Below are 991,883 nucleotides of genomic sequence, written 5' to 3'. Positions count from 1 at the left end.
CTTTCTGTAATAGTTAATGTGGGAACATATTCTAGGCTGGAGTACAGAGGCCCTGAAGTGCAAATCACAACTAGAAAACACTACTGCAAATTAGAGCTGAAGATATTTGTCCGAACCCGAACCCGACCCGACCATTGGGCTCGGGTCGGGTTCGGGCTTGCGCTGTAAATGAGCCGTCAGGTGAATCTGGACTCCCCTCAGCAAGCAGTCGTGTGTCATCGGCACGAGCACTGGCTCGTGTGTAAAGTGATAATACAGGGCCTCTTTAAGATCGCACCATTCCTCTGGCCAAAATGTAACCAGCTGAGAATGTTGTCACACTCAGACAGGGAGGCCGTACACGCTCATGCCCGCACTCTTCTGCAAGCTTTGCACGGTGCTGCAGGTGCACGACGAGATGTGGAGACTCGAGACCCAGAGCTCTCCAGACACGAGCGCGCTCATCCTCCGGCAAAAAGAGCGACTTTTGAGGAGTGGGAAATGTACAGCGAGCTGACTGGGAAGACGACGAGGTATCTCGCTATATTAAAACAACTGTCATGGAAGATGAAACTGACGTTTTTGGCTGGTGTAAGATCAACAGACCTACCCAAAACTCGCAAAATGAGCCAGATCAGTAATGAATAATGTCGGAGCATTCGGGCTGTAAACGGATTCGGGCTTTAAAAAAATCTAGGTCATTCGGGTTTGGACGGGTACGGGCAGAATTCGGTCGGGCTTGGGTCGGGTCTAACTTTTAAGGCCCGACTACAGCTCTACTGCAAATCAGAAAACACAACGGCAAATCAGAAAACAAGTGAAATTAACTCATTACCTCAAAAAATCAGAGATATTAAAATGTAACTAATCATGTCCTTTTAGGGCTTCTGTAGCAAAGTGATTCAGAGTGAAGAAATACATTAAAAGGAACAATAACATTATTATTTTGTATCACTAAAGGTTAAGAAAACACTCAATAGTGGGGACATGGTGTTAAATTGAAGCTAAAAGTCAAATTATGCAGTAAAATATATATAATAAAATGATAAGAGCACTCTACAGCAGACGGTTTAAACAAAATGAAAATTTGACATTGAGAAAACAAACACAGGCAACACAAGAACCCAACGATAAGAACTGAGACCAAGGGACCAAGAAAACAAGACAATTAAACATATAAAAGGATAGAAAGAAAGAGAATAAAAAGGGACTACAAGCAGTAAAAAGGAATAAAGCATTAAAAGAGGGGTAAAAGCAATAAGGTGAAATAAAACCGAACCTGACTCACTTCATCTCTTCAGCTCTTTGATTCAGATTTATTACTCTGTGTGTGAATTCTGACAAGTTGTTGTTTTGGGGGAAGAGTAGCTGTCTGGGTTTCTGATGGTTCCCTGAGAACTGCTTTGTTCTGTTAACCAGGCCAGCTGGTTCCTCCTGTTTCTATGCTAACCTGTCCGAGCTAACGGCTGATGTAGTTGCTTTATATTAACGCTCGGATGTGACAGATTTTTTCCTCTAACTTTGAGCAAAAATGTATTTTATTATGACTTTCTGTGTCTGTGTTTGGATCTGTAATATTTTGTAATTTTTTTTTTTTTATGTGTGTTACAGGTTACAGGGAAGTAGTCTGTTTTTATGTGCCCTGCCGTTTGTGACGCACTTTGTTAACCATGGTTTTTAAAAGGTGCTATATAAATAAAGGTATTATTATTATTATTATTATTGCAATTTACTCTTGTTTTCAGTATTGATGCCAAACTTAGCTAGCTTGCTGCTGGTCCCACCTTCAAATTCACCTTCTGATTCAAAGATTCAAGATTCAAAGCTTTTTATTGTCGATTTTCGCTATATATATATATGAAGACATACAGGAAAAACCAGATGCTGTTTCTCTATTCCAGCTCTTAAATAGCAAAAATTTAAACATATAATACAATAAAAATATAAAATAGAGTTAAAAACAGCCTATGTACACAGTGCAGGTAGTGCAGTGCCGTGACAGTTTAAAAATGGACAATGCAAATAGATAATAATGCAAATGATATTAAGGTGCAGACAGTACTGGAGATAGGTAAATGGTTTAATGTGCAAAAGCAGCAGAGGTAGAGTCCTTGTATGTAGTGGGTATGTTACAGTCCAGGGGGCAGAGAGGGGGGAGGTAGTGAGTGGAGTTCAGCATCCTGACAGCCTGGTGGAAAAAGCTGTTCAACAGTCTGGTGGAGCTGGGGCCTGGAGGCTCTGGTACCTTTTCCCTGAAGGCATGAGACTGAAGAGGGAGTGGTAGGGGTGGGAAGGTGTCACCAGCGATGCTGATGGCTCTGCTTGTGAGGAAAATGTCTGTGAGGGGGGGGGCAGAGCAGCAAGAATGTAACTAAAGAACAGGCATTTTAACTGGAAAGTAAAGGTACGTTTGTTAATAGTATATTTCAGCAACAAGGCGAACTCTACAAGAAGTTTAAAGGTCTGAAAAACACATCAAAGATGACATTTTAAAATCATTAAGATGTGTAAAAATCATTCAAACAAACTGCTGACTGATCAGATGATATTGATAATAAACAGTCTCATTAAAAAAATCTAATAAATGAATCAAACCATTATCCACAAAGCATGTTAAGATGTAAAAAGTTTAAACAAAAGATGAAAAAGATTGAAGGGAGGTAAATAAATGATGGAGGCGACACAGCAAACTTCATTTAAAAGGACACAGGGAGATTTTGGAAATAAATGATCAACAGAAAAGAAAATAATCTATAAAAATGTCTTCATGTTGTTAGTGACACTGTTACAGAAAGTACGTTTTTACCTCTATTAACCCTCCTCTTATGTTGCGGGTGAAATTGACACTTTTAAAGCTCTATTGTAGGTAATATGTGACTTCCAAACCAGATAAATGCAGCATAAAAATCTGGGCAGCATGTGACAGAAGAGGTGTCATGTTCATTTCTCAACATCACTTCATAAAAATAAATAAAATCAAAATTTAAAATAAAAAATAAATATATATACATCATGTAAAACTATTGTATTTATATTTAGGTCTTTCCAATGTACATTAAAAAAGTTTTAACATTAATTTAAATGAAAAAGGAGTGAGTGATCCTCATTGAACAATGATCTGTGAGAATTAAAGAACACCAATGGACTAAATCTTGATTTAAATGGTCAGTAATGGAGTTAATAATGAGATTTAAGAAAATGTGTATTGGGATTTTTTGGGGTTCTGACACTTTTGGATAATTAAATATGCCCCGGGTCAAATTGACCCAGGAACATTATTGCTGTTCTCAGAGAAACCAACATAACAGGAGGGTTAACTTTATCCATTTCTTCAGGATTATATTGAGGTATTGACCGTCACACTTCAGCAATCTAAGGGTGACATGACATTAGACCACATAAAACATACTACAGTGTGTGAGATTAAAGAGAAGTTGAATGTTAGAGGAGCTGGTGGTCTCCAAACACTGTTGGGACATGCTTAGGTCTGCTTCATGTCCCCACAGGAGAGAGAGGATCCTTCAAATCAATACAGAGTTATTCTGATAACCTGATAATCCTGTGATGAAACATTCCTAATCAGGTGAGAGGGTCCCTGAAGGCTGACATAACCACCATCCACAGGGCATGACGGGTCAATGAATGGATGAAACTCACAAAAAGGCATTTTTTAATAACTTGAATGCCCCTGGTGTTGAATTTAGAGCAAGCTTTGAGTCATATTTATTAGCAACTTCAACTTTTAGTTAGATCAGTCATCATAATATGTGCATACATGTTTTAAAGAGCTTAAAACAATTCATATTTGAACATGTTTTGAGTCTCACACAAACTCCACCAAATACTCTCAAGGAGTCTTAATGTAGATTATCCGCCTCTTGAAATAGCTCCGTATTTCCGCCTGATTGAGAAATGTTTATAAAAAGCAACAGGAACAAATACAGCTCAGGGAGTTATTATGGACCTTCTTTAAAAACAAAACTAAAAGTCTGAAGGTTTTTTTTTAACATCTGAGCTCTTGGAAAAAAGCAGGATAAACGGAGAGGCAGAAAAACAGGTTGTGGGTTTTGGTCCTTTGTTTGATTTTCTGAAGAGAAAACGTGAAAACACTCTTATCTTAAGAGAGATGACTCCTGGGTGAATTAGCAGGAGAATGAAATCATAGACAAAGCTGTTAACAAAAATGTACATTTATTGAATTGTTAAAATACATACAAAGGTTTAAAGAGAAGATAGAAATGTAAGAATACAGCATTACTGATGACCCCAAGGCCCTTTAATGATCTGTTTAAGTGCCTCAATGACCCATAATGATTTTATTCAATAGGATCATCAGTTTCCACATCTCAGCAATCAAACCACAAACAAGTCGAGTGTTTAGTTTTTGTTAAAAGCAAACGCTGAAAGCTTGGAGGTAGCATCCAAAGGTTTTTTCTTCTTGGCACTGTTTTCATCTGCTTCTGCTTCTGCTTGTCCATTTTCATTTCCCCCTCCTCCTCCTCCTCCTCCTCCTCCATCTCCTCCCTCAGCCCTTTTCCTCTTCTTCAGATCGGCTGCATCTCCACTTTGGCCTTTTGCTCTTTCCGTCCATGTCTGAAGGAGAGAAAATAAAAGGACATGAAAAGCACACGTTAATTACTGAAGGAGGACAAAAACAAAATGCTATTGTGCTTCTGTTTCCATCCATGCTGCAGACACCTACATGATGATGATGACTAAACACACACGAAACGCTCAGGCGTGCACTTTGAAATTGCATCCTGTCATGTATAATCACTATTGACAGGCTGCATCTCTTTGGCCTCTTTTCCTCTTCATGCTTTTGTTTTGTTTTTTTTCTCTCCAGTCGAGACAAAAGGAAGCGCTTTCCTGGACGTAATGGAGCCGGGATGAATCATCACGGCCTGGTGATGGAGTGGACTGGCAGCATCACAGGACACACACATACAAACACACACACTCTTCACCTCCAGTGGTCGTATGAGCGCTGCCAATAACCCGTTAGAATTCAAACACAGAGGCACCACCAGTGCAGAGCTGGCAGACCGAACGAGCTGTGACGTCTCACCATTCAACTGGGATTTGATTGCATTTGGAGAGAATAACCTAATTAAGAGCAACACTCACACACACACACACACACACACACACACACACACACACACACACACACACACACACACACACACACACACACACACACACACACACACACACACACACACACACACACACACACACACACACACACACACACACACACACACACACCAGCTGAACTGTGCTGCCGATTTGAATTATTAAAGTTGCAAAGAATCGTATCGTGAACCAAAAATCAGGATTCAAATGGAATCGTGGGTTGAGTGTATCCTTACATCCTGAATTAAGGATCACACACACCCTCTTCATAACCTGTTTGAACTTCTGCCCTCGGATAGGAGATACAGGACATTAAAGACAAACAGGCTGAACAACTGTTTTTATCCCAGAGCAATAACTGCACTAAATGCTAAGTAATACAATATAAAATGGGACTGTGCAATCTTCCCGTTCAATGAATGCCTGCCTGTTGAATAGGGGTGAGTATTGGCAAGAACCTCACGATACGATACGCATCACGATATATCACGATATCACAGTATTGTGATATATTGTGATATTCTGCATAGTAAACTAAGAAAAAAATAGGGATGTTGTTTATGTAAATCAAACATTACTCAAAATTGAAAGGACAAATTAAGTCAAAACTTTTTGATTGAAAACAACTTTTCCACTTTATTGTTTTTGAAAGACTGAAGTCGTATTTTAGTTCCAACTCTGCTAAAATATGAATTTTTATTTTTACAAAAAATCAATATTAAAGGTGACATATCATGCAAAATGGACTTTTTAATGGTTCTCTACCTGCAATATGTTTCCCTGGCATGTCTACAAACCCCCCGAGAATGAAAAAAATCCCTTCTGCCCCTGTTCTGATTTCTCCAGAGTCAGAGCTCGGAGCTTGTTCAGCCCATAGACTGTATAAAATAATACTGAATCCCCCCTCCGTTTTTCATTACCTGCACAAATGTGTGCTAACAAGGAGCTTAGGAGGGAGGCATGCTAGTTGTAGGCTTAATAAACACAAAGGTCGGTTTTACTCCCCACGTCTGCAGATTTGAAGATCTAGTGGATGATTTTTATTTATTATGGATAAGTGCTAGCGCTAGTTAGCATAGCTACATATCGTAGCTGTAGCTGTGTACCAAGACACACGTCTACATACTGACAAATAAAACAACAAGAAACACTAAATCTGTGACCAATCCTTCAGAAAAGGTCCCGCTGCCTTTCTGGTAGAGGTCGGTTTTACTCCCCACGTCTGCAGATTTGAAGATCTAGTGGATGATTTTTATTTGTCATGGATAAGTGCTAGCGCTAGTTAGCATAGCCACATAGCTACATGTTCATAGCTGTGTACCAAGACACACGTCTACATACTGATAAATAAAACAACAAGAAACACTAAATCTGTGACCAATCCTTCAGAAAGGTCCTGCTGCCTCTCCGTCAGGATCAGATTCTGGATCAGATTCAGAGGGTTGAAGAAACATGATCTCTGAGCAGCCGTGTATATTCAGCCAACATGTAAACATTAGATCAACGTGCTGGACAGCCGAGGCAAATCCACTTCCTGAGGGGGCGTGGTCAGAGAGAAAACAGAGTGTTCTGAGGAGGACTGAAGAAGAGGGTTTTTCAGGCAGACCAAAATCTGATTTCAAAGTGTTTTTTTGAGCATAAACTTTAAAGACATGTTTTGGGGACCTCTTAGACCAATATATATTGATGAAAAAAGCGTGATATGTCACCTTTAAGAGTTGAAATATTGATATTAAATCGGAGGTCAAAGTATCGCGATATACTGCTGTATCAATATTTTTTCACACCTCTACTGTTGAATGCTGGATGTGTTTTGTGTTTTTATTTATTTTTTGTCCACTGTTTTTATGTTTTTTTCTTTTACTATTGTTTTTTATCCATCTTTTGCACTGAAAGGGGTTGCACCTCAATTTTGTTGTACAATGACAATAAAGATATATTCTATTCTTCTATACTAAAGGAATTTATATTTCCATTTGAACGAGTAGGACTTTAGTCACTTTTATCATCACTTGTACAAAAAATACCAGCAGAGAAGCTAGAAGGTGATAATATTGGAATTAAAATAAAAAACTGAAGCAATTCAACTCAAAAATCCTTCCCTGTGTCTACACAGTCGGCTTTTTTTTTTTTCACAAAATCTGGAAAAGAGATGAAATATCCTCAAATTAGAGCTCTTTGTAGTTTACCTTGTGAGGACTTCAACATCTAAGTCTAAGAAGTGTCGTTAACAGGAAGTGATCGACATTCATTCATGCCGACATCGTCCTTTAAAATCTCTCCATAGAACTGAACCCCGTCACTCCTCCTCCTGCAGAGTGACCAGCCCTCTGTCGCTCAGTATTATCATAAGATCAATGCTTTGTGCCCTCGCTGATAGAACACACTCCACAGGGTTCCCAGGCAACAGGCGTCCCCCCCGTCCCCCACCCCACCCCACCCCCTCCTCTCTCACATCCACTTCCTCTTTTGTTTCAGCAGAGGGTCGTTGTGCTGCCTGCTGAGAGTCTTGATGAATGCAGGGTCAGGACCTGGTTACTATACAGGCACATGGATTGATGTCTATTAGGCGTCAGGTGGATCAAAGGATGAGGTCTGTTATTACTGACACAGCAGCCCTCATTATGAAGCCATTGACTGAACACAGCTGAGGATAGAGGGAGAGAGAGAGAGAGCCGGTATCGCAGCTCGTTCTGCTTTCAGGTGCATTAGAAACATACATTTAATGCTTTCATATACAAAAGTGGTTTCACGTGTGTATTTCAAATCAGAGCATTGTTCCTGTGTCGGAGGACTTGTGCTACAGGAAAGTTTTCATCCAGCAGACCTGCAGCAAACAGTCAGTGCAGCATGGTCAGCAGGTTATCACATTATCTTAAATTAACTCCTGCAGAAAGTTTAGTCAAATAATCTGCAGGAGTTGATCTGAGGCGTTGTTTAAGTTAGTTTGAGATGTCATATTTATGATTTACCAAGGCAGCATGTCAGGTCGCCAACTGGTTACTGTTTGGAGTGATTTCAGGGTGTGGACAGTGTGAAGGTAAAGCTGAGTAAGAACTTCATTTACCACCAAACTATAACTAAAGCGTAAAACTGGCAGATCAATTCTAACTAGTCTTACTTTTTTTTTTAAAGTTATATTTTTGGCCTTTTTGCCTTTCTTATAAAGGACAGCTGAAGAGAGACAGGAAATGTGGGGATTAGAGAGAGGGGGAAGACAGGAAAATGGTCGACCGGCCGGGAATCGAACCGGCGACCCCTGGGATGAGGACTATAGCCTCTGTATGTGGGGCGCTTAGACCGCTAGGTCACCAGCACCCCACTAGTCTCGCTTTTAACTGAGTTTTAGTCTTATAACAGTTTTATTTCACCTTACTTTATTTATTTATTTATTATCTATTTCAAATTTTAGTCACTTTTCATTTTATTTATTTATTTTAAGTATAGCATATTATTTTCTTTTAATGGTTTAATATTTTTATTGTTTTATTATCTTAGAAATGTATTTTATTTTGGTGAGTTTCACTTTCTGTGTTGAGTTTTAACATCTTATTTTACCTCCAGTGTTTCCTCATTAAGATATCATGAGAGCGTTTCCTCATTCGATCAGAAACTTCTTTTTTAAATAGCAACTATTAATGAAATTCACAACATGGAAAGGATAACACACAGGATAAGGAATTTAAGTGATATTTTTGAGTCACGGTGGAAAAAAATAACTAACATTGATATAACATGAAGAGAGATGAATGACAAATGTAAATATGTGTGTACTTGAGCATTGGATTTGAGCTAGAAACAGATGGTGAAGAACATTAACAGTGGAAAACACTGAAGGGGGGGTATATATAATAAATACATATCCAGGCCCAAATAAAATCTGATTAAATTTCCTTTATGTATTTACTTTACTTTTTTTACTTGTTTTTCCCTCTGTTTATTCTTGTCGACGTAGATTTTTTTCTTTGTACATTTTTATTTAAAGTGTGTTTCTGCATTGGGTATCAAATCCTATACTCAAGAATGGGTTAAAAAGGAGCTGTTTAATTACAGAAGATAGTCTTATATGTATGTAAGAAAACTCATCCAATGCTGACATGCTGCCATGCTTTTGTTTTGTCTTGTTTTGTTTTCTTGTTGTTGTTTTTTTGTGTGAAAACTACTAATTAAAAAGTATTTTTTTTAAAAAGGAACTTCTAATTTATCTTTAATTTATTCTTTTAATTTATTTGTATTGTTATTATTATTATTATTATTGTTGCATATAGTGTTCTTGACCGTAGTATTGTGGGGTTGGTTTGGGTCGGGCTGGGGTTGGGATTAGGATGGGGGGGTCTTTTTATTTTTATATATTATATTTTTTTAAATTCATTCTATTTGAAGTTGTTTTTATGTACAGCACTTTGTGTTACATTGTCATTGTATGAAAAGCGCTTTATAAATAAAGTCTGATTGATAACTTGACTTCTGAAAAAAAAAAAAAAAAGTGCATCAAGCTGTCGACTGCAGCTGCTCGTACTTGTGCTTATGCTATACTTCGAACGGACAATCAGAGTAACAGAGAAGAGAAACTACAAGGTCTCACCTCTCAGCTTGAAGCAGAATCAGAAGTCAGCTTCAAATCAAGTTTAAAAGTTCAGGACGTGCTGTGAAATACGCCTTCTGTTCCTCACGCTGGCTGTTTCTTCATTGTTGCATCATCACAACAGGATCTCAAGCCATTAGTATCCATCAAGTTTAATGCTTTAAAAGTCAAATATGGGGGGCACTGGTGGCCTAGCGGTCTAAGCGCCCCACATACAGAGGCTACAGTCCTCATCGCAGGGGTCGCCGGTTTGATTCCTGGTCGACCATTTTCCTGCATGTCTTCCCCCGCTCTCTACTCCCCACATTTCCTGTCTCTCTTCAGCTGTCCTATCAAATAAAGGCAAAAAGGCTAAAAAATATAATAACATGATGCATCTTTAAGATTTTAAACAGAGTGCTCTCTAATCCAGTTTCTAATATCTAAATAAGGTCTATAAACAGCTCACACTGCAGGATAAATTGGGAGGATAATCTGTCCAGAGCCTCGATTCAGGAACAACCTCTGCTATTGTTGCCACGGGCAAATTTTGTGAATGACCTCCCGTGTAGTGCCAGCATCACCGGACAGCAAACAACAAAACCTGAACCAGGTTCATTAAGAGGTTTTAAATTCCTGGCTCTTAAGGCTCGTGCTCGTTAGTGCAGGTAAACAAAGACGGTCTTCACAGTTTCTAAACACGTGAAGCTGAAATATCAGAGCTCTCTGCCTCTTCATCGACTCGCTGCTCTGGAGGATACTGGACGGTGTGTTTGTTGATTTGATTATTCAGCAAAGGTTAAACTGACATCATCACACTCAGTGTTGTTCCTGCTTCTGTTTCAGACTTAGGTAATGCGCTCCAATCTCTCAGGCTTCCCTTCACCGCCTTTAATTGGTCTAAAATACATGTTTTATTTGGATCACTTCATTCAGCGCTCCTGTGAACAGTGACGCTGAGATCTCTGATCAGGATGATTTGAATCAGGCTGAAGGTAACTGCACACACGTAAACACCGCTGGTGTTTCTTTGTCTCTTTAAAATATAAAACTAAACTGTGAGAAAGAAGATTTAAACACATTCAGGGCCAGACACATGTGGTGTGTCTTCAGGCTGCACAGAGATGAAGAGGCTCATGGCTCTGCAGCTGATAATCACTGCTGTCCTGCAGACTCTAATTGATGGTTTCACTGGTCAGTCTGTGTTTCAGGGCAAACTGGAACCAAGCTGGATGAACTGATGCAGCCCGCTTTGTGAACCTAGACTGTTTCTGTTACTGTTTAACTCTATAGATTCTCATAAAGTGGCTGAAAATAATAATTTAAAGTATAAATCTGTCTCATGTTAAAAGAAAAATCTGAATAAAACCCTCTTTTTTGAATACTTTGCTCTCCTCACATCCCCCCTCTCCCCTCTGAGCCCCTCAAAGTGTGCCGTACCAGTCTCTCATCTGCCGACAGCGTCCTGAAGCGTCCCATCGCCTCTTTGATGACCTCCGTCTCCTCCAGGTCCGGCTGGTCGGCGATGATGCTCTTCCTGTTCTCCTCCAACCAGAACTGGAAGCCCGTCTTCGGCCTGAACGAACATAAGAGCATCAATCATCCCTGTAGCTTCCAGTGGAGAGACATTCAGAGTGTAAAGGGTTAAATTCAATCTTTACCTTTGATTCTCAGTGTTCTCTGCAGGTGATGCTGGAGGCGGGGCTTCTGCTGGTTTCTGCTGGTCTGCAGGCGGCTCTGGATTCTCCCGAGTCTTCTTATTTGCTGATTTGGAGGTTGTCATCTGCAGCAGAGTGGACTGAGTCTAAGGAGAAGAGAAGGATGAGATCCTCGATCAGACCTGACACCTGCAGGTTCATCAGTTTAAATACAGGAGTGTTCATCGTTTGTAGTTGTGGTGTGAGATAAAGAAAAGTGGCGACCTGATGGTGTGTAACATTCAGAGGACGTTGGAGAGGACGGTACCTTAGTTTTGGCTCTGGGGGCCAGCGGTTTGAGGACGGGGGCTTTGCCTGGTTTCCCTGCAGATCCGCTGAGTGAAGCAGACTTCCTGCTGGCCGTCATGTTGTCCAGGATGTTAGAGGCTCGAGGCTGACCCGCTGCAGACGAGGGTTTCCCTGAGCCGAGTACCTGAATGAACCCAAACCGTACATTTATCAGTCTTATCTGAACACGTCTGTCTCTGTCGAAGTAGATTTTATCAAATCAAAGTTCTTACCTTGAAAGGATTTGCACGTCCTACTTTCCCAACTGCAAAAAAAACCCAACACATCAATCATCATGATTAAAAATATGAAAAATATACTAATAATGTCTCAACTGAAGGTAAAGTTTATCCTCTGCCCCAAATGCCAACATGTGGAAGTAGCTCTGGGTCTGGACCGGGACTTTTTTGGCCTTTCAACTAGGGATGTAAATTTCAAGTATTTTCCGTGATCGATCTTTGGAAATGTTAATGATCAATCAACAATTAATCATTAAAAAAACAAAAGTTTTCCATCAAAAACAATGCCAAATGCGTTTTTTCCCCTGAATCAAATTTCCTTCACAACACAATGTATATAACTGACAGTATTGAATATCTACGGATCGTATTGAGGTGTTCAAAACATTAAACACGCTGAATATCAACGTGTGAAGCAGGCTCAGAATCTCCGTGGGCATACAGTCATAAAAGTGAAAGCTCAGACTTCAACAAGAGAACTGAACAGAAACATATTTCAGACTCACAGTGTCCAGTTTTCTGTCTACTGGTTCTTATTGAGAAAAAAAGCGCACGTGGAGACCTATCACTCAGCTGCAGTCCCCAGCTATCTGATGTCTGTAGCATTTTCATTTTTTCTACCTTGTGTTTGTAGCATTTTCAGTTGTTGTATCTTACATTTGTAGTATGTTTTTTGTATTTTATTTCTATATAGCATTCACAGTTTTTCTTTGTAATGTTTGTAGCATTTTTAGTTTTGTATTTTATGTATATTTTGTATGTTATGTTTGTTTTATGTGGACCCCAGGAAGAGTAGCTGCTGCGTTAGTGTCAGCTAATTGGGATCTGAATAAAGAATGAATGAGCGTCTCCGCTGTGTGCAACACCTTCAGTCAGCTGATTCACATCAAAACATGCTTTAAACTTAAAACACCTCGGTGACAGCTGAACAGAATATGAGACCACATGATGTTTGTTCCATGTGATAGAAAATCTAAACAATAAGGTGTTGCAGTAAGTTCTTAAAGGGGACATATCACGCTTTTTTCATCAATATATATTGGTCTAAGAGGTCCCGAAAACATGTCTTTAAAGTTTTTGCTCAAAAAAACACTTTGAAAGGAGATTTTGGTCTGCCTGAAAAGCCCTCTTCTTCAGTCATCATCAGAACACTCTGTTTTCTCTCTGACCACGCCCCCTCAGGAAGTGGATGTGCCTCGGCTGTCCAGCAAGTTGATCTAATGTTTACATGTTGGCTGAATATACACGGCTGCTCAGAGATCACGTTACTTCAACCCTCTGAATCTGATCCAGAATCTGATCCTGACAGAGAGGCGCCTGTAGCAGGACCTTTCTGAAGGATTGGTCACAGATTTAGTGTTTCTTGTTGTTTTATTTATCAGTATGTAGACGTGTGTCTTGGGACACAGCTACGAACATGTAGCTATGTGGCTATGCTAACTAGCGCTAGCACTTATCCATGACAAATAAAAATCATCCACTAGATCTTCAAATCTGCAGACGTGGGGAGTAAAACCGACCTTTGTGTTTATTAAGACAGCCTACAACTAGCATGCCTCCCTCCTAAGCTCCTTGTTAGCACACATTTGTGCAGGTAATGAAAAACAGAGGGGGATTCAGTATTATTTTATACAGTCTATGGGCTGAACAAGCTCCGAGCTCCGACTCCGTGACAGACCGGATATTGTTGTGACGTACACGGAAGTCTGAAACGGCTCGTTTCACACACATTTACAGAAAGGTGGAGAAATCAAAACAGGGGCAGAATGGATTTTTTTCATTCTCGGGGGGTTTGTAGACAGGGACACATATTTCAGGTAGAGAACCATTAAAAAGTCAATTTTGCATGATATGTCACCTTTAACAATCAATTAATGGATAGTAGATTAATTGTTCACATCCCTAAATTCAACAGAAGACAATTAAGCTAGAAGGAAATTTTAGTCTCTGAGTGTTGAAATGTCCAGTGGAGGTCAAATGAGGTGAAGTATCCTGCTGTCTTTTTAATCTTCAAGTTTATGCAATGATTACTTTGAATGATACAACCCGTTCATGCTGCTGACACCATGTTCAGAAATATTACATCTTGTTCACTCACTTGGTGTCAGAGACGGCATCACAGGTGATCCGGCTTCTTTGGCAAATGGATTCACACCTTCAGAGTAAGACACAGAAACATCACACATGTGAGCTGAACTCTTCTCACACTGAGAGCTTTAACGTGACACAAACACAGAGAGGAGGAACTGACGCTTTCTGCTCTCTGTTGACTCTTCTGTCTCCATCTCCTGACCGTCCTCCTCCACCCTGAGCTCCTCTTCCTGCTCCTCTTCCTCCTCCTGATTACTCCTGCTGCTGTACCGTCCTCCTGTGGACTCACTCTGTCCATACCTGTCGAAAAAATACTCTCCTGAATCAGACCAGAGTCACTTCTACCAGAGCAGCTTCAAAGAGCAGTGACCTGATCCCACAGAAGCTGAGGATGAATGTTGGCGTTACCTGGACGTCTGTCTGGAGTACTGCGGCTCCTCCTCCTGCTCCTCCTCCTGCTCCTCTTCCTGGATCTGGTTTGCTTTCTCCAGAGCGATCTCACTCAGACGCTGGGCGAGGACCATGCGTCTGGACCTGGACGCGTATCGGATGGCGAGGGTCACAACGTTCTGAGTCATCATCTCGGCCAGCTCCACACAGCGAAACTCTCTCTCCAGCTTACAGGACAACTAGAGGGAGACACGGACTCTGATGTAGTGGACCGGTCCTGGACTCGGACAGCTAATGAACGTGAAGTTCTGATACTCACAGCAAACATCTTCATGAGCAGCTCCTGTTGCTCCTTCTGGGACTGACTCTGCCCGTCCTCGTCGATCTCATAGCCGCTGGATGAGAGGAAGCTGTAGTGGTTGTGGAAGAGGACTGAACGCTGGAAGTGTTCCTGGAGGAGACAGAGGAACAAAACGCTGAGTGGAAACCTTAAACTCAAGTATTTATGTGTTAACTTTCCATCTCAGGCATGTTACTCTGATAGAAGATCACTCTAGGTCTAACTTTGACTTTGAGGCTCGGTGATGATATGTTTGATAAATGTTGAAGGATGGATTGAGTTTAGCTCCTCTAAAGGAGACTTCAGGATGTTTTATTTTGGCATTACTTCAGACAACCTTTGGAGCGGCTGATCTTTAACTCAAACAAAAAGAGACGTTAAATAAAGAGACTCTTTGTAGACTGGTGTGGGGCGCCGTTTGGAAAGTTGTGCACACTGAAAATAACAACTACGATTCTCCACATTAAGCTCCAAAACATCATAAAAATGTAGAGTGACTGTAAAAGTCACTTTTTTTTAAATCACATTTAGAGGAATATTTGTGATCTTCTTCACATTGAATTTGTTGTGAAAAAATATTAAGTTAAAATCATTGTTAAATCCAAATGCTAAATATAAATATAATTGTTAAATATAATTCTAAATGTTAAATGTTAAATCTAAATGTTAAATGTTACTCTGCGATCTTAAATATTTCGCTGATATGCAAATTCACTCTGCTGCCCAGCAGAAGTACCAAAATAAAAGCTTCATAAAGTGATACAAATATACCAATCATAGTCTGTCAGTACTGACGCCTACAGGTTACATATCAGCTAAATATTAAGGATCGCAGAGCAGTATTTAACATTTAGATTTAACATTTAGATTTAATGTTCAACATTTAAATGTAATGTTTAGAATTAAGATTTAATATTGAACATTTAGATTTGGTTTTCAAATTTAGATTTAGATTTAACATTTAGATTTATAATTAACATTTAGATTTAATGTTGAAAATTTAGATTTAATGTTGAAAATTTAGATTTGGTTTTCACATTTAGATTTATAATTAACATTTACATTTAATGTTGAATCTTTAGATTTATATTTAATATTTATATTTATATTTAATATTTATATTTAACATTTATATTTAACATTTTGATTTATATTTAACATTTTGATTTAATGTTGAAGATTTATACTTATATTTAACATTTAGATTTAGATTTAACATTTAGATTTAACATTGAACATTTAGATTTATATTTAACATTTAGATTTATATTTAATATTTAGATTTATATTTGACATTTAGATTTACATTTAACATTTAGATTTATTTTTTACATTTAGATTTACATTTAACATTTATATTCATATTTAACATTTAGATTTTAATTCAATATTTAGATTTTGATTTAACATTTATATTTAACATTGAACGTTTAGATTTATATTTAACATTTAGATTTATATTCAATATTTAGATTTATATTTGACATTTAGATTTACATTTAACATTTAGATTTATTTTTTACATTTAGATTTACATTTAACATTTATATTCATATTCAACATTTAGATTTTAATTCAATATTTAGATTTAGATTTAACATTTAGATTTATTTTTAACATTTATATTTATATTTAACATTTAGATTTAATGTTGAACATTTAGATTTAGCATTTAGATTAGCAATTTTAACAGTATTATTATCTTAAATATATTTTTGTGGTGAGAAAATTAAATGTGAAAAGGGTTTTAAATATTGCTCTAAATGTGATAAAAACATGTTGTGATATTTTCAGATGTTTTGGAGCTAAATGTGGAGAAATGTCGATGTTATTTTTCGGCGGGCACAACTTTCCAAACGGCGCCCCACAGACTGGAACGTTAAGAAAACAAAGTGAGAGCTCGGTGTGTTTCATGTCTTTACCTCCATCTGTCCTTTCTCTGTGGAGGTCTGACACAGCGGCAGCTTGAAGGGCAGGATGGCCACAGCAGGTCTGGGGAGAGTTGGAGGATACCTGGAGCCTTTACATGGAATACACCTGTAACAGAGAAGAGACGGGATGTTACTCACAGAAAAACTTTACACTTTAAGATTAACAATCATAATAAAGAGTGACATCATGACTCAGGAGATTTATAACATGTGACATTATGACGTTAACTACAGGTAACATTTTCAACTTTTGCCCTCCCCAGATTTATGTTGATTTCAGTTTATTACGAAGACATGTGACCAATGAAATGTGCTTGCTTGAAAAAATATTTTGTAATCATTTTAATTTATATTTTTAATATTTTTGTTGTTTTGTTCTAATACACATAAGAGCAAAGTAATGCTGTTCCAATTAAAGCCCAATTTCTAAACTATCAAATGGTTTGCATTTCATGTTTCTATCTGCTCCAGAGGTATAAAGGTTTTAGTGAAATTTGACAACTCAGATTTTTTTCCAGAAAATCTTCAGGTTTTCAGAGGTTGTGTACAATTTATGCTTAGGTTTTTAAAGGCGTTTTTAGCAGGCGTTTTAGGTCTTAATGGGTTAACACAAACTGTTTTAAAGTGATCAGCTGCCAAAGAGAAGCTCAGATAGTTCTAGTAACAACTGCTGCAAGTCTCATCTGTTGCAGTCAAAACTGCAGGCTCAAGAGTCACGAAGTCTCCAAACACAGAACTTTATTTCTCTCCTTTGAATCCCTGATTTTGTTCAAATTAGATTTTGGAACTCCAAGAGAAGACTTTTCTTTCAGACACAAGCCGCTTGTTGTAGAAGATGAAGTTCACCTGAGCTGCTGAGGGTTCTCGTGGATTCCCACCACCCAGTAGTGATCCGATTTGCTTTTGCACGTCTCTCTGGTGTTACAGACCGGCGTCCACGTGCTCCCCAGGGAGCGGTTCAACATCCGGACGACTCCTTCAGAGTCCACATAACAGGGGGTCCCTGATATAACCACAAAGAGACCACATTATCGACACTGACACTTCTACATGTTTAATTATAACTGTCTGTATGAACAGAGTCAAAGAAATGAAGAGTTCAAAACTGACCTTCTGCAGTGAATCCAAGCCAGGACAGGTGGGATCTACGAGACAGAGGGAGGGGTTCTCCATGGATGAGCTGCTTCCTCCTCCGACCGAACTGCAGCAGCTGAACACCGAGAGCCTGTTCACCATCAAACCCTGTAGCTGATGATGAGAAACGAGACACACAATATCAGCAGAGCATTAGTATGTGCACCATTAGATCTATTTTAAAGAAGGATGCAACATGTTTTAAACTCAAAGTCAAACTTAGGCTTGATTTGCAGATCTAAATACAAAGTAAGAAAGTAGTTTGAACATAAAGAAGTGTGCACAGAGAGACGTCTCACCTCGGTGGTAGACGATGAGCAGCTGCTCCCCGTGCGCGCTCATACAGACTACGGGTCCCTGCAGGCTGAACACTTCCTTCTGCACTCCTCCGATGGAGAAGAGTCGGAGCATCAGCGTGTTGGTGGCGACGGCGGCCCAGCCCTGACCCATGCACAGCGCCCGCACGTCCTCACCCTGCGGCAGGTCCACCATCCACTCCTTGTTGGTGTCCCAGGACGAGAAGTGGAGGCACTGAAGCTTGCTGAGAGGAGAGGAGCGGGAGGTTCAAGTCTCTGATTTCAGAGTGAACGTTTAAAAAAAAAAAAGGAGGACAGAAAGAGGGTTACCTGGCGAGCTCGTCTGTGCTGGGGCAGGCCAGCAGCACGGCCTCCTGGGAAAGATCAGCCATGGTGTGACCCAGAGAGTTTGTGAGGTGCATGGCGTGGTGGACAGCTGAGTCGTGAAACTCCACGTCGATGGCGTTGTCCTGCTCGTCGTTGTAGCCTCGAATGATTCCCACAGAGTTCCACATCTGAGGCACAATTCAACTTTTAGGTCATTTAAGACTACATGTGTTTTTTTGAACCTATCTATTGATTATTTTTATGACTTAGTCTGTCCAGTGAGTCAAAAACAACATGAAAATGCTAGGATTATAGAAGCAGCCAGGTTATTCTACCATGAAGCGGTGTGTGAGGTGTGCAGGGGTGGAGCCTGGTTGAAAGGTCTTCTGGGGGGGCGTTGGCATGGGTCCCTCGTAGACAGGACGCAGGGGCACGGGTGGGAGGGCTGCAGGCACCACAGCGCTGCCGGCATCATCATCATCCCCGAATTTATCCAGACCGAGCCTCAGGGATCCTGTGTCTGAATCAGGACATGCAGGAAGTTTAAGAAGTCTTACTCTCAGTTCAACAAAACATGGATCTGGTCTGAAAGAGTGACATCACAGACGCAGACTAGTCTAAAGGTAAGAAACTCTCCTTTGTCCCTCTTCTGTATCTAAACCAGTTCTCTCACTCTCCCGTCACTCACCCAGTGAGTTCTCATCATCCAGGATCGCCCCTCTGTTCCTCACTCGTCCCGTTGAAGGTATGAGGATGTCATCATCGTCATCATCATCCCCAGTGACGGGTTTCTTTACAGGTGAGTTTGTGTCGCTCAGCCCTTCATCCATGAGTCTGTCATCGTCGTCATCAAACAGGTCGTCGTACTCCTTCGGTGGCTTCTTGGCGGCTGCCTGCTGACGTGAAGAGAGAGGAGCGTAAACACAGACGCTTCAGATCTGGATCAGAAGCTGTGCGGTAACTTGAAAACACCATGAGGACGTTTTAAGAGAAAATCTGTGCGTTACCTTTGAGGGTTCTGTGTTTGATGAAGAGGAGTTGAGTCCGTCCAGCAGGCTCAGGCAGCCCTCTGTGTCCGTGAACACGATCTGAGTACCTGACGGATGCCAGGCCAAACCGCACACCGTGAAGCCTTTCTCGTGTTTCTGCCTGCAGCGGAGAGAAGACGAGTTCAACTCCTCTGATCCTGAACATCTTCAGCTCCTCCTCACAGCTCACACAGACAACCACAGCTCAATGCTGTGACCGGTTTGTTTAACCTGCTTTATGGAGTACGATGACACCTTCTCTCTGTGTCTGAACATTTTACAGTGATGCAGCAGTTTGCAACTTTTCAAATCCATAATTTACATTTCTTAGAATCTGAGAACCGAACTCCTCGTTTGTTTCATTAAAGAGGATAAATGTGTCCAGATATGAAACTCTGAGTGCAGTTTGTAATAGAAAAACTTAGTGCTGCTTGGTGTCACCCTTTGCATGTTCTGTGACAGTTAACACCTTCTGTTTTGCAGGTAGTCCATCTGATAATGATGCCTTCAACAACCGCGCTGTTTAAGGCAATTTGACTCAGTCTTATCTTCTGGAGGAGGAACTGATGACTAAAGACTTGCACACTTAACTACATTAGAAGCTTTGTTTCATCTTGAGTTTGTCAATTCAGTTCAATTAAATTTGCTTTATTGGCATGAACAAAGAAATGTTGTTGCCATAGCACATAAAATTCATACACATACATTACATATATATTCATTACATATATATTCATTACATATTTTATATGCATTAATGAACGATGGTGTCACCCATACAGCATATCTCAATGTCCTCACTTGATGCGGTATGCTCATCAAACCTTCACCTAAAATCAGATATTATGGGATGGTGCGTCCCTCAGGCTGTGACAGGCAGACACATATTTAGCAGCCAGAGGAGCTGCTGACCCTTCCCCCAGGAGAACTGACAGTTTCTCTTCTGGGGTTAATGTTGGGAAGTTTGTTACTATTGTAGTAATTTCCCTGTAGTGGGAATCTCTTAGTAAAGAGAACTTGCTGCAGTGGAGGAGGAAGTGCATCTCTGTCTCTATGTCCCCTGTAGAGCAGTGAGCACATAGACACTCCTCTCTGGGCAGCCATGTCTGCCTGTGTCTCCCTGTCTCTACAGCTAGCTGGTGGTCACTCAGCCTGTATTTAGTCAGGATACATCTCTGTTTTGTATCTCTGACACTGTACAGATATTCAGATAATTTAGAATCACGGTTTAGGGTCAAATAACAATTCATTCTACGTTGGGTCTTTGTTTGGTTTCTCCAGTGTTCTAAATACAGATCTTTGGAGTGCTTCAAGATGAGTTTAATTTGGTTGTGTTTTGGATCAGTGCTGACTGGAGTCTGGCTTGAGTTTGTCTCTCTCTGCAGACTGCACAGCTCACTGTTTGACAGTCACCTTCTTACAAAGAATGAAGCTTTCAGAGGACAGTTGATGTTTAAAGGCGTTATTTCAGATCTCGCCCCATTAAACATTTTATCTGTAATTCACCAGCTATTATTGTCTCAGCCTCATAAAGACATGCACACATTAATCATCTCACCTTTCAACACAGAGCTTGCTGTTCACGCTCCACACGGTAAGTGAACCTCCCACGCTGCCTGCTGCCAGGAACGTCCCACATGGAGACCAGGACACCACGTTGATGGGCTGCAGAGAAAACAGGAGGGGAAGAATTTAAGAAGAAAGAAAAAATATGATTAATAAAATTTAAAGTCCCTTAAGAGAATGCATAGAGGGATATTTTTACAGCAAGTCGTGCGCATCTCTGGGTTTACTCTCCATCATAATTAATACTTGTATCTACCACTGTAGGAAACTTCCAGGGCATGAAATATAAAGAACGGTAACTTCTCCTGAATGCTTTTCAAAGTACGTCTCCTGACTCCAACAGACAGAAGCCCAAAGTCACAAAGGTGACTGTGTTCATCCAGCTGGACCTCACCTGTGTCAGCAGATCATCAGACAGCGTGCTCACATGATCCCAGGACCCTCGCTCATACAGCTGCACCTTCATCTCTACGGGAACCGCAAGAAACTGAGAGGACACATGAACAACTTCCTGTTAGAAGAAGAAGAAGAAGACGTGCTGTAGGAGGTGAAACGATACAGATGAGGCTCGACTCACCTTCCCCGTCCCGGGCTGCCAGGCCAGTCGACACAGAGACTTTGCGTTACTGACGTCATTCGTCTTCTGCAGCAGAGGCCAGCTGATCAGCTGAGTCTGGAAGGAAACAGAGCAGATCTGCATCAAACAGACTGCAGACATGGATTTAAGTGAACTAAACACCCTGATAGAATAAACCGGTTTGTGTTGAGGAGATGTTTTAGTGTGACACACCTGCTCCTCGATGTTCCACACCACCACAGAGCCGTCACAGCTTGCAGACGCCTGAAAGGACGAGCAGATTCAGAGTTTTTATGTTGCTTTAAAGTAAATACAGTTCAACAGTTTGATTGAAATATCATGTTTCCCCACCAGGAATTCATCTTTGGGGTCAAAGGTGACACTCAGGACCGGCGCCTCATGGCCTCTGAGTGTTTTCTGTTGGCTGCTGTCTGACACCTCCACCACCTTCACCATGAAGTCACTGAGGGGAGGAGAGAGGCGGGAGTCAGGAACAAACATGGAGGAGGGACATTTAATACAACATCATACACTTCAGAGTCCCCATAGGATCATTTGTCTGGGACTCTGGTGCTGCAAACATTCAACTACAACAGCAGAAGAAACGGAGGGGGGTTTGTAAATTTGCCTCTGCACCATTGAATATATTCTTGAGAGAAATAAAACTGGCATGTGTGTGAGATATCTACATTGACAGAGTGGAGGAAAAAGCACCTCAGCTGTAAAACATCATGAGTGCAAAGTGTCCGATCAATGAGTAAATACTTCTGATTTCCGCAGGATGCAGATGCAGAATGTTTCCAAACAGCCTCAGGTATTTGAATTTTCACGATCAATACCGCAGCAGTTATTCACTGTGTGGAAATAGCAGCATCGATACGGCTCCATGCTCCGTGCTTTTATTGCCGTGATAAACCCATTTACTGCAAATCAATCCTGGCAGGAAACAGACGTTTATCTCCCAACGAGGCTGATCATAAACCGATGCAGAGGAAACATCATTCAGGTGCAGCTCATTTTATACAAGAGAAGCACATAACTGAGGGTAACGAGATCACAGCTTACACGACACAACAGAGCACAACGACTTCTTCACCAGCAGCAGACGAGTGTGATACATCTCTGGACAGGTCACTACAGTCTGCTGGACATCCTCACAGCCCATTATGTTCTTACACTGTGGTTTATTCAGAGTCAACATGAAGATATTTTTCATTTCTAGTGGTCGCTAGTCTTCCTGGGGTCCACACATAACAATAATAAAAAAACTGTAATTTAAGGCCTTACAATTCAAAACATCTTAAACAAATATAATGAAATATTGTTGAACATGAAACAACCCTGAGAAAATTAATCTAAAAAGAGAAATACAAAAAAATATGAAAAGAAACAAAAACTGTTGGAAGATCACAACAGATCATAATTTAATCTACCCAAAGCTTAAAACAAATCTTTTGATGACTTTAAAAAATAAATTTTGTCCTTGAGTTTTCTGTTTCCGATGGGAAGCATATTCCAGGAAGTAAAATCTCAATTTAAAACAATTTGCTTCAAGGAATTTGTCCTTGTGCTCGTTAAGGTCAGGAGCTCTGAACTCACTTGACGTGCAGTATGCTTGTGGCAGGAACTTATGTACACCAGCTTTTCTTGAATAAAGACTGGAGACTTTTTACAGACTGCGTTATGCATGAAGTTCAGGATATTGTTTTTTATTTTTTCCTCCACAGTCAGACAATGTAACTGAGTGTGCATCTCACAGACATTAAAGGTGACATATCACGCTTTTTTCATCAATATATATTGGTCTAAGAGGTCCCCAAAACATGTCTTTAAAGTTTATGCTCAAAAAAACACTTTGAAATCAGATTTTGGTCTGCCTGAAAAGTCCTCTTCTTCAGTCCTCCTCAGAACACTCTGTTTTCTCTCTGACCACGCCCCCTCAGGAAGTGGATGTGCCTCGGCTCTCCAGCACGTTGATCTAATGTTTACATGTTGGCTGAATATACATGGCTGCTCACAGACCCGCGTTACTTCAACCCTCTGAATCTGATCCAGAATCTGATCCTGATGGAGAGGCGCCTGCAGCAGGACCTTTCTGAAGGATTGGTCACAGATTTAGTGTTTCTTGTTGTTTTATTTATCAGTATGTCGACGTGTGTCTTGGTACACAGCTACGAACATGTAGCTATGTGGCTATGCTAACTAGCGCTAGCACTTATCCATGATAAATAAAAATCATCCACTAGATCTTCAAATCTGCAGACGTAGGGAGTAAAACCGACCTTTGTGTTTATTAAGACAGCCTACAACTAGCATGCCTCCCTCCTAAGCTCCTTGTTAGCACACATTTGTGCAGGGAATGAAAAACGGAGAGGGGATTCAGTATTATTTTATACAGTCTATGGGCTGAACAAGCTCCGAGCTCTGACTCCATGACAGACCGGATATTGTTGTTACGTAACAAAAACACGGAAGTCTGAAACGGCTCGTTTCAGCACACATTTACAGAAAGGTGGAGAAATCAAAACAGGGGCAGAATGGATTTTTTTCATTCTCGGGGGGTTTGTAGACATGCCAGGGACACATATTTCAGGTAGAGAACCATTAAAAAGTCCATTTTGCATGATATGTCACCTTTAATCTAGCAGCTCTGTTCTGCACGAGTTGAAGGTGTATGTGTGTCTTTACACATTTGAAAGTCCAACAGTGAAAGAAAAGCTAAATTTTTGCAAAAGCTGTGATATTTCTATGTTCTGACAGACTGCAGCTTTTTGGACATGTTTAGCACAAACTAATCAATATTTAAAAAGGCATAATTTTGTGGTTTCTATTTGAACATCCACTAGTTTCATCCGCTGACATTTCAGTTCACCTTTTCTGTACCAGGGAGAAAAATCCTAAAGCTGAAAGCGAACAAAATTTCACTTTCAAACAAATTTAAATCAAACCCTAAATATGAAGCTACACTGTCATGCTGCTCGGGTAAGAACAGGCTGGAAACAGAAACAAAGTAAATCTAGTAAAGTGTCGTCATCATCAAAGACTCATCACGCACAACCAGAGGACTTTAAGAGGACTTAATTCCCTGTAAAAGCAGAGCTATGAGTTAGAGCAAGACTTTAAGTTTTCACCTGCTTTTTTTAAAAAATTGGTGTTCATTAGGTGAGTCTACAATCATGTACCTGGATCCTGCTGCGACTCTGGTCCCACTGCTGTTGAAAGTGACATGTGTGGCGTTGGTAGTGAACCGGGTCAGGATGCCATCAGGATCACCGTCAGGAAACGTGTGGATCTGCACCGTGTTGTTGGAGCTCGCCGTCACCAGCTTCCCTTTCTGTGGAGGGAAGATCACATCTCTATCCCAGCTTCTTTGATTTATAACAACACAAGTCTGCAGGTCTCAGAGTTTTAAAGCAACCTGGATGTGACAGAAAACAGGATGCAACAAACCTTGAGTGCCAGAGAGTAAGCTTTCTCTCCAACAGTGATGAACTTGGGATCATCATCATCCAGACCCTCCCAGATCCGGACATCTCCATCGTTTCCACAGGTGACGATGAACCTGAGGATGTTTATGAAAACTGTCAGATTGATATGCTCACTGTGCAAAAATACTTTTTTGTGGGTTTCCTCCAAGCAACATGAGAATTGAGACATATTTAACTCTACACGCTTTACATTTTTAGAGAACAATTCTTTGGTTTTGTTTAAAAGTATGAAGTATGAATCACTTTGCAGACATAGATTGTTTTGCAGACTTGTAGTGGTCTCAGGTTTGACTTACTTCCCGGTGTCATCGAAGCAGACCTCGGTGTGTCCCTCTGAGTGACCATAACGAAGCTGCTTCCTCTCACAAGGCATTTTAACAAACCAGCAGACTGACAGGGAGAGAAAACAAACACTTCAACATGAAGCTGAGACACACAGGCTGGCTTCACCCTGATATTTCTCCTCTGTCCTGTCAGCTAGTCTGCTTCTGGCTAGCTAACATACTGACTTCTTTCCTTAGCTAACACGCTAATACAAACTCCTCCGTCTGTGTCTGTAACTGTATTTAATCTGAATCTTTTTAACTCAGAATGAACCAAAAACTTCTCCGAGTAATGATCAAAAGCAGAGAAGTTTAACAACTTACAACTTCCCCGGTTTTCTCCACAGACTCGATCCTCTTCTTCTCCTGAATCTCCCGCGCTGCGTTGAAAACAAGGAAACGCAGCGTCACAACTCCCGCCAGCTACGTCATGACGCAATCAGACGAAACCACGCCCACAACTCAGAAAGGATCTAAACTTTAGCATTTCTGGGAAATTGAGGCAAAACATTGAATAAAGCCAAGCAAATACAACATGTGAAGTGCTGCCCTGCAACTACAGAGGGAGTAAGTTTATTTTAAACACATATTTGCTCATAATGCCTTAATAATATCACTAAACCATAACAGTGTCATACCTGTTGGATCAATACATGTAAATATACATGTAAATACACAAAGCAACAATTCTCCAAGCAGAATTCCATATTTCTATTTATTTTATTATTTAACTACTATTTTTTTAATGTAAAAACTATCTCTGCTACTCACCACTGCACTTTTATCATATTATTTCAGCCTGTACATAGTCATGCCTATTTGTTGTTCTTTTGTATTTATAGCTGATGTTATTGTTATTATTTTTTATTTGTATGTCTTATTCTTATGTCTTGTACAAAGAGAGCACAGTTTACCAAAGTCAAATTCCTTGTGTGTTCAAGCATACCTGGCCAATAAAGCTGATTCTAAATGAAGGTTTTAATACAGGACTTTCACTTAAAGGGGGGTATTTTCAGTCCAATTTGATCAATTAGTAATTTAAATCCTGTCCTCCTTCGTAAATATTTGCTTTAAATAATGTTTCCGTCATGTAATGAAAAAGAAGGCATATTATGTTGATTTTAAGACCAAATAATCTTTTTATTTTAACAGTTGTGTTAGTATATTTTATTTGACATTACTATTTGAAGAGTTAATTTTCAAAAACAGATAACTCACTTTAAAAAAGATAAAAAAATGTTTCAAAAAACAGATACTAGCTTTAAGTATTATCAATCAATTGAAGTTAGGTGGCTTTGACTAAGTCAAAATGATATTATTGATTAGAGGTATCTTAAAAATGTAACTTTATTAAAAATCTATATTAAAAAGATTTTTTTTTTGAAAATTTATAAAAACAGAGATTTCTGTTTTTGCAAATTAACTCTTCATTTATTATCTCTATTATCTATATCAAAAATATTAAGAGGTCAAACTCTTTTTCCAAAAACAAATATCTCTCCTTAAACTTGTGATTATTTAATGATAACTAATGAATTGAAAGAGGGATTAATGCACAATATATCAACATTTCCTCTTTTCCACTATCAAAGACAACCCACCATTGACTGACTCCTCATCCTCCTGGCTGAGCAGCATCTCTGGGGAGAATTTGATTAGTGCAGCAGGAAATGCTCTGGTGATGGACAGCTGGTTGTCTCAATATTCCATCTCTGAAACACCACAGAGCACAAACAACAGACCCCAACCCTGAAACATGTGTGTTAGACCGGTTGTTCTCGTAGTGGGGGGGTCTGCGAACGATAGCGTGGGGGTCCGTGAAATAATTTGAATACATTTCTAATAAATTATGAATTGTGCTAATGAAAACCCTAATCATAACCTAATCATAACCTAATCATAACCCTACCCCTAGGGAACCCTAGGGTTAGGGTTGTAATAAGGGTTAAGATAAGGGTTGGGGTTAGGGTCAGGATTCGGATTAGGGTTAGGGTTCTGACTAGGGTTAGGGTTAGGGTTAGGGTTGTGATTAGGGTTAGGGTTCGGACTAGGGTTAGGGTTAGGGTTAGGGTTAGGATTAGGGTAAGGGTTAGGGTTCTGACTAGGGTTAGGGTTAGGGTTAGGGTTGTGATTAGGGTTAGGGTTCGGACTAGGGTTAGGGTTAGGGTTAGGGTTAGGATTAGGGTTAGGGTTGTGATTAGGGTTAGGGTTCGGACTAGGGTTAGGGTTAGGGTTAGGGTTCGGACTAGGGTTAGGGTTAGGGTTGTATTTAGGGTTAGGGTTAGGGTTCTGACTAGGGTTAGGGTTAGGGTTAGGGTTCTGACTAGGGTTAGGGTTAGGATTAGGGTTAGGGTTAGGGTTAGGTTTAGGGTTAGGGTTAGGGTTGTGATTAGGGTTAGGGTTAGGGTTAGGGTTCGGACTAGGGTTAGGATTAGGATTAGGGTTAGGGTTAGGGTTCAGACTAGGATTGTGATTAGGGTTAGGGTTAGGGTTCGGACTAGGGTTAGGATTAGGGTTAGGGTTGTATTTAGGGTTAGGGTTAGGGTTCTGACTAGGGTTAGGGTTAGGGTTAGGGTTCGGACTAGGGTTAGGATTAGGATTAGGGTTAGGGTTAGGGTTCAGACTAGGTTTGTGATTAGGGTTAGGGTTAGGGTTCGGACTAGGGTTAGGATTAGGATTAGGGTTAGGGTTAGGGTTAGGGTTAGGGTTAGGGTTCAGACTAGGGTTGTGATTAGGGTTAGAGTTAGGGTTAGGATTAGGGTTAGGGTAAGGGTATGGGTTAGGTTTAGGGTTAGGGTTCGGACTAGGGTTAGGGTTAGGGTTCGGACTAGGGGTAGGATTAGGGTTAGGGTTGTGATTAGGGTTAGGGTTCTGACTAGGGTTAGGGTTCTGACTAGGGTTAGGGTTCGGACTAGGGTTAGGATTAGGGTTAGGGTTGTGATTAGGGTTCTGACTAGGGTTAGGATTAGGGTTAGGGTTAGGGTTAGGGTTCAGACTAGGGTTGTGATTAGGGTTAGGGTTAGGATAAGGGTAAGGGTTAGGGTTGTGATTAGAGTTAAGATAAGGGTTAGGGTTAGGATTCGGATTAGGGTTAGGGTTGTGATTAGGGTTATGGTTAGGATTAGGGTTAGGGTTAGGGTCAGGGTTCTGACTAGGGTTAGGATTAGGGTTAGGGTTAGGGTTCTGACTAGGGTTAGGGTTAGGATTAGGGTTAGGGTTGTGATTAGGGTTAGGGTTCTGACTAGGGTTAGGGTTAGGGTTCTGACTAGGGTTAGGATTAGGGTTAGGATTAGGGTTGGGATTAGGGTTGTGATTAGGGTTATGGTTAGGATTAGGGTTAGGGTTGTGATTAGGGTTAGGGTTCGGACTAGGGTTAGGGTTAGGGTTCTGACTAGGGTTAGGGTTAGGGTTTGGACTAGGGTTAGGATTAGGGTTAGGGTTGTGATTAGGGTTAGGGTTCGGACTAGGGTTAGGGTTAGGGTTTTGACTAGGGTTAGGGTTCGGACTAGGGTTAGGGTTAGGGTTAGGGTTCGGACTAGGGTTAGGATTAGGATTAGGGTTAGGGTTAGGGTTCAGACTAGGAAATGTGATTAGGGTTAGGGTTCGGACTGGGGTTAGGATTAGGATTAGGGTTAGGGTTAGGGTTAGGATTAGGGCTAGGGTTAGGGTTCGGACTAGGGTTAGGGTTAGGATTTAGGTTAGGGTTAGAGTTCGAACCAGAACCAAACTAATGCAAAAAGGTACCAGAACCAAACTCAAGCAAACCAAACCAGAACTGAACCAGAACCGAACCAGAACCGAACTCAAGCAAACCGAACCAGAACTGAACCAAAACCGAACCAGAACCGAACCAGAACCGAAACGAACCGAACCGAACCGAACCAAAACCGAACCAGAACCGAACCAGAACCGAACCAGAACCGAACCAAAACCGAACCAGAACCGAACCAGAACCGAACTCAAGCGAACCGAACTATAACCGAACCAGAACCGAACCGGAACCGAACCAGAACCGAACTAGAACCGAACTCAAGCAAACAGAACCAGAACCGAACTCAACCAGAACCGAACCAGAACCGAACCAGATCCGAACCAGAACCGAACCGGAACTGAACCAGAAACGAACCAGAAACGAACCAGAACCAGAACCGAACTCAAGCAAACCGAACCAGAACCGAATCAGAACCGAATCAGAACCGAACCAGAACTGAACCGGAACTGAACCATAAAAGGAACCAGAAATGAACCAGAACCAGAACCAACTCAAGCAAACAGAAACAAGAACTAAACTCAAGCAAACAGAACCAGAACCAGCTCAAGCAAATAGATCCAGAACCAAACTCAAGCAAACATTATTAATGTCCTCAGGTTGGCATTGAGAAAAATCAGATGCCTCAGTTTGGATGGGCTGATCCGATTTCTCCTCTCAGTGAGTATTTGCCCGGTCTTTAAAAAGAACCCTAACCCTAACCCTCTCAGAAGGAATCGATGAAGCCACTAGACACAGCCTCCCCTCCATCACCTGTATCCTATATCCTCATGTGATTGGTCGGATGGCCACCATGCTGACCAATCAAAACAAAGTTCTGCTGTGAGCAGAGCTGGGGCTGAGCACTGTGAGAGCTAAGCAGCGAAAGGAAAAAACTGGGAGCCGGCTCTCTCTCGATGCGAGCCGGCTCTTCTGATTCACAATAAAGCATCGGCTCTCAGAGCCGCAGCTTTTGATCATGACACCACTAATGTGCTTAATCTGTGTTACAATTATGAGGGGGTCCTTGGACAATTTTCTCCCCTGTAAGGGGTCCCTGGCTCCAAAATGTTTGAGAACCCCTGTGTTAGGCTACATGAGACTGTATGAAGTAATCCTGGATGAATCTAAAACCTAGTAACAAAATGTTTGATTCAGCAGATTTGGATACCAGATGTATCATGGATGTAATGTAACATGATATCAGCTGTGAGCTGCTGAAAAATAACGCTCTATAACTGGATCATACAAGACAACATTAATATTTCATGTATGTGGTTCAGGTCAATCGATGGATGTGGCTCCGGACTCTGTCCATTGACTGTGCTTTGACATGTTGACCATCATAGAGATCAAACACAAAGACTGACTTGGACTAAATCCAATGCACATAATTGTAGATAGACTTCTAAGTTCATTAAATGTGTCTATGTTTCAATAATGTCTTTTATTTTGCTTTTTTGAACTAACATGATTTTATTTTTTAAGTATTTATGGCCTGTTCAGACCGAAAAGAGATGGATGACTTGACTCATCACAAGTGAAGCCAAAACATTTAGAGCTCCCCTGGTGACTGCCTGCAGAACAGGTCATCAATCCTGCCTCCTCCAAGGGTCATGGGTCAAACTATAAAATCAAAATACATGTCAGATAAAATCTTCTCAAACATGGTTTCTAGAGTTATAGTTTGTTGTTATCATACTGATGTTTGCCACAGTGTTTATTTATCTGAGAAGCTTAGTCTTAATTAGTTATTTAATGTTGTGAAAAGGGGAATAACACCATGACTGACAGCTCGGTTGATGAATCTCAAATGTCTGAAGATGATGACTAAGGATATCCATGATGAAAACATGACAATGATGATCTAAAAATACATCACTGATGATAAAATCTGGGATTAACACATGATTTGTTGTTATTAATAAGACGATGGTGAGACTTAAATGTTACTGGTGGACTGTCAGACATTTAAAATCCATGATAGTTTCCCCCTCTGTGTCTGATCCGTCTTTCAAAATGCATTCCTGAAACTGGTTGAAGTGGTTTACTGGTGCAGAGTAAATCTTGTCACTGATGCAACTCCTCCTTTCTAGTGTGCATCTTTCTCATTGTCACTGGTATGTGACTCAGATTGTACCTTATTCTTATTTTTGCATGTGCGCATTGCATACAAACCCAACGTAAAGACACACGTTTGAATTTGTGCCAGGCAGATAGACAGAAATAGATATCCGCTGGAGTTAAAGGTTTCAACTTGTGTGAATAATTCACATGATGATGTGTTGCAGAAGCTGTCAGCATTGAGGTAGTGCTGAACTTTCCAGAACCTGAAATAGAGAACAAACAAATTGCTGCTGTCTGTCATCTGTCTGCAAAATCTCCCTCCCTTCTTGGCCTTCCTGCCTTGTAAATCAACAAGTCTTTCTGTGCTGTATTTGGGTTGTTTTACAGTTTATTTTCAGGATCAGAAAAAAAATGTTGGACACACTTTGACACACTTTGTCCGTCCTAAAAACCTCTATATCGTTTAAGATTGAACCGGTTTTTACTGGGACAAATTGAGTGACGGGTGAAGACATTTTACAACTTGTAGGATAGTAAAACATGTATCTTCTTCAACAATGATTTGTGAAATGTTGTTTCAAAAAGGCCTGTTGAACCTTTAAATGTTAAGATAGTCTGAGAGTATTTATCCATACATTGTAAAGCCTGAAATGGATCTATTAGTCTTCATGAACAACATGATATCATAAAATGGGTTAAAACAGTCACAACGATTTACACCAGCATGTAGACACTAAGTGCTGATCCCTAGATGACAAGTACCTGAATTAAAAACCTAACTCCAGTATGATGAATCTGTCATGCTCTGTTTTGTATTCATGCAAACTACCTCAGGCCATATTTTTTTACACAGAGACTGAATGAAAGATAAATGAATCAATCACCCTGGTTGGGAAATAGTGTTTTTCATGTCCTTATCTTTCCACATGCTCGGCTGGAGCGTTGGCATTTAGAGGTGTCCTTTGCAGAGAGCGGGATGAATTGTTTCCAGAGCGATACTTCAAAAGCAGCATTTTCCATACCATTACCCTGTCTAAGTGTGAGCTGCAGCATGAACAGGCATGGATAAACAAGACGACACACGCACCATTAAAATCAGAGCAGAGAGAGAAAGAAAGAGTCAGACGACAGAGGCAGTGTAAATGGGATTTATTGGTTTGTGTGTCGGTGATTGAATACAGTATTTGCATTGGAGAGGAACCACAGTGATTTAAATAGTTTGAAAAGTGTGATCTGCTCTCTTCAAAGCTGATCAGGCACAGTGGATGTTAGAATACCAGTTCACAGAGGAGCTTTCAGACATGCAGCTGAGAGACAAGTGAGAGAAGACTTTCCTGAATGTGTGATCAGTGCAGTTGTGCTGCCATCTTGTGGTTGCAGAAGAAAATGCAGACACAAATTGAGGTGGACAGTTGTGTGTACAGTGCATACAGTGAGTGGCATTATCAATGTTCTCTGTATGTAAACCCCTTTGTTGCTTAAATATTACTTCATGATGAACACCAACTGACTTCAACACTTCTCATTGTCAGATAACATCCCCTTGGATGATGTAATGTGCCAAGTGTTCCCTTGAACAAGAAAGGGGTTTACAGTGTTACTGTGATTTAGAAAAGAACCTCTCAACTCAAGACACAAGTGTTAAGTCAGAGGGTCAATGAATGATGAGTAATTTTTGGATACGTCTAAATGCAGTCAGTGTTTCTGGACCTCTAACCTTTAGCTGAGATCACTGCTAAGCATTGCATTCAACGATAGAAGGATGCATGAAAGGACATTTGGTTTCAGCTTTGTGCCCTGAAAGGTGCAGTCCCTTTTAAGTGATCCCATGCACCCACACTCTAAACCCTGATTACTCTTAATTCAAAGGTAAAATGCTTCCAGCTTTATGTCTCTCAAGAGTCAATACCCCACAAAAAAGAGGGTTGTATTTAAGGTCTTGGTGATTTTTCTGAATCCATACTCCCTTGAGGACACTAAGGCAAGTGTTTCTGGGAATGTTTTATTCGATCAGTAGCAGCTGTTGTGCTTTCTTCCTTTCTTCCTTCTCTCAAGAGCTTCATAATGGTCGGTCACAGGAAGCAGAAATTTCAGCTACAAACCATCAAACCATCAAACCATCGTTCAATACTGAAACATGACTCAAGAGATGTAACATCAACATCTGCTCCAAAAGTCTTTGGATCCGGACCCACACACAAGGCTGATGATTCTCAGTAAGAACAGTTTTTCCATCTCTTGATGCATAAAGATCAACAAACCTTTTAAAGATCTCTGAGAAATACTTAGTTACAGGGACAACAAAATGTGTTCCATCGTACCGTATCGAATCAGTCACTCTTCTGCATCTTTCAGACCTTTAAAGACCTTTAAAGACCTGCAGCAGTGAGGCTTCTTGGAATTCATTATCTATAGTCTTGGCTCTTTGCCATGTGAACCAGTCTATGCTCGTCTGATCTTTGCCCTCCTTCATGTGAGGCCATATTTGAACTGTCATACAGCACAGGCTCCATCACACTTTATGTGGTACTGCCTGAGGAAGTCCCTGAGCTGAGGAGGCAGTGGCAGACAGTCTATGCCCTGGTAGGTGGTGCAGCTACAGATTATAGCTCTGGACAGGTGCTGGAGGGTGAAGGGGAAGGTCCTCGGTAGTGGCAGGGAAAGGAGGGGCTCAAAGAAGAGGCAGGTGGCCGGGTCACTGTAGTGTCTCAGAAGTCCGGTCACACTGGGGTCCCGGTACATGCACGGGTCACGAACGTCAAAGCTGAAACGCTTGTCGTTCTGCTCGATTCGAGCATGCAGGGAGCGACTGTACCGCCGAAAGCTGACCGAGAAGAGGAACTCATCCTGGGCAGAGTCTCTGAGCAGAAACGTCCCCTCTGGTTTGCCCTCCAGTAGCTCCTCAGCCTCAAAACGGTTCAACACACCCCAGTAACAGGAGCTGTTGTTGATCTGCAGGAGATCTGGGACCAGGATGTAGTCAGTGTGGCCACAGCTGCCATCTGCTCCCCCGTGAGGACAAGACGGGTTCCAGTCCTCCAGGCTGGTGCTTGCAGTCCCAGGAGAGCAGCAGATGTCGTCCCAGGAGAGGGGGGTTTGAGGTGGGGAGGAGGAGGAAGTTGAGACATTGGGTTTGAGGGGTGTCTCCATGTCTTTCAGGGAATTTGAATTAGTTGCATTATTTTTGATAAGGTGCCAACATCGTGCCAGTTCAGATTTGGGAGAAAAGGGACACTTGTCCTGCATGAGCTCAGAGACATGAATCTTGCGTTTGGACCAGAAGAGCACAGAGAAAGGTCTGGAAGAGCCTGGTGGATGAAGGTGGTGATGATGGTGATGATGATGGGAGCGCAGAGGCAAACACTGACCCACAGCATCCTGAAACTTCTGCCTCAGAGAGCGGCGGGACAAAGCCTTCCGGCAAACTACATCAATGTCTCCAGATGTCAATGCATCCCCAAGAGTGCTGCAGCTGCACTTTCTCTCTCTGCGCCTCCTTGGACAGGATCCTGAACGCACACCCAGCTCCTCCGTCCCCTCCACCTCCATCCCTCCCGGACTCGACTCGTTACGAGAACTCCGGGAGCGTTTCTTCGCTCGCCACACATAGCTGTCCGCGCTCCAACTGCGGAGGCCACTCTTGGGACGTGTGTCCGAGCTTCTTGGCTTCTTCTCTGACATGGCTGCTTCCGCTTCTGGATCTGTGACACATTTAAAAACATAGATTACAACCTTGTATCATGAAAACAAGGCATTCTAAACAATAACAATAGGGGCATCTTTCTGAAACCAACAAAACAAAGTACTTTCCAATAACATCAAGTTTAACACAGAGCAGATATATGAATTTATAAATATAGAAAACAAGAACAGTCGTAAAAATGTTAAAGGTTAATCAGAAAGGAACAAACAGGGGGAGATGTTCTCAGAAAGTGACCCAATGCGGCACATACAGACTCACTCATACACCCAGAAATCAAAGGTTTAGTGTTAACTTGAAGTAAATTCTAAAGGCACAGCTGATGCAACGTCAGGGGGAATGAGTTGCAAAAACTGCAAGCTAGCAAACAAGAAGTAATAATTTTTTTCAATTTTGGTATTGCCTGCAGGTTTTGAACGAGGTGCAAGGAGCTGCTGGAACCCAATGACATTTTCTTGTCCAATAAAATGCATATTTGAGGGACTAAACACCCCCCTTTAACGTGGCAGAATTTGAAAGTGAATCAGGCTAAACATTTGATATTTTGTTAGCCTCATGCACAACTTTGCAAAAATGGCTCCTCTGCGCCCCCTAGAAATATTCAAACTCTCAGCCCCTCCAGTGGGTTCAAACTACATGCATGACAAAGCTTATGTATCATCTCAATACCTATTAAAAAGAGTATCTTACCCTAATGGTGAAATCCAAACAGGAAGTAGACAAATTTTAGTCAAATGTCTGATTTTGCTACACTTTAGGTGATTTACTGGTTGAATATTTGGACTAACTAATCCTAGGAGTTTTGTCCAAACAACTCCAAATTGGGTCAGTGAGTTGTCGACACTTTGAAGATTAAACACTATCAAAGGAGTTTGAGGATGTCAAAGGGTGTGGCCTTGGAGGGGGGTCAAAGTTAGAGGTCTTTTAGGCACTTGGCCAAAAAATTCAAATCTTCACGAATCTCATGTAGGCTACAATATTTTATGTTTTCCAAAATGTACATTTAGTCATAGTCATAGTGAAACCAATAGGAAACAAGGGGTAAAAAAACCTCCCATATATAGTTTTACATTACATTTAAATCTTGACTGTTTCATAAACATACTGTCAGGAACTTTCCTACAGATGACCTTCTGATAAACAGCAATATCAGTCACACTGATTTTCTTTCAACTTCAGAGAGAGGATATCACATTAAGACTTGAGACCAGATACTGCCTGCAGAAAACAAAGGTCAATTTTCCTTAAAACCAATGCAGAAAGGCATGCTACATTCTTAACTAAGTTAGGTTAAACTGCATCCAAAGCTGTTGTTGGACCCTCAGATCATGCTAAGTCATAGTTATCTTTGCTCTGGGTTTGTAGTCTAATGATGCCGTACAGACTGTGAGCAGTAGCAATCTTTGTTGTTGTTATTGTTAACTTTTTAAAGCTTGAAGGAAAAATGATCTTACCTTCATACAGTGTCAGAAACACAGCTCCACTTCCATGTTAGGACTGCTTTTTCTCTGCACATCAGCGGACATGTGTGACCAGCCTCCAGCCTCTCCAGCTCTAACAGACGGCAGACTCCTCTGCTTCCTTTATAATTATGATGCCAAATCCCAGAGGGGGCAGCAGTTTCCTCTCCACCAGGAATGAATGAGAAAGTGGAGCGGGGCCGAGCTGATAGAGGGGTGGGTGAGGGGAGGGTAGTCTCAGGTTAATGGCAGTGAGACTTCCTCTTCTCTCTCTCTTATATCTCCTTTACATGTTCATTGACGGACCCCCCGTCCCAGGATGACAGATACCCGGAGCAGCCAGAGAGTGCTTTTTCATTTACAAAGTGAATTATTTCTGCTGGTGATTCAATTTCTGCAAGCTGATTTGTTTTAATTTCATCAGAGGGCCGTAGCTTAACTTCAAGCACATTTCATGGGAGGCTTTAAACTGGTTAAACTCTGTGTCTGGAGAGAGCCAAAGTACAAACAGATTATTCCTGTGGTTTACAAGCAGCCTGCATGCATGAACAGACTACATGCAGTGTGTTATCTGATTTCTCATCTATTTTATTTATCAGAAGGCTCAATAAAGACTCCAGATTTAAAGACTCTGAATTATCTGGAAAGAATCGAACAGTTCGGGCCTGACAGGGCTGAGAGAGGAAACAACCAAGCATATGAAAAGCTTTATTTATTGATTAAATAACCTTTGAGTTTCCCAATTTAAACTTCCAGAAAGTGCTTCTGAAGGACTCATCTGTCAAAGTGATGTCATGCACACATCGTCGAGCCCGTCTGCTCGCTCTGGATGACATTTTGGAAGATGATCTATAATTCATGAAACAAATAGACTACATCTATCAGACAAATAATATTACTCCCAGTGGTTTTGAGTGTGTGTGTGTGTGTGTGTGTGTGTGTGTGTGTGTGTGTGTGTGTGTGTTTGTGTGTGTGTGTGTGTGTGTGTGTGTGTGTGTGTGTGTGTGTGTCCTTTCAGCTCTAACGGATAAAGGAAAGTCATCAATAAATGCCTGACATCTCAGATAATGTAGTGACACTCAGCTTCCTCTTAACTGAATATTTAATGCTCTTCACATTATCACACAGCCCGGCAGGATGATAACGCCACAAGTTCTGGCAATCAACCAAAGTCAATTTATTTCACTTCGAAGGTCAGAGTTTAGTGAAGCAAATTAAAGCATTTCTGTTTCAACAACTCTCACGCCACATTGGTTTCTTCTAAGTCTTGTCAAAGTGAAGATTTAAAAGCAAAACAAAAAGTGAAAGGTAAATCCAAACAGGGTGAGCCGAGCAGTCAGGAGTATTTATGTTGACATTTCCGTCTTCATTCAGCTCTCCTTCTTCGCAGAGCCTCAACATAAAGGAGGCAAATGTCTCAGCTTTGAACATTGTTGCTGTTATCTCTTCCTCTTCTAGTTTAAGTGACTTTGTAGAGATCAGCAGCTTAGAGAGGCTCTCACCAGCTCTGGATTGCAGGACAGGATGTTGCTCCACTTTTCCCTATCAGAGATGGATGGGGTCAAGTGGCTCCTCAGGCTGCTCTCACATCTGTCATCATTTCCCCACTCTCAAGACCAGCCTGGAAACGTTTTTACCACAGTGTCAACAGGCAGAGGAGAAATTTGCTGGAACTTCCTTCTGCAGATTGATTTGACATGACGAGTGTGATCAGGCTGTCCCTGGTATCACTTGTTACGGGGTTTAAACATATTTGAATTTGCAAGAAAGCCATGTAATAATCTGCTGTAACAACCTGCTCCCTATGCACTATCCATTACATAGTTCATGAGTATAAAGTGCATGGTGCATATAAGATTAGTCACACTCCTTTTTTATTGGTTAAATTGGGCTTAATTATGACAACAAGTAATGCACAACGAGAAACAGGCTTATATTCAGTCTCTTTGTACGTTAGTTTTGACATTGCATGATTAAAACAAGCAGATCATCTACAGGAAGAGTCCACCTGGGGTGAGGCAGGCCCTGGAAGAGAACAGTGTGCCTTGAAATAACTAAAACACTTTACCCTTGATTTGGGACCAGTGTTTTTTGTTGGTCAATGATGAAATCCCTTCCCTCCTTTCCTCTAGAAATAAATTAATCTGAACACACCTCATTTCAAGACCAACTCATCCATGCAATCACACTAGCTTTCGCTACATTCACAACTTTGGTGCTAGGTGTGAAAATGCCAACTGCATCAGTCAGATAATGACTACAGTTGTCCAAGACTACAGGCTGCTTAAAGTCGATTAAAGATAAAGAACCCAAATGTTTTCCCTCAACAGTAAAAAGACACATCACAGACTTCTTTACCTACACACACAGCTTCCTAGGAACTCAAAGTGTGTCGGTCGGTGGGGTGTGGTGCAGAGTTTTGTGCAGGAAGTGCCTCCAGCAGTGGCTGAAATCCAGTCGGCCCATTAACCTGCTGAAGCCTGGACTCGACCGGGGGCTCGTATCAGTCCACATTACAGAGGCATCGATCCCAGGAGCAGCACGGCGGACAGGAGCTTTCATGAATATTTGATGCTGCTCTGATTGAACAGAGACTCAGCTCTGCTATTCTTTATATGAACTATCGACTATTACAGCTTTTATTGACACTTATGCAGCCAGGAGCAGTGAAACTACAAAAAGGTTGTGTTAAAGTTTCAGATGCAGACTGTTTGAGCTCAGCATTGGATGCACAAAAAGAAATACATCTCCGAGGCAGTCATGTTGAACATTTTTATTTTTAAGCTTTGTCTCCTGCTCACTCGTGCTGTATTTTGTGTTTCACAGAGATAGTTAACTGGACTGGAGTCACTCAATCACAGACCATCATTTACAGATCTACATACAAAAGTAGACCTTTAAATTTCAAGTTTCCATTTGTAGTTCTTTGCAGTCTGAGTGGTATTGACCAATCACATTTCAGCAGGATTTGGTGTATGCAGGGAAAATAGCCAGTATGGAGAGCAAAAGCAGATAGAGCGCATACCGCTGCAATGGCATTCCTGCTCCAAATGGCAGTAATCTGACAACTCTTTAAACACAAACAGACATGGCAGTCATTGGTTCTTACAGGGTTGTTTTGAGCCTCAACAGGAAGCTCTAACATCTACTGTATCCAGCCTGCGTAGCGCCCAACAGTCAGCTACTTGCATGTAAAGATAGTGAACTAAGAAGGCATGTATTATCGCCTGCCTGTCATTCAAAGAGTCTGGAAACCACCAAACTGCAACTGGCTTAGAGGAACCAACATCACAGTGTCTGGTTTTGGTTTTGTGTTGACATAAACACACAAGTCCCATAAAGACAGGGTTGTGTAAAACTTTCACAGGCTACTGTAGCAGCAACTTTTACCCCTGCTACCTGTCTGCCAGGTGACTCAAAACTTACACGGGACACAATGAGACAAATGCATGAAGTCAGTGATGTTAACTGCAAAGTTGTGGAGAAGTTTTGCACGTCATATGATCTAAATGACGGAAATGCTATCCATTTCTGTGCATTTTTGTGTGTTTGTGTATGTGTGTGTATGTGTGTGTGTGTGTGTGTGTGTGTGTGTGTGTGTGTGTGTGTGTATGATCATGTGAATTACAGAGATGGTAAATTGAATCAGCAGGGAGTCTCTGGCTCCGCTGGTCTCAGTTGTTTCCATTGATCCGTATCTGAAGACTCATCTGACCAGCAGCAGCGCTGCTCCTCTCACTTTAGACACCACAGGGTCTCGTTTTATCTCGCTTAAAGAGACAGTACACCATTTCTTTGTACATTCAGAAACCTGAGCTCTCAGAGGTTTGCCTCGGGGCAAAGCGGATGTTTTGTGAAATCTGTTTGCTCAGGGCTTTTAGTGTCCTGTGTGCATTTTATCACTCTTTTATTCCTACTGCATTCAGACATTTGGAGTTCTTCACCTACATTGCTTCAGTAGCTGTTTGAAGAGACTCGGGTTAGAGGTTTAAGTCTGTTCTTGGTAGGGTTAGGAGCTCTGCCACTTCATTTCCTGGTCATATATGGCCTATGATACAACCAAAAGTTGATGTAAAAAGTACATTTCAGAAGTATTTTTTAACAAACTCTTTAACTGCTCAGACTCCCTGTGGTGCTTTAACTTTACACACTCACTCCTTTCTCATACTTACACTTGGGTTGAGGTTTTTGAGTACCTCTCGCCCTCATTGAGACTGCTCATGTTGGTGTGTATCACATGCACACAGTTTTGTATCCATTAAGATTCATTCGGTCTCAAGTATGCCTCTTCCTGGGACATGTGAGCCGCTGTATCGACTTTCCTCAGGGGAGATTTATTTCTGCCTGCAGCCGCTCGGCTTCCCGCAAGCAAGGTGCACCAGGAGAGGTTTCTCCTGTCCGTCATGTTAGAGAGAGTGTAACCAGAGCCAGGCCGGTCACTGGAGTCAAAGACACACGCACACACACACACACACACACACACACACACACACACACACACACACACACACACACACACACACACACACACACACACATGCATATATTGGTATATGGATATGTTTACACAAGTTCATCTCGTTTATATAAGATTTCACTTTCATGCAGTGGGTGTACAGTCTATGTTTTCTGCTGGTGGATGTCTCAGACTGTCCTGTCAGATAGAGAGAGATTGATAGCTGCTTCATTCATTCTCTGCAGGACATGACTCTGTCACAGCAGTTACAATCTAAATCCTCCTGTCAGTAAATGTCATAGAAAAACTGTTTCATCATGAAGAGATGAGGACACATCTACACGGTGCTGAGGTTACGCTCACACTGGCCTTGTTGAGCTGATTGTTGCTGTGAATCCACAGGCTGAGACTGAAAGCTGCAGCAGAATCTTTCTTTCTTTCTTTCCTTTCATTCATTTGTTGAAGGCAGCAGGATGTGAGTCGACTCTGATTTACACTCCTCATGCTCGTCATGTGAAGACGCCCTGACAGGAAGTCACAGCAGAGCATCTAAATCAATATTAAGAGGAAGAGGAGGATGGAAATCCTGACAGATAACATAATTATTACCTCTTATTACTGCAGCTTGTCAATGGCTCACTAATACACAAGGAAGAAGAAATCAAGTTACATCTCTTTGGCTTCACCCATAGGAAAATAATTTTAGAGAGGAGATCTCAAAAGTGTTTCATTTATGTCTCCTATAGACAACAATGAGATCTGTTTGAAAGCAAAATGAGACTATAGCTTATTTTTCTTTCTTGCCTCCAGAAAAAAGTTTCAAAAAGTCTCAGCTTAGTCTCCCTTTCAGTTCAAAAGGAGATCTGGTCTAAATCTGAAATGATTCTCAGGTATTTCTCAAGTGTTGTGACTCCTTTTGAGCTCAGGTGGAGAAATCAGGGAGCTCTCTCAATTGTCTCAATCTAACCTCATCCATTTGTTTTTGTCAGACTCAGTTTTTGTGTCTCAAGTTGAGCTCAGATGGAGCAAAGAAAGAGCCTGAGCTCATCTTTTCATCAACATTTATAGTGCCCTGCAAAATTAAGATTTCAATGCAATTGTCCACAAACTTACAATTATCATTAAAACATTTGAACCACTTAAAGATCAGATATTTAGATGTGAAATGATCTCTTCTTTGACTTTACAATATGGTCCTTCCTTTACAAGTCTGTTTGGAACAAAACAACTTCACAAAGATTTAGTGGATTTGAGAGAAACTGCAACAGATAGAGATTTCATCCCAGGTATGACCGACCATTTATTTAAAATATGGGCCGCAAAAGGGCCGATCAGATTTATCCAGATTGTTACAATTAAAGGGGTGGATTCTGTTGGGCGCTGGTGGCCTAGTGGTCTAAGTGCCCCACATACAGAGGCTACAGTCCTCGTCGCAGGGGTTGCTGGTTCAATTCCCAGCCAGTTGACCATTTCCTGCATGTCTTCCCCCGCTTACTACTCCCCACATTTCCTGTCTCTCTTCAGCTGTCCTGTCAAAAAGACCAAAAATATATTTTAAAAAAAGAGAAGAAAATTAGCCATTAATGAGATCTCTCATTTAAGTCTCAAATAAGACTCATGTCATGGTCTCAACTATTTCTCCTAGTGAATTTTAGGAGAAACTAATGAGAAACAAATGAAATCAATTTGAAACTTGATTGAGGCTGAAATGAGAATCTCAATTTTGTCTCCCGACACTTAGAAGAGAAAGCCTTGAGCAGTAACATTTTCCTCTGGGCACACTCCCTTTGTATTAAACAAACTCACCTCAAGACTTACACATTTTATACTTTATTTAAAGTCCATGAAAAATAAAATCAGTTATTGGTCTTTAAACATTTTATATGTTTGAATAAAGTCCATGTAAAGACTGAGAGCCATGTTTGAATGAATTATGAATTCAGACTGTTGAAAAGTTCTTCTTCACTTTTAGTTCCAGGTTTTTTTTTAGGCGGGGCCAAATGGGTGGCAAGATAACTTATCTGGGTTCCTTAGCATAACCCCGCCCACATGGTCACAGTCTAATGATGTAAAAGCACTGAACGATTTCAGATCCCCTCTGAGAGACTTTTGCATCACAGCATCAAACTGATCTGTCACTCCAGTTTAATCTCTTGATCTTTAACAGTCATTGTTGTTAGCTGCACGTGCATTCAGATATCTGTTTACAGAGATAAGTACATCATCATCAGGTTATCACTGATGGGAGCCTGGATGTCCACCTGTCTGCTCTCATATGGACTGTTTTTCCTGTTTACACAAAAGCCTGCTGTGATTGGTCGATACTACTCAGACCACAGGCAGAAACCAGAACACTCCCCATCCTTCAGATTGTGCATTTGTTTGTAGAATATGTAAATAGAGATTACTTTTAGCATACTTTTCCATCAGGAAACTCTTATTTACAACATCTTGCAAAATCTGTTTTTTCAGCACTCTTAAGAAAACTTTTCTCCACATTTTCCCTTTGAACAAATAACCTAATTTACCTCATCATGGGGCTACCTTACCTTAATAACTGCACCCTTTACCTAATACAAAATGCAATCTCTCTTTCCTTACAGCCTTCAGTGTCAGCAGCCACCACACCAAGCAGCACATTTGTACCACTTACGCCCTCCTTACAATACAATTACCCAACAAGACCAGCCTTTATTGGGGGCACAGCAACGGTCTGACCCAGCCGGCCTTTTTTTTAATTACACCTCAGCCAACAAACATTAAGATCAAACCAAGGAGCAGCTGCTGGTTTGCTGTGTTGTGAAGTAAACCGCAAACTAAATATTGATTAACCCTGGATTTAATTGTGTACTTTTGGGAGCTCTTATGTGAAGCATATGAGATCATAACTGATCATGCTAGGAAACAAAAGGGGTTTTAGTTGTAGGATTTTAAAGAATGACCTGAAACAGAGTCCAACAGCATGAGAAAGAAGCTCAAACTTTTTTCCCCATCATGCAGGTTATTAGATGGTGACAGACGGAGCGTCAGAGCGTCTCCGGCAGCCTCTCTGTCTCTCTGCAGCTTATCGGCCGGCTCACATCCTGCCTGTCTGCTGCTCTCTAATGCACAGAGGAGAGAGAGCAGGGAAAGGGATCATTTGAAAAAGCTTGTGTGTCTCTTGCTGGTCATGTAAACATTTGCAAACCCACCGAAAATCAATAGCAGAGAGGAGAAATTCCAGTAACTATGTGTCAGTGCACACAGCTTGTCTTACAGTGGAAGTGTGTGCCCCGGCGACACGCACATGTTAGCATGCAGAGCCATGAAACTGGGTCTGGATGAGGAGGGGATTTTTGACTAGTCATGAGGAGCTCTTCCTATGTGGGACTAGAATTAGGTTAGATTTTATACACAACTCATTTTAATTGAGCATTTACAGCATCCCTTATCATTTATTTAATAATTAATAACTGATTTTATGTAATGTGAGATAAGTCTCTTGTACCTGGTCCAATTTGTAGATAACCATCACCATGTCTGCAGCAGCAAAGCAGCATAAAGGGTCAAACAGTTCATGATGAAGTAACATAGGTTAATAGAAGATTATGGAGGGTTGTGAAGTTTTATTTCATGTATGATCGCAGCTTTTAGATATTTTATTATCTGGCTGATCATTATCAGCTTTCAGCATGTCCACACATTTTCTGCTAAGGAATTTAAATTATTTTACCTCCATCTGTTAACATGGAGGAGGCTGTCTTTGCGACCTATACTGCATCAGTCATCAGGAGGTGCTCTTAATGTTTTGGCTTCACTTTAGGGGAGATGTCATGTTTTCTATCTTTTCAATACAGTCTGATATGACTGGTGGTGATTTCACTGTGTCTACAGAGTACAATTTCAGACCACTTTTTCATCAAGACCTCTGTCAAATTGATTTATAATGATATTTCACTGTTTAATCGGCATAAAATGTTCCTTATATTACAGTTTACATTTCATTTGTATTTCTTGTAAGTAAGTAAAGGCTTATGAATGAATCAAGCTCGTTACAGATTGCTAATGGCTTACTTTTATCATTTCATAGTCTATCAGTGTACACAGTTGTACTGACATCCTGTGATAAGTCCTTAAGGAGAGGCACAGGCTGCTACAGAAGCTTACCTGTGCCAGTGAAAGACGCTGCTGTTATCATTGTTTGAATGAGCTGAAGGAACACACTGTTAATCTCCACTAAAACCATTACCTCTGCTATAATGCTGCAGGCCTTTATCTCCCGTCTGTTGTCTGAATGCAGGCTGGAGTTATGAAGTTATAGTGCAGATAGAAAATAGGGACACAGTTATCCATGATGTTACATTTTGTCCATATACAGAATCTCTGCCATTACAAAATATGAAACTACTGTACAGATTCTGCATGTACGATTTATATCCACCTCAGGAGTTACTGATGTGCTGCTGTGTGAATCAGCATCTTCTGCAGAATCAGCTTGTTGTAATTGATTATGTTTCAAACATTTTCCCACTAAGCATGCAGTGAGCTGGATCTGCAGACACTGTGCTTTAATGAGGGAAACAGCAGATGGCAGCAGTGGGACATGACTCAGGTTTTTAAACCTGCTGAATAAAAGAGCCACATGTCCGATATGTAACCTGCAGACAGACTCATGTACCAGATATTTGATTAGATGTGTTCCTGTGTGCAATTCATACTGCTCATTTTTACTGTCAATCGTTTATAGCCTTGGGGAATCGAGAAATTTAAAGAACTTTAGCTGCACGAGCTCCATTTGTGTCAGAGCATCTGTGCAAACACAACACACATCAGGACAGAGTGAAAACAAGGGGCAGACAACACACAAGTGCAGCCTTACAATGACTTCAGTAAGAATTAGAATGATCAAATGATTGTAACTAATAAAACTGCATCAAAATGATTTATTATATGCTCCTCATTCACTGTGTCTGATACATTTAATATGTTGTTTTCTTTGATTGTTTTAACTTTGTAAAGTGTCTTAAAGCCTTGCCTAGAAAAGGGTAATTTAACAATAGATTCTGGACTTTAATTGAGCTGAAAGGTTTTGGATTAACTACTTTAAGAGATAAAACAAATGAATTTCATCTTTTGATTCTTAATGAAAACCCTAAGTGTTGTTTAAGCTCTTGAATCAACAATTCAGACTAAAATGTTCAAGTTTATAACTAGTAAAGGAACCTTTGCAAGTATAAGAAATCAGAGGAGTTTTAAAGGCATTACATTAAGAGATGTCCAACCTGTTTTGCATGATGAGTTGATCATAAAGATTAGAATAATGAGTCACTGAAAGTTTTGACATCCCATGGAGACACATTTGAAAACAATAAATAAATAAATAAACATTTAAAGATGTAATTCCCCAGCAGGGACTGCATGTTCTGTTTTGCATGTTGATGGGTGCTCAGGCTCCCTCCCACTAACCAAAGACTTGCTGTTTATTTGACTGGTCACTAAATTGCCTGCAGGTGAGATTGTGGCTGTGTCTTGTTGTCTGTCTTTATGTTGACCCTGTGATTGACTGGCAACCTGTCCAAGATGTACCCTACTGCTCATTCAGTGACAGCCAGGACAGGCTCCAGCCCCCCTGAGACCCAGAGATAGACAATGGATGGATGGTTATCCCTGCAGCCTTTGCTGCTTTCTTATCATGGAGACTGGAGAGTCACAGTGAAGATATGCACATCTGTTTATCTTCCAAATTAAAGTACAAAGTGTGCCCATGAACTGTTAACCTGAACACATTTCAATAGTAAAGACCTGTTTTAAGGTAACTTGTAAACATTGAAATAATCATTATGCAGCTCCAGGATGCATCTGCAAGTTTTTTGGTCTGTGCAAAACAAAGTAAAACATCTTCAAGAGTCTGGAAGGTGAAATCAGATGAAGTGCATGCAAACAAGCCTCCAAAAACACCTCCAACTAAACTTCATGCATACACATTAAGGCTCATGACTATTACTTATGCATTTACAATAGGATTCTCTGCATAGTTCAGGTACTTTATAAGAGCTGTTTGCCCATTTCGGTGCTGCTTTCTTCAGAACACAAAAGAGAAAATGTACTTTTTAGGATTTATGAGTCTCTGCATGCCTGTGTGGGAATACTCTGCAGACTCTCCACCCTCACACCTCACACCTACACACTAACAAGCTGTTTCAACCAGTTTCATCATGTTCTCTGCTCTTTAACACAAAGCGAAGCAGATTCAGTCGTCCTCAAAATGAGCAAACAACCCATAAATGATGTGTCACTTCCAATCAGGGGAATAATTCAAGTCAGATAAAGATGGACGGCGTCAGGCAAATGTGTCAGTTTGCATCCTTCATTCATTCGTTTTCCATTCCCACACGCAGAGTAAAAGTCAGTCCCATCATGCACCAGGAGGAGATGGGCAGGAAAACACTTACTGACCAGTTCAACAGAGGGCAAACACATCTTGTGGAAGAATCTTTGTAGTCTCCAGTTCACCTGCACCGAATGTTTGCAGGGGAAAAGCAAAAAGCAGGAGTTTTCCTTCATGCATACTGAAGCAGACAGACTTTGAAGACATACTTGTGTTTACTTTTTGAGTGTAGCAGACCTGAATGTAAGTATTTTGAATAATCTTTTCAACCTGGTTCAAAAATGATCTTAAAAGTGTTTCCTCTGAAGCAGCAGTTGTATTTAGGCAGTGTCTGTTAAGAATCTGTTTTCAGGTGTTGTTTACTCTCTTTCAGACATTTTTAAACACATTATTATGTGGGCAGTCCAGGGGATTTTTTTTAAGATTGCTCTGGTTATTTCTTTTCAGTTCACGTCCACAAACAGCAAGCAGAAGACTCCAAGCGCTCAATTCACATAAGCCCTACAGACTGCTTTTCTGTTTGTGTGCACTTCTGTTTATCAGCAGGTAAGGTCAAGCACTGCACATCATCATTTACCATAACTTGGACACATGAGCCTTTATTGGATTCAAGTGGATAACTCCTCTGGATGTGGATGTTCAAAACTCCAAATGAAATCAAATCATAAAATTAACATTCAACCATGACTCCACATAATCTGTGAGTTTATGAAAGAGTTTTTAATGAGCTGAAACATTTGAGTCTTTCTGCAGAACTTTTTACATTTTCTGGGAACCCAAAGTGTCCAACGTGACATAAATGAGTGAGATATAATATATTCTCCCATTATAGTTTTTCAATTAGGCTGCTACAAGTCAGGGCCCCTTGTTTCAAACTATGGCCTTATAGTTTCCCCAGTAGCATGGTTTTTGAAGTGCAGGACTGCAATAACTAATAAACAAAAGCATCAGGTTAGATTTGAAAATTTAAAGCTCCAATGAGGAACTTTCATTTTGTGTCGATCATGGGGACACCTGTGGAAAAAGCGGTGCATCTTCTCTCTGTGCTCTTTGAATGTGTAGAAGTATTCCTGAATGGACAAATCCCTCTGCTTTTTTTAACAAATGCATCCATCCATCCATCTATCCGTCCATCCATCCACCTGTCCATCCATTCATCCATCCATCTATCCGTCCATCCATCCATCTGTCCATCCATTCATCCATCTGTCTGTCCATTCATCCATCCATCTGTCCGTCCATCCATCCATCCATCCATCCATCCATCCATCCATCCATCCATCCATCCATCCATCCATCCATCCATCCATCCATCCATCTGTCCGTCCATTCATCCATCCATCTATCTGTCCATCCATCCATCCATCCATCCATCCATCCATCCATCCATCCATCTGTCCGTCCATTCATCCATCCATCCATCCATCCATCCATCCATCTATCCATCCATCCATCCGTCCATCTGTCCATCCATCCATCCATCCATCCATCCATCCATCCATCCATCCATCCATCCATCCATCCATCCATCCATCCATCCATCCATCCATCCATCCGTCCGTCCATCCATCCATCCGTCCGTCCATCCATCCATCCATCCATCCATCCGTCCGTCCGTCCATCCATCCGTCCGTCCATCCATCCATCCATCCATCCATCCATCCATCCATCCATCCATCCATCCATCCGTCCGTCCATCCATCCATCCGTCCATCCATCCATCCATCCATCCATCCATCCATCCATCCATCCGTCCATCCATCCGTCCGTCCATCCATCCGTCCATCCATCCATCCATCCATCCATCCATCCATCTGTCCGTCCATCCATCCATCCATCCGTCCATCCATCCATCCATCCATCCATCCATCCATCCATCCATCCATCCATCCATCCATCCGTCCATTCATCCATCCATCTGTCTGTCCATCTGTCCATCCATCCATCTGTCTGTCCATCCATCCATCCATCCATCCATCCATCCATCCATCCATCCATCCATCCATCCATCCATCCATCCATCCATCCATCCATCCATCTATCCATCTATCTACTTTATTTATTGCTTATCCCATCAGGGGTCATGGGGAGCTTGTGCCAATCCCAGCTGTCATATGGTGGCTCATCAGTCAACCACAGGGCTGACATATTGAGACAGACCATTACGTGCACACTCATACCTACGGGCAATTTAGAGTGACCATTTAACCAGACAGGCATGTTTCTGGATTGCGAAAGGAAGCACATGAGAGAACATGAAAACTGCTGGGAACTGAACCAGGAACCTTTTTTCTGTGAGGCGACAGCACAAACTACTACACCACTGTGTGGCCCGTCAAATGCATCTGTCAAAGTAAAGCTTTTCTGCAGATAATGTAAACAAAAACACTTATCAGGAAACATCAGATCACATCTCATCATTCATAGCCAGTCAAAAACTCCTCACAGGAGCTTTAAGCAACATTAGGAATTTACACAAACATATGTTATGAATAAAACTAATGTATTTTACTTTACTCAAAAGGAAGTCAAAACGGACCTTTGGTTTTACACAAGAATTGCCCCACCAGACTCCTGCAGAAGTCTGGTGTATGTCTGACCACTCAGTCACTTGTTCTTCGTAGATTTTCACACTCTTACATCACCTGACGTAGCCAACATAACATCAAGCTCAAGGAGTGTGAGGTCAAACTACCTGATCCTTACGTTTTAAGGCGTACCGACAAAGACCAAGCTGCTATGTTTGATGAGTTTGAGGTATAAAAATGCAGATAAATCCAGTCATTTTATAAAGTATTTCTAATAACAGCTTTATTTCATTTTGGTTTACCTCATTATTTACTTTATTTCACCTAGCTTTTTCAGTCTCCTTAGTGTGCAACAACAACACACTGATGAACCCAGAGGGTGCAGCTGCAGCATCAACCAGCGCAGAGAGAGACTATTTAAGCAGCAGGAAATAGTGACGGGTAATTTTCTCAGGAGATGGTGGGAAACAGAAACAAAGAGTAAACAGTTATTTGCATGCAGATTACAGATTACATTAGATTTAATCACAGTGTCAGATCTGAAGGGAAATTAAGATACAGTATACTCGTTGATTGCAGACTCCTCTGCCCTCTCAGCAGCCACACCTTCACTTTTCTGCAGATATCATCATTATCTTCATCACAATGGACACAGTGAGATCTCTTTGCTGATCCAAATTTTAATTTTCAATCATTTCATAATTCCTCTTAGGCTATAATAGATTAAGAAAATATTTTTTGGTACTTTTTGGTTGTTGAAAAAACAGATCAAACTTGTATTTCAAACCCAGCTCACTGAGCATTTTCAGTCTCTGTGCATGATGCTTTAAGAGTGCATACAAACTACAGGCAGCTTGTTAAGACACAACACAGATCTTATCTTACATTGCAGCTGAAACATAAAAGAAATGAGAAGAGTTGCAGAAAAAAATGCATTCTGCTGCAGAGCCACAAAAATCACACAGCTCTCATTTTGGAGTGGGAGGATTTGGGTGCAATACAAAAACCATGATTTTGCTCCCTGGAGATAAAAACGCAGCTCACTCTTAACAAATCCTCCTTTTGACATTCATTAGTAACCTTCACTGTCAGGTACAGCAATATTTAATACACATTTCTACTTTTCAGACACCAATAGTTTCATGTTTTCACAGGAGGCAGTCTTTCTTTAGTGGGATTTGTCAGACACTTTGCAGAGTCACATCAATGTATGATGAAAATCAATTTCCAATGCACTTACATGTTAAAACTCATCTGCAAAGCAGGCCTGAATCTCCCTGATACTTTTTTTCTATTAGTAGCCCAAATGAATTAAGAGGATGAATAGAATTTGCACTTTCACATTTAATGAAAAATTAGCATCAATAAACAAAGTGCAGGCCCTGAGCACTGATAGTGGCAGCTTCTACAGTGCCTAAAATTGTCAGGAGCCCAGACCAACACATGACTAAAAGTGCTTGAACCACTGTGAGGGGTTTTCAGCAGCTAAAGAAATAGGCTGAAGTCAATGCTTCTTAATGAGCTGCAAAAACAAACCACACCATCAGCAACAAGACTGAGTGTCTCTATGTTGTGATTTTTAATGTGTGTTACTGCTTCAAGGGGGTGGATGCCACACAAGACAAATAACAGCATGCTGAAGAGCGTTTTTTTTCTACATGTTCCGAAGCTAAGCTTCTTAGTGAGAGATTAATTTGAAGGATACAAGACAAAAGGAAAACATTTGAAGCCCGACAAAAACTACCCCAATATGTACAGGATGATATGAGCAGAGAAATGAGATGAGCTCTTTGTCCACAGAGGGTGCTAAAATCAATACAATGTGAAAGTTCCTCACAGGGGATTTAAACTTCACACAATGAATTATCTGTTGAGTGTGAGCAGCAGATAAACAAGCTGAATTTTATTGCTCAGGGTTGCTCAAGGCATGTTCAAAAATTTGAATTTGAATTTGTGGTGAGAGTTTTTTATTTGTAGCACCTGATAAATTATATTCTATTCAGCTGTAAACCTGGTAGGTGGATGAGTGCTGATGAAATTGACTTGACATGGGATGCTAATTTGTCCTGAGTGCCCTTGTCGATAAATGCTTTTAAATTGAACCATTTCAAGTAAATCATTTTGGAGATTTTTGGTTATTTGGAGGCAAAAAAACTCCACAACCAGCTGAAAAACATAATGATCTCAGATGTTCTTGCTCCAGGGAGAAAATGAAAAAGAGGACATGAGTTTCTTCACCTCTTTGAGATGGGCTGAGAAAACATACACTACAGCATAACCACTCTCTGTGCACACATGCTTGTTGTTACACACATTTCAATAGGTGCACAGTTGTCACATTTTCGATTGGACAATCACATCACACAAAGCAAGAATGTGTTTTGCATGCAGTATGAGTTCCTCCTCAGGAGCAGTGGACAAACTGTCTTCTTACTGTGAAGCTGCAGGGTTGGAAAAAGAAAATGCTTAAGGACAATCCGGATGGTTTATAAAACAGCAGGTATAACACTGAATTTCTCTCAGCTGATAATCAAAAAGCAGCAGGTAGTAAGGATACTGGTGACAACCTACATTTTATCTTCCCACAGCTTAAATGCTGCCAGAGAAAACACAGCATCTTCTCTCATTGGTATCCAGCCATTATGAGCCATGTGCAGTACTGTGTGTGTTTGTTCTGTGTTGTTATGTGATGCTGTGGTATTCTGTTTACTTGTCACTTTGAGCTGTCAAAGCGGGCACAGATTGCATGTGCTTCCTATGAGTTTCCTAGAGGAGGGGGGGGGTCAGGGCTGGTGAATAAAATGTAAGATTTTTACCCAGGAGATCAGGATTATGTCCCAAGTCAAGCTTACCCCAAAGTCCTCTATGAATTCTGTGTAATATTAGTGAAATACATCAGACATGTACGTAACTTGGCAATTTATTCTATCCCAACCACTGTCTGCTCTAAAAAAACAACATATTTGTGCTTAAACTCAATCAAACTGCAGTAGTTTCACATTTTTGTGGTTTATGCATCTTATATAGCTCTGTCATAGGTTGTTAGTCACAAAACAGTGAATCCAAGAATTAAGTGTTACTTCAGAAAATGGCTTTTTATTAATACATGGCTATAGAAATCTATTTCCCTTTGGGAGACTCCCTAAAGCAGTCTGTGTCTCGTATTTCAGGGTGACCTTTATTCTGGATTTCACTGGATTTCTCATTTTGAGCCCTTAATGAATTGAGCTCAGAAGATATAAATGCTGTGACTCTGAAGTGTCAACTTTTGAAATTAAAAAGGAACATAAAATCCTTTAGACACTTTAGCAGTAACATGATTAATAGAGACAGTAAGGGTGAAAAGTCTGGGTTTAAGCTTTGGTGGAAATCCAAATCAAGCACAATTGAGAAGGTTAATTTATCTAAGAAATAAATGGAGTCAATGGTTAGAGAGCATAGCAGTCAGGTGTGCATCTATCTTGTTAATAATTCAGCAGGTCTATGCAGTGACGTGGCTTTATTTCACTAATTAAAAATCTGAATTAAGATAAGATATACTTTATTTGATCCCCTATTGGAGGAGCTTACAACACGGGACAGGGGAATACAACAATATACTTACATAGTTTAAAATATAATAACAATAATAATAGTAATGATAAAATAGAATAGTATAAAAAGAGAATAAAATAAAATATGGCAAATATTACAGATATATACACACTATATAAGATAAGATAAGATATACTCTATTTGTTCCCCATTGGGGGAAATTCTTTTGTTACAGCAGCTTACAACACCGAACAGGGGAATACAACAATGTACTAACATAGTTAAAAAATATAATAACAATAATAACAGCAATGACAAAGGTAAAATATAATATAATAAAATAAAATAAAATAGAATAAAATAAAATAAAATAAAATAAAATAAAATAAAATAAAATAAAGTAAAATAAAATAAAATAAAATATGGCAACTATTGCAGATATATACACACTATGTACACTTCTATCTGATAAATAGATAAGGTAAGTTATTGCATGATAAAAATTGCACCAGGTTATTTAAAAACAAACATACACAGTATGAAGAACAGTGTGATTCAGATGGATACAGTAGTTATTTGTGAATGTGCCAAGTCACATAGTAACTTCCATGTAGTGCAATGAAAGATGAGAACAGATGATTAACGGGGCGCAGCAGTTCTGGTGTTAAACAATGTACACTTCTATCTGATGAATAGATAGTGACAGAGCCGTGGGAAGTGGCTTTAAGTTGGGGCTGCTGTAGTAAGAGGTGCAATTTTTTTTTCTTTTTGCATTTAGGTTACTTATGCAACTGATAGGCTACAGTGCACATACATTTTATTTTTATTTATCTGGTTTGAATACAAGCTTTTAAGAGAACTTTTCATTATAAATTCACAAATTGCAACTTCCATACCCCGTTGTACAGCAAAGAGCATACAAGCCAAACCTGGTAAAACAGGCCCAAAAGGCAGTAAAGCACATTTAACAGAACTTATCCAAATACGTTTAGTTCTTAAGCAGGCACACACACAGGGCCCATGCATCAGGTTATTTCAAAATGAATAATTATTTAAAATTGCTATAATTATTTCTCAAATCTTCCTCAGGCATTACATTTTCAGAGAATAATACAATATACAAAACTGATTTATTGTGTTAATTGATGTATTTGTTTCAACTTATTTATGCATCCAGAAAAAAAAATTGTGTGATGCCTTTTCCAACAGTGGGTGCTGCAGCACCTTCAGCACCTCTACTTCCCACAGCCATGGATAGTGATGTAAGTTATTGCACAGATACAATGGCACCAGATTATTAAAAAAACATTCACAGTATGAGAAAATCAGTGTGACTCAAATGTGACATTGACAGAAATGAGGTCAGTTACATCAAAACATGATCAGGTATTCATGATAAGATATAATTGTGAGCTCTGTCAGCATCAGGTAGATTATATGATACCTTTCCTGCTGGGAGAGGCTGCTGTGATGTAAAACTGCCACCCAGGAGGCACGAGAGTGTGTGTGACTCTCTCTCTCTCTCTCTCTGTGTGTGCGCGCGCGGCCGGTCGAACGGCGGATTCCCATCACAACCAAGATGGCGGCGGAGCGGACAGCCGGCTCCGCGCAGTGACTGACAGACAGAAGAAGCCTCTCTCTCTCTCTCGCTCTCTCTCTCTCTCTGTCTCTCTCTCGCTGTGTCTCGGGGTTGGACGGTTAACGGAGGGACTCTTCTTCACTGACAGAGATATATTATATAAATCAACCGAACTGTTTGTCGTTACCGAAATGAAGCAGAACCGTTAACCGACAGAAGCTGAAGTTGTGTGTGAGGACTAATTTGACGTCCAGAAACGAGGTGAGTGAATGATGAACCGTTATAGTGACAGACGGATTTACACAACAGCTGCTATGTGCTAAATCAAGCTGGTATCGTCGCCGTGTCCTCTCCCTGTCAGCTCATTAATGTTGTTTATTTTAAATCTGTTTAATAAATTTAACCGACGTTAATAATAACAACCACCCTGCCGTCATTGTATTTGACCCGTGCCTTCCTCGCCTGTGTCTTCTCCAAAGCGACTGTAAGTGTGAAGCTGCTGTGCCACAGGTTGTTGCAATCAACGCCAAATCGTGACTGTTTTAATCCCCTCTGCTGTGTGCATGTTGGGACCGAGACACTACTCACACCACATTAAACCCTTTTCCTTTTCATCAGGTGATATATGACTGTTTTAAACCCTGCAGCGTGAGGTCGTTAAAGAACTAAAAATATCCCCATACACTACAGACCCTCTCCCTGTGCACCCCCCTTTGGATATGTCAGGTGGTTCAGTTTTTGACTTTTGTCTCTCAGAAAATGCCTCCTAACTTCACCTTGCTGCAGGCTGTGGTACAAAATGTGCACGGAGAGGGATTCCTCTGAAGTCCAGATTAAAGGCAGAGGGTGCATCATTGGGGACAGGGTGCATGCTCTGCACCCTGAGCACTGTCTGCAGCAGCAGTAGCAGCAGCAGAACAGGTATCAGAGGAGCTCAGAGGAGCACAGCTGAGCAGATATTTAATGCAGTGACATTAGTAGGGATGCACCGATCCCACTTTTTAGGTCCCGATACCGATATCGATACCTGGGCTTTGGTATCTGCTGATACCGATACGAGCCGATCCGAATCCTGGTATTGATTCAACAATCTCTATTCCTTACAGCTCCTGTGAGGAGTTTTTAAGTGGTCATGAAATGGACTGAAATGAACAGTGATGCTTTTTTATGACCTAGAAAAGCAAACAAGATTGTTAGAAAAGGTATTGATCATTTTTGTTTTGTTATTTTAAAGACTCAAATGGCTGTGAGAGGGTAGGTGTCAGATGAGGTGATTGACAGCATGTCAAAAAAAACCTTTTTCAGCAGTGAATATTCTTAATGAGTGAAATAGTTGACTGTTAGTTAAAAGCAGGAGGAGATAGCATAATTTACATATGTACAGGACAAAGCAAGATCACTTAGTCCATAGGGGGGCACCAAAGTCAACACAAACAGAAAGTTCCTCACAGGAGCTTTAATGTGAGGATAGAATCATGTTTTGGCAACTTCAGGCTTTTCTGACTTGATGGGGAACTGTACCTGGGTTCCAAGTGCTAAACCAGAGGCTGGAATCCCTTCATTTCAAGGATCTGGAACAATTAAATCCAATAACCTGTCCGTTTTTCCACACTTTGAATCCATTAATAGACAGTTTCTTCCTTCTTTGCAGTCGGCTACAGCTCACGTAAACTTCTTCCTTTGGGCTTCCATTATATTTTTCGGCGCAAAACATTACCGCTGCACGTGTTGCAAGGTTCCGGCAAAAGAAGCGTGACATGCAGCTAATCTGCAGAGTCTCTGTAGTTATCCTCCATCATGCTCCACCGGGCAAAAATGCACAGACCGGCCGGCGCTGATGACGAAGGAGACGCACATGGCTGTTGTAAACACAGAAAAGCATAGAACTGAGATGAATAGATCTGCCATATGGATCGGCACTTTATATTGGCCCCTTGTCACCGATATCCAATCTAGCTTTTTGAGTCCGATCTAGCCGATATCCGATACCGGGATCGGATCGGTTCATCCCTAAACATTAGTTCAATCAGGAGAGACGAGTAAGTGAAGTAAAGATGATGTTGACTTTGTATTTATGAGGTTGCATAAGATGCCAAAATACACTCATGATTTATTGTCAGAGTTTCTTTGGCACTTGAACTCTACAGGGTGATCAATCATCTTTATTTATATGGTGCCAAATCACAACAAATGTTATCTCAAGAGGCTTTTACAAACATAACCAGTCTAGACCGTACTCTGTTACATTAATAACAAAGACCCAACATCAAAACAGGAGAAGATCCAGTCCCATCTTACTGAAAAGACTTAAGCTTGATTTATACTTCTGCATCAAATCAACGGCGTAGCCTGCACCAGAGGTCAGCGTAGCTCCGTACCTACGCAGAGACCTACGCACGTAGCTGATGTGCACCTCCTCCAAAATGTAACCACCCGTACAATTGACACAGACCACAAGCCCTGTGATTGGTCGGCTTGGCGGCATTGGATTTCCCGCATTAACAGCATCTCCAGGATCCCTGCTCATCAGCCGCACATCGGCCATGTATTTCATCTCCTCCTCTCTATTCTTCATGTAATCATGTCTGTATGATAAACAGCAACATGTATCAGCTGTAGATTAACATAACACGCTCTGAATCGCTGTGGAAAAGTAAACAGAGATCGTAGCGGGGCCGCAAGCAGGCGACGGGCTATCAGAGAGACCGCACTGCCCTCAGGCGTTTCGGTGGAGAATTGCTGCGCGACACGGCACATCGACGCTGAAGTATGCGGGGCTCATGTCAGCGTCAGCCCCTGCTGTGTAGGGGAGACGCAGAAGTATAAATCAGCCTTCAGTCTGATCTCAACTTAATCCACCCTGAGCATTACACCTCGCAGTATTTAGCAAGTTACAGTGGCAAGAAAAAACTTCCTTTAACAGGCAGAAACCTCGAGCAGGACCAGACTCATGTTTGACAGCCATCTGCTTCGACCGAGTTGGGGTTGGAAAGAGAGATAGAGGAGAATAAGAGAGAGAGAGCGATTATAGTGATGAGATGAATAGTAGTAGTAGCTGTTGCCGCTGAAGTCCAGCATGTCTGTATCAGCTGGAGTCTGGTGGTCTACCCCCCCATGGAGTTCAGACTCTGGTGGTGGAGGTGATGCCGATGAAGATGTCTGAGGTTGGTGACATGAAGAAGCTGATGGATACTGTGAAGACTTGGGCTGTTTTTTAAACAGCCTGCTTCATGGTTGATGCAGTCGTCTGAGGCTGATGATGCTGAAGGACTGCAAAAGATGGCGAGATTGCAGTCGATGTCGTCTATGGTTGATGAAGTTTCCAAATCTGGGCGGTGATGGGGAGGGGAAGAGAGCCATATTTAAAACGGGCAGCAGCACAGTGATAGGCTAGCAATGAGGGTGTGTTGCAGTGCTATTGGACAGGTGTTTGATGTGAACAGTGATGACCACATGTGAGTGTGTATGCCTGGAGGGGTGAGTGCATTGAATGAAACAGTCAAGACATGAAGCCTACAGATAATCTATCCCGTTGAGCACTCATTGAGATATGGGTACAACACAGAAAACTACTTTAGGGTTGAGTAAGAAATGTTGTTGTCACATTGTTTTTCCAACAGATAGAGCTCTGATCCTAGAATTTACATGACTCCGAGCACATTGGTGCAAGAATTGCTGCACAGACCACATAGAAAAGCCTGTTTGTATCCCAACTCAAAAAATCAACCTCATATAAGTGCACCGTGAATTTTCTCCCATTTTATAAGCTGCAAAGAATCATACAAAATTCAGGATCTGAAGCTGAAGCTACAGTAAAAACAAAGCCAGTGTGTGTTTTGGGAATAAATCATGGCTCATCCCTGTAAATGTCTGAGAAAGGGAGCCTGTAGAAGTGGAAACAGACCAGGAGTCAACCCGTAGTGGTTCACTCACTGTGACTTCATGACATCAGACCTAAGACATGCTCTGTGGTGGTGACGGCTGCCATCGCGTCTTCACATCCTGAGGATTTACTTCCCAAAGAATTCCCCCTCTGCATCGTTAAGTGGTGTCGCACAGGACAGGCAAGTCTGGTCAAATCACACATGTGACAGAAATACTCTCAAAGACTGTGATTTAAAAAAACCTCAGCTCCACATTCCTGCAAGGTAACCCACACTGCAATTCCATAATTCCTCTCTCCGCCTGCGTGGCTTTTTTGTGTTATTTCGGTTCCATTCAAGTCTCAGTCCCTTCACGTTTCATGGAGATCCTCCTGGACACGCTGTGTTATTGTGCACGTGACGGACAGGGTGTTTGTCTTCTGTCTTTTTGCCGTGTCTGTTCATGTTCAGAGGGCAGAGGGGGCTGCCTTATTGGAATGCTGCAGAGAAAAAAGAGGAATACTCAAAGCCACTGTTATCTAGTAAACGAGAGCCAAACGGCGTAGACCTTTTGCAGGTTAAACAACTTTGCTGTGAAGTCTTGTGCAGCTCCGAGTAGAGGATTTATGGTGAGGAGTAAAAGATGAAAGGACAGACAGCTAGCTGTGTCTGCCGGGCTGATTGAAGACCTCATGTACGCTCAGTAACCCTGGATCCTCTCACCCTGACACCAGCCTCAGGGTTAATGCCTGCTGTCCACCTGTAATTGACACCACATGTCACCTCCTGTGGCAGGGGCAGGTTAATACCTAAGGCAAGGAGAGGCTACATGTTATTTCTATCTTTGAGTAATACAGTGAACATAAACAAGGTGTGCATCTGTAGCTGTCAGTTAGTTACTTGACAGTCAGTGTGAGTCTGATTTTCTCGACTGCTGTTGATGTATTGATTATGACATTTTCTAGTATTTATTTAACTTTACACCAGTTTCCATTGCAAGAATGTTGTATTTGACACGAGTCAGATCTTAGATATCATGAAGACTCAGTGGCCAAGGATCCTAGAGGATAATAATCAATCAATCAATCAATCAATCAATCTTTATTTGTATAGCGCCAAATCACAACAAATGTTAACTCAAGACGCTTTTAGAAACAGCAGGTCCAGACCGTACTCTGTATTATTAACAGAGACCCAACATCAAGACAGGATACAGTCTGATCTAATTTTAATCATTGCACCTCGCAGTATTTACCTAGTTACAGTAGCGAGGAAAAACTTCCTTTTAACAGGCAGAAACCTCGAGCAGGACCAGATTCATGTTAGACATCTGCCTCGGCTGAGTTTGGGTTGAAAAGAGGGATAGAGGAGAATAAGAGAGAGAGAGAGAGAGAGAGAGAGAGAGAGAGAGAGCGATGATAGTGATGAGACGAGTAGTAGTAGTAGCTGTTGCTGCTGGAGTCGAGCACGTCCGTATCAGCTGGAGTCTGGAACATCCACAGCAGGAGGACGTCTACGGCAGCGACTCAGAGGAACCTACGAAACAAGGGAGCTCAGGGACTCCATAAAGGTCTATTGTTAGTAACTTTCAATGGGACAGGGAGAGTTAAAGTAAGTGATGGGGGTGAGATAGGATCCCAGTGAGTCACAGCGCCATTTCCCCCGGCAGTTTAAGCCTATAGCAGCATAACTAAGATCTGGTCAAATCCTGAGCCAGCTCTAACTATAAGCTTTAAAAAAGGAAAGTTTGAAGCCTAATCTTAAAAGTAGAGAGGGTGTCTGCCTCCTGGACCCTGAGCGGTAGATTATTCCATTAAATTAAAATAACCTTCTATTAACTTTCATGCCCTTGAGGAGATACATTCAGTAAAACTGGTCTGGCACTCACAGTGTAAAGTAAAAATACTACCCAGTGCAAAGTTCTCTGAGTGATCATGACTCTGAGGGTTTATGACTTTGAATAGTTTGCAGCAGAGATGCAGAAACGATGTGTTTTAATTAGGAAGCTGAAGGCCACAGGAGCTTTTATCCTCTTTTATCTATCATAATGATAAGGTTACGCTATAATAGAATTACTGAATGAATCCCCCATCATCCCACTAATGCCGTCTTGTTCTATTTACCCAAGGTTGATAGTTAGAGGGGATAATAATGATGGTGGCAGCAAAGACAAAACTCAGAGGAAGAGCAATAAATGCTTGAAATTAGTGACAGTTGTGCTTTTGGCATTCTGGTGTATTTCCTGCTCCATGGAGTGTAAAAACTGCTTTCTGTGTCTCTGAGGATTTCTTTGTGAATGTCGACTGAGGCAACACGGGGGTCTACAAAGATCTCCTCCTCTTTGGTTCTAAAAGATGAAAACATTTGCATTCTAGTGAAATATTTCTGTTTTCAGCTTTGCTGTATTTGTATCAATGATGTAACAGTCCATATGTTTGTTTGTTATACACAAATGATGCTCTGTGCATCACAGCATCACGTTTTTGGTCAACTAACACGGGACTTCCATCAGATCCATGTCTGGTTCTGTGCTCTCTCATCCATCATACCCGGTTGCGTTTTCGGAACACAGCACGGAGCAGGACCGCCGGACAGCTGGAGTCATGTGACCGACCGAGATTACTGAATCAAGGATTCTCCTCCTCCTCTCCTTTTCCATGTTGTCTTTATGGTCCTCTGAAAACCTCTGACCTGTTGACTCCAGGCCTGGCTCCGCTCATCATGACGGTTTGTGGTTGTAGTGAAGTGAAATACGATCTAGTGATAACACAGTGTTTTATTCTGAAAATTAACCAGATTTTTTCGTTTTGTTTTGGTGCCTGACTTCCTGTCCCGCTCTGTCTAAATCTGTTGAGGTGGATGCGTCGTGCTCCGGCATCCTTAAAAAATAGAAGTCTTGCGTATCTGATCCGGAGGAGTCGGACCTGCCGGATCAGAGCTCCACAGCTGGACCGCAATGGAGCGGATCCACTGGGAGTTGACACTTTCACTAGAACACAAGCCCATCAGATCTGGTGCCATGACGAATCAGAGATGGACCAGACACGGATCTGGTTGAATTTGGCCGTAAATCTTGTTGTGCAGTCCTTTAGCAGTATTTAGCTCTCATCATTTTTGGTGGAGTGTAGCAGTGAGAATCTTCTTTCATTCTTTATTTGAGACTTTCCCACATGAAGGCCTCATTCACACCGGACAAATATGACCAAGGACCTCATTTAATAGAAGTCGACCTCCCGATTCTGTGTTTGCGTTAAGTGCTTTCACAAGCAATGTCTGCAATTCACTCAGAGTTAATGATGTTGGACACGATGTCAAGGGACCACGTTACATTTGCTTTCTAATGTAGCTCTGTTGAAGGTCGCCTCATGAATGAGACACTTTTAAGATAGAAAACTCCCCTTACAGCATGCTGCTAATCACTTTGTACTATCAGGTTGGTGACAGATTGAATCTTATTCTGTATGTGGATCTGAATCAGTGCTGTCTAATTCTGTCAAATCTTTCTCTGATGAGGACCAGACTGAACAGTCTCTGACTTGAAGCTGAAAAAAATGAGCTTCACACAACATTAAGTGTACAGGTAACATCTACCATTATCATTCACCTCCCATCCAGTCCCTGTCACCACAGGTGTGCCCCAGGGCTCTGTCCTGGGGCCCCTGCTGTTCATCATCTACCTCCTCCCCCTTGGTCACATCTTCCGTAAACATCATATTCACTTCCACTGCTAGGCGGATGACACCCAGCTTTACCTCTCCACTAAACCTGACTCCTCACTTCCACCTTCTTCCCTCACTGATTGTCTCCTTGAAATAAAATCTTGGTTCACCTCAAACTTCCTCAAATTAAACAGCAATAAAACTGAACTTCTTCTAATTGGCACAAAATCTACATTAAACAAACTCCATAATTTCTCTATTCCCATCGACAACTCGCCCCTCTTCCCCTCCCCTCAGGTTAAGAGTCTGGTTGTCATCCTCGACAGCACCCTCTCCTTCACCTCCCATATCAACCACGTCACCAGGTCCGCCTACTTTCACCTCCGCAATATTAACCGTCTCCGTCCTTCACTCACTCCCCACTCCACTGCCATTCTTGTTCACAGCCTCGTCACCTCCCGTTTGGACTATTGCAACTCCCTTCTGTTTGGTCTCCCCCACAAAACCCTCCATAAACTTCAACTGGTTCAAAACTCAGCCGCCCATATCATCACACGCACCGCCTCCTTCCACCACATCACACCCATCCTGCAACAGCTCCACTGGCTCCCCATCACACACCGGATCAACTACAAAATACTTCTCCTCATCTTCAAATCCATACACAACCTCGCCCCTCTATATCTCTCTGACCTCCTCCATACTGCCACACCCGTCCGCACCCTCAGATCCTCCTCCTCCATCCACCTCACTGTCCCCCCTGCTCGCCTTGTTACCATGGGGAGCAGAGCCTTCAGCCGCTCTGCTCCCCAGCTCTGGAACTCTCTCCCACCTGACCTCCGCAACACTGACTCACTCCCACATTTTAAATCCAAACTCAAAACCCATCTGTTTAAACTGGCTTACTCCATCTGACCACAACTCCTCTGTCCATTCACTGAAAACTTTTTAAATTGTGTTTTATTTACTGTTTGTTATTTAAACTCTGTTTGTTTTTAATGTTGTAAGGTGACCTTGAGTGCCAAGAAAGGCGCCTATAAATAAAATGCATTATTATTATTAGAACAAATCAGGTAATGTTAACTCCATGCCATGAGGGCTATAGACTTTAATGTAGTGATGTTTTAGCCCTCTAAAGTCAAACATCTGGACCCAGAGTCATATGAATCATAAGATAATATGAAACATTGAAACAATCAGAAGTAAGCTAATTCAAAAACTTGATCAGGAGTTGTGGACCAGCTTTGTAGTTTCTGATTGCATGCTGAGAGTGTTTGCAGAAACTTTTGCAACTTAACAGCCGGCTCCTTTGTCCCTGAAGATGATGCCACAGCTCTAATATATTTGTAACCAGGCGTTCTGGTAGCAGAATTTATATTTTGGTGATGTGAGACTTTCTTTGATAAAAACAGGATATTGTGTCAGCCCGGAGGTCACAGCACAGCATGGCTACCATTTTTTTTAATGCCCTGCTACCAAAAGAAGACTTTGTTCTGGCAAATAGAAGCTGTTATGGATTTGCATGAAGAAAGACTGAAGACAGGATTACATGTTCCCAGGGAATACTATCCACAAACACTAATTAGCTGTAAGCTCAGAGTATTGTCTGCAGGGAGAAAGGCAGAGTGTGTCCTCATTGGTGGGTGGCATCTGGTGCTAGATGGGCAAGATCTCATCAGCTGAAGTGAGATTCACAGCTACTAGCAAAGTCATCTGTCAGAGCAATAAAATTAAACATTAACTTTTTTTTCTCTTTGGGGAATTCTGCAGCTGTCTGAGGACTGTGCAGAGTTGCTTCTTTCGAGGTAGTCATGTAGTTTCAAGTAGGGATGAACTATAGGAATTTTTTGAGCCTATACTGATTACATAAAAACCTGCTCCAGAAGCACGATATGTTGTGATATCAGATACGCAAGACTTTTATTTTTGCCGGAGGCTGGAGCACGACGCATTAATCTCAGCAGAGCAGATGGAGCAGGACAGGAAGTCAGGCACCAAAACAAAATGAAAACATCCGGTTAATTTTCAGAATAAAACACTCTGTGTTATCACCAGATCGTATTTCACTTCACTACAACAACAAACCGTCATGATGAGCAGAGCCAGGCCTGGAGTCAACAGGTCAGAGGTTTTCAGAGGACCATAAAGACAACATGGATGAGTAGAGGAGGAAGAGAAACCTGGACTCAGTAGTTACACCAGGAAAACCTCGGTCTCATGACTTCAGCTGTCCGGCGGTCCTGCTCCGCGCTGCGTTCCAAAAATGCAACCGGTGGGTGTTGATGGACAAGAGAGCACGGGTCAGATCGGAAAGGGACCGGACACAGATCTGGTTGGAGTCCTGTGAAAGTTTTAAGACAGACTGACAGTTTTTAAAGCTGGTAATTGGTTCAGACTACAGGGGTAAAGTGGGAATTTGCTGTAGCTCCACTGAGGTGTATTTCACAAAGTCTTGGGCCCTGTGCAGATTCTATGGGCCCCTGCTTGCCTGCACAGCTATTCATTCTTTTGTCTTAGTGGGCCCCATCTTACATGAAGCCCCTCTTTTACCCCCAGTCTGACATCCCTCTGGTATTGCTGTTTCAGATTCAGGAGAAAGCACCGGGTACTTTAAGAGTCTGACATGTTTGAATTGTCTGGGACCTTTTGTGGAACTTTTTTAGTTTGATAGATTTGACTGAAACTGTTTGGGACGTGCGCTTTCCAAAGTCAAGACACCACTTTAAAAGGCTGTAATTGTCTGATTCTCACTTTATTCTGTTGTTGCTCCTGTTTGTGGTCTACCAGGTTCACAAGGGTAACGGATTACTCTCCTGCTGTCTTGGGTGTTTATCAGGAGACGCTAAAGACGTCACTAAAACAGAACTGCCAGCCCCCCTAGAAGACATCACACTAGGAATGAAATGTGTGGTTTTCGTGACCCCGGTCTGCAAACAGTTAGGGAATTAAAAGATCAGGCTGTCGGGGATGAAGGTTGGTGAGATCAGGTTTCGTGAGGAAATCTGATGCTGGTGAAAAGGCACTGAGAGATTAGATGATGAGTACAGCAATCTAAAGACTGTTTCATGTAATGTGTAGGTGCCTGGAGTCTGCTCCCAGGCTTATTTATACTTTATTGTTTCTGCGTGGGTTTGTTTTTTTATTGCAATCAGATATTGATGCTGATAGGATCGGTAGCTGCATGGTAAAGTCTATCACTGCTGTTTCCCCCGCTGCTGCATCGCCATTTATCACAGTTTGTGCTTAATTATCCATAACAAACACACATCCGTCTTCCTCTCCCACCACGAGAGACAGATTGCCTTAAAACTTGAGTGGAATTTCAAATCAGCTTCTGAAATATAGGTCAAGACCTTGCAGAAAGTTGTCAAAGCTGTGAGTACGCTCTCATCATATTCATGTTTTGTGTAGGTTATTCCTAGCAGGTCATATATTGCTAACCCTGACGCTGTTATTTCCATTTTGCACCCCTTGATTCACCTTTTCACTCAATTAACAGCTGTGAGATCTTTTGTTATATCACAGTGCTCAGATAAAAGCAGGTTTATAGGCAGTGTTAATGGATGAAACATCAGTGACCTGACCCCGAGCATCCTCCTCCTGCTCTGAGAAGTGCTTAACTTTGAAGCTTTAATAAGAAGTCAAGGAGAGTTTATCTGTAGAGGAAAAACCAAGAGCCGGAGCTGCAGCTAAACCTTTGCTCTCCTCGTCGAATGAAGCAGCGTGTTTTCTTACAGTGTTACCTTGATGCTTGAATTGTTGTTCATTTCACAAAACGGAGACATTTCGGAGAACTTTTAAAAACAGAAAAAGAAAGACTCACCCTCTGGGTTACTCAGGAGGTGAAGTCTGTAAGTCTCATGGATGTATATAATGAGGAAAGTAAAATATAAAGCTTCTCTTGTTCCCCAAATGCTATTTATAGACTTTGTATCTCTGTAAATATTGTCAGTGTCAAAACACATAGAGAGTTCACTGATAATGAGAGCGAGCTTGATGTCATGGAGTAAAACCTTAATATTACACTGGTTGTCACAAAAATGTTCACAGAATCCTGCAGAAATCAATTTGACCTGCTTTTTTTACAATTCCACAAAAGGTTATTGAACGGATTTTAACATCAATGTTAAGAGGGCATAGTTGGACATCCTCCAAGCTGAAAGAAATTCATTTGATGATTCAGAACTCTCTAATCAAATATCTGCATATGAAGGCAGAATATGTATTAGGGTGGGCATTTCAAGCCAAAATACTATTTGATAATCATCTGCATCTATTTGGTGATAATTTAAACAATCCCCCACCTCGTGTTTACCAGCAGCAGGAGGAGATGCTGCCAGTAGAGGGCACTGACAGCGTCCGTCTTGATCTTTATGTCGTTGTTTCTGGGATGAAGCGCCGTGGCGTGTATGTTTACATTTTAAAGCCATGCTCAGTCTCTGGAAATACGTGTGTAGTAGTGTGAGATTCAGAAACGGAGAAAATCGCTGCGACTGTCGCTAAAGTTTTCTTCTTCTCTTGTTAATTAATGCAGTTAGCAAGCAGCTTTAAGACGTTCTTAGCCACCGTCTGGCGGGAATCTTGTATTACAACCAGGCACCTGTGAAAACGCTAAATTGTACTTTTGAAATGAGAAAACATGGGGCGCTGGGGGCCTAGCGGTCTAAGCGCCCCACATACAGAGGCCACAGTCTTCGTCGCAGAGGTCGCCGGTTCGACTCCCGGCTGCGACCATCCCCCGCATGTCTTCCCACGCTCCCGACTCTCCACATCTCCTGTATCTCTTCAGCTGTCCTATCAAATGAAGGCAGAAAGACATAAATATAACTTTAAAATGAGCAAATATTTACAGTAACTCTTTGATTTTTCGAACATTTGAAAATCATGTCCCATCCCTACCGTGTAGTGCTGTACGATTATTACGATATAAATCGTAGTGCAATATAAAAACGTCCACCGTACGATATAACCCTCTGTCGTTTATATCGTTATTTTGATGTGTAGGGTATTGGTCTAGCTCTGTTGCTTCACTGACATTGTATGAACGATGATGAATGCACGTTAATGTAAGCTGCAGCACCGCTACTACTTTGCGGTAGCATTTTTACGTCACTCACAACTACTAGTTTACGGCACTGATAGAGCATGGATGTAACAACATGGCAGAAGCGGAGAGCTTAGCTGAAAACAAAGTGGAAACAGAACCGAAAGAGGAGTTGGTGCCGAAAAGAGGGAACCGCAATTCCATGGTTTGGCTTTGGTTTGTTTTAAAAAGTCGGACACCGACAAGAAAACGGTAATCTGCAAAACATGTCGCCAACAAGTCGTTACGACCGACTCGAACACATCTAATCTTTTCTACCACTTAAAGACGCAACACGAAGAACAGTACAGAGACAGCGTGAAGCTGCGACAAAGCACTAACGTGACATCAAAACCACCCAGTGATGAAAAGAAAAACACACACCAAACGAGTCTGAAACAATCGTTGGTCAACGGCATCCCGTACGACAAGCAGTCCCGCAGACACCGCGAAATTACAGATGCCATCGCTAAATTCATATGTCAAGACATGGTTCCAGTATATACTGTCGTTGTATATAATGTATTTTATTATGTTTTTATACATAAAATATGTGTTTCATAAATAAATTGAAAAATATGAGAGAAAACTGCCATTCATTTCATGTAATTTTAAGGAAAAATGCTATATCGGGATATATATCGTTATCAGGATATAAAATCACCTATATCGGGATATAAAATTTTGTCCATATCACACAGCACTACTACCGTGTATGAGAATAGAATTGCAACCACCCATGTTCTTATACTACGCTCTTTTTTTGGATTTGCAGATCGTGGACATGTGTTCTAATCATTCATTCTCTAATAATGTCCTGTTGCACACCCCTAGCTAAAGCCCCAAGAAGTTTGGCTACTGCTCCTAGAGGCTGTATAGTCGTCAAATGCTAGCTGATTGGTTCTGAGATTGTTACTCTTTAACCATAGCGATCACTGCGCCTTCTTTTCATCATTTTATTGCCAAACCACATATTTCGATTCCCTCAGTGTTGCTGGGTTTATGGTAGTAATTGAATCTTGCACAATGTCACTTTTTGTATTACTGAGGAGTTTTGAAGCAGATTTGAAGACCTTGTGACTTTTGCTTTGTTGAGTTAAACTGACCTCTGGATCATCAGTCATTACTGATAAAAATCAAACCTCTGCTGATCTCATGAGACAGCCTCTCTCACCACTCACAATCTATGTGACTGAATTTCCCAACTTTCATTTGGTGAGAAGTATTTCTCTTAAAAAAATGTCTATGACCTATTTCCTTGTCTTCATAATAAACACTGCTCTGTAGTCTGGACCATAGACTCTGCAGTCAAAGATCTGGGGCCATTGCACTCCACTTGCCAAACCGATGGATGTGTTGTGACCTTTGGTACAGATTTATAAAGTTAACTGACCCTCATACGTGTGTGTTGTTTGATAATCGATAACACCGACTAACAGTTTACAATCTACCGAGTACCCCCATTAACTTGGCAAATAATTGATTTGTCTCTGGATTAGTTTTACTGAGTCATCTCAGTCCTGCGATGTGTCATGTTCTCCTGCATTGTTGCATTGCTGACTCAGTGTCACAGTAACAGTACAAAACAGGGACCAGCTCAGAGAGGCATGCTTCTATTTTGTGAAACAGCCTGTTTATTGTTGCCTTACATCTTGTAGAGCTCTGTTTACATGATGGGTGGTTGTAAAGGTAAATTAGATTTTAATTACCCCTGAGCAAAATTTCTTACAGACTATAAAAAAAGCTAAAGGATGCAAACACATAAACAAACTGACAACAACAAATAGTCTTAATTAAAAAAGTCTGTCGGCAGAGGTTAATGCATCCTAATTATCTTCTATGAATACTGTCTCATGCGCACATCAACAATATCTTAGAGCACTTGAAACCCGGGTTAATTGCATATTTCTGTGTAATTAAATTGACAAAGATTCCAGGAAAGGTGTGGTCATCTTCCAGAGACATTCCATGCTCCATTATACGTGCAAACATGTCCCATACTCAGAGCTGGCAGAGCCTAAAGCTTGTTGTGTAGTCCCTTGTGAGTATTTAGCTCTCTTCATTTTTCTATTTCCGTTTTTATTGTTGCTTTGAGACCTGGGAGTTAATGAGGTACAGCTTAGTCAGAGCCAGCAGCACTTTACATCTCAGTCAGGTGTGTCTGAGACGTTTGGCTGTTTAATGTAAATATTACAGTTTTACATGGATAACTGTAACTCCTTTCCCACAGAGGTCATCTTTCTTCCACACTGTGAAATGACCTGACGCTGCTAAAAGGCGCAAAGACCCGAACACCCTCTGCTCTGGGCAAATTGGAAGCAGATGCTTGGCTAGTGGGGCTTCCTATTGGCTTATGTCCTCCAGCACATTCCTTCTCACCTCCTCCACGTGTCTGCCCTGCTGCGGCTGTGTCTCTGCTGGTTGTCTTTACAGCTGCAGCCCAGAGCTGCGACCGGGGCTGTAAGAGCCTCAAACAGAGAGTCCCTTCGGTGAGTTTCGTTGGCTCCAGGCCTCCAGAACTCAAGACAGCTGGAAATCGTTCTCTTGTCACGTTTGCTTAAATAAACCCTTGTGGAGGAGACTGAAGGGCCCTGTTGGGTCTGGACATCTTATCAAACTCCGCCCTGACATCCCACTGTGGTTATAAGTCAGCGAGTTTAGGCTGGGAAGCTTTGTCTTTGGCTCTGGCACCAGGCCCTTCATGTGGCCAAGTTTAAAGTTTCTGTGCTTCTCTTGCCTCTCTTGCTCCCACACTGCTCTCTATGCTGTGTGATTACTGCAGAGCATTAGATGGAGCCCTGGTAATCTGTGCATCCAGCTGTGTCATGCAATAAAGTACCTTTTAACACAACTTAATGACATCTTTTAAGATACTCTGCGCAGCTTTAAGATAAATAGTCTGCAAAATCTCTGTGAAAATTGTTTCTTAAGGCATTTGTGCTGAATCCACCCACACTGTAAATCACTCTGTAACATAAATATTACCCATAGTGCTTCAGGAGCATTGTGAAAGTCTGACCCCTTAAAGATGCTTGCAGCCTGAGCACATGCTGTCTGAAATGTCCACATTTTTTTTTGACTGCTGAGAGGAATCAGTTGTGATTTCTTTCTGGGCGTTTACCTCCAGACCACGTCCAGTTTTCCCTTCCAGGTCAGTCTGCCAGGGGAGAAGTAGGGCAGCCAGAAAATTAAGATATTTGGATTAGACCACTTAAGCCTTCAAGCAGATTTTTATGTGTATGTGTCAGGCATGGTGTGAGTCACCGCTCTGCATCTTTTGGATGCTGCTGCAGGGGGATCCAGTGATGATCCGTGCATGATGGGCTAAATATACAATAGATGGGTGTTTTACTCTTTTATGCTTTTTTAGGATTTTCTGACTCACTTGGATGAACTCAGACATCTATAGGTGAGGCAGAGCAAACTCAACCCTCGTTTTCCACTTGCTTACATTTTTAGGTGATCGCACACAAGTGCCCCAGATCAAAAGATCAGAAGCAAATCCGTGCTCAGTACTGCGAGCGATAAACACTTTGTGAGAATTTTAAAGATGTGTTTATGTGTTGCAGACGCCCAGGAGGATCTATGAGGTCAGATATCTGGATCTCTTGTGAGAAATTATCCAGCAGTGACTGCAGGAACGGTTTAAAGCCGAGTTAAGTGTCAGATAATGGGGCAAAATCAGGAGGTGCAGTCTAATGCGGTAGAGTCATAGACTGCATGAATAATGGACGTAGTATCCGTGACGTCACCCATCTGTTTCTGAAGGGCTGTTTTGAGGCCAATCAACATATCTGCTGTTGAGCGAGTGTGACGTAAAGAGGCGGGCTTTGAGCCTCCTAGGCAACAGCTACAGTGTTCCCGCCTGTCAATCAAGTCAGCTGTGCCTCTCATTGGAAGACTTGCAATCTAAATATCTTCGAATTTGCCGCCTTAGAAAATAATTCACCCCCAGTACAGTGTGTGCCGATCGAGAAATGAGCTATCCAGACTACACTCATCTTTTGTACCAGGCTGTAAACGTGTTTATTTCTGCTGTAAAGATCGTCTTTTTTGAATTGGTGTGTATGTGGTTTCCTGTACACCTGGAGCCAGCCTCAAACGGATCCTAGATGAACTGCAGTTTTTAGCACTTCTGCATTGGCTTCATATTTCTAGACCGGAGGTTGCCGCTTGGGCAGAGACTTATATACGTTCTTCTTTAACACCTTTGATTGCTAGTTTGTTGTGGGACTTCTGTTTGCTTGTTGTTTTGCATCTTTTCTCAGATCGCTCCTCTCTTTGTTTATGTAGTTTTGAAACCAGACAATCTTGTTAGGGACTCCTCCTTGGGGAAATATCCTATAATGTGTTGTTGAGTGCAAACAAGGCCTGCAAAAATATGCAGTGTGCTGTCACATTGTACAATATTGTGATGATGAATGATTTACACGGTATGACTTGTCACATCATCTTTGACTTACAGATCTCTCTCTCGCTCTTTAACATGTTTAACTCAATACATGTGGTTGTAATGTCATCTCTCCTGAATCCAAACCGTGCTGTCCTGCATCTTCCTCAGCCATCCTGAAACTGAAATCACTTTGCAACAAACTTGTCAACAGTAAAAGGTCGGTAGCTGATGTTTAGTTAGGGCTGCATCTGATTGGCCAGAGGGTGTGAATGTGTGGCTTATATATTATCTGGTTCAAGCAGGTCAATTTTTCACATGCTAATTGTGACTGCATAACACTCCTATTCTTGAGGTAGTCCTTTGCCTTGTGTTAATGGAGCATATTCAGTGCTGTGTAGTGTGTAGCTGACCTTTAGTGATACTGACAACACAAATCTTGTATTCATTATTCATTCTGTCACCTCTGTCTCCTTCGTGAACTCAACAATGATGATTCTTTCTATTCCTGAAATGTAGGACAGGCAGAGAGAGAGTGTTGCAGACAATAAGAGCAGTCCCACATATGCAATCCATGCAATCCTTATGTAATGTGTGCCACAGTACTGCTGCAGTGGTTTGCTTTGTATTTTTAGCCGTCTGCCGGCATGGTAAGAATGAGTATCATTCTTTGGCCCGTCATGTGGTTCTGTGGTCGGGCTTATTGGGGAGGGTATACACCAGAACTCTCCACTGCTCTCCAACCAAAGGCCTGTGGATAATTAGGTCAACATCTTCATGTTACGTTTTTGTTTGAAATAAGGGGTTAACTGTACTTTCTGTGTGTTACATGAAGCGATACCCAGGGCTGTTTTTGCCAGTTGAGTTTCATGCAAAATCCCTCTAGGTCCTTAAAGAAGCATGGCTTTGCAAGAAATGAGATAGCTGCTGGAAGGGCCAACACCTTGTGTTATTGCACCCCTCCTTTATTATGCATGATGTGATTTTTTTTATGGACTGCATGTGCTTTGGATTTGTCTTGAAAGGAGAACAACTGAACCGATGTTTTATGTGCTTGTCCTGCATTTGATGAACCCACACAGGTCGACCACTTCTGTCTTTTGTTAAGCCCGTGTCAATACAAGAATGTGACCCCTAACCTTGAGCTGGCACACACCAGAGAGGTTCTTCACTTTCTCACCTCTTCTTCAGGCTACGTGTTGTCTTGTCAGCTTTTCCACACACTCGCTCACATGCCGGCTTTTTATAGTGGAGGGTGTTAGGAGCAAACCTGAAGGTGCAAAAGGAATGTGTGTGTTATTCCACCACTATTTTTGTTTTTGCCCCGATTGTGCCTCAGCTCTTCTGATCCTCCACCAAAAGCAGACCTGAGAGATCTGTATTTATATAACTAAGCTAAAGTGCTGACTTTCCCCGTGCTCCAGCCTGCACTGAACTTGTTTCATTTTGAAAGAATTTTCAGTATTTTGTAATGTACTCAACTCCCAAGAAAATATTCCTGAAAGAGAAGTGAGCACATGTCCCACATCATGTCCCACATCCTGTCCCCTGGATGTTACTCCAGTCTGCTGTAACACTGGAACATTTATGAGTCTGCTCTGCGTGTTGGACAGGATGTTGAATGTAGACTGTGGTCTTTGGCTGAGGATGCTCGTACAGATGTGAAGCCCTCAGGGCTCCTGTGGCCACTCTTACGTTGACCAAGTATTTCCCTACACATAACCCAACCTTCGTATTCCCCCACATGTCAGTTATAGCCTTATAATAGCCGGATGCTTCAAACCCTGATGCTTACTGTACCTCGTCAGCATCATTTCTACTCCTCCAGCATAATGTTTGATTTGCTTTTGATGTCAGGTGAGAGAGCTTAAGGAGCAAGAAAGCGTACACAGAGGACGTCAGGGTGGTTAGTTATTGAAACAAAGGACTTTCTGTGCATTCACTTCCTGTGTGTAACCTTTCCCAACCATTAGTCATTGCTTATTTCTTGTCTACAAACTTTTGGTAAGCACAATCCAATGTTTCAGATGTCTTGTTGATACCTTGACAGCTACGTCTACTTTGTCCAACCAGACGTTCTTTATGTTATTGCCTCATCAACAGAAGAACCCTGCATGTCCAAAACTGAGCAGCACCTACACTCAAAGAAATAATTTGTTGGGGGAATATAATGAAATTATGGAAAGAATTTCCACCTAATTAAAATGCTGTCATTTAGCGGGACACAATTGTGTTGAACCAACTAATTGTAAATATGTTGAGTGAACATAAAGTATTGACGTTACTATTACTTATTTGGCATGTTTGGGTCCAACTTCATTTGTAAAGGTTGTTTCAACATATTTACTAAGGTAGGATCTGACTTCATTATCCAGGGTCACAATAACTTGTGTGATATGATTATGGATAGCTTATTTTTTTTTTTTGTAAGTTATATTTTTGGGCTTTTTCGCCTTTATTGACAGGACAGCTGAAGAGAGACAGGAAACATGGGGAGTAAAGAGCGGGGAAAGACATGCAGCAAATGTCGACCGGCCAGGAGCCGAACCGGCGACCTCTGCGACGAGGACTGTAGCCTGGATATGTGGCGCGCTTGGACTACTAGGCCACCAGTGCCCCAATTGCAGTCAGTCACAGGCGATCTCTCCATACTCCCCGTTATGGCTCTTCTTTGCCAGAAGCACTCTACCTTGGCTGATGAATAGGGCCTGTCGCATGTTACTGCCACCTTCTGCTCTGGAGAGGTATTGCAGATGGGATTCCTACCTAAACACATTAGGTTGTGTTGACATAAAGCAATCTTGTAGTTTTAAGGATTTTGCATGTCATGTTAAAACTGCATGATTTAAAAATGTTTAACCACTAAACATGAATTAAAAGAAGCTACATGTTGTTCTCATGTTGATAAAACAGACACCCATGTTGCTTTCTTGAGTGTAGAACAGGTACAAAGCAGTTGATCTACAAGTTTGAGGTTGAAGTTGTTGGATAACCCTTGGAGAGCTGCCAGTTTTAAGGGCAGATTTAAATATGTGATTTGGCATGAAGGTCCTGCTGCCATAAGAGGGATCATTGGACCACCGGTGAAGGTCCACCTCACTCCCCTTGTCTTTTCTGCGTTATCGGGCCGACCAGATATCATTTGGCGTAGAAAACAACCTCACAGTGACTGTTTTCTGTCTCATTGGCTTCTTACTGTGAGGAAATGATGAGATGCATTTGTAATCTGAGAGCAGCAGCCAGGACACACTGAACCAGCGTTTTCTCACCATCTGTCAATAGCTGGAAGTGATAATCAGAGAAAGACACACAAATGGCCCGCTATTTGGCCATATTTGGCTAATTTACCCTGCAGATATAATTTCATTTGAACACTAAGCACCCAGCTTTTGTAAGATGTATGCTAATGAACCCTTTTCTTTACCAGATATTTGGGGAGTTAGAGGATAACTTCACTGTTTTTATTTGTATGCATCTTGACAGTCAGAGCAGCAACATGTGTCACAAGAACACTTTTACCTGAAATACTCTCAACACTGCAGATGTAGAAAGACAAACAACCATCAGACATGCAGATGGAAGAGATGCACGAGTAGAGGTCAAACTAGAGAGAGACTGTCTTTACTTAGATCTCTTCTTTACCTACACCAGTCTCTGATGGTGAGGAGGTGAATAAAGGAGGCACTAACAGGTTTACGTGTCTGCGGCGGAAGCTTAGGTCTTTCTAGCAGAGCTGAATTTGGCAGCTTTTTCACCTTCCTCCTGATCCCACACATTTAAAATAGCTTACACCCCCTGCTAATTAAACCTCTCTTCACATGCCCTCTCTCTCTGCGTACGGTTGGAGTCACAGAGCTTGTCCAGTTGAATTATTCAGAATAGAATTGAGCAGAGAGTCTGGAGTTACAAAATCTGCTTGCAATGGTATGACTCTCTGGGTGAGACTTTGTCATTGGCTGCAACACCAACTTGGGAATGTTTTTATAGGAAACTCCCTTTTAAAACTCTGTATTTCATCCAGATGTGCACGGTTCTGCAGGACATAGATTTGCACGCTTTGGTAAACCCAGTAACCGTCCCAGTGTGGAAGCTTTAAATCTAAAATATAACAGTGACATGTTAGTTCATCTCTTGTCAACATAAGCAAACAGTTTATGAGACTAAACCTGATCAAAATGCCTCAGCATCAGGGCACCTAGCAGTATAATCATGCACCCCATGTACAGAGGCCAAAGTCTTCATCGCAGTGATTGTTGGTTTGACTCCCGGCCCACTACCATTTGCTGCATGTCTTCTCCCACTCTCTACTCCCCACATCTCTCTTCAGCTGTCTCATCCAGTGAAAGTGAAGATGCCTAAAAAATAACTCAGAAACTTAGTCTGACTTAATTATAGAGAAAGCCTGTTTAATTATTTATTTTAAAGCACTAACAATTTATTTAGCTAACAAGGGTTGGCACCAGCATTTGTGTTCATTTGCTGTCTTGCTCCTGCCAGAAAGCATAAAGAGGTGCAGCTAATAGAGTTTATAATGGGGACTTTACTTGGACTCATCTCATGTTTTTTGACTTGGACTCAGCTGCATTCAAACATGGAGGACTTGAGACTCAGCACACAATCTGAGTGCTTCTTGTTTGCATACATTTCTCACATATAGGGCTGGGTGATAAATCGATTATGGTAATTATCCTTACATCATTTTTCTCAATATGAATATAACAAATGTTCTATAACATTTTGATATATTTAAACCTGTATTTACACCCCCCAACCACTGGAAGGCAGGGGGCTCTAATGTGCCTTAAACGCTAGTTGCAACCCAACATTAAACAGAATAAGACGACGGCATTGAACAGAGTAAAGGCTGATTTATACTTCTGCGTCGCCCCTACGCAGCAGGGGCTGACGCGGACATGAGCCCCACATACTTGTGCGTCGGTGTGTCTGTGTCGCGCAGCAATTCTCCTCCGAAACGCCTGAGGGCAGTGTGGTCTCTCTGATAGCCGGTCGCCTGCTTCCGGTCCTGCTACGATCTCTGTTTACTTTTCCACAGAGATTCAGAGCGTGTTCTGTTAATCTACAGCTGATACATGTTGCTGTTTATCATACAGACATGATTACATGAAGAATAGAGAGGAGGAGATGAAATACATGGCCGATGTGCTGTGAATGCGGGAAAGACAAAGCCGTTGAGCTGACCAATCACAGAGCTTGCGGTCCGAGTCGGCTCTACGCGTAGTTACATTTGGGAGGAGGTGCATGTCAGCTACGTGCGTAGGCCTCTGCGTAGGTACGGGAGCTACGCGGACCTACGGCGTAGGCTACGCCGTCGATTCGACGCAGAAGTATAAATCAGCCTTAAGAAGTAGGTGGGCTTAAAGACGTTTGCTGTAAATTTGAATACAATTCTGCAAATTGTCTCAACCTGAGAAAAATAAGAATCTACAAACTAAAACTTCACAAAAATCTCATTTTACATTAAAGACCTGCTTCCTGTTAGCACCGTCAGAAATGAGGGATTAAAGAAGTTTATCAGAGATCTTAATCCAGATACAAGCTCACAAACAGTATTCAAGTCTCACATGGGCAAAATCTGCCTTTAAATTTAAATGAAATAATAATTTGATATTTATCCTGATAAATATGAATAACATCCTTTACTATATCGCCCAGCTCTACTCACACATCCTTAGAACACATATAGAAACACATTCTGAGAAACCCATGAGTTTCTATGTTTTTGCATGAGTATCCAAAAGAAGTGCACAAGTACAAGCAGAGTAAACCTTTATTTTTCACCCACAGAGAGAGTCAGGCGAGTGTCAAGAGGTTGAGTTATGGATCTGGTCACTGAGGCAGACTGAGAGTCTACTCTACACCTCCACTCCCTGAAGATAAGAAGTCCTCTATTAAACAAAAGTGTTGTACAGCATTTAGTTCTTCAGCATTTTGCTGGACTTAAATGCAAAGTGTCAACTGCTCTGTCAGTAGGGAGAAGACTGTTGTGCTACTCTTTTTTTTAAACATCATGTCAGGGTTTTGGCTCAAGGCAGTGTCTGTAAAATCGAAAAATAGCTGAATAGGACATGACTTTGAGTTTTTTCCAGTTTGAATTTTTGTGTGTCTCTGCAGGTGATCCTGTGAAGTGATTTATTATCTGCCTTTGTGTTTTAGGAGTGAAAAACTGAATCGTAACCCTGAAGCAGTACAGAAGTCTGGTGTTGTTCGTTTCATGTGACATGTTTGATAATGACTTTTTCTAGAACTTAAGTATCACTCCACATCAAGAGTTTCTTATTTCAGTCAGTATTTCCTTCACGTGTTTCTTAATTTCCTTCTGATATCAAATTGCACCACAATGGAACCACACACCCTTAAAGACACAAATGAAGACTGCAGAAGAAAGCAGAAACTCTTTAACACCTAATTTCGGCAACGCCTCGAGCAGCTGCTCTTTGAAGACGTGCCATAGTTCAGCTTCTCCTCACACCATTAATTTCCTTCTCAGTTGAGTCTTTGCCACTCAGACTCGGCAGTTTTGTCTCAGGCCATGATCTCAGGGGTCCTAATTCCTCTGTTTTCTCTGGCATGGCTTTGAGATCACAATACTGCAAACAATCTGTGGTCAGTTGCAGAGCTCGATCAGGGTAGATGTGTCCTCAAAGGGTTCTAAAAGAGTTTAGTTTGTTTAAAATGCACTCCCATTGTTTTTGTGGTTCAACCAGGGGATTGTTGTTAGTCTTAAAACTGTGTAACTTGTGTCAGAGTTCACTTCTGGAGACTTTTGAGGATGTTCTCAAGAAACACAACGTTTATTCCCTCAAACAGCTCTCGACTAGTTGCAAGATTTATTGAAGGCTCTCTTTATCACTGCAAATGTCCTGTCCTCTTTATTTACTAGTTGAACTTGACATCACTGTTCTCCTCAGCTCGGACCAGATCCATGTCAGCGTTCCTCCCCGCCTGTGCTCCTGCAGAAAGTGTGAATGACGTTGTGCAGTCAGGACCTGTCGCCCTCAGGCCGCTCTTCACACAGATTAAGGAGAAGACTGTTTGTCTTTTATCACCCAGCTTAATGGGCTCCATGATATCACAGAGCTTCTCATCAGCAGGTTTTAATGTGGAGCTGGTCTGTAATTGAGGCAGAATGTCAAGTGTGAAGAAACACCTCGCTGCTCCCTTTTTAACATGCACACTCGTGCCTTTGTAGCCAACCAGGCTTCAGCTCTGTTCGTTCAGAGTTTAGAATTGGAGGAAAGTTCAAATCCTCAAAAACAAACTGTCCTTTTTTGACCCACGCCATGTTGTGTCCTTGAACTAGCATGCAGGACTTTCAGCTGATCATGTGAACTAAAGTCGATCTGGTCAAAGACCATCAGTTAACAGTTTCAACTGTTAATAGCTGCCTGGCTGGTCCCTCGTTGAAGTCCCTCTCCTCCTCCCCACATTGAACCCACTCTTTTAATTTGCCCTTCCCCTGTCCTCCACTCAGTTAGATTTATGACTGTTGGATTTTTTCATTTTACTGCCAAAGCGAGGACGTGAGAACCGTCTGTACCTGCTACAACAATGAAAATCAATCCCCCTCTCCCTCTCTCTCTCTTCCCGACTGTGTCTCTCTTCCTCTCTTTCTCTCTCTATCTGTGCAGGCAGCCGGGGGTGATGGGAGATGATGGAAGACAAAGGCCCTCGTGTAGCCGACTACTTTGTGGTAGCCGGTCTGACGGACCCGTCCAAACCGTTGGACCAGGAGATCCACTTTGATGATGTCTGCCACAAGATGGCCAAGCCAAAGGCGCCCATCACAGATGTGGCCCTGGTGATCCGGTCCATGGGAGAGGAGGTGCCGCAAGGGTACACATGTATAGAGGAGACACCAAGTGGACATTCAGCTGATCTTAACAACGGGGGCCTCATGGCTCCTCAGATCTTCTTGTGTTACAGGCGAGGCCGCGACAAGCCACCCCTCACTGACCTGGGGTAAGTACCAAACGTGTCTCTGAATGTCTTAGTTTTTCAGCGACGTCTAGTAACCTTTCAGATTGTGTAGATCAATAAGTCCAACATTTACAGCCACAATAGCAGCTCAATGAGGCATAGTTGTGCTTTGAGATGTACAAGCTAACAGCAACAATGATTGTTTACTGATGTTTTAGCAGGTAAAATGTTGACCAAGTTCACATTAACATCAGGAGGCCACCAACAGTAAGCTAGATTTTGAGAGCACATAAAATCTTTCAGTTTTAAGATTTGTTATGTTGTCTTTACATGATTCTAAATTAAATATCTTGCAAACCATCACATCCTGTTTGGATTAACATTTTATAAAGTCTCAAAACTTTTTGTGGAGTTGTATTTCTCTCTTGCTCAATGAAACGATCTGAAGAATTTGTTACAGACAGACCAAACGCTCCTCTAATTGTCCTCTTGGTCTCGTAAATGTCAACAAAATGTTATGGCACTGAACCATAGCTCAATAGTCGTGATGAAATTTTATCTCAGGCCAGAATGGCGGACTGACACAGTGACATTGCGATCTCTATAAAGGTTGATTTATGCTGCCAGTATGTGATGAAACCGGGGATCATTGCAGAGGTCTATAAGAAATTATATTTTGCTTCTTAGATGGATGAGTCCTAGTCCAGTCCTACTCAGCTGTAGCCCTGAATGGCTGAACCTAAATCTGTACTCAAACATTTTTAATTTCCAACTTCCTATCAAGAGGTATGAACAGAATACAGCACATTTATTTCCATCCAGTACAGAAAGTTGTCTACAGCTGTCTTAGTTTCTCTACAGAAAGAGTTTCAATAAATGTTGTTGAGTAGCAGACAGATAATAGTGGACGGGTTCTTTTGTGTCTCTGCAGACATTCTGTAAATCTAGTTCTGGGAAGTCTGCTTGGTAGAAAAGTGTTTCTAATGGTCTTTGCATTTTGATCAAATTTACACGACCACAGGTAACGTCAGATTACTCTGATGACAGTGAGGATGATTTTAGGATAAAGACACTTCAGCTCTTATTCTGAGGAATAGGAAGCAAAGCTGGTATTATGTACCAAAACACAGATGAGAACACCAAAAAATGAGCTCACAGTACGCAGGCTTTCTTTGAGTAAGCTGGCTCCAGGTAGAGACATCAGGTATCATCAGGCTGGGTTTCAAACTTTCTCTGCTAACTCAGGTTTTCTGCTTCAGGTTATGACCCAACCAGGTTATGAGTTTAGAGAAAGTTAGCATGGTTAGAAAAGAGACAGATATGTGACGCAAAGAGCTTACCCTCTTGCTTCATGGTGCACCCCTCTTGACTGGTGGAAACTTGCTTTTCGCACAGCTTGAAGTTGTAGTCCCTGATTTTACTCACTCGATGTAGAATATATCAAAAAGGGGCTTTTTGAAACATGTAGATTCATATTTTCCTTTATAATTCTGAGCTGACGTTACCCACATAGTCATGCTATCCATGCAGTGCAACATACTGTATCTGTTATTTGCCTCATTCCCTGTAATAATCAGCAAACGCTGAAGCTATTTCTGGAACTGTCAGAATTCTTCTTACCATATAACTCAGCGCTGCTGAGCCGTGCTGTTGTGGTCCCTATTGGAAAAGTCATCCATATCATGTCTGTTCTTAAAAGCTGAAGTGCTTTTAGCTTAAAAAAAGTGCTCCGCTCTGCCCGGAAAATCCTCCAGTGCAGCAGTTTCTTCCCCTCGGCAGTCAGTTTCTGTCTGCCTTGCAGTCGTTCCCCTTTTGTGATTTTTGCAACAAAAAGTGGAATAGTGTGAAGCCCTGTTACAGGTGTCGTCCTCAGCAACATCTTTTGAAATACAGGAATACAATACTGTTTGTTCAGAGCTCCCACACCTCAGGCTGGCAGAGGCAGGTGGTGACAATGCTAAGGAGGCTTGCGTTGGCCTCTGACACCACACTGTGCAGTGCTTATCAGGCACTGACACAGAGGCTGCTCAGACGCTATCAGCAGCTTTGTGTGCTGAAAGCTCGGAGGGCTGCACTTCCCAGACGCTGTGAGACTAATGGGAAGCTGACGTGTGTGTGTGTGTGTGTGTGTGTGCGTGTCTAGACATCATTTACATCCATCTTTACTTATTGCTCTATAGGATAGTCAAGTGTTTCTCATGCTGCAGACGGAATCATCTGCAAGCAACATACAGATATTGATCTTCCCTCCTCTCTCTTTGAGAAGCAGAGGAGAATATGAGAAGCGTTGGCACCTCTAAGGTTTCAACCAGGTCACTGGTGAGCAGAGGTGGTAATCCAACGAGTCACTGTCACATGCCATTTCATCATCGCTTCAGTCAGTAGGCACACTCACACTTACTGAGTGTAGGGAGAGCACCTCAGCTCTCTCTCTCTGAAGCCCTTATCAAAAAAGACAGGTTGGCACATGAGCTTCACAGTGCACTGTGTTTTAGTTTTTTTTTAGATATCATCATTTATTTTTTATTTTATTATTAATATTTTTAAAGTTATGTTTTGGGGCATTTTTGACAGAGGAGAGGGAAGTGGATAGCGCAGTAATCTGGGAGAGAGGGAGGGAATGACATGGGGGAAAGGGCCGCAGGCTGGAATCGGACCTGGGCCGCCCGCTGTATGGGTGTGCAACTTAACGTTAGGCCAAGTCCCTGCCCAGATATCAACATTTATGAAGAAGCTTGCTCCTTTTTTTATTATTGCAAAGCAACAACTGAATTGCTTGTCCTCAAACAGCTCACCCAGAACTCAAGTAGCAACTGTAATCTCAGTTGTCACCTCCACAGAGGGCTCACCACTAGAGTCATCTGATTGGAAAGGGGAAAAAACTCTTCTCATGTTTTCTGCTAAGGTTCAGTTTTTCTCAAGTCATTAAGAGCTTCATGCAAAAACATGACAAGCTGCAAATATTGAAAAAGCAATGCACACAGGGTGCATGAGCATTGCGCAAAACACCTACTGCCTACTGGAAAACGATGCCTCTAACTGTAGAATGACACTCCGTCTGATTGGGGACTTTACATGAAACTTTGACCTCCTCACACGACTACAGCTTGTTTGAGATATTTTGAATATCTTTTTGGCACAAGACCAGTTCAAATGTTTAAAGAAATGGTGGCACTGTCAATAAAAGAACACGTCGCCTACACTTGTCTGATGGGACATAGGAGAACAACATACACAGTTTGATTTCACAGCAGAGAAAAACATCCACACAGTGTTTGGTCCTGCTGTGAGCAGAGCAGAATCACCACAGCGAAACAGAGAATCGGACAGAATGAACATCCTCACAGCTAGCTAGCCACTTGAAATTATTTTCTCTTCTCAGCTCTGGTTTACTACCACACACTGTCTGAGCTCCACTTGAAACAGTAATGGAGGATAAGTGCATAATGGAAGCACAAAGAGGAATGTTTAAAATGACCGCTCCTGTTATGTACCTCTGAGCATTCATCCTCTAAGTGGTTTGTGTGAGTGTCCTCTTGTGCCTCATTGTAAAGCTGCACTGGGTTAATATGTTTTGACAGACTCTGAGCTATACATTAATCTTCATGCAGACGGTGTATGAGGACTGTGGAGTACAACAAATCCACATTTTTATTAGATTTTTAGAATCACATTTAAATTTGATCACCATTTAAAAGTTTTCCTCTTTCTTTAAAAACTCATCTGTAACACAATAAAAGATAAAACAAGTTCAGACATTGTTTGGTCTCAGATACATTTGCACAAAATTACCAATTTCAGTAAAGAGTTATTAGAAAGGACAATAAGGGAGAAATTGGTGCATTGGAAGATACGTTTTAAAATATCTTCAATACAGAATCACACATTTACTTTGCACAGGGACTGTAGAGACTGATTTTGGCTTTTTTAAAACAAGGTAACAAAGATAAAAATGATGATTGTGCTTCATTCTTTTACACAATGATGCTCTCTTTTTGTGTTTTGGTAAGAATCGATCACTTTTGCAAGCAGAGAACTTTTGCACATTTTGAACAGTTTGAGGAAAAACCAACAAAGAGTCAACATGAAGTGTAGAGCAGACAGATGATCTGGCTTTTATCCGCCTTATTGAAAAGATTTAAAGCTAGGGTTGGTAGTCAGGGAAAACTAGCATGAATTTGAATGTAGCATGTCCTCAGGACTCCGTCTAACCCCCCCCCCCCCCCTCCAAAACAACGCCCCCGCTCACATGCACGAGCGCCACTGATTCACGACCATATGATCACGACTGATTCAAAACCGGTCCTCAGCACATGGTTTGTGTTTTGCACTACGTCAACTCATGTCTCACTCAGCGGTAAAAAAACACCGAAACATGATCATAGTGAAAGTTAAAAACACAAACAAACATGAAATGTACGCTTTGCAGGAGGCGGGCAGAGCAGCAGGACAGGATTTGATTGGTTTCATAATTCGGCTCCTGATGGCAGGGATTGGTTGGTGTTTTCCCAGGTTTACTCCAGCTGTAGATAGCGGCTTTTTTTCCCCCTGCTCTTTTTTAAGAACACATTATGTATTGATTGCCATCGGGACATAAAGTGTATCTAAATCTGTCTACCAACCCCAGCTTTAAGTAACATTTGATTGTAAACTTATTTGCAAATGATAGAATATCTTGGAATCTCTTTACTTCACATGGCAAGGAAAACTTCAATGTGCAGAAGTTTGAATCCTTCTCTTCCAGTCTCACCTGCTGTACCTCCATCCTGTTTCTTTACTCTGAGGTTATATCTGATTTTCTGGGTCTACAGTCTGCCTGAATCCCTGTGACTGTCCTAGTTGAGATCAGAGCAACCAAGATGGTGGCGTATTGGTGTTAAATAACTCCTCTTTCGATGTTTACAAAAATAATCATAGTTTTGACTTTTAAACAAGGTGTATTCTTTCACTTTGCATCATTCAACATAGCTGCAAGCTGTTCGTCTTTAACGAAATCAGAATAACAAAGAAACCCGAGCACACACTGTAACCTTCTGTAAGTGAAACCAGAGAATCTGTTCCCTCTAAGTTTCTTCTCTCGAGTGTAAAAACAACGACTCAGCACTACATCATACATTCAGCCTGGCTTCCATATGAGCTCATATATCTCTCCATTAATCGTATTAGTTCTGCTTTGCTGGTTATGAGATGCAAAACCAACAGTAAGATTAATCAACTCCATTATGTCAGCAAATGCATTCTGGGATAGATGCCCAGTTTAGGACTTAAACAAGGACCTCCACCTAATTAGCTCAATGAAATACTGACGGCATATTGTGTTGATTATTCCTGCACCCTAATCACTCTATTAACCACACATTGATATTGAGTTTTGTTGGCTGACTGCCATGTCGTCCCCCCTGCAGTGCGCTGTATGAGTGGAAGGAGCGACTGAAGCAGGGCTGTCACATCATCCAGACCACGCCCTCTGGACGCCCCGCCAACATCAGTGGGAATTCCTCTCAGCGCATCTACGTGACCTATCGCCGGGCGCCTGAGAGTCAGCCACACACCGCCCTGGCTGTGACGGACATCTGCATCATCATCCCGAGCAAGGGAGAGACGCCCCCACACACATTCTGCAAGGTGGAGAAGAACCTGAACAGCAGCATGGTGAGAGAGACACTGGGGAACAAAACTTACCGCAACACTGCTTATTAGGATGTTCTTCTTACATGTTTTGATTCAGTGTTTGTAGTCAAGTCTGCGTGTTTCTAGTTCTGCATGAAGTTCTGATTCATCAACAGTAAACATCAATATCTGAAGACGGTACATAAAGGTGTCTCTAGAGATCATACTGGCTGACATCTTTTGTAGAAATAACAAGGAGCTCAGGGCTCAGTTATTCAGAAGTCTAATCTGGATCAGTTTTATCCGGGTTTGTAAATCCTTTTCCTTTCTCTATCTTAGATCCTTTTATCGATCTTACTTCTGTCCCTGCAAGCCTCATTGTTTTTGGATTGCCTCTGTTCCAGCTACAACCTTTCAGGATAACCACATCCTGGATTACCAGTGCTGTAAATGTTGTTTAGTAGCTATGTGAAGACTAAGAGACAAAACTGTCTTAATGTACTTTTATAAAAAATGACAAAAGCAATAACATCCCTCTCTACATTCAGTTTCTTTTAAATAATCTAACACTCTCCTGACCCACAACAAACCAAAACATCTTATTACCGCGCTTTGTTTCTATTCACCTGGATGTGTTGAATATTTGATTCCGGTTAGTTAAAACCCCATAACAATGGTAATTACTGTATTTTTATTATTTTTCATTTAACCTTTATTTAACCATGTTGGTCCCATTGAGATCAAAGATCTCTTTTTCAAGGGAGACCTGGCTGACACAGTCAGCATCAAAAAACACAAAGTTACAGACATCGACACACAGAGAACCAAAGTACACTTTGCAAGCACAACGTGTGTCGCAGAAAGAGCCGTTACATAGGAGACAGTTGTAGCAAGATACACTAAAAATAACAACATCTTAAAGATTCAACTTCAAGGTCTTTCAATTAGCCAGATCACTACATCACACTTTACCATTAAACTTAACAATATCATATATTATGTTTGATGTTATTCTACTCACAAAAAAGCTGGTCTTTAAATCCAAACTTAGCATTAACTTGTTTTTATTTTTAGTTGGTAGCTGGGTAGTTACTGTAAAATGAACAGTATAGTGAGTGGGTGGTGATGCAAAACAGAATCCCTCCAGGGAGGACAAGACTCCGCCAAAATGTTGTATAAACAGTGATTAGTGAGAGGAAGTTGAGGAACCCATCTTTGACTCTTTGTCTGCAAAACATGAACCATAATGAGTTTCAGGTGGAGCAGCCACATGAAGACCTTCATTTACAATCAGAGATGCTCCCTGTTTTCAGAAGGTGTTAAGTCATAAAGAGCCGAAATGTCTCATAAAACCCTGAATGATGCACTCTCTCTCTCTTCACCTCTAATGTGGCTTCTTAAATGCTCACATGCTGATTGTTCCTGATCTTGTTTTCAGTGGGGCTCCTCGGTATACCTGTGTTACAAGAAGTCTGTGGCAAAAACCAACGCCATTGCCTACAAAGCAGGTAAGCCGTCCTAATCCTGTAACTACCGGTGTGCAAGGATCTGAATACTGATGTGACCTTCCTGTTCCAGGGGGATAAGATTCAGATATCAAATAACCGTGGTGGGTACTCTCACCTTTCGCAGTCCTTCCTCTTTACGTTTTTTCTTATGTGAGAAACAGACAATGAGGATCATCTGAGATTTGTTTGCAGAGCCACTTGTTGAAATTGGATAAGTTGTTCTAAAGAGTCACAAATATTATAATATTGCACTTTCTCTACAACTGTAAAGAAGTGTCTGTAGAGGACTCTTCTGTGGAGTAAACCTGCTGCATGAGGACATCCTGCTGCAGCTGTTCATGCAGGCTCTGACTTGTTGAAGCGTGTTGATGCTTCAGAATTAGAGCGCTGAGATAAGCCTCTACAGGCCAATCTTTCTCTTCTTTTAAGGGTTTAGATCATCACCAATATATTTAACGGTAATGTGAGTAATATTAAACATTTTCACATTAAATCCATCCGACTCTTCAGCACACTGACAGAAGGCTGTCATCTAGTGATAATACTGTTGGCTCAGCGCTGCGTGTTTGGCTCAGCCTCAGACTGGCTGGCTGGTGTTTTGTTGAACATGTCTTGAAAATGCAGCAGACTGTGAATGCAGAGATCCTATCTGTTTCTCACTAATGTTTTGCATGAGTCAGCCCACAGAGCTGAAGTTTATTTTTCAACATTTCACGCCAGGAAGATTCCAGCACGCTTCGAGCGCTGACTTTTGGAAACAGACATGTTTTGCAACATCTGATTTTATTTATACACTCATGCAGCAGTTTAATCCAGAGTGAGCAAGCTGAGTTTGTTTTGTTGGTAGATGTATGGTTCTCATTTTGACATGAAATATAATAAATGTGCTCATTTATATTTAAAGCAAATCATTCCCCAGTGTTCACAAAGTAGGAGGCTAATGTTGGAGACAAAGAACTGGCAGGAACTCTGTGTTTTATGCTTTGTTAGTTTCATTTGCATAAATCAATCTCTATTTTTAATATTCAACTGTAAAGTGAAATAACTAAAATACATGTGTGAAGGAGCAGGAGAATTTTCTCCAACTCTGCAGCTCTTTTAAACTCATTAAACCCTCTTATTGATTTGCTTTAACAGCTACAATTAAAGTTTTAGTTCAGTCTCAGGGCTCTTTTAGGAGAGGAGAGGAAACTGATCCAGCTGAAAAACACACATCTTGAAATAGAGAAGGGTAGCAACAAGTGGATGAAGAAATAGGAACATGTGGAAGCTAAACAACCAGATGTTTTTTATTCATACGCAAAATAATTGCTGTGTTTAAGACTGTACTTATGAATACTCAGAGCAGTTTTTATCAACACATTTTCAGTAAGTGTAGTGGAGAGCTGCTATCAAGACTTAGACATTTTACAAGTGCCGTCTTAAAAAAGGTCAGAGAATAACAAAGCATTATTTAATGCATGTTTAATCCAGTCTCAAACTGAAGTTGAGATTATCACTGTATTTTGTACAGAGGAAGACTAACTTTAATTTCTGAACCAGCCATCTTCCATCTACAGCTTTTTACCTACTGTACAGTCTTGGAAGTGTTGTCAACCTAAATCACACAGGAAATCCAGTGAGGGAAATCTAGCTGGCAAATCAATTCAGTCAAATGGAATTGATGCCATCTCAGGATTAATTGGAGGTGCTGAAAATTATCAGTTTCAACCAAGCGGCAACCTCCGGTCTCAAACTATGAAGCCCATGAATTTTCTTCGAACACAACGCTTCAGAAGATATTAAGAGTACGAGTTTTGGCCCATTTAAGGACATGACTGACTTGACTGACAGGCGAGAACAGATAGCTTTTGGCTAGGGCTCAAACCCCGCCTCTTTACCTCACACTGTGTTTGGTTGAGTTCCCCATTACCAATATGGCTGCCGCCGACGATTGGCTTCAAAACAGCGCTCAGGAACAGATGGGTGACGTCACGGTTACTACGTTCATTATTTATACAGTCTATGATTGAAACTGATCAGTTTTAATGTAGAGCCCAAAGGTTCCACTTTGAAGTATACTTTTTGACTTTGTACTGTTTTAGCTGATGTGTCCAAAGAACTAAGCTACAAGTTGCTCAATTCACTTGCAAACTGTTTTCCAGAAGATGTTTTCTACAGCTTGTATATTTACTAAACACTTGCAGAACGCAGTTGTAAAAGCCAAAGTTCGATGCAACAGGATAGGGATAAGGATTTAACTAAATAAAAGCACTACCTCATTGTTTCTTTTCCGTGCCCACCAACTTTGACGGATGGCCCAGAGGCCTGATTACCCTGAACTGATTGCTTATTAAAAAGCCAGAGATACTTGTAGCTGATCCCTGGCTCAATGAAGTTTTACATTATTGCTGTGATTATAATAAATCTAGCTTGTTCTGTTTCATTCAGGACTTAATGGAAAGGTGGGTTTGCATCTAAATTGCATGTTAATTGGTTATCTCAAGGGAGAGGTGGCAACGATCTGCTCTCTGAATTGGCTTTTCTTTTCTCCCCCTCCACCTGTAGGTTTATTCAGCAGATACCCAGAGGAGGATTATGAGTCGTTCCCCTTGCCAGAGTCTGTCCCTCTCTTCTGCCTTCCCATGGGGGCAACAATTGAGTGCTGGCCAGCTAACACCAAATACTCCCTCCCTGTTTTCTCCACCTTTGTCCTCACCGGAGCCTCTGGAGAGAAGGTAAATAGAGGTGGAAGTAGTCTCTTCTTTTCTGCCTTCTTTTTCTTCCTCTCTCATCCACACTGTTTAGAAATATCTGGGTATGAGACAGTACCAGTGACGGTTACACCTCAACAACAGACTTCAACTGTCATCTACACAGCTGACATGACCACAGACAAACTCAGTATATAATGGGACATGAGAAAAACCACAATGCCCCACATGCCAGGGGGGAAAGTGGGTCAGGATGCTTCCTTCTTTTGTCAGTTAAAAACATTGTTACTTAACATCTTGTGGGATTTCTGCACGACAGGCCTCCTGACAAACAACTGAAGAATGTCGTAATTGAATGAACATTTTTGAAACTTATTTATTCACAGTATTCACAAAGCTGTTCTTCTTGTTTTGCTCTTCAAAAGATCTCTCTGAGTTGTGTGTTTATTTCAAGACAGCCATGCATACTTACTGACTCTTCTACTCACTCCTTTATGGAGCTTCTGGCACTTCATTTAGCACAAACAAACAAACAATTTACATGCAAACAAGTGTAAACATCACCGTTAACATAATGTTCTCTGGGTCGCTGCAGTTGAATAGTTTTCATACAGATTATTTAATTATGCTCTACATGATCAAGTGAACGTAGAAGTCATTTTACAATGATACAGAGGATCAATGTATTGTTCTTCTGAACATGGACAAACCAAATCAGACAAACCATTCAGCTGCAACTGAAGTATTTTAATTAAGATGTAAAATATACAGAGGTCCTTCTGTAACAGCTGAAAACTGTGATGGACACTGAAAGCATTTTGTACTATTGAGAAATTGCTGGAGGTAAAAAACGTTATTACTTTTCCATTTTCAACCCACTAGAAAACTATCCAGGACAGCCAATCGCACACTCATCCACAAACTCGAGATCAGCATGCAGGCGATTTTGCAGTCTTGAGAGCACATCTCCTGTAAGCCTGCCCCTGACACTTCCTCTCATAAATCAGAATGTATGAAGCGACTTTTAGAATCTCCAGCACTGATCAAAAGTTGAGTCATTACTTATCATCCACCACGTTTGAGAGGAGCAGCTCAGGTCAGGCTGGAACAAGTGCTAAAGCTGAAAGTATCCTGCAGTTCTAGATGTATGTTGTTGTGGACATACACAAATAAGCTGATATTTTGCTCCAACCTTCAAAAAGATTTGCTGTCTTACATCAAAGATCACTAAATGTTCTTCCACCAAAGCTAATTCAACAAGTACCAACTAATGAAGTCCATCTTGTCATTGTCCTGCCAGCTTAAAGTCAATTCTCTCAGGACCATCTTCTGACTTCTTCTGCATTTTTGTTGCATTGTGGTTAGCAAAACGTGACATTGCTGACTGCTATTAACACGACAACTATTAAAGAATCATGCAAGTGTGACAAAACAACATTCAAGTGTTGGTTTGCGTGCTGCCTGGAGAAACATAACTCCAGTTGTCGCAGCTTATCCACACAAACTGACACAAACACACATTTTTTGGTTTCCAAAATGGAAACACAAGCCCCCTCCCACTGTGCTGGTCTGTGGGTTTGGAAAGCACTCCAGATGGGATGACTCTCATGTTGACACATATTAGTGAATTATGTGGTTAAACAAAATCATGATTGAAAACAAATAACATCCAAAGCCCGCTGATGTTTAGATGGCAGCGGTTCTGCTGAACAAGGCCAGTCAGGGGTCAGCGGTGATCACTGGTGCCAAACCCTCTGTGCTCTGCTGCGGCTACTGCTGAGTCATGTTAGTGTGTGTGTGTGTGTGTGCGTGTGGATGTATGTGAGTTGGAACAGTCCTCTGTAGAGCATGCAGAGGAATACTTTTTGAAAACAGAGTGTGTGCTGACTTGTGTTTAAATGGCCAAGGTCAGAGGGAGACTCAGCTGGACTCTGGTCGTCTGTGGACTCCATGTTTCACTCACCTGTTGATCTATGTGTACACAGAACACCTCACCATGTGATAAGACCCACCTCTGAATAACTAAGTTCACTTCATATTCCTTAATATTGTTGATTCCATACTTTTAAACCCTCACTCCAGCTTTCTGTAACTAAGTGTCTGGAGAAATATTCACTTCCATCAATTTTAGAAATTAAAGAATTCATTATGTAAAATGCCCCCGCTGTTCTGACATCAGTAGAAATATTACTAAGTGAGTATTTTTGCATAAATTGTTTTGTAGGCGAAAATTTACTGTAGCAGATTTGTGCTATTTAATGTCTTTAGGATAGTTTGAACTTTTATATCTCCAGAATTTGATCTTTTGATTTATAATTGTAAGTAGAAGTGAAGAGGTCTCAGTGTGTTCTGTACTGTATTTGGAAAGATGTATGCAAGAGGTAACGTATTGAGCTGGTGGTTAAAGTGGATTGGAATGTCAACAGGGTGAGCAGGACCACCCGCTCACTGCATATCACCCCATTTATTCCCTGTCTACCAACAAAAGACAGAAAGAACTTGACACAGAATACTAATAAATTGATGGTTTTATTGATTTACTGATTCAATCAGGCATTCACCGCTAGTTTAAAGTTTGTGCTTTTTTAATACATTAAAAGTATTGAGTTTAAATTTTTAAAAATGTCCTCCATGCTTGAATACTGATTTAGAATTCTGATGGAAACGTTTTGCCACAGTGTTAACAGGCAGAGGTCAAATGTGCAGGAGTTGAAACTCCTTTCTGCAGGTTGATTTTGATTTGACCTGTTAAGATCAGGTTGTGTCTTTTATTGATGATACATAATGCACAATTGTTATGGGGATTAACCAATCAGAATCAAGCATTTAACAAAGCCAGGTCATAATACTTGAGTAGAGCACGGGTGTCTTGAAATTTTACTTTAGTGCTGCACTTAAGCAACTGTATTTCTCACTTTTCACCACTGCCAAAGTTGAAACATGATTCTACATCTAAGACGTAAGAGTTATTTATTTTATTTTAATTGTTGTTTTATTATTTCTGTATGTTTATGTTTGGCATAGATGAGTGTTATGCACAGGCTGTGTAGGATTTCGAAAGTGTCTGTTGAATAAGTGGTGATAATTTAAAATCCCACTTTAATTGATGACCAAAAAACAGGATGAAATCCTGCTAATAACACATTCATTTAGTATTAGTTGTGTTTTTATCATTTATATATTCATAAAAATAACTTCAATTCTACTTGACTAATGAGACCAGTCATTGAACCCAGCATAAACACACAAACCCCATGTGTGCTGTGAAACACTGGTCTGCTGCTTCATCAGCAAACAGAATCTTGGGCAACGTCCCTCTCTTTTGGGAAAATGTCAGAAACTCAGTTACACAGGCGGCTCAGGCGGCCAGCAGATAAGCCTGTTAGCTTTGATCTGTGTGTGAATTGTGAAACTCATATTCCCAGTAAGCAGTCTGGGATTTATTTGGCTCAGTCCTGATGCTGGTCCAGCTGGCTGTTTGTTTGTTTGGCCCCAGTTGGCACTCATGTTATTGATGTTCAACAACAGTTAAACAAAGTGCTCTGTACTTACCCTATATCTGGGGTTATCGATTTTATCATTTATTTAAGAGTGCAGGGCTGATTTAGAGTCCTGTGGAGAGCTCTCTGAACTCCTTTTCATTGTGAGGCATTCATTTGACTTCTCCTGGAAGTTATTGTTAAACAATGACAGGAGGTTTCATTTACCATTTGTGTGTGGGTGAGAGAGCCAAGGTAAGAGCTGACTGTAAAGTGAGGATGTTTCTAAAAGTGATGATACTTTGATTGTCGTCTCGTCTTCAGAGGGCTACAGGATGGTTACAGATTAGCTTAAACTTAATGTTAGATTAACAACTGGGTTTGGTTAAGATGGTTTGGATCACTGTTACCTGTTTGGGAATGCTTTACATCAGTCAGGGTCGTCATTTGTGTAGAAGGACAAAGATTGGTCTTTCTGTATTCAACAATGTAATAAAACGGCTAAATAGAGCTTGAACAGTTTTTAAAATGAATACAGTTGGTTGGTAAAACAGCAGAAAGGACGAAAAGAAGACAATTATTTTGATAATCGATTCATCATTTCTGTTGTTTTTTAAACTAATAATACTTATAATGTGCTGAATTCAGCCGGTGAAATGAGGCTGATTTTTTATTAAAGTTGGAAGATTGGTTATTAAAGGATATTATTCTTACCAGCTGCACTTCAACTGAACTAAAACATCCCCAAGGTTTGGATCAGATCATTGATACTGCAGCAATAAACAAGGAGGCAGCTCCTCGACTGACCACTGCTTAGCCTTGGAATCCATTAGCTTCATCCGTGTTATTTTTTCACTGCAGGAAAATGGTGGAAACTTGTTTGGTTGGTCTTTTCGGTCACGGTAACCCCCAACGTCCTTGAAACTGCCTCGGTGGAAAAGGGGTATAAGGGGATTGAGGCAGTTTTGGGGCCACCTCAGTGTTGCCTCTTGATGAACAAAGATGTAATGGATGCAGTAGTGTAGACACAACACATCTGCAGGTTTTTAACTGTGTCTCCAACATGTCTCTTGTTTCAGGTGTACGGTGCCGCCATTCAGTTCTACGAGACTTACCCCCTGGAGTGTCTGACTGATCAGCAGCGCTCCCACCTGGGTCTCCTGAATCCGGAACCAAACAAACCCCCCTCCACCAAAACTACACCGACAGGCACCAAAAGCACCACTAACAGCCCCACTACTCCACGCCTGGTCTACACCAACAAGTGCATCTGTCTGCTCTCCCACTGGCCCTTCTTTGACGCTTTCCGAAAGTTCCTCACATTCCTATATCGCTACTCCATCTCCGGCCCGCACGCTCTGCCCATCGAGAAGTAATTTATCTTGTTTTCATCTCTTAATTTCCACATTTTGTGCTCTGATAAATCTTGCTAATTCAATTTAGCTCATTTTGAAGTCAGTTTTTCATGTTTTTCTGCTGCTTGTAACTCTTGCTCCTCTACAACGGGGGCTTTGACAGATTATTCAGCTGCTGTTATTTTTGGCCTCACATCCCCTAATTCTTCTTCTTCTTCTTCTTCACAGGCACATTTCTCATTTTATGCACAAAGTTCCCTTCCCTTCCTCCCAGAGGCCTCGTATCCTGGTTCAGGTAAGTTTAGTTTTGAAGCGTAAAACATTCCCCGGGTGTTTTCTGCATGTGGTGCATGTTAGTACTGGGTGATTATCCTCTTGGTTTTTTTGCAGACTGTAGTGTTGTTTTCTGAACTTGTCTAGGATTGCTGGGGGCTGCAGTAGTTTGCATCCTCCATTATGGATGAATATTTAAATGTTTCAGTGGAGACGTTTTGTGCTCATTTGGTTTTTATCTCACTTTCCACCTTTTCTGCAGCTCTCCCCTCATGACAGTCTGATGTTGAGCCAGCCGGTGTCTTCTCCTCTGCCGCTCAGGTGAGAACAGCTGCACACAAGCTTGACTGGAGATACCAGACACAATTAATAAGTGCTTAAATATACTACTTCCTAATTGATCCACAAATGCAATGTTTGTGTGGGCAGAATAAATGATATAAGAGTTCTTCACAGGTCTACCCAGGTCTCATTATGTTAGTGCGGGCCTGGGTCCGTTTTAGCATTACGGCTAATACTGAGTAGACTTGTGATCCCACAGTGACATGATTCACAGCAACTCAGAAACAGACATGTTAGACATAAACAATTACACACATCCATTTATGTAACTAGACGACATTTTTAAGCTGAAGAGAGGCATGTTTTATGTGTGCTGTAAATTGCTTTGTTGATCTATTTTATGGATTCAACACATTCCAGATCTCAGGATCTCTTATCTCATGCAACAGGTTGTGTCTGTGAAAGCTCAGGCACCTATGGGGCAAAGAAATACAATTATTTACAAGGATTAAGTCCAAACACACCTTGGAACACATTTTCCAGTACCTAAAGGTTTCTGGTACTTCAGTATCTGAACTGTGGAGACATACAGGTCAGATACTGAATTACTTTAAATCCTGGAAAGACTCTAGAGGTTGGTCAGAATAATAGTTTGAAAGTTGACTGAAATGGTATTCAATTTAAAAAACAGGTTTAATACTGTATGTCATATTTTCTTTATTGACAATTTAGAGATGCTTCCATTCTTCTAGCAGCAATGTCACTTTCTAAAAAAGTCTTGAGGTCCAGAGACAATTAGGGATGGGTACCTTTCACATTTGAACCGATATGGTACCGATACCCGGTACCTGGGAATCGGTACCGGTACTCAACGGTACCAATTTTTGGTACTTTTTGTGCGTTTATGTGGTAATAAATGTTAATTAGTTTAAAAATAAAATCTAAATTTTTTAAGATTTAACATATTTATTTCATTTAACATGAAATGAACAGAAACAGGATTATATAGGTGATTAGATATATTAGCTGACACGTGCTCGTGGCGTCTAATTGCTCTTTCGGGAGTTTATCAATGAACACACGTGAATGCCTTCGGACGGGAAAAAGTCAGTTCTCTGTCTCTTTATAATAACAGGACATACAACGTACTTGTTGGTCATTCAAGCACACAGGAACGGTTATAAACAGGGCAGGTAGTCAGAGCGAGAGGGTCAGTCTAAACCATAGACTGTATAAAATAGGTCTCAAGTGAATCCCCCTGCAGCTCTGCCTCGCATCGAGTGCGCGTGCCCGTCAGCTGCAGGCTCCGTTTGGCACGCTCCCGCGCAGATGCTGAGAGCAGAGACGTCCACCCGATCAGTCTCTGACTTTATTACAAGGCGAAAGTATGGAAAATCGCCTCCTCTTCCACTCCCTCACAGTCACAAGGATGCGTTCAGGTACCGAAACATGGTACCATTTGATTTTACGTGAATCGGTACTCGGAAGTACCGACGGAATTCGGTGTGTACCGATAAAAGTACCGAATTCGGTACCCATCCCTAGAGACAATCCTTTTGATATTCAGTGACGTGCAAAATATATCCTGAACAGTTTGCAAGTCCATTACAGGCTCAACACACTGTGACAAACAAGATTTGAAGCCAACATTAGCACCTGGATTTACTTGCAAATTTCGACATAACAATAAGGAGACAGGAAACAAAAGCACCTACAGAAAACCCCTGACTCAGACATAGAGAAAAAACGTAACACAATGTGAGTGTTATGGAAACCTCAGCTGCACTTGCTTACAGAAACATGAGCTTTAAGGTCCATTTGTATTGAAATTCCTTTTCTTGTTTGGATTTGTGTTTCTCTCAGTGGTGGTAGATTTTCAACGCTGCTTCAGAACCTCGGACCAGAGAACGCAGTCACCCTCCTGGTGTTTGCCGTCACTGAACATAAGATCCTGGTCCACTCGTTACGACCCGCAGTACTGACCAGCGTCACTGAAGCTCTGGTGTCTGTAAGTTACTGCTTTGGATTTCAAAGTGATCACATAATTACCACTATCTCTTGTTATTATTGATGCCTAGTATTGTTGTATGTGTATTTCGATTTGTCTTAGTAAAATAAAGAATAAAACTTGTTTAGGAAGGGAGTTAATAGAATTTCAGATTCAACCAATTTCCTTTAAATCACTGGAAAGTGTTTCTTTTCATTGAAGGCACAACTTCATTACATCCCTATTTTAACCTATTTGAAACACTCCAACAAACCTGCACCTTAAGCAAAGCTGCCCCAACTTTTTTCTTCATCTTCCCTCCACCTCTCTTAACTTTCTGTCTCCCCACAGATGATTTTCCCGTTCCACTGGCCATGCCCTTATATCCCTCTGTGCCCCCTGGCGTTGGCTGACGTGTTGAGCGCCCCCTGTCCATTCATCGTGGGCTTGGACTCCCGCTACTTCGATCTCTACGACCCCCCACCTGATGTGAGCTGTGTGGACCTCGACACAAACACCATCTTCCAGTAAGCATTAAACCGAAAAAACTTTCCTTTAACTTCTAAAGAAAGAACTTGATCTGTCTTTACTGCTCTGTCCCTTTTTCTTGATAAATATTGTATGGCACCGTTGTGTGTGGTCAGTGAACTGCACATACCCTGTAAAGCACTTCCACCTAAGAGCTGAACATTGTTCCTTTTGCTGATCTTTTTTGCAGACCACATTACTGCCAGGTCATGAGTTCTAAGTTTAGAGACCTGGAGCCTGGGTGGAAGTGGTTATTTTTGTAGCGTCAGACTTGTTTAAAATTGAAGAGTGTGCATTTTTGTGGTGCGTCAGGTACGGTCAGTATTTTCAAATCATATTTGGCCTCATTACCAGCCCAACAACGTCAGGGTGGTCTTCACTCCCCTGGTCTGACAATTGTCTGTGTTGGTTTTGGCCTCTTTCTGCTGCTCCAGAGCTCACTGTGTGTTTCTGCTTCTCCAGCAATGAGGATAAGCGAGCCCTCACGTGGAAGATTCTGCCAAAGAAAGCCTGTAAAAACCTGATGAATGTGCTGAGCAATCTCTACCAGCAACTGGTCGATGGTGAGTACCGAGCTCATGAATGTAGCAGTAACACAAAAATGCAGCAGGTGTTTGACAGATTACAGTCAGCAAACTTTCACATGGAGCAGCTTTCTTAATTTGTTTGAGTAGAAGATAAAGAGGCTTGTCACCTTTTCAAATATGACTGAGGCTGCACACTTCTAAAGAAATCCTTGAAAGCAGAACATGTCCAGGTCATATCCATGCCTTTTGATGCAGCCAGATCTTGTTTTCAGAATGTGTAAGATTTAAAAAATAATGATATTCTAATACAACATGCTTTAAAAATGATACAATATCCGTCACTGTTAGATTCAATACAATGGAAAAGCAAATAAGCTTAAAGACAGACACATATCTACAGTCATATTTTAACTAGAGCAGTGGTGAACTGAAGTGGAAGAGAGAGAGAGAGAAGGAGCAGTGGTGGTCGATTGATCAACATAGAGATAAAGTAAGAAGGAGAGAGCCCCGGCAAAGAAACAAAGTGGTAAAACAGATAAATAAGGTTATTTGGGATTGTTTTGGAGTCGTTACGCTCCAAATAACTTATAAGCACGTCCACATCTCTGCACAAACATGCAGCATGGTGCTGGATTATGATTGTCTTCTGCTGAAGTCACACTTCCTCCAGCCTGCTGTGTGTTTCTCTGCTGTGCCCTCCATCACAGCCTCTATATCGCTACCTGTTCTCATTCACAGGTCAACAAAATTACAACGTTTCAAGTCCCTTTAGAGTCTCATAAATATTCACACTTGAAGTTAATGTCTGCTGCAGACAGAAAGAGAGCAGAGACAGCAATGTCATCTGATCCATTAATGTTCTCTATTTGTCAAGACCTGCAGACTGTTGACAGTGAGGGTCATGTCACTGCACAATTATTGACAATATCAAAGGACAGCATTAGAGAGCACACTCTGCAGATACACACACCACTTTCTCTGAATTATGAATGATAATTTAGAAGAATTATTCAATTCTGAGTATCCCTTTTTTCCCTGAATCATATTTAACCTTTCATTACTGTCAACAGTGCGACACATGTTGGGTTATTTCTGTGCCAGCGCTGTGTGCAGGCTGGAAATCAAAATAACGTGGATTTCAAACATTCATTTTGAGAAATTTTGTATCAGGTATCGCTATCATTTGATTTTTACGAGTATCATAGAAGTTCAAAATTCTGCTGTTGTAGCAACTCTGAAAGTAAGACAACACATTTGTTTGGTAAAGGCCCTTAGAAGGTTTGCTCACCATGATTTCAGTAGTATGTTTGAGTGAAAACAAGAAAATATAATGCAAACATTATTTCCACTGACCTTGAATCTAGTTGTAAAAGTTATATTGGTGAGAAAACACAGTATGTTTATGTTTTTCCATATTGTGCAGTCATAGTTTATGACAATTCAAGCTAATGTATTTAGTTTAAACTAGGGATGTAGATTTCATGTATTTTCCTTGATCGATCTTTGGAAATGTTAATGATCAATTATTGATTAATCATTAAAAGAACAGAAATGTTTTCCATGTCAAAAACAATGCCAAATGCGTTTTTCCCCCTGAATTAAATTTTCCTTCATGACACGATGTATATAACTGACATTATTGAATATCTACGGATCGTATTGAGGTGTTTAAAATGTTAAACACGCTGAATATCAACGTGTGGAGCAGGCTCATAATCTCTGAGGACATACAGTCATAAAAGTGAAGGCTCAGACTTCAACAAGGGAACTGAACAGAAACATATTTCAGACTCACAGTGTCCAGTTTTCTGTCTTCTCGTTCTGATTGAGAAAAATAAGCATGTGAACGTGGTCAGGTGTCAGCCAGGAGCGCAACCGGGTCATAATCAGTCCGGCGGCGGAGGAAAAAAGCATTAGTGGAGACCTGTCACTCAGCCGCAGCCCCCAGCTGAGTGTCTCCGCTGTGTGCAACACCTTCAGTCAGCTGATTCACATCCAAACATGCTTTAAACTTAAAACACCTCCCTGATAGCTGAACGGAATATGAGACCACATGATGTAACAAAAAAATGTGTTTGAGTAAGTTCTTAACAACCAATTAACCGATACTCCATTAATTGTTGACATCCCTAATTAAAGCTATAAAGTAAGTATTAAATGTAATTTATGTATTACATTTTTTTAGAATATTGACTTCCTCTTCTGCCTTTATCGTTATCAAGCATATCAGAGAGGAATTAAGCTTCTTTCAGAGTGTGTCATACATCATTCATCATCATTAGTGTAGATCTTTTTGTCTTTGCGGTGTATTCTCCGTTCAATCTGTGCCGTTCTCCTCTCCATTTAACTGGGTTGAAAGCTGCAGTAATCCCATCATAGTTTAGATCATAACACTTTCCTAATTACCCACCTGGCCTTCTGTGTTGTTCATTGTACTGCTGTCAACCTTGTCTGCTGCACGTGGAGCTCCCTCACTGAGAAACTGTGAAACCTGCTGTTTATTGAGCTGTAGAAATTGAATAAATGGATTTTCTGATTCAGTGAAGTTGAAAATCTACCCAGTTTCTGCAAGTACCGCTGAATATTGATGTGTCTGCTAGAAGTTAAAGTTGAGACATCTAAGCCCTGTGGCTCTTTAGAAACTTGGGCATCAATTTGTATTTATGTTTCCCAATTATGTAAGTCTATTCTCTATTGTCTATAGAAATACTAACTTCAATACCTCAAGCGGTGCAGTGGTGCAGGACCTTTCAATGCATATCTTATGATCATAATTCAACAAAATGCTAATTTGGCTACATTTTGTCAGCAGTCTCAGTTTGAAGTAAACTTTATTCTCACAGGAGCCCAGAGATTTAAATCAGAGTGTGGTGACAGACTACCTGACCAAAAAGATGAGCCCTTCAAACATTACCGTCTGTCACTGACTCTGTGAGTGTGTGATGGAGTTACACCCTTGGCTGTTGGAGTTTCCTCATGGGTTACTGTTTCAAAATGAGAAGAACTTTACTCCAGCTTTTATGAGAACACTCTCAGCCCCCTTGGTTATCATTCATGGGTTTGTTTCTCCCTCGTCACGTCACTGTGTTGGCCCCACCTGAGTGAAAGAATGCTCAGTTTCACCTTGTGTACAAGTTAGTTTGATACTGTTCTATCAGCTCTTGTAAACTTCTCTTCCTTCAGCTAGTAAAACACACCAGTGGGAACAAAATCTTAAAATACTGCATTAACCACAAAAACTTTATGTTGAATAATAGCCTGCTCACCCTCCATCAGTATGCCTCATTGCACCGTTTCACCGATATCAATTCATGTGCAAATGGCACAGAAGACTAAAGACCTGATATTTATCACAAGATTATGAAACTTAAAGAACATGGAATCTGTTCTGTGAGAAGTGGATACAAAGATTATGCACTGTAGAAGCCCAGCATCAAGCAGGACCGTACAGAGAACAACCCTTCATACACTGAGAGTCATGAGATAAAGCATGCAGTTAAGGTACTCTAAATATAATATCTGATGACAACAATTTTAATCAAAGTCTCAAAACAATTTAAACCTGGTTAGTAAAACTTGGAATAAGCTCTTTTAAAACAAAAAAAATAAGTGAGAAAATTTTAGCTTTGCTTAACTCTGTCATGAAGTTTCTTACACCAGTCTCAGGGTTTCCACGCGTCCTGGAAAACCTGGAAAACCTGGAAAACAGTTGACCAGTTTTCCAGTACTGGAAAACACCTGAAAAATGGGAGAAAAAGTCAAATATCCTGGAAAATCACATATAGTCCTGTAAAATTATTCCAACATGGCTGCATTTGACCTGACCCGATTAACAAAACACATCCCCATTCATTGAAAGTTGAGTGCACGCTGTGCTGGAAAAGACAGCGACACTGCGCAACTTTTTTCACATCTTTTCTCCTTCACTTCATAATCATGCATTCACAGAAAACGGGGGTATATTGTTTATGTTTTATGGTACACTTGGCTCAATTACCGTACTCTAGCTCAGTTGTTCTCAAAGTGAGGTCCTGGGACCCCTGGGGGTCTGTGAACCATAGCGTGGGGGTCTGTGAAATAATTTGAATACATTTCTAATAAATCATAAAATTGTGCTGTGTCATTACAAAACATCATATACACCATTGTTATGATACCATTTGGTGGCTCGAAGGGATATGTGAGTCTTGTAACTGTTAATTTTCTGAAAGCGTTTAAGATCAATTACTTGAAAAGTATAAATGATGTCATGTTGAGTCCACAAGGAATGAAATGACCCTCTGTTTTAAAGTATACAAGTGGTATTTACTTGATTCAAATTGAAGTGTTATCTGTTTATCACTATGGTACAGGTCTGAAGTATTTACATTGATACGTTTTACAATACAAATAGTTCCAAGGGCAACTAAGAGTGCAAATGGTAGTAAGCATGTGCTTTACCGATGGGAAGTTGGGCTCTTTTCAGAGAGCCGGCTCTTTCGACTCCCAAACGGCTCTTAATGTAGGATCTTTTGTAGCCGTATATTTTACCTTAACTTTGCAAAAAATAATAGTTTGTGTTGAAAACCCTTTACGTACTGTGTTTTTATGAGAAGCCTTATAATGCCAAATTGTGTGCATTTCTTCTGTTACAAAATCATTCTCACCCTGATCCTAGGGTTATGATTAGGGTTAGGGTTGTGATTAGGGTTAGGGTTAGGGTTGTGATTAGGGTTAGGGTTGTGTTTAGGGTTAGGGTTAGGGTTGTGATTAGGGTTAGGGTTGTGTTTAGGGTTAGGGTTAGGGTTGTGATTAGGGTTAGGGTTGTGTTAAGGGTTAGGGTTAGGGTTGTGGTTAGGGTTAGGTTTGTGATTAGGGTTAGGGTTAGGGTTAGGGTTGTGATTAGGGTTAGGGTTAGGGTTAGGGTTGTGATTAGGGTTAGGGTTAGGGTTGTGATTAGGGTTAGGATTAGGGTTGTGATTAGGGTTAGGATTAGGGTTAGAATTAGGGTTAGGATTAGGGTTAGGGTTAGGGTTAGGGTTAGGGTTAGGGTTAGAATTAGGGTTAGGGTTAGGATTAGGGTTAGGGTTAGGGTTAGGGTTAGGGTTGTGATTAGGGTTAGGGTTGTGGTTAGGGTTAGGGTTGTGTTTAGGGTTAGGGTTAGGGTTGTGATTAGGGTTAGGGTTAGGGTTGTGATTAGGGTTAGGGTTGTGTTAAGGGTTAGGGTTAGGGTTGTGATTAGGGTTAGGGTTAGGGTTAGGGTTGTGATTAGGGTTAGGGTTAGGGTTGTGATTAGGGTTAGGGTTAGGGTTAGGGTTGTGATTAGGGTTAGGGTTAGGGTTGTGATTAGGGTTAGGGTTAGGGTTAGGGTTGTGATTAGGGTTAGGGTTAGGGTTGTGATTAGGGTTAGGATTAGGGTTGTGATTAGGGTTAGGATTAGGGTTAGAATTAGGGTTAGGGTTAGGATTAGGGTTAGGGTTAGGGTTAGGGTTAGGGTTGTGATTAGGGTTAGGGTTGTGGTTAGGGTTAGGGTTGTGTTTAGGGTTAGGGTTAGGGTTGTGATTAGGGTTAGGGTTGGGGTTATGATTAGGGTTAGGGTTAGGGTTGTGATTAGGGTTAGGTTTGTGATTAGGGTTAGGGTTAGGGTTAGGGTTGTGATTAGGGTTAGGGTTAGGGTTGTGATTAGGGTTAGGGTTAGGGTTGTGTTTAGGGTTAGGGTTAGGGTTGTGATTAGGGTTAGGGTTGGGGTTATGATTAGGGTTAGGGTTAAGATTAGGGTTAGGGTTGTGATTAGGGTTAGGATTAGGGTTAGAATTAGGGTTAGGGTTAGGATTAGGGTTAGGGTTAGGGTTAGGGTTAGGATTAGGGTTAGGGTTAGGGTTGTGATTAGGGTTAGGGTTGTGGTTAGGGTTAGGGTTGTGTTTAGGGTTAGGGTTAGGGTTGTGTTTAGGGTTAGGGTTAGGGTTGTGTTTATGGTTAGGGTTAGGGTTGTGATTAGGGTTAGGGTTAGGGTTAGGGTTAGGGTTGTGTTTAGGGTTGGGGTTAGGGTTGTGCTTAGGGTTAGGGTTAGGGTTAGGGTTGTGTTTAGGGTTAGGGTTAGGGTTGTGATTAGGGTTAGGGTTAGAATTAGGGTTAGGGTTAGGGTTGTGATAAGGGTTAGGGTTAGGGTTGTGTTTAGGGTTAGGGTTAGGGTTAGAATTAGGGTTAGGGTTAGGGTTAGGATTAGGGTTAGGGTTAGGGTTAGGGTTAGGATTAGGGTTAGGGTTATGATTAGGGTTAGGGTTAGGATTAGGGTTAGGGTTAGGGTTAGGATTAGGGTTAGGGTTAGGGTTAGGATTAGGGTTAGGGTTAGGGTTAGGGTTATGATTAGGGTTAGGGTTAGGGTAAGGGTTAGGTTTAGAACCAGAACTAAACTTAAGCATACAGAACCAGAACCAAACTCATGCAAACAGAACCAGAATCAAACTCAACCAGAATCAAACCAGAACCGAACCAGAACCGGACCAGAACCGAACCAGAACCCTACCAGAACTGAACCAGAACCGAACCAGAACCGAACCAGAACCGTACCAGAACTGAACCAGAACCGAACCGGAACCGAACCAGAACCGAACCGAACCAGAACCGTACCAGAACTATACCAGAACCGAACCAGACTTTAACCAGAACCGAACCAGACCCGAACCAGAACCGAACCAGAACCGAACCAGAACCGAACCAGAACCGAACCGGAACCGAACCAGAACCATACCAGAACCGAATCAGAACCGAACCAGAACCGAACCAGAACCGTACCAGAACCCAACCAGATGTGAACCAGAACAGAACCGAACCAGAACCGAACCAGAACCGAACCAGAACCGAACCAGAACCGAACCAGAACCAAACTCGAGCAAACAGAACCAGAACCAGAACCAAACTCAAGCAAACAGAACCAGAACCAGAACCAAACTCAAGCAAACAGAACCAGAACCAAACACAACATCATTAATTTCCTCAGGTTGGCATTGAGTAAAATCAGATGCCTCAGCTTGGATGGTCTGATCCGATTTCTCCTCTCAGTGAGTATTTGCCCGGTCTTTAAGAAGACTCTCTCTGAAGGAACAGATGAAGCCAGGATACACAGCCTCCCCTCCATCACCTGTATCCTATATCCTCACATATGATTGGCCGCATGGCCGCCATGCTGACCAATCAAAACAAAGTTCTGCTGTGAGCAGAGCTGGGGCTGAGCACTGTGAGAGCTAAGCAGTGAAAGGAAAAAACTGGGAGCCGCTCTCTCTTTTCTGATTCACTATAAAGCATCGGCTCTCAGAGCCGCAGCTTTTGATCATGACACATCACTAATGTGCTTAATCTGTGTTACAATTATGAGGGGGCCATGGACAATTTTCTCACCTGTAAGGGGTCCCTGGCTCCAAAAAGTGTCAGAACCCCTCCTCTAGCTAGCAGGAGTGCAAACTCCCAATAGTGAAAACAAACGGAACAAAAAGAGCGACACAGCTGCACAGAAACTCCACGTTGTAGACATCGCTGATCATAATAGACATCGCCATGCAAGAAGACAGTTTACATTTTTTTAAATCTCTGAGAGATCTTCAAATACAGAGTGCGTCTTTACACTGGTGAGATTTTTTCAGAGTTTACGGTAACTCAAATAAAAAAAACGTGAGATTTCCTTTGTTTTATATCGACCACTTAGAAAAGAGAAAGCTGAGATGAGAGTTGCCCATCATTGTTACTTGGTTGCACTAATAAAGTGAAGTGCTGTACTTCTGTGGTTGCATTATTCTATTATCAATTTGCCATCATTTTTAAGCATGTAAGAGATGATTTCATTGATAGCCATAGACTACATGTCTTTCAATGTAGACTTCCACTGAGAGGAACATATTACACTATTTAGGAACTAAATTAGGAACTAAATTTAGACGGTCATACCAGCTTGATCATCAATGAAAATGTCCTGGAAATGTCCTGGAAAATGATCTCTGGAAAAGAGTGGGAACCCTGCAGTCTGCTTCAGCTCTGGAGATAAAATGTAAGAGACCACTCCAAATTTTTCTAAAATCAGCATCTCTACATGCATGGAAGAAATCCTATTTCAGTGTCTGCTGAGCTTCAACACAAGCACACCTCAGTCAGCTTCATGAGGTACTGATGTGGTGATCAACTGACAAGCCATCCAGCAAAACCAAGCTGCTTGAATCTTTGCATTGAGTGGCATAACGCTACCTGACAGCAATGTTAAAGACTGGTGGCATGAAAGCAGTAATTAAAAATTAGGGTTATTCCACAAATGCTAATAACCAAACTCTTCCCTAAGGTGAAATGTTCTTATCCTGTTCTTTAAAATGCAATCTGAACTTGTTTTTTCTTTGCCTTATTCACAGTCTGAAATATACTGTTTATTTTTTTTTATTTTAAACTGCTTGTGCAAATAAAAGACCTAAATTAAAATATTTTTTGGGGAAGTTGGAAATAAATGTTATATGTAACATAAAGCAAAATATCTGTTTCACTGAAACACAAATAAATAACAAATAGAACCAGATAGAAACTTATTTTTGAAGTGGTCTCTTAATTTTTTTTCTGGAGCCGTTAATGATAAAGGGACATCTCCAGAAAACAACAGGAGAAAATTCCATTAGGTAATCATGTAGCCACCGCATTGTACACTATGCATTGTACAGTCGCATACTCATTTTAAACTTGTGTTGTGCTCCTCTCTCTTTAGGTCAGTACCGTCCTGATGGGTTGCTGGAGCTGAGCATGAATGACACATCAGAGCTGAGCTGCGGAAAAAGCCTCCACACACTGGAGCTGGAGATCCAGGAAGCCTTCCTGCGCTTCATGGCAGCCATCTTGAAAGGTTACCGTTCATTCCTGAGACCCATCACTCAGGCACCTTCTGAGAAAGCCACAGACGCCAGCTCCCTTTTTGACTTGCAAGGTATCTGAAGTAATGTCACTGTGACCTCTTAGAGTGAAAACATTCATGTGCATTGTGTTTGAATGAGATATGCAGGTCAGAGTCACACAGGAAACATGAATCCAGCTGTTTTATTCCCCAGCAGCTTCCTTAAACTCCTCGCACATGACCCAAAACAAGTCCACAGTTGAAAACAATGTCCCAAGCCAACATTTTTCCCCTGAAAGAAATGTTTCTGAACGATTCCCACCAAAGTGTTTACTCAGATGCAGATGGTTGAAGCTTTGCTGTCTTATTACCAGTAATCTGAAGGGGCTTTGTCATGCATGAGACCTTCAAATCCACCAACTCGTGGGAAACATGGTGTTAAATGAGCTTTTGGTGGAATTATTGGTTCTCAGTGCTTTCAGGTAAATAAACAGTAGATAACAGGTAATTACTGCAGTTTTCAGAGGGTGGACAAGTCAAGAAACTTCTGTATGTAGTCATTTACACAGAGTATAATCAGGGAGATTTAGCTTGTAGCAATGGAAAAAGTTACTAAATGGATCATGAGTTTGTTAGACTATTGTTTTCAATGTCAAGCACGCTCAAAGACGGGAAGAGGTTTGAACAAAAACCTCTAGAAAGGAGTGTAGATATGTAATCTGTGTCCTCTGGTTGCTGTTTTTACACCTGAAAAGGTTTTACAGACTCTTCCTTTCTGATGAAGCGCTCTCTGTTTACTAGTTAAGTAAATGGTTTCCATGCAGAGCTCAGTCAGGACAGTTTCTTGGTAATTCCCAGTATCTGAGTCCAGTATCCAGCCAGTCAAAGCAATCATTCCCAACACACTGTTTTGTTTTTCTTGTACAAACATTTGGAGATCTCTCAGGAGCAACATGTCCAGTGCTGTCAGCTCTGTCGATCAGATCTCGGTCCAAATCATTAGCACCATGAGCCAAACTTTGTTTTATTTATTTGATGAGGGGCCAGTTTACAAAGGGAATCAGTGGAAGGGGGATCCAGACAGCTGAGATTAAAGGCCATTTGATTGGAGAGATGTGGAGAGTGTGCATGTGAGCTCATTGACCACCAGGAGATCAAGGACACGTTTATGAACCTTAGAGGCTGTTTTTACACCGCCTGTAGTGACGACATAATGCAAGCTAACAATGAACAATAACTACAAAAAGACAATAAATAAAATTCACATCAATCAAATCAAAAGTCACTGAAAGTTCACATGAAACCTCTAGTTTACAATCCCCCATGTTTTTATATAATAACACAACTGACATACAGTGGTGGAAAAAAGTTTTGGGACACCCCATGCATTTGTGAAATATTGCATTGAGAATCACTCTTAGGTCTTCAAATGCAATTTCTTTTAGTAGAGTCACAGCCAGGTTTGTTTATTTTTTGTTCAGATTGAACACATTCTCTGTTATTTGTTGACTTTGATACCAACAATGTTGAGAACTGACATATCGACACTGTCAAGAATTTAGTTGTGTTAGTTTTTCTTGAAAACAATAAACAAAAAAAATATAATTTGTATTTGTTTATGTCTGCCTAATGCCTGAAACACACAAAAAAATAATTTCACAAATATTTCATGACAATATTTGAGATTGTGTAAAATTTTAAGGGTGTCTGAATACTTTTTTCCACCACTGTATATGTGGAAGACGTCATTTTAAATAGAACTCCATTAAGATGATACTATGTCCAATAAGTGCTGTATTGCCTGTAATATAAGACAGGTTTTCCCATAAATTTATAACAGAACAAAAGTGGGATTGTCTTATATTCAGTGTTTGGTGATTAAATGCCAACCACACTTATCTGTCAAGTGATTGTATCATGACTGAGGCCAGCCGTCACTCACAACTACGATGACTGTCCAGAACAAAAGAAGGCAAAGTTATCCAACAACTGAGGCAGAGTTATGATGCTGATTCTCCAGCAACTAATAAATATGTTGCCACAAAGAGTGTAATGTCAGAAGATTGCCAGCACAGAAAGCCCGTGTTAAAATTTCTGATGCCAGGATCCGACTACGTCCCTAAAGAGATTGTGAATGGAGCTTCATGGGAACTCAAACCGGCAGCAGGGACGAATCCGTTCTTAGACGTGAAACAGAAAGTGGATCTAAATCTCTGTTGTCCAGAAAAGTTTAGTTGGCTTCACTTTTTCATAACTCAGCCTTTAACCATGACTGTGTGAAACCAGTTTGACTCATGCACGTACAGTTACGGTGCATGATTATCACTAATGAGTCTATGAATACATAAACTGATACTGCGTCATCTGTAGCACCTTCCCCTCTACAGCTGGCCTGCCTCAAAACAGATGGTGCTGTTTAATACATGAGCTCTCATAAGTGTCCGTCCTTGCCTCTTAGTAAACACACACACACACACACACACACACACACACACACACACACACACACACACACACACACACACACACACACACACACACACGCACGGTGTGTGTTTGGGTAGCAGGGCTGTAGTTTGAGAAGAGGATGAGGTCGGAGGTTCAAGGCTGTCTGCAGACTGAAGGATGCTCCGAGCTTTGAGTGTGGCCTCTGGCTCTGGACCGGCGCCCATGAAAGCTGGTTCACCTCACATCTGAAATGAGTTAGGTTTGAATCATGGTCACTCTGCTGGGGGATTGCTGCAGCCAAGGTTGAGTCTAGTGTGTTATATGATACATCAACAGGGTAGCTGCAGTACATTGTGTAATGATGCAACAGCTCATGCATCACGTGTGTGAACCTTTGACTGTCTTTGGAGCTATTATCCATAACAAAGAGAAATTACACAATGTCTTAATGTGGCTGCGGGGAATAGATCTTAATGTTTCCTGTTTGCAGTCTAAAAATCATAATTGTGTCTGTTATATTATTTTAACTCTTTCAGTCCAACATCTGTGACTTTGAGAGTAATGCATGCAGACTGCTGAGACCTTGAAGATGGAAGATGAACATACTTAGAAATGACAGACTGTTGATTTAAAAATGAGCAAATTGCATTGGTCTTCAATGTTCTGTCTGGTGTTTTGAGCTGTTGATAATATCTGATATTTTAAAACCTTGATATTGAACTTCAGGTCTTTCACTTTTTACACACACTGGATAACATACTGGCTTAAAACTTGAGTTTGAAAGCTGGATCTGTTTCATTTTCAAAATCTGCTCATGACATAATATCACCTTGAGACCCATTGAGAAGCTTTTCTGTCATATTGAGTTGCAAAACTCGCTCTTTGATGAAGATCAAGTCAAGCCAATCAAAAGCACCCTTGAAGCATCCAATATGACCAGTTCAATCAATGAATCTATCATTCATTCATTCATTCATTCATTCATTCATTATTCATTCATTTATCTATGTATTTTTAAAGTTATATTTCTGGGAATTTTTGCCTTTAATGGACAGGACAGCTTAAGTGAGACAGGAAATGCGGGGAGCAGAGAGCAGGGGAGGACATGCAGCAAATGGTCAAGGCTGGAATTGAACCTGTGACCTCTGTGACGAGGGCTTTAGCCTCTGTATATGGAGCCTGTGTTCAGACCGCTAGGCCAATGGCGCCCCCCGAATCTATCATTTAAACCCTACATAAACCACAATGAGTGTGCTGAGGAGTTTTCTATGGAAGCAGATTTTATACTTTGAGTTTTTCTGTACGTACATCGCATACTTGTGAATATGATTACTCAGCAATGCCTGAAGGAAATATCTTCAAAGTTTGCTCACATTATTTATAAGCATTGAGGATGAAATGGTTTTAATTGAACACACATCATTACATACATTTGTTTTGTTTGTTTGTTGGGGTAATGTATAATTTGAAATATATCAGTATACAAATGTATCCTCAGCCTCATTAGATCTGTTCCTCTGACAAACTACAGCTTTGTCTGTTAACAAACATACACAACCCCTGAGATGAAATTCTAGTTTGACTGTCCTGTAAATCTGAATTTACTCCAAACAATCACAACATAATAATGTAATAAACTTACTGAGAGGAGTTTTGTTCAGACTCGATTGATACTTTGAGCTACAAGCAGCCAGTTACAGGATTTGGTATTTCTCAGCTGTAGGAAGTGTTTTTCTCACTTCACATCAGTGTTTGGCTTCCACCTCTGCCCCGTGAGCCAGTACTCATCCATCCAGCTGTCAGTGTCACAACATCAGTGAATTATTAGTCAGCTAAGCTGCTTTCAGCATCTATTAAGGAAGCCATTCACCATCTTGTTGTACAAACAGGCTATCAGAGTAATAACAATGTGCTGGCTTAAATGATCGAGACCAAGACAAATGGAGTGTGTATACATTGAGCTTTCAGGGAGGTAATGGGGTTTTTTAACCACAAATTCACACACATTCGAAAGATGAGAATGCTTGCTTCTTTGCAGAGAGATAGAACGATGAATTAAAAACGAACCCTCGGCTCAAATGATCTGTGATTCACTCCCCGGCAAAGGTTGGACATCAAACAGCCTGTCTTTTTTAATGCTTTTCTCCTCGGACAGCATTTTGTATTTCAGAGCAACAAGACAAAAAACATGTTCATTTTCTGTTCAATCCTCAGGTCTTCTTTTTGAAGATTGTCAGAATGGAATACAGTTTGGGAGAGATGACATTTGTACACTAGGATATAAAAACATGTCAAAGACTAAAGAGAGAAAAGAAAAGAAAATCAACAAGTATAAGATAAGGCAGCGTCCAAGGGGTGATGTTTCACCTCCACCACATCTGTCTGTAAGGGCCCAAAAACAAAAACAAAATGTACGCAAACAAAAGCTAAAGCTTCTACAAAGCTTCCCAAAAATTTCCAAAAACTCCTTTTTTTTCACCGTGCAAGACATGAACAGATTTTCCATATAGGTTAGAGTTGAAAGATCTGTGATGTCTCTATTCATCCTTGGTTTCTTCACTGTTTTCCATCCTACCTGTCTCCTACTAAGTCGAAATGCTACAAGCCTAAACATTGTCTATTTCTCCTCAGGGTTCTTGAAGAGCCGCGACCGCTCGCACCAGAAGTTCTACTCACTGATGACCAAAACTCAGATGTTCATCCGCTTTATTGAGGAGTGCTCGTTTGTCAGTGACAAAGACGCCAGTCTGGCCTTCTTCGATGACTGTGTGGACAAGGTATGCAAGCTTCTTCATTGGATCTTTGAATTCATGGGGTTGCAGTGAAACCAAGCCCCCCTACTGTAAAGATAATAATGATAATTTTAAAAGCTTTACCTTTTTATTTTGGGCCATTTCTCTTCACTTTAAATATTTCCTTTTTTTTTAAGTTTCTGTTTTAGTCACCTGCGTCTTTGTGCTCCACTTAAAGCCGTATAAGTAGCTTCCATTTTCCCGTGTTGCTTGACCTTTCTTCTACCAAACTTGCTTCTCCACTCTCTGCTTGAAATTTCCTGAGTGTTTCTTTTTTTTCTCCTCCTTTCTACGTCTGTTTGTGAGCAGCTCTACAATTCAGAGCGAAGTGCAGACAAAGCAAGCAAGGTATGTATTTTTGTAATTTGGTCTGTATGAATATCTATTCTCTGTACATTTTGTCGGATGGAGGAAATGTGCGTGGGGCATTTTATCTTCAAACTACAAACCAAACTAAATACGCAGGAGCGGTACATTGTGCAATCACAGTTATCCCACAATTTGATTCTGCACAGACAACAACAAAATGAAAGGCGGCTCTGGTGTAACCTCTGTCTATAATTTTTGACATTAGCTCATTGTTTGGTCGCACCATTTTTCATTTTTCGCAGACCAACTTTTATGGATGAGTTTGAAGGACATCTGCAGAAAACAGTTGCACAGTTTTTGTTTGTAATCCTCAAGATGTTCAGTGCAGCCCTCGTAGGCGTCCCACACAGACACAGGTTGGTTTGGCTTCTGTGCCATCCTCTGTGAGAGTCCATGTTAGCTCCATCCACTGCTCCCGACTGTCACCCTGCATTGTCTGCATTATTCTTAGTTTTTACCACCTCATCTGGCTCCCCACATGATGGTTTACTGGAACAATTGTTCGGATTATGTAACATCACCACGGATGAGTCAGAACTGACTCACAATGTGGAGTTTATAGGGATAAGAGGGCAGTGCCTCAAAAGGAAGGTTGTCAAATTTTTGATATTTTTCAATACGTGTGCTTTAGAATGCTACTATCTTTATTATTTTTGTGTTTGAAAGTAACAAGGAACACCAAAGCTTGTGACAAAATCAGATCAATAATAATATTTCAACCCAAAGCTGCTACGAGCAAAGAAGAGGACAAGACTAGCACTGGTTGATTAACATAGAGATCAAATAAAGAGGACCAGTATAGAAAACAAAGTGCTGAAAAGGACAATCAGAACGTTATTTTCTGATTATGTCAGAGCTGTTATGCTCTAATAATTTAAAAACATTTCAACATCTTCACACAAACGTGTAAAAAGCTGCTGGATTTCATTTATTACCCCTGATGTTGTGGTTCTTCTTGTCTGCAGTGTCTCTCTGTTCCACCCTCTGTCATAGCCTCTATATCACTTACTGGTCTCACTCACAGTCTGCAATGCTCACGTTTTTATAGTCCCTTTGGCGTATCGTAAAGATGCACACATCGCGTTTCTGTCTGTTGCAGACAGACTGAGAGCGGAGGAGAGAGATAGTGATGTCACCTGGTCTCTATATGTTTAGCAGTCCTGATTGTGGACTGTTGACAGGGAGCTCAAAACCACTTCACAAAGGCAGATTCCTGTAACAGTCTTATTCATTTTACCTTTTGCCTCATTTCTTTTAACAGTATTTCAAATATTGGTCCATCTTTTTCCGGGAATTTTCAAAGTTGGAAACTTTCCATGGGAATGAACGGGAATAAACAGAACAAGGACTTTACTAAATTGAAGGTTGGCTCTTAGAACTTAAATATAGTTGGGGAAAATATATTTTAGCATAATCCTGACTAAAACAAGCAGATTTCATGCAAGAAGATGCTTTTTTATTTGCATGTTGAATGGGACTTTTTTGGAAGTAGAGGGGCTCTTTTCATTTAACATTTTGAATGGGACTTTGCTGGGATTGCATTTTTGTTAATTTTTGAATGGGTTGGGTCGGGGGGATGAGTAATATTTACTCAACATTCATGTTTTTGTTCCTCAATGAAAGAATTGATTGTTCAATAAAATATTTAACACTTGATAAAGTTCTACTTACAAACAAATCTGTTTTAATTATATTATTTTGTATGTATGTCCGCTTATAACAAAACAAATATTGATGCTTGGATATGATACCTTTCCATTAAATTACCCTCAATTCACAGTTAATTCCCATATATTCCCATAATTTCCATGGAAAATTTCCAATTTAGAATGTATCCAAAATTCCCCAGCTTAACTTCCCATGGAAAATTTACCAGAAATTTTCCTCCCCTTTGCAACCCTAGTCCGTCTACAGTGACTATTTCTGCAACAATGCCATGTGCAAAACCAAAGTAGCAAATTGACCAGTTTTTGTTGCCCAGCGGTTCATGTTTAGTTGCTGTGGTATGAAATGAGCATCTATATTGTTTTCATTTTTACTGGTATCATGTCAAAGTTAAAAACCTGAGTGAATTTGTGCAACCTGAAGCAGTGCGCTCAATAAGGATGAACTTGAGTAGAACTAGTACATGTATTGGGTGTTGAGTGTGTGATATGTGGTAGAGCCCTTGAGGCTTTGCAGTGTGACTTCAGACAACTTCTGACCCTCTAGTCTTTCCTTTCATGTCGTTGCTCCACCCACTCATCGGTATGTAATTTAAATGAGTTCCTCCTCATCCAGTCTGTATCTCCTTCCTTGAATCTTTTCATTTTTAATGAACATTGGAGTATTCACTCTGCATGTCGAATTAGCTGCATCAGCAGTTTGTCTTCACATAGTGAAAGCACAGTTTCATAGAAAGTCCATGCACACAGTTTTCTACACTCAATTTTTCATGACTTGAGGGAGAGTACGGGCTTTTAGCGCCTCAGTGATTCCTGAAACGCTAACGGAGCTTAAAGTTTTTTTTTTTTTAAATCCCCTGAGCTTGTATCCTCCAGTGTGACAGTATGAAGGGCTTTGGAGAAGCTGTCAGTGTGTCTTCTGAGCTCAACTGGGGGAGTATAGAGTAGTCTGACCCTGCATGCTTGCAGGCTAGTGTTTCTCAATCAGGCTGTGTTTGTAAGTTGAAGGTGAAATTTTGTGTTTGCACTCTTAAAGTCCAAGTAGTCACTCGGCTCTCTGCTCACGTCCACGGGTCACTTCTAACAGACTCTGTAATAGACTTGGCTGTCCTTGGATTACCTGTGTGTTTGTGTGTGTGTGAGTGTGTGTGGGTATTCTGGTTGTAATTGAGACATACTGGAAGTGAATCCAGAGTCCAGCATCCCCAGCCTCCCCTCCCTGTGTTCCCAGGCCTCGACCTCCCTGTGTGTCTGCTCCACGGGTGATTAAATCCTCCGATTGTCTTTCTGCACTGTGGCTGTTTTACATTATCTACTCCCTCTGCAAGAAAGCATGCTGCACCACAAAGGCCACACACACCTCACACTGTACTACACACACACACAGCTATGTGCAATAGATAAGGTTAAAATGTACGGATCCCTGAGGGAAGGTAGTTCATCGCTGTCACAAAACCAATTAAATCCAACTGGTTAGAGACAGGACAACCTTATCATACAAATGAAATACAGTCACATCAATTAAAAACTGTCAACAATACACATAGTTAATGAAAACACTGTAATATGATCAATGGGCCAATCAGTGACTTTTTAAACATACATTACAGATAGATTACAGATATTCTTACCCATATTTGAGGTTCTTGAGCCACTTTGGAGGAATGTGTGTTGGCTCGCATTTAAAAGACTTTGTTCGATTAGACTTAAACTATATAGGAAAAAAAGACTAAAATCTAATAAAATAAAAGACTAAAATGTATGCATTTTAGTCTTAAGACTATATCTAAAACAGCTACCAAAATATGAACTGATGGTTGAAATACACTACCAGTCAAAAGTTTGGAAACACCTTCTCATCCAAGGGTTTGTATTTATTTTAATTATTTTAAACACTGTAGATTAATACTGAAGACATCAAAACTATGAAAGAACATATATGGAATTATTTAATGAACCAAAAAGTGTTAAACAAAGTAGAATATGTTTTATATTTTAGATTCTGTAAAGTAGCCCCCTTTTTCCTTCATGACAGCTTTGCACACTCTTGGTATTCTCTCAGTCTGCTTCATGAAGTGGTCTCCTGGAATGGTTTCTAGTTAACATGAGCCTTGTCAAGAGTTCATTTGTAGAATGACTTGCCTTCTTAATGTGTTTGAGACCATCAGTTGTGTTGTTCAGAGGTAGGGTTAGTACACAATGGATAGCCCTATTTGACGACTGTTATAATCCAGATTATGGCAAAATCAGATTATTTCATAGTTTTGATGTCTTCAGTATTAATCCACAATGTGGAAAATAATTAAAACAAATAAAAATCATTGAATGAGAAGGTGTGTCCAAACTTTTGACTGGCAGTGTACTCTCAGTTCTAAAATGACCCCACATACTAATGTCTACAGTAAATTGGATTTTTTAGCTAGAGAAAGGGGATTTCAAATGATCACAACAAAACTGATTAGAAAATAACATTTAAATCCTTTTAGGGTATTAGAGATGTTACAAGGTCTAGGTTAAAGGTTGCATACTGCTTCCAGCCATCACTTTAAAATACTCATATCATTGTGAATAAAATCCCTTCAAATTAATCTGAACTGAAGAAAAAGTTGCACAAAAATTTAAGGGAAAAAAACATTCAGACAACATTAACCCTTAAAGACCTAGACCAATTTTGGGGGGCGCCAGAGTCTCCTGAATTTATTTTGAATATGCTGAATGAGACAAATGTGGTATCACTGAAAAGCTGAGAAAGTCCACTGTAACTGGGTTTTTAAAGCTTGTTGCTAGGATTAGCGGTTCAAAATTTATCAAACATTTAGGAACAAGTAGCCGCCGACAGCTGTCTAGATCTTTGAGGGCTACAACACGCCAGTAAAAGACGAAAACTATATCTTCAGGTTGTCTCCTTAAGGATGCATCCTGAGCTGTTAAACTGAATCACCTTAACTGTGTAAAGCAACACTTCTACTCTAATCTCTCCTCGATATCCAAGCTAATGCACCTCTAATTTCATGGTCTAATCAGAGCTCAGAGAAACCTCACACAGCACAGTGTTAGCCTTTGATGTGCCGCCTTAAACACGGGAGAATAAAAGTTTAACTTCCAATAAAAGGCTTTAGACTTCACCACAGAGAGTATACTTCACTTGTAGCTTTAACTTTAATTACCATCATACTGAAACTTAACCATGAACTTTCAGAAAGTGTTCCACTCCCCCTCCCTTTAGCATGAACTAAGCCTTTGCTTTTAGCACGAGAGGCTGTCTTAAAGCACCTCTCAATTTATAACCTCGCTGTGACCCTAAATTCTTTATTTCCACTATAAAAGCTCAAACTTCCTACTTTAGGATTCATTATCTGCTCGCTCCAAGAAGGCTGTGATAAATTATGTGAAGTAACTCCAAATGTCAGAGATGAAATTTATAAGTGTCATCTTTTGTGCTGACTGCAATTTACTCCCCCACCCTGATGTTATTGTGGCACCTTTTTGAATAATACTGTCTGGAAAAGGAGGTTCAGAACGGAGACATGCTTTTAGAAACTCTGCTTTAGAGTTATTTATTGCTCATGCTGAGTTGATAACTGCATAATAAACTAACAGAACTGACTGAGAGAGGACATAAAGCAGGCAGTATTTAAGATCTTTGCTGTCATGTGCAGGAACAAGTCGTTGAGAGGATAATTATCTCTCCAACAGCTTGAAAAAAAATGTATGAAGAAAGTCGTACAAGTTCAAGAAGGACTTGAAAGACAAACAAATCAGTTAAACTATGGTATTATTTGGTATGACAACTGCCCAGTAATCAGTGTTTGATTGAAGTTTCTGTTGTATTTATCAGTCAAAACATCATCCAGAGTAGGATTAGAGTAGCTAGCTGAGCTGTTCCAGATAACTGCAGTAAAGTTACTGCTTACGCACAGATCAACCGAGGTGCAGTTTAGATTCACGATGTGGACAAACTCCAACTTAACATGTGACCTATCGACCCACCTTCTGACCCTATAAATCCTCTCTGTGCCGTGTGGCTCCTCACAAACTCTGGCATTCTGCTCCTGATTCACTTTGAAGGACTAATGCCTGTCAGAGCCTGTTTTTTCTCACACATATGCAAACATGCACACACACACACAAAATGCAAACTAACGCAGGACTTTTGGATGTTTTTAAAGTTGATTGTTGAAGAAGCATCCCCCTGATATGTAAGGGATAATGTATAGTGAATGGGTGATTATAGTAGTTAGAATCCCATCAGGGTGAGAAGCTGAGGGGTCTTTGACGGGGGGAATACATGCCAGCATCTAAATTAAAGTGCAACTGATGCTGCATATAAAGGACTCCTAGCCATGGCTCATTTGCAGTCCTTGTCACTGGTTGGGCTTTTAGGAAGTGAGGCACATGATGCAACACTGTAAATTAGATGCATACAAACTAACCTAAAGCAGACATAGACTAACAGTCACATAGATGCATACAAACTAAACTAAAGCAGACATAGACTAACAGTCACATAGATGCATACGACTCTAACTCTAATAACCACCCGTTCACTATTCATTATTCCTCTTAATGCCTGACTACTATCTTAAAGCTAGGGTTGGTAGTCTCGGAAAACTAGCATGAATTTGAATGTAGCATTTCCTCAGGACTCCGTCTAACCCCTCCCCCCTTCCCCTCGGAGCTCCTCCAAAATGACGCCACCGCTCACATACACGAGCACCACTGATTCGCGACCATATGATCGTGAATGATTCAAAACCGGTCCTCAGCACATCGTCTGTGTTTTGCACTACGTCAACTCATGTCTCACTCAGCGGTAAGAAAATACCAAAACATTATCATAGTGAAAGTTAAAAACACAAACAAACATGAAATGTACGCTTTGCAGGAGGCGGGCAGAACGGCAGGACGGGATTTGATTGGTTTCATAATTTGGCTCCTGATGGCAGGGATTGGTTGATGTTTTCCCGGGTTTACTCCGGCTGTAGATAGCAGCTTTTTTTTCACTCTTTTTAAGAACACATTATGTATTGATCGCCATCGAGACATAAAGATCATTTTAACCAGCATAATAAAAAGTTGGATTTAAATCTGACTACCAACCCCAGCTTTAATGACATAAACAAGCTAATTATACAGCTAAAAACACCCTCAACACCAGCCTGAGATTGACACTAACGTTTTTGCCACAGTGTCAACAGGCAGAGATTCCTTTTATGCTGATTGATTTGATATGACGTGTGTGATCAGGCTGCCCTTGGTGTCTCTTTTGCTTTCAATAATTAATTATGAGGTTTCGACCAATCAGAAGCAAGTATTTAACACAGCATGGTAGAAATTACATTCCACTTTCTTTGGTATTCACGAGGAGGAGTACTACTGTTTTATGGCTGTTGGAGAGTTGACAGGTGTTAAAAAGAAAAAATACAGACATGACATTTTGAGTTAGAGATTGTTTGGCTGTGGATATTAAAGGGATAAACATGAACCACCTGAGAAAGATCTTTTTAAAACAGACAGCTTCTGAAATGCTTTGTAGGAAGTGTCCAATTTGTATCTGCCTCTTATAAGTCTCCAAACTTTAAGCATTGTAGTATTAAATCTTCTGACTTGTCTCTTGATTATCTTGAGCCTTACAGATATCAGGAATCAGCTGTACAGCCCGTATTTTTAAGTACAATCCACTCATGTTTCTCATAACTCTTTATGCACTTTCATATACATCTAACAGAATGCCAAGGAAGATAATATCCACCAAAAAGTATTTCTATATGAGGATATAACATTGATGTAATATAATTGTATACAGTTTCAGCTGTGTGTGTGCTGACAGGGAGCCTTATTCACTTGAAAAATCTAGGTCACCTGCTGTCAGCCTCCCTCAGATCTTCCTCAAGCTCATTCTGTAGAAACTGATATCAGGTCTACAAAGCTGTTTATCCTTTAGTGAAAAATGTTATTCAGAGGTGATGAACCAGCAGACCAAAACCCTCTTATCCAAGCAATGACGTTTTTATTAGAGGGCATAATGTCAAGCTCAGTGTTGAAATTCTTCCCTGTCCGATGAGATACTCCCCGTTTCCATCAGCCGTGATGAATGAAAGGTCACCGTACCACCACCCAAACATCGCTGTTCATGTTTTGTTCTGTAGGTGGACGGTGACAGGCCGGAGGAGGCCAGGCTGATAGAGATTGATGAATCCCAGCGCAGCGAACACACAGTCTTCATCACGCCACCGGAGCTGCCTCCTCTGCCTGAGGGGGAGGAATATCCTCTCTGCTACAGGTAAAAAACTCTGCTGCTCACATTTCATCTATAATGTTGGTATAAATAAAAGCCCTCCCATTTTCTGTATTCCCAGATTTATTTTACATGTTTAGGCTTCAATTAAGTTCCCAAATCAGAAACAACAAAACAAATCATCTTATTAGACTGACGAGAACAGAAGTAACAAGCTAAATCAGGGCTGTGATTAGTCATTGAATGTTGAATTGAACAAGTTAGTCCTTAAAGAAAGGAAACATGTTACATTTTGGGCGTTGATTCATAATCTTCCACCTGATCTCTTGCAGAGTTGGTGTTGGAAAGTGAATTCAGTTTTTGCTGATGTTCTCTCTTTCTGAGGTGCAGATTTGTGTAGCTGCAAAATCTGGTCCATCCCTGCACTGGTGCCACAATTTGATGTAGTTGGTTTAAATTAAAAATTTAATGTAATTTTTAATATATTTCTAATTTTCCTTTTCTTTTCTGTTTTATCATATTTGTCATTTTAATTATGTTCTTTTATGCTTGTCTGAATGTCTCCAATGCTTTTAATGTGTTAATGTAAAGCACATTGAGTTGCCCTCGTGTATGAAATGCGCTATACAAATAAAGCTGCCTTGCCTTGCCTTGCCTTGGTTGCTCAGAGGAACTTGGATTTAGTCTCCATCTTTTGTATTTAATGGACTGCTGTGGCTCAGAGGAAGAGCAGGTTATCCACTCAGAAAGAGGACACCTGGCCTCAACAGTCCACAAATGAAAATGTCCTTGGACAGGACACTAAACTTCAATTTGCTCTCAATGCAAAGTCGTAATGAGAAATTTGATGCGTGTGTAAATGAGTTTGATTCAGTCCTGATGAGCAGGTTGGCACCTTCCTCTGCAGCCTCCACCACCATCAGTGTATGAATGTTTATGAAAGGATGAATGTGTGTGTGAAGCACTCTGAGTGGTCCAGGGCTTAGAGAAGTGCTGTGTCATTTCAGCCCTGCTGTCCTTTCATCAGGTTATTTCAAAGTATCTATGGAAGTCTGCTTCAAACAGCAAAATAGGCTTTGCAGGAGAGTTGTGTAGAGTGCATCATGATTGAGGATACATTTTACAGTGATAATGCTCACCTGTAAATTCAGACATACATCAAGATGATACAAATCCTAGTTCTGGATTCACGTTACACTTTTATCCCAATATGATTTTTTTATTTTATCAAAAAGTGAAGTTGAAGTGAAGTTATGAATACTTTCAAAATGTCAATAATCTGACAATAAAAAGACAAATTGCATTCTTTTCTAGGTTTTCTTTATAAAGTACATTTTTGCAGTCTGGAGTTTCTGAGAAACAAATTTTCCTCTCAATATTTCACCAAAAGATCTTTTTTGAAATATGCACTTAGTATAAATAAAGAAGTACAGCTTGTGTTTCTGGCATTAAAGCACAGAAAGTTTTAAAAAGAAAATTCATTTTCTCCACGATTGACTTTGTGTCACTTTAAATAACGTCTCGCCAATGTTTTTGAAAAGTTAGGTTTCGACATCTGGCTCTCGTTTTTCTCATCAGACAGAATCCTTAAAACACGAAAGCGCTTAATAAGCACTCTGGCTCTTGCACTTGTTCAACGAGAGGTTTTAAAATCTGTTTCCAAGCGTTTGTTATTTGATAAGTGTGTTCTGAGTGTCTTCAAGTTCCCCTGAGAGTCGCCTTTCTAGGAGCTGCATCATCTTCTTCGATTTGTTGTATCAGTCACTTTCAGACTTTATTTTTGTCTTGTCCAATATCTGGCCCCAAAAAATCCAACATAACGTTTTTATTGCAATCAAATAAAAAAACAAAACACAACACTATCAGTCGAATGAAGGAAAGGCAAAATGTTATTTCATTAACTTTACTAATGAATGAAATTAACTTACTTACATGTCATTGTCCATTTCTAATGATGTCAGAGTTATGTTTTATCTGCATCACCAGCCGTATGACAGATAGATAGATAGATAGATAGATGGATAGATGGATAGATGGATAGATAGATAGATAGATAGATAGATAGATAGATAGATGGATGGATGGATGGATAGATAGATAGATAGATAGATAGATAGATAGATAGATAGATAGATAGATAGATAGATAGATAGATAGATAGATAGATAGATAGATCTTTATTGAAACTTCTATTTAAACAACAACTCATTGTCTTCTTCTGAGTCTGATTCTGTGTGACACGTTGTCCACAAACACCCCATCTATTAATTTCGTTGTAGCTACAATGACAATAAAGGCTTCCGATTCTGATACCCCATCTTCTTCTCTCACATTTAAACTAGCATAAACAAATACTGCTCCTTTCTGTGCACCATTAAGTTACGCAGTATCACCACAATTTTAGCACAATATTGATATTTCCTAAAAAAAATAAAGATGGTTATCGTCAATACCAACCTGCAAAATCCTAACCATGTCTGCTTTCTATCAGTACAGCTTGTGCTGAGGACTTTATGCTTCAGCTGAGTTCAGATTCCATCAATACTGATTTTAGCCTCCACATTCACACTGTAAATATTCACTTTGAGATCCATCTCTCCACTTGACATCTTCCATGAGACTTACAAAACATCACACTTGAGCCTAACAGCAGGAAGAAAATTAGTGAATCTGAATTAAACATTGAGTTTAAAGTCCGTTAATTGACACTGGGTATCACTGATTGAGGACCAGCAGGGGTCCAGCTCTCTCACTGAGACCAGAGACTGAACACCGCTGCTGGACTCTGTGGAGTATTTGTATTCTGCAGTCATGTTTCACTCTAAAAGCTCCCTGCCAAGATATTTTAGAGAACCACTTAAATTAAACTTCTGTAATAATCCATAATGGCCAGCAATGTCCCGGAGTTTTATTATCAGCTCTCTTTTCAGATAATTACAAACTGTAATGATCCCTGTCACCTTGGAAGGAATCATTTCATATTAGACAAAGCTTTCACCTGCAGGCATTTAAGGCTGAGAGAACAAAAAAGAAGAGTGCCTGTTGTCACTAACTTGTGTGTTTATGTTCTTCACCAGATATGATGGTTTCCCAGTGTTGAGCCTTGACCTGTTTGACCCTGTAGAGGGCCTGCGGACCCCCTCCTCTCGCCTCGCTGCCAGGCAGAGCTGTCCCACCAGCCCTGCCCCCATGTTTAGACGCACCAAGCAGGTCAGCAGATCCATAACTCACTGTTGTCACTGAATGATTTATTGATTTATCTGTGAAGAGGCTGAGCCGGAGCTGCTCTCAAGAGCCACATAAAACTGAGAGCAACAGCACAAGGTTGTTTTTCTTTCACCACGATATTACAGTCTTAAAAAAGTCCATAATAATTTAGACTCTCAGCTAAACCTCTCTTTTACATTTGACAATTCAGCACACTGAAAGAACTGCCTGAAGCAACCCTTACACTAAATAGAAACTGAGAGTTAAGGAATTAAAGTTTAATCTCCTCTGTATTGAGGTAAGAAAGCTGATATGATTCACCGGGTCAAGGGACATCCAGTCCAAAAGATTGCACGGATATCTGCTTTATGCATTTCCTAATCCTCTCTTATTATCCTCAGGAGATCAAATCAGCTCAGAAGATAGCCAAGAAGTACTCGTCCATCCCTCAGCTGTGGTCCAAATGTCTGCTCCGTCACTGCTACGGCCTGTGGTTCATCTGTCTGCCAGCATATGTGAAAGTGTGCCACTCCAAGGTGCGGGCCCTTCGCACTGCCTACGATGTCCTCAGGAAGATGCAGGCAAAGAAACTACAGCCGCCTGACGAGGTATTAGCTTATCTCAATAACTCTTGTTTGATGTTTATGCAACCACTTCAAATGAAGGGATTTAGACTCAGTTTAGAACATCTGTTGTTTGAAATGAGCTTCTCTTGTCACATATAAGTTTACTATTGCATGAATACATATGTACCTGCATTATACAGGTCTGCTACCGCGTGCTGATGCAGCTGTGTGGACAGTATGGCCAACCTGTGCTCGCAGTCAGGGTCCTGTTTGAGATGAAGAAAGCTGGAGTTCACCCCAACGCCATCACTTATGGCTACTACAACAAGGTACAGACATACACTGTGATGTGTGCTTAATATATGTTTTGATTTAATTCAGCACTGAGCTGGGGTTTAATGTGTTGCAGAAGAACAACACAAGTTGTTAAATATCCCCATACAGCTCACATTTACATCATACTCATATAAAATACGAGACCCTGGACTTAAAGTTTGATAAAGGATGCAGCCCACAAGCACCAATAAAAATATATGAGCACTGGGACTCCCAAGATCTATGTGGTCTCCCCGGGTGTAATTTTCTGATGTGGGTGTGTTTGGAATAATCTGTTGATTCAGCTGCCAAAGTGTGAACAAACCCATCATAGCAATATGCAGAGATGTCTCTGAGGAGAGCTGGATCCTCCCTTTTACATCAAAAGTTATGGATGAAGAGACAAACTAAGTCAGCAAGAAATGCACAATAAAAGTTTGAAGAATCTGCCACAGCACTAATTTAATGACCCTATATTCCCTCTATAATGACAGATTTAATGACTCATCATCCATTGCAACATAAAGTTTGTGGGAGTCGAAGCACAGTATGAATAAAAGTCAAGAGAAATGGATTTATGAGGCACATTTAAAGACAACCAGCGCTGATTAAAGCATTTGTCCAAACAAAGCAGGCTTTACATTAAAACAAAAGATGATAAGCACCAAGGTACACAATGATACACACATATGAAATGAAAAGAAACACAACAAACAAATCAGAGGAGACACAGACAGAACACTGGCACCATTTTGTCAATCAAGAGTGTGTGTATCTAAAGTTTGACAGAGTTAACAGATAGATGCACACTGAGGAATATTCTGAAATAGCATTTCATCTTTTAAATGACATTAAATGAAATCTAAAGCAGGATGCAACCAGCATTGTAGATTAATACTGAAGACATCAAAATTATGAAATAATCTGGTTTTGCCATAATCTGGATTACAACAGTAGTCAAATAGGGCTATCCATTGTGTACGAACCCTACCTCTGAACAACACAACTGATTGTCTCAAACACATCAAGAAGGCAAGTCATTCTACAAATGAACTCTTGACAAGGCTCATGTTAATTAGAAACCAGTCCAGGAGACCACTTCATGAAGCAGACTGAGAGAATACCAAGAGTGTGCAAAGTTGTCATGAAGGAAAAAGGGGGCTACTTTACAGAATCTAAAATATAAAACATATTCTGCTTTATTTAACACTTTTTTGTTCATTTAATAATTCCATATATGTACTTTCATAGTTGTGATGTCTTCAGTATTAATCTACAGTGTTTCAAATAATTCAAATGAATACAAACCCTTGAATGAGAAGGTGTTTCCAAACTTAGGACTGGTAGTGTAGATTAATCTGCCAATTTTTCATGATTTATAATGTAGTCTTGAGTTTATATCGTACAGAAACATTGTACAAATTGCTCATCACACCTTTACAAATCCCAAAGTGATGTTTGAAATTGCCTCCTTTGTCGAACCAACAATCCACAACCCACAGATTCTTTATTTACTATCATAAACGGCACTTTTACTCTGAAATTACATAAAAGATTCAGAGATATATTATTATAAATAGTGTGTAATTATTTTCTTTGTATTGACAAAGTTTAACTGAACAGTTGTTTGTCAAAATGAAACCATCTCTTGTTAAAAATCACAGAAATCGTCTGGATGTATATTATGAAGCAGACTGATTGCAGTCAGACGTTAATTGTCTATTCCTGATTCACTATAGCAGCCTGATTAATGCATCCAAATTATTCCACCCCTGTGTTGCTCAGCTCCTCCGTCACTAAAATCTCTGGTTGGTACTTCTGAGGCAGAGACATTTTATCACAGCACCGCCTCTGCAGACGCTCTGTTTTCAGACATAAAGGCAACATCAATGGCATTTGTAGTTTCCCACCAAGGTTACTGACCGGTCGTGTGTGATCATACTCAGGAGTCAGGATGAATCAGAGCTCTGTTATCATCACGACCAGTCCCTGATCTGGAAACCAGGGAGCAGAAAGGTAGATTGTCTGATGTGATGTAGGAGTAAGCCGTCACGATATGAGCCTACGTTAAAGGTTACTCTGTCGTGTTCTGACGCCTCAGAGGATCTTATTTCATCCAGGGAAGAGAAAGACTGGAGGCACAATGAGGCTGAAGCAGCAGCTGCAGGTCTTAAAGGTACTTGTTCCTTTAGTTGGCCCACAGTTGCACATATAGCATGGATTACTTATTTTGAGCATGGGTTACACATGCATTAAAATGAACCAACTAGGAGCTGTAGAAACATCTACATTCTGATAGATATAAAATAATCAGATTGATTCAGAACAAAAAAAGCAAGACTCCTATAAATACCTGAAAGTTCTGCACTTAATCACCGCCTTAGAGAGGGATGGAAGATTATCTCTGGGTCCGTAAGAGATGGATCAGATTTTAGAGAGCTCCACAGCACTGAAAGGACAAACTTCCTTGATCTATGATGCTCTTAGATCATCACAGTTCATCTTTAACCTCTCTTCAGGGTCCATAACAAAAAGGCCTGAGGTGTGGTTTTGGTGATGATCCGTTGGACACTATGTACCAGAATGTTTTTACCTCTTTGTCTTGTAATAAGATAACTGGACAGACCTACATATTTATGCACAGGGTGTATCTTACTCCCCATTCATTAAAGCAAAATGCATCTGCTGTGTAAAAAAAAAAGTACTGGGTCAGTACATTTTTAGACATTCAAAACATTTCTGGAAGGCGGTACATGGGCTTAACCTCTTTACATCTCACTGTTTCCGTTGTGGTTGTAACCTGCTTTGCACCTCAAAAATGTTACAATAATATGGACTGAAGAAAGTTTACCTTCCAACTATGCAACCAGGGCTTGAACTATCTGGAAAAAAGATCTTTGAGTAGACTAATTTCAGTCCCTAGATGGATTTGAGGGTGTGATAATAGAGTGTGGTGATGGATCATAGTTGTTTTTTCCTGGAAAGAAAAGCTTTCCTTTGTTTTATATTGTGTTAGATTGCTTTCTTAACCTGCTCTCTAAGAAATTCTGATTACAGTGGGACTTACATGTCAAATTAAATAAACTACCATGAAAAGATTTAAAACTTGAGACATCTTATCTGAGGATAAACATGAAGGAGAGTTCCTGCTGAAGGTTTAGAATCATGTAACGTACACCACACAGGAACCTGACCCCAAGAATTAAACTGACATTCACCCAACAGAAAAGGTCATTAGGAGACAAAGCCTCTTAAAACATCCAGCAAGAGTCTTACAGAAACAAAACATGGTTTAGATTTCCACCAGTCATGGAATTTCTGAGGTATTAAGTTTACAAGGTGTAATCCGGTCTGGCAGCATCGAGGATTCTTTCACATAGTTTATTTTATACCCAGGTCTTTCTTTCGGTGGTCGTTTTCAGATCTACAACAACAATGGAAAAACTAAACAGTTCAGTCCTGTAGAAAAACATACAGAGAGAAGAAGCAACATCATAAAGTCTGAACTGATACGGTCAGGAGAGTCACACGACAGAGGGAATCTATCTCACACTCTGATATCTCAATCCTGAAAAACAAAAACAGCTTTTCATTGAGTAGTTGACCTTAATGCAGAATTATATCTATAAATAAAATAAATATAAACTGCAGTGAGGACGCTCATGTGAGCTTCAGCGAAAGGCCAGCTTATTGATTGAGCAAGCAGCCGTTAAGTGCCTTTTTATTAACACTAAATATCACACAAACATGATTCAAAGTGCTCCTGGTGAAATCTTTTATATTCAATCGTAAGGATGCACCGATCTGTAAAGGATTATAGCAATAGCAATTTTATTTAGAAAGCACATTTCATTACATGTAAGCTCAGTGTGCTTTACATAGAGAATTAAAAACATAAAAACATTTTAAAAGAACAATAAAAACAGAAAAACAATAGTTGCACCTAACATACAGCAAACAAAGCATACAGCAAACAAACAGACAGCAAGTGTTGCTGCACATGCATCCACAACAGTCATCATATCATTCATATGCTTTAGAAAATAAATATGTTTAGAGTTTTTTTTTAGTGGAGACAGTAGTGATGGACCTTGGGTCAGCAGGCAGTTTGTTCCAAAGAGAAGGACCACAGTAGCTGAAGGCCCCTTCACCAGACTTTGATTCTACTCTGGGTATGGTTACAAGTCTTCCACCTGCTGACCAAGGATCCCGTCGGGTTATACACTCTGAGCAAGTTATTATGACTTGCTAACATTGGTTTCTTATAACAGTCATATTTAAAAATAACAATTATACCAACAGGAAAATTAATCAGATCTGAAATCTTAATTGAACAGAACACTGTTCACCCTTTAGGGTGAACCTAGCAGAATACACCTTTAATGAAGATAACATGTACACTGCTGTCTTCTGCATTGATAAATGCTACAGAGTATTAGAGCCACATTAAAGAACTTATACCTGATATTATGAGAATTAAGGTGCATTGGTGCAAAAATGGAAATGGTAATTTTATCAGAATAAAGTTGTAATTTTGGACAATAAAGTTATTTCATGTGAAAAAGTTGTCATTTTAGGCTGTGGTTAGCCTTTACTATGGTCATTATGAAGGATGTGGAGCATCTTGTGATGTCAAACTGAAGTATAGGTTTTATAAACACCTGAACTTAGACAGGATTATGCAAGAAAACTGAGTCTATCACGCTGCCCTTTAATATAACAACATGTTCATTATAAAAGGAGGTCTTTATTTGGTCAATATAGAAACTTCATTCTCATACAATGAGGACTTTATGCTCTTCAGTGTGGCCCTTACATCAGTCATGATTAGGTGTATTTAAGGGGACAGATCTCTCTGCTGAAGCTGTCCTGACATCTGCAGGAGGGCGGCTTCATTTCACCTGGTCCAAACCCTGGGAGTCTTCACGCGAGAGCAGCTGGTGTAATAAACAGTTCTGCTCAATAGCATACCAATCGTGTTTTCCTCAGGAGGCTTCTAGTATGTATTTTAGGAGCAGAGCGAGACTTTTGAACGTGACTTGGCAAACAACAGCTGCGGCTCCTTTCTCTTATTCGTTTCCTTATGTTCTGTATCATGGGGTCTAATACCGCTGCAGCTAATGCTTTTGATGAAAAATGAATTCAAAATGATTATATGTGGAGCAGAAATTGGGTCAGTTATAGTTCACTCAATTTGAAGAGTTAAGTTGAAACAGAATGAATGAAGTAAGATGGAGTGTGAAGATAACTGGGAGAATATTTAATGTCGGAAGACTTTTAAAATGATAAAATAACATCCATATTCTTTATTACTGGAATATAAAGTGAGATGACTTCCACACTGCTGTATGAACTTTTGATCAGACGTCCCCTTCTGTCTTATCTTCTCTCTCCTTCTTATATTCGTCCTTCTCGTCCTCTGTCTTCCTCCCGCTCCGCTCGTCCAGGCGGTGTTGGAGAGCACATGGCCCTCCAGCACCAGAGGAGGATACTTCCTGTGGATGAAGCTGAGAAATGTGGTCCTGGGCGTGGCGCAGTTCAAGCAGGCTTTGCGACGTCAAGCTCCCCTCACCCAGAGCCCCCTCTCAGGTAAGCGTGCTGAATGAGGGAGGAGTGATGATGTCTATCTGGTTGTTCAGTTAATCTAATGCATGAACCAAAGAGGATGATGAACCCTGACGCCTCTCTGAAACTAAATTTGAACACCTTGCCGTAGCTTGAACTCAACCCGAGCAATAAATGCATCAAAACCAGAGCAACCACTAACACTGCAAACTAAAATCAGAGCTGTTTGATGGTTTATTGCCAGCATAATGAACAAAATTACATGATTACTATACTTAATTACTTTATTTTGACAAAATATGAACTGAATAGAGTACTCAAGTCGAGTTTCCTTGGAGTTAACATACACAAAGTCTGAAATGTCTTTGTGTAGCAGGGATCATTTATATTAAATTCAAAATACCTGGGAGTTTATTGGCCAATTAAATGCCTATCAGCTTTTTCCGGCTCAAAACTATCGCTGTTTAATAGGCCTTTAAAAATCCACTTAGTCAGCCTTGAGGAGAGTCTTCATCCAAGAAGTCATTCTCATTAATACAACATAAATAAATGATGCTCAAAGACGTGCTGGATACTCACATTATGAACAATAAATGGTCTTACTACAACCTTAAAGAGTCACACCCATGCAGCTCCTGCCTCACATTTATAACACTTAGCAGTTATAATCAGACAAAGCAGAGTTAAAGGTAACACTATACATCACTACAATCCAACATGTGTGGTTTAACTACCCTGCATGCCCTTGAATATCTGCACACACAGCAGAAGCTTATTACCGTCCTGCTAATCCCTGCTTCTTTGAAGTACATCTCTCACCTGCAGTCAGCATTGTGTAATTAACATCCCTCAAAACCTGACTCAAAGACTGGGACAAAACAGGAGCTGGCATTTATAGAGAAGTGATTTATTGACGTAAATCAACATAAGACGTCATCAGTAATGTGGAGGGAGTGTGTGTCAGAGTGTATGTCAAACAAATCAGAGGGAACTCGTCATTGTCAGGCCTGCTGTGGTCAGTAGAGTCTCCACATGAGTGCCAGAGAGAGTGAGTGAGGGATCTGTAAGGTCTTTTGGAGGAAGAGTGCACCATGCCCATGCAGCTCATCCAGTAGTTGACCCTCCTGCTAGGACACCCCTCCACTACAACATACATTCAGTTTAAAATCAATAAAGTTACCTGTATAAAATAGTCATTGATACAAACTACTACAAGAGAGAGATACAAGAGACACAAGCATCAGCTGGGTCTTTAGCCACATTTGACACTTTGGTAAATTACATCAATAACATTTTGAACTGTCTTTATACAGAATGTGTTACTCCTGTAACGCAAGAGGTGAAACAATTTGACCTAACAAACTGGCCAACATTTAAAGAGTGAACTTATATAAAAAAATGTTCTCACTCAGTTCATCTTTGTCTAACTTGGCTCACACATTGAGAGCCCACAAGATCAAGAAACATACACTAAATAACAAATACACAAAAATAAAAAAAATGATGAATATTTTTAGAATTGCTGAAGAACTGTAGATGATATACCTTTATATCTCCAAGGTGAATAAAACTGTGAAGTAATGTATAATATGTCATTTATAAAGGGTGTCGTCGAGGCAATCTTTGCAGTAGTTGATTAAAGTTAGTTATCCTAAATGTAAGAGAATTTGATCATTTCCAAAGTTCAGTCAGACAACTCACGTTTACTTAATAAGTTTATTGCAGCATACAGTATTGTGTTTGGCGTGTGGGCTCCGACTTCATTACTCCTCGTAGATTATTTAAGCAGACATTTAGGAGCAATGAGATAGGACTAACCCCCCTCGGAGCCCGCAGGTGGAAGCCGGGGAGGAGGTGGGGACAACTTCACGCAGCACTGAGCAGAACAGCAGAGCACTGCAAGCAGAGGCAGAGACAGGGAGGCTTGACGTTTAAATAGACCGCTGAATGAGGATGTTGAGATCAGCTGATGAGAGGTGGTGACGTGTCAGTATGATGAGCGCGGCTCGAGTTGTCTGCCTGAACTAGCTTGCAGGCGGCGCTCCATTAATGTTTAAAAATTAATATTGTAACCTTAATCCTTCAGACGTGTTTATTCATGTTAATAATTTCTTGGAGACCAGTTTAAATTCTCTGCATGTTTACCTGAACTGATTTGAACTTATTAAAGGACTCCCAGGCTGTGCTAATAGTCAATTGGACTGAATTAATTGGACGCGTTAGAACTAATTTGATGTTTGTTTTCCCTTTCATTAGGACTAATTTACATCTTAATGATCTTAAGTATTTACAGTTAAACATCAGTTTTTAATTAATTCACAGTGTTTCACATCTCAGCCTCATGCTGGGATTATTTAAAGATATAAAGAATTTATTTTTATTTTTCACGAGTTAGTTTGCAAAAATGCTTCAACAAGTTCAGTTTTATCAAACAACACAACTAAAAAAGTCTACAAGCTTTTTGTAACCTTCCTTGTTACTCATTCACCACGCTTTAAGATATAAATTACCATCAAAGGAAGGCAAGTTAAACCCTGTGGAGCGAACATGGCGCTGCTTCCTTTAACCCCTTGTTGTTTTTGGGCAGATGGCAGCGACCTGGACGCTGTGAGTCACGGCAGCCTGGATAGCTCTGCCGACACTAACCTGGCTGAGCAGGGCCCCTACACCACTGACTCTGCCAAAGTTTACCCCACTGACGATAGATCTAGCACAGGTATATCCACGTGGCTGCTTCTTTACCTCATCTTTCACAGGCAGCCATCTTGTCCTACATCTTTGTCTCTCACTGACACTTATTTTTATCCTCCTTCCTCATTTTCCCCCACTCACCAACCTTTGTTTTCTTCATTTTGCCTCCTCCTCTTAATCCTCCATCCCTCTGCCGCCTGTTTTTCCACCTTCCTCCGTCCCTGTTGTCCATCCATGTTGTCTCCTCCTGGTTTTGCGGCTGTGGTTTCTGCTCTGCTCTGTCCCTAACCCTGCCCTTCACTCTGGCCCTGCCTGTGTTGCCCTTGCATGCAGCTGGCGGTGGGGGCGGCAGCGTGGGCGCCAGGGCCCCGGTGGTCCACTCACACTGGGGGGGCTCTGAGCTCAGAGAAGCCACCCTCCATCCAGGTAAACCTCTCAGTCTGCCTGTCTGTCTGGTTTCACTTCTGTGTCTCATCTGACCTGCTCTGTGATGACGTCGTCAGGCCTTTCATCGTCCTCTTTTCTTCTCTGTGTCTCTCCGTCTGTAAATTTGTCTCCTCACTTGACATCTCTCCATCCAGCACATCATTTATTTCTGCTCCTCTTTCTTTGCTTCCTTTCTTACTTGCTTCACCATGGAGTGATTTGTCATTGTCAATTATGCAGAGTAATTACCAGAGGCACATTCTTTTTGATTATGGAAATCATTTTAATCATGAAGGCGACACGTCAGCAGGAGACGGCGCCTCGTGTTGCAGAGAGTCTGAGAGGGAACCGCCGCTCACAGCACAGCAGGAAGGAAGGACCTCGATGTGCTCTTCATTGATTTTTACAGTCCTGGCATGACTTTTGTCACTTTGACGTTGCTCCATCCTGCCACACGACCGAGCCGCGCAGCCTTATGTTTTATTTAGAGGTGACGGTCAGAGAGGTTCATGGCAAAGATGAAAGAGGGGAACAAATCATCAGACAGCTGGTGGCCTGCAGACTGGGGGAAGTTTTAGAGACAGGTGGAATCAGCCTGGAGTGACAGCAGCCTTTTTTTCTCCTCAAAAGACAAGTCTTGAACAGTTAAATTCATTAGCAGCTGTGAAACTGTGGTTAGCTTCCTGACTGTAAGTGTATATCTCTGCGTGCCCCGAGGAGGATTTTGTGATTCAGCACAGCTTAGCTGCTTCTCCACTCCTCACTCTGCTATTGTGCTGTACGTCCCAGAATAGAAGAGATAAAAGAGAAGAAAGGTATCTATCTTTTTCCTCTCATGTAGTTCGATTTACATCTCCTACAGCTGGGTTAAAGCTCCTGTGAGGAGTTCTTAACGGGAAATGAATCAGACTGAAATTGAACCTGAAGTCATTTAAAAAGAAATCCAGACCATCAGAGAGAGGACTCATTATATCTGCATAATGATTTTATACGCCTGTTAGCTCTGCTGCAAGATGCTGTCAGATGAGGGTGTTTACAGCACACTGGAGAAGCAGCCTCTTTTAAATTATCCATGGATTCAGTGTGAGTTGTAAGATAGATGTGTTAAAATAAGGATGAGAATCTGATTTCTGAGAACATGACATGCCTCTGCACAGGAGAGGGTCAGCGAAGAGATGAATCATCCTGCTTTGACAGCAAGGGTCGACAAAATCCTCACAAATAGAACGTTTTCTTACAGCTGTGAGCTTCAGGGTGTGGAGCAGCCTCCGATGTGCAGACTTTATCTTATCTTTTTACGTCTGTTGTCTCTGTCAAGCACCCAGTACTTTAGGATTTGGATATGCGTGCCACCTCTGTTTTTGCTTGTATTGATACCTCAAAGTTTAGTTTACAATCGATACAAATAAAACCAAAATTGATGAGACAAAGAAACTAAAATTGAAACACTCAAATTTAAACAGCAGTGGACCTTATCTCCAGAGGACACTACCTGCTGTGGTCACCTGTTGAGAAAATTGCCTTTTAAAGCTTTCTGTGCCTCAAAGCCTCGATGTCATAAACACAGACCAAGTCTTTGTTTGTTTGAAGAGATTTTCCTTATTCTTGTACTACCAGTCAAAGTTTGGACACACCTTCTCATTCATTGGTTTTTAATTATTTTAATTATTCTCAACATTGTAGATTAATACTGAAGACATCAAAACTATGAAATAATCTGGTTTTGCCATAATCTGGATTACAACAGTAGTCAAATAGGGCTATCCATTGTGTACTAACCCTACCTCTGAGCAACACAACTGATGGTCTCAAACACATTAAGAAGGCAAGTCATTCTACAAATGAACTCTTGACAAGGCTCATGTTAATTAGAAACCAGTCCAGGAGACCACTTCATGAAGCAGACTGAGAGAATACCAAGAGTGTGCAAAGCTGTCATGAAGGAAAAAGGGGGCTACTTTATAGAATCTAAAATATAAAACATATTCTGCTTTGTTTAATATTTTTTGTTAATTAAATAATTCCATATATGTTCTTTCATAGTTTTGATGTCTTCAGTATTAATCTACAGTGTTTACTATAATTTAAATAAATACAAACCCTTGAATGAGAAGGTGTGTCCAAACTTTTGACTGGTAATGACTGGTTGTTTATTTATTTATGTTGATATATTTTCCTAAATATGTTCTTTGGTTTTTGGCTCAACTTTCATGAGGATAGAAAATGTTGCATTGTTTTTTCAGTAGCTGTACAACCTCAAAATTAAGGATTTGCCTAAATTTATGAAGAAAATTTGAATTTTTGTAGGTAGAGAGTTAAATCTTGATGCGTATTGATTCATGAGTTGAGTGTACCGTTTCATCTGTAGTTAAAATCAAGGATAAAGTAAATGAAGTGTGAAAAGTTTCTCCTCAAGTTCTTCTTCTGCTCCAGTTTTCCATGTGTTGTGCTGCATATTTATCTGTGATCTTGTGGTTCAACAGAGACCTCAGTGCCTGTAACATCTCAAGTATAACTTCACCTCTCTCTTTCTTCCTCTTCTTCAGGTGATCAATCAGATTTGGGTTACAACTCACTGTCCAAAGAAGAGGTTCGGAGGGGAGACCCCAGCGCCCCGGACTCGGCCCCTGACAAAGATGACAAGAAGGAGAGCGACTGCAGCTCCTGTTAGTTTTCTGTGTGATCACCTGATATTTCTTTCTGCTTTAACTTCTAAAATATGATAACTTGGCAGCCTCGCAGCCTCACAGGATTTCCCCTTCCTCTGCCTTGATCTTTCCCTCTCCTCCAGAGATGATTCATTCATTTTGGTTTCTCAGCATCAAAGAGTTTCAGCCGTGTGTTATCTTTCAATGGATTTTTTTTAAAGAACAGGCCCTTTTTCAAGCTCCACTGGTAGTAAATTTTAATTTGTAATTTTGTGTTTGTAGTGTCGGAGACTGAGAGCAGCAAGGGAAGCAAAGACTGCCTGCCTCAGCTGGACGTGGAGGCCCAGTCCTCCTTCAAACCCAGAGGAATTGTTCGCAGCAGTTGTCCTTTCGACGATTCGTCATGTAAACCCAAGAGCTCGGCCAGCACAGGTGAGGAGGCAGACTCTGGGGTTTGTAGAGTTGAGGAGGAAGCTGGCTCTAGACAGAAACACAGACCCTTAGTTTCAATACTTTCAGTACGATGATCCTCAGCTGCTGTTGCTCTGTAGAAGAACCCGGGGAAAAGAATCAACTAGACAGATAGATAGATGGATGGATCCCTAACTTGGAAACAATGGTGCTGCAGCAGCAGGTTATTAGATCTGAATACATGACTGGTGAGATAAACAAACACTAAACAGATGTTAACAGAATCAACATAACATGAACGTTCCTCATACTGCCTTCATTGTGCAAAAACAAAAGATATTGAAAATGCAAAGATAAATCATGCTAATTGTAGCAGCAGCAGAACAAACAGCAGTTTCAGTGGAGAGGAGACTTTCTGCAATATTTAAAATATATGATTTTAACTGCTTCATATTTCATCTTATCTCTACAAAGCCTCACCCTTAACTTCCCCGGCTCATTAGCAGCCCACGCAACAGAATTTAAAGCTCCGATGATTGACAGTCTCTGGGTGAAGGGATTCTTGGCAGAAGTGAACTTGAGCACACAGGCTTGCACCTTAAATGTTTCATCAAAGAAGCAGAGATTTTTAGATGCAGTGTCTTATTTTGTGTTAAAGATTCATTCAGGAGAGATTGTATGTCTGTTCGAGCCACTTTGACCTCACTTCTGTGTGGGGAAACGATTTGAATCTTTGAAAGCTCAGAGTTAAACCTCACACACACCTCACCTTCAACTTCTTGTGACACTTCCAAATATAAATACTATTATTAAAAGTTGTTCCCTCCCTCTCTCTCAGGCCATGTTGCAGGACTCCTCTTCACCTCCTCCCTGGATGAGATCGGTGAGGTCAATAGTAACAGTCTGCTCAGGAGACATAAGAGCGCTCTGGAGGAGGTAGTTGGCAGCTCTGGCGGCGGCTCGTCTCTTGACTGGCAGGGCGTGAGGGGACGCCGGCTGAGTGGTGACACTGTGGGCAGCAGCGGCAGCGGCACCACAGTCCTGGGTCTGGGCATGAGCCAGGGTGAAACCGACCCAGAAAAGATTGCGGGACACCTGGGCGCGGATGTGAAGATTCTCTCTGGTGCAAACTTCAGTAAGAAAACGAGGCCTCGATCGCTGGTTTTTAATGTGCCAGAGGGGGTGTCTGCCAAGGCAGGTGTGGTCAGGTGTCACGATCACATGGAGGAGGAAGAGGAGACAGAGGGAGCGGACTCCAGTGATGAGGACAGAGGCAATACTGAGGCCATTTTTGATTTGGAGGACATAGATTTAGACAAACCCGCCTCAGGAGGAGGAGGCACAAGCTCCAAAAAAGCTCATAAAAAGCCTGTTGGGCGCAGCGCCAGCTATGGCGGCATCGGCACAGAGGCATCAAGAGTGGCAGTGAAACGCACAGACATCGAGACGGGCTACGATCCCCTGTCCCTGCTGGTTGCAGAGTCTAAGCCTAAACCGCATAATGAGGATCAGTACCCAGAGGTGGACGAGGCTGACACACCAAACGCCCGGAGGCACCTTGCCAGGGAGATCGAGCTCTACATGAATCACATGGGCAGCCCGCTGAGCAGCCGCACACCCAGCCTGGACCTACAGGACCCGGCCAGCCCCCTCCTCCTCCACCCCTCCTCCCTCTCCATCCCCCGCAGAGCCAGCCTGCCCCACAGCTCCCCCCTCAGGACTGCAGGAGTACCACGCTCCCGCACCTTCCATCCACCTTCCCCCTCTGAAGCCATCTCAGGCCAGCATCTGTGTGTATCACCTCCCCGCCGCAGCTGCAGCACCACTCCCAGCCCCAGCCCCCGACCCAGCCCGTACAGGGAGAGGAGAGACAGGATGAGCTTCGCCTCACCTTCACCTTCATCCTCCTCGTTCGCTTTGGACACTCTGCTCACACCAACTCTTGATGTGTTTAAGACCAGTGTGGTCTCTGCTGGGAAGGGCGTGGCAGAGAAGGCAAGCCGCTGGTACTCTCGTCTTGCCACGTACACAACTCCCACCAAGGTACCGAAATTACTGTCAGATAATTATCATGTGTATCTGAGAGGCGATATAACCCTCAGTACTTTCTGCCTTTAAGAGCACCGAGAGCTTCAATTACTTCACATATTTGTATACATATCCATATCTACCAGACAAATATTACTAGATAAACAGTGTCAGACACCTTTAAATCCTTTAGATGTTTCCAGTTAAGGAATACTGATCCTACCATTTGCAATAAATCAGTGAATAGTTGCATTAACACGTCTAATTTTATTTCAGTTCTGTAGAGAATCTGCTCCGGTTACATTCAGTATAAGGCTCTGAACATGAGCAGAAGTCCAAGATGAGACTAAAGTTTGACTGGTGCTGCTTCCTTGTGGCCTTTGAGTGTATGACAGGATTCTGATAGACATTGTGGAAAGAGCCCATTGGCCAACTGCTGCACACTTGTCTGATCTGCTTCCTCCACAGTACGGTCTCAGAAATCTATCAATAACAAAGAAGTTAAATAAAAGCTTGTAGATAACTGTTACTGATTCCTAACTAGTGTAATGAAAACTGTGTAAAGTGTTAATCTGTGCTGAACTTGATCTGTTTTTATATTCAGTGTTGTTGTTTTAAGATTGTACCTGACAGATTATCCTCACCTTCCAGGAGGGTTTCAGTGACCAACTGAGTGTGTCCTCACTGGGCGTTGGAGATCCAGACTGCACCTCCATGCTGGACGAGGAGGACTGTCGGGAGAGGGGGAGCTCTGTGGTCTCTCCTCAGAGAAATGGCCCCATGGGACCTCGCAGGAGCCCCAGACGTAGCCCCCTGCACAGCAGACTAGAGAGCCCCACTACAGGCTCCAGCCTTGGGAGACCAACATCTCTACTCTCTGGTAAGACAAACCCTTACTTGAGTGACAGTTTGAAACATTCCCAAAGACAGACGATTGATGAAAAACATGAAATTAACATGCTCCTTAGTTAGTTTCTTGTATGTTTAGATTCTTACACAACAGTCTATGTATTTGCCTCACGCTTATTGTCAAACAAAGTGACACAATGATGGAAAATGTCACAGAGAGTGGATCAAAAATATATATATTTAAAAGGCAAAAAAATCACCTTTTAATTCACCACAAATGTCTTAATATTCATCAAGAACAACGGGCTGTTGGTGAAATTTTTTATTTTTACATATTGTCACATACTTTTCTCCACCCTCCTGCAGGATGTGTCCTCTCACCTCCTGGCTTTCCTTTGCCAGATAAGTCGGACCTCGGCTCTTCACGCTACACCAGCAACACCAGCATCTTCAACAATTACGCCATGGAGGTAAAACCACATCATCATCATCACACAGATCAATTTGGAACGTATAGAACAGTTCTCAAAGGAGGTAGAAAAATGCTTAGTAGAGTAAAATTAAAGGATGTGTGTGTGTTTCCAGCTGCTGATCTCCAGCTGTTCTCGCTGTAAGACGTGTGACTGTCTGGTGTACGACGAGGAGATCATGGCCGGCTGGACGGCCGACGACTCCAACCTGAACACCACCTGTCCCTTCTGTGGAAACCCCTTCCTGCCGTTCCTCAATGTGGAAATCAGAGACATGAGAGGACCCGGCAGGTAGACGATGGAGCATTAAGAAACAAGTGCTGAAACACTGTTAAAACTGTATTCTGTGACAGGGTGATGAATTATCCTTTAGTGAGATTTCTTTAGTTTAAATGTGTTTGTTTAATGTTTTTATTGTCATGTTTTTTGAGTCAAGCTTGGCATATTTGAATTTGATAGCACATAATCATACAATCTGTTGAATTACGATTAAAGCACCTGAAAACTTGTATCACTTTCACATCAGAAAATCAGGACTGAACACTCATATTTGAACTTCAGAGAGAAACATTTCTCCCACTTCTTCATTCCTCTCTGCAGGCTGTTCCTGAAGGGTAGCCCGTCTGTGGACGAGGCGATGACCTCCTCTTACTCTGCCTCCACAGGCCTCGATACAGGGACGTCCAACTTATCCACCCCCTGTCCCACAACGGCTGTCTCCCCTCCCTCACCTGTGATTGCTGTCCAGGAGGGCTCAGGCGGTGGACGGTGAGGCTTCCCTTAGTCACATAAAATAATGATCTGGACATACAGTATGTGTTACCAGTAACTGTTTTGTTTTTGCTGTCATGTTAAAATCTGGTAGTTAAATTAGGGACAGCAATAATTTTAAAGTCGAAGAGCGGGTTTTTCCAGTTTCATATTGTGGGTTTTTCAAACTGAGAGTTGCTCCGTATGAGTTCTCTTTTGCAGAGAAAAGCAATTTGATAACATCTTGATTGGAATAGAATAAAAGACAGAACTTTCAATTTGAATTTAGATCATTAAAAACGTAATGCCATCGAGGCCTTGACAGGGAATGTTTTGATTTTGAGAATATTGTTGGGCATGACTCAAGAAAAAAAACTTTATGGCTCTTGGGAAGGTCTAATAAATGAGGATTAAAACAACCAGATAGAAGCTGCCTTCAGGCCTAAAACAGGGTGCTGAGTCATCATTACAAGGTCCAGATATTTTGAAAGAAACCTTAACACATCAACCTTAAAATGTAAAAAATATCCTCTACTGTAATATTTATTTACCCAGCTCATCTTCATTCAGCTTCCAGTTTGTCTGATTAAACAATACGTTTGAAGTAGAAACCTGCCGTAGCTGCCTCCTAATGCTCCACATCTGCATTGTAAAAGAGCAACGTGGGGTGAATTGCAGCACCTGGTCTGAAGGACGCTCTCTATGCGGGACAAATGCTCGTATAAAACCCTCACGAGGTTATGAAATGTGTGAACAACAGAGACGAGCAGTGAATGAAACCTTGATGCCTAGTTGTCAGGCAGCCAGAAGTGCTTTACTGTGATGTGATGAGTTTTTAATAAACTGCATTTAGTTTAATCTGTGGGAACTTTGTATGAAAATGTTTTATAGACTAAAATCAACCTTTACCGACAGTCAAAGCTTTTTGTAATTGCTCCTCTTTTTGTTTCCACAGGACTCGGTCAACCAAAGCTCAAGGTATCAACATCCCCACAGACCACCGGCATGGGGCGCTGTCCCCTGGAGGACCCATGGCTCGCAGTGTCAGCGCATTCGGTCCTCTGGAGGAAACATCTCTACCCAGACGCTGTGTGCCGACGTCGGGGAGCCTGCCAAGCCGTCTTAATGAAACCCCTGTATGTGTGCACAAAAGTCATGGACGCTATTTCAATATTTTAAAGCCACAAGCAAAATATTTAATATCTTTTGAGCTATAAGGGAACAAATGTGTTTGAATGAAGTGTGTAAATTATCAAGCAGAGATGCAAAAATGGGGGCAGTGACAACAATTTTTTACAACATTTCTGTACTTGAAGGTTTAAGGTTCTATCCCTAATAGAAGGACACGGTGGTTAAACTCGAGCACAGTCTCCTACAGCTCCCCCTCGCTCAGAGTGTTAATAATATAATCTACTATACTTTATGCTCAGGACCCCTTGAATATGGAGTGGCGGCTCCACAACCCTGAGCCAGTAACGGTCCCCTACTTGAGCCCTCTGGTTCTGTGGAAGGAGCTGGAGAGTCTGCTGGAGAACGAGGGTGACCCGGTGATCACAGAGTCTGACATGGTGGACCATCACCCCATCATCTACTGGAACCTGGTCTGGTATTTTAGACGACTGGACCTGCCCAGCAACCTGCCCGGTCTCATCCTCACCTCTGACCACTGCAACATAGAATCCCAGGTCAGACACACATGACACACACAAACAAAATCATCAACATGAGGATCTAAATAACATTTGAGTTCCAAAAGTTGAAAAAAAAAAACAGTCCGGGGAATAGAGACGCAGGGAGTCATCCTGGAGTGGAGTGCCTGATTATGAAGCCTCCACTCCAGTTTAATGGACTAACAGTGAAATATAAGAACTCCACTTTAGACTTCAGTCTCTGTAAACAGCTTAAAACAGACAAAATGATTGTGTGATTAACACACATATCCATGTGTATTAAACATCTGAATTCTCACTGTGATGAGTTATTACAAGCTCTGATGAACAGCTCTCAGATCTCATTCCTGGCTATCAATGCATGTAGAGACGTATCTTAGTGAGCTGGATGCTAATTATGGGACAGATCACATCAGCCAATCTTTATTTATACAGTGCCAAATCACAACAAACATTATCTGAAGACTCTTTCCAAACAGAGCCGGTCTAGACCGTTCTCTATGTTCTATTATAAACAAAACCCAACATCAAGACAGGATAAGATCCAGTCCCATTTTACAGACAGGACTCAGTCTGATCTCATCTTAATCCACCATGAGCAGAGCACTTTGCAGCATTTAGCAAGTTACAGTGGCAAGGACAAACTTCCTTTAACAGGCAGAAAGCTCCAGCAGGACCAGACTCATGTTAGACACACATCTGCTGAGACCGTGTTGAGGTTGGAAAGAGGAATAAGCTGCAAAATGAACATCGTGCTTTACTGAAGAAGGTTTGAAGCTAGAGATTGAGATTGTAAACTCTTCCGAGAAGTGTTTACTGGGAGGGAATAAATCATGTGAGAAGTAGGCTATTTTCTCACCTGGTTTAATAGAATCTGGTTTTATTTTACAGCCCTCTGCTGGGTATTAGTAAGAGAGAAGTGAAACCCCTGAAGGTCTGTAAAGCAAGCATCTGTACTCAACATATGGAGCCACTTGGTGGTAAAAGTTAAACCAGGAGATTTTATTTAAGAGTAATCAGTTTATTCTGTTTCGTTTTTACCTGATCTTGTTTCCTGTTGCATGCCAGAACAAAAACAAAAAATCTCTGTGTGTCTCCTGTGCAGGATTGTGAAGAATGAGGATCCAGATTATCACTTATAATATGACCTTACAGTGATGATTATTATTAATTTAAAATCTGAATAGTCTTTACTTTTAAATCACATTATTTTAATCTTTTAGTAAAGCTCAAAAATGTATTTATACCTAATGGAGTCTTGGTTTATTATGTTGAAGAAACAAAGTATTCCTCTTTATATGTTAAACAGTAAAGTAGTTCAGTTGTTGATGTGGTAAAGGGGGACGGGTTTTGAGGGACTCAGAGAACAGCGGATCAGATATCTTTTTGTCTCCGCTCCCTCGTCAGGTCCCTCGTCACTGGATGTCGGAGGACAGCAAACACGTGTTGATCCAGATCTTGTGGGACAACTTGAAGCTGCACCAGGACGCGATCCAGCCTCTCTACATCCTGTGGAACACCTACAGTGAGTCACTCGGCTCTGTTTGTGTCGGAGCAGCTTAAAATTCAGCAGGCGGTCTGGTTATTGACTCTCAGAGAAGTCCTGACAGCTGCTGCAACAGGTTTTTAGAAATGTTTTCCAGCGAGACAGCGGAATTAAACTTTCATGATCCTCAGTGCAGCACAAGAGAAACTCAGTAACAGAAGAGTGGGATGAAAATAAACTCTTGACGCTGGAGAATGGAAGTAGATGGACAACTTGGGAGTAGACTGAATTAATGCACACTTTTAATTTGCATCCCTGTGTAAACAAAGAGAGAAATGAATGGAAACTCATAGAAATGGTAAAAACAAAGGCTAAAATTGGGAGGGGGGGAGAAGTGCAATGGAAACGGCCTTTGCAAACGAACACAAAGCCTCCATTCTTACTCCTTAGCTGAAGAGAGTAAACATTACATCAGATTTAAAGATCAGATGTGTGTGGAGCCACCATGTTTCTCACACTATTTAAAAGTTTACTGGAGTTATGTTGGTGTGAGGCTGCTGCTCTGCTCAGTGGGCAGTAATCGGGTCTGTAATGGAGAGGGAGGTGTGGAAGCAGCTGGCTAATGATGTGCTAACAGGCTGTGTCTGCTCTCTGTCTTGCAGGGCTTAATTGCTCTCTGTTCTTAGAGAGTGAGTGTTTATCTCTCCTCTATAGATCAGTCTCTTTTTTCTGTGTGCTGCTGTTCTGTCCTCAGACCTGCTCCTCCTGTCCCGTCTCTCTTGCTTGATGCATTTCAGTGTATCGTCTGTGGAAGTGGGTTGGCTTCGTACATGTGAAGTTTAACGATGATAGGATTATATTTTGTGTGTCTGAAGCACTGTTGACATGGAGCATGTTTGTCTCAAATACAGCTCCTCTCTGTATTTGAAAGCAGGTTTGCATCTGTGATGAATGTGTTCCTCCACTCTGCTACTTTTAAAGGATGGTGGTGTGGTACTGAAGGGGCTGGGTATTCAAGATTCAAGATCCAAACCTTTATTGTCAAAGTGCAACACAGCAAAATAACAAAGCATCTTGAGCAAGACGAGAAAGGAAGTTATAGAAGTAGGATTTTTTTAAAAAGACAAAAACTAACATTTGGAATAAAAGAGGTATCAAAGCATGTCAATATTTAACATTTAATAAATAGAAAGGCACTGCTACAGAGAGAAACCTTTATCTTACATGATTTTAGAGTCGGAAGGAGTGGGGTGCACATGCTCATCAATCTATTTCAAAATAGGGCTGGGCGATATGACCAATATAGTCAGATTTTTTCACACCAAACACACTTTACGATTTTCCTTCTTGGAAAGAAATTCAAATGACAAAGAAAGACTCAAATGGGCACCATATTGTATCCTTAAATACTGCATTTTTTGGGTTACTTTTATTGATTTTGTCACACTAACCTATATTTCTTATTAAAATGTGGAATAAACTGTAGTGGATTTGTTGAAATTCAGCAGCAAAATTCGACTGTATTAGTTTGGGGTTACATAATTAAGTTTTAAAATGATGTTATCACTTTAAGTATCCTTTATGTTTGTATGTGTAACATTTAAGTTACTATTTTACATCCTTGTGTCTTGTTGTGAACATCAGTCCCTAGAGTGAACCAAACAACTTCCAGGCGACTGATGAACTCTTCACAGTTTCTAGCAGCTGTCGTTGTTGTTGTGTGTGTTTGTAGGAAGTAAACGAGGGGAGTCTAAGAGGAGAAGTGGAGAAAGTTAAAGAGAAGATCTAGATGTTTCATTATGACAACAAGCTAACATACCACTTCAAACTCTTCAGACTCTTTCTGGTTTGCACAAAAGTTTCAACATGTTAATAACAGTTGAATAAAGAAAGTTTTAGCAGTCAATCTGCTTACATGTAATCTTAGTGTTACTTCTACCCTGAAGTGCAGTTTCATCAATCCAAAACCTGTGTAATGCAGTTAAAACGTCTCTAAGGAAACTGTATGAGCAGGATACTCGTCCTATCAGGGTCGTTTTCAGAACACACTGTGCAAAACAGGATGATTCTGTTTCATTCTTTTAAACATGATTGATGTTATTTAACAGAGAATAGCTCCTCTTATGGAGCAGTACCTATCACTTATTTTGTCCTGTGTCTGCAGCGTTCTCTTCACCTCCTTGTCTAACACAGATGTAGCAGCAGAGGTTTCATGCACTAGTTATTCAATTCTAAGAATAGTCAGGGTTGTTGCTGATGGCCTTTTTTGCTTTGGTAGATCATACAGAGACATAAATATTTAATATCATAACCAGCTAACAGCTCCTCACAGCAGCTCTAAATGAAGTATAACTTTATACTATTACATATACCCAGCCCTGAGTACTTTTCATCCGAGTGAAAAACCTGATATGGATCAAACCATTCCCATTTTGCAGTCATTGTTATATTTAGTTCCTGACTCCTGTGTAGTGAGTTCACTGCTAAACTACTTGTGTGTTTATGTGTGTGTGTTTTGTCAGATGTGGGTTACCCTCTGTCCCGGCCGGTCCCGGAGGAGGAGAAGCCGTTCAGCGAGGAGCTGCTGCAGAGCGTGGTGAGGGGCATCCAGAGGAACGACGTCAGCCGGCCGATGGGTCAGCTGCTGCAGCTGCTGGGACAGACGCTCGGGGTCAAAAGGCAAAGGTCAGCACCTGCACATCACATCAGGATAAAACACGTGACTCCGGCGTAATCGCCTCTAGAATCACTAATGATGAGTCATGAGTACACTAGGGAGTAAACTCTCACACTGTGGCAGGATGTTTGTGGTTTGACTTCATCCTCTCTCTTCCTCAGGAGTTTGTACAGAGACATCCTCTTCCTCTCTCTGGTGGCTCTGGGAAAAGATAACATTGATATCGGTGAGTTATAATTCACTTTAAAGCATATCAGTCATATTACCACAACTCTGAAGAGTGTCAGTGATTTTCTTCATCTGTATCCTCCCTCATATGTTGCTGATTGTTAGTTTGTCCTTGTATCCTCTCCTCAGACGCCTTTGACCGCGAGTACAAGCTGGCGTACGACCGCCTGGTCCCGGGCCTGGTGAAGCTGACCCATAACTGTGACCGTCCTCCCAGCACGGGGGTGATGGAGTGCCGCCGGACGTTTGGAGAGCCTTACCTGTAAAATATCTCCCCTTCTCACACACACACACACACACACACACACACACACACACACACACACACACACATACACACACCAGGATTTAAACTGTCTCTAAACACGTCATCGCTTTAAGACGAGCTCAGGAAACCTGTTGGCAGACTGTGAATGTGCACTACAGTAACCAGAAACTATTAAATGTTAAAAAAAGGTACGATCAGCAGCGCTCAGCTTTATGTAGCCTGAAAAAAACAAACAAGTTTTACAGACTTTTAACTAACAGATGATTCAAACACTCACACATTCATAACTCATCCAGCGCTGTTACACGAGGAGTCCACCCTGTGAAGATTCTATAAATATCCTGTAAATACACCACAGTAGAGGATTTTTTTAACGCTACATTTATATTGTCATACAGCATATGAAGGCTTTTATTAGCAATATTTTAACTTGAAATATTTATACAAAGTAAGCTTTATTTATTGTCGTGTCTTCTTTATGTCCGGCGTAGTGTTTGATTGTGTTTCCTGTTGTTGCTTTAAACAAACACGAAGGGCCTCTTGCACCGAAGAGTTCAACACACCAAGGGTATCTTTGGATCTGGTTTTAATCAGAGCAGTAAGAAAAGGCTGGGAGGCGGTGATCTATGTGGCAGACCACAAATGAGTCTACCGACAGCAGAGAAGTAAACTTTACAAACTTAGAGCAAAATTAAAAATATATACTAAGAGTAAATCAGTTTGTGTTTTCTCACACCCTTCATCTGACAGCTCAGACGGTTATCTTGTAGTCTCAACTTGGCCAAGTGTGTGTCCACATTGATTAAAGGGAAAAACTGCAGCCTCAGTGTTCATGAACTATCAGATAAAAGAAAATAAACCTTTATTGATTCCATGGCAGGAACATTTATTTCATTAAAAGTAGCAAAGACAGAAAGAAAGAAAGAAAGAAAGAAAGAAAGAAAGAAAGAAAGAAAGAAAGAAAGAAAGAAAGAAAATAAAACAGTTACATAAGTGTAATTGCTGCAGATGTAGTTGTGCATATTCAATGATGTTTTTGTTGCACCTGCAGGGTTGCCTTCATGATATCTTCTAGATTTTAATTTTATCTCTGTCATATCTTTGTTTTAAAAAAAAAACAATATCAGTACTTCTGAAAGAAGAAGACGCCCAGAGTTCAGCAGAACGTGTTTTAAACATCACCAGAGTAAACATTGAGTCATCTCAGCCGTATCAACTTTAAAACCAAAAATAGATTCTAATTTCAGAGCCTCCAGTACAGCAGCATCAGCACATATCAACACGTTCCAGTTTCTACTTTTGACTCTTCCAAAATAATCCCAAACCTTCATGTCTCCATGTCCTCTGCTCTCCTGCACCACAGGGACTAAAGATGAAAACATACTTCATGCACTTTGTCTCCAGAGAACATAAAGAGTTGCTTAAAAATGGAAGAGGCTTTATGTTCTGTGTTAAATGTCCTCTGAAGGGAAATTACTCATGTTTTCAGAAATGTAAAAGCAGTTACTAGAGTTTGTAAAGATACAGAAAGTAAATCAGGACTCAAGTGTTGAGAATGTAAAACACAGGCACACAAACATGTGTTCCCTGATGTTTGGAGAAATTAAAACCTCAGAGCCCCTGAAGTCCTGCGATGGTGATCATTATTATGTTGTGAGATATGGGGCCTTTGGGGAGCGGTCATGTAGGCTTTAACCTACCAGGTGTGATGAACCAGGTGGAAACACTCACTTTTCACTGATTTCTCTGGTAACAGCAGAAGCATATCAAACTAAATCTGAGAAAGAGTAGCTGCACCATGGAAATACATGTTGCTATGATCTAGCTTGTTAAGCATAAGATACTGAGCCTTAATTACCCCACAGCAAATCCATATCATCTGAGAAGTGTTCAATGTTAAATTTGAAGGTTCACTCAAACATATTACACAAATGATATCGATAAAAACTGACCTCATACACATGTTTCAGAATAGAATGTACTTTATTAATCCCCAAAGGGAAATTCAGGTGTCTGGCAGATCAAATTTTAAAAAGAAAATAGCATAAAACAAGTAATTCAGGTGTCTGTCAGCTCATCTCCCTTTAGCTTGAGAGTTATGAAGCCTAATGTCTGCAGGGATGAATGATTCTCTGTATCTCTCAGTCCTACAGTGCAGAGAGATGAGCCGTCCACTGCTGCTGTTTCTCTGGTCCACAAAGAAGTTGTGAAGTGGATGATCTGTGTAATTTAGAATGCCCTCTTTAGCAGAGCTTATTACAAATCCTCAGCTATGACCAGCAGAGGGCGCTGATGTTGAACACAGAATACTAGTCCCAGTGTAATGATCATAAAAATGCATCATGAACAATATCAGAAGAGCAGATTACACTCACATTTAATGACACATGATGGAAATTGGTGGCAAGTGGAATCATTACTTCTGCTGCATTTGCAATGGTTCATTAGATGTGCACACAAGATGAAAATGATCACCTCATCTGACTTCAGGGGCTCCGTATTAAACTAAACTTTCATTCTCAAACGTCTACTTTTGCATTTTCAGACTTAAAAGTTCTGATTTTCTTGCCGTGTTAAAGACTGAAGTGACGGATATCTGTGTTGGTAACTGTTCACTCTCCTGAAAAAATACCAGGTGAGATAGATTTGGAAAAAGAAGTGGAAACTTGTAGATGTCTCACTTACTGTACTCACTGTTTTCATGTGTGTTTTATTAAAAGTGACACCCCGGCTGAAGGAGGACCTTTTGACTCTAAACTCATGAGGTCTCATGACTCTCAGCCGTGTGTGTGATTCTCAGCAGAAAGATCAAATTTAAGAGAAGTTGCACTTTGTCTGTAAGAAGTGAACTTAAAGAGGGAGACTCGTCGTCAGTGTGAGCTGACGATGAGAGTTGTGTTTATCTGTGGATTTTTGTTCAATAGTTGTACAAATGAATGATTTTGCAGAATCTGGGGCTGTGTACATTTTAACCCCACCCTTTGTAGAAATCACATTTTATAACAGTTTATGTGAAAAGGTCCTTTTTAGATGTGCTGAAGGCTCTGTACAGCGACCAGATCTGCAGGACTGTTAACCTGTAAATAAAACCACTCACGCTGTCCGTCTGTACGCTTCTTTATTTTTACTACTTCAACCTTTCTCTGACTTTTACAATGAAATAAAAGAGACACATTAAAGAGCCCTGACACTCCATCATGGGCTTTTAATCCTACAGATTGTTTTTTCTTTAAAGGTACCTGAAGAGACACTGACCACGAGTTGTGCTATGAAGTAATTTCCTACATCTAAACCTACACAGGTCCCTGTTTTGTTTATATTGATCACCTGCAGGAGGACAGGCCAACAGCATTACACCTGAGTTTTTGCGCTTGGATTTTTGCTCAACATTAATGCTCCAAGAAACATGAGATCCACCTGGAAAAGCAGGGAAAAAAAGCCAAAAGATTGAACTTGTGTATGTAAACAATGCAGGATAGTTAAAGGTCCTGTAGGGAACTTTAGGCTTGTGTCCACTTTGGCGCCCCCTGTGGATAAAACAGTATCTCTGTTTTAATTTCCTGTAAATGCTTCAGAACAATTTAAAATAAAAAACATCATCCTGCTTTCTTTGAACAGTCATGTAGATCACATCATCTGACATCGACCATAAAGAGGCATCAGTATCAGTTTGACTTTGTGCCATAACCAGATTAGAACTCCTCACAGTGGCTACAGGAATAACAAGTGTAGACATATCTTCTGTTTATAAAAAGCTCCAAAGTATTCCAATAACCACACCTCGCTCCAGTTTACCCTTAAAAAAATAATTTATTGCAGCATGGACTTTGAATTTGAAATATCAATAGAATACACGTTTGCATCCACTTCAATCCAACAAGAGTATTTAACAAGACCGTAACACTGACACCTGTGAGGATCACCTTACAGCTAACACAGTCTGACACACACACATACAGGGCACCACATGTGACTGACAGGGGACCTCTGCAGTAGTAAAGAGGTGATTTTTTTTTTCACAGGACACAAAAATCCTGGCGGCGCCCCCGTCTCTCAAACACCGTTATAATGTTGACAATTTGTTGTTTTTTCCACACAACATCCTTCTATACACAAAACATGAACAAACACTAGTTTGGTTTAACATAAAACAAAGTCTGAAGAATGTTTGGTGCAGGAAAATGCATCCTGTTTTAGATTTCAGCTCTGAGTCTGAACTTTCAGGAGAGGATGGACGAAATAAATTAAGTTCTCCAACAAAGTCAGCCCAGGCTTTATGAGCAGCTTAACAGTTAAAGGAAAACTCTAACGAGTTACTTGGACGTGTTGCCAAAGGAGTTAGTAGTGATGTATTGTGTTTTCTGGTTTTATTACTGTCATAATTTTGTTGTTTATAACCACTCAGTTAAAGATAGTTTCAGCAGTTCAAAGTCAAACTATATCAGCTTTCAAAAACAGCTATCAGCAGTTGTTGGTAAATCCGAAATAAGAGTCGGGGTTCTTTTCTAGAGGTGATTTTGGACCAAAATGTTTGTAGAAAAGGTCTAAAGGAGTTAATTCTTACAGGGGACATGAAACAAATCCTCTGCCAGTACATAAAAAAAACTAAGAGAAGAGGCCCACGCTGTCTTTTCTTCAAGAATAACAACATATACACTTCTTGGAATCATAGACTGTAGAAAAAGCTGAAGCCAAAACATTTGGAGCACCCTCGCCGCCTCCTCCATATGAACAGATGGAACATGGGTCACATAGTAGGTCAGTGCCGCCGAGAAGTGAACTGCATAACGAGAACTCGACAAGCAGAAATGTCCAGTTCTGATAAAACCCCTGCTAAAGCTGCATCCATGTTGATCTCTTTTCCTGCCACCATTGGTTACAGACTTTCAGCCCTTTCTTGCTTATGCCACCGCTAAACCGTGGATGTAGCAACCGCCTCCTGAAGAGTTCATACCTTAAATTCAGGAACTCAAATTAAACAGGAGTGGGGGTTAAGAGCAGAACAGCGTATGATGAAGATGGAGTAATTTGGACTCAGTTAAAAAATGTGGACTACATCAAGGGTATCACAAATAAGCAGCTGGAAAAGGTTGAGGATCAGAGACTTGTTACGAGAAAGCTTCATGAAGGGTGGAGCAAACATGAGACTGGACGGCTTGTTTAGTCTCATGTCTCTGCAGTGAGTCAGGTCAGCCTCTTGTCTTTAGACTTTATTCTTCCACAGAGATCACTGATCCTGTCCGGAGTCATTTACAGCGTTAGTGTTCACCGTCAGCCTCATCCCATCTTCTCAGATGGAGACGGGGCAGGTGAGGATGCGGTCCTCCAGCATGACGCTGAGGACCAGGAACACAAAGTACAGTACGAACATGGTGAGTCCCAACATCCGGCTCATTTTCCATCGACAGGCGGCGATGGAGATGATGACGAAGAGCAGCATGAGGAAGAGCAGCACGATGGCGCAGAACAGGCCGTTGGAGCTGACGGTGACCGGGTCGCCTTTGTGTAGCAGAGTGTACAGGAGCCACGGGACCGGCAGACTGAAACAGAGGGGCAAGACGAGTCTCTGTCAAGTTAACAGTTCACACACGATCATTTAGATGGATCATTAAATCATTTAAGAACATTTACTCAAGTACTAAACTTAAAGCTCCTGTGAGAATGTTTCAAAAGCAAACTAGACCATTGAACAAAGATGTTTCTATTAGGGTGGGGAAAATGTTAAGGTCCAGATACGTGGGATAAAACCTCCTCACAGGGGCTGCAGGCATCACTTTTGGCGTTCCTCAGGGTTCAATTTTAGGTCCTCTGCTTTTTCAAGTCTGTTAGATATGATCCATATTATCCCTCGCCTCTAAGGTACTTCTCCAAACATTTAACTCTCATCATCTTGCTGTGATATCTGACTCTGCGTTACATTTTGATGTCCAGTTAAAGTGTTTGAGTGATGCTGTATTTATAAGATCCCATCATGAGCTCACAGCTGGTACAGACTCACCCTACAGTGATGTCGAAGATGTTACTGCCCACAGAGCTGGACACGGCCATGTCTCCTAATCCTTTCCGAGCAACGATCACACTGGTGATCAGGTCGGGGATCGACGTCCCGGCTGCCAGAATGGTCAGGCCCATGATTTCCTCTGAGATGCCCACAGTCTCACCCACCTGTCCAACAAAACAAAACATACATGCATGTGTAGGTTCTCTTTGGGTGATCTGACATCCATCTACAGTACAAAGCATGGTGGTCACTCTAAATTGTCCTTGTGAGTGTGTGCATGATTGGTTGATTGCCTCTATTTGTTAACTCATATGTTAGCTTAGCTCTCATTAAATGACAGTGGGGATAGGCCCCAGCCTCCTGCGACCCCCAATGGGAAAAGAAGTATAGATAATGGATGGATTGATATGAATACTTAATCAGTGTGCTCATCAGACGATTAAAATAGAATCAGAAATCAACCAAACTTCCTTAAACATTAGAAACAGTCAATGTAAATACCTGTAAAAATGACTTCTATATAATATACCCACCTGATGAGCCCACCACACCGTCAGGTAGGAGAAAACTCCGATCCACAGGATGGAGCCGATAAAAGTCATGATGAAATATCTCTTGGACGTCTGGAAACACAAAAAGTCACATCTGATGTTTGCAAAGACTATGACAGGATATTGTCATGTAAATATTGGTAAACAAAGGTTTTGAATCTGATGGACGGATGCTGAAACATGTTAGTGAGATTATTTTGTGAGTGAAAATCTGTCTACATTTCTGCCTCACCTAAAACACAATCTATCCTCCAGCGCATGTAAGAGTGGTCGTACATGTACAAAATGACAGGTGGGCATCTTTAAATAAAAATACATTTATGTAGGTGTGCCCAAATATTCCATATTAGCAAGTATATCAAGTTTTCTTTTCTCTGTCGTGTTTTTTAAAGAAGTGTTAATCATCGTTACACTCACCGGGTTTCGGACATCGGGCAGTGTGAGCCACAGCGGGAACACGATGGGCAGCAGGATCAGATACGTCGCCTGCTTCCTTCTGGTTTCAGGCCACGCTAAAGACAACGGTTCATTCTCCTCCTCTTCCTCCTTCTCTTCTTCCTCCTTGTCTTCATCATCATCTTCACTCCCGCTGGTGTCACTCCTCTCCTCAGCACCGCTGTCATCCTCAGCCCCTCCCCCTGAGCCCTCTGACCCCCCAGCAGCCGTCTGCAGGAGAGTTAGACAGGTAAGAGAGGGTTAGGTTTTAGGTCTATCTGATACCTTTAATTTTGAGACCTAAGGAGATGGTGACGTGATTTTGCATTGAAATTGGAAGGTCAGGAGTAAGATAAGGAAAAACAAAACACCACAGAGCTGAACATTTCTACTTTCCATGAGTTTTTGGAGATAACCTGTATGTTTACTTTCATAAGCAATAACAAAAGAGACAAGACAAGTAGTTTCTTCTGTTCCTGGATTCTTTATTTCTACCAGGGTGAAGACCTCTCTGTACCTTTGACCCGTTTGCCTCCCCAGCTGTCCTCTCTCGTGTCTCTTCAGTCTTTTGGATCTGTGAGGTGGAAGGCTCCACTGCAGCGCCCCCTGCTGCGTCAGACAGCTCAGCGTGTGTCTTTGGATCATCTGGAGACAAAAGGAGGAACCAAAGTCTTTATATAATATCAGACAGGTTTGAAATATAAAGTCAGAGCAGTGGACGACCTGCAGTACCTTCACAGCCCACTTGGGGAATAATCCCTTGAGTAATCACTGCTGTGGATGATTCAGTTAAAGACTAAACTGTCCTTATATATCTTTTTTATCCTCTCAGTTTTTTTACTTCCATTTCCTCGATGAAGCTTCTTATTCTGTCACATTCTCAGATAAAACAAATCTTATCTTAACGTAGGAGCGATGAAATGATTCTGCTGTGAGGGCCGGGACGAGGAGCCAGGGGGAATGATTGGAGTGTTTGGAGATAAACATGTTCTGACAAAGGGGGTAAAGGGGTTAGCACACACACACACACACACACACACACACACACACACACACACACGGACCCATCTGCATTCTAATCCTCACTCTGATTGATTCCGGCTCCTTCAGGCCTCTCCAGTCAGTCTGCAGACCCACTTCACTGCAAACCTCAGGGTCTGAAGGACCTAATCACTCCACACTGTGACGCACAAACACGCTGACTGAGTGGCTGCACTGATTGGGGAGGAAAACCTCCTAAACCCCCAACACTGTCTCTGATGATTAAATATACTAACAGTCCTGATGGGGTCTGCAGCTCCTGCACGGAAGCATCTACAAACGGAAACCTTATTGAAATAATCCACCTTGAGTTAAAACCCTCTGACAACTCACCTTCAGAGCGGCGGTGATGAGACTTGCTCTGTAATTTCCCGGAGAGCGGGACGTTCAGAGGTTTGACTTTATTCTTTGCTGTAATTAAGAGAATCATCGCTCAAATCAACCCCATGAATCTTTTTATATATATTCAAGCACAATAAGAAGTTTTTGCAAGAATGCTAACATACCTTAGACCTCAGACTCAAACACTCAATGGCCGTTTAGTGAGACTGGTACGTAAAGACTGAAACCACAACATGGACTGCTGAAAGTATGAGCCATCTATCCAAACCTCTGACAGAATAAAGGTCACACTCCTGCAGATTATTGTGCTCAATATCTCTATTTTTGTCCTCAGGTGAGTCTGGGTATGTATCTGTATTTTTGAGCCTTGTTTTAATAGACATCCTCATGTTGGTGTTTTTTAACAGACATGCAGATTATTCAGATTTTGTAATCTTCAAAGTTTGTGTAAAGTTCTTCAAACAGCCAAAGTGTGCAAAAGTTAGAGATCCCTCACAACATCGAACAAACTGGATGCAAACACACGAGAACAAACAAACATCCAATAAAAGAAAATAACCATCAAATTTAAAACACAGCAACCATCGACAGCAAGTTCAGACACGTCACTGAGACAGAAACGGACCGAGCACAGCAACACAAAAGGTCTTACCTTTCCTCTGTACTGACCCCTCCCCTCTGACATCACCATTAAAAGATGTCTCTGATTGGTAGAGATTCAAACCAGTATTAAAACCAAACAACATCCATCTCCACAGTTTCTGTTTAACCGTCCACTTCATGCAACAAATACAACTATGAAATGAGAATCTGTTCTTCAATCGAACAACAAGAGGAGGTGAAGGTCAAAAGATTTTGCGACTGATGTAGACGTGAAAAAATCAGAAGGTTTAGTCGGTGTTGACAAGTGAATGAAATGCAAACCCCTGCAGGATTCTGATCAGCGGCCGGTCACACAAACACACACACATGACACGAATATGGACAAGGCTGCACCTTCTCCCTGCTCTTACCTGTCCTGGCTTTCCTCGGGCCGGGGGTTTTCTGGGCCCCTCTGAGGGCTGACTCTGCAGAAACCCACAGCAGAGATTTTAACCCCTGAGCCCTCCTTTAGCCGCCCCCCCCCCCCCCCCTGTGTCCAGAGGAACCAATAGAAGTGGATATTATGAGGAATTATTGTGTGGAAGTGAAGCCCAGAAATTCCCAATAACGGACGCGTTATTTCTAAAAATTGCAGTCCCTTATGTGTCCACTTGAAGCTGGTTCCAAAAGCCGAGGAAGTCACCATAACACCTATGTTGCAGTGTCTGTTTTTAAAACAGAATTTGAATATTTACAGCCTGGTACAAAAAACTGTTCTGATCTGATTGGCTCATTTCTCTATTGGTACAAACTATACTTAAAAAACTGGAGAACACATCCAGACAAAGTTTAACTGAACAGAGACTTCTCTTTATTATCAGGAATTCTAAGTCTCAGGCATAAATAACTCTATCATGCTAACACCTTTCTGTAGAGACACAGAAACCAGCTGCCCTGGTCCGGTCTCAGCTCTGGTGTCTCTGCTGCGCCTCTTTCACAGAGATAAAGAGCTTGTTCTGTGAGCATGCTGGCTCTGATCCAGCTTTTATTATCCTGTATTTAAAAGCTGATTACGGCTCAGACGTTGCCAAGTGCTGTGAAAGTGAGAGACGACCGTGCGGTGAGTTTGAGGACACGTGCATCTCCCAATACATCTCCCAAATTGGCACAGTGAACCAAGAGGGACAGTTTACCCATCACTTATGACCTCCAGCTTGTTAGAAAAGACTTTTTAGGATCAAATTTTTCATCATTCGAGTCTTTTAATCTCACTGGGATCTTAAAAACCACTGTGATCCCCGGGGTGAAGATTTGAACTGTTGTTGTTTCTGGTTGTTACCTTCCCCCAGAGGGTCGAGTGTGTGGATCATCAGCTGGAAGATGGTGCTCCTCAGGGAGGTGTTGTGGAGGGAGGCTGTGCTGCCGCCTCTCTGCAGGACAGGACGAACCTACAGGACAGTGAGGGATCGAACACAGCCAAAACTCTCAGTAACCTTTGGATCATGGTCAGATTTCATTGCAGGGAAATAAAATAAATATTTGGTAATTGTAATAAAACATGAGTTCTTGGTACCCTGAGTCTTGTTTTGTCCTCCCCTGGATATCTGCTGTGTTGTGGGGTGACCAGTGGTTCAGGCTCTCGTTTGGATCCATCCTCAGATTTTGGTGCAGCAGAGGGAGTAGCAGCAGCAGGAGGAGAAAGAGGAGGAGCTGATGGAGCTTCACTCTCCTGTAAAGACAGTAATTACACTCCATTTAGTTCACATGCAAAATTTTGGCTTTGCATCGTCAGTGAGAGACTTGACTGCCATTCTGCCCCTAACACATGTCCAGCAGGAGAGCTTCCCTGTCAGATAGAGGGCTCACGACGCAGGACATGATGGAAGAAGGATGCTGAGAAAGTCAAACTGTAGTGTTTACAAGATCTCAAAGACAGAAAGCACATCAAGAGACCAACACTATGAGGAAGTAGAAGAACTTGCTGGTGAAGAACATTTGGTGAATTTCAGTACTTCAGTGCGTGTGAAAAAGGAGCTACAGCTGTGATTACTGCAAAGTGAAGTGCTCTACATAGTACTAAGATAGTCCTGACAAAGGACTAAACAGTAATCTAATCTCTCTAACACCACTGCATGTACAGCATGCGTTTCTCATCATCAGCAAAAGAGTACATCATGCAGCTTAAGCCTTAAAGGGGATCTTTCTCCATCACCTCATCCTTACACCTTTATCATTCCTGCTGATACGTCTCTTCTTATAGGTGTGTTTGTTTAAATGAGCTGTGTAGTAATCTGGGATAGGAACGCGACACCATGCATAAAGAGGGGTGGGGGATACAGCAGGTTTACTGAGGGCCCCTTTAAAAGTTAATCCGACTGAGGTTGTAAGAAGATCTGCTTTCAGAATATCTGAAGGTCTGTTGTTTTTACACACTTCACCTCCTCTTACTTTTTGCCTTGGCAGCTTTTTGTAATACGTTTTCTAACACTCCTGCATTCACAAAAATAATATCTGTAATTCAAGTTCCTGATAATATCAACGTGACTTCCAGAAACAGAAAGATAAAATCTGTGTAAAACCTGAAAGAAGGCAACACAAGCAGGACTTACACAGCTGAAAATATGTGAGGAGGTGAAGGAGAAGAGCTCACCTGCTTCACTCAACTCCCTCAAAAAAAGGGAGCGTGGTGGCAGCTGAAGGCATGCCTTGAATCAGAGATTAAAATTAGATAGTTGGATTAAGTTTTAATTAAGACATGAAGGCACAACCAGACAAGCTTGATGTGAATTTTGTTGTTAACCACGGGGTGCAACAACTGAACTGAAACCTGCCTCTGTTGTGATAAAGATTTGGGCCTATTTCCCCATTAGGGCCTGTCTCCACTAACAGCATTTTTAATGCTGGCAGCACCCATGACATCCGTTGCACAGCCCTTCTCACAGGCCCCTACTGTTACCAGGTTATGAAAGGCATCTTTTGGCACTTTCACTTCATTTAGTAATGACCGTAATGTCAGTTTTGAATTGTTCTATTTGCGTAATATTAATTTTATTTGAAGAAAGTTTGCAAACATGATGTGAATCAATGGAAAGGAATCGTGTCGTAGTATCAGCAGCAGCTCTAGACCTGGAAATTGGCCCCTCAAAAAAAGAAACCAAGTGTGGTTAGTTTTTCCCTGCCTTTGTTGTTGACAAAGTTAAGCCAGGAAGCCCCGCCTTTCTTGATTTCTATTAGTCAGTGCACATTGAGCTGTATTGGTGGACCCATGGGGCTGGGCTTTCAGGAGATAGCAGCATGATTATTATCATAACTGTTCTCATTTGTTTAGCATTTATCTCTATAATGTCTGCAGCTTTATTGGTTAAAACCTGAGTCCATAGTGCCTCACTCATCAGTCATCAGTCATTGTTAGATGTGTCATTTCTGGGAAGTTTTTCTTATTATATCTAGTTCCATGAAAATACTTATAGCCCATAGATATTAAAATGTTTGTAGTGCTGTCCATGGTGCTGATGCAGCTGTCATGATGTCACACTGTTTGTCTCACGCTAAAAACTAACTGAGTCCTCAGACTGTGTGTGAACTCTGAAGTTTAACAGTGTTCAGAGACTACATGATTATTGCACAGGCCACTTCGCCAATCTTGTAGATAAGAGCCTGCACTGTTGGGTTACTCTGATTGTCTGGACCTGCCAATAAAAATCAGCCAGTTACTCTCTTCTGGTACCAGGACTGGGTCAGTGAAGTGACACTGAAAAGCGGCAGAGCACAAAACGTTGATTATTTTCAGCTCCACTTGTATCGAATAGAAAACAGACGCTGCCAGCTCAAAACCCATTGTCAGTGGAAACAGACCCTCAAAGAAGCAACTAGTGCCAGATTCATGTTTTCCTCCCTTTCACCACTTAATGTTTTCGTGTTGTTCAGCAGGTGGTTTTCTTTTAGCGCATTAAAAGCGACACACTCAAAGAATGTGCAAAAATTATGAGTTGGATTAACATGAGTGAAAATAATTATTGGATTCCTGGAAGAGGATATTTTGTATTCCAGTAACTCTGACCCATTAATGTGCCAACATGCCTTGTTAAGCTCGGAGCTGTGACTGAAGGAGAAAAAACGGACTGCAGGCGTGCTTCACGTTAATTGAAGATCATTCCAGAAATACTTGAAACACTGAAACACACAGCGCTGCATGTTAATCACAGGCTCACACATTTCAAGCTCTCTGTCTGCAGCAGGAGGACGAGAAGTCTGCAGAAAATGAGCCTTTAAAATATCTGTTATCTCTTTGTTTTATCCGTCTACACGTTGTTGTTTCAGAGCTGTGACGTTTCAGTCTCATCACAGTGACACCTGGAGTCCTCTCTGTTCAGCATCATCAAAGGGTTTCACACAAACAGGCTGTCACCTGCTCAGACCCACAAATCACGGTCCCCCTCTCTCGCTCTGTATCCGAGCAGGAAGCAGTCCCAACTGTGAGCACATGAAAGGAAACAAAAGCATACAGTGTGTGGAGATGGAAGTCTGTGTGGTAACAACTGCTGCAGAGACATCTGGCTCTGAGTGAATCCATCTTTTGTTTAGTTTAATAACAGAGGGTTTTAGTCTTTATGCCGGTGACTGCACAACAGAGGAGAAGACGAGTTCTTCTGTCAGAAAATCCTAGAAATACAAAAGTACACCAGGGAATTAAGGATGCCCTGAAATGCTGGCTGAGTATCGGCATTTGCTGATAATGTTTATAGACAGAGACCTAACTGCAAATATACTGGCATTAACTGCAGTAAGGACTGTGTATCTGTAATGTTGCATCAATTTAAACCCCCTAAGAGATACTTGTGTCTACTTTGGCGCCCCCTGTGGACAAAAAAGTGGCTCTCATTTCTTTGCTTATTTTTTTCCTGTTTAAGTGTAGGAAGTGTTTTCTGAGAAAAAGTCTCATCATGTTCTTTTTTAACAGTCAAATATATAATAATAATAATAAATTAAATAATAATAATAACAAATTATATATGACTTATATAGCGCTTTTCTGGGTACTCAAGGACGCTTAAATAGCGCTCTGTGAATATTTGCCTCGCAAAATGTATAAAAGATTGTTTCTTCAGTATTCTTAGAGTGACTTTATCTGACACCTAAACCCCAGGCAGTGGTTCAAGGCATTAAAAACTACAAACTTGAAATTGTCAGTGTTATGGCTCTTATTGTTTGTTTTTTAGGTCTGATTCATAACCAAATAAAAAACCCTTAGAGAGGCCTTAATGATGGCAAGCTAGTACAGTGAGGGGTCGAGGTGTAAAGACTGTGGAGGGATGTTACCACCACAGCAACCCTGTGTTGAGTTTCTGGTTCAAGCTTAGAGCTGTGCCCAACACTGATGGAGCAAACTGCAGGCCTAATTCTTCGGGCAGACCTTCTGAGGTTTTACAGAATCCATTTGGATTAAGGCAAGACCGGTCTGTGTGTCTGTGTCCGTCAAGATGGCAAGACTCTGTAGCGGATTTCAGAGCCCATCACTCATCAGGGATCACCCGAATTGAGGATGATTTCATTTATACTGTGTTTAAACATCTTTCTTTGATGTCTTGTTCTTTCTTAAAATGTCTCAGAGCCTACCTTTCACCTGTGAGAGCACTAACAGGTGATGAAAACAGTAAGAAAGTTGTTTCCCTGGATCTTTTTGAAAAAAAATTTGGACATGTGGGCTTCTATGCTTTTATTCAGAGAGGACAGGACAGTGGTTAAAGCAGGAAACAGAGAGGGGGGGCTGACATGCAAGAAAGGGGCCTGAACCAAGGCTGCCTGCTTGAGGACTACAACCTCTGCACATGAGGCACGCAACTCCACCTCTAGATCAAACAGGCACCCAAAAAATTAGTTATTTTCTTACGGTTTCTTATATATGCATCATAAAATTATATGTTTTGTGAAATTAATATAAAGTACAGCAGCAAAAGCACATTATATCTGTCTCAACTGAATCTGTATCTCTATCAGAGTGATGGAGCTGATGTAACCCTGAAGCAGGAGTTTGGATCTGTCTTTAGCTGTTCGCTCTGATGGACACAGACTGATGGGAACAGTGTGATCTCTAATAACGTTGTGTACTACAGACTCTCCTGAGATAAATTAAGTGCAGCACTCTGAGGAACTTTTTTCCCCCTTTAGTGTCTGAATGTGTTGCTGACTGACCTTCTCAGGCTCCTCTGCTGTCCACACTTTGACGATGCTGACGTGTTTGTTGATCTGTGTCTTCACCGCCCTCTCGATCTGACTGTTGAACTTCATGAAGCTGACGTAGCTGATGTAGCCGCACACCAGCAGCATGCTCTCCCACCACAGGATCTTGTTGTCCAGGAAGAAGACGATGAGCATGATGAGGTCCAGGATGTAGAAGGTGACGTCTCTGAAGAGCGGCCACCACGTCAGGTGCAGCATCTCTCTGGAGAAGATTGCACACATCCCGATCACGAACAGGATGTTAAAGACGGCCGAGCCCACGATGGTGCCGATGCCCACGTTGCTGCGGGAGATGAAGACTCCGATCAGGGAGGTGAAGAGCTCAGGGGCAGATCCTCCGGCTGCCATGAAGGTTGCCCCGGCTACGTCATCAGAGATCTCCAACTTGCTGGTGATGACCTCCAGAGCGGGGACGAAGAACTCATCGCAGACGATGGCCAGAGCTGCAAACATGTAGACCAGACCTACGATGTGAAGCACCACCCATCCTTGCTTACGCTGCTCCACCGTGAAGAGGTCCTCAGGAAAGTCCCCCTTCCTGTGAGGGGGCTGGAGTGGAGGGGGAGGAGGAGGAGGAGGAGGTGTGGTTGGAGGTGGAGGAGGCTGGGGTGGTTGAGGATCTACGTAGATACACTGTTCAATATCCGTTCTATTCACGACTAACACCTGAGGAGGTTCGGAGCTCTCAGGTGACACCACCTCGTCCTCCTCCGTCTCATTGGACGCCCTAACCTTCCTGATGTTGACCTCCATGACATCATCACCTGTCTGGATGGCGCCTGGCAGCTCCTGCGGCCCGGCCTTCAGAGTCAGAGTGTAGACAAGACACAGCAGCACACCTGAGATGAAGAAGAGGAGGCGACCCCGCCTGAGTCTCCTCCTCAGAGGCGGGTGTGCATTCATTGCCCTCGTGGTCTCGACTCCCAACAGAGCGTTATGTCGGATGCATCGCTATTCCTTAAAGCTTCCAGCAGTTTGGTGTGGCAGGAGGACGCCGTAGATGGTGAGACATACACACATACACACAGTGTGTCTCATCTTCTACAGGAGGTGGCGGCGGCTTCAACCTGTGGAAGGACTGAGAGCACAAAACACATCATCATGAGCATGGGAGGTATTCTTAAATGCTGTCTTTTTGCTCGAATAGTTGCAGAGGCAGACCTACTGAGGAGAAGCGTGTGTGCGTGTTCATGTGTGTGTGTGTGTGTGTGTGTGATGGGGATGCAGACAGCCACCTGTTACTATGGCTACATAATCACTCTGGCTTTGGCTTCTCACAAACCAGGAGTGAACTGAAAACATATTCAACATGATAAAAAAAAAGGGATGAAAAGAAGACTCGTTCTCAAAATTCATTAATAAAAAGATGAATCCAAAATATGTTAGAGCTCAGAAACAGAAACATCGTGATGAAACACGCGCGTGCATTGAACGGCCATTGATGAAACATTAGTTAGCTCAGCCTGCAGAGCATTAACTTCTCCATGATGATTAAAAACACAACAGGGAACACTGTAGAAGGCGTGCAGAGGAGCATTCTCGAGCATTTGGCTCCAATAATGCAAGAACAAAGCAAACATTTAATCTACATGTGTCCACTATGAAAAATAAATAACATGAAGAATAAAATCTCTTAAAAGAATCCGTGCACAGAGTCATGATGTTGGTCTTACCTGTACCGTCGGCTGCTCGCCCCCTCGCCGCCGCGGACCGTCCCTCCAGCTGTGCGTAAGGGACGCAGAGATGCTGAGTCCGGGCTTTGGGGAGCTACAGGAGCTACAGGAGCGCATCGCATGTCAGGGTTTGAACGAGGCTCAGCATAATGCTGCTAAGAGGATTAGGAACCGAACACCTCTCACCTTCCCTTTCACACTTATAACGCTGCCTTATCAATACAGCAACATTCACACAGGTGTGCGCGCGGACTGAATGCAGCTGCGTGTGTGAGGTGAGACCTCTGAGCGCGTGCCTGCTGGAGGGTGAATAATTAGGCGTCATGTTAGGAGGAGGATGGGAGAGTTTGGTCCTTCATTTGAGGTGTGGTCGGGTTCAGTTTGGGAACTGATTTTAGGTCACTATCAAGGAGCAACAAGTTAAAACAAATTATAAAGGGAATATCTGTTTCCTGCTTCATGATTACCAACAGAACTGTAATGGGAATGGTGATTTCAAACTTTAAGATAGAGAAATGTATCTGAAACTCACACGTGGTTACTCTAAACCTGTACCACGACACCAGGTGTCACACCTGTCCCCTGTTTCATGTTGAGGAGACAGAGTTTGGATATTTCTAATAGAGTTGGAGTCAACATAGTGAAAAGATTTAAATCTAAAACCAGGGGATAACAAATACTTTACCAAAGGTTCAGGACACTTTTAAACCAATTTTGTGAAATATCTCTCATCCTTTAACTTTTACTTACAGTTTCAAATTGTCCCCACCTGCTTAATGTCACAGGTGTTTACACACTGCCTGATGAGAATTCAGATGAAGTGATGAGACCTGTACCTGCTGCTGCTGCAGAAGAACAAGTTATCATCACAAGCATCATCTTGTCACCTAAAAACACAGTCAACTAATCATATAGTAACTAAAAATAACAACAATAAAGTCTCAGATCGCTGAAAACTATATTGAAATATTGGAAATATCACACATCGCCAACCTGGAACGTGCCTATACGGCCATACCATAATCTAATGGCTGGCTCCAAATCAATCAATCATGCTTTATTTATAGAGCACCTTTCATACAAATCAAATGCAATTCAAAGTGCTTTACAGAACAACATGGAATAATAATAATAATAATAATAATAATAATAATAATAATAATAATAGTAATAATAATAATAATAATAATAGTAATAGTAATAATAATAATAATAATAATAATAATAATCCAATATATCATGTCAAACATAAAGCAGAAATGGATGTAGAAGTAAAGACTAAGTAGAGACTAATGCACACCAATTGCAATAAAAAGTATATAAATAAACAACAAAGTGAATTAGTTAGGAAATTAGTAAATAAAATATAGAAAATGACTAGTAAAGACAAAGAAAGGGTAAAGATAAAAGTCTAAGATAAAGACAAGTTCTAAAATAGCAATACAAAATAGTAATAAGCTAATAAAACATGAATAAACAAAATAATATTTAAATAAATATGAAGTTATAAATTAAAATAAGTTGTTACATCAAAGTCAGACTAAATAAATGGGTCTTTAATTGACTTTTAAAAGTCTAAAAATACTTAGTTCTAAATTAACACCGCTCCTTAGATTAGCTGAGTCACTATTTAATGACTCCTCTGAAATTAATCATTTACCTTTTTGGAGCATTTTGTGTTCTTCTGTTAATCTTGTGATCTATCAGTTACAGAAGGACCACCGTGACATAGGCCATGTGTCTTGATGCTTTCATATCATGAGTTACTCAATGATACCCACCCAATCTTGTAAATTCAAACCCAGAAAAGAAAACAGCAGACCTCTGAATTAGGAACTCTAGTGTTTATTTTGTCAGTAAAACATAATCACAACTAAAAACCACAGTATCTGAATTTACCTAAAGACTTTTGAAATGCATGAAGTCGTCTAAATCATGCTGCATGTCCTCCACACATGTAAAAAGTCTTTAGTAGAAACTATTCCGAAACAGACTCAATCAAAGCAACAACTTCAGTAAACAACAATAAATAATACAAAACAGAAAAGGCTCGGAGGTGAAGATTTAACAATCCTTCTTTTCACTACAGTTAAACTTTGAACACAGGATCTAAAAACAGGGACTTCATGTGTCTCTCTCAGAGTGACTGTGTTAAAAATGTAACAAAACTTTCAAATGAAGGATTCAGAATTCAAGTATATCACACAATATTTGTCAACTTTGGTTAATTTAAAAACATGAATCATGTGAGATAAGAGGTGAACACACTGTTTTAAAACGGAACATGAAGGTTACATTATGGGACAAGTGGAAGAAGAAGAAGAAGAAGGAGAACTAAAGGGCGGGGGAAAGTTTCCCATTCTGCAAACAGGCGATAATAACTCATGGATGCATATAAGGATATCATATAAATGTTTCTGAGGATAAAGGTGGAGCTTATTTATTAGTTCAAACATCTTTCATACAGGCTGTCTGGTGTTAACTCTTCTAGTGTTCCTGATATGTCATAATGTGAGTCACAAGCTGGTGGTGCGCCCTCTAGTGGTAGTCCAGAATTATAACAAGTGACTTTTAAATGTAAGGCTGATGAATCTACACCTTTCTCTCAGTGTTTGCTCCTGAATGAAGCCACAGAAGTTAGTTTTGATCTTGGTCAAAAGCATTAAACAACTGAATTAAAGTTAATAGTAGTGAAACAATTTGTGCTATTGTAAACAGACTTCTAAAACCATTTCTCCTTCGATTCAAGAGCAATCAAAGTGTCATGATTTATTAACGTCAGCTTTCCACCTTCTGAAAACATCAGTTTAGAAAGACTTCATGTGAAGTTCTGAGAGTAACAATATTATTTCACAACCAACAATGACCTAAATTTAAAAAACAATAAAAAAGACAATTACAGAGAAAAGGTGGATCTCTTGTTTCAGGCTTGTCTGCAGAGACAGTTTCTCTGAACCATTTATAACTCTCACTTTCAACTCTAAAACGTATTACTCCCATATGTTGCTAAAGTAAACACTGGACTGTTGTTTTCCCAATATAATAAAGAGGCTTTAATAAATATGTCTGTCTTTAGGAGAAGAACATAATGGAGAATCAAACTCTCACAGTCTTACTGATCTGGATTACAGAAGGATTTAAAAGTTCACCAAGAAGATCACGAGGTGATCAGTTCTCCAGAACCATGTCAGTGTGTGTGTGTTTGGTCTGTGTGTGTGTGTGTGTGTGTGTGTGTGTGTGTGTGTGTGTGTGTGTGTGTGTGTGTGTGTGTGTGTGTGTGTGTGTATGTGTGTGTAGGACAATGAGAAAAGGCAATAAGAGGAAAAGAAAGCTGCTGTGTCATCTTTAAGTGGATGGCAGTTCAGAGGATGTGAGTAAGAAACACGTGGATCAGTTACTGGACTTTCCTTTTCTTTGAGCGGTATCTTCTCCTCCGCTGCTTGTACAGATGTCGGAAATTTATGAAGAGTCCTGCAGAGGAGAGAAAAAACTTGGTCTTTCATAAGCTCACAGACAAGTGCTTCAATAGTTAATCAAATGGAGATATCTTGAGGGATTCATTAAAATGCAGTGTCTCCGTTTACAATTCAGTGCTTCACCTTTCCTGACAGAGTGAAACACTTTCTTGCACATGTAGATATGTGGCGTTGCAGTTTCCTTTGAATTGTTTTTATGGAAATAAGACGTGTGTGTGAGATGGAGAGTGTGGAAGTGTGTCTTACCCAGAAACATGAGGACCAGGTAGAGCTGCAGAGTGTAGGAGAAGCTAAACGAGTGACCCAGCATGGCGGGTAGAGGGATGCTGAACAGACGAGTCTCATCGAAGAGGGGCAGAGACTGGATCACTGCCACCGCTGGAAACACACACACAGAGTGACAGACTGTTAGCAGCACGGAGCAATGACTGCAATCAACCTTCCCTAACACCATAACTCGTCACTTACCTTCAGCCAAAACCCCCAGAGGGTACAGAGGGATCCAGAGGCTGTATCTGAGCCACGTTAAGAGTTTCCAGTCTGTGCCGATGCAGGCCAGCATGTAGAAAGGGTATCTGATGAAGAGAGGAGAGAGCTGATGTTACACCAGGTCACAACATACTATATGTGACCAGAGGGAGGAAGGGAGATGTGAGCTGACCTGAAGATCTCGATGGTGCTCCACAGGTAGAAGACGAAGAAGACCACGGGCTTGTTCTGCATCTCCTCCAGGCTGCCGAAGATCACAAACAGGATGACGTTCCTCCCTGCTACCTGCACGACCAAAGAGGGAAACAAAATGTTAACTCACATTTTAACTTTTACTGCATTTTCCTAACTAACAACAATCAAAGCCCGGTCACGTGCTCATGTGTTACCTGAATCATAGCAGGAAAGAACCCAGTCTTAACCAGACCCAGTAAGGGGTTAATGACCTCGAGCACGGCCATCATCTGGCAGAAGTACATCATATCAGCCGTGGTGTGGAAGGTATCATAGAAAGAGTCTGTGGGGAGAAACAGACATAATTAAGCAGCACGATACACCACCCAACATCTATAATCCTCATCATTTGCAAAACAAATCCCCACTGTGTGGTCGTGTTCCTGTTTCTATTCAAATGAGCTCATCTGTGAAAAGCTCCTCACAAACAAAAACACAGACCTCTCTCACCTCCTGTTTGTTTTTTCAGACTGCACTGTGGCGCTAATTGTGTTTGTCTCCTTTCTGTTTTTGTGTTTCATAATCAATTACTCTAAAAGTGTCGCCCAGTGATTAATTATCCAGTCCATAAAATGAGAAAGCTATTAACGAGTACAAATGTTTCAGTTCATCTCTCTCTTTCTCTTCATCTTGTATTTTTGCAGCCAGTTCTGCTTTGACTCAGATTTTGTTCTTACTTTTAAAACAGCTGTGAGATGTTACGGACAATTTAACCAACAAAACACTGAATCAATACTAACAAATATGGCTGCCACTCAAAAGAAGGTTCATGTCTCAAGAAGAGGATGTTTATGGACTTCTGAAATCAGTGACTGCACTCTGGATCTAACGTAAGCCTCACAGGTTTTCCTTACTAATGGAGATTTAGTTTTAACATCAGAATCTGTGCCTAGAATTTAATTAAGACTCTTATTCTTCTACAGAGTCCTGGTTTCAAGTTCCTGCATATATGAGTCTGCATATTAACTTTCCTTTGCAGACTTATAAGCTGAAAGTGTTGATGTTTTTAATTCTTATTACAAACCTTGACCAAGAATGAAGAGTCGGACGGTCATGTTGACGAAGATCCAGGAGAATCCCAAAAACTGCACCAGGTTGTACATGAACAGGTAGCCTTTCTTCACCCCCAGATAGGCTGAGGAGACAAAACAACATAATCCATCAGCTGATGTTTACTCTGATGGAATGAATCCTATGAGTCTATTTCACTTTTAAATGTCTGCTGTAGAAGCTGAGTGTTACTCACGGTCTTTACGAACTCTGGACTCCACACTGATCCTGTTTATCTTCTCCTCCTCCTGAAAGAAAGAAAACACAACATCAGACCTGTCTGTACTGTCGTTTTTAAAGTCTGTAACCACTGCAGGGGGGCGGTGCCTCTGTTCACTCTGTGCACTGCTGTGTCTGATTGGACTAGATGTAGAGGAGGTTAACATCTCAGGCTGCTTATTTAAGATAACTGTACACACGTCCTTTGCTGAACTCAACCAGACCACATCAGAGAATGCAAAGTTCTGTGATGTGGTTTAACAACATAAAGCTTGAAGCTAAAGGGCACCACCAAGTCTTCTTATTTATGACTATAATAAACGCATAAATCAGTCTACACAGCCTGCTCAATGGTAACACACCCTCTCTTGAAAGTTTACCTCTTTTGTTTTTAACATTTCCTACCTTTGCCTGGAGCTCCATCTCGGCGTCAGACTCGTCCAGCCAGCGGTCGAAGTCTGGAGCCAGAAACAGAGGCTTCTTCTCCTGCAGGGTGAGCCGGTCCCACCAGCGCTCCTCCTGCTTCCTGATCTTTATGTCCACCTGACGCTGAGTGGACCTGTGACCGATCTGAGAACACAGTAACAGAAAATGAGGTTCATTTTCTCCTTTACTTCATTTACCTTAGATGATCACAGGACACATTATTGTGTGACATGTATCACTGATTACTTATTTGTTGTATTAACTTGAATTTATGTATTTTATGTACTTACATTTTCAATAATTCAATACCTACACTGCAGTGGGCTTAAATTTTGTGATGTTGTGCAAGGGGAAAGTGAAGATAGAGTGGGAAATGTTGGGAGGAGAGAGTAGGGGATGACTCACAGGCAAGGGTCAGAAGGCCCATCTCTATTTTTATGCAGTTCTATAAATCATCATTGGGTGAGTTTTAATCACCATCATATCATAAGAAGTGCTGCACTCCATTTTTCTGTTCCTATGTTCCCTATTTTAATTTTAATTTGAGGAACTTGATGCAATTATTTTTCTTTTAATGTCAAACGTGCTCCATAAATGCAGTTATTAAAACATTACTATCATAATGAACCTTACAAGACTCATATCTATCATCCCTTAAATAAAGAAACTGCACCCACATTCATTGGTGATAATATGCAGAATAGAAACCTGCAGCTTTCAGTCTCTAAAATAAACTCCCTGATATAAAAAGACTGCGTGTCCTCCTGGGTCGTACTGTTCCACCTTATGAAGCCACACATCAGCAGGAAGGTGTTTTTTAATCACTGTAATTAGACTAATATCTCGATGGTACACTCGTTTAATCAGAGCAGTGACTCATCATCATGATCACGATGTTCAGTTATATTAAAACTTTGAATCTTTCTTCTCTTCTCTTCACAGCTGGAGGAAACTGAGTGAGGTTTGCTTCAGTGCACGAAGCTTTCAGGGCTTTTCTTCAGTTAATCTAACATCGTGATGTTTTATTAAATGATTGCACTTTACCACTGCACAGTCACGACTCAGGTATTTCATAACTTCCTGTGTTCCCCTGCCATTACCCCCTCTTATAATAATTGCTTTGATTTTTTTTTATAGATAAGTGACGGATCGATACCTCGGGTTGAACAGCTTCCAGGAACTCCAAACTGAACTCATATTCATTATCTCCTTTAGCTCCGTGACCCTGTGCTGTGAGACAAAAACAACACATTACAATCTTATACAATAACAACAACACACATCACACTAATTTATGCAAAATCAAGCTTCAAAGAATAGTTCATTAATCAATTTTCAGTTGAGTGGAAATAATTTACCAACTACAATGAACATCTCTCAATCGTATCAGCAACTTTTTAAACATAAATGTCAAAACTTCCATGTTACAGCTTTCTAAAAGTAGGATTTGGCATTTTCTTTATCATTTCTGATAATAAATGAAGAGTCTCAGGGTTTGGATTGTTTGTAAAAAAAAAAAAAGAAGCAATTTGAACCATAGACTTCATAAAAAATGGACGTAGTATCCGTGACGTCACCCATCTGTTTCCTGAGTACCGTTTTGCAGCCATCTGTAAGCGGGTGCCATATTGGAAATGCTGAACTCAACTTAACTGTGTCCAAGCTAGTGTGAGGTAAAGACTTATAAATATTTTCGCTAACATCTACAGGGTGCCCACCTGTCAATCAAGTCTAGTTATAAAAGAATACACCCCCCTGTGCAGTGTGTGCCGATAGAGAAACCAGGCTGTAACCATTCTGGTGTTTCTGCAGCCAGCCTCTAGTGGCCGCTCAATGAACTGCAGTTTTTGGCACTTCTGCATTGGCTTCATATTTTAAGATGGGAGGTTGCCGCTTGATTTGAACACATCACTTTGTGTTCAGAAAAATTATAAGGACAATTTTTGATATTTATATAGTGTTACAGATGGAGGTAGTCTGTGACCTCCAGGGCTCCTAACGAGCCCATCATTGAGAGCACCTGCCCTCATTGCACCCAGCTTGAGCTCATCAGCCTGGCTGCTCAATAAAAGGAGCTCCTTTCCCTCAGTTAGGTGTGTGCAACAGAGAAGACAGCACCTTCAGTTGTTTTCTCTGGGTTTGGTTTGAAGAGTGTGTTGAGAGAGTGTGTATGTTTGTGGATGTATTGTGGAGGGAAGGAGGGTTGCAACAGGATAATTAAAAGAGAGGATTGATCTCTCAGGAGAGTTTTTTTCAGATTGCAGTTAGTTTAGGCCTGTTCCTTAGTTTATCTACTCTTTGTAGTAGAATTAGTGGGGTGGCTGTGGAGCTTTACACCTCCACTCCACCTTTTAGACCCCAAAGGCCTTACATTTGTTTGTATTAAAGGGTTTTAAGTTTCTTTTTGTTAGTGTCCTTGTCCATGACCTCTGACCTTCATGTCATGCGGCTTGCAGACATGTAACAATAGACTAAATCAATTTATCAGAAAATACCCCACAATTTAATCAATATAACAGTCAAAACAGACTTTAATAATGTTCGTATAGTATTTGTGTGGTTTAAAATAGCTTCAATGTAATGGATCACCTCGCATTATTGTTTCATGTTAATGTTTATCACACATGTAGAAACAAACCTCTGAATTGAAGCCTGTTGTTCTCTTGAAGGCTGATGTCCAGATTCTGAAAAACACAAAAGGACATGTCAGAAACACCCCAACACCAACACAAAGTCATTAAAGGTACAGTGTTTACAGTGTTTAAGGTAACTTTATATAAGTCTGAGGATCTTTTATATTTTTTGTTATTTCTGTGGAAAGACCAAAACAAACTGTAAATATTTATGGAGCCGAACAAAGGCGTTAGTTTTGGTTGAAGAAGTACTCCGTTTTAATTTTGCATGATATTAAAGCTACTTTGGGGTTTGTTTTAATTTTGGCGCCCCCCTGTGGACAAACTGATAACTTGTCCTGTACATGTAAAAGTAATGTTTTCAGACAAAAGCTTCACCCTGTTGTCCTCTAGCAGTGAACTGTATCACTCACTGTGAGTATTATGCCATGGAGAAAGTTAAAAGTCTGTTTCTTCAGTGTGCTATCAATCATCTGCTGTGACTCCTACCCCCACATAGCGTTATCAGGCATTATAAATTAAAACAGAGAAATGATCTGCCTTAAAGTTGATGGTCTTGTTTGTTTTTAAAAATCATGAAGAGTCATCAGTATCAGTTTCAGTCTGTTTCTCAAATAGTTAAAACTCCAGTGCCTTTAAAATTTGAAATACTCCTTAAATGTCCTTATGTTTGATATCCAAACATACAACTTTCAAATCATAGTATATAAGAACAACAATCATATAGTTTGTACTAATAATTTAACTTTCATTGCACTGAGAGGATTTTTTCATATTTAATCTGTCCTCATCGGTAAAAAGCCGAACAGGTGCAACATGACAGGTGTTCCTCTTTCAGCCTGTTCAGTAATCATTAAGCCATTCTCCTAAGAGGCTAAACAAGATCCAGGACGACCATTTAAAGTCATGCATCTTTCATAAGACCTTTGTCTAACAGACGCACGGTGAGGCTGGATTAACATGGAAATGTCCAGGGAAGGAAGAACCGGTATTTCATGTTACCTATGCAAACAACTAGTCGGCAATATGAAGACATAAATAAATTACAGGAAGTCAGTCAGAGACACCCAGAACTCAAACAGCTCCTCAGATAGCTTTTAAATGCCTGACACAGATCTAACTGTGTAAGAGAAGGAACTCTCAGGTTGTAATCAGGTTAAATATCAGACTGTAAAACAAACAAATTACACAACTCACTCTGCACGACTCCAACCTGGGGTCAAATTTGAACCCCAGGCTGCTCTCTCTCTGGGATTATATCTTCTGTACATGGCAGGTTTAGCTGACTAATTATAGCTCAACCTGCACCCCAACATTTGAATACTTCTTTTTCAACATGTTATGAGTTTTGCTTGATTCTGTACCTTGCCTAATGTTTAATTTTTATAATGAATATAACCATAACTTAACGTTTTCTTTCAATGTGGCTTAAAAATGTAATAATGTCATTGCTCCTGCTCATATTATATTATGTTATATTACATTATTATTGTTTACTACAACTCACGGTCATACTACATACCCATATTTATTTTTATTTATTGCTTAATCTGTCATTACCAACTATAATCACACCATGTCAACCTGTCACTACTGAAACATTCTTAATACTGCCTGTAATTACTGCTATTTAATTTAAATTCCATTTGTAGCATTGTATATATCTAAATTGTATTTTATCTTTATTTTATTGTATTTTGTTTTATTTTACTTATTGAAACTTCGTCTTGATTGTACTTATGTCTGGGTTGCTGTAACAACTGAATCCTCCAATAAAGTTAAGATCAATAAAGTAATATCTTATCTTATCTTATCCAGATTGAGAGGTCTGGCACCTCCTCCTCCTCAACCCTAGAAGCGTTATAAGTCCTGCATGTCTTAGCACCAAAATGAACCACCTGCACATTTTGTCATGACTCATCACAGCAGTGTTTTGGCTTCATTTCTTATAATAGCCCTCATTTACAATGATGTGGAGCATATAAAGGAAACATTAAAATGCATGGCACGCAAATAAAAGACAAAACCTTAAAATGATGATCAATTAAAAACAGACAACAACTAAAAGGTAATGTTAACACAAAGTCTGTTAAAACAGGTGCAATCAGAGGTTAAAAAGTTTAAAACTAAGGATTTAAAATGACTAAAAGAAACCAGGGCATTCATGTTTAAAGTGCTTTGAAGTGAGTTCCATGCAGATGGTGCAAAAAAGCCAAAAGCAGATCTTCCCAGCTCAGAATGAACTCTGTGAACCTGGAGAGTAAGCCATCTAGTAGACCTGGTGTGATGTGTTCCAGAGAACCAAACTAGCATGGAAGATAAATATGAGGGTAGCATCCCAATAACAATTTATAAACAAACAGGTATGAGTGCAAATCATATAAAATAAGGGGCTGAGATGGAGGCCTTTCATCCATCTTTATGTGCATTCAATGGTTGCAACAAAAAAATGTTCTGCCTCTGGTAGGGCACATAGGGAAGGATTTTGGGGTGGCCATACATGTTTCAAAGGGGGCACCCCATGCCACCCCTCTGCACGCGCCCCTGTTTATTAAAAGAACAAATACAAGAAAAGAAGCAAACATTACACCTAAACCATGAAGAGGGTGAAGTAAAGAGGCCTGTGCACACATTACTCCTCATGAAACATCCTGTGAGGGTGAGTACAGACTGACAGGACCCGGGTCCATGATGAGGTCTGTCCTACCTTTGCATCGCTCAGCTCCACGCGCAGAAACACTTCCCCGTGCCGCTGAGCCCAGTACACGTGAGGGGTGAGGGTCTGCATCGTCACCAGGGGGTCTCTGAAAACCTTCAGGCCATATAAATAAAAAGAGATCTACTACATCTGATGAGAAGAAGTCCTCATCTGACTGTCTGAGTGCCAACCCCCCACACAACAACACACAGGATAACACAGAGGAGGATGCAGCGGACTTCCGGGGGGAGGTTGCTCAGGAATTTCAAAATAAGTGTGGTACTTTCAAAATAAAAGTCCTAAAACTTTTGTACATTTATTATTAAATATATGAATTGTTTTAAAAAAGAGTATGTTTATTATTTAGTAATCATACTTTGGAGCAGGTTATCAAAGTAGCCAAAATCATGGAAAACATTAATGCAAGAATAATTTTATATTCAGTATTTTATAAAAGCTAACCAAACTTGTATTATTTTCTTTTAATAAAATAAGATAAGATAATATATTACTTTATTGATCCCTGTGGGGCGATTTGGTGGTTGCAGCAACCTAGACATAAGTACAATAAGGACTACGTTTAAATAAGTAAAATATAATAAGTAAAAATAAAAATAGATAAATAAAATAATACAGATTTAAGATATACAAATGTTACAAATGGTTTAAATAGTGGTAATTAAAGGCAGTATTAAAAATGATTCAGTAGCGACAGGTTGACATGGTGTGATTATGGTTGGTTATGACAGATTATGCAATATAATAAATAAATATGGGCACATAATATGACTGTGTGATGATAAGAGAATAATAAAAAGTTTTATATAATAGTATCATGATCAGCTGCAGTAAACAATAATAATGTAGTATGACATAATGTAATATAATATTAATAATGATATCATATAATGTAATATGCATTTAATGTCATCAGCAGCCAGAGCGTCAGTACAGGATGAGATGAGGGAGTGTGACAGACAGTGCAGGGATGGTATCTGTTCATAGGGGGGGACATTTATATGGGCTTCAAAGCCTTCTTAATTAGAAACCAGGCTGGTTTATAAACATTGGAGTAATCTGAGTTCAGCAGCAAAGGGACAGACGAGTCATCTCATGGTCACCTCCTAGATTCAGCCACAAGAGGGTGTTAAGAGACTGACTTTTTAAAACAGACCTGTCTGTCTTAGCAGATACTGTATATGAAACTATATCTGCATTAAGAGTATTATTTGATTGATTGAGTCTCTTTAATCATCCCGAGACTCAGTTGTAAAAATGATCATTGAACAGTGTTATTAACAGATTTCTTCTTTAGTCCACTTAAAGCCTCTGTGGGAATTTCTTAAGTGGTATGACAAACAGTGAAATTACTGATGCATTATTACAATATACAAACGCAAAGAGCCCATTAGCAACAAGACTGATGATCACATATGGTAATTTCTAATGTGGTGTAGATGTTAGAAGAGATGATTAACACAATGTTTAAGACACAGCTTTTTATTTGACATTGTAAATACAAATGGTTCACATTGAGTGTTGTAATTAGTTTTTAAAAGAAAGCCAGATGAGATTTTTATAGAAAACACTACTAATGCATGCGTAGGACAAGACAAGAAAAGACATAAGCGGTGCACATTAAGCACCAAAACTTACACAAACCAAAAGTTCCTTGCAGGAGGTCAAAAAGCCCAAAAGCTTGTTTTCATGTAGTTTTATCATAGTTTACAAATTATCACTCTAGTTGCAAATTGTTATTGTTAGGCCTATCATTTGCATCAACTAATACATTTTTAGGCTCTCTTTTAGTACGAGCCACCACAAAGCCATACTTGATCAAGGCTAGAATAGGTACTAACAACAGGCGCGAACTAACCTGCAGCCTAAGGTATCTCTGTCAGAGTTCACATGGACAGCCGATCCTCCTCCACCCACTGTCTTAAAGGCCCATCTGTTTATCTGACATCATATTTCTGAACTACAAGTTTGTCTATTTTCTGATGCCACAGTTGTCACCAAAGAGATGATTTCAGTACATTTTTGCAGCAACTTTTCATTCATGTTCAAAATAAGCGAGGACTCGTATACCTGGCTGCATTGAAGCTTGAAAATCCGACATGAGTCGGAGTATTTGAACGCATCAACGTACACAGCGTCCCACCGGTGTTGCGTTCAGGTTCGCTTAGCTCGTACTAACGGCTAAGTTTTTCTCTTAACATGGATTAAAATAACACGTGGCTGTTTCTGTGAATAATGCCTTTATGAAGCTTTCTTTTTTTAAATGGATTTTGTTGTTTTAATGTTTCGTAGTTAAAGCTAGCTAACGATAACCTGTAGCTACCTCTCAGGTGACGCCTCCTCTGTGTGGTTGGTATCAAAGTTCAACCCCAGTTTATGTTAGGTTAGCTTCTTATGTGAAAGTTCGCCGGGTTAAAGGTGATTTAACTTATTGGTCTCTTCTCTGACTGCTGACGCTGCACAGATCGGGGCTACATCCTCACCGTTACACCTACATTATTTGGTGTTGTTTTTTAAAGGAAGCAAAATGAATCCAGCAACAGAAACAACCCAGGAAACCTCAAAATCTGCTGTTCCTTCTCCGGTTAACGCCGAAGATCAACGAAAGAGGGCGAAAGTTATTAACGTGGTTTATATAATTGCTGCCTTGGATATCACATGGATGTTTTTGCAGTTTTCTGTCACCCCTGTAAGTATTTCTGTTATGTCAGAGCAGGAAGCTGAGATTTCCGAGCGTGCCTTGAACGTGTATGCATTCACGGAAGCCAGCTGACTGTAAATGTTAAATCACTGCTTGGTATCTTTGTTTTTAGTGTTAATGTACAGACTGTAGCACTTTGCATGAGCTTTCTATGCATTTTATGGCACACTTACTGTCACAGTCTGTCCCCTGTGTATACTACCTTTGTTTGTAAAAGTTAGACCCTTTAAAACCACAGTTTAAAGTATTTAATGACATTAAACTGCAAAAGTCCTGTCTGGAAAAGGTAATGCATGAAAGTACAATGCAGAAAGTTAAGAAAAAACACTTAGATTAACCTAATAAAACCTTAAAATGGACATTTTGCTGTATAATAGCTTATATCATTGTTATGCAATCATTTTAGAAGGTAAAACTACTAAATACTCCAATCATGCATGTACAATTGTATGCAGATAAAAGTATATAATGAAAAGAAGCTCACTGTACAGTATTAGTTGATTATTAATGTGCATTATTTCATAGGACAACATCAGATAAATCCTCATTCATTCATGTTACAGCAAGATTTTACCAAGTGGTATACTTATGGATAAAATGTTAATACCTACTGTATAATTATCTGGTTATTTGGGCATTGATGCGTGCTTATGAGCAGAACAGTAATTGTTAAATGTTACCAACATAATCATCACTCTTAATCATCAATTAATCATTAACTAATACTTAACAAAGATAACCCTGCTGTTACTTTATTTGCTGGGGCACCATCATTAACTCATTATGAAGAACACTGGAGAATCAACCTTTTGTTGTAATATTGAGCGTATTGTATTTAGGAATAATATCCTTAAAAGTCAAACCTCCAAACTTCTAATTTATTACAAGAACATTTAAATTAGTTTGTTATTTTCACGTTTGAGAGGCAGGGACCTTCAAATGGTTTTAAATTTAAAATGTGTTGAAGAATTTTCAGAAAAGGAGGAATACAGTTTCAGTCATTTGATGAATTCATCACTAGATCAGGGTGTACCTATCTTCATTAAACCAGGTCTGCAGGGAGACTGTTAATCTGTGTTTTCATTCCGCCTGTGTCTGCAGTATTTGGCAAAGAAACTTGGCTTCGACACCTTGTGGTTTGGTTACTTACAAACCACGGTAGGTGTGATCCAGCTGCTCGGGGGTCCCATGTTTGGAAGGTTAGTGTGAAACATTGTTGACCTGACAGAGGGTCATATTTAGATGTTATTCTGCATGTATCACAGTAAATATTGTGCTTTCTGATTGATGTTTACTTTGTAGGTTTGCAGATCTCTTTGGAGCACGGGTCGCCTTGTCTCTCGCGTGTTCTTCAACAGTAGTTTTCTTTCTGCTGCTGGCCATAGCGGACCATCCTGCCATGCTGTTCATACATAAACTCCCCACAGTCTTCATGCACGTCCTACCTGGTGAGCTCTGCTTCATCTAAAATCTGCACATTTTTAACAACAAATCTAGATCATAACTTTGATGAATTATGAATGCAAATTTTGCTGCCATTGTCTCTCGACTAAGGCAGCATGAAGACAGAGTGTTAGTCCATTACTATGGAAACACTTAATTGATATTTAAGGGTTTATATCTGCTTTTTTGAAAGATTACAACTTTTCCTTGAATCAAAATTTCTGTGGTTTTACAGCATTATTATGGATGGATGAACAAAAAACATATGTAACCTTCAAATATTTCAATTTAGCAAGTTATACCCAGGTGTATACTGTAGATATGACCTATACTCAAATATCAGACATCCTGGTGTTGTTTTTTTTATTGTCCTGACAATGATTGCCGTTTCTGTCCTCTCTTGTCTGCAGCGTCTCAGATGGTCGTCGCAGACCTTTCAGAACCTAACAAACGGGCTGATGCTTTATCCAAACTCGGTCTGTGTTTTGGGATCGGTATGATAGCTGGCTCTACGCTGGGCGGGCATCTGAACACACGCTTCGGGTGAGTTTCATAATCTGTATATCTGGTTCCGATCCCAGAAAACTGGCAAAATGAACATTTTGGACCTCCTTAACTCTGCTTTCATCCATTTATGTTTTTTCCAGGGAGACCTTCACAGCATGTTTTGGTGCTGCGGGGAGTGCCGTCAGTTTGCTGCTGGTTTTAAAGTTTATCCCGAATTCTACCAAATCTCCATCTTCAGCTGCCAGCACAAAAAGTAAGACACACTTCCCTCTGCTACACCTACTCTTCCCAGCTGTCAGTGAATCTAAAATGTATACATGTTTAGGCTTGGGCACACAGGCATGGTGTTTCAAACTACTAAAGGGTCAATTTTTAAATTTGAAGAGGTGGTATTATGCTTTTTCATATTTAAAAAACAAATAAAGACTTAAATGATGTATGTCAGTAATCCCACGTTGAGACTGCTGGCTGCTCTAAACGACTTGTTCAAAAGCCACATGAGATTTTAGTGGGAAGGGTACAAGGGTTGCTCAATTCATGATGTCACAGATTGGCGAATGTCCTTAAAAGAGCATTAAGACGTAAAAAAAAAAAAAACACTTAACCATCCTGCTCTGTTCTTTGTTGCTGGGGACATTCAGGTCAGATTTGAGGTCAAAAACATACGGCCATATTTCATGGTTTGTCATTTCAAATATAGAAGCACCAGTTAACTCATTTACAATTGCTTTGTAGCATGGCAACAATCATCAATCAATCAATCAATCAATCAATCTTTATTTGTATAGCGCCAAATCACAACAACAGTATCTCAAGACGGTTTTACAAACATAGGAGGTCTAGACCACTCTATGTCAAATTAAACAGTAGAGGAGGCTTCTGAAGAGCTGGCAGATTGAAAGAGAGTGGGCTCAAGATATGGGGATATGTAAAGGGTAAAAGATATCAGTTCTTTTGTAGATAAGAAACAGTCCTAAATTCTAGGACTCCAGTGGAAAAGGAAGGATGTATCTGGTGCATCCTTCACAGCTCAACATATATCACAACAAGTCGAATGAGACGACAGACTCTCAAGAGGCCGAATAATACTCTGTTAAATGTTAGTTTTTGGTTTCAATATAATGGTAAAAGAGGGGCGGGACCAGCTGGAGACACAAACAGGAAATCTTCTGTTAATGGTAAAGGGAGCTTCTCGCTACTCTAGTCCTCCCACCCACTCAAAACACGTTAACACTACTCGACACATTGACCCGTTCACACCACATTCATACACTGATAGGATGCCGTTGCAGGGGACTATCAGTATTAACTGTCCTATGTCACCGGGAACTATTCTAGGTTCAGTGTCTTGCTCAAGGACACTTCATGTGACTGCAGGAACTGGGATCTCTACCACTGAGATAGCCGCCCATAGACCAGTTTGTCTTATTTCAGTTTGGCCTGAGTGGTTGCAAAGGCTATGAAAGCAGGGTCGTAGGTTGTTGGATGCTGCCTCTGAATAAGGACACAGCTGTAGTTTAAACTATGTGGTTTAAGTGGCTGCATGGGGACAAGCTCTGTTTCTGTGTGAATGATGATGGTTGCTGTTAACAACATGGCCCCTGTGTGTGGGAGAGTAGAATGCTCAGCTGTAGAATTTTTACTGTCAAGTGTCCCATTCTGGAATCTGGTGTCACAACAGCGCCTTCTTTCTGTGTTCAGACCCCAACAGATTAAAACTAAACATCTCCATTTTAAATGGTATTGACTTTCTGCCTTAGACAAGATAGGAAATCAATGGAAAACACTGCTGGGAGAAATATGTTTGACTTTCAGTTTGAGTCACAGCTCTGGGAATGCACCAAGTCAGGCCTTCACCTGGATGACTGGTTATCAAGTTTTCCTGATGCTGAGGGGGAAAACTTCTGCATGCAGGAGCAAAATGAGGCCCTGGAAGCAGAGAAAGCCCTCAAAAAGATGAAACCCATCAAGAAGAAGGTTGATGGAAACGAGAGAAAGGAGGTGATGCACCTCAAAAAAGAATTGTCTGTGTTGGAGAAGAAGTGCAGCCTCCAGGAAAGAGACCTGAGGTGGGGTCACACGCAGACTGAGACTCTTAAGGACGAATTAGAGTCAGTGAAGAAGGAGCTGCAGGTGATGAAGCAGGCTGCTGCCAACCAGAGGATCCAGCAGCCAAATCTGAAGGATCAACTGGATAAGGTCATCAAAGAAAGAGATGGCCTGAAGAACAAGTGGCAGCAGTGCAGGAGTGAGAGCTCTGAGCTGCGTGAAACAAACACCAACCAGCAATCAGCCCTGAAAAGTAAGGAGAGTCAATGTAAAGAGCAGATGAAGCAAATCCATGTCCTCAAGATGGAGAATGAGAAACTTCAGAGGGAGACGGACATCATGAAAATTGATTTTGGATACAAGAAACAGGAGCTCCGAAGGTATGAGGAGGCGCTCCAAGTACAGATGGACCTGCCCAGAAAAATCGTAGTAGTCAAAGGGAGATGTCACGCACCGGTCATCGGAAACCCTCCCAAAGAGGTCCCCGTCCAGACGAGCGAGTCTTTACAGAAGAAGCTGCTGACAAAAAATAAGGAGCTGCTCGCCCAGACTGAAGAGCTGAAGAGGACACAGCAACAGCGTGACGAGCTGAAGCAAAGTCTGACGCAGGTATCGGCGAAGCTCCAGCTGTCCAAGGCGAAAGTCAGGGACCAGAGTAGAAAGATCATGGCCCTGACAGGGGAGAGGAACTTGTACAGAAGTGAGATTGAAAAACAGAGGAAGGAGGCGGCAGAAACCAGCAAGCAGCAGAGGACTGAGAAGCTTCAGACCAAAGCTGCAAACAGGGCCAAGAAGGCTGATCCGTCATCCAGGAGAAAACCAAAGCAGTCTCACCCGTTAGCTGTGACCCAGACTGAAGTCAATCATCACTTATGTGTGATTGACAAGAAATGTCAGCTTTAAACTAAATGTGCTCATTCAAAAACTGCAACAAAAAATAAAAATAAAAATGGATTAAAGGTTTTGTCGAGTAGAAGTGTGATTTTTTTTTTAGATAACTGTGGTTCCTTGAGTGTCCACTTGAGGCTGGCTCCAAAAGTCAGGGGATCCCTGTTAGGTCTCATGTTAATGACGCCGGTTTTGGAAGCATGAGTTACCATTACAGCTCAGTAAATGTTGTTGTGATGATGTTCTTATTCATGAGGGTATAAGACTTTTCCGTAAAAAGGACACTTAACCATATTAATGCCTCTGTGCCTCATGAAAGATTTCTCTTGCTGTGGTTTTAAACGTTCTGCCTTTGGATATTTCACATTACTGTCTTTAATATTAAATGTGTATTTCCTCCTGTCTCCCTTCAATCATTTTGGCCCCTTAAAGATGAGTGACTGTACATAAAGTCTGTGTTTTTGTCTTCAAACTTGCTGCAGCTGAGAATACAAAGAAATCAGTGTTCAATCTTGGAGAAATCACCAGACTGATGAAGTTTCCCGGTGTGACGCCAACTTTTCTTGTGAAGATCATTTCAGGTTTACCATCAGGTCAGTACAACTGTTAGAAGAAGTATGGTTTTCCCCCAGTACATTCATCGCATTCATTTCAGATAATTCAAAGTCTTAATGTTTTTTCCAAAGGTATTTTCCAGGTGATGTTCTCCATCATTGCGCTGGAGTTTTTTAAGCTGGAACCTCAGCAGAACGGTTATCTGATGGCTTATTTTGGCATCTCTCAAATGGTGAGTGTTGTGGAGATTCCTTGATATGATGAGTAGTTGTTGCTCTTTAGGGTTACACCAACCTGTAAGATACATTTAACAAAATCTGGATTCTGTTTTAGGTCATGCAGGGAGTGGTGATCGGTCGCCTCACAGCGAGGTACTCTGATAACTCGCTGCTGCTGATGTCCATTGGGGTGTCCTCTTTGGTTGGACTGGCTCAGGTACCTTCAGAAACACACAACAGTTACAGAAATGGCCTGATTGTAAAACTAATGATCAGCTCCACCTCCTGCTCTGTCACTTTTGTTTGAATATGTCTTTCTCTCTGCAGGCTTACATGCAGGATGTGTTCCAGTTCTGCATCATCGTCATCCCCATGATGTTTTCTCTCAGCGTGTTCGGTGTCATCACCGACAGCATGCTCACCAAGAGCGTACCGTCCTCTGATACAGGTGAACCATCCTACTGTTCTGCCTTCATACACTCAGAAATGGACATTTGATGCAAAGCAGAGATTCTGTTAAAGGCTGTAGTGTCACAAAGCTGCATGTGAATCCCATGATGTGTAAAAGATACTCCAAATTAAATGTACAAGCTAAAAAATCTTGTGTAAAGGATTTGAAAACGGAAGTTTCACATCAAACTAAGACAAAATTGCTGATTTAACTCAAGCTGTTTGATAAACCCTCTTTGTTTTTGTACACAGGCACAATGATGGGACTGTGTGCGTCCGTCCAATCTCTCCTCCGCACAGTGGGACCAACAGTCGGCGGCTTCCTGTATGTGAACTACGGCATCTCATCTATAGGTTTAATCCAGTTTTTTGTGAACATCTGTGTGTTTGTATTCATGCTGCAGCGTCCCCTCAGGAGGGCAACAGAGCATTTGGAATGAAAACACTCTTTAGAAAACCTCCCCTTCATCTCCTGTCTGTCCATTAGAGGAGATGTAAAACAGCTGATTTCAGGAACAATCATTTCTACAGATATTTATATTCAAAGTCCTCTGTGTCAGTTGTTAACGAGGTAAGGACAAGTCATTTCACTTTTCCATTTAGTGAGTGTTTTGCTCTGTTGGTAAATCGTTGCTGATTCATGACCAAACCACTAGGTGGCAGCAAACCCTCCAGTTTTATACATGTTTTTAAGGGTTCATCATTCCCAGAGGAGAGGCACTTTACATAAATGTTTGTTGATGCTGAGATTTTTTAAATAATATCAGAAATGATCCAAAGTGGACCAACGAACATTAATTTTAATCTACTATAGGAACATATTTTACTTTTTGATTAAAGTTTATTTTTTGTATTTGTCACCGTTGTCATTAAACCTTTGAAAAATGCATTTTGTACATTATTTCAATGAAAGGAAAGAGCTTATGCTACTAAAGAGTAGAGCACATCAGACATATTTACCTAAATTCTCTTGGTGCTCCTTGTATCATGGAAGAGTTCCACTAAAGACAGGTTTTGGCTTTGGCAAGATGCCTTTGGGAGGAACTTGACACATGAACCCAATGTATGAAAAAATAACTGAACAGCACAAACAGTGTGCAGGAAAGTAGCATGTGAGTGAGCCATCTCACTTCATTCACATCTTTGAAGAGAGTTGCACATGCACAATGAACAAGGCTCACAGAAGTAGTTGTATTCAAGACCTACATTCAGACCATGCTTAGTAGTCTAGCTTTTTAAAAATGTTGTCCACACTAAAGCAAGAAAATAGCACAAAAAATATAACATTAAGAGCCATCACTTTGTAAAACACCTGTGGGACGATTTTCTGACAAAAATGTGACAAAAGGTAGTTAATTTCAATTTTGAAGTACTAGTAAATCATTAAGTTTTAATACATTCATTTGCATTTATATAAAGTTAGTCTTTGATAAAAGTATTTTTTTAATACTGCCAAGATTGTCCGGCCCAATTAATTGTGCTGCTCTTTAAATCTCACCCAGTTAAAAGTGTGATTGAAAGGCCCACATTAAAGGGTCAGTTTCATTCTAAATCTCTAGGAATAAAATGCAGAGAGAGGTCTTTTATCAGGTATTTTACCCAGAAGTTGGCTTTTAAAAGAGCAAGTTACAGCTTCACTGCACAGAACATACAGGATACACAGGGAGGTGGTCCAGTCTAGCAGCATTCCTGTTTTTCTCCTTCATTAGTTTATAAGTAAAAAAGAAAAAACTTGTGTAGCACTGTTTTGACTGAAAACACTCTTGAATTAAAGACAAGTGACCAGCAGAGGGTGGAGGCACAAGGCTCTGTGAATTGGTTTCAGGCAGTGGGTCTGTACCTGACAACTATCAACACTACCGTAGGCTGAGCTCAACTACCACACCTGAGGCCTGTTGATGAGCGCATGAAGTCTTCATGCAGAAAGTTAAGACTTTTGTTCCCCTTGGAGCCCTGGTGCATTTATATTCCAGACTTTACAGTAATTTAGCCAACAGCAAAATGCTTCTTCAGCTTTAGTAACTAAGTTGCAACTGTTATACCAACATTTAAAAAACAACAACGTATTGTCAGCCTTATTCGGCACTTTACCCACAAAAATGATTTCAATATTTCCTCCCCTTTGTGTACACGGTGAACAACCCTTACATGTGATAACAAATATGAACTGGTGGACATTAAACAGATTGTGCTGTGTGTGGAGAGTAAAGTAATCCTTTAATGTTAATCATCATATTGTCCTATTTATCTAGTCTTCCTCTTCCTCTGCTGCCAAACTGCAGCATGTTGGAGTGATGTCACTAAAATCTGCAGCAGGTGTTTTCATTGTTTCTACTGAATACTCAGATTTTAAAATATTACATCCGGCAATCCCAGATGAATATGATCTTATTCTAACAGTAGGGGGTCGATGGTATTCCAGAGTCATGATGGGCAAGGCTACAACTTCAACAGATGTCACTGGGGGCATTTTTGTTTTTGCAAAACATCGGATGAGAGCAGCAAACTGAAGGAAAATTAAGATTATATCAAAGCTGGAGTCTCCTCAGCGTTTACATTTCTCATTAATGAATAAAGAAAATACAAAAATTATTAGCAGTTCCTCAAATGGCCACTGGGAGCCAGTTTCATAAGTGAGTCCCCACAAAGCCTCATGTAACACAGCCAGGTATATAAACTATTTTTTAAGGCTTATACAAAGTAATAAATAATCTATAGCATTGCCACTTTGAGGGACACGTTCAGCTAACTCAAGTCCCTGAACTCAATGGCCAGGTTTGACAGCTGACTGCACGTAAAGACTGCAAATACTCATAATTGTATCGGGAATTAAGCAGCAGGCGGTGTGAAACAACAATCCTTGTAGAAACAATAAACCACTTGCTCTTGAATCTTCTCTGTTTGACACGCAGAGACTCAAAAGGAGCTGTAGACTGATTTGAAGGCTGTCACTGTATCTGTAAACCCAGGGGGGCGGCCCTGACCACTGGAAGGGGTGCCTTGTTACACTTGGCCCTTTGAGTCAGGGGGAGCTGGAACAATGCTGCTGTTAACACTCCTGACGGGGACCTTTGGGTTCTCTGAAAGTTTAATGTGACTCTGCATGCGACCTGCGCTCACTGAGGTCAGAGATGAGCACATCCCGGCGGCGGTCCAAGGTTGCCCTGTGTTGGTGCATTGGAAACCAAACGCCAGCGCGGGGGGGCAATTGGGTCCGGGGCTTGTTTTGTCCCCCGTGGCATGGATAATGAGGCATCTTTCTCCACCTGCCGCATGGTGAGATGAGGCTCACAGTCTCACTTTAAAAGAGCACAGGTTACCTATCTGATTTGTCCAAGGCAAGCTGGGGACATGATCTGAAGCAGAGGAGTCCTCATCCTAAATACTTAATACCAAAGCTTTCTTGTTTGCTTTTGAGCTGCACCACACAACACTCAGCTTTACAAACACACTGTTTGGAGTCTTTGTTGGATGCATCTTTAAAATTACCTTCTACAATGTGAGTCAATATAACCAAAATGTATCTGATTCCCCTTCTAAAAAGAGAGACCTCTTGTATTAATAGAATTATCTTTGTTTAATGTGTTTAATGAAGAAAAAACAAAGTTCCAAAGGTTGCTGAGAGGGAACCTTTAGGGCTGGAAAACAAGCCAAAAACTGCAGTTCCCTGAGTGGCCACTAGAGGGGGATTCCAAAGGTGAGTCAATCCCCATAAGGCCCCATATTAAAAAGTCCTAGTTTCTTCGTGTCAACTATAGAAGTCTAAATTTAATTTTGTTATTCATCTATTAAATTATCATAAGGCTTAAAGTTTTGCATCATGAGCGGCTTGGTTGCTTTCAGACAGGTGGGTGTCGTCTGCTTTGTGTCACATGAGCTGTGAGTCACTGATCTTATCCTTTTGGCTGTTTTTGTAGGGGTTGGAGATTTTGTCATGCAGATATTCGACAACTAATATATGAAGAGTCACATCTAGGGATAGACAGTTTAAAACCTGGACATAATCTCTGTGATGTTTCCCATTGGTTTCTGGAGAGGCGCCCAATGATGGTGGTTACCATATTGGAAATGCTGACTCCAACTTACTTTCAATCAGCCAAGAAACAGGAAGAGGTGGAGCTAAGGTGAGCATTTAACCTCCTGAAAACAGCTACTACTAACCCACCAACCCAACCACCAGTCAACTCAACCATGCCCCTAGTTATGCAAATTCATACCTAACTCATAGCTATTGTATAATCAAATTGATGCATTAGAAAAATGTCACCTCCTTTGTTGTTGTGGTTGTTGGACAACAGTTGATAGCATTAAGAAATGTACTTACTTAAAGTTTCCTGGTTTGTGTCTTTCCCTCGCCACAAGTGTGAACGTTCCATGAGTTCTTAGTTTCTTTAGTCTAAAAAATCTCCAAGAATCTCCTTTGTGAATTTTTATAACTTAGTTGTAACTTCTTGTTTGCAAACCCTTAGCAGCTGGCTCCATTAACCGAAATGATGAAGGACAAAACGCAAAAACTGAATCTTCAGGAAGGCAGTCAGGAAACCACAGGGTGATGTCATGGTGGCTTCGTCCATTACCTAGACAGCCTTACTTTCTGACATTTTGCTGATTCTTGTTCAGAAATAACACAAACCTGACGTGCACGTGACAGCCGCCTAACATGCCCCCCGTCGTCCCCTCCAGCGGGCGGATCTCGCAGAGCTTGTGGAGTTGGCCACAGCAGCGAAAGGTGATCTTAGGGGGGTTTTGTCTTGGTGTAATCAGACAGCGACATCATCAATCATGAGAGGGTGAATTACAGCGGGTTACAATGGGAGATAAGATAATGAGTGGGGCCACAGCGACCTGGTGAGGGACAGCTCGAGTTCCCGTCCTGATTACATGGCAGAGGCCTGACTGGCTGCAGGCTGCACGAATCCAAGAAAGAAAAACTCTTTTTCCCCAGATACCCCATGAAGACAGGAGCAAAGGAAGGCATTAAGGTGAATCTGTAATGCTGCGTTTCAGGTCCAGAGTTCCCATCATATATGTGGTAATGAAATTTGAAAATCAGCTGGTTGTGGTGTGCAGCAGTGGAATATGTGCAAACCAAACACTGCAGAGATCAGGGATTTATACTCAAAGGCAAAACATCTTGGCGTGTCTCAGTAAGATCATGTGGAAGCATCCTGAAATGATAGAAAGGTGGAGAGGAGCGACAAACTTTTTTCTGAGCTTAACTTGTAGGGGAGATAAAGTTTATATCCCTGTTATTAAAGGTCACACTTCCATGCTCCATGACTTGACCCTGGATAAGCGGAAGAAAATGGATGGATGGATGGATGGATGGACTTCCATGCTTCACCCTCATAGAAGTTTTAATACGTTCTATCTCATAACACCTTCACCAAGAACAATGTCAGTGTGTTGAGTATTTTCAAAATATACACCTGCTTTATGATTTTGTTGCGCCTGTCAGAACTTCCAAAATTACAGCTACTGTCTTACTTTTACATTCAGGCTCTGCTTACAAACTTTTTTACATCATCAACCTATCAACACAGTAACTATGAGAAAGTATAGAGTCAAGTTATGGTGCAACAACCTTTCCATCACACCTGACCTGACATACTCAGCAACAGAGGAATCCATCTTTTCAAGCTGCGGTGTCTTATGCACTTCTGTGTCTCTGGATTTGACTTGGTTTGCACCTTTTGGCCAGTCCCAAACTCCACATTCACAGATTCACCGACTTTGATTGGGTAATAGATTGTGGTTGAAATGGTGGACGACATGACAGCTGCCCTAAAGTGAAGCCAAGTGAAAGATTTAGAGCTACTAGCCCCTACTGACTGGCTGCAGCATAGGTCATAAAGTCTCCTGTAAGTATACAGGAACATGGGTCAAACTATAAAAACTAAAAGTGTTAATTTTTCTGAGTTGATTTCTAATTAGTTATGTGACGGTAAAAATGGAATAAGATGCCATGATTGACTGGTTTCTTGACTATCTTAAATTATTAGAGTAGAGGAGGAGTGATGAAGGAACGAACACCAACACAAGAGTCACTGAACTCTCCATAACCATGAGGGTCTGCTTCAGATCATCACAACAATCTGTGGACTGAACCCACCTGAGGGATCTTTCTTGTTTCATCCGTACATTAAATGTGTTTTAATAAATGAAAGATGCGAGACATCAATGCATCTCTGACTCCAAATAGCATCACAAAGGTGTCAGAGCCTAAGGAGGAGGATATCCTGGCGTTAGCACATTTTAAACCAGCATCGATACTAAATGTTTATCAGGTATTAAGTTTAATCTTTCTGTTACACATAGTTGTTTGCAGGTGATGACACGTGAAGGACTTGAGGCTGAGTTCAGGGTGACATCATTTTAAGCTGCTCTCTCCTCTGTGTCTGTCCTGATGAACGAAGCGTGGTCGGTCGTGTGCCGGCAGCTCTGAGCCCCATGACGCTCTGTCTGTCTGTCCGGCACGCTCGGGTCCACACTCTCACTCCCTGACATGTGCCGCTGCTCGCTAATCCTCCACTGACGCGTCTGTGCAGCATCAAACTCGACAAAGGAACAATTAATGACCACTGTGCTGACCTCAGAGGGCAACCAGCGCCCGCTGCATCAGGCAGGAGCTCCTTTTAGCCTCTGTGGAAGGCCATATTGTTTTTTTCTATACAGCTGAGTTAATTAAAGCTGCTGTATGTTCACTGATTATTTCATTCACATGCCATAGGGGACATATAGGGGGACTTCTTTGTTATATACATGCTGCTTCATCCAAATTAATTGTTATCTTCAGGATTAAAACAATTGGAGATTTGAACGTTTGGAGATAATACAGCACAAAAGAGAGGATGTGGATATCATCGTGATTATGGCTGAGCCGATTAGATGACAATATAGTGTATTAGTAAAAAGGCGGGAAAAAGAGTGCCAGGCTGTGTGAATTAGGCTGTGACTCATATGGAGCAGCATCTGTGCTCTTCAAAGACAAATCTGACCATTATCAGTCATTTTGATCAGATTAGCAGGCAACTATGAATGACGCAATGCTTCAAATGAGCCAGCCTGAGATCATAACACAGGTTTTAATTAATCTAGATTATCTATTTGGGATCGTTTTTTATTTAAAGATTATTTTGGGGCTTTTAATGCCAACTTTCAGAGGAATGGTCGGTGGGGAATGTAGGGAACTGGGTAGAGAGAGTGGGGGATGACATGTGGCAAAGGGCCTTGGGGTGAAATTGAACTGGGCCACCCTCTTTTGGGATCATAGCCTTTGCATATGGGGTGTGCAATCTAACTGCTGAGGCACCTTCAGTGTCAGCTGTTTTTCTTACTGGCCTTTTTGAACTTTTTGAACCTCCTCACACTTCTTAAAGTCACTTCTCCATTCAAGTGCAACTTCTGAACTCAACCTTGTCAACAAAAATGGCAGAAGAGAAACAAACCAGAGTTGTTTTTCCTTAAATAAAAGCAAATATGAAGCATACAGAGGAATTTAAAGCAGACAGTCTGGGAAGTGCCATGAGATGACCTTTGTAATCAAGCAACAGTGAGCACAAGTGAAAGGCACTCTGAAATTAAGATAGAAAACTTTAGTGGACACAGGCCTTAATGCTTTAAAACGTGGCATATCAATTGTTGATAAGATATCTAAATCATCCTCTGAGTTTGTGAAATAATCAAAGTAATGTTGTGAAAGTTTGTGGGAAAAGCTTTGTTTGGATGAAGTTGGAAATGATCAGTGGAAACACTTGCAAGCAAGAGTGGCCTAACTTAGCTCCATGTTTACATGTACTGTACCTTACCTACTATACCTTTAAACAAGTACATTGAAGACTAACTTCAAATGGGGGCCCTTAGTGTCTTACAAGCCCCTTTCACACATGCACATAAGTCCTGAAAATGTCCTGACATTGTCATTTTTTTGTGTAAGTGTGAACGCAAAGGGCCGCATTTTTCATCACCATGTCTAGACTTTGTCCTGCCAGCCCCCCTCGTGAAATCTCTGCAAGAAGGGTGAGCTGACATGTGAACGCAGCAGGTAAAGCCAGGAATATTCTCCACCAGCAAGTGGGCAAGGTGATGATGCTGTTCATGTTGAGCAGAGTTTTCTGCTTTATATTCTTACTTCTAGTCTCAGTTGTTTGTTTCCTGACATTGTGTTTGTGTGTTTGTGTTTGTCACTCAGGGCCTAAATGTCCTGTAATGATCTAGAGAATGTCAGGACATGTGTGAAAGCAGTTGTACAGATACACTGGGTACCCTTAAGTGTCTGCATTAGACTCATCCTACTTCAAGCTAATGTAAACCCAATTGACCGTGCGAGATGTGCTTACATACCTGGTATTTACTCAGCCACTTGATTTCCTCGCTCTGATTATTATTTGGATGGCAGATGGTGGGCCGGTCGTAATCCCAGCTGCCCATTGGACTGACCCTTTGCACTCCACCCGCCTCTTCCCAAACCAACACGCAACACCCTCTCCCCTCCCCCCAAAATCTTAACGAACCCGCTGAGCTGCACGGCCAAAGAGCTGCTTTACACGGTGAGTAATGGCTGTGTCAGCAGTCAGAAGATGAGCCAGAGGGTGAAGGGAGGGGCTGAACGGGTGAGAGGGCGAGGGGATGAGAGGGGTATTACATCCCATTAAGTGGAAACAATTGTTGAGGCAAGATTGCACCATAAGCAATAAAGCCACTGTTGATGGATACACATACTGTAAAAGTTTCAAATTTAATCATTTGTCTGAATTAAAACTTCAATTTGCAAAGGAAGAATAAATCAATAAACGGGCACATGCAAAGAAAATATTACAAGAACCTGAACCAGATTTCTAAAATCTGATCCAAAGTTCAATGATGTGACACTTCTACATCTCACCTGTTAATATAAATATATGACAATATGTCATAGCTTACATAAATGTTACAATGGTTATTGCAGTTAGCTCATTGGCTGTAATCTTCTTGCTTCCTCAGAGTTTCCAAAGGGGCCCTAATCTCATCTAAAGTCATCTGAGCTAATCCAGGCAGCGGCAGCAGTGGTCGGCGCACTGGGAGTGTTATTCATATGACAGGCTGTTGTCTTACAAATTTGCTATCCTCAGATGACCCAAGAATAAATTTAGAGGGGTCGAGGTTGTCATGTACTCCAGAAACTAAAGGTGTTATTTATTTAGGACGAGTGAGTTATCTGCTCTTTAAATCTTTTTGAAAACTGCAAAAAGAAGCATGCAGTGAGTTTCTCATAAAGACAGTAGAGCAAATTGTATTTTGTTAATAATTGCATGTTTTACAGTAGGGTGGTTAAAATAAGCTTGGCGCAGAAATTTTTGGGCCCAAATTTCAGTCTTTGTTTAAACTGATTCTCTCGATTGAGTTTAAAATGTCGTTTCGTCTTTGGCTAAATAAACTGGTGCAATGACACCTGGCTAAGAATACTTGGAATATGTAATCCCACCCCTTTGTCAACAGTTGACATTCAAAAGGATTAATCAAATCTGCTTATGTTGATTCACCGTTGAACTGTGGACCAGGTTACTTGAGTCCACGTGATGAAAGACATATTCATAAACCGTCCCTCGTGGTAGACCGGATAAGAGCCATGCTTATCTTTAATAGTTTCTTTAACATGTAGATGAAACATTATATGAATTATTTGATAAACAAGCATATATTTTGAATTGAAATATTATTTTAGAGCTAATATGTTGTGGAAGAAAAACAAAAACAAAAATTTGGCTATTCTTTTTTTTTTATAGTTTTATAACTTTGTCCAAAAAGCCTTGAACAAAAAAAGACAGAATCCATCAATTCATTATAATTCTCTAGTTTCTGACACGGGACATTGCCTATTTATCAAAGATGTTGAGTAATAAAAGAAAGGACAGTGAACAACAATAACCCTGGAAGTTTTTGTCACTGATGTCACATATGTAAACCTGCTTCAAAAGAATCCAGATTTCATTGTCAGATTTTGCATCACTGAGCTGTTTCTGAATCCTGTTAAATCAGACACAAGGCCTCTCCTATAGGCTGCATTTAGGAGGTTTATTTAATGCACATGGTGTTAATTAAAACAAACACAAAACAATGCCAGCAGCAGCAGCAGCAGCAGTTGGCTCCTAAGTGTTTGTGTGGATCTCTTAAACAAACCGCGTGGCCCTGAGCTGCATCAAGGGGCTCAGTGGAGCTCCAATCTGACATTTATCTCTCGGGGACGTTCTGCTGATGGCAGCACGACGTCGCTTTAGGAAGCAGCTGTTTACTGTCAGAGATCTAGGTCAGGACAGAGAGAGCTGGACACACACGGCCAGCCAGACTCCTGCGGACAGTTTGCACAGACACACACTGTACGGCCTGAAGTACATCTGTAAGGGCCCCTGACTGACGGCTGGACAAGGGCAAAGCACCATGTAAGGGTTGATAAAAGCCTTTATGCATATCATGCCCACGGTGACAATGCAATGGCTAATGTTACACCATAATGTGTTCATTTATATTTTAAATACTAAGGGCCTGATTCAAAAAATGATTGCGCAGCTTTTGCACCTTAAACCTGTACAGATTAGCCAAAAAGAATAATTGTAATTTTAATTCACAGAGCACACTTGAAGGGTTTGATGCACCACAAACTGCACTGCAGAACAAACAGCGTCTCTTTAAATTGGTAAGAAGCTGTACATTGCTCATTCTTGGACCCAAGAGAAATCATCGACAAGCATTGTCTGACTACAAGAGGCGATATTTGTCTCCCTGAATGGACGCCAACTTTAGGTAATTCTGGTGATGCCAGTTCAAAATGTTGTTATCAAGATTAATACAAACTTGGTCTAATGGTTCCTCAGAGGTCGGGGGGTTATGCAAGAATCTGGTCAATGTTTTTCAAGATGTCACTGTGACTGATTTCTATGAATCCAAGATGTTTTTCTCTTTTAATGATAGCTGAAAACTGTAAATATATCTCAACAATGTTTAAACAACTGTTGATGGTCTGCTGAAAGCTCATCTCCACACCCACAGAGATGATGATGTGGAGGATGAAGACCTGCTGCCACAGCTATCCATATCCTGACATACAGGTAAGAGGCTCAGCAGCCACAGTCAGATCCCAAAGACAGCTTTATCACTCTGTTATATAACACACATGCACACACACACACACACACACACACACCGCACACACACATACACACATGCACTGATGGAGGGCTGATGTGAGGATGCAGCCACTCTGCTGCCGTCAGCACTGGATAGATCAGATTTAACCCCCCTCAATCTCAGCCCTCCTCCTTGAGCTTCCTTCATGATCCCTCCCCAAGAGTCTGTCTGTGTCTGTGTGTGTATCTTATTTTGTTCCATATTCATTCGATGCAAAATTTTGCATTGGCATAATTTATGTTGATGTAAAAAGGATGATTCTTTCTGCCAAAGAAAAAGTCCTTAGATTCTATGATTTGAAATAGAGCATAAACTTAAACCAGTGTTAAAGGCTAATTATCTAAATGATTTGGTGGCGTTAACCCTGTCTACAATGATTGATAGTCTAGCTTCTGTGCCAGTTCTCCACCTAGTTTCTGAACACACTTACTAGTGACAAGTACCTCATACAACCCCTCTTAAAAATAAATGACTACCCATCCCTTTTACTAGCCAGAGAAAAATGCCTCTGGGAGGGGTGGCCAACTTTTCAGGGCTCCAGATGTATCCTGTAGTGAGCGATAAAGGACTTTTATTTAAGACATCTACCAACTTAAAAAGTGGGAAAGAAGAAACATCTTACAGCAGATCATAAGCTGTATTTTTATGCTATTTGTTTAAAGACATTAAATCAAGCTCAATTCTTGTCAGATATCTGCTGATGGATCCCGGGATTGTATTACAGAGATTAGTTTTTCCCCTTTTCCCCTCCACATAGACTTTTTCCTGCTTATGCTGGTGCCCTCTGAAGCATCATTGGACGACACTCCTCTGAAAATCTGGATCTGGGCCTACCTATTTGGTATTTTCACATCCGTAAATAGAGATTACATCAAGGCGACACTCTTCAAACTGTTGATGGAGGTCTGAATCATCCCAAAGACGCATACCAAACATTTCCGAGGCTCCTGAGTGGGGTTACATAACACGACCTGCTCCTCTAATCATTCTTTGAATCCTAATTTAGGCTGCTCCCGTCCTAATCTATTAGTCTGAGCATAATCTATGGTCTGCTCGTGTAAGCAAGTCTTCTCCTAAAACTTGATGGTGCGGCTGATTCCCCCAGCTTATCATTATTATGTAAACTGTTTTAATGCTGCAGCCGCTCCAATAAACAACACACTCATCTTCTAAACATAGAGAGCAGATCAGCTCCGTACGGTCACACTCCTGCAGCAGGTGTCACTTTAATACAACACTCACCTAATGGAGGAACCAATGCAGCTTATCTGAGGCTTTAAAAGATTTACTGTCATCAGAGTAAATGTACGTCTCAAGTTTTGACTGTTTTAAATCTCTGTTGAAGTAAGGAGGACACTTTAGGTCCTTTTTAATCTTTGTCTTTGTTTTTGTTACATTGTGCAAGTTACTGAAAATTAGTAGTAACGCAATAACGCAACACAATGTCATCCACGCCCCATCTGTGATAATCTGACAATGAATTATCTCAAACAAAAAGCTGTATGCAAGTGCAGCTAACAGTTGGTTCTAGATGAAACATTTCATCTTCAGTGATGAATTTGCATGACAATATATGAAGAAAATCAGTGTTTCCAAATAAAGTGGCTGTTTCTTTATATAACAAGCAATTTAAGTTATTTTCCTTCTCCTAATGAGGTCCAGAAAAAGTCTTGCATTGTTCCTTTTTACAAATGCAAACATACGACCAATAAAAGTCAAGAAAATACCAAGATAATTGATCACTTCTTTTTGGTTCATTTTGCTTAAATAAGCCAAAGAAAAACCTCCGTTCAACTTATTCACAGCGAAACTGAGACTCACCTAAATAAGATGAGTGGAGGCTTCTTCTGTGGATGTAATGGACCAGGAAGTGACTGTGTTTATTTGCAGACATACCTGTAGGGATGATTTTTGCTTTGATCTGGACACATCTTCTCAAGTTGTAATGTACTGTAAACAATGAAGCACCTAGAAAAACTATCTCTAACTGCTGGCTACACCGGAAATATTGAGGATTTCTCTTTTGTTCCCAGACATATATCATCGTCATCGATGGCCTAGTGGTTCCAAGATTGACTCCTAATGTTACAAAAAGTTAAAAAAATAAAATAAAATGATTCTATGAGTCCATGAAGATGTATATTCAAGGGAAATATCTCAATGATTGGAAGCCTCCCCCACCTCAACCTAATGAACACATCATTTTGTAATAAAAACCAAGATCCTTGACCCTTCATGCCGGTTCTTTTTCATCTGAATGGATATTACACATTATTTCAATAAATTATAAAGCAATAATGCCTCCACTCATGAGGTCCTTCTGCTCATAAGATATTAAAGGCACCAGCAGCAGATTATAAGTAAATTAAAGCTGCATAATACATGAAGAGGAGGCCAGCCTGTTCGTTGATGGTAAATCAAAGACTAGAAAAGAAGGCTGTTTCTCCCTTTCTGTTGAAGAAGTATAATCCTAAAGTGGGAATCAGTTTAATTCAATTCTTACATTAACAACTGGAATATATTGTATTTACAAGGAGAGAGTAAATGTTTATGTTTTCATGAATATTGTTTCCACAGCATGCTACATTAAAACAGACGCGTCAGACATTTCCATCAGAAGAGATTGTCTCCAACTTCAGAAAGAGTGCCAACACAGGAACGTGAATCCAAAACAGTTATATGAAAAAAACATGAATAAAATAAAAAGGAATCTAAATAGCGAGTATTCTTACTCAGAGATGGAATTTTTATCCTTGATGTGGAAATATTTAAGGGGTTGTTGCATTATTATGTAATTAGGAGTAATAAAATATCAGATAATTTCCTGTAATTCCTAAAATCAGAGTCAAGGAAAAGACAGCACACTGAAGAGCAACTCAGCAAAGAAGAATCATCTCAAATTATTCTCTGACAGAATTTAGTTTGAAAACAGTCGTCTCAATCCACCATTCAGCGAGAGAGATGTTCAAACTGTTCACCTGAGTGAAAGAAAATAAAGCAAGCATAAAGGCAAGGTCATTTTGCTTGTTCGCACGTATTTGTCTCTATTTAATGGATTTCTTTAAATCCTTTGTTCCAGGTTTTGTTTCCTGCTGGAATAGAGGCCCCGTGTGGACCAAAATCTTTGAAATTGGAGTGGCAGCCAGACCAATAAGCAGCTGATGGTATGCCACAGCATTCACCACTGCATATGCCTGTAGCTCAGCAGCATGTGTTGCGGCCAATGATGCCTCTAGGCTGATTTCAGCATGTGCCGGTCACTTGATTGGTGGTATTCCAACAGTATGCCAGTCTCTTCATATAATATGAATGATTGACACACCAGTGCTGCCCGTCTTTCAGGCGCATTATGTTCTTGATTACTCTAACCAGACATATAGATGAAAATAAATGAATGTATACATTTTTCTGGTCTGTCACTTAAGTGTATTTAAAGTATAGTTGTTTGGTTCCTCCATGGTGACATGCACGCTTGTAGCAAAGCTAATAAGGTCCTTGTTAGACATACTTTCAATTGGTCAACCATCTGCCATTTGATTTGGTTGTTTATGGCAAATTAAGACATCTCTACTCTTTTTACGTTATTTAGTACTTTAGATTTGTTGGTTCAGTGGGGGATTTAACACTTAAAATGGTGGCATGATAAATGTTGATGATCTAAAGCAGAAGGAGATTTGGAAGCACCAAAGTGTCAAAATCATGATCAGATCCGTCCGTGCTTAAATGAGGGGGCTGAAATGTGTTTCACGACTCTTTTCATTAACATCAATGAGTCCGTGTACCCAGATCAGTGTAATTGGCTGAATCGACACAGAAATCCTGCGGAGCTCTGATCTCAGTGGACTAATTAACTGTTAAATCTTCGAAAGGTCAACAGTTTGTGTAGTCAGGGGGTGAAGACAGCAGCCACCATATGGCTAAAGATGCCCACAAGGAGTGTGTCTTCTCTGCTCTTTTAATCTTTTGAGCTAATTGTGTGTCTTCTCCCCCCTCGTCTTCTGGTGCCCAGGCAGACAAAATGTGGTCAAACTCTAATCTACTTATCCGCTCCTCTCTTTGTTTTTCAATCATGAAGGGGCCTTGTTACAGTGGAGCCCGGACCTGCTGACATATACATTAAATATGCTCTGAATGCAGGATTTGGACTTAGAGTTCAGCAGCGGAGTCGTGTTTTTTTTCACTGAAAACAGTCGTTCAGGTGTTTTTTGTAATGTACAGATTATTTGACATATGGTTAGGTCGACATGTTGCTCATTGTCAGGATTTAGTCCGGATTTAAGAAAAACTGGGGTCACGGGTTGAACTTCCTCATCTGAACTTCACCCCCCAACTCTAATCTGTCAATCTTAAAGAAAAAAAACTGCGAGATAAAAAGTCCAAACTACGAGATAACAAGTGTAAACTGCAATGAGTACTTAAAATAACAAGACAAGACGTTTTAACTAAGCAATAAAAAAATGACGCAATGAGAGCAGAAGTTGAACTACATGATAAAAAGTTGAACCTATGAGATAAAATTCAAAACAAAGACATAGAATGTCAAATAAAAATGTAACTTTTCATGAAATAAAAAGTTTAAACTGAGACTAAAGTTCTAACTGTGACATAAAAAGTTGAAGTGAGAAGACGTGAAGCCTAACCTTTGAGAAATAAAGTCAACAAGATGAAATAAAAAGTCTTAGTTATGAGATTAAAGTTAAAAATTGTAGATGAAATGTTGACATTAACGGATAAAACATCTAAACTTTGAAATTTAAAATATAAGCAAAGTTTTTGAGTTGGATGGCCTATGACACTAATTTCAAAGCAGGGACTCTCAACCAAAGGTTTAAACAGTGGGCAAATAGAGGCATAACAATAATTGACACACTGATTGAAAGAGGAGAAATCAAAAGTTTTCTAAAACTAAGGAGAGAATATGACTTAGAAAAAAATGATTTCTACATGTACCTACAAATCAGAGATTATTTTAACAAAGAGTTAAGGCCTGGTTCCTCGTGTGAATTAAATGGACTGGTTGTAACACTGTGTAATGCATACAGAGGTACAGTTAAGAGAATCATTTCGGTGTTATATCAAAATATGGTGAGAAATAGAACAACTTCCACTCTGTACATTAGAGATAAATGGGAAAAGGAACTGAAGAAAAAAATAACCATGGAACAGTGGCATAACATGTGTAGGACACAGAGTAGATCATCAAGCTCTAGAATGTGGAGGAAATACAGATGGAGAAATATTGTGAGATTTTTCATCACACCCAAAATCAAAGGAAAATTCTCAACTGTTCCACAGCCTTGCTGGAGACGGTGTGGTGAGCATGATGTTGATCACGCTCATATCTTTTGGCAATGTGTTAAAATGACTGAGTACTGGGATGAGGTGTGGAAAGGAATGACAGCAATTTTAGGTTATAGGCTTCCTAAGACGTGTGAAGTGCTGTATCTGGGAGATTTAACACAGGAGAATATACAAAGCAAAGACATGTACCTGGTTGGACTACTACTACTGGCATCAAAGAAAGCAATAACAAGACAGTGGTATACGGAGGACCCCCCCCACTCGGAGAAACTGGTTGGACATTGTTGAAAAACTACACGATATGGAGAACTTCACACATAATTTAAGACTTCAACAATCTGCCTGCCAAGAAAAATGGAAAAAATGGACTGACTTTATAACCCATCAAAAAGTTTGTAGAGAATGGTTGATTTTAAAGGAGGCTAAACTAACATTTGTTAACTGACACCAATGTTTGTTTGATGTGTTTGTTTTGATGTAACCTTATCAAGAAAAGCAAATAAAATATAAGTTATAAAAAAAAAAAGAAATTTAAAATATAAACGTTGAAAAGCTGAAACTTTGACATAAAGGTCAAATCTTTGAGATTAAAATAAAAACTATGAGACAAAAAGAAAAAAATATCTGAGAAAAGTCAAAACTGAATTTATAATTTGAAACAATGATAAAAACTTGAGAAGATAAAAAGTCAACATTCTGAGATTACTTTCAGAACCAAGTTAAAAAGGTGTAAACTTTAAGGTAAGCGCACACCGTATACAAGAGGTTATAATCCTCCTTACAGAGGTCAGTGCACCCCTGACCTCGACCATTTGCTGCATGTCTTCCCCCACTCTCTGCTCCCCACGTTTCCTGTCCCTCTTCTGCTGTCCGGTCAATTAAGGTGAAAATGCCCAAAAAGAGAGGATACACTTTGATTTAAAAGTGAATGCCTTAAGATGAAGTAGTCACAACTATGAAGAAAAAGTCAACACTCTGAGACAACATTTTAAACTTTGAGATAAAAAGTCAAACACCATGACTTAAAAAGTTTAAACTATAAGACAAATATCAAAACTATGACAAAAAGCTGTTAAGATAAAAAGTCCAACTACAGAAACAGAAAGTGGAAACTGAGGCAAACAGTTTAAAATTAGATTTTAAAAAAGTCCAAACTATGAGAACATAAGTTGATTTATGAGATCAAGAGTTTCTGTCATGAGATAGCAAGTTCAAGTTTTGTCTTAATACTGTAATAAGAAAAATGGCCGCCTCATTAACTGTGTGCACTGCAAAAAACATCATCAAATGAATCATGTTTTGTTTGTTTAACTTCATTTCTAATTTAAACTTTTTCAGGTACTTGTTTTTTGCCGTCTTGATGTGTGTTCATCTCCATTCCACAGATTCTATTTGTATGAATCTGATTCATTAATGTGTTTGTACTTGTTTCAGTGTGTGATAGGTGCAACTCTATCAGAACACAGTATGTCAGATGATGTTGTTACAGCTGATTAGTGTTTATATGACCAATGTTAGGCCAGAGCCATGAGTGCATTAATAGATGGGCTTTAAAAACACAGAACGACAACAAAGAGGCAGCACAGATGTCAGGAACACAATGGCCTACATCCCTCTCAGACCGCTCAACTGTGTCAAGACACAAATGATGGGAATAAACAGATATGTAGAAACATTTTTGACTTATCTTTCTATGAATGTCCCAATTGTGCTAGAAAAGACTACTTTTAAGGCTTATTCCTAAGCCCCTTTTGTATTAGTCACAGCAATTAAGCACAGTGGCTTTTATTTTTGCCTCTACAGCAACTCAATTTTACCTAAATATACCGTCTGTTGGTCCTCGAGTCTACAAACTCCTGCCTATGTAAATGCCAAGTGCTGGATGATTTTGAGCTCTTTAATAATACATGAGAGAGCTAAATTACAGCTGACTAAAACATCATCCATTCAAAACTCTATTATTCTCTCTGTGACCTTTTTCTCCCGTCAGCCAAAGGGAAGCGGATGATCTCTAGTTCGTCAAAAAACGGGCTAAATGGGAGTTAATGTGCAGCTCCTCTGCAAACACAGGGGGTCATTATGAACGGGAGGCAATCACACAGATCAAATATACAGCGAGGGGGAAATGGAGCTGGAATTTGGAGGGGAAATACAAATTGAGAGAGGCTGGTAAATATAATAATGTGCGCCTCATGTAATCATCTGTTTAAATGCAGATAGAGAAGAGGAGTGTTGAGTGATGGATGACAGAGGAGACAGGAGGAGAGGAGCTGGTGGGGAACTGGTCTAACGTTACAGCAGGAGTTTTAGGAGTCGCCTTCGTCACTGTTCATGTTTGTTTTTCTGTTTTTGTTTGCAGACACAAAGACGATCTGGGTCTGAGCGGCACCAATGGTCCGGCAATGTGACTGATTGATCCAGTAGATGAACAGTAAAGATTAAGAGGATGACAAATAAGCATGCTGCTTACACAGCGCGTGGGGCTAATCCTCTCCCCCCTCTCTTCACCCCCCGGGCTCCCTTTTGAGGAGCTGCCACCGAGGAGGAGCACCCACAGACACTGACCGACCCCGACGACCAAAGGGAGGGAGGACACAACCTGTTGACGAGCAACAAGTGTAAGCCCGAGCTGATGGCAGGACCTGGACCCATCTGCAGCTCCACATACTAGAGGCTCTGAAAGGGGACCCACCATCTGCCTATACCAGAGACCACGAGGCCTCACAGAGACATTTTCTCCCAATAGAAGAACTTTTTGTGTGATTTACCTGAACGATTTACCTCACACACTCAAGAGAGGAGGATTTAAAGTTTGTTCATCATCCGTCTAAGAGACACTTTTCATTACAAAGATGATGGAGGATCACCTGTCCAAGATCCCCATGATGTTGTCCTCTTCCCCCGCTGAGTCCTTGGTGAGCGGCGGCACAGATGACAGCAGAGGAGGTAAGAGTTTCACACCGGCGCAACAGGTGCTCATGAAGCCCCAAAAACCACAGGAGGAAATTATAAAACAACAAAACTTTTCGATATTTAAAAACTTGATTCTTTAACTATTTTTTTTAGTTTTGGATGCTCAAGTTTTTACCTTTTTTCTGTTTGATTATGTAATTTGGAAATCATCTGTTCAATATCATGCAAGTTTCTTCATTTTCACACAGGCATGAAACAAATCTGAAGGAATAAATTATTGTTTTACAACTTGTTCTTGTTTTATAACTAATTTTCTTGGTTTTAGCTGTTTTTTCTTGTTTTATTATATTTTTTTTCTTGATTCTAACTACTTTATTTAAAAAAAAATTATCTTTAAGCCATCTTTCTTGCTTTTACTACTTCTTGTCCGTCTTTTATCCGTCTTTTATTATCATGTTGTATGGTAAAAGTTGAATTCCTACAGGAGATGCACAGTAAATTATGCTGCACAGTTTGCAATGACTATAAAGGCATTGTATTTTATTCTAATGTGCATATAAATACATTTTTTTAACACAAAAAATAGAGTTTACTGCTCCAATTTCAACTAGTTGCATCGTTTAAACACAAATATATAAATATATATTCCTCGTATTAATTATTTAAACTGTAATTCTCCCTCCTGCTATCCAGCTTTCAAACTTCATACATATCTGCTTCATCATTTTAAACTGTTCTAACACTGCCTGGTGTTTTTGAGTCAGACTGTGGGGCCCTGTTCAGGCCGAGCTGACAGTACAGATGGCAGGCACACGTATGAAACAATAAGGCTAACATGAAAGGCACTAACCGACCCGCCCTGTGTCACCCTGTTATGACTCACAGCCAAGAGTCCAGTCCCTGGGAAAGCTCTGAGTCCGGCTCTGGTCTGCAAAGTATGCGGAGACACCAGCAGTGGGAAACACTACGGCATCTACGCCTGCAACGGCTGCAGTGGCTTCTTCAAACGCAGCGTGAGGAGGAGGCTCATTTACAGGTAACAGGACGCTTCTAAACAAACAACTTTAGAGTTTAAGTTTTTCATGTTATGACTATAGATGCCAAAATAGAAATACCACTGTCCTGGTAGAGATAATCAGTGAACGGGATGGTTGAATTCAAATTCATTCTGGAAAACAAAAAGCCTACATTGGTATATATTTTGGACAAACAGTACAAATGTGTGGAAACAAAATAAAATATGTATCTGAATATGTCCACTGACTGAAATTATTAATAATGCCAAAAGGTAAGCATATAAAAGTGAACAAACATCTTTAAGCACCACAAAATCTGACTTACCTTGATGAAGTTTTTGCTGTTTTTAAGTCAGTGTTAGGTATAAAGAAAGTATAACTCAATCCCTGCTGCAAAATTCAAATCTTACCCAGTGTGTTCGTCTAGTTTTGAGTCAAAATATCTGATTATAGTCAGTCACATTACCCTGACAAGTATATTAAGTCCTTAATTTTTGGTTGTAATATCTGGAAATAAGATTCATATCTGGACTTGTCCGGTCAATGTGGCTCATGTTACGTGTGATTAGATATTTTGATTAGAAGACAGACGAATACTGTCAGTAAGATTTGAGATTTTGCTGTTCTCTTTATCATTCAGATACATTTCTCTTAAGATTTGTGTTTCTTGTTAACTTTATCTGAAGTATGTACACGATTTGTTGTAGCGCTCCTAATAAAGTCTTGTCTTTCTGCTTGTAAGCAGGTGTCAGGCAGGTACAGGAATGTGTCCTGTGGACAAAGCTCACCGTAACCAGTGTCAGGCGTGTCGGCTGAAGAAGTGTCTACAGGCCGGCATGAATAAAGACGGTGAGTGTGCAGAAATGAGAGTCTCAGATTTATTCTTGGCATTATAACTTGCACGGAAACCCTGTCATGTCAGAAATTTGAAACCTTGTGAGGTCAAAATCAAAATATTAGATGATGTCTGACCTTGTTTACTCTTCCTCCCTGCAGCCGTGCAGAACGAGCGTCAGCCCCGCAGCACAGCTCAGGTCCGTCTGGACTCCATTGACGTGGACCCCGAGAAGGAGCACCTTGCAACCACACGAGAGCCTACCTCATCATCCTCGTCTTCCTCCTCCTCGTCCAGCAGCTCTGTCATCACGTGGCCCCACATCAGCTCTTCCATATCCATCACCTCCTCTGTGGCCCCCCATCGCAGCATCAGCCCCCAGAACAACCACCGCTTCATGGCCAGCCTCATGACGGCTGAGACCTGCGCCAAGCTGGAGCCTGAAGACGGTGAGGAGGGTTTAGAGATTGGTTGGAAATTAACACTTAGACGGAATTAAATATAAGGGGTGATCTAATCTAAAACAACAGGAGAATAGCATTTCAGGAGCATGTTTTCTCTGTGAGTTTATGTCACTGTTAAAGGCAGAGAGGTCAGGTTGATCACATTTCTGAGATACTCGCTTGTGCCTTATGCTAGTTTTTCTTTATTGCATGTTAGGCAAAAAGCATAATCCCGTTTCCATATGGAAAGGCTTGTTAATCAGTAAATGAAAGCAACGTTATCACTTGTTTAATTGGAGTAAATAATAATAACACAACAGTCCCAGTATCAGTATCAGGCGGATTACCTGTCGGCCAGAGATATATCTGTCACAGTGTCAGAAAACCAAAAAGACCCAAGTGCAGATTAAAGTTTTAATAAACAAAAGTAAAAAAAAAACGTACTTCAAACAAAACACGGGAACACAGGAATCACACTGAGTTACACTCTGGGTAACGAGAAACGAGACACAGGTGAGGACAATCAAAAGGGAGGGAAAACACAGGAAGTAAAACTAAACCACAAACACAGGGAGCAAAAACTCCCAAAATAAAACAGGAAACTCTTCACACACAGGGAAGACAACACAAGACATGAAAAACCACAAGCGAGACATGAGGTCAACTTATAACAAATAGGAAAACACAGGGAGGACACAAGACTGAAACACAAGGGAAATATAGAAAGTAACATAGATCATCATCCCTATAAAAACATAGTATAATACTACTATTGTATTACTGTCTCTCAGATATCCTCCATTTAAATGTATTTTACATTATATTTAGTGTGTTAAAGAGTAGATTTTAATGTGTTCAGTGTTTCTGTAACTCATTCAAATGTGATAAAAAATTTTATAAATAGTATATTACACCATGTTATAGCATAAAACAGTCTTGGAGCCAATAATATGCTAGGATGGCTTGCTAACAGACCAAGTATGTGCTATGTTAGCTAACAGTTTAACACAAGTTTCATCAGGACCCAATATTATTTTGAGTCTGTGGATAGTGGGACAATATTTACTGATGTCACAAAGTCTGCAATTATTAATATATGATATAAGTCGATTTAATTCAGGCTTGAACAGCTCAAATTTTAAGAGTTCACCTGGTTGTATTTAATTGATTGTCAAATGAACAATGGAACTCGTTTGTTTAGTTATTTATTTAAATACAAAAAAAAGAAAGAAATTTCCTCCTAAATCCAAGTTATTAAATTTAACAAAAAAAAAACCTCAACTTAACATTTCCTGACTTACCTGTGTCGCCTCGTCTCACCTGCTCATCCTCCTCTCTTCTGTTTCAGTTGATGAGAACATTGACGTCACGAGTAACGAGCCTGAGCGCGAGTCCTCGGAGTACCACATGGCCCTGTACCCGTCCAGCTCCGAGAACGTGTACGAGACCTCGGCCAGGCTGCTCTTCATGTCGGTGAAGTGGGCCAAAAACCTGCCCGTGTTTTCCAACCTGCCCTTCAGAGACCAGGTAAGACTCAGCCGTGAAACTATATGTGTCGTTTTTGGTTTCAAAGTAGTTTAGTTATAAAACTTGGGTTTAAAAAGACACCTTACATGCTGGTATGATGATAAAATGCTATTATATTCATGTTAAAGAAATCTGTAGGAATAAAAGTTTGTACACAGAATTAATCATGTCGCTCACATTTAGTTAAAGTGTTTAGTTGAAAAAAATGTGTATCTAAGTTGAATTGTTGCTGAATTTCACCTTTAGTTTGTTTTTTAATTCAAATAACTTTTATCCAATCCTGTAACTTAAAAAAAAATATTTATAACTTTTTTGTTCTCATTTTCAAAGTTTGTCCATAAAGTTTCAGTTTAAAAAAAAGACCTTAATTTAAAATATTTATAGGTATTTTTAAATAATAAAATTCCTAGTCGTTTTAAGGACAATACAAATAAAAAATATGTCTCCGTTTTGTTGTATATATTAAATAATAATAATAATAATAATAATAATAAAATAATAATAATAATAATAATAATAATAATAATAACTGTATAAGACACATAATAATAACAATAATAATACTAATAATATATTTTATTTAAAAGCACCTTTCTCAGCACTCAAGGACACTTTACAGAGAGATTAAAACACAATAAATAAAATAACACAATAAAATAAATAAAAACAACAAGCACAAGTAACACCAAGTTAAAATGAAGCAGTCAAATTATGCAGAGAATGCAGCCAAAATAAAGGGAGTAAAAACCCCTGAGTTACTTATTCAAAAGATTGAAATATTATCATTTATATTAAGCAAAAATGTATATTCCTACTGATGTAATATCATATAATCACCTCTCATTTTGGACTCCTTTTGATGCTTTGTGAATATTAACGTGAAGTTTTTATCTCACGCCTCTTTTGTCCATGTTCAGGTGATTCTACTGGAGGAGGCGTGGAGCGAGCTCTTCCTGCTCTGTGCTGTTCAGTGGTCTCTTCCTCTGGACAGCTGTCCGCTGCTCTCTCTGCCCGACCTCTGCCCCGGTGTGCAGGGCAAAACCAGCTACACCAGCCTGGACCTGCGCCTCCTGCAGGAGGTCTTCAGCCGCTTCAAGGCCCTCGCAGTCGACCCCACTGAGTTTGCCTGCCTCAAGGCCATTGTGCTCTTCAAGCCAGGTCAGGACCCATTATTTAGTGGAAATTACTATTTTCTAAAGGCTAAAATGACTGACTTTAGATACATAAACCAAGAAAATCACTGTATTGTAAATAAGTATTCTAGGTGGATTTACTGCTGGGTATTTAATTTTAGACACATGTAGTGTCAGTTTAACTTCTGTCTGAACTTGTGTGACTAACATCAATGCTTCCTCTTCTCCACAGAGACTCGGGGGTTGAAGGATCCAGAACAGGTGGAGAACTTGCAGGACCAGTCTCAGATGATGCTGGGACAACACATCCGCTCACACTACCCTAATCAACCAGCCAGGTAACATCAACCTCTCGCTTTAATCTTGAACTCATCACACTCTTTCTGTATGATTGATTTTAAAGATGTCTCCTGAAGTTTGCTTCATTTAGTTTCTCTTGTGTGTTTACAGGTTTGGAAAGCTGCTCCTTCTTCTCCCCTCTCTGCGTTTTGTGAATTCAGAGCGGATAGAGCTTCTGTTTTTCCACCGGACCATCGGTAACACGCCCATGGAGAAGCTGCTGTGCGACATGTTCAAGAATTAAAGAACCCATGCAGTCATCATTTACCTCCAGGTTTAATGGGAGGACGTTCGATGGATATTTGCTTCTTATTTCTGTTTACATATCAGAGATTCTGTTATTTTTTAAAGCCACTTTAATGTTTGTTTGTGAATGAAAATGCAACTCAGTTCTCATCATCATGCTTGCCGTCTGTTTGTGTCATATTTAGACTTTGATTTGTGTCTGAAGTGACTCACAAGCACATCTCAGTCTCTAGTGTATCATTGTTTTGGTGTTTTTTCTTTGAACACAATTCAGATTTTCATTTGTTGCAGATAGATGGACTGTGAGTCCCTGCTGTCATTAATGTGACTGTTATTTTCATGTTTTCATGCCTTGATAAAGTAAAAAATATCATATAAAGATTGTTGATTCCTTTTTCTCCACTAATGTCACACTTCAGAAGAGCTCATGCAGTGCTCAAATGTTTACCTCACAACAGGAAACAGATGTTTGTGCAATGTTTTTTTTTTTTAATCAAATCTTCTTAAGAAAAATGACAAAAAGTGTACGTTGTAATCACTTTTTCAGTAGCAAGTAGGTACAATGGCTAAGCAGCCGCACACAAATACAACTTTGGATACTGATACATAAATGCACACACATAAAATACAATTATATTAAATAAATACATAAATAAATTAAATAAAATATAAAATTTAAATGAATAAAAACCCATCCTAGGAAAAACTGAGACCAGATGTTTGTGCAAAATTAAAATAAGAAAAAGGTGAAAAATGAACCAGGTGTTTGGATTTAAATTAAATGACAAATATGAATAAAATATAAATAAAAATACAAAACATTTACTGAGGTCTGAACCCTCTGTAGCACAAAGAATCAATCAAACAGCGCCCTCTACTGTCTGAGGAAAGGCACACAATATCCTCCACACACACAAACTCACAGTCAAAAACTTTGCAAATTTTAATCTATAAAATGTAAATTAGTTAGGCTTTCTCTTATTCAAACAAACTCAGAAACAATATGCTACTTTTTAAAAAAATGCCAATTTATTCATCTGTTAATATTCAGCTTGTAATATGGATGGAAAGATTGAGTTAAGGGCCTGTTAAGAGCTCGTCTTCCTTCAGAAGAGGAGCCCTTTGTTTAGATGATAAACGTGCACAGAGAGGCTCTGTGATCATCCAGCAAAGAGATGGACTGAAATAAGAAAGTTATGGGTCAAAATATGGATGATTTTTGATATGATGCACAAACTAACAGTTTAGATGTCATAAATAAAAAAATACTACTCCTAATAATGATAATAATTTAGTCAGGTCGACTGGTGACTGTGAATTTGTGTTCTAAATGTTGGGTGCTGATTGAAATGCTGATGGAATGGCTAAAATATCATGCTGCAGAAAAAGAGGCAAGTAGTATGTTCATCCTTTGGGTCTGAGTGATATCCCTCTACACCATGAACCGCTCATTGGCATCAATTCTTTTGGTTATAATATGGAATCAACTATAAACCAAATGACACCAACTATCAAGACGCTTACACTGTGTGCCATTTATCTTTAGTAGCTTGTATGTGAGAATATTTATCCAAATAAAGTGCTCTACTCTTTGAAATCAGATGTGAAAGCTGGTGATTGTGGTTGAAATGGGCAGCTGTTTACCTCACCTAAATGTCACTTTGATAAGAGACGTCACTCAGTATTACTGCACATTCAAACACATGACATAACTTTTGAAGAGCTGAACTGGACGCAGGAGGTACACACAACAAACGCTTATTTACTTTCAGACTCTGAGCAAGAAAAGAACTGCAGCCACAGCTCTGTTTTTAAGAGAGTAATTTATTATTCTGCTTTGATTCAGCTGTTTCATGAGGTAAGAATAGCACCCACCACACGTTGAAATAGCAGCAGTTGTGGTTCCTGTTCAAGCCCCTCGGACGTCAGAAAATCCAGGGATCAGATCAGCTGGCCCTCTGCGGCCTCTGTCATATGAGTGAGCTCACACATCAGATTAAGAAACTTTGAACTCTCACAGCAAAGTGTGCTGCAGAAAATATGGCCAGTGGTTAAAAATGTACACTAAACTATTGTATATGGTGCACAAAGAGGGAAGCAGATAATATCAGAGTGCATCTTTGTGCTGAAAACTGAACATCTGGAGAATGTTTTTGTCTTCTGATCAGTAAATCTGCTCCAGCTCTGACCTCTCTCACTATTCTTCCTTCTTCATTTATTATGACACAAATAAAACACAAGTTTAACGTGGTCCTAAACTAAAGCTTTACCTCACGTGTAAAACGATCAACATTCTCACTTCGCCCTTTCCCAATCTCTTTTCACACAAAGGTTTCTCCTGTTCAAACCAGAGGTTTTCATCTTATTATGAGATTAGTCTGTTAAGTAACAGGCAGAGGGAGGGGGACAGGTTAACGGCACGTTGCAGAGAAAAATTATATTTAATCTGACACAGAGAGCTTTCAGTTCAACATGAAAACACCAAAAGTGAGACAGCAAAAAACAACATACGTTATATCACAAACTATTTAAAGCTAATGATCAGGGACTTTTTTTATGATGTGTTTGGGAGGGGTGTTGTCTCACCTCATGAGCTAGTGTTGAAACTCTTGTACGTGCTGATTGCATAAGAAATGCATAAATGGAAAAACCAAAAGAACTTGATTCCACTGGCTTCAATCAACAACAATGATCCTCTTAATTTTGTTTTGGTCTGTTATTTGTTGGTGTAGACTTTTGGTTTTATCGTCGTATCATCGCAAAATTGTTCCATTTTCTTGAACCCAAAGACGGTTAGTTGCCATCTTGAGTCTAATGGTGATTTGACCAAATACATGAGTAAAAATTGTGCTGGATTCACATTTTAGAAAGTGCAATATTCCTCTGCAATGTGAAGTAGTAAAATTATAAAGTGGAATGTAAAAACATACTCAAGCAAAGTCTGCCACAAGTTCATCAAATTTGCAGGGTCAGGCTTGGTGCACTAAGGGCCTGTTTCCACTCATGGCATTCTGTTTTCTACACAAAACCAGTGCAGATCGGCATTTCAACTCTAAGGAGTTGGAGTGCCAAAAGTCCCTTGGTGTCAGCTGTTTTTTGTTGCTGCGCTCAGTTGAAAGTAGTTAAACTCTTTGAATACCGCAGCACCAATCCAAATCGCGTACGGCCAGTACAATCTCCAGGTCTAGAGCTGCTGCCAAATGATTTCTATAAAATCCAGTTTACATTCTCTTTGTAAAACTCCATTGATTCAAAGCAGATATGAAGCATATGGAGCATTCTAAAACAGACTTGATGATTGGTTAAGGAAGCGGAAGTACTGCAGGACAGTTCTTTTAAGCTAGCTAGAGCAAGCACTGATAAAAAGTGCTATGAAACTGGGGTAACAACATAAAAAATAACTGTTAGTGGAGACAGGCCCTAAATTAATCTAGACTAAAAAGTAACCTTATCATCAGCTAAGCATTGCAGCCTCCCCTGACATCCTTTATAAGTCAAAGTGTTGTTAATACCGTGAGTTTTAACATGGAACTACTTAACTTAGCATTTTACTTTTAACATTATATTGGCAGCTGTTTAAAGACACTTTGCATAGGTGGAGGAAAATGGTGGTACCCAGTTGTGGCACTGAATCCTCCACATACTGCATTTGTTGGCAATATTGGAGCTAATAATCCAATGCAGGTGATATCTCTCTAAATTGTGTTTATAAGATTTAATATTTCCCTCCAGGTCTGTTTCCTCCAGCACGTCCTCTCCTGTTGACTGTAACACCTAAACCTCCCTCTCCTCTAACTCCCCTCAGAGCCGTCGTTAATCTGCAGCGTTTGAGCTCTTAGTTTGACTGGAATGTGCCCGAGTGTTTGGGCCAAACTGTCCAAACACTTTACAGCAAAAACCAGCAGATCACCGAGCGAACTGACCCAGCTGTAGGACGATCAGGAGACGCGTGGATCTTTAATCTTTCTGGTTCATCGGTTTGATTTGACTGGATAGCTGTGATGAATCAAAGCAAGGTGGATTTTGAGCCATTTGAATATTCCTACTATGACTATTCGGACTGGTACTCGAACAATGCAGAGCCAACAAAACCACCTAAAGAGTGAGTATCAGAGTCTTTTGAAGGTTTTTCATGGTCAAATAATCAAATGTCTATTCCCAATGCTTTACAGATTTACTCCCATGTACAAGAGCTATATGGGAATTATTTGGGTTACAGATTATTAATTTGCTTATATGCTTCATAATCATAATTTCCTTTTTTGGTGTTGCTCAGTGAACCTTTCTTAGGTCATCTTCCTTTTACATATTACATGCTTTCTTTAAGTGATGATTGAAATCTAACAATATGCTGATGACACACAGCTGTACATTACCTTTGACCCAACTGGTGATTAAATCTGCTGCCATTTCACAAATGCCTTGGCTGCTGTAAACCTGCTATGTCGACCTGTTTTCTGAAATTAAACTGCAAGAAATGTGTTTTATTTTTGAGTTGGTGCACAAACAAGACTAAGTTCTTCTTTCCAAATTTGGTTGTTAGTTCCAAGAAGTCTCAAACCTGGTTAAAATCCTGGATTTGTACTCATATTTTAAATCCTACTTTAAAAAGGTGGCTAAAGCAGTTTTCTTGATCTTAAAGTGCCTGTGGGGAGTTGTTGCTGGTTATGAAACAGACTGTAATTAATATATTTGCCTCGTAATGAGCCACACAGGAAAAGGAGACTATCAGCATGAAAAATGACTGTTACTATAAAGGTATTAACTTGTAAAACTTACTGTGGATGGTGTAAGACAAGACTATTTACAGCAGTCTGCAAAACCAGCCTGGTTATAATCCTGGACTTAGACTCATATTTTAGATCCAACGTTAAAAAGGTGGCCAAAGCAGTTTTTTTTATCTTAAAGTGCCTGCTGGGAGTTTTTGCTGGTTATGAACAAATAATGAAATCAATATCTGTGCCTCTTTATGAGCCACACAGGATAAGGAGACTAAAAATGACTTTTAATGTAGCGGTATTAACTCATAAGACATACTGTGGTTGGTGTAGGACAAGATTATTTACAGAAGTCTGCAAAACCAGCCTTTATTTTTCAAGATTCTCTCTGAGTGGTACAGTTGACTGTTAAGAAGCAAGATGAGCTTTGGGTCAAAAAACACTGCTTTCAAATACACAGAGCAAGAACAGAGAAGAGATCTTAGGAATGGATTTGTCCATAGGGGGCGCCAAAGTCAACAAACCGACAGAGCAACATTGGTTCTTGCACCTGTCATGCTCTTTTTTGGTGTTCTTCCAAAACAATTCATTGAAAAAACAATTAATTCTGACCTCTGCGGCCAGGCCCTTTTATTTGCTTTTACTTAAGAGAAAACAAATCATTGCAAGTAGATTTATAGCCAGCCTGCAGAGTGAATCCCAGTGGATTTTACGATCGATTTTGTAGTTCATTAATGGCCTCTTAAATCCTCTGTCACCAGTTTTGTTAAGTCAGGAGGTCAGCCTTATAATTCAGGCTCTAAGAGATGCACACTTAATCATTTAAACATTGCCCTTCAGTGTCAGCTTTCCTGTGTTTTATCTGAACCTGAGTTCACTTGAAGCTATGACCTGATTATTGATGACTCACTGACTTTACATGTTTTATTGATTTTAATGTTTCCTTGTTGTGCTCTATTGTTTTCTTGTAAAGCATTTCACAACCTGAGTTCAGAAAAGTGCTCCAAAAATACAGATTATTGTAACTTTCACAAACTCTACTTAATTTTTCTTAAGCATTCCTTTGGTGTCATAAATTTGTAATATTTCACGAAACTGATTATTTTCTTACTCTTGGTTTTTGTGCTTGTTTTGCTGGTTATTTATTTGACGACTCAGTATTTGCACTTGTTTATTCACATTTCCAAACAGGACTTTGAGCTTGATCAATAAAACTTGTGTGTTTAAGGTGTGTTGTTTTTCTGAGCAACTTCAAATCTTGAACTCGGGATCAAATCATCAATTTAAACACAGATATATAAATCCTACAGGTTGCATTATGATAGCATTGTTTTATGTTTTGGTCGTATGAATTTTGTTTTCACAGATGCATGCAGTTTTTGCAACTTTTTGGACCAAGAATAAATCTTATTAATTTTCATTATTGCCTTTTTGTCACAGAGTTATCTTACCATGTGACCCCACAGTGGACGACAAGCTCTTCAACATATGCATGGTATCAGCATCTGTAAGTATTAGTCAGGTCTAAGAAGGACCAGGCACATTATGTTGAGTGATGATGATGATTTACAGTAGACTACATCCTTTAAACTTTACAAACAAAGACCTTTGAAGGTGGTATTTAAAGAGGAATCGACATGTTGAAATACTTTGAAAAAGCAGTTTAATGTAAAGTTCTTCCTCATCTTAGCTAAGGGTCTGAAGGTAAACTCTGCTTCAGGGAGACTTTCAGTTTAATGAGGTTTGACATCACTTTGCCCTCGCCCAATTCTTAGTAAATACCACTTTATAATGAGTAATGGGCTACGACAGCTGGGTCACTGCAGCTGATTAAAAATAACAAGACTGTAGTCTGAAGAATGTTCTTGTTCTCTTTCTCTCATACATTCCTCCATCCGGTCTTCCATTTGTATCATCTGTAAAAAAGTTTTGAGCTTTACTGTCTGCTCTGGTGTGTTGTGTTTTGCATCTTGTGCCTTCTTGCTTTAACTTTCTCTTAACTGGACTTTGAAGTTTTCTTTCTTGGCTTGTCTTTGTGTTTTCTGTTGCTGTGTCTGTCAAAGCACTTTGCAGACTGTCCTTTTAAAAGGTGCCTTGTACATATGACTGTTGTATGATCCAATACAAGAACCAGATGGTGAATTTTACAGAATAGTATTCACAAATAAATGAGGGCTCCTCTTGAAAGCAGCCAACACGTCCTCATACCTGAAAGTGTGAACTGGACAAACAGTAGTTAGGCCATGGCACAGAAACTGCTAAAAAAAAAACCACATGATTTGGGTCAGAATAAGTTCACTACTTGACATCAGTTTAAGTTGTTTTTTGTGTATTTTTGTTGGACAAGGTATATGATCTACATAAGATTTAACTCACATTAAAAAAGTTATTATAGTCATATTTCCATCTCTCTCTGCAGCTGGTGGCCATGTTGATCCTGGCAGTGCTGGCCAGGAAAAACAAATTCTGCCAAGGATTCACCCGAGGGTCCTCCAGTATCTTCAGGTGAAGCTTTGACTTCTGTGGATGGATGTTATTGTAGACTACAGGTTTGTCTTGTAATTTAAATGTTCTTGTATGAACTCACAGTCCAGCCAACTTCCTGGACCAGACTCAGCACAAAGGTGTGGCCATGGCTGTTTTTGGACTGGTGTTCAGCAAGCTGTCCATGTTAGTGATCGCCCCGGATCCTCTACCTTTCATCAAAGACACAACAGCTGAGAGTAAAGGTGCATATTCTTTGTTTATTTGTAATTCAGTGAGCTCACAATACAAATGTGTTGACTGTGGTGAAATGTCATGCCTATAGCTTCTATGGGTTTCATTAGTGGTTCTGAAGGGAGCAACAGGAATAAAGACAAACATGTGAACAACAAAGAATGACTTTGTAACTAATTACAGTATGATGGTTTTACTTTAAAAAAAATTGTGTTATTATATTTATGTATTTCCAGAAATACTGGTATTCCAAGAGAGAATCATAACTAAAAACTCACATGAAGAAAAACAATGATAAATGAGTGAAAAAAACGAATTTGATTTACCATAGTTTGAAGTTAAGATGGGAAAACTGATTTTAAAAATGAAGCTGATAAAAGCTAAACTTGCATTATTTGTCATCGCCATGATCTTAGCACAGCTTTTTTTCACCTGTGTATCAATTTTCGTGGTTTTGGTAGAAAATAGGAAAAAAAGGACCAAGTTGGGAATACAATTGAAGGTATAAAATTCTACATTTGTAACAAAAGTCCTACCTCAAAAACATCCAAACAAGAAGAAGCCACAGGAGAGGGGAAGCCCTGGAGGAATGACGCATCAAAATCACAAAGAGAGGAAGGCACAAAGACACTGAGAGTAATCAAAACACAGGTGTGACAACGAGGCACAGGTGAAACTGATTGAGGGCAATCAAGCTGGAGGGAAACACAGGAGGGAAGGAAGTAACTGGTGCATGACACACAAGGAGAATTACATTTCAAAATAAAACAGGACGCACTACAACAACACAAGGGTACAATACACAGCTACAACAACTGAAATACACTTTTTACTAACATCACAATCACACTGTAATGTCACTTCAATTAAATCCAATGTAAACTTCATTCATGTTTAAACTGGCTTATTCCATCTCACCACAACTCCTCTGTCCATTCACTTAAAACTTTTTAAATTGTGTTTTATTTACTGTTTGCTATTTAAACTCTGTTTGTTTTTAATGTTGTAAGGTGACCTTGAGTGCCAAGAAAGGCGCCTATAAATAAAATGCATTATTATTATTATTATTATGTGAACCAATCTCCAAGTTTGAAAAGATGACATAATACCATAAAAGAGTAACTAGCCTTGAAACAGGGTCAGATGGAAGCTCCCTTTCATGGTTTGGTCAATCATACGGAGGTTCCTTGATTATTAAAATTATGTCTTTTCTTGAATCTCTTCTTTCCTCAGAGTACATGAAGATAATGGCCATTTTCTACTACCCTCTCCTGTACTTTCCCCTGATGGTCTGCGGCACTCTGCAGCACAAAGTGGGTTACGTGGTGGGAGTGCTGCTGTCCTTCGGTCATTTCGGGGTCCTGGTGTGGCAGAAGTTCGACTGTCCAAAGACTCCAGAGGTTGGAAAAAATCTTTCCATATCAGTAATAATAAACCATTGTGATGAAATATAAAACTGTCAGAACTTCATATTTCCATGTAGTTATTCATTCATTAGTGACTTAAGGTCTTCTTGAGGTCTTGTTTCGCCTGCAATGTCCAATATTCATGCCTCTTTTAGCTCGGTTTTGGTCTCCACCCATCAGCATAAACAGCTTTTTAGTTACCAGCTACACCATTTTCTCTACTGGTAACAAACCAGCTTCCTGTTGGTGTTGGTGTCTGCAACTAACACTGATTAGATCTGTGAGACTGGACCAAAGCAGTAATTTAAGAGGGTCTGAGAACAAAACAAAGAGCTTGGAAGATGCTAAACATCCGGAGGGCGAATTTATTGTTTACCTCAGAAGAATTTATGGTTTCATAATTCAAATTTAGAGATTTTCTTATCCTTTTTATTTCAATGTCAAATGTCTATACTACAGATGTCTTGGGGTATTTAGAACAGTCTATTTTTCCACTTTCCTCCTCACAGATCTACAAGTTCTACGCTCTGCTGGCCAGTCTGCCTCAGATGGGCTGCCTCGCCTATCTCTGTGTCCAGTTTATGATTCTGTTCGTCAAAGGACCAAAGACTGACGAGGTGAGAAAAGCCAAAGTCAGCCTAACACTCTCGCTCATGATAAATATGAAAGTGTAAAGTGATCTGTCTCGGGTGCAAACTAAGACAGAAACATGAATTTCAACAATGTAGAGTTTAACCATGATTACTGTAAGCAGCTTCGGCTGAGTAACATGGGTTTAACTCAGGGTGGTTGAGCTGATTATGACGATGGAGGTGATATTGTTTTTCCTTTTCAAACATTAAAACAGAGGTGTTGTTGTAACAGCCGGTTTAATCTGTGTGCAGATAATTAAGAAGAACGCAGCCCCTGAGAATAAATGAATACTTTCAGACACACATCTTTATAACTTTATTTTGCCTCTGTTTTTTCTCATACTTTTTACTTGTTTTAACTTTGTGTTAAGATGAATGTTTTTTTTTGAAGAACAACAAAACATCCTTTATGATGGGTCTTTTCTCCTTCATAGGACCTGGACAGCAGCTACTACACCGTGTATGTGAAGATGATTCTCAGGAAAAAATCCTCAACTGCCAGGTGGGTGTTTTGAAGTGCTGATGCAGGTTAGAAGTGTTGCCCTGCGTGGTAGCAATGATAGGAAGGTGAGCTCTGCACATAGACTGTGTATGTTTCTGCACAACAACTGAAAATGTTTATTTCTTTCTTTTAGCTCTTCAACTGCAGACAAACAGACCCTGTTAAAGAGAATTCTGGAGGTTCCCAAGAGTTATATCTATATACCAGACAAAGGTTTGTGCACTCACACAAGGACACTCTTGTTTATTTGTTCCTGATTAATGATTATGTTGTGGTAGAAGTCACACTCAGTCTGAACTTCTTCTAGCTAATTGGTAGATAATGACTTGTTTTGTCTTTCAGTGTTTCGTTTTCCGCTGAAGCTGGCCGTATCTGCATTTGTTTCCTTTGTGGCAATTTATCAAGTAAGTCTGTCCACAGACAGACCATCATGACCTTTAACCTCTTAAACCAGATGACATATAGTTACTCCTCTGTGCCTAAGTGAGCCATAAAGACCTAATTTGTTCACCTTTCAGACGGCGTTGTTGTTAGTCGTCTTGGTGGTCCCTGTTCTCCACATCGTGCGTGCGGGTATCGATGAAAACATCGCCTTCCTGATGCTTGGGTTTGGCATCATCCTGTCAGATGACAGAATGGAGGTTGTCAGAATCGTGACCTTCTACACTTGGTTGCTTGAAGGTATGCAGAGGAATCTCTGGGGCTGATGTGTGTTAACATTTTGTTGTGAAGTAATGTCTGACTTTGTTTTCCTGTATGTGTTTGTTAGTGTGCTACCTGTGTGCACTGACTCTGTCCCTCTTGGTCAGTCTCGTCATGCTCATGAAGTCCATGATCTGTCACAGGTGAGAACAATAAAACTGAAGTCACTTTGCATCTGGGGATTTATTGGGATGAAATACCTGATCATTTCTGGCCTATTGGGGAAAAGTCAACAAGCTCCAAACTTTCCCATGGAGCTGTGTCTCACTGTCTTAGCACTCATTGTAATCCCCACATTCACAACATACAGTTCAGCCTCTTAGAAACATCAGGTTTTGCACTAATGCAAAAAGTAGATGTTATGAGAAACTGTCATGTGATTTAGTATAAAGACCAAAAGGTCAAGTATCCTCAGAAGACCGGGGTTTTGAGTCATGCCTGAAAACAGAATATAATAAGTGTTATTGTTTACACCTATCTCACAATGTTTTTGACTCCATTTTTTGCCTGAACCAAACAAATTAGACTTTTTGACGTTAGTCAAGCGTCAAACAAAGAGGAATTAAAGACACTTCATTGTATAGGGAGCAAAATTGGTGTTACAAAGTGTTGGCATTGTTGGATGAGATATCTTTTGTATTCCCCTGGTTGCTCTGCTACTGTATGGGTTCAACAGAAACAATGTATTTTGCAGTTTTAGTATGACAAGTGAGCTTCCGTCTCATAAAATGTCTTGCATGGACCAAATTGCTCCTCCTTGTTTCTTTGTTTTGCTGGAGATTAGATTCCCCGCCCTGTCCAAACCTAATGTACTTTTGATTTGATTTTCTTCTACAGGACGAACCTGAAAGGACTGTACAAAGGAGAAATCTACAGCATTTATAACAGCAAGAAGACTATTCGACCATCCAGACCTGGGATTGTGTGTTGGATGGGTTTGGCAGGATACCAGGCTGCAGTCATCTGTGTTGGTAAAGTACAAAACACAGCAGAATATTTCATTTGAACTTCTATTTGATCAGTTAAACAGAGGAACAACAATAATCTGTATAAGTAAGAAGGATCAGAAGAAGGATCAAACAAAACAATGTTTGAAACCTTTCAATTCTGTCACAAAATCACATCAATGAGCCACACTTTTAATAGATATGTTCATATATATCCACGAACACACTGCAGTTTATTATGACTCAGTTTGCAACACACTGGAGATCTAAAAGCTGATTAATCCAAAACACCAGAATAGTCCCCGAAAAAATGTGCACTTTGTCAACACGAGTTTGAGTAATGTTATAGAATGTGTATTTAATCATTAAACTGTTGCTTATTAAACTATTGATTAGGAACCTAATTTTGAAAGTGCACATGTTAAGGATTAAATTAGTCTCTTCATGGGAAAGGATAAATATAATTTAAACATTCCTCAGATTCTCAAATAAAAAAACAGTGATGATTTCTGTTCATCGTTTGGATATGTGCTTTTTGAAACAATCTCTTTCTGTATTGTGTTTGCAGGAATGGCCATCCAGACTGTGGTGTTTTTCATCTGCTTCTTGTTCCTGGTGTTTTTGATGATAGTTCCTGTTTTTTATGGCCGTAATCTCTTCGTCTTTGAAATATTGGGAAGAGCTTGGTGAGTAAAGAACATGTCTTTTATACTCCCTTGTGTTTTTTTAATATAAAAAGACAAAAACAACTACCTCTCTCCCTTTGTCATGATCTGTGTTTGTGATGCCTCAGGCCAGCCTGGGTCACTCTGCTGCTGGTCTCCGCTCTTCAACATGTGACCGCTAAGTTTGCGTTTATCAAGAGGGAAGCTGGAACAAGAGACTTGAACAACAGGTATGTGAAGTTTATACTAACTCTTTATTGGACTGGAGTAAATGAGGAGTCTCTGATGTTTTGATTTAGTCATTTCTGGCTGCAGTATTTTTAAAGAAGTAATATAGACTATATATATATTTTATCAAAAGGCTTTCAAACTCTGCTTCTCAAGTCACTTTCCTCCTTTATCCCTGATGCTGCAGTCTTTATAAAGTCTAAAACCCAAAAGGCCGGCTTTATTTAGAACATCATTGAACATGGAGGCACTGGGCAGACGGGGCCATGCAGGCAGTAAAAGCTCAGGCAGAGACCAAATGGGACACATAATAAACTGCTAGTCCAGGGACAGAGAGCAGCTCAGTGTGCAGAAACCATCAGATGATCTGAATCTGTAATGACGGGCAGAGTTTTGTTTGAAAAAAGAAGACTGCAGCTACCTTCAGGGATACTTAGCTCTTTCTATCCATATTAATTTCAGGATTTAGGAGGACTCTTTGGCATCCTAACAGGGATAATCAGAGGCATGAATATCAAAACCCTGAAATGTTTAATGATTTGTTTCCAGAGAGAGTCTGTTCCTCCTGACATACCTGCTCTTCCTGATCAACACTGTGATGGGTCTGATTGTGGCAATATGGAGGGTGGTGATCACTTCTCTGTACAACATCATACATCTGGGACGTGTTGACCTCAGTCTGCTGCACCGCACCTCAGAGGCCTACGACCCAGGTACAAGTTCTCATACAGTCATGGCAGTTATACGACTAGATTGAACTACATCAAGGTTTAGAGTAGATGGTCCTCTGGTTCAGTCTGATTTAAGTCATCCTTGTGATCTTTGACCCCATGCAGCTTACAGTTACTACACCAACGCCCTGAGGGTGGAGATAAGCCAGTCCCATCCGGTGATGAAGGCTTTCTGCGGGCTGCTGCTGGACCTGATGATGGAGGGTGGAGGAGTCAGACAGAAAGTGAAGGACGCAGAGGAAGGTAGAGACACAGCAGCAAAACATCACACAGACAGGCTGGCATCTGATTCAGACAAGTACTAGTACACAATTCCATGCCCTCTTGAGACTGTGATGATGATTATAGAAAAATAATTGCGAGTCAACACTTTGAAAACATCAATCTTAAATCCTTGGTATCATTCTGTGAAAACAAAGAGGCTAAAGTATGACTCAGATATCACCAAAGAAAGCAGCAGCATCTAATTCTCATAACCACCTCTCATCCCTCCATGCATTTATCTCATTCTTCTGAACCCTGCATCCCTGGTATTTTTGCCTCGTTTTCTTCCTCTCAGTCCACCTCTCCATGTTTTCAGGAGTTCAGGAGAACGGCCCGAGCAAGGCGAACAACTCCAGAAGGATCCGCTCTCGCTGGCAGCTCATGTACACGCTGGTCCACAACCCCTCCCTGCTGGGCTTCAGGAAGCACTTCCAAACGTCTCAGACCGCTGAGAGCATCCTGAACGGAACCCCAAACCACACCGCCAAGACGAGCAGCAAGAGGGAGGCAGACAAACCCGCCGCTGAGCTGGACCAGTCCACTGAGACCCAGGAGAAAACTGATTGAGAGCCATGATTCATAAAGTGTGGCTGGAAGTGTACTCCAAACAAGATCCTATTCGGCATGTGCATCACTGTGACATTTATTACTTTACTTAGCTTGTGGGAGAGATCAATTAAGCGGCAAATATAGTCAAGATGTTTTAAGTTAACATTCAGATACATTTGATTCATGCAAAATGCTTGATGATCTTTTGTTTGCTTGCAGTTAAACCTGAATTTTTTTGGTGTTTGAACACATCAGATGTGATCTTGTTTGGAGTACACTGTCACCCTTGTTGAAATAGATCTAGATTTTTATAAAGTCCTGGTTATAACACTAGAATACCAAAATATTGGTGGAGGTTTGTCCAAAGAGTCTCTAACACAGGCCACTAAACACAAACAGCATGTTTGTCTCTGCTATAAAATGATTGCTAAGCTTCAAATGTGCTTCTACAAGTTACAGAGAGATGATTGTGTGGATCAAAAAGAAGAGTAAATATTCCCTCTTGGGTTAGTTGTGCATAACACTGTTTCCTGCTGTATGAGTTCACCTGCAAAATTTGCCCTTCAGTAAACAGAACGCTGCTGCTTGAGGCCGACTAGCTGGCTTTCTGTTTTAGCTGCCAAGCCTGGTTAGCATCAATCCACTGAACATCTTGCCTTTGTATTGTCTTCGAATGAAATGTGTGAAAAAATTTGCTTCACTTTCGTCCGAATACGTCTGAAGAGCTCATCTCCACAGATTGCTTTGGTAAGTCCTGCAAACGTGGATCACCTACAAAGCAGAAGGTGGACCAGAGGCTGCCAGAGCTCTGTCTCTTCAGGGCCCTTAAATCAACCTCAATCCCTCGAGCACAGACAGTTATATGATGAACATGTTCTGCATGTACACAACTGTCACGGCCTTTTGGTGTAACATATTAACTCACACAATGTACATTGTGGATCGATTGCAGCATCAGAGTCAGGTTGGAGAAGTCAATATGAGGTTTCAGTAGATTTTGCCTCAGGTTAATCCAGTCATGTAGAGCCGAGCAGGATTCAGTGTGTGCATGATGCATCATGCTTTTTCAGAGTGAGTCTCCTGGAGTATGAGGGCGGTTGCATGAGACTATTCCTCATCTAAACCTGGAGCTGAATAATGTTATCAGAGATCAACAGCAGACTCCAGTGTGCTCCTGTTACACTCGATTTCAATGTAATGTCTTTATATTGATAACGACGGTTTGTCTGTACAGCAGTTTATTCTCTGTAACTTTTACTGAATGAATCATCTAACGAACACTGAGGTTAATCATGTTGCACATTTCCACATTTCCAAAGTGTTACTTTCATGTATATACAGAAAAACTATTATCCTAACTTTGACTGCTAAAAAAAAGTTACAACTTCAAATGGAAAGTGCAGGTTTGCCGCAATTTGTAACTTCACATATATCTAATTTTGAAATTAAAATAAAATATATACAACTAAAAGTATTAGTGTGAAGTTTGTGTCTGATATATTTTTTATTTAAGTCTGGGATAATCACTTGATTATTGATTACTTTGAACCTTGGTCCTACAGATGTTGAGAGAAAAACACGACAGATGAGCGATCGTTCAGTTTTCCTTTACCAAAACTTTATTGAGGCACAGAGTAAAGGGAGAGTTAGTGCAGATATTCAAACACTTTGGTAAAAACATTACATTTTCTCAGCTACAGGGTATAAAACAGAATAAAACACAGACTCAAAGGTGTAACTCAAGTCAGGAATATTTACACAACAACAGGCAGCATGCAGGTCTACTAACACACAGCACTCTGGGTACTACAGCGGGATGAACACATGACCCAGATACTACAGAGCGACAACTCCACACACACTCAGAGCTTGTACTGTTACACACTGCAGTAGACCTGAATGATATGAAACTGACTTATCCACATGTTGTTTTATCAGATAGAGCTTATCGAAACACACTCAGGTTTATTCAACATGAAACTGTTACAGTGTTCACGGTGCGACGTGACAAAGAGCTTCACTGCAGAACACACAGCTTCTCTTTTTTAAACATTTAAGCTCCTTTATCAGAGGTTAGTCTGTATTTTTAAAGCTACTTCACTCCTAATACAACAGCACAAGATCTCTGTTAGTAGTTTAAAGCAGAATATTTGTTTATTTTAGTCACAGTTAGCTTATTCAACGCTGCCTACATCTACTGCTCCTTGTTATTTTGCAAAACACGCAACATTTGACACAAGCTTTGATAAATTTGCTTCAATAGTTCGCTTGTGGAACCCACTGGCAGCTGTATTTGTTGCATTTTTTATTTAGTTTCACTCAGTAGCTGAACACATTTCTAAAAAGAGTTTACAAATAAAAAGTTGGCAATAAAATTTGATCATGATGAATTCATTGTTTTCAGGTCAATAAATATCCTGCTTCTGGTTGCAGCAATCATAAGAACATTTCAGATGCACCTTACAGCAGGTGAGAGGATGCAAGAGATCACCTCATCTAATAAAGAAGTGAAGTTTTATAACGCCAACACAAATAAACTTCTGTCAGTTAATATAACTTCAATTTCTGACAGCACATGCGTCATGGTTCTTGTTGTTGATTGTTGTTCTATCATGGAGTCTTATCCTTTCAAAGTTTATATTGCTACTACATTTTGTTCTATTAAAATCTTCCTCTGTAAAAAACTGAACAAAAGGCACAATGAATAACCCAGCCTCCACGCTCACTTGGATGAGCCAATGAGGTTAAACTTCCCTTTTTACTCTCTCTTTTTTTCCCATCAAGTGGGTAATCTAAATGGGTGAGCCTACGTCCCGGTTTGACCAGATCTGTCCCCTTTTCAAGCTCTGAGTCCAAACAAATATCTGTAAAACTCTAATAATTCCCAGTTTCAAGCAATCCCTGTCTGAGTTTTGCAAAACCAAAATACTAAAACAATGCACCATGCTCGCAACACTGATTTGTCTGTTTGTCAATCACAGTCGCTGCCAAGGCTGTGGCCGTCAGTAGAACAACATCCCTAACACACTGCGAGTCAAAGTTCAGTACTGGTTTGTCTGTACATGTCAATCAATCCCGGTGAGCGGCTGTGGCTTAGCTGACCTAGCTTATCATACTGACAGGACCTGCTGTGTAACATCAGATAAGCTTGCTTTCATGTCAAAAAGGAAATCAGCAAGAGTTACAGCTTCTTTCCAAAAGTGCCAGGCGAGTGTCCATTTTCAGTCGCCCATGGTGGGAATGTGGACGTATGAAACCATGTTACAACGAGCAAACACAAATGGAGAGTACGGGCTGTAAGTTAAGGTGCATTTATAGAAAATCTGACTGTATGACCTCATACATGTGCTGAATAATCAAAGTGTCTTGAGGTCTGAAAATATGCTCACCTCACCATTCACTATAGTTACAAAGCAGCCATTTAAATCTGACATCCATTTTAAACAGCTTTTATCACTCCAAATCTTAGCTTTCCATCCATAGCATGATATCATAGAAGCCACCGTGTATGTTGAAAGAAAACAATCAGATGCAGGTATTACTCACAGGGTTTATGATGTGGAAAGTGAAGCCATTATTCAATGTCTTTGATTTAAATGAGTAAACTTTCCTACTTGAATAAACTCTAGGAATGAAATAAATACTCTTCTACATGATTGTCGATTATGTTTTGGTGCAAATGTGGATCCAAAAGCACATTAAAATTAGGATCGTCTTAGCATGCTCTGCTTTTGCTGTCTTCAAAGCGTTTTTAGTAACAATCTCCAACAATTGTGCAGAACATTAAGCTAACAGGCTGCTGCTGCACAGTAACTCAATTTACTTCTCTGCAAGAAAGCAATTAAGGGCGCTGCCCTATATTTCAAACTTCAGCTTTCAACACTTCAAACTCTCAGGAAGGCAACATCACCAGAGCCATTTAAATAAAATATGAAGCTGCACAGGCATTAAATGCTTAGATGAGGCCTTTGGAAACGGTCAAACATGAGAATTTTAAAGTCAAGTCACCTATTTCTTTCTCCTTTTGTAGTTTTTTTTTCTTTCAAAGATGTATTAATGACAGAAAACTGCCTAATTTGGAAAAAGGCCAAAGAGACAAAAGTTTGTTCAGGAAAAATCCACCAACAGTCAACATAGCGAGCAGCCTTCTGGTCCCTGATATTCAGTTTCAGTGAAAGTAAATGTATCGCAGTCTTGTCAGATGACTGAGGAACAAAGCAGCATCTCTGGGCTGCCCCTGTAAGCTTATGTGAACTTAAATAATTGGCACCAACAGAATAAAAACCTGTCTTACCCTTTAAATAAATAATAAAAAAGAGACTGCAATAACAGATTCAGAAACATTACAATGTGGATTTTTTTAGTTGCCTGTAATATTCACTGCTTCTGCTCCCAGAGGTAGCCTGTCACTATACTCTGATCCTACCTCACAGTTGTCTAGATTCCCCCGGCACTGAGATAAAGAAAAGGACTCAGTCATGATACTTTCCTCTGTATCAGCCTCTTTCTCTCCATCCCCGCTCTCCGTCTCTGTCTCCCCCTCCTCCTCGTCCAGCTGGCTGCCGTTGATCTTCCTGTGGGAGTTGTTGTGAGGTGCATGGATGTTGAAGTTGACGGTCATGTTCCTCTCCACGTGGTACTGGTCTTTTGCTTTCATGATCAGCTTGTAGGTCTTGCTGCGGTATTTGTACACCAGGTGGAAGCAGGTTGCGCCGAGAAGTGGCACGGTGGACACGGTGAGGAGGCAGATGCTGACGGAGATGATGATGAACAGGTTGGGTACCCGCCTCCGGGTGCTGAAGAGAACCTGGACCTCGCAGTCTTCCCCTCGATAGGTCAGACAAAGGGAGTAGTTGGTGCCAGGGCGCAGATCGCTAAACAGATATGTATTGATCCCTTCCCTGATCCTAGACCACTGCACGGCTGAGTGTTTGTGGTCTGCAGTAACACACAGATACAAGCCATTTGATTGGACCGTCTCTGAGAAGTCTGCAAGGCCTTGAAGCTCCTCACTGTCATCGTCCAAGCTCTCAGATGTGGCGTCTGTGTCTTCCTGATTGGAACTCTTATCTCTGGGAATAAGCAGAGGATTGAGCCGCACTGTTGCCTCTGTTTCTGACACTCCTAACGCGATGACACCAAAGTCAAACGTGTACTGCTTGATGTCTTCAAAGCTCCCATTAAAGACATGGCTAGAAATGTATTTTGTGTTCACTGTCACGCCACATTTGCTCTCATGAGATGGATGTCTGGTTACCTCCTGGGATGACTCGACCTCTGCAGTTGGCGCCACAGTCGGTTCAATATTTATGGAGTCATTTCCCTTTAAATCAGGAAGAGAATCAGAGACAGATACTCTGCCTTCAGTCGTCTGGGGAACAGTCGGCTCTGGTTCTGTGTAAGCTGTTGTTGTAGTCAGTTGTTCAGTGGGTGTTGGCTCCGGTAAAGCCACCACTTCCACTGACACTGAATTTTCATCTCTTCCAAATTCATTGGTGGCTGAGCAGCTGTAGTTGCCGCTGTCTTCCTTTGTGAGATATGGAATGATCAGAGTCCCGTTATTAAAGACTTGGACAGGGTTATTGGACAGTAGGGATCCCTCGTTTAATTCATCCGAGTCCTCCTCTGCGAATGACAAAGCTACCTGTTGCTTCTGACTCCTGCTGTGAATGCTCCACATGACCAACGGCTTTGGGTTTCCGATGAATTCACATGTCAAGACCAAGAAACTAGTCTCCCAGAAAGTTGTGTCATAGATGCCTGGCGTGGTTTGTATCGTGACTTTTGGGCTGGTGCACTTTGACTCTTGTAATTTTCCAACGACTATCCCTTTGAGATTCTCTGGAGACGAACAGATGATTAAATCCTTCTCTTGGACTGAGACGGTTGTCTTTGTAATCCAGTCTCTGAGCCAGTCAAGGGAGCAGGTGCAAGCAAAAGGGTTTTCAAATATCTGCAAATGGGACAAAGACACCAAACCCTCAAACGTCCCTTCAGTTATGGTTGTGAATCTGTTATTGCTGAGCCGGAGGGATCTCAGGTATTTGAGGTTGGCGAAGGCATCCTTTGGCAGGTGGAACATCTCGTTGTTGTTCATCTTCAGCAGCTGAAGGCTCGTGAGGTTCTGCAGATCCTCCCAAGGAAAGTCTACTATTCTGTTGTGGCTGACATCAAAGTTTCGCAGGTGAACTAGGGGTGCGAGGGCCCCCTGTTCAATGGTGACGATCTTATTGTGGGCCATCCACAGTGACGTCACTAGGGGGACACTGTCCAGGCTCCCTAACTGTACTGAACTGATTTTGTTGGCAGAAAGACTCACTATTGAAACGTTAGGAGGCAAACCCTCTGGCATCGCAGTTAATTCTTTGTAGGAGCACTCAGCATTATGGCGGCCGAATCTATTTGCGCAGGTGCAAAGCTCAGGGCATCTGAGCCCTGAGGTGAAGACTGTGGTAATCCACAGAGAGAGGAAGAGGACGTCTGCGACCACCATTTTCTGTTCCTGTAAGACAACGTCACAGCCCAATGATCAGTCAAGTGTTCGGCACATTACATAAAAATGGTTATTCATAGAAGGTTGGTAAAAATACAGAACTAGCTTTGTCTTGACGAATGTAAAGCACCAAATAAAAAAGGCTACAATGATTTAGCTTCAACCTTTGTTTGCAGAATCAATGACAGAAAATAAGCCTGTTTGCAATGTGACATTTCATACCCACATATTCACACTTGTGGTATTACTGATGATCAGATTCTGGATTAATGGAACAACCTTAAAGTCAACAAAACGTCAGGAAATAGTGAAACATGTCTATCCTATTTCAGGGACTTCTGGTTAAAATCTTAAAATGTTTTGTACTTTGTGTTATAAAAGAGAAATCTAAGAAAACTCCAGATCAGAGAGGCTGAAAATTATATTTCTGCCATTTTCTGCACGAGAAATCACTCTGACATTGTGTTACTCTGCTAAACAAATAGTGGTACTAAAGTCGATCATTGTAGCTGCATTTCACAGATCAGTTGGGAGCACTCAAGTTACTCCTCAAAAAGATTGATGGCTGGACTTTGTTTTATTTACATAGGCTAATGCTGTCTATCTTTCAGTGTGCAGACTTGCATAAGAGCCAAGCAGCTTTTTTCAGAATCAGAATCAGCTTTATTGGCCAGGTATGCTTAAACACACAAGGAATTTGACTTTGGAAAACTGTGCTCTCTTTGTAAAAGGCATAAGAATAAGACAAACAAATAATAATAAAATAATAATAATAATAATAATAATAATAATAATAATAATAATAATAATAATAATAATAACAATAACATCAGCTATAAATACAAAAGAACAACAAATAGGCATGTACAGGCTAAAATAATATTCAATCCTTTAATAAAAATCGTGCAGTTTTAAAAAGAGCTGGAGGTCCATAACTTATAAATCATAAATATCTAATTAACAATTCTGCATTTTTAGACATTTTATTTCTTTTCACATGTATTTTTCATTTTTTTTCTTTATTAATATACATGTTTGATATCATCCTGTGTATTTAAAAAAAAAATTGTCAATATCTAATTTTTTTTCTTTTTGAATTAGAAAATGAAGGTACATGGAGCGGTGATTGTTAGATAAAAATGGACTGAATAAGGTTTATTATTCATTAGAAAAAAGCATCATATAAAGGTGAATATCTTAATATGTAATAAGTACAGCATGAATAATGTATTTTACAACATATGCATACAGAAAATGAAATAAATGAAGTAAATACACAAATAAATATGATAAAACATAAAATACTTATTTGCATTTTCATCAACTTTTAATGATTTCTTTGTATTTTTTACTCTTTCAGCTTCTATTCGATTCTTTTCTTCATTAATATTCATTCCTCCATGTTTATTTTCATATCCTTTCACAGGTTGCTGCTCTCCTTTGACTCCATCACCCTCTTGCCAAGTCATGCTCCTCTCTTCTGGCTGTATTAGTTTAATATTCTCTGACAGGCAGCAGTGACAGAGCAGCTCTGAGAGACAGAAAGGCGCTGCTGTGTCTGGGAAAACAGACACTCTCTTAAAAACTGGTGCAGCAGTCTGAAAGCTCATCCTAACACCGGCTGGGGTGTTTAGCCTCGAGGCTTTGTGGATGCTCTCCAGCTGATAACTGAAATGAGAACAACTTTAATTGAAACCTGACACAGAAAAGAGAAATGTTGTGTCATTGTGAGAGAAGCTTCTGGTTTCACACTACGCAGCAGCCACAGGAGCATCTGTCCTTGGAGCTGCTGTTTGTTTACAGCCCTGTGCTCACTCAGCTGCATGAAGCAATCCGCCGGTGTCCACTGTTAAAACCTCACACATGCACCCAACATCCCTTCTGTCAGTGTAATCTGACTACAGCATCAAAGTTCACCCTTGTGAAGACATCCTGACGCAGGGTGGCACATGAATCATTAATGCGCAAGGAGAGATGATCCCTCACCTCTCTGCAAACGCCTCAAACTGTGAAACGAGCTTACCTGTGTTTTTATTGAATGTCTGTGCAGAGATCCGGATCCGTCTGTCTGTGTTTGCAGTCAAAGCAGCAGCGCAGGAAACATGCTGGTCTGAAGTTTGAGGATGAAGCTGAGTCCATCTGCCTACATGATGAAAACACGCGTGTCCTCTGCAGGGCTTCTCCTCCTCTCTGTGAATATGTGTGTCATCCTGATAGAGTTATCTACCCCTCCCCTTCCTCACCTCTCTCTCTCTCCCCTCCTCCTCCTCTCCTCCCTCAGCTCTGGACAGCAGCATCGACGTTTTCTAAAATGATTTAAAGGGGAAACGACCTAAAACATGACTGACACAGCTTCAGGGGACCACGTGAGGGCTCACTGTGGCTTTATGCAGATATTCATAGGTTTCCAATACTAATGTGGAGACTTATTATAGCAGACTGGTGATAAAAACAAGTTAAAGGACAACAAAATACAAACTATTGCACACCCATAGGAAAATACATTTAGAGAGGAGATCTCAATAGTGTTTCATTTATGTCTCCTAGACAACAATGAGATCTGTTTGAAAGCAAAATGAGACTATAGCTTATGTCTCCTGTTTCTCATTCTTGCCCCCAGAAAAAAAGTTGCAAAAAGTCTCAGCTTAGTCTCCCTTTCAGTTCAGAAGGAGATCTTGTCAAAATCTGAAAGGATTCTCAGGTACTTCTCAAGTGTTGTGATTCCTTTTGAGCTCAGGTGGAGAAATCAGGGAGCTCTCTCAATTGTCTCAATCTAACCTCATCCATTTGTTTTTGTCAGACTCAGCTTTTGTGTCTCAAATTGAGCTCAGATGGAGCAAAGAAAGAGCCTGAGCTCATCTTTCCATGACGCTTATAGTGCCCTGCAAGATTAAGATTTCAATGTAAATGTCCACAAACTTACAATTCTCATTAAAACATTTGAACCACTTGTAAGATCAGCTATTTAGATGTCAAATGATCTCTTCTTTGACTTCACAGTATGGTCCTTCCTTTACAAGTCTGTTTGAAATAAAACCACTTCACAAAGATTTAGTGGATTTGAGAGAAATTGCAAAAGATAGAGATTTCATACCAGGTATGACAGATGATTTATTTAAAATATGGGCTGCAAAAGGGCTGACCAGATTTAGCCAGATTATTACAATTAAAGGGGTGGATTATTTTGGGCACTGGTGGCCTAGTGGTCTTAGCGCCCCACATACAGAGGCTATAGTCCTCATCGCAGGGGTGGCCGGTTTGATTCCTGGCCGGTCGACCATTTACTGCATGTCTTCCCCCGCTCTCTACTCCCCACATTTCCTGTCTCTCTTCAGCTGTCCAGTCAAATAAAGGGCCAAAAATATATTTTAAAAAAAGAGGAGAAAATTAGCCATTAATGAGATCTCTCATTTAAGTCTCAAATAAGACTCATGTCATGGTCTCAACTATTTCTCCTAGTGAATTTTAGGAGAAACTAATGAGAAACGAATGAGAACAATTTGAAACTTGAATGAGGCTGAAGTGAGAATCTCAATTTTGTCTCCGGAGACTTAGAAGAGAAAGCCTTGAGCAGTAAAATTTTCCTCTGGGCATCAATGATTTTGTTTACCACAAAGGGGTATTAGGGCCATCTTACAGAGGAAAATATAGAGATCTTGTGATATGTTAATTTACAAGAAAAAGTTGTAAATGTATGAGAATAAAGTCGTACATTTATTCAATAACTAATTCAAACTTAAAGGCACTACAAGGTGTTTTTCACCAGCTGAGAAACAGACTGAAACCAACACTGATGCCTCTTTATGACCTTCAAAAGCAAACAAAACCAAAATTAACAACACTGAAACCTTCTCTGTTGTCATTTTTAATGCCTTATACCACTCAGATGGGGGTAGGTGTCAGACCACATGATTGACATTTGACTTTAGAAACATCCTTTTTCAGTTGTTTTCATGGCAAATAATCATATTGAGTGATAAATCTGGATATTAAAAGACAGCAGGGTGAGGTTTTTGTTGTAAACACTACTTTTACATGTACAGAACAAGAGATAAGAGGTATCACTTTGTCCACAATGGGGCGCCAAAATTGATATAAATCAAAAGTTCCTCACAGCAGCTTTAACTTCAGAGAAAAATGAACACTTGGATTTAATTCAGCACATTAACGACTATCATGACTGAATCCATTTTTTTTGAAAAATTATACATGTATTTTAATTTAATAGTTTGACAGATGTTCCCTCTGAAATCATGGGAGAGGTGTGTTTATCACCTATACTGCAGCCAGTCAGCAGGAGGTGCTGTACATCTCTTGGCTTCACTCTGATCCAAACTTACACTCATTTTAATAGAGTCTATGTATGAGGCAAAGTTATGTTACTGATTGTTAATGACCTTTTATTGATTTATTAACGTTAGTGTTAATTGAGAAATTATAATTGTAAAGCAATACAAAATTGTAACAGGATTTGGTTGTTTTATTGGCTATTTTAGTTCAAATAAAATAAAATTCTAATCTAACCTACATGTTTCTCCTTTGCACTTTGCATGAGTTTTCAAAAGTAGTATGGGAGGTAGAGCCTTCATCAGACCCTCTCCTTTAGAATCGTCCCCAAGTTTGGATCCCGGTGGCAGTCTCTCCTTTTAGGAAAGAACAAATTAACTGTACTTTAAGATGAAGCTAATCGTCAGGGCTGCATGGCTCTGGCTTGACTTGGACACTTCAAGTACCCACTACTTCCAGTTTTTCACAAGCAGGGTGGTTCATTAGACACAACAGAGACCACAGTTAAGCTAAAGCAAATATGTTCTCTCTAGTAACACAAAATTGGCAATAACATCTATGAGAAGAATCAAACCTGCTGAGAAACAAAAGTTATAAATATAAATCCTGAAATAACTCTTCGATGGCAAACACTTAGAAGCAGATTTTTATTTGTTTTTGGCAATCTTAGGTGAGAAAGCATTCAAAGATACAAACATGAGATATGTGTTCAACATAACAACAATAATATTAACTTAATAAAACAAACAAATGAATAAATAATGAAATAAATAATCTGTGGTGGGATAAATAAACCTGCTCCTTTGTAGTTAAACTCTCTCTGATGTCTTCATCTTCTGTTACAACTTATTCCCATAAACGTTTTATAAAATAAGTCATAACTTTAATGTTTTAGAAATATTGGCATCAAAGTCTAAACAGGCCCCCTTTGGTGAATAATTAAAACATTTCAATATCACATTTCATTACACCCATCAAGTCAGGTCTTATTTATAGTGCATGAAAATCTGCAGTACATTGGAATTAAACATATAATGTTAACATGTATTCAGTCATTAACTTCACATCGTGTTACATCATCATTCAGAAATGAATGCCAGTAAACTCTGTAACAGTAGATCTTGTTTTTGTTCATTTAATTCAATTTAATATCTGAGAGCTTCTTCAATTATTAATGTCTCAATGTCTCCACAAATACAATCCTGCTCTAAGTGCTTTGTTGGCACAACTTAATAAAAAAGATGATGCTGCTCGCCGGCTCCCAAGTGTCCTCCCAAGTTTTCCCACTGAAAACACCAACAATGAAAACAGCTGTCAGATCATTGCAAAACTCACAAGATTATATTTTGTAAAAGCAACAAATTACATCAGTCCAATAAACCAATGTCACAATTTCAATCTGAATTCAAAACTTTAACTTCAAGTAAATCCACCTGCTGATCTTAAATTCCATCCATGAAGCTTTCAAACCATACTTTCTTTGTACTTCAAGAAGAAGTACAAAGAAATGATTTTCATAAGGTACAAGGAGGAAGACAAGTGTATATAATCACGAGGGGTTTACTTTTGTTTGTTAGCATAAATATGAAGATAATATATGAAGATTTGACATGTGGGATTGCACTCATATAATGTCAGAAAATAGTGAATAGAGGGGTAGGATTAGATCAGTTTTAAACTTCTTCCTACTCCTTTTCACACATGTAAAGTAAATTGTTTCACTGCTTGCTAATATTGGTTTTGTTTCTTTTGGAAAACTGTTTCTTTTTATTTATTTTTTTTCTTGTATGTTTGTATAACTCTTTCTTCTTTTCTGCTTTTTTTAAAATTGTATTTTTACTTTTACATGTTCGAAATAAAGTCATCAAATCAAATCAATATACAATGTTGTTTGTATGATCTGTTTTTGCAAATTATCAGGTAATCATAGTCATGTTTGGGATACTGCTCTGCTTGTATCTGACATGTGTTCCTTGTCAGCTTTCGAATTGATCTTCCTACATGAGCCTCAAATCAGACTGTGTGTTAGTGTTTCTGTACGACATACAGATGATTTTTAACTAAAATAACTTTTAAAGGCACAGGAGGTTTTGGACTAGCTTCTCCAAAAGATTGTATGATAGTAATGTCATTCTTTCTACCTGATCAAAGTGCATCAACTAAATGTTTTTGCATCTGAAAGCTTCAGATTTTTATTCTAAGAGTCTGAGCTCACAAAAATGTTCCCTACAGAGACAGACCTTTTTGCTAAAGAATAAAATCAATTTTTTAAAGTGGCAACAGCTTCTAAATTCCTTTCTACAAAGTCATCAAACTCCATTGACCAAAACAGTTTTTTGTTTGACTCACAGTAACACAAACACTAAGAGATCCAGCCCCCCTGTGTTTAAGGAGCTTAAATAATTTCACCTCATGAGCTCTCTGTTAAATCAAAAACTCTTGATTAGTTTAATTTAAAGTCAGCGTGATCGACATTGTGTGATGTTTTCCCTTTGGAGTGCATCAACTGAACCCAGCCACAGAAACAAAGGGTTGTTTTGCAGACGCCTGAATATTGAATAGTAAGAAAGTGAGTCCAATAACTACAACAATCTTTCCACAGGAGATAAAGCTGACTAAAGTTCTTACCATGAGATGCAGGGTAGCCATCTGACCTTTACCTCCTCTGTGTCCTACACACACAAACACACAAAATATTGAAACAGGCATGTGAAGGTGTAGATACATTGCTACTTCACTCTCAGTCAGTTTAAACATCTTACCTCTTTCACTCTCGTGTCCATTGCTTGATCGTAGTAGAACATCTGCTGCTTTGAACAGTTTCTGCAGCCTGGAATGATGCAAAAAAACAAAACAATGAATAAGAGACTTTCTGAATTGTGATCTGATCAACCCTCCAAAAAGAAAAGAAAAGATTATTTAACTGTGGATATTTGCTTCATTTAGAGTGCTTTTCAAATGAAGCAGCTCAGCATTGCTATTGTATGTTTTTGTGATGAGTAAAATGGTGATAGTCTGGTCCAATTAATTTCACAGGTCATTTAAAAAACCCTCTCCACCAGAAAAAGCACCACAATACCAAAAAACACCACCAGATGGATCAAAATTAGCAGAAACTTCCACATATATACTTTCCCACTCACCTGTGGTGCTGGTGGACACAGAGGAGACAGCAGGCTGAGGAGAGGAGCAGCACTGTGAGGGCACACCTGAGACAGAGGTGTTCAAATCTTAATCTTAAAGCTGGGACATGGTAAGAGAAGACTCACAACTTTTACATGCTCATCGCCACTTAGTTAATAATATAGAAGAGTTGTTTTTAATATTCACCTTAACTCACAACCTGCACCCGCTCAAAATCTAACTAATGTTGAATTTATAACAATTTAAAACAATTAATTTGAGCAGTTTTTAAGCTGGTCATGACATCGAACAAAACTGTTAAACTGATGCGTTTGGATGACCTACATATGCAAACAAGACCATCAGTGAAAGCATCGATTATTTATATATTGTTAGTTCTAATGCCCGAAACCACAGCTTACCCATCGAAGTGTCAAAGAAGGTGATAAATTGCATGCTGCTGAAACAGCCTTTGATTTCCCATAGATATTGTTCTGTTGCTGTTAAAACAGCTGGTCAGCTTTAAAATAAAAATAAAGAAACTATCTAGAAAAATTCACTCTTGTCTCTAATGACCTTCTTTGCTTTTGTAGGTTCTATGTAGGCATTAGTATAAATTTGTCTGTTATAGCTTTAAAACATTTTGATTATAAAAATAAATCAATAATAAAATGTATGACAAACAAAACACAAACCTCCTTCAGTTTCGACGGGCTGAGACTTCAGAGGCTGTGGAGAAACGGAGTGCTTTCTTGGCACACCTTGGACAGAGGTGGGTGATGCAACTTAACATTGTATTAAAGACATTTTAGGATATAAAACTGTTTTCACAACTTATCTAATTCACAAGAAAGGGTTAAATTTAAGCTTTAAGGTGGCTTCATTACAGAAACTGTTAATTTACTACCATTGAGTCAAAGGAGTCAAATATTGATGGTTGTACACTTTGACTGACAACCCAAAGATCAAACTTAATTAAAATAACAACATGAATTAATTGAAAATATACAAAAGCTATAACTGGTAGCAGTGTATTTATTATTATAATTTTAATTATAATTATAATTATGAATAATAATAACAATAATAATAATAATAATAATAATAGCGATGACAACATAGAAGGCACAAACTCAAATATTAAAATCATTATTATTATTAGTATTACCATTATTGTTATTGTTATTATTATTATTATTATTATTATTATTATTATTATTATTATTAATAATAATGATGGCAGTGCACTGATGCCCCCTAGTGGGGTTTGAGGGTACTGCAGGTAGGTCATGAAAGGCCCTACAGATTTTACCAGAGCAGCTGATGTTTTATTCTGACATGGCTCTCTAACTGAGTCTTTTTATAACCATTTCAAACTTTTCACAGTTTATTCTGAAATGAGAGAAAACAATCAAAACCAGGTCTTACTTTTGTTCATGTTCGACTGTGCAGGAGCTGTCGAGGAGGCTCCATAGAAACGCGGAGAAAATGGGACTGTGACGGAGGTGAGAGGACAGGCCTCCTCCTCAGATTTAATCAAAGGGTGAGAAAAAGACGGGGTGAGGGAGGATGAAGGATGTGAAAGATGAGGAGGAAATGATCGAGGGGATGTGGAAGTGGGAGAGTTCGTAAGGAGAGTCGGAGAAGAGGGTCGGGGGTTAGAAGTGATGTGTTGTGGAGGATGAAGAGGAGAGGAGGGTGAGGGTGAGAGTTGGGAGGGGGAGCTGGAAGGATGAGGAGGATGAGAAACGCAGGATGGGTGAGAGGAAGAGGTGGTGTACTGTTGAGGAGAGAGAGAGGTGGCAGCTTCCTCCACCTGTATCCTGAGAGTTTCTGAAAGAGCAGATGCCGACACGTCACTCACAATATGAAAACACATCTACAGTCCTAAATAAACAGACCTTTCTTACCCGTGAGTATGTACTCGTAGGCTCTGCTCATCGTTTCTAAAAAGGGCTTCATGGGCCCGTCTCCTTCAGGACACATGTAGGTGATCGTCTCAGCGGTCACTGCATTCTTCTTCTTCTTCTTCTTCTTCCCAATCAATAAAATGGGGTGGTAGCCCAAAGCAGCAAGTTTGCTCACCTGCAAAAGAACACAGTTTAGTTTGCAAATCATATCTAACATTGAAAACATATGCTCACCTTAAACTTGATGCATGCAAAACATTTTAAAACAGATGGAACAGGGATAACAAAACCCTGATAAAGTTGTGTAATGCTATAAAAATAACAGAACAACATCTCTCTTCTAAAATATCAGTAAAATATGCAGAGAATGTGGAGAAATAGATGTACAAAAGGGACAAGGCCAAAAACAGATACTGGATGGCAGTGATCTTCAGGCCTTCAGCTGACACTGCATTAAAAACAGACATGACTCTCTATTTCCAAAACCACTATCTGTGGACACAGGTTGTTGTTGCAGCAAGATGCACTGGGGCGAAGTGGACAACTAACCTGTGGTAGGACGAATTTGAATATCTGAAATTAAACAAACAAAAATAAGTTCAGACGAATAATTAATACCTTACCATTAGGCGGGCTGAGGCCACAACTCTGGCACCGTTTCTGTATTTTAAGCAGTTCTGACCCCACTTTCCCGTCCTCACTGCCTTCTCTTTCTCCTTAAATTCTTTGCTTTTCAGGAGGCAAATGTAGCAGCTCACACACGTCCTCCGACTGGCAGGGTTGCTCGCTCCACATTTGGGGCAAATTCTCATCTTGGGCTTCGTCATGGCTAAGAGAGCAAAATGGACAAAAGAGCAAACTTGAGTGTGACACACAAAAGAGGCAAAATCCGGACGAGCCAAAATCCAGTAATAATAACAATTATTCAAGATTGCTTATGTTATAAAAATGACTTTCTATAAAGCACTATCTTTAACTAGAGATGTGCAGATACCTTTCTTTTCTGTGTGAAGCTGCAGGAGACCAAATTATGCCAAACTCTCTGTCTGCATAAAACTAATGAGAAGAGACTAGACTTGAGGAAATAATCATTAACAGTTTCTTCTTTTTTTTCATGAACTAAAACTCTATTTCAATGAATCTGTTGACATTTTATTCTGCAATAACAACACAGCCTGTCAGGTTTGTGAATAAGAAATTCACTTTTATTAACCAGGTTTGGCTTAACACTGGTGCCATTTAAAGTCATAACATTGTGATATGAGTAAGTCACAAACATAACATCACAAAAAACACTTTCTCTGCAGAGATAAGAGTAAGATTTATGAACCATATAATCTTATAATGTAAATTACTTAATTTTGCTTGGTGGCTGATACGAGGTATCAATCTTATACGTGTGACAGACTTAAAACATCAACTGTAAACTGTTAACCTTAATTCATTCATTAATTAAAATAATTAATTATTTTAACATGAAAATAAATGATACATGACAACAAACATGTTTTTACATGACAGAGAAGAAATGACAATGATTTGAATTATCTGAGAACATAAATGCATTCATCTAAATATAAAAACATTGCATGGTGAGGATGTAAAGCTGCTTTATTTAATGCTTTCACCCTTTAAATTGCCGGGTCAGTCTTTGCAGGAGAGAAGGAAACCTCTGCAGAAAAAGAACTCCAGGTGCGTCGACAGGTAGAAAACAGCTGATCTTAGAACAAACAGAGCTCCATGTAACAGGCAGGGATGACGTCAGCTCAGCTCAGTTAATAGTCCCTCCGGAGTCACTGCGTCAGAAGAAGAGCATCTCTGAAACACAGATATTTAACATTAAAGTGCTTCATGGAGTGAAGGTCTGACAGTACACTGGATGTAAACACAGCTGATGTGCTGTCTGCAGAGAGCTGAACGGAAATAGGTTCTTCTTCGCTGGTTCAATAAAGGTAGTTACCGGTGGCAACCACAACATCCGGAGGCAGCATAGCGCAGCTTGTTTCTGAGCGGCAAAGATAATAATAATATAAAGGGATATTAGTTTATAGTTTTATTTTTAATTCGTGTCTAAAAATAGAGATATTGGAAAGAAACACAGACAGTCTGTCTCTCAGTGGAGCATCTTTATCAGGTGGTCATTGAAACATTAAGATAAGATATACTTTATTTGATCTCTCATTTGGGGAAATTATTTTATTACAGCAGCTTATAACAGGACAGGGGAGTATAACAATTGTACTTACATAGTTCAAAATATAATAACAATAATAATAGTAATGATAAAATTACGGAAGAGGATTATGGCCACTGGAAAAAAAAAATTAAGGTCAAATCTTTTTTTTAATTATTATTCTGAGAATAATGTCAGAATTCTGAGATTAAAGTCAGAATTTTGACTTTATTCTCAGAATTCTGACTTCTGAGAATAAAGTCAGAATTCTGAGATTAAAGTCAGAATTCTGAGAATAAAGTCAGAATTCTGAGATTAAAGTCAGAATTTTGAGATTAAAGTCAGAATTCTGAGAATAAAATCAGAATTTTGAGATTAAAGTCAGAATTCTGAGAATGAAGTCAGAAATCTGAGATTAAAGTCAGAATTCTGACTTCTGAGAATAAAGTCAGAATTCTGACTTTAATCTCAGAATAATAATAATAATAAAAAAAAAAAATCGACTTTAATTTTTTTTTTTTCAGTGGCCCTTATCCTCTTCCGTATAAAATAGAATAATATAAAAAGAGAATAAAATAAAATGTGGCAAATATTACAGATATATATACACAATATGTACACCTCTATCTGATGAATAGTTAGTGATGTAAGTTATTGCACAGATAAAATTGCACCAGGTCATTAAAAAACATACACCGCATGAGAAAACCAGTGTGATTCAGATGTGAGATTGACCGAATAGTTTGTCGGTGTGAATCATAAACAGTGACCAGGGAAGACAGAGACATATTGCCAAGTCACACAGTAACTGCCATGTAGTGAAATGAATGAATTCGTTGTTTATTTGATCAATTTCCTCCATAAAGACTTTAATTTAAAATAAGTATCATCAGGTGTTGTTTTCTCTGATTATATCATTCAAACCTTTTTCTCTCACTCTTAATCTTCACAACATTTTTGCCAACTTCCAAACTTCCAAATAAAAATTTCTCCCTTAGGTCTTTTATACGCAGAAAGTGAAAACTGGTAGAATTAACAAAAATATGCAGTGTTTTGCAGCCTGTAAGCAATGCAAATAAAAACAAGCTCAGCCTCCTTTACATAGAACAGAATATCGACATTTTAACTCAGGAAGAGGAAAATCAATAAACTTTATTGTAGAAAAACCCTGATTTAGTTACAGATTCCAAGTCTCTTGGCATGCTCAGCATCAAGCTCCATGCCTCTGTGCATGTAAAAATGCTGATTTTTGGACACATTATAAATATACAGCTGCAGAAAAAATGAAGACATCACTCCAAATATTATATTAAGCTGTGTTCCATCATTACTCACTGCATATTGTACTCTTACACACTTAAGAGTGGCACAGTTTTATGTTCCATCAGTTAAGGGCCCTTGAATACAACATCAACAACCAAAGAGCTCAGTATTCAACTTAAAGTAGGTTTACCACCTTTAGATAGTGGGAGAACAACAAGAACATTGAAAGGGATCACTTTACTTGTACATACTAAATAAAAAGACCTGAGGTGTAAAACTCTTCAGCTTGTCTCTCCAACACCTAAACCTGTGTTGCTAAGGGTGTTGCAGTAATGGCACAATGTAATCAAGGAAAACAAGTCAGTAATGCTTTAATAAAACCATTCACCTTTATTTATACTCAAAAAAGACAAACAACAAAGCAAATATAAAAACCAGAGTAAGGATTGATACAAGGTCATATCACAAACAAAGAATATACTCAGCCAAGAACAGGGTTCCCACTCTTTTCCAGAGATCATTTTCCAGGACATTTCCAGGACATTTTCATTGATGATCAAGCTGGTATGACCGTCTAAATTTAGTTCCTAATTTAGTTCCTAAATAGTCTAATATGTTCCTCTCAGTGGAAGTCTACATTGAAAGACATGTAGTCCATGGCTATCAATGAAATCATCTCTTACATACTTAAAAATGATGGCAAATTGATAATAGAATAATGCAACCACAGATGTACAGCACTACACTTTATTAGTGCAACCAAGTAACAATGATGGGCAACTCTCATCTCAGCTTTCTCTTTTCTCACAAAATATAAAATGAGCAAAGAAAAAAACAAAAGAGCCAGCAAAGGAATCAGGAAGGATAAAACAGAAACAATATCCCCCTGTTTCCTGTGAATCCTTGATTATGAAGTGAAGGAGAAAAGATGTGAAAAAAGTTGTGCAGTGTCGCTGTCTTTCCAGCACAGCATGAACTCAACTTTCAATGAATGGGGATGTGTTTGGTTAATAGGGTCAGGTCACATGCAGCCATGTTGGAATCATTTTCCAGGACTAGATGTGATTTTTCAGGATATTTTACTTTTTCTCCCATTTTCCAGGTGTTTTCCAGTACTGGAAAACTGGTCAACTGTTTTCCAGGTTTTCCAGGTTTTCCAGGACGCGTGGGAACCCTGCAAGAAGCCTTAAATCACCTACACAAGATACAAATGTTGATGGCGAACCTGAATTACCTCATTATATGTATTACACTATGAAATATGACTCATAAAATACTTTAATAATGCTATTTTATCACATTTTTAGCAACATGTTTAGGTCAAATGTGTACTGTATCACTCTATATATCTAGCATCTTATGAAAAATGTAGCCATGGATCCAAACTTCACTGCAGAGACATCAACCTGCCTGTAGTTGCAGAAACACACTTCTGTTCTGAGCCTGGTAGTCCAGAAGATGGAGCTATAATCCTTACAGAAAATTTCAGGAGTTTCAGGATCAGCTCTGATCACTCTTCTTGAGTCAGGAACTTTTATACATCTGATCTATATTTAAACCTGACTACTAACAATAACCTCTCTGTGAAGCACCTGCACTTGTTTCCATTAACAGCAGTGATGACCTCATGTGATCGGAAGTCGAAAGGTGATAAAGGAAGACTGAGGCATCTATCAGTTTCAAATCAATATTTGTCAAATCTGGGGTCCCTTAGTTGTGTTTGTTCACCACAGTACGCTCCTTTAATACAGCCTCTGTGACCCACTAGGGGTCAGTGTCTGCATGCAGAGGGAACATACAGTAGCTTGATCCAGCCTGCAGGACTTGGTTTGAACATTTTGCCCACACCACAGTTCACAGATTCACATATCAACTACATCAAGATTAATGATGCCTTATGAATGTAAAGATTTCTAATGGTGCCATAAAACTTGGCCTCTTGTGGTTGCATCTTTTTAATTAAGCAGTTTTCAAACAAATCAAACCTTTAAACCATTTGAGAAAAGGTGCAAAGGTGTTTCTCTTTTAATTTTCAGACGATGCAGAGCATGATCAGCTCTCTTTTAAACTTGTGTGTTTGTCTCCACCTGATTTTGTAAAGTTCAACATTTCCTCTCTTTTCTTCACTGACTCTTGAAGACTCCCCTGTCTCTCAAGCAACGCAACGCTCCACTAGAGTCATTGATTAGCTTCAAACTTCATATTTTGTTGTTAAGCAGAAACCATTCAGGGAGTCATTATCAGGGTTTATTACCCGGCTGTGTTAAATACTTCTTTCTGATTGGTCTAAACCACAAAATGACAATGATTAATGCCCAAGAAGAAAAGTACAGTGACAACCTGATCACACACATCATATCAAATCTATCCTTGTAAAGGAGTCCTGCACATTTCTACATGGTTACATCAGGGAAGTTGAACTGGACCTCTGCAGAAATATGTTCTTCTGTGAGCTTTGCAGTTGACACACCTTTGACGCAAATGTCAGAAACTCAGAGATGCTCTCACCAGCTCTGCAGCCGTTGCCTGGATTACAGGTCAGGATGTTGCTCCACTTTTCCCTCTCGGAGATGGTTGGGGTCCAGTAGCGCCTCAGGCTGCTCTCACACCTGTGCCAACACTAACCGTCATTATTTCATCACTCTCAAGACCAGTCTGAGATGGAAACTGATGTTTTCACCACAATGTTTACCAATTTAAAACACACACATAAAGATAGAACTAAAGCTTTTGGCCACAGTGTCAACAGGCAGAGGTGAAATTTGCAGGACTCAATTAACTAGTCTAATTTGCAACAATATAAGCAATGCCAGGGACAGCTTGATCACCTGCATCATATCAAATGAATCACCTATATTAAGGGGTTATGACAAGAATTTAACACAGCTGGGGAATAAGATGTTTTGAAGTCTTGTGTGAAACATTTTGACAGTCTTTCTTGGCAGAAATGTGCAATGTAAATAAATGTGTTTTCCCTTTCATTGCCTCTGGGGTACATTAATGTATTCACAGTATATTATGAGTTGTTTAAAACATTGATGTCCTTTGAAAAATGTCTCAGGTTCCTTAAAAATCTATATTAAAATTGGCTTTTCAGTTGCTGGTCAGTCGTGAAGCAGTTTAAAAGGCTTTGGTGGCCTATTGGTCTAAGCGTCCCACGTACAGAGGCTATAGTCCTCGTTGCAGAGGTTGCTGGTTCGACTCCCGACCCGTTGACCATTTACTACATGTCTTCTCACACTCTCTACTCCCCACATTTCCTGTCTCTCTTCAGCTGTCCTATCCAATAAAGGCAAAAGAGCCCCTAAATATATCTATTTAAAAAGAAAAAGAAAAAGGCTTGCAAACCTGAAACACAGCAGAAAGCATCATATTAGCAGTTAAGCTTCCCCCAAAAAACGGTCCCAGTGTGAACGTGTGAAATGCAAAATGTAGAGACCTCACCCCCACCTACCTTTCCCCCTGTGTGCTCCATCCATTTCCCGGGTAACTTACACCCCTCAAAGTGATTTCAGGAGTAATGTGTTTCTATTGCTCCTCCTGTGATGCCCCCGCCGTATCTCTGCAGCACTGCATGGAGAGCTTGGAGGGCTTTGGAGAGCCTCATTTACCTCCATAATCTTCCTCAGTCGTCGACATGCTTGCACGGTGTAATGCACTCAAACCTGCACAATAGAAAGATAGAATAAGTCCAAAAGAGAGTCCTTGTATACGGCTGAGTTGGAGGGAGAATTAACATAGTGAAGACACTGCATTATGCAAATGTGTTATGGTTCCTCTCTCTGACAGTGCTGGTAAATTGGATGATGTTTTATGATGATGTAAGAGTGAGTTAAGGCACGATGGATCAGTGAGTTTAATACCTCTTTGATATACGTCCTCCTCCTCGACTCGTCCCTGCAAAGAGATGCCGAAATTTTCACCAGCTTGCCTCCGAGAAGCCTCCCACAAACAGTTATGATTCTTGGCGTCCGGGCTTCGAGAGTCAATAAGACAATAACACAGTGTTGGATTAGTCTGCGGATGAGCCGGGGACGGTGCTGACTGCAGGAGCTGAGAGTGTTAAACCTTTACCGAGGGGATAAAAGGATTGGAAATGTGTTTTGGCTGCTGAGTGGCTCACCCGGCAGTCATTTTATTTAGTTAAAAATAAAAGAGAAGCAACTTTTCCCGGTGAGGTTTGGAGTCATAAGGAGAAGTAGAGATAAAGGGATCATACACAAGGTCAGACGTTTGGAAATTAACAAGAATTAATCCTGTTACAGAGGCTGAGGTTGAGTGAAATAAAAGAGTATAGCAGTAACACACACACACATGCTCACATGCTCAGAGGATGGCGGCCTTGGCTTTGTTCTGAAGCTCTTAGCCGTTTGTCTAGTGTTACACAGGCTCCATTTACTCCTGATTGCCTGTGACTGGTGACCTTTGAACCCAATCCGCACAGGTGCTGCAGGACCAACCATCAATACTGGCAGCAGGTTGTTTTTGCCTCTGGGCTGCTGGATAAATGATGCCCTTGGTCGACACACATACGCATTCAAAAGAGAAACACACACACACGCTCTTAAAAGACAAAGAGAGGAGCTTGTACCAAGGGGGACTTGCATGTTCTACTACAAATCACATCCTGACCTCTCTGCAAAAACTCCCATTTATTTCAATTAATATACATATCCAAGGAAATGTGTGGGCACACCCTTGATGGTGCCGATAACCATCACATAGACTGTATGAGACATAGATGGACCCTCAGTGACATCACCTTTTGGGTTCTGAAGCTCCATTTGAAGTCCAAATATTGCAAAAACTGACTCAACCTACCTTTTGGTCAATCCAGAGAAATCCAAAGAGGCAGAGTTCTGGGGAGCCTTTAGCCTTCTGGCAAACCAGCACACACCTGCCCGTCAGTAAACTCAGCCGTGCCCTTGATTATGCCAAATTATGCAGAACTTGTAGCTCTATAATTTAAAAATGGATGACTTATAAAAATTGATCCCTGCAGTGTGAACGAGTAGAGAAATGTGCTAGTCTGACCGAAACTCTCTTTGCAGCAGGCTGTAAACATGTTTCATTCTGCTGTAAAAAAAAAAAAAAAAGCATTTTAATACGGCTCTATTGGTGTTTTTTCTTGGCCTTTGCAGCCAGACTCAAATGGACACTGCATTCATTTGCACTTCCACACTGGCTCCTCGTAGGTTCCTCTGAGTCTCTGCCGTATATGTCCTGCTGCTGTGGACATTCCAGACTCCAGCGGCAACAGCTACTACTACTACTACTACTATCCGTCTCATCATTATCATCCCGCTCTCTCTCTGTTATTCTCCTCTATCCCTCTTTTCAACCACAATTCGGTCAATATGTGTCTAACATGAGTCTGGTCCTGCTGGAGGTTTCTGCCGGTGAAAGGAAGTTTGTCCTTGCCACTGTAACTTGCTAAATGCTGCAAAGTGCTCTGCTCATGGTGGATTAAGAGGAGCTCAGACTGAGTCCTGTCTGTAAGATGGGACTGGATCTTATCCTGTCTTGATGTTGGGTCTTTGTGAATAATAGAACAGAATCATTGTTTCTCCATAAAACATTCACTGATATCGCAATTGGTGGTTGACTAGTAATGCCTGCTAGACGGGTGTTGCAAAGTCAGTCAAATGCAATGCAGGCATCACCAAACCTGTCTGTAAAATGGGGTCTAGATCAGTCATAGGGTCTAGACCTGCTCTGTTTGTAAAAGCGCCTTGGGATAACGTTTGTTGTGATTTGGTGCTATAAGAATAAAGATTGATTGATTGATTGACTGGCTTCATTTTCCAACACTAGTAAAACATGGATGCTTAGACTGAATCCCACTTTTTCATTCTTTACCCCTACCCCTCATTTCAGGGTGCTTCTTTGCCCCTTGTAACAGAGTCAAAAGGGGTACTTGATGGGACAATTCTTCAAGACCCTGATACCTCATCAGTAGTCGTAGATGGCTTTGCATAAACAGATGCAAAGCTTGCTTACCAAGACATCAGCATACTAACAATTCTTTAAATGTTATTCTACAAGAAATGAGCTTAATACATTGAAACAACATTGAACTGAGACAATACAATGGTCATCACAATTTTCAGGTCTTGCTAACGAACAAACTACATTCATGCATGTCTAGTCGCTTGACAACGATCTTGCAGATGATTCTCTAGGCATTCTGGGAGATTTATCATAATTCTACATTTTGAGCATGCCTCCAAAAAGTCTCTGTTTGAATGTAGCCATGACACTTCACCCTACCCCTTCTACCTACAAGGAAGCAATCGGGGCAGGGATGAGTAGTCGGGATAAGGGGTGACTTGTGATTGAGCCTACGTCTGAGAGTACACACAGAAGTTTCTTCCTTGAATGTTTCATCATGAAGTGAATGTTTACTGCATTTACCGCATAATGCAAAGGTTGTGTGTTTTAAAAAAATGTAAATCCAGATGAGATGTAAACGCCAAAGACATCAACATGCAGACAAAACTCATAACTGTACATGCACAGATACTCTCACTCTCTTTCACACACACTCGGACACACACACTCAGACACACACACACACACACACACACACACACACACACACACACACACACACACACACACACACACCCACACACATACAATTTCTGCAAGGTGATGAATCATGGCCGTGTGGCAGGAGGCCTTGATTTCGGGACATCATCCAATATCAGGCCTTGGGGAAAAAGAAGAGACGATACTCACTCATATATATAAATATATAAACACACACACATACACCCTTCCTCCATCCTCCTCCCATCCACTTCCCGCCCTCTCCCCCCTCTCCACCCCGCTGTCTGAAACCCTTGTTACAGATACAGCAGATTTAGTTGGGGGGCTAGGCGCCCAGGGACGACACCCCCTCCTAACCCTCCCATCACACGGGGAGTAAATGTATTCATCTCATCCTCTCCGGCCAGAGAGGTCACAGCCTTATCTCGCCCTCTGCTGTAGCGCTGTCAGCTCACCAGCCACAAACCATAACTTCTAACTGCTAGCAAGAGCGCCATGTGGTCAGAGCAGGCCGGCATGCAAGACAGGGAGGAAGACACCAGAGAGGAACAAAGGAGGAAAGGAAGGAAAGGAAAGGAAAGAAGGAAGGAAGGTGTACTTTGACTACCTGCAGGGAGCATATCACATTTTCACATACAGGTTTTGGGGAACTGCTCGACATGTGTTGTGCATTAATTTCAAATCCCCCAAAACAATGGTCCTGGATATATCCTGAGAAGACTCAATATATCATTTTCAGGTACACCCAGGATCCTTATATTTGCTGGTCCACATTTCTAGTCCCAAAAAACTAACAATGACCTATTTCATTTGCTGGAAAGACTTCAACCGTTCCATTTCTGTGGTATGTTATTATTTTGTTAAAGGTATATTTAGGCTTTTATTGACAGGTTAGCTGAAGAGAGACAGGAAGTGTGGGGAGTGGAGAATGGGGGAAGACATGCAGCAGATGGTCAACCGGCCGGGAGTTGAATCCGCGCCCCCTGCGATGAGGACTATAGCCTTTATATGTTAGGCGCTTAGACCACCAGTGCCCCACCTTCTGTATGTTTTGCACTACGATTATGTTTCTTCAAACCCACCTGCTTGCTCTGGGTGTTTGCTAGGAGAACCAAATGTCAAAAAAAGTACCCATGGGTTTTGAGTATTTAATGGGAAACCTGCACATTTCAAGGTTTTGTAAACCACCTGCAGGAGTTGGGTGTTTGCTGGGAGAACATGCATACCCAGGACCCAAAATGTGGTATTAGCATCCATGTTTTTATACAGGAAAAGTCAACCTTTTTAGTGTAGAGTATTTTGTGGAAAAGTCCTGCATTTTTTGTCCCTCAAAAGGTACCAATGGGTTTTGAGTATTTAATGGGAGACCAGCACATTTCCACAGGTGGTCGGGGCAAAATTTATGCAAACCAAAAGTTCCCCAGAAGAGCTTTCAACAAGAGAAATGTGTTTCTAAATCAAGAGGCTACAGTTCCTATTGCTGAAGTCGCTGACTTACTCCCAGCCATAACCCTTTGCTCAATGCCCCCCTCTACTCCCCCCCCCCCCTCATTTTCTGCCTCTCTTCGGATGTCCAATCTATTAAAACCAAAAATGTGCAAAAACATGAAAATTTGAGTTTCGAATCCTGAAAATGTGTCTCAAGGACTTGTGTGACTGTTGCAAAGGATTTAAAAAGAAAGAGGGGTTGTAGGAAGAAGGGGAAAGCAGTGTGGGCAGAAGACAGCAGGGTGCTGGTGCTGGTGGTTTTACATGCAGCGCCCCTCCCCTTGAAGGGAAGTGTTTTACAATGCGGCCGTCAGATGTAGAGGAAGGCGCTTCCACCAGAGTCCAGTTAATTAACCACATCAGTTTCTTAATGTGATCAGTTTTAATTAAAACGGAATTTAATCGTGGTAGTAACAGGAGGGTAGCGGGTGTGACAGACGGGGGAGGGGAGGGTGAGGGGTGTGAGGAGGTTACGCCACAGTAGGCAGGTTGTTTAAGTGTGTGTACGTGTGTGTACGTGTGTGTGCAGGTTTTTGTGAGTGTGTGTTTGCTCCGGGAGCTGCTGCAGCCCCGGTTTCCCTCACTTCAGATTTGTGGGTGTCTAATTAATATGGATGGAGCATTAAGCCTTTTGGACTCTGGTGCCTCTCATTTCATGACTATTAATGATTTTAATGAACTGGGCTAATAAGGCCGTTTTTCTCCGCTGAGCTCTGGAAGGGCTCTCCGACACACGCCAGGGTCAGGAGGACGGGCTCCTGCGGCCTCCACATGGGAAATTAAAACAGCACTCACAAACCCATTAACGCTACATTGTCCATGGACTCATCAGACGCTCAAACACTGAGAGCGGCGTGTGGAAAACTCTGTTCATCAGGAAGAAAGACAGAGGCGGACTTACGAGGAGGCACGGTACACAGTGCATACGAATGGTGAACTAAACCATATCATTACACATAGAATCACCTGCCTCATCAGGAATACCTTGGTGTCATATCATTTCATGGAGTCATTTCTTTCTTCCTATTTGATCTGTCTTAGCTGTGATTGGTGTTCAGTGCTCCAAAGCAAAAGGCAGCATGCTCATGTAGGAATATGTAACATAGAAAACATCTGCTAACAGGGACGATCACGCCCACAGAGTCGATCTGAGCGTGTTAGCACGCTGACACTATCTTTCAACTCAAACCACCCCATGGTCATGGTTCACAGAGCTGCTAACATGGCCTACAGGCGCTTTGAGGAGCATTTAACTGATAAGAAATAGTCTCAGTTTTTAATTCTGATGCCTCTTCATGACCTACATGAAGACTATCAATGACAACATTGGCTATTTCTTTATACTGAGTTTCAGTGCCTCTGTTCAGACCGAATGCATACCAGACCCTCACCCTGAAGTGACTGTGTTTAAGGCTCTGCTGGTAAAGTTTATAAAAGAATATAATGTTCGGGGCATCCCTTTTAAAAAACTTTCTGGATCATCTTTCCTAAGGGATCCCAGAAGGGGGAGGACAAAGTACAGTTTGTCTGCAGCTTTCGAATGGAGACGTACAACCCTGCTGCAGTCCTGCACAGCACAACAGAGAGACACCGCAGCTTCCCTCCGTGTGTCATGGATCTTGGAAAAGAAAAAGCAGCCATTCACCGACTGATCACTGTTTCAAAAGCTGTTGTACCCATGACCACCACGAATACATTCATCTCAAAGTTAACTCTCCATCCATCCATCCATTATCTTGACCACTTATCCCATTAGGGGTCACGGGGGGGCTGGAGCCAATCCCAGCTGGCTTCGGGCGGAAGGCAGGGTACACCCTGAACAGGTCGCCAACCTATCACAGGGCTCACACAGAGAGACAACCATTCACACACACACTCACACCTACGGGCAATTTAGAGTAATCAATCAACCTGGTGAGAATGTTTTTGGACTGTGGGAGGAAGCCGGAGTACCCGGAGAGAACCCACGCATGCACAGGGAGAACATGCAAACTCCACACAGAAAGGCACCTGTCCGGCCAGGGATCCGAACCAGGAACCTTCTAGCTGTGAGGCAACAGTGCAGAGTTAACACTCTGTAAACTGAAATACTGAAACATTCCTATCCGGATCAAGTACAGCCACAGTCCACAGTTTGGATATTGACTTTAACAACCGACCCAGAAACAACCAGACACATTCATGTAGATAACATCTTTGAGTCTAGGTTGAAAGCTTGCTAACTGGTCTGAATGAAAGGAGCAAAACTCTTCTTCTATTGCCAAAGTCAATGCATACTTTTGATGCCATCGGCTGTGTACGGGCTGTTAGAAGTGTATTTGTTTCTCTGCATGATAAGACTGTTTGTAGTTCTGGCATGAGGAACTCTGCTGACTTTCAAAACCAAGTTTGAGGGAGGTCTGGTTTATAAACATAGCCCGTTTCCCATGCATGAAAGCCCCCTGACCGTAGCTTCAATTTCACACACAACACAATCCCTGACCACTGCTCTTTCCAGCACTTTCTCTGCCCTGCTGGGCATCCACTATCATCTCCGTCACGCTGATAGAAAGACATTGATTTTGACTTCACTGCAATGACACACAAAGCTGCTGAACCAGAGCCCACTTGACTCCGTCCTCCTCCATCCTCCATCCTCCCTCTCCTCCGTCCTCCCTCCTCACCGGCTGGGTCACATCATGGTGGAGTCGCTGGCCTTGTGTAGGGAAATTTACAGCCTGATGTAACCATCTGTTATGTAGCAAACGCATGATGTTCCGGCTCCTTCACCTTCTGGAAGACGCTGCTTTGTATTGTAAATGTGCCATTAGCATTCATGAAGGTATTTACATGCATTCAGACGCCACGCTGCTGCTGGTATTTATACCCAACATCGCACACAGCAAAAGTTATGGCGTTCTCTCTAGTTCTGATGGGTCCTCTTAAAGGGACAATTCACCAGAGAGTCTCTCAGAGTATAAAAAGATGAGACCTTGTTGGTGAGCAGCGGTGAGAGTGGCATTCAGTAGCTTTTCTTAAGTAGAAGCACTTTTATCTGACACTGCACGACATGTTAGTATCAAGTATATTAAACCTTAAAGAATTCAAAGAGCAAGCAGAGATTTTGGATCAGTGTTTCTGTAGGCTTAACGAGGATGTTGCATTTAATTGCTGCAGGTTTTCGAGGTACTACTTGTGCTTTGTTGGGTGTTTTAAACTACTTTGAAGCATCATTTTGATTGTGAGAAAACAACCTTGCTGTAGTGTCGTGACGATGCATTTTTGAGTCAATCTTAAAGTTTCTTTTCACGTTTTTTGATATTCTCATCACATCTCGACATCTATCAATAAATCAGACTTTGGATCATTTAAAAGGAAAAAAGAATCCAGTGTCCTTGGCCGGCCCAGCCCTTTAATAAGTCCTCCCAATCATGTTTGGACTTATAATTTAATTTGGCAATGAAGGATTAGTTGGGCTTGAGTGTGGATCGGACTAGAAGAGGTTTGGTTCATGCAGAGTTCATCCAATCTGAAACTTCAAGAAGCTACCTGCTCAGATTTTCATCCCGGTTTATCTGGTTAATGTCAGGAAATAACTCAAACTCTGTCTTTAACTCGTGACTCTTTCTGAGGACTTCCCACATCCTCCGTTTTGTTCCTGTCTTCCGAGGGGACAGGGTTAAATGTTTGACGATTAGCACCGAAAACTCAACACTTGACAATATTACAGCCATCTGACACTGCTGAACTCTCATATCTGCCCGGCACAGAGAATAAATGAGGATAATAATAGTCATGAAACATTATGGGGAGATAAATGAGAGTGGCCTGCTGGCATTTAGCTGTTTGCTCCTCTGTATGCTGCAGACGTGCTTCCTCTCCTTAAGGCCTTTAGCGGCTGATACTGTGGTAGCTTTTACAGCCACATCTATTAAAGCCTCTAACTATCTCATTTGTCCCCATGACCAAACAACAAAGCAGCTGGATGAGGTGTAGCAAGTCCAGGTGGATGTAAAGTCCAGTGTATGTAAGTAGACGCATACAGTGAGTACTTCATTTGGTCATTATTGGGTCTCTCTCTGACACGGTCATTATTTTTTGTCTCCATTAAAGGCTTATTGCCTCTTTTTTAATTAAGCAGGTTTCTTAATGAGATGTGCTGCATTCAGGGCCCGTCGAGGTAATGAAGTAAAGGCCCAGGTTTATGGAGGGAGAGTGGATAAAGAGAGAGTGTTCATGTGTGTGTGTGAGAGAGAAGGGGGCTGGCGGGTTTCTGCTGCAGAGAGTGATGGTGTTTGTTCACTTATTGTGTTTCTCAGTGATGAATGCGTTTGCAAGGCGAATAGAGATGGAGGAGAAAAAAAAGCGTTGCCACGAGGCAAATAGTTTCTTCATATTAGTCACCATTGACATCCTATTTTAGAGCGGCTTGATCTAGTTAGAGCTGCTGCAGTGAGACGTCCGCCTGCCAAACATTAGCCTCATCTGTGCGACACATCACACGCTGCCTCACAACGAGGACGTGCCCTGAACGGCAACAACCCACCGTCACAAATGGAGGGACAGAACCTATCCGTTTGTGCGAGACGTTTTGTGCGCTTGCATCTTTTAGCAGGGTAATTCACGGTGTGCACGTCAATACATCATAGGCCTCTCTAAATTGAGCTTTGAAACACAAAGGGAAGGGCAAACAAGATGGACACAGAAATCAATCTCCCGCCTGATAAAGCAGAGTGAGCGCACACACGCCACCGCTCGGAGAATTGACAAGGAGTCGGCACGTGGCAGTATCTGTCTATCTGCCTGTGATGTCCTCCGAAAACAATCGTCTTTGACACGCCATACACAAAGCCGCAGATAAGGCTATTTAGTCCAACCACGCTTGAAGAATGCCATACATGAATCGCCTTGCAGAAATTGAAAGAAGAAAAAGAAGAAAAGACAATCAATGTGGACAATTGAGAGAAAATATCTCGCACTGAAAACCATCACAGCAAATGAAAACACAACAAATGTTTTTTTTTTCCTTTTTTTGTGCAGCAACTTTTCTCTCAAGCTCGAAAAAACTGTTTAAAACTTTCATGAAATGTTGGAAGTGTAAAATCAACTCCATGCATTCGTCTGCGTTGGTGAGAGAAAGAGGGGATGGCATGGTGTGAGAGCACAGTGGTCGTGTTTCTGGGGCTGTTGTGCAGACTTTATCTCAGCCCTGCCTCTGAGCTACTATTGATCTGAAGCACATTAGTTCTGCACTGGGGGACTAAACGAGGCCTACAGAGCTCTGCCACAATCACGCAGCAGGCTAAAGATAGGCTTTTGACTGGAGACCTCTGCAGAAAACACTGCAGCTCCGACACAAACAAACAGGACGGGTTCAAGGGAATCTTATGGTTTTAAACACCAGGTCTCATTTTCATTTGACTTCACTCTCACAACCTGTGAGAAATACTGAAGCTGGACCTTGGATATTTTTATTCAACCCTTCCGACTCACTTCCAGTAAATTGACCGGAATATTTCCTGCTGTGTTCTCACGTCGACTCATTTAGACTTCATGCGGGGGCGGGCAGGAAAACTCTGGATAAAGTCGGGTTAAATATTTCAGATGTTTGTGGCTCACATCGAAAAGTTTGGGAAGTTTTCTGGAGTTCTGTGCACGTGTGAATAGAGCTTAAGAGTGAGTGTGGATGCTTGGTGTAAATTTAGAAGGGGTTATGAGTTCACTGATGGATGCAGAGGGTGAAGACTTGTGTTATTATATTTCCGATAGCTCGTAGTGCCAAAGTCTTGCTGCAAAAAGTATCGACAAAACTTTGGGGAATAAGTTCCCTCTAGTTTAAAAGTTTGCATCAGTAAAGTATTTGGGCCCATCTTGTTTTATTCCCTGACCCTGCAACAAGCCAGGGTTGAAGTTTCCCAGTCTCCTGATTCCTGTCATGACAAGAGTCCATTTTTAAATAAGACATAAACAGCGCCGCATGCTCCCGTCCCTTTATTCACATGTCACTGTCTCCACAGAAGTGCAGGTCTGAATGTCACAGGTTATGGTGTGAGCTGTTTACTGCATGCAGACACTTCCCAGGCTGGATGCTTGAACTCAGCCCTGGATTTTTGAGAGTGCAGATGCCTTCCAGAGCCAGATTCCCCAAGTGTCCCTGGAGAGAGACCTGACAGAGAAAAGCCATAAGACAAGCTTCAAAGGACACACAGAGATTGCCTGCCTCTCCTCCACCACATCATCCTCTCTCCTCCCCCCCTTCCTCATCCTAACCCCCTCTCCAGCTCGGCTTCATTCATACATCAGATGGAAGAGATGGAGGCACGCTCGTAGGATGCAGGGGATGGGTACATTTGCAAGCCATTCCCTTGAGGGAGGGTAAGATTGCCTCCATTTAGATTGACTGTCAGTGGCCAGGGGGCTCTTCTCCCTAGACGGCCTCAGCACCGTGCCCACATCTCTCTGATTTTCCTCAGCAGCTCCAGCTCCCGGCCTCCAGCCTCTCTGAGTGCCATCTGTGCCTGCCGGAAACCCAGGCTGGAGCGCTCCCCGCTGGAGCCCCTTTGATCAGAGCCGTTGCACCCAGCATGGCCACCGGGAGGGAGAGCGGCCGCCCTGGAAAACCAGCGAGATGGTTAGGGATAGCCGGGTAGCATGAGCTGGGTTAACATAGAGCTGACATTAGACTCATAACCAGGATAATAGCACAATTGACCTTGTTTACCCATTAAAAACGTCACACTCTATATTATATATCATCTATAATACACAATATAGATGCATGACTAAACAGTCAATCTTTTGACGATCTTTATTTATGAAACATATGTGAGTACTACTCTTGTGGTTGGTTTATTGAGCCCAGCCAGATGCTTGCAAAGTATGACGTCATTGAGCCCCTTTTGATGCACTTAGCAACTGTCCACCTGCTGCCCCTTCATTGACATAAGACAGAGTCATCGGCAGGTGAAATGGAAAGGAAGTAAAGGAAAGGTGGAGCAGAGAGGGAGAAAATCAGAAAGAGGAAGGCCTTTGCTGCAGACAAAGTGAAATGCAACAAAATAAGTGACAGTAAAGGCGTTTTTTGACCGCAGGAACTCTACCCAGGGACGACTTGCGTTTCAACCGGAGGAACCAGGGTCTAAATTTAGTTCAGAGGTAGTTAATCCCCCACCTGATTTCAAAATATCCTCTTATGATATTAAATGATTGTCTAAAGATGTTTATGAGGGATGCATCCGACTGAAAGTCTGCCGTTAACAGGGTCGCGGTTTAAACCAAAACAGCAGCCGATCTCTGCCACGGCTTTTTAAGTTCAAAAGGATTTTAAAGCCGTGTTGAAACGTCTTTGCTACTCGCGCTTATCTCCTCTCACGTGTTGATTCAGTGAATCCATCTGTGATGAAATATAGCACCATCTAAAACAGCGTGAGCTGAGTCTCAGGCTAACTGTTGTGTTGCTCATAATGATACCTGCCTGTCCGTCTGCTTCTATGGTGTCATCTGTGATGAATGGCATTCGTCTTTGTTTATTGCCCTCTACTGGTCTGGTGGTGTAGTGCATTTACTTTGTTTCTCTCCATACATCACTGGCCTGATTTGCACAATCAACACAGGACTTCAGCCCACGGTCGAAACACAGCAATGGGGACACAGGAACCTTTTAGTTCAAGAGAAAGTAGTTCTGGGGGGAACTCTTGGTTGAAATGCACCTTAAGGGAGCAGGTTAGTCGACACATACCCAGCATGGCAACCTATGTAGCCTTGCTAATAACAATGTGATGAAACTGCTCGTAGGTTACAGCGTGAGCCCGTTTCCCTGTGGAGGAAATAAATCACAGCAATGATGAGTGCAACAGACCGCTCAAATAACAGTGAAGGCAGCATGTTTCAACCAGTGAGAGCTAATGAAAGTGCACACATGCTGCAGAACGAGGGACAATCAGTGGTTCATGTGGACTGTGTGGCCTGGAGTCAAACTCCTGACCTGGATTATCATCCCACTCTGGCCCTGTTCACTGCGTATCCAAAAGACATAAAAGGAAACACAAACACACACAACACAACTTGATTATCTTCAACATAACAAGAGCAGAATTAGATCAAAGTTGTTGCTTTCTTTTCTCACATTTCATCACTCTTCCTCCTGCTCTCCTGCTGACTTGTGAACCTCCATTTAAGAAAAACAATCATCAACCGGGAGGTTATCTTTCAACCTATCGGCCGACGCACACTTCCTGCCATTTTATGAGTTTTCTGACACCGTTTTGTTGCTACAACACAGTTAGGAGGATATGAGAGGAGATATTAGTTCCTCAAATTACAACACCGAAGATGATTGCCGACCAATTGATCGTTTGTTCTTAGTTGTTGTTGCTCCGCCTGTCAACCTTCCCGGTCTTTATCACTCAGAATCTGCAGGTATTTAATAAAGAGGGGTCATCAATTCCTCTCAGAGGTAAACCGAAGAACAGGCTCCTCAGGGAAGACAAAAGCTGAAGATTTTGTCGACTAATAATTAGTGTTTATCGCAGCTTTGATCAGCTGTTGCAGGCGAGTGTGAGCTAATCTTGAGCCTAAGGGCTGGTGGAAGTCTGCAGTTAGCCCTTTAGATGTTTCCAGTGATTTACTGAACTATGAGGAACTTTTGAAACACTCTAACACAAACCCAATGGACAAAAGCTGTTGCTGGTGCAGTGAATGTGGCAGGTTGGAGGTCAGGGGGGGCAGCACTCAGCAGCTTGTGTCCTCTGTCTTTCTTAAGCTTCACCAAATATTTGGGGCAGGCTGCATGTGTGAACACAAACAGCAGAACATTTCACTCAAAACTTGTCTTGCCTTAAAGTTTAAGCGTGAAGTTAGGTTGAGAGGACGCAGCTGGAGTTATTCAGACAGAGCCGATGACGATTATATCATGCAATCGTTGCAAACCCTGAAGAGTCACACGTAACAGGATGAATCAAAACATCAGAGGGTGAGGAAGGAGAAACACTTTCAAGATGAGACCAGAGAGGATGTCTGCACATTCACCTGTTTGCATGATGCATGGATATAAATGCAGAACTCATAACGTAGTCCTCTGGACATAATATTACGATGTGGTTTCCAAGTGTGCTTCTGATGTCATGTCCTGCATCCTGAGACTCCAACAGTGAAGACTATAAGCAAGCAACTTCTGGAAATGTTGTGGTCTGAGTTCCTGAAACTTTCTTGTAATTTTACAAGTGTTCTGTTGTGTGGAGGAACCCTGAGGACAGCCGAGTGCATAAAGCGTTGTAGAGATGCACTTTGTCTCTGTAGTTTCTGTGACGGAGTTGTTCTTGAAACCTCCAAAAAGCACCTTTCTAATAAAGTCTTTTACAAAGTCACAGAGAGGGAGTATTAACAGGTAATGTAAATATTAAATGGGGCTGTCATTTGGAGGTTTCATACCAAACCTTAAAATCCATTTAGTCTCTAAATGCTCAGGTTGTTGAAGGTGAATATCACCCCGCAGCACATAAAACTTCTTTTCTCTACTCTGCACATTTTCATCATCAGCTGACTTCTATTTCTATCCATTTCTCCTTCACATTCTTATTCTGTGGCAAAGTTCTCTGCAGAGTTATCAGCAGCTCAATTTTGCAGCAGTGACTCTCTCATCAGGCTCATCCCCGCTCTCTGCCATCCTCAGCCTGTGCATGTTTCTGGAGATGATCAGAGGACTGGAGAGGATTTGGTGACAGGAGAGGAGAGGAGAGGAGAGGAGAGGAGAGGAGAGGAGAGGAGAGGAGAGGAGAGGAGAGGAGAGGAGAGGAGAGGAGAGGAGAGGAGAGGAGAGGAGAGGAGAGGAGAGGAGAGGAGAGGAGAGGAGAGAGAGCTAATGCCAAAATGCTGCATGTGATCTTGTGTCTCATTCATCTCACATTTTCCCCTCCAAGGAACTACACACAAAAAAGGAACCGAGATCCAGTAGGCTCGTGTTTGTTTTACACTCTCCCACTCAAAGGGAAATATTCATTAGGTCTTCCTTGGAAATAGAGCGGCTGCGAGGGACGACGAGAGGAGAGAGACGCTGCAGACGGAGAGACAAGAAGAGGAGGGGATACAGAGTTTGTGTTTATTTGCCTGCACATTCCTCTGTTACCAAACACAACGAGAGAACATCAGTATGCTGGCAAATAATGTCCGTAATGTGGAGCAGCAGGCAACATCAGGGCCTGGTGATAGTGTATCTGGGTACATTAGTTTGTAAGTGATGCACGGCCTGAGCTCTGGCAAGCTTTGCAGTGATGTAATATGAGACCAAATGAGAGTTATAATCACTGTGCGGACCGAGGGAGAGGAAATGCATCACCATCACCGATGGGTGCCTCCGATTCACAATCGCTCACTCTGACAAATGGAGAATAATTTATAAGTCACACGCTGTTCTCTACCCAAAGGAGGGCGGGTGACTTATTTTCCCTGGAGGAGCTGTGGATTATGTGGCACCAAAAAAATATGTCCCAGTGGAGCTGTTTAGGTTGTGACTTTGTGGTTCAGGAGATAAGAGCTGCAGTTTGATTCCTGGTTTGGTGGAGGAGGATTTCTCTTCTTTTCGGAGTACAGACACACGTAGCTTCTGTGTTTAATCAACTGCTTATAGTCTCTACCAACATCTAAGACTACATGAGCCAACAGGTCCAGTCTGGCCAGAGGATATCATAAACTATCAACGTACTATGGGACTGAACCACTGAGTCTTCTTGTATCATGACATAACCAGAGCTGTGAAATGACTAGTTAGAAAATTTGGATTAATTCAGAATATCAATAATTATTCTTGATTAATCACATGTTTAAAATTACATTATTTCAGATTTCAAAAGAGTTTCAAGTCCATATTAATGATGTAAAGCAATTCTTACCAGTAACTTGATTTGAAAGTCAAATGAATGCAATGAAATCCACTTTATGATCTTGACTTTTAGATTTTCTATTCAAATAATTGCTGCACTGCTACATCAGTGAGGTCTCATACCATGACTTAGAAAGAGACAACTTCAAAGTGCTTGTTCTGAGAAATACAGTGTTTATTTAAAATGTTACACATTAAGAAACACTCAGGAATGCATGTTAAAAAATGTCCTATCAGCAACGGTATTTGCACTTCTCATGAGTTCCAGTCTGTTTGCTTTCTCTGTTATATTCAGATCCTGTGTGCATATAAATATTGATTTTATAGCTGGGTTACTGTTGGGTCTATCTGTAAAGTAAATTGAGTTTATATTTGTCTGAAATGTGCCAGCTACAGTAAAATATTGAATATAAGTTGCACTGGTGAAAAGAAGCAGTCTGTTTTTGGAGATGCTTCCAGTGGGAATCAGTGTAAACTGTATTCCTGCATGAAGACCTCCATGTAATCAGCAATGTGCAGTTTCTATGAAGATATGTTGCTCTTTCTAGTTCCATCTGTTATCACCATCCTGCCATCTACCTGTACAGTAGTTGAGTACAGCCTGTGGTGGCGTTGTTATGCCAAGTATAGACGGACCTACTGCCAGAGACTCACACTACTTTCCACAACTGGTCGCTTGATGTCTTAAATTTAGAAGTGCTTTCAATCGAACCAGCACCCCACAAGGTTTCTTTTACTTTTAAGTATGTTATTGCTTTAATTAAAAGCATGACTATGATGATAAGGGAGGAAGGCGTTAAAAAGTGGCGCTGCGAGTCTGCATTGCAATGTACCAAGCATGCATTGTAGCAGCCGCTTGACTCTTTGAGCGCAATCTTCTGGGTAAAATACAAACATAATAAGAAACCTCTCTGTATTTTATACTGGTACATTGGATGCATCGATGTTTAGTATGCAGCCCACTTTTTAGATAGCAAAAACTGTATTAAGTGAAGTTATACACCATATTTTACGGTAATTGGATTGCCACCCTCAAAGCTGTGACTCTACATGAATCCAAATGATAACATCTGGGGCTATAAAGTCCTCTATTCTTTTATAAAGTCAGATCTGACAGACAAAGTAAACAAAGTACCCCTGAAGCTGCAGCTCTGACACCGTTGAAGTGGAAGATGAGTGAAGAAACGTGTGCAGATCATTATAAGTGCTCTGTGTGTTGAGTTTTGAACAAAACAAAGATTGCTTTCCTTTCCGTGACATTCCTTGACATGACGAGATCTGGGCTGCAGTCTGAATGGGATCAAACGGGTAAATACAATAAATCAATCATGCTTCTTTCCCCCGATGAACAAATGGCTTTTTCTCTGCTCTGTTGGAGAAGTGACTTCAACACAATAGCCAAGGACACTCGACTCTGAGTGACGACTCACAGATCAGCTTGTTTTTCTTTGTAACAGACCGTCACCTTGAGAAAATAAATCACTGACAAAGCGATTGTCCTCCTGTTTCTCGGGGACAGCGAGGCGGACAGAGTGTCACAATCTCTGGTTCTCTGGACACGTTTTCTGATCAGAGGAATGGAGGGAATGGACATGTCTCAATAACAGAAGACGACCAGGTGAAGTCTGAAAGCCATGACCCTCAAAAGTCTCAGGAGAGGAGCTGCTGTCCAGTCCGCAGAGTCTCACATCGCCTTCATCGATATATTTTCAACGATGGCCATCAGCGTCAGAGCCCTGAGCTACTCCGCAATCTCCCAAACACCACCTCCTCCTCCCCCCCGCCCCCAAATCCCATCCACATCACCCTTCAATCTTCATCCCCCTGCTCCCCCCGGCTTATCGATTTTCTATTTTCCCCTCTCTCCCCCTCCTCTCTGCCCGTCCTCCAGCTCTCTCCATCTTCTCAAACACACTTCCTGCAGTTCAGCCGGTCTCTCTCTGAGGTTTTTTTTTTTTATCCTGTCTCTTCTCTCTCTTTCACTCTCTTACTGAATCTGGTCAGAGTTTCTCCTCTTTGACAAGGTCGAAGCCCCAGCCGTGCTCGGAGCTGCTTAAGGTTGGTAAATGGAGATGTAATGTAATAGAGTGGTCGGGTAATAGAATCTATGAGGGCTGGGTCTGATCTTGTTAGAGAGGGCCGTCTTGGAGAGGCTCCAGCGGGATCCTGAGGCATCAGCGGCCTGAAGAGAGGCTTTGTATAAAAGTTTCACGCCAGGAACAATAAGAGACATCTTCAGGTAGTCAAATGCTCAATAAATAATCTACCTCTCTTGTAGAATTATAATGTGGACATGGTTACAGCTGAATTTTGTTGGTACAAAGAGGTAATACGTTAGATTGAAACAGGTTTGGGCTTATGAAAACTTTCTACAAGTTCATCTTTGTGTGGTCACAGGAGTGTTAACGAAGCAAAAGCTGGTTTGAACATGAGCTCAGATGATCCTGTTATGAGTGAAATTTGCAAATTATAATGCTTCTGACTAGATCTGAGTCTAAATTTGAAATTCTGCAATAAAATACTGAGCAGAGATCTATAGTAGTTTGCTGAACCAAGAGCATCATGAACCAATTGTTGGACGATTCTCAGATTTATTTGCAGCCCATTTGTGTTCTGCTTCAAAATATATAAACCAAAAGCATCCTGTTTTGTCATCCAAAGCTGTTTTCCTTTCTTCTCCATGTTTCTTTTAAATGTTCTGAAGCCAAGTTTGAAAATTCTAGTTTACGTGGGATCCAAAGTCCTTGGAATTACCATGCTAATCCCCCAGAGTATGACCCCCAAGTATGAGTCTGCTTTGGGTGTTTGCATTATTACGATTTACGGATCAGAGATAAGTTACATCTGTCTGTGTCTGAAGCAAACTTGTTAGTTAACATCTGACAACGTTATAGGCACAAGAAATATTCTGGATTTTCCTTCATAAACCGGTTGGCATCAAGGGACCTCCTCCAAAGACTTCCATTGCCATGAGTTTCAGCTGTTTACAGTCAAACTAGTGATTTGGTAAAAGAGAAAGGAGTTGGGGATCAAACTATTCTGCAACATCTGGTGTTAGAAATTAAGTCCAAAAACTGCAGTTCCTCCGGTTTCCTGTCGAAGCAGGCGAAAAAACCAGAGTCCTCCTGAACACAGTGAAAGTTTTCCAATTTACGACGCTGTTAAAATGAAAAGGCTGTGAAAACGAAAAGTTAGCACTAGATTTTTGAGTTTTGAGGCTAACTAGAAATCTTACATTTGAGCCAACTGATTCGTTTTTGTTCAGATGACTTATCATTCATATGTAGTGTAACTTAAAGTTTTGAGTTCTACATACTAAGAAGTGAAAGTTGTGCCAACTTATTATTTTGTGTTCAGAAAATGTTCCTTTGTTACTGCACCGTTTTCACACCTGCAAGGTAGCTAGCTAATGTTCAAGGCAGCTAACTCTTGGTAATGACCATGCCTCATTAAACTAACTAAACAATTTAAAGTTACATTAACCGGTAATCAACTCACCATCAATTGACCAACTGTAAAGCTAGAGATTCAATATAATACTCAAACAAAATACTCACCTTTAGGGCAATCAAATCCACACAGGACAGGAGAGATGGCGCTACATGTGGGGAATTGAAAGTGTGGAAGACCCCTGTAGATTTGAGTTGGAGACCCCGTTCTTTGCCTGAAGCATACTCAAATAATTCAGCTGAGCCTCAAACACATAATTTGAAGTTTTGCCAACCTAACTTATGAAATGAGACCAACTTTACACAACACACTTAATACAGGTACTTGAGATAACTACTTTGATGTAGTTTGCAACAAAATGGAACATTTTTTGTTAAACTAAAAAATCCTTTTCAGGTCAACAATTTTATGTTTTCATTTTTACACTGAAAACTTTCTTTTTTAAACACATGTAACCCTGAACTTCTTCACATCGTGTTTGCTTTGTCAGGATTTTTTCCCCGACACAATGGAGTCCATGTGAATTTAACATTTTTTCATCACTATGACACCATACAAATTTATACGACAATTTGGACTCAGAATCTGAAAAATGTTCCCTAACAAAGCAGCTAACACAATGTCTGTTTAAGCTGTGGAGAATATTAGAGAGTCTGAGCATGAATTCCAGTGAACCTTCAGTGACTTTTGTCACTGCATTGAAAGATGGTAGCATACATATGTTTTTGTAGCTTTATTCTTTTTCCCACAGCACATTCCTTAATCAAATTCAAGTTATCTGTAACAAACAGAAACCCATGAAAGTAAGTAACCAAAGAAAGCACATAATCATTTCTAAAACCTGTTTAGTGAAAAGGAATTCTCATGTCTGAAAACACTTCATGACATGTTTGAAAAAGTTCTCAAGGCTGTTTTTTAATTTATTAATATTAAACAACACTTTAACCATTGCCCGCCTCACATAAAGGAAAGCTTTGGTTGCTTATATCCCCTCTTCCTCCTCAGCCTTGTAGCCTTGTTAAGCTCGTGTCCCATCTCAGGATGGATCGCTACTGGTTCCTCTGTCCCATCAGCGGTGACCTTCAGCAGGACTCTGATGCAGTGGGATATCACCCAGCCTGGCAGCACCAGACGGGCCACCGCTAAGGCAAGGACGCCACCGCTGAGGATCTATCACCCAAACAAACGGCCGCTTCCCGGAAGAGCGACGCAGGAATACATCAAACTCCAACACAACAGCGGGTCACGGCTGCAGGTGTCCTACCCAACGAGTCTCTTATCGTAGAGGAACAAAAGATGGGTGATTTAAACATTGGTGAAACTTTGGAAATGTCATGCTGCTTCTCGGAGACTTGGAGAAGTAGGCTAAATGATCAGTCATGAAAAGTGAGAGGTCAGCGGGCTGAGACAGGGCAGGGTCATTCAACAGCAAATGATGTGCTTACAACTGGGATGGAAGTTTGTTTTAAAATCTAAGGACAAGTCCAAGTAAAGTAAAGTCCAAAACACAAATGAATGAACTCTCAAATGTAAACCTGCTGACGAGCTCTGCAGGCAGATTGTCTACCTTGAGCAGGCTGAGATCAGCATTGTCTGACAAGTTACACTATGGGTAAAAACTACATTCATTGTTTGGACATGTTAGGCACTAAAACACCTTTAAACCAGACCTTGAGAGGACATCTTTGCAGCAAAATTTCTATCATACCTTAGAGAGCTGTTCAGTTGACCTCCTCTATCCTAACTCCAAGCCTCTGCAGGCCACAGGGCTGGACATCACTGATTTAACTAAATCTGCATTCACACCTGCACCAAAGTCCTGAAAACCTAAAATCTGAAGTGAGGGTGAGCCTGTGTGAGGATGCAGAAGGACAGATTTAAGAAGACTCACCTCCAGCTGTCAGGCAGGGTGATGATTTTGTATCATGTGACCTTTGCAAACCTGGAAGGGCGTCAACCAATGGGATGATTAACAACCTTTGAGGGTGAGGGAGGAGAATCATTTTCAAGATGTGTGCATACCCATCCCTTGACATCTAGTGTTGATATAGATGCAAAAACTGTCATCACACTAATGTCTCTGTTGCTTTGTCTACCACCATGTTGTAAATGTTGAAGTCTGGCTTTCACAGTGTGGTTTTGATGTCATGTCCTGTTTGCTAGACTCATCCATCCCTCCTGTCCCCCACCCCCTTCTTTCGAATGCATGTTGGGATGGACATTTGTGAATGAGCAACTTTGCTAAATTTCTGGTGCAGAGCTTCTGAAAAAAAATTGAAAATTTCAGGATATATGACATTTAAACCTCTCACAGCTCGCTCTTAAACAAGACAAAGGTATTAAATTTATCGGCACATTAAACACAAGCTTAACAGATTTCTGCTCCTCCTTACCAACCAGCATTAACTTCAGACTTTAATTTTATTTCATGCCAAATTTGCGAGCAGTACCTTTGCAAACAAGGTGACATTTTCCTGCATACAATGAAACACACTCAAAACCAATTTAACAGAGCTTCAGTAAGGGCTAATGTACAGCAAGCAGGCTTCTACAGAAGAGAAGGACCTCAACAGAGTGAGCAGGACCCTAATGCTTCACTCACAAATTGAACTGGGTCTGAAGTACTGTTCACTTTGCCGCCTCCTTAAAAATGAGCTATAACTCATCTGTCATGTCTCATATTGAACTGGATAGTTTCACTGTGGTGAAGCAAAATTAAGTGAAATAAAGCTGTACAAATCAGAGCACACATGGTAAGTTTTTCTGCCTTGGAATCATCAGATTCTATGACATTGTCTTTTCCTTTTATCAGTAATTTAACCATGCCATATCCCATACCGTCTTCTGTTAAGTGTTTACTACGAGCACCATCCTCAGTTTTATATTTCTCTGTCATGGGCTAAAGTTTTTGTGTCATTAACCTCTCCTGGATCTTCTCTGATTGTTTTAAAACCTCTTTTCTTGGTTTTCCCTGCCGTGAAATTTCCCAGACTTCTTTCTGCACAGTGATATGACAGTTCATCCTCCAGAGTCAGTGATTAGAGCCGCAGCATCCCAAGCAATAGTCTGTTCTTCGTAGCATTAGTCTGCTGTCAGGAAATAAAAGACTGTTACTGTGAAATATTATTTTGTAATGACCAATCAGAACACACTCGTGTGAAGCAACTAATCTATGCTGTGTTTAATATTAGAGAAATAAATGTGACATTTAAGATGCACAGGATGTTGCACACATTAACTGAGCTGCGTTAATTTATTATTAAAAATAAAAAAAGAGGGGTAAAAATAAAAGAATACAGAGAATAAAAATAAAACAAGCTAAAAAAAACTTTAGTATTTTTGTTTTTTTCAGAGTCTACAAACCACCATGCACCACATTTTTCCTGACTTTATTTCTGCCTCTGAGTACCCCCTCAAAACAAAAGTGTCCATCAACACCACACTCAAAACATGAAGAGAGGAGAGAGCCTGCAGGCTGGCATTTCAAAGAGTGCTTCATGTAGACATTTTTTCTAGTATGCATTTACTAAACACTCTAAAACATGGCTAGAGTGTGCAATCGGCTAATGACAAGCAGGTACCATTAAAGAAATAAAGACCAATATGGCGCACACATACGCACACACACATGCGGTCATAAACAGAGCAGTATCCCTGACATTTCTGCAAACACAGTCCTTGTGTTCTCTCAGTTAGCCTCTCGGTCCAGCAACGTTTGATAAACTTCCCTTGACGCCTCGTATGATTAATGACGGTTAACAGAATTGAATTAAGGTTAAGAAAGACATGGAGGGGCGGTCAGAGGGGAGGGAGGGGGCAAGGTAGCAAGTGCGGTAAATAACTTCTTTAGAGGAAATATACAGCAGCCCCTCCTCCGCGCCCTCTCCGCCATGCCAAGTAATTACTCGCCCCGGCCTCCTGTAATAATTCCTATTACAAGCAGAACGGAAGAGTCGGTAACTCAGCGCGCAGGACAAGGTGAAGGCAAGGCCATGGAGCAGCGGATCAATATTTCATTTACTCGCCCCGCTTTGCCATCCCGGGCCTGGATCAAATTCACCAACAGAGGCGGACGGCGGAGGCAGAGAGAGGGGGAGAGAAAGAGAGGGAAGGAAAGAGAAAAGAAAAGAAACAAGGTCCATTGAAAACAACGACACAAGGCCTCTAATTTCCTCTGGGCTTTGGGTGGAGGAGGAGGAGGGGGAGGAGGAAGCACAGGCTCTGGAGATGGTGTGTGTGGAGGTCAGGTGTATATTTGTGTGTGAATGTGTGTGAATGTATAGAGATGCTCACAAGGTCGTCAATCTCGCACAAATACCAGAGAAAAGGAGAAAAAAAAAAAGACTCTCAGTCGCTTGCTAGAAAAACACTCTAGTGTTTTTTGTCCTTGTGCATGAATTTCTGAGGCAATTTTTTTTTTTTTTTTCACTGATTTGATTAAACGTTATATGAAAGGTTAGAAGACCTTCTCCTCTAAAAGCTCTTCAAACCTTGGAAAAGTTCCCTGTGAAGTTCCCTCTTTTTCATTTCAGATTGTGAGGAACAAGAGTCGCAGATAGAAGCAGCTGATGATTTCTTTGTCCTTCTGTTCTTCCTGTTGCTGTACAAGTCCTCTTCAGTTGTCTCTGAATAAAACCTTGTATGAGCACGGCAGCCTGAAGGATTCAGACTGGACTTACAGAACCAGTCTGCTTGATGCTCCTTGAACAGCTGATCACTGAGGATTGATTATACTTGAGTGAGGGGTCGTCCTGGCAGCAAGAAGAGCATCAGCAGTTTATTCAGTCAGATTGAATAAACACAGATAGGCTGTGTTAAATACTTGAGTCTGATTGGTCAAAACCCCAGGACAATGATAATTTATTCTCAACACCAGGGAGAACCCATAGACTGTATAAAATATGGACATAGTATCCGTGACATCACCCACCTGTTCCTGAGAGCTGTTTGGAAGCCAATCGACGGCGGCAGCCATATTGGAAATGCTGAACTCAACCAGGCAGAGTGTGACGTAGTGTGAGCCTCCTAGCCAACAGCTATGTGTTCCCGACCGGGAGTCAAGTCAGTCGTGTCCGTATTTGGGCAAAAACTTGTAATCTTAATATCCTCTGAAGCGTCGCATTAGAAAAAAATTCACCCCCCGTACAGTGTGTGCCGATCATAGACTGTAAATACCAATGGACAGCGTTGCTCCGCCTCTTCCCGTTGTACGGTTCTGAAGCCAAAAAATCCCCCTCCTGGACGCCGCCATTGTGCAGCCAGAGCCTGTGAAGCCACTGTAATAAGAAAAAGAAACTTTTCAGGAAAAAGAGGCCTTGAACACAAAACAGTCAAATATTAACTACATATCACCACAGCATACGGATGAGAGAAACATTCGTACGGCGTGTATTTATTTTTTAAAGTTTGACTGCTCCCCCATTCAAATGAATGGGGGAGACGGATTTTTTGACCAATACTGCAGCCAGCCACCAGGGGGCAGTCACACTGCTGAAAGCTTCACCACCAGGGTCGCATCCGGCTCGCTTGGTGCCGATAGAGGGATTAGCTTCGTAGGGCCAAGCCGTTTTTTGAACCAGGCTGTAAACCTGTTAATTAATGCTGCAAAGATCGTCTTTTTCCCATTCATGTCTATGTGGTTTCCTGTGTTTCTGCAGCCAGCCTCAAGCGGATTCTCGATGAATTGCAGTTTATAACACTTCCGCATGGGCTTCAAATGCACTTTATATTGGAGTTAGTCAGTCCTCCCTCGCACGTCTCCAGTTGGTGCAAAATGCAGCTGCCCTCCTCTTAACTGGAGTACGTAAGAGGGAGCACATTACACTGATCCTGGCCTCCCTCCACTGGCTACCTGTGCACTTCAGAGTCCATTTTAAGATTCTGTTATTTGTATTTAAATCTTTAAATGGTCTGGCCCCGCCTTACCTCTCTGAGCTCCTTCACCCCTACGCTCCTGCTCGGTGCCTCAGGTCAGCTGATCTGCTGCTCCTGGAGGTACCGAGGGCAAAACGGAAGCTGAGAGGGGATAGAGCTTTTTCTGTTGCTGCTCCAAAATTATGGAATGAGCTTCCCCTCCACATTAGACTCCTCACTGTCCATTTTTAAAACTCATCTTAAAACCCATTTTTATTCCTTGGCTTTCAACCCAGCATGAGACTCTGCTCCTGTTTTAGTGTTTTATGGCTTGTTTTTATTTATTGTTTTATTGTTTTTATTGTTTTATTATCCTGTGTTTTCATTGTTTTTATGCCTGCGTTGTTTGTCTATTCATGTACAGCACTTTGTTCCGGCTGTGGTCGTTTTAAAGTGCTTTATAAATAAAGTTGAGTTGAGTTGAGTTGAGTTCATCGTTTGAGAACCTGATCACACACGTCACATCAAATAAATCAGAGAGGAGTTTGACATATTTCACCTGTGCCTGTTGAAACTGTGGCAAAATCTTTAGAGTGGTCTTGAGAGTCAAGAAATGACAGACTTGAGAGCAGCCTGAGGAGCTACTGGACCCCAACTATCTCTGAGCTGGAAAAGAGGAGCAACATCTTGTCCTGCAATCCAGACCACGGCAGCAGAGCTGGTGAGAGCATCTCTAACCTGCTGATCTCTACCAAGCGGCAACCTCCGGTCTAAAAATATGAGTCCAATGCGGAAGTGTTAAAAACTGCAGTTCATTGAGGATCCGCTTGAGGCTGGCTCTGGAACTACCGGAAACCACATACACACCAATTCAAAAAAAGCGATCTTTACAGCAGAAATCAACATGTTTACAGCCTGGTACAAAAGACGAGTGTAGTCTGGATAGCTCATTTCTCAATCGGCACACATTGTATGAGGGGTGAATTTTTTTCTAATGCAGCAATTTTGAACATTTTGAGATTACGAGTCTTCCAATGAGAGGCACAGCTGACTTGATTGACAGGCGGGAACACTGTAACTGTTGGCTAGGAGGCTCAAAGCCCGCCTCTTTACGTTACAATCGCTCAACAGCAGCAATATGGCCGCCGCTGATGATTGGCCTCAAAACAGCGCTTCAGAAACAGATGGGTGACGTCACGGATACAGGCTCCATTATTTATACAGTCTATGATCTCTACCTTAAACCATGAGAGGTAGTGGTGACAGCAAGAGTTTTTATAGCTCTCTTATTATAGTCGAACCTTTGTTTAAAGTCCTGCAGATGTTGCTTTAGTGCTCTTGTTGTTAAAGCCCTGCAGTGGGACCCCACAGGTGTAAAAATCCTCCACACCGACTCGCTTCCTCTCCTAAACCAAAGCACCTCCTCGTCTCCTGCTGCAGAGCTGGCTGACGGGGGGCTCGGATCAATAAACGGGAACACTCCTGACTTCCCCGGTCTTCTCTGGCAATCGTTTCAGTCCTGTCCGAACCTCAAAGGTCAGATTACCTGAGGAGAGGACGGCAGAGAGAGAGGCAGCTCATGCATTAAAGACCGAGGCGAGTTATGGGGTTTGGGGGCGAAGAAGGTGGAGGAGTGAATTTAATAAATAACAAATTCCCCTCAGCTCCACACGGCCATGCTTTGTGTTTAATTGCGCTGTATTGATTTTTCCCTCTCTCTTTCTTCTCGTTCTTTGGCCGGGCATTGCTCTCATTTTGGAGCAATCAGGTGGCCAAGGTGGACCTCAGAGTCGAATGTCATTTATTCTCCCTCTCCCCCTCCCCTTCCTCTTTCTTCTTCACCCTCTCACTCTTTCTTTTTTTTCTCCCCCCTTTTCTCCCCTCGCCTTCCTCATGATGCCTTTTGTGTTTCGCTTCTTCTGTGGCGTCTCGGCTGTCAAGGTTATCTCGAAATGACTTCAGCACCATTTGTGAGGGATTTTGATAAAAATAAAGATTGCATCCTCCGCCGTAAATGGTCTTTTTACTCACCAACATAATGTTACCCTTCATTCTCATGATGATGGAAGGAAGAAAGGAGAAATAAAGCATTGGTGACAAATCTTCAGATCTAAAAGAAGCATTCACACTGAGTCTCCATGCTGAGGAAATTGAATGCAACTTTATTCTTTGCAAACAATAAAGAAACACATTCAGCTGGAGCAACCTGAACTTTTATCAGAAGTAACCAAACACACACAGGGGACCGACTTTAATTACATCCTTCAAAAGTAAGTCCTCTAAGTGTTTATTATCGTAATTTCTTTGTCCTTTTCCTCCATCAGCATCATCGCTCATGTTAATCAAAGTGTCAGAAAGTTTGAGAAATACTTCAAAAGGTGACAGAAAGCTCTGCAGGAGCACAAAACACAAAATAACGTGAAAATCCATCATGAAAAATAATCAAACTGAGTTGATCTAACGCAGCGTGTCAGCAGCCCTCACCTTTAAATAAGAGTGAGAGGTAAATTATGTGTTTGGAGCTGACGGGGGTTCAAGTTAAATGCCATGAATAAAGCTACAGTAGCACAACCTCTGCTACGATGAATGAGGGAGAAAATCACATGTCAACAGTGTCTGGTCCGTGGACGGAGGTGTATATTTTCATCTAAAAGGAAAGCAATTTGCAGGGATCCTCCCCTTTAAAAGCTGACTTGACATTTCCTGCCATTATGAGCACAATGTGCTCTATTATAAAATGAATGGCAATTAAGCGCATGTGAAAATGTCAGGTGAATTACAGCCTGCCGAGGTGAACCTGGTGACATGCAGTCACTGTCACCCACTCTGATCACACAACCCGTTCATGACAACATCATCTGCTCATCCCCGTCTCCCACAACCACCTGAGGGAAGGGAACTTTGAGGTAAGGAGTAAGAAACTTTAACGGCTCACTTAGTAAAGGATTGTAAGACATGTGGTAGCAGAAGTTCTGAGTTCCTTTACTTGAAGATTCGGTGAGGCACTTTCATGCCAGTTGATTTTGGCGCCCCCTGTAGACAAAGCAGTAGGCTACCTTTTATAATCTTTACTGATCTGTCCAGTACATGCATACACTGCTATGAAAAGATCTGATATGCTCTAAATCAAATTAAATAAAAGGTTTGCGTTTTGCAAATGTGTCATGAGTCTATGTTTAGTTCAGTTTTTCATGTGTTTCATGCCTTGGTTTCTCCTGTGTTTATTCTGTATTAGTTATTCTTTGTGTCCCTATTTTATCATCCATGTCTCTTGTTATACTTTCTTGTGTAATGTCTTGTGTTCTCTGTTTTGCAGTTCTGATCCCTGTGTCTCCAGTTTAGTTGCTTTTTGTCCTTGTGTGTTTCCCTCCTTTTTGATTACCCTGATTAGTTTCACCTGTGTCCTGTGTTCCACACCTGTGTTGATGATGACTGTGTATTTAGTTCCTCTGTTTCACCTGTCCCTTGTTGGATCACTGCTCATCTTCTGTCTCTCCTGTGTTCTGTGTCACTGTGTTTCCCAAGCGTTTCCTTTTGGATTTCGTTTTTGGACATTGAAGTGAGTTTTGTTTGTGCCTTCTGTTTATTAAAGGTGACATATCATGCAAAATTGACTTTTTAATGGTTCTCTACCTGAAATATGTTTCCCTGGCATGTCTACAAACCCCCCGAGAATGAAAAAAATCCATTCTGCCCCTGTTCTGATTTCTCCACCTTTCTGTAAATGTGTGTGAAACGAGCCGTTTCAGACTTCAGTGTTTTTGTTACGTAACAACAATATCCGGTCTGTCACGGAGTCAGAGCTCGGAGCTTGTTCAGCCCATAGACTGTATAAAATAATACTGAATCCCCCCTCCGTTTTTCATTACCTGCACAAATGTGTGCTAACAAGGAGCTTAGGAGGGAGGCATGCTAGTTGTAGGCTGTCTTAATAAACACAAAGGTCGGTTTTACTCCCCACGTCTGCAGATTTGAAGATCTAGTGGATGATTTTTATTTATCATGGATAAGTGCTAGCGCTAGTTAGCATAGCTACATGTCGTAGCTGTACCTGTGTACCAAGACACACGTCAACATACTGACAAATAAAACAACAAGAAACACTAAATCTGTGACCAAACCTTCAGAAAAGGTCCCGCTGCCTTTCTGGTAGAGGCCGGTTTTACTCCCCACGTCTGCAGATTTGAAGATCTAGTGGATGATTTTTATTTATCATAGATAAGTGCTAGCGCTAGTTAGCTTAGCCACATAGCTACATGTTCATAGCTCTGTACCAAGACACACGTCGACATACTGATAAATAAAACAACAAGAAACACTAAATCTGTGACCAATCCTTCAGAAAGGTCCTGCTACAGGCGCCTCTCCGTCATGATCAGATTCTGGATCAGATTCAGTAATTGATTGAAGTAACGTGATCTCTGAGCAGCCGTGTATATTCAGCCAACATGTAAACATTAGATCAACGTGCTGGACAGCCGAGGCACATCCACTTCCTGAGGGGGCGTGGTCAGAGAGAAAACAGAGTGTTCTGAGGAGGACTGAAGAAGAGGACTTTTCAGGCAGACCAAAATCTGATTTCAAAGTGTTTTTTTGAGCATAAACTTTAAAGACATGTTTTGGGGACCTCTTAGACCAATATATATTGATGAAAAAAGCGTGATATGTCACCTTTAAAACCTTTTCAAATCTGCTCTTGGGTCCTCCATAAGTCTTTGTTCCAATGGTGACAGAAAAGTCTGCTGAGTCCGCTACTGGTTGGATCATTCTGTCACGGTGTGGAGAAATGAAGGAAGAGGACCCAAGATGCAGACTTAAAAATGAAACTGGTACAAACAAAACTACTTTAATGTCTAAAGAACTAAATCCAAAAGTCCAAAATGACACAGGGAACACAAGGAAGACATACAATGATCCAACCAGGGACAGGGGAAACAGAGGGACTAAATAAACAGAGTAATCAACACAGGAGTGAACACAGGACACAGGTGAAACTAATGAGGGTAATCAAAAAAGGAGGGAAACACACAAGGACAGAAAGTAACTAGCCTGGAAACACAGGGATCAGAACTACAAAACAGAGAACACAATACAAAGTACAAAAAGCACAAAAAGAGACATGGATCACAAACACACAAGGGACACAAAGAATAACTAATACAGAATAAACACAAGAGAAACCATGGCATGGAAAAAACTGAACTAAAAATTGTCTCATGACAACAGGTTTTCTCAGCAATCTGCAGCCAAGACTGAAACTCCCCTTATTGGGTAGGAAAGCTGAAGGCAGACAGGAAATGTGGGGAGCAGAGAGTAGGGGAAGATATGTAACAAAGAGTCATGGCTGGGAGATAAACCAAGGACTGCTGCAACAAGGACTCAGTGCCTCAGTACATGGGGCACACGCTTAAACCACTTGGCCAACCGGCTCCTCCTTGTTTGCTTGCTTTTTGACGTCATATGGAGCCATCTGTGTTCATTTTTAGTTTGTTTCATTATCATCAAAAACTCCTGACACCTGCTCTAAAACTGTGGTAATCCTCTCTGCAGCAAGAAAACACTACTTGTGGACAGTTAAAAATACAAGAAACACCTGAACATACTCTGTCAGTGTACTGCTGCATAGCGAGTACACGGACATCCCCATCCTGCACCTCCAGCGACCTCTCTCTGCAATTCTTGTGGGAATAGCTTCACTTTGTTGTCAGACAGCGTTAATTTAACACTGTTTCAGCTTTAATGTAGGAAATCCAGCAGCTCGCCAATCATAGATAAGTGCGCCCTGCAGCGTACCCTGCTTCTCCACATATTTCACTCTGAATGGAACCGATATTTATGAAATAAGCATCATGCTCTACTGAAGGAGGCTTGATACTACAGATTGAGACCAGTAAATTGTGAGGAAGAGGTTTACTGAGGTTATAAATCAAATGAGAAGTGGGCTTATTTTCACATAGACTTGTACACAATGCGTTTGCGATCAGTGATGTCGCCCCCTGCTGGTCTTTTGAGGGAATGCATGTAGAAGTCGATTTTACTTTGGCTTCATTTTTTTTTTCTTTTTTTTTTTTTTTCTCTTTACTCTCTGTCAAATATGAATGCAATTTATTCTTGCAGCAAAAGAAAAGAAAGAAAACATTTTTCTTCTGTGCTTGTGACTGTGTGCATGCGACCATCACCATCCCTCTTAGAACTCTGGCCTATCTTTTATTGACAGCTAATATCATGTTCTGTAAAAGAGGGCGTGCACACCTAGGTGGGCCAAAAAAAAATAAAAGAAAGTAAAAGAAAGATTACACGAAGATATACAAAGGGACAGGGAAAGAGAAGGAGAGAGAGACCTAAGACACTTAGATGGAGAGGGACCATCTCACCATGACGCCAAAAAAAAAACTCTGTGGGGTGATACTAATGATTAACCAACCCTTAGTTACAACAATCATTACTGAAGCTTGGGTTGCAGAGGGTTGCCGCCGTGCTGTGTTCTATTTGTGTAACAAGACCACCACTGGTGCAGATGATACCACTTGGGTCAGATCAGCCGAGCGGTTCAGCCCAGCACCCGGGCCGCGAGAGCAGTCAGACCGAAGGACCCAACACGCCACGGGAGACCCAGGCCAGGGGACAAGCCAAGGACCCAGACCGGAAGCAAACAGGTACCGCCGGAGCACCCAGGGCGACCCCCAGGTCACCCAGCAGGAGGAAAGGGGGGCGAGGGGGGAGAGATCCCGCAGCCCCCCCAAGGAACACCTCCACACCTTCATTTTTCTGAATCACACTTTTTTTGCAGTTCATGTTGGTTTGAGAAAATAAGAAGAAGTAAAATGCATCATCTGACAGTGATTCAGAAAATCTCTGAATACAGGAATGGATTTAAAAAATCCATTCCCTCCACATCAAGGTGTTCTTTAGTATTCACACACAAGCAACAAAACTGTACCTCAGCCAGTGCTCTCTGTGCAAAACGTCCCAAAATAAAAACTATAGAAATAAAAACAGTGTCAAATATTGTCTTTGATATGATTGTGGAGTGGAAGTCGTCCTAGTCCACATGAATGAATAAAAATAACTATACAGTGTTCAGTAAAACTGCAAACTGGAGGAAAAGGACGAAAAGAAGGCTGTCGAAAAAATCTCAGGCATAGATCACATTTTACTGTAAGTCCGTCCTGTCACAGTGAAAAGAGGAAAAGGAGTTAAGTCCCGTACACACACACACACACACACACACACACACACACACACTTACACTATGCCATATCAACTTTCCTGAAAAATAGGCGATGCCTTCATCTGTGCCCTCTTACCTCATACTGAGTCACTAATCTTCATCGACAGATTTCCAATGCAATCTCCTCGAGGTCACGCCTCTTTAATTATCCAAACAGGTCAGAGGTCACAGACACTTATCATGTGGTGGGGGGTCAAAGGTCAGCCCTCAGGGTCACGCAGGTCAAGGCAGTAGCAGAGCACAGGAGGAATCTGGCAGCAGATCTGCTGCTTACCAACCAGACGTGATTAGTGCCGGCCAACAGGGATTTGATCACTGACTGCAGCCAGCCCTGCAAGGCCTGATGGGTAATTCAAAGCAGGTGGTGGGTGTATCTGTGGAGAAAATGAAACTTTGATGGGTGAGGAGAATTACTGTGAAGGAAAGGGATTCTTTTTATCTTCTCTGGTATGCCGTCATACTGAACGGAATATTTTTTTAGTTCAAGAGAAGAGACTCCAGGATTCAAGGTATCCGATGCAATAACTCAGAATTATTTTAAATGAAACACATAATAATTCATGTTCATGATACTGTTTGCTGTAAGGTGCACTGGTAGTGGAGATTATGTCTGCACAGAATTATTATAACTGGTGATTTACAAGCAATGATACTGGAAAACACAGAAAGGAGTCTGACATGTCTCATCTCACACTGAGCAGATCTATCTGGGTTTCCAACACCATTTTGAAAAATCTGTTGCATTCTCTGTGCAGCAAACTCTCATTTTAGCTCTCTCTAAAGTAGCAAGGCCAAGCTGCTTATTGAGGCAATGAGTAATTACATCTGCAGAAATATTAATTGACATTTTCACTTGGAGGCTTCAGATCTGCAGGGAACGTAAACAGTGAAAGCCAAACATGACTCCTAATGATGCTGTGTTCAATCGCTTAGCCTTACAAAATCTACTCGTCTCACACACACACACACACACACACACACACACACACACACACACACTTTTAATTGACTTTTCAGTGATTTAATTACCTTCAGTAACAACCTGTCTCAGTTTGAATTTACACCACCCACCTTCCCATCCCATCTTAACCCCATTACATTTCCCACTTCAAAACACACACACACACACACACACACACACACACACACACACACACACACACACACAAACACAAACATACACACAGCAGGGAACCTACCTACTGGGGGGAAGAGATAGGACCATCCTGCAGAAAACACACACACACACACACACACACACACACACACACACACACACACACACACAGATGCCAACCAAACCCACGGTGATCAAAGCCGACAGGGACGACAGGTAGAGGCACATCGGCCAATCAGAGCGGAGCATCAGTGGGTGACCTTGCTGGGCTGCAGCTGATTGGTGGTGTCAAAGCTGTCAGTCATGTCACGAACCTTTTGATATTGGACAGACAAAGGCGTGTGTGTGTGTGTGTGTGTGTGTGTATCTGTGTGTTTGTGTGTGTGTGTGTGTGTGTGTGTTTGTGTGTGTGAAGAATAGGTAACGCAGACGCTCATTGTTTGGAATGACATGAAGAAATAAAGTGATTTGCATAATTAAATCTCCGTTTTGTAGAAAGCTCTGCCTTTTGAATTTTCATGATCACTTAGGCTTTTTACTTTTGATCTCTTATTCATGCTGCTCCTTGTCTTTATGGCCTCATGCATACACTTCTTTATCCGTTCAATGTAAAGAGATCACAGAGATTCATACACACGAACGCACACACATACCAGAGCAGAAAACAGTGTGTATCTTTCAGCCTCTTGTTTAAGCAGTCAACAGGGCCAAACACCAAAATGTAAGCGGGCAATTATTAGCGTGTGTTTCTTTATTCTGCCCGCCATCAGAGAGATTATGGGAATAATCGGCTTAATGAGCCTCAAACTAAAGATGGGATCCAGATTCCCCAGGGGGGCGAGGCTATTGTACGAAGGCCACAGCCCACACATGACTGTGATGTCAAACAGCCCTGCTGCTAAAATAGCTTTTACTGCAATACCAGTCACAGTGGCTCGCTGTTTGGTGTCCGTGTGTGTGTAAGAAGAAGAGAGATGCCTGCTTGCTGCTAGTAGGTAAAATCTGTTAGCAGAGATTTCAACATCACTACACACAGTTTTTCAAAGCCCTCTCAGGGACCGAAGGCAAATTAGCCTCTGCTGTAAACACGATGTTTCTTGCATCTGATTTCTGTTTTCAGTTTGTCTCTGTCCAAAACAAATGAAACAAAAATACATACACTACCAGTCAAAAGTTTGGACACACCTTCTCATTCAATGGTTTGTATTTGTTTGTATTTATTTTAATTATTGTAAACACTAGATTAATACTGAAAACATAAAAACTATGAAAGAACATATATGGATTTATTTAATGATCAAAAAAGTGTTAAACAAAGCAGAATATGTTTTATATTTTAGGTTCTGTAAAGTAGCCCCCTTTTTCCTTCATGGCAGCTTTGCACATTCTTGGTATTCTCTCAGTCTGCTTCATGAAGTGGTCTCCTGGAATGGTTTCTAATGAACATGAGCCTTGTCAAGAGTTCATATGTAGAATGACTTTCCTTCTTAATGTGTTTGAGACCATCAGTTGTGTTGTTCAGAGGTAGAGTTAGTACACAATGGGTTGCCCTATTTGACTACTGTTGTAATCCAGATTATGGCAAAACCAGATTACTTCATAGTTTTGATGTCTTCAGTATTAATCTACAATGTTGAAAATTATTAAAATAAATAAAAACCATTGAATGAGAATGTGTGTCCAAACTTTTGACTGGTAGTGTTTATGTACATAAAGGGTGGAGAAAAGTTAAATTGGTTTATGTACCACTATGTTCTGTGAATGCTTAAAGGAATAATCCATCTTTTAACAAATTTAGACTCTTAAAGGTAAAACAAACTTTTGTGTTACACCTTCAGGCTTCCCTTTGTAGAGACCAACTCTCCACAAACTGAACCCAATGAAATACGTGTAACATCTTAAATCGAAACAAACCGTAGCCTGATGAACACTAATGACACTTAAAGACACATAATGACACATAATGACACATTTAACAGTTTTGTTCATATAGTGTGTGTAATAGCAAACCACACATAACAAGGTTCCTTACTCTTAAAACTAAAAACATCTCACAGTCAAATATGACTTTAAGATGTAAACAAACATGGCAGACTTCATAAGCTAACTGCTGCTGGCTGCTTAGCTTCCTGGTTCATTCATTGTTGTCGTAATTCCTTCCTTTCGTAAACAACTCTTCTTGTTGGACTTCAACAAACATGAATTGAAGACTGAACTAACAACTCACAATAGTTGAAGTACCAACCTGTCCACAGTCTTAGAACAAAAACCCTCATGTGTCTCTGAAGGTTTGGGGGTTCAGATGGAAATGAGGAAAATGAAAATGACAGCCGGTGTTTCTGCTTCCTGTGCTGCTGCCAGCCGGCCTGATCTCCACCTCCGCCGACGGAGCTGTCAGGAGCTCCGCGGCTACATCAGCCACAGTGCTCTGCAGTACATTGACATTTTATCACTGCAACTAGGATTACAGTGGACCTTTTATTTCCTTTGATAGTGTGACAGCCCGGTGACATTTTCCCTTCACTGAGAGAGACCTGCAACAGCTCCAAAACCTCAGTCTCACGGGTATAAACTGAGACTTTCAGAAGCAGAGTGCAGGTGGATATTTGTGTAAGGTGCCACTTGTACAATTTATTTTCCAGAAAAGAAGTTTTTCATCACTCAAGCAGCTTTCTGTCTAAAAATAAAGAACATTTCTACCTGAAGCATGTTGATGAGTCAGGTAAAAGAAGCCCTTTACCTTTAAGTGCACTTTTTCTGCAGAGGTGTAATTTTTGAAGCAATATTTAAGCAGAAAACTTAAACAGTCTCTTCTTTTCCTCAGAGAATCACCCTGAAGCTTCTTATGGAGCACACAGTTAGCTTCCAGGATGTCATCTTTCTCACTTATAATAAAATATTTCAACACATTTCAATCTTCTTGCTCCAAACATTACACAATAACAAAGATTGACTAATTTGGGGGTACACTTATTCCTTGCATTAGTCCTGTTATATTTGCTCTGTCCGTCGGTTTTAGTAAATGGACACATCCTTGTGTCTCCTTGCACAGACAAGGGAAAGTGAGACATATTTGGAGCGGGACAGAGGAGGTTACAAGGGGGGTGTGGAGGGTGTAAATCTATTTTAAGTCTGATGGGGAACATATGAACCCAGCTCAGAGCTGACTGGTCTTGTAAAAGAGGCAAGAGGCAGTTTAATAGTGTGACTCTGACAGCCATGAGGTCATCATAAAGAGACAGAGAGGAGGAGGGAGAGGGAATCTGACAGGACCACATGGTGAAATATTTTATAGTTGTTTATTGATTGAAAATAATAACTTTCCTCACGGTTGGGATTGAATAATTTCAATGTGGAAAATGACACACTATAGACAAAATATACTTGTGTAAAATGTACTTAAATTTTGTTGTACATCTGTGCAATGACTATAACGTGTTGTATTCCATTCCATTCTATCCCATTCCCATTCCTATTAAATTCTATTCTTTTTCATTCCATTCCATTCTGTTTTTATTCCATTCCATTCTACTCTATTTAATTCCATTCCTTTTTATTCCATTCAATTATATTCTATTTCATTCCATTCCATTTATTTCCATTCCATTATATGTCATTCAATTCCATTCTATTCCATTCCCATTCCTATTAAATTCTATTCTTTTTCATTCCATTCCATTCTGTTTTTATTCCATTCCATTCTACTCTATTTAATTCCATTCCTTTTTATTCCATTCAATTATATTCTATTTCATTCCATTCCATTTATTTCCATTCCATTATATGTCATTCAATTCCATTCTATTCCATTCCATCCTTTTTATTCCATTCCATTCTATTCCTTTCCATTCCATTCCATTCTATTCCATTCCATTCTTTTTATTCCATTCCATTCTATTCCTTTCCATTCCATTCCATTCTATTCCATTCCATTCTTTTTATTCCATTCCATTCTATTCCATTCCATCCTTTTTATTCCATTCCATTCTATTCCTTTCCATTCTTTTTATTCCATTCCATTCTATTCCATTCCATTCTTTTTTATTCCATTCCATTCTATTCCATTCCATGGCTGTACTTGGATGCAGATATCTGTTTATAGAGACCAACACATTGTCAGATATTCTAACTAGAATTTAACTATATAAATTGAAGCCTACCGAAACACGTTCAGTCAAAGCTGACAACTTTACACTGCAGCAGTACTTCTGCTTCTTGTTGTGTTACCAGATGAAACTAACACATTTCAAGTTTCTGTGTATTGTATGTATTTAATAGGATAAAAAAAGAACGTGAACTCAAACAGCACAGTAGTCATTTTGTTCAGCACAGATGGAGATCAGAAACAACAGCATTATGTCGTGAGCCCTTTATGATCTACACTAACTAATCACCTGTTTTGCCAGGGGTCAAAGGTCAGGAGATTCTGCAAGAGCCCAGTTCAATAGTGGTCTCTTTACAACACGCTGATGCTTTCTGGTGATGTCATGCGACCTTATGACCTGCCCACTGTTTTAAAGCTCTAATTAGCTATTGACCTTGTCTCCTCCCACGTCACCCCTTACACCCAGTGTGACCCCGCTGACCCTGGCGGTGAGGTCACATGCCTGTTGACATCAGCAATCATCACTCTTCTCTTTCACATTTAAAAGTCTCTGAATAACAGGTGCATGGGGATCAGATTTTTCCTTTTCTACCAGAGTCTTTCTTTTTTAATTTCAAATTTGTATTTCTTTTGGCTCTATCAGAATTTTACAGTTTATAGAAGAAGAAGTAGGTGTGACAGTGAAACCAATGTAAAAGCACCTTAAACCTGCATTCTGCCTTATGGCCAGATGGAGGCGACTCTACTGGTGCACATTTAAGTACATTAAAAAGAGGTCTGTTAGACGATGGCTCCACTTCAGGGCTGATTTAACCCAAAGTGATCATTTTCTAAATCTGGTTATTCTCTCTATCACAAGTATATACTTTTAATTATGGTCCAATTGTTTCTGGTGAGTCTTCTTCTGCTGCTTCTTCTTCTTCTTCAGCTACTCTTCCTTTAAAGGCAGATGGAAACTAGCATAACAAACCACTTCTGTCCTCACTATGAACCATTTATTTACACTGTAATAATGTATGCTTATTTTCAACACAATGGCAATATTTCATTTATTTTTTAAAGATGGTTATCACCAATACGTGTATATAGCTACAACCCTAGTCTTAAACATACCTTTGAATTTTGGACCCATTCTCTTTAACAGTCTTGAATCAGTTAATAAAAGTTAATTGTATCATTGTGGTTGGCTAAAAATGTCTTGTTCAGCCTTCAGTTGTACCAAAAAAACACTCTGAGTAGCCAATGGCTCAGTTCCACTATATGTAAGTTTGGTTTAGTAACAGTGGTAGTTCCTGCTTTCCACAAGAAGAAATATTGGTAACACTTTATATTAACTACACACTTTTAAGCATTAGTTAAGCATTAATTAATACTTAACTCATCATCTGTAAAGCATTGTTCATACATTAATACTCATTTATATATCATGTACAAACACAGTTATAAATGTTTTATAATTCATGAATATGACTCTCTATAATGTGTTAACTAACTCTTTGTTTATACTTTATAAATGATGGATTCACCAATTACAAATGAGCTATTATGGTCATTATAAACCAGTTATAACCACATTTACAGGTTATGATTCTAACATTAAGTAAGGGTTAGTGAACACCTTATTACATAGCAAATTATGATTAATTAAGGTAGTCACAAAGGACTTATAAGCTGCTTGTTCATGGTTTTGTGAGCTGATCTAAAGTGAGGACTTTATATGCTTTACAAAGCATTCATTAATGAGATTTAAGGCCAGCAGCACCTTAAAACACAGAAGTCACAGATATTGATTCAGCAGAATAAGGAAACAGACACAAGACATGGACTTAAACTTGTGTTTATTAAAAGGAAACAACCTCTGTATAAAACCGTGTTTATAAAATAACTCTTCATATGAACTTAAAATACTCTGCAACTGAAAAAGAAAATCTCTCAAACTTAAAGTGCTCACAGTGGAAAAACTCAAATAAAATATGACATATCAAATATATAAAAAGACACAGTAACATTTAAACGCTGGCTGTAAAACCCTTTGTAAACACAAGTTAAAATGCAGCTGCAAAACTGAACAATAACTTGGATTCTGTGTTTTAAGGTGCTGCTGGTCTTAAATCTAATTAATGAATGCTTTGTAAAGCATAAAAAGTCCTCACTTTAGATCAGCTCACAAAACCATGAACAAGCAGCTTATAAGTCCTTTGTGACTACCTTAATTAATCATAATTTGCTATGTAATAAGGTGTTCACTAACCCTTACTAAATGTTAGAATCATAACCTGTAAATGTGGTTATAACTGGTTTATAATGACCATAATAGCTCATTTGTATTTGGTGAATCCATCATTTATAAAGTATAAACAAAGAGTTAGTTAACACATTATAGAGAATCATATTCATGAATAATAAAACATTTATAACTGTGTTTGTACATGATATACAAATGAGTATTAATGTATGAACAATGCTTTACAGATGATGAGTTAAGAATTAATTAATGCTTAACTAATGCTTAAAAGTGTGTAGTAAATATAAAGTGTTACCGAAATATTTGCCTTGCAGTTCATACAGCTTGGCAAATACATCATTCCAAGCAAGAGCTAGCAAGTTGAAACAAACTTTGTATCATCCCAAACTCCTGCTCCTCACCAACTTCACTCTCATCCAAACATGTTCACATCAGGCAGGGATGAATAAAATGCCAGCGGGGTTTGATTTAATGAAAATCTTAAGATTCATAAGATCAAAGTTTGGGCAAATGTGCATTAAAGATTACAAAGACTTCCTTTTATGCAGACACAGAGGACTTTCAAAAATATCAATTCAGCGTTACTTTGAGACTGTCTCTTGTTTTGTTCTGATCAAATTTCAAGTACACAAGCTGCATTCCCCCGTCAGACAAACAAGGGATGGAAAGAATGAGAAATTCAAGACCTTGAGACCGAGTACAGAAGAATAGAGAAGAAATTGTTTATTTGTTCAGAAGGATGTTTTGAGTTTTGGCTCTTCACCATCTCATCAGTCAAATCAGATCTTCTAGTGAAATAGTTTTCTCTGATTTATTCATCTTGAAACAAAACAAATCATAAAAGCTCTTCACAAACCCAAAACCAGCACATCGTGTGGTATCACCGCTGAGTGTTGAACACTTGTTTCCCAAAGTCTGAGCAAAGGAAGTAAGTTTAAGACCCCCCTCCTTCCAGACCAGAGATATGACTCAACAAAAGGACGTCTGTTTTCCCCTTGACTTCATCAGACAGACTGACAGTATGCTGTGTGTATGTAAGACGATAGCCTGGTGTCAGGGAGAGGAGATGGACAGATGGGTCATCCATCCACACCCTGACATTACAGATAACGACAGAGGGGAAATGTTGGATTAGACTGACTAACCCGTCAGATAGAAGTTTGCTGTCTCAGGAGTTATTATAGCCTTGGGTGCACAGGAGGAATAGAAGTAAGATTTAAAGTGATTTTAAATTAGACTTATACTACCTATAACTCAAGTATGAGTCTGGCCTAGTGTGAACACCATGACTTGACTTGCATTGAGGGCTTGAATTGCCAGTGTGTGAAAATATTGTAACCTTCCTTTGTTATCTTTCTCTCTTTGACATGCAGACGACTGGAGCTGGTAATGGACCACCAACCTGCCTCTGCCACTGAGCCACATCCGCCCAAATGACCCCAGTGGAATTCTCTGAAATTCATTTGTGGTTTCTGTCTTGTCAGCTTCTTGTACCTGCTATAATAATGCACACACCTGAGCTGGAATTATAGTTTGCACAGTCAAGTTTTTATCCCTGCAAACATGTGTACACTACTTTACTGTAACCTGTATTTTGAATGATGCAACTGGTGCAAAAGAAAGTAACTCAATTACTTGGTGTGTTTATATACATGAATATATAATAAGTACAATAATGCCTACAAAATGTTGCAATCCCCTGCAGTAAGGATTTCTTCTCCCCTCAACCATTCAAGTTATTCCAAAGTTTGATTTCAGTGGCCGTTTAAAAAAACCCACTGTGTTATGAGGGAGGTATGCCTCTCCCCACCTAGGATGTCCCCTATGACCTGATGGAGCGGCAAAATTTGAGAACTATAGACTGTGTGTGTGTGAGAGTGTGTGTGTGTGTAAGGGGAGGTGAGATGGGTGCTGAGTTACACTGTCAGGGTCACCTCTGCAGCCCCTTGTGAACACCCCTCACAATACGCCACCTTGAGGTAACAAAGAGGCCATTGTTCGTGCAGACAATGCTGTCTGAAGGACAGGGTTAAAGGGGAGGAGAGGGGAGGAGGGGGACTGGGCATGGGGGACAGTGGGGGGCTCAGCACCTGGTAACAGTGTATGGATGGGAGGTGGAAGTGTGCGGGGGGTGGATGGTCACACTCCATTGGTCAGCAATGGCAGTGTTTAGGCGTGGAGGAAGAACATGCAGCACTGATGTCAGACAGGGCCGCTGACCTGAGGCAGGCGTTCCCAAGCTCTGGTCTTGGAGCCAGCAGGGGTCCTTGGGAGGGACTTGGGTGGGCGTAGTTAAAACCACAGTAGGTAGGAAGGAAATCAGGAAGACAAAAACTGTCTGAGCATCTGTGCGTTCCCTCCAGATGGGACCAGGATCTAAGTATTGGCAGGATGATAAAGCAGAGATGTAACAGGGGATGTTACAGGTATGTGGTCAGCATCTGAAATCCCACAACCTTTCCTTGACTGTAAAAAAGCAGTAATATTTTTAGTGTTTAGGAGCAAAGATGCTGTCTTCTTCCATCAACCATAAAGGGAAATAATCAGACTTTTACAAGCTGGTGGGATGAAGTACAAAGATCAATAAGTCTAGTTTTAGGTGACCATCAGGGGCGATGGATGGGTCAAGCAAAGACTAGACTTTAATCAAGGAGTGTAAAGTTGTAGCCTCCTGATACTAGATCAGTGTTTACTTTAAAGCTACGAGTTGGGCAAAGCTCTTAATCTCAATTGAATCTGGATTTTAGTATGAAAAGTGTTATGTATAACTGGAAGGGAGAGTTTCACTTTACTTTTGAGCTGATCACACAGCCGCCTTCCAAGATGTACTGGTTTGCACCAAAAACGAAGTCCTGTGGGTAAGTCATTTTCTGAAGTAGTTTGAATATTGACCATCCTGGAAAAGACAGCCAAGGAATTAGCAGACTGCAGGAACCACCTTTGTTTCAACCTGAGATGCAGACAACAAAGGATCATCCCAGAGAGCTTACGGGTGAGATCAACGGTGAAAGGACACAGAGCCGACCAAATTCTCCAGAGAGCTCAGATTCAACTGCTCAGTGAGAGGATTGCACAGATCCATTTCCCAACTGACACCTTGAAAGTCAAAATGGAGAAACAGCAATGGGGAGACTTCATCCTAACTTAACTTTTATTTGAAGAACGAAAAAGTGCATTTTTCTTACCCCATTGGCAGACAGACTTTGTTTCTCATTACAAGCAATCCAGGTCTTGGAATAAGACATTTAAATAGACTTGTCGGGTGAGTGTGACTCTTAGTAAGTCTACGAAACATACATGCATCTTTAATGTACTTCTTTGGGCATATTTTTGCCTCCATTGATGGGACAGATTAAAAGAGACAGGAAATGTGTGGGGTGGAGAGTTTAGGAAGATGTGCAGCAAAGGGTCGTGGCTGGGAGTTGAACCAGCAGCCCCTGTGATGAGGACTATATCCTCTGTACATGGGACGTGCGCTTAGACTGCTAGGCCAACCAGCATCCCAATGAGATATTGTACTAGAAATAAGACAGGAACGCTGAATTACTTTTGTGGAGTTAGTGTGATCTCTTTGCCATGTTCACTTTCTTTTAAAAGTTAATGAGGCAGAAAACCATCACAGCATTGTTGTGACATAAAATAACTTTATAGAGTTTAACACTGCCCTTAAAACAAAGATTACATTTCCTTCATGCCAAAACATACATTTCTGCAGGTTTTCCCTCTCTCCATTCAGACGCTTTAATCTGCACGATTAAGCCTACATGAGCAGTTCAAACACTCATTCCACATGGCCTTCAGTTGACTGCATAATACATACTACAAAAGCCTTAACATGCAAACATGCTATGTATGATACACACACACTCACACACTCACACACATGCATGCTTGCATACAAACTCACAAACTCCACGCTACACTCATGGCCGCAAAACAAATATATCCCATTACTGCTTGGAAATAATGGGCCCATTTTTCTCCCACACAGAGGTCTTTATGAATAGTGTATAAACCCGGCCACGCGTTGGATCCTTGGGGGAGGGGGTTGGACGAGGAGGGGTGACACTACCATGGGAGAAGAGAAGAGCTCAAGCATGTTTCTGCCTTTTATCCTCCCTGATAAAGAACTCCCACTTACACAAACACACACAACAAACACATGCACTCGTACACAATTTTTCTCCACAAGACATCAGAGTGCTTAAAAGCTTCGTCTAAACATAGACCCAAGGCCAACAGTGAGTCCTGTGGTCCTGAATGGAGCTCCACCATCGCTTCACTCTGATGCCCGTACGGCAGCAGCATTAGCCACAAAAGCCGCTTCTGTGTGCAGGAAAGGAGGCATTGTGCGCTTTCTTGCATTTCATTTAGAGATATGACCAACAGCTGTATGCCCTGAATGTAGCCTTTTAGTTTCATCTAAATAAAAACGCACAAATTCCATCACGTTTTATTAGCGGTGACACAGAGAGACGTACATGGTGGTGTATATGGGGATTACTGCAGGTGTCAGTGTCTCTCGCCCTCTCTCTCTCCCCGTCTTGTCCGCGGTGTTGTAAAAAAAGCCCTTTGTTGTGCTCTGCAGTATAAATCATTTACAGGCTTTGCATAAATTTGTGTAATCTCCTTCATGGGGGCTGGGCGGGCTATCTGATGCACTCACTGAGAAGCAGAGTGGAGGAGTTGGTGATGACTGTGTGTGTGTGTGTGTGCGTGTGCCAGACATGTATGTTGTGTGGAAACAGAAACCTGAACACAGTTAGTTACAGTATCACATGCAACATGTTTTACACACAACATGTGTGAGGGAATGCAGTCACATACCATTCCTGCACACACACCGTGTGGGATTCTGTTTCTTCCATGATTATCCTCTGTATGAAATAAACACTTCTTTGGAATGTTGTAAAAAGTCGATAAACCATTAAAAGACTTGCATTGTTAGAAAATATGGACTTCATGCCTGAAATAAAGACACTAAGTTGTAGTGTTCTGTCGTGTTCTGTTGTCTCTTCTTTTATTCAGCTGATGTTTAAAGTTGTTTCCTCATAATCCGGTCTGTCTTGTTGTTTTATGTCTCCCTGCTTTCTTCACAAATTATTGTGAATATCAGTGTTGTGCTTTTATGTTTCGTAAAGCACTTTGTCTGTTTTGATAAAGTTTATCATTACTTATAGGGTCCAGTTTGCAGCCCTTTCCACATTTACAACAAACCACTCAGGGGTGGATCCAGGGCAGCGGCTTGAAATCCCATTGGCCACCCTAAAATTTTGCCCGTTTGGCTTGTGAGAGGCTGGGCTTGTGCTAAAATCAACTATTTGTGCTTTGTTGCAACAGGCTGCTAGTAGCCTTAATTACATTTCAGGGAGGCACATTTCCCTTCAATATTATTTTGCATGGTGTTGCAGTGGGTAGCGCTGTTGCCTCATAGTGAGAAGGTTCCTGGTTTGAGTCCCCAGTCGGGCAGGAACCTTTCTGGTTGGAGTTTGCATGTTCTCCCCGTGCATGCATGCATGGGTTCTCTCCTGGTACTCCAGCTTCCTCCCAGAGTCCAAAAACATGCTCACCAGGCTAATTGGTCACTCTAAATTGCCTGTAGGTGTGAGTTTGTGCGCGAATGGTTGTCTGTCTTCCATGTTTGCCTTGTGATTGGTTGGCGACCTGTTCAGGGTGTACCCTGCCTTCTGCCTTAAGTCAGCTGGGATTGGCTCCAGCCCCCTTTGACCCCGAATGGAATAAGCAGTCAAGATAATAGATGGATGGATGGATCATTTTAAAGAATAAAGCATCTTTGAGATGCTTCAGTGATAGTTTGAGTAGATATTATGATGGGTGCGGGGATACGTATTATCCCCACTTCTGGTCAGACTACAGTAAATCTCATCCTCCTGCCAGTTGCTGTAAGCTGACCAATCTCAACCGTCAATCTATAACTAGCTTACTCTTTGAGTTTGCTAGCAGCTGTGTAATGTGAGCACTAATGTGAAATGGTAACCAACAATTTCCTTGTGTTCTTTATGCTGCAAAAAAAGGCCAGCTGGTTGTTGTTGTACAGCACATACAGGTGGAAGCTGCTGCTTTACGTCCACCTCAGCTGTTGCCCTCTTCACCCTTACACCCTTTGTTTGGGGGTTGTGTCGAGCCTGCCAGAATCACAAGATGGAAAGAGGAACCCAAATGGTTTGCTGTTAATGAATATGGGTCTGTTAAGTGCCTAATCTGTTCTGATGTCCACACTTTTGGTCTCCTCACGCAAGAAAGGGACTGTATTGATCCAGTGCACAGCATTCATTCAAGTGGAAGACCGTAAAACCACAGTCAGGGAAATGACGAAATCAGTTACCACAGAAAGAGTCCGACTGGTCGACTCAGAGAATACTGTTTATTTTAAAAGCTTAAAGTTCTTATGGTTGATACATGGATAATTGTTTGCATGTAGCCTGGGTCTGTATAATTTTCTCCTCAATCCCTTTATTTTCCTGTAAACTTTGCCCAGAATGCAGAATGGACCCAAAAAACTCAGCCACAGATGGTCTGGACCAACCGAAAACCGTGTCTTAAAACAGATGTAGGTATTGAACCATGGGGTAACTGTGCTGTTGCATCCCTGGTTACTACCTTTGAGGGATAAACAGAGGAGGAAAGACTTTGCTCCACTATAACACCACATTGCACCGACGAGATGTAACACCGGTGCAAATATTCCAACTTGAAGTGGAATCTTTTACTCACTCAACGAGTTGGTGAATAATAGATACTCCTTCTGAAATGTTCAGCTTAAGTCATCTGCAGTGATTTGCGATCCATGAACGTTAGCACTGCACTCCTGATCTCCTCCTGATAAACATAATTAATGAGACGACACAACCTTTTGTTTTGTCCTGAAAACAGGTTGATTATCTTGTGTTGTTGTTGAGATAACAAAATAATTAAGTTGTGAGATAATAGCATTACAAAATAATCGCTTGCAAGGTCTCTGATAACAACGTACACAGATTACCTTTAGATTGTCTTTAAGGTTGGTTCTGATATTTTGTTATGTTGTTAATATTAATAAATTAATCTCCAGTTACTTCCTGACGCCGCCTGGTACGACTCACCCACACACCCCTCTCCCCATTATTCCATCCAAGTGAGTTTTATTTGAATGGAGAGCTCATCCCAGTAAAACCACCGTGGCTGCTGTCACTGTGTCCTTCCTGTTCTTTCATTATTCACTGAACATCGAGGAGCTGCCAGATTTTTGTCTCTGGATGACTTCATTGCTCATTTCTCTGTCCTTCAGTTTAACAAAAGATCAGCCCCAAATTTATTCGCCACAGTAATTGGTTGTACTTTATCGCAGGAACAAGATTAAACAGTTTACTCTGTGACTTCTGCCTGAAACAGAACAAACACTAATCCAATTGTGGGGCTGTATGTGGAGGGGAAGTCTTGATCATTAATATCACCAAGGTGTCAATTATATCAACTTTTCGAGATGTTATTTGTCTCTAAACAGACATTCCTTGCATCATATTTTCTCGTATATCTCTCACACGGTCAATTTCCATTGCTGCTGTGACACACACACATGGATTCATACACTTCCTTGGTGCAGCGACGAGGCTGCTGTGAGACAGTAAATCATTGAGAGGCGGAGCGCAGCACTGAAAGCTTGGTGACAGAAGATAAAACATGCAGCGGCAGGCGGACTCTCTGCACACCTCCTCCAGGAAGCAGCATCCACTCCACGGGGAGAGACACAGAGGGAGCAGACAGTTTCATTCACAGATTCATCACCTCAGACAGACATCTGAAAACAGAGGAAGGTGGAAGAAAACATGCAGGTTGATGTGCACAGAGAATATAGTGGATTCAAATACATCCCATATTCAAGGCTTGACCAGGCATCAGAGTCAGAGTGACTCCAGTCCAGATAAGGTCCTAATCTAGAACTCTGGTCTGCTAGTGATGGCTGTCTTCAGAAGAACTACCCACTGAGCAGTCCAGATCCCTCATGCACTTTCAAGACATTTGGTGCCTTTTGACCAGAAGTACCAGGAACTTCACTTCAAGGAATTACAGTATATAGTTCCTGTGACCTGAAGTCCTGTCAATATAATGCAACTGAGGTCAGTGACATATGGAGAAGCAATAAAAGGAATTGCAGTAAGGAAGGACGAAGGCCATTCAACAAAGATGACGCCACATAAGACAACACAGGTCGGCATCGTCATGTGCGATGTAACAGTTAGCCTGTTAGCATGGAGGAGATTCATCTTGTGCTGATTTGATCGTACTTCATTGCATTGCAAATTAATTTGTAAGAACGAGACAAGTACTCCTAGCAAATCAGATTCAAAACACCTGAAATGCTTGACTCAAAGCAAGAGGACGGATTTTAAAAGCATGGCAGAAATTGACCCGTGTTTTGGTTTAGAGAGCGACCCTGTTACCTGCTGACTTTCAGCCATATGCATCCATCAGAAACGTCTTTAAATTATCATTAAATACTTCTCTGGTGAGGATGTCTTAACATTTTGATAAACTAAACTGGGGTGCATTCCACAGGACTCCATTCACGTTTGGACAGCTGTTATAAACTTGACAACCACAGACACGTTCTACTGGAAGTTGGCAGTTTACAGGGTTGCTCTTAAAACTGTAACACCGGGAGCTGACAGAGACACATTTGTGCTGTCAGTAAGGAATGTTAAGTAGTTATTAAATCAAGTGAATCCTAGTTCTTTGTAACGTTATTGTAGATGGCAGGTGAAATAAAAACAATGTAGGCACTCTACCGATCAGAGATGTTCAGCAAGTCTCACCCCCAATTTACAAAGTATACCCCTCAAGCAGGGACTTTTCAAAGGGTAAATCAACTACCCAGGAACTAAATTTAGGCCCTGGTTCCTGCTGTCAGAAATGCACAAAGTTCCTCAAAAGGCCCCTAGTTCATGGGAAAAGTTACTGCTGTTGAAAAACACCATCTAAGCAGGTTGCATGTGTGAATGCTGAATCAGCATCAGTCCACCCTGAACAGATTCCCCTTTGCGTCAAGGGTCTCAAAACCACCGGCTAACTATACATTATCCCTGACAGAACTATGTTCAGTGACATGCCCCTACATTACATGAAGCATATCTTTGACTTTCTGTACTGCTCCTCTTATCAGTATAAATTCAACTACATGCCATTGTTTTTATATCTGCAATAAGTTGATTAAGGCAATTTAGGTTGATGTGGTTGAAAAGTTTAAATTTTAACAACATAAAGGACACCACATGTAGAAGTTTTCAGGGCCCTCACAATATTGCTTTGTGATCGTTTCTTCGTTTTGATTTCTTTTAAAAAGAAGCTCACTATTTTTGTCAAAGGGGTTCAGACTGTTTCCTCCATTAATTCACGTTTGGGTCATTTGCATATGTTTGCTTATTCTGAACTGTGTCCAACTGTCCTGACCACCATCTGACAGAGAGATGAGGCACGTTGAAACACAAGAAGAAGATTGGTAGACATTGAAATAAGTCACACAGCAACAATCACGCAGCAGTTGTGAGGTAAAATGAGAGACGCGGCGTGAGACCACATCGCCCGGGTTTTTCAATCAGACTCACTTCCTATCTCACCTGTTCAAGCATAATTGTAACACACACAGACACACAGAACACACACAGAATGCCACATTACACAGCAAAGTCTACCTCTATTTGTCTTCCACACACACATACACACATGCGCTCAAATCACTTGCCAGGATCATTTCGCACGTCCTCTGTGGGAAACCCCATCAACTTTCACAGCAGGGATCAGAGCAATGAAACACATCCCAGGCTGGTGTACCTGCCTGGCTCCCTCTCACACACACAAACACACACTGCGGACACATTTACTCAGAGAGATAGAGATAGGTTATCAGAATCCAACATGGTGGCCGCACTCATGTACGCCACACAGGGAGGTAGCATGCTGTGGGCGGCTAAAGCACTCTCCTTCTCTCAGATCTGAAACAAGGAGTTCAAAACGTCTCCCTCAGGTAACACTCATCTGGATCACCTCTGATAGCGGCTCCTGGATGCACACTTCGTATTAATGTACTGTGAAATAAATGGACTCACAACATGCTATACTTCCCCCGTGTGATGTTCGGTTTGTTTTATGTACAAACTCTTTTCTAAGTATCCGTATCAAAGTCAGATAATGGTGTTTGTTCCCCGGGATTCATTTCCTGCATCCTGTAGAAACCACAAATTAATGTGTAGTGTTAAATGGAACCACTTTTCTGAGGAAAGGCTGCTTCTGTGTAGAGTTGTTCTTGGAAAGACTACTCTATCTGACAAACAGGAAGCATTTCCCCTACTGGAGTGTGGAGTAGTAGTTTCTGGTGTAGAAATCAAAACACTGGATGCAGAAAGAAAACTGAGAATCCATCAGGCTCCCGATTTGTCACGGCGACTCACCAAAACTAAAAATATCTTTAAAATCTTATTTTTCCTCCAGTGTTTCCTTCCTGGATAGCTGCGTTGGATATTCATGCAATTGAAAGACAAATACCCTACATCTGACTCCACTACATTTCTGTGCATGTTCTTATTACTCATTCCTTTTGCTCTCAAGTCAGCTGATAAAGGTTATTTTCTAAAATCAGATCTGAAAGTCAAACTGTGTTCCTGTAGTTCTGCATGTGGTTTGTATAAGTGGTGTTGCCGTACTTGTACCTGGCAGGTCTCCATGGTTAAACACAGATGAAACATCAGGGAGGCAGAGAAGGATTACAATTCTTCACGTGAGAACCTGCGGCCTTATCTTCAGCCCATGTTTGAGGTTTTGTGAATGAAGAATGGTTCATACTGTTAAACACCGTCCATCCAACTGGAGAAAGCATGGAGAGGTATGCAGCTTGATCCCTTAACCCAGACGTTAACTTTGATAGGCAACGGTTAATCCATTACATCTGTTCAAAATTAACGGACGTGGACATTAACGTTAATACCTGTTGAAAGTCCAACAGTCTGTCTCCCTGCTGCTGCAGTGGAAAGGGTCCACACGATCCAAGTCCAGTTTAAAATTGAATCTAAACACATTATATCCATAAAGATCCACGGATTACTTAAATTCAACAAGTTGCCCGCTATCCTTGAGCAGAGTTTGGATCCTCCATCTTTCACAGGTAAACAACCTCAGCGTAGACGGTCCTAGCATTGGAAGTTCTGGCTCTTTTTAGTAGGGGTGACCCCAAGTAGTCGAATATTCGACGATTCGTTCTAACGAGCCTTAGTCGACTGCCAATCTCATAGTCAAATATTTGCATATGAAACGTGGATCATTCCATTCAAACCATGGGGGTGCTCAATTTCTAATTTTACATTATTTTCCTGTTTCCTGTAAAAATAGTGTCTTATTTAGCCTATTTTGATATAAATATAGACTTATTTAATGTAATTCTGAGAACAGCTCTTGAAGTGTTAAATCTCCTTACAGTGGTAATTAAATCTCCCCTGGTAATTAAAGGTGGATCATTTAGTGGGACCTGTGGAGCAGACGCACCTCAGCTGGCCTTTAAATCTTTCTACGTTCATGGCAGCTCAAAATTTCAGAAAATAAAACTTCAGATGATCCTAAAAAATAGCACTGAAGATGAGGAGCAGCTTCAAGAAGAGGGCTGTGAGATCAAGGATTACCGGACCACACAAAAACTGTACGGGGCCAAAAGAACGAGCAGGAATACCCAAAACTGTCTGAAGCCTCAAAAACAATCCACAGCATCCCATCCACCTCCACGCCATCAGGGAGGATATTCTCAAAGACAGGATTTACAGTCAACAAGGCAAGGAGCGCACTTCTGCCCGTAAACACGATGGTTTTCCTCACGTACAATTTGGAAAGACTCAAGCGGACAAAGACGCGATGAAAGACTGTTTTAAAAGGTTCTGTTAAGAGATTTAAAAACCCTTTAGCTGGTTCAGGTTTGATTTTGAACATTATACAAATGTTTAGCCTTAAGTTGGACAAACTACCCTCCGAAGTGCTGCTCTCCACTGTGTGAACACTGTTTAAATATCTCCTGATTCCTTATTCTATAACGGCGCGTTGTTCCATGTTTAACGGATGGTGGCCTTATTTGAGTTTTCTCTCCTTCATCACCTCGTTGTTTTTGCAATATAGATTTAAAAAATCTAAGTTTTATACTTATAATATTCTGTTGTCCCTTTTACTTTAAGCTATGAGTCTCTTAATTGTAAAGGGTTATGTGTAATATTGTCATGCGGTCACCATCATGCAGACTTTAGGTCAATAAGGAAAAACAACAAACATTCTACTATTCGTCGACTATGGGCAAAATCTGATGAATCAGATTCGACTAAGCAAATCCTTAGTCGAGCTCACCCCTACTTTTTAGTGACTCAGATCAGGAACCAACTCTTTCGACTCCCAAATGGCTCTTTATATTACCATGGCTGTTTTCGAAACCACCTGCTACATACTACCTACAAATAAAGTATGCAGTACGTACTGCGTCTGAAGGTAGTATGTAGTATGACTGTTGGATCTGTTCTGCAGTATGCTGGGTCAGGCGTTGCTGGATTTCTGGTTTCGGAAAGTGGAAGTAAACAAAGTCCAAGCTGATCACAAAACTGCTTCTTTAGCATCCACTTATGATTTAAAAAGTTAAGAAGTGGTTTAAGGGAATTTCATAATTTTCACAGCATCTAAAAACAGAGTGCCCCTCGTCATATACGGACAAAAGAAGAAGCATAACGTTAGCGCCGTGCATTGTGGGAAACAGTACGCAAGGGAGACTGGTCCACTGCATACTGAGAAATTGTCCCGAATCAGTACGACATCTGGGTAGGTTTTGGCATACTGCAGATTTTGCTCTTGTTCACATACTACATACTGAATTTTGGCCGGATCAATACTTACAGCTAGTATAGTAGGCGGTTAGGAAAAAAGTCGATGTTAGCTAACAAGAGTTGGATCTTAGAGCCATGTCGTCTGCGACTGACACACATGCTACTCCGTCTGCTGCCACAGAGCTCCGTTTCTGCCATGAAGCCAGGTAATGTTAAAATATAAACGCAATAGGAAGTGAATTTAACAGAAATCAAAGGTTTAAAAGATTGTTTTTTGAATTATCCTCCAAAGTAAAAGTTTAAATAAAGAAAGTAATGCCTGTAACGATTAACAGATTGATGGAAGTGTTTCTATCTTAAACAACATCAGTTTTAATTTTTCTGAATTTACCAGCCTTGTCAAACTTAACAAAGCAGAGACAACACTGAAACATGAGAAAGTTGAACAAAGGCTGCTGTCATTAAGAGAAGATTTTGTTTTGCAAGATGAGATTTTTCATTGGAAAACAATCAGAATCTTTTGTCAGGGAACATTTTACCAATGTGTTTTTTCAGGGTCAACATTTTTCTGACTTTCCACATATTTTAATTATCAACTCTTTCTCATTATTTTAATAGAAAACCTAATCCACGCAGCATTAAGTTTTATTCACACTGTTTGCTGGTGCAAATTGGTTCCATAAAAACATCATTTTTAGGAGCCGGAGCGGGCTTTGTCAGACAGTGACACATGATGTGGTGGATTAAATCACTCTTTATTTTCTATCCAGAGCACTAAATTTATTATGCTGCAATTTATTTCAGTGTCACCTCTTTGTCTGCCTCTAATGCACCAAACACAACCCTGAAAATGTTGAATTTTGGTGAAAATCCAACCATGTGAGGCTTTGCCTTTGTTAGATGCAGCTATGTGAAGCCACATGTGTTAATGATGGATCATAAGTGTCTGAAATATTGTTTTTATTACTCATTATGGATCAAACTATTGTGTGCTTTTATCTGCACGCAATAGTACATGTGTAACCATGGGACTAATTTCAGACAGCACAGTTGTGATAATGCACTGAGGCTCCAAGTATGACTCTTAAGTGATCTCAAAGCTGCATTCAGTTAAGATCTATGGAGGGAATACTCACACATCTTCACATGGAGAGAAACCCACCATCTCTGGGAGTACAATGACACACATAAAAAAATAAACCTGATGTTTACAGTTCATAGAAAAACACAAAACTCTGAGTCTACCACCCTTCAGATGTAAGAGTGTTTCAGGGTGAGTCTTCTGTTTAATCCTGTGTGTTATTTCTGTGCCTTGTCTCTCTTTTTCTGCTCGTGTTTGATTCATTCGATGCGCTTCATCCGATGTCCCTGCCCTCTTTCTGTCGCTCTGTTTTCAGGGTGAGTCTCAGTGTTTGGAAGTTGATCCCTCACTGCTCGACCGGCTGACCTGCTGACATGCTTTTATCCCCTTGTTATTCTCTCCCGCTTCCTCTTCCTCTCTCTCCATGTCTGACTACCAAGTGTGAGACAAGTGTGATGGCGAAACACACAAATGCACACACACACATACACACACACACACACACACACACACACACACATACACACACTGAGCCAGAGGCAAAAAAAACCCATCTTATTTATAGGCTTTTGTGGCATGTTGTTCACCTCATATACGTACATTATAGGGAACCCTTCATGCTTCATGAGAAGGTATTCTATTCTAAAGCCCCATTCACACACAGAGCATTATATTATTTAACAACAACAACAAAGGTGTTTTCTTTGGAGCATTATAACCGGCTTATAAGAGATATTGCTGCCAACACGGAGGTTCAGTGTTATTCTCAAAGACTAGTCCAAACCCTGAATATATGCTTCTCAATCGTTGGGATTGTGAAATGAAGACGATAATTTGTGTTGCTTTAGAAACATTTGAGGTGTAGGAGCTTCCTACACGTATCAAACATTTATTAATCAGGCAGCTGTGAGAATAAGGTCACTTTTGCATTGCTTTTTTAAACACCAGAGCCCACCAAAAGCATGCTCAATGACAACAAAATGTCTTCTTCATCACTGATGTTCTTGTGCAATCTTCTAAATACAGAAACATGCGCTTTAAGAAGCTGTTTTGCACACAGGGCTTTATAGCAAACTCAAGAAAAAAGTCCTAACAGTAATAAAAAGTCATGGGTGCAATAAAGCTAGGGTTGGTAGTCACAGAAAACTAGCACGAATTTGAATGTAGCATTTTCTCAGGACTCCGTCTAACCCCTCCCCTTGGAGCTCCTCCAAAACAACGCCCCCGCTCACATGCACGACAGTAGCGGTTCTAGGTAGGGGCCAACAGGGGCTAGCGCCCCTGTAAAACTGAACCTGGACCCCCCCTGTGCCCCCCCCTCCAAACAAATATTATACAATAAAAAAAGCTTCGGTATCACGCCGATGTTATAGGCGGAACACATGCATGAGTCCCTTAGAGCGCTAAGGGACTCATGTTGAGTGTAAACAGCCTAACAGCTGCTGTCAGTCTGCATTTTGATATAGTGCACAGTAGTATATATGTCTAGTATTTAGGGATGCACTGATGTTTTGCCAGTTTGTTCTCGGCCGGTCCTGGCCCTTCTCAGTCTCTTTTGTCAGGGTTGAATGAGTCCCTCTGACAACACCCTTGGCCCCAGCCTGGCCCCCCCAGTAAAATTGGCCTAGAACCGCCACTGATGCACGAGCGCCTCTGATTCGGGACCATATGATCGGGACTGATCAAAACCGGTCCTCAGCACATCGTTTGTGTTTTGCTAAAAACACAAACAAGCATGAAATGTACGCTTTGCAGGAGGCGGGCAGAACGGAAGAACGGGATTTGATTGGTTTCATAATTTGGCTCCTGATGGCAGGGATTGGTTGGTGTGTTCCCAGGTTTACTCCTGCTGTTGATAGTGGCTTTTTTTCACTCTTTTTTAAGAACACATTATGTATTGATTGCCATCGGGACATAAAGGTCATTTTAACCAGTATTACAAAAACTGTATCTAAACCTGACTACCAACCCCAGCTTTAACTGTGAGGGCAGGTGTTCAGGCCGTCACCTGAACAAGCAGGAGCCACTTCAACAGAGCAGCTGAGGGCCGAGTGCAATCTCATGTTGTCCTCCTCTGAACTCCAGATAATCAATTAACGTGATTTAATACACAGTCACTCCACATGGAGGCCAGCGTGGCTCAGTGTACTCCTAATTTATACTGTATCGACCCTTCCACACACACACATGCAGAGAGAGAGACAGAGAGAGAGAGAGAGAGGCGGGGCGGGCACATTGTGTTGAATGGTTGTGGGTAAATGTGGATCTCAGGGGAAAATAAAGTGATTGTTTTATTTTTTACAGTTTAACATTGCTGAAGTTTAAAGAGCTGGAAAGAAAGAGGCGGATAGGAAGCGAGGCAGAGAGAGACTGACTCAGAGCGTCCTCTCCTGTGAGCCTTCATCTAGCCTTTGGCATAGAAAGTGAGCCTGCATATTACTCAGTCTATCACAACACAGCAGGAGAATGGGAGGAGAATTAATACACTTGGCTTTCATGCCAGTGTGCTCCCTCCCTCCCTCTCTCTCTCCCTCCCTCCCTCTTTCTCTCTCTCTCTCTCTCTCTCATCGCCTTTCTTCTCTCCTGCCCTCTTTCTCTTCAAGCTCCGCTGGACAAAAGCACTCTGTGTGCTAATAAAATTAACTTGTATATTGCTTTTTTCTAACTGAGAACAACCAGATTGAGCAAAAAAAAAAGTGGAAAAATCTTGAGATTGTTTTCTGTTTTATTTATTTATTTGTGATTTTGCTGCAGCAGCTGTGTTTTCAGAGTGCTGCAGAGGCTCAGGGGCAAACACTTCTTCTCTCTGTGTGCATTTCAATGACATAAACAGTATCTAGCCCACCATACCCTCAGCGACCATGTATCTGCCTCCCATAAATCTGAATGACATTAACATTTAAAAAACCCTAACTCCTGCCTGTCTGTGGACGGGCCTCTCAGACAGACAGGCCTCCATTTATTTATCCAGGGTAGACAGGCACGGCCACAGACAGGCATAAATCTGAGCAGGTTAGAGCTGCTGAACTGCCTCGGCCGCTGGGTTAAGTGAATATCACCCTCTGCCTCCTGAAACTCCTATTTCCCACCTCCATTAAATATGTGTTTCATTTCTGCCTTATTTGGATGGAAAGTCATTTTACCCTCTTTTATAGAAGGTCATAAAATATATAGTGTTTTTTAACCCTCTGCATAACATTTACATTTTCTATTGTATAAATGTGATCGCGGCGACACAGAGCTGAATAAAACATTCATGGCAAAAGCCATTTCTTCTTTGACATTTGGTCCCCTATCTATCATCAGTTTTCTATATGCAGCCCGGAGAACAAACGCCGGTCAAATGTTTAAATGTGGCCTCTCCACATAAAATTCAAACCCCTGCTTTCACATTAACACCCGCTGGCTAGTAGATGGAAATGCTTTTTTAGAGCAGATAAGAGAAAAGTCAAATGGAAATGACTTGCAGGGCTGTTGTGGCGGCGGGGAGCGGGCTGATGGGTCCGGGAAATTGAAGCATGTCAGTAAAATTAGAAAACGGCAGCTCTGCCTCCACTGGCAGACATGTAAATGTGGCAGAGCCCCTCAGATGAGTCCATTATGGACCGTCCCACGCAGCCTTTTCTCATCAAAAATCCCATCAGTGTATTAAAAGGTATAGCCTTGGCACTGACAAATTAATTCTTTCTTTCGCTTTTCTCCCGACTGATTTGAATCACTGCTGAACTCAGTGATGGGCAGCAGTTCAATATTATCATTCATCTTTTCCCCACAGAGAAATATCAAACAGGAATAAATTGTTTATTGTAATAGAATTGTGTTTTCTAAATCAGTGACATTAAGAAATATTGTACAGATAAGAAATAAGAGAACACATCAGCTTTATAATACAACCTAATAATGAAATGTGAATAATATTTATTCTCTGCTCATGTGAGATTAGCGCCTGGATGATGTGGTACAGGGACGGACCAGAAATAGAGGATTTTAAAGCCTCTTTTCCTCACTGAGCGCTCTCCATATAAGCCCCTATATTACATGAAGTACCAGCAGTCTTTTATGCGGTACTTATTTAACAGAGGTTATTTTGTTTATAAGAATCTAATCCAAAGTAGCTGACATTTTGTCCTGTTTATCAGCAATGATCGGATGCAGTGCTCAAAATTTGTACAGGATTAAAGGATTATGTCAGAGGGAAGTGTGACGTGCAGCGTGTATTTGTGAACAACTAACCTGGGTTCATTTTCATATTAAAGTAAACAAGCGATAAGGAGGAAAGTAAAGTGTTGTTTCCTCCTGAAAGGTCATTTTCTGCAACAGGACAGCTTGGAGGCCATTATCACACTTTTACTGTGGTCACTTAGAAGATGGGAAAGAGGCAGTATTTACCATCATTTTAAAATGCTGTCTGTATTCATTTAATCTGTATTTCAATGCTTTAACTGTTTTATGCAGAAAGTTATCTGTAAGTTGCTTCATTAGTCATTCAAAGAGGACAGCTGACCCTCTGCACTCTGACTTTGAGTGCTCACATGTTATCTAAAGCTATAAAAAGTTCTTAAGAGATTCTTTGAGACAGTACAGGAAACTTTTAGTCTCCTCTTTGACCCTAGGGTTGTTTTCATTTTGCTTTTATTGGGCTTCACCCTTCACAAAGACAGTCTAAGTTTAAACTTTGAAAACAACTTTCAGGAATCACAACTGAGAGGAGCTGACTCAGCATAAAACTGAACAACAATCATCTTGTACTTAACATCAGATTCTAATTTTAAACATCTGATAAGTTACAGGAACAGAGAGCTGCACACCCTGTATGACAGCTGTACCTGTATAAACCATGAAGCATCGATATCAGCTCATGGGAAAGCTAATTTTAGCTCTGTCATCATGTACAGTATGTGTTCACACCAGACACACTTCAAAGCTGCGTTCTATTCAGCTCACCATGTTGGATGCACATGTGGAGTACAGTTGTGCATGTGCTCTAGATAAGATGCATCATGAACCATTATGGAATTATTGGAATGGATCCATTTGGCACAACAGGACAGTAATGTACAGCTCGCACGAGGACGTCATTAACCCTGCAGTGTGTGGGGGGGTGGGGTGTTTTTAGTGTGGTTTATATCTCATTAGCGTTATAGGGAGAATACTGACCTTTAATGAAACATGGTGGAAGAGAAGAGAAAGGGCCACAGGAGAACCTATGATACAGTTGTAACACACGATAACCAACTCAAAACATTGACGCATACACAAATGCAGCAGGTGTAGTGTAGTTTTTCAGAGTTGATGAGACTTTACTGCTGAACTTGGGTAGTTTTAAGCTCTCTGGTTGTGTTTCTATATGAAGCAGTGTTTGGTTTTATCTTTTAATTTTTCAATTTAACTCAATTTACACAGGATTTCTTACTGAGACACTTTTGGTCTCACACTTAAGAACTCCAACGTATGTTAAACGGCATTCAGATTCCAAAATGACTATAAGCATCAGCTAGGAACAGCAGCAGATAGACAGCAAGTATATTCAGCATGGAGGGTAAGGGTGCAGGGGAAGGCACAAAAATGGGCTGTGTCTGGGCACGGACTTAGCCTATTGGTTAAGTTGCACGCCAATGGGGCGCTGGTGGCTGTTGGTAACGGTCTAAGCGTCCCAAATACAGAGGCTATAGTCTTTGTCGCAGAGGTCGCAGGTTCAATCCTGATATCATCAATCACGTATTTCTGATCTGAGCTAGCTTGCTCATCAGGCTGTAATTAAACCAGTGCTCGTTACTTATATAGCTTATGTAGTTATATGTTATATATTATCGTATTTTTAACAGCATATAAAACATATTGCTTACATATTATGTACGCTTGTTCTTGCTGGCGGGCTCTGCCATTGTATGGTTTGAGAGCCACTTGAGAGCTCCCATCTCATACTTCAGAATTCAGATTTCTCACATATTATGAATTTATAAAGTATGCTCAGAGTGATATATGTCATATCCATTCTGAAGCAATGACAAAGAGCTGGGGTGCTCAACACAAAACATCTCAGGTTCACTCAGTGCTAACTCAAAGTAAACACTAAATTCAAAAGAACATCAGTACAATGTTTTTACTGTTACGACTTATCAGCAGCTTAAAGAAATGAACACTTTAAGTCCAAGGCTTTCTTCAACGTCTGAAAAACAATGTGGGTGTGACCGTACTGCCAGTACTTATGCCTGCAAGCAATACCTGCAGGGGCATGTCCAGTGGGGTGGTCAGGGTGGCATTGGCCCCTCTTTTAGTGTGATTGGCGAACCCATGACTCTGATTGGCTTTTTCCACGACCCGACCCCAGATAAGCGTAAGAAAATGAATGAATGACTGGCTATTTGGTGTTACAATTCAGAGTAAATGACATATATAACATCAGGATGATACTTTGTTATTTGTAGTTAAGGTAAATATGATCGGTGGAGACGGGAAGTGTATATTAACTTGGGTGTGCAGGTATCTCATGCCACCTCTGCATAAGTCAGTGCCTCAGTCAGGCTTCCCCTAGTCAAAACTCTCTGGACACCGTGTTGGATAGCTGGATGCTCAACGGTGTTAGTGTGGCCGCAATCAGCTCTGGTGACACCTTGGAAGTTTAAAGTAGAGATGAAGGTGAAGTTTTGCTGGTGACCTTGCAGCTAGTAAAGCTAACCCAGCTCACTCAATCACAGATAATGTAGAGCACTAAACAAACAAGGACAGCTGTTGCCAAAACTCGCCTCTGTTGCTGCTGTATTGCTCATTTTTTTGTACTTGTAGACAAGAGTGGAATATGAAATGAGCTCAACAGGGATTCCATTGTAATCTTGATTGAAGTCACCCTGCTAGATAGTCAGTCCTAACAAATTCATACAGCCTTAAAGACAGGACCCCACATTTTGAAATGTATTTCATTATATCTGGAAAAAAAAACGTATCAAATATTGTCTGATGGGTTTGAAAAGTTTGTTCATTATAGACTTTTTAACACCTTAGCAGCATAATCAAGAGCACTTTTCTCCCAGGCTTTATATATAATGTAGAGACCTGATAAAACACGAGTTAAACCTTGATGATGAGCGAGCTGTTCTCACTGAGTCCTCAAAGTTGCAGGGTTTTCTCAGTTTGGAGACTGTGCTGCCCCATTTCAGGTTGTGTGAAGGACTCCCACAGGTACTCATTAGTATTGTTTACGTTTGAACCCAAAGGAGCCATGTTGTCTTCTAATCATGGATTTTTTACAACACCTTCTAGAGTCTGGCACCGTTTTCACACACATCTGTGATCTCATAAAGGAATATTTCAGGGCAGTGTTTGCAGAAAATTAATATACAGTGTTTTGGTATGGAAACAGGTTTGTTAGTGGTATCTCATATAAGCTGTAAACTCAAATGTGTGTCATTTAATTCAATTATGCATCCGTTGTGTTTGCATTCAACTGTTAGTGTCCATCATCACCAAGATAATCGATTAGTTTCAGCTGATGTGATGGTTTGCAAATTAGGTAGTGTACACTGAGTTCAAGGTGCAGCCGCATTCATATTGAATTCTGCATTAAATATCATGGGATACAATCAATAACCCTCTTATTATAAAGCCCACACATAAAGCCTCAGTGCTTGAATTACACCCACAACAGCAACACCTTTCTTTGGGGCTAAAAAGGACACACAGAAGACAGAAGACACGGGGGGAAAAAGCCAATTAAAGAGTGAAGGTGTCTCAACTCAGAGTCTCAGGGGTGGAGGTTGAAAGGGTCTGTTTTGGGGGTGCACAAGTTTTTGGAAAATGAGAAAGTCCAAGCAATGTGATTAATATAGTGCACTTTTTTAAAAAGGTCAATGAGATATGATCAATTGAATTAAAATGCTCACAAGTAATCTACAAATGCTTTTCAGGTCAGTTTTAAAATGACAGTGTGTTATATTGACCTGCATTTAGAGACATGCAGACATGGTAGAAATGTAATATAAGATTCAGAAGCATGTTTAAATCAGTGACTAATCACCTGAATAAAAAAGTTATCTGTTTGTTGTCTTAGAATGAGCCTTTTATATCTACTTAGGAGTGGGTCTCCTTCCATGGAGGCAGCCATCTTGAATTCTGATTGATGGAAGTCAGATACACACCGATCAGCTGTTTGGATCAACAAGCACGTAGCAGGATCAAGTAGCGTTATCGGTCTTTAGAGTGAATTAAAGTCACTTTTCTGGAAATTTAAAATATGGTATGTACTTGTCTTTATCCCGGCTGTTCAAACAAGCAAACCGTGTGTCCGTGCTCATGCAGTGGAATAACACTGGTCTGCGAGGTGCATCCAAAAGTAGTGCCAAAACAAAGGGGGTTTCTGGCGGCAAAGTCAAGAGTTGCAATTTCTTCTAGTAGAGAATGCAAATGCACCGTGATGAGTGCCTGGACCATATTTTCTTGATTTTAGAGAAAGAGGTGTCCCCGTCCACAGTGAATTGGAGCCTAGCTTGCCTGCCGGTCATCTGGGTATTTTCTCATTAAAGGGGAAGAGCTCACAGGCACTCATTGTGGCTACCAGGAGCACTAGTGTACTGTAACTCATACGACCCCACTTCAAAAAAACTGAAATATCCCTTTAAGCACAAACTTGAAGATAAGATAAGATAAGATATACTTTATTGGTCCCCCATTGGGGGAAATTCTTCCGTTACAGCAGCTTACAACACGGGACAGGGGGATACAACAATGTACTAACATAGTTAAAACATATAATAACAATAATAATAGCAATGATAAAGGTAAAATAGAATAGAATAGAATAAAATAAAATAGACTAGAATAAAATAGAATAGAATAAAATAAAATAGAATAAAATAAAATAGAATAGAATAAAATAGAATAGAATAAAATAGAAAAGAATAGAATAAAATAAAATAGAATAGAATAGAATAAAATCAAATAGAATAAAATCAAATAGAATAAAATAAAATATAAGACTGTATATAATTAAGAAGCAATTATTTGATCAGAAATAAAACAAATTTATACGAAAAGTTGAACCTTATAAAGTTAATTGAGTTTCATGATTAATAATTGTATAATTTTGCTGAGTTTGGAGTCTTTTTAAACAGGAAGCACCATTTCCGACAGCATGTGAATGCATCACGGGGGTAGAGCAGGACTGCGCGCTCCTCCTCCTCCTCCTCCTCCTCCCTCCTCCTCCTCCTCCTCCTCGCGCCTCACCGTGCGTGTGCCCGCCGATGAGGGCGCGCGTACGGGAGGTTGTGGGGGGTTGTGCTCGCTCCTGCTCTCTCTGCTCTCTGACCCCAGTGGCAGCTCCGACTCATTGCACTCCGACTCCGTCACACCGAGGCTGCACTCTCTCTCTCTTCCTCTTGTCTGTCAGTGTCTCTCTCCCTCCTCTCCTGCTCTCTCTCTCTCTCTCTCTCTCCTCTCTCTTCGCTCTCTTGTCTGGTTTCTTTTCCACAGGAGCCAGCCGAGGTCCCGCCGGGTCGAAGGTTCTAACCTATCCGCCCAGACTGCCGCAACCCCCCGGACGACCGCGCTCGGACCTGCCCGCCTGCTCTCCCCTGTTGCTGCCGCATGGACGCGCGTCTCTTCACCGCTGCTGCTGCTTCTGCCGCCGTCGCCGCCGCCGCGTAAAGGGCGACCCCGACCCGACACTCTTCCTCCGGCCAAGATACAAAACGCACAAAAAAGCCCCACACGACGAAGGTAGAGCAACCTTTCTGCTGTGCTTTGAGAACCGGAGAGGGAGGGAGGGGAGAGAGGGGAGGAAAAAAAAAGAGAGATTCCTGACACAAAGCCGTCGGTTGAAAGGTGGCTTGTCATTTACGAGGACGAGCAAGAGGTTAGCGCGGCGGGGCTGACACTCTCCACCTTTGGGTGGTTTTTTTATTATTCCAGGAGCAGAGTTCAAGATCGCACGGACCTGTCTTTCTTTTTGTGCACGAGCTGCAGCGTGAACAGAGCACACACACATCGTGTACATGCATGGTATCAGAAAGGGTCAATTTATTCGCCCTCTTTATGCTTACCGGAGTGATTTCTTCTGGTGAAGTTAGCTATACGGTGTGCATCCGGGCTCCAGCACAGCACGGACAAATGTGTGTGTGTGTGCATAGCCGGCACAGAAAAGCAGCTCAGTGCAGCATAATAATAAAAATCTACTGCCAGGGCAGGCTAAGCTACAGAGCTAGTTGCTGCTACTGTAGCCACAAGGTAGACACAGACAGTCCGACACACACGCACTCTCTCTCTCTCTCTCTCTCACACACACACACACACCGACTGCACACGGCGAGGAGACCGTGAAGCATGCTGCACACAAGTCTACAATTTTTCGGCCTACATTTGCAAAATTGTTCAGGAGAAGTTATAGATTTAGCCTCAGGAGCAGGATGATGGCAGAGGTGAAGTGAGCTTTTAATTATTTTATTTGCAGGGCCCAGGAAAATCTGCAAACTCTTCTGCAGCCAGTAACAGCATGGGTGCATTGAATTTGCAAGATTGTATCATTTAAACTTTGCACATGTGAGAGGTTACACTGTAGCTCAAGCTGTTTCCTTTTTTTATTAAATGTGCACACATTCAGTTTACCCTCAGATTTATACTCAATGCATACATCACAGGAGGCTGACCCAGAAAACATAAATCAATGCTCTTGGAGGAAATAGGACAGCTTCAGTTTTGAGGTTGTTTGGCCAATTGTTCAGGAGAAGTTAAAGATTTAGCTTCAGGAGGAGGATTGCAGAGGTGAAGCTTTTAATTAGAGGGGAATTATTTTATTTGCAGGGCCCAGGAAAATCTGCAAACTCTTCTGCAGCCAGTAACAGCATGGGTGCATTGAATTTGCAAGATTGTATCATTTAAACTTTGCTCATGTGAGAGGTTACACTGTAGCTCAAGCTGTTTCTTTTTTTATTAAATATGCACACATTCAGTTCACCCTCACACTTCTACTCAATGCATACATCACAAGAGGCTGACCCAGAAAACATAAATCAATGCTCTTGGAGGAAATAGGACAGCTTCAGTTTTGAGGTTGTTTGGCCAAAGCTATACAACAATTGGAGTTTTTTTTTTCCTGCTCCTCACTGCATCACAGGATTTAACCATGAAGTGAACTCCGGAGCTGCTGATGATTACTCTACATAAAAAAAAGATGACAGGCTTGTAAAATTGAAGCTTTTTTTTTTTTTTTTCTCAGTGCTTGTGGCTGCATCAGGAGGTCTGGTATAAAAAGCCTGTCAGTGCCCACAGTGGCCACTTTACTATCAGTCAGAGAGGTCAGACAGGAGGGAAGCTCGAGCCCGGTGAGTGACTCTGGAGATGCAGAACCCACACTTGTTGTGCTGAGATTTGGAGGCTTTTCTGTGCAGACTGTAAAGAGTAGGAGTGATTTTTTTTTTTTACCTTATGTATCTGGTTATGCAAAGATTAATTGTTGCTGGTTCACTTCAGAATTAGAGCACAGGGCCTGAAATTATAAAAGCAGATTTTTGACTTATTTTGGTGTGTTGTTACGTCAGCAGAGACTTGTCCTGTTTTCGTGCATGCTTTGTTGCAGATTTCTTGTTTTAGTGCAACAGTTTCACCAGCTGAGATTACACCTGCAGCTTTTTAATTTTTATTGCTTAGTTTAATTTCAAAAGGCTAATGCCTCTGAGGCTATGCCTGCAGCAATTTCTACATTCTGAATATCTGAGTTTGAATTATAACCAACTGGGTTACAAGCAGCAGAGCAGCAATTAAAAATGAGCCTCCCAGATTGTAAATTGTTGCCTTAACAGTCAAGCGTTTAGTTTTTTGGAAAGACATTTTATAAAATGCTGTATTGTTAGAAAAGGTTGAGTAGATTTGCTCATTATCTTCTAGTGTTTTTCTAATTAGGATTTTTTAAAGTGGTTTATGAGCTTTTTAAGGAATGTATTTCTGCACTTATGATGCTTCTCTTTGTGCTGTTTGAAACTAAAGTATAAAATATAATTACAGTATTTATCATGTGTGAACATTGTGACTGTTTCACTTGATGCCTGCTGCACTGCTTTAACCCAGGGGCATTTGAGCTCTTCATGCCACCTGTGTTTGCCTGTGCATTCTCTCTTTGGAGCCTAAAATCATGTGTGAATTCTTTTAAAGAGGTTTTACTTTCTATCTGTGTTAGAAGAGACGCTTGTGAATGTCCTGTGCTCCTGTTGAAAGCAGCTGATGTGGGTTTTTTTTGTCTGTCCGTGCAGACTGCTGTGTGTCAGGGTCGAGACGGTCGGCTGGGTCGCTGCTCCTCCTGCTGCTGCTGCAGGGAGACTTCCTGGGCTTCTTAAAGCGGCTCTGAAGGATGACCGCTGCACGGCTCGCTGCTGAATCCCGGTGAACGAACGGCGTCTCATGTCCAAACGGCGGAAGGATGGCTCATGGCAAAACGACCATCACGGTGGACGAGTACAGCTCCAACCCCACACAGGCCTTCACACACTACAACATCAACCAGAGCCGCTTCCAACCTCCACACGTCCACATGTAAGTACCAAACTCACACTAACACACACACACAGTAATGGATCCTCTGTCATCAGCTTGTAAATCAAAATCACTCATCAGAGAGGAACATTTTGATCCACCAAAATAGTTGCATTTCTGATCAAATGTGTTGTGTTGCCTAATTTTGAGCAGAAATGACACAAAAAAGTAAAAAAACTTAAGCATGCAACTTTAAGCTCACACTGATTCTGGTGACTTTTGTTTTGATTTTTTGATTTTATGACCATTTTATTTAAAATGTTGCATTCAGGTGGTTTCAGCATGGTTCTGTTTGCAGTTTTAAACATGTTAAGAAGTTTTTAAAAGAAAAACTAAATACTTAAGGTGTTTATTTAAGAGGTGCATGAAGAAAAAGCAGAAGTTTTCGATGGTTTGAATTGTTTCAGGAAGCCAATCGTGAGCTTGTTTGATGCTGAGTCTTTGTTTATTGTTTGATTTAATTGGCTGAAGCTCAGACTGAGTACGGTGGCCTGTGAGGACAAAATTTGAGCAAAGTCAGATTTCAAACATTGTCCTAAATTGTGCTGTGTAACTTCTAGATTGAATTAAATTTTGCTTTTATTGTAGCATGTGATATTCTGAAACAGTAGTCATATTTTTACAAACACAGCCTTACACAAGAACTGAATGCTTTCTATGTTCCACACAGATTTGAGTAAAAGCTTCTCTGACTCAGGACTTTTCTCCCCCCCTCCCTGACGTATGCCTCCCCTCTCCGTGCCCGCTCTGTGAGACTGTTATCATTTGTGCCATGTTGCCATTGCGGTGCATGCACACTTTGTTCACATTAGGACTCTCTCTTCATTTATTTATCAGACCAGTTACTTAGCCTTGCTCTTGTCTGATGTGGTTACTCTCTGCCTCTCATTAGTGGGTCAGAGCGCTGTGACCCGCCAGCCCTCGCCACGCACACACTCATCAGAGCGCTGTGTGTGTGTGTGTGTTTTATCTGTAGACAGAGTTTAACACACAGCTGAGTGTTTGCATGCTTTGTGTCCCCGGTTACAGCAGCTTTTTGAGCTTTTCTGAAAGGGTTGTGAGTGATTATTGGATGTGGTTATGTGAACAGTGTGCTTGAGATATTTTTGAATCACTGAGAGCGTTGTGTAAAAAGATCACCTGCAGGACGCTGCTGAAGAGGAGCAACAGAGTACAGCCTGTTGGTTGTTTTCATTGTAACTGGAGTTGATTTGCTGGTCACTTTGTTGAATTCAACATGTTTTCTTTTTAATTGAGCTTTTCTGTATTTGGTCAAATTGACTGTTTTTTAGATTCACAATTGTTTTTGTTGCAAAGCTGACACAGATTTCTGAAGCCTTTTTTCAATTTAGCTGCATAAATGAAAAGCAGATAAAATATTTAGCAGAAATTATTAAATATGAAGCACGTTGTTGGCAATTTTTACACTTTTAAAAAGACTTATTATCACACACACAAATCAATACGGCATTAATGGGAGAAAATAGAGTCCATCCTAACACCATGCACAAACTGCAGACGTGCAGCTCTGTTCTTTAGGCCTTTAAAAGTTTTAGAACTTTCTTAAAACAACACTGCATTAATTAATACATGATATGCAAGACCTTGATCATGCAGATGTGCACAGCTGATCCTCCTTTTTTAACTCGTGGCAAATTACAGATAATTTAGAGCTGCAGGAAAATTGTGGAGATCTCTTTGATCTGCAAAAAGCAATAATCAACCTGCTGCCTGCTCTGACTCATAAATCAGAATTATAAGGGGGAGAGATCTCTCTTTGTTTTAGTGATCTCCATTTTTATTATGGACTCTTGGTTTAGTTTGGCTGTTTTGTACAATTGTTTTGATTTCATCAAATCCGACACAAATCTCTAACAATAATAATAATAATAATAATTTTATTTGTAGAGCACTTTTCAATAAACAAGTTACAAAGTGCTTCACATGGGCAGCAAAATCAAACGGGCAGTTCATAAAAACACACAAGTCAAGATAAAGAAATAAAACATATTTTAAAAGACATAAAATTCCCCTAAAATAACTCTAAAGGAATAAAATATATTTCTTAAGACGGTTAAAATAAAATAAGATTCAGATGAAATCTGGGAAGGCTCTGTGATAAAAGTATGTTTTCAGAAGGGATTTAAAAAAGCTCACTGACTGAGCAGACCTGATCTCCTCGGGCAGATGGTTCCATCCTAAAGCCCTTTCTAAATTTCTTGTTTTATTTTCACTTCACAAAAATATGAGCAAATAGAATATTTTGCCAAAATAGTGTCAACTTAAAAACGTCTGCTTTACTTCTTACTGTTTAAGTGACTTATTTTCACACAACACACATTTCTGCAAAGAAGTGAAATTATATTATTTTGCTGGAAACAGTTTTTGAAGCTTTGTTCCTACAACACTGAAAAGTAACATGACATGCAAGACACCGGCATCATGCAGCTTTTCAAAAACACAAAGAACACTGTTTCTTATTTTTATTCAGATGAAGTGGAGCTGCAGGAGGACAGAGGCAGGGAGATCTGTGCTAAAAGAAAAAAAGTCAGTCTGCTACCTGCACGTCTCCTCACTCTGAACTGAAGAACACCTTTTTATACCTGAAACAATCTCACACTCTGTCTGTGTGATCTTGTTCATAGAAGCAGGATTATTCAGGGGAGATGATTCAGTTCTTCAGACACCTCGGTCTTTTGTCGAGCACTTTGACTTCAGTCTGACTGATTTTAGACGTACAATTGTTCTCTGTAGAAAAGCCAACATCTATTCCTCTTTTTAAATTCTTATCACATATTTATTTGATTTAAATTGCAGTGCATGCTGATAGAACACTTTGCCTAAATAATACAAAAGTATGTCGGTGTTAATTTTGACACTTTTAAAGTGACTTGTTTTCACACAGCGAGCAGACGGACATCGACGTGAGACAAAGCTCTCATCCTAACACCGTGCCCTGGCTGCAGGAGGGCAAAGCTTTTTTCCTTTAATGTTTTAAAGCAATGTGATTACAACACATCACAGTGCAATGATACATTACATGCAAGTCACTGAGAGTATCATGAGGGAGCATTGTCATCATTCTTATTCTGTTTAAATCTCAGATAAATTAGAGCTACAGGAAAAATGAGGTTGTGTTTTTGGAGCTCTGCAAGAAACATGAAGTCAACCTGCTTCCTGCACTACTCCTCGTCGTGAGGAGTTATTTTGTTTACCAAAAACACTCCCACAATTCTGCCTGCATAAAATTATTCATAGAAAAATAATGATCTGTGTTAGATCTTTTACTTTGTATCCTAGGATGCTCTACATTTTGATCAGGATGCTTTGGGTTCAGTTTGGCTGTTTTTAGTTTGTTTTTGTAGAGCAGCCTGCATGAATCTCTACTGCCTTTTCAATCTCTTGTTACATATCAAAATTGATGTGAATTAGGAGAAGCAAATTTGAGTTAAAAATAATACAAAATGAAGAAGTGTGTGTTCATTTCAACACTTTAAAGTGACTTGTTTACACACACCAAACAGCCGGACATTAACATGTGAAAACAGAGCCCATACTAACACCATGCTCAACTATAGAGGTGCATCTGTAGGCTTTTATGCCATCACAGTTTTTTTTATCTGCAGTGCTAGATGACATGATAGAAACCATGATCATGCACGTTTGCAAACTTCATAAATTGTACTTTTCCTCAGATGTGTCTGAGTCAGAGAGAGTGGAGTGAGATCTGTGCATGAAGTCAACCTGCACCCTCTCAATGTCTTAATTATGTTGACTGAATACAAAAAACACACTCCCACAATTCAGTCTGCATAATCTTATTCATAGAAAAACATTGATCTGTGGAAGATCTTTTACTTTGTATTTTAGGATGGACTAGGTTTTGATCATGATGCTATTGGTTCAGTTTGGCTGTTGTAGATGCACGTTTCTCTGCTACTTTGTCAATCTCTTGTTACATATCAAAATTGATGTGAATTAGGAGAAGCAAATTTAGTTCTAAATTATACAAAATGAAGAAGCCTGTGTTCATTTCAACACTTTAAAGCGACTTGTTTTCACACACCAAACAGTCGGACATTAACATGTGAAAATAGAGCCCATACTAACACCATGCTCCAACTATAGAGGTGCACCTGTAGGCTTTTATGCCATCACTAATTTTATTTCTCTGCAGTGCTAGATGACATGCAAGAAACCAAGATCATGCAGATTTGCAGACTTCATACTTTTCCTCTTTTTTTCCTTTCGTCTGAGAAAGTGGAGAGAGATCTGTGCATAAAGTCAACCTGCTCCCTCTCTCCTCCTCAGTATAAGGAGCAATGTCTTAATTTTGTTGACTGAATACAAAAAACACTCCCAAAATTCACTCTGCATGATCATTGAAAAATAAGGATCTGTGGTACATCTTTTACTTTGTATTCTAGGATGGTCTAGATTTTGATCAGGATGCTTTTGGTTCAGTTTAGGATGGATGTTTGTTTTTGTAGCACAGCCTGCATGACTCTCTACTGCCTTTTCAATCTCTTGTTACATATCAAAAGTGATGTGAATTAGGAGAAGCAATTTCAGTTCAAAATGATACAAAATAAAAGAAGTCTGTGTTCATTTCAACCCCTTAAAGGGACTTGTTTACACACACCAAACAGCCGGACATTAACATGTGAAAATAGAGACCATACTAACACCATGCTCCAACTATAGAGGTGCATATTCTTTCTCTGCAGGGCTAGATGACATGCAAGAAACCAAGATCATGCAGATTTGCAGACTTCATACCTTTCCTTTTTTTTTACTTTCGTCTTAGAGAGTGGAGAGAGATCTGTGCATAAAGTCAACCTGCGCCCTCTCTCCTCCTCAGTATGGGGAGAAATGTCTTAATTATGTTGACTGACTAAAAAACAAACTCCCACAATTCAGTCTGCATAATCATAATCTTTGAAAATTAATGATACGTGGTGGATCTTTTACTTTGTATTCTAGGATGGACTAGATTTTGATCAGGATGCTTTTGGTTCAGTTTAGGATGCACGTTTGTTTTTGTAGAACAGCCTGCATGAATCTCTACTGCCCTTTTTCCATCTCTTGTTACATATCAAAGTGTATGTGAATTAGGAGAAGCAAGTTTAGTTTAAAATAATACAAAATGAAGAAGCCTGTGTTCATTTCAACACTTTAAAGTGACTTGTTTTCACACAACAAACAGACGGATATTAATATGTGAAAATAGAGCCTATCCTAACACCATGTCCAACTATGGAGGTGCATATTTTTTCTCTGCAGTGCTAGATGACATGCAAGAAACCAAGATCATGCAGATTTGCAGACTTCAGACTGTTTTTTTCCTTTCAAAAATATCCGCTGAATCATAGTCAGAGAGAGTGGAGAGAGATCTATGCATAAAGTAAACCTGCACCCTGTCTCCTCCTCAGTATGAGGAGCAATGTCTTAATTTTGTTGACTGAATAAAAAAAACACTCCCACATTTCAGTCTGCATAATCATATTCATAGAAGGAGGATTATTTGGGGGAGACGGTCAAATAATGGATTTGTATAAACAGCGAGATTGCACTCTTACTCTCTCTCTCTTGGCGTTGGCAGTGTTCACATTATTGTGTCACAGTTTTTGTTTTGGGATTCCTCAGCTGTGAGCGGCGCTGCCAGCACAAAACAAGCACCGCTGAAAACAGCAGACGAGGTCACATCGCAGTTTGTGTTACGTCAGTTTATTTGATGGTTTGACAAAGGCGGCAATAAAGCCGGGCAGACGCTTCAGTACGAATCAAGGTGAACACTTGCCAGACAGCACAAAACGCACCACAACAGAAGCTGAACTCGTGCTTGAAGAGGTCACCTCAATTAGCTGCTCCATAGAAATTAGACACAATAAACAACATACAACACACCTTCTCATTCAATGGTTTTTATTTAGTTTAATTATTTACAACATTGTAGATTAATACTGAAGACATCAAAACTATGAAATACTCTGGGTTTGCCATAATCTGGATTACATATATAATAATATAATAGGGCTATCCATTGTGTACCTCTGAACAACATAACTGATGGTCTCAAACACATTAAGAAGGCAAGTCATTATACAAATGAACTCTTGACAAGGCTCATGTTAATTAAAAACCATTCCAGGAGACCACTTCATGAAGCAGACTGAGAGAATACCAAGAGTGTGCAAAGCTGTCATGAAGGAAAAAGGGGGCTACTTTACAGAATCTAAAATATAAAACATATTCTGCTTTGTTTAACACTTTTTTGTGAATTAAATAATTCCATATATGTTCTTTCATCGTTTTGATGTCTTTGGTATTAATCTACAGTGTTTCAGATAGTTAAAATAAATACAAACCCTTGAATGAGAAGGTGTTTCCAAACTTTAGACTGGTAGTGTGGATTCACAGGAATAATGTGGTGGAAAAGCCAGCCTAGCCTCCAGTACCAACTTTAAAACGCCACCGTTTTTATTATGCTTGTATGTTTTTATGTGTTGTAACTGTAAGTCTTGCTCTAGTGACCTAGAAAGTTTCTGTTCTCCTCGTTTTGGTCGTAAACAAAAGAAAATCTGCATCCGATCTCTGGGAAAATGAAATAAACATGCAAAAAGAGAAAAAAATGGATCTCCTAAATGTTAAAGAGGGGAAGCACTTAGTTTTTAAAAGTGGATCATTATTTATTAGTCATCTGGAGATGGTTTATTTCTACTCCTGATGATGACAAACAGGAACAGATTGTGGATGATGTTTGCCTTGTAAAGAGCTGTTTATTATCTTCATCCATTACGTCGTAATAGACGAGAGTTGGCTCCTGAGAAGCTGAAATAAAACGTTAAAGCTTCTCCTCGGATTGCAGAAAACGCCGTTAAACTCCCTGAAACTTGAGGACAAATAATCACCTTGTTTATATGAATAAGATATCGCACGGTCTCGCTGGTTTTTCCGTCCTCTCTGTGGTAGTTTGTGGAGGTGAAGCCCCCGTAGGAAGGGGATGTGTTGAAGCTGTGGGGCCTCTCAGCAGATATGTGTTTGGATAAATACATTAGGCTGCTTCCTGGCTTCTACAGAGCCTGCAGTGTTTTACTCTGCCATTCTTAAACTCAGACTGGGAACCCCGGGATCACACACACACGCTCTTATAAGCCCATCCCCCCGCTATGTTTAAGCGCTTATAGAATACGAGCTCTGTTCTGGGAAAGTAAAGGCTTGTTTAGATTTGAGAGATAATGATCCGGCTTGCTTTGGAGTTTCTCCCTCGCTGCATCCACGCAATATTTGGACATAAATGAAGTTGTTGCTTCTTTGAAAGCAGAAAGAGGAGGAAAAGTCAGAGGGGTAGTCTGGCTTTTGAAATGTAATCCCTGCTCTAATGTTCAACCCTTCCCTTCAGACAGAATATTTAGATTTCTCTGATGGAGTACAGCAGCGCCTTTTTGTGTGGTGTGGAAGGCACCGCATATGAAAACATGAGGAGAGCATGTACACACTCAGACTGACACACACACACACACACACACACACACACACACACACACACACACACACACACACACACACACACACACACACACACAGTGGCATTTACAGGCTAATGCTCAGGAACGTGACCCTGAAGTCAAAGTGTGTTTTCTCCAGAGCATGGGACGCCTCTCTCTCTCTCTCTCTCTCTCTGTCTGTTTGTCTGTCAGTGAGCGACAGACTCACTCCAGCCGTGTGTGTGTGTCTGGTTTATTTTTCTGCTCCGTCTGTGTTTTCTCTTTCTTTCTCTCTCTCTCTCTCTTTCTCTCTCTCCTTCGTTCGTTCCCGCTCTCCTCGGCCCCCACGTCGTCCTCCTCCGTCTCCTGAAATGAAATGCTCAGCAACTTGGAACATATGCTTCGAGTTGGGACACTAATGGCTTCAAATCCAATTTGAGCAGCAGGATCTGGGCCAGACTGCAGGGAAAGCCCGACGCACAGACACAGACAGACAGACAGACAGAGAGTTGAAACTCAAAGCACTGTAGACCGGTGATCTGGGGGTGTTTCTCAGGATTTCTTAGCAAGACTTTAGTTAGCCTGAAAAGTCTTAGACTTAAGGAGGAAAGACGTCTTAAAATGTGGTTAATCCTGTTGTTGCTCTCCAGGAAAAGGTCTGCAGCAAAGCATTCACCAATATTTTGACAAACACAGTTAAACTAATTACTCTTAACATTTCATTTCCTGCCACTTTATCCTCAAAGCCTCCAAAAATCAGTTCTGATGATTTCAAAATATTTACTGGAATTAAATTCTTGTAAGTTTTTGATGAGAGATTATTTCCATTATTAACTTCTTTAAATAATTTTTTGATTGCTCCCTAAAATAAGCAAAATATGGTCAATTGCAAATTCTCACAGCCCAGGAAGAAGTGTTTGTTTGTCCTTTCAATGGTCCAAAAGTCAAAGATGTTCAGTTTATGAGGCTAGAAAACAGGAAGAAGAATCAAATCTTCATCAGAGCAGCTGAGCTGAGTGACATTTATCAACACCGTCTGAAACTCATTCTAATCATTTTGTTTTGAAGCATGAATCTTTGTAAGTTAGACGGCTGTTCAGATGAAATGCTGTTTGAGTCTGCAGGAGAACTTCTTCGTTCTCTCTCTCTCTCGAAGAATAAAATGGCTGCAGGACGGATCAGAGGGAGAAAGCTAATCCAAACCCTAAATAACGCAGAGCTAATCAGACGCACCGCACTAGCTCATGCAGGGATGATGTTGTTTGTGGCTAATCTTGATCGCAGATGTGTTGGCATTTGTCACTCGATGACTTAACCGCATTACTCCATTAACGCCTTTAAGAGTGTTAATTTATTTAATTCCCACCGGACGAGCGCGCTGGGCGAGCCAGCACAGTCAGAGGAGAACACCACAGCGGGGATCACTGATAGGAGAACATCTGAAGACGGCAGCGTGCTCCACAACTGTGCTCAGAATTATGTTTAAGGTTCTTCTTTGAATCAACCTGTGTTCACTTTTTACAGCTCACATTTTAAATCAGTCTGACGTTGAACTCCAAGTTTTCTTTAGGAGTGTTCAGAGGCAGGATGTCTCCTTATGCAAACACACACAAATCCTGTGCAAATGAACTAGTGCCAAAAAATACAGTTTCTGTAACCCCTCACTTTGAGGGATGATGAAGCCTTTTTTTTAAAAGCTAAACATGCCAAACTATCAAATGCATGTTTGATTTTTACTCAACAAGAAGCAACTTAAAAAAAAAAAGAAGTACTGGATAAAGAAATGTTGAAAAGTAGATCCTAAAGGTTCTGCTGTTTTGCTGCAGATCATTCATGAGTAAGGATAACCTAAAATTGATTCTACATATATTAAAACATGCCAATCTTATATTTTTCTTATATGTTTGGCAATTTGATGACCGCCTTTTTAGACAAAAAGGGGGTCCAAAAGTTTGTGTAGTGATTCTGCAAATTGTCCAAATTTAATGGGAAAGCAATGAAATGTAAATTATTCAAGTTCAGCCCTGAATTAGATTTTTATGTACAATGTAAATGTTTTCAGGATACCACTTGAATATCAAAACCCACACATGTTGCAGAATTAGGGGTGTAACGATTCTCTTTAACAACGGTTTGATTTGTATCATGATTCGTGGTTGCCGATTCGATTGAAGGACGATATTAGTTCATATAGAACGATACGATCTGAAACGATTCAGTGACTTGAAATCAATTCAGTAACATTTCAGCCAAAAATTCAACCAGTGTGACTGTGAAATAAATACCTTGATACTGGACAGTACTAGAGTCCTGTTGTTTCTTGTAAGGGAATCAGGTACAAATTAATTATGGATATAAACGTTGTGTGAAATCCCAAGGCGCCTTAATAGGTGGTTGGATAGATTTGTGGTGTTGCCGTGGTAACTTTCCTTGACCTTTACATGTCCTACAAACAGCGAGCGACTTATTTAGAACATCTTTGCAAAAGCCAAAGTGTTTCCACACACTGGATCGCAATGGTGTCTTCATAATTTCTCGCTCGCCGGCTTCTCCTCTGTCATCCGCCATGCTATGATTTGTTGTCTGCTGGCGCGTGGTGATGACGTCACAGACAGGCAGCCTGAATTGAGTAACGTTTAACGTCTTTATCATTAAAAGTGCAAAAAAACCCACGTCCATATAAAGTCTGCCGTGCTTAAATCCAATGTGTTATTTCCTAGTATCGATACAATTGATTTATTACCTTTTAAAACAATGTTAGATCGATATATGTCGTCTGGAAGGCCAACTTGCCGAGCACAGATCGATGTAGTTGGATCATTGGAGTATAAATCGATGCATGGATGTATCAGATGAATCGTTACACCCCTAGGCAAGGCAAGGCAATGCAAGGCAGCTTTATTTGTATAGCGCATTTCATACACGAGAGCAACTCAGTGTGCTTTACATTAAAACATTAAAAGCATTGGAGACATTCAGACAGGCATAAAAGAACACAATTAAAATGACAAATATGATAAAACAGAAAAGAAAAGGAAAATGTGAAGCCACTTCTTCTTCCTTGTCTTGTATTTATAAATTCAGGTCTTAATTCTCATGAAGCACAAGCAGCTCTCGCTGTGGTTACCTGACTCAGAATGAGGTACACACTGTGAACTGGAGCGATAGCAACACTTAGCAGCCAATCGGAAATGAGTATTTTATTTCTTGGCACTTAGGTTTCACTTGTAAACAAAGGAGAGATGATGCATCCAGCAGAACATGCTGTGTCAAATCATGCAGTTCGTTTTCCCTGACTGGCCGTTGTTTACTCACAGAGCTTCATTTTCTCCAGACACCTGAGCTCAATACGTCCATTTGTAATGCTTGGAAAACGGAAACTCTTGAACAGCTCCCCTTCGTACCCCCCCCCAAAAAAAGAAATCCTCATTTAACAAACTCCTTCTCCTCCAGATGCCTTGTTAATTATTCCTGCCTTCTGAATAATTGAGGAGCTCGTAAGTATGAATCATTTAATGACGCCGCTGCCGCCGCCTGCATCCATACACACGTTTTTATTCCGACACAAGCTGGCGAGGAAACGGCGCTGGAGGAACACGGCTCTCACACTCATTTTAATACCGTCCTGGTTTTTTTATTAATGAACTTCCTGATTTTTTTATGTCACATTTCCTTTCCTTTGTGTCGTAACGGGCTGCTGTAAAAGTGTTGGAGGAAAGAGTTTGGAGTTCTGATTTTATATGAAGTGTTTCTGCACAGAGAGAGGAGGAGCCCTAGTTTCACAGCTGCTACTTTTATATATGCACACAGTGAATATACAGATATTTTATGCAGTTTATTTTAATATGTTTGTTTTATAGGGAGAGGAGAGGATGCTCAGCATGTTGGGTCATGTGACAGAGTAAGCCAGTCGAGGTGCTCAGATGATGATTAAACAGGACATTTCTATCTCTGTGTTGGAAATCGTAGCTTCTCTGCACATGTGACTCCATTTCAGCACAAAATGGAAAGTCCAAAAAGGGAGCTGGAGTCTTTTTTTTCTGCATCATGTTGTGTAGTAAACAAGTCAAACCTTGTTTACTGAAACCCTTCAGCAGCAGGGGCTGCTTTGAAGATGAGAAAGCTCAGAAAATTGGCAGTTTAATTGTGGAAAATGTGTGACTTTCAAACAGAAAGGCGGACATTTCAGAACTCCCTGTGTTGTCTAATTCAACGTTGAACACATCAGAAGGGTCGCTGTGTGTTCACCCTGCAGCTAATAGATCTCAAACATGAACACAAACAAGGAAAATGTTCCTTTTTCTTTTTCACGGTTTGCTTCATGTTTTGTGTGTTTTGCTGTTGAAGCAGTCATTTAGGACAACAAGGCTCGGCTGTGTTTACAGTCCTTCAACTTTGTTTCTCACTTTGCTACATTTTGTCACCACAACTAAAAATAAAACTTCTTGTTTTTGAGAAACTTTTGAATTTAATATCAAAATTCAAACACTTGCTTTTCTCCAATAAGTCAGAGGTTTCCTCTGTTTCTGTTTCTGCTCTAACTGTTACAGTGCTGTGTTTTTATTAGCTTGTGGTGAGGCTGTAACCTGAAGGTAAACTCTGTCCAGGGTCTGTTCTTGTTTGTGGTCGTCTGGTTGAAAACCAAAAACTGTCTCCAGATGACAGATGAGGATCCACATCTAGGAGCTAAAACATGTTCAGGATTTGGTTCTGTAACCTCGGTCTGATCTGTTTTATTTTTTTGTTCTCCTGTGGTTCTTGCTGCTCTGATTTTCCACAGATACTCTCTGTGTGAGGTTTCTCTGCCTCCTGTTTTAATGGTCACATGGTTCTGATTGGTCGTTTGTAGAAGAGACATTCTGACAGATGAAGCCCTGTTCCATTTTCATTGTTATAAATATATTGAATATGTCAGATAAACCAACAAGGAGGCAGGATTCAATTAGGATTCCAGTTTCTATTAACTAAGGCCTTGTTTTACCACATTTGGGGTCTAAATGACTGAAAGCTGAAAACAAAACAGGAATGTTTCAAGTTGATTGCATCATTCAGCAGCCGAGAATCTGGTTGTTGTGGCAGACTCCATTAACAAACCATTCATTCTACCTTTGAGAACATGTGAGTTGGTTGTCTACAGCTGTCTCATTCTGACTTTCACTGGCACTATTGTTTGACTTTGAAGTTTTAAAATGATCAGTTTCAGTTCTTTGTTTCAAACACCATCATCAAACTAAGCTACTAACTGAGCAAAGCAGAGGTAGACCAACGACTCCCATCCACTATAAAAATACTCTGTTTTTAATCAATGGAGTCTGATAAACTGAGGGTGAAGTTGGGTTTCTTTTATAGAAACAGACGCTGTTTCTCCTTTGCTGCGCGTAAAAAGCTCATTCTAGCAACCTTTGTATCTGTAATTAACTATGGTGATGTTCTTTATATGCATGCTTCCTCAGCCTCTCTGAAAATGTTGGACTCTGCGTACCATGCTGCATTGCGTTTTTTTTCTGGTTTAGGTTTCCGCACACATCACTGTATCTTGTATGAGAAGGTGGGCTTGTCTTCCTTATACAACAGAAGAATGGAGCATTGGCATGTCTTTCTTTATAAGGCCATACTCCAGGAGCTGCCGTTTTATTTATGCTCCTTATTGACTCCTAAAGTTGTCAGTGGCTGTCATCTTCGGTCCCATGGACAAATTCTTTTTGTCATTCCTCGGACTCGCTCTGTCTTTGGTAAAAGTGCTTTTAATGTCTTTGCTCCGTCTTCTTGGTTTGAGCTTCAGGGTCGCCTGAAACTGGACTGTTTAATTCGATTGGAGGATTTCAAAACTAGGATAAAGGATGATCTGATCAGCTTGTGCACATGTTTTAAAGCTTAACACTGCTTATTTATAAATCAATGTAATAGTTACTTGCCACTGTATGTTTTGTCCTGTTCTATTTGTGAAACTTTTTATGCTGCTGTCTTGGCCAGGACTCCCTTGAAAAAGAGACTTTGTATCTCAATGGGACTATTCCTGGTAAAATAAAGGTTAAATAAAAATAAAAAAAATAAATAAAGAGGGGCTGTGCTTTAATGTTTACTTGATCACCAAACCTTAAGATGACCTAGCAGTTGTTATTTTACCTCCCGGGACACGGGAGCTGATTGTCTACAGCAGTCTTTTTTAATTTAAACTTTTTTTGTGTGATTTTGATTTTTAAAATCAGTTTGAATAGAGCAGAATAAATGTGTAACAGTCACACAAACTAACTAATCAAGGCAGAGGTAGACAAGCAACTCCTTAATGGGCCAAAGTTAATGATTATACAAATAGAGTCTGCTGAAGAGAGACAGATTTTTCTCTGAACAAACCCTAGGATCACCTAGCAGTCATACTGTTACTTTGTTGTCTTCATGTAATTTTTACTTTTTACCTTGTAAAGCACTGTGGCCAACACTGGTTGTTTTTAAATGTGCTATATAAATAAAGTTGACTTGACTTGACTTGACTTGCAGAATATGGGAGTTGGTTGTTTACTGCTGCCTCAATTTTTACTTTTTCTCATTTAATGTTTCAAAAAAACAGATCTATCACAGAAACACATGCAGCATAAAGTCAAACCAAACACCATCTTACCAAGGCAGTGGTGGAAAACTAACTCCTGTGTTCTAAGATGGAAAATTTCAGATATGTCCTTGAAGTCTGGTGCCGCTATTTTACTTTGCAGAACACAGGAGTTGATCGTCTCCTGCTGGAAACAACATTTTTGTTATGTTGTTGTGTGACTCTGTTTCAATACAGCAGGATATTTATTTTACATAGAGTTAAAAAACAAATAGATTAAAGCAGGGGTAGACAAGCAACTCCCATCGTTCATATGGAAGAATGACTGCTTTGTCAATAGAGTCTGGTAAAGGAATACACAGATTAATGAAGGTCCATGTAGAGGAATATTTACTCTAAATTCAACATGTTTCTTTGATCTATATAACAAGAATAATGAACCTGAATGAAGTCCAGTTATTACGCTGTGATGTACCACTGTAGGACTGTTTTCCCACTAAAAAGAAGCACAGAGATTTATAGATATTTGAGTTGGCATGCAGCAAAAAGAACAGTTTCCATCTTGGAGTGCAGCCTCGTGTTTACCTTTCACCTCGTCGGCGCTCGCTGTGTTTCCCTCCTGAACAGTTTGTGGAGGAGCAGCAGTCACTCGGGCCTCAGCTCTCGTGAGAACAAAGAGCCAGTCCCATTTCGTGGCCTTTTGTTTCTGTCGGCCTGCTGCAGCTCGCCGCCAGGAGTGGAGGGGCTTTTGTAACAGGAGAACCCTTGATTAAGTTCCCTCTCCACCCCTGACCTGCTGCTGGAGCCCCGGCGGGACGATGGTGGCGGTGGTTGTGGTTGTAGAGGGGGTTAAGTGACAGTTGACATTGGACAGGTTTGCAGTGGGTTTTTTTTTTTGTGATTGAAGCCTTTTTGATGATTTTAGCCTGGCATCACAGGGCACGATCTCCTGATGATGTCACTTCCTGCTAGACTTGGAGTAGAGAGAAAGCTGCCACAGCCTGCGAAGTCTCAACTTGACATGTCCTCCTTTCATGCAGCTTTAGGAGTGTTTGCTTTGCCTTTACCAGCAGTCAGAGTTTTAATTTTTAATTTGAAAGACTCATTTGCAACATTCGTCTTATTTCATGAAACTTTCTCTTTTATTATTGAAGAATAAAAAGCATCAATTAAAAAACAGAAATAAGTTATCTAACATTTCCTGGAGATAACTGAAGGGACAGAATTAAATTAAGTTGCTGTGCTTAAAAGTTCAAACCAAGGTTTTTCTTTATTAAAAAATACAAGTGGGAGGATTTTCAGAACTTTTCACTTCCAGTAGCTTTAATATTTTTGTGTAGAAGTCTTAAACTCATGTTGAATGCTTTATTTCTTATTAAGTGTGTATTAGTTTCACACAACATCTAGCTCTACACGAGCGGTATGATTCAAGTGTTGTGCTGCCAAATTGGCAATGAATATTTACTTTAATAACATGTAATAAATGTTAAACAAGATAAATCTTATTTACTTATTTATTAGATATATAAACAAACATTTCTACACACTTTATTTTATTTATTTAAGAATCTTATCTTTAGAAATTGTCCTCAAACTAGCTGACTCAGGCTCAAGTGTGAATCAACAAGATTATGACTCAGACTAGACTTTCATTGCTTGCTTACTTTCTTACTCACAGTCCTTGAAGAGATTTATCAGAACAAGTATTTGAATACAGAATCTGTACAAGATTTGGCTTTAAAATGTGGTTATAATTTGGTTGAATTGGCTCTCTATTCAAGGTGCAGCGCTCCACAAACAGAATCAATTTGTGACACAAAGGTTTACGATCCTGAGTGGTAGTTTTTATTTTAGTGACCTTGAACAGAAATGTATAAGTCAGTCTAAAGCTCCCTGAAACGCTTTGAGTAATGATTGAAAGACTAACATGACGAAGATGATAAGATGGCGTCGTATTAATCTTTTTTAAGACTTCAAATTTTATTTTATTGGAGGATTCACGACGATGGACTCTGAGAATTACTAACCTTTTTTTAATTCCTTTTTTCTTTCAGCATATTATTAAACACATGTGGGACTTTTGGGTCTATTTCAGGAACAATAATTGCCACTGAACTCGGTTTATGTTTTTCTAACAATTGACAAAGAAACCTTATTTTCTGCATTCTTAGTTTACTACTAAACTGAAGCTGAGGTTCACACTGAACAGTTAGTGTTGTGTACAGCTGCACCACTAATCTAAACGTAAGCTGATTAGACTAAAAAATAAGACTCAAAATAACAGGAGAAACCGCCTGAGTCCCACTTCACCATAACTTTTGTGCTGACAGTGAAGCTGTCGTGCCTTTTTCCCTTCTATTGTGATGTGTGCTGTCAGTCCAGGTGAACTACACTCCTCTAGTTTATTCTCTCAGCAGTCTGCCGGTCGGTGTCTGGCCCCGGGGGCCGCGTCGTGCCTGTCTCCTCAGCCTTCCTCCCATCAGCCTTGCAGCCAGGCGGACTGTCAGCAGCACAATTAAGGGCTGTGCCGTAATGAAAGGGGCATTAGCAGAAGCAATTTATTTCCCAGCGCAGTGCCGGAAGGTTCCTCTGCTGCTGATATTCCAACGCAGGCTTTGTGTGCCTTATTCTGCCATTATGGGAGGCACGAGGAGGACGCATCCTGCCTGAACAAATGGAGTAAAGGGGAGAGGGAGGGGAGGGGGTGCATCAAGGAAAAGACCATCATCCCCCATTCTTTAAAATCAGTGCTCATTTAAATATTTCTTGCAGTTCACTCCTGCTCCTCTTTATGTTTTCTTTCTCTCCCTTCGTTCTGCATCTGCTTTCTTTTTGTGATGCTGTTTGCTTTTCTTGTTTGTTTTTTCCTCGTATCCCACCTTTCCCTCATTCTTCACTCCTCTTTCTACCAACACCCTCAGCAAACCCGCCAGAACCACCACTACCCCCACCCGCGCCATGCTCCTCTCCGTTATTCCTGTGTTCATTTTGTTCCTCTGAAGTTTATTGAATTAGCGCAGACAGCTGAAATGCAGAAGATAAGAGAGGCGCTTTCTCTGCTCCTCTCTGAGAAATGGTATTGCACCGTGGATGAGTGAGCGGTGTGTGTGTGTGTGTGTGTATGTGTGCGTGTGTGTTTTCCTGTGTGTGTGTGAGTGTGGGTCTCTTGGAGGGGGAGGGGAGCTGATGCAGAGGTTATAGACAGAGGAAATGGGGAGCATTGTGTTTTGATGTTTTTCTGAAAGAGCGATAAAGACGGTGTGAGCTCAGTGGAAGAGCAGCAGCTTTTTTGTCTCCAGTTCAGCCGTGATTATCTCTTAAATGCACCATCTCTTGGCGTAGTGGACACACTAACATCAAATTTTCCCTGACGGTCTTTGTTATGAAGTTCCACAAAAAGAGCAGAGTCCCATTTACGGCTGATTTCAGTTTTTATTTCTTTTAGCAAACATACTCGGGTGAGAGCAGATTCAAGTCAGTGTTTCTAAATTCAAGTTGTTTTTAATTCAAGTTTCTATAATCCTGTTTAAGAGGGGTAAAAATGTAAACTATTTCATTAATATTGTATCTCAGTTCAATGAGTTAACCTTGCAGCCAAAAGATTTCCTTAAATAAATAAGCTGATTAAGCGCCATAAATCTGTAAAGCTCTACCACCTGGAAGTAAACAGGCACAGACGACAAATGGCATCTTGCTGCACGGTGCAGTTTCTCAGTAAGTTGATCTAGGAAATGGAGATAAAACTGACATGTAACCACATGACTGGAGACATGCATTAGAAGCACAGGAACGTGGACGTTAACCTGCACAGAGGACTGAAGGCTGGTGGTGCTAGCTCTGCTATTGTTAGCCACACTCGACAAACCAATTTGAGATCACTTACCCACAGAGTACATGATCCCGTTTTTGGCCGTGTGTAAAGTGTTGTAGCTTGATTTAGACTTGCATCTGAGTGTTTTCTTACCCTCAGACTTAATCGGTTAGAATTTGATTTCTGTGAAATGCTTCACTCCAGAACATCAATTTTATACAAAACCATTACGATTATTTTTCCTTTTTCTGCAAAGCAAATAAGAACTGGACCTTCCTTTTAACCCTTTTTATTTTGAATACATGAAAACACGGATTGTATGCATCATGAGACACTGATAGTTATTTCAGCATTGGTTGTCTTTTTTAAATTTTGTTATAAATTACAGTGGCAGTAAATTTGTCTGTTTTATGTGCATGATGCTGCAGTCAGTGTCATTATTTGTAAAGCTGTTTTTTGGTGAAATTCTTCTTACTGCTCTTTTAAATCTGAAGCAAAGAAATCAGAGTCTAAGTGCTCTACATCATATCCATAATGATACTGCATGATATGAAATGTTCTGTGATTTATTTTTCCCAAAGTATGAATTGATTTGGGAAAGAGTGTGTTGACATTTTATTTACCTACTGTAGGGGAACCTTTTCAGTCTGATCTTAAACTTTTGAATTGATAGAGTTTCTATGTTTTCAGAGCTTCAGTAAGTATTTAATGTCTGGGGGATGTGGCCTTTATGCAAATGCTTTTTCTGTCCATTTCAGTGTTACACTTATTCATGTGTTTGATTTTTTCTTTGTTGTTAAAGCTGCTATTCCTGGTCTCCATTGTTCATGAGATCATGATTTCAATGGACCAACACGTTAAAACAAGAAACACAAGCTGTAAAAATGAAGAAATATCGACCGTGTGTACCGTCATGTTGACTCGAGCTTCTACGAATCAGTGAGAGCTAAAGTTGTGATCCAGTTTGTGGTGTATTGACGGGTCAGCTTTAGTTGATTAGCAGTCTATTTCATCATTTCACCTCTTGACCCTGGAGGTTTTCGGTGGCTCGACCCGGCTGATGCCTTTATTGATGAAAAGTCATTAGCAGGACGACTCCATTAACAACGGAGGAGGAGAGGAGGAGAGGTGGAGGAGGTGGAGGAGGTGGAGGCTAATCCTCCCGCAGCAGGTGGCAGCAGGTGGAAAATACACAGAAACCATCACAGGACTTTGATTGACTTGTGTTTCAGCCTCAGACAAGTGGGCAGCTCAGGGGTCGTTGACCTCATTAACCCTGACAGGACAAGGAGGGGCTGACCAGAACTAAAACCCATGCTGCTTCGGCTGGCAACACAGTTTACAACCCCTAATGATCAGAGGGGAGGGAGGGGGGGGGCATGGTCTGATTAGAGGCTTGAGGTAACCGATTAATTTCATCATCAAAATATTCTAAATAACCTAAACATACAAGTTCTCAGGCTAATGGTCCCTCCTGTCCTCATACTTGTGTACTTTGCTGTGTTTACTGATGACTTTGGGCTCAAATTGAAGTAAATCTTGTTGCAACAACCAACTAAATGTTAGTCAGCAGTGTGCGGCTAACTTTGTGGCTCCAGTCTGAAGAAGTTGGTGCAGGACCTGACCTGTGACCTCTGGCTACAAGAGAGTAAATCCCTGCTGCTAGGTTCAATATCTCTTTGAAGAGTTGAGGCTGCTGTAATGGTTTTCTGAATAATATGTGGGTGTTGTGTTCTCCAGTTCACATCCTTTTATCGATTGTTCACATACTTCTTGTCTCACAGTGTAAAATTCTGCAGCTGTACCTGCTGCATGAGGTGTTATCACTTTAATTAACACATTGTGATAATTGTGAAATCCTACACTGTTTGTAGAAACTATAGTGATGGAATAAATGAGCTGCTGAGAAGTTTTGCCCAGCACTCGTCTGACACTGAAAAATGAAGTGAAACCTTGTAACAAAAGAAATCTGATGAACCCTTGATATCGTGCATGAAAATAGTAATATAGTGATCAAATAGACAAGTGTTCACGAAGACCTCAGCTCACCCTCTCGCTCCCTCTGCCCACTACAGGTGAATTTTATCAATTTGATAAACATCCCTGCGTAACACCATGTGAGGCTAAGGTTATATTTTTTGGCATTTTGTCAGAGGACAGCTGAATAGACACAAAACATTAGAAGTAGAGAGTGGGGGAAGACTTGCAGCAGAGGGTCGTGGCCAGGAGTCAAACCAGCGTCCACTGCAACAAGGACCAAAGCCTCTGTCTATGTGGCTCGTGCTCAAACCCTGAGGCTGCCACATTTTTCTTTTACCCACAAGTCCTGTTGGAGGTTCTCAATCATATAGGCAACTCTGTATGGTCAGTTCTTAATCCCTGAAATCTTGAATGGTTTATTTCTTTGGAGAAATCAGCTTTTTCACATTTTTTATCTAACTAAAATCTTAAAATTCAATAAAATGGCTTAAGTTTTTTAGAATCTTAAAGCTAAGAGTAAGAGCAAACAAAGTGCCTTTAAATACTTGCCTTTTGGGAGCTGGTGGCCTAGTGGTCTAAGCGCTCCCACATACAGAGGCCACAGTCCTCGTTGCAGAGGTCGCAGAGGTCGCCGGCTCGACTCCCGGCTGCGACCATTTGCTGCATGTCTTCCCACACTCTCCACTCCCCACATTTCCTGTCTCTTTTCATCTGTACAATCAATAAAGGCAAAAAGCCCAAATATATAACTTAAAAAAATGAATTAAAACTAGCCTCAGAAAACCGAAATATCACTTTAAGTTTAAAAGTTAAATTGAGTTGATGTTGCGTTAAAATAGCGGCATCCTTCCTGATTTCTCTGTCATCTCCTTTTCCTCTCTCTGTCAGTTTTCAAAGTTCCAATCAGTAAAAGATTACAGTCCTGCAATAATTCCTTTCATCAGGCCTTATACATAAAATGAAAATATTTGCAAGCCTATCTTTTATATGATAGAAAGCAGAGTCTAAATGGAACTAATACTGTCATGTATCAGCAGGACAGATTCTTGGATGCACAGCAGCAGCTAGTCTGTTTTGGACGACGTAAAGACTCAGGAGGTTTTCAGAAAAAAAAGACTGAAGGAAATGTTGTAATCAATCACAGTGATTATGTGGCCTCCTTAAAGAGCTGTGTGAGTCAGTGAGTGACTTAGCCGGCGACCTTCTTATCTGCTGCGGGTGAAGTGTCTCGTTTGAAGAAGCAAGCTCAGCCTGAACTCTGACCCTGTTTACTTGTGTGTTTTTCTAAAAGGCCAGGGAGCCAAGTGTTCTCAGTCAAAGTGAATATCCTCCTCCAGACATCGGAGAGCACTCCTCCTTCCCTCCCTCTGTCTCTCCCACGCTGATTTATACTTCTCCCTCTGCTCTCCTCTTCTATACGACACATGTAACCAATAACGGAGCCAGGGTTCAATCCACTTTTCCACAATTTAGTTGTTTCACATTTAGCCTCTGCAGATTTCTGATCTGCAAGTAAACCAAAATTGACATCCTTGTTCTGAGAGTAAAAAGCCAAACCACGAGAAACTGGGATTCAGTTCAGTAAGTTAAAAAATGATGATGGATATTGAGTAATGGTTACAGGGTCTGGCATCTTATTGTGAAGTTTAAGAGCTGGTTGTTTTGTAAGCTGGTCATTCCTTTATTTCTAAAGCAACTATTGAATGGATTATTGAAAACTCTGACACAGCCATTTATATTTCAGAGGAATGATTTATTGAGTGAGTATCCGAGCTTTCATCAGTTTGATGTAGCTCATGTCATCTACTTTTTACCAGACGGTTAAGTCTTCAGCTTTCTTGTGCAACTTGCAGGACCACGTGTTCCTTCACTGGGCTGTGTGGAAAACTGTGAAGTGGACAGAGGTTCAGGTTAGATGCTACTAAACCGAGACCCTTTAAGGCAATGAAGACTTTTTAGAGCTAGTGCATGGTAGGGGCACTAATCCTTGGCTTTATCATTCAGGGAAATTTTGTATTCTTCAGTTGATCAGGTACTGTGTTGCATCATGTATGGATGATAATACATTTGGTTAGGCTCAAGTATCTCATATAAAGTTACATATAACATAACATGTAACGTAAGGTAATGTGTCGTCAATGTAACATAACATCATGGTGATGTAAAGTGTCATCAACCTGACGTAATGTTTCATCAACATAACATGCCATCAACGTAACGTGACATTCCATCAATGTGTCGTAACATGTCATTAACTTGATGTAACGTGTCATCAACATTATGTCATTTTTCATCATTGTAACGCAACGTGTCATCAACCTGATGTAAACTGTCATCACCGTGACGTAACGTGTCATCAACGTAACGCAACATGTCATCAACGTGAGGTAACGTGTCATCAATGTGAGGTAACGTGTCATTAATGTGACGTAACGTGTCATCAATGTGATGTAACGTGTCATCAACGTGATGCAACATGTCATCAACATGAGGAAACGTGTCATCAATGTGAGGAAACGTGTCATCAACGTAACGCAACATGTCATCAACGTGAGGTAACGTGTCATCAATGTGATGTAACATGTCATCAACGTGACGTAACGTGTCATCAACGTGACGTAACGTGTCATCAACGTGACGTAACGTGTCATCAACGTGACGTAACAAATCATCAACGTGACGTAACAAATCATCAACGTAACGCAACATGTCATCAACGTGATGTAACGTGTCATCAATGTGATGTAACGTGTCATCAATGTGATGTAACGTGTCATCAACGTGACGTAACGTGTCATCAACGTAACGCAACATGTCATCAACGTGATGTAACGTGTCATCAATGTGATGTAACGTGTCATCAACGTGACATAACGTGTCATCAACGTGATGTAACGTGTCATCAACGTGACGTAACAAATCATCAAAGTGACAACAAATCATCAAAGTAACGCAACATGTCATCAACATCAATGTAACATGGCATCAACGTGACGTAACAAATCATCAACGTAACGCAACATGTCATCAACGTGATGTAACGTGTCATCAACGTGACGTTATTTTTCATCATCGTAACGTAACGTGTCATCAACGTGATGCAAAGTGTCATCAACGTGACGTAACAAATCGTCAACGTAACTCAACATGTCATCAACTTAACTCAACATGTCATCAACGTGACGGAATTTTTCATCATCGTAACGTAACGTGTCATCAACATACCCAGCGTGTCATCAACGTGACTTAACGTGTCATCAACGTGACATAGTTTTTCATCATCGTAACATGTCATCAACGTAACCCAACGTGTCATCAACGTGACATCATATTTCGTCATCATAACGTAACATGTCATCAACATAATGTAATGTGTCATCAACTTGACGTAACAAGTCATCAATGTGACGTAACGTGTCATCAACATTACGTCATTTTTCATCATCGTAACATAACGTGTCATCAACGTAACGTAACATGTCATCAACATAATGTAACGTGTCATCAACGTTAGGAGCTTGGGGCTGTTTCTGCCTAGAGGTTTAAGTTTGCCTCATGTACTGAGCTGTGGTCCTTGTTGCAGCACTCGCTGGTCCCCTCCCGGTCACGACTCTTTGCCACATGTCTTCCCCAACTCTCTACTTCCCATGCTTCCTGTCTCTTCAGCTGTCCTATCAATAAAGGCAAAAACTCCCCCCAAAAAAACAGACAGTAGCTCAGAGAGTGTTTTTGGTTTTGTACCATAGTGATCTTGTTATTAAACACAAAAACGAAAGATGAATTCACTTCATCGCCCAGCTCGTAGGTTAGCCTGACATCATGAATACAGACGGTACAAAGTGAGAAAGAAGAAACTGGCTTGATTTTTTTTTCCCCCTCCTTAATGTGGAACATCTGACTCCCGTCAGCTGTGAATTTTATAATTAAGAAAACAACAAAAGCATGACAGCAACATATGACTGTCTGGCTGGTGTTAAGTGATTACAGTGAAAATGAGTGTTGACATGCAGAAGTGCATCAGTGTGATTTGTTTCCTAAAATGGAGACGCATCAGATGTGCTGGGTTTTGAACAAAGATCTTGAAGCTTATTCTCTCAGCTTACTCGCTGGGATTTTTGCAGCCCGTAGGTGAGGAGTAGTTAATGTGTTGAGGTTTCGGAGGGATCACAGCCGTTTCTTCATCCAGCAGATATTTTTTTGCAGCCGCAGACCTCGGTTTTGTGTCAGCTTCAATGTCATGGCGGATTTGAGAGTGTGCTGCCGCCCTCCTCCAGCGCATTAGCATTTCTCCTCTCCCCCACTCCTTCTCCTCCGCAGTCTTCCCTCTGATGTCACGCCGAAGCTCAGACATGTTAACACGAACCTTCATGCTAACACGGTTCACTCCATCGCAGGAGAATATTCTTTTACCTGCTGCTGGAGCGCAGAGAGACTTTTTCATTTTCACCGTCTCCGTTTACAATAGATCAGAGGCCTGTGCTGCACTGCTGAACTCCTGAACTCCTGTATACATTACTAATGAACCTCTGGATTGTTATACAGTCGTATGTTAACAGGAAAGACGGGGGCCCTCACTCTTTCTGCGTGTGTGTAAGACTTATGCAGCACTATCATGAAGGTTTCTTGGCCCGGGCCCGCTCTAATTGATAGGGGCTGCTGGTATTTACTTACGTTCTCAGGGTGGATTAAATCTCAAAGGAAAGGGGAGGAGATGGAGGTTGTTTTTCTCCAGGCTTTGTTTTAATATGCACGCTCGTGTGTACATGTGTGTGTGCATATATATATTTCTCTATATCTGTGTGTGTTTTGTCATCCCATGTGGTTTCTGCCTTCGTCCTTCCTCCATGACGAGAACTGTCGAGTCCTGTAAAGCTGCATGACGTCCAGGCACCACAGAGCACCAAATCTAATCACCAGCCTCACTGTAATGTATGTGCTGCTCCGCTGGCTTAAGCTAATGTGTATTGCTCTGTCTATATAGGAGCACGGAGGCTTATTTACTGGACACAGTCAATAGTAAATATCATTATCTCTGGAACTAGTATTTCATTTTTGTCGTGTGCGTTAAATGTGGAGTCCGGCTCTGCTCGGGTAACCGAGACGCTCGCTCTGCTCCAGTGTTCCAGGACTTCAGCTTAAAGATTTGTGCTGGACTGCAGAAGAGTTTTAAAGGAAGGAGGGGAGCAGGTACTAACAAATACTTACTGACTGACTGACTGCAGGCGACAAACAAGACAATTAAAGGCACAGGCAACAGTCCTGACTAGTTTATTAGAAAAGTTAACAGACAGACAGAAAAACTACGAGACAGTTTCAGCCAAAAAACAGAGACACTGAATTTTATTTCAGTCTTTGTTTGAATAAAACAGATGAGTACAAGATAATAATAATAATTTCTAAGCTGTGTTAGAACTTAATTTATCTCCACATTCAACGAAAAAATACAGCTTTGAGTTAATGAAATACTGGGGGTGTTTTGGCTGTGTTGGTTGGTATATTTTTCTGGAGCTTTAGTGAGAATACACCAAGCGGCAACCTGCGGTCTAAAAGTCCAATGTGGAAGTGCTAAAAACTGCAGTTCATCAAGGATCCTCTTGAGGCTGGCTCCAGAAGTACCGGAAACCACATACACACCAATTCAAAGAAGCTGATCTTTACAGCAGAAATAAACATGTTTACAGCCTGGTACAAAAGACGAGTGTCGTCAGGATAGCTCATTTCTTGATCGGCACACACTGTACAGGGGGTGAATTTTTTCTTAACACGGCAATTTCAATGATATTGAGATTAAAAGTCTTCCAATGAGAGGCACAGCTGACTTGATTGACAGGCAGGAACACTGTAGCTGTTGGCGAGGAGGCTCAAAGCCCGCCTCTTTACCTCACAATCGCTTGACAGAATCAATATGGCCGACAATTGGGCTCAAAACAGCGCTTCAGAAACAGATGAGTGACATCACGGATACTACGTCCATTATTTATACAGTCTATGGTGTTTTCAAAATATCAGTGCAGCAGCATATCTTCAGAATGGCTCTGACATCACTGCCTCTAAATATGGATGCTTCAATTTGAAAATGATAGAGCTCTCTAAATATATATTTTTACCAATTTGACCTGCAGGATCCATTTTTCATGACTTCTCACGGTGACGCCAACATATTCTGATGCTGAAACTGTCATAACACACCTTTCTTTTATAATAAGAAAGCAGGGAAACACTAAATAAGGGGTTTATTGATAAAAGGATAGAAGTGGCATGAAAAATGGAGTAGGTTGGCAACAAGTGGATGAGCATTACAAACGCGATGTCCTCACCAGGCGGTGAGGTTACTGGAGTGTATGGTTGGAATAATGTGGACCGTCTGCCGTCAGATTCACCAGATCTCATTATTCTTTTTTTTTATTCACTCGTTTGTATACCACGGTAGGAAATGTATTCACCCGCCCACCCCTACTGGAGACTTGTGACCACAGGCGGTGACTGCAGATGGCTACATGCGCGCAGAGGCTACGCGCTACAGATGGCTACCAGCTTGTCCACAGTTTAGCTACCACTAACAAGACCTTCCAGATGACTGTTCGTCTGCAAAAAACAGAACAACAGCAGATCCCAGCTTCTGTTTTTGGAGCCTTTTGCACGTCCTATATTCTGTCACAGGAAAAGAAAAACAGGCAAACCGCTTCCAAAATGAGTCCTCAAACGTCGCCTCCTCCTAAAAAACAAGACCGTCTTTTGTTCGAGGTGCCTATTTTCTCCCTCTCTGTTAATGACGTCTCCTCCAGTCAGAAACCTTTTGATTTCATCTGCGTCTGTGGCTGTTTTCATGCCATGTTTGTGCACACATGCAAGTTAACTCTGTGTGTGTCTGCCCCTGTGTGCGTGTGTGTGTGCTTGTCAGGTTGGAGATTGCAGCGTTGATTATGTGTCTGATGTTGTCGACAGTGACATCCCTTCTAATGAAATAATGGTGTAGTGGCAGAGTGCTGGAAGATTGCACATTCTAGACTTCAATTACAGACAAGATGATTTTTTTCTCTTCTTCCCTTTCAGTCAGAAGGAAGTACAGGTTTTTCTTCCCTTTTAACCGACGTCCTCACATCGAACAAAAAGGCAGAAGAAAAGGCTTCTTCCAGCCAGACTCGGGTCTAAGTGTTTTTTCTTTAGATAATGGATAGAAGGGACATGGCATGCTTTAATTCACCGTCTCTTTAGCCAATCTGATGCCACAAAACAACCATTGCCCTCCTCGTGAGCACAAATCAACCCAAACGCTGGTTGATTTCCAGCCCACACGACACATTTCTCTCTGCTGTAATGCCTTCTCTTTTCTTTCAGAAGCATTTCGCTCTCCAGCATGCATTATTCTGCAAACCATGTTATTTATTTTGCACAACAAATTATCTTTTTTTAAGGTCTCTACTTTTCAGCTGTGCACCTTCTGCTTCTGTCTGGTATGAAATTAGCATACACTTTCTAAAAATACGCCTCAGAATCCAGAACACTTTTATTTTTTTCAAATAACACCAGGAGAGGAAAAGAGTATTCTTTGAATTTCTGCTCTCTCTTAAAAAAAGTTGATTTCAAAATATTGAAATGGGTTCATATGTGTGGACAGACTTCTTGTGAAAGGATGAACAGCAAAGTTTTTGCTGGTAGATCAAGTTTGATCTGTTTTTTTTTGGTAGAAGCGGTGAAATATGTTTGACAAACGGTCGGGTTATTTCAGGGGTAAGAAATCAGTTTTACATTTACACCATGATCCTCTGCAGAGGGGGGCAGGTTGTGGGGCTTATTGCAAAGTCAGAGCTAAGTGCAAACACCTCAAGGACTGAAATTATTAACAAACTCTGACAACAACTTTTGAAGTTTGGGAAAAGCATGCAGCTCCTGCAAGCTTTAAATGTAAGAAAGAATTCTCCTCTAAACAAAATCCTTTAATGTGTGTCTGTGCTTTTTAATTGGTCTCTAATTAGTTTCTAATCAAACACAGGATATCAAAAAGGATAGAGGATCATAACTGTCATATATTTGCCTCAGTGTCTCAACTTGTTCTGACTCAGGGTCTTGTTACTGAGGTGAATTTGAGTTTGTCATGACATTAGTCTCACCAGCTCTCTCTCTTTCTCTCTCTGTGTTTTCAGGGTGGACCCCATTCCTTATGACACTCCCAAGCCAACAGGACACACCAGGTTTGTGTGTGTGTCAGACACACACTCACGCACAGACGGCATCCAGATGCCCTATGGCGACGTGCTGCTCCACATGGGTGACTTCACCGAGCTGGGGCTGCCCTCCGAGGTTAAGAAGTTCAACGACTGGCTAGGTACTAAAGCTTCTTAAGACACACACTCGTACACACACGCCGCTGGACGCTCGCTTTGTTTTCACACTCACATAAAAGCTGCAATCAACAGAGGGGACGGGCAGAGGCACGAGACATGTTGCACGCACAACCATTAACCAGACCACACAATGACTCCCCCTCCCCGCCCTGCTGACCTCACAACTGCTGCACTAAAGTGTCCAGTTTAACCTCTGTGACCCAACACCCTAGCTCAGTTAACCTTTGACCTCTTCCTCTGGCCCCATGCTGTGGGTGGGAGCACTTGCTTGTGTGTGTGTGTCTGTGTGTGTGTGTGTGTGTGTGTGTGTGTGTGTGTGTGTGTGTGTGTGTGTGTGTGTGTGTGTGTGTGTGTGTGTGTGTGTGTGTGTGTGTGTGTGTGTGTGTGTGTGTGTGAGTTGGTTCTGTCGAATCAGCAAGTGTTTCATCCAGGGACCCTCCAGGCGAGAGCTGCAGGGACTCTGGGGCAGTTTTGAGCCTTAATGTAGTCATGTTTCACACAGAGAGGAAAGAATCACACCTTCTCACCAAGTCTATAAATCAATAAGTGCCACCCACCACACGGGCCTGAAAGGGTTTAACGTGTTTGAATTATGATGTCTGTATTTCAGACCAAACTGCCTCCTGAAATTTAAGAGTGAAAGCACAACGTCTGAAAGTTGTTCATAGTAAACAGAAAGAAATAAGTTTTAAACATTTGACCAGATGCTGAGCTCTCATATAAACACACACCAACCCCGATACAAATCCATGAGCCTGATGTCAGCTAGTTAAAAAATTTAACTTCAGTCTGAGTCTTGTTTCCTTCAAAAAAAGAGACTTTACCAGAAATTAATAAATATGTCACAAATCATTAAACATGAGAGGTCCATTTACAGGTGAAGTGTTACATGAGTGTTATAAGAGCACAGTGTGTGTGTGTGTGTGTGTGTGTTTCACAGTTTGTGTGTGTGCCGTCAGAGCAAGCAGCACGCACTAATCAACTGATCGTGAATCGCGTCATGTCTCTGAAAATAGTTAAATATGTTTAATGCTAATACAGCTCACCAAATCTATCCAGCCAACCATTAACACAGCAGGGATTGATGCCCAGGTAAGGTCCATGTGTGGCGAACACTGGCTGCTCAGTACCTCAGTACTATTCCTCATATTGCAGGAGCTGGCCTCTCTCACTCACTTGCTCCAACATGAGCTCCTCACAGAGGATGAGGCCTCCGTCCTGCACACTTGTGTTCTGCATATAGGAAGGAGCAGCACTGCATCCTTGGCAGATTTCCATTAGAGTTTGAGTTTGTCCCGGGCTTCTCCGTGACAATCTTTTTTTATATCTCACATGTTGCACTGCTCTTGCTCGCATGTGCTGTGAAATCTTTGAAAGCAAAACTCCTGATTCATGGCGCCTCTTTGATCATCTGAGCAGGAATTCTTCATTTATAAAAATATACAATTTTTATTCAAGTCCTTCTCTCCATCTTCTGAATCCAAACACAATGCCTAAGTCCAAGTCCTAGTCCAAACACTTCTCTACAGGACATTGGACTGTAAATTTTGTGGACCTGAAGTTGCCAAAACACCTTTTGAAACAATTCAAAAAGGCGATGTAACACAGTTTAACACTGCATCTTAAACTCTCTCTCTTCAACTCATGAAAAGACATGAACAGAACCTGAGATGTATTTAAGAAGGTTACACCTCCCGAAGCGCCTCACTACTGGAGCAGCTTTCGTCTCTCATGCGGCTCCGCTGCTGTAAAAATAGACGACGGGTGAAAAGAATTAAAGATCATGTAGGCGACGTAACGAGACATACAGCTAATGAACCGAGTCACAGGAGCAGACACGTACAGGTGGGAAGAAGCAGTAAGAGGCAAGGAGATCAGGTGTGTAGATGAAGAGAGGAGATGTGCAGGTTTGTGTGTGTGTGTGTGTGTGTGTGTGTGTGTGTGTGTGTGTGTGTGTGTGTGTGTGTGTGTGTGTGTGTGTGTGTGTGTGTGTGTGTGTGTGTGTGTGTGTGTGTGTGTGTGTGTGTGTGTGTGTGTGTGTGTGTGTGTGTGTGCATAGCAGGGAGTACTGATTCAAGGTGAGCAGATAAAGGATAACACCGATAATAAATCAGGATTAATATTGTTGTAATAAAGATGACTTGCTGGGCAGAGGGTTATGCATCCACTCAAATACCTGCAAATGAAATTATTATATTTGCAGCTGCAACAATCACCAATGCAAGATATTTAGAAGCAGAGAAATGCACAGTTTATTGAGTCCATTACACATGAAAACTGTAAATATAATTTAAATGTAGGATCTACTTTAGTTTGCAGAATATATTGTGTGACCAGCGAACCCCCCACACAGTCATCCTCTGTGGCCCTTTACAGTTAAATATCCTGATGTACGTTTTTTCTGCTGGGAGGGAAATGAACATTTCAATCAAGACTTTTTCATTAAACATGATGAAAGTGACGACTGAGACTCAACAGTGAATAATTAAAGTGTTAAAAATCTAACCCTCTGTTTCACGTTTAAGTCAGTAACTTGTTAAAACCCATTAGCTTAAAGCAATACTCCTTAAAGTCCATGTTGTAGCAATCACACTCTTCCCCCCTGTGGAGTTCAAAGGGTGCAGTGGCTGCACACAGTCACAGCAGTTACAGTGAATTCAAACATTGACCCAGTTTTTACAGCGTACAAAAATCTCCAGTGGAAGGGTAGTAAGCTTCACAAACCTCTCTGACTGTCACATGTTCACAGAGTCATATTTCTAAAAGAGTTTCAGTCTGCTTCTCCTGCTGCTCCATGTCTTCGATGGCTGCAAATACACATCCTGAAAACATCCTTCCTTTGACTGTTTCTGCCACACAGAGAACTCAAAATCCTCTACCTTTCCTTTTACCTCTGTGCAAAATGCTGTGATATGAGATGATGATCAAACTCAGCTCTGTATGGATGCATCCAGGGAACAATAACTCTGAGTGCTTCATTTGAGATTAGGGTATCAGATTTTAGCTTTGGAGCTGTGCATTCAAAAGTTACAAAAACATTTCATTTATATCCTGATGTGATTGAAAACGGTTCCATTAACGACCCGGTTGCACATTTTTCAAACCCCAAAAATCAGTCATGTTGGATTTCATTAATTCTGCTATGAAGTCTCGTGGGTCCTGTGGTGTAGCATTACATCTAGAGTCGAGTAATGTCTTTTAAATCAAACAAATGGTGCACAAATGTACATCAGCTGTCTATTAAGGTGTTCTAAAAATTGATGAATTGCTGCATGTGACGGTGGCTGAACGTGTGAGGAGGCTTGAAGTTTGGCTAAATTTGGCCAAAACTAAAGAGGAAAGCAAAATGTGACTCGTGTTGCAAAATAATGTCTTACAACCAACAACCTCCGTGGTTTCAAAGCACATCAGCACTGTGCATCAACTTCAATCCACATCCAAAAAAAATGTGGTTAACTGCTGCTCCTATGGTGACAGTCATCTTCCTCGTCCACTCAAAGCAGCCCAAACATTAGGCAACATGAGGTTTGATTATTCTGTATTCAAATAATCAGCATTGAAAGCAGAACCAGCTCTGCTGAGAATAAATGATAGAAAAGTTTCTGTGGTGTAATCGATGGAGATTTGGATCATTAAGGAGGATTGATAATGGTTCTGGTAGTGATGACAGTTAATGATCCCCGTCTACAGTTAACCGTTAAATCTTATGTTTGCCAACATATGAGCTGGGCTCTCCAAAGTCCTGCAAGCTCCTATGGCCTTGAAACACACACATACTTCTACATCCAAGGCCAACTTATTTCCTCTCTCTGAACTCTGCGCTGCCTTTGTGCTCCTCGGCCGCCGCCTCTGCCTCCTCCGTCGGCTCCTCTCAGCCTCTGGAGGAGGCAGCAGTTTGTCGCTTTATCGACTGAGGTTTTGGCCCGTTGATGGAGATCATTGGAGATCGATGAAGGGGGACGAGTTTGCCCTGACCCAGCCTGTCCGATGAGAAACACTCTGATCTGCGTCTTTAAACTGCTCCCGGAAGCCTCTATAGCCTGCGTGTGTGTGGGTGTGTGGTTGTATGTGTCACTTCTAAGATGTGTTATGTGTGTAGACAGAGGAGCTGATTATAAGAGCTGCAGAAGAGAGGGCCGGACTTTGATGGTTTTGTTCACTTCTTTTTTAAAGACAGTATTTTTAAGACATTAATTTTAGTTTGTTTAAATTTAAAATCCCAAGAGTTTCAGTTTCAGCGGTGTCAGTATTGATAGAAACTGACACCTTTGTTTTAGCTCTTTGGCATCACAGTGAACAGTGACTCACTCATCAATGTGTCGCCTGATTACAGCAGGTAGAGGTCGAGGCTTGACGTTTGAACATTTTACAAAAGTTGAAGAAAAACACTTTCTAACATTTCCACTTTGCAAACTTCCATAAACTATTAAGTCCTTTAAAAGTTTGCAGGGTTCTTCTGAGATAGATAAGATCATTCCATGTGAATAATTTTACCCCCAGGTGTTTTAACCCCACCTGTATACCTGAATATTCCTGATCTAGTTCACACTCCCGGCTCCCGCTCTAATTGGAAGATGTGTTGACTTGGTTTTCATCACATTTCAAGGATTCATTTGATGAGGATGGAGGTGAGGGGATGCCAATTTATTCATATTTCTTATTTTGACTTTTTTAATTTAAAGTCTGTCATTTAGAGTTTGATAGAAGAAGTATGTTTTTATTATTTCTTCAGGAAAGACACTCGTACGGAGGTTCCTGTGTTTTCAAACTTCTACAAATGTGCCCCTGCCTTCTTGAGAGGAATGACAAAACATTCCTCCGCTCACGTCGCTCTTGTTCTTCACAGAGTTTCGTCTTTCACGCCGCCTGTTTGTGGGCAAAGCACAGAGAATAAATCGTGGTGTATCACTCCGGCAGCCCTCTGTAAGATGTATCACAGCAGCAATAAAAAAGCAGAAGAAATTCCCAGTAGAGTAATGGAGGCGGAGCTGTTTGATGGTAATTATGTTTTCCCCACCTTTTCCCTGCCTGCTGGTGGTGGAGAGGATGATTCGCTTTAGGTTGAGTGTGTGTGTGTGTGTGTGTGTGAAAGAGTGTGTGTGTGTGTGTGTGTGTGTGTGTGTGTGTGTGTGTCTGTGTGTGTGTGTGTGTCTGTGTGTGTGTGTGTGTCTGTGTGTGTGTGTGTGTAAATGGATGTGTGATCCAGTTAGAGTGCTATGGGACTGAGAGACGGCGCTCTCATATAAGGTTAGACTGAAATTTATGATCCTGAGATGCGACAAGAGCTAATTTAGAGGAGCGGGAATGAAACCTGTAGACCGGGGGAACCATGATTCTTTCATTTTCAGCATTAGAGAACACACACACACTCACACAAACACACACACACACAGCAGACAGACACGCTGGGATTTTTTTATTATCTGCATCGAGCCGCCGTATCTTCACTGAATTTATATTCTTTTCAGTTTCTATTGGTTTTATTTCCAATTGTGAAGTGGACCGCTGCAAAATTGAGCAGAGTGCTTACATTTTTTCTTTCAACTACTGTCGCCAGCCAAAAGCGTCTTTTATTCAACTAATACCTGATATAGGGTTCTTTATTCAACATTTGATTCAATTTGCCCTCCAGCCGTGTTTCATAACCCTCTGCTGCTGCCGGTCACGGCGATGTGCTGCAGAGCAACAAAAGGACAAAAGCACCAGAGCTGAATGCCTTCCTCTCAGTCAAACACCATATCATAGGTGGGTGTAGGAGCCTCACTTGTGAGTCTGTGCAATAATCCTGTAGTATAAGAGGATGGATTCACTTTGGTACACCTTTAGGATGTGTTCATTTGGATTAGACGAGACCGGTCTGTGAACCTGTGTCTGGAGGGACCGTGAGGCTCTGACTTCAGAGCATAAATTCTGAGCCGGTTACTTATAGAAATTGTTCACTTTTACTGACAGACTCATCATATAGTCTGTAAAGACTGTGGGTCGATTCTACCACCACAGCCCACCTCCCTCTGGGCTTTTCAGGGGGTGGCTTAGGGATAGGGCAGAGATGAAGCAAGCTGTGACCCTGAATCCAAGGGAAGATGTTCTGAGGTGGATTGTTTTACAGGATCCATTTTGAAGAAGGCGAGTCTGTGAAGTGAATCTGTGTCCATCAGGATCAGAATGTAGTTGGGAGCTTCAGAGCCCTACAACACAGGTCGATCCACGGAGTAAATTATACTCAATATCTTAAAATATTAATTTTATTTCTACATTTTTGGATTGCTTATTTTTTGCTGAATGTCTTATTTCTTTTTTTGCTATATCTTATTTAATCTTATATTTTCTTGATATCATGCATCTTTTTAATGCTGTTAATGTTGCTGTTGTTTTGTATTCTGTAGTGAAAAGTGCTTTATGTATAAACTTGTCTTTAGAGTGAAGCAGATCTTTCAAAATCTGATACATGATGAAATATTCGGCGTGTCAAGAGGTGAAACAATACGGTGCAAACCCAAAAAGTTCATGTTTATTTCGTTTCATGAGCCGAGCTGAGTCACACGCACTGAAAGCACAGATCACTATCAACAGGAAACACACTTAAAGGATGAAAGAGGCCGGTCTCAGTTTGGACGCCGCTCAGACTTTCAAACACAAGCTGGGAAAAGGTTCTGACCTGAAACTTGTGCAAAGAAAAGTCTCAGCTGCAGCTCGTTCTGCTGCTGGAGAATAAATATGAGAGTGCTGGTTTACATTAATTATGCAGCTGATAACTCTGAAAACTCTTCAACTTTTCAAGACATTGTCTTCAAGCTGCTGAGGCTTGTTGGTAACATCTTTTAAAGAAGGTAGGAGGTTTATTAACAGACGCTGATAAATGCACAGCTGGATCAGTGGGCTTCACTGGTTTGCATCACAAAAATTAAGCATAATTTAGGAAAGTAAGTAACACAATCTTTGCATTCAACGCTCTAAAACAGTACCTCAGTCCAGGGCAATGGCGTAGAATTGCATATGGACCGTATGGAAGGGTCCCTACCAATCTCAAACGATGGCTGAAATGTCCCCACCAATGCACTTCATGTGGCACACAAAGGGTTAAATCCTTTCCTACTTAAGCACCGCCTCCTAAATATGTCTTTAAGACCGGTCTGTTTTTTGATTGGCAAGCACTAATGAATGTAAAACATTGTTTCTATTGCAGCCTGATACACAGGCGGACGCTGGGAGGACATTTGTCTTCTTTCAACTTTATTCATGTAGGTCCCCACCAATGTCAAAATCAAATCTACGCCCTTAGTCCAGGGGTTCCCAAAGTGTGTTTCAGGAGCCCCTGGGGGTTTTAGTAGTACATTTTACCCATTATAGTAAAAAATATAGACAAAAATAGAAGCTAAACTTGAAATAAAACCTTGAAAATAGAAAATGTAATGAGTTTTCTGACGTTCTTTATGTCAGATGACTCCTAAGTTTAGGGTTAGTGAACAGTTAATTATCAAAAGCATCAGTAGCAGTAGGTTAAAGCTGGGGTTGGTAATCAGATTTAGATACACTTTTTGTCATACTGGTTAAAATGATCTTTATGTCCTGATGGCAATCATTACATGATTTGTTCCTAAAAAAGAGTAAAAAAAAACTGCTATCTACAGCCGGAGTAAACCTGGGAAAACACCAACCAATCACCGTTTTTTGGCTCCCCAAATTTTAAACCAATCAAATCCCGTCCAGCCGTTCTGCCCTCCTCCTGCGCGTACATTTCCCCGGCGTGCACTCCTCCGAGTCCCCGTCTCCTGCCTCTACTTCCCCTGACTCTATTTACTGCCCCTCTCTCTCGTCCTTGGGCCTGTCCCCTCTGACCTGATGAGGTGCTTTGCTCAGGACTGTAGTCCGGATCAGAGTCTAAAAAGCTCTCACCAACAAGCAGAATAATTAATGACGTTCAGTAAGTCCTACAGAAAATATATATTTATTGTAGCGTCCGTCCGGACGCTGTAGTGATGACGAGCCGATTCGTGAACACGTTGAACTTTAATAACCGGTCACTGTCGGCCGTGATCACGCCAACCAACAAAACAACAATCAATGTTTGAATGAATGAAAAACTTCTCCTCTCCTCTCTCCCGCTCGCACACTCTACACCTCTCCTGATGCCTTCACTGACTGTCAACACTGTAGGAATTAAGAACATCTACACTGAACAGGTTTAACAAACAGTAGAGCTGTTACTGTATTATATATGTGTTATAACTTTTCTCCTGATATCGTGTCACTGGTACTGTTTGTGTTTTTAACTTTCACTATGATAATGTTTTGGTGAGGACCGGTTTAGAATCAGTCACGATCATATGGTCGAGAATCAGCGACGCTCGTGCATGTGAGTGGGGGGGGGCGTCGTTTTGGAGGAGCTCCGAGGGAGGAGGGGAGGGGTTAGACGGAGTCATGAGGAAAAGCTACATTCAAATTCATGCTGGTTTTCGGAGACTACCAACCCTAGCTTTAATTCATAACTGCACAGTAAACACAGCCACATGCTCATATAGGTAGGCTAATTTTCTGCAGACCAGCTAAATAAAGCCACATTAAATCACTCTGAGGGGAAGGTGGGGGTCGCAAGTCTAGCACCTATATTTTGGGGGATGCGGGCTGAAAAGTTAGGGAACCTCTACATCACTACAGCCTCTTTCACACATGCAGTCCTCACACGTTGGAGATAATTTCAGAACTTTCAGCCCCTGATATTTTCAGGAACTCGACTTTCACACATGCTCTCCACTGCAGGAGACGATCAGTGTCAGACACACTCTCACTACTCCAAATACTTCATCACTCCACCCACTCGCTTACAGTGAGTGTTCCAGACTGAGCTTGTGTTAGACTTTCTCACTGTTATTTTGGGGACAGGGTCAGAAAGATTCTGTCATAATGTGTTAAAACCTGTCATTATGATGTCTGTTTCATCACCGGATCAGTCGCTCATCAAACAAGAGATGCAGGATGTTGAATTTTGGTGATATCTGATGTGCTGATTTTTAGAATCTGAGCTAAAAGTTAATTATCACCAATAAGAAATTAATTAACAACTTTTAAGATTGATTTATAATTTTAAGACGTAATTCAAGCAGAGATGCCAAAAGCTCAACGACTACCTAATTTCATCATATAGACGGTTCTTTTCATTCTGACGGGGCTTTCACAACCCCTTCAGCATTCAGTCCTCCCCTAGCCATGATCCTGTTAACTCTACACCTAAATAATCCTGTAAGATAAGCCTGTAAAGAACTTATAGAGCAGGCCAGAAAAAGATAGAAAGAAGAAAGACTGGAACCAGATCACAGGAGGCCGAAAAAAAGAGACACATATAGGGACAGATTGGAGGATGATGAAGGCCAGAGCCTTTGGTTGAGTGCTCAATCGGCTGGAATAAAGTAGAAAGTCGGTTTCTTGATGGCAAAGGGGAACCGGGACAAATCACCCCGGCAGAGGAGAGAGAAAAGGGCGCAGCAGAAGTTGAAAGATGAGGGGATGAGAATAGTAATAGATGTTCTTCTCCATTTAGTTCAGGTTCATGCTTCTCTCAGCTGCAGAGATGGACCGGGGCCTGCTGGGGTCAAACAGAGCCGTCAGATGTGGTGCTAACCTCTGTGCCTGTCTGAATTGAGGGTATTTTCTGTTCCCATCACTTACCTGAGTCTTTTCTTTTTCTGATCCTGATCTGTGCTCAGAGTGAGATACACCGGGACTGGCTGAAAGGGTTTGCTCCATGTTCAAAGAAAAAAGACAGTCTGCTGTTTCTTTAGAAAAAGGCGGACTTGATGGAAGTAACAACACGTTTGTGATTTTATAAAACACTGTTCTGTTCAGAACGAGAGCCGAGCTTCATGATTTAAAACATAGAGCAGTGTGCAGAGACTTCCTTTCTTAACCTTAAGAATATTATTTTATTAAGGATGCATGACATGGATTATTCTAGCTGATACCAATAATTGATCATAATGTGTTCCTGATGGCCGATACAGATAAGAAGGCTGACATGTTTGGACATTCTGTATTTATAAAATTGCCTCAATCGTGAATTGTTGATCTGAGGATTTAATGAATAAAATGTTCTTGTCATGAATGGACTGGATGAATGTCCTCCCTATTGTATCATATTAATCCAGTATTGCAAGAGTAATAAAATATGTAAAACATTCTGGTAACACGGGTTATTAAATCTACCCAAACTGCATCCGTACAAATGGTTGAATGAATTATGGCGGGTGGGTCTCCTTTCTTTTCTCTCAGTTAAAGGTGACATATCATGCAACATTGACTTTTTAATGGTTCTCTACCTGAAATATGTTTCCCTGGCATGTCTACAAACCCCCCGAGAATGAAAAAAATCCATTCTGCCCCTGTTCTGATTTCTCCACCTTTCTGTAAATGTGTGTGAAACGAGCCGTTTCAGACTTCCGTGTTTTTGTTACGTCACAACAATATCCGGTCTGTCACGGAGTCAGAGCTCGGAGCTTGTTCAGCCCATAGACTGTATAAAATAATACTGAATCCCCCCTTCGTTTTTCATTACCTGCACAAATGTGTGCTAACAAGGAGCTTAGGAGGGAGGCATGCTAGTTGTAGGCTGTCTTAATAAACACAAAGGTCGGTTTTACTCCCCACGTCTGCAGATTTGAAGATCTAGTGGAGGATTTTTATTTATCATGGATAAGTGCTAGCGCTAGTTAGCATAGCTACATAGCTACATGTCGTAGCTGTAGCTGTGTACCAAGACACACGTCAACATACTGACAAATAAAACAACAAGAAACACAGAATCTGTGACCAATCCTTCAGAAAAGGTCCCGCTGCCTTTCTGGTAGAGGTCGGTTTTACTCCCCACGTCTGCAGATTTGAAGATCTAGTGGATGATTTTTATTTGTCATGGATAAGTGCTAGCGCTAGTTAGCATAGCCACATAGCTACATGTTCGTAGCTGTGTACCAAGACACACGTCGACATATTGATAAATAAAACAACAAGAAACACTAAATCTGTGACCAATCCTTCAGAAAGGTCCTGCTACAGGCGCCTCCGTCAGGACCAGATTCTGGATCAGATTCAGAGGGTTGAAGTAACGTGATCTGTGAGCAGTCGTGTATATTCAGCCAACATGTAAACATTAGATCAACGTGCTGGAGAGCTGAGGGCACATCCACTTCCTGAGGGGGCGTGGTCAGAGAGAAAACAGAGTGTTCTGAACAGGGCTGAAGAAGAGTGATTTTCAGGCATGCCAAAATCTGATTTCAAAGTGTTTTTTTGAGCATAAACTTTAAAGACATGTTTTGGGGACCTCTTAGACCAATATATATTGATGAAAAAAGCGTGATATGTCACCTTTAGTGTACATTTTAAAGAGATTTGTTGCCACAGCTGTGTGATTTATGACTGTATTGAAAAGATGAAAAGCAAACATTTATATTTTTCACGTTACCCTTTTTCCTTGAGCCTCTTTTTGAATTATTCACACATTTGATCTTTTAAACAATGACCTGTTTATCACTTTCATTCCAAGCGCTTTTGCACAAAGTTATTCTAACTATTCTGTGCTTCTGTATATATTTGATTTGATTTGATTCATATATATATCTTATTTTATTCCTTCTTCTAATAATATTTTGACTTTCTTACATACTGTTTATAGGAGCTCTGTAATGACCAAATTTCCCTCCCCGGGATAAATGAAGTATCTCTGATTCTGATAGTCATTTGGCCACTTGTTCTCACAACTGTCACGTTAGCTTAGAGAAGTCAAAGAGATTCAAGCCTCTGTCACAAGTTGAATCTAGCTGAAACAGATTGACTAGAGGCATCAAATACTAGCAATCAGTACATAAGAGATCAACAACATTACGTCAAATATTCCTTGAAATATAAAAGATTGCAGCTGCAGGGGGAAAAAAGCCAGTGCAGCGGCATCTAATGACTTTTAGTGCAACTTTAGTATTTCATGCTCCAATGGATGACATTCTTAGTTGATCTGAGATTTGATTCTGCTGTCTGGATGTTTTTAGCGGCTCACTTTCTCTCCATAAATGAAGAGGGATTGTCAGTATTGGTCATTTTAATGCTCAAACACTGATGCACTGAGGATGTTCAGACTCCTGTTATATGACCTCAGAGCCCTCAGTTCACTTCTATACCTGCGCCTCTTTAGTTAGTTAAAATTGTGGCTCCTGATTTATTAACAGGTGAAGCCACTACTTTAGGTTTCTATGCATTGTTCCATTTCATGTTTATAAACTATTTTGATCCTAAAACACAACACTTGAACCGGACTGTCTGCTTTTTAACGTCTTGTTTTTAATCATTTGTACGTGCCCTCTTGTACTGGTTCTTTTTCCCCTTTGTCACCATGCTTTTTGTGTCTTGTCTGAAGCACTTTGAATCACCCTGTTGCTGAAATGTTTTATATAAATGAATATGACTTTCCTTGTTTTACTTTTCTCTAGTTGTTTAATTTCTACAAGCTCAGACACCACAGATCCAAACCAGCAGCCAGCTGTTGAGTGAGAGCTTTTAGAAAATGTCAGAGGAAACTATTTCTAACAAACCCTGTGAGGATGGGAATAAAGTCATGCTGACTGCAGCTTAACATGTGGAGAAACACAACATGTTCATACTTGAGCTCATGAGCCTCTACTGTGTGTTCTTCTGTCTCGCCTAGGTGGCCTCCCGTACGAGTTTAAGGTGGTGATCGCCGGTAACCACGAGCTGACCTTTGATAAGGACTTTATGGCCGAGCTGGTCAAGCAGGATTACTACCGATTCCCCTCAGTGTCCAAACTCAAACCAGAGGACTTTGACAATGTCCAGACGCTGCTCACAAACTGTGTGTACCTGCAGGACTCGGACGTCACCATAAAGGGATTCCGGATATACGGCGCACCATGGTAAGAACCGCTCTCTGCTACCTCTAAACTGTGCTCATCTCTCGCCTGTCAGAACCGCTGAGTCACATCTGTGTGTGGTGTTGTCGTGGATCCCTGAGGGTGAAGGTGTGTCTTCTCCTCTATCAGTGTCTGGCAGGTTTCCAGCTCCCACCCTGCAGTAACTCTGCCCTCTGTGTGCTCTCACAGAGGGGCCTCTCTCTCTCCTTCACACAGGGTGCTATTCCCAGCTCGCATGCTCCTTTATGAGCTGGAGACCTTCGCCTGCTCCCCGGGCTTACGTTACAGCGCTGTTTTGACACGGGGTTAAGTGATACGCGTGTTACCGGGACACTCTGTCAATAGGCTCTCAGGTGTGGAAAGAAAGCAAGCAGAGGAGTGTGTTTGTGGAATACACAGAGCTCGCTGCTTTCCTCAGAGGAAGGCGGGAGGGTTGTTAAAGTGAGAAGTGTGCGTGCAGCGAGAGAGCTCAGATTTATCCTAACGAAACACTGAGCTCACGATATTCTTCATTCAGAGTCGCTCTCATGCAGCTTTATTTGGAACTGTAAAAACAATCACACATTTTTGTTAGAAACTGTAACCTGAGCTCATGATTGAGAGTCATTTGAAAGAGATTTGTGAGGTACGCTTCCTTACCTTGAAGCAACAGCTGTTTTAAAGCAAACATGTATTTGGAGGAAAGTTGTCTCAAGGGATTTTGTTTCTGTTTGGTTTGAAGTATTTATGATATCCAGCTTTTTCAAGTCTTTATCAAAGAAAATTGGCAAACATCTTCAGGAGAATGTGCTCTGGTCTCGATTTTTTTTTTTTAAAACTGGCAGTTTTTCATACAAAATATTTTGGGAATGAGGCTGTTTCACTACTTTCACTGTCTAACACAAACTATGCAAAACCAAAACATAAAAATGAAGATATTAACAAATCAAACGGGCTGAAATACGGAGCTCTGCAGCAGGAACATTCTAATTATGACTTCTTACATTCCAATTTTCCCAAAGCCTCCACAACCTAAGGTTAGCAAAGTCATGTAGCTTTAAATAAAATTGTACTAAAGGGTGCATACAATACAAAAATCTGGATCAATTTTGATTATTTGACACATTTTTATTTCCCTTTACAACACATTGAGTACTAAACTAAAAACAAGACCAGAGACAGAATCATGCTGAAATGCCAGGACTTTTCTTTTCTTTTCTTCATGGCTGTTTTAGCAGTTTGTACAGATGTTGCAGGTTTTTGAAGCCTGTTGAAGATCCATAAATGTGAAGTTACATTTCTTTTCTTTTCTCCTTTAAAAGTTTGTTGTTTTTCAAAATTAGTTATTACCTAAGTCTATCTGGACTGACTGTTCCTACGATTTTTGGACATTTGATCACAGTAAACAGCATGTCCACTATATTTTGTGCAGAATATGTTGGTATCATTGGATTCAGAGCACCTTAAGTGTCAATTCCATGAGCATTAATTAGGTAGAAATCAGATATTAAGCATGTTATATGAACGTTAAACTTATTTTTACGGGGCGCTGGTGGCCTAGCGGTCTAAGCGCCCCACATACAGAGGCTATAGCCCTTATTGCAGAGGTCACAGGCTCGATGCCCAACCAGGACCATGTGCTGCATGTCTTCCCCCACTCTCTGCTCCCCATGTTTCCTGTCTCTCTCCAGCTTTCCTATCATAAAGGCAAAAAATGCCCAAAAACATGACTTTAAATAAAACTAAACTTACTTTTTCTACATTTTTCTTTTTAAAATATCTTCGTCTGATGGTTAATGCGTGATAGATACTCAGAATCAACATTTTAAAATTTGTTTTGTCTAACCAAAGACACTTAATATTTCCACATCAAGTTTTGTGTTTCCACCAATAAACAGAAAAGATTCCTTTTAGTTAAACAAAGAGAGTATAGTGGATAGTCATTGAGGGGTTAGCTTATCAGTTTCAGTCAAACTAATGATTTTGCTTTATTATAAAAGATTTTAAAAAGATGGCATCAAGAGTTCATTTTCATTCTGCCCAGGCCCTCAGCAATAAAGCCGTCTCACACTGATGCTGATAGTTTGTTGAGTGTGTCTAATGCGTCCTCTCTCTGATCCGAGTAGAGGCTGCGCGCTCCCGTCTGAACTTCTGTCCTCTCTCAGTATTGGAGCAGCCTCTCCGCCTGACCTCGACTGGCCCGCTCTGCTGCTGTGTGTGTGTTTTGTTGTGTGACGGTCGAGGCTGAAACTTCCTCCGTCCTGCTGTGACTCCCTCTCTCTCTCTCTCTCTCTGTGTCTGTGCTCTGTGGTTCTCATAACCCTGCTGCAGACTTAAAATAACTATTTAGGTCACACCTTCATCCTCTGGCGGCTATAATTAGCAGGTTTGCTGCCCGGCCTCAGAAGTGGCAGAGGACAGTGGCCGGGCGTGGGAGGCGGGGGCCAGATCCTCGGCAGATTCCTCAGACATCACAGCAGCTGGAAGAAGAGATTACAGTCTCCTCTCTTTCCATCCTTCCTCTTCTCCATCCTTCTGTTTGAGAGAGGAAGGATGCAGCCCCCCCCCCCCCTCCCTGGTGGCTGTTTAGTGTGAGGGCTGGTAAGTGTCTGTTGTGACAGCTGGGGGTCTCATGAGAGGTGGAGTGGACAGCTTGGCGGCCCCCCCCCTGTCCACTCCTACCCCCAACTCCTGCTCTGTTTCCTCACCTCCTTCACACCCATATGGCACCATGGCCTGAGGTCTGGCCTGCTTGTCCAGTGTGAGGTCTCACTTAGCCCTGCAGTGACCCCTCACTTCATCAACAGCTCACCAGCTTACCGCCTGGGTGGCCGAGCTCCTTCGAGCCCTGAGCGCTCTGCTGCTGCTGCTGCAGGCCAGGACAGACAGCATCACTCAGGAAGTGTAGCGTGTAACGACCACCTGATAAACACTGCTGCTGCTGCTGCTGCTGCTGGAGATTTCCCTGCTGAGTTAATAACACGATGAAATAACGTTAAAGGCCAATCAAGCTAATCACAAATCCTCACGTAATATATCGATTTATAAATGTCAGTGTTAATAGGGATGCTTTAAGGCCACTAACCTTCACCAAGTTTATAAGTGAAGCCTTCCTTAAAGAGAATCTGCAAGCAGAACCAGAAATACACTCAGGATGTCAGGTGTACTTGCAGGAGTAAAAGCATGAGGTCAAACGTGTGAACGTCCCTAGTATAGACTTTTTGATTTTATGCACTCAAACAACGAAGCAGCGTTTTTGACAAACTCCTCCCTTTGCTTGAACTAGGAATTAGGGATGTAAATTTCAAGTATTTTCCATGATTGATCTTTGGAAATGTTAACGATCAATTATCAATAATCATTTAAAAAATGTAAACATTTTCTATGTCAAACACAATGCCAAATGTGCTTTTTTCCCCTGAATTTTCCTCCACGACACAATGTCTATCTTATTATTATTATTTTTTTAATTTTATAATTCACCAATTAGTGTATAAACATGTAGTCAATGTGAAGAGAGAGAAAACAGAAGGGAACAGAGGGGGAAAAAAGGAACCCAAAACAAAAAAAAGCAAGAAAAAAAAACCAAAATAGAATAAAACAACAAAACAAAAAAAACAAAAAGAAAACAAAAAAGAAAACCAAAGGGGGAGAACAGAAAAGAAAGAAAGATAAGAATAATAATATTAGCAATCAATAAAAGTAGTAATTTGGCAATATATTATAACAAGAGTAATCAATAAGTAAAATAACTCAAAGACCAAAGGGGATGAAGAACTCAGTTGAAAAGAAAGAGAGGAGATAGAAAAGAAAAGAGATTGAGTGAGGGAGAAGCAAAAAAAAAGAGTAAATACATAGACGGTGGTGTCTGTTTGGGTGCATTTCAATGTACATGTATATAATTGACAGTATTGAATATCTATGGATCATATTGAGGTGTTCAAAACGTTAAACACTCTGAATATTAACATGTGGAGCAGGCTCATAATCTCCACGGACATACAGTCATCAAAGTGAAGGCTCAGACTTCAAGAAGGGAACTGGACAGAAACATATTTCAGACTCACGGTGTCCAGTTTTCTGTCTACTCGTTCTTATTGAGAAAAATAAGCATGTGAACGCGGTCAGGTGTCAGCTGGGAGCGAAACCGGGTCAGAATCAGTCTGGCGGCGGAGAAAAAAAAGCACTTGTGGAGAGCTGTCACTCAGCCGCCAGCTGAGCGTCTCCTTCAGCCACACAGTCAGCTGATTTACATTGAAACATGCTTTGTGTTGGAGTAAGTTCTTAACACTCAATTAACCAATACTCAATTAATTGTTGACATACCTCCTAGGAATGTATCTTGATTTATGATCCCCCTTTTATTTTGGTAGTTTTTTAATTTATGGTGTCAAATAAGTGTATTTAAATAGTGAACAGAATCATTCTTACACTGTGTTGCATCAAGCCCTGGACTCTCAAACTTCAATGACCCTGATTTTGACCAAAGCAGTTAAATTCAGCAGTGAGATAACTTACAGGATGAAACAAGTTTCAGAGTCTTACAGTTTTAGTCTTTCCTAACTCCTCCACCTCAAATTGAAAATGGCAACTTTAGAAACAGAATGTCATTAAAAACTTCTTATTTTTTGCTCTATTAAAATCAACAGAGCTCGTCTCTTCTCACAAAATCAGTGAGATATGTATTTTGGAGCTGTCAGTCGTTCTGTGTGTGAAACATTTCGGTGATCAGTGTGCCAAAAACACGACCTGCACAGGACTTAATTCTTCTACTTGCAGCCTCTCTGCTGAGTTTATCAAAATAAATGAAAGTATTTATTTCTCTTTGTTGGATCGGTCAGATTTTCCATCCCAGGATTCAGAGGACGCAGCAGGTTTATCACTTCATCAATGACTCTGCAGGTTTAATCATCACAAAATGAAAAGAAGGACGCACTGAGCCTTGATGCATTAGCAGCACAGCACTCTTCTTCATCACTGCGTCTTTCAAATGTCTGTTTTAAAGATTTTAATTATGAAAAGGACACTTTCCTGCAGCGCTTCTCAAACTTAATTATGTGCAGCAGGTTGTCACTGCAGCATGTGGCCATTTACTGAGGAAGTGTTTTGATTTCTCACAGAGGAACTCTTCAGTCAGTTAAGTGTTTCCTGTAAAAGTATTTAGAACACATCATCTCTGCTGGTCTGTAGATGCACATGCAAAGTGAACATGCTTTGACTTCCTGTCAAAGATCAGAAATCTACACTTTCCCACGCCAAAAGTTTCAACTTTTTATCCTCAAAAACAGAGGAAGTAAAGCTCGCTCTGAACTCCACTCTTCAGGGATCGAGGTGGATTTGAACAAGGCCGAGTTCCCCCTCTCGTTCTCTTACACACACTCTTTTTGGTTACTTAAACATGTGCTCACGTTGAAGTTGTGCCAACAAGTTGCCTCAGTTAATTAATCTCACAAGAGTATCTTTAATAAGAGATGCCTTGAAAAAAAAAACATTGGTGTTTGGGGTGCAGTCGACCCAGATGTTAGAAATCCAGGCTCCCCTTAAAGTCTGATTTACTGCTGCAAGAAAATCAGAGATGAGGTTTGTAAGAGCTAAGGATGGGAAAGGGTAAAAACGTCTTGCACTGCTTGTTCTTTTACTTGTTTTTATTATATCTTGGATTTTTCGTTACCTATCTGACATAGTTTCAGTTAAAGAAGAATCACATGGTCTCTGCGAGGCTGCAAACATGCAAGTTATTCTCTATATCGCCTCCTGAGACAAATCTCTGCAGCATTGGGCCCCAGATTTCTTTCCTGCTTTTTTATGAAATGAAAGTTCAGCTGCAGAGAAATGTAACTGTTTTATATAACTATTGACTTTCTGTAATTTAAACTATTTCCACTACCAGGTGAATTAGGATGCAAAAATGACACTCAGGACCCAAAAGCTTGAGCTGCTTCAGCACGAACATAAACATCTTGAATAAATGAAGGACTTCTGTAATAAAATATCCTTGAGCTCTCATTAACAGAGTAAATAGATGATGTGAATAGTTAGCAGGGAGGGGGAATTAAAAGTTTCCAAGGCTGCAGCTAAAGACTGTTTCATAATTAATTAAGCTGCTGATTATTTTCTGATTAAAAGGATGAATAATTACGATTCTTACCGTTTCCACAAATCCAAGGCTACTGCTTTTTCTTGCTAGTTATTCACGTTTGATGAATATTTAAACCCAAAGAGGTTTAATTTACATGATAAATAATACGGAGAAGCAGTAAATACTCATATAACACCCTGGAAACATCCAAACTTTGAGTTATTTGTCCAAAAGGTTTCTTTAAAAAAGTAATAAATAACTGAAATAGCTGCTTTTAATTTCTTCATGACACAAATGAAATGGTTGAGTTCTACTTATCCACTTACCTTTATTAAGGTATGCATGGTATGGATTTCTTTTTTTGAGCTGAGGCCGACAAGATAACAAGGATTTGTGTAATGTGTAGCATATGCAAGTCTGAGGGGAAGAAAGGATGAGATTTAGTGAGCAGAGGTGCACAAACTGAATCAATGTCTTTTCATGTTTAAGTCTTAATCAAGCCACTGGGCCGTCAAACTGAGCATGCACACTGGACTAACGTCAGAAGTCCACATGTCCCTGCTCAAACTTCTGCCCCTGACGTTGTTGTGGATCAGACTGTGAATGTGTGCAGAGTAGGGATGTACATTTCAAGTATTTCCCTTGATCGATCTTTAGAAATGATCAATTATCAATTAATCATTAAAGGTGACATATCACGCTTTTTTCATCAATATATATTGGTCTAAGAGGTCCCCAAAACATGTCTTTAAAGTTTATTGCTCAAAAAAACACTTTGAAATCAGATTTTGGCATGCCTGAAAAGCCCTCTTCTTCAGTCCTCCTCAGAACACTCCGTTTTCCCTCTTACCACGCCCCCACAGGAAGTGGATGTGCCCTAGGCTCTCCGGCACGTTGATATAATGTTTACATGTTGGCTGAATATACACGGCTGCTCAGAGATCAAGTTACTTCAACCCTCTGAATCTGATCCAGAATCTGATCCTGACGGAGAGGCGCCTGTACCAGGACCTTTCTGAAGGATTGGTCACAGATTTAGTGTTTCTTGTTGTTTTATTTATCAGTATGTCGACGTGTGTCTTGGTACACAGCTACAGCTACAGCTACGAACATGTAGCTATGTGGCTATGCTAACTAGCGCTTGCACTTATCCATGATAAATAAAAAATCATCCACTAGATCTTCAAATCTGCAGACGTGGGGAGTAAAACCGACCTCTACCAGAGAGGCAGCAGGACCTTTCTGAAGGATTGGTCACAGATTCTGTGTTTCTTGTTGTTTTATTTGTCAGTGTGTCTTGGTACACAGCTACAGCTACGGCTACAGCTATGAACATGTAGCTATGTGGCTATGCTAATTAGTGCTAGCACTTATCCATGACAAATAAAAATCATCCACTAGATCTTCAAATCTGCAGACGTGGGGAGTAAAACCGATCTTTGTGTTTATTAAGACAGCCTACAACTAGCATGCCTCCTTCCTAAGCTCCTTGTTACCACACATGTGTGCAGGTAATGAAAAACAGAGGATGAGTTGAGTTGTGTTTTAAACAGTCTATGGGCTGAATAAGCTCCGAGCTCTGACTCCGTGACAGACCGGATATTGTTGTTACGTAACAAAAACACGGAAGTCTGAAACGGCTCGTTTCACACACATTTATAGAAAGGTGGAGAAATCAGAACAGGGGCAGAATGGATTTTTTTAATTCTCGGGGGGTTTGTAGACATGCCAGGGAAACATATTTCAGGTAGAGAACCATTAAAAAGTCCATTTTGCATGATATGTCACCTTTAAAAAAAACGTGAATGTTCTCCATGTCAAAAACAATGCCAAATGCATCAGCTGTGAAAACATCCACACAGGTGACGCCATTTTTACCCCCACAGCTTTTTGCATCTATGCTTGTTCTTCTCTTTGTGTAATGGCAGATCGCATACCACCAAATTATTTTAGAGGAATAATAAGTGACAATAAAATGTTCCCTTTATCTGGCCAGTATATATCGCTCTCTTACTTTTATTAATTGAACCCCATGATAAGACATTCATAAACATCTTTTTAACCCTGCTGATATTTCCCTCTGAGCGTTGAGAGTAAAACTCTGCTCTGATTGTTTGTCTCCTGTGTGGACCGAGAGCAGCGTACCATGAAAGACACACAACACACACTGTTTAATGACAGATGCTCAACAGACCAAATACCTAAACCTCCTCCTCTCCCACTCACACACACACACACACACACACACACACACACACACACACACACACACACACACACACACACACACACACACACACACACCCACATGCCCTCACTGACAGAGAGCAGGCTCCTGCATCATGTCAATCAGACCCCTTCAGTCTGAGCTGAAGGTCTCTCAGAGCACTTAAAGTCTTTCATTTTATTCACATCGTTTACGCTCGCTGCTCGAGGCAACACTTTTCAGACGGAGTGAAACTTTGGAGTCTTTCTCTGAACTCCATCTTCCTCTTTAATCTTCTGTCTTTAATCTGTGGTTGTAATGTGGGATATTAATCTCAGTTTGCCCTTTTGAAAATGCTAAAAAGTTTATCTCATTTCCGTAGTTTGATAACTTTTGCTTTGAATCTGAAACACTGGAGATCTGAGATGTTAGAACATTTGACCTCTGAGTTTCCTTACAGGACAATGAGTTGAAAAGTTTATCTGTCTCCTTTATAATATAATTCTAAAACACCTTCCTCCATTTTATTTGATGCTCCTATTGTTCCTCTGAGGTTAGCACTGTCCAGAAAGCCTTCTGTGATTGGAAAATGGTGCAAATTTTAGAGTCAGGACAAAAATAATGTATGTAATCATAAAAACTGTCTGTTTCAAACACTGGTGTGACTAGTCACAGAAGAGCTTGAAGTCTTGGTAATTGGTCTGCATGGGTTCTGTATGCATCAGGGTCAGTTGGCTTAACCTTTGACATGAATTTTTACAATAAGTTACACATTTTTTTTACCGAACTGTAAGTTTTTCACCCCTTACATGCTCATGAACAACAGAAAGATCAATCAGTAAGCTCTTACATACTGCCAATTCAAGGTGGGATATTTACGTCCCTGTTACACCTTGTCTGCAATGTAGAGGAAGTAACAGAGGCAACTCACACACACACTCATGTCTCAGTGTGTGTTTACACGCTGTGATTAACGCAATATGAAAAAACACTCCGGGAAACCAATATTATGCCATTGCAGAGTTCCCTGTAGACGTACGAAGACACAGGGGTGGCAGCACTTCATCACAGCGCTGATTCGGCTTCACACTGTGAATGAGTGGTCAGTGAATGCTGCAGGTTTTGATAAATTTACAGTTCAATAAATGTGTTTTCCAAATCACTTAGTAAGACTTCGTAGGTTCTTCATGCATTTGTGTTGTGTGATTTGACAAACTGTTTCTAAAGAAATGAGGAGTGTTATCAATCATGGAACAAAAAAAGTACCAAAAGGTGAATTTTATGTACTTTAAAGTTATATTTTTGGACTTTTTTGCCTTTTATTGATAGGACAGCTGAAGAGAGACAGGAAATGTGGGGAGTAGAGAGTGGGGGAAGACATGTAGTGAATGGTCGACCAGCCGGGAGTCAAGCCGGCGACCTTTGCATAAGGATTACAGCCTCTATATGTGGGGCACTTAGACTGCTAGACCACCAGCTTCCCAAATTTTGTGTACTTTAACACCCTTTAAATGCACACTAACAATAAGATAATAAGTCAGTGGATGCTGCAGTTTTCATCATTGATTGACTTTTGCATCCCAGATATTCTTGCTCAGTTGTTTCCTCCAGCGTCTCCTTTGTGTCCATCTGTTGCTTTTGTTTCCTGACTTTTTTTACAGAGATCTCCAGACTGCTGCTCAGACTCCAAACGACATGCCTCTGAGCCATATAAACGTGTGACGAGTGTAGATTATCATCATTAGGAATCATTAAGAAAAGACGATGAAATAAAGCCGAGCTGCAGCTCTCACACTCTGAGCTGAGACATCTGCACGGAGGGAGTGACGGCAGGCTGTTCGTAGATATGTGAGGAATCCTGCCGCTTTAACAGACTCTGATAAGCTCTGCTGACTGATTCAGACCAGAGGAGTACGAGCAGGGGGAAAAGAGGGTAAGAGAGGGGGAGACAAAGGAGGGAGAGGCTCTCTCTCTTTTCCCTCTCAGGAGGGATTAACCTGTTTTGTGATTCTGGACTTGACCACAACTTAACTCCCCGGTCGGAGGTCAAACTGTTGCTGCTCCCTCTGCTACCTCCCCTTGATCCCCCCTGGCCCTGCCCTCCCTCCTCTCTCCCTCTTCTCTCCCCCTCTACCTCGTACTCTAGAGACTCTCTTCTTCTCTTTGCTTCCTCATTTTCATTCTGTCATTGTTCAGCGTCTCCCCATTTTTACACATTATCTTTCTGATTTCTTCCACTTCCTGTCCCCTTTTCTTTTCCTCTACTCTCTCTTTCCCTCCTTCTCATCTTCCTCTCTTCAATTGTTCCACTTGCTGCCTCCTCTCCTCTTTTCCTTCCATTCATTCCTCATTTTTTAACATTCTCTCCCCCTTTCTAAGTCTTTTCTTTCATCGCTCTCCTGTTCTCTCTTTCTGTACATCACTCCTTGTTTGTAAAGAAAGCTACAATCAATGTTTGTTGACTTCTGCAGAAGCGAATAAGTCTGCCGGCTTTACGAGTTTGTGTGTGTTTGTGCGCCTGGGTGTGTGTGTGAGTGTGTGAGTGTGTGAGTGTGTGTGTGTGTGTGTGAGTCCCAAAGGCGGCAGATTAAATCCGACTGCCCTCATTTGACTCTCTGAAGCTCACCTCGGGGGGGAACCTCGAGGGCCAAATGCAGATTTGTCATTTGCAGATTTTATTTTATTCATGTATTCATTTTTCACTGTAAAGGTCAGCCGTGTGTGTTTGAGCAAAAGAGAGAGAGGGGGGGAGTGAGAGAGAGAGAGGGAGAGAAGGAGGGAGTGACACAGTAGTGATGTTTGAATATCAGCATCTTTAGCCTCACTTGTTTTCATTACACGGAGGGCAAAGATCTTTCAGGTGTGTTTTTCTCTGGGTTGTTTTTTCTCTCCTCATGTCTCCGTCTACACGATGTGGCCAGAAGTTTGTGGACACACTGCTGAGACACTTTTGTACTTTTGGTCCAGGGTTTAGTTCCTGTAAGAAAATCAGATAATGAGTCTTTGCTCAACACTGCCTCCAAAATTAGCCTAATAGTGTCTCATGTAAATGTGCCTCAGTTAACAGTTTGAACTAAGTTATCCTCTGAATAATCATCGCTGTAGCTCAATAACCCCTGAATGGATATGTATGTGCATTATACTATATACATATTTAGCATGCATTTCCTTTCACCTATGCCACAACTTCGGTGTTAGACAAGGGTGACACGAAACTTCCACCAATTCCGTGTCCGGACCGTCTCCCTGCTCTCTCGTCCATCAACACCCACAAGTTGCGTTTTCGGAACGCAGCACGGAGCAGGACCGCCGGACAGCTGGAGTCATGTGACCGAGGTTTTCCCGCGGCTATCACTGAATCAAGGATTCTCCTCCAGTCTCCTCGTCCATGTTGTCTTTGTCAGCCTCAGGAAAACTGACTTCCTGTCCCGCTCCATCTGCTCTGTTGAGATTGACGCGTCAAGCTCCAGCATCCGGCTAAAATAGAAGTATTGACTAGAATAGAAACCGATCAGATCCAATGCCGTGACGGATCGGAAAGGGACCGGACACAGATCTGGTGGAAGTTGGCCGTAAAAGTGTCTCATGCAAATGTGCCTCAGTTAACAGTTTGAACAAAATTATCCTCTGAATAATCAAATACACTTGTGAAACATCACTGTAGCTCAATAACCCCTGAATGGATATTTCAGTGCATTATACCATATACCTATTTAGCATGCATTTCCTTTCACCTATGCCACACCTATGCCACACGTCTGGTGTCAGACGAGGGTGACCCGCTGAGAAACAATTTCCATTTGCTGCCAATCCAGGAATGATGCAAATTTAAAAACTTGGGCAACAATCTAAAACAAATGCAACAACATCATTAAACTGCAAAAGAAAAGAGCAGAAACAAATGCTTTAACCGCAAACACACAGCAAATAAATAAAGAGTGCAAAGTAAACAAAACGTGCAAAACCATAAAATACATGCAAAAGAAAAAACGCAACTGGAGCGCTTCAGGCCTGAAGGACGCTCAGTGCACATGTTTCTGAATTTGCATTATTTTATATTTGTAGCCTGTTTATCTGTATTGTTTTGGCCATACACGTCTCCTAAAGTTACAATACTCTGAGACAGAAAAAAAGAGTTGAATGATGGTTAAACAATAACTTGGTAGTGTTTTTGCATGTTTATTAAAACCACTTATATATATTTTGAAGCTTCTAAAAGTGAATATTGAGGAATTTCAGCCACTCCATGTTGTTTACATTTGTCTCTGTCACCGAGATCTGACATTTGTCTCGGCTGCTTTTAGCTTAATCACCCCTAAGTCACCTCCTGGCCGGCGCCAGCCTCTGTCAGTTTGTGTTGGCTGTCTGCCCGCCACACTCACACACACACACACACACACACACACACACACACACACACACACACACACACACACACACACACACACACACACACACACACTATTTTCTCTGTCAGAGTGTGAGCACATGGCAGCGGTACCTCCGATGAGGTAATGGGTCCTGACAAATGTCCGTCACCAAGAAGTCAAGGGCTTCATGGCCGCCGTGCCCTCCTTTTTTCACACTGCAGAGTTTGTTTTAGACACACGCCAAAAAATGACATGTTGCTACTACAACAGAAAAAGTTACTTATGAAACTGAAAAAGAAAAAAATAGGCCTTTAATGAGTATTTATGAAAAAGTCTGAAATAAAATCTTTGACTCATTTGGTGTCATTTTTTTGGATTCAGAGACTCTCTGGGTAGTTCTTGTCTTGTTAGACTCTTACATTTAAAATGTTGGACATTTTTTAAATCTAAAACAATACAGAAACAACCTTTTGGCAGGAAATGTATCTGCAACATTTTCTGGAGTTGGTTTATTCCAGTTAGATGAGTTTTAAAGGTGACATATTAATATACAAAATTTATGCTCAAAATAACACTTTGAAATCAGATTTTGGTCTGCCTGAAAATCACACTTCTTCAGTCCTGTTCAGAACGGTCTGTTTCCCTCTGACCACGCCCCCTCAGGAAGTGGATGTGCCCTCGGCTCTCCAGCACGCTGATCTAATGTTTACATGTTGGCTGAATATACACGGCTGCTCACAGACCCGCGTTACTTCAACCCTCTGAATCTGATCCAGAATCTGATCCTGATGGAGAGGCAGGACCTTCCTGAACCACTGGTCACAGATTTAGTGTTTCTTGTTGTTTTATTTATCAGTATGTCGACGTGTGTCTTGGTGCACAGCTACTAACATGTAGCTATGTGGCTATGCTAACTAGCGCTAGCACTTGTCAATGAAAATTAAAAATCATCCACTAGATCTTCAAATCTGCAGACGTGGGGAGTAAAACCGACCTTTGTGTTTATTAAGACAGCCTACAACTAGCATGCCTCCCTCCTAAGCTCCTTGTTAGCACACATGTGTGCAGGTAATGAAAAACAGAGGAGGGGTTGAGTTGTATTTTATACAGTCTATGGGCTGAACAAGCTCCGAGCTCTGACTCCGTGACAGACCGGATATTGTTGTGACTAGGGATGTACATTTTAAGTATTTTCCGTGATCGAAATGTTAATGATCAATTATCGATTAATTGATAAAAAAAAACATTATTATTCTTACGTCAAAAACAATGCCAAATATGTTGTTTTCCCCCAAAATTGTATTTTCTACAGCAACAAAATGCATCTAACTGACGGGATTGAATACGGGTACACGTTTGACACGCAGAATATCAACGATCAGGCTCATTAAAATATTCTCCGCGGACATAATCTTAAAAAGTGAAGGCTCATAATACTAACAGAAAAGTACTTCAGACTCACAGAGTCCAGTTTTCTGCCTACTCGTTCTTATTGAGAAAAATAAACATGTATATTCGGTCAGGTGTCAGCCGGGAGCGCAACCGGGTCATAATCAGCCCCGCTGGAGAAAAGCTCAGACGGCTCTGATGTTGCTGGTCTGTAAACGTAGCGTACCAGAATTTCCCACCTGTCTGTTGCCTTCGTATCCAAAGGAGGGAAATATCCTGTTTAAAGCTGTCAACCTTTGTGTCCGTGTCGTTGTTGGCAGCAGTTTTGTATTGATCCTCTTTAAAAAAAACGCACATGGAGACCTGACGCACAGCAGCAGCCGCCAGCTGAGCGTCTCCGCTGTGCGCAACACCTTTAACAGCTGATTCACATCGAAACATGCTTTAAACTTAAAACACCTCCCTGATAGATGAGTGTAATACGAGACCACATGATGTTTGTTCCACGTGACGGAAAATTGATAACAAAAATGCGTGTTTCGAGTAATTTCTTAACAGTCAATTAATCGATAATCGATTAATTGTGGTCATCCCTAGTTGTGACGTAACAAAAACACTGAAGTCTGAAACGGCTCGTTTCACACACATTTACAGACAGGTGGAGAAATCAGAACAGGGGCAGAATGTATATTTTTCATTTTCGGGGGGTTTGTAGACATGCCAGGGAAACATATTTCAGGTAGAGAACCATTAAAAAGTCGATTTTGCATGATATGTCACCTTTAATATTCAGCCTTGACTTGATTCAGGAGTTATTTGCACGATAGAAAGAAGAAACAGAAATAAAAACACAGACGTCTGTCTCTATTTGTTGTGCAGTGGGTGATATTGAAAGTTGTACCTCCTTTACTCTGAGTGGAGACTTCTTTGATAATTAATCAGATTAATTAAAAAGTGGTCGCTGAATATTTCTCTTTTCAAGTTGTCCTAAAATCATTTGAAATGAAATGTTTCCCGTCGTCAGCCGGGCGAAATTAATTACAGTAATGTCTCAGATTTAATGAGATAATGATTTATTGGCGTTAAAATGTGACACCTTTACTTAATGAGGCATCAAATAGAAGTCGTCAAGCATCTGTTAACGGGGCCTGTTGTGATGAAAGCTCCCACTGTGTGTCTGTGTGTTACTGCTGTTATTCTTGGCCTGGCTCGGTGCACCCATGGGTGCTGGTGCAGCTGCAGGTGGTCGTCGGATACAGATGCAGGAAGGTTCAGACTGTATGGAGCCTCCTGCAGCTGGTGATGAAGGACGGGGGAGGAAGAGGAGGAGGTGGAGAGGGGGTTTGTTCTGCAAGTCTGCAGCTGTAGCATATACTGTGTGTGTGTATGTGTGTGTTTGTGTTGGTGTGTAAAGTTTGCCCCAGTGTGTCAGAGGAGTGAATGAGAGGGTAAAGTGATGGATTTATCATCACGCCCTCGCTCTCTGCAGCATGACGGCTCACAGAGTTCCCTGCTAAATGACTCACCCTGCACACACACAGTCACACACAGTCACAGACACACATGTAAAAATAAACACACACACACACAGTTCTGAAACTAAATATGAAATACCTTCAAACTTAAAATAGCAGCATGTTAAAACACAGAGACAACACCTTCCATGCCATCATGAGGTCACTACAGATGGACTAAATGTTTCACCGTACCCCTCTCCGCCCTGCCCCCACCCCAAGGTGAGTCCCCAATATGTCAGAGGGAGAGTGATTGGTTCTCGCCGTCGTTTAATAAAGCTCTCCTCCGTGGCCTCATGCATCAGTCACCGGCCGGGCAGCCAGAGGTCTGCCAGACGCCGGCCGGCCTGCAGCTCCATCAAACACTACAAGGCTGCAGAACGAGCTGACACAGCCAAAATGCTGCTCTGCCTCCAGGAACCAACGCACTGCAACAAAGAGGAGAGAATCATGCAGTTTGATTTGTAGTTAAGGCTGGTTTGGGAATGTCAGTTCCAGGTCGTTTGCTGTTAATAACTGACTATAAACAGGCTTTTTTTGCACCACTTCTTTGTAATTCTGTGCGTCTGTTTTTCAAATGAGCAATGAGACTCAGTCCCTGCTCCTGAAATGTCACTGGAGCATGCCTCACAAACTGTGTGTGGCTGATCTTCCTCAGAGACGCTTTGTTACTCCCACACTGCTGACTTTTTCGTTCACGTTTGACCATGAGCAGAAATCAGAGTTTATCTAACGGTTGACTTCTTCTGCCCGAGAATAAACACTCTTCTCTGAATCAGCAGTTTGGTAAACTAGCTCACAAGCATTAAATTGATGTGGACACACCAGCTCAACATCCGCTTCTGACATTAGTGCATGGGGCATCTTCCTTTCTCTCCTCTGAGTGCTTCTCAGTGCATTTATGAAAAGCTCTGAAGGCACCACACACTCTTCCAAGACAGCCAAGCTGCAGACCTCCACTCTCAGCCGACTCTCTTGCAGGCTCCACTCTGAGATCCCCTCCACCTTCAGGAGGAAGTGAGGTCAGGATTAAGCCAGCTGAGTGGAGGTCTGCAGCTGGACCCCTCTTGGTTTTTCTGCGTTTTGATGACCTTGGTTAACCTGATTCCTCAATAGTGTCACATTGAAAAAACAAAGAGACACAACATAAATTGGTGGGCATCTCTGTTTGGTGTAATGATCTCGACCGTTTTCATTTCCTCCAGAGAGACACAATTGTTTAATTTGCTCTCCAGTCCTATCACAACCTCTGTGTTTACATTCATTGTTGTTTTAACCGTAAAACAGAGATAGAGGTAGAATAAATTCAAGGTTTAAAGATTCACAGCAATATGATTAACTTCATATCATATGCAACACATGAAGGAATATGATCATTTATGTCAGTTTCATGATAACTATTTTACAGTTATTAAGTTATAGTTATTTTTTTATATGATAGTGATTAAAGTGATTCCAACAGTCCAAAGCTAATTGTCTAATGCTACGATATCTAAACGTTCAAGACGTTGTTTTACGTTAGGCAGACATATTTTATCTACCGTCCGATGATGGAGGAGGAGGAGCTGGAGGGGGAGGAGCCTATCAGACGGCTGATACCGCAAAGGAGCGGTAGGAGGGGAGCTTCCAGTTCATGTTGGAGGAGCCGTTAAGCCGGCTGAGAGCCGAGGTCTGCAGCTGGACCCCTCTCCACACTTCAGTTTGAGCTGTAAAACATGCAAAAAAAGCAATGGCTCTAAACTACATCGATTGGCAGCTTATCAGTCTCCACTGATTGTTTCCCCACTACTTGCATCAGGGCAGGTTTTGGCTCTGAGCTACAAACTGAAGTGGAAGCTGGTTGGTTGTTCTTAATGTTGCTCAAAATCAAAGTATTTACATTTGCCTCTCTGGAAGAAATGATTGCACAACGAGCTCTGAGTAGTATCCCTAAGATTTTACCTGAGACTCCTGCTGGTTGAACCATGCCTGCAAATAAACCTTTTGACAGACGGGGAGCTATCATCATCCACAGTCAGGTAACTGTGTAAAAATGAAGGTTTGTTTAGAGATCTGTGCAGATTAGTATTTTGGTCATTCAAGGTGAAAATAATTTGCTTCAGCATGATTTAAAACTGCTCCCAAAAAATGTAGAAACATCTCTTCATTGGGAGCCTTTCTCTATTTGCAGAAGAAATCTCTCAGCTGCTCTTTTCTCTTCGCTTTGTTCCTCTTCTTTTTGAATCGCTCTTTTCCTCATTTTGAATCGAGACACTTTGAGAATAGAGTTGACATCTTTTTGACACTCTTGGCAGATCCAATGCGAGAAAGATTAGTCATTTATCTTGGTATTGATTTGGAAACATAACAAGTTGTCAGGATTTCGGTCTGTATTGATTGGAAGGCGGCGGTGTGTCCTCCGGTGTGATCATTTGTTTCTTGTTGCATTTGTTGATATTTGAATCTGAAGAAAAAAGATAGAAACAAAAGTTACCTTTGTGCATGCTCCGACCTCCCTCTCCGTCTGTCTCTGGGAGTCATTAAAAGATGAATAATGTTAAATCTTTAATCTGTTGATGTCAGCACAGCCTCTTGCGAGGGTTCCTGCCTTTAAGTGCGAGAGCCGCTCTGAGGAGAAATGTAATAATGTGAGGTAATGGAGAGAGACAGCTGTGTTTCAGCCGGGGGTGTGTTTCTGCTCTCGCGTTGTGCAGCAGACTGTTGGTGCTGCTCTGAGGTCAGATCTGTGTTTGTCCCTGACGGTGTGGACAGACTGTGGTTAGAGTACACACACACACGGCCTCCGGCTGAGAGGTAATTGTTCCTGTCGGTTTGCATGTCTGTGCTTGTGTCTGTGTGTGTGTTTAAGACGGTGTGAGAGCGACTCTGAGATGTTGATGGCCTCGTCCTTTTGATGAGGACACGCATAGATAAATATGAAGCCCTGCCTCTTCACTTCTTCTGCTTATATAACTAAACTTATGGAAAATAATGGATGCAAAATGTGCATAAAAACTCTTAATGCTTCTCCAGACGTCTAAGATAACAGGATGTGTAGGCGCTAATACTGGCCGCACGCCAAACAACTTTGGAAGCTATTTAACTCTTATAGACAGTTTTCAAATATCAGACTAACATTATGAGTCTTCTGTTGACAGCTGTGTTATAAAAGTTAACTACAAACTACCTGAGTCTGCTGAGCTGTCTTAAATCAGTCCAGACCTAAGACTTTTATCTGGGATCATTGAAACAGTAAAGTTCAATGATTTGAAAATCGTTGACTGCAATCCATGTGTTCTCTCCAGCATCAGACAGGAAGCAGCAAACCTGTTACGCCCAAATTCAACCTGATCTGTGTCCGGTCTGTCTCCGATCTGCCATGGCACTGGATCTGATGGGTTTCCATTCTAGTCAATGTGTTAACTTCCACTGGATTCGCTCCTTTGCATTCCAGCTGCTTCTCTGATCCGGCTGGTCGGAACGCAACAGATCAGATACACAAGACTTTTATTCTTGGTGGATGCCGGAGCACAATGCATCAATCTCGGCTGTGGCTCAGTGGTTAGAGTCGGTCATCTATCAATCGGAAGGTTGGTGGTTTGATCCCAGCTCCTGCAGTCACATGCCGAAGTGTCCTTGAGCAAGACATTGAACCCCAAATTGCTCCCGCTGTTGTTCAGCGGTGTGGGAATGTGTACAAATGAGATTAGCTTATACTGATGGTCCCTCACTAAATAGCAGCCTCTACCATCAGTGAGTGAATGGGTATGAATGGGTGAATGTGACAAGTAATGTGTAAAAGCGCTTTGAGTTGTCAGACAGACTAGAAAAGCGCTATATAAGTACAAGTCCATTTACCATCAATCTGCACAGAGCAGATGGAGTGGGACAGGAAGTCAGGCACCAAAACAAAATGAAAACATCCGGTTAATTTTCAGAATAAAACACTCTGTGTTATCACCAGATCGTATTTAACTTAACTACAAAAACAAACTGTCATGATGAGCGGAGCCAGGCCTGGAGTCAACAGGTAAAAGGTTTTCAGAGGACCAGAAAGACAACATGGATGAGGAGAGGAGGAGAAGGATCCTTGATTCGGTGATGACAGTGGGAAAATCTCAGTCACATGACTCCAACTGTCCGGCGGTCCTGCTCCAGATCAGAGACGGACCGGACACGGACCGGACACGGATCTGGTGGAAGTCCCGTGTTAGATGTTAAGCATGCAGCAGATTGAAGGTAGGGCTGTCTGAATGTGAGCAGAGAATCTTAACTGATAGGATACCGGGAGTTAAGGCTGTTAGCTCCTGAACTAGTGAAAGTTAGAAGGAAAGGAAAGGAATTGCCTCCAAGTGAGCTCACAGGTCGTAAAACTAACCCAACAAACACCTAATCACCTCAGAAATCACAACTCACTGCGTGAGCCGAGAGTTGAGCAGGTGCAACCTCTGCAGAGGCAAAATCCTTGACACATTGGCCTCAGGGTTTGTCTGCTTTCTGAGGCTCTTTGGCCTCATACCCCCCTCCCCTCAATATTTCCTGTATTTCATCAGCTCACAGATCACATAGCCTGAATCTGTTTCTGTGTGTTTGTTTTGGATTTGTACCAGGAGCAGCATGGGAAATAATCCCCGTCCATCGGTGCATCACTGACCTGCTCACATGACTGCCAAAGTCCACATTACAAATCTTGCAGGCAGCTCTTGCAGGAGCTTCACACATTTCAGGATGAGATGCTGTTGCATCGTCAGAAGCTGTTTTGCTATATTTTGTTTGCCCGTCACTTCCCAGTTGCGGTTTAGCATGCGCTGGCGATCATCAGAGATCATCAAGGTGCAAGACACGGACTGGCAGGAACACGTCTGGATAAAGTCAGGGTCAACAGATTCCGTGGATTCACACTTGCAGCTGAACTGGATTATGTCTGTAAATTTTCCTGTTTGTGTGTCCACATAAATAAAGTCAGAACACAAACAGCAGTTTGTTAGGAGGGCGATTTTAAATGCAATCAGCTGGATCCTTAAGTTTGAGGGTGTTTTGGCAGGAGGAGGAGGAGGAGGTGGATGGTTGACATCTGACAGGCAGCAGCTCGTCGTGCTCAGAAAGCCAAGCAGCACAAAATAAAGGCTGAAAACACTGTAGATGAAGTTGCTGTGTGGACGCTGCTGATTCGCCTCCTCTGCAGCCTTCAGAGTCTGACCTCAGGGGTCGACGTGCTGCTACAGCTCTGACCTGTAAACAAGAGACCTGAGTTTATGTGACGTCTATTTACAAGCTCTGGTTCACTCGCACTTGACCAAGATACATCGAGGGACTCTTTTTCACTCAGGTTCAGACCTTCTTTCTCTGCTTCTCTCTTTTTCTTGTGATCATGATAAATGGCTGTCTTCAAAACAGTTTCTCTCTCTGCCTCAACACCAGCGTCCTCCAAGACCTTTTTTTTCTTCTGCTTTATCTCCGGGAAAACCACCAAGGTCCGGTTCCACTTTGTTCTTAGAGGACGGACATGCAAAGGTCAACAGTGTGCCTTTGTACAGAGAGAATCCTTCATAAGAGAGGTATACAATGAAGTTAATTTCCCCACCAACTGTATTTCTTTTTTTCTAGTGACATGCTCGATGACAGCCTGGCCTTCGCTGCGGCGTTCCCGCTCTTTTATCCCGCTGAAAAGGGGTCTGAAGTGCGAGTTTCCAATAGATGTTCTGCTGCTGCTGGTGTTTGAAAGCCTTTCCTCTTCCTCCCCTCCCTCTTTTCTTCTTTTCTTTTCCGTCTCTATTCTTACTCCCATGTCATTGAGTGGATAAATGTGTAGAGGCGGGCTTTTTTCTCTTGTCAGGACAAAACTTGAAGAGAAGAGGAAGAGGGAATTGGAGGACGAGGGGAGGGAAGCAGAAGCCGGTTAAGGAGGTGGAAGGAGGGAGGGCTGGAGGTGGTGGTGGTGGTGGGTTGCCTTTCAGCTTATTTCACAGTGGCTGGCTACCTGCTTGTGTCAGTGGCTGCGTGGTGACCTTTGACCCCGGGGCTGGCGGGCTTCAGTGGCAGCGTCGGCTTTAATTAGAGAGCCACACGACTGGACGCTCTGCAGAGCCTCTGATCCTTCACTGAAAACACTCGGAATCAGGCCGGGCCGGCAGAAGGGACGACAGATGTATCTAATGACAGAAACACACATGCACACAAACACACACAGAAACAGGGAGAACATCCACAGTCCAAAGAGAGGGATGGGGTGTAATCTAAGCTCTTTCTATGCTTGTTCTAATTCTACTCATCTGTCCTGGTTCCTGTTCTTGTTTTTGGATTTCAAAGAAACCAAATAGTGTTCAAACACACGACCAAAGTAACATTTCTCATAATTTATTTAGGGTTTTTGATAAAATGGCAAAGCTGACAAAGGCTCATTTAGCTTTTATTGACAGAAAATGGTTGAGAGAACCTGGCATGATGGGATTTCTAGCAGGATGCAATAAGACCTAACAGAATGGGATGCTATAAGAGTGCTTCGTGCATGATTAAGGATGCTACTTTGCAGATTTTAATGTATTGTGACAGGAGTTGTATCAAAAGTGGTGAGTTCAGGGGCGTCAGTTTATCTCAGAGGTTACATCTTGCGCCTCGTGTACAGAGGCTACAGTCCTGGGTTCAGTTCCCACCCTCAGCCTTTTGCTACACATTATTCCCAAGTAGCCAGTGTGTAAGTGCAAATCACTGCAGGTCCTCGAGTGTCCACTTAAGGCTGGCTGCAAAAAACAGCATTACACCCATGTTTTAACGCTCATTTTGACAGCAGAAATAAAAGTATTTGCAGCCTCATTCAAAAAAATGTTTTCATCTTGATACTGAACTTGCTATTCGCACACACTTTCCTGTGGGTGAATTATTTTATAACCAGTGGATGACATCACTGAGCCCCTCTCCATGTTATTACAGTCTATAGTCATTCCTCACTTTCTCTCATCTGTTTCTGACTCTATCCACTCTCCTGTCGTCTAGATATAGGCATGAAAAGTTAAAACATAATCTTTGAAAGTTGTTGTATTTAGAAGGATGCAGTCTTTTAAGATTCAGCTGCCGGTGCAGATCTTGTCACCCATTAGTAAATATCTGATTGGTTTGTTCCAGGTTTTGTTGTCTGGTTTGCATCTTGATAAGAAGCAGGCCAAATGCTTGACTCATGGTTGCAGGTTGCAGCATTTGAGATAACCTGTGTTATGGTTGTCTTCACACCTGATGCTGCACTTCCTTCGGCCCTCAGCAAAACAGAGTAAAGATGAAGCCTGTTGGATTGTTGAGATATGTAAAGGTCGTTCAAACTGAGATTCTGTCTCTCGCTGTAAGATGAATTTTCCACTTCAGGCAAACTTATGAGCAAGTTTTGATTTATTACTGTTTGTTGCATGAAGGTTGGTCAGTAGTGAGAGTAAAAACCGGTCAGTAGGATACATTTCGCTTCTCTGCATACATCTGACGGGCAAGATTTAAAGCTTGAGTCTTCATTAATGCAGAGGGATGGTATGTTTCTGCAGGTCTTTAAGAAGACATGATTTTATCATAGAGTTGCATTGAATATTTACAAATTTTCCAGTCATTCTCAATCAATCTTTGTTTGTACAGCGCCAAATCACAACAAACGTTATCTCAAGATGCTTCTAGGGAAGGTCTAGGAGGTCTAGACCACTCAATGTCAAATTATGAACGGAGTACCAACACCAAGACAGGATAAGACTCAGTCTTACCCCACATTAATCCAACATGAGCATTGTACCTCGCAGTTTTTAGCTTGTTACAGCTGCGAGGGAAGAACTACCTTTTAACAGGCAGAAACCTCCAGCAGGACCAGACTCATGTTAGACACACATCTGCTGAGACCGTGTTGGGTCTGGAAAGAGGGATAAAGGAGAATAAGAGATAGAGAGAGAGCGGTGATAGCGATGAGATGAGTAGTAGAAGTTGTTGTCGCTGGAGTCTGGAACGTCCACAGCAGGAGGACGTCTACGGCAGCTCAGAGGATAAGACAAGACAAGACAAGACAAGGGAGCTTAGGGACTCCAGAAAGGTCTATGGTTAGTAACTTTAATGGGACATGGAGAGTTAAAGTAAGTTAAAGTAATTCTCTGCAGATTAAAGGTGTCTGCATGTTTGATCACTGTATAGACACCTAAAAGTTTAATTATAAGGGAACAAAAGGATTAAATTACAAATGTACACATAACTGTTAAAGGCTGTGTTGATATGAAGTTGGTTTGGACTTCTTGGTCCTGTGGGCCTGAAGCCATCGAGAGGTTGTGTTGTTTGAAACGTTGTATTATCTGACCCACAAAACTTCTTCCTTTTTAAAGAACAATCTTACTTTTCCTCTGCAGTCCATTTGCTGTTTGTTTCCTCCAGCGGCTATACAGTGGGCCTTCAAAGTGTGCTACATTTCCAAGAGGATTAATTAGATTAAACAGAGTGTTTGCTCGCTCCTTAAAGTGTTTGTGTTTTCTCCTGCAGGACCGTGCAGCAGTGTTTTCTTTTTTCTTTCTAAAGAGAATAATCAGTCGCATTAAGGAATAATGAAGGGATTGGTGGGCGGTTGGAGCCCGTGGGACCGAGCTGCTGTTTGTGGCTGCAGTGTGAATCAGTGCAGTGTTGATTTACTGTGTGTTTGCATGTTAAACGTGCCCCCTACCTAGTCCCCATATTAAATTTGCTCCCTCATCTGGGCTCCCTGTTTTGTTTGTTTCTGCCGTGTGCAGCACTTTCATGTTCTGACTCGTGCGGTGGTGATGTTTTTCTGCTGAAGCACCCGATTGGAAGCGAAGTCAAGGTACTCAAATAAAAGAAGAAATGAATGTCAAGAAAGAGAAAAAGGAAAGGAAGGATCATGAACTCCTTTCTTTATGTTTCCCCTGTAGCTTACATAAATCCCTGCTGTTTTCTGCTCTCGTCTTTTCTATGAAACCTTGTAAAACCCTTTAATGAGTTTTCACATTGTGTGTGTCTTTTGTCTATCATTTTGACCTCCAGCCTCTGCTCGCTTGCAGCACAGTGACTTTGGTTTGTTCACAGTGTGGAAGTGGAATTACCAGCCGTTCAGCCCAAGCATGCAGGGATCATCTTTCTCTTGCCAGCATCGCTTTACGAAGGTGAAACTGGCAAAACTTCCCTCACAGCAGCAGCAGCTTTGTGCAGCCAGCTACACCTTTGAAAGGTGACGCTCCTCTAAAACACAAACATGTCTTCCACCTTTAAATGTTTATCCGAGCGTGTGCTCAAAATGATGCTCTCCGCCTGTGAGCCGCGTTTAGAAGAAAAGTATCAACAACAGGGGAAAAGAGAAGAAACCTGGACACACTGCTGCAATCCTTTTAATTAAAGCAGGAAAAGATTGTTGTCGAGCAAATGGACTGAGATGTGAGAGAGGGATGAAAAGAGAGCCGGTGTGAAGAATACAGCGGGGGATTAAAGACAGTGAGCGAGTGTTACAGACCCCTGGCCAGTTTGCTGCTGTAATGAACATTAGGGCTGCGGCATAAATTTAATGACCTGTGAAACAAACAGCGTGGCTGAGACCGGTGCCTCTGAATGCTAAGTGGCTCTATTATTAATACCAGCTCAGAGATGCCTCTGTGTAAACACACTGTAAGTCTCTTTCCCCTATGAGGCCCGTTAAACACTGGCGGCTGTGTGTTGGGGGTGCAGCGGCTCAGCACAGCTCTCTGAATCGGGGTCACGTCTCTCTTTGTACCTGCAGAATTAATGGCACATTGCCCGTTAACGGCATACCTGCACTAACTAACAGGGTATGAATAGCATTGCAGCTAATGGCTGTGCAGGTTAGTCACCTTGATAATGAATAGCTTAGCGATGGGGCAGGTGAGCACGAGGTAATAAGTAGGTTCCATGCTGCTTAAAATCATCCTACACTGTTTGGTGACATGCCATCAATTTGTGCATGATGTGTTAAAGGCTCGGGAAATTAAGGTTGTTTTTCGCTGCAAACATTAGTCATCAGGGAGATTAAAATCTCCTCATGAAGGGCTGTGATATTACTTCTACTCCAGTAATAACATTTATATGTAATATTATCTAGCTGGTAGATTGTTCACATCTTTAAATTATTAAAGCTGCCTTTCTTTCTTTAGGTAACAAGATTTGGTCTTTCAAAAGTCTCCGTTTAGAAAAGTGGGTGTCCTCTTGTAATCAGAATCAGAAATACTTTATTTATCCCGGGGGAAATTCAGGGTTACGGTTAGTTATTTAGTGTTTTTGATAAAATGGCAAAGCTGATGAAGGCTCCTTTTGACATGTTTAGCTTTTATTGACATCAAATGGTTAAGAGAACCTGGCATGATGTGATTTCTAGCAGGGCACAATGAGAATTAACAGCATGGTATGCTACAATAGTGTTTCATACATGTGTAAGGATGCTAGCTTAGCAGATTCAGATGTATTGTGACAGGAGTTATATTAAATATGATGAGTTCAGGGACGTCAGTTTATCTCGGAGGTTACACCGTGTGCCTCGTGTAATCAGGGTCATCGTATGTTTCCACAACTGAGACCAGAATCCAGATTATATTCTGGAGTAGAGATGTAAAGTTCAAGTATTTTCCAGGATCGATCTTTGGAAATGTTAACGATCAATTATGGTTTAATCATTCAAAAAAACACAAACGTTTTCCATGTCAAAAACAATGACAAATGTGTTTTTCCCCTTACATCAAACTTTCCCTCACGACACAATGTTGATAACTGACTGTATTGAATATCCAGAATCATATTGAGGTGTACAACATGTAAACACGCTGAAAATCAACGTGTGGAGCAGGCTCATAATCTCTGCGGACACACAGTCATAAAAGTGAAGGCTCAGACTTCAACAAGGGAACTGAACAGAAACACATTTCAGACTCACAGTGTCCAGTTTTCTTTCTACTCGTTCTTATTGAGAAAAATAAGCATGTGAACGCGGTCAGGTGTCAGCAGGGAGCAAACCGGGTCATAATCAGTCCAGCAGCAGAGAAAAAAAAGCACTTGAGGAGACCTGTCACTCAGCCGCAGCCCCCAGCTGAGCTGAACACCTTCAGTCAGCTGATTCACATCGAAACATGCTTTAAACTTCAAACACCTCCCTGATAGCTGAACCAAATATGAGACCACATGATGTTTGATCCACATGATAGAAAATCAAAACAAAAAAATGTGTTTGAGTAAGTTCTTAACAATCAATGAAATGATACTCCATAAATTGTTAACATCCTTATTCCAGGGACATTATTTTACCCTTTCAAACATCCATATTCGATTTCTGGATGTGGCTTGCAGTGATAAAGATTTCTGATTGGATGACTAATTGCATCTATTTTCTGCCACCATTTTTCAAACCTGAACAAAGCTGAAGCTGCAAGTAGAAAGAATCTTTTAACAGACGGGCTGAAAACAAAGTCAAGGCCTGAAGAGCACTTCAAGTGTTAAATCACAATCAGCTTAATAGCAGACAGCTGTTGATGTAATGCAGTCCTTCCTGTTATACGCGGTCATCCTTGTTGTATAGGAGACTCATTTGCCAAATCATTAAGGCTGTTGTTGGAAAGCTGAGATTACTGAAAGAGCAAGATGGTGAGACGACATCAAGGTTCCTTGAAAGGCAGCTCCTTTGAATTAAAGGAACCTTGGACAGAAAAACACAACATTGTTTTCGCTATAGAAACCTTTCTTTCCTTCCGCTCTGCAGTTGCTTCTTTGTTTCTTGTGATGGGTCTGAATTGCCCAACGTCATCCTTAGTTACCTGTTAAACCCAAAATGTGTGGAGGAGAGACTCAAATTGCTGTCGCCATGTGACTTTGAGGTTATTGGGAAGCGAGTCTGCAGATATGGGGGCTGGAAGGAAGGAGCTTTGAGTCTGATTATAAGCGATGCAGGCTTAATCAAACGATCCAGCACAGCGGGGGGCACAGGGGAGTCCAGAAGAGCCCAGAGCTAACCAGATGTCTGCTACACGAGGAGGGATACATGACATGAGGAGGCTGCTCCAGGCTATAAAATGCAATCACAATCCCCTGGAAGGGAGCCCAAGATGGCTCAGCTACCAGCCGGGGAGTGAAGGCGATCTGTCAGCAGACGGTCCCCTGCTCTCCCCTGAACCCGACCTGAGGCTACCTGCTCATTCAACAGAGAGGATGCTTTAAACTCCAGGTTTCCCTCCATTTCACGCTGCTGCTGTGGTTACAAAGGAGTCTCATGTATGTCTCTGACATCTGAATCTGCCCATCTGTTTGTTTTGACTCTGCTCTGTTTGTGCTGGTGTGTAAACTGGCAGATCCCGGACCCAGCAGGACTTCATCTTGTTTTCCGTCCCATGCTGAGTCTCACGCTATGAGGGGATAAATATTTGAAAGGCAGAGGAAGCCCTGTGTCCCCAGTTGCTGTGGCCTGAGGTGTAGCAGCCTTGCATTAGCAGCACCTTTTACCACAAGTGACTCTTTTGACTGCCTAAACATAGATTTCAGCTCAAAGCCTACCTTGCTGTCCTTGCCATTATTCTCCTCAGAGTTTGGTGTGAAAGGTCACCAACCTAAGTGCTGGCACAGCTGAAGCTCATATGAATAAGTAATGCCATCAATGACAACATGTCTGTATACGACTGTGGAGATGCTAAGTGCTGGAAGGTCTTTGATAGAGAGAAAAGAGGTGCAAGCTCTTCTGAATTTTCTTGTAAGTTTTTGAAAGAAGAAACATCAATGATTTAAGATAAAGGAGAGAAATGGAAAAAGAGGAGCTAAGAGCTCAATCAGACTGCTCGAGGTGTTATCTTCTGCAGATGGCATCCTCTAAAAGCAGCCCACACTTAAAGCCTGCTCCTCTGTATGCTGTAGATCTTAGAACTGTGTGGACGACACTGTTGTGTCCTCCATGAATTCATTATGAAACCGTGTGTGGACACCACTTTCATTCATGGTCCCACGGTGCCACTCAAGGGAGCCACAGTACTTTAGACAATAGTGTTTTTCTAACTCTGTGGCACCAGTTTGAGTAAAGCTATTTCCTGTTTCAACAAAAACCCAGCTCAGTACAGAAATGTTTGGTGACCTGAACCCCAGCCAACACCTACAGCTAAAACAAACCAGACCTTATCATCCAGCATCTGACTGAAGCTATTGTTGCCTCATTTTTAAAGGAAGGTACCAAGACTTGGTGGCGAGTTTCCCAGACTAGGGAAGGCTGTTAAAGCAGCAAATCCATCCCCATGTCCATCCATCCATTTTCCATCCATGTGCCAGCGGGCTTAGCAAGTCAACCAATATACAATCCATATAGTGAGCTCCGGGTCTTCCCAGAGGTCTCCTCCAAATTGGACATGCCTGGAAAGACCGTCAAGTGGAGGCTGTCTGTGTTGGGTGATGTCAAAGTGTACCAAATTGGAAGTCCAGGGTAACATCATCATAAAATCACAACGATGATGTTTGGGAAAATGGGAAACAAGACATTTATCTTTAAAAACGTAGTCCCTAAATGATCATAAACTACATGCTGAAGGCTGAGTGGTCAATGATTTAGTCACTGGCAACAAATTATGGCCAGGTGAATTAGCCCAATCCTTGTTTATATCCATGCAAACACAGCCAAGTCTAGCATCCTGTATCAAGGCACCACCTTTCACCTGAATCAAAGTGTTTCCAGGAGATCAAGGAGGTCTGACACTGGTAATCTCCTGTTGTGTGCTACATGGGTGAAATCGGGTTAGGGTTACACACAGTCCTGAGATCATATCAGGTTCTTATGAGAATAGAGTGTACCGTGTTGTTGTTTTGACCAACACCTCACAGAAACACTCTGACACACTTGGCTTCTCCCATGTCTGCTCCCACCTCACTTTGAGGGAGATGTGAAATGTCTGTAGTGAGCTATCCATCACTGAGGCTACGACAGCTCCATAAACAGAAGGGCAGCCTACCTATTCGTTTCTGCTCGGCGGTGATAGCATTCACATCGCCCTGAAGTGCTCCCCTTCCTTCCTGCTGACCTCTACACAGCTTCAGCAGCAAGGACGGGACTCTGCTTATCTCTGCACGCTGGATTTAGACACCCAGTGTGGGTGGTAGGAACACCCAGGTGTCAGGGTGGATGTAGGGTCGTAAATAAGAAGGTGGGAAAACCGTGACCTTTATGGTGATCAGTGTCAGTCAAGCAGTAAACAATAGTGTCAAAACTCAGTTATATTTAGGAGAGGGTTTTTGAGAAATGAAAAAACACATCTACAGTCAAGATTGTTGATCTAAAGCTGCTACGGTAAAAGAAACAACAGACATAGTGGTTCAACTTAGAGATAAAGTACAGAGAGCGAGCGTTGCCATTAACTAAAGCTGTGAAAAAGAAAAACAGGCTGTTATATCTGATCGTTTCAAAGCAGTTATGCTCTAAAGGACCTATAAATGGGTCCACACTTCTGCACAGATGTGTAAAATCTTGTCAGATTTTGGTTGCAGCGCTTGTTTGCACTCTACTTTGTCATGATGCGTGTCTCTGCTCTGCTCTCCATCACAGATCAACTCCTCACAAAATCCCGACACACACATTAGATTGATGTCAGTTAGAGACAGAACTGCCACATGATCTATGCATGTTTTAGTAGACCCAACCTCTGGACTCTTGACAGGTTTGAGAAAACTACCCAACTGTTTGCTTTTCATGGAACTCAAAGTCACTTTACAGATTAAAAAAAATAAAGCCAATGAATAAAACAGAACAAGGACAGAGGTCAGGAGGGAGTAGAGGTTATGTGTTGTATGCTTTTTTGAACAGGAAGGTCTTGAGGTGGTTTTTAAATGATTGGAGTGAGTCAGAGCTGAGGATGTGTGGAGGGAGAGAGTTCCAGAGAGTTGGGGCAGCGATGGCAAAGGCTCTGTACCCCAAGGTGAGGTGCTTGGACTTGGTGATGGGGGACAGGAGATTGGCATCTGATGATCTGAGGCGGCGAAATGGGGAGTGTCGTTTGAGGAGGTCGGTCAGGTATGAGGGGGCGAGGTTATTGAGGGCTTTGTAAGTGATGAGCAGGATTTTGAAGTTGATTTGGTGTTGTATATTGTCTGGTATAGTGACAACCTAGTTTTAGAGCGGCAAAGACTAATTAATTACAGTGAAACAATTTGTTCACAGAGATATCACATCTGTAAAAACGCAGACTTTGGCACAACTAAATCTTGAATTTAGCTAAATCTGAGGCATTTCCGTCACAAATTACCATTTCAGAACAACTCTTCTTGTGAACCTTCTTTTGTCCAAAATCCAACATTTTTCATTTATACTTTGCATTGAATTAAATTTTAGATACACTTTGCATTGTTTGTCTTTGTTGTCTTTGTTGTCTTTGTTGTGTTTGCGTCTGAACGTCTCCTGAGCTGCTCTGAACAGACCGCCCCTCTTCAGCCTTGTGTTTTGTTTTGTCGGTGTTCCGGGCTCTTTTGTATACAAACCCACCAAACTAACAAAGCCAGTTTGTGTGTTTTCCTGTGTCTATTGTTGCTGCTGCGTCTCTCTGCCCCCGCCAGCATCCACTCGTTGTAAGGTCGAGACAATGACCACGGATAGAGTGCCATGTATCTGCTCTGGCTTGACCCTGTGGCCCTTCCTGTTGCCTTTCACACCCCCTTCTCGTACTCCCTCCCCCCCTTGACCTTCAACCCCTGCAGTAAGGACTGGACAGCCTGTCATGTCGGAACAAGGCATGGTGTGCTGCAGGTCTTTTGACAGGAGTCTGAGAGAGCCTGCTGCTTTCTCTCTAATAATCCTCTGGAGGAGAGTTATTTTCAGGCTGCAGGACGGACAAATAGCGAAATAATCAAAGCAGGAATGTAATTCAACGGCTTGCAGTGTGACCTATTAATGATGTGAGTTTCCTCTAACAAAGCAAAATAGCTGGGACTCTCTCATGAGGGGAAATCATTTTGGAGACACTGGGGGTCAAATGCTGGCCATTGTTTTGTTTTTTAATCTTCAATTATAGAATAAAAACTTGTAAATTTACTGATTTCTATTGAACAAAATAAAAGCAACAGGCTGCAACAACTACTCAAAGCCACAAGCATCCCTCTTTCTTTGGTCTCCCTGTGATGTCTTGCAGGTATCAAGAAATAAGAGAGGCAGTAAAGGGAGGCATCGTAACGGTGGACTGGATGCAATCTCCTCCCTCAAGAAGTAAAGACGTCGTTATTCTTCTTCCTACACGGGAAGGGTTGGAGGTTTTAAGTATCCACAACCAGTTCATGTTTTGAATTTCAACAATTACCAGACTTTTGTAGCACCTGTCTCACCGCTGTTAATGACTCCATTAGCCTCTGCGAGCACAATACGACTGATCTCAAAACAGACTTGGTTTGCAGGTCTTGTGAGAAGGAATCAGAAATTTCTGTGGCTAGGTTGAATTAATTTTGATGAATTAATTTTGATGAATGTTTCAACCTTCAATTGCAAAAAAGTCCTCAACAATACCACAGCGCTGGAATTTCAAATCAGTGGAGTGTTTTGTATTACTAAAGCATGAAGGTTGACCTAACTGTAAAGTTTCCTTTTCAAAAGTCGGAGAGAGAGAGAGTGAAATGTGGATTCTGAAAGGTTTTGAAAAAGAATGATTTGGTCCCAGTCTGGCTTTTTCATTCAAGTCTCCAAATATCTCAAGTTTGAAAAACCCAACTTTTAATGTTAGCGCTCCGGGCTAATTTATGTCAAACCAACCTCAATTTGTTTTGGGTTTTCTTTCTTTCTTCTGTGAAAGTTGTGTTTGAATGTGAAGAGGAGCAGACCTTCATCGTTCAGCCGGAGCTGGCACAATGACTAGCAGAGGCCAGGACACACAATAGCCCCTTTCTTAATGCTTCTCTTTCAGCTCCTTTCTGCTCTGGGTATTGTGTGTCATAAATGAAAGTTTGAGATTTTCAAACAGCTTTTTCAAATATTTTTTTAATTAACTTGCAGACCCGGAGCTGTGGCCTCTGTGCTCTGATAGAAAAGCAGTGAGAGAGAGGGGAGCTTTGAAAGACACACCTGTGTAACGAATTGCATTCATTCGATTTTCAGATCACCTTGTCCCGTCTGAAACCCATCGGAGAAGGGAGAAAAGGCAGCTGCTCCGGTCCTTGGAGCAGAGCTGGGAAATGAAACCCTGCCTGTCAGTTATTGTCACTGAGGAAAGCTCACCTATTTCCCAGAGATGTTATCCTCCCCCCTCCTCCCTCCTCTCTCCCCCCTCTTACATTGTTCTCCAGGATCAAGTTCACAGAGGTCGGGCTGGAGGAGGGTAATGAGACCCTTGTCCTGTGTCTCGGGGCAGGTTGAATGGGTCTCGGCCCCTGCCCCCGCCCCCCTCACAGGCTCTTTGAATAGAGCACTGATTCCCCTGCTCGTTATTAGTCTGGGCTCCAGTTTCCCTCACGGCTTCCAGATCCATATTTCAAAGTGTTTAGATTCCATGTTCACATGTAGACACATCCGTGTTCCCACAACACGGGCGCTGCTCCTCCCAAACCCCACCTGTTCCAGCCGCAGGCAGGCATAGACATCCATCCATCCACACCTGCAGTTTGAAGACATCCAGACACATAAATCAGTCTGTCATGTGTTGGTCCAGGATTATCTATGAAACTTAAATCACAAAGAGGTTCATGGTGCTTTGTGATAGGGATGGGCATTCCTGTCCTGTCCCATTAACGGCCCATTTGTGTGGCAGTCACATTAACCAGCAGCAGGACGAGATGCTGCTAGTAGCGGGCACCGAAAGCGTCTGTCTCGATCTTTATGTCGGTGTTTCTGTGACGCAGCATGGCGTGTTTCTTTACATTTCACAGCCACGCTCAGTGTGGCAGCCTTGCTATGGGTTTCGGCCGCCTTCCTTGGTTCAGAGAAGACCTGTAGTCATGACGCGCTCCAATAAAACAATCAGTCTGGCTTGGATCGAACAGAAGATTTATTACTGTCAATGGTGCAGTTTCCACATCAAAAACATGATCACAATTAGGTTTACATCTGTACCCTTAAATAACGAAAAAAGAGTGCGGTCCAAAAACAATGAAGTTCTCCCCCGTCTCATCAGCAGCACCTGTCCTTCACTCCTCTATATCTCATTTCCAGGGAGGAGGATCTCATAATATAAACATTTACACAGTTAAAATAAAACATAAACTATAGGGCCATTAATTATTTCATTGTCCATAATGTGGTATTATTAATAATAACAATAATCAAACAAAATATGCAGAAATGGCTCTAATACTCAGTCTCTGGAAATACGTGTGTAGTAGTGTGAGATTCAGAAACTGAGAAAATCGCTGCAACTGCCGCTAATTTTTTCTTCTTCTTTTGCTATTTAATGCAGTTAGCATTCTTCTTCTTCTGTTATTTAATGCGGTTAGAAAACAGCTTTAAGACGCTCTATAGCCACCGTCTGGCGGGAATACTGTATTACAACCAGGCACCCGTAAAAACGATGAAAAATTGTACTTTTAAAACGAGAAATATTTGATGTAACTCTTCCATTTCTACAAAGTGAAAGAATATTTGAACATTCGAAAATCATTGCCCATCCCTATTATTTGGGTTCTGACCTGCAGACTGTTTCTACACCCCACTGGGATAAGAGTTACATCCAGAAACATCCCAAAACTCACTACACTAATGACAAAACAACAAAACACTAATGTCTCCAACACAGTTTGACTGGAAACCATGTGATGATTAAGAGAACATTTTCCTGGAAAAATCCTGGTCATTATGCCTTTAATTACTCTGTAGAATATGCCAAATGTTGGTATTACAACCAGGCACCGGTAAACACTTTGGTTTTTACAAAGTGAACAAATATTCAAATATTCCAAAATCATTGCCCATCACTACTTTGTGACCATTTGATGTGAAGGAATTGGAATATAGCAGCTCTAGTTTTATCTTCAAGGCATCGCTTTTTGAGACACGCTGGGTACAAAGATGGAAACTTATGGGCTGCCTTGTTGCACCCCACTCTGTTGAAGTTGGTCTTTGCACCTATCTGGTGTTTCTCATCTTGACTGCCCGCCTGAAAATTATAACTAATTGTATCCAGACTGGCGCCCTGTGAAGTGGCTTTAACCTTGCCTGTGTGAGACCAGTGACATGTTCTGTGGTACATGTTGAGAAGAAAGTACTCCCTGACCCGTCGCCCCAGTGTGCTCACAGTCCTCTGCTCGCTCTGCTGCAGACGGCGTCCTCTGATTTCGAAAGTTTTTACACTTTTTAGATATTAATTGGCGTCTCTGCAGCGGGACAAATAGACTCACATGAAGTCAGACTCCTTCAGAGTGACGGTTCGTCTTTGATGGCTTTGATGCCCGAGTTAATCTAGTGTATCTCTAGCTGTAGAGAGAGTGAGTGTGTGTGTGTGTGTGTGTGTGTAAGTCTCTTGGATGTAATGAAGGCAGTCCGAACATCTCTTCTCTCATCTGAGTTCCTGCCACAACATTAGGTCACTTGCCCTCTTTTTCTTTGCTCTTTTTCCTCTTTCTCTCACTCCTCGTCTCTCTGTCTTCATTCTCGCCTTGACCAGTGTGTGTGTGTGTGTGTGTGTGTGTATAGTGGACTGCTGGAAGCTGCCCTGTCTCAGAGAGCAGCTGTGTTTGCTGCGAGGTGTCTTCTGGCTGATGCAGCGGTTGTTTTACATCAGCAGCCGGCGGGTCAAACTGCAGCTGGCTGCATCTCAGCGTGGAGATGAACCCTGGGGAGAGAGTGTGTGTTTATATGCGAGTGTGTGTGTATGTTTACGTGTTTGTGTGTGAACCAACCCTGTCCCCATGGTAGTAGCCTTTCCTAAGCGGGCTAAGTCTGGTGGCTAACCCTTAGCGCCTCTGAGCTTGGCAACATGACGGCAGCGAGATTAATCCATTCCACACTCCATCAGTCACTAGGCACAGGTTATTAGTGCCGGGCCAGAGCAGAGCACACACATACACACACACACACACACACACACACACACACACACACACACACACACACAAATACGGCCCCTTCACCCTTGTGACTTCGCCTTCTACCTCGTCCCCAAAGTTTGCAAAGGTGGCCTTGGTGTTGAGAGGCCATTTGTCAAAACCCAGCCAGAGTCTCCACTTGGCTCCTTTTAATAAGGCTACCTGGGCCCTGGGATTACACACATACACTCACACACATGCACACACGCACACACACAGCCAGGGCGTGCACTCTGCTTTGCACATACTCATACAGCCCTGAGTGTCAGGTGGTGTGTCCCGCGGGGCTTATAAAAGTCCCATTAACATGGCCCTCCTCATTGGTTCTGACAGGTTGATCAATGAGACCCCTCCCCCGACTGACCCCGGGGCCGCTCTGACTCAGAGGTCAGACACGATGGATCACTGGTCCTACACACACACATACACACACACACTCTCCTTCTCTCCCTCTGTCTCTGGTGTTATCTCTGTGCTGGTCACGGTGCAGCTTGTTCTTCCCTCCATGTGTTCAGCGCCGGGGCTGATATCCCAGGGTGCACTTGTTCTCTGGCTTTTAGGTGCAGGATCATACTTTACCTGAGACATGTTTCGATCTTATCTCAGCTCTTAACACAACCAAAACACACACACACTCACAAACACACACACTTGTACACACTGAGAGAGCTCTCAGTCTCGCCCTGCAGGGACAGGTCTGTCTGTGAATTTGTGTGTGTGCGTGTGTGTGTTTGAGTGCTGTTGAGTGAGGGAGCTACTCTAATGTGCAAAGCATCCAAACCTTGCTAATTCTTTATTCTTCAGTATATTTAATAATGTGGGAACCTTTCAACGAGCATCAGATAAAATCATGAAGATGTAAAGCTGACAGAGTGAAAACAAACTCAGACCTGAGGCAGGGAAAGAAAACTGAAACTCGACAGGTGATCATAACCAGACAAAAATATACTGAACTTGAAAAATTGAGTATTTCAAGATAAAAAAGGGAGTGTGGGATGTTTCCAGGTGTAGTTTTAGAATCAGTCACTCACTCTCTGCAGGTTGTTTGCGGTGAGGTCTGCACGGTGACGTCTCAGCTGTATGTTGAGTGAGACACGACCAGAGGTGACTGAAGGTCTGCTGTGTGTTTGGTCAACAGTCTGCTCTGGACAGGGTAAATAAAGGTACCCGTGTTTCTGTGTGTAGTTCAGAAACAGGCTGACAGAGGTGTTTAGTCTGTGAGGTAGAAAGAGGGACAGAAACCGAGACATAGAGAAAAGGAAATGAGGTGGAGGGGAAAGAAACATTTTGAATTTGTAACTCCAGAAACTACTGAAAAAATATGTTAATGCAGATATCAGATACCGTCACATGTATGAGTGCCAGGAGGAGAGGTGAGAATGAACTGCTTTTTGGATTCATGTTGGGATGGGATGCAAACACAGATGTTGTGATGATGCACTCATGTTTATTAATCACACTTCACTGTTACTGCAATATACTCAAGACTAGGGCTGGGCGATAATTCAATAACGATAATTATTGTATTTTCTCAATATAAATATGTTAATTTAAATTAAATTATTAAGTTTCTATTGTGATAATTATCGCTATTGACTGATATGGAAACCAATTATCGTGATTAAACTTTTAAAAATGTTATAGTCTTTATTATTTATTCTGATGACAGTTTTATTTCACCTTTCTTTATTTAATTATTTATTATCTAGTTCAAGTTTTAGTCACTTTATGTTGTATTTATTTATTTATTTTAAGTATAGCATGTTATTTTCTTTTAATGGTTTAATATTTTAGTGTTTTATTATCTTAGAAATGTATTTTATTTTGGTGATTTTAATTTTCTGTGTTGAGTTTTAACATCTTATTTTACCTCCAGTGTTTCCTCATTAAGATATCATGAGAGCGTTTCCTCAGTTCATTAAGAAACTTCTCTTTCTTTTTATTTTATTTATTTATTTTATTGTTATTGTTATTAGTATTATTATTATTGCATATATTGTGTTCTTCACCTTAGGATTGAAGGGTGGGTTTGGGGTTGGGATTAAGATGGGGGAGTCTTTTTATTTATTTATTTTTGTTTAATTCTATTTTAAGTTGTTTTTATATACAGCACGTTGTGTTACAATGCCACTGTATGAAAAGAGCGTTATAGATAAAGTCTGATTGATTGATATTAAACAATATAATCACACACTGCATATTGTTCTCTTATCCTGCAGACATTCAACATAGCTTTAACTTGTGTGTGTATGTGTGGAATTTAGAGGTCTGTCGGGGTATCATAGCCCGTTCAGGGACCTGCTATTTGTGGGTGCAGGGGGGGTTAAGAGGAATTGTCACGCCCTGAGAGACGCCGCGCCGTCGTCCTAATGATGTCCACCAGCCTAATTGAATATTGACGTTTTGCACACGAGGGCTAAATGGCTTCTGTCTGCTTCACCTCCTCTGTCTGCCTGAGCTGCAGAGTTAACCTGTCTCCACTGTTTGATTCCCTCTGGAGGTGGAGGATCATTAAAGGTTCTTGTTACCATGGCTGCTGGCTTTTAGAGGCAGCTTTTTGTTTTGTTTTGTGTGAAAATGTGGAGCTGAAGCTGTTTGCTAACGTCCCTCTGAGCTCCTCCTCTTGAATCGACGCGTGAAATCAGGACGGCGAGTTTTCAGATTTTTCCGTCTCCCCTCGTTGTTTATCGCTGAACTCCTTCTCTAGAGAAATATCTTAATTCTTTTCTTGTGTCTCTCCAAACGTCACCTCCTTCCTCCTTTTTCTCTCCTGCTTCTATTTCTGTGACTGCGCTTTACTTCCCACTGTGCCTGCCTCCAGACGCTTCTCCTTTGTTGCCACAGCGACGCCTTCCAGATGGCGAATGTCATGGCAAAGACTGGGCTCAGACACACACACACACGCACACACACATACACACGCACACAGTAGGTTCACATATATATATACACATTGAGAACAGACTGGCAGTGTACATTCTGTTCAACTCTCACATCCTACTCAGAAGCTGCTGGACGTACACTTTGCCCACTATACACACACATAAAGTATGTACACACACACACACACACACAAGCATGGGGTAGTCAAATAAATGAGACTTTTTGACACTGTACCAAATGTTTAAAACAACACAATATCTGTAAACATGTTCAATAGTATGAAAAGTGCTGAAGCTTCAAAGAAACATCAGATCTAAAGTCACTTTTCAGTGAAAGACACGGAGAGAAAGTGAAGAGAGCGAGCCCAATGATGAAAACAAAGCAGAAGAGCAAGTTATTTTCTGGTTCTTCCAAAGCGGTTAAGCTCTTAATAACAAACTGACACATCGGCACAAACCTGAAGAAAAAGGCAGGATGTTTTGTGTGCAGTTGATGCTGCTTGATGCAGCCACTACACAACTAACTGTTCTCTGTAATAGGTCGGCTTTGTAAATGCTTAGGAGATGCTGTAAGTCCCTGTGGCATCTCTTAAAGATCCATCCATCCATTATCTTGGCCGCTTATCCTGTTAGGGGTCACAGGGGGCTAGAGCCTATCCCAGCTGACTTCGGGCGGAAGGCAGGGTACACCCTGGACAGGTCGCTGACCTATCATAGGGCAAACATTACTCCTATTTTAATGACCTTACACTGGCTGCCCATTGCTTTTAGAATAGATTTTAAGGTTTTACTTAGCACTTTTAAAGCACTTCACGGCCTGGCCCCCGAATATATGAGTTTGCTTTGTTCTCTTTATTGTGGGTTTTTATGATGTTAAGCACTTTGTAACGTCTGTTTTGATGAGTGCTTTATAAATAAACTTTATTATTATTACTATTATTATTATAAACATGGAAGACAGACAACCATTCACGCACACACTCACGGACAATTTTAGTGTAACCAATTAACCTGATGAGCATGTTTTTGGACTGTGGGAGGAAGCCGGAGTACCCGGAGAGAACCCACGCATGCACCGGGGATTTAAACCAGGAATCTCATTGCTGTGAGGCAAGAAGGTTCCACCATGCAGCCCTCTCTTACAGATGCTCGGGTTAATTTAGCTTCAGACAAGCAGACCAGAGAGAGGAAGAGATAGACCAGGGCGTAATTATTTGTATACTGACCTGCAGACTGTGAGCTACACCCCACTGTGATAAGATTTACATACAGAAACATCCCAAACCTCTCTACAATAGTGACAAAATAAATAAGTAGGTAAAACAGACCCCAACACACTTTGACTGGAAACCACATGATGATTAAGAGGAAATTTCCTGACCTTGTACTCAACTTTAACAAAAACCCTGTTCATTATGCCTTTAATTACACCATAGAATATGCCAAATGTTGGTATATGTTCAGTGGCTTTTATGCACCAGCTTTGTGTGCAGGTTGTTTTTTTTCAAATAACAAAATCATCCAGACTTGGCTCCCAGGAGTTCATTATTTTATTGCCATGGTATATTTATGTAATTAGATTTTTACCAGCCTCATACTGAGGTTTGAAATCTGTGCATCATGGTAACTCTACACACATTCACCCACAGTGAGCAGTACAGTGTAATAACAAACCTGTGTCACAGCCACACAGGAAACAGTCTCCTCTTTGTGTGACCGCTGTGTCATTAATCTCTGCAGAGGTTAACAAATGCACTTGCATGGAAGGTATATTTCATAGGCAGACAGCCGACAATGGGGCCATTGTGGCATCGAGTCTCGGCGCAGCGCTCTGAATTCAGTCAGGACCTTTTCGGTTGGCTCTGGATCCACGCTGCATGTCCGGGGTCATGTTTCATCTCCGCAGATAAATGTGTTTATGCCGGAGAAAACACGTGAAACACAGAGCGGAATCAACGCTCAGCTGTTTATTTATTTCTGCTGCAAGAAAGCACCATTTATTTTTATGAATGGGGGGGGGATAAATGCATTCAGCCATTTTTCAAAGTTTGGCCTTGTCGCCATTAGTCAAAACTAGAGTTAGACAAATACCCTGCTGGTGCTTTTATGTGCAGCCGGCTGACCAGACCAGCTCCGCTCTGATTCACTGCTCTCTATGTTTCTCCAGCAGCAGCAGCAGCAGCGGCAGCAGCAACGCTATATCCATCTGAGAAGTCTTCCCAGTAATCCATTAGACTTCCATTAGCTCCGATTTGTGTGATTAGTTCTAATTAATCAGTTCAGTCTGTGGCCTTCACTCCCCCGCACGCTCCTCACATTTCATTTTTAACCTCATTTCTCAGCTCTCCACCGAGCGAGAGAACGAGGCAACGACTGAGCGAGCAAATCAAAGAGCGAGCTCCAGGTCTGACGCTTTCTCATCCAAACACAGAAACACTCGATACTGCTCGAGCACCGGACCCAAACAGGCTGAGCCGCCGCCGACGCTGCTGCTGCTGCCGCCTCATAATGCTCTTTTCTCCCTCCATGCTGAATAAATAGGATTTCTCATGTGTGCGAGGCTGCTTTAAAGCTTGGTTGTGTTTTTAAATGAACCAGGAGGGATTGGGGTCTCATGTTTTACACATTCTTGAGTCTACTCGGGCTCCTGTTAGCCCCACTTGGCCCTGCTGTCGAACAGCGAGTATTGATCAGTGCAGGAGCATCCATCCCTCACTGTAACAAAGTGTATTGATGTTTGTGGAGGCCTGATTTCCCCTCAGTCAAAACACCAAACGCTGCAGCATCACTAAACGACTGCATGCTGCCCCAAAGTGACCTGGGAGTGGAGGAATCATCTTTTCATTTGGACTCTCGGCTGCAAGTTTGAATTAAAAGATTATTTTCTGGCTTGTTGCAGCAGGTCAGCTTATATACTGAGGTATTATGTGCTGATAATCTGTCTTCTTTCCCCTGTTGTCAGCCTTCTTCTGCCATTACCACTATTGTGATAAATGAAGGCTCAATTTATCAACCGGCCTCTACTCGATTTCTTTCTCTCCCCTCGGTCTCCCCCCGCCCCCGCTCCTACATATAACCTCTGGATGGTTTGCTTTACTTCTCCATCTGTTTTCATCCCCCCTTCCATCCATTCGCCCATCCACCCATCCATCCATCCATCCCTCGTTCCCACTCAGCCACATCCAAGCTTTCTTTGTGTCTGCTGGGGAAGGCTGGGATGCTGCCTGTCACCCCGGAGCTGCACACTCCCGTCCAGGCTGCCGGAGGTGGCCCGTCTGCTGTCAATCAATCCGGAGCGGGTGAAGCAGAGAGGGTGGGGGGGTTGACACATAATGTGGCTCCCTGCTGTTAGAAATTCACTTTATATTTCTGTAGCAGTGGACCTGCACTGTCAGTGGGAGAGTTTCTGGTTTCATAAGTTAGTCAGACGTGAATGTGACACCAAGCGCTCCTCTTACATCAGAGCTGATCCTTTTCATACTTCTACTCAAATCAGGTCGTCTTAAATATAAAACATTAACACACTCTAAAGGAGGTAGAGGTGCTAATGTGCTGTACAGTGTTCAAGGCTGTGAATGTGTGGATATGAAAACAGCTGTGTGTTCTGTATCTTAAACCTGCGTGGTTCAATCTGTGTGAGTCTTTGTTTTTCTGAAGTATTTAGGGTTTCATTGACACTTTGTTTGTACTGTCCTGAACTTAAAGAAAGCTGCCCTGTCAGAGTTATTATGAAGGGATTGATCTTTTGTTTTGAAGTTGGCATGTGTGAGGAGCAGATCAATAGAAAGTGTATTAGTGACAGGGGATCCTGGTCAGCTCGGCCCCTTTGTTGAGAAACTGTCCAAAGAAGAGTTTTAAGAGGGATGGTGATGGTCGCATGCACACAGTCACAAGCACAGAAGAAAAATGTTTTCTTTCTTTTCTTTTGCTGCAAGAATAAATTGCATTAATATTTGACAGTTTGTGACAAACATGACACAAACCAGAAATATATATGCAGACGAGAGAAGAGAGAGAAAGAAGAAGAAAAAAAAAGGCCGAAAAAAAAGAAAAAGAGAAAAAAAAAAAGAGAAACTGTCCAGTGAACCTGCACAGAAGCTCGGCCTCAGGAAAGACAGGAAATGTGGGGATTAGAGAGTGGGGGAAGACATGCAGCAAATGGTCACTGCCAGGAGTCGAACCGGCGACTTCTGCAACGAGGACTGTAGCTTCTGTATGTGGGGCGCTTAGACCGCTAGACCACCAGCGCCCGGATGTAGCTCATTTTAACAAACTCTAACCCGAACACTAATGTCAGTGTCTTTTAGTGCTTTGCCGTCAGAAAGCCTGTTTGTTTTTGCAGATGCAACACAAACAAGAATTGAAGCCAATGTGTGGAAGTGTTAAAAACTGCAGTTTCTCAAGTGTCTGCTTGAGGCTGGCTCCGGAAGTACAGGAAATCACACACACACCAATTCAAAAACGACAATCTGTACAGCAGACATAAACACGTTTACATCCTGGTGCTTGGATTCTGTGATTTATTTTCTTCTTTAGATCAGATATGAGCTTGAGCCACGAGTTAAACACACAGATAGAAACACACTCTCAAAAAACTCTTCCAGGATGTGGACTTAGCCTAATGGTTAAGTTGTGCACCCACATCAAGGGTGGCCTGGGTTTGAATCCAGCTTGCAGCCTCTCTCCTGCAAGTCATTCCCCCACTCTCTCCCAGTTTCCGACACTATCCACTGTCCTCTCCTCTATAAATAAAGGTGTAAAAGCCCCAAAAATATAACTTAAAAAAAGGAAAACAGTTCCAGAGTTTTTCCTTGAGGTCACAAAATCAAGAAACTTGCCGTCTCGTGATCACAGCTTTGCACTGACTTCACATTTTGAAAGTTTGTCTGCCCAAACTTTCTTCTTTTGTAGCTCTCTCCCTTAAACCAACAAAAGAAGGTTGAATATTTTTATAACACACACAGAACAGACCCTGCAAACTAAACACCAGCAGCTGCTTTATAATAGAAGAGAGTTGGAATTTTAAACATTGTGTGAACCTTCCTGACAACCTGCTGTCTTATTTTAGTTTGAGGTGTAGCCTTGAAATTCTTCTCTAAATTTAAAAATGTAACCTAAATGATTTTTCTCTTCACTCCTAACACAAGACACTCGACTGAGGAGGAAACTTTGCTTTGGTTTGCTGTGCGAAAGAAACGTTGTATTTAAAGACTGCTTCACTTTCTGCATCAGCTGTATGACAACGACATGCTGAAACCATCCGGATGCATATTTAGCCTCCTGATATGGATTTTCTTTAAACCTTCCTCATGTTGGAGCTGCTCCCCTGAGCCGGATGATAATGTGATCTCTGTCTCTCCGTCTCTGCAGGACTCCGTGGTTTAACGGCTGGGGGTTCAACCTGCCCCGGGGTCAGTCTCTGCTGGATAAGTGGAACCTCGTCCCTGAAGGCATCGACATCCTGATGACCCACGGACCTCCGCTCGGTGAGTCCAATTAACCAATCACAGCCCCTCATCACCATAGCTAATGAGCTTGTACCTCATTATTCGAAATCTGTAAGAAATCACTGGAGGCGCGGCAGCAGGCGGTGTGTGCAGGTGTGTGTGTGTGTGTGTGTGTGTGTGTGCTTTGTGTCCACACAGTTTTTATCTAAAAGGAACACTCCAACACGCTCTGAGATTCAATATTTGTGTTTGACTTCATGAAAAAGAAATTCATATTGTTTGGTTTCTTTTATTCCAGTCTGATTCAGTTTTCCCTCCAGTTGTTTGAGCCTCGCTTGTTTTTCCCAGCGTGTTTTTTTGTTCCCCTTCTTCGCTCTCCATCTGGCTTTATTGAGTGATTTCCTCCCTCTCGCCTACGGAGGGTTGCTGCTGTTGCTGCTGCGGCAGCCGCTGTGGCTGTTTGATTGCAGGGAAACTCGATTTTGCTCCCGTGTGACAGACGCTGCAAACGATTGGAGAAAGAGCAGAGGCAGAGGAGCGGGGGGGGGGGGGGGGGGGCTAAGAGGGGGGCTGAGGATCAGGGATGGCTCTCCTAAACTGGAAGAGACAAAATGGGGAAAAATCTGTGCGGCACTTCAGTGGAGGAAATATAAATGATGAAATATGTTTGAACTGTTGGAAGGTTTTTAGATGAATGGGTTTTTTATAATGCAGTCACAGAAGTTCTGAGGTTTTCACTAATTCACCTGGTTCAGAATCAAGATCTTGAAATCTTCAAACCTTGGATTTGTTTACAAATGTTCCCTTAGATCTGCTCACTGCTCGTTCTCCATCTTTGGGTCTAGCTTTTTAATACTACAGAACATAAAAATATCAGATATTGTATCATTTAAAGTACATGATTTTGAAAAGTTAAGAAAAACTTAATTGCTTTTTATCATATATCAATAAAATGAGCTCCCAGTGAAGTTTCAGACTGACCCTAGAAAAAGTGTTCATCAAGATAAGAGGTATCAGGAGAGATGGTTGCTATAGTTGTAGTTTTATAATAAACAACTACTGCATTAAGCTTACACAACAATAGTTTCATGCAACTGTTGAAGTATTTTGCAAAAGAAAAAATGTTCTATTAAATTTCATGACTCTCTCTCTTTCTGTCTGTGCAGGTTTCAGAGATTGGGTTCCTAAAGAGCTTCAGCGGGTCGGCTGCGTTGAGCTGCTCAACACGGTCCAGAAGAGAGTCAGACCCAAACTTCACGCCTTTGGAGGCATACATGAAGGTACGGCTTACTTCAACTTTTTGATTTAGCACAGAAATATCTGCTGTAGTTTACATTTCACTTTCAGACTGAAGTTTGTACAATGGAGGAAATGGTTCTTTGACTTCACAGGAACAACACTGAGCTGTTTGTTTAGAGAGGTCTGGAGGCAATTGCACAAACATTTCACAACCACGAAGAACACTTTATGAATGGCAAAAACATTTTATAAATCCACAAACATGACATAATGTAAAGAAAAAAAATCACTAAATGCAACATTTGCAACATTTAATAAAACGTCAAAATAGATTTTTTTAAAATGCAAAAATATATTTTTTGACTTTTTTTTTTCATGAAATTTTTTAAATGCAAAAATATTTTTGACTTTTTTTTTTCATGAAATTTTTTAAATGCAAAAATATTTTTGACTTTTTTTTTTCATGACATTTTTTAAATGCAAAAATATTTTTGACTTTTTTTTTCATGAAATTTTTTAAATGCAAAAATATTTTTGACTTTTTTTTTCATGAAATTTTTTAAATGCAAAAATATTTTGCATCAATACATGAATCTAATCTATGTGATTCCATCATGCTAAACTAGCTTGTCAATGTTACATCTTTGTCTTGTTAATCAACCTCATCTTTGAGATTGTCCTTCAAAATAGAAGAAGTGAGCCAGAGAGATGATAGGAGAGTTTTTTTTCCAGATTCCAAGAGTTCTACTGAGAATAAACGTCTCAAAAATCTTCTTTTATTGTTCCTTTTTCAGTCTTTTTATGTAAATACAGAACTAAAAGTTTCACAATCATGGCAGTGAGACACTTTGTATTCTCTGTCCTCTCCAGACTATCATGTTTCAGCAGCATCACATACATGTGTCTTCACTAAGTCCGGTGTGTGATGAGAGTATTTGAGGGGTGATTGTGAACATGAGCTCTGAGTGACACCGGTATTGCAACAATTAATAAAACGTCAAAATAGATTTTTTTAAATGCAAAAATATTTTTGACTTTTTTTTTTCATGAAATTTTTTAAATGCAAAAAGTTTTTTTGACTTTTTTTTTCATGAATTTTTTTAAATGCAAAAATATTTTTGACTTTTTTTTTTTCATGAAATTTTTTAAATGCAAAAATATTTTTGACTTTTTTTAATGAAAATTTTTAAATGCAAAAAAATTTTGACTTTTTTTTTCATGAAATTTTTTAAATGCAAAAATATTTTTGACTTTTTTTTCATGACATTTTTTACCATTTTGTGAAATCTTTTTTACATTCATTTAATAATTTTATGATTTTTTTTTTTCAGGAAATTTTTGTGTAATATTCACAAAATTTAACAAATCCTTTACATATATTTCACCTTATTGTTAAACTAAGTTGTTTTAAACCAAAATACTCATTCAGGATTTAAGTCAAATCTGTAAATACTTCAGATAAAGTCAATCTTCACTTAGCTGAGAAAAGAAATATGTGTTGTCACTTTAAGAGAATGATTCCTCTGAGTTTCCTCCCTGACTGCAGAGTTTCTGACACTGATGTTTGAGTGATTGAATCTAACTTGTTGCTCCCTCCTCAGGCTACGGGATCATGACAGACGGCTACACGACGTTCATCAACGCGTCAACCTGCACCGTCAGCTTCCAGCCCACAAACCCCCCCATCGTGTTCGACCTGCCCAACCCCTCCACTTCCTGAGACCAGAGGAGGGGGGGGTGGGGGGGCAGAGGGGGCAGGGCGGGGAGGGGGAGGGGGGGTCACAGGGAGCAGAATAAACTACATTTTTTCTATAAATATGTCAAGTAAAAAAAAAAAATTCTAAGTGTTTCTTTGCAAACTTTTGATCTTCTCTAAGCTGTTGTTGAGGTGGAGAAGATTTGGAGACATCGGGGTGGGGGAGGGGAGTTTGTCTGGGAGGGTTAAAGGAGAATACCGGTGTTTTTAGTTTTTTCTTTTTGTGCCAACAGTGCAGGTTCCTCTCAGATCTTTGTCTTTTACATACAGACGGCAGAGTTGAAGGGATGTTTCTCAATCATACTCAGTCTGGATCACTCCACTCAACTCATCTCTACTTAATTCATACATTCAGTCAAATAAGCGTGCACATCTCTTGTTTCAGCAGTGTGCAGTGAATCACCAGTGGTTTCATTCAGGCATTAAAAATGTCTTCACAGTAGAAGTCAATCAACAGTTTCATAAGTAGCTAAAACTCTTTACAGGACTTTTAAAATAAAGATTAGAACAAGGAAGAAGATGGAATACAATTAAATCAATACATTCATCTAATCTGTGATTCCATCATGCTAAGCTGGCTTCTCAATGTTACACTTTTCTCTTGTTAATCCATCTCATCTTTGAGATTGTCCTTCAAAATAGAAGAGAAGAAGAAGAAGAGAGACAGAGCAATGATAGGAGAGTTTTTTTTCCAGATTCCAAGAGTTCCACTGAGAATAAACGTCTCAAAAATCTTCTTTTATTGTTTCTTTTTCAGTCTTTTTATGTAAATACAGAACTAAAAGTTTCACAATCATGGCAGTGAGACACTTTGTATTCTCTGTCCTCTCCAGACTATCATATTTCAGCAGCATCACATGCGTGCATCTTCAATGAGTCCGGTGTGTGATGAGAGTATTTGAGGGGTGATTGTGAACATGAGCTCTGAGTGACACCGGTATTCTCCTTTCTTTCGGAGGGGTTTTGTGGTTAAACAATCTTGCTCTTGATAAATATTGGTCAGATCTGTAAGATAAATGATGCTTTGTGAATTTGTACAATTTCTTTATGTTTGGTTTTTTTGCATTGGCCGGACGATGGTTGCCATTGTTTATGTTGTATCATCTGATATTTTGTGTTTAGCTCTTTTTTCGTTTTTCTCGTCAGTTCCTCTTTTCTTATTGGCTGACAGGGACGCTGCCTTAAACTAGCTTTAATGTTCTCAGCTAGAGCCCCCACTCTCTGCGAGCTCAGAGAAGAGTCCTTATTTATTACCCATCATCCCCGCAGAACAACACCCGACTGACGCAGGGACGGATCAAATTACAGCCCCAAAAATTCACTCGAACATCTCGATTACTGATTTCTAATCTAATTTGGAAAATGTATGTATAAAATATATAAATATATATTATATATTCATGTTGTAAAACATCTGTACTAAAAGTTGTGTTTGAAAAAAGAACATCTGGTGCGTTTTGTTTCTGTCTGCGCCTGTATGATGGACATTTTTCTCCGCCAGACGTTTCTTTAATGTTTTTTGGGTAAACGTTCATTTTTGATGAGAGAGGAAATTTAGTCAGAGTCACAATCCAACAGGTGCTGCTTGTTCCCAACAACGCGCCTGCCTAAACATGGTTAAGTTGTCCTTTAAAGTGTAACTCTGATAGTCTTTGTGTTTTATTGCTTTTTCTTTTCTAATTTTTGCACTGTGTGTAAACGCAATCTTGCTAGCACAAAAAAATGTTGCCAATAGTTGTCTGAACTCTGCCGCTGTAAATGCTCTTTCTGTGCTCTGTTCCTCTCTCGCTCTTTCTCTGATTGTACCCTCTTCATGGAAATGTTAGTTCTCTCTTTCAGTTCATTGTGATATATTTAGCTGCCTTTATATGCAAATAAAATTGCAAGATTTTTACTTATCAAGCTCCGTCTCTGTCTTTCATTCTTTGGTTATCAGTGAAATGTGAGACGTCCTCAAACCCTCCTCCAGTCCTGAATGTTTTCATCCAACTTTTAAATCTTCTTGATCGAGTCTGGAGTCATAAGCAAACTAGTTAGTGTTATACAAATCACCTGGGCAAGTAATTTTATCTAAGGATAACCATGATGCGCAAGATCTTTTGTGTCATCTTCATGTGCCGAAGGGGGAGTAAGGTCGAGAGCAGGATTAGTCATTGTCAAAGCTCCACGCCATCATGGACAACATACACCACCCTCTACAACATGCTGGTGAAACACAGGAGCACATTCAGTGAGAGACTCCTTCCCCCTAAATGCACCACAGAACGCCACAGGAAGTCATTCCTGCCCGTGGCCATCAGACTGTTCAACTCCTCCCTCTGATCACAGAACAAGAACTGTTAACATTCTTGTGTACATATCTCCTTCATTCCCAGCATTTTTGTACATTAAAAATTCTTACTATTCTGTGCTTCTGTAAATACTTTATTATTATAATTGTATCTTATTTTATTTTATACAATTTTAGTGATCTTTATTTTATCAATCAATCAATCAGACTTTATTCATAAAGCGCTTTTCATACAATGACATTGTAACACAAAGTGCTGTACATGAAAACAACTTCAAATAGAATAAACTAAGAAAAAGATCTAAACTAGACCCCCCCCCCCCCATCCTAATCACAATCCCAGCCCTGACCCCATAATCCTAAAGTTAAGAACATAATATATGTATATATAATAAAATAAGTAAATAAAATAAATAAGAAGTTGCTGAACGAAGTGAGGAAAAGCTCTCATGATATCTTAATGAGGAAACACTGAAGGTAAAAGATGTTAAAACTCAACACAGGAAATTAAAATCACCAAAATAAAATACATATCTAAGATAATAAAAAACTAAAGAACTAAAAGAAAATAAGGCGCTATACTTAAAAAATAAAATGAATAAGTACATAAATAAATGAGATCGAATAAAGGTGACTAAAATTTGAACTAGATAATAAATAAATAAAACCATTATAAGAATAAGACTCAGTTAAAAAGTTTATTCATATTTCAATCTTGTTTTATTCCTTCTATTAGTATTTTGACTTTCTTACATACTGTTTATAAGAGCTCTGTAATGACTGAATTTCCCTCCCCGGATTTAAAGTATTTCTGATTCTGATTCTGATTCTGAGGACAGCCTCCCTCCCCCCATGACGTCTAGACACCAGTGATGGTTGTGAAGGATTCTGGATGAGCTGAGGAGCTGGACACTGATGAGGTGGACCGGAGATGACAGGGGTGGAGGTGGATTGAAACGATGACTGAAAGCGGAACAGAGGCGAACAGATTCGATTTTTGGGCAGCAGCAAGATGATTGGCTGGTAGAAGTTGAGGTTTGGTTCAGAACATGCATGAGTTAATGCTCATAGTTAGCTGAACACCAGAAGGACGGGGAGCGCAAGTGATGTGAATGAATGAAAGACTACTAAACAGTTTTCCTACTTGAACTTGCCATCTGCTAAACGCCAAATATTTCAGTCACTTATTTACAAAGTCTGATGTTTTAGTTTGACTTAACTTTAACCACAACATTCATTCCCATATCACTCTTTTTAAATATAACAGAGATGTAATGTTTGGACCATAGTCGACACAGCTGCAAACAGGGTTGGCCTACTTATAAGAGCCGTTCGGACCTTATTTACCAGGTAAATATATGTAGGCTTTCTGTAAAGCTCTATATCACAGCAGGTGTTTGACTTCTAAAGGCCGAACACCTGCTGGCTCTGATTGTGGTCAGGCTACACAATCAACACAATCAGAAGTCATGACTTTGTACAGCAGCTTTTCTTACCTGTGTGACCACCGAGATGAAAACTGATAGAGCACAAACACATCGTAGTCTAAAGGTTGATTTATAAAATAATGTTTGAATGATTTAATCCCCTGGGATTCATAGATCACTGACTCGATACCCAGTGCTTTGTGTTTTCATAGTTTCCTTTCCTGTGTTTGAACTTCCACTGGCTGATCTGTGCTTCACAAGAGCAGAAAAAAGGACATTTTCAATCACATTTACAGTCAGAGGATTTAAAGGATTGGTAACAGATCATAAACAAAAGCCAAAGAGAGGAGATCAACAGATGACTGGATGCCTCCCTCAGCAGGAGAGAATAAAAATCTGTCTCCTGTTTCTCCCACACTTGTTATCTGAATATCCAAAACATGGCTGGAGCTCCAGATCTGCATCCTTTCTCTTTGGTTTCATCAGGTTTCCTTCCTTTTCACTCTTGCCAGCTCAGATCCCTCGTAGGCCAAAAATAAAACGGGCTTGAGTTGTTGGGTGCCTTCGCCAGCCGTTCCCACCAACCCCCTCTTCTCATCACCACAACATCAAAGCAACCCAACCAATTAAGTATTCCCCGAAACGAGAGCGGCAAAGCATCGCCCCACACCCACCAGATCCCCCCGCACATTACCATAATCCAGTCTAATCATATTAACATGGGCCACAGATGAGCAGGAGGAGACACGGCTGCTCCGCTGCGTTCATCAACCTCTTAGTGTGGGTGTGAATGTGAGCGGGCGCTTTAATGCCACTGCACATGTTGTGTCTCTGCAATCATCAGGATTTCACTTCACAAGCTAACATGCTAAAAAAACTGAATGTTAATCATCCTTCTGTTAGGAGTGTTAAGACACATGGATGATGATCAATACATCCATTTATTGATGAACAGGTCAGCATCAGCAGTACAAAGAGAAAACATCAATATCTCCATCTTTAACCTCTATTATTGGGTGTTTTTCGCAATCTATGCTTCACTGAGGCAACAAAATAAAACAGGCCTAATACTAAATCAACAGGATTTAAAAGAAAGAGCAGACACCAATCAAGCTTCAATCTCTGGTGTGTGAAAAGTGAAGCCAATCTTTATTTACAAAGCGTCAAATCACAACAGATGTTATCCCAAAACACTTTCCAAACAGAGCAGGTCTACACCGTACTCTATGTTCTATTATTAACAAAGACCCAACATCAAGACAGGATAAGATCCAGTCCCATCTTACAGACAGGACTCAGTCTGATCTCATCTTAATCCACCATGAGCAGAGCACTTTGCAGCATTTAGCAAGTTACAGTGGCAAGGACAAACTTCCTTTAACAGGCAGAAACCTCCAGCAGGACCAGACTCATGTTAGACACACATCTGCTGAGACCGTGTTGGAGAGAGGGATAGAGGGAGAGAGAGAGAGAGAGAGAGAGAGAGAGAGAGAGAGATGGTAGTGGTGAGACGGATAGTAGTAGTTGTAGCAGCTGGAGTCTGGCACATCTACGGCAGAGATCCAGAGGAACCTACGAGACAAGGGAGCTCAGGAACTCAAAGTGTCTGTTCCCCTAGAAGTCAAAGCCTATAGCAGCATAACTAAGAGCTGGTCCCAGGGGCTCCTTTAAAGAGTTTTCAGTTTGCATTGATCTGGCACCTCCTGTGGACAAACTACCTTTTGTCTCTGTTAAGTTTGTCCTCCACGTGTAGGAAGCGTGAAAAATCCCCTCCTGTCTTTCAACACTGAACACTTCACACATTTTGAATTTTTGCATGCAGAAAATCACAGTGTGTTTCACAAGAAGCTAAAAAAGAAGCTAAAAAAAAAACTACTCACAGGAGCTTTAAAATTACATGCATATCAAAACCTAGGTGAGTGCAGCAACAAAAAAAGTTTCAGTGTCTGTGATTGGGAAATCTGTTTGGTCTCATGCTCTCTCTCTCTCTCTCTCTCTCTCTCTCTCTCTCTCTCTCTCTCTCTCTCTCTCTCTCTCTCTCTCACTCTCTCTCTCTGTGATGCTCTCTCACCCCTCATGCCTCAGTGTGGGGGACAGTTTTAGCTCTGTCACAGCGCCGGCTGCATCAATTCTCGTCTCTCAGGCAGCTGCGGGTGGTGTTGGGTGTTTGTCAGGTTAACCTTCGTCTGCTGCTGACGGATACAGGGCGAGACGCGGTGAAGGCTGACACAACCTGTGTGTGTGTGTGTGTGTGTGTGTGTGTGTGTGTGTGTGTGTGTGTGTGTGTGTGTGTGTGTGTGTGTGGCTCACCCTGGTGCCAGCACTCTGCATGCTCTGTTTATATGGACTTAATTGCCCATCGGTGGTATTATTGTAATCTGGAGCTCATTTGGCAGCAGAGGAGTTACAGTGAAATTATTCTGTGTATCAGAGTCATGCTTTCCATGCGCTCATCTCTCCCATGTGACCTCATTTAACATCTTTTTAGACTAAATGTTTGATTAATAAAGGGTTTTTTTTAGTGTCTTTGTAGGAAATGTTTGGAAAACTGAGATAAAAAATGCTCCTGAGGTCTTCAGAGAGATGGAAATAAACACTTCCTCAAAGAAAGGGTTAAATATGGAACATACTTCTGCATGCAAATCACAGAGGCACTGATTTGATTTTAATCTACTTAGATGTAAATGTTAAACTTGATTAAATTAAAGGTTCACAGGGCTCTTCTAATTACTTTTGAAGTCAAGTGTTTCCCTGCAGGTTTGAAAGATGCCGTCGTTCCTCTTTACATTCTGCTTTAAAGGGATCTCTGAGTTATAAAGGAATCTGATTGAACTGTGAGAGTTTGACCCTCCAACCCCGCTAACAATACGTGATAATCACGAGTGGATCCTCTGAATGACGGGAGAAGATTAGTACCTCGGCTGTTTCTTTACATCGGCACACAGACCAAGCAGCGTTTGCCTAATCGTATATAATTTACCTCCTTCCTGATTTTTCCCTCTCCGGTCTCTCTCTTTTCTAGCTGTCCTTTTGTGAGCGCCTCATTGATCAGTACAGAAAATTACTGTAATCACAGCGACTGGGCAACAATGTCCCATTATCCATTGATTAAAAAAACAACTGAATTAAAATCCTCAATAATCAGAAATGTCAGCGTTACAGAAAATTCACATCAACAAAGAAAGGAAAAACTGTCACAAACATGTGGAATGATTGGCATAAATAAATCAGATTGTTACACAGATTGTACAGAAGTGTTTAAATCAGATGCTGTTTAAATATGACACAAAACAAGAATGATTAAATAATATGTTGTTATCCTGACTTGTGAGATACATTTATTGCATATTTGGCGCCAAATCTGGTGTTTTGGTTTAGAAATCATAAGCTGAACAGACTTAGCCTGCCCTCCATCCAGGACATCTCTGCAGACCCCTCACACCTTGGACACTCACTTTTCAAACTCCTCCCCTCCGGCCAGCGTTACAGAGCTCTGTACGCAAAAACATCCAGACACAGGAACAGTTTCTTCCCCCAGGCCGTCACACTGATGAACACTTAACACTGTGTCATAAACCAGCTACCTCATGGACAGAGCCACCTTCATCTTTGCACTATTGCACGTTATCATGTTTGTCTATTGTTTCTTTATTGCACTCGTGCCTTTTGTACTTATATATATATATTATATATTTTTTATCAGTACTTGATTTTTAGTGTGTGTCTATTTATGAGTCAAATTCTTTGTATTTTTGAGATACATTGTGAATAAAGTTATTTCTGATTCTGATTCTGATTCATATCATATCTATTTGTATCTTTTTGTTTAGTATCTAATTGTATAGTTTCATATCAGATCGTATCATACTGTATCCTATAATTTCATATATTTCATTTTGTATCATATATACCATGTTGCATCCTTTCGTTGTGACGTGACACGACTGAGATTTGTTCATATAAATTGGACTGGAATAGCTTTTCTAACCACCACATCTGTGACTAAGATATGATCTTTAGAATAATGCATTGTATATGTTATTTGCTGTCCAGAATTATTGAACCAGTCTGAGTTTACCAAAGATAAAAGGGGAGAAGGGGGGTTGGGATAGCAGTGTGACCAAAGCCCAGTATCAGTTTATATATTTGTGTTGGACACGTCTGTTTTCTCAATCTATTTTCCCATGTGGGGCCTTTGTTTTCTTACAGTTGTTGTTGGTTTATCAAATAGAATAGTCTGCAGCCGCTTCAGCTTTCAAGTCAGTTCACTGAGAAAAAGGAGATTTTCAACCATCAGAGAAAAAGCTTTGACGAAGCCAAGCAGCAGGTCGATACGTCTGCAGACGTAAACAGGCAGGCAGACACGATGAACAGCAGTGCAGAGCAGAGGTCAATACTTCATTAATGTCTGATTAATGTCTTCAAGCTGATTAATTCAATTGAGCCCTTTATTACACTGTGTGTATTAATAGAGGGGAAGGAGTCCCTCAGCAGGAGATGATGCTGCCATATGGGAGAGCATTATGGCTGCGTTTAGAGGGAGGGAGCAGCCAGCGACCAGGATGCCAACCACTGCACGGGGAGGGTCAGAGGGCGCGCTGGAACGACTGAAGTTTGGCAGAAACTTGGTTTATAGGAACAAGGGTTCACCAGCTGCAGCATGAACTGGCTCTGTCAGAGGCCTGGCTGGTCGTTAACACTGAAGCTGTTGCTGGTCCAGATGCCAGTCTGAAGGCTAGTGTGACAAAACAAGGGCCTAGGTCCACTGCCAATATTGCCCATGACCTCAGTCAGAGCTTACTGTTGATAGGTAAAAAAAAAAAAAGTGGTCACACAACACTTCCACTCCCCTTGGTGGTGACTGTTCAGTCTGTTATAAATACTCTGAATGCTTTAAATCTGCTTTTGTTCAATGGAAATTTTACAAGTAAATGTGAAAACATTCAAAAGGTGAAAGGCCTGGCTTTAGCAGTAGCTCTAAACTTAGAAATTGTCCCTGGAGAACAAGTCTGGTTAGTTTATCCTCTGTACAAACCTCTGCAATTGTTATTGACAAGGTTGATATTAGAGGTCCCGCCCCTTCTTGATTTTGATTGGTCAGTGATGGCAAAGTGACACTGACGAGTGCAGAAGAGTTCGAAAGGTGAACTTTTTCCAACTGAGAGTGCAATGACAAGAAACAAATGACACTGAGGGTTGTTTTGCTAGATTTTCAAAGGGTATTTTTGCATTTAGGGTTTGCAAATCACAGAGTGATGAAAATGATGAACTGCATTGTTGTTTGTATGGAAAATAGGCAAAAGAAAACACTGTTAGTGGACATAGGCCCTAATGCAGCTAGACATATATTACCCAAGAGAGGACTCACCAAATAAATCTGTCTAAATGGAGAGGAAGCTAGCAAGTAGAGACCTCTGTCGTTGAAAAATGGAACCAATGTGGAGATGCAAAAAAAGAATGCTGTTCCCTAAGTTACCACTAGAGGCTGGGTGCAAAAGCCAAGGAATCTCCTTTAGATCCCATATAAAATGTCCATTCTTATGTTTGCAGCCTGGTTCAAAAAAGGTCTCTAACCTCCAAACTAACCAACTAACCACCTGACTGTAACACAAATCTTTGAGCTGACTAAAAATGTCCATTTATTTGATCTAATGTAACACATAAGCTGCTATATAACAGAAAAACAACACATTTTGGCTCCACACACTCTGTACACTAAATAAATGGAAGGGATAAAGCAGCATTCAGCGTCTCTTAGGAAGATTTCCCTTTAACCCTGAAGAATTTCTCCCTCTGTTTCATGAAGCAGTCAGCTGGCGCCAGCGTTTCTTCCTTTACCCCATGACGCAAACCCCTGGCACACACACAGACACTCACACACACACACCCTGGCTCACTCTGACACACTACAGCTGTTGTAGTTGGCAAGCAGTGCTGATTGTGTTTGCCCTGAGAGTTAACAGCAGCCACTCGACATGAGACGCCGCTTGCCCTCGGCCCCTCAGCCTCACATGACAAAAGATCGGTTTCTATCTCAGCGATGGCGGCTTAATTGAGTATGATAACCTCGGTGTCACAGTTGTTTATCCAGCCGCTCTCCTTCTACCAACACGCACGCTGAATTTCAAAACATCTGAGCAGAGGACGTGAAAGTGTCTGAAGTCTGGATGAAGTGAATGAGGCAGCTCTTTGTTCTGCAGATTAAATTATAAATACACACAAACACTAGGATATGAAAGATGAATGCAACATCCTCCTCTCATGCACACAGTATTGATTAAATGAGAAACTTGGCTCCACCACGGCAAGTTTGAGAAAATGTTCTGATCAGTCATTTCTTTTTAATGTGTGTTAGGGAGTCTGCAGATGGAGCCAGATAACGCCACGTCTTCCTGTCTGTGTGAGCTTTAAAGAGAAAAAGTAACAACCCTGGAATCAGCCATCACAATAACAAATAACCATTTAATACTCACTTAATTCTGTTCACAGATTTTTGCTTAAAAACATAGAAGCAGTTCTCAGAGTCTGGAAGTTTAGTACTCTGCTAAATCAAATCTTTCTGAGCGTATTTGTCACATTACCAGTCAAAATAATCTCATTAAACTTGATATAAAGCACATTCCCCTGACAAGTCCAGATTTAAATCCTATATGAAGGTATTACAAGCCAAAAAAAGGACTTGATTGATTGTAATGAGTTAAAACGTTTGCCAATGCAGTAACAGAATTTAAAAGCCTCATCAAGCAAGATGAAATATTTATTTCAAGAAACTTGGGGAGAAAATGTAGTTCCCTGTCCGTGCTTGCTACACTCTGGTTTCTGTTTGCAGTATGTTTGTAGTCCAAGCTGTATTGACCAATCACATATCAGGCTTTTAAGTATGCAGGAAATACAGTTCTGTGATGTGATGACATCCAGTCTCCTGTTGGTCATCTAATGATGATTCATTTATCTCTACCAGCAGACATCTGTATGCAAGTGTGGAGAGCAATTCCTCCATGGCACATTTTCTTGACTCTGTGGATCAACAATTAGATTTCCAAACTTCCTGCAATGCATCAGAATGTATCAATCATCGCTCTCTTCTCCTCTTGAGCTCAGACCTGACGAAGCTCGACTTTTCCTTTTTATAAATCTGCATCATGGTATTATTTTGCTTAAAGACCCGTAAGTAAATCACAAGAAACTGGTTTCTTTTCAAGAATTATGCAACTGACGTAAATCAGAGTGAGTCTTTGTGCAACTTATTTACAGTCAAACCAAGACCTACCAGAAACAGGTGAACTCTGAACTTAATTTTGCAACATGACTCCATGATGGATGAAAAAAGGACATTTATAATCGGATGGTTGTCCATAGAGTGAGGAAGGAAAGCTGTGAAATATACTGCAGACGTCAATGTCTCTGTTTGGTTGCTCCTCTTTCCAAACCTGATAAGCTTGTTTTATTTGCTGTGAATGAACATTGTGTCGTGAGTCTGTTTAGTCCAGTTTTCCCATGTGTTTCATGTCTTGGTTTCTCCTGTGTTTATTCTGTATTAGTTATTCTTTGTGTCCCTTTTGTTTGTGATCCATGTCCCTTGTTGTACTTTCTTGTGTTTCTTAGTTATGTCTTGTGTTCTCTGTTTTGTTCTGATCCCTGTGTTTCCAGTTTAGTTACTGTCTTTCCTTGTGTGCTTCCCTTCTTTTTTGATTACCCTCATTAGTTTCACCTGTGTCCTGTGTTCACTCCTGTGTTGATTACTCTGTGTATTTAGTTCCTCTGTTTCCCCTGTCCCTGGTTGGATCATTGTACGTCCTCCTTGTGTTCAGTGTGTTCATCTTCCCTGTGTCCGTCTCTCCTGTGTTCTGTGTCTCTGTGTTTCCCTAGCGTGTCCTTTTGGATTTAGTTTTTGGACATTTAAGTGAGTTTTGTTTGCACCTTTTGTTTATTAAAACCTTTTTCTTTTAAGATCTGCACCTGGGTCCTCCTTAAGGTTTTCCCCCATTGTGACACATTGACTTTAATGTCTCAGATGGCCCCAGTTTTCATCCTTTCACTTAGCTCCAATGTTGTGAAAAACACTTAGATTGGTGGGAAAAACTCAATTTTTTTTGTGTAAGTCATGCCCACATTTCAGCAAATTCCATGATACTCCATCTTTTGATTTAATCTGTGTTTTCTGCATTGCGGGAATCATAGAGCCCTTGATGCATGTTATCAAAACCACAGCACAGTTTCCTGAGCACGACAAATGTAAAACAATTATGAACCGCTTTCTTTGTGCATGGAGTCTCTGAAGGTCTGCTCTCACCTGCAGCGTCTCACCCCCCTCTCACCTCCTCTGTGTGTGGCTGCATCCCAGCGCGGCAGCCTCGAGGCCAGGGTTGAATCATTTAATTAGCCACGATTCCTTTTTTTGTGACAAGCCATGTAGGTGCACGGCCTCCTTTAATTGAATGGCCTTCTGGGTAATTACTGTCTTTGTGAGCACGAGGGAGATAGCAAGGATATCCCTGCTGTCTTTTCTGCGGAGGTGAGCACACCTGTGATTCTCAAAAACACAGATCAGGCTTTTCCCCCCCTGTTGGAACAGACTGAATGACTTCAGAGAGTTAAAGTGAAGGTATCTAATCTGTATGTTCGGTCTGAGTTATGGAGCTTGTTGAGTTATTTTAGGAAAAACACCAAAATATGCAGCATCTGCTTTCTGCCTGATCCTGCAGAGAAGGTCAAGCTGCCTTTGTTCTCTGACTAATTAAGCCTCCAGTAATTACAGAGCTGCAGAGACGTCAGGAGAAATAGATGAAGTGAGAATCAGGAGCGGTATGGATTCATAAGAATGCAGGCAACATTCATCACATATTTCATAGAGGGGCGGGGTCACAGGGAGGCGATGTAGTGACCATCACGCCGGCTGAGATTCGATCGACCTCATTCCCTGAGATGAGCCGAGAGGTTCATAGCAACAGAGAGAGAGAGAGAGAGAGAGAGAGAGAGAGAGAGAGAGAGAGAGCAGGAGCTCAGAGGGCTCAAGGAGCGTTCATCATTGTTCTTGTTGCTATGCAACTCACTAATTAGCCCCAGCTAGCTAACCTGAAGAAACAAAGGAGAGCAGGTTGTTTGGAAAAAAATGGAGGAGGGGTGGAGAAGTCATGGCTCTGCTTGCTCTCAAACATGATGAGAAGTTCCCCTGAGCACTGGAAGACAAGTCAAATGTCACTGATGGGTTTTACTGAATCTGGATTGGATCTATTCTTCAGTCCAGATTATCGTGTTCCCAAGCTCGGCCCTACTTTTAATTTGCCATGTTTGGTATGTTCTTTTTTTTCAAAACACCTGATGAACATTGAGTTTTGCTGCACCTCCTGCATATCATGGGATGCACAGATGTTGGCGCAATCCCCAGATGTGATTTCCAGCTTCTCTGAGCAGCTTGCTGGAGAACTTTGAGACTCTGCCTGAACCTGACATAATTCAAAGGACTAGTCCGCCCGACAGCTTTGTCGTCTTTTTCCTCGGTCCTGCACTTTGTTGGTTCAGTATGAAGCAGAGAGCTGTTCATAAGTGTCCTTTTGCTTGAGAAGAAGCTGTTTTCTCTTCCCAAAGACGAAGACACTAGAGAACATAGGGACGATTGATGTTTTTGGGTTGTATTGTCATAAGATGAGCTTTTCATCCCCCTGTATTGGTCTGTTCTCACTGTCTGTCTCTCTTTGTTGTGCATGTCTGTGTGGTAGGCGTGGCTCATCATTCTCCAGTCCTGCCTCCTCGTTACCTGGTCAAGCCAATCCACTTCCTCCTCCTTGCTTCACACCTGCCTTCCATCCACAATCAGGCCTGCAGTATAAGAACACCAGCTTTTGATTGTCTGCTCTCCAACAGTGGTAACAGTCGGCCTCTTGAATTATGCATTCAAGGTTTATTTTTATTTTGTTTAATGAGAAACTGCATAGTGTTTTTTTCAATTCGCCTGCCTGCCCACCTCCTCCTCTGCATATTGCACAATGAATTGTTTAAACCAGCTTTTGAGTTCGGAGTGTTGCTCCAAAAATCAGGACGTCAGGAAACCTTAACACCGATAGGACATTAAGCTAACTTATGGTTCATTTTTTAACCTTACACCTAAACAATAACTCACGAAAAATCTTTAAAAGAGCCACTCCTTCTAACACTAGTTACAATGATCAAATTAGGATGTATGACAAACTTAAACTCCCTTTTCAAAATGTGGCAAAAATGGAAACAGTTTGTGTGTTAAGAGATGTTGGTTGGCAGTAATCCAGCTAAGATACCAAAAAAACGACAAAACCTCTGCTAGCTCCAACCTCAAGATGACAAATACTTCTGATTTATTACATTAACTTCATAATGATAAAGGCTGTTCACCTTTAAGACTCTGACTCTACTTATCTTCATCCTGCCTAAGCTGCAGTTAAACCTCTCAGGAGCGTCAGAGGAAACCAGATCATCATCATCATCATCAGAGACGGCCTGCAGCCGCTTCAAACCTGGGATGAAGGTAGAGTGTCGAGAGAGATGGGAGGAGGAGCAGCGGGAGGAAAACCTGCGACAGAGAGACGAGTAGGACAGCTCTGCACCTCACTTCTAATGCGATCAGTTTCAGCTCGGTCTCTTGTGGCAGTCATCACAGTTCAGTCTGACACACCGATACTTCACTGTACACTTCCAACTCTGCATTCGCTTCGCCTAGAAACCTGCCTGCACACTCTGTGGCACGTTTCCATGAACAGAGCCTCCAAACATTTTGACTCTCTGTTGCACTAGATCAGTTTTATGCTCTCAAACAGACTCCTAAAGTCCACTGTCTACTCCACAGTTTTGAGTGGGCTCAGCTCCAGATGGTTCTGACCCACCAGAGGACCAGCTGATCCACCTCCTCTCTCTATTAAGAGTCATCACCGTCCCAGATGAGACCGATGACAGTTGTGTCGTCTGCAGACTTCAGGAGTTTGACAGACAGGACCCCTGAGGTGTAGTCATAAGTGTTAGGGGAGAAGAGCAGTGGGGTGAGAACACACCCTGGGGGAACTCCGGTGCTCGAGGACCAGGTGCCAGAAGTGATGTTCCCCAGCCTCACCTGCTGCTTCCTGTCAGTCAGGGAGCTGATGATCCACTGACAGCTGGCACAGTGAGCTGGGCCAGCTTGTGGTTGAGGTGTTCAGGGATGATGGAGTTGAACGCTGAGCTGAAGTCCACAAACAAGATCCATGCATAGGTTTGAGGGGAGTCCAGATGGTGCAGGATGCAGGACGTACGTATTCATTTATAAATGAGAGGGTTGATCACAATCGTTTTCCAGCAGCTGGTCTGACACTTACTTACATTTCCAGCATTTTCATACGAATTCTTTAACAACTATTGCACTCGATCCCTGAGAACATCTTTCACTGGAAGGTTAAGATAACTTATGAAAGTGTCACAAAGACGACTACTAGCCGTCCTTGGTTTGTTTCAGTCATGAAAAGTCAACTGATTCATTCATCTTCTCTTTGGCATTTTTATTCTTCAGTGCCTTCGATCACTGTTGCTCTCAAACAGTTTGTATGATTTCCTACCTGAAGCTGTGCATCCAGAGTTAAAAGTGTAACACATTATTATCCCATCGATCGATCTATCTATCTCTCTAACAGAATTAGTTTCTGTTTGGAGTTCTTGCTCCTCTCCAGCGCTGTTATAAAGTCTGTTTTGTAGGTTTTTGGCCAAAAAATGTGCCACAAGATTAAGAAAATAGAACTTGAAGGGATAGTTCAGTTTTTCGGAGAGGGTGTTGAATGAGGTACTTTTCAACAGTTTGTGTGTCACCCTCAGGCGATGCCGGTCCGTTCAGCCCCTTGTTGAAAAAGCAGCCAGTGAACCAGAACAGAAGGAGGCTATCAGCTGCTACAGACGGGGTCAACTCTACCTCATAACTTAGCTCATTTTAAACTCCAACCAAAGAACTGTTCTTGGTGTGAGTGAATGCTCTCTTTGGAGATTTGTCAACCCTTTACTTTGCAGTCTATGCAAGATCTAAGCATGAATGTGTGATTTGTCTCTACTGTCAGGCAACTTGTAGTGTTTTTGTTCAGTCAACATGCTGAAAGTGACTGGAACAGTGCAATGTATCTGTTAGCTTCTGATTTTGTTAATGAATCCTCAGTTTGTTTCTTTTTAATCTGCTTCCCTTTTTCTTTCTAGATTGCATGCAAGTTCGCCTCTTTTGGAAAGCACTAGTCAGAAACCTCACGCTCTGCAGCAAAGGCAAAGGAGAGTGAGCGTTAAAGGAGAGGATGAATACCACTTTTGTCTTCAGTAAATATCAAGCTAGTGTCTGCAGTCTGATGGTTTAGCTTAGCACAAAGACATGAAACAGATAGCAGCTTTAGTTTTATTTACCATGCACAGTCTGGAGTTTTATCAGTCTAGCAATGTAGCTCTAAGTAAGATGGCATAACTCAAAATGTGAAAGTGTACTTTTAAGTTTAATTTCAATCAAAGCTCAGGCAGCAAGGAGCTCTGCAGAGCAAAGAGACAGCATGATCTTAAGTATGCCAACCTCGTCGTCTACTCAGAGATGATGACGGGATAAACCATAGCAGGTACATTCAAGCACGCTCTTGCACATAAGTACATGTGTGCAGAGTTCTCATCTAAAATCCTAAAATCCATTTCAGGCTTTCTTGTGTCATCAAGAATGAGCCTCACATACCCAAGGCCACTCAGGCCCATCTGTGATTGGTCGACGCTCTTTGTTACCCGCAGCGGTCCTTTCTGAGTGCACAAAGGTCAGGCTTGAAAGCTCTCATTGGAAGGGAAAAAAGTGGAATGATGAAAGAAGGGCAACAGGGAGATGCTGCAGATTGATGGTCTCCAGTAAGCAGCGGCAGAAGAGGAATCATGTCCTCGGGGAGAAAGAGACAAATGTTGAAAGAGTTGTTTGTTGCTCTGATTGAAAGGATTGTGGAGTTGACAGAATATTTGGTGCACAAGGTCTGCTTTCTTCCTCTTCTCCCTGTGACTGGTTAGCTGCTTTAATGCCTCCTTCCTCTGTGTATTGATTCAAATGTTGTGCAAACACAAGAATATGCACAAACAGACACACACAGATACACGACACGGCTCTCCTCCCTGAATTTGACATGTGTTTTTATTAAAGTAAGCAGCTGCTCGATAGCGCTAAGGAGTAATGGGGATTGACTTTGGCATAATTATACAAACCCCTGCATGAATTTTGTCCTAATGGAAGCTGAACACTTAACCCAGACTAAATGCAGCGGGGCAGATCAATGCTGAGGGCCTGTTTTTTCTTCCTCTTGAGCAGCAGCCAGCTCTTACCAAAACAGGACATTTACATATGCAATGCATCTCCTTTAAGATAATCAGAGCCAGGCGGGAGCTCCGTCGCCTTGGGACCCGTCAGGTGGTGATACCTTACAGGGATTCAGGAATGAAGATGCATGTCTGAAAAACCCTCTTGTGAGTGAAATATACTGAGGCGTGCGTGCAAACTCAGAAACATGCAAATACACGCTCTTGCATGCATGAACAGAGCTCATTTCAGGCTATTTCTATGGTAAAGAGACACTATGGAACCAATTGAAGTCACACATCATGAGGCCAGACGCACAACAGCCCCTCTCATGTTTAAGGTGCAGGGACACAGCTCCCCTCCCCCCACTCCTCTGCAACGATCAATATTTTTAATCCCCGTCTTGCCCCACATAACACATATGAAGCTGAGGGGGAGACAGATTTATGCTTCTCTCTGTTATTTGCTCTATATGTTGAATTTTTTTGGTAGTAAGCACTCCTAGCTGTAGTCCCAGAAGATGCAATCTTCACTGAGGTTCTGTGAAGGAGCTACAAACAACATTTTCATACATACTCTCCAGATACCTTCAGTAGGAAGTTTCACCAGACAGGCATGATGGGAAACCCTTAATCCTCCATAGACTCATTCTCATCACAGGGTCTCAGATACTTTTGCTTGTCTTTGTCCTTTAGTGTCCTACATAAATGCACAAGCAGTGTTGAAAATGTAGTGACTCAAGCTACCAGTTACTCTACAGAAAGGAAGCAAGCTTAGCTACAGCGACACGCCTAAAGTCATGTGTTGTTTAACCTTTAGATTGCCCTTCACAGACACTACAGTCTTCTTTATTCTTCTCTCTACTTCATCGACAAACTCCTCATATGCTGGCCGGCCCAAAACAGAAATATTAAAGAAACCATCCATCTGTGTCACTACTGCATCAAATTGGGAAATATCTGGTTTCTGTATCATGTTTTCTAAGAATGAGAGAAATTGAATGTTTGTAGCCAGTCCTTGGTTTGACGCCAGCTTCGCCATGCTTCACCAGCCTCTTTTCACAGCCTCTCCAAGACAAGATGCCTGTCTGTCCGTGTAAAATATACAAGAGTGATTGTGGAAAGAGAAAGAGTTTGGCAAGGTCAGCCGGTAGTATAGGTAGTAACAGAGGTAAAACAGAGACGAAAATTACACACTTGGACACCAATATGAAGACACTGTGGTGGAATCTGTGTGTAGAAAAAGATACCCAGACAAACTCTGGTCCTGCTGGAGGTTTCTGCCTGTTAAAGGAAGTTTGTCCTTGCAACTGTAACTTGCTAAATGCTGCAAAGTGCTCTGCTCATGGTGGATTAAGATGAGATCAGACTGAGTCCTGTCTGTAAGATGGGACTGGATCTTATGCTGTCTTGATGTTGGGTCTTTGTTAATAATAGAACATAGAGTACGGTCTAGACCTGCTCTGTTTGTAAAGCGTCTTCAGATAACATGTGTTGTGATTTGGCGATATATAAATAAAGATTGATTGATTTCTGTTTAACTTTGTTGAATATTTTTGGATGTACAACATTTGTTCACATTTCGTTGGAGGCTGTACAATCACATCGTTCACATGACTGAGTTTGCAGTGAACTCAACACGGGGAAGTCTCACAGGAAACTCTGCAGATATGTAGACCCACGGAAAGTGTGAACTTTGGCATCATGTCTGTTTCAGGAAGAGCAAGAACTTGCCATAAAATCTGTGAGTGTAGAGATTGGGATTTGATCATTATCTCAATCCAACAGGGAAGCTCTGATGATACTTTTTTAATTGTGTGGCATTGTTGATGATTTCATTCTGAGTGTATTTATATTCCAGTTACTTATACAGGGATCCAGCACACAAAGCTTCTTCGTCACCACATTTTGAGTGTTACAGAGACTCAGTTAAGGACACAGGAGCGGGCACACTCTTCCTCTCTTTTGTCTGGCCCATTGACATGTAAATGTCCTCCTGCTATAAGGCATCAGCAGAGAGCAGCCAGAGAAAAAAACCCTCTGAATTGAAATGTCAATAGTAATTTTTGGCATGCCAGGGACATCTGAGAGTCAAGGGCTGCCTCCCGGGAGAAATGTAAAAAAGGAAGAGAGCGGGGGAAGTACTGAGAGTGCGGAGGGAGGACGATGAGTGAGAGAGAGGGATGGAGGATGTAATAGAGGGGGGAGATAAAGTGGAAAACGGTGTGATGAAGGAGAGGAAGAAGGGGGAGTAATAGCAGTCAGAAGGTGAGCTGTCAGAGGAGACGCAGGGCAGGGACGACTGAGGAGGGAGGAAGAGGGTGCGAGTGAAAGGAGGGAGGAGGAAGGGGGGGTCAAAAAGATGGAGGAAGGACGGTGGAGCAGCGGTCCTCCTCTGGGATTTGCTCCCCATCCTCCTCCTCCTCCTCCTCCTCCTCCTCTTCCTCGCTGATGGACAGGTTGAAATACCACAGAAGCCACCTCCCGTAATGACTTGATGAATGAGCTTCTCTAAGCAGCCCCTCACCCTCATCCATATGCCACCTTCACACACACCCCACCCCTTTCACGTTTCATCCTCTCTCCATCCTCCATCACACTTTCAGAAACCTGTACTATCTGCATTAACACTGTTTACACACAGCATGAAAAGTATGCACGCAAACTGAACTGTGTCAGCTTTTGTCTGACATGACTCCTCTTGTGATTCTGCAACAGTAACTCTCTGCACTGTTCACAGCAAAGTCATTAATAGTGGATTTTCTAATCAATAGCTGTGGCTCTGTCTTGTTTGTCAAATCAATGCTTTGCTCTAATGCTGCTTTTATTTTATCTGACATGTCCCCTCGTGTCCCCTGCTGTACTATTATCCCGGACTTAGCAAAAGAGACATGTTTTAGTGTCTCTGCTTCTGAACATGCTCAGGGAAAGACACGCTTTGTGAAGAAATTCTATGGGCCTTCTTTAGATTATCTCAAACCCATAGTCTGAAGCGTGTGGTGCAAAGTGAATGAGGGCATGTCTGACCGCATGCTGCAAGCGAGGCAGCGCACATACTGGTGCTCTAGGTGAGGCAGTGTGGATTAAATTATACAAGGTGTGTTTCGGGCGTATCATGAGTCAAACCAATCCGTGTGTCTGCTCGCATTCCCTTTAAGAGAATCCTCTTTTAGAACCAGGTTCACCTTCAGGCAGGTGTGTTTCTATTTAAGCAGCAGATTTCAGACGTTCTACTTCAATACACTGAGCTTGAGCTGGCACATTTAACTCTTCCACTGAGCCCCCAAAAACGCAGAACACACAAAGGTCACTGCAGGGGTCATGTTGATGCATGGATTTAATTGATGTGATATCCATTGAAACAATTGCTTTCCAAGGAGAAACAGTCAGGGACTCAAGGGAATTAGCAGGTCACAGGTGTGTGCATATTTACGCACGAGACACAGCAGCTTACATTCATTTATTGATTAAAACTCAGGGCGCAGCGACAGTATCGGACAGGGTCTAATGATAACTCTCATGCTCTTTTACATCAAAGAAAGGTAGACTGTTATTGACTTATTCTTGCTGCTGGATCACCTGGCTGTATTTTGTGCAGGGTGCATAATGGATAGTTCAGTTTTTATTAATATAAATATTTTGGGGGAACCAAGGTCAGTGAGTTGCATGTGAGTGTGTTTGTTTCTGCTTGTATTGGGGAAAGCAAATATAAATATCTCGTTGATGTCTCAGGCTGCGGTTTTTGGCCTTTGCAGGGCTGAGGTGAAGCATTTGTGTGAGGAGGTGGCAGTGACGGTGTCCTCATCTTCTTGCATCCCTAAATCATCAAAAGCAATATCACGATGAATGGAGATTACAGGAGAAATACTTGTCCCCAGGCCCTCTGTACCACTGAAACACTCTATTTCACTGTATCAGCAAACACTGATGTTTTGAGTGGGAGCACGAATGTGTGTCTCTGTGTGTGTGTAAAAAGCAGAAGAATGTGTGTTGTGGAGTCTTCTGCCCATCTTACTATCTGACTTAAGATTGGAAGGTGGGATAATAACAAATATACAACAGACATGATACAATGCAGCAGAATTCTTAGTGCACTACATGTCGAGGCATCGTGTGTATACAAACAAACATAAAACATTGTGCACCCTGTAGATTTCAGAAAAGTACTGCACCACACAGACTTTGGACCAGTTATGTGTCATTCTTTCTGTTTCCTTCAGATAGCAACAGACCACACCTCATTTAAGATCGACACACCCATGAGTGCAAATGTGGGCGCAAGTTCACTCACTATTTACACAATGAGGGTGCTTGGCGTAAAAATGGTGAAATCCTCAGACTGGAAATAACACTGACACTTGTGCTGCACAACAAAATGCTTTGCACCAGGCATACGATAGGGTTCTATATCAGTGACAAATCGTCAGGTTAGGCAGTGCCTACCACGGCATCCTTCTAAATCAAACAGTCTAAACCTTTAAAAGTATACTGATTATTTTGCTTTCCATTCTTTTAAATGCAGTCCAAAAATAAGTAATGCAGACGTACACCTCAATCCTGTTTTCTATAACATTAAAGTCCACAAAAGCAGGGTGTGCCTTCTGTGTAAACACGTTAACTTCCATGATGTTCTTAACAGAACCAAGAGGGAGCTTCACTTCAAACATACATAAGCTGTTATTTACAGTCGAAGAAAAATGACAATCAGAAAAATATGGCACATACTGAAATGATGGCATTAACAGAAAAGGTCAACTTATATTCCAAAACACTTCTGAAATCAATTTGTGGATGCCGGCTGTGCACTGAAAGCAGACATACTGTGGTGTCGCCTCGTCATCTGAATTTAGAAAGAGCAATCTGTGAAGCCTTCTGCCGACCACAGAGCTCATATAACAGCCTCTTCTTTGTGTGAAAACGGCTAAAAAAACGACATTAAAATCTTCCACCGCTGATTCCTGAGATGTTAGCTTCACAGAAAACTGAATGTTGAACTGATAAATTAATAAACACCTTCTTCCCGTTCTTTCCTGAAATATCTGAGCTGAAATATCGGACAAGTGTTGCAAGAAAGCAAACCCTAAAGGTTTTAATGAAATGCTGAAAATTTGCTCTGTAAAGTACAAGATGGTGCAACACGAGGTGAATCCAGGTAAAAGCTTATTGATTTCTCCTCTTTAATCTATACTGAGCACAAGGCAAGAGGAGGAGCAGAAAACAGAGGGATTTTTCCAGCTTCTTAAAGAAATGTGATTTTACAAAAAAGAAAGGAAGACCGTCACTCTCGAGGATATGTCTTAGAAAAAGCACTCAATAGTAAAAGTCTCTCAGAGATGAGCAGCTGAAGTGGAAGTGTTATGGTTACCATGTTCTTCTTCTTGTCTCTGCTTTATGTTAAATTACAAAGAGACCAGAGAGCCATTTCTTTTCCCTTATGATGACTAGGTGGTAAGAATTCTGCACAATCTGCAGGATCGCTCTGTGATAACTGATGCTGACTTGGACCCACATGGCACAAGGTAACACCAACACAGAGGAGAAAGCTGATGGTTGCTCAGGTTCAGCAACAAGAGGAAGCAGAAAGATGCTCAAAGGCGGTCTCACAGTCCAAACAGGGCCAGTGGACCAGCTGGGATAACCTGGAGCATCGCAAGCTCACATGGAAGGATCTTTGGGAGATGGAAGGAAACCAGTTCAGCTTTATCATCAGGGCCACCTATGATGTTCTTCCTACTCCCAAGAATCTGAACCAGTGGTTTGGAGAAGATCCTTCTTGTGCACTTTGTCAAACCCCTGCAACACTGAGGAACATCCTCATTGGCTGCAAAACCAGTCTGGCCGCTACACCTGGAGACATAACCAGGTCTTACGACAACTGGCGATCGCCCTGGAAGGATGGAGAACTACCAACAATGCCCTCCCTCCCCCAGAGCCCAGAGACTCAAACACCGCCCCCCCCTTCGTGAGAGTAGGACCACTTCCAGTAAAACCACCTGCCAGAGTGGAAGCAACCCTTACAAATCGAGTGTTTGTGGAAATGCATGCATCTAGATTTCCCAGATTTCCTATTCTCTTGCAGAATTGGTCGATGCTCGTTTGTTATCTGTCTGATAAACATTTCAAAAGTTGTTTTCTTTCCTCTCGAGGACAGACCTGACAGATCTTGTACTTTTAAATAATCACAGAATGAAAAAGTCTCTCTTATTAGCCTTCTAGAAACATTCTCCCTCCAGTCAGTGAGGCAAACAACAGCAGGTAGCTCCGCATGCGCTCAAGCAAACACACACAGACACACAAACACTCACACAAACAACTATCAGAGTTGGCAGTCTAATCCCAGAGGCTGCAACCAGACAGAGGGTAGGGTAATCTCTAGGCCACTTCGGGAGAGACAACACTCACACACACACACAGAAATACACACACACACACAAACACACACATACCATAACAGAGCAGACAACGTCAACTTGGAGCAGCTGGTTCTCTGGCAGATAGGGGGAAAAAAAAGAGTGGAGTCAAGGCAGAGAAGACATGAAGAGAGAGAGAGAAATTATGCAGCCGGGATGGAGGGGAGCATTTTATCAAGAGGGAATTACAGAAATAGATATGAGTGAAGAGGAGAGGCGGGGAGGCAGGGAGAGGTAAAGAAAAGGTGAATGTGAGAGTGAGCGGGGCTGTGAGAGTGTGAGCGCTGTTATCTCCTGTTAGAGCAGATGTGCTTTATCTGCCACGAAACAGGAGGCCGCTTCCACAAAAGCCTCCTTTCACAGGTGAAGCCCCGGTCTTTACTTACAACACTCTTACTGCCAGTTTGGACTTTTTCAGATTGAACCTGAAATGGAGAATTTGCACACACTCACTCTCTCTCTCTCTCTCTCTCTCTCTCTCTCTCGCTCTCTCTCGCTCTCTCTCTCTCTCTCTCTCTCTCTCTCTCTCTCTCTCTCTCTCTCTCTCTCTCTCTCTCTCTCTCTCTCTCTCTCTCTCTCTCTCTCTCTCTCTCTCTCTCTCACACACACACACGTAAAGAGAGGCTACTAGTTAAAGCTGGGCTCTTCTCATTGAATCTCTTTTCATACATGCACTGCACTCCTGAAAGCTTCCCAGCATCTTCCGTCTTTGCAAGGATGGATGTGAAAATTAAAATCTCCAAAACTTCCCAAACTATGTGCAGAATTTTTCTGCCAGCTTCAGTCTGCAAGATTCACCTGGAGCAAGCAGGAGGGGTCACAACCAGGTCCACGATGAGCTGATTTGTGCTGCTTTATTCTCTTAACTGATCACCTTGGATGTCACTAACATATAACCCATTACTGTGTTTTTATTGTAGACACTATATTATGCATGATGTAGTGATATTAACCCAGACACAGTCTCCACAGTCTGCACGCTCCACTTAGTGCCTTCCCTTAACCACACCGAGTATTTTGAGTCCTGAGAGTACATCCATTACAAAGACAATCCCTCTTTCAGGTGCAGATTTTGTGTGTTTGTGTGGGAGTGTGTGCTCTGTTTGGTTTGTGAATCTTTGGCTTTGAAACTGTTTCCCTCCTTTGTGCATGACTGTGTTCTGTGTACATGTCTGTCTGTCTGCAGGTCGAGTATCCTGAGTGGATGGAGTTTTCGGTCTGTCACTGATTGGGTTATCTGCCACATTGGTCCCATGTCAACATCCAGGCCTTGTAAAGACTTGGGTCTTCCCCTGAGGCTTGGCAATCAACTAAAAGCAATAGTTGTTTTCTTCTTGGTCCCCGAGAACCCTTAGGGCCTGTGTCCACTTAATGCAACTGAGTGTTTTCAGTGTCTCAGTGTCCTCAGATGTTTTTTGTTGCTGCACTCTCAGTTGAAAGAAATTCAACATTTGGAAAACTCCATGCACATCAAAATCAAGAAAGGGCGGGACTTCTGATTTCAACTTTGTCAACAATGAGAGAAGAGTGACTAACCAGACTCCTTTCTTACAAGGGTAGAATTTCTGGATCTAGAGCTGCTCCTAATGCTACGACACTTTCTCTGAACTGTTTTACATTTTCTTTGTCACACCTTGTTGAATTTCATCTTCTAACTCTAGCTAGAGCAGTGAGGTCGGCCAATCAGCTGCTCTCTAATGTGCCTAAAGCTGCTGAAAGCTGAGAGTTACACAGGACTTCCACCGATCCACTCCTCCATGCTCTCTCATCCGTCAACACCCACCGGTTGTGTTTTTGGAACGTAGCACAGAGCAGGACCATGTTGCTGGAGTCATGTGACCGAGGTTTTCCCGCGGTGTGTGTGTGTTTTATTCTGAAAATTAACCGGATGTTTTAATTTTGTTTTGGTGAAACCTGACTTCCTGTCCCACTCCATCTGCTCTGTGCTGATTGATGCGTTGTGCGCCGGCATCCAGCAAAAATAGAAGTCTTGTGTATCTGATCCGTTGTGTTCTGACCTGCCAGATCAGAGAAGCAGCTGGAACACAACGGAGTGGATCCAGTGGAAGTTAACACATTGACTCAGATCCCGTGTCATGACGGATCGGAGATGGACTGGACACGGATCTGGTGGAATTTGTCCATCCCTTTTTTTGTTTGTTTGTTTGTTTGTTTGTTTTGAGTTATTTTTGGCATCAGTGCAGATGTTAGTGCACTTTGCCAAATTGTAAAACATCACTTTCATTAATTTGAAATACAGTTTTGGCTTTGAGCAGCCTGGAAACTTTCTTCTTTTCTTTTCATGTTGCACTCCAGTCGCCCCAGACCGGTGCATAACATTTCTGAAAGGTGAGTCTGGAAAGTTTGAGGACCTGAATGTGCTCAAGTTTTCAAGAAATGTGAAGGGTTCATGTGTGAAAGAGGCTCCACAGACATCCTGCCCACCCAGTTCATTTTTCTCCAGGTTTTTTTTTTTTTGTGCTGCAGCTGAAAGCAGAGACTCTCGGTGATGCAGAGCTTTAGATTTGTCATTTTAAAGCCCGGGTCAAACGGCCTCTCTGGCTATTGATTGGCTTGTCCTCCTCTATTACTCCAGTGTTATGTATTGCACCCTTTATCAGAGCTGCGACAGCCACAAACACATTAAACTCGAGCAGCTTCGATCCGCCATAAAGTGCCACAGCGTGCGGCTTGCTGGGTGAAGATGAGCTACCGATCAAGGACACGGCAGCAATGTTCTGGCTGCACAGTTTTCTGGAGTTACGACCCAAAGTCACAGAGTCGTGGCCGGAGCGAGAATCTACAGCTCCCCTGCCTCAACCTATCACATGAGGTCACTGCCTGCTCTTCTGGAGAAAAACTGCTGGTCTGCAGCCCGGCACAGGAAAACACAAGTATTACAAGAGCCAAGGCAGGTTTGAAAATAAAGAAACACACATGGTCCCTGATGTTGTATGTTGCATGTATAAGATGGTTTGTTAGATCAGGAACCAATCCTATAAATAAACAACAGTCAAGCGGTGTAGAAGAGAAAGCGAGTAAGTCTAGAGGTGAATGCAGAGGACCATTGACCGTACATAAATGTGCATGACACACCTCCATCTTCTGCCATTTAGAGAAGGTGAGGCCAAAATACCTGCAATGAACACTGACACATTAAGCAGGTGACGTACTTGGCGCTTAGGCATGTGCAGAAGTGATGTAGTTGGTGGAACGGAAGGACTGAAGTCACGCCGCTTTTAATGACCAAAGCACACTTTTAACTTACTGATAAAACATCACCTTGCCTTGTGCTCCTGCGACACTTTACAAATGTGTGTTCCCCGTGTTCGGACAGAGTTTGGTAAGAGAGCGTTCAGTTTTGTCTCCTACTGCTTGGATTAAACTCCAGAAGGACTTGAACCTGTCAGAACTTATATCACTGGACACCTTTGGGTCCATCTTAAAGGTGACATATCACGCTTTTTTCATCAATATATATTGGTCTAAGAGGTCCCCAAAACATGTCTTTAAAGTTTATGCTCTAAAAAACACTTTGAAATCAGATTTTTGTCTGCCTGTAAAACCCTCTTTGTCAGCCCTGCTCAGAACAGTCTGTTTTCTCTCTGACCACGCCCCCTCAGGAAGTGGATGTGCCCTCGTCTCTCCGGCACGTTGATCTAATGTTTACATGTTGGCTGAATATACACGGCTGCTCACAGACCCGCGTTACTTCAACCCTCTGAATCTGATCCAGAATCTGATCCTGACAGAGAGGCACCTGCAGCAGGACCTTTCTGAAGGATTGGTCATAAATTTTGTGTTTCTTGTTGTTTTATTTGTCAGTATGTAGACGTGTGTCTTGGTACACAGCTACGAACATGTAGCTATGTGGCTATGCTAACTAGCGCTAGCACTTTTCCATAACAAATAAAAATCATCCACTAGATCTTCAAATCTGCAGACGTGGAGTAAAACCGACCTTTGTGTTTATTAAGACAGCCTACAACTAGCATGCCTCCCTCCTAAGCTCCTTGTTACCACACATTTGTGCAGGTAATGAAAAACGGAGGGGGGATTCAGTATTATTTTATACAGTCTATGGGCTGAATAAGCTCTGAGCTCTGACTCCGTGACAGACCGGATATTGTTGTGACGTAACAAAAACACGGAAGTCTGAAACGGCTCGTTTCAGCACACATTTACAGAAAGGTGGAGAAATCAAAACAGGGGCAGAATGGATTCTTTTCATTCTTGGGGGGTTTGTAGACATGCCAGGGACACATATTTCAGGTAGAGAACCATTAAAAAGTCCATTTTGCATGATATGTCACCTTTAACTGAGAGACAGACCCCAGAACAGCGCCTGTGTTTTTAAATGCTGTTTTGTAATCACAAATTGCACTTTACTTGAAAATAAGTTGCACTTTTAAATTATTGATTGCTTCTACACACTATCTGTATATATATACTCCATGTTGTTGAGTTGTGCTATTTATTTTGACGTGTGCTGCTGACCTCTTGGCCAGGTCACCCTTGTAAATGAGGTCTTGATCTCAATGGGACTCATCTGGTTAAATTAAGGTTAAATAAATAAATAAAATGAAAATAAATAAAAAAAGAGCCTGCAGGTCGGTCAATCGAGTCCACAGCAGAACACATTATTGACAATCCGCATGAGTTGATCTTAGTTTGGGATTTCTCCTTGTGTTTCATGTCTTGGTCCCTCCCTGTCTGTTATTCTGTATTTGTTATAAGTTATCCTTTGTCTTTCTTGTGTTTAGTAATCCATGTCTTGTGTTGTATTCCCACGTGTGTTTTCTCTGGTTTATTAGTACTGTAGTACTTTGCAGTTCTTGATCCCTGTGTTTCCAGTGTAGTTCTACTTCCTGCTCTTGTGTGTTTACCTCCCTTTTTGATGAACCTCATTTGTTCCACCTGTGTTCCACACCTGTGTTGATTACTCAGTGCATTTAGTTCATCTGTTTCCCCTGTCCTCTGCTGGATCATTACATCCCTTTGTTCCCAGTGTTTCCTTGTCTTCCCAGTGTTTTTTTTTTTACTTCTGGATTTAGTTCCTCAGACATGTTTAGTAAGTTTCTGTTTCTTCTTTTATTATTAAAATCTTATTCTGCACATGGGTCCTCCTCAGTTTTTCCCCACTGTGACACCTCCTCTACTTTTCTAATCCAAGAGAAATCGTTACAGGAGCTGCATTTGCCAACAGAGCAGTCAATAATGCCATCACGTTTTTTCTTTTAACATTAAATAACTTAGTTAATTAAAAACTAAACTTTTCAGAAAAACTAAAACTTCAATTAAACTGCCTTATTGAGCTTTAAGTGTGGCTTGACTAAACTGTGCATGTAAACGTACTGAATGGTCATACAATGAATTACTTTCATCGGCCTCCAATGCAACATGACTCAACTGCTTATATGTATGGTGTGGAGTTAATGTATGAAAAAGGTGTGCGATGAATGCAACCTTGACTGAATCATTTCTTTTATCTGTTTCAATGAAATTAAAAGTAGCATGAGAAAAACGTAATCATGCATCATTATCCCTCTGAGACATTGCTCTGCTTTAAAGAGTTATAATGTTTTATTGGAGCTCATTTGATAAAACTGATTTCACATAAAGATTTAAAGAAACACTCCTGACTTCACACTGAAGTTAGAGGAACAAGTGCAAACAGTTTTACCTGCACAATGTTTGAAAATTCAAGGTTCATGTTCCATCCTCGTTCTGCTTTTATTCTTAATAATATCAAATTAATTACGTAACATGAATACAGCTGTAATTGAAAGAACAGGGATGAAAGGTCCTCACAAAAGCTTGTTTCTCTGCATTAGGATCTCAGGGTTATGTTTGATTGAAAAACATTTTCCTCACTCTCCTTCAGATGTTTAAAGAAAACCTCTGTGTTCATGTGGGCGAGGGAATCCCTCAAAGGCAGAAAACATCCACTTGCATTCAGTGAAATAACCGGTATTGATGTGAAAAATTAAATTAATTCACTGAGCTGCAATGGTGCGCTGCTTTTGTGGCTGTGAGCAGATGGCTGAGGAGACAGAGTTCACACGAGCAGCTTAAACAACATTTGAATGCCGTCCAGTGGAGACCACTGCCAGCACTTCACTCAGATCCTGCAGCTAAAAATTCCTTCATCTCACTGAAGGCGTTCAAGTTAAGCTCACCTCATGTGCCGGCTACAGAGTCAGCTGTGCTACGGAGGATTTACAAATCCACAAACAGTGTTTTTATTAATGCAGCTGTGCAGACAAACCAACAATATGACAACAGTTTCAAGAAGGTTCACATCCTCCTGCCTTAAAGGAGACTTACATCAACACCATGGATCACTTACAAACCCCAAACTCTCTGAGGGTAGATATACTCTGTGAGTTGAAGACAATCCTGGCTCAATGTTTGTCTCATTTTGAAGTGGGGCCAAACTTCAGCTTGATAGCATTGTTTACTCTACAGTGTACATAAGAGCACAAGGGACGATCACAGATGAATCACCTGCTTCTAGTCGGATGGATGAATATCTGGCATGTTAGAAATTCACTACTCAATACTCTGTGCAAACTGAGGCAGATTGACTGACTTCTTATTGTACAACTGGTTCTGAAGCAGGGCTGAGTTTCAACCTGATTGTGTGTCGCTCTCTGTGCAGCGTACACAGGGGCACGAAGGCCAGTGATGGCCCAGTCAGCTGCTCCTGACCAGTGAGATGTATTTCTGGTATTTCTGGCATGTCAGATATTTTGGTCAGCTGACACTCTGTCATGCAAAGTGAAAGCAGAGCTACAATCTGATTCCACAACTTCAGGACTTGTTTTTTATGATTGTGCCTGCACAAATGACAGAGAGCATCTGAACACACCAGGGCAATAGGATGCTTGACATTATGGCCACCTGTGCAATGAAATGCAATGCAACACGACAGCTCTGCTATAAGCTAACACTTTTACAACTTTTGTTGAAATGTTAGAAAGGTGATGATTGAATTTAATATTTATGATTGATGTCTTATTCTCTGACTTCATCTTTTATGTGCAGGACTTTTACAAATAAAACTTTATTGGCAATTGTACTTTTTCCTGATTTAACAGGTACAGTGTGAGCACTCAGGTCATGCTTGGTGGTCAGCCGTGCAGTGTTGGCACAAAATCCGTGAGCTTTGGTTGTTTATTGTAAACAATTCACTCATACAGTGTAAGCTGACGATGCATCATGACATTTATAAAATCATACAGTGTAGTCCTGGCCTTTAAGGGAAACAAACCTTGGTTGAGAGTTTACCCAGACAGTTTTAGGAGCTGTGTTCCTTTTAACATTGTTGTTATTGCAGATCAATTTCCTTCAAACTTGAAGATGATTTTTAGTTTTATGTGGCCTTTAAGCTACACATATTTCCAAAGAATCACTCACAAACAACTAATTAAGCAGTTTGTTCTGTTTGGGGTCAAATCAAAGCAGGAGAGCTCTAATTCTCAGTTAAACCTCTTATAATCAAACTGTCATCAAACTCCAATTATACAAATCCAATTCACTTCCTTTGGGTTTTGATAAGTTAAGCTATGTAAGCAGGAAAAGGAAGATCAGCAACTGACACCGTTAAAGAAAACATGGAGGTCCATAGTATTTGGCTTTAGTCAGTAACAAATATTAAAAGGACAAAGATGCATACAGCAGAGGAGGAAGCGAGAGCTTGGCATGTAAAGTGTTGTGTTATATGACAGTTGGAGCGAAGACGAGCACAGAGATACGAAACTCTTAAGTAAAGCAATCAATAATCCTGTGAACTGGACTCTAGCCTCATCCCTAACTGACCCTGGTGTCGTGTCTGTGAGCGCTTACTGTCCAGACATCACAGAGTCTGTTACATAATGCATGACTACCCTACCCTACTGCTAACACAGAGCGGGCTCTGCTGAATCAGCGACAGAACAACGCCGCTGTCCACTGCTGCTCCGAGCCAACGAAGGCCCACAGCGGCCAGTGAAGACAGGCATCCAGTGCAGCCCCCCCTCAAACCCACCCCTGAGGACAGCACTTGATCGCCCAAGTAACCTTTCGCAAGAGTGCACTCAATCTGCCACTCACCAGAGAGCTGCTGCAGACACAGGGCAGACAGGGGGCATTAGGTGGGATTATCGCCCCCGCTGCCCTTTGTTGTTTCAATGTCTCTCCCTCGCCAACACCACCAACCCCTCCCCCTCTGCATCCCCTCCCTTTCCTCACCCGCCTGTCCGGCCCTGGCACGGCTACAGAGAGGCCGTCCACTGGCAAGCTCCCCTCTGCAGCCCAGTTTCACAGCCACACGCAAACACACTCTCACGCAAATTAAACCCAACAAGACACGGACTGTACCACATAATGGGGCTGCTTTCTCCCTTTAATGAAGGACATGATGAGGTGGATCCAGGTTAAAGCCATTATCGTTCATTGATTTCCTTTATTAAATCGAAAATGTAATCAGAGAGATGAAATGTTCATAAATGGAGGCAGAGGAGATTTTTCATGCTCTGTGGAGAGCAACACATTCAGACTGCATGTGCCGCCAGAATTACATACAATCAGTGTGAAAACCTTTTAGTGTTAGTGTGGATGATTTCTGGTTCAAAAAGGCAGAATCGTCCAGTTCAAGGGAAGTCAGAAATGTAAAAAAAACAAGACCAGAGGGAGTCTAATGCGCCTCACAAATATCCTGGAAATGTCAGCAGAGTTCTCCTCCTACCAGAGAGACAAAAACAGTCCAAACATAACCTTGTTAGTGAAGTGAGAAGTACTGAAAGGATTCTGCTTTCTTATGTTGTTTTTTTTCCCAGACTGCTCACAGATGGCACGACTATCACTAAATATCTCTCAGAATGCAAATATTTTTGGGCAATGAGCAAAATATCTCACCACTGGGCCTGTTTAGCAGCTGTTGTCATCATATCACAGGATTTTCCTCAGCAGATGGAGTTTTCTCACTTCAAATTGGGGGGGAAAAAATCCTGAAAATGTCAACTAAAAGAGAGAAATGCAGAGATCTTTAATTCTGTGACCACCATGAGACGTCATGGAAAGCTACAGGAGAGAAACTGAACCAGCCTGAGACTGCTTTCTCTGTTTACAGTGACAACAATAGGATGAGCTGCAGAAGTTGCATTTTACATGTTTTGTTGCTCTTTCTTGGCAATGTTTTATATATTTGAGTACGTATCCTGTGCACAAACAAGCACAGAATGACAGGGAAAAGGCAATCGCACTACCAACTTGCATTTTGGCAGAGTATTACAGAGCAACACAGGCACTCCAAATGTGTGCTCCCGACGGCGTTGGCCACCACAGCATAGAGTCAACACAGATGCATGAACCAGGCTTAAGATGGAAAAAGAAGTGTTCTTCTGGGAGACTGAGTCGAAGATTGGAAACAGTGCACCAGGATGGTTTTCATTATTTTAATTCATCCTGATGCACTGCAGATTGGCTGCAGATCAAACCCAGATCTTATTCTCCAACAAATAACAACAACAATCACACAAACAATTTTGAAAAGCATGTTACTGTTCTTATTGCAATCTAGGGACTTTCAAATCAACAATACCAATTTAGGGACAAGCCATCCTCTCTGCAGTAAACACAGGAGCAATTAACCAATTTGAAGAAGGGTTGCAAATAGAAAGCACAAACAAAAAATGATCCTAACCTCACCCAGCATGAACTTTGACCGAAATAACCCCTGATACACAGAGCTAAACCTAGTGTTCTCAGCAGGGTGACTTGGTTAACCTTTAGAAAGAGGTTAAAGAGCTCAGACATCCGGAGAGGGCTAAGAGGAGAGCCGCCTTGGCATAGAAAAGAATGAGTTAAGCTGGTTCAGATATCTGAACAGGATGCACTTTGGCTTCCATTGGCTGTTTTCCAGGCATGTCAGAACAGCCGGACGACCCCAGGAGGGACCTAGAATAAGCTGGAGAGGTTACCTGACCTGGAAACCTTTGTATCCAGAGGAGGAGCTAGAAAACCTCACAGGGCAGAATTAAATCAAGACTTACTCATCTTTAGTCATGAGCTTTATGTCGTGACCAAAAGTACAAGACTGCAGAAAGGACTGGCTTCTTAAGTCCTCCACAATTTCAGATATGGGTCAAGGAGCTCAGCCATCCAAGACATCCAAAGAGAGCCAGTTGAGGTTATAAGGGCAACATCTTAAGAATTGTGCATGGACATCATCATGGTTTGAAACACAGAGTGTATGAAACATGGATGTAGTCTCAGTGATAGTTTCTGAAAAGGCGTTATGAATCCCAGTGATGGCAACTACCATTTTGGAAGCACTGACTTCAACTAACATGTGCTAATCTAGAAACCAGCAAATAGGTGGAGATGTGACCGTAGCCTAGCCTGACAAACACATCCAACACACCCACCTTTCAGGCATATCAGCCATGACCCTAACTGTGCCTAATTATCCAAAACTCTTAGCATTCATATGCAAAACATGGATGGGATGAAAAAAATGACTTCCTGTAAAGGTGTCATGGAAAAATAAATGAGCTATAGTGACCCACCAGTTTAGACCAGGCTGTAAACATTTTTAATTCTGCTGCATAAGCTTATATTTCAATGCGGGCTATGATGGAGTTTTCTTGGCTTTTGGAGCCAGCCTCAAGTGGACACTCGAGGAACTGCAGTTTTTAACACTTCTGTTCTACAACTGGCTGTATTTTTTCAGTGCTGAAGACTGCTGCTTGGTTTGTAAACAACTGCTTCTTGTTACCAAAAGCAAACCCTTACTGTCTTTATTTATTATCAATTTTAATCTAGATATGCATATTATTTTCAAAATGAGCATCATGTTTCATTGAAGAAGATCAGAAATCAGCCATTGTTTACTGCTCTTATTAATCAAAGTACAATGATTTTCCCATCTGGTTTAATCTTGTACAATGCAACCTCTACTTTATCATGCAGTGGACTCGCCCCTGCTGGCCATTAAAAATAATGCAGGTATTTGGTTATTCCACACTGGCTTCAAAATAAGGGAAATAAGATTCACTTTTATTCAGCGGTCAGGTCACCATTACTTTATGAAGATCCACACAGATTCAAAACATTGATTCTTTTTGTCTCTTTTCATTTGTATCATGAATTAAGTCTGCATGTGTTGGCATCTTTCATTGCTGGTGTGACCTTGAACTCACTTAATATGTGTATAACAAGCCTCACTGATGAAGAGATCAACAGCCCATTTAACTGGACGTCATGGCTCTCTTCTCTTTTTATTTGAGTTTGAACGTCGCCTCTGCAGATGAGCTGAAATGTATTTAATTTCATTCAAACGTCTTTGGTTGCAGTTAAATAAAATGCCGCCTGAATGTTGACAGAATATTGCTCCCTGACCTCTCCCTTCCTATCTCATCCCATCCATCGTTGCTGTAGCTTGACTCTGTCCCTGAACTCATGGCACAAAACAGCAAAACAAAGCTCTCATCTACCCTGAACTCTGACCATCACGACCGACGCTCCTCCTCCCAGTGTCAGGCTTAAGTGTCTCGATTCTCTGGCTTCATTTATCCACCCAAGCCTTGTAAATCTTCTGCTCCACACAGACATAACGGCCCATATTCACCCTGATTTACTCCTGCACGTGTCTGTAAGTGTCTTTTAAAACAGACTCATTTCAAACACTACACCATTCTCCTCCTGCGCCCCCAGCTCTCTATCAGTGTTACCATGCAGGGTGCCAAAGAGGTCAAGCTGGGTTTTAGTCAGTGACCCTGGCTCTTATAGTCGGCAGTGTTCAGGGCCGACCTTTGACCCTGAATACCGCTGGTCCCTGGGTTCAAACGCAGACCGTGACCCAGCCGTTGAACTCCAAAAGAGGGGGAGTGAAGAGAAAGGGAGGGGCAATGAAGGGGGAGCAGGGTGAGAGGAACAGACTACTGTATCTGCTGCTTCTCTTTTTGTCTTTAACAGTACATTTTCTTCTTTAAACACGGATCAAGGACGCGTCAAACATCATGCTTTGTGCACAACCAGAAGTTTGTTTTTTGCAACACTGAATCAGATTGTCTCTCAAGGAAAGATAGTATAAACTCCAGCAGCTCTATCCAAGAAAACTAAACGACATATTTGGGTTTGGAGGAGTAAAGTTTAAGATGTTTGTGATCTTCAGAATCTCAAACAACATATTAACTTTCTAACATCCAGACTCTTCTCCCTCCTTTATCTCTGAAAGCAACAGTTAAGAGCAACAGACAGAGCTGAATCAATCACTCAGTCCCTCTGGTCATCTCACTTTATTACCACAATTAACTTCCATCAGCTGGGGTCTTCTCACTTTCATATCTGTGAGGATCTCAGGAGAGTCTGAGCAGCTCTCGCCATGAGCACAGGACTGCTGTATAGATGTTTACTGAATGATTTAACAGACTGGTTTCAGGTTCAGGAAGAGATGGGTTCCAAATTAACTGAGATATGCCTTGAAATGGCAAGTGCCTTCAATTTAGTCCCTTAAAAATGAAAAACATGTACGCTTGTCTTTTAATGTGACACGTATCATTCACACAGAATAAGGGCCTGTGTTCAGTAATGGTGTTTTATTTTTTTTATGTGCTGGCAGAGCCCACAACCTCAGTTTCAGTGCGCTTTTCACCTGTGTTTACAAAAGTTTACTCACAGCACTTCTGCTTCTCATAGTAGTGGCCATTAAATCTTCTAAAATGCTCTGTGTGCTTCATATTTTCTTTTATTCAATTAAATTAAATGAAGAAAATGTAAAAAAATAACTTAGAGAAATAGTGTCTTAGCATTAGCAGCAGCTCTAGACCTCGAGATTGTACCTCAGAAAAACAAGGGTGTCCATTTGTCCTTCTTGTTGTTGACAAAGATGATATCATAAGTCACGCCCCTTCTTGTCTGTGATTGGTCATTGAGGGAGAAGAGATACTGATTAGGGCTGTGGTGATCTAGAAGTTGAACTATTTTCACCTGAGAGCGATGTTCACACTGCTGACACTGAGAGAACTTTTGCACTGAGGATGCTGAGTGCTGAACAAAACGTTGTCAGTGGACATAGGCCCTAATCACCATCCATGCAGTTCCCTCAGCTCCATGGAGCAATTAAGCCTCATGAGTTTTGGTTTTCCAAAACATAACCTGTATGAGAGAGCTGCCAGACTCCAGAACAGAATACTTTTCTGAGAGCAAAAGGAGATTGAACATGGCATTCATAAGCTGAGTGGACACAAACACCCCTCCAGTGTGATGTCAGTGTGTCTGTGCTTTTTGCAAAGTAACAGGGAAACATTTTGTAAGCATGCTTGAAGCAGTCGCTTTGTCAGAATTGCCTTTAGACCATTTCTCCTCCAGAGGTGTAAATGTGAATGTTAATGTTATTCAGGTTATTTAGTGAGAGATGGAACCTGTCCCCTTCTCTGTCACAACTTGTTCTTATACTTATGCGAAGTTTTTAACACAGGAACCCTGATATTTTTTATTGTTGTGTACAATAGAAATGTTAGGAGGACACTTGTCATATTGCATATATGACAAACTGCAGAAATAATGCAAGATAGTTGTGTTCATTAATGGTCTGCATGTGTTTCAGTGTTGTCCACAATCTTCAAATACACACATTTTACAGTTATCAGGCTTTAACCCAACATCACTGTTATTAGACGCCACAGAGAAAGCAGTAAAGCAGTGTGGTAGTAAACTCAGACAGTCTCACTCTGCAGCCCTATCAGCTGTGAAACACACATCCTGAACATGTTTTCATTGGACCACCCTGCTTCCTGAATCACTCCATCTGCAGTGACCCCAGTGTCTGCTTTTTGAAGAAAACGGACTCAAAGTCAAGACAAAGGCTGAACCTGTTCATGTTGATGTACGGTTTATCTTTTCCTTTCATGAAATACTGTAATCCCTGTTCTTTTTGCTCGCCAGTCTTTGTTTCATGCAAACGATAGTCATCTTGACCCTTAGTCCTCTTCACTGTGATGACTTCCTCCTGACAGCTCTATTACTTCTGCTTGGCACTGACATTCAAGCCAATTCAGAATATCCACTCTGCAAGTTTATTTGTACATTTTGCTCAAACATTACATTCATTTTGATTTTTAATTTTCCTTAAAATGCTCAAACTTGGAAGGAAAAATGAGATGGCACAGATAGTTAAGAAAATGACATGTAAATGTTAAAATCTGAATTTTATCTCAAATTTGAAAGACCAACAAACAATACAAAAACGTACTGTTGACTGACGAGCTGTGTATTATTAAAGCATCATTAAGAAGTGTTATTAAAAATTAAGAGTCAGTCTCAGAAGAGTTAAAATAATCATGACATCAACAGTCAGTATGACAGGTCCAGATTAATTATTAAATGATTTCTAAATAAAAACAAACAGCATCAAGCTCATGGTGAAAACATGAATGTGAAACTTGCAGAAGTCCTCTGAACTCATGAGGAAAAGTCCCTGAAAAATTGCAGTTTTGTGAATTTCATGTCTTCATTTTCTCTTTTGGGTTCAAGCTTGTCATTTTTTTGATCCAGTAGTCATCAAGGAGAGGCAGTGAAGAGCAGCACTTGCTCTCTCAGCAAATCCTGAACCCAGAACTACACCAGCAGCGATGCTCAGATGAGAACAAGGGTGGTGGTAGGCACATCATGGAGGTCCAGTGCCGTTAGAAACAGCAGCAAGGTAGAGAAGAAGAAGAAGAAGAAGAAGAAGAAGAAGAAGAAGAAGAAGAAGAAGAAGAAGAAGAAGAAGAAGAAGAGGATCACCTGATAAAGACTATAACATTTAAATAAAAAGCCCTCGTGGCATGGAGTCAGTGTGCAGCCTTGTCTGTGTTCTTAAAAACAAGAGTGTTTATGTTCTGGGAAATCTTCATTAACAAACTTCTGGCAGCAAGATCATCCCACAAAATCTGAATACATGATGATATAAGAAGGAACAGAATGTGACAGGATTCATCTTTATCTCATCTTCCTCTTTTTTTGTTGTTGTTAATTTTGTTTTCTTTGTGCCTTTAAAGGACTGAGCAGCTGAAAGAGAAGGAACCTGGGAGAGAAAGTGAAGAGAAACATGGGGCAAAGAGCTGCATGCTTTGAGGACTCTAGCCTCTGTACAAGGACAGTGTGATTTAACCATTAGGCTTCACAAGAACAGACAGATACACATGCAAGCACAAAAACAGACAGTATATTTAAATAGGAAGGTTCAAATAGAAACAGAGTTAAACAGGTCAAACGCATTTAAAAGCCAGGATGTAAAAAAGGGTCTCTCTGTGCTTCATTAGAGTTCACCTGTCGAATAACCTCCAGCAGGCCAAAGAGCTGTCCCCGGTCTTTTGCTTCCATGAACGGGGTGAGACCTTAAAGAGATTTTTAAACAATCAGGAGAATCCTGAAATGTATTCTGTTATGAATGAGGAGCCAGTGAAGGGATAAAAGGGTAGGAATGATGTGATGACATTTCTTCGACTTTGTTAACAACCAGGCAGCAGCATTGAGATTTGCTGTAATATGGTCAAATAAGTGTTTTTGCATGTTTCACTATAGAGCTTCTCTTTTTAATCATTTATTAATGTATAGAAGAAAGGTTTCAAGGCACTTTGAACAATTTTTACAGCAGATCAGATGCTCAAATGATGGGCTTCCTATCTCCAGATAACCTGAATAAATGATTGGTTATTATAATTGATTTTAAGAAATCAAACTAACCTGTTCACATAGACTGTCCAAAGAAAAGTTGAGTGCAGTGACACCAAAAGGGATCAAGTCACCTGCATGCTGAACAGCAGTCGTCATTCTGCTCAAAGTTTGAATGATGGCGCCATCTACTGTTACTCACCCTGAAGTGCAAGACCTGTCTGATGAAATCTCTGGAGCTGTTTCTACATCATATTAGTGTTGTTATTATGGAAACATAATAAAGTACATTTACCTAAAACTGCTTGAGTTAATTTCTAATATGTTGGTATTTGATATATTTTAATTCAAGTTACATTCATACCAAAGATCCACGTCTTATGAAATCTAGTTATTGTAGTTTGTACTGAACTAAACATATTTGTATCATGGTATGAGAATATGAGTGTCAAAGCAAGACAGAGCTTTCTAAAGTGGTGAAACCTTCCTTTTCTCATCTTCTCCACCTTAGCCTCCTTTCCTCCCATGGTCCTTTCAGCTCCACCAGCAGTACTGATTGAGACCATTGTCTGGTTGCATTGTCATGCTGAAGACCTCCCCTGGAAATGGAGCTGTCTGACCAGGTCTACCTCTATCCTCCACTCCAGACCTGGAATTAAGAGCTTGGGTGCTGATCTCCTGTTGTTACTTGCCACTGGCTCTGCCTGCCTGAGAAACTGGATCTGTTGCTCGGTACCGGCCAAATTCTCCTTGGTTACCTCATGCCTCCTAAATTGCTTTCTAGGTTTATACTGAGTGGAAATTTTAATTCAGGACTTTGAATTGAATTAGGCATATCAATCCTGCTTTCCTACTCACTACTTAAGTACTTCAATTATTAAAATAATACTTTACTTGTTTTCTTCTTTTTCCACCCATCATATTTTTAGCTGTTCTTCTGTGTCAAAATATACTCAAACCTCATTTCAAAAAACATTTGTCATGAGTTTTTTTTTTTAAATATAATGCAGTACCTTTGGGAAGAAGCATCAGAATGACTCTGTGCAGGGGGCTTCTGTATGATAAACCTATTCAACTTCCTCAGTACAAATAAAGAACTGAAGAGAGGATTTTTACTACAGCTGTGCCTCCTGACGGGCCAAGAGAGCATCACATCAAGTCTGATCAAACAACTTGCCTGGAGGGTTTAGAGCATTTTGATGAGTAAACATTGGCCACTTAAGGCTTCTGGAAACCTTTCAAGACTATCTGCACTGTTCAAGAAAGTTGAGTTTCTTGTGAAGAGTCACCATATTGAATCCAAACACATGTTAATGTTCTTCTGTGTTACGCTTGAGTCAAAGCAGATTTGGTGCTGTGTTGTCTCATCCTGCTCTCCACTTCATGTTTCCATGTTAAAGCCTGAGTTCGTCCACGGGTCACTGTCCCTGTACAAACAGCTCCATGGTTACAGTCACTTAAGCTGCATCATTTCAGAGGATGTGGTCCACATTCAGCTGTGCTCTGGAGAACAGGTTAAAAAAGCCCTCCTCTATGATCTGGTTTTTACCTCTATAACATATGAGCTGCGTTTTCAACTTGTAGATTCTGAGAAAAGTTACTGCATATCATATTATTAGCCAGAGTACCTGGGGGGGAACCCATGCACGCAAGGAGAACATGCAAACTCCACACAGAAGGCCTCAGTCAGGCATTGAACCAGGAAACTTCTTTCTGTGAGGCAACAACTTCTAACCACTGCACCACCATGCAGAAAATTTACAACCATGACCATTAATATTTCTCATTAAATTTCAGTGGTTTCAGTCAAAGCTTTGGTTTCTTGGCTCCAAAGACCAACCAAACTGGTTTTCTAAATTATACAGCTACTGTGTGACTCGTTTTCCAACATTCCTTTCAATTTTACAGGTTTTTTAGTTTATTTTAAATTCATTCTGGTTTCAATAACTTTTTTATGCTTTTCATAAATTCTTTCTTGACATCTTATCCAGTTATTATTCAAGGCTTGAGTTGTTTAGATGATTGAAAGAATAAGAGAACTTTAAACAACACATCAAAAACAGTAGGAAGGTGTGATTTTTAAAGCCGGGATATTGAATCATTTTCAAAAACATAAGTCAATTTCTCCATCGATAAGAGATTTAAAATGTCCTTTATTACCAGACAATTTCTGATTTACTTTAAACCAAACATGTCTATGTATACTTCTGTTTAAGAATGAGTTTTCGTCAGTGAAAATGCATGTGTTGGTAACTCCATTTCATTTTCCATCGTGACTATTGAGCTTTAAAATAATTACTTTCATTAATCTTATTTATTTATTTTGCTAAATAATAGATCAGCAGAAAAGAAAGGCCTGTGGGAGGAAGTGAAACAACAGCCCAATGAAAATCACTTTCGCATAGCAGGAAGAGGCAACGAGTGAAAATAGCATCAAGTATACAAAAACTAGCAGAAAACACATTTCCGGTTTAAGAATTATGCCTTCAAATTAAAACATCCTCTGTTCTCTTGTGCCATGTGCAATAGTAGACTAAATCTATCAGAATTAATTTAGCAGTGCAATTATATGGAGACACTCAGTCATATAGAGAAGTCATCACTTAACATCCTTAAACTAATGAACTCCAATGAAGAATCGACTTGATGTTTATTATCACTTGTTGTTATTGGTTAATTATTCTCATATTGAATATATCTTTTGTTTTATTTGAAAAGTGTTTTGTTTTACCTAATTCATTTTTATTTGTGTTGCATAGTAAGTTAATTAAACATGTTGCATTTAATTAAAGCCCCAGTGAGGAACTTTTGAGTTGTGTTGATTTTGGAGTGATATCAGTGTATGGATACATGTCATCTTAGGGCTTCCATACAGAGGGTAAAAAATAGTCCCACCAGTGTATTCCTTCAATATCAGACAATATCAGACAGTGGCGTACTCAGGCTGTTTGAGGGGGAGGGGCGAAAAAAAAGAGGCCACACCTTTTAAACCCCCGTACTCACAGTTTAGGTTGAATTTAAATGTATTTATGTATTGGCCATAACAAAATTTTAGCATCTAACACTTAATTACCTGCATTCTGGTGAATATTGTGACCAATTGTGGGGGAAATTGAATTATGAAAAAAGGAAAAACACAATACTGTTCATTTCTATATTATTGATTATCTTACAAAATTACCATAATTAACTACAAGGGCCCTTTTTTTTTTACATTGAGCCCCCTGGAGGGACATCGAGAGGGCACTTTTTATACATAGGGGTATCCAGAGAGCACTTTTTTGAGTTTTTATAAATAGGGGCATCCAGAGAACACTTTTTAATTTTTTACACATAAAAGGGGCAACCAGAAGGCCATTTTTTTTGTTGCATTTTATAAATTTGAGGGGCATCCAGAGGGCACTTCTTTGAGTTTTTATACATTTTAGGGGCATCCGGAGGGCACTTTATTAAGTTTTATACATTTTAGGCACATCCAAAGGGCACTGTTTGAGTTGATATACATTTCATGGGCATGCAGAAGGCACTTTTTTCAGTATATATACATTTTAGGGGCATCCAAAAGGCACTTTTTTTTTTGTTTTATACATCTTAGGGGCAGCCACAGGGCACCTTTTCATTCATTTTCTACTAAAAGAGCACTCGGGAAAGCAATTTTGAATGTTTCATCTACTACAGTAGAGTCAGTCTCTAAATAACCCTACAATTTCCTTACTAAATTGTCTCTATATTATTTGCTGTTTTTTAAAAGCATCCTTGCAGCTTTTATTTTGAAAGATCAACAGCGGAAGTGTTACGTAGACTCTGGCTCGTGCAGCCGTTGGAGGAACTTTCTCTTCGTTCCTTCACAACAAGATGGACTGGACTGAGGACGACACAGTAAGTAGGTTTAATGGACATTTCTCCTGTTTTAAGCGTCTTTAGGCTCCTGGTTCATCTATGGCGGACTTTGATGACTTAGTTGGCTTTATAACACACACATTTCAGCACATTAGCATCGACTAGCTAGCTTTGCAGTGTAATTTTCGCTCGTCCGTTGTAACCTGTCCTCCCTGATCGACTCACCGGATCAACTGTCACTCAGTCTCGGTTACTCTGTTAGCATCAGGGGGCGTGTTAGCATGCTGCTAGTTACCTGTCGTTAAACAGAGCTAGCTAGCTAATCTGTGTTTAACCTGTGAGGTCAGATGAAGCTGTTTTCCCTCACCTTGCTGCATGAAACTGATATGTGTGATTGACACGACGCTGCTCTGTTGATGTTTAACCAATTAAACGCGATGTCCCCTTTCTTTTCTTCATCGTTTAAGTGTCGTCTTCTCTTTCCTGATAGCAGGTTTACAGCTACATGTGTTGACAACCATACAAAGCCAGACAGCGGTTAGCTCTGTACCATATGTTTAATGTTATTATCCATCTGTCAGGATCATAGCAGCAGACTGTCATGTTCAGATTATGACACCCAGACTGACAGTGATAGCATCCAGCAGATTCACCCCAGAGGAAGGAGAGCAGCAGAAAGTGCAACTCATCCCACATCACAATGTTATCCTAGTTATGCACACCCCTTACATTAAAAACCTCATAGACATAAGCCTCCTCCAACCATAATGTAAAATCGATTTAATCCTTTAAAACAACCACAGTAATCACAGTCATCCTCTCAGCTCCTTTGGATGTAGAGGATGAATAAAAAGATCTATTACAGGCATGTTGTTTTATTAACAATGCAATCAATGAGTGGATTAAGTGTTAAATGTGTGAGAAAGCACCAGTGTTTAATCATTATTCATTGTAATGATCAAACCTTTGATTAAACCTCTTAAAGGCTTCATCAAAATTAGTTCTGAACACGTTTTCAGTTAAGTCAACTTATTTCCACACCATTAAATTTGAGCAACAGCATCAATTCATATTATGATACAAGAGATTTCTTTTGTTTTAGCTCATTGATTGCCTTCCTGCAGACTTTGGAATCTGTCAGTCTCTCTGAAGTGACTGAATTGACTTAGAAACAAACTTAGATGAAGTACAAGAGATAAAATCAAAAAGTATGACAAAAATGCTTCAGGGAACTGTCTGAAATGCGAACTCACAGATTCACTGATTCATGCAATTTAGAGCTGTAGTAAAGTTCAGAAGGTTTGGCATTTATAGATAAATAGAGCATTGTTTGTCTGAGGTTTTGGGAGTGGAAATTGATTTCAATATTTGTATTTGCATCTTTCAAGATGTCTCACATGTAAGAGTCAGATATCTAGAAAGCTGGGTTCTTCTTTTTTCCTCTATTGTATTTAAGAAAGTTATTTTAAAACACTTGAAAGCTACATGTCCTCCCTCACTTAAACACTGGAGTAAGGGACTGCGATATTATTTGAAATTGGAGAAATCATCAGCCTTTTAAAAGAACAAAATATATTTCATTTTGAAAACATATGGGGTAAAGTATTACACGCACTTAGTTCATACGTTTGAGTGAAAGTTGTGTAAAATATGATTTGTGATCAAAGATTTTCTGTTATTTCGATCAATTTTTTTTTAACTTTTTAACAGCTAACATTTATTTAAAGAAGAAAAGTTATGAAATTATCGTGAGGAGTGAGTTAATGTCTGTATAAGTCCTTTGTGTTGCTGTTAAGTTAATTGTCCCCTGTGTTTTATTGTTTATTTGTTTTGGTGTCATGTGTATAAGGTTAAATGTGAATTAAAAAAAATTATACAAATAAGAAACAAACGTAGAAGTTGTCCTGTTAAGGCACATGGTAACATATTACAGAGCTGATGTTGTTGGAAACTGTTTAATGTGCCCAGAGATGATGAAGTAATACTACTACTAATATCTTAATGTTTGTAGGTGTGTACTGCTTTAAATGTGAATTATTTCCATTATTATCACCTCTTTTACACCAGGTAGTTTTATATAAATATATATATTCCTGTTTAAATAATAAAAACAGTCTTCCTCATAAGAACAGTAATGATAATATTAATAATACATTTTTTTATTTATATAGCACTTTTCAAAACAGGGTTACAAAGTACTTTATGTCATTTTAATAAATTAAAAGACAATAAAATAAAAAAGTAAGGAAGACGATGAAAATGAATAAAAGAATAAAAAACAACCTGACAGCAAGAAGAAATGATAAAAAGGTTAAGATAAAACAATGTTGGAAGACTAAAAACAACAAAATATGAAAGATTAAAACAATTAAAAGATCATAAATATAAAATTATCAAAGAATAATAAGAATAAAGAGAATAAAAACATCTGAAATAAAACATGCCCAGTTGACACCCCCTGTAAAAGCACATCTATAAAAGTGTGTGAGGATAAAGAGGTGAACAGTAGGATGACTTCAGTGAGTGAGGAAGTGGTTGAAAACAGACACTTGTCCTTTGTTGAACCCTCCAGTAGTTCTGCTGCAGATCAGTGTGTTTGTGGACGCTGTACAGGCTGCAGGAGAAAAAACCATGAGACTAATTTTCTGACTTAATGGTACTTCACATAGAGGCTGAGTTTAGATATCAGATCATTCTCTTGTTTTTTAACTGAATTTAAAGTCTCTCAAGATGTGTATCATGTTTAGGGTGTAGTAGTGTTGCTGGGAGATTTAGGTCACATGTGTCTGTGCTTGGTGCACTGATGTTGCGAGTCTATGCTCACCGTCTTCAGCTCTGATTTGTTTGCATCCCCATGCCTCCAGATATAAAAAAAAAAATCCTCCCCCAAAGGAAATTCATCAGTGTCACGGATCATAAAAACAGCTTTCATCCCTTAAATCCCCGGGAGTCTGACGGTCTGACGTAAATCAGTAAAGCTACCGCTCTCCCACTGTAAGCTCACAACGTTGCATCAAATCTGTGTGTTGTCTTTCTTTGTGTTGCAGGGTCACAGCCACATGCATGACAACTGTCACCACGGACATGCGGCGGGTCATTCTCACAGCCACGGGCCGAGGGCTGCTCACCCCTTCATGGCGGGTTTTCACGGGCAGTTTGGCAGTAACTCGGAGCAGACGATGAACCTCAGCCAGCAGCCCAAGAAACGCTCACACATGGACGACAGCAGCACATGGGACATCGTGAAGGCCTCGCAGTAAGTGATGAGACATTTGAATGTGTAGATCTATTTTTGTGATTGGTGAATACACAGGAAGTCATCATGTTTCCTGTTAACCACAACTTTAACTTTTGAGCATGTGGTGAGTGACACTGTGAGGTTCAACAGAATGAAACACCAGAGCAGGCAGACGATGATACAGGCAGCAAACAGGCCAACAGCTGAGCCTGATCAGACCAGCTTCTTCTGCTCTGTTCAAGTGTGTGTTTGTGTAATAATAATAATAATCATCCCTCAGTGGATAAACTGTTTAACCACAGCAAGTACACAAGGTCAACTTGAGTGTTTGGGACTGTAATCTGTTCTGGATGTTTACAGACACGTTCAGTAATAATGTTCTCATTGTTTACTTTATTAAACGCAGATAAGTTCGGTCAAACTGTCCGCTTATTTTCAACTTGTCTTGGATTGTAGTATTTTATCAGAGCTTTTTTAAACCGTGAATCAACCTAGAAATAAGTTGTTGGATTAACTAAATTAAATGTAATTCGATATTCCTCATGAGATGTATCATAGACTGTATATATAATGGACAGCATCGCTCCGCCTATTCCCATTGTGCGGTTTTGAAGCCAAAATATCCCGTTCCAGAACGCTGCCATCTTGTAAATTTTCCGTCCCCTACCGTCCCGAGGTCCTACGGAGTTTCTGTCTACGGCAGCTGTCAATCAAAGTAAAACCAGATGTAAAACCCTGTTTTTTAACCTCTAATAACTAACAAAAAATAAACTTTTCAGAAAAAAGAGACCTTGAACACAAAACAGTCAAATAATAACTACATATCACCACAGCATACGGATGTGAGAAACATTCGTACGATGTGTATTTATTTTTTAAAGTTTGACCGTAGCCCCATTCAAATTAATGGGAGAGACAGAATTTTTGAACTATACTACAGCCAGCCACTAGGGGGAGCAGTTTTTGTGGCGGGCTCACTTCGAGCCTAGCGAGATGACGTCCATTTTATATACAGTCCATGAGATGTATGCATGAGATGAGATCAGAATCAGAAATACTTTACTTTACTTTACTTTACGCCGTGGTCGGGTTGGCAGAGAGGGGATGTAAACAGCTACCAGCATGACTTGTGAGATCTCCCTGTGCAGATAATATGGTCGGAGGTCCACAGCGCTCTGTGTGCTATCCCGGTCTGCCCGGACAGTCTGGAAACCTTACATCAGTATTTATGATCATACTTTGTGCAACCTTACTGATATCTCGACCGTTATAAAGCCACCCACGTTTCCTCTTTCTCTAAGGTTTCAGGTCGGTCTCTACCTTCCTCTCTGTTTGTTTTCTCCTAAGAGAACTTCTGGCAGTGACAGCACTTGATCAGTGTATTTGCACAAGGTTGCACAAAACCTGAGGAATGCACAGACCCTTCAGAGCTCTGTGTTAAATAAGCCATCAGTAATAAGTAATTTGTTTTTTATCCAGTTTGAAGGAACATGTCAGTGGGCTTTTTGAGATCAGTAAACAGTAGCTGACTGGAGTGTTTCTTGCTTTTACTGCCTGAGCAGTAAGTCGAGGTGCAGCGGAGCAAAGGTCACTTTTGTTGTAGGACTTGAAGTAAAAAAAGAAAAGAATGAAATGAGCCACTCCTCTCTGTCTCTTCATCTCAGCATCTCTCACTGTGGTAGAAACTTTATGACACTATAATTAAACCTCTAGATTTGACTCTTTAATGCTGAGTTAATTGTCTACCACCCTTTATCACAGATCTACTGAGTGCATTAGGTTGCTTGTGATGTCATCATCATTATTCCTGGTGTGTTTCTAAATGTGTGTTTTCCCCTTGTGATTCCTTCAGGTTCGGGATCCTGGAGCGCTGCAAAGAGCTGGTTGAAGCAGGTTATGACGTCAGGCAGCCGGACAAAGAGAACGTCACTCTGCTGCACTGGGCGGCCATCAACAACCGCTCAGAGCTGGTCAAGTAAGACATGCAAATATCAGCTCTGTCTCATTCCTCCTGACTCACAGGAGAGGAATCTTTGTGTAAACATACCAACACTTCACTGCATGAACACAACAGAGTACATGTACAACTTGTAGTCCTTTGTCAGTCAGTATGTCAGTACTTAAGGGGTTTTGTTTTTGCAGTTATGCAAGAACTTGTAGATTCTTTTTTCCTTCTTTAAACTTTGTTATTAGAAGAATTGAAGTTGAATGGATCATTTTTATGAAAGCTTGTACGTAGTTCTGGATGTAAGTTTTAGAGGTTTTCTTGCCCATTTGGTTCTGGTCTCATCTGGAAATAGTTCTTGGATTTTTAAGAAGAAGTTCAGAAGAAATAATTCTTAACAAATGCAAAGTATTCTTCAGGATTGATCTTTGTAAATGATTAATGATCGCTTGCTCGTTAAAAAATCTTAGATTTTACGATGTCAAAAACAATACTAAGTGTGTTTCTTCCCTAAATCATGTGTTTTATCTTTACATAATTAATATAACTGATGGTATTGCAAAGCTACAGAACATATAGAGGAGTAAAGCTGTTCCACATGCTGAATATCAATCTGCGTGGACATATAGTCATAGAGAGTGAGATTCAAACCATGGCATCAGTTTTAAAGATCCAATTAGTCTCTCGCTGAAAGCATATCTTTGCTCAATGTTGCTGCTGTCGGTCGAACATCGTGTTCAAAACAAGCAGCTCTACTGCTGTCAAGTTTCCCCTCAGGCTCTTTATGTATTTCAGAAGAGTCTAAGACGAAGTTCACTGATTTTACAGATTCAAAGAGAACTTCCAGAGAGGAAACTCTGAAAACTGAAGAGAAATACAACAAACCTCAACATCAAATGTTCTGAATGCTGGCACTGATGTTTCTCTGTGTCCCCCCTGCTGTTCTCTCACAGGTATTATATTTCTAAAGGAGCGATCGTTGACCAGCTCGGAGGAGACTTGAACTCTACTCCTCTTCACTGGGCTATAAGGTGACTGAATGAACATTAAGAGGGTTCTGGATCGGGCTTGGTCTGCTTTTTATTTGCAGATTTGGTTCAGTGTTGTTTGATCATAACTCATCAGTAAACTGGAATGATTAAAAAAAACAACTAATCCTCAAAATGATCTGCATTAAGCATTTGACACTCAGTCTAAGAGGTATTTTGTGATATCATTTGATTCTAATCTTCGTTAAAGACAAACTGTTTATCCATGATATTGTCAACACTTGCAGAGGTGCCACCTGACTCATGTTTTACAAGAAGAGAGAAATGTGTCTTTAAACTTTTCTGTAACCCTCCTACGCAAGAAGCAAACCTCTAATGGATTCACAGTTTTCATAATTTGACCTTCAATTCACTCGTGGTTCTCGTAACTGAACCTGATGATCGTCATTTTTAAAAATCAGACACCAGAGGGGCTTCATTTTTTCAGAACCAGAAACGCTGCATTGTGTTAAGATAAGATAAGATACTCCTTTATTCATCGTGCAACGTGGAAATTCACGGAGTTACAGCAGTAAACAAGAAGGTGTACAGTACAAGAATTCCAACAAGAATATATATAGAAAAAAAATGTCCATAAGAGACGACAGCTTGGCCATAATTCTCCTGTCAGCCACCACCTCCACAGGGTCCAGGACTGAGCTGGCCTTCTTCACCAGTTAGTTCAGTCTTGCTCTCCTGTATCCTGTCCGCCCACAGCAGGTGAAATCCTTCCTGTGTGGCGTTCGCGTCCGGTGTTAGCTCTGTTAGCATGATGCTACTCTGCCAGTGTTCCCTCCGGTGCTGGGTTAGCTCGTCCACCTTATCGTAGATAGATGTTGTTGTTGCCCTCTGTACTCTTTTATGTTGACTGGATTTAAAAATGCACTTGGCTACTCCTCCTCAAAGCTGTCTGTGGCTTTTTGTCAATGATGAGGCAGGGCCACCTCCCCATGGTGATCCAGCTGATGAGATACGGAGCGGATCCCTTAGTCGCAGATGGAGAAGGTTACCGAGCCCTCCACCTGGCCGTCCTCTTTCAGCACATGGCCGTAGCTGCTTACCTTATGGCAAAGGGACAGGTTAGACCCCACACTCACTATATTCAACTCTCTCTGACCTTCATTTTTAATGTCCGCTCATAACTTTTATCTTTCTCTTCTTTTATTTCTCTCTGTGTTCCAGGAAGTTGATGGTCCTGACTGCAACGGACAAACGCCACTAATGTTAGCTGCTCAGAAGATTATTGGGTAAGAGATCTTGACTCCTCTACAGATATGTTATAAATGAAACTGGTTTCAACTAAACAAGTCTTGAATATTGTTGATTGTTTTTACTGTTAATAAAGATACTTCTTATAAGAGATGTGCATTCTGTGTGGAGAATAGCTGCCTGCTTCACAGCTTTATTTAATGTTTTGGTAAATTTATTGGAAACAAACTGTTAGTCTCTCAGATTCAAGAACAGAAATGACAAATATTGAATACTATGGAGGATGACATACGAGTCCTGTTTGAAGAACAGTCTGTCCATTAACAAATAAACTGCCTGTGTTGTTCCCCTGTCTCAGGCCTGAGCCCACCAGCTTTCTAATCAAGAATAACGCCTCTGTGAGCGCCGTGGACAAAGTGAACAGGAACACTCCGCTGCACTGCGCCGTGCTGGCAGGAAACGTAGACGCTGCTCACATCCTGCTGGAGGCCGGGGCCAGTGTAGACGCAGAGAACATCAACGTAAGCTTCACAAAAATCCAAAATCAAAGACCTGACAGTTTTAACTTGAGTCTACTTTCACACTATGAGTAATACACGCCATTAGCAACCTTTCCTTTAGCGCTACATGATCTAAGGAAATCTAGATTGTGAGAACATGGATGTTGCTGGACTTCTGTGACTGCCTTGCATCCACATTAAATCTTCTTTGCACTTTGTTGTGATTAAAGTACTTGGATTATTTGTATGACTTTCTCATTGTCTACGTTCCCCTCACTCAAACTGTCACTGATCTTTCTGTTACACCTCTCTGTCTCTATGCTGAAGGATCTCTATACAAAGTTTGACACTCACACAGACAGAAGTGTGTTTTCACACCTACTAAAGCTCTGTGTGCTCACAACTGGGTTGAGCACACATCACAGCTAGTTTGGAGCAAGCCAGTGGTAGTTTCAACTTCTATGAATGTGATGTGTGAGGTTGAAATCTTAAGTTCACACAGCATACACTCTGTAGTAAAGTTCCAGAAATAACACTGTTTTACTACTATTCTAGAAAATCTAAAACATCCTTTTTATAAGTCGTCTGTCCACCATTTTTCAGAAGATTTCACCCTACATTTTAAATTTTTTGGTCACTAGTGATGCGTGTCTTTATTCAGTTTTCACTTCTTGTTCTGCAGGGTCACACTCCCATCGACTTGGCCCACCAGGTGCACAGCCCACTGCTCATCCACATGCTCAACCACGTCAAACAGGAGAGGATCCGCTCCAATACACGCTGCCTACGCATCCTCAACAGATACAGGGTACACACACAAACTCAAGACCACACACATCACTCATCACACCTCAGATTACACACATTAAACTAAAGCTCATAATCTCTCTGACAACATCCTATTTGTGTCTCTCAGGTTTTTCTACAGTTTTTGCTCTGCACTGCCTTTTTCGGATGTATGGGCGCCATTATCGATATGAACTCAGAGTCCTGGTTGCTTAAAGGGATCCTGTTGGCCTGTGTGATAGGTGTGGTCAATCTGGCCTTGAGGTGAGGACACATTTCCACATTTCACTCCGGTGCCTTCATTCTCCATCCAAATATTGTCCATTAAAAAGAAATGTTTGTGTGTAAACAGGAACTTCCCCAGTCTGGAGTTTCAGTCCCTCCTTCCAGCTTCGGCTCTCATGGCCTCAGTCTTCTGGATGATTGTCACTTGGTGCCTCTGGTTCCTCCCTGATATCCTTTTTTTTGGAGGAAACAACGATCTGCAGTCATTAAATGAGAGCTATTGGTGATGTTCTCTGCACATCAGGGTTTGTTTTAAAGAGAGTAATTATTTTTTTCTGGAGGACAGATATTTAAAAGAGAAGAGAGAGGCTCAGAGACCGATTGCCAGGAAGCAAAACAGAGTATAAGGCTTCTCAGCTACCAAAAACTGGTTTATAGAAATTATGGTTTACTGGTATAAACTGGTTTACTAGTAATCTAGTGTTTGGCTTGCTTTACATGAGTTCATATGCCTGTTTTGGATTTAATAAAGAAAGATAATCCTTTATAACTGGGATTTCCTGTAAGAGAAATTCAGTGTGAGACAGTTCCCCCAGGTTTTATCAACATTATTATTACACAAGGAACACAGAAATGTGACTGCTGTGGAAATGCTGCTTGATTTAAACCAGTGCAACCTGTTGGCTACTGCAGCACTTTATTTAGTTTAGCGTTAAGCTTTTCTGTGGTTCAATTTGATGAATGAAACTTTCTTAACCTTTGACCCCACATGGGCCCAGCGCCACCGTTCAGGTCTTGTTTACTCTGAATGCCACTGCTCTGCTCTACTACTACCTCCGCACCTGCAGGACCGACCCGGGATTTGTCAAGGCCACCGAGGAGGAGAAGAAAATGGTAACAGACACAGAGACAGACTCTGAATAATGCAAATGTTTTTTGGCACACCTGAGCTGAGTTTTGTTTCTGCTGTTTTCAGAATGTGTTAGTGTTGGCTGAAGCCGGCTGTCTGGGGCCCAGAATATTCTGCACATCTTGCATGGTGAGGTTTAAACACCAAATCAAAAAGCTTTATAAACATTGTTCAATCAGCACACAGTAATCAGCTGTATTATTTTATTACTTTTTCACAGACAAAGAAACCAATGAGGACAAACCACTGCTTCGCCTGCGACGCCTGCGTGGCCAAGCAGGACCACCACTCCATCTGGACCAACTGCTGCATCGGTACGATACTTTTCAAGTCACATGCTTCCAACAAGGACTAACAAACAAAACAAACGGGTGATTTTGGTGAATGCAAATGTTAAATTTGCATTAAACCACAGACAGTGGTGATACGTGGGTTTGTTATGTATGTGTAAGATTTCTATTTCAATCAAGTAGTCAAAAGAAACATCAACATGAAAAAAGTCCCAGTTTGAGGAGTTTATAGTGAGTCCTGGTTTATGTTTACTGCTAAAGGATGAAAATAACAACAAATTGATGCTGTATAAACCTGAAAATATGTTCAAATGTTCTTTCTTTTAACCCATAAGAGCTCAGATACCAAGTAACTATCAGTTTTGCTGCTATAAAGGCTGATATAAGAGTCTAAAACTTGAGTTTGATATCCATCTGAGGATGTGCATGTAGATTTTTTAGGAGTTGAAAAGTTACAGTTGCATCCAGAGTAGAAGAACCTTATCAAACACTCACGTCTGAGTCTTTAGAGTTAATAAAAGAAAACTTCTGATCAACTACATTTGTCCTCTTCTAGGTGCAAGGAACCATCACTACTTCATCCTCTTCCTGTTCTCCCTCATCATGATGGGCGTCTGGATGTTCTACGGCTGTCTCGTGTGTGAGTGACTCGACAGACGGTGTAATAACATTATCTGACTCAGTTAAAAGTCTCTGCTAGATTCATGACTCTGTGCTGTGTGTTTTTCAGACTGGTCAACTCACTGCGTGCTGCATTACGAAGAGCAAGGTCTGTGGGGTGTGGTCTCTGCCCTGGTAGGCTGCTCCCCCTGGGTGCTCAGTGTCTTTGTGCTGGCCTTCTATCACATCTGCTGGTCTAGCTTAGTCCTGCTGCTGCAGCTGTACCAGGTCAGTGAAGCTCAGACAGCTCTAACAGATCATATTAACAGGGTTTGGAATCAGAAATGAAGGAGAGTTCTGGTTTTGTTTGGACCTGGCCTTATTTTATACACAGCTTTGGTTCTCAATGACTTAACAGGTACTGAGCTTTTTAATATTTTATGGGGCAAAGAATCTTACTCTTTAAGAAAATATCATATCAATATTAGAACTTTACGATAACAATCTGATACAATACGTTTATGTGGGTCTTCTGTGATTGATCACATTGCCAGCTAGATGTAGAGAGACTGAGGTAATCTAGCTTATGGACTCAACACTTTTCTTCTTTGTAGTCATTAAAAAAATACACAAAAACAAGGCTTGGAGCAACCTTTAGAAGAGAGAGAGAATTATCTGCCTTCATAAATTAAAAATGATGTTATTTTTCTATATGAATAAATGATTTTAAGATTTTTGCTGTCCTAAAATTTTACTGTTTTATCCTCAAATTTCCTTTAAAGAGAAAATATATAAAAAAAACTGTGTATAAACACCAGATATAAAATCATAATAACTACTAATTCATAACTTATTTTGGGAAGATCTAGCTCTCAGCATACTTTTCTTTAAGCATTAGAATTTTTTTTTATTTTTTATAATCCATTATCCAACTTCTAAAATCTTAGCTAGTCTGAGAGTTCAGTTTTAAGTGGCTACAGAGTCTAAACCTGTTGAGACAGAGCATTAAATCTCTCTCTGTTTGTTGTCCACTGAGCTGCTGTGTTTATTCACACACACATCGTTTTCTCTGTCCTTGTGGGGACTGATGTTTTTCTTTTGTGTCCGAGCAGATTGCCTTCCTGGGACTGACCACAGCAGAGCGAACCAACCTGACACTTCACCAGAGGAAACTGGGAAAATCTGTCTCCCTAAAACAAAATCCATACAAGTGAGTTTACATCAGTTTAGCGCACTACTTCAACATGTTTTAAACTTTCTTTACCCTGGCATTAAACTGTTTGTTGTTTCATTTGTATTTTTAAAACGCCTTGAATTGTAAACCTTTGTTTTCAGCACTATACTGCTGTGACCCTTATTGTCATTGAGCCATTTTCAAACGACTCAAAAGTTTGAAGAAAAAAGGTTCACTGGCAGTAGCAAATTTAGACCTGGACTACGTTATCCAACACCTGAAGGCGTATAACCTCAAAGGTGTCGGTCTTGATATGTCTCTGATCCTCTCTGTGCAGTTTGGGCGTGGTGAGGAACTTGGTCTCCTTCTTCCAGCTGCGTTGCTGCGGCCTCTTCAAACCAGCCATCATCGACTGGACGCAGCAGTTTCCCCCAGGTCGCGATCAGAGCATGTTTGGACACACTGACTTAGTCTGACCTCCCCTCCACCCCTCGCTCAGGGTCAAGGGTCAGACTCTTAAAAGTGTTCTGGACCAAAAGCACAAAGTGTATTTATTTATTTTTTTTAAAGGGAAGGCTCTTTGTGAAGAGAGGTATCAGAATCAAGGGAAACACAAAAAAGGAATGTGTAGATACTGTTTGAATCGGTTGCTCTTTGTACAGACTGCTGCTGCCTTATACTTGACCAATGTAAGTGAATTAAAAATCACAAATGTTTTAATTTGGGTGAGGTTCATAAACCATGAAAGGCCTGAATTGTAACTGAAGTTTTGAGAAGTTTTATATGAACACAACAAGCCTATTTTTTATCATCTGTTCTGGGAAAAAAAAAGTCTTTGTACATGTACACACTTGGTTTATGACTTTTGTAAGAGCTGCATGTGTTTAATAATGAATGACCACTATATAATACGTCAATAAAGCAATGTTGTGCCTGTCTTTCAAGAAGCTTTTTGTGGACATATAAGGCTCTACATTCAGGGGACAAAGTGATAGAGTAAATATCATTATGGTGAGACTCAAACATGTTGAAGTTGTGCACATTTTTCAACTCAGCAATTATCTTTGAACCCTCAGTCTGTGGTGTTGTAATACAAGCTTATTCATTTGGACTTCTGCAACGAAAAATGTGTGCAGCATGTGCACTCTGCATTTCAGTCACAGGACAAACACTGATTTAAAACAGATCATTATGGATGGAGTCTGTTCCTTTGAAGACTTCCTTTCAGCATCTTTAAGCTCATAGTTCTCGGTTTCATAACTGGTTTACTGCATGGCCAAGTTCACAGATGCCATTAAAGGTTTCGAGCAGTAGGCTGATGTGTTATAAAATCTAAACCCAGCAACCCTGACCTTTAATACTTTGTTTTACGCTGTTCCTTTCCTTAATCTTAAATATTTAAAAATATGTATTATTTTATATTTTATTGAATCTCTGCTTGAATTATTATGTTTTCTGTTCTGCCATTGAAACTAGAAATTGGGAAATAAGGTGATAAACTTTCAGGCTGGGTTTTTCAGCCTCCTACCCCCAATTGACCAGTTATTCAAGTATACAGCTTTAATGCAAACTAAAACGACTTGAAGATCTTTCTTTTCTTTTAAGTGACACCTGCAGATGTCTAATCATAGTTGAAAAAGTAAAACTCACAGAAATCTTTCCTCATCCAGCTGCTGCAGGCTGACAAGTTTCAGGGTGAAACATGGGTGAATCTGTGCATGAGTGACAGTTTTATTCTCCCACCTTATGCCAAGCGGTGCGAGAGGATTCCCTAAGATGTCTGAGAAATGAAAAGAGGTGGCAGCTTGCCACAAGAACTCTTTAGAAGAGGACTTGCTGGTAAGTAATTCCCCAAATCTTTTAAGTGCCAGGGTAGCAAATGTGTCATGTACATCATTTTCACAACAAGAGGAATGTGATTAAAGGAGAACTTGGTAAAACTGGAGTAGCTCAACAGAGTTTATAAAATAGAATATTAAATTGATGGAACAAGAAAACACCAACATATTAAATCAGCTGTGAAACTCCACAATGTTTGGATTGAGTTGTTTTAAACTCATGGTGCAAAAAGGTTGTAAACAAACACTTTCTTTAGCTTATAGTTAGCTTACAGCTGATGCTAATGATTGTAATAGCAATTATTTGAATCACAAAGCTGACACTACTAACATACAGTTTTAATGTTTTTTTTAAAGATGTTGGACAAAAGATGAAAATGATATGAAGACAAATAGTAAGCTTAGAGGTATAGCTTACTATGCTATATAATATGCTAGTAGCAATTTAATGTTGTCAAAAAAGCTAAAAATAATCTATAATACTTAAAACAGTTCGCTCAAAATCATTGATAAAGGGCTAAAATGCCAGAGAGTAAGGTTTGAATTGTTCATTTAGCCATAAATAAATGATAAACTGTAAATGCTAGCTATCTGACGCTAACTAGCCACCTAGCTAAAATCGCTAGCTTAAGAGCTAAATGGCTGAAGCACAGCTAGTGGTAGCAACAAAGCTATCCAGCTAGCAGGGAATCCTGATCATGTTTCAAGACAAGGTTCTGAGTGTTATATTCAAAGAACATCTTAAGGATGTTTATCAATTTAAATAATGTTCCTTTATTGTTCACTTTTAATGAAAGAAGAACATTCAGATCATGTTTTGATAATATTCTTTAGGAAAAAGATTATTGAATGTTTTCTATAAAAATTTCCTTTAATGTTACTTAAATACAAAGAAGCAACATTCTCAAAGCAACATGTAAAAAATGTTTTCAGGATGTTTCTGATGCCTTAAATCAGAAAATGTTTCCTTTAAGAGTATTACGGTGATATTTCATTAGCACAAAGATAGAATGTTTTATCTTTAACATTCGAAGGTGGCATTAGCTCAGTCCATAGGGACATGGCTTGGGAACAGAAGGGTTGCCGGTTCGAGTCCCAGTATGGACGAAGTTTGGTGGCTGGAGAGATGCTGATTCAGTTGCCTGGGCACTGCCGAGGTGCCATTGAGCAAGGCACCAAACCCCAAACTTCTCTGGGTGTGCTGTTTGGCGGTAGTATCCTCACTCTGACATCTCTCCCTAAGCATGTTCACTGCATGTGTGTGCATTTGTATGTATATACCAAAAAATCTGTATGTGTAGCATGTCCAAAAAGAGCATGAGTGAAACAATTGAATTTCCCCCCTGGGGATCAATAAAGTACCTTTCTTCTTCAAAGGATGTTTTGATAACATTCTTTGGGTCAGAGATTATTTAATGTTTTTAGAGTACGTTATCTGAGAACAAATTGTGAACATAAAGAAAATCTCCTGCTGAGAATGTTTGAAGAACATTAAGGCATGATAGTCAAGCAGTGTTGTCTTTTAACATTTTATGAATACTTTTAGAGAATTTTATCTGAGAAGAAAACTTCCCGCTGAAAACATTCCAGTAACATTCTCAGTAACATTAACAGAATGTTTTTAGAACAAAAAATTGCTAGCTGGTTGTTGGCTTATACAAACACAACCCCAATGACCAAAATACAGAAAGCTCCATCATATGACAAAAAATATAATACACATGAAACATTTAATACAACATTATGCCTTAGTCTGTTAAACCTCTGAGCACCATGGACCACTACAGAAAGAGTCAGCTTTAGCCTTAGTGTCAGAGAAATTTCACACAGATTGTGTTGTGTTCAGAGTTTAGTACTGGCATGATTATGATAATTATGTTATGACAGTGCTATGGTTGCACTGCACACCTAAAGCCATGAAAAGTTGTATGTGTATAATGTTTTTCACAGTCCTGTTTGGACACGTTCAAAAACTTCAACTGAAAACCTTTTACAATGAATAATTTAAAGAAGCCATTATTATAAAGAGTCTGCAGGTTTCACTGATACTTAAAAGCTTTGAGCATTCTTACTCTGCAGCTACTTTCACTCTTTCAGAGTCTTCCTCTGTTCTTCTAATTTAATAACCTGAGATAGCAGCTCCAATTTTAGTTGGACAAAAACATCTAATCTGAACTCGCTCTGCATGAATGCTCACACATAATTGTTTGGGATGAATTAACACATTGTGTTTGTTAATCACCTGGTACCTTGATTGGACTAATTAATTACTGCACTGAATTATTTATGAATGCAAATAAGGTTTTATTAATAATTAGCTTTAACAAGGTGAGGCACGGCTTTTGTCTTCACAACAAGAGGAAACCATGAGGGGAATACATGTATCTATTTATCTGCAGTTTGGCAAGTGTTTTTGTAGTTTTAACCATCACATTTGATTTAATAATGCCAACAAAGATTCAAATCATGAATATATTACTGTTTCTTTATACAGGAGGTTCTTTTACGCCTGTTATTTAAATAATTCTCAAACATTTTAAGGAAATAACAACTCAGAAAACATTTAAGGTAATAAAATGTGTTTATTCTGTAACAGGAGATATTAAACTAGTTTTCAAGAGAGTAGTAACATTAAGATGTTGACTCTTCTGTTTATTTTCTCATCAGCTTTTTAAACCCCAAGATGGCACCCCTCATGAGAAACAATCATCATCAGTGTAAAGGTAAGAGGCTGAGCTTCTTGAGCAAAAACAGAAGGTTGAGGTTGAGTCAGAAGTCTTCACTGTCGTTACTCCAACATGGCCTCATTCCCCAGCCCGAATCCTTTTGGGCCGAAGTTCTTGGCGTAGCAGACTGAAGAGAAATTTAAAGACAGAGCTGAGTGAATCATAAACAGCACTTCATATATGATCTGTTTGTTTTGATGTATATATTTCTACAGCTACTTGTCTAGGGACATATTTAAGTCATGATCTTTCAATTAAAACTTCGAAGTGCATTTAAGGGTTTCAGACTTTAAGGTTTAGGTTTCTGGTTATTTTAAAGGAAGAGGATTGTATTATGACATTGAAAGTCCACACAGTGCAAGTGATTGTGTGTTCTTGTGTGGTGAGCGTGTTTATGTGTATACCTTTACAGTACAGCTCTCCATCTTTGTCTGTCACTGTTGTCGACTCCAGGCCTTTACGACACAGGAGGCAGCGGAAACAGGTCTTATGCCAGGGCTAAAAAAACACACCCACAGAACAATAAATACAAACAAAGTGAATATAAGTTATAGCTTTAAACAAAACCAAAGTTCGTCCAAGATTTCACCTGCGCCCCCTAGAGGGTAAATGCAAGGACAGCAAGAACCAACAGAAAATGGAAATGACAAAAAACAAGACCTGGACTCAAAAGCAGGAGAAGACTCCCAAATTTAAAACCAGTGCAGTTTTTCAAGAGTGTCAGTTCTTACCTTTCCCGCTCCCATCACCTTCTCTGCCGCGTAGACCGCTTTGGAGCAGCGAGGACAGCGGTCAGAACAACCAAACTTCTGGGAGACCTTACTGCCGTTGGAGCCTGAGGAAGCTTGGCGTGGTTTGGCTCTAGGAAAAATGAAGAGGAAAAAATGCCAATAGCATCTCTGTTCTCTATGACTTGACTTCCTCACATTTAAAAGGTTGAGTTTTGGTGCTTTGGAGACAGATGGGCTACAGATTAATATGCCATAATGCCTTATGTCAGCCTGCAAAATTCCTAGTTTCAGTCCCTACTCTTGACTTTACTGAACAAACTAAAATCATCAACATTTTTCAAGTTGAGGACTTGTATTTTTTAGCTGTATTCATTTGGTAACCTTCTTCCTAGACTGTTGAGCTGGTTTGACTTTCAATTATTAAGGAATTAATTCATACAGATCACCAGAACTGAAGTGGTATGATTAAGGCTTGCAAACTGATATCAAAAGACTTATACAGCATCTAGCTCAGACACAGTCAGGGAAAAGTGAGAATAAAAGTTGTCATCTATAATTCATGGCCCTGACAATGAAAGCTTAGACGTGACCTTTGCTACTAGCTGCAGTGTGAACACATACTCATGCTGCTGCTGCTGGCCTATGTTGTGTCCTGGAGGATCAGAGCTCAAAGCACCAGCTCCCTGCCCGTATCCGTAGCCTTTTGGCCCGTATTTCTTGCCATAACAGGACTTGCAGTAAATCTCTGACTCATGTGCTGCAACTGTGGTGCTGTCCAGAGCTTTCCTGCAGCTCACTGTGGGAAAGAAACACAGATGAGTTACTTATTTGTACGGGGAATTGTGCCCAAAGTATGTTGAATTTCTATGCCAACTTGACACAACTTTTTCTGTCTGTGCAGCTTACAGACATAGACGTGAACATACAAACAAACAGAAGTCTGACCATGAAGCTGGCTGCACTGGTTTAGTGGGAAGTGCCATGGTGGAGTAATGAGGTTAATTTAAGCTCCCACCTAGCTGGTTTTATCAGTCAACAGTGACATTACACTTAGCCAGATGTCCTGCGCTCTGTCTTGTGTTTCTATTTAAGGGAAGAAAGGAGAGGCTGAGCTGAATGTTAGAGAAGAGATGAACAGTTACAGATGGATGAGCTTATCGCGGAGGCCTTTCAGAGCTCCCGCTGGAACAATCAGCGGGTCAGCCGACTGGAAAGTGTTTGTGTTTGTGCAGAGGACGGTAAGCCTGTATGAGGTGTTCGCTCTGTGTTTCCCTGGAGGGAGGGGGCATGGAGAGTTGGGTTACGACCTCATGAACCTTGGTTGTTTATCAACAATACCACAACACAGATTCAGGTCAGGACAGCAGGACCAAGGATGAGGAGAGGAAAGAAAGGCAGGGCAGTGCAGCCAGAGAGTTCAGGAAACAGAACGTGAATGAGGGGAGTTTTATAGAGCGAGTTCAAGATTTCACTGAGAGGAAAAAGTCATTGTTACAATGTTACAATGTTACAATGTCATTCAGCAGACGCTTTTATCCAAAGCGACGTACATACGAGAACAAGAACAACACAAGCAAAGATCTAGACAAGAGGAAACAAGATCAGTAAGAGTAAAAAAGTGCTTCAAGTCAATTTGGGTGCAGGTACTGCCAAGCAGTGTAAAGGCAATGCACAAAAATAAGTAAGGAATTTTTTTGTTTGTTTGTTTTTGTTTTTTTCTTCGAAATAAGGAACATCTACAATGAAGCAACCAACCAATTTAAGACCTTCCATTAACATCATCAACAATTAACATCACCACAATAATGACCAAAGTACCAAGTGCTGGGTCCCTCAAGAGCTGAACACAGATTCCCAGAGTAGAGCAGGATAGTGCGAGTCAATCGTAGCTGGAAGACATGATCTGCCACTGGGGACAACAGTTGAGAACAGTCTAGCTAAGTGCATAGTGCTTCCTAAAGAGCTGGGTCTTTAGCTGTCTTTTGAAAGTAGAGAGGGACTCTGCAGATTGAATGGAGTTGGCCAATTCATTCCACCATTTAGGGGCAACAGAAGAGAAGAGTCGAGCTAGTGATTTTGAGGCCTTGTGTGCTGGAAGCACTAGGCGCTTTTCAGAGGCTGAGCGTAGCGGGCGAGAAGGGCAGTAGACCTGGATGAGGGTTTCCAGGTAAACTAGAGCGGTTTTGGTGACTGCTTTGTAAGTCATGATTAGAGTTTTGTATCTGATGCGAGCTGCAACTGGAAGCCAGTGTAGTGAGATGAGCAGGGGAGTGACATGAGCTGTCTTAGGCTGGTTGAAGACCAGACGTGCTGCTGCCTTCTGGATCATTTGCAGAGGTTTAACTGTGAATGCAGGGAGGCCTGCCAGTAGAGAGTTGCAGTAGTCAATGCGTGACATTACAAGAGCTTGAACCAGGAGCTGTGTTGCGTGTTCTGTCAGGTAGGGTCTGATCCTCTTGATGTTATAGAGGGAAAAACGGCAGGACCGAGCAATCGAGGCAACATGAACCTTGAAGGTTAGCTGGTCATCGATCATGACACCCAGATTTCGGGCAGACTTAGTGGGCATGAGGTTTTGTGATCCAAACTGGATATTGATCTGTGGATCCATAGTGGGACTGGCTGGAATGATAATAAGCTCAGTCTTGGACAGGTTGAGCTGTAGGTGACGTTCCCTCATCCATTTAGAAATGTCAGCAAGGCAGGATGAGATCCGAGCTGAGACAGTTGTGTCGTCAGGTGGGAAAGATAGGAAAAGCTGTGTATCATCTGCATAGCAGTGATAGGAAAAGCCATGGGAGCGGATCACTGCACCAAGTGATGTGGTGTAAATTGAGAACATTGATGGTTAAACTTTAACAAAGAGAGAGGGAATGAAAGTTAAGAGGACAAGAGAGGTTTCGAAAAGAAGGAAGAAAAATATGAAGAATAGTAGGAAGGTTGAATTTACAGAGGGATATTGAAGAAATGAAAGAAGACGGACAGAAAGAAAGCAAAAAATAAAGACAGCAAGGATGCAAGAAAGAAAAAGAGATGCTGAGAAGAAAGAAGAAGAGGAAGGAAGAAAGCAGTTTAGAAACCAAGAGAGAGATGGAGCAGGACAAAGTCAAAGGTAAAGAGAGAAAATGCTTAATTAAAATGAATTTGATTAAAGACCAGAGGAAAAAAATGAGAAAATAACTGATAAAAATGAGAACGAATAAAAGCAAGAAACAAAAGATCAGACAGTGAGAGTAAAACAGAAGAGTGGGCGTGCTCACTGCAGATGAAACAGGTCTTATGGAAGCTCCTCCCGTTACACTGGATCTCCTCTGCATGATACGCTGTCTTCTCACAGGCTGCACACTTCGCACCTCCTCCCCAGTTCGGCATCTACGAGACCCAGAAAGACAGACTTGTCACACATTTACTTAAGATTCAAGATTCAAATATTCAAAGGTTTTTATTGTCAATTTTCACTGAGTATACAAGACATTCAGGAAAAACAAGATGCTGTTTCTCTCTCTTCCAGTTCTTTAAATATCTAAAAATTTAAATATAAAAATACAATAAAATATAATAAATACAGTTCTATCTATAATAACAACCTATGTGCTTCAAAACACTTCACATCATTCACAGATTATTTTGAAGTAGATGAATTTAACCCCAGAATGCACTATTGTGTCTGCAGCTTCAGGTTTAAAAACTCAAAAGAGACACACTCACAGATAGTTGCTTCTCTCACATTGGAGGAGCTGGAATAAGAACATATTCAGCTTTTTTTTTTAATGATTAAAAAGATTAATAATTTCAGCCCCGGTGTGTTAAAATCCTAAAACATGTCAATTATTCTTTTTAAATATTTGATACATAATGGCCTGAACTCCACAGTAAGTTTTATTTTCATTTGATAAATAATATCCAGGTAACTCCCTGTTTTATTTTCCATTTTCATCAAGCGACTGAGATTCTTTCAGGGATAGGAAACAGAAATGTTCATCGGCAGGTTTGCAGGCAGAATATCAGATGACCTCATTTTTTTATATCCGTTAGATGAAGGTCACTGTTTCCTCAAGACATCAGTTTCCCAAATTTCCTGAAGACACATCTAAAAGTACACCTTTTAATACATTTTAAAAAATAAATAACAACATTATTAGAGCTGCTGTGAGGAACTTTTGATTTATATCAATTTTGGCGCCTCATTGTGGACAAAGTGATACCTCTTATATCTTGTTCTGTACATGCAAATGTAGTGTTTTCAACAAACAGCCAGATTTATCACTCAATGTGATTATCTGCCATGAAAACAGCTGAAAAAATTATGTTTTTAAAGCCAAATGTCAATCATGTGGTCTGACACCTACCCCCTCTGAGTGGTTTAAGGCATTAAAAATGACAACAGAGGAGGTATCAGTGTTGTTGTTTGTGGTTTTGTTTGCTTTTGAAGGTCATAAAGAGGCATCAGTGTTGGTTTCAGTCTGTTTCTCAGCTGGTGAAAAACTCCTCATAGTGCCTTTAAATTAACCCATCAATACATTTTTACTTGACATTTGACTGAGTGACTATAACAATAATTACATGACCCCCTTTATGTTTTAACGGTCTGAAACTTTGAAATGACTGAAAGACCTCAAACAGGTCCTCCGTCAGAGTCTTGATTATTCCTCCATGCCTGTCTGTTCGGTCCTCATCTCACTTTGACTTAAACGTCCTCACTTCATCCGCCAGCTTCAATAAAAGCCTGTACATGCATCTGATCTGCTCTGTCTGACATTCCAGTTTCCTGTCATATCAGTCTGCCCACCACCTCACAGGACTGGTATGTGATGGATCCAAGAATAGAGGCTTTACCAGGACATCAGACAGACAAAAGCCAAGCCGATGATCCATCAGACAATACTGGAAATGTATGAATGAATTTCATGGACACAAATCAGAAGTCACACATGGACTTTGTACTCACTTCTGATGTTTGTGTTGATTCAAATAGAAGAAAGGACTGATACATTCAATGTTTTTCCACTGGTTAAACTAAAGAATGTAAAAATCCTGATCTGAAAACAGCAACATGACATCTAATACAAAAAGGAAGCTTCAAACAAAGTGAATATTCTTACCTTGAATCCAGGCCTGTGTGCTCTGTTAGAAAACGTGGCAGTGAACGCTCCCAGTCTGCTTAAATACCGTCCATCTCTGCATCATCACGGGCCATCAGTGACGCTTCACTGAAACTATCCTCCTAAAATAACTTGTGACGGAGCCGAGCCCTCTGACCCTTCATCACCGGCTCAAAGAGGTCTGAACATCACACAGTCACACATTTGTTGTGGACTCACAGACAGACACAGGAAACTCTAACCATCACTAACCCCACCATCAGGCAGCTGCAGGCGTGGAGGCTCTGACATGACGTTACAGGATTATGTTTATAGATGATGGGAACTCAAAGCATGGAGCTGACAACTGCAGAACTGAATGTTAATACACCTAACCACCATGAGGTGAATACTCTGCCTGAGGAGAGGAAATCCAAAAGGCTCATCATCTTAACTTTAGCAGTTTGAGGATAATTCATGACATATTTAAAGTGAAATTCAGAAAAATAACACTACTGATTGAGTTGTCAACAATTAAATGATTTCCTTATTGTTTTGAAAAAGGTTTTTTTTTTCCCGCAAAAAAATAGTTAAACTCCTGATTTCAGATTTTTTAACGCAACATTTTCTGGATTCTTTTCTACAATCTTCGACAGAGGATTAGGGCCTCATACGGAGGAATACAAATCAACATTTTGAGAAAAAAGTAATCAATTTATCAATTTAAGGTTATAAGTTCATTCACTAGCAAGGACCACGCCACACAAGGATATAAGTTGAACATTTAATGAATTAGTTGTGCGTGGTGTGCCCAGCAGAAGGAGACTCAGGATGGGGGTTCCGTCTCAGCGTTATCCTGTCGGAGCTGATCTTGACCCGGGTTGTACCTGGAAGTAGACAGGGCATAGAAGGAGCGAGCACGAGTTGAGTAGGAGAGGACAAGGAAATAGGTTAAGTGCAGTAGAGTAAGGTGAGGGAGGGTGGGTTGAAGAATCACGGACAAGCAGTTGGAGTAGGCTGGCTACGTTTAAGAAGGCTTGTCAGGTGATTGAGGGTGTGGTTTAGGCGTGGTCCTGCTCCCGAATCTAAGTTAACACCTTAACTTCATTTAGTTTACCAGAATAAAAACACAAGAGGAAAAAGGTGTAGATTTATCACTTTAAAATGTACAAGTTTATTATTTTAAATGAAGGACTCATCTAAAAGTTTCATTTTTATTTCCATCAGGTGGCTTTGAAACTCTGTCATACTTCTCTCCTTTATAATCTTTTACACATTTGAGGTCATCTTGTTCTTTTGGAACCACAGATTGATATATCTCAACATCCTTTTATTTATTTATTGTAAACTCCTAACTACTGATCTTTTAATAAAGATTTGACTGGACAAGAAAAAAACACTTGGTTTGTCCTCATTAAAAATTGAATTAACAATACAGCCTAGTTGTAAAGTTCATCAAAACTGAGACTGTGAATATCAGGCAGAGAAAACTGATGTTGGGATGTAATAATGAGAAGATATGATCGTCACTCCTCACTTCAACTCGAGTTTAAATTGTAGATCTCAGAGTCCTCTCTAATCAGATCACCGAAAATAAGCTACATACTGTAAGTCATCATCTTTTAAACGCAGTGCACATTTTTAATTACAGCTGTTCTGCCTTTGTAATGTTAAACTCTACATACTCAGACTTCTTTTTTTTTTCTCCTTTAGTTCTTAAAGTTTTTTTGCCTTTATGGATAGGCCAGCTGAAGAGAGACAGGAAGTGATGGGAGTAGAGAGTAGGGGAAGACATGCAGGAAAAAGGTCATGGCTGGGAGTCGAACCGGCAACTGCTGTGACAAGGACTATAGCTTTAATATACAGCCGTGCATATATGGAGGAAAAACTACTTGTGTTTGTGTTTAAGAACACAACACATGGCACCTTTTGAACCTGCAATAGCTGTATCTACCTGTATTTGGTTTTGTTTCCTCTTACAAAAGTCTTCTTGTAAACTTTAAGAAACTATAAGAGCAACGAAAAGGTGGAAAATAAACATGTGGTCCAGACAACGAGATGAATCTCAATATAAAGCACCTTAATGTTTGTGGTTTTTAGACAGTTGTTTGGGCAAGCATTTTGAATATGTCACCATGAACACTTGAGAAATTAGGAAAACCTTTATCTGATATTTATCGTTTTAAAGACTGTTCAGTTGATAGAGTAATCATAACCTATAAAATTAAAGATCTGGTATTGAATGAAATAATCACAATCATAGAGTAGTGGACACGTCAGTGTGGACCAAAAAACACAGACACACACATCACTTTGATGTTCTTAGAAAACATGTATTAAAAGTCATTAAGCATTTTACATTTCGCAGGACATCAGCAATGAATTTCTTATAAATTAACAACAAAATGTCTGATTAGTTTTTAAAAGGAGTTACAAATATCCACATATTTTTAACATTTCCATGGGTAACAGATAATCATTTACATTTGTGCAAAAGTCTCCACCTTAGAGACAAAATGATCAAATAACCACGTTTCCAATCAAACTTGTCTTTCAGCCAAAAACGTCCGTCTTTAGAGCGCTGATGTGACTTTGAGTTCTAATTTCAAAAAGCTAAATGTGTGTTCCCCTCACCCGAATGAAGAGAAGAAAGTAAAAATCAAACAAAGAAAGAAAGTAAATTAATATCGTGAACTTAATGAGGTTCTGCAGATTTTGTCCCAGGAAATCCAGCATCCACCAGCATCCCTTTCAGTATCACCAGTAACTCTGAGTCTGGTGAGGTTGGTTTGAAATCTCCATGTGTCCACTGGGCACAGTCGAAGTCTGCATGGCAGCTATTAATAGAGCTGGCTGTGAGGATAACGCTGACAGAGACGCCCCTGCTGTGAAACTTTCAGAGGTAATGAAGACAGAAACAGAAACAAAAGTCACCCACTAAACAAACAAACAAACAAACAAACACACACACACACACACATCATGTACACAGACGTCAGCCAGTGTCCGTCAGGGGTTACAGGAGTCCTCCGGTGTGACGTCCAGCTTCCTCTGAGGGATGTAAACAGTTTTGGTGGCCAGGTGTCCACCTGTTGTAACCATGGCAGCCAGAGGGGAGAGGGAGACTGGTGTGTGGAAAAAGCTTGGCTGGGGGAGCCCGGCCCCTTTAGGGGTGGTCATCAGAGGCTGGACGACAGAGAATACACAGTTAGTGGTTACTTTAAAGGATGAATACACCAAATTTTATCAGGAGTAAAACGAATAAGGGCGATGAAACATCAGAAACATAGACTTCACTGTGAGCTGTTATTTTGCATAAACTGTTATCTCCTCAAGAAACAGTCCCTCAACTTAAGGTTCTTTTCAACCTTAAGTTCCAGGAACTTTTAGATCCAGGAACTGCTTTTCCAGAAACTCAAGGAGTTTTTCGACCGGAGGTACTTTACCGTGGAACTATGTGCATTTCGACCCAGGGTCTAAATTTAGTTCAGGGGTAGATAATCTCCCCCCTGAAAAGCCCCTGCTAGGGGGGTAGTACTTTTTAAAGGTCCCAGGACTTTCAGGGGGCAGGGGCTGCAATGCTGAACGTGTCTGATTGGTAGATTAACTGCAGTGTTTTTATTTCACTTGATTTCTCTTTCTTTCATTAGTTTTTATTTGTTCTATCTTTTTTGTATGTGTGTGTACTTTTCAAAAGAAGAAGCTGTGATTCACTTGATTTAGCAGCTTGTAACAGTAGTCTTCTTTGTTTTTAGACCCTGGTTCCTGTGGTCAAAAAGTATGTAGTTCCTTAAAAAGTCCCTAGTTTCTGGGAAAAGTTCCTGCGGTAGAAAAGCACCTTTAGATGTTTCAGACAAGTACTGATTTTTTTAGGAGAAAAGGTCTCAGAGTACCAATAAAACCAACTGAAACATTTTTAAAGTTACAGCTGTCTTATGATGCAAAATAGAATCAATAATGTTTAAATTCTTCTCATGTTTTCACCGGTGAAACTGGTCTAAGTCTAACTAAAGTTGAAATACAAGTTGTCTTTTACCTGCTGCAGGCTGATCAGAGCCATCGGTTGCCCTGAAACCGACTGTTGGACCGGCACAGGCGACACCGGTTTGATGAAGACCATCCCTCTCTGCTGCAGACTCAGCGGGCAGGGCATGGCGTTGGCACCCTCTGGGGTCTGGGGGTCAGTTAAGATGTTTCCTGGGCTGGAGCCTGAGATCAGACCCAGGTTCTGCAGGGTGAAGTTGAGGATGGCGGGGCTGGGGCTTTGGAGGCGGCGGGCCTGCTGGGCGGCCTGTGGTGAGGTCAGAGCAGGTTTGTGGAGACGGAGGTTTGTGGGGGTAATCTCCTGGGCTAGAGGCGGTCTGGAGCCTGGAAGGAGGAAAAAGAATGATTACATAAGTTTCATATAAATTATTGAAGTCATTTTCTGAGCAGAAACTCTCTCCTCTTGTTCCAGATGATCAAATATAGAGAAACTTAATATTCCTTCTACTTGTTAGATGAATATCCTTGTGTTCTGCACAGCTGGTTTTTTAAATAATTTGATTTTGATCAAGCTAAATCATCAATAGAGTAGCTAATAACTAATATAACTTCTTGTTGCGGTGCTCCAACAGTGTCCTGACAGACGTACCTGCTGTAGGTGTTTGGTAGATGTTGTAGGTTGGAGTTTGGGCCTTGTTCCCTTCCCTTCCTAAACTCTGCATTTCCTTGTAGCCGATGAGGGACTGCTGGGAGATTGGGATCAGGTATCCGGCTGGTACTAAAGTCTGAAAGGAAAGAAAAATACATTTCACACAAACTGCTGTGGAATAAATGTTAAAAAGAGACGTATGAAGTCTTAGTTTACCTCAGTGTGGAGATGTCCTGGCGTGAGGGGTACAGCTCTGACCGGTGTCAGTCCGGCCTCGCTGTCAGAGTTTGCAGTCCTGTCCTCTCTGTCCAGGAACGTTTCCAAACTCTGCTCGAATGTCTGACTGGCTGCAGGGGCGCCGGGGGTGTTGACAAACTCCGGGTCCAGATGAAGGGCTCGAGGTGAGGGCCGGCTGGAGAGCTGAGAGCTGCGGTGAGCCTTCAGGCGAGCCTGCAGGATCTCACACAGCTTCGGAGAGGTGTCCTGGAAGAGTAGGGTGAAAGAAGAGAACAGAGAGGGTGAGAAACACTCTGTGACAAAGCTGTTCAAAGCTTTAAGGGGACAGCTTTCCTTTAATCAATCTGAAATTTCAAAATCTAGCCGATGTAAAAGCCTCATTAGTGTTTCTTTTACCTTAAAGTTGGGGTCTGTCCTCTTGGCTTTGGAGGGGCTGAGCTCAGAGGCTAAATCTGAGCGCAGTCGTTTGAGCGTCAACGGGCTGACATCCGCCGCTCTGCTGGAGGCCGGCTGGCTCATCACCGCACACTGACCTGTGGGACTCTGCCCGGTTCTGTCCTCAAAGGTCATGGAGCGCACAGCGAGGCTGGTCGGCTGCGGCCTAGCCAGAGGATTCGACCTTGGGGAAGGAGCTTGCAAATACACAGCGAAGGACCCGCTGCCCCGCTGCTGAGGTAACAGGACCGGGATCATGGAGGAGCACTGAGCAGGGATGTAAGCGACAGAGCCAGCAGGGAGGGCTCCTAACGGGGTGTTGGGGGTGAGGTGGACAGTAGTGTTGACTCCATGCTCCAGGGTTGGAGTTAGTAACGGAGCCTGAGGTGGTTTCATTGGACTAGAGGAGGTCGGCTCAGGCCTCACAGCAGCAGCAGGCTTCGGACCAGCAGCTCCAGGTCTACAAAAGAAGCAGGGCTCTCATTAACACTCAAGAAACCTCCATGATCCTCATTATATCACGGCTGATTTGATTTTTAATGTGGGTTCAATATCCAAACTTACACAGACTCCTGATCCAGCTGGATCTTACAGATAGCAGCAAGTTGGGCCATTTTGTTTGGGAAGTCAGCGTTTGATGAATCACCTGAAGACAAGAGAAGAAAAGGTTTTATAACACCACCCACAGACACACGCTACAACAATAGGCTACTGTTGGGACCTGTTTATACTCACAAAGGGCACTCTTCACAGGGCTGGTGGGGGCAGAGCTGATCTTGCGGCGGTCATCCTGAATGCTCTTGGCTAGTTTTATGAGGGAGGGGTGCCGGGTGAAGCTGCGTTTGGCCCGGGTTGATGAAAACAGGTTTTTGGCACAGTTGTCTACGGAGGCACGGGACTCCAGGACTGTTTTCTTCTTAGGTTGGCATTCTGACATGACGCTCTCCAAGTCTGGAACAAGAGTTAATAAAAAAGACTGAAGAACTGGAGGCAACACAACACTCTGTACACAATCCATGGACATGATTTGACGCCCTTAGTCCAAGATTATGTCTCTTCTGAATGAAAATGTAAACCATAACTTGATCATACCTTTGACTTGTGGGAATTCTTCAGGGCCGACCCACTCAAAGGCCGGTTTCCTTCCCCTCTCTTCAGTCACGTGGACTTTCTCGATGAGCTTCAGGCTCCGCAGCACATTAGCAATGTCATACAGCCGCCGGACTTTGGCTGAAGACACACAAAGCACAGTTAGATTACTGACGCAAAGACAGAGGGAACATATTCTTAGAAAACCACTTGAAATATAGAAATTTTAAAGCTTTCATTGAAAGAAAATGTCTGTCCTACATTTAAGAGGGCTTTACTGACGCACATATTGAAATGTCAGTTACTGATTCAATGCTTAGTTGAGTCTTAAGGCCTTCCACACAATAAATGATGTCATAGTTCTTAGTCCAACACATATACACTGCATTTTTATATAATTTCTGCAATCGATCTCTTAACTTGAATTGGCACTAAAATACTGATAGAAGTATCCGACTACCTGTAAGATTTGTCTGAATCATTTGACTTCAAAGTTGAAACAGTTTCCTGGCGGTACTGAATACTCACTCTTGAACTTATTCTTGTCTTGATCAGCACCCTGGTCCTCCCCGATCAGGATTTTGGCGGCCACATCAAGACTAACCACGCGAGGATTAGAGACCAGGAAGAGCATGACGAACTTCTGGCTCATCACCCTCAGAGACTTGTCCTTCCGACTGTTCACGGAGGCTGCAGAGAATACAAAGAGTGAATAAACGTCTGGTTACCGAACTATAAACACCCAAAAGGTAATTTTTGATACGCAGATCTGCAGCACTGTTGATTTAAATGTAGCTCTTGAGGACTTTTTTAGTCAAGGACTTGACAGTGACTGAATTTTGAGGTCCTTTTGTCTCATTTTGATACAATACATAAACATCAAGTTATTGTTTTGGTTGTGTATTCCCATTTAAGACTAAACAAACAACTAATCCATACATTCAAAATATGTAATGCATGTGGACACCCAAAGTCGGCCATTTTGAATCTTTAAATAGAACATACAGTTAAAGGGAGTCTAAAACCTGACACCTCAGCTTCTCACCTGCTTTGAACTCGACTCCTGGAAGCTCCACAAAGAAGAGCTCCTTCTGCCCCTGTTCCCCGTTCTCCAGCTCCACCACCTCCTCGTTCTCGTTCTCGCCGCCGTCAAAGTCAAACTCCCGGTCCAGGAGACGCTGCTTGATCTGCTGCATCTGCTGGCCGTACTTGTGGTCCTCGCCCACCTGCTTCAGAATGGCCAGGGTCTGGGCCAGCTTGGTGCGGCCGTGCCACGTGTAACGGTTCTTGGCTGAGCGGCTCACCATGTGCAGACTCTCCAGCACGTTCATGATGTCGTAGATCCGCCTGCGCTCTACGTCTGGGAGGAAACACATGAAAGAAAAGGCCTCAGTTTCATACGTGAGCAACTATTAAACACAATGTTATTATATTGACTCACTAATAAGATCTACTAAGACAGGAAAGAGTTGTTTAAGAACACATACTGAGCTCAGTGGCCACATCATCCAGGCAGATGTCGTTGTTGAGGGCAGGGTTTGGATTGTCTGGATACCGGGCGAGGAACTTGTGACAGAGCAAACCCAGACTCTTCTCTTTCCTGCTGATCAGTTTCTCTGACTCCTCTCCATTTTCAGTTTCCTTAAGGAAAAAGATCACAAATGTTATCCTTCAAACTCCATCCCTCATCAGAGAGTATCTTATCATGGGTTAATGCTGTGACATGACGTACCTGTGTGGATTCAAGGCCCTCCTGTCCGTCGTTGTCCATGCACAGCTCCTTCTCCCGGTTCCTGATGTCGGGACTCGCTGCGCTGATGAGCATTTTAAGGTTCGAAGTCGGCGTCCAGGGATCAACAGAACCGGGCTCCCTTCCTTTTTTAGGGGTGGTGAGGGGACCCATGGTTTGATGGTTCTCCAGTGATAATGCACGATGGCCAGATGGATTATTGATGGAGTGTTTACTGGAACCCACGGTGCTACAAAGCCATCATCCTGGACAGAAAAGATGAACAAAAATTAGTATTTTACAAACCCATCCATTCTTAACAGAGTTTTATGGGATACAATGTTAAGAATAAAGTAACATACAGATTTGTTTGTATGGTTTCTCTTAGTAGTGATTAGATTTAAGTGCTTTAACTAGCAGGAAAGTATTACAGAGCTATCTGTAGTGGGAATTAATCAAGTGAGAAACACAATTAGGGATATTATAACAATAATATATTTAAATGTAGGAAAATATATACTTTATAAGTAGATCAGATCACACTTGAAGATTAAGTCCCTTGTTTTATGTCATTACTCAAGACACATTTTTACAGGAAAGCTTTTACCATGTGATTTTATTTCATTTTATTGATTTATCCCTTCATTTTGCTTTTCTCTTCTTCTTGTTTTTATTGCCCACTGTGAAGCACTTTGTTACCTGTATTGAAAAGTGCTATATAAATAAGGTATTAAATATTATTATTAGTAAAAGGGTCAAAGAAATAAAGCTAATTCACCTGTTTTGGCTTACAATTGATCAAGATAATTCACTTTTGATTCATTTAAAACACATAAAAGTTAAAAAATATATTTTTTGTAGTTAATTCACCGTATTGACATCATTAGCATTATCAAACTGAATTTAATTGTATATTTATTAACGTTATTTCAGCTGTTTTTAATTATTACAACGTTTACAAATCAGTCTTACCGCCTTTTGAGTACACAGTATCTGTCGGTACACCCACATTTTTATCACACGCTGAAAACATCGAGTGGAATTTCGTGTTGAAAGTTTAATTTGAGTAAAATTATCATAAAATCGATTTAAATCTAATCAAAACACGAGATTTATATTGGCGGTAACTGACATTCGTCCCATCGAATCAACAGGCCCAACGGACGCAGAGGTCCCGCCCTCCCTATGAAAAGCAGCCAATGAGAGCAGCGCGCCGGGCAGCGTACCGGAAGTGGAAAGAGTATCCCGCGCAGGTAAACAGATTTTGAAATCCTTGGCGCGGAACGTCTGCAAGATACCAGAGGCGGCTCAATGCAGACTTTAAAGAGCTTACATGTATTTTAAACTATACACAAAAAGGGTTTCTTTCTTTTAAGATTAAAGAAAGTTTTAAAATGAACAGACTGGATCCAAGATAATGTGTTCTCCTGCAGACAGCAGCGAGCGCGCCGTCTGGTGATCCGTTTAGATCCAAAGTGTATTACACAACACTACAAGATAAAACCAGACAACCAGGGTTTGAATGTAAATAGTTTTGCTTTAAATTATATTGCAGCTAACTCAAACATTGCAGTGAATGGCAGCGGTGTCCCAAGAGGAGGCGGTAACAGAGCAGCACCGAAACCAAAGCGTCAATAAGAGGAAACAACCACCTTAAAACACCAAAAAACACATAAAACCTTTTTAAAAAATACACATGTGTGTGAACTTACCTTAAATCCGCGTAATATGCTGTGCTGATGAGAAACTCCCCACCATCCCGGTCATGTGTTTTGAATTCCAGCCACGTAATCTCCCAGAGAGAAGTCTGTGCGCTCGAGGAGTGATCCAAACACACGTTTCCACGCAGACTCAATATAAACCAGGGTTCAATAATGTAGAGTAGATGCTTTCAGTTCTCTTTCCCTTGCTGCTTGCTTGTAAGCACAGCAGCCTCTTGCTCAGGTCAACTTTACTGCAGTGGTGAAAAGTTGGCCCAGTTGTGTGTGGGTGACCACCAGATTACCATTTGGCCCGCCCAGTTTGAGCATGCGCGCTGACGTCAGCAGTAACAGTAACCCCACACTTCCTCCCTAGTGGCCTCCACATTCCTGTACATTTGTCCAAAGTACAAAGTGCAGGTCTTAGTTGATCATTTTAATGTGAAACAACTATGAAAGCACCTTTTCATTGATGGGCTCCTCACTGTTTTAAATGGAGTCTCTGTTGTAGTTCTCATGTAGTGTAAGTCCTGCAGAGAGCATGGCTGGTCTGGGTCTAGAGGCCCAGGGCAGGGTTGTGTTAGCTGGCCCCCACTGAGCAACCATGACCACCTTTCCCTCCAACACATGCCGCCAACTCTATTCAAATAGTTCTTTGCTGCAAGTGCACACCATGCAGGGTAGCAACATCAGAATATATACAACATCTGTTAATATTTGTGAATTCAGCTGGAAAAGTATGCACAGGTATAAACATAAACAGGTAGCTATCAGATTAAGTTTACTACAGAACCTCTAGACCTCTAGTAGACTTACTGCTTATTATGCACCAGCAATTCTTTTTTATGTATTTATTCATTTGATTTATTATAGGGAAATGCAAATTATGACTTCTGCCTGTTACAAACATCTATAATGACTGAGACTACAAGATTATAACTAGTTTCCAACTCCTATCTCTAGTTAGGATTTTAGTAAGTTAAAAGAAGGAACAAAGACATCAAGATCACATGAAAATAACATGCATACAATAACAATTGTGGAAAAATACAAAGAACACATCAAGGTTACATAATATTACAGCAAACTGTAATAAATCATAATAAAATAGTTTAAAATGCTCACATTTCTGATTTTGTTTAAGCCACCCTTTGGCTCTTTTTGTTACAGATCTTTATTTCTTGTGTTAATTTTATTTCTGTGTCAAGGAGTTCCACATTTGAGATTTTTTTTTAATTGAAAAATACAAAGGAGGTCTTACAATGTATGAATTTTACAATTGCCATTAGCAGTGCCCCATGCTGTTCCTACCACTGTTTGTCTGATCAATAAATGATCATAACTGGTCATAACTGAGCAACTACTACTTTAAACTGTACAGAGAACACAGCAGGCTGACTGAGTACATTATAGCTTACATTCTTCCTCTTAGTTAATGTTAATTTTGTATGTTACAACTCTATTGTGAAAGATGCACTATGCAAGCACCAAAATTAAAGTACTTAAACTAGATTTATGAAACAGAGACCCTTGAGGAGCTTACCAAAGACCCTTTGGTTTGCAAGGATCATGTAAGGAGATACATAGGGGAATATCATTTGTAGTAATCTCAATATCTTGGCTTCCAAAAAATTGGCACAAGGATGCAGGGAGCATGATAGAAAAAATAAATAAATCCTGCCTGTGCATTTTTCCTCAGGTCATGTTTCTATTTCAGAAAGCTAAGGCCTAATTTCCACTGACATGTGTGCTGGAAACAAAGCTCTATGTGTGCAGTTTTAGAAATGTGAAGATCATGTCTCCTGTTTACACACACAGATGATCACCTCTCTTATACTCCAGTTTGCATGATCAAATGATTTGCTAGTTTCTGGTTTCTGCGAAAGTGTTAAACAAATGATGGAAACAGGTGTTTCTCTCTTTGGCCGCTAGATGGCGGTAGACCACCCTAGAGCACGAGTCGTCATGGAAACCAATGGGCGCCTTCAAGGATGCAGGGAGAAGCACTCAGTGACGTCATGTTACGGCTGCGAAGAGAGAGCGAGTGGGACCCCGATGCTGCCTTCATGTGCTCCTCGTAAATCAGACTAGCCACTCCAACTTGGAAAGGGAAGTAGAGATTTTAGTGATAATGTGCTGTTATGGTAATAATCCTGATCTGGTTTCACAACTTTAAGCATATTTTCTTTACCTTCATCTTTTTTTTTTTGACATGTTTTTATAATCAACAAATGAAAATCAGTTTTGCACAAGAGATTATTGTGTTGTGTAGTGTAAAGATAAAACCAGGGTTAAAATGAGCATCAGATTCAGACTGGCGCTGTTTTGTTGCACGAGGAGATCAGGTCTGCTGAGTCAGTGAGCTCTTTTAAATCCCTTCTTAAGACATACTTTTATCGCAGAGCCTTCCCGGATTTTATCTGAATTTTATTTGACTATATTTCATTTTAACCATCTGAAGAAATATATTTTAAAAATAATTGTATTCCTTTAGAGTTCTTTTAGGGGAATGTTATGTATTAAAAAACATGTTTTATTTCTGTATCTTGACTTGTTTTTGACGTGTTTTTATGATCTGCCTGTTTTATTTTGCTGTGCATGTAAAGCACTTTGTAACCTGGTTTTGAAAGGTGCTCTACTAATAAAAATATTATTATGATTGTCATTCTCTGTTCATAATTTGACATAGAGTGGTCTAGACCTCCTATGTTTGTAAAAGTGTCTGAGGGATAACGTTTGTTGTGATTTGGCGCTATACAAATAAAGGTTGATTGATTGATTGATTGATTGATTGATTGATTGATTGATTGATTGACTGATCATTAAAGACAATAAGAGGAAACAAATTACAAAAGTACAAAAAACAAGCACTAGAGACTTACAATATATGAATAGAAGATATAATTTCAACATTAAAATCTTAAAGAACAAGCAAACTATCATACAAAGTATTTTATTTTCAGAAAAGCTGACAATTTTGAACAGGAAAGTGCAAAATATTTAATTTACCTAATTTATTGTTGTGTTTCAATGTTCTATTGTAAAGATAGACGTAGTGGACTGTTTTTTCTCTTTTAAGAAGTCTTGCATTTTTTACTGTGATTTTTTATTTCTGCAACAGGAAAAATTGGCACAAAATTATACAAAAAATAAACAAACCAAACTGAAATTTCTATCCACTTGTACTCCCAAAATGTTGCAAACTGATCAACAAATTACACAGCACTGAGACAGTCTTGCAAAAGAGATAGGGGAAGAAATAGAAAACAGTTTGGCTGCATATAATAACCAACAGCACCTGAACGCATCATCAGGCTGCTCCGCTCGCAGCCAGAGGAACGGACAGCGCTGCACACGAGGCAGGGACCATCTCCACCGGGAGGGACAGAAACAGACAAGTGCGAGGTGAGCATCCCTTTCCTTCCACAGATCCTGCTCTTTAATGTGTGCTCCTGCTCGTAGTTCACTCTCGGTTCTTTAATTGAGGAGATCTCAGACAGTTTGCAGAGAGCTCAGAGCAGCAGCCGGTCTGTCAGGCAGCCTCGGAGCTCTCAGGTTCTGCTGTAGGGATGCTGCAGCAGCTCAAACCTTCAGCAAGCTGCAATTTGTTCCAGATTGTAACTCCTGAGTTAATGTTTGTGTGACGCAGAGTGCATGCTGGAAGGATGTGATTACCACAACTTGTGAGGACTGATTAGGCTGATTGCAAGTTTGAGACCAGCACAGAGTTTAGTGTGGAGTGATTTTAGACTCCTGCAGAAATAATCAAGTGATTTGTTTGGACACTCAGCATGTTTTACAAAACCACTAAGGGATACTAAAAATGTGGTTTATAGACACATTTAGCTTATCTGCAAACTTGCATGTTATGTTCTACAGTCTCTGCTGCAATGCTTCATTTGAAGTCTGTCTCTTTCTCAACACAAGCACTTGTTCTCTGTCAGGATGCCTCTCTTGACCTCTGAGCTGTGACTGACACCAGCTCTTACTCATCTCTTTTCACTGGACTTTTTTATTTAACTCTGGTGGATTCTCCCTGGAAATCTGACAGCTGCACTTTTTGCTCAAACTTAAAGCTGAACACATTTATTTTCCAGAGGCAGACTGGATTCAATCTCCTTCAGCTGAGAGGATCATGAAGTTCTACTGTAAGACCAGATCTCCGTGGCGGGGATGATGGTTTTTGGAGCGAGAACCTTCCTGGTTGTTTCAGGTTCCTGTTCTCTGCCCTGATGCTCCCTTCAGGACAGCCTCTCCGGATTGAAGGATACAAAGAGAAACCACCAAGTAAGGATATGACTGAGTCAAGGATTGTGGTTGAGGTCGGATCCTCCCAGAGATTGGGTGTCGTCTTTCTCATGAAGCAAAGTTGATGGAAAGACAGTTTTCCCTGTTTTTGGATAGTAACTTGGAACTCAGTGGGTTCAAGAGGGGGACTTAAATACTTTGAGCAGGTATTCCCTTCATTCCCTAGAAGACTTTTGTGAAAGTTGGATATATTAAGCCGTGGGAGAGCCTGAGTCCTCCCTCACCTATGGGAAGATGGAGGCAGGAGCAGAGGCTAGTCCACAACAGCACTCCAGGAGGAAAACCGTGCTGCACTGTTTGGAGGACCAGAAAAGAGTGAGTAAACGACTGATCCTCTTTTATCTACCTGTCTGCGCTGCGCTGTGTGATGGCTTAAGAGCACAGGGAGGCTGAGTGGATGCTCTGGAGCATGAAGTGGAATAGACAAGGTTGGAGTTTGGATGTTGACAGTGGAGGTTGATGTTAGTGAAGTCAACCAGCAAAAACAAAACGGTTGCAACTTAAGGAGGCGGATTTTTCCACACTTGAATTCCACTTTCTACTAAGTCCTTGTCTTTGAAAACTCTCCACTAAAACTGTCTGAATTGTACCTTTAGATTCTGTTTTAACTGCAAGAAAAAGTCCAAGGCAGTTTATCTCATGGTGTCAACAAAAACTGCCTTTACATCCTCCTGCAGGGGATTTAAATTCCTCCTCTCTGTGGTGCCTCTGCACGGTGATGCAGTCTGACCTTCATCAGGAAAACCAACCTCGGCGTCAAAGAAAGCATAACCGGATTGATTGAAAGAGTCAGTGAAAGCATCAAGGCGTCTGTGCTGTCTGCTTTCATGCGTTGTGGTTGTGTAGAATTACTCCAGCAGTCTGCATTAAGATTGATGGAGCACTTGATACCGTGACTCATTTTCCCTGTTTCAGCTTCGCTCTGCATTTTCCACACGATGTTGATGTGCTGGTGTTGTTGTGTGCAAACCTCACGGCTCCAGTTTGACTTCAGATGAAGGAACAGGAGGATATAAGTCAGGGGACAGTCAGATTCTTGGTGATATGAAGCGTTTTAATGCTGCATCTGAAGCATTCAGAAATGTCAAAGTCTTAAACCTTGGCTTTCACTTCTGACAGAACTTTTGGATGAGCTGACATTTGGAGCGGGTAAAGGTTTCTCCTTTACTCTGACAGAGGTGACGGACTGGTATGGAGGCACAGGCTGACAGCACATGCTAAATAGATGTCTGTGTTGATCCAGAGCACATTAGTCTTCATTTGAATGTGGAGGAGGACTGAATTTCATCCGCTGCCATGCAGTGAAAACTGAATCAGCTGACCTGCAGCTTTCATGCCACATTCACAGATCTGTTTAGAGCCTGATGAGGACTCTGGGTGATTTTCAAAATGCATGTCATTACATTGATTTTATGAATGCAGTGATTTATTCTATGTGGATTGTGCACCACTGAGACCATGCAAAGGTACCAACACATTACAGGCTGTTACCCTGAGCAGATCCATCTTTCTGAAAGACTCTTTATGTTTACTTATGGGCTTTTATGCCTTTTTACTGAGGGACAGGATGGTGACCAGAGAGGGCACTGGGAAGTGAGAGTGGGGGGTGATATGTGATAAAGGGCTGCCCACTTTCAGGACTCTAGCCATTGTACATGGGGCACATGAATTCAGCTGCTGAGCTTAACAAGTGCATCCTCTTTTCGAAAGACTCTAAACATTGTAACACATTAACAACTCTAGTCTGGACCTCGGTCTGCTCTGCCACATGTGCTGTCAGAGCGTGCTCTGCTGGCCAAGCAATATAACAACACCTTTTCTAAATTTCTCCAAGCTTTATGTTCAATATTTTTCTAGATTTCTTTTTTGGCTCTTATCAGAAATATTCATAGCCAATGTAATATCAATCAATCAATCAATTAATCTTTATTTATATAGCGCCAAATCACAACAAATGTTATCTGAACACTCTTTCCAAACAGAGCAGGTCTAGACAAAGACCCAACATCAAGACAGGATAAGATCCAGTCCCATCTTACAGACAGTCTGATCTCATCTTAATCCACCATGAGCAGAGCACTGTGCAGCATTTAGAAAGTTACAGTGGCAAGGACAAACTTCCTTTAACAGGCAGAAACCTCCAGCAGGACCAGACTCATGTTAGACACACATCTGCTGAGACCATAGATAGACCAGGATAGAGGAAGATGAAGAGAGAGAGAGGAAGAGATATGTGTAGGCCCATGTAAGCATGGTAATGTATGTGTCAGGCTTTTTCCAATTCTGGAAGGCATAAGGAGGGGCGGGTAACCTCACCTGGATCAGTAACCTTAGGTTAAGGTCCAATGCTTTGTGCATCTGGAGGTAGACAGATGATGAGGCTCAGCATGCACGTCAGTGTTTGGTTGTTCCTGCTGGTTCTGTTCCCAATCACATGGAGACTCGTTGGACTTTATCTCTGCCATAGGTGTGCCAGGGATCAGATAATTATAAGTAGGTTTATTCCTTTCTTTTCTGTCTTTTCTTCCCACCCCCCTGTGAATTATTGATTTGATCAGGTGTGTTAAATTAGTCTCTTGGGATTATGTAGAACATGAATATTAATTGCTGCCACCAAAGTCCCAGCTGCTGTTTTCCAATTTTCCAGGCCGCAGACTCCTTCTCTCTGGATGCTAAGTAACGCGCCAAGCAGCGAACGGACTTCAGTGTTTCTAGTCCGGTGTTTGGATTCTGCTCAATATTTATGTAATCCCATCCAAACTAGTTTTTTTGTTGTGTGTGTGTGTGACTGCGTTGTTGTTGCCACAGTAACCAGCCCAGACACCATTCATAAAGTGAGTTTTTGCTCTTTGCATGCCTGATCAGTTATCAGCAGTGACACGTCTGGATTTCATTATGAGCCCCAGTTGCAGCCGTGAACGTGGCGGCATCATCAATCGGAGGGGAAGCCAGACGAGGCCAGACGCTCCGCTCTCTCCAGGGAGGAGAGGGTTGTTCTAGACCGAGCCAAGACTCACCTTCCCTCTTAATGGACATCAGCCAACTTAAATAAATTGAAAGCACTGAGGTAGTAACCCGTACACACGGCGCCCATTGTTGGAGAATTACTTCAGGCTTCCATGCAGCAAGGTTCAATGTCCCCCGACAATTACCTGGCTGCGTGGGTTCAAGATCCTCAATGTGATACTCTCCCCAGCAGGAGGTAATTGGATTTTGTTCCCTTTGTAGATCTACTCTCTCACATGTCCTCTGCTCTATATATTAATGTTCATTGAGTGGCAATCATGGACCTACACGAGGAAGCAGAGTGCAATAGACGAGGATCAGGGATGTATTGTATGGTGGAGAAAAGAGATGCTGTGTTTGACGGAGCAGAACTGCAGAGTTTGCTACGAGCAGAATGCAGAGTGATTGGTATTCATTGAACTACGATTCCATAAGATTGGATCATCATTGATATAAATTGAGGCGCTGCAGACAGGACATGGTTAAAGATATACAGTGTTCTTTTCATTTGTGCCTTTTAGTGCTGTCTTTTTTCTTTGACAGAACTGAACACATGAGGTGCTGCAGATAGATAATCCCTTTACTTTCTCTATTTACTGACCAGAACTGCACTGCAGGTGAGGCGTTCAAAGGCAAAGCAATTTGTGAGCTTTCTTTTTGGGATTTGAGGCTCCAGTTTCAGGGCATAACACCCTGCTGTCAAACTCCAATGCTCTCTTTGTGTTGTTTTTTGTTTTTCCTGCAAATAAACAGAGGTTTTTTGTTTTGTCTTTTTTAAGTGGAATTCCAACTTTTCCACTGAGTATGTTAGACTTTCAGCGAAGAGTGGATCTCTGTAACCTGGGTTGTCTATTTCCATAAAAACAGCTTCAGATATTTGCAAATAATCCTCACTGACTCAGTTTGAGTTCCAAAAACTGATGTCAGGAAAGCCTTGTGACTTTTGCATTAATCTTCAACTACAGAGTTTCTGCTTTCCGTGGTATCTTATCTTCAGAAAAAGTAGGTACGTTGTTGTCAATGACATCTATATGGCAGCCAGTTAAGGTTCTTTACTACTAGCATCAGCACCAGCATCCCAGCTCCTCTACAATCAAGCCAGTTATTATTAAAAGGAGTCTTTGCCAAATCTGAAACATGTTAGAGCTGTTATGGTGAACTTTAGTTTGTGATGATTTGGTGCCCCCTGTGGACAAAGTAGTGATCTTGGTCTCTTTGCTGATCTTGTCTTATGCATGTGTAGGTAGCATTTTTTCAAAAAATCTCATCTTGGCTGCTTTTAATTGTCAAATTTGTCACTCTCTTTGAAAAATTGCTGTGTAAGAGGGCTGTTTATTTGGGGTGCTTGTCTGACTGACCCCATGGCATCACTCACAAGCACAGAAAATAACACTATAAACAGTCGACCTTGTCACTAGTGGTCTTATTTGTTTTGGTAGGTCATGTAAAGGCATCAGTATTCATGTCTATCTGTTTCATTTCTAATAAAAAGCCCACAAAGGAGCTTTAAACACCACATTGAAAATTTTTACTTCTTTAGAATTTGCCAGATATTTAAGAGATCTGATGATATGAATCTAAACAAAGAGTTTCATTTTAGTTATGCATTTTCATATTGATTCCTCACATGCCAACATTCCCCTTATAGTACCTATGTCTGTCTATTTCTGTGCATTGCATCTCCTTCATAGCACAGGTTTTTGGGCGCTTATATGAGATCCAGTTGGAGTTAGACACTTTCAAAGTTCAGGTCACATCACAGCCGGTGTTTGATTAACTTTGGTCAATGTCTGCACAGCAGAGGCAAACTACAGTTGGACTGTACCTCCCATACAGCTTCATTCTGGAGAGAGTACTAATGAAACATTACGTTCTGTGTTACTGAACTGCTCCATGTTTCATATTATAACCCAGCTGAGAACAGTTGTGGATATTATACAGATTTACAGCACTAATGTTGGACATGGTGAAGTGCAGGCTTTCACCGACACAACCTTGTATCTGTGTTTAAACCCACCTATACGTTTGGTGAGAAAGCAGTGTGACATCTTTATTGTGCACACAAACCCGTCTTTGGTATGCTGAGACCGTGCTAGGTCCTCCTCACACTGCTTACTGGAGAACATAAAGACTGAGTTTGACAGCAAATCTCAGCACCCTCCACGAGCACCTGATAGAGGTGTCGAAGGGCGTTCACAAGGTGACAGAGAGCACTCTGTAATGGAATCCATTATTGATTCATCTCATGAGGATGAAAGGGATTGTGACACTAATTGCTCAATCAGAACTATTGGAAATTGTGTATTTGTTTTCACTAGTCATTGCAGGCTGCTCATGAGGAGCATTTGATACGGTTGGGTGGGGTTCTATAGGATAATGAGGTGTTTGCAGTGCATGTGTGTGCAGCTGACTGCTCCGCTGCAGACATTCTCCAGCAGCCCCATAATTAGCTAAGAGTGGGAAACCCTATATGGTTTTGTTTATTACCCTCTCAAGATGGACTTAATCCTGAACCTCAGGATACATTTCATATTCAGCGGGGGAGGCATTGTTAATGAGCATTCTTCCCATGGCTGCCAGGATACGTGACTTCCAGCCTTTTAATGCTTTAATGAGACGTGATGATGGGTGGTCGATTCATCAGCTGTCGAGAAGTAATAGACTCATGCATGGCATATACAAAAAGACAGATGAAAAGTTATCAGTATTGTTGTTGGAATGGTACATTTTCAATATCATACTCATCTGGGATCAGATTTTTTAATAGAACAATCTTAAAACAGTGGACTATCTTACAATGGTGCCATGTTTGTTTGATGTACCTCACACTATTTTTAATTTAGAGGATAGGACAGTGGATAGAGTTTGAAATGGGGAAGAGAGAGTGGGGTATTATATTAGGAAAAGGGCCAAGGGTGGGAGTCAAACTGTGGTCTCCGTACATAAAACATAACTGGGAAGCTACAGTGGCACAACTACACGACACTATTATGCACAACGGTAGTATCCCATTTAACGGCCTATCCACTCGTTGGTCTATCCATTGGGCCATCCACTGATCCATCCTTTGGTCTGTCCATTGGTCCAATCATGCATCCATCCATCCATCCATCCATCCATCCATCCATCCATCCATCCATCCATCCATCCATCCATCCATCCATTGGTCCAATCATGTATCCATCCGTCCATTTGTCCAATCATGCATCCATCCATCCATCCATCCATCCATTGGTCCAATCAAGCATCCATCCATCCATCCATCCATTGGTCCAATCACGCATCCATCCATCCATCCATCCATTGGTCCAATCATGTATCCATCCGTCCATTGGTCCAATCATGCATCCATCCATCCATCCGTCCATTGGTCCAATCATGCATCCATCGGTCCAATCATGTATCCATCCATCCCTCCATTGGTCCAATCATGCATCCATCCATCCCTCCATCGGCCCATCCATCCATCCATCCATCCATCCATCCATCCATCCATCCATCCATCCATCCATTTTGCATCAGCCGAGCCCCCTCCTTTATGTACTCCTGAGCTCCTTCTGGGGGTCTCATGGCGTTCTGATGGCAGGCTCTGTTATGTTAATCTTCAATCAGCAGGTTCACAGCCATGCCTTGTGTGTCTGCCTTTTTGGACAAGCCTGGAAAACCCCAATGGAGAGGCATCATGGTGGCATGTTGATTGAGTTGAACCACATTTAACAGCCTTTTTCCATTTGAAATTTCAGAGTCCCTGCTCCACTCCTCTCCCTTTCCATTTATTAATCTCTCGTTATTTATTTGTGAATGAAGCTCATTTCATTTGCTTGTAAGCACAACCTTTGGCTTGTGGTACATGGGAGGGGCTGTAAGTACAAGGTCATTAACTTGAGGACCATATATTTCAGTGACATTGATCATCGATTTTAAGTAGTGTGGGATCTTTAATGAAGTGCTTGATATGGATTCTCAAAGAACCTGTGTTCTGTTTAACATGCTACTGCACTGAGACATATTTCCTCTTTTACTACATCCAGCAGAGTGCTTCTATAAAAGGCAACCACATTTTTATTCTGAGCCAAATGCTCTGTCTAAGAAATCTTCTTTTAATCTTCGAGTTTAGATATTTAATTGTTCTCATAAATATAAGCTTTAGTTGTGTTACATTTTATGTGTTCTTATGACAAAAACCAAGGCAGCTGATAAAACACTTGCACTTGCTCCTTTCTGGCCAGTGCTTCCTCCCTCAGTGGACATTTATGCAGACATATGGGCAAGGTCATGTAGGCCATACCCTCTCTGAGCTGCCAACCTGCTCATTAGGAACCCAACATCTGTGCTAACCAACACTCAGATTGCTGCAGTCAGTGCCCTCTCACATTACTCTCTTAAATAAGCTCATGAACCTGAAGGCCACATTTTGTACGTGTATACTTTGATTTTCCTCGACTAGTTGCAATGATAGTTTGTTTCTGGCACCTGAATACCTTTGAATAATAATTAGTCTCTTTGATTTGACTATGTACTCGGACCCCAAGTTGAGGCCGTCATTAGACTTGTTCACCATCAGGGATCCCCTCTCCGCCGGTACGTTGGCTCATTGCCCAGATATGGAGCGAGACAAGAGTGATGACAATTTGTCATTGACGGGATTTGATTGATTGTGCGTGCCAGCCGCCGTGCACTGCTGGTATCTGAAACTAATTGAATGTAATCTCAGAGAGATAGGATAGCCTGATGACAAACGAGCAGCCTTGTGAGATTATTTAGAGCCTATTGTGGACATTCTCCTCCTTTTAACAGGTCCAGCCCCTCACTGGACCCCTCAGATAAGTGATTACCATCTTTAGTGATCTGGCTCTCTTTATATTATTTAGCTCTGGTGGTCTGGAGCTGAAGCATCCATAAACCATTTCCTCTAACAGATTCCCACCTACAGCAGCAGCATAAGCAGCAGGTTCTGGCACTTTGTGATAGGGGAAATCTTAATGTCATGAATTCTGTTTTCCTCTGTAAAGATGAGGGCTCTTTTAGGCTCTGGATAAGCCTTTCTTGCATACCAGGCAGCTGCAGAGGAGAGACAGGGGATTTATCTTGGTGAAGGACTGTGTTTGCCCAGTCATGCAGCACTGACGAGCGCTGGGGCTCAGGGGTTTGGATTGGGGGAGGCGAGGGGGGTCAGTCGGAGGGTGGAGGTGGGACCGGGCATGTAGCACCAAGGCTGGGGGTGGGGAGGAAGCTGCACTCAGGATGCTGCTTGGCCCTCAAGAGCCATCTGGCCCTCACCCTCTCCCCACAGCCTGAGGGAGGGTGAAGGACAGGTGGCAAGAGCTGGTGGGATGGACTGGACTTTGGCTAAGGGGCAACATGATTGGCTAAAGTGGTCCCAGAACACCAACCCCTCACATACCAAACCATCCTTGATGACCCTGAAAAGAAATCTTGAACCTCCAGTCTTTCATTTTTGGGTCATTTGAAAGTTGAATTCCAGGAAGATGTGCCAGAGATGCACTACAAGGATGATTCTTTTCAACATTTTAATGACTAAATAGTAATGGAAATTCTAGAAGGATGCAAAAAATTCAGAAACAAGGGATGTATTTTGCCTTTTCATAACAATAATTTTGTTCTTTCATGAGTATTAACAAAATAAGATAAACACGTTTGACAAGTAACACAATTAAAGATGAACAAATGTGAGGACTTGATTATATTTAAAGATAAATATACCTGAAAATTGGCAAATTTGAGCATTACGTGATGAAATGAAGCTCAAATTGTAAGTGCAACCAGAGTTTATCAGAAATGAAGAGTATTTTTGCCTCAAGCGTCTGTTTACTTTCTACCCAGCTATAAAAATACTGCTGATAAACTTGCTGTATTTGTCACACAGCTGGGCGACAATAAGCACACAGAAAAAGGAATCTGCTTAGTTAATATTACAGTTGAATTTTTGTTCCCTTTGTCCTTCTCCTGATGGCCCATGTCTATATGGCCTGAGAAATGGTGTTGTTAAAAACTCACCCAGCAGGGTGTGTGATGGTCCGGCTGTCCTGACTCACACAACATTGTAATCTCAGTCTGGGGGTCAGTGGGCAGGATCTGGTGCAGTCTGGTTCAGGGGAGGTGCTCAGCTGATGAACAGGTGTTCCAGCTCGTTCCTGTGGTGACGGGATTTCCTCTCCACTCTATATACCCATTAAATCCAAACTCAAGCACATACACATTTTAATCTTTTCCTGCAGGTGGATATGAATCAGGGAGAGTTTTATAAATTAAAGCGTCTTTGTCTTTGGTTTCATTTCAATGAATAATGAAGTTATAATTAAAGCTGAGAGCCAGCGTTTGTCATATCAGTGGAGGGCTTATTCAGAGGCTGTCTGCCTCTGTTGGACTGAAATGCTGCGACCACTTTGCTTTTTAATTATATTTCCTATAAGATGAGTTGTTTTGACAGGTTTTGCTAGTGGATATATTTCATATTGTTAGATATGCCTTTACTTTTTCATTACAAGCTCATAAAAAATATAAGACCCATCTGCAGCTCCTGGTAGGATGGCTTTAGGCTCAGGTTGTGTGGAAACAGCATCATTTGTTGCTGCAGTAGGTTGAACAAATGCAACAGTATCAGATGAGCACATATGGTACTAGATGTGGGGTTCTGTGCCTCATTGTCTTAACAGGAGTCCGCTTTTGTTCCATTTTGAGCTGACACAAGAGTTCCTGTTTTATTGTGTCTGTTATTTGTATGTGTGTTAAAGAAAGCTGTGTGTTCAGGCTGGTTGTCGCAGCATCTTGACGTGATGTTTTCTCCAATCCTTTCCCTCTCCTCTTCATCCTAGAAATACGGTTGGAATTGAATTTAACACACCAGGAGTTTTCCAAGTGATAAGGATGGAATAGGGGTAAAGAAGGTGATGTTTTTCATTTGTGGCCCCCACATACACTCCACCACCTCTTAACCTCAGCGCTACCTCCATCTCCGCGCCTGTAGTGTAAATTTGTTGCATTTGGAGTGGAATTGAAATATGTGAGATTGTCGCAGGAGGCTGCAGGTGAAGAAAAGCAGAGAGGAGAGGAAAGTGGACACGCTTTTCTCTGTATCAGCATCCTTTGTTAAGGGAAATGGAGATTTCTGCCGTGTGCTGTTCAATGAAATATTACTGGACCTTGTTTGCCTGCGGGGCTGTGGGGAGCTCAATTGGCACTGTGACAATGAACAATGGTGGTGAGGGAACGCAGGGCCTTGTTTTCAAATTCTCTCAAGGCCAGAAGAAAAAGCTGTTGTTAAAATTTTCATTTCATCTCATTTTTTGTTCACTTGTTTACCTCAGAGGATGCAGGGACATGCATCATGTGTGTTTATAATAGGCCAAGACAAAAAGCAACAAAAGCAAACAAAGCAAACCTGGACTCAGATAGGAGTATGTATACAAGTGGTAAATGGTTGTGTCTGTTGTAATACCAGCCCATCCCTTGCTGAACATGTGTTGGTATGTATCCACCTTGAGATAATTTGTGAGATAATTTATCTGCAGTGCCGTTGAGGGATTAAACTTCAACGCCTCTTTTATCTTTCTGAATTAATAATCCGGTTTTATTCACGGAACAGATTTTCCAGCAGTGTCTCTCTCAGCGTGTAATCCCCCGAACAAGAAGTGATGAATCAGACAATGATTTTCTGTCTCCAGAACCTTCCCCCAGCCTCCCTCCACCTCCAGACACCACGGTTTGCTCTGCATTTTAATGCACTCTCTAGTCAATGTGCTGCAAGGGAGTCATGGTACCGTTGGATCTTGAGGATGCAGAGGTGGGAAGAGGCTAATTATGCCTGCTTCTGCACTCGAGGAATGATACTCGCTGCTTAGAGGTGTTTTTCTTACATTTGCATGTTCGGCGGCAAACACCCACCATGCGCCTCAAAGAGTGATGTGAATTCATCATACCCCCAAACAGTTTGATTATTGAAGACTCCATAGGTGTTGTTCTTTGTTATTCTCAAGCAAAAACAGCCTCATTTTGTCTACCTAGAAAAACACCTGAAATAATTACAGTTTGCAAACCACAAAAGAAGTCAGAAGTTTCTCATTATCACCAAACTGAAGGATACACTAACAGATTAAAATGCACAGATCCTCATCATTGCATTATTTGTGCACTCTTAAAAATTCCAGGGTAGGGTGACACATTTCCAGAGGGTTATTTTTAAGCATTTTGGGACTGTTGATGTTATTTAGGCAATCTTTGGAAAACAACAGTAACACATCAATATGCAATGCATCAAATGTACTATATCACTTCTGTTGAAGCCATTAGTGGTCAGAAGAACTAGTTGGAGACATAACTTTGATATATCTTCACCTTTTACGTCCATACGCCAAAGGTGTGGAGTAAAATAATCTCTCAAATTGTCACGTTTTTGGCTACCAGTCCACATGTCTGTGAAGGTTCTCAGTCATCCAGGTCATGGTAATTCAAAGCTTGATCTGTAAGACAACTGGACTGGTAGACCTGGTAGAATGATTGTTAGAGGCTCATATTTTCTAGCTCTTCCCCAGTCTGGTTAGAACTGAAGAAGCCTTTCTGAGGAGAGGTGAAAGGTCTTCAAGAATTTCTACCAAGTCCAGTTGCCTTACAGATCAAGCTTTGAACTACCAGTCAACATTCAGTCTCTTTTAGCTCTGTTTTTGGTCTCCACCATCTAAGTGCTCCTCTACATGCATGTGGTAGCTGCCTGTGGTGCTCAGTAGATGATGTACTTGTAGGTTTTAAGATTATTTTCTGTGAATAAAAAACAAGAAAGTGGGAATTTGGTCCTCCTCGTAGTTTGAAAAGATAACCTGGACTGATGTATTTAGTTTAGCTCCCCAGAAAGTAAGGACCCTTTTAGTCATACTCACATGATCAGGAGCTTATTTGAGGCACACAAGCACTGAATTGAACTGGTTTGCTGCACCTGCTGTACTCACAGTGGTGTCCATGCTTCAGAATAATGGTTCAGCACTTTAAAAGTGTCTACATTAAAAAAAAATTGTAATAGCTCATTATTTGGGGCACCACTGAGAAATTCAACATTAGTCCGACTCTTTTCTCAGAATCTGGATTTTCTCTCCAGGGAAAACTAGTCGGGCCCCGTTATGACTTTGAGATGCTGCCTCAGCAATAATATTGAGGGCAGTGCTGCAGACATGAAGCTCTGTTGTAATTGAGCTTTTTAATTCCCTGGAGAGCCCTGAGCTGGGCGTTAGAACAGATGTTTTTCATGTGATTCTGTCCATAGCAAACACAAAATCAATGTCAATGAGGGCAGCTGGGACGACAGGCTGGTCAGGGTTACTGTTTCAGGAGGAAGCGGAAGCTCAGCAGTAAATATTGACAACTTCCAAGAATGATTATGAGACAAAGATTTCCCCTCTGCAAAAACTACATTAATTCTTCCCCTAATGTGTGTTATATATCAACAAAACTAACATACTCAAGTGGAGAATAACACCTTTGACATGTGCTGTTTGAATTATTTAAAAAATAGTGGCATTAGGTGCTATAAATAGATTGTTTTAAAGTGCAGGACATCATGCAGAGTCAGGTTGTTTATATGAGTCAATATCAGCTCCAACAATTTCCAAGGCCAAGAATCAGTTGACCCCAAACAAAAACACCTACAACTAAAGGATCTGGTCTCATGGAGCGACTTTAAAGTGATGTTGGATGACTTGTAGACATTTGTGGCTGTAGATGTATCATTTTGGTAATTCATGATTTATAATCTCCGTGTTTGGCTGACCGTGCTGCTGCTTGTCCCGACCAGGACACTCTTGAAAGGATCCTTGATGAGTTTTTCTCCTGATTTAATAAAAATAAAAGCAAAAACTATAATGTATTTACATGAAGTTACAAAAATCAGCACATGTGCACAGATTACAGTGTGAAACTGAGACTTCTGTCAGACCAATAAAACCTTCTCCATGCGAAGTAAAATCATGGTTTTCACACACACCATAATACAAAAAAGAAATTGTTACATCAACACTTTAATAAGCTTTCACCTGCAATGTGTGGAAGTTAAACAGCTTTTATCAGGTTGCTTTCTTCTTGTGAGGAGAACTGATTGATGTGCAGACAGTCATTTTATTGCATTGTTGACCATCTTGGTTGAAATGTCCACAGTCTATGTTTCGAATATCAGACATCTCCCCTGATGCAATTAATAACTCACGTCTAGAAGATAACAGGACTTGTTTTGTTTCACAAGTTGAGCCATTAGTACTCATTAAGCGTGCATAACATTAAGGGAGGGTAATGGATGATTCAGTTGAAAAGATACAAACACACCTGACTGAAAAATGTTTTGAAGTGTTGAGTGACGGCAGCTGGCTGTGATACAGCAGTGTGAGTGAAGTTGTTCCAAAACTGGCTGCAATACAGGTGGATTTATAAGAAAGCTTATCTGTCCTCAGAATATCTTTCATCCTATCCGTATATAAATGTTACATTTCATTGAAACTGAACGACAGTAAGATCCAGGTAAGGGAGCCAAGAGCAAGAATCAACCCCCCAGATAAGATTTCGTAAAAGGATCCTTGACAGGGATTATTTATGGATTATCCAAGCATTGATCATCAGGTTGACAGATTGAGATCAGCACACTTCTTCATTTGGGCTTCAGCATGTCGTCTCTTCTTGATGTATCGGCCTCCCGATCAATAAAAAGCGTCAAGACCCTGTCAAGATTATCCTGAATGTCAAAACTGTCTGGGTGAGATCAGGCTCGCGTTGATGACTGATTGAAGGTCTTGTTTGAGGCGAGGTAAAGTAAATATGTTGCAGGGGTCAAACCAGGACACGGGAAGGCTTAAAGTTCAGGGGTTCACCTATATTGAATAACAGACAACGCTGTGCTCACTCTTTACACATAATGACCTTTATTAGAAAGGAGCAGAGAGACTAAGGAAGCCAAGAAGCAACACAATCTCAAACACACACACACTCACCAGATCAAGCACACAGCTGTATCCCGGTTTCGCTAATCCTCCTCCCCCCTCCTCTTCCAAAACAACCCCCATTCTAGTATCACTTACACACATAATCAATACAAGCTCTCTGCTGTTATTGATCCAGGTACGGTGTATACACAGCTGCCGAGCCCAGACTGGGGCCTCCTCCCTGAAATCAAGGACCCAGAAAAGGACACTTGATTACCCACACCTGGTTCTCCACAGACATCTCCAAGATGTGTCCAACACGCAGAGATCAAGAGAGAATAGGGACATCAAAGGCTTTCTTTTTACTCGAGGACCATTAATCAGTCTATTATCTGGGCGATAATGAAGCACACTTCTGCAAAGACCCATTAGTAATTTGTTTATCCAATAATACACTAAGGATGGTTTAAATGCCAGCACCTTTCTTTTATGGTAGAGGAATAACAGACACCAAACCAGTGAAATCGCAGAGGCTTAAATCAGACATGACGCAACAAAGGCATCAGATTGAGTGAAGTTGATTTTGAAGAGATTCAAAGTCTCCACTTCAGGTGAGATAACCCACTTCAAATCAAGTAGCACTCTCCGAAAAAGAAGCCTCAAATGAAGAACGACTTTTGTCTTTTGCCAAGAAATCCTCTGTTTCTTTGGAGAGGAGCAAAGAGCTGTTTGTCTTGATGAATTCATTTGTTTTTCTCCGGTATGAACACCAAAGAAGAGGATCATCAATCAGGCTGAGCTAAAGTTACAGAGGCTGGGACCGCAGATACTTCTACTTCTCCTCAACGCCAAAATATCTTACCAGGCAGGATGACAGGAGCCAAGTGTCTGAAAAATGAGCTGCTGATGGGGCGATTCGAGTTTAGTCAATGTGCCAAGGATATGAAATAATATAGATGAATTACAAGTGCTCTACTTTGAATGGAGCACCACTTTGCTGCGATGCAATTCAGTCTTGAAGAAAGCACAGTATATGACAGATAATGAAATGAATGTGTTACTTTGATTAGATAAATGCACCTTAGACACGTCTTTTACTGACTGTAGATATTGAGTGATGAGTAATTAGCTCTTTTTATGTTGCCATATTTAATGTCGCTGTAAGAGTCGATGTTAATGGTAACCTCCAGGCTTTTGAGGCCAGCCTCAAGTGGACACTCAAGGAACTGCAGGTTTTATGCTCTCTTGCATTGGCTTCATTCCCACAACAACAGAGTTTGCCTCTTTGTGACTACTCAAAGCATTTCTGCATTACATTCACACCACATTATCCACTATTATTAACTAATCCCATTCATGCACCATTGGCTATGCCACTTGGGAGCCATTTAGGGTTCAGTCTCTTGCCCAAGGACGCTTTGGCATGCGAGTGTGGGAGCTTGGATCGGGCTGCCAACGTTTGGTTTGGAAGGCGACTGATTTTACCACCGAGCCATAACTCCAGTTTGGAGCCAGACTAATTTGTTCAGACAACACTGGTCTGAACAAACTATGAGATAACCACACATTTAATTCACCCAAAAAAATCCACATCTATCTTCAACATACCCTGATTTGTTTGAGTAAAGGTGTCTAAACAAACATCAAATGCACAAACTAACTTGACCGAGTTAACTTTTATAATGAGGTTTTTTTCAAAGCAATCAAACTGTAGGCGTGATTGCTTCTCCCTGCTTGATTGATGGATGCCTGAAGGCTCTGGTATAGCTCGGTGGTGGGAGTGTATATTGCCTGGAGCTTCTGAAGGCAGCTCTGCCCGTAATGACAGCACACCCTAACTGCATCCTGGGAATTCAATTACCTTTAATTCTACCTTCCCCACTTGGACATATTACCCTCTGTCAGAGCCAATCAGTACCATCAAATGAAATCAAATATGATGTGTTTTTTCCTCTGACTGATTCACGAGGCCACCTTGGAGTAATTAAATTGTTCCAATAACCTGCAAGAACGGCAACGTCTGACTTTTGATGTGATATTGGCATTCATTCAATCAGAGAGCCTGATGAGATATCATGGAAGCCTTATGCTTTTGACAGATCAGAGATGATACCGAGATTAGTGACAGTGATTAGGTTTATAGGGGTTTTAGTGGAGATTAATGGTGGCAGGATTCCAGTTTCATAGATTGGATTTGAGGCGATGCAGAGGGAACATACATCGTTGACTCCCATCCTCACAGTGAGACCCGAGTTCAATTTCTACATCAACACTTTGCCTCTATGTTTCTAACACTGACATCTCTTTTCACTGTGGTTCCATTGATGAGTGAATTATTTGGAAAATAGGATAAGTTTGAAGGCAATTAGTTACCTTAGACTAAAGGTTGTTCTGATTGGGAAACGACAGGAAATCAAGGATGTGTTGACAGTTCTGTGCCAGCCACTCAAAAATATGAGTCTGGAAGAGACGATAACCCACTGAGACTGCTGGTTCTTTATTCAAAAGGATGCCAACTCAGATACATGCATGGAATTCAGATATCTTAGAAAAGTTCAGCTTATTTACCGTCATGGTTGAGAAAATGTTTGTTAGATCATAGTACACTGGCATCTTTCTGCTCTTCCTTGTTTTCATGCCATTCCAGATTTACTGTTTTGGCCATGTGTCCAAATCATAGACTCTATAAATAATAGATTTAGTATTTGTGACGTCACCCATCTGTTTCTGAAGCGCTGTTTTGAGGCCAATCGTCGGCGGCAGCCATATTGAAAATGTTGAACTCAACATAACTGCTGTCGAGCAAGTGAGACGTAAAGAGGCGGGCTTTGAGCATCCTCGCCAACAGCTACAGTGTTCCCGCCTGTCCATCAAGTCAGCTGTGCCTCTCATTGGAAAACTCTTAATCTTATTATCTTCAAAATTGCCCGTACAGTGTGTGCCGATGGAGAAATGAGCAATCCAGACTACACTCGTTTTTTGTACCAGGCTGTAAACATGCTTATTTCTTCTTTCTTGAATTGGTGTGTATGTGGTTTCCGGTGCTTCTGGAGCCATCCTCAAGTGGATCCTTGATGAACTGCAGTTTTTAGCACTTCCACATTGGACTCATATTTTTAGACCGGAGGTTGCCGCTTGGTCCAAATACACAAGCTCTGTTTGTTTCATGGGCCCTGATCAAAATAAAGGGTTTCTTATTAACCTGGCTTTTCTTTTATTGCACCCCAAAGCAAAGCTATCCACAATAGGTCCAAGCAAACATTGCAGTACTAGTTTTTCTTTCTACCTCTCGAATAGTCAAGAAAAACAATCTTTTGGTGGCTGCGGTGAAACTCAGAAACACATTTGAAAGAGCAGCTTTTGTACCCTGAGCGACTCTATTTGGTGCTGTTGCTCCCTTTATTTGATTTTGACATCAGCGTCAGGTCAGGATCATGTGTTTACTTCACTTGACAATATTGTTAAAGTCCAATGATTGGATTAAAGCGGCAAACAAGACCCTTCCTTTTCTATAAAAAAGAACCCACACTGCAACATGTGTGTGTGTGTGTGTGTGTGTGTGTGTGTGCATTGTGGTGGCAGTTCCCATCAGTTTTGAGGGCAGAGGTGCTTGTGTAAGCACTTCAGCAGGGGTCACCCAACATGGGGCTCAAGGACATGGCAGTAATGTAATCTCTGCTGTTAATAGGACTCTGAGGGGGGTACGAGAGCCTAAGAGTGGGAAAGCACTGTAACCTGAGAGTGGCTCCTTACATACACCACAATTGTACACACACACACACACACACACACACACACGGACACACATCTTCTGTATCTGCACCATCAGTGCTTCACAGTGCTGTTCTTAGAACAGGTCGACAATCATCTCATTAGGAAACACTTTTGTGAAGCTTTAAGCTTTTAACCTTTCATTCAGGTTGGACATTCAGAGGTTACAGGAGTGTGTGTGAATGTGTATGTGTGTGTGTTCATCTAAACAGTGATCACAGTCAGTGGGGATCGATCAGGAGTGGATAAGGGCTCCGATCAATACCCATCAGAGTTCCGCTGATCAAATATTTATCCCGGAAGAGAGAGGAGAATAGACTCCCTGTCTGTCTGCCTTCTCGTCTGTCTCTCCACCTCTCCTTGTTCTCTTTCTGAGTCTGACCGCACAAGCCTGACACTCTGTGTTCGTAGCAATCAACCTCAAGGTCCTCGGAGCCTGATGACACACAGACGCTTCATTCTAGAGAGATGCTTTAGAGCTCCATGCGTAGTGATTGAAGACTTCTGTTTGCAGTGTTGAGAGGGGGCAGAGCAGCACTTTGTCTTGGCTGTGATTTTGCATCACTGAGCAACAGATGACAAAAACTGAATAGTTGGAAAGTTGGTGTTTTTCAGAGGGTGCAGCTGCAGGATGACATTTAAAGAAAATCCCTGCTTACTCATCTGTGATCTTTTTCTTTGCATGTTTCCCTCTGTGTAGTGAGACATTCAACCCGTCAGAAAGAGAAATTGATGTTCAACAAGGTAGGATATGGAGTTTATAAAGTCCAACATCGGTGACTTAAAACATAACTGTTATTTATTATCCAGCTGTGTTGAATACTTAATTCTGATTGGTCAAATCCCCTTAGCAATGGTCCTTAATTATCAATAGCAAAAGTGACCCTAAACAGAAGGGTCCGGCATGTTTTCCCTCTGCCTGTTGACTCTGTGGTCAAAACCTTAGTGTCATCTCAGGCTGGTCTTCAGATTGGGGAAATAATGACAGTTACTGAGCACAGATGTGAGAGCAGCCTGAGGAGCTACTTGACCTCAACCATCTCTGATAGGGAACAGTGGAGCAACATCCTGTCCTGCAATCCAGGCAACGGCAGCAGAGCTGGTGAGAGCATCTCTAAGCTGCTGATCTCTACAAAGTCACTTTGACCAGAAGAGGTAGAGATAACATCAACAATGTTCAAAGTTATGACATTTGCCTCATTTATGTTTAAAGGAGAGTCAACGTCAAAGCTCTGAGAAGAAGGAGAGCTGAATGACAGAAATGTCAACATCAATATTCCTGCAGGAGTCCTGTTCACCTCGTTTAATGTTACCATCAATAGAAATGTTCACTTTAGTGTGAGTTATACCAAATTAGCAGGATTCAACTCTTTGATGTCTTTGGTTGGTTGACGGGTAATACGTTGGTTATGTAGTGAACAGGTGGTCATGCAGGGTGAGCAGGACCCTGACACAGAGCAGAAGGTCTTGTCTTGGGGGTCAGTGCACAGGCTTTTAGACTTGTGTGTTTGCAGAGTCCACACAGGGGGAGGCTTGAGTCAAATTCTGATGAAGGGTTTGAACAGATGTGAAGCTAGAGTTGTCTCTATTCACCCTCGTTCTTCCGTGCACAGTTCTAGTGCATTTCATTACATAAAATGAAGAAGTGAAAGAATAAATGGAAGTGGAGAAGAGTGGTGGACATGCAGTGAACCCAGTCTGCAGGTTGCTCTGATGCTCTCTTACCCCGTTTGGACCAACACGAACTGGGTTGTATTTCCGGGCTGGTGCTCGCGCTGGTTTGGGGCTGGTTGAACTCGCGAACCAACACGGCATTCATTTGTTTTTCCACTCGCTCGAACCAGTGGAAGAGGCACGTCATGACGTCAGATTTAAGTGACCGCTTCTCCCAGCAGAACTAGAGCGAGCTTTCCCTCACTACAACAACAACGATGGGGGACAACGGCAGCTTTTCTCCTCGGCCAACCTCTGCTTTGCCTTGGAATCCATTAGTCTTTTTTATTTTTTCGCTGCTGGACAATGGAGGAAACAGGTTTGGTTTGTGTTTCAATCACGGCAACCCCGCCCCTGATGTAAGCGTTTTGCGGTTTTAGACCAGCAAAGAGTTGGAGCCGCTCTGGAACCGGTTTTCCCGGCCGGGAGCCGGTTCACTCGCAGTTGAAACACGAAAAACTGGTTCTCAATTGAGCGCCCTGAAACTGCCTTGGTCGAAAATGGGTATCTGCTCCATCAGTGACAGTCAGTAAAGAGGGCTGAACCACTCTTTATGGTGGTATATGCTCTTCCTCTGTCCACTGTGACTGACAGTGACACTATCAGCCCAGTCTTTCTGTATAACAATACAAAAGCCCGTAAATTCATTATCACCCTGGAGCCATTCTGCTCATTTACATAACATCATAAGTCTTTCAGGGTTAATTGATCTTGGTTTATCTGATGACATTTCTTCATCTTCATGTTCAATATTTTGATATTGCTCATCTCTTAAGCCTGTTTTTTATGCTGCATGTAGACTCCATTATTCCATTATGATATCCTGGTACCTAATTTAAATCAACTGAGCTTATGCAGTTGATGACACTTTGTTGATTCAATATTGATCCAGAGCACATCTTCACCTTCAGTCTAATTGGTTTGCATTAAGGACTCAGTGCTCTGCTGCACAGCCATCTAAAGGGTTGTTTTCAGGCGGAGACGAACACATTAACAGCTCCTCCTCAAACAAGATCCATCCAAAACACACATGATAAGGGCATGTAAAAACATGTTAATTTATTGGCTGTGGGAAGCCTCATGCTCTATCTGTCTTGTGTTTCTCGCTGGGGGAAAGGGATTACTGGGAAATCTGAAGATGGGAATCTGGGGTGAGGCGATTACAAGGCTGTCTATTATTGTGATTGTGTTGATAGGTGTGTTTATCTGCCTGCTTTTCTTCCCTCTCCAGCGGGTTAAATGCTGTGTGAGTTGCCAAGTTCAGGGGGGTTAATTCTCTGCTTATGTTTTCTGTCCCATTGAGCTTCTCCTTCCAGCTGTTTCAGCCAGCGGTGAGTGCCTCTGAACACCCTTACATCAGCCCTCAATGGCTCGCTGAACTGTGGAGCTGGCAGAGGGGGTAGGAGGTGCTGCAGGAGAGCAGGAGGTGGTGCCAGTTGGCTGAAGCAGCAAGAAAGTGAAGGTTGTTTTTTTTTTTGTTCTGCTTAAGAGACCCCCTGTAGCTGCAGTGATAACAGAATGATAGTGTGTGAGTCAGAGGCAGAGGAGCTGTGTACCTCGATGCCGTGCCGAGCAGGAGATAAGACGCACACACTGATGAACACACTCTGACACTTAAAAGCAGCATGTTTGGAGATGGGTGCGCATTTGAAGTAGTGGAGTAGTGTGGAGGCAGCCGTGCGGAACATACAGAGTTGAATTGTGTACGAAAGTGACTGGTGATTGTGTGTGTGTGTGTGTGTGTGTGTGTGTGTGTGTGTGTGTGTGTGTGTGTGTTTGCTCAAACCTCTGTCACAGCATTCCACAAAGAAACTCCAATTTTAAACTCTACTTTCCTGCTTTCTTTGAAAAGCCTCACTCTCGCACTGGGAGCAAATGAATTGCCTGGATCTTAATGAACCTTATATTAAATGTACATATTCAAGCTGGTATTAAATATACATTACCGCTGCAATTGTTGAGCTGGTACTAACGACCTCATAGTCTTATTATAGGTATCAGCAGTACTCTGGAATCAGCGTAGGAGGAAATTGAAAAGATTTAAATATCTTATAGCCTTTCATATATATATACATGAACATGTTTTAATGCATTTCAAAATGGAAATGCCCCTCTTATTTTATTGGATGGTTGCATACATGCAGCTAAATCTGTCTGCATACAAGTCATTCTGCACAGGAGTGGCTTTCAAAGTGGGGTCTCAGGGGTTCTTGAGTAGGTTTAAGACAGTCCCCTTGTAGAGATGTGCACGTTTAGTCATTTAAACCATTACAGCCAAATTCTACCAGATCCGTGTCTGGTCCGTCTCCAATCCATCATGGCACCAGAGCTGATAGGTTTCTATTCTAGTCAATGTGTTAACTTCCACTGGATCCACTTTGTTGCGTTCTGGCTGCGTCTCTGATCCGGCAGGTCGGAAAGCCACGGATGAGATACGTAACTTCTATTTTTGCCGGATGCCGGAGTACGACTCATCAACTCAACAGTCATGCACCAAAAACAAAGTGAAAACATTTGGTTAATTTTCAGAATAAAATGATTTATTTTATCATCAGATCGTATTTCACTTAACCACGGCAACAAGTCAAGTCAAGCTTTATTTATAAAGCACATTTAAAACAACCTCAGTTGACCAAAGTGCTGTAGAGTTGTTAAAATACAATATAATCATACACAAATATAACAGTAAATAAAAACAATAAAAGAATAGTAAGAGCTCAATTTAGGAAATAAAAAGAGTAAAAAGTAAGAAGCCAAGGATTCTTGCTTAGCTGGGACTGAACGCCAAGGAGAAAAGATGGGTTTTCAGTAGTGTTTTAAAGTGCTCAACAGACTGTGCAGCTCTAACCTGGAAAGGTAGGCTGTTGCACAGCTTTGGGGCCACCACTGAGAAGGCTCTGTCCCCACGAGTAGAGAGTCTGGACCCGAGGTACTGCCAGGAGCAGCTGGTTTGATGACCTAAGTGCTCTGGAAGTACTGTGAGGCTGTACAAGTCTGATAAATAAGACCGTGCCAGACGATTTAAACACTTAAAAACAATTAATAAGACCTTGAACTGGATCCTAAAGTCTACAAACTGTCAGAGGCAGGCTTTGAGTCATCAGGTCAGATTTTCAGCAGCTGGATCGGACATGGATTTGGTTGAAGTCCCATGTTACACATTGTCATCCTTGATAGTTTACATAGATTATTACTATTTTTCTAGGCCCCAAGTATCGGTCACATGTTGTGTCTAAGCTTTAGCACAGCCACATGCCACTAACCAGGTCTGTAGCTCTGGTTAATTGTTACTGCCTTAATTCTCTAATTCTTTAATATAGTGTTAACAGTGCTGTGTGCAGGGAGCATGGGTTATTGGTGAAAAGGTGCATTCATTTGAGTGTTTTCTGCAGGTTTTATAATCTCATACAGTTGTCTGTGCCTCTGCAGTGTTCTCTGTGATGTGGTCTCATCCTTTCTTTCACCCTCTCATACCTGCTCTCCTCTCTGCATCATCCTCCCTGCCTCAGTGATTTTCAACGCAGAGCTGCAAAAACCTGCTGGTAACTCCAGTAAAATCCCCCCAGCTGTCTGTTTCCCTCTCTCTCTCCCTTTTCTCTCTTTGTCTCCCTCTTTCACTCCTTCAGAGGAGGGTTGTCTCTCACACATCACTGGGAGACTGAGAGAGGGGTGAAAGTTTGTGTTTCCAGTAGACAGAGCTTGTTGTTGTTGTTGTTGTTGTTGTTGTTGTCGGCCTTAAAACAGAGACGTGAAAAGCTCAGCATCTTGTAGCTGTTTCTGATTTCTGAATCTTAAGGAGAGTCAACAATGACATCACAGGAAACTATTTTAGGAAATGAATGCCCCTCAGTGAAATAGTAAACAGAACACTACAAAACAAAATGTGACAAACATGACTCTATTACAGCTTCTGGAGTAACAACCTGCCTGTAATTGAAGCCCTCCTTTCAGTTTTACAGTTCCAAAGCCACATTTTGTTATTTTATCTATTCCATTAGACTCTCTGTGGAGGAAATTCTATCGTCACAGCCTGAAATTGGCATTTCGAACTGTGAAGGTGCAGATCCTTTATTATCCTGCCAACCAGGCTAGACTTATTTTCCACCCAGCGTGTGAGCTGTGTTAATTCACGGCAGGAAATTATTTTCATTTCCATTCGAACTGCAGTTACATAAAGGACGAGTGCTGCAGAGAGTCATGGTGAACTGAGAGCACTGAGTTTATGTTGGAAGTACTTTATCAAGGTCAGTTTGGACTCCACAGCACCTGCCAAGAAACTGAAGACTTTCCCTCATCCGGAATGCAAATGAAGCTGTTTGTGTGTTTGCATATCTTAAATTAGACTACAGTAAGCACTTTTGACTAAAGGTTAACTTAGATTTGGAAGCCAAGCCTGCAGGCGGCGGAGTTTTCAGCTGCTTTGGACTGATGCAGTATACACAGGAGAGGGACAAGAGGAGTGTGTGGATGCATATATGTGTGCATGTGGGTGTAGAGTATATGAAGTGTTGGTTTGACAGAGGAGAAAAAGCTCATTTATCACAACATGCTCTGGAACCTTCCAAGGGTCAGCCTGCCGTCCAAGTCGTCTCTAATGAAGAACGCAGCCCGGCCAATCAGAGCTTGTTTCCAATGAGGCGGCCCCAACAGCCGGCCAATCAAACACGTGAGGTTCAGCGGAGCGACAGGCAGAATTGATGAGAGGAGTAAGTCCCAGTGAAGGATCACCATAAGCTGCCTGAGATAACACCATACAGGAGCCGAGAAACACTCTGCTCCATGGAAATGCAATAAAGCCTGAACCATATCTCACTGTTGGCCGATGGGTGATAACAGTCCTATAGTGGCGTATGGAAAGCAGCGCATTGAAATGCAGCGTGAACTACGGCTCCTCCGCAGCTATACCTCCAGAGCAATGAAAATAGGATGATGTGTGAATACAAGAGGGTTGCAGTATTACCTTTTGGTACCTCTATTCTCTAACAGGACAAAGAATGAGCAGCTGAGGCGATTTGTTAAATCATCGCTGCAGAGAAGCACTATAGAGCCGCTGCTGCTACTGTGAGCAGAATACAGATTACACTTGGATCTATGGTTCACTCTGAGGGCACATTGATACTGTATTTCCATGCATCTCAGTCACAGAGTGTTGTGAAATAAAGCCTTCCTCTGGTAAAGCTTTGATGCAGATCTCAAGCACTTTTTCAGATCTCTATTTGAGGAAACAGTGAAAGTATAAAGTGCACTATTTGTGTCTTTGTTATCTTGATGCATTGTAGTTCTTGGTAGGGGTGTCCTGATCTGATATTGATATCGGATATCAGTCCGATATCAGCAAAAAAAGAGTGTTGGATTATATCGGCCTGCATCTAAAATCTCTAATATAAGCAATCCAATATAAGCAGTACATTCCAGACTCTGCTCCAGCACTTCGATCCAGCATGCAGAGCCCACTTGATCACAACAACAGCGCGTGCTATGAGTAGGAGTGATGTCCGAACAAGACGTTGCAGCTGAGTGAAAAATTTGTCATGCACAAGTTTGGCACAGAACCGGGGAAGTTTAATCCGACCAACCTCAACGTGCATTTGAAGCAGCATCACAAAAAACAGCATGAGAATTTTCACAAGCTACCTCTGTGAGTCCACTAATGAACGTAAGAACAATCCTTTACATGACTGGAGAGCAGTGTTATTTTTGTTGACGAAAATAATGACGATACGACTCATGTCTCATTTTCTTTGATGATTTTTCTCCCCCGGTGTGCGTTAGTGACAAAGACACAACCGGGGGACGTCTGTTTAATATTTAACGTTTGCAGTTTTTGCCGTTCTCACCGTAAAAAGCTCTGCGTCTAAAGCTTGATTTAATCCAGTTTGGTGAAACATCAGACACATTTAGTAAGTTTGGATCAACTGCTTGTCATCAAAGATGCAGATTAATTTCAGAGTAGTGATGGGAAGTTCGGCTCTTTTCAGAGAGTCGGCTCTTTTGACTCTCGAACGGCTCTTGATTTAGGATCTTTTGTAGACTTATATTTTACCTTAACTTTGCAAAAATAATGGAGTGTGTTGAAAAGCCTTTTACAGTGTTTTTATGAGAAGCCTTATAATTGCCCAATTTTGTGCATTTATTCTGTTACAAAACCATTCTTACTTTGGTTTAGTATTTTAATGAAACTTTTTCATTGTACAAATAACAAAAAACTGCAAACATATCTACAGAACAGAACCAGAACCAAACTTAAGCAAACAGAACCAGAACCAAACTCAAGCAAACAGAACCAGAACCAAACTCAAGCAAACAGAACTAGAACTAAACTAAAGCAAACAGAACCAGAACCAAACTCAAGCAAACAGAACCAGAACCAAACTCAAGCAAACAGAACCAGAACCAAGTCAAGCAAACAGAGAGAGCCGGCTCGCATCGAGAGAGATGCGAGCCGGCTCTTCTGATTCACTATAAAGCATCAGCTCTCAGAGCCGCAGCTTTTGATCATGACACATCACTAAGGGTTAGGGTTCTGATTAGGGTTAGGGTAAAGGTTATGATTAGGGTTATGATTAGGGTTAGGGTTCTGATTAGGGTTAGGGTTAGGATTAGGGTGAGGGTTAGGATTAGGGTTAGGATTAGGGATAGGGTTAGGGTTATGACTAGGGTTAGGTTTAGGGTTAGGGTCATGATTAGGGTTATGATTAGGGTTAGGGTAAAGTTTATGATTAGGGTTAGGGTTATGATTAGGGTTATGATTAGGGTTAGGGTTAGGATTAGGGTTAGGGTTATGATTAGGGTTAGGGTACGGGTTAGGTTATGGGTTAGGGTTAGGTTAGGGTTATGGGTTAGGGTTAGGGTTATGATTAGGGTTAGGGTTATGGATTAGGGTTAGGGTTAGGTTAGGATTAGGGTTAGGATTAGGGTTAGGGTTATGATTAGGGTTAGGGTTAGGGTTAGGGTTAGGGTTAGGGTTAGGGTTAGGGTTAGGGTTAGGTTAGGGTTAGGATTAGGGTTAGGGTAGGATTAGGGTTAGGGTTAGGGTTAGGGTTAGGGTTAGGGTTAGGTTAGGATTAGGATTAGGGTTAGGGTTAGGATTAGGGTTAGGGTTAGGGTTAGGGTTAGGGTTAGGGTTAGGGTTAGGATTAGGGTTAGGGTTAGGGGTTAGGGTTAGGGTTAGGGTTAGGGTTAGGGTTAGGATTAGGGTTAGGGTTAGGATTAGGGTTAGGGTTAGGGTAGGATTAGGGTTAGGGTTAGGGTTAGGCTTAGGGTTAGGGTTAGGGTTAGGGTTCGGGTTAGGGTTAGGGTTAGGATTAGGGTTAGGGTTAGGATTAGGGTTAGGGTTAGGGTTAGGATTAGGGTTAGGGTTAGGGTTAGGGTTGGGGTTAGGATTAGGGTTAGGGTTATGATTAGGGTTAGGGTTAGGGTTAGGGTTAGGGTTAGGATTAGGGTTAGGGTTAGGGTTATGATTAGGGTTAGGGTTAGGGTTAGGGTTAGGGTTCGGGTTCGGGTTCGGGTTAGGGTTAGGATTAGGGTTAGGGTTATGATTAGGGTTAGGGTTAGGGTTCGGGTTAGGGTTAGGGTTAGGATTAGGGTTAGGGTTCGGGTTAGGGTTAGGATTAGGGTTAGGGTTAGGATTAGGGTTAGGGTTAGGGATGGGGTTAGAACCAGAACTAAACTTAAGCGAACCGAACCAGAACCGAGCCAGAACCGAAACAGAACCGAACCAGAACAGAACCAGATTCGAACCAGAACCAAACTGAAGCAAACTGAAGCAAACAGAACCAGAACCAAACTCAAATAAACCGAACCAGAACCGAACCAGAACCGAACCAGAACCGAACCAGAACCGAGCCAGAACCGAACCAGAACCGAACCAAAACAAACAGAACCGAACCAGAACCAAACACAACCGAACCAGAACCGAACCGAACCGAACCAGAACCGAACCGAACCAGAACCAGAACCAGAACCGAACCAGAACCGAACCAGAACCAAACAGAACCGAACCAGAACCAAACAGAACCGAACCAGAACCGAGCCAGAACAGAACAGAACCGAACCAGAACAGAACCGAACCAGAACAGAACCGAACCAGAACAGAACCGAACCAGAACAGAACCGAACCAGAACCGAACTAGAACCGAACCAGAACCGAACCAGAACCGAACCAGAACCAAACAGAACCGATCCAGAACCGATCCAGAACCGAACCAGAACCGAACTAGAACTGAACCAGAGCCGAACTCAAACAAACAGAACCAGAACCAAACTCAAGCAAACAGAACCAGAACCAGAACCCAACTCAAACAAACATTGCCAGAACCAACTGAAGCAAACAGAACCAGAACCAAACTCAAGCAAACACAACCAGAACCAAACTCAAGCAAACACAACCAGAACCAAGTCAATGACCCCCATAGCCTTACTTAGTCATTTCATTCAATGCCTTTTTCTACAGCCTGTGAGCCTGATGGTTAGCTGATGTTAATGATCATCGCCTCTGGATCCTGATGAAACATTCAGCAGCAGGGTGGGAAGTTTGCAGCAGCCACCAGCCGAGTGTTGATGAAATATTAGAGAGTCTGAACGTTTATCTGGTGGGTGGTAGATGTTTACATTTCAAAGTTTATTCCCCATCCTGTTAGGCGCTTTAATTCAGTGCACTTTCCAATTCTGCGTTTGGTATTTTAATAGTTAGTCGTTTACCATATCAAGCTGGTTTCTGAGAAACATCTTTTTCAGAAATAAAGCTGGAGTCATTGTGACTGCTTGCTGAAACATGAGTCATTGGTTTCGTTATATCATCTATAAAGGGTAGATTGAAGATACTGGCAACAAAAGGCCTCAAAGTGCAAAATGATCTCCCAAATCCAGCATCTCCTCTCACTCTAGAGTTTTGATGCATATCTTAATCCAGGAAAAGCAACAAAGATCCTCTGCAATTCTTAGATTTTTTACTCCTTCTATGAATCTGTGGCCTGTTCATCGAGGACATTACAATGTTTACAGATGAAAACCCAAACGTGTAATTCAGGGATGTTAAGGCTTAGAAAACTTGACTTGAAGCAACATAAAATACAAAGATTTACAGGTAAGATGAGTGTGATCTTGACATCTGGTACCCAGGCGCTCTTCTTGCTCTGAGAGCAGTGCATGAGGGAATGAAGATGAATCCACCTGTCTCGAATAACAAGGACTGAGACTGGATCTGTTTTGCCCGCCGTCTCATTAAAACTTTTCTTCAGGTGTGTTTTGACATGATTAATGGTTGCTTTCTCAACCTTGACCAAAGACTATTGGACCGCCGCGTCTCTTATCTTATCAACCTGCCAAGATGCTGCAAGTCTGGATGAAGGTGTCGGTCACAGGAAATAACTTCTCAAGGACTTTGGTTTGTTGACATGTAGTAAAAGTGTGTCACAAGCAAAATCCAATAACTGTTTTTCCTCACAGAAACTTGGCCTCGTTTTTACAAGAGCCTCCACAATGATGAAGGGTTTACAGACGTTATAAATGAGACGCGTGATATCAGCGTCTGTGGGCTATTTGTTTTGTTTTTGGTACTCCTGGATTCATCCTCCAGGATAATTCACCATCTTTGATTGATGACTCTTTATCTTGGCTTGCGAGATTTAGACTGAAGTATTTTTACTTGTACAAACAAAGAGATTTGTTGGCTGTCATTGGATACAAATGGCCAAACGGGTAAATGCAGAACTCCCATGTTGTAATATTAGCAGCTGTTTGCCTGTCCGGTTCTGTAAAGCGTGTTTGAGATAGCTGAGGAAAGAAAAAGGGTCATCAAACTCTGATAATATCGACTGGAGTCCCGAGACGCTGCCGCCTGCTGATGATGTATGAAGTGAGGACAAGCGTTCATCAGCGAGTTGGAAGATTACTCCCCCATCCCGAGACATCTGTCTCCCTCTCTTCCTCTCTGGCTGCTTCTGTCACCGATCCATCACCCTCTCTTCACCCCCTCCTCCTTTACCCATCACATCGGCTCCTCTCCACATTTCTGATTCTCTTACTGGATATTTATTGATCCCTCTTTCCTGCTATGCTATACTCCTCCTTGATCAGGACCTTTGCGGTCTAGGCTGCTGTCCCTTTCCATATCTGCAAATATTTACTCAGCTAGTGTCACTGATCTTGAATATAATTAATGATTATATCCACATTCAAATGTTGAATCTTAATTGGCTGTTCAGAAGGAAGATTTTGACTATTTGTTCCTTTTCTGGAAGTTCAGCATTACAACAAACTCCTAACATTATACTTAGGTCTCATGTTTTACCCGACAGACTTACCTTAATCATCTTTTCCATAAGAGGCCGCTGTAAGCTGGATATTTGAACCTCCAAAACAACTTATTTTCCAGCGCTTCATGTCATTTCATCCCAGTTTTGTTGTCACTTATGAAAGAAATGTATTTATTGGGATAAACCCCTTGAGATGTGTCATCTCGTTTTAGAGGGGGTCCCAGAAATCCTTAATTACTTATGTATCTAAGTATCAACAAAATAAATAAATCACAATGTTTTTTGGATACCTGATTAGATATTTCATAGATTTCAGCTGTTTGGGTCTAATGTATGTGTAGGTATTTAAGGTGGCGACTCATAAGTGTTTTTGTCAAGTCAGAGGAAGAGCATCTCACCCTTTTACAGGAGCTTCTTGGTGTGTGGATCTTCTGGTTGTTCTTTCTGTTTTTTCATTTTGGATCCAGCAACCACTGATGGACGTGCATGTCTGAATTTTATTATCTTACATAGTTATACCCCCAACTAGTTAGACTTTTCTGCTTTTAATGATGGTCGTTATTGTCCAACAAGGCTGTAAAGTGAGACTGCTTGATAAAAACAGCTTTTAATCCATCCGTTTGTTTGTTTTGGAGAGATGGCAACCCTTGCAGCTGATTTGGCGCCTGCAATAAAAACCTTGTTAGCGATGACTTTCGAAAGGTCATTTTATTTTTTCCCTTGTCATTGCTCCTGCATTGCTTTTTGTACTGCATGTAGTAAGAAAACAAAATTGCAGGGATTGGACCTCTTGAGTTTGAGGCCGCCCTGATGTGCATTCTAATGTCCAAAATGACCAATGAGTTTCCAGTCAACCTACTATGAATGTCCCTAGACTTAGTGAGAAAACTGAAACAGGCAGGCACAGGGAGGACACGTAATCCCCGGCCTTTATATCTACAGATGTATCTCATTTGATATGATGGAAAAGGGTCATTAGTTGCAGCTAGTCTATAATAAGTGTCTCATGAAATCTACATTAAGAAAAGGTTTCGTGTCTCAGATTGTGAAATGTGAAGGATTCATACCACCCTGTCCGGAGTGTGAGATGTATGCTGTCAGCCAAATCAGGCAGTCATCTAATGAGATTGGCAGAGAGCAAACCAACGCTCAATAACTCACACTAATACACACACTGGTCCATATATAAGACAGATGAAGATACACACACTTCACTTGGATGTTTACCACATCAGCGTTTCTGTCATCTGGTCCCCTGAGGTTAAAGGTCAGCAGACGTGTTGGTCATCAGCACAAAATCCTTTTTTTCCCTTTATAGGACCTCCACAAAAACTTCTTTCACTGCACATCTTTTTATATTTCAGAGCCTGACAGGTCTGCAGTGTTACTCTTAATCATTACTTTTGTCACCAAGCGTGGGAATCACAGCTTTTCAGACGTCTTTGCTCATCACGAAGCCTTCACCTGATGATGCAACCACCGGCTAAGCGGTAGCAAGAACACCTCAGTTCAACCCCAAAGACCTTGAGCCATTCTCTGAGTCGGACTGAACTGTGAAACTCTGAGACCAGGAGAGATAAAGTTAGGTTTCTTAACCAGGAAAGCCAAAGTTAATCATTAAAAAGACATTTCTGTTGCTGCTTCTTATTTCAAGACTGAATGTGTAACCTGTGGAATGTGCCCAGTGATGATTTTAAGTGTCAGTAACAAACTATGTGATGTGAATAACAAGTAGGCTGATTGGTTGAAAAGTGGTTCATGAGCCTTAGAGTTAAAGTGTTGAAGCTGTTCATGCACTCCCATAACTCCAGCTAATAGCAGGCATCAAATTAAATAATTGGAGCTTTTTTTCATGGATATTAAGTCCATTATTAATTCAGCACCTTCATGCATTTGGAGAAATAACGGACGTAGTTAAGAGGGAGTAAAGGACCATAAAGGTAAATTACTGCACTTCAAAAATAGCTGCTTGACCACATTTAACATTAGAGCCTGATGATGGTGAGGGTCCAAGTGTCCTCATGGGTAACATTTCCATGTGTGAGTGCCATGAGCAAGAGCTACATAAGCAGAGAGAGGAAGTCCTGCTATAGTTGCGTCACTCTAATCACACAGGTAAAAGTTTAGTTCAGAGTGTATCAGGCAGACAGACAACAGCTTTTATAGCCTTTTATGCCCGTGTAGAAAGGACAGGACAGAGGATGGAGCAGAAAACTGGGAGAGATAGTGAGGGATGACATGCAGGAAAGAGCCACAGGTTGGAATCAAATCTGGGGCACCCACTGTGAGGACTATGGGATACGTACATGGGGTGAACGACCTAACCACTAGGACAAACCGGCACCCCTAGATAACAGCTTTTGTATGCCATAGGATGAACTAACAATAACACAAACTGAATAGTTATCTGAAATGATAAGACAGGGAAACAAAATATTAAATATTAAACTGTTACAATATAATAATGTTAATATGATAATGTTACAATATATTCAAGGTCCCCTATAATAAAAAACACAACTTTCCTTGTCTATATAAGATAAGATATACTTATTGATCCCCCATTGCGGGAAATTCTTTTGTTACAGCAGCTTACAACACGGGACAGGAGAATACAACAATGTACTAACATAGTTAAAATATATAACATACCATAAAATATATAACATACCATACTTTTCTTCCAGTGTAGCATCCCTGAGGATGTTGAAGTGAAAAAGCCTCTGCATTGTTTCTGAAGATCACCTTCTGGGTAAACAAAGCTTCTATGAGGAGATTTTGAATTTGCACTTGTGGTGATGTAACGACAACGAGTGGTTTGTATAGGCATGCAAAACCATGCCCACTCCTTTAGCAATTCAGCTTCCTCCTACGTTATTGTGGTTTTGCTTTGGTGTTGGAGAGTCAAGATGTCAAAGGTAGAACTTGACAAGCCAATCGTAACATTAGTACAAAGATGAAAGCCTATCTTTTCTTTTTCGTCACCGTCAGGCAAACCTCGTTTTATGTTCCTCCTCACACTTAGAGCCTTAAGGCTGATTTATACTTCTGCATCGTCCCTACACAGCAGGGGCTGACGTGGACACGAGCACCACATACGTGTACGTCCATGTGTCTGTGTCGCACAGCAATACTCCACCGAAACGCCTGAGGGCAGTGTGGTCTCTCTGACAGACGGTTGCCTGCTTCCGGCCCAGCTACGATCTCTACTTTTCCACAGATATTCAGAGCGTGTTATGTTAATCTACAGCTGATACATGTTGCTGTTTATCATACAGACATGATTACATGAAGAATAGAGAGGAGGAGATGAAATACACGGCCGATGTGCGGCTGATGAGCGGGTATCCCAGAATTGCTGTTAATGCTGGAAATAGAATGCAGCAGAGCAGACCAATCACGGGGCTTGCGGTCCGCGTCGATTCTACAGGTAGTTACATTTTGGAGGAGGTACACATCAGCTATGTACGTAGGCCTCTGCGTACCTGTGGACCTCCGACGTAGGCTACGCCGTCGATTTGATGCAGAAGTATAAATCAGGCTTTAGAGTCAAAAATGTGTCTCAAAACTTCTTCTCTATCAAACATGATTGTGCTCCAAAGTGAGGGTGAGAATTGAAGGGGGATTCACAATCTGATATCTGATACATAACCATAATATCAGAGTACAGCAATTCAGAAACAATTGATAAATCACAAGACATTCATATAATGATACATCAGAATTAACTCATGGACACAAAATGAACCTAATGACATCAGCGCCACAGGGAGGAGTCAAGAAATAGTGAATCAGTGAGTCTAACTGGAGGGGAAGTCCATTCAGAAAGATAGATTACTTTTAAATTACAACACTGGCACCACTGATACAGTAATTAAATCATGCTAAAGGATGACAAAATACTGCTGTATGGAAATTTGTCCCACCGCCAATTTTCATAATTTGTCAGCAACATTTTTCTTCCTTTCTGAAACCCCTGAAATGAAAATCATCATCTTTAAACACGGATAATCCGGTTTAATCCAGCAGACTGTGACTCTGAGTATCATCTCAATTAGCTTTCTCTTATCTTGTCATATTGTCCACCATTTAATGTATGTTAAAGTTCCTGATGATTCATAATACGCTGCATTGAAATGGAGGGTTGTGAACTTTTAGTATCCAATTAACACTCGAGACTCCAGCAGACGCATCGTCTCTGTCAGGCTGCTGATGGCGAGGTGGAGCCTTTCCTTCAGTGATAATTAGTTTTTCTTTGCAGCCCTCAGCACATCTACAAACTCACAGCTGACTACATAAACACATCATTTCACTCCATGCCTCACAGCAATTCTTTTGTCTTTTCATTGCACTCGTTTCTCTTTCACAACTGCTGCAAACTCTCGTGGCTCTGAGTTGGTGCATGTGCAAATTCTGGCAAACACAATTTTTTAATTAAAGGTGTACAGCAAAACTACAGGAGCATTTCTCTTTAGGTGTGTTTTTCCATGAGACACTGAAAATAGAGACACAAATCTTTGTTTGATGGTTCAGATGGTGGGTCAAAATAATTACAAGGTTGTCCAGTGTGGAGGAGGGACGGGGATGAAGGTCGGAGTCTGATTATTTCCTGTCAAACCACACACAAAAGCTACTTCAGCCCATGAGTAGAAGATAATCATTGAAATCATCTTGTAAAGACTGGATAAGTGAAGACCTCTCAGCCCTTTCTGCAAAATAATTACTCTCTCTGAGAAAGACGAGCAGGCAGCCTTTCTGTATTCATTTAGCTCCTTCATGCACACAATAACACCTGAAAGGTAACACTGTGTAAATGCAAAGAGAGTCATCATTCTCCTTTCAACAATTTGTCCTTGTCTGACCAACACATCTGAATATTAATGAGCAATCTGAATTTCCATACAACCGCTCCCGCCGCCTTTAAGACCTGACCAAAGATAAATGAATAGATGGATATGTAAATAAGCGGAGGTGAGGTAAATAGAGTCGGGGAAGGAAAAAGCATGAATAGTGCATGTTTCAAATTGATTTCCGCTTCACTGCACTTTAACTCATTTACTCAGCTGAAGGAATCCCTCATGAACTCCAGAAAATCTGTGTGTAAAGGGAGTTTGTCTTATGTAGAGCATTCAGGGCCCTGGTAAATCCAGGATTTGAGATTATGGTTGTTTACTTAGAAACCTAGGCTGTTTTCCAAACTGCTACATACTACCTACGAATGTAGTAGGTAGTAGCATGACTGTTATGTTGGATCTGTTCTGCAGTATGCTGGGTCAGACCAAGCGGCAACCTCCGGTCTAAAAATATGAGTCAATGTGGAAGTGTTAAAGGCTGCAGTTTATCGAGGATCCGCTTGAGGCTGGCTCCAGAAGGACCGGAAGTCACATACACATGAATGGGGAAAAGACGATCTTTGCAGCATTAATAAACATGTTTACAGCCTGGTACAAAAGATGAGTGTAGTCTGAATAGATAATTTCTTGACGTCCTCTCACTGTGAGGGGGGTGAATTTTTTTCTAATTCGGCAATTTTGAAGATATTGAGATTACCAGTCTTCCAATGAGAGGCACAGCTGCCTGTGGGAACACTGCAGCTGTTGGCTAGGAGGCTCAAAGCCCGCCTCTTTACGTCACACTGGCTCGACAGAAGCAATATGGCTGCCGCAGCCGATTGGTCTCAAAACAGCTCTTCAGAAACAGATGGGTGACGTCACGGATACTACGTCCATATTTTTTACAGTCTATGGGTCAGACGTCACTGGCGTCACTGGGGCCTGTTTCCATTAATGCAGTTCTTTGCGCTGCAGCACCAATCAACCTGATGTGTATCTCATGAGAGTTCAGTGACCACAGTGACACAAAACAGCTGACACTAAAGGCGTTTTTGCACTTGGGATGCTGAATTCTGAAATTGCTAAACTGCATTGGTTTTGTGTTGAAAAAGGAGCTGCCAGCTGAAAAACCTGCATTAATGGACACAGGCCCTTATTCCCAGAGTCATTTTTACACTAACAGATAATAAATTGCATACAGAACATTTGGGACAGGTTCATTTGGGATTGTTAATCTTTAGTCATCTGTCTTTAATCTATCTCCAGTCTCTTGTATCCATTCCTTCTTTGATTTTCCCATTTTATGTTCAAAGTAACCTCAGCATACGAAATAAATTAAGAATCACAACTTTCATCGTGAATTTTCATACCTGCCCGAGCCGCTCAGGAGGTTTAATGTGAGAACCAAACAGGTGGTCTTGATATTGTCTGGACATTTGGCATGCTTGATGTAGATGTTCAACATCTGCATCAGATAACACGAGGCATATGTTGTCTGAGTCTGAAACTTAGAGCTCTTGTGAGGAGTTTTACACTGATTATACAACAGACTGATATTAACACAGATACCTTTTACATGAACCTAGAGCAAACAAGACCATTCAGTTATTTCTGTATGATACATAGTAATGCCTATAATCAGGGATGTGCATGCTTCGTTAACTCAGCAATTAAACGCCACCTTTGCTAGTTATTTGTTGGTTAATCAAATGTATTACTGTAGACTTGAAACGCTGGTCATATGTTGAGTTTAAGCTTCCCTCCACAAGCTGGTAGATCTGTAGCTCTGCTTAATGTCTACTGCCATAGTGCTGTAAAGCTCTACTACCTGGATGTAAACAAACACAGATGACAGATGGTATCTTATGGCCCGACACAGTTTGTCAGTGTTTTGATCTAGTAAATGGAGTTACATTTGTATGCAGGCTGTGTCTGAAGTGGCATATGAGCACTTGAGCCATGCATAACCAGCACAGGCATGTGGATGTTTGACATGTCTGTAGCAGCTTCTTATTTGAAGACTGAATGTGTAACCTGTGGAATGTGCCCAGTGATGATTTTGCATGTCAGTAACAAACTATGTGATGTGAATAACAAGTAGACTGATTGGTTGAAAAGTGGTTCATGAGCCTTAGAGTTAAAGTGTTGAAGCTGTTCATGCACTGCCATAACTCCAGCTAATAGCAGGCGTCAAATTAAATCATTGGAGCTTTTTTTCATGGATATTAAGTCCATTATTAAGAGTCGGGACTGATGGCTGATGGTGCCAGCTCTGGTAATGCTGGCCACATTCTGCAAACCATTTTGACTGCAGACTCTGTGATCCTGTGTTTCACCGTGTTAAATAATTATGCTCGATTTCGTCTGCTGTCTGAGTGTTGTCTTACCTTTGGACTCGTCAGCTAGCTGCAATTTAATTTCCTGTTTAAACGCCAAGGACTGGACGATTAACAGCACACAGACAAAACATCCTTCTGTACATTTTTCAACACAGAGATTCCCCATGAATTAAACATTTGACTGTCAAAAGATAGCAGGAGGATTTTCATCAGAGAATGCAACGTGTATAGGAGAAGATCACCAAAAGATAAAAGATACAGCTTTGTCCACAGGGGGCGCTAAAATCAACACAAACCGTATATTCCAAACAGGAGCTTCAATCGATCAGAAGCTAAGACAGGAAGGTGAGGAAGGTGTTGTATTGATCTCCTGATGACTTTAAACATAGTTATTAATTAAGACCAGGCCAAATAACTCAGATTTAAGATTTGGTGGTCATCAGGAAGTGGGATTTCTTCTATTAGATAACAGCTCCTAAGTCATAACAATGAAACTAGCAGATAATCGGCGTAATGCAACTTCTAAAGAGTTATTTTCATGTCCAAAAAGAGTTGGGAAACCTCCCAGCACGGACAAACATTCACTCTCTTTCAGTTCTTTTGTTACTTCTGTTTTTTTTTTACTTCATTCTCACACTTTTCTTCCTTCTCATTGAGAAGATTTTTACCTGCTTCCAGGCACATGGGCAGGCAGATGTGCTTCGGCGGACCGCTCACTGTGCTGCCTTCTGGTAATTGGGGGTTAGGGGACGTGTGTGTGTGTGTGTGTGTGTGTGATGTAAAGAAGTAGCATCCAGCAGTGTTGCTAAGGTAGAACTCCATGCAGTAGACTGACGAGGTGTGTGCTTTTGATGTATCTCTCCTCGTCTTTTTTTCCCTCTGCAGTTTCTCCGGCTGATCGCTGTGAGCCAGTTATAGAGTGAATGAATGCTAATGAATGGAAATGTTCCTTGGTGTGCGTAGTTGTCTCTCTGTGTGTGTGCTGCAGTGCTGAGAGAGATTGCAGATATCTGGCTGTTAATAAAGCAGCACAGAGCACATCTGCGTCGCCTGTGTTTCCAATTCTTTCTGCTTGTTTCTTCATCTGTTCTGCATGAATGGATGCTACCAGAAAATGCAAAGCTAAATGTGCCACTTTGATTACATTTCTCAAACATGGAGTCTTGATGACTTCCTGAATGTACTTTGTTTTACAAGGGGAGCCTTGCTGTAATTCTTCAGCAGTACTCACTTCCCCACCATAACCTGATTACTGTTTCTTTACGTTAAAAGTAACACATACTACTTTTTGAATCTGTAAAACAAGCAGTTCATATATCTGCAAGAGGCTGCTTTGTTAAGGTGTTTTGCATACCTCCAACAGGGAGGAGACCTTGGGGCAAACCCAGAACACACATCTGGTTTGGGATCACCTCGGGATCCCCAGGAAGAGCTCCAGGTTGTGGTTAGGGAGGAGGATGTCCGGGCTACTTTGCTTTGCAGGAAGAGATGTGGATGAGTGGCATTAACAGCATACATGGATGGTTAATATTCAAAGTAGTGTACTGTTGAGCTGTTTTTTTTAAGGCTTTAAAACCTCCTACAAAGATAAAATTGCCTCCCCTGTTTGTGTCTTTGCAGAGAACAATAAGGTGCCATCCTGCGAGCTGAGAAGCTCAAAATGCAAATCATAAAGATGTTAAGGTTTAATAGAAACACTACCTGTTAGAGGCCGGGAGTCAGCACTCAGAGGTGCACTAGAGCTCTCGCAGTTAAGTCACTGTAATTTTCTTTTTTTTTAGAAATGCAGAATTCTATTTAAATACATGAATAAATGAAACTGAATGAAGTCATTTATTGAGATTGTATCTGCTCTCAGCCCTGCAAAATTTATTCTTCTTAGGGTTTTGAAGTGAAATTTAAATCTCTTAACTTGGTTTCACGATTATGATTTGTTATTTTAGGGCTGTCAAATGAATAATTGTTACAATCACAAATAATCACTGAGGTGTAATCATTCACTGCAAATTAATGCAGGAAGACGTTGTGGCGGCTTGCCTATGGTGTGATGAAAGGGACAAAATAGTATGTGTTTAAAAAATAAAAAAAGTGGTCATTTTGACCTTAAAATTAAAAGGTATTAACTTTGGATGGCACAAGCTTTGTACTGCTATGTTAGTTTGACAAAGCGCAGTGTTCCTTCCTTTGGGGTGGCAGTAGCTCAGTCCATAAGGACTTGGCTTGGGAACTGGATGGTCGCCGGTTCAAGTCCCAGTATGGACAAAAGTTTGGCAAGTGGACTGGTGGCTGGAGAGGTGCTGGTCCATTTGCCTGGGCACTGCCCAGGTGTCCTTGAGCAAGGCACTGAACCCCCAACTGTTCAGGTGCCGCTGGTTGATGGTACCCTCCTCACTCTGACATCTCTCCTCAGTGCATGTCCATAGCATTTTTGTATGTATATGTCAATCTATGTGCGTGTGTAGCATGAACCATTAAAAACAACACAAGTGAAAAAATTGAATTTCCCCCATTGGGATGAATAAAGTACATTTACGTTACATTTCAGTATTGGCATTTTCTTGTCATTTTCTGGCTCTTGTGTCAGGTGACTTGTCTTTTAAATGCTTTTTATATGACCATTGTTCACAAAAGTTCCCATCAGATTAAACTGACCGTAGATTTCTGAGTGAATGATGCCTCAGATGCACAGACACATCCTGCAGCCTCTCTGTTTTTTGTTTATCAATGCATCAATGCCGTGGAATCATCCGGGTCACTGCAGGTTTTTGTACCTGAGCACCAACAGTGCCTTTAATTGGCTCCTGTATGTTACTTCTGTGTATTTATATGGATGCTTCTCGCTCATCTCAGTCCATCCATCATGTCATATCTATCCTCCCCGTGGAAGAGATACTCACCGTAACCTTCTGCTCTTCATCACTTTTCTCCCTCCTTCTTCATCTCCCCATTTTCCTCCCTCTCCCCTCCCTCTCCCCCTCACATGTATCTTATTCTGTTCCCCCGGTGTCGTTGTGCTGTCGTCTCTCTTTGGCCCGAGGCCATGCAGGTTCCTTAAGGGTTTTTGCTCTCCCATTGATTTTCTGCAGGCCCCTCGCTGTGAACGAGACACTCCCGGCCCCTCACCCACTGTGCTGATTTACTCAGGCATTGATAGCATAATGTTTTTCAGACACACACCCCCTCCATCACACACACACACACACACACACACACACACATACACACACTCCCCTCCCTGTTATGTTGGCTCATGTTGTGGACTCCTTGTGGCGTGCTGGCAGGAGAGGAGCTGGACACCTGGCTGAGGTATTAACACGCCGATGAACCGTAGAAACTGAAGCACAGCGTGAGGCGTTAAAGAAGACAGGATCATTTTTTAAATGATCACGTTTCACATTTCATCCCTTACCTTTAGGTTTGTTCACACATGCAGCTACAAATAGAAGCAGCATGATGTTGGTGCTTTAAATCGTGAGCTGCACCTTAAAGGATGCTTTTAGCAGCAGAGGTGTGAAGGTGCTAACAGGAAGGAAGTGGCACAACAACTGGGAATTAAACTGCTACCTTTGAGTCACTTCTCCAAACATGATAATACTCATTTCAGTGTTGGCTGGGAGGCTTTCTGCACCATGTAAGTCAACAAATATGTAGAGTAATACATTAATAATGAGCAGGATTATACTTGTAGTGGATCATCGAGGCATAAGTCTTTGTATAGTGACATTTCTTTAATGGGAGGAGTTAAAGGCGCAGTTTAAATTAACAAATCAAGGACGATCGATATCTAGAGGTTGCATTTTAAAATATTATCCAAGGAGAATAGTTATTGAGGTCTCAAATGCACTGTTTCTTACTGATTTTTGACAATGAATTTATACTAAAAGGAATTTGTTTTTTATTTCAATAACTATTTTCCTTAGATAATATTTGCAAATGCAACCTGTAGATATCAATCGTCCCTGATTTATCTAGTTAAAGGTGACATATCATGCAAAATTGACTTTTTAATGGTTCTCTACCTGAAATATGTTTCCCTGGCATGTCTACAAACCCCCCGAAAATTAAAAAAGTTTCCATTCTGCCCCTGTTCTGATTTCTCCACCTTTCTGTACATGTGTGCTGAAACGAGCTGTTTCAGTTTTCAGTGTTTTTCATACGTCATAACACCATCCGGTCAGTAACGGAAGTCAGAGCTTGGAGCTTGTTCAGCACATAGACTGTATAAAATACAACTCAACTCCTCCTCCGTTTTTCATTCCCTGCACACATGTGTGCTAACAAGGAGCTTAGGAGGGAGGCATGCTAGTTGTAGGCTGTCTTAATAAACACAAAGGTGGGTTTTACTCCCCACGTCTGCAGATTTGAAGATCTAGGATCAGATTCTGGATCAGATTTAGAGGGTTGAAGTAACGCGGGTCTATGAGCAGCCTTGTATTCGACAGCCGAGGCCACATCCACTTCCTGAGGGGGCGTGGTCAGAGAGCTCATTCTCATTTAAAGGCACAGACACAGAAAACAGCCTGTTCTGAGCGGGACTGAAGAAGAGGGTTCTTCAGGCATGCCAAAATCTGATTTCAAAGTGTTTTTTTGAGCATAAACTTTAAAGATATGTTTTGAGGACCTCTTAGACCAATATATGTTGATGAAAAAGAGGGTAATATGTCACCTTTAAATCAAATCTCACAGACTTTCATTCATACATCTTATTCTAGAGGACTCACAATGTGCACATCTCATTTCTGTTTCATCCCTTTTTTGTCAAACTTTTTACTCAACAATATTTGTATTAGTTTTTTTTTATCAAATCAAATCCCAGTCTACTGCCGGATATTCATGTCATTGTGCTTACATATCATCTTCTGGAGTTAATGGACAAATAAGAGCTGGAATTCTGGTATCATAACGCCTGAAATAAAGACATGACATAGAAAAACAAAAAATAAAAAAGGAAATAAAATTTAGGATAGCCTACTGTGCGTTGGGAAAGATACAGAAGTAGATGAGTAATGGAGAAGTGAGAAAGTACGAAAGAAAGACAATAGGGATTCAAATTGTATGATTATAATATATCACAGATTTATATTCAAAAAGAAAAAGGACTTGAAGAGGAGAGAGAGAGCTAGCTTTTTTGATCGAGCTCTTTCAAAAGTTTGTTTTTTCTCTTTCTTTGACCCCATGTGGTGTGTTTGTGTCAGAAGAGGCTCTGTCAGTGTGAAGTGAGATCACACCATCCTAGACCTCAGTCATTGTCTTCACACCTGAGAGGAGTCCTTTAAGTGTCTCCATTCATCCTCGGCGGTCACTGACCAGACAAAGAGGAGAACCTGCGCCTCTCGTCTGCAGAGGCCCGCTCGGCTTTGTTCCGAGTCAGAAAATTCACCAGAGAGCTCAGAAAATTAAACAGTCACACTCCTGAATACACAATGGACTCACTGTGTAAACCGTATAGCACACATCTTCCTCTTCTAGCCCTCTCTTTTCCTTTAGTCTTATCTCTGTATGGTGTTTTTTCCTCCCCCTCGGGTAGGTGTGGAGACCCAGACGGTGCAACCTCTGCAGAATATCAACACACTCTTAAAGCCATCTCGCTCTGAGATCCTCCAGAGAGCTGCTGGAGGAGGAGGAGAATGAGGAAGGGCGGTGAAGCAGAAGGCAGATCCAGACACTGATAGTGTTGGCTGGAGTACGGACTAATAGGAATCAGCATGCATATGTCTGCATACACATAAAGAAGATAATACGTATACCTTGAAATCCCATTATATTATTCATCCTCTTTGTCTGTAGTCTTTATAATGCTCATAAGAGCTAAAGGGCACATCCTTAGTGATAAAACTTAAGAATATTTTTAACCAGGGAAGATAAAAAAAACAGTTTTCTACTTTCACGTATGCTGCCAGAAAAAAAACAATCAGATTATTGAAATTAAATTGATACACACAACATGGACAGTTTCTGGAGCCCCTGAGCTCCCTTGTCTAGTAGGTTCCTCTGAGCTACTGTAGACGTCCACCTGCTGTGGACGATCCAGACTCCAGCTGATACGGACGTGCTGGACTCCAGCAGCAACAGCCTCTACCACTCATCACTATCACCGCTCCCTCTGTCTCTTATTCTCCTCTATCCCTCTTCCAGACCCAACTCGGTCGAGGCAGATGGCTGTCTAACATGAGTTTGGTTCTGCTCGAGGTTTCTGCCTATTAAAGGAAGTTTTTCCTCGCCACTGTAACTAGCTAAATACTGCGAGGTGCAATGCTCATGGTGGATTAAGGTGGAGTAAGACTGAGTCTTACCTTGCCTTGGTGTTGGGTCTCTGTTTTGTAAAAGCATCTTGAGATAACGTTTGTTGTGATTTGGCACTTTACAAATAAAGATTGATTGATTGATCAGCTAACTGGACGAATCTACACTGACATCAACCATTAAGGCCTGTAATCTCTCAACTTAATGCGCCTATTTTCCATGCAAAACCAATGCAGTTCAACTTGGTTATATCTAGATTTCAATCAGGAGAGACACAGTTTGAAGGTTAAATGTTATTTATTACAACTTAATGAATAATGAAACTTGAGCACAGAAATCTTTGGCGTAAGGACTCTATGGGGATCAATTTGTGAGCGTAGGATGTGTGAATTTAGCAGCAGAAGAAATCCCCCTAGAGTCCAGACACGGGTGGTGGTGGTTGATGAATTCTAGGAATTGAAGACTTGTGGAGACCAGGTGGAGATAGGGAGGTGGAGGGGTCCGCGCCATCAATGCAAGAAGGAACAAGCTGGAGAGAGAGACACATTTAAAAAGACAGCAGAGAGTTGATAGGCTGGCGATAAGGGCGTGCCACTGAGCTATTGGATGACAGCCGCCGCTGATTAACCAATGACAGCTCTGGAGCATGCAGCTGGAAGCGGATGAGATATTGAACGAGGGAGAGGAGAGTCAAACAACTGCTGTGATTGCTTTTATAGTCTTCCTGTCTGAACTTTCACTAGAGCTACATAAGTGCTGTAGAAGTCCTATCAATTGTTATTATTAACTTCCAGAGCTCAGGGTCCTGAGTGCAAAATGGACCCAGCGTCAACTGTTTAATGTTGCTGTGCTCTGCAGAGTAGGACCCAAACTTTGAGAAACTCTCAGGAAAGCCACAGAAATATAAACTAGGGGGTGCCGTTGGCCTAGTGGTCTAAACGTGTGCCCCATATACAGAGGCTATAGACCTCATCGCAGAGGTTGTGGGTTCGATTCCAGCCTCAACCATTTACTGCATGTCCTCCCTCACTCTCTGCTCCCCACATTTCCTGTCCTGTCCATTAAAGGTAAAAATGCTCCCCCCCCCCCAAAAAAAGAAATGTAAACTATATAAGTTTATGGTAGAAGGAGACAAAACTAAACTCATTCTCCAGTAATGCACAAGGCATTATTCTCCCCTTGATTTCTCCTGCTCGTCTCTTCTCCTGCTCGTCTCTTCTCCTGCTGCTTCAGGCCTCATTCAGGCGTCTCTGCTTGGTTTCCTCCTCCCGTCCTGCAGCCACCAGGCCGAGGCTTCCTCTAGTTAACTTCCATCGATCGCTCCACTCTGGACGTGCTGTTTATCAGGCAATCTGCTCCTCACTGCAGGGATAACAAGACTGGTGTACACACTCCAAATATTAGACTGACTTCTGTGTCCCTGCACGCTCAGGTAATGAGACGAGGGGAGTTGGGGTGAATAAAATCAATATTCTGCACACAGACCGTCGGTACAGACAGTATCCACATAATCTTTGGAGAGAGTCCAAGAGAGAAATTAAATTCTCTTTTTCTTTCTCTCCTCGCCGCGTGCAAACACTCCCCTCTGTCTCTGCTCGGGTTATTATTCTCCCCGTTCATTCATTCAGCTATTCATTGAAGATGTTTGTTTAACTCTGGGAAGGAGTTTGTTAATCACGATGATGAGGAGATGTTTCCCACACAGGCTGTTTGGAGAATTGAATGAGAAAATAAGAGCTTTCTTCTGCTAAAGCTCTCAGTTACAGATGCTTTAGACTCCTCAGTAGGTGTTTAGTCGGTCAATTAGTTCAGGGAAATTAATTGATTAGTTGATTTTTATTCATTTTTTGAACTCTTTATTGTCTGGAATATCTTGTGACTGTTGAACAAACCAGAGATGATGTTTGAAGAGGTCACCTTGTCCTCTGGGAGCTCGTGAAGGGAGCACTTTATTCCTGAACTCTTATGGATTTAACATTGAGTGTATTTATAGCATCCTCACAAAAACAATAACACACTAAATTTATGCCAATATCAACTCCAAGAACTATGGTGCTTTAGTGCAGACACTGTTTTTGACTGGGTGAAACTTTATCCTCATGAAAGAAAGATAACGATAAAATAAGTTGCACTAAAGAGCCCACCTCAAATTAGAAATGGAAATCAGCGCCTCACCAATAACCAATATTCAATTAAAGTCCACAATTGGCCTCATTTATTGGTAAAATCGACGAACCTTTTTAACCCCACTTTAGATATCTGTTGATCCGTGCACATTGATTGCTGAGACTGCTAATGACAGTCGAATGAGAGCACTAATGTGCACTGGTTATCGATCACAAACACTGTTTTCAAATGTAGAGTCTGACACCTGAGACATTTCTTGAATGTGACAAAGAGACGGTGAAGGAGGAAGTTTAAGTTTGTGTATGTTGTGATGGGAAAAATACAGACATGATAGTATATAATTCTTGGGTTTTATAGATTTATAGTCATCTGTTCTTAAGGCTGAAGGGGAAACCAGGGAGTGAGAGGTCGAGAAGGTGATCACGAAGGGAGAGGTCGTAAAAAGCTCTCTGGTTTGTCTCACAGCTTTTGAGATTGTTAAATGATGAGATCATCTTATACTCTGAAGACAATGAATACCATGTTGAATCTTCACTCCTGGTCAGTTGTGCAGACCTTGTCTTGCTTGTCAAATTACTCTGCCAGCTGATCGCTTTGCAAAGCTCACTGAAGGCCTACATACAACTCACAAAGACAAACCGTCATTGTCTGAGGGTTTCATTTTCAGATTTCAGAGATGAAAATATCTCACTTTAAAGGGATAGTTCAGTGTTTTTGAAGTGGAGTTGTTACTTGTCATTAGTAAGTGTATTGCCCACAGCTGTATGTAACTTCGGCTCCTTTGTTGGGAGACTGGGAGGAGAACCAGCACAGAAACCTGACTATCATCTGCTGCAGACAAGGGGAAGTTTACCACATGATTTTATCGGATTTTAAGTCAAATTAAGGTTGGTGTAAGTGTTTGCTCAGATAAACATTTTCAGCTTTTAACTCTGTCGTTACTGCACTGTTCACGGACACACAAGTGGTCCTCCCTTTAGCCTGGCTCCCATGTTGGTTCTCCAGCTGGTTTCTCAACAAAGGGGCCGAGCTGACCAGCGTCCTTTGTGGTTAATACACTTACTCTTTACAAGAATGTTAAACTAACCTCTCTAAAAAACAGAAAGTAAGAAACTATCCACTGAGAGAATTGCAAGAGCTGTTATTTCCACATTGCCATTTTACTTGCTAACTGAAATGAAAACATCACTGCTGCAGAGTCTATCATCTTAAAGTTAACTGATGTCCTGCCTTGGGTAAACTACAGTCTGAGGCGATGTCATGGCCACTTGCCAGAGATTCAAGTGTACTTTCATAACATTTGACCAGATAGAGATAGAAATCAGCTTTTACAACGTGTGGTTTTCAAAGCAGTTCCAAGCCAGTAAATTGTACATCATGTTACTGTTGGCCAAGGGGCCCACAACATGGGATTACAGTAAAGGTAGTAACACTAAGCTTACCAAGTGGTGTCGTACTACCATCACTTACTCTGGCGTCCATTCCTGTCTCCATTCTCTTTGCTGTTTTGAAGTTTGGAGTCATTTTGAGACCAGCTTTGTAAAGTTCCAGTCCTCCCAGCTGTTCCTCTTGCATGCCATGTCTGCAATAAAATCCTAGCATCCCTGAATCACAGTTACATGGTCATCGTGACAGATCTTCTCAAAACTAGTAGATCTCTGACGTCCATTGTCTCTTTTGAATTTTCCAGACTAGGTGTTCGTCTAGCAGCACGTTCACACATTAAGCTTCTTTGAATCCCGGTGAGCTGTTTCCTCGCGTTAACCTTTTCTTTTCTGTCTCTATCTTCCATTGTCTTGTTTTCTTCCTGTCTCACACCTGCAAAGGTTTTCCTTCCACATCCTCCCACTCCCTCTCAGACTCACGTTCCAGACGCCTGGAGCTGAACAGGTTTATCTAATAACAGGAAAATTTCCACACATTGAAATTCAGACGGCACAACCGTACTTTGTATTGGTGCTGGCATGCTTCTGTCTGAGCGATAGACAAACATTTCCTTCTCATATGGAGTTTGCACATCTTCTGATGGCTAGGTGTTTCCTGATTTGATCACGTCTGTTTATCCATTGCTCTGTGGGAAGGGAGTTTTTTCAGTCTCATTGTGTGTTCAACATGCATCATTATCTTGTAGTGGCTTCTGTGGGGTTAATATTTGAAGACAGTCGTTATTTGATATGTTGCAGTCCTGTTGGAACAAATTAAATGCATTTCCTGATTCTGTTGATAATATTATAGATATCTACGCCCCTTTTAAACATGCACTGCACTCTGTAAACATTTCCCTACATTGTGCATGTGTGAACACAAATGTCTGAATCTGTTCACTTGGATTTTGTCCTGCAAGCCCCTTATTAAAAGGTCTGCACAAAGTTAAGGTGAGCTGAGGTGTGAACACAGCAGGTAACAGCCTGTGTGAGCGAGGGAGGCGGCTGGATAATGATGTCTTTCCTCTCTTCTGCTCCCCTCAGTTGTCTTTTACATTTTGTCCTGAAACTAACCCAGAGACAGACCATCTCCACATGTTAGAGCACATTCAACATGTCAGGACCTGAGTGTCCTGCAACTGTGTGGACATTGTCAGGAGTTTAGGTGTGTGAGAGGGGCTGAAGTGAGCAGACCCAGACTGGAAGCACAGAGATAAAAGTCCTTGGATTTGAACCAAGCTGCAACCTTTGGTCTCAAAATATGAAGCCCATGCAGAAGTGTTATAAACAGCAAGTCATCGAGAATCCTCTTGAGGCTGGCTGCAGAAACACCGGAAACCACATACACACCAATTCAAAAAAGACGATATTTGCAGCAGAAATAAAAATGTTTTCAACCTTGCTAAAAAAAATGCTTAAGTTCTCTATCGGCACACACTGTACGGGATTGAATTTGACAGGCGGGAACACATACAGTCCCCTCCAAAAGTATTGGAACAGTGGTAGGATCATTAACCTTCATTGATGATGTAACACATGATGGCAGCAGCAAAATGAACTCGGCAGTCTACAGAAACATTTTGTCTGCCAATTTTAAAGAAATATGCAACCAAACTGATAGGGAGATCCTTCTTCATGCAGCAAGATAATGACCCCAAACACACTGCAAATACAACAAAGGAGTTCATCAGGGGCAATAAGTGGAAGCTTTAAGACTGGCCAAGTCAATCTCCAGACTTAAACCCTATAGAGCATGTATTTTATCTGCTAAAGAGGAGACTGAAGGGAGTAACCCTCCAAAACAAACAACAGTTAAAAGAGGCTGCGGTGAAAGCCTGGAAAAGCATCACAAAAGAAGAATGCAAAAGTTTGGTGATGTCAATGGATCACAGGCTTGATGCAGTTATTGCAAGCAAAGGATTTGCAACAAAATATTAAGTCTGATTCACTTTAATTTATTTTAAGTGTATCTGTTCCAATAGTTTTGCTCACCTAAAAATGTGGTGATCCTTTACAAATAATGCTATCTTCTAAGTTGTGTTTATCAGATCCAGATGTAAATACCTGGAAATAAAAGCTGAAATGTTGATCTCTTGTCTCATGTTCATCTTTTGGTGTCAAACCCAAATGTTTCCAGTCTACAACAAAAATAAGGGAATTGGCCTCACTGTTCCAATACTTTTGGAGGGGACTGTAGCTGTTGGCTAGGAGGCTCAAACCCGCCTCCTTACGTCACACTCGTTTGGTTGAGTTCAGCATTTCCAATATGGCTGCCACCGTCCATTGGCTTCAAAACAGCGCTCAGGAACAGATGGGTGACATCACGGATACTACATCCATTATTTATACAGTCTGTGATTTTAACTCAGGAGATGAAAAGTAATATCTTGCAACTTTTCGCTGTTGTGTCAAAGAGACAAAAACAATTGCAACTGTGCAGGCTGTAGTTTGCAGTCTGATTTCATTAGATATATAGTGCCTACTCATTTGCTTTATTTACAGCTGCCCCTCGGGAAAGTGATGTCATCCCTTATAAGAAGAATCATTTGTAAGCAAAAGTGTTGCCAAACTCTGCAGCAGCCTCAGAAGTGATGATACTGCAGGTGGAGGGATTTTCCTCATCTGTCTAAAAGCACCAACGGTCCACTGGCTCTGACTCAGCGGGACAGCCTCAGCTCTTTAGATTCTTCTCTTCACACCTTTTTTTTTTTTTTTTTTTCACTTCTACGTGAAGAGCAGCACTCAGGCCCCGGGTTCTTGCAGCACTCCCATGAGCTTAGCATCTGGTGGATTACTGACCCAGACTGTAAAGATGATTGACGCCCTGTTCTGTCACTCTCTCCTCCCTCTATCTCTCTCTCTGTCAGGATATCGACTGATTGGTAGAGATAGCGGATGAGACTAATAAAATATTAAAACGTGGGGGCCAGTGTCTGCGTTAAAGCCCCATAACGTGGTGACATGAGCTATTGAACCCGGGCTTTTATCACTGCTGAGGAGGGGCGCGCTCAGTCGCAGCATTGATTTGGAGTTTCTTTTTACGGCCCATTTTTTTAATGACAGAAACACTTAAAAGTCCTTTCATCCTCATGGTGTTGCCTCATTTCAAACGGGGAAGCTGCTGCAGCAGTCTCTGCCCATGTAGGAAACTGGATCTGCTGCTCAGACACATCCCAGCAGAAACACTCTCAGTAGCCGTGTGTGTAGAAATGTGTGTGTTTTGGGGAGTGCATGAATGGAGCGGCTTTGGGACTCCAGCCAACGATGAGCCCGGCATCCTGGAAACCTCATCCTCTTTATAAATAATAAAACAAGCATCGTAAAAAAAAAGAGAGAAAAAAAACCTGAGCCCTCACTCACGTTCTGCCAGCCTGCCAGCCGGCCTGGCTGGCTGCACTGACTGCTGCTCCATTATATATTTATTATACTTTCTCTTTATGTGTGTCTGTTGTTGGAGAGAGGGCGCGTGGTGACACTGCACCGCTATCAAGGCCGGGCTTTTGTATCAGGCTGGAATGCTGATGTGCAGCCATCAGGGCTCTGCAGGAATTAAATCATTTGTTTTCCTTTTCACCTTTTTTCAATTCACTCCTCGGCCTCTCTGTCTGCACACCAAATGAGGTTCTGCAGGTGCATGGAAGATTCATTGAAATCTGTTGGTTTAAGATAAAGACTGTCTGAAAAAGGGAGCAGAGCTTTAATTGTTTCTGCTGCTTCCCAGGATGTATTTGCCAAAACTAGCTTTAAAGATGGGGGTCTTCAGATTTTGTGCTGCAGACCTCCCAGCTAAATGTCCCTCTGATATCTTATTGTGAGAAGAAAGCATGAAGAGTTGGACTGTGCTTCAAGCTAGCCAGGGCGGAGGAAGAAGACAAAGAGAGCGGTTCAAATTGAGAGCAATCACCTTAAACAGCTGACCTGACCTTTAGAGCAAAGACGAAGGGGTGCCAGAGAATAATGGAGGGGGTGTTTGGAGAGGAGAGGAGAAGATCACTCTCCTTGTCTTCTTGCAGGTTGCAGCAGTGCTTGTGATAAAGCGTCAGGCTAATGCAAAGGGGCCATAAAATGTCATACAGTCTGTGAATGTCAGGCTGCTGGGGCGGGTCATCAGCCATCAAACAGTGATTAGAAAGTCATTGAGATTCTGAGGTCGTCATAAGTCAGGAGAAACATGGATGATGGATCTGCTGCATTGATAACCATCATCTTAAAATCAGCTTCATAACTCCACCTCAGTTGATGCATAACTGCTGGCTTATGAGCCATGTTCTGGACATTCAATGTGTCTCTCCATCTTTCATCCCAGTGGTGCTGTAGTTGTGAGTGGTGACTGGCTCCTGTCATGAGGGGTACGATCACAGTAAGTAAGTAAGTAATTAAGTAATTAAGTAATTAAGTAAGTAAGTAAGTACATTTATTTAGTATAGCACCTTTCATAGAATAAAATCACAAAGTGCTTCACTGAAAAAATATTCACAGACAATAGCATAATTGAAACATTAGTCTGTACAAGGTGAGTCGAAGGCCAGTTTAAATAAATGTGTCTTTAAGAGTTTTTTAAAGGCGACAACAGAGACAGCTGAATGAATATTCACAGGAAGAGTGTTCCACAAAGTTGGTGCCCCCACTTCAACAGCACAGTCACCTTCTGCCCTTAGACGAGCTCCAGGGACAACCAGCAAGCCCTGGTCAGAAGACCTGAGTGACCTACTGGTGAGGTAGGGGTGGACCAAGTCGGCGATATATTCAGGAGCCTGACCTTGCAGAGCTCTATACGCAAAAACAAGAACCTTAAAATGAATCCTAAATTTAACTGGAAGCCAATGTAAAGTCAGAACTATTCTACTTTTAGTAATGTCTGTATTGAAGTAGGACGTTTAGAAAGATCTTAGATGGAAGTTTAACCAGTTACAAATAGAGATGGGCAATGATTGTTGAATGTTTGAATATTCATTCGCTTTGTAAAAATCGAAGAGTTACTTTGAATGTTTCTCATTTTTTTATTTTCAATTCAAAGTTATATTTTTTGGGCTTTTACATCTTTATTTATAGAGGAGAGGACAGTGGATAGCATAGGAAACAGGGAGAGAGTGGGGGATTGACGTGTGGGAAAGAGGCCACAGGCTGGATTTGAACCCAGGCACCCACTACATGGGTGCGCAACTTAACCAGTAGGCTAAGTCTGCACCCAATTTCTAATTTTTAAAGTAACATTTTTCATCATTTTTACCAGTGCCTGGTTGTAATACGGTATTCCCGCCAGACGGGGGCGATATAGCGTCTTAAAGCTGTTTGCTAACCGCATTAAGTAACAGAAGAAGAAGAATGCTAACTGCATTTCAGTCAGACAATATTACATATATATATACATATTCAAGTTTGGCGCCCAGGCTCCGGCCTCATCACTCCCTGCAAATAAGTTTACATGCAGACATTGAGGAGTGATGAGCAAAACATACTGAACACCCCCCCCCCCCCCCCCCGGGGCCTGCAGGTGGATGCTGGGGTGGCGTTGGGGATGAAAGAAAATTCAGCAATAGGCATGCAGCAGCAGATGTGTTGACAGGCAGAGGGAGAGATGGGAGATTTTCCCAGTTTAAATAGAGGCAGAGGGCAGGATTGGATGCTGGTTAGGAGAGTGGGACATGTGACGTGTATATCATTGCAGCTCGAGTTGTCTGCCTGAACTAGCTTGCAGGCGTCGCTCCGTTAAATAGCAAAAGAAGAAGAAAACATTTGCGACAGTCGCAGCGATTTTCCTCGTTTCTGAATCTCACACTACTACACACGTATTTCCTCAGAGATCCTCAGAGACTGAGCACGGCTGCAAACTGTAAACATACACGCCATGCCGCTGCGTCACAGAAACACAGACGTATGATCGAGATAGACGCTGTCAGTGCCCGCTACTAGCAGCACCTCGTCCTGCTGCTGGTTAACACGCCTGCCACACAAACAGGCTGTTAACGGGACAGGTGTGTGTTTATGTGTGTGTAGATGCCAATGATTATCAAATAGTATTTTGGCTTGAAATGCCCATCCCTAGTTACAAAGCATTACTGAAGGCTGTAAGGTTAACCCCCTCAGGCTCATTTATTCTGTATGGAGCCTCATGATTTTTTTTGATGCATAAAACATATTTTAAATACATCTCTGACTTCTAAAAAACTCTTTAGAGGAATCTAATATTATCATTTTCACCATCCTGAATATAATTGCAGATGTATTTGGATTAAATTTCCTGGATGTAATAAGAGGCGGTTTAGTGAAGCCTGTTTAATGTTTGAACACACAGAGATGCTGCTCTGCGTGTGTCTATCATCTCCGTCTCTCTTTACCCTTCATTTGACAGCCTATTCTGTTGCCGCGTTAATTGTTGGTTTTCATCACTGACACCGTCGACACTCTTCATCTCCAGCTGTGCTCGGTGCGCTCAGCGGTGAGATCCATGCGTGGGCTGTTGTCAGCGTGTCTGTCTGTCTTTGCCGTGATGTGCCTGTTAAAGCTCTCCTCAGGGCTGCGTTGTATGTGACCCGTCTTGACTTCAGACTGCGCCACTTGTATTTTGTTCGTCTATTTTGTGCCCTTGAGCACTCTCTGGGTGTGTGTGAGTGTGTGTGAGGTGGGTGGCTGGTGGTGGGGGGGTCGTAGAGCAGGTGGTACACCTCAGGGTATAACGCTGTGTGTGTCTGCAATAATCTAAAGGGAGGTTCCTGCTTCCTGAAATACATCACTCTACACTCTTGGTGTGATTCTTGGAAATGCTGATGTTATGTAGATGCAAAATTGTATCTTTATATGACACACACAAAAAAAAACTTTTTCATGGGGTTTATTTTTATGCTCATAAAAGTGTCTTTAAATTGAAAGCAGCCCACCTGCATGAACTGCTCTCAGACATGCTAGGATAATTTCTTTCACAGAGTTAACAAGCAAAATGTCTCTCCAGCCTCTGTCCTTTGACTTCTCCTCCATCCATCCACACATAACCTTTTCCTTAAGAGAGCTCCGACACAATGAGTTGAAGAAATACACTGTTGTGGTATCATGTGCAATAGCTTTCGCCCATCAATGCAGCAAAAACTAGAAGAAAAAAACTGATCAAAATATTACTTACATGCAATAACATACAAAGAAGAGTCTTTGTCATATAAAGTGCAACAAGTCTGGATTAGTTTAAGATCACAAGTCGAGGGGTGGCCGTTGATCAGTGGTAGTCTGTCATCTCACAATCAAGACATTGTTGATTCGATCCCAGCTCCTGCAGTCCACATGGCGTCAAGTCTTCATGGGTAAGACACTGAACCCCAAATTGCTCCTGGTGACTCTGTCAGTTTTGTGTGAATGTGTATGAATAGGATGAATTAATACTGATGACCCCTGCATTAGCATCCTCTACCATCAGTGTATGACTGTGTAGTGTGAATGTGCTTAGAAAGACATGAGAAGCACGTTTACCATTAACCAACCATTAGAGCAGGGTGAAGGATTTGAATCTACTTGTGTTAGGGATGCACCGGTGTATCTGTTTAACATCAGTGTTGGCCGATATTTGCCGTGTGGACAGACATTCGCGACAGGCTCATCAGCGAATAATGTCAGCAACGAATGTTTATCTGTTGTGTTGCATCAACTAAATGCTGGCAAGCTTATTGCTTTTTATTGGGCAGTAGAAGTCACCTAATGGACAAACTTTGATTTGTTTTCATGGTCAGATGTTTAAAAATGTCAGGAGTGTGGGACTATCACACTGTCTGTGAGACAGGCGATTCGTAGTTTATGACGCATGTTCCAGTGACAATTTATGAGGTACTCAGAAGGAAGAACTAAATGAGACCACAAGCAACATCTGAAATACATCCCATCTAATAACATAATTATAAAACATTCAGGAGTAATTACAAAGAAGTAACACAGGAATAAGAATTGGCTATCACATACATTGTTTTAAACACAGATATTGGCCCTGATTTGTACATATTTTTAAGGAACTAGCGTCTCTTATCACATTGGAGGATTTCCATCTTTACACATTTTAAAACCTGCAGCTTATACATGATCTATTTCTGTTTTTTGGCTCATGAATTCATGAATGTCAAAGCTTGGTTTCTTGTTGTTTTTAGAAACAAAGGAAAACCACAGCTCTCAGATATACTGTATATATCAGCTATATTTCCACCTCAAGCCTTTTACATTAGGATTGAAAAGGGGATCTGATTTGTGTCAGAGGTCTCAATGAGTTGCCAGACAATCTTACGATGCAACTTAAAAATGTGTCCGTTATTTAGTAAAGAATAGTTTCTAAAAGGTTGAACAATGGTTAGAAAAAGGTCCATCACAAGTTCATGCAGCTTAAGGCAACAGCATCAGATTGATTGTTGAGTCCTATCAACGGTCTGAAATCACAAATTGAAGAGGCGATAAAGAGATATGAGCAGAAAATCAAATTTGAGAAGCAGGAAGCAGATGACGTCTGACAGCAGCTGTCTTCATGCTCATAAAGGATGTGTCCGTCCTTCCCCCTGCGCTCTTTATCCACCGTGTTGTGGTTTAAACCAACATTAAAAGCTTGGCAGCTATTCCTCTATCTTTTTATGCCTGCAGCACTCTTAAGCACAGCTCTGTCATTCTGTGAGGATTTCATGGTGAAGAGCGTTGCTAAGTATCAATAAGTGCCCTTCGATGTGATATCCCCAGCAGAAATCACCCTGCTTCTGCTTTTCTTAATCTCCCATCCGTCGTTCATCGAAGGGAAAAGGCTGTCAGGGTCTCACATACTACTGCTACCTCCCCTCTTCTCCCTCCCTCTCTCTGTACCTCTCAGCCCTCTCCCCCCCTCAAGAGCGAGGGAGCCCCTCATTAATGGTGACAGGTGAGCATCCCCCAGTGGAACGGGACCAGTCAGGCCGGAGGGGCGGATGAGGATTTGGATGGAGGTGATGGGGAAGATGAACACGGGGTGGATCCTCTTTATGATCCTGTATCAGGTGTAAAATAAACTGTCCCTGGCGGGGGGCCATTAAGGGGTTCTTATACTTTAGGAAAGGAGGAGGGAGTGAGGATGCAGAGGAATTAAATGGGATGGGGGAGGAAAATGACAGCTTTAAAAAATGCAGAGGTGTGTGCTGGTTTGATAAGATAGCCTACATGCTCACCACATCCACATGAATTCACTTAAAGCTGGATATTTTGTTGACACGTAGAAACGATGTGGTTCCAAACTAGAGGTCGTGGATTGGCTCTTGTTGTTGTGGCGGTACAGTCGTCTTCTTCGTCCACTCAAAGCAGCCTTGGTAACTGAACACACACTTTGTATCAGGTCCTGTTATGGCCGAATTACACCCGATCTGTCTCTGGTCTGTCTCCAATCCGTCACGGCACCAGATCTGATAGGTTTCTAATCTTGTCAATCTGTTAACTTCCACTGGATCCACTTGGTTGCGTTCCGGCTGCATCTCTGATCCGGCAGGTTGAAACGCAACGGATGAGACACTCAAGACTTCGGTAACACTTTATATTAACTACACACTTTTAAGCATTAGTTAAGTTTTAATTAATACTTAACTCATCATCTGTAAAGCATTGTTCATACATTAATACTCATTTGTATATCATGTACAAACACAGTTATAAATGTTTTATTATTGATGAATATGACTCCCTATAATGTGTTAACTAAGTCTTTGTTCATACTTTATAAATGATGGATTCACCAATTACAAATGAGCTATTATGGTCATTATAAACCAGTTGTAAACCATTTACAGATTATAATTCTAACATTTAGTAAGCATTAGTGAACACCTAATTACATAGCAAATTATGATTAATTAGGGTAGTCACAAAGGACTTATGAGATGTTTGTTCATTGTTTTGTGAGCTGATCTAAAGTGAGGACTTTAATGACATTAATGACTGCTTTACAAAGCATGTATTAATGACCTTGAAACACAGAAGTCACAGATATTGATTCAACAGAATAAGGAAACAGACACAACACATTTACTTAAACTTGTATTTATTAAAAGGAAATAACCTCTAACTCTTCATATGAACTTAAAATACCCTGCAGCTGAAAAAGTAAGAAAGAGTTATAGGGAGTCATATGCATCAATAATAAAACATTTATAACTGTGTTTGTACATGATATACAAATGAGTATTAATGTATGAAGAATGCTTTACAGATGATGAGTTAAGTAATTAATACTTAATTAATGCTTAAAAGTGTTTAGTTCTATATTTGTCGGATGCCGGAGAGCGACGCATCAATCTCAACAGAGCATATGGAGCAGGACAGGAAGTCAGGCAGCAAAACACATGAAAACATCCGGTTAATTTTCAGAATAAAACACTCTGTGTTATCACCAGATCGTATTTCACTTAACTACAACAACACACAGTCATGATGAGCGGAGCCAGGCCTGGAATCAACAGGTCAGAGGTTTTCAGAGGACCAGAAAGACAACATGGGACTTCCGCCGGAGGCACGCAAGTGATGGCAGCGTGAGTGTAGAGCTCCCTATCACCTCGGTGAAAAATGTATAACATGCTTTAAACGGAGGATAAGAGAACAAAAAACAGCAGCTTTTTTTTTTCTCACAAAGGAATGAATTTACGTTCAGGAGCAGTCTCCCAGTCGAAGAAAAACACGGAAAAGAAACCACGAGGTAAACCACACAAACAAATCTCAGACAAAGAGCAGGGGATGGAACAACTACTCCAAAAGTTTACGGATGAAATCACCTCTAAACTGGACAATTTCAGGAAAGACTTCAAAGACTTTCGGATTGAAACAAAGCAAGCTTTTTCTGAGTTACGACAAGACATTAAAGAGCTGAAATTAGAACTGAAAGATACCAGACAAAGGGTGGATGAGGTGGAGGAAAGACTGACCCAGTGCGAAGAGAAAGAGACTTTTCTCCACGAGACAAATAATTTCTTAATGATGAAATTGAAAGGGACAACCAGCAAACTGGAATACCTGGAGAACAAATCAAGACAAAACAACATAAGGATTTATAATGTGAAGGAAGGAGCTGAGGGCGAGGACATGAAGTGCTTTTTGGAAAACCTGCTACTGGAAAAATTGGAGCTACAAGTTGGACCAAAAATCACTCGAGCGCATCGCGCGGCAGCAAGTAAGCGCACGGAAAACAGAGGCCCTCGACCACGCTCAATTATTGTTTGTTTCCAAGACTGGGACACAAGACAACAAGTTCTCAAATCGGCTTGGGGAAAAAGAGAAATCATGTATCAGGACACAAAGATCTTCTTTGACCAGGACTTCACCATGAAAATCCAACAGGAAAGAAATCGACTGCACCCAATCCGAAAACACCTGCAGGAGAGACAGGTGAGATCCCACATCATCTACCCAGCAAAGCTAAGGGTGTTTGAAAAAGACCGAGTCGACATCTATGAGGACGCCGATGCAGCAAGTAAGGCCCTGAATATACAGATCCCGAGATCCTATCAGACTGATTTGGAGGAGAAGCTGCTGGATGGAGATTTATGAAAGACACAACTTTCTAAGGGAGAGCGGCAGCGAAGACGCCAGACGGAGAGGAGCACGCATGAGGATTTTGGACAGTCCAAGGACAATTAGTCTAACGGGCAATGCTTCAGGGAGGTATAACATTTCTTAGAGTTGTGTCATGTAGATCTAAACCTGAATAGAAACATGTGAAATAACGATGAGGAGGTTTAAATACCAATTTAAATTACTTCAACTTGCAACGCTGTGACCAGAAAGAGTCAAAAAATGATGGACAAAGTACGGAACAAGGAGAGACAGGTGAGAAAACTGGAAACGAGGCCAATTATAAGTTAAAGAGAAAAACCTCCAACTATGTATGATTAAGTATTCTTACTGTTTATTTTACGCCTGGGTCTTCTCCCTCGTTTTTTTCCCCCCCTTTTCTGTTTCTCCCTATGCTTAAGTTAAACTTATGAATGAAACCAATGTCAAAATAGATAGCATTGAATATATATATATATTTTTTTAATCCTTAAAAATAAATAAAAATGGGAGATTTATAGTATTAATTATTCTCTTGAGTAATTTTCTTTTGGTATATATACTGATAAGCAAACTCAGATTAAGGAGTAATGAGCTTCTCTCTTTTTGTTTTGTTTTAAGGAGTTTGTAGGGAAGACAACATGAGTTTAAAGGGAATCCTGAATAAAATATTAGACCTCCATATGTCTCTGAAACGTAGCGTATGATTAATTAAATGTCGCCAACATTAACCTATAAAAGGAAAGGAATGGAAGAAAGTAGGAAGATGATAATCTAATACTGAAATAAAGTTACAGAGTGCAATGCCTGCCCCCTCCCTTCACCCTTACTTGTTGGAGAAAGAAAATAAAGAATAGAAATGAATGTCTAAAGCAAGGTACATCATAAAAAACAAACAGGTAAAAATGTGCACGATATCCTAAGTAGTGATGAACTAGTAATGTTAATCACTTTTATTTGCTGTCTAATCCATTACGCAACTTTTTAATTGAATTTATCAACTGAAACTTACCATAAAATTTCATTTACGTCGTTGACTAGTCGGGCTCCTTTTTATTTTTTTTTTATTTTACCCTATTAATTTTTTTTATTATATATATATATACATATATTTATTTTGAAATGAATAAACACATTTATTATTACTATTATCATTATTACTATTATTATTATTATCATAAGCATTATCATTATCATTATTATTATTATCACTACCATTATCATTATTATTATTATTATTATTATTATTATTATCATTATCAGTATTATTATCATTATTATTATTTTTACTGCTATTGTTATTATTATTATTTTTTAACTCTAATTTTAATCTTAAATTATTAAAAAATAAATCAATATTACTTTTGTGTTTATTATTAGTATCATTATCATTATTATCACTATGACTATGATTATTATTGTCTATCTATCTATCATTATTATTAAGATGATGATGATGATTTTTTTATTTTTTATTTTTTTACTAATATCATTATTATTATAATTATTATTATTATAACTGTTATTGATATTTTGAAATTCTAACTCTAGTCTCAATTATTAAAATTATAAATAATAATTACCTTTGTAATTATTATTAGTGCTACTATCATTAGTATCATTATGACTTTGGTTATTATTACTACTTATCTATTTAATTAATATTAAGAGGATGAAGATGATGACTTATTTTGTTTATTATTATTATTTCTTTTTTTTTGGGGGGGGGGACAGGTCTCCTGAAAGAGGATAAAGTACTGCAAATAATAAGATGAAAAATTAGAAATGACTCAAAGAGAATTAGGGGTACCGAGGTGAATGGGACTATTTAAAGCTTACCGCTGCCATATGCAATGATTGGACTATTATTTTGTTAAGTGCAGGGTCACAATTGGTTATGACCCTTAGGATCCATGCAACTAGTGGTGCATGGAACACCAAACATAGCTACCCAAGTGGAAGGGTGGCACAAATGGAAGTTACTTTACTTTATTTAATGTCATTTTTCTTTTTCTTTATATTAACCTTTTTGTTTAATTTCTTAATAAGGCCCGGAAACCTATGGAAAAAAGAACAATGGAAAGAACGTAGAAGCTCTAAAACTATCATGGATACTAACATAATATGACCGGGGAAATCAAGATAACTTCACTAAATGTGAATGGCTTAAATAATCCAATAAAAAGGAAAAGAGTGCTACAAAAGATGAAGAGAGAGGGAGGAGATGTCATGTTCCTTCAGGAAACACATCTCTCAAGAGAAGAACATAAGAAATTAGAAAGATTGGCAAATGCTCAAGTACACTCATCTTCTTTTCATTCTAAAAGGAGAGGAGTGGCAATACTGATTAAGAATAACACTCCTTTTGAAACTGAGAAAGCTATCACTGATAAAGATGGGAGATATGTTCTCGTTAGAGGAAGAATAGATGATGCTGATTTAACCCTTTTGAATGTATATAAGCCACCAGAGCAAGGACCTGACTTCATATCCAAAATTCTAAATTTGATTATGGCAGAGGCAAAAGGGACAGTGGTCATGGGGGGGGACCTAAATCTGGTCATGAACCCTAAATTAGACTGTCAACTTACCTTAAAACATAAAGCAGAAAAGGCTTCTCAAATTCTAAAGAGGGCCGAAGCCGAGATTGGTCTCGTAGACATCTGGAGAAAACTCAATCCAAGCAAGAGAGATTACACCTACTATTCTGCAGCGCACAATAAATATTCAAGGCTAGATTACTTTTTTATGTTTAAAAATGATTTAGAAAATGTTTCTGACTGCCATATTGGTGCAATAGAAGTTTCAGATCATGCAATGATATCTATGAAATTAAAACTAAAAATCGATAAGAGTTCAACAGTTTGGAGACTAAATAACTCACTCTTAAATGATGTTTCTATTAAAAAAGAATAAAGAAAGCAATAAAGGAATATTTAGAGATAAACGACAATGGAGAGGTCTCCCCCATCATGGTGTGGGAGGCAGCCAAAGCAGTTATTAGAGGTGAGCTGATAATGTTGGCTTCACTCAAGAAAAAAGAAAAAGAAAAAGAAAAAAGGACATTACTAGCCTCCCTAAGTACACTTCAAAATGAACATAAAACAAAACTAAATAAATTTACTTTAAAAGAAATAAGCCAAATTAGAAAAAGGCTAGATCAAATTGAATTGGAAAATATTGAGAAAACACTCAACTTTACAAAACAAAAATATTATGATAGCGGACCAAAAGCACAAAAACTACTGGCATTCCGTCTGAAAAAACAAGCTGCTAAAGCAAGGATACCTAAAATAAAAGATGCTAATTTAAAAATGATGTATAAAAGAACAGATATAGTGAATGAATTTGTTAAATACTACCAGAAATTATATACCCCTGAGTCCCAAGAATCCAAATTAGAAAATATCCAGAATTACCTGAAAAACATAAACCTACCTGAAGTAACAGATGAGCAAAATACAGAGTTGATAAAGCCAATTACAGAGGAGGAACTGACAGAAACCATACGAAAGACTAAAACGAGAAATGTCCAGGTAGTGATGGTTTTACAAATGAATTTTATAAAGAATTTCAACAAGAAATAACACCATATTTATGTAAAGTATATAACTGGGCCCTTAACAAAAATGAATATGCTCCTACATGGAACTCAGCAATCATTAGTGTAATTCAGAAAGAAGGTAAAGACCCAACAAACTGCTCATCATATCGACCTATCTCCTTGTTGAATGTGGACCAAAAGCTGCTTACAGCAATACTAGCAAATAGGTTAATAAAAATAATTCCTAATGTTATAAATTTAGATCAGTCTGGCTTTGTCCCTAATAGATACTTGGGTGATAATGTGAGGAGAACTATAAATATAATGGAATTCTCTCAAAAAACAAGACAACAATTACTCATGCTGACACTTGACGCTGAAAAGGCATTTGACAGAGTACTGTGGCCCTTTATATTTGAAACGTGTAAAAAGTTTAAATTCAGTGAAAAATTCCTCAGCTGGCTTCAAATGATGTACAAAACACCAAATGCGAGGATCCGAGTAAATGGTACCCTGTCAAGATCTTTTGAGCTTTTAAGAGGTACAAGACAGGGAGACCCTCTCTCTCCCTTGATTTTTGTACTAGCTATGGAACCGCTGGCAGAAAAAATCAGGAATAATTATAATATACAAGGAATACAAATTGGACATGAAGAACATAAAATGGCAATGTATGCAGATGATGTAATCTTGTACTTAACTAACATAACCCAGTCACTCACTGCGGTAATGGATGAAATAGAGCAGTACAGTGAGGTATCTGGGTATAAGCTCAATACAGACAAATCAGAGGCATTGATAATTGGTCAACCAATTGCTCAAGATATTCAACTGAGATATACATTTAAATGGGAACAAAGTAAAATCAAATACCTAGGGGTGATTATTCCCAAAGACCTCAGTAAACTATTAGACTATAACTATGGAACACTAGAAAACAACCTTAAACAGGACTTACAGAGATGGTCTATAATACCATTATCTATTACAGGAAGATTAGAAACAATCAAAATGAATATTCTGCCACGATTTATGTTTTTATTTCAAAACCTGCCAATATCTATTCCCCAAGTTAACTTCACTAGATGGGACAAATTATTGAGTAGCTTTATTTGGGGTGGGAAAAAAGCTCGTATTAAACTAAAAACACTTAAAAAAAATAAACTATGTGGAGGACTAGCTCTGCCAAACTTAACAAATTACTATATTAGTGCCCAAATAAAAGTAATCCTAGCCTGGATGAACCATGACTGTAAAGCAAAATGGATAAAAATTGAAACATCACAAATGGAACAAACACTGAACGAACTGGTATTTACTAAAGTAACTAGCCCAACTGTTGATGGAATAGATAACATTTGTATTAGCAGCACACTAAGAGTTTGGATAAAATTAATACGAACTAAACAACTTCACAAAGACTTAGTGTTTCTGAGAGAAATTGCGATAGATAGAGACTTCACACCAGGTATGACAGATGATACACTTAAAATATGGGCCACAAAAGGGTTGACCAGATTTAGCCAGCTTATAACAACTAAAGGGGTGGATTCTTTTGAGAATCTCTCAAAAAAGTTTAATCTGTCAAACTCTCACTTTTTTAAATATCTTCAGGTAAGAAGCTATTTAAAAAAAACACTGGGAAATAACAGAACTTTAAATGATATACACCCACTACTTACATACATAGCTAACACATACATTAAATTAAACACCAAGAATGTGATAGGTAAATTATATGGACTTATTCAAGGGGAGAGGGAGGAGCTGAGACTGAAAGCATTGACTAGCTGGGAGAATGAGTTACAAATGAACATATCAGAGCAAGAATGGGAAAACATTTGCAACAACACCTGGATAACCACAAGCTCACTATTTTGGAGGGAGTTCTCCTGGAAACTCCAAATGAGATATTTCAAAACACCTGTTATTCAATCAAAATATAACCGTAATATCACACCATGCTGCTGGCGTAACTGTGGAGAAACGGAAGCCAACCACACTCATATATTATACTCATGCCCTGTGTTGAAACAGTACTGGTCTGCAGTCAGAGAGGAAATAAGTAAGGTTTTTAACTGTAATTTTTCCCTAGGTCCACAACACCTGCTCTTAGGAACCATCCCCCAGGCACTGTCTCTTGAATCAGATAAATACCTGTACAGGATTTTAAGAATATCAGCAATGAAACAGGTGACTAAAAACTGGTTGAAACCGACCCCACCACAGATAACGAAATGGAAAGCAACTATCAATGAAATTTACAACATGGAAAGGATAACACACAGGATAAGGAATTTAAGTGACATTTTTGAATCCCGATGGAAAAGAATAACTAACATTGATATAACATGAAGAGAGATGAATGACAAATGTAAATATGGGTGTACTTGAGCATTGGATTTGAGCTAGAAGCAGATGGTGAAGAAAATAACAGTTGAAAACACTAAAGCGGGAGGTGGGTATATACATATATATATACATATATATGTATATATAATAAAGACAGATCCAGGCCTAAATAAAATCTGAAATAAAATCTGATCTAAATTTCATTTATGTTTTTTATTTCATTTTATTTATTATTATTATTATTATTTTTTTATATATTTGTTTATTTTTTCTCTGTTTATTCTTGTTGACGTTGTAGATTTTCTCTTTGTACATTTTATTTAAAGTGTGTTTCTGCATTGTTTACTTACAGAAGATAGTCTTATATATATGTTAGAAAACTCATCCAATGCTGACATGCTGCCACATCTTTGTTTTGTCTTGTTTTGTTTCCTTGTTGTTTCTTTTGTGTGTGAAAACTACTAAATAAAAAGTATAAAAAAAAAAAAGAAAGACAACATGGATGAGGAGAGGAGGAGGAGAATCCTTGATTTGGTGATTACCATGGGAAAACCTTGGTCACATGACTCCAGCTATCCAGCAGTCCTGCTCCATGCTGCGTTCCAAAAACACAACCGTTGGGTGTTGACAGACCGGACACGGATCTGGTGGAAGTCCTGTGTTAGTCTTAATAGTAATCCAGTGCTGAAATTGGAGTTAAAGTCTAAAGAAAAGCTAGTTAGCTTTCTAAACGAGGTAACAGGAGGTTACATTATGATGTGTTCAGGGTCGGGTCAGTAAAATGACTTTTATGCAAAGGCAAACAAAATGTCATCAACAAAGGAAATACCAGTTCTGTTAGAAACGTATTGTTGTCTCACCTCTCTGTCTAATGATAGGAAAGGATGGATGGTGGAATCGATTGTGACTCGGATCATTAAAGAGTCTGGATAATGGTGTCAATATCAATAAAGATTAACAGTCCCCATCCCTCTGCAGCAGCTACTGTAATTAGTTATTCATGTTAAGTTAACTGCTGCAAATAGAGGCTAATCTTGTTTGTTTCTAACATGAAGTCTTGTAATGGTGGCATTAAAATCCAGAAAGGACACGTCGTGACTCATAGGTCCCAATCAGCAAGCTCATGTGGGTGTGTGTGTGTTACTGGTTCCAAGAATCTCAGCTCTCTCTCAGTCTGCCTGTAAAAACTGAAACAGAAAACCACATTTTTATAAACTCAAACAAAGTCAGCAATGAGCAAAAGGTCTCAGTTTTAGTGGCTCCAAAACGCCGGAGTAGTGTTGATACAGAACGAAGAATGTGGCCTCAGTTGGAGTCAGTTGCAAAATTGAAATGATTGGATGTTTATTAAGACAGAAACACAGTTTGTGATGCTCATAAAGCCTCAGTCCTCCTCTCCTGCATGCACAACGAATATGACTGCTTCTAATATGGAGCAATCTTTATAATAACACCACAAATACAAAGCTGACAGTGTCTCATGCTGAGCACACCCAGCTCACACTTACTCACGTGCACCGTCACTCAGTCGTGCGGTGCTCATCAGATCTTTGGCTCTGTGTTTTGCTCTGATTTTTCTGCTGCAGGGCCAGTCTGAGGAGATCAGAGGCTGTAGATAACCTCCCATCCACAGAGGAGGGATGTTTTGAAGGAGTGGAGGAGGAGGAGGAGGAGGAGGAGGAGGAAGGTGCATGAGGGAGGGGAGCATCTGGAAACTGACAGAATAGCAGATTGACACACACCACCTTGGGTTAATTTTAGCCCGCTGCTGACACTTCCTTATGGGGGGAAAGAGAAAATTTCCACCCAGCAAGTCATTAAAGAGCACATTTTCATTTTTTAAGCAGTGTATTTGCTTTAATTTTCTTCCTTGCTGTCAACACTTACTCTGGGTTGCTGCTGTTGGATGGAAATGTTGATCAAATCTGAGCAGAGACAGAGAGCAAATTCAAATTTCCATCCACTTAGCACGGAGGCTTTCACCCCGAAATGTAAGTAATGTGGTGTTTTATGGCAGCACCTTCCAAATGAAAGGTCGTCTAATAATGAAAACCTTCAGTACTATAATGCAGTGTTGTTATCCTTGCTCCTCAGCCATCCTCCAGGTGTTGGCCTCACACCACAAAAGAATAACAGTCCAGTTCCTCCAGCCAGAAGGTTTGACTTTGCTGATTTCACACTCCCAACGTGTCGCCTCCACGTCAGACCACAGGCTTCGGTACGAGTCGTCTATGTCAGCTTACTAAATGGAAAAGCTGTGGCTACCGCTGTTTCTGGGCCACCAACATAGTGTGTACATACCATGAGCTGAAATCACCGACCCGTGGAGACTGGTTTTAATTACCTGTCTGATGAGACAGCATGGAAAGTGTCAGAGCGGGCATTTCTCACTGCATGGTTAACCAGCCAGCAGGAGACGCACACGGGGAAACAATGTGTGGTATAAATCAGCTGCAGGTTTATTCTATACGTCAAGGAAAAAGTTGCCAAACTTGATACGTGTCTCAAATTTTCAATTGGCTTTAACTAAGTTGAAGGTGATATTGAGATCTAGGGATTCTTTGAAAGGCACTCTCAGGAGATTTTAGCTGCAGGAAAGGACAACTAGTCAACACAACAATGAGATTTGAGCTGAGTTTTAAGTGAATCTTTTGGTCTGATAACTAAATCATCAGAAAGTGCTGATCGTTGAAGTATTTTACTTGTTTCTAAGGGACTACAATCATCTCCTTTGTCTCCCTAAGACTTATGATACCTGCCAAATCTGCTGCTCCATGTTCCTGTGCCTGAGTGTTTTTTTTATATCCACATGAAAGGATAAAGGAAATGTGGATAAAATGCTTGTAGAGATTTATGCCTTTGGATGTGAGTTTTTTGGAAGAGGATGGTTGCGTTATGCAATGAAGCTGCTGAGGTCTCTGAGGTTGTCTCCATGTACACTCGGGTCCACCAGGACACTCACACATGCTGTCCAGATGCTGGGATCTCCTCACTGCGATGCTCTGGAATTAGAGACAGGCTGGTTTCGTATACCTGAGGGAAACTACAAAGGCTCCCCTCCCGCTGCTGGCTGCACACATCACCAGCAGAGTCCTGAGAGTCAGCAGAGCCGCTTTACAGCCTGAACACTGCAGTCAGGCTCACCGGGCTGACACCCCCTTTGTTCCTTCCCAATGAAACCAAAGATTCCCCTCCAGAAATTCATCCGTAGAAAGTTGCGCAGTGATGAAATCTTAGTTACATGTGTTACATTTGCTGCATCACTGGCCACCACACAATAATGGTTTTAATGCTTTTACGTGTGCAGAATGGGAATGGTTTACAGGCCTCTGTGAAGACTAGTGCCAAATTTGTCCTTTGTTAACAGATCAGGTGTACACATCTTTTTTTTTTTTTAAAGTTATATTTTTTGCCTTTATTTGATACGACAGCTGAAGAGAGACAGGAAATGTGGGGAGTAGAGAGCGGGGGAAGACATGCAGGAAATGGTCGACCGACCGGGAATCGAACCGGCGACCCCTGCGACGAGGACTGTAGCCTCTGTATGTGGGGTGCTTAGACCGCTAGGCCACCAGCACCCCAGATCAGGTGTACACATCTTAACTAAATCAAAAAAGAGTCATAGAAGTTAGTGTGTAAAATGTTAATATAAACATTGATGGGTTTCAAATCATTTAAACAATTTATTTAACTGGAAATAGGGCACACACAACAGGTCAAATGTTGAAACTGAAAATTGTTATGTCACTCTGCAGTGGAAATCACTGCATGGGCTCAAAATCACTTCACAAAACAATTTTCTGTTATCAAAGTTAGTCACAAATGCAGGTTAGAACTGAACTGTGCAAATGGGGAACCGTATAAACATGATCCGGAAACACTTGTGACTTCTCTGGTCCTGAGCTCATTGAAGATTGACTGATATGAAGTGGAAAACCGACAGATCAAAATGTGGCATTCTTTTTGGAAATCGTGGATGCCTTGTTCTCTGTTCTAAAAGAGAGAGGGACCACCCGGCTTGATATCAGCTCATAGTTCGCAAGCCAGCCTCCCTGATGGTATGGATGCATATGTGTCCATTACAAGGGTAGCTTACACATCTGCGGAGGCACCATTCAAGTTTTGAAGCAACATATTCTGCCAAGTAGACGATGTCTTTTCAGAGGAGATATTGCATATTCCCACAAGACAATGCCAAACCACATTCAGCACGTATTACAACAGGATGGCTCTGTAGTAGAAGAGTGCAAGTGCTTAGACTGGTTTGTATGCACCCACTGAAAACATTTGGTGCAACATGAAATGAGAAATATGACAAAGGAGACCGTGAAGTGTTGAGCAGCTGGAATCTTTTATCATTCAAGAATAGGTCAAAATGTAACTTTGAAAACTCTTGAAACTGGTCTGATCGGTTCCCACAGGTTAACAGAGTGTTGTTATAAGAAGAGCTGATGCAACACAATCCTAAAAATGCCCCTGAATAAACTTTTTTCAAACGTGCATCGGGGCACTGGTGGCCTAGCGGTCTAAGCGCCCCATATCCAGAGGCTAAAGTCCAAGTTTGATTGGACCGCAACCATTTCCTGCATGTCTTCAGCTGTCCTATCAAATAAAGGCTAAAAGCCCAAAATTATATAACTTTAAAAAAAACAAAAAACAACGTGCATCAAATTTAAAATGAGCATTCATTTTCTATAAAACATTATCATTTTTTTATTTCAAATTTTAAAGTGTTCTTTGCACTATTTTAACTAAATGTAAATGATTTGTAAACCATCAAAATCAGTTTTTAACAACATTTTAAACAGTGTTTTAATATTTTGGGAATTTGGGTACTAAATATATCTTAGATCTGTATAAGAAATACATTACCTAATATTTATTTTCCAACACAGACAGAGAAAGTATGTTTAGGTTTTCAGCATCAGGATGGAGCGCCCATGCATATTTCAATAAGCAATCAGAAAGCTAACCTCCTCCTCTGCTGCCACCTCCTCTCAGCCCACACAGAGAGCCGTGCCAGCATTCCCACACTAATGTACAGTAAATACAGTGGAGGAAGTCCCACCATTGTTCCAGAGAGCTTCATTAACATCCCTCTTTGTGTCTTTCTTTGTATGGACTGTGAATTTTAATTGGTTTAGCATTCAGAAAAAGCTCAGCTTGATGACTGTTTTTTGATGTTGATGTATTATTCCGTGTTCATCTCCAGCTATTCACACATGGACCATCTGTGTATGCATATATGTATATATGCATTTATTTACCCACACGCACGCTAACTGCACCACCAAGCATTGTGACACAGCTGAGCCTAACAGCTGGTGCATGTGTCCTGTGGTGTGTGTTGTTTGTGTGTTATGGGTGATGGTGGTGGTGGTAGTGAGGGGGGGCAGTTGTTGGCAGACAAGCTGGCTGGAGATGGCACAGCAGCAGCAGTCTGGATTAAGGGATCAGTGCTGGTGTCAGACAAACATTGGATTAGTGCTGTAATCTCGCCCTCGCTGGCCCATGCCTGAAATTGAGAAGCAGGACTGTCCTCACTCTGGGTTCACACACCTGCATGGATTAACACAGAAACTAACCGGGCCTGGTTCAGACCTCTGGCCTCTCAGGCTGTAATGAGACCGGTACATGATAAAGAGGCTGTAACCTTAGCTGTGAATGCCAATCACTGTGCCCCAGTGGGTGGAGATGAGGGCTGCTGTGTGTTGCATAATGTGGTAAATGGCAGGTTTGAGATTTGTCCTGGCAGAGAAACAACAAGCAAGACAATTTAGACCACATAAGATGAATATACCAGGTTTTGGTAGACACTGCATTCCCAAGTAGTCAATAAAAGATTAACATCCAGCCATCATCTTAATCCCAATGGCCTTAAATCCCAACATAAAACATCCAAGTTAATCGTATCTGTTTATAAAAGACATAAACATGAAACCCAAAAGTGACTTGAAATATTTTACTTGCCTAATTTGTAATTTGAAATGCTTATCATTCTTTTTTATCATACAATATATGGTAATGTACTTGATCAAAGTAATATCTGGACCTAAAATCTGGACGTATGTTGTAATAAGAGACACATTTCCCCCCTTCTTCTGTTAATTGCGGCACAGACTGAACTGTTTCCATTTCTCTGTGTATCTGCTGTCTTTTCAAAGATGTAAAACATCCCTTGGACAAGCAAGAACCCGAATATTTGAAAGTCAGTTTGGCAGGTATGGAAATCCTCTTAAGAAACTGTGTATTGTTTCATGGAAATAAGTTCACACTAGCCTCATTTGAGCTTTGGCATTGGGCATGAGACACACACATTTCAACCTGTTCACATGCCACACCTTGTATTTCTCATGCAGAATAATTACTGGGACAACGCCCAACAAGTTGTGCCGCTTTTCTTTAAACTTGGGAACAGGTAGGAATCAAGTGGAGTTTAGAAGGAGCTTGCCACGCACCAGTTAATCAAAAAAAGAGAAAGAAATATAGCTACCCAACAGCCAATCGAAAAATAGCATCGCTGTATCCAGGTAAAACAACCCAACAACGTTACGTTCCAAAGAAGAGGATTGCAGACAGACTGACGCAGATTTGAGGACACAGGAGCCCCGTATCAAATGTGTACAGGAAGTCGAGAGAAAGAAAGGTACTTAATTGATCCCCAGGGGGGAAATTCAATTTTTTCACTCATGCTATTTTGGACATGCTACACATACAGTTTTTTTGGTATATACATACAAATGCACACACATGCAGTGAACATGCTTAGGGAGAGATGTCAGAGTGAGGATACTGCTGTCAACCAGCGCACGCCGAGCAGTTGGGGGTTCGGTGCCTTGCTCAAGGGCACCTCGGCAGTGCCCAGGCAGGTGAACCAGCACCTCTCCAGCCACCAGTCTACTTGCCAAACTTCGTCCATGCTGGGACTCGAACCGGTGACCCTTCGGTTCCCAAGCCAAGTCCCTATGGACTGAGCTACTGCCGCCTCCAAGATTTGTGGAGATGCCGGGGATTGAACCCGGGGCCTCATACAAGTCATCTCATCAATTGATTTTGTAGGCTATTTACTGAACGAAATGACTACTTTTCACAAAAATAAAGAGAACTAGGGAGAAAGTAAGAGGGAGGGCAGTCACAATTGTTTAGGTAAAAGAACAAAAAAAATCCTATATAATGAGAGGATACAACCGCTACCAAGTTCTAACTCTGACCTGAGTTCAAAACTTGAGAGCCCTGCCACTAAAACATCTGATAGCACTGCTGCAAGTCAGGGTAAGAGGTACATTTAACCAAAGAGCTTTTAAAAAAACATTAAGATGCAGAAAGATCATTTTTAATATAAAAGTCCATTAAAACATGCATAAATAGATAAACACACAAACATAAACTGATACACACACACATACACACACTGCTTCTCAGTTATGTAACAGTGATGGTCTTTTCGCTCTAAAGGACACTCTAACTTGTTTTGAAGTGAACCCTGAGGACTTGTTGATTGTAAAGGCACATAAGTATATGGAGACAGACTTCTTATGTATCTCACCACACACAGGTTTGTGTGTTTCATAACCTCCTCCCTCCCCGTCAGAGTAAAGAAGGTCAGGTAGGAGCTTCCTGCTCGGGTCCTTATACTCTGTGTTTGTTTCCTGGCCTTTAGAGATGCCAAGTTGACGTCACATGTACTGCTCAGGGGTTTCCGTTGTGCCATGACATTTGCCTCTGCCTCCTCTTGTCCTTCACATTCAGTGGTCTGAATGAAACAGCATGAGCGAAGCTCCAGGGGCCAAATGTAAAGAACTTCATGACCTCCAATGTTCCACCAAAGCAGCCGCAGAGTAAAAGCTGCCATCTCTTCCTCAGAATAAACACTATTAAACTCTCTGCTGGAGCATGTGACAGCGGAGGGAAAGTTCATTTAGAGGTTTGAAATAAAACAGGTCACACATTAAATGAGAAGAATTGATTTCAGAGTTAATGCGTCAGATGAAAGTTGCATACTCCATCTTTATTAAACGTCTTTTGATCGCCTCTGGGTTGTGGTGGATAGTTGTGTCATTGGTGTTAGGATCAATACACTTTGATGCTCTGTATAGAAACGTGTCTCAGACTGAATGAAATCCACTGCAGTGTGCAATAATGCAGTTTCTGAGTGGCTTATATAATGTACTCAAAAAGCTTATCAATACAGGATTCCCTGAAAAGCAAAGTAACCTCTGAAGGATACGAAGCTTGGTGCTGATCTGCTGGAATCGATCTGGCAAAGACAAAGGCATCATTAGGTTTGTTGTCTCGGGCGGAGCGCTGACTGATGAGCAGAAATTAGATATGCATTGGAAGGACTCCACATGTCCAGACTGAAGCAGAGAGAGGCAGCCAGTGGTGGCATGATCAAGAGCAAGTGAAGCTGCAAGCAACCAACATTGGCGCCATTGGATTTCACTCAATACAAGTTTAATATCTCAACATGCAGGCAAATTTAGCATTTTGCAATTTAGCATATATCAGTTAATGTACATGTTTGTTAAATGTAAGATATCATTGGGTATTGCTTTGGACTCCAGTGGTCAAAGCTTGTGGTTGCAGTGTTTCCTCGTCGAGTAGAGACTTCGCAGATGTCCGTCTTTTGGCCGGTGTTATGTTTGATTGTTTGGCTCTTCCAGATCTGCTGTAGGTTACAGCAGAGAAATTTGGCAGTCTGTGTTGATTGGCTCAGCTACTGCTCGGTAATTTGGCAATGTGTGTGTTAGGGTTCAGTAGAGTTATATTTAAACGTCTCAGGTGATTAGCAGCCTGCAGAGTTACTGATAGCCTGTCTGACAGTGAAGCAGCTGGAGCACTCAGTCAGACAGGCTGAGGAGGAAATGGTTGGTGAAGAGGCTAATGTGGTTTTTCTGAGTGGCTGGCAGACTGTGGCGCTAACATGTCCAGTGGAGCTCTGGTTATCAAGTTAAATAACTCTGTGCAGGTTTCCTGTTAGACTCCCTGATTGCAGCTTTTTTTGCTGACTTATGAAACCAGTCTAGAGGGTGGTGAGGTCACTACAGCAGACTGACTGAACTCTACTTTTTACTTTATTTCAGCCTGTTTCTACATCTTGTATAATGTCTATCATCAAAGGATGCCTCAGGACAAAAGGCAATTTGTGAAGTGCATATACACTACCACTCAAAAGTTTGGAAGCATCTTCTCATTCAAAGGTTTTTATTTATTTAAATTATCTGAAACACTGTAGATTAATACTGAAGACATCAAAACTATGAAAGAACATATGGAATTATTTAATTTACAAAAAAAGTGTTAAACAAAGCAGAATATGTTGCTATATGCTATATGCTTCATGAAGTGGTCTCCTGGAATGGTTTCTAATGAACATGAGCCTTGTCAAGAGTTCATTTGTAGAATGACTTGCCTTCTTAATGTGTTTGAGACCATCAGTTGTGTTGTTCAGAGGGAGGGTTAGTACACAGTGGATAGCCCTATTTGACTACTGTTGTAATCCAGATTATGGCAAAACCAGATTATTTCATAGTTTTGATGTCTTCAGTATTAAACTACAATGTTAAAAATAATTAAAACCATTGAATGAGAAGGCGTCCAGACTTTGGACTGGTAGTGTACATTTATTATTTTTATGTGCATTGCCACTTAAAAAAATAATAGTACTAGAAAACAACATTTTTTGCAGAATACAAATGCAGCATTTGTCCCGACTCCACACTGGTGGTGTCGCTGTGTGCTTTAAAGAATACATTGAGATGAGATGAAGCTTCAGTGCACTTGCAAAATGCAGAGCTTTGAAAACTTATTATGAAGAAGATTCAAATGGCTGGATAGTTCATCTGTTCTACCATGAACTTTACTTTACGGCGTGCCAACCAAATTATGAGCGTGAGCCGTGTTATCAATCTACATGATTAGACTGTCGGAGAGCTCATCATGCCTCAGAGGCCATATTGGATTTTGGCTGCCAGAATTATTAGCTGCATTAAAAGTAATTTGAACTTTGTAACACAAAATGATCCAAGCTGTTCGTAACAGTGTGTACCTAATGACTGCAGTGGCACTCTGATGTTATTCATGATCAGTACTGCTTAAACTATTTAAAATGGAAATTAGTAAGTAGTGATGAATGCATTCATTTAAATGTTCCTGCCAGTCACATTTTAACATCCTAAACACCTTTGTGGAATTAATGTCAGTCAGAAAACTTGTGTCTTAATGGTTTGAAAGCTCTGCTTTTACACTGAAAAATAGTTTCTTTAAGGGGTGGTGGTGTAATGTGGGTGACCAACACAATGGGCTGTCTGCAAGAACAGAGGACAATGACACAAGCCTTCAAGTCCAAGGAATATTTATTATAACTGATCCAACTGGTTAGGCTGTTGGACATGATCAAACAAAGGTAACATAAATTACGGTGATAGTTATTCATTCTATGAAATTAACAACTGCAGATAAATATATCCATACATCTATAAGGCAAACTATGAAACTACACACCATAAATCAAGGAAAACTTACAGATCAAATACATAGTTGCTCAGTGGTGGAGATGTAGGATAAACAGCCAGCAGCCAGCTCCATTGTTCTCTCAAAAGGGCTCACACAGGTGAGCTGGCTGTCCTTTATGAGCTCTTGAGCTCCTCCCACTCAGGCTGCAGGTGAGCAGGCCAGGGAGAGCCAGAAAGGAGGGGGGGATTTTCTACACACACCCAGAAATTTGAGGAGTGATGGGATCATATATTTAACCCCTGTTAGAAACCTGCAGGTGGGTATTGGGGTGGTGGTGGGGCTGAGGTATAAGTGCAGCAGTGGCAATGTTAGGATTCAGAAACCAGAAGTCTTGCACTTTAAAAAGACGGCCAAATTGAAAGGATACGTTTGCCATGTGAGTGTGGGAATGACACGTCTAGTGTGAAATCATTGCAGCTTCGGTGACCTGTCTGAATCAGCTTGTAGGTGTCACTCTAAGTTTAAAAGTTATTTGAGGTTAAAGTATGAGTAAAGCTTTGGTCATGATAAATAAAACACCAAACCCTCAGAAAACAGAGAAATTAACTCAGGGCAGAGCTGCTACGTCCGTTGACACCTCATTATGTACCCTGTTTAAAGCAGAGTGTAATACATTTCCCTGTCTGAACAGCAGGAAGATGTTAATCTCCATTATAATATATTTGGTGTGTATTTGCATCGGAGGATGTGTTCATGACAAGACATATTAGATACCCAGCTTGAGCTGCATGACCTTACATCCTTTTAGGTGTAAAGGGAATTACTCCAGTGAGAGATCAATGGAACATAACCTCATGAAAAATGCAAGTAAAACTAACATCATGAGTTCTGCATGCTCTTTCAAGCCCTTCCCGTCATCCAGCATGCACACAGTCGATGCATATTCAATAATCTTGTAATCAGAATGCACAAATAGCCCGTGTGGAGTGAAGGTTAGAAAGGTTATCATCATTATTGTCTGAGTCACACATGAGTCACACTGTGGGCCTGCGAGGTAGCACTGCCTCACTCACTCAGTATTCAGCACACAAACAGAAACCCTCTAATGAAACAGAAGAGGAGGCAGAGAGCCCGCGAGCAAAAACCTGCAATCATACATTTAGTATCAGAGGTCAGAGTCATGCTCTGACTCAGGGATGGATGATAGAAAGAAAAGTGGAGGCCGGGATGTTAAATATTGAATGATACCTGAAGAAATAGAAGAGTTTCTGTTTTTCATTACTGAAATATAACCGTGTCTCAGCAGGAGGGTTCAAAGATCTGAAGGATAAACTACCGACCTCTGAGAGTTTTAGAGTTAATGCTATCATGTTTTAGGGATTATACACTAACCTTCAAAATTACTGTCAAGGCTTAGAAAAAGTCCCAGTGAGACTTTTCTGATGAAATTGAGTAACAGTTTCTGCAGAAATATAGTAACCAAACTATACTTGCATTGTTATGTATTTTAAAGCAGAGTGAACTATCATATATCACTTTTTGGATTTCTTGGATCTGCATGTGTCTCAATGACCTCTCATATTCAAAGAAATATAATGTTTTCCCACTACAATGGCCCTGTGAATACAGTTTGATTAATTTTCTCTTTCAATTCAACTCCTTTCAAACTTTCAGACTTGAAGTCCACTTAAACACAAGATAGTGCTACAATACAAGATACAGAAAGGCAAGGCAAGGCAGCTTTATTTGTATAGTGCATTTCATACACGAGGGCAACTCAATGTGCTTTACATTAGTTCTTATTCTTATTCTTATTCCTATTCTGCCTTGTACAAAGAGAGCACAGTTTACTGAAGTCAAATTCCTTGTGTGTTCAAGCATACCTGGCGAATAAAGCTGATTCTTCTGATTAAAAGATTAAAAGCATTGGAGACATTCAGACAAGCATAAAAGAGCACAATTAAAATGACACACAATAAGACAGAAAAGAAAAGGAAAATTAGAAATATGTTAAAAATAAAATTAAGATTTGCATTTAAAGCTGCTATGAGGAACTTTTGATTTGTATCGATTTTGGCGCAGTGACACCTCTTATTTTTTCTCCTGTACATCCAAAAGTAGTGTTTGCAAGAAAACGTCATCCTGTTGTCTTTTAACAGTCAGATTTATCACATAATGTGATTACTGCCATGAAAACAGTCAAATAAAGGCTGTTTCTGAAGCAAGGTGTCAATCATCTGGTCTGACACCTACCCCCTCCGAGCGGTTTCAGGCATTAAAAATGACAACAGAGAAGGTGTCGGTGTTGTTGCTGATTGTCTTGTTTGGTTTTGAAGGTCATAAAGAGGCATCTGTATCAGTTTCAGTCGGTTTCTCAGCCAATTAAAAACTCCTCATAGTGCCTTTAAAGTGAGTTAAAATGAGCTAAGATAGGAAGGCAGTGGCAAATAAAAAGGTCTTAGTCTTTGATTTAAAAGAGGTGAAAGAAGCACATTCAAATATCGTACTAGGCATGAACTAGAAAATAAACAAGAGAAAATCAACACTGTAGATTGAAAAGGAGGCAGTTGTGGCAGTGTTTCCATAACAGGGACTCGTAACTTACTGGACTATGTCTGTGGCAACCTCCGGTCTAAAACAATGAGTCCAATACAGAAGAGCTAAAAACTGCAGTTCATCGAGGATCTGCTTGAGGCTGGCTCTGGAAGTACCAGAAACCACATACACACCAATTCAAAAAAGCTAAACTTTGCAGCAGAAATAAAAATGTTTACAGCCTGGTACAAAAGACAAGTGTAGTCTGGATAGCTCATTTCTCGATCAGCACACACTGTATGGAGGGTGAATTTTTTTCTAACGCTGCAATTTCAAAGATATAACAGAGGCACAGCTGAGTTGATTGACAGGCGGGAACACTGCAGCTTTTGGCGAGGAGGCTCAAAGCCCGCCTCTTTACGTCACACTCGCTCCACAGCAGCAATATGGCTCCCGCCGACGATTGGCGAACAGATGGGTGACGTCACGGATACTACGTCCATATTTTATACAGTCTAAGGTCTGACATTGGACAAGGCCTAAATGCTCTCGTTCACAGAGGCTTTAAGTCAGCAAATAAAACAATACATAAGATTCCTAAATATTCTTGTTTAGTCACAAACATTTCACTTGCACTGCACCATCCAGGTCTCTTAAATGATATCCTCACAGCATCATTTGTAGTCTCTGTAAGTAGCTGTGTTGCTTTCTTGTGGTGCAATAAACAGAGATGTATAATAAGCTCTAAACAAACACCTCCTCAGCTGAACATAGTAAACTTCTGTAAGAGCACATTTTCTTGTGCAAACATCTTACAATCATCATGTTTCATTTTTTCAGTCATAAAACATGCAAGATATTTGTCCCTTTTACATTTTTTAGATCATGATCAGACATCTGTGATCAGCTCATCGAGTAAATGCAATGGGCCTCATTCACTAATACATGCTGTGATGGGAAAAATACAGATATGATAGTATGTTGTTCTTGCTTTGATTAGAAGCTAGAAACATTCACACATACCAGACCTTCTGTGATTTGCATACTGTTATCTGTTCCCATTGCTGAGGAGCAGATCATAAGGTGAGAAGTCAGGAAGGTGACCAGGAAGCAAGAGGTCATAAAAAGCTCTCTTGTTTGTCTTACAGTTCTTTGAAGACGTTTAATGATGTGTTAATCTTATTCTCTGAAGAGAATAAGTAACGTGTTGTATCTTCACTCTGGGTCAGTTGAGCAGACCTTGTCTCGGTTGTTAGATCATTCTGCCAGCTGACCGCTTTGCAAAGCTCACTGAAGGCCGGAATAAAGCTCACAAAGACAAACCGTTGTTGTTTGAGTCTTTCATTTCCAGATTTCTGCCACAATGCGTCCAAATGTTCTTACTCTGCGCACAAAATTCACACAAAAGTGTATATGCAAAATCACCGTCGGATTCATGACATGTGGGTACCAGCCAATTTTGTTCTCACCACCTTGTGTATATTAGTGAATCAGAATCATTCTAAATCCACAGGCACGTACCCGCAACCTGCAAACAGCATACTACCACGCCCCAATTCATCCATATAAGGACATCTGTTCGGTGCATCAAGTCAAGAGGGTTTGGAGGTGATTGTTGCAGAGGTTGAGGCAAGAAAACCGACACTTTTCCAAAGCATATCAGGAGGAGTCACCATGACAAAAGAAATGAAGCCTGAGTTTCTTACTGAGGCTGTTAATGGTGTGTCTCCTAAGGTTTTGCACCGTGGCTCAAGTTAAGAAAAAATGGTTTGATATTAATGTGGATGCAAAAAAAAAGACTAGCAGAACAGAAAAGAAGGAAGGAAACTGGAGGAAGACAAGGACCACCTGATCTGACAGCTCAGGATTAAAGAATGCTCAAGATTATTTCAGTTTCACTCACTACCTTGCTCCATACCTCAAACATTTTGTGGAGCACACTGAGTAAGTGAGACCCTGTGGATTTTGGTTTGTCCCATGTGATAGTTCTCCTTTGGGTCGTCTCCAAAGAGTTTCACTGGTTCTCCATTCTTCCTAGAGCCCAGTTTGAAAATGTGAGAGCAGCGTGTGTAAAACTACAGCCTAGTAGAGAGGCAGAGCTGCAGTCTGTGAGAATAGTTAATGGTGAGGCAGTGGTCTGTAGAGCCATAATGGTGGCTGCCTCTCAGCCTGAGCAGCGCTCTCATTACTCTGCCTGTTAGTGGATGGCTTATAACGTGAGGGTGACAGCTCGAGGCTGGAGACAAGATAGGCTGGGATTCACCCATTTTACAACCTCAGACTGTGGTGAACAGAGAGGGAGGGGGTGGTGGAGAGGAGGATGGACATGTTCTGCCAGCTCGACTGAATCATGGTTCAGTCTGACGAAGTTGAACTTTCAGCACAAAAGTGACAGAAATAAAAGGAATGATGAAGTTGGTTTGTCACTTCTTTTATACTCAGAGGTTGATCCAAAAGGAAGCTGGACTTGTTGCTGCTTTTTAGATATGACTTTGAATTACCATGACCCGGATGAGCGGGGTCCTTCTCAGATTTTACTCACATTCACATTAATTTAAACATTTCTGTTGCATTGTAATAAAATTGCTCATCTTGGCATCGTTCCTGAGTGTGATTATTTAAAATGTGCTGTAACATCACTACACTATTAAACAAAACCTCACTGTACCTGTCGTTGTGTTGATACATCTCAAGTGAACCTTTGATTTAAAGTGTTCCAGATATTCTGCTGCAGAATTTAAAACATTAGCATATTACAGTTTTTTTCTCTCTCTTCCATTTTTATCTCATAACACCGCTGGTCTTTGAAATATTCTCCAGGTGTTCTCTCCGGTTTGTCTCTTATGACAAATCAGGTTCTTGTGCTGCAGTACCCGTGTAAGGGTGTGTAGTGAGGAATATTTGCACTTCCCTTCATGTGTCAGACCATCTCTTGAGATATATTTAAAGCAAAATGTTTGTCTTTGTGTGTCTGCTAACAGCGGGCGGAGTTAGCTGTGGAGATGAGACACAGCAGCTGGAGAGGAGAGGATCTTTGAACAATGCTGCTGCTTATTTACCACAGAATACATTATCTGTGTGGTATTATACTGTGATCAACTTTTACTGCTTGCTAAGGATAAATGATCTTCCCAGAATGCTTCAGGACTGAATTTGCCATCCTTGATTTCTCTAAGTTTCAGGATTGGATGGATGAATGGTGGATTGGTTTAATGGCTAACTGTTTGATAAAACAAATCCAAACTCAGGATAAGACACCTTCATATAATCAGACATCAGGATGTAAACCAGCCAACCTTTGAGACTGAGTATCCAACATACATTTTAAGGGGTAAAAATAAAGGAATCACACCAGATGTGCCAACGTGTCCCCTCATTCCTCTGGGTAACTTTGGGTGTGCGATTTATATATCATCTCAGATACTATCTTAATTGTTGTTTTCAAGATGTATGAAATTAGGATATCAAGGAAGTCTCTCAGTTTGTCATAAACAATCAAAACACGCCTTTAGAGACCACACACAATCACTGACCATGATCAAGTTTAGTAGAACATGATACTGTGCATGCACGCAATGTTCACACATCTTAACTAGCTAAGCTGAAGTAGCTGCCTGCATGGCTGAGGTTAAAAATGAGCATCAGGCAACCAAACATAAACACCATCAGTGTCCAAATAGGCGCCGCCAAACTGAATTGCTAGACGTGGATCGTCCTCACTCGCATGGAGGAGGGTTGGCTTCAAAACGATGAGTGTTGCTCAAAAGACATGAACCAATCTGCAGACTTTTTGGCAAAACTGAAACACATTCAGCAAACTTTGGCTGAGTCATTCTTGTTTACATTAAGTGTCAGTCTCTTGTAATAGCTGCAATATTTAAAAAGTAAATGAAAATGCTGAAATGCTTTACTCATAGTGGCACTGTTTCACCTTAATACTTACTCCAGCAGCCATTAGGCCATGGCATGCTTTAATCAACACATCTCATTGATAGGTAAAGAGAACTACAGCCCAGTTGGCTTGATCCTGAACAATAGGAGATCCAGAAATGTTCAGATAAAGTGGCGTCATCTTGGCTCCTTCAGGAGGAGAAATGGTTGTAATTGGTCTGACTTAGTGCTTAGATTACTATTTTGTATATTCTTTTTTTTTTTTAAGTTATATTTTTGGGCATTTTTGCCTTTATTGATAGGACAGCTGAAGATAGACAGGAAATGTGGGGAGTAGAGTGGGGGAGGATATGCAGCAAATGGTCGCGGCCTGGAATCGAACCGGCGACCTCTGCAACGAGGACTACAGCCTCCTCACGTGGGGCGCCCAGACCGCTAGGCCACCAGCGGCCCGTATATTCCTAACTGGAGAGGTAACTAGATGTGGAAAGCCGATTGTCTCACTGGTTGTGTTTCTTGCACAAATAGTCCCAGTGTTCCCAAAGGTTGGCATTTAAGTTGGTGATAAAACTACCACTGCAAGTACAAATGATACTCAAGGGAGTGATGGTCGAAGGCATTCAAATGTAAGTGGCCTCAAAGACAAAGGTTTGGATTTGTAACCTGTATGGCTTCAGACTGTTAATGTGCACAGCAAAGTTTGTTCTCCCCCTCACACTCTGTCACACACAGCACTTGGAGAGCAGTCTATCTTATCTTTTACATATTTGCATATCCTCTCTAACCCTCTCACTGTTGAGTGTTTTTACTCTCTTTAACAATCCGCTGTTTGTTGATTCTGCAGCAAAAAAAACGCCCACAGTGTCGGGAGGCTGCTTCTTAAGTCGATGTTTTCCAGGGTAATATGTATTTGACAGCTTTTACTACTCCAGCTTCCCCTCGCTGCTGAACTGTGTGGGGGCATTGTGTAAATTGGGATGCATTATTTGCAGACCTTGGACTAACTGCTTGATCTGAAGCAAGTGAAGCACCAAAGGTTCCAGAGCTGCTAAATTGAGTCCGGTGCCTGGATGTGTGAATGACCACGCTGCAGCGCTGTCTGAAGGCCGGCGTTTAGAGGCAGTTTGACGGCTCTTTGTGGCTTTGTCGCCAGCTAATGAAGGTTCCCCAGAGATTTACACATCCAAGGTCGTTTTTCTTTTCACGCTGAGGCCAGCGGGGCCCGACGCAGCTACCGCTCCCGTTCATCCGCAGGACTGCTTTATGATAGATCCTAACTGGCTAATAAATCACAGCGCTGGTCATTACAGCTGCAGCTCCACTCCTATCTTGCTGTAAATGCCTGGAACGCGAAGCATCCTTTAGTCTTTGTTGGGAAGCATAATACAAAAATTGTTGGCTTTGCTTCAGCGTGCTTTTACTTTTCACTCTACAGAGAATCAACCCGCCCTCGCGTGCAGTGTCTTGCCTGATCCTCGCTTTTGTATTCTTGACCATCATTTTGTGAAGCACCCACTCCCATCCCTGCGCTGTATATCAGCCTCATCCTCCCCAACCCCCACTCCTCCTCTTCAGCGAAACCAAGGCCTCACAAATGATGAAGACTAGAGACTGTCGCTGTGCCATCCAGACTCTAATCACGCAGCTTTAATTCAATTAGCTTGTGTTTCTGAGAGAAAGAAGGCTGAGGATAGACAGAGAATTAAAGAGGGAGGAGAAAGAGCAGTGAATCTCTCTTCCTTTGTCAAACACCATCATGTCTTGGGTTATATCCATATCTATTATCCCCACCCCTGCTGTAAAATGTGCCATTTACTCCCCACCAGTAATCTGCAGACTGATATAAATGGTTCAGTCTAAGCTTATTTGGGGAGAATTTGTTCGCTCAGAATACTGCAAATGAAATCAATTAGTCGTTAATGAAGTCTCCAGTGATCTCTTTTGTCCCCCCCATCCGAGTGCCATATTACAGCACATAGAGCGAATGCACCAGAGTCCTCATTAAACACTAAAGACCTCATTTAGAGCGTCTGCTGTTGTGTGTTTCTGCACTGGAAGGTGTTCAGGTGTGTATGCATGTGAGTGCAACACTGCACAAGTGAGAAAGCAGAAGATGAAAGCAGCAGAGTTAGGGACGAGGTAGATCGTGAGTATCCTCTTAAGCCCAGGATCCCTTAATTATCAGACATCAATATTAAATAAGACCAAGCATGTCTTTAATTATCTGGTGCATAATGCAGGTAAGCTAATAGCCTCTTCCACTTGCAGAGGATTGCTCAGGTGGCAGATTAGTCCAGTCCTCCTCAGGAGCTACAGATTAGTGAGTCTCTTGGTGACAATAGAAACCATTTTGTCCCCAAGCAGCATCAGCAGCGTACAGAGGCTTAGTTTTGTTCTGATGCTATAACGCACACTTTAATGCAAACACTGATGATAAACAGCTGCTGGCAGTTTACCCCGTATGTCTGGACAAAATGTAGATACCATAGCATTGCTTGAATATTCTTGTTTGAATCATGATGGAGTTTAAGTGCATGAAATGTTTCTTTGAAATGTAAAACATCAAAGGGACACTTTTGAACTTGTGGAAGAGGCAGAGAGGGAAATTTGCACACTGAGGGAGACGGGAATACGAAGAAGCCACGAGACACGTCAGGTTGTGACTGCACATGGAATAGAGACATAGACACAACACCTCATGCTTCTCAGCTTCAATCCAGTGCTGGTCCTTTAAGTGCAAAATCAATATAACCAAAGAAATGATCAGACCTAAAAAGGAAAGAAAATTAATAAATACAAACCTACTGCAGGGAAATACATCTGAATAAAGTGGGTTTGTATTATATTCATGGTAATTAGATGCAAGTATTTATGCATGACTTCTCTGCACAGGGAGTGCACCCCTCATGTCTGAGGCCAGTTGTCACTCACAACTACAGCAACACTGGGATGAAAAAACGGAGAGACACAGCGATCCTCTTGAATGCAGTGACTCAAAATAATTCCCCAAGCAATTTTTATGGTTTCTTAAAGAGACAAGTTTGGTAATAAAGACTGATGCAATATGTCATTAAAATCTACAGTAACAAGAAACATAGCTTTGGGTTAGTCCACAAGAGCTGCAGTCTTGTTTTCCATCTCTTTGGAGCTGAAACAGAACAGAGCCTTGACAGAGATGACTGGACACGGGGTTATCAGTCAGGGTGGCCAGTTTTCAAGGAAACAAACCCATTTTCATTCTGTTTGACATTTGCATACGATTGCCCTCTGTTCTGCCTTTGCTTTGTAATTAAACTGTACAAAGCCCAGATTTGAATTTCAATTTGTCACTGAATTTATTAATGTGTGGGGAGGTCCCAGGGGAGCAGAGTCATTTTGCCAGTCACTGTAAATGCAGAAGATGTTGGTGAGGGATGAGGGTTTTGGTGTTGGTGTTTCTAGTCTTCATTGACCAATCCTGTCTGAGCAGTCTGGAGAGCAGTCAGGAGAGCAGGCAGGAGAGCAGGCAGGAGAGCAGTCAGGAGAGCAGTCAGGAGAGCAGTCAGGAGAGCAGGCAGGAGAGCAGGCAGGAGAGCAGTCAGGAGAGCAGGCAGGAGAGCAATCAGGAGAGCAGGCAGGAGAGCAGTCAGGAGAGCAGGCAGGAGAGCAGTCAGGAGAGCAGGCAGGAGAGCAGGCAGGAGAGCAGTCAGGAGAGCAGGCAGGAGAGCAGTCAGGAGAGCAGTCAGGAGAGCAGGCAGGAGAGCAGGCAGGAGAGCAGGCAGGAGAGCAGGCAGGAGAGCAGGCAGGAGAGCAGTCAGGAGAGCAGGCAGGAGAGCAGGCAGGAGAGCAGTCAGGAGAGCAGTCAGGAGAGCAGGCAGGAGAGCAGTCAGGAGAGCAGGCAGGAAGGAGAGCAGGCAGGAGAGCAGTCAGGAGAGCAGGCAGGAGAGCAGTCAGGAGAGCAGGCAGGAGAGCAGGCAGGAGAGCAGGCAGGAGAGCAGGCAGGAGAGCAGGCAGGAGAGCAGGCAGGAGAGCAGGCAGGAGAGCAGGCAGGAGGGCAGGCAGGAGGGCAGTCAGGAGAGCAGGCAGGAGAGCAGTCAGGAGAGCAGGCAGGAGAGCAGGCAGGAGAGCAGGCAGGAGAGCAGGCTGTGTGGGAGCTAAAAGAGATCAGAAAGCAATCCCTCAACCCTTTGTTTACCTTCTTACGGTTATAGAAACGTCTTTACATGGATGCAGACAACAATCTGGTTATCGCCGTCAACTAGTCCATCTCAATTCTCTTGTCTGAAGCATCTAATCAGACTGCTCATGACGGCCTCTGTATGGAAAAGGAGACATGGCCTTAATATCAGCTAGCAGCCATCTGGATGCTCACCAGCTGCAGTGGAAGAGAAATCCTGGATTTTACCACCAGGAGATAAATCATCAGGCGAGAGCAGAATGGTTGGAGATTGGTTGATGTCCAATTTTGCATGGTCACTGTTATGACATCCACAAGAAGAAGACCTTATCTAGTTTCATGTTATGATTGTCTTCATCAGTGGACTTGAAAGCTGCTCACAGTCGAGGTAAGAGAGCTGGTTAAACATGTTTCGGCTTTCGTTTCACTTTGTTGCCTCTTTTATGGCATGATGTCATCCTTCACCCAACCTGTCATCATCTCTGTTAATATTCAACCCCGGTCATTCATCGAGCTGACGGTTAAACAGGAAACAAAGGTGCAGAAATCTGGGTTAGAAGGTCCCAAGTTCACATCCGTGCGTGCTGATTGGTCGGTTGTTACGTTTTGAAACCAAGCGGTGAGGTCACTCATTAAACACATGAAGGTGCTGCAGGGTTCATGCACGAGAATCCCCTCACACTGTTCACTACATTGACTCCCACAGAGACTGAAGTTTGGTAAGCTGTATTTTGCATTTTTCTTTCCTAATCTTCGCTGGTTCTCTGTCACTTCAGTGTCTGCTTTGTGGTTTTGAAGCTACTGTATGAGCTCAAAGGGATTCGTTTCACTCCAGGAGAGCTTTTATTCCCCGAGTGTAACTGACAGCCTCTGTCTTTTTGATGGGATTTAAAGATTTGGCCACCTCTGTGTTTTTTAACAAGAGCTAATTTGGGCAGTCTTTAGCGTGTGAGACGGAGGGAGTGTTCTGTATTTGCACGTGTTTTTTGACTTGTGTTACTCCCAGCTGTGACACTGTAATGCACTGAGTGGCGTTTGCTCCACTGGATGTGCTCCTTGTGCCCCCACACAGATTTAATTATGAGTCCCAGGGAGGCTCTATCACCCGTGGGAAAAAGGGGTAAATCCCAGGGGTGGGAGGGTCACTGTCATGTGAAAAGAGCAAGTGAGCAGCTAAAGCGATGGACGCTCTTTGAAGGCTTTGTCTTTTTGTTTCTCTCTGAGCTGCAGAGAGAGACTCAGACCGAATGAAAGAGAAAGAGAGAGACATTTTTTCTGTGTCTGGACATCAACTGGGCGTTGTAACGAGCTGATTTCTCCCCCATGACTGAGAGCGAACACTGATGGAGAGGGAGGTAGAAAAAAGGGGGGAGAGGAAATGAAAGACTAAAGGAATGGGAATTGAATAAATGCATAATTCAGCGACGATGAAGGAGACAGAAAAGTAGAGGGATCACCTTGATCTCCCCACCTAGCTACCTTTTAATGTGACGCTGATGCCTTCGCTGACTGTCACGACCAATAACGAGAGGAGGAGAGAGAAGCAGAGAGGGCAGGAGGCAATTTTATTTATGTAGCCTGTTTCAATTTAAGTAAACTCAAACTCTGTAGAAGAGGAAAACCAGAGATCAAAAAAACTCTTATTCCCCAGATTTCTATTTTGTAGCCATACCATAATAATTTAAGAGATGGTTTCCCACATCAAAATCAGAACTATACTTTCAAGCAGCTGTGGATGTTAATGAAGTCTCATTTCAAGCTCTGATGTCCAAAGTGACGGGAAGAACTTGCCTAGTGGTCTAAGAGTGAACTAACGATGCAGAAGAGATGCTAAGAACTGATTTGTAAAACTGTTAAGGGTTCATAAAGAATTCATCTGAGTCTCTCTGGCTTCTTGTACAGCAAATTTAACTCTCACTTCTTCTCTTTTATACAAATAAATCAAATTGAAAAGGCGTAGTTTGAAACTTCAACTTCATGCACTTTGAGGACTTCCTCCTCCAGACAAGTTCTTATTTCTTATGGTTTTTTTCGCTAAATTTCCTGTGGTGTGTTATTTTAAGAGTTACTTAATTCACCCCTGATCTGTTTGGAAGAACATCACAGCCGCACCACAGACTGTATAAATAATGGACGTAGTATCCGTGACGTCACCCATCTGTTTCTGTAGCCCTCTTTTGAAGCCAATTGGCGGCAGCCATATTGGAAATATTGAAGTCAACCTAACTGGCGGGCTTTGAGCCTCCTAGCCAACAGCTACCGTGTTCCCGCCTGTCAATCAAGTCAGCTGTGCCTCTCATTGGAAGACTGGTAATCTAAATATCTTCAAAATAGCCGCATTATAAAAAAAATTCAACCTCGGTACAGTGTGTGCCGATCGAGAAATGAGCTATCCAGACTACACTCCTTTTTTATACCAGGCTGTAAACATGTTTATTTCTGCTGTAAAGATCAGCCTCTTTGAATTGGTGTGTATGTGGTTTCTGGTACTTCCGGAGCCAGCCTCAAGTGGACACTCAATGAACTGCAGTTTTTAACACTTCCACATTGGCTTCAATTCTCTTGGCCGGAGGTTGCTGCTTGAGCACTGGCGGTTCTGGGGAGGGGCCAACAGGGGCCAGTGTCCCTGTAAAATTGAACCTGGACCCCCCTGTGCCCCCCCCCCTCCACACCAAACAAATATTATACAATAAAAAAAAACTTAGAGCAATAAGAGCGTAAACAGCCAAACAGCTGCTGTCAGTCTGCATTTTGATATAGTGCACAGTAGTATATATGTCTAGTCTAAAGGGATGCACTGATGTTTTTGCCAGTTTGTTCTCAGCCGGTCCTCGCCCTTCTCAGTCTCTTTTGTCAGGGTTGAATGTGTCCCCCAGTAAAATTGGTCTAGAACCGCCACTGCGCTTGAACTGCACTGATTTAAAACTGTTGATTGTAAAGAACGAACCAGCAGCCAATCAGAAATCAAGCTGACTGAAGAAGGAGGCAGAACAAACGCAGGTATGGCGGCAGTAATAGACATGCAGCATGGAGGTCAGAAATGGAGGAGGGACTTGTTGATTTGTAACAACACAAGTGTTCATGCAACATGTCCTATAAAACAAACCACAATCCAACTGACAAGGACAGCTTGTAGTATGACGACCATCATAGTTTGTTACCTGTTGTCGGCCATGTTTGTTTACTCTAAAGTCACCACGAGAGAGTTTGTGAGATTTCAAGATTCAAGAGTGTTGACTCTGGTTGTTGCTGATAAGATAAGATAAGATAAGATAAGATAAACTTTATTGTCCCTGGGGGGAAATTTGTCGTGGACATAAGTGCAGTGCTGCTCACAAACAATGCATTCATTCAACATATCAACATACAATAACATGCCCACTGTCAAGATAAGAAACCATGATACAATAAATAACAATAAGATACCAATGTGGCCATGGAAGAACGCTTATACTGAGGAGGTTCAGAGACGTTTGGTGAATGGGGCTTCTTTCCTTCTCTGCAGATCTTTAACTCCAGCTTTCTCTTTAGAAAGAAGTGTTACATAACATATCAAATTAAGGGTTTCAGCAGGCTTTATGAGCATTAAGATATGAGTGGAATCTTTTCATGCATGGGGTGCTGTGTTACAGACTTTTTCTTTCCACACTCCATAAGAACACAACTTTCATCCTTCACGATTCGACGTCATCTGAGGGGTCTCACTGAAAATCTTTCAGTGGCAGCTTTTAGATAACAAGATACTTAAAGCATGAAAAAAAGAACTGCTCAGCAGAAGATGAAGATATCTGAACAATTCCACATAACAATTTCTTCGTCTCAGTGTGGATCTATTTTCCTCCAGCTCCTCACTGAGTGAAACGGGACCTTTAGAGGGTTCACGTCTTCACACAGCGTTGGGGGACTGAGGGAGCTCTGTGTTCATATTTCTGCAGACAAAGCTGATTGAACACCAAAGCTAATTTTTTATTACCTGAGCCTGGAAGGTCTGATGTCTCCCTGGTGTCCCACCCCTACACATCCCACCCACACTCCGGCCGGAGGCTGTGTGTTTGTGTTTGATTTCTACATTTCTGCATATGCTGGCACTAACGCGCATGTGTCGGTGCCTGTCCCATGTTGGCCAGATTCAGCAGCCTGTTTCGTTTTACTCCTCTGCCAGTCCTCTTGATTGGTTTTTTGGGGGATTTCTCTTCAATTTGAGCTTTGCTTGGGGTGCAGAGTCTGTGCCTGTGTGATCTTGAATATAAATCAGCCCCCCCTCTCGCTCCCTGACGCCTCTTTTTTTCCCCCCTGTCCCATTCTCTGCGTTCTGGTTGCCTGGCTGGGACCCCTGGCAATGCTTATAAAAAGATTCAGCATGCGAGGCAAACTTCAAAGGTGAAAGTGTGCACCATGATAAGTGTGTCTGAGGGTAGATGAGGTGGAGGGGAGAGTTATGAAAGTGGGGGTCGTGTGAGGAAATTCTCAGGTGAGTTGAAGACTTTACAAATGGGTACCGGCAGTGGCATTAATTCTGTCTGCCTTCCCCTTGTCTCTGTGTGTCTTCAGATTTCTCCTCTTGGTTTCATCATCTCTCTCATGCCCTCTGTGAGTCACATTTGATCTTTTTATAAAGAGAATGACTTTGTCTTTTATCTCACCATGTTTCCACTTCCCATTTCTCTCCCTGTCTGATGCTTCCCCTGACATTCCCGGTGCTTCCCAGTATAACCCCGTCAAAATGTCCATGTATTGCACGGATGAAACCCTGGACAGCAATTTTTTTGTTCCTGTATTCTGTGTTTTTACCCTCTTCCTGTCAAATGTCACGGCTGTGCAGCTCCGTGGTCGTCTTCTTTGTGGATGCAGGCAGCAGGGAGCCGGAGCTCTCGTGTGGAACCGCCTCAGGGAAACCAGGAGGAAACTGATTTCACTTCCCGGGATGAGGAGTCTTGACATCACTGCTCCGACCATCCACCATCATCTATCACCTTTGCTCCTGTCTCTTCTCTCCCCTCATGTCTCATGAGCTCGAGTTCTTCCTCTCTTTGGTTTCAGGAGACGGCGAGTGGAAAGGTTTTCAAGTCTTGTTATTCGTCTGCATTTTCACCTCGAGCTTATTTTAGGAGCCAAAGTCAAATCAAGTCTCAATCTTAATAACTCACCTTGTAACTAATGAAGCAGTTCCCCCCCCCAAGCTTTGTATCACTTCCAACCTCCTCACAAACGTTGAGGTCCCATAGACAGTAAGACTTCCATGTCTCTTTGTTTTTACAGGATTAGGAGCTGAACATATCAATGAAGTGTCATATTGCCAATCCACATAGAAATGCTCTCAGCCTCTCAGATGTGTGACTGCAGCATGCTGCAGCAAACAACTTCAGCCTAACCAACATCAGTTATTCTGTTGCTGAGCTTGCGAAAACCCTGCACAGTTGCTGGATGTGTGTGACGTGCATATCAAACCAAAGGAAAGCAACACAGACCTGTTGCAAAAGTTAGTTTTTCTGATGCACATGAGAGCATTTATGTCTGAGTTCGACTTATTGCATCATTTCAATGGTTTCCACTGTGAGTAAAATATAACTAAGTCTCTTATTAAGTCACTCAGATCAAAACACTCTGATTATGCTCAAGTGAGGAAGAAGTATGAGAGACTCACAGTGTCCAGTTTACAAAATACTAAGCACGTCTACACAGCTGGGTGTTAGTCAGGGGTGCTGATGTTGCTGGTGTGCAGAGATACTGGTGTGCCAGCTTGTATGGGAAATCTCTGCATTGACTTCCCAGCAGTCTGTCAGCTTTGCATCCAAAGGTTGAGTAATGTTCTGTAAAAAAACTTGTCCTTGATGTAAGTGGCAGAGTTTTTGTATTGCTTCCTTAAAAAAAGAGCCACTGCAGAGACCTGCCGCACTGCTGCAGCCAACCTCTGCCAAGTGAAACGCCTTTACCACCCTGGTTTGCATCCGAACGTGCATTAAATGACACCACCCTGATAGCTGGATGTATTATGGGACCACACATTGTTTATCTCCACCTGTTAGAAAATCAGAAAAGCATGTGTTTTAGCATGTTCTTTACAATCAATCACTCCATACTTGATTATGTGTGAACATCCCTCAGTGGGACACAAGCAGTCTGTTATTTCTTCAGGTAAAATTGCAATCCTCCCCTTTCCAAACTTCACCACAAGTTCTTACAAAATAAGATAAGTTGATAGTTTTAAGACAAAAACACAGTGAATCCAGTCATCTCTATGCAACAACTATGATTAAAACAAACCACCTTAAGATCCTAAATAAGCTGGATAATTAATCCAAATAAGACCTTTCTGATTGCTCACTTCTTTATTCTAGTAATGCAGGAAGCATGCATTGAATGTGGCCCTTGTAATTCCATTTCTTTGCACTGAAAACAAATGTAACACAACATCTTATTGTAGCTGAAACAACAAAACTTCGGCTGCAGAGAGGGGAAACAATGCTTTTTTTTATCTGAGGTATCCGAGTGTTGCTGCCTGTCAGGCTCCTGTTGATTCCTCCTGGCCTGCAGCAGCTGTTTACAGTATCAGCTCTGGTGTTTACCCGCTGTACCTTCCAATTACAGCACAGTGACACGTGTGCCACTGTGTTAGCACAGACTCTCCCAAAGAACCCCCTCAGAGACCTGCAGAGGAAAGTCTCTGTCACTGCTGCTTGTGGACACTTCCATATTGCTTCAGTCCAAACCTCTGTAACCCCGTAATGATCCGGCTGCCATGGCTGCTGAGTTTAAAGTCGATCATTAGCATCATGGCGGCTGTGGAGAAGGCTTGGTGGGATGCTGAATATGATTTCTCCTAACAGTTGTGAGGCGTTGTGCGTTGTTGTGTCTCTCGCTCCAGCAGTGTGGTGACAGTCTGCGTCTCTGCTCTCAGGGTGCAGAGGGAATAATACTGCCAGGGAGGCTTTTTTAATAAATCCTCAATATGTCCAGAGTGCCCCGTCTCTATGGTAACTGAGGCTTACACTGTGTGTTTGTGCTTGTGGTGGAATCGAGCTTTGTCTTCAGTGTGTATTTTCTTAAAAGCCTTGTCCTTTGAGGGCTTTTCTATGCAGCGGCTTTGAGGGCTGCAGAAATTACAAAAACGCTATTCAATTTGCAAAAATGGCCGAGTGCAATTTACAAATAGAGGAAGTGGCACTTTTTTCATAAAAGTAAAATATGTTAAAAAACAGGAGCCCTGGTCTGAAAACCTCATCGACCATTTGTAAGAAAACATGTTTGGACTCAAACAAGTGTCACGTCATAATGATAAGAAGAGTTTCCTCAGGGAAATCTCTCAAGCTAAAAGGTGATTTCCACTTTTCATTAATAAATAAAGTTTAATAAATGCAATATTTATAAAATGTATAGCTTAAGTGTTGAGTTATAACTTTAAACAACATTAATGTGCAGCCAGAATCCCTGTTTAATGATAGCTCAGTCCATCTCCATGATCTATCAACATACAGCCAATCAAAGTTGTGCAGAACAATTCTGATGGAGTCTCTGGCCTTTACCGCAAGTATGAAATACAAATAAATACATATATATATAATTTTTTATTATGACCAATTCCAGAATCAAACTTTTCTTTCTTTATTTTTTTTCTATTTTTTCCTTTATTTATTTTTTCGTCTTTTGCTTTCTTTGTCTTCTTCTCTTTTCATTAGATTTTTCGTTTCATTTCTTTTCATTTAGCATTTTTTTTCTTCCTTTCTTTTTTCCTCTGCTTGAGCTTTTTCCTTTTGTTTTCTTTGATTTTTCTCTCCTCTTTACTTTCTTTTCTTTTCTTTTCTTGTAAGACTCATTTTTTATTCAGTTACTTCTTTTTCAATTACTTATTTTTTCCTTTCTTGTCTTATTTCTTCCGTTCTCTGTTTTCTTCTTCTTCCTTTCTTTTTTCATTGTTTTGTTCTCTTTACATTATTTCAATTTGTTAAGATTTTGTTCTAATCTTATCTGCTTTTTCACTTCCTGTCCCTTACTATTCATTAAAAAAACTGAAATATGAGGTGAAACTAAAACATAAAGAAGAACTTTGTTGCTGCAGAGATGGACCCCCTTGAAAACGAGATGCTGCATCTCAAGGGGCTATCCTATAACAAATAAATTACAAATTACAAATGTAATGGTCAGAGAATCTGGTCGTCCAGATGTTAGAAAACATATTTGTCTCCTTAATACCAAAACAGTGCTTAAATATTGTGATTTCAAAATACACCTCCATAAGAATACAGACTGTGAAGCAAAAAATAATTTCACTACGAGTTTATAGTCAGAGTTTTAATGTTAATCAAAATAATTACAGTAAGATTTTTATGAGTAGTGCTGAGCCTTATTGCCGTGCAGTACATTTTGTTGCAGTGTTAAATCCTCTCAGTTTATGAGTCCGCCATAAAGCTGAATAAATTCATGATCAGCATAACGACTGTAGACTCTAAAGTCCAATTGGACTTTGATAGATTTTAATGAAGTCTGTGTGCCAATTAAGCTCTTGAAATTAAATGAATATAAAAACATTTATCTTTATCCTTCATAAAGTGAAGGTTTTAACTGTCCTCTGTTTCAGGATACACTCTGCTGTTTACAGAGAATATCCTGAATAAATGAATTCACAGTTTAACCCAGAAAAACAACAATAGATAAAAAAATGTTGTGCGGTCTGATTTCTTTTTTATCGTTTTCGTTGCGGCGCGTCTTCGGAAATAGAACTTATTGCTATTTCATGTCTTTTAGCCGTAGGAAGGAGCATAAAGGCTAATTGCAGTTTGCGTGTGGTGAGTTTAGCACACAGCAGCGCTCTGAAGCAGCGTGTGAGGCCGTGTTTGCGTGTCGCAGCATGCCTCATCATGAAAGTGTGAAATTGGGATTTATCCCTCTAAGCCACCCTGCATGAACAGAGGTGGGAAAACAGATCACAGTACCAGCTTAGCCTTGTTGCTGTTGTGATAGTAAACTGAAAAAAAAAAAGCTGCTTACACATTCATGGAGCCTAAAGATGAATAAGACTTGCATGCCTGTTATTCTGTGTCGCCTCACAGTGTTGTGATCTGTCTTTGTGAGCACTTGAACCCTCTGGGACATGGATGGACTCTGATGTTTCACACATGAAGGTTTGAGACACGTGTACAGTGTCCTGACCTAACCTGATCTGATCTTGAGAGAAGGTCTGCTGCACTGTGTGATTTTCCATGTGTCTATGACTTTCTGCTTGTCTTGTTTCTGTGTTGGTGTGTTGAGGTTTGTCTAAATCTTCATGGCGTCATTTTGCTTTGCTTCCTTCATCAAAAGCTGGTGATCTTAAGAGTTAAAAATGTCCAAATCTAGACCTTCATCTAATTTAATTAAGAGCAAGTGTTAGTTTGTATACTACATTGCTAATCAAGTCAACAGTTAGAAAAGCTTCTTGGTAATAAAAGTCTAATTGTTGATGTTTTGCTGTCAGACAGATTTTTTTAGTCTGATTTTGTGTCTGTTTGGAACTTTGAGAAAAATTCCATAGACACTTTATTTCATACAGACATCAACATAGACATCAATCAGTTGAGCTTAAATGCAAATCCAGCAAACGTTCAGTTCTTTTAATGTCAAACTTTTGATTTCTTACTGAGGTTTTCTGAAAACTACTGATGCTTATCTTTTGTTGAAAGCTAAATCTTATTGGATTCAACTGGATAAAGATGTTAGAGTATTTGGGGTTTAAGTTAAAGTTTGGTAATCTCAGTCTTCAAAGCGAGGATTGCATCATGAAATTGGCAACAGCAACATCTTCAGAAGGGCTCAACGATAAATGTTTGACTATGGCGATTGAGATGTGTGCATGCACAGTAGTCACATCACAGGACGTTTAGGTGTCAGTAGCATGACCTGAAACACGTCATGCTGTCTCCTTTTTAATTTGTGCAAAATCTTCACTCACCAGTTTGGCATTTTCATGATTAATCTACAACCAATGTCTATCTGATATCCCTGTAGCACGCAAAGACCTAGACAGCTGCCGGTGGCTACTTGTTCTTAAATGTTTGATAACCTTTGCACCACTAATCCTATCAACAAGCTTTAAAAACTCAGTTACAGCAGACATTCTCAGCTTTCCATTGATACCACATTTGTTTCATTCAGCAGATTCATAATAAATTCAGGAGTCTTGCGCCCCCAAAAATGGTCTATTTCCTTAAAGGTTAATGCAGCATCTCACTTGACCAAAAGACAGAACTTATTGCTGTGCATGCATGAGTTTGTATCTGAATATCACATGACTGCACAATGAAAACATGCACACACCGCTGCTGCAATAACAGACACCCCAGCAAACACAATGAATCTGTCACAATTATATTACAGAAAGAAAAAAAATATCAACTCAACTTTTTTTATATTGCACCTTTCATATATACAAGCATGCAGCCCAAAGTGACAGAAAATAACAGCAATAATAAAAGACTAAAACAATGATAAAAAAACCCTGCAAAATTAGAAATAAGATGGGAATAAAATAGTTCTTTAAAATTACTAAAAATCAATTAAATACCAGAATAAATAAATAAAATGAATGTTGTTTAAAGGTAGTATTGATTTTTAATATCATACAGCCCTGCTTTAGAGACTCAGTATTGATAAAAACTGAGCTTCCTTTTACCTGCATGACTGCAGATGATGGACTAAGCATTAAGAGTGATGTCATTGAGTTTGTTTGTACATAAATGCATGCATGCATTACTCTCACAGTGGGACGGCCCTCTGATAAACCAACCTGCAGTGCAGAAGAGGCGCTGAAGTAATTAGAAGCCAATAAGTTCTCGCCATGAAGAGCCCGCAGTTCAATTTAAAGTAATTAGTATGTACAGAGAGAAGCACGTACACACGACGAACACACACACATTGTATGCACATAAACCCGGTCACACAGAAACACAGAGATAATAAAGTTTAACTGCGTCTCTGAAACAGTGCAAAGTGTGCACGCTGTCAAATAAGGGACTGAATAAATCATTATTTTACAGTAAGTCCCAGACTGGGATTTATTTTAACGACATCAATTAAAGGAAGGCATGCCATTGGACGAGCTGCTGTGTATGGATATCATCAGCTTATGATCTTTATGTCAATTAAAAAGGGCGTCGGCATGAAGAGAAGACATTTTTGTGATACTCTGAGGGAATGACACAGGGACTATGTCATATTTTAAATTGTTGAAACATTGTTATAACTGCTGTAAACACGCTGACATGAGGAAGTAGACACCAAATATAATAAGCCTGGAAATTTACACACGTAGACTGGAAATATCTTGTTATTTTTGATGTGCATACACAGTATTGTTGTCATAAATAAAACCAGCTTTAGCATTCTGCAGAAAAACACAACATTTCTAGCTTCAAAACCCGGTGTCATTGTGTCACCAGCTTACCCACGTGCCTTGACTTCAGTATAATACACACTAATCAATCTGAATCAGCTGTGAGTGAATTACACGTTTTTTATTGTCTGCCTCCATTTTCACCTTGGCTAACACATCTCAGTCTGAATTCATCACGTGTCTGCATTTTAATTGAAACACAGAACACACACGGACTGATGATGTGAGAAACCTGTCAGTGGTCCCTGGAGATGATACAGTCAAAGCCGCCGAGCCTTTAGTGGAGTATTTGCACAAATTAGCACACGTGGCGTCATGTGATTTCTTTATCAGCGTCTGAAAATAGCTGCTTTCTCGTCAGAGTTCAAACTGATGTTCAGCGTTTGTTCTCTCGTGTGCATGCTGATATTTTTGGAAATTAAGAGTCATGCATTTGTAACCACATAAATTATAAATAAGCTGAAATAGTATTTTCTGTTTTGGCCATTTTGATGCTGTTATTGCATTATAATAGTGTTTATTTCTTATTTTAATTGTATCATATGACCACTGCTGAATTTATTGGAGATGCATCCTTATACTCTTTTCACTGTATGACATGATAACAAACACTCACCTCTGCACAGGATTATGGATTATTTGATGTTCAGGTCATATAGCTGGCTGTTAAAATTTGTGATACAGAGGATTTCATACATAGGGATGGGGTAATCGATCCTTTGAACACAGTCATGTCATGATATATGATGATATCTGATTAACTGCAGAATACAAAATGTACCATAAGATCCAGAGTGCAGGATGTTTCTTTTCTCTTTGTGCGTTGGCTGTGGTGTAGTGGAAGAATCGGTCGTCTCTCAATTGGAAGGTTGGTAGATCGATCCCCTTGTTGAAGTGTCCTTGAGCAAAACACTGACTCTGGTGACATAGGCAGGAGTGTCTGACTAGATATAACTGGAATTAGTTATTACAATGGTCTCAGCTCATAGCACTCCATGGACCTCCACCTTTCCTCTTGTCTCAGTATAAGAGCTGGAGTAGCTCTTTCTTTCTTTCTTTCTTTCTTTCTTTCTTTCTTTCTTTCTTTCTTTCTTTCTTTCTTTCTTTCTTTTATAGTTTTTGAAGTTTTGATTTTAGTATTGTGTCATGCATACAATCATATGCCCAGCCCACATGGGCTTACAAGACAGCATAAATTCGTACAGTCCAGGGTCAGAGCGCACAGCAAGATCATTCCTTGTAAGGAAACAGAGGGAGAACATTATAACAGAATAAAAGAAAAATACAAATAAAAATGCATTTATTATTTAAAAAGACTGTCTTGTCTTCTTTTCCATGCTTCTGATATAAAATTAGAAAGTTTAAACAAGTCAAAATTAAACAACCAATTTAGTTTTTGCTCATCTGTCCACCACAATATTTCAGGCTTTTGACAGGCAATTTATTGAAACAAAATCTCTCTGAGGTCATCATCATTTGTACAGTACAAAAGAAAATGGGACTCTGTTTCCACCTCATTGAAAATTTCTTCTGGGATATTTTTGTATCGACCGACCTCAATGGCCAGAGGAAGAAAACAAGATCTTAACTGTGCAATCAAAGATATTTGGCTTCTAGATAAACAAGACTTTACAGATAACTATAATTAGCGCATCTCTTAACTTCTTTTTACTGCTGCCAATTAACCTCTCTCACGTCCCTCTATTCATGTCATTAACGCCACCTATAGAAGTCATTAAGTAATAATGCAGCAAGTCAACATGCAGAGGAATCTGTTTCGGTGCAGACAGAGTTCAGGTAATTCTTGGGAGTACGGGGTTGAACTCTCCTTTACCTCCAGAACTTGACTCTTCATTGCATCACCTCAATGAGCGAGACACATTCCTCTGAGGTTTTGATCCATTATTGACACAGAGTCAAGCAGCTGTTGGGAATGTCAGCGCCATGTTACTTATTGTTAATCCTCCACATCCCAGTGATTTGGGTGAGATCTGATTACTGACCTTTAGAGAAGAGGTGATCTTATGAATCTTGAAACCATTTTAAGATTAGTTGAGGTCTGTGGTCTTTTTAAAAACAACATTGAGGCCAAAAGGAGCCACAAACAAGATGAACTTCAAAGATTGGCATGTTGGTTTATATCTGCACACAAAGAGGAACAAAGATGAAGACTGAGCTACTCCAAAGTCAAGTAGGGACAGAATTACATTCAGAAAACGAACAGTTTCACAAGTAAAAAGGCAATTGTCTTCCCAATTGTGAATGTCAGAATGATTGTTTCTTTATTTGACACCACAGACAATGTCTTGAAACATCGTTTGGAAAAGAATCTGTGTTCTCCGTGTCTCATAAACAGACACACAGGGAATGAGAATTTCACATCTTGACAGTTTGCATAATAAAATGCCGAGCACGTCTGCGGTGATGACAGCCTTTTTTCTAAAATATGTCAGGAAATATGCAGAAAAATCTTTGACTGTCTTTTTTATTCTGACAATTTCAAACCTTTGTTCAAAAGCTCATGAAGCACAAATTACCATGGCACCTCAAAGGTCAATGAGAGGGATCAGACTGTGACAGGACAGTTTCTTCCATTGGTCAGGGAAAGTGACGGCTATTAAGAAGACTAGAATTATCTGCAGGGATGTGTCGAGTCTTCAGACAGCCAGTCATAATTTAATGGACGCTCAGGGGAGACGGTGCCTTCAGAGTTCACAGAATACCTCCCTGTAATGAATGAAGGGGCAGGAGATGTCCTTTCTTATTTAGAGAAGCTCTTTTGTGTTTTAGTCTGTCCAACACTTACCACTCAAATATCAAAGCATGAATGCTGCTGGTGGCCTTCGGTGAAAAAAGAAATACTAGGAATACTTGGCTCAATCTGAAAGTAAGGAAACAAGAGTTTTATTAAAGATATATTTCTGGGCTTTTTTTCACCTTTATTGGACAGGACAGCTGAAGAGAGACAGGAAATGTGTGGAGTAGAAAGTGGGGGAAGACATGCAGTAAATGGTCGACCGGCCAGGAGTCGAACCGGCGACTACTGCAACGAGGGCTATAGCCTCTATACTTGGGACGCTTAGACCGCTAGGCCACCAGCGCCCCGAAACAAGAGTTTGAGAATGAGCCTCAAACATCATGGCTGTCACCCATAGACTGTATAAATAATGGACGTAGTATCCATGTCGTTACCCAATCTTCGGTGGGAGCCATATTGCTGCTGTCAAGCGATTGTGACGTAAAGAGGCGGGCTTTGAGTCTCCTCGTCAACAGCTACAGTGTTCCCACCTGTCAATCAAGGCAGCTGTGCCTCTAAGTGGAAGATTGTAATCTCAATATCTTTGAAATGACCACGTTATGAATAAATTCACCCCCCATACAGTGTGTGCCGATTGATAAATGAGCTATCCAGACTACACTCGTCTTTTGATCCAGGCTGTAAACATGTTTATTTCTGCTGTAAAGATCGGCTTTTTTGAATTGGGGTGTATGTGGTTTCTGGAGCCAGCCTCAAGCGGATCCTCAATGAACTGCAGTTTTTAGCACTTCTGCATTGGACTGGAAGCTGGAGAGAATCAGCTTTATTGGCTAGGTATGCTTGAACACACAAGGAATTTGACTTAGATAAAGTGTGCTGCTCTCTTTGTACAAGGCATAAGAATAAGGCATACAAATAAAAATAAAATAAAAATAATAGATATAATAGATAGCAATAGCAATAGCAATAGCAATTTTATTTATGAAGCACATTTCAGTGTCAAGTTCAATGTGCTTTACATGGAGAATTAAAAACATAAAAACATTTTTCCAAACAGAATAAATAAAAACAGAAAAACAATAGATACACCCAACATACATCAGACACAGCAATCAAACAAACATCAATTGTTGCTGCACATGCATCCAGTCACAGCATCCATCAAATCATTCATACGCTTCAGAAAATAAATATGTTTTCAGTCTTTTTTTAAAAGTGGAGACAGTTGTTATGGACCTGAGGTCAGCAGGCAGTTTGTTCCAAAAAAGATGGGCCACAGTAACTAAAGGCCCCTTCACCGAACCTAGATTTGACCCTGGAGATCATTGAAGGCTCGGCTTATCAAAGTTATGCCATCTCTGCTTAAGGCTAATTCACAAGCTGCATAATTGGACACTTAATGACTGTTTGCCACAAAAATATTCCTCAAAAGAAACAACATGCCTCTTAATATGACCAGATGTCTTCTCTGTGTAAAGCCAACAAAGAGCATGAACATCTCTCATAAAGAATCTAACATCTCAAACATTTACATAGATGTCACAGAGGTGACAGCTCGCATCACCCCCTGTCACTCAAAGTGACAATGCCTCTAATTATGCATGTTTGAAAGAAGAATTTAAAGACTTGAAAGATTGAATCCACTTTCCCATCCCAAAGCCCCAACCAGCACTTCAGCCCAGAGAGGCATGAGCTCCTTCAGAGTCGTGTGCAGGTTACAGGCATCAGTATAATATCTACAGATAGACTCTGATAAAAATACAACTAGTGTACCGTGATAATAAAAACACGTCACAACACATGCTGGGCTCCTTCAACCCTGTAAACAGGAATATGTGTGTCCCAGCAGAGGGAGGAGGAGGGAGCTGAGGACAGTGACAGCCATGATTTTCTTACTGGACTGTGACAGAAGGTGTCAGGCATCAGACTGTACACAACCTGTCAGACAAGGATGAGGGAATACATGAGGGGGGGATGCTGGCACCCTACCCCCTTTCTCCACATACATGTTTTTTTGCTTTTGTCTCTCTTGTTCTGTCTTTCAGCTCCATTATCCTCCATTTGTTCTGTGTTGTTTGCACACAGCTCTCAGCGATGCAGAGGTTGAGCAGCAGCAGCAGTAATGGCTGTCTTTTCTGGGCAGAGCGAGATACAATACAGTGACATGCTACTGTAATCACCGAGGAGGACACCTCACTAGGCAGGAAGAGAGGGAGACAGCTGCTGAGCTTGGAGCTTTCTGCATGTGAGAGCCTTCATGTATGATTGTGTATGTGGGTGAGTCTAAATGGTGATACTGGGAGGAAAGAAGACTCATTAGAAAGTAAATGTCTTCCAGTGAAGAAGCCATTGGCTCCACCCAAGGTGACTCCTCTCCTTGCTTCGGCTGTCAGGAGCCAGGTGATTTATAACTCCATCAGGGGAGGGGGTGGATCCTCCAGGCCTGAAGGCCCTGCCAGCTCCAGCCCTGGGCTAAACTAAAAATAATGGAGGCCTCTCTGTCCCTGTGACAGCCTCTGTGGTCCCCAGGGAGCAGTGCTGTCACCAGGGTGCTGCCGAAGCATCACCACATCTCGTTCCATTTGAGACTAATCGCTACATTATGATGCTGTTAGTACAGTCGTCACTGTGCCCCCTGCTCCATAAAAGCTCCATCAGTGCAGATGTTCCGTCCCCTCATAGTGCTGCCTGTGTTTACTGCCCATTTTATTTCACTTACGCCAATTTTGAATGTGTTACAGCTGTTTTTACATGCACCAGTAAAGTGCACTTTGTTCAGATGTGACAGAGCATCGCAGTACCTCTGTGATAAACCTGTGCAGCTTTCAGGGAAGGCTCAGAGGACATGACTCTTTTGCTCCTGTGGTGGATACAGGAAGTCAGAAGAAACAGGGTTACTTGATGAGTAATCTCTATTCACAGATTCTTCATACAGTTGTAGAATTTGTACTCAAGCTGTCTGGATTTTCAGCATGGGAAGGGTTCTGGTTTTCATTTGGCCTTCTCTTTGTAGTGCAAGTATACTGACCAGTCATCTCTCAGTGGGCTTTGCTGTATGCAGTCTGTATGGAGAGCAAAAGCAAGTGCAACACACACTGTCGTGATGACATCTCATGTTTGTGGTAATCTGACAGCATTTAATTTATCTCTAGCAGCAGATATCTTCATGCAAGTGCAGCAAACATTCTTCTAAACGCTGTGTTGCAAAAACCAATCAGTGCTTAGATATTCAGACGACCTGGAATGCATTAGTAATGATCGTGTCTACCTTCATTCAACAAACATGTGTATGAAAGTTGTTTTCATGACATTTTGAGGACAGACCGGACAAAGTTTGCATTTTAACTTTCTACTTATCTGTATTAATATAATGTTATTACCTGCAAAGTTAAGACCCATACATTGCAAGCTAACCACAAGAAAATGTGTCTTTAATTTTGGGCTCATACTGCTGAAGTAAGCCAGAGTGCAGCTTCTGTGTAACCTACTGTCTCCTGTTGAAGTAAGACCCACATGAAACAGATGAACAGGCTCCACTCCAGGATTAGTTACAGACAAAGAAATTACGTCAATGCCAAAGGACTTTTAGCTGGAAGTCGTTGCACGCTAACTGCAGCTAAAAATAATCATCAGTTCCCCGAGGCATGCATGGCGTAGCATCATGGTAATGATAGACAATGACTGCTGATTGGTTACCCGATAGCGTGATGAGTCGCTGTGCTTAAGAGGAATAAACGTACAAATCATTACTTTAAATAATGATATCCTTAAGACAGTTCTGATGATATTTAGAAACTCTCTACTTGAACCCAGTTTTACAGCTTGGATTTTATTGTGATATTTAACTTTTGGTCAGAGTCTGGTTCCTTCTTTTCAAATGATTTTAAAGTTAAAATTTAGTAACTTGTTTAAAAAGGCACAGTGGCATGAGACAGTCCAGTTTGCCTTGTTAGACGTCTACCTCTCACACCACACACCAGGAGGAAGAGATGACTGCGCTCTGTTTTCTTGTGCTCTGTGTTCACACAGTTCACGACTCGTTTTCCTCCCTTCACTTTCTGTTAGCGCTGCATTATTACACAGCCTGCTTCTTGTCAAACACCAAACACACACACACACACACACACACACACACACACACACACACACACACACACACACACACACACACACACACACACACACACACATGCATCCTTACAGAACAGGTTTCAGATACTTTTTTTTATAATAACTGAGACAGCAGTTCATTTGAAAGTAGGTTTGACACCTTGAGGTGGTAAAACACTCCAAGTATCAAACACTGACTTCCTGTACAGTTGAAAGTTGGCTGTCAAGAATCTGTAGAAAGTGCAGAACAGCTGCTGAGTTTAGAGCTGATTGTTACTCTAGATTACAGACAAGTGTTTGTACTAAGTATTAAAATAACTATTGACGATTAATACATCACAACACATATCGCTAAGTCATTCCAAAATATCATTAAGATAAGATATTCCTTTATTCATCCCATAACAGGGAAATTCAAATTGTTACAGCAGCAAAGAAGCGAGTGCAAAACAGTATAAAGTAAACAAGAGGATATAAAATAGTCATTATTAAAAAGTTATTAGAAATTGAAATTAATGAAGTAAAATAAGAATATCTTCAGAACTTATATACACAACTAAATAAATTAATTCACAAATATTTGCAAAACCAGTGATGCAGTGAAAAATGTGCACAGACTTGTAACATAGGTTAGAAACAACGATAGGTAGAAAAAAAATATTACACATGTAAAAAGAGAGGGATGAAGTAATTTATTGCATGTAAATAAATAGATGGGGGAAATATTGTATATGAGTCCGTTTTGGTGAGGTTATTGATGTTGATTGTTTTTGATGAATGAGGCTAAAAATAAATATATTTGAAAAGTTTTACAGTAAACTTAAAATGTATGATTAAATAACATATTCAAATCCAATCTTACTATGAGTGTCGTGCATTTTAAAGTTGATGAATATGGAGGTGAGTTGTGTTAATTGGATACACTGTCAGGTCAATTCACTGTTTGACGGCATCAGTGTAAGGAGTGTGAGGCAGGCCTTTCAGATGCAATAAGAGTAGAGGTGTTCCTTGCAGAGTATCAAGACATTTTCTTGTGGTACAAGAAATTTGCATGGTATGGAAAACCCAACTTTCATATCACTGTGAAAACACCACAATGTCATTTTGCACTGACGTGGTATCACCATAGAAGGTGTCCTGGGAGGGCTTGGGGGAAATCAGAAGGAATAACAAGCTAAATCTACTGTCACAACCTATTTCTTCTCTGAGCAACACGCTCCCACACGTCCCTTTACATAAACATTTCCGTGCTCGGCATCATCGCCTGTGGACCAGTGTCGGTGACTTCTCTTTTCTCACTCATTTGCTGTGTTCCTTTCCTTTCTATCCTTCCACCTCCTCCAGTTTTTGACTTATAGGGATCAGGCAGCACCTCTCACAACATGACGAGTGACGTTATTGAGCATTGGTTGTCAGTCTTCCAAAGGAGGCTTACAAGTAAGGCTTTCTTATTGTGAAGACAGCTTACATCATCACTTTCATCTCCTTAGGGTGAGATGTGGGATAACAAAAGTCAGCAAAAGTTTGATTTTGCAGTCATTTGGAAGTCACAGCATCTGCAGAAAAGATTACAGTGCAGATATCGCCCTGGATGAGCAAGCACATTTACAGTATTGTGCACATTTGCTTGACCTTGCACTGTATGTCAAATATTTTACCTTTCTGTGTACCTGTTGGGTTGACCCCCGCTCTTCCATGTCTATTGGCCTGATTCCCTGCCGTTGAGTCAGCAAGGACTGCAGCGATTGGTCCGGCCCCTGGGGACAGTGCTGCTCTGAATGCCACTGTGACACTGATGCTACTTAAGGTCAAAGGCTGTGAGGTTTCACTGATGTACACTTGATGACTCATATACAGTATTCCAATGGATGGCACGCACAAGGGGAATGGAGACATTAAAGTTCATGGCAAAGTTGTTGCATGTTTTTCTTATGTGAAGGTTAGATGTGACGTGAACAAGCACAACCGTTCAGGGACATGTTCTTGAAGCTGAAATGCTCAACAGCAGGAAGTATGAGTTTAAGTCTGTCAGTGTATTCCAACAAAAGATTCTCTTGTTCATACAAAGGGAAGAAAATTAAATCAATCAATCTTTTTTATATAGCGCCAAATCACAATAAATGTTATCCCAAGACGCTTTACAAACAGAGCAGGTCTAGACCGTACTGTTCTATTATTAACAAAGACCCAACATGAAGACAGGATAAGATCCAGTCCTATCTTACAGACAGGACTCAGTCTGATCTCATCTTAATCCACCATGAGCAGAGCACTTTGCAGCATTTAGCAAGTTACAGTGGCAAGGACAAACTTCCTTTAACAGGCAGAAACCTCCAGCAGGACCAGACTCATGTTAGACACACATCTGCTGAGACCTTGTTGGAGAGAGGGATAGAGGGAGATGAAAAGAGAGAGAGATGATAGTGGTGAGACAGATAGTAGTAGTTGTAGCAGCTGGAGTCTGGCACGTCCACAGTAGCAGGCCGTCTACGGCAGAGAGGAACCTACGAAGACAAGGGAGCTCAGGGACTCCAGAAAGGTCTATGGTTAGTAACTTTAATGGGACATGAAGAATTCAAGTAAGTGACATGCGGACAGAGGAGAGAGAGGGACAGACTGGATTCCAGTGTGTCAGTTCCCCTGGAAGTCAAAGCCTATAGCAGCTTAACTTAGAGCTGGTCCAAACCTGAGCCAGATCTGACTATAAGATTAGAGGAAGAATGTGACAAATCAAGGGTTTGTTGGATGTTGTTTCAGCCACAATGAGTCTCATAAACTTTCTCAAATGACGGCACTTCAGTCAACACAGGAAGGAAAACATCTCTGCTTGGGAGTGCTGGAAGAAATGATTGGAATCAAGTGTGTTCATAGATGTCAAGCTGAATACCAGAAGACATACACCACCCGTCTCAATGAGCATGAAGTTTCTTTACAAATGGATCACACCAGTTTCCTCTGATTGAGGCGTTTACATGAGCATTTATTCCAATTATTAGTGGTCCATGTAAACAGAAGTAATGATGGTCAGAAGCTCTGCAGGTTGTGGGTGGCTTGAAACTTCTTTATAGATTTGCTACATGGACCTTGATTGTTTTGAAACCGTCCATTGCAATACAGTGTTGTAGGAGTGCAGTGCCAAATTGGATATAACCATTGTGTGATCTTGTTTTCTCTTGCCTCAAAGACTAGATTACAATGTTAGGTAAGAGTTCTTCTTAAAGGCAGCTGAACTTTGGGAAATGTTTTCCAAATGCCATAAACGTATAGAAACCAAAGAAGGAGTAGTTTACCACTTTGAGGTGATCATGCTTCTGACGTAGTGGTTTCAGTATCAAGAAAAGGCATCACTGATTCGTTAAACTCTGCCTACATTTGCTCCTACACTCTGCTCCATCTGACGTGGATGATGGATGGTGTTGATGGCGGAGGCGATGTGGCTGATGATGGATGGTGGAAGGTGGATGATGATGGCTGTGGTAATGCTGTTGATGGTGAATGGTCTTATTCTGGATTGCACAGTCCTGCAGTGCTGAGTATCCAAACACTGACCCTATAGCTATCATACATCATCCCTCTCTGCGAGCCCACCACGGCCCCTACAGGTGTACCAACACAACCACCACCACGATGACCTCATCCGTCCTCATTATGTCCATATCATTAAACATGCATGTAGCTGCACATGTGCACGTCCCTCACATGTATAAATAGTAAACTAGGCCAGACGATCTCCAAGGTTTGGGCTAGAGGGAAAAGCAAATTTAGGTTTCTTTTATTCCTCATCACTTCTTGCCTTTTTTTTCAAATGTTCCTCCCTCACCACTCCAGCTGTTCTCTCTGGCATCCCTTCCTCCACTGCCTGTTATCTGCACAGGCAGGGTCATCCATCTGGGGTCACAGCCCCAGTCTGGAGCCACCCCCATTTATTAGCTCCTCGTGTTGTTTCGGCGCAGAAAGGCCACAGAATCAATTGCGTGCATTAAAAGCCGACTGGCTGTCAGCGAGCCGGGAGCAGAGAGGAGGACGAGGAGTCAGAGAGAGGGGCTGCCCTGTCAGCTGGAGAAATGGAATTTTATCTAGATGAATCGCTGGGCTGTTCAGAAAGAAGGGGGAAGAATGGGATCCGGTGTCACTGCTGGTAGAATTAATGACAAAGAGCAGCCAGATAGAATCAAAGAAGGAAGTCAGGGAGGTGGCGTTTGCTTTTATGCTCACAGTCATGAAGTAAAAAAGGATTCCCTGCTCCATTTAAGAGTGAAAAGAAGACGTGTTTTGGTAAAATGAGATTAGGTTCTCAAACCAGTAACTGGATTTCTGTAGGAAATTCTTCTTGGGGATGCTGTGGGATTTCCTGGAGGGGATGGGAAGGGAGGATGGGTGGTGGAAGGAGAAGGATGGGTGGTGGGAATTTCATGTAATCCCATTTGGGATGGAGGGGATGCTCCCAGGGAAATCCTGACTGGAGTAAACATGGAGAAGGCTTCACAGACTGGAGGGAACAAGGAGGCAGCAAGTAAACACTCAGAGGGAATGTGAAGAAAGAAAGAGGGAGGAAAAAGAGAGATGAAAGAAACTCATTTGCAATAAATATAATAAGATAAGATGTGTGGAAGTAAAGGGATTTATGTTTTATTTCATGAGTGAAATGTAACCTCAGGGGCTACTGAACCTACGGATGCAGAGATGGTGGCGTTCTGTGCTGTGATTTCATGTACTGTGTATGTTTGTAAATGTAGATGAAGGTGTGTTTGTCCAATCATCCTTATAGTTGGGTCTTTTGTTGGCAACGCCTTCTTCTCAACCCGTGTGTTTGATGAATCATTCATGAAGCCTCGTACAGCAGAGGAACAGAAATGTGTTCAGGACAAAAAGGAGGGATATGAGAGGAGATAGACACCCCTGAGTGAAGCAGGGAAAGGATATAAAGGTTAAGGAAGAGAACAAGAGGAGCGAGATCAGAAAGTGAGCGCCGCTAAGACGAGACGAGCGGGAGAGAGCTTTGGTTCTCAGCTCAGAGGATCAAACTCTGATTTCCGTCCAACGAGCCACTCCTTAGGAAGGCTTAGAGTTGAAGAGCAGAGCCAGAGCTGTTTACATCAGCAGGCTAGGATGGGTTTCATTTTTGTTGTGGACTGTGGGAAGAAAACTGTTCGAACAATTAATACTACTAAAGATGTGATGATGTCTGTGTACAGCCAAGGAAAGACGGTTTGGGTTGTGCCTTCATTTGTATGATGTCAAGTTTATTAAGAAGCTAGTTAAACTCCAAGTGAACTGGACTTTGTTGTAAGTAAGAATAACTTGAGAGAGATATTTGGACATTTGAAGACAATTTTTCAACTCCAGTAAACACAGTACTTGCTCAGATCAACCAAACATCTGCACTTGAAATAATAAAGATGCAGTGTGAATGGCTCTGTGCATGTTTGGTATCCACTGAGTGATTTGGTGTACGTGCCAGAACAACCAAAAATACAAAGTGTAGTCTTTTATGCTTTAATGCCACAGCGCAACCCAACAACTTCAAGTAAAACTTGTCTTGTTTTTCAGCTCTTGAACGCTTTTTTTTATTCAAAGACATTACAGTTCGTCTGTGATCCAAAAGAGAAGATGAATGATTGAGTTTCCAGTATCTTTGAAAATGAAGAATTGACAGCTAGTTCACGGTGTTATGTCTTTGCATGCCATTAAAAAATAAATTAGCATGTGTTAGAAGCCGCTGCCTCTTCCAGCTGAGAGCCATGGAGCAGTGATGCAGAATGAGGAGGGGTGTGTGTGTGCAGCTGGAGTGTGTCGCTGCTATTCAAGCGATAACTGTGAATGAGCAGAGTGATGACGTGATGAAGTTATTTATGAATGGAGTGACTGTGAGGCCGTGCAGGGGGATCTTAGATGCATGTAAAATCAAAGTCTTAAATATGACGGCTCTTAGATTATCTTTGGTTCTGTGGTAAAGACCTCGAGATGTTTAAGCACTGGGGTCATGTTTAGTGCTAATCTGCAGGATTATCATGGTACATTCAAGAATGTGTGTATTGTTGTTGTGTACTAATTTATTTTGATCTGGACTGTGCATGATATTCTATTAGAATAATGCAAACATGGAAAGTGCATGTGTGTGTGTGTGTGTGTGTGTGTGTGTGTGTGTGTGTGTGTGTGTGTGTGTGTGTGTGTGTGTGTGTGTGTGTGTGTGTGTGTCCCAGCTGTCTGCTCTGTTCACCTCTGGTATGGAGCCGTCACTGAGCAGCCACAGACAGCAGACAGATGGGGAGGCAGGGAGCGTCTGCAGAGGGCATGTCAACAGCAGCAGCCAGCAGATTCCCATTAGAGGTTCAGGTGCTTCATGAACTCGGGGAAACTGTGAAGTTACAGAGCGAGGGGAGAGAAAACACAGAGGAAAGCGACGGTGAAAAATACATCCAGACTCCAGGCCTGAATTCTCAGACTATACACTCTGCGTCTGTACATCCAGATAAGATGGATCGCAGCTCACCGCTCACAGGAATCAATATGAGGATCAGACGGTTCTCCAGTTACCTCATACAGCCGTGTTTTTCTCCCAATTCACCTTTGATTCACCTGTCTGGGATTCAGACTGCTTAAAAACAGTGAAGGTGAAGAATATTTAAACTTTTGTTAAAGATGTTTGACATCTAAAAATGAACTGTCTCTTCCCATGAAGGTGGAAATACTGTATTAACCCCACAAACTTGAGGAGGTTGTACTTAATTGTGATTTTGTCTGCGTTCATGATCATGATCTCATAATGAAATACTGTTTATGTGATTAGAATTAAAGATGTTCACGTCATACATTTAAAAAATATTAAAAGATAAGGTGATAAAAGATCTAAAGATAATTAGATAATTAGTGTTTTTGGGAGATAAACCCCTCAGTGAAGTAATTTGTAATTGTCATAAAACCTCTATGTCTTATTTTTGGTGGGGAGACATTTTTAATGCTGACTAAAATTAACTACTACAACAAATCTAAGGACCCATCAGGGAGGACTTAAATTGTAATATAATCTAGAGATCAGACGTGTAAATTTACAACTTAAACACTGAAACTTCAACACTAGCAGAATGATAATTTGACTAAATACATCTTTAGATATTCAGTGAAATATTGCTCTAGCTTTTAAACCATCTACCACACAAGAAGAGCGTTAGCAGCGCCGTGTTTGCAGATGCATGTGCAAGTTTTTTAGGTCTGCCAAAATAGAATTGCATAATGACATTTAAAGAGACTACCAACTAACACCTGACTCGTACGGATAGAGTATTACGCTTAAAGAAAAATCATGTCAAACAAACAGGAATCTACTACAGCTGATGTTAGTTCCATGTACTCCTTTTTTAATATGTTAGCAGTGTAACTCACAACACTTTGACGTGAAAAGCTTTTCGAAGGCGTTCCTCACTGAACCCTTTGACATCTGACATAGTCTCTGCAGTTTCCTGGAGTTTCAAATCTCACAGAAGCACACCTGTTTCACCAGCACCTGGCATCAATGCTTTCTTGATCTTGATGGGTCGGCAGTAGCTCAGTCCATAGGGACTTGGCTTGGGAACTGGAGAGGTGCTGGTCCATTTGGAGCAAGGCACTGAAATCCAAACTGCTCGGCTGGCACTGGGTGATGGCAGCCTCCACACTCTGACATCTCTCCTAAGCATGTCCATAGCATGTTTGTGCATGATTGTATGAATAACAAACTATATGTGTATGTAGCATGATCAAAAAAGAACACAAGTGAAAATTTAAATTTAATAAAGTACATTTATGTTCTTCTTTTGTTATTAACTGGTGGATAGAAAACAGCTTTCAGATGGGCTACAGCCAATGTAAGGGGCCTTTACCACATTACACCCAGGCCCATCAAAAGAGGGATACAATGAGATGGTAGTCACATGAACTATTTGATTTTTATACCAACCAACAACTATTTGAATGTTCAAAAATCATGACTCACCTCTTGTCGGTGCAGTGGTGATGAAATATAAGCATTGAATAAATGGTGCTGGAAGCTGACAGAGAGAAAAAGGAGGTCTTGAGTTTGATGTTAACATGACAACAAAAGGCAGAGAGAAAAATCATGCAGAGCGTTTTATCTGTCTTTAAGGGACATACATTTCATACTGTGAAAATAAAGGAAGATGAGAATGTAGAGAGAAATAAGAACAAATTAATGTAGGAGAGAAGAGATACGAGGAGTATGGAGCTAAAGATGAGATAGTGTAGAGAACAATATCATTCCAGGAAGTCCAGATAGACAAGAGAGAAGAGACGTAGAGAGGGAAATTACAGGCTGAGAGAGGATGGTGGATGGAGCAGACCGCAGGAGGAAAAGGCCGTAAAATCTCTGATCATTAAACAATAATTTAGCCTCTCCTTATCCACAGTTTGCTCCCTGGTTCTGAGGTGCAGTAAAACTTAATTATCCCTGTGTATGTGCCTGTGTTCTTGTGTCGCTCTGCTGGCCTGAGGCTCAGAGAGGGCCAGTAATGGTGTCATTAGACCAGACCACGTGTAGGTTTTTTATTTCCAGAGCTCGGGCAGCAGTGGTCAGTTAACCTGCTGCACTGTTCGCCAAACATCGCCCACATTAACCCTTAAAGCCATCCGCTGCTGCTCTTACTCCACAGATGCACCTCCTCTTCTTGTGCTGGATTGAAGCACTTTCAGACAGCAGGTCAGCCTTTAAGTCCATCCTGATCCTCCACCATTTTTAATATTTTAGACACTGAAAGGGTTGAATTTGTGTCATGCAGGCTTCTGCTGCTTTTTGGGCTGTGCTGTGTGTTTCTGCTGCCTCTTCGTCGTTTTGAACACAAGTGTGGGATCCACCGTTAACATCATCTCGTGATTGCAACCATCCGACTCAACCAAGGGGTGTTATAACTTTAAGGATGCTTCACACACACACAAACACAACGTGGTCCTACAGCTGCGACCTGACTGCGCCCTCATCACTCCTAACCAGTGTAAAAGGAGGCTAACAAGGGTCCACACAGAGCCGCTCGAGGGTTACAGCTCCCACAATCCCCTCTGCCCTCCTTTCAGGTTTCCAGGACTACCTTGATTTCCCCTCCACCCCTTCCTCCACCTCTTGCTCCCTCTCTCCTCCCTGTGTCTGTGTCCATTGCTTATCCAAGCGTACTGGTACTAAAACATCAGCGGGGCTCTTTAATTGGCTCGGTCCTGCAGGAGCAAAAACCTGTCTGTGTGTGAACACTGACATGAGAGGCTGAGGGGGCATCGGTTAGGATGTATATATGTGTGTGTGTGTGTGTGTGTGTGTGAAAGTGTGTGTGTGTGGTTGGGCATGTGTGTCAGAATGAGGTAATGGGCTGCTTGAACAGTCTCCTCTGGAAGCCCTTTTCATTTGTTGTATTTCCCACAGACCTCCTAATGGACCGAGCTATTTTATCTTCTTTTTGTGGAGCGACCTCTCGCTGTGCCTCCCCACTCCACTACACAGGAAAGAACACTTCACCCTGTTTGGGGGTCTGTGTGTATGTGTGTGTGTGTGAGATTCAGTTTGGAGTGCCCTCTCCTCCCTCTGTCTTGCTGTAGAAGCAGGATACTGCTGATGTCTTGGGAGTGGGTGTGGGTTTGGAGACCTGCTCTGCTTGTTACATTATTTAACCATTTTTACTACAAACCTGCAGCTGATGTTCAGAGAGGAGAGGCTGTGCAGAGCAATGACTGAACCCATCTGTCCTTTACACACACACACACTCTGTGAATGTGTTTGGTTTTTGTTCTGTTAGTGAATGCAGTCATTAACTGGGATGAAGGTGTGTGTGTGAATACGTCCACATTTACATTCAAGCATCCATTCAGCTCGGATCTCCTCTACAGCAGTCCTGCGTCAGTAAGCAGTCTACATGCTCCCACCTAGTGGTGCTTCAAGCTCAGCACAGATTGAAGGAATTTGGTGCATTTTTGCAACCTCAGCTGAAGTTGCTTTTTGGTTAAAATGAATGAATAAATAAATAAATAAATAGATAGATAGATAGATAGATAGATAGATAGATAGATAGATAGGTAGGTAGGTAGGTAGGTAGGTAGGTAGGTAGGTAGGTAGGTAGGTAGGTAGGTAGGTAGATAGATAGATAGATAGATAGATAGATAGATAGATAGATAGATAGATAGATAGATAGATAGAAAGATAGATAGATAGATAGATAGATAGATAGATAGATAGATAGATAGATAGATAGATAGATAGATAGATAGATAGATAGATAGATAGATAGATAGATAGATAGATAAGAAATATATTAGAATAAAAAAGTCAAATGTGCTGGTTGAGGAAATCTTCCAATCTCTGTTATTACATGAGAGTGAAGTTAGTAACTATTTGAAAGACAGTTGAAAACATGATTTTTTTATTTATTAATCATAAGAGGAAAAATGTTGTAGAATAAATAACAAACAGGGCACAGACTTAGCCTAATGGTTAAGTTGCATGCCCATGTAGTGGACGGCCCGGGCTCGTATCCAGCCTGCGGCCTCTTTCCTGCATGTCCCACCCCTACTCTCTCCCAGTTTCCTACACTATCCACTGTCCTCTCCTCTATAAATAAAGGTGTAAAAGCCCAAAAATATAACAAAACAAAAAAAAGAATAATAAACAAACATAAGATTTTTTAAAAACCTAATTTTCTTTCTTTATTAGACCAGCATTAAAGGGTAATTTCTGTAGTGTTGATAATAACTTGAGCTGTTTGATCACAGACTGTATAAAACATGGATGAAGTCTGAACGACGTCACCCTTTGTTTTTGAAACAGAGCTTTGAAGCCCAAAGTGCTGACTCAACTTTTCTTTTTAGTCGACCAAGCAAGAGTCAGAGATTTGGATGGAGTCCTTTAGCCCTGAGGCCTTAAGCCTCCTCGCTAACAGCTACACTGTTCCCCCCTGTCAGTCAAGTCAGCCATCCGAATAATGCAAAACTAGAGGAATAAAGAAATCAGCCATTCAGACCAGAATCTTATTTTTGAACCAGGCTGTAAACATGTTTGTGCATAAGTGACTTCATGGCTTTTCCAGCCAGCCTCAAGTGGACACTTGTGGAACTGCAGTTTTCAGCCCTTCAGCATTGGCTTCGTTTCTCAAGACCGGAGGTTGCCACTTGGTTTGACATCCAGAACGCCTCACAGGAGCTTTTAGTCCACTAGTAGAGGAAGACCATGTCAAAATGCCCTTTAATCAGACTGTTTGACTTAAGAAAACATTGCAGTAACATGGAAGGAATGAAACACATTCACATTTTAACACAGGGTAATACTTTTGTTGTTTGTTCTGCTACAGGCATTCTGGCAAATGTTGGGGAGCACTGGAAAGTGGACATGATAAAAGTTTAGAGATGCTGTATTAAAAGATAACTTGTAGAGAGCATTGTCAGTGTGAGTATGTTAATCTGAGCGTGGTTTTAGGTGGAATTTCCCTTTAATACGGTCATGTATGTGCTGTGTGTCTTTGAGCATGTGTTTGTTCCACCCTGTCTCTCAGTCCCCGTCCCATGCATCTCCTCTCTGCTGAATCCTCTGTTTCTGCTGAGGATGTGACAGACGTGAGCATATTTTAGAAGCGGTTAATCCTTTTTGTCGGCAAAAAACAATGAGTGTGAAATCACACCGTGCACGGTGTCTTCAGGCAGACTTTAATCGTGTTACGGGCCCCCATGCTCGAGGGGGAATTAAAATCTGTATGCATGCAGCGTCTGCTGTGAGCTCATGCATGTGTGTCTAAAGCAGAAGATCATATTTAATGTCTTAATTAAGGGGAGATTTATGCAAATGAGGGGATTCTATTCTGTTTCCCTCTAAGGCTGTGTTGTATCCGACGTGGGGGTGTGCATGGTGGTTTCAGGGTGTCTCCCAAAGAAAAAAAGGATAAATTATTTTGGACTTGCTGAAATTAGTGTTAATTGAATTAAAGTGGCACCCGAGGCAATATGTGCTGGAATTTAATGGTGTGTTTTAGTTGATTACAATCACTCAGCTTCCACCTCTCACTTTGTAAACATAAGGTCAGTTTAAACGACGGTCTGACCGTTGTTTTAGTAATTTTTCCCTTCATGTAAATCTTTAGCGGGTGAAGAGCTGATCTGTTTTTAAAGGCCTCATGGGAAACAGTAATTTACTGAATGAAGTAGAAGTTCAGGTTGTGAACTCTAAGACAAAGCAGGCACTCTTTGCATATCTTAATGCTACATTCTCATACAGGTTGATTTATTTAGCTGCCTCTCTTCGCTGCACAGAGACTTCTTTATGTTCGATTCATGAGACTGAGCTCTCAAATCTTTTCCTTTTCCACTTTTTCACACATGCTAGTGTTGTTTTAAAAGCTGCTGGATGTATAAACTACAGTGCTGGGAGGTGAGGACACACATGCTTTAATATTTCAGTGCTGCAGTCCTTCACACAACAGACAGTGTTTGGATCAGCCTCTCATATTGACCGTCTGCAGGGGGACGTTTGTTTTGGACTGCAGATCACCGGCTCCACTGTGAGTCCGATCAAACTGACAGAAGTCAAGAAAAACAGCCTGAGAAAGTGGAAGAGCTCGGATCATGTTCCTGGAGAGGGTTTCCCCCCGTGACAGCTCCTGTGTTTACTCAGAGCGGTTTGGTTCTGCTGATTCTGGATGAAAAGATGTTTAAAAACTGAGTCCACATGTTCCTATACATCATTTCTTCTTGAGGTATTATAAGATTATTCCTGTGTCCTGGTGAAACCTTTTTCATTCACACACCACTGACTGCTGAATTTTGCAGTTGGCATATGGATTATTTATTTCACCTGTGTATTGTTCATGAATGAATGCACATTGGGCTTCATGTTCAGACTCTGAGTGAGGTGTGTGTATTTGTTTTCATTGACCACTGGAGGCCACTGCAATCCTTTCCTGTAGATTTGCCAACCTCACTGAGCAGGAGTCAAAAACTGAGCTGTGTTTGTGCTCAACGTGGGAGCAGATTTCTTCTTTCATTGTACACTGAAAAATGTTCTTTCTGAGGAGTTTTCTATTATTTTTCTTTATCCTCCTAAAAGAAGAAAAATCTGTCTTTAAGATCATTCCGTCACTTTTCAATCAACAAATTCAAGAAGTGTTTTTTTCTTTCTGTTGGTGCAGCGATCGATCCTGACTAAAGCTTCTGACTCTCACTGAAAACATGTTTCTGGAAGAAAGGGAACTTCACATTTATCAAGCCCATTGCTTTTATCAATTTGGCAGGTATGATTTCTGAATTTCAAACCATAAATATTTTCAAGGCTAAATAGAAAACTGAACATAGTTTAGTAGTAGAACATAGTGTAGCTCTTTCTGTCTGAATGTCAATAAATGAACCTTCCCTCTCTTGATCATCTTTCTAACTAAAAAACATCCAGGGCCTTTCTACAAACCCGACCTTACTCGCTCTCTCTCTCTCTCCATCACAGAGTGAACTTTGTTTGACGTTCAACCCACAGCTGAATGACGCACCCTTCATTACGGTGGAGGCATCAGATAAAGCTGCAAGCTTTTGGACGAACTCCCTTCACTCCACCAAAATAGGAACTTTATGTGACCATGGCACACAAATAATGAGTATCTTAGATACGTGAGCGTTTTGCAGAGTCATAAATTTACTCTGCAATGTGAGAGTGCTAGAACTATAAAAGGGTTACTTGTATGTAATGAAAACTTTTACACTTCTACATCCCTGACACACTTTTATTTTCTATCTTGGGTCAGGAGTTAATGCGCTGTGCAGGTGATAACATGGGACTTTTATAAGAAGCGTCTCCCATGATGAACGATAAGTAAGGGATAATGTATGGTGAGCAGGTTGTTATGGGAAAAAGAATCCCGACAGGGTGAGACAAGACCCCGACGTGAAGCGGAGGGGTCTTGACCACCCTATCATCACCACCGCTCTCTGTTTTAAGTTTCTTTGTAGAAGCTAAATGTGCCGGAATCAGTTTGTCTCTGGTGTTGCTCGTGTTTGTAAAAGTTAATAACCATTGTCAAGGGTTTGTCAAGGGGTTTGGACCAATCAGAATCAAGCATCTTACACAACCGGAAGATCAGTAAGACAGCCGGGTAATAAACCACATTACACTTGCTCAGTAAGTCCTGTTGGTGCAGACTCGCTGCTGGAGGGTCTAAGATCCCCACGATAGAGGTTTTTCATGGCACTCAGAGAGATGGACCCTCCACAGAAGTGGTTCAAGAGAGGTCCCTAGATGTTCTAATGTTACAGTGGTGAGGATGAACTCCTTTGTCCACTACCTGTCAGATGAAACACGTCTCTCTGGGAGTCCTGCCTCGTATGTTGGACTTGAGTTCTCGTCTAACAGAGTGATGCAGTGTGACAGGAAGCCGTTAGCTCTCTGTGATTAAGTCCACAGAGTTTAATTCAGACATTTTGTCATTCTGAAGCAGCCCCTCCTTGCCGTATGTTCTCTGCAGTCATCCTCCTCTCAACCTGTCGTAGGATGAGTCCGCTCTGAGCTGATAAATAAATGTTCCCTAAGAATAAGCTTTCATGTGCAGAACTGTTTAGTGTGCATTAGTATTCAGAGGGGTCAACTGAATGTTTCCCATGTGTGCAAATGTTAGCAAACCGCATGAGGACATCACAGGCTGCAGATTAGAAGCCAAGGCCTCGCCAGTAATCTCATCCATCACAGAGACCAGTTGGATGTCCAAAAAGCTTAAGGTTACGATAAAGAGATTGAGGTGTCTGCGTGCGTGCGTGTGCGTGCGTGTGTGTGTGTGTGTGTGTGTGTGTGTGTGCGTGTGTGTGTGTGTGTGTTTGCGGGGATGTGTGTGTGTGTGTCTAGACAAGCTTGTTTCAGGTAACTTCTCTGTGAGGAAAAACTCTCAGCACCACAAAACTGTTTGTTGTTGTTTGATTTGTTTGTGTTGTGTTGGCAGGCGGAGGTCTGATGGAGGTCAAGATGGTTTTAAAGTAAAGAGAGGGAGTGTGTCAGTCTGTTTGTGTCCGTGTGTGTGTGTCTGCGTGTGTGTGTGTAACCAACACTGTAATTGTCAGTAAGTGGCTTAGCCGTATCTCCCCCTTGTTTCACTGATAAGGACTCTGCTTCTGTTTCCGTTCTGTTTCCAGTACGGCTGATAAGGACGTTTCTCTGTCTCACTGTTTCACTCCCGATCCGATCCAAACAAATCATAATCTGTGAGAGAAGTTCAGCCTAACGTTTAATCAGGGGAAGATCAAATCAACATAGGGTGTGTTTAGACGTCTGCTCAGACATAGATCAGTTTGTTGTGGTTCACGAGGGCTGTCTTTTTACAAAGTTCACGGAGGGGAGGCTTGTGCAGAATAATAAGAAGACTAGAAGAAGAAAAGTTCAAAGTTGTAATTGAGGCGTGAAAGCTTTCAAAACTGGACATTTAATTAATGCATTTTATTTATAGCCTTATATGTGCCTTTCTGGACACTCAAGATCACCTTACAACATAACAAACAGTAAAAAAAACAACACTCAACAGTAAATAAATACACAATACAACAGAATAACAATGCAATATGAGAAAAATGAAAGTGAAAGTGAAGTCATTCCAGTCCCATTGAGACAAATTAAAGCAACAAGGCTTGGCGGAAAAGGTGAGTTTTGAGGCGAGATTTGAAGGTGGTGGGAGAGGTGGAATTTTGTAAGTCCTAGGGGAGAGAGTTCCAAAGCTGGGGACCTTGTAAAGCAAGATCAGGAAGCTCATTGTCTTTCCTAAGTCATCAAACACCAACACTTCTTCACGCTCCAATGCTTCTCATGCAAATTCAAAAGGCACCCTATAGTGTTTGCATAAAATGCACCAGACTAACTCAGAGGTCAAACCCTCACTGACAAAATAAGATATGCAAAACACTTGCTCCTGTAGTACAGCACGGGAGAAGTCGTGCATTGACCAGTAGAGTCTGTTTAGGGTCATGATCAAGCAGCAACCTCCAGTCTCAAAATATGAAGCCCATGCAGAAGTGTTATCTGCAGTTCATCGAGAATCCGCTTGAGGCTGGCTGCAGAAACACTGGAAACCACATACACACCAATTCAAAGAAGACGACCTTTGCAGCATTAATAAACATGTTTACAGCTCTATGTCGCTAATCTCTCTATCGGCACACACTGTAACGCAACGGTTCAGAAGATATTAGGGTTACCAGTTTTGCCCAAATAAGGACATGATTGACTTGACTGACAGGCGGGAACACATAGCTGTTGGCTAGGAGGCTCAAACCCCACCTCTTTATGTCACACTAAGTTAGGTTGAGTTCAGCATTACCAATATTGCTCCCGCCGACGATTGGCAGCACTCAGGAACAGATGGGTGACGTCATGGATACTACGTCCATTATTTCTACAGTCTATGGTCACGATCACGACACAAAACCAGGAGACGGTGAATTGGGTGCTGTGTGCAGAAGAAGTCAGCGCTGAGTTATTGTTTCAGACAAAGAAACAATGTGTTCCATCAAGTGGACTGCTAACAAAACAGACTGTTTCATGTTAATCACACTTTAAAATCTGACTTCAAACAGGAGTAACTTAAAACACATGCTGCCTTCTGCATCTGTAACCTGCACAACAGGGCCAAGACAAAGTGTTTGTGTTTTACACCCCGATGAGAATGTGCAGGATGAAGTTCATATTTCTGCAGCCAATTTCATGCTGTAGGTCTATGCCCTGCAGGAGCCTGCACACATAGCCAGACATGCACCTCCTAAAAAGTATAACTTTGAATGAAATGTTGTAACACAGAGGTTTAACAGTCCTGCCTTGAACAGGTAAAGTAAAAGAGGCTTATGTTTATTCCATGGATACAACATGACTCAACATGTAAGATAATGCTTCTCCTGTCTGCCTGATGAGTGAACAGTCGTGCATTTTCAAACATCTTGTTGTAAAGCTCTTCAACTCTCTACAAAAGTCTTAATACCCCGGACTCTAGCTTGAGGAAAGTTGCCTCCTAGTGTTTGTTAAGCCCGGACTGGCTGTCATGTCCACCAGTCAGCTTTGGTGTTTTTTAATGCTCTGCTGTCACTCCTGCTGACGCTGGAGCAGCAGCAGATCTGTGGGCTCAGAGTCAAAGGCATCTGCATGACTGAGGCTGTGTGCAGATGTGCTGAGTGGGAGTGTAACTGCTGCAGTCTCTAATAAGCACGCTGCCTTTTATCTTGGTTTGGGACTGAGTCAAATCTGCTGTGACGCTGATGCAAAGTCATATTTAATGCAAGACGTCCAGGGAAGCTCCTCTTGTCCTTCTGCAGTGACCGTTTGTCATTTAAGAGCCTGAACATGAATAAAACTCACTGACATGCTCATCAAAGAACAATAGCTGTGAACTGAATAATCAGATGTGATTGTGTGCTTATCAGGAGGATAAGAGATGATAGTGCAAGTTGTCTACATGGTTATTAGCATAAACATACATGAATGTAGCCTGATTGACACATTCAGGTTTATCATTGATGTTTTTTTTTTATATTCGTACATTAATTGCATGTTTACATGGACTTTAGCATCCTGGTGGAATTTGGCCGGTACCAGATCGGTGTCTGGTCCGTCTCTGATCCGTCACGGCACCAGATCTGATAGGTTTCTATTCTAGTCAATGTGTTAATTTCCTCTGGATCTGCTCCGTTGCATGCCGATCCTCCAGGTCGGAGCCCTTCGGATCAGATACACAAGACTTATATTTTTGTTGGACGCCGGAGCACGGCGCATCAATACGCACAGAGCAGATGGATAATCGTTGATTCAGTTACAGTGGGAAACCCACGGTCACATGACTCCAGCTGTCCAGCAGTCCTACTCTGTGCTGGGTTCCGAAAATGCAACCGGAGGGTGTTGTTGGACGAGAGAGCACGGAGACGGGCAGGACACAGATCTGGTGGAAGTCCCCAGTTATTCTAGTTCTGATCAAATTTGGGACATGGCCTTTACATGCACATCCCTGTGCATCTCATTTGCACACTCCCCTCTGAAGTTCACTTTTACATCAAAAACTGCAGCATTTTAAAAATCTGTTAAAAATGAGACCTCTGTGGCTTATTGCAGGATGAGCACTATTAAATGCCAACATCACGTTGTGAATATGGTGTATCCACCTCGTTTCCAGCAACAGGAGAAGAGGGAGAATATTAAACATCTCCTCAACTTTGACTGCTGTCAGCCTGTCAGCATCACCTCGTAGGACAAGGGAGGAATTTTAGAGCTCTGATTGTGCAGCAGAAGAAATGTGTGAGTTGAAATTCTACCCCATTTACTCAACCCTACAGCGTATATCTGGTCTAAGTCTTGTGTATTAGCTATCGTCAAGTTCCCTTCCTGTACCAGTGATAAAAAGCAAATTGTTATAATGGTGCATTCACTGGTAAACGCTCTGCAACATGATGCATTTAAGGCTGCTTTACTGACACTGCTTCCAGTATCATAACAACTCCACAACATGGCACTCCCCCTGCTCCCCCCCCGCTTCCCTCAACGCTTGCCTTTCATCAGTGTGTGTGCTGATGTGTGTGTTGTGTTGTGTTTTGGTGGTGGTCCCCCAAAACCCTGGGAATCACCCCACAGGCCTTCTGTTTACCCAGCAGCCCCCTTTCTTCCAAACACTGGTGCTCTGCTTTTAAATCAACAGGTAACGTGATGAAAGGTTGCGTCCGCTCTCTCTCTCTCTCTCTCTCTCTCTCTCTCTCTCTCTCTCTCTCTCTCTCTCTCTCTCTCTCTTTTCTCAGTGTTAAAGTTTATTTGCATTCAGCCTCTGTGTTGGCTCATTGCTTAGTGCTTTTGTTGGCAGCTGCGACTCAAACCAGAACAACCAAATAAGTCTTTCATTCAGTGTGGAGCTGTGTGCACCGCTGCAGCCGCCAAGCAAAGCACTGGCCTGGGTTTTATGGCAGGACTAAGTGCTCTAAAATAGTCTCTTCTTTATGTTCACTTTATTCCATTTAATTTGTTCATGAAGAGAATATTGAGTGGCTCGTTTTATGAAGTACAACTTTACACAAGCCATCCGGTGTCTTGGTCTTGTCTCCTCTGTGGTTCTTGCCCCTGATGCCTCATTACCCGCAGGTCTATTTTTAGACCATGTTATCCCTGAGTGAAGCTTTCCTGGCAGGAGTCGCTGAGTGGTGCCAGCCCGGGAAAGAATGCCCGTTCAGGCCCTCAGCGGACGACAGGACCCCTGTCCCCTGAAGAATCACTCTGTTTTCCATAGTTATGTAAGCACCTGACGTACTGTGACCGACTGAACATGAAACAGTTGATGTGTGCGTTGTTGGCAGGAGTAACGGATGAAGTTGGTGCACACAAAATTGTCTTAAACTGTCCTTACATGACTTGATGAGAAATCTGATGTCATGGACTCTGAACTTCACCATGAAATCAACAGTGATTGGTCCTGAGGTCTCATCCTGGCGTAGAGTTGGTTTGAAACAGCACTTCAGTTTAAACGATGACATTCAGGACATGTGCTTTTTCTTATGTCAGGTTTTCCTTCTTTCGACAGTTATGGGAAAACAATCTGAGACTAATTATAATGTAACTGTGTTTTCAGCATGCTCACACTGCTTATTAAATATGTTTGCCTTGTTGATGGCTATACATTTGGACATATATTTAAGAGAATCCAGAATTAACAGTGTAGATGGAGTATGAAGGAGTTCAGGGGGTTCAGTGTCCCTGCTTTAAGGTGGATTAGAAGCTGGAACCATGGGGAAATAAAAACGTAATTTAAAAAAGGTAATTTTGGCTTGGAGGACAATTTTTTTAGAGCCTATAACTTTAAGGGTTGAAACTACACCTACGAGCAATGTCTGTGACAATACAGGAAAAAAAAATCTGACTAGTTTGAAGAGATGTTTTAGCTGATCTCCTGTTTTTGAGTCCACCCCAGGGCTGCTCCTAAATTGTTGAACCTCAACCTCTCTTGAATATATTTGAAGCTATGAATGTACACTACCTATTGAATTCAACATCTTTTATACGCAGTAATTTGTTCTGATCACAGACTATAAATAAAGACGAACAACATGACAGCTCCATGAAAGTGAAGCCCAAACATGTTGAGCTCCCTCTACTGGCTGGCTGCAGTACGGGTCATAAAGCCTGCCTCCTCTGTGTTAACAGATGGGACATGGGTTAAACTTTAAAATTAACATTCACATTGAATAATTTATCTCAAACATTTGAGTTATGATACTGATAACCTGGTTTAATGGCAACATTGACAGCTCTTTTGACAAATGTGACTCCTCCAGCATTGTGCTCATCAAATTAGTAGATCAGAGAAGGGACAGCGAGAGGAGAGATGACCCCAACGGTCCAATCATTTCTCCTTCCAATACTGTGAGTCTCTGGTTGATACCATCACAAGAGTCTGTTCTGCTGTGGGATCTTTGCTGGTTAATCAATAAGTCAAACGTGAGTTTTGATTGGCTGAAGTGGCGGGACGTCCATACCACAGCTCCACAAGCCCTGACTCTGACATCAGATTCTGGCCCCATCCCTCCATACAAAGGAGGGAAGATGCTCCACCTTTGTACAATGCGAAAAGACAGAGATCTGTTATTTGTCTTGATATACAGCTAATGTTTCAGGATGAGTTAAATGTCTGTCCCGCCAAGTGACAGAAAAATGTACCTTAAGCTAACAGCATGCTATCACTCACCCTATTGTAGGAAGATGATTATCAACCCTTAAAATGTAAACACACAGTGACGTCTTCAATTGTTCTAACTCTCAATCTAACAGTCTGATGATTGGTTTCTCTTTGTAAAACTGCCCCCATCAATAACAGCCTTAAAACACGACGTACATTAAAACCCATTTAAAGTAGAACTGGGTTAAAACCTGTCGAAACGCTGAAGCTCAGCAAACAGGTCAGGCTGAAGGAGAAACAAGAACCTCACGTCTGCAGTGGAAGTGATGCGTTCAGTGACATTGAGGAGGAGTCGGAGGAGGCTAATTAGAAGAGAAGGAGGTGACGGAGGACGCGGCTGTTGAGCACCAGATGTTGAGCGCCATGGTTCAAATGGAAAATAGCCCAAGTGGAACCAAAGTTGTGACGCTGGTTGATTCCCTTTATGTGGCGTCGCTCCCTCCCACCTCCCAGCCTTCCATTAGAGGTTTCGGGGACATTTAGCATGGAAATTAGGACTTTATTTTGCGTCATGAGCTCAATATAAATAAATCACTGTGTCTGGGCCTTTGCAGCTTGCAGACTTTTACTTTGTAGTCTTGTCCCTGCGAGTGTGTGTGTTACATTTTACACTTGTGTGACTCCGTGGCAGTCTGCCAGGTGCGGTCTCTGTGCCTCGGAGCTCCCGCACCACCAGTCACTGTGTCACTGTACGGTGCCAGCTGTTGTAGAGAAATGACTCCCTGGTGTAAGATGAATAAAACAAAGCGTTAATAAAGCAGTAATCGACCGACATTAAAAGGAAATAGACTATGACTAAGTGCCAAGGATGATAACCACCAAGAAACAGCTTGTGGCTCACCTGATAGTTAGTGTGACAGTCCAGGCCTCCTGAGAGACAAGCTGACCAGAGTCTGAACTCAGATCAGCTGCTCTTTTTTCTTCTCATTTTAAATCCCTTTCATCTGAGTGGGCTCACTCCCTGGCATGTCCTTAGTTTGCCCTCCCTCATTGCCCTCAACGGATTTACCCTTTCTCTTCTGCTGCCCTTAGGGAGAACTATTGCACTAAAACAGGACAGGCTGGCTTCACATTTGTCACTCATATTAAAAGTTTGCCCGTGTAATGATGTTGTAGAGAAGGACTAACATCTCCTTAAAGCAGCTGTGAAGAACTTTTGGATTGTGTCTGCTTTGGCGCCCCCTGTGGACAAAGCAGGACACTACATATCTTTGCAGATGTTGTCCTGTGAATGTGTACGTTGTGCTTTCTGTTGAACAATCTCTTCCTGCATCAGTTTAGCTCAATGTTTAAAGCATGCACCTTATATACAGAGGCTTTAGTCTAATGCTTTAAGTGGACTGGGACACTCCCGTATGCAGTACCGCCACTTCTTAACTTAGCTGATGGTGTATCAGGACTATTTTGATGTACCAGGACTTCTGGCCAGCTGCCAGTATCCCATCCAGTCCTTTTAATATTACAGTCATTATAGAAACAAGTAAGATAAGATAAGATAAGATAAGATAAGATAAGATAAGATAGATACGATACGATACGATACGATACGATACGATACGATACGATACAATACTCCTTGGGGTCCATAGGGACTTGGCTTGGGAACCAAAGGGTAGCCAGTTCGAGTCCCAGTATGGACGAACCCCCAACCCCCAACTGCTCTGGGTGCGCTGGTTGACAGCAGTTTCCTCACTCTGACATCTCTTCCTAAGCATGTTCACTGCATGTGTGTGCATTTGTATGTATATACCAAAAAAACTGTATGTGTAGCATGTCCAAAATAGCATGAGTGAAAAAATTGAATTTCCCCCCTGGGGATCAATAAAGTACCTTTCTTCTTTCTTCTTTCTTTCTTCGTCCCACAATGGGGAAATTCATGGAGTTACAGCAGCAAACAAGAAGGTGTACAGTACAAGAATTTCAACAAGAATATATGTAGAAAAAAAATGTCCATCAGAGACGACAGCTTGGCCATAACTCTCCTGTCAGCCACCACCTCCACAGGGTCCAGGACTTAGCTGACCTTCTTCACCAGTTAGTTCAGTCTTGCTCTCCAGTATCCTGTCCGCCCACAGCAGGTGAAATCCTTCCAATGTGGCGTTCGTGTCCGGTGTTAGCTCTGTTACAGGGTGTCCGCGGGGTATTCCCCATAACTGTAGAATGCATGGATTCAAACTAGGGATGACAACAATTAATGGAGTATCGATTAATTGATTGTTAAGAAATTACTCGAAAAAAAATTTTTGTTTTGATTTTCTATCACGTGGAACAAACATCATGTGGTCTCATATTTCATTCAGCTATCAGGGAGGTGCTTTAAGTTTAAAGCATGTTGGGATGTGAATCAGCTGACTGAAGGTGTATCGCACAGCGGAGACGCTCAGCTGGCTGCTGAGTGACAGGTCTCCATGAGAGCTTTTTTTTTCTCCGACGCTGGACTGGTTATGACCCAGTTGCGCTCCCGGCCTACACCCGGCTTTCACATGCTTATTTTTCTCAATAAGAACGAATAGACAGAAAACTGGACACTTTGAGTCTCAAATATGTTTCTGTTCAGTTCTCTTGTTGAAGTCTGAGCACTTCACTTTGATGACTGTATGTCCAAGGAGATTATGAGCCTGCTCCACACGTTGATACGATCCGTAGATATTCAATACTGTCAGTTTTATACATTGTGTCATTTAGCTTTGTTTTTGACATGGAAAACGTTGATGTTTTTTTAATGATTAATCGATAATTGATCGTTAACATTTCCAAAGATTGATCACAGAAAATAGTTGAAATTTACATCCCTAATTCAAACACTATCAGTGTTTATATTTCTGGAGGTAACACTACAAAAAAAGAGTAAAAGCTTGTTTCCTAAGTTCCTCTGTGCAGCTATTTTTGAATTCTGTAACAGAGCTAATGTTTGCACCCTGACTGGTAACAACAGACAGGTACAACAAATGATGGCATGACAAAGTTTCTTGCAGCATTTCAAAATGTAAGTGAAAAAATAATTTTCAATCATTTGAATATTGGAGAAAGAAACATGTCTCATAGATTTTTTCTTTCAACGTGTTTCTGCACACTTCACTAAAGCAATGGAAACTATACTTGAGTCTGGTTACCAGGGGTTCCAAGGAGCTATAAGAACCTGAGAGCTGACTTCAGTTATATATAGTCTCCTCATTATGTATATTGTGTCTGTGTCGATGCACAGATCCAACCCTGCAAGCTTCAGGTGAATTCTCCTAGAAGAGAAAGAAGGGGGGGATTGCACAAGAGGAATAACACCTCTTGTTTGCATTTCATCCCCTTCCTCTCCTCTGTACTCAGAACACGTTCTAGTAATGTGATATTAGAATAATATTATCCTTCATTTTGTTAAGCACCCCACTCAGGGATCCTTGGTGGTCCCAGAGCTCCTTCTCTGGAAACCGCTGCAGCACCTTCAACCACAACATGAGCAGCACATGCGTCACTGAGGCACTAATAAAAACACATCAGCCACTCCTTTCCCCTCTGCTGGCATGCGTCTGTGTTCCCCCTGCTGCATGAATTTGACTATTTTGGCTGTTTTGTGAAGAGAATAAATTTTAATATAGTGCGAGCTCTGTGCTCAATCCTTGGTTTAAGGTGTGACACCAAGAGTTGTATCCTTTAACTCTGAGCAAACTCCCAAAGATGCTACAGTGAAAGAGATTTATATTTCTCTTTAATATCACGCCGTGTATCATGTAAACTTCACATCCAGTACAGAAGCAGTCCTCATTAATCAGGACAAAATGAAAGTGGCTCTTGTGGCTGCAGGGTGTAAAGGATTCTTCCTGAGTCCTTCGATCCTGTAAAGTACTTGGCTTGCAATAAAAGGACTTGAGCAGAGTTACTGTTTTATTAAAAAGCACAATTACCTCCACACGGGACATTTATTGCTTCCACCAGTCATCTTTACTTCACATCTAACCTCATTAAGGCTTCTTGCCTGTTCACTGAGAAATATGGCCGTCGTTAATATGGAAATATGCAGGTGTTGTAGAACAAGGTGCAGTTTTAAACCCTCTTTCTTCTTACTAATTTATATTAATAAGAGTCTGTTACTATAACAGTGTAAAAGCATGAGTCCAAGTACAGATTTAGATAGAGTTGTAGTCATTGAGTGCCGTGTTCTACAAATGTTCTTGTAGTTTTAGCTCCTGCGCTCGGCACCACGTCTCACTGCTGTCTGCTGGACCGGTCCTGGTCCCAGTGTAGTCATGTGTGAACAGACATTAAGGCTCTGAGCAGCGTCTGTCTCTCGCTGCCACACTGAGCGCCTAATGAGCAGAAATAGCTCTCCCTGCTATTTTCTACGCTTTTTAGCCTGATTCATCGATATGCCGTGGAGGGAGGCGGCACGTTGCCTTGGAAACTGCAGACAAAGACGGGGAACAGGGGGTGTGTGTGTGTGAGAGGCAGAGAGACCTCCCTGGAGTAAAGGTGTATTCGTCTGTGCGTGTGTTTGCATTAAGAATCTTGAGCTCGCTCTCACAGGTACCATCGTCTCTTTCTGAGTGCTTGCGGCGTTCAAGAAACCAACGTCCTCAGCCGGTCCTGGTCTTTATCAGGGGACTGAACATGGAGGCCATATTCATCACAGTCAAAGCCGTCTGTCAGCTTCAGTTTCCTAGAGAGGCGTTTTCAAAGGGCACCACACTTACGAGTCAGGACCATCTCTCATGTTTACGGCAGCAGTGTTTTCTGGGAGATCCATCCTCATCAGACCGCCGACACCTCTCTCTCTCTCTGTGTGTGTGTCAACAATCCATCAAACAAGTGACAAACAATGTCAGAGTGGTGACAGAGCTGTCAGAGAGAGACAAGCAGTGTTTTTAAATCTGTCGAGTTTTAGTTTGGAGACGAGAGTCGTCTCAGTGTTGCTAAGTTTACAGAAATGAAGTGGTTGTTAGCTCTATAATCCTAATGACCTGAGGTAAACAATTTCCTGCATATCTCTCTCTATTACTAAAGCTTTTACTCTCATTACTCTACCATGAGCCTCCAGAAGACAGCGTGGGAGCTTTCTGCTCTTTCTGCAGGCAAAGTTATTCACTCATTATTCTCTACAAAATGTTACAAGTTTGGAGCTGACACTAACAATTATATGCTTTCATTTTTTTTCATCGTAGCATTACTCCGTTCAACTCCCGAGGCAGATTTGTCTGATAACATAACTCACATTAGAAAGTAAAGATGATAAATCCACCTCTCCTCTTTTAACTCAGCATGGCTGCAGATTCTGGATCACTGGGATTCAAGCGTTTTGGCATGTGAGCTTTTGAGTCATCCCAATTCGGTTGCGTTTTCAGTACGCAGCACAGAGCAAAACTGCCGGACAGCTGGAGTCTTTTGACCAAGGTTTTCCCACGGCAGTCACTGAATAAAGGATTCTCCTCCTCCTCTCTTCATCCATGTTGTCTTTCTGGTCCTCTGAAAACCTCTGACCTGTTGACTCCAGGCCTGGCTCCACTCATCATGACTGTGTGTTGTTGTAGTTAAGTGAAATACGATCTGGTGATAACAGATTGTTTTATTCTGAAAATTAACCGGATGTTTTCATTTTGTTTTGGTGCCTGACTTCCTGTCCCGCTCCATCTGCTTTGCAATGATTGATGCGTCGAGCTCCGGCATCCGGCAAAAATAGAAGTCTTGCGTATCAGATCTGTTGCATTCCAACCTGCCAGATCAGAGACGGAGTCGGGATGCAACGGAGCGGATCCAGTGGGAGTTAACACATTGACTAGAACAGAAACCTATCAGATCCTGTGCCGTGACGGATTGGAGCTGATCTGGATACGGATCTGGTGGAATTTGGCCGTTAGACAGGTGGCATGTGTGTAAAGCTGCTGTGTGGAACTTTTGGTTCGTCAATTTTGGCGCCCCCTTTAGGCAAAGATGCACATTTTATCACTGTGTTGATCTTTTTTTTCTGACAAAAAAACGTATCCTGCTTTCTTTTCCCATCAAACGTCACTTTTTGGGAATATTTGTTGTTGAAAATTAACAGAAAGGAAGGACATAATTTACAGAATTCATGGCATACAGTGGAGAAGAAGACTCCAGACTAGGGACTAATACTGTTTATGTTACAACGCTATACAAAAGTAATGTTGTTCTCTTATAGACTGACATACAGGAGGACTTCTTACGATCATTGCAGTGGCCATCATAAAGAATGTAGGCCCAGGATCCAAATTCCTTTTTGAAGTGTCGCCTCAATCCGTTGTTACAATTTCAGATCCTTCAATTGACTTTAAGCTTCCAGCGGTCTGAGGAGTGCATTCTGTGTTCAGACATCCTCATCATAAGTGAAGGGAGTCTTCTGGGGAGCCAAACATTCAAGACTGCTTGTGAGAAAATGGTCCTGTCCTTGTCAACTGAACCTGCAGCTCCATCGTTTCAATTCAACGATCTCTCTGAGGGAGGGTTCAATCAGCCCGGGGCTACAACGAGTCTCCTTAAAGACACTCATGAGCACGGGGTCCACAGAGAGGCAGAGAAATGGCCTCATCAGACACCACTAGGAAGAAATTAAGCCTGAGGAAATGACAGAGAGAGAAGAGAATATGTTTGATTTCAGGCACAGGGTCAATGGAGCATGAGCTCTTGGTTGATTGGCTTTTTGGAAATGAACATCGCTGCATGATGGTAAAGAGTCTGTGATTTTTCTATTGTTATGATATTGTCGACGTCCTTGTCCCAGAATTAGTCCCAGAAAATGTCAACTACTCTATTGACTAGGATAGAAACCTATCAGATCCGGTGCCGTGACAGCTCATAGATGGACTGGACAGGGATCTGGTGGAATTTGGCTGTCACACCATGTCTGATGCTGCTTTTAAGACAGTTCTGGAGGCCAGTACTTTTTAGGTATAGGTGTTGTCATTATAATAACTCTCAGCTATATTCAGGTCATTTTCACCGTTCTTGTCCCTTCAGAGCCTCCTCAGTCTGCACACATCAGCGTGTTTGATAAAGCTGTTTATAGATTGACTTCATCATGTCAGTGAGTCTCCATGTTGATGGCAGTGATTACTCTGTTAGTGCTCAGAGATGAAGATCTCAGGAGGAGCGGATCGGTGCTGATTTCATTTGATTAGAGTCACGCCTCTTAGCTGATATGATCATGTTCCTGTTTTCTTGACAACCTCATGGCAACGCAGTGACATCTTTATCAAGGAGCTCTTTCAGGCGGATTTTTCTTTTTTCAAACAAAGTTAGTTTAATTGAATTTTCCTTTTTCCGGTTTTAAATCAGGAAAATCAGGATGGAGTCATGGGTAAAGATGCTGGAGGTTTGGTAATGACACATTGAGAACATTTCTAAGGACAAACATGATTCATCAGGACTCCCCACACTTGATTGCATCTCATGTCATGTTGAAGAAAACTGTTTGAGTCTTTGTACAGCTGATCCATTCAACATCTGCAGAGATATTTGGCATGTTTGAGAATCATGTAACTGACAACATGAGGTTAGAGAAACCTGAACGTCATGAAGCAAAGTAACTGCCTTTGAGAGTTTCTGGATGAAGCACTGCATGAGGAAGGATGCTGGCTGTGCTAGGCAGTGCAGTTAGCGCTGACCTCAGTCTCTTAGAAAGCCTTTTGAGCATTTCAAGCATACAGCAGGTGCCAAGTCCTGTTCCGTTCCAGCAGCCGATCCTCTCTCAGGGATTGAATGGATTAAAGGCAGCTATGAAAGCTTTGAAGGCATTTAGTTCGCCTCCTCCGGTTTGCATCTGTCTCCCATCAGCTCTTACCTTAGTGGTTGTAGAGTCCAGTGGAGCTGTGCCAGTTAAGCAGAGGTAGTGCTGGGAGGTAGCCAGCAGCAGTCTGGGACCAGCTCCAGAGCCTGCTTAAATCTGCATGGAAATCTCCTGGTGTGCCCCAGCACCCACTTAACTCCTGGCATGGGTTCATCCTTTATCCTCTGAAGATTTCATGAAATCGGATGTTTTGAAACACTCAGAGTGAGTCTGTGAGTTTTCTCAAACACTTTTCATCAAGTTTACCAGAATCCTGTTGTATTAGGTGTGGGCGGTGTTCTGGTTTCAATACCGTCACTGGTGTCATGCTGCGTCACAGCACGAGTTTTGCAATAATGGAGTGACGCCTGCAAGCTAGTTCAGGCAGGCAACTCAAGCTGCACGGATTTCACATTTGCAATGCGTCATTCTCACAATCACCCAACACACGTATCCTCTCCATTAGGCCGTTCATTTGATCTGACAGATTTCTGGTTTCTGTCTCTGCTTTTTCACCGCTGCTCTGCACCAGTTATGTGCTCCCACTTAAAGTCCCACCACCTCTCCTGCATCCACCTGCAGGCTAAGACTATAAGGGTTTAAGGTTTGGAGATGCCAAACACAAACAATGTCCTGCTGCAGTACAGTAAAGTTTTGACATATACAACATTAGTGTACTGACTGAACCGTCAATACTGGTTTAAATGCATATTTGTTTTTTGTACACACATTCTGGTTTAAGTGCACACACAAGGGAGATGTACTTCTTCCAACACATATGCAGCCTCAGTGGTGGATGACATAAGTAGCATAACAGAGTGATCTGTGACACACCACCACATAGATTTAATCCTGCTCCTCCGCCTGTTCCACTCTGACAGCTGAGAGCAGAGTTATGCTCAGTCTCCTCCTCGTGTCAGAGTGGGTGTCAGTACTTATAGTCAAAGTGAAGTGTGGCACAGCGATCAGGTAAACATGTGTTCTGTTATTCCCCAAGTTTAATGTAATACTTTTGTGCATTGCCTTTACACTGCTTTGCAGTACCTGCATCCAAATGGACTTGAAGCACTTCGTTACTCTCACTGATCTTGTTTCCTCTTGTCTAGATCTTTGCTTGTGTTGTTCTTGTCGCTTTGGATAAAAGCGTCTGCTAAATGATATTGTAACATTGTGACATTGTAATGTCAACAAATAACAGCAGTGTGTGTGCGTGTGTGTGTGTGTGTGTGTGTGTGTGCCATAGACTGTATAAAATATGGACGTAGTATCCGTGATGTCACCCATCTGTTCCTGAGAGCTGTTTTGAAGCAAATCGACGGCAGCAGCCATATTGGTAATGCGGAACTCAACCAGGCAGAGTGTGACGTAGTGTGAGCCCCTTAGCCAATGGCTGTGTGTTCCCGACCGGGAGTCACGTCAGTCATGTCCTTATTTGGGCAAAACTCATAATCTTAATATCTTCTGAACCGTCACGTTAGAAAAAAATTCACCCCCCGTACAGTGTGTGCCATTAGAGAGATTAGCTTCATAGGGCCAAGCCGTTTTTTGAACCAGGCTGTAAACATGTTTACTAATGCTGCAAAGATCGTCTTTTTCCCATTCATATCTATGTAGTTTCCGGTGTTTCTGCAGCCAGCCTCAAGCGGATTCTCGATGTACTGCAGTTTATAGCACTTCCGCATTGGCTTCATCGTTTGAGACCGGAGTTTGCCGCTTGGTGTGTGCTCACTTGCAATACAAGTGGATGTGCAGAGTAGCCAGTGTTCTTTTATTTTTAGATACATTTGAGGTCATATTCAAATGTTTTGTATGATTGCATTGTGTTTACCAAGTTCCAATAGTACGCTCCACAAAATACTCTCATAAAACGCAACAGTGACATTGTGAAACCAGTTTTCTGTGAAGGACCCTGCAATGAAATGATACGGTTTATGAATGTGAACCTTTCTGAACTGTCTGAAACAGAAGCACGTTACTCATTAAGTAGAGTGTGTCTGGTATTGTTGGGGAGCTGTTATTTATAGAATAATGAAGCTGTGGAGGAATATCCACCACAGCTTTTTAATGCCACGATGAGCAACAGATGTTCATGACACCTGAATGTAACGCTGAGTCCCTCATCAGAGGATTGAGGGAGCCCTTTTACATCATGATGAAGGGATTCATTGTTTCTTTTTTTTAATCATACTACGAAAAGGTTTGGTGTCATATATTGATGGAACCATTTGATTGCAATCAACATCCATTTGCTTCAGCCTTACAGCCTCTCCCTCATGAATATTCTTTGACTTAATACTTTAAAAAACAACTTACATGGCACAAAAATGGAAAATGGTGATGTGCATGAACTCTGATTATGTTCTACAAACCTGAAAAAATCTTGAATATAGGCAAGAATCCTTTTCTTGAAGAAGCGAGCTGCTGAAGGTCTGGTGTCTGGTGACTGTAGCTCTCATTGGGGACTAAAATTGGATCACACCTGACAATGCCTTGTCTAACCATCCAGTGGAACCCAGCAGATGGTCCTCCTTGTCTTGCAGACGGTTTTGTCTCAGGTGGATTTTTTAGTAAATATCAAACGTCTGAGTTTTAAAGGTAGCTTACGAGCATGGACTCTGAAACTTGACATTCAAGATTGATGCATGAAATAACTTGTTTAGATGAGCATCTGCTCCAGCAAAGCACCCTCAAGAGAGCGATCGATAGAGGTGACAGAGTTTCCAGCTCAAATTGAAGCCTTAATTCAGCCCCTGTGTACGTCTGAGGTCAGTGTCCTCGCTTTCTGGTCTCTCTGGGGCGATTTAAAGTCCAGAGCTCAGCAGTAACAGGGGTCACGGTGATGCCTCCCTCACTTGGCTTTAGGGCAAATGCAGCAAAACAACCAATCCCCGGGCTGGCTGTAGTCTCCTGGGGTTAGCACAGACCAATGACTAAGCAGAATCACAGTGAAACCATCCGTGCTTTATGATCTCATATATACCTGTTATGGCCTTTTCTCTTGAACGCCAGGGTAAACTGAGATTATCTCCTGTCACTTTATATTTCCTGTGACCGGCTCCCTGCTGCCTCGGGGGCCGTGTAAACATTAACTCTGATAACCGCACTGTTTCTACTAGACCTTCATATAAACCCCTTTAACAGCAGAGTGCGGTTTCTGTTGAGCCAGCTCAGTTGTTCAACCAGTCAACCGGTCAGTTAATTGCAGAGTTCATGTTGACCACATTTAAGCTGACACTCATTCTTCCGTTTGTCCAACACACTTAATCCCATTTAGACTCAGGGTAGGAGGTGCTGGAGCCTGTTCCAGCATGCACTGGGCAGAGGGCAGAGAGAAACAACCCGTCTGGTTGCCAGTTTGCTGCATGGTTTTAAATTGACATGGGAGGCCAGTTTGAGCACAATGTGGCTTTTCCAAACCCACAGTTTCCACTTTAGACTGCCCTGAATGAAACATGAGATGACTCCAATATGTACCCCATTTATAAATAGACACTTTCCCTGTTTGTTGGATAATCTACCTTTTCTCTATGGCTGTACCAAACCTACAATTTATCAGATCTGGCAGGTAAACATAAACACTGACTCATTATTCCTTCTTTTTTCCCCCAATGCTAAACCAAAGTTTGTCATCAGCACACAGTCTCATGGTTTTCCTACAAGACACATATTGATCAGTTTTCCAAAAGCAGTAGGATATTATAGATTCCTTTCTTTGTGTTAAGAGTCACATCATCCTAATTTTTAAGTATCATACAACCCGATAAATGACTTAAGCTGGCTGGAGAGCTTAACTAATGCCTGGCACACATTACAGGATTCTTCAAACCTTCACACATTTAGAGACCACGCACTTGATGATAATAAAAGACAGATCGCACAAGATCTCTCTCTTCTGATCTTATAGTAAGAAGAACAAACACTAACCGATTCTTCAGCAGAGTATCAGATTCTTCACGCTCAATATTTCAAATCTCACGTAGTAAAACGTGACTTCGGTGTAAACAAACATGTCGGACAAACAGGAAGAAGCAATGATGATTGTTTTCGGCCTCTTACTTTCTGAAAACACACACAAAAAAAGAAAATTGACTATGGAAAAAGTCATGGAGACGGCGGGAATGTGAGCTGAATGCATTACAGCGTGAGTTGTATTCATTACAGCAGTGATTTTTCGCCGGCGCCATGTTTTTGTTTGTTTTTACTTCCTCTTACGTCAGTCATCTGAGTCAGCTTGCGTCTTGATTGGCTCTTGCTCCGGTACACGTGACATTACACACTGTGCATGCTCCTCTCGGAGTATCCCCACACACTACAGGATTTCTAGTCGCAAATATTAAACATGTGCATATTTTACCATCTCTCCTTCTGAGGCGTTCTGAGCGGCTCCAACCGGACAAAATCACTCTGAACACACCCCAGACCAGAGGAAAATCAAACATGATGTCGTTTGCAAACATCACACAATCCGGCCTTTACTGGCTTTGATCGTGAGGGGGAGATTAGGCCAAAAATCAGCCCGATTATCCTGTAGTGTGTACCCGCCTTAAGACACAGATCAGCTCACAGCCCCTGAGGACCAGGCAGACAGAGCAGCAGACACTCTTATTTTCAACAGTAAACTGGTAAATTCTGTGCTTTATAAGTTTTGAAGAAGAGGAAAGGACTATGGATAATTTGCCTCCTTGATAAAACCTGGTGAACAAGAATTGAAGGAATTTCAACTTCAGAGAAGCTTGCACACGTCTGCCAAGAAACTTTGCAGAAGAAACTTTTATTTTTTTTTCTCTTTCAGTGTTTTAATGGTTTATCAAAGGATTGGTGGTGCAATGGTTCGTAAATGTCACGGTTTGGTTTGGATCCTGGTTCGAGGTTTATGGGTTTGGATCAGCAAAAGAAAAAGAGATGTTTATGTAGCTTTTTTACTCCTCACTCAGCCGTGGCTCAAACTTTGAATTTCAAGGCACAACAAATGAGAAATGCCTCTCGACGCAGATCAGCATCAGAGCTTTTCACCATATATTCAACAGAAGCATTGGAAAGCCTTACTCAACAGAGATAAGGACTTTTGATGAGGACTATTTTGACATTGCTTACACTGTTTTAAAACTTTCTCTTTACAAAACGGGTGAATAACTTGACTAAATCAGGAATCAGCTCAACCTCAAGTCATCTTCTGTGTCAGTGATCCAGCTGTGTGCACTCGTCATTTAAAGTGTTTCTGTGCACATATCGCTGTCTCAGTGAATTAAATGCCTGTCCCCGCTCTGCTTGTGTTTTGGGACTTTGACTGTGCAGATTATTGTCCCTGCTCTCACAGCAGTGTCTGTGTGAGTTCTGAAAAGATAATGGTCCAACCGTGATCAAGCTTCAAATGACCTCTGAGGTCTCATTTAGACGCTGGGTTTATAAAGTTTCACATCTGGCATGCCTTATAGTTTTTAGATTCAAAAAACAAAAAGAACACATCAAAAATAAACCCACACAGAGCAGAGATTCCACTGATATGATGCCAGTTGACTCAGGGCTGTCTTGACTTATGATTTGAGTCATTTTGGGAGGCAGCTCCAATAATCTCTTAACTTTCCAGACCTTGACAAGTAGCACAGAGAAGACGGTGAGTCATCTCTGAGAAAAAGTCTGAGTCCCTCCTCTCCCATCGAGCCCTCGAGGAATACTTTCCTCATCTCCAATGAAACCAATTATTCCAGACAGCGCTGCTCAACAAGGAAAAGAGAGCGAGGGGGGGAAGGGAGCGCTCTCCCAGCTTCCCCTCTGGTGAATGAACCAATCTATTGCTGGCCATTGTGTCCGGCCTAGTATTGAGATAGGGAAATGTTATTGTCCAAATAAATTCATTCAGGCTGCACTGAAGCGAGCGGCTCCTCTAAGGCTTCATTTAAAATCAGCGCACGCTCCTCTGCTGCTGCCAACGGAGGCCAGCTGAATCGTTTCTGAAGAGCTGCCTCGGGGTGACGACCAGTGGATGGTGGATCGCCGGGGACCGCAGAGAGGCGTTTGACAGCGAACAGCTCCTCCGCTGTTTTATCTGAGCTTCAGTAGCGTTCATCAGAAGTTTGGCTTTACTCTGCTCAGAGTTAATGAATTCAACTTGTTGCCTGCTCTGAATGCTGAGAGGCAGATCTATTTTGCCTGCCTGTCACACCTCCACGCTGCACCAGTTAGAGTCAAATATAGGGAACTCTATGCAAAGAGCCTCAGTACCTGTATTTGTGTGGATGTCCACACACTGCATATGTAACACTCCTTATGAAACATGCACTGATTCCATCTCCGGTTAAATCCAAACGCCAAACAAGCAAACTGTACACAAAAGGTCATCTTTTTTTTTGAATATGTTATTTGTAACTTTTTCGTGTTCTTAACATATACACTCACACACAGTAGAAACAAGACACCATGAAAAATGATAAAGGCAGGGTGTTGCAGATCTAAAAGATCCACAGATAGTCCTCAGTTGCTAACAATAGCAACATCTAAAAAAGAAAGGAAGGCTGCCCCTGCTTCCAAAAGATTCTGTGGTCTAACAAACATTACTTTATTTAAATTAAAAAAACAGAACACCAACAGAAACACACTAAAAAACATAAATAATATAAAAGTATGGACACTACGTTTGTAGTACAGAAAAAAACCCAGTAAATTGGGTGGGACACAGACAGATTTTTGATTAAAATACAGAAAAAATACAGTTTTCATCTTTGAAGTTAACATTATTATCATAGCAGCAAAGATTCTGAGTTACATAGTTAGGTCTCATCAAACGACAGAAATGGCTTCCACACTTTTAGAAAGTAGTTATATGAATTATGTCTTTCACAACAAATTTGTTCCATCTCAACAACAGAGCGCATTTCATTGAGCCAACCATTAAAACATGGGGACACCGGAGATTTCCAGTCAAGTAATATAAATTTTTTAGCTGCAACCCTCCTGTATTAAGGGCCTGTTTCCGATGGGGAGGAAGGGCCCTGGTACTGTCTTAGCAACACAAAAGGTCATCTTGAGTAATCATCAGAACTTTCTGTTACCATCATCTTTAATTTATTTTACCTCTCGTACTGTACATCCCTTCCTGGCAGCTCAAACCTGATTTCCACTTCAATGGCTCTGACTTAAAAAAAATAAAGGGAAAGGTCAAGGTCTTGGCTAAAAGAGAGTGTTTGCTGGCTTGAAGCACAGCACAGGATGTTTCCCCCCAATATTAAACCCAAGCCATCATCCTCCCCTAACTTAAGATTTAGTAGAGGGCTTTATACCTAATCACCAGCGTCAGTGCTGTTTGCTTTATACCCCAAACAATCCAACAACCTCCTCCTTATCCCTGATGTTTGGTTGCTTTTCCACGTTGCTTGTGAATGTGATCCAGGATGGGATAACATGTGCTTTATTCCTGTTGTGATCCGGCCCACAATACATGACAGAAGCAGGGGAATACACGGTCAGCTAAACAGTGCAAAAGTTTATTAACAAAAGTTAGTGAGATTGACTCAAACCACATTGGTTGGTTAAACTACCCTGATCTTAGGCAGGCCGGCGGGCAGGGTAGAGGCTCCAGATCTGCTAATGTGCTCCTCCTTGGAATAGTTTAGCCTGTTTCATCAGAGAATCAGAGAGACAGTGAGCTGAACTGGGTCACACATGATGCTGATGGAGGGAGCAGGAGAGAGAGATGAGTTAAAAGCAATCGGAGGACAGCTACATGGAGTATTTGTGGCTAAATCCTCAGGGAGCGCGAGAGAGCGAGCTGCCTGTCAATCTCAGCATCACAAACCGTTCTGCCACCAAACGTGCTCACCTCCATGTTAACACAGGGATGGTTTGTGTGTGGATAAGTGAGTGTCAGGCTTCTCTAAGCAGTTGCTGTGAAATTTAACCACAGGGGCTGCAGGATAAAGCGAGGAATAGGTTAAGGTTCAGGAAAAGCATCTCAGGAAGGGATTTTCAAGGTTTGTGTGTGCTTTTTGCACACACTTCCATGTCGCTGTGTTAGTGTGTGTGCTGCTCCATCAGTGTGTAGGGAGAGGAAGGAGCTAGCAGGGATGTTGATGTGATCTGACATGGCTGAGGCTTGTAAAGGACGCTTCAGGCCTCTGTGGCTCGCAGTGCAAACCAGCAAGATCCACCCCCCCCCCCCTCTTCCTTGTCGTTTCCTCCCTCTCTTCCCTCCCTTGGCCTTTCCATGTCCTCTTCCTCTTCCTCTCAGCGTCCCCCTGTCCTGCTCTGTCCTCTCTCCCTCTGTTTGTTTAGGCATTTTGCCTCTAAGCCCTGGTTAGAACGTGTGTGTTCATCGGGTCAGATTTCTGTGTCTTTTTCTCTCTAATTCCCCGTCCCTCTCTTTCGTTTCTACCCTGACTCTCTGCTGTGTTTCTCTCCCCGTTTCTATGATCCTCTGCTGTCAGCTACAGTGTGGCTGCTGTGCGGTGATGAGAAGGTGCTGGCCTGGCCTGTTTATCTGTCACAGTCACTTCACTGTGACTAAATCCGCTGAGGGTAAAGGCAAAGCAAGGAGATCCAACATCGAATGTTGAACAAACAGAAAGAGAATCCTCTGTTTAACCTTTTAGCTCCTCTGTGAAACACTCTGGTGGGGATTTACATTTAGAGTCACTCCAATGATTTTACAAGTTCAGTCTTTTCATCATTGAGATGCACAGCCATGTACGAGCTATGAAGGTTTTTAGATGATGTGCACAATGGCTGGTGTAGATTTGTCAGGTCCCAGAAAGAAGTCTTGATACAGTTTATGTGACATTCACATCGTAGGACGGATGAGAGGAGGTAAAGGACTTCAAAGAGTTCACATGTACATCCAGGCGGCTGTATGATCACAGAGCTTGTTATGTGGAGATTTAAATAGTGTGTGTTGAACATATAAGGCATATACATTAAATTTGGGTGTAATCGCATAAATTAAATTATCTGTGTGTGTGTGAGAGACGTCCATATCGGTTTGTATTTAGTCAAAACTTGTCAGTCCTTTATGTTGGCTCTATTTACAAATCATAAACTTTCACTGTCTCTGTATGAGAACCAGAGATGGGAACAGGTCACTTTTTGCAAATCCAATTCAAGTCTCAAGTCTCTGAGGAGCAAGTCTAAGTCCAGTCTTAAGACTTAAAGCTAGGGTTGGTAGTCTCTGAAAACCTGCATGAATTTGAATGTAGCTTTTCCTCAGGACTCCGTCTAACCCCTCCCCTCCTCCCTCGGAGCTCCTCCAAAACGACGCCCCCCCCCGCTCACATGCACGAGCCCCGCTGATTCTCGACCATATGATCGTGACTGATTCAAAACCGGTCCTCACCAAAACATTATCATAGTGAAAGTTAAAAACACAAACAAACATGGCTGCTGTTAGTACTCACATCTATCATGCTAGCATTATCCAGTTGTACCGGTGACAAGATATCAGGAGAAAAGTTATAACACATATATAATACTGTAACAGATCTACTGTTTGTTAAACGTGTTCAGTGTAGATGTTCTTAATTCCTACAGTGTTGACGGTCAGTGAAGGCATCAGGAGAGGTGTAGAGAGTGTGCGAGTGGGAGAGAGGACAGGAGAAGTTTTTCATTCATTCAAACATTGATTGTTGTTTTGTTGGTTGGCGTGATCACGGCCGACAGTGACCTGTTATTAAAGCTCAACGTGTTCACGAATCGGCTCGTCTTCACTACAGCCTCCGGACGGACGCTACAATAAATATACATTTCTGTAGGACTTACTGAACGTCATTAATTATTCTGCTTGTTGGTGAGAGCTTTTTAGACTCTGATCCGGACTACAGACCTGAGCAAAGCACCTCATCAGGTCAGAGGGGACAGGCCCGAGGACGAGCAAGAGGGGCAGTAAATAGAGTCAGGGGAAGTAGAGGCAGGAGACGGGGACTCGGAGGAGTGCACGCCGGGGAAATGTACGCGCAGGAGGAGGGCAGAACGGCTGGACAGGATTTGATTGGTTTAAAATTTGGGGACCCAAAAAACGGTGATTGGTTGGTGTTTTCCCAGGTTTACTGCGGCTGTGGATAGCAGTTTTTTTTCACTCTTTTTTAGGAACACATCATGTAATGATTGCCATCAGGACATGAAGATCATTTTAACCAGTATGACAAAAAGTGTATCTAAATCTGATTACCAACCCCAGCTTTAAAGGGCAGCGTCCTGTCTCTCATGGTTTAACAACAACTAAATAAAAATGTTACAGCCATAAAATATGAGACTGCTATAATTGAAAATATACTATCCCATTTATTTTAGATGATCAATATCAGTCAAATTCAATTCAGAGCTTTTATTGTCCCTCCAGGGGAAACTTGATCTGCAGTTAACGATACCAGGAAGTTAAAAACACAGAGTGCAGTGACATAGGACATCCTAACAGAACACAACCAACAACTGATAATCAGCAATTCCAATCATACTTTAAAAAGTCCCATTACAGATCACTTAAAGGTGAAAATGAGAAAGTGGATCTTCTGTTATCACAACAGCTGATCCATGTGCAGATGAGGCTTAATCCAAATCTGAGAGTTCAGCAACGAGCAGCAGGACACTGTTAGAGCAACAGTATGAGAAGATCTATATGTAACTCAATCATGCACTGTTCGCAACATACAGGGGAATTGACTAAGGGGAGATCGTTCACTTATTGATCACAGGCATCGATCTTAGGATGAAGAAAAAAAAAACTGTGTGTAAGTATGTTCGGTGGATCAGGTGGGAAACACTGTACTGTAGCAGCTGCAGGTGATGTGTTCGCAGTGGTGTCATCTGTGGAGTGTAGCCCCTCACAAACAGATGTGGAAGAGCATGCATCATGTGAAGGACTGACATTCAGCTTGCTGTGGTAATGCACCAAGAAAAAAAATGAATAAAAAGATGTGCACAAGTCCCAAATTTCAAGTCTGAGTCAAGTTTGACAAGTCCAAGACTTAAGTGAGACAAATACAAGACATGGAATATCGTTTGGCCTCAAGAGTACAAAGTCTAAACTGAAAGACTGCAGAGCAAGAATGATGCAAGAGATATCACTCAGAAGTAGGACTGCAAATTTTATAAATATGTCCTGCACAGAGGAACTGTAGGTCAGACATATTTGATCAAACAATTAACTTAACCCTCATTCAAAACTTAGATATAGACGAGCCAGTGGAACAAATTACCAAACATTTGTTGAATTTAAGAGACTCTTTGATTTTTCTGATTTACGGATCAGAGATGAGCTTCCTCGCAGCAGCTTGTAGAAAGTAACCTGCATATTTTGACATGTCCTTGATATTGCGGTTGACTGAATGAAAAATAAATGTGAAAATTCCTGTTTTATTTCATTTTATTCCAGACCTCAAGGCAATAAAAGCTGCTAACCTTGAATGCCTCTTTAAGCATGTGCATCCGCCAAAGGTTTACCATTCAGCTTTGGACAGATGCGTTTTTTCAGACAGTCAGAATACATAAAAAAAGACTCTTTCGCTTCACGGCCTTCAGCACGTCTCCTCTGCCAAGTCCTGCTCAATCCTTTACCCTTGTTGTCATCACAAGGATAAACACACTTATCCTCTCTGTTCTTTTCCCCCCTCTCCTCGCCCTGTGTCACTGTATCCGTGGCTGAATGTTTGACTCCGGGTTGGCATGAATACTCTACAGAAAACAGGATTAGCATGAAGCGGAGAGTGGGCGAGCTTGAGCGGGTGCCTTCCTGACCCGACGCACTGTCGGAGGCAGACCGGGCAAAACTCAGTAAGCTGTTTAAAGGATTGCTACCTGATAAAGAGCACGCCTGCTAATCTGATCTCCAGATTGCAACTGTCAGAAACACTAGAAGTGCATTTTGAGTGGCACCTGCTGTTAGAAAGGCACCACTGGCTGCCCATCATCAAACCATTTGTTTTACCTTTGGTTGAGTGAGTAGTCAAGGACAGTGTCATGGGGATTTGAATATGAATGAAACTGAGTTTGATTAAAAATGCAGCCAACAACTGTCTCATTCAGATTAGGATAATTCAATAGAAGTAATCTTGTTTCAGGGTTATGCAAGTGATTGAGAGAACCTTATCTCTCTTTGGATGATTAAACATTTAGTAACAACCGTCACATCTAAAATGTCAATCTCAAGATCTCTGTTTTGTTTTCTACGGCACTATCTATGATGATGAAGACTCTTGTCCCTGGAATAAACAGTACGCCACATTACACACAACACACTGAGACAACAAGTCATCTGATAGTGCAGCTTCCCTTCTCTTTTTTTGGCTATCACATCTTTCTTTAGAGAGGAGAGGACAGTGGATAGATCAGGAAACAAGGAGGGAGAAAGGGGGAATGTCATGCAGGATTGGGGCTGCAGCCTGGAATCAAACCCGGGCTCAATCCACGCTCCAGCTTCCCTTCTTTAGCAGAACGTGACTACTAGGTGTTGGAAACTTAGTCCAGCACCAAACCATAACAGGAACAGGTTACCTGAGGTCACTTTGCAAAACGAGCCAATATAGACCGTACTCTTTATCATATTATTATATTAAATACAGAGAGCCAACATGAGTCCATCAAAAGCAAGTACAGGGCAACATTTAGCAACATAGACTGTGTAAAACATGGACGTAGTGTCAGTGATGTCACCCGTTGTTTCTGAGTAAAGGTTTTGAGACCCAGTGATGGTGATCGCCATGTTGGAAATGCTGACTAAACTTTCCTATTGGTCAGCTAGAGCAGGGGTTCCCAAACTTTTCAGCCCACGACCCCCAAAATATAAGTGCCAAAGACTTGCGACCCCCACCTTTCCCTCAAAGTGATTTAATGTAGCTTCATTTAGCTTCATCTACATGAGCATGTGTCTGTGTTTCCTGTGCTGTTATGCATTAAACTACTGCTACTCATACTTTTTATAATTAACTGTTCACTAACCCTAAACTTAGGTGTCATCTGGCAACAAGAAAGGCAGAAAACTCATTACATTTTCTATTTTCAAGGTTTTATTTCAAGGTTAGATACTGTTTTTGTTGATATTTTTGACTATAATGGGTAAATGTACTATTTTTAGATAAATTGAAAAAAACAAAACATTCTAGAGGACATCTCACAACCCCTCATTTGTGTCTCGCGACCACCCAGGGGGTCACGACCCACACTTTGGGAACCCCTGAGCTAGAAGCAAGGAGGCAGAGTTGAGGTGGGGCTTTAGCCTCCAAGCTAACTGCTTCATTGCATCTGTCAATCAAGGCAGTCACACCCCAAATTATGCAAAACTTGTATCTTTTAATTCAAGTGAGATGATAAAAATTCGCCCATGTACAGTGTGTACGAGCAGAGAGATGAGTAGCATTGACATAAAACCATAATGCGGATAATTCATTAGTGGTATTAATCACTGGCCTGACACATCTTTCCTTTTTTATGCTGTGTGTAAAACATCTCTTGTGCCACACATTGAAAGAACACTGTGTGTATCTGTATTTCCTCCGTCCTTGTAACATCCACGTGTTTTCATGAGTTGGATGAAAAGATAGAAAGGCTAAGGTTTCTTTCACTGACGCTCCTGTTGCTTCTGATCTGCTGCACTAAATCCGTCTTTCTCTGGAGACCGGCAGAGTATAAAGATGGAGAAAACATCCACATTTAAACAGGGCAACCTTCGCCCACGATCTCTCACACAGCGTGAGAGCGTGTAGGCACAGTCAAACTATCATAGCCGTGGGCCTCGGAGCCGCTGTGTGGAGTCGGATCATCACGGCCAAATTGGCTCATGTGGAGCTGTGGCGAGGCAGCTCTGAACGTTTGGTTTTATTCTGGGGGATTTCCACTCGCAGACTCCATCAGTGGAGTTCAGCTCTGAATAGTGACGTTGATGCTTGAGCGCCAACTACTGCTGTGTCTGCTTGTGGGTTTCCGTCAGTCCTCCATGCATTTAGAAAAACATGCACATTATAGTCAAATGCAAACAAAATTTGCGTTCTGTCCAAACTGTCAGCTGAACAGCGCTCCTGTTCATGGAGCATGTGCAGGCTGCTGCTCTTTGTTGTATCCACCAGCTTGTGGTTCAGCCTCTCTATTAGAAACATCCCTGCTAACCTCTGCCAAATTAGAGCCTTTAATTGCCGCTCCGTTTTGTGGCTCGGAGTCAATGTGTTTCCTCTTTCCAAGCTGCTGGGCTTTGAACATTTTAAAAGTCCTGCTTTCAAACTTATAAGGCTTTTTACAACATTTCATAAAGTCAGTTTGTAACCCTTGAGTTTCCATCAAAGCCTGGAGGCAGGAAATGAGGCCTTACACTTGATTTCCTCTCCCCTGAACAATATGCTTACATTGGGACTTTTATTTGTTGTTTGTGGTGGTAGATCATTTCCTGTTTGCCTTTGAGGGTCCTGACTGGAGAGTTGTGTCTGCCCCACAATGTGTCTGTATGCTCTTTGTTGAAACAGGTGTGTGAACTTCACATTCAGTTGAAACTGCTCGTTTCAGGTTTTATTGGCTTTATATCACCGTGCAAACAGCATTACCTATCAAATGGAAGCTGTGAGTAAGTGGGGCTAAACTGGGTGGGCAGCACTTGGCAGCGCGTTTCAGCTTTGGCAACCTGCAGGCGGAAACAGGCTGTAAACATGAAGGGTGGCTCCCCCGATGAATTCAGCTGGTTGAAGGCCAAACACACCTCTTTTTTTAAGCGTTACACGTTCTCATGTTTGCCCTCTTCATGTGGAGTCAGGGATTCAAATCTAACTTACTGGTTTCAAAATCTGCTCTCTGCCACAACTTTTCTTCTTAGCTGGAAAGTAATTCAAGGAGAAATCGCCCCATTTAATCTGTGAAGAGAGTTTTTCTGCAGCACATGGGCAAATTCCTCATAATTATTTTGCAGCTTTTTTATGTGTTTCAGTTGTTTTATGACTTGGTTGCATTTTAATCATTAAAAACATTAGAGGTTTAACAGATGTGGGAAAATGAGTCAATGAAAATGTCTTTTAATGGTGTGAATTTCTAAGAACACTTTTTCATAAATAAAAGTTTGAATAAGAAAAAAAGATATCACAGATTCAAATTATACACTGTAAGAGAGGATTGGACGAAGCTGTTGTGTCATCACCATTTGATTAAGTTCTGAAATTTTTGTCATCATCTGTCTGGTATGTTTGAACCAAATGTGGCCACATTCAGATTCAGTATGTCACACCATATTCTGGGGCCTATGCAACGAAGCAGGATATTCATTTATCGAGGTAACTTCAGGGTTAGCTCTGGGTTTTTAGTAGTACAAAGGTGGTTAACTTCTTACTACAGTAGGGTACATCACAATAACTTATGGTAACTTATACTGAACACTTAACCTGCTATAGAGCAGGTCATGTTCAGGATAAGGGATCATCCTCTCCATAACACGCCCACCAGTCAAGTGTTGTAATCGTGGAGCTGTGTGAGCTGATGGAGACATAGGTGAGAGGGGGGGGGAGTGTTCTTCCAGGACACTTTGTGTACCTGCACGAATTATAAGCTTTGCTTTGCTGATCTCATCCTTCGAGAGAGACTAACACAGGCGAACACCAGAGCCCTGAAGCCACACGCATCACATGTGAAATTTAACGTTCTTTTCACTTCAAATCATGTTTTTGATATTCATTATTTCTTTCTCTATACTGTCATGGCTTGAACAAACACTACATCTTAAACTATTATACACACCACAAGAGTGAATCAGAGCAGTACATTAATATGAGAGATTAAACAGGAGTTACAGTCACATCTATTGTGCACTAATGTGTTATTATAGGCTTCATTTATGCGTTCTTACCTGATGATTCTCTCTTTTTTTTGCCTGCTGTTTCTTCATTTTGGAAATCCAGCTAGTGTGATTTTAGTCTGGGTAACTTCTTCATATATTTCTACTATCATAGCTTGCATTGAGTTTGTGAAATTTGAGGATGTGCTGAAGGCAGACCTTTTCATGTTTGCGATTGGTCATATATTGCTAGCTAGCTCCGCCCCTTTCATGTGAACGTGCTCACATTAACTCTGGGTTGATGTTTAAGTTGATAACCTGCTTTGTGACACTTCTCAGTGTGATCTTCTTTGTAAGGGTTTTAAAAAGATACCTGGGTTCGTTGAAACCACTTTGTAGTGGACCACTGGTAGACAGGCCCCCATGGTGGAGGCTTAATGATCTTAGACATTTACACCGTACAGCATGCCCGACTTTACTGACAACAAAATCCTTACTAATAAAATGAACATCATGATGTGTTGAAAAAGACTGAAAACCAAAGACTGACACCAAAAACTCATTAGGAAAACCTGTTCTAACAAATTGAGCCGCCACCAGCTTGCCAATGGAAAGAATGCAGGTTCGAGGCGCATCATATTGGCTTCACTCTTGAAACCAGAGGCTACATCCAATTCTTTAATAGTGTTTTCAAAAACTTGACTTTTAGGAGAATCCCCTTAAGAAATGGAAAGTAGGCTTTTAACTTGCCCTTCACTAACATGTTCTTTCTTTGTCTCTCTCTTCTCTCCTCCTGCTCCCGCTCGTCCTTCCTGTGTGCCGCTGTGACCTTCTTGTGGCAGGTAAGAAGTGCTTTTGTTATTGTGCTTGTTTCCCTGTCCCTGTGGTGTTTCCTCAGCAGCTCACTGGTTTTAGATTCAGCTGAGTGTGAGTTCCTGTCAAACTCGGAGGCTCTCAACAGAAGCTCACATATGTAAGCCAGATGGAGGGTTGAGCACGGTTACAGGGTGCTGTGAGATGAATCTTAAATTAGTGTGAGAACTGTATGTGCATCAACATTGACGCACCCATCTGTGCAACTGTGTGCGTCAGCATGTGTGCTAACAGTGGATGCCTCCTACATTAACTGTGTTATATAAGTACTCAGTACTGTGGAGTATGTGGGGAGCAGCATTGTTCAGAATCATCTACACTTTAGACTCAACCTCACCGTCAGAAAGACTACTAAACATGGTAAAACAGCCTTTTTAGGTGTTCTGTGTTGGTGTTCATCATATACAGATGGTTGATCTGAGCATATTCTAATCATTTCTAACAGGTAAGAGTTATGGTTATTATAAAAACAAACCAACATGGACTCTGTAAGAAAAAGAAATGAAGCTCTGGGAAGGCATAGATCTGAAAGGCTTCAGACACTGAAGTGTCCACACCCAACTTCTTAATTGTGAGCTATTTAATCTGTGGTAACATCACTAAATGTTGCCTTCACATAGATAGGTGACATAACTCATGCAGTCATGTTTCACTTAGCAAGTCCTTTAGATTACTAGTATTGCAATATTTTGGTATTTAGCCACAGTTGGCCTACAAGCTAAAGCTTAAATCTGAATGCTGGACCGCTTCAACAAAGAGAGTCGATGAATGTGTGGAGGGTTGCTTTAAAGGCCTGGATGGACCTCAAGATTTTCTTGCTGTCTAACCTTTAATTCTCGTTCACAACTGGCTGCGTCATGAACAACATTGTACACACACTCGACTATGCACTATTTGTCTTACTGGAGGATAGAGGGCAAACTAGAGAGCTCAGGCTGTATGCAAATACCAGATCTGCTAAATGCAAACAAGTGACATGTCAGAACCAAGCGGCAATCTCCGGCCGCAAGAATTGAAGCCAATGCGGAAGTGTTAAAAACTGCAGTTCCTTAAGTGTCCACTCGAGGCTGGCTCTGGAAGTACTGGAAACCACATACACACAAATTCAAAAAAGCAGAAATAAACATGTTTACAGCCTGGTACAAAAAACGAGTGTAGTCTGGATAGCTCATTTTTCGATTGGCACACACTGTACGGGGGTGAATTTTTTCAGAACGCTGCATATTGGAAGATATTAAGATTACGAGTTTTCCATTGCGAAAGGCACAGCTGACTTGATTGACAGGCAGGAACACTGTAGCTGTTGGCTAGGAGGCTAAAGGCCCGCCTCTTTACCTCACACTCGCTCGACGGCAGTTATGTTGAGTTCAACATTTCCAATATGGCTGCCACCGACGATTGGCTTCAAAACAACGCTTCAGAAACAGATGGGTGACTTCACGCATACTACATCCATTATTTATACAGTCTATGGTCAGAACTTGCAGAGGTTACTGTTATGTTAACTCAGGATCTCAGAGGTCTAGTGAGTGACACATTCCTGAGCATTGAGTTTCTAACATTTTTCCTCCACTTTCCTTGGACTTGTTTCCATGTAGTTTTGCAGGTTTCTAGATTGACTTCTTAAACTGAGATTATCTCTCACCAGCTAATTTGAACGGCATGTTTGTCGCTGTGCAGAAGCAAAGACAGAGATGTGGATGTCTTTAAAATTCTCTGCCATAGTTGTCCCTGCTGCTACGTTGACGGTCACATCCCCTCTCCCGCTACACTCTCCCTACTGCTCACGTATGCATACTGCCTCTTTCATCAGCAGCGCATTCATTTCTGAGAACGTGCACAGCCGATGCGCCAATCAGACACGTGGCAGCCATCATGCAACACCTGTGCAAGTATATATGAACAAGTATAGTTAAAGGAGCACACATTGCTATCCAGATATTTGATATGAGTAATGCTACAGCGCTGCAGAGGTCATAGGATTGATTTTTCTGGAGCCCTTTGGGATTTGGTTTTCTGACGATATAATACAAGTACGTTAGACAGAAATGAACACGAGCCAGAATCAGCTTGTTCACATGTTGAGGTTCATCCTCATTGGAAATACTAGAACTACCTGATGTTTACTCGCTCTCACATATCGCCCGGTGGGAAAACTAGTTATATGATTTTGAAGCAGATCTTTCTGTGGGAATGATCTCTCCAGACTGACGATGCTCCAATCCACAGGGTGCAAGGGTCCCTGATTGGTATGATAAGTGAAAAATTGATGTTGTTTTTGCTCCATCATCATCCCAGACACTGAGCAAACAAAATCAAATCACCAAACAAGGTAACATCTTTTTAAACGAGTCATCGCAATTCAGTTACAGAAACTTGTGGAATCAATGGACTGCATGATCAAAATACGAAAACATGAGTGTGATGAGCCATGTTTGCCAAAATGATAGCTGTATGTGACAAAATGATCAGACAAATGAAAGACAAAGAAATGAATCATTCTGCAGGACTCATTGAAGAAGTTTTCACAGATAATTTGACACTGTTTCCATTGTGAAATCTTTTTACAGCCCCATTGAAGCCTGAAGGTAACATGTGTTTGTAGATTTTGGGTGGAGTACCACTCCACATTTAACTGCCCTTTAAAACCTCCTTTTTACATCTGCAAGAACTAAAGCTGATCCTGTTATTGAGCTTGAAACACTGAGCTACTTTGGACTGTTAAAACAGTCCAGAGGGATGAATGAAGAATAAAATTACTTTGACATTTTAGAAGAGAAAAAAACAGAGTTAGGAGTGATGGATAGAAATCTGCTCAGTTTTCAAACTATTAAAGGTGACATATCATGCAAAATGGACTTTTTAATGGTTCTCTACCCGAAATATGTGTCCCTGGCATGTCTACAAACCCCCCCGAGAATGACAAGAATCCATTCTGCCCCTGTTCTGATTTCTCCACCTTTCTGTAAATGTGTGTGAAACGAGCCGTTTCAGACTTCCGTGTTTTTGTTACGTAACAACAATATCCGGTCTGTCACGGAGTCAGAGCTCAGAGCTTGTTCAGCCCATAGACTGTATAAAATAATACTGAATCCCTCCTCCGTTTTTCATTACCTGCACAAATGTGTGCTAACAAGGAGCTTAGGAGGGAGGCATGCTAGTTGTAGGCTGTCTTTATAAACACAAAGGTCGGTTTTACTCCCCACGTCTGCAGATTTGAAGATCTAGTGGATGATTTTTATTTATCATGGATAAGTGCTAGCGCTAGTTAGCATAGCTACATAGCTACAAGTCGTAGCTGTAGCTGTGTACCAAGACACACGTCAACATACTGACAAATAAAACAACAAGAAACACAGAATCTGTGACCAATCCTTCAGAAAAGGTCCTGCTGCCTTTCTGGCAGAAGTCGGTTTTACTCCCCACGTCTGCAGATTTGAAGATCTAGTGGATGATTTTTATTTATCATGGATAAGTGCTAGCGCTAGTTATCATAGCCACATAGCTACATGTTCATAGCTGTAGCTGTAGCTGTGTACCAAGACACACGTCAACATACTGACAAATAAAACAACAAGAAACACAAAATCTGTGACCAATCCTTCAGAAAGATCCTGCTACCTTTCTGGTAGAGGTCGGTTTTACTCCCCACGTCTGCAGATTTGAAGATCTAGTGGATGATTTTTATTTATCATGGATAAGTGCTAGCGCTAGTTAGCATAGCCACATACCACTGTGTACCAAGACACACGTCGACATACTGATAAATAAAACAACAAGAAACACTAAATCTGTGACCAATCCTTCAGAAAGGTCCTGCCTCTCCGTCAGGATCAGATTCTGGATCAGATTCATAGGGTTGAAGTAACGTGATCTCTGAGCAGCCGTGTATATTCAGCCAACATGTAAACATTAGATCAACGTGCTGGACAGCCGAGGCACATCCACTTCCTGAGGGGGCGTGGTCAGAGAGAAAACAGAGTGTTCTGATGAGGAATGAAGAAGAGGGCTTTTCAGGCATGCCAAAATCTGATTTCAAAGTGTTTTTTTGAGCATAAACTTTAAAGACATGTTTTGGGGACCTCTTAGACCAATATATGTTGATGAAAAAAGTATGATATGTCACCTTTAAAGCCAAAAGTTTCCTCCAGTGTGAGCAGATTCACTGAAAATCAAATAACAGAAAGGTCAGACTTCACTTCCACATGTTGAGTAGTAGAGTTAAACAGAAAATGATGGGAGAATTCTTATTTCTGTTGAAAAATGACAACACATGCAAATTTTGACTGTTATGTAGCCTCAGATGAATAATGCATTCATGCAAACAATCACCTCGATAAAACCAGCTCCAAATATCCCGCTCTTTGTTTGGTGAATCCCATTAGCATTTTCATCTCTGCAATCCGCTAATCCGTGATCTCTGCTCTCTTTAGCAAATGCTTCTGGTCTGCCAGCTCTGCACTTTCCTTCAGTCCTCTGTTAATATGTTAATATGTAAATATGTTTGTGAAGGAGAAAAAGAAAATGTTTAGGTTTTGAGAATTCGCTGAAATCCCTGTTTATCCGCCGGTGTAGATTCTGTGCTTCGCTCCCTCTGTGCAGGCTATCCTGTTTGGCAGTTGAAATGCTTCACCACATGCATCAACAACCATTGTATTAATAATGCTCTGCTGAGTGTACTGTATCTATACTGCGTGTGCTGCATGACTGAGCTTCATGCTTCTTTGAGATCTTTGGAGTTTGGGAAAATCATCATCTACTGTACATTTTTTTCACTTCATTGCTGCAGCAAAAAACGTGGCACTAATGAGCCATTAGTGTGTTCCAGATAGTTTTGCTGGCTGTGACTATGATTATGACTCTGTGTGGACTAAATCAGGAGCTTTGTATTCATACGTAAACACAGAGCTCAGGTCAGGGAGAAATGTGGCGCAGCAAAAGAGGGTATTTTGTAGATTTGTCGGCACACTCCGGGTGTCTCCTGTCAGCATTTTGTCTTTGTGTAATGCTAAAGAAAGTCTACACAACTCAGAGTTCCTACAGATCCTTGAAAAGTCCTCAATCAGATTTTGATAATTTCAGGTCATTAAAAAGTCTTTAGAAGTCTTATTTTCCTGTGAGAGATCTTATGGGACACTTCAGAGACCGGTCTGAATAAACAAGTCTACACTGTCTGGATAGAGTTATATGAAAGTGTATCATTCTTTTTTGTGAATTTGCTTGTTTTAGGCGAAAAGAGGAGCAAATAAATATGAGAATGCAAGTTCAAGTAACTGGATAAATGGTTGGCATGGGGGCTGGGATATATATTTATCAAATATGCCACACCTGTGTCTGTTGCTGTTGGTTCTGCTGTGCAAAAACAGTATTAATTGTTCTCTGTTTGGGTATAAAGGGTCTTAAAGTCTTAACATTTGGTTTTAAAGTTTGCAGCGACCTTGCAGCACTTAAGGCTGTTTTGTGGCCTCAATTTGCCCATAAAACCGAGTTGATATACCTTACCTTTGACAGTCACAAATCTGAGCAATAACAGCTTAAAAGTGTTTGGGTTTCTAAATCCAAAGCAGGGTACCAGGGATTTTCAAGAAAACAGCAGCGTGTCCAAAACAAAACAAAGTATTCTCTAATGACTTGCTGTAAAAAAAAGCTGATGAAAGCCGAGCTCTCTGTGAAAACACCCCATGGGGTGTGTGTGAACAGAGGAGACGATGTATTTGCTGAAATAACAGCCAGCTTTGGTGGGAGGAAGCAGACGTATGTTTATGTACATTATTTAACATGATCACTTTGGTCCATTATGTAAAGACGCCTTGTGTGACCGTTCAGACTGACATTAATCTGCAGTCTCTGAAGTTCACTGGATGTGAAAGATGACATAGAAAACCAGGAATGACGTAACTAAATCATGAATAATCTTGAAAAAAAATATTACAGTCAACATTTTAAATAGAGGATAAAGAAATTAGTTTTCTTCCACTGTTTTTAAAGCCTACTTGGAAAGTGTTTCTTCTAACTTAAAGCTGCAGTGAGGAACTTTTGGCCTGTGTTGAGTTTGGCTCCCCCTGTGGTCAAAGCACTGCCTCTCATCTCTTTACTGATTTTATCTTTTGTTTGTTTTTTAACAAGAAATCTCATCTTTTAACGTCTTTTAATTCATTTCAAAAGTCCAATCTATCACTCATCAAGCACATTTATTGTGATCAATGATAATAAAGGTTGTTTCAACAGCATGCTTGTCTGAAACTTCCCCTTTTCGCAGCTTTTACAGATTTTAAAAAATCTGTTTACAAATATTAAATTTGTAAAAGCTGCCGGTCTACTTTGCTTTCGAAGCACATCATTTCAAGTTCAGTGTTGATTTCAGTCTGTTTCATAACCATTTACAAATCCTTCACAGGAGCCTTAATATAGTTCTACCTGTCTGTCTGAAGAGTTAGTCAGTTAAATGTGAGAGTTTCATGCCATTATTGTTAAAACATTACAATAAATCCACATGGATCTAACCTGAAGGACAGCTTTCACTGGGCGTGGGCTAGTTCTGTATTTTCTGGTGTTTGGGTCCATGCAGGCATACTCATGGACTGGAATCAGGCAATGCATTCAAACTGCAAACATGAGTACAGCGTGGGTAACATACCTGTCATACCTGTTGGATCAATACTCTCTGTAAATATACAATGCAACAATTCTCCAAGCAGAATTCCATATTTCTATTTATTTTATTATTTAACTACTATTTTTTTAATGAAACAACTACCTCTGCTAATCACCACTGCACTATTATCATATTATTTTAGCCTGTACATATTAGTCATGCCTATTTGTTGTTATTTTGTATTTATAGCTGATGTTATTGTTATTATATTTTTATTTGTATGTCTTATTCTCGTGCCTTGTACAAAGTACAAAGAGAGCACAGTTTACCAAGTCAAATTCCTTGTGTGTTCAAGCAAACCTAGCCAATAAAGCTGATTCTGATACTGATTCAGATTCAGTAAAGGAACATTACACCCATATGCACTCTACATGGAGCCCATTGATTGCCCTCCATTAACCCATCTGGGCAAACTTGTGCAAGCCTTCATGGGTAGTGAAGATTTAACCTAGCAGGGCCTTGGTTTGGTGTCTCATTTGGACCCCACATGGCAGATCTGGCTGGTTTGAGACCTCTGCAGCTGAATTGATGATGTCTGTTTTTTTTAAAGTTGAAAGTTCTTCTCAAGCTGTCATCAATTAAATGTAATTACAGTACATGGCTTACCGAAGTAACAGATGCTCTTTCAACTAATGTTCACCACAGATATTGTCACATACGTTTACACAACATTACATCTAGTGGAAACAGACAGATGTGTTGTTTGCCTAAAGCTATGTTTTGGCATCTGGTCCTGTCTGAACAGAAGTGTCAGGAGTTTGAAGGACGACAAGGGGAACCTAGGGAACTTTCGGATCCACATGCAGTCTGTCTTGAGACTTTCTGTGGTTTTGCAGCCAGAGGAAAACCCATTCATCAAGCAAGGACAGGTGCATAGAGAATTACTTTCCATCTATCATCTTCTATGTCCTGAATGTACATCTCCATCTATTCTTTCCTTTTCTTTCACTCTGTTTCAACACATTAACTAAATCACTATATTTGTTCCCTCTCCCTTTTTCTCTCCGTTTCCCAAATCTAAATCTCCCCTCGTCTGTCTCAATCTCCCGTCTGATTTCGTCACTTTGAATAAAAAAGCACTAAGTTGTTTTGTGTCGCTGCAGTTTGGGGTAATTGCAGTTGGAGCCTCGGGGTTCACATTACACCAGCTGGTTTATTGCAGCTCTGTTACGTGATGTAGTTTTTTAATCCCGCTCATATTGATTATTCTGTTTCTCCGCTGAGGTGTAGAGTCTGATGTAGTTGGACGTCACTCACTGGCGGGTTGGGGGGTTGTGCTTTTGGTTATTTAGGCCACACACCAGCATCTCAGCTGGACTTGAACTGAACACCGGACAGCTTAAAGGAGGTCGGATCAGCTAATATTGACTCATGAACATTAAATATAGCATTTTGTGGGTCATTCTCTTCACATCATCAGGGTTTTTGGGGCTCTAATTTATGCTCTCAGACATTAGCTGTCCTCTCCCTCACCCTCATTCATTCATAAAATATTCACTGCTGTCTCCTTTGTCGAGTCAGGGGACTAAAACATGCTGAATGTTTCATAGTGTCAACGTCAAATGGAGGGTTCCTACAAAATGTAACTGATATAATTACTAGGGGTTAAAAAAAAACAACATGTTCAGCATAATGTGTTTCACCTTTATTTAATAAGTATTAAATGAGCCATTAGAGCCTGATTAGTGCTGCTCAGTTACGCAGACTTCATTAGGAGGAGGAAGAGGGATCTGCTCATTGTTTTTCAGCTTCACTGTCTCAAAAATGTCCGTCTTCTGACCTAAATAGGACTTAAGATCAAATGGGAAGATTTCTTGCCAGTGTCCACACACAGTCGTGAACACACATACGTACCCGTGAACACACACACACTTCCACACACACACCTCGGAGCTGTGGCCGTGTTGACTTCTCCCTGCTTTTTCTTATCTGTCACCCCAATTTACTGCAGAGAGACGGTTGTTTGGGTGCTGCTGTCTCCTCTGTCTCGCTTTTACCCCATGTCTGAATCTGGGTGCTTGGGTGTGTGTGTGTGTGTGTGTGTGTGTGTGTGTGTGTGGCTCTATGTGTATGCTAATGTACTGTGCATGGCCATATATGTGTAACTGCTATGATTTTGCTCCTGTGTTATTGTTTTTTCACGCTGCGTAGGTTTGGAAGTAGAAATCCGGATGTGTGTCTGCTGTTCTTCTATCTTTATGAGGACCGATGCACGTTTGTGACCTTTAGAAGTGAGATCATTTTTAGAAAGTAGTGAAGCCATTTGGCCAGCTATCAAAGAACTGCAAGGGGGGATTTATTTATTTGTTTACCCCTTCATATATGTCTGCAGAATATCAAATCAAATCAGCTTTATTTTTAAAGCACTCTACACACAGTACCGTTGATCCAAAGTGCTTTACAGCAAACACACAGTGGAAAACAAACGCAAATGAAGTAAACAAACCAGATAAGAGGAGTGAAAAATATCTGTGGTTAAAAAAAGGGACCAAAATGAGATTAATGAGAATAAATAAAAAGATTAACATCGTCACTTCTTGCTTCATTTCGTTCTCTTGATTAGTTTCAGTGCATCTATTTCTGGGGAGTCTTAGTTTCACTGTAAATAGTAAGCTACACATACTTCACTCAAACTTTCTTCAGTGGTAATACCCCCAAAAACTGATCTTTATGTAAAAATACAAACTTTGTCAGGCATGTCTTCATGGCTGACAATAAACCTTCCAGATGCTGGTTTGTTGGATCGAGCTCTGATTGATCCGAGGAAATTGGGAAATCTATGTCAGATTACCATCACATTGACTGTTTTCCATATTACTCTCTGTGATGTCACCTACTGGTTTCTGAAGCAGAGTTTTGAAGCCCAACAATGGCGGTCCCCATGTTTGAAATCCTGACTAAACCTAACTTTTGGTCGACCTATCATGAAGCAAAGAGGCCGAGTTGAGGAAGTCAATATTAACTGCAAACACCCGTCAAGTCAGCCATGTCAATATTTATGCAAAACTTGTAACCTGAATATCTTCATTTCTCAATTTTGCCCAAAACAGTTTTTAGTACCAGACTGTACATGTTTATTCCTGTGTTAAAAATGAACACTTTAATATGGGTGTTAATGGGGTCTCCTTGGCTTTTGTAACCAGCCTCAAGTGGACACTTGAGGAACTGCAGCCTATGCACTACTGCATAGGCTTCATGTCTTAACATCTGAGGTTGCAGCTTGTTTTCCAACATATCAAAGCCTGTTGATATGTGATTGGCCAATACTATTAAACTTTAAAGGTACTAAAATAGAGACCAGATCCCTTACCATACTAAAATCCAGACTTCGCCTACAGGCTTTACTTCTTTGTGTAAAGTTGTATACAGAGATTACCTCAAAGGGAAATGGTGATTTACTGATAATCTATTTTATTGCAACTGCTAGTTTCTTGCATCTGTATCTGTGTTTGTGTGTGTTTTTTTGTGCCTGTGTGTGTGTGTGTGTGTGTGTGTGTGTGTGTGTGTGTGTGTGTGTGTGTGTGTGTGTGTGTGTGTGTGTGTGTGTGATGTTCAACCCTCTCTCTGAAGTGACAGGGCTAGACTAACAGTGATGACCTGTGTAGGTGACATGTGACAGGAAACTGACAGGACGCCCCCTCATCGCCCCAGAGACCCATTTAGATCACACACATAATAACACACCAACTTGTACGTACATGCAGACACACACGTGACGCAGCTGTATCTAGGCAAGGGCACCCACACACACACACACACACACACACACACACACCCTCAGATCCAAACTCAAACACACACACACTCGCACACACACACTCAGATCCAAACTCAAACACACACACACAGATCCAAACTCAAACACACACACAAACACACACACACACACACACACACACACACACACACACACACACACACAAACACACACACACACACACACACACACACACACACACACACACACACACAGGTCCCTCTTCTCTGTTTTTCTTTCCCATGTCCCTCTCAGTCTGGTTTTCTGTTTCTTAAACTAACACGACTTGTTTTCCTCGTCTGAGCTGATTTGTGTTGATCATGCAGTAGGTGTGTTGTTGTTGTTGTTTGTCTTTCCTAACAGTATGCTGTGTGTGTGGGTTACTCAGTGTCAGATTCCTACTTGGCTTCCTGGCTGCTTTGCTCCTTTGCTCCCGACCTTACAGTACTGCCACTATTCATCATCGTACATGGCTGTGTGTGTGTGTGTTTGTGTTTGTGTTTGTGTTTGTGTGTGTGTGTGTGTGTGTGTGTGTGTGTGTGTGTGTGTGTTTGTGTGTAGGTTAAGTTGTAGATCCTTTGCTGTCACAGTGGAAATGTCAGGCCGTTGCTCCGGTTGGTGCAGCTCTTGTCAGTTAGAACCCACTTGTTCTGCTCTGCTAACTCTGCTAATGAAAACAATCAGAACGAAGGGATAGTGTGTGTGTTTGTGTGTGTGTGTGTGTGTGTGTGTGTGTGTGTGTGTGTGTGTGTGTGTGTGTGTGTGTGTGTGTGTGTGTGTGTGTGTGTGTGTGTGGTTCCATCTCATTTTGTGATGCATAAATATTAGAATATAGGGGTGGAATTGACAGGAGGAAGGACTAAGGAAATAGATCTCTGTCAGCACATTGTGTTTGCCTGCATACATTTTAATTTAGTCGAGCTCATATTGAACAACAGAATAAAAAATAGGTTGGGGTTGTGAGTTGGTTTATCATATGATTTCTGGGACAGGTGAGAAAATCTCATTTAGTCATTTTAAGGAGACGTCATGTTGTTGGATAGAGTCGACTTTGATATGATCACATACAGTCAAATGAAACCAGACCATATTTGCTGCAACTTCAGGTCATGTTATGTACAAAAACAATGTATTTGCTCTCAGCTATGAACACCTGATCATGGTATGAAAATGACACTGGTGTAATTTGCACTACGTACTCAAACATCAGAATGACGAAGGGTGAAAAGAACATCTTGATACGATAACCCTCCCGAGTTTAAATATCCTGTCCTGCATATTTAAATCTTCCTGCAGTGATTTGGCATCAGATTTGCTTTAATTGGACTTAATGGAACATACTTAATCACCCCATTGACGCCTGAAGCACACACCTCCTTGTCTTATCCATAGAACGCTGCTGTTTCTCCTCTTAACACCCACTGAGACCAAAATCCACGTTAGAAAGGATCTGTCAGGAGCTGGCCCCAGCTGAATTTGTAGTCCCACCATACTCCCTGATGTTTATAATTCAGCACTTCAGAACCCATTCAGAACATATATAATCTCTGCTGACACTAATCTCTCTCCATAGCTCTAGAGCTGAGAGCAAACGCCTACCATCGACCCCACATGGATGTTTATTATTCTAAGAAGAAACAGAGTACAAACACACAGGAGAGCAGGCAGTGGGTGTCCTAGTTATTGCTGTCAATACCGCCCATTTATACAGCCAAACCGGCGCTATTATTAGCCTGCACTGGACTGTCATCAGGTATCTTCAAAGCTTGCTAAATAAATCACACATGACTGTTTTTCTGCTCTGTGAAGTTCTGCGCTGTGATCTGCAGGCTCTGGTTCATGTTTACCATCACAGAGGATAGTAGGAAAATAATGGAAGTTTCCCTTGTTATGCTTTCTGTGCGCTGAATGTTTTTCTTCTTTCCATTTTCTGGATGACAGATTGACGTATGAGGCTGGCTGGGTGGGATTAATGTATTTTCCTTTAAGTTTCAGTCAGACGGCCGGCGTGTTTTTTGATGTCAGGGTACGGGCGTCTTTTCAGGCAGGGAGGCAGTCTGGCTTTCAGTCGTCACTGATTCCAGCGGTGTCAGCAGTATGTGACAAAGTGCAACATCTGCAGGTTATAGGTTGGGATTTTCTCAAGGTAAATTTAGAATAAGGGAGAGATCAAATACAGTTTCAAGCTGATAATTAATCAATCAATCAACCTTTATTTGTATAGCGCCAAATCACAACAAACGTTATCTCAAGACGCTTTTACAAACATAGGAGGTCTAGACCACTCTATGTCAAATTATGAACAGAGACCCAACTTCAAGACAGGGTAAGACTCAGTCTGACCCCACCTTAATCCATCATGAGCATTGACTCGATCGAGTTGGGGAAAGACAGATAGAGGGGAGTAAGAGAGAGAGGGGATAGTGATGAGACGAGTCGTAGAAGCTGTTGCCGCTGGAGTCCTGCACGTCCGTATCAGCTGGAGTCCAGAACGTCCGCAGCAGGAGGACGTCTACGGCAGCTCAGAGGAACCTACGAGACAATGGAGCTCAGGGACTCCAGAAAGGTCTATGGTTAGTAACTTTAATGGGACAGGCAGAGTTAAAGTAAGTGATGAAGGGGTTGGGGGGAAGGGGGTGAGCTAGGATCCCAGTGTGTCAGTGCGCCAGTTCCCCCAGCAGTGTAAGCCTATAGCAGCATAACAAAAGCTGGTCCAAGCCTGATCCAGCTCTAACTATAAGCTTTATCAAAAAGGAAAGTTTTAAGCCTACTCTTAAAAGTGGAGAGGGTGTCTGCCTCCCGGACCCTGACTGGTAGAATTAAAGAGGGGGATCGCACATTTTATAGTGCCAAGACTGATTAATGACCTGAATCTTCACAGATACCACCATCGATACTCTTCTATAACTTGGTAGAATGACAAGACAACAGAACTGGTGATAAAACCTTGAACACATCGGAATGTTAACAAGTCACCTCATTTATTTACATAACTAGCTTTAACCCTGCTCATTTCAACACACATATTGGATTACTATTGTTAACTAACCCTCAGAGTTTCAGTGCACTTACCATGACGGTTTTGAGTGAACGAGGAGGATGACTGTCTTGCAGTGTACCTGTGGTTTCAGGTGCAATATGCAGAAATGGTCTAGCAGTTAAATTTGCTTCCCTGCTCACCCCTGTCAGTAAAGTGACGGGGACTCTCAAGGACTAGAAGCTCTTGTGATGCATGATAAGCATGATCCTCCATTTGTCAAGTTATACTATAAGAAACTTCTATCAATACAAGTTATTTTGTTTTGCACACAACTGCTCTCTTCTTCTTCTTCTTCTTCTTCTTCTTCTTTTTCTTCATCTTCTTTTTCTTCTTCATCTTCATCTTCTTCTTCTTCTTCTTCATCTTCTTCTTTTTCTTCTTCTTCTTCTTTTTTTTCTTCTTCTTCTTCTTCTTCTTCTTCACGTCATTGATTTAGTGTGTTTTGTAAAATGTAGAACCAGGTCCCCAATAGAACCCAGTTATGCTCCCTATTCCCTCTGTGTGAGCGTCACTTTTTCAACAGTTAGCTGTGTTGTACATAACATCATAAATGTACCTCATAAAGCATAATGTGAGGCTCAAAAAGTGGGCTAAAGAAAACAAATTATATACAAGTGATGCAAGCTCTCCTTAATTTGCACATTATATCAAAGTACCATGAATCTGCATGCTGCCTTAAAGTCATAAAAGCTATAAATACAGCGGTCCTTAAATTTGAAAAATGTGCCGCCTCCATTGACAGCTGATTTTGGATGCGATTCAAAACCTGGACCTGCAGGTCTATAATCACATGAGATGTTACTAATGCATCGACACAACATGCCTCTGCACAGACACACAAACACACACATACCGTAACAGCACTAAATCATAATCAGATATTAGCATTTACATAAATTAGGATTAATGTAACAGGATTAAGATTAACATACTAAACACATCTTCTCCTGGATTAAATTATTCGTCTTATAAAGGCTATGTTAGGAGTGTGTATGTGTAAGTGTGTGTGTGTGTGTGTGTGTGTGTGTGTGTGTGTGTGTGTGTGTGTGTGTGTGTGTGTGTGTGTGTGTGTGTGTGTAAATGTGTGTGTGTGCCACATCCATCTGTACTTTCTCTAATTCCGTCTTGCCCTCTGGTTGGCTGCAGTCTGAGCTGAGTTGATCTCTTCACATTGAACTGAAGCTCTGAAAGCACTCTGCTGATGATTTACAGTTTCTTATGACGATGATGATTATAATTTGCAGTAATTTGTTTGGTTTGGATTGTGGGGAGCAGTCCCTGTGTTTAAGATGCCTCCCCTGTCATTACAAAGTTAGGTTTCAGAGTAAGTGACTTGTCAAGATGGAGATTTCAAACGGTGATCAAACGGTGTAAACAAATCCTGGCACAGATATTCCTCAGAGTCCACAGAGGATGACTGATTTTCTGACTTTTCATCAGGTGCCACCAGCACGTCAAAGCTTATAGTTTATGTTCTCTGGTTTTAATTGGATGCTGAACTGGATATCATCATCATCTTGTAGCAAAACAGATCTACCAAATATATCTCCACTGTAGTAACCGGAACCTGAACTTGAAGTTAATCTACAAGAAATTAAAAAGGCAGTCATGTAACTATGCATGTTACGCCTTATTTCAACTTTTGAGACTCCACAGGATCAGTTAATCAAAAAATGATGCTTAATTACACTGCTTTATTTAGCCTTGGCTTGTTCCCTGTTAGGTTCACACTTGGACGTTTAAAGCTCCAATTTTGGTCATCCAGTTTGTGGCTCCTACCTGACTAAATGAACTCAAAGAGTAACACAAAACAGCACTCTTAGGATTCTATTAGCACACATTACCCAGCATAAATGTGCCTAAAAGCTCTAAATATGTATTTGTGTAGGGAGGTTGCTAAAAGTAATTTCATTAACCCATTTACACATTTGTATGCAAATCCCTTATTTAACTGGTGGTGAATGAGAGGAGAAGAATATGCAAAACCTTTCCTCCCATGTCTTTTTCTTATAGTTCTGCAGCAGGATTCAAGTCTTTGCGAAGCCTTCTGGGACTCAGGCTGAACCGACACTAGTCCACTAATTGGCCATCCTGATGCTTAAAAAGGGGAAGCTGAGTAGACTCTGAAGAGGGAGAGAGCAGAGGAGAGTCTATTAAAACAACATTTTCAGCACCTGATGTACCGTCCTTCCTGAAAGTGAAGGCTTCATTTAAACTAGGACTGCTCAAAAATATTGGATCTGCGATTGCATTGTTTGATTTTGTGAAAGTGCTATGAAATGAGATCCATTATACCATATCAGAGATTGCAAAGTATAAGCTGATGAGAAAAATGTAATGCTCAATACATAAAACATTTATTTCTATTTATTATGACTACTTCAGACTTTTTCAATTCGTTCAACGGAACTACTTTGAAATTCTATATATCATTTCGAATAGTTAACTAAAGTAAGGGTAAAAAGTCTGAGCTGCTCTTAAAGGCTGTGCTTAAATACAAAGGTGCTTTCACCTAAAAGCTAACAATAGCAAGCTCAATTCTCCCCATGACAAAGCCATCATGCAGATGTTCGTAAAGCATAACGTTTACCATATTCAACATCTAAGTTAACTAGGGTCACTAGACATAGTATTTGCTATGTCTGGACTAAACACAAAGGGAAGCAGAGCCTGATGGAAATATTGTAACACATAAACCCAAGTATTGTAGAAGCACAACTTTGACACTGTCATGATACCACATATGTTATCCAAGATCGATATTTTCAGACATTTTATCCAAAACTCCAAATCTCAACTTCATTGCTGTACTGGATGAAAGTTCCTGGACCACCTAATATATCAGGGTGTATCCTCTGGGAAGCACAGATGTCTGTCATTGTATAGACATTGTATAGTGAGGTCTAAATATCAGACATAAGTTAAAAATAATAAGTTAAAACGTTTTATTTTATTGTGGCTGGATATAAAACAATGGGATTGTTATACCCTTAAGGTATCATCCTCTGAGGAACATTAATATATGTGCACATTTCATGGCAACCCTTCTAATTGTTTAGAAGACAAGTCATTCAAAACCACTATATCAACCTGATAGTGTCGCCAAAGGATCGCCAAGGGATCACTCTGGGGAACAGATGACTAAAATTAGTGCCACCTTTGACCTGCTTGGGGCTCGATGAAAATCAAGAAGAGAACTTTAACCTGTGGGCTTCATCCTCTGGGGAACATGAATCTCTACAGAACTTAATATAATTAATATGTTTAAGTTATTTCACCCAGAACCACAACTCTTAACTGTATGCCACTTTTACATAAGAGTTCCCATAGGTTACCATTTATATATCATGGTATATCCTCTGGGGAACATGGATGTCCATACATTATTTTCCCAGTCTATTTATTGAATGCTACACATCTGACAAGATATGTGAAAACCTTTACTCTATGGTGGATAGATGGAAAACAATGGAATCATTAAACTCCACTGGCTCCATCCTCTGGGGAACATGAATATCTATGTATAATTCCATGGCAGCCCAACCAGCATTTGGAAAGACCTTCAAGATGAACTGCAAATATCAAACTTATAGTGCCCCCAAAGGAAAAGTCACAGGATCACTAAGAGTCATCCTCTGAGGAACCTGAATATGTGTACATCATGTGCTACTCCAGATAAAGTTGATGAAGGAACACCAAAGTAGTTGAGCTGTGTTTTGGGTTGATGATAAAATCTGTGTGCTGTGTTACTTGTAAAGACATTTTTATTTGAACCACATGGATACTCTAAGGTTACTTTTCTTATGTCAAGAGATAATCACTTAACGCTCAATGGATTCATGTTTAAGTATTCACTTATGAATAGAATTACCACACTGAACGGCATTACATCCTTAAACCTGAGATAAGATTAATAAGCTTCTCCAAATGGACATTTTTACATATAAGTAAGATGGACAGAGGAAAGAGGCAGAGGCGGGCTGGAGGAGAACACTGAGTATATGTGTTGAGCTCCTCTCCACATATGTCAGTCCTGATCTAAGCCACACCTGCTGCTAACCGCGACTTAGCAGAGAGGGAGAGGGAGAGAGGGAGAGAGGCAGTACAGAGCGCCGGGTTTCAGGCTGAGCAGTCACAAGCTGAGCAGTCGCTGAAGCGAGCGGACCCTGTGTCGCTGCTGCCTTCTCTTTTTTTATCTTCATCTCTCCGTGTCAGTTTCCCTGCTCTCCTCTTCTCTTCTCTCCTCAACATACTCTGTCTTTCCTCCTGTCATCCTGAAGCGATGGTGTAATTAACAGCTCTGTGGGACAGGAACTGCTCTCCTTTTTATAGGAACAATTTGCCTGGAACAGACGCTCACTCAGCACTGAGAATGAATGGACGAGAACACCCGCTCTGCCACCAGGCAACTGGGGATTCCTCGTAGTGTGAAGTGGGGTTTTTGGTTTTCTTTCTTGGACTTTGCGGAGTGGATAATCTCATTTCCGTTTGGACACATTTCTTTACAACAGAACACTCTGAGGAGGATTTAGTCTTTCCTACAGGATGTAAAGAGCTGAAGCTTTTTGCTTCAAGGAAACAGGTGGCATTCGTTGGTTTTAAACCCCTCCAATGCATGTTGGGGAGCTCAGCTCAGCCCCCTGCTGAGCTCAAGCAGGAGCAGCCAAGACCAGGCACACTGCACTCATCACTCCAATGAAGTGGCAGATCTTTTCGTCAACCTGGTAACACCTTCACACTCACTGAAATAGCTGGATTGTAGGTGAGTGAGTGAACAAGGAGTCTTGCTGAGTGGTGGCAAGGTTTCCATCTCAATGTGGGGCTGAAGAAGATGCCAGCAATCCTCTTGACCTCAAAGATGAAGTCAGGACTCCCCAAACCCAAACCGGTGCACAGCGCCCTGCCAATCCCCCAGGCTCACACCAGGCCGACGGCTCTAGCTCTGACACCAGCACCCACTAAGACCCACATTCCCCTGCTGGGACAGCAGGCGGGTTTAGGATCCCCGAAGAGAATCACACCACGGTCTGGAAGTCCTCAGGTCAGGATCACCTCAATCCCTGTCTCTTGAATGGTTTCTTATTGTACTACTGACAGGGATCATCTGTTTGTTTTGGCTGCATGTCATTAGATGTCTATCCAAGTAAAGTCTGAGGAACATTTGTGGATGATATTACCAGCTCTATGTGCATCAAACAGATACGTCCTTATCTGTGAACTTTTATCCAATATGTCCCAGCATGATGTTCATTTAACAGATCATACATTGCTCAAAACAACACATGCTGATGAGTATGTTTGCACGTGGTTTGACCTGCAGAGTGGCCTTGGACTTCACTGTTTGTAACACTCTCAGCACTGTCTACAGCACATGTAGCAGAGCATCACTCATTTGTATTACTTTCTTGTGGTGACGTCAGAGACAAAAGTTGCTGCATGCACGAAGAAAAGTCTGTTATTCTGTTTCAGCTTGAAAAGTCTTTATCTCAGCAATGATGCAGAGAAACTGCTGATATTTCCCCCCCTCTGAAATGGTATCAGTCTCAAAATGCTCCATCAGTTTGTCTCTACTTCTACGCAGCGCTAACAAGTGCCCACTGCAGCAAGTTTTGAAGCACTGAGTCTTATTACAAACATTGAGCATGCTGTGATGGGAGGCAAATTTGTGCAGCATTTTGAGACATGATTTTAAATGTGGTTGAGCCCAGTTAGCTGTTTAAGTTACACTAAATGCATCTGCTGAGCTCTGCAGGTCTTAAGTTTTTGATAACTTGTTCTTTATCGTCAACATATGTCTTTTACCTCATAAGTAGGTATTAAATTTAAATGAATGACCCTAAAAATAATCATTTGTGACTTTAGTTTCAGCTGGATTGTGATTTGAATGCTGTTTATATCAATCAGTATGTTCTACATGACGCCAATTCATAACAAATGTTGTCTCAAGACACTTTGCAAGAAGACCGTCCTCTTAGTTCATTGGAGTTACTGTTCAACCATAATACAAATGATTGATGAGGGAAATATTTTGGCTAAAAGATCACTGTGTTATTAATTTTTCACAGCATTCTTCTACTTCACTGTCAATACCTTTCTGTTCCTCTGTCTCCTCAGCCGTAGGGGCTCTTTGAATATTGATTATTTTGTTAATTAATACACATTTCCTCAGTATCACTATACTTTAGTCTGGCTCCGATCAGCACAACAGAAGCACAGAAGCCAAACTGAGTGAGTTCCTGGAAGGAGATGGCAGGCTGGCAGCGTCGCAGGATATCAGGGTGCCTGTTTTGCTGTGTTTGTGAAATATTGGCTGCGCTTAGCAACCCCACACAAACGGCTGCAGCAGAGAGAGAGAGAGAGAGAGAGAGAGAGAGAGAGAGAGCGACAGAGAGAGGGATCGCTCTAACGCCATGTAAGGCAGCGAGGGGAAGGAGGTGTCTGTGTGTGTGAGTGTGTGTGTGTGTGTGTGTGTGTGTGTGTGTGTGTGTGTGTGTGTGTGTGTGTGTGTGTGTGTGTGTGAGCGAGCCAGCAAGTGCATGCTTTGGCACCCTCTCTGTACTGTAAGCGTTACTCTGAGCCAGCCACTGAGGCTTCCAGCATGCCAGGCTTGTTTAAGGAGAAATCTGTAGGCAGCTATATGATGACAGTGATGATGATGATGATGATGATGGTGTTGATGATGGTGTTGATAGCGTGAGGAGAAGATATAGGACCCCTAGAAGCCCCTCGGACACGGCACGCGTCCGCTGCTGGTGTCGTTGGTTTTGTGGCTAATCACGTTTTCTCGCTGACCTACTTTCCGTGACTTTCTCTCTCTCCTCTCTGTCCTCCTTTCTCTCCCTCTCTCCATCCCCGTGGTGCTGATGAAGCAGCCGTCTTCACCCCGGGCTGGGTTAACCCTCGACCCGCCTGATCAAATGCAGTGCTTTGAATATGGCAGGCTTGTACTTACTGACTTTATGTGTGTGTGAGGCTCATTTAAGAGTGTGTCCTAACTGTAACACCTTAGAGCTGCAGATTTTATTGTCATTGCAAATTTACCTTTCTACTTTTAAAGTCCTTGATGTTATTTTTAAACTAATTTATGGTCAAATATGTCAGCCAGCTCCAGTTTTTCAAGGCAAAACATTAAAAAACATGTTTCCTGCTTCAGGATTGGTCGATAATGTGACAAATATAAACCAATTGCAAACAGATTAACACAATATCTGACCTTATATTCATTTCTAGGTACTTTCTTTAGAGATTAAAAGAGAAGAAGGTGGCCAATTTAATTTAACTTGAGCCAACAGTGCACTCAATATCTCAGTAAAACAGTTTTAATTGGCCCAATGACATCACAAATGATCATTTAATGCTCCATATTTTACTTCTCAGTTTCCCACCCTCTTTTATTCTCTTCTGCCTTGTCCTTGACTAAAAATAGATAACTTTTCTAACATTATGTTCAGATATCTCTCTGATAAAGGACAGAAGTGTGGGTTGTTATAGCTCGGTTTCATCATCCTCATTCTGGACTCTATCTCAGGGGGTTTAACCCTGGAGAGGTAGAATTGCGTGTGAGGACTCTGGACCCTCCACGCTGTGTCGCTGTCAGTGAGGGTAAAACCCTCTGTGGATTCTGTGCACAGCCGCTATTGATCCTTAGTGTGAACTCAATCTGCTCCGAGGGCAGACTGAGATGAGATGAGACGAGGATCTCCTGAGACGCGGGGGCTGATTTGCTTTATGTTTTTGATGCTCTCACAACGACTTCCACTGGGAGATTCTTCAAGAGGATGGTGACACATTTAAGAAACTCCTCCATTAATGGAAAACAATCACATCAATGAGGTGGAAGGTTTTCATTTCTTAAGTGGCCATTTTGCACCAACTTTTAAATCAGGTAAAGGCAGAAAGAAAATCCATGTGAGGAGAGGTAGAGGGAACAATTTCAGCGCCCACTGTAGCAGCAAATAGAGCTGAGTGGAGTACAGTCATGAGAGTGGGAAGAGGAGGTTTGAGTCATTTTCTTATCGGTCAAACGTTCCCTGCTGCTCGTACTATCTCTGTCACTGTCAGAGTTTAGTTTTATCACCTTACATGAATCAAGCTGGACACTCTGCTGTTGAAAAATGAAGTAGAAGTGTAAAAACTGCAGTTCCTGGAGTGTCCACTGGAGGCTGGATGCATCAGCTAAGTCAACCCAAGCGGCAACCTCCTTAAAAATATGAGTCCAATGTGGAAGAGCTAAAAACTGCAGTTCATCAAGGATCCGCTTGAGGCTGGCTCCAGTAGTACCGGAAACCACATACACACCAATTCAAAAAGCCGATCTTTACAGCAGAAATAAACATGTTTACAGCCTGGTACAAAAAACGAGTGTAGTCTGGATAGCTCATTTCTCAATTGGCACACACTGTACGGGGGTGAATTTCTTCTAACGCAGCAAAGGTATTGAGATTACGAGTGTTCCAATAAGAGGCACAGCTGACTTGATTGACAGGGGGAACACTGTAGCTGTTGGCTAGGAGGCTCAAAGCCCGCCTCTTTACGTCACAATCACTCCACAGCAGCAATAAGGCTCCCGACGCCGATTGGCCTCAAAACAGCGCTTCAGAAACAGATGGGTGGCGTCAAGGATACTACGTCCATTATTTATACAGTCTATGAGTAAACCCCATTAAGCTCTGGTTAAAAAGGCCCATTTTCAGCAGCACTCATCAGTTTTGATGATATTATAAGAATTATACATAATCTAGAATAATCACAGGCTTGGCTGATTTGACTGACAGGTGTGTGACAGTCATTAAACTTAACTAAAACCATCTTCAATAAAACCAGTCGCCCCGAAGAGCAAGATATATTAGTGTGTTAACACACAGACAGCACCGACAGGAGTATCTAGACTGACAGTTGACATCTGAAGGATTAGTGGAGTCATGACAGAGTCTAGTCCAGGTTCTTCAGACACATCCAGCTTTATGCCCCAGTTGGCTCTAAACACACAAACATGCTGCGTACACCTGTGACAAAGAGTTAATCCATAATGCAACGAAAGCAGCAGGAGGCGGAGACACACACTCAGACTGTGTTTACAGATAGGACAGTGCAGTGTGTGTGTGTGTGTGTGTGTGTGTGTGTGTGTGTGTGTGTGTGTGTGTGTGTGTGTGTGTGTGTGTGTGTGTGCGTGTGTCTTGCACAATCTGCTGAGTCTGATTTGAAGGTGATAGTCTGGAAAAGTGTGAATGGTTTTTCAAGCTCTTGGCTCTCTCTCTCTCTCTCTCTCTCTCTCTCTCTCTCTCTCTCTCTCTCTCTCTCTCCCACCCTCTCTCACTCTGCATGTGTGTGTGGTCTTTCTGCATGAGTGTGTGATGCCTCATAAAACGACAGGCTGCTCTGACCTCTAACCTTTCAGCAGACTGTCATTGAGGAGAGCGAAGCCCGGTACAGCGTCTCTGCTGCCCTCTAGTGGTCCCCTCTTGCTCTGCACCTAATCCCATTCACAAATCCTACCAGGGGAGAAGTGTGTATTTGTGTGTGAGTGTGAGCATGTGTGCACAAGTCATCTAAGGCCACCGTCTTAGCTGCTCTATTCATCTTTAATGCCTCAGTTTTATCCTCGACCTCATTCTCTTTCTGTCTATTTTCCGCTCCCTCACTCTTTCACTTTTCTCCTCCTTTGTCATCCTACTTTCATTGTTGCTGCTCATTAATTCTTTGCTGCAGCTTTCAGACAGAAAAGGTTCAAAAACAAAAATCTCTGGAAGCCACATTCACTGCAGGAAACCTTGAAATATACATTTTGATGCTACGTGAAGCGTGCACAGACCCTTTGAAGTAATGTGGAACATGCACACAGAGTCACATGACGAAGCACACACACACAGCCACCCAAGAGAGATTTGTCCGTGTGCCGGTGTGATAAGGAGCGCCTATCTTAATAAGTATCTCTCCAGATAAAGGCTTAAGTCAGGCTCTGTGTAAAGACTGCCTTTATTAGAGTCATTATGAAAGCTCATCTCCTCCTCAGAGCGGAATCACAATCACATAAAAACACAGAGGGACCCATGAAGAGGGTCACAGGCCACCTCAGCTAACATTTACCAAGATGATCTAGTCATAAATAAACCAGGATCCAGTATTTAGACAGGCCCCGTACAGGAATGATCCTCATACTCTTGATATTAAATCATCCCGGTTATAAAAGCATCACCAACGCTGAGCTCCGTTAATTCATCTCCCTCTGTTTCTGTAGACGTGTAATTGCCCGAGATTATAACTTCCTTAATTTGAATTATTTAAATGGGTTGTAATTTAATTCTGGGAATTGGATTGACCGTGAGCCAACACATACCCAGTGATACGTGTGAACTCATTAAATTACTGTGGATTCAAAGCTAATTAAATGACCCTTTATGGCAAAGTATTGATAAATAGAGAGGCAGGTTAGAGAAGAGATTAGCAGAATGCACTCGGTTGTGAAACGTAGAGGGGAAACCTGCAAATGACGTTAGATGTTGATCCCGTGTGACTCGTGCAAGAAAACTGTAAACACAATTTGATTTATTTTTAACAATCTTTTTTTGGGGTTTTGCTTTTAAAAGAGGGTGGACTGAAAATTAATGTAGGAAAATACAAGCACATGAATACAAAAAGAAACAGCCCCGTCCCTCACCCCACCACCCCCCAACCCAATCAGAACTGAACTGGACAAAAAGGCTTTTAATTTTTCAGCCCCGTTTACTTTGAATGATGTGAAGAAGGACTTGAAACTGACACATCTTGTAACTCTGGGGGAATTCAAGTCACTCATAAAATACAAAGAAACAAGCTCAATTGGATCTTGTGATTTCACTGTGTAATCATGTAACCATGTGAAACTGTGACCCTATTTTATTTGTGTTGTTTTGTGTGCTTGTTGTGTGTTGTAACCTGTATTGTGCTGCCAATCTTGGCCAGGTCCCACTTCAAAAAGAGGTTTTAAATCTCAATGAGTCTTCTACCTGGTTAAATAAATAAAGAAGAAGAAGAACCCCAACCCACCCTGTTCAGGTCCGGTCCTTAGATCCTTTAAGAAGAGTTCCTGATTTAGAGCAATTAATAAGACAATTTGGGAAAATAATAAATAAGTACTTAGATAAAAATGAGTAATAATAAAATACATTCATGGGAGTCAGTTGAGATTATACAGATTGCCAAAAAACAGTAAAAAAAAATGAACAAAACAAAACAACACAGATGCAGAGAGTGAAAATAAAATATTCAGCTCAATTGATCACAATCCCATAAGAGGGCCGTCCAGAGCATTGTAAAGTAGGCTTGACTTATGTCAGTTGTCAGTATTTGTGTTCCTAACTGGAGAGTGCAGAGGATTCTGTCTCATAGAATAATAGAAAATCCCCCCATCTTTCTAAACTCTCCTTGTTTGCCTCTGAGGTTATATATTATCTTCTCATTCAGTATACATGATGCTAATTCATCAATCCATCTCTTTGTGGTAGGAGGTTGTACGTCCTTCCACTGCATGGCTTTGCATTTATTGGCTATGATAAGACTGATTTTATTAGATGTATTTTAAAACACAGTTCCAGTGGGATATTTAGGCCCCTGTAAGGTATGATCCCATCTCACAGGTGTGATGGTGAGACCAATTGGCCCGCCTCAGAGGTAGTCACAGAGGCGTTGCAGGGATGAGACAGGATCCCTGTGGGCTGGCACAGCGTCAGAGCAGAACAGTGTTTACCCACATCTCTTTCAACTGGGAAAGTCACTTTCATTTCTGCGGTGTGCCTCAGAAGAAAGGATGAAATCCGCTGTGTAAATAGCGACACACCTGCCTGCGGGTGTATCTGACTGTTAAAGGGGCTGAGGGCTGATGCACTGATTGGTTTGATTCATGTCCACCCAAAACACACCTCTGAATAATCAAAGGACTTAATCCAACCTCTGAGCGCCCTGCTCCTCACTCAGCGCCATGATCCTTCAAACAGGGGCCCCTAGAGTTAACCTTTATTAAATGATTACATATTATCCATCCTTACTTTGTCAGCTGCAAACTCATTTATTTACATTTGATAATATACTCTTTTATTTAAGTTCATATTTTTGGTTTTGCTCTGTAGCACTGACAAAACCAGTGGCTTAAATGTTGCTTGTTGTTGTCTTTTTATTGTGAGTGCATGTACAGAAACAGAAACTGCACGCTCCATGTCAAATAAATATGATAGAATAATGGTGTAAAATATTCAACATCAGCAACTTCAGCCTGTAAATGTCAGCATCAGCCTTTAAAACCGATCTCACTTGACCTGCAGAAGAGATTCCTCTCACATCTTCGGCCTCCCCCTCCTCCCGAGCTTCCTGTGAAAAGCAATAATGACTTTTTTTTATGGCTGTGACATCCACTCTGAGCCTGCTGCAGACCCGGCCCAGCAGGTGAGAGTGAAAGGAAAAGCACCGCCGTGCTGCATTGGATTGCTAATGCCCCTCTACCCGCCCAGAGGAGAAACAGATTGGGTGGGGGTCTTAGGGTGGCTATATTGCTTCTTTTTTTATTACCATGACAAAGGCCCACACATACACATATGTCTCCTCTGGAGGTGCTGCAAGTTAAAGGCAGATTTAATGGATGTTTGAGCCATTCATTGTCGGAGTCTTCATTGTGCAGAGGGATAACCGAGGTTTTAACAGACTGCACGAGTTCAGACAAAGAGCACAGGATAAAAGGACACGTCTTGTTAGGACATGTGAGTGATCCTCGTGGAGTCAACTGAAGTGTGTCATCATTCTGCGGTTTGTGTGTGTCCAAACCTCCGCTCTTTAATCAGAAAGCTGTCAGAAAATGTCAAAAAGTCTATTTCTGTCAGGCTGAAATCGAAGCTGCTGTCCTCGGTTGCTGAAGCTGGCACTTTGGAGATAACAGGTTTTCATCCTGCAGTAACCTCACATGTGTCACTATCGGCGTCAGGCAGGATGAAGCTCATGTAACTGTTGATAAGAGCGACAGCACACCTATGTGTCCGCCCTCAGAGAACAGGGAGATGGTCATCCTGCAGATTCATCAGGCTCGGCTGAAATGCCCGACAGCTGTAACACACGGACTGACCACGGTAAGACGGGGAGATAGCGGCACAACTGAAGTCAGAGGCTTTCATCTGAGGATGGAGAGGGCAGGTTCTCTACCAGCACTACCTGAGCTGCTTCTAAGAGTTCATAGTTACATAAAAAACACAGGAGTGCTGTACTTCTAGCAGACTGATCTTACTTTGATCCATGATTTTGGTTTGGTACTTCAATAGATGCTGGATTTGGTTTTTCCCAATGCTTCCTGGTACGTTAACCTGTTCATATGTGTTTTATTTGAAGCATTGGTTTGATTTGATTGGTTTCATGAATGGATGAAGTAGGAATGGGAATCTCCAGGTGCCTCACGATGGGATTCATACACAATGACGATAATATGATAAAACAATGCATTGCAAGACAATCATAAAATGATGAGGGAGGTGTGCTTTAAGTCGACTAAACAATCAAACGTTGTCACCCACGCTCGTCAGATCCAGAGTTACTTGTCGGTCAAACAAGTTCTTAATATTTCAATTACTGTAGGCACAGAATGCTGACCATATGTTGTGTCTTAAGGCTGATTTATATTTCTGCATCTCCCCTACGCAGCAGGGGCTGACGCGGACATGAGCACCACATACTTGTGCATCGGTGTGTCTGTGTCGCGCAGCAATTCTCAGCCGAAAGCCGCTCTCAGCCGCTTGAGGGCAGTGCGGTCTCTCTGATAGTCGGTCGCCTGTTTCCGGTCCCGCTACGATCTCTGTTTACTTTTCCACAGCGATTCAGAGCGTGTTATGTTAATCCACAGCTGATACATGTTGCTGTTTATCATACAGACACGATTACATGAAGGATAGAGAGGAGGAGATGAAATACACGGCCGATGTGCGGCCGATGTCCGGGATCCTGGAAGTGCTGTGAATGCAGGAAAGACAAAGCCGCCGAGCGGACTAATCACAGGGCTTGCGGTCCGTGTCAATTCTACGGGTAGTTACATTTTGGAGGAGGTGCACGTCAGGTACGTGCGTAGGCCTCTGCGTAGGTAGAGGAGCTACGCGGACCCCCGGCGTAGGGTACGCCGTTGATTCAACGCAGAAATATAAATCAGCCTTTAGCTGTTGTGCAGCTTCCCACCACTAATTAAGGCTGCATAGTTTCAGTCAATGGCTGCCATAATGCTGTAATTCTCTTCTACCTGGATGTAAACAAGCACAGATGACAGATGGCATCTTGTAGCGCGTCATGGTTTCTCACTATTTAGATCCACAAAATGGAGGTGTACTTTCACATCTTTAACTTTTGACTGTCTTTGTGAGTGTTTTCTTACCTCAGACTTGAAGATATTTGTATCACTGAAGGAAGAACATTGGTACCTTGCCATATTGATATTTTCGCTCACCTCTATACTGAAGTCATTCTTGCTGTTCATTTGATCATTTTTCCTTCTTGGTGTTTTGGGAAATTTTCAACTCCATGGACCTGTGGAGCTGTTGAATGTTGATGTCACCCTTTTACCTGATACATGTTTCAATAGAAGCTATCAGTTCACTTTATATAGGACCCATACATGCAAACTAAAACCTTAATGTTTCAGTTGGACTCCATTATTCCGGGTTTAGAGAAACCTTGAGGAGTTCTCCTGGATTTCATTTTTTTTTGAGGTGAGTTCATGTGCGGTGATTATCAATTATTAGTTTATAACCTCAAAAGATAGCATTCATCTAGGTTTCTCTCAGAGAAGCTGCCTGTAGTGTCAACACTCTGTATTGATCAGCACCTCATACATCCACATCTCTGCAACATGCTGCTAATTACAACACACTGGACCTTTAAATCCCCCTGGTGCTGGAGTTATTCCAACAGTTATTCCATCTTAATTTTAGTTGAGGTCTATTTCAGATTATTATCTAAGTTTCCCTAGACAAAAACAACAACAAGTTGTCTGCCTATCCGTCGTGTGCAGCCCCCCTTTTTAAGGATCTATACGATCATATGGCAGTTGGCTCCAGTCGTAATGACCTCATCTCTGCCTAATGCGTCTCGATCAGATTCCACTTCCTGTGTGGTTGTCCCCTCTCCTTCCTGTGTGCGGTCATGGCTGAGGATATAACCATATTAATTAAGCCTGGGCATCTGCTTCTCCTGAGTCAACCTCTTTCCATTGATCTCCCCTGAAAGCCAAGGTGCCCTCCTCCCTTCACTTTCCCTCCACCTCTGCTTTCCGAGCGTTAGTTGTCACAGGGAGCCCGTTGGTGCAGACAAGCAGGTCATTGTGAGTGGCGCCCCCTGGGGAATGATCGCTGCAGAGACGGTTAGACTAACACAATCAGCTCCATCTCTGTCTGGAAACAGAAGGCAGAGAGGAAAAAAAAGAGGAGAGGACAGGAGGTAGAGGTCATCAGGGCTGAAGTCACCCTCCCCAGAGGCCCGTGTCCGGGGTCAACAGAGACTGAGAGGCAGGTTGGATAACTTCCTGACCTCTGTGGAGCCAGCAGAGAGCTGATAATGTCTGCTGGTCAGAGTTCGATTCACAATCAGAGCCGGAAATATCTCCAGAGAGAACAGGAAATATAAAATAATGTATTCAGTCAGAGTTGGAAAATATGACTCCAATCACTCCTAGTGAGAAATAAGCTGCAAGCATCTCTAGAAAACAAAGACTGTACATTTGATGTTGGATATTTTGTCAGTGTGTTATACATAAATGTATCTGCTCAGTCCACATGGGCTCACATGACAGGATCAAAGGAGATATTAAGATTATTCATTGTTATAGAGGAGCAGAAGAAAATTAAACACAACACTTATTAAAGAGGCTATCTTGTTTTTTTGCCCAGGCTTTTGAGACATAATTATCAAGCCTAAACACATCAAACTCACAGCCATTCAAGTTTTTGCTCTTCAGGCCACTGCAAAATTTCAGGCTTTTGAAGAGTGATTTCATGAAACAGGATAGTGCAGAATAAAATGGGACTCAGTTTCCACTTCATACAAATCAAACCCCTCACAGAGTCTCTTTTCCTCTGATTTTCAATTGACCGACGTCAGTGGCAAGAGGAAAAACACCCAATAGATGAAAAAGATGTTGCAAAAAAAAATTGTCTGCACAGATTTCCTCAGTTTTGTCTTTGACAGAATGTTTCCAAACAATTTCTCATCAAATTTCAGCAACAGATTATCTTAGAAGGGAGGGAAAGATTATTCAATCACACATATCGTGCCTGTAACTGGTGTTCACTTTATCCAATAACTATCACATTAGTTGACCTGCTCAGATCAAAGATAAACATTGCTCTAGGTACTTTGGAGTTATTTTAAGTCAAATACACTTAAAAATATATATATTTAACATTATTTAGATAACTTTTATTGATGAATATAATGTTGGAGCTTTCACTGGAGATGGTAAATGAGAATAAAGCTAAACTAAGTCAAGCTTCAGTAGGTAATACTTTTTAAATGTTTTTTGAGTATGACCAAATCCTTCATAACTTTAAAATTTATCATCTTTAGATCTGAGATCTGGTTTCATGGTAACTTTTTATTAAACAACTGGCCAGCCACACTCTTACAGGTCGTAAAAGGAGAAACACTGAGAGTTAATTTTGTATCCAAGAAGCTTATGTAGGAGGAGAAAATAAAGTTACAGGTTGAAACAATAATTAAAGTCTCTTTAACACATGAACTCGTGACATTTTCTGTGGCTTTAAATCCTCAATCAAGTAGCTTTATTCTGAAAACATTTGGAGGATGTGTTATATCCACAAGAGTGATTGTCTCCTTTATTATTAAATCTAAAGATAAGACGACGCAGCTGCATCTGTCCAGATAACACTGACACAACAGTCTTAGTTTATTTACATATAGATAAGAAAGTTCATTTATGTTGCCTTGGTTCAAAACATGCAGCTTTCAATGTAACCATGATGTCATTTCATGCTGCATTTAGAAAGGGAAATCCTGCTTGTGATATGAAAGAGAAGTCAATTAAAAGGCAAATAAAGTCAGTCTCTCATTACCCCCACAGTCGACTGCTGTCCAAGAGCCTTTGTGCGTGTCTCTTTACCCCTAGCGAGTCCATATGTCCCTCACCCCCACTCCTCACCCAGGACCAAACAGCCAGGCAGCAGGACCGTCCCATCACCCACCCAAACCCCCATCACCGTCACCAGCTCCCAATCTCCCTGCCCAGCCTTGAGAGCTCTGAGGTGGGGGTCCCACAAAACAAAAGGGCCCTCCCTGCCAGGGTTATCCCCCCATTGTCCCTGACACACTGAGGTTTATCTGGGCCTGTGAAAGGAACCACACTCAGCCCATTCACTGCAGCTGCACTTAATGAGCTTGTTGAAGGTCTGTCCTAAAACTGTTCAACACAAGCCCTAAATGCTGACACATTCTCTCCTGTAGAGTCGGAGTGTCATTAAATCAATGCTGGTTAGGAGCAATGGGGGACTGAAGTGTTTAAGAAAGGCTGACTAGAAGGGTTTGAATAAATACTGTACAGTTTAAAATAATCTGCTATGTTACATGTGTTACTGTTTTAAGGTGAAGACTGATATCCAGCAAACTATAACCTGCAAAATCTACTTTATTACATTTTTGATGCCCTTATATGGTGCACCTTGCTTCCTGGTGCAGGCCCTTAAAGCCACCACAGAACCATGATCACAAAGGTGATCTAACACCATCAGTGGATCAAAGATGTCAGCAATGCAGTTAAACTTACCAACATTTACGGCTTAGATTGGCTCCTGGTGTTGTGCAGAAATCCTTGGTTCAGTTAGATCAATGATGAAGTTTGTTGTTTCAGTGGTGGTGTTCATGTGCCAAGCTTGCAAACCTATAGACAGTATGAGCATAGCTGTATTTTTGAGCAATAGTTGGCAAATGTAAGCACAACAACTTTGCAATCTGTGACAATGAACATACTACATATCATACTTTCTTTGCATCAGCTTGTTTATGTTTATGGGCATGTTAGCATCCTGGTGTTAGCATAAACGTCAAATCACAATTCTGCAACAACACTGTACTAAAGTTCTGACATTGTTACATCTTTGTACTCACACATTTAACTCCAAAGTCATGTAGCATTCGTAGGGTTGCCACCTTGGATTTGTGAAAAAAAAGGGACACTGGACCAATTGTTTGGGGAGGAGGACTCGGCCACTATTACCAGTTCAGACTGACCAAATGAACATTAAATTCGGACATAGGACACTGGTTAGATCTGCTGCTGCAATCTTGTCTTCTTCTGGTGAACCTTTTTTGGTCATAAAAGTTGTAATGGCTGCCTGTTTTTGTTTGTTTGATACTACATCTTGATGCTGTTTTGTTTTTGCATGGATTTCCGATGCGTTTTTCCCTTTATATTTTACAGAGATTTTTGCCAGACACAAAACGCATGTCGCTGAAAATTGTCTCCCTGGGTCGGCCGTACCGGTTCAAACTCTGACAGTGTTTCCCAGTCAGGATAGTAACTAGTATATCGTTTTTTTCTTGCTGGTGGCTTGCATGTATTTGCTCCATCTCCTTCCTCGTCAGTCGTCTCTCCTCCCATTTCAAATGGAGACGCCAAAAGTTGGTGAAAAGAAGACCTCAGCGTGGAGTACGACGGTCAATTCAGCTTGCTGTCTCTCTTCGGTCAAGTTTCCCTCCCTGCTTGAGCCGCTTTGAGCGCTAGGGCGCACGTGTGTGACATAAGCATAGACGGGTAGAAAACAGAGACAATTTTAGATAGCAGCAGAAGCACGGGGGAACTTTCTAGACTACAGAACGAAGGAAATCAAATGAGCTTTCTGCATTTTTACCCAAAAGCAGGACAAGTTGTGTCCAGGAAGAGATTTTTATTTTCCTGGGACAGCTGGGAAAAACGGGACGGGTGGCAACTCTAAGCATTTGTATACCAGTGTGAGATTTCACATAGCATTAAAGCGTTAGCCTCTGTTACTACCTCAGATGGCTGAGACGAGGCGGATCAACTTTGCCCCAATACTCTGACGTCCAGTCTGCAGTTCATTTCAGCTGCAAATGTCTGTTATTTTTATTTTTACGCAGCCCACAGACGTAAAATGCCTTATAAACCTCCAGAAAAACAGCATTAAAGCTGTCATGAAGCAGCCAGGAGTTGCATTGCCGTTGTGTCTGGCACCTGGCACTTGAGAATCTATGCAGACATTCATTTCTGTGAAAACATCACAGGTCATGACTTTATAGCATCAACATGACTTTAGCATTGTTGTTGTTTGGTGAAGCTAAAAGCATTTTTCATTTGGCCTGCTGGAAGTGATCATGCGTCCCCCTTCTGTGGGAACTTTCTGTAAATCTTGGGCCTTTCCCAAAATTCAAATTCAGCTTGTAATTTGTGGTCAGCGGTGGGGTGTGTGTGTGTGCACAGGGGGTTGGAAGGAGCTCAAACGGGTCGGGATCATGTGCTGTGGACTCTGTTACACACACACTCACACATACATGAATGCTTAGGTTATGAACCCACTGTATACAGGATCATAAATACACGCATGCAGCTGCTGTAGTGGGATGTGGGTGACGGCTGATCAGAGGCCGGGCTGCTCCGTCTCCGCTGAGGGAAAATGAAACTTTGCTTTTTTTAACCAGACAGCAGAGGAGCTGGTTAAAAAAATAATAAATAGAAAGGAGGCGGTTAGTGTTGAGTTCTGCGGGATCTGGCCTCTGAGCTCTGCACTTCCCACTGTTTGGCCTCACTGCTGTTATCAAGAGTGCACTGCTCATCCCTTTTTGTCCTCTTCCTCACTTTTTTGTCATTGAGGGGGGTTATATACCGGGGGAGGGGTGGTAAGAGGTTAAGAGGTCTGTCCTTTTCTCTTTCTCTCTCCTCCCCATATGACCGATGAGCCATTGAAGAGCAATAGTACAATGAGTTGCCGTGGGCAAGAGAGGAGGGTACAGGGGGATTCACTCCCCCTCCTCCTCCTCCTCCTTCTCGGTGCGTTTGGTTTGGCTGCCTCTCAGAGTGGCCGGGGAGCTCCTCTCTCCTTTCACCTCCTGCATTTATTTTTCCCTCCTCCGTGTCCCACAGTGGGAGGAGAGAAGCTGGAGGCACTGAGCTCTCCCCCTCCTCAGGCACTCAGAGACCTGCTGGTTCTCTAGCGAGCAGCAGCCCTCACACTGCCTCTGGATCTACATGCTGCACTATATAAGGACATATCTCTCTCAATCCTGCAACATTTGCTTCTTCTTTGTGGATTTATATATTTTGCTTCACCTTGGTTTTGTTTATCTGTGGCTCTAATGGCTCATGTTTGGGCCTAGATCTCCAACCATCTGTCCTCCTCAGTTTGAGGCAGGTGTCTCTGGATGGAAGCTGCAAGAAGCAAGATGAGTTTGATGCTGTGTCGCTGGGAGCAGAAGAATTACACCATGAAACTGGTAGGCTGAACACTTCCAGGTTATTGCAAAGGTTTAACACTAGGAGGCAGTTAAAAAGTGATTCATGTCTCAGGTGCTTTCATGCCCTGCAGGTTTTTCCTCCTGTTGACAGTCCTCTCAGCACTATAGTATCCATAACTTTATCCTGCCTCTCTCCCCTGACACTGCAGCTTCAGGACTCGTCTCTCTCAGGTTTCCTCTTTCACGTTGTGTTTGCGTATCAGTGAAAATGCTTGTCTCATCAGCCCAAAGCCTCACGGTAGCTGTGGGGTTGAATTGCAGGCTTGCAGTGGATTAGTCGTTTTAATATCAGAGAAAAGTGCTGAAGGCGTGGACCCCGGTTTTCCCCTCACCTGAAACTAGCTTCACTTTGAAGTCTGCGTGAAGTTAAAATAGGCTTAGCTGGGATTTCAGCCCAAGTTTCTGTGCACACTTGTGTGCGTATTCTGCGGTCTTTGCTTCTGCTTTGTTGCCTGCAGTGTGGTGTGATTTTGAAGTACAATGCCACAGACAAGGTAAATATTTAACAGCATCTGGAGGCTGTGATAAAATACAGGCTGGGTCAGGTGCAGAGGGGTCATATGGTGCCGGAATGAGAAAACACGATCGTTCTAATAGCTGATGTTTGTGATAAAAGTAGGAAGCAGCAGATTTAATAAAAGTCATTTTGAATAATGAGCACCATGCTGAGTTTACCCACAGCACAGGGGGACAGGACACACTCAGTCTCTCTCTTTCTTTCTCTCTTTCTTGTCTCCCTGTCTCTCTCGTTCTTTCCGCCTCGGTCCTTATCAGGATCTGCTGTGAGCCCACAGAGGAAGGGGAGATGGAAGCAGAGGAGGTTATTACCAGAGTCTAGAGATGAGCCGATAAGAGAGTCCAGTTTAATTACACACCGCTAACCTCTGCACAGCGTGACTGACAGGAGGCCGCTGGGCCATGGGGTCAGTGTGTGTGCCTGTGTGTGTGTGTGAGACAGAGAGAGAGAGAAATAGAGAGAGAGAGAGAGAGAGAGAGGGAGAGTATGACAAAGGGATCGCAGGCATGCACACTTGAACACGTGCACACACTTCCAGAAATGAAAATGACCTCCCTTTTTAATATGAAGTGTAGTCGATGTCCATAATCCTCTCTCTTCTCATACAGCTCCATTGATTATTGGATTGTCATGGTCAGAATGTCAACATATGACCCACACAGCGTAAATCACAATGTGTGATTTATTATTCTAACCCTGCTTGGTGAAATGCCAGTGACGGGAGCAATAACTATTATCTCGTGATGCATCGTGACACTCTGTGTTTGTGTGAAACACTTCCTCTGGTGCACAGAAGCCGTATCTTTCATTACAGTGTGCATTTGTTTTCAAGTCATACAGTATTTTGAGAACCTTATTGACTGAGCAGTCTCTGTCTTTGTTGTTTTGATTTTATCCAGAGATGGGCCTGTCAGTCATAAATACAGTATTATGGTCTCCGGGAACTATGTGATGGTTATTCAAAGGCCCTCCAGGGCTCACACAGACACACAGGGAGGCCGGGGCGGAGGATATTGACCAAATTGATATTGCTTCAGGTTCTCTTTCTGCAATCTAGCAGATAAATGCATTGTGTTTTTATGTGCATCAATGAGAATTTCAATCATACTTGTTATTATTCTGGTCTATAAGTCTATTTTCAGTCCTCTGACAGAGGTCCAGGCAGCAGGAGTAGACAGCACTGAAGCAAACAACACTCCTTGTGTAAACACTCTGCAGTACACCCTGTTACTTTTTTGTTTCTGTGTCCACAACTTTCACCATGCAAGGTCTCTGCATCTTTTCCTGTGCACTTAGTGTCCCTGAGTCTGAGTGGAGGTCATGCCCTGGGTTCTCAGGCCAGATCTGAACTAAGGAAAGAGCAGCAGAATTTCAATTTCAAGAAAGTTGAGTTTTTTAATTAAGTAATAAAACTGATAATGTGGTGATTAAGTCTTGTCAGGAAATCTTTGGCACAGAGACCCTTCAGGGAGATATTGTCACTGTGTGTGTCGGCCCTGATTAGCAGAGAGATAGATCCCCCTGTAGAGTCAGATACCGGTGGAGGAGGTGGTGGCTGATGACATCTGCTGGGATGATTGAAATAAGGAGGCTGATAAGGCTGATGAAGCTGATGAAGCTGCAAAGACCGGGCAGTGATGGGCTAATGGAAGCTTGTGAATATGGACCAAATGTTGCAGTACCACTGGAAATGGTGGGGGCAGTGTTGAGCGATGCAGAATGCAAACATTACTTTGGAGGGAAGATTTTTGAGGAAAGATTGAAAGTACACTACAGCAGAACAGGTGGGAGGAGACTGGATAAGACACCCAACATTGGTTGGATGCCCTCTGGTGGATTAGTGGACCACTAAGGTTGTGTGGGAGTATGTGGGTTGTTATATTGTCTTAAATGTTCATATCTATTTATATAATCCAAACTGGAGATTTACACTGGATGTTGGTTCTCCAAGAACAGGTGTATGGAACTAGTTGTCTAACACCCTTAGTAACTTCTTTTAGGTTCTTTCAGGTGCAAAGAAAATAGGGGACTACTGGAGTGATAGCAGGATGGCCCTGTAGCTGGTCCAACAATCGAAAGAGACTCTTCCTTAGTGAACTATTAAGACAGCTTCAATGAGGAGTTGCATTTTGTTTCTTGACGACAGGATAAGATGAGCAGGAGCTCTAGTTTTGAAGCTAAGAGTGGAATAAGAAGTTTCATTTTGGATAGAGTTCACTGTATCTTTGCATTGTGCTAATGCAACACCTGAAGATTCAGAATCTGATACTCAAAGACTGGTCGTCAGCTTCCTGCAGAGAAATCAGTTCAATCGTTGCGTGTAGCTCCCTCACTCAAACATTACGACTGAAAATCTGAACCCTCTGTAATGACACTTGCTGGGATGCTGTGCCCTCATGTGCATCAGGCTGCATGTCTTCGGATTTGTCCTAATTAGATGTTACATGGCAGACACCGCTGTGCCATTTCAACTGTGCAGCAAGCAAAGCACCAATTTAAGAGATTCAGAGGTCTAGCATTCATGAGTCAATATTACCGCACTCTGAATATCTGAATAGTAGGGGATTGTCAGACAGCCAGGGTAAACGTTGTACATTAGCATTATCAAATCTGTCACCACTGGGTGCTAGTTTTCCCTTTTTTTCCAACCACCAGAAGTGATTTTGAAGTCACTTTACAAACAGCATGCTGATTACCACACATGCATACCCAGTCTGCTGGCTCTCTGATGCCTCTGTTTCCCATCCTCTAAAGCTGCAGAGTCCTGGCCAAGTCGTTTTGTCTAGCATGTTCCTGGTATGGCCTCCATGCCTCACTAAGCCACAGGTCTTTCATGTGCCAAACAGGGAGAGAGCAGAGACATGAGGGTTGATTTAGAGTGGCCTGTTTCAGCTTTCTGCGGGCAAAAGCCACTTGAGAGGCTTATGTGAGTACGACATTGAAGCAACGGGGGGAAAGTAGCTGCCAGGGGCCCCACTGACCAGAAACCAAGCATGGTGCATCCAGCAAGGAGAGGGGAAGATCCAGCTGCAGAGCTGGAGAGACTCTGATGATTTCATACTTCCATGTTCATCGTATGAAGAACATGTAAATGTTTAAATTTGATCATGTAAGGACCTTGATCTTTCCCTTCCCCATTTAATCTTTCTCTCCTCTCATTTGCTTTCCTCACTTTATAACAGGAGAAACCCAAACACCTTGGTTCACTGCAGGAACCTAATGTAGTCTAGTCTAGTTTTTCATTAGTGTCTGTCTGCTTGTGGAGCTTGTTTCCAGTATTAAATCTTGTAATCGCACAGTGATGCTTAATGCCAGTTTGAGGTGAGTTTAGGGGTTGTCTGAGACTTGAGTACATCTTTCAGTTGCAATGCCATGTCCCATTATAAGAAGAACTTTTCTCAACATGGGCAATCGTGGCATATGGCTGTCTAACATGAGCCTGGTTCTGCCCGAGGTCTCTGCCTGTTCAGAGGAAGTTTTCCTTGCTGATGTAACTAGCTAAATAATGCGGGGTGCAATGCTCATGGTGGATGTTCATAATTTGACATAGAGTGATCTAGACCTCCTATGTTTGTAAAAGCGTCTTGAGGTAAGGTTTGCTGTGATTTGGCGCTATACAAATAAAGATTGATTGATTTATTGATTGATTGAACACAATGGCAAGAAAAAATGGCACAACAAATGGTGCTATCACAATTTAAGCAAGGTAGAAAACCAGATAAAACATGAGTGGTGTATCTCAGTTTGCACCAAACTTTGATGCTGTTGTCTTTTTAAATTCCAGTTGTTTTTTTTGTTTTTTTCCCCAAGCTGTTTCTTTCAGTTCTTTCGTCTTGTGCTTTACTTTAGTAATCATGTCTGGTTTCATCTGAATGGGTCACAGTCAAAAAATACTTTTCACATGTCTTTCACAAGACAGGTGCATTGCAGAGGAACGAGTATAACAAAAAAGTCAAACACCTGCACACTGTCTGACTTGCATAAATTATATATCTTTGCAAAGTTTTGTGTCTAGACTGTCATCAGGCAAACTTTCCTTGTTGAATGAGGATCCAGCCCTGAAATGTTGCTATTTAATATACTTTCTGCAAGTTCTACAGTGTGTGAGAGTTTGTGTTTTTGATTTTTCTGAACGGTTGTAGTAGCAGATGCATTTCTGCTCTTCAAGTCTCAGCTGGCACACGAGGCTGCAGCTCTCTGTTGTCGTATCATACAGAGCAGGGACACTGATTTCTCACAGACCATCTGTCTGTGTTCACTGAGAGATTCCCTTTGCTCAGTGTTGACTTTTCAAGCTCCACGGGGTTCCTGCTCTCATTCCTAGTGTCTACATTGACTCTGAGTGTTAGGTGTGATGGAGAAAGTTACACACTTTGATAAGTGGAAGACTTTCACCTGCACAGATCCACCTCTCCTCTATATGCCTCCGTCTGTGAGATCAGTGTGTGAGTGGATGCATCAGTCCATCCATCATTCTCCCACCAGCCATCTGCCAGCAGCTCAGGCTGGGTCAGAGGGGATGTGTCGCCACATGTCTCTCAGTCAGCAGCAGCAGCAGAGCAGCGGAGAGCTGCTGACACCGTATCGATGAGACTCCACATGGTCAGGCAGCAGGAGGGGTGCAGAGGAGGCAATGTGTTTCCTTGGTGGACTGTGTACTGCCGCAGCTCTTTAGACAAATGTCCTGTTGCAGAGGTCACAGGGCTTAAAAACAAAACTGACCAAGGGACTAAGAATGAGTGTTGGATTTTATGTTGCTGATTTAAAGACACAACTTCTGTTTATGTTTGTCTGCAAGAATTATACATTTTTAAAATCGAATTTCCTTGCTGTAAAGTTTTTGGAGCCTTGGTTTGATAAGTGCTCTGATAAAAAAGTTTAGAACTATCATCCATCCATCCATCTTCTTCCGCTTGTCCAGGGAAGCCCAGACACTTCCACCAGTTCTTCTGGGAGGACGCCGAAGCGTTCCCAGGCCAGCGATAATCTCGCAAGCGTGTCCTGGGTCTTCCCCGTGACCTCCTCCAAGACGGACATGCCCGAAACACCTCACCAGGTGGACATCTGGGAGCCATCCTGACCAGATGCACGAACCACCTCACCTGGCTACTCTCGATGCAGAGGAGCAGCGGCTCTACTTTGAGCCTCTCCCGGATGTCTGAGCTCCTTACCCTATCTCTAAGACTGAGCCCAGACTCCCTGAGGAGAAAGCTCATTTTGGCCGCTTGTATTCGCGATCTTGTTTATCATGCCATCAAACCTAAAACATACTTTTCTGTGCCTGTGGAATAAAACTACACAACCTCTGTTCTGACAGCTTGCAATTTAAAAATGATTCCATTACAGGGTTCAGAGTTTTGATGAAACTTTACACTACTGCAGAGATGTTTGTGCCTAAAATAGAGGAAACTTTGAGCTCTACTGTGAGGCTAAAACTTGTCCATCAAACTGCTTCACTGTATGTTTTAAAAGAACTTATTCTGTTTATTATGACATGTCAGCAAGATTTAAGATTCCCCTAAAAATAAAAGGTCAGTATTCAGTGTTCCATGTAGCTTGTCTGTCTCTCCTAGTAAAAGAGAAGTGAGTCAAGTTGCCTGACTCTGACTCAGAGTAAATAACACCCAGAGAGAGAGGCAGAGAGAGGTTAACACAGTGTCAGAGTGTCTGACGCTCCACTATGAAGGGAAGAGAGAGAGAGAGAGAGAGATAAGAGAGAGGTACATATGAGGAGGAGTGAAGCGTGCCCTGCTCGTACAGACTCTCTGAGCTTGGAGATGTGTGGAGGGACAGGAGAGTCATCAAACAGCACGGCTATATTTACCCGCTTCTCCTCGGGCTTCGAGACAGAGCATGCTCGGCTTTCGGAAGACCTGTCGGCTGTCTTGTTGTCTTCATTAAGGTGAAGGGTCCACATGGCTGAGTATGGGGGCCTCAGGGTGCCAACCAGGAGCTACAGCCGCTTCTCCTGTGCAAACTTCAAAGTGGTAAGAAACCAGAGAGAGAAAGAAGGAGTTAACATAGGGAAGGTTTTAAAGTTTGTGGGCTGTTGAATGCATTTCTGCTTTGGCTAAACACCTGTTGCATTACTTATTGGTTTAAACCTGACAGCAGGTATGAAGTGAACAGAGAGACACAGAGATCTTTTCAAAGTGATGATAACATGTTTGTTTCTTCCTGACTTGAACTGAGGGGGCTTTAGAGTTACGAGAGAAAGATACCTAAGAGGAAGGGTCAGCTGGAAATAGAAATGTCAGGGGTGAACTAGATCCTCAGGAGCTGCCAGGAAGTATTTTAGAAGCCCCCTGATGGAGACATGCAGGTAACGGTTGAACATATGAATGTAAGCTTGCTGCCAGGGGTTCTACCTTAATGTCCTAACATGGTCACTGGACAAGGCCTTCCTCTAAGCTGCCTCTGCTCTTGACGTGCAGCGGCAGATTTCCTTTGAAAAGGTGAAAGAAAGCAGCGTTTAACAGAGCATGTCTTCTGTGGACTCAGCACCGGCTTCAGTTCCATTACCTGAATTGTTGCGAGAGCTGTTTAAGTCCCATGAAAGCTTGTCGTGAGAGATAACGCTTTATAGCAGCTCAGGTCCTGCTGTGCTCTCTTTATAGTTCCTGCTCCTGTCGGTAGATTAGTCTATAATGGCGTGTTGAGTGCAGCGCTTTCAAAGTTGCCTACTGAACCCTGAAAGTAATAAGGATAATAGTCCTGGAGTTATCAACATAATTGTTTCTGGAAAGCACTTCTACGCCATCTACGTGTGTGTTTTATGGTCAGACCTGAGGTGTTGTGTGTAACTTGTCATGTGAAAATGTGAAAATGTAGCTGCCAGTTTGTGATTTCATGCTTAGACTTAAATGCGCTTGAGAAAACAACCCACTGCATCATGCACCTATAAAAACATTCACCATTTCTGAAAGTTTGATGCCCATCTTTTGATTCCAAAATAAACTCTGACATTTAAAATAAACTCTCTAAATGTGTTTAAACTCAGGGTGAGCTGCATGTGTCAAAGTAAAGGCCACATTTTTCATCCCGCCTCTATCAGGACTTGTTCCTACGAGCCCCCTTGTTAAATTTTTGCAAGAAGTCAGGGTGAGGCGATGTGTGAACGCAGCAAAAGTGAGAGAATTTAACTGGAAACAAGTTGACAGGAGAAATCATGTTTATATCATAGGACTGGAGATTCATGCACGATGCATCCTCATACTCCTTTCTTCTTGCACATAGATTCTCTCTGCTTTTCCACTCATCTGTTTATACTGAGAATACATCCAATAACCCATAGCACTGATATAGTGCTCATCAAAGTGTTTGACTCTGCTTTGATCGCTATCTTGGATACGTTGGTTGGTAGTCAGATTTAGATCCACTTTTTGTTATACTGGTTAAAATGATCTTTATGTCCCGATGGCAATCAATACATAATGTGTTCTTAAAAAAGAGGTTAAAAAAGCTGCTATCTACAGCCGGAGTAAACCTGGGAAAACACCAACCAATCCCTGCCATCAGGAGCCAAATTATGAAACCAATCAAATCCCGTTCTGCCATTCTGCCCGCCTCCTGCAAAGCGTACATTTCATGTTTGTTTGTGTTTTTAACTTTCAGTATGATAATGTTTTGGTGTTTTCTTACCGCCTAGTGAGACATGAGTTGACGTAGTGCAAAACACAAACAATGTGCTGAGGACCGGTTTTGAATCAGCGGCGCTCATGCATGTGAGTGGGGGCGTCGTTTTGGAGGAGCTCCGAGGGGAGGGGGGAGGAGGGGTTAGACGGAGTCCTGAGGAAATGCTACATTCAAATTCATGCTAGCTTTCCGTGACTACCAACCCTAGCTTTAAGTGACGACCACAGCGTCCTTTTGCAATATGTGCTGCCTCCTGAGACATATCTTCATCCTGTCTAATAGGGAACATTTCTAGCTGGGAGGTAAATGTATGTCGAGGTAAATTTGGTAAATTTCAGTAGCAGGCAGTCTTGAAATTATTGAGGAATTTTTAGGAGTGCATGTGTGGAAGGGGTCTTGTTGTATAACAAGCATGCTGTGTGTTTCTGTGTGCTGCCAACAAACTCCATGAACCCAAAACTTAGTTTTTGGGATTGAGGTTAGAGAAGTATAGCATCAGGAGAAATGCTGCATGCAAAGTTAAGAAAGTTTTACATACTTAAATTGTGGTTACAAGGAACTTGGTTTGTGCAAAGTGAGCCATTCTTTGTCTTTGAGAAAGAAAGACCCAACTAACAGGTGTCACTGTCTTTATTTTGATGATGAGATGATGAAATAAAGCAGCAATAAAGAGGGGATGACATGGACTCAGCCTTTTTTGTACATGATCTATAGAAACCAACCTTCACTTTCACTTCTACCACGATCTGCAAAGAACCTTAAAACAAAGGTGGTTCACTTCATCTTTAAACTTTTACAACCACAGTGATGTAATTATGTCTGTCAACATCACTGCAGTGTTTAATTAGCAACAAGGCTATTACTTAACAAATCAGTGTCAGTGCAAACAACAACAACAAGAGAGATGAAAGAGTGAGGTAATGTTAGCACACACACAAACACACATATGGCCACAAGAAGGACCGGAGCACATCTGCTTCCTGCTCTGTAATCAGCCTCTGTCATGATGTGTCGTGACTTCTGCGAACGCCCACCTCTGCACCTGCAGCCGAGACGTCAGGCCACAACAGAAAACTCACTTTTCACTCTCCCCTCTTTAGAAAAGTCCCGTCCAAATGAAGGGCACAGTCTCAGTGTGGAGTCCTGGCTGCCCTTGCCCAGGCTGACCCAGCGCTGTGGGGGTGTCCTGAATGCGTCATGCATTTCTGTAGACTTCACACAGCAGCTTGGTGACTCAGCAAAGAGAGGCAGCGGGGATGTTGGATGAGAGGCAGATCTGTGTCTTTATCAGAGAGAAGGGACACAGCTGTTTGAAAGAGCGACTCATCACGGCCTGTCACAGGCTTTGAAGAAACTTTCTGCTGTATGAAGGCTGTAATTTAACTTCATTGTGTGAACATGAAAACCGGTCCAGGCTTTCATGCAATGCTTGCTAGAGATGAGCAATCAGTGATGTTAGCTGACAGGACCTTTAGTGTGGAGATGATGATTTACATATCCTAAGATAGCCCACTGTGTGAGCAGTACTGAGGGAGTGGGCTGTTTTTGTCCTACCACCAGTGTGACGAAGACTGTAGCCTCTGTTCATGCATGTACGTACATGAGGCGCCTGCTTCACTTACTGAGCTGCAAACTTCAGGAACAAGTGACCTGATGTAATTATCCCAAGATAAGGTAAATACTGCTCTCTCTATAGGAAAACAAATAACAATCTTCATTTAAACTCAAAAATCATTGAGAGCAAAGCCCTCATTTACAATGACGTCGGGTACATAAAAGAAACATTAAAATGCATAATAAGCAAATAAAAGATAAATCCTTAAAATAATGATGATCAATTAAAAACAGAAAACAATTAAAAAGTAAGGTAAACACAAAGTCAGTTAAAACAGGTGCAATCAGAGGTTAAAAAGTTTAAAACTAATGATTTATAATGACTAAAAGAAATCCAGGGCATTCATTTTTAAAGTGCTTTGAAGTGAGCTCCACGCAGGTGGTGCAAAAAAAGCCAAAAGCAGATCTTCCCAGCTCAGAATGAACTCTGGGAACCTGAACAGTAAGCCAATTAGTAGATCTGGTGTGTTTTGCTCCAGAGGAACAAAGTAGCATGAATGATAAATATGAGGGTAGCATCCCAATAACAATTTATAAATAAAGAGGTATGAGTGCAAATCATAAGGGATGTCTGGATCAATTTGCTTGGACTGCTACCCCCGCGACCCGACCCTGGATAAGCGGAAGAAAATGGATGGATGGATGGATGGAGTGCAAATCACGCCTTTCAATGAGAGACGACCATCCCACCTTATTGTAAAGGATGCAGGGATGAGTATTGTAATTATCACTGGGAATAAATCTCAGTGCAGAGTGAAAAACGGCATCAAGTGGTTTTAACATGGAGGCTGAAGCATGCCTGTACAAAATGTCACCATAATCAAGCACTGATTGTTGCCTCAACCAGGGGTTTCCTACAGTGCAGAGGAAAACAGGATTTGTTCGAAAATGTGAAAGGAGATGCCAGAACAGTTATTATGAGGATGGTAATACACATTCTGTGGTTTTCTTCTCCTCTATGGGTGCATCATGAAAAAACCAATTGATAAAATGAATCACACTGTTGTCTTTATTTGTGGCTTTTTACATCTGTGGGCATCTTTTAGATCTAAGTTCTACACTGAGTCTATGTGAAGAGGTCTAATTAGAGCTGAATATCATCGTAAAATCTGAAGCTGTGCCAAAACAGCTGTCTCAATACTTACAGATTCTCCTCCTCATCAGTTTCCTGAAATGATGCACCTGGCCCACCTGTTTCTCATTTCATACTTCAGCTTACCAAGAAAATGTACCCTTCGTTATTGCAAATACGTTAACCCATTACAAGCAACCCAGGCCTTATTTTTTGACTTGTAGTATCTTGAAACAGGGTTTATTTCCCAACCTATCAGGTGAATATGACTTATATCAGGTGTATTAAGTAGAAATGAGACACATGCACTTGGTCAGACTTGAGTTTCCGCGGTTTGTTTGTAACGTTGAGAAACTCCCAAAGCAGGATGTCCGTGAGCTCCATGGCCACAGTAGATATTTTCCATATGTCCCTGACTGTGTGAATGAGTCAGTGTCATGTTGCTCTCTCTGGTGACGGGAATGTCCCTGACGCTGGCACTAATTTACAGCTCCTAAAAGAGACCCTCAATCCCACGAGGAGAGGGTCGGGATTACTGGGAGTTTTAGGGGATGGAGGGATTTTCCCTTTTGGAGATTGACATGACACACTGGACTTGTTGATGTGAGTCAGTGCGGTCACTCAGTGATGACATGTGGATGATAGTGGACTAGGCAGGCTGGTATTAAGGCATGTGTGTTTATTGATATTTATATATTGGTATAACAACATTGCACAGCTGACACTGATCCCAGCGTGCAGTGGAGGAGTTGTAGAGAAACAAACATCCTCTAGTGTTGAAAAGTGGAGCCATTGAGGAAGTTGAAAATCACTCCAAATCCAAATTATTTTTTAAGAATAGTCAACATTTGAAGTTGTATTATGTGATCTACACGTAATGCTCTTTTCCATTTTACAAAATCAGACAGACACAGGACTTTTACCTTCTTAAGATCAATTCTAAACTTAGCATTTACACAAAGAAACATCAGAGTGAGTGCAAAGTTCATCCATTCAGCTCCAACTTTTCCTGCTCAACAGGTTTTGATATCTTTAATCTCACTCCGTACATTTAAAACAAACCCTCTCCCTCTTTCTTTTCATTGACTGTCCTCGGAGGTAATAACGTCCACACTCAGCCTGCACTCTGCTCTCATATCCAGTCATTGAATTTAATTTCTAACATAATGACAGTATCATTTCACCGCTCGTTTACAACCCCGGGTAGTTTTGATTAAATCTTCTCCTCTGTATGCAGAGTGGCTTCCCTTTCATGTCGGACCGGGCTGTAGTCTCATTTTATAGACTCAATATGGAGTCAATACTCCTCCTCACTAAACATGCAGCTTATTAAACAGCCCTTAAGATCAGATCTGCTTCTCATCAGCCCCCACCTCTCAGCTTGTCTTCATGTGATCTTTGAAGAAGTCTTCAGAGCAGAGAAGCTATGGTATAGACGTGGTCAAACACACCGATCCAGATTAATGTGTGTGTGTGGTGTGTTTCTCTAAGTTTTATTATTGAAACTTGAATTTTCAGGCATGATGGTTGTTTATTTTGTCTGTGGTGGGATACACCTGACTTATGGGATAGTTTCTTTATTGAATAATGAAGTAATTCATTATGTTGTCGTGTTGATGCCGTTCATTTCTGCCCTTAATAAAGATTTAGTCCCAAAAGAAGCTGTGTAAAAAGTTTTGGATTGAAAAATAGGATAAGGCTTTAAATTTGAAATACTAACTTTTCCTCCTACAGATTAAATGCATCAATGTATTGGTTGGACATCAGTATTGGCCAATATTTGCCCCGTTGGAAGACATTGGTTTACATTGGTCTCATCAATTTAGTGCTGGTGAACCAGTACCAGCAACAGTCTCTCCTTGAAATGAGATTTTCTGAAAGAGCTGAGACATGACCACTCAGTAAACTATATCTTCATCTCCCTCTATCCCTCTCTCCAACACAGTCTCAGCAGATGTGTGTCTAACATGAGTCTGGTCCTGCTGGAGGTTTCTGCCTGTTAAAGGAAGTTTGTCCTTGCCACTGTAACTTGCTAAATGCTGCAAAGTGCTCTGCTCATGGTGGATTAAGATGAGATCAGACTGAGTCCTGTCTGGAAGATGGGACCGGATCTTATCCTGTCTTGATGTTGGGTCTTTGTTAATAATGGAACATAGAGTATGGTCTAGACCTGCTCTGTTTGGAAAGCATCTTGAGATAACATTTGTTGTTATTTGGTGCTAAATAAATAAAGATTGGTTGATTGGTAAACTCAGTAAAATAAAAACAATACACTTAAGAGTCTGAATAAGTTTGGTAGAGCTACAGGATGAGTGATTGTTCAGTCAATTTTTTAAGCTAGCAAGGCCCCTTCAAAGTACACACTCCAGTTTTATTTTATTTTAATATGTAGAAATGCTTTTTGTACCTTCTGTTAACATTCCCACTACTATCATCAGAATCAGAAATACTATACTTGTTCCAGGGGGGGAATTCAGTCATTACATTTGCTCTATACACAATAAGTTATACACATACAATAAGAAGCTATGTAGAAAATAAGATCAGAGATCAGGAAGAGGGCACTCTGGTCTGGTCTGCCTGGAGTCTGGCTATGGCAGTGTTGAGAACGTTGGACGCTGTAGTCGTGTTGGCAGAGGGGGGATGCACAGAGAATATTGAGATATTTAATGGATGTGAAGTTTTGACTGAGTGAAGACAGCAGACAGATTTCATTCTCAGGTCTTACAGCTAACCTGTTGTAACTTGCTCATTTCCTCTTCCAGCCTCTGAGTGCCCCCCCTGCTCCCCCTCAGGCAGTGTGACCCCCTCTGTGGTTTCCAGCTCGGTGACTGACGGCTACCCATTTCACCTCTGTTTTAATTATGCTCAATTTACCTGCCCGAAACTACTTCAAAGAGAGCTTACACACACACACACACAGAAAGCTCCTGACTATAGCACTTCCTTTTCTGCGTGACCAGCTGAGAGAGTGAATGAAAGGATGGAGTCTAATCCTGCTGCTCGGAGGCTTTTTTACCTCCGCGTGTCACTCAGAGACTTTTTATAACGCTGCATTTGTGCTTGGGAATGCAGCCTGTGGGATTTAAACGTCGCTCAGAGCCTCTTTGTGTTTAATGTGTGGTCGTGTACTCTCATAAACCTTTTTGCATTCAAGCTTGTGCGTGAAGACGTGTGTGTGTGTGTGCTATGTGTGTGTGTGTGTGTGTGTGTGCCTTTGAAGTCCTCACACCTGTTGTAAGCTGCCATGAGAGAGCTGTGATTCATCAGATGAGTAGCGTGGCGGAAAAGCTCCAGGTCTGTTTACAGCGCAAACACAAAGAAAGAAGGGTCAACAACGTGTCACACACCTCACTGCACAAGTTGTGTGTTCATGTTTGTGATAAGCTTGGACCATGACAATGCTGTGCACTGATTCAGGGATAATAAATACTCTTGAATTTCACTGTGTTGAGAGAAAAGCTTTAGCTCTTTGGAAGTGTACATGCATATTAGACATCAGGTTACTGTGAGATAAGGTTTCACATTTACACAGAGTATAACAGCAACCTGAGAACTACAGCTTACTGTGAAATGTATGTTTTTCTGCAGCAGCTCTTGAGCTTCTTCGGAGCTTTGGATAATTTGTTAAGAGTGCAAGCAAGTGAAGGGTTGCTTCCCCTCAGAGTTATGACTGAATGTTATATAATGTACAGGCGTAGAAAGAGTCATAATCAGGCAGATTCTACTTTCAGTTTACTCTGCCTCCGTCCTTCAGTAATTTGAAGATGAGGATGCATCTTCATGAGCGTTTTTTCTTCCCAACACATTGCTGACAGTAACACCTGCATGACTGAATGGTAGCAAGATTTATGTGAAGCATTGTGTATTAAGGAGGTGGCAACCTCCAATGTTGAAACAGTGGAATTAACTGCAGTTCCTTTAAGTGTCCACTAGAGGCTGGCTCCAAAAGTCAAGTAATCTCCATTAATACCCATGTTACAATCTCTCATCTTTAGAGCAGAAACAAACAATCAAATGTGCTCTGATTATTGCATTACTATATTTGTACACATTGCACAGGGAGTTAAATTCTTCCTAGCTCATGGGTTTGTTTATATCAAGGCTTAGATTTATTAATGAAAACTACCACCACATGTGACGTTTGGGGCCCTTCATCAGACTGATGATTAGGTAGCTCCAGTTGATATCTGATGAAGGGCAGCGGGCCCCAAACATCAGTTGTGGTGATAATTTTCATTAAATTCACACTGGAGCAGCTTCTGGTGTGTGGACTTTATCGTCCTCTTTGTATGTTTGTATCTTTGTCCAGCACTGAAATTCTTTAAGACGTAGAAGTTCATGCTATTTCTAGTTTGGGAACTCCTGGCCTTGAAGCTCTGGTGAGGAACTATCTGCTTGTGTTGAGTTTGGCGCCCCCTGTTAACATAGTGATACTTCATATTTCTTCCCTGATCTTGTCCTGAACATGTGGAAGTCATATATGCTGCCACTCCAAAAAACTCCACCTTTAGACTTTAGACTTTAGACTTTAGACTTTATTGTCCCCTTGGGGAAGTTCTTTTCCACAGCACCTTTCTGCATTTCCACAGACATAAACAAACATAGAACATACACTGTAGGCTCAGCAAACTCTCCACCAAGACATTAACACTCCTGTCACCTGCTGTCTCTTAATAGTCAAACTTATAACTTACTGTGAATATTTGCTGTGAAAAAAAGGGATAAATAAAACGGCTGTTTCTGCAGCTTGCTGTCAATCATCAGGTCTAACACCTACCCCCTGAAACTGGTTACAGGCCCCACATTTCAATATAGATATAGTCAATGTTGTTGCTTATAATCTTGTTTACTTTTGTAGGTCATAAAGAGACATCACTCTTAATTTCCGTCTGTTTCATAGCCAGCTCATAACTCCTCACAGGGGCTTTAACAATTTTTCAACTTATTGTAAACTCTGAAAAAGAGAATCATGGCTTCTGAAAATATGAGATTATAATATTTAAATGTTTCAGTATTTTCTCAACACTTTTCTTGCACCATGCATGTTAAAAAGGTAGGAACATTATAACACACACACCTCAGAGATTTACTTTCTCCAGGAAGTTGTATCTTGGGAAATCTGATCTCTTCTTACATAAAACTCCAGAAATCAGATTATTATAGAAGAATGGCAGAAAGTGGGTTACTTAATCATCCTGGTTGTCTCTCTTATACTGTCTTTTTATCAGTCTGACATGACAGCTTTCTTGTAGAGACATTAGTTGGCTGTAGAAGAAGAGTTGTCTTTATTCAGTGGAGCTGTCACACAGGTTTTCAGCCCCCTGTGGGAGAGAAGCTGCTCTGGAGTTCCACTTGTTAAACAGAGTCCCTGCAGTTTACAGACTCGCTCATGGATGCTGCAAACACAGAGACTGTAGACATGAGGTATCTGTTTCTCAAAAATAACTCCTTTATTGGGAATAATGTTCTCTCCAACCTTTGAGTGCCTTTTTTTTTTATCTCACCAGAAATAGAAACTCAGTCCTCTTGATGTGTGAGAGAGAGGGAGTGAAACAGAAAGAGTTTGGCGACTAATTATGAAGGAAGCTATTCAGATTATTCAGATGCGTGCTCTGCCCCCCTCCCCTCCTCCCCTCAGGCAGTGAAGGGTCTTTTCTGTCCCCAGAGAGTGATGTCAGCATGGCCCATTGAAAACAGCCGCCGTGCGCTCAGAGATGAATGCCCTGGCTGAGCACAATGGCCCCAATTTGAATACCACGCGGATATATGCCAGATCGGAGCCCCAACAAAAGAAAGAGGGCTACTCTGCTCCCATTCAACCATGTTGTTATTTTATTAGAGTCGTAACTTTGCTCCAACAATTCATAGCTTTTGTAGTTTTCAAGTGTTTATGGAGTTTGAAACACGAGGACGACCTGACGAGGTTGCCCCTTCTCTTTTGGACTGGGTTTTTTTATTTTCATTGGCTCCTCACTGAACGCTGTGGTTGTGTTTGTGTGACTGCAGATCTACACGGACTGGGCCAACCACTACCTTGCCAAGTCAGGACACAAGCGCCTGATCAAGGACCTGCAAACGGACGTCACAGATGGAGTGCTGCTGGCTGAGATCATCCAGGTCGTAGGTAAGGAAACACACGTTTGATTCCAGAGTCAGCAGGAGCAAAAATAAAGTGAGATTTGTTTGTTTGAATCACACGACTGACCTTCTATCACACGAGTAGCTGCAACTTCTGTCAGAGGACGAGAAGCTCCAGCAACTTTTGAGCTTTTATGTTGCATGAAAAGAGCTGATGTTGCAGAAGTAAACCCATTCATTCTATAATCTGATGTCAGAATATCAATTTGAGTTTGATTTATGCAGATATATTTATCCACTCATGCACACGTGTGTTGAGTTCTCACAAAGGTTACTGATAGTCAGAGGATAACACTTCTGCAGACTCAGAATCCATCCCCTCAGGTTTACTCCAAGTATTTAAAAAGTTGCATGCTTATTTGCACCAAAAAGAAAAGATTGGAGGAAATTGGCGTGTGTGAGATTTAAACATGATTTGCATGTATGTGTTGTTTAAACTGACTTTTAAAAGGTATTAAGATACATTTTTTGTATTCCACTATTAAACCTGAATTTATTTTGAGATGCAACATCTCTGCTCTCAGAGGAGTCTTGGTCAGGGCGGACGATGAGATTGAATGAGATAAAACAAGCTGTGTTAAAAATAAAGGTAAAGAAAGAGGCATCATGTAAACGAACAAACGAAGCCAATTAAAACCCAACAAACGAAGTATACTGAAATCAGGAAAAAAGGGAAAACCAGAGAAAACTGATTTAAAATATGTGACTGGTAGAGGACATTTTTCTTTAAAGTCCTTTGAATAAAATATAAAATAAGACAGATGTATGTGCTGCTGGTATGAAAAAACCCTGAAGATATTAGAGAAGTTTTAGGAAGTCCAAAAAATGTGCTGATGGTACAAGAGGAAATGTATTTTCTTGTAATGAAATCATCACGTAGAGCTTTAAAGAAACCTCCAAGGGTTTCGATAACAAGCAACATCATTAGGCTTCTTTTTAAAGATGACCTTTTTGTGGCTTATTGCTTTTGTTCAATGAAAGACAGACAGGAAATGCAGAGAGAGAGTAGGGAACACATGCACATGGGAGTGGAACCTGCCACTGCTGCAAACATGACCATACCCTGTCCCTGAGGTGCATGCTCTACCAGCTGAGCTGAATCAGCACACCAGCATCCTGCAGAAATCTTGATGCTGCACTCCAAAAAATCAAATTCTACTGAGTGCATTTGTCTAATTTTTAGTCACAATATCTCATTACATTTAATCCAAGTCACAACAACGTGGCATGTCCAGAATTGACATCCTGTTTCAAGATTTTAAAATCCAAAAATACTGACTTCATTGATTGTAACTGGTAAGAATAGCTTCAGATGCAGCAAGCATAGTATCTTCATAAGCTTCTGGAAATAAGTATAACATCTTGTTTCAAGAAAGATATCAAGATGTTGTCAAAATGTTGATTGCTGCTTTAATAATAATTTCAATGAAGCTGTTTGTTTGACTTTAAATGAATCAAATACACTTGGTAAGGTTTGAGTATTTTGCAGTGTGAGTGTAAAATGAGTGTAAACAGAACAGGAGCCTCTGTAGTTTTTCAGCAGAGATTACAGCACAGTTACACACAGATATTAACTCTGCTTGTTGTAAAAATGGGCGTCTGCCTTGTGTTTTTGACCCTCGTGCTCCTCTGTATCATCATCAGTCTTGTCATTTGGTCTGGCTGCCCTCAGCCTGTCATTTCTTCTGAAGACAGCCTGGAGGCTGGAGCAGACCGACACCAGCTGACCGGTGACTCAGCGTGTCACTGACTCTCTGCTCCCAGCACTTCCTCATGTGTCTGACCCACATTCATGCCTCCTACAGTATGCTGTGTGCAGCTTCACCCTACACACTGAAGGCTCTCCCTGTTCTCTTACTGTAGCTGCAGCATGTGATTCCTCTGGTAGAGTTGGATCAGAACAGCAGGCTTCAAAGGGTGTTATATATACTGTATGCAGGATTTGTTAACACCACATGCTTAAAGGACTCTAACTCTCACATCATAACTTTACACTCTGGTTCAAGGTTATCCAAGGGCTGCATTCAACTTCAAATACATCCTCCTGTACACCTAAAAGAGGACTGTATTGTTACTGAGCTTGCTGTAGAGACACAGGGAGCCTTTTTTTTTCTGAAATACCTGTAGATTTAATACCCTGATATGAAAACCTGGATACTACACTCTTGAACTTAAAGTTATGGTTGTTAAATGTATATTTTGCATGTTTGTTTCGCATGTAAAAGGCAGCACTGTCTTAGTTGCGTTCTTTAAATTTCACTTTTTGATATGGAGGTGCTTAAAATAACTTTTAAAGGTCTGGACAGGGAGATATTTTTGTGCTTTAACATGAATACACATCATGTTTCCAGCCTGTGTTTGGCCAGCCAGTGATGCACTACTGAACTCGATTGACCCCGGATCATTTACACATTCCCTCTCTTGATGGGGGACGTTTTGTGACTCACATTGTAAAACAGAGATTAGTTTTTACAGTGAAAATGCAGCCAAGGTCCCTGTATGTTCAAAAGTACCACAACTCATTCTCCCTTTAAACCAGCTCTATTTCAAGCCCATACAATATCCACATTCCAACAGCTGACCACTGACACCCTGCTCTAATATTAAAGCAACACAAACCCAACCAACCACTCACCTGTTCTGCCTCTCTGCCTCTCTGCCTGCTGCCTCCGTTGGGAAAACTTCACACCACACAATCGCTGGTGAAACTGGAGCAGCCTGCCGGTGCCGGATATAGCGCCTGTTTAACCGTTTGACCTACTCACGCTTACAGTCAGGATGATAGATGAGAAAAAACCTACAGATCAAGGTCATCTGCAAAGTTCTGATGAAGTCCACTTGAAGTTTTATGGGGGTCTTTGTTTGCACACTGAAGTCTTTATAAAGTCTGACTGCTGGTTTGTCACTTGCATGCATGAATCAAAGCGGCTTAATGTGTCTGCGTATGTTATTTTTATATTCGGTCTCACTTAATTAGCTTGGATTGAAATGTGTAACGTAAAATTACAGCCTCGGCGGGTGTCACCACACTGCAATTTTCAGGAAGCACAAACCAGACTCTAGTACTCTTAAATCATCAATCATTTCTATGTGTGTTTGCTTAAAGTATGGAGTACTATGTGACATTTAGCTAGTTACTCAGGGGGAAGGTTTATTTTTATTTCAGCTTGTAAGGTATCACTTAAAACTCTAAGCTCCCAAACTTCATCCCCACAGATAGAGGGGGACATCTTGTTTGGACAAACTAGGGCTGTCAAACAATTCATTTTTTCAAATCATCAATGATCGCTGCATTTCAATCTTTAATTGGAATTAGTTGCATTTTTAATTATATGTTTAAAAGTCCATAGTTCCTGTTAACAATGTAGTGAAAGTCATGTCAGTGCCTTGATTTGAGAATCAAACTAATGTGATGAAATGCACTTAAAGATCTTGACTTTTAGATGTTTTATTCAGAGAAATGCTGCACTGCTGCACCATTGTGGTTTGAGACCATGACTCAGGCTTCAAAGTGCTTACTCTGTGAAATACAGTGTTTGCTTCTGTTTTATTTTTAAAGGATAACACTCACACACATTAAGATATATGGAGTGCATGCACAGTAATTTAGTTTAATCCACTGGTCTGTGGTGATTCACACACTCCAGAAAAAATGCTGTAGGCCTTTGTGATGTGGTTGCCCACTGACATTAATTTGATTAGCTACACCTGTATACTTAGCTTGTAGGTGGTAGCTCAAACTCAAAATATTTCAGTGGTTTTTCAGGGCGTATTACTTTTGGTTTACAAAGCCAGCCGTCTAGGAGTTTCAAAAGGTGAAATGTGTCGTTCAGAAGCCCAGTGGTGTCGTTATTTCCCATCATGGCAGCAGCAGGAAGCAGGAAGACACTGCAGCAGCTTAACTACAGTGTGCCAAAAGGGACAAAATGGTATGCAATCAAAAAACTACTTAAAAGATCATGTTCAATTTGAAACTCAGTCACATCTATATAAAACCTTTACTTGTATGAGTCAACCAAACTGATTTAAGGAAAGTTTATTTTACAGAAGCAAACAAATCAGACGCATCCCAAGCATCAGTGATCAAAATAAACTTCACTTTTAATTTGAAGAAGAAACTAGTCTTTTTTACTCTTTTAATCCCTTCTGTTGTTTTCCATGTGTTGATGTCTGTCTCCAAAGTATATTTGTGATTATGAACCAAATTATTACCTAAAGAGGTTTAGAAAATAACATATTAATTTAGAAAATCTTTAACACAAATGCTCTTTCATATTTTGACTGTAGAGTTTTCCATTTGCTCCATACTCCTGATCTAAAATAAGATGAAATCTGAATAACTGAATCAAAGTCTTTTTTGGGGTTGACCTACTAAAAATACAAAGACATGAAAGCAACGCATGCTGAAAGGTCAAAAGTCATCATATCTTTTTTTAAGGGGTCACAATCCTAACAGTTCTGGAGTTACCGGTTGGTAATGAGTTCTTTAAGTTCAGGAAGTGTCTGCTGTTGATGTGTGTTTTACTAAGAGCTACAGTAAGGATACAGCATGTTGATTTAATGTACACAATGAGCACTTTCTCACAGTGTAGGTGGTGCAGTACAAGGCCCTGACATGGAGCTGCACTGTGGGCCTCAGCATGCCTCCTGGTGCAGGGGGGCCGTGCTGTTGGCACAGTTGTCAGCTGTGAGCTGATGGCCGTGTCTCAGCTGCTGTGGGCTGGGCCTCTAATAGACGGGAGGAATCTTTGACAGCACACACACGCACAGACAAACACACACTCAAACACGCCCCCCTTTAAAGAGAAGCAGCACAGCACACACCTCTGTCGGGCCCCCAGCGGCCTCGCTCCCATTTGCCGTGACCAGATAGTGTTTCATGTCTCCGTGGGAGGGGAGTGAGGGGGGGTCACAGTCTCCGGTGTGAACACCTCTGCTCTCCTCACTCAGACAGCAACTGTCTGTAGACTCGCACACACACGGGGATACCCACTGGAAATAAAAGAGGATTACATTCATCGCCTGAGAAGAGTTTTCATTTCATTCACTCTTTTTCATCTCTCTGTCTCTGCTTCTTCTTTCTATCTCTCCTCAGCCAACGAGAAGATTGATGACATCAATGGCTGTCCAAAGAGCCGTTCTCAGATGGTGAGTGACCCTCAAAGTTTGTTTTGGCAGGACGTTGTGAAATTCACCTCCCTGTGTTTGTATGTGAGGTACCACACCTCTTTGATGTCGGATCTCAGCGACTCATGTGGCGCTCTGTGGGAGCTGCTTGCAGAAGTCACTAGTGAAAAGTTGGTCCAGTTATTTTTACTTTTGTGGGCTCTTTGTGGGCTGCCGTCCGATAAACCTCTGGCTCAGGCTCCTGGCAGTTGAAAGCATCAGGCTTTGGTTTTTGGGGGGCCACATTGGCCTCATCTTATTACACATGGAGAAGAGACGGCCTTCCTCTGATCTCAGGAGTGAAATGAGGCAGGGAGCATCAGCACTCATGACAAAGACAATGCTTGCAGACAGTTATGATGTTTTTGTGTCTGCTGTGACATTTATCAGGAATGGAAGTGGGCTTCTCTTTGTGACACTGCTGGTGGGATTTCAGTGTTTTCACAGTTTGGTGTTCTCTGTGGGAAGCGAGCCGGCAGCGCTCAGGGCAGGGCTGCCCTCAGCTGAATGTGAAGGGTCGTAAATTGGGCCAGTGTGCCAGCTGAGGGGGCTATTTTTGGCCACCCGCCAGACTGACGAAGCCTCCCAAAGCACCGGAGAGAGAAAGAGAGAGATACACACCCATATAGTTAACAACTGAGGAGGATGTGGAAGCACAGCTGATCCCTGAGCCCTTCTATATTACCAGAAAACATACCCACATGGACCTGCATGACTATACTTATGGGGACAGCCTGTGGTTCAGAATGATTTCTTGTGCTTTTTTGAGTGTTTTGTGGTTCTCTTCTTTCATGTTCTGGATGTGCTCTGTTTTCACTTTCTCTCATGTTACACGACTTTGGATGCTCTTTTCATCATTTTATGTTGAAGCCTTTGTAGGCAATAAACCAGTCTTACAATTTATCAACTATCCAGGAACTGTTCTATTAAGATATTGTTGTTATTGTGGGCTTGGTATTGGGTATCGTGTCTATCGTATCGTAAGGTAATGGACTCTTATTGGGTCCCTGGCTTTATTTAGCTTAACCATAGTCATCCTGGGCAGCTTATATCAAGAGACTGGTTATCACATGGCTCAGTTAACTCTTGGTTTACCTCTACAGCAGTGAGTCTAATTATGAACATCATCATCAGAACCATAATTCAAATATCCTGTGAGAAACTTTACGTCTTTTCTTCTTGATGTCTTGGAAGTGTTTCCACTTTTTAAGCTCATAGAGAAGCATCAGTAGTGATATCAGTCTGTATATAAAGGGTTAAAAACTCCTCACTGTATGTTTAAGTGCTCAATATGACATTAGATACACGTGGGAGAACAACAAATATTGATCCTAAAGGAGGTGAAGTGTTGCGTTCACATTTGAGATGGCTTATCTTCCTCTATTCTTTGTCCATCACCAATTAGGCCTTCACATTAGCGCTGATTACGCCCCCTGGTCACCTGTAATTGAGCTCTCTTTGGTCTCAGTGGTCTCAGTGTCTCTTTGTGGTTCTGTTTATCCTCATCCTCTCAGGACTTTCTGCTATTCTGGACACAGAATCTTTTTTTTCTTAAAAAACGAAGATTTCTGTGAGACGATTAAGATGCATATGTACGTGATAGTGCCCTGTTTGTCATAGGAGTGTGTGTAAGTCTAAATGGAGACAGAGTGATGCTGTTTATTGTATACACGTTTAAAGTTAGTGTTATTTTGCATGTATGAGCTCAGATATTAGATGACTGCGTATAATCTCAGTCGGTTCGTCAGCTTTAAAGCTCAATCTGAAGCGCTCAAGCAGTGCTGAGGGCAGGTGCAACCACAGTCATTATGCAAATATCTGCTTTGTGTGTTGTATTACAGTCAAAACAAGCACACACACACACACACACACACACACACACACACACGCACGCACACACACACACACACACACACACACACACAAAAACACACAAATCCTGAGAGTTTAGTTGGCACATGAGGCGGAAGAGCACAAGAGCCCAATTTTACTTCATTTTATTTCATCACATTAAAACCCCAAAGCATCCAAAGCTGCTGCCAATTAGCAGCACTTGACTTAACCTCTGCCTCTAAAAGAATAAACATGGAGATGTGCTTCATCAGTGGAACAAACTGAAGAACTCTCACCTCACGCTCGCTGATTAGCATGTTTGCTAACCAGGCCGGCGTAAGAGGCTGTTTTTACAACTGTCACAGCCTCGTTAAACGGACCCCCATCAGCGGGTCATTCCTCTGCCACCCAGTAAAGCTTGGTGTGAGTGTGTGTGTGTGTGTGTATGTTTGTTTGTTTGTGTGCGTTCAGCCCAGAACGAGGGTGTTGAGTTCACGCTGAGCTGTTAAAACCACACAGAATGCCACTCATGCACACACAGACACAAACAGACACACAGGTTTACCCGTCCAAGAATCCCATGCTCCATCAGCTCCATCAGATTCTTTGGAATCAGCCTTTAAAATTATGCAGTTTCCAAATGCTTGTAAGTTTAATCACACCGAATGAGTGATGGTTTCACCGGCCAAACATTTCATCAGGCTCGTTTGAACCAGTATAACCAAAATGTTGTCCAGATTATTTATTCAATAAATCCTTAAAGCTGCTATAAGGAAGTTTTACTGGTTTGGAAACAGACTGAAATTAACACTGATGTCTCCACTTGATCTCTGAAAGCAAACTGGCAGTGGAGCCAAAGTGGTGCACTTTTTAATCGTCCAAATAAGATAATCGGTTGACCCCCACATAGAAACATGACAGTGCAAAGGTGCAAAGATGGCGGCCTCCTGCTCCTTATGTAGATATAAAAGGCTTATTCTAACTATTCTTATAACTACAGACTACATCTTTAACTTCTTGGAGTTGTATTTAGAGGGGCAACATTTCCTCAAGTTAGTGCTGCTGTCAAACTTTAATTGGAATATTTCAGTGATGTAATCAGCCTAAATTTAATATCATTGATTTTAACAGTAGAGGACTTAAAATGACAGATATCCCCAAACATCAACAAATGAAATCAAAACTGTCTGCATGGCAGTTTTCTCATGGAGTAAGTGAGATAAAATGTCATATAGATGCCTGATACAATCTCATAAACCCATATTTGCAAAAGAAAGGCATGAATAATCAATAAGATGTCATTTTAAGTCAGATGTTCAGCCCTGCTGTGCTTTACACTTTGATTTATGATGGGATACTCAACAAGAAAGAGAAAGTGAAAGAGTCTCATTCAGGATCTTGTTTCAACCAGGACGCGCTCTGAGGTTCATTTATTACCCGTACTCTTTGCACCCGCCATGCTGGACTCTGTTCATCCTCTTCAACCTGATGTTTTTTAACTGCTTCCATACAGTGGGATTGTAGGGAGACAGATTAACAGCCAGGCACTCAGTCAGGTGTTTAATAGCCGTGATGAAAAACAGACTGAAGAACACAAAAGCAGTTACAGAGGAATGTAAATGTAGGTGCAGTTTGCATGCATGTATTGGACCCAAGCTCACTTTAAGGTGCAGTTTTCAGTCACCTTGAGCCCATCATTTGCCCAACCTTTAAGGTATGATGGTCTATGAGAAACATATTGGTATCAGCATGCATTTTGTCCAGTATACATCCAGTACAAGATGCTGCAGATGATTAAGAAATAGTCACAAGAACTCACAAACACAACCGCAAAATAAAGCTGAAGTCAAAACATCTCAGACATCTAAGGAAACATGTCCATAAGAGCTGCATTAACAGACACAGACAGAGTTATTATCTGTTCTTAGGGATCTGACAGCAAATTATTGGCTCGTATTTTGTTGTAAGAATCTTTTAATGTATTTATATCGACATGCACATCAGCTCCATACTCAAAGTTTGAGGTTTGAAGACTTGCAGCAGATGGTTGCAGATTAATTTGGTCTCGGAGGGAGAAGTTGTAACAAGGAAAGTAGGACAAGACCTTAAATCATCTGTTTTAATGATTCCACAGGCCAGTTAATGTTTGATCAAAGAGAGCGGTACTTTCTGTGTGAGAGAGAGAGTAAAAGAAATCCCCGTCTGCGTAAGCTGGTGATCACATGACTGACTCTAAAACTACCGAGCAATCCCAGCTTCTGCATCTAGGCAACCAAATACAACAAACATGGAATATGTATCTGACGCTGCTCAACACTGGAAAAACACCAAACAGCCCCTAAAGGTGTTTGACGAATAAGAGAGACCCTTAAATTAATAATGTGACCCTGCAGTGAGGCGGTCACATGATAGTGAGTGAGGTGGTCCTGCTGGGGTGTTCTGCTCTGTAACACACAGAGAATTAATGTGATTACTTCTTCTTTATAAGGAAGTTATTCATTGCCATCACAGTTCCTCTATTCAGAAGAGATATGATGCAACAGTTTGCTGATTCGACCGGGAACTTAGAGTTCCACTGATAGATCTGTTGACCAATAGTATCAGACCAATACAGGCATATATCTTGCTTTCATAAATTGTCATGCAGAAATAATAATGCTTTTGGTTATTTAGCAACAGTGTCATTTCATAGTTTTTCTATCAAAGCGTGCTCTTCATCCCTAGTTTGTTCTGCTCTCAGCACATGTAGCTGAGCATCACAGTTGAGAAGATGTCAGTCTGCAGGAGACAATGCTTTATATTGCTGGATATTCTTAGATGGATCATTTAGATTGATTTTAAAGTTATTTTTGGGGTGCTTTTTGTGCCTTTATGATAGGACAGCTTAAGAGAGACAGGAAATGTGGGGAGCAGAGAGGGGGAAGACATGTAGGACATGGCTGTGGCTGGGAGTCAAACCTGCGGCCTCTGCAACGAGGGCTGTTGCCTCTATATGTGGGGCGCTTTGACCGCTAGGCCACCAGCGCCCCAGATCGAATTTAGACACTCAATCCATCCATTATCTTGACTGCTTATCCTGTTCACAGGGGGCTGAAGCCAATCCCAGCTGACTTCAGGTGGAAGGCAGGGTACACCCTGGACGTGTCGCCAACCTATCACAGGGCAAACACAGAGAGACAGACAACCATTCATGCACACATTCACGGGCACTTTAGAGTGACCAATTAGCCTGGTGAGCATGGTTTTGGACTGTTGGTGGAAGCCGGGTACTCTGGCTTACTCCCACAGTCCAAAAACATGCTCACCAGGTTAATTGGGAACCCACGCATGAACAGAGAGAACATGCAACTCCACACAGAAAGGCACCTGACTGACTGGGGACTGGAACCAGGAACCTTCTTGCTGTGAGGCAAAAGCGCTGCCCACTGGACCACCATGCAGCCACTTTACTTATTCAAAATATACAATTTAGTTTTTACAGACTGTAATAACTAGTTTTATATTTTGCAATGTATTTGCAAGACATCACGGTGTGCGTTGTATGTGGTGGCAGTAGTGAAGAGCAGCTCTTCTCTGCAATGTTGAAACCTCTGCACACATTTCTGAAGAGAGAGAATAACTCAGGTAGATGTCAGAGCGGAGCAGGTGAGCTGGTAGCTGTAATCTGTGAAACCTCAGGAGACCGTGAGAGTACGTGTGGGCAGAAAGTGACAGATTTCACCTCACAGTCTTACAGACAGAACTCACAGTTAAGCACACACACACACTGACAGAAGACACCGTCTCACACACTCATGTTGCATGATCAGACTCCACGAGACCAGGCGGTCTGGAAATCAAATGACAGAGAGCTCAGGGCGATGAAGCTGCTGCCGTCACTGCAGAGTCAGACGAATAGAGCAGAGTTGAAACACATCGGGGCCGATATCTGATGGATCAGAGATTAAGGTGCACCAAGAAGCAAGTGACTGCTTTACTGCCAAAGTATGCTGGATAGAAAATGAGATAGAAGAATGTAGCAGCGCCAGTTTAAAACACCTTTACTCCCTCATTAACTTTAAAAACTGCCCCTAAAAACAGATAGTGTCTTTTTACTGATGCATCTTACTTTATATTACAGATTTTGCAGTAAAATTAAAGCAAAACAAACAAAAAAAAAGTTGTTTTCAGAATCATTATTTAGAGACAGATGTTGCTGCAAGAGTTCAAACTAGTATTCAAATGTTTTGGTGCTCCTGTTCTTTACTTACTGTGCTGTATCAGTTAAGATTTATTGCACAATATCACACACCTTGTCTCAGTTTTTTCAAAGACCTGCAGTAATAAAACTGTGTCTTTGAAATGCTTCTAATACTGCCTCTAACATCTAACCCCGGGATTATGTGCAAACATTCATGACTTGTAAAGTTTGGACATGAAAACAGGGATCACTGGTCAGTTTAAAAATATCTGCCCTTTATCTGTCTTTAAAATCTCCTATCAGTCAAACCCTGCTTCAGACACGTAACACTCCTGTTCACACACACGCCCTCCTTCCCTCTCTCACACCGTCCCGCTCTCTTTCAGTCTCTCTCACACACACACACACACACACACACACACACACACACACACACACACACACACACACACACACACACACACACACACACACACACACACACACACACACAGTAATTACCACCGTGTGATAGTAGGACTAGAGGTGTTTGTTCAGAGGGCTGCTGGCTGCTCAGCCCCGTGCTGCAGCCGACGCAGAGTAGGAGGTGACGGTGGCTGGGTGGAGGTGTGAGGCTGGGCAGAGCAAGTCATACTGCAGGGACACATCACACATCCACACAGGTAGGGACTGCCAGAGGCGTTATAAGGGTTCTTTCATCAGAGCGGTGTAGAGGGATCTTGTGAAGGATACGTTGAGTTTGGGCAGAGAATGAACAAGTGTTCTCTTCTATTTGATTTCTCATGCTTCCTCTCTTTACCGTTTGTGTGTCTTCAGTCATATTTGGTGTTTATTCAGAGCATTTGTAAACTTTTTTAGTTAGCTTTTACCTGAGGGTGTTTGAGTCATCCGTCAGCCGGCAGTGTGGGAAAACAGAAGAGGAATAAGACACAAAAACTCAGCCTAAAGAGACTTTCACAGTTTTGTAAAAAGTGGTACAAGTTGTAGTTCAGGGTTATTGCTGGTAAAACATGATGTCATGCAGAGCTGTATTTACTGACTGCGGCTTTTAGTGCTGATAACTTTATCAGGTATTTGTGTGAAGTCATTTTATTGACCAAGATTGGATGACTTATGTGAACATGATGAACAAACACTAAGCAATCTGAGAAATGACAAATAAGGAGAAAGACAATCAGATACTTCATGAGCCCAGACTGATGTTCTTTATCTGTTTTTTGTCTTGTTTGAGCAACAGTTCAACTTTCCACAGGTGTTAAATTCAAGGTGATATAAAAGTAGAGCACAGCAGGCATATAAATGCATCTGAGAATTTCAAATTGTGCATTTTTTTATTTTTTGTCCATCCATTCACTCTGACATTCACAAAGTTTGATGTTTTCTTTGTTTTACTTTTTATAATATATCTGTCTTTTAGAGTTTATACACAAGTTGTTTTATTTCATTGTTTTATGACACAGTTTTTGTGTTTCACTGTACGTCTGTATGAGCCTATGAGAAAAAGCTGCAGTCTTGAATCTTTAGGTACATGCTACAAAACGAACCGGTAGGGGTTGATATTTTTAGCTTTCATTTTCATAGCTGTTGGTACAGTCCAGGCAGATGTGTGTCTAACATGAGTCTGGTCCTGCTGGAAGTTTCTGCCTGTTTAAAGGAAGTTTGTCCTTGCCACTGTAACTTGCTAAATGCTGCAAAGTGCTCTGCTCATGGTGGATTAAGATGAGATCACACTGAGTCCTGTCTGTAAAATGGGACTGGATCTGATCCTGTTTTGATGTTGGGTCTTTGTTAATAATAGAACATAGAGTACGGTCCTGCCAGCTCTGTTTGTAAAGAGTCTTGTTGTGATTTGGCACTGTATAAATAAAGATTGATTGATTGATGAGTAGAGAACTGAGAGTTAATGAGGTCCCTGGATGGACTCAAACCGGGGATTTTTCAGTCTTGCACAGTTCTCTTAACTCCTATGCCATCAAAACATTGAACGAAAATGTGACTCCTGGCTCACTATGTGGAAGATATCAGGCGCTGTCACTGATGCAAGTTTGTTAAGTCGCGTTCTCATCCTCGCAGGTTTTAAATAACATGGCTCAGTTTTTCTCCCCTGAGTGGCGGGTCTTGGGAACATCTCAGCGGGACAGGGTTGGCATTTGTGATATCTTAATGAAGCATATTTTCTGCAGGCTGCTTCTATTTAAACCCCAGTTGTAGCAGAGAATTTGGGGCAGTATGAGGGTCAGACGTTCAGCCTCTCACATGAAGTTTAGACTGGGGTTATTAAAGGAAGTCTTTGGGTATGTCGAGGGAGTAATTTCTTAGAGGTTTATTTTGAAAGAGCTCGTGGTATTCAGAGGGCCACATACTCTGCATTCCCGCCGTTTCTCAGTTTTCTGCTGTATCACCTCTAAGGCCAGCATATGTCAGCCTCTCTGACAGCTGTTTCAGGGGTCAGAGGTCATGGAGATGACAGCAGGGGAAGCACTGCTGTTTCAGCTCAATCAGGGACCTGAAGTCAGCCGGCCTCCTCCAACACAAACACAAAGAATCAAGTAGTAGATGATAAATAAGTTCAGTAAAGAATTTAAAATAGTCCCTTGTTTTCCAATCATAGATGCAGATAGAAGTAAGTTAACAAGCACACTTGAGTCTTGTGTGCAAATGAAGCATATATGAAGGTTCTCAGTCCTTTATGGTAAGTCAAAGTTGAATCCAAAAGGCACCCTATAGCTCTTGAGGACTTTTTGCCTCCCACCTTAAATGCTTCTTCAGTTGCCTTTCTGATTAAACTTTAAACAGTTTGTAGCAGATAAGCTGAAACGAATATTGATGCAGTATAAGCAATAGTTGCAGGTAACTGGTAGTGAAGAAGTGGACTCTGCATTTGCTAAATGCTCAGGGGTGTAACTTAAAAAGGATGAGTGCTGATGCAGTTATTTGTGATGTTGAATGTGGCATAAACAACTGCATAATGGTACTAAATGTGACATAAGTGCAGGAACTTTCCTAGGGACTAAGAACCTTCAGGGAAGTCAAAGTCCAACTTAAGCAACCATGCAGAAATGTAGCTCCAGGGACAATATTTGACTCCCTAGACGTTCCCTGCTTGTGAAGTATTACTTTCCAGAAAGTGCAGGAACTTTGTGATGATACTTTCAGCAATGAGCATCTCTGACTGGTTGAATACATGGAGCTTTTTATATCTGCATTTGCTAAATTGTTGATGTACAGAAGCATGACATAATGTGAAAAAAAGACTTTCAGACAGATTTGCATTTTCTTTGGGGGCCCTTAAAGGACTCAAAAACACAGAAGAACACCTGTCTGGACCTCTAGGCATGGGAAAATAGTTCCTGGGACTAAAGGATCTAGGAAATTCTGATGGAAATGTGACTTCCAATATTAGTACAGGAGTGGATTTAGGTAGTTATAAGTCATAACTGTTGCTGACATTGACATCTGAGTGGATGCACAGAACCATAAAACATTCTGGTTCATGGGAGTCCTCTCAGTGCAGCAGTGGTTGTAACACTGAAGTTAATCTGTTAGGATTGAATAACTAAAGAAGTAACAGCAGCAGTTCAGTGACATAAGAAGAGCTTGTAAAGCTTTGATTTGTTGAATCGGATGCAAACATTTAATAGCACACCCACATTTCCCCTTACAGAATCTAACAGATTTGAATAGAGGCAAATGTAAATCCTTGCTTCCTTCAGCCTTGCAGCTCACAGCCGGATACCTCCTAACAGGAGAAGCACGGAGAGAGCTGTAGGTCAGGCTATATTTAGTCTGTGCATATTAAGTATAATCATGTCATTAATCTTTAGTGAGTGGGACCCTCCTGCAGCCCATAGTGTGCCACATTTACAGAGGACCTGGTTCATATGTGTTTAGAAGTCACTGCTTTAGATTACATTTGACTTGTTACACCTTCACGGTGGGGATTTTGTTGTTCGTACATTGTGGCGGATTCGCTTCAGTGTGTAATAAATCTATCCTCTCTGGTAATAAACGTCATGCTCAAAGAGATTTAGCACCTCTTTAACCTTTGTCACTCCTGTACGGTGTTTTTTTTAATTGTCCATTTCACAGTCTGTTCTTCAGCTCATTTCATCGCCTTCGTCTTCCTCCGTGTGCAATCTGAGAGAGAACAGCTGTGCCGTATTGATACCCATCATGCTGTATCTGCTGTGTTTGCTCATCAAAACAACAGTTGGTAAACTTTGATCACACTATCATTAATGTGTGATGACTCTGCTCCATGGCTGGTTTATGTGCTTTACTTTGGCTCGCTGTATAATGGGTCACATGGGCTCTAAACAAAGACCGTCTGCCTATCAAATCCTCTCGCGGTCCAGTGACAGCTCAGCAGTCTGCTCAGGTTGCCAAGGCTGCTGTCATAGCAACTTAGTTGGCATAGGTGGTTTGCCTCTCTGCTGACGAAAGTCTGCATCGTTTGAATCCTGTTTTGAATACGTCACCATGCAGCTACGGAGTCAAAACAGGGTTTATTTGAGCTCTGCACAACATGAGATATGAGAAGTCAGTGACCGAATGTAAAACTCTCCCACCGCTCTCCAGCACTGCTTTGTATGACTTCACTCATTGAGGTTTCTGCTACCATTTTCATGTCTTACAGCTTGAAACCTCAAAAAGATTAAGATGGATTTGGGTGGGAACACGTCTCATCACTCCTCTAACTAATTTGTCAACAAATTTGGAGGAGCCTGAAGCAAACACGTTTTTTCTCTCCTATATAGTTTCTTTTTTGTTGGTTTTAGAAAGCTTTTTTCTAAACGTGCTGTACTTTAACCAAATGAGTGATCTTATACCTGTAGTGAGAACACAGCAGAACAAAAACAAGAAATGTAAGTTAGACGTTTAGCCCTAAACCTTCTTGGTGGTGCAGATTTATTTTAGAAAGTCTGTTTTCAGAGAAATAATGAAAAGAAAGAAAAGAAAAGATGATTAGAGATTTAAGAAAACTCATCAATTCATCAAAAATGCAAGTGTCTTTTAAATAACCCTCAAAGGCACACAGTAGTACTGGTTTTGAATTGAAGTCCCTTTGTTTTACATGACAGGATACATTAAAAGAAGCAGACATGGGATCTACTCAGGGTCTTCGTCAGCAGTGGCCTGCACATATATGTTGAGTTTCACTAATCAGCTGAGCGGGAGGATCAGTCTCTCTGAATGTGTAGGCCTGTCAGTTAAAAACAAGGATGTGATCCTTCATCAAGAGAGAGGGAGAAGTGGAGGCAGAAGAGGGAGAGTGCAGATCAAGAGGGAACAAACAAACATTGATTTGAATGGGATTTCTCGAGGTGATGTTCAGTCAGCTCTGCTCACTCAGATATCAAGTTTCAATGTGTCTTTTGCATCAATGGGGAACACAACCAGGATGTCACATCTAGAGTGATGTAAGTGTATCAGAGTACAATAACCTTGATGCTTGAGCCTGTCAGAGAGATTGTTTTGGGATTTTGGATCTCCATTTTCTATGCTTCTAGATGAACGCTGCTTCACCTGAGCATGTAGATAATGATAATGGGGTACACTGCCAAAAGCAACCCATGCAGATATGATGATGTTTCCTGGACACAATAACTTTTATTCATTCAATTGCAAAAATAAAAGGGTTGGAAAAAAGCATCCACCTGCAGTTTTATTTCTCATAAGTCTGATTTACAGAAAAGTCTGCACAATTAGTTCTGTATGACGCTCTAAAAGCCCTGACATTTGTGATGATGATGAATCCTTTCTCCAAAAATCATCACAACCATCAGTCAATAAGTCTTATCTTTATATGCATTTTGATGCAGATTTATATATGAAATCTGGATTCAGATGTTAAAGCATTTTATCCATGATAATCAGGGATTTTGTTTGAATGGCAAACTAAGAAGAACTTTCTCTGTTTGGTTCTTATCCTTACTTGAGCAATGGCTAATTGCTGCTTATAGACTATTAAACAGGCCTATGTCTGATCCACACACTTTAATCCTCATCATCGTTAATGTTTCCAAAAGTCAACTTTGGAAAATATTGAGTACATCCTGTGCTGCCAAATTTAAAGCGTTGATGTTAATTTCGAGTTTTGCGTTCACTCTCTCAGGATAAGCGTGCAGTAGACAGATCAGTCTGTTTCCTCACATTATACATATATGCAAATCTGAATGGAAATGTGAGGGCTGCCGTGTCTTACAGCTGTGTCTGTCTCTCCCTTCAGATTGAGAACATCGACGCCTGCCTCAGTTTCCTGGCAGCCAAAGGAGTCAACATCCAGGGTCTGTCTGCGGAGGGTAAGCTGCTGCTCCACTGAACGTCAGCTTTCACTGGAACAAGAACCCAGGCTGAACACAAGATCTCTGTGTGATGGGAAAAGATTACAGAAATGGAAACTCTGTACATTAAGGCATTTGCATTAGCAGCCAGGGCACACCACATTAATGTCAGACAGTACACATACAGAACTAATGCATGCAAATCTACAACATAGGCTATGAATGCGAGTTGAAGCAGTAGTTTTAGTGCTATCCTGAATAATGTTACCTGCTATAGTGTCTTGGGTTAGAAGTTCTGCCATTCTGCATGAATGACGCAACAGATAATGCCTCATCTATCACCTTTTTTGCCTCTGCTTGAGTGTATCTATCCTTTAAAACCTCTTCTGTATCTTCTCTTTAAATATTCCAGAGATCCGGAATGGTAATCTGAAAGCCATCCTCGGCCTCTTCTTCAGTTTATCCCGCTACAAACAGCAGCAGCAGCAGGCCCACCGGCAGAACTCCCAGCCCTCTCTCCTCTCTGCCGCCCAGTCCCAGAGCGCACATCCCCCCCTGACCCAGCAGAGCAGCGCACCGGCACAGCTCAGCCACTCTCCGCATGGGACTCCTGCCCCCACAGCCCAGAAAGCAGCACAGGCCGAGATGCAGTCCAGGTGAGGCTCACTGGGAAACTCAATCTATTAGTAAAGCAACCAAGTCTGCCGCTGCATTCTTCTCTTCCTTGCTTTTTCTGCTTCTCTAATCCATCATTTTGTCATCTCAATCTTCCTGTTCACACTTCCTGTCATTTATAACTGTAAACCTGACGCCCTATCTCTGTCCTCTTCCATATCTCCCTTCTTCCTCTCCTCTAGGGATGGCTCTCAGAGTAAACTGCTCAAGTTTTCCCTTGGTCAGAAAAAGACCTCTAGGTCAGCTCCTCCTGCATTTCTGTTTTCTTGCACTTCCCTCTCTTTACTCCTCCAACACACCTCCTGTCCTGTCCTGTTCCTGGAAAAAGGATGGTAGAAATTGCCCCTAATCAAGGATAACATTTCACCGTAGCGTAATGACAGCATTGTTGTTTTTGTCTGTGATTAAGGGCAATCTCTACCACAAGCACTATCTATTATGCATGAGTGGTAGTGTTTCTCTGATAGGAACTAAAGCTCCAGGCTCCGTTTTGGTACAGCCCGGCTGTCTGGCAGCGTGCCTCATTTGGCAAGCCTGCTAAATGGGCTGTGAAAGACCTTTAGATAACCCTTAAGTAAGTGTATGTGTGCTTGTGTGTGCGGGTTTTGCTTGACAAGCACATCCCCCATATAATGTGACATTAATAATTAACAGAAAGAATCTATGGCTGGACTGTGCATCTATAATATGACAATGTGTGGTCAAACAGAGCTTACATCTGCACTCTTTGTTATGCTCTGGACTCTTTGCATTTAAACTGGCCTCTCTCTTCAGCATGCACTGTCATATTATGTGAGAAACTCAATCAAGGATGTGGTTCTGCATGCTGTAATCTCCACTCTGTTTGCATTGCACCTGCCCAACACCAGCTCCCCTCCAAAGCAAAGCAATAACCCCACCTACTGGTCAAAACATGTAACTACAAGATGAAGTGTAGAGGTTCTCCTAGGCTGCTTCTCAGTTCATTAATTTGTCTCCTTGTGTCCTTCACTCGAGCATGAGGAGACATCTGCCAAATGAGAAATCCTTCCTTCCATAATGCCCCTCTCAAAGCTTAAAAATAACCTGTTCCATGAGATATATAATATTTTAATATAGCTGATTATTTATGTTTTTTTACTTGCATTAATGTGACTTTCCTTGGATCAGTTCTATGAGAGGAATTTGAAAAAAGACTATCCAGGAGCCTCCTCTCTCCTCGATCCTTGTCTCCTCCAGGATAATTTAATGAATTGAAAGATCCTTCATCATGGCGGATGGGAAATTATTCCCTGTGTCAGCCGAGGACCCGAGGATGCACAAGTTAATGAATTGAGAGGCAGCCTGGTGCTCTCCATCTGTTCAGCTTCAAACTTTTCTAATTTGTCCTTTTTAAATGTCTGTTCAAGAAATATGCAGATTTCCCTATTACCCCCTTTGTTTTCAGGGATAAGTTACAGAACATATAAAAGAGTGAAATGCTATCAGCATGTGACGGTAGATATGCAGTATAAAGGGTATATTTCTCATTGTTTGCTAAGCTTTCCATGAAAGGTCTGTTGTATTCTTCATGACCTGAGATGGGATTGCTTAAAGCTCCTGTGAGGGGTCATGAAATAGAACAAAATCAATACTAGGGCCCTTATAGGAGCTGCCGAAGTAAGAGATCTTCAATGTTCTTGAATTGTTATTTTTATTGCTTGTAAATGCAGCCACTAGGTAGGTGCCACAGAATACACACACTGCACAAGCTCCTTTTTTATATGCATGACTGTTTAAATACAGCTACATTACATCTTTTGTCAGAAAGCAATATATTAACAACATCAGTCGAAAGGTAAGAAATACAGCTTTGTCCACATGGGGCGCCAGACTCAACTCAAACTAAGAGTTCCTCACTGGAGCTTTAAATGCCAATCTTCATTTTTTATAAGCAAAAATATTTCCTTGAATTTCTAAATGCACTGTGATTTTTTATACTGTATTTAGTAGAATTTAATAAACATCAAACAACTTCAGCATTATTAATTAAAACGCTGGTCAAACAAAGACAAATTTAAATGAATGCCATCTACTTTTGAGATATTCCAAAGCTTATTTGTGGTGTGCTGTAGCTGAAGACTTAATATATAATACTTTAAATATGTTCTTTCCTCATTTCCGCATGTACTCCTAAAGAATAAGGTGATAAGAGATGTAGCAGAAGCAGTAGACTGGTCTGCTATAATTGGAGGCCAAATAATCTTGAACTGCTGTGGATGAAATAATGTGGTAGACCTCATTACCTCGCAGTAGCTAGATAAATAACATCCAGTCAAAGTGAATGGCACACCGGAAATGAGAGTTTCTCTAATGTATACAAGAGCTGCAAGAGAAAGAGCCGTAATCTGCTTATCAGCATCCGCCTCGCAGTCCCAGGATGCTGATGATGTTGCTGCTGCTGAATTAGCATTTCATTAGCAGTCTATGTGCCACGGCCCGGTCAGATTACACCCCGGCTCGCAGACCTCAGCACAGACTCACAATCTGAAAAACCAAGGTGTCAAAAAATTTCACCAGAGCTCATCCACGGCCAGTGTAATCCATGTGGGGAAATAAAGGAGCAGGACTTGTAATCTGAGGCTGATGGGCTCACAGCTCCCCCGGAGACCTGCACTCTGTCAGCCTGTCAGACCCTCTCACACTGGGAGCAGTCATCTGTCTCCATGAGATTACTGTAGGTATAAAACAGGAGGAGGGGCAAGGCAGACCTATAGTCAGCTGAATGTGTGTTTGTTAAACTGTGTGCATGTTCTAATCCAAGACACACGCTTTATAAGAGGTGTAAACGTCAGAAAATGACTGTAAACAAAAAGAGAAAACATAAAGGAAGTCTGAGGCAGCAGACTGAGAGATTAGTTTAGCCTTAAGACTCAAGCTCACAGCCTAAATCAGAGGCAAGGCAGAAATGTCCCTGCACTAGAAAATCAACAGAGTGTTTTTTTTATATAAATTCAGTTAGACTCTGGTTGTTTCAGTACATGAACTTCTTTGGGGACTGACTATGATCATTGAAAGCAAATTCATTACTTGATGAAGAAAGATGTGTTTTTCATTGTTTTACTCATACAGTGAATTCTACGTTTGTTGTTGCCTATCTTTGAGATGAGTGGTATTAAAGCAGATCTTATGGACTCAGCATATTGCCAGACAGTAGCATGGACCACATCTACATATGTGCTGCTGTTTACACTGTAGCATATATAAAAAAAATGTATGTTACCCTTTTAACCTTTGTGTGTTCTCCCTGTTTGCATTAAACACTCTCTGTATATGTTCAGTGCCCCTGTACCTGCATGGTCTCTGCACTCTCAGTCCTTATTAACAGAAAACCTCATGTCTGTGTTTAGAAGTCAGAGACTGAATTTGTGCCCGTCCCTGCAGGATGTGTTAAACCTGGAGTAACCCTCATGTGTTTTAACGTCTGTCAGATGGAGGCTGTAAATTAAATGTTCTTACTTACACCTTTATCTCCTCCCTCACAGACATTAATGAAGCTAATTATTTGGCCTGTCTATGCCCTCTTTCTGTCCTCCTGTCCTCCCCTCTCTTTCTTTAACTCTCCATCAGACTTCCTGGCCCCTCGGCGAGGGTGTCCACTGCCGGCAGTGACATCCCTCCAAGAGGCTCGGTCAGTGCTGCTGGGAACCGACGCAGCCAGGGCTTCAGTGACAAAACCAAAGCCACCCCTCACCTGAACAAAGGTAGGCCTCATGTGCATCTACAAACACACTGACATACTTAGACTATATCCTCGTGATGCCATCATAGCATTATAACACTGACATAGCTTTGAACTGTTATAATTGCTCATACTGCAGATTTTTAAAGCTGGAGTGTGTGTGTTTGTGTGTGTGTGTGTGTGTGCTGGAAGCAGAGGTAGGGCTGGAAGATTGATGTTAATAAGAGAAGTAACCTCGCCGCTGTTAAAGATGTTGCAGCATTTAGGGCAAATTAAAGGTGATCTGTGAATCCTCTGGGTGCATTTTGTTATCACAGTTAGAAATGTGAGTTAACTCTGTTGCTTTAAGACCTAGAAAAAGGGTCGAAAAACTGTGCCAGAGAGTAATGAATAGCCTCCAGCGTGCAACTCAGCAGAGAAACAACTTTTTCATTTAAACAACAAGAGATACACAAGAAGAAAATCAAGATGGCCTCATTCAATCTCAAGAAGGTCAATGCAGTTGACGCTGAACTGTTTTATTAAGCCATAAAATAAAGTGTTTTCTCTCTCTGAAGTGAATGTACTCTTTGAATGTAACCTCTGTGGCTTTACTGGACAGTGTTAGAAGGGAGAAATCTCAAGCTTTGTCCTTTCGACTATCTAATCGCAGTTATAAGGACATCACGGAGATGAGGTGACATGCAGGGATTTACTGGAGTGTGAGATTCTGATGTGACATCCATTGGCTGAGTGTGTTTGTCCGTCAGGTGGTTGTCAGGTAAACAGGTTGCAGGAGGTTGAGTTGGCTGTGGTCTGATCTATTTGAGGTTGTTATGCATACGGTTTTAATTTTTGAAAGAATTTAAAGATACAAAGCAATGCCATGCCATGAGATACGAAATGATTGGCTACTCTTTATTGTTCCCTGACTTGTGTGTGCATACATTAAGCTCCATAGAAGCCTCCATAGTAGCCTCCATAGTAGCCTCCATAGTAGCCTCCATAGTAGCCTCCATAGTCGCCTCCATAGTCGCCTCCATAGTCGCCTCCGTAGTAGCCTCTGTAGTAGCCTCCATAGTAGCCGTAGTAGCCTCTGTAGTAGCCTCTGTAGTAGCCTCTGTAGTAGCCTCTGTAGAAGCCTCTGTAGTAGCCTCTGTAGTAGCCTCTGTAGTAGCCTCTGCAGTAGCCTCTGTAGTAGCCTCTGTAGTAGCCTCTGTAGTAGCCTCTGTAGAAGCCTCTGTAGTAGCCTCTGTAGTAGCCTCTGTAGAAGCCTCTGTAGTAGCCTCTGTAGTAGCCTCTGTAGAAGCCTCTGTAGTAGCCTCTGTTGTAGCCTCCATAGTAGCCTCTGTAGTAGCCTCTGTAGTAGCCTCTGTAGTAGCCTCTGTAGTAGCCTCTGTAGTAGCCTCTGTAGAAGCCTCTGTAGTAGCCTCCGTAGTAGCCTCTGTAGAAGCCTCTGTAGTAGCCTCTGTAGAAGCCTCTGTAGTAGCCTCCTATAGCCTCTGTAGTAGCCTCTGTAGAAGCCTCTGTAGTAGCCTCTGTAGTAGCCTCTGTAGAAGCCTCTGTAGTAGCCTCTGTAGTAGCCTCTGTAGAAGCCTCTGTAGTAGCCTCTGTAGTAGCCTCTGTAGTAGCCTCTGTAGTAGCCTCTGTAGTAGCCTCTGTAGAAGCCTCTGTAGTAGCCTCTGTAGAAGCCTCTGTAGTAGCCTCTGTAGAAGCCTCTATAGTAGCCTCTGTAGAAGCCTCTGTAGAAGCCTCTGTAGAAGCCTCTGTAGTAGCCTCTGTAGTAGCCTCTGTAGTAGCCTCTGTAGTAGCCTCTGTAGAAGCCTCTGTAGTAGCCTCCGTAGTAGCCTCTGTAGTAGCCTCTGTAGTAGCCTCTGTAGAAGCCTCTGTAGTAGCCTCCTATAGCCTCTGTAGTAGCCTCTGTAGTAGCCTCTATAGTAGCCTCTGTAGTAGCCTCTGTAGTAGCCTCTGTAGTAGCCTCTGTAGTAGCCTCTGTAGAAGCCTCTGTAGAAGCCTCTGTAGAAGCCTCTGTAGTAGCCTCTGTAGTAGCCTCTGTAGTAGCCTCTGTAGTAGCCTCTGTAGTAGCCTCTGTAGTAGCCTCTGTAGAAGCCTCTGTAGTAGCCTCTGTAGAAGCCTCTGTAGTAGCCTCTGTAGAAGCCTCTGTAGTAGCCTCCTATAGCCTCTGTAGTAGCCTCTGTAGTAGCCTCTATAGTAGCCTCTGTAGTAGCCTCTGTAGTAGCCTCTGTAGTAGCCTCTGTAGTAGCCTCTGTAGAAGCCTCTGTAGAAGCCTCTGTAGTAGCCTCTATAGTAGCCTCTGTAGTAGCCTCTGTAGTAGCCTCTGTAGTAGCCTCTGTAGAAGCCTCTGTAGTAGCCTCTGTAGTAGCCTCTGTAGTAGCCTCTGTAGTAGCCTCTGTAGAAGCCTCTGAAGTAGCCTCTGTAGAAGCCTCTGTAGTAGCCTCTGTAGAAGCCTCTATAGTAGCCTCTGTAGTAGCCTCTGTAGAAGCCTCTGTAGAAGCCTCTGTAGAAGCCTCTGTAGTAGCCTCTGTAGTAGCCTCTGTAGTAGCCTCTGTAGTATCCTCTGTAGTAGCCTCTGTAGAAGCCTCTATAGTAGCCTCTGTAGTAGCCTCTGTAGTAGCCTCTGTAGTAGCCTCTGTAGTAGTAGTTATAAATTAAAAAAATCTATAAATAATGTTGTAAAAACAGAGAGAGAGCAATCCTGGTTGCTTTCCCACTTCTGAATCTGTCCCTTGAATCAACAAAGCAGGATAAAAATGTCTTTTGGACTCTGCTGTTCCTGAAAATTCTTCAAAGATGTAGCTGTGTGTGGTTTGGGAAAATGGTAACCTTTTACTCTTCACTAAAGTTCAACAATCCAGAGGAATTTGGTTTAGCATTATTTTGACTTTCATTCTTGGAAATTGTGTTTTCTCGGTCAGTTTGTTATTTTGAATCGAGTCCCATCGAACCCACGGGCTTCAGCGGCTATTGTTGTATTGAATTTACAGCAGCAAATTTAGAACAGCTTGTTTGTAAACAATGAATTATGGGTGTTGAATTGATCCAAAATTGACTTCGAGTTTGAGAAGGAGGAGACTGAACTACTGACTTTTTACCAAATATTCTCAAAACTCACTTGGACTTCTGAAAGTGGCTTTCAGAGCAGAAGGTCAAGCTTGTTGACTACAACAAATACTATACTATACTATACATTTCTACACTATACTGTACTGCACTGCACTGCAATATTCTATTAACTATACCAAATGTATAAACCCAGTTGTTCTTCTCTGGTACTGAGACTTCAACCTAAATAGTTTCATGTTTATCTGATGAGCAGGATGCCAGAAACAACTGCACCAACTTTGCTTTATTGCTTATGTTAGATGGCTTTATCCAACAGTGTTAACACAGGATAACTTCTTAAATAGATAATGGGCAAATACCAAGCGGCAACCTCTGGCCTAAAAATATGAGGCCAATGCAGAAGTGCTAAAAAATGCAGTTCATCAAGGATCCACTTGAGGCTGGCTCCAGAAGTACGTCTATTGTTTATTCAGTCTATGGCAAATACTGATAATAAAAAGAGCAGAGTTTACACTCTCCTTCAGAGTCATGAACAGACCTTTATCCGTCTCCTGTTTGCTCTCAAGTCAGATTTGTTCTCCAACAAGTTAATTCCAATTCGCTGTGACCCACTTTAACTCATTCTGCACAGTGTTAACGTTCTGCAGCGCACAAACTGTGTGTGTTTGACAGTTTTTATTTAGTTAGACCAGTGTTGGAATAGCTTCTGCCACAGCTCAGTGGGTCAAAGCTTTATATAGACTGTGTTAGTGTTTTCAGTCTAAACTCATTACCCTGCTTCAGACTGAGAGCTCTGACCGCCCAGAGAGAGGGAGAATCATCGGCATGAAAGTGTGTGTGTATGTGTGTGTGTGTGTGTGTGTGTGTGTGTGTGTGTGTGTGTGTGTGTGTGTGTGTGTGTGCGTGTGTGTGTGTGTGTGTGTTTTAGAGCGAGTGTCTGTTGTTTGTGTTTAAACAGTGACAAATTAACAGGGACCAACAGTGTGAGCTGCACCGTGGGATACTTATTCTGATGTGCGGCAGAAAGAGAGCTGTTAATGGAAGGTTGTGTTAATGAGTGTGTTTGTAAAAGGAAGAAGTGAAAGTGGTGGTAAAGAAAAGACTTGTGAATCATTGTGGGAATAAAACTTCACACTTTATGCCAAAAGTAACAAAGAAGGCTGCAAATGCTCTCACTGCAACATGCTAAATATTGAGCTACAGCCAGCAATCAGAGGGTTTCCAAGTTCCCCCAATCAAAATCCACCTAATAAGACCCTTTAAAAAAACCTTTAAGTTGTTTCCTTTCTGTGTTTGTATCAGTAGCTGATACATACACAGCTTACTGCCCATTGATGGTTTAGTCCTGGAAACTCCAATATTTGGGGCTTACATTAGACAGTAATATCACAGCTGTCACTGAATGGATCTTCACTATAAAAACTGCATTTAAAAAAACACATCTTCCTACTGGGAAACTAGAAACAGCTGGCTTGGCTCTGTGGAAGACTAACAAACACCATCACCTTCACAGCTCACTAATAAGCAGATTATCATTTGATTCAGCTTTATGAAAAAGAAAGTGTAAAGATTATATGTTTTTACAAAGGGCTATGCTCTTGACTGTTTACTGGTCAATAGATCAGACTCCTTGTTTTGCATTAAGCTGAGTGAAGCTTAGTTTGGCTGACTGGCTGCTAGCTTTAGTCCCACAAATGGGACAAGCATATTGTCCCCAAATTGTTTCACTCCTTTAATCTCATCAGTGATAATAGGATCATTATTTGTTATAGAAGTGTGTGTTGCATTTGAAGCATAAACTGTGTAAGTTAAAAAACAAAAACACATACAGTGCAGCGTTAAGCTTTAACACAAAGTCTCTGTTGTTAATTAAGTTTCTTTTATTTAACTTATTTTTTATTATTTAATTTCATTTTGTTTAAGTTTTTTAAGTTTATTTTATATTTTTGGTTTAATTTTAATTTTAGTTTTGTTTGATTAAATTTCTAAATTTATTTTTATATTATTTTATTTTATTTTCAATGTAATTTAATTTAACTTTAGGTTAGGTTAGTTTAGTTATAAGGATCCCTGTAAGCTGTCGTATTGTAGCAGCTGTTCTTCCTGGAGTCCACCATTGCTTTACATGAGTTAGTGCATTATAAAAATAAACATACGACACAAATATTACAGATTATACAACATGACATCTCATTTCCTGATACACACATCACAAAATCAGGTCTAGACTCTGACATCCACACAGAAAAGGCAACACGGCTCCTGGTGACATAAAGGCTGAGATGATTATTCAAATGTAGTACAATAATTTAAGTAACAAGCATGTTTGTGTCTAATTCATCAAAGTCCTCATCAATACCTGCAACACAAACACAGACAACCATAACCATATAGCTTTCCCTCAGTTTTTGTGCATCCTAATTCTCCTGTAAGAAAGCACTGCTCCAGTAAATGTAAGTGAAGGTATGGGGATGCATTTCCCACCAGTCGAGGCAGATGACCACCCACCCAGAGTCTGTCTCTGTCCCGAGGCTTCTCTCGGTTTAATGGGAGATTTTCCTTGCTGCCGTCGCCAAGTGCTCACTCATTGTGGTGAATGTTGGGTCTCTGTGAATAATGTAATAAAGAGTTTAGTCAGGAGCTGCTCTACAATGAAAAGTGTGCTAACCTGACTTCTGTCATGATTTAATCTGTAAATAAAGTCAATGGAATAAATGAGTAAGAGTCTTCCCAAAAGGACAAAAGTTCATCTATCCACCTCGTTAAAGTGGGAGTTACTTTGACAAAATCATTAACTAGCCAGGTATGAGTGAGTTAGTGTGTGTTGATATGTGTGGGTGTGTGTGAGACCAGCAGGCCGTGTAATTGGCAGCAGGTAGGATGAGGTTGCCTTATCAATCCCACTCCTTCTTGCCCTGTTGTTGACATGCTGCCAAGCCCCTCCCCTCTGCCATGGAGCTGCACCTCCTCCTCCTCCTCCTCCTGCACTCTCTGGATGGTTGGTTAAGGTTTAGGGCTCTTCCCTCCTCTTCTGTCCATCTCCTCCTCTCCTTTTCTTCTTTCTCTGTTCCTCCTGGACGTCTGCAGCACCCATGAGGTTTGTCAGCATGCACTTGTAGATCACTTAAAGCTACAACAACAGGTTTCAGGTGGAGAAGTGGAGCTTTGCATTGAACCTCTGCAGTGTGGCAGTTTTAGTTGATTGTTGTTTTTGCTGCAGGAACTCTTGGGGAAATGTTTGCAGAGGTGCAAAAAGCTTTGTCTGAGGCTGTCATATTGGTGTGAACTTTTCTGCAGAGGATTTGGAGTTGTGGAGATGTTGGTTTAGCCAACTTCTTGCTTGAGTGGGCGTGAAACTGACACTGATTTGGATTTTGCATTTGTGTCCTAAAGTGACTGTAAAATGTGTCAGTGTCTGTCTGATCTGCAGGTTAGTTTTACCTTAAAATATGCATGCAAGGATGGACATGCATGATATTATAGTGTGATATACAAGCCATTTTTTAGACAGTGCTGCTGGAGGTTGATTTGGTTAGAGAGACACCTGCAGCAGCTCCCATTGTGGGGCCAGATCTGCTCTGTGTCAATGGCTGTGACACCACTAAAGAGTCACATTACTGCACGGCTGTACAGTAAGGACACAGACCTGAGTCTTCTCTTCTGCTTCGTGTTAACACAAGGTGACAGAGTCTGGATATCCACCAAGCAGCACAGAGCGCAGAGACACAGAGAGCAGGGGGCACTGATGTGTTTGTGTATGTGCACGCTTCTGTTGCTCATGTGTTTCTATGTGTGTGTGTGTTTGCATCCCTTGTGCCTTCTCTAAATGAATAGCCTCTCTGAATCTGATGAGCTGTAGCGTCACTGTTTGAGTGTATTCATGTGGAGAAACTTTAAAAAGTTTCAGTCTCCACACAAAAGCCGGCTGTCCCGCTCACTTTTTGGAGCACAATGACTGAGGGGAGAGAGCGAGAGGAGAGAGCAGGCTGCTGAAATCAGAACGTGATGTGTAAGCAAACACCTGCAGCTTCAAACTTTGTGCCAATCTGATGTGATTTGTTCAGATTTGACCAATTAAACATCAATGCAGGGATGAAATCATACTCACTGAGGAGGGGAAATTGCTCCCACAATGCCCTCTCTGTGCAGCACGTGAGAAATCCTCTCTGCACCTTGGCTTTTGAGGCAAGTTTTCAGTCTTTCTTTATTGTTGATTATTGTGATTTGTGCAAAGTAGGGCATTTTCAGGTCAGCAATTTGGTCACTTATGCCCTAGAAGGTTTATCTCATGTCTTGTGACCACCATGGCTTGGGGTGTCTAAACAGTGTCAGCCGATTTGATGCTACCCTCTTAATGCATTTACTGCCTGTGTTCTTGTATGTTTGCTCCGGTCACTGGAGCAAACTGCATCAAGGTTAGAGCACTTAAAGTTGCCGGGCTGAACAAACATCCGTTTTTCTCTTAAACTGGACATGCACGCATAGATAAAGAAACACACACAGAGAAAAGTGTTGACACTTGTGTGAAATTACATGCTTCCCCCCAGCTGCAGACAAGCATTAACACACAGGAGCAGACGCACTGACACTTGAGTTTGACCATCCATGAAACAAGCTTTGGTCCACTTGGGCTGATTTCCCAAAACACCTTGATGTTTTGGGAGACTGAGAGAGGGTGAGACAGGTTTTTATGGTAGACAGGAACTAGAGTGGTGGTCTTTTCCCCTTTGGCAACTCATCTACTGTCATTTTCTGCTCTTGGTTTTATTCTCTAATGACTGCTGTTATTAAGCACTCGGGTCGTAAACACTTAAATTCTTTCAACATGTTTCCTCAAGCACACAGCTCAGCCAACCCTAAAGAGGGGCAATGTGTGGTGTAATACCAGCATGTGGCCCAAGGCAGTGCAGGGTCATTAGGTCAGTGACCCATTCTGTTGGCATGTAAGGACTGCTGTGTGTTTATTTTTAAAGGTAAGTGCTTCCTTGAGTGCATTTAATGCTCATAATTACAGACCCACTACCTAAACCAGCTCACAAATAAATTAAAGCAGGTTCAGTTTTAAAGGAACAGAAAACTGTGAAACTACAGATAAAGAACTGTGATGCGTTCATTATCAGAAATGTATGGATTACATGCAGGCGTGCTTTAGTAGAATCTCACGATGCAAACTGAATTACTTCAAACTTTAAATAATGTTTCATGAGGCCGTAGAGGTTGTGCAATGGCGCCGTCATTGTTATATCTGTCACTTATTAATAATGCGCTTCATGCAAAACGTGCAATGGGCAATATATGTGTTTGTGGTTTGCATTGGCACATTTTTCAGTTTAAATGTGGATTGTTGTCTGCTTCTATTGATCTTATTTTTAATACTTCTTTGGAGGCTTAATGTGTAAAGTACTTGAGTCCAAGACAAAAATCCCTTTAGGGGAAGAAAAGTGTTTCATATCATCTTATATGGTATAGTTGTGTACCATGACCTATCCTTTTCTAGCCCATTGTATCGTTTTGTATTGTATAGTGTCCTTTCATACTGTATCCTAACACGTTGTGTTATGTCGTGTTGTGTTGTGTATATCGGGTTGTGTTGTGTATAGCGTGTTGTGTCCTATCTATCGCATCGTGTCGTGTCACGTATATCACGGTGTGGTGTGTCGTGTCTATCATGTTGTGTTGTGTATATCGTGTTGTGTCCTGTATACCGCATTGTGTCGTGCCACATAATTCACGTTGAGTTGTGTATATCGTGTTGTGTCATGTCTATCGCATTGGGTTGTGTAGTGTCACGTATATTGCGTTGTGTTGTGTTGTGTCGTGTCTATCATGTTGTGTTGTGTCACGTATATCGCGTTGTGTTGTGTCGTGCCACATAATTCACGTTGAGTTGTGTATATCGTGTTGTGTCCTGTCTATCGCATTGTGTCATGTCGTGTCACGTATATCGCGTTGTGTTGTGTCGTGTCTATCATGTTGTGTTGTGTATATCGTGTTGTGTCCTGTCTACGGCATTGTGTCATGTCGTGTCACGTATATCGCGTTGTGTTGTGTCATGTCTATCATGTTGTGTTGTGTATATCGTGTTGTGTCCTGTCTACCGCATTGTGTCGTGCCACATAATTCATGTTGAGTTGTGTATATCGTGTTGTGTCATGTCTATCGCATTGGGTTGTGTAGTGTCAAGTATATTGCGTTGTGTTGTGTTGTGTCTATCATGTTGTGTTGTGTCACGTATATCGTGTTGTGTTGTGTCGTGTCATGTCTTTCATGTTGTGTCGTGTCGTGTCTATCATGTTGTGTTGTGTCGTGTCTATCATGTTGTGTTGTGTCGTGTCTATCACGTTGTGTTGTGTCGTGTCACGTATATCGCGTTGCGTTGTGTCATGTCACGTATATCGCGTTGTGTTGTGTGGTGTCTATCACGTTGTGTTGTGTTGTGTCTATCATGTTGTGTTGTATCGTGTCTATCGCATTGTGTCGTGTTGTGTCTATCATGTTGTGTTGTGTATAACCTGTTGTGTTGTATCGTGTCTATCGCATTGTGTCATGTCGTGTCTATCATGTTGTGTTGTGTGTATCGTGTTGTGTTGTGGCGTGTTTATCGTGTTGTGTCCTATCTTATCGTAGGTTCAATAACATTTCACAGAAACCTCTAGGTTCATTATCTTGCTATTGGTCCCTTGTGAAGGTAGATAAACTGTAGATTTTGTATTATTTAACTTGTATCAAAATAATCCCAGTGCAATGGGGATCTTGTTTACTGCTTTAAAAAAAGCACATACCTTGGATTAGACTTGGCTACTGGAGTCTACTAAGCTCATAGAAGATTATAGCTTCATGGTTGGAAAGCTGATGGTATGCTAGTAAGATTCATAGTTGTGTTTGTTGTGAAAGAAATTAAGAAGTCACTGCTTGTTGTTAGTACTGTGGTAGCTCTGACCTGTGATTTTGTTACTAAATTTAGTGGCAGGATGATACCTAACCTAAGAAGGGTTGAATGTCGGTATATGACTGACAACCTGCAGACCTTTAGACTCCATTATTACTCCAGACCACAGTTACACAAACTTTAACCCGACTGAGGCCTCTCTATTATGTGACAGACTGAGGCGTTTAGGAGCTTTAAATCTTGTCTGGATGCCTGTTTTGTGCTGAGTCTTTGATGCAGCAGAGTCCAAGTCCATCACTCCAGTGTCACTTTTGACCCACAAGACTGACCACTTCCCTTCACCCATGGCAACCCAACTGGAGCGTGTCAGTCCTGGTCACTGGGTCCAGTCATGACAACGACCAGAAATCCCAGCGTCCGGGGGCCTCTCCATGTCCTGCCCTTCTTACTCTGTTCCTTTCTGACCCCGAAATCCAAGCTGACCCCATTCATGGCCAGCACAGCACAGTCTGTCCTGTTGGCCCACATCAAAGCTTCCCTCATCCCTAACCTGCAGTGCCAGTCCCCCTTATTCTCCCTGCTGTTCTATAATCACAGCAGGTCCCCCCCCCCTTCTCATTCAGCCACCTCCAATAGGAAGGCGGCTATTAGCAACCTGACCCACTTTCCCGGTTGCTAACTGCTAGCACGGCTAATTGGGCTCTAATCACTTCCTAATGGCTGCATTGTCTCTGGCTGCTCTCGCTAAATGCTAAAGAGGGAGAGAGCGGAGAGGCGGCGAGCGAGTGCCTATTTTCAATTAGGGCATGAAAGGTGCCGTAAAAATGAAATAATGTGGAGAGCCAGTGAGAGAGGGGTAAACAAGCAGGCTGAGTGTTTAATATTCAGAATATAAGCTGGCTTAATGAGACCATATGAATAACATATGAATGTAGAAGTTACGTTGTCAGCATAAATTAAAGAAAACAACGCTCATGACCAAATAACATGGCAAGAGTTTTATTGTCAGTGTCCTTTGTGTGCCATTAAAGGGCAGGACATTATTAAATATGCATCATCTGTGGTCACTTTCATATAGGGGTAAAAAAAAGGGCCTTTTGGCTGCATACCTACATATACAACAATGAGCCCAGTTCTGTCTTCATTTAAGATACTGTTGCTTCCTCAGATTCTGTTTCTACATTATTTGCATCAATATTTCAAAAGGCTTTGTAAACAGCTTACATATATTATTGTTTGCAGGATACAGGACCTCATGGCACATAATTGTGTTATATATCATGAAGACTGACTACAGATTAACAATCCAGAGGGAACAAACAAATAAGGGAAACTCCAATACAGAAAGACACAGTTTGATAACAACATTTGATGTACCTCACTTTTTTTTAACATGGTTGATTTGTTTTGGAGACATCCTTCACACAGTCCTGCTTGTGGTTCCATGCAGTGATCATATGCAGCAATGCGCAACTTAAGGCAGGAATGAAAGGATGTCAACTATTGGAGTTAAAATCTGGTTTTGTTCTGCATCATTGTATTGTTGAGTGAGACTCATTATAACACAGTGTGACTTGTGCATGTAATGTCTACATGCAGCACCAGGTGGAGCCTTGACTTGTTGTGCATAAGGCCAACCTTCAGGTCATTGGAGACAGGTTTATGAATTGAGAGCATGCATGTTTTTGAACCTGTCGCTGTATCAGAGTAGTGGACTTGTTAGTTGTTGCTTCCATCAGGGAGAAGGTTCAGTCTTCAGGTGCAGCACAAACAGATACAGACTGTCTTTTATTCCATCAGCTGTTGGCTTTTAAACAATCTGTCACTACTGTGATCTGTGCTGACAGTGTATGGATCTTGTGCAGTGTTGTGTGTAGTGTGTTGTTTGTATTGTATCTGTGTGAACTACTGTCTGAAAACGAAATTACCTCACAGGGACATTCAAGTTTTACTCTACTCTTCTCTGAGTTAATAATTTGTATGCACCTCCTAACTCACCCCTTAGTGGCTTTTAAGATAAAATATTTATATATATATATTTTCATATTAGTCACTATTGCAGGATTTAAAGATTTTCAAGAATAGGTTTGCAAATCTTTCCAGTAAAGTAATGCATCGAACACATTTGCTTAAAGTCCAGGAAATTTGTAATGACATTTTGTTGTGTAGATATGAATGCAATAGGTTTTGTTTGTTCAGTAAACTCCACATGACACCCTCAATTTCCATCAACCGTTGCACTTACCCTTGTTTTCAAGGATCTACTTTGCATTGATGACAATCTATTTAAACAAAGAAAGAAAATACTGGTTTGGTCACATGTGCTCACTTGTTACCCTCCTCAGACCCTCAGCAAGTACACTACCAGTCAAAAGTTTGGAAACACCTTCTCATTCAAGGGTTTGTATTTATTTTAATAATTGTAAACACTGTAGATTAATACCAAAGACATCAAAACTATGAAAGAACATATATGGATTTATTTTATGAACAGTGTTAAAGTGTTAAACAAAGCAGAATATGTTTTACATTTTAGATTCTGTAAAGTAGCCCCCTTTTTTTCTTCATGACAGCTTTGCACACTCTTGGTATTCTCTCAGTCTGCTTCATGAAGTGGTCTCCTGGAATGGTTTCTAATTAACATGAGCCTTGTCAAGAGTGCGTTTGTAGAATGACTTGCCTTCTTAATGTGTTTGAGACCATCAGTTGTGTTGTTCAGAGGTAGGGTTAGTACACAATGGATAGCCCTATTTGACTACTGTTGTAATCCAGATTATGGCAAAATCAGATTATTTCATAGTTGTGATGTCTTCAGTATTAAACTACAATGTTGAAAATAATTAAGATAAATAAAAAACATTGAATGAGAAGGTGTGGTAGTGTACATGTCATACCAACAGCTCTACTGCTAAATATGTAAATATCTACACCTCTGAAGAAAGCTTCCTGGAGAAGGTTTAAAATATCTTTTGTCACTTGTGAGCAAAAATAAACTTCAAAGTCTGAAGAACTAACAAGAAAGTATTGTTTAGACGAGGGTTATTGCAGTGCATTAAGAACCTTAACTCCCAGGGGTCTAATGTTTCCACAGTCGTATGAGAAAGCACAGCAGCAGCAGTGACTCGGAATAAATATAAGTCATTGTGTGTGAAGTGAAGTGAGAGGGCGACGTTACAGCGGAACTGTTATGATTAATTCCACCCAGCTCTCCCTGCACAGGCTGCTCTCTCTCTCTTTCTCTCTCACTGGCCGTTGGTGTGTTTGAATATTCAAATGTTACTGGTCTGAGCTGTGTGCTGTCGGTATAGCACCACAATGATAAACCTTAGCAGTGCTCCGGACACTCTCACAGTGAAATCTGAGACTAACTGCAGGGATTTCTGCTCTTCTCTTGCGTCTCCAGTTCTTGGTAAGTTTGATTTTGAGATGCAGGAGAGCCACTTGCTGCAGAAACTTATTTCTGGGTGATAAATCTGTTAGATGATTTATAGGAGCATGTTTGGACTGTGAAACTTTCCATTCTGTTCATCTGCAGGTTAACTTGTATTTACATCCTGTTGTATGAATCTGATTTAAAGGGGAGTAGATGTAAACACACTGTTCGTTTGCACAGCTGAGGGATGCTGACCAAAAGCAGTCCATATAAGACCAAGCCTTGTAAGAGGAGCAGCTCAGACTTGGCACGACTTGAAAGCAATTGAGCCTGCTCCTCATTGTTTTTCTAAACAGTTAGTGATGGGCTTTTCTCATTGTTAGTGCTGAGGGCTTTCTAACAGGTTTGGTGGCTAGCCCGGAGTAAAGTAAAGGCATGTTTAGCTGCATCGACACAGACCACCTCCAGGTCCTTATAAGGCCACTTTGTGTGGGGTCAAAGAAGATTCACTTACAGGATCAGTCTTTCCTTCTCTCCCACTCTGTTTGACTTGTCCTCCTCATCTCTACCATCCTATCTCATTGTTTAATAAATTGTCTTTCTATGTTACAGATTCCTCAGAGGGCCTGACCTCACAGCCTTCAGTGATGATTGAGCATGCTCTATCGTCCGCAGTGACCGCCAGCTCCTCCACCAGCATCCCCGCTGCTACCTCCGCCCTGAGTCCTCCTCCATCTTCTTCATCATCCTCATCCACGGCCATCCCCCAGCCCAACAGCAACAGCAAACCCTGGAGGAGCAAATCTATGAGCTCCAAGAACACCTCTCCTTCCACCAGCACATCCACATCCTCTGCCATGCAGTCAGTGAAGCAGGGGAAGGACTCCACCTCTAAAGCCGCCCCAGAGAGCGAAGCTCCACCTAAAGTTGTAGCTCAAAAGTCAATGCTGGAGAAGCTAAAGCTCTTTAACAGCAAGGGAGGCTCCAAATCTTCCTCCTCCTCCTCATCTAATGGTGCAGGGTCTGATAATGCTGCCCAGGCCAGGCCGCTCACTGTGGGGCAGGTGGAGAGAGCTGAGACAGGCTCCAACACTGACCCCTTGGAGGAAGAGGATGGAAACGTTCGGCCTGGGATGAATGGTACCAGTAATGGGACGGCCTACGCAGCCGCTCCCTCTGCAGGTACAACTGTCGCCACAACTGCCAGCAGCCCCAAAATCGCCCTGAGGGGCATCGCCCAGCGCACTTTCAGCAGAGCTTTAACTGCCAAGAAGAGCTCAGTCAAAAGCTCTGACAAAGACAAAGATAAGGGGAAGGAGAAGGAGAAGGACAAAGGGAAGGACATGGGAAAACGAGGCTCGGTCCCTGATAGGGTAGAGCTCAGGGGGGAGGAGCTTAAAGAGGAAGCAGCACCTGTAGCTGCAGACACAGACAGTTCAAATAAAAAGTCCTCTAAAATCACCAGCTTCATTCCCAAGGGGGGCAAAGTGGCCAAAAAGGAGAGCTCCACACCTGCACAAAGCGGAATACCAAAGCCAGGAAGTAAAGCAGTCGGGGGGAAAACTTCCTCAGTGAAGGAGGCAGGGGAGAGGCCTCGGAGCATGCGTTTAGGAGGGGGTCTCATCATGCACCGTGGTGCCCTGGACAGAGACAAAGACAGGGACAGCAGACACTCCAGCTCCACCTCCAGCCTGGCCTCCACAGACGGGAAGAGCAGCCTTGCCCCAGGGGCCGGAGGAGGAACTACACAGAGCACAGCCAGCAACACAGTCAGCGTGCAGCTACCTCAGACCCAACAGCACCACAGCCACCCCAACACGGCCACCGTCGCACCTTTCATGTACAGGTGAGTACACAATGAGTTTTTGTTACATTCAAAGTTAATGTGGATAAAGTAGCTATCAAGATTTAACCAGGAAGCCAGACAAACACATAGTACAAAAGAAAAGTTAACCTCTCTGGTTCTTTTGCATTGATTTAGAGGAGAAGTTTCACAATGAGTTCAAGGCTAGAAACAGTCCCCAACTATTTGTCCCTACCCAATCTGCATCCTGGTTCCTGATCTGGATACTGACCCAGTACCAGAGTGTGAAAAGAATGCATACATTGTATTCTTATTATGTAATAGCTGTAAACTGTTGACTATGTATTGAGAAGAAAGAAAAGAGAGAGAGCTAAGAGAAGAGTCTGTGGCAAGATGTTAGAAAGAAGACAGCAGGAGGCAGAGCCAGGGCCAGGAGCTTCATTGAGCTAGAGCGCACCCTGCTGGGGTGGGCTGTACGCTCCACCTCCCCCTATTCCCCCCACTCTAATGAGGGATGAGAAAAGAGAGAGGAAACAGTAAGAAAGCATTTAGAGAGATGGTAGAAAAAGGACAGGGAAGGCAGATCCAGGGTGAGAAGCCTGTTTGGACTATGAATCGCACCCAACCAGGTTAGGCTGTCCACGCTGACTCCCCTTACTTCCCCTCTTTCATGACTGATGAGAGAAGAGAGAAAACAGAGAGAAGAATCTGCATGCATGTTTAAAAAAGGACAAGGAAAGCTGAGCTGATACTAGCATCAGTATCAGGACTACTTTAAAGATAAGTTGAATAAACTTTGTCTAGTTTTTGTTTTCCCTGAAGTATGACTTGCTGGGAACAGCACAGGAAGTGATAACATGATTCATAAGACTCTCATGAAAACTCTTGCTGGAGTGTGTTTCTCTGGTCTTATACATCTTAATAGTTTTGGATTATGTGCACCATGTGACCAGGATTGTTTTAGTAAAAGTTTGTGAGACCTTTTTTAAAATCTTCACATATTTAACATTTAGTTCTCTTACAGTGTTGAAGTGCACACTCAGAATCAAACCATCTGTGACCTCAGAACTGCACATTGTGTGTATGTGCATATATATCTGGGCAAATATGTGCAGATGTTGAGTGCCCCTGACCTCTGTCCTGCTCTCAGTGTGATAAGGAAAGAGGTCCCCTCGTTCTCAATGAGTCCTTTCTCACAGAACCTCATTAGCCTCCTGACACATCCTGCGCCGCTGCCCTCTCTCCCTCTGTACATCCTGACCTGCACTTAACTGACCCCACCTCTCCATACCACCCCTCTTTCCTCTGCTGTATACCTGTCAGGTATCATTAGCAGCAGGATTATGGCACCTCCACCTGTCAGAAAGTATACTTGTGACAGAAAATAAAAGAGAAAAACATGTAAATTAAGAGCTCTGTTTGATGTTCTCCCACCCCTGCGAAGGACTGGTACACTTATTAGACTACTACCACTTAATATTAATCACGTACAAGCCAGGAAAGTTGATGATGCATGGATTTTACAGGAAAAATAACAAACATTAGGTCTAACAGAGTTTGGAGAGAAATAAGATGCAACAGTATAAGGGGCAGGCGGTGGTTTAGACTGGCGCACACTCACAGAGAGTGAACAGTAGCCAGCAGGGCCAAAGTCTGGGATCATGCAAAGACCAAAGGCTGAGTTACCCAGGCATTTAGACGTCATTGTCTCAAAATGCAGCAGCCGGTGCAGCAGCTGAACTCTGCAGATTTTATCCTTCAAAGACATGCTTCGCCGGCATTTTTGAGCTCAGCGTTCCTTCTTCTTGGACCCCCCCTCGGTCACAAGACTTCACTCAGCAGATTTAACTTTTAATCAGGTTTATCCTTCTTTTGTGACAATTTTCTGATGATTAGGTCTCCGCTAAATGCACAATAATTCAGAATCGATGATTTGCCTCCACTCTGATCCTTTGCACAATTTGTTTTCTCAAGATCCCAAACTGACGGCGAGGGAACGGGGAGCATTGAGACGGGCTCAGGAGGGATTGGAGGGGATATTTCCTTCACCAAGAGCGGTCAGCTCTCCATTGAGGACCTCTCAGGTGGGTGATTGCTTCCAGTGCAAGGATAGGGTCATATCTGATTGTGCTGGTAGTTATATCTGTGCTTGTTTGTGTTTTTAGCTGAAGACCCAGAGACGAGGCGGTTGCGTACGGTCAAAAACATAGCAGACCTGAGGCAAAACCTGGAGGACACCATGTCCAGCCTGCGAGGAACTCAGGTCTCACACAGGTAAGAGTCAAACACATGTCTTAGAGCTGGTTTCAAAAGGAAGCAACTGATGTTACAATGCTGACCCCTCCTTCTCTACTTTTAAGGATTTTATTTAAATACGTTGTCGTTTAAGTCTTTTACTACTTTCTTCTTTCTAAGATATTGTGATTTCATTCTTCAGATGTCGAGTAATGTGATGTCACCTCAGGGAACTAACATGTAGAGTAGGTAAAAGGAGAATAAATGGTGGATATTTTACAAAATATAATCATCACAAGCCTTACTGTTCATGCACATTGCTTGTTTTAAGTTGCAAATGCATACTTTTGTAAAAAGACAGACACAGTGGAGGTTTATCAGGGATGGTAAAAGTCAAAGTGCCTAAAAGTGGGTGAAAGGGTTTTCTTAAAGCATTCTCTGTTCACCTTGTTAATCCAGCATTGTTCTTAAAGAAGTTTATAAACCGTCTGCGGTGGAAAACAAAACTCTACTGTTTGGGGATCATCAAAGTGAAGCGCCTTACAATAGCTGCTACGGCTGAGCGGTAAACAGGCTAAATCAGGCTGTTTGGGATTTGTGTCAGCAGCTGACTGCCTCTTGGTCAGCAGACTGTGTCAGTCCACTCCTCTCAGGTATTACCTTTTCTTTTAGTTGCTGTCTCATCCTTCTTCTGAGGCGTGTTTTACTTTGATCACAAGGCATGTCCTTCACGTCTGAACGTCCTTTGATTCAGGTTAAGCTTTAATCTCGTACCCCCCTGCAGAAATCTGACCTCTGCACAGGCCTCATGTCTCAGCGCTGACCCGGCTGTCTGGGTTTAGTTTAGGCTCTGTTGTTGAAGTGAATCTGTCCTGTTTTCTTTTTATAGACTTTAACTAAGGAGGTATTTTCTGCACTTTCTACCTGCTGAGGCAACAAGTGGATTGGCTTTGACTCAGGAAGCTTATGCTCGGTTCTCCAGTGTGATCCAAATTTGTGATTTCAAGTGTTAGACAACTTCAGACAATCAGAAGAGATAACTTTTGTATATCTGGGATGTATCTTTAAATCAAATCCTCTAACCTTTTCAGTTTTCAACTTTCTCTGAGACATCCAACAAAGACTTTAAATCAGTTCAGACTGAGGGAAGTTTTTGTTTTCTTAATGTCTTATTCTCTTATGGATGTCAGGGCTTTTTTTCAGCACGTCTAGTCTGGTTCTTTTTTGATTGCATTTGGACCCCACATTGAACCTCTATCCTCTCATTCTCCTCCTCTGTCCAGCACCTTGGAGACCACCTTCGATGGCAACGTCACGACAGACGTCAGCTGTGGTGGAGGAAGCAGTGCCGGCAGCAACAACAGCGCAGGGAGTCGGAGCATCCTCAGCATCACTTCCTCTCGTCCCTCTCTGTCGTCATGGCGGTTGGGTCAGTCCAGCCCTCGTCTGCAGGCCGGCGATGCCCCCTCCATGGGGAATAGCTACGGTGGAAGGGTGGTTGGCGGGCAGGGAGGACGCTACTTGTACCCCGGGCATCTCAGACGGCAGCTGGCAGGCCGAGGAGGAGCTATCTGCAGCGTGGACCTCGGAGACAGAGCCGGAGACGACATGGACCTGGACAGTCTCTCCATGGAGGTCACCGGTTACATGAGCGATGGTGACGTGCTGAGCAAGAACGCAACGCGCACTGATGATGTCACCAGCGGGTAAGTGGATTACACTGATGGAGATTAATTTAACCCTGAAAACGGGATGTTGCTGAAATGAGTGGTTGGTGCTCTGATACATCAACAGAGAATCACTCTACTGCAGTTTTTATTCAGAGGTTTAAAGTGTCAGACCAAACTCCTCTATGTGAGGACATGCTTCACTTCTCTTTGTTTTACTATAACAGCTTTTGTTGCTTTGCTTTTTTCTACTTTTGCATTGCAACCTCAAGAAGTCACTTTGGGCTCTGGGAATTTTCCATCAGTCGTTATGTGAGAAATGCAGTATCTGTGGAGGAGAACATTTAGGTCAGTCTTAAGGCCCCTGATTGACGGGCCCCTACAAAATCAAACAACATTTTTGGTAAGGAGTCGTAAGGCCCAACATGGTATTTTCCATGTGGCTTTAAATCCCTTGTGGTGTCCTTCTTATCTGTGGATGTTAAGAGAGAAATATACCAGCTGCTTATTTTTCAAATTCTAGCTATCAGTTGAGTTATAACTGTACAGTATCATCGTTCATCCATACATTGAATTAACAAGTGAGCAACATAGATTAAAAACAGTCCTTGAACTAAGCTGTAAAAATGTTTAATTTTGCTGTAAAAAAAGGTATTTTGATATTTTAATACAGGACCTTTTCTGAATTCCTTGACTTTTGGAGCCAGCCTCATGTGGACACTCAAGGAACTGCAGTTTGTTGCACTTCTGGACTCTTGACTTGTGGTTAATACAATAACAGATTCAAAATTCAACATCAAGGTGGCAATGCAAGGTCCCTTAAACTATTTGTATGATGAACGTACAGTATAATTTTTAATTTAACATGAAAAAAGAAAAAAGAAAATCTGCATTATCTCACTTACTCTGCAAGTCTACCCTCCCCAGTCATCAGCATCATCAGCTGTGTGGACTCACAACTATGTGAGGCATCAGTTGCATGACTCTATCTTCAATCTAAGCTTGTATATTGTCTCACGTGTAATTCATCTTCTTCTTTGATGGCTTTAAAAACATTTAATAGCAGTGAAATCACAGAAAGTGTTTGTTACTGTACTGAAGCTTCAGTTTTAGGAGCATTATGTGCGAGTGGTAATAAAATACGATTACCACTGCTTTGAATATGAAACTCTCTTCATAAAAAACATGAAGAACTGATTCAAACTAGTATAAATTCATTTACATCAAACAGCAAAGGTGAAAGAATCAAACGCTGCATTGCTTTCATGTGATTTTTGTGATGCCTTAAAAGGCTGTGAGATATTTTGATTTAACCCTCACCAGTAGAGGGCAGTAGTGATCCTCATGCTCTCATAACTGCCTGTAATCCAAGGGCCAGATAACATCACACAGTTAAGCCCAGTGTAATAAGCAACATTTATTCCGTACTGCTCAGATCCCACAAGTATCCCATCTCCCTGTGAGCAGACGCAGTAATGCTGATACACTGATAACCTGTTTATTTGCTCTCAGAGCCACTGTCCATGTTGCAACAGGCCCCCTGCATACCTCGTCTGTCTCACTGTGCAATTTAAACCTCTGCTCTCATCGTTTTTATCAGATGAAGTTTTAAAAGGCGCCAACTCGCCTTCAGATGAAACACCAGAGACGCCAGGTCTGCTAATAGAGCTGCTTCGAGGATTAATTTAATCTGTAATGAACGTAGAAACGATCCTGTGAGCTCAGCTGAGGAAGGTCATAAAAAAAATAATCCAACATCTCTTAAAATCTCGAGAGGTATTACTTCCTCTGTGTCCTGTGGATTTAAAGTGATTCACCAGCCCTCAGGCAGCTGTAGCTGTGGAGGGGGCTAAGTGCTCTTGAAGTACTTGATATGTCTGAATCTGTGGCTGAGCAGACAAAAGGCCGAGCCACGGGCACACCTGGACAGGTGAGTGATTGAACAGGTGAGAAGAGAAATTAGCTCGCTCTTAAGACCTGAGATCTTTGCTGGGACCAGTAGAGAGGGAAAGACCAACCATAAGGATGTTGACTTTATTTCATGACATATTTCTCGTATCTTTGATGGCTTTTTCATTATTTTGTCCATTAAAGTTAATGAATTCTGGAAAAGCGTCTCTCCTGATGGGTAAACCATTACAATCAGACTCAGAGTGATGACTTCCCCCCTCCACCCTCTTCCATGTCCTCAGGCTGTTGAGCAGTTAGCTCCATCACAATCCTGTTAGCACCCACTAACTGGTTCTCCCACACAGGGGCGGAGAGCAGTACAATCCCACAATACAACCCTTTACCTTCAAATGAGAGTAAATTAAAGGGGGAGTTCGCACAAATTACTTATAGAGACATTTTTCGCTTGAAGAGATGCAGATAATTTTGGATTCTTTATCAGGGTTAGAGATTTGTCTTTCCTAAGTGCATCCTTTCACCTCAACAGGATGAAGGCAATAGAAACCAATCTGTAGCGCTTGCAACAGGGAGCATCTTTTCTTCATCTCCTTTTTTATCTGAACCACCTACTATCAAAGAAATAGTCCAAGCTCAGTGTTTAAAGCTCACACCTCATGCACAGACACTTCAGTCCTTGATGCAGCACCCTCATTCACTGCATGCCATTCCTTTCCCTCTCTCTGTAGTTTCCTTTTCTTTTGCTGTCTGATCAATTAAGATGTAAAAGTCTTAAAACTGTCTTTTAAAAGTAGTCTTGGGGCGCTGGTTGCTGGCGCCCCACATACCAAGACTACAGTCCTCTATGCACTGGTGGTAGGATCGATTCCATGCTCTGACATGATTTGCTGCATGTCATTACTCACTCTCTCCTCCTAGAATTTCATGTCTCTCTTTAGCTGTCTTCTTTCAATGAAGGCACAAGTGGCCTAAAAATAGATTTTAAAAATTGTCCCTGAAGGTCTTTTAGATGTGCATAAGGAGTGTTTTAATTTTGTAGGGACCATAAATTCACTTTTAGAGGGAAATAGAGACAGACACCTCGGTATATCAGTTTTCTGGACTGGAGCTTTAAGCCCCAGTACAACACTGAGTATATATCCAGTAAGATTCACCAAATTTTTATCATCCTTAGCTTTCAAATTGTAATTTTTTGATGAATTTCTGGATTCCACATCTTTGCAAATATAATTTCTAATGTTATATAGTCCCTAGTGAGACAAAGCATAAGTGTCAAGACTTCACATTCAACTCTGGACACCAATTTTTCACAATTTTCTGACATTCAATTAATCAATAACCAATCCAATAGATTCAAATCAAAGCATGAAGGAAATAAATCATGTATAAAAAAGTCATTAGTTTGAGACATTTATAAGCACACTAACTGTAGATAACCAGATCAGCATTTATCTGCCCTGATAGTTAATTTATTTAGTCTTCTCTCAGCCTTAAAACAGACATCATGATGGATGACACCACGTTTAGTATCAGCATCAGTTTCCTCCAAACCCCCCTCCCCAATTTTCCCCTTCAGCTTCCCTGCCCCTCAGAGACCAGGACCCTCCTCGGCTCTGGGGTACATAGCCCGATCTACCCCCCTCCACCCTCCCCCTTCCCTCCCTTCTCCTCCCTCCTCCACCTCCCGCAGACAGACCCAACCTCCAGCCGGGAGTGAAAAGCATGTGGAGCTGAGCGGAGAGGCTGCATACCAACACACAGCTCACACAGAGGAACACACTCACACACACTCAGGCTACACATGGACACACACACACAGAGAGAGTTCAGCGATAGAATTCAGTGATTCTTGATATCAGTATGATCAAACACACTCACACCTGCTGATATCATTCACTAAACTCACAGGTTCAGACCTGATAACAGACAGTAGCCAGACGCGTGAAAACGGACACTTTGCTTTGGAGATTTTTATCAACAGGAACCCTCACCTGGACTTGTTTATTTTTTCTTTGGACTCACGGTGTGACCATGTTTAAGGCAGAAAGGTACGTCAGAGTTTCCAACCATCAGCACAAACCTCTAGAGGAGAGTGTTTGTTTTTTCCCGGAGTGTGACATTACTTGAATTTCCTCCTGTCAGTACGTCGGTGCATGCTTTCCTCATAAGGCAAATATTTTGGTAGTTTCATTGACTCAGGAACTTTTGCTTCTGTTAGTCTCACGGCTGTGTAAACTTTATCTGGATACTCAGCCTCAGCCTGTAAACTGTCCTGTTTGGACACGTCTCTGCTGCTGCTGCAGGAGGTTACAGGTTAACAGGCATCTGGAACTAGAGGACAGGGAGCCTCAGTTACTTATTAGTGTGGAAGAGTAAAATGTGTGTGTCTGTGTGTGTGTGTGTGTATGGGTGAGACTGTGGTCATCTTCAAGGTGACTTTGTTTTGGATGATGGATGCGTCCCATAAAGAACAGCTCGGCCCCCCAGAGTCTTTTTTGTGTCAGACAAGGATTGAAGCATTTTTCATCTGTCTACATTTTCTTTTGTGTCTCTGTACTGTGAAAAACTGCTAGACAACAAGTCCTGTATCAATGAGGGAGACAATGTAGTCATTACTAAAGGTCAATTGATTGTATGCTTACTAAAAGAAGAAGGTATAGATTTGTATAACCTGTTTTGCTGGCCTTGGATTGTGCTGACAGTCAGATTTTGTTTGGCTTTATTGAGGCAAATTAATTATTTATAAGACCCCTCTTATCAGACTTAACCCAGAATAAATCACAAACACTTAACCAAATAGTTTTTAAACAACAGAAGCTGTTTCAAGTAACTGCAGGGTCAGGTATTGCAGGCAGTGGCGTGTCCAGAGGGTTGGACAGGGGTGGCACTGTCCCCTCTAGAAATCTGTGAAAAGTGGCCACCCTAAAAAATCCTAAACCATGATTGGCTATTTGCTTTGTCAGAGGTGGGACTTGCATTATAATAAACTGTGAAGACAGTGTTGTTACAGGCTTGCAGAAGCTTTCTTTGTATTCAAATGAAGCAGTTTTTCTTTTGTCTGTGCCTTCAGGGGTGACTTTGGATAAACGTCCTCTTTTGAACCCTTACAGAACTCAGTTTAGAGATTTATGTTTCCTTCTTTATTTCTTTATTAATTTACTTAACCAGATAAGAGACTCATTGAGATTTAAAACCTCTTTTTCAAGAATGACCTGGCCAAGACGTTGTAATGCTACTTTTTTGTAAATAAACATTACACAGAAGTGACAGCGTGGACAAAGGAGACACCAGACAGAGTGATGAAGCAGCAGAGGAACTTATAGCGAGTTGAAAATGTGTGAATATGTTGGTATATGTGAACCATATCATGTGTTTCTTAGAGTCAAAATTGTATGCATAGGTATATAACAACTGTATGATACTTCAGTACCATATATAGTTGTTAAAGAATATAGTGTTTAATTTGCTTTCAGTATCAGTTAAAGTTAATAGAAAAATATATCTGATGAGGAACCTTATTACCTTCTGCATCGTGAACAAAAACAATCAAAATGTTGTGCGTGCTTTCAGTATTTTTGCCAAGTGTACATACTTTCTCAACATCCGGCATGTCTTCTGTCTTCTACAATTTGACCTCAGCTCTTTGATGCATTCTCACAAAATGCTATGTCTCTATATTTAGTTTGGACTTTTGGTAACGGTCAGCAGATCGCTGCCAGATTCCTTAAAAGGTTGCCAAAGCTGTGATGGCATTTCTGGTCTGGTGAGGAAGTAAAAAACATCTGTTTTATTCAGACTGAAGCTCAAACTGTTTTGTCCCAGCGTGTTTCTGTTTTACACGACCACAAAGAGTTATCACCCAGAGCCCCAGTTTCCCTGACTTCAACAGAGGGGTTTTTAGATTATTTTAGTTGGTTGTTTTGGCTTTGAGCTGCAAACTCATCTCCAATACACCTGAATCAGTTCAGAGACAAAGCTCAACCAGGAGTTAATCCTGCAGACGGACCAAATTAACAAGTTGGACACACAATCAAGCTACAAAGGAGCCAGGTATTTTTAAAAACTAAACCTGATTTCATATATTTTACATGACTTTGCATATTTAAGTATCTTGTTTATTTGCAGCTCATATTTTTATGCTCTACTTGATTTGCACTTATGGAGGAGATGTTTTTGTGTTGTTTGTTTTCGGTTTTGTGTGCATTAAGTTGCACTGAGATGTTTTCTTCTTCTCTATGCCTGAGGAAAATTTTGAAAGGGTACGATGACATATGTCTTCATATCTTTGATATTTCCATAAAATAGAATAAAAGAGGAAGCCAAATAATGCTGCTATTGCTCTGAATCTTCCTGCAGTGTTGCTTTTAAATTCACAATCAGAGCTTTTTAAGGTGACAAGGTGCTATTGACGTGTTTTCACCTTGTTATATCGCCCAAAAAACAAAACCCATGATAACTGCAGCTTTTATAATAATACATTTATAATCATTTGAGCTGTGAGCATCATAAAACCTGCACTTTTCTCAGCATCTTTGCAGGTCTGCTCTCTGCACTGACTCCTGGTTGCCGTTAACTTTCCATCCCGCAGCTCAGATGCTGATTTTATGTGACTGCAGGTTGCACAAAGAAGCTCTGTCTCTAGGAAACACTGTACTGTGTGTGTATACTGTACATACATGTGGCCATAAAAGTGTGTTTGTGTGTAGTAGGTCCCCTCTTGCTGAGATCTGCGTCGAGATAACACAGAGAGTGTTTTAGTGGCTGGAGCAGACACAGAATCATCACTGTCCCACGCAGACACCAGTCACCATTCAAACAGCCCAGCCTCAACTTTAAATCAGCAAACAGTTCATTAAGTTACACCTGGTATAAATGAGTCAATATTTAGCTCCATTAGGAATCTCCTCCACGGGTAAATATTTGGGGAATTAGTTGGTGTTGTTTTAGTTTGGAGGGGAATGTTTGTGTAAGCGCCCGTTGCCTCAGCATCAGCTGCAGACTGTAACTGCTGCTAACCGTCAGCCTCCCACTCCCACAACCAATAAATCAACTCTCTTACAATTTCATTTTCCGTTATGAACTCTAGTAAACGGCCTACATTGCCTGTGCCTGCACATAGGTTGTATTTTCAGCTTCTCTAAATGCTCAGCCAGTCGATCAATCATAATATCCCGTCCTGGAAATCATGATGGACTCTGTCTGCAGGAAGAAAGACCATCCTCTGTCTACTGTACTGCAGCTGTATTCACAGACTGCTGTTGTTCCCTCTAACCACATGAGAGAAATGTGTCTTCAGCATGATAGTTTGGTCTCCACAGTTTGTTTTCCTTCACTGTTTGACCCTGATTTATGAGTTTTGCTTCAGCTGGAAAACTAGATGGATGAATTCTGCGTTCGACAAAAGCAGCTCTATGAAGAAGAAGAGTGCCCTCTCTGTGCCCTGTAATTGTGTGTCTCACTTTGTGTTGACTGTGTCTTGTGTGCTTTGTTGTGTTTTACAGCTATTTGACTGACGGAGGGTTGGGTCTGTACACGCGACGCCTGAACCGCCTGCCCGACAGCATGGCCGCCGTCCGAGAGACGCTCCATCGGAAAACGTCGTCAGGACAGGGAGATGCTGACAGGTACGTCTGAAACATCTAGGAAATGATCCAATTAGCCATCAGATAATTTAGACTCATTCCATTAATTCTGCGGTTTTGATTGAAAACTTCTAAGCTTTAAAAATAGAAATATCACTCACTGCATCTTTAGTCCTTCATAAAACGATCAGTAGACACCAGTTATCCTGCGTGAGCCTGCAGAGGTAGTGCATAGCAAAGCTTGAATTGATGATTTTGACATGTTAAAAGCAGCAGCAGCGGTGAGCACGGTGTTCCTTGGGATGTGCTGGACAATCTCCCTGGGTTTCCTGAATGCCCTAGAAGCTTTTACAGACCTGGGATAGATCAGGCTGTTCTTGATATGTAGGTTGACTTGTTTCCTTAAGGTTGAAACACTGTTGAGTCATCTATTCATGGTCTTTGGCCTGGGTTTCACTACTCGTAAAGTTAACAGGGAAGTTTCTTGAAGGTCAGCATGGAGTGTTAAGAGGGTTGATGGGGAGAGAAAGACGTTTAAAGGTGCTGCGAGGAGTTTTAACAGATTTTGAAATAGCCTCACTCTTACACTGATTTCTCTTTATAGTCTCTTTATATTATCAGCAAGGTTATTTCTTTAAACTGAATTTTAGCGCCTGTCTTCAGGTGGGATTTTCCTTTAAAAAAAGTTGAGTCGATAGTAGATTAGATTAGATTAGATTAGATTAGATTAGAATTTTATTTGCCCACAATGTGGAAAATTGCCTTCAGCTTCACACAGACAAACAGACAATACAACCTTTGTAGACAAGATCAGAGAGAGCGCTTGGGGTTCTTCCTATACGGGGATGGTCAGCAGAATTCCTTAAAGGAGCCTATATATCATCCCTCACCCTGAAGTGTCCCTCTTTAGAGTTCTGTTGGCAAAGTTAAGCCGTGAGAAGTAAGTTATCAAGCGGGAGGAGGTTTTTTCCTTCACATACGTTTCTTTTGATGTAATGTTTTGTCCTCATGGCTGATACTGGAGCAGGATACAGGAGTGAGAAGATGTACCAAACTTTACAATCAGGGCTTTCCTTTGTAAAAGAGCAAGAGGACTGAAGAGTTAAACCTTGAGCTCACATCATGACACTAATAAACTGGTACGTCTGCTCCCCTTTTGTAAGCTAATGGTAGAAAATCAGAGTTTACAAAGTCTAGTGGTTGTTATGTTAATGTTCAGAATTTGACGTAGCTGCAAATCAAACATTACTTCATCACTCTGCATCCTGATCAAAGAAAATTCCCGCTTTGGCAATAACCACATCTGTATCACAGTGGATGTTGGTGCTCTTCATCCCACGCAACACTACCAGTATCATCCACAGGGGTCACCAGAATCCACACAACATGAAAACTCCTCACTGTGCCTTTAACGTCTCACTTTTTCCACATAAAATGTTGCTAAAACCACAATAAATGAATCATCCTTTGTGAAAAAGCACCTGATAAAAAGAACAAACAACGGAAACAGTCATTTCTTATCTGTTGCTTCAGGTCTTGATAAAAAAGACTCATCGCTCTGATTGAGGGATTGATATCTCACAGGTTTTGCTCAGACTTGTTCTACGCAGCATGTGATGCAACACAGCTTTGTGCAACACAGCACACTGCTGATGACGAACCTGCTGATCCTAAATGTCAGAGCGCTGAAGTTTGACATGTGTAGGTGTTATCAGGAGAGCGAGACGATAGACTGGATATCAGAACGTGATTCAGTGTGATGCTGCTGAGCGCTCTTTGTCCTGTCACAGAGATGGAGAGGGGTTTCTGTGGCTGGATAATTGACAGACAGAAATGGATGAAGGCTGAGGATTGGACCCCAACAAGAGAGGAACTGGGGGTGGACAGAAAGATGGAGGGAGAAAGGGGGAAGGGATAAGGTTGAAATGAAGATGGACTGCAGATTTGATGGAGGTGTTTGGAAGAATAAATAAGTGAGGGGTAAACAGGGTGAGACAAAGACCTGGAACAATGACAGGAGATCTATTTTCTCTAAGAAAAACACCTTCCTTTGTTTTTGGTACTTTTAAGTTATTGAAGTCTCAAACTGCTGTCACACACTCAGACATGGTGACGAGTCTTGCAGAAGTCTTGAGTGCTAAGAAGCCTTTTCCGTAAATCCTCAGGTGTGGCTAATTTCCTGTCTTCCAGACTTTTGACCTCTGCCCTCTCAATGCCTCTACACACACACACTCACACACAATCTCAGCCTTTAAACTCCCCAAAACCCTTAGGTGGGACTTAACACAAACTGTCCCCCTCCTCACCTTTCAGATCTCCCCTCCCTTCATCCCCCTTTCTTTCTCTCTAACCGTGCAGCACTCTCTCTCTCCTCCTCTCACCTTTCATTTTGCTCGTGCTTGTTTTGATTAAAGAGCACATGGAGGAGAAGAAGAAACTGGAAAGCATTAAAAGATAAAAGTTTTGGGGGACTTCTCCTTTTCTCTCTCTCTCTTCTTCTTTGATTTTGCACTTTCAAGTTTTCCCTGTGAGCTTTAATTGACCGAGCAGGCAGATGTTATGTTCCTCTAGAACTTCACTTTCATGATCTTCACAGAGCTTTCGTACGATTAGAGAGGAGGGGAAGGATGGAAATTAAGAGGGGATGAGCTGACTCCCCTCTACCTCCCCCCCTCACCTCCTCCTCCTCCCCCCCTGAAGGAATGTCTGATAAATGTGCTTACTGCTTTTAGTTTGGGATTAATTAGGAGAGGTGGAAGCGCCAGATAAAGTGCATTAGCATAACAAACGTGAGCCTGCAGAGCTGGAGGGGTGACTTTTGTAAAAGATGGAGCTAATTTAATACATGACAGGGAGGTTAATGGTGCAGTCAGTGCAGGTGGAGGAGGGTGAGCACCTTGTTCTGCACATGATGTTTTGGTTTGTGAGTGCAGCACTTCAGGTTAGAGCTCAGAGGTGTGTGCGGTATGCGTTTGCTCACTGGGTGTGTGACCCATCTATAAAACCGCTGCTATAGTTTAAGAGCATTTTTATGTCCCTCTGGTTTGTGATGAGGCTGCTGTGAAAGTCAGGGGGGTTGGGGAAAGGTGTTGGGTGTCACAGTGGCATTAGGGGCGAAAACCTTGTGACCCCTGGACGAGGAGGTCACATGCTTCAAAGGGTCGGGGTGCACAAGTTAGAAGCATTTCCAAATCTGTTAAGCCTTCGTGCTAAAAACCTTCAGATCAGACGAAACCTCCTCTAATGAGGAGCAATAAATATGCAACTATGAAAACACAGCTTCAAAACAGCTTTTTTAGATCGTAACAATAACACTTAAATCATATATCATCTCATCATGGCATCTGATGTGACAGCTGAAACTGCAAAAACCTGTTATACCAACTGTCAAATGTATGCACAACAGCGTAGCAGAGGATGGTACTGAGTCATGCGATGACAGGACGTGTGAGGCTCTGTAAACACGCAGGGACAAAAGAGACTGGCAACCCCTGTGTGTGACTGTTTGTGTGTTTACGTTTTCGTGTGTGTGTGCATGCTTATCCCTGTCATTTATCTCTGCAGTAGGAGGAAGAGGAAGCGATGTATAACCGTCTGTCTTCTGATTTGAATCCTCTTTGTTAGAGCAGACAAAGGAGAGCTCTTTGTGGTGTGAAACCGCTGTAGCGGCGAGTGTTGGAGCGACCTCCCCCTCCCTCCCTTCTTGCCGAGGTGTTGGGGATATAATTTATCTTATCCAAATGAGAACGTGACACAAAGGATAGAGCGGAGCATAGAAACCATGCAGTTTGAGGCTGTTGACGGATGTCTTCACTTTAAAAAAGTGTGGAAGTCTACATAAGATGATAGAGGGAATGTTTGTGCAAATAGTCTATGTCCTTTCTTTCTTCACATTCCTCTAGCTGGTGTCTGCACACATCCAGGACTCTCTCAGAGGAGGTTAAACAATACTTTATCTGTGTTCTGGATGAAAAAACACACATCCAAATGGTCAGATCATCTTTTTCTTATATTGTGATCAGGTAAACATGATCAATAAAGGCTCAAAACACACCAACCTGGGGTGACAGACCTTACTGTGTAAGATAATGTCCTCAATCATGTGAAGATATTCAATTTACCCTCACAGAGAAGCAAAGAAACTACAATTATTTTTGCATAAGAAGCTTAAATCTCATGGATTTTAATTTATATCATAAAGATAACTACAATTTCATCAAAATCATTGTTTATAAATCCAATAGATGTTAAACCCCTGAACCATTTAATGCTGATTAAAGTCAAAATCATCCTCACACTAGGACAAAGACTCCTTCAGTCTTCAGTTGCTTGTTAAAACACAGTGCTTATGATTCACTGTAATACCATGATTGTGCTGCTAATTTGTCCTTAATGCCTTAAAGTACTCAGAATTACCCGACTGTCTCTGAGGTGCTGCACCAACAGACCTGAATAAACATGCCTCCACTGTCTTTGTGGTCCTGAGCCTGTAAGTACAAGTCTATAAGTCTGTGTTTAAGTCGGTGTTTAGACCTGCGTTAACACTGCATATAAAACTCAGCAGCCTCATCGGAGTCTGATCCATCCTGGTGAGACAGGGTGAACCAGGTTCAACTAGTCCGTGTGTCGTCCTCTGTCAACCCACTGCATTGGGTAATAAAATGCAAGCACACATTCCTTGTTGATTACTTTGCAATGTGAATTGTGTACGTCTGTTCTTAGACTATGGCGGTGAGTGAATGTGTATGAAGGAGATTAGCTAATACTGATGGTCCCTTGCTACAGCTGCCTCTGCCATCAGTGTGTGAATGTGGTGTGAATGTGACAAGTAGTGTAAATATGCTTTGAGTGGTCAAGACTAGAAAAGTCCATTGACCATTAATTCATTCCCCTTCTTGGAAAACCTTGTGCAACCTTTCACATGCGATGAACTCAGACTACTGATCTTTTCGTCACACTGCTGGATTGTTTGTGTCCAGCTTCCTGAGATGAATAACAGACTGCTGTTTAAGTTGATAGACCAATAACACAGCAGCACAGACATTAGAAAATAAAAGACCCCATGGTTTATGTTTCCTCCTATCAATAGGCCTGTGTCAGGTCTGGGTTTTGGTTTGTTCATGCTAGAGATGGGCAATGATTTTGGAATATTAGAATATTTGAATATTCCAATATTCGTTCACTTTGCAAAAATCGAAGAGTTACTTTGAATATTTTCTCATTTTAAAAGTACAGTTTTTCATCATTTTTACCAGTCGCAGCAATTTTCTCCATTTCTGAATCACACACTACTACACATGTATTTCCAGAGAATGAGCATGGCTGTAAAATGTAAACACACGCCATGCCACATCACAGAAACAGCGACATAAAGATTGAGAGAGACGCTGTCAGTGCCTCGTCCTGCTGCATAGTATTTTGGCTTGAAATGCCCATCCCTAGTTCATGCACTCATGTTGTTCATAGAAGTCCCAGGATGATTATTTACATTTATTCCCCAAAGGTCTTGATTTGCACAGCATATTTATCTTCATTTGACCAAAGATGAACTGCGTTTGTATCTTTAAAGTCAATAAAGGCAAATATCTGGATTGTTTCTTCTTTTTTTTCCTTTAAGTTAATTTTTTCTGAGGCTTTTTTGCCTTTATTGATAGTTCAACTGAAGAGAGAGGGGAAGTGTGCAGGGTAGAGAGTAGGGGGAAGACATGCAGCAAAGGGTCATGGCCGGGAGTCAAACCAGCATCTGCTGCAGCTGTAGCCTCTGTATATAGGGCACGTGCATGAACCTCTAGGCCAACCGGCATCCCGAGATTGTTTCCTCTATCCTCATTACGCTGAATTAATTATGCAGCAGCAAGAAAACAGTGTTGGAAATACTTGAAACCATCCCTGAAGCTGGTTCATTGTCTGCAGGAGAGTGTGAAGGTTTCTTTGTTTCAGAGTTTGATGCATCTTCACTGATTTCCAATTTCTCCCAGGAGGGTTTCAATCCGGCTGCAACAGAACTTGCAGGTTGTTTGGAGCATGTTATACTTTTCACAGACACATTTTACAGACACACTTAACTGTAACACTCTCTAGCCCCAAGCCTCAGTATGCTGTCTCTCCTGTCTGGACTTGAGCAGGTTCCCTGAAGGCTTCAGGTAGAGGAAGAGAGAGGCTCACCCTCCCTTATCAACTCCTCTCCTCAGCTACCAACAACACCTGGCACTCTACCTGTCTCCCCTTCTACCTGTCTGTCTCTCAGTCTGTAACTCCACCTGCTCCCCTGCTTCAGCAGAGTGAATGTTGTGGTTTGCCTCCGGGCTCTCACTGTAATAATAATCAGAGGATCTATCTCTCCTCCCCTCCCTCTGCTCCTATAATGAGCTTGTGGTCTTGTCCCCCCAAAGAACCAGCAGACTATTTGTATGATAATCACAGACATGAGAACGCAGCTTCATTTGCAACTTTACCCCAATACCTTTCCACACATGTGCTCCTGCACACAGTCCTGGTTGGTTCCAGTGTGCATGGAGAAAACATCAACCTGTCAGTGCTGATCACAGCTGCTGTTTCAGGACATGTCTTTAGTGTTACCTCTGCAGGGTTCAGTCTCAGTCTGGTGTGCGTTGGGCCTGAGCCTCTCTGTGGAACACCAGGAGCCTCTGGTTAATAACAGCACAGGGGAGCAGGGGGAACTAGTGTTGGGTTACAGGGATCTGTGGCACCAGGGCAAATGAGGAAGATGCTTAACAAGCTCCAACATCCAGTCTTGTTGGAGCTGATATTCAGATCTTAAATACAATGTTTAAAAGTAATGTAATCTTTGAAATGTCACAGAATCGGCAGCCATGTCTATAAGATCGATCAACTTTGTGAAAACATGTGTATCTGTAAATTATTCCCTGAGAGGAGAGTATGTTGAGCATTTAGTTGGACAAAGGCCACATCCACATCCATCCTATCACATTTATTAAATGTGCAGGATCTGCACTTATCACATGACCTCACTCACACTCACTCTCTCACTCTCTCTCAACACATTTGTGCAACTTAACACTTTTCCACAGATACCCAGAGTCTCACTCAGCCTTTGACTCCGCTAGAATACTAAACACTGTAAATGCCTCCGAGCTTTGTTCATGCTGAAAGCAGCGTTCCTGCTGTGTCCCAGTGGAAAGAGTGTTGTGTGTGTGTCTGAGCATGTGTGTGTCTTAGTGTGTGTGTGTGTATGTGTGTATAATGAAGTCAGTCCAGGGAGGCGTTCTGGGGCATGCTGCAGCAGTCTGTGGCAGTCTGACCCACAATCTGTGGCTGCTTGATTCAAGATTTAAGGTCAAATATGTTCCGGAGTTAATGATGCTCCTACACACTCCCACATGGCGCAGCTGCTGCACAGAACTCCTCCACCTACACTGCAAAAATATCAGACTCAGTCACTTTAGTCTGATTTCCTTTTTTAAATTACTGTTGTGATTTTCAGTACAAATAAACAAGAAGATGTTTAAAAATTTGGTGAAAGAAATCCCAATTTAGAGCAGAATCACCTCGGCAAGTTCAGCTACGATGGCACCAATTTGCGCCTGTTACATAGAGCAACCTTTTCTTGATGGTAGCGACAGAACCGTGAGCCAGTAAGTCCAAAGTAGAAGACAATATGATCGTTGTCAGTGTCAGCTCTCAGCTCTTCCTCAGAGTGCAACTAAGCGGCAACCTCCGGCCACGAGAATTGAAGCCAATGCAGAAGTGTTAAAAACTGCAGTTCATCGAGTGTCCACTTGAGGCTGGCTCCAGAAGCACAGGAAACCACATACACACCAATTCAAAAAAGACAATCTTTACAGCAGAAATAAACATGTTTACAGCCTGGTACAAAAGACGAGTGTAGTCTGGATAGCTCATTTCTCAGTCGGGGGGGGGTGGATCAATTTCGAAGATATTAAGATTAAGAGTTTTCCATTATGAGGCACAGCTGACTTGATTGACAGGCGGGAAGACTAGCTGTTGGTGAGGAGGCTCAAAGCCCGCCTCTTTACGTCACACTCACTTGACAGCAGTTATGTTGAGTTCAACATTTCCAATATGGCTCCCGCCGACGATTGGCCTCAAAACAGCGCTTCAGAAACAGATGGGCGACGTCACGGATACTACGTCCATTATTTATACAGTCTATGAGTGCAACCTGTGAGGTGCATGAAGCTAAGTTTGCAGACAGGAATCAGTGTTAAAAAAAATTGTTTTTTATGAAGTGTTTGGAGTTATTATTGCTCCATGAGCAACACAGCAATTGTGTATAACCTGCACAGCACAGAGAACTACTGGAGTGGGTGTTTCAGTATTGTTAGCACAGTCCTGACCAGTGATGCCTCTAACACCAAGCTTTATATGCACATCATTTGCAAAGACGTTGAATGGATCTCTGGAGAATTTAGATTTGCATTGACACAAACATGAATCATTGTGCAGCAGATATGGACAGCCACAGTTGTAACAGGTAAACTTGGTGTACTTGGTTAGATGCATTTTTTTCCAGTGCAGCTCATTTAGTTGAAATATGTGTGGGTGGTAATAGAATTCATTACAGCTGATGGTCTCGATTTATGTTTAGAAAAGAGGGAAAGAATCGATGTGGAGAAATCTGAAGGTCTGTTCAGAGAAGAGATCAACAGAGACTGAATCTTAGGAGAGATTTTGTTTTAGTTGCCATAGAGACTGTATCAGTAGACCATCTTCCCCCCTGTGGTCTTTAACAAGCACACCTGCCTCGCCCCTTGGAAACACACACTCATACCCACACACACACACACACACACACACACACACACACACACACACACACACAGACACACACACACACGCACTGCAAAGGGTGGGGCTCTCAGTCAGGTAGCTGAAGGGGCTTTCTCCCACACATGCTCTTTTTTCCAGTCAAACATTGCAGCTCTAGCATCCACATCTCTCTCCTGATCTTTGTACTCACTCACTCATTTTATTTGTTTAAGCCTGTTTGCGTTTTCCTGTTTTTGTCCGGTTTGTTTGCTTTATTGCTCGGCTGAAAGCAGCGAGACGTACTCAGGATTCACAGAGGAGGGAAAAACAACTTGATATCCGACAAAGGTTGGATTCAAAACTTGGAAGTCTTGATTGCAAAAGTATATGAGCCTCAGCCAGCAGAAGTACAACCACAGAGCCAGCTGCTTTTGAAGGGAAGCACAGAGGTCAGAGGATCAGTCCCACGTCGCTGGTCCAGTCTGGAATCTGATCTGGGTCCAGAAGGAGGAAACAGGAGATGGAGAGAGTAACCTAAAGGAGCAAGAGCATGCTGGACTTTATTTCGTACACAGTGAGTGGTTTGTGGAGCACCGGGCGCTGGGTGAGTTTGAATAATCCTCCCTGACTGATATTTTCCGTGCGGGTGGGAAGTCAGGGAGTCAGCAGGTTCGTGCAGGTTGCAGCAGCTTTAGAGGAACTGGATGAAGTTGAGTGTCCACATGTCAGATGTGTGCTGCAGGAAAAGCTTGGGGACAGAAGTCTGGTTGCAAGACATTTCATGCCACAGACTGTTGATGTTAAACAGACTGCACACCTTCATATTGGTATGATTTTCCCCTTTGAGACCCACATGGTTACTCTCTACAGGACAGATGTTTTTGTATCTGATTTCAGTTTTATATTAAATCTTTTCTCCTATTATTTCATTTTGACATTCTTTGAGGATAAAAAAAACCCCAAAACATTGTCATAGTTCCCTCAAAAATCCACCTATCTTTTTTTAAATTTTATTTTGTAACTTTGAGGTCTCAACTTAAAGGATTTTAACTATATCTTTGCTGGAATATATCAATTACAATCTTAACAGTCTACACCCTCAGTTATCAACTCATCTTTTATTATTTTTATCATGCAGTTAGTGTTCTTTGTTTCCATGGATGCAGATTAAAGATTATGAAAGTCTCTTCATTATTAAATACTCAATCTTTAGCAGCAACAATTCAAACTTTCATTAAATCCAGGTATTCGTCCTGCAGGAGTAGAGGCATCTGTGAGAAATTTGAATAAGGCTGACAAAAACAAGTGGCTCCGTTTTGAGGATAAACTCCTGAAAATGTTTTATTTCCTCAAAGTGGATCATCCATCATCTGGAGACACTTCTAAAGAAACTTGCAGACCAGATGAGCACAAAAAAGATTCAAGATTTATTGTCATTTCCTTTCGTATTTTCAGACTTAGTGAAACAAAATACTGTTTCTCACCAGCTCAAAAATGCAAAATAAAAGACACTAAAGACAGACTAAAACATTTAAAGACACATTAAAAAAAAACCCCACATAAAACAGTATTAGCAGCATGGTAAGACCAAAAGGTAGAAAGTGAATCAATCTGGGAAAAGTTAGCCTTCATGCTGTAGCTGCTCTTGAATGAATCCTGTAATTCTTCATAATTTGCCCTGCAGGGATTCCATCAACCTGTTTTGGAGACCACAGGTGCCGAGGCAGAATTTGCAGTCTTTATTTTAGCAGTAAGCTGACAATAATTTGGTTTGTGTGCAGTGTGAGTTCAAGAAGTAGATCAGCACGAATGTGAGAAATTCCTCACGATCGTCTCAGAAGTCAGATCCTTTTTTTTTGCACGAGAGGACGCAGCCCTGCAGAGACGCGTGCCTGCGTGCAGCGATGCGTGTCACATGTGTGAGGAGTTTGGTGTGGTTTTATACGACGGATCCGGGTCAGTCGGTCGAATATAAAGGAGTGTGTGTTTACACATCAAACAGAGAGCAGAGAGAGAGAAAAGGGACGAGTCAAAGGAAGTGTGTGTGAAAGAGAGGCAGCCAGAGGGATCTAAATGCTTTGATAAATGCTCAGAGTGTAGATAACCAATGTTTTCCCAAGGCTGGGGACAATGGGACCAGACACGAGAGAGAGAGAGAGAGAGAGGGAGAGGGAGACAGAGAGGGAGAGAGAGACAGAGAGAGAGAGTGTATGTGTGTGTGAGAGAGAGAGATTCCTCAGTGTGAGTCCTGTCGTTTCTCGTCAGTGGAGGGACAGCTGTGTCATTTTTGCGCCACACGGCTCCTGGTCTTCTGCCTGGAATGTGCCGAGTCCCATCACATCGGCCCCTGTGCTGCTTCCTTTACTCTAAAACTGTCCCTGTCTAGTCCTGAGTTTAGTTGCTCTTTACTAAATATATAGTGCTTTTATAATTTAGAAGCAATAACGATGCTCCCTCAGTGGAGATTTGCAGAAGTGCTCTTTAGGTCTTTAATGTAGGTTATATCGTCTGGTGTCAAAGATCTAAACAGCCAGCAGCTTCCTTGCGTTCATCAGACTTGAAACTGTGAAATACATTTTTCTGAGCCCTCAGGCCCAGAGCAGCTGCTCGTTCAGGTATTAATGTGATACATCTTAATGTTTCTCACTACAATAAAACTGGTCAAACTACTCTACGGTACCTGGGGAAATGTCTGCAGCGGTACTTTACTGTTGCTAAAACAAGTATCCTAATTTGCATCTGAGCTTGTTCCCTGTCCGAACATGTCCCTCTGTTATTTTTGTATTTGTCTCTTCATCCGTTACTTGCATGTAGAGTTAGTGCCAAACATGAGGCATGCTTTAATAGAGCTAGAGTTATGTCATTCATACAAGCTGTTTTATTAATTGTGGAAAGCTTCGAGGTGTGATTCCTAGAGTTCCTGTAGTTAGAGAGAGCCTGCCTGGAGGTGTTTGGCAGCGTGGCAAGACCGACGAAGTCTGCACGGAGCGTGGAGTGGTGGAAGTGGGAAAAGGCTGGGACAATCAATGCAGCAGCTTTAGCCAGACGCTGAGGCTTGCGTTCTGCTTTAAATACTGCAAATCATTGACATGGAATCATTGATTTAACCAAGAATATGTCTGTGTTTCCAAAATGGACCATGTCAGGAAACCATGTGGGATAAAAAAATATAGATATATCTACATTTAAACACAGAGACACCTCTCATTGGTCCTAAAGACTCTTCTCTCTGCATTCTCTCTCTTCCTATCCCTCATTAGAGAGGGGGAGTAGTGGGAGGTAGAGAGTACAGCCTAACCCGACGGGGGAGAACTCTAACTTTAGTCTCTCTTTCTATCATCTCCCTGCAGTCTCTTCTCTTTGCTGTGTTCTGAGTTGTGGGGGGATAGAGCAGGTGGTTTCCGTGTTGTCACTACCTGGAGCTTGCATGAACGGCGCCTGGGTGTATTGGGAGTTATGGGATATGATCATATCATCACGAGCATGGTGTGTTGTAGCTTGGTCTTGTTGTCATGTTGTGCCATCATTCAGATAACTGCCCCTGATAGGAAGTGTTTGCAGTCTCTAAAGGCGCTGATCTGTCAGGGGTAAAGTCACAACACTTGGTCCTGTGTGTGTACAGCATACACAGACATCAGCCATCAACCTGTCCACGCTGTCTTCTGTATCCCCAACAGCCCTGAGGGTTTAGACTCCCTAAATTCTCCTCATCTGTCTGTCTTTGAGGACAGAGACAGAGATTTGGGGTTATACGATCCAGCTGCAGAGAGGGGACCAGTAGTCGCCCCTCTCACACAGGAAATCCCCTTACTTCTGCTTCACAGCTCTGTTGTGGCTGCATGTCTGTGTGTATTTTCCTGCGGCACAGATCCTGTGTGCATGTGCCAGAGTCAGACGGGGTTTATTCAGTAGGGGGGGGTTACAGTACTGCAGGGCTAACCAGGACCGACCGCAATCCCCTGGGACGCACCAAAGAAAAGTTAAACAAACACAACACAGCCTTTTTCTCAGGACGCATACGGACACTCCTATTGGCTGACCCGCAAAGCTGCTCTTTTTTTTTTTTTCATCGCTCCCCAGCCTCCCCCACTCTAGTCCTCTCTTTAAGGAAGATTTGGAGGTTTGGCCTCTGAACTCTGACCCCTTTGAGAAAGCAGAAAGCTTTTTAAGGATCCCGCTGAGAGACAAAGTTCCTCTGTGGAATGTCTTGATTTGGGACACTTTTCTCTTTTCATTACTGTCCTCTCTGACTGCTTTATTGGCCTTTTAGCCTCTTGAGCAAGTGAGTGAGTGAAATAATCGCGTCAACCTTGTCTCCAGCTGATTTAAAGGGTCAGTGCAAACTGCTGTGAGCAGCAGAGAGAAAATTGCAAATTCCTAAAACTGTCAACACGGCAAGAGAATGCGAAGCTGAGCTGCAGGATCCTAAAAACTAACATTAAAGTCAGGTTGCAGCTCGCAATTAGGATGATGCTTCACAGATACTTGCCTTGTAATCTTAAAGATGCATACACTTAAAGCTTTGAAGATAAGAGCACAACACACACCAGCCAGAAGATGCAAAGTACCGCCTCTAGTGAACTCACCTTATCTTATATTATCTCACTTGATATCACAGAGGAGCAGATGTAAACAAAGTGAAGACAGATTACAACACAGGGAAGGTGTCAGTCGAGTTGATGGACTACTTGCTGCTTAAACAGACGATTTCATGGCAGAGATTTCTGATAGTGATACATTTTGTTGTTAAATTAACAGTTTTTTAGAGGTACTGCTTTGTCCACAGGGGGCGCCAAAGTCAATACAAGCCCGAAGTTTCTCACAGGAGCTTTGACAAAAAGGGAAAATCTGGACTGTACCATTTGTTGTGTTATTAAAGAGACCCAATATGAGACCAACATGAGCAAGCACTGGAAATATTTGGTAACGGGCAAGGAAAACTTCCTTTAAATAGGCAGAAACCTCAAACAGAACCAGATTCATTGATACATGGTCATCTGCCAGGATTAGGTTAGTTGAGGAAATGGGATTACAGGGAGATGCTCCAATCACCAGGAGGGGCGGGTCACGTATACAATGTCCTGAAAAGTCCTTTATTCCGAGCCTGTCCTGAGAGGTGAACTCAACCTTAAAGAGGAAGAGTAAAAAGTTTCCCTTCACTGAAATGATCCATTAGTTTTTGGCCCCAGTTTGGCACCACTTCCTCCCATGAGAGGCCGCGGCTCAGGTCTCCGTCTCCTGTGATTGGCTGCAAAGGGCTCGGCGGTTGTTAACAGGCGGGTTGCTGTGCCAGCAGGAGGCTGTGGGCTGGGCCACGCCGCTTGGCCTGATCTCTAATTAGCACTGGCTTGTCAGTTAGTCAGGGTGGATCTGTCTGGGAAATTGCAGTCTTGTACACACAGACGCACACTTACACATAAAACCAGAGCTGGGAAACACACAGAGGAAAAGAGCAACAGTGGGGCAAGGATGGCCCTTCTCTGTCTGTGATCATGTGGCTTTGACTTGTGTTGCTGTCTGATTCTTGTTAGGCTGAAGTGGCTTATTTAGAGCTAGGGGTGTGTTTGTGTGTGTCTCCGTGTGCTCTATTAGTGGTGCGGCTGCAGCAGTGAAGTGGTTAACAGTCCCCGGGGGGAGGCTCGTGTTACCAGCAACAGGGCAGGTCCTTTCCCTCCTCTGACCCCCCCTTTAGTGAGCTCCTCTCTCTCAGTTAGTCCAGAGAGAGACTAACAGTGCCCGAGGGATGAAGCATCAGTGCAGCGGGCGACAAAGGAGCTCCATCTAGGAACACTGCCAGGACGAGAGACGGAGAGAGAGAGAGAGAGAGAGAGAGAGAGAGAGAGAGAGAGAGAGAGAGAGGGAGAGTGAGAGAGACATTGAGAAAGTACAAAGAGAGAGAGAGAAGGGCAGACAGAGAGGGAGTGAGAGATTTTTGGCTCTGTGTGAACTCTCTCAGCGGCATGAAGTCATGAAGCTCTCTGTCCAGCTTGGCATTTTCCCGCAGCGCTCTGGTTCCCACGGCAACCCAGGCACCCTGAACAGGTAGATGAGTGTGTGTGTGGAAGTGTGTGTGCACAAGTGTGTCAGTGAAACTTTAATCCAGTCTGTTTCAAAGAAGGGTTTAGATTTTGATGGGTTTGTAAAAGTCTGTGACTTTACGGCTGCCTATATATTTGACTTTTATTTCTGTGCATTCATTCATGTGTGTGTGTGTGTGTGTGTGTGTGTCTGGGACTTTCCCCCTGTGGCTGTGTGGACGAGTTAAGACGGTTGTGGTCACTCTAAATCTATCAGCACCTCTGCGCTTGTCTGCGTTACGGATGCTTTCAACTCTGAAACTTAAGTGTCTCCGTTCTGCTGCTGTTTGATTTATTCTGCTGGTGAGAACACAAGGAAGTAATGTTGTCTGTGTGTGAGTGTGTGTGTGTGTGAGTGTGTGTGAGGTTGTTAACAGGATTACTCTAAAAGGCTGTTAATGTATTATGTAATGCCTTTAAATCTGACACGAAGCAGCCGATCTGACTTTGAATCTGGGATGGAGCCGGTGAACATCAGTGTTTTTGTTGACTTCATTCTAAAGCCATAATCACGATGCTGCGTTCAAGTGCCGGTGGAAAACATTCACCACTTCCAAGCTGCACCTCATAAACTTCCTCTATTTGCTCATCTGTACATTTTCCTTGACAAGTGAATGATGAATGAGACCAGCAGAATAGTTCTATGATTGTTAAGTAGAAGTTTGCATGAATGTTTGGTTTGATGCTGAGATAATAATTAATAATGATAGTAATTGTATTTATTTATTTATTTATTTATTGATGTATTAGTTTATTTGACAGGGGCCATGCAAAACAAAAACTGTCAAGCCAGAGTTAGCTATAAGCTAATTTTCATCTGTGGTCCCTGGGCAGGAAGAATGTGTAGGGCACTTTTCAAAAACCAAGTTACAAAGTGCTTCACATGGGCAGCAAAATAAAACAGGCAGTTCATAAAAACACACAAGTCAAGATAAAGAAATAAAACATTTTAAAAGACACAAGAACTCTAAAGGAATACAATTATTTTAAATGTATATCTCTTAAGACTTTCAAAATAAAATAAAATAAAACAAGATAAGATAAAATCAGGATAAAAAAAAGGGATGTCCTCACAATCTATTCTCAATCTAATTCTCTAACATGACCGTAATGAGGTAAATCTTTTCTTTGTTGTCTGCGATGATCTTCAAATAAATCAGGTGTTCTTCCAGCTGCAGTTTGATAACAGTCAGATGGTTTGCAGAAGGAATAGAAATCTGGTGTTATATGTTGGGACAATAATTTGATTGAGGAATCTTGAAATGCCTTTCATAGGGTTGAAAATCAATCGCTTCATTGGTGAACAATAATCAACAGATTGATAAACACAGACAGAAGGACAGCCTTCAAGAGCAGCCTTTGTTTGTGGAAGGCAATGAAGGAGAGCTGTCATGATTTATCTAAGTAGAAGTGTTTTACAGACTTTGTACTCAAGATGTTTGTGTGTGTGTTTGATTTTAACTGAGCTGATTTGAGGAGTTATGGTTTGACAGCACCAGCTCTCTTCGTTTGTGTGTGTGTGTGAGTGTGTGTCTGTGTGGGTGTCCGCTGGTGCAGCCAACCCTGGCCATCACCATCAGCCACCCCTCTGGTCCTCTTTCAAAGTCATGTTTGCCAACTGGCTGGGCTTCCTGTCCCCCTCAGCCTCTAAGCGCGCACACACACACAATCACAGGCATACACACACACACACACCCACAAACACACACACACATATTTACAAATATCCAGCATTATCTCCCGCTCTGTTTGCTCTGTTCAGATGGGACTGTTTGAGCAACTCACAGACACACACACACACAGACACACACACATCATGATGTCACCCCTCTGATGAGCCTTTGTTCATTTGATAGACAGCCCCATTCAGTGTGTTTGTGTGTATGTGTGTGTGTAACCCAGCTGAAGGCAGTAAGATTGGGAATAAAGAAGGAGAAACACCAGGGAGTCAGGGACGCCGGGTCCATCGCTTTCTTTGAATTGTAATTTTGTTTCCAGTCAGCACTGTAGTGAATAGATTATGTAATTGTTCTCTTTTCTTTTCATTTAAATGCAGCGATTCATAAAAACACACAAAGAGAGAACTTTATACTGTCTTTGCCTTGTAAAATGAAGCATACAGAAATGTTCACGAACAGAAAGCATCCTTAAAACTCTCACAGAACAACGTTCACGCTCAAATTGCAAAAATCCAAATCTCACTGCTGCTCCAAAAAGCATCTTTGTCCCTGCGGACTTCAGCTGACTAATGCAGATCAGTGCTGCGTTCATGGTTTGAGAAGCACTGATCTGTTGTGTCTTCAGGCTATGTGGACTGTCTACAGAGAGAATTTAGTGTTTGTCTCTTCAATGAGGAACAAACATGTTCCCAAAGAGCCTTTCTGCCTTCTAAGAGCCAAGTAGACGCCCCCTCATCCACTCCACTCCACTCTGTAAGATTTATTGTTCAAACAGTATTAAAGTGAGCCTCTCTCTGTCTCCTTCTGTGTGTGTGTGTGTGTGTACAGCTGGGATGACAGCAGCTCGGTGAGCAGTGGCATCAGTGACAACATCGACACAGATGACATCAACACCAGCTCCTCCATCTCCTCCTACGCCAACACGCCGGCAACACAGCGCAAAGGCCTCAACACACAGGTGAGTTTCAGCACTAACGTTGTTTTGGTAACTTGTACTGAAGCTTTTATAGCTCTCAAAGGTTAGCCTAAGTATATTTAATATGTTAGGTTTATTAAATGATTGGAAGTATTTGATTTCAGAGGATGTGGTTTTGCTGTCCTCTATCTGCAAATCTCAACCCTCAGAGATTTAAGACGCCATGTCCCTGATTAAGAGGGAGCCAAACATGGAAATACTTGCATATATTTTGTGATTTATTATCACTGAATATTTGTTTCTGTGCTGCAATTCATCACAATCTGCTGTCAGTTCCTAAGCAACCAAATGAACAACTTGAAGTTCCCATAATCCCTCAAACCCAAAACATGTAGGGCAATTTTTAGTGCCTACTGGTGGGAAACTATAGGCGACAACATGTGAAACAGTTACAGCAGCTTATAGGACTTAATGATAGAGTTGTGGTCTATAATGCTGTTTTCAAACACTGAAGCCCAAATGCAGCACAACATAAATACTACACTATTTCACTCGCTAACATTGCAGCTCTGTGCAGCCTTCCATTCCAAGATTAAGATTAAGATTAAGATATCTTTATTGTCATTGTTACGGTGTAACAGTGAAATTTGTAAGGAGCAGTCCTCCAGATGCCTAAAAGAGAAATAGTCTAAAGTATTTAACTATAAGAAAATAAAGAGTAGAATTAAACTTATAACTCTAAAAATATACACAGATACACTGTATAAAATGTAAAAATAGGATAAATAATAAAGCTATATAGAAATAGAGAAAATAATAATAATAACATACATAACAGTTTGGTGGTTCCAAGGTTTTGATGCATAGCTCCTGTTGTTGTTTGCATTGTTAGCTAATATCAGGTGATAGCAACTCACTATACCCTCAAAAGCAACATGAAAACACCTCCACAGATAGCATTGGCACAATGTTATTGATGTGATTGACTTAATTGCATAAAATAAGACTAAGTTGCTAGAAACACTTTTAAAGTACAGCTTTTTAACGCTTAAAGGCCGAGACCATCTTTTGGGACGCCAGACTATCCTGAATTTATTTTGAATCTGCTGAATTAGACAAATGTGGTATCAATGGAAAGCTGAGAATGTCTGCTGTAACTGAGTTTTTAAAGCTTGTTAATAGGATCAGTAGTTAAAAAGTTATCAAACATTCAAGAAGAAGTAGCCGCCGGCAGCGGTCAAGGTCTTTGAGGGTTAACTGTTAATATCAGGAGCAGCATCTTGGATTTTTAACACAGGGTTTCCAAGTCAGAATTACAACTTAAGGGGGCGTTATGAAGGATGTTTCTGACTGCCATCTTCCAAGATCAAATGGAGTGCACCATTTATGTCATGTCAAGTCAAGTCAAACTTTATTTATTAAGCACATTAAAAAACAACCGCAGTTGGCCAAAGTGCTGTACAACCTTAAAAAAACACAATCAATTAAAACAGATAGTAATTAAAAAGAATAGATATTAAAAACCCAATAGATAACACAAGAAAAAGCCACAATAAATAAAAGCAAAATAAAATGTTGGATGTCTCGCTCAACAGGTATTAAAAGCCAATGCAAAGAGGTGTGTTTTAAGTAAATATGTAAATTTCTCACAGAAGTTTCAGGAACAAATTTGCAGAAGCATCAAGGTACGAACATTCAAATTTTGGGATATGAAAAGGAAGGGTAATGTATAGTGAATGGATGGTTATGCAATTTAGAATTCCAACAGGGAACAAGACCCTGGGAAGTTATGGGAAGAGGAGGGATATTGCACATCACAACATTTTAAGGTACATTGTTTACCAGTTTTGAATGCTAACGAATGGTAACGCTTTTGCCCTCCTCATCAGGCAGAGGTGAAATGGTGAAATGTTTCTGACTGCTTTCCGTGGATTGATTTGATATGACTTATGTGATCAGATTGTCTCTTACATCACTGCTGTTATGGGGTTTTGTTCAATCTGAATCAAGTAGCATTCAGCATTTGAACATTCAAATGTTTGTTCAAATTGCTTGAATATTCAATTTACCATGTCAGAAGTTGGACCACATGAATTCCACGTGTTGGCAGCATGACTTCCTCATGCAAAAGTTGCCTTCACAAAATGTCTGAGAGTTAGTATATAATTAAAAAGCAAATAATAAGCAGCTGTATGTCAAAAGGAATAGTGAGATGGTTGGAAGAAATGTGAACCTGGTCACTAAAGTGGTAAACTCATTCACTCATTGTGCGACTTGGCCTCATTTCCCTAAACCCGCTGTGTCCCAGCATTCCTCTCCCTGCAGAGAAGAATGTGAGTGTGGGTCTGAGGGGCACAGCTGTGAGCTCACAAAGCTAAAGCTGATGTTGACTCTGGCTCTGAAACCATTAAACACTGATTAAAAGCCACCACGGTTCAGCAGACTGATCGGTGAGACCATGATATTGTCGGCTGACTCACGTGTATGTCACGCACATGGATGGGGAGCCGGTCATCATGTGACGTGTGTCCATTATAGCTGCAGAGGTGAAGGTGGCGGGGATAAAACAAAGGAGTCTTTCTCTCTGGAGAGCAGGCTGACAGAGTGCAGGTTAATTCAGTCTGCATCATCTGTCTCTGGTAATAACACACACTGACTTGACTCTGTCTTAATCAGGTTTTTTACCATGGTGACTGCAAAATAAACACAAAGCAGCCATTATCACTCAGATAGCTGTAATTCACAGATAGAAAATAGAGGCTATGGTTAAGTAGCTAAGTTATACTTTTATCCTTGTAAAGCCTGGGGGATCAGAGTTTCCACACTTCTTATTGAACAGTCATCACAGAGTATTTTGGGTTATGGACATGGACTCCAGTGGACTTCTTCTTTGTTAGGGCTGATAATGACTCCTTCAAAACTTGATCAAGTCTCTGATTTAACCTGATAGAGTTGCAGATCAACAGCAAGAGATCAGCAGCTCCAATTTTCACTGATTTTATTTTCAGGTCCAAGGCAGATTCCCTTATTGGGACAACAAATATCAAATCAGATCCTAACATATTGAAATATATCATATTTTATAGATTTCATATCTTATGGTGTTTTGTCCTGTTGTTTCATGTCACATCACTTCGTGTCATATCGTGTCGTATCATATTGTTACAATGGTACAATGTCATTTAGCAGACGCTTTTATCCAAAGCGACGTACATACGAGAACAAGAACAACACAAGCAAAGATCTAGACAAGAGGAAACAAGATCAAGAGTAACAAAGTGCTTCATGTCAATTTGGGTGCAGGTACTGCCAAGCAGTGTAAAGGCAATGCACAAAAGTAAATGAGGATTTTTTTTTTTTCTTCAAAATAAGGAACATCTACAATGAAGCAACCAAACAATTTAAGACCTTCCATTATCATCATCAACAATTAACATCACCACAATAATGACCAAAGTACCAAGTGCTGGGTCACTCAAGAGCTGAACACAGATTCCCAGAGTAGAGCAGGACAGTGAGAGTCAACTGTAGCTGGAAGACATGATCTGCCCCTGGGGACAACAGTGGAGAACAGTCTAGATAAGTGCATAGTGCTTCCTATAGAGCTGGGTCTTTAGCTGTCTTTTGAAAGTGGAGAGGGACTCTGCAGATCGAATATCGAATATCTTATCATATCGTAAAATGTATTATCGTACCCGGTCATATCATGTTGGGTCCAAGCAGCAACCTCCGGTCTCAAAATATGAAGCCCATGCAGAAGTGTTATAAACTGCAGTTCATTGAGAATCCGCTTGAGGCTGGCTGCAGAAACACCGGAAACCACATACACACCAATTCAAAGAAGATGATCTTTGCAGCAGAAATAAACATGTTTACAGCCTGGTTCAAAAAACGGCTTTGGTTTACGTTGCTAATCTCTCTATCAGCACACACTGTACGGGGGGTGAATGTTTTTCTACGTTTTTGCCCAAATAAGGACATGACTGACTTGACTCCCAGACGGGAACACATAGATGTTGGCTAGGAGGCTCAAACCCCGCCTCTTTACCTCACACTCTGCCTGGTTGAGTTCTGCATTTCCAATATGGCTGCCACCGTCAATTGGCTTCAAAACAGCTCTGAGGAACAGATGGGTGACATCACAGATACTATGTCCATATTTTATACAGTCTATGGTTGGGTCGTATCTTATCTTATCGTGTCGTATCATTTTTGTAATCAATTAGAAAAAAATTAAAAAGACATTACAGAGAAATTATGATGAGCATTCACTACATTTTTTTAAGACACAAAGTAATGTATTGATTGATCATGAAAATAGGCTGCAGATAAATGATCAAAAATGAAGCAGCAGTCATAGTTGGATCCTTAGTTTTAACTTCTTCTAACCCACTCAATGTTCTGCTTTGTATAAAAAGTCTTTCAGTGTGTTGTCACTCTATGGTAACTATTTGGAAGCCCAATGGATTTGCATCTGTTTCATTTAAAAGTTCCTTATGATGACTTGTTTCATGACTAAGATCTTGTTCTGACACACTCAAGACTCCACTTAAAGTTCAGGTCTCTCTTTTGGAAACATGAACTCCTCAGCAGAGCAAAAGCAGAAAGCCTCTCCCTCATTTCTAATAAGTGGTTGAACTCTTCCTCTGGCTCTGAAGTTAGTCAAACCGTTTCTTCAAACAGCTCAGGTGACGGCGGTCTGGATGCTAGCAGGATCACACAGCGTGGTGGTTGTGGTCATAAAATGCAGAGCTCTTAGAGGGCACTTGGCAGCGTCTCATAAAAGACGCCGTCCTCAGCAGTAATGAATCTGAGCCACTGTGTGTGTGTTTGTGTGTGTGTGTGTTCCCAGCCTGTGACGGATGCAGAGAAGCACTCGGCCTCCACAGCGGTGCACCAGGCCTGGTCAGGAGACGAGGTAAAGAGACCAGACGGCGGGTCAGACAGCGGGGTCAGGATGGAGCCAGGCTCCAAGTGGAGCCGACGGAACCCCTCCGACATCTCTGACGAGTCCGACAAGGGCGGCTCGGGGAGGAAGACCCCCTCTGTGTCCCACACGGGTTCATGGAGGAGGGGAATGAGCACTCAGGTGGGGGTGACTTCACCTCGCACTAAAAGCACCAGTAGCTCTGGCTCCACGGGATCTGTTGGCCTCAAGACGCACAGCTCAGGTAACAGATGTCTACTACAAATAGTAATTAATGCTACAAATAGATTAATGTAAAATGTAAATTTAAAATGTTTTTAATCATTCTTTATTTCCTGATCGTTTCTGACACTGCATTTGTATCATACTATCTCCTCATGTCTTCATGAACTAGAGCAGGGGTTCCCAAACTTTTCAGCCTGAGACCCCAAAAATATAGATGCCAATGACTCGAGACCCCCACTGTCCCTCAAAGTGATTTAATGTGGCTTCATTTAACTGGTCTGCAGAAAATGACCCTACCTATATGAGCATGTTTTCTGTTCCTTTATGAATGAACCTACTACTACTGATGCTTTTGATAATTAAATGTTCACTAACTCTAAACTTAGGAGTCATCTGGCAAAAAGAAAGGCAGAAAACTCATTACATTTTCTATTTTCAAAGTTTTATTTTAAGTTTAGCTTCTATTTTTGTTGATATTCTTTACTATGATGGGTAAAATGTATCATTTTCAGATAACTTTTGCCATTCAACTTTTATTTTTTTTTGTCATGGTGTATTTTATTGAATTTTCCATACAGATAGACAAATACAACAAAGACAATACAGAAATAATAAAGAGAAAACCAGACAAAATTAAATACAACTGGCTTCCAAACACAGGACAGCAAAGGCAAAAGGATATTAGAAAACAAAAACAAAGTAAAGACAATAACTATTAAAAGGAGAAATATATAAATAAAAAATTACATAAAAATAAATTAAAAAGTGCACCAGATCACAGAGTTGGTGATCATCCATCAAGCGGCACAGTCAATCGTTCCACGTAGGAAAGAAAAGGATGCCATATTGTGTCAAACTTCCCGGTTGATCTTCTCTATTTTGAGAAAATACATGACCTCACCAATCCCGCTGCTGAAAGTAAGAGGACGGTCACTCTTCCAATTCAAGAGAATGAGACGCCTCGCAAGAAGGGCTGAGTAGGCTATACGACTCAACTGCACTTTAGTCAGAGAGAGTTCCCCCGACTGCACCCCAAAAAGTCCCAGAAGAGGACACAGTGTGATAGTTTGACCTGTTAGCTCTGAGTATACATCAAATATTGCAGACCAGAATGTTTTGAGGTCATTCAACTTTTTTATTGCATTTCTTTCAGTATTTCTTTGTTCAAAACAAGTTAACAAATTATATATAAGTAACACAAAACCAATTAAGAGAAGAAAAAATACATAAATACAAAGAAATAAAGAAATAATAATAATCAACAGTGCAAACAAAAAGGAAGATAAACATAAGAAAACAAGGTAAATAAATAAAGGTAATAATAATAAATATTTTTAGATAACTTTTAAAAAAAAAACCTTGAGGAAGACATCTCATGACCCACCATTTGTGTCTGGCGACCCTCCAGGGGGTCCCGACCTCTGAACTAGAGGACTTGACTAAAAAGTTGCAAAATAACTCTGTTTTTTATTTTTTATTAAAATTATCTTCAGTTTATTTTTCCAGTTACATTAAAAAAAGGATTGAAATACAACATTTTTTTTTAAAGTTATATTTTTGGCCTTTTTGCCTTTTATTTGATAGCACAGCTGAAGACAGACAGGAAATGTGGGGAGTAGAGAGCGGGGGAAGACATGCAGGAAATGGTCAACCAGCCAGGAATCAAACCGGCGACCCCTGCAACAAGGACTGTAACCTCTGTATGTGGGGCGCTTAGACCGCTAGGCCACCAGCGCCCCGAAATACAATATGATAGATACAGGCTGAAAAAAGTCTCCGTCCACAAGCTTTAAATGGTGACAGTTTGGAGTCTTCAAGTCTCCATCAGTTATTCTCACACCCTCCTCTGATGTCTCGCTCTGTGTTCAGCAGGTAAGACTGATGACGTCAAGGTGTCAGAGAAAGGTCGTCTCTCTCCTCGCCCTAACGGCCTTCACCGCTCGCCCTCAGATGCGGGACGCAGCAGCGGAGACGAGGCAAAGAAGCAATCAATCTCCTCCAGCCGCACGGCAAACACACACACCCTCACACACACTGTCTCAGACCCTCACTCACAGACACACACACTCACCTCACGCACCCCCACCAGCACCTTCGGCTTCAAGAAGCAGGGCCATGGGATGGTCACCATGGTCACTGCGAGTGGTGCCACCATCACAAGCGGCTCAGCCACCCTGGGGAAGATGCCCAAGTCTGGGGCTCGCTCTCTGGCAGGAGGGCTGAAGTCAGGTGGACAGGATGGAGGGTCGGCGCTGGGTCACCACGATGACGGCTTCCTTCCCATGAGCGCTCGCTCCACGCTGCAGTACCGCAGCCTGCCCAGACCCAGCCGCTCAGGAGCAGCCGCCCGCAACGGAAACCGCTCCTCCACCAGCAGCATCGAGGCTGCTGTGCTCTCCGTCACGTCACACGGCAAGAACTCACTCAGCATCACCAAGGCCAACGGCTCAGCAGGGCTGATGGCCAACCAGACGGACCGGGAGAAAGGTGTCTCTGACATCGACAACCTCAGGAGTGGAGCGGTGATGCAGGGCGGTGGAGCTGCGACTGTTCCTCTGACCGGGAGACAGCAGGTTTCTTCACCAACACTACGCAGGTACACACACACTCATACACACTTACACAGCACTTTACATCTCCAGGAGTCCAGCAGACACAGAGACGGCTAACGAATGAGTAACACGGAGGGCTCTCCTCTTGTACAGGCTTGAATTTACCCACATACATCACACACCAACACACAGTAATCATGCAGTGCTGGTAAAGGATAAACAGTGGTGAGTAAGGATCACACGTGTGGGCTTGTTATCCCCACACACACACACACACACACACACACACACACACTCACACAGGCTCAGTGAGGTTAAATCAGGCCATTGTGCAAGGCAGGCCTTGAGCTCAGCTGATCAGCTGCCAAGCCTCAGCCTTGGCGGTGCGGGGGGTGGAGGGTGTGGTGTGGGGTAACGGGAGCTGAGTCTTACCTCAGCGCTCTGCCCTCATTAATGTGAGGGAGTGATAACTCTTCAAAGAGGCTGTGTGCTGCCATTATCGCCCACCGCGGCTCCAGTCGTCACAGCTCGACCTGCCATTTAACTCTAACCCGGGATTAGCAGAGACGCAGGAGAGAGTTCTGTGTGTGTGTGTGTGTGTGTGTGTGGACATCTGTGAGTGTGTGTGTGTGTTGGCCTTAAATCAAATCTGAGCACTGACTCTACCTCTCCTTTCCTTCTTCTGCCTTTCTTCTTTCAAAGAGAATAAAAATATAACACTGATGTTTTTGTCCTGAGAGAAGCAGGACCTTGAGAAGTGCAGAGTCAGTCAGTCTGCTTCTCTGTGCCACACTTTCATCCAGTAACATCATGAATAATTACATGAAATGTCTTGCTATATTTGCTGTTAATATGCACAGTCCCTGGAGGAGGCATGCTCTTGCACCAACACCAGGTTTAAATTTACATTTATGCACAAAAAAATTACAGCCTGGGGCAACACATGCAAAAGTTTCCTATAAAGCAATATCATTAACAAGTTCTTACAAGATGTAGTTATGTACAGCATGCATGATAAACCTCTATAAAGCATCCCTTTCTCCTTAAATAAACTGAACATGCACTTTCTCTCTAGAAATGGACATTCTGGCATACTGCTTCCTTTCTTAACCTATCATGTGCTTTGTTACAACAACAAATCCTTCCCATTAGGATCAAAAGGATATTATCCCTGCCCTTTTCATGACTGCCTGAGCCCCGGTCCTCACCCTTCCCTCCTGTCAATGATTTTTTTCCACAGGTTGTTTGGTGGGAAACCGAGTAAACAGGCTCCGGTCACCACGGCTGAAAACATGAAGAACTCCACTGTTATCTCCAACCCCCACGCCACCATGAACCATGTGACCACGGTGCTGGAGTCTCCTGACGGAGGGCATGGAGGAGGGGACGGCGAGATCAGCAGCCCCCTGTTTGGAGGCAGATTGCAGGGATCGGGGATGGGGACGCTGGGCAGCGAGCAGGTGAGCTGAAACTTTCAGAAGTAGTGTTGTTACAGATCTGTCAGTCAGTTTACTCTGCTTTTAAAGAAACTTAAGATATGAAAATAATCTGTGAGCTTCTGGAGGATTGTTAACTGGGATTATGCGTGGGGAAAATACAGTCAGTGTTATTAAAAGTGGGTTTTGTAGATTTATAGATCTTTAAAAGGAAATATATTTTAGTTTTGATTCACTGAGGTATCCAGCTTTGTTTTTAAATCTGTGTCATAGGGTCAGCCACTGGTCACCATTGGTTATGCTCCTATTTTTAGCTGTATACTTTCTCTGACCTTCCACCAACCATTACTTAGAAGGAAAGCTCTTTGTTGAGTTGCATTTAAATTATCTCCAGTCATGCTCTAACAATACGACGACAATGTGATCATAAATCTGCAAATGTGTCCCACAAAGTGACCCTTTATGGTTCATTTTCACCATCCTAAGTGCGATATGCATACATGTTTGGTCTCAAATCTCTAAGAGGACAACTGGTGAACAAAGGGAAGCATGTAACAGCATCAGATTTAAACCTCTACCAAAAGGGTTGAATGAAACTTAACTGAAGGTAAACATCAGCAGCAATATAATTTAGCAATATGCTCAAAGCACAACTATGTATAAGAAAAGCAAGCAAGGCAGTTTACTCTTTGCCTGACTTAGTCATTAAAGCACTCGAGGAAATCTCTGGAGTCAGATGTGGTAAAAGGTTTATTCTCCTCCCGCAGACGAATCCGAATAAACCGAGTCAACTCTGCAGCAGGCTGACAAATATCATCTTGACAGTGGGTTTATAGTGCAGCTGCTGTTCTCTACAGATGTTTTGATTGGATGACCACATCACACCATGCCATAAAAACATAAAAACCAGTCATAGTGTTTGGATGTTTCGTCCAAAAATCGAGACCACATCCTCCAGAAGCTCCGAAACATGATTACAGAAATACTGAGTCAGCAAAACAGATCCTGCTCTCAGTGGGTCGGTATGATCCGGTCGGCAATCAATCAATCTTTATTTGTATAGCGCCAAATCCCAACAAATGTTATCTGAAGACTCTTTCCAAATAGAGCAGGTCTAGACCGTACGACCCAACATCAAGGCAGGATAAGATCCAGTCCCATCTTACAGACAGGACTCAGTCTAATCTCATCTTAATCCACCATGAGCAGAGCACTTGGCAGGATTTAGCAAGTTTCAGTGGCAAGGACAAACTTCCTTTAACAGGCAGAAACCTCCAGCAGGACCAGACTCATGTTAGACACACATCTGCTGAGACCGTGTTGGAGAGAGGGATAGAGGGAGATGAAGAATAGAGAGATGATAGTGGGGAGACGGATAGTAGTAGTTGTAGCAGCTGGAGTCTGGCACGTCCACAGCAGCATGCCGTCTACTGCAGAGATCCAGAGGAAACTACAAGACAAGGGAGCTCAGGGATTCTATATTTAACCTTTTGGCAAACTGCTTTGGACTTTTTTGGCGTACCAGGACTTCTTACCAGCTGCCAGTAGTCTCCCTGTCCTCTCCATATTAACCTCTCTTGGCGATTCATAAGCCCACCTAATATACAGTATCTCACAAAAGTGAGTGTACCCCTCACATTTCTTCACAAGAAAGCCTGCAAACAGTTTGCTCAAGACAGCAGACTAAGGACATGGATTACTGGAACCATGTCTTGTGGTCTGATGAGACCAAGATAAACTTATTTGGTTCAGAAGGTGTTAAGTGTGTGTGGCGGCAACCAGGTGAGGAGTACAAAGACACAAAGTGTGTCTTGCCTACAGTCAAGCATGGTGGTGGATGTGTCATGGTCTGGGGTTGCATGGGTCCTGCCGGCACTGGGGAGCTACAGCTCATTGAGGGAACCATGAATGCCAACATGAACTGTGACATACTGAAGCAGAGCATGATCCCCTCCCGTCAAAAACTGGGCCACAGGGCAGTACTCCAACATGATAACGACCCCAAACACACCTCAAAGACGGCCCCTGCCTTGCTAAAGAAGCTGAGGGTGAAGGTGATGGAGTGGCCAAGCATGTCTCCAGACCTAAACCTTATTGAGCATCTGTGGGGCAAATGGAAGGTGGAGGAGCGCAAGGTCTCTAACATCCACCAGCTCTGTGATGGCGTCATGGAGGAGTGGAAGAGGATTCCAGTGGCAACCTGTGAAGCTCTGGTGAACTCCATCCCCAAGAGGGTTAAGGCAGTGCTAGAAAATAATGGTGGCCACACAAAATATTGACACTTTGAGCCCAATTTGGACATCTTCACTTAGAGGTGTACTCACTTTTGTTGCCGGTGGTTTAGACATTAATGGGTATGTGTTGAGTTATTTTGAGGGCACAGTAAATTTACACTGTTAAACAAGCTGTACACTGACTACTTTACATTGTGTCAAAGTGTCATTTCTTCAGTGTTGTCCCATGAAAAGATATAATTAAATATGTGCAGAAATGTGAGCGGTGTACTCACTTTTGTGAGATACTGTACATAACTCATGACACACTACTTGAGCACATAATTCAACCTTTAATGTAAGTTTTAACATACAAATAGTTTTTTTTTATGAAACAGATTGTAAGATTTATTGAATACAATATCCAAAGGAGTTTTGACACTACAACAGGATCTCTTCCCATGTAACATAAGATCTGATGTCATTCATTCAGGAAACTTTGTTTGGCTTGTAGATTAAAACACTGATGTACCTTTAAGCTCTGAGGTGACTAAGTGTGTTTGTGTTTACGATGTGGGAAGGTATTTGTTTGTGATGACGAGGCTTTGGTGGAGACACAGGGATGACGTTGTTCTCACATGACTAATGCCAACAACCTGTCAAGCTCATTGAGCAGCTAGTGTGTGTGCGTTCAGGTGAAGTACAGCCGTGCAGCGTGGGCACATGTTTGACTGACTGTAGGCTACAGATTGAAGCAGAGCATGCTCAGACATTAACCCTCATGTGATTCATCAGACTGAGTCAGACTGCTCCTTAATCATGAAGTGATGAAGAGGGCATTGTTGTTGACACGCAGTCATGTTTTGACAGACAGTAAGGACGGGTTCAAGAGTTGAAGTAGTCAGTTATCTCAAAGCGTAGAAAGACTGCGACTGCTTGTTGACCTTTTAAGGCTCATCTGCCTTTATTTGATCTGACAACTGAGGAGAGAGAGTGGGGATGTCAAGCAGCAAAGGGCAGAGGGTCGAAGACTCTTTATAAGGGGCGCCTGCTCTTCTGTCTGAGCTCCCTTATTGCTTTTATCTAACCTTTTCTTCATTGATCACATCGTCTTCAGAAGGCAGGACATAATGAGAGATTTAATCAGGATATCACATGTTTCTTTTTTTCATGATAAACAAGTCACTTCAGCCCCAGACTTGACTGACCCAGTAATAACTCCTTCTCTCTCCCTCCACAGGCCTCCAGTCCCGGCTCAGTCTACTCCTCCACCGGCCCCTCCAACAGCCTGACGTGGGGCACCACCTTCAGCAGCTCCTCCGCCCAGAGCAGGGAGAGCACGCTGGGCGGGCACGGCGGAGCGGGCAGCATGGGATTCCCCTCCGTCAGCAGCATGCACACCAGCAGCGAGTCCATCGACATGAGCCTGGGCAGCGCCGGACACGGGGTCCACAGGGAGGACACTCTGTCTGCTCTGGGCCGTACGGGCAGCGTCAAGACCGGCATGTCTGAGAGGTGAGGACACAGAGCGGTGGGGAGGTGTTGAGCTTTCTGAATCAGTGTTTCCTCTCCAAAGTTAAAGGCACATATTGGTCTGCATTCTGCTGTGAAAGTATCTTCACTCAAGTATAAACCTTGAATGTCTCTCTGGTCACAACCCCATGTTTGAATGTCATTCCTCAGGCCCTCATTCTGATCTGTTTTAAGAAATGTGTTCTCAACAAAGTGAAAAAGTAGTTAGAAATTTGGCCAAATTGACCTCACTTGAGTATTTCATTGTATGCTACCTACTTCTTAGTATGACCACACGAGGTAGTCTTTCAAAAATGCTACAGTTACAAAAGCTTCAGAGAGTGGTATTGTGGGCTACAGTGCAACATCTATGTATGGTTTGCATCATCAGGTAACATTAGCCACTATCAGCACTGCATTAATCTTAAACTAGTCCACTGTAAAATAACATAACCGTGTTGCAGGTTGAATTTTTGTTGTGTAGCTGTAGCTTAGTTTGCCATATTTCTTTGGTGGAGTAGCTTTAGTGTAGTGGAGCTTTATTTAATGTAAGTATCTTTAACAAAACTGATCCGTCTGCTGTCCTAACAGGTTCAGATCATGCTTAAACCACATATCATCATTTGGGGAAGGAAGGACACAATTTAAATCTGTGAATATCCTGTCGAGTTGACCCAGTTATCATGTCCCGGGTGTATATTGGTATTTCATTTTAAAAAATATATCTTTGGGGCTTTTACACCTTTATTTATAGAGGAGAGGACAGTGGGAAACTGGGAGAGTGGGGGAATGACATGCAGGAAGGAGGCCGCAGGCTGGATTCGAACCGTGACCTCCATATTGATATTTAATCTTGAAATAATCCAGCTTTCAAAACAGATTTCACTTCCAGTTTGACTCACTGCGTCACTACATGACTCTGCACAGTGGCAAGGACACCAATCCTGTGCTTCAAATTTTAAGGGCATGTTGTTTGGTACAGTCAATAAGATATCCTTATGTATCACTAGTGATGGCTGTATCCTGATAAAATAGTTGTCAAGGGCCGTGTGTCAGGTACTTTATTGTATTGAATCCTATCAGGTCGTGCGATTACCACCCCTAGTTATCAGTTTATAATGCATCTGTTTCTGTTACACTTCATAAACCAACAGTTTTTTAATAGCATTACATAAAACAAGTCTTTCTTCATTCGGCTAAAACATTAAAAGCTTCTTCCATACATAATAATGCATGAGTCAGAATTATAAAGCAGTTGAATATGTGAGAAATGTGAGGCTTTGAAAGAATGAAATGGAAGCATCCTTTAGCAAAGACACATTCTGAAAGCAGGACGTTTTCCTCCTTCTGACTGAGTGAAACGATCGTACCACTCCTCCTCTCGCTGACCATGTAACAAAAAACATTCAGAGACGACACACACGGGACGGGGATGATGCTCAGACCCTGAGCTGTGGGGAGGTGTCACTTCTTGTTTGCCGCTCTGTCCCCACACTCCAGAGAAGAAAAAAAACTCCCCTGGTGTCTTCAGTCCATTATGAAGTAATTGTGGTCATTGTAGCAGATTCCATGCTGACAGGTTGACTGTGTAATGTGACAGGAATGTCTGAGAGGAAACATAATAGCATCAGAGTCTCAGCTTCTGAGGCCATTACATCACCTTCTTCTCTTATGTTTTTCAGTAGCTTCAACAATGAAGACTCTTTAGTTCATCTGAAGGTTTTACTCTCTAAAACTTTCTCTTTCTTTGTGTCTGTTGTGCGTTTTCCTCCCATCAGTCCCCTCTCTTCTCCCTCTGCTAGCCCTATATTCAGCCGAAACACGCTGCCTCGGAAGCAGGACAGGTAAATGTACCTGTGTGCGGTGTTAGGCTTCTGTGGAGACAGCTGTGGGGGTTCCTAATGAAGCACCACCTGCTGCCGCACAGAGAGCACACCGAGGCACAGAGAGGAGCCGTGTGTTACTTTGTTGTGTTTGATAGTTTAGTGCAGAAGTGCGCTCCTCTGTGTGGTAGCTTGTGGTTATTTTTAGGACCTCTTGCTCCTGTATGAATGGGTATTTTGTGAGATTGCGAGGTTGTCTGTGTGGATGTTGGCAGCTTCAGTGTTGTGTTTTATAGTCTGCTGTGGTCTATGATGACTGTTAGCATACTGCCATCTAGTGGTGGGATGTATAAGTGCAGTTTTAGCCAATAGTATAAGCAGAGGATGTTTGTTATTGATTGAACACTGCAAAAAAACTCATCTGAAGGAAACTTTCAACTTTTTCTTGGCACCAAAATTTTTACTCATATTTCTGTGATCAGAGGAATTACAGCTTTTTGGGTATGATTATTTACAGATCTGTCTTCAGTCTCTATCTGGAATAGGGATGTACATTTCAAGTATTTTCCATAATCGATCTTTGGAAATGTTATCAAAATAATCAATTAATCATTAAAAAAAATGTAAACGTTTTCCATGTCAAAAACAATGCCAAATGCATTTTTTCTCCTGAATCAAATTTTCCTTCACGACACAATGTATATAACTGACAGTGTTGAATATCTACAGATCGTATTGAGGTGTTTAAAATGTTAAACACTGAATATCAACGTGTGGAGCAGGCTCATAATCTCTGCAGACACACAGTCATAAAAATGAAGGCTCAGACTTCAACAAGGGAACTGAACAGAAACATATTTCAGACTCACAGTCTCCAGTTTTCTGTCCACTTGTTCTTATTGATAAAAATAAGCATTTGAACGTGGTCAGGTGTCAGCCGGGATCGCAACCGGGTCATAATCAGTCCGGCGGCGGATGAAAGAAGCGCTCGTGGAGACCTGATACTCAGCCGCAGCCCCGAGCTGAGCGTCTCTGCTGTGAGCAACACCTTCAGTCAGCTGATTCACATCCAAACATGCTTTAAACTTAAAACACCTCCCTGATAGCTGAACCAAATATGAGACCACATGATGTTTGTTCCACGTGATAGAAAATCAAAACAAAAAGATGTGTTGGACTATGTTCTTAACAATCAATTAATCCATACTCAATTTATTGTTGACATCCCTAATCTGGAAGAAAATCTGACTGTTTCTGAATGTGTTATTACAGCATATATTAAAAATAAGAACTCCTTTAGCAAAAGAGAAATGACAGCTCCTGGTGTCTTTCCTGAAGCCCTTCTCACACATGAGCTTCTGATACTTTCTAGACAAGTTGAGGACATTCAGATATTTTTCTGGAACTTGTCTTTTACACGACGAGCACATCACAGCAGGAGATTGTTGGAAGCACTCTTACAACTTCCTGTTCTACGTTTGGTTTACATGAGGGTGGTGCAGATGTAGGAGCAGGGAGTGGATTCTTCTGCAATGATGACTCTTTCTGTGTGTGTTTATAACACTAAAACATGTAACAGTATATCCTGTATAAAATATGCAATTTACTGACAAACGTGATGAGAAGTGGAGAGAATACAGTAGCAGAACTTTGTGCAACATGAACATGAACATCATCCCAACCACCTGTCTCTGTGTAAGTTCAAGGCTATCACCTGCTGCAGTCATGCATGAACCCACCTACACTTTACGTAGACATTTTATGAGGACACCGTCAAAAAATGTCTTTGTAAAGTCTGCACAATGTCTAGAAATGCTCAGGAGTGCAGAGAGTGTGTAAGGGGCTTGCAAGAAAGTAAAAACTGATCCAGGATTGAGTAAAACTTAAAAACTACCCGTCAAGTTAGAGATTTTTTTTGCAGTGTGTCAGTTTGGTTATTATACTGTTTAAAATGAGGTATTAGGTAGTCTTTGAGATGCAGCCTTTTTTGTCCTCCTTGCCTCCTTTTCTTTCCACCTCTGAAGTGTTTTTCTCTCACAGCGGGACTCACTGTGGTAGAAACACTCTGCCTAAGAAAGGACTCAGGTACTGACCTCACTCCTGCTGGCCTCTGTTAAGCTTCTGCACACTGGTTCACCAAACTGTCGACTGTCTTTCCTTTGTTTTCTACATTCACTCTTTGAGGCTTCTTGTGCTCACGCTCCTAAAAATATGCTTGTGAATTTTGTTTCTTTTTTGGCACTTGGCATATGTGTTGTTGTTGTTGTTATTGTGTTGTGCTTCTGTGAAGAGGCATGTCACTCTGTTGTTTCGGAGCAATCACTGTCTTGCACCGCTGCAGGCTTAATTTCGGGGGTCAGGTTTTTTCTTTGGCTTCTGTTTTGCTCTTTCCACCAGTTTTTGTTGCTCGCAGCTGAGAATCAGTCTATGTCCACACACCCCTTGTAATTTATTTCAGTATGTTTCATTTGATTTCACATCTCAGCTACTAATCTGGCTGCTTGAGAAAGACAAAAAATTCCACCTCATTGATTGTAAAAAGTCTAAAAATCCTGAATCCAAATCAACCAAAGCTGTTAAAACACATAATCCACACTGTTCTGTTTCATGCTCTTAATCAACTTTAACCTCTTCTTCTACCTGCTGTAGGTATGGACCGACCCCTCAGCTGCGAGGTCACGAGGAGGCCCGGGATTGGCTGCGCTCCCACTCAACCAGCGGGCTTCAGGACTCAGCCAGTAACTCCCCGTTCTCCCCTGGGTCCAGCCTCACCTCCCCCTCAGGCACCCGCTTCAACTTTGGACAGCTGGGTACGCCTCATACATCACCAATAAACACCAGTCATTGTCAGGAATCAGATTTTAATATAAATGCAAGTCTTCTGAGAACTTACCATGAATTTTGGGAAACTCTTACGCCTATTTTTTTACTGTTTTCTGAAATTTTGAGTCTAAAATCTACTTCAGAGCTCCTGTGAGGAGGGTTTAGATACTCATGAACAGACTGAAAGTAACACTGATGACTCTGTATGAGCTGCAAAAGCAACCCAGACTGTCTGTGATGAGTTAAATTACTTCTATGTTGTTATTCTGAATGCCAATAATCATTGCCGCTGGGTCAGTGTCGACAAAGTGACTAACAATAAGCTGTAGAAGATGCCTCTGTCTACATTTTCCCCTGCAGAGATTCACAGTGAGCAATGCATTGGGCTGTTCAAAGCCTGCAGGATTAGACTTCCTCACAGGGGCTTTAAAGACACCAACAATTAAAAAAAATCCTCTTTTGAATTAAAATATTTCATGTCTGTTCTTCACAGCTTCCAGCCCGACTTCAGCAGCTCAGATCAACCTCGCTGGTATGCGCAACAACAGCCTGACCAATCAGGACCCTTCCTTTGACCCCTGCAGCGACAACAGACTGAGAAACTCCTGCATGTCACTGGACGAGAAGACTCGCACCATGAGCAGATCGGGCTCCTTCAGGGACGGCTTCGAGGAAGGTAAGAGGAGATGAGAGATGCTGAGTACTCTGTGACTCTGTGTGAGTCCTGGCCGTGTTTTCCTCATGATGTTTGGTGAAATCGTAATGAGGTGTAATCCTTTTGCAAGACCTGCATGCCTCCAAAGCCTCCCTTTTTATTCCTCATCCCAGCGCCAAAAGAATTATTATTCCATTTGTTTAGTGAACATTAGGAGGGATTACAACCGCTCCTCTAAGAAAAGCCCTCCATCTCCTCAGAATTCCATAATCAGCTTTGGTGAGGCTTTGTTTTTTCAAAAGCTTGTTTATTGGAAAAAGTATCCAGCGGGGCTTTTCCCACCAGCAGGCAGACTCTCCGCTCCGGCGACTTTACTTTGCAGAAGTCTGCTCAATCCTCAGAGCCATGGAGACAAAGCAATTTGAATTAGAGGCACAAACTAAGACTGGGTCCGGGAAAGAGGGAGCGTGTATTGTTTTAAAAAGAGGACGCCTCATTGAAAACTCACCTTAAACACTGAAATCATGAAAAAGAGCAGCAGTTGGTAGAGAAACTGCAAATCAAAGTCAACGTTGATGAGATATTTTGCAAGATAAGTTCACAAAGTTTAATGTTTATAAATCAGTTCAATCAGCTGGTCATTAAGGTTTCAGTCAAGGTTGTCAAAGAGGTATGAGGGTGAAAGTAGTTTTACTGTGAGTGTAAGAAAGGCAGATTGTATTCTCTCTACATTCAGAGGAAAGAGGAACATTGTAAGAAGAGATGCTGGTCATACATTGTGTCTAAGCTGAAGTGCAGCCACCCGCCACTAGCTGGGGCTGCAGCTCTGGTTCATTGCCATAATGCTATAATGCTCTACTACCTGGATGTATGCACAGACGACGGGTGGAGCATTTGTGTAACCAGCACCGCCAGACTTAGAATGAGTCTTATATATCTGCATGGGGAGCAGGTTTTTGGAGGCCGCCATCTTGCATGGCCATGAACAGAACGGACAAACAAGTAACGGCCTTCTGCGTTTTTGTAGTTCGTTAGTGGCTGCACAAATTGCACCGGTCATAAGACAAAGATGAAGAGTTGTTGTTGTGCACAAAATAATTTAAACATATAGAAATTTCTGATGGTAGAAACTTGACAAGTGAAGGGTCAAACTTATCATGCATCAAAGAAGCTTCAAATCCTTAAAGGCCACCAACTCTTCACCAACAGGAGGGGTGAGCAAGAGAATATATCTTTATTGTCATTGTACATTGTACAACGAAATTAAAGTGCAACCCATTTCAGTGCAAAAAGATGCATTAAAAAGAACAGATATAAAATAAAATAAATCATAAAAACAGTAGACAAACATAAATAATAAAAAATTTGCATTTAGTGTACTTATTGCTTCTGGATAAAAACTGTTTTTCAGCCTGTTTGTCCTTGTTTTTAATGTCCTGTATCTCCCGCCCGGGGGCAGCAGTTCAAACAGGGGAAGTCCTGAGAGCATTTCAACACTAGATATTGTTGAATATTCACATTTCTACATACTATAGCTTTAATATTAACTTCAGTAAAACTTTTTTAAGGTGTTTAATTCGGATCAAAAGTAAAAACACTCACACTGAGCAGCTCTATGGTTTCATCTAGAGCAGGGGTTCCCAAAGTGTAGGTCGGGACCCCCTGGGGGGTCGTGAGACACAAATGGGGGGTCATGAGAAGTCTTCCAGAATGCTTTGTTTCTTTAAAGTTATCTTAAATGAGTACATTTTACTCATATAGTCAAAAATATCAACAAAAATAGATGCTAAACTTGAAATAAAACCTTGAAAATAGAAAATGTGATGAGTTATCTGCCTTTCTTTTTGCCAGATGACTTCTAAGTTTAGGGTTAGTGAACAGTTAATTATCAAAAGCATCAGTAGCAGGAGGTTAACTCATAACGGCACAGGAAACACAGCCACATGCTCATGTAGGTAGGATCATTTTCTGCAGACCAGCTAAATGAAGCCACATTAAACCACTCTGAGGGACAGTGGGGGTCGCGGGTCTTTGGCATTTAGAGCATAAAGTTCAAAAAGAAAGCTTTCCACCTTTCTATTACAGCCCCCTCTCTGATACATATTTCTCTCTAATAGTAGCCTGTGGAGGTTCTTCAGCCATTGTAAATCTATTCCACAGATGCACAGGTAGTGCTTACCTAATGTGCACATGCACTACAACAAAGACCCAAACTTGTTATTATTCCACCCCCCACGAGCATTTTCCCCTCCCTCTTCATGCAGCTCCAGGATTCTGTCTTCCCTTTCAGAGCAGAGATAATTACAGGGATCACAGTGAGAGGCGTGAGAGAGAAGTGATGACATACAAGAATCCTCCAACCTTTACTTTCTCTCTCTTTGTGTGTGTGTGTGTGTGTGTGTGTGTTGGATCGCAGTATGTAGGTCTGTGAGGACATGCGGTGTGTGTGTACCTGAGGTGTAGAGTTACCTGACCGTTGGTTGATTGACAGGACAAAAGTCACATCATCCACCCAACACTTTGTCCTGTGGGAGAGTCACACCAAGACACTCTGTCACCTCATCCTCTAGCCCCCAAACCCCTCCCACTCACCTTCATACAAGTTCACCTGCTGAAACCGCACAGGAACTTAGCTCTTGGTCAACAATTAAAGACTAGGACTAAAGGAGCTGTACATGAGTCATTCAGGTCACATTCAGGTCTGATCAGGTCTGATTGATGAGATCTAAACCACACAGTGAGGAATATTAATCAATATTCTCCTTTTCATGTGTCTCCTATCACGCCTCGCTGTCTAGACCAAGTTTAGATTAAAGTGAGTGTTCGGTAAACCAACATCTGCTCCCCGTGAGGTGATGAATAAATGCGCCCGGGCTCTCTGTGGTGGATGACATCACACTCCTGATCCGTTCTGATCTGCTCTCAGGCTGCAAACAGAGCGCGCGTTGTGTCCCTGCCTCTGATGTGTGATTAGCGTCTGAGTCATTAGCACAGTAATGCCCGGCCTGTTATTTGTTGCGACACAGCCTCACTGTGACATGCATGGAGGAGTTTTATCTTTATGAGCTGCTGTCGTTGACGGGGCGGGGAGTGGAGTGGAGTCCGGGTGGGGAGGAGGGAGGGAGTGTTTTGGAGCAGAGTGGGTGGTTTTGAAGGAGGGGAGCGTGTGGGGTCTGTTGATGATCAGTGTTGTGAGCACAGATGTACTTTCTAATCCCCACTTTTGCTTGTTGTTTTTGTCTCTTTAGTTCATGGATCATCACTGTCTCTGGTCTCCAGCACGTCTTCCATTTACTCCACTGTAAGTACACAAAACCTGGAGAGGTAAACAGAGGGGGATTATGTGCATTCTTTTCTTATTCTACACTATCAAAGCAGTTTTATGCTTTGCTTTTGGGGTTCTTTTTCCTCCTGAAATCACACACTTCTTCCACTAGAGAGCATCTAAAGTTTATTTTCATCTGTTAAAAATGTTTAATTCTTTAAAGCTGCTGTGAGGAACTTTTGATTTGTATTGATTTTGGCGCCCCCTGTGGACAAAGTGATACCTCTCATCTCTTGTCCTGTACATGCAAAAGTAGTGTTTTGTACAAAAACATTATCCTGTTGTCTTCCAACAATCAAATTTATCACACAATTTGATTATTTTCCATGAAAACAGTCAATAAATGCTGTTTCTGAAGTGAGATGTCAATCATCCAGTCTGACACCTACCCCCTCTCAGTGATTTCAAGCATTAAAAATGTCAACAGAGCAGGCATCAGTTTTGTTGCTGATGGTCTTGTTTGCTCTTAAAGGTTATGAAGAAGCATCAGTATCAGTTTCAGTCTGTTTCTCAGCCATTTCAAAACTCCTCACAGTGCCTTTAATAACAAAAGTCAAAGGGTTTAGAAATCTCTGGTTCAGAGGGTCTGGTGGATATTTGTTAGAACACAAAAGTAAAAGTGAGTTAAGTTTGACTATTTAGAACTTTTCACAGACATGGGTCACAAAGTTGTACCCTACTACTCGACCCCTAATGACCCCCAAACTCCAACCTTACATATAGTTGGGCAATGGGAGCCAACACATCAACAGGGTTATCCAATGGGCGCCTCCAATCACAGTGGTTTTGTTGAGTTAGGCCAATAGACTATATATATAATGGACAGCGTTGCTCCGCCTTTTCCCATTGTACAGTTTTGAAGCCAAAATATCCCGTACTAGAACGCTGCCATCTTGTACATTTTCTGCAGCCACAGTCTGCGCAGTAGGGAATATGTGTGTTCCACGGTAACAAGCTCCGCCCAACAGCGTACCGTCCCAAGGTCCTACAGAGTTTCTCTCTACGGCAGCTGTCAATCAAAGCAAACCTGGAAGTAAAACCCCGTTTTTTAACCTCTAATAACTAACGAAAAATGATCTTTTCAGAAAAAAGAAGCCTTGAATACAAAACAGTCAAATAATAACTGCATACCACCACAGCATACGGATGTGAGAAACATTCGTACATCGTGTATTTATTTTTTAAAGTTTGACCGCAGCCCCATTCAAATGAATGAGAGAGACTGAGTTTTTGTCCTATACTGCAACCAGCCACTAGGGGGAGCAGTTTTTGTGGTGGCTTCACTTCTAAGCGAGCGAGATGACGTCCATTTTTTATACAGTCTATGGAGCCAACACATCAACAGGGTTATCCAATGGGAGCCTCCAATCACAGAGGTTTTGTCGAGTTAGGCCCATGACACCTCGGGAAGGCTCAACATTTAGCATCCTGGAAGCATCCCCCTCTCACGGCCCATCATTCCCCCCCATGATGTGAAGAGAGAAAAGAGAGAAACTGAAGAGTCTGTGTTGAGATGTTGAAAAAAAGGACAGGGAAAGCATGAAAAAGAAAAGAGAAACACAGAGAGAAAAGTCTGTAGAGATGGAAAACAGAGGACGGGGGGGGAGCTCACCCCTCCCTCAGGTTAGGCTGTATGATCAACCCAAACAGGTGGAACGGTAGCCAAATAAATCAAAACCAAAAAGAACAGAGTTTCCAGAAACAACATAGAATAGTGAGAAAAACGGTCCTAAAGAAATGAAACAGTTTCAACACAGGTTTAGGTTTTCTTCTCTCAAGTATTTAGTGCTTTATCAGCATGAAAACAGATATGTGTGGCTCTGCTTTGAGACCAGACACTATTCAGTTGTTTCAGCAATAGAGCTTCATCAGCATTACTTTCACATAGCAATCAATCAGTTAATACCAGCTTTCATTTTTAACCCAACTGTACACAAAACAGTTTTTGGCATCAGCTCCTTTTAGAAAATCTTTGCCAAGCAGCAAGATTTCTTCACTTCAGATAACGGCAAGATCAACACAAAAACCAGATCGACTTGTTCCTGCTTTTGTCTGAGGAATTATGAAATCTATAGAACTTCAGTCAGCAAATACGGTGTTACACATTTACCCTCTAATCCATCAAGATGTATGATTCAAGCACCCTGTGAGAAAAAAGGAGTGTCTGTAGTTACTGAGAAGAACCTGGGACAGCCCAGAGCAGCCAATTAGAGCACAGTCCTTTCAGCTTAGCCCCTCCCCCCTTCAGTGGGCTGGTTTACTCACCTGGGCAGGTGTAGCAGAAACACTCTCAGTTATTAGATGACTGCTCTTGCGAGTGTTTCAAGGCTGAGAGGGAATCAGAGGTCTGAAATCAGAGCAAGGGAGAGAGTGACGGCAAAATGATGGCGACTTTATCTCTGACGGGCGCCGTCACGCCCTGGCAGCTAACGGTAGGACTGAGGAGGATGATTTAAGAGTGAAGGAGTATTTATTCTGCTTTATGGGAAGGGAATTAAACACAGCTGTAATGTAAGATAGAGAATCTGATGTAATTTTTGTTTCACTATCTGCTTCTTTAAATATGTAGAGATGACTGATATATAATTAACTGTGGGGAAATCCCAGGCTTACACATTGAAAAGCATTATAATCTACTTCCAGTTTTACACCCTGGATCTTATTTTGTCTTCACTTTTGTTCTCTCTCACTTAAAAGAGCATCTAAAAGAATGTGCACTGCTGCCATGATGTGTGTAGCTCCTGGAATTGCATCAGTGTGACATCTCTGTGTTTTGTCTTCGTGTCTGACAAACAGACCGCTCTGTTTGTGTGTGTAGGATCAGCTGCTTGCGTGTGTGTGTGTGCCTGTGAGTGACAGCTCTGTTTGTGTGCTGACTATGTGTGAACAGATGCCACTTTGTAAAACATCCACTTACGCTACAGAACACATGTGCTCACTCACACTCCTGTACAGTAGCTGTACAGTCACAAGAGGCTGTTGAAACCTGTTCAAGTGCTCAGGAGGAGGTTGGAGGTGGAGCTGGAGTTGAAATAATGATTAATTATCAGCTGGTATGTTTTGTTGGGTCTGTCAGAGCACATGCACGGTGTTCAGGCATCCTGGAGCTGCTATTCCAGTGTTGGAATCTGTGGAACAATGTAAACATACCATCACATGTCAGTCAGGTTTATTAATACAGAAGTTAAAATGTTCCAAAATAAATTTCCAGTACAAAAAAACATGAATATGCACCAGAACTTAATACTCACTGTGTGGCATGATGTAATTTTCACCAATTTTTGAAGCTTGTTGTAAATCTCACATTATTTTTAGAGATCCTGCTGATAAAACACACAATGCAATATACTTTATTGTACTCTTGAGAAAAATTGTCTTTGACTCAAGTGCTGCACATGCTCAACAGCCTCCATAGTACCAATAAATAAAAACACTCAAATCTGACAACAGTCTGCATGCAAACAGAGAAACACACCACATACATTAATAATTAGGAATTTGTCATCCAGCCTTATCTGTTTCATTATCATTATTGATATAATATATTTATTTACATATTATTATTATTTTGGTTTTCTCCCTCTTTGGTTATTTCTTTGCTGTTTTTTTTTTAAACATCAGTTGATTTTCTCTTTGTTTTGTTTTTGTTTTTGCCTTGGTTTTCCTCTTACTATTATTAGTATTAATATTATTACCACTTCTTTGTCTGTCTGTCTGTCTGTTTTTTTTTGTTGTTGTCCATATTCGTGCCTTGCTTACTTGATACTCTATCTACTATAACTTGGTCACCCTTTCTTTTAAAGCACATTTCTTGCACAATGCAAAAAAGTGAATACATAAAAGAGAAACACACACCAAAGAAAACCATAAACAACATTTTGCACATCATCCATTCTGCAAAAGATCTGTGCATTACAATGTGAGTTAGAGGAAAAGATACAATAAGAACATCATGATGCTAATGCACGAGCCATACAGCCTGAAGAAAGGTTATTTAGATTCCTACAACCATGAAAACAATGTCTTGTTATTAGAAATAAATGAATGTGTAGCCTTGGAATTTGCACATCCAGTTTTCTCAGATGCAGGAGCATTTGAAGGACGTCCATTCAGTATGGAAAACAGGAATATCTTGCAGATTGTTTTTCTGCTCTACATTCATTTTTTTAATCCCTCCAGTGTCACAGTGAAGGCGCAGAGAATGCAAAGTGTGTTTACTGCAAGTTTAGTTTTTTATTTCTTCTCCTTTTTGGTTAGAAAACATTGTATTGTTATTGAAACTACCATTAACTGGCACCAGTGCAGCTCATTTTAAACTTGTGTGCATTCAAAGATTGAAACCAACATCCAGTTTTACCTGCAACTGCCCCAGCGCTGAATCTGTAAATGTATCACACAGCTGACCCCTTATTATAAATGCGCTGTAATAACAGCTGCAGTTGTTCACTGTGGTTATAACTAAAACATTTCCAGATGCAGTTTCGGTGCTGGTGCAGCTTGTTTACATGTAAATGTGGGTGTTGCATGTTCCACTGTTTTGCTGAGCAGCAGCAGGATCAGCTGGGTGTGTTGTGTTCGTGCAAATGCTTGTTTTGCCTGCTCTCACTCCACATGTACTTTACAACCTGTCCTTCTATTACTCTTACTATTGTTCAGTGTGCAGCCTGTAGAGACAATGGACTCCCTTGCTCTCTCTCTCTCTCTCACACTCACACAGATCTCTCAGTAGAATGCCTTCAGGAGGCCGTAGACATATTACACCAGATGATCCCTCTACAGTTTATAAAGCTGCTCTCTGTGGAGTTAATAAATCAAACAGGAGTCAGGACATGTGTCTGTTGTATGATCTGACCTCGGGCAGCCTGAACTGCTCTTCTTTTTCATTAAAGTTGTACTTCCTCTAATGATTTCTTCTTCTTCTGATGTTTGTTTTTACAGAACGAGGAGAAGTCTCAGTCGGAGGTAAGCATCAGCCCGCCCACATCCCTTCTCTCCCGTGTTTTCCCTGCTCTTTAATTTTCTGTGTGCTGGACTTGTTGGAACATGGGGGGCGTTTTCACGGTTGTGTCTGGTTACACATGTAACTGTATTGTGCGTGACCCTGCAGCAGGCTCTTGTTCCTGTCTGAACACCTGTGTACACCTGTATGTGCTCTTTTATGGCCTCACTGCTTTTCATCTCTTAACCTCAACGTATCAGAGCTCCGATCTGGGAGACTCCCTCGTTTGTTGCCACATTTTTTCATTATGTGTGTGTATGTCTGGTATTATTTATTAAAGAAGTTTTGTCTGGAAGCTTCTTGATGACATGTGTTTGACTGTCCTCAGATCCGAAAGCTGCGCCGGGAGCTGGATGCTTCCCAGGAAAAGGTTTCCGCCTTGACGACACAACTGAGCGCCAACGTGAGTCAGCAAGCACACACACACACATTTCTGAAGGAGCTTATTTGTAAACTGCCATGCATGAAATGAAATGTGCACGGTACATTTAACATAATCCCAAATATACTCAATGTTAAATATATTTACTTTTGAGAAAGCTGTGAAGCTCAGTTTAGGAAGCACTACTGAGAAAGACCAGGGGCCTACAGCAGGGCAGCAGCTCTGAGGCTGCCTCTGCACATATATACATAATGTTTCAATGTAAATTCAAGCTTAAGCATGCTGACTCGCTCACAACAAAGATGGCTAAAATGTATGTTGCATTGCCAAAAAACAGACTCAGCAATAAAAGCTGTAAAATTTGGCACTCATCCCTCCTCAAACACCCAAACACACGCAAGTACATTTCGTGATATCCATCAAATACGGAGCAGATAACTCCCGCAGAGCACTTTGTTCAGAGAAGGTATAATTTCACATCTGGCAGAACCATCAGAAAGTCACGGTAAGCGTCTGCAGACACGAACCTCTCTGCCACCCTGCCTCCCGAGTTGCACAAGTCTCACCACGCTCAGCTTGTAATCTGCTGCCTGAGTCAGAGCGCGCCGGGGGTTCAGCCGTGGATTAGAGATAGGGAAGGAAGGCAAAGGTGTTAGATTACAGCTGGCACTCAAGTCTCAGCACACTTGCTGAGAGACTGTCCCAGATGTGGACGGAAGATTTACGGCTGACGACGCCTCGACACAAGAAGGTGTGGGGTTAGTGCTGAGAGACAAACAGACAAAACAGACAGAGGAGATGTATGGAGGGGAGGGGGGGTCATGGAGGTGGGATTGAAGGTAGAACGGGGGGAGGGGCATTACTTCAATATTTGATTCCAAATGTTCGACCCATGATGAGTTTTCTGAACACACCTTGGAGCCCCCGAGGCTGAGAATCTAAGAAAGTCACGACTGGATTCACACGTCAGTCAACACATTACTCAACTCTCACACTCACTGATCCTGCAGGCATTTGTAATGTTTAACACGATGCAGTGAGGATGACCCCTGTTAGAGTGGTGTGCTTAAACAGCTACATGAAACCGGTTTTCTCAATCTTTCAGAGATCATATTTCTTATTCTTGAATATTTTATTGGTTTGATTTATGTGGCATGTCTTCTAAAGCCTTTCTTTTGCATGACCGGGGAACCTTCTGCATCTGTAGCCCCTTATACTGGTACTTTAATGCCTCGTCTTCATTTTAAAAAACACACGTGCCACTGAGACAGAGGTATTAATAGAGGCACAACAGAGGAAAGCAAGGTATATGGCAAACAACCTAAAAAAGAAAAGTGCTTGTATTTGTGAATCTTGCACCACTTGTGAACCATTCATGCCTCTTTTTCCCCTTCACAATGCTGTAATGCTGTGTGCAATCACCAGGACGTGACAGTGACAAAGTACAAAGGATGGCGTGATGGCAAGAGTTTATTTACAGTGCTGTTTAGCAGTTGCTGTGTAAATATGGTCTGTGCTGTGTGGCATGAACTTGCACTGGACAAGGAAGTCTGTATATTTAAATAACCCAACAGAGGCAGAAACAAGGCACTCAAAAAACTGTACAACATGACCCCAAACTACAGTGACACCCCAGCATTTAGCCATTTGTCTATAGAGCTTAAAACATTCCTCTGAAATTTGCTTGTAATTCCCTAAAAATCCAGAAATAAGTTGCACCAGAAGTCTGAGGCAAAAACACTTTAAACTTTCTTCCTGTGAGATGATTTCCACCACGTTCAGCAAAGTCCAATACATGCAGTTTCTGTGCAGCTGTGTAGCTCTTTCTGGTGCCTTCTGTTTTCACCATGTGAAGTCGGCAATCTTGCATGCAACTAGAAACAAGCAACTTTGATACTTACTGACTTAATAAGCCCTTAACTACCATTTTTACTACTACCAAGTGCTCTCTGTGACCCAATGAAGGAGATAAGCTGTTAGAAATTGACACTGGTGGTCAAAACAGCCCATGTGTAACAAAGCTTTAAATTATAGCACCATCTTCTGGGTAAGATACAGAAGAGGAGAAGGTCAATTTTGTATTATTATTAATATTATTATTATTATTATTATTATGAGAAAAAATTCAGAATTCTGGAATTAAAGTCAGAATTCTGTCTACTTTTAGTCTGAACTGAAATTAGTCAGTGGAAACAGAGATTTTTTAAAGAATCTCACTTTGAAAATATCCAAAATCATAACTAATATGCTACATTTCCAATGACTTTTATTTTGAAATCCCAAATCAGGTGTAGCTGTAATTGACAGCATCACATTTTGAGGTTTTCTCCTTTCAGTCTGAATCAAAACATATCAGTGGAAACTGACATTCATTGTAATGCCAAATATATAATTATCAGGCACAACTTTTTTATTTCAGATGGCTTTTATTTTGAAAATCCACCAGAATTTTGCCTTTAATCTCAGAATTCTGACCTTTTTCTCAGAATAATAATAATAGAAAAATAAATTTGACCTTAATTTAATTTTTTTTCAGTGGCCCTAATCCTCTTCCTTAGAGACACCTCTCCCTGCTTTAAATACTAATACATTGGTTGCACTGGTGTAGCTGTTGAAGCCTTTATGTCCACTCTAAAGCCTCTCATGTTGTTGACTCTTACTATACCTGTTTTCAAAGTGAGCCCTGGAATCTGTCAAATCAAGTAAGAGCATAAAACCCCCAAACTGAGGTCAGAGGATGACCACACAGAGATGACTCCATAGTGCCATCATTAAAGTCTTTCACCGCAGCATGGATGAGTGATTATAGCTCGGAGGACTGTTTCTGGTAGAGATGATGTCACGGTTTGGCTTCAGTGCCGTATTCGTAATGTGGGAAACCGATCCACCTCCCTCTGACCTTCAGGGATGATCATTCATTACAGGCTGCTCCTTTTTTCAGGATTATTTGTGTTTAGTTCTGTTTGTATTTTGCTACCAGGATGACTGGACTGATGTCATGTTGGGGTTTTTAGGTCGCAGTGGTTGTGTAGATGGCTCTCACATTATTTAGGGCCCAGTTATTCTGATACTTTAGGATGAAGATAAAATCAGCTCAAGGTCCTTTTATTACATCCCAGTGGAGATTTCTTAATTCTCAGATGTTCTTAAATCAACTCTAAATATTCATTATGTCCATTTAGTGCTCTGCAGTTTGTTTCCTGAGCTGTACGGTCAGAAAACTAACCTTCAAGTGTCTTTTTATGGCTCACGGTTTGAGGTCTGGTTCTCTTTAAACTTTACCTTCTCCAGAAGTTGCAGCCGGTGGAGAACCACTGAGATGCTATCAAGGCTTAGTTTCTCTCAGTATAGATACTTCTGTAGGAGAAGTTTGGGAGGGAACCATCTCTCCTTGCAGAGGGACACTTCTAGGCTGTAACCTTCCTGTTGTTTTCTGTCTGTAGAGATTTTGAGTGAACTTTTGTCAGGGTTTGGAAGAACCTGGAGAAGTCACAGAGTTGATTTGGTTGAGTTCTTTTGAGCAGATATTTCTTGGACAGTTGCAAAGGTGCTGTGATTTTGAATTTGACCAAAGTGTTGAACCATTAGACACGTCATGTGTGAGGTGTTCTTCTAGCACATCAACCCTGGGAGGTCAATGAGACATGAAAACATCTGATGCATCTGCAGCTGTGTCTAACAGTGTGTCATCATGTCTTTCCCCTGCAGGCCCACCTGGTGGCAGCATTTGAACAGAGCCTGGGCAACATGACCATCAGACTGAAGAGTCTCACCTTGACAGCAGAGCAGAAGGTAAAGTCAGCTCCTCACGTGATCCAGCAGACATTCATATTCACTGCAGGAGATTTGTTGGTTTGATCCTCGTGTCCCTCTCTGTTTCAGGACTCCGAGCTGAATGAGCTGAGGAAGACTATCGAGCTGCTGAAGAAGCAGAACGCTGTCGCTCAGGCTGCCATCAATGGAGTCATCAACACGCCTGAACTTACACACAAAGGGGAAAGGACAGGTAAGCACAAGCACAAACACAGTGTCCAAGGTTTTTACTGGACACATCATACAAAAAGGATGGCTCTTGTCAAAATAAGAATAATTTATTGGTACTGTAAAAAGACAAAAACATCAATGCTTTCTGTCTTTTTTTCATATAATCATAAAAACCTCTCTGATATCAAAATTGGACAAACACACTCCTTGGATTTTGTTGGATATTTACAAAAGACTTGTGTTAATAATGATTAATAATCACTTGCCCGTCTCTCCTCAGGCGGCAGTAACGGCAGTCCACAACTACAGCATCATCAGCCTGACCTGCGCATCAGGCGGCAGCACTCCTCCGACAGCGTCAGCAGCATCACCAGCGCCACCAGCCACTCCAGCGTGGGCTCCAACTTGGACGCTGACGCCAAGAACAAGAAGAAGAACAAGAAGAACTGGGTAAGATGCTGGAGATTTAAAATCAGCGTGTGATGAGTTATAAAAACATCTCTTTGCACATCTCTTTGTGTGTTGGTGTCACATGTTTGGGTTTCTCCCTTTTAGGCGTCTTTCTCTGGGGACAAGGTGAATACACTTTCATGGAGTCAGTCCTGTTCACACAGAGTAATGATTGATTTGATGATTTGCAGTCAAATGATCTGATTTATTAGATCCAAATGGAGCTGAAAATGGTTGAAGAAGTCTCCTGCAAATGACCAAATCAATACCTACGTGCTAGTTTTCAGTCCAGATGTGGACTCATTAGATTTTTCTTTGTAGTGGTCACACATCAAAACATCTCCATTCTTTCACACACGCCTGAATTAACATGATTTCTGTGTTTCTGTTGATGCTGGAAGGCGTTTTTGTGCACCGGAGGAGGTCAAGTCAGAGATGACGACGTATGAAAAGCTCTCTTCCTCTGCGTCGTGCTGTAAACTGAACCCTTGTTGTGTTAGCTGCCCGTGGTCGTCTGAATCTGATCCTGATGTTGAGTTGTAGGATGAGCGGTGTGGTGCTTTGTGTTAGCTGTTAAAAGACGTGAGCTCGTATCGAGTTTCCTGCTTTATGCCGCAGTGATAATAAACCATCCTCCTTCCCGTGTGTGCTTCCAGCTGTCACAGTTTGTGTAGATGAGACCCCACAGGGGGGCTCCTCCATGCAGGTGCTCATACTGAGCGTGTGTGTGTGATGTGTAGCGTATAGGGGCTATGTGTGTGTGTGTGTTGGAAAAGGACATAATGGATCATCAAAGACCTCCTGTTTCACGGTGGTTGTGATGTAGCGTTAGCCTGCAGCTGCCTGGAGGAAACATAGAATCAGCGTTAGTCCTGTAGGGGCCTTTTAGTTTCATCTCTGTCCCTCCATCACACATTCACACTCAAACCCATATGAACATGTGCTGTTTTGTCTCTCTGTCTTCCTTTGCTTCGCTTCATGTGGCAGGTCTATGAGGTAAGACTGGTACGCTGGGTGAAATCAAAGCGGCCTAACCCCTTCACTTCTTCTAGGATACTAACCTGGTTTCTTTTCCTCCTGCTGTAGTGCCTTTCCTCCTCCTCCTCCTCCTCTTCCTCCTCCTCCTCCTCCTCCTCCTCCTCCTATCCTCTCCCTGAAAAACTGCTCCTCTGACACTTGAGCTGACTCTGTGAAGGAGAAATCCACCTTTGAATGCTCTCATATCAGAGCTGTAAAGACAAACAGAACATCTTTCAACGATTAAATAAATCTCTAACACTTCTGCTTCTAATGGGCATTAAAGTTAAAACTGAAATCCTTTAATGCTTCTGATGGGCATTCAAGTTAAAACTGAAACTCTTCTTGAATAAATTGAAAGTCACAAACTTCTGAAATCTGAAATGGTGGATTTCTCTTTCAGACACAAACTCTTGCACAGATTACGACACAGGTCTTCACGTAAAATGCACACAATTTGAATATGCATTATAATTCTTATACGGTTAGTTGATCTTGGAAAACACTGTAGCTTTAAATTTGAGAGAAGAAGGGGCGCTGGTGGTCTAGCAGTCTAAGCACCCCACATACAGACCCCAAGTACCCACAGTCCTTGTCGCAGAGGTGGCTGGTTCGACTCCCGGCCACTCCTGCATGTCCTCCCCCACTCTCTACTCCCAACATTTCCTGTCCCTCTTCAGCTGTGTCATATCAAATAAAGGCAAAAGGTCCCAAAATATAACTAAAAAAAACCCCCAATAATAATAAGAATTTGAGAGAAGAATAGTTTAGTTTATAAAACTTTAATGTCCTCAACTAGGCAATTTGTAGTCAGTGGCGGTTCTGGGGAGGGGCCAACAGGGGCCAGTGCCCCTGTAAAACTGAACCTGGACCCCCCTGTGGCCCCCCCTCCACATCAAACAAATATTATACAATAAAAAAAGCTTCGGTATTGCGCCGATGTTACAGGCGGAACACATGCGTGTGGCACTTGGTTCCAGTCCCTTAGAGTGCTAAGGGACTCATGTTGAGTGTAAACAGCCAAACAGCTTCTGTCAGTCTGCATGTTGATATAGTACACAGTAGTATATATGTCTAGTATAAAGGGATGCACTGATGTTTTGCCAGTTTGTTCTCAGCCGGTCCTCGCCCTTCTCAGTCTCTTTTGTCAGGGTTGAATGTGTCCCTCTGACAACACCCTTGGCCCCAGCCTGGCCCCTCCAGTAAAATTGGTCTAGAACCGCCACTGTTTGTAGTACAACACAGCTTAAAAAACACAACAACATGAAAGGTACATCAGACACACACAACAAAAAATGATCCAAACAACCCGTAGTCTCTCTTTCTCATTACTGCAATAAAACCACCTCCACAGACATGACATGATATTCACAGTAGTAGTCATTGCTCTCTCAGCCCAAGATAAATAAGGAAGGAAATCAAAGAGCTGTACGAATGGTTAAAATGACAGATTGTCTAACTCATGTTGAGTCCTTCTAAATTAGTAAAATAATTTGTGCAACCACAGAATCAAATAAATAAGTTTAATAGCTCTCGTCAGCATGAAAACACACACACAAAGATTTTCATTCTGTCGTTGTCCAGAAGTCTGAGATAAAATCTGCTTCCTCTAAAATGTTTTCTTTATTATCTTAAGACCACAGTTCCACACGTTACATATGATAAAAACTCCATCAATCATAAACACCATGATTCATTAACAAAAACAAAACATTGACTATGTGGCTTAGGAGCTATAAATCCAACCTCTGTCTGAAAACACACAATGTAACTAACACACACACACACACACACACACGCACACACTCTCATGGTTTGTGTCCAGAGCCGTCACTCAGGTCGTCAGACAGTCTTCCCATAATTCCCTTTTCTCCCTCACTTGCACTTTTTAGCAGCTGCTTTCCTCCACTGTCCCAGCACACTCCTCCTCCTCCTCCTCCTCCTCTCAGTGTTGTCGGGAGTGCGTCTCTCACCCGCTCATGTCGTCTCTCTCTCTCTCTGTTTTCTCCCTGCAGCTGCGGAGCTCCTTCAAACAAGCGTTCAGCAAGAAGAAGTCTCCAAAGTCGGCATCCTCTCACTCTGACATCGAGGAGATGACCGACTCGTCGCTGCCGTCCTCGCCCAAACTTCCTCACAACGGCTCTGCGGCCTCCAGTCACATGCTCAGGAACACACACTCCAACTCGCTGTGCGTAAACACAACCACCTGGATGTGATGGCAGTTTACAGAAGCTCATCTAATACAAACATATCCTAGATCTGCGATGTCACTAAACTGTGTAACTGTGTGTGTGTGTAGATTGTCTGAGTGTCTGGACAGCGAGGCAGAGACGGTGATGCAGCTGCGCAGTGAGCTCAGGGAGAAGGAGATGAAGCTGACAGACATCCGGCTGGAGGCCCTCAGCTCCGCTCATCAGCTGGACCAGCTCAGGGAGGCCATGAACCGCATGCAGGTCTGCACTACCACACACACACACACACACACACACACACACACAAACACAAACACAATAAACCTCTTGGATGTGTTTTCTGATAGAACTTTCTAAATACGTCTTTGCAGGTGGAGATCGAGAAGCTAAAGTCAGAGAACGACCGTCTGAAGGTGGAGAATAAGGGCAGCAGGATGGGCTCCCAGGTCTCCATCTCATCCTCTCCTCCTCCCCCTCACACACACAGCCAGGCTCAGGGTTCCGGACCGGCTATGTCCCAGCACAGCCTCAACCTGACCACCAGCGAGTCCACTAGCCTTGGTAAGACCGAGCTACACGTTAGATCAGTGTGGACAAACAGAGAATAACATAAACCATCTCTTAACAGCAATATTTAACTTTTACATCTCTAATAAAGGACAGTTATTGAGACATTGTTGTAACCTTTGTCTGCCTTTTCTCTGCCCTCCTGTCAGACATGCTGCTGGATGACACCGGGGGAGAAGGAGGGATGAGGAAGGAGGGACGACACGTGAAGATGGTCGTCAGCCTGGACGAGGACAGCAAGTGGGGAGAGGTGAGATCTGTGAGAATATACACACCAGACGATGTTTCTGTTGGATGGATCATTAAAACCGGTCGTACTTTTCTGTCACAGGAGGGTCGAACTCGCCATTTTCTCATTGGTTGCATCGGTGTGAGCGGAAAAACCAAGTGGGATGTCCTGGATGGAGTGGTTAGACGCCTTTTCAAGGTAACCATGAACAGACTGCAACATTAAGAACATACTATTTGATGACTGTGTGTAGCTAAAGTCTTAGACAGGTATTACTAGGAACTGTTTTCATCTTGGCATTTCATTCTGCCAGTTTTCCTCAAAAGCATCCTTTGTGTTTGACAGGAGTACATCACCCATGTGGACCCAGTGAGCCAGCTGGGCCTGAGCTCAGACAGCGTGGAGGGATACAACATTGGAGAAATCCACCGGCCCAGCAGCCCCCGGGCTGCTCAGACGCCCGAGCTGCTGCCCTGCGGCTACCTGGTGGGAGACAGCAACACCATCAACATCCAGCTCAAAGGTACGACAAAGCATCAGCTGTTCATTATTCTGTTCTCTCAGTTTGTTCAGCAAATAATATCCAGTTTGAATCCAGTTTGTACAGAGATTTTTTTAATTCCTCATTCCACATAAATTAAAATCTTTAATTGACACTCATAAGGAAGGGATAAAGAGATCCCTCTGGTCCACATTTGCTTCCAAAAAACGTCTTTTAAGATCTCTCCAGAAACTCATCATTCATCCTCTTCCTGTGTTTAGGTGTGAGCAGTGAGAACGTGGACTCTCTGGTGTTCGACACTCTGATCCCAAAGCCGATGCTGCAGCGCTACGTCTCCCTGCTGAAGGAGCACAGACGAGTCATCCTGTCAGGCCCCAGCGGCACGGGGAAGACCTACCTGGCCAATCAGCTGTCTCGACACCTGCTGCTGCTGGACGGTCGACCTGTGACCCCACACGCTGTCGTCACTTTCAACGTGGACCACAAGTCCAGCAAGGTAAGCATACCAGAGTTCTGTTAAGTAAGTCCCTTTGGATAGATTGTTAGACTGGATGTTGCTCAAGTGTCTTTATCATGAGCAATGAAAACGTACTGGCATTGAAAGCATCTTACTCTCTCTCTTTCTCTCTCCATCTCTCTCTGTAGGAGTTGCGTCAGTACCTGTCAGGTCTGGCTGAGCAGTGCAGCGGTGTTGCAGGTGCAGAGAGCCCTCTAGTGGTCATTTTGGACAACCTGCATCATGTCAGCTCGCTGGGAGAGATCTTCAATGGGGTCTTCAACTGCAACTACCAACACAGGTCAGTCCACACGCACACACACATTTACAGAGTCACCCAAAGTCTCACACACTTCTGCACAATATTGGCCTGCTGAGAATAATAATAACCGGTGTTCTCTTTTCTTTCAGCCCTTACATTATCGGCACAATGAGCCAAGCCACATCATCGGCCCCCAACCTGCAGCTTCATCATAACTTCAGGTAAACTGCTGCAGATGTCCTCCTTCCTCCCCTGGTAGTAGGATCTTTAACATTCTGTTATTAGTTAAATATATTCTAGGTCCTCACACCTTCCTCTCTGCTCAGGTGGGTGCTCTGTGCCAACCACATGGAGCCAGTGAAAGGCTTCCTGGGTCGCTACCTGAGGAGGAAGCTGATCGAGACAGAGATCGGCAGCCGGACGCGTAACATGGAGCTGGTGAAGATCATCGACTGGATCCCGCGGGTCTGGCACCACCTCAACCGCTTCCTGGAGGCACACAGCTCCTCTGACGTCACCATCGGTAAGAGACTGATGCAGGATAAAAAACAAACATCATACAGAATGTCAGTGTGTAAAAACAAACAGCTCACACGTCCGCTCTGCTGCACACAGGACCTCGTCTCTTCCTGTCCTGTCCCATGGACGTGGAGGGATCCAGAGTTTGGTTCACCGACCTCTGGAATTACTCCATCATCCCGTACATGCTGGAGGCCATACGAGAGGGATTACAGGTAACACAAATGTGCACAAATACACACTCAAAGCATGTGGATGTGATGTGGTGTTTAAAAGGATCCAGCTGAGTGAATCAGAAGTGTAATGTGTCTGAGTTGTAGTGCTTTAGATCTGCCCTCTCAGAGGATCAGTGTTATGCTCATCAGAGTGAAATGGATTCAATTTGTTCTCCCAATTTGGGCATAATTAGCATCTCATTTAATTAGGCTGCAGCTGATGACTGCAGTGCAGCCTCTGAGTCGGGGTGAAGGAGAGCTTAAAATGCAGGAGAGAAATTTGTCTCTCGTGAGCTTGGAAGAGAAACAAAGTGCTGTGATGCTGCAGCTGAAACACTTCTGTGCTGAGGCTCAGGGATAAAAATAATGATACATGCATCAGCCTTTTATCAGCTGATGTTTTACATGACAAATCAATAAAGGTTTTTATTTTCTACCATAAATGATAAATACAAGGAAAACTTGAGCATCTCTCTGTGTCTCTCTGCAGCTGTACGGCCGCAGGGCTGCGTGGGAGGACCCTGCTGCCTGGGTGATAGACACGTACCCGTGGTCAGCCACACCGACTCCGTCTGAATGGCCCCCGCTGCTGCAGCTCCGCCCAGAGGACGTCGGGTTTGATGGTTACTCTGCTCCAAGGGAGGGAGTCAGGAAGGAGCCCCCACAGAGCGACAGCGACGCAGACCCACTGGTGAGAACAATTACACATGATGGGGAACAGACAGGAAACAATTAGTTGTATTCATTTAGTGAATAAAGGGATTGGACGTTTCAACTTCTTCCTGCTCCTTTTTGCACATGTAAAGTAAAATGTTTCAGTGCTTGCTAATGGAACTGATTGATTTGGGGGTTTTTTTGTTTAACTATTTCTTCTTTTTTTTTTCTATTTTACTTTTACATGTTTGAAATAAAGACATCAAATCAAATCTAATCAAAATTTATATCTGCTTCAGGGAAGAATTACTCAGGTCAGCCATGCAAAAAAAAATCAAAACAGTCACATTGTTTATAAAAACAAACTGAGGAAGAAACAGTTCATGAGAAATGACGTGGGAGTTTATTTTTGACTCATGAACCAGTAGGGGAGAGCGGGGTTGGTTGTCACACTTTTTACTGTTTTGATGATTGCTCAACATCAAAACATCTTTCAATTTAGAGTGATCAATCAACCTGAGCATGTTTTTGGATTGTGGGAGGAAGAGAACCCACGCATGCACAGGGAGAACATGCAAACTCCACACAAACTCCACACAGAAAGGCACCAGGAACCTTCTAGCTGTGAGGCAACAGCGCTACCCACTGCACCACCGTGCAGCCCAGCTCTGATCCTAATTCTGGAAATGTCCATACCCCAGTTTGAGAGACAGCGCCCTCTGGTGGCGAGATATATCGAGTGTGCCAACCAACCCGTGTGACAACCAACCCCGTTCTCCCCTACAAATAAATTCAACTCAACGTCCAAGAGGACCATGCTATCTCTCTTTTTGTGAAGAAGCAGATGATAAATCAGATGATTGACATAAATAACTAGGATCTTTGAACAGGACAGTATCCAATGGAAATAGTTCCCTTCCTCAGCTCTATCAGTCTGACTCTCCTCTCTGTCCACAGATGAACATGCTGATGCGTCTCAAGGAGGCAGCAACGTCGTCGAGCCCGCAGAGCTACGACAGCGACTCCAACAGCAACAGCCACCAGGACGATATCCTGGACTCATCGCTGGAGTCCACTTTGTGATGTCATCGTAACACTGGGACTTCATTCAGGAGGAACTTTGTCTGAAGAACTGTCCTCTGTGTTGAGGACTGCTTAGTGAGAGTATAATTTCATGCCACAAAATCCAGCCACCTTATTTTGGGTGCAGGTAACCCAAGTATGTAACGAGGAAAAGACAGATTACATTTCAGAGAGTGGGCGAGGAACGTTTCTACTGCACTGCGCTGTTTGAGTTTTTTGTTTTGTTTCACCGCTGTGGCCCGTGTCTCCTGGTGTCAGGAGCCTGACTTCTTCTGCAGAATAAAAGCACACAGCCTGTCGCTATCAGTGAGCTTCATCATCAACACCAACATCATCATCATCAGCCATCAGCATACTTTTAACACCAGCCAGGATTACTCCATCCTCCTCTGAGTGCAGTGCGCCTGAGCTGCCTGCAGATGGCAACACTGCACCTTCTTTTTGAAGCACCTGTGAACCCACCAGCTGCTGAGAGCACCCGATGAGGCTGCTGCTGGTTGGATGAATGAAATGATGGATGGAAGGGTGGATGGAACGCCAGCCACATTTGACTTTTCATCCTCTTCTAATGCTGGAGGTCTGTGTGTGACTGCTGGAGGATAAATCAAGCCAAAGTGAATGTTAGGTCCTGCAACATTTCTATTCACAGTCTTCAGAGAGACCAGAGCTCCAGTTTGACTAAACTGAACTCCAGACTAGATCAAAGCAGAGTGTCTGAACTGAAAAGAGATCAGAGTAATCCATGAAAGACTTACATGTCCACAAAGAGTAATCATCTGTTGTGTCTTTGTTCTGCACGCAAACAAGAGGTTAAAGAACAGAACTTATATCGTTGCATGTTCCAAAAACAAACTATTTTATTTTGAAATATAGAACTGCAAACCCTATCATTCTTTTAGAATATAAAATACACTTGGAAATTCAAAAGTTTGCTTTCCAAACATTTTTCTTGGAGGCTGATGTGAATCTTGTGAGAAGGACTGAAGCTGCAAGATGAAAGCTGCAGCTCTGTCTTGATCAGACTGAATCTGTGGAACACCAATGGTAATAATGGCAGCATGTTGGGTCCAAAAATCAAAATCTTGCAAACAGAACTGCAAGGAAAATTCTTGAATCAACGATTTTCACATATGTCAAAAGTTTTGTTCATCAATCATCTTCTGTAATAGGATAATAAAGACACAAAAGTAACAGAGGAAGCAGAAAAAAGAATGAGAGTTGGTTTGTTAATATCTTTAAATCCATCATGTGAGCATGTTAGGGAGGAAGTTGCCAAACGAAAGCAACACCACAAATTCTGTGTAGAGAAGCCTCAAAGCTGAGAAGGAAATATTGATTCCATTCAACCAAATATCAGCTGTCCTTCCTGACTCTTTTGATTCTATAGGAGTTGACGCCTCAGATGGAGCACCACTGAGGACATCTGTGCTTCTGTCCTCCCTTATGGCAGAGAAGCTGCCTCTTAATGAAGCAGAGATACATAAAAATGACAATAAGTTAAATTGTAAACACAAACATGAGTCTGACCTCCTGAATACATAACATCTGTAGCTCTTTTGAAGGCCAGCACTCACTCTGGTTTTAGCATTCACCATGGCTGGATTCATCCTCTCACTCTGTTTGAGATCACGTCTTTTCTGTCTGTGTTGTAAGGTTCCATATCATTTCAAAAACAACGCCTCCATCACACCTACGTTTTTACTTTGGACCACTTGATAATCCTCTGAGATCTCCATGCACATTGGCCCAAACAGGCTGTTGTAGCACAAATATCCTAATGGTGCTGGACTGAGTTTTTGAAAAACAATGCCTTACTCTTTTCTAACAGACTATGTGCATTAAACTGATTCTTTATTCGTCTAAGTGGCTGTAAACTAAACAGGGCTGCGAGTCGACTCTCCTGGAGGAGCGCCGTCGACCTCTCATCATATCAAACACCAATGCCGTGGGATTGAGACGCGAATGAGAAGCAGTGCTCTGGGGTCTCAAATTAAGATGTATGCATGTATGACCCAGTGCTGTGAAGCTGGTGTAAATATGTCGGACCACTAGCAAGAAAAAAATATATATATGTGATGTGTTTCGGTGCTTGAGATCAGAATATTTTGCAGATGAGGGAACTTTAAGATGTGTTGATTTTATACCTCATCCCCATCCTTTACTGTGCTCTCCTCAGAGTCTGTGTGATGATGTGATTTGGGAGGAGCAAAAGATGTCACAAGATGGACTAATTAAGTGAAAACTGGTGTACATGCTGCTTTGTTTAAAGTGATATAATTAAGGTTTAAAGGTACTTGTGGTTGAGTGATAATGTTAAACGGTTCAACATCATTTCTGTGGCCTAAAAAAAAAAGAGTATGGTACTTTTCTTTGTTTTAAACCTCCCCGTCTGCCTTCTGGAAAGGGCAGGCAGGCGTTTAGAGCCGGGTCACGCATCGCTTTCAGTGTTTTTTATCACCGATCCTATGCAACATTCATTCTGATCCCCAAACGGTAGCCAAAAGCTGAATGTGCGTTTGTCCAGCACTGCCGAGATGTACAGCATGGATCCAGATTTGTGAGGACTTTTTGGGGGGATTTGTCCACGTGTGTGTGTGTGTGTATCAGTGTGTTTCTCCTGCTGCGGTCCCCTGTAAGCACAAAGAGACTGATTCTCCCGTTTGTCTCATGTAACGCCTGCTCTGAGAGGTGTGGATGTCTTTGAAGCATTTGAATAGTCTGTCAGTTTATTACTCACAAACTCAATGAATGTTTAGCCTTCTTTGCTATGTACATTTTTTATATGTAACATAACTTTGTATATAGTTGATTATCTTGGGACATTTTGATGACTTTTTCTAGCTGATTTGTAACAGTACTTGAAAAAGAGTATTTTGTGTACAGTCTCTTTACATCAGAGCAGATCAGTGCTGTTTGTCATCACTGGTCTGTCCAGGGCTCGTTGAATTAAATCTATCACTGTACTAGTCTTAAGTTATTGTGATCCAATAAAAATTAATAATTATTTATGAATGAATCCGGTCAAACTGTCGTCTTTGGAACCACACAAGCACACATGAATTGCAATTGTTTACAGTTTTATTTGGTATTTGTACAAAAAGTGTGAAATAAACATATTTACAACACATAAAACGACATACTTATTAAACAAATTCATATAAATTATTAACGAAATAGCTACATTTTTCAATAAACAACTCTATTCAAGGTCAAGGTACAAGTAACTCATTACTCTTGGCATAAAATTTCCATACAAAGTTGTACAAAATACTGTACAATTGAACAAAGCTGTGCAAAACAGCAAACTGTCTCAGAAGCAGATCCTGTACAGTGCGCATGCGCTGAAGAAGTGACAAACTGGAGTGAAAGTTTTCTTGAGCGTTAGACATTTATGTGTTTTCGTGGTGGTCACAGTCTCATAAGAAAACATGGGTGATTTTTAAATCTTTATATTGGCTTTAAAATAAATTAAGATACTGTAATTTCTTCTTCGTCTGACTCTGAGAAGTCCGAGTGCTTACTGGAGAGGGAAGGAGAGGAGATGCTGGACCCTGCCGCTCTCAATCTCTCTCCTCCTCTGAACTGTTCCATCTCTTCCTCCTCCTCCTCAGCTGAGGACTTCTTGCCCACGTCGCTGAGGTCTGGATGCGGGTTGGCTTTGGTGGGCAGCGTCTGCTCACGGCAGCCACCAGAGGACAGCAGCTCTCGCTCCTTTGAGTTCCTCCACTTCATCCGTCTGTTCTGGAACCAGATTTTCACCTGTAGAAGGAAGAGTAACCATGAGTGAAAAAGTCCTGCGTGAGGAATGCTTGAAAGCGCTTTTACGCGCTTTTACGCACAACATATAGGGCATTTTAAACACCATGTGAGCATTTTGCAAAATGTACCTGAGAGTCTTTGAGGCCGAGTTTGGAGGCGAGTTTCTTCCTGTCAGGCTTGCTGATGTATTTCTGTTTCTGGAACATTTTCTCCAAAGCTTTGCGCTGGACATCAGAGAACACAGCTCTCCTCAGCATTCCTCTGCGGGGTTTCCCTCTGGCTGCCAGGGGCCATGAAAAAGTCCCGGGGATGGGAACCACTGATGTTGATGCTACAACAAAAACACAGAAGAGGAAAATACACGTTAGATTATTTGCAGAATAAATGTCATTAAAAAAGAAGAAAATATCCCTCAAAGCGAACCTGCAGCTCCAAATGACCAACTTGGAGATGGAAGCTGATCAAATACCCTCCTGCTTTGTAAACCTAAACCCACTCATACTTCATAGAGGCTCTGTATGAATATAATGATTCCTCTTTCAGGCTATACTCTCAGCCAGTTAGTATTGGAAGTTTCCCCCCCTTTGGAACTGTGCAATACGTCTCCGTTTTGAGTGAAATGGCACGAGGTGACTAATTAGCACATTGGCCGGTCCCCAACCGCATTGGTATGGTAAAGAGGTAGCATATCCTTTAAGGAACCCTGTGAGGGCGGATAGAGGAGTTAATAAACCGTGAACGGTAATTGTGTAGTAATGAACTAACGCAGAAAAGACTCTGGACAGGCGGCGAAGGCCATATATTATCTCAACAAAGGGAGATTTACACTTTCAAACTAAACACAACTGCATACCAGAATACTGATGCCCTGAGGGGGGAGTGAGGAGTGGAGGGATTTTTTTTTTCTTCGTGCCTTCAAATCATTTTCATTAAATGAACACGAAAAGCTATTCAGGACGCTGGAGTTGTTTTGTTGAGGCATTCAGCTGAGCCCATGAAAAGACTCCATCTCCATTATGATTTGGCTGAATGAAAGCACGGACTAGCGACTTTATAGACTTTTCTAAGAGATTATTCTTTATCTCAACTCGTTGATTGGCGCGTTTGGAGAATAGAGGAACGTTTAGGGCACAGAGAGAGTGAGGATTGGAGGTCAGTGGTAACCTATCCTATGAGCCGTGCAGACTGCAGGGGAAACTTTCCCCCAGCTGGGACGTTTTGGATGCAACTGAGCTTTGCTTTGACTCAAATCCTGCCTTCCCAATACTGTTCCCTCTCTCTGCGCAGTATACTGTCTGGACTTCCTCCTGACTGTAGCTGCCCTGCGGCCACAGCAGAGTCAGGAACAACAACGCGCTATGTGGTCTTGTGAGAATATTGAAAACTCTCAATAGCGCCTAATAGGGAAATTAGTGCATGACTGGTTCACGCCTTTGGCCCCCCCTGGTAAAAGTCACTCTCCGGGGTGTGTGGGTGGTTCGCCCGGTGGGAGCTGACCAAATTGGTCACAGTGCTGAGGGGCTTTGTTGCCCGCCACTGCGGCCCGGTGGCCCCCCGGGCTCTGTGGGAAAACGCGGGGCCAGGGAAATGCCAAAACGCCCCCCAATGGGAAACAGGGGGGGACTATAACTCGCCACCCCGCCTCAAATTTAGAGCGTGACGATTTGGGATAATTGGTTAATTAGGGGGTGGGTGGGAGGGTCCGGGTAGAGGCCAGAGCCAACAGTCCCCATTAATAAGACAGTGATTTCTTGTTTTCTGGTGGAAAATCTATGACAGGAGGTGAATCTGTTTTACATTTTAAAGCAATTAGTTGAGACACATTCCAGAAGGCTGAAGAAGATGGATCTGAAAGAGAGGTGTGCGTAAAAGTTGTGCATACCTGGTAAATAAGGCGTCCTGAATATGGGGTGAAAGGTTCCATCAAAGCAGGGAATGTGGAAGCTCTTGGCGTGTAGGCTGTGGATTGAAGCGGGATGGGACGCTGTGGAGGAACATCATAAAGGTTTAGAAAGGATCCAGAATGAAAACAAGGATATGAACAAACTCTCTGAAAGAAGCAAACACAGCGCGCTCTGTTTACTTACATGTCTTTGGTGATGGTGCGAGGATGGCGCTCACTCCAAACTTGAGAAAACTTGGGTCCTTGCTGCTTGGCAATGACGTTTTGGGCGAGCACGATTCGCGCGTCACCGCGGTGCTGGCCAACACGCGCTCCGCGGGCACGCCGCCGTAGGACAGGGTGGTGGTGGCTGTGGGCAGGGAAGCCTGGGAGACGCTCAATGATGGGACAGTCCTGTTAATGTAGGCGGTAGGGCGGCTTATCCGCAGCAGGTCTTCCACGAGGAAGCTGGAGTGGGTGGGGAAGACGGATGGAAGGGTCTGGTGCAGCGGCAGAGCTGGTCGGTACAGCCCCGGGTACAGGGCAGGAGGCGCGAGGACGCTTGGGATCATCATGGTCCCGGTTTGGAAAAAAGGCAAGAGTGAAAGCTTGGGATACTCCTGGTGGTCGCAGAGAGAGATTCAGTCTTGTGAATGCTCTTCTTACTCCTCTGGTCTCCTCACTCAGGGGAGAGGTGTTTTATAGCAGCCTGCCCCCCTCCTCCTCGGCCCTCCGCTCAGCGCTGACAGCCTCAACAAAGGGGCTCAACAAAGTTCTCCACATGGGTCGCTTTCATGCAGCATCCCCCGGCCCGCTGATTGGCCGGAGGACGCAATTTATGATTGCATTAGACTTCATAAGCAAGCAACACACAATGTGAGCTTCACAAAAGAGGCTCGGTCATCAATTTTGCATGTTGACCACTTTCCTTTGAGTTTGTTTTGTTTGGCGGAGGCAAGCGGCCTAATTAAAGAGCAATCTTAACACATTCACTCATTATATGGGGATTTTAATGAGGACTTAGAAAAAGATACTTTATTCTTTTCCATTCAGGGTGTCTGTCTGCTATTCAGGACACCAAAATATACTCGTTAGAGATGCTAAATTATTCTTTTATACAATTTTCAGTGTTGCAAAAACATAAATAGCAACAGGTAGATAAAAGTGAGCTCCTATCTATCTCATGATATTAATAGAAAATAGCAAAGCAGAACTGATTCATTACAGTCTCTTTATTTATTGTGGATTCTCTCCGCATTAGCTGCAGACGCTGCACAGCATCTCAAATGTAAATCACTTTTAGGGTTTCATTGGATTCTCAACACTCAATCTGGCCCTCGTCATGGAATAATGTCTTAACGGGATTTCTGCTATCAAAACGCTTTAACAGATGTGTTAAATATCACTCTCTCTGCACAGGCTTCATTCAGAGCGCGCAGAGCCGCGGCGCAGTGCGCACAGGAGAAGTGTGCGGCCTGAGCCGTGCGCTCCTGATCCTGTTAACCATGAACTAACTGTCACCCTCAGCTGCAGAGGAGGAGGAGGCGCCCCTCGGCCTTTTCTCTTGCTTCCCACTCCCCGCTTCAAAAAAAAAAAAAAAAAAAAAGCCCAGAGGAATAAAAAAAAGCTTTATTTCTAAAGACGGTTTTGTTCTGCTATTTTAACCGGCTGAATAAAAGTGCATCTGTGATTTGATTTAAAACGCATTCATATGAGCGGACACTGAGACCCCTTATAAAACTCTTATTAAAGCGACTTGGAGCCTGATCGTCGTGTTCTGTCAGCTTTACCTCCTGAAAACCCGTTAAAGCAGAGCAATCAGGCGAAAATACACCACAGAGAGAAAAGAGGAGAAAAACAGCCTAATTGTTGCCAGTTTGAAAACCAATTAAAATGAGAAACACAGCAGAACAATGTGGAAAAGTTTGACAACAAATTCAGATTAAAAAATAAACTTAAATACAGAATTTTTAAAAGTATTTTATTTTTTGAAACTGTCATTTAATTGGAAAATGTTGAATTTTCCCTCTTTTTTGTCATCATGTTGTGTAAATCACAAGTTAATATATTAAATGATGAATCTAAATCCAGGCCTTGAAGCTCTTTCACACTTTCATTTTCTTTTTTCTGTTTTTAAATAATCTTCTCCAGTTTATTGAAACTTACTATTAAATGCAAATTTTGTACTAATGATAAAATATTGCAAGATTTTTACATAATCATATTTTAACACAGCAAATTAGAAAAAATGAAATTATTTAATTTTTTGAAACTGTAATTTATTTGGAAAATGTTGAATTTTCCCTTTTTTTTGTCATCATGTTGTGTTAAACTCAGCTTAATATAATAAATGATGAATCTAAATCCAGGCCTTTCATCTCTTTCACACTATCATTCTTTTTTTCTGTTTTTAAATAATCTTCTCCAGTTTATTGAAACTTACTATTAAATGCAAATTTTGTATTAATGATAAAATATTATTGCAAGATTGTTATAAAATCACATTTTAACAGCAAATTAGAATTTTTTAATTTTTTCTTTATTTAATTAATCAACTATTAACATGAATGTGATTTGGTTTGTGCGTAAACAAACTTTTCAGACCTCTTTGCTGCACGCACTTGCTCCACATGAGCGCGTCAGGTTCATCTGTTTGACATTTCAGTCAGTTTGTATCATTTGGAATCACCTCAAATGCTGATAAGTGGTTCAACATCAATCTAAGATAAAGTGGCCACAATCCCATAATTAAAAGGGAACGCCTCCGTGAAATGATCCTTTGCACAGAGTCAACCCTTATCAGAGGTGCGGCGCGCTTTATGGGAAACACAGACGCACAAACAGGCGTTAACACAGCGCGCTCCGTCACCACAGCTACACCTCCAAATAAGTAACAAGACCTTCAAAGCTTTTTATGAGCCCCATATTCCTTTACTTGGCTGCCTGAAATCCTCCTTTTGTGCGCGCTAAGCAGATGGTTAGCAGGAAGCATAGGCTGCTCAGGCTGACCGAGACTAATTTCTACGAGCTTTGCAAGCTTGCCACGTCCCCGCTCCTTTACCAGGCCGAGTAAAAACAGCTGGCTGCGGCTGAATTAAGGCCATTAAAAGCACATCTCTAAAATATTACCACCACCAACAACAACACCACCACCCCCAGGCCTCCACTACCCCCTCCCTCCTCCCCCCTGTAAGAGCCCACTAACGTCTCATCACTCTGAAAATAACTGTCCTGAGGGATTCAAGGACCCATGTTAAAGTTTACACGGCATTATGAGACGATTTGTGGCTTTTTCTTGCCTCTGTGTGCAAAGTTAAATCCAAAACTGAAATTTAAAATAACTTTTTTTGTCAAAGGTGTGCTCGTGGTGTCTAAAGCTTGCATTTATTGGCTCAAATGTAGTGATCAATTCGAATTCTAAATAAATAAAGGTGAATTTTTGATGATAATTTGAATACATTTCAGTTAAAGAAACCATGATTCAAAAACTGCAACTCAAAGAGTTTTACATCAAAGGTAAAAGGCTAATCCTATAATTTTCATATGGCAGCCCTTATGCTCGCTTATGGATTCTAATATTCCCACAGGGACTTCTCACTGATGTTTATCATTTTTATGAGCCTCATATTAATTACTTATGATCTAATATCTCTGTGGGGAAAACAAGAGCACACTTGACACTGAAACATATCTATTTAAAATGTTAATTTGATATTTTCCAGGTCATGTCACATTTTTAAATCAAAAGATTTATCTCAATATTTTGATTATCATTGTTATATGCATTGCTTTATTCAGCCACTTACCTGTTTACTCATTAGAAGTACATATATACAATTATTTTATTTAACATTATTATATTTTATATTTATTTGTGTGTGTGTGTGTATGCACGTGTGTGTATGCACGTGTGTATGTGTGTGTGTATGTATGTATGTTTGTAAATACAGTATATATATAGTTATTATTTCATTTTATGAATGTATATATTATTTTTATTTTTTTTGTATGTGTATATATATGCTTTCATATGATTATGTTTAAAACATGAACATATGTTTGAAATACTGTACCTTTATTGTAAAGCTTGATAAATAAAAAACAAAGCTTGAGAAAAAAAAAAAAAGATTTATCTCAAAAATCGAGGTGCGTTATTTCATTATGTTATTTCACACAGTCTTCCATAAAGAATACATTCTGTGAGGTTTAGAGGATATTTACTGGACTAATTATGATCCTGAATGTCTGTTTATTATAAAGAAATAAATACAACCACACTCTTGTTTTCTGTCATATTGATACTCGATTTAAAACCTCTGAAGTGAGAGCTGAACCTTCATTTCTCGAGTAGTTTTTTGGGAATACTATCAGATCGTTATCCAGTCTCTGACAGGCCCATGCCATTTTACCAACCAGATGAACTTAACCATTGTCTCTGCTCTCTTTCTGCTTCGTTAAGTGAAAGGGGCTGAGTAAATATGTTACCCATGCATGAGAGGCTCTGTATGGGCCGGCCCATTGTGCGCAGGGTCCGACAGGTGGTTAACTGTTTATTATTCCCTCATTATTTATCGGTGACGTGGAAGGCACCGAGGAAAAGGGAAACTCCCCATCTTTTCACTGAACCAGAGATGAACAGATTGTGCTGACTGGTTGCAGCCTCGTGTATGACACCGGTCACCAGTCCATCCATCTGAGCCCTGCAGCCTTTCAGCCCTGCATCCACCTCCGCCTGGGTTTGGTAAATGAACCTCTTTGGTTAACACACCCATTTTGAGATTCTGCCATATGCTTTTGCAGTGCATAGCCAAACACAGCAAGGCAGACAACTTAACAAAGGTTGCAGAAAACTGTGAGTTCATGGAAATGTATCTATCAGTATTTTGAAATAACACAGAGAGACAGATGTGCACTACCAAAGAGATTTTAAAAATGGTCACAATGTTGTGTTTAAAGGGGTTTTAAATGAATTATAAAGTCAGCTTCAATGACATGACTTACAGGAAGCATTTCACTAACTTTAGAGAGGTAGTTGTGCATTAGCCTATCTGAAGTTACCAATTATTAATATTTCTTATCCAAAGAGGGGCTTTTTTTTAGGCTTTGTAGAAGCTTTACATGATTTACAGCTCTAAAAATTCTTCACGTATCTCAGGCGGGTGTCTTTGTACCCCTAATTTCAGCCGCTGTCTGATACGCTTCCTTTCATACTGTCTCTTTAAGGTCCCCCCAGCATTCCAGAACCCAGCATTCTGGAAGCCTCCTCCATTGTTGCCATGCAACAAAGTTATGTTTCTCTTTTCAAAACGGCATGTTCGACCTTTAAAGGAAATTCACCAACTGGTGATGTCACGAGTTGAGGGAATCACGTGTTAATCTCATTGAATTCACGTGTGATTTTTTTTGAACAAGCTGTTCAGAGAAAACCTGCAGTCTCATCCTGGGATTACTCCATCATGTTTAACTCACTCAAATTTTTCCCATGTCATGTATTAATATCTTGCAATTCAACTTAATATTTGTTTTTTAAAATGTGAAAAAAGCACAATACCACCTCTTTATTGTAATCCAAGGTGAGTTCAATTTACTCAAAAAAGGAGTGGAAGTAAGTTTCCTCTCAATACATAAACAGTTCATCTTACACTTTTAACATATACAATTAAAAGTTTAATATCAATAAATGTCCACATAATATAAACTCAAAGCCAACAATATAAAAAAAACTGCATAAATAATTTGTGTAACACTTTTTAAATGCCTGTAGAAGACAAAAATACTTAAAAATATATTTCAGACTGAATCCCTTAAAGCTTTTAAAAGTCAGAGTTTGTATTCTGCAGGTTTCCCCTGTAGCTGAACTGGATCCTGCTCCTGCCATGTGAAGTTAACCAAACATCTATTTCAGTTTGTGACCGGGCTTCCCCTCACGGTGGCTCCCACTCGGGGTGTTTTGGCCGTGGCTTCACCTCAGCCTGCCGGTGGCTCTGATGGTCCCCGCAGCATCTGGCTCAGGCCGTGCAGAAGCCCCCACTCTACACAGAGGGAATTAGCAATGCCACAAGATTCAGAAGCGCGGTGACAAGCATTAAATCGATATTAACTTTGTATTAAACATGGGCCCCTCCCTCTTCCCCAAATGGACTGGAGCCATATCAGCGCACAAAGCGCTCTGTATGAACTCTGGCTGCACCTGTTCCCTCTCACTCGGCCATGGGAGTTCAACTTCTTAGTTTCACCCCAGGCTCTTTTCTTCATCTGCTTCACCCCACACTGAATTCTTTCACTTGAGCTTTAGTCATTTTCACCCCCCTTAGTTTACAACTTATCAAATCCCATCATCAGGCATTTTACTTTGAAATACTCAGTCCAAACTGTGACACAAAAGTTCCACTCTCATCCACAGAAAGTTGCTTTCCTTGTCTGGGACACTTGCCTCCCCTTCTCACTGTTCATTTATTAGCAGTTGTCGGTATGGATGTCGAGTGGTGTCCTAATCCTCTTAGAGTGCATGTTGGTACAGTTTGCATATCATTTTCTCATCTTGGAGAGAGGCCACAACCCTCTCTATTCACAGGGATTCCCTGTCCTCTTTCAGTGCAGCTACAGCCAACCGCATTAGCATAATCTGACAACCAATACCATTGTCCGTGACCTTGTATGCAAAGTTAATTGCTCATTAATACCAGACAAAACAGAGGGGTGCAGAGGAAGCACAGTAGTCCTCCAAATCCTTGTTTTAGAAGGGACCGGCAGGCAGGTGGAACATCCTCCTCTGACTCATTAGACTTTACCTGGAATCATTAGAAGCGAGTCAAATCTGAATATTTCAAACCAGATTTTTATACAAAAACACCTGGTGCTCAAATATAATTACAATCAGTCACGTATGTGACCGGTGTTCAACCAATCTCTTCAATCTAACCCTAGTTTTAATAATAATCCAGCAGTAATATTGTATTTAATCCACACACATGCACACAAAGACTTGCACACACTCCCTCAAAAGTATATACAATTGGTCACACCGGCTCAGGGTTAATCAATTGCAAATGTATCTCCCTGCAAGTTTAATCTCATCTCTACATTAGTTTCACGGATGCGGGGCGATTTGCAAGAGGAGCCTCCACCCCAAACTACCCTCACCCCACCCCCAACCCAAGCACCTGGCACTCTTTTCGGGGTAGCGTCATGTAAACACCCACTGCTTCCTCGGGTGCCCCGTCTGAGGACCCAAGCGTCACGGCCCAGCACGGAGAAGAAGGCCAGGCTCTGTGGTTGTCAACACCGGTTTAGCTTAGGAGTCCTGTCGTGACATTAGCGCTGACTCTGCCCGGTCAGGCTGACCTGCAGCACTTGTTTGATATAGATATAGCCTCTAATATCTGAGTATTATGGAATGAACAGGCACTAGACAGGGTTCAGAAGGCCACCACATGCAGCTGCCTAATACTTTCTTTGTGCTCTGCAGAGCTGCGAAGCCGGTAAAGACGAGCATTAGACGGATAAGAGATGCCATAAAATGCTTGTTTGAAAGGTTATTTAATTCATGTGCACTAAAATCCAGAAATTCTGCTCCTTTAACTCCTTCACAGTGAGAACCAAGTCCAGAAAGAGAAGCAATTCAAAGTTTCACTTCTCTGTTTTCCTCTCTCCAAGAAACTTTCACTTCTGCAAAAACTTCCTATTTGAGTTCTTTAGCATGAGGATTTGTTGTTTACTTGAGCTTGTGGCTTGAAGAAGTGTGTGTGTGGGTGGGAGGGGTAACTGTGCAGGAGCAGAAGCAGAAGAAGGAGAAGAAGAAGAAGAAGAAGAAGGTATGAATGGGGAAAGAAGGGGCTTGGGTGGAGGAGGGGATGCTTGACGGACTTCACTGCCTGTTGGCCCTGCAGCATTGATGCCGTGTTGGCCATATAATCGGATTGCCAGTGGGTGAAAGTGAGCCCGGGTGCTTATGTCAGTTTGCGTCTCGTCAAGCTGAATAATACGCATGGCCAGGGAGTGAAGCGGACGCTTGCCATTGAGGGCTCTCAGTACTTGTGGCTAAGCATTTCTAAAAGAGAGAAAAAGCCTCATTGGATTCATATATAATTCTCACTCAAGCGTTTTGATGCATTTGCATAACAGGAGGAAACCAGTGATCTTTTCAGTGCTGCTCCTGCTGCACCAGTGTGTGTTTGCATGTACTACTGTTTTTTTGTGTGTGTGTATGTGTGTGTGTGTTTGAAAGGCCCTAGCTGAGCCCTGCATAAACAAGGCTGGACACGGTTCTTGCACTTGGCCTCTCATGATTAATCGAAGATCAACAACAAAACGACAGAACATTTAGCTTTTTCCACTTATCTTCTTTCACTTTGGAGGAAAAAAAACAGAGCAGGGAGCAAAAGTTCAGTGTTTATGTTGTTGTGAATGAACACGAGCAAAGAAAACACGGCTGACCTTCAGATTCTGTGGGTTTCGTTTGAACGGTTTCAAGCGGAGCAGAAAAAGGAAAGTGTTCTTTTACCTTTAGCACTTTTTAAATCTGGACCATATGGAAATGACTGGAGTGCACCTGCCGTGGATTTTAAGATCAAAAAGTGTCCTGCTAATGTGAATGAATCCCTCTTTTCTAATATTCTTAAGTTACTTTCATAGCCCACTGCTTCTTCCCTGTCCTCAAGCCCTTTTAATCTGAAACAAAATTGTTACAGAAATACAAAAGTTCTCATTTCTAGGTTTAATGTTTATGCATTAACATTAATGCATCATGTAACCATGTGTTGCTTTGTACACCTTTTTAGGTGAAGTGCAATGAATGCAGTTGATTATGGTTTCATTCATGATCAACAGTGAGATTTCCTGTTACCAAACCTTGATGTAACTTATCAAATTGTTAAATTTAGGCCAGATTAAAGGCTAAAAGCCCCTCAAACAACAAGCTGGTGAAGTGTCTGTGCATGCCCAAGGCTACAAATCATGGGACCATGATTAGATTGCTCTATAATGAGTATGTCAACTAGTGTGATCCCTTTTTGTCCCTTAGAAGTGAAGGATCATGAATGACATGTAAACTACTGCTTCAATTGCTTGTGAAAGTAATTTATCAAACAAAAAAATATATAGAGAAAACTTCAAATCCCCAAAATATTTCAGTCCCTCATACACTACCAGTCAAAAGTTTGGACACACCTTCTCATTCAATGGTTTTTATTTATTTTCATTATTTTCAACATTGTAGATTAATACTGAAGACATCAAAACTATGAAATAATCTGTTCTTGTCATAATCTGGATTACAACAGTAGTCAAATAGGGCTATCCATTGTGTACTAACCCTACCTCTGAACAACACAACTGATGGTCTCAAACACATTAAGAAGGCAAGTCATTCTACAAATGAACTCTTGACAAGGCTCATGTTATTTAGAAACCATTCCAGGAGACCACTTCATGAAGCAGACTGAGAGAATACCAAGAGTGTGCAAAGCTGTCATGAAGGAAAAAGGGGGCTACTTTACAGAATCTAAAATATAAAACATGTTCTGCTTTGTTTAACAATTTTTTGTTCATTAAATAATTCCATATATGTTCTTTCATAGTTTTGATGTCTTTGGTATTAATCTACAGTGTTTACAATAATTAAAATAAATACAAGCCCTTGAATGAGAAGGTGTGTCCAAACTTTTGACTGGTAGTGTATGTAAGAATGATCCGTTAGTGCAGTTATATTGTATTAAGCATCTCTGGATTTTAGGCTGTTGAGAAAGAGACATCTAATGTGACATTAGGCTTTTGTGGCATGTGATGGCGAGAAGCGGTACAAATTATACTTAAAAAAACAATGACCTAAAAATGCTGCACTAATCATGAATGAAACAGAAATTAGTTGCAGCCCAAGGTGACAGCCAGCACATAGTTGCTCTGTGCCTCAGTGTACAGTGCCAAAGCAACAGAAAACGTTTGAGTGCCCAAATATTCGTTGACAGCCGTGTGCAGACTTTATTTAGGCTGTTCGAAATTCCAATCACACAAAGTTTTTTCGAACAGCTTCTGATGCAGCATTCAAAGAGTTTGAAACATCTGTCGGCCTCAGTATGAGGTGGCAGTGACAGACCTACGTGGTTCTCTTCAACCCGGATGCAGACCATCAGCTGGTCCATTTACCCCGTTGAAACTCTCTGAGGCATGATGACCACGTGGACGGTCAGGGTCTTTGGTCATACAGACAGCAGTAATGTGGTTTGACTGACTTTCAACACAGCAGACCTCCCAGGACTGATTCCTGGAGCAGTCAAAGTCTTGCATCACAAAGTCACATACATCCATTCGGAGCCATTGGCCTGTGCTGGTTCTGGGCCCCAGTGTAGCCTGTAATTGATCCAATCATTGCATTATGGGGGATCTCATAAGCCTTAGGTGAGGTGACCTCTGCTCTGCCAGGTCTTAACTCCCTCCTTCTGCTTGTCAGCTCTCCAAACCATCACTCGTCTATCCTTTTCAGCATCTCCTGCAGTCCGTTTCCCTTTTTCTTCTTCTTCACGCCTCCTCTCTCCCCAGGTTTAGCTGCCATGTTGCACTCAGAGCTGTTTGAGCTTAACAGGCGGGAAATGACAGTTTATCCAGATCAGAGATAGGGGTGCAGAGGACTACTTCTATGTCCTTCATCCCTCCAGATATCAACTATGCACACAAAGAGACACCAGGATTACAGTCAGCCTTTCATGATGAACTTGTAACCAGGATGTTGGGTCAATTCAGTCTACCAGAAACTACAAAGAAGACCAGGAGAGTGTCCTTTTTATATGATTCAGAAACTTCATAGAAGTCTGTTAATCTTGCTCTCCATCCTTGGGCTCCTCTGCAGGAGTTCCTTGCATGTTCCATCCCTGGACACCGAAAGCTGGATTGGGGTTTTACCTCAGAGTACTTCACAGGGACTGCTTGTTTTAGTGCAATAACCTTGTGCTGTCTAGTTCTCAAACTTATCTCAGAATCCTTAGTTTCCTTTAAAGCTTTCCCTCAAAACCTTGATTGACGGATATTTAAAACTGTACTTGGGTTTTATCTCAGAATACTTCACACATTATTGACAACAGAGCAGCTTCCTGGTGACCCCTGGTAAACCTAGGTCTATAAATCTTGTGAAACCTTGGATTCACCTGAAGCTTCTTCAAACGTCATTAAATCAAAGGGGTTCAACTCTGCATTTGGGTTTTCAGAGTACTCTACATTGTAATCTTCACTGGAGATTCTTCCCATAGACCTCTTGTATTTGTGAAAAGGCTGAGACTGTTAAGCTCTGGAAACCAAACCTCCTTCAATCCTGTTTGTTTCAATCTGCATTGGGGTTGTATCTCAAAGTATTTTGAAACATCTTGTATGTGTACTCCTAGGTCTGTCTAGGTCTATAAATCTTGTTATGAAACCCTGTGACTTTACCTAGATCTCCTTAACTCATGGTTGTTTCGATCTGCATTGGGGTTTTGTCTTAGAATACTTTGTATATTATCAAAGCTAGAGACCTCATCTTGTGCAAAGGCCTTGATCTGTCTAAGTCTGTAAAGGCTGTTGTTACTTTTCCAAATGTCCTTACTTCCTTGTGGTTCAAATCTGCATTGGGGTTTAGTCATAGAGTACCTTGTATATCATCTTTAAGAGGAGAATCTTCCTTGTTCTTGTTTTAAAGCCTTGGTGTGTCCAGGTTTAGTAAAACTTAATCTGGATCCGTGGATTCTTCTACAGCTTTTCCATACATCCTCAATTTCTGGTCAGTCAAAGCTGCATTGGGGAATTACCTCAGAGTACTTTGTATATTATCTTTAGCTGGAGGGTCTTCCTAGAGACCTCTTATACGTGTACAAAAGCCGAATGGAGCGGGCAGGGGGAAGGGTCACCTATTGCAGTGTGACCTCTGCTCTGCAGGGCCAAATGATAAGACACTTAAGGTCAAGGAGAGCACAAAGGCCCGAGAGAGAGTCCACTCCAAAGACAAGAAGCCGCAGAGCAGGAATTTGAAACTTTCACTTGCCTTCAGAAAATCACTTGAGGTAAAGCTTGTAGAAGAGGTGGCATTCCTTCATTTGGTAAAATATGAGATGGACTAAGGATGGAAGTGGTTCAACCCGTCTCTGTTCTTTATATTGTGTTCAGGGAGTATTGAAGATGTAGAAACGTTGAGAGTGACCCTATTGTTCGCCCGCCTCATACCGAATAGTATAAACAGAGCTTTTGGTTCCAGTTGTTTTACTTTTTAGTTTTCATGGGACATTGTGAATCCATCTGTTATCCATGGCTACGCTCCTCTCTTTATGTTTTCCCATCGTCTTGTCTTTCTGTCTGCGGTTTCTTACGGATCTTTACAGTCTTTTCTCTGGGGCGAATACAGCGGGACAAGCGGAGACTAATTGATCAAGGGAGAAGCAAATCTCAGTGTCACAGTCTGGGAGTCCAACCCCATTAGCTTTACGACGTGTGTCCAACCAAGCGCAGTCTGGCCAAATCTCCGAAAAATCTCAGAGATCACTGTAGATGGATGGGAAATCATTGCTACCATTTGTTGTTTGAGGCAGGCGCATATTCATCATGCATGTCCTTGAAGTAAATCTGCAGCAATCATTCATGCAATCTGAGAAACAGAAGTTTCTGCCATTTGTTCAGATAGCGCATTATTTGCATTCACTGTTATGTTTGCAGCTCGTGACAAATGCTCTGTGATGGGATGAGAAACAGGTTATCATGGTCCAATGAAATATTGAGTGAATAATGAAACATATGTTCCAGTTTTACACCATTCATTGAACTCAGAGAGATATTCAGGGATTAGAGATGACAGACCATGATAGGCTGTCTGCTGAGTCCAGGGATCATAGCTGCATTCACATGCAAAAAGACTACACTCAAACACACTTAAACAGACGCACACACTTTGAAGCTAATGTTGTTGCTTCCTTTCAAATGAAAATTCATTTTTAATGACCGGCAAGTACGAAAATGTTGAAGGTAATCAGCCCTTTCCCTCCAAAAATCCACAAGTTAGCAACGGTGCGCAAAACACTAATTAATAAAAGCACTATCAATTCATTCGCTATTGCAACATCTGACAAAGAGTACAATGAGGAGTGCATGAGAGCAAGAGACAGTTGGCAAGGGTTGCTAGTTGAAAAAGCTCTATTCAGTCCCCCTGAAGTCCTTCATACTCACAGGGGAGATGACAAAGAGCACCAGTTAATTAGCAAGAAGTAGCATCTCAAGGAGGGCTGTGAAGAAAACCTCCATTCTCTCTTTTTGCTTATCTCTCCCTTATGAGAAAGACTGAAGGGTTGGATGGAGGGGGGGGTGAGCAGGGAGCAGGCTAAGCTCAGACTGAGAGAGCCCGGCTGGCTGCGTGGGGCTGCCTTGCTTGATTTAATTTGGACAGTCACTCCTTTAATTTGCAAGGTCATTGTATCTAACAGAGAGTTTCTATAGAGGCCGGGCGAACGAGTGAAGGCCTTGGAGTGCAAGTCAACGATGCCCCCCTTCTGTCTGCTGGATGAGACGCAGCGGCAGAGGAGGAAAGAGGATGAGAAGAGAAGGATAAAGTGAAGAGGGGGGATTTGGAGAGAGGATGAAGTTTTAATTAAGGCACTTCTATGTTTCTAAGCAGACTAATTTAGCCATAGTTCCCAACAAGTGTATGAGACGATTGAAACAGAGGTGAGGGAGGGCTGGAGGGTAGCCTTTATTAGATCTATTGTGGGAGATGTTGAAGTGCCTGAATGTGTCATTAAAAAGAAAATAAAAGCTGGAGGAAAAAAAAGACAGCGAATGAGTCGGCCTTCTTTCCCCCAAAGAAACAGCACTTCATCAAATCTAAATTACATGACAATCCCTGTTACAAGCCGAGTCTGCAAAACTTAGTATCTGAATGATTTTTGATGGTTTTATTGCAGCTCAGGAAATGATATCAAGATCTAAATCGCAGCATTTCCCATCAGATCGCGAGCAGAAGGGCAACAGCTTGCAGATAAATCTCTGATTGAGGGAAACCTGGTTGGCTTAAATGCTGTTTTTGTTTCACTTGTTTAAATAGAGGCCTGATCAGAGCAAAGAACTCCCTGAGGTCCACAGGCTGAGGTGCAGACAAAGGTAGGCCTGCCTGTGCTGAGGTCCCCGAGGACTGAGGAATATGCAAAGCCCTGCACCTCCACACTGAGGCTGAATTTGAATGGCTTAAACCAGGCTGCACCATAAGGAGGCAACATTCAGCTCCTATAGCCACTTAGCTTTACATATAAAGGTTAGAAATGTAAATGTCTGTGTGTGACAGGGAAGTGAGGGGTTAAAGAATGGAAATGTGTGTTTGTATATTGTCACTGCAGGGAAAGGGGAAGGCTAATTAACAGCCAAACAAATAAAATAACTGTAAAAGTTTGTTCTGATTTTCCCTGCTTGTCACGTCGGAGCTGAAGAACAGTGAAAAGGAAGGGGAGAGTGAAAGAGTTGAGTTCATTGCCTGTGACTGACAGTGTCAATCAAACTGCTGTGTGGAAAGCCTCACCGCCCAGGTCTTTGAGTGTGCATTGACTCTCTGTTCATCTTCACTGCACAGTGAAGAGAGGAGACTACAGCTGAGCGGCATTCAAAACCTTCATTCAGCTTCTTTACTGTTTTACTCTGCAGAGCAGATCCATCAACTGCTGCTCTGTTCCTTTCCCTCATTATCTCTGGAAGGTGTTTTATTTTTGTGTTCAGGGGCAGAAGGAAAAGTTTGACAAAAACACTGAAAAAAATACCATTAAAAGTAACAGAGCTTCACTTATATTTATAAGTTGAACAAGTAAGAAAAAAAAATATCTAAATGTGTGAATTCAAAAGTATCCTGATCTTACTGAGAAAAACAAGTGTTAGGGGGCTTAGATCATCAAAAAGAACTCCTTTGTATGTTTTGTTTTGTTGATGTTTTTCCTCCAGATCAGTCAAAGGACCAAGGGCCATCTCTAAATGGTAAATCTGAATCTGTCCTGCTAAAGTTGTTTTCATTTGACTGTTTCCCTGAATTCTCAAAAACTAGTTGTCATCAGATCAGCATGCCCATCTTTCGCCAATCACTTAAGTATTCCCTCATTCAGGGTAAATGATGACACTTTTACATAGCCAGGCAAATGTCACAATGTCAAAAGTGTTTTTGTGGTTGGTTCTAAAACAAACAAACAAACAAAAGTGACCAAAACAACCACGAAACATGCTCCTCATTCTACCTGGGAAGGGGAGGAATTCTGAGGCCCCATCCAGGGTTTTTCGAAAATGCCTTCCAAGGTGGAGATATTTAAAATCTCTGTTTTCTGTATTCATGTGGACAGAGATTAATTTTTGGAAACCACTCAAGTCCTTACCTCAACATGCACATGGTGAATGTTTATACGTATTGTGTATGCATTAAGATGGCGAGCTATCAGTGTGTTTACGTCTGCTCCTAAATGCAAACTTAGAGGGAAACCTATACCAGTTCTGCACAGGGGCTAATAAATATAAAAATATGACTTTGGTCAATAATCATTATGTTTTGGTGCAACCATGATAAGAGAGGCCCTCTGAATTTAACAAAGCAGTAATGTTAAGCAGATAAATAATATCTCTCCAAGCTTTGCCGTGTTGTGTTGTGTTTGTGTTAAATATAAGAAACAGATATTTGCCTTCACAGATCTTGAAACTTTTTCCAACAGGTATGTTTGTTACTGCTGTAACGCCGTAACTTGTTTAAGTATCTCTTCCAAACTGTTAAACTTCAACAGCGTTAACTAGAAACTTAATTTAATCACACTTGAGGGCTGTGGGGAAGAAAGAGCACTGGACAACTTCTGCTGTGCGTCGTGATGCCCTAAATGACTCTTCATCAACCTAGGACACCATCACATCAAACTCATAGGACACCTTTACTTCAACTCAAAACCATATCACCCTGAGCAACCTTAAAGAGGCAGTGCAATATATAAAATAGAAGTCTTTTGAACTTCATTAAAGAACTCAATGATGAAAATAAAATTAGAATTAAGTAAGGACTATTTGGTGACACTTAAAATAAATGAGACCAAAATAAATCTCATCTTACACTGCTTTGGGAGGAGCACACACAGCATGTCCTGTCCCGTTATTGGCTTTGACACCAGCAATACTCAACAAATTTCAATGGAAGTAATGTGTGAATCTGCAGTCCCTCCCAACAAAAGCCATCATGCAACTGTGTAATATTTTCCACTGTAAAGGAGGGACAGGTGACAGTCTCCTCAGATGGAAAGTAAAGCACCAGCACATCGAACCTGAGCTCCTGCAGGCTCAGTGACTCAGTAACTTCCCTCCTGTGATCAGTTAGGATGAATTAACATCCTGTCGTGTCAAGAGTCGGATGGATTCTCCCTGCAGCCAGGAAACTCCTGACAGAAGCAACGACAGTGCTAACAGGGCCTTTACAGATGCAGGCTAATGGTTAGCTCGACAGGGAAGCATCGCCATCTCAGCATCTTTAGCGCCTCTTTCATGTGTCGACAGGAAGGGAAGACGGCTGACAGAAGGCGGCACTTCTGTTTCCTGCTTAACCTGATCAGCTGTCAGAATCTGAAAGGGATTTAAATTTTAAATGTTACATGTGGTTATGTAGCAAATGCAGCAAGTATAAAAGTAAAGGAGTGATATGATAAAGAATGAAACTTGTAGCTCAAACTTTAAAAAAAGTTTAGAGAGATAAATGAACCCCAGTGGTGTTTCAATACGCCATGAATAACCAAACAGCAGTGCTGTGCCTTCAGGAGTCACTATAGAAATAGTGACTGCCCACTTTGTGAATGATGCAGGTTTCTAAGAATGAAAAGATTGAAAGAAATACTTTTTTTTTAAAGAAACGTGTGGAGACTTTTGGGGAGGGAGGAGGGCTCCAGAGGTTGTGCTCAAATCCCCAGAAAATTCAAAGTGAGAGAGTGGTGGGGGTGGATCTGCCACAGGAGGAGGGTGGAGGGTGATGTATGGAAGCGTAAGAGTAAGAGTTTATTCACTGGTGTCTGAGGGAGCCTTTCAGAGCTGCTGACTGAGTGTCTATAGCGGGGCAATCAAGCATAGGACTAGGAGGCTTTATCTCTAAAATACAACCCCACCTCCACCACCCTGCTCCACCCTTCAAACGCACGCACGCACGCACACACACACACACACACATGCACACACTATATCTCTCTGTCTCACACACACACACACACACAGACACACATTCGCTCTCTGGTACCTGTGAGAGCCTCTCATGTGCGGCTAAGGGTGCCATTGAGGGAGACAGGAGGGAGAATGGGCCATGAGGGACAAACAATCCTGAGGAGTCTATCATTCTGTGTGGTGTTGTCTTAGAGCCTGAATAGAGCCAGTGTGACCTCCCCACCACCACCACCACCTCCTCCTCCGTCAGCCTCCTCCTCCTTCTCCCCTCTGCTCCGTCTTTACCCCTTCTACTATCTGCTGCCAACCACAACCCGGCATCCTCGAGCATCCTGCCAATAAATGCCTTATCGTCTACTTTCACCGACCGGCAAATAATCTCCTATAGACAGAGTTCTTATTTGTATGCAAACAACACAAAACCACCGGAGCTAACCTTGTTGTTTGTTTGCTTTTTAACTTTTTAAAGTGGGTTTTCAATACAACCTAATTTTGTTACAATTATTGTGCTGGGAAATTGAAATGGTGATGAGCAAAACTTTAAATCTGGTGCAAAAAAACAAGTGGAGAAAAATAAAAAAATGGAGGAAAGAATAAAAAAACTCCAAAGAAACAAAACAAAAATAAAACAAAACAATACAAACCTAAGAAAAATTAAAAAATATATTTTATTAATATTAAATAAATTCAACAAAACAAAAAAAAAAATACAATATGAAATAAAATAAAATAAATTAAACAAAAAAAAAAAAAAACAGACAAAAAAAAATCACATATTCTGATAATAAAGTTTAAGGTTAATTAAACTGAAAAATCCTGTTCTTGAAATCGTATATATACACAAACCTCTGACCTAAGTTGAAGTGGAATGACTCTATTAAATGGAATAAAATGATAAGTTAAACCAAAGAAGAGTTCATATTTAGAAAGGATACATGACATAAATTGACTGATTACTTATTGAATAATATTTTTAAAATTATCATTTAATATATTTATCATATTATCTAATAAAATCAACAGATAAAAGTTGTTTTCATTTACATATCAACAAACCTACACATTCTGACACAGTAGGTGGCAGTATGCTTCACATACAGAGAAGAAGAACAAGTGCATCATACAAACGGACGTGGATGTTTATCACAGAGGATAACAAGATTGCAATTTGCAAAACGTGCTGAAAGTAACAAATTTCCTTGCCAAGGACAATAAAGATCGATCTATCTATCTATCTATCTATCTATCTATCTATCTATCTATCTATCTATCTCTCTATCTCTCTATCTATCTATCTATCTATCTATCTATCTATCTATCTATCTATCTATCTATCTATCTATCTATCTATCTATCTATCTATCTATCTATCTATCTATTTAGCTATCTAGCTATCTATCTCTCTATCTATCTATCTATCTATCTATCTATGAGGAAAAAAGTCCTTGAGTTATTATAGAACAGATCTTTGTAAAGTTGTCATGCAAAAAAAACAGATATATGCAGTGTATAAACATTTCCCTGAACTTGTGCCAGGCTTCAATTTGTGAGGATGTCCAATCACAATAACATTTATACAGAGCCCAGTTACTCGAACTACAATTAACACACTATTCACTGAGCCTTGAGTGTGAGGAACCTTTTGAATGAAACATAACATTAGATTCTGACTCATCCAGTCAGCCGTGCGTCTCTTAATGGGGAGACGTACTCATCATGTCTTCTGTGTTAGGATCTCTACAGGTGAGCCAACAGTAATAGTCCAAGTCACTAGTATCTCTACATTTCTGGTTGCATCCTGAACAAATGTCTGTTAAAGTTTGAATCTGTCTCCGCCTTCTCCTAAATGGCTCTCTTACATTTCTATAGAATATTTGGAAGCAAAATTCACAAATTTGTGGCTCATTTTAAGGCGTTCTGGAAGTAACTGTTGCAGAGCAAGACGGATATTTGAACATGCATGCGGTTGAACACAAGAATAAATAATTTGGGCTTTACAGAGAGAAAAAAAAGACCCCTTCTCCATCTTCTGAGTTGAATGCATCCAATGCTCAAGTCCAAGTTGTATCATGAGTCCTAAAAATGAGTCCTGACTGCTGTTAAATAAGCATTATGGCCTCGCGGTTGAAGCACGCACCCAGCATACAGACACAAACAGAGGCCGTCATAGCGGTTGCTGGTTCAGATCCCAGTTGCAGCCCTTTGCTGTATGTCTTCCCCCACTCTCTATTCCTCAAATTTTCTGTCTCCCATCAGGTGTCCTGTCAATAAAATCAAAAATCCCCCCCCCAAAATAATAAAAGAATAAGCAGTTAAAGGTGTGTGAATGTTAACACCAGACGAGAAACACATTAAATGCAAATAGTCAAGACAAAATCTCTTGTATCAACGGTTTTATCAGAATTTATAAAGAAAGGGTTGTATGTCAACACATCCACAGTGAGTGAGAGTCTCTCGGAGCAATAATGTGAATCAATTTATGAAGGACAGATCATCCTTTATGTCCCTGAGGTCTGGAGAATTGTCAGTGTAAACACAGTAGTCTAGTTGGAACACATGAGAAGGTTGCATTTTTCAGTGCCTTTATAAACCTGCTGTGTGAATGATTTGTTTCCTCTGACTCCTTGACTTCACAGACTCAGATGAACTGACTCCACAGACAGAGGATCCACCTCGGAGCTCCGCTGTGTGGGAAAGGAGGAGCATGTCTCATTCAAACATATGGTCCTCTGATTGCCTCTGCCTTGGTCTGTCTGCTGCATCTGTTGCCGAGTGCAGCACACAGACACACTGTGACCAACAGCAGCATTGTGTCGATGTGTGTGTGTTAGTGTGGATGACACGAGAAGAAGAGGCCAGAGGGGCACCCGGGGTTGGGTGAAGGGGTACAGAGAGGGAACGGGTCTGGTGGCTGCTGGGGTAAGGTGGGGGGTACGAGGGCACCAGAAGGGCGTAAAAAGAAAAGCAGAGAATACAGTCATTACCCACCCAGGGCTATTCCTCTCTGGCCCATTAGCTGCTGGCGGCCGTGACCAATTGGGTTTTGTCGCTGCTAGCAGGGTCATCCAGTGGTGGTCTGGGCCTTTTCTATAATGGACGCTCACTCAGCCGTCCTCACACAAAACCTTTAATAGGAAAAGAAAATTCTCTCCCTGACTCTCTCTCCTCTCCCTCGCTGTTTAAAAAGACCCAGTCAGGCAAGAGAGAGAAAGAGTGAAAAGTGATCATGAAAAGAGATTTGTTGCGATGTGAGGCGCACAGGGAAGTGATCGTTTAGCCACACGTGGGGTGAAGGGGACTCCAAGGCGGTGGGTCTTGTTAACCCTCTTGACTCGTATGCCAGAAAAAACCAAATCAAATCGTTCCGTGCCTCAGAGTCTGAGGATGTGGACTCTTGTGAGAAAGAGCTCACAACTTCACAACTGGCCCGGCGTGTGTAATTTTCAAAGTGGAAAGGAGGAATGTGAATGGGCCATGGCAGATTATCCGGCGTGTATGAACACTGATCCCTGAACTCAGATGGTTAAAACGCTGCCGCTGGAACAGCAGAGAGGTTCCTCTGTGTTTACAGTTTGATTCCATGTGGTGGCTCAACAGAAAACAGCTGTGAGAGAAGTGATAAAGGCTGGGTTAATCTTTAAAGACTTTAAGAACTATCATGATATTGATTCCATGAATGAATATAAACTCTGGTTTATTTGAATTATGGAGGTCGGATCCATAAAATTGGTCGCCAGTGGACCAAATCTGGCTCTCAAAACGGTCTTAATTAGTCTCTTTGTTCATTTAGTGACAAATATTTAGGATATTTAGAGGCTGTAGCTTGACATAGGAGTAAAGTTAGCTGTCAAACTAAACAAAACAGATATTAAATTAAAAATAAGGTGTTTAAACGACTATTCTACAGGTTTGGAAATGCCCTATTTAAAATTTGAGCATCTCAGCTTAGCCGGACAGACGTAGGACATGTATATGTCTGACCGTTTGGCACTAAAGCTTTTTCAAATTTAGCCTTTCTAAGGAAGTAGGCCTGATATAAATAACAACATCAAAACATCTACTACTGAAAGACTCTCATCTTCATCCTCAGGGGTAATAGAGAGACATCCAAAAACACAAAACTGTCTCTGTTTCAAAAACCGTCCAAATTTGGGAAATTTGACATTTCAATGCAAATGTTGCAACATGAGTCATTGAGTGCACATAAATGCATATTATATCCAGTACAAGTTGTGCATGCCTGATGCACTGTTTAGAGGAGGAAACTTAGGAGAGTCAAATCAAATAAAACAAAAATTAAGCCAAAATTGGATTTCTCAAATACCAACCATTGCTCTTCTACAGGTTTGGAAATGCCTTGTTTACAATTTGAGCTTCTCAGCTAAGCCGGACAGACGTAGGACACGTAATTGTCTGACTGTTTGGCACTAAAGCTTTTTAAAATTAAGCCCTTCTAGAGAAGTAGGCCTGATATAAATAATAACATCAAATCATCTACTACTGATTCACATCTTCATCCTCTGGGGTAATAGAGAGACATCCAAAAACACAAGATTGTCTTTGCTTCAAAAACCGTCCAAATTTGGGAAATCTGACAATTCAATGCAAACGTTGCAACACGAGTCATTGTGTGCACATAAATGCATATTATATCCAGTACGAGTCGTGCATGTCTGTCCGTGTGTGGGTGTGTTTTTTGTCCAGTCCTGAGCTGAATAAAAGGCCAGTTAGCCACCTAGCGGGCTGCTAATTCTCCATGTCAAATACAATGGCTGCAATTATATGGTAATCAGTGTTGGTGGCTCATACCTTTCTGCTGCTTTCTGGGAGTGTGTGTCTGGCCAAGCTGCTCCTCAGGGAGACGGTTAGTCACGGCTTATTATTGACCCATTAGACACCCGTCCCACTCGCCAGAAAGAAACCAGTCGGCTCACAGGCCGTGCTGCATTCACTGAACAACAATAACGAGAGGAGGACTGAAAATGAAGTTAATCATTTTGTTATCTGAGGACAAAATGAATGTAATCATTGGTGCCAAACTGTGCTGCAGATTGTTATCTCTGATAGCGGCTTGCCTGTTTTACATCATAAATAAACACACAACAAAGAGTGATGCTGTACGTCAGAGAAAATGTGTTTATAATTGTGTTTGTCGTGAGATTTTCAAATCAATAAGCTTTTAAGTTTTACATTTAACACTGCATTGTGCCTATGACTATGCCACTCAAGAAACATTGAAGTGGCTGCAAGTTTTTTCTGATAAATATATCTGCTTATAAATGTCAGAACATCTATAAATAAAAATAATAAATAAATAAAACTTTGGAGCATGCACTCAAAAAGTCAGAAAACTGTGAGTTTGATAATTTTGAGGTTTTAAAAATAGCAAATCACAGACTCTATCACTCTCACATTACTGCTGCAAATGCAAATCCAGATTTATTTTAAAGGCCTTTAATGACTTTTCGGCTGCCGTTTAAACTTGAAGATTCTTTTTAAAGAAGACGATCATTCAAAGCACGTTCACAACACAACACAAGCCTGTGAAGATATTCTCTTTCAAATCATCTCCTCCTCTTTGTCGCTTATTCTTTTCGTCATATAATCGACAAATGTGTTGTTGTGATATAATCCCCCAGATCTGTCAACTCTGAAGCTTGCCCTCTGCTCCTCGGTCCCTCCGTGCCCCCCTCCCAACGCCCCACAACACACCCACACAGACCCCTCTGCCACCTCCTCTCCCGTCCCCACCCCTGCAAAGCAAAGCTCTCTTTGTTAACCTAATGTGCTTTTACCAGTTGCTTTCTGCCAGCGAGACATCTGCTGTGTGCAACCAGTCAATATTGTGAGGACAGTTCAAAGCGGCCAGTTCATTATCTGTGTCAGCTTAACAACCCAAAGGTAGCGGTCTAAGGGACACAAGGAGGAGGAGGGGGAGGAGGAGGAGGATGGGGAGATGGAGGAGGAGAGGAGGGGGGGACACAATGTGAGAGGATACAATAGACTCCTCATTAACCAGTGATTTATCATGATAGGATGCCCAGTTCAACCTTTGCCCCCCTACACACACACACACACACACACACACACACACACACACACTCACACACTCACACACTCACGCACTCACGCAATGACACACACCTCTGGAAAAAAAAGGATCCTATTGTTGGACAAAGATGAGAAAAACTGTGAAAGTGGAGTTGAAAGTGAGATGATATAGTTAAAAAGTCTAATGAAAAGTGAAAGTGAAAGAAATCCGCCATCACTGAAGTGTGTCCTTTTCCAGAGTGTGTGAGAATAAAGGCTGGCAAGGACCGACACACTCAGACTTCTTCGCTTTTTCAGCGTTTTAATTGTGAAACTTGTTAAAACGAAGCTGGTAGCTTCTCTTAAAGTCATTGTAACGTTTGCCGCGTATGCTTCCCCCTCTAAATGTTTCACTTTGACCGACTTGGATGCAGCTTTTGACCTTGAGTCCACAGATTCCTCTTCTTTGTTCGAAAGGCCGGCAGCCTCTAAAATCAACTTTATTAAACATAACACTCCATCAGATTTAGAACCGTAAAAATTAGCCCTGCAATAGACACACCCTCCCTTTTTCCTGAGCGGGGCTGTATGAAAGTCAAATCTGGAGGTCATGATGATATCATACATGTCAGAAAGCCTCTAAAGATGCTCCATGCATGCATATGCAGAGAGATCATAGTCCGTCCTCAGCCGCTCGGCCCTCACAGAGGAGGAGCCTCCTCCAGCACATAAAGGCTGTATAATGAGCGTTTAATGTATGGCTTCTCAAAATGCAACAGAAAAGAGAATATTCAACGTGGCCCATGTGGTGGTTTTGTAAAGCTGCTGCTCCAAGGAACACACCCCTTTTCACTTTTCCATCCTTTCCATGCAACCCCCCCCCCCTTTTACTCCTTCCATCCCTCCCTCCCCTTTCTGAATCCATTTGCTTAAATCAATCTCACAGGAGGCGGTCGTGGATAATGTACCAGCCAGGGTTTGTAAACCGTTTTGTTAACAATGCATTTTTGAAAAGAAAAGAAAAGAGGAGGAGAAGAGGAGAGATAAAGCGAGACAGAGAGAGGGAGAGAAGAAGAGAGAGAGAGAGGCAGAAACGGGGCAGAAGGGTGCTGAAAGAGGAACAGTTGGGTGGGTGTGGTGTGCGGCGCTGTTTCGGACAGGCCCTGTCGACTGGTGACACCCCTGTCCCATCTCCTCCTCCCTCGGCTAAAGTCTGCATCCGCCCAATTCGGTCCAGTCCTTGCTTTAGTCACACCACCTGCCTTCACCATTCTTCACCAAACACCCACCCGTCCACTGACAGGACCAACAGACGGTGTAAACCCCCATAACTCTGCCTTAAACAGCCCTTACACACACACTAAGTATTCTCACTGACAGGACTGGTGTCTCCTTTAAGGGATTAAAGCGATCAATAACGGGCAATAAGAGATGATCAAGGTCAATTTGTCAATAATGTTAACATTCTGTTCAGGGGTGACAGGAGGGCACGAGGGACAGCTATGAACAGGTTTATGTAAGGTTGAATTTGAAGCAAGAAAACAATGCAGGACAGACTAAGGTCCTTATATCCACTGACCTCATCTGGAAGAAGGGCTTTTATTCTACAGTGACCTTACATCTAAAAGTTACTGACATACAAGTTGAAGTTCAGGGCGTCATTCCACTGATGGACTCTTCATGTAAAAACACCTGCTCTGTGGTAGTTTTAATCATCTCTATGTGTGTTATTTTATGTGTATTTGTGGATGATGGCAAAGTCATTCTGTGAGGTGCAGAAAGTCCTGCGTCACAGTAATCTAAAGTACTGTGGAGTGTCTTTGATTCCTCCAAAATGAAATCTGCAGTTTCATATTATAGCAGTGATGGCCATCGTTTCAATACTAGACATGCTTCTAGAGGTTGCTTTAGACTTCCACTGACAAATACTAATGCAAAGCAGCGTACTGTTCTGTTCTGTATAGAGGCATGAAGATATGGAATGGTCTTCCATCTGATATTACCAGTTCAACCAGTGAGATAGCTTTTAGAAGGAGCTTAAAGCAGTATCTTGTGTTGCAGAGTCTCTCTTAAAATATACCTGTTATTTATACTGTGTGTGAATGACGTTTAGATAGACAGTGACAGTGATGGTGTGGGTATTGTTGTTGTTATTATTGATATTATCAGTGGTAATGGTAGTATTAATTGTTTTGGTCAGAGTATGAACTTTTATGAGAAAGTATTGTATTTATAAGCTTTGTCATATATTGTATTTTAATGTATTGTATGTTATTGTTGTGATGTTTTTTTTGTTTTGTTTTTTACTTTTGACTTGGATTTAAAAACAAAATTGAAATTGCATGTGGATTGTACAAATTTGCATGAGTGGACCCCAGGAAGAGTTGCTGCTACCTTTGTAGTAACTAATGGGAATCCAAATTAATAATAATAAGATAACATCTTATATGTGATGTTTCTAATTATCTATGATTGTGTATTTGTCCGTGTGAGATGCCTGAATATTTTACGATGGTAGCTCAAACTTTAAGCTCTTCAGTAATATTTTAATTCTGTTTGACACAAAGTGCATTTCATGTTTGACTTGTCAACGAAGCCGCCTGGGAGTTTTCTAAAGGGACAAAATGCGATTTAAAAGAAATAATATGTTAATTTCAAACCAGCATTAATACAGGGATAAACTTGCAGTGCAAGGCTTTGTGGCAGTTTGCTTATAATGCAGCATTATTGGGTAATAGTCTAGTCTTATGATTATATCAATAAAAACCTGTTTTATACATCAGGATCTTGATACAGTTGAAGATGGTCTCTGACTCCTGTGTTTCAAGAAATGTTTTAGTAAAGTGATTCCTTTAAAATTTATGAATAAGTTCACTTTAGTTTTTAAATCACCATTAGAAAAACTACAAAGCGATATAGGTATTGAAATGAATTGTGGGTAGATGACTCAGTAAAGTCTGGTGAAGTCTGCACAGTAAGCAGAGTTAAATAATAGTGAAAAAAGGGGAAAGAAAGTCTGCTTGAGGCCCCTCTCAGATTGGCTCGATTGGTAATTTCTATATTCTTGCACAAGAAAAACAAATGATACATTACACTGTAAGAAACACAATTAGCTGTAAGCTTGATAGCCCATAAAAATTCAGAGCCACCAACTTCTAATGGCCCACCTCTTGCAAACACACTTTCAGACCAGAGAGAAAACATTACACACACTCCTCACTCCACAGGCTTATTGACGTTTCATAAACCTCTCATACAAATGTGCTTAAGTTTGAAATAAAAATGTCTTTATCAGCTACAAAATCTTTTAGTGTTTATTTGTTTTGCTTTAACTTAAACAAATGCATAAAACTAAAACTATAAATCATTTCCACTTAAACATCCTTCCTTCAGTGTGTCTGTTTCAGCTGTAAAAGCAGAGGTTCATCTGTTTCTGAACAAGTTATAAGTGACAGGTCCCATCAGCAGGGACCTGTTCCTCCATGTGCCACTTTGCCTATCAAAGCCTCTTTTAGCCTGAGGAAGCCTGGGCCAGTTTGACACCATATTCCCACAGGGCCCCCTCAGATCTCCACCAAAGCACCCATTACTGGATCATAAGCTGCAGAATCAGGCGACACTGGACAGGAATCCCCAGTAGAGTCCCGTGCACGGGGGCTGATTTGCAACATAAGCCCCCCAGTGATTGCCCATTAGCCCTTGTCCCCACTGACAGCGGCTAGCAGGGTAGCATGTGTAGCTTTTAGTAGCTACTGTGCGTTTCTATTGAAGGTTTGCTGCCACCCCGTCCCCTAATTGGCTGTGAGGGGTATTAAAAGAGGTCGTGGCTTCAGGGAATTGATAGTGACATCTGATCTGATGTCCACTTAAAATGAAGACGATGTTGAGTCATCGTGCGCTGACAGAAGAGTTCCCCCGAGGGAGGAGGCTTAAGATCTGATGATTGATGGGTTATTACAATACAAGCCTTTTGTGTCAAGGCTGATTTGACTTTTGATTCATTTTATTTAGACCCGTGAAATTCTTACTTTACTGCAATTTGTATTTCTTACAAGATTATTTCAAAGAAGTTGACAAAATGGCAGGATATGAGTCAAATCCTGGAGTATAAAAAAACACAATATAAACTCAACAACACTTTTTGTGTGCTCCTGATTTGGACTGCCAGAAAACATGTTCACTCAAAGCTTGCTAATGTTGCCATGCCAAATTTGCATGGCTGATTTTGTTGTGACCGCAGCAGTATCACAGTTTACTTCTGAGGGAGCTGAAACTTTAAAGCAAGTTTGTGCAGTATTTTGGAGAACAGACAGCGCTGTGTTTTTCTTTCCACAGAAAATGAATCAAGGGAAGAGACAGTTTGATATATTTTCTGTGCAGTCTGGAGGCCAGAAGCATCTAGAATTTTACAGTATGTCATTCAATTATAGTGTAGTCAGTTTCATTTGCTGCAAAAGCGCAAACTTTAAGAAATTACCATCAATGGAAATGATACAAAAATAAAAACGTCACTATTGTCTGAGAGGACACACGCCTGTGTCATCCAGCAGAAGGATGAACCACAAAAACGCATCTAGTCTGTGATGGATACGACTTATGAAATTGTTTACTTAAAGCTCCTGTAAGGAGTTTTTAAGTCAATATGAAACTACCTGAAATTAATATCAATGTCCATATGACCTAAAAAAGCACCCAAGACCATCTGCAACAAAACTGACTGTTTCTATAATGTAATTTTTAATGTCGGCAACTGCTATTGGTGGGTATAGGTGCCAAGAGAATCGATTGACAGCATGCTACTGATTTGCCTGTTGACATTTTCTACGGCAAAGATTCACAGTAAGAGAAATGTTTGACTCTTACAAGGGAGCAGGATTAAATCATTTTCTAAAAACACACTAATTAAAAATGTAGGACAAGATCAGCAAATAAATAAGATGTATCTCTTTGTCCACAGTGGGTGCCAAACTCGATGCAATTCAAAAAGTTCCTTGCAAGAGCTTTAAGCATCATTTTCACAAAATATGCTTTGGTCATCCACAAAGAAAGCTTGACTGGTTTCATAATAAGCTTTTTACACATATGAAAAATACATGAAACAGACTTCACAATGGGGAAGTATTGCTGCAATAAACTGTTGGGTTTAAAAGACAATCAGTGCACATGGAAATTCAGTTTCTGATATTTACAAACTGAAAAGAAGCTTTTTATATCTTTGTTCATCAGTTAGCTCATCACTGCCCCTTACCACAGAGCTCCCACTGTGTCACGTGAAATGCTTCTTACATATTTTTATTTATATAAATAAAAGGGAGTCAAGTTTACATGTGATGTCCATTTCCAGACAGCCTGCTGGATCCAGGCCTGTTTGCAAGGCTTTGCAAGATTATCATTACACCTATTTGATTTGATTTGATTTCTATGAGTATCTTGTTTTTGGATGCAATTCACTTCCAGTCAAAGACACATTTTGAAACACAGATCCTCATCCGTTGGTTTCAAGATGATCATCTTTATTCAGTTTTATAAAAACTTTGATTCATCTCAATCACCCATTTTAATTTGAAAGACTGATATTGTCATAAATAATGATTTAAGCTTTCAGGAACTTTGACTAATTATTATTTTGCATGTTTCAGACTGTAGGAGTCAACATCTAAGGAAGCCTGTATAGATCAATAACAGCAGATAATGCTTGTTTTGCTTCTAATCGTGTTATTTTGCAAAAATTTGTCAACTTAAAATAACTGCTATGCTATGTCTGATGCTTTCAGAGTAGCACCTGATTTATCTAACACTCTGAAGATCCACCAGAGACCCCAACAGATCCTCACTGAGCCTCTTTTAACACCCACAATCAGTCAGAGCAGAGCGACACATGAGCCAGCCTGCATGTGGTCTGCAGATCCAAGCACAGACACCGAGTGTGGTCCATCAACAGCTCTCCCTAATCAACCCCGGAGACCCCGGCCTTTTAGCCGCCAGCCCTCAACACGTCTTGCTGTTTACACACACTGATTAGTTTGGAAAGTGTACAGAGTGTCCCAAGGACGGTGATCTCTGAATCAATGTGCCCCTCAGTCCCATCCTTTATCTCCCCATCCCTCTGTCACAAAAGCCAGAGATCCTCTTGGAACCGGGGAGAGAAATTAGGGGATCAGAGTCGGCCAACTCCTGAGCAAACAGACTGAGCTAATGGACCAGCCGCTTTCTCCTCCCCTCAAATTATTAGCCGAGCGAGGGAATGTAGCCAGTCCAGTCATGATGTTAATGCTAAAGCTCGCTAATCCCTTACACACACAGCGGCCTCGCACTTGCCTTGATACGCACACGGCTACGGGGTAATCACGCCACCACCCAGGCAGTGGGAGAGGACGGGAGAGAGCCTGAGAGCAAAGGAATGAGACTGAAAGTGAACACATACACATGGAGGGGTTCCCAGGGGTCTCCAAAATGTTGTAGGTTAGTGAGATGTGAGAAAGATGACAAAGACAGAGAGAATCTTTGAGCCTCCTTCATTCTTCATTGAAACATCTTACCATCATGTCAAACAGGTTTCAAACTCTTAACATGATTTCCTTTTATGGTTCCTTTTTCTATGGTTCCTTTTCTATCACACCTGATCAAGATTTTTTCATTGTATGCTTGATGTGAAGTTTTACGTATGACCTGAATGATATGGCCTCAAAGCTCCTGAGAGGATCTTTCAGTTTGTGGACAAAGTGGTTTGTTGGATCTCTTTGCTGCTTTCTTCCTGTGCATGTGTGAGTAGTGTTTTTAGACAAAGAAATCTCCTCCTGCTCCTGCTTCAAACAATCAAACATATATCACTCATTGTGAGTCAGTGCACCCACTGAAGAAAAGCATGATAAATACAGAAGGAAATTGATCAATCTGCTGTTATCTCATTTGTTTTGGTAGGCCATAAACAGGTGTTAATACTAATTTCAGCCTCATCCATGATCAGTTAAAAAAAGTGATACAATTTTGCACAGAAACAGTTTCTAGAAATGTCTTTTAAAGGCTACTTTTGACATTTATGTTGTTAATACATGAAAGAATCTGACCTTTTTTTTTTTTACTTTACTTCAGTGGAGAAGAATTTGTTCTTCTGGTGAAGCAGTTTAGTCATTATGCACCACATATCTGGAACAAACTCCCTGAAAGCTGTAGGTCTGCTCCAACTCTAACCTCTTTTAAATCAAAGACTAAGACCTTTTTATTTCCCACTGCCTTCCTATCTTAGCTCATTTTAACTTGCTTTAAATGCTAATTTTAATTTTATTTTTAACATATTTCAAATGTTCCTCTTCTTTTCTGTTTCATTATATTTGTCATTTTAATTGTGTTCTTTTGTGCTTCTCTGAATGTTTCCAATGCTTTTAATGTTTTAATGTAAAGCACATTGAATTGCCCTCGTGTATGAAATGCGCTATACAAATAAAGTTGCCTTGCCTTGCCTTGCCTTCTACTTTTCTCCCACAATCATCCGTGCTTCTTTCGACGGGGGACGTTTTTGGACTCTAAAAGAGGCACATGTTGCACATGGGAACACAAAGGTAACCCAGAACACACTCATGGAAATCTTCCTCCACTTCTCACACCACCGTCTCCAGTACTTTTTCAGTACAGTACTTTTTTTTACTCTTACTTTAGTAAAGAATCATTTTTAACCCTAATTTGACCTTATTTTTATTCTACAAGTACCTGTATTCTCCTTGAACTTCCACTGCTTTTCTAGAAAAAGAAAGAGTATACTTCTGCAACTGACACCTTACTTCTAAAAATGCCTGCTGGATTTTTTTAAATTGGAGCTTGGACAATATTGAAAAAGTCTTTGGACTCTCTAAGGGGAACTTGTTGCACATGGGAACACAGATAACCCAATACACACTCATGGAAATCTTCCTCCACTTCTCACACTACTGTCTCCAGTACATTTTCAGTACTGTACTTTTTTTTACTCTTACTTTAGTAAAGAATCATTTTTAGCCCTAATTTTACCTTATTTTTATTCTACAAGTACCTGTATTCTCCTTGAACTTCCACTGCTTCTCTAAGGAAGAGTATACTTCTGCAACTTATGAAGACACCTTACTTCTAAAAATGCCTGCTGGATTTTTTCAAATTGGAGCTTGGAGGGTATTGAGAAAGTCTTTGGACTCTCTAAGGGGAACTTGTTGCACATGGGAACACACAGGTAACCCAATACACACTCATGATAATCTTCCTCCACTTCTCACATCACCGTCTCCAGTACATTTTCTGTACAGTACTTTTTTTTACTCTTACTTTAGTAAAGAATCATTTTTAACCCTAATTTGACCTTATTTTTATTCTACAAGCACCTGTATTCTCCTTGAACTTCCACTGCTTCTCTAAGAACGAGTATACTTCTGCAACTTATGAAGACACCTTACTTCTAAAAATGCCTGCTGGATTTTTTCAAATTGGAGCTTGGAGGGTATTGAGAAAGTCTTTGGACTCTCTAAGGGGAACTTGTTGCACATGGGAACACACAGGTAACCCAATACACACTCAACATGATCCTTCTCCTCTTCTCCATCAACACATCCCCTCTGAAGCCTGTCTCCAGGACGTTAGCAACAGCTGGCTAAAGCAGAATATGCTAATGGCAGTTGTTGGGAGGAGTACTTTGGGCTTATGAGGGATTAGCGCTTGTTGGCCGGCCCTGACTCCCCGCTGAGCGAGCACGCTAATACAGGTGTTAGTAAACTGGCATTAGACTCCAGCTAATTAGCTTCCATTCACAGAGTGATTGTCCGGCCAGCTCTGCCATTTGTAGCTGTGTTTGCTCATCGGCAGGGAGGTCTCTGTGCTGTGGTGGGTCTGATATGATCCGACATGATCTCCCTTCTCCTTCTTTCACTCTCTCTGTAGGCCTCAGGACAGCAGGGTCCATCAGAGAGACACACTCAGCTGGTTTTATAAGGGCCAGAAGCTGAGACAGAGGGAGATGGGAGAGCCAGCAGCACCACACTGAGACAGAGTCCACCGTAACAGTCTAAGGGTTCTGATACATCTTAGTTTCTATCAGCCTTACATCCATCCAAAGCCAGTTTTTCATGCCTTGTGGGACAACTGAGATATGTCAGTATAACATTTTACTGTAGATTGTCACAAATGATATTCAATAATACATCATTACCAGGCCCTCTGTTTAACTTGACCACATGGTGCCTGAGATGAACGCTTTAAGCTAGGGATGCAGGTATGATGCAACTGACAGTATCGTGTTTCTGATAGCTGATACTGATAGGACCAATCCTTTATTTTCTTTATGCATTTTTTTATTAGAAATATGTAAGTTTTGCTAAATCCTTGGTTGTCTACCATGGGAAAAGGTGGGTCATTCGGTGCTTCTTTGCCCCCCTTATTCCAAATTGGCACTACAACACATGCTGCTTTATTGGTGCTACTTGTGGCTATAGCTGCTTCGTATTTCTGCAACACATCTTTGTTGTGATGACAACCTTTCAGGTGTCTTATGAGATTAGTCGTGTTAAGACTTGTGGAAAATGTTGTCCCTTCCTGAATACTTGAGGCACATGTTCTGCAAAATGCTATTGTGTAATCCTTCTCTGAGACAATGAAAAACACACACACAGTGACGCTGTTAATAAACCAGTTCTCTGTTTGTGATGGCGGATCACACATACCTTCTGCGGCAGTATGTTTATGCTTGTTAATATTTAAATGAAAGTGACATTTATCAGCTGTTTTTTTTATTAGAATTGTATTATCAAATGAAAATAATAATGATAACAAAAAGGTTGATTTATCAGCCTGAAAATACACTACCAGTCAAAAGTTTGGAAACACCTTCTCATTCAAGGGTTTGTATTTATTTTAACTATTGTAAACACTGTAGATTAATACTGAAGACATCAAAACTATGAAAGAACATATATGGAATTATTTAATGAACAAAAAGTGTTAAACAAAGCAGAATATGTTTTATATTCTAGATTCTGTAAAGTAGTCCCCTTTTTCCTTCATGACAGCTTTGCACACTCATGGTATTCTCTCAGTCTGCTTCATGAAGTGGTCTCCTGGAATGGTTTTTAATTAACATGAGCCTTGTCAAGAGTTCATTTGTAGAATAACTTGCCTTCTTAATGTGTTTGAGACCATCAGTTGTGTTGTTCAGAGGTAGGGTTAGTACACAGTGGATAGCCCTATTTGACTACTGTTGTAATCCAGATTATGGCAAAACCACATTATTTCATAGTTTTGATGTCTTCAGTATTAATCTACAATGTGGAAAATAATAAAGATAAATAAAAAACATTGAATGAGAAGGTGTGTCCAAATGTTTGACTGGTAGTGTGCATTTCTTGAATTCCTACTTTAGGTATTTGTGGGGAGACAGATGAGATTTGTAAATTGTTTTTTGTCATCATCAGGAGCAAAATTGAAGAAAACAAACCAAACATTTTGGATTAACTTGCAATGGACATGGACTTGGTTGCCTCCATACTTACAAAAATCTTGGACTGTGAAGTTCCCTGCACCCCCACCGTCCTGCTTTTAAATGATTTTTCTGTGCTTAAAATTTCTAGACCTCAAAAATGTACATTACTCGCTGGCCTAACGGCAGCAAAAAGAATGCTGGCACTACGGTGGAAATCACAACATTCTTTGTCAAGATCTCAGTGGCTTAATACGTATCTTGATATAGCTGTTATGGAGCTCTCAGTGGCCAAGATGCACGGAGCCACAGGAACCACTATCTCATCCTGGTTAAAATCCATAACTAAGATCAAAGAATATGTCTAACTTTATGATTTAAATGAGCATTATTACGGTATTACTTGACCATTTCCTTTTGTTGTTGTCTTTATTTTTATTTACATTAATGTTATAAATGATGTCATTGTCACTATTCACTTCCTTTATCACTATGAATTCCCTGTTGTTATCATACGGAGATCTATTCTGAGGTGGGGTGGGTTGGGGTGGGTGTCGCCATACCTTCTTTTATTTTTTTTTTATTATTATTTTTTTATTTTTTTTATTTGTTTTACTTCATGATATGCCTCGACTTATCCTATACAGTTGATATTTCATTGTGTTGCATAGCTTTAAAAACAATAAAAAAAAAAAATTTGATCACAAAAAAAACTTGCAATGGACATGGAATGATGACTTTCCATGACGCACTGCAATATCTATTAGGATCTCCTGCTGACCACAGATGCCTTGGCTCTCCATCCTGATTGCTCAGGTATCATTATTATTTTGAAGAAATAATAAAAGTAGTCTAATTTTTAAAGCAGGATTTGTGTGCAATTGAACTCATTTTAAAAGTAAGACACTGTTTAAAAGCCTTCAAGGACAGAAAATGTTCTTAATTCATCAATCAGAAGCACTATGACTGCAAGGTTTGCTACATTTTTCTTCCATAGTAGAAACACAGTTGTTAGTTTTCTCATTCAATTAATGCCAAACAGTAAAACGTGGTAGGTGTGATGTCTCTGCTGCTTTTCAAACGCTGTCTATGAAGATAATGGGTCCATATCTGTATGACAGCATGATGGACTGATTGTGTGTCATGTAGGTGGGGGACAGGGATTGAAAGGTGGGTATTACATGGCCTTCACTGTTGCTGGATGTGGGAAACAGACTAAAGGTTAGTTGGTTGACATTCCCGAAGCCATTCTGCCGGGGATGTCGGCAGTTCAAAGGAGTCATTAAGCTTCGCCCGTCCTGCCACAAAGGGGAGATTTAAGACAGCAAATAGATGTGATAGTGAAGACTCAAAGCCAAACACAAATATCCACTAAGAGGCTTTGGTGTATTATGCTATTATTATCCTGCCATACAAGACCGCGCAGATTTAACTGTTTCAAGTTGAATTTTGTCCTGGGAAAGTCTCATCATGACAGATCATCTGCCTGTTCATGTGAACCATCCAGAGGGATGACATCAAGGGAATCAGAGGTTTACGTAACAGCGTCTCACAGACGGAGGAGCGGGAAAATCAAGTGTCAATGTGATAGAAGTAAAAATACAGATGACAACATGTAGATAAATCATTTCAATATTGATGATAAGAAGGAAAACTATTCCTGCTATCTGCGAATTTAACTAAAAATGTATATTTGATGGAAATTAAATACACTAATTACATTTACAATATATATTAAACTGAAAAGGGGCAGGGAATGTATGATAACAGAGAGAAAGAGAATCTCCTTTCAGTCAGCTGATTGACTCTAAAAAGCCATGTTGGTGTAAGAAGCAGCCTCAGAGGCCAATACACATCCATTCAGACAAAGCCTTCCAGCTCAGTAATGGAAGAAAGGCTCAATACCATTAGCTGGGAAGCCTTTAGTGGATTTGACAAGAGGATGTATTTTCAGGACAACAAGACAAAACTACCGATTTCAGAGCCGCTGATCAAAGTGTGTGATCGAGTCATATTATCAAGAACATAAAACATGAGTTTCAGACTTGCCTCTCAAAGTATTTAAAGGTGTTAGAGTAAAGAGTGAATGTTTGGATCCTTCTGTGTTGCATTTTATTTTCTGAATTCTTCTTTTTCTCTCGATGTTATAGCATCTCGTTGTCATATTTTCATGCAAATGGTTTGGAAACTACAGTACAGACATTTATGAACAACTTTGGGTAAAGGAGCATTTTTTAAAAGCAAAATCCAGGCAACTTGTGCTCTTCTCACCAGTGTCCTACTGAAACAATTCATGAAGTCACACCTTATCTAAGCTCAGGTAAAACATCCCTACTGACTGAAGACACTCCATACTGGGTTATCATGAGCATGGACATGCAGGTACTGCTAATGTTACTTATTTATTTATTTATTTAAAGGGATAATGCATATTAATAAATAACAGGTGGAAACATCACATCATGACAGCATGAAAATTGAAACAACAATACATCACAAGAGCACATATAAGTTATAAAATAGTGCAAGTAAGTGCATTAAAGTGCCATTCAGCATAATTGAGAGATATGTCCGGACTATCACACAATGTCAGAATATCACACAAGTAAAAATGCATACATTAAACCCATGAAATATAACACACACACACACACACACACACTTGATGTTTGCATACACTGTAGTGTTCACTCAGTTGGTGACAATTACATTCTCACCTACCTGTGATCAAACTGTAATTTACGCCTCAGATATTCTGACTGATTCAAAAAATGTAAAACCAGAATCTTCTTTCTCTTACCTCAGGATGATCAGGACTCCTGTCTGCTGCTTGTGATACATTACAGCTTGATTTCTTTCTGTAAACACAAAGAAAAGGAGACTAAAAATGTGGTCCCCTGTTGTTTCAGCTCATAAACAATATTTGTATTGAAGTAAACTAAAAGCTTTTATGTGATTGGACTCTTAAAGTTTCTTCAAGACATAAACCTTAAAAACGAGTCACATCACAAGTGTCAGTTCATATTTCTGGCTAAGAAACTCTGTGTATTCCTGATGCATGATTTAAAAGCTTGGCTGAGGAAGACATTAACTTGACAAACTTTGGACACAGTAGTTCATCGACTAACATGAGCAGGTCGGCAGTGAGTGACAGACGTATCTGTTAGCAGCAGCAGGTTGACCAGATGTGCAAGTGTAGTCTTATCTCTACCTGCTGGGAGCTGCCAGGTCCCCCAGACTGTCTTTAGGACCCTCTTTTGAAAACACTGATAATCTGTTTGCTCCTTTAATGAGCACATTGTTCCTCAGAGAAGGGAAAGCAGGTCTCATTGCTGCTTAGCCGCAGCTCTTTGAGCGGCAAAGCTCCTCTGAGCACCGCTGATACTCCGCTTCATCTCGAACATATTGTGAAGGTCTGAGCCTCGAGTCTGAGCCTGCAACAAAGCCGGGGCCTGAGGAAGACTCTGAGCCTCTGTCCTAATGTGGGGTTACTTTATTGTGCCGCTTTTTTTCAGCAGATGATCAGAGGATCTGACAGCTGGTGTGGCCTTTTTAACCCTTCAACTTTTTAGTTTTATCTTCAAAGTTCTTCTTTAGGATTCTTTGAATTAATATTACACCTCTTCCATAATAAAACACGTATCCATTTCGCCATTTAAGGGTTAGCTGATTTAATTTTAAATAAAACTTTGCTTTGTTGTTTAAAAAAAATCACAAAGTGTCTAAAATATTATAAATATAAGATAAAAAACCTGGAGTTAAATATAAAACAGTTTGTAATATGGACCCTATACATTTTAATAAATATTAAGAATCACTAAAATTACTCTTACACTTCCATTGAGGTGTTCATTCAGGCTGCATCAACAGTAAACTGCAGCAATTACTGTCCTTCTACAGGAAAACGCTGCATGTGGACACTTTGTTCAGTTAAACTAGGTCCATTCATGTACTATTATATGTATCTGTTTGATCTAACCCTTCAAAGAAGCTAACACACCACTACATTTAGCATATACATTACATACCCTTTGAATAAATCACTAACCTTTAACAGCCTGACTGTCTAAAATGTGGAAAAGTTACATTTTATGACCTTTAGGTGTGAAAATATGCACAATATTGTCAAAATTGATCACGTGATAAGATAAAAATCACCTTTTATGTCCATCTTTACTGATAAATCTGACCTTATAAACCTCACCCTGAAATATTCATGGTACTGTTATCATTTGGACAATAAAACACATTGCAGATTAATTACCATTGAGATGTATGACGATATATGGATATCTGAGCAGGAGGTCACAGCCAAGCAAAAGGCATCATCTTGACTATTGTTCACACCAGCTGCATCAGCAGACGCAGCAACAAATAAAGGCAACAGTCAGCTCTAATGATGGGGGATCACTCATAACACACGCACACACACACACACTGACACACATCATAGGTACCGTTGAACCCTGCATCTTGATCAGACAGTGCCTCTCTAATTGAGCTAATCCCCACTTCAGGATCAGTGTTGTCCCCTGAGGTCCGACCCTCCACCCTGCCTCTCTCCTGCTCTCACTGTCTCCGCTCTCAGATTAAACCTCCGCCTCCTCTGTGGCTCATGTGGACTGTAAAGCTGTTTATTGGGAGACAATGGGCAGCAGATTGTGCTGTCAGGCTCCATTAATTTCCATCATTAGCATCACACTCCAGAGTCTGTGGAAGCGGGGCCTAAGCCTTAAGCTGGGTTTGTGTACAGCATGTGTGTGTGGTGTGGTGTGTGTGTGTGTGTGTCCCACCCTCTCTCTGTGTATTTGATGTATGTATATTTATGCGTCTTTACATGTGTTCTTCACTTGAAATTGAGATCACAACTGTTCAGAGATTACTCTCTACAGTTTACTCTGTCGTATCAGTTATCTTACATGTTTTCAGTGTCCGCTTAAAGGAAATAAAAAAAGCATTTGAAACAAACAAATTAAAGATTATGGAATTAAAATAAAAGAACGTAGTGAGGTAATTAGGCGTGACTTCTGTTAAAAGCCAGAGGCTGCAATCAACACTAAAAATGTCAGAGGCCACAACTGCTGCTGGAAATGAGAACGCTCACTCTCTTAGAATATTTACAACCTCAGAAATCAAAATTTAGTTTTTGTGAATATTTCTAAAACATAAACTTTTGCACAAAAAAATGATTTGCAGACTCTAACCATGTTCACACATCTCTCTTTAACTTCCTGACACATCTGCTTCTCATTTGCTTGTGTTAAAGCTGCTTTATTGCACTTTGTATCCTTCACTTTAAGAAAATAAGGGTTAAAAACAGCTTGGAGTGAGTGCAAATGGTGAACTATGTAAGCAGTTGAATGCATAAATTATAGATAAATTATGCAAGTATGATACATGGAATAAAAAGAGTGAGTTTTGGTTTAGATCCCAATGTGTCCGTCTCTAAAGGCTGTATTATGAAATATTAAAAAATAAAGCTTACAATCATTTTGCATCAAACATTTATGATAAAATGCCTGTGAGTTTAAAACTATAATTCTCTGTATCTGAAAATGACAAAATATCCAAACTCTACCCCATGACTTTTTTTCTTTAGATCACCGTCTAGTGTGAGACTAACGGTTTACACATTTCAGTCTGAGCTGTAGAAGTTTCTCAGGGTAGATTTCTGTGTGATAAAGCGAGAGAAGCGTCTATGTGCTCACTGCTCTACAGGGGACATAGAGACAGAGATGCACTTCCTCCTCCACTGTAGCAAGTTCTCTTTACTAAGAGATTCCCACTACAGGGAAATTACTAAAGTAGTAACAAACTTCACAACATTAACCCCAGAAGAGAAACTGTCAGTTCTCCTGGGGGAAGGGTCAGCAGCTCCTCTGGCTGCTAAATATGTGTCTGCCTGTCACAGCCTGAGGGACGCACCATCCCATAATATCTGATTTTAGGTGAAGGTTTTATGAGCATACCGCATCAAATGAGGACATTGAGATATGCTCTATGAGTGACACCATTGTTTTAATACATATAAAATATGTAATATATATAATGTGTAATGAATATGTAATGCATGTGTATGAATTGTATGTGCTTTGGCAACAACATGTCTTTGTTCATGCCAATAAAGAAAATTGAATTGAATTGAATTGATCTTGTGACAATTGTGTTTGTGCCATAATCCTCATCAGGTGTATTTAAAGGGGATGCCCATTAAAATACCTAAATATATTTGCATGTTCCTGGCTTTAGCGTGGAAAAATTCTAGAGAGCTTCAACAGTTTTTGGCTTCTCTTTTTTAAGTTACACCTGCAAGAACACGTCAGTATTTGTCGGTGCAGATGGAAATTTAAAATACATAAAGAACTGCATCAATGCATTACACTATCGGTCACTAAGCCATCCACTGCTTTAAGAGCTAATCCTGTCTGAACAGGTGAAGTGCGGCAGAGCAGCCGAGACAGAGACATCAAACTTTTTACGCAATACTGAGAAAATGTGAAAGCTGTGACTGAGGCTTAAAGAAGGTGAACATGCTGATGAAAACCCCACTCTTTATGATCCATATGTCCTTTAGTGCAAGCTAATCAATGGGCGAACGCATTGACCACCATTGGTATTTCCACCTCCAGCAGCGGAGCTCTAAAAGGAAATTGAACCACGTTTCTGCCACGCACCCACTGTGGCATAAGCCTTCTTACTCCAACTTCCTGTCTGATCAATGTGAGAGACAATGACTCAACAGGTGCGACAGACAGGAGCCCAGCAGCAGCTTTCCTCCCCGCAGCTCGGCCCAATTAGCACCCGTGGCTAAGGAACAATGAGGCGACATTTCATTTCAGCAGAGTGCCAGTTTAAGGCCTCTTCTCTCCACCTCGGCCTCTTTTCTTTCTGTCTCTTACTGCTGACATCTTTACAGGATCATCCCTGGCTCCATCATATTCTATTAAATTGGATCGATGCCTTGTGTTCCAAGTGGCAGGGTGTTAAAAACATGGGGTGTTGATGAATTCATTGCATGTGACTGGACTTGCTTTCTTTGTGTAAAGGTTTTGGCTAATGAAACCCCCTGAAGGTGTGACAAAAGGCAAAGACATTTTTCAGGGTTTAGTTTTGTACACTAGGGTACACGCTTGATTTCCTGAGCAAATTACACACAAGCGCTGCCATGCTAGAAAACTTTTTGACTTATTTGCAGATCAACTTTACCCTAAAGGAAGGTTGACTTGTATATAATGTTCAGAAGTCCCAGGAAAAAACACAAAATGACCCAAAGAGCCTTTCTTGTTCTACTCATGACTGCAGGACTTTGTTATGAACAGCTAACAACTTAGCTTTTTAATGTCAGATGCTCATTTCTAATTTGTTCAGCTTTTCTAGTTAACATAATAACAAATTGAATAATCCAGTGTTTTCATCAAATAAGGCCAATCCTCACTCGTGACACTGCATTTCATCAGCTAAAAAAAGTTGCTTAAATTTAGCTTAACAGCACACTTAATGCAGCTTATAGAAATGACACATTGGTAGTAAGGTTATGAAGACTGAGTGTTTTGGGGGACATTTGGGGTCAGATCTCATCTCCTATGAGAGGAATGTGTTTAAAAGACAAGATTTACATGATTTGTTTCAGTGCTATTATTTTAATGTAATACTTTAAAGATTAGATTAGATTAGATGTATTGTCATTGAACATGTCACAGGTACAAGCAATGAAACATAGATTAAAAAACCTATGCGAAATTAAGAGGTCATCTTAGGTTGAGACACTAATTAAGTTGTCCAGGGGTTCCCAAACTTTTCAGCCCGTGACCCCCAAAATAAATGTGCCAAAGACTTGTGACCCCCACTGTCCCTTGAAGTGGTTAAGTGTTGCTTCATACATCAAAATGAGTACATGCACATGTGGCTGTGTTTGTGCTGCGGTGAATTAACCTGCTGCTACTTATCAGTTTGTTACTTAACTGCTGGCTAACCCTAACTCTAACTTTAGGAGTCATTTGACAACAAAGAAAGGCAGCAAACTGATGAAATGTACTTATTTGCAGGGTTTTACTTCAACTGTAACCAGCCTTACTTGATGGGACAGCTGTAGATAGACAGGAAATGTTGGGAGTAGAGTTGGGGAAGACTGTGACATGCAGCAAATGGATGCGGCCAGGAATCGAGCCGGTGACCTCTGCTACGAGGATTATAGCCTCTGTATGTGGGTCTCCGTGGGTTTCAGGTATAGCATGTAACTGAGGTTTGTAGTTCTGGATCCGGGGAATGGGAGGGTTTTATTTGGGGTTTGTTTTGTTTTGTGTGTGTGTTTCTTTTGTTTTGTTTCTATATATTATATTCATTTATTATGATTATTACTATCACTATTATTCATGCTATTTGTATATAAACCTTATAGGTATGTATGCACTCTATTTTCTGTAAATGTCCATATGGCTATTCATACTTTATTTTTTTGTATTCTTTTTTGTTACTTTATCATATAGAAAGAAAAAATTAAATAAAAATTTGATCACAAAAAAAAAAAAAAAATTGTTCATAGTTCATTGTTGTCAATACAAGTTTTCATGATTCAGGAACACATGCAAGCAGCTATACCTGGATCCTGCTCCCCCATGTTTCCCTTTCTGTTCTCACTATGGGTGGTAATAATAGGGTCCTAAGTTGTCAATTTGAGTTTGTACTGTGTCACAAGTGACAACACTGATTTTAATTCATCTGTTCACTGATCACTTTTACACGTTTTTTCAACAACAAAAAAAAGTTTTGAAATTTGTTTACGTGAGACTTTATTTACTTTAAGCTTATTTACATTCTTGTACTGATCTATCGGTTAGATTTCCCTGGATGTCCTCAGGATTCTTCCAGGTTCTTTGAAATCTTTTTTTTTTTTAATTATTATTATTATTGAACATGGTAAACAATACAATGACAAACACTACAGACATGTGCTTCAGACAAATCAAATACTCCTACTAAGAGACAAGGAATAGGAAACAAAAACAAAATGCAGGATATATAACTCTTGTTAATGTATAAATTAAAATATATGCAATATCTCAGACAGTAAGAGGGAAATCCTCTCCAAGAAACTCATTAAAAAGGTATATTGTTTTATTACTTTTTTTTGGTATCAATCAATTCAATGGATTCAAAGTATAGTTTTAGTTCTTGTAAATAAACTGGGAAATAGGGGGTGCATTTTTTCAGTTAACTTTTATCATATTATTTTGGCCTGTACATATTAGTCATGCCTATTTGTTGTTCTTTTGTATTTATAGTTGATGTTATTGTTATTACATTTTTTTTTATTATTATTTATTTTATTTTGTAGGTCTTATTCTTATGCCTTGTACAAAGAGAGCACAGTTTACCTAAGTCAAATTCCTTGTGTGTTCAAGCATACCTGGCCAATAAAGCTGATTCTGATTCTGATGTGAAATTTACCATAAGGGTCTTCGAAATCCAAAGTGCGCATGCGCTACTCGTTGCATGTGGTGGGTGGCGAAGGAGAGACTCGCTTGGTGTCTTCCTTGTGCTGTACGGTCTAAAATCATGTCGAATTAGCATTTAAATACATAAAACTCAGTCTTGCACACACTCATGTTGTCAAAAATATAACAATATACTGACTAAAGCTGTAACTGGTGTTTCCCCACAGCCCACCAGGGAAGCAGGAAGACAGCACCGTCCTTAGAGATAAGGGAACCAGGAAGTGATCCAACATCAACACAGCCGCCGTTACTCCTGACGATCCGTGTAATGAAACAGCTCTGCACCATCCTGGGAAAGGCGACAGCGTACCTCCCTGTCTTTATTGTCATCATCGCTGTGGTTTTGGAGTACTTCGAGGATCCTGAGCCGGTTAGATACATCAGGTAAATAACAGGAGGTCGGCGTTTCCTTCTGTGCACGCGACAGCTGCATGGGACAGACCTGTTCTAGGTGCTCTCTTTCCAGCCTTTAAATGTGACTATGCTTAATGCTAATAGGTAGATTATGTTCAGGTAATGTTGGTTGTTATGATCCTTGACATTTAGACTACCAGGTCGGGAAGCAAAGATTAATATCACTGCAGAAGGCAGACATCTCATTGACTAATTTAACACAGTAGTTGCCCATATGAGTGTTTTTTGTGGATACAGGAGAAGCATATGTTAAATAATGTGCAGAACACCTGTAAAGATGGTTATCAAAGCATGATCTGCACACAGTCATGGGTCTATAAGAGCTGAACATGTGTTTTTCTGCACACAGCATGGCTGAGGACATGAAGACTCTGGAGGAAAACTTCAAGCAGCAGAGTAAAAGCTGCTTCATCCTCGGTGCCTCTGGAGAAACAGGGAAGGTGCTGCTTCAAGAGCTCCTGGAGCGCAACGTCTTCTCCAAGATCACTCTCATTGGAAGGAGACAGCTCACCTTTGAGGGCAAAGCGCATGACAACCTGGTGAGAGAGCTGAGTCCTGATTCACCTGAGATCCATCTTACCTACAGAGCACTGACGCCTGACTTCACCCTGCTTGTGTGTTTTTGAATCTTTCCAGGTGCAAGAGGTGGTGGACTTTGAGAAGCTTGAGGATTATGCTGCTGCCTTCCAGGGCCATGATGTTGGCTACTGCTGCATGGGAACAACCAAGGCAAAAGCAGGGACTGTAAGTTCAAACTACGTGCATTCATTTAGATTTCATAGTAACTACAGAGTTCACTACTTCAGCTTGGATTAGGTAGGGCTGCCTGCAGGTGGCAATGACTCAGCTATTTCTCTAAAATGTACCCACACTTCCTGTTGAGCCGGTCTGACTAATTGACTGGGATGATATTAGCTTATCCCAAATTTACTGCTGTGGCTTCAGATGAGGGTCAGTAAGAAGCAGGACAGATTGCTAAAGATATATCACATATATTAGAGGGGACTCAAACAGCATCAACTCATGAATAAGCTTGACTCAAAACATTTTAGGGTGCCTCATAGAAAAACATTCCAAAGCCTACTAATGTGTTCTTTAAAAAAAGCCGAAAGATGTCTAAAACTTGAGCTGGTATTGTTACAAATCCACAACACCTCATTGACAAGGCTTCATTTTTGTTTCATTGTGCTGTTCTGTGAACTAGCATTGCCTGCTAACAACAGCTAGTTTTATTCTCAAGTCTAAACTGAGGCTTCTTGCCCATGATTGGAGGGAAAAATGCGCCGGGCTTGCTGGGTATTTGTGCTGCTATTGGAAATGTGGTGTCACCCAACGAATGAGCAGCACGCCCCTTTATCTTCCACACTTATCAAAATTGCCACCAAGTGCTGCGTTCAAAGTTCAAACTACTTCAACTTTGACATTGGCTGATGCAGACCCAACCAAGAAGATAGCTTTATCATGAACAGCTGTATATGACGTATCCAGTAGTGACTCGACAAGAAGGGGGTGTACAAATCAGAAACAGTTCATTTGTGTTATATTAAAATATTAAATCAATATTTGAAGAGCTATGCTCTTATATTTGATTCAAGTGTTACTCATTGCATTGAGGAACAAATCATTACCTCAATAATAATAACAGCATTAAAGCTAGGGTTGGTAGTCTCGGAAAACCAGCATGAATTTGAATGTAGCTTTTCCTCATGACTCCGTCTAACCCCTCCCCTCCTCCCTCGGAGCTCCTCCAAAACGACGCCCCCCCCCTCTCACATGCATGAGCGCCGCTGATTCTCGACCATATGATGGTGACTGACTCAAAACCGGTCCTCACCAAAACATTATCATAGTGAAAGTTAAAAACACAAACAAACATGGCTGCTGTTAGCACTCACAACTATCATGCTAGCATTATCCTGTTGTACCGGTGACACGATATCAGGAGAAAAGTTATAACACATATATAATACTGTAACAGCTCTACTGTTTGTTAAACGGGTTCAGTGTAGATGTTCTTAATTCCTACAGTGTTGACGGTCAGTGAAGGCATCAGGAGAGGTGTAGAGTGTGTTAGTGGGAGAGAGGAGAGAAGAAGTTTTTCATTCATTCAAACATTGATTGTTGTTTTGTTGGTTGGTGTGATCACGGTGTTCACGAATCGGCTCGTCATCACTACAGCGTCCGGACGGACGGACGCTACAGTACATATATATTTTCTGTAGGACTTACTGAACGTCATTAATTATTCTGCTTGTTGGTGAGAGCTTTTTAGACTCTGATCCGGACTACAGTCCTGAGCAAAGCACCTCATCAGGTCAGAGGGGACAGGCCCGAGGACGAGCGAGAGGGGCAGTCAGTAGAGTCAGGGGAAGTAGAGGCCGGAGACGGGGACTTGGAGGAGTGCACGCCGGGGAAATGTACGCGCAGGAGGAGGGCAGAACGGCTGGACGGGATTTGATTGGTTTAAAATTTGGTGACCCAAAAAACGGTGATTGGTTGGTGTTTTCCCAGGTTTACTCCGGCTGTAGATAGCAGTTTTTTTTCACTCTTTTTTAGGAACACATCATGTAATGATTGCCATCAGGACATAAAGATCATTTTAACCAGTATGACAAAAAGTGTATCTAAATCTGATTACCAACCCCAGCTTTAACTCAAATATTCATCATATGGATTTTTTTTTCCTATCTAATCTACCAGTCAAAAGTTTGGTAACACCTTCTCATTCAATGGTTTTTATTTATTTTAATTATTTTCAACATTGTAGATTAATACTGAAGACATCAAAACTATGAAATAATCTGGTTTTGCCATAATCTGGATTACAACAGTCAAATAGTGCTATCCATTGTGTACTAACCCTACCTCTGAACAACACAACCGATGGTCTCAAACACATTAAGAAGGCAAGTCATTCTACAAATGAACTCTTGACAAGGCTCATGTTAATTAGAAACCATTCCAGGAGACCACTTCATGAAGCAGACTGAGAGAATACCAAGAGTGTGCAAAGCTATCATGAAGGAAAAAGGGGGCTACTTTACAGAATCTAAAATATAAAACATATTCTGCTTTGTTTAACACTTTATTGTTCATTAAATAATTCCATATATGTTCTTTCATAATTTTGATGTCTTCAGTATCAATCTACAGTGTTTCAAATTATTAAAATAAATACAAACCCTTGAATGAGAAGGTGTTTCCAAACTTTTGACTGGTAGTGTATCTTAAATTGTTTTTGTTCTTTAAAATGTTTTCATGTAGAGTTTTAGCTTGCTACTGATTGAGATTTACAGTAAGTATTAAACAAGATCCCATCTGTATCACAGCCACCTGCCTCTAGCTGCGGCTGTAGCTCCTGTTAATGACTATTCCCACACTGCCATAAACTACTAAGTAAACAAGCCCAGATGACAGATGCCGTCTAATAGTGCAGTACGGTTAGGCAGTAATTTGATCTTGGAAATGGAAATTAAAGTTGCGTGTAGACTGTGTGTAGTAAAATCAGCACAGATATGTGAATGTTATCCTGCAAGGTGGACTGAAGGCTGGTGGTGCCAGCTCATCTAACTTAGTTAACACTGTTTACTTGCAGATGCTGTGATCCTGTGTCTTGCTGTGTTAGATAAATTGTGCTGTCTGTCTTCTCCAAAACATGAAATTAATCCCTTCAGAACATCCCTAGTGGTAATCTTCACTGTTTCATTCAAACATGTTAAATTACACGTTTTCTGTCCTTTTTCTGCTTTATTACAGGATGGCTTTATCCGTGTTGATCATGACTATGTTCTAAAATCAGCTGAGCTAGCAAAGGCAGGAGGCTGCTCACAGTTTCACCTGCAGTCCTCCAGAGGGGCCGATAAAAACAGCAGCTTCCTCTACCTCAAAGTCAAGGTATTTCAGAACCTTTTTCTACTGTATGCCACATACTGCACTCTTGATCTTCTCTTAGATTAAGTTAACTTTGTGTCACAGAAATAAGTGATATTGGGCAATCACTCAAAGATAAACATGAAACTGTTCTTACTTCCAGGGACAAGTGGAAGCAGAAATTGAGGCACTGGGTTTTGACAGATATGCCGTTTATCGACCAGGGTGAGTAATCCAGTTCACTTCATCCAATCATTTAATGAGACATCTGCTAAAGTCACCATAACAGACGCAATGACAAGACAAGTTGTCCCAGAACTAAAAGAAACAACATTTTGTAGAACAGATTTTTGCATGGTGTAACCAGAGATAAGCTTTACCCTGTCACCTTGGCAAACACCAAATATTTCCACAAACATGCCTGAAAAAAGGCAGCCGCTTGCACTGAGCTGCAGTAACTTTGCTATGATTGTGAACCTTATCTCAACCCGCAACAGGAAATGACCCCAAAGCACACTGGCTTGTGGGTCTGATTGCGGATGTTGGTATTCTATGTTTGTGTTGCACGGTGAAGCTCAGCGTTCATCTGCTCTGCACTGTGCTGTTCAACATTCACCTCAATGATTACAGAATGATCAATGTCTGTTAACTTAATGTCTCAACACCATTAAATTATGAGCCTTTGGACCACTAATGGAAGCCAGTGCCAGGGTGTCTGACTCACATCCATTGGAGTAATCATTAGCAGCATCCACTCTCATTAGAGGCTGGTCTGATAGAGAGATTTGGCAGAAGCAATGTCCTGTTGTCTGTAGCTTCTAATGAAGAGCAAGGAAACGGCTGCAGTGGGTTGTATGAATCTACGTCAAAGTGAGTCCAAAAAATATGCCACATTGTTATCAAAGGGAAAAAAATGGAGGTATGAAAGATTGCTGCTTTAAAGCTGTTCACTAAACAGATTGATATTTTTATTGATGCCACTATATGAGCGACAAAAGCAAATCAGGTCCCAAAGGAGAACATCAATTATTCCTGTACTGTCATTTCTAATGCTTATGAGTTTGCTGCTGGAGGTGCGATGGAGATTATGGAGGTCAAAACCAGCTGCTGATACCCAACACGTACAGAAAATAGTGTCGGACCCATAGACTGTAAAAAATATGGACGTAGTATCCGTGACGTCACCCATCTGTTTCTGAAGAGCTGTTTTGAGACCAATCGGCTGCGGCAGCCATATTGCTTCTGTCAAGCCAGTGTGACGTAAAGAGGCGGGCTTTGAGCCTCCTAGCCAACAGCTGCAGTGTTCCTGCAGGCAGCTGTGCCTCTCATTGGAAGACTAGTAATCTCAATATCTTCTAAATTACCGAATTAGAAAAAAATTCACCCCCCTCACAGTGAGAGGACATCGAGAAATTAGCTATTCAGACTACACTCATCTTTTGTACCAGGCTGTAAACATGTTTATTAATGCTGCAAAGATCGTCTTTTCCCCATTCATGTGTATGTGACTTCCGGTACTTCCGGAGCCAGCCTCAAGCGGATCCTCGATGAACTGCAGCTTCTAACACTTCCGCATTGGACTCATATTTTTAGACCGGAGGTTGCCGCTTGGTCGGACCCAGCTCAGGATTTCCAACTTTTACCTTCCAGCTGGAGTTTTCGGGTTTCTAGGAGCAGGCTGAACTATTACAAACACTCAGTCCGGCCAATGTCCATGAAACTTCAATAGCTTAATAAGCAGTAACTTATAAGCAACCATAGACTGTAAATAAAAATGGACAGCCTTGCTCCGCCTCTTCCCGTTGTACAGTTCTGAAGCCAAAAAATCCCTCTCCTGGGCGCCGCCATTGTGCAGCCAGAGCCTGTGAAGCCACTGTAACCCTACAGCGTGACGTCACAAGACGTTGTGTGTCCTTTGAAGTTTCACTCTACGGCGGCTTTGAATCAAAGGAAACAGGAAGTAAAACCCCGTTTTTTAAACTCTAATAACTAACGAAAAAGAAACTTTTCAGGAAAAAGAGGCCTTGAACACAAAACACTCAGATACTAACTACATATCACCACAGCATATGGATGTGAGAAGCATTCGTACGACGTGTATTTATTTTTTAAAGTTTGACTGCTCGGGGAGACGGATTTTTTGACCTATACTGCAGCCAGCCACCAGGGGGCAGTCACACTGCTGAAAGCCTCACCACCGGCCACTGGAACCTCTCCCTTGTAAGCAACATGTTACATATAAACTGGGGAACTTGTTAGGACAGTGCTGTATGTCAGGGGTTCACAAAGTGTGTGTCGGGACTCCCTGGGGGGTCGTGAGACACAAATGGGGGGTCGTGAGATGTTTTCCAGAATGTTTTTTTTTTTAAGTTATCTAAAATTAGTACATTTTACCCATTCACCTTATTTTTTAAATGCGGAGGTAAAGCTATTCCGTACTTCCACTTTTTGTGCCGGACATCCAGTTTACAATATTCGTCATTGGGTAGCTTTTTGTACCAGCTGTTATGACAACCTCTGACGGCACACACACTCTGTTTTCTGCAAAGACCTAACTGTGGAGAGATTTCCTCTATGGGCTTTGAATGGCTTAAGTTACCGGCATTTAGCATTGACTGGAAGTAAGAAACTGGAAGTGCTTCACAAAATATCCATTGATTGCCTGTGTTCGTTAAACTGCTGAAAATAAAGTGGATTATAGTAAAAAATATCAACAAAAATAGGAGATAAACTTGAAATAAAACCTTGAAAATAAAAAACGTAATGAGTTTTCTGCCTTTCTTTTTGCAAGATGACTCCTAAGTTTAGAACTAGTGAACAGTTAATTATCAAAAGCATCAGAAGCAGCAGGTTAATTCATAACGGCACAGGAAACACAGACACATGCTCATATAGGTAGGCTAATTTTCTCCAGGCCAGCTAAATGAAGCCACATTAAATCACTTTGAGGGACAGTGGGGGTCGCAAGTCTTTGGCATCTATATTTGGGGGGTCGTGGGCTGAAAAGTTTGGGAACCCCTGCTGTATGTGACATAGACTGAGTAGGTGGATTTAGCAAACGGACACTTCTGGAATGCTTTTTAGGGAAGTAGATTCTGATTGGCTGACCTCAGAAAGACACGTAAAAAGAAAAAAAAAGTTGCAAACCTAATATCAGGACACTCAGAACAATGATGCATTACTTCAAACATTCACCTTCTTACTTTGACACACTACCAGATTTAATTTGATCATTTGGTTCCTATAAAACCTCCATTTAATGAACATGACTCTTGTGACATGTGCAGGAACATGTGTTAACACCCGTTTCATGATGCAAAGTGCTGAATTACCAAACAACTTCTAGCATGATATTTTAAAGATCAATGTTGAGTTTCTCCAGTGCAGAAAGGAACAAGGTGTTAGCTCAGCTCATAAAGTTGTTTGACTCTTATTTATCTGACACCTCTCAGTACAGTCTTTATAATGACGGTACCTCTGTGTTTCTCCCCCCGTAGGGTGTTGTTGGTCGACAGGCAGGAGAGTCGTCCTGCGGAGTGGCTGGCCAGGAAATTCTTCAATGGCCTCACCTCTGTGTGCTCTACGTCCATGGCCATCCCCATTGAAGCTGTGGCAAAAGCGATGGTGTCAAACACGCTGCTCACACCCGAGCAGAAGGCGGAGATCCTGGAGCACAAAGCCATCGCCGCTTTAGGAAAGAGTGCAGGGAAATAAGAGTCAGCAGGAAATACATTCAGGTGAGACAGATGGTACACATTCACTTTAGATGTTGTAGTCAAGTCTCCTGACATGGATTAGACCTTTAACTCCTTGACAACAAATATGACTTTGAAGAAAAGCTGGTATGCATAGATTCATGCCACAAGCATATTATGCGTGAAGTGAGTTCAGAGCACCTGGCCTTACCAAGCCCAAGGTCAAAATCCTTAATGCGAGTGTATTATTTCAAGGTTTTACTGCCTGGAATATGCTTCCCATCGCAAACAGAAAACTCAAGGACAAAATTAATTTTTAAAAAGTCATCAAAAGATTTGTTTTAAGCTCGAGGTAGATTCAATTATTATCTGTTGTGATCTTCTGACTGCTTTTGTATTCTTTTTACTTCTCTTTTAGATTATTTTTGTCATGGTTTCTATGGATTATTTCATGTTCAGCAATATTTTATTATATCTTTGAAGATGTTTTGAATCGTGATTGTGAATTCCAGTTTTTTATTGTTGTTATGTGTGGACCCCAGGAAGACTAGTGAGACAGTTCATCAAACTAAAGGATGGGCATTTTCTGTGTGGTTACAATTAAGTGTGTTAGTTTTTAATGCCCCAGTCCTGTAAACTTTAAAGACACTTAAGTGGATCTTGCAATTTTAGACTACATCCAAATAGAACAAGTGAGAATTATTTTAAGCAATGCGTTCATGTATTTATGCCCCATAATGAAGTTCATTAAGGTAGCTGAGTTGTATTATCCTTACTGTTTATAATCATGTTTCAATTAAATGTGTGCAAAGTTAAGCTAATTTTGAGAGGTTGAAAGCTAAGATACAAGTGTCTTTTGATCTGACCTATTAATATGTTTTTTTTTTTAATTTCAGGTCATTTCAGCAGAAACAGGGACCACTATGAACTGCAAATACAAATCACCACCAATACTCTTTTCATTTTATCATCAATATAACCAACGCTTTTGTAACAGTCAGAAAATCAAAGGGTGTTTATTGTTCTGGGTCTGCAGAGCTGTTCTTGGTGGAAATCTGTGAGGCTGCCATAATAATTCTCTGTGTGTGTAAGAGTCGTTTCTTTGGTTTGAATGAAGTAACATCTTATTCAGGGAACTGCTGCCAGGCTTTTTTCATGTTCACCATGTGTGCTTTCAAATATTGAGAGCGCACTGAGCTGCCTTAAATTAAATGCTTACAAATACCATTAGGTTCAGGTTTTCAATGTTTGTAATTATTTTCATGGAGAAGAAGTAATATATTTATTAATATCAACATTATCTTGTATTTGTATGAGCTCTACCAAATCTGCAATATGAGGTTTATTGCATGAAAAGCTATACTGTGCTATGATACTGCATGTTACGGATAATATACACATGTTCATTTTTAATTTCACTTCATCTGTAACAAGACGGCACGATGCCAAACACTGACGATACATCTGTCATCTTTACACTTTTATTAAAGGAACAGTTTATTAAACTTTTTTAAACATGCGTTTCGTCTATATGTGTCCAAAGCTAAATATAAATCCTTTAAAATGCATCAAAGCAAATGTGTCTCGTTTGTGCAAACAATGAGAGGTCATTTTCACCTCAGTTTTCATTTGGTGTTCTGTTTTCTTTTGTCAAATACCAAAACTGTCTTGAAACTGAGGGTAACTAAGATTGTGTTAGCCATGTCAAACATACAAAGCATGACACCAAGTCACATGGATGGAAAACAGGTGCTATTCAGATTAGAGGATTCATGATGTTCATTGAAAGTAGGCAGAGTATATTAACACCACACGGACATGTGACACTGCCAGCTTGTATTCTGGCTGAATTCTAATTTATTCTAAGACTTTTCCTGCTCAATTTAATACTTTAATTTCTGTCATATTTTATAGTTTTCCTCCCCTTCATTTGAATGTATACTTGTCCATTTTTAATGTTTTCATTGCCTCATAACTTCCAAATAAACTTGCCTTTTCTCTTTGATCCAGCAGCGCCCTCTTGTGACTAAATTGGGTTACACATATGAAGCTCCAAAACTCTACGTGGTGAACCTGCTGCTCTCTAACCAGAACACAGATTCTTAAACACTTATCTGCCACTTACATCTTGACATTTACTTTAAGGATCTCTACAAGAGACGATGCAACATGCCTGTAAAAAAGAAAAGCATAAAAACAAACAAACTTCCTTTCTATTCTGCATTAAACAAAATAAAGAGGGCATTATGTAAACACTATAAGGGTACTTGCTCTGTTTGTATTTTGGAACATTGCTACTATAGAAATGACCAAATTTTTAGCATGTCCTAATGGTTAAAGAGGTCCATGCACACTCTGGTGATGTAAGTTCATACAGCAGTGTACTGGGTCCAAATAAACAATCAAGTCAACTCTGAAGTCTTAGTATTGCATATGGCACTTTAAATGCTCCAGACTCAGCTTACATCCCATAAACCAAGAGGAATCTCATCTTGCAACCTCACCAGGTATGAGCTGAGAGGATATCATCCTGTTCTACCTTGCAGGAGCTTTAGTAGTGACCTGACAAACTTTGAATACATTTGGATAAGAATATTGAGTCCAACTTGAAGGGGCAATTCAGAGTTAAGAGTTTACACATAATTGTCTTTTCAATCTTGGAGTCCAAGTGGCAATGGCAATACCCACCGCCCCAAGCCTGGTTCTGACAAATCACACCACCAAACTAGTCCTGCTCTGAGTGAAAGTTCTTTGGAATCTCATGTTCCATCTGCAAAATAACCAGGGTATTAATGGCCTTGATTCAAGAAAACTGGGATTTGATCTTTGTGTTCCAGCCTTGCAACAAATACACCTGGTATCCCCTTACTGTGAAATACAGCCCCAAAAAGTGATCACCATGCACTTATAATTCACCAGAAAGTCAAGTATTTGGATTCTAACATATTTACTAGTAGGGTTCCTTGTTCCATCCCTCATGTTACTAGTTAACACATTTTTGCTAACTAGTGAACTTGTTACAATTTTTTAGCCTTACTTGTAAACTAGTATGGTCAAAAAATACTTTACCTAGTGTTACTAGGGGACATTTTGGTCATTACTAGTGAACTAGTAAACTTTTTGAAGGCTTACTACTTCTTTGTGGAACAGAGAAACAGTGTCAGTGGACTGGCTGACAGACACCTGAATTACTTCAGGGTTCCCACTCTTTTCCAGAGATCATTTTCCAGGACATTTCCAGGACATTTTCATTGATGATCAAGCTGGTATGACCGTCTAAATTTAGTTCCTAATTTAGTTCCTAAATAGTCTAATATGTTCCTCTCAGTGGAAGTCTACATTGAAAGACATGTAGTCTATGGCTATCAATGAAATCATCTCTTACATACTTAAAAATGATGGCAAATTGATAATAGAATAATGCAACCACAGATGTACAGCACTTCACTTTATTAGTGCAACCAAGCAACAATGATGGGCAACTCTCATCTCAGCTTTCTCTTTTCTCAAAAAATATAAAATGAGCTAAGAAAAAAACAAAAGAACCTACAAAGGAATCAGGAAGCTGCCTTCCTGAAATAATTAAATAATAATAATGATCAGAGGATCAGTGCTTTAATGACCTAAATAGATCTGAATGACAAAAATGGCCACAAATGTTTCTCAACTCAACTCAGACTCAAAATATACCTGCTTAATCATGATATTCATCCTGCTAAGTGGTCGATATAAAACAAAGGAAATGTCACGTTTTTTTATTTGAGTTACCGTAAACTCTGAAAAAATCGCACCGGTGTAAAGACGCACTCTGTACTTGAAGATCTCTCAGATTTAAAAAAATGTAAACTGTCTTCCTGCATGGCGATGTCTATTATGATCAGCGATGTCTACAACGTGGAGTTTCTGTGCAGCTGTGTCGCTCTTTTTGTTCCCTTTGTTTTCACTATTGGGAGTTTGCACTCCTGCTAGCTAGAGGAGGGGTTCTGAAACTTTTGGAGCCAAGGACCCCTTACAGGTGAGAAAATTGTCCATGGCCCCCTCATAATTGTAACACAGATTAAACACATTAGTGATGTGTCATGATCAAAAGCTGCGGCTCTGAGAGTCGATGCTTTATAGTGAATCAGAAGAGCCGGCTCGCATCGAGAGAGAGCCGGCTCCCAGCTTTTTCCTTTCGCTGCTTAGCTCTCACAGTGCTCAGCCCCAGCTCTGCTCACAGCAGAACTTTGTTTTGATTGGTCAGCATGGCGGCCATGCGGTCAATCATATGTGAGGATATAGGATACAGGTGATGGAGGGGAGGCTGTGTATCCTGGCTTAATCTGTTCCTTCAGAGAGAGTCTTCTTGAAGACCGGGCAAATACTCACTGAGAGGAGAAATCAGATCAGCCCATCCAAGCTGAGGCATCTGATTTTACTCAATGCAAACCTGAGGACGTTAATAATGTTTGCTTGAGTTTGGTTCTGTTTGCTTGGGGGGTTCTGGTAGGGTTCTGGTTCTGTTCTGGTAAGGTTCTGGTTCTGTTCTGTTCTGGTTTGATACTGGTTCACGTCTGGTTCGGTTCTGGTTCGGTTCTGGTAAGGTTCTGGTAAGGTTCTGGTAAGGTTCTGGTAAGGTTCTGTTCTGGTTCGATTCTGGTTAACGTCTGGTTCGGTTCTGGTAAGGTTCTGGTTCGGTTCAGGTACGGTTCCGGTTCGGTTCCGGTTCGGTTCCGGTTCGGTTCTGGTTCGGTTCTGGATCAAGTCTGGTTCGGTTCTGGTATGGTTCTGGTTCTGTTCGGTTCCGGTTCGGTCCCGGTTCGGTTCTGGTTCGGGTCTGAATCGGTTCTGGTTCGGTTCTGGTTCGGTTCTGGTTCAGTTCTGGCAGGGTTCTGGTTCAGTTCTGGTCCGGGTCTGGTTCGGTTCTGGTTCAGTTCTGGTTTGGTTCTGGTTGAGTTTGATTCTGGTTCTGTTTGCATGAGTTTGGTTCTGGTTCTGTATGCTTAAATTTAAATCTAGTTCTAAACCTAACCCTAACCCTAATCCTAACCCTAACCCTAATCCTAACCCTAACCCTAATCATAACCCTAACCCTAACCCTAATCCTAACCCTAACCCTAACCCTGATCCTAACCCTAACCCTAATCATAACCCTAACCCTAATCCTAACCCTAACCCTAACCCTAATCCTAACCCTAACCCTAATCCTAACCCTAACCCTAATCATTACCCTAACCCTAACCCTAATCCTAACCCTAACCCTGATCCTAACCCTAACCCTAATCCTAACCCTAACCCTAACCCTAACCCTAATCCTAACCCTAACCCTAATCATAACCCTAACCCTAACCCTAATCCTAACCCTAACCCTAACCCTGATCCTAACCCTAACCCTAATCATAACCCTAACCCTAATCCTAACCCTAACCCTAACCCTAATCCTAACCCTAACCCTAATCCTAACCCTAACCCTAATCATTACCCTAACCCTAACCCTAATCCTAACCCTAACCCTGATCCTAACCCTAACCCTAATCCTAACCCTAACCCTAACCCTAACCCTAATCACAACCCTAACCCTAACCCTAACCCTAATCATAACCCTAACCCTAACCCTAATCCTAACCCTAACCCTCATCATAACCCTAACCCTAATCATAACCCTAACCCTAATCCTAACCCTAACCCTAACCCTATTCCTAACCCTAATGCTAACCCCAATCATAACCCTAACCCTAATCACAACCCTAACCCTAACCCTAATCACAACCCTAACCCTAAACACAACCATCACCCTAACCCTAATCACATCCCTAACCCTAACCCTAATCATAACCCTAACCCTAATCACAACCCTAACCCTAATCACAACCCTAACCCTAATCACAACCCTAACCCTAATCACAACCCTAAACCTAACCCTAAACACAACCCTAACCCTAATCACAACCCTAACCCTAATCACAACCCTAACCCTAATCACAACCCTAACCCTAACCCTAAACACAACCCTAACCCTAACCCTAATCATAACCCTAACCCTAATCACAACCCTAACCCTAAACACAACCATCACCCTAACCCTAATCACAACCCTAACCCTAAACACAACCCTAACCCTAATCACAACCCTAACCCTAACCCTAAACACAACCCTAACCCTAATCACAACCCTAACCCTAATCACAACCCTAACCCTAACCACAACCCTAACCCTAATCATAACCCTAATCACAACCCTAACCCTAAACTCAACCCTAACCCTAAACACAACCCTAACCCTAAACCCATCCCTCACCCTAATCACATCCCTAACCCTAACCCTAAACACAACCCTAACCCTAACCACAACCCTAACCCTAACCACAACCCTAACCCTAAACACAACCCTAACCACAACCCTAACCCTAACCACAACCCTGACCCTAAACACAACCCTAACCCTAAACACAACCCTAACCCTAATCACAACCCTAACCCTAAACCCAACCCTAATCCTAAACCCAACCCTAACCCTAATCACAACCCAAACCCTAATCACAACCCTCACCCTAACCCCAACCCTAACCCTAATCACAACCCTAACCCTAAACCCAACCCTAACCCTAATCACAACCCTAACCCTAATCACAACCCTAACCCTAAACCCAACCCTAACCCTAAACCCAACCCTAACCCAAATCACAACCCTAACCCTAATCACAACCCTAACCCTAATCACAACCCTAACCCTAACCCCAACCCTAATCACAACCCCAACCCTAACCCTAAACACAACCCTAACCCTAAACACAACCCTAACCCTAACCCCAACCCTAATCACAACCCTAACCCTAATCACAACCCTAACCCTAACCCAAACCCTAATCACAACCCCAACCCCAACCCTAATCACAACCCTAACCCTAATCACAACCCTAACCCTAACCCCAACCCTAACCCTAACCCCAACCCTAACCCTAACCCTAACCCTAATCATAACCCTAATCACAACCCTAACCCTAAACCCAACCCTAACCCTAATCACAACCCTAACCCTAATCACAACCCTAACACTAATCAAAACCCTAACCCTAATCATAACCCTAGGATCAGGGTGAGAATGACTTTGTTACAGAAGAAATGCACACAATTGGGCATTATAAGGCTTCTCATAAAAACACTGTACGTAAAGGGTTTTCAACACAAACTATTATTTTTTGCAAAATTAAGGTAAAACATACGGCTACAAAAGATCCTACATTAAGAGCCGTTTGAGAGTCGAAAGAGCCGGCTCTCTGAAAAGAGCCCAACTTCCCATCACTGAAGCACATGCTTACTACCATTTGCACTCTTAGTTCCCCTTGGAACTATTTGTATTGTAAAGCGTATCAATGTAAATACTTCAGACCTGTACCAAAGTGATAAACAGATAACACTTCAATTTGAATCAAGTACATACCACTTGTATACTTTCAAACAGAGGGTCATTTCATTCCTTGTGGACTCAACATGACAGCATTTATACTTTTCAAGTAATTGATCTTAAACGCTTTCAGAAAATTAACAGTAACAAGACTCACATATCCCTTCGAGCCACCAAATGGTATCATAACAATGGTGTATATGCTGTTTGTAATGACAGCACAATTTTATGATTTACTAGAAATGTATTCAAATTATTTCACGGACCCCCACGCTATGGTTTGCAGACCCCCAGGGGTCCCAGGACCCCACTTTGAGAACAACTGAGCTAGAGTACGGTAATTGAGCCAAGTGTACCATAAAACATAAACAATATACCCCCGTTTTCTGTGAATGCATGATTATGAAGTGAAGGAGAAAAGATGTGAAAAAAGTTGTGCAGTGTCGCTGTCTTTTCCAGCACAGCATGCACTCAACTTTCAATGAATGGGGATGTGTTTTGTTAATAGGGTCAGGTCAAACGCAGCCATGTTGGAATAATTTTCCAGGACTATATGTGATTTTCCAGGACATTTGACTATTTCTCCCATTTTCCAGGTGTTTTCCAGTACTGGAAAACTGGTCAACTGTTTCCCAGGTTTTCCAGGTTTTCCAGGACGCTTGGGAACCCTGTTACTTGTTTTACGTTTGATGTGATTTTTATAATTGTATCTACCAGACACCTGAATTTCCCCCTTTGGGCATGAATAAAATACATTCTATTCTATTCTAGTTAGCTAGTAATGTCAAAATATCTGCCACTAGTGTCACTAGTTGACATTGAAGCCTTTACTGGTTGACACGTCAGGGTTTTTGCTGTTTACTAGTTAACTAGTGATGTCCAGGACCTTACTAGTGCAGGTTAATTCAACAATTGGTTATTCAACCACCTGAAAATTCAGCACATGAACTATCATCAGAGAAAAACAAACTAAATAATAATAAGAAAAGGTGAAGGTGTTGTGTTTGTGTCATTAGTAGTGTCATTAAAATTTACCTTCAGGCACCAGAGGTAGATGTGACTTTTTTTTTTGTATAGTATCTATATTTTTATATCCACTCAAAATAATCACAAATTAATTACAAAATAATCAAAGTTAAAATAGTGAAATAGCATTTTGTTCTTCTTGTTGTTGTGTTTAAATAACGGTTGTTGTTAATTCTTCCCGCCCAAACCTCTGCCGTGTGCTACATCGATTCCAGTCCGGCAAGAAACTAAACACGATGGAACGGAGTCGGCGGTTTAAAGGGGTAACACTTGCAGGTATTTGCCGTTTCGTGTAGATATGTGTATACAACGATTACTTAAATGCTGAATTATCACTATATATATCACTTAAGTGTAACAGGATTACCTCTATGTGCTCCATATGGTCTTAACTAACTCCTAATTTTCCTGCATACCTTTGATACCTGACCAGAATGAGAGTCAAACGATAAAAGAAACTTCTTGAAGCAGGTATGAAAATCTCTAGATTAATGGTTTCATATCAATATATTAGATTAATTGTTTGTGTAGGTGTGTAACAATTGAGGAGGCATGTGTTTCGGTAAAGTATGAAAGCTTACCAGTTCAGAGATGAACGTCACTATGGCGACATCTTGTGGTTGTTTTAAAGTACTGTCTCTTTAATTGTGCCCACCCTTTTTTATACGTCACGAAACGTCACCAGGAAGTAAACTGAAAGCGGCATCATGGCAGAAAACACAGACCCACGTGAGTGTTAAATAGTACATTTAAACCCTAAAGCTGATATTTTGAACACGCTAGAGTCACCTTTTTGCTATCGATGATTTAAATGGCGCATTTAGATCATGTATTCAGTCTGTAGTTGCTTCATACAGCCTTCATTCAAACTGGAACAGTCGTAACGCTAATGCTACATTAACCATGAAAGTAGGCACAAGCATAGAAAGTTGTCTTGACATGCAGTTGTGATGATGTGTTACTGTGACAGGTGGGGATGCAGCAGCTGAGGACATGCCCGAGCTCTCTGACTGTGAGGATGAAGACATTGATGAAGAAGATAAGTGGCAATGGATGGAGGAGGAGGAGGAAAACAATCAGACCGTTACCTGTTTGTTCTGTGACAAGTGAGTGTCATCGTTCTGCAGACTGGTACTACAGCCAACAATGAAGGTGTAGAAGAAATACAGAGATTTGTTGGATGTGCTTGTGTTTTCCTTTTAAATGAACTGCTGTGATTTAAAGAGATACCCTTTACTTCCAACCATCCATTCATTTAATTACTTATTTAGTCATCTTAGTTATAAACAGCAATACAGCTGCTGGACATTAGTTACAGGCCATTCAAACTATTTTCTAACAGGCTCAATTTTCCAGCCCTTTTTAAATAACTTTCTATAGATCGGATGCTGTTAACTTAAAATTAAGTGTACATCCCATAATAAGTTTGCTTTTCATTCAGTATATCTTCATTACTGTTGCCTCTCTGACTTCAACAAGAGGACAGTGACATATAAGAGTGGACATCCAAACTCAGGGACAGCTCAATCAATTCATCTTTATTTGTGTAGCGCCAAATCACAACAAATGTTATCTCAAGACGCTTTTACAAACATAGGAGGTCTAGACCACTCTATGTCAAATTATGAACAGAGACCCAACACCTAGGCAGGATAAGACTCAGTCTTACCCCACCTTAATCCATCAAGAGCATTGCACATCGCAATATTTAGCTAGTTGCAGCGGTGAGGAAAAACGTCCTTTTAACAGGCAGAAACCTCGAGCAGAACCAGACTCATGTTAGACAGCCATCTGCCTTGACCGAGTTGGGTCTGGAAAGAGGGATAAAACTACATAAGGTTTGCTGAGCTAGATTCTATATGCTACTCAAGTTACCTCTGGGTTTTATGTGAACTAATCTCAGATCTTTTCTCTGTGTTTGAAGGACTTGTATGCAAATGATTGTTATGTTTTAGACATCTTATTAAAACAGATTTCCTGTCTGTGTTCCAGGTTGTTGAGCTCTGTGTCTGACACCCTGCAGCACTGCATAGCTGTGCATCAGGTCAACATTGTAGATATAATAAGAAAACACAGTAAGTAAACACTACATGCTCTAAGAGAGAAACATAGAGTATTTATTATTTTACTTAAAGTTTCACACTTCTATTTCTCACTAGATTTAGACGACTACGGTTACATCAAGATGATCAACTTCATACGGTCCACAGTAAGTACTGGACGGATAATTTACATGCATTATATAAAGCTTCAAGCATTATGAATGTTGCTGCAGAGAGGTAGTCAAGTTTTTAATCCAACTTGTAATGAAAGTAGACAAGAGGGTAGATTTTTAAAGAAGTGTTTGTTTTATAGAAATGTGATGCCTCCAGTCTTACTGGACTTCCAGACGCTCCCTTACCCTGGGAGAGTGAGGACTTCCTGCGACCTGTCATCCAGGATGACCCTCTGCTGCAGACAGGTACTGCAACTCCTCTAACTTTGATTGCACACATGTACGCTTTTTATTTGAGTTACTGACTACAGGAAACCAAAGAGTGGCTTCATACCTATTCACATACACATATTCTGATACGTCAATTTAGCACGATGGTGTGTGTTTGCATGATTTCCTGTCCTTAAGTCTGATCAAGATGAATAAAGGCGAACAGGACTAATAATGCTGCATAGTTTTTGTTTCTTTTAAAAATGATTAGTTAGCTCCTTCAGTGTTTTGTACAATTGACAAAATAAGCAGGTGACATTATTTCTGGGGTCATCATTTCTCTCTGCCAGCTTCAGCTCTTTATGCTGCCTTCACTTCCATTATTTCTAGAAAATTATTGTAACATGAGCAGGATTTAGATTTGCGTGCGATGCAAAGACTCTGGTGGGTTTGGGTGACAGTTTTAAAACCACAAGAGTGAGTACCTGATGTAACACCCAGTCTTATATTTTGCAGCATATCATTGGCAGTAGAAAAGAGTCTCTGTGCCCCTTCTATGATCCTTTTCTTTAACTGTGTTATTTGAATTTCTGTGTAAAATGAAAGGCTATAAAAGGAGGTCCTTGCTGCCTGAAGATGGATTTGGCTTTGCTGCATTTAAAGACAATGATTCTTTTATGACTGAAACTCCAATTCAAGACGTGGAATGAAACAAAGTAACTTGAGATCAGTTGCAGGGAAAAAAAGTTTTAATGTGTTTCCTGTATTTAAACCTGTGATGATGGTTGTTTTTGTTTTGTGTCCAGCCTGTGAGTTTTACGTCTCTGATTGTCCTGTTTATTATATTTCACACAGATCCCGAGGAACTCTGTGAAGTCGAAGGTGCGAACCAGTCTGCGTGTCCTTCGTCTGGGGCAGAGTCCCATAATGCACTTCAGCAGAGGACACAGGCTGCTGAGGAGAGAGCTCGTTCCTCAGAGGAAGCGCTGGCCAGAGCCATGGACGACCTGCACAAACTCAAGTTAGTCACATTAATCTATCTTCACTAAATATTAGTAAAGTTCTTGCCTCTCTGGGATGAATCTTTTTCTTCTTTTGTCCTTAAGAGCACTTTAAGTGTACTCAGGCTGAATTTAGTCCTGCACCACCCTCCTGCAGCCAGCAGGGGGACACAGTGAACACAGTATAGCCTAGGCATCAACCAGAGTACCCTGTGGAAGAAGTTTGAGGAAGGGGAAAGATAAAAGAGGGAAGGGAAAATTCCACTGCAGCATGGAGGTTAAAGTGAGGAGGGGAGGTAGGAAGGGGGAGCAATAAAGGAAAATTACAGAAAGAGTGAGGTTGGGGGATGTTGGGAGAGAGTTAGAAAGATAAATGCCTCCCATCTACTCCATTTACTGCTTCGTCCCGCATGAAGGTTGTGTGCTTTCTGCTTTCTGGTCTCTGCTTCTGTCCCATGTCCTAATATAAGAAGTTAAACAGATCTCTCTCGTTCTTTCAGGCTGCTGGCTCAGGGTTTGGTGATGAACGCAGAAACCAAAAAAAAATCTGGCAACCTGGGCCCTGTGGCCGAACTCCGAGAGGACGAAGACGAGGCCTATTTCAGCTCCTACGGCCATTACAGCATCCACGAGGAGATGCTGAAGGTCTGAGATGTGCACACACAGATATCATACATGCACTCCATAGGGCCTGCAAGTCTCATTAAAGTCTCATGAGTCATCCCCGCCGGGTGCAGGTGTCTCTGCAGAGCAAGAGCTAGTTCATCAGTGCAAGTCTTGGTTGAAAGATTTCGATGTAGCACGAAAATGAAAATGATCGTCTTTATGCTCGCACTGACACAGACGACAAGACATTTTCTCTAAAGTGTCAAATCAGCAATAAGCGCTGAGCGCTCATGTGAGACAGCAGCATGCTCCAAACGTGGAAATTAATTTTTACACTCCTCCAGCTCTGAAACTTGAAAGTGTCAGCAAGCGGTAGGGGTGTGTTAGGGGGGGGAGGGGGGTCAGCTCTATCTCCTCCCTTCCTGCTCCACTTACTGCAGTGCTTAAACATATTCCTGTCGGCTGTCCTGATTGGTGCGAGGCGCTGTTAAGTTTTGCGTCATGTGTGTGTGCGTCAGGCTGTAAACTCCATCAGAGTCTCTGGAGGGGCCGGGAACACGTGATCGGGGCTTTGCGGTAGAATGTGGTCAACTTTTTTTTACAGGATAAAGTGTGTGATGCACTCTGTGTGTGTGTGTGTGTGTGTGAGAGAGAGAGAGAGAGTGACACAACAGAGTGCAGCAAATATGTTTTTTAGTTAGATGTTTGTCACTCAGGGTTGAATTGAAGCTACTTTTGATTTGCAGCGTTAGACTGGTAACTTAAACAAAATACATTAATGGTCATATCAAAGTAACAAGGAGGAGGTGAGAGTTTTTTTTAAAGTAATTCAGACTCAAATTCAGATTCAAATTTATTGTCATTCCCCATATTAAAAACACAACATAATGAAAACTATTTCTCAGGTCCAGCATTGACTAGATATTAAATAGATGACAAATAACCTAAAAACAAATATTAAAAACCTAAAATCATACAATATAACACGTTTATAATTACTAATACATTTTGTAAAAAGTAAGCAACATGTTGGGATAAAGTGGAGTAGAGTAAAGTGCAGAGGTCAGCTCAGGGGGCAGAGTTCATGAGCCTCACAGCCTCAGAGAAGAAGCTGCAGAAGCCTGCTTCACAACGCCCGACCCACTGAGGGATTCAATCAGCCAGAGTTTCAGTGACGTTTTTTAAATTATATTTTTAGGAGAGAGTATTTTCTTAAACACAACCCCCACTAGGACACATCTCAACTCAACTTTATTTATACAGCACCTTTCATATATAAAAACATGCAGCCCAAAGTGCTTCACAAAATAACAGAGAGACAGAAAACAGCAGCAATGGTAAAATTCTAAAAGGCAGGATTATAAATAAAATACTTAAAAATCAAATCAAATCAATGCATTAAAATTAGTTTAAAAAAAGTAAGAGTGGAAATAAAATAAAAATAAGGCAGTGTTGACAAGATCAGATGAATACAAGAAACAAAAAAATAATTAAATAATAATTAAATAAGATAAATAAATGTTAAAGCAATGATTATAATAATGCAGTCCAGGGCTAAAAATAAATGACTCCACATTAAAAGCTATATTAAAAAGGTAAGTCTTAAAGCTGGGGTTGGTAATCAGATTTAGATACACTTTTTGTCATACTGGTTAAAATGATCTTTATGTCCTGATGGCAATCAATACATGATGTGTTCCTAAAAAAGAGTGAAAAAAAGCTGCTATCTACAGCCGGAGTAAACCTGGGAAAACACTAACCAATCACCGTTTTTTGGGTGCCCAAATTTTAAACCAATCAAATCCCGTCCAGCCGTTCTGCCCTCCTCCTGCGCGTTCATTTCCCCGGCGTGCACTCCTCCGAGTCCCCGTCTCCTGCCTCTACTTCCCCTGACTCTATTTACTGCCCCTCTCGCTCGTCCTCGGGCCTGTCCCCTCTGACCTGATGAGGTGCTTTGCTCAGGACTGTAGTCCGGATCAGAGTCTAAAAAGCTCTCACCAACAAGCAGAATAATTAATGACGTTCAGCAAGTCCTACAGAAAATATATATTTATTGTAGCGTCCGTCCGGATGCTGTAGTGATGACGAGTCGTTTTGGAGGAGCTCCGAGGGAGGAGGGGAGGGGTTAGACGGAGTCCTGAGGAAATGCTACATTCAAATTCATGCTGGTTTTCCGAGACTACCAACCCTAGCTTTAAGTTTACTTTTAAAAACACCCAGAGAGCTCGCCGTTCTGATGTCCAGAGGCAGAGAGTTCCACAGCTTAGGGGCGTAGAAACAGAAAGCCCTCTCTCTTTGTGTGACACACACAAGGAAGATTTAAAAGGGAAGCATTCGAGGACCTCAGTGATCGTGCTGGAACATAAAATGACAGGAGATCAGTGATGCATGGAGGAGCAAGGCTGTTAAGAGCTTTAAAACCAAGTAAAAGTACTTTAAAATAGATTCTAAAAGAAACAGGGAGCCAGTGCAGAGTTCTTAAAAGAGGAGTTATGTGATCTGATTTATTTTTCCTAGTTAAAACTCAGACAGCGGCGTTTTAAACAAGCTGCAGAACACTTTACAGCAAGTGTTTTTTTAAAGCTCCTGTGAGGAACTTTCAGTTTGGGTTGATTTTGTCGCCCCCTGTTGAAAACCAGCATGTCTCATCTTTGCAGGTCTTGTTCTGTACTTGTGTAGTCAGTGTAGATCTTATCCTGCTTTTTTTTTTAAACAGTCAAATCTATCACTTATCAGGAATGTTTGCTGTAACAAAAAAAAAAAAAAGGGGGAAAACTTTTCATCATGTTGCTCTAAAACAGCCTTTTGACAGCCTCCTCAAGGAAGCAATTTTAGACAATACATCTAGAAATAAGCCACACAGAGGCCTCAGTATCATCAGAGCTTTAAAATCAAACATGCATGTTTTTTTTCTTCTTGCAGAAATACTTTCTAAAGTTAACCTGAAGCTGCAGTGAGATGCCAGCAGCAGTCTGAGCTGGATAAATAAAGTTGCTGTCTCATAATCTATCGCCGGGATCTTTGGGGATGAATTTCCTTCTTTCTATTACCGCCCCTCTGACACTGCTCGGCTTTGAAACACTGTCTCCGACGACACAAAGAAAGGACGGCCAAGTTAAACGATATGAAAGACAAACAACCTTTTCATATTCGTGATCATTTCAGTGTTCACTGTAAGCTCTCAATCTCAGAAGGTCCAATTAACCCAAACAGTCAAGAAGTGTCTGTAGATGGATTTGACAGATGTTGTTTTTATCACTTCACAAAGCAATTTAGCATTTTTCTGTGATTATAATCCTGTGAATAATTTCAGATGTTAACTATGAGAACATTATTTAAAGCATCTGAAGGTGCAATCATTGAATCACACAGACATCAGAGCTTATTGGACGAGCTCCAGGTTGTACGGTGAGCGCAGTCAGCGTCCAATGAGTCTCTGTGGTCATCGTGAGCACAACCGTCTGTTCAGTGAATCTCATCCAGGAGCTCCAGAGTCAGCTCAACAACAAGTATTAAACTCCTTGAATTCCACTACATCTTCTACTAATCCATGTTGCTGTCACTTCAATGGATTGTGAAGCTTTCTGTACAGAGAGGAGGCGGTTTGGGGGCAGATATGATTGGCAGGTTAATTAGCGAATCCTGAACTGACCTCCTTATAAACATCAGGGTCCGTCTTAGCTGTATTCACACCACATGTTAAATCAGAATTTTTCATAAATACTCAGTCAGTGGTGGACAGTAGCAAAGTAAATTTACTGAAGTACATTTTTTGAGTATCTGTACTTTACTTGAGGATTATTTTTTGGGGGTACTTATTACTTTTACTCCTCTACATTTCTATCAATGCTCTAGTCACTCACTACTTTTGATTTGAAGTCAGCTCATGAATTCCCTTCTCTTTTCTGAAATCTGATCCCTAAGACAGTAAAATGTGTTTGTGTAGTTCTGTTTGTCTCAGTGGTTTAGTCGTACCTGTGTATCGTTCGTCTCCACGGTTTAACATAGAGCAAACACAGAGCAGATCTCACTCAGATCAGGCAGTTCATGTAGAGGTGGTAATGATGGCTTTAATTCTTCACCTGAGCACCCATGTCCATATCTTCAGCCCGTGTTAGAGGTTTTTGAAATGAAGAATGATTCCCACTCTGCTCAAACATACAAACATTCACTGTCCAACCTGAGGAAGCGTGTTGAGCTATGTAACGTTTGTTTCAGTCCAGGTGAACATTTCAAACTAAGGTGTCTGTGGAGTAACTTAGTTTCTGTTTTTATTCCATGGTATAGTTTTTAGAGATTTCAAGTAATGGTTTCTAAATAAACACAATGTAACAGAATGTACACCTATGTATTCTTTACTGCACTCATGCTGTGGAAATACAATGTTTTGAGATTTTTTAAGAAGTACTTTGAATACTGAAGTATTTTTAAAAGCAAGTACTTCAGGACTTTACCTCAAGTAATAATCTGACAGAGCAACTTTCACTTATATTGGAGTAATATTTACGGTGGCCCTGAAGGACAAAACACATTTATAAAAGATGAAACACTTTTACTGTTGAGTCTGACTCCTTTTAGCCTGACTCCGTTTAGCCTGAGGCTACGTGGTCTGAGGCCGTTTCATCTGAGTTCTGACACATGACGAAGGTTTTGCGACGATATGACGGAGCTTTTCCGGAGACCTGATGCTGTTGTAGCATATTCTCAAACAAAATGACAGAGTCTGGTCTGATGGTCTGAGGCTCTGCTTCACTTGATACAATACACAGCTTTTAAACACTTCACAATGTACGTCAGACAATCTCTGCTACGTGATCGTCTCCATGAACACCAAAGCAATATTTGGCACATCTTGGTCCAATTCAGGCAATGTCCTGGTCCATTGACAACATTTATTAATATTTCTTGAGAGCATCCTGTGGCTCCCTTCACACACACACACTCAGGTTCCCTGTAAAGGCCAACAAGGTATTTATCTTTTCGCAACACATGTTGTGTTCCATTTTGGAGTGACCCAGCACAGCTTAAGAACTACTGGGAAGTTCTAACATTTCTAACTTGCATAACCTGATGCAGTGACACAATGGTAACCGCCGCATAATGTCTGAGTGTCTCAACTTGTGGCCTTATATGGATCTGATCCCAACAATATATTGATTCTCCCAATAATGCTTTTTCATCTGAGGTCTGACACCTCTCTCTGAGACCCGAGGATGTCCTAATATGTAAACCATGTCCATCTCCGTTTGGTTTCTCTCCATCAAAGCAAACTAAATGACCCCTCACTCGATCACTTCCGGATCACTTTCGGTATTTGGTACATTCCCTTTCCGTAAAAAAGAAATGTTCATTTGTTTCAGAAATGGTAAAAGTGTTCGTAGATGTTGTTCGTAAGTGTTTGTAAATTTGTTTTGTTAAAGGTGAATTTGTTTTGGCCTTGGTAAAAGTATTTTGCTGATGTAATTTTGTTTTATAAATTGTAAAAAGGTTTTCCAAAATGTAAATTTGTCTCCAACTTTGTAAAAGTGTTTCATCTTTTGTAAATTGGTTTTGTCCTTCAGGGCCACTGTAGATATTTGACATTGAGGATCTATACTTTGACTTAAAGCTTGGGTTGGTAATCAGATTTAGAAACACTTTTTGTTATACTGGTTAAAATGATCTTTATGTCCTGATGGTAATCATTACATAATGTGTTCTTAAAAAAGAGCGAAGAAAAGCTGCTATCTACAGCCGGAGTAAACCTGGGAAAACACCAACCAATCACCGTTTTTTGGGTGCCAAAATTTTAAACCATTCAAATCCCGTCCTGCTGTTCTGCCCGCCTCCTGCACGTACATTTCCCCAGCGTGCACTCCCAGACCCCGTCCCCTGCCTCTGCTTCCCCTGACTCTACTGACTGCCCCTCTCACTCGACCTCGGGCCTGTCCCCTCTGACCCGATGAGGTGCTTTGCTCAGGACTGTAGTCCGGATCAGAGTCTAAAAAGCTCTCACCACGGGGCTCTGACAAGCAAAAGAATGAATGACATTTACTAAGTCCTACAGAAATGTATATGTACTGTAGTGTCAGTCGGGACGCTGTAGGGAGCCGATTCTTGAACACGTTGATCTTTACTAACCGGTCACTGTCGGCCGTGATCACGCCAACCAACAAAGCAACAATCAATGTTTGAATGAATGAAGAACTTCTCCTCTTGTCTCTCCTCTCTCCGGCTCGCACACTCTACACCTCTCCTGATGCCTTCACTGACCGTCAACACTGTAGGAATTAAGAACATCTACACTGAACACGTTTAACAAACAGTAGATCTGTTACAGTATTATATATGTGTTATAACTTTTCTCCTGATATCGTGTCACCGGTACAACTGGATAATGCTAGCATGATAGATGTGAGTACTAACAGCAGCCATGTTTGTTTGTGTTTTTAACTTTCACTATGATAATGTTTTGGTGAGGACCGGTTTTGAATCAGTCACCATCATATGGTCGCAAGTCAGCGGCGCTCGTGCATGTGAGCGGGGGGGGGCGTCGTTTTGGAGGAGCTCTGAGGGAGGAGGGGAGGGGTTAGATGGAGTCCTGAGGAAATGCTACATTCAAATTCATGCTAGTTTTCCGAGACTACCAACCCTAGCTTTAAGTTATGAAGCCGTGTACTTTGTCCACCACTGCTCACAGTATGCTGTTGTAAAGGAAAGCTTTACATGCCTTGTTCTAAACTGTGTATTTTTTTTAAAGAGGGACAATTCTAACAGTGTTATTTAATATTATATCCCAACATTAGCTTCCAAAAACAAGCAGTCGTAGAACTCGTGGCCTCATAAACCATCCCCTAACATTGAGATGTTTGCAGTTTATTTAAATCATCTGCCCACACATCATCACGTCGTATTCTGTCTCTCTACTAAAGAAAAGCTGTCATTGTTCATGTTGTGATATTCTCTCCCTGCAGGACAAAGTGCGCACAGAGAGCTACCGTGATTTCATGTACCGCAACCCCGAAGTGTTCAAAGACAAGGTGAGCCAGATAAATACATGCAAACATATATGTGTGTGAATGTGTGTCTGCAGCGTGTGCAGGGGAGCCAAGACCATTAACAGGAATAGGCGTGTTGCATTTTGCTGGAAACACATTAATAAGGCGATGGTGTCTGATTTAAAACACAGCACGACTTTATTAACACCTCCGACGTCGACTGCAGAGTGCTGATAAGAGACACATGCAATCCACCACCAAACGCATAACCCCCCCCCAACCCTTCTCCCCAAAAACCCTTCCAGCTCACCCCCCACCATTTCTTCTTCATTGCTTTTAGTTGCAGGAAGCAGTGGCCTGTATCATGACCATCCATTATATGGGCGGCTGCTGGTTAGTGCTGGGACGAGGCTGCAGAGGAGGGAGGCAGGCTGTGTTGATGGGAACGTACATTATCCCTGTCAGAGCGAAACATTCGCCAGAGAGGAAAGTGTCACCTTCTACAGGGAGCGTTAGATAGAGAACAAACCGGGTTACTCTTGTTTCAGTACTGTTAAGATGGGGTTAGAGGGAAGATGGAGAAGGGAGCGAGTGTTGTGTTGAGTCAGCAGTGTGATGGCGACCCTCTGTGAACCCATAAAGGCAGCGGGACGCTTCCAAAGAAGTAAAAGTGGCCTTAAATAGAGAGGCGCATAAACAGTGTTACATATAGCTGGGCGTATAGTCATTGCAGCTGTGCCACGCTCATTAAACACCATTGGGGGCGAAGATGAACAAATTAACTGCAACCTATGGGAACCTGAAATAGAGGTGATTAAAAACTCAGTCAACAGCAACAAAAAGCTTGAGTGAAAAAGTTCCTTGAGTGTCCCGAGGATTTAGAAGCACTTAAACAAGTAAAGATGATGAGGCCTCGGGGAAAACTCTGCGTGTCCCGGCATTAATCTGAACGGCTCAACGCAGAGATTTGGTTCTATTACAAGGAGGCAGCTGGAGGTCACTGGAAAGTTTGAAGATTTACAATCCTTCAAAATAATCTCCATGTAGCGCTCAAGGCTTTATGAAAGTGTTACTGGTTTCTTTTTCAACCGTTTTTCTTCTTGTCATGAATTTTATAGTGAGATAAATCACTAATGGAGTGACATTAATAAGATGATCCAACAGGAATAAGGTAGAACTTTTTAAGTACTTCATAGCTTGGACCGTGACTCCTTCTAAAAATCCCAAAAGCGACAAAAATGGACGACCCACCACCAAATAATATGCTTAGAAGTAAACTTTCTTTTCCTTTGGTCATTTTTTAAACAACTTAAATCGTACATAAATACCTAGAAAGTTCTGTGTTTGATTTGTGAGCCCTTACTTAAATGACCCTGGTACTGGCTCTTTATCTCACCACCTTTATAATTCAATTCGCTGACGACTCAGTGATAGTCAGCCTCTTGCAGGACCATGAGGTGGGTCATGGTCCAGTCCTGGAAAGTTTCATTAAATGGTGTGATGATTCTTATGTGCATCTAATTGTGCCAAAAACAAAGGAAATGCTGATTGATTTTTGTCAGAATCAACCAATCAAGGCATCAACTGTCATCAGTGGATCAGTTCTGGAGACAGTGAACGAGTATTAATACCCAGGCACAATCCTTGATGACAAACTGACCTTGAATGCTAACACTGATGCCATTTGCAAAAAGGCCAATCAGAGACTTTTTCTCTTGAGGAAACTGAGGGGTTTTAATGTTGATAGATCACTTTTAAAAATCTTTTATTAATCTTTTATTGAGTCTATTTTAACTTTTGTTATGACCTCTTGGTTTGGTAACCTCAGCACTTCTAACAAAAACAAAATCAAAGTCTGCCAAGAGATTGTTGGCGCTAATCTTAATGATCTTGGTCATCTTTATCAAGTGAGAGCCACTCAGAAGTCAAAAGAAAGAAAGAAAGGTACTTTATTGATTGGGGGAAATTCAATTTTTTCACTCATGCTATTTTTGGACATGCTACACATTCAGTTTTTTTGGTATATACATACAATCATGCACACACATGCAGTGAACATGCCTAGGGAAAGATGTCAGAGTGAGGATGCTGCCATCAACCAGGGCACCCCGAGCAGTTGGGGTTTCGGTGCCTTGCTCAAGGGCACTTCGGCAGTGCCCAGGCAAGTGAATCAGCACCTCTCCAGCCACCAGTCCACTTGCCAAACTTCGTCCATGCTGGGACTCAAACCGGCGACCCTTCGGTTCCCAAGTCAAGTCCTTATGGACTGAGCTACTGCCGCCCCAGCCATCCTTGAAGACCCTCACCACCCCCTTTTATTCAGAGTTTAGACTTTTGCCAACAGGGAGGAGGTTCACTTATACTAGGAGGGCCAGAGCTAACAGATATCTTAGATCATTTGTGCCCTCAGCTGTTGGGTTTTTAAACAAGCTGCAGGGTTGTTGCCATTTCACATAGGATTATGGCACCTTTGGTCTCATATGCAGAAAAAATTATGTCATCCACAGGAGTTACGTAGTTATGTATTTAAATGAAATGTGTGAACTTGTGTTAGTTTATTATGTGTATTGCTGTGTGTATATGATGTGTGTGGGCACTACCGTTACAAACCAAATTGCCTCTTGGGGACATTAAAGATTTCCAAATCCAAACCTCCTCTCTTTTCTTGTTGTGCAGGTGGTGCTGGACGTTGGCTGTGGGACGGGCATACTGTCCATGTTTGCCGCCAGATCTGGGGCCAAGAAGGTCATCGCAGTGGACCAATCAGTAATCATCTATCAGGCCATGGACATTGTCAGGTAAGACACACATGGAGGAAGTGTCTGTCCAGCACTGTAGAGCTCCATAAAATAAAAAATAAAAAACTGCTCACAGATTGTAGGCCAGCCCCTCCAGAGGCTCTATGAATCAGCTGACAATAAAAACCTGTTAAGGTTGGCCAACAGCTTTGTCACACATGTCAACCTCTCCCTGAACCGTAAATATGACCTCTACCATCAAACCTGAAATACAAGGTTCCCCATTTTAACAAGGTCAGAGTCCAGCACTCTTGTTCACCAGTCAATCCTAAAATTAGAAGCCTAATCCAAGGTCAATAGTGCGTTGAAGAGCATTACATCTTGTTTTTGGTGTTTGAATGTAAGGGCAAGGTAAGGTATTTAATTGCCTGGTAGTAAATGGAGCTGCTTCAATTTCTGCCTTTCCCTGACAGCAGAGTCAGATTAGCTCCGTAGCAGCAGCGCTAACTTGGCTTCTCTTTTCAAGACATTGCATTTCAAAGATCTGAAAGAACACACAGGCCTTCTTCCCTCATCCTGCAGCAGAGGATTGTTGGACTAGATGTCTGTGTGACCTCCAGCCACCTTTTTATTTGTTGCAGCTGGTTGACTTCAATAGAGCTGCTGTCAGCGCTGTGGCCATAACGCACATAATTTACTCCTGCAGTCTGACTCATTCACCTCCTCGCCTTCTTCTCCGCTGCGGTAGCTTCAGACCAAGGACCTCCAGTCTCAAACAAGCACACACTCAAAACATGTAGATGACCCCCTGATGGGACATTTTCAGACACTGTTCTGTCCAATTTCAGTTACTGTGTGTTTCCAGTTCTCCACAGTGCAGTCATTTACCTCCACCAGAGCTTCCACTGTCCCTTCATCCACCTGCGACCACTTCCTCCATCACACCCCTGCTTCTAAAATGCATTTTTGAGTTAGGGGCCATAATGACTGCTATTATTACTGTTATGTAAGAGAGTGTCGTATAAGCAAAACAACAGGGTTCGCTGAAGGAAAAGGACGTTTTAATTTTACAGCCCACTGACTCGCTGTTGGAGGGTGCGTGTTGGCATGCAAGCTGCATCACACGTTCGCCAGTGGTGAAGATTCAACTAAAGAGAGATGTGTAGCACCCTCTCTCTCCTACACATTCAATCATGCACATATAGAAAGGCACACAGACTGAGCCTGTGGGTCGCTTCGAATCAACTGTTTGCTTTGGTTGTGCTTTTAAAGCTCTTCTTCCTCCGTGTACGTGTGCACGCGTGTCTGCAGCTGGCCTTTGTGTGTCCGTCGCTTCCTCTCGCTGTTAATATCAGGATTGTAATTAAAGTGGCTCCTGTTGGTTAGGCAGCCGCATCCATCTTCTGTCTCCACTCCGCTGCCGAAGTTTAAATGAAAAGCTGGATGTGACTTCTTTCCTTCACAGTCACTTCCTTAATGGATAATGTCCAAATAGATTTTTTTTAAATGGCTGGAATTGATGGATTATCCAATAGGACGCTTTGAATTGTGACAACAAAGTGGAAAAACCGAGAGATATTTTGACATAGATGAGTGGAATTGAAAACTTTAAATGGTTTTGCAAACTTAAGATTGACAAATTATGAGTTCTGTATGTTGATCAATATCAGAATCATTCATATTTAACCTTGTAGAAGGCTGCTGAACAGCTTTTCATCCACTAGTGACAGACATCTTCAATAAATGTTCATCACACAGCTGTTTCAAATACTTCATTCTGATTGGTCAGTATGCCACAGAAATGTCTTTGACTTCTTGATACCATAATGTTGCTACAGAGGACACACTGTTAGTGATGCAGCTCTTATCCTAGACTTTGGTGTACTAACTGTAGTCATATCAATCCGCCTACAGCTGTCTGGAAAATTTGACGCTTGTTTACAGTAGAAAAACAAAATAAAGAGAAGGAATCAGAGAGGAAAAGACAGGAGGGTTTAAAGACAGAAACTGTAGGCCACAACAGAGCAAAAAAACAGAGGATGGTGCATGAAGTAAACATTTAGCAGAACACAGTATTGGATCCAGTAGATGAGACAGAAAGCGTTGCAGACTCTGACAGTGACGAGGCAGAGAAACTGAAATATGCTGCAGTGATTCACGGGGACCTTGTTTTACTTCACCCTCAGTAGAAACGTCCACTTCAATGTGAGTGATAACAGCTGAGTTAAAGAAGGTTACAGACATTACTTTGGACACAGCTCAAACTGAGTTTAACAGACTATTTTAAAATGATTAGATTATGAGATAAGTAGCCCTCTGATAAGCAGCATAATGTCTTGAAGTTAGTTGTTTTAATTATATTAATATGTCTGGTACATTTCTGAAAAAGTTTCTGGTAAATTTCCATGGGAAGTTAAGCTGTGGAATTTTGGAAATATTCCAAATTGGAAACTTTCCATGGGAATTATGGGAATTATGGGAATTGAGGGTAATTTAATGCAAAGGTATCATATCCAAGAATAAGTATTTGTTGCGTTATAAGCAGACATCTATCCAAAATAATACAATTAAAACAGATTTATTTGTAAGTAGAACTTTATCAAGTGTTAAATATTTTATTGAACAGTCAATTATTTCATTGAAGAACAAAAACATGAATGTTGAGTTAAATATTACTCATCCCCTCGACCCATTCCATTCAAAAATCAACAAAAATGCAATCCCAACAAAGTCCCATTCAAAATGTTAAATGATAAGAGCCTCTCTCCCTCCAACAAAGTCCTATTCAACATGCAAATAAAAAAGCATCTTCCCTCAAGCCTCTCAAGCCTAGCCTCTGCAGGATTCTAGAAATCATTTATGCATGTGATGGAGGAATGCACAGTGCATGTAGGGGGCGTGGTCTCAATAGCCCTGCAGTAAGCAGTGTGCTATGTGCATGTGATTGAGGAATAGCATAGATATTCAACTGTACTTGCATGAAATCTGGTTGTTTTAGTCAGGATTATGCTAGAATATATTTTCCCCAACTAGATTTAAGTTCCCTATTAAGAGCCAACCTTCAATTTAGTAAATTCCTGGTTTATTCCCATGGAAAGTTTCCAACTTCGAAAGTTCCTGGAATTTTGCAACCCTAGTTACGTATGATTCAGACATCAAATTCTGTTTGATCAGCACACGTCCTCAGTTTTAGTTTAGACAGAGTATTTTAAAACTAGCAATAATATAATTAAAATGGAGTAAAGCTCTTTCACCCATGGAGAGTCATGTCTTCTAGTCCACATAAATACTTTCTTGTGTCGTTATCGGGTTGTTATCAAGAGGGGGGCTCCATTCTGCTGAAACAACCTCCTCACGACACACTGTCTCTTACATATTTGATATAAAAAACCCTTATAATTATAATTATGATATTGGAAATGTTTTAGTCTTAAACAACAACAAAAAACACCAATATATGACTTTCATACTGAGGAGAGCATTCATTTTAATTAATAATTACAGTTTTCTAAAATAACGGCTGTCTTTTAACTGTGCAACCCATCTTCCCTCTATTCACAAATGCACACTCATAGACACACACATACACACACAGAGACACACACACGCCCACAAAGCCGCACAGATACTGACTCTCTCCCCTGAGTCCTGACATTGTCCTCTAAATTACCCCAATAATGAGATTACAGTGTTTCCCTCTTGTGAAAGGTGGAGGAGGTGGGAGGTGGGGAGGGGGTTGTGGGTGAAGCGTCGGGGGTGGGGGGGGTGGATTCTGGGAGGAGGCGATAGCAGCGGCAGCACAGCAGCAGAGAGGGGAGAGACAGTTCAAGATAAGGATCGCTGCCACAGAAATGCACTCTGGGCCGCTGTGAGTAATTGTTCTGTCCTCGGTAACATTAGCTGTCATGATAATGGAATATTCACAGAGATTGATACCCGGACCGGCCGGTCTGAAAGGAGGGATCATTTAAACAGCAGCACTGAGTGTACAGTCCCTACCTGAGCCTGACGCCTCTGCTGTCCTGCACTTACAGTTTACCCCTGTTCACTCTTCCCACATGGTGCACAAACCTCTGGAAATAAACTGTACTTGGAAAGAAACAATGTTATTTACATATCTTGACAGGACTGAAAAATGTATTGAAGAAGACTCTTTCACAGTTTTGACATACAGTACGTCTGAATTGCATGTAATACATTCTTCTAAAGGTTGTTAGTAATTATGAAACAGATGTTCTTGACTTGTAGCTCTAGCTTCAGTGACGTTGAAGCATAATCAGTGATTTGTAAACGTACCCCATCACTATTTTTATACTCTCTAGTGATGAGCCTACAAAGTCAGAACCTGCCTCTGCACTTATCCTCAACTCTATAAAGAATTTGAATCGACCTTGAGCTCATTGATTTAAGTCACACCCTGCAACTTAACATTTTTAGTTAGCTCTCACCATTCAGACTTTTTTTTTTTACTGCGAACAAGCAAAAGTGAGGAACTGATGTGCATGTGTGGCTACTAGTGATCCCGGTATCGGATATCGGCTAGATCGGACTCAAAAAGCTAGATCGGATATCGGTGACAAGGGGCTGATATATAGTGCCGATCCATCCGGCAGATCTATTCATCTCAGTTCTATGCTTTTCTGTGTTTACAACAGCCATGTATGTCTCCTACGTCATCATTTATAAAATGTGCTGCTAATTAATATTGTCACAGTATCAGACACGGAGAAGGGAAACAGTAAGGGCAAAGCTGGGTAGAGTAATAATGTATTCAATGATTTTAATCCCAGCCACAGGTACACTGTACTTTTGTGGGAAACACTACGTGGACATATTTTTTATTTTCTCATTTGAAGCTTTTTTTTTATACAGAATATTTAATTCCTCTTATCCACCGCTGAGGTTAACAGTTGAATTGTAATATCCGTTGGTTGTGAAGATTAACTCACCAAACTGCTGGTACACATTTATAATCTCTTGAATAATGATACTGTCAGTTTTAAAATGTTCATTTTATTTTGGTTTACAAAGTCAGAAAAGCCTGAAGTTGCCATAACATGATTCTATCCTCACATTAAAGAACAGAGATTGTTGAATCAATACCGGGATCGGATCGGATCGGCTAGTATCGGTATCGGCAGAAACCAAAGCCCAGGTATCGATATCAGTATCGGGACCTCGATCCCACTTTTTAGGTCCCGATACCACTGAAAATTCGGCAGCCAAAAATGTTCAGCCGAAAATGGCCCAAAAGTGCATTTTCGGTTTTTCGGCTGAAAGACTTCTATCACTGAAACAACACGGCCGAAACAGAACGTTGTGATGATGCAGGCAAAAACCGCGGCCAGTACGCGCTTGTCTGGATATTGGCCAACATGTCTGCATCCGTTATTCCTTTAACTGCAGCACTAAAGTGTCTTCTAAGCAAAGAGGTTGAGACGGACCTCAGAGTGAAAACAATGAAAAGTACACTCTTAGTCTGTCAGCACACGTTTCACTGAGATCTATTCGGATCCTCTGCACTTCATCGCGACTGTATTTGATCCGTGTTATAAAGATCATTACTTGGATGTGGGAATAAAGCGGCGTGCACAAGAAATGATCCAGGCCGCAATGGATGCAGAGAATCCGCTTGGAGATGGAGAAGGAGAACAGAGTGCAGAAAAAAGGACTTGTCTCTCTGAAACAGATAATGGTCATGGACCCACATTGTCTGATATGTTCAATGAGATCCTTGATTTCACTGAGGTTAGTACACAGTCATAGCCATAAATGCAATGGTACTAATAATTGGCATAATAATTTCTTTCTGTGTTTCGGTTTTCGGCCTTTGTTTCCTCATTTTCGGTTTCGGCCAAGAATTTTCATTTCAGTGCATCCCTAGTGGCTATATCTACCCCGGCCCTGTTCATAAAACAACAGGGAAGCACTTGTGATGAAAAGCTATCATCCTCTTTTACTTGGTCTGCAAAAAAATTGCACCTACACCTTTAGGTTATAAACAAAAGGAAAAAAAGGGTTGTCGGTATCAATCTCAAACAAATTCCTACACCTGCATGGGAAATATATTGTATTGCCAAAAATGTGCAGAAAGACGAATATCTTGCAGAAAAGTCTCCACAGTGAAATGCCAGAAAAGCTTCAGACTGCTTCTTGCTAAACAATCTGGACGGTGGCTTCAAATAATGTCCCATCTCAGGGTGGCAGATCGACATTTGTAGTTCCTGGTTCCTGTTTGTAAGACTTAAGTGTTAAGTGCCACATTTCTAGTCCCTGGACATACTCCTTGACTACTGCAGCTTTTGTCCATCTATTTTCTACCTGCAGTAATCAGCTGCTTTCAGATTTCTTTTCTCAGCTGCATAGTTTGCATTTCTTTGAGGACTTCGTTCAGCAAGGGATTTGAATCGAGACTCCAAATCTACATTGAAATTGCTCTTTGTTCTGTTATGTCAAAGTAGGCAATTTATCCCTGACCAGTTATACTCAGGTTCTGTGTCTACAAGTTGCTCTGCTGCCAAAATTAAACCATTCCATTTCATTGATATGGTTTGGATTTGAACCAGAACAACACTAAGCTGACTCTGAACCACTCTCTGCCTGATCCAGTTGATGAAGAACTGACCTGAGCTGTGTTTCAAAGTCCTCTGACTCTTAAATTTTTCCAACAGATCCAATCAACTGCAGGACACGATCACTCTGATAAGAGGAAGGATAGAAGACATAACCCTCCCTGTGGACAAGGTGGACATCATCATCTCAGAGTGGATGGTGAGTGCCTTTTTACACTCGTATGTACACATCTATAGGTGTTTGATTGTGGGCGTTCAAGTCAAAGCCTTCTAATCTCACAGCCTCTTAAAATCAGTGACAGAATAAAAGATAGAAGTTCAGCTCCAGCTCAAACGTATGTTAATCATATCTGAATCTGAGGATGTGAATCAATCAATTCACGTGTCAGAGAGTCTCTCCAGGAAGTGCCCACCTGTCTACATCAAAACAGAATGTTAACTTATTTCAGTAGTTCAATTCAAGAAATGAAACTCATATATTATATAGATTCAATACACACAGAGTGAAATATTTCAAGCATTTAATTATTCTAATTGTGATGACTATGGCTTACAGTTAATTAAAACCCAGAACTCAGTATCTCATCACATTAGAATACAGTGAAAAAGTTCAGTATTTTAAACTAATGGTGTCACACTCAAATCAGCAAAGGTTACCTGAGCCTTTAAACGGTCTCTGACACTGGACTTCCACCAGATCCGTGTCCGGTCCGTCTCTGATCCACTGCGGTCTGGCTCCCTACTCTCATGTCCGTCAACACCCTCCGGTTGCGTTTTTGGAACGCAGCATGGAGCAGGACCGCCGGACAGCTGGAGTCATGTGACCAAGGTTTTCCTGCAGCAATCACTGAATCAAGGATTCTCCTGCTCCTCTCCTCATCCATGTTGTCTTTATGGTCCTCTGAAAACCTCTGACCTGTTGACTCCAGGCCTGCCTCTGTTCAAAATGACACCTTGTTTTCGTAGTTAAGTTAAAAACGATCTAACGATAACACAGAGTGTTTTATTCTGAAAATTAACCGGATGTTCTCAATTTGTTTTGGCGCCTGACTTCCTGTCCCACTCTATCTGCTCTGTTGAGATTGATGAGTCATGCTCCGACATCCAGCAAAAATAGAAGTCTTGCGTATCGTATCCGTAGCCGGAACACAACAGAGCGGATCCAGTGGAAGTTAACACATTGACTAGAAGAGAAACCTATCAGATCCGGTGCCGTGACGGATCTGAGACAAACCGGAGACGGATCTTGTGGGATTTGGCCGTTAGTCTGTCCCATCAAGTTGTGAAGAGAAAGTGGGAATGACCTGGCAGAGGGTCAAGGGTCAACATTGAACACTTGGAGGACTTTAGCCTCTGTACATGGGATGCAGGATTTAACAGCTGGGCTCATCGGGACCTCTATAAAGTAACTTTTAGAAGTTTTAGAACCAGCTCATCGATTGAGTGTCAACATGCAATACTAGTTGTATTTAATCTGTCGTAAACATTACACTGGCATTTTTTCTATTACTTGGAACTACTCTAACTGAAAATACATTTACACTTTTATTTACTGTATTGGCCCTTCTGAGGCTAACAAGTGTGGCTACATGTGAGATGAATCTTCCCTCTTTGTCAAATATATTTATGCATATCTGTGATGCATAATCTTCGATTGGTCCGTTACCCTCCAATGAGCATGCTGAATCCAAGGTGCATATTTTTAACATGTCTTAAAGGGGCTAAACGCGACCATGAGCTTCTCTGAATATCTAACCAGGAAGAGCAGTCTTTCTACCCTTTGATACCCATTTATCAGGGAGATTCTCAGTGGCGATACAGGCAGGACGGCCAAAGTTGAACGCACTGCTGAAGTCATCCCTAATTCATGAGCATCCCGTATCTGTCCCCCCTCCACCTCCCCCATCCATCGTGAAACCCCAGGGTCACGAGCAGGGGTCGCCCGCCAGAGCCTTCCCATCCTCTCAGCAGGGAAATTGAAATTCGATGGTTGACGTGTCGGTGGAACAGTGAAGGATAGGGGGCGTAATCTCTGATGACACCAGCTCACAGGGCGCTAATAAATCTAAGAATTCTTCAGTCACTTCTCATCACGCCAGCAATGGCAGACATTTCTCACAGTGGCCAGAACCTCAAAATCTCCTCTCCAAACGGCCGGTATAAAATGGAAAAATGACAGTTGTCACAGGAAGAGACTCTCACTTGCAGTGTAAATGGCTTCAGACTGTATTAAACTTTAATGGCTTTGTCTTATAGCCAGGTAGTGTCCTCTTATCTTCCAGACATTCTGGAAAGTCATCACTTTAGGGTGTAATTTTTTACTTTTATATTTTTGCTTTAGATGTCATATTTCCCTCTGGTGTTAGTTTTTCCTTTTTGATAGAGTCACATCTCTTACTGTCTGAATAATTTGTCCACACCGTTGAATGTATTAGTTATAAAATAAATCTAGTAAATATTTCAAAATGTTTCATTCCACAAATACAGTGACTTTAAAAAGAAGAGGAATTTCCATGAAGCCATGTCTTGCAGTTTTACCTAGAAACGCTTTTATATAGAAAACAGAAACACATAATCTGACTGAATGTTTATCTAAAGGTCTCATTTAACCCCCGTTATCACTGCTCATAAAAACACACATGAACTGACTTAAACAAGTACATGTAAAACAGAGTTTTCTGCAATATCATCCAAGTTTTACTGGATGCTGTACACTTTATCAGTTGCAAAGATCGACATTTCAGCGCTAATGACGAGGAAACAACAATTTCATATAATTAAACATCTGCTAGTTAATGAGTTTAGCCCTCACACTGTCCATCTATCTAACATGAGGAGAAATAAAACAGGATTATTTACTGCAGTTATTCAGGACAGTGAACCAGTACAAAAGATCTCAAGGCAAGGCAAGTTTATTTATAAAGCACCATTCATACAAGAGCAACTCAAAGTGCTTTACAAAGTTAAAAACCAAAACCAGAACAGTAACAATAAAAAAAAAAAAAAAAAACACACAGCAAACACTTCAAACATTTACATTTTATATGCGGCCAGTTGTGTTTGATCTACTCTCTTTCTCTCTGTGTACTTATGTAAATTAACGTACAAAGTAAATAGTGTTTGGTCTTATTATTTATTTAAATTAGGAGGGATTATTCTAAACTAGAAAGGTTGCATTTCCTGAAAGCAAATGCATTGAAATGCTGAAGCTGAAGGCTGAAAGCTGTGAAACACAGCTGAACATGTGGAAGAGTAGTAGAAGTAGTTGAAGTAGAAGAAGTGGAAGAAGTAGAAGAAGTGGAAGTAGTGGAAAAAGTAGAAGAAGTGAAGTTTTCTGGCAATTTTTCCAGAGGGCATGTCACATTGTTTTCCCAGCCTGCCCACTCTAAGATTTGAACCTCTCACTCTGCTCACCAGTGTTCCATCCAACACACACCAATGTTAAAGTGAGGGAAGAGCTGAAATTTGATTAATTTTTGAACAGTGAAATCTCAGAAACTGTGAAAGATATCAAAAAAGTGAGTCATGTGTAGACAGCTGAATGTCTTGTGAACAGTTTAAAGTCTGAATGGAGTCTATAAGTGAAAGTATGCTGAAGCTATAAGCTGTAGATGTTGAAGAAGTTGAAGTGGATTTGAATATTCCGCCCCATTTGTTTCAATGTTAAAATAAAGTTCAAATAAAGTTGAATAATTCAAAAAGTATAAGGGCTGAATATGTGAAAATATATGGCCTGAAAGAGGTAAAGGAGCTGAATAGTTTAATAGTTGAACGGTGAAAATCAGTCAAAGTTTGAAGGCTGTGAAAAAAGCCAAAAAACTTACAGAAGAAGAAAAATAAGTAGAAAGTAGAAGAACAAGTCAGCATTTCAACATAATAATCAGCCCCCTTCGCTGCTCTGAAGTCAGTAACTTGCAGAGTCTTACTGTCCCGTCGGACAAAGAATCACAACTGATCTTGTCTTAACCGAAATTAACCTTTAATTATTCAATTCATCTCAGAACTTCTTCCCAAGGATTAAGACTCACACATTGAATCTTTTCTGTGACTAGTCGCAGCCCGAAATTGGCTCAGACCTCCTGACACCCCCGCAGGGTGCCCGTATGTCCAACATCTTATTGTAGATTCAATATCAGGTTAATTCCATGACGCCATACCTTGTTAGAAAATATCCAATTTAAAATATGACATTAAACAAACAAAAGCATGAAAACATAAAATATTTTTAAATCTAAGGTCAAGAAATAAAGTAAAATTATATTTTAAAAAAATAAAACAAATTGAACAAGAAGTAACGGTGTCCACTGTCTTGTGGAAAACTACCCAAGCCGTGCACATCATGATATCAGAATGCAGCAGTTTATGGCATGATGAAACAAGTCCAGTTAATGAGACGTATTTATTAAAGCCAATGTAAGTTTGTTTGTCATTTCTGTAAAATGATGCATAAACTGCTTTTTGTTGTGTTTCTGTCTGCATACCTGCTCAAAGAGAAACTGCTGTCCTCTAAAATCAATTTAATACCAGTTGTAACAAACCACACTTGTCATTATCACTGTGACACATCCACCAGAAGTGATTTATGCCCATTTATTAAGTCTGTGTTATCTGGTCAACATGGTAAACGAAGGACTAAAAATACCTAAATGCAGTACCTCTGTGACTTTGATCAGGGTTTAATACCTTGGCCTGACATCGCTTAATGAATGCCTCTGTTTCCTGACCCTGCTTAAAATAGATTCTCACACACACACACAAAAACACACACACACACACAGGCCCAGACAGAAGGCCCATGAAGGCCTCCAACAGGAACCAGCCAAATTGGGTCAAGGCTATGGCTGCACAGGGATGCACCGGAGGGAGCTCTGTAACTAAGAATAGATTAGCATCCAGCATTTAGTTCTGTGCAGAGTCCACATGCTCTGTATTCCTTTACTTTGTACACATTTACGAGTGATGAAACAGAAACAGAGAGCCTTTCACACTGTTTCACTCCAGTTTGTCGATGCAGAAAGAATAGTACGAGTGTGGTGATTCCGTTGTCACTGAACAGTGTAATTAATCCGAAACGTGTAGAATTAATAGGCCTACAGATCCATGCTCCGTGCTTCTCCTCGGGCTTACTGTGGGGAAGAAAAGCATTAATTCTTATAAAGGATGTAAAAGGAGAAGTACTTTAATCCATCACTGCTTGTGCTGGGATTGAAAACGTGTTTCTGTGGACTGGAAAGTATTCCAGATTTAGTTGAAGACATCCAATGAGATGTGTTTGGGTCTTTTAAAAAGGGTGATTTCTCAAGAAGAGAGTTAAATAAAGCAGGACATGATTTCAAGAACAGAAAATAACTCCAACACAGATTGACAGCTTGTCTGTGAAGATTCTCGATCATCCAGGTGAAGGTAATTTGGTTATTTGAGATTGACAGCTTGTTGTGTTCACACTGGAGATGCTACACTACACAACTCATTTACCAACATTTCTCTGTAGCACAGCCAGTGGTATGAAACAGGGGTTCCCAAACTTTTCGGCCCTTCATTTAGTTGGTCTGCAGAAAATTAGCCTATATACCTAATTTGCATGTGGCTGTAACCTACTGCTACTGATGCTTTTGATAAGTAGCTGGTCACTAACCCTAAACTTAGAGTTCATTTGGAAACAGAGAAAGGCAGAAAATGCATTACATTTTCTATTTTCAAGGTTTTATTTCAAATTTAGCAACTATTTTTGTCTACATTTTTTTACTATAATGGGTAAATGTACTATTTTTAGATAATTAAAAAAAAAAAAAACATCCTGGAAGACATCTCACAACCCCCCATTTGTGTTTTGTGACCCCCCCCCAGGGGGTCCCAAGCCAACCCCTGGTTTAAAACTCCATGAGATACCCTCATTGTTCTAAGAGGAGAAATACAACCACAACCATATACTGTTCTAAGTTTGTATTTACACTACCAGTCAAAAGTTTGGAAACACCTTCTCATTCAAGGGTTTGTATTTATTTTCAAATATTTGAAGCACTGTAGATTAATACTGAAGACATCAAAACTATGAAAGAACATACTGTATATGGAGTTATTTAATGAACAATAAAGTGTTAAACAAAGCAGAATATGTTTTATATTTTAGATTCTGTAAAGTAGCCCCCTTTTTCCGTCATGACAGCTTTGCACACTCTCGGTATTCTCTCAGTCTGCTTCATGAAGTGGTCTCCTGGAATGGTTTCTAATTATTTGTAATTCAAAACCGCTCCAGTTTACCTGGAACCCCTCATCCAGGTCTACTGCCCTTCTCGCCCGCTACGCTCAGCCTCTGAAAAGCGTCTAGTGCTTCCAGCACACAAGGCCTCAAAATTAAAATCACTAGCTGGACTCTGTTGCCCCTAAATGGTGGAATGAATTGGCCAACTCCATACGATCTGCAGAGTCCCTCTCTACTTTCAAAAGACAGCTAAAGACCCAGCTCTTTAAGAAGCACTATGCACTTATCTAGACTGTTCTCCACTGTTGTCCCCAGTGGCAGATCATGTCTTCCAGCTACAATTGACTCTCACTGTCCTGCTCTACTCTGGGAATCTGTGTTCAGCTCTTGAGTGACCCAGCACTTGGTACTTTGGTCATTATTGTGGTGATGTTAATTGTTGATGATGATAATGGAAGGTCTTAAATTGTTTGGTTGCTTCATTGTAGATGTTCCTTATTTTGAAAAGAAAAAAAAAAAAGTTCCTTACTTACTTTTGTGCATTGCCTTTACACTGCTTGGCAGTACCTGCACCCAAATTGACTTGAAGCACTTCGTTACTCGTACTGATCTTGTTTCCTCTTGTCTAGATCTTTGCTTGTGTTGTTCTTGTTCTCGTATGTACGTCGCTTTGGATAAAAGCGTCTGCTAAATGACATTGTAACATTGTAACATTGTAGTATGAGCCTTGTCAAGAGTTCATTTATAGAATGACTTGCCTTCTTAATGTGTTTGAGACCATCAGTTGTGTTGATCAGAGGTAGGGTTAGTACACAATGGATAGCCCGATTTGACTACTGTTGTAATCTAGATTATGGCAAAACCAGATTATTTCATAGTTTCGGTGTCTTCAGTATTAATCTACTGTGTTGGAAATAAATAAAATAAATAAAAAACATTGAATAAGAAGGTGTTTCCAAACTTTTGACAGGTAGTGTATGTAAGCATCCATTATTACCTGTTCTTGGTGCTCTATAATTGAACATTAGTTGCTTATTTGCATGCAAAATGTAGTCATGACAAAAATAAATGGCGTTATAAACAACAGATGGTAAAAACAATGATTAAAGAGACCAGAGTATTATTTGAACTTTCATAAACTCTTAAATTATTTTTTTAAAGAGATGACCTTGCAAGTTTTCTTCAAAGGAAATGAGTGACCTGTCAATTAAGGCTGTAATGGAAGAGACACAGAGGATTATATCAGTGAAGTCCAGCTGTCAGAGCTGTTGGAGCGAGCAGACAGACAGTGGTTACAGGGCTAATAGACAGAGATGAGTGATGAATGTGGTGTATCTGTGCTGGTGATGGTGCTGGTGGAGGAGAAGCGGGAAAATGAGAGTCTGTCTGCCGTGGCTGGCAGTGTTTGAGAGACTGCCTTCAGCAGCACCACTGTCATTTCATAACTCACAACATTGATCGGTCCTCTCTCTCAGCACACGGAAAAACAAACAGAGCAGATAAGAGGCGGGGGGCTGATGGGGGGGAGGAGAGCTCAGTTTCCCAAAGGCTAAATAAAGATTGTCACTCTGAGATCAATCACAGGTGATGGGCCTGCATGGCTCGATGGTGTTTAATGGAACGGACATATAAATACGGACATGAGAGCAGACTGATGGAGGATAGCTGGAATTAACTAAGTTTTGTGGCATGATACAAAAGTAGGCGTTACTAGCTGAAACTTATAACGCTTGTTACCAACCTAACTAGACAAGAACTTAACATCTTCTTTGGTTTCCTTGTCCTGAATTCAGTGAACCTCGTTACAGAAACTCAAATCTTAGTGATTGTTTTTATCTCATTTTATTAGAAATATTTAATTCCAATTAATATAAGCCACATTCAGCAGACAAGTCTTGAAATGAATCTTATTTCAAGATATTACAATCCAGAAATAAGGCCTGAAGTACTTTTAATAAATACAAACATCTGCACATTTAGCAAGCAGAACTTCCTATATGAAAGCTTCTGTGGGGACTCTGGGGTTGGTGTCAAATTTGGCGCCCCCTGTGGACAAAGTAGCTCTAATCAACATGCTGATTTTTTCGGTGCATGTTTAAATTGTTTCCTACTTTCTTTTTAAAGTTATATTTTTGGGGGCTTTTTGCCTTTATTCCATTGGACAGCTGAAGAGAGACAGGAAATACGGGGAGTAGAGAGCGGGGGAAGACATGCAGGAAATGGTCGACTGGTCAGGAATCAAACCGGCGACCCCTGCGACGAGGACTGTAGCCTCTGTATGTGGGGCGCTTAGACCGCTAGGCCACAAGCGCCCCGTCCTGCTTTCTTTTAACATCTAAAAGTATCGCTCATCGAGAATCTTTGCACTGAAAATGCAAACAAGTCTGATTCTGCAGCATGCTCTGAAATTCTGAATGACTTCTTCCAACACCTTCCCCCTGGCTGCATTTCCATGCATTAAATTTACTCTATAGAAATAATCTGTCAATATTCTGATGGTCTCATTTGCCCATTTAGGCCATACCCAGAACATTTTGCTTACTTAAGCTGTTATTTTCACTTATTACAAACAATTCAGGCCTTATTGTTGGCTATTGTGATTTTGTCTGTGGCCTGTTAAACCAACAAGCTGTGCCAACTTAGCGCATCATTGTAGTCGCCATTACAAAAAAACGTGTCCCCCACTGCTTGTTGTGGACTTGTCAGTAAAATAAGTGACAAAACAAGAATACCCTGGATCTTCTGAAGTCTCTAGGTGGTCTTAATGTAAATTTCTTGTCATCATTCCTAATTATCAATCAGTTTTTGGGAGTCTCTCCAACATGAACTGTTTTGCTGTTGATATCACGTGTGGTCTTCCCCTGTGGATGCTGATTCTGTGTCATATATAGTTTGGATAACAGTTTGTGTACAGAGGTGAAGGCCAGTGACCCTGAGTAGTGAGCTTCTTGGGCTATATGCTAACTCACCTTGGAGAAACACTCCCAAAATATCCATTTGACTTCCAGCAGCAGTGAACGTTTCGTGAGTTTTACTAAGAAGGAAAAGAAAACCTCCAACTGTGAGGATTTCTTTGTGCCAACGTCCCTGAGGGGAACATAGTTTGACTACAGAATCACTGGGAACACACACAAACACACACAAAGTCTGTATCATTGTGTGTGGTAGGGATGTGAAGTCAAATTAATGGCAGCTCTTCCTCTTTAGCCTCATTATCAGTGCTGGGAGACTCAACTGCCCAAAAAGAGTGTGGTAGTCATCAGTCATCCTGTCCTTCAGTCTGACTGACTGTCAGACACACACACACACACACACACACACACACACACACACACACACACACACACACAAACTGACAGAGGCGTGTGTATCCACACAAACACACACACACAGTGACAGTGCCACAGGTGTGTCCATGTTCTAATGAGGATTTATTGGCTGTACTTACTTCCAAAGACCTTCAGGAAGTAGTTTTAAATCAGCTCACTGTGAAATAACAAGTCTGATGAAATTATCCCGATTGATGTTATTTGGCCTATTTTGGTTGTTTGGTGTACACTGAGTGTTTGTGACATCCAGTAGAGTGGATAGTTAAAGCTAGGGCTGGTAGTCACGACAAACTAGCATGAATTTGGCTATGTTCACACTGCAGGCAAAAGTGGCCCCAATTTTTTAGGGGTCAAGTGACCAGGTCAGATTTTTTAGAGGCAGTGTGAACACTCAAATCTGGCCCAAATCAGATTTTTTCAAATCAGATTTAGACCACTTCCATATGTGGTCCTGAATTAGATACAGATCTGATATTTTTCAATGGGACCTCAGTGTGAGCGGCCAAGGCGGATTTGATGCGCATTTGATTCTTTCAAGTCACTTTATGGCGACACACGTTACAATTCTGCCAATGGTAGCCTTGCAAAAATGGAGGAGAGCAACAATGGAGCAAGTCAATGGAAGGACAGCGAGGTCTTGGACCTTATAAATATAAATAATAAATATACAGTTGTGCTCATATGTTTACATACCCTGGCAGATTTTGTGTTTTTTATTGGCCATTTTTCAGTGAATATGAATGATAAGAGAGAAACTTTTTTTTCACTCATGGTTAGTGGTTGGGTGAAGCAAATTTTTGTCATACAACTGTGTTTACTCTTTTTATATCAGAAAGACAACAGAAACTACCCAAGAAATCATAAATTCTGCCGGGGTATGTAAACTTATGAGCACAACTGTACCTTTCAAACACATTTTGGGCGGCAGTAGCTCAGTCCATAGGGGCTTGGCTTGGACCGGAGGGTCCCTGGTTCGAGTCCCAGTATGGACGAAGTTTGGCAAGTGGACTGGTGGCTGGAGAGGTGCTGGTTCACTTGCCTGGGCACTGCTGAGGTGCCCTTGAGCAGGGCACCGAACCCCCAACTGCTTGGGGTGCGCTGGTTGATGGCAGCATCCTCACTCTGACATCTCTCCCTAAGTGCATGTCCACTGCATGTGTGTGCATTGTATGTATACCAAAAACTTTGTAACAAAGGCGAAAATGCTGACTTGCTCCATGTTTACGTTTGTGAAAAAATCAGAATTGAGCATTAAGCCTTGCAGTGTGAACGTAGCCTTTGAATGTAGCATTTCCTCAGGACTCTGTCATTCACTTGCTTCCATAAAGAATGCTGCTTTGCAAAGAGCCACGTCTTTACATCGGTGGGTAATGGTGCTCATGGGAAATGCAGTCTTCCTGGTAAAACACTTCAAAAATGAAAGTATTAAACCCCTGCACAGTGCCTTCCATCCCATCTTTGATAATCACATTTTTTTTTACCAGTATAAACTCATTATTTTGACTATTTAATAATTTGCATTTCTTTGCATTTTCTAAATACATTTTTTTCTTTTATTTATTTCTTTTATTTTATTTATTTATTTATTTTCTCTTTATTTTCTTTCATTGTTTTTATTTCCTGAAACATATTTCCCACATTTATTTTTTGATTTTATGAATCACAACATATTTCCTGTTATTGGAAGGTGTAGCATTTCATTCATTCACAGATCAGACCATCGTTATCAGCCTACAACAAGCCAGAGATGAGCGTCCACAGCAACCAACCCACTACACCAACACTCTGTTCTTAGTCTGCCCCATCTTGTGTCTACTGAAGCACAGGCATATGGCCATACAGGCAGCCATTACTTTAAGCATGGAGGTGCAGAAAGACCCACAATGCAATTCAATTCAGTGATATATACTGAATGTATCTAAAAGGCAATGTTGCATTTCTTTCATCTGGTCAAAACATCAGAAGGAAGAGTGTAAGTGCTCACTGAGCTGAATAAACGCTACATGCAGAGTATGAAGCTGACAGCCAGATGTATCCCTCAAACAGCCGTCCTCATAAACTCAAAACCATAACCCTGCATTGCTCAGATGACTTTGTTTTTGTGCAGGAAAAATGGCCTCCATGTTCCCTCACAATGATGAATTTAATAACAGCCTGTGAATGCTTCGACAAGTACCTCAGCAAAGACAAGCATATTAGGATTTTTATGGTGTGTGTGTGTGTGTGTGAATCCACAGCTGTAACTTTTTATTTTGCAAAGGTGCTCAAAGGCAAACACAGTTTAATGTGCATGCTGCTGACCTCTATTTTGAATAAGCTAAAACCAACAAAGATTTCATGTGAAGGTGCCTTTCTCAAAATCCAAACAAGAGTCAAGTCTTTGGAAGGGATGTGAGTCTTTATTGACTGGGAATTATGTCAAGCTGATTTTTGAAAGTATATATTTTTTAACAGTATATACGATAGTCCCGCCTTTTTCGGATGTTGTCAGATGTATTCCTTGTTTCATGCATAACCAGATCTGTGATCTGTAGTGTTAGCCAACAAACATGCAGTATCTTTTTTATCAGTGCTCGATTATGGTGACATTTTGTACAGGCATGCTTCAGCCTCTACATTAAAGCAATTTGATGCCGTTTTTCACTCTGCACTGCGTTTTATTACTGGTGATAGTTACAGCACTCATCATTGCATACTTTACAACAAGGTGGGATGGTCTTCTCTGGCTGAAAAAGGTTATTTTTATTTTTACCTGTTTATAAAGCGCTTGTTGGGATGTTATCATCATACTTATCTTCAATGCTAGTTTGGTCCTCTGGAGCAAAACACACCAGATCAACTAATTGGCTTACTCTTAAGGTTCCCAGAGTTCATTCTGAGATAGGTAGATCTGGCTTTTGTGTTTTTGCACCATCTGCATGGAACTCACTTCAAAGCACTTTAAAAATAAATGCACTGGTTTCTTTCAATCATTTTAAATCATTAGTTTTAAAAAATTTAACCTCAGATTGTACCTGTTTTAACTGTGTTTATGTAACTTTATTTTTCAATGGTTGTAACATTATTTTTAATTGTCTGATTTTAATTGCTCATCATTCTTTTAGGGTTATATCTTTTATTTTGCTTCATTGTAAATGAGGGCTTGCTCTCAATGATTTTCAAGTTTAAATACAGATAAATATAAATATCTACTTAGCTTGACCCTTCACTACACTGATTTTAACACTGTGCTAGGGATGTAAATTTTAAGTATTTACCGTGATCCATCTTTGGAAATGTTAACGATCAATTATCGATTAATCATTAAAAAAAACATAAATGTTTTCCGTGTAAAAAAAAAAAAAGCCAAATCCGTTTTTTCCCTTGAATCAAAGTTTCCTTCATGACAAAATGTATATAACTGATGGTGTTAAATAGCAACAGATCGTATTGATGTGTCCAAAATGTAAAACGCTGTATATCAACATGTGGAGCGGGCTTATAAAAATAATAAGATAAGATAAGATACTCCTTTATTCGTCCCACGACGGGGAAATTCATGGAGTTACAGCAGCAAACAAGAAGGTGTACAGTACAAGAATTTAACAAGAATATATGTAGAAAAATAAATGTCAATCAAAGACGACAGCTTGGCCATAATTCTCCTGTCAGCCACCACCTCCACAGGGTCCAGGACTGAGCTGGCCTTCTTCACCAGTTAGTTCAGTGTCGCTCTCCTGTATCCTGTCCGCCCACAGCAGGTGAAATCCTTCCAATGTGGCGTTTGTGTCCAGTGTTAGCTCTGTTAGCATGATGCTACTCTGTCAGTATTCCCTATGACATACAGTCATAAAAGTGAAGGCTCAGACTTCAAGAAGGGAACTGAACAGAAACACATTTCAGACTCAAAGTGTCCAGTTTTCTGTCTACTCGTTCTTATTGAGAAAAATATGCATGTGAACGCGGTCAGGTGTCAGTTGGGAGCGCAACCGGGCCATAATCAGTCCGGCGGCGGATAGAAAAAGCGCTCGTGGAGACCTGTCACTCAGCCGTAGCCCCCAGCTGAGCGTCTCTGCTGTGCGATACACCTTTAGTCAGCTGATTCACGTCAAAACATGCTTTAAACTTCAAACACCTCCCTGATAGCTGAACCAAATATGAGACCACATGATGTTTGTTCCACGTGATAGAAAATCAAAACAAAAAATGTGTTTGAGTAAGTTCTTAACAATCAATTAACCCATACTCGATTTATTGTTTACATCCCTACACTGTACAATATCTTGTTTCATATCTTAAATGAATGTGCATACTTAATTCAAACATTTTACTATGTAAATATGGAACATTTTTCAAATGTCTTTGTAATTAATTTAGGAATAGCCAGTGCTTCTTGTAACCTTGTAACTGTGCTGCAGATAACTCTGCTGTTACACTATCTAACCCCTCCATCTCTCATTTGCATGCCTTCAAATGAAAACAAGGCTGATACTGGAGCCTACACAATCTACACTCATGAAGCGTAAACAACACACCAAAATCTATTACACGCGTGTGTGATATGTTTATGCTAATTTTCATATCATCCTCGCACGGACTCGGCGTGTTGATGTAAAGGTGCTGCCTCGAGTGTTCACTGAAGCATTGAAGCACTGCCACACACAGAAACACACACACATTCAAGCATGCACACCATCTCCTTTATTTTGCCTCAGCCCTCCTGGGACTGGAAGTGATGATGATCTGCAGTAATTGAGGAAGACGTATGTAGACTGCAGAAAGAGAGAGGAGAGACTGGAGGGCGGAGGAGAGTGTAAACTGCTGATGCAGATTTTGTACCAAAATGCCTCTTGGTACCCATTACTGTCTGCCACTAATTCCCCAAGGGTTGATGTACATGGAAACCTGCGAGTCGTAACACACAAAACCCCTTTTTTCTACTGTGCCTCCAGAATCTAAAGAAACAAACCCGGTCTGAGTGCAGAAACATCTCAGTCAGTTTTTGTAAGAGTACTCCATCTATGTAGCTTTGTGTAAAGTTAGGAGCAGAGACACCTCCTTAAGGAAGCTTAAAGTCTTGACATAACTAACAGAGTTGTTAAAGCGTATTTGCCATATTGTTGCATATGTGTGTTTGTGTGAGTGTGTGGTTACCTACTCAGGGCAATGTGTTTTATATGCTAATTTTGTTAATGTGTATAAGCTGCTCCATCCCATTCTCATTAGGATTTCATTAGTCTCCTTTATGGAAATGCACAGCGCCTGTACTGCAGTGCATCTCCTGCACCAGCCGGGCTGCCTGACGGTAAACGGAGCTGTTTCCTCTCACTAACTCCTCTGCCTGTCTGTGTCACTCAGCCGGCAGACTCATGTATCGATCAGTGAAAATAGGTTCAAAAAAGTGAGTGAATCAGAGCAGTTTGAGATTAAATGTTGTATTTATTAAACACAAATGTATCAGGGATATTTGAGGGGGCCGTTATGTGAAATAGAATCCTGACAGGGTGAGTCAAGGCCCCTCCGCTTAGTGTGATGATTTTATTGATTTAAAAATGGCAACCATATTCTAATCAGCCTATTTGCAGGTCAAGTTAACATTAAGCTTAACTTTTGCACTCACAATAAAGGCTAAATATTAGCCTGCTATGCTATCAAAAATCACATTCAACTTAGCATTTTCCCGTTTGCGTTCTTTTTTTTTTTTCAAACTTTATTTATCGAAGATTTTAAACATTTTAGACAGCCAGTGTGATATACAGCTGCATTCTTTTTTTTATTAAAGTTATATTTTTGGCCTTTATTGATAGGACAGCTGAAGAGAGACAGGAAATGTGGATAGTAGAGAGCGGGGGAAGACATGCAGGAAATGGTCGACCGGCCAGGAATTGAACCGGCGACCCCTGCAACGAGGACTGTAGCCTCTGTATGTGGTGGCGCTTAGACCGCTAGGCCACCAGCGCTCCACAACTGCATCCTTAACAGATGCAGAAATTAACAGCAGCACCTGTACGACTTCCTCTCGAGAGTGATATTAAACATGTTCCCCATGCTGTTTACCAATGCTACCTGCAACGTTTTTGCCACATTGTCAACAGGAAGAGTGAAATCATGAACTTTATAAATGTTCTGGACTCCTTTTAAGCAGATTAATCCGATTTGATTTGTGTGATCAGGTTGTTTCTGGAGTCGCTCTCGTTCAGGACTAATTACAGTTATTGAGGGGGTTTGACCACCAGGATCTAGTATGTAACACACCTGGGTGATGAGTAAGAAAGCTGAGTAACTAGAGATAAACTGTAGGCGCATGAGAGCAGCTGAAATGCGTTTGTCCATTGCCTCGGTGCAGTGTCTCCCTTAAAGTTTGAATCAATGAGTCAGTCAACTTTAATCCACATCCAATCATATCCACAGCTGCACATACATCATGTCTGTGGTGTTACAGAGAAAAAAACAGGGCTTATCATGAATGCTAATGTACTTTAAAAGTGCCCCATTATTTAATTAGAGATGTAAACATCAGAGTCAATTCAATCCATTCATATTAAAACAGAAGCAGTCATAGCCTCAGTATACGAGCCCAGCAGTGAACCTGTTGGAAAGATGAAACAGCCTGCAATAAAACTGATGTTTTCTTGCCTTCCAGCTACAGAGTGTTAAAAATATGTGAACAGCTCAGAAAAGAGTGTGTCAGAAAAAAAAAAAAAAAGATTTTTTGTGGTTCAAACTTTTTAAAGACAAACTACTGAGGACCAAGCAGCAACCTCCAGCTGTAAGAATTGAAGCCAATGCGGAAGTGTTAAAAACGACAGTTCGAGTGTCCACTTGAGGCTGGCTCCGGAAGTACCTGAACCACATACACACGTGTTCATTAAGCTGATCTTTACAGCAGAAATAAACATGTTTACAGCCTGGTAGAAAAAACGAGTGTAGTCTGGATAGCTCATTTCTCGATCGGCACACACTGTACGGGGGGTGAATTTTTTCATAACTCGGCAATTTCAAAGATATTAAGATTACGAGAGGCACTGATGACTTGATTATTCTTTATTCTTTATTCAGAACCCCATTAGCTGCCACTAACGCAGCAGCTACTCTTCCTGGGGTCCACATAAAACAAACATAACAAACAAAATATACATAAAATACAAAACTGAAAATGCTACAAACATTACAAAGAAAAACTGTGAATGCTACATAGAAATAAAATACAAAAAACAGAAAAATGCTGCAAACATGAAATACAACAACTGAATATACTACAAATGTAAGATAGAACAACTGAAAATGCTACAAACAAGGTAGAAAAACTGATAACTGAAAATGCTACAGACATGAGATAGAAAAACTGAAAGTGAAAAACTGAAAGGTTGTCAGGCGGGAACACTATAGCTGTTGGCTAGGAGGCTTAAAGCCCGCCTCTTTACGTCACAATCACTCCACAGCAGTTATGTTGAGTTCAACATTTCCAATATGGCTCCCGCCAATGATTGGATTCAAAACTGCGCTTCAGAAACAGATGGTTGACATCATGGATTCTACCTCCATTATTTACACAGTCTATGTTGAGGACTTTGTTTGGATTACTCTTAGAGTGAGGTGAAAGTCACACCTACATACCAGCAGTGCAACCAAAGACAGAGAAAGTTAGAACCTGCCAGTATCTACCTTGAATTACATCTGAGCTCATCAGACTTAGATAAAGAGTGAAGGGATGACACATCTGAACACTGCTCTGTGAAGGTACAGCTTCAAAATGTGATGGCTTTTAATTAGAAGTTAATGTTGTAAAGTCCTCCTCAGGATGTTTGACACCACATTGAAACCCTGTCCTCATAATTGAAATATTAACCGACTACAAGAAGGGTTTTTTTATAGTAATAGTCCAACTTTTCAACATCTTCTTGTTATACTACACAGCAGCCGTGACTGAAACTTAACATGGACATCTCGCTGTCTGTGCACTGATCTTCAACATCGTTACAAACTGCTGCATCGTCCAGTTTTGATTGAACTTAAAGGCACAGGATGTCCTTTGTCATCCAGTGCTGACAAAATATGACCATGATTTTTAATGTGAAGTTCTCCTGTGTCTTGTGTGTGTTAATTAACATTGCAGATGTATAAATTAAGGGGGTGTGGTCCATGCAGATGTGAGGATATGGAAAGTAGGGGGGTGGGGGGGAGTGGGCGATAATCCTGGAGCATTGTTGACGATAAAAGTAAGGTGTGACTCTGCTTGCAGGCATCTCTCTCTCTCTCTCTCTCTCTCTCTCTCTCTCTCTCTCTCTCTCTCTCTCTCTCTCTCTCGCTCATATCCTCTTTCCTTCAAGTGAAGCAGTGTCCCGTGAAATTGGGATCTAAATTACGAGCCTGGTGTACTCTGTGTGAGGGTTTTAAAAACGACCTGCGCTGCTGCTAAGGACATCGGCTGGACCACAACAGTCAGCAGCAGACGATCCGTAGGGCCTGACTTCGGTTCGAGACCGGTCCACTTTTGATCAATAGAGAGAATGTATCCCGTTATCGCCTCACAGAGAGTTTAATCAAGTGTCATCATTGTCAGCTCCGGCCCATGACAAAGATGGTGACGATTTTTGGAGTTAGTTATAAATCAGCTGTTTCCCTCTGTTCGTCTGCCGCCAGCTCCTCTTCTCCTCTTTCCAATAAAAGCTTGTCTTCTTTATTTGAATAATAAGGCGCTTATCTCTGTGCATTACTATTCTGCTGGCCACTGGATTCTCTCTATATCACTCCATGTCCCCCCTCCTCTATGCTTCCTCTTCATCATACACACATCCCTCCGTTCAGTCTTTATCTTCAGTCCTGGCCCTCACCTCTCCTTGTCCCTCTTTCCCTCTGCTCGAGAGAGAGAGAGAGAGAGAGAGAGAGAGAGAGAGAGAGTATATAAATTGGATTCTAAAACACAACTGAGGGCATTTTGTGGTCTTGTTTTTGCCATCACATGGTTGAGTTCAAACTACAAATTTCTTCAATTGCTTCTCTGTCAAACTGCAGGGAAAGAGAAGTCAAGATTTCTCTGTTTTTGCCAGGTTTTATGACTCATGTCCTTAAAATAGGTGAGTCTGTTGACATCTTAACTTTCCTTATTTATACACCGAGAACGAACCGCTCTCAAAATGATTTCTTAGATATCTTTAAAAAAGACTGAACGCCCCACACAGAAATGTAACTTAGTATTTATTTTCCTTAAAGTGGCTTTATTCTTATTTTTCATGGGGAAATATTTCTGGGTTTATAACATCAGTTAAATCTGCTCAGACTAAATGTGACTGTGTTGAAGATATATCTAACAGAGCTGCAGACTCCAGCAGTCGCACAATCTTGCAGTTTCTCACGAAGCAGCCACATAAATATAATGATAGAGGCCCAAACTGTCCAATCAAACATCTAATGCGGTGCAGGATGCGGAGGTGTTTGAGGATGGAGAAATAGAAAATAGAATGTCTCAGACTCTGACAGTGACGTCACAGAATAACTTAATCAAGTGCATCACTGTTTCATGCAGTCCTGTTCACCTTGTTGTACTTTACTGGCAGTGGAAATGTTCAGAGTAATGTGAGTAATAACTGCTGAGTTAGCTGATTTTAAGACCTCAGCAGAGTTAACTGTTAATATGGACACAGCTTGAACTGAGAGTATTAAAATATTTCCAATTGAAGATATATAATCATGACGTGCAAATCAAACCTTTAAGAATCAACCGTTTCCAAATAGATAACGTATCCATGTGTAATCCTTGGCTTTTGCAGACAGCATCAAGTGGACACTCAAAGAACTGCAGGTTTTTGTGCTTCCACAAAGGCTTCATTTTTCAACGCCTAAGGTTGCCGCTTGGCAGAACCCTGACGACAAGCAACAAGCGCACTATACACTCACCGGCCACTTTATTAGGTACACCTTGCTGGTAAAAGACAGGAGTTGCTGACAGGAATGGCACCCGGTGTGGTCTTCTGCTGCTGTAGCCCATCTTCTTCAAGGTTCGACGTGTTGTGCGTTCAGAGATGGTATTCTGCATTCCTTGGTTGTAACGAGTGGTTATTTGAGTTACTGTTGCCTTTCTGTCATCTCGTACCAGTCTGCCCATTCTCCTCTGACCTCTCACACCAACAAGGCATTTTCGTCCACACAACTGCCGCTCACTGGATATTTCCTCTTTTTCGGACCAGTCTCTGTAAACCCTAGAGGTGGTCGTGTGTGAAAATCCCAGTAGATCAGCAGTTTCTGAAATACTCAGACCAGCCCGTCTGGCACCGACAACTATGCCACGTTCAAAGTCACTTAAATCCCCTTTCTTCCTCATTCTGATGATTGGTTTGAACTTCAGCAAGTTGTCTCGACCACGTCTACATGCCGAAATGCGTTACGTTGCGGCCATTTGATTGTCTGATTAGCTATTTGTTAACAAGCAATACCTAATAAAGTGGCTGGTGTGTGTACATTATACATATTAAATGAAGGTGTTATAAGTTGCTGACCTTGGCCCTGACCCTTTCTCAATGCCAAAGCTGTAGAACTCTAAAGAATAAGAGTTATTTTTTTCTGTAGGTTTAACCTAAAATGGCACATGTATGTGATTTTTACTAAAACCTCAGTATGGTCAAAAAAAGACACACTACTGTGGTAGTTTTTGGAGGATTTTTTTTATTTCAGTATTGGCGAGATAGCTCCTCATAACTGTACCATGAATACTAAGGCTTTTGGGGCCTTTCAGGTCCACAGTATGCACATGCAAGAATCCCACAAGACAACACATTTCACCACTGATGGCCTTTTATAGGCTTGTCTTTGTTTATGCTTGCAATACATGTCTTCATCTTCCTTTCTAAGGTTGTTCATTTTGCTGTTACTCTGAAGTTGAAGTTACTAATAGCTGAAGATCAATGACATCCCTTCTTTCTCACAGACAGGGTTTGAAAATAACTCAAAGTAAACTAGTGCCACAAGTCCTTCTGTAATTTACTAGAAGTTTACAGTGTTTCTAATATCAATGCCAACTCAAAACATGGCATTGCAATACTCAAAAGGCACATTTCTTACACCTCCTTTTAACATACAGATAAAATCAACCATTCACAAGGACAATTATAAGACAAATATCCAAATGAAACATAAAGGGAACATTTTTTTCTCTCATATTCAAATCTAAAAGCTCTGATGTGGTTTTTTTTTGTCCCCTAAGGAGTCTGTCACTTCTGTCCCTGCTCTGTTGGATCATCACTTACAGTAAAATGTTCAGGTGCAGATCTTGCTCCGCCTCCATGTCCCAGATGGAGATAAGCCCTCCCATATGTTTGAATCCGCCCAAATGTTGTTTTCAGAAAGACCATATTGAAGAGACTAGAACTGCAACTGGGGCTTGTCTGATTGGTTGTTCTGCTGTGCGGAGGGGCAGGGGGTGGAAAAAGCCATTTGTCAGCAGTATCTGCCACTCAGGACGAATCCAACAAGATGTGGACAAAACTCAATTTCAGCATTAATGGAATAATGCCACGGTTAATGTGCCGTCTGCTGGAGCAGAACACCAGGTCATCTCAGGGTCAAACCTGGAGATGCTGTGAGGCGGACCACGTGGACACGTCTCGAGAGTCAGTCACGGCTAATTCAGATTTCCAACCAAGTGGTGTTAAATTAAAAAATAATTGAATTTTCCCACGCTCCTGTAGTCTCCCCTTGCATGCCTTTATTACCTGCCCTGGACTGTCAAAAGAACCAAAAGATGCTGCTTGTGTCCTTGGTTTCTTTGTTCTGTAAACTTTCTCCTGAGGACAGGAGTGGTAACGTGTGTTTCCTCTCTCCTCAGGGTTACTTCTTGCTGATGGAGTCCATGTTGGATTCAGTTTTGTACGCTAGAGACCTCTACCTGTCTGACACCGGCTCAGGTAAGACACGTGCTCTCCTCACTGCAAGATGTATTGCAGTACAGAGAGTTTTTTATTGTAGTATATTTCAACTTTCAGAATGAATTGTCCACTGATTCATGTTAGGCATTTTTAATAAGTCCCTCCTTTTAGATGAATGACTTTTTCAGCAGTGAAATAAAATCAAGACATCCCATTCTTCTCTTCAAATACTCTGACATTTAAACCTTGAATATATTTGAATACTGTTTGTGTGAATTTGTGAGCACCTTGGAACACTGTTTAAATCTGTTGAATTACAGTGATGGCTGTTCCCCCCCTCTGATGAGTGTGAGTGGGGCAGTGTGGTGTGAAACTGAGGTCAGATTGACTGACTTTCATCCGTCAGCTGGGACAAAGTGTTCATGCTGGCCCCCTGTGGTGATTACAAGTAACACATCTGGAAATGATTGGAGTGCCTGTCATGTTTTCCCCAGAGGATGTGTCAAATTGTAGACGGCGGTGCAGGCAACCACATTTCAGCACCTTCCTAAATATATAAAATACAAACAAACAACACCAAGTACATGTTCAAATCCAGGAATTTAAAGTATATTACAATCAAATCAATAAGACTCCCATAACCACTAGCTGGATACAGATGCAAAGGCCATGTTCTGTTGGGATTTTCCTCTGTGTGTGTGTGCGTGCGAGTGTGTGTGAGTCTCCGGAGTCATCCCCTTCCCTTCCCTTCCTCTGACCAGATTTAATGGCTTGTGCCAAATGTGACCCAACTAAGGAACGGTTCCACCACACTGCCTTTAGTGGCTCTTTGGGACACCAGGGAGAGGTCACACACTCTCACACACAGACACACACTCATTCAGAGACACACACGTACACACACTGATGGACAGCCAGAGAGACTGAGCCTATAGAGACAGATGTGACGGTGAGGGAGAAGGGACAGGCGAAGCTTTGACCTGAGTGAGGCAGAAAGTGACAGGTCAGAGGACAGCGTATGGCTCGTCATAAGCCTTTAACCCTGACACTCCCAGCACAGGCTGCTCTCACTGGACCCACCACAAGCTGCTCTATACCAGCACCCAAAACCAGGTGAAACGTGTGGTGTGGTCTAAGTGTTAAAACCATGTACCTAGATTGTCTCAAGTAGGACCAGCATTAGACTTTTATTTGTATTACCTACATTGAATATTGGTTGAACCAAACTACTGTAGGATGCTCCTCTATACAGCCCTCCCTCACGATAGCTGAGGTTGGTCTCATCAACAAAGATAAGCTCAAAAATATACCTAGTTCTTCAGATGAAGGGTGGTCAGCATGTGGCTGCAAGATCTGTCTTAATATCTGTAACAGCTACTTTTTTAAAACAGTACAGTCTTCACATGTTGGCTCACCTCAGATAGTTTTATCATCATCAACAGACAAATTTAAGGCTCAGGGCTGTGAGCTGATTGGTCGGTTGAATGTCTGGTTTTATGATATTAGTTGTTAGTTTTTCTCAGGTGAGCTTTTATTGGCATCTCTCATTTTAACACAACACCAAAGATGCCTAGAAAAACAATTCAACAGTATTAGATTCAGGTTGCTTTATTTGTACCCTGAGTTGTTTTGCAGCCAGTGAGATGTTAGGTCATTACAGAATTACAAGACTACTTAATGTGCTAAACATACTGAAATATCCTTAAACTAATATAACATATAGACATGATAAAATATAAAAAAAAGTGCTAAAAACTATAAAATCACATGAATAAATAAGAAAATCTGGACTTAGGGGCGCTGGTGGCCTAACGGTCTAAGCGCCCCATGTATTGAGGCTATAGTCCTCGTCGCAGAGGTCGCCGGTTCGACTCCCGGCCGGTCCACCCTTTGCTGCATGTCTTCCCCCACTCTCTACTCCCCACATTTCCTATCTCTCTTCAGCTGTCCTGTCAATAAAGGAAATAATCCCAACAATATTACAAAACAAGAAAATCTGGACTGAAGTCTTAAAATTGGAGTTTCCGTCTGTGTGAGAAAGGAAATGCTGTGGCTTGTTCAGCTCAGTAATAGCAGCAGGAACAAAGCTTGTTTGGTTCCGCTTTGTCCTGCACCTTGGGACTAAACACCGTCGTCCAGAGTAAAGAAGCTGAAACTCGATGTGCAGAGGGTGTGAGGCATCGTTTAGAATAGAGGTCGCTATCCGCTGTACCTGTTTAGTGCACAGGGATGCTGAATGTCTGTGGCTCACCAGTCAACTTCGTGACCATTTAACAATCTGGTTCATTGAATTCCTTTCCTTTTAGAAAGATTTGGACAAACCATGACACTAGAGAAAAGGACAGAATACATTCAATAAAAGCACGGTAAAACATGGTCCCAACAGTTCGATCAATGTGAAAAAATGCAAGTTTCCTCAAACAATGCAAACGCTGGTGAGCCTTTTTACACACTGCCTTAAACCAAAGATACACACTTAACACAGACCCACAGACACACACTCAACTTGGCAATGTAAGGGAGTTTTTCCAGACTGATACAGTTTGAAAGTTTCATTGTGACCATTCTGGTATTTAAAATGATACGTCCAGGTCAGTAAAGATGTATAATGTTGTATATTTAAACCATCCAGTTAATTTCCCAGGCCTTACTCAGCCTAAACGGTGCCAGGCTCTGTGTATAGGTTAGTTGCTGATGTCAGCACTATGAATGGAGACCCTTTGGTGGTGTTTTCATTCAGGAGTAAACATGCCTGAGGCAGTATTTGAATGCAAACCTGCGAAGCAAACATTTCAGCATTTCAGTGCAGCCAGACTGAAACGTGAAATAATGCAGTGATGAGAACAAAGGTACCGAGCTTCACTTTTTAATCCAGTGGCTGTTGATTCTAATACATGTAATGATAAATCAACTTCTAATCTGAAGTTTATGTTCAGATTCAGAGTGTGTGTGCACATGGCTGTGCTGAGTTATTAGTCAGCCCTGCAGCACTGCTGCTGTATGTGTGTTTAAGCTACATTAGGAGAGTTACAGCGGCTCCCTCATTCTCCCCACTACATTAACCTCCCCTTCATCCTTAAATGTGTCCCCGCTTGCCTGGCACAGTGCAGCGTCCAGGGAAAAGGGATCTTTTTGTCCCATGCCCCCCCCTCCCACGCTGACTTTCCCTCTTTCACAGCCGACCAATGGGGGAGACGAAGAGAAGGAGGCGGGGGTGGGTGGATGGGGGGGCATGACAAACGGGCTGCGAGCAGCGAGTCGAGAAGGACGCAGATGTCAAAGCCATGAATCTGGGGACGCCCATGTGCCCCCCCTCTTCTTCCTCTTCGTCTTTCTCCCTCTCCATCCTCACCACAGCACCCCCTGCTTCCTTCACCTATCCGTCTCTCCATCACCATTTTCTCTCAGTTCGTCTCTCAGACGGGCCCGTCCTGAATCTGCCCAATCAGCAGCCCCCCCTCCTCCTCTCACCTGGCCTTCATAATTACTCACTCGGTTCAGTAATCAGACTAAAACGGAGTGACAAATGTGCTGTTTGGGTGTGTATGTCCGTGTACATACGTGTGTGTGTGTGTGTGCAGTCATTAGTTTTGGTGACACTCACAGGGTCACAAGCAGGCTCCGGCTAATAATGAGAGGCCATGAGTTGCCCATCACTGAGCTGTCACCATCCATTCACACATTTTATGGTTCCATGTGTTGAAGGTTGTGAGACTGAGGACTTACGTACATATCTGGCAAAATAAACAAAGCATTTAAAGGATTCTATTTTTTAATCTATTAAATATGGCAGGTGAAAGTTTGTAGTTTGCTCACTTATGGAGAAGGAAGGCTGAGGAAAGTGGATTTCTCAAGAGTTAACATACTCAAAACCACACTCCAAATTCCTTTTCCCCTCCTTTATTCCTCCTTGAAGTCAAACTTATGTTTCGACAAAGTGAGTCATGAATTAAGTCCATCAGTTTACTGCTTTGGCTTTAAAAAGCATTAATGTATGAGTAGAAACTTTCCAAGCGACCACAGCTTCATGAACAGTTTCTCCCTGGTCCATGAAATGACAGATATTAATTAAAACTTGATTCATTGTAACAAAAACTAGATTGTCCCTGATTGCTTCTACAATATTGATCGGGCTCACATTAATGTCTGTGCTGCATTTTAGAGGTCTCATAGTTGCAGGAGGAACACAAAGCCTTTAGTTAGCTAAGTAAGGGAGTCCATAATTCTCAGGTCTCTGAGTTGATGCTGCACATGTTGTATTATTAATTTAACACTCTGGAGTATTTCTTTATAAATGGACATTTATGATTAGAGTTATGACTGGAGATGCACCGATTGTGGAAATCAGGGCTGAAGCTGAGACCACTGTTAGAAATAGAAATTCAGCCAATAGCTGATTCTAATACAAATACTAATTGTTAGTTTTTTTCCCGGGCAAGAACCAGCAGACTGAGGGACAGTTTTATCCACCAGGCAGTCAGGATACTGAACTCTCTCCCTGTTTTGCCCCCTCTTCCCATAGTGCCCCCTTCACAGACTTAACCCGGTCACTGACCCCCCCCAGTCAACGCTGAGGTCTGTCTTCCTCAGGACTGAAACGCACACACTCACTTTGATTTTAAATTGCACTATAGCAAAGTTTTTGCACTGTTTTAAACTTCATTATTATTTTTATTAGCTTACTTCTTATCTTTTTCTAGCTTTCCTATGTTTATCAGTTGTTGTCGTTGCTAGGGTCTGAGAGAGAAACCCAATTTCAAATCCTCAGTATGTCTAGTGCATACTGCAGTTTATTTGACAATAAAGAAGACTTTAAACTTTTTGAACTTTTAAGTTGTTAAGGTTTTCTGCATTGCCATTTGTTACAGGATACAGGATGTGTTAAAATTGGGGTATAGGATATCAACTGTCAGCATTTCTGGTGTTAGTCTGCGATTATGAAATTAACTTCCAGCCTCAACTTCATTTCCTGCGCTGCATTTATGTCTGCAATGAAAATGCTGTCGTTTCTTGGTCCATCACTTCCCTTTGGAAAGCACCCGTTCATCAGTTTCAAGTTCTGGTTACTTCTTAGGCTGATATATACTTCTGCGTCTCCCCTACACAGCAGGGGCTGACGCAGACATGAGCACCACATACTTGTGCGTCGATGTGTCCGTGTCGCACAGCTATTCTCCGCCGAAACGCCTGAGGGCAGTGTGGTCTCTCTGATAGCCGGCCGCCTGCTTCCGGCCCCGCTACGATCTCTGTTTACTTTTCCACATCGATTCAGAGCGTGTTATGTTAATCTACAGCTGATACATGTTGCTGTTTATCATACAGACATGATTACATGAAGAATAGAGAGGAGGAGATGAAATACACGGCCGATGTGCGGCCGATGTCCGGGATCCCGGAAGTGCTTTAAATGCGGGAAAGACAAAGCCGCCGAGCGGACCAATCACAGAGCTTGCGGTCCGCGTCGGCCCTACGGGGAGTTACATTTTGGAGGAGGTGCACGTCAGCTACGTGCGTAGGCCTCTGCGTAGGTACGGGAGCTACGCGGACCCCCGGCGTAGGGTACGCTGTTGATTCAACGCAGAAGTATAAATCAGCCTTAAAGGCTGATTTATACTTCTTAGTTCAACAATAGACAGACAGACTCTTCACTCTGGCTTACTTTGGGGTTATGAACCCTAAAAATATACCCAATTTCTTGTGATTTACTTACACTTCACAAGTCTTAAGTTTGCTTGAATAACACAAAGATAAAAATGTAAACTTTGTCAGATCTTCCATCAAAAAGGAGAAGAAAACAACTTTTAAATGTTAGTTGAACGGAGGTCACTTGGATCACTTCTGATTCATTCAAGGCAGTCTGGAAATCTTGCTGATGATCTCTGCTGATGAGCTTTTGCAACACAGCATTAAATGATTCTGCATTAATAAGAGGAGATAAGATACAGATTAACATCGGCACATCGGCTACAGACATCAGTGCATGGTACGTATATTTCCGATGGGTTGATGTCTGTCTACAGGGCAAAAATCAGCAGATACTCAAGCTTAACTGCATTGGTGCATCCCTGGTTGTCACCTTTTACTTTCAGCCTGTGCATATTCAGGAGATCGCCTTCTCTTATGGATTTCTCTGACACCAAATGAGACACCACGGTCAGATACTGTTTCTACAACAGTACACTTTGCATATTTTTCCTTCTGTCTTATTAAAACTCCTCATCAGTGATGGCAGTATGTTACATGCTAAATATTAAGTTTCATGTATTCTTCTGAGTGTATTGTGAGTTTAGTTTGGGCCTAAGGCCTCTGTGTGGGCTAATGTTACTTCACAGTAGGGATACCAATGGCTTGAAGCCTCTGAGCTTTGTCTTAATCACCAAGCATATTAACCATACAAAGGAATGTATTCAGATGTGGAAACACAATGAAGAGACACATTAAGGTTCACGTTTAATGCTCATTTTCAGACATGGATAATGTTCATTCAACAGACAGTGTTATGTAACTTGAGGAGAGACAATAATCACTGCTGGTGCTCGGGCTTCAAGCTTTAAAAAATGACCTTCTTTGGTTAGTAACCAAGACTTTCCATCTTGTATGAAAAATTGTTTTTTCTGAGGCTGCAAAAAAATCAAAGGCTTGTCCAACCAAAATACATCCAGGGTGATTTTTAACAGCATTTATTTGTCTGAGGTGAAAAAGACACTGTCAACCATGAAACCATTTGTTTAAATGTTTAACTGAGAAAAGCTTTGAAAGTCTTAAATCTCAATGTTTTAAAATCTATTCATCCTCAAGTGAGAAATATTTCTGTAGACCAGGATCCCATCATCTATCGGTGTTTGTTTCCCCAGTCTTTACCGCAACCACTGCATAGTTGATTGAAAATAAGAGAGGGAGCTCTATCAACATTATTAAGTATGCTGTGCATCCTCATTCAGCATGCCTACCTCAGGTAATAAAGGGGATAATGAACAACGGAGTAATGGTAGTCGCTCTTGTCTGCTTGAGAAAGAAAACGAGGTGGACATTTTTTTATCTCTTCTGTTTTAATGAAATTTTCTGCCGCAGAGAAATTTGACTCATTTAACTTTGTTTGCCACTTTAGAGGCTTAAAGTGTCAGCATTTAAAGCTTCATGGTATTGAGGAGATGCTTTGTTTCTGCGTGCAATTAACATCCTGTTGGAAACAAAGTTTGTTTGTCTTAACTCTTGGCCTGGAGAGTTTTTATTTCATTCAAGAGCTCACCTCTGACTTGGAGGCTGTGCACAAAGCCAGGTCCCTTAGGAAATGGTTTAATGGGAAAACTTGACCTAACTGAACACAACCTATTCAGCACCTTTGGGATCATCCATAATACCAACTCCATCCCAGACCTTATCGCCCAACATGAGTGCTTTAAAGGGGACATATCACGCTTTTTTCATCAATATATATTGGTCTAAGAGGTCCCCAAAACATGTCTTTAAAGTTTATGCTCAAAAAAACACTTTGAAATCAGATTTTGGTCTGCCTGAAAAGTCCTCTTCTTCATTCCTCATCAGAACACTCTGTTTTCCCTCTGACCACGCCCCCTCCGGAAGTGGATGCGCCTCGGCTCTCCAGCACGTTGATCTAATGTTTACATGTTGGCTGAATATACAAGGCTGCTCAGAGATCGCGTTACTTCAACCCTCTGAATCTGATCCTGACGGAGAGGCGCCTGTAGCAGGACCTTTCTGAACGATTGGTCATAGATTTAGTGTTTCTTGTTGTTTTATTTATCAGTATGTAGACGTGTGTCTTGGTACACAGCTATGAACATGTAGCTATGTGGCTATGCTAACTAGCGCTAGCACTTATCCATGATAAATAAAAATCATCCACTAGATCTTCAAATCTGCAGACGTGGGGAGTAAAACCGACCTCTGCCAGAAAGGCAGCGGGACCTTTCTGAAGGATTGGTCACAGATTTAGTGTTTCTTGTTGTTTTATTTGTCAGTATGTCGACGTGTGTCTTGGTACACAGCTAGAGCTACAGCTACAGCTACAGCTATCAACATATAGCTATGTGGCTATGCTAACTAGCGCTAGCACTTATCCATGACAAATAAAAATCATCCACTATATCTTCAAATCTGCAGACGTGGGGAGTAAAACCGACCTTTGTTTTTATTAAGACAGCCTACAACTAGCATGCCTCCCTCCTAAGCTCCTTGTTAGCACACATTTGTGCAGGTAATGAAAAACGGGGGAGGGATTCAGTATTATTTTATACAGTCTATGGGCTGAACAAGCTCCGAGCTCTGACTCCGCGACAGACCGGATATTGTTGTTACGTAACAAAAACACGGAAGTCTGAAACGGCTCGTTTCACACACATTTACAGAAAGGTGTAGAAATCAAAACAGGGGCAGAATGGATTTTTTTCATTCTAGGGGGGTTTGTAGACATGCCAGGGAAACATATTTCAGGTAAAGAACCATTAAAAAGTCAATTTTGCATGATATGTCACCTTTAAAAGCTGAGGGGTGCAAACCCCTGCAGTCAGGTTCAAGATCTCTATAGAAGGCCTCGACTGACAAGCTGAAGCTTTAACATCAGCACTCATGTGACAATAAGACCTTAAAGAATCACTTATGGTACTGTCCAGCTGCCCTCGTTTCATCCTTCTGTTGTCCAGAGTGTAAAAGTATGAAAGTAGGACAAAGTGGTCATCAGGCCATGTTTTGTGAACATGTGATGGATTCAGTCATTAAAGCAGCCTCATGAAATTGATGCAGAGCTCCACACCCACAAGATGCCGAGGCGTTCTCTGATTACATTTGTTGAACGGTTTTAAAGCCATTCAATTTGTACGTATTGAGCACGTTTCTGCTCTTAGAGAAGAAGTTTGTGAGACACATATTTGCACTTTAGTTATGATTAATGATCTTTTGTTTTGGAGGAAGATAAATCTCTGAATTGATTCGCTTGGCGATGAGCGGACGGCCTTACAATTACCGAGCAAAGAAAGTTAATTTCTAATGCAGTGACCTCAAAAAATGAGGGGAGTGGTACATTTGTTTGTTGCCCTTGTTACTTTTGGATGAGGAGTGCATTGACAGGAGGTTAAAGACACTCTCCAGTCCGATCTAAAGTAAGATTATTCAACAATTTATACCTACAAATATAATAAATATGATTAGACTTTGGTGTTATCGCTTCCCTGCCCTGACCCTCTGATCTTGGACTTTGTGATTTGGGTGGATTGGGGATGATCTCCACAAAAAGTGCTCAAAGATATCTATTAATAAGCCCATAAGGTAAATCAGAGGTCCTGGCTCCAAATATTGAATGATGAAGTCAAACCAAAGGCAAAGAGAACTAAGAGACATTGATTAAGGAAGTCAAGAAGAGAACAAGTTTGAATACAGAGGATGCTAAGAGTGAGTTGCACTCAAAATCAGAGGAGGGAAGAAACACCCTTCTTGCATAATGTTGCTTTAAGACAGTTGTTGGTCACTGGTTTTAAAATGGTTTGTCTTGGAGATGGTTCAAAAACATAACCTGTTAATTGAATTGAAAAATGATATAATTCAACCTCTGCTTGAAAGACTACAGGCCAAATGAAAGTAACAGCAAAGTTCACACCAACAAAAAAAGGCAGTGTCTGCAGAAAACTGCATCTTTTGTGAGAGATGGTTCAGCCAGTAGCCCAGCTCCTTCTACCTCTGAGTGTAGCTTCTCTGCTGGTTGTTAATTTTGCTGAGGTACTTTTTCATGCTGCTGTCTCTGGCTTCTGCAGGCCAGCTAACCCTGCAGAGAGTATGAGCATGATCAAAGACACTGTTATGTGTAAAAGGTGGAACTGCTTCTTCACTCTGTTCAGCTGCCTCCACTTTCTCTAAAGTTGTCAGATCGTTAAAGACTTAGCCGACTTGTGACATGTCGAACAGTGAATGCATTTATTTTGTTTTATTCACGTTTGATTAATCCCTGACTAAGTGCTTTCCTTTTCTCCTCAGTCTATCCCGACCTCTGTAACATCAGCCTGGTAGCAGTCGGGGACAAACAGCAGCATCAAGACCACTTGGCATTCTGGGACGACGTGTACGGCTTTAACATGGCTTGCATGAAGAGGGTTGTGGTGCCTGAGGCGTCGGTGGTAGCGATGAAAGTAGACACACTCATCTCTGAACCTGCAGTCGTACAGGTAAACACACTCATGGGTTATGTCATGCAACATTAAGCTACAGTGTAGTGGTTTTAAAAGTTGGATAAAGATGTGGAAGTTTGATTCTCGAAGTAGCTTTTATATTCAGGTAATACTCATTACTTCTAAATGACAGTAAAAGTCATGAGAGACTTTTCTCTAAAGGTTAAAAAACACTCAAGAAAAAGTCATAATTGGGACATGGCTGGACACAGGAGCACAGAGTCTGAGAGTAAATATTGTCAAATTAGTTTGCCAAAAGCAGATCTAGCACCATCAGCCTTTGGTCCTCCTTACAGTGAACATCCACATACATACATATATAATGCCAGTTTAATCACAAACAGCCTACATACGTAATCTCCATTCTCTAGACCAAATTACTGACAAAAAAAGCTTTGCTACGTCTGACTTCAGTGCTTGTTTACATCCGAATAGTAGAGTGAAGCATTGTTGCAGAAGTTAGTAACACAAGGAACATCCCTGGCTAGTGGTGGCTGGCTGTGCTACAGCTTAGACACAACATAGTACTGACATAACTAGCCTAGAATGATAAAAACTGTACTTCTGATGACGACGTTTAATCATTTAGTCGTCTTAACATGCACATCCCTCGTCACAACTAGGGCTGCCACAAATGGTTATTTTGATAATCGACTAGTCTTATCGCACCAGCATGCAGCTGCTCTTATATAACCATCATTCGTTTCCAGCTTGAAGTGTTTAAGGTATGTGCTAACTAAAAATAAAGACAACTTTTAATGAACTTTGCAGTTTGTAGCAGCATTTCTGACATTTTTTAACTAAATAGCTCACTGTTGACGTTAATGTTAGCAGCTAACTAACCAATTAGCTTACCGAGACGACTGTCCCTCTTCGGCAGAAATTGAATCAGCCACGACGTGCTTCCTTTTCAGATGCTCGTGCATCGCCGTCGTACTGCCATGGGAGGCAAGTTCTGCCTTGCAGATTTTGCATTGCACATTCTTCTCTTTTATTTTGAAAAAATGCTCCCAAACTTTCAAGCTCCTTAGCCGGCTAGCCATGATACTGTTTGGGCATAACTTTTCCGGTGACATCACGGCTCACCCCGATTACCACTACTGCGCATGTGCGTCAAGGACAGAAAGGCAGACAAGACAGCGGCAGTTTCGAGAGAAAAACAAAGCTTAAAAAAACAACAATGACGTTGATTATTAAATAAGTTGTCGACGATCAAAATCGTCGACTAATATTGGCAGCCCTCGTCACAACCCTGCAAAAGGCTTATAAGATTAGACTTTAACTTCTCTCTAATCTTTGAGTCTTCATTTCTGAAATGTTGTATTAAGTTTAAACTTCAACTTCAGGAACTTCCTCCAACTTTGGAAAGCACAGTTCTGTTGAACGCTAACAGCTGATAGAAATGCGAGCTGTGCAGCAGGACAAAGAACATTTGTTTGGACACAATTTGTCACTAACGGCCAAATTCCACCAGATCCGTGTCCGGTCCGTCTCTGATCCGTCACAGCACCTGATCTGATAGGTTTCTATTTTAGTCAATCTGTTAACTTCCACTGGATCCGCTCCGTTGCGTTCCAGCTGTGTCTCTGATTCAGCTGGTCGGAACGCAAAAGATCAGATGGAGCGGGACAGGAAGTCAGGCACCACAACTAAATGAAAACATCAGTTTATTTTTCAGAATAAAACACTACTTTTTAACGTAACTATGACAACAAAATGTCATTTTGAGCAGAGGCAGGCTTGGAGTCATCAAGTCAGAGGTTTTCAGAGGCTGATAAAGACAACATGGATGAGGAGAGGAGAAAGAGAATCCTTGATTGAGTGATTGCCACAGTAAAACCTTGGTCACATGACTCCAGCTATCCGCCAGTCCTGCTCCGTGCTGCGTTCCGAAAACGCAACCGGTGGGTGTTGACAGACGAGAGAGCTTGGAGCGGATCAGAGACAGACCGGACACGGATCTGGTGGAAGTCCCGTGTCAGAGATGACACACAAATGATATCAATCATGGACCAAGTACTGAGACCAAAATCATGAGTAATCAGACTGTAACCTCACATTCATCATTGATTACACCACCTCCCCTTATCTGATATCTGAGACCTTTATGGGCTTACAACGTATTGGTGAACCAGTATACCAGTCTGATCCTAACTCAGGAGGTTCTTGACACTACAAATAGGAGAAATAGAGTTTGTGGGGTCCAAGCTGTTAGGCTACAGGCAGAGAATGAGAGCATGAGTTAGCTGTGGAGTGAGAGATATGGCCCTGAAGGTGTGTGTGTGTATGTGTATGTGTGTGCGTGCTGATGCTGTAGAGCTGGGTGATTGATCTGTCTAATCTTTGTTTAAGTTCCTCTTTAGGAAACTTCATTACTCTCAGCCCCCTGTGGATAGAGCCGTTTTCACTGGGCTGATGGGAGCGCGCACACATTACACAGAGATAAAACAAACGCACACACACACACACACACACACACACACACACACACACACATAGTCCAAACCTAAGAGCACAGATACCTTTCCTCCGTCTGTCTGTGTTCCTCTCGCCTCTCATACAATCCTGTGTTTCTCCGCCGGTCGGCATGTGTGCTAAGTAGGCCCAGCATGTCCTCCACCCATCTGTGGATCTGTGGATGTGATGAATGAGGCCAGAACTTGATATAATGGAATTTGAATCCTCTAATCGATAGTTTCTCCCCTCCAGTGACAAATAGACAGCCCCTCTGCCCAAATGACATGGACTCTCATCTATCGCCTCCCATTGATACGATCCAATAACATTCCATTAAGTCTGGCTGCTATTCCGTAAAATTGAGAGTCCTTTCATGGAATTATAAATTCCTGCTTTACAGATGAGGTTTTTCACAGTGAGAGCTGATAGGAATGTTCAATCTGAGGTATGTTAAAGCTGAAGTCTCTTTAAATGTGTACAGAAGTGCACCCCATGTACAGAGGCTATAGACCTCAGGGTGGATCGGGTTCAGTTTTAACCTGGAGCCCCTTTCCTGCATGCCACTCCCCACTCTCTCCTATCTTAGAGAGAGGGCTTCCTGCTCTATCCACTGTCCTATCCTCTGCAAGTACAAGCATAAAAGCCCAGTTCACTGCTGCAGCCACTTTTTTCCCTTGTAAGGGAGAACAGCTTAATTAGCTTTTCAGATTTCCTCCAAATGAGCCAAAGTCCGGCTAAAACACCACAAGTAGTGATACATTTAAGAACTCTAAGTACAATCAGAGGTGAGGGTCTGAACTAGCCTGACAAAGCCGGCTCTGATTAGGTCATTAGGCCCAAATGCTCCAGTGAGCCGCAGTGTACAGCTGCTAATTGTATTTCTTCAGTAACGACTGCATCTTGTTCTTATTTTCTGTACTTGTCTACAGTTCATGTTGTTCTCAGTGTTTATGTGTGTAAGTTGTGCTCTTTATAGGTGTGTTTTTTTTGACTCTCCACAGACGTTTGACTGTAACAGAGTGTGTCTGTCTGAGCTGGAGTTTTCATCAGAGTTCTGCTTGAAGATTACAAAGACCGAAGAGTGCACGGTGAGTGAACACATGCAGACACTGTCCTCTCATATACTGACACATCCACAGTGTAAGGAGCAAGTCTGAACAGCTCCTAAATCTGACAAAGTTTATTTTATTTTATTAACCTTTATGGTACCCAGGAATATTCCCATTGAGATACAATTCTCTTTTACAAGGGAGTCCTGGCTGAGACAGCAGCATTAAAGTTTCACAGTGAGACAAGACAAAACATAAAGTGACAATAACTATTACATCAATTATAAATAGCAGTGTTTAGCTCTAAGACAGTGCACAACCTGATCAGATTATCCTTTATCCTAGTTTAAAATCCTCCAATCAAATTAGACAATCCAGTTTTAGGTGACCTTGAAGCTCAGACCAGGATGAGGGAGCAAAAACATTAAAAGCACTTTTACCAAAAACAGAGCGAGTCCGAGGAATGATAAAAATAGTTTGTCCACGGGACCGAAGATGACAGCCACTTGACAGCTTTAGGAGTCAATAAAGAGCATAAATAAGACGGCAGCTCCTGTAGTACGGCCTTATAAAGAAATACATACCAATGCTCCATTCTTCTGTTGTGTAAGAAAGACAAGCCTACCTTTTCATACAAGTGATACAGTGATGTATGTGTGAAAGCTTTGGATCTATCCTCACTCGAGTCTGGAATATTCTCTGTGATAGCAAGCATTGGTAAAGAAACACTGGAGGTTTATTGCGCTAAGAGTCTTCTTCTTCTTCTTCTTCTTCTTCTTCTAATCCTCTCTTCTTCTCTCTTCTACTCCTCCTCCTTCTTCTTCTTTTTCTATCCCCTCCTTCTTCTCTTCTCTTTTTTTCTTCTTCTTCTACTCCTCCCCTTCTTCTTCGCTCCTCCTCTTTTCTTCTGTGCTCCTCCTCCTCTTCTTCTTCTTCTTCTTCTCTGCTTCTGCTTCCTTCTCTCCTCCTTCTTCTTTTCTTCTTCTTCTTCTTCTGCTCCTCCTCCTCCTCTCTTCTTCTTCTTTGCTCCTCCTCCTCCTCTTCTTCTTCTTTCTTCTCTTCGTCTTCTTCTGCTTCTGCTTCTCTTCTCCTCTCCTTCCCTCCTCCTTCTTCTGCTCCTCCTCCTTCTTCTTCTTCTGCTCCTCCTCCTTCTTCTTCTTCTGCTCCTCCTCCTTCTTCTTCTTCTGCTCCTCCTCCTCCTTTTTCTGCTCCTCCTCCTCCTTCTTCTTCTTCTGCTCCTCCTCCTCCTTCTTCTTCTGCTGCTCCTCTCTCCTCTTCTTCTTCTTTCTTTTCTTCTGCTTGCTTCTCCTCCCTCCTCCTTCTTCTTCTCTCTTCTTCTGCTCCCTCCTCCTCTTTTCTTCTGCTCCTCCTCCTCCTCTTCTCTCTTTTCTTTTTCTTCTTCTGCTTCTGCTTCTCCTCTCCTCCCTCCTCCTCCTTCTTCCTTCTCCTCCTTCTCTTCTTCTCCTCCCCTCCTCTTCTCTTCTGCTCCTCCTTCTTCTTCTTCTTCTGCTCCTCCTCCTCCTTCTTCTTCTTCTTCTGCTCTCCTCTCTCCTCTTCTTCTTCTGCTCCTTCTCTTCTTCTTCCTTCTCTCTGTCCTTCTTCTTCTTTTCCTCATCTTCTTCCTCTTCCTCTTCCTCCTCCTTATTCTCATCTTCTTCTTCTTCTTATTATTATTTTTATTATTATATTATTATTACTATTATTAATTATTATTATATATCAAATTTATGAAATGTCGTTGCTGAGATCTCATGTCAAAAAATTATTTCAAATAAAAATAAAAAACATTTAAACGTAATGGAGAATATAGAAGGGTGAAGGGAGAAATATTCTTTAAAAAAAAACATGACAATTATGGAGAAAAAAATAATTCTCCAAGATAATAAAGTCATAAATTTGCAATATAAAGAGATTCCACATTACTTGAGGAAAAAATAACACAATGAGTTGTTTTAAATAAAGACTAGTACATAAATGTAGCCTTTATTCTTGAACTCATGCTTTCTCCTTGCTCCAGAAAGGTCACCTTTCAGGGTGAAAAACAGCTGCGAGCTAGCTCATCTTCTTAAATCATGCACAGACAGGATGTTATATCATCAGAGAATATTGAAGTGCTTTATCATAGAGTGAAAAATGTTTATCTAGCTTTAATGTCCCCCTATAGCACGTGTACATCAGTGTTGCCGGCATGTACTAAGAGAATCTGTCTTAGAGGAATCTCTATTAAAGATCACACTCATAAAAACATAGAGCTGAAAGGAAAGTTTAGGAATCCACTGTCCTACCTGTCATTTATCACAAATATGTGTGAAAGGAACGAGGCAGAACAAACAGCAGAGACATCCGTCAGCTCACGTTGATGGATGATGCTCCTATATTAAAGAGGATGTCCGTCAGTCGGATGTTTAATAGAGTTTCAATCGAATCAGAGCAGAAAGGCTATGTGACTTTGGATTACATGTCATACACGTGGTGAATGTTCGCAGCCCTGCTTGACCTGTCATGTGTCAAATACCAGAACACACTCTCACACACAAACAAAGACACCTCTCACACCGGGGCCTGAACGTAGACCGGATCAAATCTGCTTTTTAAAGATAGATAGATATTCTTATGTTTCAATCAGTTTAACACTTTCTCTCAGAGTCAAAGAAAAAAAGAAAGAAGTAAATAGAATAACTTTTTAAGTCATCACACAAACAGAGAGCCATGGCAGTTATTCAGCTGATTGTGACCTGCAGGCTCGAGCTGTTTGAGAGCAAACTCAGGAGGAGAAGTTAAAGAGCAGCCTCAGTCCCTCTGTCCTGGATATATCTCCTCCTCTGTGTGCCCTCAGGGGGTAAACATAACGCTCCTATTACGCTTAAGATCTGTTTGAAGCAGCTGCTGTGAATTATCTCCAGTAACAAATACATTGTTTCCTGAAAGAGTTGTTGCTGCTGACTTTCAAATATAATATTTAAAGAGTCAAACAGAAATATCTGCATGATCAGTGAGACATATTTAACTGTTTGTTGCTGCTGGATGTTGACTGATCTTTCTCACTCAACTGTGTGACTGAAGTTGCATTATAGTTTGTTTAATACTGTAATCCTAACATTGGCCTACTTTCCATTCACTTTGCATGTTTGTGGTTCATGCAGTGTTTGTCTTTGTAGAAAACATGCTCCAAAGTATAACAAGTAGACTCATTTCTCCTGTCCTACATTGCAAGACAAATAAGTATTTTTTAAGTTTCAGTGTTGAGTGCATGACTTTTACACTCAATATCTTAAAGTGAAATAACACTTTATTTCACTGATATTGATGCTGAAATAATTCATTATTAACATTAGTGGTGCAACGGATCATCGTTGATCCGTGATCCGTACGGATGCCTCTCCACGTTTCGGCACGGACGTGGTCCGCGGATCGGTTGATGAAAAAAGTTGCGCGTGTTCACGTGATGACCGCATGTTCAATCCACACTCACTCGTCAAGCGCAGCGGTAGTCATGGCAAGTGGAGGAGCAGAGGAACTTGAAAACCCTCCTGCATCTTGTAAGTCACATGTATGGGAGCATTTTGGGTTTCCCTGTAAAATACAGTGAATGCTGAATGTGCTTGAGCCACGTTATGAAATTCCGTTGCGCACCCACTAGACCAGAGGCCGTCAATACGCGGTCCGCGGGCCGCACCCGGCCGCCTATTTGTGGTCCCCGAACTGTTATTCCTTCACTCTGTGTTTTGGTCGGGTCACCTCGTGTTTACCGGGACTTGTCTCCATGCCAACGATACGCAGATAGGCTGTTACTGGGTCACTTAGAGTCCACTGTGCAGTGCAATTTTTAACTTTCACTTTCGTTTTTGGAGCAGTTCGCATGTTGGCACTTTGCCAGCTGTAGCACCCTAGAATAAAACGGTGTTCCAAGTTTGCAACTCAAAGAAAAGTGGACGGTGAAAATCAACGATTGAAAGAAGAATGGCGTGAAACTGTTGAAGTTCCTCTGCTCCTTCACTTGCCATGCCATGAAATGCAGTGAATGAGGCAGGACTGGGCCCACAGATAGGGTGCTTTGCACATGCAGTACATTTTGAGTTGAATGTTGTTTTTATTTAATGGGCAAAGTGTATTACAAAATAAATGGAGGGACAAAGTTATATTTGTCTTGTCATCTTTTTTCTTTTTTTTGTTCTTTTTTTGCTGATCCGAAAAATGATCCGATCCGTGACTCAAAACCGTGATCCGATCCGAACCGCAAGTTTTTTTTGATCCGTTGCACCCCTAATTAACATGATTGAGTACATGATGGATGGATTTATTAACAACACGACAGTAGAGTGCTCCTATTCTCTGTTCCTCAGTGTTACGTGTCTGCAAGCCCCATGACATGAAGGTCAGAGGTCATGGACAGGGACACTAACAAAAAGAAACTTAAAACCCTTTAAGTACAAACAAATGTAAGGCCTTTGGGGTCTAAAAGGTGGAGTGGAGGTGTAAAGCTCCACAGCCACACACTAATTCTACTGCAAAGAGTAGACAAACTAAGGAACAGGCCTAAACTACCTGTAATCTGAAAAAAACTCCTGAGAGATCAATCCTGTCTTCTAATTATCCTTTTGCCACCCTCCTTCCCTCCACAATACATCCACAAACATACACACTCTCTCACAACACACTCTTCAAACAAAACCCAGAGGAAGCAACTGAAGGTTGCGCACACCTAACTGAGAGAAAGGAGCTCCTTTTATTGAGCAGCCAGACTGGTGAGATCAGGCTGTCACGAAATTTGTTCTTCACCCCCCGATTATCATGGCCGAAAAAAAGTCAGCCACCATGCTCCCCTGTTTGCTGTACAGGATATTACCTGCATACTTTCGCAATCAAGACTCAACCATGGCTCTTCAACTTATGACTGCAGCATTTGGGAATTTCTTTCTCTTACCCCAGGAGGCTTGATATCTAGTTTTTTCTAAATGATCACTTGACCATTTAATCAATGAATACACTTTTTGCTTAGACAGGACTTCCACCAGATCCGTGACCGGATGTACATGTTCTTTGAAATATCTGGTGTGTTTGGGAATTCACAATATTTATTTAACCAGCCACAAAAATCAATAAATCATGACATGTATCATTTATGTATCATTTTTTCATTAAGACAAATGGATGACCAGTTTATTCCATTATAATTCAAATCTGTGATTATTAGAGAGTTAGTGTAAGACCTCTTTGTAGCGCATGAACCCACACAGAGATCATCCTGAGGCCCTCTTTACAGTTGAAAGCTCATCTTTATGAGTTGTGTTCAGATTCAAGTTGATTAACAATTGATCAGTTAAAGTCATTTTGCTTCAGATTTTTCTCTGCCCTCCTCTTAAACTATGTATTCAACATTAGACCTTCATTTTCTGTCTCAATGAACACAACAAGGGCAATTTATAATTTGGACCAATAATCACAGGACATGTATTACACTTGTGTTGTCGGCCCAAATCAATGAGTTTGTCCTCCTTTTCTGATGTCCACTAACTTTGGGCTTCATGTTTACTATTGTGACCATCAGGATATTGAACATGTTCAATATTCATGATTTTAAACTGGAGCGGCCACTAGGGATGGGCATTTCAAGCCAAAATACTATTTGATAATCATTGGCATCTATTAAATGAATACTCAAAAACCACCCCCCTTTATGTTGGTGTTTCTGTGACGCAGTGTGGCGTGTGTGTTTACATTTAACAGCCATGCTCAGTCTCTGGAAATACATGTGTAGCAGTGTGAGATTCAGAAACTGAGAAACTCACTGCAACTGTTGCAAATGTTTTCTTCTTCTTTTGCTATTTAATGCAGTTAGCATTAAGACGCTCTATAGACACCGTCTTGCAGGAATACCGTATTACAACCAGAACCCGGTCAAAAGGATGAAAAATTGTACTTTTAAAATGAGAAAATATTCTAAGCAACTCTTCAATTTTTACAAAGTGAACAAATATTCAAATATTTGAAAATCATTGGCCATCCCTAGCGGCCACAGTCATCAGGGGAAGTAAAATCACTCCAGACAGACCTCACACCACATGAAAACCTATCAAGATAATCTTTAGAACCATGAAACCATGCCGGCCTGATTATCTTGTACTGTGTCCCCCTCTTTCTGTGTTGGACATTACATGACTCATCTAAAACCTGTCCGAGCCTTTGAGTTGTGCTGTAGGTCAGCTTGGCCGGTGACTGCAACACAAAGTGTGCGTCCTCAGTGAGAGTGAGCTTCAGGCGCTGAGGCATGGACAATGGTTTATGATTCTATTTGGTGAGGTGCTGGCGGCCACCTTCATACCCCCCCCCTAACCCCCAGACCCCCCTCCACCTGAACTTCCTCCTGTGTCTGAGCTACTTTTCTCTGTGTGATACCACCAAACAGCCTCTGAACTGCAGCCATCCACACAATGCACTGTGAGAAGTGGTTCTGTCTGTGAAACAGCCCATTGTGTTGGGACAGCCTTGTGTTGTGCTGCAGTGTTACTGCACTGTCTGGTGTATTGGTTTAATGGACAATCAATAGGTGGTTATTATCTGGCCTGTGCTCCCCGGGTGAGGCTGGTGAATTTAATGGGATTTGTAAACATCCTCTCATTTTTCCTGTCTTTTCTGCTCTGTAATTGAAAACATCCAGTTTCTATTTCTGGTGTGTGCGTCCACACATGTTAGGGGGTCTGCTCCCACAAAAACAGATGGTTGGATCATACATGGAGGTGTACTTTTCCATTTTCATTACATCTCTTTATGCGTTCAGGGACACTATTCATTTCCCCTGTTTTCTTGCTGCTGTTTCACGCCTCTGATCATCCTCACTTGCAGTGCTGAAATGCAGAGGAGCAATAACACTTGTTTCATCTCTGTTTTCTCTAGCTTTTCTCTGCAGACATTCTGTGTAAAAGGCACCACTTGTACTCGTTGTGCTCTCCTCCTTCCAGCCTGCATGTCCCATGATTTACAGATGGATTATTGACCTGCAGGAGAAAGGTGTTGTTACCTCAAAGATACTGATCTGCAGTCAGTATCGGCTGCGGCTGCTCAGTAGTAGTTAAGGTTAGGATGTGTGAAGGGTAAACCGCTCCTGGACCAGTGCTCGAGAATTGGTGAGGGAGAGCTGCAGCGCCTCCCGTCCTGTGATGGAGCGCCTGCTTTTGTTCTCCCGTCGACAGTCCATTCATCAGCTCAGCCTGCCTAACCTTGCATTAAATGAACAGCACAACCCCTGCGTCTGCGCTGTTCACACACAAGACAAATCCTCTCACTCTTTCCCTTTTTATCACGCCTTCGCTGCCTTACTTTTACATCACGCATCCCCTGCACCTCATATACCACATATATTCTTTGCAAAGCTACAGCACATGCAGGTTTAATGTATGTGCTGAAACTTTCTCTTAAACTTGGAGCTGTAATTCCCTCAGGATGTTTTTACCCTTGCCTTTTTTGGTATGGCATCCACATCTCCTTGATCCATTTTCCTGAACTGTAGAGCAGATAGCAGAAATGCCTCATCCCTTCCTCATGATGTATGCTGATGGTGTGGCAACAGAGAGCAAGTTTCTGTCTGTAATTAATTTTACACTGCTGCTGATGTAGCTACTGTAGCGCTACAAGGAAAAAAGTCTCTGCGATCCATCTCTAGCTTGCTTTCCATCAAATTTAAATTATGTGGGGTTGGGGTAAGGGGGGGTGGCCTTCTGGACTGACAGGGCAGGCACTTGTCAACTTCAAGGACGACTTTCAGCACATTAAGAAGGGAAATTGTTAATGGATAACAAGGTTTGGGGTAACAGCTGACTGTCAAGAACAATCATGTTCCCATGCTTTTTCTATCAACTGCTGGTTATTAACAAATGCTGAACACACTGATTTATGTCAGCATGGAAGGATCAACATTTTAAAGCTCCCTCGCTGTATTTTGAGGATTTGAAAAACTCAGACTTTGGCTAAAATACATGAGGCACTAACATCTCTGGTTAACATTCAATACCTCATGCACATGCTTGTCTTTCTGTCCTTTCAAAAGTATCCTGCTCAGAAAGTAGTCAATATTAGCAGTTGATGCAAAGTGCATTGCTGCAGGTCCATGTATCTATTTATTTATTTATTTATTTAAAGGGACAGTGCGTATTAATGAACACTTCAGCGTTGCATCAATGTAGATATGCCAGAGTTAGCCATAAGGCTAATTTTCATCCGTAGTCCCCGGCAGGTCAAAACAGGGTTCTTAACAAACAATCAAGATAAATAACATGTGGAAACAGCACATCATGATAGCATGACAATGAAAACAACAATACATCGCAAGAGCACGTATAAGTTATACAAAAGTGCAAGTTAGCGCATTAAAGTGCTGTTCAGCATAATCAAGAGATATGTCCGGAGAATGGACCAAACAAACATGGACCAACATATCAGAGTATCACACAAGTAAAAATGCATACATTAAACCCATGAAATAACACATGCACACACACACACACACACACACACACACACACACACACACACACACACACACACACACACACACACACACACACACACACACAGCGAGAGAGAGACAGCATTGGATACAAAATAGTGATTACAGACCTGATGTGTCTTGAGCCACCGTTTAAAATGGGTTGTGAATGTGGGGTAAGTGGGGCATTCCCTTATTGCAACCGGTATCTTGTTCCAGACCTCACCTCCCTTTAAATGTAGTTTGCCTATATGGTATCCCACAATAGTCCTCTAAGCAGTGGAGCAAGTCCATGTAAGATTTTAGAAATGGAGCAGGCAACTTTTTTAAAATGTTCAAAATTGAGGAGGTGATGTTTCTGAAGTATGACGCAGTGATGGAAACTAAGTGGCTTTCTGTCAAAGACTTGTCTGGGGATGAGGACTGCACAGTGTGAAACTTGCAGAAAACAATCATCCTCTTGCCTCTGCTAGTGCGTGGACTGTATAAAAACATGGACAACATGATAGAGCTCCAATAGTGAAGCCAAAACTCTTTGCGGTCCCACTACAGACTGGCTGCAGTATAGGTCATAAAGCCTGCCTCCTCCATGTGAGCAGATGGAACATGGGATTAAACTAATAAATCAAAATACTTCATGTCAACATGACTTCTGTCATTATAGTTGGTTCATATATGCTGATTTGTGTCCAAGTTTAATTTTTATTAGCTTTAATTAGCTAATTTGATGCTGTGAAAATTGGTATTATGCAATGATTGACAGCTCTGCTGACAGGAGGAGGTGTAGATGCCTCCATATTTATACAGTTCATTGTTTTTAGGAATATTTCAGGCGAGTTGATTCAAAATAAAAGCCTCAAACACAAACTAACTAAAACTAACCAGAGTGAAGTAACCAATAGAAGATGTAGTTGGAAACAAGTTGACCAGAGAGGTTGACCCAAGACTTTAAGTGACACTCAAATGTGAATGACATGACTTTGAAATATAGTGTTCAGGAAGAGTTGTAGTAAACTTATTTTCCTTTGTCCTCATTCCAAAGTCAGAATTTTCCAAATGAACATCGGCGAGTTAAAAGAAATGAAGACAAATAGACAAAAAAACAACAAACCATTAATCATCAGTTTTACATTCTTGGACTGTTGCTGTACAGTGGTTTGTGTTTATTATCTCAGAGGTATCATGAGTCACTGATTAGAGGTGCACCATAGCAGAGGATGAGTCCTGCTCCTCTGTGGAGTGGCAGCAGTCGGGTGGAGAGGCTGAGAGCAGAGATGGGGGAGTAGTAGAGGGGGGGGGGGGGGGATTCACACCAACTCGCCTGTGAGGTGGTCGTGCTTGAAGCCTCCACGCCTGGATAAACCCCATCAAAAGCGCATTAGCCCTCTCCTCTCCCGCCCCCTCCTTCCCTCCCCCCTCAGTGCCCCTCCCTTTCCCTCCCTTTAACCCTCTCCCCCCTCCCTCTCTACGCCCCCCACCGTCGTATAATAGTATCTGGCCGGGCCACGCGGCTTGCTGACACACAGCCGGGCCGAAAGGGGAGCGATGATGAATTGCTCCCTGTTGGTGTTATCCATGATGATAATTATTAATTTTCCCCCCTCTCTTCTGTGAGAATGGGGGCCGGGGAGCTGCAGTGTTGCGGAGCCTCCTCCATGGGCCGACATGGAGCCCACTGTCATCACTTATCACAGACAGAGCCGGGGCCCAAGGCTAAACGCTGATGAAAATGAAAAGCGCTCATTCTGATTTGTCCTGTTTTTGGTGCGTGGGTGTGCATATGTGCCTCCATGTTTTACATTAACCCTTCCTTTCCCCTATGCTTTCTCTATCTCTGTTTCTGTTGTGCTTTAAACTCTCCATCCCTCCCTCCTCTCTTCTTCAGAGAGCTAACATGTGCAGATTACAAAAGTTGTAAGATAGACCATAAATGCAGAGGGTTGTTGGAGTCATAAAAATTTAAGTGTTCGTGTTTTATACCCGAGTCTGCAGAGAACAATATTCTTGATTTAAATCTATGCTAGGCCGTTTATATTAAAAACATATTTGTTTTAATTTGACACCTCCTAACAGAGATGAAAATAAAATATTTTAACAGGAAAGACAAAATCCAGTTAGTACGGCCATCCCAAGTCTGCATGTTTGGGTTTCCTTGCACCACTTTCAGTAGGTACTGACTCCTGCAGACTGTGAACACCCCACTAGAGCTGCAGTTTTGGAGATGCTCTGACCCCGTCGTAGCCATTGCAATCTAGCCCTCACCACCATCTCTCACACTTGCCTGTTTTCCTGCTTTCAAGGAATCAACTTCAAGGACGGTGTTCACTTACTTCCCAACATATCTCACCCACTGCCATTGTAGAGATAATCAATAGTACTCACTTCACCTGTCAGTGGTCGTAATGTTGTGGCTGATTGGTGTATAGTTTAGTTTAGTTTCAACACTTGATTTGTAATTTATCAAGCAGAAAGCTCGATTTGTCTCACTACACAGCAGGAACAGTTAGCGGTGAACTTAGTGGGAAATGGAGCAACAAAAGGCCCTGATTATTACTAATTTTATTATAAGGAAAAACAGTGTTGGATGTCATTTAGTCTACAAAAATGTTCTCAATTCTTGGATGCATAAAGAACATACATTTTACGTATTCAAAGGTGTGGTACATTAATACCATAGACTGTATAAAATATAGACGTAGTATCCGTGACGTCACCCATCTGTTTCTGAAGCGCTGTTTGAGGCAAATCGTCGGCAGTAGCCATATTGCTGCTGTCCAGCTAGTGTGACGTAGAGAGGCGGGCTTTGAGCCTCCTAGCCAACAGCTACAGTGTTCCCGCCTGTCAATCAATTCAGCTGGGCCTCTCATAATGGAAAACTCGTAATCTTAATACCTTAGAAAGTGCCGCATTAGAAAAAAAATTTGGTGTGTGCCGATTGAGAAATTAGCTATCCAGACTATATTCATGTGTATGTGGTTTCTGGTACTTCTGGAGCCAGCCTCAAGTGGACACTCGATGAACTGCAGTTTTTAACACTTCCGCATTGGCTTCAATTCAAGCGGCCAAAGGTTGCCGCTTGGTAAGTTTCAACTTGTTCTCAAAATGTTCTGCCCCCTAGTGGTTGAAAATCTGCTAATGCAGTTTTAAGGATACGTACAATCTGTTGACATAATAATTGTCACTGTCCATGTTTGTGAGGTGGAGCAGAAAATGAGAAATACAGCAGCTGTGCATACTTTATAAAGATGTTTCACTTCTTATCTCGTGATGATAGCTTTGATCTCAATGAAGTATTTTTGCTGTTTAATCAGTTTTTAGTTCCCTGCTAGAGTTTATGTTTGAATCTTGTAACTTGTAATGAGGTGCTGTTTCAGCCATCAGTAAGTTATTTTAAAGGCCTTAAGAAGTCAGATTAACTCCCATCCCCATGCTCAGAACCAGAAGCATTTAAAGGTGGTCATCAATATATATTGGTCTAATAGGTCCCCAAAACATGTCTTCAAAGTTCATGCTCAAAAAAACACTTTGAAATCAGATTTTGGTCTGCCTGAAAAACCCTCTTCTTCAGCCCTCCTCAGAACAGTCTGTTTTCTCTCTGAGCACGCCCCCTCAGGAAGTGGGTGTGGCCTCGGCTCTCCAGCACGTTGATCTAATGTTTACATGTTAGCTGAATATATACGGCTGCTCACAGACTCGCGTTACTTCAACCCTCTGAATCTGACCCAGAATCTGATCCTGACGGAGAGGCGCCTGCAGCAGGACCTTTCTGAACCATTGGTCACAGATTCTGTGTTTCTTGTTGTTTTATTTGTCGGTATGTCGACGTGTGTCTTGGTACACAGCTACAGCTACGACATGTGGCTATGCTAACTAGCGCTAGCACTTTTCCATGAAAAATAAAAATCATCCACTAGATCTTCAAATCTGCAGACGTGGAGAGTAAAACCGACCTTTGTGTTTATTAAGACAGCCTACAACTAGCATGCCTCCCTCCTAAGCTCCTTGTTAGCACACATGTGTGCAGGTAATGAAAAACGGAGGAGGGATTCAGTATTATTTTATACAGTCTATGGGCTGAACAAGCTCCGAGCTCTGACTCCGTGACAGACCGGATATTGTTGTGAAGTAACAAAAACACGGAAGTCTGAAACGGCTCGTTTCACACCGATTACAGAAAGGTGGAGAAATCAGAACAGGGGCAGAATGGATTTTTTTCATTTTTGTGGAGTTTGTAGACATGCCAGGGAAACAAATTTCAGGTAGAGAACCAGTAAAAAGTTGATTTTGCATGATATGTCACCTTTAAAGTCTCTGATCAGCTTGAGTCCATATCAGGTGTGAGTCACTGAGATCCTTATTACCCATCATGCAGCTTTTGCACACTTAAAGCACCAGGTAATTACATCCCCTCTTCGTCTGTCAGATATGATTGCAATGAGTCAGAGTCACTGAGCTTCTCTATCTTCAAGTTTCACTCTCTGGCCTAAATTTGAAGTTGCCCGTCTCCTTGCGGTGTGAAAGTTGCTCAACGCAGAAGTGACAATCAATCTCGCTTACGAGGCGTTGTCATCGGCGCGGCGCGCTCAGGATGATCTCTGCCTCTCTGACTGAGAGAGGTGAATCCGCTCTGCCTGACGAGTAATTACGGCTAATTTCCTAATTACCTCAGCACCGAGCGTCTTTGTAGCGTTCATTAAAAGCCATAATTGCATTGGGTTGACATGCTCTTTTATCCACTTTGGGTTCTTTTCTGGAGGTTTAGCTGTGAGCTAGCAGTGCCGCCCCTGCCTGTCTCAGTCGATAAAGGTTGATTGAAGGCTCGGTGCAGGGAGAGTGTTGAACACAGATGCTGACAGCATCCACTTTATCAAGTCTGCATCTGTGTATCTTTGTGTGTACTGTATACAGATGCTTGATGAATACAAACTCTCTCTGGCAGTATATGAGTACAAGTGTACAGTTAAGTACACTTTGGGCTCTTTTGAACAGATGGCTCCAAATTTAGGTTCTTTAGTGGAAAAAAAAAACGATAAAAAGATGGAAAAAAAAGAAGCACCCTCTCCAGATATCACATCATTTTAATCAGCTCTCCCCTCATCAGCCTCTTTCCTCCTTTCCCCTGTATCTTCCTCTCCCTTTCTCCTCCTTTCCCCTCTTCTGCCTCCCGTTTTCCCCTTCCCCTCTCTCGCATTGATTCGGCTCTTCTTTGTCTCAGAGAGCTGGCCTCCAAGTTGTCAGCTGCGTCAGGATTAAAAGCTATTAGTTCTGCATCATTGCCACTACAAGTGCACGCCTGAGATTGATAGAGTGCCTCTCTTCCTCCAGTGGGGGGAGAGATGGGAGGAAAACAAGCCCGGGGGGTGCTTTTTTACCTCACATATCTAACGACGGTCACCTACAGGCACTCTGGCCCTGGACTTTCCCTCAGTTTGTTTAAGATTTGTGAATTGGTTTTCAGTCAGTAGTGTTTAGAGGTCTGTAAATCCATGGAAGCAGAGAGCATATCTTTACAGAAGGACCGACTCTTCTGTGCTGGTTTTGAGAATTCAACTTCCAGACTGCAGGAAAAGACAGAGCATCATTTTTATCCTGACTAAGACTTAAAAAAGCTTAAACAGATATTTGACCTGCTTGTTCATTATCTTATTTATTCTCACAAAGTCAAATCAGAATAACGATGGATTCCCTTGGAGCAGAGTTTTGTCACTTAATTTTCTTTCCCCTCTCTTGCATTTTTCAGTAGATCAAACATTCATGTTATTAAGATAAAAAAAAAAACAGTTTATTTTCCTCCTCTATGCTGAGTGTTTCCAAAGTGCTGTCAACAAAATAGCCACCATTGCTAATTTAATGTACCGAGCTGATTTCTCTTTTTATTGTCAGCAGAATTGCCTCGATGTTGTTCGGGGGGCTGCCCCATAATTTATTTCTTTTTCCTGTGACAAGTGCCCCAGATGAGGTGAGGGGGAGCGTGTGGGAGCTGCTGTTGACTCAGCCTGAACATGAAACTCAGTTTGGTTTGGAGAAGGAAGGAGGGCTGGAGGAAATGCAGTTTTTAGATGATCCACTGAGTCAGGGTGTAACAGGGTGGATAAAACACTTCAGACAACACACACACACACACATTTAAACAATGACATGGTAAGCATGGCGAGAGAATTAAGATGTTTTCTCCTTTAAAGGAGCTCTGTAAAGGTGACTGTAAATGTTTGATTAGTGTATTTTGTCCCAGTCTGTTTTTTACTGCCTTGCTCCTGAACACAGCATCTCACTGTTTTCATTAAGCTCATTAAAACGCTGATCCATGTTCTGCCTCCTGCCTCTCTCTCTCTCTCTCTCAGCTCTGCAGTGTAGTCAAACAAATCCAGGGGTTTATTGTGCTGTCACATTCTAACACGACCCTCATATTTCATTGCAGGCAATTGTCGGCTACTTTGACATTTTCTTTGACAAAGGCTGCAGCAACAAGGTAAGCAGCACCGGCAACAGCCAAGCCATTTAACGGAAACTCAATTATGTTCACGCTTTAGCGTGTTCCTCCTCCCCGAGGCGTTCACTGGCGATCGACGGGCGTCCTAGCCGACTGCTGATATAAGCACTTACCCAGCAGAGCCGGCCGGCTGGAAACGCCGATGCCAAGCTCTGTGAGCAGCACAGACATGCCTTTTGATTGCACTTCCTATTTTACCTGAGACTCGCACTGCATGCAGTGGATGGGCCAGTAAATCTCCACCTTTACTAGGATAAGGCTAAAACAATGTAACGTAAGATTATGCAGTTGCTTAATAGATACAGTGCACTGTGCTTTTAGTGAAATATGATACGTTTTTATTGAACGGTTTTTCAGTGAGTCTTGATTTAGATATTAAGAATATTTCAAGACCATCATTAAGGTAATTCTAGGTTTGTTTCTGTCTACTTTCTTATGTTATCCTCTTTGGTTACTTTCCTGTACAACAATAAATGATATGAATGTGTTTAGCATAGTTTCCCATAGGTATACAGTAAGGCTAATGCTTTTGTTTTTATGTATATTACACTGAAACATACCCAGTATTGGTTTTTAAGTAGTACAGAGTTAAACATTGGAGTAAGTAGACCTTACAACACTAATTTTCCTCACTCTTCAGAGAGAAATAAGAGCACCAGCTAAGATTTGTCTTTCACTTCTTATCAGGTGATGTTCTCCACGGGTCCTGAGGTCACAAAGACTCACTGGAAACAGACAGTCTTCCTCCTGGAGAAGCCTTTCTCTGTCCAAGCAGGTCAGTGAACACACACACAGCACAGTAGGCCACACTGTAGGTTTGTATTTACATGTTACAATGTTACAATGTCATTTAGCAGACGCTTTTATCCAAAGCGACGTACATACGAGAACAAGAACAACACAAGCAAAGATCTAGACAAGAGGAAACAAGATCAGTAAGAGTAACAAAGTGCTTCAAGTAAATGTGGGTGCAGGTACTGCCAAGCAGTGTAAAGGCAATGCACAAAAGTAATTAAGGATTTTTTTAATTTTTTTTTTCAAAATAAGGAACATCTACAATGAGCAACCAACCAATTTAAGACCTTCCATTATCATCATCAACAATTAACATCACCACAATAATGACCAAAGTACCAAGTGCTGGGTCACTCCTGACCTGAACACAGATTCCCAGAGTAGAGCAGGACAGTGTGAGTCAACTGTAGCTGGAAGACATGATCTGCCACTGGGGACAACAGTGGTATTTACATGTCATGTACATGTGTTTTATGCACAGAGGAGCTCACTAGACCAGTAAAGTTCCGAATCCTCTTCAGTTTTACATCCGTTTATTTTCCTCTCGTGGACCTGGCCGTGCGTCACAGCGAGCTGCGGCAGGCAATCTGTCTGTGGTGGAGATGTAGTCAGGCTGGTTGACACCCGTTATCTGTCACCCCGTGAGACAGAGAGGGATCAAAACAAATCACATTCAGCCATCAGAGACAGCATGTAAAACTTCATCTGATAGCCCGTCGCGGGCCTCTGAATCATGACACGCTACAAGACGAGCGCTTTGTTACTGACCAGTGAGATGTTTGTGGAAACGCTGTTTCAGCAGATTAAAGTTTACTCTGCGGGGCAGCTCTCTGTGAGGCGTGGCGGAGGGAAATACGTTTCTGCGTGTTCAAACACGTCAGGATATGGTGCTTTGCTTTGTCCTCAGTTAATCTGAAGTTAGGATCGCCCAGGTACAACTGTTGTGAAGTTCAGTATGTTTGTTTTCTACCTGGTGAGTAAATTAAACTGTAGTGAGAGTACCGAGCAAAACACAGAGAATGTTTCAGAACTAAAATTCACACTTTCAGCAAACCTGTCTGTATAAATAGACATTTAAACAACATAAGACAGACTTTAGGGGTGACCAAGTGGTTCAGTCGCACACCCCATGCACAGAGGCTGTAGTCCTCAAGTGGGCGGCCCAAAGCAAGGCAAGTTTATTTATAAAGCACCATTCATTCAAGAGCAATTCAAAGTTCTTTACAGAGTTCAAAACAAAAAGCAGAACAGTAACAATCAACAAAAAAACATACAGCAAACACTTCAAACATTAAAATTTGATATGCAGACAGTTATGTTTTATCTACTCTCTCTCTCTCTGTACTTATGTAACTTAACATACATAGTAAATAGTGTTGGGTCTTATTATTTATTTAAATTAGGAGGGATTATTCTAAATAATCAGCCCCCTTCGCTGCTCTGAAGTCAGTAACTTGCAGAGTCTTACTGTCCCGCTGGACACAGAATCACAACTGAGCTCAAAAGATGAACTTTTAATCATTCCATTCATCTCAGAACTTCATCCCAAGGATTAAGACTCACACATTGAGTCTTTTCTGGGACGAGTTGCAGCCTGAAGCTGGCTCAGACCTCTTGACACCCCCCCAGGGTGCCTGTATGCCCAACATCTAATTGTAGATCCAATATCAGGTTAATTCCATGACGCCATACCTTGTCCGAAAATAACTAATTTAGAATATGACATTAAACAAACATACGCATTAAAATATAAAATATTTTAAAATCCAAGTAAAATTAGTTTTAAAAAATTCCTTAAAACTCAGTTAGTTAAAAGAAATTAAAAGTTTGTAGTTACAGAAATAAAATTAAGTTTGAAAAATGAGTTTGCATCAGGCCCAGGTTTGATTCCAACAAGTAGCTCCCCACTCTCCCTCCTGGTTTCCAGCTCTATCCACTGACCTATCCTCTGAGTAAAGACATGAAATCCCCCAAATAAACTAATTAAATGAATAAAATAGACTCTAGTTTTGAATCATCTGAGTAAATATAGGTCAAAGCTCTGTTTTAATAAGATCTGGAGTTCTGAATCTTTGATCACAGTAAAATTATAATTAGTTTTCATTCACCTCATGACTTATTTTCACTTTTCTTCACACCATGCTCCCTCCTTACCCATCTTTTGTGAAATGATGCAGTGTTTAAACTGCTCCATGCTCTGGCCTTCCCCTGTGCCTTATCATAATGGGAATCGCCAACGTGTCAGCTGATGTGAGGATTGATGAGCCTCTGGGGACCGGCTGTCCACTCACTGACCAGATATTAGATGGAGTTTACTGTAATAAATGACCTGCAGAGGGACGAAGGCGCTGCATGTCAGGCAGCCCTTAGCCACGCTCAGCTCCAGCCGGCAGCAGTCGAGGCGATAAGAGCGTCAAACCCTCTGACGCTGCTCGAACGCTATCGCAGGCTCCGTGCTCCGCTGGGTCAGATAAACACGGCTGAATCTGAGAGCTGAGGACGACAGTATGCTAACACAGCTCAGGAGTATGAACGAGCAGAAACAAAGACGGATTTGTTCTGAGTATCAGGTGCATAATGTCCGCCTGTGTTCTCTGTTTGTTTTTACCTGAACCTCTGTGTGAGTAGTTCATAAAGAAAATATCAAATAGGTGATGGATCATAAGAAAAATCAACACAAAATGTCTTTTTGTTTGATCTGCTGCAGCTTGCTTTTAAAGCATCACTTCTCCTCATCACAGACTCACCAAGTCTCTGTCATTACAGTTGCTCTATCCAAAATAATTTATACAAATACAATAATAAGCTCTGTAGAAAATAAATACATGAAGTCCCTGGAGATCAAGAAGAGGGCACACTGGTGGTCTGTCTGGAGTCTGGCTATGGCAACGTTGAGAACGTTGGACGCCGTAGTTGGGTTGGCAGAGGGGGGATGCAGATAATATGGTCGGAGGCCCACAGCGCTCTCGGTGCTACCCCGGTCTGCCCGGACAGTCTGGAAGCCGTCAATGGAGACGTTGTGATCTAGAATATCCTGATGCAGCAATGTTTCCGTGAAGCACACCATGCTGCATTCCTGAAACCCCGTCTGACTCCTGGCTAGTCCTGTTAGCTCGTCCATCTTATTAGCCAGAGGTCTCATGTTGCCCATGATGAGAGAGTGCGAGTATTTCCAAGACAGGAAGCACACACCTGGATGATAATCAGCCATCGTGCGTGTACGAGATATTCTTCCTCCCTGGATGCAACTGTTCTGACGTAGGTGCAACCTTGCTGCAGAGTCAGATGATTTATCTTATACAGTTGTCGGCTTGATGAGAAGTTATGGGTCCTTTTTAAATTTCAGAATTTTTTGTATGCTGCTATTGCATTTGAAAAGCAACTAGAAACACGACTAGTTACTGCACCAGAGAGTCTAATGATAGAATTGAGCATGCTCTTTATGCAGTGCAAAGAACATGACTGCCTCTTAATGTCTTGTCCTTCTAAATAACAGGTGCAGGTCTCTTGGTGTATCTAATACCTTCCTATAAAATTCAACTCTCTCACACACAGCTGAAAACCATTCGTCTTTCCCCTCTTCTTTTTTTATCCTTGAGCTGATTCCACAGTAAGCAGAGCATCTGGCCTCTTGGGGGCTACTGCAGGGCAGAGTGACATATTACAGTATTAGCCAAGACACACAAACACACAGACGCACACACATGTTCCTGTCAGAACGATCAGGTTTCGATCTTGCAGCGTCGATCTGTAACACACGTTGATGCTATAAAGATCCATCAGTCTGGATGTTTGCTTTTTACTCTGAACCAAACAGACTGAGGAGCAAAAGTTGGAAAGGAGAATAAAATGAAAGTTTGTGTGTGTGTGTATGTGTGTGTGTATTTGAGTGAGAGGCAGGTTATTGATGTGCTCGCTCCACCTCGGCACCCTGACAGTCCCAGAGCCTCCTCCAGGGGCCGTAAACCAGAAATGGAGTTTTTAACAGCATTCAGCAGCTTCCCGCTAGGCTCCTTTGGTGTATTTTACAACACACAATCACTCACACACACACACACACACACACACTGACACACACACGCACACACACACACATATATAAAGCTCCTTCTACACCCTTAAATTCACGAGAGTACTTGCATAGTTTTTCTACCAAACTCACTTCTGGCTGTAAGAGAAAACTTCCTAAAGTCACCTTGAAGATTACAAAACTCTTAAAAACACACGGACACACGTACACAAACACACACACACACACACACACACTGGCCTCTCGTCCTGGGTGTTGACTGAGAAGCACCTTCATCTCTGATCAGCTGCACTGAGGGCCAGGCGTAAACATCCAGTGGTTTGTTTTTAATACTGACTCTGTCTGTGGTGATTTATCACAGCAGAGACTGAATCCTATTTGATGTGTTTGTACGAGTGCACCAGTAATTAACTCTGAGACTGCGCTTCTGTGGGAGGTGCCGGCGGAAGAGAGAGAAGGCACGCAGCAGGCTGGAACAAAACATCCCTGCAAATCCTCCCGGCTGGCAGCGTAATAAATTAAACAGCGAATCATTTGTCATGCTCTGATGTGTTTGTGTAGCTCCGGTATTGAGAAGGAGGGTCCATTTTCACACTTTTACCTGCCTAATGTCCACCAGCGAAAAAAAGGAGGTCACACTTTTTCTGTTGCAAGAAAGTCCCATGATCCTCAGAGGTGCAGCGGTGGCCTGGTTACCTTCTCTTAAGGCCTCTCAGAGGATCTGAAACTCGGGCAGAGGTCCTTTTCAGATGTTTCATTGGATAGCCTGATACTGCGTGTTCCCACCCACTTCCATGACTCACACCCTCTGTCCTCAGTCCAGAGTGATGCTGCTCCACCCCCTCAGCCCTCACCTGTCCAAGCTCAATTTTAACAAATCCTCCTGTTCTCCGCCCCCCCTCTGGTTTGAACTCTGAGGGTCCTTGAGCTGTCAGAAAGCAAGCCGGTGAGCCAAGCTTCATGTTCTTCAGAGCTGTAACTCAGAACATGGGCTGGTGCTGCTGTGTGTTCAGACTCGGGATATACAACCCATCTGCTCTGCGTCTCTGCAGTGAACAGAAAAGGTCTGAGAAGGAGAACAAGAGGTACAGTAAATTAAAGCAAGGAGGAGGATGTCATAGAGAATCAACTGAGACGTGACCATGAGCAGCCCTGCAGTGTGGAGGAGGGGGCTGAGGTGGAAGTCAGATGTGCATCTGTGTGCCTCAACCAAATGCTGCTGTGATTACATGAATATACCCAAATTATTTTATATGCTTGGCTCTTTCTTATTGCAGATTGGTGATACAACCTCTCAGTATATCCTCTTGCATTTGTTGTCCTCACACTTTGAAACACTGGAGTGGTTTGTGTACTTTTGGCCTGACATTCCTGATACAACAAGCTAGTGGTTTATCATCAGCCAACACCAGGAAGTCCGTCTGCATGATAATGAAATTATAACGATGGACAACACCTCTTCATCATAGATTGTACAAAACAAAGCCGTAGTCTCATTGGAGTCACCCATTGGTTTCTGAAGATGCTTATTGCCCAATGATGATGGGCGTTGTATTGAAAATGCTGACTTCACAATCACTTTTGGTCAAGAGGCAAAGAAATGGAGCTGAGGCGGGCTGTTAGCCACAACGCACTCGCCTGTTAGACCAATCAGTAGGGCCCCTTATTATGTAAATCTTTACATAACTCTGAGCCTTAATGTAATCATAGTGGGTGTATTATATTAAAATACACTCCCTGCACAGTGTCAAAGAACTAAAAAAAATACCTTTTAACAACAGAACTGTTCCTTTTTTTGATACCAGGCTGCAAAACTTGTTGATTTTGCTGCTGTCAACATTTCAACATTGGTGTCAATGGGGCTCTCTGAGCTTTTGGAGACAGGCTCAAGTGGACACTTGAGGAACACTTTTAATATATATTCATCCACTAAAATTTGCACTCTGGCTTAAGCTAAGTGAGCTTATTCATGTCTTAAAAGTACTTCTATACCTTTCTTTGTACAGATAGTGTTTTTATTTTTACTTAGAATTTTTAAGGTTAGTTTTTAGGTTTCTACATTTATTGTCCTTAATGTCTTGTTGTTAATTACCAGTGTTCCATTCACCACGTCAAATACCTTGTGTGTGCAAGCTCACTTGGCAACAAAGATTTCTTCATTCTTCATTCTTCATTCTTGAACTGCAGTTTTTTAGGACTCCCACAATTGCTTCATTCTTCATCATCAGAGGCTGCAGCTTGGTCTCCTCCCCATCTGCACTGTTGTACATGAGTAAGGTCCAAATATCCCCACAACCGGCACTGGTGTCTTGCGCTGGTGCCATCAGTGAAGCCAGAATCTGTGCATCAGAATCAGGCAGTGGAGACACAATATTTTTTGTCCTCCCCATTCCTCTGACCATAATGTGCATTTAACATAGATTTGGTTTGAAGAAGACACTCCATGTTTATAGAGATCTGAATGACTTGTGTTTGTGTTTCTCACATCTACAAATTCAGACTGTTGCCGCCTGCTTGTGTAGAGAGTTAAACCCTGTCATGCAGGAACTGAGTGCACTTGCTAGTTAGCCATTGGTGACTTTTTCAACTGTAAGCCTTTATTTTTAATTAGATCTGTGATGTCAGTTTGTGGTAAGTCTGGGAGTAAGAGGGATGTTGGCACGAGCTGAGTGGTGCAAACCCATTTCCACAAATTTGCTTCATATAAAATCTACAAGAACAGATCTGTCAAAGCCAACCTGCCCTATCAAAGGAAATCATGGTGTTTATCTGTGAAAATGATTGAGCTTAGTCTTCACTTTCTTGATGGTGTTTCAAACGCTGTAGAAGCGTGAGCTAAATGGTAAAAATGGAAATGACAACAGTTTAAATGAATCACTAACACCAGCCGTGTGTTTCCAGTGTAATTTCATGGAGAGAAGCTGCGTTGGGGCTGAGAGAGGCTGTTTCTGCAGGCCTGCTTGTGCTTAATGACACTGGCATGTTGATGTACGACGTCGCAGCTCCATTCCTCGGCTCATTTCCACACATGGTTAACTCTTTCTCCCAGCATCTGAGTGGCCAGTTTGCTGAAGGCACCGAGGCCCTCCTCCATGGGGAGTTTGGTGTGACTGATTACAGCAGAGCTGCTGTAGTCGCACGGAGACTGCACAGACATTCAGTTGGTGTTTCAGTTTGTTCGTTTTAATACTTCAACCTGAGACATAAGGGATTATCTGGACAGTTTGCAGGAAACAGTGTTGAGTCCCACGCTTCTTCTTTTCTGTCAGTTGTAACAAAAGTTGAACAAAGGTCAAACAATTATTCTTTTGACCTTAAGCAGCCTTTCGCCAACTTGAGATTGACTGGGGCTCCCACGAGCACCAGGTCCCGTTGCTTTCACTTGACCTCTTATGTAAGGAATTGTATGTTTGAGCAACACAGAAATGGATGCCCCGTAGTTTCTGCAGTGAAGCTGGTTTTCTAACTTTGATGGCTGTTTGCATTTCCTTCAGTTTGGATATCTGCTTGAGCATCACTTGAAATCTGGAGCAAGTGTAGACCAAAGGGAAGGGAGCTGAAACTACTGGCTACTCCAATTAGCTCCTCAATCACCCACCTATAAGTCAAGTCCACACACACCAAGTCAAAATAGACAGAGATCACCATTGTTGTGATACAGACTGTTTAAACCAGGCGTGTGTGTGTTAGTGACCTTTTCTGTTACAGTGTGGTTGGCCAGCGTCCATCCTGTCGACCGCTGACCCACTTCATTAAGTCAGTGATGGAGTGAGCGCCAAGAAGTAACATATTTATCTGTTGGCTACAGTAAAGATCTGATGCTCAGTCCCTGGAACTTTGTCTTTGTAGTTTTACAGGAGAGCCAGAAATGTGTCTGTTCTGCTTGGTTAGAAACTCAATGCAGCCCTAAAAAGCAGCCTTTACTCTGACCTGCAGATCTTAAGGAGCCATGCATGCAGTCGTTAAATCCATCACAAGAACTCTTAATTATTTTAGGACAGCACAAATCTTACATAACATTTAGTTTATGCTGAGGCAAGGCTACATAGAACTAGGAAGAGAATGTATATAATTAGCATCTTCACATAAAATTGTTTTAAAACTGATTAGCGACACCTGGGAGTAACTTTTATTTTGTGTTGATTTTTGCACATTCTTTGCTAGCTTGGCGTCACCACATCTATTCACCTTGTTGTGAATGGGTCTGGATCTGTTTTCCAGAGATCATCAGAACTGGCCTCATGCAGAAGTGCCTCTGGAAAGGATTGTACAGACCTACAACCAATTAGAGCAGGGGCGTCAAACTCATTTCAGTTCAGGGGCCACATACAGCCCAAGTTGATCTGAAGTGGGCCGGACCAGTAAAATCAAAACATAATAACCTATAAATAACGACAAGTACATTCTGAAAATGTTCACATTTAATGAACTATCTTTCTACAAAAACAGCTGTTGTATTTTTGCCATGATGAGTCTCATAGTGGGCCGAATATTTTACTCTTTGAGCCCTGAAACCTGCTGCGAACACACCAAACACACAGGTTACCCATTCACCACAGAGTGTAATGTTTGCTGCAAAAGAACAGATAGATTATAATAACGAACAAGGTAAAGTTGATTATTTTGGACCCCTCAGCTCCAGCATGAAGTTTGCTTGCTGGACAGTGTTGTATGCAGGGGTGTAGTGCTAGTGTTAGTAGTTAGTGGATCATCTTATAGTGCTCTAAAAAGTCTTAATGAATCGACCCCCAGAGGAAAAAATTTAAAATAATTGTTACTTTTATTGAAAAATTGCAGTTAATGTCTTCTCTGTAATTTTTTCACTTTGCAAAGTCGTTCCGCGGGCCGCACGTTTGACACCACTGAATTAGAGCAACACATGTCATGTAGAGCAGAGCAGCAACTGATGTAAACAGACAATCAATCAGTCTTTATTTATATAGCACCAAATCACAACAAATGCTATCTCGAGACTCTTTAAAAACACAGCAGGTCTTATCCGGTCTACATCATCAAGTTCATTTAGTAGCAGAGTCAGCAGGCCTCCCTGCAGCAGAAGCTGCCACCTTGGTATCGTTATCCTATAGAAGCCGCCCTATGTCCAAATAAAGGACTGTGATTGGTCTGGTGTATCTGAAGTCGGCTGGATAGTTTAGAATGACAGCAGCTCTCTAGACCTACCTTCCAGCAAAAATGAATGTAATATGAAGGATTATTATCCTGGATATGCTGATGGGAGTTTCTTTTAGCTTTGCTTACACTCTCCTGTGTATGCGTATATACTTTCTCTCCTATGAGATATCTAGTCTTTCTGTCCGTTATAAACATTCATAGTATTGTGATTCTTTGGCAAAGAGAAGTTTTACAGTGGCTTTCTTTGTTTGCATGCTACAAATTCAGATTTGGAGCCTGTAAGAGGCGTTAGAAATAACCTCAGACATATCGATCTCCTGGTTGGTTTGAGGTACAGCATCAGTATTAAATCTGACTGTTTCATATCCAGTTAAGAACTCATAGTGGATTTGATAAACCTGGTCAGTTCTGGAGACAGAGCTCCGCCTTTTAACAAATGTTTCTATTGATAAAGGTTTGTTATACTGTTTGAGAAGTTTCCTCCTCAGGTCTTTACTAAATATGGATTTAGGGATTCAGCACCTCCCTAACAAACCCCTTTTCTTAAAGATACTGGGGGTACCTTTCACTTTGTGTTGATCATGGAGATCCCTGTGGACAAAATCAAGGCCTTTCCTGTAGCTGATCTTGTCCTGTACAGGTGTACGCAGAGTTTTCTGGCACAAAACAAACAAATAAACCTGTTGTGTCTCTCTAAAAGTCAAACAGGTCGCTCACTGTGACTCTTAGTTTTTGCAATATGTGCTCAGTGTCTGTTTCTCAAGAAGCAGCCAGTGTAAATGCTGCCTCCGTCTGCCCTCTCTGCAGTGGAGTGACAGACCCAGAGCGTGGCGCCAGCAACCAAGACTCAGTGACAGCACTGTTGGCATGGTAACCAGTCCGACGTGACAGCGGTGATGGCGGAAGCTTTGCCGGAAAAAAAGCCCCACAGTCAGCAATTTCTCTCCTCGTCCTCCTGTAACCTCCAGCGATGAAGAAGGCGTAGCGCGGAGAGGAGGTGCAGGCGGTTGAGTGTGTGTGTGTGTGGGGGGGGTTGTATATTAGGGGTGAGGGGATGCTTGTTTGCCGTGTGGATAAACATTCATTTACCTCCAGCAGTCAAACGTGAAGTTAATCAGAGTGATTATGCGTCATAATCATCAGCCTCCTCTCCCGGCCTCCTGGTTGCTCGTGCATCGTACTGTAAACGCACTTCCTCACGCTGCCATCTGGAGATTTCTGCAGGTCTGCATTCGTTCACACACACACACACACACACTCACACTTCCGATTAACATACATTAAACCACAGCGCTGTTACACGCGTCATCATTTCTATAAGCACCAGCGTCTCTGTGCTCAAACTGCAGAGGCCTGAGCCCAGCAGCTCTGTGCTGCAGCAGAAGGACTGCAGGAACACTTTTATGAGCAGCTCCTCGTTTCAGTTTATTAGAACCACACAGAGCCAGTGTGTGTGCGGTTGTTTGGACTACTGTTGATGTTATTTGAAAGTTTGATGTAAAGGAAGAAAAGTTGAAGATACACTGAAAGAAGTGAACATGTGTTCAGTCTCATTAAATTCATACAGCTCACAAACTGGACTCACTGAAGAAAAGAGGGAGTGTTTTCCCTTCAGAGGTCCGGAGCTTTGAAAACTACATGACCACAAACTTAGACAAACGTTCTTTCTGTCTTACGGTCTACATCAATAGGCACTGGATTTCTTTGTAGATCTCAACTCCTCTCATTTTTCTCTTTCTTCATTTTTCCTATCATTGTCTTATTTTTTTTTTTTAATGGGCTTTTTGTGCCTTTATGATAGGACAGCTGAAGAGAGACAGGAAATGTGGGGAGTAGAAAGTGGGGGAAGACATGCAGGACATGGTCACGGCAAAGAGTCGAACTGGCGACCCCTGCGACGAGGACTATAGCCTCTGTATGTGGGGCGCTTAGACCGCTAGGCCACCAGCGCCCCCATATCATTGTTTTAACAGCTTTTAGAGCCTCTTTAGTTTCTCTCCAGCTGATCGAAGTCTGACATAAGTCTTGCGATTTCTTCAAAGTGAAGATATAGGCTCTAAAGAGATGGTCAACTGTTCATTAATCTGTTCATCTTCAATTATTGTCAATACGTTTTTTATTCATGTGGACATTCATTTGAAAATCAATTATTGAAACTTTTAACGTCATCAGTTAAGAGTTTCCTGACTTCACTCCTGCATACATCTGTATGAGGGATCATGTAAGGCCAGTTGGTGACCTAACTAAGGGGAGCGTGCCTGTGTTCCCACATTTCGGCATCTACAGTAGAAGCTCTGCTTCAACTGGAACCCTTTTCAATCAGCCTATTTTATTTTTTCTTGTAATGATTGTGATTGTGACGATTTCTGCTTCTGCTGATCGAAATAAAATTACTCATTCATTCATTCATTCATTCATTCATTCATTCATTCATTCAGTATAAAGTGCTTCCAAAAATCTTGTTGGAGGATAGGGCTTCAATTGAATAGAAATGTAGGAACACACAATTTAATTTTGAAAATGTTCTACAAATGTGGGACCAATGGGCTGTGGGAACATAGGGATGACCCCATCACGTCACTGAGACTGCGTCCATGTTTTTTTGGGGGGGTCTTTGGCTTAACCTCACAGCAGCTGATTCTCTGGGATCATTCATCAGCTGTCAAACACAGAACAGGAAGGAGGGACTCTTAAGGAAAGTCTTCAATGTAACTTTATTGTTTACTTTTTAAATGTGTTTCGTCTTCTGTTTTGTTTTAGGGGAGGAGCTTCAAGGGAAGATCACAGTGCGTAAACACAAGAGGGATCCTCGCGCACTGCTGGTCACCTTTGACCTCAGAGACAAGAAGATGATTTACAGCGTGCAGTAACGTCATCACATGGTGTAACTTCAAGCCCACATTTTTATGTATTCTCAGCACAGGGAGGATATTAAAACTGTATCTGATGTTCATGCTCGATTGTTTCTGTGCCTTGTAATAAAAATCAACTGTTGTTTGAGATTCCCTCTTGTGTTTTATTTAACATGAACATGATTAAATGTCTTTGAACTTGATTGCACACTGTTACGCTGCACTTTTATGAATGTTTCTCTGACAGATTTAAGAGCCAGCAAAGAGACGAACACCGGGACAAACGGACTTCGAGAAAGGTATCTCTTTAAATTTCTCTCTCCATTCTCCTCATTGTTGTGCTTCTTTAAGCTCTGTGAGATCTCACCTGAGGCCTCATCCATCTTCTGGGAGATTACAGGGACAATGTAAAATGAATTTATGCTTAAGAAAGGCTGACTGAAGACTCTTTACATACTTCATTGAGCAGCTCTGCTTACAATTAAAGATTTTTCTCCTTCCTCTTCGTCCTGAGATGATGAATCCTGGACTCTGTAAAAGAGTGTAGTCATCTGTGAGGAGGAAGAGGAGGAGGAAGAGGAGCAGACAGTGAAACTGGCTGCCTGTCTCTGATGATTTGACAGTTACCTCTTTAATTAATTTCTACTGCTGTTACAACACGGTCTGTTGTACTGCCATAGAAAAGGGACATGCAGTATACCATCAAAAAAAGATTTGCGCATTTCTTGAAGCTGGCTTGAAAGACAACTGTCCACTGTAATTTGGTTATGTCTTAAATGTCTTGTCAGCTCTTCTAAACAGTTTGTTTTCAGTCTGATCTTGCTCTTCGTGGATTGCTGAGATTAATCCACTCAACTAGTTCAAGGCCTGATGTACTGATTTCCTATTTTACGACTCTGTGACGTGATCTCGCCTTAAGTTGTGGAATCCATCCTCTCGTGGCCTTTTTACGTAACATACAGATGCAGAAAATGTCATTTAGCATCTCATATTGAAGCTTAAGGTAGTCTGAGTTGATATCAGACTGAAGCACTGCAAGGTAGAGTCTGTTTTCCTTCATACCGTTGACGTTTGAAGGTTAGTTTGTGTAGTTTTATTGAAAAGATATTGTTAGATTGGAAAAAAGGCTGTGGGTAGGTCACCCATCTATCAACTCCAACACCTTTTCTACAGTGTCACACAGCTGTTCATCTGAACCTTGAAAATGGATGCAGAAGGGTCCCAGTTACTTTAAAGCCCAGTGCACAAGAAAGAAAGAAGTGACATGGAGGGCCATGCTAAGTCATCATCATCATTTGACGTCTTGGCTTTAAAAACAGGCGTACAACATGCAACTGAGAAAAGCTCAATTCAAAAAGCTGAAAGTGCTGATTGTTTTCTTAAAGTGTTTAATTCGTCCTCTTATAGGACAAAGATAATAATAATAATGTAGATAGTTTCACAGACAGCCTTTCATTCACCAAGGCATATAAAATGATACGCAACTAATTGAAATGTCCCACAGGCAGGCAGGCATGTTTGTCTCTCAGCCAGTGGTGTCCTCGGGCTGTTTGAGGGGCAGGGTTGAAAAAATAGAAGGGGCCCCTGCTGTGAGCCATGAGGAACCAGCACACAGAAAGTTGTGATAAATTAAGATCTGCTGTCTGGAAGCATTTGGAGGCCCTTTTGTAAGCTCTAGCTTCCCATCTCTCCTTGAGTTCTGTAGCCATTAAGTAGTTACACAAAATAATGTCAAAAATAATGGTGGGCTGGTAAAAGTTAGGCCTGGGCAGTAGGTTACCTGGAGATTACATAATTGAGATAGTTTTTTACCACTCACCTTTTTCCTGTAAGTCATAAACCTTGCATAACAACCAAACCTATACAATCAGGGCAGTTTATCATGTTTAATCTATTGGGAAAGCATCTGAGAGGGCATGTTATCACACTAAATCCACTGGAGGGCCACCTGAGAGGACTCTGTAATGTTTTATCTACAACAGAGGCATCCGAGAGGATACTACTGTGGTGTTTTTTAAGACTTGAGGAGACCAGGAGGGTGATCACCCCTCTTGCCCACCTCTGGGTGCACCAATGCTCTTAGCTTATTTGTAGAAAATATATAAATTAAATAAATAAATAATAATTTTATTTTATAGATGTGTATATATGTGCATGTGTATATATTTTTTTAACTTAGAATTTATTTAATTGTAATTGTGTGTCTGTGAAAATGTTTAAAAAATGCAATAAACATATTGTTAAAAAAAGAAATAATTATGATAATTATAATAATAATGAAAGGCATCATTTTTCACAACCCTGCCAATGCTTTCAATTAAACCAAAAATAATTACAACATGAATTACTCAACTATTTTCCATTTTTCAAAAGAAGTAGAGGAGTTAAAATAATGTCTTATATATGTTTTTAAAAAATGACCATATTATTTTTATAATGGCCACAGCTACAAAGAATAAGACACGTGAACGGCACAAAAAGTATGACTTAAGTTGTACAGGCTCAATAGGCTCTGTCAGTCAGGATTGATACTGACGATGATGGTGATGACGACGATGATGATGACGATGATGATGATGATGGTGATGATGCTGATGATTAAGGGAGCTGTGGGCCTCTGTGTGACCTCCTCCACTGAATCAGTTCTTTCCAGGCGCTTCAGCTGGATGAGGCTTCTTATCACTCAGGCAGACAGTGGGGGAGTGATCAATTAATTACACGAGCTCATGTAATTAACGAGCACGAGGAGACACCGAAAAAGCCCTCCACTCCACGAGGGGGGTTAGTTTAGAGACACCTCGAGCAGAAAAACGATACTTAAGAGGAGGAAACCAAAAAAGATTTTATAAAGTCGAGATAAAAACAAAAATGTTGTCTGTGAGGTTGTTCTGCTGATTCTCTAAAACCTTAATTACATGCCTCTGTGTTTTAAAATGAAGGTGAAGGAAAACTTAAAACTTAAACTCTATCCAAAGATCTGCAAAATGAGACACTGAACATCCTCATGAGAATCAAAACTAGATGTGTTTGCATGATAGGAGTGTGTGTGTGTGTGTGTGTCTGTGCTGGTGTGTTGCAGTGGTAGTAGTCCTTGTGTTCAGCGGACTCCAGAAGACGAGCAGAAATCAATTACAATTATTCTCTGTTGACAATGTAATTAAAGTCAAGGCGGCGGCTAATACTCCGCTCCAGCCTCTTATCTGGAGCGGACGGAGATTTACAAGCAGAGGAGCCCGGCGTGAATAGCAAGTGACCGGCCCCCGAGTGGGACTGTGCGCGTGTCCCGGAGGAGCTGCACCGATCCCACCGGGGAGGAGTCGACCCCCCTCAGACAGCACGAAATCAGCCCCAGAATTAAAGACAGGGATGTCCAAAAAATTATCTACATTTAGGACATCATTTTAATGAGCATGCGCAAATATGATAACGACCTTTTAATTCATATTTATTCAGTTTGTTTAAATAAATCAGAACTTGAAAGAGGCTTTGGAGGTTTTTATGAGAGGCTGAAAGCTTTAAAATTTGTACGAGATACAACTTTTTAGAATATTAGGCCTCTAGTTATTCCTTATTCCGAACTCTCTCTCTCTTGACTGCTGCTGGCATTATATTGCATAATATACTGTATTATAATTATCTTTGCCATATTATATTATGTTATATTACATTATTATTCTAACTACAACTCATGGTCATATTGCATTCCGTATTATTTTTTTATTTATTGCTTAATCTGTCATTACCAACCATAATCACACCATGTCAACCTGTCACTACTGAAACATTTTTAATACTGCTTGTAATTACTGCTATTTAATCTATATTCCATTGTAACATTGTATATATCTAAATTGTATTCTAGCTTTATTTATCTATTTTTATTTTTACTTATTTTATTTAATTTTTATTTTATTTTATTTTATTTTATTTTATTCTATTTTTCTTATTGAAACTTCTTCTTGATTGTACTTATGTCTGGGTTGCGGTAACAACTGAATTCCCCCCATCAATAAAGTAATATCTTATCTTATCTTATCTTATCTTATCTTATCTTAAGAGAGACAGTTCCCCTGATCTTTGTAAGAAAGGTTGAATGGCACAAAACTAGCCTGATAAATTCCTCATATTTTAACCTAATAAAACTCTATTAATTAAATAGACTTCATGTCTTATCTGTTTTATTTAGGCTGCGTAGAAATTTCGCCATAATACTTTATTTTATTTTATTATGGGCCTATCTGCCACGTGCTCCGTCCAGCTCTATTGCCTCCCCGCGACCAATAAGAAACCGTTTTCTTTTACTCTGATTCTACGCAGTTGCTTGGCAACAACGCACGCGCTTAGCTGGTTATTTTTCGTTAACACATCTGTAATTGGCCTGTCAGGTCGACATCAGCTTCCAATGTACAACCAGCGTGACGCAGTCGATCAGAGCAGAGGCCTGAAGCTATTCCGCTTTGTCAGGCAAAAAGATTTCAACGTTGCTAAAAAGTGTCTGGATGAGATGTTTCAAACGAAATCAATTCCCTCCCTTTGGTTTGTGTGTTTGTGTGCAGCTTTGTGGTTTGTCCTTGGCTCATGTTCCACTTTCTGTGCGTGGATTCACTTTAAGGAGGCCTAAAGATTAAAAAATGATGAAGTTAAGTTATTCATTATTACAGAGACGTTTATTTTAATCTTAGATCAGTCAGCACACGCAAAAACTTCCATATGCCATATCTGTTTAAGTGGAGAGGTGTACAGTGGTATGCGCAATGCAGTGTTTTAGAATCTCCAGTATGGCGCCTTTATTCCCCCCCCTCAGCCGTCACTGCTCTCAGGCCAGGCTTCAGTGGTTGGCTGGAGTTCAACCTGACACACGTGATTTAAGGAAAAAAACTACCTCCTTCTTGCGTAAGACTTTAACAAATGAGTAGCTTTATAGAGACCTCGCCCACTTTTCCAAAAAAACTTTATCACTGCTCCCATCGCTGACGCACGAAGGAACGTATAGAAGCCAAAAACGCGCCGTGCGTAAAACCTGCCAAGCGGAAAACCTATTTATAGTTCACACCATTTTTAGCACATCCTCTCTGCCATTATTTTACTTTAAAACTTCAAACTTTCTACACTCAACCCATATTAATATGTATGAAACAAAGCAGAATATTTGATTTATAACAACTGAACATCAGCTAATTTGACCTCCAAGTCTAAAGTCTAGTTTCTGCATTTTCAGGCCTAAATGTTAAGAACAGATACGAAGTTTATCATGAAAGCAAATAGTCTTTCCCACTCCAGATACTTCTTCTCCATGCGGCTACTGTAATCTAAACTGTAGCTGAGAACCCCGACTCAGCACAGTGCAAACACTATCTAGTCCCACATGGTCTCTGGTGTTTTAGATCTTCTCAAATAATACTCCAAACGAAGCAATCTTCATCCCAAACGAACTGTATGTGTGTGTGTGCTCGTATGGGATGCGTCCATGTGTATGTGCATGTGTGTGTGAGCATCACACATCTCCCTAGAGACGAGTGTATTAATCAGCGTGGAGAGAGTCTGTCCAGTGCTCACGCATGCACCGTGCGTAAACCACAGAACGCACTCCAACCACGCACGCACACACGCTCTCCTGTCGTCTTAGTTCCTGTTGTCCCTTTAAAAATCCGAATCCAAGGCCAATGATTTATCAAACTCCTATTATCAAGAAAATGTCACGCGAAGGGCACCTTGCTCGGCACTGACGCAAACTGGGATCTTTCCTCGCGGAGGTATAGAAGAGCTTTGCACTTGGAGCTTTGCGCGGATACAAGTAGTTCACTTCCAGTTCTCTCCTTGTCTTTTTACAGCTGTTTCCCAGACTGGCAAACAGAGCTCTGGACAGAATGGTAAGTGTTCCCAAAACATTTTCTTTACTTTTCCAACCTGCAGTTTCATCTGTTTTGTGAACTTATTCTGAGCTGTTTCCTGTTAATCTCACACTTTTTCTAAACAGCAGTTTGGCGTGTTGAGGTACTGTCGCTGTCCGAGGTGCTGAAATGCAGCTACATCCTTGCATTTCAAACTTTCTCCAGTTTAGTGTCAACAAAAAGCCTGTTTTTCTTCTTGCTGAAGCATGTGTTGTGGGATTTTAAAACTTTTTTCAATTCATGGATACATCTTCATTTTAGTCTCATACTTGTTTCTGCATTAAGTATTAATTTGTTTCCTTTTTAAACAGAACTGATTACAGCCTGATGCATTTTTCTCTCTAATTAACAATACAACTTAGCAGGCCTAACAATCAATTAACTGCTTTTTCGAATTACTACCCATCCTAATTTTTCGAAACTGGGGCATTTTGCTGTTTCTTTCCCACCCCCCCTAAGGGCTACATTTTTCGGGAGTCATTTATAATCCTCTGCCCCGGGTCCGCTCACTGCTGAAACGCCGGCGATCTCGCATGCCTGCCGGGGGAAAGCGCGGAGCTATACGCCGAGAGACCCGCAGCAGCTTGTCTATTGCCCATAAAATCAGTGGATGTGTGTGGCTGAATGACATGAGGGGGAAATGGGCCGTAAAATTAAAGAATCTTGCAGAAAACGAGAACTGGAGAAGCAAAGCAACCCCCCTCCCTCCAACATGCACACCCACACACACACATACACACACTGACACACTCTCGGTGGACTGTGAGCTGAAACTATAGAGCAGCCAGAGCCCAGACCATGCTGCAGAAAGAGAATAGAGCATTTTAGTTCTAAATCAGATATGGGCTGCAGCAGCCTCTCTGCTTCTCCTCGCTTTCTGCCGTCCTGCAGCTTTTTGTCTGTCTGATCTTGTCCCCTCCATGTTCCAGGATTTCTCTGACCAGAGCAACATGGCCAAACAGCCGCCCAGCGCTCCAACGGGCTACATCCCCACGCAGCAGCCAGACGGAGCTGCGGGACTTACAACAAACAAACCGGACAACACTGCTGCGTGTCCCCCGCCCGCCCCTCACCACCACCCGGCGCCCCAGCCGCCGCCCCCCTGCAACGAGAGCAAAACTTTTTGTTCCACGGAAAATAAACCTGGAGAACCGGACAGCAGTAAAGCGTATGGGACGTTTAAAAACAACCCTCCTCCACCGGTTCCTGGAGCCGTGGCCGCTAATTCGGCCTTTAGGAAGGATTCCGTGGGATCAGCCCGTGGGGGGTCCGCCCCGTATGGTGGAGACCCGCTCCGGGCCACCACGGAGCAGAACAACACCGTGGGCAACTGGACGGCTATGAGCCAGACCACCATCATACTGGGAACAGATGGGAACACGTCTGTTCAGCCCGGCACCGTGACGGGGGTAAGTCAGCTAAATGAACCGTTTCCTTCACGGAAGAGCTGGAGGCAGGAGGTGTGGGGTGGATGGTGATGGTGATGAAAAAAAGCTGACTGGATTAACCTGCTGGGCTCCAGACAGGGGAAGGTGCAAACCCCTGGGAGTTTTAGAATCAGAATCAGAATCAGAATCAGCTTTATTGGCCAGGTATGCTTGAACACACAAGGAATTTGACTTTGGTAAACTGTGCTCTCTTTGTACAAGGCATAAGAATAAGACATACTAATAAAAATAATAACAATAACATCAGCTATAAATACAAAAACAACAACAAATAGGCATGACTAATATGTACAGGCTAAAAAAATATGATACAAGTGCAGTGGTGAGTTGCAGAGGTAGTTTTACATTAAAATAAATAGTAGTTAAATAATAAAATAAATAGAAACATGGAATTCTGCTTGGAGAATTGTTGCATTGTATATGTACATGTATCATCGTGCAGGGTAGATCAGTGCTGATGGTGTGTGGTGGAGTGAGAGACGGACACATGATTTGTGTCCCCTTAAGAATAAATGTGATGCAAGCACTGATTTTGTTTTGTTACCTCACTTAAGCTGTGAGCAAAGTGCTCAATTATTGCCTTCTAACTTCAGAACTGAATCAGTGGATGCTTCGGGCTTTACGCACAGTAAGGAGTAAACGTTTAGAGGCCATAACTGATCTGGATGTTTGTTATTGTTATTTTCCTCTTCTAACTGAGGCTTTAGTGATGTCGTTATTTTGTTCCCTAGTGTGAATTTGTGAAAATGAATATTTTACTGCTGTGGCCTGAGCATGCTGAATGAACGTGTCTGTAACTGTGTGCGTAAAAAGCTCAGACCTCAAAAAGCTGAATGAGTTGGGGGGAGGAGTTGTCTACTCTGGGTGGATCTTGAGCTTTTTGGTGCCTGCTCTGCATCATGCCCTGATCCCTCTGCACCAATCTGATGTGCCATCAAAACTTTCAGATGTGCTTGTGTCAGCAAAATACAAGAGAATGAAAACAGAGGTGGTATTTAATAATTAGTGTGATTTTTAGATCTGCAGTCAGTGCAGAGGGAGAATCAGCTCCTAATGAAACTATTCGTCTTAAGAAAAAGAAAGGATCCTGTTTCTGTGGTTTTGTTTGGCTGATCTTTGCTCACAGACACACAATGGTTAGAGATTAAGATAATCACACTCTCGCGGTATTTCTCGGTGCTCCCTGCTCTCAGCACTCACACTTGGTATGGCCCAGAAGCCCAGGTGTTATCTGGTTGATAGGACAGCTCTGTATTACACGAGACTGCGGATTGTCTCCAGTCCCCGCGAGGGAACTCCCCATCCCTCACATGCACAACCACACACACGCAAACACACATTCCCATGCATGCTGCTGTGTCTTTCTCTGAATATTCATGCAGTGTCTTTTATGAATTTGCACAGACCTTCTGCTGCAGCTGTAATTACGCATCTCTGTTGGTATTTGCAGCCATGTTTATGTGGCCCTTAGCTGTTTTTTTTAATTGCATGTGAATTTAGTAATTTCGACCGGTTTGGTGGTAATAATGTCTCTTTAAGTGCAGCTGGAGAAGAGTTGCATATACAGTCAGTGGAGAGCTGCAACCGAGAACGAAATAAACAGAGAAACTGCAAAATGTGGAGAAATACTGAGAAAAATACATGTTTCATCCTCAGATAATATGCATTCAAGACTCAATAATTAAAGGTATCTTGATGTTGCTGTATGGTAGCTAATTTCTAGACCATAATAATGATTTTTATTTCAACAGTATTCTTTGCATTGCATTGTCTATACACCGAAAATGATATTTCCTCAGGACCAGGCTTTCTGCCCAACATTTCAATGCTTTAATGGGACTCTGGTGTAAATAGGTTAAACCTGTCTTATTAGAAAATGAAGAGATGTTTTTCTCCTCTCAGGCTGAAGATGATGACGAGGAGGGAGATGAGAATAAGGCCAGAGGAAACTGGTCCAATAAACTGGATTTTATTCTGTCCATGGTGGGCTATGCGGTGGGACTGGGCAACGTGTGGAGGTTTCCTTATCTTGCCTTCCAAAATGGTGGAGGTAAGAGTTTTTTGTTCATGGCACTGAGTCAGAAATTTTTGAATGTGAGAAACGAAAAAAATAAAAAACTGCACAAAAAATATGAATTTGCAGAGTTTAAATCAGGTCTTTGTTTTTTGTGTCTGATAATTTTGTAGACCTTTAAATGGGTTAAAATTGTTATACCAAAAAAAAAAAAAATAGGCTATATGCTTAAGATAATTTATTTTTATATTACTATTATTATATTTTTACATTTTTTTTTTGTTAAGTGGTTTATTCCATTTGAAAAATGAAAAGATCAGCAAAATTTGCACTGAAATAATATATTAATGTCACCAGAAAAGCTGAAAAATCCACAACATATGGTATTAATGAATAGAGATAGTTCAACATTATTATTATTATTATTATTATTATTATTATTATTATTATTATTATTATTATTATTATTAATAATAATAATAATAATAATAATAATAATCAAAGTTATTGACAGTAAAGTGATATATTTATGGTGAATCCAGGTGTATTGATGTGTTTTGGTTGTTAAAGTGTCAGCAGACACAAGTCCACATATGTGCTGATTTCAGTCATATTTATTAGAAGTGTTTGTCTGTTAGTTTTTCCGGCCTCTCTGCAGCCTGCTCTTTGATTCCCCTTGCAGGAGCTTTTCTGATCCCCTACCTGACAATGTTGGGCATTGCCGGGATCCCTATCTTTTTACTGGAGGTGTCTCTGGGCCAGTTTGCCAGCCAGGGCCCCGTGTCAGTGTGGAAATGCATCCCAGCTCTGCAAGGTAAACTGCCCCCACTGAGCAAGCAATAAAAGAATCCAACAAATTCAAAAATAAAGCTGATTTTTATCATTACGAGTTCTCCACTTTTCTTAAGAGTAATTTATATATTTCGTCTCATTTATTTATTTTAGGTTGCGGGATTGCCATGTTGATAATATCTGTCTTGATAGCCATATACTATAATATTATAATGTGCTGGACACTGTACTACCTGTTCGCTTCGTTGAAGGGCTCACTGCCATGGGCTAACTGTAGGAATGATTGGAACACGGTGGAATGTAAGGACAAAGACATGCTGCTGTTAGGTAAGACACACACCTCCACACACACACACACACTATCACACACAGTAAATGTACCCCTCTCTCTCTCTCTCTCTCTCTCTCCACATTGCGCAATGCGTCATGACTCCCTCAGCTGAGGTGTCCTGCAGTATAATGAATCCTGACCTGTGATCTCTGCAGTGTTTCCACCCTCAGAAACACTTTAAATTCACAACACTTCACTTTATCTGTGAGATTCATTCTGATGAAATGTGCAGGAGGGCCCTCAGTTTGAAATATTAAGCCTTGAAAGAGTATCTGAGACATATTCAGATTTTTCTCCTGTGTGATAACGTCAGAATATTGTGTTTTATACCCCGTGAATGTGGAACACACATCTGGAGCAGTCTGTCTTGCTCTAATTTTTAATGAAACTGGAGATAAAATCTGGTTTTTGTGAGGAGAGATTGTGCGTGCAGTTGTTTGTTGTCGATGTGCGTCGAATAGATATCGAAATTCGGCTCATTTCTTGTAATATTTGCCTCCAGAGATTCTGTGAATTCAGCACAAAAACTGCTTGCTTGACAAATTTACTGTAAACTGGCTGAGCTGCTGCAGTGCTGCGGTGAGCTCGAGGCTGACCCCTGGTGGTGGCTATGCGACACTGCAGGCTCACTTTACAGTCTGTGGGACTATCAGTCTTAGAAATAGAAAAATAAATACAAGATATTTCTATTATAAAAAGTATAGCAAGCTAATCTAAAATTAGAATGAAAAATAATAATTCACCAAATTAAGCTTGCTGAATTAGAATGTTGACATCACATTTCTGCTTATTCTGGGGTGCACTAGTATTATTTAAACATCACAAAAGACCTGAAAAAAAATAAATACTATGGAAATTCTATCGCCAAAACCCCATCCTTAATTTAAAACAAACATAACAGTAAAGTATTTTATTAAAACCTCAAAGTAATGGTTAAAATACAACATGAGTGTATGAGTTTATTATAGGACAGGAGTTCTCAAGCAACACCAATCCATAAAAAATTACCTTCCTGCTGCACAAAATGTCACTTTTATGTAAACTTGGTGTTCAATAATATTCCAATTCAATCCACTATATTAATGCATCCCTGAATTTTGTTTCAGGCACATTGCAGTCAAAAGTTCAGGTTATGTTTTTGATATTTTATATTATATTTTTAACCAGATATAGGTAAAAAAATGTGCATAAGATAAGATAAGATATTACTTTATTGATCCCCCGGGGGGGAAATTCAGTTGTTACAGCAACCCAGACATAAGTATCTGCCCCTGAGGGATTTAGTCATTGTTTAATATAGTCAAAAACAAGGATATGAGGCCAGTTAGTTGCAGTTTCAGTCAATATTTAACTTTTTTTAATTAGTAAAATAAACTGTGAGTGGAAAATAGTTTACATTTAGATTCAGGGTGCATTTTAAAAAACTGTCTTATATATATAATATATAATGTTTTTAGAAAAGAGAGTTTTTTCCCCTGTCATATCTTCATTAAAAATGAGCAGTCAACAACTAAACTGGTTTTCTAACTTGACGTAATCACAGACTGAAAAATATTTAGTTTTATAAAATCTGGCCGTTCATCTAAAGAAATAACTCTAACACAGTTTTAACTGAGGGTCCTCGCTGCAGTCTTCAGACCTGCATCCGTCTCTCCTGATCACATCGGTCCATTCACTCCTGTTCTACTGTCAGTGTGGAAAGCAGACAGTAAGCTCTGTCCCACAGCAGCTCTCTGCAGGTCTCTCCTCTTACGTGTTTTGGTTTCTGATTGGAACAGACACGTGCATCCTGCGGGACAGAAACATCACCTCCATCAAGAACTCCTCTTTCTGTCTGTCCGCGAACGCTGTGGGAAACCTGAGCAAACTGATCAACATGACCGTGGACGGAAACAAGACCTACGTCAGCCCCAGTGAGGAGTACTTCAAGTGAGTGCTTGATAAATACAGCAGTGAGATAAAAAGAAAATGAACATGTCCTGTTTGGTTTTCAGCTCAGAGTCCAATATTTCTGCTTTAATCCACAAATATGAGAGTTAGATGATTTTGGCCTTCAAATCTGCCTTATCTGTCAGAGGAACATGGTTTGAAGATACTAAGACTCGGCTCTTCATAACAATAAGAGTTGAATAGTTAATGCTTACTGCTTTAAATTGAGTTTTGCAGGATCAAGACTCAAACTTGGTCTGGAAAGAGATGACAAAACCTTCGAAAAAGTGACCAAAACTCCTGATTTGACATTATTTCTACCAGACGATCTTCTGCAGAAAGGCGTGAAAAAATCTTTAAAGAGTTGCAAAGTCTGACCTTGAAATAAAGGTATCACTGTTTGAAAAAGCACAAAAAAAGGTTTCTGATTTCCATTCAATTTAGGCGTGCAGTCTCTTGACACCTGATTTAATTTAAATCACTGACTGCAGTTTATTTGTGGTGATGCATGTTAAAATAATGTGGCAGCCCTGAAAGAATCCTTCATTACATTAAATAAGACCTCCAGGGGAGTCAGTTTAAACAAGGAGGACCAAATAGCATGAAGAATCTTTGGAGTACAGATCTTTATTTAACCTACAGAGTTTTAGTGCAGTGTAATGTTTTGTTTTTGTGCTCAGACTGAGTTTCTGTTTGGATCCTCCTGCAGGTACAACGTGTTGCACATCTCTAAAGGAATAGAATTCCCAGGAGACATCCGGTGGCCTCTGGCAGGCTGTCTGATGCTGGCCTGGCTCATTGTCTACGCCTCTTTAGCCAAAGGAATCAAGTCATCAGGAAAGGTAAGAGAACTCACACTGTGACTCTCTGACCTCTGACCTCTGCTGTCTGCACGTCTGGTCCGCTGTAGAGGGAACCCTTTAGGTTCTGATCCCTGCAGCGGGGACATGTGTAAGGTAGCCTCGCTGGTCCTGAACAGAAGAACAAGTCATGTTTACTTTGTGCAGCTCCTGCTGTCGTTAGAAGTTGTGTCGTTGTGGATCTTCCTCTGAGCTTGACAAACAAACAGATTCAGTCATTTTCAATATAATCTCCTATTTCAAAGTTATCTGAGAACTTGTCTTGTTTCTTTGAATGCAAGCTTTTGAGCTTTTAAATTCAATTTTTCAAGTCAGGAGTTTAATATTTAATAATATAAGATGTAATCTACAAACTCCACGCAGCGTTGACTCAATCTGAAAGGATTTGGGCTTTTTTCTACAACCTGTCCACAGAACAACTGCACAATGAAAATCAATTCAATCAGATTGTTAACATACTGACACCTTAAATGATAGACGAAGTTAATTAAACTTTTTTTAACAGTAAGATTTTAAATGCAATGCATGCAATAAGTTACCTTGTTGAAATTGAGGGAAAGGAGGATTATTCTCCCTGCATTATTCCCAGATCTGACTCTTCACTGACATAAATTGGCTTCAATCTCTGGAGTTCAATTTCCCTCCCTCCCTTGATAAAGGTCTGAGAACATGCAGAAACATATTAGTGTTTGTGAAAGAGCTTATTCAGGTTGAATTCTTGTGCAATGTTGCCCTCTACTGGGCATGAATGTAACATGCACTGTTGCAACATTTAAAGACATGCAGCTGCAGAACAACTCTGACTTTTTGTTCATTAAAGACTCTCAGGAACTTCACGTCTACTTTCCTTTAGTGGACTTTAAGTTATCATCAAACATAGGAATGCATGGTGCTTGAGAGAAGGGGAATGCAAATTATTCCACATGCAGGAAAAATAATGTCCTTCCCATGAAACTTGTTTGGCTCTTTGGTAATGATTGGGTCTAGGATTGATGCTTGTTGACGAATAACTACCAAAGTGAAATGGACGCGGTGCACTGTGAAGAAGGAATGAGTGAAAACTAAATGCAAAGCGAGGTGAAGAGGAAAAGTCTTGAAGGACTGAGTTCCAGTGAACTGCTTTTCTAAACATCTTATGCTGTCATCCCTTCACCTCCCTGTCTTTCTCATTTTCCCCTCTCTTGTCTCCTCTCTGCTCAGGTTGTGTATTTCACAGCCACATTTCCCTACGTGGTGCTGGTCATTCTGCTCATCAGAGGAGTGACCCTCCCCGGTGCCTTCGATGGCATCCTTTACTTTATCACACCAAAGTGGGAGAAACTGAGCGATGCAAAGGTACCTGACGCCTGCTTGTTATCACCCGGCTGTTATGTCTTTCCTGCTGTTTGCTCTTCATCTGCAATCTCCTCTCCCTCACCTCCTTCAGGTATGGAAAGACGCAGCCACTCAGATCTTCTTCTCTCTGTCGGCTGCATGGGGAGGCCTCATCACTCTCTCCTCCTACAATAAGTTTCACAATAACTGCTACAGGTAAACACACAAAAGGTAAACTATTCTTCTGGCAGACAATTCAAAGTGTCACTGCAGATGTCTCTGTATGTGTGATAGAAATGTCATTAATAAATGACTCTCTTTGCAGCCGACAGCTCAGTCTTTCTTTGGTTGTCCCTCATCTAACGCATTGCATCTCCCTTAACTCACAGAACATAAAAAAGGTTGTTCAGGATCATCTGAATGCACAAACATTTTGACCCCTGTGTGGTGAAAGTAGAGTTCTGAAAGCTTACGCTGCATTTTAAAATAATACATCAAAAGAGAACAGTTTTATAAAAATCAACTTTTTCTTGTATCACCACAACTCAGAGAAGAAAGAAGAGTAATAATGAGTTGTGTTTAAAGGCGGTTTTCGACCGGAGGAACTTTACCCCAGAACTAGGGACTTTACCTCTGAACTACAAGCGTTTCAACCGGAGGAACCAGGGTCCAAAAATTAGTTCAGGGGTAGATAATCTCCCCCCTGAAAAGACCCTGCTTGGGGGTTAGTACTTCTCAAAGGTCCCGGGACTTTTGGGGGGCAGGGCCTGCAATGCTGAACGTGTCTGATTGGTAGATTACCTGCAGTGTTTTTATTCGGCCCGTCATCCACAATAACATCACACACATCTGTGATTCACTTGATTTCTCTTTCTTTCATTAGTTTTTATTTGTTCTATCTTTTTTGTATGTGTGTGTACTTTTCAAAAGAAGAAGCTGTGATTCTCTTGATTTAGCAGCTTTGTAACAGTAGCCTTCTCTAAACCCACCGCGAATCGTCTCTACCGGTGTTCCGGTTTTAAAAGTGACCCTGTAAACTGGAGACCTTCAGCTGAACGTGTCAGTGTTTGTGGAGTTTACAAAGCTGTTGAAACACAGAGGGAGTTCCTGGGAATGCAAACTAATTTAATTTTTATTAAGATTTCAAAATATCCTCATCAGATATTTAATGATCATCTAAAGACGTTTATGAGGGATGCATCCGGCTGAAAGTCTCCAGTTAACAGGGTCGCGATTTAAACCAAAACACCTGCCGATCTCTATCACGTTTCGAGTTAATCGTGTAAACAATTTCAACCATAAAAGTCCGACAACACTCCAGGACCTTATCTGTATGTTGAGATATTTTCACACACATGAATCATTCAAGAGGCCTGCATTGATATAAAATAAAGTGATTGTACTAGATTGCATTAAAAAGCATCCCAAGCCTATTATCATCAGGCTTTGGATGCTGAGAATAAAATAGCAGACATATCCTCACAATGTTAACTGCGCCCCCTTGTGTACACTCTCTGTAACCGCCTGATATCTTCTAGAACCATTTATTTGCAGAGTATTCATTTCGACCACCAGAGGGCGCCATAACACATTTTTCTTCCATGTGCAAAAACCAGCAATTACTGCATTGTATAAAACTGTCTTCCTTTTATCTGACACTTGTCAAAATACTGCAGAACTCTCTATGTGCTCATTCAGCCTCTGTTTCTTCTCTCTGTCTCGTTCTCCCCTGCAGGGACACTGTTATAGTGACATGTACAAACAGTGCCACCAGCATATTTGCTGGGTTTGTCATCTTCTCCGTCATTGGTTTCATGGCACATGAGTTGAAAGTGCCGATAGAGAAGGTGGCAGATGAAGGTAAGATAGCAAACCAGCATGCGGCAGCAGGAGCAGGTCGACACTGCTCACTGACACACACCTGAAACAGTTCAATCATTTGATCTGATGTGAGCATAGAGTGTGTGCATGTTTATTCACGTGTGTGTGTGTGTGTGTGTTTTTGTGTGTGTTTGTGTGTGACAGGTCCAGGCATTGCGTTCGTGGTGTACCCAGAGGCTCTGACCAGACTCCCCCTGTCTCCTTTCTGGGCGATCATCTTCTTCCTCATGCTCCTGACTCTTGGCCTGGATACCATGGTAACCACTGCTCCTTTAGTGTGTGTTTGTGTGCGTGCGTGTGCATGTGTGTGTTTCAGCTGTGCGTAAGAGCATAATATGTCCTGACAATGAAAACAAGGAAAGGTTTCCACAGTAAGGATGATGTGTGGTTTTACATCTCCACATGCGCTCGCTTTAGAGACACAATCTGACATTCAGATCAATATAGAGACATTTCAGCTCCTACAGATAAACTCCTCAGAATTATAAATACACACACTACCAGTCAAAAGTTTGGACACACCTTCTCATTCAATGGTTTTTATTTATTTTAATTATTTCCAACATTGTAGATTAATACTGAAGACATCAAAACTATGAAATAATCTGGTTTTGCCATAATCTGGATTACAACAGTAGTCAAATAGGGCTATCCATTGTGTACTAACCCTACCTCTGAACAACACAACTGATGGTCTCAAACACATTAAGAAGGCAAGTCATTCTACAAATGAACTCTTGACAAGGCTCATGTTCATTAGAAACCATTCCAGGAGACCACTTCATGAAGCAGACTGAGAGAATACCAAGAGTGTGCAAAGCTGTCATGAAGGAAAAAAGGGGCTACTTTACAGAATCTAAAATATAAAACATATTCTGCTTTGTTTAACACTTTTTGGTTCATTAAATAATTCCATATATGTTCTTTCATAGTTTTGATGTCTTCAGTATTAATCTACAGTGTTTCAAATAATTCAAATAAATACAAACCCTTGAATGAGAAGGTGTTTCCAAACTTTTGATTGGTAGTGTATTTGTCTTCAAAGTGTGATTACATTAAATCCAGACTGCTGAACCTGAATAAGACAAGTTACAAAAAACAAATCCTTAAATGCTGTTTGGCCACCAGGGGGCAGAAGATCTCCATAATCTCCTGTCAATACTCATCAACAGCTTTTACACATCCATGTCTGTTTCATTGTACAACATTCATAGCTCAGAGCAGCAGCATGATCCAAGAGGTGAAGATGATTAATGAACTGAGATTTAACAAAACTGTAAGTGTGTTTTAAAACCAGCTAATTGGCTAACAGGCTTAAATACTCAGAGGAGCTTCAAATGCACTGATAACTTTCTTGTGTCACTCCAAGCAATTCAGGTTTTCATTTACAGTCAGTTCATTGAATGATAACATCAGTATTATTCTTACTGTCTAAAAGTTAAGATCAGTCTAAGCTCAGTCTAAGATCAGAGTCATGTGTCAGTAAATTCTGTGGTCTTTCAGTCCATGAGAGAGATCGAAGAGAAAAGCACACTGTCTGTTTCTGTAGCCGAACTTCTCCAAACTTCCACAACATCCATCATCTTTATGTCGGCGTCAACAGTCTCTTGACTTCAGCTTGCTCTGAAGTACACTCTCAACTTTTGTTGCGCCATCCAGCTAAGTATAAACGCTGCAAACATTGACCCAATTAGCATAATTACCCATACACACCACCCACTGTGACTGATTTCAGCTGAAGTGCTGGAGCTCTCCGGGTACTGGAGCAGAAGGGGGTCTGTGTGATTGGATTGAGTGAAATGAAGTTGACCCTGAAGTTTTATAACAACAACACTGACGTAATGCAAAGTTTGAGTTCAGTTGAAGTACACTACATTGAGTGAGGAGGCTCCAGCTTTCAAGTTCCTAACAGTGTTTGCACATATCAGCGTGAACTGTGGATCATTGTTTTGCATTATTTACTGGAAACACTTGAAATGATAATCAAACACACCTGAGCCACAGATTCACTTCTGTTTCATGTCTGTAAGGCAGCATGCAGTGTGCAGCAAGAATATGTATACCTTTATTAATGCGTGTTAATATGAGTGTTTTGGATGGCACTGCAATGTTGCAGACACAAACAGAAGTTTGAAGTTTTTATTTTATTATTGTGTCATGCATACAATCATATGCCCAGCCTGCATGGGCTTACAAGACACCATAGATTCACACAGTCCAGGGTCAGAGTGCACAAGGTAAGGCAAGGGAACTTTATTTGTATAGTGCATTTCATACACGAGGGCAACTCAATGTGCTTTACATTAAAACATTAAAAGCATTGGAGACATTCAGACAAGCATAAAAGAGCACAATTAAAATGACAAATATGATAAAACAGAAAAGAAAAGGAAAATTACAAATATATAAAAAATTAAATTAAAATTTGCATTTACATCTTTTAAAATGAGCTAAGATAGGAAGGTAGTGGCAAATAAAAATGTCTTAGTCTTTGATTTAAAAGAGGTGAGAGTTGGAGCAGACCTGCAGCTTTCAGGGAGTGTGTTTCAGATATGTGGTGCATAATGACTAAACGCTGCTTCACCATGTTTCAGTCTGACTCTAGGAACTGAAAGCAGACCAGTACCTGATGACCTCAGAGGTCCAGATGGTTCATACAGTAGCAGCAGATCAGCACGATCATTCCTTGTAAAGGAAACTGAGGGAGAAAATTATAACAGAATAAAAGAAAATAATACAAATAAAAATGCACACTACTTAAAAAGACTATCTTGTCTCCTTTTTAGGCTTTTGATTCAAAATCAGCAAATTTAAACATGTTAGAATTAAACAACCAGTTAAGTTTTTGCACCTCTCTCCACGACAATATTTCAGGCTTTTTACAGGCAATTTCTTGAAACAAAATCTCTCTGAGGTCATAATAATTTGTAAAGTACACTTCATTGAAATCACACATCTCACAGAGTCTGTTTCCTTCTGGGATATTTTTGAATCGACTGTCCTCAAGAGGAAGAATACCGGATCTTAACTGTGCAATCAAAGATCTTTGGCTTCTGAATGAATGAATATTTCTTTATTGTCATTGTACAACGAAATTGAGGTGCAACCCATTTCAGTGCAAAAAGATGCATTAAAAAGAACAGTAGTAAAATGAAAATACAAAATCATAAAAACAGTAGACACAAATAAACATAAATAAAAACAAGAGACACACACAGCATTCAACAGTCAGGCATTCAGAGATAAAAAGATTGCACAGTCCCATTTTATTTTGCATTACTTAGCATTTAGTGCACAGTGTGTAGAGACAGATGGAAACACAGGAAACATACCTAAATGCAAAGAAAGAGGATTATTTTGATGCTTTCTTATCAGTTATAAATTATTTCTCTCACTAAAAAGTCCAACAACAAAACTGTACAGCTTTAAAAACAACATTCATTTCAGTCTTCTTAACTTTGAAATACTTGGCTAAAGAAAAAATTATTGAAAAGCTTAATTTATGAACTTTTTAACCCTCCTGTTATGTTGCGGGTCAAATTGACCCATTTTAAAATTCAAAAATTCAAAAAGAAATGTTGAACGTGTTTTTTAGCTATAAAACTTCTTCTACTTGGCTTAATTAGCGTAAACAACATATGAAATGAAAACAGTTCATTTCACACATTTGAAACCCCCCCCTGCATGTTTATATTACACAGATACTGTTGATGGGTCAACCTGACCGAGGAGTCAAAGTGGAGGCTAAAAAGGGGTCAGAAGTGCCAAATGCTAAATGTTTCTTTGCAACTGTGTGACATATTTCACCCCAATCACTTTCCAATGTACATATAAAAAGTTTTAACATGAATTTTCATAAAAAATGAGTGAATTATCCTCTTTGAACTTTGATCTGTGAAAATTAAAGTACACCAATGTGCTAAATATTGATTTAAATGGTTAGTAATGGAGTTAATAATGAGATTTTAAAAACGTTTATTGGGATTTTTTGGGGTTCTGATACTTTTGAGTAATTAAATATGCCCCGGGTCAAGTTGACCCAGGAATATTATTGCTGTCCCCAAGAAACGAACATAAAAGGAGGGTTAAGATAAGATAGTAAATATGTATAACTTAACAATGGGACAAATATGCATGCATTGTATGTATAATGCAAAGCGACAAAGCCACAGAGAGATATCACCATCCTCTGCTTTTCTCTTCTCCCATACGGTCTGTTTTAGTGCCTTTCAGCTCATTGTTTTGTTATTCCCACACACTCTGATCACTCATCAGTCTTGGTTTTTCAGTAGCATGCAGTCTCTGTTAATCAAAAAGGTTCTGATTAACCAACTGAACACTACCTTCCCCGTGACAGGACACAAACAAAGTTAGCCCATAAATAACAGAGAGTATTAAAACAGGTAAAGAAGCAGATATTTCCCCTGAGAGCTCATAAGAGAGAAAGAAGTTCAACTCTTCAGAGCCAAATTTCAGTTTTGTAAAAATGTAATCAAAGGTGAGCCTCCGTGTGTTTGATGACCAGGGAAATAAGCTCCATTTAACTCATTTAATATTAGCTTGTTTCTAAGCCCTCAAGGCGCTAATGCAGCTTTTAAGTGCTGGACTCAATTCACAAGTTCCAAAAAACTCTAATTGTGTGAGTGACTGCACTGATGCATTCCTTACGTTACTGCAGTGAACAAACATTTCCAGAGTCCAGAGCACCTCCAGGTACAATCCTGAGCAAACAATTGCAGATAAAACACTAACTGCTCCAAGTGCAAGCGTGATGCTCCTGAGGCGAGCAGAGGAGCAGAGGGCACAGTGGCACATTAAGACACGAGTCAACAGCAACAGTAAATGAAGATGTTACTTTGCTTTGGCAGCGGCGGCGGCTCTGAGGAGCGGGCTGATGGTGGCTTTGTTGTAGAAAGCAGCCTGATGATAATAGGCTTGGGATGCTGACGGGAAATTAGTTCTGGGAGCTCAGGAGGAAGGCGAGGAGTGGAGCAGAGATAGTTCGGTGCCAATGAGTTTCTACAGCATGCACACACACAAACACACACCATGCCAACTTCCCTCTATTTGCTTGTTTATATATTCATCCTCTGCTGTCCTCTGGGTTATGAGGCCCTTTTACTTTCTTGTTGGATTGGCTAATCTCTGCACAGACTCCACCTGTCAGGTCTCCTGATTGTCATCTAAATTCAGAAACCCAATGTGTTCACAAACATTACCTGCTCAGGATTAGGGTAATGGTCTTATTTATTTTATCTGTTTTATCAGAAATTACCCTGAAATGGGTTTGTTGGCTGAGCTGAAGGCAAACACCTCACAACACTGGATGCTCTGACTGCAGCAGCTGCTCTGATGGAATGTTTTAAACCTGACGACTTGAAGCTTTCCAGCTGAGAGTTTCATTTCTGCTGCAAACTGGCTTGATTAAGACTTTTCAGTATTTCTGTGGTGAAAACAGCTGATCACACTTTGCTGTAGAGCCTGACTGATTTACCGGACAGCTGATATGACCATGACACATATAGTTTAGTTTAGTTTATTTATCATTCATTGTGTCGTGCACCTTAAGGTGCCCAGCCCATATGGACTTACAAGACACTACAAAACAAAACAAAATAGGAGCAACAACATCAGAAGAAAAATAAAAATAGAAGAAAGAAGAGCAGTTACAATACTGCACATGTCCAACAATGACCTAAAGTAATTCAAAAGCACAGAGGTACACTTCAGACATTTGGCAGTGACAACAACTAAATCAGACATAGAGTGTGCTCCTACGCTGCTGAACGGCATTTAACACAAACTGAGCAAACTGAAACACTTTGTGAGTAAACAGGAACTGAAGTCGATCTTCATCGGACATGCAAAACAAATCAGGACAGTTTTCTGATATTTTCTTGAAAAGGAGGCACCTGAGATCATGATCTGAAGGACAGTAGAATAAAAAGTGCATTTCATTTTCAACTTCCTCCAGATCACACAAGGAACACTTTCTCTCCTCCTCTGGAACAGAGTGGAAGTGACCTGTTTTGAATGCCAGAGGAAGGATACCAGATCTCAGCTGAGCACAGACAGACCTCTGAGCTCTGGTTAGGTTAAGAGTGACGTAAAGCTCTGGGTGATACATTTTTTTGAACAGACAATATGTTCTTAGTTTGGGCTTACACCGGACTTCTTCTAACCATTTGTGTTTGTAAGTGTCAAATAGTTTTGTTTTAATCTGACTCACACTACAGGTTAACATGTTTCTATAAATATATTGGAGACCTACCTTGTCAAATATTTTCGCAAGCTCTGAGGTCCAGGTGTAGCTGTTAGAATAATCCCAGTAGAAGATTTGTTTAGTTAGCCGGTTGTCTGGCATATTAATAAATCTACAGTCTCACCATGTCGCCCATATGCCGTATGTCACAAGGTTCCCATCCCATGTCACCATACAATGCAAGTTTGGGGGCATTTTTATGCACACCCAGAAAATAACGCATAGCTCTGTTCTGAACTGCTTCACACTTAGATTGCTTAAAATAACCCCAGACTCCTGCACAGTAATCTGAAATCGGACAGACACATGATTTAAACAGCTGTGTGTACGTCTTGTAACCGAGGTCACTACATAGTTTAACTTTATTGATAACTGCTCCTAAAGCTCTACCTGCAGAGTCTGAGAGAACTTTTATTCCTTCATCGAATGAGAGATGTGCATCTACAGCGAGTCCATATATATTGATGTGTTTATTTCCTGCAGAGCTATTAAAAAATGTTGCTCCTGCGCATGCAAGTTATCTTGTGTGCCTCTAAGATTATAATTTGTTCATGCAGGATAATAACTTGCGCAGACATGATAAAAATAATCATCTCACAGGACTTCAGTACTCCATCATTTTTTAATATAAGCTTTTATGATAAGTCATTTTGTACGGATCATGTAATGCAGAAAGATGTGATGATGATGACATGTTATAGAAAGGGTGATAGCATGTAGTTTGCCCAGCAGAGTGCACTACAACTCCATGTATTGCAGGTCTCTCAGCACTGTCTGCAACACAGACAGTCTATGCTTAGTAGAGCTGTCAGCATTAACACATTCATTGTGATCTAATTAAGGTCTGAAATTATGACATTGGGGGGCTGGTGGCACCCCACGTAGAGTCTATAGTCCTTGTCGCAGAGGTCGCTGGTTCGACTCCTGGCCAGTCCACAATTTGCTGCATGTCTTCCCCAACTCTCAAGTCCCCGCATTTTCTGTCTCTCTTCAGCTAACCTGTCAAAAAAGCTGAAATGAAGACGTTTTCTTTTCTCTATTTTGTTGGCACATCCTAGTTCAGTTGGAGCAGCATCTCCTTGCCTTCCTTTCACATCATCCATCATACATGTCTAAACATGTTTCCTCTTTTCTCTGGCTAATCTTCCTTCTTCCTCTTCTCCCTCTCAGTTTGCCACCATCGAGACCATCGTAACCTCCGTGTCTGACGAGTTCCCCAAATACCTGAGGAAACACAAACCTCTCTTCACGCTGATCTGCTGTGCCTGCTTCTTCGTTCTGGGATTCCCCATGATCACAGAGGTACGAGACGGACCCCAAAAACACCTTTTTACACACAGACACCTCACCACAGAGATGCTTTAGCATTCTCCCCGTGCCTGAGATGGTCCCTCTTCATCTAAGTGTCTTAGGTCTCTCGCTCCTTCTCTTTCCCTGTCCCTTTGTATATCTTTGTGTAATCTTTCTTTTACTTTCCTAGGTGTGCACGCCCTCTTTTACAGAACATGATATTAGCTGTCAATAAAAGATAGGCCAGAGTTCTAAGAGGGATGGTGATGGTCGCATGCACACAGTCACAAGCACAGAAGAAAAATGTTTTCTTTCTTTTCTTTTGCTGCAAGAATAAATTGCATTAATATTTCACAGTTTGTGACAAACATGACACAAACCAGAAATATATATGCAGACAAGAGGAAGAAGAGGAAGAAAAAAGAAAGAAAAAAAAGAGAAAGAAGAAAAAAAAAAAAACCCCAAAGCATTCTCCCCGTGCCTCGGACTCTTTCTCTGAATACGCCAACAGATTTCTGCATGCAAAACACAGCCGGGGCTGTGAGAGGGGCGACTAAGTCTTACTAAAATCCCCCCAGATCTCTGTAGAGGGAAAAACACAGTCATATTGTATCACATGCTGGGGTCAGGCTGGGGAGACGGTCATTAAACCACTTCACTCTCTGTATAAACAAACCTGAAACATCATCTTTTCAGCTTTGAGAATTTTAAATTGTTTTCAAATTTGTGTCTTGTTTATAAGATTTTAAATGGCTTAACCACTGCGTCAGTTTATCAACTTTCGCTCAGTGGACTCCGTTAAATCCACAAGAATCTCTTCGTACAGAAATTGCAATGTGCCCTTTGGCCGTTCTGCCTTTGGGCAGTCAGCTTTATCTGTGAAAGCCACAACTCAGTGGAACACCTTACCAGAGGATATTAAGAACTGTGAATCTCTCAATCTCTTCAAAACCAAACTGAAAAATCCGCTAAAGGATGCTCAACACTGCAACCACTGATTACAATGTGATGTTTTAATTGTGACCTGCCAAGGGACTGCAGATGTAAATTAGCTTTAAGCTAAATCTGGTACAATGCATCAGATGGTGACATTTATGTCAAATATTGTACATGGTCCCTTTACAAATAAATTGAATAAAAAAAATAAAAAAAAACAGCTGAAAATTCCAACGTTTCATTTATAATAATCTGTCAGAGGATGAGTGAAAGAGTCAGAGGTGAGTTGATAGGTGTCATCATATGATAAAGCCTTCATTCTGTGATTTTGTGATGTCTTGTGTGTTTGTCACAGAACGGGATGTACATGCTTCAGCTGGTCGACACGTTCGCAGCCTCCTACTCATTGGTCATCATCGCTATCTTTGAACTGCTGGGGATTTCATACCTCTACGGTGAGTTCCTGTCTGTACTGGGCCTCTCTATCTGTACCCTCCTCTCTCCCAGTCCCCTCTCTCTATTTTGTGGTGGTTTTAAGTCATGTATACAGTAACAGGCAGCATGAATAACAGAGAAGCAAGCCCTTTAAAATCACTCCACATTATGAGAAAAAAAGATAAACATTCCCCTCTTTTTTTCTGGCATTGTTTGTTGCAGACATCTTACTGTTCTTTGTACTTCAATTTTTAAACTGCTCATTTTTTATGAGCATCTCTGTTTATATTAAACATTTCACAAGAACTTAAATATTCACAAAGTTCTTCCTGCAAAAACCCTTCAGTCCCTATGTCAATGCAGAAATGGTTGTGAAAGCTCTGAGGATACCAGGCCAGCAGGTGGCGATAAAGTGTAATCAGTCTGTCAAGTCAATCATAGAGGAACATTGTGTGTATGCGTATTCAGCGTCTTCTTGAGTGAGCTGCAATTTCAAACAGTGTTCTTAAAGCTTTGTCTGGCCTGGTGGATTAAAGACTATTAATCTTGTATCCTGATGCCCCTGCAACAACCAGTTTTCCCTGTAAACATGCAACTAAGCCGCTAGCCGTCCAGCTTTGTGCATGCACGGTACATTAAAACAAAAATAGCAAACTGCAAAGTCAAGTAATGACATCAGTGTCTTTCTAAAACTTTAGTTTTTGCTGTTCACTCAAACACAGTTTTCAAAACTGCTCATGACCCTTCACCAAAGAGTCTTAAAGCTCTGCTAGTGCCCACTGTGGGATGTAATGTTAGTCTGTTCCACAGTATAAAGATTAGCAAACATATATTGTAATTTTGAATCACTTCTTAAAACATTTTTTATTTTTTTAAAGGTCTTCATAAATATGTAAACATGTTATTCTGCTCTTGATGTCTTATTGTGCATTCTAGTACTTGGGAGCTCCTTTATTTTTTTGTTTTCATTTTAATTAATTAATTATTATTATTATTATTATTATTATTATTATTATTATTATTATTATTATTATTGTAGCGGCTAAGCCTAAAACTTAAAGCCACTGAGGGGCTGCCTAGACGGGCTTAAACCAAGCGGCAACCTCCGGTCTAAAAATATGAGTCAATGCGGAAATGTTAAAAGCTGCAGATCATCGAGGATCCGCTTGAGGCTGGCTCCGGAAGTACCGGAAGTCACGTACACATGAATGGGGAAAAGACGATCTTTACAGCATTAATAAACATGTTTACAGCCTGGTACAAAAGATGAGTGTAGTCTGAATAGCTCATTTCTCGATGTCCTCTCACTGTGAGGGGGGTGAATTTTTTTCTAATTCGGCAATTTCGAAGATATTGAGATTACCAGTCTTCCAATGAGAGGCACAGCTGCCTGTGGGAACACTGCAGCTGTTGGCTAGGAGGCTCAAAGCCCGCCTCTTTACGTCACACTGGCTCGACAGAAGCAATATGGCTGCCGCAGCCGATTGGTCTCAAAACAGCTCTTCAGAAACAGATGGGTGACGTCACGGATACTACGTCCATATTTTTTACAGTCTATGGCTTAAACATAATTGACGCGCTCTTGCCCGTGTGTCTTGTGAAAATAAGTTCCTGACGTCTTTTGGTTGCAATTACGGATGTTTTATTGTTCACCGTCTTTTCTCCACTCGTGTCAACATGCAAGAATCCAATCCAACATAGTGTCCATCAAAAACAATAAAACGCAATTATTCCACATTTCACCTTGCCAGCGTCCCGGCGTTGCGGCACGTTTGCGGTCAAAAACTTTTGTGCTCAACGTCTAGCAACACCTGATACCTCGGAGAAAGGTTCCTACCTAAGTATGCATGTGTACTGAACAGGGGAGACCCCTAGTGGACAACTTAATGTCCTACACACACACACACACACACACGCAAACATCTTGAAATGGCCCTTACAATTATTATTATTATTACTATTATTATTTTATTAGTTTATTTTTTTCTTTGTTTATTTTTGTGTCTTTCTGTGAAGCACTTTGTAACTTTTTTTTAGAAAAGTTCTTTAGAAATAAAGATTATTATTATTATTATTATTATTAATAATATATATTAGTGACATATACTGCTGCTAAACAAATGATCTGATGCGATTTAATGTCTCTTATTTTAACACAAAAAAAGGAAAGACCCATCCTGCCTTGGTGCTGTTTTTTAATGTTTGAGCTCAAGTGTCAGTGCCAAAACTTAAATCCCTATCCCTTGTTCTTCACCAGTCCATTTAGAGGCACTAATGCACTTCTAATCCAGTTCTCCAGACTACATTAACACTATCTATTTTAGGATATCCACACATAAAAATCATCTTAGAAGAAAAAGAATACACTTACATAAGAATATGTAAAATTGCCTAAAAGGTCAGCAGAGGCTTGTAGAGTGATGTTCTTCAGGAAGAATGTAAATAAAGAAACAGTAACAGCAGTGAAGGCATGATCTATCGATATTTCAGACATAATAAACAAGACAAGCAAGGCATCCCTAAAAACCAACTATAACCAAATATTGAATCGTGTTTGTAAGTCTCATCCAACACAACAAAAAACCTCCATCAAGGGACACACAAGTAAACATCCTGATGATTTAAAGTCTCACATATACAAACATATTAAGACTATTCATAGCTATTCATAAAAACAGACAAGGTGAGAAATCCAGCTAATAGCAAAGTGACAATCAACAACATGTTCTGTAGAAACAGAGGGAGTAGAAACACTTCCCTTTTGTTTACAATGATATCGTGAGGTTTTCACACGTCACAAGGCAGACGTGTGAATAAAAACCTAGGTGAACTTTGTAACACTGAATACGAGTAATTGAAGCAAAAGAGATAATAAGCAGTTGTTTATAATAGCTGTTGGAAAGAGATGGAGCCATAAGATCCAGCTCGCTTTAAAGAGCTGTGATTTCCATTCAGCAGCAGAGGGAAAGATCAAGGTCACTCCATTCAAGAGGGTTATGAGTAATTTTACTCCTGACTGATCCAATGTCTCTGCTGTCTTTGTTTAACTATTCTAAAGACTTATTCTTTTACCTCCCATGTATCTTACCTAACTTGTTGTGATGAGAAGTTTGCCAAACTCAACATCCATTAGACCATGTCCTAGAGCCCTGCAACTTGAGGTGGTTAAACAATGCACCAAGCATATAACCAAAGCATATCATCTACACTACCAGTCAAAAGTTTGGACACACCTTCTCATTCAATGGTTTTTATTCATTTTAATATTTTCAGCATTGTAGATTAATACTGAAGACATCAAAACTATGAAATAATCTGGGTTTGTCATAATCTGCATTACAACAGTCGTCAAATAGGGCTATCCATTGTGTACTAACCCTACCTCTGAACAACACAACTGATGGTCTCAAACACATTAAGAAGGCAGGTCATTCTACAAATGAACTCTTGACAAGGCTCATGTTCATTAGAAACCATTCCAGGAGACCACTTCATGAAGCAGACTGAGAGAATACCAAGAGTGTGCAAAGCTGTCATGAAGGAAAAAAGGGGGCTACTTTACAGAATCTAAAATATCAAACATATTCTGCTTTGTTTAACACTTTTTTGTTCATTAAATAATTCCATATATGTTCTTTCATAGTTTTGATGTCTTCAGTATTAATCTACAGTGTTTACAATAATTAAAATAAATACAAACCCTTGAATGAGAAGGTGTTTCCAAACTTTTGACTGGTAGGGAATATATTTTTAAAAGGCTGTTAAGATTGGAGCAGTGATAGGACTATTTGATAAGCAGATGCACAGTCAGTGTTTATCTGTGAGTTTCATTCTGGTTTAAATCCTGAGAAACTTCTTCTAGTTGGTCTGCAGAAAACTAGCTTACAGACTGTATGTGCAGCTGTCGCTATATATCCTGTGCTGCTGTGAATTAATCTACTGATTTTATCTTTTTTACAACTTTATTTATAGAACATTTTCAACATTTTAGACAGACAGTGTGGTCTACAACATAAGGTACAAAAATATAGAATAGACATCAGTTTTACCTTTTAATCTATAGTAATCCCTTCAGGACTCAAGTGGCAACAAAGAAAAGCAGAACATTGATGAGTTTTTCTTTTTTGCATGATTTTATAAGATAAGATAAGATATACTTTATTGATCCCCCACTGGGGGAAATTCTTTTGTTACAGCAGCTTACAACACGGGAGAGGGGAATACAACAATGTACTAACAGATAAAAATTATAATGACAATAATAATAGCAATGATAAAGGTAAAATAGAATAGAATAAAATAAAATAAAATAAAATAGATAAAATAAAATAGAATAAAATAAAATAGAATAAAATAAAATAAAATAAAATAAAATAAAATAAAATAAAATAGAATAAAATAAAATAAAATAAAATAAAATAAAATAGAATAGAATAAAATAAAATAAAATAAAATAAAATAAAATAAAATAAAATAAAATATGACACACTATGTACACCTCTATCTGATAAATAGATAAGGTATGTTATTGCACGGATAAAGTCAAATTCCTTGTGTGTTCAAGCATACTTGGCCAATAAAGCTGATTCTGATTCTGATTCTGAAAATTGCACCAGGTTATTTAAAGTTTATAAGCTATTATTGTTTATATTTTGACATAAGTTGATCAAATATGTAGTTTAAAATAGCTTTTAAATGTTTTTTTGGAAGGCATCTCATGACCCCCACTGTCCAAGAGTAGAACTGTGTACCCCTGCCAGGTCCTTTAAATAACATCCCCAGTTTGTGACCCAGACTGTCTTTCCTGTGACATAAACTCTCTTTAAAACCGCTGAATTCAAGTCTTTTAAGGCATGAAAACAGGAAATCCCTCTGGGATATCAGTTATTGTGTTCATCAGTGTCTAAAACAGAGCAGTAAAACAGACCACCTTTTACATCCTAACTCAGTTTCATTGGACAGAAGTTCTCTCCTCCCTCTCCACTCTGCACAAAGTGTCATTCCAGCCGTGACCACTAGGTGTCTCTGTTGTAATGCACAAGTCCCCCGTGGAGCCGAGGGCTCAGGTGTGTGTCAGAAGGCTGTTACCAAGGAGCAAAGCAAGCCGCTCTCCTCCAGTTTGTCAGAGCATCAGTACAGGTGACATATTGAAATGATTGTGTGGCTCTGCCTCTTCATGTCACTCACTGTTATCCGTCAATAAAAGCGGAGGAATGAAGCCATCTGCTCCCTCGCTTTCTCTCAGGGACGACAGAAACTGATACTATCTCTCTCTATCTCTCTCTCTCACACACACTCATGAGGATGGCTTGAATTCTCCTCTCCTTTTTTAAGACACCTTATTAAACCCAGGTCACTCTCTGTGTTCCTTCTGTCTCTCCTTTTTTCCAATTTCTCTTCTTTTATTTTTATTCTGTTCTGCAGGTCTGCAGAGATTTTGTGAGGACATTGAAATGATGATTGGTTTTCAGCCCAACCGATTCTGGAGGATCTGCTGGGCCTTTGTGACTCCAACCATTCTGACGGTATGTTTGATTTTGCTCTGCTCATCCTGTCTTTCACACACACAGACACTCACAAACACACACACTTGTATGGACACACACACACACACACACAGACAGACAGACATCGACATGTGCAGCTTAAACTGTTTCCATTTTTACTGCTGTCTTCAAACTTCATTGATTTGCGATTGGAAAGGAACCAGAGGGAAATAGCTATTGTTACACTAAAACAGAAAAATACTCCTTCTTTTTTTCTGCCGCCAACTCAAGTTGTTTGTGCTTTTTTAAATGACAGCCGCCAAATTGTTTGCGTGACGTAATTACAGCTGCTGTGAAGACACAAATACATTGAATTCCAGAGAACATATTTTCTGTAAAACAGCCTCTCATTTGTCACATACTGTCGTACCGTGTAGCAGAATATGATAATTCTAGCACATGTCAGAAACTGGCCGGCAGTAATATTAGAAATTGTAATAAAAGCTCCAGAAACAGAGATGATGATGACAAATGAAGCGGCGCTGTGGCCGGATGGTGATCCTGCTGCTCTCTGGGGGACATCAGCTTTCTCCTGGGACCTCATTGAGCACAACCTCAGGCTGATCGATTTCTGTCTTTCCTCCTTCTATTTGTTCGCTCCCCCCTTCATCTTATTGTAATCTCTCTCAGCCAAATTCCAACTGAGAGGACACAGACTTCTTTTCAGCTCCCTTCTCTGCATTCGCTGGCGCTGCACATAAAGTAGAAATGAAGTTCTCATTTTCCCGTCATCTATCATCTCTTCTATGTAGAGCAGTGGACTCGATTTTAGCTGAGTTCAGTTCAGGTAATTACAAATGAATCTTCTGAACAGACCGAGTTTAGTGTGGGAAAACATGTACGCAGTGAAGCCACATCAGACTACAGAGCTGGTATTTTAAGACTTGTGATTATTTCCAATCTTACCTTTGATGAGGTGCATCTGAAGAAGGCAGAGAGGATACTCATTTAGCGATACATGACTTCTGAAATGATGTTACACGTCAGCAGCATGCTAGCTTTGGAGGAGCTGTGCAGGAGTTTGTTTCCCTGAGTGATAAAGGGATTTTCTGTCAACTGTAATGAGCTCTTGTGAAGTTTCATGTTTACCAGCACTAGTTTATCTTAAAGGAAAGAAAGAAGAAGGAAAGAGTGGTTAGAAGAGGAGAAGAGCAGTGAATACGTACAGTCCATTTAAACACACACTTGTGACTGGCAATTATTATTATTTTTCTTTAATTAGTAATGGCCAAATAAAGCAACACTTACAGGTGTGTTATAAGCAAGCGGCAACCTCCATTCTAAAAAGTCCAATGCAGAAGTGCTAAAAACTGCAGTTCATCGAGGGTCCACTTGAGCTGGCTCCAGAAGAACAGGAAACCACATACACACCAATTCAAAGAAGACGCCCTTTACAGCAGAAATAAACATGTTTACAGCCTGGTACAAAAAACAAGTGTAGTCTGGATCAAGCGGCAACCTCTGGTCTAGAAATATGAGTCCAATGCGGAAGTGTTAAGAGCTGCAGTTCATCGAGGATCCTCTTGAGGCTGGCTCCAGAAGTACCGAAAGTCACATCCACATGAATGGGGAAAAAGGCGATCTTTACAGCAGAAATAAACATGTTTACAGCCTGGTACAAAAGACGAGTGTAGTCTGGATAGCTCCTTTCTCGATGTCCTCTCACTGTGAGGGGGGTGAATTTTTTCTAAAGCGGCAATTTCGAAGATATTAAGATTACTAGTCTTCCAATGAGAGGCACAGCTGCCTGTGGGAACACTGCAGCTGTTGGCTAGGAGGCTCAAACTCCGCCTCTTTACATCACACTGACTCGACAGAAGCAATATGGCTGCCGCCGACGATTTGCCTCAAAACAGCGCTTCAGAAACAGATGGGTGACGTCACGGATACTACGTCCATATTTTATACAGCCTATGGTCTGGATAGCTCATTTCTCAATCAGCACACACTGTACGGGGGGTGAATTTTTTCACAACACTGCAATTTCAAAGATATTGAGATTGCAAGTCTTCCAATGAGAGGCACAGCTGACTTGATTGGCAGGCGGGAAAGCTGTAGCCGTTGGCTAGGAGGCTCAAAGCCCGCCTCTTTACATCACAATCGCTCGACTGCAGCAAATATGGCCGCCGCCAATGATTGACCTCAAAACAGCACCTCAGAAACAGATGGGTGACGTCACAGATACTACGTCCATTACTTATACAGTCTGTGGTTATAAGGAGCAACACATCCTGTAGGCTTTTACCCCAGATAGCACATCTTACTGTATTTGCTATACATCTGATTATCAAAGAACGGACACAGGAAATTGTATTTAATCTAATTTAACCTTTATTTAACCAGGTAGGTCATTAAGAACAAATTCTTATTTCCAGTGACGACCTGGCAAAAGGCACAGCCTTTTGAGGGGTCAAGGGTCAGGGATAACAGTAATGAAACAAACACAAAGGGTAAAAACATAAAAGACAAGTTAACCATGACAGCACAGAACAGAGCAAACAACAAACAGCTTCAGCAGGAGTCCAGGGTTAAAAGGATTAAAAGCAGGTGCAGGTGTGTTTAAGAGTGTCCATGAGAGAATTCCTGAAGGCTGATTTTGAAATGAAGTGGACCAGTTTTAAAGCTTTCCGTAAATTGTTCCAGTCTTTGGGCACAGCAGACTGAAATGATGACTGACTGATGACTGAATGTGTTTTGGGGATTTTCAGCAGGATCAGGTCAGCTGAACATGTGTTGTAAGTGGAAGGTGCAGGTTGTAACAGGCTACATAGATACAGAGGTGACAGTCCAAGGAGAGTTTTGTATATGAGCATGTACCAGTGTATGTCACGGCGGGTGTGTAAGGATGGCCAGTTTACAGAGGAGTATAAAGCTGGATTGCAGAACTGGGTTTACTTGTATTTTCCTCTCTAACTCGTCCCTCTGACACCAGACTTAAAGGATGTTTCCCTGGGAAAGAAACTTCTTAAGTAGGAAGGGAACTAGTGATTTTATGTCATTTTCTACATAAACTTTCTGCTCTTAAAAATAGCTACAATCGCATGATTTATTATAGTTCTGCAAACTTACAGCAAAACATGCACATATTTATCTGTATAGCTGAACAGGTTGTTTACACATTTGCATTCCAGCGTCACACAGCTCATCGTTTAACAATGTTTACTCTAAACTGTTCCCCTACAGCAGGAGACACATTTTGTGAGAGATAAATATCTACTCCTTTTGAAAAAATATGAGCATTCTTTAAAAATCTGTAAACACAACCTCAGATGGCGGTTTGTGACGCGTGTGGATCTGTACTTGACTTGTAAAACCTCAGGGGTGAATAAGAAAGGACCGATTCTGACATACTTTCCCTGGTTTCCCTCGTCCATGCAGGGCATCCTAGGTCTGAGTCTGTACCAGTGGAAGGTGATGACCTATGAGGACTACACCTACCCCAACTGGTCCATGGTTATGGGCTGGCTCATGGTCATCTGCTCCGTCATCTGGATCCCCATCATGTTCCTCATTAAGATGTACCTCGCACCCGGCAGCCTATCTGAGGTAATAACAGAGACAAAGCTGTGAGGAGACAATGCCACGTATGTTTTGTTTTTGTCTGCTTTGCACACACACACACACACACACACACACAAATACACACTCACAATTCCACACACTCACACTGTCGGAGAAATCAATAGTCTCATCCTTTGCTCATTAGCAGGGGAGGCAGGCTGCTGGCTGCTGCCGGAGTATTAATTTGGACATTTTTCTGGGAGTCCGGCGGGTCCCTTTTAAATACTCTGATTAATGGATGATGATGATCACGGCTTCCTCTCCTAACGTCTCCGCTCCCTCTGCAGCTCTGACAACCGCCTCAATCACAGTTCTTCTTCCAAATTTACTCTCTATTTTTATATCTTTTCTTGGCTGAAATAAATGAATAATCATCATAACTTGAACTCGCATTTGAGGATGATATTGCATGCTGCAAAACAACTTCAAACACCTCACATGTTTGAGGATGTTTAACAAGCAAGAGGGGAGGATCCTTGGCTTTATTTTTAACTGAACTGAACTGAACTTATTTGATGGAGACCAGAGCCGGCTCTTGCTGACTTGGTGCCCAAGGCAAGATTTCAACTGGTGCCCCTTGTATTATAACCAACTCAACCAACAATCACATCACATATATACTGAAAGACAACTGACATACAGCGAAAAAAACAACAATTTAAAATACATATAATGTTATAGTAGTAGAATTTATTCATTTTCACAGTGCAGACACTTTAAACAAAGCAACAGTCAGGTTTGAAGTGATGACTGAGAAGGCAGAAGTAAAATGCTTATTTAAGCCTAGCCTACATTTTCTATCTAATTAAGCTAACAGCTTCAAAAGTGTAAAGAAAAACAACGATAACAAATAAAAACAGGTAAATCATAAAGATGAATAGATTTGAAAAACTGCTTTGGAAACCATTTTTTAAAAACCAAAAGTGAATCACAAGCTTTTAAATGTATACTCGCATCACTCCGCAATTTAACCCCCGATTGTATTAGAAAACAATATTATTTTTCCTTTTAAATTCAAATTTTCTTCCTCACCTCACGGGCCGGCCCTGATGGAGACGATGTAATTTGATCCCAACACAGAGTTTGAAACTGATGAGCTGCACAAAGAGTTTATAGATTTTGCTTTGATTTGAAACTCTTGTCCTTAGATGGGCCTCCCCATAAACACTGTAATACAACAAATAACATTCAGTAAGACTAAACGATACATGGTCCAATATGACAGGGGTTCCAAAAATGTGGGTCGGGACCCCCTGGGGGGTCACAAGACACCAATGGGGGGTCACGAGATGTCTTCCAGATGTTTTTAAGTAATCTAAATTTGCTTATTTTACCCATCATTGTACAAATATAGACAAAAATCATAGTTACATTTGAAATAAAACCCTCCAAATAAGGACATGTCATTAGTTTTCTGCCTTTCTTTGTTGCCAGATGACTCCTAAAGTTTGGGTTAGGGTTAGCTAACAGTTCATTAACAGAAGGATCAGTAGCAGCAGGTTAATTCACAGCAGCACAGGAAACACAACCACATGTGCATGTAGGTAAACTCATTTTGAAGCATGAAGCAACATTTAACCACTTTGAGGGACAGTGGGGGGTCACAAGTCTTTGGCACCTATGTTTTGGGGGTCGCGTGCTGAAAATTTTGGGAACCCCTGCAATATGATACAATAAAATGCATTTAACATACATGTACATCACAACTCTTGTTGTGTAAAGTGTTTATAAAAACAGTTTTGGATGGCGTGCAAATTGTTTTAAACCCTGTGTTCATTTGAAAAAAGGTGCAAAGACAACAGATCAAACATTTCATATGATGCCAGCAACATGTTTCAGAAGAGTTCTTAACTGAACACTGAAAAAGTCGTGTGATGCAAAAACACCAGGAAACTTCTCCAAACTAATTAGGTCAATTTGCAACAGGTTTTCTAACATGAGTGGGCGTAACAAGGGCATTTCAGAGAGGCTAAGTCTCTCAGAAGTACAGATGGAAAGAGGTTCACCGCTCTGTAAGAGTGTTCGAACAAATTGTTCAACAGTTTAAGAAAAATGGTCCTAAGTGTGAACCTGCAAATCATTTGGGGATCCTCATCTTCAGTACACAACATAATTAAAAGATTCAGAGAGTCTGGAGACATCTACGTACAAAAAGGGACAAGGCGTAAAAACTAATACTGGATGTCCCACAGGCCTGCATTAAAACAGACATGACTCTGTAGTGGAAATCACTGCATAGGCTCATAATCATGTCTATAAACCACTGTCTTTGAACACAGTTTGTAGTTGCTTCCACAAACTCAGGTTAAAAGTGTATCATGCAAATATGAAACCATAAATAAACATGATCCAGAAATGCTGGTGACTTCTCTGGGTCCATATAAGATGGACTGAGGTGAAGTGGGAAACTGTAATCCACTGTAAAGAGGAGAGGGACCACTCTGCTTGTTATCAGCACACGGTTCAAAGCCAGCATCCCTGATGGTATGGGGATCATAAGTGTCCATGGCATGGGCAGCTTCCACATCTGTGAAGGCTCCATTAATGCTGAACAATATATAAAGGTTCAGGAGCAACATATGCTGCCATCCAGACACTGACGTCTTCAGAGAAGACCTTACATATTTCAGCAAGATAATGCCAAACCACATTCAGCACGTATTACAACAGCATGGCTCTGTAGTTAAAGAGACCAGGTGCTAAACTGGCCCGCCTGCAGTCCTGACTTGTCACCCATTGAAAACATTTGGCTCATTATGAAATGAAAAATACAACAAGGAGATTATGAAGTGTTTAGCAGCCGGAATCCTAGAACTCCAGACACTGGTCTCCCCCTGTTTCCAAACTTTTACAGACATGTCCCTGTCCCAACTTTTCAAATGCTGTTGCTGGCATCAAATATAAAATGAGCATAACATTTTCATTAATCAATAAAAATGTTCAGTTTCAATTCAATTCAATTCAAAACCTTTATTTATTCTCAAAAAGCTGTGAGGTTTCCCTCATTTCCAATGTCGTTGAGATCACAGGTATACATTAGAACAGGGGTTCCCAAAGTGTGAGTCGGGACCCCCTGGGGAGTCGCGAGACACAAATGGGAGGTCGTGAGACGTCTTCTAGAATGATTTTATTTCTAAGGTTATCTAAAGTTAGTTCATTTTACACATTACAGTTAAAAAATATGGACAAAAATAGTCGCTTAACTTGAAATAAAACCTTGAAAATCGAAAATGTAATAAGTTTTCTGCCTTTCTTAGTTGCCAGATGACTCCTAAGTTTAGGGTTTGTGAACAGTTAATTATCAAAAGCATCTGTAGCAGCAGGATAATTCATAACAGCACAGGAAACACAGATTTTCTCCAGACCAGCTAAATGAAGCCACATTAATCAATCAATCAATCAATCAATCTTTATTTGTATAGCGCCAAATCACAACAAACGTTATCTCAAGACGCTTTTACAAACATAGGAGGTCTAGACCACACTATGTCAAATTATGAACAGAGACCCAACACCAAGACAGAGTAAGACTCAGTCTGACCCCACCTTAATCCATCATGAGCATTGCACATCGCAGTATTTAGCTAGTTACAGTGGTGAGGAAAAACTTCCTTTTAACAGGTAGAAACCTCCAGCAGGACCAGACTCATGTTAGACAGCCATCATTAAACCACTTTAAGGGACAGTGGGGGTCACGAGTCTTTGGCACCAATATTTTGGAGGTCGCAGGCTGAAAAGTTTGGGAACCCCTGCATTAGAAACAACAAACCAACACACAATCATTCACAAAACAATAGATTCATTAAAACAGATACAATTTGAGACACAGTGGTCAGAGATCAAAGTCTTAAATTATGTAAAATATGGAATGGATATCAACTTTAAAGTCTTTTAAGTCTTTAAAGTTTCAACATGTGATATGTTCTTACCATTTTCAATTAAATAGAGTTTCAATAATTAGCAATTACCTAAATCTGCTTTTATTAAAATTTTACACAGCATCCAAACTTATTTGGAGTCAGAGTTGTACAACGATGAAAGGTTTCTGGTTGCAGAGCGTGAAGCTAGAACCCATGCTGTGCAATATAAAAAACAAGGGAAAATCTCATAATGCATGAAAACCTGGGCTGCCTGAGTTGGTATGTTTACTTATTTACTTACATAAGATCCCCATTAGTTAGTAGGCCATACAAAAGACAAATGGTATCGTGCCTTTTTTTTAAAATAACTTTATTAATAATTTTTTCTTAATTTTGAACAAATGTGTACATGTAAAAACACAAACATGTACATCCTCAGCATCCCCCAAACCACCCGACACCCAGCAGGTTGTAAAACAGACAAAGAAAAGTAAAAAAAAAAAAAGTAAAAAAAAAAAAAGTAATAAGAATAAGAATAAGAATGAGAGCAGAAAATAGGAAAAATGTATCAATAACAATAAATACATATAATAAGAAATCTAAAAATAAATAAATGAATAAAAACAGGAGTGTAATGAAATGAGGAGCATTCAATTCTTATTCCCACACATAGAATAAAAAGCAAAACGCTTCAGGAGATTTAACATTATGGTAATTGTGAAAAGGGAACAGTGAGAGTAAAATCTATAAATGGGGCCCAGGTAGTGATGGATTTCTGACGGGACTTGCTCCTGTTGTATCTTAGTTTTTCAAGAGGAACTAATGACAACATTTCTTTGATCCAGCTGTATGGTGCCTTTTTAATTCAAAATGATTTAGGCTGATCTTTTTTTGTCTTTACATGTTTATCAAACTTGAGTTGTGGATCTATTTATTCCTGAGTTAAACTTTCATTGATTTTTCGAGCAGGCATCATCTGAGGGAATAGCAGACATTATCCATCATGGGGCCCCGGCTAATGAGACTCAAAGACCCATAACAACCAAGCACAAAAACTAAAAGTAAACCAAAGCAGAACTGTGAGACGTCCTCAGCAGTAAACAAAAAATAAAAGCATGCATATCAGCAAAATCACCCGACCATGCATGTAATCATACCCTTGAGGAAATGACTGAAACTGCACAGCTTGACAGAAGTCAAGAGTGGAGTGCATTGATAGAGGAGCACTTATAGAGCAAAACACTACACAATGTGCCTCTCATGTGTCCACACATATTCCAGAGCTGGTCTTTCATCAAGAGTTGTCATTATGAGAGAAGTGTTTCGCACTTATTCTCTCTCTTTCCTCCATTTCTTGTCCAATCCGGTCATGGCAGATGGTTGTTTACCATGAGTCTGGTTGTGTTTGAGGTTTCTGCCTGTTAAAAGGAAGATTCCCCCAAGGCCCTATTGCCAAATGTAGCCATGTGCTGGCTCATGGTGTGAATAGCATAACAAAGAGCTGCTCTCTTTGTGTGCTGAGATAAGTTTGGCACCAAATTAATAAAAAGGGGAATTGAGTTTGAAGTAAGAAAGTATGCAGATCTTTTAAAAGAATGCAGGTTGAGGAACTTTAAGCTACAGTCTAATTCCTCTACAGGTATGACTTTGTGTATTTGTGCAGACTGTGTTAACCTCCTGTGTGTTTCCTCTCCTGCAGCGTCTGAAGCTGGTCTGCTCCCCGCAGCCTGACTGGGGTCCTTTCCTGATGAAGCATCGTGGAGAACGTTACAAAAACATGACCGACCCTCTGGGAACCAACTCGCTGGGCCTGAAACTGCCCCCCAAGGACTTCCAGCTCGGGTCCTACCAGTAGCAGTCACCTTGGCGGCACCGAATCCACCTACTCCAACCCCCTGCAGAGGGGGGACACCACAAGGGAGGAGACCACCACCTTATTTTCTCCCTTCTCCTCTCACTCTTCCACCCCCACCCTGTATCTTCCACCTCTTTGCTTCCTGTCTTCCTCCCCGTTAATGTGGATGTGGAAACAAGCTCCCTCTCTTCTTCCCTCTTCACCACTTCCTCCTCTCTCTCAGGGAGGAGTGGTTTTGCAGGTGGAGTCTACTCCTCCGCTGCTGCTTTGTACTCGGTTAATGGGCTATCATCGCCTTCCACACATGACCACTGATTACTCCAGAACCCTTCCCAGGGATCTTTTATTCCAAGAGAAAATTTGTGTCATAAAATGACACAGCTCAGACTGCACTTGCAATATTAGACTCACCATAGCTGCTCCCTATGGAGTCGTGTGTGTGTGTATGTGTGTGTGTGTGTGTATGTGAGTGTATGTGTGTTTATGTGTGTGTGTGTGTGCTGTCATATTGGTGTGTAGAGGTAATGAATCATCTTGGTGGAAGCAGACACAGGAAAACAAAAAGAAAATTGAGCGACAGAGAAACAGCGGTTCATCGAGCTCGACGGGGATCTGTGTTTTGTTCCATCTCTGTACAAATTTCCATCTGCAATACAAATAATATCAACTGCCTCGGGAAAAAAAAAGAAGAGAAAAAATCAACACAGTATGCATTGGTATCACATTTTGTTCCTATCCAGCAGTATATATATATATATGTATTATTCACAGTAGATATTGCTCAGTCGCACTTGCTTTGTCAAAAATAGATTACAAGATCAGCAATTTGTGCCTCCTACGTCCCAGTAGAGTAGTGAATGCATCCTGATTACCACTCTGAGTAGATACACTTCGGCCGGGATGACTCTGCAGTATGATAGAAGCTTGGCCCTATTTTTCCCTCTGGATCTGAGGGAACCATTTCTGACACCCTCTCTCTTTGTCTATTTATTAAGTCTTATTCTTGTCCTCCCTGTCTTGTGTTAGCCTTAGAGTGTAAAGTAGCATACCTCCTAACGTAGGGTACCACTAGAGTAGTTGAGCCTTCCTTCAGTCGGGGATAACACGGCCATTTAATCTCTCCAAATCTCCACACCTGACCTGATAGTAATATACTTTAGACGGTGCATTTATCGCTGTATGTGTTGTGAACTTGTCAAGCTTGTGAAACCACCTTTACAATGTACATCACTTCAGTAAAGTAATTGTATGAAATATATAAATATAGACATATATATATATATATATATAGATATACATCTATTTATAGCTTCCAGCAGAGGAGAGCTAGCTAGACAGAGATTGAAAGAGTGTGTGTATGTGTGTTTTCCTGTCTCTCTGAACCACATGTTTGCTCGCTGTGTAATATCTTGTACAAAGTGTACACTTCTTTCAAAAATCTATATATCCTGTAGTTGTAGTGTGTGTGTGTGTTGTCGCGTCCTCACATTGTTAGGAGCAGCTGCTATGTGTGAGTAGATGAAGATTAGACTAGAAAAATGGCCTCCTCCTTTCCAGGAAGTGTACTTTGTCTCTTGTTGTTTGTGGTAGAGCTCCGGAGACCTCTTTACCAATTTTCAGACTTTTTGCCTCTTTGCTTCTCTGTGTGTGTCCTCATGAAAAACAGGGTCTCAGGTATACTCGATTCCATCACACTACTCCGGTAGTTGTAGGAATAATAATATTCAGTGCATAGGAAACAGAGAATAGAGCCATCCTAATGCTAAAATAACAACACCGTGGAGGGAGGAGTCTGCAAAGTGTGTTGCAGGGAATCCGAATCAACTTTCCTGATGACCTCACTGCAGCAGCTCTTCGCTTCTTACTCGCTGTTGCTTAGATCCGCCTTTGTGAAAATTATACAGGATGCAAGAGCAACGTAACTGTTTGACTTAAAGTGTGCAGTGCTCAATCAAGTATCTTTTACATTGTGTTCATGAGAGTTAGAGGACAAACTGCAGTTAGTAAAGCTTAATTAATGAAAACCTGAATTTGATTGCCTTGTAATGAATTTGAGGTTGCCTTCTGAAGCCAGTGTGTTCAATGTCCTTACACTGATGCATGAAATTAAAGTCTTTCATCGACTCTCTGGTCAGCTTGCTTACAACAGGCTTGCCCGTCAGAAGCCGTGAAATTACTGTAATTATGAATGTATTTAGATTTCAATTTGAGTGATACCAGAGTGTGTTGAGAGGTGTTAAAGTCACAGCCACATCGGACACCACGGCGGCCTGCAGAACAGTCTGGTGCAGCTCAGCGGGCGTCCTACATGGCTTTGCAGCCTCAGCAAATGTGACATGACAGGCAGCCAACCTTTACTTCGTGGACTGCCAACTAATTACCTACAAAGTAACACCATGTCTCCACTCAGAAGCAATTAGTCCGCTCCACACTTTGACCAGTTGGAAATGCATTTTCCATGTTGATACAAAGTCCTGATTGGCTTTTAACACTGCAGGCGTTTACTCGTTGAGTGGCTGGAGTGTTTTTAAATAAAGAATGGGGCTGCAGGCGGGTGTGGATGCAATAACAGTTCAGCTCAGAGGTTCTTCCTGAATATTTCTCTAAGCCATGTCTTTTTGAATCGTGACTCTAACGTTGCACGGGTCTGATTTAAGAGGTTGTGCAGTTTCAATAAAAACATAATCAAATAATGAGCACAAACGCCCTGCTGTTAAATAGCTTGCTTGCTCCACTGTGTTGCTTTTGTTAAGTCTGAAGCTCTATTTGTTCAAACGTGATATTAATGTATGTCTGTGTATGCTTGTGTGTGTGTGTATGTGTGTGTGTCTCTGTATTAGTTTCCCTGAACTCCACTTGATGGAGTTTGCATGGCCAGTCTCTGAGCAGATTCCAGGAGAGGTTTGTAGAGTTTTATGTGTCAGTAGGACGCCTCAGCCTCTCTGTCTTTCTCTTTTCTTACGGACGTGAGGATCTTAGAACTTTAACTGTGAGCTTGAGTCGGGTTAAACAAACTAAAACACCAATTTGCTCAAAAAAAAAGTCAATCTTAAGGCAACCACTCACTTTAGAGGAAGGTTGGCGTGATTAGCAGGTTGGTATTTGAAATCATGTGTTGGACAAAGTGGACGATATGTAGAAAAACTTGAATGCTAAAAACCTTTTTTGCCCTGAAGTAGATTTTAAAGATATTTTGCAGGGCTGGGATAAAAAGCTATAACTTTCCTGTTTTGTGTCCCTGTGTTTCCATTTTGTCTAACTGGGCTTCTCTGCTTTTGTTTTGAGAAAAAAAATGGCTTAGGGTTCAGTTAAAAACCACACTGCTTCTTAAAATATTACACTAAAGAGCTTGCATGTGCAGTTTGTGTTGCTGTAACTCAATGTCCATGTATAGTAATCCTTGTCTTTTCTCTCTCAATAGTAAAAGTCCGTGCATGTTTACTTTAGGGAGCCTTTCGTTCGACATAATGTTAAGAATCAGAGGGTTGCTGACGTCCTTCTTGCAGAGGAAGGACTTGAAAAAAAGAAGATAATCTGTCAATTCACTTTGCCTGCAAAGTCAACTTTGGGCAGTAAAGGTAACCAAAGAAAGAGTACTTTATTGGATTGTAGTGAAAACAGAAATAACTGTAGAAGAATAAAAGAACGTGTCATCTGCGTATAGGAGGTTGTGATACTGCCATTCATACCCCATGTAGTGTTCCTTGATGTTTGCCAATACGTTACACAACATCTTCAGGTAACCATTGGCCTTATAGATGTCCTCTAATGGTAGAATATCGTATGTACTTCAAAAATAACACCACAGAATAGCTTATCGTCTGTCTCATATGGTACCAGTATTCCTATTGTTATGTCTGTTGTGTCTTTTTGGCACTTTATTGTCCGACCTATGGATGCATAGGTTAAATTTCTAATTACTTGAGTAATGTCATATATTTCTGTGTGTTCTATGTGAGGTACTGCTGCCTATGGATATAGATATGTGCCTCCAACCTCCCATGACATCCATCGATTTAAAAGTAGAGAGTAGATATATAAAAAATATGTTTTAAAATTGGTGTGAGATATAAAAAAGAAAATATATCATATATATGTGAAATGCATTTATTTATTTTCAATGTCATCAATCTTTGAGGCCCTACCTCAGATTTTGTATTTATGTATAGAAATGCAATTGGATTATAGTATCTTTGCCAATAATAATATATCGCTATTATATCATGAAATGTATAATCTATGAATCAATAAATAAATGTTATTGTTTCTTTGTTGCGGCTGGCTTCTTTCACAGACAGACCCCCCTGCTGTGCGAGCAGCGCTATAAACAATAACAAAAACAAAAAATTAGGTGAAGACGCTGCTTCCCCCTCTGTGACCTGTCAGTCAAATTTCACACTTCAAAACAACTGACGGCATCAACATTCACATTCTGTTTGTTGTTTGCTGCAAAAATCTCGATCAAAGAGGAGGAAATGAAAAAAAAGGAAGATTTAACTGCTCCTGCAGGCGTGTTGCTTTTTGTTGCATACCATGTGCAGCTGGATGAACCACTGACTGTGGCACACAAGCCTGGTGCATATTTCATGTAAAACTAATTTGCAATTTAGATCCATTTGCATGCAGCTCACTGATTTGTACAGTATATCATACACAGCAGTGAAAGTCCCAGAGCAAAACTTTGAACAGAAAATCTGTGGAGAGTTATTAGAGTATGTGCTTCAGTGGTATGAAGGCTTGCCTAACTGTTCACAGGAAGCACTAAAGTAAATAAACATAGAGCTGTTAAGTGTGACTTTTTCTAAGTGGAACTGTGTAATACAATCAGTTGTGTCATAATTAATAAAACTGATAGGCCAGCAGAAGCAGAGAACAACGTGTTACTGGCCCATTTCATGTTGAGGTCAGAAACAACAACCCCGCTACCGCCATCATGCCTTTAACCCTCCTGTTATGTTCGTTTCTCTGGAACAGCAATAATGTTCCTGGGTCAATTTGACCCGGGGCATATTCAATTATCCAAAAGTGTCAAAAGAACCCAAAAAAATCCCAATACACATTTTTTAAATCTCATTATTAACTCCATTACTAACCATTTAAATCAATGTTTGGTGCAATAGTGTTCTTTAATCCTCACAGATCATGGTTCAATGAGGATAACTCACTCCCTTTTAATGAAAATTCATGTTAAACTTTTAAAAATGTATGTTGGAAATACCTAAATATAAATACAGTAGTTTTACATGACATAGATTTCTTTTTATTTCATTTTGAATTTTGAATTATTTTGTTTTAAGTAGTGATGTTGATAAATTAACATGAGACACCTCTTCTGTCACATGCTGCCCAGATTTCCGGGCTGTTTTTAGCTGGTTTGGAAGACATATATTGCCTAAAATGTAAAATGAACCATTTTAATTTTATATGTTGATTTCACCTATTAAGCCAAGCAAAGACGTTTCCTACCAAAAAAATACTTTTCACATTTTTTTTTTTTGATTTTTGAATTTTAAAAAGGGTCAATTTGACCCACAACATAACAGGAGGGTTAAACTTTCATAGACATGGAGATACAACATTGTAGAAGCACACAGTGGAAGCTTCACGTATACACCAAGTGGCAACCACCGGTCTAAAAATATGAAGCCAATGCTGAAGTGCTACAACTGCAGTTCATCAAGGATCCACTTGAGGCTGGAGTACCGGAAACCACATACACACAAATTCAAAAAAGACAATCTTTACAGCAGAAATAAACATGTTTACAGCCTGGTACAAAAGACAAGTGTAGTCTGGATAGCTCATTCCTCGATCGGCACACACTGTACTGGGGGTGAATTTTTTTCTAACCCAGCAATTTCAAAGATATTGAGATTACAAGTCTTCCAATGAGAGGCACAGCTGACTTGATTGACAGCTGTTGGCTAGGAGGCTCAAAGCCTGCCTCTTTACGTCACACTCGCTTGACAGCAGTTATGTTGAGTTCAACATTTCCAATATGGCCCCCGCTGCCGATTGGCCTCAAAACAGGGCTTCAGAAACAGATGGGCGACGTCACGAATACTACGTCTATTATTTACACAGTCTATGGCAGGGGTTCCCAAAATGTGGGTCGGGACCCCCTGGGGGGTCACGAGACACAAATGGGGGGTCATGAGATGTCCAGAATGTTTTTTTTAAACAGTAAGACACTTCATCCAAAAACAGTTTCCTCATTTCCCAAATCGCCCCCCAGAGGCAGAAATTGATCAGTTCCTCTCTCTCAGCTTTGACCAAAAGCAACTGGTATCTGTTATCTACAATAGGATTGGCCTCCTGAACCCAGCCACTACCACATTGGTTAAGGAATCCTGGGAGCATGATCTGGAAACAAGTATTTCAGACAGCCAATGGAGAGACATTCTAAAATTCGTCCACTCATCGTCTATATGTGCCAGGCATGGCCTGATGCAGTGCAAGATACTCCACAAAGCCCACTTCACCAATGCTAGGTTGGCTAGAATATACCCAAATCATAGTGATGCTTGCAACCGTTGTAAAAGATCTCCAGCTGACCATTTACACATGTTTTGGACATGCCCAAAACTTACCGACTTCTGGTCCAATATTTTTGATACACTTGGTCAATCTCTTGAAATGTCTTTAATACCGGATCCTCTGACTGCTCTGTTTGGTCTCCCACCGAAGGAAAATGTTCCCTCTACTTTTCAGCACCTCATTGCCTTCACCACCTTACTGGCCAGGCGCTTAATCCTTTTTAAATGGAAACTTGTATCCCCCCCGACTCACAATAGATGGTTGCAAGATGTCTTAAACTGTTTAAAACTAGAGAAACTAAGGTTCTCACAGAAAGGGTCTCTAACATCCTTCAACAAGACCTGGGGCCCCCTGATAAACCTTATTAGAGACAGGATCTCTGTCACTCCTGATGATGCTGGAGACACAGCGTGAGCAGAGTTGGGCGCTGTAGAGAGAATCCCCCCCCCCCAACCCCTTTTTTATTTTTTTTTATTTTTATTTATTTTATTTTATAAATATAATTTCTAATTTCTTATTTGTGTATGTATTTATTTATTTATTTTTATCGTTGTTATTAATTTCAGTAATTATCGAACTGTGTGTATTTATACTTATGTTGGCTTTGTGTCTACTTGTACTGTTTTTTTTAGTATGTGTAATAGGACGGTCGTAGATGGGCCACTACCTTAGGAAGTTGGGAGGGTGAGGGTTGGTAGGGTAACGGGGATTTATTTTCTATTGCCTTATTTGTCCTTTCTATCTAATTTGGGATGTAAAATAAAAAAAAATAATAATAAAAAAAAAAGAAATCAGAATGTTTTTTTTTTAAGTTATCTAAAAATAGTACATTTTACACATAGTAAAAATGTAAACAAAAATAGTAGCTAAACTTGAAATAAAACCTTGAAAATAGAAAATGTAATGAGTTTTCTGCCTTTCTTTGTTGCCAGATGACTCCTAAGTTTAGGGTTAGTGAACAGTTAGTTATCTAAAGCATCAGTAGCAGCAGGTTAGCAGGTTAATTCATAAAGGAGCAGGAAACACATCCACATGCTCATATAGGGAGGGTCATTTTCTGCAGACCAGCTAAATGAAGCCACATTAAATCACTTTGAGGGACAGCGGGGGTCGCGAGTCTTTGGTATCTATATTTTGGCGGTCACGTGCTGAAAAGTTTGGGAACCCCTGGTCTATGGTATACACACACTCAAACATACACACACATCACTGTTCTGGGTCTTGTTTCTTTAACACCTCTGTTACCAATGATAATGCCGGCACAGTGGTGGAACTGCTCGGCCCCATCACGCCTCAGTGATATTCACTTTGAAGATGAGACTTAACAGAGGTGTAAGTATCTCATCTTGAGATGGCAATATGAAAAAGCTATGAGTGTCAAATACATGACAATCTTTTAAACACATTAGATTGTGGATCAGATAAACCATCACTAATGCTACAACACCTGCACCTTGTTACCTGCCTTCACTCAGACAGGTAGCTGGGGACTAAAGCTGACATGCATATATTAAGCAGGTAATATTAATCATGCTTATTACGTGTTTTTACTCCAAACATGATAACATTTGCAAATCACGGCAGATATGATTTGCATGTCTAGTCTTACACTAAATTAACTGACTGAGAAATTGGACTTCATAATGGGTGAACATGAAAATTAAAAGGATGACCTCAGTGATGTCAAGGAGTGGTATCCTTTGAAGAACATTAATATCAGCATGCATTTTTATAGCAAGTAATACACTACATTTTAAATCAGATGTGAACAGGTTTGGAAACAATCCTCTAAAATCAACAGTTAAAGAACAGCCGCAGTCGTATTGGAGGAGCTGCTCTGTCAAGTCTTCAGGTTCACATGAAAAACTTTTACTCTGAAATCCTACTGTTAAGCATCTCCCTGTGTGAAGAGACAGTTCACAGCAAAAAGAGTATCATTACACCTCACACACACTCACACACACACGTGCGTCACTTATCAGTGAACACACAGATTCTCCTTCGCTCCTGTCACACTGTGAAGACAGAGCGAGTGATTCCTCTTTCTGATGTTCATACAAATCCATCACATTTTCTTTGATGCTGGACTGCAGCTTAAAAAGTCAAACACCAAGTATAGGAACGTTCAACATTTACCTCATTATCTTTGCTTTTCTTCTCCCTGACACTCTTTTGTTCCAGATATGCCTCACAGTCACCCTGCAGGCGTGGAGAAACTCCTCCTCAGAGCGTGAGCAGGTCCTCTGATGCTGCATGAGTGCATCATCCATCTCATTATCTTTGATATTTCATGCCTTTGATTGATGTATCACAGCTGACGTTACTGTGGCCTTCATTCTGAGTTTAAAGATGAGCCTTCAGTTTCTTCCACATCTACAGAATTAAGGATTGACTGGCTGACAATCGACACGAAGGCTCAACAATTAAAGGAACATTTTTTGCAAAAGGAAGAAAAACTTCAAATATGAAATCCAGAAATTACAGATTGTTTATCAGCATGACAGCATTTACCAGGGTTAGCATTCGAATACACTAACTGTATCTTCCGAGGAGATGTTCTCAAACATTTTTAAGAGCAAACTCAAGAACTACCTTTTTAGTCTTGCCTTTAACTGAGTTTTATTCTTATAACAGTTTTATTTATTTATCATCTAGTTCAAATTTTAGTCCCTTTTTATTCTATTTTATTTATTTTTTAAGTATAGCATTTTACTTTCCTTTTAGGGTTAATATTTTAGTGTTTTATTATCTTAGTAATTTATTTTACTTTATTCATTTATTAATTTTAAGTATAGCATCTTATTTTCTTTTAATGGTTTAATATTTTAGTGTTTTATTATTTTAGTAATTTATCTTATTTTATTAATTTATTAATTTTAAGTATAGCATCTTATTTTCTTTAAATGGTTTAATATTTTAGTGTTTTATTATCTTAGTCATTTATTTTATTTTATTTTATTTATTTATTTATTTTAAGTATAGCATCTTATTTTCTTTAAACGGTTTATTATATTAGTGTTTTATTATCTTAGTAATTTATTTTATTTTATTTTATTTATTTATTGATTTTAAGTATTGTTTCTTATTTTCTTTAAATGGTTTAATATTTTAGTGTTTTATTATTTAGTAATTTATTTTATTTTATTTATTTATTGATTTTAAGTATAGCATCTTATTTTATTTTCATGGTTTAATATATTAGTGTTTTATTATCTTAGAAATGTATTTTATTTTGGTGATTTTAATTTCCTGTGTTGAGTTTTAACATCTTATTTTACCTCCAGTGTTTCCTCATTAAGATATCATGAGAGCGGTCCCTCAGTTCGTTCAGCAACTTATTTTGTATTAGTATTTATTTATTTATTTTATTTTCATTGTTTTTATTATTATTGTTGCATATATTGTGTTCTTCACCTTTAGGATTGTTGGTGGGTTTTGGGGTCAGGGTTACAATATCATTGTATGAAAAGCGCTTTATAAATAAAGTCTGAAATATAGAGAAAGAGAGGATTTGTGCAACGTTTACAAAACAGAGGGGATACTCTCTTTCATTACAGATATAGCATCATGTACTCTGTTGAAAGCACTCAGAGCTGAAAGTTAAGTTGAAGAAAAGTGCCGCCATCTGTCCTGTAATCTCTGTCCTCCTCTCCTCAACCAGCTAATGTAAGATCAAAGAACTCTGCAGGGAGGAAAAAATAAAGTTTGATGCGTTCAAGAGCACTTTGTCTCCTTTTTGCAGGTGGTGACATTCAGACATTTATCATTCTGACCGCGACACTCTCGCTCGCTCTGCGCCTGACAGCCGGTTTGTTTACTTCACCATCAGTTAAAAGTTTCCTGGCCCTGGGCTGGAAGACACTGGAGCCAGCTCACACTTTTTCTGCCTGTCTTCAGCTGACGAGAAAATCCTTCATGATTTATCTGGAAAGCTGATGAAAACTGATGAGATAAGGCAGGAAGTGAGCTGACCTTGTGGAGCAGAAAACTTTGCAACTACACGAGTAAAAAGATGATTTATGATGAGTGATACGCTTTTAGATTTCCTGGAAAAAATAAATGCTGTTGACACCAACATGATGACATGATTAAACAGTACCTGTTTTTGAAGCCTCGTTGCGCAACGCACTAAAAGCTTCCATTACTGCAGAAATTTAGAGTACCTCAGTTCGGCTTATTTATAAAACCCAATTTTATAACAATAAAAAGGAGGATATTTGATTATAAAAGGCCTCTTATCCATCTCCCACCACTGTTGCACATATTAGAGTGCTTCTCATCTTTCTTTTATTTGAATATTTATTTGACTTCCTGCTCCTAAAACATATTAGCTCTGTAATTGGGAGGCCATGATTCAGAGAACGCTGCCCTGTCTAGACACATTTTAGTGTTATGTTAATTGTATCTCCTTGACTCGAGGGCAACATTCACAAGAGACACTCTGGAAACATTACTCACATTTGCACCAATGGGATATTCAGCAACAGGCACAAAAACATTTCCAACCCTTCCTTTTTTTTGTTCCATTGTTTGAGATGCAAATCTTCAGTGATCTGGGGCTTACAAAGACGCAATTGAAGTGAAACACAAGCCAGTTTCTCTTGTGCAAGGTTGTTTCCTGACACAATGAGCACTGCAGTCTGCAGAGTACCCAACTTTATGAACTATCAAGCCTCCTCAGTGGCTCCCTCCTTCTCTGTGGGACTTTATAGTTTAATATAAATCAGCATTCTGTCACCGAGTCTGACGCACCAATCATTCATCTATCATTTATGTCAAATATCCAATAACCTCGCCTTCTGACAGATCCTTTATTTCTGATGATTAACCAATAGCAGTTTCTCCCTCACCTGATGACAGTTCAATCAAGAAAGACGTCCTTATAAGTGAGCATTTTTTAAATTACAAGTTTAGAAAGTATGAAATGTGCGATGTGTTGGCTTCATGTACTCGAAGGCGTAGTGAGACCGAGAGCAGGATAGGATACCCCCCCTTTGGAGTCCAGACACTGCTGGTGGTGATGGTGGAGGAAGGATGCAGGATGAGCTGGACACTGATAAGATGGAGTGGGGAGGTGGCGATGTGTCTCACCTTTCATGGTACCAAGATGAAATCATATCCTCTGGACAGAATACACTTTTCATTTTGGGTCAGGTTTCTGGCTCCCTGTAGACTCAGAAAGGGAGCAACTGGGAACGGTCAGACTCAATCCAAATATGATGTCCTCATATCAATTTTCCATAAACTCCTCATTACTGCAGTGTGTGTGTGTGTGTGTGTGTGTGTGTGTGTTAAATGATGCACATCTGGTGCCTGTCTAAACTCCAGGAGGGAAGAAAATACAATCATGACACACAACATGCTGTCTAATACAACGTTTGAACATATTGCTTTTTTAACTACAGACCCTTGGATTGATTTATGATGCTAAAAATTGGGTAGAGGCAAAGTTGGGTGACATGTCTCAAGTTTTCTATGCTTTTAGATTGCACTCAGGTAAAAACTTGCAAACATTAAAGCTTCCTTCAGGTGGTTCATTTATGTATCAATGTACTGTATGTATTACATGTATCTACAAATCACCAGCTCCCACTATCTGCTCTGTCTCAAGGTCTTATTAACAAATCAAATAGCTCTGATGCACTGTCAAAATGAAAACTTAAAATTGTTGGCCTGAAAATGATTTTTTTGGTGAAGTAAACCAAAAGTTCCATTTTTTTGCAAACTACATCAAAGTAGTTATCTCAAGTACCTGTATTAAGTGTGTTGTGTAAAGTTGGTCTCTTTCATAAGTTAGGTTGAAATTATGGGTTTGAGGCTCGGCTAGATTATTTAAGTCTGCTTCAGGCAAAGAACGGGGTCTCCAACTCAAGTCTACAGGGGTCTTCCACACTTTCAATTCCCCACATGTGGCTCCATCTCTCCTGTCCTGTGTGGATTTGATCGCCCTAAAGGTGAGTGTTTTGTTTGACTATTGTATTGAAACTCTAGCTTTACAGTTGGTCAATTGATGGTGAGTTGATTACCGGTTAATGTAACTTTAATTTGTTTAGTTAGTTTAATAACTGGTTCAGCCCTCTCCTGGCTCTCATCCTACCTCACAGACAGACAGCAATTCATCTCCATTAACAACTGCTCATCCCACTTCATTTCAGTAACCCATGGTGTCCCTCAAGGCTCGGTGCTTGGTCCCCTCCTTTTCATTCTGTACATCCTACCCCTTGGTCACATCATTCGCCATCATGGACTCCAATTTCACTGTTACGCAGACGACACCCAACTCTACCTTTCCACCAAAACAATCAGCGCTGCCACTGTTTCCACCCTCACCACCTGCCTATCTGCAATAAAATCATGGATGACCACCAATTTTCTAAAACTCAATAGTAACAAATCTGTAATCATCATCATCGGCCCCAAATCCCTCCTCCCCTCCGCCCAGGACTTCAAGCTCTCCATAGACGGTCACTCAGTCACCCCCTCCCCTCAGATCAAAAACCTTGGCGTCATCTTCGATCAGACTCTCTCCTTCCAACCCCATATCCGTCACATCACCAAAACTGCCTTCTTTCACCTCCGCAACATCGCCCGCCTCCGTCCCACTCTCTCCAAATCCGCTGCTGAAACCCTAATTCATGCTTTTATATCCTCACGACTCGACTACTGTAATAGCCTCCTGTATGGTCTTCCCTCCTCTGCTGCCCGGCTACTCACCCACTCCCGCTCCAGAGACCACATCACCCCTGTCCTTCAACAGCTCCACTGGCTCCCCGTAAAACAGCACATCCATTTCAAGATCCTGCTCACCACGTACAAATCCCTCAATAACCTGGCCCCCCCATACCTCACTGACCTTCTCCAGTACTACCACCCCTCCCGCCGCCTCCGATCCTCTGACTCCAACCTCCTCACTCCCATTACTAAATCCAAGCACCATACCTTGGGGGACCGGGCCTCTGCCATAGCCGCCCCCACCCTCTGGAACTCTCTCCCCCCACACATCCGTGCTTCTGACTCACTTCATTCATTTAAGAAACAGTTAAAAACTTACCTTTTCAAACAGGCATTCCCCACACATTAATTATTCCACCTCTTCCCTTGTCGTCTGCTTGTCTTATATGTCTTTATTGTATTTATTTATTGTCTCTCTTGTAAAGCGTCTTTGAGTTCTTGAAAAGCGCTACATAACACTTAGGTATTATTATTATTATTATTAATAAGGCATGGTCATTACCAATAGTTAGCCGCCTTGAACATTAGCTAATTACCTTGCAAATGTGAAATCGGTGCAGTAACGTGCAGTAACAAAGGGAGATTTTCTGAACAAACAATAATAAGTTGGCACAACTTTCACTCCTTAGTATGTAGAGGTCAAAACTTTAAGTTACACTACATATGAATGATAAGTTATCTGAACAAAAACGAATCAGTTGGCTCAAATGTAAGATTTCTAGTTAGCCTCAAAACTCAGAAATCTAGTGCAGACAGTTGCATTGTAATTTTGAGTTTTCACAGCTTTTTCATTCTAACAGAGTGATATTCAGGCGCAAAACGTACAAAAGGTTCTGCAGCTCTGTGCAGTCTGCTCAGTTCTGCAACTAATTGAGACTGAGATGAGCTTCCACAACACCGCTCTGTGCAGCGCAGAGCTTCACTGTGTGCTCTCATCCTGACAGCGCTAAATTATATCCACATATACGACTAGCTGATTGTAGAGGGGAAGTCCTTACCATTTTATTTAGGAGTTGATTCGTGTATATTCATTTTCTAGTTAAGTTTTTGGGAAACTTTTAGTTCTATAGCTGCTAACTGTTCTCTTTTCTTCACCAGTTAGTTTAAAAACAAGTTAAAAATAGGCTAAGAAGTTGTGAAGAGCCACTAAGTTAGGTCATCATTTCTATAACTTTGTCACTGCAAGTCCTCAGAGTGATTAATAATCAAGGTCTGAAAATATGTTTTTCTGCACAAGCTTCTGAAGCTAATGAAAACATAATGAAACAAGCTTATTTAAAGGACACCACAGTCTTTGATCTTTACTTTGAAAGAAATGTACTCACACTTACAATAAGTAATTGGACCACCCAAGGCTAACACGTTGAGAAACAACAACAATAAAAAAAAATACCTTGGATGATTTCTGAGGTTTCTTTATTTAACATGTCAACACTATCATATAATCATGTTTCACTTACGCACTTCCTCTGCTAGGACTTTATTATGAGGCTAAAGAAATATATGGTATTTTTCAGAGGTTATCTACTTCTCATTGCAGCCTCCAGCCTCCATCTAATCTACTGTATGATCATATTATCCAGTGTAGCCCTGCAGGTATGATAACCTATAAGCTGTGTTTATCCTGCTAAGGGCTAAAAGGCTTTCCTGATATTTTGATACCATGAAAAAAAAAAGTCTGGTCTTATATCAGAAGCTCAAAACAAAGGCCTCGCCACTTTCAACAGACCTTTTCAAAGGAACTTTTGTATTTCATGGAGGCTGCACACAGAAAACAGCACAGCCTCGCTCTGTCTGCATCCCTGATACTCACCTTTTTGAACACCAACTTCTTTGGTCTCCACCTTCCCCATAAATATCAGATGTTTTACACTCAAGAGAGCCTCCAGTATTCTAAGAGGAGTATTAAATCAGGTTTTAGAAGCTGGCTGCAGGGATTTTAGACTGAAGTCCTGAGGTCAAGCAGTAAAAGTATGATTTACATGTGCAGCTGGTAGTATTCAGCGGCATTTAGCAGGACAGACTTTGTAGAAATGGAATATAATATTCAAAAGTATCAGTGTGTAATCACCTGAATGTAAAAGGCATAAGTTGAAGGCACACAGGAGCAGGCCCCCTTCCACAGAGGCTGCCATCTTGCACCATCATGTTCCTACAGAAGCACTGAACGGACAAACTAGCAACATATATGCTTTTCCATTTAGTGAGTGCAGGCTGCACAAAATGCACCGGTTGCAAGAAAAAGAAGACGAGAGCGGTGTTGTGTGCAACATAATTTGTATTGATAGACGTGTTTTATGGTAAAAATTGACAAATGGAGGATCACACTCATCATGCATCACAGCAGCTTCTTGTCCTTGAAGGCCATCGTCACTTCACAGAGAGAAGGGGTGAGTAAGGGGAGTGTTTCAGTCTTCAATTTGACTGCTAGATTTCACTAAATATTCCCTTTGCTACACACTGTACCTTTAATGTCTGATTTTTGCAAAGCAAAGAAAAACTACCCAAAAGTAAAAGCATCTGTGAACCGACACCTGAAAGTAATACGCCTTGTTTATTGAAGTTTCTTGAGGCATAGTGTAAGAAATCACCAACTGAAGCAGAAGTACCGAGGCGTACTGGGGAATGGTGCAAGAGAAGAAAATAGGAACACTCATACAATCACAAAATAGCTCCTTGTATTCAGTGGACATCACAAACTGAAGAGCATAACAGCTTCTGACAAATACTTTGCCTTCTCTTATCTCTGAAAGTGTTCAAGACCAAATGTAAGTGTGCTCTTATTGTGAGGAAGCTGGAATATAATACAAATAGACATTCAAGTATGCGTGGACACTTTCAGGATTAGTAACCCATCCAACAATATAAAAAACAGCACCCAGGAGATGCACTGCTATTGTTACAGTATTGCAGATAAAACACAAAACTAGGCTGGTGGCCTGGCGGTCTAAGCGCACCACATACAGAGGCTACAGTCCTCATTGCTGAGGTTGCTGGTTTGACTCCCAGCTGCAACTATTGCATGTTTTCCCCTGCTCTCTAGTACCCACATTTCCTGTCTCTCTCCAGCTATCCTATCAAATAAAGGCGAAAACCCCCCAAAATATAACTTTAAAACATAGCAATGAAGAAAGGTTCAATCTCATTTTATACAAAGTAAAATAAAATGTCAAACTCACCCCTGCTCTTTAAAAAACTGCTCCAAACAGACTGAGTGAAAATCCTCATGTGTGAGCGCACATCAAACGTTTAGTCTTTTTATGTCATTGTTGACCTCAGACAGGTTTTAAAGCGACAGAGGGATGAGAAAGACCTCGCTGTAGTGACAGTTTGTATCAGGGTGAAGTAGAACAGATTTTACAGAGCGTGCACCTCCGGCAAAATAAGTTTTGTCACAGAGTTTTCATTCAACGTCTCCATGACTGAAGAAGCTGTTCGGCCTTCTTCATTCACAGGTGTCTGGTTACGCCTGGCGACACGTTGAGCTATGTGTAAACTGTCAAAGTCAGAATCCCTCTCCTAGAGTGCCAGCATGGACGCCGGGAAAATGACAGTCACACTTTTTGCTGCACATATGATCAGGTGCTTCAACTCAGCTTCCACATGCAGGTCATTATTCATTTAATGATAGCTAGATGACCGGAGAATGAAGCGACAGTCGACAGTGTGAAGGGAGTGACATCAATCAGTTCACATCGCAGGACACAGTTTCTTTTTTTTTAAAGATGATATCATTCAGTGTCTTTTTTTTTAAAGTTATATTTTGGGCTTTTTGATAGGACAGCTGAAGAGAGACAGGACATGTGGGGAGCAGGGAGCGGGGGAAGTCATGCAGGACTAGGCCACAGTTTCTGATAGGCTGAGGTGATGGGCACACATTAAATGCAGTGTGTGATATATTTGAGTCCTATACTTGCCCAACAAGTGCTGCGGTCCATGCGTGTGGCATTCACACTTGGTCAGCTTCTCTGTTTCTGTTGCGTATCAAGACAAGTGTAAGCTTTAACAGGAAAGGCAGTTTGGAATTTGAGTTAAGGTTGGGGCGCTGGTGGCCTAGCGGTCTAAGGGCCTGATCTACTAAGATCCCAAATAACGAGCGCTAATTTGCGTGTGCAAATAATGATTTTGCACGTGTTATTTCTGGGCGTGTTGCGGATGTTCTACTAAGACTGCGTGCGCAAATGATAACGAGTGCAAAAGTGGTGCGGACCGCCCTATTTTAATGAGGATTTTGCGTGTGCTATCGGCTGTCACCATGTAGAGTTTGAGAGAACAGAGTGGTCTTAAGCGATAAATGAAGTTTGAAGACATGGAGTTGGAGGTTTTAGTGGAGGAGGGAAATAAACACATCGGTGAACTCCAGCAGAGACATCTCAGCGTTAGAAACGCGATTTGGGAGGCCATCTGTGAAAAGGTGAATGATGTGAGAAAAAACAGAAGATCTGCCAATGAAATAAACGCATCTACTCTACTCCAAAACGCAATCAGTGTTTTGATGGAGTTTACAGAGCGATTTGATGAGGCTTAGTCTGCCACTCTTGCTCTAGAAAAGTTAGGCGTCACTTGGATGAAGACAGTCGCCTCACTGTCCCAGGGAGCAACTTTTGGGTGAACGTTTTCAATGCCTGATATCATCATCCTGCAACTGTCCCAAAGATTCACCAGCTTAAATGGAACTGGGAACATGTTTGAGTCATTTCACCCCAACACACTGCTGCAAGCACGAGATGAGGAGTTACGCAGAGCTGCCTGGCGCAGCTCAGTGAGCGCTCATTCTCCAAGTTAAAACTAACTAAAAACCCCTTGATGAGCACGATGGGACAGAATAGACTGAGTGGACATGTCATGTTATTTATTGAAAATGACAGATCAAAGAAAATGGACATACAGTGCATCGTGGACAAGTCCGCGGAGCTTAAGGCTCGTCCAAACAGTGGTGAGTAGGCCGAGTACTTCATATTGATATTTTGTTTGTATGTGAACATGTGGGCCGCTGTGCCAATTATACTAACCTTTATATCTGTTGATACAGTGACCTGCTGTGCTCTCATTAGTGGAAAAAGTTAAAGTGGGTGTCAGAATGATGCGGTCGCTATCCGTGGTGCTGAACTGCTTTGAATTTGTGTTGTTTTATTATTATTATTTTGTTCTCTTGGTTTGATTGACTAAAACATTTAGTAATGCTTGTAAGCCCAGCTTTTGCGGGCATGTTGTAAAGCGATGTTATGATGAGCTTTACAGTGACTGCAGCCAAGTGTGCGTAACGCTGTGCCAGTTTGCACCTGCCTTTCAAACGTGCTAAATATAGACGCAAATACAGCGCTCGCTATCTGCTTCAGGGTTTGATAAAACACATTGCGTGTGCTAAATGTTTACATTTGCATCTCCTCCTCCCAGTATTTTGCGCGTTCTGATGATCTACATGTATTCTGCATATTCATGAAGGCAAACACGCTAAATGATTTGCGAGTGCTATTTTGCTCATTTGAAAGACGCAATCCTCGGTGCTCCAGGTTAGTACGTCAGCTTTGCGCACGCTATCAAGTTTGCACGTGTTTTTATACACGCAAAACTTTAGTAGATCGGGCCCTAAGTGCCCCATATACAGAGGCTACAGTCCTCGTCGCAGGGGTTGCCGGTTCGATTCCCAGCTGGTTGACCATTTCCTGCATGTCTTCCCCCACTCTCTACTCCCCACATTTCCTGTCTCTCTTCAGCTGTCCTATAAAATAAAGGCAAAAAAAGGGCAATATATATATATATATATATATATATATATATATATATATATATATATATATATGAAAATAAAAGGAATTTGAGTTAAGGTTAAAATATGTTTATATTATTTAAATGGTAACTATTTACGAACAAGTTTATTTAAGTTATTATTTGTGTTTTTATGATGTTATAATTATTTCTACAGCATCTTGTAGTTGGGACCAAAACATGTTGAATGTACTTCAATGGTTCTAATTAAATTTACCTGGAGCTCGGTCATCCTGGTCTCTCATTGGTTGGTCCTATGACATGTGGTAGAGTGATAAGGAAGTGTTATGCTGATCCAGTGTGGCTACAGTAAAGTGCTCTTGAGAAAGTTATCTGTCTCCATCCTGCTGTTTCTTATTAATAGGGTGATCCAACTACCACACATTGAACCCTCACATTAAACACATTTCAGTGGTCCTGGATTAGAGATCACTCATGATGTAGGAGAATCTGATACAGTGGCATGATGTGGAAAATATGCAATGCATAAAAAGCCAAAATCAATATTTTTTAAAGAAGTTGCTCTGAAATCCAATTCAATTTGTTTGTTATTTTTCCTTTTTTGTCAGGAGGCTTATTTTTCATTTTACACATCTACAGATTTTCACTACTTTTGCATACATATATATTATAATATATATTTTTTCCCCCTGTCAGACTTAATCTTGTCATGCATAATCAAACTTTGTCCTGAACTTTTATTTTGAAATCACTGTGCTGAAGGTGAAGCGTCCTTTCGCAGGTGCTTCACTCACATTGGACATTTTAAAAAGAGTCGTCCATCTTGTGGTGTTTTTTATGGTGTTGCATTTATTTGCACTTTGAGCCACAGAGCTGTGTCAATTAAATAAGTGTTCTTGTTGAACTGTAGTAACTCTAACTGAGTTATCTTCAGTGTTTGGTTTTCTTGTTATAAGAGAGCCTGGAGTGGACTGGAGATGAAGTGAACCACTCTCTTTCTGCAAGTTTTATCAGCAGCCTGCAGCAGAGTTTCAACAAAAGGTCACCTTCCTGCTGTCAACCTGTAGTCTACTCTTCAGAGGTAAGGTAACCTTAAGCTGTCATCGCTAAAGCTTTGAATGTTAATGAAAATGCACTGAGCTGAAAATGGTTACAACTGTCGGTAGTGTTAGTGTGAAACTGTTGGAAATCAGAGTCTGCAGTTGTAGCTTGTATTCAATCCACTTTCCTTAAACAAAGTTTACCAAAGGGCTGCAAAGTGAATTCAAAAAGAAGCACCACCACCAAACCCTCTTCCAACAGAGAGGACATCATGCTGTGAGGGGCATTTGTGAACAAGCTACTTTTGAAAGGTTAGGGGGAAGAGTTCTGGTAATTTTTCCGGCAGTGTTCAGAGTTGTCCCTCCAGCTTTCTTATTGTTCCTTCACGTCCTGCTGTTGTTAAAGCGTGTCTGAAGTAGCCGCAGCCACTCGACTGGCCTCATTCTGACAGAGCGCTGGTGTTTCTTCATCGTCAGGAGGTCTCAGGCTTTTGGGAAATTGTGTTTGCTGGAGCGGCTCTGACCAGAAATTTTACACAAACAGCAATAGATCATTAATGAGAGATTTAACACCCACGTCTAAGCAGCATGATGTACAAGAGTGCAATAATGGGTTGTATGTCAAAGCAAATTGCTCAGGCGCAGTGTTGTTGTGCTGCCTTGATTAGAATACTCATCCCTGCTTTTTCCTAAAGTTCAAGTATTTTTTTATGTCTCTTTTTTTGTATCTTAAAGAATTTATTCAGACGACATTTCTTTTAAACTCAGCAGCATATCTTCAGATCAACACAGTGACATGTAAACATTGACTTCCTGGATGCATCTGAAGCTTTTGATGGAACAAATCATGGTAAATACTTTTTAAAACTACAAAAGTGAGGGGACACTTCTTATCTGATTTGAATATTTCGTTTTTTGGTATTTGCATCAAACATTTCAAGCCCAAAAATCAGCAGCCTG

At 41.3% G+C, this 991,883-nt stretch overlaps 19 protein-coding genes and 5 long non-coding RNA genes across 43 annotated transcripts; 11 read left to right on the top strand and 13 right to left on the bottom strand.

The window, feature by feature from the left end:
* Positions 1 to 4,151: 4,151 nt before the first annotated feature.
* On the bottom strand, positions 4,152 to 25,836 carry wdhd1 (WD repeat and HMG-box DNA binding protein 1). 2 transcript variants are annotated; one of them, XM_034680442.1, is made up of 26 exons: positions 25,722 to 25,836; positions 25,371 to 25,464; positions 25,037 to 25,148; positions 24,769 to 24,920; positions 21,938 to 22,049; positions 21,800 to 21,850; positions 21,587 to 21,682; positions 21,404 to 21,496; positions 21,002 to 21,108; positions 19,423 to 19,564; positions 19,104 to 19,311; positions 18,751 to 18,935; positions 18,419 to 18,603; positions 18,092 to 18,333; positions 17,769 to 17,906; positions 17,505 to 17,661; positions 16,650 to 16,764; positions 14,707 to 14,838; positions 14,406 to 14,626; positions 14,158 to 14,297; positions 14,005 to 14,061; positions 11,901 to 11,932; positions 11,648 to 11,812; positions 11,344 to 11,486; positions 11,123 to 11,258; positions 4,152 to 4,572 (listed from the first exon to the last, which is right to left on the bottom strand). In XM_034680442.1, exons 2-26 carry the CDS (start codon positions 25,445 to 25,447, stop codon positions 4,357 to 4,359), a joined length of 3,414 nt encoding a protein of 1,137 aa, XP_034536333.1. In that variant the 5' UTR covers positions 25,448 to 25,464; positions 25,722 to 25,836; the 3' UTR covers positions 4,152 to 4,356. The 2 variants fall into 2 exon arrangements, with proteins under 2 accessions (XP_034536333.1, XP_034536334.1); XM_034680443.1 differs by having other exon boundaries at positions 19,104 to 19,308.
* Positions 25,837 to 33,608: 7,772 nt separating this feature from the next.
* On the bottom strand, positions 33,609 to 36,424 carry socs4 (suppressor of cytokine signaling 4). Its single transcript, XM_034680739.1, has 2 exons — positions 36,367 to 36,424; positions 33,609 to 34,913 (listed from the first exon to the last, which is right to left on the bottom strand). Exon 2 carries the CDS (start codon positions 34,891 to 34,893, stop codon positions 33,706 to 33,708), a length of 1,188 nt encoding a protein of 395 aa, XP_034536630.1. The 5' UTR covers positions 34,894 to 34,913; positions 36,367 to 36,424; the 3' UTR covers positions 33,609 to 33,705.
* Positions 36,425 to 54,827: 18,403 nt separating this feature from the next.
* On the top strand, positions 54,828 to 147,074 carry LOC117810532 (C-myc promoter-binding protein-like). 4 transcript variants are annotated; one of them, XM_034680413.1, is made up of 34 exons: positions 54,828 to 55,097; positions 79,481 to 79,811; positions 85,175 to 85,421; positions 86,818 to 86,887; positions 89,435 to 89,604; positions 94,139 to 94,431; positions 94,643 to 94,709; positions 94,950 to 95,008; positions 96,833 to 96,977; positions 97,308 to 97,483; positions 97,947 to 98,047; positions 106,728 to 106,943; positions 111,930 to 112,075; positions 112,400 to 112,438; positions 120,273 to 120,406; positions 123,439 to 123,571; positions 123,970 to 124,176; positions 124,335 to 124,463; positions 129,897 to 130,038; positions 132,602 to 132,730; positions 133,039 to 133,131; positions 135,678 to 135,797; positions 136,062 to 136,211; positions 137,029 to 138,233; positions 138,870 to 139,098; positions 139,434 to 139,537; positions 139,653 to 139,828; positions 140,138 to 140,305; positions 141,243 to 141,423; positions 141,718 to 141,972; positions 143,365 to 143,482; positions 145,966 to 146,128; positions 146,282 to 146,346; positions 146,478 to 147,074. In XM_034680413.1, the coding sequence occupies exons 2-34, from the start codon at positions 79,501 to 79,503 to the stop codon at positions 146,612 to 146,614; spliced, it is 6,078 nt and encodes a 2,025-aa protein (XP_034536304.1). In that variant the 5' UTR covers positions 54,828 to 55,097; positions 79,481 to 79,500; the 3' UTR covers positions 146,615 to 147,074. The 4 variants fall into 4 exon arrangements, with proteins under 4 accessions (XP_034536304.1, XP_034536305.1, XP_034536306.1 ...); XM_034680414.1 differs by lacking the exon at positions 112,400 to 112,438; XM_034680415.1 differs by lacking the exon at positions 133,039 to 133,131.
* Positions 147,075 to 150,404: 3,330 nt separating this feature from the next.
* LOC117810795 (sodium/potassium/calcium exchanger 1-like) lies at positions 150,405 to 163,840 on the bottom strand. Of its 3 annotated transcripts, XM_034680758.1 has the most exons (12): positions 163,482 to 163,840; positions 161,761 to 162,886; positions 157,142 to 157,297; positions 156,908 to 157,016; positions 156,000 to 156,053; positions 155,639 to 155,689; positions 154,978 to 155,055; positions 154,121 to 154,248; positions 153,586 to 153,834; positions 153,151 to 153,240; positions 152,615 to 152,781; positions 150,413 to 152,156 (listed from the first exon to the last, which is right to left on the bottom strand). In XM_034680758.1, exons 2-12 carry the CDS (start codon positions 162,709 to 162,711, stop codon positions 151,907 to 151,909), a joined length of 2,283 nt encoding a protein of 760 aa, XP_034536649.1. In that variant the 5' UTR covers positions 162,712 to 162,886; positions 163,482 to 163,840; the 3' UTR covers positions 150,413 to 151,906. The 3 variants fall into 3 exon arrangements, with proteins under 3 accessions (XP_034536650.1, XP_034536649.1, XP_034536651.1); XM_034680759.1 differs by lacking the exon at positions 156,000 to 156,053 and having other exon boundaries at positions 150,405 to 152,156; XM_034680760.1 differs by lacking the exons at positions 154,978 to 155,055; positions 155,639 to 155,689; positions 156,000 to 156,053.
* Positions 163,841 to 165,306: 1,466 nt separating this feature from the next.
* LOC117810796 (very-long-chain (3R)-3-hydroxyacyl-CoA dehydratase-like) lies at positions 165,307 to 174,964 on the bottom strand. The gene is made up of 11 exons (XM_034680761.1): positions 174,716 to 174,964; positions 172,014 to 172,059; positions 170,532 to 170,605; positions 169,355 to 169,519; positions 168,927 to 168,978; positions 168,705 to 168,815; positions 167,836 to 167,963; positions 167,619 to 167,731; positions 167,426 to 167,532; positions 167,204 to 167,335; positions 165,307 to 166,952 (listed from the first exon to the last, which is right to left on the bottom strand). Exons 1-11 carry the CDS (start codon positions 174,794 to 174,796, stop codon positions 166,876 to 166,878), a joined length of 1,086 nt encoding a protein of 361 aa, XP_034536652.1. The 5' UTR covers positions 174,797 to 174,964; the 3' UTR covers positions 165,307 to 166,875.
* Positions 174,965 to 176,832: 1,868 nt separating this feature from the next.
* slc22a18 (solute carrier family 22 member 18) lies at positions 176,833 to 184,319 on the top strand. The gene is made up of 11 exons (XM_034680883.1): positions 176,833 to 177,142; positions 177,244 to 177,413; positions 178,527 to 178,624; positions 178,728 to 178,873; positions 179,279 to 179,411; positions 179,516 to 179,628; positions 182,795 to 182,905; positions 182,999 to 183,099; positions 183,201 to 183,302; positions 183,413 to 183,533; positions 183,788 to 184,319. Exons 2-11 carry the CDS (start codon positions 177,252 to 177,254, stop codon positions 183,973 to 183,975), a joined length of 1,275 nt encoding a protein of 424 aa, XP_034536774.1. The 5' UTR covers positions 176,833 to 177,142; positions 177,244 to 177,251; the 3' UTR covers positions 183,976 to 184,319.
* Positions 184,320 to 202,851: 18,532 nt separating this feature from the next.
* LOC117810448 (photoreceptor-specific nuclear receptor-like) lies at positions 202,852 to 208,830 on the top strand. Its single transcript, XM_034680295.1, has 8 exons — positions 202,852 to 202,945; positions 203,798 to 203,948; positions 204,674 to 204,777; positions 204,925 to 205,212; positions 206,555 to 206,733; positions 207,651 to 207,891; positions 208,099 to 208,204; positions 208,317 to 208,830. Exons 1-8 carry the CDS (start codon positions 202,852 to 202,854, stop codon positions 208,447 to 208,449), a joined length of 1,296 nt encoding a protein of 431 aa, XP_034536186.1. The 3' UTR covers positions 208,450 to 208,830.
* A 3,306-nt stretch (positions 208,831 to 212,136) lies between these two features.
* Positions 212,137 to 223,102, top strand: LOC117810957 (receptor for retinol uptake stra6-like). Its single transcript, XM_034680972.1, has 17 exons — positions 212,137 to 212,553; positions 214,610 to 214,676; positions 215,589 to 215,674; positions 215,759 to 215,898; positions 217,121 to 217,287; positions 217,803 to 217,910; positions 218,360 to 218,427; positions 218,561 to 218,640; positions 218,770 to 218,831; positions 218,946 to 219,108; positions 219,197 to 219,272; positions 219,967 to 220,100; positions 220,645 to 220,762; positions 220,870 to 220,971; positions 221,519 to 221,682; positions 221,806 to 221,943; positions 222,281 to 223,102. The coding sequence occupies exons 1-17, from the start codon at positions 212,453 to 212,455 to the stop codon at positions 222,529 to 222,531; spliced, it is 2,025 nt and encodes a 674-aa protein (XP_034536863.1). The 5' UTR covers positions 212,137 to 212,452; the 3' UTR covers positions 222,532 to 223,102.
* Positions 214,816 to 216,550, bottom strand: LOC117810958. Of its 3 annotated transcripts, none has more exons than XR_004630886.1 (3): positions 216,424 to 216,550; positions 215,546 to 215,865; positions 214,816 to 215,427 (listed from the first exon to the last, which is right to left on the bottom strand). It is a non-coding gene; the product is annotated as an uncharacterized LOC117810958 (long non-coding RNA). The 3 variants fall into 3 exon arrangements; XR_004630887.1 differs by having other exon boundaries at positions 214,816 to 215,424; XR_004630885.1 differs by having other exon boundaries at positions 214,816 to 215,390.
* A 1,007-nt stretch (positions 223,103 to 224,109) lies between the features above and the next one.
* Positions 224,110 to 231,324, bottom strand: LOC117810602 (immunoglobulin superfamily containing leucine-rich repeat protein 2-like). Of its 2 annotated transcripts, none has more exons than XM_034680515.1 (2): positions 231,030 to 231,324; positions 224,110 to 229,015 (listed from the first exon to the last, which is right to left on the bottom strand). In XM_034680515.1, the coding sequence occupies exon 2, from the start codon at positions 229,004 to 229,006 to the stop codon at positions 226,874 to 226,876; it is 2,133 nt and encodes a 710-aa protein (XP_034536406.1). In that variant the 5' UTR covers positions 229,007 to 229,015; positions 231,030 to 231,324; the 3' UTR covers positions 224,110 to 226,873. The 2 variants fall into 2 exon arrangements, 1 of the variants encoding a protein (XP_034536406.1); XR_004630808.1 differs by lacking the exon at positions 224,110 to 229,015 and adding an exon at positions 230,325 to 230,674 and having other exon boundaries at positions 231,030 to 231,200.
* Positions 231,325 to 233,926: 2,602 nt separating this feature from the next.
* Positions 233,927 to 240,274, bottom strand: LOC117810436 (DNA-directed RNA polymerase II subunit RPB1-like). 3 transcript variants are annotated; one of them, XM_034680274.1, is made up of 9 exons: positions 239,955 to 240,274; positions 238,950 to 239,155; positions 238,327 to 238,501; positions 237,845 to 238,249; positions 237,112 to 237,177; positions 236,437 to 236,470; positions 236,056 to 236,123; positions 235,922 to 235,965; positions 233,927 to 234,579 (listed from the first exon to the last, which is right to left on the bottom strand). In XM_034680274.1, exons 2-9 carry the CDS (start codon positions 239,151 to 239,153, stop codon positions 234,523 to 234,525), a joined length of 1,053 nt encoding a protein of 350 aa, XP_034536165.1. In that variant the 5' UTR covers positions 239,154 to 239,155; positions 239,955 to 240,274; the 3' UTR covers positions 233,927 to 234,522. The 3 variants fall into 3 exon arrangements, with proteins under 3 accessions (XP_034536165.1, XP_034536164.1, XP_034536166.1); XM_034680273.1 differs by having other exon boundaries at positions 236,437 to 236,502; positions 239,955 to 240,273; XM_034680275.1 differs by lacking the exon at positions 237,112 to 237,177 and having other exon boundaries at positions 236,437 to 236,502.
* A 67,544-nt stretch (positions 240,275 to 307,818) lies between these two features.
* mpped2a (metallophosphoesterase domain containing 2a) lies at positions 307,819 to 398,970 on the top strand. 2 transcript variants are annotated; one of them, XM_034678743.1, is made up of 7 exons: positions 307,819 to 308,289; positions 310,815 to 311,094; positions 339,064 to 339,245; positions 351,950 to 352,175; positions 395,918 to 396,033; positions 397,161 to 397,274; positions 398,835 to 398,970. In XM_034678743.1, the coding sequence occupies exons 2-7, from the start codon at positions 310,982 to 310,984 to the stop codon at positions 398,951 to 398,953; spliced, it is 870 nt and encodes a 289-aa protein (XP_034534634.1). In that variant the 5' UTR covers positions 307,819 to 308,289; positions 310,815 to 310,981; the 3' UTR covers positions 398,954 to 398,970. The 2 variants fall into 2 exon arrangements, with proteins under 2 accessions (XP_034534634.1, XP_034534644.1); XM_034678753.1 differs by lacking the exon at positions 307,819 to 308,289 and adding an exon at positions 309,806 to 309,890.
* Positions 398,971 to 441,813: 42,843 nt separating this feature from the next.
* On the top strand, positions 441,814 to 454,728 carry zdhhc13 (zinc finger DHHC-type palmitoyltransferase 13). 2 transcript variants are annotated; one of them, XM_034679721.1, is made up of 17 exons: positions 441,814 to 441,924; positions 444,933 to 445,141; positions 446,976 to 447,098; positions 448,022 to 448,099; positions 449,031 to 449,175; positions 449,279 to 449,343; positions 449,664 to 449,826; positions 450,488 to 450,613; positions 450,722 to 450,855; positions 450,944 to 451,044; positions 451,586 to 451,710; positions 451,793 to 451,855; positions 451,947 to 452,040; positions 452,573 to 452,656; positions 452,747 to 452,904; positions 453,729 to 453,826; positions 454,128 to 454,728. In XM_034679721.1, exons 1-17 carry the CDS (start codon positions 441,901 to 441,903, stop codon positions 454,264 to 454,266), a joined length of 1,929 nt encoding a protein of 642 aa, XP_034535612.1. In that variant the 5' UTR covers positions 441,814 to 441,900; the 3' UTR covers positions 454,267 to 454,728. The 2 variants fall into 2 exon arrangements, with proteins under 2 accessions (XP_034535612.1, XP_034535613.1); XM_034679722.1 differs by having other exon boundaries at positions 441,852 to 441,928.
* A 654-nt stretch (positions 454,729 to 455,382) lies between these two features.
* Positions 455,383 to 464,662, top strand: LOC117810112. Its single transcript, XR_004630711.1, has 3 exons — positions 455,383 to 455,629; positions 458,296 to 458,351; positions 463,850 to 464,662. It is a non-coding gene; the product is annotated as an uncharacterized LOC117810112 (long non-coding RNA).
* On the bottom strand, positions 458,191 to 464,331 carry csrp3 (cysteine and glycine-rich protein 3 (cardiac LIM protein)). Of its 2 annotated transcripts, none has more exons than XM_034679724.1 (6): positions 464,188 to 464,331; positions 462,346 to 462,457; positions 459,707 to 459,881; positions 459,086 to 459,215; positions 458,759 to 458,852; positions 458,191 to 458,481 (listed from the first exon to the last, which is right to left on the bottom strand). In XM_034679724.1, exons 2-6 carry the CDS (start codon positions 462,455 to 462,457, stop codon positions 458,417 to 458,419), a joined length of 576 nt encoding a protein of 191 aa, XP_034535615.1. In that variant the 5' UTR covers positions 464,188 to 464,331; the 3' UTR covers positions 458,191 to 458,416. The 2 variants fall into 2 exon arrangements, with proteins under 2 accessions (XP_034535615.1, XP_034535614.1); XM_034679723.1 differs by lacking the exon at positions 464,188 to 464,331 and adding an exon at positions 462,794 to 462,881.
* Positions 464,663 to 466,478: 1,816 nt separating the features above from the next.
* e2f8 (E2F transcription factor 8) lies at positions 466,479 to 474,312 on the bottom strand. 4 transcript variants are annotated; one of them, XM_034679719.1, is made up of 14 exons: positions 474,002 to 474,312; positions 472,293 to 472,555; positions 472,048 to 472,201; positions 471,606 to 471,920; positions 471,089 to 471,250; positions 470,564 to 470,701; positions 470,207 to 470,422; positions 470,036 to 470,117; positions 469,433 to 469,931; positions 469,016 to 469,282; positions 468,800 to 468,935; positions 468,203 to 468,534; positions 467,148 to 467,352; positions 466,479 to 467,059 (listed from the first exon to the last, which is right to left on the bottom strand). In XM_034679719.1, exons 2-13 carry the CDS (start codon positions 472,461 to 472,463, stop codon positions 467,176 to 467,178), a joined length of 2,649 nt encoding a protein of 882 aa, XP_034535610.1. In that variant the 5' UTR covers positions 472,464 to 472,555; positions 474,002 to 474,312; the 3' UTR covers positions 466,479 to 467,059; positions 467,148 to 467,175. The 4 variants fall into 4 exon arrangements, with proteins under 4 accessions (XP_034535610.1, XP_034535611.1, XP_034535608.1 ...); XM_034679720.1 differs by having other exon boundaries at positions 466,479 to 466,818; XM_034679717.1 differs by having other exon boundaries at positions 466,479 to 467,352.
* Positions 474,313 to 477,285: 2,973 nt separating this feature from the next.
* Positions 477,286 to 785,396, top strand: nav2a (neuron navigator 2a). The gene is made up of 40 exons (XM_034679846.1): positions 477,286 to 477,394; positions 478,087 to 478,612; positions 677,425 to 677,542; positions 682,652 to 682,704; positions 694,965 to 695,037; positions 695,432 to 695,675; positions 699,283 to 699,416; positions 713,332 to 714,565; positions 716,498 to 716,607; positions 716,689 to 716,797; positions 718,042 to 718,464; positions 725,835 to 725,957; positions 743,251 to 743,380; positions 748,191 to 748,509; positions 750,360 to 751,086; positions 752,283 to 752,502; positions 755,932 to 756,206; positions 757,982 to 758,047; positions 760,067 to 760,111; positions 760,676 to 760,836; positions 761,343 to 761,525; positions 764,753 to 764,805; positions 769,768 to 769,791; positions 770,157 to 770,231; positions 773,919 to 774,002; positions 774,093 to 774,216; positions 774,475 to 774,644; positions 777,677 to 777,849; positions 777,961 to 778,114; positions 778,225 to 778,414; positions 778,570 to 778,670; positions 778,752 to 778,847; positions 778,995 to 779,172; positions 779,412 to 779,647; positions 779,797 to 779,948; positions 780,059 to 780,130; positions 780,236 to 780,432; positions 780,525 to 780,643; positions 781,134 to 781,334; positions 782,255 to 785,396. The coding sequence occupies exons 2-40, from the start codon at positions 478,532 to 478,534 to the stop codon at positions 782,378 to 782,380; spliced, it is 7,353 nt and encodes a 2,450-aa protein (XP_034535737.1). The 5' UTR covers positions 477,286 to 477,394; positions 478,087 to 478,531; the 3' UTR covers positions 782,381 to 785,396.
* On the bottom strand, positions 776,895 to 778,678 carry LOC117810176. The gene is made up of 4 exons (XR_004630730.1): positions 778,538 to 778,678; positions 778,258 to 778,425; positions 777,938 to 778,116; positions 776,895 to 777,847 (listed from the first exon to the last, which is right to left on the bottom strand). It is a non-coding gene; the product is annotated as an uncharacterized LOC117810176 (long non-coding RNA).
* On the bottom strand, positions 778,744 to 780,205 carry LOC117810175. Its single transcript, XR_004630729.1, has 3 exons — positions 779,549 to 780,205; positions 779,006 to 779,132; positions 778,744 to 778,862 (listed from the first exon to the last, which is right to left on the bottom strand). It is a non-coding gene; the product is annotated as an uncharacterized LOC117810175 (long non-coding RNA).
* LOC117810174 lies at positions 780,222 to 839,113 on the bottom strand. Its single transcript, XR_004630728.1, has 5 exons — positions 838,894 to 839,113; positions 824,441 to 824,498; positions 781,191 to 781,331; positions 780,503 to 780,616; positions 780,222 to 780,398 (listed from the first exon to the last, which is right to left on the bottom strand). It is a non-coding gene; the product is annotated as an uncharacterized LOC117810174 (long non-coding RNA).
* On the bottom strand, positions 785,814 to 788,898 carry dbx1a (developing brain homeobox 1a). The gene is made up of 4 exons (XM_034679848.1): positions 788,227 to 788,898; positions 788,022 to 788,123; positions 786,268 to 786,470; positions 785,814 to 786,139 (listed from the first exon to the last, which is right to left on the bottom strand). The coding sequence occupies exons 1-4, from the start codon at positions 788,594 to 788,596 to the stop codon at positions 785,849 to 785,851; spliced, it is 966 nt and encodes a 321-aa protein (XP_034535739.1). The 5' UTR covers positions 788,597 to 788,898; the 3' UTR covers positions 785,814 to 785,848.
* Positions 831,108 to 840,633, top strand: htatip2 (HIV-1 Tat interactive protein 2). The gene is made up of 8 exons (XM_034679847.1): positions 831,108 to 831,180; positions 831,302 to 831,518; positions 831,898 to 832,087; positions 832,185 to 832,292; positions 835,305 to 835,442; positions 835,582 to 835,643; positions 838,916 to 839,155; positions 840,010 to 840,633. Exons 1-7 carry the CDS (start codon positions 831,117 to 831,119, stop codon positions 839,130 to 839,132), a joined length of 996 nt encoding a protein of 331 aa, XP_034535738.1. The 5' UTR covers positions 831,108 to 831,116; the 3' UTR covers positions 839,133 to 839,155; positions 840,010 to 840,633.
* Positions 840,634 to 847,717: 7,084 nt separating this feature from the next.
* On the top strand, positions 847,718 to 930,832 carry prmt3 (protein arginine methyltransferase 3). 3 transcript variants are annotated; one of them, XM_034680639.1, is made up of 18 exons: positions 847,718 to 847,799; positions 847,957 to 847,994; positions 848,209 to 848,252; positions 848,494 to 848,629; positions 849,516 to 849,598; positions 849,683 to 849,732; positions 849,879 to 849,984; positions 850,804 to 850,969; positions 851,450 to 851,594; positions 858,509 to 858,574; positions 861,209 to 861,330; positions 867,942 to 868,041; positions 889,174 to 889,252; positions 899,201 to 899,388; positions 902,850 to 902,936; positions 917,798 to 917,848; positions 918,557 to 918,644; positions 930,588 to 930,832. In XM_034680639.1, exons 3-18 carry the CDS (start codon positions 848,231 to 848,233, stop codon positions 930,695 to 930,697), a joined length of 1,599 nt encoding a protein of 532 aa, XP_034536530.1. In that variant the 5' UTR covers positions 847,718 to 847,799; positions 847,957 to 847,994; positions 848,209 to 848,230; the 3' UTR covers positions 930,698 to 930,832. The 3 variants fall into 3 exon arrangements, with proteins under 3 accessions (XP_034536530.1, XP_034536532.1, XP_034536531.1); XM_034680640.1 differs by having other exon boundaries at positions 847,770 to 847,786; XM_034680641.1 differs by lacking the exon at positions 847,957 to 847,994 and having other exon boundaries at positions 847,741 to 847,799.
* A 6,986-nt stretch (positions 930,833 to 937,818) lies between these two features.
* On the top strand, positions 937,819 to 972,123 carry slc6a5 (solute carrier family 6 member 5). Its single transcript, XM_034679521.1, has 15 exons — positions 937,819 to 937,979; positions 939,921 to 940,068; positions 940,715 to 940,846; positions 940,978 to 941,151; positions 942,934 to 943,084; positions 943,794 to 943,926; positions 945,145 to 945,279; positions 945,371 to 945,474; positions 946,994 to 947,118; positions 947,284 to 947,396; positions 954,572 to 954,703; positions 955,983 to 956,082; positions 961,487 to 961,587; positions 964,987 to 965,154; positions 970,729 to 972,123. Exons 1-15 carry the CDS (start codon positions 937,911 to 937,913, stop codon positions 970,882 to 970,884), a joined length of 1,941 nt encoding a protein of 646 aa, XP_034535412.1. The 5' UTR covers positions 937,819 to 937,910; the 3' UTR covers positions 970,885 to 972,123.
* The last annotated feature ends 19,760 nt before the right edge of the window (positions 972,124 to 991,883 follow it).

This window comes from Notolabrus celidotus, chromosome 3, assembly GCF_009762535.1.
Source record: "Notolabrus celidotus isolate fNotCel1 chromosome 3, fNotCel1.pri, whole genome shotgun sequence".
NCBI lineage: Eukaryota > Metazoa > Chordata > Actinopteri > Labriformes > Labridae > Notolabrus > Notolabrus celidotus.
The sequence above is the reverse complement of the archived record's forward strand: the minus strand, read 5'-3'. Positions and strand labels throughout refer to the sequence as shown.

What these genes read in the sequence shown, in the direction of transcription:
- wdhd1 (XM_034680442.1), bottom strand. Translation starts at nt 25,447, where the DNA reads ATGCCTTGTGAGAGGAAGCAGCTTCGTTATGGTCACTCAGAGGGACAC. An exon ending in CAAACACAGAACCCTCAAAG is followed by an intron (nt 19,312 to 19,422) that starts GTAACGCACAGA and finishes TCTTCACGTCAG; the next exon opens with CAGGCAGCCGCCAAGAAGCC. An exon ending in AGCACAGACGAGCTCGCCAG is followed by an intron (nt 18,334 to 18,418) that starts GTAACCCTCTTT and finishes CTCTCCTCTCAG; the next exon opens with CAAGCTTCAGTGCCTCCACT.
- socs4 (XM_034680739.1), bottom strand. Translation starts at nt 34,893, where the DNA reads ATGTCAGAGAAGAAGCCAAGAAGCTCGGACACACGTCCCAAGAGTGGC.
- LOC117810532 (XM_034680413.1), top strand. Translation starts at nt 79,501, where the DNA reads ATGATGGAAGACAAAGGCCCTCGTGTAGCCGACTACTTTGTGGTAGCC. An exon ending in TGTTTAGACGCACCAAGCAG is followed by an intron (nt 123,572 to 123,969) that starts GTCAGCAGATCC and finishes TATTATCCTCAG; the next exon opens with GAGATCAAATCAGCTCAGAA. An exon ending in CTCGGGGTCAAAAGGCAAAG is followed by an intron (nt 146,129 to 146,281) that starts GTCAGCACCTGC and finishes TCTCTTCCTCAG; the next exon opens with GAGTTTGTACAGAGACATCC.
- LOC117810795 (XM_034680758.1), bottom strand. Translation starts at nt 162,711, where the DNA reads ATGAATGCACACCCGCCTCTGAGGAGGAGACTCAGGCGGGGTCGCCTC. An exon ending in GGGGTCAGTACAGAGGAAAG is followed by an intron (nt 155,056 to 155,638) that starts GTAAGACCTTTT and finishes TCTTAATTACAG; the next exon opens with CAAAGAATAAAGTCAAACCT. An exon ending in TGCCCGATGTCCGAAACCCG is followed by an intron (nt 153,241 to 153,585) that starts GTGAGTGTAACG and finishes TTGTGTTTCCAG; the next exon opens with ACGTCCAAGAGATATTTCAT.
- LOC117810796 (XM_034680761.1), bottom strand. Translation starts at nt 174,796, where the DNA reads ATGCAGACCCTCACCCCTCACGTGTACTGGGCTCAGCGGCACGGGGAA. An exon ending in AGATGGAGCTCCAGGCAAAG is followed by an intron (nt 168,979 to 169,354) that starts GTAGGAAATGTT and finishes TCTTTCTTTCAG; the next exon opens with GAGGAGGAGAAGATAAACAG. An exon ending in CCTGGTCCTCATGTTTCTGG is followed by an intron (nt 166,953 to 167,203) that starts GTAAGACACACT and finishes TCTCCTCTGCAG; the next exon opens with GACTCTTCATAAATTTCCGA.
- slc22a18 (XM_034680883.1), top strand. Translation starts at nt 177,252, where the DNA reads ATGAATCCAGCAACAGAAACAACCCAGGAAACCTCAAAATCTGCTGTT. An exon ending in CTTCATGCACGTCCTACCTG is followed by an intron (nt 178,874 to 179,278) that starts GTGAGCTCTGCT and finishes TCTTGTCTGCAG; the next exon opens with CGTCTCAGATGGTCGTCGCA. An exon ending in ATTTTGGCATCTCTCAAATG is followed by an intron (nt 183,100 to 183,200) that starts GTGAGTGTTGTG and finishes ATTCTGTTTTAG; the next exon opens with GTCATGCAGGGAGTGGTGAT.
- LOC117810448 (XM_034680295.1), top strand. Translation starts at nt 202,852, where the DNA reads ATGATGGAGGATCACCTGTCCAAGATCCCCATGATGTTGTCCTCTTCC. An exon ending in GGCCGGCATGAATAAAGACG is followed by an intron (nt 204,778 to 204,924) that starts GTGAGTGTGCAG and finishes TCCTCCCTGCAG; the next exon opens with CCGTGCAGAACGAGCGTCAG. An exon ending in TACCCTAATCAACCAGCCAG is followed by an intron (nt 208,205 to 208,316) that starts GTAACATCAACC and finishes GTGTGTTTACAG; the next exon opens with GTTTGGAAAGCTGCTCCTTC.
- LOC117810957 (XM_034680972.1), top strand. Translation starts at nt 212,453, where the DNA reads ATGAATCAAAGCAAGGTGGATTTTGAGCCATTTGAATATTCCTACTAT. An exon ending in CACAACAGCTGAGAGTAAAG is followed by an intron (nt 215,899 to 217,120) that starts GTGCATATTCTT and finishes TTCTTTCCTCAG; the next exon opens with AGTACATGAAGATAATGGCC. An exon ending in AAGGACCAAAGACTGACGAG is followed by an intron (nt 217,911 to 218,359) that starts GTGAGAAAAGCC and finishes TCTCCTTCATAG; the next exon opens with GACCTGGACAGCAGCTACTA.
- LOC117810602 (XM_034680515.1), bottom strand. Translation starts at nt 229,006, where the DNA reads ATGGTGGTCGCAGACGTCCTCTTCCTCTCTCTGTGGATTACCACAGTC.
- LOC117810436 (XM_034680273.1), bottom strand. Translation starts at nt 239,153, where the DNA reads ATGACGAAGCCCAAGATGAGAATTTGCCCCAAATGTGGAGCGAGCAAC. An exon ending in TGGCCTCAGCCCGCCTAATG is followed by an intron (nt 238,502 to 238,949) that starts GTAAGGTATTAA and finishes GTTCTTTTGCAG; the next exon opens with GTGAGCAAACTTGCTGCTTT. An exon ending in TGGACACGAGAGTGAAAGAG is followed by an intron (nt 235,966 to 236,055) that starts GTAAGATGTTTA and finishes TTGTGTGTGTAG; the next exon opens with GACACAGAGGAGGTAAAGGT.
- mpped2a (XM_034678743.1), top strand. Translation starts at nt 310,982, where the DNA reads ATGGCTCATGGCAAAACGACCATCACGGTGGACGAGTACAGCTCCAAC. An exon ending in GACCCACGGACCTCCGCTCG is followed by an intron (nt 396,034 to 397,160) that starts GTGAGTCCAATT and finishes CTGTCTGTGCAG; the next exon opens with GTTTCAGAGATTGGGTTCCT. An exon ending in CTTTGGAGGCATACATGAAG is followed by an intron (nt 397,275 to 398,834) that starts GTACGGCTTACT and finishes CTCCCTCCTCAG; the next exon opens with GCTACGGGATCATGACAGAC.
- zdhhc13 (XM_034679721.1), top strand. Translation starts at nt 441,901, where the DNA reads ATGGACTGGACTGAGGACGACACA. An exon ending in GCATCCTCAACAGATACAGG is followed by an intron (nt 450,614 to 450,721) that starts GTACACACACAA and finishes TGTGTCTCTCAG; the next exon opens with GTTTTTCTACAGTTTTTGCT. An exon ending in TGCTGCTGCAGCTGTACCAG is followed by an intron (nt 452,905 to 453,728) that starts GTCAGTGAAGCT and finishes GTGTCCGAGCAG; the next exon opens with ATTGCCTTCCTGGGACTGAC.
- csrp3 (XM_034679724.1), bottom strand. Translation starts at nt 462,457, where the DNA reads ATGCCGAACTGGGGAGGAGGTGCGAAGTGTGCAGCCTGTGAGAAGACA. An exon ending in GGCCAGCAGCAGCAGCATGA is followed by an intron (nt 459,216 to 459,706) that starts GTATGTGTTCAC and finishes CATTTTTCCTAG; the next exon opens with AGCCAAACCACGCCAAGCTT. An exon ending in TGGAGAGCTGTACTGTAAAG is followed by an intron (nt 458,482 to 458,758) that starts GTATACACATAA and finishes ATTTCTCTTCAG; the next exon opens with TCTGCTACGCCAAGAACTTC.
- e2f8 (XM_034679717.1), bottom strand. Translation starts at nt 472,463, where the DNA reads ATGGGTCCCCTCACCACCCCTAAAAAAGGAAGGGAGCCCGGTTCTGTT. An exon ending in AGGGCCTTGAATCCACACAG is followed by an intron (nt 472,202 to 472,292) that starts GTACGTCATGTC and finishes TTTTTCCTTAAG; the next exon opens with GAAACTGAAAATGGAGAGGA. An exon ending in AGACAAGAATAAGTTCAAGA is followed by an intron (nt 470,702 to 471,088) that starts GTGAGTATTCAG and finishes GTGTGTCTTCAG; the next exon opens with CCAAAGTCCGGCGGCTGTAT.
- nav2a (XM_034679846.1), top strand. Translation starts at nt 478,532, where the DNA reads ATGGAGGCAGGAGCAGAGGCTAGTCCACAACAGCACTCCAGGAGGAAA. An exon ending in CCTTGACAGCAGAGCAGAAG is followed by an intron (nt 774,003 to 774,092) that starts GTAAAGTCAGCT and finishes TCTCTGTTTCAG; the next exon opens with GACTCCGAGCTGAATGAGCT. An exon ending in TGGTTAGACGCCTTTTCAAG is followed by an intron (nt 778,848 to 778,994) that starts GTAACCATGAAC and finishes TGTGTTTGACAG; the next exon opens with GAGTACATCACCCATGTGGA.
- dbx1a (XM_034679848.1), bottom strand. Translation starts at nt 788,596, where the DNA reads ATGATGATCCCAAGCGTCCTCGCGCCTCCTGCCCTGTACCCGGGGCTG. An exon ending in CGCACCATCACCAAAGACAT is followed by an intron (nt 788,124 to 788,226) that starts GTAAGTAAACAG and finishes GTTCCTCCACAG; the next exon opens with CGTCCCATCCCGCTTCAATC. An exon ending in CAGGACGCCTTATTTACCAG is followed by an intron (nt 786,471 to 788,021) that starts GTATGCACAACT and finishes TTTTTGTTGTAG; the next exon opens with CATCAACATCAGTGGTTCCC.
- htatip2 (XM_034679847.1), top strand. Translation starts at nt 831,117, where the DNA reads ATGCGCTACTCGTTGCATGTGGTGGGTGGCGAAGGAGAGACTCGCTTG. An exon ending in CTTGGTGTCTTCCTTGTGCT is followed by an intron (nt 831,181 to 831,301) that starts GTACGGTCTAAA and finishes GTTTCCCCACAG; the next exon opens with CCCACCAGGGAAGCAGGAAG. An exon ending in TATGCCGTTTATCGACCAGG is followed by an intron (nt 835,644 to 838,915) that starts GTGAGTAATCCA and finishes CTCCCCCCGTAG; the next exon opens with GGTGTTGTTGGTCGACAGGC.
- prmt3 (XM_034680639.1), top strand. Translation starts at nt 848,231, where the DNA reads ATGGCAGAAAACACAGACCCAC. An exon ending in ACCTGTTTGTTCTGTGACAA is followed by an intron (nt 848,630 to 849,515) that starts GTGAGTGTCATC and finishes TCTGTGTTCCAG; the next exon opens with GTTGTTGAGCTCTGTGTCTG. An exon ending in TCATCATCTCAGAGTGGATG is followed by an intron (nt 868,042 to 889,173) that starts GTGAGTGCCTTT and finishes CTCTCTCCTCAG; the next exon opens with GGTTACTTCTTGCTGATGGA.
- slc6a5 (XM_034679521.1), top strand. Translation starts at nt 937,911, where the DNA reads ATGAGCCAGACCACCATCATACTGGGAACAGATGGGAACACGTCTGTT. An exon ending in ATGCATCCCAGCTCTGCAAG is followed by an intron (nt 940,847 to 940,977) that starts GTAAACTGCCCC and finishes TATTTATTTTAG; the next exon opens with GTTGCGGGATTGCCATGTTG. An exon ending in GGGGATTTCATACCTCTACG is followed by an intron (nt 956,083 to 961,486) that starts GTGAGTTCCTGT and finishes TCTGTTCTGCAG; the next exon opens with GTCTGCAGAGATTTTGTGAG.